The sequence below is a fragment of the Rhineura floridana genome, chromosome 1 (genome assembly GCF_030035675.1).
Source record: "Rhineura floridana isolate rRhiFlo1 chromosome 1, rRhiFlo1.hap2, whole genome shotgun sequence".
In the NCBI taxonomy this organism is placed as follows: domain Eukaryota; kingdom Metazoa; phylum Chordata; class Lepidosauria; order Squamata; family Rhineuridae; genus Rhineura; species Rhineura floridana.
Window position 1 is genome coordinate 313,470,450 of NC_084480.1, and position 1,153,433 is coordinate 314,623,882.

The following is a 1,153,433-nucleotide window of genomic DNA, read 5'->3' on the forward strand; positions in this document are numbered from 1 at the left end:
ATGAGTGAGCAGATCAAACTGCTTTACCTGTTTCTAGAGACAATTTCTCTTGGAATAACTGTGGGGTTTTGGCTCATTGTTGTTTTACCCAAAACGTGTCAGGAATAAAAGATACTCCCAACACAACTACTCTTATTGCTATCTCCCTGACATCTTGCTCATTTATGGTCTACATCAGCTTTCCCCAACCTAGTGCCCTTGAGATCTTTTGGACTACACTGGCCTCGCTGACTGGTGGGAGCTGTATCCAAAATATTTGGAGGGCTGGGCTAAATCCTATTGACTTCACCTTCCTATTTACAAGGCAGCACCTACTGAGATATATAAATGAATATAGGTATGAACATGATCTGATTTGAGAGCAAGATTTTCAGCAATGCAGAGGGGGCGGACTTTCCCATTTGACAATAGTTCAACACTCCTTGCAAGGCAACGTATTTAAATGCGAGGTGACATGATGGCAATAAGCTGCCCCAGTGAGCAGTCTCACCACTGCATTTTGCACCAGCTGCAGCGTCTGGACCAACCTCAAGGGCAGCCCCACATACAGTAATCCACATACATTACAGTAATCCAGCCTGGAGGTTACCAGCGCATGGGCAACAGTGGTCAGGCTATCCCGGTCCAGAAACAGCTGCAGCTGTCTTATCAGCCAAAGCTGGTAAAAGGCAATCCTAGCCACGGAGGTCACCTGGGCCTCTAATTATGGAACAGTCTCCCCGATGAGGTGCGCCTGGCGCCTACTCTTCTATCCTTTCGGCGCCAGGTTAAAACCTTTTTATTCTCCCAGGCATTTTAATTGCTTAATGTTAAGTTAATTTTATATCAAGTTGTTAAATGCTTAAGCTGTCTGTTTTAGGGATCTTATCTGATTTCTTTTTTACTGTATTGTATTTTATTCCTTGCTGTGAACCGCCCAGAGAGCCATAGGCTAGGGGCGGTATAGAAATGGAATGAAATAAATAAATAAATAAATAAATAAATAGTGACAAAGATGGATCCAGGAGCACCCCCAGACTATAGACCTGCTCTTTCAGAGGGAGTATGACCCCATCCAAAGCAAGCAACTGAACAATTATCCAAACTCGGGAACCACCAACCCACAGCACCTCCGTCTTGCTAGGATTCAGACTCAGTTTATTGGCCCTCATCCAGCCCACCACCAAGTCAAGGCAGCAGTCCAGGGCTTGCATGGCCTCTCCCAATTCAGATGTTATGGAGAAATAGAGCTGGGTATCATCAGCATACTGCTGACACCTTGCCCCAAATCTTCTGATGACTGCTCCCAAGGGCTTCATATACATGTTAAACAGCAGGGGAGACAAGACGGTACCCTGCGGCACCCCACAGCACAGCTGCCAGGGGGCCGAAAGACAGTCACCCAATGCTATTCTCTGAGAGTGACCCTGGAGATAGGATCAGAATCACTGTAAAACAGTGCCTCCAATACCCAACTCACCAAGTTGGCCCAGAAGGATACCATGGTCAATGGTATCAAAAGCCGCTGAGAGATCAAGTAAGAATAACAGAGTCATACTCCCCCTGTCCTTCTCCCGATAAAGGTCATCCATCAAGGCAACCAAGGCGGATTCAGTCCCATAACCAGGCCTGAACCCAGACTGGGATGGGTCAAAATAATCTGTTTCATCCAAGAGTTACTTGCAATTGCTGCGCCACAACCCTCTCAATCACCTTCCCTAAAAAGGGGGTATTTGCAACCAGTCGGTAGTTGTCACAAACCAATGGGTCCAGGGTGGGCTTTTTCAGGAGTGGTTGGATCACTGCCTCTTTCAAGGCGCCTGGAACCACTCCCTACTGCAATGATGCATTGACCATACTCTGGATCCACTCGGTCAAACCCCCTCGGAAAGCTTTAATAAGCCAAGAAGGGCAAGGGTCGAGAGGACACGTTGCTGGCCGCATCATTGCAAGCACCTTGTCTACGTCATCAGGCTGCATCAACTGAAACCGTTCCCAAGAAGTTGCAGCAGACGTTGCACTGGACACTTCATTGGGGACTACAGTAGATGTGGATGGAGCATCAAGACTGCTACAGAGGCGAGCAACTTTACCCTCAAAGTGCCTTGAAAACAATGCACAGTGGGCCTCCGAAGGGTCTACAACTCCATTTCCTGGAGCTGATGTCAACAAACTCCTGACAATACAGAAAAGCTCCACTGGACAGCTACTTGAGGATGCGATGGAGGCAGAGAAGTGGGCCTCCTTTGCCGCCCTCACCACCACACAGTAGGCATGGTTATGATCTTTTATTCATACCTGATCAGCCTCACAGCACATTTTTCACCACTTGCTCTCTACCCATCGTCCAGCCTGTTTCATTGCCCTTAGCTAACTGGTGTACCAAGGTGCAAGCCGGGCTCCACAATGCTGGAGAGGGTGCTCGGGGGCAACCGTGTCAAGAGCCCAACGTGCCTCACTGTTCCACAATGTGACAAGGGCTTCAACAGGGTCACATGCTCTATCTACTGGGAATTCCCCGAGGGCATTCAGGAATCCAGTGGATTCCATTAGGCTCCGGGGGCGGACCATCTTAATCTGTCCACCACTCCTGCAGGGAAGGATCAGAGCCATAAGTCTAAACTTCACCAGGAAGTGGTCTGACCATGACAAATGGGTGACATCCACACACACACCCCAATCTCCAGACCACCCCTTCCTCCATCTGGAGCAAAAACCAAATCGAGGGTGTGCCCTGCCCTATGAGTCGGGCCAGTGATGACTTGAGACAACCCCATGGTCATCATGGAGGCCATGAAGTCTCAAGCTGGAACACTAGAGGCAGCCTCAGCATGGACATTGAAATCACCTAGCACTATCATTCTGGGCTCCTCCAACACCACAGCCAAGATGGCCTCTGTCAGCTCAGTCAGAGAAGCTGCTGGGCAACATGGAGGACGGTACACCAGCAGCAACCCTAGTTTACTGTCTCCTCGGCCCAACACCAGGTGCAGGCCCTCACAGCCAGCTCCAAGACAGAGTGCTCCTGGTGACAGAGATGGAAGTTCTGTAGACCACAGCAACTCCTCCCCCCCCCGTCCCTGCAGCCTTTGCTGGTGTTGCACCGTATCCAGGTGGGCAAAGCTGGGTCAGATCAACTCCTCCCAGTTCACCCACCTATGAGGAGAGACTGAAAAAACTGGGCATGTTTAGCCTGGAGAAGAGAAGACTAAGGGGGGATATAACAGCTCTCTTCAAGTACTTGAAAGGTTGTCACACAGAAGAGGGCTGGGATCTCTTCTCAATTGTCCCAGAGTGCAGGACATGGAATAATGGGCTCAAGTTGCAGGAAGCCAGATTTCAACTGAATGTCAGGAAAAACTTCCTAACTGTTAGAGCCATACAACAATGGAACCAATGACCTAGAAAGGTAGTGGGCTCTTTGACACTGGAGGCATTCAAGAGACAGCTGGACAGCCACCTGTCGGGAATGCTTTAATTTGGATTCCTGCCTTGAGCAGGGGGTTGGACTGATGGCCATACAGGCTCCTTCCAACTCTGCTATTCTATTATCATAATTGCTAGTGTCTCCTCCAAAATTGAATCTGGGGAATATTCAGTGTATCTCTACCCTTGACTTCTGTCAGAAATCCTGAGCGGAAGCCACCCTATGCACAGGCAATCATAATCCATTTTATCTGACAACCAGCCATCATCATTAAGCACCATGGGATAGATTTCCTCCTGACCTACGGAGGCCGATATTGTTTTATGTCATGAATCTAAATAAAACAAAAAAAATTAAGTTCCATGGAATTATTCAGCATCCTCTTAAAATAGATGGTGAAAGAAGGATATGGACACGTCAAATCTCAACTCTGAACAAGGAGAAGAGCAGCCTCGCGCAAGCAACAGAGGATGTGACTGAGCATCATGAATTGCAAGCCATTTTGTGATAGAATACTAATGTCTGACATCCTCACCAAGCCAGAATGCACCTCTCATCATATAATCTGCCATTTATAGCCAATAAATCCCCTAAGATCACCGGCTACACAGCTGTTCAGGAAAACATCTGCACTTTACTGCACTTTCCTGTCCCCGCTGTATCATTCAGCATTGAAAATGGAAATGGACTGCCTTCAAGTCGATCTCGACTTATGGCTCTCCTATGAATAGGGATTTCATGGAAAGCGGAATTCAGAGGGGGTTTACCATTGCCTCCCTCTGAGGCTAGTCCTCCCCAGATGGCTAGGGCCTGCTCAGCTTGCCACAGCTGCACAAGCCAGCCCCTTCCTTGTCCGCCACTGCCAGCTGGGGGGCAACTGGGCTCCTTGGGACTATGCAGCTTGCCCACTGCTGCACAGGTGGCAGGGCACGTAACCCCTGAGCCACTCACTGTGGGGTGATCTTTAGCTGGCCCTTCACACCCAGGAGACACAAGTGGGGATTTGAACTCACAGACTCTGGACTCCCAGCCAGGCTCTCCTCCCCACTGTGCTATCACATTAAAAAGGCCCATTTACTGTCCCGCACACCTACAAATGGCTTCAAATCACTCCAACCTGCTTGATCGGCATTAGGCTTCATCACCATAGCAAGTTGTGCTTTGGAGTTTTTTGGATGCCTGAGCCATGCTCTTGGGGACATGCTCACTGCATCTATTCCAAAGCACTGTGAACAGTTAGTCTCTTGCCATTTTGATGGCTTTGTTCCTAATGTACTCAAAACTGAGCTAAAACATCAGGAAACTATAATTTGGATTATACTGTAGAGCCCCCACCGCTTTCTTAAATTTCTGCCTTCCCCCTGGCCACACTCAGATGAGCGCAGAGATTGCAAGGAGGATGGAAGCCTTTACCAGGGCTGGCCCTACCATTAGGAAAAATGGGGAACCTACCTCAGGCAACAGATGCTGGGGGACTGTTCTTCCTAAACCTCTGAACTCAAGAGTTTGGCTGCTGGATCAGATCAGGGGCTCCTCTATCCTGCATCCTGATCTCACAGTTGCCCATGGGAAACCCACAAGCAGGACCTGAGCGCAAGAGCACTCTCCCCTCCGAGGATTTCCAGCAACGGGTATTAAGAAGAATACTTGTTCCAACTGTAGAGGCAGACCATAGGCACCATAGCTAGTAGCCATTTGTAGCCTTATCCTCCATGAATTTGTCTAATCCTTTTTTCCACTACCCATGCTTATGCCAGAAGAGCAGTACAATTTTCATCAGGCAAAAAAAATGGTGCGCACCTAAAGGGGGGAATGCATTACATGTCACAATGCCTGTCACATGAGCGGGTTCAGCTAGTACAAAGCTCCCACAATCTTCCAGGTTCCCAGGCTTGCAAATGGACTATTTATGGTATTATTTATCACTAAAGTCAGCACTAAACTTCCACTGTATTTCAATAAATTTTTGGTACTAGCTTTTACATAGTACGAAAGGTCAAATATAATGTGCAAATTACCAGGTAAGAAATCATCGCAATAACGGAATAAAGTGCAGTGTGAAAGCAGTGGGGATCTGTCTCTCTTCTTACTGAGCTATTGGTAGTATATCTTCTGTTTGTGATATGCTTTCCTTAATTCAAGCCATTATGCAGAGCATTCTGAAATATGGCTTTGGATCAACAAATGGCTCTGTCCCCAAGTCACAATACATTTCCTGCACTTTTTCCTTTATATTCCTACGAGCTGTTCTGGGCTCCTACTGGGAGGAAGGGCAGGACAGAAATCTAATAAATAATTAAGTCACAGGACAGGAAATTTACTTTCTTTAAAAAGAAAAATGAACAGTCAGCATCCCACAAAAGCTATAGTCCTATCCTCCATCCTGCCACACAATTGTGCTGCAGAAACCTCCCTCGACCCAAAGAATGAATGCCTGCTCTCACACAGAGCAGGCCAGGCAGTGCTGAGGGGTTCAGGCTACTCATCGGTATGAGAGACATTTATGTGATGTGACAAGACGAGGGAAGGCCCCCTCCTGCTTCTGTTTTTGGATCTTTCACTGTGCTGGCAGAAAGACAGCTTGTGTAAGCTGTATAAGCATCTGGATCTTTTGCAAGTCCCATGTGGAGGTTCCTCTTCAGACATTACAGTGGAAGCGCGAAAGGCAGAAGACTGATGCACTGAAGCATTGCTTATCCTGTGCCCATCTCAGTGACAGGTTGTATAGGGAGCGAAAATATACAAGGGAAGCTTTTTGAGATGAAAAGTGTTTTTCCCATTATTATTATTATTATTGATCATGATGATGATTGATTGATTGATTGATTTTATAGCCCACCCTTCCTCCCAGTAGGAGCCCAGGGCCTTCCTTTTGAATGCCTTGAGTTTCATTGAGTTTCGTTATAACAGGGATGGGAATCTCAGGCCCAGAAGATGAATGTAACCCTTCAGGCCACTCTAGCTGGCTGTTTGAACTTTCCCCAGGCAACACTCTTCACTGACCCTGAATTGTACCCTGAATGTTTTTGCCTGGCTGGCTACTGCTTCACACACTACATAGTGAACACATGGATTTTGCTCCCGCAAGAGACAGCGATGGCCACCAACTTGGATGGCTTTAAAAGAGGATTAGACAAATCAATGGAAGTTAAGGCTATCAATGGCTACTAGCCAGGATGGCTATGCTCTGCCTCCAAAGGCGGAGGCGGTATGCTTCCAAATACCAGTTGCTTGAAACCTCAGGAGGGCTCTTGCTCTTGGGTCCTGCTTGCAGGTTTCCCCTAGACATCTGGTTGGCCACTGTGAGATCAGGGCACTGGACTAGATAAGCCATTGGCCTGATCCAGCAGGGTGTCCTTCTTTGCTATGTTCTCCGAAGACAGCCTTTCCTTGACTTAATAGGGGACAAAGAGGGTGTGTAGAAACTAGCCTACTATACAAAGGTAAAATTTGCATTTGTTGTTCCACCCACTTTTGTCCCTGGCCCCACCCACCACTGGCGTATGGCCCTCAGAAGGTTGCCAGAAGGAGCTGTGGCCCTTGGGCTGGGAAATGCTCATCTCTGCCTTATACAAATAACTGGGGCTGAAACAAATATAAAGCGATGCCTTTATTTATTCTCCAGTCGTTTCCAGACATACATTTATCCCATTTCCATCGAGGCCTGAGACATGCATTATTGCACCAGCGTGGAAGTGATATGCTTCCGCATGGCTTATTTCCTCTTTGGAAAATGCATCTGTATATGTAATAATTCTGCTCTGCCTGATAGCCTAACAGCCTGAAAATGTCTCACTATAAAGTTTAAAAGCCAACTAAAATACAAAATTAAGAAAACATTGCCCAAAAAAATCGTAAAAACAGCAGATGGAAATAAATGAAACCAGCATATAACCGTCAAGACATTGAAAGGCAATTAAAGCATGAATTAAGACGATTCGAAAGTGCCTCAGATGTTACAACAATCAAAGAGTCTTATGGCACCATGAAGATTAAAAAAATTATTAGACTATAAGCTTTGGTGGACTCAGACCCACTTTCTCAGATGCATGAAGTGAGATGCTATTCAGTAGACACATAAAGAAGAAAATTGCAAGGTGGGGTTTGAATGGCTATGATATGCAAAAGTTACAGTCAGTGACGATTAGAGCCTAGATACATGTTCTGAAAAATAAGCACACCTTTAGCCTTTTACAGTTGCAGATAACTGCTGAGATGGTTGCATCAGTATCATTTGTATGCTGATGACACACAATTATATTTTTCAACCCCAGAACTCGCTTCTGATGTCCAACATCATATTACAGCTTGCCTTTCGGACATCTCAGCCTGGATGCTTCAATCAGTGCATGAAACTTAATATGGCAAAGTCAGAATTGCTCATCGTTCCTCCTAAGCCCTCTTTGCAATATACATTTTCCATCACCATTAACGATGTCCCTCTCTATCCTGTGGAGGAAGCCGTAGTCTTGGTTTCACTTTTGACTCTTCTGTTTCTTTGGTTCCCCACATTAAGGCTGTAGCAAAGTCCTGTCATTTTTTCCTCTATAATATTGCTGGAATCAGACCTTTTTTGTCTCTCTTCTCCTCTGCAAAGTTCGTGCTGTAGTTATTTCTTTCCTTGACTATTGCAATCTTCTTTTGACTGGTCTTTCACAAACTCATATCAGTCCCTTGGTTTCTATTCAATGCTCTGCTGCCAAAGTCATTTATTTGGACCATCGTTTTGACCATGTTACTCCACTTTTGAAGTCCCTTCACTGGCTTCCTATTCATTTCAGGATTCAGTACAAGCTTCTTGTTTTAACTTTTAAAGCTTTGCGCAATCTGGTGCCTCCTTATCTCCCAGTTCTCATTCTCATTATAGCCCAGGATCTCCTCTCCTCAAACTCTGTCCTTCTTCCCCATCCCAGGGTTGTTTGCTCTTTAGCTCATCCATTTTCTCTTGCTTCTCCACATTCCTGGAATTGCCTCCCAGAGCACTTGCGGACTGCTCCCTCAAGTTCAGTTTTTAAGTCTTGTCTCCACAGCTTTTGGAATTTTGGAATTTTTTATTTTCTCTAATTTGGATACCTAGAGTATGTGCATTTGAAGTCCTCATTTTGTCCTCTATTTCCCTTCCCTTCCTTTGTTGTCCTTGTTTTGTTTTATTTAGATTGTACACCTTTTTGGACAGGGACTTGTTTTTATTGTTTGATTTTATGTACAGAGCCATGTGGACCTGATGGCACAATACAGTAATACCTCAGTTAAGGAATCCGCCAGGAAAGAGGCACCTTCTAACAAAGGGCTTTTTTAAAGGTGAAACTGACCAGCTTTGCTTTACTATCCATGAACTTTGGAGCCTATGCCTTTGCTTTAAGGTGAAACTGTCCAGCCTCTCTCTGCTTTGCTGTCAATAAACTGATAAGTGGCCCTGGGCTCCTACTAGGAGGAAGGGCGAGATATAAATCTAATAAATAAATAAAATAAGCCTGTGCCTTTGCTTTAAGGTAACATTGACCAGTCTGTGTCTTTGCTTTGCTATCAATAAACTGACAAACCTGTGTGTTTGCTTTGCACTAAAGAGATCGCTTGCTTTCTCCTAGGGCTGGGGAGGGAAGGATCCAATACGATTCAGAGGGGAAGGGGGACCCTTTAAAGCCCCCATTGAAGCTGTCCCCACCATCTATGAGCAGGTGTAGGAACCTATCCCTTTTCTTTCCATGTTATTCCTGCCTCTGGTACCAACGTTTCTATTAAAGAAGCAATGTCCAGGAACACCTCTACTTTGTTAACTGAGGTATTACTGTATAAATGATTAAATAAATGATGATGATGATAAGTATTAACACCTGTAGTAGGGCAGGAAAACATTTGAAAGAAAGAGTCATAGATAGTACAGATATTCTGCCACTGGTAAGCTAACTGACACATGTAGCTTGATAAAAAATCCTTTGTCTCAATTTAACCCACAAGTGATGGCATTGAACTTTATACATTTTTAAAGCCACTGAAGTCATAAGAGAATGAGAAAGACAAAGTGTAACAAGTGAACGTGTTCAGCTTCACATCTCTAAGGAGGGAGTATCACAGTGTGAGTGTCACCACAAAAAAAGCCCCTCTTGCTGGCAGTCACCTGCCCAATATTTGCCTCCCACAAAACAGCAGTAATTTAGAAACTGGGTCAGCATCTCATCCAAGTCAACTTCATTTCTCCCTCTATAGCTGTAGCTCCATAGAATTCATGGAATTCCATAGAACTGAAATTGTTATACAAATAAAAGAAGCAATAAAATACAATAAAAACTAAATATGAATATCTAGCGCAATGGATGTGCCATCTCCCATCTTCAACCACAAATCCACAGACACCCAATGGGCCACCTAAATGAAGATTGTGGACCACTGGTGGTCCACAGTCCACAGTCCTACAGGTTAACACAGTACTATTAATCATTCATACTTCTTTTGTTTTTATTTCCTGATGTCCTCCCCAGAAATTCCTTCCAATGGATGTTCAAATCCAAACGCAATCTGAGGGCAATTTATTCTCCGCCTCCTTCAAAGAGCAACTTGTTCACCTCTTCACCTTTCCAGTTTGCACTGCATGGATTTTTTCAACAAGCTGCCATTCCAGAGGTTCAGAGGCCAGAGGACTTAGACCTCATTCGGAACCCGTTTGATTAGGTAATTTGATTAAGTTGTTCCTTTTAGGTTGGGTTACATTACACTCTCCTACCGAGATCCATCAGCCATTGTGTTGGCAATTCCTGAGGTTTATTCAATCTTTCCAAAGTTCAACTTGTTCCTCTGTCCCCTTGACTCCCCTGATCCCTGTGGGTGTCTTTCTATTAACCTCCTCACATGCTGGGAATTGAAGTGTTTCCTCCCATTGTTTGTTCCTTGCTTCTTAACCACTGCTTTAAAAATCTACGGATGTGTTTCACCTCTTACCCTGTGAGGTTGCTAAATCTCTCCAACAGCTTCTGTGAAGGAACTTTAGTGAAACCTTTGAAAGTAGTCTGAAGATAATCATTCACATCCCACATACCTGAGCATATGAAATTTCTGTCTGGGAACTTATAACAAGGTATTATGAGTGGAGGGAAAAAACGGTTTGGCTTGCATTTTAGAATGAAGCAACCTAATTCACTGGTCCCAGACTTGTGAGACAATGGTGGGGAACCATTTTCAGCCTAAAAAAAATGGAAATGGACTGCCTTCAAGTTGATTCTGACTTATGGCGACTCTATGATTAGGGTTTTCCTGGTAAGCAGTATTCAGAGGGGGTTTACCATTGCCTTCCTCTGAGGCTGAGATGCAGTGACTGGCCCAAGGTCACCCAGTGAGCTTCATGGCTGTATGGGGATTCGAACCCTGGTCTCCCTGGTCCTAGTCCTAGGACAGGTAAAACTGACCATGTGGGAGGGGGAGGGGGAGGGGAAGGAAGGAGTGAAGGAAGGGGGAGGAAAGGGGCAAGAGGGAGGGGATAGGAGGAGAGGAGGGCAAGTTTGATCATTTGCATGCTTATTGAGTTCAATGGGATTTAGTCCCATGCAATCATGCTTGAAAATGAATTGGACTGCCTTCAAGTTGATTCTGACTTATGGTGACCCTACGAATAGGGTTTTCATGGTAAGCGGTATTCAGAGGTGGTTTTACCATTGCCTTCCTCTAAGGCTGAGAGGCAGTGACTGGCCCAAGGTCACCCAGTGAGCTTCATGGCTGTGTGGGGATTTGAACCCTGGTCTCCCAGGTTGTAGTCCAACACCTTGACCACTACACCACAGGGCCATGTTTTCTTCTGTGCAACCCTTTGAGGGCCACGTGCCAGTGATGCGTGGAACCAGAGGCAAAAGTGGGCAGAGCAATTCATGTGAATGTTAGCTTTGTACTGTAAGCTAGTTTCTACGAACACACACCTCTCTCTATCCTCCATCCCGGCAAGCAAGAGGCCTTATTGGAGTCCAAGGACACATTGCAGCCAGGCAGAAACACTGAGGGTGTGAAGCAGGGTCAGTGAGGGGTGTGGCCTGGAGAGACTTCCAGGGGCCATACAGAGAGGCCTCAAAGGCCACATTCAACCCCAGAACCTGAGGGTTCCCCACCCCTGTTGTAAGTGGGTCAGAATACAGCTATCAGTCAATTATACTCTAAATTTTGAGATGAAATTTCAGTTCAAAAGTACACACAAAAATGCATATTTTACAGAAAAATATAAAAAAGAGAGTATTTCATAGATTCATAGAATAGTAGAGTTGGAAGGGGCCTATAAGGCCATCAAGTCCAACCCCCTGCTCAATGCAGGAATCTAAACGCTAAAATGATGAAACTGAGGTTATTTATTTTATTTTATTTATTATTTTATTTATATCCCACCCTTCCTCCCAGCAGGAGCCCAGGGCAACAAACAAAAGCACTAAAAACTTTAAAACATCATAAAAACAAACTTATCATTATCATACTTTGGACATGTAATGAGAAGACATGGTTCACTAGAACAGACAATAATGCTGGGCAAAACAGAAGGGAGTAGAAAAAAGAGGAAGGCCAAACAAGCAATGGATTGATTCCATTGAGGAAGCCACTGACCTGAACTTACAAGATCTGTTCATGACAGATGCTATTGGAGGTCGCTGATTCATAAAGTCGCCATAAGTCGTACTTGACTTGAAGGCACATAACAACAAGGGGAAGAATTTATTCAAAAATGCATACAAAACGTTTACTTTAGGGGGAAGTATGTACAATTTAATTTTTTTTTTCATTTTTAACAACAAAACAATCCACAAAAACCAGGAAGGAACAGATCTATGCTATGAAGGTGTGTAAAATTGGCATGGAATGGATATCAGCTGATCTGTAAATCTGTAATTATGAGATGGTTAATTGTGGAGGGGGGAGGCATAAAGCACTCCCAGACAGGGAAAGTATCTACTTTTTAAAGCCAGAATATTTGTGGATGCTACATTTTTTGTGTCTTTTAACAAGTTATGCTAAGAAAGGAAAAATATATGTAAAGAGCTTTTTTAAGCCTTCAAAACAGAGATGTTTATCCCATTTGGTATCTGTATTGGATATGAATTGATTTTATATATGTGCTATTGTTGTTTTAAACTGTTTCTGAATATATTTGTAATTGTTTTTATACATCCAGTTGTTTTAACTGGTTTTAGCTCACGGCCGGAGTTTGATTCCAACGGAATGAGGAAGTCGAATCTCCGGTAAAAGGGGTTGAGGTCCACTCAGCCTTCCATCCATCCGTGGTCGGTAAAATGAGTACCCGACATATGCTGGGGGGTAAAGAAAGGCCGGGGAAGGAACTGGCAATCCCACCCCATATATACGGTCTACCTAGTAAGTGTCGCAAGACGTCACCCTAAGAGTCGGAAACGACTCGCACTATAAGTGCAGGGACACCTTTACCTTTTATCAGTGGCTACTAACCCTGATGGTTATGCTCAACCTCCACTGTCAAAGGCAGTATGCTTCTGAATGCCAGTTGCTGGAAACTGTAGAAGAGAAGAGGCTCTTGTGTTCAGGTCCTGCTTGTGGGCTTCCAATGGGCATCTGGTTGGCCACTGTGTCAACAGGATGCTGGACTAGATGGGCCATTGGCCTGATCCAGCAAGCTTTTCTTATATTTTTAAGTAACTGTTTTATATATGTTTTTATTACATTGTAAATTGATTCAGTTTGCCTCGTAAGAAGTAATTTATAAATGGAAATAACAACAATAACAATAATGGCTCAGAGGCTGAATTGTAAACATGCAAGAACTCTAGCATGAGACTATCTTGGATTACTTTTGTTGTTTCTTTTCTGGTACCCCCATATGGACTATTAGTTTTCAACCACAGATCTATGTAGTTTTGTCATAATGCAGACAAGAAAACTGGCTTCATATGCTAGCGGAGCTGAAATAGACATTGACAAATTTGCTGAAATCTCCAATTTTTCCACCCAAGTTTGAATGTGAAATTTTACCTCAACTTTCAAAATGCTTTAGAATTGTTGGTATCTCTCACCTCTGTTGGCAGTCATCACATGTGACATCTTCTAAGCCTTGATGTCAAACACTAAATATCATGGTGTGTCATCTGTTGGGCCAGTCCTACCATTAGACATAGTGAGACAGGTGGCTCAGGCAAGTAAGTAAGTAATTTATTGTTACAGCCCATTGGCCAAGCATAGATAAAAACAGTACAAACATTAAAATCATATTAAAAAAATACATTGGTCAAGAATAACTTGTTAGTTCTTCAAATTCTAGATTGGGTTCAGTATCAGAATATACACTATTCTAAAATTTATTTAGAAGTATTATTATTATCAAGTCTGGGTATATTTTGTGAGTTTATACTCACTAAGAAGTATAGCTGCTGCAGAGAATTTTGCTATTGATAGTGATATTTTTGGAGAATGATCTTCCAGAAGGTATTGATCCAAAGCTATCCATGGTTTATGTTCTATATTTGTGATTAAAGGTAAAATGAATTGTTGTCGAATAACGTTATAGAACGAACAGTAAAGCAAGACATGGATACTATTTTCAACCACTCCCTCTCCACATGGGCAGTGACGATCTATGTAAGGGACCTTCGCATAGTGCCCTTCTAGGAGAGCCGAGGGAAGAACATTTAATCTTATCATGGTAAATGCCTTACGGTATTTGGGAATATTTAGATTGGACAGATATGGCATTGGAACAAAACATCTGGGGTTATATCTTTGATTTTTAACTAATAATAATTGATGTTGAAAATCGATATCTTTCAAACGTTGGCGTATATTTCTTGAGGCATTTTCGAAATCAAGTTGTTGAACAGTATGGAATGAAAAGCCTAATTTTGAAAGTTTATCAGATATTAATTGCGCCCATGGCGAATGAAAGTTATCTATTAAAATATCAGGGGATAAACCTATTGGATTGAAAAATAATTTTAGCCATGTATTAATTCTATAAAACCAAATCTTAGATTCAATAGTTTGAACTCCTGCCTCAAGTCGAAGTATGCAGTTAGGTATGCATTTAGGTAGGGCCATTATTGTTCTTAAAAATATATTTTGGACTACCTCAAAGTCATTAAATTTTATGTTTACACTTGCTTGAGCGCCATATGTCATTTGAGGGATGATCTTAGTATTAAAGATTTTGAGGCCTGGGATAAAAGCTTGCCCTCCTTTAGTATAGTAGAATGTTAGAAGTGCTTTCATAGTTCGACGGGCATTGAGAGTCATTGATTTGCTATGTAGGTGATGCGAGCCAGAGGATTGAAATACTAGGCCAAGATATTTGTACGATTGAACTTGCTCAATCGGCTGACCTTCAATTTGCCATCTATGCTTTGGTTTTTTCTTAGTAAAAGCTATGATTTTAGTTTTTTGGTAATTGATTGTAAGGTATTCAGCGGAGCAATATTTTACTAGATTCGCTAAGCGCCGTTTTAAATCTATCGGTGACCTAGATAATAGTGTCACGTCATCTGCATATAGTAGAGTGTTTCTTGGTTTGTTGGCTAACATTGGGGGGTGGGAAGAAACTGGGGCTAAATTTGAAACTATATCATTTATGTACAGATTAAAAAGCATTGGAGCTAGGACACAACCTTGCTTGACCCCTCTTGTTGTTGGAACAGTATTAGAAAGATGCCCCTTAGTACTACATCTGATTTGAAGAGAGGTGTTTTTATAAAGACCTTGAATCAATATAAGTAATCATCTATCGATTCCCATACTATTAAGTTTACCCCATAAGCGAGGTCGTGATATAGAATAGAAAGCGGCCCTTAGATCAACAAATGCCGTGTAAAAGGCCCCTCCTTTTTTTCCAGCATATTTGGCTATTAAATGATGTAATACGAGGGAATGGTCAATTGTCGATCTTTTTGGTCGAAAACTGCCTGTTCAATTGCTAGGATGTCGTTTTGCTCTATCCAGGTAATTAGTTTAGAGCGGAGATGCGCTGCATAGAGTTTACTTATTATATTGATGAGACTAATTGGTCTATAATTAGCCGGGTCATTAGACGGTCCTTTTTTATAAATTGGGACAATCGTAGTTGTACCCCAATCTTCAGAAATTCTAGTTGAAGAATCGATGTAGGTAAAAAGGGAGGCTAATACCGGTTATTGGCTTTAAAAACCTCCGGAGGGACATTGTCTGGACCCGGGGCCTTATTAGGTTTGAGCTCGGTAATGAGTAAAGTAACCTCTTCGGTTGTTACCGGGGGCCAATCTTGTGTTTGAGAGGTAAGTAAGTATTGGTGAAAATTTAGATCAGTTTGATCTAAAAAAAGATCATAAAAATACTTTTCCCAGACACAAGGGGCAATAACAGAATTAATTTGAGTATAAGATTTTGGCCAGTGTTGGGCAATAAGGCGCCAAAAGATGGTTGAGTTATTTAGTTTAACTGCATTTATTATTTGTTGCCATATAAATGAGTTTTCATGGACTTTCTTTCTTTTAATTAGTTTTTTATATCCTTCTTTTGTGTTACAGTACACATGAAGAGATTATTTAGTCCCTAGTGCCCTATCGCTCCGATAAGTATTATTTAGTTGCTTTTTAAATTCGTAACATTCTTTATCAAACCATGATTTGGATTTAGGATATCGGTGTTTAGGATAGTTTAGTGAATTTTTGGTAATAGTTAATTGTAACATTGTCATAAGTTCACGGAACTGCACAAGAGGGCTATTATCATTGGATGCCTGAATAATTTCCTCTTTGATTAGGAGAGTTTGAGGCAAAGTCAAGAAATTAAAAATCTCTTTTTCTAGCTTTGGAATCCATTTAACTTTGGTTGGAAAAATATCTACTTCCTTATTAGAGAAGGTCTTTGATTTAAAATGTATGTTGTTCTGGAGGCTCTCAATCTCTATAGCAATTGGAAAGTGGTCACTTTCTGGACTATTGATAATATTAATTTTTTTTATCAGATGATAAAGTTCAATCGAGATAAAAGTAAGATCTATAAGAGACGAGCCGTTTGAAGAGAGGTATGTTAGTTCTCCGGCTGAATCCCCCGGAGCACGGCCATTTAGGAGGACAAGATTGTTTCTAGATGTCATTTTCATTAATAATAGTCCTGCACAGTTTATCCCTAGATCTTTTGATTGTCTCGATGGAATATTTGTGAAATCATCTGGTATTAACGTTGACTGATGGTATTTCCCATATAGTGATTGGTGTGAGGAGCCTATCCTAGCATTAAAATCACCTGCTAGAATTAAGTACATTTTAGGGTATTTGATCATAAGATCCATAATATATGCCTCTAAGAGAGTAATTTTTCCATAACCATTTTTTTATCTCGTATTGGAAGTATGTATACCTTAAGTATAATTAATGATATCTTGGAAAATTCTACAATAAGTGGGAGTTCAATATCTTGAAGGGGAGTTAGAGAGGAGGTTTTTGATTTTAGTGCAGTTGAAATAAAAAAGCAGATTCCACCTTTTGGACGACCCCCTTTGATACTAGGACGTGCTGGAAGATGAAAAGACAAATAGCCTTCTAGTAAAGGCTGATCAATTGACCAGGTTTCTTGCAGTAATATAATGTCATGAAGAGACAAGTTGTCTTTTATATTTTGTGAAGTGGATTTGGAGTTCCAGCCCGCAATATTCCATGAGGTAATTTTTAATGTTCCATATAAAGAATTGGTTCTTAGTCAGTTTGGGCACTGTTGTGGATTTTTTTCTCGATAATTTATTAGCTCCAGTGGATCGGTTTCTTCTGAAGATTGAGAAGCTAGATTTTCACTTTGGTCCGCTGAGGTTTTCTGTTGATTCTCTTTAGATGAGAATGTTTTTGAGTGAGTGGCTCAGGCAGCTAATTTAGGGTGTCATGAAAGAGCAGCAAATGCTTACTTATTTTCTCAGATATTGTTGGGTATTTACTCCAAGAGAGAGAGGTGTTTGTGGGATTTTCATCCTCAGAAGCCAAAATAACTTGACTAGCTTTGGATACTATGTACCTTAACTGGGGGTGGGAATGCAATTTCCTGCTCTACCTCAGGCAGCAAAACGTTTTGGGCCAGCTCTGGTCATTTATGAATATTGTCAGATCCTAAATACTTTCACATGGCAACTTTTAAATCCTGCCACGCATGAAACACATGTCATCAAATGCAGACAAATACTAAGCATTGTTTCATGGCAACTATGATGTACTGTCAGATACCAAATAGGAAATCAGCTGTCACAGGATGTCAAGAACAGGATAACAATTATTCAGAAAATATTTGAGGATTCAGAAAATAGAGGGAGAGCGTTTGACATCAACCTTCTCACTTGAGAGATTCAATTTGATTCAGTACTAGTTGTAATGTATGAGTTGCAGTTGCCTTCAGAAAAGCTGGATCCATTTGATAGGGCTCCACACCACAGCTGTAACATTTGTGTCACTGCAGAGCTATACCTTGGCAGTAGAGGTGCTGGCATGAAGATTCTCCACATAATCTGCCTAGCCCACATTGTTTACAGATTGAGGGTGGATCCTACACCATGGAAAATAGCAGACTTGCTCACACGTTACACGGGACACAAGTACAAGGTGTCTGTGCGCATGTACACGTGTTTGTGTGAAGTATGCATACTGATTTATACAGCTCAGCTGTTTGTGTACCCCAGCTTACAGATTGTACTCTAATTGAATGTAATGCGTGAACACCCCTTGTGAGAAAGAATGTACACTATTATGTACATGGATACACAGACTGTACACTCACTGGATGTTATGTTAATAACAGTCAGAGTATACAGATCAACTAATTGTGTACACAGATTCTACACTCATTAAAAGTTTCCTAAAGAAGAAACTATTTGACTAGAAAGTTACTTTTTAAAAGATAGTTTTCCTTCTTTTTTTAACTGCATCTCTCTACAATGGAAATCCATATTGTGTGGAGAGGGAGATGTGTCTCTGAAATGACATGGAAAACCTGTGCCTGGGAATTGCAAGTGTCCCAGGTTTCTCCTGGTGAGTTTATCACCTGTTTCCAAACACACATCTCCCTTCTCTATGTTATGATGTTCATTGCAAAGAAACAAGAATGTATATTTCCCATAATATGTGAAGTGGCCCTAATGGGTCTGATACAATGTCCTAGCCTCTGTTTGTGAGAGCTTAGCTCCAACCTGACACTGAAATTCTGCCTACATAAGAAATATTATTATGCTGTGGAACTCAGTTTTTGTGATAAAAAAAGTTGAAGGAAAATAAATATCTGAAGAATGAAGCAGAGAAGAGAGAGGTTTTCATTTGAACAATCAGATAAACCCGCTCAGTTTTCAGGACAAAATTTATTAAGATGTCTAGCACTAAAACTTTCCCTCTGACTTCCAGGAGCAGCCTTAGAAATTCATTATAAGCCATGAAGTGAATCACACATATCCCCCAAACTTTGTTACACAGACTAAGCAAGAGAACATGCCGCTGAGTAACTGAGCACAAGATTCTCTGATGCGGCATTAGATGTTTTTGCTCGAAGACTCAAACAAGCTTGGACTTCTGTTTCCTAAAGCAGCTTGGTGAAAGTTCTGACTATGACATGTCCAAAGGTATCATAGATATATAAGCAGAAAGGCATTCTGACAGACAGTCAAAGCTATCCTCCATTTTTTTAAAAGAATAGAAGCAAAGTGGGAATTTTAGAATTCCCGAGATATTAGCCAACTGTGAATTAGGCTGCTATAGTATACGTTTGTGAATTGACTCATGGCAAATTAACATTTAGTGGCAGACCAAAGCTGGCCCATGGCTGATATTCTAGTTTATTAAAGAATGCTATCCCTGCTATCATCAGAGGTTGGCTGGGAGCATGGACAATCCTGCTGTCTGTGTGTTCTCCACCCCAGGATTTCAGAGACCAATTGTTGTTGCTGGAACTGGAAAGAGGGCGGAAGGTGCAGATCTATTAAGTAGGCAAAGGATGATGGCCAGACTCTTATCAATTTCATATATCCTGACCAATCCACAACCAGGCAATCATGAGGGTTGATGCTGCAGGCTAGGTCCTACCCTCAAAATCAAAACATGACACCCCTTGTTCAAAACGTGAGACGCACTGCATCCCTGTGTGATCCCTGTCAATGGGAAGCAGACCACAGAGTGCCTGAAGTGACAGTCAGGTCCTCTCCAAACTACATCCCAATTTTAGACTGTTTACTTTCTCCCATAGAACCAAATAGGCCCCACTAAGAACTGACATAGCATCTGTCTGCATAACCCCATCACCTGAAATCATAAGAGAAAAAGAGCCTGACTGCAGGCTGACCCCTGTGGCAACACACACACAAAAAGTGCCAAGGAAAGAAGCTTCTGCCACTGGTAATACTACATTTACCTCCCCCAATCAATGATGTAGTGAATTTTGCAGGTGGCATTTCATAATAGCCCTAAGTTCTACCTACCTGTATCTATCTAGGTAACCATCATGTTGTTGTTATGTGCCTTCAAGTCAATTACAACTTATGGCGACCCTATGAATCAGTGACCTCCAAGAGCATCTGTTATAAACCACCCTGTTCAGATCTTGTAAGTTCAGGTCTGTGGCTTCCTTTAGGGATTCAATCCATCTCTTGTTTGGCCTTCCTCTTTTTCTACTCCCTTCTGTTTCCCCCAGCATTGTGGTCTTTTCTGGTGAGGTAACTATCATAGGACACACATTACTCTAATTAATGTCCAAAGTGTGTTCAGTTATGAGTGGTGCATTGCTGCCGACAGGACCAGCTCCAGCTTTGAGGGGGCCTTTGGCAAAGTGCTCTCTGGCAAGTCCCTTCCTACATCTGTGGGACATCCCCCCCCGTGGGCTTACCTGTCAGTGGAAACAGTGCTCTGATCACCGATGGACAGGAGTATCTTTTAAGTATGTGAAATGCTGTCCCTTGGGAAACATGCCTGGTGTCTTCACCACCACGTTATCCCCACATAGCCATGAAGCTCACTGGGTGACCTTGGGCCAGTCACTGCCTCTCAGCCTCATGAAAACCCTATTCATAGGGTCGCCATAAGTTGGAATCGACTTGAAGGCAGTACATTTACATTTTGTGGTGCTCATCAGTTAGTGGGGTAGGATTTGTCCTCTTCACTGCACTGAATGTATGAACTTCTTGTTTTGCATGTTGTTCTTTTACTTTTTCAGTTTGATTTTATTTGTTCATTTGATCCTGTTGTTAAGTTGCTTGGAGACATTTTGCCATATAAAACAACAAACAAATGTGAGAATAATAGTAATGATATCCCCATGGCTCCCCTGCCCAATGTAACCCACCACAGAGCACTGGGGAAAACTAAAGTGGCAGCTCCCTGATCTGGACACCTGCTGGGCCGCAGTGGCTGAGGCAGCAAGGGTGGGGGAACTGTGGCCCTGCAGATGTTGTTGGATCATAACGCCCACCTTTCCTGACCATTGGCCATGCTGGCTGGAGATGATGGAACCAAACAGTATATAGAGGGCCTGAGGTTCTGTACAACAAGGTGCCAGATGCTGACACTGGTGAAATATTGGCTTTTCATGTGGCACATTTTGGAAAAGAAGAACAGCTCTGCTAGATATGACCAAAGGCCCATCTGGTCCAGCATTCTGGTTTCACAGTAGCCAATCATACCTATGGGAAGCCCACAAACAGGACATTCTCTTGCTCACGTTCCCTAGCAAATGGAATTCTGCCTCTGATGAGCATACTGTTTCTAATAACCAACAGGACCTGTTATGAGGCTTTCACTGGTGGCCTCCATTTTGTGAACCAAAGGTTGGCCTGGACAGCAAAGGGCCCTGGGCAAGACTTTATGCCTCCACCATATTTCCTGTCTCAGTTACTTGACTGATCTTGACCCTTTTGCCAGGAAAGTCATAGGGTGACTGGAACGCTATTGATTTAAATCACCAGGAACGCTGAATTGCTATAATGATAATGAGGCAAATGACTGGCAAACAAAAGGACAACAGATGCAGGTTTTGGAAGCCCTCAATCAGACTTGGGAGACAGGCTCATTCCACCAACTGGAAATCCCATAGAGATGCACATGCAGACCACATAGAACAAGAGCAGTTTCCAGGCAGTAAATCCATTCAAAGGGTTATCTGGAGATATAATCCTTCTCAACACACCTCCTCAACCCTCCCAAAAGGAGTAGATGAAGATATTTGATTCCCCCCCCCGTGAAGAAACTTCCCCTCTCTTCATTACTTTTCACCCATCCCCTGTGCCCAGGCACCTCCTGGACCTGACCCAATCCCCTTTCATTCCGTCATTCTGATCTGTTCTCATTGGTCATTTTGCTAACACATCTAGACACACTTTTGGATTCCCTACAAGTCTGTTTAAGACCAGGCTTTAACCTAGTAGTAGGATATAGAGAGTTTGGAACAGTCCCATCACTTTTTCCATAGACTCCACACCATTCTCAAGGAGCACCTTTGGCTTACTTCTAGACTCCAGATCTCAGGCGTGGCAAAGGGTCCATGCCTGCAATCCTGCTTTCCTAAGAAAGATCTGAAATCACGGCAGGCACAGAACTCCTGAGCTCAATGCCTAGGTCTCCAGGACCTTCACCCTTCCACACATGCAGCTTCAGTAGTACATTATTAGTATTACTTAGACTTGTTAGTGGCTTGTTACCCAAAGGTCTCCAAGCAACTTACAACACATTAAAAACATAAACATAAATACATAATAATACCATAAAAGCAGAACAAACAACTGGCTTTAGGAGAGATAACTTTGTAACTATTGAAGTGGAAAATTCCACCTCTGAGGATCGTTGGTATTAGTATGTGGATAAGGTGGAAGGGGACGGATGTTGCGACAGGACAGGGCAGACAAAAAGATGAGTATGTGCATTCTTACTTCCCCGTAATGGAGAATTACCTGGCAAATCACGGAGCCAGGTGGAAGCAAGAAACAGGTAAAGCCCCTTATTGGGTACCTTGGGACACATGACTGTACCTTGTATAAACCTATAAAAGACCCCTGGTGTGGGGAAGAAGGCAGTCTCCCGCCATAGCACATGCTAGCAGGGACTCCTTGCAATTGTAAGTATAATAAACAGCTGTAAGCTTCAACCTGCCTCAGTGTCATTTCCTGGACAAGGACTCCATAAGGAGAAAATTCCACAACACTATCTCCATCTTCTCAATGCTATTCCAACTTTTTACTGTAGGAGCTCATCTTTCTTCAAGTTAGGAGTGTGGTAGTGATAGAATATTGTTTTATATGTGCCCTTGACTGTATACGTAAATGTATGTGCTGCCACACTCTGATCAGTGCCCTGTTAAAAATACCTCTTATTCTTTTTAATAAATAAAATAAACATGTAAGCCCTCACTCCATCATGATGTCATGCGGAGTGATGGCGGGAGCGTGGCGTGGCAGCAAAGACCATTGGGTAAGCAGGTGAGAGGCCCCATTAGCAGCGGCTGCGCAGCACTGAGCAGCAGCAGCCATGCAGGCCCTGTTGGCAGCAGACAGCGGAGGTTTGTTGGCAGAGGCCGCACAGGCACCAGCAGTGATGGAAGCCCTGGTGGCCACCGTGCAAGCCTGGGCAAAGGAGGCCCCAGCAGTGGGGAAGGAGGTCCTGGCAGTGGAGACAGAGGAGGCCGCAGTGAGTGGAAGGGCTGTGGCCTGGGCCTGGGCAACCCAACAGCGGAGTGTGGGTGCCTGGGGTCAGGTGGCGGGGAGGGGGAGGGGAGTGCAGTGAAGGGTGTGTGTGTGTGTGAGTGAGTGAGAGAGAGAGAGAGAGAGAGAGAGAGATCCTCTGTGTGTGTGTCCATATATGTTTGTGGATGCCTGGGGTGTGTGCCTGTGTGCTTGGGGGTGCCTGGGGGGTGTCTGTGTGCCCACAGGTAGGGGGTTGGCAAGTGAAGCAAGCAGGGGAGCTGTGCCCCCTAGTTAATGAATACCTTCTTTTTCTATATTTCTGGTGTGGGTGCACATTTCTAAGCCTGGGATCAAGTGGCTAATGGACACCCACAAGGAATTCTTAAACACACATTTTAACAGGCCTTTCCTACAGCTAGTTCTGTGTTCCTTGGTAATTCCAAGCATATCAAATCTGAATGATGCTTGCCCATTCTGAACACTTCATCTGAGAGTATGTTCCGTTATGATTTAATTGAAACATTTTTCTCATCTCTGGCAAAAACTGCAGGCTCTTTGCAAAACACAAATGAAGAAAAATGCCCAATAGCCTTGAAATACCCAAGCAACGCTGCAGCGTATTAATGAACAGGTCCATGACCTGGAAATTTGTTCCTACGCCTTGTCAAAACAGATCTCCAAGAGGCATCAGGAGGGACTGTGGAAACGAAAGATCTGCAGACATATGACAGGAAACTATTAACTCGGAACTGACCAAGAAACAAATTTCAAAAACTTGACCATAAATTACTGAACAGCAATTCCAGTCCTTATGGAAACAATCTCACTGATGGTCAGTTTCCACAATCAGCATAATCAAATGGAACAGCTTCTCCTGGACTAAAATGGCATTGCTCAAGCCACCATGGCTAGTAGCCGGTAACAGTTTTATCTTCCATGAAATCAAGTTGCAATCTCAGAGCTATCAAACCTAGAACTAAAATAAGGAGGAGAAGAGGTCATGTTGGAGATGTGCAGCGTGGCCACACTACTGGGCAACTACTGCCATACCCGACACATCTGGAATTATGGGTTGTATCCAAGTTTTACTCAGAGTGAACCCATTGAAATTAATGGATTGGAACTAGCCATTTTCATTAATTTCAATGTGTCTCCTCTGAGTAGGACTCACATTGAATCCACCCCTATAAGTCTGAGGAAGGATGCAACCTTGGCTTCCCTTTCATTTCGAGAGATTAAACACTAACATTGAGCACTGTGGGAAATAATAAATGTATATATTCCTAGCTCCCATTTTCTAAACCAATTACAATTTCATATGTGTCAATCTTATCTCTGTTTCTTCCACTCTTTTCTAAATAGAACTCCTAATCTTTTTAGCCTTGCTTTGCGTGAAACTCAGTCCTCCCTGTTGATCAATTTTGTTCTCTTTCTCTGTGATTTTTTTTCCAGCTTAACTCTCTCTCTCCCTCTCTTTCATACCATGGCCAAGGACTGTGATTGAAGTGAAATGGTTGGCAGAAATTAAATGAAATGGGAGGATGATGTGGAGCTGGGAGCAGAACCTTTGCACAGTAATTGGTTTGTGTTGTAAGAACTCTGAAGTATTAAAACATGCACAACGCATTGCCCAGGTTCATCATGTTAGCGGAGGGTTTGGTGACATACATTTGGCACTTTCCTTGAGTAATGCATTATGACAATGTGGCCACTGGTCAGACTAAGCTAAGCAAAAACTTTGGAAAGGGCTGCTTTTGACCATTCACTAATTTGCCACTTGCCAATTCATCTACCAGAAAAAAATGAATTTTGCTCCTGGGGTTTTTTGTTCGTGGCTCGTGTTAGCAATTGGTACTTAAGCATCGAGCTTTGCAGTCCCCCAAAAACGTTGCTGAAATATAAACTAAATGAGGCTTACAAGATTACAGGCATAGCTAGGGAAGCCAAGATGAGGAAGGCCATACAGCAAAGAAAAAGAACGTGAGCAGCATTTGGGAAACCTCAATGCACCAGAATTAGGCTCCTTGGTCAGCCCAAAAAAAATCCTTCTAGGCCAGTGCTCTGCTTCTAACAGTAGCCAGTCCAAAGGGCATGAAGGCAAGAGCCTTCCTCCGTTAACTTTCTCCATTATCAGGTACCTCCTCTGACCCTGGAAGCTCCAACTTCTGTTTAGCTGTCATGGTTTCTAGTACTGACTGATCTGCCCTCCATGAATTTGTCTGATCCTTCTTAAAGCTAAGCGAAGGATGGGGAACCTGTGGCCCACCAAATGTTGTTAGACTACAACACCCATCAACCCCAGCCATTGGCCGTGCTGACTGGTATGGGACTGGGCTGGTGTGGGAGATGGAATCAAAAGGGAGAAGGATCATAACTGAGGGCAGAGCATCTGCCAAAGTTCCAGGCTCTGTCTCTACATAGGGCTGGGATTTTCCCCCAGTCTGAAATCCTGGGGAGCCACTTCCAGTCAGTGCAGACAATACCAAGCTAGATGGACCAGTGAACTGATTCAGTATAAGGCAGCTTCCTATATTCCTGTGTAACAACATCTGGAGGGCCACAGGTTCCTCAACTATGACCTAAGCTTTTTTACCTTCATCGTATCTGGTGGTAGTGAATTCCAGGATTCAGTTATGTTCTACATGAGCAAGTGCTTCCTTTTGCTAGCTTTCAACCTGCTGCCAAACTACTGAGTGGCCATGAATTCTAGTATTATTGTAGGGGGAGGCGGTAAGGAGAAGAGACATAGCTCGGTAGCAGAGCATCTGCTTTGCATGCAGAAGGTCCCAGGTTCAGTCCCTGGCATCTCCAGGTAGGAATGGGAATATCCCCTGTATGAAACCCTGTCAGTCAGTATAGACAACACTGAACTAGACAGACCAATGGTCTCACTTGGTATAAAGCAGTGTCCTGAGTTCCTCTGTTCCTAAATCTCTCGATCATCCCAGAGTGCAGGACACAGAATAATGGGCTCAAGTTGCAGGAAGCCAGATTTCAATGGAACATCAGGAAAAACTTCCTAACTGTTAGAGCCTTACGACAATGGAAGCAATGACCTAGAGAGGTAGTGGGCTCTCCGACACTGGAGGCATTCAAGAGACAGTTGGACAGCCATCTGTCGGGAATATTTTGATTTGGATTCCTGCATTGAGCAGGGGGTTGGACTTGATGGCCTTATAGGCCCCTTCCAACTCTACTATTATATGATTCTATGTCCATTTTGTCCACACTGTGCATGATTTTAAAAACCTCTATCAGCTTGCTGCTTAATTATCTTTTTTCCCCTGAATTAAAAAGCCCAAACCTCAGTACCACTGGTCGGGAGACTGCCACTCCTTTTCTCATCTCTAATAAATGGGCCTCCTCACACCTCTTTTATGGAGGATAATGCCATCAATGGCTACTAGTCATGATGGCTATGTTTTACCTCCAAGCCAGAGGCACTCGAGAGCTGCTTGCATGCTTCCCACAGGCATCTGGTTGGCCACTCAGAGAACAGGATGCTGGACTAGAATTGGCCTGATACATTGCAGGGCTCTCCTTATGATACCCTGGGCTCAATTCAGAGGAAGGATGGAATATAAATTTAATAAATAATAAAAATAATTATGTTCTTATATTTACAGCAAAAATAATTCCTGGATGGGGAATTCCTTATGCATGCAGCCTGAGTCTCCAGAATAACAAATGGTGCCCAAGGTAATGCAAATGTTGCGATGGCATTCTGCTCTTGCAACTGTGGATACATTCCATCGTTCTGTAGTAAGGGGAGAATCTATGGCCACATCCATACATTTTATTCCACTTTAAACAGTCATGGCTTCCCACAAAGAATCCTGGGAAGTGTAGTTTGTGAAGGGCGCTGAGTGTTATTAGGAGACACCAATACTCTGGACAAGAGGCTACCGTAAGGACAGAATATGGAGAAACCGATTGGTTCCCAGTCATAAAAGGTGTGAGACAGGGGTGTGTTTTATCACCCTACTTGTTTAATCTATATGAAGAACATATCATACGGAAAGCAGGATTGGACCAAGATGAAGAAGGTGTGAAAATTGGAGGGAGAAATATCAATAATTTAAGATATGCAGACAATACCTTACTACTAGCAGAAACCAGTAATGGTTTGAAACGAATGCTGATGAAAGTGAAAGAGGAAAGCACAAATGCAGGCTTACAGCTGAACATCAAGAAGACTAAAGTAATGACAACAGGAGATTTATGTAACTTTACAGTTGACAATGAGGACATTGAACTTGTCAAGGATTATCAATACCTCAGCACAGTCATTAACCAAAATGGAGAAAATACTCAAGAAATCACAAGAAGGCTAGGACTGGGGAGGGCAGCTGTGAGAGAACTAGAAAAGGTCCTCAAATGCAAAGATGTATCACTGAACACTAAAGTCAGGATCATTCAGACCACGGTATTCCTGATCTCTTTGTATGAACTGAAGTTGGACAGTGAAAAAAGTGGATAAGAGAAAAATCAACTCATTTGCAATGTGGTGTTGGAGGAGAGCTTTGCACATACCATGGACTGTGAAAAAGACAAATAATTGGGTGTTAGAACAAATTAAACCAGAACTGTCACTAGAAGCTAAAATGATGAAACTGAGGTTATCATACTTTGGACACATCATGAGAAGACATGATTCATTAGAAAAGACAATAATGCTGGGAAAAGCAGAAGGGAGTAGAAAAAGAGGAATTTCAAACAAGAGATGGATTGATTCCATAAAGCAAGCCACAGACCTGAACTTTCAAGATCTGAATAGGGTGGTTCATGTCAGATGCTATTGGAAGTCGCTGATTCATAGGGTTGCCATAAGTCGTAATCGACTTGAAGGCACATAACAACAACAACAAATTCTCCTGACAGAGCTCCAGTGGCCAGAGTGGTTTAACAGTCAGCCCTTCTTCCTAGAGGCTTCTGGGAATTGGAGCTCTGTGCGGAGAATAACTGTCTGCTAACAAATCTCTGCACCCTTCACAAACTACACTTCTCCTTGCGCTCCCTCTAAATCTGTCCTGGAGGATCCCTCAACCCTCCAGAGCAGATGTGAGGATGGTGTGGGTTTGCACACAGGTGAAGGAAATCCCCCTGTGCTAGCACTAATCCTTGCACTAGTACTTTTATTTAAATGAATACCAACCTTAAGGTTGATGATACATGTCTAATGCCAGCAAGGAGGGTATTCTACAGAGTGGAAGCACACACCTCAGTCTGCCCTAGCATGCACCCTTTTCAGCCCTACTCACATTGGAGCTCCAGTTTTGGTTAAGGCAAGGGCTGCAGAAGTTTCCACAGAGGAAGGAGGAGGAGTGTACTCGGCTACATTTTTTGCATTGAGATCTGTTGGAATATTCTGGAAACTTGAAAGCCTGTGGATAGCTAAGTTCCAATTTGCACATTAGTGCAGATCAGGGCGGCTTGAATCAGAATTTGCAAAATCACATTCCCCAAGCATACCTATCATTTTGCCAGCACAGCAGCTCATAACACCAGGCTATGAATCAAGTCTAAAGCAAGTGTCTGTGTTAGACATCTGTTAAATCAACAAAATGCAGACTGCAGGCAAGATGTTCAAACCATACCATATAAATATGCATTATTAAATCCATATATTTTTTCCTTTCTCCTACAACTACACTTTTCTAGATCTTGCCCCTCTTGAGATGAGAGAAGAAACTCTTATGTTTATGCCACACCACTCACTGATATTTGTGTAATCTTTTCTTGCCAAACTCTCAACATGTCAGGCACATAGAAGAATGATCTCCATTATGATTAAGAGTCTGCAGTGATATTCTCTGAATAGTCAAATCAAGGCATAAAGGAAAAGAAGGAGTCTGTTGATGAACACATGAATACTTCAAATGAGGGGATCCATTACATGAGATAATTTCATTCAGCTCTGATTTGGGGAGTGGGGAATTAATATGCTTACTCAAACAAAATCCTACAATACAGAAAACATCATGATTTCTTGTATTATCATAACAGCACTTGAAGCAAATTCTGGGAGGCATTTTTGTTGGTGAATCTGACCTAATTTGAGGGAAATTAAAAATAAACAATAATAAACTGTCTTGTCTATTTCATTTTAGTATTAAAACGTCTTTTTTCCTCCTAAAAGCAGCAAATGCATATTACAGAGGTTAATTCTACAAGCTCTTTTAATGAATGAATGAATGAATGAATGAATGAATGAATGAATGAATGACTATAATCTCCATATACTGCAACAAAGCCTAATTCTCATTAAAATGCTGACTAACGAAAGTAGCAAAGTTGCATAGAAAAGGGATTTAAACATTTGTAAGGGTTTATATGCAACAAACAAGATTAACTGCATTTTAGTCGTAAAACAACAGTAATCTTAGCTCAGTTGGGGTTTTCTATTTCTTTGTTTGGCCTTACATATTAACGTGCAGAAATAAATGTAGATAAACTATGGATACCTTTCCTCCAGCCGGTGTGAACCTAAGGACTGGCTTTATTAACACATTTTCTGTGACTACAGGGGGGGAGGTACTCTGACCCTATCCAAGGAACGAAAACCACCAACCACAAAAACACAGCAGAGAAGATCAGCCTGGCCTGAACTGGATATAATACCTGCATATGTAACAAGGTTCGTCTTGTACCTGTGTCTGTAATGTTTGGAAGCATCACAGTCTGTTTCTAATCCACGCTGTGTCATTTGATTTGATTTGTTATTCAGGTCCAAATCTGATCTTTAACATCTGAAACTCTGTCATTCCCTACCCCTTCTTGACCAAAATGAGGAATCTACAAATGGCTATAACTTTTATTTTATTTTCACTGAAGTGGATGAAATCTGCAGGCAAAGGACCCCTCGGGGTAGACTAAGCCTGCCAAATCCCATCATGCAGGGAACTTTTCAATTCTTTTTTAAAAAATCTCTGACTTTTTAATTTTCTGCTACAATTAGATGCAAACCTGCCCCTTCTGTTCTTTCTCAAGGGTAGACTTCACCATTTGAAGTGGGAAAATAGAAATCATGTTTCCGCTGTAGTGTGTTTTTTTTCCTTCTGGGCAATCAGTTTGAAAACTGGGTGCACCAGGCAAGGGAGGTGCCCTAGGTAAGAAACCTACCAACATTCAAACAAATAGGTCCAGGAGCTGTTATGCTAGGTGATTTTACCTACATTATGAAAAAACTGGAAAAAGCATAGTTCATTCTCACAGCTCCTTCCTCTCCTAAGAAATCCATCCATGAAGAAAAGAGAGAAAGAGGGCGCTGTGATTTTTAATTGCTTGTTAGGAAATCCAGTAAAAGCAAAATAAACAGGTCATTTCACTTGACAAACTTCACCGCTTGACTTGACGAACTCCACCACTTAACACCTTGTTCTCACAGTCAAAACTCAGAGGAGAATGATGACCCATATGAAAACCAGCTTTGTTCATCACTTCAACGTGCCTTCCTCCAAATCACCCTGATTCAAGTGGCCTTGGAAAATAATTCACTGTGATTTAAAGCTAGACCTGTCAAACAAAAGAGAAGATCCCTTCCCCCTCCCCTCCCCATGAGCTCTGGGCACTTTCCCAGTCCACTTGATTTCACTGTTCAGAAAAGAAATGGGGGTAGGTTAGTTGCTCACCTAACTTTTTGGAAGGAAAAACATGGCCACAGAGTGACTCAGAAGCTTAGAAGATTCCTCATCTGCCTCAAGACACCTTGTTAATCGGCTGATCTGACTCCTAGTTCGCCTTACTATTTGGGTTACACGCGAAGTTGATGCACCATCCTAATATATAATTAATTACACCGTTGATCTCCTTTCCACTTCCCGTTGCTGGTGTGCTTCTCTCTCTTTAGCCTGAGAGCAGCGCCTTTCTCTTTTTAATTGACGTGAGCTACTTGGGGAGAGAATAGCTGGATCCTAAACTGGTTCACCAGCTTGAGCTGGCACAGGAAAAAAATCAGAAAAAAACCTGCTTGTACACACATCTGCCATAGCTGGCATCAACTGCAGTGCTTCAGATGAAGTTGTGGTTCTGCTGCTCCTCAGCTGGGTCTTAGGATTGCTTCGTAAGTCATGCTTCGAGAACTTCAATGGAAATCAATGGGGCTTAGGCACGATTAACAAGAAGTCTCTTTGATTTCAGTGGGTGTACTCTAAGGATGACTAAGTCGGCATCTAGCCCAATATAATGTGAACTTGCAGGATTCATTGACATAAGATGTAGTGGTGGTTTTTAAGAAGAAAAGCAGGATTCTGTTGGATCAGGCCAAAAGTCCATCTAGTCCAGCATCCTGTTCTCACAATGGCCACCCAGATGCCCCAATGGGAAGCTCAGAAACAGGATCTGAGTGCTTGTGATTCCTAGCAACTGGTATTCAGAAGCATACTACCTCCAACAGTGGAGGTAGAACATAGCCATCATGGGTTGTAGCTACTGATAGCCTTAGCCTTCATGAATTTGTACAGATGGCTTTCAGAAAGGGTTTTGAAGGAGATGGCTATCAGTCCCTATCTCCTGTAATAGCTAAACCTCCATCTTTAGAGGCACTACGTACATTTACCTGATGCTGGAAATAAAAGCAGGGGATAGCTAGCTAGCTATGAACACTATTTCTTTATATCTCAGAGACCTATTTTGGAGACAGTGATGGACTGAATGGACCTTTGATCTAACTCAACAATATAATTCTTATGGGATAGTCCACACTGTTTTTTATTTAATAATAATAATAATAATAATAATTTAATTTCTGTGTCGCCTATCTGGCCAATGGCCACTCTAGGCGACGTACATCTTTGTTTCAATAAAATACATCATAATAAAACAATACAACGATAAAACGATAAAACTATAAAACTATAAACAATGACAGTTCAGAGTAATAGGCAATTTATCATAGTGATTAACCCTCCCCGGAAGTCCCAAAGGCCTGTCTGAAAAGCCAGGTCTTCAAGGCCTGGCGGAATACATTCAGGGAAGGGGCATGCCGAAGATCATACGGGAGGGAGTTCCAGAGAGTGGGGGCCGCCACTGAGAATGCCCTCTCTCTCGTCCCCACCAACCTAGCTGTTTTAGTTGGCGGGACTGAGAGAAGGCCCTGTGTGGCTGATCTTGTGGGGCGGCATAATTGGTGGCATTGGAGGCGCTCCATCAGATAAACTGGGCCGAGACCGTATAGGGATTTAAAGGTTAATACCAACACCTTGAATTGGGCCCGGAAAACAACTGGGAGCCAGTGCAGATCGAACAGCACTGGAGTAATATGCTCCCAGCGGTGACAGTTTGTAAGTAGTCGAGCCGCCGCATTTTGTATAAGTTGTAATTTCCAGACCGTTTTCAAGGGTAGCCCCACGTAGAGCGCATTACAGTAATCCAAATGAGAGGTGACCAGGGCATGTACCACCAATGGTTAATATTTATCATATTAACCTTCCACATCACGGGAAGAAGGTAAAAACCAAGCAAAGTTGTAGAATAAAAGGCCCACTGAAATGTAAATTTTCTATACTTAAACCAGCTTGTGCCAAGAAAAACCCACTAAGACAGGGATGGGGAACCGATGGTCTGCCAAATAATGTTAGATCCACTCCCATCAGCCCCACCCAACATGGCTGATAGGCATCAATGATGGGAGTGGAAGTCCAACAATCCCTGGAGGGCCACATGTTCCCTGTTCCCTGCACTAAGGCTTAATTTACAAGGGTTACCGGCCCATCACACCACTGATACAGCTTTCAAATTCCTACACAATGCTTTTCAAAGCAATCAGTTCACTTGTTCGTTAACGTCACACGATCTGTTTACACTTAATTGCTGCAGGTGAATGTGTGAACAGACTACCTTGAAAAGCATTGAGGAGATAATGAGCATTCTATCTGGCCTATTTCACATACAAGTCATTGCTTGGTGTTGCACTCATCCAGTGATGAATTTGCATGTGTGAATGAGGGCAAAGTAATCAAGTGAATGAATGCATGCATGACAAACCAGCTTTTTAAGCCAGCCCAGGTCTCACAATGCTTCCACTAGGAGAGAAATGTTAGGTACAACAATGACAGACAGAGAGAAGGAAAACAGAAACATTTATTATTAGAAAAAGAGGAAGGCCAAACAAGAGATGGATTGATTCCATAAAGGAAGCCACAGACCTGAACTTACAAGTTCTGAACAGGTTGGTTTATAACAAGATGCTATTGGAGGTTGCTGATTCATAGGGTGACCATAAGTCATAATCCACTTGAAGGCACATAACAACAACAAAAACAATTGTTGTTGTTGTTGTTGTTGTTATAATCTTCACTAGCCAGAGCCACATCACTAGCCAGGGTGAATTAAACTCTTGCAAACTCTTCAAAATAGTATCCTGGCTGCTTGCTTGAGTACATGAAGCCACGTGCACCCAATGTTCATTGTAAAAAGCCAAAGTATACAGATGAAATACGATAACAGAGGGTGCAAGCCTCTGCACACCCATTGAACTGAGTGGGGCTTACTTTGGAGCAAACAAGCATGGGGCCATGCTGCATGCCTTGTTCTGCGCTGCTCTTGCTGACCAGGTGTTCATGCAGGTTAGCTGAACTATGACAGCTCTCCTTGAAGCCTCTAGGGGGAGCTCTAGAATCATTGTTCATTCCCCTGGGGGCGAGCTATATAATTGTAGTTTAGACACACACACACAGAGTCTTTGATGTTTCACCAGAAGAGAGACTGTGAACTATAAATAACCCTCCTTTTATTTTAGAACTGTTTGCAAAAACAAAGGTTTCTTCTCTTGGAAACTGAAAAGAAGCTAGCTCAGCCTTCATGGGATAACTGATGGATTTTTTTTCATCATTAATGTGCAAAAGAAAGCAATCTGATTTGTTTGAAATGAAGACCCAGTTTACATACCATATTTGGCACACCCATCACTGGGAAGACCCTCACTTGGGGAAATGTATCATGTGAGTCAATGGTTCATGCTAACATTATTGGAGGAAATATATACTGTTTTATGAAATCCACTCCACTCTCCCCAGTTTTTGCTGAAATACGGACCCCTGTTGATTCATAAAAGCAGTAGCTAAAGGAGCGGTCACAAAAAGTTAGACCACGTTCCTTCTGTCCCATCCCTGGTAATTCAAGCCCCAGAATCATGGATATAAGACATAGCAATTCCTGAGTCCATGGAGCTCAAGAAAGTGCTGCCTCCATTCACAGAAAGGGACATCATACAGGAAAGGGCTGTGCCTCAGTGGTAGAGCAAGTGCTTTGCTTGCAGAAGATCCCAGATTCCATCCTCAGGTACAGCAGGGAAAGACTCCTGTTTGAAAACCTGGAGAGCTGCTGCCAATCAGTGTAGGCAATACTGAGCTAGATGGACCAATGGTCTGACTCTGTATAAAGCAGCTTCCTGTGTTCCTGTATCTATGATCAGTCACTTCATGAACTGCATTTCTCCTTGCAAGCATGGCTACACACACAGTGTTGAGAACTGAGCAGAACTGTCTGCATTTATACAGAATATTACATGTGAAGTGAAAGAAAGAAAAAGGAAAGAAGGAAGGTAAGGAGGAGAAAAAGCATTCCCATTTGATATGCCTTTGAAGGTGCCTGGTATGAACAGCAATGAGCAATAGATCAATTTATTTATTTCATGAGTGTCAATTTCCATGCTGAAATTTGCATGTTCCTCTAGGGAGAACTTTTCACCAGAAAACTTGCACAAAAATCAGAGGCTTAGATGCTAAGACGGAGCTGTGCTAAAGCCCGATAAGGTTTGTTTGTCATAGGAACATAGGAAGCTGCCTTATACCAAATCAGACCATTGGGCCATTGAGCTCAGTATTGTCAATGCTGGCTGGCAGTGGCTATCTAGGGTTTCAGGCTGGAGTCTCTCCCAGCCTTAGCTGGAGATGCTGGGGGTTGTATCTGGGACCTTCTGCGTGCAGAGCAGATGTTTTGCCACTGAGCTACAGCCCTTTCCCCAGGGACTGTTTCAAGGAACTGTGCAGTCCCTGACTTTGCTCATATACAATGTTGCTTCCAAACCCTACAAGGTTCGGTGGGCTGTTTGTGCCCTGTGGCCTTCCCCAATAATCTCAGAGACGACCCAATTCCCCATAGCCTTCAAAAATTGGCCTTTCTCTAACCTGTTGTAAATATTCATGACTGAGATGACCAAAATGTTGAAATTTTGAAAGAACTTTCAAAAGCATACCGGGGGGGGGGGTTGAGGCCAGCAGTTGTCAACATTAGTTAAAATTAAAAAGAAACTCAGTAATCCGGTTTCAGATTAGTTCTAGTACTGGGCGACTCCTACAAGCCTGATGGTGCCAGACTGAGTTTGCCCAAATGGAACACAGGTTGAGGAGAACCAAGGTCAGGGCCGGCTCTAAAGGGCGGCCAGGTGGGACCCTGGCCGAGGGCCTCCCAGCCCACAGGGGCTCCTAAAAGGCCCCTCGTTATGGTGGGGGAGTAGTGCTTCCCTGCTGTGGATCTCAGGGAGGGAGCTTCCCACCCATCCGCCAGCCCACTCGCTTGCTTGCCCTCCCCCTGCTCACTCACTCCCTCTCTCACTCGCTCACCCTCCGCCCCCGCTCACTCACTCACTCACTCACTCACCCTCCACCCCCACTGGCTCCCTCACCCAACCTCCTGCCCAACCTTCCGCTCCTGCGCCTGCCTGGTAGGTAAGTAGGTGGGGCATGTGTGCATGTGCCAGGGCCCAGGGCAGGCTGGTGCCCAAGGGCCCCAGCTTGCCTGGGGCCGGCCCTGACCAAGGTTACAATGACTCCCTGTTGCAGAATGTAAAGGTCAAGAAAGTGCTAGTCTCAGTTTACCAATGCTGGTACCTACTCTCTTTTTTCCACACAACTTGCCAATGAGATGGCCATGAGATGTTTCTAGATTCAGATTAGAGGCAGGGTTCCTAGAAAGCTGTTGTATCCTGAGTCAGACCATTGGTCCATCTAGCTCAGTATTGTCTACACTGACTGGGAGCAACTCTCCAGGGTTCAGGCTTGAGGTGTCTCCCAGCCCCACCTGGAGATGCAGAGGGATGAACCTGGGATCTCCTGCATGCAAAGCAGATGCTCTACTACGAAGCTATGGCCCTTCCCTAGGTATTCAGGCCCAGCATCCTCAGGCAGCATCCTCAAGCAGTTCCTGGGGTCCCTGTCCCTGTGAATTCCATCTAAAAGGATTTCAAGTAGTATGGCTCATAATGACCATGGTGTGCAGAACCACTGCCAGCCCAAGTAGATTAGGAACTTGTGCCCCTGCAGATGTTGTTGGACTACAATACCCATCATTCTTGGCCATTGGTCATGTGTCCGGGGCTGATGGGAGCTAGAGATCAACAACATCTGCAGGGCCACAGGGTCCCCTGTAAGAACAGAAGAAGAGCCCAGCTGGATCAGGCCAATGGCCCATCTAGTCCAGCATCCTGTTCTCATATAATGCCCATTATGGGAAGCCTTCAAGCAGGTCCTGAGTGCAAGAGCACTCTCCCCTCCTGCAGTTCCCAGCAACTAGCATTCAGAGGCATATCGCCTCCAACGATGGAGGTAAAACATAGCTGTCATGGCTAGCAGCCACTGATAGCATCCTCCGTGAATTTGTCTAATACTCTTTTAAAGCCATACTAGGCAATACTGGCTGAGATAGAGCAATGGCCAAATTTGTCATAAGGTTTTAAAGAGTAGAATCATCAGGCACCTGAATGAGAATGGCCCAGTCATTGCATCCAGGATCCATGAAAAAATCAAGCACACCAGGGCTGTTTTCAGCACAGATGACTATACATACACTGACTGCTTTATTCCTGGCTGATATTAACTATACATTTTAATGAGGGGGCTGGGTCTGAAGGAACGAAATATCGTAATCGAAAATTTTCTTCTTCTTGGTTTATTAGATTATACCATTGCAGAAGAACTGACTGTTCTTTTTACTTGCTGTCCCTTTTTGGCAACCAGAACTATACCTGGCAGGGACGTGGGCGGGGATACTCTCCCCCAAAATTCTCTTTTGCATGCAAGGCAAGTCCAAATGAAATACATATCTATGATTGTGCTGCCAGCCATCCAAGAGCAGGAGTATTGGGGTGTAATGAATCATTGAAATGAAGAAAGCAAGATGACCAAAAGTGTGGAGGCCAAAAGGGAAGGGAAGACTAATTTAAAACAAAAACATTGGCTTGGTAGGGAACGTTACAGAGAGGGAACACCACAGTACAGAATCAGCTTGCAACGCTTTCCAGAGCAAATAACTCGCCTGTCTTAATAATGCCATTGAGAAAACATCTGTTATGCTTCTTCTTATCCCAGTTCTAAGATAGTGTGGTGCTGCCACAGGGCTCAAACGGGGAACCTTTAGGTGGGTTCCTTATGTTCCATATTGCCAAGACAGCTAGCTGGGTGAAGATGGAAACTTCAGACTCTTCACTCCAGAAGCAGTGGCAGCTGATGGTTCCATGTCAATGGGACAATGGAATCCACTCCAGGTTTTCATCTGAACTTTCAAGAAGCTATCCAAGTTGCAGACTAAAACCCAGAGCAGATTCCACTGCCCTACTGTCCAGAAGCCTACCAGCTGGGAGTGAACTGGACATGAGAACATAGGAAGCTACTTTCTAAGTCCAACCACTGGTCCAATATTAGCTACACTGACTACCAGCAGCTCCCCAGACTTTCAGCTGGGGGATGTTCACAGCCTTACCTGAAGATGTTGGGGATTGAACCTGGGATCTTCTGAGTGCAAAGCTTGTGCTCTACCACTGAGCTGTGGCTCTTCAACAACCGCCTTTCACTTCCATCTATATAAGCTCTGCTGTTTTTCAGTCTGAACAGCTTGTCTCCAGAGTAGATACACAGATCCTCCTTAGCTTCTGCCTGGCCACCTCCTATGTCTGGCCTCCTGCCTACTCCTCAGCTTGTCCCAGGCCTGTCAACATCTGAACCAGACTTTTAAGAACTAATAAAGCTATATCCACACATATACAATGCAATACAGCTCAAGGATAGGTTCGTGCACCTGTCTCTCACACACATGCTTTCAGAACTGTTTTGCCAAAGCAGATGTCTTCAAAGTTTTCATACCACAGTCCTATCTTTAAATCCAGCCTGCAACATTGTTTTGATTGTTACCACACACACACATCCATTTTATGAGCTAAGCTTCTTCTCATCCCAGTTCTAAGACCGTGTTGTGTTGCCACAGGGCATATCCTCTCTTTCTCTTCTCTATTTTTCACACACATAAACAATCCTCCTTTTCTCAGGGCATATCTCCATGGCAGACATGCTGGCTTAAACGTCCTTCCTTGCAGATTATGGCTCTTTAAGGGAGGAGAGAAACAATCTCTAACAGAGAATCCTTCCAGTCCGTTCTGAGATTTTTGGCAGGGGAGGAAGGAGTCATACCAGTGAAACTTGTATTGAACCAATATAAATTTGTGGGGTGACACCCGCCCACCTACCTCTTTCCCTTTTTATCTCCCTCTTCCTCCCACCCCCACTACTTTCTACTCCTCTCTCTTTTCTAAAATAAATAAACAAACAAACATTGTGGCGCCACTATTGTGACTCAGATTAGGTCAGTTCAGTTTAATGGTTAATCAAAAAGGTTTAAAATATCCCCTTAGATCTGGCCTATGACTCACCAATAAACTCCTGACTCACTAGTTGAAGGCCACCACTGGAAAGAATGGTTGAGATGCTGAAGCAAACCATCACTCTTACACTGCTATGTTCAGGATCAGGATCATCCTATAGTCAATTAGAACAATGAAATGCAACCTTTAAGCATTTTAAATATCTTAAAATATTTAAGAGCACCCAAATCCACAGATAATATTTGAAAACTCTGCACACCAAAGTCTAGTATACCTAAACTGTTCCCCACCACCACCACCACCACCACCACGTTGGATTTCTTTCAAATCCCTCTGTGGTTTCATCTTAAATTCAGTGGGTGGTATCAAACTCAGCTGTTCCGCTAGTGCAAGGTGTTCCAGCTGCTCAGTGGAACTTCCCTGCCCTCTCCTCTCCCCACGAGCCCTCTAAATCTATTCCAGGGATTCCCCATCCCTCTGAATCAGATTTACAGGGTACACAGGGAGCATTCAGGGAGAGAAGAGGACAGAGAAGTTTAGCATAGCTAAAACTCCTTGAGCTAGTGGAACTGTTGAGTTATACAATGCTCAGTGTTAATCCCTGACTGCTGAGGAATTGGATCTTCTGACTGAGCTGGAGTAAACAAGTGGTAGGAGGGAGGTGCCCAGAATGACAAAACAATAAGCACTTACCAGATTCAGCCTGACGAACGTGTTATTGACAATTTGTAATCTTTTGAATAACATCAATAATACCATCACTTTGAAGGAAGAATTTAAACAAGCATCCCCTGATGAAGGCTATATGTGATTAGCCGAAACGCGTTGGGCTTTTTATATAATTTTTATTCATAAAAACGGAATAAAATTGTGACTTTTTATCATATTGTTTTGTCATTCTGGGCACCTCCCTCCTACCACTTGTTATATTGAATGACATCCATTTTTTTCTACCTCTGAGGTGGAGTAAAACCGCATTTCCACATTTTTGTTGTTGTTGCCAAGCCACAGAGTACAGAAGGTTTAGGACCTTCTACAGATAATGGTGATTCACTCTCCGCTTCATGATATTTTGATTTACTATTCAGTTAGTTAAATAATTTGCATGCCGCTAAATATTTCAGCAGAAATCTTTAAGCCATTTACATATACCAACAACAACAATAAAAGAATCGATGTAACAAATAAAAGACAAAATCAACATTCAAAACTAAACTAAACTCATAATTCCACCGTTTAAGTAACATAATTGAGCAGCAGTAAATATCTCAAAATAAGGTGCGTAAGTAAAATAACTAAGAACCACAAATGCAAATCATATACAAAACAATGAAATACATCAAGATAAAACATCATAATGCAACATAATGGCAGTATATATCATCTAGAAAATGTCACAAAAGCAAACTCATATAATACCAGTCACCAAAATCATTCACACATAGACCAAGGGTGAGGAACCTCTGGCGTTCCTGATGTTTTGGATTGCAACTCCCATCATGCTGGAATGCTGGTCATGTAGACTGGGGCTGATGGGAGTGGTAGTTCAACAGCATCCGGAGCACCAAAGGTTCCCCAACCCTGACATCCACATTCACACCGCACAAAACTAATCTAAATATATAACCCTCACTTCCTCAATCACTCAACAATCATACTCGCCTGACACCTGACACATCACTCCATCCATTCCATTCTCACTGCAATAAAATACTTAACATTCAACTAATAATCAGGTACAGGAAAAAGAGGTCCTCTGAATGTCTACTAATCAATAACAGCGAGGGGAGGGGAAGAGACCCTTATTTCCACCCCATCTCTCATCTGGGGCAATACAAGCACCGTCTCCCCATCTCTCACCTAAGGAGATTAAGCCCTTCCCAACCAAGAGATTCTCATCCTTTGAGGAGCCAGGTACAGCTAATAGCACACCTCATGCTCACCGCCTCACAGGGAGCATCCCAGTCAATCAGATGAAAAGAAAAACATTCTCCCTTAAATTACTACTACTGCTGCTGCTGCTGCTGCTGTTGCCACTGCTGCTGCTGCTGCTGCTGCTGCTACTACTACTACTACTACTACTTATTATTATTATTATTATTATTATTATTATTATTGCATTTATATCCCACCCTTCCTCCTGAAGGAACCCAGGATTGCAAATACATCAACAAAACCTTAAAAAAAAACAAAAAAAGTGCATTCAAACAATAGTTGAAAAGCTATGGTTAAAACAGGAACAGGGTCCTTCAGCCATCAAGTGGGTAAACAGGAACGTCCCAAAGACAACAAATCAAAAAGGGGGCGATGCTTTCACCCTCAGGATAACTCCACGGGGGTGACTCAAAAGGGGCGACCACTCTGAATTTGAACTTATGATCAGTCCCTGCTCTGTGGCCGATTTCTTTTTACACAAAATTCCCAGTTATCGCCTTTGAGCTCTCCATGGTGCTGACTATGGAGAGGGACCTGATACTAGCCAGGGACTAATGGCACTGTTGAAAACTAGATGAAAGCAGCTAAAACTAGCACTATAAGCTGCCAAGTGACTTTGTTGATAGCACTAGTGGGAAATGTTCATGCAAGGGCAGGTCAACGAAAGCAAATTCAGCACAGGCAAAAAGCATGATGCTCAGACCACCTAGTGGTAAACAAATTGAGCCCCATTTATGGTTCATTTTAAGCAGCTGGTTTTTGTTCCCCAATAGCTAATTGACCCAATTTCCATAATACTAAAAAAAAGTGGCAGAGGGTTGTCTGTACACTCTTCCACATTGCCTTGATTGTCTCTAAAGCTGCTCCCCTGCTCTCCATTTAATCCTGCACCAGACATGTGTCGGCATTCAAGTTAGAACTCTTTCATATCCAGAATGTGTGAGCTCAGTTGCATGTCCAGTATTACCATGGAGCATTATTTTTATCACCCTGGTTTCTTGGACACGATTTTCAAAGAACCAGTGGTTATATTTGCACCTGGATCGAAGACACAATTTTTCAGAAAACAATCAACTTTCATTTTAGACCCTAAAAAAAAGTGTGTGGGATGAGATTTCTTTATTAAAGACTTGTCATTGACACTTATATTATTTTTAATAAAACAAGATAGAAGCACCATGACAAGAGGCAACCTACAAACCCAACACCATCCTGCCCTTCCTAAGTCACCCAGAGTGAGAATCTGGGCTGTAACATTTTTGAATGTCCCAAAGGTGCATAATGCCAATCGGTGTGAGAGACTGAACTGGTATAGAGTAAGGTCCTATCTGGGTGGGAGGCAGGGAGGGAGAGGTTATGTTGCTATGATCTTATTACCCTGTTTGAAGGCATGTGTTTCTAGAATCCATAGAAGTCCACCCACCAACTGAACAAGGCAGTGACAGATCAAGCAAGTTCAGTTGTAAAGTTTTTTTACGCTATAACTACACCAAAAGAATAAGAATCATATACAAATATAGTGGTTCTTATGTGTAATGCTATCTTAGCTTGCAAGCGCAGGTGACCTTCAACTGCCTAGAGTGTCCCAGTCTAGATAGTCTGGGTCCAGTTCTTCTTCTACCCTTTCTCTCTTTGGGTCCATCAGACCACAACTTTTTTTCCACTTTGGCTTTCTCCATTCATATTTGTAAGTCTCTTTTCTTATTTTCCCTAGAGATTTGTCTTTCCTTGGAGAGAACCTCTTCCCTTGCTTTAAGCCTTGCTGTTGCTTCATTTCCCATAGGACACATTACACCATGGCCAAATTTTGTCATAATCTAAACATTTGTCAGCAATTCTTTATTTAATGGTCTGGCTAAGCATATTAGATATTAACTCCGGTGCTCATTAATTCTTTCTTTAATGGTCTGATGTCTGACCCAAGCATATACACTTCTAAATATTTGCCTAGTGTCACTTCTGCTTATTCTGTGAATTCTAACTGCTTTTAACTATGATTTTGTTATAGCCCTTAGATTGTCCAAATTTCTACTTGCACTTACTGAAAGCATGATTTATTGGCCATATATTACATGAATATGCACATGACATTCTAGTTCTGCAGTGTGAAGCATTCTAAGTGCAGTCACCCAAATGTACTTAGAAGCCCCCTTCAGACTCAGTGGGTCAGGCCTGGCACACATGGGGACATAACATGCCTCCTAACTGTGTTTGGAATTGGCCATTCATGCATTAACACCCAAATGGGGGTTGATATTATTACCACTATGGAGGAAATATCATTTGCAAAGCAGTCCTGAAAATCCCAGTACTTATGGGGAAGATGTTATCATAAATAATATTAATTTTGCATTCATTCCAGTAGAAATATATTATCAGAATCTCAATTCCCCAACAGCACTTGTATGATGCCCCACTCAGCTGTGAAACTCCCTGGTACCCTTGGGCAGTCACTACCTCTCAGCCTCATCTACTTCTCAGGGTTGCTGTGAGGCTAAAATGTTGCTCAGAGGAAGGGCAGAATGCATAAGTAAGCAAATGCATAATCTGTAGGAATTCCACTGAAGTCAATTTGGTATATGGATATTTGAGATGTGAGTGAATTTCTTCCACATGGAGTGGCCCTTTCATTCCTAAAGCTACAGCCATGGAGAGGAAGTGACCATCTGACCTAGCACGTAAACAAATACAGCTGCCACTCCTTGGTAGTGAATTGAATAAGCAGGCTGAAAAATGTACTGCTGTGTTCACACAAATTGCTTCTGGGAGGCTGCAACAGTATCTGGAGATGTGCAGAGTCAGAGGTAACTTCCTTTCCAGGGTTGTATTCCTGGAAGTGGAAGATTGCTCTGCACGGAGCAGGAATTTACTCACATCAGAACCGGTTCTCCCATAGCAAATAAGCAGATTCTAGTATGGAATATGTGGCTCCAATCCTTGTCCTCAAAATGTAACAGACTATTTCCCATTTCTGGATTTGTTTTAGGTATTGCAAATACATATGCAAGTACTTGTGCCATGGGAACATGTGCATTTTGCAGTATTATGCATTCATGCAGAAAAAGTTGTAATGTGTGTTGTGATTTTTATCGTATTCTATTTATTGTATTGAGTTTTGCTTGGTATGCTTTTGTTCTGTTATCTTTATTCTGTATATGTTTTTGAGATTTTTTTTCTTTTTTGTAAGTCGCTTCGAGTTTCATTTTGGGGGGAAAGCGACTAATAAATAAATACCATTAATAAATAATAATAATAATAAATAAACAAACAAATTATTCTGCATTTGATGTGGACTACCAACTTGCTTCTTTTTTTTAGGTTTGACACTTCCTTCAAATCTTATCAGATCTTATGACAACAGCCCACCAATGAGAGTGAACTTACCTTTATATGTTAAAATGTACTCATCTTTTTCATACTTAAACTGGATTTTTTAAAGTGACATTTTAAAAAGTGACCTTTGTCAGGAGAAGGACAGGGGGAGTGTGATTCTGTTGATTCTCCTTGATCTCTTAGCAGCTTTTGATACCATTGACCATGGTATCGTTCTGGGAAGACTGGCTGAGTTGGGAGTGGGAGGGACTGCATGGTGGTGGTTCTGCTCCTACTTGGCAGGTCGGCTCCAGAAGGTGGTGCTTGGGGAACATTGCTCGGCACCCTGGACTCTCCAGTATGAAGTTCCGCAGGGGTCAGTTCTGTCCCCCATGCTATTCAACATCTACATGAAACCGTTGGGTACGGTCATCCAGAGCTTTGGAGTGCATTGCCATCAGTATGCTGATGACACGCAGCTCTATTTCTCCTTTTCATCTTCTTCAGGTGAGGCTGTCAATGTGCTGAACTGGTGTCTGGCTGTGACAATGGACTGGATGAGGGCTAATAAATTGAGGCTCAATCCAGACAAGACTGAGATGCTGCTAGTGGGTAGTTCTTCTGACTGGATGGTGGATGTCCAACCTGTTCTGGATGGGGTTGCACTCCCCCTGAAGGAGCAGGTTCGTAGTTTGGGGGTTCTCCTAGAACCATCTCTGTCACTTGAGGCTCAGGTAGCCTCGGTAGCACAGAGTGCCTTCTATCAACTGGTTGGTGGCCCAGCTATGCTCCTATCTGGACAGGGATAGCCTGGCTTCAGTTGTCCATGCTCTGGTAACCTCCAAATTAGATTACTGCAATGCGCTCTACATGGGGCTGCCTTTGAAGATGGTTCGGAAACTGTAGCTTGTGCAAAATGCAGCGGCCAGATTGGTAACAGGGACCAGATGGTCCAAACATATAAAACCAATTCTGGCCCGCTTGCATTGGCTGCCTATCTGCTTCCAAGTCCAATTCAAGGTACTGATTTTAGCCTATAAAGCCTTACATGGCTTGGGACCACAATACCTGACGAAACACCTCTCCCAACATGAACCCACCCGTACACTACGCTCAACATCAAAGTTCCTCCTCCGGGTGCCTACTCCAAGTGAAGCTCGGAGGATAGCAACATGAGAGAGGGCCTTTTTACTGGTGGCCCCCAAATTATGGAATGATCCCCCCGATGAAGTTTGCCCGGCACCAACTTTGTCATTTTTTCGAGATCAAGACTTTCCTTTTCTCCCAGGCATTCTAACAGCATGTGCTGCGTTCTGACCCCAGGTCTTTTACCTTGTTTATCTATGCTTCATGGTTTTAAACTTTGTGTGTTTTTTAAAATTGTTTATATGTTTTTAAAGTTCAATGTTTTTAATTTTTGTAAACCACCCAGAGAGCTTTAGCTATAGGGCAGTATATAAATGTAATAAATAAATAAATAAATAATACTCTATTGTTCTAGATTAGGTATAGTCAATGTGGTGCCCTCCAGACATTGCTTGACTACAACTCCCATAAGCACCAGCTAGCAAGGCCAATGGTCAGGGATTGTGCCAGTTGTCATTCAGTAACATCTGGAGGACATTATGTTGGCTACCCCTGCTCTAGATGGAGGTGGATGAATGATCTGGCTGTAAATTATACTTAATGCTACCAGTTACTTCTTCTTTTTTCTTTTTTCTTTTTTAGAGGAGGGGTTTGATGGAAATTTGCAAGTTCTATTTCATTTATTTTGTTTAGTCTTTAATGATGTCTATATGTGGAACCTTGAATGTATTTTTGCATTTGATTTTTATTTGTAGTGCTTTTTAAATGTTTATTAGAATGTCTTGTTCTTCTGTTAATTGTGCTGCTTTGAATGTAGATCATCATTGTATTTGTACCTGATTCTCATGCGTACAGCTTTATTTCAGTCTATTTTTATTACTTGAGACAGGTTATAAACCACTTAGAGAGTCCTATGGAAATATGATGCAGTGTAGAAATGATTTAAATAAATGAAATAGGTAAATAACCTTTGTCTCTTCAATAGTTGTACTTTGGAGGGTGAAAAATATTCACCAGCAATATTGTGCCACAGCACGGGGAAAATGAGCTCATTATTACAAATCCATTAAATGCCATGCAAGCTTGAGAATCTGAGCTTCACTTTTTGAAAGCAGCATGTTGCTAGCCCTCTTAAGAACATAAGAACATAAGAAGAGCCTGCTGGATCAGACCAGTGGCCCATCTAGTCCAGCATCCTGTTCTCACAGTGGCCAATCAGGTGCCTGGGGGAAGCCCGCAAGTAGGACCCGAGTGCAAGAACACTCTCCCCTCCTGAGGCTTCTGGCAACTGGTTTTCAGAAGCATGCTGCCTCTGACTAGGGTGGCACAGCACAGCCATCACGGCTAGTAGCCATTCATAGCCCTGTCCTCCATGAATTTGTCTAATCTTCTTTTAAAGCCATCCAAGCTGGTGGCCATTTGCTTTATTAGGGCTTCATGAGATTCACTGCTTCATCTTTACTTAGATGGAGCAGTGTTTCCCCCCCTCCAGTGTTGACAGAAATAAGCCATAAAGGATTTTTGTTTTTGCTTGCCACAAATTTGAGAGGCAAACCACACACTCTTCTCTTCCTCTCTCTCTTTTTTCAGATGTAAGGTAGCTCCCACGAGTGATTCACAAGTCCTTTGAATAATTCAGAGACTGCTGCGTTTTGGTGTGGATGGGCTACCCAACAGACTCATTAACTGTATCGCCTGTTCATGCAAGTCAATCTAGCAAGAGAACACTGCTACTGAGCAGTGAGCACACCTGTTGCTTCGGGCACAGAGAGCATTGGGGCGCCTTTCTTGGCCTTTGCCTTCCTCTTCACCTCAGAGCAGAAGGCTCTCACAGGCCAGCTCTTATTTGCAAGGAAATTGGGAATACAAGGGAAAAATTGGGCAGGCAACTGTAAAAGATGGTTTATATCAGTGCTTCCCAAAAACGTCTGATAGCTGGTGCTTTTCTGAATTCAAATTAGAGTCACACTTCAGGCTTACACCTCAAAGGTTTGTTTTTAGGATTCACAGTGAAAAAGTCAGAATTATCTGCTTTTAGTGGCACCCATCCTCATCTTTCTGCATGAGTCACAGTTCTGAATGGAAGGAGGCATGCCCAAGGCAGTGGGTTATACAGAGACGCAAGCAACAGCCTCTCTGTCCTTTCCTTCTTCCAATCCACCTTGGCTGCAAGTGAATGATTCTGTTGAGCCTCTGCACTGGGTGCAATGGGATCATTTGGTCATTTTTGGTGCAGAGACGTAACAGAATTTTCCGCTTGTAGCTAAGGCAGATTGGAAGAAAGCAAACCCAGAGAACAGTAGATCATACATACACAGAACAGGCAGCTGCCTTCCTCTGTGAGTAGGTACTTTGGGCTCCCAGGGGCATCACAGCATGTGAATTGTTGCCTCATGGTCCTCTAACATGCCCAAATGCAGAGTTTTGGAATTATTAGTTTATGTTTAAGCAGAGCCTGATGTTTATGACTATTCTGCATCAGTGAAGCGGGGGGGAGAAGACTAGTCCTGAATGCAGAATTCATCTTCCTAAGAATGTCAGTTTTTTCTTTAAAAAACAAGCCACAAGTTTCTAGCCCCCATGGTTAGGCTTGAAGGTTTGTGGACAAGGTTGGGCAACATTTCAGAAGCCAGAAGGATTTGATGAATGATATGTCAGGAGGGAGCTGAGACTTCTGCCCCCCACCCATGACTAAATGAAGCAGAGTCCCTTCGCTCGATCGTCACCTTGTAGTGGTGAGTGGGCTTGTGTGTTCCAGTGAACCCTGTGAGCGATGCCATCAGGAGTCATGCACTCCCAGCAGGGTCACCCATGGCGGTAAGGTCAAGGGAGAGGAACCAGACAAAGAATGATCCAAGAATGTCCTCAACCGCAGAACAGGCGGAGGATAACAATGTGTATGTTACAATGGCTGTGAAGGCAGATGAAGGCTGCAGCAGATAAAAGACTTCCAAACATCATGGTATACATGCCATTGGATCAAAGCCTTTTTCTGTCAAGATTGTGTGTTCATTGTTGTGTGCTGATCTCCCCACATAAAACAAATTCATGCACAGGCGTCTTCCAACCCAATCAAGCAAAACTAAAAGTTCCATGGCGATTGGTGAATGGCGATGGGGGCAGGTCTGTGAAATCCGGAAGCCCCTACTCATGGACTGGCACATGGGCAGTAGATACAGACTCAGTCGTTCTGGCTCAAGGACCGAGGCTGTTGAGTAGTTTGGCAGCTATGTCCACGACTGAGCAGTCCTATTCAGGATCCACTCTGCTCACCCCGTATGGGGAGGGGGCTAAAAAAGGTGCCCCAAACATAGTCTACCTCATCTCTCTCCCTGACTGGATTACCGCATCCAGTGGGGTCACCACTTAGGGGTTGCAAAAGACAACTGAACTTTGGAACATGGAATATACGGACATTGCTCGAAAATATGTTCTTAAAGAGAATCTAAAAAAATGTAACATGAGCATCGAGAACTGGAAAGTCTTGGCCCATGAACGTCCCAAATGGAGGTCGGCTATTATCAAAGGTGCTATGGACTTCAAAGAAGCACGAATACAGGGTGAACAGAACAAATGAGCTAAGCAAAAGGCACATCAAACAAATCATCCAGATCCAGAATTGGCCTCCACAGTCACTTACGGACCCACTGTTAAAGACCTTATCTTGGAAGACAATCTTACTCGGCCATGAGTGATCACCAATGAAAAATGAAGCAGAGTAAATAGTAGAAAATGCGAACAAACAAACAAGCATGCAAACTACGAGTTATTGTGCAGATAGGCTTGATGCATACAGATTGCTGAATTCAGTTTTGCTAGTTATGTGGCCCAACTTGTTTTTTAATCACATAGACCTTAATATCGGATATGCTGTTTAAGAGAAAGATCTCTGAGGGATGGTCCCTTATAACTACAGGATAGCAGCTGAAAGATTGAGACTGCACTTTAGCTTCTGAGTAGACTTGCATAGCTCTCAGGAGCAAGCCAGGAAAACACAGTGGGGCTTCCTTCAGAGCAAACATTTATTAGATGGTGTTGAGAGCTACCAATTAAGAAGTCCCCAGTTTGGATCTTTCCTCTGTGCAGAACTCAGAAGGTGATCTTAGGCAAGCCCCCCCCCCGCCCTCTCTCTCTGTCAGCTCCTGCCCCCAACTGCAAAATAGAGGTAACAATACTGATCTACTTTCCAGTCTTGCTGTAAGAGGGTTTACAACTAGGGATGCCTGAAAAGTGCTCTGCACGCTCTGAAAAGCACATCCAAAAATAAATATGTGCTAAGTATATTTATAATTCTGTGAAATAAAATGCACATATCTCCTAGCACAGAAATCACTTCTAGGAGTCTGAGGAAAGAATTAACTGGCCCTGAGTGAATGGTACTACAATAATCACAAGAACATCAAGGATATAGAGATCCACAATGCTCATTTGGAGAGCACAAGATGCTGCAACATGGGTGGCGCTCTGTCTCTCTTTCAAAAAAAAAAAGAGTGGATTCAGCTCTGAACCTGTTTAGTAAATTATCTATTATCTCCGTTTGTGGCGCAGGCAAGTAATCCCTCTTGCTTTAATGGGCAATTTTATGGCTACTAATAACATTTGTAGCTAAGATAATGAGAAGGATAATCAAATCCCATGCTTCAGGGCATATGCCAATAACTGCAGGGTAAGTTTGGCAAAAAATCAACACCATCACTGTGTTTCACTTGGGTGTCCTGCAGAACAGCTGTGCTGCCTTTGAAGTACAACATGTATCAGACATCTGGCTGAATTGGCGGCCCAATTTTAGGAGCCTCAGTGGTAAGGCTCAACCCCTCTCATTCTGATTTTGCGTCTATTACATATACCCTTTGGACCTTAATTTGAGTGTGCATTACATCCTTTCTGTGCTTTTTCTCTTTCTGCCAACCCTGTGAAATAAACCCACTCTGAGGACTGGCAAAGGAGCATCACATTATCAACACTGTGTTCCCCTACGCCACCCAGCTATGCCACCCAAGAGGTTTATGGGGGCAAAAGGAGCCAAAACTCATAATGGGTGCTGATGGACCATTTGGTATGCTTACTCGGGGAACCCAAATTAAATTTGGATCCAGAACATTGTTTTATTTTATTTATTATTTGATTTATATCCCACCCTTCCTCCCAGCAGGAGCCCAGGGCGACAAACATAAAGAAAGCCCTGCTGGATCAGGCCAATGGCCCATCTAGTCCAGCATTTTGTAGGCCCAAAGGAAGCCTACAAGATGGATCTGAGTGCAAGAGCACTCTCTCGTCAGTTATAGCAGCCTTCCCCAACCAGATATCTTCCAGATACTATCGGACTCCAAATCCCATCAGCTCCAGCCTGCATGCCCAATGGGCAAAGGTGATGGGGATTGTAGTCCAAAATACCTGGAGGTTACTAGGTGTTTGGGTCTTCCCTTTCATTGGGTTTGGGAAAAGCTGCTTTATTTATTTATTTTATTTAGAAGAATTTGTAAGAACATAAGAAGAGCCTCCTGGATCAGGCCAGTGGCCCATCTAGTCCAGAATCCTGTTCTCACAGAAGCCAGTGATGAGCCCATGGGAAGCCCGCATGCAGGACTTGAGTATAAGAGCTCTCTCTCTCCTCCGGTGGCTTCCAGCAATCAATTTTCAGAAGCATTATTATTATTATGTGTCTTCAAGTCGATTTTGACTTATTGGGACCCTATGAATCAGCGACTTCCAAGAGCATCTGTCATGAACAACCCTGTTCAGATCTTCTAAGTTCAGGTCTGAGGTTTCCTTTATGGAATCAATCCATCTCTTGTTTGGCCTTCCTCTTTTTCTACTCCCTTCTGTTTTTCCCAGCATTATGGTCTTTTCTAGTGAATCATGTCTTCTCATGATGTGTCCAAAGCATGATAACCTCAGGTTCATCGTTTTAGCTTCTAGTGGTAGTTCTGGTTTAATTTGTTCTAACACCCAATTATTTGTCTTTTTTGCAGTCCATGGTATGCGCAAAGCTCTCCCCCAATACCACATTTCAAATGAGTTGATTTTTCTCTTATCCGGTTTTTTTCACTGTCCAACTTTCACATCCATACATAGAGATCAGGAATACCATGGTCTGAATGATCCTGCTTTAATGTTCAGTGATACATCTTTGCATGTGAGGACCTTTTCTAGTTCTCTCACAGCTGCCCTCCCTAGTCCTAGCCTTCTTCTGATTTCTTGACTACTGTCTCCATTTTGGTTAATGACTGTGCCGAGGTATTGATAATCCTTGACAGGTTCAATGTCCTCGTTGTCATCTTTAAAGTTACATAAATCTTCTGTTGTCATTACTTTAGTCTTCCTGACGTTCAGCTGTAGTCCTGCTTTTGTACTTTCATACTGCCTCTGATTATGGTGGCAAAGCACAGCCATCATGGCCAGTATCTATTGATAGTCTTATTCTCCATGAATTTGTCTAATCTTCTTTTCAAACTCATCCAAGTTGGTGGCCATCACTGCTTCTTGTGGGAGTGAATTCCACAGTTTAATTCTGCGATGTGTGAAGAAATATTTTTGTCTGTCCTCAATCTTCCTACATTCAGCTTCATTGAATGTCCATAAGTTCTAGTGTTGTGTGTGAGAGAGAAAAACTTTTCTCTATCCATTTTTTCCATTCCATGCATAATTTTATATACTTCCATCATGTCGCCTCCGACTCGCCTTTTTTCTAAACTAAAAAGACCCAGATGCTTTCCTCATAGGGGAGTCGCTCCATCCCCTTGATCATTCTGGCTGCCCCTTTCTCAACCTTTTCTGACTCTACAATGCCCTTTTTTTAGGTGAAGCAACCAGAACTGTACACAGTACTGCAAATGTGGCTGCACCATAGATTTATACAATGGCATTATGATATCAGCAGTTTTATTTTCAATACCTTTCCTAATGATCCCTTGATAAACCAGTTACTCAAATTATTCCTCAGTGGTGTAAGTAGAACTTTGTATGTTGCTTTGTGGGATATAGCCCTAAAAAGTGACTAGAAATAATGTACATTAATAAATGAAGGAGCAAAAGGAGGGACGGGTCTGAGCTTCAGCGAACGTATAATCTGATTTCTGACACTAAGTGACAAAGGCAAGGGGCTCCTGCTGAGAGGAAGCACGGGATATAAATCAAATAATAAATAAATAAATAAATAAAAATAATAAGGGGGAGGGGAGGGAGAAACTGAGCAAAGGCAAGTGACCAAGATAGTTATATGTCTTTCACTTCATTTCAGTTGGAGTGAAGAAATTAAACATGACCTATCTGTCTTCAGCAGATGTAATGCAATATGCAGGGTTTTTTTTACTAATATACACATTTTTGCAGTCATTTCACCATTATATGCATTTTAATGCACGCTTCCCCCTAGTATGCATTTTGTACATATTGTTTGGTTGAAGAAACTGCACTGCAAAATTCAGAGAAATGCAAATTTAAATGTACAGCTGTGTTTCGGTTCACGGATTGATTTGAGAAGTGTGAATTAGGTAGATTCTCATTAAAATGCAAATAAAATCAAATTCCTCCTTCATCCCTCTGCAAGGGACACACTGACTTGCAGGGCACCATGCACAAAGCCAAAGCATTTACTTAGTCAGTGCCAAACCACTACCGGCATAAACAGATTCACTGATATTTCTAGATTTATACCAGTCAATCAGAAATCTATTTCATGGAAGATAAGGCTATCACTGGCTACCAGCCATGATGACAATGCTCTGCTTATGGTTGGAGGCCGCATGCTCCCAAATGCCAGCTGCTGGAAACCACAGGATGGTAGAATGCTCTTGCGTTCAGGTCCTGCTTGTGAGCTTCCCATAGGCATCTGGTTGGCCACAGTGAGAACAGGGACTAGATGGACAAGATGGGCCACTGGCAGGGCTGTTCTTATGTTCTTAGTGGACTCTGAGTTCTGAGTGTATGGTGGCTCATGTGACAATTAAAAAAACCTGCAGGAATCACAGCCAACTGGGCAAGATGAAAATATATCAACCCCACATCTTACTGAAGTTTTGTTTGGGGCAAGAAATATATGACTAGAATGTGAAACACCAGAGAAAAGCATAAGGAAGAGCCATAGTTCAGTGGTAGAACACATGCTTTGCATGTGAAAAGTCTCAAGCATCTCCAGTAAAAAGGATCACACACAGCAAGACTCAGAAAGACTTCTGCCTGAAAAAGCCTTGCAAAAGAAGTGGCCCGTGTAGTTTCTATCAACGTGTAATGACTAGGGTTGCCAAGTACATGGCCTGAGACTGATCCTGTATCTTTAGGAGAAGAGAAAGTCAGCCAAGTGCAGGTGTTCCTGCAACACTGTAATGGGAAAAACCACAAGGTGGAATTCTCCCTTCCCCCTGCAGGACTTTTAAAGATACACAAGACCTCTTGGAGGCCGGGCTGACTTTCTCTTCTCCTAAAGATACAGGATCAGTCTCAGGCCATGAACCTGGCAACCCTAGTACAAACCCTGTGTTGAGGGCTGCAGTACCTGAAATTAGAACTTCATGGCCTAAGGCAGGGATCAAGCCCCAGACAGCTGCCACTGCTGGTAGAGCCCCTCTGAGCTCTAGAAGGCATGCAGCCTCTGGACTGGACTGATATAGATACTTGAAACCTGGCCTGCTCTACCTCAGGCTCCAGATCAAGTCACCATCTCCAGATACTGGGGACTCTGTGCCAGAGAGCACATCTATTCATTCTGGATTCATGTTTGGTTGCTCATAGCCCAAGCCTGGCCTTGTCACCCTCGCAAGCGACCAGACATTTTGCTTAACAGCTGGCTCTCCTCACCCCACAAGCCAAAGTTCCACAAATGAACAAAATTCTCCTGCCTGTCTTGATTAGAGAGGTCTCTGATTTCCCCAAACACATGTACAAACCATGAGGGATAAGGTCAGGCCAAGTATTAACAGCAAATTGTTACTCTCAGTTGTTTGTGCGCAGGCCTTGGGCATGATGCTTAAATGGGTCCCTTGCACAGCAGAACAGGAGAGGGAGAAAGCTCTGTGTTTTCAGCTGTTTGTTGCCTGGAACTAGATTTATCTCATTTTAACCATAGCAACTGCTCAGTGGTGCAGAAGCTTAAGACGATGCCCGGTGAGAAAGAGATAATGCGGGGACAGTGTCATTTGCAGCAAGGGTCACGGCAGTGTGTGTGTATTTCAACATCAGCTAGAAGGCAGGAAATGGCCTTCAAGAGCATCAACATATTCACCAGCTAACATGATTCTGAATCAAACACCAACCCAAAGTTCAGAAAATGGTGTCTAGCATCTCTGTCATGCATCAGAGTGACGACCTGTTTCAGGCAGCATCATGGGGGGGGGCGTAATGAAGGCAGCAATTTTTGTTTAAGTGTAAGCCCTAGTTGGGGGGGCAGAAACAATTTGGGCTCCATTTAAGCAGCAAAATATCTTGGGCCCATACTGCTACCATCTAAATGTCCTTGTTTTCTTCACATTCTCACACACAGATTCAACCTAAATTGGCAGTACGCTACAAGAAAAATCTAGCAGAAGTGAGAAATCGTCAAGGTCCTAGCTCTCTGCCATATACTTTTTATGCTATAGGTCAGTGGTTCTCAAACATTTTTCCCCACAGATTACTTAAAAATTGCTGAGGGTCTTGGTGGAGCATTTAATGATTTTTTTCTGCCTGTTCTAGCAACTGTCAAGTGCTGTACTAGATGCGGTATGATTTTAATGGTATTTTCATTGCTTCTTTTATTACTCTTTTATTATTTTATTACTTCTTTTGTATTTTATTGAATTTCCATTCCATAGAATTCAAATTGTAATACGATAAAATACAATATAGCTTTAATCTTATCATACTAATCCTTTGATTTTCTTATATTTTGTCTAATTGTATTTTGTGTTTTTTTGTCTTGTATATGTTTTGTGATTTTACTATTACGATGTATGTATTTTACCCTATGCTGTTTACCGCCCTGAGAGCTACTTGCTATGGGCGGTATATAAATGCAACAAAAATAAATAAATAAATAAATAAAAATAAAAGAAGCAATACAAATTCCATTAAGATTAAATATTAATATTTAATGCAGAACATGCCAAAAACCACCTGAATGAAGCTTACAGACCACTGGTGGTCAGCGGACCACAGTTTGGGAACCTCTGCTGTAGGTTATTCGAAGAAGTCTTAGGAACGCAAGAATTTAGAGAGTTCAACGCAATTGACATTTCTGGCATCTGGTTGGCCTCTGCAAGAACAGGATGCTAGACTAGATGGGTCATTGGCCTGATCCAGCATGGCTCTTCTTATGTTCTTACATTCTGGCTCCCAACATCACTCTGCCACATCTGTAAATTGGCATCCTGAGGATGCTACCTCCTAGCATAGCAGAGGAGTTAACAGAACAAGTTACGAGTCAGAAAATGTCACCCAAGCCATAAACTAGATGGATGGCCTTAGATAAGCCATTATCTCTCAGCATTGCATCTGTAAAATGAAGAATGCTAAGAATGATAATGAGAGACAGAGATAGTGAGATATAGGTGCTTGGGTCTCACCACACTTGTTAGAATATTTCCCAAAGAGGTAAGCTCTGAAGATTGGTATGCATGCAATCCAAGGTCACATCCATGCCATACTTTTAAAGCACTCTCATATCACTCTGACAGTCATGGCTTCCCCCACCCCCAGAATTCTGGGAACTGTAGTTTCTTAAGAGTGCTGACCCCACAAATGGAAATCCATACACTGATGGAACAAGTGAGTTGGATGCCACCCATAGTGTCTAAGGCCGAGGTATTTTTTGGCACCTGAGATGGAACATCCGCAAACATCTCTCACACTCCCTAGCATTAAAACACAGTAATCAAAAATAAAATAACAAATTATTTGCTGCCTTTGATGATACCCAGGACCCTCCAGACTGGTGCATTTTTTTCAGGTGTATTTAGCAACATGCCATGGATGCAATAATAGCGCATTAGTGGTGGGTTTATACGGCACCATCCACACACCATTCTGCTTTATTTCCTGTTCCTCAATGTTTCCCCGATGTTACTGTCATCTGGAGGGGCACTCTTGCACCGTAACTTAATAAAAGTGGGTCAAAAAACCTTGCAATATTTGTTGTGTGACAAGTTACAGGATTTCACCAGGAAGCTATAAGGCATGCATCAACTGGAAATACAGCAGTATATCCACCCACAAACTTTTGCAGGCATCAACATTATCAAAAGTGGGATCCCGTATAACCACCCTAACACCATCATGAGCACAAATTATCATGAGAGCAGCATAAAAAGGTATCTATCTGGAGTGGAGGGGGAGAGAGAATCAGCTGTCAGAGGCATCCACCTCTCTTTTCCTATTGGAAGGGCTGGCCCTGGATATATCTACTGTCCAACACACCACACATCTTCACAGAATCATAGAGTTAGAAGGGCTCTATAAGGCCATCGAGTCCAACCCCCTGCTCAATGCAGGAATCCAACTTAAAGCGCACCTGACAGGTGGCTGTCCAGCTGCCTCTTAAAGGCCTCCAGTGTTGGAGAGCTCACCAACTCCCTTGGTGACTAGAAATGTTTGAAGGAGACGGAACATTGGTGCATCCCTGTCTCCAAATGGGCAGCCTTCTGTATAGGCCAGTGGTGAGCAGGGCTAGAGGCATAAGTGGTCAGAGCAACAAATATGAATTTTACCTTTGTATGATAGGCTGGCTTCCACACACCCTCTGACACATCCCTCTCTGTCTTCCATCCAGGCAAGCAAGAAGTATTATCAGAGTTCAAGGGCAAATTCCAGCCAGCAAAAACCTTCCAGAAGGGTGCGAAAGCAAGGTTGGTAAGGGGGGTGGCCTATGGAGATGGGTGTGGCTTGGGAAGGGTATGGCCTAGAGAGAAATGCAAGGGGCAGATACTGAGGCCTGGAGGGCCACATTTGTCACTTTGGTTTGAAATTTCCCATCCCTGGTGTAAACCACCCTTGTGCCTTGCCTCTGAACTGGCTCCCAAACTGATGCTCAAATTCTGTTCTACCTCCTGGAGATTTGCCAGCTTAAGAACTGGCTAATGAATACATCCTCATCGCACCAAGGCTTATATAACCAACTATTGTCAAATGCAGAAGAATTCTAAAGAAGAATGTTATTACCTTTAGGGATGGGTGAAAATTTCGGTTCAGTTTGCGTTTCAAGCAGAATTGATCAAATTCGCAATTTCTGAAACAATATGTAAACCAGAACACAGCTATCCTTTGAAATTCACATTTATTCAGATTTCGGGATGCAGTTCGCCAACTAAACAACATTTACAAAAATGAGTGACAATAGCATGCAAAAAGGCATGAAATGATGAGAAATGGCTTGTGTACCTTTGTCAACACTGCCTGCAAAAATGTGTTTATTTGGAGAAATTTGCACTAAAATGGTGTAGAACTTTCTTGAGGATTTTTTTTTAAATTGCAGATTATTGTAGAAATGTAGAGAACTGAATTTAACATTAGAAAGATGAGAAACTGAGAGAACCGAAACAGACAGATCTTCCCATCCCTAATTACCTTGTTGTTATTGTTATTTTTTAAAAAAAATTACCTTTCCTTTGGCTTGTCTTATAACACCCACTTCAGTTCAGCTGATAATGGTAAGATTTTGGTTTTGGGTTCTTTTTTTAAAAGGGGGAGCCGTTTAAATCCACTTCCTGAGCAAAGAAAATTCCTCCAAGCATCTTGAAATGCTTCTTTTTATCTCACTCTCTTTCCCCACCATTGCATAAACTTTTGTTCATTTTGGGAAGTTTGCCATAAGGTTATGCAACATTAAATTGGCTAAAAAGGCTATTAGCTCACTATCCTTTTTTTTAAAAAAAACTGCTTGCATTACTGAGATGGTGATGATATTACAGCATAAAAGGCAAATCTTTGTGAAGAGCCACGTTTCAGTTTTGCCGTTGATTGGACACATGTAAAGAAAAAGGCATTTGATTCTGCCCTTTGGCGCTCTTCCTATATGGCAGTGATACAATGGAAGATGGAACCCTTTGTGCAGAGGAGCCGCCTCATTACAGGACTGAAGTGAGGCAATAGCATCCAAGAGAACTATTTGAGCTTCCTTGAACTCCACTTCATCAGCAAGGTTGCCAAACAAGCTGGTGGTGCAGGAAGAGAGTGAACTCGTCTTCCTCCATTACCAGCTTGGTTCCACCCTCTCTGCAGCCATATTCTCTCTCTCTCTCTCTCTCTCTCTCTCACACACACACACACACACACACACAGGTTGCCAGGTTCATGGCCTGAGAATGATCCTGTATCTTTAGGAGAGTAGAAAGTCAGCCAAGTGCAGGTGTTCTTGCAAGTCTATAACGGGAAAAACCAGAAGGTGGAACTCTCCCTTCCCCCTGCACAACTTTTAAAGGTACAGACCTCTTGGAGGCCGGGCCTGGCAAACCTACACACACACCATGTTCAATACTGCACAAATGGCCATGGCTGCCTGACGATTGTGGAGGGAGTGGAATGTGACAGAGGTGAGGAGTGAATTTGTGAGGGAAAACAGGATGTGGCCTAGAAAGGACAGTATGACCTCTCAAGTGTGCCAGGTGCTGTATTGAGTGTCCTGGTGGTCCAGATTTGGCCCATGTGCAGAAGGTTCCCAATCCCTTTAAAGCATGAAATCTGTTTTATACCAAGTCAGACCATTCGTCTGCCTTGCTTGGTATTGTCTACAATGACTGGCATCTCTTCAGGATTTCAGGCAGAGATCTTTCTCCTGCTGGAGATCCAGCCTGGGGCCTTTTGCATGCAAAGCATGTGCTCTGCCAGTGAGCTATGGCCCTGAATCTTTTGTTAAAGATCAGGGGAAACAGTAGGTTTTTTCCATCCATTGATTGCTTCATTTTCTCTTGGAGTAAGAGAGAGAGAGAGAAATGGTTCTCCTTCCTTCGCATTCTCCACACAAGCCTCCAGAAATAACCAGTGTTTACTACAGTTCTGTGGCATTAAATCAAGTACGGCTATCACCTCTAAAAGCCTGAGAAATGATCGAGTGATATCCATAGTAGGAACACATTTTGACGGTGTTACTTGCTCACTTCCAAAGGGGGAGAGAAGGGGAAAAAAACACTCAGTTTACTTGCAGCTATAAATGGCTTCCTCTAGACTATATTCCCAAAATACTTCCAATTCCCCGACAGAGGAAGCCAAATTTTGTGGGCATATATAAGCCCACAGATGTTGTAATCAGAATACATTATGGAAATAAGAGCATTAAGCAAATTGTCTAAATCAGCAACCCTCAACCTTAGGAGACCCAAGAGCCAGCTTGAACCCAAGTGTGCATTATAGGATCCATGTTTCTTTCTTTTTTTTACTGCAAAGGTCTTTCTTCTGTCACAGTGGTACATAACAGCAGCACTTTCACGTCTTTCTGTGTGCTTCAGGGATTATAAATGGGGCGTTTGATTGATCCTTCTAATAGCTAACTCAAGGGGTTGAGTGCCTATCAATTTGGAAGTTAAAAAAACAACCACTCAGGAATAAGAGAGTGGGATATACCTCCCTAGTTATGTGAAAGTATGTAATTGAGAAGAAAAATATGTTTTGAAAACCTCAAAAAGGATGGACAAGCGCCTGTGAGATCTCATAACTTACAGAGTGTTGGTGGCAATACAGCCTATAGACAGGGGAGAAGTCTAAAGTAGCCTTAACCAACCAGATGCCATGCTGACTGAGGTTCAAAGAATCTGGACAGCACCAGATTGGGAAAGGGTAGTGACTCTACCAGTTAGGTGAGGTTATTCTCACAACACCCCTGTGAGGTAGCAAGGTCATTCAATGAGCGTCATGGCTCAGCAGGGATTTGAACTCTGGTCTCCTGGGTCCTAGTGTGACACTGTAGCCACTACACTACACTGGGCATTCACTGTGGTCCCTCGTAAGCGACATAACTTTCCACAGGTCAACAGGAACATCTCCTCTGTCTTTACTCATGCCAATGTTCATCACTTTTTAAAGAGGCAACTTCACACTAGAACATTTGATTTGTGTGTGCATGTGTGTGCATGCTGTGAAGTTGTTGCTGTTTTCAAAAAGCAACAGCCGCATGTAATATATATAAGGATGTTTCAGGGGAAAAGGAGACTTTTCCCACTATCCAGATCCCCACCCCCCAGGATATAAGAACATTTAAAGAGCTCTTATCAAGGCAAATGTCTATTCTAGACCATCACCCTGTTTTCACAGCGACCAGCCAGATGCCTTTTCTGGGAAGCCTACAATCAGGACCTGAGCACAACAGGATTCTCCCTTCTGATTCCCAGCAACAGGCATTCAGAGTTATATTGCCTTCTTCTTTTTCTCTTCTTTTTTGGAGGTGGGGGGGCTCCTCTGAACATCTTAATTCATGGGCAGGTCAATATAGAAGGAGACCCTCCTTCAGATATTTGGGTACCGAGCCATTTAGGACTTTATATGTCCTTTAACTGGAGATCCCACAGGGGCATAAGAGGAGCTCTGCTGAATGAGTACATGTCCAATCTAGTCCAGCAACCTGTTTTCACAGTGACCAACCAGATGCCTCTTCTGGGAAGCCCACAATAAGAACCAGAGTGCAACAGCACTCTCCCCACTTGTGAGTCCCAGCAACAGGCATTCAGAGGCATACATAGCACTGTGGGGGTAGAACATGGCTATCCCAGCCAGTCGCAAGTGGTTGAACTAGGGGCCTTCCATATTCAGACCATGTGCAGTGCAACAGGGTACTTCACAGGTCTTTGACTTAGGTACCGGTCCATACTTTGTACAGTCTCTGAAGACCAGTATTCTTTGGCCTATCTCACAGCCACACTGGTGGACTGGTCCACTCTGATGGAAAACCAGCCTCCTAATATGCTCGGGTTCTGTGGTGAAAGCCCACTATTACTAAATACCATAGCAGAGAAAGGCCAGTGAGTTAGGAAAGGGGGGGGAGATATTATTTTCCCCTCCCTCTCCCTGAAATTTCCCCCTCCCCTCAAGGATCGGTATTGGGACCTGTACTTTTCAACTTGTTCATTAATGACCTAGAATTAGGAGTGAGCAGTGAAGTGGCCAAGTTTGCTGACGACACTAAATTGTTCAGGGTTGTTAAAACAAAAAGGGATTGCGAAGAGCTCCAAAAAGACCTCTCCAAACTGAGTGAATGGGCGGAAAAACGGCAAATGCAATTCAATATAAACAAGTGTAAAATTATGCATATTGGAGCAAAAAATCTGAATTTCACATATACGCTCATGGGGTCTGAACTGGTGGTGACCGACCAGGAGAGAGACCTCGGGTTGTAGTGGACAGCACGATGAAAATGTCGACCCAGTGTGCGGCAGCTGTGAAAAAGGCAAATTCCATGCTAGCGATAATTAGGAAAGGTATTGAAAATAAAACAGCCGATATCATAATGCCGTATAAATCTATGGTGTGGCCACATTTGGAATACTGTGTACAGTTCTGGTCGCCTCATCTCAAAAAGGATATTCTAGAGTTGGAAAAGGTTCAGAAGAGGGCAACCAGAATGATCAAGGGGATGGAGCGACTCCCTTACGAGGAAAGGTTGCAGCATTTGGGGCTTTTTAGTTTAGAGAAAAGGCGGGTCAGAGGAGACATGATAGAAGTGTATAAAATTATGCATGGCATTGAGAAAGTGGATAGAGAAAAGTTCTTCTCCCTCTCTCATAATACTAGAACTCGTGGACATTCAAAGAAGCTGAATGTTGGAAGATTCAGGACAGACAAAAGGAAGTACTTCTTTACTCAGCGCATAGTTCAACTATGGAATTTGCTCCCACAAGATGCAGTAATGGCCACCAGCTTGGACGGCTTTAAAAGAAGATTAGACCAATTCATGGAGGACAGGGCTATCAATGGCTACTAGCCATGATGGCTGTGCTCTGCCACCCTAGTCAGAGGCAGCATGCTTCTGAAAACCAGTTGCCGGAAGCCTCAGGAGGGGAGAGTGTTCTTGCACTCGGGTCCTGCTTGCGGGCTTCCCCCAGGCACCTGGTTGGCCACTGTGAGAACAGGATGCTGGACTAGATGGGCCACTGGCCTGATCCAGCAGGCTCTTCTTATGTTCTTATGTTCTTATGAGACCTGAATAGCGCTACAAGGCTCTTGTTCTGTAGCTCTGGAGTCCTGAAAAGGAACACTTTCCTTAGCAGCTGAGGACATATCATTTATTGCTCATCCGAAGAAGAGGAGGCGGAGGAGGAACTTCTGTATAGAGTTTTCAAAGCATGCCACATATGTTTTCTCAGTTACCCTTACAATAGCAATGTGAGGCATGCTGCTCTTGTTATCACCCAGTGTTGCACATTCCGGGGGGGGGGGGGCTGAGAGAAGGAGACAGAGTTTTGCTTAAGGCTGTATAGTAATTTCATGGCTGAGATGAGATCTTTGAAGCTGCAGCCTTGTGCATCACGCCTATGCTCTTTGCCATTACTCTGCATCTCCTCTTCTTTTTGAGTTACTGGAGTCTCCCAATTTGGGGAGGCGAGGAGACAATTTATGCAGTCACTGTGATGTGAGCAACTGCAGTAACTCCCACCCACCCCCCATGCACACACACAAAAGGGAACCCCAATTACTCAAATCACAGTGGCTGGTGGCTTACACAAATAGATAGGTTTAGCTCCAGATGAAGTTAGTCTCACTAACAAATCACTGGAAAAAGTTGGTCATGGTTAATTTAAGTCCCACTGCTTTCACTGGGGACTAGGTGAAACTAACTTCGGCCTCATCTGCACTATACATTTAAAGCAGTATCATACCACTTTAAACAGCTGTGGCTCCCCCTAAAGAATCCTCGGGACTGTAGTTTGTTAAGGGTGCTGTGAGTTGTTAGGAGAGCCCCTATTCCCCTCACAGAGCTACATTTCCCACAGTGGTTTAACAATCAGTCCCTCTTTCCAGAGGACTCTAGGAAATCTCCGAACAACTCTCAGCACTCTGGGACCCTGCCAGTCAGAACAGACAATATTAGGTTATATTGATAAATCATCTGAGTTTACTATGCTCCTAAAAGAGCATGGCCACCCTTGCGCCAGCTCCTAATGAGTATAAAAACGTTTGAAAGAAACAAAACATGAGAAAGGGCTGAAGAAACTCAGTTTAGCGTAGAGGAAGAAAGACAGGTCTATGCCTATCGACAGCTATTCACAATGTAGCTCAAGGAAACTGGCATATGCACTTAGAAGCACTGGGCTTGCATTGGATACTGGGCTAGAGGATGCTTTGTCTAGCCGAACAAGGCAATTCTTGTGCAAGATGAACAGTAAATCGGACAAAGAATGGAAAAGCTAGTTGAAGGTGAACAGGGGTTGGGGTAGAGAAGGAACCAACGTTTTGCTTGGATACAGAAATAAATAATTAAATGTTTCTCAATTCCCAGAAATCATTCTATAGGAAACCTGTAAAGTAATAAGTAAAGTCCTGTAATCCCTTGAAGAAACTATTCTTAACAGCCATATAATCAAAATTTCATGAGAAGGCACTTATTAAATTAAATTAAATAAAAATAAATAAATAAATGCTCCCACTGGAATAAAGGCCTATATTTTCCATGCAGCGATGGCAGGGGATGGGTATTAGAAGGCAGCCTGCATAAACTTTCTTATAAAAATAAATAAATTCAAAGAGTATTGCAGCTGGAGGTCAGGACTTGGAGAATGGAATAAATACTTTGAGCCTCTGCTTGTACTGAAGCTGACAAATTAGCCAGACCTCTTCCACCTCAGGGAAAAACAAAACCTCTATCCCTGGTTAATGAAGGCAATGGTGGGCTCCACTGGGCTGAATCCAAAAATTCAGTTGAGTGTTGTTAGTGCAATTGAGCTTGGAAGCCTCCGGATTCTTCCACCTGCACCCTACATTTACACATTCTCACAAGGTCTTTCATCATTTGTGAGAAAGGTGAAGCAATTAGCAACAACCACTCTTACCACAAAAATCAACATTTGGGAGAGCACACCGTTCCCTTGCAGTCCCTTGCAGTCGACAGCAGCTACCAAGAACTGACCGGCTCAACCAAGTCAACGCCATTACTTGAACACTGGCAGGACAAAACAGGGCTCCAGAAATAAAAGCAATCTAGCCGCCAGCCTTTCCATTTCATTGGCATGATTTCCCAACCAAATGCTCCCTAGCCGTCTACTGACAGAAGATGGACTAAGGCCTAAAGCAACACTATTCCTGGAGGAATCATAGCTTAGACGCAGAGCCTCTATCTCGCATGCAGAAAGTCCTAGATTCAATCCCTTGCACATCCTGTTAAAATAGGGATGGGGAACAATTTTCAGCCCAGGAAAGCATTCCCTTCTGGGCAACCTTCCAGGGGCCATGGGTCAGCGATGGGTGAAGCAGCAGAGCAACAAATGTAAATTTTTACCTTTGTGCAGTGCCCTAGTTTCTATAAACATGCACACTCCTCTCTATCCTCTCTCCAGGCAAGCAACATCAAAGTTCAAGGGCACGTTCTAGCCAGGAAAAAACACTCCAGGAGGTTGTGAAGCAAAGCCAGTGACCTAATCGTGGACTGCCTGCCAGACAGGGTCTTGTGGCTTGAATCCCAGCGGTGCCAGGATGTGTCTTGAACTTGCAATTAACTCTCAGTCAAAAACGACACACTGGCCATGAACTTGTGAATCCAAATCCCCAGGTGCTACTTCTCTGCTGCAAAGCAGCCTTGGGAGGGGAGGATTTGGATGGGGGAAGTGGTGGGGAGGATAAAGGACACTTCACCTTAACCTTGTCCACTGTTTTATCTTTGCAGATCACACACATACAGAGAGGTGGAAGGAGGATTCCAAAATGGGAGGGGATGCCAGTTTTCATCAGCTGGGGAAGGAATTGCAGGGGGGAAACAGCAGGTGGGGAAAAGGTCTTGCATCCCTCATCCTACCTGCCTGCCAGTGACAGGTGGACATTGGATTTACAGGTTTGTTGTTATTGTTATGTGCCTTCAAGTCGATTACAACTTATGGTGACTCTATGAATCAGTTACCTCCAAGAGCATCTGTCATGAACCACCCTGTTCAGATCTTGTAAGTTCAGGTCTGTGGCTTCTTTTATGGAATCAATCCATCTCTTGTTTGGCCTTCCTCTTTTTCTACTCCCTTCTGTTTTTCCCAGCATTATGGTCTTTTCTAGTGAATCCTGTCTTCTCATGATGTGTCCAAAGTAGGATAACCTCAGTTTCATCGTTTTAGCTTCTAGTGACAGTTTTGGTTTAATTTGTTCTAATACCCAATTTGTCTTTTTCGCACTCCATGGTTAGGAACATAGAAAGCTGCCTTACACTGAGTCAGACCATTGATCCATCTAGCTAAGTACTGCCTCCAGTGACTGGCAGCGGCTGTGCAGGTTTTCACACAGTCCTACCCAGACTTGCTGGGGATTGAAGCTGGGACTTTTTGGATGCAAGTAGGTGCTCTGAGGCTGAGCTATGGCCCTTCCCAAGTTTGCCATTCCGACATAATCTCAGCCTGCTCCTCAGTTCCCTTATCTGTAAATTGGGAGGGTTAATGGCTCGCCTCAAGAGATGGTGCGAGAGTGAATGAGAAGCCTCTTCAAACATTGCATTTTCTTTTTGATGCATGCCTCAAAACGCAAAAAAGGGTGAATGCAACAAACCTGTGTTTGGAAACATGTGTACACTTGCCAGAGTGAAAGAAATAGGCCGAGGATCCCTGTTGAGTGTATGCTCAGTGACTAATACAATACATGAAATGTAATACTATCTCTGAGGGACATTTGATAAGGATTTGAATGCGCTGTTAAAACACCTGTATCTGGTGTTAACTCTCTTGTGCATGCTCCCTCTCCTCAAATCCTTCTCAAAAACCATTGAATTGTATTTAATCAAAGCTTATTTATTAAAATCCTTCTGTGCGGCTTTTCCAGCAGTTCAAAGTGGTTTACATTTTTTAAAAAAAGAAGAAAGAAAAATACATTAAACGTCAGAGAAAAACATCACAACTTCAATGCACCACTACAGATTTAAAATGGCCACAGAACGCCCATATTTTCAGTCAAAAGATTTCAGAGAGCTGCCTCTCCTAACTTCTTCAGAGAGGAGGTTCACCATTTGGGGGGCAGTCACTAAGAAAACCCAGTCCCCAAGTGTCAGTAAACCTGTTGAAAGGATGGAAGAGAGAATAAAACCTGCTTATTAGGCCTCATTTGGTCAGTGGGTTCCTCTGTAGAGTCAGGGATGGTCCTGGGTGTGTGACAGCACCAAGCAGCAAAAGCTTGTAAAGGTTTTCCTTCATGAAGCCTTCACTTCCCTTCTTTATCTTTCACTGCAACAAAAGAGCCTTGCCTTGTTAATCTTCAACTGCAGCCAAGTCACAGTATGCAGCATTTTCTCACATTTACTCTTTGTTACCCTTGCATCTCCTCTCTTCCTTGCCTCAGTCCCATGTCAAAATCTGCATTGTATGTTCCTAGCGGCAGGGACTGGCCTCTTATGTTTATATTGTAGAGCATTATGTACACTGATGGTGTTCTACAAATAAAAATGGTGACACTGAAACCCTAAAAAGCGCTATAGTGAGATGTATAAAATGTAGACAGCACTTTGGAACATTTAAAACAGTTGCCATTTTAGACGTGGTGATAGTGCTGAAATATTTTAAACAAACACACCATAATCACTAAGCCTTAACCAACTCCCTCATTGCCAGATATCAAATTCTGCACCTGGATAAGCTCACCCTTAGGGTGCTCTTTTTTGTTCCCTTAACCTTTTATAAGAAGCCAATCGAGAAAATACCACCAACGGTTGTATTTATTGACACTATGTAAAATATGGAAATTTCAGATTACATTTGCAAGTAAAAGCCTACTAACTCTACCCTACTGGGGCACTCAGTGCCTTCTCATTAATGCATCAAATGTGCTTTCATTCATGAATTGTACTTAGGTGGTTTTGGAGAGAGAACAAAGTGTGAGCAAATGATGTCTTCAAGGTTAGTTTAAAATTAGAATCTACCAAAAAAAAATCAGCTGAAGGAGCACACTTGATGTCACTACAGAATATTCTTAAAAAACTTTTTCAAATGTTTTCTCTTAAGACCTACAATTGCTGAAGTGGAATAAAGAAAGCAGACACATTTTTTAAAGATTCAAAATAACCCTTTGCAAGAAATCTATTTCATGTGTTCTCACACAAACAAGGGGCTGGTTGAACTTGATACCCCATCAAAATCAATGGGTCTGAAATTAAATCATGACTAATGTGTCCCATTGATTTCAGTGGAACCTGCATTCAGCTGACTAAGGCTGCAGTCCTGTACACACTAACCTGGGCATAAGCCCCATTGAACTCAATGGGCCTTACTTCTGAGTAGACATGCACAGTATTGCACTGTTAGTCTAGATCTAACCCTATGTTTATAAATAACTTAATGTTCTTAACCCATTTGTTGTACAGGGAATATACGTTATGGGGCGACTCATAATAATAAATAAAATTTATGTGTATAATAAATAAATAATCCAACATTTATTATTATTATTATTATTTATTTATTTAATTTGTATCCCGCCCTTCCTCCCAGCAGGAGCCCAGGGCGGCAAACAAGGCACTAAAAACACTTTAAAACATCATAAAAACAAATCTTAAAATACATTAAGACAAAACAGCATTAAAAACATTTAAACATTTAGCAAACAAATCACCTAAAGATTTAAAAAAGCGTCATGCAACATGTATTCAGGTGAATGTTTGAGGGTTAATTTTTTGCCAAAGTTCAGCAAGGCATCGTCCCAAGAATCACAGAATAGTAGAGTCGGAGAGGGCCTATAAGTCCATTGAGTCCAATCCCCTCCAGGAAAAAAGAATTGTTTTCAGTGTTAGCAGTCCTCTATAACACAGCTTGAAGATCCCTCGAAATATCTGACATAATGCTTTTCATCTTTCCTGCAGGCTTGATGCAGGTGAGGGTGCCTTTGAGCACGTACTTAGGAGCATGTGCCTTTTCTCACTCATAAGCAACCACAGCAAGCCCCTACACATTTAGGCATAAGACTCATGGCTTCCAGGCTGATTTGAGCCTGGCCACCTGTTTGTTTTACAAATTAAGCATTGGAGATAGTAGTCACATTTGGAGTACAAACCAGGCAAAGTTAAGCACTTAGATGTCCAGCTGAAATCAACAGAGCAAGAAAGTGTTTTAACTTTGGATAGTTCATGTCCACAATTTATTCCAAGTTCTGTTTCTACCAGGCTTCTTCAAATCATTCCTTGCCCTCTCATAAAGAAAGGTTTCTTTCACATTGTTCAGCTTTTGATCTAAATAGCCAATCTGTTTAGTTAATACACATGTATCATGACAGCAAAAATTACAATTCTTTTCATCCTTCTTCAATGTACAGGGTGGCATTCAATGCTAGTCTTACCCAGAGTATACCTATTGGAGTTGATAGACGTGATAAACTGAGGTTCATTAATTTCAGTGGGTTTACTCTGAGTAGGACTTAATTGAATATAACCCATTATTGTTGGTTACAAGATACTTCAATCATATGCTCTCAATTTTTAAAAGGCATACTAGGTGTACCAAAACCCACAAAAGGAAGTTATGACATTGTGTGCAGCTGGACCAAATACTTATAAAAAGTATTTCTTAACTCCAACTCATTCAAAAAAAATCACATTTAATAAAATCATTAAAACATCATAGAATTATAAAATACAGAACAAATTATTAACACTTGGCAAAACTGAAACATTTTCAGCAGGCGGCAAAAATCAGACTAAAGCACAGAGTGAGGGTGGACTGAATTATTTATTGTATTGTATGTTTCACACACACAAACACACACGCCACCCAATAAATCAACTTCACAGTGGTTGCTCAAAAGCATTCATATTTTGCATACTACAAGGAAGTTTTGCTGCAAAGTGGGGGGGAGGTTGAAGTGAGGGGGAAACTCAGCAAGATAAGCAAAAACCAGTTTTGACCCACTCCCCCAAAAAGAAGCTTTTGTAAAAACAAAAAGAAGACATCATCTACAAAATCTCTTCAAGTGTCAGATTACCTTGCAAGCAAGAAATTTATTGCCACAGGTACAAATGTCAAAATATAGCTGTAAGGTAAATACTCCCCCCACCCCGCCACAGCTGTAAAGGAGATGGAATGGACATTTTGGTGAAACCTGACAGCTTTCTCCTGTGTTCATGTTTACACTGGTGGTAACAAGACACAACAGTCAAATGAGAGTGTCTGTCTCAATTAATAACATTGTTCTGTTCTTCATGTCCAATCCAACAGAACCCAGCAAATGCATCATTTTCCAGCTACTGGATTGAAGATACACCACACTAGTAGTGTATCTTGAGAGAACATCTCCATTTTCTCATCCCATGCATCTTAATATATAAACTAGCAAGCACTTGAGAGATCAATGCAATAGGACAAAATAAAGCCCAATGTCTAGGAAACCTTTCTTCTCTGGGCCTACCTATTGATACTTATCCAGGGCCATAGAGATGAAGTGGGCTATATACACTGTAGCAGTCAGCCCATCAAGCAACATTTGCTTTTATTTTAGGAGAGGAAGACTTTCTTTGGAGGATTCAGCACTTTTACCAGGAGCACAGTACACTGCTAGAAAATCAGCTTTGCCTTGTCAACAAAACCATCATCTTAGAAAATGCTGGGGGATTCATAAGTTCAGCAGTGGATAAGTGATCTAATGACTGTTATTTTGCTGATTGAATTATTGTACAGTCTTTCTTCCAAAAAGAGAGGGTGGAGATTGTGAGCAGACAGGAGAGGAGAGAGACACACACAAACAAAGACTTGTTACTACTGCAGTTGTAAAGAAAACTTCTGGGACAATTGCCCTCCCCCTTTCTGAAGCAAAGAATCAGTTGAAAAGGTCAAAAGTTTGGTCAGTGAGTTCCTTGTATCATGGCAATCCTGGGATACTAGCTCAGGTTCCAAGCCTCAAACTGTTTACCCATGAGGGTTTCAAGTTAGCTCTATAGGACTATTTCAAAATAAATGACTCGAAGATGGCAGTGCCAGTTTTCAAATGGTGATTCTTTTTCACCCCTACAGTGAAACCAAACTTCAAAAGAGACTTGCAGACCAGTCCTAATACATTTTCTCAGAAGTATGTCCAAATGAGTTCACTGGCACTTATTCCCAATTATAAGTGCATACGACTGCAGTCTCAGTTATTTTTAAAACTTAATTGATTACCATTGTCTTTCAAATATAATGCACCAGGACTTTCCAAGTCAAAGATTGGGAACCAAACATTATTTCTTGTGCCTCCCCTGATAAAATCTGGCACATCATTTTATTGCCTCCCAGTCCTGAGGGGAGAGACAGCTACTAGTGATGCTTAATTCTGTCTTTAAAAGTTCCCTGGCACTGATTTCTACTACATTCAGTATGCCATACAATTCTACAAAGGTTTAAACTGGGGGTCAGGAGATACTCCCAAGTACAAATGGAAATATTCAAATTATGTAATAGAGTAGGAAAGAGGGGTTCATTTACTTCCCAACTTTTGGAATCAATCCCAACTGCACAGACTTCTAAATCCTTCCTTGTTTAACCCTTGAAATCCCACAATTGCTCACTTCCATATAGACATCTTTCTCTGGGTAACCCCCTTTCATCTACATGAGCTTCCCAACATTTGAAGTCATCTGATCACACTCTTAGACATCCTTCCGTGTGTGTGTGTGTGTGTGTGTGTGTGTGTGTGTGTTCATTTTCCATGTTACCAGTTTGGCATCCAACAGTGCCCAAACTTTGGGAACCAACCCACCTTCCATTTCCCTTCTTTTCATTTGGTCCTTGGCATCTCTCCACTTCTCAACTCTTGTCTTGGCGCCCCGGACCCACCCACCCCATCTTAGGGTACTCACCTATGGTGGTGATGACTGTGATGGCGAAGTAGAAAGAGCCGGCGAACTTCCACTGGACGCCAGCCCGGTGGGGTTCCCACTGCATGATAATCTCCTCCAGCTGCTGGTAGTCGTCGCTACTGATGTTGTACTTCCCCCTGAGCCGGGTCTCCTCGGCCTTCAGCTGTTCCTCTTCGCGGATCTCGTGGTCGGACTCCAGGGCGTCAAAGACGGCCGCCCCCACCAACAGGTAAGTGAACGTGCAGATGATCAGGGATAAGGTCCGCACGTTCTGCCTCTTCATGGCCGCCAGGAAGGGCCCATGGAGGGGACCATGTCCCCCCCTGGCCGGCCGGGGACCCGACAGGGTGCAGCAGACGCAGCCGCCGAGAGAGGCGAGCTGCAAAGGGAGGTCGGTGGTGCTCCCACGGGGAAGCTGCTGTCCGTGGTGCTGAAACGGCGGCGGCGGCTGCTCTCCGCCTCCCTGCTCGGGCTCCTGGGAGGCAGACAGGCACAGGAGACTGCTGGAGCGTCTGGACCAGGGACCTTGCAGCCGGCAAACTCTGCGCAAGACCTGCCCAAACCAAGCTGTCCCGGCGCGCAGGGCCATCAAGGGCACCTCCTCAGGAAGGCAGATCTCGCCCGCCAGGAGTGGACAGGAGGCTCGGACCTTCCGCGGACTGAAGGCCGACCCCCCCAGCCCAACCCGGCCGCCCACGGCTTTCCCAGACTCCCGCCCGCCCTCTTAAAAACGGGAAGCCAAGAGGGAAGTCGAGTCGGTCGTGGGCAGAAGTTCTGCCCCGGTCTCTCCCGGGTTGCCCTTCCGCACCGGGGCTGGTGGTTTATTCGGCGCTTCCCGAGCCGCTGGCGGAAGGGGACGAGGGCGCCGGGGGTCCCATCAGAGAGGCTGAAAAGGGAGCGGGGGGTCCCATCCGAGGGGCGGCGGAAAGGCACGCCCCTCCCACTCCCCGCGCGGCGAGGCAGTCTCTCCAGAGGGCAGCCGAAGGGGCCGGCGAGGCTGCTCTCCAGCTGTGGCCAGGCCAGATGTGCGCTGGGAGGATGCCGGCACAGCATCAGCCACGCTCCGAGACTTCTTGCTGGGGCGCTGCCTCTTTGGAACAGAGGGAGAACTTCCGGTAAGTGGGAAAGGAAACTGACCAGCTTGCAATCGCCACGCCGGCTCCCCTCCCTTCCCCAAAAAGGCGAGCTGCAAATTTTCGCCAGGCACGCGCACGGAGGCACACAGACACAGACACGCCGGCACACTTTTGCAGGCTGCTGCTGCCTGCGAGCGCAGCCCTCGAGGGGGATCAGCAGCAGTCTTCAGGCAGAGCAGCCAAGAGTCCCCCCACAAGGGCCATCGGAAGCCGAGCGTTAGCTTCAGAGCCACAAACTTGGCTGGGCAGAGACGGGACAGGCGGAGGAGGAGGCGGAGTGGGCGCAATCCAGCTCTCTTGAGGATCCCTTGGCCGCTTAGCGAATTAATGTATCATTCTTGCGCTTGTTTGCGGAGGTCTCTGATTAAACCACCCTCTTTGTTACCGTCACGAAAGGGAGCTGGTTTGTGGAGGGGAAGCGGGCGAAGCAGGAGCAGAGCCCGCCCTTTGGGGGGCAAGGGGAGGGTCGCTGGAAAAGATACACGATCCTGAAGAGGAAGATTTGAAAGACCAGCCGGAGCAGAGCGGAGACGGCCTCAGACGTCAGCTTGTGACTTTGGAGTCTCATAGTCAGACGCAGGGCTCGGCGCATTCGCTCTTCTCCTCGCCGGCGCGAAAGGCAGACAGGATCGGGCGTCCGCGGAGGTTGAGACCGGTATGCCTGCCTCGGGATTCTGCCTTTGAAATGCTGCCGTTTGCCAAGGTGGTGGGAAAGGATATATGTTGGGGGGGAGGCGTGGCCCAAGGGTGCAAAGGACTCTCCCGATCGCGCGAGGGATCCTCTGGGAATCACTGACCATTGATCCGCGTCTTTGCTCTTTTCGCAGACGCCGGGAAGATGGGCTCGTCAGAACCCTGGAGCGGGAGAGGAGAGAAGGCGCTCAGCCTGGCCAGCCACCCTGCCTTAAAAGAGAGAGGAGAGAACCATCAGGATTGGGGAGGGGGAGGGGCACGACGGAGAGGGGGAGGGGCGCCTTGTCTTTCATCCCGCCCCACCCCCCAAAAATACTCCAAGTAGTGGGAAAATTCTGGACCTTGGGCGGCTGGTGGGGGTGAGGGTGTGGGGATTGCGTCCCAGGCGCAAAGCAGCAATGCCCTGTGTGGGGGTCTGTGGGGGTCTTTCGTTCTGGATCGCCTCTTACGTTCAAGCCGACTCCTCCAGGACAAAGCAGCCCCTGAGCGCGTCCTGACTGCTTGACATCACAGGGAGGGCCTGGGGCGGGGGGCTAACTAAGCCATGTCTCCTCTTCGCCTTCCTCCTCCTCCTCCTCGCCTAAGCAAACCTTCTGGGATGTTTCCCAGTCCACAGAGTTGAGGTGGGCTGGTTTATGCCAGACAGCCGAAGCCCACCACCGGCCGCCCTTCCATCTCCCGGATCTCCTCACACCCGCGCTCCTGCCTCGATCTCTCGGAGCCCTCCCAGCCCTTGACTCAGGCAGAGACAGAGAGACGCCCCCCCCCGGCGCGCACGCGCCTCTTCCCTCCACCCACCTTGTCTGGAAAAAGCTGGACCCCGTCAGCTGGCGTCTCCCGCGCCGCGCTCTGGCCGGCCACTGCCTACCTCCCTGATCATTCTCCCAGCCTCTGGGCACGCCCACCCCACCGTGGCCACGCCCACTCTCGCTCTCCTTTCCATCAGCTGCCAACTGGCAGAAGGGGATTTGGCCGGGGGAGATGTGCAGGTGCACCCCCGGGGACTCCCTTCTCTGGCTTCTTCCAAGCGTGGCTATCTTCTGGTTTTGGGGAGTGGATCTCTCCTCTCGAATGATCATCCTGCACTCAACAGCCAGCAGGGGAGACTTGGCTCCTTCTAATGTGACTGCACTGTGCAATCATATAGGTAAGGTTGCCATCTTTTTTTCTGCCCCTGCTCCTGTGTCTTTTAACATACCAGCATGCAGACACTAAGCAAGTGAAACTTTTCCTGGTGTGGAATCAAAGTGATGGGGGGGGGAATGTCACCTGCTTAATTTCTGTTCAAAACTCTTATTCTGGGCTTGGATCGAGACTTGGTCTGTTGCACTGACCCTGCAATCCTATGCATGCCTACTCAGATGTAAGTTCCATTAAGCTCAAAGGGACTGAAATCCTCCATTCACTTTCCTGGGAGTCAGTCCCATTGAACTCCATGGGATGTGTTTCAATCAAAGAGACGTTTTTACTTATATTCTTTTAAGAAATCTATACACTGCCCTTCATCAAAAGGCCACAGGGCTGTTTACAACATAACAGAATAAGTAACATTAGATGTTTGGGGGAATGGTGCCATCAGTACGTAGATGACACTCAGCTCTGTTTCTCCATAATCTAATTTAATAAATAAATAAATAAATAATCTCTGAATCAGGAGAGGCCGTGCAGTGCCTGAATGTGATGGTGGGATGGATGAGGGAAAATAAGCTGAGCATGAATCCTGGCAAGATAGAGGAACTGTGGGTGAGGGGTTCCTGTGTCTTAGAAATTGATCAGTTGTCTGCCCTGGATGGGATTGTGCTTCCCCTCAATGAGCAGGTACACAGTCTGAGAATGGCTCTATATCCCGCTCTGTCATTAGAGGCCCAGGTGCCTTACCAACTGCAGCTGGAAAGACAGTGACAAACATTCCTGGACTGGGACAGCCAGACCACAGCAGTTCAGGCATTGGTGACCTCAAGACTGGATTACTGCAATGCACTCTATGTGGAGCTTCCCTTGGACTTGACCCAAAAACTGCAGTTAGTGCAGAATGCTGCAGCATGGATGCTGACAGAAGAATGCAACAGAGATCTGCACTGGCTGCCAGTTTGTCACTGGGCCAAGTTGAAGGTTTTGCTGTTGGTATATAAAGCTCTTAACAGCTTGGGACAAATTTATTTTCAGGTTCACCTTATTCCATATATGGCCACTTGGCCACTTCAATCTGCGGTATTGAGCTGTTACAGGTGTTGCATAATACTTATTCCACACTTGTAAGAAATCATTCTTTTAGTATGCAGCACCTACGCTTTGGGACTCCCTGTCTGTTGACATCAGGCAGGCACCTTTGCTGTATCCTTTTCAGCACCTGCTTAAAAAAAAATTGTTTAAGCAAGTGTATCCAGACACAAAAGGGTGTTGATGGGCTTTAATCACTTTTTAGTTTCCTGCTGATCTCAGTGGTCTTTCAGATGTTTTTAATTACTTGTTTTTAACTGTTTATATTGAAAATTTTCATATTTCTTGCAAAACGTTTAGAACAGTTGTTCCCAAACTGGGGTCCATGTCCCACCAGTGGTCTGTGAGTATCACTGAGGTGGCCCACAGTGTGTCCTGTGGAGCAACGGCTGTGAATGATAGCTTCAGGGGATTAAATATTTATATTTATATTTATTGCTTCTGTTATTTCTTATATTTTATTATTATTATTATTGCATTCTAAATTCTGTTCTATGGAATTCAAATTGTAACCAGGGGTGTAGTCATCCAGGGTCTCGGGGGGGTCTTAGACCCCTTACTTTTTTGAGAGCAGGGTCCCAGCAGGGTCTCTATGTCTCCAGCATCCTATGAGCCAATAAGCAGGAAAGGGACTCACTGAGAAGAGTCTTCTGACATGTTTTCTTGTCATTTCTTGCTGATTGGAGCCAATCAGAGTGAAAGCAGATGTGTCAGCCACTGAGAAGACTTCTTAGTAGCTAACACACTCCCCTTTCAGGCTCATAGAAGGCTGTGTAATCTTAGAAGGAGGTGTGACGTGAGGAAGCATGGCTGTGACTATCATAAAGTGACCCTGCACTTCTGAATTCACCACTACACTACTGATTATAACACAATAAAATAACAATATAAAAAATAAAGGAAGAAATAAAAATACACTTGGAAAAAAGCATACAGTGTCTAGCATAGCACATTACATTTGCTACAGAAGGCAGAAAAAACAGCAAGGGCTCCCCACCAAGACTGTCAGCAATTTTCAAGTGGTCCATTTGGCAAACAAGTTTGGGATCCATTGGTTTAGAGGTTTTGTTACAATCAAGAGGTTTATAATTTTTGCTAAATAAATAAAACAAATGTAGAGATTACATCTGAATCACAGACTGTGCAACTTTTGTCAGATGTGAAAACGACCCACACCAGGCCTGTTACTTATAGCAGTGGAGGACCCAGCCTTGGGACAAACTATAAACAAGTCTTGGTACATCTGTAGAATTGTTTTCTTTGACCAGTGGGTCACACAACCAATCTCTCCGCATAAGGGGTTCAGTATGCAGGGCTTCCATATCCAAAAGTGTACGACTTCTGGGCAGACGTGAACCAGAATACCTCTTGGTGTGAACCAGATTGCATCGCACTGAACCACATTGCAATGCGGTGTCATCCCCCCGATGTTTTTGTTGGAAGTGGGGCAAGAGCAACTCCTGTTTGGGTTCTTTTGTTTGTGTTCCAGAAGGAAGATAGAGTGAGGGTCCTCCAGCTAGCTAGGCTTGCCTACCTTGACTTGTGCTCTTCTCTACCTAACTTCCTTCGATTGTAAACTGATATGCTCAGAGAAGCTGACCTGCCACTCCTTCCTTTGTCTTCTTTGTCTTTGCTCTCTCTCCTGATCCATGAGGGCAATACCCAAGTCTGGGCATTGCACCTCTAACTTAGTTAGAATTAGGTATGCCTTTCATATCTACTATGTATTTCTATAAATAAAGTAGCTTTTTCTTATTTTACTCTTAAGTCTCAGTGATCTAAATGCAGGGTAAAAGCCTGCTTCTTCGGTAAATACACACACGCAGCTCAGACTGCTGAGGATCTCTGCATCTATACATATTTCCATAACAGTTTTGGATTACACAATTCCCATTAGCCCCCTCCTCCAGGTCTGTAAGGGAACATGCTCAGAAGAGTGCCCAGGACTGGGCTCTTCTGGCGGTGAGTAAGTTGGCTTCCTCTGCACTCTGAAAGTAAGTCCTTTCTGGTGTCAAATTGAAGCAGGTCTCAGAGGGCTGAGCAAACATAGTTCTAGAGTTCCAGCTCATTTCAGGGCTGGTGTCAGTAGAAAGCATCCTCTGACACCTGGCGGCGCCCCAGCCTGGCCTGATGTCCACCCTGAGCCCTCTTTCAGAGCCAGGCAGGAAGTCAGCGCTCTAATTTTCTGCAAAGCTCCAAACATAGCAGCATTCTGGGGCACTGCAGGAAATTAAAACGATGGTGTGCCACCTGGTGCTGATCAGCCTACTGCTGCCCACCACTGCCATGTAAGCCAATAAGGGGGGGGGGAGAGATTCAGTAGAGGTCCCTTTGCCAAGAGCATCCTCAAATGTCCACCTTTTCCTCTCTCTGCTCAACTGTCATCTTCCTTTTCTTTTCCTAATATGGCTGGAAAATCATGGAGAGCAGGTTTCCTGCCTTGCTCGTTCGCCTTATATATACACAGAGTCTGACGTTTCAGGGTGGCTGTACAATTAATGCACCACTTAATAGATGTGTTCAGTAATCCCTCTGCTGAGAAGCTGGGGAACACTACAAAGGAGAAACGCCATGAAGGGGGCTTTTTCCCCTGCTTCTTAATTGAAGGTGACATTTTGCTAGAATAATAGAGGAGGCGCTTCTACAAAATCCCTCTCTTTTAGAAATGAAGGCAGTTTGGAACCAAAGCAGCCTCATTGCCCTGGGAAACAGAGGCAGGGTGGGGATTCCAAATTACAGAGCAGTGGTGTCTGGTGCCCATTGAGACTGGTGGGGCGGAAGGCACAGAGCCCAAGAGTAGGTGGAGCCAGAGCCAATGGCAGGCAGAGCCAACTAACTCTAGTTTTGCCTCCATTCCTCCACCCTGCTGTTTTCTGCAAAGGGCAATGCAGAAGGCAAGGAGGAGGACACTCACAGGCAATGCTATTCCCTTGAACTGGAAATGGACTGCCTTCAAATTCCAACTTATGGCGACCCTATGAATAGGGTTTTCATGGTAAGCGGTATTCAGAGGGGGTTTACCATTGCCTTCCTCTGAGGCTGCGAGGCAGTGACTGGCCCGAGGTCACCCAGTGAGCTTCATGGTTGTGTGGGGATTCAAACCCTGGTCTCCCAGGTCATAGTCCAACACTCTATCCCCTTGTCTGGCTGTAAAGAAGAAGGCAGGCAGGTGTGGGCTGGCAGAGAGCCCCCTGAGGTTGATGGGGCAGCACCCCATTTGCCCTGATGGGCCAGCCTCCACTGCAACAGAGAGCCATTGATCATGAACAAAAAGGAACATCTTCTTGACCAGATCCAGGTCTTTCTTGTGGGGGAGTCTTTCCTTAGTGTCACAAATTGATGAAGGGGTTGCTATAGGCTTTGTGTGGCAGACAACTTTAAAGGAGGAAGGACAGGTAGGGAGAGAAGCAACAGCCATTGGGGAGTAACAGGTGTATTTAACACAGAGCTGCAAGCCTCTAGTCACGATCAGAATTTTGAAGCAAGCTGGAAGAGAGGCAAATCCCACAGGGAAGCTGCTATGTCCTGAGCTCAGGACTGTTCATAAACTCAGAGGTCATTATGGTATCCAGGCTAATCATTTATAAACTAACCTTTTACCTGCAGCCAGAAAGGGTCAGTTTATGCAATCAGCACAATCAACTGAGATTCTTGGACTTTTTTTTTCCTGGAAAAAAAGTTTTTTTTATCGCCTGATTTTTATGCATCTGAAAAGTAGCGTCTAGCCCATGAATGCTTAAAAGGTAAAGGTGTCCCTGCACTTATAGTGCGAGTCATTTTCGACTCTTAGGGTGACGTCTTGCGACGTTTACTAGGCAGACCGTATATATGGGGTGGGATTGCCAGTCCCTTCCCCGGCCTTTCTTTACCCCCCAGCATATGCCGGGTACTCATTTTACCGACCACAGATGGATGGAAGGCTGAGTGGACCTCGACCCCTTTTAACAGAGATTCGACTTCCTCCTTCCGTTGGAATCAAACTCCGGCCGTGAGCAGAGCTTTGGCTGCATTACCGCTGCTTACCACTCTGCGCTTAGATCACAATAAATACACCTATAGTTAAGGTACATGGGGAAGGGCCACAGTTCAATAGTAGAGTAGATATATATGTACATATAAATAAATGACTGTAGTTGCCTAGTGTAAGTTTCATTGGATGGGATTCTCAAATATTGAAGGTAAAGGGAAAATCCAGATGTGCGTTACCTGCCTCGGAGCTTCCTGGAGACATCCAGCTAGCCACTGTTGGAGACTGAATGCTGGGGAAGATGGATGGACTGATCAGATCCAGCCAGGCAAGGGTCCAGAGCTCCAAGCTTGCCTACACATGGCCCCAAGCATCCCCTCATAGGGCCAGGAAAGGCTCCTGAAACCCTGAAGATCTGCTGCCTATAAGTGTACATCAGCCTTTCCCTACCTGGTGCCCTCCAGATGTTTCAGAGCACAACTACCATTACCCACAGCCAACATGGCCTATGGTCAAGGGTTATGGGAGTCATCGTCCAAATCATCTGGAGGGCAACAGCTTGGGAAAGGCTGCTGTAGACAGCACTGAGCTAAAAGGACCATTGGTCTGATCTGGTGTAAGGCAGCTTTCCGTATTCCTATCACTAACCCCAGTTGTTCATGCCCAGCTTCCTGCTAGATTGGGCTGAGCAACATCTTAAGAATGAGGCTCCATGCTCCACCCAGCTGTGCTATAAGCATCTCTCCTTCCCCTTTATATTGGTCCTTTCTGATTCCCCCCACAGAGAAGCGGAGAGGTGAGGTGGGGGTGCCAGGGCACCAAAGAACCGTTCTATAAATAGTTTGCAACACAGGAGCAAAGTTGTGGTGCAGATCAATAGACTGTCTGGAGGAGGGCTCCAAATTACATCTCCGGGGATGGACGTGTTGGAGAGAATTGATAAATGAGTTGCAGATGCTGCGCGTGTTGTGTGTGTGTGTATCTAATTAACAAAGGGTGGCCAGGATCAATAGAGACAAAGGAGCAGAGCTAAAAATAGAACTCAGGCCGGGAAGGCAACCCACGGGCAGCAGCCTGGAATGAAAATGTCCCCCTGAATGATTACCCCACCTTCTCTCCCCCCCACACCTTTTTTCTTTTCTTTTTTTGCTGGGCAGGGATGCTGAATGCCAGGATGAGGCATGTCCTGCAAATCTGCCTAGGAGGAAGGAGGTGCAGCATTGCCCAATATGAAATGGGCACCGTGTTTTTGAAGACTGTACAGAAGCTCACAGAGATTTGACATCTCTCACCTTTTCTTTGCTCTTTTAGATTAGGAAGCTCTCGGCGCAGCTTTCTCTGGAGTGAAATGCATTGATCAATCAGTCTGTGCAATGGGTTAATCCTAAGACTGATGGCGTGGGCCTCTGGAGTCCTTGACACAGACAAGCCCGTGTGCCGTGCCGTTAGCAGTTTTTCTGCCCTCTCTTTGCCATTTGACCTTTGTATGGAAGGCTAGTTTCTGCACACACTCTAATACACTTCTCTGCCCTCTGCCTAAGCAAACGAGAGGCATTATCAGAGTTCAAGGACACATTCTATCAAAGGAAAGACACTCAAGGAAGGGGGCAAAGCAGGAAAATGGGGGGTGGTTTAGAGAGGTTTAGAGGACCCCATTTAGTGCATGGCCTGAAGTTCCCCACTCCTGCTGAAGAACCTCCGTGACACGTTCTTCTGCAATGCAGAGTGCAGTGACAAGAACATTTCACTTGCTACCCATTCATCATACTATAAGATGAATTGTCCTTTTGGCTCATTGGGCTAAGAGAAAGGGCCGGTTTCAACAAACAATGAAGCATTGGGTAAAATGCTATTGTTGCTTGCTGCATGGCATGGGGGGGGGAGGCACAAGCACTGCACACTAATTACACCACTGGCTAGCACTGCACGTATTGGTCTCTAGCCACATTTCGGTCTTACAACCCGGAGGATCTTCCTACATCTCTTATAAGTCCCAGTTGCTGGTGAGAAAACAATCAGAGAAAGGGCTGTTGCTCTCATGCATCATTTGTGAGCGTCCTTAGAGCACATGCCTGGTCAGGATGCCAGGGTACAGGGATCCTCAGTCTGATTCAGCAGGGGTCCTTTTATGCTCACATGCATAAAGCAGAAAACAGGCACAGCAAACGTAAATGGGACAGTCCACCATTTAAGCTCAAATGCAGTGACATTACCTACCTGTCAGAGAACACATATACTTCAGTGTCAGTTACTATCCCTCCCTCTCAAAGCAAAACTCTGGGCTAGTTTGCACATGCTTGGCTGTCACTCAGTTTATCCTGCACTTGATGACTTGCCATGAATATGTGACATCTGGGCTCCTCCAGATAACCTGTCTGTTCGGCATTCATCCTGATTTGCTTGCACAAAGCTTACACAGAGGTTAGGCTAGGCCTTCTCTTTATTGAGCATTGTTTGTGAAGTGTTTATACATTTCCCCATTAATTATTCACCCATTCCCATACTTTTCAGAGCATTTCCCCATCACTTTCCTAACCGCAAAAAGTCCTATTTTTAAATTGAAAAGTGGGTGTTTTACACTAGGGTGTTAGAGCGCTTTAATCCACTTCAGTTGTGGAAACCTAAATTTCCGGTGTGCACCTGAATCCAACCCACAAAAGAGTGGCAGCCTGGGGTCACCCTTCCATGGAAAAGCAATGCATTTCTTAAGCGGGCCAATAATGGAAAGGCCTGCTTGTAGTGCTTGATCAGCAATATCTCCAGCCACCATTTGATACTGCAGTCATCGAGTGATGCCGCCCTGGGCTCCTACTGGGAGGAAGGATGGGATATAAATCTAATAAATAAACAAACAAATAATAAATGAGTGATAAAACAAAAGCAGTCACAATACAAATCAGGAGGTAGCAGCAGCAAACATTCCCCAAGTAATTTGCATCAGGATACAGAGCTGCGACCAAAACTGAAGAATCATTCCTTCCTGATTCTGATATGTTTGGCTTATTGTTACCAGCTTTAAGGCTGCAGGTACTTCAACCCAATTTGGGCTTACGTTTCTCCTTATTTTCTGGAAGAAGTGTACTGAGATTAAATCAGTCTAGGTGGCAGCAATATGAGCATCTGGTCTAGCCTGAATTGTCTCTCCTGTTCTATTTTTATATCCCTGTGTCATTTTTTAAAAAAAGTCTGCAGAGCTAGCGTATGGCAGGAAAGGGTGACATCACTCCTCATTGTCTGAGCCAAAGGTCTCCCTAAGAGGCAGCATGTTAAGAGCTGGCAGGCATCACTGAGAAATGGAAAACGTAGGGGGGAAGGACTTTTCCATAGGTGCACAGCACGATATCTCACGTGTGTAACACATTCTGTGCAAACTTTGCACGGCTGCTCTCTTCGTGTTCACCATCAAATTTATCACATCAGTTGTATTCTACTATGCCAATAAATATTAACATTTTGGTGGCTGCAGACACACTAGCTGCTTCAAAAGCAGCCAGGCTGTTTTTTCTGGCTTTGGTTTAAAATGCATTTAAAACTAGTTTGCTGTGGCTGGACACATCTCCCTTCCCTGTTGGGGATCTCAGACCTTTTAGGACCACCCAGAGCAAAGCACAGGGCCAATCGCTGTCTTTTCCCAACCTATAGCAAAGCGCTTCATTGGACACAACATGGAGTGACAACGAGTTGATCTACCAAACAGTTTTGATTTCTGTGTGAAGCTGATTTCAAGGAGAAATGCACTGGAGCTGCATTTTTCCAGGTTTGGCATTTGGGTGGCATCGTGTGTCTCCAACTTCAGAAAACAGCCCTGTAGAAACACTGGAGCCAGCACAACTGCAAGTGTCTCTCTACTCTGTGTTGGGGAGTGGAGGTGGAAATGAGAGCTATTTAGTGCAATCTGTTATGGGGGGGGTCCAATTTCAGCAAAAGAAATTAGGTGCTAAAGACCATCGTACAGTGATTCTCTCCCCCCCTTCAGGTTTCACCACCTATACCTTTCTCTAAATAAACTTAATTGGCTTTAAACTGTTTTTAATAATGTATTTTATATTGTTGTGATCCCCTCTCGGGACCTACTGGTGACAGATGGGTTGTTATTATTATCTCACCATGGCTTCAGACTGGGATATTCCCAGCTCTGCAGTCATGATCCCTGCAAATAGCTGAAAATAGAAACAAAGGAAGGTGCCTTCTACTGAGTCAGATCTAGCTCAGTATTGCCCACACTGATTGGCAGTGGCTCTCCAGTGGCTCAAGAAGGGGTCTCTCCCAACTCTCACGGGATGCTCCACTACTGAGCTTCCCTCCTGAGTAAATCTGTTTAGGATCAAGGTACAAAAGAGCTACAGTAATTGAAAGGTATAATTATTATCTTGGCTAGACTGCACACGCGCCCGGCTCTGCTACCTATAAAACTGACTCCATAATTGGTGTTGCAGTGGGGGGTAGGGAGAAGACACAGCCGTTAATATATTTAATAAACACACCATTCCAGGAACAGCTTGGCCATAGAACAGTCACTTTTCTGATACTGAAGACAGCTCATAAATACATGGGATGTTATAAAAAGGACAGGTGCTGAGTAAATCTGAAGAGCATGGTCTCCTATTGTTAGATACAAAAAGAAGTCTTTTAAAAACAACCAGGTTATATTTTCAGGGACAAGTAGGAGGTTGCAGCATTAAGTGCTTTCTTTTGTAGCTGGCTGGCTGCTCCGTTGAAGAAAAGAAGAGTAATTTTACATGAAAATGGAAAGTAACTCTTTGGAACTGAATCAAGTGGCCCAGGATACTATGGGTGCTATTTAATACTAGTCCTATTCAGAGTAGACCCATTGAAGTTAACAGACATGAATAACTTAGGTACATTAATTTCAATGGGTCTACTCTGAATAGGACTAAGTTTAATACAACCTATCCCTGTAAGACTATAAACAGAAAGCCCAAATTCTGAGAATGGGAATTATGTTTTGTATATGGGTTCATGTCCCACCTATACCATAGATAACAAATCTGTCCTTGGAAAAACCATTGACCCCAGTCCAACCATACATGGATGTAACAACCAGGGGTATTCTTGTATAGCCCTGACAAACTGTTTTGAGAGTGGGCCAGAATCATGCTATGAATAATCAGTTCTCCAGATACTGGATACCAAAGGCCTTTTAAAGCCACAAACCACAGCATGAACTCAAAAATTATGACCTTTGGAATGTTCCTTGGTTGGCCTGATGATGTAGCCAGTACCAAACATGTGCTACTAGTTCAACTCCCTTCTCCCCCTAACATCAGAGGTGGTGTTTGGTAGTATCAAGGCTCCTTTAACATCTCTACAGGTGTGCCATCTTTAAGCACAGCTGAAACTATCCCAAGTGATTTTATCTATATACAAACTATCCAGTCCCTTCTTTTCATCTATTTTAAAGTGTTACCTTTGCGTATTTTAAAATGTTATTTAAGTATGCTGATTCTACATGTTTTTATAGCTGGTTGAGAGCCAATAAGTTGACGCTGAAGCCCAACAAGACATGAGTCCTCTGAGTGGGTGGTTCCTGGGTCCAGTAATTGAAACAGTTTTCTGTTCTGGATGGAGTTGCACACCCACCCTAAAAAGAGCTGGTTCATAGTCTGGGGGGCCTTTCTGATCCATCTAGTACGTTTTATCAGCTTCTCTCAGTATATCAACAGCAAACATTTCAGAACAGAGACAGCCTCACCAATTTCAAGATTGGGCTACTGTAATGGGCTTTATGTAGTCTCAAAGGTGCAGCTAGTGCAGAATGAGTCTGTTAGGTTGTTGAGCAGTGCATCCAGCTGTGAACAGGCTACACCACTCTTAAAAGAGCGGCACTGGGTGTCAGTATGTTATTGGGCCAGGTTTAAGGTTTTAGATGATGATGATGATGATGACGATGATTTCGATGTATTAGTTGCTTGATACCCAAAGGTCCCCAAGTGACTTCCACAATGTTAAAACAAAACAAATAAAACACACTATAAAGATATAACAATACAAAACAATAGCAATAGCACCTCCACAGGAAGGTTTCGCAGCATATTAAAAACAAAACACCATCTCAATCTATCAAATGCCTGGTAGAAAATATACATCGTTACCTGGTGCTGAAAAGATGTCAGTGATGGTACCAGATGGACCTCACTGGGGAGCATATTCCACAGATGGGGAGCCACCACTGAAAGGGCCCTCTCCCTTGTCACCACCCTCCGAGCTTCCCTCAAAGGGTGGACCTGGAGAAGGGCCTCAGGGGAAGATCTAAGGGTCTGGGTAGGTTCATATCAAGAGGGGCGCTGCAGAAGATAGCGGAGTCCTGAGCCATAAAGAGCTTTATAGGCCAAAACCAGCACTTTGAACTGGGCTCAGAAGTGTGTAGCCAATGCAATAAGATTTAACTTATAAAGCTTAAATTCTCTTTGGAATCACCTCCCCTTTGAATTAAGGCCGGTGCTAACACTGACCCCATGTTGCCGTCTGCTACAAATGTGTTTATTCTCTCAAGACTTTGCTGGACATTGGTACCAGGTGATGTTGTTGCTATTGTTGTCGTAAAGATTTGTTAGTCACTTGTTATCTGAAGGTCTCCAAGTGACTTGCAACACTGTTAAAACTACAAATATATCATATGAATAAAACAGAGCAAACAACAGCTCCTATAACAGCCACAGGAAGCTTTTGCTGCACACTAATGCCAAACAATATCACTTTAGTCTATGAAAAGCCTGGGAAAGAGGTAAATCTTTACCTAGGGTCAAAAAGATGTCTATGAAACCCTTACTGGGGAAGACATGAAAAAAAACCCTGAAAAAACCCTCTCCATTGTCACCACCCTCCAAGCCCTGGAGAAGGGCCTCAGAAGAACTGCCCAGAGAGCTTCGGCTATGGGGCGGTATATAAGTTTAATAAATAAATAAATACATAAATAAATAAGAAGATCTAAGGGTAACTTACAGTGAAATCCTAATCATGTCTACCCAGAAGCAAATTGTATTGGATTCAATGGGGCTTACACTCATGAAAGTGGGGTTAGAATTGCAGCCTTAATATGTCTGTTTTTGACCTAATGTGGTCCATAGCAATCGAGACTGATGTAAGACAGTTATTAGAGTCGACTGTGCTGACTGAGCTCCGCCAATCAGCCCTTACATCTCTGGAGGCTATCCATAAGATATACAAGAACACTATCTGTTGGTTTGTGTGGAATTGCGTGTCCGGCTCTTTACAGGTGAACAGCAAGACGTTCAAGAAATCCAAGCACAGACAGAGATCTTGGTTTAAGAGTCCTTTACTGTGGACATTAAAGTAGCAAAACAGCATACAAGACTTTTCTCTCACGATTACAACACCTAGCAAGAACTTCTTCCCCCACAGAGCTTCTTTTGGTTTCTATCCAGCCTTTTGTAGATAAGACTGGCCTCGCTGGGCACAGCTGCCTGCCAACGTCCTTGGTGCTCACCCTGGCTGGATTAACCCCATAACTACAGTTTTGCTCTTCTACTCATGTGAGGCACATACGCACGTACACACATATCCAACAGCCCCCACCTGTGTCTCACATTTATATAACCAAAACGTATAGGTTTTATAATGCATTTCTACAACTTATCATAACATTGCATTTGTACAGTACAGATTACATTCAACTTGCAACATTGATCCCTTAGAGCTTTTTTTTATTATTCACTGAATTTAGGTTTACACAAGTTGCATATAATGTTTCTGCGTCCAGTTCATGTTCATGGTATGCACCCGGGCCGCTGACTATACCCGCTGTGAATCTGTCTGGCGGCTTCCCAATGTTAGCCCTCTCGGAGCGCCTCAAGGGTACTGGAGCTTCGGCTCCCCCTGTACCACCATTATCTGTACTTGTACCTGGCATGGCTTGTTCAGGTGAAGTCAGATCATCAGCTTTTCTTTTCTTTGTTTTCCGTTTGCCCCATATTAATTCATTTAGAGCATCTTTTAATGGTATTTGAGTCTCTTCTGTTTTCACCCCTTTCGTTGGTGCATTGTTTGACCCATTTAGAATAACAGACTGGTTTTGGTCCCACGGCTTGACTGAGATCTTTATGCTCCTACTCAGCACAACCTGCTGTGTCTGAGGAACCCAAACTCTGTAAAAAGCATGTTGGAAACCCAGCACAAATGCTTCCTGTGCTCTGGGAGCCAGTTTTCCATGCCTTTTTCCCTTTGGAATATGTACCCAGCACCTAGCCCCGAACCGCTCGATGTGTTGCACACTCGGCTTTCTTCCCGTGAGTTTCTCATAGGGTGACATCCCAATGGCACTGTGTAACACCCTGTTGTGTATGTATGTTGCATACAAGATGCACTCTCTCCAAAATGAGCCTGCTAGGCTGGAATCTCCCAACATGGCTCTCATCGATTCCTGAAGGGCTCTATTTTTCTCTCTGCAACCCCGTTAGAAAACGGAGAAAATGGAGCTGTGAGGTTTTGTTCTATTTCCTTGCTTTCCAGGAATTCATGCAATGCTTTGCCTGTGAATTCCCCCCCCCCTGGTCTGAGCGTATACGTTTCACTGTAATGCCATGCTGTGTTTCAATCCTCCTGATAAACAGTTGTAGCTTCTGTTCTGCCTCATCTTTTCTTTTCAGTAAATAAACATGACAGTACCTCGTAAAGTCATCAACCATGACCATGAAGTATTTAGCACCCCCTCGGGAACTTTGTATCGGCCCTGACAGATCAACATGTATCAGTTGGTAGGGAGCGGTTGTGGAGCATTCCGCCTCTTTATTGATGGGTGCAACCGTAGCCTTCGCTTTACAACAGGCATCACAATCCATCAGTTGCCCACACTCTGTCAGTTTCATGTTTTCACTATGTGTAGGGGTTTTCTTAATTGTCTCATAGTTGGCATGTCCTAACCTTCTATGCCAATCATGCACACAGCCGTCATGTGTCTGTCTCTCTGCACTCAACGCAGCACACCCTGCATGATTGCTCTGTATGATGAACTGTGAATCCGTTAGGCACCCTTGCATGCAGACCTCACCCCCTCTTTGCACAATACATTTCTCTTTGTCAAAGATTACAGTATAACCAATGTCTACTAACTTCTTCACAGATAGAATATTGCTAGCTAACTGGGGTACATACAAAACGTCCGTCAGAATCCCAATCTTACTTAACTTCACCGTGCCTCGTGCCAGAATGTCCCTCCTGGATCCGTCAGCCAACAAAACAGAGTCTTTTACTGCTCTTGACGTGTGAAACAGGTGTAGATCCTTCAAAAGACAATGGGAAGCACCGCTGTCACACACCCATTGCGTACCGATGGTTTGAGGCTTTTCTGCGCTTACAAAGTTCACACTTGACTGCTTCCAGCCACAGTCTCTGCTTTTCCGCCTGGCTGCACAGTTCCTTTGTATATGACCCCGTGCTCCACAAAAATAATAGGATTTCAGCCCCTGCTGCTCCTTGAAGTTTTGCTTGCTTTTGACAGCTTCCTTCAGCTCAGTTCTTTTCTTCTCCTGTCTTCTCTGCCATTCTTGGTTCAGTTTTTCCTCCACAAAGTCCAGGTTCAGGCCTCCATCTGGCATAGCTTCCATTGACATCACAAGGTTATTCCAGGTTTCGTCGAGTGAAGCCAAAACTATGTACACCTTTTGAAGATTGCTATGCTCAATTCCTCTGTCCTCCAATTCTGCAAACAAACGTCTGAACTCTGTTAGATGCTTGGTCATGGTACTTTCTTCAGTTAGATGCATCTGGTACAGTTTCCACACCAAGCAAAGTTTGCTCCCCGCTGTTTGTTGTACACGGACAGTTTGTAACACGTCCCACATTTGTTTTGCTGTGGGTTCGTCTCTCACATATAGCAATTGAGAGTCAGAGAGTGCCAAAGTAATAAAAGCCTGTGCCTTCTCATCCTTACGCGTCCAGGCCACCTGAGGGACTGCCGGTGGGGTGGTGTCGATAACTTCAAACAAGTCTTCTTTAATCAGAAACGCTCTCATCCATAGCTTCCAGCTGGCATAGTTAGTCTCCGTGAGATGTTCCATTGGCATGCCTGCAGACATATTCACTGCCATTTCCGCTCACCCCTCCAAGGCACAATCAAGCTGCCTTCTGGAGCTCTGACTTGGATCAGAACAGTCTTCACTGCGCTGTAAAGTGCACCGGATCTGGGCCCATAACCCTGTTGGTTTGTGTGGAATTGCATGTCCGGCTCTTTACAGGTGAACAGCAAGATGTTCAAGAAATCCAAGCACAGACAGAGATCTTGGTTTAAGAGTCCTTTACTGTGGACATTAAAGTAGCAAAACAGCATACAAGACTTTTCCCTCATGATTACAACACCTAGCAAGAACTTCTTCCCCCACAGAGCTTCTTTTGGTTTCTATCCAGCCTTTTGTAGATAAGACTGGCCTCGCTGGGCACAGCTGCCTGCCAACGTCCTTGGTGCTCACCCTGGCTGGATTAACCCCATAACTACAGTTTTGCTCTTCTACTCATGTGAGGCACATACACACTTACACACATATCCAACACTATCAATGCCCTCAAACCATTGGTGACCACAGCAGCCACAGATAGGATCTCTATCGGTCCTAAATCATGGTTTGATAAGGACAGCAAAATCAAGAAAAGAGAACTATGTGCCCAGATTAGAACCACCAGGTGAAATAATTCTGAAATAGCTATTTCCTGCCTGCTCTTACTAAAAAGGGCATACAAGACGCTGCTCAAAGAGAAAAAACAGGCTTTCTTTGCTAACAACTGGTGGGACCTGGGGTTGGCACTACTCCAAAGAAATGACTCTGAATTCTGGAGGCTAGTCCAGGGGGGGCTTGCCCAGAATTTTTTCATGCCAATCCCCCCCATCCTCCCGGACTCTTGGGTCTCGCACTTTCATGCCACCTTTGGGTATACAACTTCGGTATCTCTATCTATTACTGATGACCCGTCCTCCTTCCCGCCCTGGCCCCCCATTACCAGCGTGGACATAGGGGACCTAATTCTGACCCTCCATGCTGGCAAAGCCCCAGGGGAGGACATGTTGCCCCCAGAGCTATTCCTCTCAGAATTCACCTGGTGGGGCCCAATTTTAGCTATACTCTTCTCACATATAAACACCACTGGTACCATCCCTCTAGGCTGGTGCACCAGTATAGTGGTGCCTATCTTTAAGAAAGGCAACCCTTCAGATCCATGCAATTATAGACCCATCAGTTTCTTAGACGTGACATCCAAACTGTATGGGCACTTCCTCTTAAATAAATTGTTAGAGTGGGATACTAAATACTCCATCATTAACAAAGAACAGGCCAGTTTTAGGAAAGGCAGGAGCACAGTAGATCATGCTTTTGTCCTCCACCATCTAATAAAAAAGACCAAAACGGGGCCGCTTAAGTCCTTGTACGTGGCATTTATAGATTTTACCTCAGCCTTCGATCTAATCGACAGGGACCTGCTGTGGCGTAAATTAGGGCAGTCCGGTATTGATAAAAGGCTATTGTGGTTAATCCAATCCCTCCACCAAGACAACTCCCTGCGGGTTCACCTTGGTTTGAATGGAACCCTTTCCCGAGAAATCCAAGTCGGGAGAGGAGTCAAACGAGGGTGCATATTGGCTCCTTTCCTGTTCAATTTCTTTATAAATGACATCATTCCCACAATGGCTTCTCCCACTTTCTTCCCCTCATCAGTGGGGAGCAGGAAGATCTCATCATTACTTTATGCTGATGACCTGGTCCTGCTCTCCTTAAATAAAATCGGTCTAAAAAGAATGCTGACCCGTCTGGAAGAATACTGCAAGGCCCAGCGCTTATATGTCAACTAGTCTAATACCAAAATAATGGTTTGTGGAAAACATAACAGGTCAAAATCCATCTGGACCTTAAATGGTCAATCTCTTGAACAGGTAAAAACCTTTAAATACCTAGGTCTATGCTTTAGCGATAAGCTCTCATGGAGACACCACCTTGAGGTTACCAAATTACTGGGCACCAGAGTTAGTGGCCAACTAAGAAAGTTTTTCTACACCCGCGGTGGCCAGTTAGTCAACCCAATGCTAAAAATCTTTGTGGCTAAAGTCCTGCCAAAAATCCTATTTGGGTCCGAGCTCTGGGGTCATACAGTTAAATCTAGGCTTAAGGTCTTTCAAAACACATTTATGAGGCAGATCACTGGGCTTCCTCGAGGTGCACCGTCAGCCCATTTAAGAGCCTCCCTTCCCTGGCAGCGAAGATTGATCTGGCCTATTTAAGATACTGGAGAAGGATCTTTATCATGGACGACAGCTCTCTCACAAAGCTTTGTTGGCAAGACCAGCAGCGGGTTGGGAGTTGGGCCCAAAGGTGCCGGGAGTTATTAGAAATTTATGACCTTACCCAAAGGGAACTACTAAGCTTCAGTCCCTCTGAGCTTCGCAATTGGGTTTTCAACCATGATGCGAACCAAGATAGAGCATCGATTGTGACAGCCCCTTTCTCACCCTGGTTTCCTCTAATTAAACCCAACCACGCTATGTCATCCTATTTTGATATTCTGACCTGTGCCCCGTTACGAAGAGCCTTCACAGAACTAAGATTTCAAACTATGCCCTCAGCTTATCTCGAGGGCAGATATGCGGGAATCCCGCTAGAGGAGCGCTATTGTGTCTCAGGCTGCAAGGTACCTGAAGATTTAGTCCACTATGTGCTTCTCTGCCCTTTGTACAGGCACCCCAGGGAAAACTTTTTAGCTGTGTTTATTAGTTCTAGAGGGGGGATACCTTCTGACAATTTGGTGGTTGAGCTTTTAACCGATAATCACAAGCAGGTCACAATTGCCGTGGCTAACTTTGCTCTAGCTGCAAAAAAGTTAAGGGCAAATTATGTGAAAACCGTCCTGGCCACAAACCCGACGTGACCGTATGTTTTATGTTTCATGGTTTTAAAATGTCTATTTTGCCTACTTCGTTTATTTTGTACTGTGCAATGGCCTATGGCTACATGCAAATAAAGAACTCGACTCGACCTAATGTTGGCTGCTATTCGTTGATTCTGTAAATTGTAATGTATTTTTGTACAACACCTTGAGATGAAAAGTGGTATAGAAATAGTTTTAATAAATAAGTAAATAATAGTCTCATCATCAACTGCAATATTTGCAGAGTATGAAGTGACTCCTCAACAGAGAGCAAAACAGTCACCAAATACTGCTGAATGCTGTGGAAGAAATAACTGAATCCATGTATTTGAGGCCACATCTGCACCATACATTTAAAGCACCAATATACCACTTTAACAGTCATAGATTCTCCAAATGAATCCTGGGAACTGTAGTTTGTTAAAAGTACTGAATAGGGGAGCCTCAGGTTTCCCTGGGTCTTCTACTGCAGAGTCTTCTGAGTAAAAGGATGGCAGTGTCACATCATCCGGCCAGGGGGCAGGCACTGGCCCCACAGGTTCATCTGGGAGCACTTCTGGGTCTGTCCCTTCATAGCCTTCCCCATCTGCTCCAGAGTCCTCACCTTCATGACAAATTGAAATTCCTACAGATGCAATTTTTGAACAAGCCTCATTTCTCATAAAATTCCAGTTTAAGTTCATTTTAGTGCTAAGATTACAGGTGTGTGAAAATCCCGGACAGATTTTGTTATTGATTCTCCAAATTCATAACATTCGGTGGGGAGTGGAGCAGGAAGAGGCAGCAAGCAGGAAAAAGTCAAGTGGGGAAGGAAAACCCATGGAGCTGAAATACATTTGCTGCTCCACTCTGTTGATATTTTCTGATCTGTTTGTGACACAACCATATTTACAGCTTTAAAAGGGAACAAGAGTCTAAGACAAAGATGGCAAATGTTATTTATTTGGCTGCTGAGTCTGCCAGAGGTTGCTTTTGTTGCTGTTTTATCATGTTCTTGGCAAGCAAAATAACTTCAGGGTAGATTGAAAAGCTATATTAAAGGAGTACAAATATATATATAAAGCTGAGTTCCAAGCAGGAGACCATCTGATTAGCTCATAAGACAAATTGCTATCAATCTTCCACTTCTAGCTATTATATTTTTATAAGGTGATTGAGTGCTTTTCATATACAGTCATGCAGTAAGTGGGGCACTGTTTCTTGATGTACCACCCCTTCATAATAAAATGACAGATGTGAGGACCAAAAAAAGCAAGCAACAAAAATCCACTGAGAACATTTGCAGTTCTCCCTGTTCTTCTGGCAGAATTACACTCCCACTGATGACTCAGACTTGAATTCTTCCACTTGACCAGGGCCTCATGAACACAGCACCAAACACTCCAGGTTTCACAAAAATGGAAGCCCCTGTTCTGCCATCAAATCCCCCATGTTTTCATGAAAAAACTAATTTCCATCCCTCTGCCAGGCCCATTTCATCCATTGGCTGAGGTGCTGTGATGTCAGAAGATGTTCACAAACATTCTAAATTCCAGCCTGAACTCATGTTCTTAGGATCTGACAGGTCTCTCAGATGAAGTGGTTAAAATCCCAGCCATCTTATGGAGTTTCAGTTAACAGATTCTTTTGGGCAGTTAATGCTAAATAAGCCAATGCATATTTATTGGATGGTGAAAAAGAAAACATTCCAACTGCTCTTCATATCTTTTTTAGTATTGTGCTTCCTAACACAGGGGTGCTGCCTTGGCTGCATGATCCTGTTCCCTGATGCAGCCAATGCAGAATTTAACCCTGTCCTCCTGCCCATCAGCTGACATCACCAGTAACATCAGTTGATGGGTGAGTGGGTGTGGTTTGGGGGATATGGCTTCACAGGCCTTGGCAGGCCAAGATTATTGAACTATTGAATAATTTAGCCAAACACAGAGGACTCAATACAGCAAACCACTGTCATAACCACATGTCTGATTCTGTGGCAATTTTGTTGGGAATAGGCTCCACTGAAGTCAATAGGACTAAGCAAACATACTTAGGAAGGGCCTTTATGTTCCAATGAAATAAAAGGGATGTTAAGCTAGATGTGACTAATGCTGTGATCCTATGCATACCAGGTTAGAAACTGTATTATTATTATTGATGATGATGATGATGATGAGCTGGTGTCCCAACATAATACTTGCAAATACTCAGAGCTATGCCAAATTGCGTAGAATTTCTTGCTTCTATGTTATTTTTGTATCATATCAAACAAGACTACAAACTTTCATCAATACAAAACTCAATTTGGACATCAAATTAATTGGTCTTTGAAAAATAGACACTTGCATTTTTTCTGAAGGATAGCCATTCCTTGTTCTAGGAAACAATAAATCTGGAAGGGAAAAAGAGACAGTGAATTATGAATCTAGAGACTCATAATTGTTCTTATTTGACTGTATGGGAAATGGATGAATTATGTTTGTATTGCATGGACATTGGAGATGTTTTAGGTGATGGTGTTTTGTCCATCATCTTTGTTAAGTATTTTTCCCCCCATCTACACTCAGTAAAAACCAGGGTGGGAGGAATGAGCTGGTGTAGCATAGCATCATATAAACACTAAGCCTTAAAGTCAGCGTGAGGTAGTAGATATAGTGTATTAGACTTAGACTGGGGAGATCTCGATTCAAATCTCCATGAAAGTAAGGGGTGGGGATTAAGTGTGCTCGCCTCAACTCCATGGAGGAAGAATGAGCAAAAAGAAGTCATAAAATCTACTATATATTTTGGAAAGTAGTTTGTTCACTGTGCATTTTGACATCTCTTTACTAAATTTTGCATGATACTTTCTGAAATTAAGGAGCAGTTTTTCATCTATGTTTCGATATAAATAGATACCATTTTGAAACAAGATGGTGGACTGGACCTTTTAATACTGCACTGATTTTTTGGTTTCTTAGAATTCCCAAGCAATTTCCATGTTCAAGGCTGTTAGTAATAAATAAACAGTGAGTTGGATCTAAAGGGTTCAATGGCAGAAACTTCCTCCAACAGAAGTAGTATTCCTCCAGTGGAAGGAACTACCAAACTACCAAAAAGATTCCTCCCATTGGAACATGCTTCTTCCACTGAAGGAGGGAAAACTTTGGTTCCGACAATATGTTTTAATAAGAAGAATCACATCACACATTATCTCTCTCCCTGTTTTGTTTTCTAGGAATAAATATTTGGGAAGGTTACCAGAATTTCGATAATCTTGATATGTGATAGCCTCCACCTGAAACCAGTATAAATTAGCAGGTCTGTTGAGTTCCTTTATTTATGTTTGAATATTTCCTGATAATTTTTTAAAAGAACAGAATGCGTGTGTGTGTGTTTTAAACTCAGACTGATACACAAAATGCCCATCTCTGTTTTGGATGCTATTTCCTGTCTCCATAGTAACCACTGAATACCAAATCATCTTTGAATTGGATGATTCCAGCTCTTTTTGTGATCCTTCCTGGTTCCCATGGCAATCACCGAAACCTCATGATCTCTTAAGCCAGGGATTCCAGCCAATAAGATGTCCAGCTGGAGCAAACAAGTAAATAGAAAGACCTGGCCCAGCTGATTGCATTGCTAGTGGTAAAAAAAAAAAAATCCAACAGCTTCACTGCCAAATGCTTATAATAATGATAACTCTATGTTGAAGGTAAAAAAGATCTTCTCGTGCCATATATACCAAATCAATCACTTTGCTCTACATGAGAGGGCCTCCTGGAGATACTAGGAGGTCCATTCTTTATTATATATTGGGCCTTTACTGGGGTGGCCCCTACTCTTTGGAATTCCCTCCTGTAACACATCAGAAAAGCACCATCTTTACTGTCTTTTCAACACATGTGGAAGACATTACTTTTTCAACAAGCCTTTTAAGTGGAGATTTTTATCCCACTCTGTATTTGTGTTGGATTTGAAATTGTTTTTACATGCAGACTGATTTTTAATTGTCTGTATATATGGAATTGCTTTTATATATAAAGGATTGTTTTTAAGTCTCATTGTTGATGTTTTTATTTTGAAGTTGCATCAAGGTATTGAATGGGAAGCAATTCATAAATAAAATAAATTGCAGCCATATACAGGGAAGGGTTAAAAAAACATTTCTCATCACTGCTGCCACCACTGAAAGATTTCTGACAGTATCCAAGAAAGTAACCAAACTTAACTCTCTTGAGTTTTCCTCAATCACCTTCCATGAAATGATCCTTATTTTTGCTCTGATTTTTGTCCTGAATTGTTTTAATTCCACTGTGCAGTGGTAATTTCGCTGGCCTCCTTCACCATCGCAATGGAAAGGTGGGACAAATATCTAATTAACAAAATAAAACATACCCCTATCTCACCAACAAAATAAAATATACCCCTTATATATCCAGTTGATCACTATGCTCTACAGGTGAGGGTCTCCTGCAAACACCATCTCATCAGGAGGTCCGTTCCGCACAACTTAAGAAGAGGACCTTTAGCGTGGTGGCACCTACCCTTTGGAATTTCCTCCCCTTAAATATTAGATAGGCACCATCTCTGTTATCTTTTCAGTGCCTACTGAAGACCTTCCTCTTTCAACAAGCCTTTTAAATAGAGACCTTATCCCAATCTGTGTCTGTGTTGGAATTGCTTTTTAAGATGTTTTTAAAGCTTTTTCCTTTTTTTAAAAATGTTTTTACAGATGTTTTGTTTTAATATATTTTAAAGTCTGTTTTTAACATGTTTTAGAGTGTTTTTAGCATTTTTGTTTTCCGCCCTTGGCTCCTACTGGGGGGAGGGGCAAGATATGAATAAAATAAAATAAAATAAATAAAATATTCCAGTCTGTTACAGTAAGAACCTCAGAAGAAACGCATTACAGTTATAAACAGGCTTACTCTCTACTGTTCTTCATTTCCTCATCCCTTTATGTAGTTTTTAGTGTTGTTGAAAAGGACGCTGGTCTAGGTCAATCTCGATTGGATCCATCCATGTAATTGCTATTTCTTTAATATGTCCATAATTGCTATGTCCTGCACAGCTTAGTGTACAGGATCCCAGATCAGAAATTAGCTTTTGCTGCTCAGATTCTGAGTGCAGTCTATATTTCTCTCACATTTGCAAGCTAGTTTCACCTCCCCTGCCCACAGACCCATAAAATTATGTCAGGGCATGGGAAGGAGGAGGCATTTCTTCATGGACAACCTTCCGGGGGCTGCATACCAGCAGTCAAAGCCTAGAAATGGGTAGAGCAATAGATGTAGATCTTGGCTTTGCGCAGTAGGATCTATGGAAGCCATGCAAAATCCAGAGGTTTCCACATGCACGTCTCTCCATCCAAGCAAGTGGGAGACATTATGATACTTCAAGGGTGCATTCCAGCAAGGTAAAAGCACTCAAGGACAGAGTAGAGCATGACCAGTGAGGGTGTGCCATGGGAAGGGGCATGGCCTAGGGAAAGTCCCAAGGGCGAAAGAAAGAGGCCTAGGCCTGAGGTTCCACAGCTGTGCCCTAGGAGATGCTAGATCATGCTCCTTACTTGATTATCACAATGTAGCCTCTCCTCCCCTAACCAATGCCCACAGTTTCACTACATGCTAGCATCTGGGTTTTTTTTGGTTTTTTTTAAATTAGTCTAGAGTCATAGAGAGATAGGGTGATGGAGTGGTGGCTAATAAAATGAGCAATAAAGTAGGAAGCATCAGCTCTCATATCTGCCATGGAGCCATTTTTTCCCTATCCACAACAGGAAGACAGCCATACTGACCTACCTTACAGGTCTGTTGTACAGATCACCAAGATTATGATGTAAGTGCTTTGAATGCTGTAAAGTGCAATATATAAGCCAAGCTCTTCCTATTGCTTGTTATACAGCCACAAGAGTGGCTATATACTATAGCCAGCATGGATTTTTCACGTTCCACCATGCTAGATAGAAAATACCCTCCATGCTTTTCTGATGCTTCCTGTAAGCTCATTCAAAACAAAATCTTACAAAACTTATAGTCCTGAACTCAAAAACACTTTCTCAACAACCCTTTAAGCTTTCATGGCAATACACAAAACACTCAGAGAGAATCCAGACTTTAACGAAAGTTTGAAACGATAGAAAAATAATGCAGACTCCTGTTGGACTTTTTTCTGTCAGTGGCCTCATAATTTGTTGAAATTAATTAAAAATCAGTCATGTTCACAGAGTACTTGTAATCCTATTACTGACCTTGCACCATACTCTGACCTTCGTCTTCTGCAGTTTAAAAGTAAAAAAAAAAAAAAAAGCCTGGCTGATATTTAATTAATTTAAGAAATTAAACATTGATGTCTATGTTAGTGCCGGCATGCTCAGTAAGAACCAACTGTCAGTGTTCTAAAAGCCAGACCAAGCTGTTTGGCTTGGCTAATCAGGGAGCCACACACTCATGCCAGGCATTTATTCCACTTTAAACAGTCACGGCTTCCCCCAAAGAATCCTGGGAAGGGTAGTTTGTGAAGGGTGCTGAAAGCTGTTAGGAGATCCCTGTTAGGAGGCACATGTTACCAAATTCTTCCAAGCTACACAGGAAGTGGATTGGACTGTGAAAGACCAACCCAAATTGTGTTTGCATTTTTACAAATTTGTAGGGCAGTACAAAATCTCAGAGAGGAGGTCAGGTCTCCTGCTCACCTGGTGCATTCCCTATAGCTGCCCAATTTCCCTGCATTTTAAAGTTTGATAGAAATATCTGTTGGCTATAGGTACATTCTTAAACTGCAAGAGGTTATTTTGCTCTCTTTTTCCTTTCCCCTGACACCTCTCACCTTCAGTTGCTTCAGGGATAGCTTTTTTTTTCATGCACATAAACTCCAAAGACCCATTTATCATTCTTCCATCATAAAGGTCAAACCTATGAATCACTGAAAATTATTTGTGTCCATCTAATATTTGTTATATAATTACAGAAATTCAACAAAGGTCATGGATCAGTTGCCTAACGTGTCCTCCACAGTTGCCAGCCCCATAAATGGGTGTTGTCTGTAAAGGATTCCTTATTGTTGAATGAATACTGTAGCTATCTAAACATTAGGTAGATGCTCATTAATCATGTTTATCTGCTTAACAAAGAAAGACTCTAGCTCACTGGTAGATCACATAGGAACACAGGAATCTGTCTTATACAGAGCCATTGTCTTATACCATTGGTGCATCAACTCAGTATTGTCTACACTGACTGGCAGTGGTTCTCCAGGATTTCAGACAGGATTCTCTCCCAGCCCTACCTGGAGATGCCGGGGATTGAACTTGGGACCTTCTGCATGTACAGCAGCTGCTCTACTACTGAGCTATGGCCCTTCCCCAATGAACGCACCTTTCCATACTTAAGATGCCGAGTTCTGTCCTAGCATCTTCACTCCCAGTTAAAAGGATCTCAGATAGCAGGTGATGGGAAAGGTCTTGACTTAAGACCTTGGAAAGTCAGAGCCAATGTGGCAATCTCAGATAATGTAGGAATACAAGTCAAATTTCCCCAGCCAACATGGCCAATGGCCACGGATGCTGGTTGTTGTAGTCCAACAACATCTGGAGGGCACCACATTGGCTATGCCTGCCGTAGATACTACTGTAGGTGGCTGATACCATTCATACATCTACAATACCCTCTACAGCATTGTAGAGGGTATCTTCTTTATATGCTTTATTAATTCTTATTTATTACCTTTTTAAAATTTAGGGCACAATCCAGCTGTAAAGTTAAGCAATTTTAAGTCTCAGTAGAAGAGTTAAACACATGTTGAAAGCTTTTCCAATGAAATCAATGGAGCTTCAGATTTGGCTGGATTGTACCATTATTATTATTATTATTTAGGACATAATCCAACCAAATTTAAGCAATATTAAGTCCCACTAATTTCAACAAAAGAGTTAATCAGATGTTTACATGGCTCATGCTGAAATCACTGGGATTTTAGTGCCTAATTTGACTGGGAGCCTTCAAGCAGGGACTTTGTCTTCTTTAATTCTGCATAAAGACCCTTGTTTATTGCAAGAATAGCCAATAATGAGCATTATTTTGGCTGGAGTGTGATCTGTCATAATAATGTTACCTGGAGTGGGCCCTAGCTCAGTGGTAGAGTGCATGCTTTGCAATGCAAGAGGTCCCATCTCCAGATAGCTCGGGGTGGGAGGGACTTCTGTCTGGAGAGCTGCTGCCACTCAGAAAATATTGAACTAAAGTAATGGTTTGAGTCAAAGTATTCCTACCTGTATTCTTTTAAAAAGAAAAAGAAAAATCAAACAAGGTGCCGTTCCAACCATTTAAACATCACATCAGACAACAGAAATAATCACTATATACACCAACGATGAAATCAACTTACACCATACCACTGGTAGAACAGAAGATCGTGAGAACACACGTTGTTCACAGAAATTCCCAGGTTCGCTCTCTAGCATCTCCATGTGGGGCTTGGAAAGTATTCTGTTTGAAACCCTAGAGTGCCCCTGCAAGTCAGCGCTGACAATTCTGAGCTAGACAAACTCCTTAACAAGAATAACTTGCCCAACCTTCTCCAAGTCAGGAACTGGCAGACCTTCCTAGAGAGCGGTTCCTTATGCATGGAAAGTGAGCATGGCATAGGATGCTATTTTTCTTTGTGCAGGGCCCAATTTAGATAAGGGAGCATTCAGACTGTCTGCCCCATAGAATCATAGAAGAGTAGAGTTGGAAGGAGCCTATAAGGCCATCAAATCCAACCCCCTGCTCAATGCTGGGATCCAAATTAAAGCCTCACAGCCTTGCTTATGGGCTTCCTAGAGACTTCTGCTTGAGCACTGTGGGAAGCAGGGATGCCAGATGAGGTGGACTCTAGCCCGTATCCAAGAGGGCTCTCCCATTGATCTGTAAGATTGCAATGCTGGTCACACTCACTTCGGAGTCAGCCTCACTGATGTCCATGGGACTTCCTTCTTAGTAAACATATCCCGTATAGAATTGCACTGTATATTGGTACACCATCCTTCTGCTTCTGTGATATTTTTCCCTGCTGCTAATTCTAAATTGTTTTTTATTTACTAGCTTGCTCTTTTTGTTGAGGGGTGGGTGGGTTCTTACATTCTGTTGGACTTTATTGTATTTTAATGCTTTTGTTTTTCATTTCCATGAACTCCCGAAGGCAAGAGAAAGATGCTTATAAATAAAATAAATAAATGATTAACTCTGCTGTCCAGTTAATCACACTTATCTCACTGGAAGAAAACATAGGAACATGGAAATCTGCCTTATATAGAATCAGACCATTGGGCCATCAACTGTCCTCAGGGCAGAATGAGGAAGGTGGAGACCAGCAATATGGGGAAAGGCCATAGCTCAGTGGCAGAGCACCTGCTTTGCGTGCAGAAGGACCCAGTTTCAATCCCCAGCATCTCCAGGTAGGGTTGGGAGAGACTCCTGCTGGAGACACTGGAGAGCTGCTGCCAGTCAGTGTGGCCAATACTGAGCTAGATGGACCAACGGTCTGACTCAGTAGAAGGCAGCTTCCTATGTCCTTATTTTCAAAGGTGGCACTCCATTTATGGAACTCCCTCCCTAAAGAAGGTCAACTGGCACCTATTTGCTATCCGCATTTGTGTTCTGATAAACTTTCCCAGCTGAACAAAGGGGTCGCTGCCATTGGTGTCATTTTGTGTTGATTTAAAATTCATCCTTTTTGATGTGGACTGTTTTTAACTGTTTTTAGCTATTTATTGCATTTCATACATTGCCATGAGATATATATGTGGAGGATGATGTAGTAGTAGTAGTAGTAGTAGTAGTAGTAGTAATAATAATAATAATAATAATAATAATAATAATAATAATAATAAATCTTTTAAGGGCCAGGCAAAACCTTTTTAATCCTCCAGATCTCGTATTTTAGATATTTTCAGTTCTGCATTCTGCTCTTTTAATTAGTGCTGTGCTGAAATTAGTGCTGTCCTCTAATTTCTCCCATGTTTACACACACACACACACAAAAGAGGCTTCCATTTTGGGACCTCTTTCTTGGGGCATTTCAGATTTTTTTTAGAATTTCAGTTGGTATCGAGTTGAGCTTACCTCAAGAGAGCATTTTCTTTCCATTAACATCTCTCTGGCATTCTGCAGACTCCCCAGCTGCCTGCCCTGCCTGATCTGAAGAAGCACCATGGGAGGAGTTCTCATGATATCTTCCTCTAAGCTTTAACTGAAGCACAGGAAACCACGAAGGCTGGTTACCGCATGCCTGAGATCGGTGTGGTTGTTAATTCTGTTTTTAAGATAAGTCCTCCCTCTTAAAAATAAACCCACGTTAATTTCTTTCAAAGTAGTTTTTGGAAAATAACAAACAGCTGCCAGGTGCACAATTGGCAGCCTCCCCATCTCTTGAGCTTACAGGAAAATCTAGATGAGGACATTGTGGGGCTTTCAGGCACCCAGAAGGCTGCAGAGTGCAGGCTGTCAAAGAGATGATTTGCAGAATGAAACAAAAGATACAAACATCCCTTGGCCACCTTGAAAGTAAGGTGAAAAATGGAAATGGACTGCCTTTAAGTCGATCCCGACTTATGGCTACCCTATGAATAGGGTTTTCATGGTAAGAGGCATTCAGAGGGGTTTACCATTGCCTCCCTCTGAGGCTAGCCCTCCCCAGCTGGCTAAGGCCTGCTCAGCTTGCCACAGCTGCACAAGTCAGCCCCTTCCTTGTCTGCAACTGCCAGCTGGAGGGCAACTGGGCTCCTTGGGACTATGCAGCTTGCCCACGGCTGCACAGGTGGCAAAGCACGTAACCCCTCACTCACTGTGGAGGTGATCTTTAGCTGGCCCTTGACACCCAGGAGACCCGAGCGGGGGTTTGAACTCACAGACTCTGGACTCCCAGCCAGTCTCTCCCCACTTTGGTAAGCACACAGAAAAACCCTGCACACACACCCTGGACTTTTCTCTCCCCTTTTGTAATTTTCAGATATAATTTCTTTTCTAATTGACTGAGAGTAAGAAAGTAAATTTTTGGGACACCATTAGTTTTAATTATTATGTCTAGTCCAGGGCCGGTGCCAGGTGTGACTGGGCGCTTGGGCACAACCCTGCCCCAGGCTCACAGCACCATAGCCCAACCCCCCCATTCAGGCAGTGTGGGGCTAATAAGCCTGCCCACACACCCCACCTACCTCTTCTGTCATGAGAATAATGTGAACACATAGCACACATGCCTGCCATCAACCAAGATGGTGGCAGGGGCATCAGCCCCTTAGGGAAACCCTCGCCACTATCTTGGGTGATGGCAGGCACGTGCACACATTGTGTACAGCATTCACACTGATAGGAGAGGTAGATGGGGCATGTGTGTGAGCTTATTGAAGTCCGCCCTACCTGTATTGTGAGGGTGCCTTGGAGCTCCCTCTCCAAAATCCAAGGCAGGGTTGGGTTGCAGGACCCGACGCTGCCATGGATCACAGAATGGGAGCACCCCATCCTAAGGAGGAGCCCTTCAGAGACCCCTCTGGGCCACAGGGTCCCTCAGCCAGAGCCCAACCTGACCACCCTCTGGCGCCAGCTCTGGTCTAGCCTATGGATTATTTGCTTTGTTTTTTTCTTTACTGATTGTATTTTATGGTTGTAACTTGTCATGAAACCATGTCGGGGATCTTCTTCTTCTTCGTCTGGATGAAGGGCAGCCATCTTTTAAATAAATGAAAGCAACACTTTATGCTAGAATTTGAGTCGGCTTTCCACCATAAAGCCTTTGATAACTATGACGTGAGGATGACAGCTTGCACTCCTTTGTTAAAAGCACTGCTTTAAGAAGTAAATAAATATTTGACAATCACTTAATTGAGTATTGGCATTTATGTTTATATGATATCAAAGCAGTAGTTTTGTGTGTTATGCCTAGTCTATCAAAGCCTGAGGAAAATCACTAATTTCTGTGTTGAAAGTGAACATACAAGTGGGGGAGGGAGGAACTTCAAGGGGAATCCTATCAAAGTGCCATAAGGGAATGAACATCCACAGAAGCTCGTTAACAGCTTGATTAGAAAGATAGAAACTAATCATCCCAGCTCTTAAAACAAATAGGAAGGCAGAAGGCTCTACTAAATAGGCACTAATTGGGAGCAAAGAATTATGAGAGCCCCGATAAGAGATCCCCTTAAGGAAGGAGGAGTAAGGTTCACTTACCCAAAGTGTTTTATTAAACAGAGTTTGTTATTAAGTACTGCACATCTAATGGAGAAGCAACAGCTACTTAGCAAGGCACGAAGAGTTTTCAAATAGCAGATGCTTGTCCTGCATTAAAAGCATAATGACTAGGTACTCTAGTCTGTGTGAGTGTCTTCACTGGAGCATCATTTTTCACTGTGCAAAATTCTGGGGCATCTCCGTGCTGCACTTCAAGTTATGTCAGGGAAGAGATGACTGTGTTATTTCCTTTCCACCTAAACCTGTTCATGAATTCGGATCTGCCTTGGAGGCCCTTCTCCAGATTCCACCAACAGCAAATATGAGATGGATGAGGACCAAAGACAGTATCTTCTGTGTGGTGGCACTTCAGCTTTGGAACTCTCTTCTCAGAGAGGTTCTCCTGGTGCCATGTTTGTCATCTTTTCTGCTTGGAGCAAAAACACCCTTTTTTGTCCAGGCCTTATAGATTATTGAGGTTCATATTCAATGATTGTGTAATTGTTCTTTATACTTGTAAACTACTTAGAAGCCTATTCTGGCATTAAGCAGCATATAAAACAACAATTACTACTACAACAGCGTTCATTTGTTCAAGCTGCTGCTGCGTTTTACTATATTTCCATTGATATCTCTTTTTTTGTACCACTTTTGTTTGGAAACTGCTTTGAGAATTTGTGTTGAAAAGCACAATGTACGTGCCTAATAAATGAACTAATATATGTTCCAACAGAACTGAGCCCAATCTGTTGGGCCTCACAATTACCCCCAAAGCCCTAAGACCCACCAAATATTGACGTGTAACTACACCTTCAGGGAAACTTGTCCACTATAACTGATCTTGTCACTACAGAACCTAGAGTAAGCTTCCCAGGAATCCCAGCAGTGTTCAGGTACAGGATGAGGCCAGCACAAGCACAATTGTGCTGCATGAGCATGGAACATTTCTTTTCTTCGCTTTTTCTATTAAGTGGTTTTTGTTGTTATATGTCCTCAAGTCGATTTTGACTTACGGCGACCCTATGAATCAGCAACCTCCAATAGCATCTGTCATAAACCACCCTGTTCAGATCTTGTAAGTTCAGATCTGAAGTTGTGGCTTCCTTTATGGAATCAATCCATCTCTTGTTTGGTCTTCCTCTTTTTCTACTCCCTTCTGTTTTTCCCAGCATTATTGTTTTTTCTAGGAAATCATGTCTTCTCATTATGAGTCCAATGTATGATAACCTCAGTTTCATCATTTTAGCTTCTAGTGACAGTTCTGGTTTAATTTGTTCTAACACCCAATTATTGGTCTTTTTTGCTGTCTATGGTATCCTCAAAGCTCTCCTCCAGCACCACATTTCAAATGAGTTGATTTTTCTCTTATCCGCCTTTTTCACTGTCCAACTTTCACATCCATCCATACAGATTGGGAATACTATGCTCTGTATGATCCTGACTTTAGTGTTTAGTGATACATCTTTGCATTTGCGACCTTTTCTAGTTGTCTCATAGCTGCTCCCCCAATCCTAGCCTTCTTCTGATTTCTTGACTATTGTCTCCATTTTGGTTAATGACTGTGCCAAGATATTGATAATCTTTGATAAGTTCAGTGTCCTCATTGTCAACTTTAAAGTTACATAAATCTTCTGTAGTCATTACTTTAGTCTTCTTGACATTCAGCTGTAGTCCTGCTTTTGTGCTTTCCTCTTTAACTTTCATCAGCATTCATTTCAAATCATTACTGCTTTCTGCTAGTAGTATGGTATCGTCTGCATATCTTATATTACTGATATTTCTCCCTCCAATTTTCACACCTCCTTCGTTTTGGTCCAATCCCGCTTTCCGTATGATATGTTCTGCGTATAAATTAAACAAATAGGGTGATAAAATACACCCCTGTCTCACATCCATTCCAATTGGGAACCAGTCGGTTTCTCCATATTCTGTCCTTACAGTAGCCTCTTATCCAGAGTATAGGTTGTGCATCAGGACAATCAGATGCTTTGGCACCCCCATTTCTTTTAAAACATTCCACAGTTTCTCATGATCTATACAATCAAAGGCTTTGCTATTGTTGTGTAAATTTGTATAAATGTTAGCAGAGTAACTCAGTGGTCTGAAAGGCATGTGTGCCAGTGTGTGCATTTACCTAAGTAGCAGGCTTTTACCCTGCATTGAGATCACTCGTGCCATAGTTCAAATGGTGTTTTGTTGGTTGCAGATGCAGGAAGTCGGTTCTGCAGGTAGGTGGCAATAACTGCTGCTTCCCCCCAGTACTTCTTTGGTAACTGTGCATCTTCCAACAAGGAACGAATCATTTGTCCAAGGGTCCTGTTCATTCGTTCCGCAACCCCGTTCTGTTCTGGACTGTAAACAACTGTAGTCTGGTGCTCTATGCCTTCCTCATGGAGAAAGTCTTGCATAGCCCTGGACACATATTCTCCTCGATTGTCAGATCTTATGATCTGTGGCTTTCTGCCAAATTTGTTGGACGCAATCCTAACATAGTCCTTCAATTTTTGAAGTACTTGACTTTTCTCTCTTAGCAGGTACATTGTAGTATACCTCAAGTAGTCATCTATAAAAGTAAGCATGTAAAAATTTCCATCCTGGGATGGCACTTTCATTGGCCCACAAAGATCAGTGTGAATTAATTCTAGAGACTTTTTGGTTTTCCTCTCACTTTTCTTAGGACATTTTGGTTTCACACTCTTTGTCTTTATACAGCACTCACATTTCTCTGTACATTTGCCCTGTTCCATTTTAATGCCTCTAGCCAAATTCTCTTTCTCTAGAGCACTTACTCTGGCTAAGCTGGCATGTCCCATTCTTCTATGCCAAATATGCAAACATTCAGAATTACAGGTTTCCTTGATCATATTTGCATGCATAGCTTCAAGGTAATCTAAATGCAAAAGTCCATCTTTCAATATTGCGGTGCAACATATTTCTCCTTCATCCAGAACGTGGCAAAATTCTCCACTCATATAAAGTTCATCTCCTAGCTTCATTATCCAAGTAGCACATATTAAATTATCTTTAAAATCTGGGACATATAGACAGTCTTTAAGTTCAAGCTCCCTTTCTCCTTCTGGCATTTTGAAAAGCAGCTTCACTATGCCTATTCCTTGAGAAAGGAACGTTTGTCCAGATGCTGTTAACACACTTTGCGTGTGACTTTTAAAACTTTTAAATTGACTTTTAAAAATTTTATCAATTACGGACTTCCGGGAAGGGTGACTTCGCTTGTGCCTGCTTTTGAGACGGGCTCCCGCCTCAGAAGAAGCTTATTCAGATATAAATCAGTCAGAACATTTCTTTTTTTGACTGATGAAATTTCTCCCGGGCAGGGAGAAACGTAGAGATCAACCTCAAAAGCCTGTTTTTGTTGGGAGGACTGGATTTCATTAATTTATGAGAAAAGGTCCAGCCAGCAATGCCGGACGGACTTCCGAACAAGCTCTATCTGATTAATGCGACACGTTTATCTTTTCTTCAAAGAGAAAACAGACTAACAGGCAAGCACCCTTCTTTCTATTATTTTTTTTACTTGGTTTAAATTGTTGCAGCAAAAAGAGATTTGTCAAATGAATCAGCTTTAAAGAACTTCTGGGTGAGCTATAACTCTTCTCTGTTATTCACGAAATTAACAGCTTATCTCTGTTTCTATTGCAAAAAGCTGTCCTGGAAGTGCATTCTAAAGATATAAACAGAAGAGGGATTTCTATTCCGAGGAGAAAAAAAATAAAAAAAATGAACTTTGGAACATTATATTGTCCGGGACTATTCTCTTTTTGGTCTATTTTATTTGACGAATCTGCTTCTTCACGACGCCACTAACTGTTTTGATGCTGGGAACTAAATTTGTTTTGTATTCTTGAACATAGAGAGATAAGGCAGGCTGCTCTGTTTATACTGTGATGTCATCAAGCCTGGAATATTAACCCAATTGTTGCTGAAATAAGAAGTGGTTCTTCTTTATTTTTGTTTTGTTTTGTTTTCGTGGTTTTAAAAATGGCAATCAAGAAAGTGGCTGAGAATCTGGAAGTAATTATGTTTCAGAAAATAATGGATGAGATTGAGATTGCGACAGGGCAGTAAGGAGCTGAAAATTGAACTGAGCAAAATGACGCAGGAGCTTAAAGAAATAGGGGATCCTGTGAGAGAGGAGTATGAGATCAGAGATGAGAAAAGAAAAAATAAAGGGAAGATACAAGCCCTGGAGATTGGAACAAATGTGGAATTGGAAAAAGATCTGGAGTTTATGGATATTAGAAATAAAATCTACTGTTTGGAATTTAACGTTATCTCTGAAGAAATTAATGAAGATATTAGAGATAAAGTTATCAATGGCTTGGATAATCTTCTGGACTGGAAAGACGTGATGGAGCTTGATATAGAGAAAATCTATGGAATTAACTGCAGCCATGTGACAATGGAAAAACTCTCAAGAGATGAGCCAGTGCATTTTGTAAAAAAGAAGAACAGAGATATGACTTTACAACAATATTTCAGCAACTTATTCAGAATCGATGGCAAGAAAATATTTGGGATAGAGGAAATTCCCATCAGACTCTTATTATATGACTATGGCTATGACAGCAAGATTATTATGGAATACTGATCATGGAAGATTGGACACTGAAATTACTGGACTTAACAGGACTATTGAAGATGGAAGATGGAATTAATATGGATAATTGAATAATGGCTATTGAAATTATTGGATCTAACAGATTTTGATGAGATGGATTAATCGATATGTTTATTTGGACTATGGTTATGACAATAAGATTATTATTATTATTAACGAGATGGATTAATTGACATGTTTATTTGGAGAAAAATTGACAGATATATTTCTTAAAGAACTGAAACCTCTCTTTGACTTTTTGTGGAAAGAATAAAGTAATGTTTATGAGATTTGATGATTAATTAAGATAACTACTGGAGGAAAGTGATTTTATAATATAATTTAAGAGACAGGATTGTTATATATTGTAGACCTATAACTGATTTGATCTGCGACAAATGGGAAGTCAACATTTTATTTTTTTGTTTAATCATTTTTGTTTTGTTTTGTTTTTTGTCTTTGAATGTTTTATGATTTTGTTTTGTTTGTTTTATGAAAATTTGAATAAAAATTATTGTAAAAAAATTTTTTTTTATCAATTACTAGATGTGAGGTGGATCCTGAATCAATTAAAAATCTGTTTTTATAATGATATTTCCTTTCATCCGATACATGGTAACTAGAAGCCTTTGTTTTTGCCTTTTCAGTCTGCCTTTGTTTAAAGTCAGGCTTTGCTCCTGTCTGACACCTAGGGCAATCTCTTTGAAAATCATTTGGAGATTTGAACTTAAAACAGAACTTCCATCTGTGTCCCTTGCCGTGTGGATTCGGGGAATGACTCATGTCACTACCCTTTGTTTGTTGCTGCCCATAGTTAGATTTTCCTTCTTTGACAGAATTTCTTCCTGTCTCTCTTTAAAATCTTAATCTTTTAAATATGATATGATTTGACTCATGTTTTGGTCAGAATTTTCTAGCACGCAGGAAATTAATTTATGATGCTCATGGAGAGAGCTCAGGAGCAGTGCCTTTTTCATTTCATCATCAGCCAGGCTCCTCCTGCATCTTTCCAGTTCAACTAACAGTCCTGTGAATCTTTCTGTATATGTATTCAGAGTGTCTGCTTTCTTCTCTTTCAGGGTAAACAATTTCTTGTAAAGGTACATTACATGATTCTTAGACTTTCTGTCATATATTTCTTCTAGCTTCTGCCACATTTCTTTCACATTCTTACATCCTATGCAAGCATTTAGTGCCTCGTCTGATAATGCAGAAATAAGCAGGGATTTCACTTTGGCATGCTTACGTCTCCAGGATGCTGTAGCAGTCTCATCTTCTGCTGACGGTTCAGGATTGGTCAGGATTCTGTTTAAATCTTCCCCTTCAAGGATTGCAGTGAACCAAAGATTCCACACTGCATAATTGTCCTTTCCTATCCCTGGGATGCTTCTCTTTAGTGTTGATTCTTCAGCCATCATTTCCTATCTTTTGTTCTGCTTTTCTTTCTCTAACTTAAAGTCTTCTTTTGTTGATCTCTTTTGTAAATCACACGCAGTATTTAGCCTTTTTAGCTTTTAGGCACAACTTGCAATTCAACTTAGTTTACTGGGCCCATAACCCTTTATTGTGTAGATTTGTATAAATGTTAGCAGAGAACGTCAGTGGTCTGAAATGCGTGTGTGCCAGTGTGTGCGTTTACCAAAGTAGCAGGCTTTTACCCTGCGTTGAGATCACTGAGACTTAAGACTTAGTAAAATAAGAAAAGCTACTTTATTTATAGAAATACATAGTAGATAGAAAGGCATACCTAGTTCTAACTAAGTTAACTAACTAAGTTGGAGGTGCAATGCCCAGGCTTCGGAGTTGCCCTCATGGCTCAGGAGAGAGCGAGCAGAGACAAAGGTGTCTCCTCTCTCTCGGACAGTCGAAGAAGAGAAAAGAAGAAACAGTGGAAGGAGGAGGGGCAGATAAGCTTCCCTAAGATGTATCAGTCTAAGGACGGAAGGAAGTCAGTCAGAGCATCACACATAAAGGTAATCAAGCCTATCCATCTGGAGGACCCTAACTCTATCTCCCTTCTGGAACATAAACAAAAGAACAAAACAGCCCCACTTCCAACAGCTATAATCTATGAAGCACAGGGTGATTTCCTTCTGAAATTCTTTGGTGGTTCCATTATCCAACGTATGTTTGCAATATGATCTCTGGTACCTCTTCCTTTTCTAAATCCAGCTTGGACATCTGGCATCTCTCACTCCATAAATGGTAAAAGCCTTTGTTGTAGAATCTTGAGCATTACTTTACTTGCATGGGATATTAAGGCAATAGTTTGATAATTACTGCATTCCCTGGGATCCCCTTTCTTTGGAATTGGGAAATATATTGAACACTTCCAGTCTGTGGGCCATTGTTTAGTTTTCCATATTTCTTGACAATTTTTTTTCAAAATGTGGACAGATTCAGTCTCAGTAACTTGTAGGAACTCTCCTGGTATGCCATCTGCTCCTGGTAATGTATTTCTTCCAAGTATTTTAAGAGCAGCTTTCACCACATGTTCTGAGCCCGTGGTTCTGAAACTCACTTTGCCAGACAGTCAACTCAATCTCTCTCTTTTAATCAGAACTATTTTATTAAACCAGGAAACACAAAGGTGTACAAAAACTTCAAAGAAAGCATACAGTCTCTGGGGATGATGAACTGAGGAGGGTGATGATGATGAAGAAGATTGGTAGTAGGTAAATTATATTGTAGGATTGTTGATGAGGTAGATTAAATGGAGGAGAGTTACCTTCTGAGAAAGAAGCTTCTGGAAGAGGCAATTCTGATAGAGAAGTATCTTCTCAGAGAGAGAGAGATAAAAAATGGGTGTCATCCTCTGGGGCTACTAGGCCTGCTGCTAGCTTCACTGGTGACTGAAACAAAACTGAGGCAGGTTTTTGGAGGGGAAAATAACTAACCAATTAAAGAGAGAGGTGATGTCACCTGACAGGACGTTACTGTGAGGCTAAGGGAGCATAGAGACAGCCCTCTAGAGTTCCATAACTCTAACCTAATAAATGCCGTATTTAACACAACAGAAGGAGTATCTCTATATACAATTCTAACCCTGCGAAGGCAGCACACTACACATTCTTCATCATACAGTTCCTCCATTAATGAATCTGTCATCCTGTCATCTCTTTTATAGAGTTCTTCAGTGTATTGCTTCCATCTTCCTTTTATTTCATCTCGGTCAGTCAGTGTGTTCTCTTGTTGATTATTTAACATCCCTACTCTTGTTTGAATTTCCCTCGAATTTCTCTAATCTTTTGGAATAGGGCTCTCGTTCTACCCTTTCTGCTGTCCTCTTCTATTTCTATACAGTAACTATTGTAATAGTTTTTGTCCCTACATACTAGTCGCTGTATTATTGCATTTAGGGTTCTGACCATATTTCTATCTCCTTTTGCTTTTGTTTTCCTTTTTTCTTTAACCATTGTAAGAGTTTTGTCAACCATCCGTGGAGGTTTTTCTCTCTTCTTAACTAGAGGTATTGTCTTTTTGCATTCTTCCCTGATAATGTCTCTGACTAAAATCCATAGGTATTCTGGTTCTCTGTCAGCTAAGTTTAAAGCCTCAAATCTGTTCCTTATTTGATCTTTATATTCTTCTGGGATGTTATTTAAATTGTATTTTGGCATTATGATTGCTTTGTTCTTCTTCTTTAGCTTTACTCCATCTTCTGCTACCAATTATATAATCAATTTGATTCCTATATTGACCATTTGGTGATGTCCACATGTACAGTTGTCTTTTCAGTTGCTCAAAAAATGTGTTTGCAAGAAACAAATTATTGGCTTAACAGAATTCAGTAAGTCTTTCTCCTGTTTCATTTCTATCTCCTAAGCCCCATTTCCCCACAATTCCTAGTTCTTCTTTGTTCCCTACTTTTGCATTCCAGTCCCCCATGATTATCAGCACATCTTGTTTTGGTGTGTGATTAATTTCTTCCTGTGCTTCTGTGTAAAATCTCTCCAATTCCTCTTCTTCTGTATTTGCCATTGCAGCATAGACTTGTATAATGGTTATATTAACAGGTTTCCTATTTAATCTCATTGATATCACTCACTCCTACCTTGCGTTGTAGCTTCTAATTGCTTTTGGTACATCACTTCTCACTATTAAAGCAACCCCATTTCTTCTTTATTTCTCATTTCCTGTATAAAATATGTTGTAGTTGCCTGACTGAAAATATCCCATTCCCATTCATTAAGATGCACCTGTTTTCAGTAGGCCTTTGCCTCTGGGAGTTAGAGCCAAAATAGATGTGACATAAAATGCATTTAGCAAACATTTCAAAGTAGTTCAGAAAATGTAATAGCTGTCATAAGCGGAGGGACTTTCATCAGGAACACAGCACAGTCCTGATAAATCACACTCATGCCCTCCATAGATTCTATTTGCACCCAGAGGAAAGGCACTGTGGGAAGGTGATTTTCACCAGAACCAAGGTGGGGCACGCAAGGTTGGTGTGAAAACAGTCTAGATTAATTGCACCAGGAAGCTACATTAGACTGTAAATTGTCTAGAATAACTGGCAGTGGTCTCCAGTAAGTCTTTCCCATTCCTACTTGGAGATGCTGGCGACTGAAACTAGGACCCTCTGCATGCAGATTATGTGGCCTACTACTGAGCTGCAATGCTCCTACTAGATGCTGGGAGACAGTAACTGAGCCTGGGGGGCTTCTCTTGCCTATAGTGTCTGCCAACATAGTACGTATCCTGCCTGCCTGCCACTTAGGCCACATACTTAAGTGTTGTCCTGCCCATCGTCAAAGCACTCAGTCGCAGATGCGTCTGTGGGTTTTTTCTCTTTTTATTAAAGTTATAGATATATCAAAAGCAGTGTGCCTCATTAACCTAACTACACTCGCTAGGAACTGGCCCTAAGCTAACACTGGCTAAGCATGCTAACGCAGCACTAAGATGTTAATCAGCAATGGGGTCCCCCTCCTGAGTCAGCTTAAGTAGGCTTGGATTGCACATGCACATGCTGGCTACTCCTCAACTTTCACTGTTGAACTTCCCACCTCTGGTGACTCCGAGTACGGGGCCAAGGTAGTTTGATCTCCAGCTCCCCTTCTAACAGAGAGAGGCTTCAGGCATGGGAAACTGGGCAATGTTAGGCTGGGAAACATCTGGTGTGCCCAGCTGTGTCTCAGATGTGGGCAGCAGGGGAGTGTCCAGTTGGAGAGTGTCCAATGAGCCAGGTGGAGATTCTGCAGGGAGGTCCTGGGGGGGAGAGGAGAAGCTGAGTCATTAGAGATGGGAGTTGGGGCACCCTGTGAGTTCACCCCACTGTCATCCCCCACCCCTGGTTCCCAGTCCAAGTCCTCATCATCTGACTTGACTGCAACTAGCCACCTCCCTTCTGCCTGGCTCATGACAAGTGTCCAGCTAAATTAAGACTATTAAGAAGCATTATCACCTAGACAGATTCCCCTTTCCTGCCCTATGACCATCTTCAAACTAAGTTTCTCATTGGCTAGTCCTAAATAGACAGTAAGCCTCACTTCTGGGCCCTGACTGTTTAGCTTGGGAAAGAACACTCAGCTACTGAGAGCAAAACAACATTATTTTTCCTGGCAGCCAAGTGTTCTTTTCTAAGCTAAACATTCATTCCTCACTTGCATCATTTACAATTGATTCATATTACATGGAAGTCATAAAGGACTGGTACTACTTTAAGGAAACTGAAGCTGCATAAAGAAAAGGTATAGACTTTATTCTTAGGGGCTTGACTGGAAGCAGTGAAGGCCTCCTATGAACATGCTACAAACACATGTAATGTTATTATGTTATAAGATGCCTCAAGGAAAATTCTCTTCCAGAAGTCTCATTCTGAAAAAGAGAGGTGTTGATTCGAATCCCAATCTACATGTGAGTAGGGATGTAATGAGACATCATTTTCCATTCTACCCTGTATTCGTTGCATGCAGCACTGTTGCTGTTCCACTGCAGTTCATCTGCAGCCAAAAACTGTTAGTCATCATGCTGTCCGCTGTGGTGGAACTGCGTAACATACATAATTTACATACATAATTTATATAATTAATTACATAAGTTACATTGTCATTACTGTCATGTGCTGAACCAGTGCCTGGCTGTCACAATGGAGTGGATGAGGGCTAATAAACTGAGGCTCAGTCCAGACAAAACTGCGATGCTGCTAGTGGGTGATTCTTCTGACCAGATGGTGGATGTCCAACCTGTCCTGGATGGGGTTGCACTCCCCCTGAAGGAGCAGGTTCATAGCTTGGGGGTTCTCCTACAACCATCTCTGTCACTTGAGGCTCAGGTAGCCTCGGTGGCATGGAGTGCCTTCTACCAACTTCGGTTGGTGGCCCAGCTATGCCCCTATCTGGACAGGGATAACCTGGCTTCAGTTGTCCATGCTCTGGTAACCTCCAAGTTAGATTACTGCAATGCACTCTACGTGGGGCTGCCTTTGAAGACAGTTCGGAAACTGCAGCTTGTGCAAAATGCAGCTGCCAGATTGGTGACAGGGACCAGATGGTTCGAACATATAAAACTGATTCTGGCCCACTTGCATTGGCTGCCTGTATGTTTCTGAGCTTGATTCAAAGTGCTGGTTTTAACCTATAAAGCCTTACATGGCTTAGGACCACAATACCTGATGGAATGCCTCTCCCGATACGAACCCATCCGTACACTACGTTCAAGATCAAAGGCCCTCCTCCGGGTGCCTACTCTGAGGGAAGCTGGTAGGCTGGCAACAAGGGAGAGGGCCTTCTCAGTGGTGGCCCCCAAATTATGGAATGATCTTTCTGATGAGGTGTGCCTGGCACCAACACTATTATCTTTTCAGCACCAGGTCAAGACTTTCCTCTTCTCCCAGGCATTTTAGCATGTGTTTTTAAATTGTTTTTAATTTTTTTTAATTGTATTTTTAAATTGTTTTTTGTGTTTCAAAATTTGTGTATTTGTTTTTAATGTTTTTAATTGCTGTAAACTGCCCAGAGTGCTTCAGCTATGGGGCAGTATATAAATGTAATAAATAAATAAATTATAGTATTCCACCCTATTCATTTCAGCACAAAGGCAATGCAGTGTGATTGGGGGCATGGGGACATAATCAATTGTGTATCTGTTGGATAATTTTGTAATTCTCCTGTGGGTTCTTTTGCTGGGGGTCCTTGAATAAAAATTTTGAAGACACAAGCTTGGAGCAAAAAGGTAGGCCTTTATTGGATGACAAGTGTACACTTGGTCAGCCTCCCTCCTAGTGAGTGGATAACTGCACCATGGCACTGGTTGCCTGAGGTTTTTATACATTTCAGGACAAAGACTTTATAATCTACCAATCAGGATTTAACATATCAGAATGACACAGACATGACAGTATTACACAGGCATTTGCACAGGTATTGCATAGGTACTGCATTTCCCTGCATCATGTTCTAGTGAATTTGGTGTTCTAATGAATTTGGCAATGTTCAGTATTTCACTTGAAAGTATGTTTTCACAGTGAGCTAAGCACTCCAGCTAGTGAGCAAAGCAATTTAGCTATTCTGCAATTCTTTCTACATCTTAGAGGCACCGAGATATTCAGCACAGTGTTATCAATTGTTCTGAGTACAAGTAGTTCCAAACAACCAGCATAGTCAGGGAGACAGCTGCAAGAAGAAAAAGATCTGGCTTCCTACTAAACTATTAAAATGTTATGAACCTTTATAGCTTTATAAAATAATGTTTGATTGATATTGATTGATTGATTGATTGCACTTGTATACCGCCCCATAGCCGAAGCTCTCTGGGCGGTTTACAGCAACCAAAAACATTAAAACAAATATACAATTTAAAACACATATTTTAAAAACAATTTAAAACACAGTTTAAAACACAATTTAAAACAATTTAAAACACATGCTAAAATGCCTGGGAGAAGAGGAAAGTCTTGACCTGGCGCCGAAAAGATAACAGTGATTATGTATATTGAGTTCCCCATTAGCCATACATGTATGTATATATAAAATTCCCCATCATCTCATTTGTGGACTGAAACCAGCATCTATAATGAATACTGATCATATTTGCTAGATGGATTTCCATTCTGGAAATGGGACAAAAAAACAAACACTTCCCACTTCTGCTGCCATTTTTGTTTTCATCTCTGGCATTCCTAGTTGCACTGGCTGTGGCTGGCTCCATCCTTGTGGGGCAGTGGAAAACACTCCAGATTTTAATCTAAACTTTTATGGAGCTGTCCATGATGCTTTCAGCCGTCCAGGCAGCTTTTAGTTCAAACTGTTCCAGGAGCTGTCCAATGTGCTTTTGGTCCAAACTGAAAGCACTTTGGACATCTCCTTGAAAGTTTAGACTAAAACCCGGAATGGATTCCACTGCCCCACTAACATGGAGCCACCAGCCTCCACTGCCTAGTTGTGAGTATGCTCTCTTTTAACCTAGCAATTATATTTTAGAGCCAACTCTGCAAAACGACCGCCAGTGTATTGGCAGAATAAGGTAACTGTTTGGGGGTTTACCCCATCATGACCCCAGAGTGACTACAATACCAAATCAGGGACTGCAAAGTCAACGTCTGAGGAGGCAGACTGGATTTCCTGATGCTGAATTGGAAGCGGATGCTGGTGATTGGATGGCAACCACACCAGAAGGGCAGGAGCCCCCTGAACCAGATCCCATAGCACCAGGGAAAATAAGGACAGAGCCAGAACCCTCATGGCCACTTTCCTCTGGCCCCAAAGAACCAAGTGTCTCACAGCCTGCCTCACAGGTACAACTACACAGGAGGCCTAGGAGCGCAGAAAAGAAGTGCCAATCTGCAACCCTAAAAAATGGGGTTGAGCCTAGGAGAGGTGGATTGGAGTCAGAGCGACTTGTTGGAGCAAGTTGCTTGCTCTGTGGCACACAGACCTGCTGCGGGGGCTCCTCTGCAAGACCAGAACAGGACCCACATTCTTAAATTGCTGGTTGCTGGTGTCTTTGTCTTTCCGTTTTACCATGGAAAAACATTTTTTGCTTAAATGCTCTAGAACAGTGATGCCCAAAGGGTGGTCCCTGGACCACCAGTGGTCCATGAGCTTCATTCAGGTGGTCCGCAGCAGTGACTTTAGAATCTAGCACAGTGCATTACAATTGCTAAAGAACAGGCAGAAGAAATATTAAGTGGTCTGCCAAGATTCAGCAATTTCCAAGTGGTCTGGGGGAGTGGACATTGGGGATGGCTGCTCTAGATTGTCCTGATATGTAAGCTCAGTGATACTCTTCTAGTTCAAGGATGGGGTACCTCTGCCCCTGAAGATGTTGTTGGACTCCAGTTCCCATTTGCCCCAGCCAGCACAGCCAATGGCCAGGGATGATGGGAGTTGGAGTCCACCATCATCTGGAGAGCCACAGGTTTTCCATCCCTGACCTAGATGCTCATGCAGCATGACAGGTTTGAATGTGAATAAATCCTGAGGAGGCTGGAAAGAGAGAGCGGAAGTCACTGATCAGCACTTACTTTATGTCGTGTTAAGCCATCTCTGAAGGAAACCATCTACACTAGGAAGGGCAACACTCTGTTAGGAGCTGGGGGCCCGGTGCAATAACTCCACAGTAAAGCCCATAGAAGGCATTTGTAATCAGAGAGTGTAAGTGGGAGTGGACTAGCTTCCTGGATGAACATCTTAGGGCATGTGACATGTCCAGGAATCCAAATTCTGTCTGGGAGACCAGGTACCTTGCTGAATTCTGCACCAAACAGAAATTTATTTGATGATCCACTGTGCTCAAAATCAGCTTCAGACATTCAGATGTTATCTCTCCACTTGTGTGTGACACCCGAAGTCATCTCAAGAGACACAGAAAAATGCAAATCCTACACTTATCATTTTATTTCACGTCAACACCAATCTTTCAAACGCAAGCTTATACAGATTCCACTCACCAGATCTCCTATTTAACATGCAATGAAACCTGGCTGATTTGCATAGTTCCTCTTTATATTCAACGCCCAGAACTCATTATCCTACACTCATCCACACCAAACTCTATTTGCCATCTTTCTACCCATTTATTTAAAATGATCTAAGACCTTTCAGGTGGCCAAGTGCACCCAATCTGCCTTAATTACCCTTCCTCCCAGTTTACTGTCACCTGGAATTCTTGCCGCCGCCGCCACCGCCGCCACCATCCTGTTGCCTAAAATGCACCTATGAATAAGTGGCAAAGTGAGGAGGGGTGGGGGAGGGACTCTGTTTGCACATTTCCTCCATGCCATTCCTTGCTGCCTTCATCAAGACAGAATGTAATACATTTGTCAGCATGAATGTTAATAAATTAAGAGCCTCCGCTCCATGCATAACAAGGAAGACCTAACCTCCCTTTACTGGACCGGCAAAGAACAGGCTGGAAACTAACTTTGTGGTTATGTTGATGTCAGTCAGGTGACATCACTAGGAAAAACCTCTCCCTGTACTGAGCTAGCAGGAGAGAAAAGAGAGGTGGTGACATTTATTTGGAACTAAGGCTCTTTAGCCTTAAGAACTGTCCAGCTCAATCAAGACAAATTTAGCCCAGCATTCTACATCCAGAGACAGCCAAACAGATGCCTCTAGGAAATCCACCAGCAGGAAATAGAAGTAATAGCCTTTCCTCCATTTTTTTTGTCTCCAGCATCTGGGATGTGCAGGTACATCTCCTCTCTACGTGGAGGTTCCACTTAGCTATCATGACAGCCATTTGGGATACATTTAATACCTGCCCATCCTTCCTTTCTACCCAAGGTGACTCACAACCATCTGTCCAATTGGGGCTGTAGCTTGGTAGGAGAACACCTGCTTTGCATGCAGAAGGTCCCAGGTTCAATCCCGCCATTTCCAGGTCAGGCTGGGAATGTCCCCTGCCTGAAAGCCTGGAAAGCTACTGCCAGTCAGTGTGGACAACACTGAGCTAGATGGACCAATGGTCTGACTTGGTATAACACAGCTTCCTGTGTTCCTAAAGAAGTGCCGTAAGCCAGCTGTTGTACTCAGAGCCAAAGGAGGCATTTGTTTCAGGGGGAAACTCTGGACACCAACAAACAGCTGCAAAGTGGTGGAGGGAAGATATCCCTGGCAGAGAGGAAGGTGCTTAACCCTTACACCATCCACCACTCTCCCCCTGCATCTTCTCTTTCCAGCTGCTGCCTCTCACTCTGTGGAAACATCTGTGGATTTCAGTTGGCGTGAGAGCAACAAGGGGAGGCAGTTGGAAAGAGAAAGTAGCCGGCAGGGGAAGGGTAAAGCACCCTCCAGCTGCTGCTTCCCCTCAAGCTACTGTGCAGCTACTGAGCAAGCATCAAAACCCATGGCTTGCCTGGCATCAAAACCCATGGCTGCTACTGCTGAACATGTAATTTGGCCATCAGAGTTTCCACATCAAACGTCATGATACACTTCTCTGTAATCCTATGAGATGATGCTGTGCAAAGAGGCACGTTTTATGCAATCAGCCAAATCAAATACTAATGTTATTCCTGGATTGTTCCAACATCAAGCTGCATCTGGAGAAAGTTTATATCTTTTTCTTAATGCTCCCTCCTGGAAACTCCCTGCTCACAGAAAAACAGCATATCAGGGAAAAGGCAAGGCTAAACCTTTGTTTGTGATGCAGTTCTTTTCTATATGCAGGCCATTTGAATAAGCCTCCATGGAAAAGCTGCTGTGTGGCTTACCTCCCTGTCCTCCATTGTGTAGTCCTTTCATGCCCTAAATTGTCCTTGCAATGTGGGAGATCAACATAGCTAGGTGCTCTAGGCTAGAGGTTATGAGTCCTATCCAGAGCAGCCAACATGCCAATACTACTCAGAACAGTCTGTAGATCATTATCAAAGTTATCTTGTTATTAATGTCATTTAATAAAAACTATATTTGATTTACCAAAGGCCTGATCCTTGGCTGGGGTTTCACAGACCAGAAGGGAGGGTAAGGTAATGACCAAGGCTGAAGGGAAACAGTAACAAATGGTGGCAGCGGTGAAGAGGAGATTAATCCGAACTCCACCTCCCTCCTTCTCCACACTCTCCTGACATACACCAACTCACACCCACCTCCCAACTCCACCAAAACAACCCACTCACGTCCACCAAACACCTCTCAAACAACCCACTCACGTCCACCCAGATTCAACTGTCATCCTTCCATTTATACTCTCAGCTATCCAAACACTCAGCCAATCATCCAGCATTCTACTGCTCATTTACTCCCCCCTCTTCTTTCATTCCACTTACCACATATCTTCTATACAAACAGCACTTACCATATATACATTAATACAGGAACATCACATTTCCCCCCCCTTAAAAATAACGGCAGAGTATTATTCCTGCTCTAGGATTCATAGTCTGTGTATGCCTAGGTCATATGTAAAGCACCCCTAACTCTTTGGAATATAGAAAGATGCCATTATATTCATAGAATAGTAGAGGGGCCTATAAGGCCATCAAGTCCAACCCCCTGCTCAATGCAAGAATCCAACCTAAAGTATACCTGACAGGTGGCTTGTCCAGCTGAGTCCATATTGAGTCCATCTAACTCAGGTTTTCTACACCAAGATGGTGCTGGTGGTTGTTACCTGCCCTTCACCAGCAGGTCCCTGAGTGGATTGCAACATATAATTCAATATTAAAAACAATTTAAACAAATTACAATCACAGGAATAGGGTGGGTGCTGAAAACATACGTCTCAGGTTTCAAAGGCCAGGGTAAAGAGGTGCATCTTCAGCATTTGCCAAAAACCACACAGCAAAGGTGTCAGGCACATCTCCGTGGGGAGGAAGTTCCACAACTTAGAGGCTACCACAGGGAATGCCCTTTCCTAGGCTGCCACACACACACACTGGCACTTCTGAGGACAGTGGAACTACCAAAACGGCCCCCTTACCTGTTCTTAACCTCAGAGAGGGTCTGGAAGGAAGGAGGTGGTCTCCCCTTAAGCCTCCTCCTTTGGCCACCCTCTCTATCCCCATAGCACACCTCTCCCTGGCCCTGATCTGCACCCTCTTCACAGAGCTTGGAAAAGTTATTTTTTTGAACTACAACTCCCATCAGCCCAATCCAGTGGCCATGCTGGCTGGGACTGATGGGAGTTGTAGTTTTAAAAAGTAACTGTTCAAAGCTCTGCCTCTTCAAGTGCTTTTGCATGGATGGAATGTGATCTTGAACTGTGATGATGCCACTTGCTTGCCCGGATGGCTAGATGGGGGCAGTTTAAAAGCCCTTGGCTTTTGTATGGCTGGGATGTAGCCAATGGGAAGAGTCAGATCTCTTGCTCCACCCACTTTTTTGCCTCTAGCCCCCACCCACAGCTGGCATGTGGCCCTCAGAAGGCTCCCCTCTGGGAAATGTGGCCCTTGGATTGAGAAAGGTTCCCCATTTCTGCTGTGCACTGTCTGGTGGTAGCTCCCCAGAGAGAAGACATTCCCAGTCCTGCTGGGAGATGCTGAGAATCGAATCTGGGACCTTCTGCACTCCCAGGCAGGTGCTCTGCCCCTGAGCTATGGCACTTTCCATCTCAGAGGTGCTGAAGAAAAAAGTATTACCTGTTTGCAAACACACTTTCAGCTTCTTAGTATGCCTAACCCATTCTGAGTATAGCATAGTCTTTGTCAGGAGCACTAAAAGCAATTCAGCAACTATAACGCAAACAACATATCATAACATTTAATGCATCAAGATTATGTACAGACACATCATGCCATTCAAAACATGTTTGTGAAAGAGTGCCCAGGGAGCCACAGTGTAAACATAAGCGCTGTAGAATACTCTTCAAAGAAAACATAAAGCCCTACTATTCTCTGAACAATCATGGCCATAGGATTAATCAGCAGACTGTTTCTGTTGTGATCAAAAGGCATTATGCAAATCACTTCATCTGATTCTTTAAAACAAGAAAAGAAAAAACATTTTAATTACCTGTAAAGATTGTTGTAAAGCTGCAAGGTTTCAGAATACCTAGCTGGAGTGGAGAACTAGTTTGCAATCTGCAGAAATATATACATTTATTGCTTCAACATCAAAGGGGTAACAGCCTCAGGTAAGTCTTTTGAATGAGGTTCCCTTCCTCTTTCTTAGGCTGAAACACACTTATCTGAGGGTAAGTCCCACTGAAATCACTGGGGCTTGCTTCCAAGTACATATGCAGGGAATTTATTTATTTATTATTTATTTATTCAATTTTTATCCCCCCTTCCTCGCAGCAGGAGCCCAGGAAGGCAAACAATAGCACTAAAAACACTTTAAAACATCATAAAAACAGAGCTTAAAATACATTAAAACAAAACAACTTTAAAAACATTCTTTTAAAAAGCTTTAAAAACATCTTAAAAAATTAAAAATTGCACAGTTAGCCTCTCTGCGTGGAGTTTAGAAGACGAGAGACTAGGGGTGTGACTTTTTGCCTCAAGGACTGAGATTAGAGAAGCAAAGCCAAACACACTCACCTATAAGTAAGCATGCAAACATGCATAGCAGGGATGAGGAAGCTGTGGTCCTGCAAATGCTGCCAGACTCCAGCTCCCATAATCCCTGGCCATTGGAGGGCCGCAGGAGGGGCGAAATTGCATCTCAGCCTTTCAGGCAGCCTTTCAGGGAACCTGGTCACAAGTTGTTCAGGGTTTTCCATGTGGACATCAAGAACTTCAGCATGACTCAATAGTTAACCAGCGGCCAGAGCAATTCCCTCAGCATAGGTATAGAATCATAGAATAGTAGAGTTGGAAGGGGCTTATAAGGCCATCAAGTCCAACCCCCTGCTCAATGCAGGAATCCAGATCAAAGCATTCCCGACAGATGGCTGTCCAGCTGCCTCTTGAATGCCTCCAGTGTCGGAGAGCCCACTACCTCTCTAGGTCATTGCTTCCATTGTTGTATGGCTCTAACAGTTAGGAAGTTTTTCCTGATGTCTAGTCGAAATCTGGCTTCCTGCAATTTGAGCCCATTATTCTGTGTCCTGCACTCTGGGACGATCAAGAAGAGATCCTGGCCCTCCTCTATGTGACAACCTTTCATGTACTTGAAGAGTGCTATGATATCTCCCCTCAGTCTTCTCTTCTCCAGGCTAAACATGCCCAGTTCTTTCAGTCTCTCCTCATAGGGCTTTGTTTCCAGTCCCCTGATCATCTTTGTTGCCCTCCTCTGAACCTGTTCCAGTTTGTCTGCATCCTTCTTGAAGTGCAGAGACCAGAACTGGACGCAGTATTCAAGATGAGGCCTAACCAGTGCTGAATAGAGGGGAACTAATACTTCACGCGAAGTGTGTTTGAGCCCAGGCGCTCCATGCAGCACCCCAGCCATGGTGATCTGCACCAGCTGTGGGTTCTGGACCAGTCGCGAGGGAAGCCTCACATAGAGCATGTCACAGTAATGCAGGAGCAGAGAGTAAGGCGCATGTGCTCTGCTTCCAAAGTCTGAGAATCGGACACCTTTCAAAGGTCACGTATGAACTGGCCTTTTGGTTAGTAACTTCATATGGGTATTTTGTCTTTTCAGTTTATACAGTTTGTTGGGCTACAATATGAGTTTTATTCCATAAGTATGGTTATGTCATTATTGTCATTATATGTTGCTATATGAGTTTATTTCACATGAGTTGTTCTGTATTTTGTTGTTATGTGTCTTCAAGTCGGTTACGACTTATGGTGACCCTATGAATCAGTGACCTCCCAGAGCTTCTGTCATGAACTGCCCTGTTCAGATCTTGTAAGTATGTTCTGTATTAGTGTATTGTTATTGTCATTAGTAACACCAACTCTTTCATATGTTGTATTTGAGCCCCATTGACTTTCTCTGTGGTTTTTGTGCAATCTGGGGGCCCTTCTTTGTGCTGTACCTACAAAAGCAGTCTCCTTCAAATATGCTCAGTGCAGCTCTTGAGAAGCAAAGGCACTTTAAATTCAGAGGAGTGCACACTTTGAAAGATGGCTGTGTTTCGGTTCATATATTGTTTTGGGATGGGTGAATGTCCTTTAAATCTGAACGGAACCAAATTTCTCTCGCGTCCAAATTTCTCACTGATCTTCTTAAACAGAACAGCTGCAGTACTGGGGGACTGGAGAAGACCTGCCCTGGGAGTGAGTATCGGAGCATCTGGGTGCTTGCCTGCCTGCTTCTCTGAGTTTTGTCTCTTGAGACAGCTGGAGTCCCTGGTTAGTGCTGCAAGTACTGGGATCCCCTGCCTGGCCCTGACTCCAGAGAGGCTGCAATCTTGCAGCCTCTTGCATCAGCTCCTAGCTGGGCCAGGGGGCATAAAAGCCCAGCTGCCCTTGAGTGGCAGGTCTGCTGCCACCGGGGTCGCCACTGAAGGGACACCAAAGGGGATGGCCGCTTGGGAAGTCCCTTAGGGAGTCCCAGCAGTGAAGGCCCTTCCCTCTTCTATTTTTTTTAACCAATCTAGAGGAGATTGGTAGTGGGCATGTGGGTATGGCGTATGTGTAATTCCTGTGCAGGGTGAGAGCCTGTGCAGTGAACTGAACTATAGGAGAAGGTAGCCATATGCCTTCAGAGTGAGAGTCTGCAACTGGAAGAAGGCTGGCCCTCCCTGGGTGTGAGAGAGCGGCAGAGTAGAAGTGCCCTGTGTGAAAGATATTGAGTGGGTCTGACTGTTCCCAATTCTCTCAGAGGCCTACTGGAATAATTGGTTCAGGTAGGTTTTGTTGATGGGTTCTTGTTGGGTCCATAGCAAGGTTTAGGAGGAATCTTAGTAAGGAGGAACATGGGTGATGCCACCCCAATTCCAGTGATCATACATAGAGGGAGGTATAGCCATGGGGAGGTGGGGAACTACAATAGAAGATGAGGGCAAGGTTATCTACGCCTTAGTCCTCACTCCCACTCTTCTCATGGATGGGATCCTTGTTGCTCGTCTGCTGTGGCCACTGGCCTCTGTGTGTTGTCATTTAATGCCAGATCGGTACATCATAAGACCACACTCATCCATGATTTGATTGTGGATTAAGGTGCCGATTTGGTGTGCATTACCAAGACCTGGGTGGGTGAGATGGGAGGAGTTAATCTGACCCAGCTTTGCCCACCTGGATACCTGGTGCAATATCAGCACAGGCTGCAAGGATGGGGTGGGTGGGAGTTGCCGTGGTCTACAGAACTTCCATCTCTGTCACCAGGAAACACCCTGTCTCAGAGCTGGCTGTGAGGGCCTGCACCTGGTGTTGGGCCAAGGAGACAGGAAATGAGGGTTGCTGCTGGTCTACTGTCCACCCTGCTGCCTGGCAGCTTCTCTGACTAAGCTGGTGGAGGCCATCTCAGCTGTGGTATTGGAGGAGGCCAGAATGATAGTCCTGGGTGATTTCAATGGCCATGCTGAGGTTGCCTCTAGTGTTCCATCTTGGGACTTCATGGCCTTCATGACAACCATGGGGCTGTCTCAGGTTGTCACCAGCCCGACACATAGGGCAGGGAACACCCTCAACTTGGTTTTTGCTCCAGATGGAGGAAGGGGTGGTCTGGCGATAGGGGGGTGGATATCACCCCATTGTTATGGTCAGACCACTTCCTAGTGAAGTTTAGATTTATGGCTCCAATCCTCCCCTGCAGGGGGGGTGGACAGATTAAGATGGTTCACTCCCAGAAAATAAGGGAATCCACAGGATTCCTGAATGCTCTGGGGGAGTTCCCAATAAATAGATCAAGTGTTCCTGTTGAAGCCCTTGTCACACTGTGAAACAGCAAGGCATGTAGAGCTCTTGACATGGTTGCCCCCGAGAGCCCTCTCTGGTATTGTGGAGCACGGTTTGGACCTTGGTATGCCAGTGAGCTAAGGGCAATGAAACAGGCTGGACGACGGGTAGAGCACAAATGGTGGAAGACATGCTGTGAGGCTGATCGGGCGCACGTAAACTTCATAACCATGCCTACTGTGTGGTGGTGAGGGCGGCGAAGAAGGCCCACTTCTCTGCCACCATCACATCCTCAAGTAGCTGTTCAGTGGAGCTTTTCCATATTGTCAGGGGTCTGTTGACATCAACTCCAGGAAATGGAGTTTTAGACTCTTCAGAGGCCCACTGTGAATTGTTTGCAAGGGACTTTGAGAGTAAAGTTGCTTGCCTCCATAGCAATCTTGATGCCCCATCCACATCTACTGTAGTCCCCAGCAAGATGTCCAGTGCAAAATCTGTTGCAACTTCTTGGGAATGGTTTCAGTTGATGCGGCCTGATGATGTGGACAAGGTGCTTGCAACAATGCAGCCAGCAAAGTGTCCTGTCAACTCTTTCCTTTCTTGTCTTCTTAAAGCTTGCCAAGGGGGCTTGGCTAAATGGATGTAGGGTGCGGTCAATGCATTGCTGTGGGAGGGAGTGGTTCCAGCCACCCTGAAAGAGGTGGTGATCCGACCTCTCCTGAAAAGCCCACCCTGGACCCATTGGTTTGCGACAACTACCACTCAGTCACAAATACCCCCTTTTTAGGGAAGGTGATTGACAGCGTTGTGGTGCAGCAATTGCAACTACTATTGGATGAAACAGATTATCTTGACCCATTCCAGTCTGGGTTCAGGCCTGGTTATAGGACTGAATCAGCCTTGGTCGCCCTGATAGATGACCTTTATCGGGAGGACAGGGAGAGTGCAACCTTGTTATTCTTACTTGAACTCTCGCTGACTTTTGATACCATTGACCATGGTATTCTTCTGGGCCGACTTGTTATTAATTTATTTATTACATTTATACCGCACCTTTCTCTTCTTGATAGAAACCCAAGGCAGCTTACATATGCTTACCAGGCGGTCTCCCATCCAGGCACTGACTAGACCTGACCCTGCTTAGCTTCAGCAGGGTGCTGGCCTCATGTGCCTTCAGACCATAGCCTGGGACTAGCTGAGGTGGTTTACAGTAGTTCTGATCCTATCTCCAGGGTTATTTTTAGAAAATAGCACTGGGCGATCGCGATTGTCTCTCAACCCCCTAGCAGTTGTGCTGTGGGGTGCCGAAGGGGACCATCTTCAGAGGTGCCTTCCTCTATAAACTGAATACATAAATAAAACAAGATAAAATAAATATACTCTACAAGCTCCCCGCCCCTGCTATGAAAACATTACATTTGTTTTGGTGAGAAACGTTTGCTCACAGAGACGAGGTTAATCGTAAGATACATGCAGGCAGTGATTGCTTAGCTTGGGTTAAACCAAGATTTGCAGGAACACAGTAATTTGCGTCTGTAATTGCACTCAAGTTTATAGCTATATCTGACAGCTTCTGCTCTGCTTTGTTCTCTCCCTATGAAATGTTGTTGCAGCGATGTAACTGGCAAAGAATAATGTGTTTGGGAGAAACTCTAAAAGAAACTGTCACAAGGTCCCAGCATGAAGAGACTGCACAATTTATAGCTGCCATCACTGGAGTATTCATTTGCAATCCGGAGTCCTGGACACTTGAGGCACACTCCAATTGTTTCTTGAAGGTCAACATTCTTCAGTTTACAGAGGGATCATCATCTTACAGCACAGTCCTAACCATGTCTTACCCAGGAGTTAAATCCTATTGAATTCAGTGGGGCTTACTCCCAGGTAAATGGGGTTAGGATCCTTAGCACTGAAGGTACTTTTTTGGTTTTGCACCGACTAAATAATTAAGGCATAAGCCAGGGATCAAGCCAAAGGCCCATCTGGACCAGCATCCAGTTCTCACAGTGGCCAACCTGATGCCCACAGGAAGCCCACAAGCAGGACTTGAGCACAACAGCTGTCCCCCACTTGCGATTCCCAGCAACCAGTATTCAGAGGCATACTGGCCTAGCCCCAGAGAACTGGCAAGGGATAGCTGACTCCTCCTGTTCTCTGCATGTACTAGAGTCTCTGTGTGAGCGGCTCCCTTTGCTGTCCCAAGGTGGACCCATCTAATTTACGTGAGATCTAATTTAAGTGCAGCCTACAGCGTGTCCCAGTGTCTTCTGCAATGAACATGTGATGGAGAAGATTTGAGAACTGCTGCCTGATGCTATCTGCCCTCATAACACCAGTTGCTGGAAACCGCAGAAAGGGAAAGTGCTGTTGCACCCAGGTCCTGCTTGCAGGCTCCCTAAAGGCATCTGGTTGTCACTGTGAGAAGAGGATGCTGGACTAGATGGACCATGGGCCTGATCTAGCAAGCTCTTATGTTCTCAATTTCAACTCAAACATGGCCCAGATTTCAGACAATGTCTCATGCTTGAATTATGCTAGAATTGTGGATTTTCAGTCACATGCAAATCGTCAAAAGAAATGATAAAACACCCCCGAAGCACAAAAAATGAAGTAAACATATGCATGTGGGCTTTTGATCATACACACTCACCCTAATGTTCTTTGACACTGAATGTGTCTGGATCCAAAGAGATAAAAGCTATAACTCCTGGGGGTTTCCTACTGGAAAGAGAGACACATTCCTCCAGCTTTTCTGGTCCATTATATGATTTCATCACTGCATCTGGCAAGACAGCATCAGCCACTGCTGGTCAGTCAGGCTGATTCCCTAGAGCAGCCTTTTCCAACCAGTGTGCCTTCAGATGTTGTTGGACCACAACTCCCATCTTTCCTGACCATTGGCAATGCTGGCTGAGGCTGATGGGAGTTGTGGTCCAACAACATCTTTAGGCACACTGGTTGGGAAAGGCTGCCCTAGAGTATGCTCAGATGAAGGCACCTGTAGGCAGAGCTTGGAAAAGTTACTTATTTTGAACTACAACTCCCATCAGCCCAATCCAGTGGCCATGCTGGCTGGGGCTGATGGGAGTTGTAGTTCAAAAAAAGTAACTTTTCTAAGCTCTGTGTTTGTTCTGGGACTCTAGCACAGCAACAAAGACTCCTCCTGGTCTGTGGAATCAGATATTCCTCAAGAGCCACTTGTTCCAAGAGCTGCGCTTCAATCTGGGCAACTCATTGATGGGTGAGGCCAAGAAGTTGTTGAAGACAGGAAGCTGCCTTATCCTGGATCATACCGTTGCTGCATCTGCTATGGCAGCTGTCCAAGCTCTCAGGCTGAGTTCTTTCCCAACCCAGCTGCCTGAGATATTCAGAGGCGCTGGGATCTGAACCTGCAACCGTCTGCATGCAGCTATCCCACCCTTGAGCTATGGCCCTGCCATTGCTGTCCTGCCTGCTAATTGTCCACCACTTCTTTGCCACCTGCTCTGTTCCAGGTACTTGCTGACTCATCAGCTCAGGCACTGAAACTTGCCAGCACTTGACTTGTGGACTACCTGACAACATGAATGGCTCATGATCACTTTCTCCTTCATGAAGATTGGGAAGAGATTTATTCAGAGAATCACATGGTGGAGAATTGTGATCTTGTTCCTTGTGTAGCTTCATGAACCAACAAGTTTGGCAGGCTGATTTTTGCTGAACAACTTCAGGGATATGAATGGGATTTCCATCTCAAGGTGACTGAAAAAAGTCATTGTTAAGGAGGCAAAAACAGCTCAGTTATAAGAACTCATTCTTAGACACAATGAATTAATAGGTCTTCCCTGCCACTGACCCCTTCAAATCCAGTACTAATAGTCTCACAAGTGGAACCTGCAACAAAATGTTGCAGTGTATTCATACCTCCTTTTAAAAAAAGCCCTAATTAAACATGTGGTAGGGAGGGGCAAGAAAGGAGGTGGTGAGTCTCCTTCCCCCTCTCCCAAGAGCAGGGTCAATTCTGCACAGGATTGCTCTGATGAGTGGGGGCAGCAATCCTGTGCAATGCAGGTTTGCAAAGGGATTTTCTGCAGGAAAGTCATTTGCAAATTAGCACCTGCAGCAATCTGGGTGGTGGTGGCGGCACTCAGGCAGGAAAGAGAGTCGTGGTTGCCTCTTCTTCCTGCCTTATGCCCCTCCTCCTGACAGCCCTGGGTCACTCTGCTGGAGTCTAGACCATCCACTCTGACCCATAGCTATAGCTGTCAGAACCCAACTTGGCTAAGGCCCAAAATGTCCTAATGGTCCTGATTTGACTTTGGAATCGGCTGCATCTGGTGCAGAGCCCTAGTATACATGTCTACTTCAGAAGTAAGTCTTTGTGTTTAGTGGGGCTTACTCCTGGGTAAATTGGTATAGAATGGCAGCCTAGGCTTTGGTTTAGGACGGGGATTAGGGAGAACAGAGTTCTGTGTACTCCACAATCTCCACTACTCTGTATCTCCACAATTAGGACCATCAGGACTTAGCTGACTTCTCATGGCAAACATCATTGTCGGGGGAGGATCAGCTGTCACTGTGCTCTCTTTAAATGTGTTATGCCATAACACCCCCCCCCATTTTGTGACAGGTACTCACAGCACCCTTTCAAAATACAAAATGTGCCCACTGGTCCCAAAAAAATTGGTGATTCCTCAGGTAGAGCATTGCTTGCATAGGTTTCCTTGTATCTTCATAAGGACTAGAGATTTTGGTTATGGTTTTCATTTTTTTAACAAAAGCTAAATATACATAGAGGGGCAAGAAGTAACCCAGAGTTAGTCCCCCACAGCCCCTGCCTCCATGGCCACAGCCCCAAATAATCCCCTATAGGTATACTTCTAAACCCTGCAGGAGTTAACCAACACAAATTTACCAAGTTTCAAATGCACAACCTGTTATAAATAGCATCACCCCAGTACAATGCCATACAATAGTATTTTTCTCTGCCTGTTCCTCCCCCCCATTAAAGTCACAGTGCTTGCTTATTGGCAATTACAGTGTTTTTCCCCTTTCCAACATAAAAGCTGGGAGGAAAAAATCCATAAAAGAAAATACTGAAAATAGGCCCCTTGTTCTGCAAAGACAGAGTGCACCATACAAACCTCCTCTGGAAGGCTTTTTCATAGTTAAGGACAATGGACAAGGTCCAAGCTAAAAGTGCATCCCATTGATGTGCTTTCGTTTCCCATTGTAATGAATGGAAAGTGCTGAACTTTGGTGATAACAATGTAGATTGATAGACAGGAAAATGTAGAACTGTTCGGAGATTAAATGAAGTCACAAGAGATCCATCACACTTATGGTCTCCCCTCACCTTCATAAACTTCCCCTTCCAATTCAGCTAAGGACCCCATTTTTGTGTGCAAAAGGAATGTGTGGACACAGTGGTCCCTCCATTCAAATGAATAGGGGCCACATATCTGGAGTTTGATGAACGCAATTGGATGCATTCAGAACTAGAGAGGTTGGAGTAGAAGACAGAGATAATGTGGCGTAATGCATAAAGTCAGACCTGACAATGGCCATACGTGCACCATACATCAAACTTGATTACTGTAACATGCTCTATGCAGGGCTGCCCTTGATGACTGTTTGAAAAGTTCAACTATAGTGCAGAATGCTGCTGCTAAAATCTTGACTAGTGCTAAATTTTGGGATCATGTCATCAAGTTTTACCACCCGCAAGGGTTGCTGGCTCATTTCTGAATGTGGCTCAAAGTACTGGTTACTACCTTTAATTACCTACATGGCCTACGATCAAGTAACCCAAAGGGCCACCTCCTCCTCCTCTGGGATCATCTGAAGACAAGTTGCTGCCTCCCAGAACGCTGTGGGTGACAATGCACAAGAGTGCCTTTTCCATAGTGGCAGTATGTGGAACTCCTGCCCAAATGAGATTCACATTTCTCCTCCTTTGGTCATCTTTTTTTTGGGGGGGGGGTGGAGTGTCAGCAAACTCTTTGGGGTTGAGGCAAGCTATGATAGAGGTTTTCTTGCTTCTGCCAAGGTGTCTTGTTGATTGTTTGTTCATGAAGATAGATATGATACTGATGTTTGGTATTTTAATTATTGGTGGTTCATTGCTTTTGGCTATTCTTAAATTGCTGGTCGCTGTTTTGGACATCTCCATCTGGAGAAGGCAAGCAGGTTTTACATTTTATTACACATACATAAAGAAAATGTTAAGTTTGCACTGTCAAGACTGGTGTGGTGTGATGGTTAAGGTGCTGGACTACGACCTGGGAGACCAGGGTTTGAATTCCCACACAGCCATGAAGCTCACTGGGTGACGTTGGGCCAGTCACTGCCTCTCAGTCTCGGAGGAAGGCAATGGTAAACCACCTCTGAATACTGCTTACCATGAAAACCCTATTCATAGGGTCACCATAAGTTGGGATCAACTTGAAGGCAGACCATTTCCATTTTCAGGTATGAAGTCTGCTGGGTGGCTTTGGTCAAGTCAGTATGCCTCACCCTAAGCAACCTCATCTGGCTGTTATTAGGATGGAGGAGGTTAACTTCATATGTGCTACTGGGAGTTCCCTGGAGAAAAAAAAGGGGACACTTCTCTGCCTGCCCCATTCAAAATACAGACACATAGCTGGGGTGTTGTTGTTTTTGCTCATTTCACCCATAACCAGGTGTTTGTTTTAAAGCAACAATGCTAGGAAATCAAAACTGTTTTTCCCCGTTTTAATAATTTAAGGGCTCTCACAGTAACCACCAAAACAAAAGTATTTATCACATCACACGCAAAGCCTCCAGGCTTCAGCACAGGAGAGGCCCATCAGACGCTGTGAATCTGGCAGGCTGACACCATCCTGTTTGGTTTTAGTTGCATTTGTATTTTTTAACACTTGGAAAAAAATCTATAGTTTCTAAAGCTGAATTTTATTTATTTGTTTTTTTTTTAAAAAAAACCCAAGTTTAAACCATGTTCAAGGTAAAGCTGGCTAGAATGCTAATGTCATCTTTAAAAAAAATAATTTTCCCTACATCAAGGCAACTGGTTCTTGTGCATCCAGTTCCTTCCATTGCCCACCCCCAATTCTGGCATCAACCACGATCCAAAGGTTTGTAAGCACCCTGATTGACCCCAGACACACATCAGTCAGTAATTTAAGCTGACCTTTGAAACCACATTCAGAATGAACAGGTTGGAGGACTTTGCTGGGACTGTACCACACCAGACTGCAGGGGAAATAAGGCATCTTTGAATGTTTTGTCACAGGGGAAGTGCGGTTCCGGTTCCAAAATTGGCATTTCCAGGCCTGGAAAAATGAATCTGAGCAGTCGTAATGCTTGCCTCAAGTACAAGGCTAACATTACAGGCCCAGAAGTTATTCTCCAGCTTGGATTTTAATTTGAGCAGATAAGTTCTTCAGCCCGCCCTGTCAGCCTCCCATCCACACCCACACCTCCAACCTTTCCCCCGTTGCACCACATATTTTGGTTGCTGCTCTGATAGCAGAAGAATGGAGGAAGGGAGTGAAGCCTCCATCCCACCCACCCTTCTTGGATGCCAGGCATGTTACTATGGCCATGTAGCAGGTGCAAGGAACCCTGAGGAAATTACGGTTCCCAGTGCTCCTTGCCCTTGGCACACAGCTACAGCAGTGCATAAGACATCAGAGAAAGGAGGATGAAGAAGACATCCCTTTCTCCATTACTGAACGGCCACCGCTGGAACAGCAGTGAAAATAGGCACAGGAGCTGGAAGGAGTTGCAGGCAGGTAGGTGATTGGGAGGGAGGGAGGGGAAAGCATTTGGGTGCCAATCGTGGGGTTTTGTCCTCCCGATGACACCATCACAAGCTCGGGATTGGGATCAGACTTAACTGAGCTACTTTTGTCAGCTCCTGGGAGATGGTTTTTCCAAACTTGCTGGAGAAATTCTTTCCATTGCTAAAAATCCCTCCCTATGCATGTTGCCATGTGGAGGGGAATGCCAGTTTGGGGCATTTGGACCACTTTGGACTGAATCTATCAGGTTCTATCTTGAGTCCTAGACTTCCCTCTTGGAGTGCAATCGGCAGCTGGATACCAAAGGCTGTAGCTGTGTGCCCCTCCGTTTGTTTTAAGCACACCCCAGAGGAAGTCATCAAAGCCCTCTCAATCCACCAAGCTGAGTGGGAACCTCAGCCTCCCTACGCATGCGAGGCTTCCTCAAACTGCCTTGCTACACCTACACTAACCTTGATCGATCTGCATGCAGTGGTTATGACTGGTCAAGAAACAGCTGTAAGCTGTACCCCACCTTCCTCTTTCTTGGCCAGGCTAGTGCATATCACCCTTGTCTGCCTGCCTGACCATTTGTATAGTCCAGGACGGAGGGGAAAGCACATGGAAAAACTAGAAGCATGTTTTGCTTTCTTTAGATCAGGGGTGGGGAACCTTTTTCAGACTGACGGCCACATTCCCTTCTGGGCTATGTATTGAGGGCCACATGCCTGTGGTAGGCATGGCCAGAGGCAGCAGTGGGTGGAGCAACACATGTAAATTTTACCTTTGCACAGTCAGCTAGTTTCTACACACTTCTCTCTATCCTCCATCTGGACACATTCCAGCCAGAAAAAAAACAGAGTGTGAAGCAAGGCCAGTGACAGGTGTGGCCTCGGGAGAGTTCTGAGGGCCAGATAGGGAGGCTTAGAGGGCTGCATTACTCTGAAAGGAAAGGCTGAGAGTGACTCAGTGATAGAGCATCTACCTTGCATGCAGAAAGTCCCAGGCTCTCCAGGTAGGGCTAGGAGAGAATCGTGTCTGAAATCCTGGAGATCTGCTACCAGTCAGTGTAGACCAGCCTTTCCCAACCAGTGTGCCTCCAAATGTTGTTGGACCACAACTCCCATCAGCCTCAGCCAGCACTGACAATGGTCAAGAAATATGGGAATTGTGGTCCAACAACATCTGGAGGCACACTGGTTGGGAAAGGCTGGTGTAGACCATGCTGAGCTGAACCAATGGTCTGACCCAGTCCAAGGCAGCTTCCTATGTTCCTAAACCTACTGCCCACTCTTGATGCCCTGGACAACTCTCTCCTTCAATCAATAAGCCTGTCCAGATTCTTCATCCCAGCAGATGCGTGGATGCATTTCTGGGCAGACATTTGCCTGATGACTTCAGCAGCACTAGCAAGCGTGTGGGCTCCTTGTAGTCCACTGCCAGTGCTGCAAGGTGATTGGCTAACTTTGCACGGCAACACTCAGGCGGCCTCCTCTAACCATCTTGCTTATCTCCTGTAAAGAGCGAGAAAGAGTGGTCAGCATCTCGGTTCCAAGATGAATAAGGGACACTCCACAAAGAACCGGTGACTTTTCTTGTAAGAACATAACGATGTATGGCAGGCTCAAGAGCTCCAGGTAATGAGCAAGTGAGTAATCTTATTAAAAAGAAAGAAACTTAAGGACACGACTGCCTGTCTTTGTTGTCAGGGCTGAAAAGCTGTTCAAAGTGCTGAATCACTTCTCGACTCCAGTCAAAAATGTGGCTTCACACGTGGGTGCTTCAGTGCAGGTACAGAGCTCTTGGTCACCTACAATTTGGCAGCAAATATTGGTGTCCCTACTAATCTTTTAAAAACCCAAGGGGTTCAAGGGGTACTGCTGTATTGGGCCCAGAAACAGCAAGGGGTCAGACTTTGAGCTTTCATTTTAAAAAATCTCTAGTCCTTGTAGAACGAGAGCTATGAAGCTAAATGTATAGGCACCATTCTAACAAATTGCACTGGTGAGAAATTAGTCTGCTCTCATCTTCCAGGCCCCTTCTGCACTACACATTGAAAGCAGTACCATGCCACTTTATACAGTCATGGCTTCCCCCAAGAAATCCTGGGAACTGTAGCTTGTAAAAGTGCTGACAGTTGTCACAAGACCCCTGTAGCAGAGCTACAATTCCTCTGAGAAGAGAGATTGACTATTAAACCACTCTGTAAACTGTAGCTCTGTGATGGGAATAGGGGTCTCCTAACAACTATAACTGTTTTTTAAATGTTTTTAACTGTAATTGTGTTTTAGAATGTTTTTAACAGTTTTTAGAATGCTTTCCTTTTTATAGTTAAATTGTTTCATTGATGTGTTTGCCGTCTGGCTGGGCTCCTTTGGAAGGAAGAGCGGGATATGAATTCAACAAAATAACAATGATGCACATTTTTTATGTTATTTTCACTAATATATGCATTTCATATACAGTTTACATCAGTACGTGTATTTTTATACACATTACTTGACTGAAGAACTGCGCTGCAATTTTTTTGTCAAGTGCAAATTTTGAAGGATGGCTGTTTTTCAGTTTGCATATTAAGAACATACGAAGAGCCTGCTGGATCAGGCCAGTGGCTCATCTAGTCCAGAATCCTGTTCTCACAGTGGCCAACCAGGTGCCTGGGGGAAGCCCGCAAGCAGGACCCGAGTGCAAGAACACTCTCCCCTCCTGAGGCTTCCAGCAACTGGTGATATTGTTTTGGCAAGTGTGGACTAGGTGGGGTTGCCTTTCTCTCCCATCTCTGCTACACACACAAATCTCTTCATCGGCCTTCCAGGCAAAAACAGGCATTACCATTATTCAAGGACACATTCTAGCCAGGCAAAAACCCGCAAGAGCAGTGGGGCCTGTGGGAGGGGTGTTGGTTTGGGAAGGGTTCTGAGGGCCCAAGAGAGAGGTCTCAAGGACTGCATTTGGCCCTCAGGCCTGAGGTTCTCCACCTCTGTCCTAAATGAATATTACGTGAATCCCATTACAGGAATGCTGCTCTTCCCAATCAAGTAAACAGCATATTTGCATCCTTTCTCCCCCCCCAATCAACATTTAACCTCTAATATATTTTATTCTAGACTTCTTCATACGTACACTTCATAACATAGAAAGCTGCCTTACACCACGTCAGACCATTGGTCCATCTAGTGCAGTTAACTGCCCTCAGGCCAGGCCAGTCACAGAAGGCCATGGTAGGAAGAAGGGAGCCTAGTGTTGTGGATGTTAGATGGGAGCACTCGGGAGTAAAGATGGATGCCCCTGAAGGCTGCAATTCTAAACACGCTTACTAAGGGACTAAGTCCCATAGAACTCAACAGGACTTACTTCTGAGCAGATATGGTTAGGATTATACTGTTGGTAAGGCTTGATTAGGGATCCTCTGCAAAGATATCCATATCCAAGCACGGTTGGCAACCCCCTGCCTGTAATGCCCTGCCTACCTTTTAACATAGTTGCTCCAAACTTCTTTATAGACTTGACCCTTCACTGCAGAGACCCCAACAGGACCCCCCAAAAACAGGGCAAAAACCTGGCAACCCTACACAGTATTGTCTATACTAACTGGCAGCAGCTCTACAGAGTTTCAGGCAGGGAGCCTCTCCTAGCCCCACCTGGAGATGCTGGGGACTGACGTAGGACCTCCTGCATGCAAGGTAGATGCTCTACCACTAAGCTACAGCCCTTCCCATCTACAGCCTCTCTCTCTCTCTGTCTCTCTCTCTCTCGTGGCAATGCAAGACAGGTCTTTCTCAGTCATCAATTTTAACTGCATGTCATGATTAATAAGTTTATTTTCAGAGAATCTGACTGCAAAATGATACAATCGCTTCTCTCTTTCTCTCTGTCTCTCTTCCCCAGGATATATTGTGTACTTAAAGGAAACCAATAGCAGCAATAATACAAATGATAGACCTATTACACCATTTGAAGAGCATGTTTTTTATCGCTGGTGTCCAAGGGAGAATTGCTTTAGCTTTAATGAAATTTTATAAGGCTTCTGAACGCGTAATAACTTTGAAAACGTTGCTATTAGTAGCACTGTCAATTTTCTTTTGTTCATTGCTCAATTCACAACTTAGGAATGATGAAAGATGGGGTGGCCCTGAACCAGGTGAACCACAGAGCCTCTTCTTCATCAGCACCAAGAGGAATCCTTAGAAAACATTGACTTTCCATGCATGCGCCAGACAATTAATGTTGTCTGTGTTATTTCTCCCTTGAAATCTGTTTACAAACCAAACCAATTATTTCATTGAGGGCCTTTCTAGTGATTTGATTATATCGGCCTGTAACGACACGAGTCAGAGGGGATTTGAAAACAACAACAGAAGAGTTGAAAGGCTGAGCTAGCCGCTAGGTAAAGATGTTCCTGGTGTCCTCGGTGCAACTGAGCAATGATGGATAATTAAAATGCAGGGTCTACACAACTCAGGAGAGGAGGGTTGTGGATTTTAGTCTCTCTTGAAAACAATGAAAATGGGTAGATTTGGGTTTATGAGGGGTGTGTGTGTGTGTGTGTGCGAAAATCAGTCATGTACTGCAGATTTTTTTAAAAACCCAATTCTTCTATTTCAGGTGATCAGAAATTGTTCTGGCATCAGATTGGGTCTCCTATATAACAGTTTTCATTTTCAAATAAATACAGCATTGGAAAAAGTACAGAAAAATGTCACCTTCCCTACAAAGAAAGCTTAAAGTGGTTGGGACTTTTTAGTATTAAGGAAAATAAGAGGGGCATGGAATGGTTTGTGGGAATACCCATGATATGAAGTAGGGATAAGTGAACATGGTGCCCTCTAGATGTTGTCAGACTACATATCTCATCAGTCCCTGCAAGCACCATGTCTGCAATCATTATTTTAAAGGGTTTTTTTGTATAAACTTTATTATTTTTAAGGTGTTTTAATATGTTCTTAGAGTTTTGTCCCTTGTTTGCTGCCATGGGATCCTTAGGAAGGGCGGGACAGAAATGTAATAAATAAATAATAAGGTCAGAGGAAGCTATCTTATACCATTGACATGTTCCTTCTAGCTTAGTATTGCTTAAACGGACTGGCTGGTGATCGCAGGGATTGAATTTGGCACCTTTTGCATGCAAAGTGTGTGCGCTATGCCCCTTCCTTTTTCTCTTGCTCTCTCTCCTCTCACCAACTGGAACTGTTCTCGTGACTCCATTTTTTTTCTTCCTTTTTCTTTTAGTCCACCCACATTCTACAATTTCTCTAGTTCCTTAATACAAAGACAGTTGTGGCTTAGGGTGAGTGTAGGGTTGTTAGAAACAATATGGTTACTACAAGTGTTGTAAAATCCACCGAAACCTTGGCAATTTTAAAGCTGAGATAAAAGGACGACAAATGGTTCTTGGCATTCATTTTTAATTTTCTGTCATTTCATTTGCTGTGTTTGTTTCCACAACAGTTTTTATTTTGCAAGAAAAATTCATAAGAAGTTATATAACAATCATATAATCAATCATTTGGGGAACATATCATGCAATAAAGTACATTACACACTAATCAGCCCTGGAGCTATTACCAGCAACATAAATCACAGGCATCTCTCATTAGAGTGTTCTAAAGCACAACAAAAAATATCAAATGCCGCCCTCAGAAAACAAGACACTTTCACAAACAGAGGGTTCTCAGTCTTTTGATCAACGACCACCTATGTTGACCCAAGCATTTACGTGAATGCTGTTATCGTCTTTGCGTGGGGTTGCCAGGTCAAAGCACCCCAAACCCTGAGATTTCCCTAGTGATGTCATGGGGCAGGCCCTCAGACCCAGCTGCATCCCATTGGGGAGAGGAGGAACTTCCTCCTCCTCACCCACTGATGGGATTGCAGCCGGTTCCACAGCTGTGTGTGTGTGTGCAACAACAGGCCTAAATCTCCCCGAGGAGGGAGATTTGGGCACGTTGATGTGCCCTCCAGTTTCAGAGCCAGCTGCATTCAATCAAGGGGGTGAGGAGGGAGACTTTGCCCCCAATCGAATGCCGCCAGCTCAGAGTCTGGGGGGAGTGTGTTAATGAGCCCAATCTCCCCTCCCTGGAGACCTCCCAATCCCTGCACTTCAGGGGTTGCTTGTGGCTATGGTGGTGGTGGCACGGCATGCTCTGCTGGCCAGAAACCCAGAGATTGGGGTGACTCACTCAGAGACCTGGGGAGGACCCCCAAAACCAGACTCTCCATGTGAAAACCAGATACCTGGCAATGCTACTCCGCACCTATTTTAAACTAGTATTTCGATGGATCATTTTGTGTTGTTGTTGTGTACGTTGGAGGGTATTCTTGTTATTTTAGTGATGATCGCTTTTAGCCCACTATATACATAGTTATTTTTACATGTATATCCCACCTTTCATTCAGAGAGCTCAATGTGGTGCACATGTTTCTTCCCCCTCCCCCTCCCAATTTTATCCTCGCAACAACCCTGAGAGGTAGGTCAGGCTGAGACACTGTGACTGGCCCAAGGTCATCCAGTGAGCTTCAGGACTAATCGGGGATTTGAACCCTGGTTTCCCAGGCCATAGTCCAACACTCTAATCCCTACACCACACTGGCTCCTTGTGCTATATGGATTTTTCTGTGGTGAGTGTCATTTTGAGAAAACGTGACTATTAAATTAATGAAATTAAATAGTTTTGCTGCCAAGTGGCTGCCATTTCTTGAGAACGGTTATGAAATCAGTACATTGGCCACAGAAATGACTGCTCACAGGTGGGGAGAGTGACGCTGTTGTGCTCAGGTCCTGCTTGTTAGCTCCCCAGAAGAGGCATCTGGCTGGCCACTGAGAGAACAGGATGTTGGACTAGATGGGCCACTGGCCTGATCCAGCAGCCAGACTTTTCTAATGCTCTTAGGCTCCTAAAGGCCTTAAAATGCAAGCTGACCAAAGGCAGAGAGCAGGGAGAAAATTGTGTGTATGTGAGACAGAGAGAGAGAGAGAGAGAGAGGTTCCTAGAGAAGACAGACTAGAGTGGAGAAGAGGCTGGAAAGAGATCTGAGGGAGAGGAAAGAAGGGATGAAAGAAGAAGGATTTAGCCTACCAGACTGAAAAGACAAATGGAGCAGAGATGGAAGACTGCCATTCAACTAGCAACAGGCATTATTTATTGGTTAGTTCAACAAATCCACTGTTGCCAAGTAACCAGCAGCAGTTTGAGTTGGGTCGCTGTGGGAAGTTTTGCTTTCGTGTATTTATTGTTTGCTAATTGGTTTATTTATTTATTTGCTATGTTTATTTACTGCCCTTCCTCTTCAAGCAGCCCAGGGCAGACCACAACTTAGTAAAAATGCCACCATCTACAACAATAGTTAAAACATCCTCATCATCGACAAAAAAAATCCCTACAAAACTAAAACAACGGTATAATACAACAAACTGGTTATGCTAACTTTTTTTAATCTTATGAGGTGTGAGATGAAGAAATATTATACCCATTGGACTTCACAGTGACTGCCAAACTTCCCCTTCTCATCCTAGTTACAGAGCTCTGAGGCATACCACAATCGAGAGAGCTCCCATTGGTACCCAGCGAAACTGCCTTCCTTTGGACAACAGCCCCCAAATTTTATTTATTTATTTATTTAATTTGTATCCCGCCCTTCCTCCCAGCAGGAGCCCAGGGCGGCAAACAAGGCACTAAAAACACTTTAAAACATCGTAAAAACAAATCTTAAAATACATTAAGATAAAACAGCATTAAAAACATTTTAAAAACTTTTTTTAAAGGGTTAAACACATTATTAAAAAACATATTAAGCAATTCTGACACAGACACAGACTGGGATAGCTCTCAGCTTAAAAGCCTTGTTGAAAAAGAAAAGTCTTCAACGGGTGCCGAAAAGATAGCAGATGGCCATAGCTCTGTGGTAGAGTACCTGTCTTGTGTGCAGAAGGTCCCAGGTTCAATACCCAGCATCTCCAATTAGAGCTGGGACAGAACAGTGCCTGAATCTCTGCCACTCTGTGTTGACAATACTGGAGAAGGTGGACCAATGGTCTGATTCAGTATAAGGCAGAGAGCTATGTTCACAAACCAATTCTACAATACCCCCTGAGTTTTAAAGGTAGCTTTCCATGCACTGCTGGCGGGTGTTCTCTCTCAGAGTGCAAGAAAAGGACTTCATATATGACTCAGGTATAAAAGAAACAGGCAAAAGCAGCACAGATCTACAAATATGTGCAGCTGGTCACCACTGGTGAATCTCTTCATCTTGATCTGGCAAATAGCTGCCATAGCACACAAAAAAAGAAGCTCTTGAAGGCTCATCAGACTGGGCGTTAGAAACAGTTGGGAATAACAGGAATCAAGTCAGGAACAGAGAAGAACACTGGAGGCATTCAAGAGGTAGCTGGACAGCCATCTGTCGGGAATGCTTTGATTTGGATTCCTACATTGTGCAGGGGGTTGGAATTGATGGCCTTATAGGCCCCTTCCAACTCTACTATTGTATGATCTATGATCTATAAGAAGTGTGGTGGTCGAGTGTATCTTCACTGCTGTCACACCAGGCTCCCACTGGAAATGGGGGGACTAAACTTCCCAGGGGGAAATGAGGTTCATTTCCCAAAACAATGTATATGAAGTGAAACACAACTATCCTTTCAACTTTGTACTTCTCCAGTTTTTGCGATGCAGTTCCTATCCAAATGATGTATACAGATCTGCAGATATTAGGGCAAAGTGCACATAAAAATGCATATGTTCATAAAAATTACATATTAAGGAAAATTCCATGCAAAATCACAAACAAAAATGTGTTTATTCAGAAAAATGCACACTAAATTGCTTTGCTGACTTCTTTTCATAATAACTTTTTTTTAAAAAAAAATCACAAACTGATGTGAAAAATCAGGAGACCTGAACTGAAGATTGGAAAAAATGAGAAACCAAAATTGGCAAAGGGTGGTCTTCAGTGCTAGTTAAACTCATCAAACAGACATTTTCTGTAATTGCCCCTACTTTATGGAATAATCTACCGCAAGAAATACATCTGTCTTCTTCCCTCTTAATTTTTCGTTGGCAGCTTAAAACTTTTTTATTCTCTTTAGCTTTTAAATTGTGAGATACTGTTTTACTTTGTGTTTATAACTGTTCTGTTATGCCGCTCTGAATTTCTTTGGAAAGAGAGCGGGATAGAATTTTTTAAAAATAAATAAATAAAATAAAACCCACAGATATGACTTCATTAATCTCATTACTCTGAGGAGGACTTAAATACAACTGATAGTCACTCATCCCTGTCCAAGGCACACAGGAAAAAACAAGTCTTGCTACTTTAGAGTGTCTCCAAAGATCAGGTTGATGCATGTAAGATAAAGACTTTGCCTCTCCTCTGAGTGAGGTGAGGGGCAATGGCGACCACCAATTTGGGCTAGCTACAATGGTTCCTCTCTATCAGGATGCATGAACATAAGGACTTTGCTATCACAGACAAACCAGAACTGATTAATCATGAGAGACACATGCAAACTGAAGCACCAGGAAGGACAATGTTTCACAAAACTGAAAGCCAATGTTCATTGCAGTTCACAGGATTGGCCTAAAGAATAGTCCTGGAACAAGTGCATAAAAGGTACAGAGCTGTGTTATAGTGCCCGTCTGAAGCAGACCTCTCTAGAAGAAACAGCCACCGGCAATCTTTCAGCAGAAGCTGCATCCTATTTACTTGTATGAGCAGGCAAGTGAATATGTGGCAGGGACAGAAAGGAGTGCATAGTAGACAGCATCCATTCTTTTAGTGTTTTATGTTGCTGTTGTATTTTATTTTATTGTTATATTGTTATTTTATGTTGTTATGTCCTGTCCTTGGACTTTCTGGTGAAAGGTGGGTAATAAATCTAATAATAATAATGAAGATAATAGTTATAGTACGGCAAGGGACAGGTGCACAGGTGGGCAATTATATGGTAACCTCTAGGTTAGATTACTGCAACATAACTTCCATAGGGCTACAGTTCAAGACTGTCCAGAAACTTCAGTACAGGATACAGTTGCTAGACCGGGACTGGATGCTGAGATCACATCTTGCTAGGACTTATAGAATTGGTGTAATTGCTGAAAGACCTCAGCTGGCTCAAAGTCCATTTCTCGCCACAATTCAAGGTGTTCATGTTTATATTTATTTATTTATTTAATATCCCATCCTTCCTCCCAGAAGAAACTCAGGGCAGCATCTTTACACCCAGGGCCGGCACTAGCCTGCCCTGGGCCCTGCACGCACACCTCACCTACTTACCTTTCCCTTGGTGAATGCTGCCTGTACTGTGCGTGTATGCCTGCCATCAACCAAGATGGCGGCCAAGGCTTTCCTAAGGGGGCTGATGCCTCTGCCACCCTCTTCGTAGATCGCATGCATGTGTGCTACGTGCGCGCATCCGTACCATCAACCAAGATGGCGGCAGGGGCATCAGCCCCTTAGGGAAACCTTGGCCACCATCTTGGTTGATGGCAGGCTTGTGCATGTAGCACAACCACCATTTACATCAAGGGAGAGGTAGGTGGGGCATGCAGGCAGGCGTTGTGGGACTGTGTGGCAGTAGGGGGGTGCCTGGGAGCTCCCTCTCTCAATTCGCAGCAGGGTCGGGAGCCAATGCTACTGCAGATAGCTGTAGGGAGTGCTACCCACCCACCCTTAGGAGGGGCCCTTCAGGGGTCCCTTGGCCAGGGCCCAACCTGACCGCCCTCTGGCGCCAACCCTGTTTGCACCTTCCTCTTTATTATTAATTATTTATTACTTATTTTTTTCCCTGCCCTTCCTCTCAGAAGGAGCTGACAGCAGCAAACAAAACACTACACTCTAAAACATCTTAAAACCATACTTTAAAATATATTAAAATAAAATATCTTTAAAAACATATTAAAACAAAACATCTTTAAAACTTATTTTAACAAAAGCTTTAAAAACATATTTAAAAGCAGTATTTGTACTCTTTTCATATTTCCACTCTTTGCACATCTATCCGTAGTCAGGCCCCACTCTAGGACACCGACTGAGCCTCGCCATTGATTTATTTTTAGATCATACAAGTACTCAGGTTGCTGTTGCGGGGCTCATGACATCTACTTGCAAAGCCCACTTTGAGGGACACACTTCACAAAATGAGTGCATTCCATTGCAACAGTAGTGAGAAAATGCTGAAATTTAAGAGAGTTGGGCCTTGAATGGGAGAAATGGGAAAAATCTTTGCTAGTCTAGAAGCTGCTGGCATACGTAGTCAGACTTCATCAAAGTGGTGCCCTGTATGTGTTGTTGGACTACAACTCCCATCATCCCTGACCGTTGGCCATAACGGCATTATGGTTCCAAAAAAATAAAATCTGGAGAGTACCAGGCTGAGGAAGTCTGATCTGTAGTTTGTGACTGGGATACAGAAGGCTCCCCAACCTCTGTATCAACCTACCATTACATTAAGATGTTCCCTGGAATCCCTCCTGCATACGCTCCTGTCCTCTGCTGTGGAATGAATAAGAGAAGGCCTTCTCAGTGGTGGCTCCCAGTTGTGGAGTGACCTTCCCAAGGAAAGTTTGCCTGGCAACATTTTTGGCCCCGGGCAAAACATTTTTTCTTTTTCTTGGGCATTTTCTAAAATTACGCTGCTTCTATGTGCTATTTTAAAATGATTTTTATTGTGCTTCTTGTACTTTAAGTGCTACCAACTGCATGTTGTTTTATTACTCTGTCAAGTTCTCCCTTTCCCCCAGGGAACAATCTTTTTTGAAGTGTAGGGTAATATATGCTGTTTAAAATAAAATGGACCGTAGGCTTATGTACTGTAGACACCTCCCTTCTGCTATCTTCAGTGAAGTCTACGGAGTAATTGTTAAGCAGTTGCAGAAAAAACTCCATCAAAAGAGCACATGTAGTTTATTATTTGTACAGCATTTCTTTTCCTTTGTTTTTGGGGATTTTCTTTTTAAAAAATACGTATCTTCCTGGAAAAAATTGGTCCCCTATCTCATCTTGCCTTTTCAAATGAAGGCTTTTCATATTCAATATAAGGAACAATCCATCATTACACTGTGTTTCCTTATAGCTTTCTCAGTGTTTATTCTGTTGAGAGAGAGAGAGAGAGAGAGAGCTTGAATATGTATGAAGAATTTCATAGCGTCGAATCGCAGCATTGCTGCAGACTGCTCAGGGGTCTGTTCATAAACACAAGAAGCTCTGCCTCGTACAGGTTCAACCCTCCCTTCTTGCCTAAGTTTTGTAAATTGCTCTGAGTACAAACTGATCCTTGTCTTGTCGCTTTTTATAGTTTCACGATTTGGGGAAGGAAAGAAAGGAAATGGCCCTTCTGTAACCAGCAGCTACTGTACGTCTTATGTGATGTGCTTATGTAAAACTTTCTAATGTTGAAGGATCTGTATTGCTAATATTTCAGCCTGTTGAAAGGATCTGAAATGTTTGGGAAAGGACCACTGGATTTTAATGATTTTTGACCTGAAGTTGCAGTAGCAGCACCTGTGCATTGGTTTCCTTTTGTCTTTTCCCAAGTTGCTGACATAATCTCCCTCCCTCCAGAAAGAGGGTTCTTAAGCTTAGGAGTGGGGAGAAAAGAGACTGCTCTTCCCTAATAGGTGACAAAGACATGTTAAAAGGGGCCTGCTATATTCTGGCTATGGATATGTGGCTCCTATATCTGACCTTCTTTGAACAGAGGTGAAAGACAGCAGGTATGATTGTGTACAGAGTGCCAGTATAAGGGTTAGTAGTGGAATAATAACATGCCAGTGTGGTGTAGTGGTTAGAGTGGGACTGGGACCTGGGAGATCAGGGTTCCACTTGGCTATGAAGCTCACTGGGTGACCTTGGCTGTCTCTCAGCCTAACCTACCCTGCAGGGTTGTTGTGAGGATAAAGCCAGGAAGAGGAAAACCATGTTCGTATGATACTTTGAGCTCCTTGAAGGAGACATGGGGTATAAATGTAATAATGAATAAATAAATAAAATTTACAAGGCTCCAAAAAAAATTTTTTTTACTGCGTTTTCAAGGGAGGTGAGGGAGAGCAGGGCTTAATTTCTAAGTTCGCTTTGTCAGGCCTCAAAGGCGTGTGGGAGTCCAGCTGTCTGTCCTGAATGAAAAGCTTCCTCCATCTCCATATTTTGAGGTCAAGGTGGACCTGGGGAATACTGGAAACAAATTGAATTTCTATAGCATAAATCACCAATTAGTTAATTAATTAGGATAGCAATGAAAAGGTTCTAAGTAATTCCATTTAAGTAATTCTGATGCTCTTGCTTCATGTACTTAATAAAGGGAGGCCACTGATTCACAGATTGCTCATTTCTTTATCATCTCTCCCTTTTTATTAGGAAAAGCAAAATCAGGTTTATAGGGGATGTTCTTAGTCAAGTGGAGTCAGTGGGGAGAGGAGGAAGGATAGCCCATTGTGACTGACAAATCTAGCTTTTAACCAGAGGGAATTCTTTTATAAGGGCTCTCCAGTCCCAATGCTTGATGGGAGGGATGTTGATAGAAATACAGAGGTTTATTTCATGCGCTTGATGCTCTTTTGTAAGTTCTGCCGCCTTTCTTGAGCAGGAGACATAGAAGAGTTCTTTCTGTTGGACTAGGCTCTGTCCCTCTTCCTACCCCATTCTTTCCAATCGCTTTCCATTTTGTTTCCAAATAATACAATGCACTCCACCACTTTTAATTATTTCATTTTCTTTCCCTGTTTTAATTTGAGTTGTTTTTTCAGTTTGAGTTCTAGAGTGTGTGGGTTTTACGAGAGTGCAGTGTTTTCGCTTTCCCTCTTTATAGTTGCAGGGCTGGGCCTGTGAGTTCCTTTTCCATTTCATTTATATCCTTTGCACGTGAGCTCCTTTTAGTTCCATTTTATTTACATTCTTTTTTTCTCGGTATGAGTTTGTGCAAAGTTTCATAACAATGCCGTGTTAACTGTTCCCTCCTCTTTTAGCTGTAGGGCTGGTATTTGTGTGATATTATTTTTTTCTTGCTCTAGAAACCCATTAAAGCCTGTGGGCAACATAAACTAAACAGTTTTACTTGGCTCTCCCCTGAAACAGATGCCTCCATCACTTGCAGACCCAGCCACCTGCCCGAGTGGTGTGATCCCAAGCTGCAATGGGCAGGTGATCACATGCCTCTTTCCTCTCTGGTAGTCCCCAACCCCTCCCTGTCACCTTTGCATACCTGCAGGAGTGGCTGTTGGGGAGGGGGGGCAGCATAGCCCTGGCCTTCTGCCAGTAGCATCACACCACTTACCTGGAGAGAGAGGAGAAGGGTAAGTTGGCTGGCTCAATGGTGCTCCTCTTGGCAGAGTGAAAAAAAGACGCGAAAGATCCCTTTACAGTGCAGAAGCAGCTTTGATGTTCCAAGGAGCGCATGTGAAAGGGGCAGAGCGGCCTGCAGTTCCTGCAGCGACTTCTCATGGCGCCAGGCTGAATTCTACAACAAACAAGGGCACTGTGCTTTGTTGGACTCTCTCTGCTAAAAGATTTCTGTGGAGTGATGCTGAGCTTTTAAATTAAGGGCAGTTAATGAAAATGGATCAGCACTAGCTATTATGGGAGCCTTACTGCACACATTCAATAGGCTCATTAAAATGATGTTTTGTTGTCTCTGTCTGAGATTTGTGCTCTATTTTGTTATTGGATTCCCTGAGCAGCATTGCCAGATATTTGTGGGTTGCCCACAGTATTTGGGAAAGGTAATGATGCTGCTGCATCTCCAGATGCTGCTTACAGGGAGACATGCAAGAAGCTTTTCCTGGGGCAAATTGTTTTTCAGCACCTATGATCCCCTGCACGTCTCTAACATAGATCTCCCCTGAAGCCAACAGAGACCTGTCTTTTGCTGCAGGAATAAAAACGCAACCCCTGCCCCCAGCAAAGATGCTGTGTCCTGCAGATTCCCTGAGCTACACCAAAATGGACTGAAAACTGTGCTGCAGGAGCAGAAAGTGCTTGGGATTTCCAGTCCCAAGAGTACAGGATGGCGAGCGTTTGGCCAGTTTCCAAAAGCAGAGCTGGTGCACTGTCAGCCTCAATTAAAAATGCATCCATAAACAATATGCTTCCATTATTTGAAGTCATCAAGCACTCGTCTCTCACCGTGTTCGCAAAAGACATCTTACCGAAAGGTCATCTGATCCAGCACTCTGGCAGCCATCACAGTGTTTCTGGAAACTCAAAAGCAAAGCAGGAAGACGACTTACTTTCCCCCTCTTCTTTGTCAACCAGCACCTATTACTCAGAGTTATACTACATCTATACATGAAAGCTTTGTTTAGCTATCTATCTAATAGCTGTTGAAGAATCTACCCAAGGGGTGGGGAACCCTCCAGGTCTCTCTTTCTGGCCTCCAGGATTCTTCCTGGCCATACCCCCCATGCCAGGACTTGCTTCACATCCACCTTGAGTGCTTTTGCCTGGCTACAGTAGGTCCTTCAGCTTTGATAATACCTCTTGCTTGCCTAGATGGAGAATAGAGAGGGTGTATGAGTGTGTGCAGAAACATGCCTACTGTATAAAGGTAACATTTACATTCATTGCTCCGCCCACTTTTGCTTCCAGCCCACCACTGTCATGTCCCCCTCCCCCAAAGATTGGCCAGAAGGGAATGCAGCCCTTGGGTTGGAAAAGGTCCCCATCTCTAATCTACCCTATGTGAATTTCTGTAGTTCTTTCTTAAATGCATCACCTCTAGTGATTTTCACTGTATCTCGTGGCAGTCAACTCTATCACTCATTAAACTGTGTGTTGTCATAAACAATTAAAAGCTCTTGTGAGACTGAAGCATCCACTTGCAGGAGGTCGTATTGGGGACTTGCTATATGTCTGAATGAATCAGACTGAATGAACTGCTCTGTGTCTGCCAACTTCCACTTACTCTTCATTGGGGGTAGTTCATCCTGCTGTCTTTCTCCATTAGATGTGATTGGATCAGTCAATTACTCCCAATGCAATTACCCATTCTCAGAGGAGGCTGACTGCTGCATCTCTGAATGAATAACTGTTTTGGGCTTCTTTCTTTTCTTCACATTGCTCTATGCTGAGAGCACATACTGAATTGAAGGTGTGACTGGATCACAGCCAATTCAGACTTGGGAAAGAAAAAGAGCTCAGTGGTTAAAGCACATGCTTTTCTATACTCAAGATCCCCAGGTTCAACCCCTGGCATCTCCAGCAAAAATGATCAGGCGGGAGGTAATGGGAAAGACCTCTTCCTGAAACTCCAGAGAGCTGCCAGTCAGAGGAAATAATATTGGGCCAGATGGTCAAACAGCCTGCCCTGATATGAGACAGCTTCCTATGTCCTCAGTCCATGGAGAAGAAAAACCTTACATCACAGGCATTCTTAGCATCTTAAAAGTGGCTTCTGAAGTTAACCAAGACTTTAAAAAATAACCAATTGTTAAAAAAGTGTTGTAGATACTTTAAGCTTCAGTTAAATATTTAAATGAGGCTCAATTGTGCCAGAGACTTCTCCAGCTGTCCTGCATATCACTTGCCTAATCAGGTTTCTCCAGATTGGCCACTAACATCTGTTTGTTTTGCGATCTGCATCTGATACTTCCACAAATTGTTGCGCTTCTCACTGCCTTCAAAGCAAGAGGGTGATGTCAATTTTTCAATCAGCAGAGGCTAGTTAAAAAGCAATAACGATGATGGCTGACACATTTCCATTAACGTACGAGATGTACACCGAGATAGATCACAGGGCTGCAGCTGCTAAAACAGTACAATGTTGCCCATGGGGCAGCAAAAGCACTAGAAACTATACTCTTTATTGGATTTTCAGCCCATTCTGTAGTCTTGGAAGGGCCACGATGCTTTAAAATGGATCCAACGATATACAAAAGCATAAATAAGAGCAGCTATTAAAATATAAGGGGATGTAATGTGTTTATCCACAAAGGACCCGGTGTCTGGCTGAGAACCAGCTTCCATGCTGCTTGCCATTAGAGACCCTCCTGGTCAGAATACTGATGATAAAATAGGTGCACCTTATCATCCTGGCTGATGCTTTTGTGCTGCTCCCATTCATTTTAGTAGGGCTTGCACAGGAAACCCTGTGCCCATGAGTGAGATCTGCCTGTCTCCCATTCTAATGCCCTTAACAACCATCAATGGGCAATAGTTGATGGGTAAGGTCTCACTGCCAGAATATACTGTGCAAATTCACACTCATGCTTTCCACATTACTCCTCAGCACCAACTGTGCTGCCCAGGTCTTTATTCTTTCGTCCCCTACACCTGCTCTCTCAACCTTAAGCTTATCCAAATTTTTGTGCAATCATGTTTTCTTGCATTCTTATCACATATCTTAGGGCTTCTCTCCTCCTCCATAATTTTAAGACTAAAAATTCCTTTTACAGGAAACATTTCCTATATAGAAACAGTAACTATGGAACAATAAAAAGCAGCCATGTGAATCTGTTTTCTTTTTTTAAAAAAAACATTTTTGTTAAAGAAAATGGAGTGATATTGAATTCCAGAGCAAGGGGTAATTTGAGACTCTTCTGTAGGGTTCCAGGTGGTATCAGCAGCTTAAGTGTCACATAATTACAATCAGTAAAACTGCAGTGGAAATCATACACAGTGGAGAGAGGCAGATGGGCAAATATTTATTTGGCAAATTCAACTTAACATATGGATTTCTTCAGCATATACATACAATGGACCAAACTCTGCTCTCAGTTTGTAACAGTTTTTAAATCAAAGAATGACTTAACTCATCTAAGAGGGGCTCATCTGATTTACTAGTGAAAGTTGGCGCATTACAGATCAAATGTGGAGGAAAAAAAATATCTGCCTACATTTCCGGAAAAAGGGCTGGAAGATATTCTGCATTGAAACTCTTGCAAGTGCAGTTTAGTAGGAATCAGATACATAAAAGAAAATCAAGGAGAAATGGGGCTACACCAGGTTACTTTGGAATACAGATCTGTAAAACAACAACAGGAAATGTACTTCTGGCCCAAAACTTACGATCGTCAGCATTCCAAAACCATCCCTTTTTGCTTAGGTGTGTGTGTGCAAGCAAGCAAATTGGGAAGGTGAGATGCTACATTTCTATTATGGAACAGACTTCAAAAGTCACCTTGCACAGAGCAGTATCTATTGATAAGCAGACGCTTTCAGAGAGCAGTGGCACAGCGGACTGCAAGATGCAGAGAACACACATCTTCAATGTAGAGCGTACACATGCTGTTTTCACAGGGATTATCACAAGAGTTCATAAATGAAAGAGCAAAGACAATACAGAAATGTTAGGCCATTTGCAAATGTTGTTGGCTGTGACCAGGATGAGCGACCAGCACTAGTAGATAATAGAACAGAGTTTAAAATATTATCTGGTCATCAGAAACAAGAAGTAGCAGAAAGCTTGCCATTAAATGCCTGGCAACACAATTAAGAAAATGTGATGTTGCTTCTCTGGCTATTTGGTTAATGCTTCCTAGAAGGATAAACGGTCATCCTGAAAGACCTGAATGGAGGTCAGAGAAAGGACCTTTCCAAAAGGTGAAGTTAACACTTGTGTCTCTAGTTTCCCTCTGCCTTTGGAAGTCAGGCAACTTCTCTTGTGTGGGTGGAGGAAATAAATCTAAAGCTCTACAGCTCTAATACAGAGACAGTTATTTTAGGAAAGGCTAGGGGTTTTTCCTTCATGCTTTCTACTGATGTAGTAACAGACAGATTGTGGGAAATATCCTTTGCAAATGGAGAAGAGAGGAGAGATATGTGAATCCCCAGCTTTAAACTAAAGTGCAAAATCATACTTTCTGTTTCAAGAACCTGCAGGATTGGCAGTTAACGCTAGATCAAAGAACAAGCTTAAAGGTGGTGTGGGGAGAAAGATGCTCTTTATGTCACTAGTTTGTATGGTCATCTCTCAACCAAAAAGGGAGAAAAAAGTGCCCTTGCAATACTGCCATTCAACATCTGCACTACTCCCCTTCTGAATTAATTTAGGTCCAAATGTGTACATGATAAAGCCAACATGAATTTACTTTCTGATTTCCAATAACTAGCACACTGTGCAGTTGAAATACAATTCTTTAGGAAGCATTTTCTGTAGATGGTATGGACTTTATGTTAACTTTCTGTGTTCATAAAAGAATTCTAGATGAAAGACAAGACTGTTAAGAAAATTTAGTGGTAAGGTACCTATTTCTCATTTTAAAAAGTCCATGAGTGTTCAGTATATTATAACAAGCTAAGTTTAATTTAGATTACAAAGAAATCTGCTTAACCTCTGCTTGCTAAGCAAGGCCATTCTAATCAGTGGTTGGTTGATTGGTTGGTTGTTAGGGAACTTTGTACAAAGCATGTTAAATCAGCCTGCTAAGCAGCCTATGTGATAAGCAATGGTCTGACACATGCTTTCACAAATATCAAGCATACAGTGAAAGTAACTGATGGCAGATGAAGTCAACTGCGATCTGCTGTTTGTTTGAATTCCCCTTGCTTGCAACCCACTCTGATGCACAGTCAGAAAGATCCAATTTTAAAATCAAATGTAGTACAGATGAGATCAATTATTTTCTCTAGTAAAGAAGCAGGGGAGTGAGATGGTAGAAGTGGTGGTGGAAATAATGTACACACTTAAAACTTTTATTTGGGTTCCTTCCTAGAAAATTGCAGGTGAGCAGGACCATAGATTTTCTATTTCTTGCCATGAGCTATGTTTGAAATGTTTCTGATGGGTTTGCATTCAACCAACAGCTTGTTCAACCATGTAGATGGCTTATCTTCAGTGTGAGCCAACTTTTAAATAAACTTGGACTGAATGCAAAAGTGGTGAAGTTGTCGTCTGAATGTTGCACCATGGGCTGTGAGCCTACTTTGCTGGGTCATTGAGAAGATCAGTGGACAAGGAAGTCACTGGAGCCTGACCTCTCGGTGGCCCAATCTAATTACTGTCGAGCCATATCAATGTTTCATCCAGGCCAGTTTCCCCCCGAAAAAAACACACATTTGACACAAATTGAACATAAATCCCAAATGTGATCCTGCTACTTGGGCTTGAGTCTGCAGGTAAACAAACTTTGTATTATAAGCCTGCATTTCCTATATATTTGAAAGATTTTTTGAATATTTTTTAAAATGTTCAAGGAAGTGGCTTCAGAAATTCTGCTCAACAAGGTCATATTGTCCATTGAGAATTTTTAATGGATGTCCCCCAACTAGACAATTATTAATATACCAGCCTAACTCTATATCTTAAAAAACTGATAAACTGCTAAAGCTCAGTGTTACATTTCACCAACCGTGCAAGATCTTTAAAAATAAGATAGAGGAATGTTATCTGGTAAACTATATGGAAATGAGGAAAAATCTAATTCCTCAGTACGTGCAGTCACATATTTTCAAATAAGCAAAAGGGGCTTCCCATAACTATCAGCTAATTGCGGTAAGTACTTGAATGCACCTCTATAGGGAACACCTCTCTTCCTTCAGATCAGAAAGCAACAGACTAACGTCAAGAGGAGGCAATGCCCAGTTTTCCTGAGCATGGTGACTAATGCAATTTTATACGGTACATTTACATCTTAGTCTGGATCACAGGTTGCACAGCACGGATGTGAACACTGGGCAGACAAAACCATGAGAAGGGAAGCTCTCTGCTGGAGTTGTCTTCATGGAACTGGATGTTCAAATAGAAATCACCCGTGTACAGAAAAAGTAGGGCTCCAATGCATACTGAGTTTTCAGTAGGCTTAACCTGCAAAGAGATGGGATGAGAGTTGTTTTAGCAGGATATTTATTAGCAGTATCAGCACCTCAATAGTTCCTTCCAAACATTTCAGAAAAAAATGAGTAAGCTTCATAAAATGCACCTGAGGGCTATAGCTCAGTGGTGGAACACTTTCTTTTCATGCAGAAGGTTAGAACATAAGAACAAAAGAAGAGCCTGCTGGATCAGGCCAGTGGCCCATCTAGTCCAGCATCCTGTTCTCACAGTGGCCAACCAGGTGCCTGGGGGAAGCCCGCAAGCAGGACCCGAGTGCAAAAACACTCTCCCCTCCTGAGGCTTCCGGCAACTGGTTTTCAGAAGCATGCTGCCTCTGACTAGGGTGGCACAGCACAGCCATCATGGCTAGTAGCCATTGATAGCCCTGTCCTCCATGAATTTGTCTAATCTTCTTTTAAAGCCGTCCAAGGTGGTGGCCATTACTGCGTCTTGTGGGAGCAAATTCCATAGTTTAACTATGCGCTGAGTAAAGAAGTACTTCCTTTTGTCTGTCCTGAATCTTCCAACATTCAGCTTCTTTGAATGTCCAAAAGTTCTAGTATTATGAGAGAGGGAGAAGAACTTTTCTCTATCCACTTTCTCAATGCCATGCATAATTTTATACACTTCTATCATGTCTCCTCTGACCCGCCTTTTCTCTAAACTAAAAAGCCCCAAATGCTGCAACCTTTCCTCGTAAGGGAGTCGCACCATCCCTTTGATCATTCTGGTTGCCCTCTTCTGAACCTTTTCCAACTCTATAATATTCTTTTTGAGATGAGGCGACCAGAACTGTACACAGTATTCCAAATGCGGCCGCACCATAGATTTATACAACGGCATTATGATATCGGCTGTTTTATTTTCAATACCTTTCCTAATTATCGCTAGCATGGAATTTGCCTTTTTCACAGCTGCCGCACACTGGGTCAACATTTTCATCGTGCTGTCCACTACAACCCCGAGGTCTCTCTCCTGGTCGGTCACCACCAGTTCAGACCCCATGAGTGTATATGTGAAATTAAGATTTTTTGCTCCAATATGCATAATTTTACACTTGTTTATATTGATTTGCATTTGCCATTTTTCCGCCCATTCACTCAGTTTGGAGAGGTCTTTTTGGAGCTCTTCGCAATCCCTTTTTGTTTTAACAACCCTGAACAATTTAGTGTCATCAGCAAACTTGGCCACTTCACTGCTCACTCCTAATAGTAGGTCATTAATGAACAAGTTGAAAAGTACAGGTCCCAATACCAATCCTTGAGGGACTCCACTGTCTACAGCCCTCCATTGGGAGAACTGTCCGTTTATCCCTACTCTCTGCTTTCTGCTTCTTAACCAATTCCTTATCCACAAGAGGACCTCTCCTCTTATTCCATGACTGCTAAGCTTCCTCAGAAGTCTTCGGTAAGGTACGCATCTAGCTTTAATGATACTTTCTACCAGTTTTCCAGGGACAGAAGTTAAGCTAACTGGCCTGTAATTTCCGGGACCCCCCTGGATCCCTTTTTGAATATTGGCGTTACATTTGCCACTTTCCAGTCCTCAGGCACGGAGGAGGACCTGTGGGACAAGTTACATACTTTAGTTAGCAGATCAGCAATTTCACATTTGAGTTAAATCCCTGGTATCTCTAGATAGGGTGGGGAAAGACTCCCATCTGAGGTCATAAAGAACTCCTGCAGGTCCCACTTGAACCCTCTGATAATCAACTTGGGTGACTGAGTGCCTGTCCATTGGGAAGTGAAAATGGGGCCACACAAAGGTAGACATTTCTACAAGACACCTTATGTATCTGTAGCATAGAATATTGTAAATTAAAAGAAAACAATAGTTTTGAAAACCCCTAATGTGATATGTGTTTCCAGGGCTTCCAAAATGTTGACGTGTTGGGGGTGGGGGAGAAAACTGGGGGTAGGGTGAGAAAGAAGAGAGAATTGGCCTGATCAAGCAGCCTATAGTAAGCATCTGGGAGGAGGGGAACCTTCCCTGTGCTCTACAGGGATGTATCCTGGAGTGGATGAAGTTTCACTACAACATTTTGTTGTAGGTCCAGTGGTGAATATGGGAACACACTGAAAGATGAGTTTTGGGTTATTATAGACATGCTGAGAACCATGAAGATATCCATTTGTTTGCTCTTTTTAAAACTGGCAGGCATGAAGTCTGATCTAACATAGTACTCAAGAGAAAATATTAGTGCAATGTGAAAGGGTTATTAAAGTGACTGGATTTAGGCAGCCAAGAGAAAGCCAAAGGGAATATCAATCAAGGTAAAGGTGTTTGGGGGGAAAAAATTGAGCTCTCTCATATCTTTGATTCTGGAACAAAGAACAGGAGTAGGAACACAAGTGATTCAGCCATGAAGGCCCAAATTATTTTGTCAGGGTCATCCAGCTGCAGCATGAAGGATCCAAACAGAAGAAACTGGAATGCTAAGCAGCCTCTGGCTCTGGTGGTTGTTTTAAATACAGTTTGCATAGCTTTCCGGCTCTCAAGGTTATGGTCTAGCAATACTCTGTAAAGTAGCTAGGTTTGAACTTGATGACTCTGCAAGTCTCTTCTTTGAGTGCTCTCTGAGGTCTTTTCATAAATTACATCATGCAGACCATGGCTTGCTAATGGGAGTACACTCAGTCTTGGCCCCCTAATGAGGGTACATGTTTAACTTCACTTATAGTTCAAATTTATTATTATTATTATTACCACCCGCCCAGTCAATGTGCAGGTAATTGAAATCGCCCATTATTGCAACATTTTCTCCTTTAGTTGCCTGTTTTATTTCTTTCTTCATCTCAAGATTATCCTCAAGAGTTTAGGTTGCGGGGAGTGGTGACAGTATACCCCTAATACTTTGAGGGTCGGGATTCTACCCATCATGATTCTGGGCAAGAGTGTGTTGCTCATCCTTGCCTTCTCTATAGAACTTACAGTATATCTAAGGTTAAACATATTTCCACGGTTCTCACTGTTCCACCAATTTTCTAAGAACAGGAATCTCCTAACAACTCTCAGCATGCTTCACAAACTACCCTTCCCAGGATTCTGTGGGGGAGGCTATGACTGTTTAAGAACATAAGAAGAGCCTGCTGGATCAGGCCAGTCCAGCATCCTGTTCTCACAGTGGCCAACCAGGTGCCTGGGGGAAGCCCGCAAGCAGGACCCGAGTGCAAGAACACTCTCCCCTCCTGAGGCTTTCGGCAACTGGTTTTCAGAAGCATGCTGCCTCTGACTAGAGTGGAATAATAGTGGTGTGAATGTGGCTGATGTATTCTAACATTCCTTTTACAGAAATCAGTGAACAAAGTTATAGACACTTTAACCAACATTTTAACATGGAACCAGACAGAATATTGTCAATTATAGATTTACCGTATCAATATATAAGGTGTTGGATCCAACAAAAGTGATGCCATCTTGGAGATCATAGTTGTGAATGCCATTTTGGTAATCTTGGTATGGGATCACAGTGAGAGAGAAGGGGCCTACGCTGCGTTTGCTCCAATTGGTCAGCTTCACTTCCAGCTTTACAGGGTCTCCAACGGTGCAATCTGCTACGACATCACAGTCACAGAGCTTTCCCTCCACCAACACATCTGCAAAACAAAGACCAAAATGATAGACTCATTGACTTGTGCTTAAAAATAAACCAACTAAAAATGGAAAATTAATACATCAGAACCACAACTGCCCAGCAATGTATAAACTTTTTAGTATATTGCATAAAGATCGTGCTTGATCATTGTTTATCATGACCTTCAAACACCATGTAATTATGTTGCATGATGGCTATGTTGCCCATTTTCCAGAGAACTACGAGGAGGTAAAAAGTTTGCTGTGGTCTCTCTCTCTCTCTGTATGTGTGTGCGTAGGCGCACATGGGATGGGATGTGTTCAAAGATTATTTTCTACTGATATGACTACAATAGGAGAAAACAATGAACACAAGAGACATTCGGGTGGGTTCTTTATAATTGGTTTCACACTATGTATATATATATGGAGACTTACAGCCCATACAAAATAAAATACTCTACACTGGAGAGAAATGACAAGTACGTGAGTGGACACATACTTCAATTTCATTAGAATTATGGAATTGTGTGTGAAAACATACATAGAAAACATGAATTTCAAGAGAAATTTGAAGGGGGAGAGAAAGAGAGGCAGCAACATCATGTAAACATTCTTCTATAGTGTGCAATGCATTTAAGTAAGGAGCAAAATACTTGTATACCACTTAGAAGACATTGTAAACAACAACAACAATATAAAGAAGAACCCAAAGCTTTTACAGGGATGCTGATTCCTAAATACTATTTTGCTCCATGACACGCCACAAATTCTAAGTGATTCCTGATAATCATAAACTTCATATCATGCCAAATGAGAAACCAAAGTTTTAGAAATCTGATCATGCTGTGATACTTAGGCGCACCATCTGCTTTTGTGATTTCTCACACAATAGAGTATAGATAACTGTGGCTAAGTTATCTCTGTCCCAGCCCACATCTGGTGCACTAGCCTAAGTTGAGGAAAGGTACTCATTGCCACAGAGGCTATGTAAGCCTCCAATGACAAAGATTGATTTAGGAGCACTCTTAGACTACAAACTTGAACCTCATTAGGGGGAGGTGCAACCTCATCCAGTTGGAACAGATAAATATGATTGTTGGCTAGCCTTGCTAAAATGGCTAGTGGCCCTTGCCACTGTTATAATCCTTCATGAAGGCTTGTACTTACTGAGGAGGCTATAGCTGCTTATGTAACCTTTCAAGAAGAACCATCTGCAAACTGAATTTATAGTCCACTATCAACATTTTTCATAGGTACTGATCAAATATAAGCCACACAGTCAAACATAAGGCAGAATAGAAAGGGAAAGGAAGGCAAGACATAATTTTTGACAGAAGACTCAACATGAGTAACAAGTTCTAGATTGCTGGTTCCAGAACCAGCACCCTGGATACCTACACAGACATTTGTCAATGCCAAGAATAAGCCACTTATAGGGTTACTTTCAGGAGCGGAGCACATGCTACAAATTTGAAATGTTACACATATATGACTGATACTAAAAAAGCAAAAAAACCCAACAACCCCCAGCTTTCTAGATGTTGCTGTACTAATAAAAACGTGCCTCATTTTTTTCACACACTCAATCTCTTTCTTTTTTTATTCTGCAATATGAGTGAGAAGGTAGACAAATATAGAATGTTTATTTAAAAAAAACCAAAAGAACATTTAAATTTAAAAAATAAAGGAACAAATAAATCAAAAATAATAGCTGACAAAAAGAAATGGAGCAAATACACACATATACATTTGGTTACAGCAAACATAAGATCAAAGCAAGGAGACAACAGTAAATCTTCCACAAATTATAAAGCCATGAGAATGGCTATATACTATAGCCAGCATGGATTTTTCGCGTTCTGCAATGTTAAATTGAAAATATCCCCCATGCCATTCTGATGCTCCCCTGCAATCAGTCCAAATAACAGAAACAAGACATGTTCTGTGCTGACCTTGTTTTACCAGGGAGGAAGCAACAATATTAAGACAGTTGATATAATTCAGACAGTCACTTTAAATATGTTTGATTTACTTTGCAATTTCAGTGAATTTCCTATAAGAAATCATTTTCTTTTGCTTCTGTTTCAGTGACTATGTGAAGTACAGCAACACTTTGCAACACTAAAAAAACTCCAAAAACAATTGTGGAATAATGGCACTGACTATTCTGCAGAATAGTTTCCAATGGACATGAGGAGTGTGCACAAGATAAAACAGTGGGAGGTGAAATATATTCTAGCAAATTTCTAGGTGTGCTCTATGTTTTCAATTGACCATGCCCACCTTTCCTTAAGTGGTTTAAGCATAGCAGGTTGAAAACATGCAGGCCAAGTTTGTTTTTTCCAATAGCTAGAGTCATTGCTTAAGTAGCAACATATTATAATCAGTCTAATTTTACATCAAACTGCAGTTTCAGATTCAACTGTTAATGCACCCAAACTAGAAATACAACATAACCTCCAGTTTGAAACACAAAAGGCTGTCTTCACCATCATATGGCATTGGCCAATAAAAAGGCTTTAAATTAATAAAAATAAATCTGACACAGATTTCTAGGATGAATAATAAGAGAAATATAATTTTCCAGGTTAGATTTTCTGTAGAAACAATAGTAACAGGAAAATAAGCGAAGTAAGAGGAACACCAACAAACATACAAGAAAGTATGTTTGCCTTCTTTGGAGATGGCAGGTGTTGCCACCACTCACCATATACTCAGAGGCACATGTTACTAAATTCTTCCAAGCTGCACAGGAAGTGAATTGGACTGTGAAAGACCAACCCAAATTGTGTTTGCATTTTTACAAATTTGTAGGGTAGTGCAATATCTCAGAGGGGAGGTCAGGTCTCCTGCTCCCCTGGTACATTCACTATAGCTGCCCAATTTCCCTGCTTTTTAAAATTTGGTAGAAATATCTGTGGACTATAGGTACATTCTTAAACCACAAGGTTTGTTTTGCCTATATTGCAATATTGTTGCTTCTTCCCCGCTAAAACAAAATCAGCACAGCACGTCTTGTTCCTGTTATTTAGGCTGACTGCATGTGTTGCCATCACTCAACATATGCTCAGAGGCACATGTTACTAAATTCTTCCAAGCTACATTGGAAGTGGATTGGACTGTGAAAGACCAACCCAAATTGTGTTTTCATTTTCACAAATTTGTTGGTCGATACTGCATGTCAGAGAGGAGGTCAGGACTTCTGTTCCCCTGGTGCATTCACTATAGCTGCTCATTTCCCCCGCTTTTTAAAGTTTGATAGAAATATCTGTTGGCTATAGGCACATTCTTAAACAGCAAGGGTTTCTTGCCTATGAGTGAATAGGAATTTATGTGAAACCTGCTTTTGTACAGAGTTTCAATATATTTTGGGATGCTTTGTCACAACACACCTGGCAAACTAGTTTCTAGTGTTGCTAGGCAAAGTAGGTAGGGATAATACGTGATAATGCATTGAACCCATTCAGAAGAACAAGCATGAAAATCACCAGTAACATGCCTGTAAAAAAAGGAACTTGTGGGAAGTAAGTAAGAAAGCAAGCAAGCAAGCAAGCAAGCATACTTTCAATGATACTTTCAAGGGACCAGTTATCTCTTTCCTCCTGCCAATAACAATCAAGGTTTACAAAATTGCGTGGAAAGGTAAGTTTTTCATTTAGAAAAAAAGCATGTCTTCTCTTCCATCCACAGTAGCACTGCAAAGCCAGATATTTCATTAGGCATGATGGCTATATTATTTTATTTATTTATTTATTTAAAACATTTATAACCCGCTCTATTTCCGAAGACTCAGAGCGGCGAACAAAGAACAATCATACACAAAGGTTAAAATGAGCAATTAAAAACAATTTTAAAATAAACATAATCACAGCAGGACCTGTCAATAATTAAAAGACATCCTAAACATCATTTAAATTAAATGCTTGATGAAATAGGAACGTCTTGACCTGGCGACGGAATACAACAAGAGAAGGAGATAACCGCACTTCTAATGGTAAGGAATTCCACAGCCTGGGGGCAATAACAGAAAAGGCCCTAGATCTAGTTCCCATCAGATGAGCTTGGGAAGTTGGGGGGATCATAAGAGGAGGATCAACAGAGGACCTCAAGGGTCGGGAGGGTTCATAAAAAGACATACGACCAGACAAATAGAGAGGGCCCAAGCCGTGTAAGGCTTTAAAGGTTAAGACCAGCACTTTGAATTGGGCTCGGAAGCAGATCGGCAGCCAGTGTAGTTGTTGTAGAAGAGGAGTTGTATGGGCTTGTAGGCCAGCTCCTGTTAACATTCTAGCTGCCGCTCTCTGAACCAATTTAAGCTACCGAGCTGTTTTCAAAGGCAGCCCCACGTAGAGCGCGTTGCAGTAGTCTAACCGGGATGTAACTAAGGCATGTGTCAAGTCGGATGTCTCCAGAAACGGGCACAATTGGCGGACCAGTCTTAACTGGGCAAAAGCGCTCCTGGAGACCGCCGAAACCTGGGCCTCCAGGTTCAAAGCCGAATCCAGAAGCACCAGTATTACCCGTTTTTTTGGGATCATGAGAATAAGAATGCTATTGTACTCATGTCCTGCTTGGAGGCTTCCTGTTGGCATCTGGTTATCCACTGTGGGAACAAATTGCCAGACTAGACGGATCTTTGATCCAACACAACACAGCCTGAAACAACTGAAACCGGCAGTCAGAATCATCAGTGGGCTATCTTCACTGAAAGCTGGCCATTCAGATGAATCATACAGCCTCTGCTCCAACAATGATGAATAAAGCATAACTTCCAGTTACTTTTCCTTTTATCCTGTTGATACACAACATCACAACACACCTTTTCATGCAGCTGTTCCAAGCATCCCTCCTCCACATCCAATTAAACTATAAAAGGTCATAAGACAGTAACCTCAAATCAAATCAATTTATTTCATATTCATCACAGCCAATTAGTCTGATTGATTTAGGGTGTGTATGTGTAGAGAGACTAATTATTTCCTGAACTGAGCAGCAGTACCAGGCACCTATAAAAGTGTAAAGACAACAGTCTCTGTTAAATGAACAAAGTTTGTTTGCACAAGCCTTTGTGGATAGCAGAAGATTATGGTAAGCCACGTTCAGAGATGGTCACATGTGAACAGAGGGAATATTTCAAAGTTTCATTCTTCTCCTGACACAAAAATGGCCAGTTGCATCACATGGACATTGTTTTAATATTTTCAGCTGTGAATAGATGAAAGAGCCTCATGCACAGCGTCCTGATGCTCTGGATTCTACTTGCTGACGCAGGTGGCATATAAAAGCTGAGATTACTCTAGCTGTTGCTTTGGGAGTAAATCATTACTGGCTCTAACATACAGAAACACTACATCTTTAGTACAGCAGCAAAATGGTGAGTGCTATATTCACCTTGCTCGGATTCAGATATGTTTTAAAAATTATCATTATCATTTCAGATAATGAGAAGAGTGTAAGCAGAGCAAAGTCTAACTGGCAGGGGAAGAACACAATGGGGATTGCCTCTCACAGGAGGAATAGCTGTGTGTGAGAGCAGATTCTCTGGCCTGCAACCTAAAATAGGGTTGCCATTTGGGGAGGTGAATTGTGCCTGCATCCACAGTTCACACTACTAATCATTTCTCAGGACCAGCTACGTCAGGCCAACTCACTGGTTCTAATCATTAAGTGGCTATTGTTTCCAACACTGAAATGAGTCTGTGAACTGCCAAAGGCAGAAACTACAGTACACAGCAGAAGTGGTCTATCAATGGCGGTTTGCCATGATAGCTAAAAGAAACCTCCAGGTTCAAAGACAGTATTATTATTATTATTATTATTTATTTATTTATTTATTAAACTTATATACTGCCCGACTAGAAATAGCTCTCTGGGCAGTGAACAACAAAAAATACAATAAAATTACACAGTAATACAACAGAGCATATAAAAAGTACAAAATCTAAAATCAGATTACAACACATTTAAAATTAAAATCTTAAATTAAAATGCCTCGGAGAAGAGGAAGGTTTTAACTTGGCGCCGGAAAGATAATAATGTCGGCGCCAAGCGCACCTCCTCGGGGAAACTATTCCACAGTTCTGATGACCAGCTGCTGAGGAGGGCTATGGTCTTTGTGCCTTGCTGGTGGGCTTCCCAGAAGCACCTGGATGGTTATTGTTGGAAACAGGATGCTGGACTACATAGAACAGGTGTGAAGAACCTTTTGCAGCCTGACAGCCATATTTCCTCATTGCCTACCTTTCAGGGGCCGAATTCCAGCAGTGGGAGCACACTGCACACACAAATGCAGACTTTCTCTCTCTCATCCAACTCTATCAGTTAGAGATTCATGGATGCTACAGCTTGGGAGGTGAGGGTTAACTCTTCTCATGTTTTTAATTTAATTTTGAACATATACAAGAGTAGGCCTTTAATCCTTGCTAAGAATTATGCCTACTGAAATCTCTTTGCTCTCCTGTCCACTGAAATCTAAAATTGAAATTGCTACTTACAGTGCATTCTAGAGCACTGCTGATGTTAAGTGTTAACTAATAGTAATTATAGTGATAGTATTATACTGCAATTTCTAATTCAACTTTATTGTTAAGGAAGAGACTTTGCTTAAAAATAACAGCAATGTAACACATATAGCTAAGGTTTTCTAGGTAAGATGAATCACATATACGGGTAAAAAGGTGTGAAAGTGTTTAAACAAGCATTTCATTGCCATGACTGCCCCTGAATAGTGAGCTAGAACAGCAAAATCTAGAATGACACCAGCTGTACTTGTCATTTTATTAGCAACGCTGACTAGCACAGCTTAGAATAGTGGCCTCAACCTGTTTCCTTCTTTCTCTGTGTTTAATCTTCATCTTGGATTTTGAACAGAACATGAGAAAAATTCTTAGGACCATGGGTAGAAATAAAGTAGAAAGTATGTTCTATGGCTGAATTTATGCCTATTTTGATTTTCAAAACATCAGGGAAAAGACCTGGGATGAAGAAAAATATTACCCCATTGCAAACTAATGCAGCGTACGATGCAAGCTGATTTTCTTGCCTGGGTCTTTAGATTAGGCAAGTACCTTGTCTCTCCTTTGTGTGTTCTGTGTGAAATCAGAAGCAATTTCTGGCAGCCTCTTGTTTCAGCTTGACTAGGCACATTTGACAGAAGTACTTTGAGCCACAGGGCTGTTCAAACTTTCCAAACCTATTTTGAGCACTGTTATGCAATTTATGCATCAAATTACCCCAAGTACCACAATGATGCCCTTTGAGCCCCCTTGCATATTTCAGCATAAATCATTTTCCTTAAATTTTCCAAAACGGCGGCCTCTTCTACTTTCATACAAGCAAAGCAAGACTTGCCTCCATTATAAAGAAGGCAGTAGTTATTTCCACAGACTGGTGAATCTAAACAGAACAGATACAGAAAAAAACTTGTTGCCGCTATCAGGTTTGTCATGCATATACCAAATGGTAATTTCATGACAGTCAAGTCTCCTAGTTACTGCATACAAATGTATATTTGCTTTACATCTGCTGTATGTGTTTCACATCCATCACCCTTATAACTAGCATTTAAGCTTTGAAAGACAGACCTGTGTGTTTGCTATGGAAAATTGTAATATTCAGGTGGTAGAGCATTCAATAAAAGTGGTGATACTGCAGTACCTTCAATGCTACAGTTGTAGATGGATATCTCCTTCCTAGCAACTACAAACCTACACAGAAGTGTCATGGCATGAGCTACTAGTCAAGATAGGGTGCAAATCAGCAGATCCAGCTGGGGATCAGAAATTCCTGGAGCAAGCAAATGCAGTGGTCAGAAAGCTGTGAGAGAAACCACAGGTAGCCTGAAAAGTAGGCAGGCAGGCCCCTGTCAGCAAGTGTATCAAGTTCAAGCAGGGAGACCAAGAAGTAAGAACTAAGCCTTGACTGGAACCAGAAATTTAATATATACAGTGTTAGCTAATAAGTGAGCTGGGCTTTCAGCCAAGCACAGCCTGCTCAAGGCTAGCTTCAATAAATTCATTACGATGCTTCACTTGCCTTACCCCTGAAGACTTGGGGCATGTTACAATTAGAAATGCATAATCTAGACCAAACATCACCATTGCTAGTTCTGCTGAGGCTGCAAGAAGCAGAACAGCTGGGCCCCATTCTAATTTAATTTCCTCTTCTTCTATAACTACTGCTACTGCTACTACTACATTACTATTTATATCCCACGTTTTATTCAAGGAGCTCCTTGATTTGGCATTCATTCCAAGTGAGTCAGAGTCAGACTATTGATCCAGTTTAGCTGACTAGCAAGTGACAACCGTCCTCAACAATCTCCATCAGAGGTCTCTCTCAGCTCTGCTATCTGAGATCTCCTGCATGCAAAGCAGATGATCTATCACTAAAATCTCCCCAGTATTTTCCCCAGTTGCATGGGCTTATCAATGCTATCATTGCAGCTAAACGTGGGCTGGGCCATTACTCGGATAGAAGAATCCCATGCACGCCACTCTGAGCATTAAAAGATACTGAGATAAAAAAGGAACAGCAAATAAATTAAATGCATTCCCAAAACTGGTTTTACATTCATTGTAAAAGACACAAATGATTAAGTGTCATGATCCCAGAGTCCAAAAACTGTCAAGACTCGGAGTCAGAGGCTGCAGACTTTCCAGCCTGGATCCTCATAGGCATAAGCATGTAAGAAAAGCCTGTTGGATCAGGACAATGGCCCATCTGGTCCAGCATCCTGTTGTCACAATGGCCAACCAGTTGCCCATGGGAAACCCACAAGCAGGACCTGAGTGCAAAGAGCTGTCTCCCCTCCTGCAGTTTCCAGCAGCTAATATTTGGATGCATACCGTCTCCCCCTATGGAGGCACAGCAAAGTCATCATGGCTAGTAGTCATTGATAGACGTATCCTCCATGAATTTGTCTAATCTTTTAAAGCCATCTAAGTTGGTGGCCATCACTGACTCTTATGGGAGCGCATTCCATAGTTTAACTACAGTAGGGCCCTGCTTTACGGTGCTTTGCTAATGCAGCAGTCTCAATTAGATGCAATTAGACTAAAGCTCTACTCATACGGCGCTTGTTCCGCTTTTCCGGCAGTTTTCGGGCGTCGCACACCATTCCATTCAATGAGTTTCGTTTTTCAGCGGGTGTCCGGAACGTAACCCGCCATATGAGTGGGGCCCTACTGTATGTGCTATGTGAAGTACTTTCTTTTGTCTGCCCTGAATCTTCCAGCATTCAGCTTCATTGGATGTCCACGAGTTAGTGTTATGAGAGATTGAAAAACTTTTCTCTATCCACTTTCTGCAGGCCATGCATAATTTATACACTTGTATCATGACACCACTTCCTCACCCTTTCTTTAAACTAAAAAGCCCCAAATGCTACAACCTTCCCTCATAAGGGAGTTGCTTCATCCTCTTGATCATTTTAGTTGCTCTTTTCTGAACCTTTTCCAGCTCCACAATACTCTTTTTAAGGTGAGGCAATCAGGAGTATACACAGTATTCCAAACGCAGCCGCACCATAGACTTGTGTAACAGCATTATGATCAACAGCTTTATTTTCAATACCTTTCCTAATTATCTCTAACATGGAATTTGCATTTTTTACAGTCACTGCACACTGGGTTAACATCTTCATCGAGCTATCCACTACGACCTCAAGATTTCATTACTGGTCAGTCATTGCCAGTTCAGACCCATGAGCAAATATGTGAAATTAAGAATTTTTTTTTTGCTCCAGTATGCATACTTTTACACTTGTTTACACTGAATTGGATTTGCCATTTTACTGCCCATTCACTCAGAAGAGGTGAGGTCGTTTTAGAGCTCTTCACAATCCTTTTTTGTTTTAACAGTCCTGAACAATTTAGTATCATCAGCAAACTTGGTCACCTCACTGCTCACCCTTAACTTTAGATCATTTATGAACAAGTTAAAAAACATTGACCCCAATACCCATCCTTGAGGGACTCCACTGTCTACATCCCTCATCTTGGAAGAACCATCCATTTATTCCTATTCTCTGCTTTCTGTTTCCTAGCCAGTTCCAAGAGGACCTGTCCTCTTATTCCATGACTGCTACGCTTACTCAGGAGTCTTTGGTGAGGTACCTTGTTGAAAGCTTTTTGAAAGACCAAGTATACTATATCCACTGGATCACCTATATCAATATGTGTGTTGATACTCTCAAAGAACTCCAATAGGTTAGTGAGGCAGGACTTACCCTTGCAGAAGCCATGCTGGTTCTGCTTCAGCAAGGCTCGCTCTTCTATATGCTTGTTTATTTTATCTTTATAAAAGGCATTTTTCCTTGAGGAACCAAATGCCTCTGCCAGGACCTCACCACTCCTATGGTGCAGTGTCCACATCAGGTGGGAAGCTAGGAAACGGAGGAGGTGTCCAGGGGGTCTAGAGTTAGTAATCTGCTCCCAGACTTTGTTGGAATAAGTTGCTCACTTGGAGATCTCCATGGTCCCGCAAGTTCTGATCAGCCTTGCCTCCTCCTCTATGGGATCTGGCAACAGACCAGAACATGACATCAAATTTCCCTGCAGTCCTGGAAAAACGGATTTCCAAAAGTGGGCTCTGGCCCACAGGAATGACTCTTTGAAATCCTGGAATGAGTGATCAATACTCATGACACACACCTTTAGACGTTGATGTTTTCACAGTCTGAGCACAGAGAAGATGGCGGCAACACAGCTTTATTTTTATTTTTAAAAGAAAAGACCAATCAAGCCAGAAACCAGGATTCTGTAAGTGCTGCACACATTCCAAACAGAAAGGCACAAGAAGAATATTGTACATAAAAAACCAAATACCAGTACTAATTCGTGGAACAGTCCAGTGCTATCATAATCCTTTTTAGCTACCTAATTTGTGCAACCTTGCCATGTATGAAAAAAAAATTAATTAGTGTAATTTTGTTTCCTTTCAAAATTGAACAAGAAAGAAAGAAAAAGAAAGATACCACAAATTGTGTTCTACCAAGAGTTAAGTAGCAAATACCCCATGGTAGTCGAGTGCATTCTTCTGTGTTACTGACTGTATACCTTTCTCCCAAGTTGCTCAAGGCGATGTACATAGTTGTCCCCCTCCCAATTATGCTGAGAGATTGAGACTGGTCCAATGTCACACAGAGAACTTGAATGACTGAGTAAGGATTTGAATCCTGGTCTCCTAGGTCCTAGTCCAGCACTCTAAGAACTACATATCATGGTTCTTTACGAACACTGGTTGGGAGTGGGATGGGACTCCTGGAACTGTGGTCAGGGTATGGGCTCTGTATTTTCTTCCAGATCACTGCCTTGCAAGAGCAGGACCAAGCAGTCTTGAAGGCCAGAGGGAAGTTCTAAGGAAAACTGAGGGCTACAGCTTTGAACTCAGGATTACAATTTAGGGCTAGAGGACTGTCCAAGATCAAGGCCATACTAGATTGCAACTAAGGAATCCAGAGCCAAAGGATAAACGAAGCTGAGACTATGTAAGGGGAAAAATTAGGAGAGAAAGCTAAGATAGAAAAGGAAGATTTGTTGAAGCATAGAAACAAAGTCTGGCAATAAAAGAGTGCAATAGACATGTTGTTCAAGCACAATGGAAGGCTTATTCCTACTGATTATTAAGCTAGTGCCAGTTGTTGCTCAGCCACTTGGCTAAGCAAAGTGGTGGTATCCTTTTAGCAGGAGAGCTAAGGACAATTTGTTTCCTGGAACTCTTTGTATAGAGGATGAGGTTTGAAAGACACCCTCCCCCCAGCATGTATGAAGGGGAACTTTGGAAGCATCCCTTACTTTAGGGGTGGATAACTTGTAACCCCAAAGCTCATGCAGGCCTTAGCCTACATGGCCCTCAGCACAATTTCAAAATCCATCCACAAGTGACTAGTTCTCTCTGGCAGCCCAACAGATACAAAGAAGGAGAGGTGTGTGTGTGTGTATGTATGTGTGAGAAAGAGAGAGAGAAGGGAATGTCAGAAAGAGAGAGAGAGAAAAGGGGTGATCCTTTCCACTTTGGCCTCTGGCCATAGATTACCCTCAAGTGAATGTGGTCCTTGACAGAAAAAAGCTTCTCCACCTCTGCCTTAGAGGGTGGACAGGGATGGTAAACTTTAGGGTTAATTCCAATGGACCCAGGGCTGTAATTTGTATCCTTTGTAAGTAAAAAAAAGCATCTTCCTTACAAAGTAAGCATGTGTCCCTTTTTCTTATGAACTTAAAAGGGAGAGGGAGAAGAGTTCAGGGCTAGTTCAATCAGTCGCTCATCAGGAACTGAACTTGCTCCTACCCTCCATTTGTCTGGCCTGTGACTGCAAAAGCACACTTAGTACTTATGTTTAAATTTATTTTGATGCTTGCTTTAATTCATATTATAACTACATTAAATGACTGTATTTTAGCCATTCTAGATATATTTAGGTTTCTACTGTGTGCCTCATTGCTCTCTCCTGCCCCATCCAATTCCTGGTGACAACCTACACCATTTGACCACATGCTTGGTGGGTGAGGCTTGAAAGAACAACCTCTGGCCATCTTTCATGGTGTTACAATAGAGGATTACCCTCCCCCTGCCTTTACATGAAAGCTGAACATTCAGCATTTCATTTCAACTACCATATAGTTTTTGGATCCACCATCAGGGATGCTTAAAAAGCAGAGACAGAAAAAACAATTAGTGCTACCTATTATCACATAAAACCTTTCAGTTTAACGTGTTGTGTTGAGGACTATGTTCACTCAAACACCAAATGCTGAGAAATCATACCTGTTAAGGACCATTCCATTAACAGATGCATTATTTAGGCAATACTGATGTGCTCTTCAACATTTTCATTAATGACTTGGATGAGGAGGTACAGGGAATACTTATCAAATTTGCAGATGATACAAAAGTGGGAGGGATAGCTAACACCCTGGAATACAGAAACAAAATTAAAAGTAATCTTGATAGGCTGGAGCATAGGGCTGAAATGAACAGAATGAAATTTAACAGGGAAAAGTGTAAAGTTCTACACCTAGATAAAAGGAAATTAAATGCACAGTTGTAAATTGGATAACGGAATGGACCAAGGAATTTCAGAAGGAAATCACCCTGTGCTTTATAGATTACAGCAAAGCCTTTGACTGTGTAGATCATGAAAAACTATGGAATGCTTTAAAAGAAATGAGGGTGCTGCAGCATCTGATTGTCCTGATGCACAGCCTATACTCTTAGTAAGAGGTTACTGTAAGGACAGAATATGGAGAAACCGACTGGTTCCCAATCGGAAAGGGTGTGAGACAGGGGTGTATTTTATCACCCTATTTGTTTAATCTATACGCAGAACATATACAGAAAGTAGGATTGGACCAAGATGAAGGTGGTGTGTAAATTGGAGGGAGAAATATCAATAAGATATACAGATACCATACTACTAGCAGAAACCAGTAATGATTTGAAACGAATGCTGTTGAAAGTTAAAGAGGAAAGCACAAAAGCAGGACTACAGCTGAACGTCAAGAAGACTAAAGTAATGACAACAGAAGATTTATGCAACTTTAAAGTTGACAACGAGGACATTGAACTTGTCAAGGATTATCAATACCTCGGCACAGTCATTAACTAAAATGGAGACAGTAGCCAAGAAATCAGAAGGCTAGGATTGGGGGAGCACTAGAGAACTAGAAAAGGTCCTCAAATGCAAAGATATATCACTGAACACCAAAGTCAGGATCATTCAGACCATGGTATTCCTGATCTCTATGTATGGATGTGAAAGGTGGACAGTGAAAAAAGCGGATAAGAAAAAAATATACTCATTCGAAATGTGGTGTTGGAGGAGAGGTTTGTGCATACCATGGACTGCAAAAAAGACAAATAATTGGGTGTTAGAACAAATTAAACCAGAACTATCACTAGAAGTTAAAATGATGAAACTGAAGTTATCACAGTTTGGACACATAATGAGAAGACATGATTCACTAGAAAAGACAATAATGTTGGAAAAAACAGAAGGGAGTAGAAAAAGAGGAAGACCAAACAAGAGATGGATTAAGAACATAAGAAGAGCCTGCTGGATCAGGCCAGTGGCCCATCTAGTCCAGCATCCTGTTCTCACAGTGGCCAACCAGGTGCCTGGGGGAAGCCCGCAAGCAGGACCCGAGTGCAAGAACACTCTCCCCTCCTGAGGCTTCCGGCAACTGGTTTTCAGAAGCATGCTGCCTCTGACTAGGGTGGCAGAGCACAGCCATCACAGCTAGTAGCCATTGATAGCCCTGTCCTCCATGAATTTGTCTAATCTTCTTTTAAAGCCGTCCAACCTGGTGGCCATTACTGCATCTTGTGGGAACAAATTCCATAGTTTAACTATGCGCTGAGTAAAGAAGTACTTCCTTTTGTCTGTCCTGAATCTTCCAACATTCAGCTTCTTTGAATGTCCACGAGTTCTAGTATTATGAGAGAGGGAGAAGAACTTTTCTCTATCCACTTTCTCAATGCCATGCATAATTTTACACACTTCTATCATGTCTCCTCTGACCCGCCTTTTCTCTAAACTAAAAAGCCCCAAATGCTGCAACCTTTCCTCGTAAGGGAGTCGCTCCATCCCCTTGATCATTCTGGTTGCCCTCTTCTGAACCTTTTCCAACTCTAGAATATCCTTTTTGAGATGAGGCGACCAGAACTGTACACAGTATTCCAAATGCGGCCGCACCATAGATTTATACAATGGCATTATGATATCGGCTGTTTTATTTTCAATACCTTTCCTAATTATCGCTAGCATGGAATTTGCCTTTTTCACAGCTGCCGCACACTGGGTCGACATTTTCATCGTGCTGTCCACTACAACCCCGAGGTCTCTCTCCTGGTCGGTCACCGCCAGTTCAGACCCCATGAGCGTATATGTGAAATTAAGATTTTTTGCTCCAATATGCATAATTTTACACTTGTTTATATTGATTTGCATTTGCCATTTTTCCGCCCATTCACTCAGTTTGGAGAGGTCTTTTTGGAGCTCTTCGCAATCCCTTTTTGTTTTAACAACCCTGAACAATTTAGTGTCATCAGCAAACTTGGCCACTTCACTGCTCACTCTAGGTCATTAATGAACAAGTTGAAAAGTACAGGTCCCAATACCGATCCTTGAGGGACTCCACTTTCTACAGCCCTCCATTGGGAGAACTGTCCGTTTATTCCTACTCTCTGCTTTCTGCTTCTTAACCAATTTCTTATCCACAAGAGGACCTCTCCTCTTATTCCATGACTGCTAAGCTTCCTCAGAAGCCTTTGGTGAGGTACCTTGTCAAATGCTTTTTGAAAGTCTAAGTACACTATGTCCACTGGATCACCTCTATCTATATGCTTGTTGACACTCTCAAAGAATTCTAATAGGTTACTGAGACAGGACTTTCCCTTGCAGAAGCCATGCTGGCTCTGCTTCAGCAAGGCTTGTTCTTCTATGTGCTTAGTTAATCTAGCTTTAATAATACTTTCTACCAGTTTTCCAGGGACAGAAGTTAAGCTAACTGGCCTGTAATTTCCGGGATCCCCTCTGGATCCCTTTTTGAAGATTGGCGTTACATTTGCCACTTTCCAGTCCTCAGGCACGGAGGAGGACCCGAGGGACAAGTTACATATTTTAGTTAGCAGATCAGCAATTTCACCTTTGAGTTCTTTGAGAACTCTCGGGTGGATGCCATCCGGGCCCGGTGATTTGTCAGTTTTTATATTGTCCATTAAGCTTAGAACTTCCTCTCTCGTTACCACTATTTGTCTCAGTTCCTCAGAATCCCTTCCTGCAAATGTTAGTTCAGGTTCAGGGATCTGCCCTATATCTTCCACTGTGAAGACAGATGCAAAGAATTCATTTAGCTTCTCTGCAATCTCCTTATCGTTCTTTAGTACACCTTTGACTCCCTTATCATCCAAGGGTCCAATCGTCTCCCTAGATGGTCTCCTGCTTTGAATGTATTTATAGAATTTTTTGTTGTTGGTTTTTATGTTCTTAGCAATGTGCTCCTCAAATTCTTTTTTAGCATCCCTTATTGTCTTCTTGCATTTCTTTTGCCAGAGTTTGTGTTCTTTTTTATTTTCTTCATTTGGACAAGACTTCCATTTTTTGAAGGAAGACTTTTTGCCTCTAAGAGCTTCCTTGACTTTGCTCGTTAACCATGCTGGCATCTTCTTGGCCCTGGTGGTACCTTTTCTGATCTGCGGTATGCACTCCAGTTGAGCTTCTAATAGAGTGTTTTTAAACAACTTCCAAGCATTTTCGAGTGATGTGACCCTCTGGACTTTGTTTTTCAGCTTTCTTTTTACCAATCCCCTCATTTTTGTGAAGTTTCCTCTTTTGAAGTCAAATGTGACCGTGTTGGATTTTCTTGGCAATTGGCCAGTTACATGTATGTTTAATTTAATAGCACTGTGGTCACTGCTCCCAATCGGTTCAACAACACTTACATCTTGCACCAGGTCCCGGTCCCCACTGAGGATTAAGTCCAGGGTTGCCGTCCCTCTGGTCGGTTCCATGACCAACTGGTCTAGGGAATAGTCATTTAGAATATCTAGAAACTTTGCTTCTTTGTCTTGACTGGAACACATATGCAGCCAGTCTATGTCCGGGTAGTTGAAGTCACCCATTACTACCACATTTCCTAGTTTGGATGCTTCCTCAATTTCATATCTCATCTCAAGGTCTCCCTGAGCATTTTGATCAGGGGGACGATAGATCGTTCCCAGTATTAAGTCCCTCCTGGGGCACGGTATCACCACCCACAACGATTCTGTGGAGGAGTCTGCCTCTTTTGGGGTTTCGAGCTTGCTGGATTCAATGCCTTCTTTCACGTATAGAGCGACTTCGCCACCAATACGTCCTTCCCTGTCCTTCCGATATAGTTTATATCCAGGGATAACCGTATCCCACTGGTTTTCTCCATTCCACCAGGTCTCGGTTATGCTCACTATATCAATGCTCTCCTCTAAGACCAAGCACTCCAGTTCTCCCATCTTGGTTCGCAGGCTCCTAGCATTAGCGCATAGGCACTTGTAAGCAGTGTCTCTCTTAATTCCATAAAGGAAGCCACAGACCTGAACTTACAAGATCTGAACAAGGTGGTTCACGACAGATGCTACCGGAGGTTGCTGATTCATAGGGCTGCTATAAGTTGTGACTGACTTGAAGGCACATAACAACAACAGGCCTCATCTTGAGTACTGCATCCAGTTCTGGACACTGTACTTTAAGAAGAAAGCAGGAAAACTGGAACAGGTACAGAGAAGAGCGACAAGGTCCCCCACCCTTGCAGAGGGGAAAAGCCGCTTGTTGTATTCCTTACTGATATTTCAAGTTTAAACGAAAAATGGCTTTCTACTCTAATTTCCAATGCAAAATATATTGGGTTTTCACCATGGACATATGAAGAGACAGAGCAACATCACTTTGCCTGTGTATCATATCATGGACAATGGTGGTATTCAGTTTTTAACTAAACGTTCAGACTGTGCATGATGCTGAACACTCTCTCTCTCTCTCAAAAGTGCCCTTTCACATTTACTTAACTCATGTAATACAGTTATATCCCACCCTTCAACTAAAAAAAACCCTCCTAAGGTGGCTTTCAACATAAAAACTAACAAAAGAAACAATTTTTCCATGGCTTGCTCTTTTAGCCCTCCCACCAGACAAATGGCAGTTTCTACTAAATAAATCACCTCTATCTCTTGCACTATTTGGCTGATGAGCCTGGCTTTGATTCTGTGCTGGGATTCCATGCTAGAGCTAGTCCATGAGTGACTAGCTATTCCAACTGGAAAATCCTACCTTTCTTAGGGTTATCACACAAGCATCCTCAGTAGTTACTGAAACTGTACTAGGTGCAAAGAAAGAAAGAGAGTCTATTTCAAAAGCATGGTTGTACTTTTTAAATTTGTTCACTTGGATTGCATTAGCTTCCTTTCATTCATCAGTTCATTTTTAATTCCCAAATCCTTCCTTGGCAAAGTGTTGATCAGTGTTTTCTTTTGGAGTGGCTCAATCTCTTGCCTGTTGTAAAGATTTGGATGTAGTACAACTTTCTTCAATTAAATCTTCACACTGGGTGATGTTCACTGGAAAGAAAAACGCTTAGCTTCCTGTGCTTTGAGGGCTGGCTGGCTGAGACATCCTCACTACAAGACTGAATGGAAGCTATGCACTTGTTTTAAGAAATGAAATTCTACACAGCTGGGTACCTGAAGAACACATCTGCTCCCACTTTAACCTGGTTGCACATGTCGGGTGAGACGAAAGGAAACTGGGGAGAAGCATTTCCCAGTTGTGGAACCCTGTTTTGTGGACTCTGACCCCAGCAAGATTTGTGTGGTACCAACACTGCTATGATGTTGGCACCAGACAAAGACCTTTTTATTCTTCTAGGGTTTTATTATAGTGAATTATGACAATGTTATGGTTTTGTGGTTTGTAATGGATGCTATTCAATTAAGTAGTTCTGTTAGCCCAAGGATTTTCATTTGTGCAACAGAACTTCCCCTCCCTCTCCTTGCACACCCTCCCCACATCTGCTCTGGAGGGTTAAGGGAGTCCCCAGAACAGATTTAGGGGGTGCACAGGGAAAGGAAGTTCTGTTGCACAGCTAAAAGTCCTTGTGTTAAATTAACTACTTTTTTGTATGCTGCCAAAAGTATTTTTATAAAAAGAAAAACTGTTGAAGGTTGATACAGAACTCTGGTAAGGTTGCAATCCTAACCTCACTTACCTTAGAGTAAGCCCCATTGAATTCAATAGGAGATACTTCTGAGTCAACATGGTTAGGATTGGGCGGTAAGTAAGTAAAACAAATTAATTCCACTTATCTCCATTTGGTGTAAACCAAAACACACTTTCTCTTAAGTAAATTCCATGGTATACTACATGCACTTCATGTTTCAAGTTTTTCTTATAGTGTTGCACTATAGGTGATATGAATGATTCAGCAGGAATACTGACCCATTCAAACTTCAAAGGTTAAATCTGCCCAACTATTGCTGACCTATATGTTGAGCCTTTTACAAGGGATGGTTTCAGGATCTTACCTTGACTGGAAAATACTTATGGGATTGCATCTGCTTGGGGGTCTTACACTTTACAGTACCTCATCACATGTGACATCAAATTGCCAGGCCAGCTTAAGAGATGTGAATCTCTGGGTGGAAAAAGCTGGAAAATGTTCACCCCACCTGGTTTTCCCAGGTTTTTTTTTCCAGATAAAAAATGGTTTGAGAAATTTGATTTCCATGAATTCCAATGTGAACTGTCTCAATCTGCACCTCCTGGATGAATACACTGATCAGAATTATCCTTCAGATTGTTCATCCTGTGACATAGGGTTGTCTCCAACTACATTCTACTCAGAGTAGACCCACTGAAATTAATGTACCGAAGTTAGTCATGTCCATCCACTTCAATCGGCTCACTCTAAGCAGGACTAACATTGGATATGACCCACAGTTCTTGGCTCAAAATAAAAAAAAACACCAAAATGAAATGAAATGTATATTTTAACACAAAAAGCTTTTAGAAATACAATAAAATACAAATTTAAATCCATATTTGTGATGCAATATAAATTTAAATATGAATTATTGTGCAGGTTTTTTTAAAAAAAATGCAGATTAACGAAGGAATAGAACAGACTTACGAATTAACATCTGCAAAACTGATATGGAGCAGAAACTAGACTGATCTGCATAGAACCATCTTCAAGGATTAAGAAGTTCATGTCCTCAGGTAAGGTGAAGGGGCTAATTCAACTATGGTTGTCCCAGAAGCAACCTCTTTAAATTATCATCTTAAGCATCAAGGAGTGTGGAAAGTATGGGGCAGTGATATCCAGTTCATTAGAGCAGAAGGGAATGTTGAATTTGCTCATATTTGTAGCCAAAAAAGTAGCGTGTGGAATGAGGAGGGTGTGTGTCTTTTTTTTTTTTTTTTCCAATAATTTTTATTCAGATTTTCATAAAACATACAAGACGAAATCATAAAACATTCAAAGACAAAAAACAAAATCAAAAATAGTTAAACAAAAAGAAAAAAAGAAAAAAAAAACAAAAATAAAAAATAAAGAGTAAAATATTGACTTCCCATTTGTCAAAGATCAAATCAGTTATAAGTCTATAATATATAACAATCCTGTCTCTTAAGTCATATTATAAAATCACTTTCCTCCAGTAGTTATCTTACTTAATCATCAAATCTCATAAACATTACTTTATTCTTTCCACAAAAAGTCAAAGAGAGGTTTCAATTCTTTAAGAAATATATCTATCAATTTTTTTTTCCAGATAAACATATCGATTAATCCATCTCATTACTAATTATGATAATCTTATTGTCATAACCATAGTCAAAATAAACATTTCAATTAATCCATCACATCAGAATCTGTTAAGTTCAGTAATTTCAGTAGCCATTGTTCTATTATCCCTATTAGTTCCATTTTCCATCTTCCATCTTCAGTAGTCTTGTTAAGTCCAGTAATTTCAGTATCCAATCTTCCATTATCAGTATTCCATAATAATCTTGCTGTCAAAGCCATAGTCATATAGTAAGAGTCTGATGGGAATTACCTCTATCCCAAATATTTTCTTGCCATCCATTCTGAATAGGTTGCTGAAATACTGCTGTAAAATCATATCTCTGTTCTTTTTTTCAAAATACACTGGGTCATCTCTTGAAAGTTTTTCCATTGTCACATGGCTGCAGTTAATTCCATAGATTTTCTCTATATTGGGCTCCATCACATCATTCCAGTCCAGAAGATTATCCATGCCATTGATAACTTTATCTCTAGAATCTTCATTAATTTCTTCAGAGATAACATTGAGTTCCAAACAATTGATTTTATTTCTAAAGTCCATAGACTCCAAATCTTGTTCCTGTTCCACGTTTGTTCCAATCTCCGGGATCTCCTCTCTCACAGGGACCCCTGTTCCAGTCTCCAGGGTCTCCTCTCTCACAGGGACCCCTTTAATCTCCTGTGTCTCCAAACAATAGATTTTGTTTCTAAAGTCCATAGACTCCAAATCTTTTTCCTGTTCCACGTTTGTTCCAATCTCCGGGGTCTCCTCTCTCACAGGGACCCCTTCCAGGGTCACCTCTCTCACAGGGACCCCTATATCTTTAATCTCCTGCTTCATTTTACTCAATTCAATTTTCAGCTCCTTACAACCCTGTCGCAGGTTTTGTTTCGTTATCTCAATCTCATCCATTATTTTCTGAAACATAGTTATTTCCAGATTCTCAGCCACTTTCTTAATTGCCATTTTAAAAGAAAAATATAGGAAAACCACTTCTTATTTCAGCAACAATTGGGTTAATACTCCAAACTTGGCGACATCACAGTATAAACAGAGCAGACAGCCTTATCTCTCCACGCCCAAGTAAACAAAATGCAGTTCCCAGGATCGAAACAATTAATGGCGGTCGTCAGGAAACAGATTCGTCAAAATAAAATAGACCAAAAAGAGAGTAGTCTCAGACAATATAATATTCTTCAAAATAAAAATCTGGAATAGAAATCCCTCTTCTGTGTATATCTTTAGAATGCAAATCCAGGACAGCTTTTTGCAACAAAAACAGAGATAAGCTATTAATTAGTGAGTAGCAGAGAGAAGTTATGGCTCCCCAGTGAGATGTCAAAAACCGATCAATCTGGCAAATCTCTTTTAAACAGCAACAATTTAAGTCAAGTAAAAGAAAAATATAGAAAGAAGGGTGCTTGCCTGTTAGTGCGTTCTCTCTTAGAAGATAAGATGAACGTTCGCTTTATCAGATAGAGCTTGTTGTTGAAAATCCGTCCCACCTTCGTCGGCTGGACCTCGTCCCATAAATTAATGAGATCTGGTCGTCCCAACAAAAATAGGCTTTGAGGTTAATCTCTTCGTTTCTCCCTACCCGGGAGAAGTTTAATCAGTCAAAAAAAAAAAAAAAACTGACTGATATATCTGAATAAGCTTCTTTTGAGGCAGGAGCCCGTCTCAAAAGCAGGCACAGGCTAAGTCACCCTTCCCGGAAGTCAGGAGGGTGTGTGTCTTGAGTAACAGGGATATTTAGCCTGGCAGGTAAAGCTGTTTTGGTAAGCAAAGAATGATTAAATAGGAAAAGAACGATTGGAAAGAACGATTAGATAGTAGGGAGTTGGTAGCTACAAGTGGATATTGAGCCCTGGAGTGGGGAAGCTGAAAATGTAGAGTGGCACATATCATACGGAAAGCAAGATTGGACCAAGATGAAGGAGGTGTGAAAATTGGAGAGAGAAATATCAGTAATTTAAGATATACAGATGATACCCATACTCTTAGCAGAAACCAGTAATGATGTGAAACAAATGCTGATAAAAGTTAAAGAGGAAAGCACAAAAGCAGGACTACAGCTGAACGTCAAGAAGACTAAAGTAATGACAACAGAAGATTTATGTAACTTTACAGTTGACAATGAGGACATTGAACTTGTCAAGGATTATCAATACCTCGGCACAGTCATTAACCAAAATGGAGACAATAGTCAAGAAATCAAAAGAAGGCTAGGACTGGGGAGGGCAGCTGTGAGAGAACTAGAAAAGGTCCTCAAATGCAAAGATACATCACTGAACACCAAAATCAGGATCATTCAGACCATGGTATTCCTGATTTCTATGTATAGATGTGAAAGTTGGACAGTGAAAAAAGCGGATAAGAGAAAAATCAACTCATTTGAAATGTGGTGCTGGAGGAGAGCTTTGCGCGTACCATGGACCACGAAAAAGACAAATAATTGGGTGTTAGAACAAATTAAACCAGAACTGTCACTAGAAGCTAAAATGATGAAACTGAGATTATCATACTTTGGACATATAATGAGAAGACCTGATTCACTAGAAAAGACAATAATGCTGGGAAAAACAGAAGGGAGTAGAAAAAGAGGAAGGCCAAACAAGAGATGGATTGATTCCATAAAGGAAGCCACAGACCTGAACTTACAAGATCTGAACAGGGTGGTTCATGACAGATGCTCTTGGAGGTCACTGATTCATAGGGTCGCCATAAGTCGTAATCAACTTGAAGGCACATAACAACAACAACAAATATTGGGATTGAATGGCAAGGATTATTTATATGGTACTACCAATGGTTTCTTCGTCAAAAGTGATGGGTTTGAGGGTGAAAGTTTTGGGTCTGGACCCTGGGCAACTGCTGTGTAGGGAGTTTAGCTCTCCAACCCACTTGAGTTTGATGCCCTGCTGTACACAGTCTGTGACTTTCAATTACCTTTTTTGCACTAGCCAGAAATGTGGTGTTCTGCTCAAAAACAAGCTCAGTCTGCAAGTTATTTGCAGATTTATATTTTCCCCCCAAACATTGCCTTTTTACCCACACCACAACAGTGAGATGCAATGACATGTGCCTCAGGCTATTAGAAAAGACTTTTGGAGCTGCAAAGTTAATGGACAGAACATCATATCTTACAACCATAATCATGTGGTGCTGGAAGCTTGCCTGCTATTTAAGTAAAAGTGGTCAAGAAAAAAACACAGGTCTCCAAGGAATTTCAGATTGCTAAGGAAATGGTGATGGCATTCAAAATTGGCATTCTTCTTTCCACGGCTCTACTAAATCAATTTACTAACCTAGCAGAGAAGGGTTCACATATACAGATCAGACCTCCCTCAGTTTGGGAGTAAAATATTGAGCATCCATAAGATTATTCCTGGAGCAATTTCCATTAGAAAACTATGTAACTAAAATTCGTCATCCATCAAACTTTCCAAGAGCTATATTCGTAACAGGAACCTGGTTACTGTTATATTGAATCCATACACCTTTTCAATTATACACTGCTAGTTTCTATGCTGTGTTTAGTGCCCTGCTCTCCTTTGGGAGGAAGGTTGGAATATAAATTTAATAAAATAAATAAATAGTTCATGAACCAAACAATAATAGTTTTCAGGTATCAAGTGTTATTTCTCTGTTGGTGAAGTAAAAAGAGAGATCCTGCATAAATGACATGCTGTTATGCACCCATTGAATGCTGGCACAAGAACATATTGCTTCCATCTATGACTCATATACTTAAAACCCACTGCCAACTGCAGTACTCCAACATATATACCTGTACAAAATCTTTACACGTGACAATGCAAAAGTTCTGTTCCAAAACCCATGTTAGTAATAAGACACGGGTGACGTGTCCAATGTAGAGAACTTGATCATAGTTTATTGGTAAACAGGAACAGATTCTATGATGCTACAGGTTTAAATCCCCAGCATTTCCAGTTAAAGGGACCCAGGTAACAGGGTTGAGAAAGACCTCTGCCTGAGAATGAGCCAATAGGGATTATCAGGAGCACTGGTCTGATGCAGTATAAAGCAGCTCAATTCATTATATAAGGTAACATTATTTTTACTAGGCTAACTTCTCTTAGAATATATAATTTTGAGTGTCACAGAACCACTCAGCATATGAAGCAAAGGTTATATCGGAGAGTTATACAGAAAAAGAACCATTGAGAAAGCAAATAATGCCAGTGAACCAAGTATATTATGTCTTAATGAATCACAAGCCCACCCTAGCACATCAAACAGCTGCTGGTACAAGTTCAATTAGGAGATGACAAAGTAAGCTATTTCAAGGTGTATATATATCAGGAGATTATTTTTCCATGCTTGCATGACAAGAGGAAGCCATGTCATATTTGACTAGATTGTAAGGCATTCTGACCCCAGCGTAACATTCTATTTTCAGGTACATGCAAAAGAGAACACATTACTCCCTGTTATTGGGCAGGTAGATGATTTACTGCATCTCAGTGGCTGTGTAAATATGAATGCTAAAGCATCAAGCTTTCGGGGCCTCGCTGAAGCAAGCCATGATTTAAGCACAATGAGCTGGAATTAATCAGAGACATTTAAGGCTTTATTCAACGCCAAATTCTCTTTATATCAGCATTTTACAAAAGATAGGACAGGCCATTTGGCTATTTCATAATTTAATCTTAGGAATCCACACAGAGTTTAAATAACACACACCTTTAACAAGGAGGTCATTTAAGGCTTTTCTAGTGTGTCAATTATCCAAAGTAGTCATAGCAAAGATTCTTTGCTCTTGACTTGGATATGAATGAATGAAAATAATCTGCTCAATTTTATATTATTCTTGCATTATTATTGAGAAAGATGTTTCATAGCAGTCTTTTCCAACCCTGTGCATATTAGCCATGTTCCACTTTAAGAGTCACTCATACCTGAATATCCAACGTGGGAACTATAATAGTGAATTTGAACTGTTATTGTTACTTTTCCAGCTACAGGTGGCCCTCTGACTGGACTGAGATGATGCAACTATTCTAGACTGTTCTGAGCAATAAAGTTCTTGTTCTGTTAGGCATCCATTTTGTCTCTTCTCTAAAACAATCTGACCGGAATTACTCTACATAAAGAGACATGAATAGAACAGTCTTGAAAACATCTGGGCTGCATGGTAATAACATCATCAAATAATGCAAGCTCTGTCATGTTTATAAATAAGCAGCTTTTACAAACTGAGCAACCAAGAGATTAAGAAATTGTGCAGCAGACAGCTGGTAAATACATCTTTATTTATGATAAAGTCAGTTATCACGTGACAACCTAGCGGGTCTGAACCAGAATAGGAGGGGGAGAGGGATGACATAAATACTTGGGGAATCCCAGAATTGGAAAGGGGCTTGTAGGTCATCTGGTCCACCCCTGCTGCTTGATGTAGAAAATTCAGAGCTATAACATCTCTAACAGATAGATGTCCAGTCTCTGAACACTGCAAGAGAAAGTGACACCCCCCCAGTAACTGGTTCCACTGTCAAGCTGCTCTTATCATTAAACAGTTTCTCCTAATGTTCAACTGAAATGGGAAGTGTTGTGATTCATCTAGTGTTAGTCAGTTCCACTATGGATTTAACCTTTTCAGTGTATTTGGCTTGGCCTCAGTGTTCTCTCTTGTCCATATTAGGCCTAAGATCTTATCATCCTAACACAGAACAATGGTCCTAAGTAGGGTGACAGCAGATCCAATCTAAGGAACTCTGCCAGCCTGGGTGGATACCTGCTCTGCCCCTTTTACCCTAAAGTGACTTTGGAAGCCTATATCTGTGTTGAAGGGGAGGAATCTACACCTCTGCTTACAAAGGTAGTCTCCTCACAAAACACTTTTGCTCAGAACATTGAAGTCTTGTAGATGTAGTATTTTGCTTTTCCTCAAAGACTTGGGGGTCTGTGTGTTAGTGGATGCTTTTAAACATATTATTATATATTTTCTTTCACCTTAGAATTATATCCCTTTTAATTTTTTTATTGTGTAGTATTTGACTGCGGAAGTTTGCAGTGGTTTTGATAAGGAGGCAATGCTTGCTTCATAAAGTGCATCATGATAACATAAGCATCTATCAAACCTAAAAATCAAAAGAGATTTTTTCACCCCTCTGGCTTAATGTGATTTTATAGAGAAAGAGTCATGGGTGGAAGACCTGGAGGAAGTGGATTTAGAGGATTATACTGTTTTTGATTAGCATAAGGAGCAAAATTATAGGCAGCTAGAACTTTCCCATCACTTGGAACCTTTTGAAGTTGCAATAAACTGTTCTCCCTTTGGCTCCTATGCTTGGTGTGCATCTGGAAATGATGATGGTATTACACATAAAGATGGATCCTCTGTTTCTGGCTTTAAAAAACTGATGGAGATCATGCCTTAAATGGGTTGGATGAGAATAATACTGTCCCCATAGGCCTTTCAGGGTACCACTGTCTCCTGACTTCTGCATTTGTTTGACAAATCTTAATTGAAACAACCCTTCTTGAACAAGCATGGTCAGGACTCCAAGCTACAATTTCTGTGTTATGTGCCATGATAGAATCAGGTAGAATGACATTTGATCCTCCAGCAAATTTTCTAAGCACAGAGGAGAGTAAGAGAGAGCCCGTGGTCATTGGATAGTATTAAAATTCCTTTGAAGCTTCCAGTACAAACTGAAATTAATTTTCATCTTGCAAAAATTCCTACAGATATGTCACCTTTCTTGAACATTCCAGGGGAAAGCCAAGTGAACTTTGAATTGTTAAAAAAGTATCTCTAATGTGAACAGTCTTCTGAATGATAGCCTTGCCAGCCAACTGGCAGAGGAGTCCATGTGGACTCTGGATGAGTATAACAGTAGTTTGAATGAGTCCTCTATATTTTTAGATGGAGAGTTAATCCATAATGGTAGGGAGTAGGGAGTTACCAATTCTGATTAAGAGATAATTTCCCCCCCATCCTTAAACATTGTTTTGAGAATGAACTACCAGAGCCTGTAACACAGTTTACAATTCTAACCATCCATACCTGGAGAGTGAAGAACCCACAAGGTTCCTTAATTGGGAAGCAAGCTCTATCATATGATTTATATTATCTGTCAGAGGTTTCACTGGAGTGGGGAGAAGTTAAACTGCTTAACATACACTATTCAAATGGCTCAAAGGGGAGTGTTGCATTGGGATTTAGGAATCCCAGTATAAGCATGGAAGTTTGGAACACGTTGCATTATTTCCAATCCCACAAACTGTTGGAAATGGAGCCTATTCAGTCTAACCCCCTTTTATGCACTACGTATCTCAGAATGAAGCCACTAAATTTAGATGCTAGAATTATTCACCAGGAGGCCCTCAGGAGGGGGAAGAGGAATTCCTTGACTTTTCCTAATAACATTCCAGTTCAGAACTTTCATATGGCTATTACAAGATCTATTACCCCCCTGCAAGAAGAAAATAATTTCAAAAGTAAACTATCACAGTCTCAACAAATGGGGAAAGGAAGTTTGAAATCAAATAAGTTTCTTGAGATGCACCCTATAAAGGAAGCTAGATCTAGGTTTTGGAGTGCAAATAGAAAGAATAAGAATAATATCCATGTGGATGTTCCTTTATCTACTTAGTTTATTAAATGATTGACTAGTCTTGTAAGATGACTCCCAATTGTATGCTGTATTGTATTTGACTTGCATTTTCTATACTGTTTTGCGATTTATTTCTTTTTTTCTTTTTTTTAGTTTTGCTTGGTATGTTTTGATATTTTATTTTTGTATGGTTTTGATATTATTTTGCAAATTGGTTTGAATTTCATTCTGGCAAAAAGCAACTAATATATATTATTACTATTATTATAATTGTAGGTGAGAGGCCTAGAAGCGAATTCTGGCTTTGCTGAATTTGAAAATATATCCAAAAAAGGAATTCACCTTAATAAATAAGGCATAGATAATGTAAAGGAGAATAAAACATCTTCACATCACAAAAATATGTTTAACCATGTATAATTAAGTAGCTCTGCAAAGCTTTGGAAGGACCTGTAGGCTTGCAAATACCCCCTCTTTATGTATAGCTACTTCTTTACATCTCAGATGTCCTGAACATTATATCATCAATGCAGTATTTGCCAGCAAGCGGAAAGCTTACTAAATGATATCACAACAAATGACTGTTGTGTCAACTGGATGACAATTGATAAAATATCTATACTATGTCTACACTACCCAGCTGGCACAAGATTTCAGCCTGGCTTGTAGGAGCTCCCTGCACTCACTCATATTATAGCATAGATTGGGTATGTTCTACAACCAGTTTCACTCTTCAAAGAACTACTCTTAGTTGTAGCTTTCATAATCTCCACAATGCCTGATAAGAGGACCTTTCAATCCACTGTTATCAGCTGAGCATAGTGCATAGTGCAGACTGAGCCCTCTTGAGTAGTTCACACTGCCCTTTTGGAGGACCTGACAGTTCTACAACTCCCATGGATGTCTGAATGCACTGGCACATCCATGAAATAATTCAGGACCTCAACACATACTATAGACTGCATGCCTATGTTGGTTGGGTCCACACTAGTTAACTTAACAGATTCCATAGAGGGAACCCAAATCTGGGACATGTAGGCTACAGTCTGCCTGAAAGCCTCTAAGTAGGAGGGGATGCTGATCCTTAGAGGATTCTGGGCTTCACAGGTGCTCCATGGACCCCAAACTGAACAGTTACAATTCCCTCTTAACACCTGTGACAATTTTGTCTGGGTGAAATCTGGCCAAAGCATCAGCATTTGGCAGCTTCTCCACCTGTAATCAGAAGTCATTTAAAAATTCAGGAACAGCACAAGCTGTAAGAACCAATGCCTGTTTAAGCTCTGGGAAGTTTTTGTGCTAAGGAGTCCTCTGTATTTTCATCTTCACCTATCAAGGGGCTGCAGAAGACTGTAGCATATCTATACCACCCTTTTTAATTGGTTGATTGGTTGGCAAAATTTCAATGAAAGGTAATTTAGAATTAATTTCTTAAAGAGAACAGGGTGAGCAAAATAAGAAAGGAACAGATGTCAGATCTGGTTCTTGATCTGTAGGCTTTCAAAAGTAAGATACAATTATGCATAAATGAATGCAGTCTGGTGGTTCATTAGTTCTTTCTTTTCAGATTTTTGTGTGCAGTGTTTGAGTGAGTAAGCAGGATGGGCTATCAGCTTATCTGCAGAAATTCCAATTATCAGAGTCTTGCCAAGCTAGCTGAAAGATACAGCAGCATAATTAGAAAATCAGTGATTAACACTTGTCCAACAAAGGAAACCAGGAGCAAGGTTTTGTAGCGAAAGCAAAGTAAACATCACTTTAGATCTGCTCTAATGTGTGCTCTAATGTGTGCTCTCATGTGGAATTCTTAGATTACTTTTGTGAAATGAATCTGCAAATGCAACTTTTAAGAAGTAAAGGAGTAATGACAAATTTACAAGTATTCCAAAAGCCAGGAAGCAAAAGTGCCAAAATTCAATGTCTGGAAAGATCTTTGAATTCTACTGCATCTTTTGTGATTGGCAAGCCACGTGTTACTAGGCTTCCAGTAAAAAAGTGATACAGGATCCGTATTCTAGTACAGAATTATGAAACTTTCTCCAAAAAAAATCTACCTTTTATCACAGGTGATGACAGCATATTAATTAATTCTCTCTCTGCTAGCAGAATGTTTACTCTGTTTACCCCACATCACAAACCAGTATCATGGAGTCAAAGCAGAAACAATGGGATGGATAAAGGAATCCACAAGGAGAGTTCTACCCCAGAAGACTTGCAGTTCCCACAAACAGAAGGATGGAATACGAGAGGCACTGAATTTTCCATTCCTCTTGCAGCACCTTTCTGCCTTCCCACCATACTACCATAAATTTGCTGCAGAGCGTCAGCATGGAAGACAATGTGGATGGCTGTAGGTGGACTGGAGCATCAGTGGAAGTTTGCAAGTTTGTTTCCTAAGCAGCAACATAACATTTCCAAAAGCCCCCGTGGTTATATATCTGCGAATTTTCCAGTCTTGTCATTCTGTGTGTGTTATGTGCCTTTAATTCTATTATGACTTATGGCGATCATATGAATCAGCGACCTTCAATAGTATCTGTTGTAAACCGAACTTCCCAGGAGGATCCCTCCGCCTGTGCAGCCTCTGAGACGGGCTCCCGTCTTGGATGAAACTTTTTCAGTTTTAAATCCAGTCAGAAGGGTCTTTTTTGACTGGGGATAATTTCTTCCGGATAAGGAAGAAACGTGAGATTTCCCACACAGCTTTGTTGTGATTGTTGGAGACTGGAATTCGTCAGAATTGTCTGTGAAAGAAGGTCTTCCAGCAGCTTGGACGGAGCGAGGATTTCTAGCTAGCTCAGCTGAATAAGTGACCCGTTTTTTTTTCTTTAAAGAAAAACGGTCTAACAGGCAAGCATTCTCCTGTCTACGCTTATTACTTTCTTATCTATACAGCTAAAGAGATTTGTCAAAGAACCAGCAATTAAGAAAACCTGGGTGAGTAAAAACTTTCCTTCTCTTTTACTCACGGAACTAAGGGGGAAGAAAATAAAAATAGCCTATCTTTTTTTATTGCAAAAAGCTGACATGGAAAATAGCATTATAAAAATTACAACGGATGAGGGTTTTCTTTTTGATTTATAAGACGTTTGTGTAATATATGTCTGGGACTATTTTTTCTGATCTACTTTTTTTTTGACGAATCTGCTCATTCTTTCTGCTACTAGTTATTTGGACGCTGTGAACTAAAGCTGTTTTTGCACTTCTGGGCATATAAGAGATAAGGGCTATCTAGAGTGTGACGCCAGTTGGTTTGAAAGATTAACTCCTTTGTAACTGGATAAAGAAATAAACTGCTCTTTGCTTGGGACATTGAAAATTGAAGGAGTTTTGTTCCTTTGGCTTTAAGAATGACAATTACGAAGATCATGGATGTACAAGAAGGGACTTTATCTTTAGACATGTTTCAGAAAATAATGAATGGGATTAACTCAATAAAACAAGAACTGAGAAATAATAGTCAAGCGTTGAGAATTGAATTTGACGAAATGAGACAGGAGCTGAAAGAAATTCAGGATTCTATGAGAAAGGAGAATAAAGATAGATCTGGAACACCAAAAAAGGATGAAAGAGAAATTAAAGGCAAGGTTCAAACTATGGAGATTGGATTAAATATGGACATGGAAAAAGATTTGGATTGCCTGGCTGTGATGGATCCTGGAGACAAATATTACGGTTTGGAACTCAGCACTGCCCCTGAAGGAATTGAAGAGATTGGAGATAAAGATATTATCGGTTCAAAAAAATTCCTGGACTGGAAGGATTTGATGGAACTTGAAATGGAGAAAGCTAACAGAATTAATCCCTGTTTTGTGTCAATGGAAAAATCTTCAAGAGATGTGCTAGTGTATCATGTAAAAAAGAGGAACAGAGATGCGGCTTTGCAACAATACTTCAGTGATACGTTCGGAATTGATGGCAAGAAAATATCTGTGATGGAGGAAATTCCTATCAGACTCTTATTATATGACTAAGACAGCAAGATTATTGGGCGCGTAAAGATAGAAGATGGAACCAATACGGATAATGGAAGAAGAGCGATTTGAAATTACTGGACTTAGTAGACTTGATGAGTTGGATTAATTGACATGTTTATCTAGAAAAAAAATTGATGGACATATATCTCAAGGATTGGAAACTTCTCTTTGACTTTTTGTGGAAGAATAAAATGATATGATGTTAATGAGATTTGTAACCAATTAAGATAACCGCTGGAGGAAGGTGATTTTATAATCTATTAAGATACAGGCTTGTTATATATTATAGACTTATAGCTGAACTACGACAAATCGGAAGTCAATTTTTTTTATATATATATATATTTTCTTTTTATTGTATTAGTTATGGATTTGTGTTTTTTCTTTTTGTATTGTTTTGGTTTTGAAAATTTGAATAAAAATTAATTGAAAAAAAAAAAGTATCTGTTGTAAACCACCCTGTTCAGATCTTGCACGTTCAGGGTCTGTGGCTTCCCTTATGGAATCAATCCATCTCTTGTTTGGCCTTCCTCTTCTTCTACTCCTTTCTGTTTTCCCCAGCATTATTGTCTTTTCTAGTGAATCTTGTCTTCTCATTATGTCATTGTCATGGGAGCTGGTCATAAGAGAATATTCCCTATATGGGAGTACATTTCCTATATAGGAAAATAAGGAACACATGCAAAATGTATACAGTGTAACAAAGAAACAACAGTGCGAATAATGCTGTTATTTATTGTTATTACTTATTTTAGTTGATTAACATGGTTTTGTGGTCAGATTTGCACCATTATTTAGGAAACATATAAAGAAGTATCAATGGGAAATTTTATTTAAATCAGTGACTTAATATTAGCCCTTTCCCTTGCTGATTTACATCAATCCACCCTGGAAATTGCAGCTCAAGATTGTCCCACAATGAAGTGTCCTCCTTCCTCACTACTTCCTCAGCAATCAAAATAATTGAGGACCCTGAAGATTTATATCCTGATTCTATGCTCTGCTAGGTTGCAACACTAGATTAGGTACAAGGCTCCCAGACTGTAAAAAAAAATCCTTTTCTTTTAAGCTCCATTGTAGAAGAACAAGACACGTAATGGACTCTGTTACTTAATGATCTTTAGTGCAATTCAGTAAGTGGGGAAAATGCAGAAGTTCTGGTATCTGGATAGAAAACATACAAAAGAAAAGGTTATGTTGTGGAGAAAAGATGTATCCAGAGCATCCTAGACTCTCATAGAGTTCAGTCTCTGAAAGATAAATCAGTGTTAGCTTTTTCTCCCAGTGGTGTGTCATCCAAAATTTTAATAAAGATTCCCTCCAATTTCATTTAAGTTATTGACAAAAATGGTGAAGAGTACTGGGCCCAGGACAGAACCTTGTGGAGCCCTGCTCAAAATCTCCATCTAGATTGATAAAGAATCTTTCAAGAACAGACAAAAGGAAGAACTACAGACAAAAGGAAGCACTTCTTCACACAGCACAGTTACAAATGATGGAATTTGCTACCACAAGTTGTTGTGATGGCCACCAAATTGGATGGCTTTAAAAGGGGATTTGAAAAAAATCAAGGATGATAATATTAATGGCCACTAGTCACTTTGTAAACTACTTAATGGTTTTCTACAATCAAGCAGTAAAATGAAATCTGAGGACAGCTCAGTTACCAAACTAAAATCTGAAATACTTTGCAGGCATACACTGCACAACCTCCTTTGAGGCATTTAGTCTGGAACACTACGTTGGTGAGCTGAAACTATTTTTTAAAAAACCCTCTCATTTTCATTTCTAGAGAGACCTTAATTTTAAATTCTGCTGCATGACTGCTTGGTGGAAATCCGTTTTGAGAGAGCAAAGGTCCATTTCCTCTGACACTTATCTCTTAGCACTGATTTAAAAGAATATCATCATCTCTTACTCCAATGGCCTTGAGGCTTTTCTGAAAAAAAAATCTAGCAAAAATATCCAATATAATTGTTAATTACTTGGAAAGTCAGACAAGTCTGACCTACTGAGGCTTAATTTATGGATTCATCCAGTGGAAATAAGTCAGTATCTGCCACGGCATATTGCTTCAGACACCTGTTCTTGACAATAGTTTGGAACATGAAGTTCTCAAACAAAGAAAACTATCAGTGAAACTGCGTGTTCACCCATAACAAGGAATCCTTAATAAGAGAGGCACTTAGGTAAGCATTTAAGATGACAGATTTCTTTGAATTTTAAAATGACTCTCTATATGAGTTCATATACTGCCCTCTTTAAATATCTCAGAATATTAATAGCTAAATCTCTCAAATGGCATAATTTGACAAAAGGCTTAGATGGTTCACAGATATTAGTGGTGGTGGGGGTGTCTGGAAACCATAGGTCAAGCTAGTCAATCTCCTCTAAGCCTGCAAATATCACAAGAATCCCTCTGTTAATTAGCTGGCAGCTCTATAGAACTGCCCCTCAAAATACAACAGCAAGGACCACTTTGCCAAAACTAAGAAAAAACACCCCACTTATGCACTTCTTCAGAGCATTCAAAAGCACTTCAATATATACTGCTTCTCGGTAATCCTTGTAACAACAATGTAACTTCAATAAGGGGAGGGTAATGGAAGTTGAAAAAGGCCACCAAATGAGGAGGGGAATGGAAGTTTGCCAAAGGCCACCAAAACAACACTAGATCTTGTGGCACCTTAACCATTAACTGTCCTGGCTTCCAGTAACAGATGTGCTTACTTGCAAGTAAAGAAGTGAACTTTACTACAGCAGTCTAATGTTACAAGCTTTTAAGCAGAGTCAGAAAATGCCCAGCTATTCATGAGACCCCCTGTCCCTGCAGGTGGCTGCTCTGCTTAGGGGGTCAGATCTTCTCCTTTCTTTTGATGTCCCACCTCTTCCTGAGGGACAGCACCAGACCCACCTCCCTTTCTGAATCCTCCTGCTCTGTTAAACAGGTGAGACCTCCTCACATTCCATGGGTGGAGAAGGAGCAACAGTCTTCTGCCTCATCACTGGTTCTGGGCATGTCTGGGGCTGGGGGTTGGGTTTGTCAAAAAGGCTCTGCTGCATAGACTCATCCCACCCATTCCGACTCTGAATCAGAATGCTCAGAGGGGACCATGACACTGTTATTATGGCATTTGCTTTTGTGGACTAGAACACACTTAATCAGATGCAGAATGTGATCCTCTGTTGTCAAGTATATATATGTGGGGGAATAAAGTTGGAGTTAAATGGCAACGACTTGTCACAGACCTTGCTTTTGCATTTCACTGTTATTTAACTCCACCGTTTACATTTTGGCCTATGTTAGTCTTTTCAGGTACCACAATACTCTTTATTGTTTTTTTCTAACAAGAAACTACAATAATTACCCCTCTGGAAACTAAGGCCACCAAGTAAGCTTACATGTGAGGCAAGATTTGAACCAAGAGCCACTCACATTCTTAGCCACTTCATAAGGCCAGCTCTTTTCTTTAATCAGGGCTGCTAAAACACATGATAACAAAACACAAGGGATGTAACACGGGTCAATGGGAATGAGGTAAGAAGTGGCACGCTATCTGCACATATGGTTGCTGATAGTATACCATTATAATTTTAGTAGTGCTGCTATCTTAAGAATACAGACCAACTTTAGGGACCTTCAAAGCAGTAATATAATGGAAATTTAGATAAGTGTGCTTTGTTGGGTAAGAAATCCAAGTTCCTAGGAATATAAATATGCCTCCTTTTATAGTGAGCCCAGTGCCGCATAAATGTTTCCCTGCCTGATATCATACAGACTTCAAGAGGATATCATAGAGAGTGATATTACACTTTTGTCATTTATTCAATTTGTAGTTTGAGGCATTCAACCTGGGCATACTAGGGCAAACGTGTATTAAGGGTGGGGATGCATGCATCAGCCCTGCTCTGTCTCTCTATGTCTCCTCCAACCCTGATCTCCATGTGTTTGTGGCAGAGTTGGGATGCCTTTTTCAGTCCGAGGGCCACATTCCCTTTTGGGAAACCTCCTAAGGGCTACATGCCAGTGGTAGGCAAAGCCAGAGGCAAAAGTAAGTTGAGCAATGAATGTATGTTTCACCTTTGTACACTAGGCTAGTTTCATCACTACATAGACATACACACACCCCTTTCTATATTCTATCCACATCAGCAAGATGCATTAGAGTTCAAGGGCCCATTCCAGCAAGACCAGTGAAGGGTGTTCCAAGGGGTAGATAGAGAAGCCTGGAGAGCCCTTGTATTCTCTCAGCGGCTTTTGATACCATTAACCATGGTATCCTTCTGGGCCGACTTGGTGAGATGGGTATTGGAGGAACTGTTTTACAGTGGTTCTGATCCTATCTCCAGAGTCGCTCTCAGAGAACAGCATTGGGTGACTGTCTTTCAGCCCCCTGGCAGTTGTGCTTTGGGGTGCCAAAGGGTACCATCTTGTCCCCCATGCTGTTTAACATCTATATGAAGCCCTTGGGAGCAGTCATCAGGAGATCTGGGGTGAGGTGTCAGCAGTATGCTGACGACACCCAGCTCTATTTCTCCGTAACATCTGAATCGGGAGAGGCCATGCAAGCCCCAGACTGCTGCCTGGACTCGGTGGTGGGCTGGATGAGGGCCAATAAACTGAGTCTGAATCCTAGCAAGACAGAGGTGCTGTGGGTTGGTGGTTCCCGAGTTCGGATAATTGGTCAGTTGCCTGCTTTGGATAGGGTTGTAATCCCTCTGAAACAGCAGGTCCATAGTCTGGGGGTGCTCCTGGATCCATCTTTGTTGCTAGAGGCCCAGGTGACCTCAGTGGCTAGGAGTGCCTTTTACCAGCTTCGGCTGATAAGACAGCTGTGGCCATTTCTGGACCGGGATAGCCTGACCACTGTTGTCCATGCCCTGGTAACCTCTAGGCTGGATTACTGTAATGCTTCTATGTGGGGCTGCCCTTGAGGTTGGTCCAGAAGCTGCAGCTAGTGCAAAATGCATCAGCGAGACTGCTCACTGGGGCAGGGTATCGCCAACATGTTACCCCGCTGCTGAAAGAACTGCACTGGCTGCCCATTTGCTACCGGGCCAAGTTCAAGGTTCTAGTTTTGGTGTACAAAGCCCTATACAGCTCGGGACCAGGAAACCTGAAAGACCGTCTTACCCCTTATATACCTAGCTGATCACTGCGCTCTGCAGGTGAGGGCCTCCTGCAGATATCATCTTATCAGGAGGTTTGTTCTGTACAATATAGGAAATGGACCTTTAGTGTGGTGGCACCTACCCTGTGGAATTCCCTTCCCTTAAATATTCAGCAGGCGCCATCTCTGCTATCTTTTCGGTGCCTTTTGAAGACTTTCCTCTTCCAACAAGCCTTTTAAGTTGAGACCTATCCCAGTCTGCATCTGTGTTAGAATTGCTTTTAATATATCTTTTAATATATTTAACCCTTTTTAAAAAAGATTTTTTAAAATTTTTAACGTTGTTTTGTTTTAATGTATTTTAAGGTCTTTTTATGATGTTTTAAAGTGTTTTTGGTGTTTCTGTTTGCCGCCCTGGACTCCTGCTGGAAGGAAGGGCGGGGTATAAATAAAATAATAAACAAATAAAAAAATAAGATAGCATTTGGCCCCCAGGCCTGAGGTTTCCCAGCCCTGGCTTAGGGTAAAGGTGTGAAAGGGGCTTATACGTGTTTGCTTGCCTGAATGTGCTTATGAGCCTCCATGCAAATGGAAAACCATGAGGGTTCCCAACAAAGGAGGATTGCAAACACGTTCAGGGAAATGTGCTTACAGCCCAATTCGGACCTTCACATGAAGGTTGGGATGGAGGGAATGCACCTAGCAACATGGGGCTGACATGCACACTGCCATTTCTCTACAAACCTTTTGCCTGGCTCATGCAGGCTTAACACCTGAAGAGGGCTTTTGTAGTCCACACAGGACTTTACAAGCAGTGCTATAAAGTAACAAGGTGTACTTGCAAATTTCCCCTGGTGCAGAACTACTAAAGCCACAATATTGAATCTGCCAATCCTACAGTCACACAAATAGCCCATCTGATGATTATCATATGACAAGATTGACACTCATAAGCTTCCCTCTCCATCAACTGGTATTAGTTACACATGCAGAAAAGGCCTTTTGGCGGTGATGGAAAATTCAAATGACAAGTTTGTACTGTGTTAGATGTGGAGTTCATTAGCATTTCAAATACCACAGGCAGGCACAAGAATATTATATTTTAAGGTGTTGAAATGTAATTAAAAGCAATGAGCGGCAGTGGTTATATACAGCAAAACACTAAGCCATAGATGATAATCACAAAGATAATCAAAGGCAATGGTCCAATGCCAACTAATTATACCAGGAGCGAGCCTCAGGAATCTATGCTCCCTCTTTGCAGCCTCTGCCTTTCCAGAAGCAAATCCTCACCACACACGGACATACAAACTTAAATCACAGTTAAGACGTTTGTCATTACCAATGACTAAGGTTAAAGCTAAACCAGGTTTCCATTAAACCATTATCTAAAAGCTCACTAGAAATTATCATTTGGGCAGATCATTTAATAAGGTGTTAAGATATTGCAAGGCTCTTTGTGTAAAATATCAATCTTCTGTTTACTCTCTTCTGTGATTCAGCAAGGGAGGACTGGCTGGCCCCTCCCTCCCTTCTGGAGACAGACAGAACTTGCTCTTTTCCCAAGAACTTTCTGAGAATGGTTGGTTAAGCTGCCTCTGTGCTACTTTCTGCTTTTAAAAAATTGTATTTTTATTGGTTTTTTATTGGTTTTATATTTGTCTACCTATTCTTATTACATTGTGAGTGGCTTAATGTTGTGAGTTCCACTTTTGGGAGTAGAAATGGTGGAATAAACTGTTTTTTTAGAAAACCAATAAGTGGTACTAAGAAAAACTAGCAATAATATAGACTGGATTCTCAAAAAGTTTTGGCTTTGTAAATTAGTTTGTTCTTCCTCTCCCAAGTTACTGCACTCCAACTGCCACTGCTATTAGCATTTCCTGTATTTGTGTTCTGATATCAGGCAACAATGGAAATGCCAACACCTGGAACCCCGGCTTTATTTTTCAGCCACTTCCATTCCTGCTGAAGTGACCACATTTGTGATAAAGCTAAAAGGTTGGTTCTGTTGATTGTTCCTTGCCTATATTTTCCCCAAAAGGCACTGTTTAAGGCAGCTGACCTCACTGTCAATCTGAGATAGTGGAATAATATCTGCCACAATACCCGGGTTAAGGGCAAGATCTGCACATTTTATCAGGCATGGAAGCTTTCTTTATATGCCTTCAGGAACAACTTTTGCACATCCACCCTTGTTTGAATGCCATTATTTTCTCAAAGTGCGGAGGCAACAGAATAATGCTTTAATTTTCAAGTGTTTGCAGACAGATACTGCAGCTGTCAAACAGCCTGCCTGACAAACAAGAATAACAAATCTCCCATTCTGATAACACCCAGAATGAGTATTATTAGATCTGCATGCTCATTGAGATCTTTTAGAGGAGGCTCTCCTCACTATGCTGCCACTGACTGAGAAATGTTATGCAGTGACCTGTAGAGGACCCTTTGAGTGGGGAGGGAAGGCACCTGTCTTGTGGAACCCTCTCCTCTAAGAAATATGGCAGGTACCAACTCTGATAAATTTTCAGCCAGTTGTTTGTTGGCAGCTAATTTCTCGCCTGGTAATACATATTGTTGGGCACAGTGGGTGGATTTCTATTATGATTTTAATTTTGCGTATTTTATTGTATTTGGTTTATCGCCCAGATGAAGAGTGTCATATAAATATTTTATATGAAAGAATAAATATTATTACGGTAGCAAGCCCCACCATTCTAGTCTTCCATGGATGAACAGCAGAGGAGAGGAAGACGAGGAATATGTTATTTAATCTGATCTTTGTGGTCTTGCAATTCAGATATTAGGAAGCCATATAATTAGTCTCTTCACACTTTCTCACTCTCCCCATTCAAAGAGTAATTAACCTTTCTGTCATCATACAGAATCAAGCACCTCTCTTAAGAAATCAATAGCTATGTTCTCTAATTTGTGACCCAGGCAGGCTTCACTCATTTATTTGATGGCCACACAACCAGATGTGCCAAATGAACAGCAGTTTTTCAATGGAAAGGATTAAGAGGCTAATATTTTGTTAGAAACACTAGAGAAAAATATAGGAATCTGCATTCTTCACTGGAACTTTATATTTTAGTTGGGAATATAATTAAGCCTCCAACTGGAAATAAGCAGACTTAGTCTATTGTATCACATCCCCAAACCATCCGAAAAGCTATTTTCATATTAGGCAAGAATTAGCACTTACTCGCCATATACAGTAATATCTAATGGCATTAATGACATCCACTTTTAAAATGCATTTGTGTCCCAAAAGACAGTGTGATACACTGGGTTGGGTTTGAACATGGGAAACTGAGCTTAAACTCCCTCTCAGCTGTGAAGCTTACTCTGTGGCATAGGGCAAGTCACTTTCTCTCAGTCTAAGCTACCTCAAATAATTATTGTAAAGATGCCTCTTTGAGTTTGAGCTCCTAAGTGGAAGGTTCAAATGCAAATGCAAATGCAGAGGCAGTGTGGTATAATGTTGAACGAGGACCACAAAGACCCGAGTTTAAAGTGAGTGACCTTGGAATCAGCCACTGTCTCTCAACTGAACCTACCTTACAAAGTTATTATAGAAATAAAATGGGATAACTTCACATAGGCTATCCTGAACTCTTTTCAGAAAGGCAAGATTCAAATATGACAAAAGATAAATAAATGTAACAAACAGATCAATATATGTTTGCATTGATAGATTTATATCCATAGCTCCTGTTCCCCACATAAAATAGCTAAGATGATTTAAGCTGAGATACCAAACTTTGGGGCAGACATGCCTACAAGTCAGGCCCAATTTAAGGTACTCATACTAGTGTTTAAAGTCTTAAACGACTTAGGTCCCAAATATCTGAAAGACAGCCTCCTTTACTACAGACCCTCCCAGATGTTAAGATTAGCGATGGGTAACCTTTTGTTAGTTCCACCACCTTCAGAAGCTCACGGTGGTGGTGGCCTGAGAGAGGCCATTTTCTATGGCAGCCCCTAAGTTGTGGAACTCCCTCCTCACCAAAGTGCATCTTGCAACCTCACTGTACATCTTTAGGTGCTGAAGATGCAACTTTTTACCCTCACCTTTGATACCTGAGACAGATTTTTTAGGACCCACCCTATTTTGTGATTCTGGTTGTTTTCAATTGTTTTTGACACCATATCTTAAAGTTGTTGTAACCTGCTCTGGGACCTCTGGGGGAAAGGTGGGCAATAAATGCTAATGCTATAAAATAAATTGTTCTAATTGGTCCAAGGGATGATATTATTATTAAGGAACACAATTTTGATTCTTAATATAGTGTATTTAAGGCACTCCAGTTGAAAAAAAGATGGCCCACAAAAGTCACAATTACTAAAATCTAAGGAGAAAAAATAGCATATGTGGACAGCATTTCTGCAAAGACTCTCTGATCTAATAGAAATCTCTGCATCTCTACAGCAATTATTTCAAAAACTAATTATGATATGACTGCAATCTTCCTTTAGAGGAGAGAACAGGCAATACTAAGAAATACAACTCAGCTAGCCTTTGCAATGGACAAGAAAGAGTGCACTTACAGGAAGATACACTTGAAAGTGTGAAAACAGCAGCCAGGTAAGATGTACAAAAAAGAAATTGCTTTAGCCATTCTAGCATAAATGACCCATACATGCATCATTACAAAGCACAAGTGTATGCTTGCAAAGAGCTGCCTAAAACAACATCTTACAGCCAAAGGTTCCCTAATAACAGGCACAGTACTGTTTTCCATGGCTGACCTACTGTTGAAAGATTTTCCCTCAAGAAATACCAGCTGGCAGTTCATTAGGAACCCAAGTTGTTAATCTTGCAACTTTGTTTTCTTTCACTGCAGAAAGAAGCCAATGCAGAGATCCAGAAGGTACTATCATTATATGGGGACTGCCAGAGAAGTGGAACTATCTCTGTGCCAAGACCATTCCTGAAGAAGCCTTCCCCAGACCCAGAAGACCCTAATAATTTTAGACCAGTGGTAAATGTCCCCTTTCTGGGCAAGATTTTTGAGAGGCTGGTTGCTAACCAGTTCCAGGATCTCTTGGAGGACACAGATTTCCTAGATCCATTTCAATTGGGATTGAGGCCTGGATTTAGTACAGAAACTGCCTTGGTCGCCCTGTACGATGACCTGTGTTGAGAGAGACAGGGGATTGTGACTTCTTAGTAGAAGGTGGTTCTTGGGGAGCACTGTTTGTCCTTGTGGGTTCTCCAGTATGTGGTCCCATAGAGGCTGGTTCTGACTCCCATGTTACTTAACATCTACATGAAACTGCTGATGTAGCATATAGCGGGGTCATATGCTGATGACATGCAGCTTTATTTCTCCTTTTCATCTTCTGCAGGTGAGGCAGTGGATGAGCGGAATCAGTACTTGGTTATAATGGATGAGGGCCAATAAACTAAAGCTTAATCCAGACAACACTAAGATGCTGATGGTATCCTCTGACTGGCTGAGTGGTACATTGTGTGCTCTAGATGGTGTCACACTCCCTCTGAAGGAGCGGGTTCGTAGTTTGGGAGTTGTCCTGGATCCACTACTGTCATTTCAGACAAAGGTGGCCTTGGTAGTGCCGAGTGCCTTCCATCATCATAGGCTGGTGGCCCAACTGTGGCCTTATCTGGACAGGGATAACCTGGCTACAGTAATCTATGCTCTGGTAACCTCAAGGTTGGATTATTGTAATGCACTTTATGTGGGGCTGCATTTGACAACGGTTCTGAAGCTTCAGTGCGGAACATAGCTACTGATTGTTCAAGGCGAACAGAGTGTATAACACCAATCCTGTTCCTGTTACACTGGCTGCCTGTACGTTTCTGAGTCCAATTCAAAGTACTGGATTTAACCTTAAAGTTCTTTATGGTTCAGGATCTCCATATCTTTTGGAATGTCTCTCCTGATATGAACCTACCCTGACCTTTAGATCTTCTTCTGAGGCCCTTCTCCAGGTCCTCCCTCTGAGAGAGGCTCAGAGGATGGTGACAAGCAAGAGGGCCTTTTCAGTTGTGGCTCTGTAGAATATACTCTGCCTGACTTCTTCATTGACATATTTTTGGCACCAGGTAAAGACTTAACTTTCCCCCCAAAAATTTGATAGACTAAGATGCTGGTGACTGTTATTAGTATGCTGGCAAAGCTCCCTGTGGCTGCATGAGGGTGTTGTTTTACTGTTTTGTTTTATAGCATTATATATTTGTTTCTGTTATTAACATTGTTGTAAGTCATTTGGAGGCCTTTGGGTAACAAGCAACTTATACTCCCCCCCCCCCCAAGTCCTAGCAACTAGTTTTAATGTCAAGGCACTGACTCTCTCTCCTCCACTTGATATTGGGGATGGAGTAGTGACAAAGAGACTACGATGAACCCGAGAGGAGGAGCCTGCCTCTTGCTGGAGCTCCAGTCTCATTCTGCATTCCCTGCTCCTCTTTCTCCAAAGGGGTGGAGAGTGTGAGCTATGAAGAGGTTTCCCCTTTCTTATCAACTCATAACTCTTTTATGAGATGCCCCAGACGTGGAAGACAAAAATGGCAAAAGTGGGCTGGCAGCTGGGGAGAACCAGATTCAGCCTAGGGGCTGACAACTGTGAATCAACTCTGAAGCAACTGCGTATTATATAGTGTGGCACACTCATCCCCCTCTGCTCCCTGATAAGTTTTGGGGAGCCAGGAGTGCGGCACTGGGATGAGGTTTACTGGATGGTATCTTGCCCAGGGGTGCCCCTCAAACCTGGTGCAGATTCTAACCAGAATTACACTTCACACTCTCATATTCAAACATGTGCCACTGGAGACTAATGGCTTCCCCAAACTAGTTCTAAATCATTTTTGTGTCCTGCCCAGAGTGAGAATCATGAAATGGAGGCAAGACTGGAATTAATTCCTGTTTTATTAGAGTAACATTGAAGGCAAGGCATCTCACAGATTTCGCTAACTCACTCACTGTAATCCCTAACTAAACTACTCAGGCTTACACTGCAGCATGTAAGGAGAGTTGAGTCAGCACCCTCAACAGGGGGGTGCGGGCTTAAGTAGGAAAGGTTTTAGCCTGTAATCTCTGACGTCTGCACGGAACCTCCCTCTGGCCAAGCCTCTTTTCTCAGTGGTGTACACAAGGCATGCACATGCCTGCTCATCGGACAGTCAAGACTCCTCAGGTGCCGGCTCCATTAAAGGGGGAGGAGAGGTTTCTGGCAGGGAAGTGTTTGAAGGGCCAGACAAGGAATCCTGGGGGTGGTGGTGGTGGAGTTGACACGCATGCGAGGTCTTGCTCCAACGGCTCTCCTGGGGCGCTTGGCAAGGGAGGGGTCTCCATGTGAGCGGGCAAGTTTCCCGTGGGAATCAGAGAGCAGTTGGTCATGTCTCCTCCCCCCAGATCTTCAGGAGCATCCTCCACATCTGACATCTCTCCCATCTGCAGAGCTGGGGGTGTGCCCTTGAACTACTCCCCCCCCAGAGTCACTCTGTGCCGGGAAGGGGCCCTGGGGCTCCCCCACCTCTTGATCCAGGCCCCCCTGGGGCTCAACATTTTGTGAGCTGTCCTTAACATAGGAGACCCTTCAAGAACCTTAGGCTGAGTGATATTTAAACGTTTTATAGCAAGTAACCTAAATGATATGGTTTGCTACTGTAAACAGATCTCTATATTACAAAATTTCAAAATTGCAAGATTAGATTAACATTAAAATCATTTTATATCTCACCTTTATAAACTGTACAATATCTTCTATTTCCATAGCAAATAATCTTCAAATATAAGATCTCGTTCTTTATGGAAGATAGTTTCAAAAATGGCATTCTGGTTGGCTACAAAAGCATCATCTTCAGCTTTAGATTTTAGGACCTTTACTTCTGCATTTCATCTATTATTTTGCACTGTATTTTGATTGTGCTGACATTCTGCTAATGAAAGTTATAAATTTTAAAGCAACATGTCAATCTGAGAGCAGGGATAGAGGCTCCTAAAGACAAGAAAAATTATTTATTAAAAATTCAATTACTTTTTTCTCAAAGTGTAGAACAGTAGCAAAGTATAGTCTAAGAATTCTTATTAAAAGAATGATCAACTATCACAGTTGACTTTGGAAAAAACTCATTTCAATTTTGTTCTGCATATAAGCTTTCATAATGCAAATGCTTACAATCCTTTTAAATAGGCAAGGAGAGCCAATGAAAGTAATTGATATCTACTGCTAACCCTTCTCATTCATTTCAAGTATTGGGGGGGCAGTAGGTTGAAAAAATGGTCAGCAGAATCTGTCATTATCCACTTTTCCCTTTGCTATTCAAATTTAAGGCATGATCCATTTAGCTCCATGGGCTAACCCCCTTGATTGCTTACTCACAACTAAAGACTTGGGAGTGATCTATAAAGAGTGCACTACTCCCTTCCCCACCTTCACAAATAATCCACTGACCTTACCCGCATAAAAGTAAATGAGAGTTTGTTAATAACTAATATTTGAAGATAGCTTCTGGGCATCAGCTAATAGCAATCAAGGTAAGTGTTAACTACAGCTAAGTCTGGATGGGACCATTGGCCCACATAGCTCAGTATGATCTACACTGATTGACAGTGGGTGTCCAGGCTTTCAGCAGGGGACACTCCCAGCCCTATGTGGAGATGTTGTGGATTGAACATGGGACCATCTGCATACAAGGCAGATACTCTACCACTGAGGTATTACCCTTCCTCTTACTATAGTGAAAGCAAAATGATCTGTACTATACAGTATGTTTCCTTTTGTTGTTTTTTGTTGGATGCTACATGGGTTATAAGAAAAAGATGTGAAAGGAAAAGGCTAGAAATTGGCCCAAGACAGAAGGGGCCGGAGGAGGGAACACATGATCACATGCCCCCTTCCCAACCACTTCCCCACGGTTTAGGAATCAGGAGGCTTGTGTAAATTACAATTTGATTTATTGTTGTTATATGCCTTCAAGTTGATTACGACTTATGGTGAACCTATGAATCAGTTACCTCCAAGAGCATCTGTTATAAACCACCCTGTTCAGATCTTCTATGTTCAGGTCTGTGGCTTCCTTTATAGAATCAATCCATCTCTTGTTTGGTCTTCATCTTTTTCTACTCCCTTCTGTTTTTCCCAGCATTATGGTCTTTTCTAGTGAATCATGTCTTCTCATTATGTGTCCAAAGTATGACCACCTCAGTTTCATCATTTTAGCTTCTAGTGATAGTTCTGGTTTAATTTGTTCTAAAACCCATTTGTCTTTTTCACAGTCCATGGTATGTGCAAAGCTCTCCTCCAACACCACATTTCAAACGTTGTTGATATTTCTCTCATCATTTTTTTTTACTGTCCAACTTTCACATCCATACATAGAGATCAGGAATACCATGGTCTGAATGATACTGACCTTAGTGTTCAGCGATACATACTTGCATTTGAGGACTTTTTCTAGTTCTCTCATAGCTGCCCTCTTCAGTCCTAGACTTCTTCTGATTTCTAGAACTATTGTGTCCATCTTGGTTAATGACTGTGCCGAGGTATTGATAATCCTTGAAAAGTTCAATGTCTTCGTTGTCAACTTTAGTTACATAAATGTTCTGTTGCCACTACTTTAGTCTTCTTGATGTTCAGCTGTAGTCCTGCTTTTGTGCTTTCCTCTTTAACTTTCATCAGCATTAGTTTCAAATCATTACTGGTTTCTGCTAATAATATGGTATCGTCTGCATATCTTATTGATATTTCTCCCTCCAATTTTCATACCTCCTTCATCTTGGTCCAATCCCTCTTTCCATATGATATGTTCTGTGTATAGATTAAACAAATAGAGTGATAAAATACACCCGTCTCACACCCTTTCCGATTGGGAACCAATTGATTTCTCCATATTCTTTCCTTACAGTAGCCTCTTATTAAGAGTATAGGCTGTGCATCAGGACAATCAGATGCTGCGGCACCCTCATTTCTTTTAAAGCATTCCATAGATTTTCATGATCTACACAGTCAAAGGCTTTGCTGTAATCTATAAAGCACAGGGTGATTTTCTTCTGAAATTCCTTGCTCCGTTCCATTATCCAATGTATATTTGCAATATGATCTCTGGCACCTTCTCCCCTTTCTAAATCCAGTCTGGACGTCTGACATTTCTCGCTCCATATACAGTAGCAACATTTGTTGTAGAATCTTGAGCATTATTTTACTGGCATGGGATATTAAGGCAATAGTGCGATAATTACTGCATTCCCTGGGATCCCCTTTCTTTGGAATTGGGATGTATATGCTTTGTTTTCCTTATTTTTTGACAAACTTTTGTCAAAATGTGGACAGATTCAGTCTCAGTAGCTTATAGTAACTCTATTGGTAACCCATCTGTTCCTGGAGATGTGTTTCTTCAAAGTATTTTAAGAGCAGTTTTCACCTCACATTCTAAAATTTCTGGTTCTTCATCATACGATTCATCCATGAATGAATCTGTCATCCTTGCATCTCTTTTACAGAGTTCTTCAGTGTGTTGCTTCCATCTTCCTTTTATTTTACAGCCAAAGAGTGGAGAACGGGCCAGGTAAGGGGAACTCGTCCCAGACAAGTTGTGTCTGTGCCTTGTTCCAGTTCTCCTCTTACCCACAGGATTGCTGGTTGTCCTATCAGCCAGCCCTCGGATCTCCAAGTGCTGCTCTTAAATGCCAGGTCGGTATATAATAAATCTGCCCTTGTCCATGATTTAATTCTGGAGGAGGGCGCCGACTTGGCATGCATAACCGAGACCTGGGTGGGTGATCAGGGAGGAGTTGCTCTTTCCCAGCTCTGCCCACCTGGGTATGCGGTTCAGCACTGTGGTAGATCTGAGGGCCGGGGAGGGGGAGTTGCTGTGGTCTATAGGAGTACTTTTCCTCTCACTAGGCACCCTGTCCAAGTGGTGACTGGTCTGGAATGTCTCCACCTTGTGTTGGGCCAGGGAGACAGACTAGGAATACTGTTGGTGTACCGTCCACCTTGCTGCCCAACAGCTTCCTTAACTGAGCTGACGGAGATAGTCTCGGAGGTACTATTGAGGTCCCCTACACTTTTGGTACTGGGGGACTTCAATGTCCATGCCGAGGCTGTCTTATCTGGTGCAGCTCAGGACTTCATTGCCTCCATGACAACAATGGGGCTGTCTCAATTTTCTACTGGCCCAACACATGTGTCGGGACACACTCTTGATTTGATCTTCGCCACTGGTCACGGAGATGGTGATCTGGAGGTGGGATGTTTTTCATCTACCCCATTGTCATGGACAGATCATCACTTATTGAGATTTAGGCTTACAGTAGCTTTTCCCCTCTGCAAAGGTGGTGGACCTATTAGGATGGTCCGCTCCCAGGGTCTGATGGATCATCTGGGTTTTCAGAGGGCCCTGGGAGATTTTCCGGCTGATAAGACTGGTGCTCCTGTTGAGGCCCTGGTCGCTCTGTGGAATACGGAGATGACTTGGGCCATTGACACGATCGCCCCTGCGCGCCCCCTCCGATGTAGAGCTCATACAGCTCCGTGGAATACCCCGGAGCTGAGAGTGATGAAGCAAGAGAGGAGGAAGCTGGAACGCAGATGGAGGCGAACTCCCAACGAATGCAACCATGCTTTGGTAAGTGCCACCAATAAGTTGTATTTGAAAGCAGTAAGGACAGCGAAAAAATTGTATTTCGCAGCCTCTATTAGGTCATCTTTATGCCGCCCTGCGGAGCTTTTTAAAGTTGTGCAGGGGCTTTTACATTCTGGCCATCATGATACTATAGAAACATCTGAAGCCTGCTGCAACGAAATTGCTGGACACTTTCAAGGCAAGATTGCTTGCATCCGTGGGGACTTAGACTCCGATGTTGTGACAGATGAATCCAGTGAAGTGTCCGGAGCACGGCCTTGTCCTTTATTATTGGATAAGTTTCAGTTGGTGCAGCTCGAGGAAGTGGACAAGGTGCTTGGAATGGTTCGGGCAACCACGTCTGTTCTGGATCCTTGCCCATCTTGGCTAGTGAAAGCGAGTAGGGCTGGAACCACCGGCTGGGCCAGGGAAGTGATTAATGCCTCCTTGAGAGAGGGAGTAGTCCCTAGTAGTCTCAAGGAGGCAATAGTGAGACCTCTTTTAAAGAAACCTTCCCTGGACCCAGATAACTTGAACAACTATAGACCGGTGGCGAATGTCCCCTTTTGGGGCAAGGTCTTGGAGCGGGTGGTGGCCAGCCAGCTCCAGGTGCTCTTGGATGAAACCGATTATCTGGATCCATTTCAATCCCGTTTTAGACCCGGTTTTGGCACTGCAACAGCCTTGGTCGCCCTGTATGATGACCTCTGTCGGGAGAGGGACAGGGGGAGTGTGACTCTGTTGGTTCTCCTTGATCTCTCAGCGGCATTTGATACCATCGACCATGGTATCCTTCTGGGGAGACTTGCGGAGATGGGAGTTGGGGGTACTGCTTGGCAGTGGTTCCGCTCCTACTTCGCGGATCGTCACCAGAAAGTAGTGCTTGGGGAACATTACTCGACACCCTGGACTCTCCATTGTGGAGTCCCTCAGGGGTCAGTTTTGTCCCCCATGCTTTTCAACATCTACATGCAGCCTCTGGGTGCGGTCATCAGGAGTTCTGGAGTGCGTTGCCATCAGTATGCTGATGACACGCAGCTCTATTTCTCCTTTTCATCTTCTTCAGGTGAGTCTGTTGATGTGCTGAACCGTTGTCTGACTGCGATAATGGACTGGATGAGAGCTAATAAACTGAGACTTAATCCAGACAAGACTGAGACACTGTTGGTGAATGCCTTCCCCGCTCAGATGGTGGATGTGCACCCTGTCCTGGATGGGGTTACACTCCCCCTGAAGGAACAGGTTCGTAGTTTGGGGGTTCTTTTTGACCCTTCCTTGTCTCTTGAGGCTCAAGTGGCCTCGGTGGCACGGAATGCGTTTTACCATCTTCGCTTGGTAGCCCAACTACGCCCCTATCTGGATGGCGATGACCTTGCCTCAGTTGTTCATGCCCTGGTAACTTCAAGATTGGATTACTGTAATGTGCTCTACATAGAGCTGCCCTTGAAGACAGTTCGCAAGCTTCAGCTAGTGCAGAATGCGGCAGCCAGACTATTGACGGGGACCAGTCGGTCGTCGCACATAACTCCTGTTCTGGCTCGCCTGCACTGGCTACCTATTTGCTTCCGGGCGAGATTCAAGGTGCTGGCTATGACCTATAAAGCCTTACATGGCGTGGGACCGCAATACCTGATGGAACGCCTCTCCCGCTATGAACCTACCCGTTCACTACGTTCGACATCGAAGGCCCTCCTCCAGGTTCCAACTCATTGTGAGGCCCGGAGGGTGGCTACTAGATCTAGGGCCTTCTCTGTGGTGGCCCCCGAGTTGTGGAATAGCCTCCCCAAAGAGGTCCACCTGGCGCCTACATTATTATCTTTTCGGCGCCAGGTAAAGACCTTTTTATGCTCCCAGGCATTTTAATCATTTTTAATCATTTTAATCGTATCGTTTGAATCGTGTTACACTAATCCTAATTATCTCCTATTTTGTTTCATTGTACTTTTCTTCTTTTGTATTGTATATGTTTAGTGATTTATTGTTATGATCTATGTATTTTATCTCATGTTGTCAACCGCCCTGAGAGCTATTTTGCTAAGGGCAGTATACAAACCCAACTAACTAACTAAATAAATAAAATAAATATACTACAGTCAGCATGGCTTTTTCGCATTCTGCAATGTTAAATTGAAAATACCCCCCATGCAATTCTGATGCTTCCCATAAGCTCATTTCATTTCAAAACAAAACCTTACAAAACTAACAGTCCTGAACTCAGAAACGCTTAGAGAAACTCTAAATTTTTGTGGTGATACACGAAACAGTCAGAGAGAATCAAGAGTTCAAAGTGTAAAAAGAGAGTAAAAACCAGACCCCTTTTGGAGTTCTCATAATTTGTTGAAATTAATTAAAAAATCAGCTATGTTCACAGAGTACCTATAATCCTATTACTGACCTTGCCCCATACTCTGACCTTCATCTTCTGCAGTTTAGAAGTTTAAAAAAATGGTTGGCTGATTTTTAACTAATTTAAGAAATTTAGCATTGAACTCAATGATAAGGCTGGGCATGCTCAGTGGGAACCAACTGTCAGTGTTCTAAAAGCCAGACTCACAGCTGATTGTCTTGGCTAATCTGGGGGCCACACCCAGACCAGGCCTCTATTTCACTTGAGACAGTCATGGCTTCCCCCCAAGAATCCTGGGAAGCATAATTTGTGAAGGGTGATGAGAGGAGGCTCCTATTCCCCAGACAGAGTTCCAGTGGCCAGAGTGGTTTCAGCTCTGATTGAAGTTCTATGAGGGAAACAGGGCATCTCCTAGCAACTCTCAGCCTTCTGCTCCTCTCTCCCCCCCTTCCTCCTTCCCTCTACTCTCCACTCCCCCTCCTCCTCCCCCATGGTAAGTTTTACATATCCTAGCCATGATTGCACCGGAGTAAATCCCACTGAACTCAATAAGCATGCAAATGATCAGACCAACCTTTCCCCTCTCTGCTCCCCTCTTCCTCTCCTCCCCTCTTCCTTCTTCCTCCTCCCCTGTCCACTCCAGGCCTCCCTCCGCATGGTCAGTTTTACCTATCCTAAGCATGATTGCATGGGAGTAAATCCCACTGAACTCAATAAACATGCAAATGATCAAACATGCCCTCCCCTCCTCCTCCCATCACCTACTAACACTTAGCAGCCTCCACTACAATAGCAAGCAACACATGTGTGAATCAATGGAACAGATTCCTATGATCATTTACAATAGTCTGACATCTGTGTCATACATAACAAATGCTGTCATACCCATACCAATATATTTCCTGACCTTTTATTAAGGTCTCTTTCAAGTTGTCCTTCTGTACTTCCAAGACTGATGATTAACTGTCAAATGACACCTGTATGTACAAATCATTTGTACAACCACTGTCAAAGTGGCCCGCGGGTGGAAAGCTCAGGATTTGGCACGCTGGTTGGATCCTGTTCTCCACTGCTGTACAAATTGAATCTGCAACAAAATGTGCTGCTATTTAGGATAACAGACACTCCATTCCTCCTCCAGGATTCTGTGCCCCACCTTCAGTCCTAATTGGGATGTTTTGTGGGCTCCCACTCCTTAAAGTTTTTTTCCCCTTAAATTTTTTTTTGTAGTTCTGCAAAAGTTGTGGTTCCTTCAAGTTTGCTGCTCTTGTCCATGGGTTTTGACAACAGCACTCACAGAGTGAAGTAGGGTGGCCAACAAAGAAGAAATGCATTACCCCCACCAAAAGAGGTCAAAAGATTATGTACATTTGCATAAATTTTGCATATGCAAGTATATATGTATAGATGCAAATTTGGAAATAATTGCTATATTTTAAACAGAAACATAATCAATCATACCATAGTGGGGAAGACTGGGACCAGGTGACCTTTTGTCTTGCTCAGCCTGCCATCTTGTTGATGGGCAACTTTAAGGTCCCTGTTCTCCCTTCATAGGATTCTTACCTTTTAAAACCAGATTTGGACCAGGCACCCCTTCAAACTGGGGACTATCCTTGGTAAAGTATGACACATAGACATCCTAGCCTGAACATCAGAACATCAACTATGAGGTAGCACAGTTTTCCACACTTTATATTCAGTACCTAAGGATTTACTTAAAGTACAAATGGGCTTTAAATTAAGACAATTTATCCCGGCAAAAGTTATAGAAATAAAAATAGAAATGCTCTTATAACCTTCACCGGCTCCATCTTCAAAATCAACTTGTTTACAGGAAGGGAATTTAGGCTGAGATACTGTATACTCAAGCCAGCATCACTTGCTCATAGTGCAACATTAATTATGGCCACTATAAAAGTGAATTATTATTGGTATCATTCAAGGTACAGCCTCAATCTGTAATATCCTGGGTACAATTCCTACAAGGAAAGTCTGGAAACTTTTACCTTAGAAAAAGGCCTAAGGGGTGGTGGTGGGGGGGGGCGGCGGCGGTGGTGGTGGCGGCGGCGGCGGCAGCAGCAGCAGCAGCAGCAGCAGCAGCAGCAGCAAATGGCTCTCTTTCCCTGGAAGGGATGGTGGTGTTCCCCTTCCTCCTGCAGGCACTGGGTCTTCCAAGCCACCTCAGCCAGCCAGCTTATATATCCCCTCCAGAGAAGGGACAGGTGGAAAAAAATCAGCCACAGCTGGCTGAGTACCTGGGGCCTGGTCCTGCAAGGTGTGGCCCCCACACAGCAGAAGTCCAACCGGGAAAGGGTGGTGGTGGTGGTAGCTAAATTATACTTTCAGTTTCAAAGACACTGTGCTCCTGAAAACCAGTCACTGTTGGTACAAACTGCGTTTTAAAGCCACCTTGGATAAGACTGCAGTTTTTAGTTTTGAAATTCCATAGGGGTTTCTTATTTCACTTTCCAAAAATGCCTAATTTTGTGTAACATTTCAAGCTTGTATCTTTCAATACATGGGCCCTACATAACTCACAGATGGCCTTCTCTTCCTTCACTCCTTTTAGGTTCAACAGATAACATCTTCTAAACTCTGAAGATGTTATTCCATTCTAAGCACTTAAAATATGCACACAAATACAGAGACAGTAAAAAGAACTTGATTCTTTTCCATGCTGTGCCCTTCTCATAGAGGAACTAATCCATTCTATTTATGTATAAACAGCTTCCATAATTTGCAGAAAACATTGTGGTCTTAGAATTTGGTGTTCCCAGTGGCATTTTTTTTTCACCGTATGAGCATAAGAAGCAACTGCTTTATACTGACACAACCCCATTTTTCTATCTAGCTCAGAATTACCAACTCTTACTGGCAGTGGTACTCTAAGAGTTCAAACTGAGGTCTTTCCCAGCACCTATCATCTGACATCTTTTTAACTGGAGATGATGCCAGACTGAGGTGGAGACCTTCGTGAAACGTATGCACTCCACCACTAAACTATGCCCCCTCCCCCATATCTTGTAGCATCACCATCTTCACATTTGTAACTGCATAACTCACATGGATGCAATAATCAGGCTTAACCAATCCATTACAAAGACACAGAAGATGGCACTGTATGGCAAAAGAAGCCCCCTCATTATCTCCCTCTCTTCATTCCAATTATCTCATTAATGGGGCTGGAGATAGAAGATGGCCGCTGTGGGGTGAGGAGCGTTCTTTGGCTTTTCCGCTAACAAATCATCAAAAGTCCATCTAATAGCAGCCAACAGATTTCCTAATTTGCTGCTTGCTAGTTTGAAGTCGTTCAAGGTCATCACAAGAGCTGGGCATTCTAACTTCTGTTTCCAGACAACAATAATTCCGTGATTTACTGAATGGGACTCTGATAGCCACTGAGAGGGAGGTAAGGTACTCCCACCAAATGTTTATGTTTTTGCAGCTCTCAAGTCCTGCTTAAGACGAGAAAGTGCTTTTATGTTGGTCAAAGTTTTCATTCATTTCTCTTTCTTCTCTACCATCAAAGAAATCCTGAAGTCTCTTTCTTTAAGAAGCCGTGCTAGCTATTTATCAGTCAACCTTCTTTCTTTAAAGCCACCTCCCCCAGAAAATGGTTTACACAAGGAAAATGTGTAAAGACCAGGGTATACTGCTAGAAGGGGAAACAGGAATACCTGCAGGTGGTGTGAAGCAACTAAAAATTACTCATTTCCCCCCCTCACACACGGAGAGGAAATCCGATTCACTATCGCCCCCGGATGCAGGTCTAAGGTCTGAAGGCAATGCCCATTCAATCAGCCTGTCTCCAAATGCTGCCCCCAATATTGCTACCAATGAGATTCTGGATTGGTCTATAGACACAAAAGTTATGAATGGAACATTGGGCTTACCTCCTTTTTCCGCACAAAATCTGGCTCTGTAGTTGGAGCAGGTTGAAAATCTATCAAGCCCCCCCCCTGTACTTCCTCTGATGTCACAGCTTTGAGTTTACCATGTCTGTTAAATCCATTTTCACCTCGGCACTTATTAGCCACTCCTTTGGGAAATGCAGGCAAACACCTAGCTTATCACCCTGTTGATTTTCAACGGTTGAATTCTCAGCTGTTGGTAATCTCAAGAGAAATGGTCTGCATTAAAAACTTTATTATGGAGGCTAATGGACTTTTAACGACTCTCACAGGGGAATTAAAAAAATTGAATACGCTTCAGAGGAGGGGCGACTATGCAGGCAAGCACCCCTCAGTTCAGTCATGCAAACGCTGACCTAAATCTAAAGTGGCTCCAAATATGAAAAAATCTAAAAACATCAAAAAGTACAAGTTACCGAGGGCCAGAAAAATGAACTTCAGCAAACTTTTTAAAATCCTGGAGGAGTTATTAAAATCTAGGACCTTCCATAGGGATAGCTCTCAGTCTCAAGAACCCCATCGTTCGTTACTCAAATCTCGCCCTGAGACGATGCCCTCAACCTCGAGCCTGCCAACTCCAGCTCGTGTGAGTTCTGCTCATGCACAGTGTCTAGAACGCCAGGATTGCCTGGAGCAGAACCCAATGGTCCTATCTCCCCTAGCTTTCCAACCAAAGAAAAGCGTTGGATTCTAAAATACAGTCAAAATAAAATAGCTCTGCTAAACTACTCTGGGATTGTTAGAGACTCTCTTGCCATGAGGAAACTACATGTCTTTAAATTTTTACAGTCAATGAATCTGTTGCAGATTAAGGTATCGGACATTATCAAAGTGGATTGCCTTTACAGCATTTCCACAAAATCAAAGGTTCTGCTTACCTTTAGAAAACCAGAGGCAGCAAACCTCCTGCGCGCAAACAGGCAACTACTGCTTATGCACAGAATATTTATTGAAAGACATTTCCATAACATAGCGAGCCCGCATCTGCTCTTTCAGAGCCAGACTTTATTAACCTCACCTCCAACTGCTTCCTCTGCTGATCTGGGGACAAAATCTTTGGTTAAGGATATGACTGTCTTGCCCACTAAGCCCTCAAAAAATATTAGAACACCTGGCATGGTCCCTCCACGATGCGACTCTACCGTCATAGGCGAAGTGAGTTTAGCTCCCAACCTCCATTCTGTTAGCAGGATACCTCCATTGAATCAAGAGTGCAGACCTATCATCGAAAACAAGGATGAACCCCTTAGCTTCTTTTGTGAAGAGGAGGACCTTCTTACAAATTTTACCACCCTTCCGGTACATGCCCAACGGGATATTATTATTAGATTACAGACCCTTGCCATTTGTCTGCAGGACAGGATGTCCTCAGTTGCACCTTCTACTCACCCGAGGATGGAAACGCAAATTGTTACAGATGCGGAGGTCTCTTTCCAACTTGCCCGTGAGGCGCATATCATGGTACCCATGGAGGACTCACCCCATCTTCAACATCTACACGCTGATACTGAGCATCTCTCTCCACCCCCAATTAGTGTTCACCCAAACAAGGAGTTTTTGAACACCCACTCAATTCCATCTTGGACTGACATAAGATTTTTGGAGAACGCTGAGCTGGGGTCCCCGTCTAGATGCCGAGCAATGGTCCCGTCATCTCCCTTAAAGCATCCTCTTTCCAATGTCTGCAGGCCAGCATATACCTGCGAAGCAATTATCCATCTCGGGGAAACACAAAATCTGTCTTCTGCTCGGGACCTATCGTTGGCTCTCTCTCCACCTTGACTGCCTTTGCCTTGTTCCATTAGGGCTCAGACCCCTACCAAGGTAGTATCCTGGAATGTAGCAGGATGGTCATCTAAATTTGCAGACAGAGCCTTCAAAGAATTCTGCACCCAATTCCAAATCATTTGCATTCAAGAATCCTGGGTCACCTTAACACCTTTCCCCTCGCTCCCTGGTTATGCTGCCTACTCTCTCCCTGCTATCAAGTCAACCCATGGTGGTAGACCGCAAGGAGAATTGGCTACCTTAATTCCGGTAGATCGGAATCCATCCATCACCCAGGTTATTGTGATGCCTTCCAGTAATATTTTAGTTACACAAATCTCCTGGCCAGCGAACTTAAAAATATTTGTGATTAATGTTTATGTCCCTCCTCAGAAAGCCAAGCATTCAGGCCCCTCCATCTGGCTAGATTTAGATCAGGTTTTGACTTTTCTCTACCAGATGTTTCAAGATCCTTTAATTCTGATGACTGGGGATTTTAATGCCAGACTGGGTTCAAACAACCTAGACATAGGCAGAAAATTGGGGTTGCTCCCGGAAGATTTATCCTCTCTCCCCACCAGGAAATCAAAGGACCCAGTTATAAATTCAGTGGGTTGCTCCCTTTTTAACCTTATTTACAAATACCATTTTTTTATATGTAATGGATCCTCTATAAACCCGGCCACAGATTTACATACCTATTTAGGCCCTAGAGGACAGTGTGTGATCGATTTTATGCTCCTCTCTCCGCCCTTAATTCCTTACATAGAGTCCTTTGCCGTGCTGGCTAGACCAGAGAGCGACCACATGCCCATTTACTCGCTGTTTACTATCCCCATGAGCACCCCTTCCAGCACATACATACCCCCTGAGAAACTTTCCGCTCAGGGAGGTAAAAGGATCCGCTGGAATGGGCAGACTCAAGATGTTGTAAATGCTCATTTAAACTCACCTGTGTTTTTAAAATTACGGGACCAACTCTTATCCTCGTCAGATCCTTTTAAGCATTACAATCCTATTATTACGAATCTAAGGTCCTTGCTGACTAGTACTCGAACAAAGGCTGGTTTGATAACCAATGTGTAATACTTAAACGTAAGCTGTTACGAGCTATAAGGAACCTAAGGCGGGATGATTCACAAGAAAAATTTAACACCTACATTCAGCTCCGTCGGTCTTATAAAAATCTCCTATGCATAAAAAAAGCTAACTATAATCGAAAGCAATGGATGGAGTTATGGTTTGGAGCAGGAACAGTGTGTCAAACGTAACAGCATCTTGTAACATAATAAAAAACAGGATACACGTAACTTTGTGCTCTTAGCAGTTTCTCCTTTTACTCGGATATGGAACAACAGTAAACAATATAAACATAATGGCGTAGCTACTCGCTACATACATACAAAGTCTTTTCACAGGACATGTATTCTTAGATAGCCAGAGAGTCTTCGTGGTATCGACCAGGCTTTATCAACTGCAGCATTCCATTCAGGCAGGCGCAAACTTTGTTCTTTGTCGATTGGTGCACTGTGCTGCTTTTCCTTTTATATTACTCATGATGACTAAACGCTTTCTTTCCCTTCACTAGTTCCACCTGTTACTTTTCTTAGCTATTAACCCTTTGAGTTCCTTTGAAAAACAAACATATACAGTAACAGGAGTTGGGCCTTGCCTCCCTGGAGAGAAATCCGGCCAAGTTTTGGGAACTAGTGACCAGAGGTATGAATGAGGATCACACTTTCCTCGATAACCAAATAATGTCGGACCAATGGTGTTCCCATTTCTCTGATCTTTTTAGACATGCTACGCTCACCTCTCAAATAGACTCTAAAATAAAACACCATCCATTACATTTCTGCCCTGAGTGGGATCCAGTCACGCCACATGAAGCCGCCACTTTGGTTACCTCTCCGCCCCCCAAAAAGGCTCCTGGCGAGGACATGCTCCCAACAGAATTATTTAAATCTAATTCCGACTGGTGGGCCCGTGCTGGCCAAAATGTTTACTTTTATTAACCACCATGGTACAGTTCCTGGGGGCTGGGGGGTTAGCATAGTGATCCCTCTTCATAAAAGGGGCTCTAAGGCTGAGCCAAAAAAATTTAGGCCGATTAGCCTCCTTGACGTAGCGGCCAGAATTTATGCTAAATATCTACTAGCCAAACTGGAACTCTGGGCCACCAAGAACACGATTATTGAGGAGGAGCAGGCAGGATTTGTCAGGGGAAAGTCCGCTATAGATCAATGTTTTGTATTATCTCATCTAATTCAGAAATACTCATTCTATAACAGAAAAGAGCAATTTGTCTCTTTCGTTGATTTTACATCTGCTTTCGATCTATAGATAGAGAGCGCCTTTGGCAAAAATTATCCATCACGAATATAGACAGACGGCTGCTTTTTCTGTTACAAATGCTCCATACTGACACCTCTCTCAGGGTGAGGCTTGGTGCTAATGGACTCCTATCAGAAGCGATTCCCACCAATAGAGGGGTTTGCCAGGGTTGTCTCCTGGCCCCGTTTCTTTTTAATTTTTACATCAATAATATCATCCAGGAACTATCTGGTTTAAAGTACTTCCCCACTTCAATCTTAAACGTTAAGCTCTCGGTGTTGCTTTACGCCGATGACTTAGCCCTGATTTCCATCACCCAAATTGGCATGAGGAGATTATTAAGAAGTCTGGGTTTGTTTTGCTCTAAGGAACATCTACTAATTAACCATTCTAAAACAAAGGTGGTAGTATTTGGGGAAAAACAGGTAACTCATGCCTGGAAACTTAAATATAAGTCCATCAAACAACATCGTACTTTCTGTTACCTGGGACTCAATTTTAAATCTAATCTCTCCTGGAACTCCCACTTCGAATCAGTTACGCTGAAAGCCACCCACTCCTCCCAACTGTTTTGCCGTTTTTTTAAACTCAAAGGAGGTAGTCTGGTTCCCCCTGCCATAGAAGTTTTTCGTAAGAAAATAATCTCGCATAATCTTTATGGTGCAGAGATATGGGGTCACGCCAACATTGCCCCTCTAGAGAAAGTTCAAAATGCTTTCATCCGATTTATCCAGGCAATTCCTCAAGGCACGCCTGTATCTTTTCTAAGGTTAGAGACAGGCCTTTATCCTATAGAGTCCCTGGTTCATGCTGTTCTGGCCACATATTGGCTAAGACTCGCATGCATGAGCGATGCCTGCCTCCCCAAAAAATGCTTTATTGAACAATCACAGACTTCCTCCTACACTACCTGGCTAAACCGGACTAAATCCATCATGGCCGTTTATGGGATTAACATAGATTTTCCACCCTCCCATCCCTCTATGCGGGCGAAACAACTATTGAAGGAAAGAATTTATCTGTACTCCTAAAGATGGGTCCTCTACTCTTCCACTAAATCGTCTCCCTCTTTCTGGTACCCCTGGTTCAAAACTACTTTTATCATGGAGCAATATCTTACATTTTTATCTGCCCCCCTATTGAGAAGATCGTTAACGGCCTTGCGCCTCCAAACTATGCCTTCAGCTATGCTAGAAGGGAGATACAATAACACTCCAATTCACCTCCGTGTTTGTATTTGCAAATCAGGAGAAGTTGAGGACATTGTCCATTATCTATTGAGATATCCCCTCTATAAAGAACTGAGTCTGAAATTTCTTCTCCCTATTATCCATTCCATGTCAAACAGGCTCCCCCTGGAACAAATATGTATCCTCCTAGTTGGCAGTGATGCCTTTCTAACGCAACAAGTGGCCAACTTTGCTTTGGCCGCAGGGAAAATTAGAGCCAAATATGCAAAACAATTCGTGCCGGTACAGGAGTTGTCCTAACTTCCATTGCTTTTTAATCTTTTTATCCTGGGTTGGAAGGTGACCTTGTTAACTGCCCTATGTCATGCCCCGTCACACTTTTTAACGTTTATATATGTTCCTAGAATCTGTATTTGTATCTGTACGTGTATTTGCACTTTATTGCGGCGGCCTATGGCTTTGAGCAATTAAATTAAAGTTTCAAGTTTCATTAATGGGGCTGTACTTCTCAAGATGTCTCTCCTCTCTCTCCCCCCCCAATCAAAATTATTAATAATTATGTTATACAAGATAGCCGGGAAAATGGAAAGAAGGGGAAACTTCACTTTAAATACAGAATACAGTGCAGACAAGTAAGAGGTCTATTATAATCCACTTATCATTTTTATTAGCATTGGAGTTTTATTACTCAATGTGGAGGTAATAGCAAAGTGCATCCTGGAAAACAAAACTTCCATCAAAAATAAGTCTGTTAATTAAGCCAACAACACCAGAGAGATAAAGCCAAAGTAAAGACATGAATTCATTATTCCCTTTTACATGTAATTCGAGATACAATCAGGTTTGCGTCATTACTATAGGCTGTTTCAGTTTATTACAGGACAGGACAGCTTCACCCTTATCTTTGCACCTGACAGTAGCTTTTACAATCACACTGCTGGCATAGCTTCTTCAATCTCTTTACGTTTTGATAGTTCTTCAATTGTGCAGTTATTAAATGGAAACAAAGGCCAGTCATGGCACCCCCAGAATCTGTTTAATTCAGCAGCCAACTCCAGTGTTTTTGTACCATTTCTTTATTTTTAAAAAATTAAAGTTTCCAGGCCAATAGAGAACTAAATTCTCTATTCATAAAACATAATATAGTTGCCTGTACAATGGTACGTGACAATGTGATAGATCCAATGTCTGGAACACAGGTCATAATGAGAAGTATTATGAAAATGTTTTTCAGGTGTGTTATTTACTCCATTATGATTTAGATTTTTATTTTACAGGAAGGGTTGCCAGTGTTTTAGTTTTGGGCTCATGACCTGACTGCTTCCTTGTTTTATCTTTGTATGGTTTGACATCACACACACCTGTTCTCTCTTGCTCATACCTACGTATTACCCTTTATATCAACTGTTATTTAGCTCAGCAATTGAATTGGTTAACCCTGCCAGTCATTCTACCGGGCACAGCTTGTGAGGAAGCAGATTTACAAGGCTGGGCTGGGCCTTCTTGAAACAATTCCAAGCAGGCTAGAATTGAAGATGACACAATTGAAATGATCTCCATGATGATGGGCACATTCCCTTACCGAACAGACATTTTCTTCTTGCCTGAGTTCTATTTTTAGATACTTCTACAAAAGTATTTGCCTTAGATGGCTTTCACTATTAATTTGTTTGCCTTCTGTTTACTCGGATTTGGCTTTAGCATAACAAGCAATGCTGACAATGGGAGTTAACACGAAGTCTAAAGAACTGCATAAATTTGATAAGGCCTCAATCCAAACTTTTAATGTAATTGTGGTAGCTTACACAAGATCTACAGAGCAAACCAACACCATTTCAGATAAAATGCAGTCTGGGACATTCAGGTCTCAAATCTGAATGCACAGATTTATCCAAGCAATTCACTTTCCAGGTTGATCCCATCTTTACTTAAGAATGCAAACACGCACATATGTATAGACTGCCACATATGCACTAAAGCACTCAGCTCCACAGCAGACTATGAGGTAACCAAGGTATTGTTTTAGTTGTATGGAAGTGTTACCCAGTTCAATAACCCTTTTCACCCTCCTGGGTGCAAAGAAGTGAAACTGGGAAACAATACATGCCAGCATGCTGATGGTGCTAAAATAGTAAGTGTTCTTTTTTATTGAAAATTTTCATAAACATAGACAAACAATTCAAAAACCTTTTCAAACCTGTAAAAACAAAAAGGGGGGAAAGAGTGGGAAAATAGTAGTGTTCTCTTACACTGAGAATGTAGGTGTCAAAAGCTGGTATTTCAGTAGGGTTTGTTCTTTTACAGTGTTCTGCAATGCAAGGTGTTGCTTTATGCATTCTCTGGAGACTATTGCATTTTCCATTCAAGAAAAAAAACCTAAAAGAGGCACTGAGAATAGTTAAAAGAGCTTTATCCAAAATCAACTTAGTCAGTGGCACTACTAGAATTCAAGGATTTGACATTCCTTCCCCTTTATCATCAGTCTATCAAAACAAACACATGCTCCTTTGCAAACCTAAAATCATCACTTCAGTTGATTTTGGCTCTGAGAAACAGACCCTTTCCTTCTGCACTTAGCACTGCAGCATGTAGAAATGATACATATAACTTTTGCTAGGCACAACATCCCCCCTGGAAAAAATTAGAATTATTTTCATTTTTCAGTCAACACATAAAAATGACATGTCAAATAAACATAAGGAACAGAAAATGACACCTGATTTCCTCTGTAAGATGTGAAAAACAGGAAGGGGCACAATCCACCAGGACGTTCTGAGCACATCCCACCCCACTGAAAGAAACAGAACTGACCTGGGTGCCTGGCACATATTCATTAGTAGCCAAAAGGCCAGCTCATATATTTTAAAAAAATAAAAGACAGATTGTGTTGTACTGCTCGAGCAGTAGATCACATCCTTCCAAAGAGCAAAATACTAAGAAAAGATGTTTAAAATGGTGTTGCATTGTGGCAAGAAAAGGGCTACATGAGGGCTCAGGTAATAACATAGTGAATGTGAAGGTGGGGAGAGGAATCTTTAAACACAATTCCAAAATCGCACAGGCAATAACATTGGCCTAAGAAGCCTGTGTTATGTCATTGCCACCAGCAACATGATGAGAGGGAAAAGCAAAAAAGTCTTTCAAGTGACTCTGTTGGTGCTATAAGCTTTATACTGTATCTTCTGTAACTTTTTCATTTTAATCAGTAATGCTTTTAGTGATTTCAATATTTTGTTTTATTATATATTTTCATATATCCTGTAAGCATCTCTGAATATAGTTTTCTATAGAAACGTAGGCTAGAAATGTATTTGCAAACATTCTTTAAGAGGTGTCAGTGGCAATTACACAAAACTCCATCAGTGGTGATGGTTTTTTTGGGGGGGGGGTTAGATTTAGCAAGCATCCAGTGAAGTATTATTTATTTATTAAACAACTTCCACACGTGTCTCAAGGCTATGAGTACTCTGAAAAACTAGTCTGAAAAACTAGTCTGAAAAACTAGTCAGCCAATGACAGTGCACTAAAAAATAAATATATGCAATAAACATGAGCATTTCCATATCTCTGAAAATGAATGATCTGGGCAAGCCTAGTGCGTGGATCAACAGATGCATAGGAAGCAATGTAAACACTGTGATTGTAGCATGTATTGTGTTCTTATGTTGTACATCGCCTTGTAATATTGTCTATGAAACTGCAGTTTATAAATATTAAAACAATAGGTATTTAAATAAAATAAAAATTTAAAAAACCTCCACAGTACACTGTTTGCATGGATTTGCCTATGTGTACTTCCACAGATTTTTATTTATTATCACAACTCTCAATCACCTCTGCAAAAAAAGTAGCCAAGAAAATAATCAATAAAATAAATTAAACAAGATTGGGGGGGGGAGTATGAAAACAATTAGCTAACAGCTTGAAAACTAGCCTAAAGAGAACATATTTGCCTGTCTCCTAAAGGCAAACAGAAAGTGATACCCAACTAAGTCATACTCAGAGAAGATCCATCGATTTACATTACTTGTCAATTGATTTCAATGGATCAATTCTGAGTATGACTAAAATTGGATATCACCCAGAGGCTGTCTCAGGCAGACTTCAGAAGTGAGTCCCAGAGGTGGGTGCCACACAGATGATCAGCTTAGCTATCTTTGATATCTTGTTTGGGGAAGACAGAAGGATGGCCTGAACCCTCCTCCACTCAAAATGACTGGCACTGACAAATCTGATGGTCAAGGAGGAGGTGCTAACTGTTGGTCAGTAATGCAAGCTATGAGACTCACAGACAGGGTTTTTAGTAGAGAGAAGGAAACCTGAAACAAAAGAGTTAAGCAGAGCAGAACAGAGCGCCAGGTTTGTCAAGGTCAGCAGCTGGTTGGCAAGGGCAACCGGGTAGATAAGAAGGGAACTCACAGAAGCTAACTCACAGAAGCTCTGGTGTGGGGGAAAGTCGTTTGTAGAGAGAACTGTGTTTAATGTATTTTGTCAGTAAAGACTCTTACAAGATACTTGCCTGGCCTGGCTTATTTAGCACCGGAATTTCTTACTTGTATGGTATTTATACGCACGCAACGACACTAACATTTACCCAATACAAGGTAAATATCTGTGGATAGAGCTTCAGGTACTGTGTGGAGGAATCCTGCGGGGAGAACCATGTGCAAACCACAAGGGACCCATCCAGGAAGCCTGCATTGGTGCACAAATCATATGCAAAAGCCTGCTTAAGTGCACAGCTCATCCTTGCTAGATAGAAGCATTTAAACCAGTATGAACGTTGATAGTAAATTGCTCAGTTACGAAGGTGAACAAAGACACCTCTGTCACACACATACACATTTATGGACTACTTGAGCAGCTCTGTCATTATGAGAATTAGCTGCAAGTACCTTGCTGAAATCTTGGTTCAACCAGCATGTCAGGCTCTCTTAGTATTGTTGTTTTGAATGAACATTTCCTATCTAAAATCTAGGTGCGGTATCCAGCTAATGTGACCTGTTAGTGCAAGGATTTCTGCTTACACAATGGGCCTTTCTCCTCCTCTTCACCACAAATTTGCTCCAGAGGGTTGGGGGAACTCCTAGAACAGGTTTAAGGGGCACGCAGGGGGAGGGAAGAGGAAGTCCCATTGTGCAAGCGGAAATCCTTGCGCTGAAAGGGCCTTGTTATTTTAGATACAATCCTAGGTATTAGGATTATTATAGCAGCACTGAGGAGTTCTGGCACTGGGTGGTGAACTCAGGTTGCCAATCCCTCAAATCCTCACTATCGCCCCATTTATAACCAGTTTGTTTCCTTATCACTCAGCACAACAGACAGCATGAGAAACTACCCAGGCTTGATATAACACAAAGTATAATTATGCAGTAACCCCCCAACATCAAAACAATTCACTGAATTCATTTTCTTCACTTGCACAAAACAGCTATTTTGAAAATGCATTAGTAGCATCAAATCCATTTTTTCCAAATGAAATATATGTAGGCGTTCACAAGTGTAGGTGGGGTTTCATGATTTAGTTATATTTATGTAAATACATATGAATGGGTTAAAATAGCTCTACAATAAATATCTCTTGCATCTGATTTATAGCCTACTGATAGAAAAAGATACCATGAAGTTAAACATTTCCCTAAGCAATACAGTAAGGGAGGAATAATGCTGAGCAGTAGATAAAAAGCTTCCTGGAAGGCAAGAGAATTCAGATGATTCCAGCTAATGTGATGCTGCAGAACTCCAGCATGAAACAGAAAAAGGCACACAGTCTAAAATTTCTCAAACACTGTCTATGCTAGGGCAACTCCTATTACTCTAAATAACTGCACTGGAAAGGTTTGAATTTTGAGTTGAACTCAAACATAAGAAAGGTAATTTGAACTTAAATTCTATATTCTGCTTTCTGTTCCTTGTATCTTGAAAATGGAAATGGACTGCCTTCAAGTCGATTCCAACTTACGGCGACCCTACGAATAGGGTTTTCATGGTAAGCGGTATTCAGAGGTAGTTTACCATTGCATTCCTCTGAGGCTGAGAGGCAGTGACGGCCCAAGGCACCCAGTGAGCTTCATGGCTGTGTGGGGATTTGAACCCTGGTCTCCCAGGTCGTACGTTTTAAAATATAAAATGTATACAGTGATCATTCAAAGTGCTCAGCCCTTTAAAAGATGTCCAAACCTGAAGGCATGGATTGGTATGAGAGGGAGCACAAGGGATGGTGGTAACCACTACCATTTCTTTGAAGATCCCCCTCCCTGGCCTGGCTTCAGCACCTCACATCACCTTGAACGAGAAGAGTCACCCAATTACAGCTTGTGTGCTGGCTTGCCTTCATTTCCCTTTCCAAAAAGCCACGCCCAAGCTACTTTGAGGACTATATGTGCATTTCTTGTCTAGAGTCCCCCCCTGGTTCCTCCTTTATTGTTGTTCTGGCTCACCATCATCTACCATTCTGGAGCTTTTCATATGGGGCTGTGAGACACTGTTTTTTTGCCCCCGAGGGCCACCCCAATGGCACCACTGTCAAAGGTCATTGGAAGAGAAAAATTATCTTAAAAGAAGCTTGACCCCCAAAGTCCAAATTAAGTGTTTAATAAGATCCTATTCAAATAACTGGGTGTTAGAACAAATTAAACCAGAACTATCATTAGAATCTAAAATGATGAAACTGAGGTTATCATACTTTGGACACATAATGAGAAGACATGATTCACTAGAAAAGACAATAATGCTGGGAAAAACAGAAAGGAGTAGAAAAAGAGGAAGGCCAAAGAAGAGATGGATTGATTCCATAAAGGAAGCCACAGACCTGAACGTAGAAGGTCTGAACAGGGTGGTTTATAACAGATGCTACTGGAGGTCGCTGATTCACAGGGTCCTCATAAGTCATAATCCACTTGAAGGTACATAACACACACACACACACACACACACACACACACACACACAAGATCCTATCAGGAAAACCAAGGGATCATAAAACTGCACACAGCTAAATAAATTTAATAAGATAGATAAAATAGACAGGTGATATACAAAACAGCTAGACTTTAAAAAAGTATAATCAATCCTTCATTGTCTATGAAGGAATTTTACAGTTGGATATTAAATGGCATTGAAAACCTATACACAGGATTTCTTCAGCAGTACACAAACAGCATGGTGTGTTTGTAGATATCAGTATCTGACACAGATGCCACTCTCTTGATTTTAGCAAGTACATAATCTCTCAGATTCCAGAGCGCCTATGTACTTCATGGATTATACAACAGCAGCCAAGTGTCTGCCTTTATGAAATTTAAAATTAATGCACTGCACAACCCAATTCAGAAAAGAGATCTCCTGACCTAATTTACATATCTATGCTAATGGTGGAAACAGGAATATTAATGCATTTTCCCAGGCTGGTATCTTGGTGATTACAGTGAAAGATGAAGGGCCATTTTCATTTAGTTCACTGGTTCAATGCAGATGTGATGCTTTCCTTCTACATTTACAAACTTAAAAAAAATGTTTCACATTATTGGAAGAAAACACAGCTGGTGAAAATTTAAACAAACTGCCTTTGAATTTCTATTAAAATTGTTTTGAAATGGTTTGAGAGTAATCTTTCTCATGTTGGTATAATTAGAAATAGCCAAATTATATAATTTGGAAAAGCAAAAGATCATACATAAAAACTACTTACATTTTTAATTACCTATACACTTGGAAGACCCTAAAGAAAATGGTTATTTCCAATGTTACAAATAGGGGAATCAAAGAAAAATGGCCCATAACGGAATCACTGGTTGTCTTTATCACATGAGGATGAGATTGTGTTGAATGTTACTTTTAACTCTTATTCTCCTAGCTACTAAAGAGAAATCATATCTCTATTTTTAATTCTTTTTAATGAACTTACTACATGACCATGTGCAAGCTTAAAGCAAGTTAAGAGCTTGTTATAATGGATGGACAACATACTACATCAGGAATATGGTAGTGTGGTCTGCAGATTCCTTTTTACAACCCCAGCATCTATTTTTGCAAATGCATCTTGCTAGTCCTCATGGCCATTGTCACATCCCCATCCTGCCCACTCTCCACCTTTAGCAGAGGGAGATGTGGGGTTTACCTTTCTTCCACCTCTACTTATAACAAAACTATTTGGTACTCTGCCTATTTCCCTCAGCCCTTGTTATAAGCATTCAGGTTCCTGGTCAAGCCTCAACATTCCTGTGTATCTTTATAACTCTCAAAGATAACAGCCCTGTGTTGGTCCTCTGTAACCTGTTATCATTACCTGCTCTGGTAGTTCACTGCTACCACTGATAATGAGTACCCTTGTACTCCTGTTATAGCTGGCCAAGAACCAGTTTTTAAAGTACAAACAAGTTTATTTGTTGAACAGATGCTGCTCAAGCATGTGGTTTCTAAATATGTTCTTTACTTACACAGTTCCAACAGTCTTTACTGAAATGTCAATTAATATTAACCTGCCTATATAACCCTCCACAACCCCCTCACATCCACACACCTTCCAGCCCTCTCAAGCAACATCAAACCCTATCTCTACCAAGTCAAATCCTCAAAGAAAGGGGATCCCAGGGAATGCAGTAATTATCAAACGATTGCATTAATATCCCATGCAAGTAAAGTAATGCTCAAGATTCTACAACAAAGGCTCTTAACATATATGGAGCAAGAAATGCCAGACGTCCAAGCTGGATTTAGAAAGGGAAGAGGCACCAGAGATCATATCGCAAACATATGTTGGATAATGGAACAGACCAAGGAATTTCAGAAGAAAATCACCCTGTGCTTTATAGATTACAGCAAAGCCTTTCACTGTGTAGAACACGAAAAACTATGGAATGTTTTAAAAGAAATGAGGGTGCCACAACATTTGATTGTCCTGGTGCACAACCTATACTCTGGACAAGAGGCTACTATAAGGACAGAATATGGAGAAACCGATTGGTTCCCAACAGGAAAGGGTGTGAGACGGGTGTATTTTATCACCCTATTTATTTAATCTATATGCAGAACATATCATACGGAAAGCAGGATTGGACCAAGATGAAAGAGGTGTGAAAATTGGAGGGAGAAATATTAATAATTTGATATGCAGACAATACCATACTCTTAGCAGAAACCAGTAATGATTTGAAACCAATGCTGATGAAAGTGAAAGAGGAAAGCACAAAAGCAGGACTACAGCTGAATGTCAAAAAGACTAAAGTGATGACAACAGAACATTTATGTAGCTTTACAGTTGACAATGAGGACATTGAACTTGTCAAGGATTATCAATACCTTGGCACAGTGATTAACCAAAATGGAGACAATAGTCAAGAAATCAGAAGAAGGCTAGGACTGGGGAGGGCAGCTGTGAGAGAACTAGAAAAGGTCCTCAAATGCAAAGATGTATCACTGACACTAAAGTCAGGATCATTCAGACCATGGCATTTCTGATCTCTATGTATGGATGTGAAAGTTGGACAGTGAAAAAACAGATAAGAAAAAAATCAACACATTTGCAATGTGGTGTTGGAGGAGAGCTTTGCAGATACCATGGACTGCGAAAAAGACAAATAACTGGGTGTTAGAACAAATTAAACCAGAACTATCACTAGAAGCTAAAATGATGAAACTGCGGTTATCATACTTTGGACACATCATGAGAAGACATGATTCATTAGAAAAGATAATAATGCTGGGAAAAACAGAAGGGAGTAGAAAAAGAGGAAGGCCAAACAAGCGATGGATTGATTCCATAAAGGAAGCCACAGACCTGAGCTTACAAGATCTGAACAGGGTGGTTCATGACAGATGCTCTTGGAGGTCATAGAATCATACAATAGTAGAGTTGGGAGGGGCCTACAAGGCCATCAAGTCCAACCCCCTGCTCAATGCAGGAATCCAGATCAAAGCATTCCCGACAGATGGCTGTCCAGCTGCCTCTTGAATGCCTCCAGTGTCGGAGAGCCCACTACCTCTCTAGGTCATTGCTTCCATTGTCATATGGCTCTAACAGTTAGGAAGTTTTAACGGATGTCCAGTCGAAATCTGGCTTCCTGTAACTTGAGCCCATTATTCCGTGTCCTGCACTCTGGGACAATCGAGAAGAGATCCCAGCCCTCCTGTATGTGACAACCTTTCATGTACTTGAAGAATGCTATCATATCTCCCCTCAGTCTTCTCTTCTCCAGGCTAAACATGCCCAGTTCTTTCTGTCTCTCCTCATAGGGCTTGGTTTCCAGTCCCCTGATCATCTTTGCTGCCCTCCTCTGAACCCGTTCCAGTTTGTCTGCATCCTTCTTGAAGTGCGGAGACCAGAACTGGGCGCAGTATTCAAGATGAGGCCTAACCAGTGCTGAATAGAGGGTTAACTAGTACTTCACGCGATTTGGAAATTATACTTCTGTTAATACAGCCTAATATAGCATTTGCCTTTTTTGCAGCCACATCACACTGTTGGCTCATATTCAGCTTGTGATCAACGACAGTTCCAATATCCTTCTAACATGTTGTACTGCTGAGCCAAGTATCCCCCATCTTATAACTGTGCATTTGGTTTCTTTTTCCTAAGTGTAGAACTTTGCATTTATCCTTGTTGAATTTCATTCTGTTGTTTTCAGCCCAATGCTCCAGCCTATCAAGGTCCCTTTGAATTTTGTCGCTGATTCATAGGGTTGCCATAAGTCGTAGTCGACTTGAAGGCACATAACAACAACAAAAACTGTCAACTCTTTCAAACATAAATCAGTCATTCCACATTCACCCAACCAATCATGCGCAGCACTCTCCAACATTCCATACTCTCATTCCTCCCTCCCAATTCTCACTACTTACCATATTCAACCTATTAAAACCTCAAAATTTCCACAAATAAAGCAATGCATCCACAAGAATTACTGTATTTACATAGAAATATGGAACATCACAGCCATAGATATATATTTGAATGTGTAGTGGGAAAAGCACCAAATGCCTTGTTTCTCTTGTCTCATGATTTCTGCATCCATACATCAAGATTTGTAACAGGCTGGCCCTAGTTCTTCAAATGTGAGGGTAATAGTGAGGGTAATAGTGACACAATAAAGGGAATGTAATTAAGACCATAATGTTCATCAACTGGCACTCCATGTGCATGAAAAAGCCACATGCATTATACTAATTACATACAGATGGTAGTTACATTTGGATGATCCTAGCCTCCCTCAGGCTTGTGCACTCTTCCCCCGTCTCTTCCTCCAGCACAGCCATGAGGAGGTCAAAATCCTCTACTTCAGTTATAGATTAATCACAGTTTGGCATGTTTTTGATCCCTGAACTATGGTTATTCTTAACTATGATAGGGAAATAAAGCAACTTCAAACTAAGTTGCAGTGAAAGCTTCCAATCTCCTCCTTGTGGCCACATAACAGGGAAGAGGGCGATAGCCCAGGGAGAAGCTAAGCTCATTCTAATAATACTAAACTGTGGTTTAACAACAACAATACCTGCCCTTCACCCAAAGGTCCCAGGATGGGTTCCAACAATGTTAAAATATGGTATTAAAAACAATTAAAAACAACCTAAAATCACAAAGCAGGGTAGGTCCTAAAAATATACATCCCAGGAGTCAAAAATGAGGGTAAAGAGGTGTATCTTCAGCATTCTCCTAAAACTGTACAGTGAAGTTGCCAGATGCACCTTGGCGGGGAGGGGGTTCTACAACGTAGGGGCTGTCACAGAGAATGCCCTCTCCTAAGCTACCCCCCTTTGAGCTTCCAAAAGTGGCAGAAGTACCAAAAGGACCCTCTCTGCTGATCTCAACACCAGAGAAAGTCTGTAGGGAAGGACTTACCTAGCTGGACTTACCTACAGCTCACTCAGTGGCAAAGGGAATAAGCAGCTCACAAGTGATTCCTACATTGTGCCTAGTTTGAGCCCTGAAAGTGGTGCTGTATCACTTGGGAAGCACGGAAATCACACTATGTTTTTTCCCCTAGCGTTTAACTTGCATGTAAGCACCTACATTCATCTCTCACACTGCAACATTTCTTCACAGGAGTGTAAATATGCTAATATACTTCCCAGCAGCAATTGACTGGAAATATTAAAGACAGGATATATTTCATATTATGTTACCTTTCAGAGATGGGAATATTTTGCCCAGGAGTCAATATTTCCCATGATATTGTTTATTTATAGCTGGAGCAGTATTTACTCTTGCCTCTTGCTAATATTGATGGAAGATCTGCAAGGAAGGAGTCTGAGGAACTGAGGCAAATAATGGTGTCATGAGATGATGTTCTAGGCCTTCTTTTTTTAATAGAATATTTAATTTTATTTTGCCTTCTTGACAGAAGTCGGGGGAAACAAAAAGAAAAAAGAACAAAAATGAAGTATAGTACGCAAGCAACAAATTAAATACAACATACTTATTCAGAAGTTCTAGGCCTTTATTGACAAAATAAAAACTGACACATCGCCAGATACAGCTGGCATCTACATGAGAGCTTTCAAAGAACTCAAATGGGAAATTGCTGGTTTTCTAACAAAAATATGTAACTTGTCACTCAGATCCACTGCCATACATAAGGACTGGAAAGTGGCCAATGTAACATCAATCTTTACAAAGGGATCTGGGCGTGATCCTGGAGATTACAGGCTGGTTAGCTTACTGTCTTACAGGTACCCAGCCAGCTGTGACTAATTTCCATCACCTGTCCCTCTTGGGAGGGATACATAAGCCGGCTGGCTGAGGTGGCCTGGGAGACCCAGTGCCTGCAGGAAGAAGGAGAACATCGCCACCCAGGGAAGGAGAGCCTGCTGTTGGATCACCACCTCCACCACCCTTCCCAGTGGGACTGCTGCCTGGCAGACGTGCCTCCTGCAGGACCAGGTCCCAGGTACCCAGCCAGCTGTGACTAATTTCCATCACCTGTCCCTCTTGGGAGGGATACATAAGCCGGCTGGCTGAGGTGGCCTGGGTTTTTGTCTTTTGTTTTGCTGCTTTTTTTTTTTCTTTTGGGAGCCATTGGTTTTAGCTATGGGTGGGTTCGGTTTCGTTTTATATTGTAGTTCTTGGGGTTTTATGTAGTTTGTATGTTTTACTTTATCTTGTACGCCGCCTAGAGTGGCCGCTTGTGCGGCCAGATAGGCGGCCTAGAAATAAAATTTATTATTATTATTTATTACTGTCTGTTCCAGGAAAACTGGTGGAAAGTATTGTTAAAGAGAAAATAACCAAGCATATAGAAGAACAAGCCTTGCTGAAGCAGAACCAGCATGATTTCTGCAAGGATAAGTCCTGTTTCACTTATCAGTGTTCTCTGAGAGTGTCAACAAGCATATAAAAAGAAGTAATCCAATTGACATTGTGTACTTGGACTTACAAAAAGCTTTCAACAAAGTACCTTATCAACAGACTCCTGAGTAAGCTTAGCAGTCATGGGATAAGAGAAGAGGTCCTCTTGTGGATCAGGAGCTGGCTAAGTAGCAGAAAGCAGAGAGAAGGAATAAACTGAATTTCTCCCAATGGAGGAATGTAGAAAGTGGAGTCCCCCGAGGATTGCTATTGGGACCTATGCTGTTAATAAACTATCTAGAGTTTGGGTTGAGCAGTAAGGTAGTTGGGAGTATCTCCCTGATATTAGAGTTATCTGCAAGTACGGTGTAAGAAAAAAATGTTAATGTTTGGACCTTTTTAATCCAGATTTTTTTGAGTTAATAAATTGAATGGTTTATACAACTCCTCATGAAGGGGAGTTCTCCAAACACATTGAGCCTAATAAACAGTTTATTATCAGCAGCATTGGAGCGTGCCTACTGTGAGAACAGGATGCTTGACTAGATGGGCCATTGGCCTGATCCAGCAGGCTTATGTTCTTTTGTTCTTTAACAGCTATTGGCTTGCCACAACAAGTTACAGTATAGCCAAGATACTTTAATATTTTGAGACCCAAATTTAGAATGTGTATATGTTAATAAAAATACTAATTATCTTGCTAAGATCCCTAAAACAGCTTTTGATTTATAACACAGATTGTAGTAGATGAAGAGTAGCAGGGGAAGTAAATGCCCAGGAAGAACACCTGACAGGACTGAACAACTCTCTGTTTAGAAAATAAACATGGCTGCTCCAAAAGAAAAAGAATAATATATTTGTAATTAAAATGCTACATTTGATAAAATTATGACAATGGCCCAACTCCTCTTAGAACTGTAAGAGATGAGTAAGCCAAAGATGGAGAGGAGAGTCCAGCAGGTTGAAAAATGTTCAATAGGGATAAGTGGCTCTGGAGGTATAGGTATGGTGACGTATGATGGCTTAAGACTGACAGACTTAAATGATTTTGTCATGGAAGTGGATCCACGGTTATGTCCACCAACAAGGGAACGTGATGCTCCAAGCAAAGTGCAGCTCAGTAGGCCTAGGGTTCTTGAACAAATCACTGATGAGAACAGTGTCTTTGATGAGGACCAAGATGCTTGTTCAGGACCACAGTTGTCCTGCTGCTGAAGCAGAAAATATGTCTCTGTGACAATTATGAGAAGGAACAGTTTGTTCTTACCATAAATGGTGTTTCTTCATGGATGACCAGAGGTCTCCAAGTGGGTAGTGTAGCTCCTTCTATAGCTCAGAGACAGGAAACGCTTCAGCAAATACTTTTGCTCCTCCCCTCTTGTTGAGCTCAGTTCATTTGTTGGAAAAGCTTCAGAAGTCAGCCTCAACAGAAAACTCAAGGATGAAACATAGTACATGAATAAGAGCACACTCATCCCTACAAAAAAACTTGAAAGAAACAAAGTGTGTTAGGAAAAAGGTCAACTGACCATCAACAAACATTGCAGAAAGAAGTCATGGCACTCAGTGACTCAGTCCCAGCCACCAGAAAAATACTGTAAGGGAAGGCCTTGGAGACCTCGTCATCCATGAAGAAACACCGTTTAGGGTAAGAACAAACTGTTCCTTCTCTCATGGATGAGAGAGGTCTCCAAGTGTGACGTACTAAAGCTGCAGACCTAGGATGGGTCAGAAGAAGGTAAGACTTGTTGCAGAACCCTGCGGTCAAATGAAGCCTCCACCGAGGCATATAGATTAATTTTGTAGTGTCTCATGAAGGTACTAGGAGTGGACCAAGTCGCTGCTCTGCAAATGCCTACTATCAGAGCATTTGCGGAAAAACCCACTGATGTGGCGGCGGACCTGGTAGAGTGTGCTGTAAGTGCAATGGTGATGGTAACTGAAGGGCTTCATGCTAAGTAGATGCAAGCTCTAATCCAATGAGCTAGGGTTGCACTTGACACTTTTCCCCCATAGTGGAAGGATGGAAAGACACGAACAGGGACTCGGATTGCCTAAATGGTTTGGTTCTATTAATATACACCTTTAGCGCATGCCTGACATCTAATGAGTGCCACGTCTTCTCTTTGGGGTGGGAAGGGTTAGGGCAGAAAGAGGGTAAAATTATTTCCTGTTGCCTGTGGAATGCCGTGATTACTTTGGTGACAAAGGCTGGGTTAGTGTGTAGCATCACCCTGTCTTTGTGGAAAATACATAGGTGCTTTTCGACAGATAGAGCCTGGAGCTCAGGCACCCTTCGTGCAGTCATAATAGCCAGTAGAAAAACTGTTTTGAAGGAAAGAATTCTTAGAGGGACTGACCCCAAAGGTTCAAAGGAAAGAATTCTTAGAGGGACTGATCCCAAAGGCTCAAAGGGGGTTAGCATCGTGAGAACGTTTGAGGGCCAGATCTGGCCTGCATTGATTGGGGTCTTTAGCTGCGCATCTCCTGCTTTCCTGCATTGTGGAAGAAACATGAAGTAACAAGGCCCTGGTAACTCTTATGCCAGAGAGACGTACGGAGACTCAAGCCAGCAAATGACTCGGGTACGACCGAGGTAAACCTAGAGCCCCCCTCGTACAACTAATGAATGCCCAGCCTTCTCCAAAGGATGAGCTGGATTGGAATGAAATTAATTGGGACAAAAGGACCATGAAAACAGCATGGCTAGATGCACTGGAGAAGCCATGATGGAGTAAACTCCAACTTATTGTTTCCAGCAACCATGGCCAACCAGCACCACCTCATAGAGTCACCTAGTAGAATTCAAATTTCTATTTGAAGAGGAAACCAGTTGCATGATTAAATAACCTGATGAGTTTCAAAATGAAATAAACATCTCAGAGACTAGTGCCCCCAGAAACCAATCAGAATTCCTTATGGAGGTTTTTTTTTTTTTTGTAAAAAAAGAAGAACATTGCACCTACATGGAATCTGCGAGTTGCTTCATAACCTTTACCATTGTCTTAAGGCCACCCTGTTGTTACCCAGAGAGATAGCAAACAGCTTGGGTAGCCTTACTATTGTCTTATGGCTACCTTGTAGTTATGCAGGGAGGAATCCAGCAGCTTGGCTAGAACCAAGAAGATAGGCAAATACATGGAAGACAAGGCCACCAGCGGTCACCAGACACAATCAACATGTTCTGACTGCATCAACAGGGACAAAACTCTTTGAATCCCTGCCACCTGAAACTGCGGGAGCCCGCCGTTGTACTCATGTCCTGCCTGCGAGCCTCCCCTGGACATGTGGGGCTGCTAGAGAGCCAGCCACAGAAAGTAAATGCCTAGGGACATGTTCTGACTAAGTACTCGTGCAGTGACATGCCCAGAGGACTACCTGACAAAACAGAAACAGTAAAATAAAATAAAAAGATTTATTTCTTTTCTTTAACCACTGAAATGCTTAATTGCAGGTAGGGAAGTCGAATATCTGCAAATATGCCAATGTGTGTAACCTTGAGTCAAGTTACACAAAGTGAAAGTGCAAAGTAAGCCTCGCTAAATGCTAAATGGAATTTTAAACTGTCTGCTGGTGAAGGGAAGACTTAACCGAGCAGCCAGCTTAGTTTACATTATCTTGCTGAGTTACGTTTACCTAGAATGATAACAAGGGGACCCTTAGCACTTCCAAGGAAGTCACTGGATAAATCCAAATATTTACTCAGACGGTTATTAAGGGCTGCAACTGTTCAGAGAAGCAAACTGGAGCTTTGCATTGGCACCCTTGAGATAGGGTAGAAAACCTCATGTAATTGACAAGTTATATTCAGCTTCATTGACTTATCTTGCTCATTTACATTTTCCCACGAGAATGACAGTAAGGTGCTCCTAAGAAATCACTGGATAAATCCAAAAAATTCACATAGACAGTTATGAAGGGCTGCAAAATTTTACACAGACAGTTATGAAGGGCTGCAAAATTACACAGAGAGTTATGAAGGGCTGCAACTGTTCAGAGGAACAGACTGGAGCTTTTAACTGCAGCTCATGAGGCAATTTATATACCTTCACTACACGGAGGCCTCTAGAGGAGCCACCAGGTTATTCTACTGTTGCCTCTGGAGATTGCCTGCTGCTGCTCAGGCCTTGGGAGAACTGGAGCTTTGAGGCAATTCATATGCCCTCACTACACTGAGGTCCCCTCGAGGAGCCACCAGGTTGCTGTATTGTTGCCTCTAGAAACAGCCTGCTGCTGTTCAGGCCTAGGGGAAAAGGGAATAAGGCCTCTCAGAAATATTGAACCTGCTGTTCTAGTAGCTCCAATAAAAAAGGCAGAAAAACTTTTCAGACAAGGATTATGACATATCTCTGCCCAACGGTTCTGAACGAAAAGGCTAGGCCCTTTCCACAGTCACTAGACACACTAGGATCAACTGGAAACAGAGGTACCATAAAAATGGCGGGAAAACCTCAGCAATGTCATATCTCTGTCTAAGGGCTCTGAACAGTAAAGCTAGGTCCTTTCCACAGTCACTGGACAGGCTAGGCCCAAAAAGCAGCGGAGAGTGATAAACAGCTGCCTATTTCTCTCAACCACAAGCTGCATCCACACCAAACATTGCTGCTCTGGTGTAGTTTCTGAGAAAGACTACTTGGAAGGCCCAAGTTTGGCCGCCTTGCTTACCATAGGGCCTGAGGTGACCAAGTACTGTGCACCCAAAGTGAAGCCCAAATTGCAGGTCAACATTCCTCCCAGTGGAATTCCTTCTGACACGGACCATCAAATGTATGGAACTGATGGCCACTGAGATGGCGGCAGCTGCTTATCACTGCGCTGTGCCTCAATAATGATATCCATAAAAACAGCACAGGATGGCCCAGCCATGGTTACAAGCATGGATAGATTCCTGATTAATCAACACACGCACAGGTAGAGGGGTGTGGTGGATTAGCGAAGCCAAAAATAACCACATACAGTAGAGGGGAGTGGTTTGGCCTCTAAATGCAGCCAAGGGCAAAAATAGTGAGGCCAAAAATCACTGCACACAGTAGAGGAGAGCAGTCTGAGCTCTAAAGCAGCCAGGAGCAAAAATCACCACATGTCAGGTGAAAAAGGGTTGGGCAGCAAGATCCATTAGGCTGTTGCTGCATGGGTGTGTGTGTGTGTGGCATGTTGCAATTGGCCTGATCTGCAAACAGGCTGCTGTTCTACAACTGAAACTTCGCTTGATTGGCCATGTCCCATTATTACCACTTCCCCAACAGAGAAGAGGGGTTCTTGCTCCCCATACACACTTGGCATTAAATACGGGGGGGGGTTGGAAAATGCAATTTGTCAGGTGCAGCAGCTCTGCTGTGCTCTAAAATGGCGGGCGCTGCCTCAGAAGTGGCGGGATGCTCTGAACAGATGGGCGCTGGCGCTCTGCTCCTTTCTGCAATGGGGGCACTGGTGCTTCCCTGAACCCCAAACATCTTAGTGCCACCTATGTGGACTTACCAACCGGGGATAGCGCAGAGTCTCTTGATGAAGTCCCCTCAGCTGGATCATCAGCGTTGTTTTGGCGCCTGCCGCATAATGGTGTGAATCTGTAGCGGCTGGGCGCTGATCACAGCTACCGCCAAGCTCTGCCCCTCTTAAAATGCCTTTTCTTTGACGATTGCCTGCAGCTGGGTGCTGACCATGGCTATTGCCGACTGCTGCCCAAGGCTCTTAAGTTGCCTTTTCTTTGAAGGCTGCCCCTTAGTCTTTGCCATCCTCAATTTGTGGGGGTACATGAAAGGAAGGTAAAGGGGTTTTTTGTTTGGGAGAAATGAGATGAAGACGAAAAAGGAGAGGAGAAAGAACAACAAACACACAGATAGACCAACAGATGAAGAAGCAAGAAAGTTAATGAGGAGAGAAATCTCCAACAGGATGTGCTCCCAGCTGAGACAGGAAACGAAATGAGCCTCAACAACAGGGGAGGAGCAAAAATATTTGCTGAAGCGTTTCCTGTCTCTGAGCTGTAGGGGGAGCTATACTACCCACTTGGATACCTCTGTCTTCCATGAGAGAATGAGGATATTATTTCTCCTCCTCCATGCCATTGCAAGAAGAGGCCCCATTACCACCACCTACTAGCTATTGATGTTATTACTCCTTGATTATAATATGTAGAAAGCCTAGGGTTGTGGTGTCTTGCAGCAACTGGCAATCAAGATGGAAGTCCCACTTCCTCAGTGCTACATGTGACCAGTAAAAATATCTGTTTCTGTAGTTGTTGGCAGTGGGGTTTAAAGTTGTGGAGACTGCCTTGAGGAAAGCATCTTAGGGCTCTCCTTATCCTCCAGGCACTGGGCTTTTGTGGCAGAGGTGTCTCTCTGAGATCCAGTGGATGAGATGTGAACTTTGGTGCCAGCAGATTCATATCAGAAGGACTGGCTGTGAATCTAGCTCCACTTTGAGGCTGCTGTTGTAGAGTAAGTATGCAGTTAAGGATTCCATGGCAGTCCTTTAGGAGAGAACCAGAAAGACCAGAAGTGTAGAGAGAAGGGAGAAAGATCCGTGCACTGGCAACTGCATAACAGGAGGAGCCAACAAGACTTGAATGGTAAATGTATGAGCATTTATTAAACTGTCTCACTATCTTCTAAAGTACTGACCTGATGGGCTCTAAGAGAAGCAAAATAATCATTAATCAAGGTTAGGTTTATTTCCAAGAGGAGAACAGGAAGTGTTTAATCTGCTGAGTTGTTTAAACTGAAGTAAGAACTATTTAAGCTGCAGTGATGTTATGATCAATGACCTGGCTGCCCTGATAAAACTGATTTTGTCCCCATAAAGTCAGGTCAACTATGTAATAAAATATTTTTAATACTTTCAAAACTAATGTGGTCTCTCCTTCAGACATCCGCCTAAGCCTTGAGATGTATCCCTACAGTTCAAACTGAAGTTTTTACATTAAAAAAAATCAACTGATTGTGATAAGCCATTTCAAGGTGCAGTGAAATTACTTTTATTTTGTATTGTTTTAAAGTGATCTAACACTTTTCTTTCAGTTTCAACACAGGAGTGGTGGGCAGGAGATAACTATGTGCAGAATAGGGGAAGATGGGGAAAACATGTCCTTTTTGTGCAGTTTTCAAAGACAGCGTTGTGGTATTTAACACAGCTTCATTTGTAGAAGATGACTTATTGGAAAATGATGTATCCACTGCTGCATCAGATTCTTAGATATGCAACAACAGTGGCCAGTCGCTAATTCAACATGACATAGCTTTTGTGAATACAAAATGTGGAATTATTATGGAGTTTTTTTGCTTTGACATGTCTAGTTCAGAATTTTGCTTTCAGTGCCGTTCAGTATATCTCATTAAACAACTCTGGGAGCCAAATCCTTTAATTCTACATAAATTTCTGCTTTTAAAAAAACAAACTAGTTTGACAGAAAGCATTTCAGGTTTGTTTGTTTTTTCATCTGACAGCAGCTGGGAAATGAAGTTGTGGTAGATTTGTGTATTCTTTTAGTAGCTCCATGCAAATTCTGTTAGATGCCTTTATGTTAATTATGTTAGATGCCTTTTTTTAAAATACAACTGGGGTTTGAGCCCTGGAGTTGTTAGTAAGAGATGCTGAGTGACACTGACAGCTAAACTGAGAACCAAACACCCAAAGCAAAGAAAAACGAGACAATTCTTCCACATTATTCCTAGAGGTGTTAATCTTGGGAATGAACAGTCAGCTTCAGATCAATTAGCAAGATAGTGAAGACTACACAAAAATAAGTTATCTATGGATTACGGTACAGTACTTTCAAATGTTATAAAATCCTTCCCAGTAATAGCCCATCTGAGGAATGCTCTGAGCTGACTTTTGATTCTTCAAATCTTGCAATAAGACCCAGGGGGCACCTGTGCTACTGACTGGATGTGTTAATCCCTATACAATATGGATGAGTCAGTTACATTGAACAACCAGAGAAGTGAAGCTGCTATACAAGAGTTGCACAATGGCTCAAATAACAGCATTATTCTAAGGCAGGGTAAACTCTGATATTTCAAACTACACAGAGGAACCAAGCTGATTTGCTTTAACGGATTACTTGTGAAGCACGTTTCTACAATAGAATAAATCTGATACAGGGCTGTACATGTTTTAAAACAGTTTTTAAAAGTCCTCATGCTTCTGAAGGTAAAGACAACACCACAATACTGTGTAATTATGGCAAATGAAATATTGTCTTAATATTGATAAAAGTATATCCACATATTCATCTGACTTTATTTAAAACCCAGCACACTATAGTCTAGGGATCAATGCAGGTAGAGCACCATTTGGTAGACAGGCAGGATACAAATTTAACAACAAATTTTTTAAAAATAAAATAAATACTGGTTTGTCCATGCCCTTCCCATCTGCAGTCAATGAAACAGACTAGGATTATCTTTGTGTACCTTTCATTTTTAGGATTCAGTTATTATATAAGGAAGAATCTTGTATTCTATTCTTACAGACAAAATAAATGCGACTTGATCAGAACAAGTTGACAGATCAGCCAGCCCTCAAATGGAGAATTCCTGACTGTGTTACATTGGAACCGTAGTGGTTGCAGAGGAAGAAAGGTCAAGATTGCCCTACCAAACCCAAGCCTATAGATTCTTCCTCATCTGGTATGGTTATAAATGCTTGCAGGTGAGAGTTAACCACATACCTCACTCAACAATTCTTCCTTTCAAACTGCCTCTGCTGCCCCAAAATTATTGTCATGAGGGTTTATCTTGTAAAATCTAGTTCTCCCCTCATGCACTGATTTCCTGTGCTACCTTCTGTGCCAGTTTATAGCCATCCCATTTTGGAAGAATTGTTATGTAATAAATTAGGCAAGATTCATCCCACCTGGCTCCAAAAGATGCAAATCTGTACCTTTGGGGGCAACGTCATTAGAAAGGGGGAAGGTTTATGATCCCTTACAGTATATAGAATTATAGAATAGTGGAGCTGGAAGGGGCCTATAAGGCCATCAAGTCCAACCCCCTGCGCTATGCAGGAATCCAAATCAAAGCATATGAACATCTTTGTTTCAAATTGGACCCTGACCTTAGAGGAGCAGCCTAATCATTCTATACATGCCTTATTAGTAAATCCATGGGTGACACTATGACCCTAATTGCAGTCTAGGAAGGGGATCTGGGAAGTCTTATTGATGATGTCCCCTGAGAAAAAGTGTGGACCAGGCCCCTGCTGAAAATCACCTCCACTAAATTCAAGAGGTCACCCTTAAAGTAATTTTTAAAGTAATTTTTTGCTGGCTGTGGATGCCTGTGAGTCTCCATCAGAATAAGAGAAGCTTATCTCACGCTGCTGGTGAGGGTCTGAAGCCCTAGGATCATTCATTCATTCATTCATTCATTCATTCATTCATTCATTTATTTATTTATTTGATTTGTTAGACGCCCATCTGGCAGAGGTTAATCTGCCACTCTGAGCGACTTACAACCAAACACAAGTACATTCCATATAGACATAATCAAAATCCTAAAAATTAGAGATTAAAAATTAAAAGCTTTAACTATAAATTTCTACAAAACACTGTCTATGATTGGATATTAGTAATGGTGAGAAATGTCTGAAAGAGAAAGGGAAATAGAACAAAATCACATCACCATCTTTTCACAAATCAGTTACAAACACAGAATACAAAAGGATAATAAATTAAAGGGTATAAACTGTAATGCTAACATCTGTATCCTCAAATACTTCATCAACTAAGGTGCAAATGTGCCCTATTCAGACATTTTGGAATTTAATTTACAGCTCTATCTCAGACATAGTAAGTCAACATTTGTCCCCTGAAGCTGGCTTTGGCTTTGCTATTGCTGATCGTGATACACAGGCACCAAGTACCCTTCTTGCTGTCAACTGTAAGGATGGAGATCACTCTACAAAGCTGGCTGGACAAAGTGTGGGAGTTTGCCTTATTAGACTGCCTGACACAGCACAGCTGGGTGGTCAGGGTGTAATCTAAGAAACACATATTTGACGCAGTACAGTGTCCCTTTTTGTGCTTTGTAAATTGATATTCGCATTAACATCCAACCCCTGGTCTCACACATCACTTTTTGGAGGAGTTCAGTCCGTAACTGGAAGTTAATTGCTTTGTCATCTGTCTCCATTCTTTTCTTGTGGAGTTTGGTTTAAATCTCCCCAGTGACTCTCTCTATGTACCATGTCTTTGATGATGTACTCCACTGTTGTTGTGTTGTTTGTTCTCTGTTGAAAATAATAAAACCTATTAAAAATAAAATATTTTTTTAAAAGTAATGAAACCCTGGTCCCAAACCTGCCAGATCCACACATCTTCTGCTGATAGGAACGTAAGAAGCTGCCAGATAGTGAGACCACTGAACCATTTATTTTAGTACTCCCTATGCTGACTTTCTGTGGTTCTGCAGGATTTTAGTCAAGAGCATTCAAACCCTAACTAGATACGCTGAGCCTTCTGCATGCAAAGTAGGTGCTTTACAGCTGAGCTATGGGTCTCGTCTACAGCCACTTGGCTGTCTATGTTTCAGCACTGACTCATATTGAGATAAGAAGTTGGTTTCACAGATTGCATTCATTATATGTAATGGGTATTCATTTAAGAAAATAAGGCTTTGGACACTGGATTGTATGTTATTAGCCTTTGCTCAAGCAAGGCAGAAGCTCTGAATGAGGTTACAGAGGATACACAAAGTGTAAAATTAAGATTTCCCCCCCAATATGCATAACTTTACACTTGTTTACATTGAATTGTATTTGCCATTTTACTGCACATTCTGGAGCTTTTAGCAATCCCTTTTTGTTTTAACAATTTAGTTCAGTATGGTGGGATTATGGGTTAAAAGTAGACAAGAGAAAAGCGTAGACCTCAAAGTTGAGATACTAGCAGAACAAAATGTTCATGCTAAGACTGAAGGACCAGGAAAGGCAACAGAGTAGGAAACAACTTGAGCAGCAACAAGCAGTAACAATCATCTGGTTTCTTAGACTGAAGAGCACTGAGTCTATGGAGAGTCCACAAAATGCAAGTCCGACCCTACCATTAAGCAGAGTGTGGCAGTTGCCTCAGGCACCTGATGTTTGCTGTCATGGAAGGGCAGCAAATTGATGTTTTGTTTATTGTTTTATTTTTACTGCCAAGAGACAAGGGGCTTGTGGGATTTTCTGCCTCAGGTGCCAAGATAACTTGGCTGGCCTTGGGTACTCTGCATCTTGACTGGAGGAGGCAGGCAATTGCTGCTTCACCTCAGACAGCAAAGCATCTTGCACTTGCTCTGACAGAAAATAGCAGTCAAGCAAAGAAGGGGTCATAAACCACTGGAAAACTGATGAAGATTTGCTGCTAAATTTGAGCAATCTGTAATGCCTGTACATGGCCATGCTGAGATGATGATATTGCAAAGGCAGCTTATCTACTCTAGTTTCAATATTCACTTGGGCATGAATTGTTGCTCTATACGGCTGCATACAGGTTCCAGCTTCACCCTCAGTTGATTTAGTACTAGAGCCCTAATGAGCATCATTGGGGGTGTGGAGGGAAGAGGACGACTGGTTATAGTCACTATTTTGGACTGTACCACCAGTCAGCATCTAGTCATTTTTATTGGCAGTGATAAGAGAGTACAGGAATCAGCTTATGGGTGCTGAAACAGCATGTCTGATACTCAAACCCTCATCTGCCTGGAAGAACTCTAGAAGCATTTTTGAATGCCTGTAGATCAGTTAATCAGCCCTGGACATGGCAGATAGTAAAGGAGCTTAAACATGCCAAATCTCATTAAGTTTCTCCAGCAGCTGCAATAAAAGGAATTAGCATGAGAAACAAAGCACAAAGCTGTCTACAAGCAAACAGTAGAGAAACTGAAGAAAAATTAGCTCCTTCTGGAACAGTGCAATCATTTCTTTAAGCAATAAAGAGGAAGTTTGTTAAATAACAGACTAGACAAACTCTAATAAAAACTGTCAAAGAACACTCTTATTTTTAAACTGTTAACGCAATCTTCCCTATTTTGCTTTCATTAGCAAGCAGCAACAGTTGATCAGATCTTATTACCATCTTGTCTGGACAATATCTAATCAGCATTCAAGTACATCGGAAGCAAATCAAAAGATGTAGGAAGAGCTTCATTTAATAAGATGACTGCGCTGAAAGCACACAATGCAGAAAAGCTCTCTAATGGCACTTAACAGTGCTTCTCCAACACAGTGAGAAATGGAAAGGTCAGATATAAAATAGAGCTATCTGCATGTGAATGTCTTTGTCCAATGAGGTATCTACATCAATCCAGGGAATTTCCACTAAAGCAACTGGTGAATCAGGCACAGACCTGGGATGGCAGACTCTGGAGGAAGATGAAAAGGCAGATGAGAAGGAATGGGGAGGAGAGGCTCAGGCACCATGAGCAGAGCCTGTCTGAGGAATACCCTGTCAAATGGTTATGATGCAACAAGAGTTCTAGCTTTTCCTTGCGTCCCTTTTGGGAAGGGAGCACCACTGGAGGCTGGGGAGAGTTTGAAGCCATGGTCTGGGGTGGCTGAACAGGATTCAGAGGAGGAAGCGGATCCAGAGTTGTCTCCCAGGACTAGACAACACCTTCATTAGCGGGAACAGATGTACCTGCCTGGAAGGAGCACATGCCTACAGGCTAGACATTCTCACAAGGGTAATTCTCATGAGTAATGTGTGTGTCCTGCCTCAGCTGCAAGGCTTGCTGAGTGGGTGCAGAACAATTTGGGACAACTTCACTGCTCTTGGACAGTTTTGAACTTCACACCCTGATCTTGGACCCTGGACTCCTGCTAGCTCTGTTAACCCCTCTGTCTCCTTTGTGGAGCTCTGAGTTAGTTCTTGCTTGCTGCTGCACCTGTATCATACTCTGCTTTAATAAAGGTCTTTCTCTTACCCACAAGTGAGAGCCTCTGCTGTTGTGCTTTGGACAGGAGCCAGGGGAGGTTGAGAGTACTGGAGAATGGTATAACTTAACTATTCAGTTACTTGAGCTTATGTCATGCCCTATTCTGCATTATATCAGTATTTTGTGGGAAAGATTCAAACACATATTGGATCTTGAAGTTTGTGCAATTAAAGTGGACTAAATGGCTCTGTTACCATAGGACCACAAATCCACTTTTAAAAAGAACTGGACTTTTTGCAGTTTGGACAGAGATATGTATTGAAATGTGTGGAATGAATAAATTATTAACAGGAAGACTTAAACATCCTGTAAGCAAATCAGGATGAATGATCTTTGTTGTATAACTATCCTGCAAACAAATTGGAATGAATCCTCAATAAAGCTTAGCATAATCTAATGTCCCCCGCTAGGATGCACATCTTAACGTGGTGAGGGGGTCTGAGAGTGTTGAAGAAGCTGAGAGCAATGCCGTCAGGAATCTAGACCAAGAGGCTAAACTGCTAGCAGGGGCACCCAAGGCAGAATGGTCAAAGCTGATACACCAGACTAAGATGCATCCAAACTCAGAGGAAGGCAATGGTAAACCACCTCTGAATACCTCTTACCACGAAAACGCTATGAACAGAGTATCCAAAATGCAACACAAGATAGTGCTGGAAGATGAGACCCCGGCTGACTTCCGGGAAGGGTGACTTAGCCTGTGCCTGCTTTTGAGACGGGCTCCTGCCTCAAAAGAAGCTTATTCAGATATATCAGTCAGTTTTTTTCTTTTTTTTTTGACTGATTAAACTTCTCCCGGGTAGGGAGAAACGAAGAGATTAACCTCAAAGCCTATTTTTGTTGGGACGACCAGATCTCATTAATTTATGGGACGAGGTCCAGCCGACGAAGGTGGGACGGATTTTCAACAGCAAGCTCTATCTGGAAAAGCGAACGTTCATCTTATCTTCTAAGAGAGAACGCACTAACAGGCAAGCACCCTTCTTTCTATATTTTTCTTTTACTTGACTTAAATTGTTGCTGTTTAAAAGAGATTTGCCAGATTGATCGGTTTTTGACATCTCACTGGGGAGCCGTAACTTCTCTCTGCTACGCACTAATTAATAGCTTATCTCTGTTTTTGTTGCAAAAAGCTGTCCTGGATTTGCATTCTAAAGATATACACAGAAGAGGGATTTCTATTCCAGATTTTTATTTTGAAAAATATTATACTGTTTTGAGACTACTCTCTTTTTGGTCTATTTTATTTTGACGAATCTGTTTCTTGACGATTGCCATTAATTGTTTCGATCCTGGGAACTGCATTTTGTTTACTTAACTATTGGAGAGATAAGGCTGTCTGCTCTGTTTATACTGTGATGTCACCAAGTTTGGAGTATTAACCCAATTGTTGCTGAAATAAGAAGTGGTTTTTCTATATTTTTCTTTTAAAATGGCAATTAAGAAAGTGGCTGAAAATCTGGAAATAACTATGTTTCAGAAAATAATGGATGAGATTGAGATAATGAAAATTGAATTGAGTAAAATGAAGCAGGAGATTAAAGATATAAGGGTCCCTGTGAGAGAGGTGACCCTGGAAGGGGTCCCTGTGAGAGAGGAGACCCCGGAGATTGGAACAGGGGTCCCTGTGAGAGAGGTGACCCTGGAGACTGGAATAGGGGTCCCTGTGAGAGAGGAGATCCCGGAGATTGGAACCAACGTGGAACAGGAACAAGATTTGGAGTCTATGGACTTTAGAAATAAAATCTATTGTTTGGAACTCAATGTTATCTCTGAAGAAATGAATGAAGATTCTAGAGATAAAGTTATCAATGGCATGGATAATCTTCTGGACTGGAATGATGTGATGGAGCCCAATATAGAGAAAATCTATGGAATTAACTGCAGTCATGTGACAATGGAAAAACTTTTAAGAGATGACCCAGTGTATTTTGAAAAAAAGAACAGAGATATGATTTTACAGCAGTATTTCAGCAACTTATTCAGAATGGATGGCAAGAAAATATTTGGGATAGAGGTAATCCCCATCAGACTCTTACTATATGACTATGGCTTTGACAGCAAGATTATTATGGAATACTGATAATGGAAGATTGGATATTGAAATTACTGGACTTAACAAGACTACTGAAGATGGAAGATGGAAAATGGAACTAATAGAGATAATAGAACAATGGCTACTGAAATTATTGAACCTAACAGATTCTGATGTGATGGATTAATTGAAATGTTTATTTTGACTATGGTTATGACAATAAGATTATCATAATTAGTAATGAGATGGATTAATCGATATGCTTATCTGGAAAAAAAAATTGATAGATATATTTCTTAAAGAATTGAAACCTCTCTTTGACTTTTTGTAGAAAGAATAAAGTAATGTTTATGAGATTTGATGATTAAGTAAGATAACTACTGGAGGAAAGTGATTTTATAATATGACTTAAGAGACAGGATTGTTATATATTATAGACTTATAACTGATTTGATCTTTGACAAATGGGAAGTCAATATTTTACTCTTTATTTTTTCTTTTTGTTTTTTTTTTCTTTTTTTCTTTTTGTTTAACTATTTTTGATTTTGTTTTTTGTCTTTGAATGTTTTATGATTTTGTCTTGTATGTTTTATGAAAATCTGAATAAAAATTATTGAAAAAAAAAAGAAGATGAGACCCCCAGGTCAGAAGACACACACCAAGCTACTGGGGAAGAACAAAGGACAAGTACGAGTAAGAACATAAGAAGAGCCTGCTGGATCAGGCCAGTGGCCCATCTAGTCCAGCATCCTGTTCTCACAGTGGCCAACCAGGTGCCTGGGGGAAGCCCGCAAGCAGGACCCGAGTGCAAGAACACTCTCCCCTCCTGAGGCTTCCGACAACTGGTTTTCAGAAGCATGCTGCCTCTGACTAGGGTGGCAGAGCACAGCCATCATGGCTAGTAGCCATTGATAGCCCTGTCCTCCATGAATTTGTCTAATCTTCTTTTAAAGCCGTCCAAGCTGGTGGCCATTACTGCATCTTGTGGGAGCAAATTCCATAGTTTAACTATGCGCTGAGTAAAGAAGTACTTCCTTTTGTCTGTCCTGAATCTTCCAACATTCAGCTTCTTTGAATGTCCACGAGTTCTAGTATTATGAGAGAGGGAGAAGAACTTTTCTCTATCCACTTTCTCAATGCCATGCATAATTTTATACACTTCTATCATGTCTCCTCTGACCCGCCTTTTCTCTAAACTAAAAAGCCCCAAATGCTGCAACCTTTCCTCGTAAGGGAGTCGCTCCATCCCCTTGATCATTCTGGTTGCCCTCTTCTGAACCTTTTCCAACTCTATAATATCCTTTTTGAGATGAGGCGACCAGAACTGTACACAGTATTCCAAATGCGGCCGCACCATAGATTTATATAACGGCATTATGATATCGGCTGTTTTATTTTCAATACCTTTCCTAATTATAGCTAGCATGGAATTTGCCTTTTTCACAGCTGCCGCACACTGGGTCGATATTTTCATCGTGCTGTCCACTACAACCCCGAGGTCTCTCTCCTGGTCGGTCACCGCCAGTTCAGACCCCATGAGCGTATATGTGAAATTAAGATTTTTTGCTCCAATATGCATAATTTTACACTTGTTTATATTGAATTGCATTTGCCATTTTTCCGCCCATTCACTCAGTTTGGAGAGATCTTTTTGGAGCTCTTCACAATCCCTTTTTGTTTTAACAACCCTGAACAATTTAGTGTCGTCAGCAAACTTGGCCACTTCACTGCTCACTCTTAATTCTAGGTCATTAATGAACAAGTTGAAAAGTACAGGTCCCAATACCGATCCTTGAGGGACTCCACTTTCTACAGCCCTCCATTGGGAGAACTGTCCGTTTATTCCTACTCTCTGCTTTCTGCTTCTTAACCAATTCCTTATCCACAAGAGGACCTCTCCTCTTATTCCATGACTGCTAAGCTTCCTCAGAAGTCTTTGGTGAGGTACCTTGTCAAACGCTTTTTGAAAGTCTAAGTACACTATGTCCACTGGATCACCTCTATCTATATGCTTGTTGACACTCTCAAAGAATTCTAATAGGTTACTGAGACAGGACTTTCCCTTGCAGAAGCCATGCTGGCTCTGCTTCAGCAAGGCTTGTTCTTCTATGTGCTTAGTTAATCTAGCTTTAATAATACTTTCTACCAGTTTTCCAGGGACAGAAGTTAAGCTAACTGGCCTGTAATTTCCAGGATCCCCTCTGGATCCCTTTTTGAAGATTGGCGTTACATTTGCCACTTTCCAGTCCTTAGGCACGGAGGAGGACCCGAGGGACAAGTTACGTATTTTAGTTAGCAGATCAGCAATTTCACATTTGAGTTCTTTGAGAACTCTCGGGTGGATGCCATCCGGGCCCGGTGATTTGTCAGTTTTTATATTGTCCATTAAGCCTAGAACTTCCTCTCTCGTTACCACTATTTGTCTCAGTTCCTCAGAATCCCTTCCTGCAAATGTTAGTTCACGTTCAGGGATCTGCCCTATATCTTCCACTGTGAAGACAGATGCAAAGAATTCATTTAGCTTCTCTGCAATCTCCTTATCGTTCTTTAGTACACCTTTGACTCCCTTATCATGTAAGGGTCCAATCGCCTCCCTAGATGGTCTCCTGCTTTGAATGTATTTATAGAATTTTTTGTTGTGGGTTTTTATGTTCTTAGCAATGTGCTCCTCAAATTCTTTTTTAGCATCCCTTATTGTCTTCTTGCATTTCTTTTGCCAGAGTTTGTGTTCTTTTTTATTTTCTTCATTCGGACAAGACTTCCATTTTCTGAAGGAAGACTTTTTGCCTCTAAGAGGTTCCTTGACTTTGCTCGTTAACCATGCTGGCTTCTTGGCCCTGGCGGTACCTTTTCTGATCTCCGGTATGCACTCCAGTTGAGCTTCTAATAGAGTGTTTTTAAACAACTTCCAAGCATTTTCGAGTGATGTGACCCTCTGGACTTTGTTTTTCAGCTTTCTTTTTACCAATCCCCTCATTTTTGTGAAGTTTCCTCCTTTGAAGTCAAATGTGACCGTGTTGGATTTTCTTGGCAATTGGCCAGTTACATGTATGTTTAATTTAATAGCACTGTGGTCACTGCTCCCAATCGGTTCAACAACACTTACATCTCGCACCAGGTCCCGGTCCCCACTGAGGATTAAATCCAGGGTTGCCGTCCCTCTGGTCGGTTCCATGACCAACTGGTCTAGAGAATAGTCATTTAGAATATCTAGAAACTTTGCTTCTTTGTCATGACTGGACTGTGACTAATGATGCAGCTGGCTCAAAGCCAAAAAGAAGCCCAGAGGCTGATGCACACAGATGCGAAAGGAGAATTTGGAGTTATATGACGCACACGATAGGAACATGGAATGTGAGAAGCATAAACCAGGGAAAGTTAGAAATTGTCAAGAAAGAAATTGAATGTATCAACATTACAATACTTGGCGTGAGTGAATTAAAATGGACAGAAATGGGACATTTTCAATCAGGCATCTACAAAATATTTTATGCAGGAAATGATAAATTAAGAAGAAACGAAGTTGCTTTAATAGCGAGAAGTGATGTAGTATAAGCAATTAGGAGCTACAACACAAGGTCTGAGCGAGTGATATCAATGAGATTAAACAGGAAACCTATTAACATAACCATCATCCAAGTCTACGCTCCAACGGCAAATGCAGAAGAAGAGGAATTTGAGGGGTTTTATGCAGAAGTACGACTTCTTGAATTCTGTGAAGCCAATAATTTGTTTCTTGCAAACACATTTTTTGAGCAACCGAAAAGATGACTGCACACGTGGACATCACCGAATGGTCAATATAGGAATCAAATTAATTATATAATTGGTAGCAGAAGATGGAGAAGTTCCATACTTTCTGCGAAAACAAGACCAGGAGCAGACTGCGGTACAGATCATGAACTGGTTGTGTTGAAAATCAGAGTAAAGCTAAAGAATAACGACAAAGCCATCATAATGCCAAAATACAATTTAAATAACATCCTAGAAGCATATAAAGATCAAATAAGGAACAGGTTTGAGGCTTTAAACTTAGTTCACAGAGAACCAGAAGAACCATAAAGTCAGAGAGATTATCAGGGAAGAATGCAAAAAGACAATATTCTTGTTAAAAAGAGAGAAAGACCTCAGTGGATGACTGAATAAACTCTTAAAATGGCTAAAGAGAGAAGGAAAGCAAAAGCAAAAGGAGAAACACGGTCAGAACCCTAAATGCAACAATACAGCGAGTAGTATGTAGGGACAAAGAGAACTATTACAATAGTTATTGTATAGAAATAGAAGAGGGCAACAAAAAGGGAAGAACAAGAGCTCTATTCTAAAAGATTGGAGAAATTAAAGGGAAATTTAAACCAAGGGTAGGGATGTTGAACAGGGGAGTACACTGACTGACCAAAATGAAATATAAGGAAGATGGAAGCAATACACTGAAGAACTCTATAAAAGAGATGCCAGAAAGGCAGATTCATTCATGGAGGAACTGTATGATGAAGAACCAGACATTTTAGAATGTGAGGTGAAAGCTGCTCTTAAAATACTTGGAAGAGAAAAATCACCAGGAACAGATGGCATACCAATAGAGTCGCTACAAGCTACTGAGACTGAATCGGTCCAAATTTTGATGAAAATTTGTCAACAAATATGGAAAACTAAACAATGGCCCACAGACTGGAAGCATTCAATATATATCCCAATTCCAAAGAAAAGGGATCCCAGGGAATGCAGTAATTATCAAACTATTGCCTTAATATCCCATGCAAGTAAAGTAATGCTCAAGATTCTACAACAAAGGCTCTTAACATATATGGACCGAGAAATGCCAGATGTCCAAGCTGGATTTAGAAAGGGAAGAGGCACCAGAGATCATATCGCAAACATACTTTGGATATAATGGAACGGACCAAGGAATTTCAGAAGAAAATCACCCTGTGCTTTATAGATTATAGCAAAGCCTTTGACTGTGTAGATCATGAAAAACTATGGAATGCTTTAAAAGAAATGGGGGTGCCACAGCATCTGATTGTCCTGATGTGCAGCCTATACTCTGGACAAGAGGCTACTGTAAGGACAGAATATGGAGAAACCGATTGGTTCCCCATTGGAAAGGATGTGAGACAGGGGTGTATTTTATCACCCTATTTGTTTAATCTATATGCAGAACATATCATACGGAAAGCATAATCGGACCAAGATGAAGGAGGTGTGAAAACTGGAGGGAGAAATATCAATAATTTAAGATATGCAGACGATACCATACTACTAGCAGAAACCAGTAATGATTTGAAACGAATGCTGATGAAAGTGAAAGAGGAAAGCACAAAAGCAGGACTACAGCTGAACGTCAAAAAGACTAAAGTAATGACAACAGAAGATTTATGTAACTTTAAAGTTGACAATGAGGACATTGAATTTGTCAAGGATTATCAATACCTTGGCACAGTCATTAACCAAAATGGAGACAATAGTCAAGAAATCAGAAGAAGGCTAGGACTGGGGAGGGCAGCTATGAGAAAAGGTCCTCGAATCCATAAATGTATCACTGAACACTAAAGTCAAGATCATTCAGACCATGGTATTCCCGATTTCTATGTAAGGATGTGAAAGTTGGACAGTGAAAGAAGCAGATAAGAGAAAAATCAACTCATTTGAAATGTGGTGTTGGAGGAGAGCTTTGCACATACCATGGACCGCAAAAAAGACAAATAATTGGGAGTCAGAACAAATTAAATCAGAACTGTCACTAGAAGCTAAAATGATGAAACTGAGGATATCATACTTTGGACACATAATGAGAAGACATGATTCCTTAGAAAAGACAATAATGCTGGGAAAAATAAAGGGGAGTAGAAAAAGAGGAAGACCAAACAAGAGATGGATTGATTCCATAAAAGAAGCCACAGACCTGAATGTAGAAGATCTGAACAGGGTGGTTTATGACAGATGCTCTTGGAGGTCACTGATTCATAGGGTCACCATAAGTCGTGATCGACTTGAAGGCATATGACAACAACAATGTCTGCTTAAGCATTGTGCAACCAAAACAGGAAGAATGCTGAATAAACAGCACATCTGAAAGTGCCCTGTATGTCTGCCCAAGCAGAACAAATCTTATACTGCTCAGGCTCTAACAAATAGACCTGTTCTTTTACTGCCTATGGTGAAAAAAGCTAAGTCTCTGTCAAGGCTACCCAAATGAAAACTGGTCTTCTCCTCCAGCACTGGTGTTATCAGTGTGCTCTGCCTCACTGTTGTTATAAGTATACACCTTCTATACCATGACTCCTAAAGTTTCACTCTGGATGTGACTGTGCAAAGCAATGGCTTGTGGCAACAGAAAAGAAAAGTGAACAATACGTCATAAACAGGAGTCAAAAGGACTCTGGATATAAACAAATGTCTTACACTATACCTCATTCTTTTGGTGTACAGCCACAAGTACACTCTTCTATTTGGCCATTCAATAACCCCAGAGAGAATAGAAGTCATCTTGAGCTTAAAAGAGGAAGGATGAAACTATGGTTATCTTGAGTTCCTGGCTAAAACCAAAGAAAATAATAAACATGGAGAGGAGGAAAGGGTACGGGGCAGAAGAATCAAGCAAAGGATTAGGGGATGGAACAATTGTGGCAAAGGTTTTAGGAAGACTGAACAAACAAGGTTCTTGTGGAAATAACTCAAAGGTTCTGTTTTCCTAAACGGAGAGGTTACTGAGAACAAAAGTGGGGTATCTAAAGAAAAAGGGGCACAGGGCATTTGGGAAATTGGCTTGACACAAGCCTCCCAGCTGATGATGCTGAGGAAGAAGAAGAGGTGGGTATCCTACAGAAATGACTAGAGGTTCTAAGATGATAATGTCCTAATCCCAGGCTTGCTTTTGAAGGTTTGTGTACAAACCCTGAGTGTGGGGTTCCTAACCTTTACTAATGCTAATTGATTACATTACCTGTGTGGAGACAGTGTCTTTTGGAATGGTGCTTTGTTCCCCATCACAGTATTTACCACTACAGGAACAAAACCGGCTGCACCCTGGTTTTGTAAAGGAAGGACAGACTAGCCAACCATAATTGGTATAGAATGGATCCAAGATTTCTGGTATCAAGTCTTACCCTTGAATTTCAGGTCACCATGAACACTTGAGAAAGAATGTCACTTTCCCTCCTTTCAAGAACAGGGAAATATATGTGCTTTTCTACCTTGTTTCCTCAATCCTAACTGTCTGTCTCTCCCATTAGAAGTTCAACAGGAGTCATCTCTGCTTGTTATTAGACGTCTTCTAAAAACTATTCAGGACAGACAAAATAAAGTACTCCTTCACACAGTGCATAGTTAAACTATGGAAGTCACTCCCACAAGAGGAGGTGATGGCCACCAATTTGGATGGCTTTAAAAGATTAGACAGACGGATGAAGGATAAGGCTACCAATGGCTACTAGCCAAGATGGCTATGCTCTGCCTCCATAGTTGGAGGCAACATGCTTCTAAATACCAGTGGCTGGAAACTGCAGGAGGGGGCATTGCTCTTGTGCTCAGGTCTTGCTTGCAGGCTTCCCATAGGCATCTGGCTGGCCAGTATGCGAACAGGGTGCTGGACTAGATGGGCCACTGTTCTGATCCAGCAGGCTCTTCTTATGTTCTATTATTTATTCAGGCCTTTCAAATGTGATATTCTTTGCCAACCAGCTCTTACTGATCCAATTGATGTTCTTATTGTAATACTGTGTTTTTAGTCTGTATACCACCTTGCGGTTTTAGATGAAAGTGTGCTTTATAAATATTTTAAATAAAAAAATAGAAATAAATAAACATGTGGGCAGTAGGGCTGTTGGTGGGATCCCTGCTGGCAACAGCCAGCAGAAAGCCCTGAAAAGGGGAGGGGCTGAGGCTGCTTGGGATCTGTTGGATCCTGAGCCAGTTTTATTTCCATCACATAAAGTCATGTGGCCCAGTCTGGGCACAATTGCTGCACCAGCTCCAGGCTGGCACAGGTATATACCTTCCCACTAGCTGCCATGCATAGCAGAACTGTAGATGCAGTAGTGGTCCAACTGCTCAGTACAGCCTCACCAGTCCAAGGGGTGATGGAGGTGGTTGGATTGCAGCCCCAGGCACTAACTCTTAATTACAAAGTTCTTATGTGTGTTTTTCTAGCAGGGAGGGGTGAAGCAAGCTCCTTGCTTCTCCCCCTTCTTGGGCTAAGCTGGACTCTCCCTTATGATGCTTTTCCTGGGAGGCCCCTTGTTCTCCTTTCAACTTGCCATATAGGGCATAATGCCCATTGAATTGGAAGGCTTCATCAACTGTTCATCTTGACTTCTTCATTAGATAGCTACAAAGATCAGCTGCATAAGCATTTTGATTGAAAGCATATTCTTTCAGACTCCAAAGAAAATGTTTGAAGTATTTCTGTTTATTACCACTGCTGCATTTTTGCATGTTCTTCGCTCTATCATAACTTGCTATCATGCAAATATTAATTTTTTCCTTTTTGCAAAGTGAATTAGGTTTTTATAAACAAATTTCATCTCTCACTTTTTTCCCATTTAAATATTTTCTTTTAGGCTGCAATTCTTACAACACACAAAAAGGCAAATGACTTCACAAGATTTTATACTGCCTATTAGCAGAGTACTTTATGGACTGCCTTCAAGTCGATTCCGACTTATGGGCGACCCTATGGATAGGGTTTTCATGGTAGGCGGTATTCAGAGGGGGTTTACCATTGCCTTCCTCTGAGGCTAAGAGGCAGTGACTGGCCCAAGATCACCCAGTGAGCTTCATGGCTGTGTGGGGATTCGAACCCTGGTCTCCCAGGTCGTAGTCCAACACCTTAACCACTACACCACACTGGCTCTCTAGCCAAGTACTTTAGTGTTATCTAAATACTCAGAGTATGAAAGTGTCTTCTCTTAATCAGCCAACACAGAAAATTAACTTGGTCTTAAACTGTGAATGGCCTTGGAATAGCTGCTATATGGCAGCACCATCTCAAGCAAGAGGGTGCTACCTATGGATGGGTGAATCTATTAATTTCAGTTTTTCTCATTTGTTCCAGACATAAATTCAGTTCTCCACATTAATTTGTGAAAAAGACCACACAAAAATGTGTCAGCATTTTAGTGTGCATTTCTCTAATACACACATTTTTGCAAGCAATTTTCTCCAATATAATGCATTTTGTAGGTTATTTTCAATAATATATGTTAATGCACACTTTCCCCTAATATATACATTTTTGTAACCATTATTTTGGTGGAGAACTTCATTGCAATGTTTGGAGAAGTGCAAATTTTTGAAGGGTAGCTGCATTTTGATTCGCATATTGTTTCGGGAACAGCAATTAGCCCTAGTACTATCTTGTAACAATCAAACAGAAAACCTGTGCACATCCTGAACAAAAGGCTGGAGTTAGTGACAACAGAGCAGGGGCAGTATAATTTCTACAAAGACTGCCAGAAATTTGCTACCCCTAAATTGCGCCTTAAATTCACCACTTGACAGAGCATTCAGCCTACTTCTTGTACACTAAAACATGTATGAGAAGGGAGAAATAAACAGAGGATCAGTTCTGTGATTGCTAGGCTAACCTTCCTTTTGCAGGAAGGTGAAGTTTAGGATTATCCTGAGTCAGAGGAAGAATACTCTGAATATTATGGATAATAAAAGTTAACATTTCTGTTTACAATCAATTTTGTCTAGTCCTTTTTGAAACCACCACCCCATACCACATCCAGCAGATCCTTTAGGCTTTTACACCTGCATCTCTACTAACTGTGGGGTGAAGCTTTACAGACTGAGGTCCTTCATGTCCTGCTGGGAAGGCAGAGATGCAGCTGATCCAAAGGAATGGAAAACAATTTTATTCTCCCTTTGCAAATAAGTTCTAAGCTTCTCTACAGATTTTCTAGACAGCACTTGATAAATCATCCTTACAGGTTGGCAAAATCCCTGCTGAGCCCCTTTAATCTGTTGATTCTGATCCGCCCCTTATCAAACTAGCAGGCTTTCACAATGCAGCTTAAATAATGAAATACCTTAAACAACTCCAGGTGGGAGAGGGAGGGGATCCCCACAGTGTCACCAGCTTAATTCTTCTCATAGTTTCTTCACAACCTCCAACATTTTCTTAACAAAAGCTAACATAAAATATGTGGCTTTCGATCTGCTGCTATTTGAGTTCATAAGGCTACTTGATTGGCCCAAAAGAACACAAAGGGATTTTAGCAGCACAGACAATCAAGGAAGATGGACACATAGCTGTGCTTCTCAAACTGCAGGATAAACTCCCCATGAGCTATCTGTTGGACCTGTACCTACATTAGAACTGTAAGGTTAACTGTATCCACACTAGAATTTGTGCTGTATCTTATCAGTTACTAAACTTCCCTAAAACTGTGAAGATTCCAAGGAAATAGATGGCATTAATAATTGGGCAGAAGGGTAAAGAGCTATAGTTCTCTCAATATGATTATACCGCAGGATAACCCCTTTTCACACGTTCTACCTTCACCAGGTTTTAGAGCTATATTTTATTATCTTGATACGTCACCCCTAATCTATGGGCATTGGCTTAGAAGATATGAGCCATCTGAGCCAAGTCAGAGAAATGGCTCATAGGAACATAGGAAGCTAACTTATACTGAGTTAATGTTGTATGTACTGATTGGCAGAATATACCCAGGATTTCAGGCAGGAGTCTCACCCCTCCCTTTCTAGAGATGCCGGGGATTGAACTTGGGATCTTCTACATGCAAGGCAGATGCTCTACCACTGAGCTACAGCCCTTCTTCATAAATCAGCCCTTCCACAACATCATTTATTTATTATTTATTTATTTAGTCCATTTATATACTGCTTATATTTAAATAAAACTCTAAGCAGTGTACAATAAGTCAAAACACCTTAAAACAGCAACTACAAAAAAATCAATAAAATACAGTTAACGGAAGAAAACATCCTCTTTAGTATCAGCATAATATAAACATTGCATATAAAATTAAGTAAAAGAAATACAAAAAAATCATAATACACATAATAAACAGAATACTTCCTAAGTTTCAAGGAAAAACCAACATGTTAAAACAAGCTTATTTTTAAACATAATAGATTAAATAAATCAGCTCATTTCTTAATCACAGTATAGTAAAAAGCAAAACAATTAAAACAGGCGGCCCCCATTATAACAGAGTATTGTCTTACTACCGTAGGGAAAAGAAAAAAAATCATTTAGTTTACTCAAACACCCTTACAAAATCAGCACATTCGTATTTAAACATATCAACATTCGAAACCAACACACTCACACTTACCTCAAATGACACTCTACAAGCACTCACATAATTCAGCCTCACATCCTAAAAACAGCATACTCACATGTACATACCATCATGAATGGCATCAGATCTCCATGGTTTTTCTCAAGGCCATTCTGGCACGAAAACCACGAGGAAACTATCTGAAACTGCCTCTTCATGGCAGTCGCTCCATAAGAATATAAGAAGAGCCTGCTGGATTAGGTCAGTGGCCCATCTAGCCCAGCATCCTGTTCTCGCACTGGCCAACCAGATGCCCATTATGGGAAGCCCGCAAGCAGGATCTGAGCGCAACATTCCCCTCCCCTCCTGCACTTTCCAGCAACTGGTATTCAGAAGCGTACAGCCTCCAACAGTGGAGGAAGCATAAGCTGCTTGTGTGTACTAACTTGTCGTGTGGTTTGGCTTCCTCTGTATACAGTAGGGCCCCACTCATACAGCGGGTTACGTTCTGGACCCCCGCTGAAAAGCAGAACTCATTGAATAGAATGGTGCGTGACGCCCAAAATCCGTCGTAAAAGCAGAACAAGAGCCGTATGAGTGGGGCTTTACTCTAATTGTGTCTAATTGAGACTGCCGCATTAGTGAAGCGCTGTAAAGCGAAGCACTGTAAAGCGGGGCCCTACTGTAGTTTAACCCAATGCCACTCTAAGTCACCAACATGAAAAGCAGCATGGTCAGAAACTATGCTACAGGGGCTGATCCACATGGCAAGCTGGTAATACAACTGCTTAACACATGAAATGGCCACCATATAGTAGCAGTTTTGAGTAGCCTCTGTTTGGCAGAGATTTGAGGTTTACCAAAGTTAGTGGCAAAACAGCAAAGCGGAACATAAGGCAAAAAGGAAATTAGGACAGGTTAGGGGAGTGAGATAAAGGGTAAAAAATTAAATCTTTATAAAAAGAGGAATTGGAAGCCAGTGAACAAAATGGAAAAGAAGAGAATGATGATTAAAGCGAGAAGCAGAAAACATGCAGGCAGCAGAACTCAGAGACTAAAGCAGGGGTAGGAAAACCTGTGGCCCTCTAGAGAAATCAGAGCAGAAAAGTCAATAAAAATACTCTTCCAATAACCTGGGGGCAAGAGCCCTGAGTAGAGTTCTTTGCAGCATCCACGGATTAATATTTGGATGTACAAGTGACTATGTATATTTGGGGAGCGGTTGTTTTTGAGGTATTAATCTGAATGTTGTTTTGCCTGACTTCTATTTCCATTTTGAAAATGGGGAACTCAGCATGAAAGGTAGCATCATGTTCTAATGAATCCATTGTTAAGCTGGAACTCACTAGTTCCACACTGGGATCTCTCAGATACTGCAGTTCTATACAGGAATCTGGTCTTTACAGAACAAAAAAAATCTGACAAACACATTTACATGGAGATCTTTTGGGATCGAAAAGCGAACCAGAAATTAATCAAACAAGAAAAAGAAATGGATAATCTTACAAAGTAGCAGTCCATTTTATAGAACATCAAAGGAGACACCTGGCAAAGCCATTCAGAAAGCAATATTCATGATAGATAACTGATTACAGCAAAAAGCTTCATGATGGAAAAGTCCACAGTTTCCAGCAAAAACAATCAACATAATAGTGTTGCTGGAAGAACCATAACAAACCTTGAGAAGCCAAAATATAGTTTCACACAATATTTATCAAAGATGTGTTTCTGTGTAGTTATCACTTTCATTGAAATTAATCAAAATTTCACAGCCATAAGTTCTTGGCTCCAATCCAGAGAATCCCTTTAGGTATGCCCAAGAAATTGTGTCTGTGTCATGCAGATGATCACTTCCCTCCCAAACAGTCACTCTTTGCATTGTGCTAGAGGCTATTTTTTAAGCTCCCCAAGATTCACTTTGATATTGAACAAACCTAGATATTGAATACAAACCTAAATTGATTTATATTCAAAAAGATTAAGAGAGTTGACTCTGCTTGGTGTAGAACAACCAAAAGGAAAGTGAGGGATTTGCAAGTGTTTGAAAACTGTTAACCTTTCAATGAAAAGAAAAAGGGATTAATAATAAGGATAACTAAGTGATAATGTAAAAATATGGTTTTAATAGCATTTTTCAGGAGTGGTTTGAATATCCTTCTTCATACCACTGTTGAGAGTATCATATACAGTTGTTTGAAGATAGGTAGGTTTCATAGAGGATAAGGCTATCAATGGCTACTAGCCACTTTGACTATACTGTATTCTACCTCCACTGTCAGAGGCAGTATGCTTCTGAATACCAGTTGTTGGAAATTGCTAGTGGGAAGAATACTGTTGCACTCAGGTTTCTGCTTGTGGGCTTCACAAGGACAACTGGTAGGCAACTGTGAGAACAGAGTGCTGGACTAGCAAGACTCATCTTATGTTCTTAGGCAGGGGTTGCCAACCCATTGCCATTGATGGCCTTCAATGGCACCCCCAGCATGTAGCCCAGAATCTGAGCCTTCTTTAAAAAAATGTCTCTAGCTCTCCTAGAAAAAGAGTTAAGAAGCAAAATGTGCAGGTATCCTTCTAAGCAATTTCGTTAAAATGAGCCAGCCTGGCTGCACCTGCCTGTCAGTGTTATTATCCAATGGATGAAGTCAGGGCTGTGATTGATAAATGAGTTGTTTGGACACCAGATAACAGGAACCCCATGGATCCTAAAGAGCTGCTGTTTTGCCCTCCCCTTTAGTGCACTTTTTCTGCTTCCATCTCCCCTTCACCACAGTCGTTAGAATTTCCATAGTTTGCCTTTCCTTTTTCCCTAGCAGCCAAACCAGGATGTATCTTTCCTGTGCTAGGTTTGCCTGTGATCAGGTAGTGCCTAGGGCCTAGGCAGTAGGTGAATGTTAAAGAATCCCCCTCCCTACAAAAGACAAATGTTAAACCTTAGCAAAGAGGCATAGGCATGTCTCCTGTTTTGCAGGACCTAAGACCAGAAGACCAGGGACTCATTCAGAATTCACTCTATAGTTAACTTACAGTAAATGGTACACAAGTCTCCTCAGAAGTAAGTCTCTTTGTGTTTAATGGAGCCTACTTTGGGGGAGTGGGTACAGGATGGCAGCCTGGGCTCTGGTTTAGGGTTGACATTGGGGAAAACCACGGTTCTTGGGTCATGGCAGCCATTTTATGTTATGTCACGCCCCATTTAAAATGTGTCCTCTGGTCCAAAAAGGTTGGTGACCCCTGTTCTCAGGTAATGTAATTCTTTACAATTACAGGAGTGAGATGAAGGAAACTTTGATTGTTTTTTTATAGAAAAGTGTCACAGCTAAGAAACTAGACAAAGAACTGTTTTCTGATCCTGTGTCTGACTGTCACCTCCTATGAAACCTAAACAACCCAGAGCCCAATTTTTCAGAGTGACAGATATACTGAGAGACAGCCCACACACACACTATGTTTCATGGCTCTTCCTTCATCAGCAAACAGTGAGAAACCAACTGAAAAACACAATATGTATTTTGAAAGGGAGAGGGTGAAGTTTTGATTTCACAACTGTTCATAAGGAATTCCTCAATGAGTGTATTCATGCACCCTTTGAATTGGCACAGAAAGTTGCTTTCCATCACTGCATTACTGTGTTGTGGAGTCTAGAGAACGGGTAAAATGAGTCAGTGATTAAATAAAATGCTTAGGCTGCAGGCAGGGACAGGATACAACAAAGCAGAAATTAACAAGAGAGTTCCTAATTTCAAGAGATAGTCCCCATAAAAGTATAAGTGCCTAATTAACATTTATATGTAGCCATTTGTATGCAGAAACTACCTTCCAGTTCTTGTCTCACTCATGGTAACAATAGTGATCACTATTCTCCCCCTCCCACTTTTAAGAGAACCATTTGCTAGAAACCTCTGAACCTTGGTCTCACTTGTCTCACACTAGGCCAGAGGACCACATCTTTGCAGGGCTCCTGTGCTTGCACAACACTTATTCTTTACTATGGGACTTGAGCAGGAGAACGTTCCTTCTTTCCAAATGAAAAATAAAAAGAGAAAAATGAACATTCTAAAAGAAAGTGAAAAATCCTAAGAAACATGAAGAAAAGTAGAGCACTTTCACTTTTTATTACTAAAAAGCAAGTCTGCTTGTTCTTGTGTTCAGATAAAAAGATATATTGATTTTTATTTTGTGTTTTTTAAAAAATAAGTCCCTATAGATTGCAGCTTCAGTTCAAGGCCAGAACTCTAAAACCATCACTTTCTTTTAATTTTTTACTTATACACTTTCAGCCCAACTATTAGCTTGGCTGAGTCAGCATACCTTTAGCAATCACAAAGTAAACAAACCTATTCCAACAACATAAAGGAAAATATTTTATGTGCAAGTACATAAAAAGCATAAAGCATGCAAATAAAATATTAAAGCTACTACACAAATTATGTATTTATTATTTATTACATTTGTATACCGCCCCATAGCCGAAGCTCTCTGGGCAGTTTACAACAATTAAAAACATTAAAAACAAATACACAAATATACAAATTTAAAAACACTTTATTATTATTATTAATAATAAATCTCATATGTTCATTGGTATGCTGATGTTACCAGTTACCAGTACTATTCTAGTACTATGTAATATGTACCAGTTCTATGTTAACAGTTATTCTACTATTCTATGATTTTATATTTGGATTCCTGCACTGAGCAGAGTTGGGCTTCATGACCTTATAGGCCCCTTCCAACTCTACTATTCTGTTCTAATCCATGATCAACTCTTTGTAGAGTTAAAGAACACACATTAAATAAGAACAACCACTGAGTACAAAGGAAGTGCACAGGAATTAATTTGAGACAAAGAACAGGAAAATATGATGTCTCTAACTGGGCAAACTCACGTTGAAATTCTAGCGAAAGTCTTTGGTCCAGGCTAGCAGGTGTTTACATCAATATGACAGCAAAACAAATCATGCAAGATTATACATTCAGGTTTGCTGTCTTGCCTCTTGGTTGATTCAATATCAAATGAATTTAGTCATTGGGCAACTGCGTTATTAGTTATTGTTCAATTACACAGAGTCAAGTGCATGCTATATGACCTTCAATACCAAAATAGCACAAATAAAAAACATTGGTTCAAATTGGATTTTTCCATCTCCAGTTACATTGTAAAGCAGAGAGGATAGAAGGGGGGAAAGCTCTATCATGATATTAACCATAACAAAGTTTAATTTACAAAATGCAGCATACTGGGAATAACATCACTTAGCATTTCTATTATGCATTTTGACTTTTCTTGTGCAAACACGCCATTTGAGAGGTATATGAAGAGGGCATAAAAACTGCCTCCCTCTCTCTAATGTTAAACATGAACTGTCCTGAGCCAATTTCAGAACCCTAGAAAGAACTTGTTTCTAAGAAATCTCAATTGGATGTGAAGCTTTTCCACAACAACAAAAGGATTAATATAACACATCAGCGTTCCAAGCACTTCATATACATTGCAGCAGTAATTGGCAACTGGAGAGACTATCGTGGGCACCATGCACACACCACAACTAAACACCTACTATATACAGTATATTGGTTACAACAGAATCCTTCTTTCAAACCTAATTTTGGGGGGAGGGGAGACTCTGTGGGTCGTAAGGAAGGCCTCTGAGCAGGGCCGGCTCCAGGAATGCTGGAGCCCTTGGGCATCAGCTTGCCCTGGGACCCGGTGTGCGTGTGCGTGCGCATGCATGCACACAGCCCCCCCATGCCCCCCACCTATCTGTCTGCTGTCTTTTCCCATTGCCCTTAATGAAGATGGTGGCCGCGGTTTCCCTAAGGGGATGACGCCTCCGCCACCATCTTTGTTGATGGCACACATGCGTGCTACACGCGCATCTCTGCCATCAACTAAGATGGCGGCAGGGGCTTCAGTACCTTAGGGAAACCGTGGCCGCCATCTTTGTTAAGGGCAATGGTAAAAGACAGCAGACAGGTAGGTGGGGGTGTGGGGGGCCCACGGATCACAGAAGGGGAGCGGAGGGGCCCCCTGTAGCTCCAGGGGCCGTCAGGCCAGTGCCCAACCTGGCCACCCTTGAGAACCGGCCCTGCCTCTGAGGGTCGTAAGGAAGGCCATTATTTCTGTATTTAAAAAGCTCTCAAGCCAGTGTGTGTGTGTGTGTGCAATATCCTCATGCTGAAGAAAACCCCTGAAATACAGAACAACTTTTCTCTAGAAAATTGTTCTTACTTACTGATGCAAAATTTAGCAAAGCTATATCCCAATTGTTCTTGTTCTTCCATTCAATCTTTAATACAACCAGTTCTAAAGAAGAACTCAAACCAGGACAGCGGCCTAACCTTTAATTAGGCATGCCAAAATAATGATTGGCAAAAGAAAACAAGCCATAATCAACCATCAACTGTTTTCACTTCAAATGCATGCTTCAGCTACTGCTCCTGTACTGCAGAGTTAGGCAGAAGTTAGTTAGTGTAGAAGGTCTCATACACTCATCAATGGGACCAGAAAAGGCAGATTATATTAATACTATGAAAAGTAAAGACATAAAAAAAAGTTGATTATTTTTTCCAGGAACCAATGTAGGCCTTTGAAGTGTGGCTCATACAGCAAGCATAAATTTGTCATGTGCTATGCATCTGCTACATTAAGCGCATCCTTTAAATAATCAAAATTGGGAATACTATATTTTTAAAAACACATTTTGCTGATGATTTGATAATTGTATTAGAAAACCCTTTGGAAGGAATTAATGCATTGATGGACAAATTAAAATAATTTGGACCGTTAGCAGGATTTAAGATCAACAATCAAAAAACAAAGATGTTGGTGAAAAATTTATCTTTAAGGGAACAGAAAGAGTTAATGGACAAGACAGATTTTACAATAGAGAAAAAGTTGAAATATTTAGGTATTATTATGACAAATAAAAATTCAAAGTTGTTTCATAATAATTATGAAAAATTATGGACAGAGATTAAGAAAGATCTGCTAAGATGGGATAAACTACAATTGTCATTAATGGGTAGAATATCTGTGATAAAAATGAATGTATTACCGAGAATGATGTTTCTGTTTCAAACAATACCTGTAATATCCTCTGACTTACCTTTTAAACAATGGCAAAAAGATATCTCTAAATTTGTATGGCAAGGAAAAAAACCAAGAGTTAAATTTAAATTACTACAAGACGCCAAAGAAAGAGGAGGTCTGGGATTACCAAATCTGAGACTTTATTTTGCTGCCTGTTGTTTAGTCTGGATAAAGGAATGGATTTTACTGAGGAATAAAAGACTATTGGATTTGGAGGGCCATAACCTGAAGTGGGGATGGCATGGATATCTATGGTATGACAAAGTAAAAGTAAATGTAGATTTTAAGAATCACTTTATAAGACGTCCTCTGTTGAAAATATGGAATAGATATAAACCAAGGTTCTATTCGAAAATACCATTCAAGTCAAGAAGCTTTTTACAGAAGAGAAATGGCTGGAAAAGAGAAATGGTTAACTTATCAAGAACTATTAGAAAATGTACATGGAGAATATATAATGAAAGAGAGAGAACAACTGATAAAGGAAGGATATAGTTCTCAATGGTTTGCCTATTTACAATTGTTAGAAAGATATAAAATGGATAAGAAAATGTATGGGTTTGAAATAAGTAAATCTGATTTTGAAATAGGTTTGTGTACAAATGGTGAAAATATAATTGCAAAAATGTATAAACTCTTGCTGAAAATGGATATGGAAGAAGAACAAGTAAAAGAGTGTATGGTAAAGTGGGCAAAAATGTTGGTTATAACATACAAATGGATCAATGGGAAAATATGTGGAAAAAAGGCTTGAGATTTACATTATGCTATAATCTTAAAGAAAATTTCTATAAAATGATGTATCGTTGGTACATGACTCCAGAAAAGTTGTCAAAAATGTATAGTAATATTTCTAATGTTTGTTGGAAATGTAAACAACAAGAAGGATCATTTTATCATATGTGGTGGTTGTGTAAAAAGGCAAAATCATTTTGGGCACAGATAGGTAGGATGATGCAAAAAATTCTAAAGATAAATATTCAGTCAAAACCAGAATTTTTTTTATTGGGTTTTATGGATAAACAAATAGAAAAGGAATATGGAAGAATAATATTATATATGATTACGGCAGCAAGATTATTATATGCACAAAAGTGGAAAATGGAATCAACACCAACAATGGAAGAATGGCTATTGAAATTAATGGACTTAGTAGAGATGGATAAATTGACATGCTTACTTAGAGAAAAATCGACAGACACATTTCTTAAGGAATGGAAGCCTCTCTTAGACTTTTTGTTGAAAGATCAAAATAAAACAATGATATTGGGATTTGACGATTAACTAAGATAACATATGGAGAAAAGTGATCCTGTATGTATATATTAAGGGACAGGTTTGATATATATTGTATACTTATAGCTGATCTGCGACAAATCGGAAGTCAACTATTTTTTTCTTTTGTTGTATTGTTATGTTTTTGTTGTTTGACTTTGTTTTGTTTGTCTTTTGAAAAATTTGAATAAAAAACTATAAAAAAAAATCAAAACTGGGAATACTATATTTTTAAAAACACATTTTGAGTTCGCAATAGTTCATTTAAAATAGTTATTAGTCACAAACCAAAGTCTTACAAAGATATAATATTGCACCATTAAAAGAATTAAACAGCTATAACTCATTGCCATTGCTCATAAAGCCTACTACTGACAGATATCCCTTTCTTCTCATCCATGTGGGAACGAATGATACTGCCAAGCGGAGCCACAAAGAGATCACATCAGACTTTGAAGCTCTGGGAAGGAAACTCAACCACTTTGGAGTCTGGATAGTTTTCTCATCCATCCTTCTGGTACTTAGAAAAGGAATGGAAAGGGAAAGAAAAATACTCCAGGTGAATGACTGGCTATGAAGGTGGTGCTGACGTGAGAGATTTGGACTCTCGGACCACGGCCTATGCTTCCTGGAAGATGGACTGCTGGCAAGTGATGGGTTGCACCTCACAAGGACTGGGAAGAATGTGTTTGGCCACAGCGTGGAGAAATTCATCAGGAGAGCTTGAAACTGAATCCTAAGGGGAAGGGAGATGTAAACTTGGCAGTAACGACTAACATAGGCTTGTGCACAGTAAGAGGAACTGAGGGAACAGCTATAATGGGGCCCAGTAATAGTCTTCACAAAAATGTAGGAAGGAAGCCAGGCCGTAAATCACATGGTCTTCGATGTCTGTATACTAATATTCAGAGTATGGAAAACAAACAGGATGAACTTGAACTCTTAATATAGGAGAGTAAATACAACTTGATAGGTATAATTGAAACTTGGTGGGATGACTCCCAGACTGGAATACAGTGATTGAAGGATATAACTTGTTCAAAACGAACAGAAGGAATAGAAAGGGAGGTGGAGACGCGCTATAGAATCATAGAATTGTAGAGCTGGAAGGGGCCTATAAGGCCATCAAGTCCAACCCCCTGCTCAATACAGGAAACCAAAATAAAGCATAACTGATAGGTGGCTGTCCAGCTGCCTCTTGAAGGCCTCCAGTGTTGGAGAGCCCACCACTTCCCTAGGTAATTGGTTCCATTGTCATATCGCTCTAAGAGTTAGGAAGTTTTTCTTGATGTTCAATTGAAATCTGGGGGGATTTCAATTATCCCGATATCTGTTGGAGACAAATTCTGCCAAACATGGCCATGAAATTCCTGAGTTGTGCTGGAGATAACTTTTTCCTACAGAAAGTGGAGGAAGCAACTAGAAGATCAGCTATTCTTGACTTGATTCTACCCAACAGAGATGACTTGGCAGAGGAAGTGGCAGTTATAGGAACTCTGGGAGAAAGTGACCACACTACACTAGAGTTCTTGATTTTAAAGGAAGCAAAAGCTGAGAGTAGCCATACACGTGCCCTGGACTTCAGGAAAACCAATTTTAATAAACTCAAAGCAATGACAAGTAGGGTTCCATGGCAAGCTATGCTAATGAGAAAAGGAGTCCAAAATGGGTGGGAGTTTCTAAAAAACATAAATTCTAAAGGCATAATGGCGAACAATTCCTTCAAGGAAAAAAGGGGGAAGACAGCAGAAGAAGCCAATGTGGCTTCACAGAAAACTTAGAGATGATCTGAAAACAAAAAAGGACACATACAGGAAGAGGAAGGAAGGCCAGGCCACAAAGGAAGAGTATAGACAGGTCGCATAAAATTGCAGGGATGGTGTCAGGAAGGCTAAAGCTGAGAATAAGCTGAAATTAGCAAGAGATGCCAAAAGCAACCAAAAACCTTTCTTCAGGAACATCCATAGTAAAAAACAGAGAAAAGAAATGGTGGTACAGCTACTCAACAGCAACAATCTTTATTTACAGTCAACCGACCACCAATACAGAGCATAGTATTAAATATTAAAAGATAAAACTGCTTGATAGCAAAAACTGGGAACCTTAAGGGAGGAGAAGAGACGTCCCTTTACCTCAATGTATAAGGAGCTACTGACTGGGAAGCTAATTGAGCTAGGTGAGACCAATGACTCTACTTCTACTCCGTCCCACCGTTTAGGTGAAGTAACCCCAGTTTCAGGAAGTCTCAGGGGTACAAACAGTGCTCGGAAGGTCCCAGAGAGTACTGATAGTTTCACTACTGGAAACTTTGCACCAGAAGAACAAATGCTAATTAGAAGCTTTGGCACCCTCCCTGCACAGAAACAGCAGGAGATCTTGTTGCAACTCTCCTCTTTAAAAGAACTACTCCTAAATATGTGCAATCAGGACACTGAGCCCAAATTAATCGATACCCGCCCGCCCACTTCCAACACTGAAAATGGAGGAAAAACCACTCCAGCTTGGAAAAGATCTGTACAGATCTCAGTGAGCCCCCTAAAGGCCTCCAACCAGACAACAGATTGCAACATATCTCAGGGAATGCCCTCAATAAATAAGTTACAACATTTTAATACAAAGGGATGGCTGGTTTTAAGCCCTGAAATTGTGATATTGCAACCATCTAAGAATGACCTGCCTTATGAAGGATAGAAAATACCAATCAAATGAACAGGCAAGTTCTTTTAATAGATTTTGAAGAAGCACTATACAGAGAAATGCTCAGATTGAGGTTACACTTGAATAAGAATTCACATGAACAGTCACAGAACAAGTTCTTAAACAGTGTTTCCTGTCAGTTTTCTGTAAAAGGGTTGAAGGCATAGGATATTACAGAATCCAATTTATTGCCTATCACCCCTGGATCTCTGAAAAGCTGTCCATTACTTCGGAAATATTTCCAATTAAATGCCCTTCGGTATCTCAGACAAATGCTGGCCACAAAAGTTATCACTGGGGGCAATGTGAATAGGGTTGCCATATTCCAGTTCCACAAATCCGGGCAGGTTAATCTGCATATTATGTAAAGTATTTGCATATTATGCAAATATTTGCATATTAATATTTGGATTGTCCAGTTGTTGTTTTTTTGTGCCTAGGAATTACCACCAAAAGCTGGGGAAAGATGTGAGAAATCTTTTATTTATTTATGTATTATTTATTTATTTGTTTCATTTATAAACCGCCCATAGCGAGTGGCTCTCTGGGCAGTGTACAAAAAGGTTAAAATACAGAATATCACAATAAAATCAACTACCAACAGTAAACATAAGCAGCAAACAAAAAAAAAATAAAAGATTTAAAGTTATAACATTAAACGCTTAAAATGCCTGGGAGCATAGCCAGGTCTTAACCTGGCGCCGAAAAGATAGAAGCGTCGGCGCCAGGCGTACTTCTTCGGGGAGGCTGTTCCACAGTTCGGGGGCCACTACAGAAAAGGCCCTAGATCGAGTAACTGTCCTCCGGGCTTCCCGATGGGTTGGTACCCGGAGGAGGGCCTTAGATGCTGAGCGAAGTGACCGGGTCGGTTCATAGTGGGAGAGGCGTTCCACAAGATATTGCGGTCCCACGCCATGTAAGGCTTTATAGGTCAAAACCAGCACCTTGAATCTGGGTCGGAAACAAATGGGTAGCCAGTGCAAACGGGCCAGAACAGGTGTTATATGCGCTGACCGGCTGGTCCTCGTCAGCAGTCTGGCTGCTGCGTTTTGCACTAGCTGAAGCTTCCGAACTGTCTTCAAGGGCAGCCCTACGTAGAGCGCATAATAAATAAAGAAGCCAAATTGTTAGGAAAAGGAGTCTTTCACACCACATGATCAGTTCTAAATACTGTTGCAGCAAGCTTTACAAGTTCCTCCAGTATTCCACTGGTGCAGGCACTCAGACATTCAAAGTATCTGTATGTTTCTTATGTTTTATAAAAGCAGAGCTTTGCTTAACTTAAAATTTCTTCTCCCTTTGATCAACCACATCTACACAGGTTCCACCTCCATACTCAAAATGAAACTGGGCCTGGAAGTGTGCAACAACCCCACACATACCTTGCTAATTAGATTACCAATGCCAGGATGTCTGTCTTATCGACTACTCTCCTGCTCCCCCCCCCCCGGGCATCATGAAATTTATTTTATTTTATTTTATTTTATTAAATTTCTATACCGCCCCATAGCCGAAGCTCTCTGGGCGGTGCACAAACTAAAGTCCTGGGCTCAGAAAGAAAATAAATATCTGGTCCTCTTCAAAGTATTGATAAGCCTCTTGTTTTAATTGAAATAATAATTATAAATTCTTGCTCTTATCACTAATGGGAGTTAATTATCTTGCATATGCTGCTGTTGCTTCTATGGCTGTAACCGAGTGAGGTTGAAGATAAGTGAAATGCAAATAGGAAAAAAAAATACAGAAGGCAGTAACACTTTCCTAAATGTAATACCATACCAACCACAACAAGATTCCTATGAGTAAGGCAGAAAACTAAGCATCTCACAACCAGTCAGGATTCCTAACCAAAAACCAAAAATATGATACATGAAGAAATATTTATATAAGCATGACTATCAAATATATTTATTATTTACACAAACTGTAAAGATATTTATAGTGCAATCTTAGGTTTATTTATTCAGAAGCAGGTCCCAGTGTATTCTGTGGGGCTTACTCAAACAGGAACAGAAATGCAACCTCAAGTGATAAGCAACTTCATTCACACAACCCAAAATTCCGAATCATGCCACTTTACGCTGTTTTGCAACTGTTTATACTTGTTTTTATGGTTATTGGATTTTAAATGGCTTTATTTCTTGTTGTGAGCTGCCTTGGTTTTCAACCCTACCTCACAGGGGTGTTGGAAAGACTCCATACACACACACGCACACACTGCATACAGCCCATATAATAGTTTATTGTCAAACCAGTTGGTCATTGCAGAAAAATCAGTATTAGTCCTCCCTGGGACCCTCCACCCTATTCAGGAAATATAGAACTGAGGGAACTGCCTGGAGTAGACCTGATTAATTTGGATAAATTGATGGATTTTGGATAACTCCCTCTGGCCCCTCATCAACTTCCAGTAAAGTTGCAACAACTGAAACAGAGCCTGATAGAAGACCCACTATTAATGACTATTCTACACAAAGGGAGTCACAGGGGGATACAAGTTATGGATGTATGGGTGTTTATACAGTAACTAAACAAGGGGTTAGTTAATGAAAAGGCAAGAGAAACTGCCTTACAGTCAGAACCAATCATAATTAATATATTAGTATAGAAATTGTCCCCAGTTTCATCAAACAGGAAATAAAACAATTAGAAAATTAGGTTTGAATAATCATTTGGTGTTGTTGGTGTTGGGAATTAAGGATGTGACAAAAGAGATGGATAATGTTGTGAAGTTAAGTCAAGGCCATTAATTTAAGGATCCAATAAGGGTGAGAATTGTGGTCTGGACATTATACATGTGTTAGAAAGGGTGGTGTGGGATAGGTAATGTCCACAACCACAGAAAACAAATTAAATAAGGAAAAGGAAGAAAAGGAAAATTTAGAAGAAGGCTGTTCCCTTCACTCCAGTGTTTTCAATTGAGAGGTGGAGAAAGTTGTTAGATAAAGAGTGGAATTTGAAACTGGGAATCAAGTGCAGGAGGTCATATTAGGAAGTTAGGATTCAGACCAAAATTAATGCACCCAAGTTAAGATAAACCCCACAACTCATCCTCTGGATTTTGTAAGGAACAAATGTTTAGATTCCAAACATTACAGAGAATTTGTTGTGGAGAAAAATAAATTGAGAGTAAAAAGAAGTAAAATGTGTATAAAGGTGGTCAGTTTTACCCACTTGTCACTTTTGTAACAGAAAATAAGAAAGTAAAATGTCCAAAATGTATGAGAAATATGGCATGTTTCCAGTAGAATTCTTGTCTTTGTGGCATACTCATATAAGGACTTAAAGCAAAAAGTAGCAGTTTCCAGAAGAAAGAATCTTTGATTTAGAATTAAAATCATTAAAATGGCTTTGGAAGGTAGGACTTAGTTTTCCAGTTTTGACAACTAGGTCCCCCTAAATGAGAAGAGAGCCTATTAAATTTTTGATAAGTTACAGGATGAATTATTAATGTAGGGCCAATTACTTTAAAATTTTGGAACTGCCATATGATTTTACATGTATATTCCTTTTGAAGGAAATTACTCTATCCTACCCCTTGGTTGTTTAATGAATAAGGATTTATGTATAAACATTCAGGTTCTTAGGAAAACTTGGAATGTTTCTCAGTAGTTATGAAGTAGTGCCTGAGTGGGGACACTCACTCAAGATTAAAAATAATTGGAATAGGCAATATTTGGTTAAAAGTATATACTCCCAGGAAAGTGAACAATGTCATGAAAAGAGAAAGGGGAGTCATGACTAAGATATAAATGAATTTGATTGATTTAATTAGGAAATAGTGTCATAAATATTGTTAAATCAAACACTAAACATGAAAAACACTAAGAAATTCTGTTTACAGAATTGGCATATGTGTATACTTTAATCATTTGATAGGATAAAAATCATATTAATGTTAGTTTATAAAAAGTAAGGAGAGATATTTAAGAAACTAAAAGGTATTCCTACCGTAGAAACTTCACACCTGGGCGTCTACTGAAGTGGACTTTCAGCTGTGCCAGTTTCCTTAAAATCCAGTCCAACGGTCATCTGGAAAATCCAGATCTGAATGGACTTTTGGGGTAACATCCAGTTGAAGAAATTACTTCATTTCAGTCTGTCTCTCTTAATTGAGTGGCAGGGACTTTCCCAACTGAGCAGGTTGCTCAGGGGAAAGTTCACATGTGTGCGTTATTTTTGGTACAGCCTGACATTCGGCTTAGGGAAAAAGAATCTGAAACAATTGAAACAGACCTTTTGCTTTTTGTATTTGATATGGAGAAACTAGTAGTTTGATAAATTGTTCCAACACAGGCTGAAAAGACCAACCTTTTTGAAAACTGCCCACAAAGGAACTGTTTCTGTGCTAACACAGACAGATTCCTATTAATAGAACAGGAGGAAGTGCCTGTTTGTGACAACGTTATAAGATAAGGGGCAATATAATCATAAAATCAGTATGGGTTTTAAGTTTGATAATAAGTGTTAAATAGTGGAGTCCTTTGTAGGGGGAAAATCATTGTGTCTGGTCCGATGGATGTGGCAGGTGGCCAACTGCCTGGACCAGAGGACCTAGACTGATGTTACCCATTCAATGGATTATTATGCTCATATTGTTTTGCCAGGAAAAGGGGGGTACAGGTAAATTTCATGGCAAAACAGTGTCTGGTTATTTATGTGAGAATTTCACTCTAGGGGAATTCTCTCCTTTGCTTTACTAAGAAATAAGGTAAAATGGAGTACTTAGATTACTCTTTTATAGTTAAAGGGGTACTTTAGGATAATATCAGAAATGATCATGGTATTAAAATTATTTGTATTTTTTATGTTAGTTTTGTTTTGGGTCATGACAAGGATGGTGGACATTCACTTCATGGCCCAGGGTTTCAGGACTCATTACAGTCTGACCCTCCTTTTGCATGTTCATATATTATGGCTATTATACATTTTGTAACTGTTACTGTATATATGAGTTGGAGATTATAGACTACCATGTTTGGGGGTGTGGGGAACACACTAACCTTTGGGACCAAGGATCAGTTATTGAAAAATTAGATACTGGCATTATTTTCTTTTATATCCTCCCTAAGGAAAAGAAAGGGGGGGCCTTTGGCCCAAACCCCGTCGTTGGAGTCTGCTGTTGATAAGACACAAAGAAATTCTTGGACAGACATCACGACTACTTCTTTGGAAAAACTCCTACAGAATGGATTTAGAGAATCAAAACTGGACAGATAAGGAGAGATTTGAGATTTTACTAATTCCAGAATTAGATACTTGGAGTTCAGGGTGGAAATGGAAGGGAACTTGGATTAGGACCTCCTTTAAGGAATGAGGTTGAATGACAAATGAGAAGAAGGTTACCTGTTATAATAGAAACCAAATTTCTGCCTGTAAGGGAGTGGGGGGGTCTCAACCAATAATATTTGTATACAAGAAACCTGGACACTTAAGACCAAGGGTTCTAGTGCAAATACCCCTTGAGATTGAAACGACACCTAATAGAATACCCCCAGGTAGGGGTTAAATGTATAATGATCCCTGAAGTAATTTGTACAGGAATTGTTTGGATTGTAGTTGCAATAATAATAATAATTTGTCTGTTGAACATTTTCTTATATTTCTGGTTTTGTGAAGAGATCACCAGAGATGAAGAGATGGATTAGTCTGAGCGATGTGAAAGTTAGGATGGGAGTTGTGTTACCTGGGAGAAAATAACATTCGAAATGTTGTTTTCAAATAATAACACTCCCATCAGAAAAAGAGCAAAAAAAAAAAAATGCCCAAGAAAAGTCATTCAGTCTACCACAGATTGTCCTCCTTAGGGTAAAAGTCATAGAAATTCAGGATAAGCAGTTTGAATAGAAATAGTAATAGGGATAAGTGTTAATTTTTGTGTTTATATTGTTTAACCAGAAAAAGGGAAATATATGTCAAAATATAAAATTCATGATAATGGTGAGAAAGCGGCAGGCGGCCAATAATGCCAGTCAGAAGGTCCGGACCCAGAGTAGTTTGATTAGGATGGTCCTATCCCGTGTGCTTATATTCAAAATAGAGACAGAATATGGAGAAATAAAATGCCTGGGTAGAATGAGTAAAATATATATTCGAACTGCTATGCTTGTGCAGCAGGCAGGCCAATGGCACAAATAGCTCCCTCCTCTATAGAAGGACCAGACAGTACCACTAAAATAAGTTGCCTGTTAGCTGTGTACCAGCATGAGAATGCCTGGAACAATGAGACCCTGTCAAGAGCTTTCCCACCAGTTCCCAGCCTTAAAACCTAGAAGACTAAGGACACCTTCAGTGTTCGCCAGAGTTTCTAGGACTCACTCAAGAGGTGGGAACTTTGGATGGTTGTACAGGAGATGGGTTGAGTAGTTCTTCTCACCCTCAGGTAACAAGGGCAGACTTATTGTTGTATTGTTGAGGTGGAACATGACAGGCTATCCTTCCTAAAAACTGGACAGGGACATGTGCTATAGCACAATTGGCAAAAACCATTTACCCTGGCATTTGAACAAACTAAAATGTTTAGTAGAAGAAATAAAAGAGAGGCAATAGATTCCTCAATTGATAAAGGTATTTATATAGACTCAATCAGGTATAGATGACCAACTTACTGGGTGGTTGGAGTCCAAGTTTGGAAAATGGAAGGGATGGATTTTATATATTTACCTCACTAACAGCAGTAGCAGGGGTATTGATTGTTGTAGGATGTTGCATCATACCATGTGTACGAGGGTTAGCACAGAAACGAATAGAGACAGCTGTAACTAAACAGATGCCTTTGGAACCTCCTCCTTATAATGAAAATATGTTACTTTTAGCAGAACCAGAAGGAGATTCTCAATCCTCCCAGGAAGCTCGATGTGAGACCATGTTAGAAGAATTCAACAGAAACATGAGAATTTAATGAAAAAGACAACAGAAAAATTATAAAATAAAAGAGGGGGGATTGAGAGAAATGCATATAATGTGTTGCTTTTTCAGAATATGTTAAGGATAAATAAAATGTGTGATTTTTATTGTTAAGAATAAATGGTTAATAGGTTAATAGACTGTTTGCAGTAGATAATTCTATAGAAGATGGAGTTAACGTAGATAGAGAAAAGGGGCTTTTTCTTAGAATAGGACATCTGTCTGAAGTTCAAACAAAGCAGCCAGAACAGACAGTTTGTGGTCAAGTTCCACTTTAAAATAGACAGGGGATTTACACTTGACTAATTCAGCTGATGTTTTTAGCCCTTCATTGCTTTGTTTGATGTAAAGGGAGTTTTTATGCTTAGTTAATGAGGAGGGGAGGGGAGTAAAATACCATATATGGGAAATAATAAATAATGGTATAAGGTAGCCTAAAACTGAGGAGTGGGAGATGTAAACAGGGGAGGAGTTTCATGTGACAGGGACAGGCGGATCTGATAGGCTGTGAACCCTGGAAGTACCTGACCAATAGGGAAAACAGGGGAGGGCATGAAGCGTCGGGCTAGGGGATAAAAGATTTGTACCAATGTCATTTGGGTGTGTCTGCCTTCTGGTAGGACACCCGTCCTTGCAAGAACGAAAATAAAAGCTTTTAAAACTGATTCACACTTGTCTCTGTCGTGGGTCTTCCACAGGAGACCATTTTTGGGGTCTCATAGGGGGTTTTTCCCTTAAGGAAAACCACGTTAAAACCATGTTTCTTACAGCATTGCTTTTACAAAAAGCAAGCATTGGGAAGGTTTTCAAAACACTGCCCAAGATCTGACTCCTGCACACAAGAGGAAAAAAAACTGAAATGTATATACTTACCCAATTTATGAGATTTTCAGATAAACGGGGGGGACCACCATTTTGTTTTCTAGACACTGCCTGAGGTCAATGAAACTGAAACAATCCTGGCTTCTCTGATTGGCTGCAATGCTGAACAGGCGGGGTTAAAGCTAGAAAGTGCTGTAGTACTGTATACAGTACTGTTTAAAGAAAGATTTAACAGTCGGGGTGGCTGACGTTTTTATGCATATCTCGAGAACTGGACCACTTAGAAACTTTTTAAAAAAAATTAAAGCTGAGAATCCGGGCCACCTAAGGGGCTAGCCGGGCGTCGGGTGGCATGCATAGAATCCGGGTAAAATCTGGCTAACCGGGCAATATGGCAACCCTAAATGTGAAGGACCCCCTATCTGCAGGAAAAGAGCACTTTGCCTATGGCTACTTATCTTTGATAGCCTTGAAAACAACCTGCTTTTCCAAAGGCCTGCCTTTTTCATGTTATTGAGATTAGAGCTGCGTAACTTACTCCGTCTCATGGCTCTGTGCATCTTTATCTCCATTTATTAGTTGCTTCATGCTGTGTTTAATGCAGTTGCTTTACTACCCATTTAAATAGCTCATTCTTTAAACCCATTTAATTCTTTATCTAATTGATTAATGTAATAAGCTCATAAGTATTATCTTATTCCCAGCACATTAGCAATCAGTCTCTGGGCCAGCCCCATAGTCTAGTTGAAGTGCAGCTGAGTTTACCTGTACCTCTGGTTCCTCAAGTGGAAATCTGTGCAGTTGCACAAATGGATTCTGCGTCTGCACAGAGCAAAGTTCAGAACCTTCTAGAGCTATGTTTTGGCTGGAAGTCTGTCCTCAGACCTCCTGCTCTCCTGCTCAATTCATTCTCAACTGCCACAGAGTTGAGGAAATTTGTAGGAACTTGAGCTTCACTTTGTTGCTGAGGAGAGTGTGAGCTAGGCCTTTCTTTTCTTTCTTTCCATACTTTTTCTCCAGCATGATTTCTTTCTTTCTATTTTTGTATTTTATTTTATTTCAGTTATTACTGCATTAGTGGGAATACCCACTCTCAAACGGGTGCATGTGGAACAATAGATACTTTTTCTAAAAGCAAACTAACACCAAGCTTCAAATAAAGTGACTGGTGCTAGGCCATGTGGAAAGTTGAAGAGCACAAGCCACTCAAAAGTTCTTCAGTGAAAGCCCTATTCAAACGAATGAAACCTTCCTGTGTACAGATCCCCTTTATTTAAATAGGGGTTAAGCAGGAAAACTTCCCATCCGAAGATGCCAAAAGATGGCTTCCAGTAGCACCTAACATAAACTAACATATCTGTCACAATAGCTTTCTTGTGAAAATACTCAGCCTTTATTTTAGGTTTGGAAGAGTTACCAGGAAAAAAAGTGGGACTTCTTTTTGCCCCTTTAGCAGATACTGTAATTACTGAATGCTCAAAATCTAGGACTTGAACGCCACTTTAAGTGTCGGTGGCATTTGTCTCTCCAGTAACTAATAACTGAGATTGCAGCTTTGGCAAAAGGCAGTTAAGCACAGGCTCTGCCCACAGGCAACTACCCCTTCCTCCATTGCTGTCTCCCATACCTCTGTTTATTCATATTCAGTTTGCTTAAAAACTGATGCTGGTGGCCCCATATTATGGGAAAGAATTCTGTCAGATTCCTGGTTTTCTTTTTTCTGTGCAAGGAGCAGAAATGTGAATGCCCCTTCCCTTGGGTGATGTTAGAAACTGATACTTACCCACTCCCTTTTCATTCAGCAGGACAGCAGATCTCCATAAGGCATAGAAACACATTTAATTGCACTGTGTCACCCTGAGCTCCTTTGGAGGAAGGTGCAGGATATAAATTCAAACAACAACAATAGATGCACAGAATGGAGTTTTTCCATGGAGCACAAAGAACCTCCCATTAACAGAAGCTTCCTTAATAGTGATAAAGAAGGAAAAGGAAAGCACAAAGGCAACAAAGTAATTAAAGATCTTGAGAATGCACACATGCACACATACCATAAAAAAAACCAACCAATTTCTACTGAAATCAAACTGTTCCTGTAAATGGGGCATTTACTATAATGCATAATGTAAAATATTAATAGATTGTTGGTTTGGCTTTAGAGACACACTTTGATTTTGTTATCATCTCAATTGGTATTCTTCCTAGACACATATAGGTGCTATTTGTTACATGGATGTATAAAGTGGAGCCAGTGTAACTCCCTAATAACCACACTGTCCAATCTAGTCAAGCATTTCTTCCAATGAAATGGCTTCTATACAAATGCTTCCCAGCAATTTCTCATGTCTTCTGCAGTTGTGAACTGAGAAGAAAACTGGGAATTTATGAACATACCTTTCCAAGGCCTCTCTTTTGCCAGAAATAAGAATGCTGCTAGACATTTTGGCCAGTGCAGATGGCTGTAATTTGTTATACAGTAAAAAAAAAATCACTATAGGCACCTTCTGTTGCTGCTCTTCAAGTCTACAGTTTACTTTGTTGTTGTTATGTGCCATCAAGTCAATTATGACTTATGGCGACCCTATGAATCAGCGGCCTCCAAGACCATCTGTCATGAACCACCCTGTTCAGATCTTGTAAGTTCAAGTCTGTGGCTTCTTTTATGGAATCAATCCATCTTTTGTTTGGCCTTCCTCTTTCTCTACTCCCTTCTGTTTTTCCCAGCATCACTGTAGCTGAAATTAAAAAAAAACCCCTAAGAATTTAGAAATACATGCATATGCTGTCAGGGCTCAGTGAGGGTCATGGTTCCAGGAGGTTCTGTTTTCAGAGAGGGGTGGGGAGCTGGCTGTCATTTGAATTGGGCCACAGGCAAGTCTGTGGCCCTAATAGGCAAGGGTTAAGTTCTATGGAAACAATTGTGAAAGTGCAGATGCACAGATAAAACTAGGCAGGAATCCGGATCCAGAGGCAACAATCAAGGCAACATAGCAAGAACTTAGTCAGTGTCCTCACCAAGGACTAAGTTGCAAGGCTTGGCTTTATAGGGGTTGGTTCTTGGGGTCAACTGAATGAGTGCCCAGGCATGCTGGCACTGTAGCATAGATGGTGTTCTTAAAGTATAGAGTTCAATGTACAAGGCTTGCAATAAAACAGGAAAGACACCGGAGCTTGAGTACTGAGGGCCGCCGCTCAGGATCTCTCCAGGTACCTTTAGTATGCTAATACTTGCATGTATCTATCTGATGACTGAAATTCCGCTCAACCACATATGAATATCTAGCAATATCTACCTCTAAACAAACAGGAAACCCAAGGAATTAAATCTGGGATCTTCTGCATTTATTATTATTATTATTATTATTATTATTTATTAAATTTATATACCGCCCGACTAGCAATAGCTCTCTGGGCGGTGAACATAAAATAGCATAAAAATACAACGAATAACAAAATAATATTAAAATACAATCAACAATCCAATACAATAAACATTTTTAAAATTAAATCAGTGTAACTTAAAATGCTTCAGAGAATAGGAAGGTTTTGACCTGGCGCCGGAAGGAGAGCAGAGTCGGTGCCAGGCGTACTTCCTCAGGGAGACTGTTCCATAGTTCGGGGGCCACCACTGAGAAGGCCCTAGATCTTGTCATCACCCTCCGGGCCTCCCTGTGAGGGCTTCGTAGCAGAACGTAGTGCACGGGCCGGTTCATATCGGAAGAGGCGTTCCGCAAGGTATCGTGGTCCCGCACCGTATAAGGCTTTATAGGTTAATACCAACACTTTGAATCTAGCATAAAGAATATGCTCTACCACTGAGCTGCAGTCCTTCATCGGAAGACTGAGCCTACATACACACCATACATTTAAAACACATTATTTCCCTCAAAGAATCCTGGGAACTGTAGTTTATCCCTCACAGAGCTATAATTCCTAGCACCCTTAAAAACTACAGTTCCCAGGATTCTTTGAGGGAAATAATGTATTTCCAATATATGATGGATATGCCGATTGAATTTTAAAAAATGTCGAACCTGTCACTGAGCATTGAATTCAAACAACCAAATGAATTCAGAGAAACAATAAAGAAAGAATTACTGAGGAAAAAGTGATTTCATAACATCACAGTTCTCATTTTGCTCAGAACTGGACTCTCTTCAGACTATATCATTTTGTTAAGACTCCTTGGAGCCTTTCCTTTCTTCTCCTTAGCATTTACTTTCTCCTCTTATTCACACAATACTTTCCATTTAGGTATTGCATTTCACACAAAGGAAGTAAGGTCTGTGTGATAGTGATTAGTCTGGAGGAGAGAGAAAGAGTCTAGAGATTATCACAAGTTCAATATATGGAGCGGGGGTGGGGAATACCAGTTTTCTCTCAGAGGATTTTCAGTCACACAAATGCTCACCCTAGTTTTATCTCCTTGATTAAGAACTAATCCAAATGCATAGGCAGGCAGGAATGTGATATAATCCAGGGAAGATTTCCTCTTGAAGGAAAATGCTGATGTTTCAAACAAGTGACCGCCCTCCCTCAGTGTTTTTATATCTGTGTTTATTTTTCTTTGTAAGCCGCCCTGAGGGCCTTTGGCCGAAAGGCGGGGTATAAATAAAATTTAATAATAATAATATTCTAGAGATGGTATAGTCCTGACGGAATAGTATGGTGTATTTGCCTACATATTTGAACTGGCTCTAATATCATAAGATGGAAAGAGATATATTTATTCAAAACATTTCTAGCCCATCCCTTCATCATTACCAATCCCAGGGTGGATTACACAAACACTAAATATGGCATAAAAATACAAACAAAACAGGAGCAGATTTAAATGCATAATTAAAATGACATAAATGTATACTAAAACAATCTTTAATACTGCCCCATTACATTAATTAACAACTCACAAATGTCTCAGCAAATTGGTATACTTTAGGTTGGTGCCCAAAATAACATGCAGTAAGCACCAATCACACCTCAGAGGGCAGGGTATTCCACAAGCAGGGCACCAATCACAGAGATGGTCCTTCCCTGCATCACTGCACAAGCTACCTCTCCAGATGGTGGGAAGGTGAGAAGGGCCTCCCCTGAAGATGCTAACATGCCAGCAGGTTTATATCAGTAAACAGTTAAATCAGGAAACACCACAATTACTAATGCAGGCATGTCATAAGAACATAAGAACATAAGAAGAGCCTGCTGGATCAGGCCAGTGGCCCATCTAGTCCAGCATCCTGTTCTCACAGTGGCCAACCAGGTGCCTGGGGGAAGCCCGCAAGCAGGACCCGAGTGCAAGAACACTCTCCCCTCCTGAGGCTTCTGGCAACTGGTTTTCAGAAGCATGCTGCCTCTCATAGTCTCACAATTCCTATTTTAGTAACAAGAATGACTTGTGGAAACTCTCCAGTGACGTGCTTTGGTTCCTTTGGCTTTATGGTTGTCTCAGCTGGCACCAGGCTTGCCTCCTGCACAGCTGAGAAGGCTGAGAAAAAGCAGAGGTGGAAGAAGGCAAAGGTAGCCTATATTCGGCAAGAGCATGGCTCTTACAAGGCCAGATCTGGAAGCTCTTATGGCGTATCACCTGACACACTCTGACCTACTGAAGTAAGGCAGCTACCTTAGCTTGCAGTCCCCCCATTTGGCCAGAACTGGGTGGCAATGCAGTCCTTTAGATCACCTTCTTAAAGCTTCAGTACTGACATATAAATATCCCAAAACTATGCAAATACTTTCTGAATGTTTTTCATTTATAGCATGTCTGGTAACTCAAGGCAACTCATATACTGTATTACTCCTCTGAATACCAGTAATGGAGGTTATTCAAATTGCCTGAGCAAGAGTTAGATCACTTTCAGACAAAGCGTATCTTGAGCAATCGTCCTGATTTGTTTCCACAATTTTTTGTGCAGTTTATACCACGTTACCATCAAGTGGTTGTTGTCCTGCACTATAGTTTTCTGTCTGTTTTCTTGCTGCTAAAAGTTCAGGGGTTTTTGTGCCAGAACACTATTTAGCAGTGGCTATTTATCACAATGTACCTGGTTTTCTTTGCGGTGAGTTATGAAGGTACACTGTTATTGTGCAAAAACCATATCTCAGCATCTACCCAAATGTGATCCACACAAAAGTGCAACTGTCCGGAACTGCTTTTGTGGGAACACATTTGCCATCATTCCTATTAACTACAGTGCAAAAAGGATCCATGTTTCTTCCCATACAACCCAGATACTACTCAATAGTGATTGAGTGAGGTTTGGGCAATTGGACCTATGCTTAATTAAGCACCAACTACTGACGAGAAAAAGGCTAATAATGATGACTGAAAGAAATAATGAAAACAAGCTCAAGAGGCCACATAAATAAGCAGATGCTGATTTTTAATGTTATGAATTATTAAGTTTCCTCCAGTTTGTTTTCTCTCTGCATTTTGCACTACTACCAACCAATTACATACTAGATTTAGAACAGATGCATTTGTGGTATGAAATGTACTCAGCACTTGTAATGCAATTATTTTTCATATGTTATGCTAGATGGTTATACAAAATTAAAAACAGCCACCGGCTCTCTTACTCACTGCAGACATTCAGGAAAAATTAAAACTTATTCTGTAAGACTTTTTAAAATAAACATTTTATTTAATAAGGCAAACATGCTCAAGTTACAACATTTATACTCCATCCTTTAGCCAAAAATACTGTAACAGTGGCTTACAAAAATCAGTTCTGAGACAATTCCTCCCTACAGAGTCACAATCTAAAAATATATGACACACAAGGATAAAGGAATTGGAGGTGGAGGTGGGGAAGTAAGTTCAAGCACAAGTTCTTAAAGTTACAGCTGATGTCAGTGGCAGCCCCGTCTGTCTTGCCCTTGATAGAGTGCAATTCCTCCCCTGAAGCACTCTTTCCCCCAGTTAAGATCCAGGAGCAGAGCTTGTGCCAATGTCCAGGCCAGGAGGACACAGCAGCTCCTGCCACATAGTTCTTTCCTCAGAGCACTGACTTCATGGCAGTTAAGAGTCATCATAGGAGGGGGCTTTATGAAGTTACCCTCGTCCTTCCCTATGTCAGTGAGGGGTCAGGCTGCCTTGCCGTTCCTTGCACTCCTCCGCCCCCTCCCCCATTAGATCCAGGTGCACAGGAAGTGACAATCTTACGCAGCCTTACCTTCAGACAGTTGACTTGATGGCATTTCTACTTGTCTAAAGATGTTGTATGCCACTTTTCCAAAGCAACTTATAACCACAGAAAGAAACTTCAATAATAACCAGTAACCAGGTTTTTTAAAGCAACAACACTTATATGTATTAGCCAGCCAAAGGAGACAGGCAAGCACAAAAGACAGGTCCTTTTCTGTGCTGGCCTTACATTTATGGAACTCCCTCCCAAAGGAAGTGTTTGGCTCCCTCCCTGTTTGCTTTTAAATATGTTTTTATTTTAATCCGCTTGAAACTATGAATTGGATTTACTCTACTATGGCCTTTTACTGGTCTGACTAGAAATTGTTGTATGCTGCTCTTTTAAGTTAAATGTTATTTACATAATGGCTTTAAATGTTCATATTAATTGTAAGCTGCCTTAAGAAAAAGGCAGTATATAAAATCCCACTTTAAATAAACAGGCAAAAAAAGAGGTTCTATAGCTCTTCCAAAAGGTAAGCAAAGAGGAACAACAATTCTAAATGGAGATTGCCACACCCTTGAGGCCACAGCCGTACAGGTTTTGCTTAGAATCATATAATAGCAGAGTTGGAAGGGGCCTATAAGGCCATTGAGTCCAACCACCTGCTCAATGCAGGAATCCAAATTAAGGCATACCCAAGAGGTCCCTGTCCAGCTGCCTCTTGAATGCCTCCAGTGTTGGAGAATCTACCATCTCTCTAGGTCATTGGTTCCATTGTCGTACTGCTCTAACAGTTGGGAAGTTTTTCCTGATGTTCAGCTGAAATCTGACTTCCTGTAACTTGAGCCCATTATTCCATGTCCTGCACTCTGGGATGACAGCTGGACAGCCATCTGTCGGGAATGCTTTGATTTGGATTCCTGCACTGAGCAGGGGGTTGGACTTGATGGCCTTATAGGCTCCTTCCAACTCTGCTATTCTATGATTGAGAAGAGATCCTGGCCCTCCTCTGTGTGATAACCTTTCAACCACTTGAAGAGTGACATTATATCTCCCCTCAGTCTTCTCTTCTCAAACATGCCCAGTTCTTTCAGTCTCTCCTCATAGGGCTTTGTTTCCAGTGACCTGATCATCCTTCCTTCAAAAAATGGAAGTCTTGTCCAAATGAAGAAAATAAAAAAGAACACAAACTCTGGCAAAAGAAATGCAAGAAGACAATAAGGGATGCTAAAAAAGAATTTGAGGAGCACATTGCTAAGAACATAAAAACCAAAAACAAAAAAATCTATAAATACATTCAAAGCAGGAGACCATCTAGGGAGACAATTGGACCCTTGGATGATAAGGGAGTCAAAGGTGTACTAAAGAACGATAAGGAGATTGCAGAGAAGCTAAATGAATTCTTTGCATCTGTCTTCACAGTGGAAGATATAGGGCAGATCCCTGAACCTGAACTAACATTTGCAGGAAGGGATTCTGAGGAACTGAGACAAATAGTGGTAACGAGAGAGGAAGTTCTAAGCTTAATGGACAATATAAAAACTGACAAATCACCGGGCCCGGATGGCATCCACCCGAGAGTTCTCAAAGAACTCAAAGGTGAAATTGCTGATCTGCTAACTAAAATATGTAACTTGTCCCTTGGGTCCTCCTCCGTGCCTAAGAACTGGAAAGTGGCAAATGTAACGCCAATCTTCAAAAAGGGATCCAGAGGGGATCCTGGAAATTACAGGCCAGTTAGCTTAACTTCTGTCCCTGGAAAACTGGTAGAAAGTATGATTAAAGCTAGATTAACTAAGCACATAGAAGAACAAGCCTTGCTGAAGCAGAGCCAGCATGGCTTCTGCAAGGGAAAGTCCTGTCTCAGTAACCTATTAGAATTCTTTGAGAGTGTCAACAAGCATATAGATAGAGGTGATCCAGTGGACATAGTGTATTTAGACTTTCAAAAAGCGTTTGACAAGGTACCTCACCAAAGGCTTCTGAGGAAGCTTAGCAGTCATGGAATAAGAGGAGAGGTCCTCTTGTGGATAAGAAATTGGTTAAGAAGCAGAAAGCAGAGAGTAGGAATAAACGGACAGTTCTCCCAATGGAGGGCTGTAGAAAGTGGAGTCCCTCAAGGATCGGTATTGGGACCTGTACTTTTCAACTTGTTCATTAATGACCTATAATCAGGAGTGAGCGGTGAAGTGGCCAAGTTTGCTGACGACACTAAATTGTTCAGGGTTGTTAAAACAAAAAAGGATTGCGAAGAGCTCCAAAAAGATCTCTCCAAACTGAGTGAATGGGCAGAAAAATGGCAAATGCAATTCAATATAAACAAGTGTAAAATTATGCATATTGGAGCAAAAAATCTTAATTTCACATATACGCTCATGGGGTCTGAACTGGCGGTGACCGACCAGGAGAGAGACCTCGGGGTTGTAGTGGACAGCACGATGAAAACGTCGACCCAGTGTGCGGCAGCTGTGAAAAAGGCAAATTCCATGCTAGCGATAATTAGGAAAGGTATTGAAAATAAAACAGCCGATATCATAATGCCATTGTATAAATCTATGGTGCAGCCGCATTTGGAATACTGTGTACAGTTCTGGTCGCCTCATCTCAAAAAGGATATTCTAGAGCTGGAAAAGGTTCAGAAGAGGGCAACCAGAATGATCAAGGGGATGGAGCGACTCCCTTACGAGGAAAGGTTGCAGCATTTGGGGCTTTTTAGTTTAGAGAAAAGGCGGGTCAGAGGAGACATGATAGAAGTGTATAAAATTATGCATGGCATTGAGAAAGTGGATAGAGAAAAGTTCTTCTCCCTCTCTCATAATACTAGAACTCGTGGACATTCAAAGAAGCTGAATGTTGGAAGATTCAGGACAGACAAAAGGAAGTACTTCTTTACTCAGCGCATAGTTAAACTATGGAATTTGCTCCCACAAGATGCAGTAATGGCCACCAGCTTGGACGGCTTTAAAAGAAGATTAGATAAATTCATGGAGGATGGGGCTATCAATGGCTACTAGCCACCCTAGTCAGAGGCAGCATGCTTCTGAAAACCAGTTGCCGGAAGCCTCAGGAGGGGAGAGTGTTCTTGCACTCGGGTCCTGCTTGCGGGCTTCCCCCAGGCACCTGGTTGGCCACTGTGAGAACAGGATGCTGGACTAGATGGGTCACTGGCCTGATCCAGCAGGCTCTTCTTATGTTCTTATGTTCTTGTTGTCCCCCTCTGAACCTGTTCCAGTTTGTCTGCATCCTTCTGTAAGTGCAGCATCCAGAACTGGACACAGTACTCAAGATGAGGCCTAACCAGTGCCAAATAGAGGGGGACTAATACTTCACATGATACTATACTTCTCTTAATGCAGCCTAAAATAGCATTTGCCTTTTTTGTAGCCACATTGCACTGTTGGCTCATATTCAGCTTGTGATCAAGAACAATTACAAGATCACATGTTGTATTGCTGAGCCAAATATCTGCCATCTTATAACTGTGCATTTGGTTTCTTTTTCCTAGATGTAGAACTTTGCACTTATCCCTTTTAAATTTCATTCTGTTGTTTTCAGCCCAATGCTCCAGCCTATCAAGATCCCTTTGAATTTTGTTTCCAAGATATTAGCTATCCCTCACAATTTTGTCTCATCTGCAAATCTGATAAGCATTCCCCTCACCTCCTCATCCAAGTGATTAATAAAAATGTTGAAAATCATTAGGCCCAGGACTGAGCTCTGTGGTACCCCTCTTGTTACCTTCCCTCACTTCTTAGTCCCCTCACACATTAAGCTCTAATATTTGTCAGCCTGTGCTCTCCTAAAAGAAAGCACGCACACACACACACACACACACACACACACACACACTTTCATACCTGTCATTTAAAAAGAAACATTCATGCTAACCTTGACTAAGCAGCAGCAATTAAAGGCTGTTAGATTTCATCTAACCAGTAAAAAAATTCTTTGAGATGTCTCTCCAGTTCAGAAACTCTCATCGTAATCCCACTCCAATAATCCACTGCAAATTTTGTTTTGAGCCAGTCCTACCACCACCATCATGAATTTATGCAAAACCCTTTTGCCAAGTTTCACTGCAGATTTATGTGGAGTGGTTGAGCTCCCTATTGTAGTAGAGTAGCTGAGTATCCCTATTAGCTGGATGGCTACTGTCTAGCAATTTAATTGATTCAGCCAAGGAGAGCAAGATTTGCTTTTCATTTCATTTTGCTCTAACCTCATCATAGGAATCAATAATGGGCCATTTAAGACTATAGCCCAGGGGAATTTAGAGCAGCTAAGCCAATATTTATACATGTAAGAATATTTCTACACATGTTATGCTGAAGAGCTGATCCCAATGAAACTGAAACTCTTCTCAGCTTCTTTAAAAGAAAGACTGGACAGAGTTCTCTCTATACGCTACCATAAACTTCCCAAGAATCACAGCTTTCCCACCCCTTCTTTTTAAACCAAGAATCTCTGCATTGGTGGTACAAAATGGAATGTTTACCTTCTTCTCCAGGCAAGAGTTCATAAACTCTGCCGTAGCAATACTTTTTAAATAAGTGTTAAGCTTTTCAAAATAGCCACTTGACAAAAATGGGACACTAAAAGCCACTTTATGAAATCTCTAGAAAGTAAAACAAATTATGTACAGATATTAAATGCATATTTCACTGATTCAGAATACATAGCAAGGAACAAATTGAATCTTATATTCAAAAGAAATAGGAGCTTATTCAGACAGCAAGGCTGATGCAATGCTTCATGCCACCCATATTTGCTTATTTGGCAGCCTAGTTTCAAGAGCATTTGTACAGAGAGACAAAAGCTGATAAACAGGGGACAATGGTCATTCAGTAATATAATGAAGTGTGAGGATGGAAAAGTAAACAGTCTACCTAGATGTATCCAAAATAAATAGGGATCGAATAGTATTCACTGCAGCAGAAGAAAAGCTAGTAGCAATGGAAAATAAATGGGGTTAAAGAACGCCAGGGAGAAGCGCTAAAGCTTAATGCAAGAGTGGGAAGAATTAATTTACACTGAAGAATAGTTTTATTTTTAATGCATTATCTTAACCCCAGTCCAATCAAAGAAAACAATGATTGGGCAAATGCAGAACACGAGGCTAAGTATAAGAAAAGTATGGCATAATACTTGGGGTAGTATTCCTTTATTTTGGCACTTTACCAATCCTTTCCCAAACTCTTCATCAGATCAATAGACTATGGTACTATAAAGCTTTCCCCATAACTTTATTGCTATTCCAGGAAAGGTTTCATCAGCTTATGCCGTAATATTTCCTCACTAGGTAGTTGCTCCAGTGCCTTGATTATTTGGGGTTCCTGGTTTTGCACATTTTCTAGCTCTACAGTATCATTTTTCAGCAGTAGTAACCAGAACTGTCCAAAGCATTCCAATTATTGTTGCACCATTGATTTGTATAATGGCATTATGATATTGGCAGTTTTATTTTCAATCTTTTTTCTAGTTATCCCTAACATGGACTTTTTCCCTTTTCACAGCTGCCGCATTCTGGGTTAACATTTTAATTGAGCTATCCATCATGATTCTACCCCACACATAGGTTGGCTATAAAACCAACCTGGGCCTAGTATCATGACCAGGCCTGAGCCATAGCCCAAGGCTACCAAGATCAAGTACTCTTGAGCAAGGGGACCCGTGTTGGGACCTCATGAGGGCATATCCTCAAAGCCTTCAGCCCCTGAGCAACTGACCTCTCTTACACCAGGGATCTATATCCTCAAGTCAATGTATCAACAGAAGCAATGTACCTGGGAGGGAATTGACAGGCAAGAAATGCTACCTTCAACCCTTTTTATAGAAAACCAACAGGTGATACCATTTAAGAACTTACGTTGTTGTGGCTGCTCATGTACATGCTTTTTATTTACGTGTAATCTCAATCTAAGTATCTCTCTTTTTAGTACTTATTCAAAAGCTATGAAAAGAACTTGCCAGAGTTAATTTCCTAGGGGCAACTCTGTGATGTCATTTTCATAGTAAAATCCTTGGCCACAAAACCACCCTTCAGTCCTCCCACCCAAAATCAGCTTTAATAAAACCTTGTACAAAACCCTTGGATTTTTTCATCTGTAATTTGGAGATTTTCTTAGCAGGGCATATCTTTATGTATGACATTTTCATACAAACTGCCCACAAAACAATAGGGGGATTAAATAAATATTTTTAACCACCCCAAAACTGTAAAGGTTGCCTTTACAGGAGAAGCACTGCAACTATGCCTCTGAAATTTTGCTGTATTCATCGCACCAGAAGGGGCTACAATGCCAACATATTCAGATTCTGCTCTGTGTGTGTGTGCGTGTGTGTGTGTGTGTAATTATAGAATATTCCCTTTTTTTGACAATGTACTTAAAAGGTGCCCCGGATAAAAACCTCTGAACCTATTAGTTTGTAACATAGCAGGCTTTATCTACCCAGGAAGGGCTACTCTGTTGGAAAATTTCATCCAATTCTATCTAAAAGAAAAAAAAGTTACAGCCATTTTTTAATTTCTTCATAACAGTGAATAGAAGAGGCATGAGCTTTGACATTTCTGAACAGAGATTTGATCAAACTGGATAAACTGCTTCAGACTGAATTAGACCGTTTTCTAAAACAATGAATTGAAGTCTGAACTGAATCTTGCAGTCAATTCATACCCCCAGTTGTTAACTGCTCCCCCCCCCTTTCTTCTACATTGCTGGGACTGAAGCTGTCTTCCTAAGAAAAAGTCAATACCTCTTTGGTCAGCAAGTTCCCCTTCCTGCTTCATTTCCCCCCCTATAATATGAGAAGTGCTGACAAGAAACAAAGTGTATCTCTACCAGCATTTTTGAAGCCTGCAGGCGAAAGAAGAGTGTTAAATGTGTACTTGTATGGCCACCAAAAAGCAAACTGCACCAATGAGAACTGTATCACCACAACAAAAATAACTGAATGTCAGGAAATTGTCTATAGCTGGAAAATGAGCACAAAAACTGGGTGGTCAAGAAGTTTCAGTAATCCTCTGTGACTGGCACAAATTAAGAGACAAGATGACATGTAATTCAAGCAGACATCTGGATTTGGTAGCAATTAAGCAGCAGCCATTTAGAAGAAGTTACAGGAAAATGGAGAGACTGTTAAGTATAAGAGAAAATTACAACTGTGATAAATTGAGAACACCACAAATCTTGGTTAACAGAAAGCCTTAAGAGGCTTTTCTACTATCCTAAGAGAGGATGGATATTATAATGTCGCTATATCAGATTAGGAAAAAGCCATGATTAAGCATGTAATCCTCACTGAGGAGAAAGGATCTGAGTTAAAGAAATTTTAAACATGCATCCAAGGAAAGGGTTTGCTGGTTGGTCACCACATATGACACCCTGCCAGAAGCAAACTGCACCAAAAGGGGCATTAGAAAAGTTTACAGAGGGGAATGGCAATAAACAAATTATTTTGTGATCTAGCCATTCTAAAGAAATTCTTTTATATATCCTTTTATAAAATTGTCAGTATGTTGTCCCCACCATTTAATATTTTTCTTCCTTGGTTAAACATACTTATTTCCTACATATGACATGAGATCAGCAAAGAACACATTTATTTATTAATTAAATTTATATCCTACCCTTCCTACCAAAGGAGTCCAGGGCAGCAAATATAAGAAAACAATTCAACAGCAACAAAAAGAAAAGCCTTCTAAAAACAGTTAAACACTATGTAACACCACAGTGACAGTTTAAAAACATCTGAAAACCCAGTTACAATTTAAAAACATTCTTTCATTCAGTGATCTCCAGGTTGCCAGGAACAGACCCCTTCAGCCATCAAATGTCTGGGTAAAAAGGATTGTTTTCAACTTCCTTCTGAAATTTAATAGTGATACAGACAGACGCACCTCACTGGGAAGAGTATTCCACAAACAGGGAGCCACCACTGAAAAGGCCATGCCATGGGTCATCTCCAGCCAGGCAACTCCTGGTGGTGGCTGTCAGACCCCTACTCTGGGTCTGGTCCCGTAATGGATCTCTCCTGCTGGCCCCAGCACAGGTCTCTCACGACCCCACTACTAGGCGCCACCACCTGACACTCTGTAATGCAATACTGCCCTGAGAGTGTGCCTTTGTCTCCCCCTCAGATTGCTACGTAGTGTCTGGGTGCACTTACAGGCCACAATCCCCCTGTATCTTTCTGCCTTTAAAGATGACAGCCCTGGGTTGCTTTGGATACCTGCTGCTGTTACACTATCCCTTCCTCGCTGCCACCATTGATACTGTTCCCAGCTTTGGTATTTGCTCTGCCCACCCTTCTGGTCTGTAATATCCCAGCCAAGGATCAGGCATGTTGTTAAACCAAAACTATTTATATAATAACACAAGGAATAAACAAGATTACTTTAAGTTCAGTCAACATGCGTGTGGTTACATATAATAGTTTTCTCTTTATACCTCTTAGTCCTAAAACCTGCCTCACTACCCGCCTAAACACAAACCCACCCCTCCAAACTCAGAACCAACAACTACCAACCACCATTCTCTCATTTATATCTTTAACCACCCAGACGCTCAGCCAATCACCACTCAGCATTCCTCAACATTCCAACCCATGTACTAACCCCTCTCACTCACTCTACTTACCACATTTACCCTACAAAACCGACACTTACCATAACTACTGTACAAAATTTACAGGGGCACCACAGCGGCACCACCAACAAGGCCTTGTAGGGCCCAAGATGGTTGATACTGAGGAAGGTGCTCTTGGGTCCTGAGCCATTTAGGGCTTTATATGCTAGCACTAACACCTTTGAATTGGGCCTGGTAGCTCACTGGCAGCCACTGCAGTGCTTTCAGGACCAATGACACATGGTCCCATCGGGCTTCTCCACTTACCAGCCTCGCAGGCGTATTCTGCATTAGCTGCAGCCTTCGGTCCATCTTCAAAATATATAATATACAGCATTACAGTAGTCCAGACAGGAAGTCACCAGAGCATGGACAACTGAGGCAAGGCTATCCTGGTGCAGGAAAGAGCATTGTTGGTGAATCAGCCTAAGCTGGGCATAAGCACTCCTAGCCACAGAAGCCACTTGGGACGCTAGTGACATGTTTGAGTGACAGGTGCACTCCTACATTATGAACCTGTTCCTTAAGAGGGAGTACAACCCGCCCCAGAACAGGTTGTACACCTAATTCCCATACATGGGAACCATCCACCCATAGCACTTCTGTCTTATCAGGATCAATCCTCAATTTATTGGCCTGCATCCAGTCCATCACTTCCTCCAGACATCTGTCAACCTTCACAACCTCTCCTGATTCAGATGGGAGAGCGAGAGAGCTGTGTGCCATTTCTTAATTTGTTTAAATTATTTCTTAATTTGTTTGTTTGTTTAAAACCTGTATGTAATTTCATTTAAGGATTCCCAGTTGCTGGCTATCATGCAGAACAGAAACCCAGCACAGTCCAATAAACAGAGAACCAGGAAGATCATGCAACTTAGGCAAGATCCCAGCTCAAATAGGAACCATGTTATAGTCCTTTCTGTAAAGGCCAGTCCAGAACCTGAGAATACTTCACTTTCAGGAATACATTTCAACCTGCAGTTCTAATAGCTCATCATATTGGGCCACTGTACCCAAAACCAAAGGCTCCTGGTTCTAGCACCAGAAACTCCAGAAAGACCAAAATCCGTGACATCCCATTTTGCCTATTTCACTGCTCATCAGAATAAAACACTCCCACAAGATGAGGAAGAAGTGAATGAAACGTGAACAAGGTCAAAGGGTGTTACACTGCAGAATTTCTGAAATATCCCTGTTGCATCACCTTCTTTATATGGAAATTGTGACAGATTTATATTTTTGCTTCACAACTTTACTATTTCAATACATTCTGATATATTGTCCTATTCCTTAGCTAGGTGATAAAATGTGGTAGTTTAATTAGAAATGGAGGAGGGATGGCAAACAACTAGTAGAAATGACAGCACCATCTTCTAGTTTTGCAAACACTAAGAAAAATGAAACAGCCCCAGAGGTACTCGTTATGACAAAATATTCAGAAGTTCAGTTTCTACCTATCTGTTCTTTTGATTTCCCCTTTTTTTCCTCCTCAGAATGCATTAGCTCAGCAGTATCTGTAATTTTACAGTAGGAATTAGCATCCTGGGGATCCAGCCATGGATAACGAAAAACATAACTGAAGTGGAGTTAATCAACAGTAAAATTAAAAATATGGAGGAACTCACATAATGACAGTAGTTTTTCTTCTAAGTGGCACAAAAGTTGTGAAGAAATTGCCACAGCCATAACTGAATCTTCCAGGCTTCCTCTGGCAAAGATGAACCTCAAACAGTTGGGGTTTCTTAACGACTTAGGAAACTAATGATGGCTAATAATAATGATTCGACAACCCAAATAAGGATTACTCTGACACATTAATAATCCTTTTTCTATTATGTGTCTGAGCTGCAGTGGAAGGGATCTGATTTCATCACTTTGAAAGCAATGCTTTCAAATCATTATCTCAAGTGTTACGGTCCACATACAGGAGTCCTTTCCACTTTTACACTATTTCCATGTTCTTTCAAGTGTTACAGTAAACAAATCTGTGTTCTGCTCTTCCCTTCTCCCATACAGAAAAGGAGACAAAACATAATCTCTCTCTGTGTGTATGTGTGCCAAAAATAACTCGTGTGTGTAGGAGAGAGAAATAGATGTTATCAACAGTAATGAGTATATCCTTTTACATGTGTGAGGTCAGAGGGAATTTGTCCTGACTGGGATTAGCCACACTTGTTTGCTCTTCCTCTGGCTTATGATCGCTCCTCTCCTCTCCTCTTCAAACCATGGTTAGAAGCAGGTTTCGGACTCTGGTTTAAACCTAACTCTGGTGATTGATGCCCCAAAAGTGTTGGAATTGCTTTTTAATATGTTTTCAAAGCTTTTTTTTTAAAAAATATGTTTTTAAAGCTTTTTTAAAAAGACATTTTTAAAGTTTTTTTTTTTAAAAAAAGATGTTTTTAAAGATCTGGGACCATTTTTTAAAAGCAGTATTGTATTTCAAAGCACTTCAGAGCAATTACTACCATTGGCCCAAATAGACCTGCATGGTAGTCTCTGCACTGATATTCTGGTTTCACACACAATGGATTATAATTTGTCTTTTTAAATGAGTGCTAAAAGATGTGCCAAAGGTCCTAAAACAATTCAGAACCCAAGAATGCATTAGCAACATCACTGTTTTGACCTGGAAGGTTGACTTAACCTCAGACAGTGGGCATGTTGAGCCACTGAGTTGATCGTAAATTTGATCAAATTTTCTATGTTAGGTTGTACCTATGTATTCGTTCTTTTTCTTCGTAAAATAGATTAGTTTGGAAAGGAACATCATTATCCATAGCACACATCCTAAATAGCACATTGTCAAAAGCACTCCATTTACCTCTCACTCGTATATTAACGTTCAATAAATCACATTGCTTCTATTATTTTTAAGGGGTAGGACCACTTAGTTAATCATTAACAAGACATGAAGTAGGATCTTTCAGATTAAGAGCTCTTAATCTAATATATGTGAACATAGCCAAGTGACCTTAAATTGCAATTGATGAAAATAAGAATGCTACAAAATCAGAGGTCGTTTCACAATAATTCTACCAGTTCTCATAAGAGCGAATCAACATCTAACATTCAATCAGGATAGCGAGAGCTACTGTAAGTAAGATGACATTTTAAAAACTATTTTATTCTCCCCCCCCCCCAAGAAAATAAAACCTCCACAATGTATTTAGAAGGACTGGTTTATCCCCTTGGGCTGGCACTGAGATTCAACTGCCCAATCTTATCAAATACAACCTCAGTAAATGGTAGCACAGAATTTGGCTCTAAGAAAAGTCCAGTTAGCAAGGTGTTTAAGAAATAATGCTCACATGCAGGCCCTTGTGCTGTGTTTCTAACTTTGCAGCTCTATTTTTTATATCTATAAGTTAGAATATATCACCAGCTGTTCTCAAGAGCAGTTGAACCTTTTTACTTCAGAGCATTCTTGTGATGTTTTGAAGCCTTTTTCTTACTCTGGATGATCTCTCTAGGTTCCTGAGCGGACCTACATTTATAATTGCTGGAACACTATAAATTATAGCAAGACATTCTTTTAGGAAACCTAACAACAGTGAGAAGAAAATAATGATTATTTGGCCAGTTCTTTCCTTACCTGACCACCCACTTCCATCTCCTTACTGCAAAGAAACAAAGCCGGCATCTGCCTGATGAGTTCACGTGTTACGATTGGGAGAAGTAAGACAACTAATTACACTGAGAAATTTGTTCATATATTAATAAATGCATTTATTTTCAATAGGCTGGCTTTGCCATTCTACCAATTAGGGTAGCAACAATCTGGGATGCCTGCCAGACAAAAATGCTTTTAGCTTTGCACCTCTCTGCTTCCCTGCCCCCCTCCAGTTATGTACTGACAGGGAAAAAATGCCTTCACTCGCCCTTAGTCTGCAGAACAAAGCAACTGAAAATCAAAGAGAATCTGGCAGCTCCCAAGCAATTTGCCAATTTCAAGCATCATTGTGGATGATGGAAACTGAGCACATCTCCAGCATTCCAGGTTGCTGGTGCAGTGACTTGAGCAAAGTGCCTTCTCTATTTCTGTTTCCACCCTCAGTAATGACATTGTTGCATTTATTGACATGACATTTAACTAAATATAGTCTTGAACATATCAGGATATCTTCCTTGTGTTCCCTAGAGGCAAGTGCTCTATGCAGGCGGAATTGTGTAAGAAGTCTGAAGTCGTTCATTCACTTCACAAAGCTAACTGCACACAATATTACCACGAAAATTAGACATGCACTGTCTGGAGTGGAACAAGAGAAGAAAAAGGTAGGTTTTTTAATAAAAAAAATAGATTTATTATCCCAAAGCTCACCACAAGGTCCCAGAGCAGGTATTAAAATGCAAGATTAAAATCGGTTGAAGTATTTTCAAAGAGGAGCTATTCCCTCATTCCACCACTGCCAAGCTTACTCAGAAGCCTTTAATGAGGTACTTTATTGAAAGCTTTTTGAAAGGCCAAGTACACACTGAACCTGAGGGCTGACAAGATACAAGCCCACAGAACAACCTTCCATAGCATGAGGTGCTGAAGAGGCACAGGACGTGCAGATTTCCCTGAGCCTGAGGAACCAAATGCCTCCCATAGTACCTCAAAAGTCTAATGGCATGAGACAGTCGGGAGACCATGGAATGTAGGAGCAATGCCTGCCTTCAGGCTAGAAGGCTGGTCCATTAAGAATCAAAGTTCTCTGCAAAGGGAGAGTCTAGAAGAAGAGGATAGGGGCTTTAAAAAGCTCAGTTTGCTTGTAATCTTCGGAGGAGCAAGTAGCTCACTTGTAGCTCTGTGGTTCTGCTGACCTGCCCCACCCCATGGACTCCGTCACCAAACCAGGACAGGACTCTGGGCACCACTTATAAGTAAGTCCAGGGTTACTTCCTTTGTGGCCAGTTCCACGAACAACTGTTTCAAGGCACAATCATTTAGCGTATCTACATATGTACATCTGTCATGACTGGAACACACAATGACCCAGCGTATGAGAGGGTAATTGAAGTCACCCATCACTACAGCATTTCCTCCTTCAGATGCCTCCTTGAAGTCCTTCTCTATTTCGAGATGACCCTGGGCATTGTTGCTGGATGCATGATAGGATGTCCCAGTACTATCAACATCAAAGGCCCTCCTCCGGGTGCCTACTCCAAGGGAAGCTCGGAGGATGGCAACAAGGGAGAGGTTCTCAGTGGGGAGCCCCAAATTATGGCATGATTTCCTTGACGAGGTGCGCCTGGTGCCCACACTGTTATCTTTTTGGCACCAGGTCAAGACTTTCCTCTTCTCCCAGGCATTTTAGCATGTGTTTTAAATTGTTTTTAAAAGATGTGTTTTTAAATTTGTATATTTGTTTTTAATGTTTTTAGTTATTTAAACTGCCCAGAGAGCTTCGGCTATGGGGCGGTATATAAATACAATAAATAAATAATACTAAATTAGTCTCAGAGCCCAGTATTGCTTCCACAGTGATTCTGTGGAAGAATCCGCCCTTTTTTGGGATTTCTACCTTATTTGACTCAATCTCCTCTTTGATGTATAGGATGATACCACCTCCAGTATGCATTCCCCTGTTCTTCCAAAACAGTCCATATTCAAAGATAATCAGAGATTTTCTCATTCTATACTCATTTAATAATGAGGCTTCCATGCTTTCACCTTATTATCAAATAAACAAAAACAAGGACTTAACCTGGACTGTTTTGCTAAGTGATCACTATCACAAATGTTGCTGGAAATTTGGCCACAATAAAAATTCATAAAAAGATTTTGATCTGGGGGGAATATAGTCCAAATCTTGCAAGAGCTATTTGCTACAATTTTATTTGATGCGCTAATATCCATTTTATATGGGGTCATTACACTCTGGAAGCATCTCAAGAGTAATTATCAGACCAAATGTGGAAGAATGCAGAGCCATGTCAGAAAAGTCTAATAGAAAACAATATGTCAAATAAAGGCAGGAAGGTTTATACAATAACATAACATGACTGGCCAAGTTTGTCTTTTCTTCGCTATTCTAAATGGTGAAGGCACCAGTAAACAGCAAATTAAATCATTAACTGATAGACCTGTAGGACTGCTGAAAGTGACTTGAAGATCTCCTACCAAAACATCTCATAATTTGATTAATTAATATCATAATCATTTATACAGCACCATTAATGTGCATGGCACTTTACAAATTATAAGAGAGCAGGTTTCTGCCCCTGAGGAGTTTACAATCAGAATGCGGCACAGGAAAGAAAGGAGAGAAAGGGGAGGCAGATGAAGAATGCGTGCTTACGAGGGTTATGCAATTGCTCCAGGTGAATCTTGAATCCAGTACTGAATGGGGCTGATTCAGAGAGATTTGGGAGTCATTCTAAGCAAGTTACCCAGACCAAATCTGGGTTGTCCCAAAGCATCATTAGTGATTCAGAGATATGAAGATAAACAGAGACCCAGAAAATACTTCTGTAAAGATGTATACATCTCTCAACCCCACCCTCCGGTCTTCACATGAGGAAAACACCAGAAAGGGGAAGAGAGAAGGAAAGTATAATGTTGTGACTGACATGTTTAGTTTCCAACCATGGAATGATTTGACCAGTTCTCCGTTTTCACTTCCAATCACAATGATTTTGGGAGGATGTAGAAGGAACTTATCAAAAACTGTCTCAAAACAAGCTCCACTATTGGGTGGCAATGTCTTTTTGCCATGAACATGCCACCCTGGGCTCCTGCTGGGAGGAAGGGCGGGATATAAATCAAATGATAAATAAATAAAATGAACTAAATTAAACACACATGAGAAACACAATTTGTAATTGGTGACTAGTGCATTACAAATTAGATTTAATGTTTTAGAAACAGAATCAATTACTTTCATACCTCATCATCAAAAATAGCAAATGGTTCCATCTCTCTCCCCCCCCCTCTTGCCTTTGCTAGGAGGAGTAAATTGGCTGGGACAGATAGACTGTCTGAGAGAAATAATTGCAAATCTCCTCTGACATAAATTGCTTCTGACTGGCTCTGATCCAGTGTAGGTTCTTGGTCAGTAGCTGCCTCTACTTAGAATTTAGCTTCAGTGTACCTGAAGACAAGCCACTGAGGCCTACAGTCTGTAAACAGGCTGGTTCTGGGACACAGCAGAACAGTAATAGAGATGGGTACCTGGGTTGATCTTCCTGACTAGGCCTGACAGCATGGCAGAGTTATTTCTGCATTGAATCTGACCTATTTTGCAGATGCAGTAGGGCCCCGCCTCTTGGTGCCCCACTTTTCGGCGTTCTGCTAATACGGTGCCAGCGGGGTGATCAGCTGGAGGGGGGGTGGAGCTCCCTGCAATCCAGCTGATCACGCTGGAGGAGGGGAAGATCAGCTGTAGCGTGCTACAGCTGATCTTCTCCTTGGGGGTGGTCAGACTCCCGCACTCCAGCTGATTGCACCAGAGGAGGGGAAAATCAGCTGTAGCATGCTACAGGTGATCTTGTCCTCTTCTGGCATGATCAAACTCCCGCTTGAGCTGATCGCGCCCGAGGAGGGGAAAATCTGATCTTCTCCTCCTCTGGTGCAATCAGCGGGTTAGGTTCCAGACCTCCACGCTACAGCTGATCCGCTTTTCGGCGGTTTTCACTTTCCGGCAGGGGTCTGGAACCTAACCTGCCATATGAGTGGGGCCCTATTGTACTACATTTTCCATACTGTAATCAGCTGGTAGCATAGTGCTTCCATCATGTCTTTACCTCACTCTGAAAGGGGAGCTGTGAAAATCTTAACAAACTACTACTACTAAAGTCAGCTACAGATTATTTTAAAAGGATTATATACATTTTGCGGGTTTCTTTTCAACTGACGGGAGGGAGGCTTTCAAAAGCTAAGCATCTGATTCCCACTCCCCATTTTTCTCAACATTTTTCTTTGGCTATTGAGATTTTCCTGTCTCCACAAAAGCACACCATTTAATAAGACTGTGCCAACACAGGGATGTGTTTGTCCACTCTGGCATTGTGACATGCCATGGCCACTGATTGGTTGGTATACTAATCCCAGCATCAAGATAATCCTTTTTTATTTTAAAAGACTGCAGATCAGAGTAAGTAATGACAAGGGAAGTAGTTCATCATTACATGTGAACACAGCCAATATTAATAAATATACAGATAAAAAGTAATACATATATGCAGACATGAGGGAAGTTAGAACAAACTTGAGAATATAATGGAGTCATCCCAAATTCATTTTTTAAAATAAGCGTGCCATATTGGTGTACAAAATATGAATAAGTCCTAAGAAACTATACATTGTAGCCCAAAGAGCATATGTTATTAGGATAGGTAGGTGGGGAAACCGCCTAGAGAGTTTTCACAAATATGGAGCCTATTTCTCTGCATATTTGTATTTATTTGTTTGTTTGTTTAACAAAATTTATTTATCTCTTGATTGTAACAAAACCTCTAAGTGGTTTACAAGAAATATTAAAATTATCAATAAAAATAGTTAAAAACAAGTAATTAAAAACATCCAAAAGACCATTAAGATCAGCAGTAAACTAAAAAGAAATGCATCAACATCTTTGTGTCTGAAACCAAAATATTTTATGCAGGTGCCAGAAAGAATACAGCGAAGGTGCTTGCCTGATGTTAATAGACAGGGAATTCTAAAGTGTATGTGCTGCCACTAAAAGAACAATTCCTTACGGGGGGGGGGGGAATAAGTATTAAGTGGCACCTATAACAGTGACAGTTCTGCAGATCGAAGTGGCTGAGTGGCCACTCATGAGTTAAGGTAATCATGCACATATGGAGTAAGGCAATCCCACAAGATGTAGGTAGTCGATGCATAATTTCCAAGGCCTGAACCTTCAGCTACATGTATTTTCCACAAGATTTCCGGCAGTCTTTTGTCACAGCACGTTATCCACTTTACGTATCAAATGAAACAAGATTATTATCTACAAGAGCTCACCAATAATATAAGCTGATCTTTAAAGAACCTAGATAATTTCTATACCTTGCTGGATGAAGAATTCAGGTCTATGGCCCTTATTTCATTTTGGATGATACTATTATAGGCCAAACAAGAGATGGATTGATTCCACAAAGGAAGCCACAGACCTGAACTTACAAGATCTGAACAGGGTGGTTCATGACAGATTCTCGTGGAGGTCACTGATTCATAGGGTCGCCATAAGTCGTAATCGACTTGAAGGCACATAACAACAACATTATAGAGCTCAAATATTTGTTCCGTTATCACTGCCTAAGTAGGCCAGAATTCTGCTCTCTCAGTGGCCAACAATATGCCTACGGGAAGCCCACAAGCAGGACATGAGCACAAAAGCACTCTCCTGCTCACATTCCCCTGCAACTGGTTTCCAAAGGCATACTGCCTCTGATGCTGGAGGTAATCCAGAGCCATCATGACTAGTAGCCATGAGTAGTCTTATCCTCCATGAGATCCACCCCTCAGTAATGTCTCACAACAAAGTGGGGAAAGAGAAAATAATTAGGCATACTCTGGTTAACAGGTTAATGTACCTTCCTTGTTGCTTACAGACACAATTTAGAAGAAAAGTAGCTTATCCTGTCCTTTAGACTTAATATATAATCTTAGCACTTTTCTGGGATATAAATTTTGGCCAGCATGCCTTTAGTAAAGAGACTGTTTTCACAGTAGTGTCAAGTACATTGTCAGCACTTAGAGGCAATAACTTTTATTTAAGGATCAATATTCTAGAGTATAATTTACGGCTTTATTTCATCTAGGCCCTTAATGCAATTAGGACTAGATTGGCATGGGGGTTGAATCCATGACTTAGCACAATGGTAACACCCTACTGAAAGGATGGTTTATAGCCACTTTGCTCTTAACAAATTTACTCTCACATGGACCATAGTGTGCCATTAAAAAGAGTTATAATGAAAATATTAAGAAGTCCATGAGTAATCATACTGAAATCCACAAAACTGTTTCTACAAACATAGGATTCCAAACAGAATCAGCGGCAGTGTGTTTGCAGTGTACCTAAGAAAAACATTTAGAAGCTAACCAAGAAAAGACAGGGACAAATCAATACTACAAATGTAGAAAAGCTTTCAAACATGTATGAATTTGATAAGAAAAATCGCAGGAGTTATGTGTAATGCCTTCTGGCCAAAAGAAAGGGCATAATTTTGCTATTAGAAACTATCGGTTTCTGTAGAATACAATATATTAGGGAGTAATAGACTTAACACAATAGATAAACAAACAAGTTACAGCAGAAAGACCTGCTTTTAAATATTAATAGGAACCGTATGAAATTTGATCACTTAACAGCCAAACAAGGAGGAATATTCTGTTCAGTGTTGACTACAGGCTCATAAAAACAAAAAGACAAAAACTGGTCAACAAAGATAAAACATGTTTTTGATGCTCTGACAGAATAAAAAATTAGTGACTATTTACTACACAGTAACATAAACTTTAGCATTCATCCAATTAAAGGGATGATGCGATGCCATTTTAAAGTATGAAACAAATGAAACTGGATCTCATAGTAAGCAAGTCATATAAATATGACAAAATTATGGTATTTGGATACCATTAAAGAAATCTGGAGGCCATACTTTCAGAGACTGCTATTCCTTACCATTTTTTTCTATTAAGATATTGAATGTTGGTACACTGTGAAAATTATGGCACTTGAGAACTAGAATTAGTTGACTGAAACAATGCTAAACGCCACCATATGCTGTGAGAGATGGCAGATTTAGTGCAGAGAGAGAGAGAGAGAGAGAAAACTGGAATTTCCCCAGCCAAATATTTAGGATCCGCAGGGTAGGAACCATAGCTATGCAACACAGCATGATCTATTAAGTCTCCAGCATCTCCAAGTTTGTTTTCCAAAGCAGGTATCAGGTATCAGATCCTGGAAAGCCACTTTCAATCAAAGGAGCCAACTCTGGGACAGATAAGCATGCAGCTGCAGCCACGTTTGGTGCTGCTGGCCATGCCATCCTAGAAAAAAAGCAACAATAAAAATGAACTTTCGACGAGGTGCGCCTGGCACCATCACTGTTATCTTTTCAGCGCCAGGTCAAGACTTTCCTCTTCTCCCAGGCATTTTAGCATGTGTTTTTAAATTGTTTTAAATTTTTAAAATTGTGTTTAAATTGTTTTTAAAAGATGTGTTTTAAATTTGTATATTTGTTTTTAATGTTTTTAGTTACTGTAAACCGCCCAGAGAGCTTCAGCTATGGGGTGGTATACAAATACAATAAATAAATAAATAAATAAAAAGAAAGAAAAAAGAAAAGGGGATGCTTGCTACCAGCATCAGTCCTGTTGGGTCCAGTTGTCACACCATGCCAGATGCTGACTCTAGGAAGTTAGTACACACACACACACACAGTTAGTAAACAAAAAAAAGGTGAGGGCCCAGAAGTGAAGCCTCCCATTCCATATACCATATTCTGTCTTTCTCCTGTAGTAAACAGGAATACCAAGATAGTCACATGCACCTTTCTCTTGTTCTGTTATATACATATTTTAAAAATTTCCCATCTTCTGGCTATTTCTCTGCATTACATGATAAAGGAAAATATACCATGTTCTGAACACTGGAGAATTTTAAAAGGAGTCTGGTGAAGAAAGACACTGTCCAAACAAAGGCATTTTTGGATAATTCTATTGTAACAGGGGCCTCCTTTTGGGTGGGACACTGTGCCATAAATGCCTGGTTCAGCCCTGGTATGGCATTTTGGTGACTGAAGGAGCAGGTGGCTTCTCAGTCAGTAAAAACTGTGGTAAAACCACAGCCATTTTTTTGCATTTCTTAGAATTTCTGTTTATATTATAAATGCTGCTGAGAGAAGGCAAATGTCTGTATCTTTTTATATACGTGTAGGAAATGTGCACTAGGCAGGCTTATTAAATTTATGCATCATAATAGTCTCCTGCCAAGAATTTTTTTAATTCAAAGTACTTCTTAAAGAGTTTTGTTGACTCTAAAAAGTCAGTTAATGCTGGTATCAGCACATATACACTGGTTCCATACAGTGGGGAGTCAAAGAAGGTATTGATTCCCTGTGTAACCATACACATTCCATCAGTTGAGTATGTAATCTGGAGAAGCGGGAGGGGGAGTTTGATTTGTAAGGAATCAGTTGCAATATAAACTTGGCTATTATTAAACACACCAAAAAGCAATCAGATTTTTTAAAGGGTAGGTACAGGTTGTGGAAGTTCTCTAAAGGAACAATGAACAGAAAAGATTAAAATGAGTAGCTTGCCTGGCTTTTTCAAACAGTAAATTAAACTGTGTGAAGACATAGGTTGGTTCAGACTATTGTTAGTCTTACTTATTCTGCTATTGGCTCCTTTGGTCACAATGAATTATAATCTCTCTCCTTTTCTTACAAGCAGGAAGAGAACTGAGAGAGTTTTTTCTCCACCTTGCTCTTGTCCCATTGTACCTGTTAAACAGGAGCCTTTATAATTGCAGCAGCATTTAGGAGAAATAAATCGTACATAATTGTCCACACTCCATCACACTATTAGCAAGCATGATGGGGATGACAGAGAGGAGGAAATAAGACTTTTTCTACTCTTGCTGACTGCCACCACTGGTAGAAGGGAAGAGTTTAAGGAAGCAATGGGGATTGGAGAGGGCAATGAAGATGAGGGGAAGTTGTGAATTCTCCAGCTCGGATCAAAATCCAAGCCAGAAGAAAAACTTAAGGGTTTGAAGATCATTTCTAAATCTAGCTGGGGAAAGCTTTGCTGGTATCTCGACACATTGATTGATTGACTGAAACTTTATTTTTACCCCGCCCTTTTTCCAAACTGGAACTCAGGGCGGCTTACAAATAAAACTACATGTAGTTAAAAACATAGAAAAACATACAATTAAAAACATACATCGCCATGGTACATCCTTTGGTATACCTCCTCATCCCAACCACTCCAACCGTTTGTTAGTGTAATCACTCTTGAGTGTAATAAGTCCTTCTGCCCTAAGGATTATCACATGATCACCAACCAACTCCCTGCTGGGACAATTCTGTGACTTAACAATCCTGCAAACTTGCATTCTGCTAAAAGAATACATATTACTTTGATCAAATGTTGAACATTGTTGTATTAAAAGCTGATCAAAAGTATTTTTCACCTGCACAGCTTCAGGGATGCAATAAAGATCAGTTATGCGTAAACCCATATATTTGCAAGGTTATTCTTCTGTTGTTTTTTAACAAGTAGTTCACAAACAACCTAAATGAACTATTTTTTGAAATACAACACCTGAAACTGGTTGTCTTTAATGAATGTAAACAGATGCTTTGGTTCACAACCAATATCAGTAACAGCTATAAAAGTATTTTAATATCTCAAAACACATTGGAACGATGCAACTTGATCACCTACTGCAGTCATCAACAGAGACCTTGTTCCATATTCCATTGCCATCAGAAGCTCAATTAGCTGGGACACTGAGATGAGATGAGAGGACCTTTTTCAGTTGTGTTGTGGAACTTGCTGCCCTAGAAGGCCAAACTGACTTTCTCCTTATTATCATTCTGGCACACTGTGAAAACCTTTTTATTTCACCATGCCTTTAGTAAGAATTAATTCTGTACTCTTCTTCGTTGATTTGGTGTATAATGGTTCTGATTTATGGTCTGACTCTGTTCTTCTTTTACTTTGTTTGAATTGTATATTGTTTTTAAACTTGTATTGTTTACTACCTTCTGGATCTTCTATGGGGGTCAAAGCATGAGGTATAAATATTTTAATTTATTTATTACTTGCCTGTAGACTTGCTTTCAATGACCTTCATCAGAATATAGAAGACTAACTACTGAGCACATTAGGAAGTCCATTGGTACCAATTTCTTTTGCAAAATACTGTAATAATTCTAATTAATATTGGTAGAATGAGATTCCAAACAACTCAGTGGCCTGGTTTGCACATAAACTATGGCTTAGCATCAATCCATAAATGCACAGGCTCCAGGAGGAGATCATAGCCACTTTATTCATCCCAGGTAATTTTGCTGCTGCACCACATCAAGCTAAACTGTAGTTTAGCTTAGCATGTCATCCAAACCTGGGCTTATGATTTAGCTCTCCTGGACAAACCACTAGCATAAACCATAAGACAACTTTGTTACAATTTATGATTAGTTTAGAGAGCTAAACCATGAACCCAGGTTTGGATAGCTTAGCTCAGTGTGATGCACTGGGGAGGAGCAAAGTGCTTGTGAGTGTTTCTCCAAAAGCTCATGTGTTCCTGCTAAGCCATGGTTTTGTAAGGGTTAATGGACGCCATTAGCAAAGAAGGATTCAGCACGTAGACCAGAAGGAGGCGCAAGCGCAGAGGATTGTTCTAGGAATGGAAAATTACCAGCTATACAGTTATGTTTTGTGCAACACACTCACCAATGTATCTTTTCTGTTGTCTGTAACCCAATAAAAGAGCTGTGCCTCAACTGTCAGGAGACACAGTTTGGAGGACAAATTCCCCTGTGTCTCTGCTAGCAATAAAAGTCATCTGATGAACCGAACTTGGGCCTGAGACTCAAATTCTTACCTTAACAGTTTGGCTTAGTGTGGCATGTGAACCATGCCAGTAAGTCAAACATTTCAAAGATGTAATGTTGAACATGTCTCTGTGCTGTGGATTCATTCTGACAAAAATATGAAGCTGCCTGAAATCCAAGTGAGACCATCAAGCCATGCAGATTCTTAGTGCCTTTTCCAGTAATTCCTAGACTATGTCCTAGAGGACATTAATATGACTGGAAAGAGTTGCTGCTGTCCCAAAAGAAATAAATTGACTAATTGAAGCCTCCCTTGAGGTTCTGGGCATGCGCTCTTCTAGTCTACCCCTGCACAGACAAGTATGTCTGCTGTGTGCATGCAGTGGAGGGGTGATGGAATGAACCAATCACAACTGGTACAGAAATGCACCAGAATTAGTTACCCGCAGAGGAAGCCACCCACTGCATCTCTTCATTTACCGCTCTAGGCATGCCTCCTTCTAATCTGGTAAAGGAGAACATCTTTTCGAGCGCGTCTCCCATTTTAATGAAGAAAAATAGTATGTCTCAGGTATCAGAGATTTGGGGAAAACTGTTCTACACCTTCTGATCTTGGTTTAACTGGAGATGCAAATTCTACACATAAAACATGGCGTACCACTGAGTGTTGGGCCCTCCATAAAGCTAGCAGAAGTTGTAAACCCTGTAACTGTGAGGAACAGAATGACAAACAAAAAAGCATGCTTATATTTCTAATCAACACAGACTTGATGAAACATATGCATATTAACACCACATACAAAGGAATTATCCAGTTCCTTGAATCAAAGTAGTTATACTTGGCTCAGACAGACAAATATTAACAGAGATTATCAGCTACTTGTAACCTTCTTCAATGCAAGGAAGTCCAGCTGCTTGGCAAAACAATGCAAAATTCCTGGACAACACCTGGATGATAAACCAGGTGGAAAATAAACCATTTCTAGGGAGAACTCACAGGTGTTCAACTGTAGACCATGGTTTCATGTATCAGACTAGTTTTGGTTATATCCTTATAAAAATCAGCAGAAAGCATGTAGGCTAGGAAGCAGAAGATCATATTTACTACTTTAAAGGCCAAACTGTCTGACCCAGAATGGCAGTAATAAGTAGCTATTGTAAGAATCTGCACTGGATTTTCTCTCCAGCCTGTCCTGAGTAGCTGATGCCACTCCAGATCACAATCCAGCATAATTCATTTGGCAGACACATTGATAAATAACTTTCTCATATCACTGAAATCACTGTCCAGACAACAAATTCTTGTTCTGAGACTGCCAAACAGCAGATTCTTCTATCACTATCTTAACAGTAGCACTAGCAGAAGCAAAGTTATTGCAAGAAAAAGTTACTCGTCATTTATTTCGGGGTGAGGTGACCTACAGCAGCTCTTCTGAACATTGCAACATACCCTAATCTGCTAATCCCTAGTCTTCTTTATGGGTTAAAAGCAATCTGTAGGGATCTAATCAAAGTCTGAACGTAGCTACGAGTGCCAGTTATTGAATCAGAATGCCAGACACTGAGAGGAAGCCTCCTCAGAATGTTAAAAGTGCGGGTAAATAATTTCATGATATTTGGAAACTAATCAAGTTTCAGTTATCCTATTCTGAGTAACTCTTCTCCTTCAAGTCTCATATATATATATATATATATATATATATAGCAAAACAATCCTCGAAAGAGTGAAATTACAGGACTTAAAAAAAAAAATACTGGGAAATATCTCCAAGAGGAGTAGGAGAAAAAAACATCCCGTTGTTGTTATGTGCCTTCAAGTCGATTACGATTTATGGTGACCCTATAAATCAGTGACCCCTAAGTTTCTCCAAATGGACCAATAAATTTTGATCTTGGGTTAACCTCTGTGCACTGCCAACCCAATATGACACACAAAAGGTAGGACTGTGGCAAAACATAGAAATGAGCCATCTTTTTGTGATTTAGCTACCCAACCTGTGTGTTGGGAGTATTCCTCACACATAAAACAGTGGTCAGAGTGTTAGACTACAACCTGGGAGATGAGGGTTCGAATTCCCACAGAGCCATGAAGCTCACTGGGTGACCTTGGGCCAGTGACTGCCTCTCAGCCTCAGAGGAAGGCAATGGTAAACCACCTCTGAATACCGCTTAGTATGAAAACCCTATTCGTAGGGTTGCCATAAGTCGGAATCGACTTGAAGGCAGTACATTTACATTTGCTACCAAACACTGGAATTTCTGTTTATTTTTGTTGGTTTACTCAGAGAAGAACCAATAAAGAAAGAAAATGCTTTTTCCAACACACAAGAAGAGGAAAATCTATGCAACCATTAAGACCTGCACAATCTTTGCAAGAACACAAGAAACACAGACCAGTGTTTAAAACAAACAGACACACCGTGTTTTATGTATCAGCACTACAGTGAACAAGATTTCCTTTTTTTGAGGGGTCGTGTTCTACTTTTAATTTTAAAGCAATAGCCTACTTATCATCTATTTGAAACCCACATTTTCAGTTGTGCTACAACAAAAACAAAAATAGACTTGGACTAAGGAGGCAAAACTGTTTAATTAGGATTGTGATTGCATTTCTGGGCAGCAAACTCCAGCTTTATTGTTATATTCCCTCAACTTCTGCCCAACTCTGAACATGCAGTACGGGGGTCTAACACTGCTAGACAACACTGCAGGGTTGTTGCAAACCATTTAGAGCCTGACCTGCAGTACAAAGGACACTGAATAGCTGGCATAAGCATCTCTCTGTCCCAGCCACAGCTCCTTCCATCTGGCAATATGAACAATGAACTGAATATAGGAAACAGGCCTTTAGTGTGGCAGCACCTACCCTGTGGAATTCCCTCCCCTTAAATATTAGGCAGGCGCCATCTCTGTTATCTTTTTGGCACCTTTTGAAGACTTTCCTCTTTCAACAGGCCTTTTAAGTTGAGACCTATCCCAGTCTGCATCTGTGTTAGAATTGCTTTTTAAAAAAACAATGTTTTTAACCCTTTTTAAAAGATGTTTTAAAGCTTTTTAAAAAAAATGTTTTTAATGTTGTTTTGTTTTAATGTCTTTTAAGGTTTGTTTTTATGATGTTTTAAAGTGTTTTTAGCATTTTTGTTTGCCGCTCTGGGCTCCTGCTGGGAGGAAGGGCGGGATATAAATCCAATAAATAAATAAATAAATAAAATTTGCACTAGCAAATAAAACCTGAGTTGGAAATAGTAGGAACTCTGCTGATACCTCGTGTGTGTGTGTGTGGTGTGTGTGTGTAAAGATTAGCCCAATCTCTGCTACATTATGATATTGGATTTCTTCATTGATTTCTATTTATTTATTTAATTACACTTGTTTCCTGCCCTTCCTCCCAGTAGGAGCCCAGGGTGGCAAACAAAACCACCAAAAACACTTTAAAACACCGTAGAAACAGACTTTAAAATATATTAAAACAAAACACCTTTAAAAACATGTTAAAACAAAACATCTATGGGCAGCTTTCACTACCATCCTTTGGGACATTTCAAAATAGCTTCTTAGCGTGAACCAGGAAACACCCTAGACAGACCTCTCATTTTCCAGCCATTTCATTATATCCCCCCCCCTGGTTTTCTGCTCCCTTCACCCCAACAGTCAGTCAGACCTCCAGGCCCGCTGAAGACACTCAGTCCTCTCTGGACTGTTTTACAGGATTTTTTTCCTTAAATATTTTTTGTACTTCTGTAAATCTCAAGGTTTCCTCAAGTATGTCAATATCTCCATCTTGGGTGTTGGTGCTGCCATTTTAGTTTTATAAGCACAAGCATGCCCCTCTGCCCCACTTTAATATCAGAAATGGAATATAAAATGATGTAGCAGAAGACGGTGACTTATGCTTTCTATAAGAAAAACAAGCATACAGGAACGAATTATCTGGGTTTTTTCAAGGCAACAAAATCATAATTTAGTAGTTTTCTTCTTGAATTAAGCTGCAAGTCAACTATGACTTATGGTAACCCTATGAATCAGCAACCTCCAAGAGCATCTGTCATGAACCACCCTGTTCAGATCTTGTAAGTTCAGGTCTGTGGCTTCCTTTGTGGAATCAATCCATCGCTTGTTTGGCCTTCCTCTTTTTCTACTCCCTTCTGTTTTTCCAAGCATTATTATCTTTTCTAGTGAATCATGTCTTCTCATTATGTGTCCAAAGTATGATAACCTCAGTTTAATCATTTTAGCTTCTAGTGACAGTTCTGGTTTAATTCGTTCTAACACCCAATTATTTGTCCTTTTTGCAGTCCATTGTATATGCAAAGCTCTTCTCCAAATCCACATGTCAAACGAGTTGATTTTTCTCTTATCAGCTTTTTTCACTGTCCAACTTTCACATCCATACATAGAGATCGGAAATACCATGGTCTGAATGATCCTGACTTTAGTGTTCAGTGATACATCTTTACATTTGAGGACCTTCTCTAGTTCTCTCACAGCTGCCCTCCACAGTCCTAGCCTTCTTCTGATTTCTTGACTATTGTCTCCATTTTGGTTAATGATTGTGCTGAGGTACTGATAATCCTTGACAAGTTCAATGTCCTCATTGTCCACTGTAAAGTTGCATAAATCTTCTGTTGTCATTACTTTAGTCTTTTTGACATTCAGCTGTAGTCCTGCTTTTGTGCTTTCTTCAACTTTCATCAGCATTCGTTTCAAATCATTACTGGTTTCTGCTAGTAGTATGGTATCGTCTGCATATCTTAAATTATTGATATTTCTCCCTCCAATTTTCACACCTCCTTCATCTTGGTCCAATCATGCTTTCTGTATATGTTCTGCGTAAAGATTAAATAAACAGGGTGATAAAATACACCCCTGTCTCACACCCTTTCCGATTGGGAACCAATCAGTTTCTCCATATTCTGTCCTTACAGTAACCTCTTGTGCAGAGTATAGGTTGCGCATCAGGACAATCAGATGCTGTGGCACCCCCATTCCTTTTAAAGCATTCCATAGTTTTTCATGATCTACACAGTGAAAGGCTTTGCTGTAATCTACAAAGCACAGGGTGATTTTCTTCTGAAATTCCTTGGTCTGTTCCATTATCTAACGTATGTTTGCAATATGATCTCTGGTACATCTTCCCTTTCTAAATCCAGCTTGGACGTCTGGCATTTCTCGCTCCATATATGGCAAGAGCCTTTGTTGTAGACTCTTGAGCATTACTTTACTTGCATCGGATATTAAGGCAATAGTTCGATAATTACTGCATTCCCTGGGATCCCCTTTCTTTGGAATTGGGATGCATATGGAACGCTTCCAGTCTGTGGGCCATTGTTTAGTTTTCCATATTTCTTGACAGATTTTAGTCAAAATTTGGACTGATTCAGTCACAGCAGCTTGTAGCAACTCTATTGGTATGCCATCTATTCCTGGTGATTTCTTTCTTCCAAGTATTTTAAGAGCACCTTTCACCTCGCATTCTAAAATTTCTGGTTCTTCATCATATGGTTCCTCTGTGAATGAATCTGCCATCCGGGCATCTCTTTTATAGAGTTCTTTAGTGTATTGCTTCCATCTCCCTTTTGTTTCGTCTCGGCCAGTCAGTGTGTTCCCCTGTGGATTATTCAACATCCCTACTCTTGGTTTAAATTTCCCTTTCATTTCTCTAATCTTTTGGAACAGGGCTCTTGTTCTACCCTTTTTGTTGTCCTCTTCTATTTCTATACAGTAACTATTGTAACAGTTATCTTTGTCCCTACGTACTAGTCGCTGTATTGTTGCATTTAGGGTTCTGTGTTTCTATCGCCTTTTGCTTTTGCTTTCCTTCTCTCTTCAACCATTTTAAGAGTTTCTTCAGTCATCCATTTGGGTCTTTCTCTCTTTTTAGCTAGAGATATTGTCTTTTTGCATTCTTCTCTGATAATGTCCCTGACTTCATTCCATAGTTCTTCTGGTTCTCTGTGAACTAAGTTTAAGCCTCAAACCTGTTCCTTATTTGATCTTTCTATGCTTCTGGGATGTTATTTAAATTGTATTTTGGCATTATGAGTGCTTTGTTGGTCTTCTTTAGCTTTTCTCTGATTTTCGATACGACCAGTTCATGATCTGTACCGCAGTCTGCTCCTGGTCTTGTTTTTGCAGAAAGTATGGAACTTCTCCATCTTCTGCTACCAATTATATAATCAATTTGATTCCTATATTGGCCATTTGGTGATGTCCACGTGTACAGTCGTCTTTTCGGTTGTTCAAAAAATGTGTTGGCAAGAAACAAATTATTGGCTTAACAGAATTCAATAAGTCTTTCTCCTGCTTCATTTCTGTCTCCTAGGCCCCATTTCCCCACAATTCCTAGTTCTTCTCTGTTCCCTACTTTTGCATTCCAGTCCCCCATGATTATCAGCACATCTTTATTTTATTTATTTATTTTTAAAACTTATATACCGCCCGACTAGCAATAGCTCTCTGAGCGGTGAACATAAATACAATAAAATACAGGAAAAATTAAAAGCATCACAATCTAAAATCAAATTTCACAATCTAAAAACTGCATAACTAAGATCAAATTACAAACATTGCCATCATTAACAAAAAATTAAAATGGCTTGGAGAAGAGAAAGGTTTTAACTTGGCGTCGAAAGGATGATAGGGTCAGCGCCAAGCGCACCTCCTCGGGGAGACTATTCCATAGTTCGGGGGCCACCACTGAGAAGGCCCTTGATCTTGTCACCACCCTCCGGGCCTCCCTATGGGTCGGGACCCGGAGGAGGGCCTTCGTAGCAGACCGTAGTGTACGAGCCGGTTCATAACGGGAGAGGCGTTCCGACAGATATCGTGGTCCCGCGCCGTATAAGGCTTTGTAGGTTAATACCAACACTTTGAATCTGGCCCGGAAGCGTATTGGAAGCATATACTAAGATCCTACTCTGTACCTATACCTATACTAATTTTACGGACAGATTACACCAGTGGACACCTTTGGGGAAAAGGTGGTGGGCTAAAGCTTGTAGTTCAGAGGACATTTTTGACTCTGGCTAAGGTGAACTTCCTTGGGATTTCCTGATCCAGGCATTTGGGAATCAGCACATCTTGTTTTGGTGTGTGATCAATTTCTTCCTGTACTTCTGCGTAAAATCTCTCCAATTCCTCCTCTTCTGCATTTGCGTCGGAGCATAGACTTGGATGATGGTTATGTGCATAGGTTTCCCATTTAATCTCATTGATATAATTCGCTCAGACCTTGCGTTGTAGCTCCTAATTGCTCTTGCTACATCACTTCTCACTATTAAAGCAACTCAATTTCTTCTTAATTTCTCATTTCCTGCATAAAATATTTTGTAGTTGCCTGATTGGAAATGTTCCATTCCCGTCCATTTTAGTTCGCTCACACCCAGTATTGTAATGTTGATGCGTTCCATTTCTTGCTTGACAATTTCTAACTTTCCCTGGTTCATGCTTCTCAAATTCCATGTTCCTATTGTGTGCGTCGTACAACTCCAAATTCTCCTTTCGCATCTGTGTGCATCAGCCTCTGGGCTTCCTTTCAGCTTTGACCCAGCTGCGTCATTAGTCACAGCGCTACTCGTACTTGTCCTTTGTTCTTCCCCAGTAGCTCAGTGAGTGCCTTCTGGGGGTCTCATCTTCCAGCACTATCTCTTGTTGCATTTTGGATACTCTGTTCATAGGGTTTCCGTGGTAAGAGATATTCAGAGGTGGTTTACCATTGCCTTCCTCTGAGTTTGGATACATCTTAGTCTGGTGTTTCAGCTTTGACCATTCTGCCTTGGGTGCCCCTGCTAGGAGTCTAGCCTCTTAGTCGAGACTCCTGAAGGCTTTGCTCATAACAACAGCAAGCCATCAAAGAAACCCACACAAAAAGAATCCAGTTATCCATGAAGATACACTGGGTCAGTGAATCCAGTTATCCCTGAAGATACACTGAGTCATTCTAGCGGTTTTTTACAGCCCTTGAACTTATAATAATAATAATATATTTAATTTATGTGTCGCCTATCTGGCCAATGGCCACTCTAGGCGACGTACAAGTAGGCAATTAAAACACAATACAAAATACAATAATACAATATAAAACAATACAGCAGAGAGAACAATAATAATATCGGGTACGAGGCATTTCAATCATAGCAATTAACCCTCCCCGGAAATCCCGAAGGCCTGTTGAAAGAGCCAGGACTTTAAGGCTTTACGGAATACATTTAGGGAAGAGGCATGCCATAGATCTTGTGGGAGGGAGTTCCAGAAGGTGGGGGCCGCCACTGAGAATGCCCTCTCTCTAGTACCCGCCAATCTAGCTGTTTTTGTCGGCGGGATTGAGAAAAGGCCCTGTGTGGCTGATCGTGTTGAGCGGCATAATTGGTGGCGTTGAAGGCGCTCCTTTAGATAAACTGGACCGAAACCGTATAGGGATTTAAAGGTTAATACCAACACCTTGAATTGCGCCCGGAAAACAATTGGAAGCCAGTGTAGATCGAACAACACAGGCGTGATATGATCCCGGCGGCTGCTATTCGTAAGTAAATGAGCCGCCGCGTTTTGTATAAGTTGTAATTTCTGGACCGTTTTCAGGGGTAACCCCACGTAGAGCACATTACAGTAATCTAATCGAGAGGTGACCAGGGCATGTACTACCAGTGGGAGCTGATGAGCAGGAAGGTAGGGTTGCAGCCTTCGTATGAGGTGTAGTTGATACCAGGCTGCCCGGCTCACTGCCGAGATCTGAGCCTCCATGGACAGCCTGGAATCAAGTACCACCCCAAGGCTGCGGACCTGGTCCTTCAGGGGTAAACTCACCCCATTGAACTTCAGGTCAACATCTCCCAACCTTCTTTTGTCCCCCACGAGTAGCACCTCGGTCTTATCGGGGTTCAACTTCAGCTTGTTCCTTCCCATCCATCCACTCACGGATTCCAGGCACTTGGACAAGGTCTCCACAGCCAACTCTGGTGAAGATTTAAACGAGAGATAGAGCTGAGTGTCATCCGCATACTGGTGACACTGCAGCCCAAATCTCCTAATGATTGTCCCCAGCGGCTTCATATAGATGTTAAATAGCATGGGAGAGAGGATAGAGCCCTGTGGCACACCACAATTGAGAGGCCAAGGGTCTGAAACCTTCTCCCCCAATGCTACCTGTTGGTACCTATCAGAGAGAAAGGAACGGAACCACTGCAATACAGTACCTCCAACTTGATACTAAGGTTTCCTCTTAACAAGTGAAAGGCCTCCATGTTGGAGACAGAGATGTCACTCATCAGAGGTTCAAGTGGCACTACTGTTTCAACTTAAGTACTTAAATCCTAAGTACTCTCATCCATCCTGCATTGTTCTGCAGATGGATCCTTGAGTTAGCTCTAATGGAATATAGGCTCTTTATTCACTGGGCAACCATTACCTGAAAAAATTAGTGTGTGTGTGGGGGGGATACAAAACAAAAACAAACGAACAAAACAGACAAAAACACATACATAAATTAACTTGTCTTCTATTAATACACATATGCAGGGTCCTTCAGAAAAATGTTCTGGCCCACGACATCAATATTCATTCCCTCTCAATTGCCCTAATAACTTCCACAGAGCAAGAACATGTAAAGAGGCATTACTGGATGACTGCTTTGCAACCATGGACCTCTTGACTCATGGTAGTTCACCCTAATTTGAGCATACAAATAGAAGTTACAAAGCAGCGTTTCCCAGCCCCCAGGTTTAAAGCCCTGAACACCTTGGGACCCAAATATAGAACGTCTTCTTCCATACTAATCTGTCTAATCTTTAAAATCAGCCAATGAGATCCTCCTGGTGACTCCTTTGAGGGACAAGGTCAGTAGTGCAGGAGCCCATAGGAGGGCTTGTTCAGTGACAGCTCCAAATTTTGGGAACAATCTCCCTACCGTGGTGAATCTTTCCTCGATATTATACTCTTTTAGGTGGAAGGTGAAGATATACCTCTTCCACCAGATTTCTGGAGGTGAGGAGGTGGAATTGGTTATGGTCAGTTTGTATTATATCTGTTGTTATTTTGTTGTAGTTTGTATGTGTTTATTGTACATCTGTTTTAATTGACTTTAGAAATATTTACTGATGTTTTTTAATGTTGTATACTGCCCTATGACCGTATGGTGAAGGGTGGTATTGAAATATCTAAATAAATAAACCTGCTGCCCGCTAGAATACTTTTCAGCCCCAGCCAGCTTGGCTGGGTCTGATGGGAGTTCTAGTCCAAAACATGTTGTAGGCACCAGGTTGGGAAAGGCTGCTATAAAGTATCTTTGACTCTTTTTGAAATATCAAAATGAATCAGTTGAAAGTAAATCTAATTCAATAAGCAGCATGCCATATTTTAGTGAATGATTGTTTATTTTATTATGATTGTGTGCTTTTGTACAGTCCAATTCCTCAGGATAGAATCCCTATGTTAATTTTTCAAAGGCAGGTCTCCCTTGCCCCCTTTTCTTCCATGTTTTCTATGATACTGTAACAAAATCAGAATTATTTACATTTCAAACTGTTTTGAAATTGCGTTCAGACAAGAGAGTGTTAACAGAATGTTAATAGGTGCAGATGAGGTATGACTGACGGATGGGAGGGGATGTGTGAGTGAGAATTCCGAGGGGAGTTCTGAAGAGAAAAGCTGTTGGGGTTTGACAGAGTGAGATAGAATTAGAGATCAAGAAGAGAACATTGAATTAGAAGGGCTGTGGTTTTGGGGGAGGATTTCGTTGGGATTAGAGGGGTAGGATAGGTAGGTAAGATAGGGACAATAAAAAATTATTCATTTACTATCATATTTAACATCTTTTATATAGTAAAGTTTATTTGTTTGCTTCAAAATCCCATGTGTCAGCTTGGTCAAGAGTGCTACCATACTAAGATCCTACTCTGTACCTATACCTATACTAATTTTACGGACAGATTACACCAGTGGACACCTTTGGGGAAAAGGTGGTGGGCTAAAGCTTGTAGTTCAGAGGACATTTTTGACTCTGGCTAAGGTGAACTTCCTTGGGATTTCCTGATCCAGGCATTTGGGAATCAGGAGGTGGTAATCCCAGAGACACAGGAGCATCACACTTCCCCATTTATATATTCTATGCATTTGATTGGGAATGTCCAAACAATCTGAACAAAGTGTTCAGAAAAATAAAAGTGCATTGTGGTTGGCACTCAAAAGAATCTGTTGTCAATGAGCAACTGAAGTAAATAGTGCACCATAAGCAAAGAACAGGTTTAATTAAGGGGTGTTATGCCAAGCTTGCTTGGAGATTCTCAGTAAATTGTTTACAGGAAGGAGGCAAAAATCCCCCCAGAAACACCACTTAATCGCTTTGAAAAAACACCTTGAACCAATAAAAGTAATCAGGTTGTAGAGTGAAAATAAGACCTTACTAGAATGTGGTGGTGGTGGGAATGGAAGGGAGGGGAAAAAGGAGCATATGCGTTTTTCAGTGGAGAGGTGTGAAACCTAATTTTTGTGGTGCTTAATTTCCTTCCCAAATAGCAACAAAAATATTTAAGTATCACTAAATAATATAGCTCCAGCACTTCAGCAATTTTCATATTATAAAAGAAATAAGAGACCTCTTGTAAATTATTCTTAGAGCTGTGCTGAAAAGAATTCCAGAAAAGCAAAGTGGTTGCAATGCGTATCACAGGCTTCTCTCTTGGGCATCAGAAATTTCTCTAGCACAATTCCTCTGTTTGCCTGGGCATATACTAATGGTTCGAAACTCACAGCAAATCTTTGTAAGATAGGAAATAAATTGCTCTCCGTATTAGGCCCTTGTTAGGATTATTGAAGCTACTGTAGTGAGAGAGATTGCAAATTGGATTGTCATTCTGACAACAAGAAAATGATCTCTGTAGAGTACTTCACCTTGAAAAAAAAACCTAACCAGGAGTTTTTGTCCAATAATAACTACAAGCTAAATTGTCCTAGAATTCAAGAAGCTATTTTCTCTCTCTGTGTGTGTGTATTTTAAAGACTGCAGTACAATGTTACTGCTATGGAAAATGAGCTTCGTATTTTTACACACTCTCACACACACATATACATATTCACTAATAGGCAAAAGAACCTTGCGGTTTAAGAATGTACCTATAGCCAAGATATTGTATTTCTAACAAAGTTTAAAAAGCAGAGAAATTGGGCAGATATAGTGAATGCACCAGGGGAGCAGGAGACCTGACCTCCTCTCTGAGATATGCCCTACAAATCTGTAAAAAAGCACACATGGTTTGGATTGGTCTTTCACAGTCCAATCCATGTTCTGTGTAGCCTGGAAGAATTTGGTAACATGTGCCTCATTGGGATTAGAGGGGTAGGATCCAGGACAAATTTGCTGAGAATGGATTGATCATTTGCATGCTTGTTGAGTTCAATGGGATTTACTCCGGTGCAATCATACTTAGGATAGGTGAAACTGACCACAGGGGGGAGGAGGGGGGAGGAGGAGGGAAGAGGAGAGGTGGAGGAGGATGGGAGGAGGAGGGAAGTGGAAGGAGGGGAAGGGAAAGGCAGAGAATAGCAGGAAGGAGAGGGCAGATTTGATAATTTCATGCTTATTGAGTTCAATGGGATTTACTCCTGTGCAATCATGCTAAGGATAGGTGAAACTGACCTACAGGAGGGGCAGGGAGGGGGAAGAGGGAAAGGAAGGAGGGAGTAGTAGGAGGAGGGGAGGAAATTGAGTTGGTGGGCACTGAACAGAGGGGAAGCTCCTTTCCTTTCCAAAAGAAAAACATTGTGAACAGTATTATTTTCCAGGGTTTCCCTCACCTTTTTATTCTAGAACAGACACATGTAGTCCCCCACCCAAATTTTAACCAAAGCTGTCCCTGGCCACAACCACACCAGACATTTATTCCACTTTAAACAGTCATGTCTTCGACCAAATAATCATGGGAAGTGTAGTTTGTGAAGGGCGCTGAGAGTTGTTAGGAGATGCCCTATTCCCCTCACAGAACTACAATCCCCAGAAGAGGGGCTGATTGTTAAACCACTCTGGCCACTGGAACTCTGTCGGGGAATAGGAGTCTCCTAACAACTCTCAGCACCCTTCACAAACTACACTTCCCAGGATTATTTGGGGGAAGCCATGACAGTTTAAAGTGATATAAATGCTTGGCATGGGTGTGGCCCCCGATTAGCCAAGCTACACAGCTGTTAGTCTGGCTTTTAGAACACTGACAGTTGGTTCTTACTAAGCATGCCTATGCTATCATAGACTCCAATGTTAATTTTCTTAAATTAATTAAAAATCAGCCATACTTTTAAAAAACTTTTAAACTGCAGAAGATGAAGGCCAGAGTATGGGGCAAGGTCGGTAATAGGATTACAGGTGCTCTATGAACATGCCTGATTTTTAATTAATTTCAACAAATTATGAGACCACTGACAGAAAAAAATCCAACAGAGGTCTGGATTTTTTTTTATTCTTGTTTTAGATTTTGAACTCTAGATTCTCTCTGAGTGTTTTGTGTATCGCCATGAAAACGTAAGAGGATTGTTAAGCAAGCATTTCTGAGTTCAGGACTGTAAGGTTTGTAAGATTTTGTTTTGAAATGAGTTTATGGGAAGCATCAGAATGGCATAGGGGGGTATTTTCAATTTAACATGGTGGAATGTGTAAAATGTATGCTGGCTATAGTACACAGCCACTCTTGTGGCGTATGATATGCTCATGCTGTTTTAACACTTCTGGACTAAATGCTGTCCCACAGGGCCAAGGCTTCTGAGCTTGAGTATAACCAGAATGAATGCAAAGAGCTCTGTTTTTCATTTCTCCCATAACATGCCTTTCCACATCATTCAGTTTTATCACATATTTATTTATTTATTTATTTTTTAAAACTTATATACCGCCCGACTAGCAATAGCTCTCTGGGCGGTGAACATAGATACAATAAAATACAATATAATACAAAAACAAATAAATAATACATTTATTATTATTATTATTATTATTATTATTATTATTATTATTATTATTATTATTATTATTATTATTATTATCATCATCATCATCTTTATTTATACCCCACCATTTTTCCAAAACTGGAACTCATGGCGGCTTCCAGATAAAAAATACATATAATTAAAAACATACAAAGTCTACATTAAAATAAGATTAAACTATTTCCAATATTAAAACCATACACACATATAGCTAAAAAAGTTCAAACTAGTTTAAAAATGATATAATAGACATTAGCAATGCAGCACCCTTCACGCCCTATCCTTAGCCTTCAATTCCAAAGGCTTGTTGGAATAGGAAGGTATTTGCTTGTCGGCGGAAGGACTGCAAAGAGGAGGTCATTCTTACCTCCCTAGGAAGGGAGTTCCAAAGCCTAGGGGCAGCCACCGAGAAGGCCCTATCACGTGTCCCCACTAGTCGTACTTGAGAAGATGTGGGTATTGAGAGAAGGGCCTCTCCTGAGGATCTCAGGGCCCAGGCAGGCTCATACAGGGAGATATGGTCTGATAAATAGCCTGGACCTAAGCCGTACAGGGCTTTATAGGTCAACACCAGCACTTTGAATTGTGTCCGGAAACAGATTGGCAACCAGTGGAGCTTTTTTAACAGGGGGTAGTACGGTCCCTGTAACCAGCCCCAGTTAGCATTCTGGCTGCAGCACGTTGTACCAACTGAAGTTTCCGAACAGTCTTCAGAGGCAGCCCTGTTACAGTAATCTAAACGGATGTAACTAAGGCATGTGTCACTGTGGCCAGATCAGACAGCTCAAGGAACGGGCGCAGTTGGCGCACTAATCTTAATTGTGCAAAAGCACTCCTGGCCACTGCAGAAACCTGGGACTCCAAATTTAACGCTGAGTCCAGGAGCACACCCAAACTGTGAACCTGTGTCTTCAGGGGGAGTGTAACCCCATCCAGCACAGGCTGTATCCCTATTCCCTGATTCGCCTTACGACTGACCAGGAGCACCTCTGTCTTGTCTGGATTAAGCTTCAATTTGTTCACCCTCATCCAGTCCACCACTGATGCCAGACACTGGTTTAAAACCGAGACAGCTTCCTTGGAATTAGGTGGAAAGGAGACATAGAGTTGGGTGTCATCAGCATGCTGATGGCACCGAACCCCAAACCCCCGGACAACCTCTCCCAGTGGCTTCATGTAGATGTTAAATAGCATAGGGGATAAAACTGAGCCCTGAGGGACCCCACAGGTCAATGGCCAAGGGGTCAAACAGGAATCCCCTTTCTGGGTTCGTCCCTCCAGGAAGGAATGGAGCCACTGCAAAACAGTGCCCCTAAGTCCCATCCCAGCAAGGTGACCCAGAAGAATACCATGGTCAATGGTATCAAAAGCCGCTGAGAGGTCCAGCAGAACCAACAGGGATACACTCCCCCTGTCCAGTTCTCTGCGTAGATCGTCCACCAAGGCGACCAAAGCCGTCTCCGTCCCATAACCAGGCCTGAAACCAGATTGAAATGGATCCAGATAATCTGTTTCATCCAAGAATCCCTGGAGCTGGGAGGCCACCACACGCTCTATTACCTTACCCAAAAATGGAATATTGGACATATACATATACCATCAAGAAAGCACTGGAAGGGGACGCAGCTAAGAAGAGACATATGGCTTAAATGCACCCAGTGCTCCAATTGTGCATGCATCTCTGGTTGCTATCTCTGCTGGCCGGACCTCCTTCTTAGCAGCATACAGGTTCAGCCACCAGGTCTGATTGCAAAGGAAAGTAAGCAGATGTGCTAGTGACCATGGGCAAGTTGAGTCATTGAGGCTTGCCTAGTAACTGCTCAGCAAAACTTGCATAGTAAATCCTCTAGCAAATGCAGTTGGGAAAGTACAACAGCTAATATAGCTAGGACAGGATCACAGATAATATTGTTTAAATAAGAAGGGCTTATGTAAGACAGCCAGCCCATGACTTTGAATCAGTACTGGTCACACCTGGTCAGAAGAACAGAAGACTGCTGCCCTGCTGCAGATCCACTCATAAGGGTGAGGGAATTCCATTACATACTGTACTGACAGAACCTGTAATGTAATGTGATATATTGTTTGGTATACATCCGCTGTAATGTGTTGTGTTGATCCGGAACTCTGATTCCTTGGCTACGGCCAAACATAGCATTATATGTATGTTTTATAAGTTAATAAATAGAACATTATAAGATCTTCTGCTGTTGGGCTACTAATTAACTTAGATACCCATATACCTAGGCATATTCCTTGATGGGGTCTCCAACCAGTAGTCCGCCTATCTCAGACAATCGCTGGCAGAGACTGTGGAAGCTCAGGTGACCACAACATTTGCTATACTGTGGATAGCTCACGGACAAAGAGGAGCACAGGGAACCCTCAATCTTGTGCATTCAAAAGAAAAAGGCCATTTGGCCCATCAGTACCCTTCTCTGGTCCTGCATGGGCTGTGTCCTTGAACTGTGGCAGTGGTTCTTGTTTGCTTGGATGGAAGATGGAAAGATGTAGGGTTGTGTGGAAAACACTGACATGTGTGTGGCTGGAATGTAACCCACGGTAGGAAAGTAAGAGTCACATCCATTGCTCCACTTCTGTCTCTGGTATGCCTGCTGTAGACTAATGCCAGTACCAATCTGCCTTTATGTTATAGTGGGCCTGTGCTAATCATCCAAATGGGCCTCCAAGTTGTCGGCTGCCTTGTGACACCAGAGAGCATTAGGATTTTAGTTGTATGAGTGCCATTCTCCCACACAGTTATTGGTCAACAACAGTATTCTCTTCCCCTCCACTCCAGCCCTCAGCATTTTGTTAACTTCCTTTTAAAGATATTACAATAGCTGTACAGTGCCTTACCACCAACATATTTTGTGAGTATTTCGGTTTATTTCATATTCATTTCTTAAAACACTTCAGAGTTTGGGTATTTCCTTTTCCAATGCTAGAATACACATTTACCCAGGTAAAGAAAACAGATTTGGGAATAGATTATTACTTATTCTATTACAGATGTGAACAAAAAAGTATGCTGTTGTCACTGAATCAAGGCTTCAGTAGTGTTACATAAAGGATAAAATGTTTTCAGGGTCTGAATTTTCTGATTCAGAGGAAAATCTTGATTTTGCAACAGAAAATGACAGGAAAAACACCCAAAGATTCTGAGTGAATTGGTCTGTTTGTAAAATGTTTGTAGCCACACTTGCTCATTAGAATCCTCCTCCTCCTAAACAGTATCTTTATTAGGACCAATCAAAAAGTTACAAAATCATAAATAAGCTTTATAGGACTCTTCTTTGGACTGGATGTTACAATAAACAAACACAGTGTGAAGTGCATTTGTGGGTATGGTAGAACACCTCAATGAGGGCAAAGACGTAATTTCAGAAATTTAGAAAATATAATTTCAGAATTAAAATAAACTTTTCTTTCATGACTCACACAATTATACATATGTATGGATTGGAATTGTGGTGTATGTGTGAAGGGACTTGTATTACAAGTTTTTACTGGGCCTCATAATAATACTTGGATCCTGGTTATCAGACAACATAATGAAGGACTGCTGTATATCTGAAATTAGGATACTTTTCTGTTTTGTATTTATTTTTTATTAAATTTTTAAAGTTAAACATATTCCATTGTAATGCAGTCATTAAAAAAAACACATAAATAACATTGTTCTCAAAACTAAACCTTTCCCCATCCAACAGATCCCCCCTCCCTTGCCCATCTTGGCTCTTGAAAGAAAGAAAGAAAGAAAGAAAGAAAGTCTTTTACATAACATCAAAAGTAAAAGTAAAAATCAAGTGTTAGTATTGAGCCCTTTATGTTTTAAACAACTCCTATAAATTATTACAGCTCTTAAGCATTCCAGATGTGGGTATAATACGAAGGTGGTTTTTTACCATGTTCATTTGGTTAATGTAAGCTACAAATGGGTACCATATATTTAAAAATTTGTCTGTTTTAGTTATGCCTTGTGCCAATCTAAGTTTAGTTGTTAGTTTTTCCATGAGGGCTAAGTACCAGACCTTTTGGTACCAGTATTCCAGAGTGGTTCCATTTAGATCTTTCCAAAAAGAAGTTTATTTTTAAGGTCCTTATTGGTCCCTACAAAAAGTTTCAAAACGGAAAGTTGTAGAGTCCTCTCTTGAGCCGAGGCTGTGATATGTTATATCTCTTCAAAGACTCAGATCCAGAAAGGCCCCACTCTGTCACATTCCCACCACATGTGGCGGTATGTCCCCAATGATGGGCATCCCCTCCAGCAGGTTGGACTGTGTACTGCATTGATTCTAGAAAGGTGAACTGGTGTCATGTACCACCTGTGTGCTACTTTTAACATGGTCTCCCGAATCTGTGGGGAGGATGTGTATATAAATGGTTTAGTCCATAACCTTTCCCATTCTTCTTCATCAATTTCACCACCCCAATCTCCCTCCCATACTTTTTTCCACCCGTTCCTGCCATCCGGGTCCAATGATAGTAGCACTCTATATATTTGAGACATTATTCCCTTATTTCTATCTCTGGCTGCTAAAATGATGTTTTCGAATGGAGAGAGGATTGCAATGGCTTGGGATTTAATTTCAGGGCAGGTTAAAAAGTCCAAGATCTGTCTCCAGTGTAGCCAGAGGACACCCTGACCACCTATAGCTGTGGTAAATGGTTGATATGCTATCATGACTTTGTTGATATAGAGACAGGATACTTTTCTGATATATAACTGAACAGAACAAAGACAAGCAACAGAAAGGATCCAAACCTTGCTAAACCAAGGGTATACTCACTTTAGTCCAAGAGGTTAAGTACATTGAAGGCCATGTATATTAATAAAGATCTGAAAGGTTTTATACTTTCCAGACAAATATCTGATAACATCTGAACGGTACTTAATATAGATTCCTATATAAACCTGCAGTCAATTAAGGACCTCAAAAAAGCATTTGACAATTTGAAGTCGTCCTTTGTGAAACAATTACCATATATTCCGGCGTATAAGATGACTTTTTAACCCTGGAAAATCTTCTCCAAAGTCGGGGGTCGTCTTATACGCCGGGTGTCGTCTTATTAGGGTTGCCATATTGGCCGGATAGCCGGGTTTTACCCGGATTCTAAGCATGCCACCCGGCGCCCGGCTAGCCCCTTAGGTGGCCCGGATTCTCAGCTTTCATTTTTAAAAAAATTAAGTTTCTAGGTGGTGCGGTTCTCGAGATATATATAAAAACGTCAGGCACCCCCCCCCGGTTAAATCTTTTTTTAAACTACTGTATAGCACTTCGTAGCTTTAACCCCGCCTGTTCAGGATTTCAGCCAATCAGTGAAGTGTTTGTTTGGTGGCAGTGTCTGCAAAACCTCATTGCGAGGCCAGAAAATGGTGGTTTCCCCTCCTGTTTATCTGAAAATCTCATAAATTGGGTAGGTATATACATTTCAGTTTTTCCCCCTGTTGTGTGTAGGAGTCAGATCCTGGGCAGTGTTTTGAAAACCTTCCCAATAGTTGCTTTTGGGGGTAAAAACAGTGCTAATCCCATATGTCCAGAGTAAATCCTATTGAATTCAGTAGGAATTACTTTTGAGTAGACATGATTATGAATGTGCTGAAAATCAATGGGACTTTGGAGTGAATGTAAAAAAGAATTGTGTTTGTGTTCTCTTTCTGCCCCCCCCCAGTCCTATTTTAAAGCAAGTAGGCAGGGCTTACTTAGGTATTGCAGTTTTTATTCTGTAGGAAACTAATACTGATTTTTAAAAAACTAATACTGATTTTTCTGCAATGACCAATTGGTTTGACAACAAACTATTATATGGGCTGTATGTATTTATACATCTGCAGTGTGTGCGTGTGTGTATGGAGTCTTTCCAACACCCCTGTGAGGTAGGGTTGGAAACCAAGGCAGCTCACAACAAGAAATAAAGCCATTTTAAATCCAATAACCATAAAAACAAGTATAAACAGTTGCAAAACAGCGTAAAGTGGCATGATTCGGAATTTTGGGTTGAGTGAATGAAGTTGCTTATCACTTGAGGTTGCATTTCTGTCCCTGTTTGAGTAAGCCCCATTGAATACGCTGGGACTTGCTTCTGAATAAATAAATTTAGGATTGCACTATAAATATCTTTACAGTTTGTGTAAATAATAAATATATTTGATAGTTATGCTTATATAAATATTTCTTCATTTATCATATTTTTGGTTTTTGGTTAGGAATCCTGACTGGTTGTGAGATGCTTAGTTTTTTGCCTTATAGGAATCTTGTTGTGGTTGGTATGGTATTACATTTAGGAAAGTGTTACTGCCTTCTGTATTTTTTTTTCCTATTTGCATTTCACTTATCTTTAACCTCACTCCGTTACAGCCATAGAAGCAACAGCAGCATATGCAAGATAATTAACTCCCATTAGTGATAAGAACAAGAATTTATAATTATTATTTCAATTAAAACAAGAGGCTTATCAATACTTTGAAGAGGACCAGATATTTATTTTCTTTCTGAGCCCAGGACTGGGTCTTTCATGATGCCCGGTGTGTGTGTGTGTGGGGGGGGGGGAGCAGGAGAGTAGTCGGTAAGACAGACATCCTGGCATTGATAATCGAATTAGCAAGGTATGTGTGGGGTTGTTGTACACTTCCAGGCTCAGTTTCATTTTGAGTATGGAGGTGGAACCTGTGTAGATGTGGTTATCAAAGGGAGAAGAAATTTTGAGTTAAGCAAAGCTCTGCTTTTATAAAACCTAAGAAACATACAGTACTTTGAATGTCTGAGTGCCTGCACCAGTGGAATACTGGAGGAACTTGTAAAACTTGCTGCAACAGTATTTAGAACTGAGCATGTGGTGTGAAAGACTCCTTTTCCTAACATTTTGGCTTGTTTTTCTCTGATTGTGTATTTTTATTGTTTTTACTATATTTGTAAGCTGTGCTGAGCTCTGTTTTTAACAGCAAAAGGGCAGGATATAAATTCTCTTAATCAATCAATAAATACTCCATAGTGTTGGAAACTAGAGTCTAGGCATTTAATGTTGCTTTTAAAAAAAAGATTTCTCACATCTTTCCCCAGTTTTTGGTGGTAATTCCTAGGCACAAAAACAAAACAACTGGACAATCCAAATATTAATATTTATAAGTTTATAAGTGACAGTTTTCCTGCTAAGTACCTGCATGTCATAAGCAGGGGTAGTCTTATACGGCGAGTATATCCCAAACTCTATATTTTAACTGGAAAAGTTGGGGGTCATCTTATACGCCCAGTCGTCTTATACGCCGGAATATACGGTACTGTTTGAAAAGGGACATAGATCTGAACTTTATGCATACTGAAGGCAGCAGTTAGGACAAAGTCCCATTGTCTGGGCAGATGTCCACTCACATGACATTAGGCTGACATTAGGCTTCACCCACAGATTCAAAACGGTAGAGAGAGAAAATTGTTGTTTTTTAAATGCAATACTCTGTTCTGGGAAAATCTGGGGGAGAGCCAGAAATGTGCTGATAAATTTTCCAGCCCTTTTCATCAATAAATCTAGCGGAGAATCATTTAATCTCCCTCACCCGCATTTAGTTTACATCCACTTTCTCAAAGCCTAAGGCTTCAGTCCAAGCAAACATACTTATTGGGGCACCGACAAATTTGATCAACTAATTGGAAGGACTTGCTTGTTAGTAAATGTGCTTAATTCTGCTTTGCAGTTTGCTGTGGCACTGATTGCTGCTTAGGGTTATTTGGGCAATCCATAAGAGAACTGAGCATTTCCAAAGGGAATGGGGGCAGCAGATCTCCACATGGGCTGAGGTGCCCTTCACCTCCTAAAACTGTAGCTGCTATGTGGCTGAAGCAACCAATTGGAAAACTGCTGGAGACTGGGGCAGCAGACCCCCCCCCATATGCCACTCTTTAGAGTACCCCAAAATCTAGGGCCTGAGACAGCTGCCTCATGTCAGGCCAACTCAGGCCATCCATTAATAAAACACAACAACAATAATATATCCAATAATAGACTCTGACTCTTAATATTTAATTCTCTGTTTTGTACACTGCCCAGTTTTATTTGTGATAGCTTTGCTTTTATCTCCTTTTTGTCTAGTTTTTGGGTTTTTTTTTAAATTTACGGTTACTGTTGTATTTTTAATGATTTTATGTAAGCTGCTTAGATGCTTTTAGCATATTAAGCAGTATTTTAAAATAATGAAAATAAATAAATAATGGTTGTCATCTATTTTGGCACAGTTTGGCAGAATTGTCATGGCAAAAATGGTGCTATCTTCCAGATGTAACTTCTTATCCCTCTGTCCCAATACACCTTTCAGTATGAACTACTCGAACTTTAGCAGAACAAATTACTTTGCCTGAAGGAATAATTATAATAAAAAATCCCGAGATGTTACAAGAAAAGTATATGCTTTCTCATATTTCTTCATGGCATTAAAACTCTAATATTAAACCATGGGAACTAATTTTAGAATGCATATGGAAAGCTGTGTATGAACAGGGCATTACAATCTAAAGCAAACTATGGGATAATTCACTGATCCTTTCATTTCCAATGCTTTAGAGATAATAGTTTTCTTAGTTGACTGTTGCACTTACAAATCCTACACTGAAACTCTTGGTTTTATGCTGGTTCTTTTTTGAAACAAGAAAGCAACTGAATTTAACTTTTATGATCTCTAAGAATGTAATTACTAAGATCGCTTCCTTCTAAGGGAGTACTTGTAAGCCTTTTGATACTTACTAGATTTACTCATCCTTTCCCTCCTCACCATACAGAATTAAACTTATTTTCTTATGAGTTGATGAAAAAGAGAATTGCTCACCCTCATAAGTCACTTTGGATTTTAATTAAACCAATTTACTGAACATGTCAAATGTATGCCACATGTGAAGAAGTAAATGTTATTTACATAATATCTGTTGTACTCTAAAATCAATTCCCAATATGCATAACAATGCTTTGGATTTATAGTGGTCTAACTACTTGTGCTTTTCAGGCACTCATCAGTGTAGCCAAGAAATAAATCACATGATAAACCATATTGATCTTGTATTTTCTGTTAAGTATGAGAACATAAATAGAGCTCATAAGAATAGGCAAATATTTCTATTTTTCCCCATCACATTTTTGATTTACATAATGAAATATATTTTGGGGGGGGAAACTTATGATATGGCAATAGCTGAACATTGGATTACTGCAATATGCTCTATGTGGGGCTGCTCTTGAGGCTGACTGCAAAATGTGGCAGCTTGACCGTACCATGAGACAGAATATTGCCATCATATTATGCTGCTGCTAAAAGAACTACACTGGCTGCCAATTAGCTACCAGGCTGGGTGCTGGTACTGGTGTACAAAGCAGCTTGGGGCCAGGATATCTAGAAGATCACCTCATCCCCTACATACCCAAGAGACCATTGCACTCTGCAGGACAGGGCATCCTGCAGATACCATCCTATAACAAGGTCCATTCCTCATGATGTTGGAATTGAACCTTTAGTGTGACAGCACCTATTCTTTGGAACTCCCTCCCACTGCATATTACAGGAGCATATCACATATCAACCCCTGCTAAAGACATTCCTTTTCTAAAATTTTTGTCCCAGTTTGTATCTGTCTTGGATTTGCATTAATTTTATATGTGTGCTGTTGTTGTTTTAAACTGTTTTTATATTTATAATTCTTTTCATATATACATTTTTTTATATATATCTATTTTATATATGTTACTATATTGTAAATCGCTCTGAGATGCCTCAAGGGAGGGGATTCATAAATGAAATTACTACTACTACTACTACTACTACTACTGCTGCTACTACGACTATTATAATTATAATTAATACGAAGCTACTTTATGCCAGATCAGACCATTGAATCAATCATTCTGGTACAGCATCATCTGCTCCAGCTGACAGTGGCTTTCTAAGATCTCAGGCAGACAAAGTTCCCCCACCTCAGTCCTGCTACTTGAGATCCCAGGCTGGTCCAGTGTCCAGGACCTTTTAAGGAAAGTTTCTCTTTTTTAAATCACGCTTTGCTGAGAGAAGTTCAGGGCAAGACAGTTATAGTTGCCGCTGTCTCTATCTTCCTTATCTCCAAAGTCTGTGAGTCATTGGGTATAGGGCATAGAGGCACTGGGGATAAGAACATAAGAAGAATTCTGCTGGATCAGGCCAGTGGCCCATCTAATCCAGTATCCTGCAGGGCAAGACAGTTCATGACTCAAGAACTGTTGTAATTATAATGGTATAGCTTAGCAGAACATGGACCTATAAATAGTCTAACCATACAAGGCCAAAATTAGCTAAAACAGTAAAGTTAATTTAAAACAAATGAAAAACCAAACAGCAGCAGCATTTATGCACTGCAGCCTATTTCTTCTCCCACTGAATGAAAGCAACTAGGAGTGGCTACTACAATTTAGCTTTAATTGTTAGAGTGGATTTGCAAGTCCTAAAATAGAAGGGCAACTGCAGCTGTAATGAAGGTCCTGTTTATAAGACAGACACACTAATCCATCGTACACTTAACTGACAAGGAATATTTTTTAGAAATGTTCCCTAAAATAGACAAATGTTATCTTCCAAGGTAAAATGACTTATTTGCTTTTACTATTCTGTAGTTTCTTTTGTAACTTGAGCAATTCTTCCTTATGAAATTGCTGGCACAGAAGTATATATATCTCAAAATAATTGTCCACAAAGAACAGATTCCAGCTCCTCCTTTCACAGCTGAGTCGTCTCAGCTTGGCTTTCAAAAACCCAAAGCAGTGAAAGTACATTTTTGCCAATGAACAATGACATGTATAACTCTATGTGAAGAGCAAATGTGACACAACAGATTGCTTTTGGATAATCTTTTTTTCACACTGAAATTACAGTTTGTAATTAGCCAGCCTTTTAGGCCAATTTTCCTCCATTAGTTCCATTACATTTACTAAAAAAATAATAATCCAAAATCCCTAGATCAGTCTATCATCTAAGAAACATTTATTACCCCATTAAGATTTTGCAAGTACACATGCTCTCACTTCTTCCTTGCATCACAGTGATTCATATTAACTTTAAAACACATTCTAACACCAAGGCCTCTTAGTTCAGGAATTATAATAGCTGAATCAAGTTTGTGTCCAGTCTTGGGCAAGCAGAAGGGAGCGGAAGTTCTATTATGCAGTAGAACTTTCCTTCCTACTCCTCCCACAATACCCTTCAGGGAGTCAGAGGGACCCATCAAACACTGGGCTGTGTGTTTGGGATGGCATTTGGGGGGTACAAGGGGGAATTCGGCTAAAATCAGGTGGAGGAATACTGTGCTCTGCTGGCTTTCTTTAACATCTTTAACACTTTAATTTGGAAATGTGCTTTTATAGAATTGGTATGGGTTCTACTATTAGTCTGAACATTTTAAAATATTTTATAATTAATGTATGAAAGTCATATATGAGTAAATAAAACAAGGGTCATATTCAAAATGAAGGAAGTAAAATGTACACAAATAAATGAAATGGCAATTTTGCTATGATACCAAAGTAAAGCTTAGGGATGCCAAAGTGTGGGAGGAGGGGCAGAAACCCAACAGATGGATGTCCATATGTAAAGATATCTGCCTAGACCCGTGTACTCCAGTCATTAACAAACAACAAATTTCTAAGTAGCTATACAGAAACAGTTTAACTTGAATGCTGCGGAATTTCGCTGGTACACACCCTTAGAGAATTGCAATTATGAACACAAGTAGCCCAAGGAAGCCTAGTCAAAAATGTAGCATCAGATGTTTTAGGAAAAACAAATGCAAACACAACAATAACTTTATAAATAAAAAGGGGGAAATTAAGAAGGGACATATATGGTGACATTTCAACAGTTCCATAATCTCTGGGTAACACAATCCTAGCTATTTACTAAGGGATATTTAAAATGTGTCTGAAAGCAAGTATGTGTTGCCTTTCGTTTTGAATGTCTTATGGAATTCTAGAATATAACTCACTCAATACAGCAATTTAAGGAAGATCAGTTAAAGCATATAGAGAAACAATGGTTTTTAAAGCCCTAATTTTATTTCTAAGTGGCAAATGCAAAATCAAGATAAATAATAAAGTTAAAAGAGAATCTATAAGAGATGGAAGTGAAAGTTACAGTATATTAAATTTGCAATAAGGAAGAGATAAGACATATTTTCAGATGTGATTCTAAATTAGATGGAGAGTCAATGAGGCAAAGAGTTACAGAATGGATGTTCCATATGGCACAAGTTATACAGTACATAATAGTCTTGCACAAAGAGTGGCGAAATGGTATAAGAAGAACATGCAAAACCAAGCTGAGATACAGTGAGAGGAAGTTTGGTTTAAACCCGTATAGCCTTTTACAGCTTTGCAAAGCTAGCATAAAATGCAACAAAATAACAGCAGCATTAGAAAGAGATCAAAGTTATTTGAGGGCAGCTCTAGGGGTTGCATAAAGTACGGGACGTACTTTGACAAAGCTCCTAGTCTACTATATTAAGAGCTTAAAAAAACCTGTCTGCATAGACTTTCCTGCTTTTCTGATCCACTCTGTTCTTCCTATGAGGAGATCTGACATCTCACAAGAGAAACTTCCTAAAGCCAAGTAGCAAAGGTAGCTATTACTAGCCAAGCACAGTATTGAATAAAACCTGGCTGATGGGAGAGATGATGGTGAAGTCTGCCAGGCTCAGGCCCAGAAATATGTTACAGGGGCTTGACAATGCCTGCCTCAAAGGGGAGGAGAAAATTAGAAGTCTTGGACTTCTTTTCAAGCTTGGATTAAGATATGAGCCAGCCAGCATCAAAATGCCTTCTAGTGGTGGGTTGCAGTATCTCCCTCACCTGCTGAATTTGACACTGGAGGCTCAGATAGTTTCTGTGGCTAGAAGTGCCTTTTTCCAGTTATGGCTGTTTGCCACCTACAGCCCCTTTAGGACAGAGACGTCTTGGCGACTGTACTGCATGGTCTGGTAACTTCCAGATTGGGTTATTGCTGTACACTGTATGTGGGGCTGCCCTTGAAGCAGACTCAGAAATTTCAATTGGTCCAAAATGCAGTAGCCAGATTACAGACTGGGGTTCCATTTAGAACTCACATAACCCATCACTAGTTAGTTTCCAGGCCCAATTCAAGGTGCCCATATTAATGTTTAAATCCCTAAACTGTTTAAAAAAGGTAAAGGTGTGCCTGCACTTGTAGTGCGAGTCGTTTCCGACTCTTAGGGTGACGTCTTGTGACATTTACTAGGCACACCGTATATATGGGGTGGGATAGCCAGTTCCTTCCCCAGCCTTTCTTTACCCCCCAGCATATGCTGGGTACTCATTTTACCGACCACGGATGGATGGAAGGCTGAGTGGACCTTGACCCCTTTTTACCGGAGATTCGATTTCCTCCTTCCATTGGAATCGAACTCTGGCCGTAAGCAGAGCTTCCACAGACCCTAAGGCATTAAGATCAATCCTCTTGGTAGTTCCACCACTCTTGGAAGTTCAAAGGTCAGTGGCCTGGGAGACGACATCCTCTGTGACAGCCCCTCTCTCCTTATAGAGGTGTGTCTGCTACCTTTCTTGCAAAGCTTCCATCATATGCTCAAGACACACCTCTTGATCTATATGCAGAGTTCTATCTGAACTGAGCTACCTGGGAACAATATTGTAGCACTACCATAGACACTAAAGTTTACCCTGGAAAGCAGCTAGTGTCAAAGCATCTACCCTCAGCTATGTCTGAGGACTTGTGCTAATTTTCACATCTTTTCTTTGAACACACATCCTGCCACCATATCACAGAATGCTTTTGGAACTCACGGAAAATAGCACTGTGCCTCTTTTGATTCCTGGCCAAAAACTGGAAAATGACATACAGACTCTGAGAGGACAAACCAATAATTAAGCTTATTAAACAGATATATTAATATAACATCATTAGGCTAAATTCATTAATTCATCTATCATTCTTAATGCCACCTTCACTTCAAAAGTCTGTTGTGCAATGTATATATCCATATTACAATAAAGGCACTAACTAATTACCGTGGCTATCATTTAGAGTTAAATATAACATTTTCTCATAACTACACCATAAATAGTACTTTAGTTTAGGCCTCAAAGCTTGCAGGCTTACAAAAAAAATAAAAAATAAATATGAGGTCAGTTGCCTACTTAGTCTCACTTTCTCAGAGAGCATCCCTCTAAACAGAAAGGCCAAAATAAACCACATGGGGTTGCTAAGAAAATAAAATATGCTGTTGCTAGGCACGTCACCATAATTTCTTACCAAAGAGTGATACACTGAAGATAAGCATAACCTTGCATGATTTAATCACATGTACCCCATTGCATACAGAGAGCCTGCAATCTATGGAAAGTGCTACATAAATAAGGAAAAGATTATTTCCATCCCATTTGCCAAGTTCTCATCTGCTGACTTTGTTCCTTGTGAATAAGAAAAGCAACTCAGTTCTTCACCTTAAAAAGTCAGAATGCATGACTTCAGTTTATTTCTAGGTGTCAGTGATTCAATGGCATGGTACTTGAGTTTTGAGATCATATAATCAATGACACTCATGTCAAATACAAACCTCCCTGTTTTAATGACAATAACTGAACAGCTGAAGATGCTTCAGTCCAGGCAACAGGAGGCAAACATCTGCTTTGCCATCACTCCTACAAAGCCACCTGCCCACAGTTTTCCGTTCTTCTCCAACTGTGGAAAAAGTGGGGGGACATTTTCAAGAATAGGACCAGTCAATTCCAAGAAGAGGCCCAGATTTCAAAAAATGTAGGCCTAATGTTTGCATACTATAGATACAGGAGTTGTAGTGGGCAAAAGGAGACAAAAATAAAATTCCTCTTTCTCTGATGCAGCCAGGAATAAAAGACAGACTAATATAGTATCGTACCACACAAACCAAAATCATGCATTGTAAATAAAAATGAACAGGAACACCTACATTATCTATTTATCATAGTCATTAAAAATGTGTTCTGCTGTAAAATTGGTAAGACAACAAAAAATGCTTCTTGAAATAGCACAACACCACATGGCCACACATTGCAATGGAGATTATATTGAAACAACACTGGTAGAGAGGACTATTAGGTGGTTTTTAAAATAATAAAAAAAAAACACTGACAAATCACAGAGCGCTGCACTCCACTTACAGTATGTACTATGTGCTTATTTTGGACAATTTCATCATCAAGATAGAAACTGACAACTCTTTGATACTGAGGCAGATGAGGGAAGCTGTTGTTTATATCATCCACACCTTGTGTTGGAGAATTCTTTCTCCTTGGGATCTTTGCTGGGGGTTGTTTAAATAATCTATGACACAGGCTTAAAGCAAAAAGGTAGGCCTTTATTTGGTATACAAGCATATGCAGGGACAGTCCCCCAGAAATCTAAGAGGGACTGTACTGAGGCACTGTATGCAAGCTCTTTTATAGAGTTCAGTTACAGCATGTGACAATGGTTTAACCAATCCCCCAAGTTTCTTCCCCTTGTAACATAACAGTTTCTTCCCTCTTGAAATATTTCCAACCAACCAGATAACTTTATTAAAATGAATACATGTATATTCATAATCAAGTAGATACCTCCCATCTCCATTGTCTTGTCTCTTCTTTGATTAATATCTCTAATCTATCTGCTGTCTACTTGACCTGGTTACCAGTATTCTACTGTCATAGATACTGATGATCTTGTACTGTTCTTAGACCCATATGTACCCTACATTCCATTCCCATCATGGCTTCTGATCAGCCAAGCTGGCCTGCGACATCCCCAGGACATAACAGCCTATACTTTAGACAATACCATGATGCAAAGCCAATTTTTAGTTCCTCTTAGAGGACTGGAAACTCTATACTTTGCTATAGAAAAGGATTAATTTCAAATCACCACATCATAGCTGAAAACCATATAATATAAAATGATTAGGGAACACAGAAAAAGAAAAGGGGTAAATCTGAGCAAGCCACTCTCTCCGTCAAACACATGAAGGAGGTGGCCCACACACTTATTACATTTATGAAATAAAATTATACACATCATGCTATCATAAAAAATCAGTATCTCATTTGCACCTTGATTTCTATTATAAAGACTTATGAAAGACTTATAAAGATTTCTATTATAAAGACTTTTCCATATGAAACCAGGACATTTTTAATAATCTGCTTTCCCAAGATCAAATAGTAAATATATTAATGAAGAGATTGCACACATTGGCTTAACAATACCAAATTAATGATCTGCGGTCATGCATTTAGCTATTCTTGGCAAAGAGATATGCAAGGAATTTGCAGCAAAGTGCACTTAACCCTTTTTCTGTTTTCCGTACATGCAGGCCTGCTTTTAATGCCTGCTGTGTGTGACTAAGGGAAAGAAATCCATTTCTCCTTTATCAGTTTTCAAGGGCCCAAATTGTTTGGGGCCAGGACCCCTTAAGGGGTTCTCCATCACTTGAACCAGAGATAAAATACCATTTATAATCGCTAAACTCCCCACCCCCATATTTGCATAGCTACTCATTGCAAATTGTAATTCTCTGTTCCTGGGGCTGCCTTTAAAGACAGTTCAGAAACTCAAATTGGTAGAAAAACACAGCTGATAAGATGCTAGCAGGAGCTAGGTTCCTAACTCCACGTCTCCTGACTTATCAACTATGCTTGCTGTTTTTGATTCGGAAACTTCAGCTAGTGCAGAATGCTGCGGCCAGAGTTCTTACTGGGACGAAGAAATTCGACCACATAACACCTATTCTGGCCCAACTGCACTGGCTTCCAATATGTTTCCGGGCCAGATTCAAAGTGTTGGTCCTTACCTATAAAGCCCTTAACGGCACTGGACCGCAATATCTGATGGAACGCCTCTCCCGCTATGTTCCTACCCGTTCACTCCGCTCGACGTCTAAGGCCCTTCTCCGGGTCCCAACCCATACAGAGGCCCGGAGAACAGTAACAAGATCTAGGGCCTTTTTGGTGGTGGCCCCCGAATTATGGAATGCCCTCCCAGATGAGATACGCCTGGCGCCTTCTCTGTCATCTTTTCAGCGCCAGGTAAAAACCCACCTCTTCTCCCAGGCATTTTAAAGTATTTAAGCTTTTAATCTTATTTTTTTAGTTTTCTTTCACTTTGTTTATATAATGTTTATATTGTCTGCGCAATACACACTTGCTGTATTTTAAATATTGTGGCTTTATCATGTTGTACACCGCCCTGGGAGCTGCTAGCTATAGGGCGGTTTAGAAATGCAACTAAATAAATAAATAAATTTCTCTTGAGTCAGCAACTAAGTTGCTTCTTCATCTATCTAACTTTCAGCATCATTTTCTGAAATCTATCCTCCACGTATTTTATGAGGAAGAGTGAATAAGCACATCATTAGAAATAGAAACCAAGCTAGGTAAATTCTAAAGATCAATTGTACTTTGAAGCTCATCAGCCTGGGACCTAAGTGAACGTAATCAAGATGTAAGTATCTATAGAGAAGTTTTTATTTTGAATGTAGAATTTTAGAAAGCCACACATAAATTCAAAGGAAATTAGACCAGAAATAAAAAAAGACATCTGTGCTCCACAAGAAAAAAGTGTAATCTGATTGCTAAATAGCATAGCACCATTAAGCCAATTATTTTGGCGTTAAACGGAACACATCTGGTCTCTAATCTCCAACAGTACCATCAATGGTACATTAGCTATAGCATAGGAATAAATTGCGATTAAATCCTGAAAAAACTGAAATCCTCTTGGTGGGTGATCGGTCTAATTTAGGGATAACTCAAGTGACTTTTAACCAAGTCACAGTTCCCTTGAGTGATCAAGTCTGTAGTCTAGGTGTCATCTTAGACTCTCAGTTGACCATGGAGGCCCAGATAGCGGCGGTAAGCCGATCCGCACTTTATCACTTGTCCTTGATTCGAAAAATCTGTCCATTTCTCCCTAAGCATCTACTAACGACTGTAGTAAGTGCCCTGGTTCTCTCCTGTTTGGACTATTGTAACGCCCTGTATATAGGTTTATCCTTGAGAACTATGCGTAAACTTCAACTCGTTCAGAATGTGGCGGCACGTCTTATCAAGGGCTGCCATTGGAGAGATCATATCACTCCAATCCTTCGGGAACTTCATTGGCTCCCGATTGTGTCAAGGGTCAAGTTTAAAATATTGGTCATAACTTATAAATCCTTTACCGATGCAGGTCCATGTTACTTAAAGAATAGACTTTCTCTTTTCTTTAGCTGCTAGATTGCTTGTTGTTCCTTCAATCAGAGTGGCTAAATTAGCCGGCACTAGGTCTAAAGCCTTCTCTATTGCGGCTCCATTACTATGGAATACCTTGCCAGTTTCTATTCGTCTAGCTCCATCACTTTTGTGTTTTTGGAAGCAGCTGAAGACCTGGCTTTTTGTTTAGGCGGGAGGAGAAATTTATCAGAGCTGTGTAGTTAAAGGTGTGGATTGGTCTCTTGTTTTCTGTGATTTTAATTTGATTTAATTGACTGTTTTGTATTTTGCGTTTTGACATGTATTTGTATTATATTTTTATTGTACGTCGCCTAGAGTGATAGGATTTTACCTACCAGATAGGCATCTAATAAATTTTGGATAATAATAATAATAATAATAGTGCCATCTTGAGCCCATGGCAAGATTAATATGAGCTGTGGCCACCTACTCAATAAAGTCTAGGCTAAGTGTTTCATATTTCACTATAATCCTCAATAGGATTATTGACATCTAGTCACTACCAGTTATTTAAAGAGATTCATACTGAAACAGTAGTTGAAATTCTTCTCTGGTCTTTACTGTACTGCAGCGAACTGTAGGGATACGGAAAAGTTGTGTTAATCTCATTAAAAGCTGGCTTGTGGATAGAATTCCAAGAATGACATGGACTTTGGAAGTTGAGGGAAAAGCAGATGAAACATATCATACAAGAGATCTGTCATCTCTGTGTCAAAATGAAAATTTTAATGCAAATAATTGGAGACAGATGATATATGTCCTGTTGCATAAATTTGCTAGAGAAAAATGTACTTTTTTGATTTATTGTATCAGAATACTTTTATTCTATTTTATTAGAAGTCCCTGGTGGTGAATAAAAGCTCATTTCTCTTAATACAGAAGAATAGCAAAAAGGATGGAATTCATGAAGGATTCAAAAGAAACTACACTATGTGAAAGAAAGGAAGAAACTGTTTACTTTGTTTTCCAATGAAGAACATTGCCTAGAACATTCCTTTTGCTTAATTGGGCAAGAAATATATCCCAAATATTCAATTATTCTGGAAAAGTGACAAAACCTGTCAAAAACAAATTGATCAGCATTGTGAAAAACAAGAGCAGCATAAAATACTCTTGTATAATCATACAGTACTGGACCATATTCAAAGTCTATAATGAAGTGGTGACAGAGATAAGCCTTAATGTGTCTTCCCAAGTAAAGCTGTGAACATAGTGCATTTACAATTCCATGTACAATGATCGCATAAATGTCTGATTATTTGTTTGTTTGTTTGTTTTTTTAAAGGAATGCAAGAAGACATTAAGGGATGCTAAAGGAATTTGAGGGGCACGTTGTTGAAAATATAAAAACCAACAACAAAAATCTTTAAACACATTCAGAGCAGACCATCTCTAGAGAGATGGTTGGGCACTTGGATGGCCAGGGAGTCAAAGGTATGCTTAAGTACTATAAGGAGATTATAGTGAAGCTAAATGAATTCTTTGCATCTGTCTTCACAGTGGAGGATATAAGGGCATATCCCTGTGCCTGAACTAACTTTTGCAGGGAGGGAGTCTGAGGAACTGTGGCAAATAGTGGTGAAGAGAAATGAATTTCTAAGCTTAATAGACAAAATAAAATCTGACAAATTGCCGGGTCTGGATGGCATCCACCCCAAGAGTTCTCAAAGAAATTTAGATTTGAGATTGCTGATCTTCTAATAAAACTATGCAACTTGTCACTCAGATTTGCCTCCATACCTGAGGCCTGGAAAGTGGCCAATGTAACACCAATCTTTAAAAAGGGATCCAGGGGCGATCCTGAAAATTACAGGTTAGTTAGCTTAACACATGTCCCAGGAAAACTGGTAGAAAGTATTGTTAAAGATATGAAAGTCAAGCATATAGAAGAGCGAGTCTTGCTGAGGCTTAGTCAGAAAGGCTTTTGCAAAGGTAAGTCCTGTCTTACTAATCTACTAGAGTTCTTTGAGAGTGTTAACAAGCATATAGACAGAGGTGATCCAGTGACATAGTGTATTTAGACTTTCAAAAAGCGTTTGACAAGGTACCTCACCAAAGACTCCTGAGGAAGCTTAGCAGTCATGGGATAAGATGAAAGGTCCTCTTGCGGATCAGGAATTAGTTAAGTAGCAGAAAGCAGAGAGTAGGAATATATGGACAGTTCTCTCAATGGAGTCCCCCAAGGATTGGTATAGGGACCTGTGCTTTTTAACTTGTTCATAAATGATCTCGTTAGGGGAGAGCAGTAGGGATGGGATCCTTACCCCCAGGCTGAAAGTCACGCTCTGCAACCTGATGCCAGCACAGATCACAGAGATCCACCAGACAACCACACACACACAGCTGGCATGGGCTTAAACAGGCCTGACCACCCTGCCTCCTGCGTTGCCACATCAGTATGTCTGAAGGTGTGTGCATGCAGAGTGCCAGTGTGCTGATGCAATGACATGGACGGCAGAGCAGCTGGGCCTATTTAAGCCCACACCAGCTGTATGGAGGGAGGTTGGCGGCTGAGGGCCCTTCATGCCTGGTCCCAATCCTGACAGTTAGAAGAATAAGGTTGATCCTGAAAATATGTCAAAGGCCAAAGGAAAGAGATGCATTTTCAGCATACAATGGGCAGTATAAAATAATGGTGCCAGATGCACCTCTGTGGAGAAGGAATCCCACAACTGAGGGGCTGCCATGGAGAATGCCCTCTCCTGGGCCACACACCCCTGAACTTCTGAGGGCGGTGGAATTACCAAGAGAACCCCTCTGCTGATCTTAACACCTAAGAGGGTCTAGAGGGGATGGGGTGGTCTATATCTCCATCCAGTTTTTCCCTCCTCTCCCTCAGAGTCAAGAAATGCTTGAAACTCAAGTTCCTGATAAAGCGGAATGGGGAGACTCACTGAGATAAGGGAAGTGCACAGGCCTCCCATTCACTCTAAAGAACTGGTATACTAAGAATGCAAGAAGAGTCCTGCTGTATCAGGCCATATGCCCATCTAGTCCAGCATCCTGTTTTCACAGTGGCCAATCAGATGCCCACGAGAAGCCCATAAGCAGGACTGAATAGCAACAGCATTCTTCTTCCCGTCTCCATGATTCCCAGCAACTGGAACTCAAAAGCATACTGCCGCCCACAGTGAAGTAGAACATAGCCATTGTACTGAGTCCCTGCACTGCATGTGGCAAAGGTGGAGAGCAAGGATCTACTATATCCTCTAACACTGCACCGAGCCCTCAATTGTAAGCAATAATTTACACATTTTCCCATAATCTGATATGATGCAAACCAAGCAAAATTTCAAAAGACTAGCCTAAAAAACACAACAAAGCTTTAAGGGAAACCGGGTTTTCAATCAATGCAATACTAAGCCTTAATACAGGAGTGTAACAATCAATTTGTTTCCTGGAATATTTCTAAGCCTCTTCGAAGGAAAACAATGTATGAAAGCTGAATAACTGACAGCACACTGAGGAGACATTATTCTAAGGCAAATACCCTTACAATAAATAACAGGCAGAAGACCAAATGAAATTAAAAAACATCATCCACAGCAACCACAGCAATCCATGTAATTTAAATTCCTATCACACCCTCACAAACAGGGTTAAGAACTGTACAAACAATTAAACTTTCCCAGAAGTAGTCTCTACCTAGCAGTTACCATATTTCACGAAAGATGACTCTTCCTATTCTTCCTATTCTTCCCCTTCTTCCTTATTCAATAAACAGTCCTTCAGAAGGAAAAATAAAATAAAATAAATAGTCCTTCAGTTATTATTTTCCTACACATTGGAGCATGGTATATTACACATGTATATATATTATTATACACGTATATATATTTCTCCACAGAATGCAGAAGGCTCCAGGTTCAAGCTCTGGCATCTCCAGGAAGGAATGACAACGCCTGAAACCCTGATGAGCCACTGCCTATCAGTGTAGACAGGAGTGAGCTAGATGGACTGTTGGTCTGACTCAGTATTAGGCAGCCTCCTGTGTTCCTATGGGTGTGTGTTGACTGTTATGTAGCCAAAAGACACCATCTGCCTTGTGAAAAGGAGGGAGGGAAAAACAACACCAGGGCCTGCTCCATTTACCACAAACACAGCCAATTCTACTTTACTATCTTTTTTTGTTTTCATATTTTAAAAGTGTAAAGCGCCTCTGGTACCTTGGCAGAAAGGTGGTATATAAATGCAATAAATAAATAAATACATTCCTACCCCCACATAAGAGGGAGGTCTGTACATGTTCGGGGGATTTCCAAGGTACAATACAAAACAACACAAAACCAAAACCCAAAGAGGGCACTAATTCCAGACATTTCACAGCACATATGACACAGTTTACATTCTCTGAGTGCTTATTCACAGTAGATGCAGTGCCTGTATGTGGAGAGGTCCCCAGAGGGCATAACAGCACTTCGCTGTTTGCCTCTGCCTCATGCAATGTAGGCACTCAGTACCTAGGGAGTCTTCTAACTGTGTAAAAACCACAGCCTTATTTTTGAGCAGCCCAATTTCACTTCCGAATGGATAGGTACTCAACCCCCTGACTTTGCTGCTAGAAGGAATAATTACTAGATCTTCTAATTCTCCTAGATTGAAAAAAGTGGCTTTTATGTAACTTCAAAAATATGCACATACTTTGCCTGCATCTAAAAACTGTGCTTTGTAGAAGACCATAAATTGAGCATTTCAAGTGTCAGAAATACATGGGAAGTGAAGATTTCACCAGATATCTTCTCTTGTGTAACCTAAAATATGGTAGCTTCTCTTCAGTCATTCAGTTAGCAAAATGCAAAAGTTCTAATTTTCTCATTCCAGTGCCCACAGGTGGCCAACTAAGACATCACAAATATTATGGGGTACTAAAATGAGGCTGATTACCTCCCTCTGCCTATTGTAAACAGTGTGATAAAAAGGGAAATGTTTTCTTGAACGGGTTGTTATGTAGTTACCAGGAACCCGGCCTTTCCCTCCTCACCATATATTTTTTATCTTCCCTAGCAATATCTCATGTTGTACTATAACCAAATCACCAAATTGACTTTTTCTCTGCACCCTGCATCCCCACAAAACATTTCACCAGATGGATCAAAAAATGCCAGCAGTTTTTAATATATTTCCCACTTCTTAGCTACTATGTCTCAAAATAACCCAATACTCCAAAGATCTGAATACCCTTGAGATCTGCTAATTAAAATCTTAGGTGTTCCCTCCTTCTGTTTTGAGACAGAATTAATTGGCTCAGTGGAGCAAATATATATATATATATGTGAATATGAACAGCAGGCAGGTTCTACTTTTACTCCAGTTTTATATTTGCTAAATTACAAAACACACAGAGCTTTAACAAATTTGTTTGGTTTTCTTTTAGGGGAAAATACTAGCTATTCCTTGTAACATATGCAACAATTTAATAACATTAAGATAGACGGTCAAGTTAATCTCTCTGTCTGTGTGAGGTTTCAAAGTGTGCAGAAAGACCATTTGAACAGCACTATAATTTACAACTGGCAATCATCAGTAAGAGGATCTAATAATGCAGCTGGTATTCCATGAGTCAATTTATCATAAGGTCCTGATTCATTCTTGTCAAGATTATACAGAATCTTTGTTCATTATTCTGTTATTATTTGTACTCATTATATATATATATCCTGGCCCTCCAAGAAGTATATGTTTCTTTCATACCCACAACTTTCTCATATAGATTAGGCTGAGATAATGTGACTGACCCAAAGTCACACTGTGGGCTTTATGGCTGACTGGGGGTTGGAGCCCTCATCTCCCAGCAGACTTGGTAGAAAACATTTTAGTTTGGGTAGAGAAAAAAAAATGACTATACCCTCCTCCCAATTACATATATAGAGGCCAACCAGACAGGAAGCTGAATTTTACTTCAGCGATGGGGCAACATTCACCGCTGCACCTAAAAAAAGCACCTAGCTTAGTGGGCGCAAGAAAACCCACATGGCACATGCAGTTGTGTCTTCTAACACCTCATCACCTGTCTATGCCCCTCCTGCATCTGCTGCCTGAAGTGGGTGCTTCACTCAACAGCAGGACCAACCCTGACCTCCAATCCTGTTTCAGCATTCTATCCATTATACCACACTGGATCTTAAAGCTGGTCTAGGCCCTACTTTATCCATGACCTATGTGCTTCCCCATGATGAGTTTATCCTGCATGCTGTAACATCTGTAAACACATACCTCATGGTGCATCAGCAGCACATTACAAGTTTCTCTGCATCTATTCCAAATTGATGACAGCTGATGGGTGGGCAGGGTGTGTATGTGTGCAAGGAAATTCACAAAATGATGACTCTCTGTCATATGCTAAGTGCTTACATATGCCACAGTGTGGAAGTTCACCAATATCTATAAGCACTTGTCACATGACTTATCATCATCACTTTGTAATCATTTTTGTCCCACAAGCACCACCATTGTTGTGATGTATGAGCAAAGACCCTTGCAATGTGACACCACATTACATATTTATTTATTTATTTATTGCACTTGTATACCGCCCCATAGCCGAAGCTCTCTTGGCGGTTTACAGCAACCAAAAACATTAAAACAAATATACAATTTAAAATACATATTTAAAAAACAATTTAAAACACCATTTAAAAATTAAAAACAATTTAAAACACATGCTAAAATGCCTGGGAGAAGAGGAAAGTCTTGACCTGGCGCCGAAAAGATAACAGTGTTGGCGCCAGGAGCACCACGTCAGGAACATCATTCCATAATTTGGGGGCCACCACTGAGAAGGCCCTCTCCCTTGTTGCAAGCTTATGAAGACACTAGAGTGAAAATGTGGAGACCCACAATGAGGAAGAAACTAGAGCATGAATAAGGTAATAATGAAACCAGATCTTATACGAATGAAAGAGAAAGTGTAAGGATGGATGAGATATTGGGGATTTTTAATCTTTGATTCATCTCAGTGAACCAAAGTTTGGAAGCCTGCAATAGCAAAGAATCCTGGGAAACTGCCTCTTTGGCATCCTGACTCCTATGAAAATTGAGGGAATGTTGCCCAGTGAGAAGCAGGCACTCCTGACAAACAAAGAAATAATCTGCATAGTGTTTATGGTAAGTTTGACCCTGTAGAAGGAGACAGGATAGTGATTACCTGAAACATCAGGAATTTACAGTTAGGATATTGCAGTCATTATCTGGGAATTTTTCTGGGAATGGTTTCTGGAAAAAAAACAGTAATCGTAAATCCTTCTATAGTCTGTGCCTGTCACATCCGCACCTCTCTGGTCATGTTTACAATGGGTTTAGTTCACTTAGCAAAAGTATAAAACACGCAGAATTTGAAGGGGTTGTTAGTTCCTCTTCTGGAGGGCTCCAAGAGCTGCCTTACTTTACAACCTGAGCTTCAGAGCATAGGGTGAGATCTTTCAAATCTAGCGCAGTTACATGAGGGCACAGCTTTGGCTCCTCAGACTAGATACAAAAGTTGTATACACAACTCTTGAATTCCTTTCTTTTCTTTTCCTCTCTGTGCAGATGGACGGAACTCCGAAGTGTGCACAGGGTTTAGCTTCTTAACTTTTAGTCTATCTAGTGCTGTAGAACGAATGAATGGATAACAGTTAGAACGCTGCTCACTATTAATTGTAATTGTAAACAGCAATATTTCTCTTTGTTTCCTCTTTTCATAAAATCAATCTTTATTTTACTTTCTGCGTTACTGGGTTAAGGGTAGAGTCATACACACTTTAGGGTGACATGCGGATTAACCCAGCAAAAGGCCTTGCTACTGTCGCAATAAGGACACTTGAATTTCTAGTGAGCTACGCTCATGAGGAGGTTCAAAGGTCCATTCATAACGAAAGGCAAAGATCCAGTTGCACTGATGTGAAAGATCACTGCCTGAGTTTAACCATATGACTCAATGGTCTGACTTGGTATGAAGTAGCTTATGTTCCTGTTTAAAGGGGTACATATCTGGTAAGAACATAATAATTAGCTTATGGAAAAACAGGAATTTTATTAGGTAAGTTTATTCTTCTTCACAAGTTGTAATCTTATACTCACTTACCTGGGAATAAGCTCCATGGAACTAACTTATTTCTGAGCAGACATGTATAAAGCTGTGATATGCTTATGCTCTATCCCAACAGGTCATCATTTATTTACTTATTTTATTAGATTTCTTACCTACCCTCCAAAACAAAGTCCTAGGGTAAGTTACAACATCAAAATATACAATTACAAAACAAAACAGTTACAACCATAAAACAAAAATAAAAAACATATATATAAAACAATAAAAACAGTTCCATTTATAAAAAGAATGCAAACATTTAAAAACAATTCCACATATAAAAACATTTTAAAAATAATTCCAGTACAGATACAGACTGGGATAAAGGTCTCCACTTAAAAGGCTTATTGAAAGAGACAGCTCCTATATAATATGTAAAGGGAGGGAATTCAAAAAGGTAGGCCACCACACTAAATGCCCAATTCCTATGTCAGACAGAACAGACATCCTGATAAGATAGTATCTGCAGGAGGCCCTCTCTTGCAGAGTACAGTGATTGATTGTATATATAAGAGGCGAGACAGTCTTTTCATTAGAACTTGAACCAAGAACTGGCACCTGAGTTTTAACAAGGTTTTAAGGAGAAGGAAGAGGGAGGAGGCAGCAGGAAAATAATAAAGAAATAAACAGAAATTCCATTGCTGATGCTTAGATTAATCTAGCACCGCAGAACAGAGAGAGCAGTAGATATAGTTCAAAATCAATGAACAATTCAATACTTGGACCTTAAAACTAATGCTTTCCTCTTTCATTGTGTGGATGTCAACCCCATGACCCAGCTTATCTCATGCAATCAGTGTTGTTAAATAACTTGCTTTCTACCTCCCAACGCTTATACAAGTAATGGTTTGTTCTTTACTAATATTTGCATTCAGGTTAAATATAAAACACAGTAAAAGAACATGATGTAACTATTCCTGAGCCAATTTGTAACTGGGTCCATGTATAATCTCTTACTTCTGTCTCTTATGGTATTAGCAAGTGAGTTTATCACTCAGCACCAGGGGTGTAGTCATCCAGGGTCTCAGGGAGTCTTAGACACTTTACCTTTTTGGGAACAGGGTCCCAGCAGGGTCCCTAAGTCTCCAGCATCCTACAAGCCAATCAGCATGAAAGGGGAGTGTGTTAGCGACTGAGAAGAGTATTCTAACATGCTTCTTTGTCCTTTTCTGCTGATGGGAGCCAATATGACTCTTCTCAGTAACCAACACTCTCCCCTTTCATGCTTAGTGTCTCCTGGAGACATCTGTTGTTGTGGGAAAAGTATTAACAAGGATCTTATTCTCAACCCAGCAGCAAAAGGGTGGGGGGCATGGCACTGACTATCATGAAGGAACCCTGAAATTCTGAATTTGCCACTACACTACTGCTCGACATCTAATTTCTGTTCTTTAAACAGGTAAAGAAATCCTTTCTTTCAGCTCTGAGTGAGTGCAGAATCCCTTTGTTGTCTTGCATTCCAAGTATTTCAAAACAAATCATGTGGATCTGAGTTCCTCTACATGCACTCACAATCCTGATTGGGGACTATTGAAAATGGAAATGGACTGCCTTTGATTCCGACTTATGGCGACCCTACGAATAGGGTTTTCATGGCAAGCAGTATTCAGAGGGGGTTTACCATTGCCTTCCTCTGAGGATGAGAGGCAGTGACTGGCCCAAGGTCACCCAATGAGTTTCATGGCTGTGTGGGAATTCAAACCCTTGTCTCCCAGGTCGTAGTCCAACACTCTAACCACTGTTTCATGTGTGAGGAATACTCCCAACACACAGGTTGGGTAGATAATAAAGGAATAAATTGGGTCCTCTGGGTTCTGAACCTCCAAATGATACTTGGGAAAGAAAGGGAAATGATAAAGACCAAATTACAGTGGGTCTATTTTGGACATCTGAGTTCTTCAAAACTGCTTTACTTCAGAGTGCTTGTATGTTACTCATACCTTTTATATCCATAACATATCTGTACAAAGGAATAAAATGCATTCTGGAACCTTTAAAAAGTGCTATATTACTAATATAATTAATCCACACACATGCACAAAGTGAGAAAAGCAGGAAATGGCAGTCATAACACAATGTGCTATCATTCCAGCTAGGGTCACCCTAATGTATGAAAGTAAGGTGAAATTAGAGTGATTACTATTCTACAGCATTTTAGGAAATTCATGCACATATTTTGAAAAGAAGGACTATACTTGGATCATTTCGTTCTCTACATAGGAGTTCAAAGTAATTACAAATCCCATTTTGCAAAATTAGCTCCCTCCAAAAAGACGGGTGGTAATGCCTTGCAGGTAAAGATAGGCTATACAGAGTTAAGCACTTCCTTTTACTTTTGGTGTAATTCTCAACCCTGAGCTGCTCTGTCTCAATCATATTAATAAACTTAGCTAAATAAATAAATAATGATGCTGCAATTTCCTCCACATTAACATGTTTTATCTATTTATTTCTTGTGGCTTCTTATTAAAAAGAATTCATATTTACTTAATAGTTTTATGACCAAGCCCTTCAGTAAAAAAATACTGCAAAAGCAGCTTACAGAAACAAATTGCTATAATGCTAGCCTTTAATAAGCATCCACATAGTTTATATATATATATATATATATATATATATATATATATATATATAAAAGACAGTTTTGAAAGCAACAAACAGAACTTCACTCAAGCTTGCTCTGGATCCCTATAAGGATTCCGTTAATCACCTAAAAATATATATGAACGTAATTGTGATTAACCAAACAGAGGTTTTTATTGTATTAACAAAACGTTTCAGCTTCCGCCTTCATCAGCTGCCAACATACAAATGCTGTTACCAAGGTGGCAGTTATAGAGCTTTGAGGATGGAATGCTCAGAGGGGCTTCCTTTGCAGAAGCTAAGTGATGCTGGCACTGTCCTCCAGGTTCAGGCCATGTGGTGCCAATGTGTCCAGAGAGTAAATCCAAAAGTTCTCCCTTTTGGTCAATGCTGCTGGATCTGCTGGCATCTCTATCGCTGTAATGGAAAAGTCCAACAGGCTGTGACCCTCGATGTTAAAATGCTTTGCAACTGGTTCCTCCACTTTTTTTGTCAAAATTGCCGACTTGTGGTTCCTGAAGCGTGTGCGTAGGTCAGTTGTGGTCTTTCCTACGTATTGGATATGACATCCTGGTCTTTTGCACTCGATGATGTAAACTATATTGCAGGACCTGCAGGTGATGTTCTGTTTGATGTAATATGTCCGGCCTGTCCTAGTGCTTGTAAAAGTGGCTGTCTTCCTGAGGTACACACAAGTGATACAGCATTTCGAGTGACAAGGATGAGACCCTGGATTGGTGATAGGTGGCTTAAGCACAGCTCTCACCAACAGTCTGCGCAAATTAGGAGGTTGGCGAAATGCGATAACAGGAGGCCTGCTGATGGCTCTAGTAAGATGTTCAGAGTTTGCCAGCAATGGGTAGCTCTCCCTGGTTGCTCGGTGATAGTTAGGAGATGCTGGATGGAAATCTACCACAAATGGAATCTGTTGCTCTCTGCTCTTTGACACCTCAGTATGATGGAGGAGGTTTTCTCTGGACAGAATGGAGGCTCGGTGGATGTTGCAATTGATAATATGTGGAGAATATCCTCTTCGAAGAAGGTGTTCTTTAAGTTCACTGGTCCTTCTCTGGTATTTATCTTCAGTGTTGCAAATAAGTTTGATTCTCAGAGCTAAGCTATACACAATGTTCTTCTTTATATGCCTAGGATGGCAGGATTTCCAGTTTAAATAGGTGTGGGCATCAGTGGGTTTGCTGTAGAGATCAGTGGCTATTTTGTTGTTTTCAATGGTGAGGACATCCAGAAAAGGGATGTGCGGATTGTCATTTGTACTATTAAATGTAAACTTAATAGATGGATGGATAGAGTTGATGTAATTTTTAAATTGTTCCAAACTCTCATATATATATATATATGAATGCAATAAGATGTCGCTTGCCTTTAATAAGCATCCACATAGATTTCTATATATATATATGAGAATGCAATAAAATGTTGGAGACTATGTCAGAAATAGAAAGTGAATCTTGTGCTCCAGTCCACTGATTCACAAATGCTATTCAACCCAGTCCAGGCTGATAAAACATTGCTTCTAAAAGTGGGTTCTCTAGAACCTTCATTGCATTCAGATTTCTCATGGTATGTGAATTGTTATGAATTTGTACAGTATGTTCATACTGCAATATGAGAGTCAACTGATTGGTCTGGCTAGATGTCTTGTTTTCAGCTGAGCATGCAAGCTGTTGGCATCTTATCCTCAGTGAAGACTTTTTTAGCACAATTTAAAGATTCACATTGTACAAAATACTAAGCAAATCTTACTAATTTTTGACAAAACTGTGTTTCACCCAAGGGCATCCATCAGGGGAGTCCCCTGATATTGACCTTCCTATTAGAACAGAAAAACTGCCCTGCTGGATCAGGCCAAAGGTCCATCTATTCTGAGATTTCTAGCAGTGATCAGGCAGATTCCTATGGGAGGCCTTCTTCTGTTAACTGTCTCCAGCATCTGATCCTTGGAATTAAACTGCTTCTTAACACAGATGTTCATTATTTACTGTGACTAATTGCCACTGGTTGATAGACCTAATCTTCCATGAATATGTCTAATCTTTTTTTAAAGAAGTCATCTTGACTAGAACTGCCATCACCACATCTAGTGATAACATTTTCCTTTGTTCTGAATCTATAGCTAAACACTGTTTGGTAATTCTGCTTCTTTTCCTCTAGGCCAGCCTTTCCCAACCAGTGTGCCTCCAGATGTTGTTGGACTATAACTCCCATCTTCCTGACCACTGGCAATGCTAGCTGAGGCTGATGGGAGTTGTGGTCCAACATCTGGAGGCACACTGGTTGGGAAAGGCTGCTCTAGGCTATACATGGTTGAAACAGAAACACCAGATAGCGCCAACATAAACGTACAGCACTGAGGCTAGGTTCTTAAAATTCAGACAATGATGCTTGAAAACTTGGTTCCCATGTGAATGTACAAAGATAAATGTGTACTTCCCAGTGGTCAACATGTTGGATGATGTCCAGGTGCATTCTACTAATCGTATGTTGCAACTTATTTTGTGCTAAAGCTCTTTTGCAAACAGGTTAATTACTGACTGCCACCCATTTCATCATGCATCCAACAAGTCTGTATTTTAATTCTTTAAAATATATCATGTGTGCTGAAAGCTACAGACGGTATTGAACTGGTAATCTATGGGTCACGAGGGAAAGATTCAGCCTATACTCTGGTCAAGAAAGGGAAATGCAAAGAAACTGCACTCACTAGCTCCTTGTGCTAATAGACGGACACAGGTCAAATACTCGCCATATATAAAAAAATTACAGGCTGGCTCTCTGTTCTGAGCAACCTGGGGACTCTGATCTTGCTGGCTGGTACCATGGAGGAAGAAAAAAAGGGGAAGGCATCCAATAAAAAGGAACAGAAAAAAGGTTGCAAACCGAGAATGCCAAAAATGAAAAATTAATAAAAATATATATTTATTGTAAATCCTTAGTGAGCTGCCCAACGCGTTTCAGCCAAACATAGACTTTCATCAGGGGCTAAAATTCAACAGAAAAGCATAATCAGACCAAATATATCTAAGGACAGATATATATAGGATACATATCAACTCTAAAACTCTTTAAACATTACAAAGGAAACATATATTGTTTTTCCAAAACATATTCAATAGACCCACATATACAAAAATCAACATATGTAAGAAAATAAATATATGAAAAACTTTCATATAATACAAACAGTAAACTACATAATTCTAGCTCAAAACTGAATGAACAACACAAAAGTGAACTTTCATGGCTGGTACCATGGCCAGGATGAAGGCCAAGGATTCAGAGGTATTGGAGTGAAAGAGGGATTTTCTTGCACAACCAGCCCAAGATGTCCTCACTGCTCCAGAAGATCCAGTGCAAGGGGCACCTGTGTTGCTAGCCCCTCTTGGCCAGAAGTCACATTCTCATCCACAGACTCCAGCCGAGAAGCCTCAGTAGAAGCATTGCCTCCTTGGTGGTGACGTCACCTGCTACTGAAGCAGGCCAAGCCCAGGCCCCTTGAACTGAAAAAGTTTGCTCACTGGAGACAAAGCTAACCACCCAGATGGAGGTACAGGCTCTATTTCTGGGTCTGCCTGCCTTGCCTGAATCTACATTTGAACCTGCTTGTATGACTTTTCCGCCTGTACATCATACAGAGCTTTCCCAGGTGCTACTTGATTTCTTTAGCTTTGCTTTATCAGAACTGGAAAAGTGCCTTGCATGTCACATGCTTTACAGTAACATGGATTTGTTTAACTTTGCCTTGCTTCTGTTGCTGAACTCATGACAAGCACTCCCATCCACTCAGGATAATACTCCAGCAGGCAGAGGTCACTGCCTGAATCAGAACAGCCACAGATGACTTTTGTTTTGCTCCCCCTCTGCCTTTTCCTCACCATATCCTTGGCTGCACAAAAGACCCCTAACCACATTTAGCCCTGTTCTAAGATTGCTTTTCGCATTCATTGGGCCACAGAACAATAACAAAGCATATGCTTTGCATGCAAAAGGTCCGTGGTTCAATCCCTAGTATCTCTAATTAGGGTTGGGAAATTACCCAAAAACCTGGAGGATAAAATATCGGTGGCTGTCTTTCAAACTTAAGCAACACCTGAAGAGCTGGTAACCTGTTCCCCTTTGCAGGGTGAAGCAGGTCCCACCACTCAGCCTTCTGAGTGTCCTTCATCTATGCAGAAATTAGCCTCCTGGGCACCTCTCATGTTCCTCACTTTGGAGTTTTCGCACTAGTCCATCTGATAATGTTGGGAAAACATTAAACAGTTAACTCAATCAAATGAACCAATTAACCCAAAATGCATGATGCCTAACAGTGAAAAAAGGAACCACAGGAATGGTAGACACTGTATCAGCCCCTCATACAATCAGCGCTAGCATAAAATAATTCTTCCTGCCCCCCCCTTTCCTGCCTGGCTTCAGCTGACCCTGGAAAATGGGAAGGGGGCTTGCCTTATAGATTGATCCCATACTCATCTTATACCCAAAGACTCATACCAGAAGAGGTAGCATGCCTCTGAATATCAGGTGCTAGGGAACAACAGTGGGATAAGGCTATTGTCCTAGGGGCACCGGCTGGCCACTGAGAGAAAGGAGATGCTAAACTAGATAGGCCTTTGGACTGATTCGTCCGGTATCATACATTGTGGGGATGGGGGCACTGTTCTTGTGCTCCAGAACCACACATATGTTTGGTGTCAATAACCTTTTGGAAAGCTGAGAGCAGTGGACATAGGAAATGCCACATCATGATCCAAATGCCATTTACCTAAGCATCTCATAAAACTTCAGATGAACCACATTTCCACACCTTCCAACTGTTTGAGCATTCTTCAATGTTGTCACATACACACTTCAAAAGTGTGACAGCTGCTGAAGATTGAGAGTTGTAACGCTGCATTGCGGAAGAGCTTCAGATTATTTTTTCATATTTCGGATCTGCAACAGCATAATACACTATAGGAATTCGCTATCTGAGCCCACGCACAAGGAAATGACCTTCAACTAGACACCACTGATGAAAACTTTTAAAAGTTGAAATACCTTTGGCAGATTACTTGTAACCATCTTCTGAATTTCAAGGTTTTGCTGTGGTATAATCAATATCTGTAAGACCTTTTTAGTCAGCATAGCCAGATATTTCAGAACAAATTACACTCTGTGTTTGCATTGCTATGTGGTAAAGCCACATAAGATTTGGTCAATATTGTATATTCTACTATCAGTCATAAATGTGTTTTTGTAAATTTTTTAAATTTTTATATACCTATGAGGAGACATATATTATGTTTATTGGACCTTGACTTTCTTCACTCACTGAAATATATGCACATACCATTGCGGTGGAGACAAGAGCTTCTGAATGATTTTCAATGTTATGGGAAATATTTAGTGGGCGCAGGGAAAGCAATGTGTCAGATCGGCAGCAAAGAGATCTTCTGTTCTCATGTCCTAACCCACATAGTTCTCTAACAGCTGGAACAGAATAATTTTCGGTCTTCACTGTGCCTCAGCACACATACCAAAAATGAGCCCAACAACCCACAAAGTGTCAAGATTAATCCAGAGTGTCAAACTTCAAGAGCTTTCAATGGAAAAGCTCAAGAAAACCCTCATAAATCCAAAAGCACATTTCACCTTATAAAAGTATGTATTTAATGTCCTTTATCAACTAGCTATTGTTAGAATTAAACAACTGTTGCATCTGGTACTTCAAAATTATTAATGACCTTAAATCCAACAGTAATGTGTCCTCTTTAATCCACAGTTAACTTACCAGTGTGGTGTAGTGGTTAAGGTGTTGGACTAGGACCTGGGAGACCAGGGTTCGAATCCCCACATAGCCATGAAGCTCACTGGGTGACCTTGGGCCAGTCACTGCCCCTCAGCCTCATGAAAACCATATTCATAGGGTCGCCATAAGTCGGAATCGACTTGAAGGCAGTACATTTACATTTTTTTAACTTACTCAGAATCTGGATGCTGAATTTCGTAAAAGGCTGATCTTTCTTTTTCAGTAAATAATTATTTCAGGACAAATTTGGCAACCCAAAGTTGTTAGAAAGTACCAAAATATTATGGACTACAAAATTTAAAACTATCAAAAATAAAATGTAATTGGATACCATTGCTAGTCTTTATTATTATTCTGAATTCCCCCTATTCACATTAAACAAATAGATTAAAAAAAGTTTCTTTAGCATTCTCCCTCCAAATGCTTAAATCACAGCTGAGAAATGTAAAGGAGAACTATATTAGATTAACTGTAATGAATTTTCAGCTAATATCCATTATAGAAAGAAAATTAACAAAATATTATAGGCCTGAAGATACTGCCTGTCTCAATAATTTGGACATATACTCCCTATTTTATTTATCAAGTAAAAAATAGTGCTCCAAAGAATACTGAAACAGCATTGTAGTATGTGGATCTGAATTTATATCCATTTCTCACATTCATAGCATCATAACTCCTTCTAATGTTTAACTTGAGCAGGTCAGACAAACAGCTTTGTAGATAAAACTGTCCCACAAAGAAGCAAAAGGAAGATATGTGCATGCTGGAGTGGACACAGCATAGCTGGAATTCCCTCCCAGATGATCTCCGTCATGCCCTCTCTATGATGAGCTTTTGCCGGGCCTTGAAGACCTGGCTCTTCAAACGGGCTTTTGGGGTGGGTTAGGTTTTATTATTATTGGTTGAGATTTTAATATTTTAATGTAACTATATGTTTTAATTTTGTACGTCGCCCAGGGTGGCTGGATTGCCAGCCAGATGGGCGACTAATAAAGTTAATAAATAAATAAATAAAAATACACCAAAACAAAGTGTTGAAAGTCAGCTACAGTTCTGCATGTAGCTTACAGAAGAAGCTCAATGATGAGGTAGTAGTAACAGCTCTCTGAGTCTGGAAGCATTCATCAGGCTTAAGCACTCATCCTTTCTACTAAGAAAACATTCACTACTACATCTAGGAGATTTTAGTTTTTTAAAAGTACGCTCCAGTGATTTTTGTTCATCATGAATTAGATATGTTTGTAAGACTGACTAAAGGACATCACAGCCTGGCCTGCTCCTGTCAGACTGTCCCCTCTTCCCCACCCCAGGGCCAGAAAAAGACATGGCCTGCTCCAGTTGGGCTCATTCCTCCACCCCGGCCAACTTTACATTTTATATAATTCATTTGCTTTACTACTATAAAACTGTAAACCACCTTGGGTGCCTTAGCAGAAAGGCAGTATATGATGCAATAAACAAAATGAAGCACTGGTAACGTAATCTTCATTGCTACAGATGGGTTAATATTTTATATGCTTCAAATTCTCCCCCTTCTGAAGTTCCAGTAACTTTAGACTGGCAGCATGGAAGCCACCTACTTAGATTGTTTCAAACTTGTGTATGGACTACATATCCTATCATCGAATGAAACCACTGAATGCTTTTCCAATTGCTGAAAAATGTAAACAAACAAAAACACAAAAAACTGGCTATGCCATACTTTAACTCTGAACAACAAAGAGAAATGAAAGTGAATTCTTGTTGAACTCCATAACAACCAAAGCTGGAAGTAGAATTTTTGTTCATGGTGGTCAGTAAGTCAGTAATAATAGACTTCAAAATGTTTGAATACTGGTTGGGAGTTTACCATTGGGCCGTTACATCTGATTTTATTTGCAATTAGAGACAGAACTAAGTGGAAATGTCTAGTTCACAATTATGGAAGACCGTTTTAAAATACTTTTTAGAAAACTACTTCACTCCTGCTATATGAAAGTTAAACCAATAAAATCATGTTAAAAACATCTTTAATGATGTAATTCCCCTCTAGGATGCACACCTTAACATGGTGAGGGGGTTTGAGAGCATTGAAGAAGCTAAAAGCAATGCCGTCAGGAGTCTAGACCAAGAGGCTAGACTCCTAGCAGGGGCACTCAAGGCGGAATTGTTAAAGCTGAAACACCAGACTAAGATGATCCAAACTCAGAGGAAGGCAATGGTAAACCACCTCTGAATATCTCTTACCATGAAAACCCTATCAACAGAGTATCCAACATGCAACACGAGATAGTGCTGGAAGATGAGACCCCCAGGTCAGAAGGCACTCACCGAGCTAATGGGGAAGAACAAAGGGCAAGTACAAGTAGTGCTGTGACTAATGACACAGCTGGGTCAAAGCCGAAAGGAAGCCCAGAGGCTGATGCGCACAGATGCGAAATGAGAGTCTGGAGTAGTGCAATGCACACAATAGGAACATGGAATGTGAGAAGCATGAACCACGGTAAGTTAGAAATTGTCAAGCAAGAAATTGAACGCATCAACATTACAATATTAAATTACAATATTAAAATGCCAGATGTCCAAGCTGGATTTAGAAAGGGAAGAGGCACCAGAGATCACATTGCAAACATACGTTGGATAATGGAACGGAGCAAGGAATTTCAGAAGAAAATCACCCTGTGCTTTATAGATTACAGCAAAGCCTTTGACTGTGTAGAGATCATGAAAAGCTCTGGAATGTTTTAAAAGAAATGGGGGTGCCACAGCATCTGATTGTCCTGATGCGCAACCTATACTCTGCACGAGAGGCTACTGTAAGGACGGAATATGGAGAAACTGACTGGCTCCCCATCGGAAAGGGTGTGAGACGGGGTGTATTTTATCATCCTATTTATTTAATCTATACGCAGAACATATCATACAGAAAGCAGGATTGGACCAAGATGAAGGTGTGAAAATTGGAGGGAGAAATATCAATAATTTAAGATAGGCAGACGATACCATACTACTAGCAGAAACCAGTAATGATTTGAAACAAAGGCTGATGAAAGTTGAGGAGGAAAGCACAAAAGCAGGACTACAGCGGAACGTCAAAAAGGCTAAAGTAATGACAACAGAAGATTTATGTAACTTTAAAGTTGACAATGAGGACATTGAACTTGTCAAGGATTATCAATACCTTGGCACAGTCATTAACCAAAATGGAGACAATAGTCAACAAATCAGAAGAAGGCTAGGACTGGGGAGAGCAGCTGTGAGAGAACTAGAAAAGGTCCTCAAATGCAAAGATGTATCACTGAACACTAAAGTCAGGATCACTGAGACCATGGTATTTCCGATCTCTATGTATGGATGTGAAAGTTGGACAGTGAAAAAAGTGGACAAGAGAAAAATCAACTCATTTGAAATGTGGTGCTGCAGGAGAGCTTTGTGCATACCATGGACTGCGAAAAAGACAAATAATTGGGTGTTAGAACAAATTAAACCAGAACTATCACTAGAAGCTAAAATGATGAAACTGAGGTTATCATACTTTGGACACATCATGAGAAGACATGATTCACTAGAAAAGACAATAATGCTGGGAAAAACAGAAGGGAGTAGAAAAAGACGAAGGCCAAACAAGAGATGGATTGATTCTATAAAGGAAACCACAGACCTGAACTTAAAAGATCTGAACAGGGTGGTTCGTGACAGATGCTCTTGGAGGTCGCTGATTCATAGGGTCACCGTAAGTTGCAGTCGACTTGGAGGAACAACAACAACAATGATGCAATATTCACATACAAGTTCACAGAAACCATTTAGGCACAGATATTTGTACAAAGGAATGGAAGCCAAGTAAATTTCTTTTTTTTCTGAACTTTGATCTGTTTAGCTCTAAATGTTCAATATATTTCCAAGGAATCTATTCCCATTTTGCCTATTTTTTTATGAAGTTTACATTTTCATTTATATAGCATAAGGCAGGCAGGCTGTTAGCTTGGAACTTAGCTACAACATTTGTGCATCTTTGATTATGGAATTTCACCATCCTATACAATAGCAGGTTTCTTTTTTTTTTTTAATAATTTTTATTCAAAGTTTCAGAAAACAAAACAAAACAAAGTCAAAAACAAAAACATAATAGTACAATACAAATCTTGACTTCCGATTTGTCGCAGATCAGCTATAAGTATATAATATATATCAAACCTGTCCCTTAATACATACAAGATCACTTTTCTCCATAGGCTATCTTAATTAATCGTCAAATCCCATTATCATCATTTCATTTTGATCTTTCAGCAAAAAGTCTAAGAGAGGCTTCCATTCCTTAAGAAATGTATCTGTCGATTTTTCTCTAAGTAAGCATGTCAATTTATCCATCTCTACTAAGTCCATTAATTTCAATAACCATTCTTCTGTTGTGTTGATTCCATTTTCCACTTTTATGCGTATAATAATCTTGCTGCCGTAATCATATATAATATTATTCTTCCATATTTCTTTTCTATTTGTTTATCCATAAAACCCAATAAAAAAAATTCTGGCTTTAATTGAATATTTATCTTTAGAATTTTTTGCATCATCCTACCTATCTGTGCCCAAAATGATTTCGCCTGTTTACACAACCACCACATATGATAAAATGATCCTTCTTGGTGTTTACATTTCCAACAAACATTAGGAACATTGCTACACATTTTTGACAACTTTTCTGGAGTCACGTACCAATGATACATCATTTTATAAAAATTTTCTTTAAGATTGTAACATAGTGTAAATCTCAAGCCTTTTTTCCACATATTTTCCCATTGATCCATTTGTATGTTATAACCAAAACTTTTTGCCCATTTTACCATACACTCTTTTACTTGTTCTTCTTCCATTTCCATTTTTAACAAAAGTTTATACATTTTCGCAATTATACATTCATCATTTGTACACAGACATATTTCAAAATCAGATTTACTTATTTCAAAACCATACATTTTCTTATCCATTTTATACCTTTCCAACAATTGTAAATAGGCAAACCATTGAGAACTATATCCTTCCTTTATTAATTGTTCTCTCTGTTTCATTATATATTTTCCATGCACATTTTCTAATAGTTCTTGATAAGTTAACCATTTCTCTTTTCCGGCCATTTCTCTTCTATAGAACGCTTCTTGACTTGAGACACATAATGGTATTTTGGAACAAAACCTTGGTTTATATCTATTCCATATTTTCAACAAAGGACGTCTTATAAAATGATTATTAAAGTCCACATTAACTTTTACTTTGTCATACCATAGATATCCATGCCATCCCCACTTCAGGTTGTGGCCCTCCAAATCCAATAGTCTTTTATTCCTCAGTAAAATCCATTCTTTTATCCAGACCAAACAACAAGCAGCAAAATAAAGTCTCAGATTTGGTAGTCCCAATCCTCCTCTTTCTTTGGAATCTTGTAATAGTTTAAATGTAACTCTTGGTTTTTTTCCCTGCCATACAAATTTAGAAATATCCTTTTGCCATTGTTTAAAAGGTAAATCAGAGGATATTACAGGTATTAATAAGAACATAAGAACATAAGAAGAGCCTGCTGGATCAGGCCAGTGGCCCATCTAGTCCAGCATCCTGTTCTCACAGTGGCCAACCAGGTGCCTGGGGGAAGCCCGCAAGCAGGACCCGAGTGCAAGAACACTCTCCCCTCCTGAGGCTTCCAACAACTGGTTTTCAGAAGCACGCTGCCTCTGACTAGGGTGGCAGAGCACAGCCATCACGGCTAGTAGCCATTGATAGCCATGTCCTCCATGAATTTGTCTAATCTTCTTTTAAAGCCGTCCAAGCTGGTGGCCATTACTGCATCTTGTGGGAGCAAATTCCATAGTTTAACTATGCGCTGAGTAAAGAAGTACTTCCTTTTGTCTGTCCTGAATCTTCCAACATTCAGCTTCTTTGAATGTCCACGAGTTCTAGTATTATGAGAGAGGGAAAAGAACTTTTCTCTATCCACTTTCTCCATGCCATGCATAATTTTATACACTTCTATCATGTCTCCTCTGACCCGCCTTTTCTCTAAACTAAAAAGCCCCAAATGCTGCAACCTTTCCTCGTAAGGGAGTCGCTCCATCCCCTTGATCATTCTGGTTGCCCTCTTCTGAACCTTTTCCAACTCTAGAATATCCTTTTTGAGATGAGGCGACCAGAACTGTACACAGTATTCCAAATGCAGCCGCACCATAGATTTATACAACGGCATTATGATATCAGCTGTTTTATTTTCAATACCTTTCCTAATTATCGCTAGCATGGAATTTGCCTTTTTCACAGCTGCTGCACACTGGGTCGACATTTTCATTGTGCTGTCCACTACAACCCCGAGGTCTCTCTCCTGGTCAGTCACCGCCAGTTCAGACCCCATGAGCGTATATGTGAAATTAAGATTTTTTTGCTCCAATATGCATAATTTTACACTTGTTTATATTGAATTGCATTTGCCATTTTTCCGCCCATTCACTCAGTTTGGAGAGGTCTTTTTGGAGCTCTTCGCAATCCCTTTTTGTTTTAACAACCCTGAACAATTTAGTGTCGTCAGCAAACTTGGCCACTTCACTGCTCACTCCTAATTCTAGGTCATTAATGAACAAGTTGAAAAGTACAGGTCCCAATACCGATCCTTGAGGGACTCCACTTTCTACAGCCCTCCATTGGGAGAACTGTCCGTTTATTCCTACTCTCTGCTTTCTGCTTCTTAACCAATTCCTTATCCACAAGAGGACCTCTCCTCTTATTCCATGACTGCTAAGCTTCCTCAGAAGCCTTTGGTGAGGTACCTTGTCAAACGCTTTTTGAAAGTCTAAGTACACTATGTCCACTGGATCACCTCTATCTATATGCTTGTTGACACTCTCAAAGAATTCTAATAGGTTACTGAGACAGGACTTTCCCTTGCAGAAGCCATGCTGGCTCTGCTTCAGCAAGGCTTGTTCTTCTATGTGCTTAGTTAATCTAGCTTTAATAATACTTTCTACCAGTTTTCCAGGGACAGAAGTTAAGCTAACTGGCCTGTAATTTCCGGGATCCCCTCTGGATTCCTTTTTGAAGATTGGTGTTACATTTGCCACTTTCCAGTCCTCAGGCACGGAGGAGGACCCAAGGGACAAGTTACATATTTTAGTTAGCAGATCAGCAATTTCACCTTTGAGTTCTTTGAGAACTCTCGGGTGGATGCCATCCGGGCCCGGTGATTTGTCAGTTTTTATATTGTCCATTAAGCTTAGAACTTCCTCTCTCGTTACCACTATTTGTCTCAGTTCCTCAGAATCCCTTCCTGCAAATGTTAGTTCAGGTTCAGGGATCTGCCCTATATCTTCCACTGTGAAGACAGATGCAAAGAATTCATTTAGCTTCTCTGCAATCTCCTTATCGTTCTTTAGGACACCTTTGACTCCCTTATCATCCAAGGGTCCAATCGTCTCCCTAGATGGTCTCCTGCTTTGAATGTATTTATAGAATTTTTTGTTGTTGGTTTTTATGTTCTTAGCAATGTGCTCCTCAAATTCTTTTTTAGCATCCCTTATTGTCTTCTTGCATTTCTTTTGCCAGAGTTTGTGTTCTTTTTTATTTTCTTCATTTGGACAAGACTTCCATTTTCTGAAGGAAGACTTTTTGCCTCTAAGAGCTTCCTTGACTTTGCTCGTTAACCATGCTGGCATCTTCTTGGCCCTGGCGGTACCTTTTCTGATCTGCGGTATGCACTCCAGTTGAGCTTCTAAGAGAGTGTTTTTAAACAACTTCCAAGCATTTTCGAGTGATGTGACCCTCTGGACTTTGTTTTTCAGCTTTCTTTTTACCAATCCCCTCATTTTTGTGAAGTTTCCTCTTTTGAAGTCAAATGTGACCGTGTTGGATTTTCTTGGCAATTGGCCAGTTACATGTATGTTTAATTTAATAGCACTGTGGTCACTGCTCCCAATCGGTTCAACAACACTTACATCTTACATCTTATTGTTTGAAACAAAAACATAATTCTCGGTAATACATTCATTTTTATCACAGATATTCTACCCATTAATGACAACTGTAGTTTATCCCATCTTTTTTTTTTTTTTTACAATAATTTTTATTCAAATTTTCATAAGACATAGAAAACAAAATCATAAAACATTCAAAGACAAAAAACAAAACAAAACAAAAATGATTAAACAAAAAAAATAAAATGTTGACTTCCCATTTGTCACATATCAAATCAGTTATAGGTCTACAATATATAACAATCCTGTCTCTTAAATCATATTATAAAATCACTTTCCTCCAGTAGTTATCTTAATTAATCATCAAATCTCATAAACATTACTTTATTCTTTCCACAAAAAGTCAAAGAGAGGTTTCAATTCTTTAAGAAATATATCTATCAATTTTTCTCCAAATAAACATGTCAATTAATCCATCTCGTTAATAATTATAATAATCTTATTGTCATAACCATAGTCCAAATAAACATTTCGATTAATCCATCTCATCAGAATCTGTTAGGTCCAATAATTTCAATAGCCATTATTCCATTATCCCTATTAGTTCCATCTTCCATCTTCAATAGTCCTGTTAAGTCCAGTAATTTCAGTGTCCAATCTTCCATTATCAGTATTCCATAATAATCTTGCTGTTGTAACCATAGTCATATAATAAGAGTCTGATGGGAATTTCCTCTATCCCAAATATTTTCTTGCCATCCATTCTGAATAAGTTGCTGAAATACTGTTGTAAAGTCATATCTGTGTTCTTCTTTTTTACAAAATGCACTGGCTCATCTCTTAAGAGTTTTTCCATTGTCACATGGCTGCAGTTAATTCCATAGATTTTCTCTATATCAAGCTCCAACACATCATTCCAGTCCAGAAGATTATCCAAGCCATTGATAACTTTATCTCTAATATCTTCATTAATTTCTTCAGAGATAACGTTAAATTCCAAACAGTAGATTTTATTTCTAAAATCCATAAACTCCAGATCTTTTTCCAATTCCACATTTGTTCCAATCTCCAGGGCTTGTAGTTTATCCCATCTTGACATATTTTTCTTAATCTCTGTCCATAATTTTTCATAATTATTATAAAACAACTTTGAATTTTTATTTGTCATAATAATACCTAGATATTTCAACTTTTTCTCTATTGTGAAATCTGTCTTGTCCATTAACTCTTTTTGTTCCCTTAGAGATAAATTTTTCACCAACATCTTTGTTTTTTGATTATTAATCTTAAATCCTGCTAACGGTCCAAATTCTTTTAATTTATCCATCAATACATTAATTCCTTCCAAAGGATTTTCTAATACAATCATCAAATCATCAGCAAATGCTCTCAATTTATATACTTCTTTTTTTATCTTTAATCCCAAAATCCTTTTATCTTGCCTTATATCTCTAAGCAGCACTTCTAAGACCAAGATAAATAAAAGGGGAGATAACGGACATCCCTGTCTTGTACCCTTTTGTATTTCACATGAATCCGTTAAGCCCCCGTTGACAATTATCTGTGCCTTCTGAGATGTATAAATCGATCTAATCCATTTAAAGTCAGAGCACCCTAGTGAGGGAGCCTGCTCCACGAGCTAGAGGGAGCCCCAGCTGACGAAGCGTCAAGGCGAGTTAAGCAGCAGAGCGAGTTCGGCAGCAGGGTGAGGAGGCCAGGGCCCCCCACTCTGCCCGTCTGTTCCCTGACCTCAACTAAACCGCAGTCACCAACCCATTGATGTAATAAACCTTAAACAAAACTATGCAGGTAAGAAGCCAGCAGGGGTGCGGGGGCTTTCCAGTGTTTTGCACCGCCTGCAGCATGTACGACTATCTGCCTGTTGGACAGAAGTCGTGGGTATGCTCTCGGTGCAATGAGCTCCTGGCTCTCCGGGAACGACTTCATTTCCTTGAGGCCAAGGTGGCGGACCTGGAAAAGCTGAGAGAGACAGAGAGGTGTGTGGAGGAGGCCTTCAGGGACGTTATAACTGTGTCCCACTCCAACGATGATAGCTCTCCTGCTATCATGGACAACGATGGTCTCGGGGAAGGAGAGCATCCAGCTGAGGAAGAGGGAAACGATCCCTTAGAAGGGACCCATTCCTTGGGGGATGAGCAGCTATCCTCTCGTGCCGAGGATATATCTCCAGGGGGTGGAGGGATCCTTGTAGTGGGTGATTCGATCATTAGGAACATAGACAGTGGGGTGTGTGATGGGCGTGTAGACCGCAAGGTGTTTTGCCTGCCTGGTGCGAAGGTTGCGGATATCGCCCGTCGTTTAGATAGTTTGGTAGACAGTGCTGGGAAGGAGTCAGTCGTCGTGGTGCACGTTGGCACCAACGACATGGGGAAATGCAGCCGTGAGGTCCTGGAAGCAAAATTTAGGTTGCTAGGTAGGATGCTGAAAGCCAGGACCTCCAAGGTGGCTTTCTCTGAAATGCTACCGGTTCCACGCACAGGACCAGCCAGACAGGCCCAGCTTTGCAGTCTCAATGCGTGGATGAGACGATGGTGTTGGGTGGAAGGGTTTGGATTTGTTAGGCACTGGGGAACATTTTGGGACAAGCCGGGCCTGTACAAAAGGGACGGGCTCCACTTGAACCAGAATGGAACCAGACTGCTGGCACTTAAAATTAAAAAGGTGGCAGAGCAGCTTTTAAACTGACTGAGGGGGGAAACCCGACAGGAGCTGAGAAAGGTCCGGTTCGGAATAAACCTCCCCCCTGGGATAAAAACCAAAGAAATGATGAAATTTTAAAAGGGGTAGGCCTAGAAGTAGGCATTGTGAGAGCAGGGGCACAGGATATAAATTCAGAAGAGCAAAATTACCACAGGCCTAACCACAAGTGCCAAAGACACTTGAAGAGAGACACTGCTTACAAGTGCCTGTACGCTAATGCTAGGAGCCTGCAAACCAAGATGGGAGAACTGGAGTGCTTGGTCTTAGAGGAGAGCATTGATATAGTGAGCATAACGGAGACCTGGTGGAATGGAGAAAACCAGTGGGATACGGTTATCCCTGGATATAAACTATATCGGAAGGACAGGGAAGGACGTATTGGTGGCGGAGTCGCTCTATACATGAAAGAAGGCATTGAATCCAGCAAGCTCGAAACCCCAAAAGAGGCAGATTCCTCCACAGAATCGTTGTGGGTGGTGATACCATGCCCCAGGAGGGACTTAATACTGGGAACGATCTATTGTCCCCCTGATCAAAATGCTCAGGGAGACCTTGAGATGAGATATGAAATTGAGGAAGCATCCAAACTAGGAAATGTGGTAGTAATGGGTGACTTCAACTACCCGGACATAGACTGGCTGCATATGTGTTCCAGTCATGACAAAGAAGCAAAGTTTCTAGATATTCTAAATGACTATTCCCTAGACCAGTTGGTCATGGAACCAACCAGAGGGACGGCAACCCTGGACTTAATCCTCAGTGGGGACCGGGACCTGGTGCAAGATGTAAGTGTTGTTGAACCGATTGGGAGCAGTGACCACAGTGCTATTAAATTAAACATACATGTAACTGGCCAATTGCCAAGAAAATCCAACACGGTCACATTTGACTTCAAAAGAGGAAACTTCACAAAAATGAGGGGATTGGTAAAAAGAAAGCTGAAAAACAAAGTCCAGAGGGTCACATCACTCGAAAATGCTTGGAAGTTGTTTAAAAACACTCTATTAGAAGCTCAACTGGAGTGCATACCGCAGATCAGAAAAGGTACCGCCAGGGCCAAGAAGATGCCAGCATGGTTAACAAGCAAAGTCAAGGAAGCTCTCAGAGGCAAAAAGCCTTCAAAAAATGGAAGTCTTGTCCAAATGAAGAAAATAAAAAAGAACACAAACTCTGGCAAAAGAAATTCAAGAAGACAATAAGGGATGCTAAAAAAGAATTTGAGGAGCACATTGCTAAGAACATAAAAACCAACAACAAAAAATTCTATAAATACATTCAAAGCAGGAGACCATCTAGGGAGACAATTGGACCCTTGGATGATAAGGGAGTCAAAGGTGTCCTAAAGAACGATAAGGAGATTGCAGAGAAGCTAAATGAATTCTTTGCATCTGTCTTCACAGTGGAAGATATAGGGCAGATCCCTGAACCTGAACTAACATTTGCAGGAAGGGATTCTGAGGAACTGAGACAAATAGTGGTAACGAGAGAGGAAGTTCTAAGCTTAATGGACAATATAAAAACTGACAAATCACCGGGCCCGGATGGCATCCACCCGAGAGTTCTCAAAGAACTCAAAGGTGAAATTGCTGATCTGCTAACTAAAATATGTAACTTGTCCCTTGGGTCCTCCTCCGTGCCCGAGGACTGGAAAGTGGCAAATGTAACGCCAATCTTCAAAAAGGGATCCAGAGGGGATCCCGGAAATTACAGGCCAGTTAGCTTAACTTCTGTCCCTGGAAAACTGGTAGAAAGTATTATTAAAGCTAGATTAACTAAGCACATAGAAGAACAAGTCTTGCTGAAGCAGAGCCAGCATGGCTTCTGCAAGGGAAAGTCCTGTCTCAGTAACCTATTAGAATTCTTTGAGAGTGTCAACAAGCATATAGATAGAGGTGATCCAGTGGACATAGTGTACTTAGACTTTCAAAAAGCGTTTGACAAGGTACCTCACCAAAGGCTTCTGAGGAAGCTTAGCAGTCATGGAATAAGAGGAGAGGTCCTCTTGTGGATATGAAATTGGTTAAGAAGCAGAAAGCAGAGAGTAGGAATAAACGGACAGTTCTCCCAATGGAGGGCTGTAGAAAGTGGAGTCCCTCAAGGATCGGTATTGGGACCTGTACTTTTCAACTTGTTCATTAATGACCTAGAATTAGGAGTGAGCAGTGAAGTGGCCAAGTTTGCTGACAACACTAAATTGTTCAGGGTTGTTAAAACAAAAAGGGATTGCGAAGAGCTCCAAAAAGACCTCTCCAAACTGAGTGAATTTGCGGAAAAATGGCAAATGCAATTCAATATAAACAAGTGTAAAATTATGCATATTGGAGCAAAAAATCTGAATTTCACATATACGCTCATGGGGTCTGAACTGGTGGTGACCGACCAGGAGAGAGACCTCGGGGTTGTAGTGGACAGCATGATGAAAATGTCGACCCAGTGTGCGGCAGCTGTGAAAAAGGCAAATTCCATGCTAGCGATAATTAGGAAAGGTATTGAAAATAAAACAGCCGATATCATAATGCCGTTGTATAAATCTATGGTGCGGCCGCATTTGGAATACTGTGTACAGTTCTGGTCGCCTCATCTCAAAAAGGATATTATAGAGTTGGAAAAGGTTCAGAAGAGGGCAACCAGAATGATCAAGGGGATGGAGCGACTCCCTTACGAGGAAAGGTTGCAGCATTTGGGGCTTTTTAGTTTAGAGAAAAGGCGGGTCAGAGGAGACATGATAGAAGTGTATAAAATTATGCATGGCATGGAGAAAGTGGATAGAGAAAAGTTCTTCTCCCTCTCTCATAATACTAGAACTCGTGGACATTCAAAGAAGCTGAATGTTGGAAGATTCAGGACAGACAAAAGGAAGTACTTCTTGACTCAGCGCATAGTTAAACTATGGAATTTGCTCCCACAAGATGCAGTAATGGCCACCAGCTTGGATGGCTTTAAAAGAAGATTAGACAAATTCATGGAGGACAGGGCTATCAATGGCTACTAGCTGTGATGGCTGTGCTCTGCCACCCTAGTCAGAGGCAGCGTGCTTCTGAAAACCAGTTGCCGGAAGCCTCAGGAGGGGAGAGTGTTCTTGCACTCGGGTCCTGCTTGTGGGCTTCCCCCAGGCACCTGGTTGGCCACTGTGAGAACAGGATGCTGGACTAGATGGGACACTGGCCTGATCCAGCAGGCTCTTCTTATGTTCTTATGTTCTTATTTAATAAAATTATCTCCAAAATCCATTTGCTCCAGAACCTTAAACATAAATTTCCAATTCAAATTATCAAACGCTTTCTCAGCATCTAAAAAGATCAAAGCTGCTTGTTTATCATTTCGTTGTTCTAAATATTCCAACACATTCAAAACATTCCTGATGTTATCACGTAGTTGTCTTTTAGGTAAAAAACCCGATTGATCTTCCTGGATAAATTGTTGCAATATTATTTTCATTCTTTCTGCCAAAATCATTGTAAATATTTTATAATCATTATTCAATAAAGATATCGGCCGATAATTTTTTGTTTTAGTTAGGTCCTGCTCCTCTTTAGGTATTAATGTTATATTAGCATTTTTCCAACTATCAGGAATCTTCCCCTCTTGCAAAATAGAATTCATTGTATACTGTAAAGGTAACAAGAGTTCCTCCTCTAAACATTTGTAGTACACTGCTGATAACCCATCCGGTCCTGGCACCTTTCCTAATTTAATTTTACTTATAGCTTCAGATATCTCTCTTGACGTGATAGGGCCATTAATAGCTTGTCTCTGAAAATCTGTAATTTTAGGCAAATTCTGTTTAGATATGTACTCTTCTATTTTTTCAGAGGGAATTTCCTGACACTTGTATAAAGTTGAATAATACTGATGAAAAACCTTTTGAATTTTTGCATTATCCGTCAACATCTCATCTCTTTCTTGTATCTTTAAAATGAAGATTTTTTTGTCGTTCTTTTCTTAATTTATATGCTAACCATTTCCTTGGTTTATTTGCAAATTCAAAAGTCCTTTGTTTAGCAAAATTTATTTTCCTTTCAATTTCTCTCACTGTCAGCATTGATACTTGATGCTGTAACATTTTAATTTGATTTACAATAAAAACTTTAGTTGGATTCTTTTTCAATTCTTCCTCTTTTTGTTTTATTTCTTCCAAGATTAATTGCATTTTGTTTTTTCTTCTTTTTTAATTCAGAGTTGCTTTTAATAAAATATCCCCTCATGAATGCTTTACTTGTATCCCAAACAATATTTTCATCTGTTCCTTTATGTAAATTATGTTCAAAAAACTCTTTTAATTTCTTCTTACATTCTTGTACTACTTTATCATTCTGTAATAAAGATTCATTTAGTCTCCATCTAAATCCAAGATTTTTCTTTTTAAAAGTTAATATCACAGGATTATGATCAGAGAAAGTTTTTGGTAATATGTCCATCTTGGAGATGTCTTTCACTAGATTTTTAGACATCCAAATCATGTCAGTCCTCGAGAATGCTTTGTGTCTTTCTGAAAAATAAGTGAATTCCTTTGCGTTATCATTTATGTATCTCCAGGTATCCACCAATTCTAAATTTTCCATCAACTCAAAGCAAATCTTCGGTAATTTACCCTGTGTCTCTTTAATGTTTTTCTCAGAAAGTCTGTCAATTTGTGGTGAGATTACTCCATTCCAATCACCCATAACACACCAGTGATCATATGAGAAATCTAACAATTTTTCCATAAGTCCCGTGTAAAACCTTGTTTTATCTTCATTGCGGGCATAGATACCCACTATCAAAATTTTTATCCCCTGTAAGGTAATTTCAACCCCCACAAATCTGCCACCATCATCCGATAATATCAATTTAGGAGACAATTGTGGGTTAATATAGAGAACAACACCATTTATTTTTTTCAATCCAGCCGAAATAAATTCTTCACCCAAATTTTTACAAATCAAATATTTGGAATCTTTCTTCTTGATGTGAGTTTCTTGTAAACAAATTATATCCAATTTTAAGTTTTTCAAATAGTGAAACACTTTCTTTCTCTTCTGCGGAGTACTGGCTCCATTTATATTCCAAGTTAGATATTTGTAATCCATCTTCAAGCGTGTATTTTAGAAAAGTCTGTACCTGTTGCTCCCATTGATCCATCCTCTTCTTTTCCTTCCTCTGCCTGTTCCTGTTGACTTTGTTTAATTTTGTCTTCTTCCATGTCTTTTGAAGCTTTTCTCAAGAAATCCCTTGCTTTTTGAACTGTATTCAGTCGATACTTCTGTTGTCTAAATGTAAAGATCACTCCTTCAGGAACATCCCATCTAAATTGGATTTTGCATTGTTTAAGTTTTTCTGTAAAGAAAGCATATTCTTTTCTCTTGCGTAAAAGTCTAATAGGAATTTCCTTCATCACAAGTATTTCCTTGCCATCAATTTTAAGGGCATTGTTAAAATGTTGTTGTAAAACCATATCTCTGGTCCTCTTTTTTACAAAATGGACAAGCACATCTCTTGGAATTTTTTTCATTATTGCATATCTGGAATTAATTCTGTAAACTTTGTCTATTTCAAATTCCATCAAATCTTCATTCCAATCCAAAAATTTTACCAAGGCGTTAACAATTTTATCTCTCATATCTTCACCTGTTTCCTCAGGAATTGCACGAAATCTCAAACAATGTTCTTTATCTCTAAGTTCCATCACAGTCATATAGTCCAAGTTTTTTTCCAGTTCCACATTTAATATATCTGTTCTGTTCTCCAAGGTTTGCTCCTTTCCTTTAGTATTTTTTACATCCTCAGTTACTTGTCCAATTGTATCTTTAATCTCGTCCACTTCTTTTCTCATATGGTCCTTTATATCTTTCAGTTCTTGTTGCATTTTGCCAAATTCAGCTTTCATCTCCTGTCTGTCCTGTATCATTTCTTGTTTCAGGTCATTAATCCCATCCATTATTTTCTGAAGCATATCTGGGGAGATAGCCCCTTCCTGTACATCAGTTGAACCTCTTCGCTCCAGAGCCTTAGCTGTTTTCCTGGTTGTCATTCTTAAAAGAAGCCTTTAATTTCTAATATTAACCACTGTTCCCAAACATAAAGGCAGTCTATTTCTTTTTTTTTCCCCAACAACAAAAGAGTTAATATTCCAAGCCTGTTGGCTTCTGGCCAGCACAGTTCTTATCTCCCTCACGTCCAAGAATGCAAAACAAATTTGGTTCACAGCACCGAACAATTAGTAACATACACGAACAGCAGATTCGTCCAAAGAAAGTAGTCCAAGAAAAAAATAGTCCCAGATATATATCAATCAAATAATCATCTAAATTAGAGTTTCTCATCAGATAAGTTGCCCCTCATCCGTTTTAATCTTTATAATTCCAAATTCAGGCCAGCTTTTTGCCATAAGAAAATTAAAATAAGTTGTTTAAATTTTCTTTCCTCCTCCTTAATTCCTTGCATAAAAGAGAAAGTGTAACTCACCCAGGTATTTTAGTTGCTGATTCTTAAACAAATCTCTTTTGCTGTAGTAATTTATGCCAAATGATAAGATTAGACAGAAGGAGGCTCGCCCGTTATAGATCGTTTTAAAAAAATAAATAAACGTCTCGCTTTTTTCAGCCCAGCTTGCTGGAAGTCCTGACTCCGTCCTCGGCTGTTAGGTATACCTTCCTTTCCCAGGAGATTCCTGATCAATTCCAGCCACCGACAGCCCAACGAAGTTTCTGTGGATAATCTCTTCGGTTCACCCTTGCCTGGGAGAACATTACACCAGTCAAAGTTTCCTCTTGACAGGTTTTAAACTGAAAAAAGCTTCCTCTGAGACAGAGCTCTCTCAGAGGCAGCCACAGGCGGAGCAATCCTTCTGGGAAGTCACAATAGCAGGTTTCTTGAAGGAGAAACCTGGAACATGGTGGTATAAATGAGGTAGGATTCATACAACGTAAACCACATTAAAGGCCTTTTAACCATAGCTATTGAAAGTTGAGAAGATAATCAAGATATGTATCCACAATGATAAATTGATCCTAACTTGTTGATATCATTTTTATTATTTATCACAATTGTATCCTGTCCATCATATCTAAAGGGAACTCAAGATGTAGCAACATTCCATGATAAGATTATACAGGTCAGAATAACCGAGCTATGGCTGCAAACTTGTGTACACTTGAGAGTAAGCTCCACTGAACATAGTGGTACTTGGTTGTGCTGTAAGTATATTAATTAATGAAACTCTCAGAACCACCTATCATTTTCTGTTCAATTTTAGTGCAATTTTAACATCTCACATTTTACTCCCAAGCTTTCAGTGTCCCTAAACTAATTACGCATTTTACATGCCAGAAATATGCAATGATTGATAAATCTATACTTTGTAGTGCACACATCAGTGCCAGAAATACAATTTAATAATTCTGAAGATGACCTGACACCACTCTTATAAGAAAGAAGAAATTGATGAGTATGTTCCCTGTTTCCCTCTCCTCAGGCATACTGATTCCCTCCCACTTTGCTTGTTTGAGTAAACCACAATTTGTCATTACATGCAAACTGGGCAAACTAAGGTTTGCTCAAAGCATACTTTTGCCTCCAAACTGTGGATTGGAAGTATAGTTTGAAGAAGATTTCAAGAATGAGTTTGTAGTTTGTGCAAACTGCCTTCAGTTTACTCATTTTAGATTTCAGATGTTACGTGTGAAAACAAAGGAGGGATGGACAGAATCAGAGTGTGGAAGGAGAGGAGAGAGGATATAGCACATTCTTAATGGATGATGTTGGAGCATTAGGAATGTTATTTCTCAACCTGCCCAGAATGTTTTTAGCTCAAATAAGAATAAAGCAACTTCCAATAAACAATAAAGCAACTTTGTATGCAAATACATGAGAACTCACAGTTGCTCAATGCAGAACTAATGGGCAGTGTAACAGTAGTTGCTAGGGGGCCAACAGCACACAAGCAGACAAGAGCACAAGTGGAAAAGTATGCCTCATGACTAAGAAGAGAACAGGTTCTCTTTCCTTTTTGGTTATTGTTGCACTTGTGTTTTCCTAATTCCCCACACCCAGAGCAGCTGCGGACTTCCTTGCCTCTCACTCTTTCTACAGTTTGTCTAGGTGGGTTGCAGGCTGGAAAAGGCTGAGGTTGTGCATGGGTGTGAGAAGATGAGGGTGGAGGGAAAGGGAACAGAGAAGAGAGAGACCCAATACTCCTTAGTTTTAAACTAGGTGTGAGGGGCAGAGGACATGTTTGGGTCTGCTACTGCCTGAGAGGAGAAGGGCTGTTTCTAAGAGAGAAAAGGGCAGAGCTAGAGTCCCCCAGCCCCTCCAAAACAAAAAATCAAGAGTTCTGAGGATCTGAAACTATGATTCCAAATTGATAAACTGGCAATACTGGCCATCTTTCCCACACAGGGACACTTGCAAGCACAGACAGAGTAAGAAAGAATATGCGTATGTACACATACAAACACACACACAAAAAGGAAAAGGTAATAAAATTAACAGTAAAATGGGAAGGAAAAGCACAGTGAGTGAGTTGATTTGGCAAAGTCTAAACAATTAGATGGCAAAATAAAAAAAAATAAATTCAGATATTCACAAGTAAATAATTAATGAGGAGTTAGAGTTTTTTAATTATGCAGCAACATATTATTTATTCAGGGCACCAAATGAGCAGCAAGTAATTATGCAGAAACCAAATGAGCCATCCGTTATGGAGAGAACACATGAACAATTTGCAAACAGATGGGTGGCAAAAATAATGAAGTGTTAGGTTACCAACAAATGTAGTTAATATAGCAATTAAAACAAATCAATGTATTTTTTCTATCAACTGAAATAATTGTGTCAAAATAATTAAGAGAAATCAGGAAAGTAAATAATTTGGTGATCAGACAGATCTTTAAAATGTTAACCAGCTAAAAGGATGGTAAACGGCAATTTTGGGTATAGATTAAAAGGACACAAAACCAAAGCCATTAGAATCTTCTCTCCCACAAATGTCTAGAGGCAGAATATCCAGAAGTAAAGAGTATTCATATCGTTATCAGGACAAAATAAAATGTCATAAGTAATACACAATCTTTCAAGTTCATTAAAATTCTTAATCAGGCTTAAATGAAAAACAAAAGAGAAGCATAAGAGAAAAGGATGTAGTGGGCAAGATAAAAATATATTGCAGTTTGTAAAAGCTTTACAACAAAATGAGGCAGGTGACTTAAGGCTCCAAGGACAGAGAAGCATGGCTGCTCCGCCTTACCTATGAATATATAAACACCAGCAGATATTTGGAATTCCCACAAGAACCAAATCAGAACTCACAGGTTTCTTGCCAGACAGAAACTATAAGTAGAAAAAACAATGGTAGAAATTATGTTAGAAAACCTGGAGATTAATTTTTGGTGGTACACTAGGTATAAAGTCAACAGAAATAAAATTGGATAGTGTTTCCTAGGGGACAGACGGCACTGAGATTCCCTCAGTACTCCACAAGCAAACTCCTATCATTAGATGGCTATGTTTACCGAATTTATTTACATATTTGTCTATCTATCCATCACCCAATAACCATTGTTCTGTGGGCAACATACAACAATGATCAAAACAAGATTAAAATCACAAACTCCACATAAATAAAGTTCAGTTTAGCAGCACTAACACCAGAACCAATAATTTCAAATCAAAGTAGTCTATAAGCAACAAAATATTGTATTCTCCACACAAAGGGTTCCCAAACTGTGGTGTGTGAGCTTCATTTAGGTCATCTGCAGCATGTCCGCATTAAATATTCCTATTGATTTTTAACTGTATTTTATTGCATCTTTTGTTTCTTATATTGTATTGTATTTTATCACATTTCTATGGAATGCAAACGGTAATACAATAAAATACAATATAAGAAATAAAAGAAGCAATAAAAATACAATTAAGAATCATACAACATCTAGCATAGCACATTCTAATTGCTACAACAGGCAAAAACATAAGTAAGTGGTCCACCCAGACCATCAGTGATTTTTAAGTGGTCTATGGGGGGGAAATGTTGGGGAACCACTGGTCTACACTGAGTGGTAATGGCTTTCCAGGGATTTAGAAAGAAGTCTGTCCCAGCCCAACCTAGAGATTCTGGGAATTGAACCTGGGACCTTCTGCATGAAAGGTACATGCTGTACCACTAGGGTTACCAGATTAGAAGCATTCCAAACCCTGAGATTTTGGGGGTGGGCCTGAGTGATGTCATGGGGCAGGCTCAAATGATGTCATGGGGCAGGCTCAAATGATGTCATGGGGCGGGCTCAAGTGATGTCACGGGGCGGGCCCGAATGATGTCATTATGTATAATGCATTAAGCATCAACCACAGTTGCTTGGCGCATACAATTCAAACAAAACCATTCCTCTGATCGGAAATTAAGATAAAAATCTTAGCTAAAAGATGAAGCTGGGTAGGGAACATTTAATCTAACCAATTTGCTTTTGGCAAAAAGGGTTTAAGTGCCCTTAGGCCAGTCACCAGAAGGCTATTGTAGGAAGAAAGGAGCCTAGTGTTGTGGAGATGTTAGATGGGAGCACTCAGGAGTAAGGATGGATGCCCTGGAAGGCTGGAATTCTAAACACACTAAGGGACTAAGCCCCATAGACCTCAATAGGACTTACTTCTCAGTAGATATGGTTTGGATTGTGTTGTTGGTAAAGCGTGACCAGGGATCCTCTACAAAGATATTCATATCCAAGTAGGGTTGGCCCTTCCCCTACGTTTTAACTGCTGCTCCAAACTTTCTTTACAGATTTGGGCCTTCACTTCAGAAAGAGGTCTGAGAAATGAGTGAAAGAAAATTCTCTACTCTTTTCTGTCTCCCCTGTGGGCTGCTATAAACTCACTTTGACAGCCAACCCAATTCCAGTGAATAATAATTGACAGACAGAAAACACACATAGTTTGGTCTACCTTGATAGGCAGCAGCTTGGGAACAACAACAATTGCAGCCAAGCTACCTAGTTTGTGAATTCTCTTTTACCACTATTGGGCAAGAAACAAACCGTCATGCAAACAACAAGGTGCATCATCACTGGGTTTAAGGGGGTTGAGCTGAATGCATACAACCACTGTTGTTGCTTCTATGGATGAAAGGGAGTGAAGATAAAGGTAAATGAAATGCAAATAGAAAAACAAAAGACAGCGATCGATTTCCTAAATGCAGTACCAAACCAACCACAACAAGATTCCTTATGAGTAAGGCAGAAAACCAGCATCCCACAAGAAGTCAGGATTCCTAACCAAAAACCAAAACTAAAAAAATCCTGGCTGCCAGTTAGTCAAGGACATAGAAATCCCCATGCAACACAACCTGACCTGAGGGATTCAGTAAGTGCAGAATGCTGTGGCACTATCACTGACATCAGTGAGACCCTATCAGCATATAATACCTCTGCTCTGAAATCAGTACTGGTTGCTGATTTGCTACCAGGCCAAGTTCAAGGTGTGCTTTCCATGTTACGGGTGCCACATAGTACTTGTTCTGCTCTTGTACAAAATTAGTTCTTTAGTGTGGCAGCACCTAAGCTTTGTAACTCCTTGCCTATTGACATTAGCAGGTGCCTTCATTGTACTCTTTTTGGCACCTGCTAAAACATTTTTGTTTAGGCAAACCTACCCAGGCATGTAGAAGCTATTAAGTTTTTATCTATTTTTAACTCATAGTTGGTTTTATTATTTTGAATATTTTAAAATATCAGTCTTTAACTGGTTTTGCCAATAATTTTGTTTTAATTCTTTATGTAAACTGCTTTGAGATTTTTTACAATAAAGTGGTATATAAATTTTGTAATTAAAATACTTTAATAAATTTTAGTCACTGTGGCCCTTGGGTCTCTTTCCATTTTTAGGAACAAAGGAATCTGCCTTATTCCTACTCAGCCCATTTGGTGCCATCTAGAGTACTGATGACATGGCCTAGCATTGGCTCTCCAGGATTCCTGGCAATAGTCTTTTCCAGAAATTGAATTTTGGACCTTTGCATGCAAAGCATATGCCCTACCACTGAGCTACAACCCTTTCCCTGTTTTAAAAAAATACATTTTAGATTTGTTCTTTTCATTTCACTAATGAATGCACAGCATACCTAGTGCAGATTCACACCATTCATTTAAAGTACATTCAACACATATTTGAAGCACATGAATCACACCGCAGAACTAGTTTGTTGACAAAAGGGTGGTATGACCTATAACTGTGAGGGGGAACTACACTTTCCGGGATTCTTTAGGGGAAGTTATGTACTTTAAATGCAAGTTGGATGTGCTTTAAATGCATTGTGTGGATCTACTTAATAAACTTTGCCTGCATGTAAATCGTTTTAATTAATTTTTTTAAAATGGAAATGAGCTATACAGTTTACTGGGCAACCATGGGCTACTCACCATCTCTCAGCCTAATCTGTCCCTCAGAATGAAAACAACAGAGGGGAACCATGAACACCCAAAGGATGAAGGGCACAATGAAAATGTAGAGAAAGTAATATTGTACAACCACAGTGTGAAATCAGATGCTTATTGGGACACAGTATGAAGAAATATTTATATAAGCATGACTATCAAATATGTTTATTATTTACACAACCTCTATAAAGATATTTATAGTGCAATCCTACGTTTGTTTACTCAGAAGCAAGTCCGAATGTATTCAGTGGGTCTTACTCAAACAGGGAAGCGTGCAGAGAACTGCAACCTAAAGTGATAATCAACTTAATTCACACAACCCAAAATGCAGAATCATGCCACTTTAAGCTGTTTTGCAACTGTTTATACTTGTTTTTATGGTTATTGGATTTTAAAGGGATTTATTTCTTATTTTGAGTTGGTTTCCAGTCACCAACCCTACCTCACAGAGTTGTTGGAAAGGCTTCATATACACACTCACACTGGAGATGTAAAAATACATACACTCCATATAATAGTTTATTGTCAAAACCAGTTGGTCATTGCAGAACATTAAAAAAAATCAGTATCAGTTTCCTACATAATAAAAGCAAGGATACATATGTATGCCCTGCATAATTGCTTTAAAAATAGGATTGGAGGAAGAGAGAAAGATTTACAACACAAACACAATTCTTTGCTATGTTCACTCAAAAGTCCCATCAGTTTATAGCACAATCGTAATGATGTCTACTCAAAAGTAAGTCTTACTGAATTCAATGGGGTTTACTCTGGGTATGCGGGATTAGCATTACAGCTTTACTCCCAGAAAAGCAAGTACTTCATATTGGAAAGGTTTTCAAGCAGTACCCTCTTCAACAGCCCAGGAAAATTTAAACTTGTTGGGCTCCTGCACACAAGAGAGAAAAAGACTGAAAGCTGTATACTTGCTCAAATGATGAGATTTTCAGAAAAGCAGGGGGGAAAAACAAGTTTTCTTACTAAGGGCTCTACTTACTGCCTTGTCAATCACAACCCTGACTACACTTATTGGCTACAAACCTGAAAGGGGGGGATTACGAGAATGAGAAAATTGAAAGTAAATACAACAAGACTGCAGGGCTGGACAGACCCTAAGGAAGAATTATTTATCATCACACTTAATAGTGTAAGTTTGGTATGATTGCAAAAAAGTTTCATTTTCTTTATCATGTTTCTCTCCTGTGTGCTGCTATGACACCGAGAGGGAACCACTATGAGCCCCAGGCTTTAAAATCCCACAGGGCAAACCTGATGATACAGAGATGGAATGAAAAGGATGGACTAATGAAGCTAAATAGATAAAATGCTCAATGGCAGAACAAGTGTGTGTGGTCCATTCCAAAGATGGGTTAATTCTTTTCTGCTAAGGACTTTGCTTTTCTACCATCCGGGGAGATTTATTATTTACTCAGTTTGTTCACAGTCTTTCAATCTGGATCAGTGGAATGGTTACATTATCCCCAAAATATTGAAGACATACAGCCCCTAGGGTTGGGCACTTCTAATATTCTTCATGTCTGATTAAAATTATGAGTCTCAATATCCAAATATTAAAAGTTTACAGAATCTCAGCACTCACTAGATATACTGTAAGATCCAACCTGAACACAGAATGACCCTTGTATGAGCAAAAGAAGTGCATTAGTTCTAGATAAACAATGATAGAATAGTTATGATAAATTAATGGTTCAAGAGCTTCATTTTCCAAGTGAACATTGTTGATTCAAAACCCATATCTAATTCCTAATCATCCAACACCTGGTAGGAATGCAATTTATTTGGGTGCAGAACACAAAAAGATTTTAAAGCAAGGATCTCTTTATACTATCAATCTCTTTCATATGCATATCAGAATAAGAAAACCATTAGCTAAGACAACCATGGATGTATTTGTCAGATATCTCCCTGCCATGTAGGGAAGCTCACACACACTTTCATTTTTCACAAAGCCACTGTGCCCTGGTCCCAGGGAGAGAATCTAGAAGAAACCCTAAAATTGTCGCCATTCTAGAAGACCAGGCCTCCTGCTTGAATCGCACTTTATAAGCAATCACCAGAGTCCACGATACAGAATCTTGCTTCACAACATTAAATTCTTACAGTTTGGGTACACTTCAAAGTTATTTAGAATAGGTTGAGGGTATGAGTACAATCTGATAATTAATTGGAGTCATTAGATCTTTGAGCTTCCTTTGCTGGAAGATTGAAGGATGCAGCTTCTCATATACCTGAAACACAGGTCTGTAGTACTTTGAACAACACAGTCAGACTCTGCTAGTTCTTCACACTGGCATCCAACTTCATCCTCTTGGGAGCTGCCCGATTATGTTAGGCTTATGAACAATATTGGCCGATGGAGTGGTGCAGGTGCGGCTGTGCTACTCCCCTGGTTTTGTGACACCACAGGTCGCTTCAGGTTACCAAGAGGGGAAGGGGAGGGGTGAAGTACAAGGAGCCCAATGCAGTGCAGCCGACCAAATCAAACTTTGCTGCCACCGCATGCCACACCATGCCAGGCTCCCTGTAGCTCACCACTCCACCACTCAGCGAACAGCAATTATCTGCAGTGTCATGAAGCAGGAAGGGAAGTACAACCCAACTAACCAAACTACTGTTTCTGAAGCAAAATCTCTTGTCTAGTTCTAACTATGAACCAAACTGAGCTCTCAGGTCAATGCTTGCTGCAGCTTAGCACAAATTCTGTATAGAGCTGCATCTGCTCTGGTATGACACTGATAGGATTTGAATTTGTATATTTATTTAGATTGCAGGTTCCATCTCTTACCTGAAACCTTATATAGCACTGAGTGCACACAGTTGGAGACTGACAAATACTTTAATCTGTATTTGTAAAGCAATTAAATAAAATAATAGCCACGATCCATTTAACCAACAACCAGAAATTCAATGAAAGTAACCAATAGCGCATGGTATTCATGGACTATTAAAATGTTTAAAAGACCTTTTAAGAAAACGGAGAGGTACATAACGGAGTAAATCGAAGTACATTAACAATTTGGTGCTCCTTCACACACTAAGGCCCACAAAGCCTTCTAGAATTTCCCTAAATACTAGTTCCAATTACTTTTTCTAACTGTTTTCTATTTCTCCTTACCCATAAGAACATAAGAAGAGCCTGCTGGATCAGGCCAGTGGCCCATCTAGTCCAGCATCCTGTTCTCACAGTGGCCAACCAGGTGCCTGGGGGAAGCCCGCAAGCAGGACCCGAGTGCAAGAACACTCTCCCCTCCTGAGGCTTCCGGCAACTGGTTTTCAGAAGCATGCTGCCTCTGACTAGGGTGGCAGAGCACAGCCATCATGGCTAGTAGCCATTGATAGCCCTGTCCTCCATGAATTTGTCTAATCTTCTTTTAAAGCCGTCCAAGCTGGTGGCCATTACTGCATCTTGTGGGAGCAAATTCCATAGTTGAACTATGCGCTGAGTAAAGAAGTACTTCCTTTTGTCTGTCCTGAATCTTCCAACATTCAGCTTCTTTGAATGTCCACGAGTTCTAGTATTATGAGAGAGGGAGAAGAACTTTTCTCTATCCACTTTCTCAATGCCATGCATAATTTTATACACTTCTATCATGTCTCCTCTGACCCGCCTTTTCTCTAAACTAAAAAGCCCCAAATGCTGCAACCTTTCCTCGTAAGGGAGTCGCTCCATCCCCTTGATCATTCTGGTTGCCCTCTTCTGAACCTTTTCCAACTCTAGAATATCCTTTTTGAGATGAGGCGACCAGAACTGTACACAGTATTCCAAATGCGGCCGCACCATAGATTTATACAACGGCATTATGATATCGGCTGTTTTATTTTCAATACCTTTCCTAATTATCGCTAGCATGGAATTTGCCTTTTTCACAGCTGCCACACACTGGGTCGACATTTTCATTGTGCTGTCCACTACAACCCCGAGGTCTCTCTCCTGGTCGGTCACCGCCAGTTCAGACCCCATGAGCGTATATGTGAAATTCAGATTTTTTGCTCCAATATGCATAATTTTACACTTGTTTATATTGAATTGCATTTGCCATTTTTCCGCAAATTCACTCAGTTTGGAGAGGTCTTTTTGGAGCTCTTCGCAATCCCTTTTTGTTTTAACAACCCTGAACAATTTAGTGTTGTCAGCAAACTTGGCCACTTCACTGCTCACTCCTAATTCTAGGTCATTAATGAACAAGTTGAAAAGTACAGGTCCCAATACCGATCCTTGGGGGACTCCACTTTCTACAGCCCTCCATTGGGAGAACTGTCCGTTTATTCCTACTCTCTGCTTTCTGCTTCTTAACCAATTTCTTATCCACAAGAGGACCTCTCCTCTTATTCCATGACTGCTAAGCTTCCTCAGAAGCCTTTGGTGAGGTACCTTGTCAAACGCTTTTTGAAAGTCTAAGTACACTATGTCCGCTGGATCACCTCTATCTATATGCTTGTTGACACTCTCAAAGAATTCTAATAGGTTACTGAGACAGGACTTTCCCTTGCAGAAGCCATGCTGGCTCTGCTTCAGCAAGACTTGTTCTTCTATGTGCTTAGTTAATCTACCAGTTTTCTAGGGACAGAAGTTAAGCTAACTGGCCTGTAATTTCCGGGATCCCCTCTGGATCCCTTTTTGAAGATTGGCGTTACATTTGCCACTTTCCAGTCCTCAGGCACGGAGGAGGACCCAAGGGACAAGTTACATATTTTAGTTAGCAGATCAGCAATTTCACATTTGAGTTCTTTGAGAACTCTCGGGTGGATGCCATCCGGGCCCGGTGATTTGTCAGTTTTTATATTGTCCATTAAGCTTAGAACTTCCTCTCTCGTTACCACTATTTGTCTCAGTTCCTCAGAATCCCTTCCTGCAAATGTTAGTTCAGGTTCAGGGATCTGCCCTATATCTTCCACTGTGAAGATAGATGCAAAGAATTCATTTAGCTTCTCTGCAATCTCCTTATCGTTCTTTAGTACACCTTTGACTCCCTTATCATCCAAAGGTCCAATTGTCTCCCTAGATGGTCTCCTGCTTTGAATGTATTTATAGAATTTTTTGTTGTTGGTTTTTATGTTCTTAGCAATGTGCTCCTCAAATTCTTTTTTAGCATCCCTTATTGTCTTCTTGAATTTCTTTTGCCAGAGTTTGTGTTCTTTTTTATTTTCTTCATTTGGACAAGACTTCCATTTTTTGAAGGAAGACTTTTTGCCTCTAAGAGCTTCCTTGACTTTGCTCGTTAACCATGCTGGCATCTTCTTGGCCCTGGCGGTACCTTTTCTGATCAGAGGTATGCACTCCAGTTGAGCTTCTAATATAGTGTTTTTAAACAACTTCCAAGCATTTTCAAGTGACGCTGTAGAAAATAATCCTTATTTGGCTTTTGTAAAATAACTCGCTTGGCCGCAGGCAATAAGAACAATGCTGGTGATTTAGTGGACATTCCATAGGCACGTACGTTACTGTTTATGTAAGCTGGCCTGGCTATCTCTTTGTTTGTGTAAACTACCTTGGCCTGCAAAACTGGTTTTGCAAGTGCTTCCAATGGCGCTGAGTGAAGGAACAATGCCTGTCTCAGGAATGTGGCGAAGGGCCAAAAAGGCCTTATATGGAAAAGATCGGGAATAAGGAAGTAGGCTGAGCCAACGGTTAATGTATGCATGATGTATATGGGGCCAAGAGTATAAAAACCTGGCTGCGTCCAGGTAGGGGCAGATTCGGCTTTGTTCATTTCTCCACTTGCAAGTGCTTCAATAAAACTCTGGCTTTACTTTTAAGACCGTTTCGTCGTTCCTTGAGTAATATTGAAACCTTGTACTTGGGAGCGGATCCTCGCCTAACAATAAAACAAATATTGTGGGCGTTTGTTACAAGTGGCGACCACGAAGGGACAGGCAACTGAGCGCCCCACGGCATTCCGGAGGCAACGTAGCCGAGCGGAAAGAGGGCTCCGGGCCCCGTTGAGGCCTGTTCCGCATGGTTGATGGGCGTGCCGGGACGCCGGGGTGAGCGCCAGGCCTCTCCATAGAAATCGAAACGAGTAAAGCCAGACTACGGAAGGGGTAAGTCGCCCAGGACAGGGCTGAAGACTTTGTGAATGAAAGAGTGTGTATGAGGTGTGCGTGAGACGGGACGAATCCTAACGGTTATCCCGAAGCGAGAGCCGACCGGCCAGTAGTGCGTTTTCCGCGTCCTCGCGAGAGGCCGGGCCACGACAGCAGGGAAGCGCAAGTTGTCTGTCCTTTCCCGTTTTTGTCTGTAAGTCCTTGTCTGATTTGTGGGAAAAGGAGAAGAGGTTACAGGGACCGGGAGGGGTCACCCGAGAATAAGTTACAGACAGACAGGGTGGGTTTTGTCACCTGTAGGACGAGCGTTTTGCATCAGACACCAAAAATACCCCAAGCATGGGACAAGGTGCGTCGAAAGAAATAGCCAAAGGGACCGCCCAGAAGACAAAACGGAGGGGTGGACAACTGTTAAAGGGAAAAATGAGTAAAACACCGCTTGAATGTGTCTTGAGCGACTTCTTGAGTTTCAAAATCGGGGTTATTTCGGCGGGGGGTCCGGTACCAACACCGGAGAAATTAGAATAGTTTTGTCTCATTGATTGGGTGGGGTTGGGAATTTCGTGGCCACCGGGTGGGACTTGGGACAGTAAGAAAATCAGCCGCCTGATTTCCACTCTGTATGATGCCTTACCAGAGATGGCCGACTCTTGGCATTATGCAGAGGGGTGGAGGGCGGTAAGCCACAACCCACCAACAGAATGTGCGCTGGAAATGGTCGTGACTCAGTCTAAAGGGGTGAAATCTGTCCTACCGGACAGCGATGGTTTTAATGATTTGGCCAGTAGGAGGAGGGTCGTGGTACCTCCGGCACCCCCTGGGAGTGCGGGTGGGGGCCCAGCCCTACAACAAGTAATACCCCCTCCGCAGCCACTACCAGGGAACCCGCCACCTTATGCTAACCAGCAAAGGGTTCCATCGCCAACGGTCCCGCCTGAGCATCATGGCCAAGTGGAAAGAATGCAGGAGGAACTGGCTCAGACCCGAAAGGAGTGGGACGCGGCGCACGAGAACATGTTAAGACTCTATGAGAGACTGGCTGTTAGGGAGAGGGGGGAGTTACCCACGGCTACTGCAGAAGAAAGGCAAGAACTGATAGACGCTATAAAGACAATGAAAGGCCCCATGACATTAAGAGGGGGAAAGCAAGTACCAGAAGGAAATACCCTTAAGGGAAGAAACAGATCCAATTCAATTTCGGAAATAAACTTTGTGGCACCAATGAGGGAGGTGTTGGATGCAAATGCCCAGGTCACGTTTGTGCATGCCCCATTTTCCACTTCAGATTTATTTAATTGGAAAAACCAAATGCCGGGTTTACGGGAGGACCCAGATAAACATTATCAAATGTGGGACTCCATTTTTGCCAATCACAACCCCACTTGGGTGGACATACAGACACTTTTGAGTATGTTGTTGACACAAGAGGAAAAGAGCCTCGTTCTTTCCCAGGCAAGGGCGGAGGCAGCCTGAAACCAAAGGACAGGAAATAATGCTGCTGATCTGGCACTTGAACTGGTCCTCCCTATAGCAGATCCCCGATGGGTACCTACCCCCGGTGAGGCACACCAACGGTTAACCAATTACAAAAGACTCATTCTTTATGGGGTGAGAAATGCCATACCGAAACCAATGAATACGGCCAAGCTGTGTCAGGTACAGCAGGAGCCAAAGGAGTCACCCTCCGTGTTTTTAGAAAGATTAACCACCACAATGCGGAAATATACGTCCTTAGACCCAGATTCGGAAGACAATCAGAGATTGCTGATTACTCTATTTATTGGCCAAAGTTGCTCGGATATTAGAAAGAAGCTACAGAAGATAGAGGGAGTGATGGGCATGCATATGGTAGTAGAGATTGCGTACAAGGTATATGTGAATAGGGATGAGCAAGTGAAGAAAGAAGAAGGGAAAGTCATGAAGAAGCAATATGGCATGATGGCGGCCGCAATTGTGGAGGGGGTTACCCAAGCCACTCAAGGTACGAGAGGGGGGTATGGACCCCCGAGACACATCAGTCAGCATGAGGCTCGGGGCCGCCCCCCACTACAGAAAGACCAGTGTGCCCGGTGTCTAAGAAGAGGCCATTGGGCTCGGGATTGTAAAGTAAGGACCACTGAAAACCGGGAACGGGGAGCTGACCACCAGTTATGGCAGGGGGGTAAGAGGGCAGAACAACCAGGGTGGAAGGGCCCGCCCAAAGAGATGGCGCAATTTACAGAGGAGTATGATTCCGAATGAAGGTGGACGGGATACAAGGGGGGTCCGCAGGCAGAACCAATGCTAAAGTTAACAGTCAATGGAAACCCTCTACAAGGGCTGGTTGATACAGGCGCCTCTTTCTCAATGATGCCCCGGACCTGTTCCCATCAGAAGATACCCCTTACATCTCAAGTTGCCACGGTGATGGGAATAGAGGGCAACAAGCAGACGATACCCGTCTCACAACCTCTAGCCGTTAGGTTCCACGATAAAGGAACAGAATTTAGTCATCAATTTTTGATATCATCTGAATGCCCACTCCCCATTTTTGGCCGCAATATTCTAAGTAAGCTGCAAGTCCGCATCACATTCCAGGACAACGAATTACATGTACAGGTTCCCAAGCGGAATGAATGTGCCTTCCAAATGGCACTCGCAGGAATAAAGGAGAAGAACATACAACAAGAACCTTTGATGATTCCTAGTGTACACCCAGACGTATGGGCAAGAAAAGATAATCTGGCAAGGGCAAAGAATGCTACTCCGGTTCAAGTAAGATTAAAACCCGGGGCCGCCCCAATGCCAGTAAAGCAGTTTCCCCTAAGGGCGGAGGTCCGACAGAGCCTACACAAAATGATCATTTTGTTTTAGGAATACGGATGGGTACACCAGACCACTAGCCCACACAACACCCCGATATTCGGAGTCCCCAAGGAAGGACGGCCAGACCAGTATAGGCTAGTCCAAGATTTGAGAATTATCAACGAAAAAGTCCTGGAAGATGTGCCCATTGTACCAAATCCACACACGCTGTTGTCATATGTACCCTTCACATCTACTACATTCACCGTCCTCGATTTGAAAGACGCCTTCTTCTCCATCCCACTACATGAGGATAGCCAAGATCTATTCGCCTTCCAATGGGAAACCCCGGAGGAACCACGGGCCTGCCAGCTCACTTGGGGCGTGCTCCCACAAGGATTCATCAGCTCACCAAGCGAATTTACAAAGGCACTACAGAAGGACCTGGCTGGATGGTACCGAGAAAAGAGACCATCAACGTTGCTGGTTTATGTGGATGACTTGCTGATATGTAGCCCGACAGAAGAAGCCTGTACCGAAGATGGAAAGCACCTGTTAAATTACTTGCATAAATGCGGATACCGAGTTTCAAGGGAAAAAGTCCAATGGAATCGGAAGGAAGTGACCTATCTGGGGTACCAGGTCTCATCCCAAGGGCGCCGGCTATCTGATGAGCGAAAGAGGGCTATTTGTGCTGTCCCACCACCAAGGGACATTAAGACTTTAAGATCTTTCCTGGAACTGACAGGATTTTGCTGACAATGGATCCCAGGGTACAGTGAATATGTCGGACCTCTGTACGAACTCCTCAAGAAGGACTCCAAGTGGCACTGGATGAAAGAATGTGAAAAATCATTCCAGAAGATTAAAAATGTGTTGCAACAAGCTCCAGCTCTTGCCTTGCCCAATGGAAGTAAACCTTACAGACTGTATGTGGCAGAACGAAAAGGCATGGCAATGGGAGTGCTGACACAGAAAATGGGACCTGACCACCTCCCAGTGGGATATTACTCATCAAAATTAGATCCAGTAGCCCAAGGATGGCCTGCTTGCCTGAGAATTGTGGCAGCCACAGCAGTGGTGTTAACGAAAGCTGAGAAAATCATGATGGGTGCGCCAGTAACAGTCCTTGGCCCTCATGACCTCCGGAGAATCTTAGGACAAGCAGCATCAAGGGTTTTAAGCCCGAGTCGCCAAACTCAATATGAACAGCAACTATTGGGCCGCCCGGACCTAACGCTAAAAGCCTGCAACACCTTGAATCCAGCAACGCTTTTGCCGGAGCCGGGAGAGCTCGAGCATGATTGCATTGAGACCCTAGATACCACCCTATGTCCAAGAATTGACTTGACAGATCAACCAATAGATGGAAGACATGTGTTCATTGATGGTAGTTCCCGGGTGATAGAAGGGAAGAGGAAGACAGGATATGCGTTGTGTGAGAACATGAAGGTTCTTAAAAGTGGCCGACTACCCTCGACGTATTCAGCCCAAGTGGCAGAACTAATGGCGGCAATAGAAGCATTAAAAATGATGAAGGACCAAAGTGTGACCATCTATACGGACTCAAAATATGTCTTCCAGACGGCCCATGCATTTGCAATGATATGGAAAGAACGAGGATACGTGAAGAGCGGGGGACAGCCGGTGGAACATCGAGAGCAGATCATCAAATTCCTAGATGCTATCCAGGAACCAAAGAAAGCGTCCATCGTGCATGTGCTAGCTCACGGAAAAGATAAGAATCCGACATGGAGACAGGGTAATCAATATGCGGATCAAAAGGCAAAAGAAGCGGCACTTGAAGACGACTGCACTACGGGGACAATGTGTGCAATCCAACTGCCTCTTCCCACCAAGGCACCAGAATACTCTCAGAAAGAAGAGGAAAGAGCACAAGGTCAAAAGGCTATAAAATTAGCATCCGGATGGTGGCAGATACCAACGGGACAAATCATCATCCCACGACAGATCCTCCGTCAACTCGTACAGGATATACATGCGCAAACACACTTGGGTGGAAACGCGTTGGGAGATCTCCTAATCCGTCAGATCGTTGCACCAGGGCTGTATGAAGAAACAAAAAGAGCCGTATTCAACTGTGCTATTTGTGCAGCAGTCAACCCAGCACCGAAGCCTCCTACGCCAATGGGAGGAAGGCCATGGGCGTATTATCCGTTCCAAAGGTTGCAAATCGATTTTGCAGAGCTGCCTCGCAACCAAGGCTATAAGTACTTGTTGGTAATCGTTGACCAACTAACGGGATGGCCAGAAGCGTTTCCCACTCGTAATGCCACTGCAACTACTGTTGCTAAAATCCTACTGAAGGAAATCATCCCACGATATTCCCTACCAGAGACTTTTGAATCAGATCAAGGACCTCATTTCATAAGTCAAATTGTGAAGAACATAAGTTCCGCTCTGGGGTTTGACTGGAAGTTACATACCCCTTGGCGGCCCCAATCATCCGGTCAGGTGGAACGCGCCAATCGGACAATTAAGACATTGCTGACCAAGGTTTGCCAAGAGACATCACTAAAATGGGTCCAAGCTTTACCTCTGACTCTGACCATTATGCGAAACACTCCCAGGGGGAAGACTAAATTGACACCATTTGAGTCCCTTTTCGGACGACCTCCCCTTGAGTCACGACCCCAGACAGAAAGGGTTCCCATGACAGGGGATGTGGGTGCAAAACAGTTAAAGGAGTATGTAATTGCCTTGCAGGGTGTTCTCTCCTCTCTCCACAGGCATGGTCGAGAATTCCAGAGGCTTCCATTAGATCTGGCAATTCATAGCTACCGTCCAGGCGATTGGGTCCGGATCAAACAGTGGAAAAAGGAGCCACTCCTACCAACTTGGGGACCAGAGAAGCAAGTCGCCCTCGTGATGGAGGCAGCAGTAAAAGTATTTGGAAACGACAAATGGATCCATGTTTCCTGTACAAAGACAGCATCTGAACAACTTACCATTCAGGAACCAGAGAAGAGGGTAGCGAAGGACCCTCCGACTGGCGGGGTGAACAATCAAGAACCCAAAGCTAAGTGGTCTCCAAGAGTCATGCCGGGCTCTGACCTGAAGCTCAAGCTCTCCAGAAGGAGGGACAGTCTATAATAATGGTTCCAGTATTGCAATCTAGACTAGGAACGGTCTTCTCATGTTTCCTACTTTTAATGGTATTGATATACCTGAGTTTCTTCCATCAACCTCGGCTCCAAGCTGGGCAGGTGAGGGATATTAGGTCCACACCCATCACAGTGGAAAGGACGAATGCATTTGTTGAACTTGCCCATCAAGTGTCCAAAGTATTTAACCTTACGAACTGCTGGATTTGTGGGAGTCCAAAAGGTTTTCCAGAGTGGCCGTGGATTGCATTCCCGATAGCACCCCGGTGGCTCTTAAGTAATGCAAGTGAAGTACATGTTAATTTAAGCACCTGGACAGAACCCCATATCTGGAGATTACATGAGACTGGAGTAGGCAAATATTGTATCCAACAGAACATCACTGGGGGAGAACAGGTGGGGCACAGTAAATGTAATTGGACTCTGGGATAGCGAGAGTATTGTTTCATTCCTACTTGTCCAATTACAAATTGTACTAAGTACGCCTCCAAATGGAATAACACTCACGTTCAATTTGAAAATGGAACATGGTGTCCATGTATTCCTGATGCACGTAACCAGAGTTCATGTAGGACCAAGTGTTCAGCTTCAAACATGGACACTTTAGTACATGAATGTCAGGAAAGGAATTCGACTACCCCCATAATTCTAATGGATCAGGGTTGGTTATGGACGCACCTTAATGGAACGGTTATTATGGGATTTCAAAATTATTGGGCGGTGTGGAATCAAGCTAATAACAACACCAAATGTAGTTATAAGAATGAGTCCCGATTATGGGAATGTAGTTTCATTTTAGGAGAAGGATATCGTATTGTCACCGGCCCTCTTGGTGCAAAGGATACATATTACATCCCATATAATCACAAGTCCCCAGTTTTATATAATACTACTAGACCCGCGCTGAAAGGCCATTATTGGGTTTGCGGCCAAAAGGCATATGCTATTCTTCCCCTGAATTGGACTGGCACTTGTTACGTCGGAATTATACAACCATTGTATACCATAAAAGGAGACAGTTTAAACCCCCTAATTCCAGTGTTCGATGAAGAACAACCTGATAAGAGAAAACGGTCCATAGATGTTAGCTTAGCAAAAGGACAAGGTAATGGATGGGATGATACATGGCCACCTGAGCGAATTATTGCCACATATGATCCAGCCTCCTGGGCACAGGATGGTACTTATGGATACAGAACCCCCATTTACATGCTGAACAGGCTAATTCGGTTACAAGCTGTGGTAGAAATTCTCACCAACCAGACAGCACACGCTTTAACATTGCTCGCTGATCAGTCTACTCAAATGAGAGAAGGAATACTCCAGAACCGGTTAGCCCTGGACTACTTATTGGCAAAGGAAGGAGGAGTCTGTGGGCTCCTCAATCTAACGGAATGTTGTCTCAAAATAGATGACAATGGAAAGATTGTGAAAGATGTGGCAAATAAAATGAAGAAGCTTGCACATGTGCCCGTGCAAACCTGGAAAGGGTTTGATCTTGGGGATTGGAATTCATGGTTCAACTGGTTCGGAGGAATGAAAACAATGGTTATACTAGTTATGTTAATTTTAGTAGGATGTATGCTCTTACCCTGTTTGCTACCAATAATTATGAATGGCATTCGTAGTATAGCAGATAATGCAGCAACCAAGAGCAGTATGCAACTATATGGAAAAATAATGTATCAAAGGATATATAGAGAAGACCCTGGGGATAATCCTTCCAAGGAGAAAAAGGAAGAGCCCATTTAATAGAATTTGAAATGGGCTCTTGAGGGGGGAATTGTAGAAAATAATGCTTATTTGGCTTTTGTAAAATAACTCGCTTGGCCGCAGGCAATAAGAACAATGCTGGTGATTTAGTGGACATTCCATAGGCACGTACGTTACTGTTTATGTAAGCTGGCCTGGCTATCTCTTTGTTTGTGTAAACTACCTTGGCCTGCAAAACCGGTTTTGCAAGTGCTTCCAATGGCGCTGAGTGAAGGAACAACGCCTGTCTCAGGAATGTGGCGAAGGGCCAAAAAGGCCTTATATGGAAAAGATCGGGAATAAGGAAGTAGGCTGAGCCAACGGTTAATGTATGCATGATGTATATGGGGCCAAGAGTATAAAAACCTGGCTGCGTCCAGGTAGGGGCAGATTCGGCTTTGTTCGTTTCTCCACTTGCAAGTGCTTCAATAAAACTCTGGCTTTACTTTTAAGACCGTTTCGTCGTTCCTTGAGTAATATTGAAACCTTGTACTTGGGAGCGGATCCTCGCCTAACAATAAAACAAATATTGTGGGCGTTTGTTACAACGTGACCCTCTGGACTTTGTTTTTCAGCTTTCTTTTTACCAATCCCCTCATTTTTGTGAAGTTTCCTCTTTTGAAGTCAAATGTGACCGTGTTGGATTTTCTTGGCAATTGGCCAGTTACATGTATGTTTAATTTAATAGCACTGTGGTCACTGCTCCCAATCGGTTCAACAACACTTACATCTTGCACCAGGTCCCGGTCCCCACTGAGGATTAAGTCCAGGGTTGCCGTCCCTCTGGTCGGTTCCATGACCAACTGGTCTAGGGAATAGTCATTTAGAATATCTAGAAACTTTGTTTCTTTGTCATGACTGGAACACATATGCAGCCAGTCTATGTCCGGGTAGTTGAAGTCACCCATTACTACCACATTTCCTAGTTTGGATGCTTCCTCAATTTCATATCTCATCTCAAGGCCTCCCTGAGCATTTTGATCAGGGGGACGATAGATCATTCCCAGTATTAAGTCCCCCCTGGGGCATGGTATCACCACCCACAACCATCCTCACCACTGCTAAATTTAATTCTGCTCCTTCTTAATTAACTGCTTTCAATTGATAATAGTTTTTGGCATATTCAACAAATTATTGCAAATGCAAAGGCCATTATCCAGATTTGTCAGCAAGTTTATCACAACTAAAAGCATTACTCCCCTTTCCCCAGAGACCATTTTAACCTACAGATTAATTCATTTCATTAACATGTCATTAGGATTTTATAAGTGGTGGATGTGCTCTAAGAAGCATTTGCCTTTCCAAATATAGGTGCTTGGGGTGTAGGAGAAGTAAACTCAAAAGAGTGAGGAGCCAGAATTCTCTAATGCCTATCCCTCCAATGAAGGCCTCAAGCCAAGATCTATAGAATCTGTAGTCCTCTAACAGAAGCAATACGGATTATCGGGAAACTGCTAACTCAAACCTTTTGGGGGAAGGAGTCTGAATCAATCCATCAAGCACTGAAGATTTTTTGCTTTCATAAAGATCTCTTGATAAAAAAATATAACATTTGAAGACATAGCTCCAGACCAGACCAGACCAGAATGCTGCTCCTTTAAATGCATGGCAATTGCCCTTCAGAGGTGGGTTGTGACAGTAGTCATCCCCTGAACTCATATGGGCTTCAAATATTATTAAAGCAACTTTAGCTGTCCTTTGGATTCAGCAACCAGGGTGGCCAAACAACACACACCTAATAGCTACTGGAAGAAGGGCTACTGCCCAAGCAATACTTTAGATGAGTTGATTCAAGGCTTTCTATAAAAAGAATTTCATCACAAGTGTGCAGTGTCTTTCAGTATTTTGCCACATTATATACAAATGGCATTACTTCATTTCTGGGTTTCACAACGGTAAAAAAGCAGTTGCATTTTGGCTCATAATCTATCTTAAACTACTGAGACTGTGACCTTTGTTACTATACAAACTTCTGCTTTGAGAAGCTCATAGTGCACAGCGCTTCTGAAAAAGTGTAAGCCCCTGCCAGTATGCCAAATATTGTATTACTGACGTCCCAGGAAAATATCAACAGCAACAGATTGGCCTTAAAACTATGTAAATCTGAGCCAATACAGAATATAAAATTGAAGGAAGATATCCCTTACATTTAATATAACAAAAAAGAGACTTGGTTACTGTCGGAAGGCAGAGCTGGGGTCCCAATCCCGGGGAGCTGGATCCCGGAGAGTTGGGAGAAGAGTATTCGGATGGATGGCAGAGGGAAGGGGGAGGAACTTTCCCCCTTTGGAGCGAAGACGAAACAGAGGAACTGCCAGTGATAAGGTCGCTTAGCAACGGGGAGCCTGAGCCCTCCCTGGACATTCTCACGCCTCCCCCTCTTTCAGGCTCAGAGCAAGAGGGGAAAGAGGGAGGGCTGCTCACAGCCGAAAAGCAGGGAGGCAGTTTACCATCAGCCCCTCCCCTATCCCCCATCCTGGAATCGGAAACTTCAGAAGAGGAGGGGGTGATGCTTCCCCCCTCACCGCGCACATGCAGACAGCTGAAAAGACAGGAGAGAAGGGGGGAAGGCGGGCAGTACCTGAGGGGCAGTTAAGGAGGAGCGAAAGATTGCGCGCCCGTTTGGCCCCTTCTTAAAGAACAGGCGGGAAGAAGTCCCTTGCTCTGTCAACTTTCTCCCAATGCCGCAGGACCTGTATCCCTGTATTGCTTCATGAGAAAACGCAGTCTTTGTTTGGACATTACCCTAATAAAACACGAATTAACTGCAATCGTTGGTCTGGTTCCTGAGTCACATCCTGGGCCTGACAGTTACAGAGGAGAAATAGATATTTGAAGAAAAACTTTAGCTTGATTAAAAAAAAAAATCTAACAGCAAAAATTGAAATTTGATCAGACTTTTACCCCACAACTATATGGTGTGCATTTAAATGTACATAAAAATAGGCAATAGCCTTTGTGGCCTGTATTATTAATAGTGCTTGCCACCAGCTCTGTTCCTTTCCTTATCTGGTGGATCAGGGAATGTATGATGCTTCATCTCTGACACAAGAAACAGCAAGGTTCTTTACCAAGCACCTTCAAAACTCAGGACAAGAACAGGGATATGACCTCAACTTTCTCTCAAGGTTCAGAGTACAGAGATTACTAGAAATAGTTCTTAAATTTCCAGAGACTAGGATTCAGAAATAAGATGTATCCGTGGCGCAGAGTGGTAAGCGGCGGTAATGCAGCCGAAGCTCTGCTCATGGCCAGAGTTCGATTCCAACGGAAGGAGGAAGTCGAATCTCCGGTAAAAGGGGTCGAGGTCCACTCAGCCTTCCATCGATCCGCGGTTGGTAAAATGAGTACCCGGCATATGCTAGGGGGTAAAGAAAGGCCGGGGACGGAACTGGCAATCCCACCCCATATATATGGTCTGCCTAGTAAACGTCACAAGACGTCACCCTAAGAGTCGGAAACGACTCGCATTACAAGTGCGGGGACACCTTTACCTTTACCTTTTAGAAGCTAACAAGTTTAACACTGGTTCTATTTAGTTTATAGTTTTACATTTTAGGCACTGCACTTGTTAAAAAGAACATTTTTAGCTTATTATTTAGACATAAAAGTATTGAATGCTAGGAAGAGGTATCTGGGATAGTAAATATGACACAAATGTGTCAACTAGTATCTAAAGTGTTTAGATGATGTTAATTAATAATGTCTGATGGGAGCCAGTTTAACTTACTTTTAAAATTATCATTATGAGGGATTGCATTACTAATGAACTGGAATGAGTAGTAAAGAACAGCTAGTAAAAAAACCTCTGCTACTTGGATTAAACTTAGCAATGTGGAACACATCTTTTCAGTTTTAAAACACCCTCTTTTAAATGAAATGCACTGATGAATGCCATACAATCAGGGCTGGCACCAAAGGGTGGCCAGGTTGGGCCCCGGCCACAGGGGCCCCTGGATAGGGTAGGGGAAGAGTAGCGCTCCCCTTCTGCGATCCATGGCAGGGCAGCTGCTGCGGATCACAGGGAGGGAGCTTACATGCCGCCCGCCCATTCGCTGGCTCCACCTACCTGTCTTTCCTCTTTTGCGGCTGTGCGCACAGGGCTGCCATTAACCAAGATGGCAGCTGAGGTTTCCCTAATGTGCTGATGCCCCTGCCACCATCTTGGTTGATGGCAGGAGTGCGTGCATGAAGCACCATGCATGCCATCAACTAAGATGGCGGTGGAGGCTTCAGCCCCTTAGGAAAACCTCAGCTGCCATCTTGGTTAATGGTAGCCCTGCGCGCACAGCGCACGCAACCGCAAAAGACAGGAGAGACAGGTAGGTGGGGCATGCACGTGTGTGCGCAAGCACTGGGGCCCAGGGTAGTCTGGTGCCCAAGGGCCCTGGCATGCCTGGCGCTGGCGCTGGCCCTGCATACAATCTCCCCAAGCCTGGCAGAATATAAATATCTTTGCAAATCTCCTAAAGATCACAGCAGAATAGGCTTGACAAATTTCCCTGGGGACAAAATTCTACAGTATAAGCACCATCACAAAAAGTTCTATTTTTATTATAGGTTAATAACGTTCTCTCAGACACACTGGAGCCCAAAGCAGTATCTCTCTGGTAGATCTGAACTGACTGGTGAGATGGAGAAAACTGTTTCCTTAAATATCCCAGATCAAGGCAATACAGGAACTAAAGGTTAAAACCAGCATCCAGCATTTAGGCTGAAAACAATCTGGTAAAAAGTGAAATCCACATTCAACAGATATTGGATAATATTTGTAATTAGACCCATCTAGTATTTTGGACCAGTTGAAATTTCTGACCAGCAGAGTTCCTTACAGGCATCAATAAGTCATCAGAGCATGAACAATACGGCCAGGGTGCTTTGTCTCTAGAAAAAGTTTCAGCCAGTGTAACCATCCAAAACTAGTGAAAAGTGCTCCTGGCTACAGTCTACATTTGGACATCAAGAAGTAACATTACATCTTGGAGCATTCATATGGTACAAAATATATCTCTAAGGGAGAATGACTTCCATTCAGGACAGGCATAACCTCCAAAGCCAGATTTACAGGTCCCAACCATCAACACTTTTATCTTGCTTGGATTGAGCTTCAGTTTGCTCACCTCACTCAGTCACAGCTTGGAAAAGTTACTTTTTTAAATGACAACTCCCATCAACCCCAGCCAGCATGGCCACTGGATTGGGCTGATGGGAGTTGTAGTTCAAAAAAGTAACTTTACCAAGCTCTGCATTTGACAGTAATTCACAAAGAAGGTATGACACCTGATCCACACTGGGATACCACACTAGGGAATAGAAAAAAATAGAAACAAAGCTGAATGCTATTAACAAACTAACAACACCATGGTTCAAATTCCCAGATGTTCCATGTATTTAACTTATTTTACCAGCACTTCTACTGCAGAAATAGTGCTCATGGGCTTACAATTAAAAATCAATAAATAAACTTTAAAATGTAGACTGCTCCATCAGCGTACATGATGTCTTATGGCAGGGGTGGGGAACCTTTGGCCCTCCAGATGTTTCTGAACTACAACTCCTATCAGCCCCAGCAAACACGGCCAATGGCCAGGAATGGTGGTAGTTGTAGTTCAGCAATATCTGGAGGGCCAAAGATTCCCCACACCTGTCGTATGGAGCAGGTAATTAATTATTAAAAAATCAGAGTCTTGTCAGTATGTATCCTCCATGTATAAGTGAGTGTCTGTGTCTAGTCTAGACCTGAGCCATAGAGCTGAGCACAGATCTTGACTTTTAACTCTGCAGCATTTCTTTTTCTTTCCGTGCACTAAGATACTATTCCTATTTCCTGCTAAGTGGTGGCGGCGGGAATTAAACCCCCATGGCTTTGTGCTTAGCTGTAGTCAACATTATGACCACTCTACTATCTTGACATGGGCAATTTGCCACTCAGGTTCTCACCTGTAGGGCAGCAGCTATATACCCAAGCAAGAATTATAATACATAAATGCCCTACTGTGTATTCCAGTCTTCTTTAGCAGGATACTTTCAATAATGTTACGAACAGGCATTTCCCCAGGGTTTCTTGAAAGAAACCATGACAATTAAGCCAGTTACCAGTTTAAATATATGCTGTAATTCTGTGGATAGATTCAGCTGCAAAAAGTTACAAAATTCTCTATTAAGAGCAGAGGAAAACACAGGGTAGTTGTGAGGGTGACCCTGAGGATGTGGCGGGCTGATAGAAAGTTCTCTCATCCTCATGCCTTTCAACTCATTGGTCAATAATTCTTCTAGTTCGAACCCTTATTGGCAGGCAGTTTGCAGGCACTATGAAATTATTTTCTCTTCCATCCCTAATCAGTTTACTAGGACACAGTTCTTATGATTCGTAGTTATATATTGTATGAATAATCTTCTGTCGAAGTTGTCTGATGCTAGCAATCTGTATAAGTGTTAAGGGGATCATTTTCCCTGTTTAATATTAAGATGGCAATATAACACACAGGAAAGCCTGGATGAATAGCCTTCTCTCCTGATTATCTACAGCATTTCACACTAAAGCAATTTTTTAGTAAAATAACAGTCCAATTGCACAGTTCATTGCTGCAGAGAAAAAAGCCACATATAAAAATCTCCTCCCTCTCAATGGCTTTTCCAGCAATCCAATTATTTACTTAAATTATTCATGTATAAAGCTAGAAAACGTGCCCTAGCATTGCGGTAATTCTAGGAAACATAATTTTCCACAAAGTTTATTGACTATTACGATTGCAGAAGATTTCACTTAAAATTTCACTTTTCCAGTTTCACCATTCTTCCTCTTCTTATATTATTGTTGCTGTTGTTATTCATATTATAAGATGATTGTTTTACAGCAACAAAAGGAATCCTTACTACATTTTGAAAAACAGTTTAGTATTAATTTGCCTTTGTTCAAGTGCCTTTTGCTATAGGAATAAATGATGCAAGTTTTGCCAGTTTATTCATTTACATGCTTATAATCTGCACTTTCATAAAAATGTATCAAAGCAATATGCAACATATAAAAATAAAATCAACAAAACATCCATAAAACATTAAAAACACCAATAAATACACACTGGTTAAACAAATTCATATTAAGAACATAAGAACATAAGAAGCGCGTGCTGCATCAGGCCAGTGGCCCATCAAGTCCAGCATCCTGTTCTCACAGTGGCCAACCAGGTGCCTGGGGGAAGCCCGCAAGCAGGACCCGAGTGCAAGAACACTCTCCCCTCCTGAGGCTTCCGGCAACTGCTTTTCAGAAGCATGCTGCCTCTGACTAGGGTGGCACAGCACAGCCATCACGGCTAGTAGCCATTGATAGCCCTGTCCTCCATGAATTTGTCTAATCTTCTTTTAAAGCCATCCAAGCTGGTGGCCATTACTGCATCTTGTGGGAGCAAATTCCATAGTTTAACTATGCGCTGAGTAAAGAAGTACTTCCTTTTGTCTGTCCTGAATCTTCCAACATTCAGCTTCTTTGAATGTCCACGAGTTCTAGTATTATGAGAGAGGGAGAAGAACTTTTCTCTATCCACTTTCTCAATGCCATGCATAATTTTATACACTTCTATCATGTCTCCTCTGACCCGCCTTTTCTCTAAACTAAAAAGCCCCAAATGCTGCAACCTTTCCTCGTAAGGGAGTCGCTCCATCCCCTTGATCATCTTGGTTGCCCTCTTCTGAACCTTTTCCAACTCTATAATATCCTTTTTGAGATGAGATGACCAGAACTGTACACAGTATTCCAAATGCGGCTGCACCATAGATTTATACAACGGCATTATGATATTGGCTATTTTATTTTCAATACCTTTCCTAATTATCGCTAGCATGGAATATTGCAAAGGCCTATCTAAACAATACAGTTTTCAAAAGAAGTCTGAAAGAAGGGAGGGATGGTCTCTACTAGTAGAGAGTTCCATAGGGCAGGGACAGCACCCCTAAAGGCTCAGTCCCTAGTGAAGGCTAATTGAGCCTCAAGAGCGTGGGGAACCACAAGAAGTGCCCCATTAGAGGATCTCAGTGATCAAGATGGAGCATAAGGAAGCAAGTGGTCCTTAAGGTACTTTGGACTCAAGGTGTTAAGGGTTTTGTGTTATAAATAGCAAAGCTGCTATTTTTGCTAAAGTTATTTGTTGGCAAATAGAACCAACCAAGATTTATTGTAATGGGAAGACAATTCATATGACTGAAAAAAGTAACCTAAAAGCCTCCATCTCAACAGGGAGGCCCACACCCAGATTCCAGCAAACTGTGACAACTCTTGGTACTAGGAACCTATTGAGAGAGAAATGAGATTTAGGGGGTGAGTATGAAAAAGAGATAAAGAAAGGAAGACTTCATCACCAAGATTTGATAAAAATGATAAAGATGGCAGGGAAGAAATTAGCATGGATAAGGATTCAAAGGATAATAGAAGTTACATGTTAAATGCAATTTAGAAAAAAAATAGTATTTATTAAATTTGTTAGTCACTTTTTTACACAAATATGTGCACTCAAAGCAACTTAATAAAACTAATTATAACTTTATATAGCTCTTAGCAGTTATTTTAATAGAGTTATCTTAACAGAGTTAATGAAAAAGATTAGTGTGTGTGTGTGTGTGTGTGTGTGTAAAGGGTTTTTAAAAAAAAGTACATAAGGCGGTGGAGCATACCTTCTTTGGTAGGCTATACAATAGAAGCTCTCCAAAGCCTTCCAAAGTTAAGAACCAAATGCCTGGGAGAAATGTTTTTGCCTGGCACCTAAAGATGTATATTGATGGCTCCAAGTGTACCTCCCTGGGGAGAGTGTTCTACAAATGGAGGGCCACCACTAAGAAGGCCTGTTCTTGTGTTGCCACACTCTGCACCTCCTTCGGAGGGGGCACACAAAGGAGGGCCTCCAAGGCCCAGCGCAAGGTCCAGGTTGGTACATACAGTACCAAGAGGCAGTCCTTGAGGTATTGGGGTCCTGAGCTATATAAGCCTTCATAGGTTAAAACCAGCACTTTGAATTGAGTCTGGAAACTATCTGGGAGCCAGTGCAATTGCACCAGAGTTGGTGTTATGTGCTCAAACCGTCTTGTCCTGGTAAGCAGTCTGGCTGCTGAAATCTGCACCAGTTAAAGTTTCCAAGCTGTCTTCAAATGTAGCCCCGTGTATAATGTATTGCAGTAATCTAACTTAGAGGTTACCAAAGCATTGACAACAGAAGTCAGGCTATCCCCGTTAACATAGGGTCATAGCTGGGCCACTAGCCAAAGCTGATGGAATACACCCCTTCGCCACTGAAGCCACTTGAGACTCAAGTGACACTAGTGGATCCAGAAGTGCTGGTTTGTTGAGGAATGGTCTTATCACCACCTCTTTTAGGCAGGCAGGGACCACCCCTTCTTGCAAGGAGACATTAATTGCATCCCTGGCCTAGCCAGACATCTCTTACTTTCTAGCTGTTATCAGCCATGAAGGGCAAGGGTCAAGAGCACAAGTGGTCACCCAAAGCAAGCCAAGCACCTTGCCCATGTCCTTGAGCCCTATCAACTGAAACCCATCCAACACAACAGGACTAGACAGTGCTCTGGACACCCCCTCGAGAGTCATCTGCTTTAACAGTGGAGTCAAGGTCCAGGAAGATGCAAGCAATTTTACCCTCAAAGTGTTTTGCAAGCAAGTGACAGGGAGCCACAGTAGATTCCACCACCTCCTTTGGTCCAGACTGTAAAAGGCCCCGCACTACCTGGAAAAGCTCTCCTGGACGATACAGTGAGGATGCAATGGAAGCACCAAATTTTGCCTGCTTCAACACCTTCACTGCCACTGAATAGGCTCTATAACAGGACTAGTATTCAAATGCGTTTATCTGGAATTTCCCTCCACTTGGATTCGACCCATCTCCCAGCTTGTTTATTTTTATTTATTTTATTTATTGTACTTTTAGACCGCCCTTTAGCGACAAGCTCTCAGGGCGGTGTACAACAGAAGAAAACCACATTAAATACAGGTGAGTGTGGGTACAATACAACTATAAAAACATTTTAAAAGCAAGGTTAAGACAAAGATTAAAATAAAATTACAATTAAAATTAAAATGCCTGGGCAAAGAGGTAGCCGAAAAGATAACAAAGAAGGCGCCAGGCATATCTCGTCAGGGAGGGCGTTCCATAATTCGGGGGCCACCACTGAGAAGGCCCTAGATCTAGTTATTGCTCTTCGGGCCTCCCTATGAGTTGGGACCCGGAGAAGGGCCTTCGACGTCGAGCGTAGCGAATGGGTAGGTACATAGCGGGAGAGGCGTTCCACCAGGTATTGCGGTCCGATGCCGTTAAGGGCTTTATAGGTAAGAACCAACACTTTGAATCTGGCCCGGAAACATATTGGTAGCCAGTGCAGTTGGGCCAGGACAGGTGTTATATGGTCAGATTTTTTAGTCCAAGTAAGAACTCTGGCCGCAGCATTCTGCACCAGCTGAAGTTTCCGAACTGTCTTCAAAGGTAACCCTACGTAGAGTGCATTACAGTAGTCCAATCTAGAGGTTACCAGAGCATGGATAACTGTGGCGAGGTTCTCCCTGTCCAGATAGGGTTGTAGTTGGGCTACCAGCCGAAGCTGGTAGAACGCATTCCGTGCCACCGAGGCTACCTGAGCCTCCAGTGACAGGAGCGGATCTAATAAGACCCCCAAACTACAGACCTGCTCCTTTAGGGGGAGTGTAACCCCATCTAGGGTAGGTCAGACATCAACCATCTGGGCAGAGAGCCCCCCCACCAACAGCATCTCAGTCTTGTCAGGATTGAGTCTCAGTTTATTAGCTCTCATCCAGTCCATTATCGCGGCCAGGCAGCGGTTTAGTACATTGACAGCCTCACCTGAAGAAGATGAAAAGGAGAAGTAGAGCTGCGTATCATCAGCATATTGCTGGAAATGCACTCCAAATCTCCTAATGACCTCACCCAGCGGCTTCATATAGATATTAAAGAGCATGGGGGACAGAACTGAACCCTGCGGGACCCCATATTGGAGTACCCAGGGACTCGAGCAATGCTCCCCAAGCACGACCTTCTGGAGACGATTCTCGAGGTAGGAGCACAGCCACTGCCAAGCAGTGCCTCCAACTCCTAAGTCCGCAAGTCGCCCCAGAAGGATACCATGGTCGATGGTATCAAAAGCCGCTGAGAGATCAAGGAGAACCAACAGAGTTACACTCCCTCTGTCTTTCTCCCGACAGAGGTCATCATACAGGGCGACCAAGGCTGTTTCTGTACCAAACCCCGGCCGAAAGCCCGATTGAAATGGATCCAGATAATCAGTTTCATCTAAGAGAGCCTGGAGCTGGCGAGCGACCACACGCTCTAGAACCTTGCCCAGGAATGGAACATTTGCTACCGGTCTATAGTTGTCAAGGTTGTCAGGGTCCAAGGAGGGTTTTTTTAGGAGCGGTCTCACCACCGCCTGTTTCAGGCAGAGTGGTACCACTCCCTCTCGTAAAGAGGCATTGATCACCACCTTGGCCCAGCCGGCTGTTCCATTCCTGCTAGCTTTTATTAGCCACGAGGGGCAAGGATCTAGAGCAGAAGTGCTCGCCCGCACCTGTCCAAGTACCTTGTCCACATCCTCGAGCTGTACCAACTGAAATTCATCCAATAAAACAGGACAGGACTGTGCTCCAGACACCTCATTAGGTTCAACTGCTACAATATTGGAGTCAAGGTCCCGGCGGATGTTCCTGATCTTATCTTGGAAGTGTCTCGCAAACTCATTACAGCGGGCTGTTGATGGTATTATTGCGTTCTGAGGACCAGAGTGTAAAAGTCCCCGAACAACTTTATAAAGTTCCGCTGGGCGGTTAGAAGATGACTGAATGGAGGCAGCAAAGTACAGCTTCTTTGCTGCCCTCACCGCCTTCACATAGAGCTTGGTAGAGACCTTCACAAGTGCATGGTTACAGCCGTTGGGAGTTCGTCTCCATTTGCACTCAAGCCGTCTCCTTTCTTGCTTCATCACTCTTAGCTCCGGGGTAAACCAAGGAGCCAATTGAGCTCTGCAGAGGAGAGGGCGCACCGGGGCGATCGTGTCAGCTGCCCGGGTCATTTCCGTATTCCACAGAGTGACCAGGGTTTCGACAGGAGCGTCAGTTTTATCAGCCGGAAAACTGCCTAGAGCCTTCTGAAAACCCTCAGGATTCATTAGTCTCCAGGGACGGACCATCTTAATTGGTCCTCCACCCTTGCAGAGGGGAGAAAACATTGTGAGTCTAAACCTCAATAGGCGGTGATCTGTCCATGACAAAGGAATAGATGTAAAATCCCTCACTCCCAGATCACCATCCCCTAATCCAGTGGCAAAAATCAAGTCTAGAGTGTGCCCCGAGATATGCGTAGGGCCAGTAACAAATTGAGACAGCCCCATGGCTGTCATGGAGGTCATGAAGTCCTGAGCCGCCCCAGACAAAGCGGTCTCGGCATGAATGTTGAGATCCCCCAATACCAAAAGCTTGAGGGATCGCAACAATAAATCTGCGACCACCTCTGTCAGCTCAGTTAGGGAGGCTGTTGGGCAGCAGGGTGGACGGTACACCAACGGTATTCCCAGTCTGTCTCGCTGACCCAATGCAATGTGGAGACACTCCAGACCATTAGCCACCTGGATAGGGTGCCTAACAAGAGGGATGGAACTTCTGTAGACCACAGCAATTCCCCCTCCCCGACCCTAAGCTCTGATGTGTGATTAATATATTTTCTTTACCAAACCTTTTATATCCACCTTTTAGTCCGTGGCGCAGAGTGGTAAGCAGCGGTAACGCAGCCGAAGCTCTGCTCACGGCTAGAGTTCGATTCCAATGAAAGGAGGAAGTCAAATCTCTGGTAAAAGCGGCTGAGGTCCACTCAGCCTTCCATCCATCCATGGTCGGTAAAATGAGTACCCGGCATATGCTGGGGGGTAAAGAAAGGCCGGGGAAGGAACTGGCAATCCCACCCCATATATATGGTCTGCCTAGTAAACATCGCAAGATGTCACCCTAAGAGTCGGAAACGACTCGCACTACAAGTGCGGGGACACCTTTACTTTTTTTTAGTCTAAAATTTACACAATGGTTAACTAATTTAACATCTAATATAATGTAATATAAAGTTAAACAATCAAAACAAAAATAAGAACATACACTGAAATAATAGAAGACTAATAGCTAGCTAGTTTAAGAATCAGGAAATCTAATATCAAGCTTTAACCCTAGGAAGGTGTTGAAATAAATATCTCCCTAAGGTGAGAACCTAATGTTGGGGTAAGTGGGTGGCATTTATATGTAGCATTCAATCTCTGAAGATCAACAGAGAGGGGGCAGAGGAATCCCCCCTTCAAGAAGAAGTTACATAGCTGCTGAGAAGGACCTGCCCCAGATAGCCATCCTCCATGACCCCAAAGAGCCAAGGAATCTAAAGCTGGGCCTCTAAGGAAGATCTTAAAGAACTGGCAGATTCATGTAGGAGAAGATATTCCTCATGGTATCCTAGACTCAGATCATTCACATGAAAACCTCCACAATGATCCTGAAAATCAAATGGGAGTTTTAAAATTGTCATTACATGTTATCTGCAGCCCAACCAATCAATATTCTATATTTGTTGTATTCTTCAAAGAGTTCTTCTGAAAACTCTTCAAAGGCGGAGACGTAGAACATGTTATAGTAGTCTGGATGCTACTAAAATGTGCATGAGTGTGGGAAGATCATTCCTACCCTGGAAGGGACACCATTATGACACATTAATACTGTAAAAAGCATGCTTGGTCACAGCTATAGCTGGATACCAAGCTATACCTGGATACAAAGAGCTGATTCAGCAGCACACAAAAGCTACAAATATCCAGGGGGAACATCACCCCATCCAAGACAGTCTGAATACCAACCTCAGAACTAATGGAATTTCTGCCTTGTCTGGATTAAATTTCAGTTTGTTCACCCCGGTCCATCACAGAACATTTTCAACCATAACCAGATACCACAGAGGACCTGAAGCGAGATGTCTGTCAGAGCATGATGCTCCCACTCTCTGAAGTTATACAGGTGGCACCTTGGAAAAGGATTTTTTCAATGGTGACACCCCATTTGTGAAATAGTTTCTTCAGGGAGACTCACTGGTACCAAATTTTGCATTATTCTCTGTCCTGCCCAGAGTAAAACTCAAGAGACGGAGACGAGACTGGAATTAATTCCTGTTTTATTAAAGTAACATCGAAAGCAATGCGTTTCATAGGCACGCTATGCTAACTCACTACCATCCCTAACTAAGCTACTTAAGCATACTCTGCGGCGTGTAAAGAGAGTTGACTCAGCACCCAGATCCGGGGGGTGCAATCTTAAATAGGAAAGGTCTTTGCTCGCCATCTCTGACTCCTTTGCAGCCCCTCCCTCTGACCGAAGCGCTTCTCCCGACGTCTGGCGTGGGGCAAAAGGGGGCGTGCCTCTGCTGGCTCATTGGACAACATAGTCTCGAAAGGTGTCTGCTCGGCTTCAGGAGGTGGGGAAATGCTTGACGTGCCATGAGGGGGGCTCAGGGGGGGTGGAGTTGGTGCGCGCGCCAAGACATCCCCCAACGGTTCAGGGGGGCGTCTGGAGGTTGAGCACGGTCTTCTTCTGCAGGAAAACTGACCGTGGGAACTGGCACAGTGTCAAACACACCTCCTCCCTCCTCATCCAGGAAAGTCTCAACACCCTCTGACTCTTCTCCCTGCCCTAACGGACGGAACGGAAGCTCATCCAGCCCCCCTCCTTGATCCTCCTGAGGGCACTGGGGCTCAACATTCTAGCATGAAGAGAAATCCTCTTTATTTACCCACACCTTTTAAAATATTGTTTTATTGCGATTTTTTTCCTGCCTTTCAGCTCTTAATTATTCAATGGTGTGTTAAGTAGACTATTTAACTTCTGTTTGTAAGATGGTGCCCTGGTTGTTCCAGAACAGAAGAACAAGATATAAATGTGCTAAAACAAACAGTGAGAGGGGGAAGCAAAACATATAGTTATACAGTAATGTTCATTTCTTATACAGAATGCTCAGGACAACAATTTAAGAGTTAACCTCATTGTAGTAAACTAAACCACACACAGACGTTTCCATGGAACTAACGGTATATAAAAAAAACTAATGCTATATATAAAAAAACAGTTTCTTAAAACATGCAGTTAATTATGATATACTTATAACATATCCCCTGGCTGAGTACCTTAAATCTGACACCGCAAATAGATTAATAGTTACATATGTGACCTTTTATTATCTTTTAAATGCAGTTTATTAACAGATGACATTACAGTAAATATAGATACATTATCTCTTTCTACTGCTGAAATACCATTTAAAAGTATCTGGAGCTCACAAGAAATCAGTCAGGATTCCCACCTCCACCAACCACAGTTGGCATTCAAGAGGCAGCTGAACAGCCATCTGTGGGGAATGCTTTGATTTGGATTCCTGCACTGAGCAGGGGGTTGGACTTGATGGCCTTATAGGCCCCTTCCAATTCTACTATTCTATGATTCTATGAATAATGTTGCTGTAATATTATTGTTCTTATATAAAAACCACACCGAAATTTTTATTTTATTAAATAGATGAATAAAATAAATAAATGATTTCCATTAATAGGAACAGAGGGTTGCAATCTAGAAGGTAATGGTGCTGAGAGTTCAAAACCTCTTCCCTGCCAAAAGATGGAGATGCAAGTTTTACTCATGTGAATATACCCCATTACTATTCCCCATAGGAATTAATGATAGCTATTCTTTTATAAGAGTAAGTGTAAGGATGCTAAATGACTGCCTCTCCACTGAGAGAAGACCCATACTGTACCCGTCAAGGGGCTTTAGCAATCCTCCCCCATCATATGTCATAATGATTGGCATTTTGCTATACCTCAGTACATTTTACATCAGCCATTAAACTGTCAAATGGCAATAAGAATCCATCACTACAATTCTTGGCTGAATAGGATTGAATATGAATGTGTAAAATATATATTAAAAGGCCCATACCCCCATTATCACAACTTTAAAAATGCAAATCCCTGCAGATCTGAGTTTTAATGGTTAATTAATAGAACTATTATGAGAGGCAAATGTATAAGTATGACAGATGTTCGATTTGGTATGCAAAGTCTCTTTGAGTATTTCACTAGCAGGAGAATATCCTTACATATTTTAAAACCGAGAGCTTCAAGGAGAAAACCAGCACATCATTTCACACGGCAAGGGAAAGAAAAAGGTTAGAATTAGCTGAGGGAAGAAAAATGAAAACGTGTTTCATTTCCAGCTCTTATTGCCAAAAATAATTGTATGTGAAAAGTTAAAAAAAAAAAAAAGGTATTGACATTGCATGAGGGTTATTCCAGCTGAGTGCTTTAGTAAAGATATGTGCCAAGCTGACAGTTTCCTTGTATTAAATCAAGTAGTGCACCCTAAAGGCTGATAGAGCATGGCTGCTAATTTTAAACGGCTCAGGCTTGCAACTGGATCAGTAAATTCCAACTGGGGATGAATAAGCTGGGTAGGTGGTTCTTTCTCAGACAAGAGTAAACGAAAATAGAAAGCTCTTTTTATAGAAAGAGGAAGCCTCAGGGAGATCTCAGCACATCTTTCAACTGCTGAAACACACTATTTTTTTTTAATTAAGAGACCTGAGAGACAGGCATTTGAATTACTTTTCAGCTTATTTTCACAGAAACAAAGCAGAGTGCACGTGGAGAGGGAATCTACACAAAAATGAATTATAGATGGGCTGGCTATGGCAAATGGATCTTCTAGCACGCTGATCTCTTTTGAAATCTTGCTACGTAAACCAGTCAAATTGCCTTCAAAAAAGCACTTTTCAGATGGCACTGACCAAAGCCAGATGATGCCAGAACTATGTCACATTGCAGCCTGCGGTCCAGAAATTTAGGGAAACAATTGTTAAATCTGAGTTGTCTGGTTGAAAGAGAAGTTTATACTAGAGCAGGGGTAGTCAGTGTGGTACCCTCCGGATGTTTTGGGCTATCATTCCCATGTGCCTCAGTGAACATGGCCAATAATAAAGGATGTTGGGAATTGTGGTCCACAACAGCTGAAGGGCACCATTTTGGCTATCCTTGGCTGAGAATTCTCAAACTCTCTAACCCCAGGGCCAAAGTGGGAGAGCTGAAAATAACTGAGGCCCACCAGTCACAAAATGGTAGCAGATGGATGAAGAGTTTGGCATAATCTGTTGCCAACTACTGACATAATTTTCTACTGATATCTAATCCATTTTTCAAAATTACTAAAATTCTTTGCACAGTTTTCCTTGGGGCAAGGAGTTCCATAGCTCAGCTTCCCTCAAGCAGAGCACAGATATTTGCTGTGGAGGTATTGTGGCAGGTTCCAAATTTTTGGAAGAATTTGCTGAACCAGACTCTCTGAGTAGAGATTTTCATTTTCTATTTTTCCTTTTCCATCTCCACATGCCTGTCCAAGTATTTTTATGTGTAATTTCTTCTCCCATACTTCTTTCACACTCAACTTGTACCTTCTTTTAAACACCAATTTTGTCTGGGTACATATTTGGATGGCATATCTTGATCTATATGTAAACTAAATAGATGTATAGGTGTTTAGATGTTTTGTTAATGTAAGCTTATGCCCCCCTTTCCTTTTTTCCTTAATGAAATCATAATTAAAAATCAATTTAAAAAACGTGTACCTTATTTTTCCCACCCGCCACTGACAGTTTCTTTCATCCCTCTTCCCTGGTCCTTTTTATTCACTTCTTCGACCTTTAAGAGCTTCTTCTCTTATCCCCTTCCTTTCTATTTCCATTTTCTTTGTGTGTTATTAAATAACAACCACCCTTTTTCTCATTTTCTCTAATTTCCTTCAGCATCTCATTTGTCCCTTTCCCATCAGAGGAGGGAGACCTGCCTTCTCTCCTCTCCATCTCCTTGCCATCTTTACTTAGCATGCAAGGAGTTGCTGGTGCTGGCACTCATCTAACCAGAAGACTATGGCACAGCTAGGGGCAGGCTGTGGCACTGAGTCCAACCTGAAACTGGACCAAGGCCCACTCTTTGAGAAACGCTGCATTAGAGGTCCAGTAATGGGTTTGCAGTAGGATGCACAGTCCAGGCCCACCTGATTCTGCAAGGGCAGATAACAATACCAGAAGCCAGATGTATTTATTGAGCATGGATTAGACAGATCATGATTACCCAAGCAGCCATTATAAGCTCAGGAAGTATCAAGCAGGGAGTGAAATTAATTGATTGTGGTATGAGGGGGAAACAGAGCTGGAATAGCTTATTTCCCTTAATCAGGAAAAACAATTTTTTTAAAAAAAGAGACAAATTAGATTTAGGGAGATTCAGGCTTGCATTGAATCCACACACCCTTACTATGGAAACCCTGCACCTAAAGCAAAACGTACGGTGCTCATAAGAACATAGTAAGCTGCCTTATACATATCCCAGACCATGGGTCCATCTAGCCCAGTAATGACTACAGTGACAGGCAGTGGTTCTCCAGGGTTTCAGACAGGGGTCTTTCCCAGCCCTTCCTGAAGATGTTAGGGACTGAATCTGAACCCTTCTGCATGCAAAGCATATGCTCTGCACTAAGGTAGAAATCTTTGCTGAAGCGAGGGCGCAATAAGGAAGGGACAACATGCTTCTGCAAGGGATCAGGCACGCTGATCTGTCTTTGGACTAGATAGATTCCACAGTGCTCATCAAGTGAGGACTTGACTAATACGGTCTCATCACCAGCTGTAAAGTCCTAATGGGGCTAATAAAACAACTGACTATGTTTTTAATGATATACCAAAGGTGGTATTTTTCTAGCCTTGAAAGAGACCAGGCTTCAGAAAAACTGGGCCTTGATTGATGGTATCAGTGAATGGGGTAAATTCACATGCAAGAAGGTGTTTCCTTAAGTATCCTGGACCAAAAACTCTGCCCTCCAAGGTATAGTTGTACTCACATGCAAGAAGTTTGTAATCAATAGTCAGCTGAGCAAAAAGGAAAACCAGCTGTGTAAAAAGCAACACCTAATATTGCCATTGTAAATCTTTAAGGACAGAACTAGATATGCTACTTTTGAGTTATTCTGTATTTGTGACAGCAATGGCAATATGGCATACCTGATTGTTTTCTTTGGCTGTTTATTCTTGGCAAAGAATCAGGAAAGTCAGCTTTTTCTCTCACCCCCCCACCCATTTCAAATTTAACTAAATCAAGAAATGTTTATTTTCCAAAGTAGTAATGATGCAACAAATGAAATGTTAAATTATGGTATATAAGGAATAAAGGAAAGTGAGAATTAGCGCATTTTGGCTGCTTACCTTATATTAACGATCAACCTTTCTATCAATTTTTGTTAAAGAATAATAAAATATCTACTAGATGAGGGGCACGGGACCCTGCATACTAGGATATATACTAGGAACTTGTTCTTGTCCAGGTTAGATTGTATATGCAGGATTGTTTGGTGATTAAATTAGTAGTTGATTACCCGTTTACAAACTTTAAGATGTCCATAATCAAAGTATAAAACAGGTGTTGACATCTGACCACACAGCAGTGAATTGGGGAAAGAACAATGGCCAATACACAATTTTTAAAAAAGGTTTTACCCATTGGTTCTACAGATCACACATAAGCAACTGTGGTAGGTGGGACACATTAAAGGAGGATGACTGACAGGCTGGTTAAATGTTGGAGATTATGGATTGGACTTTGTGGGTGACTGGTGCACTTATATTTACCAATAATCCATTAGTAACAGAACGATATTGGTACTTTGCAAAAGAAATTAAATACTGCAGCGCTTTGAGGTAGCTAACGTGGGTATCAAAAGACTCTTTCATCACCAATTGCATTACAAATTAGAGCAGATTGCTCCAATACAAGGTAAAGGAAGACTTTAACATTTGCAAACACTCACTATGTATTATCTTAGTATAGCTTCCATTTTTCATACCATTCATGGGCAAAGAGGTAATCTGATGCATTGCACTGGACTTTGTTAGTGGAAGAACATACTAAATAAAACCTGAGCACTTGTTGATTTATTCTCCATTGTCTTTAGCAAAAGGGTTTTAGTCTATATAGTTTGTGCAGCTGGAAGCTTAATCTTTGTAATTATCAAATTCTGTGGCACATAACTGTTATGTTGTTATAATTATTAGGAATGGGCACCAGGTTCAGACCCTGCTTTGGCATTTTATAGAAAGAGTAAATTTCATGTAAAGCACTTCGGAGTCTGTCCAAATTTGACTTGGGGGTTGAAATGAAACTTTGTGCTTCCTCTATTCACTATTATGGGAGGGGAACTAACTTTTTTTCCTTTCGACATAATGGGATAAAATATGCAGAACATTATACCCTCTACAGTGGATAACATTTGCCAAATTACAGAGAAATGGGTTCAAGGATTTTTGTGCTGGGCACCTTTAAAATGTTATTATTTTTAAAGGAACCTACTATAAGTTTTTTTAGCAGAAGGGATTGAAATTTGCAGATACGGTGGCACCTTATGAGGGGATGAATAGTCCCAAATTTCAGAAGGAAAGGTGCAGTGCTTATTCTGCAAGAAAAGCCATTAAAGTTTTGAGGTTGGTAAATAATTCATTTAACTTCCCCTATTATTTCATGGAGAGCCAGTGTGGTGTAGTGGTTAAGGTGTCGGACTACGACCTGGGAGACCAGGGTTCGAATCCCCACACAGCCATGAAACTCACTGGGTGACCTAGGGCCAGTCACTGCCTCTCAGCCTCAGAGAAAAGCAACGGTAAACCCCCTCTGAATACCGCTTACCATGAAAACCCTATTTGTAGGGTCGCCATAAGTAGGAAGCGACTTGAAGGCAGTCCATTGCCATTTTCATTATATCATGAGCAATTTGTATGAAAATAGCACATATGAGAGAGGTATCCTTAGGCATACATGGAAGAATGGAGAAATACACGGAAAACTAAAAGGGATTTGCTTTGCTTACCTCTCTGTGAGTTTCTGTGCAATGATGATGGCACACATCATAGTGGTGCCCTTAGGAGAGTAACCTGCCAAATTTCAGGTTTGTGTGTGTGAGTTTCAGGCTTGTCTTCTGTTCAATTGAAACAAAAATCTGATTTGACAGGAATGGGTGTGTGGTAGGATTGCCAGGTCAGAAGCATCCCAAACCCTGAGATTTCAGGAGTAGACCCTAGTGATGCGATACAGTGGGCCCTAGAGATATGATAGGGTGGGCCCTAGTGATGTCATCAAGCATGATTCTTTAAGCATGATACATTAGGCATCAACCGCAGTTGCTTGGAGCATACCACTCAAACAAAAAATTTCTCCAGGCAAAAACCAAAGACCTGGCAACCATATGTGGTCATGTGGCACAGAGGCAGAAGGACCTGAATGTTCAGCAATTTCCAAACAAGTACTACAAGCAGAACTAGAAAAGAACACAGAATAGACAAGTTGATACATTACATCTCTTCCGAAAAGCACTGATTGAGAGCTCTAGTAAAATCATTTCCTCTGATTAGAACCTGTTGGGTACGCTTAAAGTTGGATTCCTGCATCAAGTAGGAGGTTGGATTGGTGGCCTTATAGGCCCCTTCCAACTCTGCTATTCTATGATTCTATGATAACCTAGACCTGTCAGTCACAAACTAACTCTCCCTTTGCCTTCCCCTCTCCCACTCTGCTGTTTTCTTTATATGGGAGAAATGTTTCAATTTGTCCAGACACACTATCTACAGCATTTTGTCTCCCCAAAGCACTTCAAGGCAGTTTGGAGAGATCCCACTTCAGCTTGGACAAGTCCCGAATCTGTCCAGAGCAGCCCTGCTTCAGTTCTCTGTTTTGGATTCATCCAAATTTGTTGCACACCCTTAATTATTAAATGCAGAAACTGCTACTGTCAAGTTCGGTTGATATACAATACCAGCAAATTTAAATGGGATACTACAAAACAGACATTAGTATTTAATTGATTAATTTGTTTACTGACTAGTAGCAGTGAATTCCCATTTTCTAATATTGCATAAGACTTTGCATGCAGCATTGATCTCCACGACACATTTAAAAGGCTGGAAACAACCAATAATCACTGCACACATTCTAAGTACAAGGCACATGCCATTCTTAATTGTGATCTGCTGTTTTTGGAACAGAATAATATTTCAGTCACTAAGGCTGGTGTGCAAGGTAAATTATATTGTTCTTCTAAATTAGAGTTTGAAAAGGGCATACTAGGAAATTGACAGTCTTACAAGACAAGATTTTTTAAATTACACTTCACATCAATATCTGTCACTGAAATTAAATTAATTGAATTCAAGCTCGGCTTGATTTTCACAACTTGATAAGAAAATTGATAAGCATTTCAGAAAGACCAGGAAGTCTTTGTAGCTTCATAAATCTAAACATTAAATTAAACCACTTACCAACAATGGTGGCAGAATTTGACGTGCTTGTAAGACATACACACAAAGTATATACCAATAAATTTGGAAGTATGGTTATAAAGATTGTACAATATATGTAGAAATGTTAGAAAGATAACTTTTTAATAGTCATGCTTGTGGAATCTGCACCAGTGCCTACAACATGTAAGGTAAGGGCAATACTGAAATACAATATTTGCCATACTGATATATACCTTATTCTCATTTCCAGAAGATTTCCAATGGTTGTACCACACCAGGTCTTGGGCAGGGCTGGCACTGCCATGCAGCCAGGTGAAGCAACCTGCTTCAGTGGCATCATAAGGGGAGGGGGGATGAAGGCATGAATTGATATCTTAATGGTGCAGTGTTTGTCCAAGTTGGGGGTGTATGCCATTTGGGCTCCATTTGAGGCCACAAAATACCTTGTGCCAGGACTGGTCTTCAGGTGAGGGGTGGAGGGTGTTAGCTATTTCTATGATTTTAAAAAAAATGCTATGAAAAGAGCTTTCACTACTTGTAAGAGTCACCAGCACCTGACTCACTTTCTCAAAGGGAACAGGTATCTGTTTCTGTAGCATGACAGTGGTTTTGTCACTCTGTCACCTCAGATTAAGACCTCTGGAAACATCATCCAGAACCCTCTTTTCCCAGCCCTCACAGACACATTCCTGCTTTCTTTCAGGTACACATGATAATACTGAAAATGTAATTTCAAAATGACGACAATGTAGGATACCAACTACTTTAGGGCAGAAATATGTGTATCTACAGTTGTCACGATGGCTGAAATACATGCATGGGATATACCATGTAGAAGAATCACAATACAAGAAATAGCAACAAGAAGCCTCCCCCACCATCTCAAAAGTCAAAATATGCCACGATATTGAAGGAGAGCTAACAGAAAACTGAAACAATTTATCCAACCAAGTTGCAGAATCCAGAAGGGTAAAAAAACCCAGAAATTTCCCCAAAGCATGTGTATGTTGTATTCTTTGCAAGCAGTTTCATTTTAACATATGGTGAGAAGATTATTTAAACAACAATGGTGGGAAATGCTTTCACAATCAATATCAACATTGTAATAAATATATCTGTAACTTGGTTTTAGGGCTTCTAATTGGCAGCCAAACTTGAGACCAAGGCACGTTACATGAAATGTCTCCACTGCTGGCGTCCTTCCAATATGCTCCTGCTGCTAAAATTAACACTAACTGGGTACCTTCTGTTCATTATCAGACACAAGTTGGATGCAAAGTTAGCTCTTTTCCATGTCTGTCCTCCCAGTGTTTTTCAACAAAAACAAAACATTCCTTCTGCTTTATAATTTTTAAAGACATAATCTGCACTGTAATAGTTTTTCTTTTCGTTCCATCAACATGAGACCAAATCATTTTTCACCACCATGCTTTCATTCATCTACGAAGATCACCCTCTTCCTAAATTAGAGCAGTGTTTCATTACTGGAGTAGATTACATAGAAGTTCTACAAAAATTCTATTGCAGCTAACTGTAATAGAAAGTACATGTTTTTAATCTAAAAATAGACATTTTTAGACTAACTTAACTATTTAGTTGAGAATAATTTTCCTGGAAAATCACACATCTTAAATGGAAAACACATCTTAAAAACATATTTTTTAAAAAAGAAATTAAAATTAAGAAGAAATTAAAAACATCTTAAAAAGTAATTCCAAAACAGACACAGACTGGGATAAGATCTCTACTTAAAAGGCTTATTGAAAGAGGAAGGTATTTATTATTATTATTAGACACTGAAAAGATAACAGAGATGGCACCTGTCTAATTAAGGGAATTCCAAAGGGTAGGTGCCACAACACTAAAGGTCTGCTTCCTATGTTGTGCAGAACCTCCTGATAAGATGCTATCTGCAGGAGGTCTTCACCTGCAAAGCATAGTGATTGACTGGGTATATAAGGGGTAAGATGATTTTTCAGGTATCCTGGTCCCAAGCTGTATGGGGCTTTGTACACCAAAACCAGCATCTTTAACTTGGCCTGGCAGCTAATGGGCAGTCAGTGCAATTCTTTCAGCAGCAGGGTAACATGTTGGTGAAACCCTGCTCCAGTGAACAGTTGCACCACCAGGTGCAGCTTCTGGACCAACCTCAAAGGTAGCCCTACATAGAGTCATTACAGTAATCCAACCTGGAGGTTATCAGTGCATGGACAACAGTGATCAGGCTATCTCAGTCCAGAAACAGCCATAGTGGTCTTACCAGCCAAAGCTGGTAAAAGGCATGTTATTAGGTACAAGGACTGAAGCCTGCCAACTAGAATTCCTACCCCACATCCCTTCTTGTGACTCGTTGTGCAATCCGGAGGTATTGTGCGAAGGACAACAAGGGCAGCTGTTGAGACACAAAACTAAAAGCTACTTAATACATGTTATCTTCTCCTTGGCAGAGTTCCCTCCCATCTAGCAGAATAATCCCATTGTTCATTAGAAGTAGCCTAAGTTTTCTCAGGGTCAGCAAGCACATGCATGCACGTACGCATGCACACACAGTGCACGCACAGCACACACAAAATTACCAGATGCCCAGACCCCTCTTTGGCAGGGGGGTGAGAGATAAAAAGTCTTTTTAAAACTGAGGCTTGAAATCTGGAGGAAGAGAAGAAGGGGGGTGAATGGTGATCTGAGCTCCAACACGTGTAGCCACGCTCTAAAACAACACTCTCCGGGCAGGACTGCAGGAACATAACCAGGGAGAGAGTCTGGGTCTCGGTGCAACCCTTGAGACTAAGAGATTCCTTCCTGTTTCCACATCACTTCAGCTGTATTCCACTGCCCACTCAGGGCCTAGGACAGGTAATCTCTCCTACCTGTCACTCTTTATAATAATAGGGTCCTTTGATCTCTTTAGCTTAAAGTTATGAATGGGTTAGGATATTAATGATTAAGCTGTCACGCACCCAGTATTTTTGTAACGCTATTCTTCTCTTTCTCTCAATAAAATCAAGCTTTGCTTTATTTTGGTTTGGACCTGCATTTCTTGGGTGATATATATATACACAATTTAGGCACACTTCAGGGCAAAGAGCTTATTTTATCCCTAGCAAAAGATTTCCCTCCTCTCAAGGAGGTGTGTTTCATGGGACATGTGGGTGGCAAGTTCACACACTCAGGTTCCCAAGAGCACGTGTTGTAACAGGCACTCCTAGCCATTGAGGTCATCTGGGCCTCTAGTGACAAAGATGGATCCAGCAGTACCCCCAGACTATGAACCTACTTTTTTAGAGGGAGTACGACCTCATCCAAAGCATGCAATTGACCATTTATCCAGACCTGGGAACCACCTACCCACACAGCACCTCCATTTACTATAATGCAATCAATTTCAGCACTAAAATGAAATTATTCACTATTCTACATTTTCATGCTACATTCAGTTTGGTGGTAGGATCAGATTGATGCTCATTTGGAGATGCAACTGAAAAGTCGGTCAGAGTTTGGTTTGGGAAGAATGGGTTCTTAAACCCAGGTGACACTGACCATGTGAGGTGCTCTGCTGTTTTGAAAACCCTCAGCAGTTTGAAGCAACAGTTGTTAGATCAGCTTTTACTTAGATCAGTGGAACATTGTGAATGTAGAGTTTTGACAAAATACCCCTATCATATTCTTCGCAAACTAGTAACATGTGAGCTAGATATTACGACTGTTAGATGGATTTGTAACTGGTTGATGGACCATACACAAGGACTGCTTATCAACATCTCATTATCATCCTGGAGAGAAGTGACAATGGGGATGTCACAGGGTTCTGATCTGAGCCCCGTGTTACCATGTTCCTAAATGACTTGGACAAAGGAGTGAAGGAGATGCTCATCAAATCTGCAATTGTCACCAAACTGAGTGGGGTAACTAATACCACAGAAGACAGGAACAGTATTCATCTCAACAGGATGCAGCACTGCGTAAAAACAATCAAAATAAATTTCAGTAGAGATAAATGTAAAGTTTTATAGTTAGGTAGTAAGAATCAGATGCACAAATACAGGGTAGATAACACTTGGCTTTGACAGCAGTTTCTACAATATAGAAGAATGCTGGATTCGTCACTGCTGCCATCAACTTCCCTTTTAGAGATTACAGTGACAAATGAACCAATCTTCTTTACAGCCTAAACAGTGCTAGAATGGGTCTCTCTCTTTCATGAGGTTTGAACCTGAAAGAGGCTGATCAAAGACCTCCCCGTAGACTTGAGTGAGTGGAAGACTGGAGAAATCTGTCTCTTGCATTTTTACTGATATAAGGCTATACTTGTACCTTCTCTGAAAGTCTGCAGGCAGTTAGTTTTTTATTTTATGAACATCAGTAAAAGACAAGAATGAAATATGAACCAGACATTTACTACGGGCCCAAGAAACTGTTTAAACTACTGAGCAAATCGTCTACACTTAAAGGGGAATAACGTTATAACTTTCTACACCCAAGTGGCATAATCAGTTTGTAATAAAGTTCTTCTGAGCTTTATTAGATATTTTACTTTTTATTAGAAGTGCTAAGAGGCAGACAGCTTCACAATGAAATTATGATTTTTCTGTCTTCTATCTTTGTCAATCAGCCAAATGGGTGCATGAATAACAAAATTAATTATGTAACAGCCCTTTCTGCCAACCTTATACAAGGTTTTTAGATGATATATAAAGCATACCCATCCTTCTGAGTTCACTTTTGATAGCTTTTTCTAAGTTACAAGTCTGGTTCCCCCTCTGATGTTTTCTCGTAACTGAGGCTGACACAATTTCTTCCCCAATTACTATTTCCTCAATCTGTGGCTGTTTTTTGGTCACACTGACCTTTATTTTACTTTGAAGCATTGGGCTGTTGGAACCACCCCCTCCCATCTTACCTCTCTGCAAAACTCTGAAGGAAAGGAGTTGACATACAACTCATGGGAGAATGAATTAGCAGAGACAAGAGTCTGCCTGGTGCTCTAGATCTTTTCACCCTGCATCAGACTATCTTGGCATTATAATTTAACTTTCAAACCCTTCAGTCCCTGATAGTACCAATGTACTTATGTGTAAGCCACTGAGTTTACAATCTGGAGGTATTTTTTCTCCCCATACCCCATTTCTAGGCAAAGAATCAACAATTCTCCATGTTACATCTTTCTAGTAATCAAATGTCTTGGTCGATGAATGTGCCAAACTTCAGCTGAAGAATCTAAGTACCTTTCAGCATGTAAGGAGAGAGAGAGTGGGGGCAAGTACACTAGCTCCATCCTGTCACCCTCCATGAGTGTGAGGCTGGCTCACAGCAGCAGACATTCTGTTCTACTTGTGTAGGCTACCTACAGGGTCTACATTGTGCTGGAAACTTACGCAAGTACAGCAGGATCATTCCTAAAGATCGGCGGCCTCAACGTTCTAGAGGGCAATGGAACGGAACTACTGCACTCATCTCTACCCTCTTGCATGTTGATTTAACACCCAAATGAGGTTTTTGAATGACGTTATTTTGAAAGATAGATGTGCAAATGCACTGCCTTCAGGTTCTTATAATCATGAGGGTATCTTGGACTACACAGGCACCAAATTTCAGTGTTTATATAGTGTGGGAGTAAGGCAAACAATTGGGAGATACACTTTGATTCTCTTGTTTTGGTGCAAATATGCAAAAAATAAATCCAGTATTCCTATTTTCCAGTAATTGGGTACATTAGTGTGAGCTATGTATATAATATGCTTCAAGGTCCTAGCTCACTGTAGATAAGATAATACACACATACACATTCTATAACTGCAACATTATATTTCTACCATTTGCTCTCTGTACATCCCTTATTCTAAGTGTCATTCCATATATTAAAAATGCATTGCCCTGGGGGCTTCTAATAAATAAAACTGGTCTGAATTTGACTCAAGATATGTTCATCTGATTTTATGACTTGTAAACTTAACAAGCATAAAGACGGCAAGCTGGTGCTTCTAACTGATTGGTAAACAATCCTTGTATTTTAAAGTATTTTATATGCCATCAAATCGGCTCTGGGATCCCTCCTGGGATCACACACAGACACATTTTATTTTATTAAATCAACAAAACATAGATAACATAGGGGAAAATACAAGCACTGAAGCATTCAAGAAGAATCTCTTGTGTTTTCACACAACCTTGCACTTTCCATATCTGGGCAGTTAGTTTTTCTGCCAAAGTTGTCGTTCAAACCAGGATCCCTTTTGTGTTAGCCAGTCAGATTATTTTTCTGACTGCTGGGAACAGACCTTCTCAGACTTCTTGGACTCTCTTAAGCCTCCTTCAAACTCCGTCAGAAGATCTCCCAACCCATTGGCTGCTATCTCTTCAGCAAGCAAGCATACAGAACCCTCAAACTCAGCTCTGTATATGCCATCTACTTGAAGGAGCATAATGACTGGTGCATTATTCCACTAACGCCTTCTTCCAATGCACCTTCAATGAACCTCACACTCCCTCATAAAAACAGCTAACTAGGAAAAGAGTCAGGAAAGGGAAACTCTGTTCTTCTATACATGTCCCTTGCCTCTCCTTCAGCTTTCACTGTTACCATGTTATGGCTGCAATACTAAACTCTCAGCTGCTGGGAGGAGATTGTTTTCAACTCAAATGCTGCAGGTCCTCTCCCTCCCTGGAACTATATGCTACTGTGACCCCCTCCCCTTTCAGGTGTTTTACCCTCCCACAATTTGAGTACCAATTACAAATTTGGACAGATCAGGAAACTATTTCTGTAAACCTTTAACAATTCTTAATTTCATTAAAATAGATCTTCTTAAGCACTTGGATGCATCTTATCTGGTTTTATAGATGTCCAAGATTGGTTCAGAGCATGTCTGAACAAGTATGCTAGCTTACAACATCCACCAGTTACAACATGACAATAAAGTAATATCACAAGTTTGTAGTGAGGTTTCCAGAGATCAAGCCATATAAGGGTTTAAGCTGGAATAAGATTCTATCATTTCACAAGGCAGAGTCAAAACAACCCTGATAGCTCTCAACACTGTCCATTATCAAAGGGCCAAATCTGTAAGTGAAACTACTACTTCTTCTGCATTATGTGCATTAGATCCTAGTCCTTATCCAACTTATTGCCTTTTCTGTCATTAAACATGCTTTCATTAAAACATTAATGGGCAAACTATGGTCCCCTAGATGTTGTTGGACTCCATTCCCATCAGCCCTAGCCAGCATGGCCAAGAGTTAGGAATGATGGGACATGAAGCCCAACAACATCTGGAAATGGAGAACACAGGTTCTCCATTTCTGCATGAAAAGTTCACACATGCATGCAGCATTAATATGTGTGTCCAGACCATTGTCCCACAGACCACTTAGATTCCAGAAACAACTGGATTTGGGAGGATACAGTGGTTCTAAGGCCATATCAGTTCATTTAAGCTTCTTTCATTAGTCTAATTGGACCAAACTATGAGAAGAAGGAAAGGACTGGTTTGGAGGGCAACATATATCACATTTCTCACCATTAGCTCCAGATCTTGAAAAGAAGATTAAGGCCCATATACAGGGCTGGCTCCAGGCATGCCGGGGCTCTTGGGCATCAGCTTGCCATGGGCCCCAGCGTGTGCATGTGTGCGTACACGCACCCCCCCACCTACCTGTCTGCTTTTTTAACAATGCCCTTAATGAAGATGGCAGCCACGGTTTCCCTAAAGGGATGATGCCTCCGCCACCATCTTTGTTGATGGCGGCAGGGGCTTCAGTACCTTAGGGAAACCGCGGCCGCCATCTTCATTAAGGGCAATAGTAAGACAGCAGACAGGTGGGGGGGGCGTGGGGGGCTGCAGATCACAGAAGGGGAGCGGAGGGGCGGCTGAGGGGCCCCCTGTAGCTCCAGGGGCTATCGGGCCAGTGGCCCACCTGGCCACACTTTAGAACCAGCCCTGCCCATATAAAACATTTTTCCCTATTCCCCTCCAATTAGCAGTTCACATTAATGCCAGACCTAACATGATTTAGTTTGAATTATGTGGCAGCATACAATTGATAGAGACTCTCAACTTTAACACCAGAACGCTGAGCCTCTGAACTGAGACTGCTAAATGGAGGAAAAGAAACAGCCTCGATCAGCAAAAACCCAGTTTCAGGCTGTACCATAGTTCTGTGCTGCTGCCTCTTTGGTATGTATTTGTTGATATTTTCCAATAACTGTCAGATATATGCTGAAATATTTTCACTGGTCATTGTCATATAGTTCTTAAAATTCAGTGAGATAATTCACTTTATTATATACTCTTTGGATCCAGTGCAAACCTAGTCAAGGTAATAAGAACAGGCACAGGTGACAAAAGTGAAAATATTTGCTTTTTATAGCAAACATAGCCTTTTAGTTATTATAGAAGAGCAATAGATTTCAGAATGACAGCAATCTAGCAGCTATATAAAGTGTGCAACAGTTTCCATTAAGCAGAACAGCATTTCAGCTGCAGAAATGCATATAATTTTTAAAAAATCAGTCTTGTTGGTTCATTAGAAAAACTCCAAGCAGCAGCCGTAAAATAATACTTTCATTATGACAAGTAGAAGTTACAAAGTAGTTGCCCAGCTTTAAATTTCTATTGAACTCTTCCTCATGTTGGGTGGGGGTGGGGTGGGTAGAGCGACAGGGTAGGAAAAGAATGCTGCTGGTAATACTGATTTTAACCATCCAGAGGAGAATCTAGGAAGTGGAGGAAGATGGCCTACCATGTAACATGAGCAGTGCTGACATAATATATTGATTAGGATCAACTCAAAGTCTTTTTCTTCTCCCTCTACCCTTTTCTGTAAAACATCCAACCTAATGAAGAGTTCTGTAGAACTCAAAAGCTAGTTCACTACTGTGTGACTTTTGGTTGGTCCTGAAAAGTAATAGGCTATCACCACTATTAAACACAGTTCTTACTGTTACCTTCTCAATGACCTAGAACTATACAGTATTAAAGTTACAATTTAAGTTTCAATTCTATTGCAGAAGTGACAACAGATGATGTGAGCATGACATGTACTTCCTCTAACCACCCTTTCAAGTCCCCCCCCCCAAATGCTTTTGGTTAAGATTTGGCTGGTACACCAACTGTGGCTGTTTTTGAAGAAGGCTAATCTGGCCACTTTGGTTACATCCAGGTTGGGTTATAGCAACACACTTTATGTAGGACTTTCTTTGAAGAGTTTTCAGAACTGGTGGTGGCCAGTTATTTAAAGTGTATTACTTCAATTTAGTTTAATTTTCATTGGGTTCAGATATGCTTCTGGGTACAATTCAAAGTGCTAGTAAAGATCTTTAAAACTCTAAATGGTTTGCTCCTGGGGTACTTGAAGGATCACTTGTTTTCACATGAACCTGACTGTATAGTGGAATCCTCTGGAAAGACGCTACTCCTCATCCCATCTCCATCTGAAGCTAATCTGATAAAGACGTGCGACAGACCCTTCTCTATGATGGGAGATATGGACCTGGTGTTTAATGGGGTAAAATTGCCCCTGCAAGACCAGGTCCGCAGCCTTGGGGTCATCCTTGACTCCCAGCTGTCCATGGAGGCTCAGGTTTCGGCAGTGAGCCGGGCGGCTTGGTATCAACTTCATCTGATACGGAGGCTGCAACCCTACTTTCCTGCCCATCTGCTCCCACGGGTGATACATGCTCTGGTCTCCTCCCGCTTAGACTACTGCAATGCGCTCTACGTGGGGTTACCCTTGAAAACAGTCTGGAAATTACAGCTGATACAGAATGCGGCAGCACGGTTGATTAAGAACAGCTGTCGCCGTGATCATATCACTCCAGTGTTAATAGATCTACACTGGTTACTAGTTGTCTACCGGGCCCAATTCAAGGTGTTGGTGCTGACCTTTAAAGCCCTATATGGTTTCGGCCCAGTTTATCTAAAGGAGCGCCTCCAGCATCACCAATTATGCCACCCGACAAGATCAGCCACACAAGACCTTCTCTCGGTCCCACCAATTAAAACAGCTAGGCTGGTGCGGACCAGAGAGAGGGCATTTTCGATTGTGGCCCCCACCCTCTGGAATTCCCTTCCTTTCGCTCTTCGTCACGCCCCCTCCCTGATAAGTTTCTGCCGGGCCTTGAAGACCTGGCTGTTCAGGCAGGCCTATGGGATTTCTGGGATGGGTTAGCTTTTAATACTGTTTAGCTTAATTATTGAATGTGGTTTTTGGTTTTATATTGTATTTTATTATGTCAGTGTACGTCGCCTAGAGTGACCGTTAATTCGGCCAGATAGGCAACTCATAAATAAAATTTTATTTTTTATTATTATTTTTATTTATTATGGTGTCTGAACTTTGAAATTTGCTCCCCTAGGAGGCCCTCCTGACTTCCAACCTTTTGTAAAGATATAAAAAAGGTATTTTTTTAAAAAAAAAGACAATCCAGTGTTCTCTGATCTACCTTTAAGGACAATGTTTTATCTGCACTATGTTTTACAATTAGATGTTAAAGTGGGAATTGCAATGAAATGTTGCAATATAACCTCACAGCCTAATAAGTGTTCTTCTTCAAGGTTCTTGCCAGTTTATTCCTCCAGTTTACTCCATTCCATTCCTCCTCTGTTCTACATTTTTTGCTTTCCAAGTTAGGTTCAGCATTCCATAATCACTGAGCATACTCAATCATGAAAATGTGCAAGACAGCAACTATAATTAAAGCATTGTTACGCTGTTACAGCACTGTTCTGTCCTTCCAAATTCTATTGAAGGATCAAATACAAGCTCTGAACTACCAACCCAAGCTAAAAATAATTATAGTACAGTTGTCCTATCTGACATTGATTATGTGTGGTATTGTTGCTGTTTACTCTTTGGGAAACTTCAAAAGCAGATTCCTTTATTTCAGCGGGGGGAGGGTGATGGACCCCCTCCCCTTAAATAAGGTCATGATATATACTCTGTAAATGAGAGTAGTTGCCCATTTAGATTATTAAAGTGCTATATCTCCCTGGAAACTGTAGCCATCAAGTCAAATACATGCAAATGGTAACGACTGATGAAGACTTGTGTAATGGGGAATTTTATATATCCATACATGTATGATCATAATTATTAAAAAGGGTATATGTTTTACAGTCATAGGGACCTGAGATTCAGGCTAACAGGGAGTCCTGAATCTTAGCATTTTATTCAGGTTAACAGTAAAAACCTGTTGCGATGGAAACAGGTCACAGCGATCTCCTGGTTCTTTGCTAAGACCCAGCTGGTGCATGATTAATTACTTTATTGTTTGGAATTAAGAAGTGTTAAGACTGTGAGAGAAGCTGTGATTGATGAAATGAGTATGGATTCCCAATGTTTGATTCTTGGGTAAAGCAAGAACTCCACCTAGGGGAAAAATTATGAAATGTATTGGAAGTTTTAATGAAGAGAAATAGTGAAATTTCATAATGATTTTACAACTTTGTAAGTGTGTTTTCATAAAGAAAAGGGTACATCTGGGGTGCCCTGCTTGCCTGCCTCTATATCTCAGAGGCTGAAAAATGCTAGTTAGCCAGAGTTAACCAGTCTTTTCCTTTAGTCTGTGTGGCTTCAAAATGAGCTCAAGTGTTTTAAATATAATCCCCTCTCTTGAGCTATGTATTTTATATGTAAGGAAAAGGGATTTCTGAGAAAGTAAAAGGACATAAGAACCCCTAGGGCAAAGCAATAGAACTGGGGGCGCTCATACATTCACAAACACCCTGAGTTAAGTTCCCAAACTTAACTCAAGGGAACTTGTCCAAATTTCTCTGATGTACCTGGGTCAGCCTGACTGATCAGAAACAATGGCATATGGAATGTACTGGGTATGCTTGAAAACATTCACAGTAGTAACTGTTCCAGCTAGTACTAAAATTCATTAGTCTTGAAGAGACAGTAGGACAATGGTAACATTTATGAAATGGACAGAATTTTGGAATCACCACTGGAGTTATCTAATGCTTTCTGATTGCTTTGGAATGATGTTATGTGGGCAAGGACTCATGAGATTGGTGAAATCATTGACACATGCTGTAATTTTACCCTATAAAAGAGCTTGCACGCAGTGCCTCAGTGCAGTCTCTCCTGGATGTTTCTGGAGGCTGACCCTGCATGTGCATATGCATATGCTTGTAAAGAATAAAGGCCTACTCTTTTGCTTCAAGCTTGTGTCTTCAATTTTATTTAAGGACCCCCAGCAAAAGATCCCAATGGAGAAGAATTCTCCTACATTGTGCACAGTAACGGGCTCTAATAGGGCCCAGTAACAGTCCTCAGAAAAATGTAGTTAGGAACCCAAGCCATAAATCACATGGTCTTTGATGTCTGTATACTAATGCGCAGAGCATGGGAAACAAGCAGGATGAACTTGAACTCTTAGTACAGGAGGGTAATTATGACTTCATAGGTATAACTGAAACTTGGTGGGATGACTCCCATGACTGGAATACAGCAATTATTATTATTTATTTATTATTTATTAGACTTTTATACCGCCCGACTAGCAATAGCTCTCTGGGAGGTGAACACAAGAAATACAATAAAATACACAGTATAATACAACAAGGACATATAAAAATAAAACAATCTAAAATCAATTACAACAGATTTAAAATTAAGTTAGCTTAAATTAAAATTAAAATTAAAATGCCTCGGAAAAGAGGAAGGTTTTAACTTGGCACCGAAAGGATAACAATGTCGGCGCCAAGCGCACCTCCTCGGGGAGACTGTTCCAGAGTTCGGGGGCCACCACAATTGAAGGATATAACTTGTCCAAAAAGAACAGAAGAAATAAAAAGGGAGGTGGAGTCACACTATATGTTAAAAATATGTACCCCTGCACAGAGATACAGGAAGATGAGCTTGGTAGCTCCACCGAGAGTATCTGGATTAAAATTAATGGGGCAAGTAATAAAAGGAATGTGGTGCTTGGAGTCTACTACCAACCACCCAATCAAGGAGAAGACAAGAATGTAACTTTTGAAAAGCAAATTGCCAATGTTTTGAGGAGGAATGATGTAGTAGTAATGGGGGACTTCAATTACCCCATTATCTGTTGGGAGACAAATTCTGCCAAACACGGTCGCTCCAACATATTTCTGACTTGTGTTGGAGATAACTTTCTCCTACAGAAAGTGGAGGAAGCAACCAGAGGATCAGCTATCCTGGACTTGATTCTAACCAATAGAGATGATTTGGTGGATGAAGTGGCAGTTACGGGAACTCTGGGGGAAAGTGACCACACCATACTTGAATTCTTGATTTTAACAGAAGCAAAAGTTGAGAGTGGCCATATGCGCACCCTCTGGACTTCAGGAAAGCTGATTTTAATAAACTCAGAACAATTGTAAGTATGGTTCCATGGCAAGCCAAAGGAGAAAAGGAGTCCAAGATGGGTGGGAGTTTCTAAAAAAGGAAATTCTAAAAGCACAATGGCAAGCAATTGCAACAAGGAAAAAAGGAGGGAAACAGCAGAAGAAGCCAATGTGGCTTCACAAAAAGCTTAGAGATGACCTGAAACAAAAAAGGACACATACAGGAAGTGGAAAGAAGGCCAGGCCACAAAGAAAGAGTACAGGCAGGTATCATGGAATTGCAGGGATGGCGTCAGGAAGGCTAAAGCTGAGAATGAGCTGAGGTTAGTGAGAGATGCTAAAAGCAACAAAAAAGCTTTCTTCAGGTACGTCCATAGCAAAAGACAGAGAAAGGAAATGGTGGCGCAGCTACTCAATGAGGATGGCAAAATGAAAGCAGATGACAAAGAAAAGGCAGAAGTCCTCAATTCCTACTTTGGCTCAGTCTTCTCCCAAAAAAGGGTCTATGACCCTCCTGTGAAACATGACGTAGAAGGGGCAGGATTGGAGCTTGAGATGGATAGACAAATGGTCAAGGAATGCCTAAACGCTTTGAACAAGTTCAAATCGGCAGGGCCAGATAAACTGCATCCTAGAGTATTGAAGGAACTGGTTGAAGAACTCTCAGAACCGCTGTCTATTATCTTTGAGAAATCATGGAGGAATGGCATGACTGAAGAAGAGCTAATGTTGTCCCTATCTTCAAAAAGGGCAAAAAGAAGGAACTGGGGAACTACAGACCAGTCAGCCTAACATCAAACCCTGGGAAAACTCTGGAGCAGATTATAAAGCAGTCAATCTGTAAGCACCTTGAAAGCAATGCAGTGATTACTAGGAGCCAACATGGATTTATGAAGAACAAATCCTGCCAAACTAATCTTATCTCGGTTTTTGATTGGGTAACCTCCCTTATAGACTGTGGGAATGCTGTGGACATAATATATCTCGACTTCAGCAAAGCTTTTGACAAAGTGCCCCATGATATTCTGATTAGCAAGCTAGCTAAATGTGGGCTGAATGGAACAACTATCAGGTGGATCGTTATCAAAGAGTGCTTATCAATGGTTCCTTCTCAAACTGGGTGGAAGTAACGAGTGGGGTACTACAGGGCTCGGTCCTGGACCCACTGCTCTTCAACATTTTTATTAATGACTTGGATGAGGAGGTACAGAGCATGCTTATCAAATTTGCAGAAGATACAAAATTGGGGGGCACAGCTAATACCGTGGAAGACAGAAACAAAATTCAAAGGGACCTTGATAGGCTGGAGCATTGGGCTTAAAACAACAGATTGAAATTCAACAGGGACAAATGCAAAGTTCTACACTTAGGAAAAAGAAACCAAATGCACAGTTATAAGATGGGGGATACTTGGCTCAGCAATTCAACATGTGAGAATGATCTTGGATTTGTCATTGTTCACAAGCTGAATATGAGCCAACAGTGCAATGTGGCTGCAAAAAAGGCAAATGCCATATTAGGCTGCATTAACAGAAGTATAGTTTCCAAATCACGTGAAGTATTAGTTCCCCTCTATTCAGGCTGGTTAGGCCTCATCTTGAGTACTGCATCCAGTTCTGGTCTCCGCACTTCAAGAAGGATGCAGACAAACTGGAACAGGCTCAGAGGAGGACAACAAGGATGATCAGGTCACTGGAAACAAAGCCCTATGAGGAGAGACTGAAAGAATTGGGCATGTTTAGCCTAGAAAAGAGAAGACTGAGGGGAGATATGATAGCACTCTTCAAGTACATGAAAGGTTGTCACAGGGAGGAGGGCCGAGATCTCTTCTCGATCGTCCCAGAGTGCAGGACACGGAATAATGGGCTCAAGTTGCAGGAAGCCAAATTTCAACTGCACATCAGTTAAAACTTCCTAACAGAGTCATATGACAATGGAAGCAATGACCTAGAGAGGTAGTGGGCTCTTTGACACTGGAGGCATTCAAGAGGCAGCTGGACAGCCATCTGTTGGGAATGCTTTGATTTGGATTCCTGCATTGAGCAGGGGGTTGGACTTGATGGCCTTATAGGCCCCTTCCAACTCTAGTATTCTATGATTCTATGAAATACAATTGTGCAGAAATATGAAATGCTTCTGGTTATGTTGTTAAGATGCATTGTTGCTTATAAATGATACCTAACCAAAGAAGGCCAAGAACTTGGAATTTGAAAATACCATGCTAACAAGTGCATATAAATAATTCCGAGCTAGTGATTTTCTTAGTATCATCATTGCTAAGGGAAAGGAAAATATTTCAGTTGTTCTAAGACCGCTTTCATTTATTTAACACTTTGATGTGATACATGAAATCACACAACAGGTCAGTTATTGTCTACCATGCATCCAAAAATGTGTGCAAACACCTACCAACCAGTTACCACTGCCTGAGTGTGCATGAAAGTTAAAGGATCTAAATATATGCCTCACAAAAAGCACTGGATAGGTGCTGCTGCAATAGTTCAGAAATTTAGCTCAGGAGATGCAACTGTATTTTTGAGCTGGCACTAGGGCATTTGAATCTAATCTCTGGTTTTCTGTGGCATCTCACTGAACTAAGCTGCCACCCATCCACCACTCAAGGTTTAATTCCACCTGTGCTTTCCTTTCAATGAACTACAACTTAACAAATGAAGTCTGACACAGCCTGTATTGGGCCAAGTAAGGACCAGCCTTGTCAAGTTTGAAAACATCTCATAAACTACCTTATCTGAAGCTTCCACTAAATGTAAAGAGTTCTACAACATTTTAGAAAAATCAACTGGACCATTATAATCTAAAAATCTACTAAGCATTTTACATTAATATTGTGGGATTGTGATTAGATACCACTTTGAAAAATCTGCTGATTCTTTCTTTTAAACTATGGGAATCTTCTAATCAGGGACACAACTCTAAATATTTATCAAAACTCATTTATACAACAAGTGTTTTAATTAATAGCTGTAATACTTCTCTAAGACACTGAACTGTCCTAGGAAATAAGATGTTCCTGTTTCAACAAGTCTCCTAAAATATTTATCCCTGTTGGTATTTCTCCTGGATTTGGACTGATTTTATACATGTGCTGATATTTTAAACAGTTTTTATACAGTGAAAGCTATTTATAACACAGGGGTCAGCGGACAGAAGATGAATGTGCATAACAGGACTTCTGAGTTATAATGCCTCTGAATTATGGTCTTTGAATTCTTTGTTTAACAAAGCATCCAGTAATACTGATTTTATAATGTGGTAGTGATTGTTACAATATAGCTTAGTAGATGTCAGAGAAGAATACACAGCAAAAATTCTTGATTGCTTCCAAGATATGTGATTGCTTAGGAAAGGAAAGATAACACAAAGAAAACGTCTACAGATTTCACCTCTTCTCTTTGACTAATACATTACCAAATGAAATCTGTAAAAGAAGAAAATTGACACTCAAGGAGAAGAACATTCAATGAAAGCAGCGATAACAATCATTTGCTTCACGTTTGTATCATGAGCAGAATTCTTTAGTATCACAATAACTGGAGCTGCCATTGGAGAATGAGAGTAAACAACTGATGTGTGATAGCACTTGGAAGTAGCAGAACCTATCTTTGTAAGAATATCTGACCTTTCCCCTTCAGTTCCAAATGTTGCAGCTATAAATAGCTCTGCCACCATGAGACATTAGCTTTTCACACTGCAGAATGCAGTTGAAGGCATTGTGATCTTGCTATAAATAGAAGCACTTAGATGCCAATGAACTCACATTAAAAAATAAGCAATCTACAGCTTACACCATCAGAATCTAATACCAAGACTTGGCTCTGTTACTCAATCATTGGTTTTAACATTCACTAGATTTAGATTGGTGTCCAAAGAACTGTGTAACAGTGTATAGAACACAAGGAAGCAGAATTCTTAAATACACACACACACTTAAAATGCAAACTACACAGCTGCAGCATAAATCCCAGGTACTGTCAGCCTTTTCAAGGATCCATGCCAGTGCTAGAATGCTAAAATTAAACAGTGTAAAAAGCTGTCCCTTTTATCTAGTGGCCTGAAGCAGAGCTGGAACATACATTCTCCTTAAAAACCCTACAAACCTCCACTGACCTTCAGTAAGGACAAGCTAAGAGGGGGACTCTTCACAGGATAGGAAAGAAATCATACTTCAGGGAAAGCATTTGCAAGCTGTTGCTAGAAATGACAGGTAAAAGTGGCAGCATTTTGGTAAAAGTGGAAGCTCATAACGTGGTTCACTGTGCCACAGATTTTATTTATTTATTATTATACTTGTATACCGCCCCATAGCGGGTTACAGTATATACCATGGGTATGACCATGTCCCCGAGTACAATACTATATACAATAGGGATGGAAGGATCTATCTGCTTCAGTTATCTCAGTTTCTCATTTTTCCAATGTTAAATTCAGTTCTCTACATTTGTACAGCGATCTGCAATTTTTTTAAAAAAAAAACTCATGAAAATTCTCCACCATTTTAGTGTGAATTTCTCCAAATAAACACATTTTTGTAGGCAGTTTTGACAAAGGTACACATTTTTGCAAACCATTTCTCGTTTCATGCCTTTTTATATGTTATTTTCACTGATGTATTCATTTATGCACACTTCCCCCTAATATATGCATTTTTGTAAATGTTGTTTAGTTGGCAAACTGCATCCCAAAATTCTAATAAACGCACATTTCAAAGGATGCCTGTGTTTCAGTTCTCATATTGTTTCGGAAATTGCAAATTTGATAAATTCTGCTTGAAATGTGAACTGAATTGAAATTCTCACCCATCCCTAGTATACAGTACCGTGGTTTTCATTATAAAGTGGAACCCCTCCCCCAATATCCCTGTGTTATAATGAGATTCCATTGTATTTCTATCTATTCCAAATTATTCTTGGATTTCCCATAAGCATTATCATTAGTATCACAATTATTGATGCTTGGAGAAAGAAAATAAACAATTGGTGTGTGATATATCCTGAGACTGAAATATTTAAGACGAGTTAAAAACTGAAATGATCAAAACTTTTGGCTGCAATTCAGAATGTCTATTTCAGTGTTTGCAAGGACATCTCATCCCAGGCCCTCTCCTGAAAGTAGCTCTATATGCATGATGCTGCTTTTTGGGGGGGGGGAGCGAAAATGCTTGCCAGACGGGATGGAAAACTTATTTAGGAAAGAGTGAATTCTGAAGAACATAACCCCTTGCATACAGAGAGTATTATGTGCCACTTGGACCTTTGTGAATATTGTTTAGGATGATTTGCTCTTCATAGAATTACTGAGTGATGGTGCAATCCTACCCTAATCCTGGCCATTATCTGCGGGGCTTAATGGACCACCACATTTGAAGCCTTCCTGTACATGCTTGCCAGGGAAGAAGGTGGGGAATGCTCCGTTTTGGGGGGTTTTACTGGTTCACACCAGTAGAGAACCTGCCAGGAGCTCTTCTGCAGCCTGTACATTCGATGGTCAGAAAGGGGAACTCTGAGCCAGTAGAATAACCATGGTGTAACTCCACAAGTGCAGACTGGTGGAGATTGGGAAGGCTGTCCCTCTGCCTAATCCAGTCACCCCACTCAGCCAAGCAGAATGTCACAGTTAGAGTCAAAATCTATCTAAGCCCCATTAGGTATATCATCTAACACCCCACATCCCCTGCACACACACACTTATGTCTTACGTCAGTCCACACAATCCAAACCATTAATATAACTCTCTAGGCTGCTGGCCTTCAACTGACAGACTGTGCCCCAGACTAAGGTGGATCATGTGAAATGCCTCTTCATTTTCTTATTTTAAAGAGAAAAAGGGGTAAGAAGACAAAGAAAGGAGAAAAAGACAAAAGACAGATGCATATGGTAAAAATCAGCATTGTGTTCCATGTTGTACATTAAGATTAAAAGGTAGACTAGAAAACGCTGATGATTACAGCTCTAGTGTACATTGATCCCTATGTATAATGTCAGTTTTTATCCACCTCAAAAGGAATATTTCCTAAGAAAGCTCTCAATAGCAATACTATCCTTCTGTTACTCTTTAAAACTTTCATCAGTTAATAGTTTAGCCCTCTTGTTAGAACTTGTCTTTTGTGTCTGATATGTTTCACAAGGTTGCAATATACCCTGTGCTATATCTTGTAATTTTTGTTCCCTGAATCATGTATTGCTTTCTGAATGAAAGTTCTGTACTAGAACAATGTACTGTAGCAGCTAGGAAATTCAAGCAATTTCTCACAAGTAAACTTAATCATATTGCTGAACTATCTCATTTTCATTCTTTGCCTTGCATTGTTGCAGTCCATTTTTCATCTGAAAGTAATGTCTACTGTCTGTGCCAAGACTGATGAGTACTAACAAATCCAAGGAACTGTGCAATCCACTTTACAACTTTCTATTGAGTGAGACACCAATCTAGGAATAAGCCCTGAAAAAAGAAGAAAAGGAATTAAGGTAATCCTTTTGCCTTTAAAACAGAGATTTCACCTGCAGTTTCTCATGGCTGTTCAAGGCCCATTCACAAACATTATCCTGCCGGTGCAAAAGCACTACCTGTTCCCAGTAGCGGATGGCATGGTAGGGCACCACTGCTCACTGACCTCCAGTCAGTCACATCACCACTGCTTACTAAGATGTGGAGAGGCTTAGCAGTGGTGAAAGGCAAATGCACCATAGGGAGAGCAAATTGGTTCTGCTGGTGCGTTTGCACTGCACCAGCTATGATTCTCCCTTGCCCTTCTACTTCTACCTCCTAGTAAGCTACAGCAACATAACCAACCAGAGGTTAGGTGAGTGGTGCTACCCCATTATGCTACTGCCAGTCCCATTTCATTCTTCTGAATTAGGCAGGTTGTCTAGCAGTATCAGAAACAAGTGCTAAGCATGAGAGGAGTGAACCTGAAGACCACTAGCCTAGGACCAGGTCTATAGAGGCAGTGGCATCAGATGTATCTAGGCAGCAACTGAAAAGTTAAGTACTCAGACTGGCTGCCCTACCCATTCTGAAGTATTACTGGTGCCGTAATCCTGACCATACTTATAATCATAGTTCTTCCTGAGCAGAAATGCTACAGGATTTCTCATGCTATCAAGTGAGTGATGTACCACTAGAACCAGTCTTCAGTTCTAGCTCAATGCCGCGGCTGTTCTTGAGGACAAAGTAGTCACTGTAGGGAGTCCAGGGTTCTGGGAGGAGTCCAATTGGAGCGCATTATTTCCCTGAGTCTTTCCTCTCCTTTTTAATGGAAGATTTTTTATCCAAATCTTTGAACACGACTAAAGTAATACTCAAATAAAAATAGAAAAGGAAAGGATTAAGGTGCTTTGGACATATAATATGGAAATACAAATTTAATGGACCATGAACTAGAATGCATACTCCTCTAGAAAAGCTGGCCAAATATTCTCATATTTCTCTTCTTTGTGGTCATGTTAATATTGGCCAGCTCAAATACGGACAGAGAATGTAAAAAATGAATGCATTGTTGAGTAGTTTAAATTATTTTTCCTTCCAGAATAGAAGTATCATGTGTATGACTGACCTTAATGTACGTATAACCTATAGTTCATGGCCCAGTAACGTATTCCAAAAGTGGGGATATAATTCAGCAAAACATTTATAGGTGAGGTTTCCAGGACTAAACTCCACGCTAGAAGGGGCTTACAACAGGGCAACTTCAAATCAAGTGGATCCTGTAACTCTGCAGGTTCCTTGGGTGGTATGTTATCAAGGTTTCTCTCCAGGTGCCTGGTCTCCCCTTCTTCCTGGTTAATTTTGAGGGGCTCGTGCCAGAGTGATCTCCAATAAAGACAATTTGTCCAATTTCAGCTCCAGAAGGTGGTACAAAACCATCTTTTCCTGCTAAATATGTGACGCTCAAAAAGGATGAAAAAATGTTTGGGGGCAGGGAGGAGAAGCACCCACACTGCCAAGGCAACCAGGCTGATGTGCAGCACAATTACCTCACCAACAGGGACCCTTCTTCCTATCACCATACTAATTTAAAATAAGGCCAAAATATTGGTTTAATTTGCTATAGTGGTGTGATCTGCTTAGCCACATGGTGCCATGACATCACTGTGACAGGACATACCCGCATAGATGTAAACCTGCCCTTTGATTCACACACAGTTAGTTTTGGTTTGGTGGTTGTTGGAATTTCCCCCCCAGAAACTTGCACCTTAACTGTGAGAAGAGAAATTTCAACATGGTTGCCATCAAGATGTACCACAGACTAGACATGTGTTTTTTTAACACTTCACATTTACTTTTTGACATGGGACTTGACCAGTCAAGACACATAGAGATCCTTCATTGTTACACCTTGCTGATCAAGTGGCTCATGAAAATGAATACTGAATACTGCAGAGTAGAGAAATCACGTGTGATTTCACAAGGTAAAGAACACATCAAGAGTACTGTGATAGAGATGTTGTGTGTATTGGTTGTAGGATAATTTGTAAAATGGGATATCCAGATGGATAAGAACAATAAAATTTGAACAACTGTCCACTGTATAACAACACTGAATCCCACCACATTCAGTTGTTGTTTTGTGAGCCACTTCAGCAGTAAACATGCAGAGCTAGGCATTGATTACAGCAATTGTGTTGTGTGCCTGGAAGCAAAACTGCTGCCAGGCAGCGTCATGTAGGAGAGAGTACTTTGAGAAACTGCAAGAGCAAGTCATGATATGGAGAGTTTTCATTTTTTACCAACTCTGTGTTTTCTTCTGTGTGGCCAGGCAGTCTCTGAGGGTAGATCAATGCACCAAACCAGGATCTGTCAGTTCATATTACAATGCTAACTGACAGTTGAACTGAGTGGCTTGGAAATCAGCTTAAAACTTTGGTGTCAGATCCTGGTTTGGTAGCTGCTAACCATGGTTTGCTGTATGATGTCTGATCTGACACAATGACAAACCATGCCTTCACATTATGTCTGAGGATTTCTCCTCCCTACACCGGTGAGTGAAACAGGTAAAGATGAATGTTCCAAACTATGCACAAAATTTTTATGTTGTTATATATGAATTCTAAACAAGAAGTACGAATTCTACCTTGGCTATGTCAGACTTTCCGAATTCATGTGAGCTCTCCAGCTTTCATCACCAAGACCAGAGAAAGCCACAAATAATAACATGCCTTTTGCAGACGCAGCAATTTCTATTAGCATTCTTAGTCATTCAAATTATACAGGATTAGGTTTTATTACTACTGTTGAGATTTTAATGTTTTAATGTATTTGTATGTTTTTATTTTGTACGGCGCCCAGAGTGGTTGGACAACCAGCCAGATGGGCGACTAATAAATAAATAAATAAATAAATCTAGCATTATTATTCTCAACTTCTGTGAAGCTGCTTTCACTATGGAAACGTATAATAATGGCTTTCACTGTGGCAAATTATAATACAATGAAAGGAGCTGTTTGCTAGTCGGGCGGGATATAAGCTGAATAAAATAAATAAATAAAATAAATAAATAAAAGAAGCAATAAACACAGTTAAAAGCATACAGTATCTAACATTACAACAGGCAGAAAAATCATTAAGTGGTCTAACAAGACAGCCAGCAATTTTCAAGGGATCCCTGGGGAAAAAGTTTGGGAACCACTGTCCAATTCCACATGCTTTTTGGAATTTTGCCAATTACCTTTTATCTCTTACAAATTGTGGTTCATCTTTGTTACACCAATACATAACTAACTGTCATAACCCTATTAGTAGTAGTCCCTAAATAGCTACAAATCATTATTGCAATGCACCCCAAACCTGAAAACCATTATTTTATTTATTAATTATTTGATATATGCCAAATTATCCTGAGCTACAGTTCGTACAAGAAAGAAATGGAAAGCTTTTTTTCCTGCTCTGGCAACTTGATGTTAATTCCTGAAAAGTTTCTCTAACATCAGGATATCAAACAAGATTAATGCATAATAAAATTGCTTCTAACAGCAGTCTACATGAAGGCTTTCACTTATTCCAGTACTGATAGCTTCAAAGCAGTAATTCATGCACTCTCTTTCCTGGGCAGATTGCCAAAACCTTTATTTTTCTAAATAAGAACAAGCACACATACAAAATAAGAACAAGCATTTGTACTATTTCATGCACACTGTCTCCTGCCATCACACCTCCCAAATTTTTGCACTTTCTTTTTTAGTCATTATAATAATTATGATCCCATCGGTAATTGCTTTTCTGCTCAATTAGTGAAGGATAAGTATACTCCAGAACTCTTGATGATCATGCTTCTGTATTTCATTGTTGGATTTTATTAGGAACTATAAGGATGTATCAATTTATTGTATGTTTTTTAAGATGTTTTAACTTATTGATCACTTGAATTTATTTCTTACAGTGAATTGTGTAACTTTTTTTCTGTTCATGTTGTGAGCCGCCTTGTGCATAAATTATTATGGGAAGGCGGCATACATATAAACAGTGATGATGATGAACTCTATGTAAATAAATGTCCAAAATTGAGAGTTGGTGGGTTCAGATGTTGAATATCCACTGAATGTCTACACAAAATGATTCAGTAGCAAACTGGATCCTGTTTCTTGGGTACTGTCAGTATTTCTCCAAAATATATAGTATGGCTTTGAGATGTTCTGAATTTTGTTTTAGTTAAATGACTAAATCATTTAGTAACTCGGTAAACATTCTTATATGCCTTCAGCATTAATTTTATTTTTGGTTTCATTATATTGTTATTCTCAACTTCCGTCTTTTTCACATTTGTTTGATAAACACATATATTTATTTTATTTATTTAATTAAGCTTATATACCGCCCGACTAGCAACAGCTCTCTGGGCGGTGAACATTAAAAATACAATAAAAGATAACACAATATAATATAACACAATGCAAAACTGTACAAAAACTGTACAGTCTAAAATCAGATTATAATAGTTTAAAATTAACATGAATTAAAATGCCTCAGAGAAGAGAAAGGTTTTAACTTGGCGCCGAAAAGATGATAGTGTCGGCGCCAAGCGCACCTCCTCGAGGAGACTATTCCATAGTTCGGGGGCCACCACTGAGAAGGCCCTAGATCTTGTCACCACCCTCCAGGCCTCCCTATGGGTCGGCACCCGGAGGAGGGCCTTCGTAGTAGACCGTAGTGTACGGGCTGGTTCGTATTGGGAGAGGCGTTCCGACAGATATCGTGGTCCCACGCCGTATAAGGCTTTATAGGTAAGTACCAACACTTTGAATCTGGCCCGGAAGCATATTGGAAGCCAGTGCAGGCGAGCTAGCACAGGTGTTATATGCTCAGACCGCTTGGTTCTTGTTAGCAGTCTGGCCGCCACATTTTGCACTAGCTGTAGCTTCCGAACCGTCTTCAAAGGTAGCCCTACGTAAAGCGCATTGCAGTAGTCCAGACGCGAGGTTACCATAGCATGTACCACTGATGTGAGGTCCTCCTTACTCAGATAGGGACGTAGCTGGGCTACCAACCGAAGTTGGTAGAACGCATTCCGGGCCACCGAGGCTACATGAGCCTCAAGTGTGAGGGAAGAGTCTAAGATGACTCCCAGACTACGAACCTGTTCCTTTAGGGGGAGTGTAACCCCATCCAGGACAGGGTATATATCCACCATCCGATCAGAGAAACCATCCACCAACAGCATCTCAGTCTTGTCAGGATTGAGTCTCAGTTTGTTAATTCTCATCCAGTCCATTGTCGTGGCCAGGCAACGGTTCAGCACGTCGACTGCCTCACCTGAAGAAGATGTAAAGGAGAAGTAGAGCTGTATGTCATCAGCGTACTGATGACAACGCACTCCAAAACTTCTGATGACCACCCCCAGCGGCTTCATATAAATGTTAAAAAGCATGGGAGACAGAACCGAACCCTGCGGGACCCCACATTGGAGAACCCACGGTGTCGAGCAATGTTCCCCAAGCACTATCTTCTGGAGACGACCCGCTAAGTAGGAGCGGAACCACTGCCAAGCAGTGCCTCCAACTCCCAACTCCGCAAGCCTCTCCAGAAGGATACCATGGTCGATGGTATCAAAAGCCGCTGAGAGGTCAAGGAGAATCAACAGAGTTACACTCCCTCTGTCTCTCTCCCGACATAGGTCATCAAACAGGGCGACCAAGGAAGTCTCAGTGCCAAAACCAGGCCTGAACCCCGATTGAAATGGATCAAGATAATCGGTTTCATCCAATAGCGCCTGGAGCTGGTCAGCAATCACTCGTTCCAGGATCTTGCCCAGGAACGGAACATTGGCTACTGGTCTGTAGCTGCTGAAATCCTCTGGGTCCAAGGAAGGTTTTTTCAGGAGTGGTCTCACTGCCGCCTCTTTCAGACAACCAGGGACCACTCCCTCTCGTAAAGAGGCATTAATCACTTCCTTGGCCCAGCCAACTGTTCCTTCCTTGCTAGTTTTTATTAGCCAAGAGGGGCAAGGATCCAGTACCGAAGTGGTCGCACGAACCTGTCCAAGCACCTTGTCCACGTCCTCGAACTGAACCAACTGAAACTCATCCAACAAAACATGACAAGACTGTGCTCCGGACACCTCAATAGGATTAACTGCTATTAAATAGGAGTCTAAGTCCCGGCGAATGCATGAGATCTTATGCTGGAAGTGCTCAGCAAATTTATTACATCGAGCTACCGATGTATCTGCCGTGTCCTGTAGGCCTGGATGGAGTAGACCATGAACCACTCTAAAAAGCTCCGCTGGGCGTGAGAGAGATGACTGAATAGTGGCGGGGAAATGTTGTTTTTTCGCCGCCCTCACCGCTCCTACATAGAGCTTAGTAGAAGCACGAACCAGCTCGTAATTGCATTCGTCGGGAGTTCGTCTCCATCTCCGCTCAAGCCGCCTCCTGTCTTGTTTCATCGCTCTCAGCTCCAGAGTATACCAAGGAACTGTATGAGCTCTACATAGGAGAGGGCGCGCAGGAGCGATCGTGTCAACAGCCCGGGTCATCTCTGCATTCCACAGATCAGCCAGGGCTTCGACAGGAGCGCCAGTCTTATCAGCTGGAAAAAAACCCAGAGCCTTTTGAAAACCTTCAGGATTCATTAGTCTCCAGGGGTGGACCAATTTAATAGGTCTCCCACCCTTGCAGAGGGAGAAGGCTACTGAAAGTCTAAACTTCAGCAAGCAGTGATCTGTCCATAATCACTGAACAAGGCCTTCCCGCCTTTCTTTTCCCCTTTTTCCTGAGGGAACGCGAGATGTCCTACTAATTTTCCTTGCCAAGTAAATAAATAAATAAAAAGTGTGAAGTATTCCAGTCAACCATCTGCAGTCCATCCATCTATCTAATCCATCCAATTGCTTCACAGATACACTGAACAGGAAATACCTACTTATTATCAGAGGTGGAAACAACTCACAGAATATCACAACAAAAGAAAAATATATAGCATTGCATAGCAGCCATAAATGGCAAAGTCCACACATTTTAATGTGGAAATCACATATATTCTAGAAGACTTTGCACCCCAGTATTCAGTCTGAAGGCTCTTAATCAGCTAACAATAAGTAAAATAAAGTAACACACCACTGAAAGAATAGAATATATTAAGACTGCATAACAAAAACTAAAAATAGATATATCAAACAGCAGATAAAATCTTCCCCTCAGATCTCAAGATGTCCTCATTTGGTGGTTTCATATAGACGTTAAATAGCATAGGAGACAAAAGAGAGCACAGCAGCACACAACAGCCATGGGACACAGCAACAGTACCCCCAGACTACCTTCTGGAAATGGCCTCCCAGATAGGAAAAGAATAACTGAAAACTGCTGATATAAAATCCCTAACTTGGACAACGATACCATGATTAATAGTACCAAAAGCTGCTAAGAGGTCCAGGGGAATTAACAGGGTCACACTCCCCTTGTCCTTCCCCTAGTAATCTTCACAGCAGCCAAAGCCTTTTCAGAACCAGGCTGGAAATGTACCGAAAATGGATCCAGATAATCAATTTTATCCCAGAATGACTGGATTTGCATGGCAACCATCCACCTAAGCACCTTGCCCCAAAGAGGACCACCTGATATTGCAGACATTACTGTGCAGGCATGCGCAACATTCTCCTTTTTTGTTACAATGAAAACTAGAGGCTGAAATAAGGTATTTTTTTTCAGTCAACCCCTCCCCACAGTCCCCCCCAACGTGGAAATAAATGACCAAATAAAATGCACCCAAATGACTCAGCATTTCTCAGAACCAAGTCACAATATCTGCTGCCTGCTTTTCATAGATAGCTAAACAGAGAAGAGTGTTCCACACATCTCCCTCTAGTTTGGCTCTAATTTTGCATATAATTGTTAAATTCTTTAAATTCACACACACACAAGCTCAAAATTCTTTACATGTTGACTCTCTGAACAGAAACAGCAGAAAACCCAGTGCAAATTGTGTCATTAAGAACATGGTTTGATATAAATCAGTTAGAAATGTTTCAGATAAATTACTGAACCATAAACTGTACAACAAATTATGCATTTCACAAAATAAAAGCATTGTTGTAAGAACAAATATCTACCCCACTAGAGCAGACAGCAGTTAACACCCAACACTAACAATTGGTTTTGAAGATAACAGATGTCCCTCCCATTTGATTTCCTACAACCAGGTAGTGATCTTGCTCTGATGACTTAACAGTTGATAGAAAATGGAGGCTGTAAGCAGCATTATGCATTGTTCAACATTTCAAGAGGTTACCTAATGATTGTGCAGAGTTCACTTCTGTAAGAAGCACTGTATCAGAAAGCAATTTTTTTATAATAATCTTTTTTTGTACATTACTCACCCCACTGGAGAGGAGCCAACTGCAAGTGCTCTAGGACCAGTTGATTGAGAACCCCTTCTACACTCGCTTCTCCTTCACGCTTCAAAGAGGGGTAAATGATAGTTAAGGAACAATGGAAAGAAATGCAGCTTGTAAAAAGAAAACACATGTAAGCAACCTTTAAGGCTGAAATATCTATGAATAATTTCAGAGTATTATTTGGGCAGAAAAAAAGAGTTAATGCCGACCGGGTAATGCCAGTCCTGAACATGACAGACCGGATCTCAGTCCATGTTCTCAGCCAAGTGGTACATTTATAGGTATAGATGATACTGCTTTATATTCAGTAATACATAATGCGTCAGATTACCTAGCCTTGCAAGTACTATGTACTCCAACTGGAAGCATCACTCCAAGATCCCAGGCAGAGGTCTACACATAGCGTTGCCATATTGCCTGGTTAGCCGGGTTTTACCCAGATTATAGCCCTACTACCCAGCGCTCGCTTAGCCCATTAGGTGACCCAGATTTTCTGAGCAGGCAGCGAGCAGCAAGAGAGGAAACTACTGTCCCTTTAAATCTGAATCCAATTTATACATAGGTTTTGGGAGAGGGGACTGGCTGCCAAGGACACTCTCTGGTATCCTGGGATAGGGTTCCATGTCAGACAAAGCATGGGTGAGAGACTGGATGGCGGTGATGACTTCTGGGCTGGCTGCCAGTGCTTTCCCTGCAACAACTAGTTAAAAAGTAAAATTTAAAAATCGGGTAGCTGGAAATATTCCTTATACCCCAGGCGGAGACCACTTTTCACCTCTTCTGCGGAAGTGATGGTGGGCTGATTTATGCCGTGGCACTGGTAAGAAAAGAGAAGCAGAGACATGGAAGGGGTGGGGCCACCAGCATGCGGGCGAAGGAAGAGGTTATCCTTCGACAAGCTTCTCGTCTGAACGCCTGACGGAAGATCCTAGATGTTGCTGGACTACAACTATAACTCCCATTATATGGCCATTGGCTAAGCTGGCTGGGGTTGATAGGAGTTGTAGTCTGACAACGTCTGGGGACCCAAGGTTGAAGAAAGCTGGTCTAGGAGGACTAAGAGGCCAAGAAAAAGAGCAATCCTGTTTGGACTGGAGCAATTGTACATATTATAATGCGTGTGTGTGTGTATCGCTCCAGTCATATAGATAACAGCTAAAATGTTAAGTTCTGCAGCCATTATTCATGCTTTAGCCCTCCAGTCTTAAAACATCCTTGCCAGGAAATAAAGCTCATTAAACATAGCAGGACTTACTTCTGCATAAACACCATCATCATCAACAACAACATCATTATTTTAATAAATGTAATTTATTACCTGCACTTTACCCTGAGGTCCCAGGTTGGGTTCCAACAGTTTAAAATACATAATTAAAAACAATGAAAAACATAAAATTACAGAAAATAAGATTGCACTGCAAGTCAGCAGCTAATTTAAGGACTATTGAAATAAACAGATACAAGATGAAAGATGGGCAGAGCCATCCCATACTACAGTTAACGCCAGGTCGTCAAGAGACAGACATGCTGCTGCTATGCCAGTGGATTGGCTGTTGTATCCAATACGCACTTAGCTGAGGACAAAAACATCAACAAGTGGGGCATCCATGTGGACCCAATGTAACTGCCATATAGGACTGTACTACCCCATCTTGCCCGCAATGCACAAATTGGCTTCCAGTGAAATAAAACATGCAGCAGTAAAATCCCAAATATGACTCAAGACACATTTTAAAACTATATAAACCAGCAACACAACTAGATGGCCCTAAATGACTAGTCTCCAAAGCTTGTCAACAAAGAAGCTGCATTTCTTCCCAACAGCACTTTTTAAAACTTCTACCCTGGGCCTTGGAACTACCAATGTGAAGACTTTGGCCTGGTCTACATATACAGCATAAAGAGGAAAGCACAAAAGCAGGACTATAGCTCAACGTCAAAAAGACTAAAGTAATGACAACAGAAGATTTATGTAATTTTAAAGTTGACAACGAGGACATTGAACTTGTCAAGGATTATCAATACCTTGGCACAGTCATTAACCAAAATGGAGAAAATACTCAAGAAATCAGAAGAAGGCTAGGATTGGAGAGGGCAGCTATGAGAGAACTAGGAAAGGTCCTCAAATGCAAAGATGTATCACTGAACACTAAAGTCAGGATCATTCAGACCATGGTATTTCTGATCTCTATGTATGGATGTGAAAGTTGACAGTGAAAAAAGCGGGTAAGAGAAAAATCAACACATTTGAAATGTGGTGTTTGTGGGACTGGAATATGGCAACCCTATCTATACCAGACCAATGCTTTTTTAACAGAAGATGCCAGTTGCTTTTTTAACAGAAGATGCCAGTGACTGAACCTAGGACCTTCTGCATTCAAGACATGCTCTGATTCTTCAACAATTATCTCTTAAATCATGGGGATTTCACTTTTAGACAACCAATTCCAAACAAAATTACTTATATTTTTGCAGGTAACATTGTTACCACAAGCTGTAAACAAAACAGTTTTACAGTCGGATTTTATGTATAGCAGTCCAACCCCCCCCCCGATATATCCAGATATACACTGACAAAGATTATATCTCAAGGTGAACATTGAAAAAATGTGCAAACTCTGAACAATATTCACCATGAAGGTTGCTGAAGAAAATTATTTTTAGAATAAAGTTCAATACAAAAAGAAGTAAACTGGTTTTCAACATACAACCCAACAGTACTGCATTCAGTTCTCGACACCACACTTTACAAAGGATGAAGACAAACTGGAAAGGGTTTAGAAGAGGGCAACGAGAATGATCAGGAAACTGGAAACAAAGTCCTATGAGGGGAGACTGAAAGAACTGGGCATGTTTAGCCTTGAGAAGAGGAGACTGAGGGGAGATATGATAGCACTCTTCAAGTACATGAAAGGTTGTCACACAGAGGAGGGCCAGGATATCTTCTCGTTCATCCCAGAGTGCACAACACAGAATAACGGGCTCAAGTTATAGGAAGCCAGATTTCGGCTGAACATCAGGAAAAGCCTCCTAACTGTTAGAGAGGTACAACAAAAGAGCCAATTATATAGGGAGGTGGTGGGCTCTCCAACCAGAGGCCTTCAAGAAGCAGCTGGACAGCCACCTGTCAGGTATGCTTTAATTTGGATTCCTGCATTGAGCAGGGGGTTGGACTTGATGGCTTTATAGGCCCCTTCCAACTCTATGATTTTATAAAAAAAATTTACTTGGAGATATTGTATAAATAAAATAACCTTCTGCTTAGAGAGATGGGTATAAATTCTCACCACCACCACAACTACCAAGTCTTAAAGCCCTTATTTGCTTTCATTTCGCTATGCTGTTTGACCGCAGGCATTTTGCTATAAAGACGTTTCTTTCTGTACCTATGTGAAAAGGTACAGGTGAATGAATGCGTCCCAGAGGTACTTCAGCATAAATTAATTAGCACATTTTCATAAACAGAACTTATACTAATGGAAAACTGCTTAAAGTGCTTAATGAATACATCTTATCATAAATATTTGCCCTTATTTGCATTTTGAACTTTTGGAATACTGATTTTTCTAATCCCATTTCTAATAAAACTCCAGCAAAGGAATTTGCCTGTTCTCTACAGGAAAAAGCGGGTGGCTGATAGCTGAGTTTCAATCGGCCAATGCTAAACTACCACCCCTGCTCTCAAACTGCATTGCTATATTTTGGTAACTTTTTCTATACTGGCTTAACAAGACGGTGCAGCTATCAAGTGTACCTCAGCACACTGGAAAATTTACAACTGGAGTTATATTGTGCCATTTTTGAGATTCAGCCATGCAGGCGCGTGCTCGCTCTCTCTCTCTCTCTCTCTCTCTCTCTCTCTCTCTCTCTCTCTCTCTCTCTCTCTCTCTCTCTCTCTCTCTCTCTCTCTCTCTCTCTCTCTCTCTCTCCCTCTCTCTCTCTCTCTCTCTCTCTCTCTCTCTCTCTCTCTCACACACACACACACACACACACACACACACACACACACACACACACACACACACACACACACACACACACACACACACACACACACACAGTCTCTACTATGAAGATTTTGTAAATCATGTTGCACTGGTAATGACATGAAACACTGTGCATCCTGGACATAGAGATCTGAGATTACATGAAGCTAAGATGATCTGACAGAAAGAAATGGCAGCAGAGATAATAACCACCCCCTTCTTCTGTGTTTTGGGTGCAAAAATGGGAAGACAATTCTGCAGAAAAGAAACCCAAAATGGCTCACTCAGAACCCCTAAAAATTGTGCTCAGGATTAATGTAGTCAATAACAAAGTGCTTTCCATAACCTAACCACATATGAAAGGCCGTAACTCAGTGGTATGGAATACTATTGTGTCATTTTTATCCGGCTAAATACATGTGTTGGGAGGTGTTTCCACATTATCCACTCTCTCAAGTATTCACACCATTTGCTCACTGAAATATTAGAAGATGTTCCTCCTAAAATTGTTTCCCAAGGCCTGTTGGATATTATGATTAATGGCCAGAGAATGTACAAAAAGCAGTTGAGATATGCACACTCTCCAGTCTTGTTGGAGATTATGTATATTGACTGGGAAATGCGCACAATTCCCTCTTCATGGACAGATTATGTGGACAGTTATTACACAAATTCATTCCCCGACATTCACACTCAGAATACTCAGAATTTATTGGTACTGAAACAGCTTTGATTGGACCTTTGAGACCTTCAGTTACTGCATTTATACAAAAATCTCTATACCTTCCTCAGCATAGAGTGATCAGCTGACATCCTCTTTACAAGCAACAAGAAGCAGATTTCTTTCCTAGTATCCTGGTTGTCTTTGTTTCTCTCACTCTAGAATCCCTTTGCCCAAGACCTTCTTTTGGTTCTTGAACCAGGAGAACTGCAGTGTTGAATCTGCTTCTTTTTTTAAGTTAATTGATTAAAACGTTATGCTCAATTTATTAGAGAACAGATTTTTATTTTATTTTTAATATAAGGACTTAGCAAGCACCACCTTATGGAACACATCCCTCCTGTTTTCTTATGTATAGGGAATACCAGTTCTAAAACTACACATACTTGTCCAAGACTATACATACAACACATGAAGTTCTGTTGAGGAGTCTGCTCCTATTAATTTTTCTAGTTTATTGGCCTGCCACTCTGACATACGGAGCTAGCTACACCACTCTCAGTATACCCCTCTCTGTCTTTTATATGACACTTATCCCAAAATAACTGGCTCCCACTGATTCTCTCAATTCCACCATGTTTCTGTTTTACCCGCTATATCAAAGGTAGCCAATATGGTGCCCTCCATATGTTGCTGAACTACAGCATTAATTTGCCCTAGACAACCAGCAACATTTCTGGAGGACACTACATTGGTTACTCTTGCATTGTATCTATGTCCTTGTTTACAACCAAGCACTCTAGTTTGTCCATCTTGGCTCAGGGGCTTCTAGCAATACTATATCAATGTCTATACATGGTGTTCCTCTGCCATTGACTTTTTCCTTTGATGAAGTAAAACACTTACACTAGCGTGGATAATCCTTTCTCAGCCCAAGGGCAGCATCCCTGTGTGGCTAACCTTCCAGAGGCCACATGCCAGTGGCAAGCAAGGCCAATGCAAGAAGTAGGCAGACACTCCCTCCCACTTACACTCTCAGGCACACACATTCATCCTCATCCACACATCCATTCTCACATAGAACAGATACTCATTCATACTCAACCAAACATCATACTCCACCACATATATTCATTCATGCATGCATGCATGCATACACTCACACATCTCTCATTCTCACCTCCCTACCAGCAATTAGGAGGTTTGGAGCTTTTTTCTGAATCTAAGAGCTTGGAGAGGGGGTGATCTTTTTGAAGATTGTGTTCAAGGGGAGGGGTTAACCCAGCCAACCTTCTTCCATATACCTGCTCTGTCTCTTGGAGACACTAAGGGGAAAAGCAATCACACTGCTCCTGGTAGCATTCTTGAGGCAACAGAGGTAGGAAAACAGAAGAGACTCCAAGGAACCCTCCTGGGTTTTTACTTACCACTTAGATATTTTTAAAATACCAAACAGTTTATAAATGGTTTTAAACTTTCCTCTTCCAACAAGCCTTCTAAGCTGAGACCTATCCCAGTCTGCGTCTGTGTTAGAATTGCTTTTAATATGTCTTTTAATATCTTAAACCCTTTTTAAAAAGATGTTTTTAAAGTTGTTTTTTAAATGTTTTTAACATTGTTTTAATGTATTTTAAGGTCTTTTTATGATGTTTTAAAGTGTTTTTGGTGTTTCTGTTTGCCGCCCTGGTCTCCTGCTGGAAGGAAGGGCAGGGTATAAATAAAATAATAAATAAAACAAATAAATAATTAAATAAATGATGATGATGATGATGATCAATATAGAACCTGCACTGTTCCCTTGACTTTTGTGGGTTCTAGTTGCTGCCAGATCTTCATGGCAGGACTCAACCTGCTGTTCCAGATGAGGTGCTGTCCCAAAGATTCTGGAATGCCCTTGGAGAGCCAAAAAAGAACACTACCTTATTTTAGTTGGCCCTGTTTCTTTTTCAAATGATTGGCACTGGTCTATGCAAACTCAGTATCAGAAAGCACAAGGATACTAAACTTAGTTCCCTGTTACATACTGCTAACAACACAGAAAGATATAGACAAAGAAAGCAAGTCATCAGGTGTGTGGCATTCACGGCCATTTCTCTCTATCAGGTTAGGACTGGCAGCGCTGACACATAATATTTTTCTTAATTATTTCAGTGAGTCTTCCCCTTGTTACAGCTGAGTACTAGAGCCATCTTGCTTGTGAAAACTGCTCTCCAAAAGCTGCCAAATTACTTCACAAATACTACTTTTATTTTGAATAACCCACCAAATATTTAGAAAATATTAATAAAATGCAGAGGCTAAAAAAATATTAGCCAGTCTCAAAATGATATGCCATCTGCTCAAATACTGAATAGCAACAACAAGACTCTGGTGTGCAGACAACAGCAGATGCTGTTAGCACATGCTCTTTAAGAAATGGGACGGGGGTGGGAAGAACCCTACCTCCCAATACTGGATCCTTAATATAAATTTTAAAAATCACTACGTGATACTGTTTAGACACAGATTAAAATCTTGTTTATCAAAAACCTAAGGGTTTATTCCCATGCATGAGAAACACCCCAGCATATGCACTTCCACAGGAACAAGCTGGACAGAAGGACATGGTAAGCTAAAGGGGAGAAGATCCGGCTGCATCCCCTCATGAGCAACCTACCAAAAGCAGCTAATGGAGGGCTGGGCCAGAGGCAAAAGCTGGTGAGACCAGAGGCAAGAGTGGGTAAAACAAAGGATTTCCTTTGTACAATGGACTACATTCCAGAGGTTTCTACGCATAAACCCTTTTATCTATCCATCCAGGCAAGCAAGCGGCCTTATTTAAGGACACATGCCAGCAAGGCAGAACTCAAAAAGAGTGCACAGAAGGGCCAGTTAGGGGTGCATTCTGGAGGGGGGCCTTTCTCATGGATATCTGCATTATATGACGTCCCAGCCAGGAAAGAAGCAATGCGGTCCAAGGTTGGACCTTGATGCTAGTAAAGTAAGCAGCTAGATAATGTGCTCTTTAAAAAAAAAAAAAAAAGTTTCACAGAGGTGTTTTTGATGGTACAAGCTGAAACGTTTGAACAGCCAAAGAAAATGTTTTAAGTGACAGAGTTAAAGAAAAGGGGTGCTTCAAATCAGTGGGCCACTGTGATCTTGTTAAAAGTTACTTGGGGCTGCCAGCCTCCTCTAACACTTTGGAGAAAGGGCTCCTCTAGGAATCAATTAAAATGTTTAAAGTTATTGCTAGCAGCTTCCTAATGGAGCTTCCTCTCTTTATGTAAATGTACTGCCTTCAAGTCGATTCCGACTTATGGCAACCCTACGAATAGGGTTTTCATGAGGCTGAGAGGAAGTGACTGGCCCAAGGTCACCCAGTGAGTTTCATGGCTGTGTGGGGATTCGAACCCTGGTCTCCCAGGTTATAGTCCAACACCTTAACCACTACACCACACTGGCTCTTCCTCTCTTTATATCTCCGGCCAAATTGTGGTCAGGGGCCAGCTTTAAACTGTCCTGTTCTAATTCTACAGGGGAGCCCACAGGGCAGAGCAACATGGCAGCACCACAGACAGCTCTGAGCACACAAACTGCTCCAATATAGGTCAAAAGCAAACCCTTTTAAGCCCTTTTAAGCCCATTTGTCAGACCGTATCTCCCCATATGAGCCTGCCCGGGCCCTGAGAATTTCAGGGGAGGCCCTTCTCTCAGTCCCAACACCTTCGCAAGCGTGATTGGTGGGGACACGAGATAGGGCCTTCTCGGTGGCTGCCCCCAGGTTCTGGAACTCTCTTCCTAGGGAAGCACAAATGGCCCCTTCCTTGCTATCCTTCCATCAGCAGGCAAAGACTTTTTTATTCCGACAGGCTTTTGGACTAGAAGATGTTTAAGACGGCCTCATAAGGTCTGTTGTATTGTTCTATAGTCCTATTCTTAATGTTTTAAATTGTTTTAGTATCTTAAGTGTATGTTTCATGATTTTAATGTTACAAATAGTTTAATTCTATTTTAATTGTATATTTTTGTATGTTTTTTTACCTATGTGTAGTTTTTATTTGTAAGCCGCCCTGAGTTCCAGTTTTGGAAAAAGGGCGGGGTAAAAATAAAGATTCTTCTACTTCTTCTTTTAAGCCTCTAAACTACGTTTCCCAGGCTCCACCCCCTTATGGAAAACTCCATTTCAGCCCTCTGCCCTGGGGAAGGGCACTCCTCCTGCATTCTATGGCCTCCCACCTGGCATGTTCCCTGCACTGCTGGACCAGTGAGGTTCTGTGGGAGACACTTGGTTCCTCAGTTTCAGTCCTAGCCCTGGTGATGCAAGAGGTTGCTTTGTGGACTCCTGTCTACCACCACAGTACTCAGCTTGTAGCACTGCAACCTTGGACTCTGTGTCTTGGTTACTGCTGGACTACAGGGTCATGCCATAATCTATTTTCCACCTGACACTGTAAAACATCACGCCATCTCAGAGTCAATTCCACGACACTCAGTACGGTCATTTCTCTTCATTACTTATATCATAACAAAACAGATGAACTCTGAAGTGTGTCCACTTGAATCAAAGGATGGCAAGGCATTATATTGAACATACTGAAAAATCTAGTTAGGGTTAAAACTAAGTTTAAGAATTCTATAACCATGCTAAATGCTCCATTTTAAATCATGTCCTCTTTCAGACCTCATTATAGAAATCATTTGAATTAAAGCTCATAGTCTTGAAACAAGAGTACCTTTAGGAGAAAAAAAATATTTCTGAAAGGATATAATTTTCCAAAGAATGTCTAACTTGCTGTTGATCTCCAGACCTTTCGCCTGCTGTCTCTCTTCTTCCAGCTGCTTTGGATTTGTAAATTGTGCTCTTTCACCAGGGGAGTCTGGGTAGCTCTCAAAGTTGAACTTGTCAACTTGGATAGCCATACTGCAGTAAAACAACAACAACAACAACAACAATTATTATTGGCAATGTTTTATCGAACAATGTCTTGCAGGTCACACGACAATTTTCAGCACATCAGAAATGCATCAGTAAGCAGTAGTGGTGTAAAGCATCTGAGTCAATAAACAGAACTGAAACAAGCATAAAAGTATGTAGCCCCTTTGTAAATACCATTTTTAAGGCTAATATTTTGCTTTTCATAAATAAAATTATTTCTACACAAAATCTGGACGAACACTAGGTCCTATTTCATGTTCATGTACTTCTATAATAGGATCAGTGATTATGATTGAACAGATCATCATTAATAATCATACAGAAAGACATATACATTCAAATGAAGTTGGCTACTAAACCAGAGTGTTGTTATTCCTCTCTGCACATGTTTGTACAAACAAGCAGTGTTCCAAAGATGCCCATCCAGACCTCTCACTCTGCTTGGTCAAGATATTTACAAGCTTGAATAACTTGACTAAGTAGAGATCTGGGAGGCAACATTTGAACAAATCCATTCCCTATAATGGCCTGTTGCAGGTTGTGTGAGTGTACCAAGGTGTGTGTGTGTTTGTGGTGTGAAAGCAGGTCTCTATTTAGTTCTCTGGGGATACTTCAGTGTGCAAGTACTGGACCCTCACATGGGGAAAGATCATGCTATAGAAATGTATGATTTGTGGATTTAATTTTTAGCTTGGACAGCGTAATGGAAATAATGGATGTCTTACTCGACAACTAAAAATAAGAAAATTCTTTGGTGCTAGTGGTGATCATAAAACCCAGTCTCACTTTGGTCCCAGTTCTCATTTTGTACCAGTCACTTTGAATCTGGATATTCCACTATATGAACAATTGGTACTCAAGGACACAGATCAACTAGAACATTCTTTACCTAAAAAGTGGTATAATCTATCTATGTATGATCAGTCTATTTTGAGCAACTTGGCTAAAGATCAGTCTGTGGTTATTAAGGAGGCGGATAAGGATGGAGCTATTGTACTATTAAACAGGGATGATTATTTAAAGAAGGTGCATAAACAATTGCAGGATGTTTCCTGCTATAAGCCTATTTCTGTTGATCCTACCAGGAGTATTTCCTCTATCATCAATTGAAGCCATGCTTTTGGGACTTATTGATGAGGCTACATCAGAATTTCTCCAAAATGTACATCCCCATGTGCAAATGTCTTATATACTTCCTAAAATATATAAGCCATGTTTTTTACCACCAGGTCATCCTATAGACTCTGGTTCAAATTCAGTGTTAGAACTGTTGTCCCAATATGTAGACTATTTTTATGTCCCTTTGTTCCTAAGATTTCATCATATAAGAGATACAAAATATTTCCTCAATAATGTGGAGGGCATGAGGATTCCAAATCACACAGTCCTTGTGACCATGGATGTTAATTCTTTATATATTAGTATTCCTCACGATGAGGCCTGTGCAGTTGTTGTGACTTAGTTAAATGCATGGGATAACTTTTTGCCTTCTACCAATCTTCTTTTAGAACTTATGGATGTCATTTTGGGGGGGAGGAAATTACTTTAGATTTTCCAGTCAATCTGATTTCCAAATTAGGGTGGTGGTGATGGAGAGTTCATTTGCCCCAAGTGCAGCCAATTTGATAATGGCCTCCTTGGAGGCCACTATAATATGCAATCCAACACATAATCTGTTTTATAATAATACTCTTTTTTAAATAAACAATATATTGATGACATTTTTCTGATTTTCTGTAATCAAGATAAACTACATGACTTTTGTAACTAGATCACTACTATACATATTAACCAAAAAAAGTTTCCAATTGTTTAAGTATTGTATTCCATTCATAGACACAGAAGTATTTGGCATCATTTTATTTATTTATTAAATTTATTAGTCGCCCATCTGGCTGGTTGTCCAGCCACTCTGGGCGACGTACAAGATAAAAAACAATACATTAAAACGTTAAAATTTAAAACCATAACAGTAAAAACCTAACCCACCCCAAAAGCCTGCCTGAAGAGCCAGGTCTTCAAGGCCCGGCGGAAGCTCATCATAGAAGGGGCATGGCGGAGATCATTTGGGAGAGAGTTCCACAGGGTGGGGGCCACTATTGAAAAAGCCCTCTCTCTAGTCCTCACCAGTCTAGCTGTTTTAACCTGTGGGATCGAGAGAAGGTCTTCTGAGGCTGATCTTGTTGAGTGGCATCCCTGACGATGCTGGAGGCGCTCCTTCAGATAGACTGGGCTAAAACCGTGTAGGGTTTTAAAGGTCAAAACCAACACCTTGAATTGGGCCCGGTAAACAACCGGTAGCCAGTGCAACTCCTTCAGCACTGGAGTGATGTGATCTTGCCGGCGGCTGCCTTTAATCAGACGAGCTGCTGCATTCTGTACCAGTTGCAGCTTCCGGACCGTTTTCAAGGGTAACCCCACGTAGAGCGCATTACAGTAGTCTAGGCGAGTCATGACCAATTACCTTATTTTTATTTATTTATTTATTATTATTTTTTATTGGTCGTCCAACAGTCTCTAGGTGACTTACAACAGATTTAAAAACATACACTACAAAAAGATGTTAAAACATACAAATTTAAAAACATACAATATAAAAACTCAAAACTCAAATAAAAGAAACTAAGACAGCACACCTCGAGGACCAAAGGCCTGAGTGAATAGGAAGGTATTTGCCTGGCGCCTAAAGATGGATAAAGAAGGCAACAGGCGTGCCTCTTTTGGGAGAGCATTCCACAGACAGGGGCCACCAATGCAAAAGCCTGTGCTTGTGTTTCCACCCTCCAAGCCTCCCATGGAAAAGGCACACAAAGAAAAGCCTCTATTGATGAGTATAGGATCCAGGTTGGTTCATACAAGGAGAGAGAGTCCTTAAGATATTGAGGTTCTGAGTCACATAAGGCTAATTTATAGGTCAAAACCAGCACTTTGAATTGAGCCTGGAAACTAATTGGTAGCCAGTGCAGCCATGCCAGAGTTCGTGTTTATATGTACCAACCAACTTACTCGTCAACAAACTGGCTGCCAAATTTATTTATTTCTTTATTGCATTTGTATACCGCCCCATAGCCGAAGCACTAGCTGAAGTTTCCAAACCGTCTTCAAAGGCAGCCCCACGTATAACGCATTGTAGTAATTTAACCTAGAAGTTACTAGAGCATAGACATCCAAAGTTAGGTTATCTTTGTCCAGTTAGGGTGCAACTGCACCACCAATCGAAGCTGGTGAAAGGCATTTCACACCATCAAAGCTACTTCAGCCTCAAGCAATACTAATGGATCCAGGAATACCCTCAAGCTACATACCTGCTCCTTCAGAGGGACTGTAACCCTACCCAGAGTGGGCTACAACCCATCCATCCAGTCTAGAGAATCACTTACTAACAGTGCTTCAGTCCTGTTTGGTTAAGCTTCAGTTTATTGGCTCTCATCCAGTTCCGTTACTGAGGCAAAGCACCAGTTTAGCACATCCATTGCCACACCTGCAGATGTAAAGGAGAAATAGAGCTGTGTGTCATCAGCATATTGCTGACAACATACTCCAAGACTCCGGATGTCTCCACACAGAGGTTTCATGTAGATATTAAGTAGCATGGGAGATAGAATCGAACCCTGCAGGATCCCACATTCAAGGTTCCCCTGGGTCAAACAGCATTCTCCAAACACCACCCTCTGAGAACGACCATCCAAGTAGGATGGTCTGTGCGTTTTTACTAAACATATGCACAGAAATTTTCTTTTGCATTTTTCGTCTTCCCATTCTACATATTTGTGCAGGAATTTACCTTATAAACAGTATTTTTGTCTAAAGAGGAATTGCTCATGGGAAAGGGGCTATGTTATGCACAAAAAAGTAGATTCAGACAACAGATGTTAGACGGGTTATTCCATCAATATTAAAGATGCTGAGACACACATAGATTTGATTCCTAGACAAAGGTTATTGAGGGATTTTGTCAGTAGCTCCGGTCCTCTTACAAACTTACGTGTTGGGTATGCTTTAAGTTAGATTCCTGTATTGAGCAGGAGATTGAACTCAACAGCCTTACAGGCTCCTTCCAACTCTTTTATTAGTCTATGATCCTACGTTATTGCTATGTAAGGAAGCTGAATACTGTAATCCTTAAGGGGCTCGATGCACATTTGGGGTGAGCGGGCATGAGTCCGTCAGTCCGTCCGTCCATCCATCCATCGGTGGCAGTGCCAAGTATAGCATGACTCAGCCGTGCTGGCCTCAGAGCCGGGGGGTGGGTGGAAGAGGAGTGGGCAGTGCTGGGCTGCAGGCCAGTAGAATGGAAGATGGGGAAAGAAGGTGAGCGAGCATATGGTGGCCACACCATGCTAGGCTCAAGGCCAGGGAGGGGGAAAACGAAGGGCAAGGAAGACAAGTGGAGCACCATGACCCAGCAGCAAGTGGCATTCTGCAACCCAGCTGTGCTGAGCTCAACACCAGCGGGGGGGGGAGAAAGGGGAAGGAATGCGAGTAGGCACGCTGGTCTCAAAGCCGGCTGAACCAGCGTGTACATACAAAGCAGAAAACTATCAGACAGAGCAAACCTAACTGCAGGAAGCCAGTACACCTTAGGCCAATGCGAACTCATCATAAGTTATCCCTATTTCAAATTCTGTTCAGGAACCTCTGGAAGGGGCTACTACTGGCTGAGCTGGCAGATGAGTGTGGGTTTTAAGGATTGGTCCCTAGGTCATATGACAGAGCTGAACAAGGTTGGGATAGGTGCAAATCTCTCCTTGCCCCACCAGTGGTGTAGTCATGCCAGGGAGCAGACAGGTTGATGTCCTGTAACATTTTTGGTAGCTGGAGCCCTGTATCTCCTATGAGCCTGAAAGGGGAGCATATCAGCCGATAGCCACTGAGAAGAGTCTTCTCACTTGGCTTGCTAACAACATGCTTCCTTGACCTTTCATGCTGATTGGAGCCAAACAAAGTGAAAGAGGGCGAGTCAGCCATTAAGAGAAGACCACCCAGAAAGAGAGAGAGAGAGAGAGAGAGAGAGAGAGAGAGAGAGAGAATGACAGCAGCATAGCTAAACTCTCTTTCTTGTTTGTTAACAAGGATCCCAATTTCCATCCCAGCAGCAGAAAAAAGGGAGGGCCATGTGTGCTTTTGTTCCAGCTAAAAGGAAGCATCTCAGAACCACCACCCGCGTCACAAACGAAAATAAAAAAAGCACTTAGCGAGTCTTCTTCATCAACTCACCAATGAGGGGTGGGGTGGGGGTGCTTGCTTGCCTGTCTGTCTGTCGGTCTCTCTCTCTCTCTCTCTGCTGGGGGAATTATGGAAGGAGACTGTGAGGACATTTATTTAAGAACTTGATGTGTGCATCATTTGCATTTCTTCTGCCAACATGTGGTAGGAAAGGCTTGTGGGATTTATTGCCAGATGTAGTATCCCCCTTCTTTCTCTCAGCCCTGTGAGTATGAGGAGGGGGGCTAGTGTAGGGTGTCTTTAGCATGCTGAAGAGAAGTCAGGCTCTCTTGTGATTTTTACAAAGGGTTGTAAGCAGTTATGGCTTCACCCAAACTATCCTAGGAAGTGTAGTTTGTTAAGGGTGCTGCTGAGAGTTGTTAGGATACCCCTATTCCCCTCACAGAGTGTCATGAGTCCCGTGGAATGTCTATGGAGCAATGACAAAGAAGAGGAGATGGACTGGGATTTGGGCGAGGACCCTAGAGGGCATCAAAGCCGAAGACTCCAGCTCCATTAACACTGACAGCTCTGCCCCCATAGCTTCAGTTACAACTGACAAGATGTTGCCCAATCAAGAGATGGCCCTTTTACACACACCCTTTCCCATCACCTCTGCCGCCACCACTGCCGCACACACCTCCTCCTGAGGAGAACATTGCGGATTTATCTCTGCCAGCCTTTCTTCGGACACAGAGTGGCAGGCTCAAAGCTTCCCACAGCCCTGTTAAAGAGGAGTGCACACATTCAAATGGGCACTCCTGTTCAGTGACGCATTCCTCACACAAGTAGATAAACTCACCAACACTTATTAAGAGTTGTAAGGGTGTGTGTCTAATTGCTGTGACAACGTCTTAGCTCTTTGTAGTCGGGCCTAGTTATGTTGAGTACAGTTGCAGGATCCTGTGTAACCTGTAAACTGGTCTATGAAGCATTCTGAACTAAAATTTTCTATTAAATCTATTAAAGAAAAGGACACCTTTGTCTCTGAGTCTGACTTCTGCAGCCTTGGGCAGGACACAGGGCTACAGTTCCCAGAGTGGTTTAACAGTCAATCTCTCTTCCCAGAGAACTCTGATAACTACTCGCCTGGAGTGTCCGTTAACTTCGCCTAGAGTGTCTGTTAACTCGGACAGATAGGCGACTAACAAATAAAATTTTATTATTATTATTACTGAGAGAAATATGGGTCTTCTAGCACCTCACAGCATCCTTAACAAACTATACTTTCCAGGATTCTTTAGGGGAAGGCATGACTGTATAAAGTGCATTAAAAGTGCAATAAAAGTGCTATAAATCTTGGCCCGAGTCCCACAGTTGGCTGTCATTTCAGGATGCTTAAAATCAAAACATAACTGGCAACATAAAGTCCCCAGAGAGAGAATGAGACAGGTGAAGGTTTACACACAGCAGCAGCTTTATTATGGTTCTACTTTAACTGCGAAAGCTTTCCCCAAAGAATTTGGGAGACCAGTTTGGTGAGGTTCTGAGACATCTTCTTTAGAGATCACAGAATGACACTTCCCAGGAACCGTTCGGGAAAGCTCTGGCAGTTAAAGTGGAACAGAATCAGAATAACTCTGCTGTGTGGATAGGTTGCATAATCTTAGAAGGGGCGTAGCTGCGAGGGGGCATGGTGGGACCATCATGAAGGGACCCTGCACTTCTGAATTTTCTACTATACTACTGTGCCCTGCTCTGCCTTAGAATGCCCCTTTCTGGGAACTTACCCCGGTGTAAGTTCCACTGGCTGAGCTGGTGTGAGGGAGTTACGTCCGTGTATCCCCATTTGAATGGAGATTAGTGTTACACCAGCGTAGATCAAGGACAATGCAAGATCCACCTATTCTAAGCTCACTCATTTTGGCAGACCTTGGGTTTGGATTGGGCTGCAAGATACTTTATAGTTTCTCCAATTATTCTCATTTTACCTAGATATTTCTTGCCTAAAATCAGTTAAACTACCATTTCCAAAAGACGTTGTCAGTCTTTAGACATATTATTAAGCTGCTCTGGAAAGAAGCATTTTCACGTATTTTCTGAAAACAACAGAATGAAATTTAACAAGGTAAGTTCTACACCTAGGAATACAGAAATTAAAACGCACAGTTATAAGATGGGAGATACTTGACCCAGCAATACTACATGCGAGAAGGATATTGGAAATATTGTTGATCACAAGCTGAATATGAGCCTATCTTAGGCTGCATTAACAGAAGTATAGTTTCTAAATTTTGTGAAGTACAAGTTCCACGTCTATTCAGCACTATTTGGGCCTCATCTTGAATGGTGAGTCCAGTTCTGAACACCACACTTTAAAGATACAAACAAACTGGAACAGGTTGAGAGTAGACTTGAGAAGACTGAGGGGAGATATGATAGCGCTCTTCAAGTGCTTGAAAGGTTATCACACAGAGGAGGCCCAGAATCTCTTGTTAATCATCCCAGGGTGCAGGACAAGAAATAATGGGCTCAAGTTACAAGAAGCAGTATTTTGGTTGAGCATCAAGAAAAACTTCCTAACTGGAACCAGTTACTTAGGGAGGTGGTGGGCTCCCCAACACTGGAGACATTCAAGAGGCAGCTAGACAGGCACCTGTTGGACATGCTTTAAGCTGGATTCTTGCATTGAGCAGGGGGTTGGACTCAATAGTCGTACAGGCTTTTTCCAATTCTACTATTTTATGATTCAATCCATATTTATAACAAGAAGAAAACCACAAGGAATTACAGGGAGAAATAAAATAAAAAGAGCATGCTGGATCAGGCCAATCTAGTGCAGCTCTCTGTTCTCACAGTGGCCAACCAAATGTCTGTGGAAAATCCAAAAGTGGACCTAAGCACAAGAGCACTCTCTCCCTCCTGCGGTGTCCAGCAACTGGTATTCAGAAGCATATTGCCTTTGACTGTGACACCCTCAGACTCCATGAATTTGTCTAATCCTAAGCATTCCAAGTTGGTGGCCATCACTGTCTCCTCTGCACAGGGGCACAAGTCTTAAGTGTGCATGTATAGTGATGGACTGTTATGTTTCCTTAGATTTAGAAGAGGTAGGGGACAGTTTTCTGCAAGGAATACGGGACTTTACTGATGGTAGAGATCTCTTCACCCCTACCCATAAATTCAGATAATTTGGTACACAACAGATATCCACTTTAGCAACAGATATATACATCTTAACCGTATGATGAAGAACCAGAAATTTTAGAATGCGAGGTGAAAGCCGCTCTTAAAATACTTGGAAGAAACAAATCACCAGGAATAGATGACATACCAATAGAGTTGCTACAAGCTACTGAGACTGAATCAGCCCAAATTTTGACAAAAATCTGTCAAGAAATATGGAAAACTAAACAATGGCCCACAGACTGGAAGCGTTCCATATACATCCTAATTCCAAAGAGAGGGGATCCCAGGGAATGCTGTAATTATCAAACTATTGCCTTAATATCCCATGCAAGTAAAGTAATGCTCAAGATTCTACAACAAAGGCTCTTGCCATATATGGAGCGAGAAATACCAGATGTCCACGCTGGATTTAGAAAGGGAAGAGGCACCAGAGATCATATTGCAAACATACTTTGGATAATGGAACGGACCAAAGAATTTCAGAAGAAAATCACTCTGTGCTTTATAGATTACAGCAAAGCCTTTGACTGTGTAGATCATGAAAAACTATGGAATGCTTTAAAAGAAATGGGGGTGCCACAGCATCTGATTGTCCTGATGCGCAACCTATACTCTGGACAAAATGGTACTGTAAGGACAGAATACGGAGAAAACTATTGGTTCCCCATCAGAAAGGGTGTGAGATGGGTGTATTTTATCACCCTATTTGTTTAATCTGTACGCAGAACATATACGGAAAGCAGGATTGGACCAAGATGAAGGAGGTGTGAAAATTGGAGGGAGAAATGTCAATAATTTAAGATATGCAGACGATACCATACTACTAGCAGAAACCAGTAATGATTTGAAACAAATGCTGATGAAAGTGAAAGAGGAAAGCACAAAAGCAGGACTACAGCTGAACGTCAAAAAGACTAAAGTAATGTCAACAGAAGATTTATGTAACTTTACAGTTGACAATGAGGATATTGAACTTGTCAAGGATTATCAATACCTTGGGCACACTCATTAACCAAAATGGAGACAATAGTCAAGAAATTAGAAGAAGACTAGAACTGGGGAGGGCAGCTGTGAGAGAACTAGAAAAGGCCCTCAAATGCAAAGATGTATCACTGAACACTAAAGTCAGGATCATTCAGACCATGGTATTCCCGATCTCTATGTATGGATGTGAAAGTTGGACAGTGAAAAAACAGATAAGAAAAAAATCAACTCATTTGAAATGTGGTGTTGGAGGAGAGCTTTGCACATACCATGGACCGCAAAAAAGACAAATAATTGGGTGCTAGAACAAATTAAACCAGAACTGTCACTAGAAGCTAAAATGATGAAACTGCGGTTATCATACTTTGGACACATCATGAGAAGACATGATTCACTAGAAAAGACCATAATGCTGAGAAAAACAGAAGGAAGTAGAAAAAGAGGAAGGCCAAACAAGAGATGGATTGATTCCATAAAAGAAGCCACAGACCTGAACTTACAAGATCTGAACAGGGTGGTTCATGACAGATGCTCTTGGAGGTCGCTGATTCATAGGGTTGCCATAAGTCATAATCGACTTGGAGGCACATACCAACAACAGTCTTCACTGAAATCCAATGCAGAGCACTGCATAGAGCCCAACGAAGAGGATAATTCAGTAGAGATTCAGAAATTGTTGATTCTAATTTTTTCCAGCTACTCATGGTCTTGGCCAAGTGACCTTTTGGTATACAACTGCTGTAATAAACTTAGCATGGAAAGATGACTCAAATTTTGACTGGTAGATATCAAAATGTCACACTTACAGGTTCTTCTAGTAATACATGCACACATCACTCATAATACTAAATTGTTTTTTTTTAAAAAAAGTGTTTTTAAATTTGTATATTTGTTTTTAATGTTTTTAATTGTTGTAAACTGCCCAGAGAGCTTCGGCTATGGGGCAGTACACAAATGTAATTAATAATAATAATAATAATAATACCACCACAAATTCTTATAGTACTTTGTTGTGAATACCAGCAGTAATCTCTCTGCTTTGCTAAGTACTGAGTTTTAACAAAGAATCTCTCACAAGTTAGTTACTTGAAAAACTGGATGTAGTTACTCTTTAATGCACACTCAGTACTAGATCAGTTTAACTGTCATCATGATATTCAATTAGAAACTGAGATGTGTTATAAGGGAGAAGCATTAGCAGTTAATTAAACTGAATTCTTATCTATTGATAATTAATTGTTATGTAACTGTTTTATTAAAATTAGTGCAGACCTCTAATTCTTTCATGGCTTAAAAACCATATCATGAACTGTGATTATAGAATGAAATGACTCAGACAGCCCACAGAAACCAGTCACAGTCCAAAACTGGTTTTATAAAAGGAAGGTAAAAGGACTGTGTTAATGTAAGATCTTTGCAGGGGGAACAAGGATATTGACCCCAAAGGTCAATTAATTTCACAAAATGTGCACTTAGAGCCTAATTATTTATTTAAAATAATTGTGCTGAAAGAGACATTTTCCAGAACACTCTCACATATAATATAGGCAGAGCTTATCCAAAATGTTTAAGGACTCTCCATTCCTAAATATTGTAGTCCAACAGTGGAACATTTCTCATGGTGCAATTCTATGCATGTTTACTCAGAATTATCAGGCCAGTGGCCCATTGAGTCCAGCATCCTGTTCTCACAGTGGGCAACCAGATGTTTCAAGAGAAGCCCACCAGCAGGACCTCAGCACAAAAGTACCCTCCCCTTCTGTGGTTTCCAGCAACTGATATTCAAAGGCATACTGCCTCCGACTATGGAGGTAGAGCATTGCCATCATGGCTAGCAGCCACTGGTACCCTGATCCTCCATGAATTTATCTAATCATCTTTTACAGCCATCCAAATTGGTGACCATCACTGCCTCTTGTCGGAGAGAATTCCAGTGTGTAACGAATTCTAGTGTTATGAGAGAAGAAGAAAAACTTGCTCTCTGTCCACTTTTTCCATACCATGCATAGTTTTATACACTTCTATCATGTTACCTCTATACACTTCTATCATCTTCTATCTTCTATACACTTCTACAGTTCTCTTACTTACCTTTGCTCTAAACTAAAAAGCCCCAGATGTTTCAACCTTTCCTCATAGGGGAGTTGTTCATCCTTCTGAACTTTTTCCAAACCTTTTCCAACTCTACAATAACCTTTTCGAAGTGACGCAGCCAAAACTGTGCTCAGTTTTCTACATTCAGTGGTATCATAGATTTATATAATAGCATTATGATATTGACAATTTTATTTTCAATTCCTTTCCTAATGATCCCTAGCATGGAACTTGCCTTTTTCACAGCTGCCACACACTGGGTCGACATCTTCATCACACTATCCACAATGACCCCAAGGTCTCGGCCCTCGTCAGTCACCCCATGTCTGTACATGTGAAATTAAGATTTTTTGGTCCAATACGCATAACTTTACATTTGTTTACACTGAACTGCATTTGGCATTTTACTGCTCATTCACTCAGTTTGAAGAGGTCCTTTTGAAGCTCTTCGCAATCCCTTCTTGTTTTAACAACCATGAACAATTCAGTATCATCACTTGGCCACTACACTGCTCACCCCTAACTTTTGGTTGCCCTTTTCTGAACCTTTTCCAACTCTACAATACCCTTTTTTATTGAGGTGACCAGAACTGTACATCGTATTCCACATGTGGCCGCACCATAGATTTATATAACTGCAAATCTATGATATCAGCAGTTTTATTTTCAATACCTTTCCTAATGCTTCCTAGCATGGAATTAGCCTTTTTCACAGCTGCCACACATTTTGTTGACATCTTCATTGAGCCATCCACAATGATCCCAAAGTGTTATTCCTTGTCAGTCATTAGTGTATACGTGAAATTAAGATTTTTTGCTCCAACATGCATAACTTTACCCTTGTTTACACTGAATTGCATTTGCCATTATACCGCACATTCACTGTTTGTTTACTGAACAATTTAATATCAACAGCAAACTTGGCCACCTTACTGTTCACGCCAAACTCTAGATCATTTATGAACAAGGGAAAAAACACAGGTCCCAATACCGAACCTTAGATGACTCCACTTTCTCCATTTCTCCATTTGGAGAACTCCATTTATTCCTGTTCTCTGCTTCCTATTTCCTAGCCAGTTCTGATGCACAAGAGGGACTCTAAACTTACTTAGGATTCTTCGCTGAGGTACCTTGTTGAAACATTTTTGAAAGGTCAAATACACTATGTGTATCAATTTTATATACTAGTTGATACTCTCAAAGAACTATTAGGTTACTGAGTCAGGATTTACCCTAGGAGAAGTCATGCTGGTTCTGCTTCAGCAAGGCTTATTCTTCTATATGCTTGATGATTTTATATTTAAGAATGCTTTCCACCAGTTTTCCCAAGAACAGATGTTAAGTTAACCAGCTTGTAATTTTCAGGATTCCATCCTGGATCACTTTTTAAAAATTGGTATTACACTGGCCACTTTCTAGTGCTCAGGTATGGAGGCAGATCTTAAGGACAAGTTACGTATTTTTGTTAGAAGACCAGCAATTTCACATATGAGTTCTTTGAGAACTCACAGTGGATGCCATCCAGACCAAGTGATGTCAGTTTTTATTTTGTTCGTTAGGCCCAGAACTTTGTCTCTCAAAGGAAGCTGCCTTATACTGAATCAGACCACTGATCCATCCAGCTCAGTATTGTCTACAATGAGGTTCTTCCAGGTTTCAGGCAGAAGTCTTCTCCAGCCCTACCTGGAGATGAACTTGGGACCTTCTGCATGCAAAGCAGATGCCCAACCAGTGAGCTATGGCCTTTCCCCAGCTCATCATCACTATCTGCCTCAGTTCCTTCCTAAAAGTTAATTCAGACACAGGGATCTGCTCTATATCTTCTGCTGTGAAGACTGATGCAAAGAATTCATTCAGCTTCTCTGAGATCTCCTTGTCTTCTTTTGGCACACCTTTGATATCCTTGTCATCCAAGGTCCAATCACCTCCTTAAATGGTCTCCTGCTCTGAATGTATGTAAATAATGTTTTCTGTTAGTCTATACATTTTTAGTAATGTGTTCCTAAAATTCTTTTTTTAGCATCCCTTATTGTCTGCTTGCATTTCGTTTGTCCAAGTTTGTGTTCCATTTTGTTCTCCTTATTTGGACAAGGCTTCAATTTTTTGAAGGAAGTTTTCTTGCTCCTAATAGCACTTTTGACTCTGCTCATTAACCACACAGGAATCCTCTTGGCTCTGCTGGTACCTTTCCTGATCTGTGATATGCACTCCAGTTGAGCTTCTAATATAGTGTTTTTAAACAACTTCCAAGCATTTAGGAGTGATTTGACCCTCTGGACTTTGCCCTTCAACTTTTACTAATCCCCTCATTTTTTGGAAGTTTCCTCTTTTGAAGTCAAATGTAACTGTGCTGCATTTTCTTCACCATTTTCATGCATGTTTAATTTAATAGCACTACGGTCACTGCTCCCAATTGGTTTGGCAACACAATCTCATTGCACCAAAGACACACCCATGACTTCTGTCCAGTAGGCAGATAGTCATATATGTGACAGCCAGTGCAAAACATCCCACCCCTTGCAGGCTTCCTACCTACATAATTGTTTTTGTAGTTTATTTATTTATTTATTATTTATTTATTTATTTATTTACGAGCCAGTGTGGTGTAATGGTTAAGGTGTTGGACTATTTATTTATTATTTGATTTATATCCCACCCTTCCTCCCAGCAGGAGTTACTATATAGAGTTAGTAGACAGAGTACCTACATAGCTTAGGTTTTCTTTAGGTCAAGAAACAGCTGGGGAGAGTGGTGTGCCCTGGCCTTCTTGTTCTGCTGCTTAACTCACCTTGATGCTTTGTGAGGTGGGTTAATTTTTCAGGTGGGGCTCCCTCTAACTTGACTATTTTATTTTATTTATATCAGCATTTTCATGCCACTTTTTGGCCCAAAGGCCCCTCCCAAACAATTAAAAATGTGTTACAATGAAACATGCATGAGATGTTAAAAGTATGTAACACTCTAGGAAAAGAATTACAGTAAAGGAGCTACAAGCCTCTAAAAATAAAGTAAAACCCAAGAAAATAACAGAAATAAGGAGGTTTCCTCATAACCTTCATCAGAATAAAGGCTGCAAATACGCAAAAATAAATGAAACTCTCATATTTGTCATTTTAGGGTGTTCACAGAATTCAGCCTACTTTGGAAAGACTGAGAGTGGCAACGGACACAGAGGACAGAGTTATGAGGAGCAAGTGCATACCTTGGCAAATCCCCCTGTGGTTACTCAACTATCTTTTGGTAATAACTATATAACTGAAGATTTTTTTTTTCCTGCAACCAAACCATCCCAAAGGGCTGGAAATATATGGGTCGGTTGATGGGTGTGTGTTTTCCTTCTAAATGGATCACTGTATTTTCAGAGGATTGCACTGTGATCAGAAAGCTAGTCTGTGTTATCTGCAGCTGACTCTACAAGCAGGCATAGATAAACTGTGCAACAATCATTTGTACAGAGATTTTTAGGTAAAGAAATCTTTACCCACAAAAATATACTTAAAAGATGTTGTAAAGGAATCACTAAATGCCTAGTGTAAAACACTGATCCCTTCAAAACTGCCTTTCTTAAAACAGTCAAAGTCAACCTTAACTGTTGTTAGGCAACTTTAAATTCTTATTAAATAAGTGCCACTTATTAAATCTGCCTGATAGTTAAATAAATCTATTTATGTTTTTGTTGATGAATATTTTATACCCTCAAAGCACATTCCATCTAAGAAGATAGTGTTTAATAAGATAAGATGCTGCGTTACTGTTTCAATAATTCAGCCTTAAGCAGTCATTGCTCCTGAATTGGCAACGTGCAAAGGAAAGATTGTGTATACTTTGCCTCTGATTACTTTTGTATTGATTTGTCTTTGAACATTATTTCCAGCGGTCTAGCATTTCAGTTAAGTTCTATTAGTGAACAAAAGTCGATGTACACTGCACCTAAGTTGTACCATTTGAACTGGTTGCCAGTATGTTTCTAGGCCTACTTCAAACCTTTAAAGCCCTGAACAGTTTAGAACCAGGTTACTTGAAGGAACATGCCCACTCATATCAATCTCCTTGCACCTTAAGATTGTCCTTAGCGGTGCTACTTAGATAACTTAGAACTAAGACAGGAAGACTGGTGAGAACACAGAACATGGCCTTCTTAGCAAAGGTCCCACAGGAACGCAGTGCAATTCCACAAGTAGTTAGGCTCCTTCCCTTGAAGGAAATGAATGTCATTAAGACAGTGTTGTGAATGCACTTGCTATACTATGCCAAAAGTGCCTATTTCTATATTAATCCAACATTAATAGTCCAAAGGAAAGGACTTGCTTTGGTTTTAAAACATTTTTAAGGATGGAGTGTTATAGCTGTTGGCATTAGGCCGTACTGCCTAAGGATATTTTCATCAGGTCTGGAAAGTTACAAGCATGTGTTTTGAGAAGCCATGTCTGGCCTGAGAGAGCAGACTTGAAGGTCAGACAGGTTGTCATGGTAACGGGAGATAACAGCTGGGAAAGTTGTAACAGAGTCCATGTGTTGTTCGTTCTTCTGAATTATGCCTCTGAGCTGAGAGGCTGTCTTTTGTGTTTTATCTATGGAGAGAGATGTACCAGAAGGGGGGTGACTGAAGAATCTCTACATGTATTTACTCTTAAGCCTCTGGCCTTAATGTCTTTCAATAAAGACTCTTAACATGCTCTGAAGAAGTTTCTTGCTCAACTTAACTCCAACGTAATGAGTTCTGTTTCACACAACAACGCACACATGCCAACAGTGGTAGCAGAGGATGGTTACGCTCCACAGCGCATTACACGGGAGTAAGTTGCTGGTCTGAACTGCAGACGGAGTTCAAGAGAGGGCAGCTTGATTGATTGTACCAGAAGGAGGTGAGCAACATGGCTGTAAACCTGTCTGGGGGAGGCTTGCCGACGGAACGACTTAATGAAAAGAATTTTGGCAGCTGGAAGCCGAGGATGAGGGCTTTGCTGATAAAAGAGGATTTATGGGACACAATAGATGGACCCACTCCGGCGGTACTGACTGCAGTTTGGACGCGTAGAGATCAGAAGGTGCAGGCTTTTATACTTCTGGCTCTATCTGACTCTCAACTGCTACACGTGAGAGATGTTACAAACGCCAAACAGATGTGGGACGTGTTGGAAGGCATTCATGTGCAACAGACTGCGGGATCTAGATTGTGTTTGGCACGGAATCTTTATCAAATGCGCTTCACGGGTGAGTGCGACATGAGTGAGCATCTCACGGAATTCAGATGCCTGTTTGCTGAGTTGACGGACCGAGGCGTCGAACATTCTGAACTTCAGAAGACCTATCTGATCCTGGCTTCACTCGATGGGACTTGGAATAATATGGTCATGGCTTTCGAAGCCATGCCTAACGGAGGTTTGAACGTTGCGTTTATTGAGGAAAAACTGACCCAAGAATGGCAGCGGAGACAGGAGGCGAAAAGAGCCGAGTCGATGGAGGCTGTCAGGAAGCAAGAGGTGAAACATGCCGTGCCGAAGGATAATAAACAGGAGCAGCAACAGAGGCTGAAGGCTTGTTTTGTTTGCGGAGATCGACGACATCTCCAGCGGGGTTGTCCAGTCAAGCGAAACTCCAGGGACGGAGGCTTGAAGCAGGGCAGTGTGAACTTTGTTTGTAAACAGAACTCTCAAGATTTACGACCTGTGAACTGGTTGCTCGACAGCGGAGCAAGCCATATACTAATTAAAGACAGAAGTCTGTTTTACACGTCTACAGATGAGCAGGACTTTGTTTTACTTGCTGATGGATCACGGAAATCCGTAAAAGCATGTGGTCTGGTGAAATTTGACAAACTTGGCATGATGACAGACTGTTCGTTTGTTCCGGAATTGGCTCATAATATTTTATCAGTTAGCAAACTGGTGAGTTGTAATTATTCAATTTTGTTCCACAAAGACCAATGTTTTATAATGAGGGGAGATGAAGTGTGCATGCAGGGAAGCCTTAATGATTCACAGTTTGTAATAAAGAGCAGTCAAGCAGGGTGTGCTGTGTTAAACGCTGAGGCACAGGTACATCAGGGCTGCGTCCATGAATGGCATCAAAGGCTGGGGCATGCAAACCTTGACATGGTAAGGAAAACCCCTTTGCACAGTGAAGACATGCGTTTAAGAGATTGCGGACAGATAATGGATTGTGATTCTTGTAATCAAGCTAAAATGACTATTGCACCAATAAACCGGGAGGCTGAGAGAACCACAACAGCTCCCTACCAGCTAGTACATGTTGATTTAGCAGGGCCAATAAATGCTTCACGAGGAGGTGCGAAATTCTACATGGTACTGGTAGACGATTTTTCAAGATTTTGTCATGTTTTTCTGTTAAAGCATAAAAGTGAAGCTGAGCAGAAGCTGAAACTGTTCATTAAGAGAATCGAAACTCAACACTTGGTCATGGTAGGGGCTTTACGCTCGGACCAAGGTGGGGAATTTACGAGTAAAGCATTGAGTGACTTTCTGGAGAGTAAGGGAATAAACCAGAATTTCACTGCTCCACACAGCCCGTTTTCCAATGGAACTGCTGAGAGAAAAAATAGGGTGCTTGGGGAAGCAATGAGAGCCATGCTGCTGGATTGCAGTTTAGGGAATTCTTTCTGGGCAGAAGCAATTCTTTATGCGAATTACATTCACAACAGGGTGTTACACAGTGCTATTGGAATGTCTCCTTATGAGAAACTTACTGGCAGAAAGCCTAGAATACAACACATTCAAAAATTCGGGGCAAGGTGCTGGATCCACATTCCACAGGGAAAAAGGAGGGGCAAGCTTGCGCCCAGAGCACAGCAAGGTTTTGTTTTGGGATTTCAGAATGCATATTACAGAGTTTGGTGTCCAGAAACACGGCAGTCAATTCTGAGCAGAAGCATTAAAGTCTCAGAAAAGCCTTGGGATCAAAGGGAGACAATCCTTCTTACAGGAACAAATGACACACAAACACAAACACTAACACAATCACAGAAATTTAAGCCAGATGTTGACGTTAAAGTGGAAGGTACACAAATACCTCTCAGAGATGTTTTGAATGAGCTCATTTCTGGAAAACGCAGATCAAAGAAACGAAAAGCTGAGGAAATGGAAGCTCCTACGCAGGTTGTGCCAAGCACAAGCACAAATGGGGGGGCAGAGAGAGCCGAGGCTCTGGTTCCTTTAAGACGCTCCACAAGAGCGAATTTAGGCAAACCGCCTGACAGATTTACTGTGGGATTAATAACAAGTCCTGGCATGAATAAAGTTGTAGACATGGATCCTGAGACACTTTATTTGACATGTGTTCAACCAAAGTTTGAGTGAATAAAGTTTTGAACTTTACTGAGATGTAAGTTTGAACTGTACTGAACTGTACTGAAATGTACTGCAAGATGTATTGTAGAAATGTGTTATTGTTGTAATGGATTTACAGACATGATGAAAAAAGGGGGGCTGTTGGCATTAGGCCGTACTCCCTAAGGATATTTTCATCAGGTCTGGAAAGTTACAAGCATGTGTTTTGAGAAGCAGTCTTATCTGCCATGTCTGGCCTGAGAGAGCAGACTTGAAGGTCAGACAGGTTGTCATGGTAACGGGAGATAACAGCTGGGAAAGTTGTAACAGAGTCCATGTGTTGTTCATTCTTCTGAATTATGCCTCTGAGCTGAGAGGCTGTCTTTTGTGTTTTATCTATGGAGAGAGATGTACCAGAAGGGGGGTGACTGAAGAATCTCTACATGTATTTACTCTTAAGCCTCTGGCCTTAATGTCTTTCAATAAAGACTCTTAACATGCTCTGAAGAAGTTTCTTGCTCAACTTAACTCCAACGTAATGAGTTGTTTCACACAACAACGCGCACATGCCAACAATAGCATGTCTAGCAGCCAACCAAATCATAAAACACAAATAAAAAATTTAAGTGATCTGAAGATTCCAACAAAGGCTGATTTTTTGACAAACATATCACTCGTCTTCTGGCTGTCTTTTGCAATGGCTGGTCAAACCTTTATTATTATTATTCCAGTAGTCTTTTGTCTGCTAAGTATTATCTGTAAAGGTCATTTTTATCTGTGATCTCTGACATTACTGCTTTTTTTAAAAAAAGTGTATTTAATGTAGTTTATCAGTTCTTTTAAAATACATTTTATTGTATTATGATTTTATATTGTTGTAAGCCTCCCTGAGTGGTGCATAGGCACTAGAAAGGTAGAATAAATTTTTTATGTAACTAAAATAACACTTCGTATTATTGCGCACCACCCCAATGTCCTCAGCTGGCACACATGGGGTGAAGAAATCCATCAACAGCTGCTCTTTTCCAACCTGCAGTTTACCTTTCTCCGAGGCCTTTTCTTCCTCCTGCATTACGTCTTCAACAGCAGGCACACATGGAGCAGAGAAATCTATCTGCAGCATCTCTTCTCCAGCCTGTACTCCACTGTCTTCCGAGGCATCTTCCTCTTCATTTTCCATCCTGTCCTCCTTCAGTTCTTGGGGTTTACTTCTAGCTTTCTGGTGTCTTCCCCCCCTGGCAGGCTCCTGGACAATCAAGGCCTCTTCTTCTTCCTCTGCTACTGACTGCAACTCCTCACAGTCCAAGCCCTCCAGCTGCCCATCCACTTTCTGGATCTCTGCAGCTGGGCTTCTGGGTCACTCTCGTAGAGGCTGATCAGGCAGGGCTCTCACCTCCTCACATGGGATCTCCCTTTTCTCTCCAAAGAGGCTTTCCATTCTCTCTGCAAATCGTTGCTGGGCCTCCTGGCACTCTCATTGCCTTTGCTGCTGGTCCTCCTGGAGATCTGTCTCAGTCTGTTCTGCTTGCTGCTGGAACATCAATTCAATCTGTTTCAGGAGTGCTGCTAGTTCTGCCTATATTTTGACTCAGGCCCACCCTTGCTCCCAATGCGTCTTCCAGGAAACTCAGTCCCGCTACTGATACCAGTGTTGCACACCACCCCAATCTCAGAGTGGTGAGAGATCTCCAGGGGTCCCTGTGCTTGCTCAGGGTTTGAGTTTCCTTGGAAAGAAAATCAAGGGAGTCTATGGTGGCTTTATAAAATATGGTTTATTTTATACACATTCCAATCTGAGCTTAAGATGGAGGGGTTCAAAGCACCAGCAATCCAATAGATCTTGCTTTTCCATCAGGCTTACAGGAGGCATCCTAAAGCCATGGTGCAGGGAGCCAGCCTCTTTGCGTGTCTCCAGTTCCCAGCCTTTCCTCAGACTAAACTAAAAAAAAAAAGCCTTTCTTTGACCCCAGGAGGAGAGGCTCTCCTGAAGAGTTTCAATAACAATAGGAGCTCCCTAATAATAATAATAATAATTTAATTTATGTGTCGCCTATCTGGCCAATGGCCACTCTAGGCGACGTACAAATCAGTTGCAGTAAATGCAGCACCATTCACCATTCCCTAGCCCATTCACCAGTTAATAGGCACTTGATAGACCCATTAGCCCACCTGGCCACTTCATTAGATTAACAAAGGAGCCCCATCTGATCAGCGGAGCAGGTTTCTCAGGTGCAGAGCCCACCTCCAGGTGCAGGGTTCCAAAACAGAAGCTGGATGGGGACTCATAGAAATCATCTATCTCAACCCCCAAACCCATAACTGTATAAACATTGTTTTTTAAAATGTTGGACAAGTATTTTTGCTTCAGCAGAAGGTAAAATAAATCATTGGAGGGAAACTATGTTTGTGAATAGCAGCTGTATATTTTGTATCTTCCTGGCTCTACTAAAACCAAAAAACAAATACAGAAACAAATAAATGTAAGGGCATGGAATGTTGTTTGAGTCATACAGCATTTTGAAAGAATTTGGTCTACTTAAGCTTAGAATAATGGTTTGTTAGAGCTAAAATTTTCTGAGTATCTATCTGTGATGGCCACCTGGGTCCTGTGCCATCTGAGGGAAGGGAGTTTCCGGCTAACACAGCGTGTACCTCTCTGTGCATCCCACCCTTCCCCTCTGAAGAACTTGCTGCCACCAGATAGGGGGAATTTGAATATAAGGTGCCCCTTATCAAACATCCTAATGAGAAGGAGAAGAAACAACCTTCCTTAGGCCTCTCCGAAGCCTCTCAAGGTAGCACAGTTTTGTGGCATCTGAATGTGGTGGTACTAAAATGAGGAGAAACCGCACCTTCTTTATGCAACAAGATCTAAAGTTTACTTAAGATCTTAAGAAAAAGATATGAAATGTAAACATTACAGAAAACAAGTACATTCCATTTGGAACAAAAGCAAACAAACAAAACAGAGAGTTAAATACAATCCTGTATCCCTGGGCCTAATTAATATCCTGCAGAATCTTCTCAATACTTGTAGGCCTTCTTTCTTTGTTCTTACCATGCAGAGTTCCACCTTTGAACTACCCGTCTCTCAGACTGTCCACCTATCATCCCTGCCAATCACAGGATCCACCCAGCATGATTCAGCCAGCAGGAAGTATTGGAGCCCAGGTTACAGGCAACAGGAAGTAGCAGTGACTTCCCACTCTCAAACAAGAGAGATCTCTCAAATACACAAATACAGGCATACCCAGCTTAACATCGCTTCACTTAACGTCACCTCGCTATAACGTACATGCTCCATACGTCCCCATACCCCGCTTAACGTTCGCGCACTTCGCAATAACGTACACTTTATTGGCATGATTGCATGCAGTACAAGTGAAGACAATTGCTTCACTTAAAGTAGATTTTCACTTAAAAGTATCCTCTCCGGTCCCATTGCGAACGTTAAAGCGGGGTATGCCTGTACTACTGCCTTCTTATTTGAGCCCCAGGGCAGGTCATTTGAGCAGGCAAAGCCTATAACCCCCAACGAACAGACAAGAAAGGTATGTAACAGACCAGAAACATATGAATCCCCATATAATACCTAGCAGTCCATATAAAAGCAGAGTCCATACAACTTGAAATGTCCATTTCAGCAACGTCTAATTCCTTCACAGTATCCAAAAGAAAACAATTAATATTATGATATTGGGGGGGAAATGGGTAAGAAAATAGGATCATGCTTTATTTCATATATTGTGAGAGGGAAATTGATTAGGGGAGCATCCAAAGAACCTGAACTACAAGGCCCTTCTCCGTGTCCCAACGCATAGGGAGGCACGGAGAACGATAACTAGAGCTAGGGCCTTCTCAGTGGTGGCCCCCGAACTATGGAACGCCCTCCCTGATGAGATACGCCTGGCGCCTTCTTTGTTATCTTTTCGGCGCCAGGTAAAGACCTACCTCTTCGCCCAGGCATTTTAAAAATTTTAAAATTTGAATTTAAAATTGAAAAATTTTAATTATGTTTTATTGTGTTTACATCCACTTGTATTTTAACCTGTTTTATTATGCTGTACACCGCCCTGGGAGCTTATTGCTATAGGGCGGTCTAAAAATGTAATAAAATAAATAAATAAATAAATAATGTGTGATATCATTGTTATTTACTTTATCCTGAAAAGTCACATGGGGTACACAGAGTTCAGTTTATCTGCCTAAATATATATATATATATATATATATATATATATTAAAAGGCCCACGCTCAACTCTCTTTTGAACGCAATAAGCAAGGGGCTAGAGAAATTCAGCCCTTTTATCTGTGGTCACTACATATTTTTTGTCTAATGTTACCATAAAACAGGATCAAGGAGAATTACTTACTAACTAGATTGTGACTCACTCTGGGACTGTATGATGGAGAGGTTAAAAATCCAGTAACTAAATAAATATAAAAACTGAAATAAAAGTACATATTGCACTTCCAGAAAATTATCTTTTTCATCCTTTACAGGCCGCTCCATAAAAACAATTTAATTAAACTCCCAGTAAAAACTAATGGATACAGCAATCCAAACAAGGGTCAGGGAGTAGTGGGATGTAATGGAGAATTCACTACCACATCCAAAGCCCTACCAGATTGTGCTGGCCAGGGCTGAAGGTGTTAAAGCGCCCTCCTTCATTTATTTATTTATTTTAATTTTATTTATTTATTTATTTGCTATGCCAGGTCCAGGTTGGCATAGTTGAGGCATCCAAGGGTCGGGCTTTCCATTAGTTACTGCCCAACTGGATGATGCTGTGCCTATGCTGCAGCAGAGCACCTTCCCAACCAGCAGTGCTACTTGCCACTGATGAGGCTGCTGGAGAGGTAACTACATACCATTCAGCAACCCCCAAAGTCATCAACACGGGGGCAGGGATTAGGATTATGCTCTTTGCCATTCTAATATCAAAAGTTGTTCTATAAGAACATAAGAAGAGCCTGCTGGATCAGGCCAGTGGCCCATCTAGTCCAGCATCCTGTTCTCACAGTGGCCAACCAGGTGCCTGGGGGAAGCCCGCAAGCAGGACCCGAGTGCAAGAACACTCTCCCCTCCTGAGGCTTCCGGCAACTGGTTTTCAGAAGCATGCTGCCTCTGACTAGGGTGGCAGAGCACAGCCATCATGGCTAGTAGCCATTGATAGCCCTGTCCTCCATGAATTTGTCTAATCTTCTTTTAAAGCCATCCAAGCTGGTGGCCATTACTGCATCTTGTGGGAGCAAATTCCATAGTTTAACTATGCGCTGAGTAAAGAAGTACTTCCTTTTGTCTCTCCTGAATCTTCCAACATTCAGCTTCTTTGAATGTCCACGAGTTCTAGTATTATGAGAGAGGGAGAAGAACCTTTCTCTATCCACCCTCTCAATGCCATGCATAATTTTATACACTTCTATCATGTCTCCTCTGACCCGCCTTTTCTCTAAACTAAAAAGCCCCTAATGCTGCAACCTTTCCTCGTAAGGGAGTCGCTCCATCCCCTTGATCATTCTGGTTGCCCTCTTCTGAACCTTTTCCAACTCTATAATATCCTTTTTGAGATGAGGCGACCAGAACTGCACACAGTATTCCAAATGCGGCCGCACCATAGATTTATACAACGGCATTATGATATCGGCTGTTTTATTTTCAATACCTTTCCTAATTATTGCTAGCATGGAATTTGCCTTTTTCACAGCTGCCACACACGGGGTCGACATTTTCATCGTGCTGTCCACTACTACCCCGAGGTCTCTCTCCTGGTCGGTCACCGCCAGTTCAGACCCCATGAGCGTATATGTGAAATTAAGATTTTTTGCTCCAATATGCATAATTTTACACTTGTTTATATTGAATTGCATTTGCCATTTTTCCGCCCATTCACTCAGTTTGGAGAGGTCTTTTTGGAGCTCTTCGCAATCCCTTTTTGTTTTAACAACCCTGAACAATTTAGTGTCGTCAGCAAACTTGGCCACTTCACTGCTCACTCCTAATTCTAGGTCATTAATGAACAAGTTGAAAAGTACAGGTCCCAATACCGATCCCTGAGGGACTCCACTTTCTACAGCCCTCCATTGGGAGAACTGTCCGTTTATTCCTACTCTCTGCTTTCTGCTTCTTAACCAATTCCTTATCCACAAGAGGACCTCTCCTCTTATTCCATGACTGCTAAGCTTCCTCAGAAGCCTTTGGTGAGGTACCTTGTCAAACGCTTTTTGAAAGTCTAAGTACACTATGTCCACTGGATCACCTCTATCTATATGCTTGTTGACACTCTCAAAGAATTCTAATAGGTTACTGAGACAGGACTTTCCCTTGCAGAAGCCATGCTGGCTCTGCTTCAGCAAGGCTTGTTCTTCTATGTGCTTAGTTAATCTAGCTTTAATCATACTTTCTACTAGTTTTCCAGGGACAGAAGTTAAGCTAACTGGCCTGTAATTTCCGGGATCCCCTCTGGATCCCTTTTTGAAGATTGGCGTTACATTTGCCACTTTCCAGTCCTCAGGCACGGAGGAGGACCCGAGGGACAAGTTACATATTTTAGTTAGCAGATCAGCAATTTCACCTTTGAGTTCTTTGAGAACTCTCGGGTGGATGCCATCTGGGCCCGGTGATTTGTCAGTTTTTATATTGTCCATTAAGCTTAGAACTTCCTCTCTCGTTACCACTATTTGTCTTAGTTCCTCAGAATCCCTTCCTGCAAATGTTAGTTCAGGTTCAGGGATCTGCCCTATATCTTCCACTGTGAAGACAGATGCAAAGAATTCATTTAGCTTCTCTGCAATCTCCTGATCGTTCTTTAGTACACCTTTGACTCCCTTATCATCCAAGGGTCCAATTGTCTCCCTAGATGGTCTCCTGCTTTGAATGTATTTATAGAATTTTTTGTTGTTGGTTTTTATGTTCTTAGCAATGTGCTCCTCAAATTCTTTTTTAGCATCCCTTATTGTCTTCTTGCATTTCTTTTGCCAGAGTTTGTGTTCTTTTTTATTTTCTTCATTCGGACAAGACTTCCATTTTTTGAAGGAAGACTTTTTGCCTCTTTGTGGCACACCACAATTGAGAGGCCAAGGGTCTGAAACCTCTTCCCCCAATGCTACCTGTTGGTACCTGCCGGAGAGAAAGGAATGGAACCACTGTAATACAGTGCCTCCAATTCCCAATCCCTCCAGGCAAAGTAAAAGGATACTGTGGTCGACAGTATCAAAAGCCGCTGAGAGATCGAGGAGGACAAGAAAGGTGAATTCTCCCCTGTCTAATGCCCTCCTCAAATCATCTACCAGAGCGACCAAGGCTGTTTCAGTTCCGTGACCAGTCCTGAAACCCGATTGGTATGCATCCAAGTAATCCGTTTCATCCAAGTGTGCTGACAACTGGTTGGCCACCACTCGCTCAATGACCTTGCCCAGAAATGGCAGGTTCGAAATTGGGCGGAAGTTATTGAACACTTGGGGATCCAAGGAGGGCTTCTTTAAGATGGGCTTTACAATTGCCTCCTTGAAGACTGATGGCATCACACCCTCTTTCGAGGATGCGTTTACCACCGCTTTGATCCCCTCGCCCAATTTCTCTCTGCAGCTCATAAGGAGCCACGAAGGGCAAGGATCAGTAAGACAAGTGGTTGGCTTCACAGATGAAAGCACCTTGTCCACTTCCTCAGAAGGGAGAAGCCGAAACCAATCCCAATTTACCGGCATGCAACTGGCCAACTCTGGTTCATCCACTGCGCACGGGATCGAGCTCCGTAAGTGTTCAATTTTATCAGCGAAGTGCTTTGCTAATAAGTCACAGGAGGCCTTTGACTGTTCCATGGGTTCCTGAGCAACTGGACCGACCAGGCTTCGGACCACCTGGAACAGCCTCCTGGGACAGCATTCCGCAGACGCAATAGAGGCAGCAAAGAAAGCCTTCTTTCCTGCCTTTATTGCCACTTGGTAGGCAGCTACTGCTGCTCTAACCTGTGTCCGGAAATCTTCGGAGCGAGATTTCCGCCACCGGCGCTCTAGTCATCTCACCTCCTGTCTCAGACTACGCAACCGCGGTGTATACCATGGTGCTAGCTGAGTTCTATTCAGGGGGAAAGGACGTTTCGGAGCCACCCGGTCTAATGCCCTGGTGATCCCCACGTTCCACTCCTTCACCAGGGTTTCGACCGGGCGACCTTCGGCAGGTTCCAATTCCCCAAGCGCAGTCAGGAATCCATCCGGATCCATCAGGCGCCTGGGGTGGACCATTTTAATAGGTCCTTCGCTCCTGCGGAGGGGGCATGGCAACGAGAAGTCCATGTTTACCAGGTAGTGGTCTGACCATGACACAGGAGTGGCGTGAATCACTCCCAACTTCAGACCACTTCTCTCCTCTCCCAGGACAAACACAAGGTCGAGAGCATGACCGGCTACATGGGTGGGCCCAGTATTACTTAGGTGCAGTTCCCAGGAAGCCATGGTTTCCAGGAAATCCCGAGGGGCTCCTATGAGAGCAGCCTCAGCATGCACGTTAAAGTCACCCAGCACTAACAGCTCTGGGGACAATGCCCGTACAGCCGAGACCACCTCCAGCACCTCGGCCAGGGAATCTGCTGTGCAGCGGGGTGGGCAGTACACCAGCAAGATCCCTAAACTGCCCTTCGGGCAGCACCAAGATCTGTTTTTATGATGTTTTAAAGTGTTTTTAGCGCTCTGTTTGCCGCCCTGGGCTCCTACTGGGAGGAAGGGCGGGATACAAATTAAATAAAAAATAAATAAATAAATATAAAGCCCTAAACAACTTGGGTCCCAAATATCTGAAGGAGTTCTTCCTCATATATCGAACAAGTGGGAAGAGTGCTGTTACACTCAGTTTCTGCTTATGGGCTTCCCATAGCAATGTGGTTGACCACTATGAGAACAGTATGATTGGCTAAATGGGCCTTTGGCCTGATCCAGTAGAGCTCTCCTTATGTCTTTAATTCACAAATTGTATGGGAACAAAGCACCAATTCAACCTGTTACTCTCAGACACTCACTTCACTAATAACAGCGATCTACTATTATGAACAGTGTCATATGAACACGACACACAACTGAACCATAGTAACTTTCATACACTATAAAATCCCTTTTGTCTGTGATCACAGAAGTTGCTACAGTGAGCTACTGTCATCATCATCAGTTACAGAAGGACTTGAACTACAGGTCTTTTAGGAACTGGGCTGAAACCTTGCTACTTATGCACTGAAACAGCCACCCTTGGACCAAAGCTGATTTGCTGATTTTTGTCTTCTGTACCCTCCTCACTATGATTGATCAGCTGCTCTCTCCTATTGCTATATAAAAGACCCCTTTCAGTTAGCAATCCTAGGAAACCTATATGACTGGGTCCCCCAAATGATAAGGAGATTAGTATTTTGGGGGATCAACTTTTCTTTATCCTTTATAGCCCTAATTTCAGTTATTTTCACAACAGGCACTGCAGAAAAAAACTTTTGATATCCACGAAATAAAATAAAAAAACACTCACACTGAGTGCCCAGTGCAGAAGTGAAATCTGATTTTAAAATCAGATAAAAATGTGCAACTTCATTCTCATTTTGATTCATAGTTTCTCCGACAGAGGAAAGTTTGTTCACATTGTAAGACTGAAGAGCAAGGGGGGAAATATGATGACCTCTACTGTACTCTCCACAAATCTGTGCATTAGTCATCAGAGTTAAAGCTTTGTTTCCAGAGGCCTGAAATCAGCTTCATGTTGCTTGCAGAGGATTAAAAGAATGAATCGCCAAAGAATTCAAGAGTGATGATTCAGAACACACATTATGTAAATTTTTGTTACAGATCACTCTATCTTTCCATGCAGCCCAAATGAGGGTTGTCTCACTAACACTTCAGAGTTAGAAGCTGAAAAGAAGCAAGTGTGAATAGAGAGACATAGTCAGATCAACTATGCTACTGCTGTGTATTATGTTTCTTGGACAACTCTATTACTTAATTCTGTTCATGTGCTTGAATTGATTTATAAGGATAAACTGGATAAAGTGAGCTTTTCAAAGTGTTGATATGACCTCTGCAAAGGTGATAGAGTCTTTTTATAGCTATTACGTTGCTAATTTATTCTGGTCTCCTCTCAGTTGTCCAGCTCCCTACAGAATAAAACAACAAAAGGACAAGTCATTTCTTTGGTATATTGCTACTATCAAAAACTCCCTAGGCACAGAAAGTTAGCAGGTCAGGGAGAAGCGTTCTCTCTACATTTAGGAAAGTTGTCTGTGATTTAATTTGAATGAGAATTTAAATATGAAACCCCGTATCTGCTCTCTGGAGTACAGTCCAATGAGGCCTATGCTCAACCCTGTAGCCAGCCTTCCTTGTTAGGTGGGGCAGCCACATTTCTAGGTGGGGCATTTAGGGACAAAAGGTGCTTAGCGCCAGCCGGTCCTCGCCCCCTCACTGGTGGAGAGGATGTGAGGGCCAGGCCAGGGAAAAAGAAAAGACAGTGACCTTTCCCCTCATTCTTCTTCCATCCAGAGAGTGTGTTAACTTATATGAAGGAAGTTTAATCTATTCAAATGTCTCACCTTTTTTGAGAGATACCCAGGAATGATGATGATGATGATGATGTACCGCCTTCAAGTCGATCCCAACTTATGGTGACCCTATGAATAGGGTTTTCATGGTAAGCGGTATTCAGAGGGCGTTTACCATTGCCTTCCTCTGAGGCTGAGAGGCAGTGACTGGCCCAAGGTCACCCAGTGAGCTTCATGGCTGTGTGGGGATTTGAACCCTGGTCTCCTAGGTCCAACACTTTAACCACTACACCAGACTGAAAAGCTTGACTTTGCCTATAGCTATAGCCCCCTTTCACCAGTGGTCTATCCTTGTGTTCTGATTCTTCATGAACTGAACTACTTTGGTAAAGACAATGAGCTCCTGTGCTTGGCTTTGATGCTGCATTAGGAATCTCAGTTTTAGATTCCACCTGAAAAAAAAAAAGGAAAAAAAAAGAAATTCTAAAGGCACAATTGCAAACAATTTCAACAAGGAATAAAGATGGAAGACAGCAGAATAAGCCAATGTGGCTTCACAGAAAGTTTAGAGATGACTTGAAAACAAATAAGGAAGTGGAAGGAAGTCCAGGCCACAACAGAAGAGTACAGACAAGTAGTACAGAATTGTAGGGATGGTGTTGAAAGGAAAAAGCTGAGAATGAGTTGATGTTAGCGATGAATGCCAAAAGCAACAAAAAAGCTTTCTTCAGGTACATCCATAGTAAAAGACAGAGAAAGAAAATGGAGGTTCAGCTACTCAATGAGGATGGCAAAATGATAACAGATGACAAAGAAAAGGCAGAAGTGCTCAATTCCTACTTTGGCTCAGCTGTCTTCCAAAAGAGGGTCTATAACCCTCCTGGAAAATGCGAAGCACAAGTTGAAGGAGCAGCATTGCAGCTTGAGATTGATAGAAAAATGATTAAGGAACACCTAATTACTTTGAAGAAGTTCAAATCTCCAGGGCCTGATAAACTAGAGTAATGAAAGAACTGGCTGAAGAACTCTTGGAACTACTATTAACTTTGCAAAATTGTGGAGAATGGGTGAAGTGCTGGATGACTGTAGGAGGGCTAATGTTGTTCCTATCTTCAAAAAGGGCAAAAAGGAGGAACCTGAGAACTACAGACCAGTCAATCTGACATAAATCCCTGGGAAAATTCTGCAGCAGATTAAAAACCAGTCCAGTGATTATTAGGAGTCTATGATTCTACAAGTTTAGGGCACAGAAAATAAATACTATAGGGTGTGTTTGTTAACTCCTGCTTGAGGATCCCTTCTTCTAATTTTGTTCCTAGCCTTTAAATTTCCCTTCCTGTTGGTCAATCAAGAGAAAAGGTTTTAACAGGCTGCTACAGAAGGATGAACTAAGCAATTGCAAACTAATTGTGGAAAGCAATTGGAATTTTTGTTACTGGTTGCTGGGTTGATTTTTCTGTCAAGAAACCCTGAAAAGGCCTCACGCTGAGCTGCATATATTGGAAAGATGTGGGTGTGCCCTCAGTGCAATGGGCTCCTGGCTCTCTGGGAACAATTGTTTTTCCCTTGGGGCCAAGGTAGCTGACCTGGAGAAGCTGAGAGAGGCAGAGAGCTTTGTGGATGAGGCCTTCAAGGACATTATAGCTGTGTCCCACTTCCAGGATGATAGTTCTCCTACTATCATGGAGAACGAGGGCCTCGGGGAAGGAGATCCAAGGAAGAGGAAAATGATCCCTTAGAAGGGACCCATTCCTGGGGGATGAGCAGCTATCCTCTCGTGCCAAGGATACTTCTCTGAGGAGTAGAGGGGTCCTCATTGTGAGCATTTCAATCATTAGGAACACAGTTAATGGAGTGTAGAGTGATTTGTCTGCCTGGCACAAAGGTTGCTGATGTTGCTCATCGTTTAGATAGCTTGGTAGATAGTGCTTGGGAGCAATCAGTGGCCATGGCGTATGTTGGCACCAATGAAATGGAGAAATGCAGCCATGAGGTCCTGGAAGCAAACTTTAGGTTGCCAGTAGGATGCTGGACCTCCAAGGTGACTTTCTCTGAAATGCTACCAGTTCCATGTGCAGGGCCTGCCGGACAGGCACAACTTTGTAGTCCCAATGCGTGGATGAGACACTGATGTAGGGAGGAAGGGTTTAGATTTGCTTGGAGCTGGGGAACATTTTGATACAAGATTGGCCTATACAAAAGGGCAAAACACTTGATCCAGAATGTAACCAGCCTGCTGGCGCTTAAAACAAAAAAGGTGGCAGAGCAGCTTTAAAACTGATTGTGGGGGGAAAGCCAAAAGAAGCTTAGGAGGGTCCTGTTCAGAATAAATCTCCTCCCTGGGATAGAAAATAATGAAAATTTAAACGGGGTAGGCCTAGAACTAGGCATGATGAATGCACAGGCACAGGAGAGCAATTCAAAAAGACAAAAGTACCACAGGCCAAACCTAAAGTGCCAAAGACACTTGAAAAGAGACACTGTATACAAGTGTCTATACAATAATGCTAGAAGCCTCCGAACCAAGATGGGACAACTGGAGTGCTTTGTCTTAGAGGACAGCATTGATATAGTGAGCATAACGGAAACCTGGTAGAATGGAGAAAACCAGTGGGACACAGTTATCCCTCTATATAAACTATATTGGAAGGGCAGGGAAGGACATATTGGAGGTGGCGTTGCTCTATACGTGAAAGACGATATTGAATACAGCAAGCTAGAAACCCTAAAAGAGACAGATTCTTCCACAGAATCCTTGTGGATGGTGATACCGTGCCCCAACAGTAATGTAGTACTGGGGGCATTCTGTTGCACCCCCTGATCAAAATGCTCAGAGATCTTGAGATGAGAAATGAAGTCAAGGAAGCATCCTAGGAAATGTAGCAATGGATGATTTCAACTACTCTGACACAGACCCTAAACGACTGTGCCCCAGGAACAGTTGGTCATGGAAACAACCAGAGGGACGGCAACTCTGGATTTAATCTTAAGTGGCACCCAGGACCTGCTGAGAGATATAAGTGCTGTTGAACTGATTGGGAACAGTGACAATATTGCTTTTAAATTAAACATACATGTAAATGGCCAATTGCCAAGAAAATCCAACATGGTCACATTTTACTTCAAAAGAGGAAATTTCCCAAAAATGAGGGGATTGGTAAAAAGAAAGTTGAAAGACAAGATCCAGAGGGTCAAATCACTCCAAAATGCTTGGGAGGTGTTTAAAAACACAATAATAAAAGTTCAACTGGATGGTATACAGCAAATCAGGAAAGGTATCACCAGGGCCAAAAGGATGCCAGCATGCTTACTGAGCGGAGTAAAGAAGCTATCAGAGACAAGAAGGTTTCCTTCAAAAAAAAAGAGGAAGTCTTGTCTGAATGAAGAAAATAAAAGGAACACAAACTCTGGCAAAACAACTGCAAGAAGACAATAAGGGATGCCAAAAAAGAATTTTAGGAGCACATTACTAAAAACAGACAGACTAACAAGAAAAAAAATCTTTAAATACATTCATAGCAGGAGACTGTCAAGGGAGGCAATTGGACCTTGAATGATAAGGGAGTCAAAGGTATACTAAAGAAGAGTAAGGTTATTGCAGAGAAGTTAAATTAATTTTTTGCATCTGTCTTCACAGTAGAGGATATAGGGCAGATTCATGAACCTGAACTAACATTTGAAGTAAGAGAGTCTTAGGAACTGAGGCAAACAGTTGTGACTAGAGATGAAATTCTAGGCTTAATAGACAAAATAAAAAATGATAAATCACTGGGTCTGGATGGCATCCAGGTGAGAGTTCTTAAAGAACTCAAATATGAAATTGTTGATTTTCTAACAAAAATATGTAACTTGTCCATCAAATCCGCCTCTACACCTGAGGACTGGAAAGCAGCCAATTTAATACCAATTTTTAAAAAGGGATCTGGGGAGATCCTGGAAATTACAGGCCAGTTGGTTTAATGTCTGTCCCAGGAAAACTGGTAGAAAATATTATTACAGACAAAATAACCAAGAATGTGGAATAACAAGTCTTGCTGAAGCAGAGCCAGTATGGCTTCTGCAACAGCATGCCCTGTCTCACTAACCTATTAGAATTCTTTGAGAGGACCAGCAATCATATACAGTAGGGCCCCACTTTTCAGTATTCCGCTAATACGGCAGCTAAAATTAGAGTAAGGCCCCACTCATACAGCACTTGTTCCGCTTTTACGACATATTTTGGGCGTCGGGCACCAATTTATTGAAGGAGTTCTGCTTTTTGGCGGGTTTCGCTTTTAGGCGGGGGTCTGGAACGTAACCTGGCATAGGAGTGGGGCCCTACTGTAGATAGTAGACATAGTGTGCTTAGACTTTCAAAGAGCTTTTGACAAGGTTTTTGACAAGGTACCTCACCAAATTCTACAGCCACAAGAGTGGCTGTATACTATAGACAGCGTGGAGTTTTCACATTCCGCAATGTTAAATTGAAAATATATCCCATGCAATTCTTATGCTTCCCATAAGCTCATTTCAAAACATAACTGTACAACACTTATAGTCCTGAACTCAGAAATGCTTTCTTAACAACCCTGTAAATTTTTGTGGCGATACACAAAATAGTCAGAGAGAATAGAGAGTTCAAAGTCTAAAAACAGAGGGGGGGAAGCCCTTTTGGACTTTTTTCTGTCAGAGTTCTCATAATCTGTTGAAATTCATAAAAAAAATCAGCCATGTTCACAGAGTACCTGTAATCCTCTTACTGACCTTGCCCCATACTCTGACTTTCATCTTCTGCAGTTTAAAAGTTAAAAAATGCCTGACTGATTTTTAATTAATTTAAGAAATTTTGCATTGAACCCAATAATAGTGTCGGGCATGCTCAGTAAGAACCAACTGTCAGCGTTCTAAAAGCCAGACACACAGCTGCTTGGTTTGCCTAAACAGGGGGCCACACCCACACCAGACTTTGATTTCGATTGAGACAGTCATGGCTTCCCTCAGAATCCTGGGAAGTGTAGTTTGTGAAGGGTGCTGAGAGGAGACTCCTATTCCACTGACAGAGCTCCAGTGGCCAGACTGGTTTAAGTCAGCTACTCTGATTGAAGGTCTGTGAAGGGAACAGGGAATCTCCCAGCAACTCTCTGAACCCTTCACTAACTACACTTCCCAGGATTCTTTGAGAGAATCCATGACTCTCCGAAGTGAAATAAAGGCCTCGTGTGGACATGGCCAGAGACAGCTTTGGTTTAAATTTGGGCGGGAGGCTACATGTGCCTGCTATAGAATAAAAAGTGGGGGAAACGCTGAAAAGCAGTGATACTGTTCACAATGTTTTCCTTTTGGAAAGGTAAGGGGCTTCCCCTCTGCCCAGTGCCCACCCACCCAATCTCCTCCCCTCCCTGCCCCTCCCCATGGTCAGTGTTGGATTACGATCTGGGAAACCAGGGTTTGAATCCCCACACAGCCATAAAGCTCACTGAGTGACCTTGGGCCAGTCAATGCCTCTCAGCCTCAGGAGAAGGCAATGGTAAAACCACCTCTGAATACCGTTTACCATGAAAACCTATTCATAGAGTCGCCATAAGTCGGGATCGACTTGAAGGAAGTTCATTTCCATTTTTAAACATGATTGCACAGAAATAAACCCCATTGAACTCAAAAAGTATGCAAATGATCAAACCCACCCTCCCTTCTCCTCCCTCCTATCCCCTCCCTCTTGCCCCTTCCCTCCCCCTTCCTTTGCCCCTCTCTCCCCATCCCCATCGCCTTGCAATCCCCTCCTTCCCCTTCCCCCTCCTCATCGTCAGTTTTACCTATCTTAAGCATGATTGCATGGGAGTAAATACCATTGAACGCTATAAGCATGCAAATGATCAAATCTGCCCCCTCCCCCCTCCTTTGCCCCTTCCAATCCACTCCATCCCCTTCCCCCTCCCTCTCCTCCCCCATGGTCAGTTTTCCTAACTATGATCACATAGGAGTAAATCCCATTGACTTGCTATGAATATTTATTTGTTTTATACTTTTGTATGCTGCACGTCAACCAAATGGTGCCCAAAGCAAAATACAAACAATCAAATAAAAACAAAATAAAGATCAGCAATTCAAAGCAGAAGTTAAAACAGTTTAAAAACTTTTAAAAGTTCTTTACCTGGTGCTGAAAAGAAAAATGAAGTGGGCACCTGGTAAAGTTCTTTTTGAGACTAATCAACTGAAACTAACAGGCCAGACATAAAATGGGTGATAATGAATTTACTTCTATCCTACACTTGGCAGCACAATCTAAATTAACTCTCATGTCACACTGTCATCACCTATGTGGTAACTAGCCAGCAGTCTGCAGTTTCAACCTACAAAAAGGGCTCATTATCAGGGCAGAGATACCATTTCTCTCACCTCTAGGGAAATAGTTTCATCCATCACAGGGGGTTACCTGGGTAAGGCAGTTCTTTCTGTTGTTGATATGGCCCATCATTCAAAGAAGAATTCTTCTCCTTAACACATTGAAAATCTGCCCTAAGGATTTATTGCTCTATAGAACTTTGAACTTTAGACACTTTGCAAAAACTTCAGACATAAAAAAGCAGGGATTCTCTTGCAAATAAATCAAAATCAATATATTTTCTTTTTCACGATAACAGAATACAAATTACATATATCCCTACAGCAATAAAGATTTGTCTTACTTCCAAATAAGCAATTTATGACTTATCTGAACATTTGTTTTGTCATAATAATCCTTTCAATACTTCACAAAACAGGAATGACAGCATGAATTGGCTATTTTAATTATCATGTTAACATTCAGAAATCATTGATTAATCACAAAATTATAACAGTGACCCATAAGCTAAATCTCTCTTAGAACTTTCTATTATATAAAGCTAACATTTTCTTGAAAGTTTGAGTTAACAAAGCTGCTTAAGATACCCACAGCTGCTCTTGGCTGTTCTTTCACCACAGTAATAACCTGAATAAATGAAGGAGCTCCATGCGCATAAGCAGATTTATACATACGTATCAGAAGAAACATAAATCAGATTCATATTTAGAGATGCTTCATAATCTATGTATTTATTTTAATGGGATGTGCGTTTTGATAAGCATTTAATTATGCATCAACATTAATGTTCTTTCGAAACTAATCATATATTAGAATTTTTATGCATAATAAAGGTGGGTTGGGGCCTAGATACAGTTGCTCTATATTTCTAGCTTCAATGATTCTCGTAGTAAAATGGGCAACATGGAAGGCAATGAATCATTTTCAAAAACAACAACATTTTTATGGCAGTCAACCAACCATTAAAGAATATACAACTCTATGAATACATAATCACAAAATCAAAAGAGCAAAAATGAATATTAACAGTCATTGAATGTCTAAGAGATATTACTACATTCAAAAATATTGCTACCTGTTCAGTAGTTAATATATTAAACCCCACAAGGAAAACAGAAGAGTCACTAAAGATTGACCGGGAAACTCTCATAAGGGGGTAGATTGCATGTTCTCTGACTCCTAATGATTAAGTTGACTAATTCACAAGATTGACATTTTGGATTGCACTGAATATTTTGCCATTTAATATACAAATTAAGCACTATAAATACAAAACCTACGAATTGTGTATGTTTTTATAAAATAAAATATCACATCCACTGAAATTAATATTCACAGATATTGGGATTCCAAACTTTACTCCAGGAATTCCTTTTATTAGCTTTAGCAAGGGTACCAAAATAGTCAATAAAGTTGAAAGAAGAGAAATAATAAGCTAGCCTCTATGGAGAAAAAAAAAAGTAAACTTGATCACCCAAAGATCAGTACCCAATCAAAGTTCAATGTAGTTTGTAAGATTCTGGAACTGCACAATGAACAAGCCTAAGTGAAGCCCTCATGTTAATTTTGTTGTTTTGTGTCTCAAGTCGATTACGACTTACGACAAATACAAATATAAAAATGTGCAGTTTAGGACACTGGGAAAATATCCTCTAAGGATAGTAAGAAAAGATCTAACAATGTTTTGGTAAGTGAAAAAGTAAGAGAAGAAAAAAATGTTCAACTTGTCCCATCTTTTCTACAAAACTCAGAAAAGAATTGAATTGTTTGAGGAAGATAAGCCCTTGTTCAATGTCAAAATCTCTGAATTAATGCACCATTAAGTTAGTGTGGTGTAGTGGTTAGAGTATTGGACTATGACCTGGGAGACCAGGATTTGAATCCCCACACAGCCGTGAAGCTCACTGGGTGACCTTGGGCCAGTCACTGCCTCTCAGCCTCAGAGGAAGGCAATGGTAAAACCACCTCTGAATACCGCTTACCATGAAAACCCTATTCATAGGGTTGCCATAAGTCGGGATCGACTTGAAGGCAGTTCATTTCCATTTCCAAGTTAGCTGATTTCAAAAGGTTACGGTAAGAACTTTCACATCTAAACCATTAAACACCCAGGAGGCAGTCATATGATTTACAGTGTTTGAAAACGTATGCATCCAGCCAGCTTCCAGAACCAAAGGCTTAGTCTCTCTCATCCATAATCTGTTGATATTAGAAACCTGTGGGAGCGGCGAAAGACAGAAAAAAGTTTGCATGGGAGGCAGTCATAACAGTTGTTAAATCTGAGCCTTGCTGTCTTGCTGGAAATTCATATAGACTAAATAACCTCTAAAGACCATCAGAGCTGCAGTACATGAGTAACCTCTAATATTAATAAACAGATGGTACTTCACACTTGTAAAGCTCATATTAACAATAGATCTCTCTCTTGAACTGGAGAGGGTTTAAAGCGCAAGAGTGTTTTCCACATGTGGTGGGCTTGTCCTGGTGTTAAAATCTTTTGAGTATGAGGCTTGGGCATTGTAGTATGGACAACAACTGATACAGGACAGCCCATTATTAGCCCGGTTATAAAATTTCAAAAATTCCATCAAGATCAGTTTATCCACAATTGGAATAGGATTGGGAAAGCCAATAATAGGAAACGTCCTCCAAAGCAGATTGACAAGCGTAACTAAGCAGGATATGTTTCTGGAAGAATGGTCTCCATTTATCACATACATATACAGATGGGTATCAGGGTTCCACTGTCTTTACTGCATTCCTCTTTCTGGAAAGAGCTGGTTTGTACCAGTATCACTATATTGCATGTTTTTCAGATACACTTCAGATAATAATTCAAGATATTTATAATCAAACCCTCTAGTTCATGTTTTGTTGTTTATTTTGCCAAATTCTACTTTTGCACAATTTTTAATAAACTTTTAAAGAAGAACTGAACACTGTCTTCTTTCCTATAATTTGCCTACTAACGTGATTAAGGTGATGTATCTATGGCTGGGTAATATTTTGTTCTTTAATTTGCTATTATTGTTCCCATGTCACCAAATACAATTTAATTCATGCAATCCATTTGAAGCCATGTCTGCCCAAGAACCTTTCTGTGGCCTATGCTGGTTGCATCACTGACCCATGAAATTTCTACTGTTTTGCAACACAGTTCTACACTGCTTCAGTATAGAAATGAAGATACATTGCACCCTTATGCAACAGATGGCAGAATCATTATCATCAGATCTGCATAAATTACAAAGTTGGTCCTGGGTTTTTCTACACCAAACTGTTAATGGTTTACAAAGTACAACATACTTCACCATTCTGGAATGATATCCCACCTTTCACAAATGCCCCTTCAAGGCAGTCTGCAAAAATTCATTAAAAAATACAATAATGATAGGATAAAAATAATCATCTATCACAGTACTTAAATAGATGTTTAATCATTTAAAGAGGAATGGTCAGAAACCATGTCTACTCTATATCTGGTAAAACACAGTGGGGTAGTTGATACTAAGTCAACTAAGAATCTAATGACACAACAAAACATTATTATTTGCTATTATTTCTGCTATTCTGCTATTAACATGTGGAACTCTTGTTAACATTTTAAAATAGTAACATGTAGGGGGAAAATTCCCAATTAGTAGCATTTCCCACAATAACCTTTCTCAGAATAAGGCTGAGATAGTTACTATAGCAACTGAAGGCAATTTCAAGCCACCATTAATGAGAAATGCAGTCTGTGTCACAGAAGAAGCCAGAAGCTGTTGGTAACCTGGTGCTATTTAAAGAATTTGTTACTTTCCCTTCTACTCCAAAATGCAACATAAAATTGCTGTGCGAAAGTGTTTAACATCTTCATTGTTGTTTCACACCCTTCCTACTGCCAAGCTATACTGGATCACAGCAAAAAGTGTCATGTAAATTTTGAAAGTATGGATGGAAGGCAAGACATTTCAGAATTCAACCAGTATACATTCTCTCTTAAAATAACAGGTAATTCGTTAAGAAATTAGGTTAAATGGAACACGTTTTATAAATATAGCCAGGGCGCTGTGCGAGACAGACCCTCTACCCAGAAATTTATTTTACAAACCCTCAGATATTAGGTGAAAGCAAAGCTATGGGAAAGAACATGCTTCAATGCTTCAGTTTCTTCCTAAGTTAACATAAAATTCACTGCACTTGAGTTGTGAGCAGGACCCAAGGATGGGGAGGAAAAGGATACACTTTACTGGGGTTCGGAGATCTAGGGAGGCACTCCAGGCAGACTGAAACCCCAGGACCATGGGGGGTGGCGGTTAGGAGATGAAATTGTAGTTCATGTTTGAGGATATTTCTGGAAACTTACTGTTTTCAAAGGCAGCCACAAGACCCCAATCTCAGGAATCCCTCTCCTGCCCACCACCCCAAGAACCCTTTTGATCTCATCTGAAGTCCTTATTTATTTATTTATTTATTTATTTATTTATTTATTTATTTATTTATTTATATATCGCCCTTCCTCCCACCAGGAGCTCAGGCCTGCAAACAAAACCAGTAAAAACAGTTTAAAACATCATAAAAACAGACCTTAAAATACATTTTCCCCAGTTATGTTCAAGCCTCAGGAACAAAGGGGGAAGTGGGAAGCCCAGAGTTGCCAGAGAAGCGCTCACTTGGCAGGGGTGCAGCGGCAGGGAGGGCAAATGACTATTCTGCCCTCCCAAATGAAATTTCTCTTCAGTCCCCAAATTTCTAGCACTGCAGTAACTTCAAATGTCAGTTGAGCTTTTAGAAATACAGCTTTTAGGTATCCAAAGGGCAAAGTTGCCAAGGGAATGGGAACACAGCAAATATAAGAGTTACAGGAATGAATGATATGAACACAAATCTTGATTAGGGATGGGATCTGCTGGCTGGTGCCAGTTTGGAAACATTTTGATGACCTAACAGGTTGGCATCGATTCGAGTTTGTTCTGTGTCTGCTAGCCGCTGCGTTTACTAATTCGTTTCTTTTCCCTCAGAAAAAATATCGATACTGATATTTTAAAGGAAATATTGATATATTGAAGGAAATATAAATTATAATTCTTACAATCAATGTTTTAGAGGCAGATTTTTTTATTTAAAAAGTCCCCTTTCAAAAATAGCCGCAGAAATTCACTACATTAAATCTGATCCTCAGCGATTGAAGTAAGTGAATTAATGGAAAATTTGGTATAAAATCCAAACTGGGCAGAATTATAGCATATCCCTAATCTTGATGGATCAGGGAGGAAGTTGGCAAATCTAAGGATTTGCATTGGAGGAAGGAAAGGTGGGAAGGATAGTATTGTTACCCAGTGCAGAGCATCTCCCCCTCCCCTGTAATGCTCAGCCAACCCATGTAGGTGGTGGGTATTATCAGGACTGACGCCAGGCATGACTGGGCCCTTGGGCACCAGCCTGCCCCAGGCCCACAGAGTCACAGCCCAACACCCCCCATACAAGTGGGATGGGTCTAATAAGCCCGCCCACATGCCCCACCTACCACTTGTGTCATGTGAATGGCATGCATGATTAGTGCACATGCCTACCATCAGCCAAGATGGTGGTAGGGACATCAGCCCCTTAAAGAAGCCCCTGTTGCCATCTTGGGCACAGCATGCATGGCATTCACACCGATGGGAGATGTAGGTGGGGCATTCATGCAGGCTTATTGAAGCCTGTGCTATCTGTATTGGGGAGGGCTGGGAGCTCCCTCTCCACGACCCATGGCAGGGTCAAATTGCAGGGGCTCTTCTGGGCTGCAGGGACCCTCGGCAAGGGCCCAACCTGGCCGCCCTCTGGTGCCAGCCCTGGGCGTTATTAGTGCATCTGAAGGGTGTTCCTAGGCTTTGGGGCCTAGACTGTGCAGTAGCCTAGCCTAGACCAGAGCAGGATATTAGAAGAGGCAGAGAGGTGAGTGAGCTGGCTCTCCAAGAGCCAGGAAGCCTAATGAGACCTTACTAACTTAGTCCAGGCAATGGAGAGCTGGAATATTGTATGCACATGCATGTATGGGGGCATTTCTAGTTTGTAAAAAAAATTGAAAAATATATCCTTACAATCCTTTCAAGCTGGTTCCATTTCAAAATGGTTTTGAAGAGTATAATGTGGCTAGAGAGTTGCAACAGTTTTTGACCTCCACCCAACTGTGCAAATAATCATTATAAATAATTCACTTATTTAACTTTTCTCATACAAACTTATATACTACCAAAATAGGGTGGTATTTGTTGGCAGAGTCATCAGAAGGAGTGTTAGCTGGCTGGCCCAGGGTCTTTCTGTAGAACAGAGATTGTGTGCTTGTACAGTTAATTCTAGCACCTGTAGTCCAGAGACATGAAGTTCCTATGTGACATGCTGTCAAACATTTCCTTAAGAAAAGTGATGTTTATAGGTATTAATTTAATTTTTAAAGTGAAGCTTCGTTAATTGCTTTCCTGGCATGGCAAAGTAGACCAGGGTAGTTAGTTCCGGGAAGTAGCTGCCTCAGGGTAACTGAACTTACAGTTGTGAGGCAGTTGAGGCTTAGTAAAACACAGCCAGAATGTTCATTGCTCATAAATTCCACATTACAGAATCTTTCCACGGAGGCAGATTGCTGCATGTGTTGCACTTGCAGTGGTGGCAAGAGAATAAATGACTATATGGAATGATCCTGTGAACTGTTTCATTTTTCTGAAAAGTAGTAAAATTAACAGACTACAGAACCATATATTGGTTCTGCACAGTCATGGGAACTAGTTAACTAGTTTAAAAGGTAAAGAAATGGCTAACTTTTAACTGTAAATAGTTTTTTAAAATTCATTAACTTCCCATGACTGGTTGAGCATATAATAGAGTATGTGGTTGCTCCGTGTGGATCTCTCTCCTTATCAGTGCATGTTAGTTTTGCAGTTCATGTGAACAATACAATAGATTATGTAAAGCACCTTTCACACTGTGGAAGCATTACACAACTGTTGTAAACAACATCAACTAAAAATTGTACCTGAACAAGGAAGCTTTCCATGCAAGTACACTTTGTATGCTGCAGGACTCACCTTTGGTGCATCTACAGCTGTGTGTGAAAATTAATTCTCAACTTTAACATATATGCTGACACCATACAGGCATTCAATGCAAAGTTAGTAATCTTGGTTTTTGAAAGTAACATATTTGAAGGAATTTCAAGTGAACAGTTCCTCTGCAAGTTTGCACAGAAATCACGGCGCGTTACCATTATTAACAGTTCAGATCACTATGGTTGGATGACTTGCATTATATACATTTACTTCCTAGTCACTGTTATTTAGTGTACACAACAATTTTTCATGTGGAAAATATTGTATTTTAAATTGATTTGCTTTTTTGTAAACTTCACAAGTCATAGTGCCTAATTAAAATACATAAATTAGGGTTTGTTGTTGTTATTACCTGTGAAAACTCCCCCTCCCGGAAGCCTTTTATAATGGCAGGTGCCCCAACCCTTCTGCCTGTCCCCCCCATTTTTGTCTCTGCCCACCCAATGAAAATTGGCTCGCTACACTTCTGCCCCTTGGCTTACTGATGGCTCTCTCACCAGGAGTCTACTTGGGAAGAGGGAGAAATCATGAGCTGAGCAGTGTTGACAATACAGAGCTAGATGGATTCCGTATAAGACAGCTTCCTGTGTCCATACTATTTGAGATATACATAAGAACATTGAAGACTACCAGAGCGCTGCTGCACCTGACTCAAAACCTCCAGTTTTATTATAAACCACTGAGGAGCACTCCAAATATGTTTTTTCAACAAGTGGAAAATCCACCTGACAATACTATCACTTAGCCTGCATTTAACCAGTTTGGTAAGCAAAATATCATGAGGGACTTTGTCAAATGCTTTGCTGAAATTAAGATAAATTATACTCACATCATTTTCATAATTCACCGAGGAAAACGGAAGTAATACAAGTACCTTATAAAAGATTCTCACTTTTTAAAAAGCGACCCCAACAGGATGAGATGCAGCCCGCACCAGCTATTTCCGGTAAATATCCCAGGAAAAGGACTGGTGCAAATACGTCCTGTTCTGCAACGGTCCACATGGGTCAGTATCAAGTATCCTGACCCAACTTTAAGACCATTTAACTTAGGGGAGATGAATATTTTCTGGGAAAGCACAATCCCTGTAAGGTGCACATATCAGTCTTGGTTTTTTATAACCAGATCTTCCCTCTGCCTCGGCATTAGCTAATACCTTCCATGTGGTATATCGGCATTCTAGCACCAAAAATGTTGACCCTACCAGTGCAAATAATAAATTACTTAACACTGCCATTCAGTCTGTTGGCTGACACAGATTTCAATTTGGAGATAAATGAGAAAGAAAAACTATAGTTATGCAAAAGGTAAGGAAATAGATAACCTGGCACACTTTACCTACTTTTGTGAAAAACTACAGGTATATCTCAAGGAAACAACAATCCAATACTATCTTTTTACTCTCTTTGATTTCCAGTGATATATTATTCAAATCCCCCTAGATTCCCAACAGCCAGCATAATCTTAAATTGCCAGAGAAAAGGGCATTTGCAAAGCCATTTAAAGACTGCAAACGAAACAGAGCAGCAAGGTACAGTTAATGGCATGCTTCATGCATTTTCTAACTGCCCAAATGCTCTTTTTATTATGATAAACAAAACAGGCAAGCCAGCCAGTTTGCCACAAATAACTGCTTTAGTTTCATAAATCTTTCATTTGGAGGAGAAAAGTGAGGAGAAAGCAAGAATATCACTTAACTGTTAAATAAGTTGTTATCCTACACCAAGGACTAGAATCCTGCGCTTTTCCAGATCAACTCCCATCATTTCTAACCACTGAACATGCTGGCTGGGGCTGATGGGAGTTGGAGGCCGAGAGCTTCATGTACCCCATTCCTATCTCAAGCAGCTGGTTCATGAGAATGTTGCCCAATGTCTCTGCCCAATCCAATTTATTTATTTCTGGATCATTCTTACTCCTAAGGAAGCCCAGCGAAACACAAAATCAATAAAATAATAAAGTACATTCCATAAATAAACATAAGAGATAGCCAAATATAGCTATAAAATCTTCACAAAACATTCGGATGATTAAAACACACAAAAAACCACCTGCAGCAGTTGAGTATTAAAACAAGTTAAGCATTTATAAAAGCCTGGATAAACAACCATTTTCAGCTGACAGCTAAATATAAAAAGTGAAGATGCCAAACATATCTGCAAGTGAAGGGTATTCCAGAGTTGAGGTGTCACCACAGAGAACACCTTTGTGCACATCCCCATACCATGAATCCTCATGGGGACCACTAGCAGAGCTCCCTTCCCCCACCACTATTCTGCTTGTTCACCCTCAGTCATCCCACTGTTCAACTTAGGCAATGTTCAAGGATATCAACTGCTTCCTTAATATTACATGCAAGCAGCAATACAGGCAAGTAACATCAGCATACTCGTGCCACCTTATTCCACAGCTCTGAATGACCTCTCCCAATGGTTTAATATCTACATGAAACAACATAGGAGCAAAGATTCCCTTGTGGAATGCCATACACCAGAGGTTGTAGTGGTGAACAGTGGTTCTCCAGCACCATCTTCTGGACATGACCTGGCAGAAAGGACAGGAGCTACTGCAATATAGTGACCTTAAGGCCCAGACTTTGGGGGATACCATGGTCGATGATACAGAAACCTGCTGAGAGGTCAAAGAGAATTAATAGGGCTGAATTCCCCCAATCCAGTTTCTAGCACAGGATGTTGACCAAGGTGAACAAAACCCTGGCTGAAATGGGTCCAGATAATCAGTATGATCCAGATGTGTCTAGAGTTGTAAGACCACCCACCAACTCCAGTCTTGATCACGTTGGCCAAAAATGGTACATTTGATCACATGATATACATGGCTGCCTATCCACTGCCCCAACCACTGGAGAGGAACTTCAGACAAAGTCATCTCATAACCATTCTCCCACCCCTTTTTTCAATTATTAAGTGTGTCCATTTGTCTTCATTAATAACATAGATTTGCAACAGCCAGAAATAGTGAGTCAATTCATTACTGACATTTGTAGTGAATACTCACACACACCCCACACTTTTCCATATGCTCAAAAGTGGCTTACAAATAATAAATACAAAACTTAAAGCACCATACACCTTTAACATAAAGCAACTATTTTCAAGAAAAGCACACACACATACACATACACAGAACACCAGTTAAAAACAAATCCTCAGCAATGTACAGCAAACACTAATTAGAAAGGCCATACACCTGCTGAAATTAAACCAACAGATAGCCAAAGAACTAGAACTCCTCACATGAGAGTAAAGATTGCTCTACAGCATCATGGCTGCTGCTGTAAAAGTCCTTCTAATTGTATCTCTTTCAGTGAAGGAATATTAAACACAGCCTGATTTGCAAAACATGGCTGGTGTGGAGGCTGATACAAGAAGTGATATCCAAGATTAGCAGGCCAAATTATTATATGTTGAAGATACTACTTGTGTAAAACAAAATACTGACTGTATAAATAAAATATCATAATTGAGCAGTTCTGGAATAATTGTATATCAAGCAGCAAATTACAAAGACATTTTACATTCATTTTTCCTCTCCTTAATTAGTAATTCAAAACATATCCTTCTCTGTACATAGGATTTCAAAAGACCAGTAGACTAAATGCACCACACAAAGTGATTTTGTTAAGATTCCTCCTAAGAATCTGTTCAAAAAGAGGTTTCCATTATAAAACTTAATGAGAAAACCTGAACAAATATTGGCACATCAAAAAAGATTTTTAGTACTGTTAGGTCCAAACCCAACACGCAAGCTGTCACTGTCTACTCAGCTCACATACACCCGGGAAGGTGCGGAGTTGAGAGCAAGAACCTATTGCCAGAGGCCAGGAAATAAAACACAATATTACCTTTGCAAAGGGGTCCCAAGACCTGCCAGCAAGTTGCCTTTCAGAAGTGGGAACCCCATTTATTGATACACACAAGAGTTATATAGTTTCCCCAACGGTTACAAAATGGGGAGCAGACGTCATGAAGAATAGAAAACATTGCTAGACATAGTAATATCTAGGATATGGAAAAAGGGGTGCTTAGGATAACAAAAGCCAGGAACATCCTGCCTTCTTTCAGACATAGGCTTGCATAGTTTATATGACCTTGAGATAAACACTCAGAGTCAGAGGAACAAAGGATAGATAGGAGCAGGGGAGGTACGGTTACAAGTGGGATCATTAAACTAAGAATACACTCAGGTTACATCTTCTACATTTGTAAGAGTATGCGTGTCAAGGTCTACAACCATGTAAATGAAGCACAGGCATTCTTTTGTGATACAGTTTGTAACATCATATAAGACATTGAGTATAGATATGCACAAGGAAATGGGAGGGGAGCACATTTCCAGTTCAATCAGGCTTTTATTCACTTAGCCATTGGAATGTTTGGGGTCAGGTCATTGGGAAATAAACCGATATCTACTTTATATCAAGTCAGTAATATTTCCATACCCAACAGTACTTAAGGCAAAAAGGGAAATAAAAGAATGTATTGCTATTTAAAAATGGAGATGGGGCATTAATAAGTCACACAAAGGTATTCTAGATCAGCAGATATTAGCCTTAGATAAGCTCCATTTTGAGCAACACAAGACAGGTATATCAGAGAGAACAATTATAGCTATTAGACAAAGACCTCTCTTCCTGTCACAGTTCTATTCAAATACTCAAAATATGAGCCTATTGGAGCATTTAATATTCATCAGAGACAGACCTTCTCTTGTGTGCCCTAAAATTACATTCTTTGTACTAAAAGCTAGAAAGCTCAAGAGTTCTCAGAGTTTCATTTTTGACAGTTAGTTGTTTTTCTTTTTTGCGTAACATTTAAAATCTGTTCTACAAAAGGTCTAGATGGCCTCTTTATTGTATAGTGCAAAATATACAGAAGTAAAAAAGCAAATATCTGTTTAGTCTCATAGGATGGATGACAAACAAAACTTAAATGCTACAGCCAGAAAGGCTGAAAATGAGTCACAGAAATTCTTCAGGAAGTGTCATATAATTCCCTGTTATCATTACTGCCACCACACTTAATAGGCTTGTTGAAAGAGGAAGGTCTTCAGTAGGAGCTGAAAAGATCACAGATGGTGCTTGTCTAATATTTAAGGGGAGGGAATGCCAAAGGGTAAGTGCCACAACACTAAAGGTCTGTTTCCTATGTTGTGCAGAACGGACCTCCTGATAAGATGGTATCTGCAGGAGGCCCTTGTCTACAGAGCACAGTGATCGGCTGAGTATATAAGGGGTAAAGCGATATTTCAGGTATCCTAGTCCCAAGCTGTATAGGGCTTTGTACACCAAAATCAGAACCTTGAACTTGGCCAGCAGCTAATGGAGCCAGTACAATTCTTTCAGCAGCGGGGTAAACTTAACAAATTAAAGAAAGAATAGATCAAGTACCAGCACACATGCTTTGCATGCTGTAGGTCCCAGGTTCAGTTACCATATCTCCAATTATAAAGCTCTTCAGCTAGCTAGCAGGGCTGTGAAAGACTTCTGCTCGCAACCAGTCAGAGCAACCAGTACTAGGTTCTGATGAACCAAATGTCTGATAGTACAAGGCAGCTTTATATGTCCATTATTTTTTTATTTATTTTATTTATTATCATTATTTTTACCCCGCCCTTTTTCCAAAACTGGAACTCACGGCGGCTTCCAGATAAAAGCACACATATAATTAAAAACATATAAAAGTCTAGATTAAAATCGAATTAAACAATTTACAGTATTAAAACCATTCATACATACAGTTAAAATAATTCAAACTCAGTTTAAAATAATACAATTAGGCAACAGCAATGCAGCACCCTTCAAGACCTGTCCTTAACAGCTTTCAGTTCCAAAGGCTTGTTGAAATAAAAAAGTCTTTGCTTGCCGACGGAAGGACTGCAAGGAGGGGGCCATTCTTGCTTCCCTAGGAAGGGAGTTCCAAAGCCTTGGGGCAGCCACCGAAAAGGCCCTATCTCGCATCCCCACTAGTAGTGCTTGTGAGGACGTAGGTATTGAGAGAAGGGCCTCTCCTGAGGATCTCAAGGCCCGGGCAGGCTCATATAGGGAGATACGGTCTGATAAATAGCCTGGACCTAAGCCACATAGGGCTTTATAGGTCATCACCAGCACTTTGAATTATGTCCGGAAACAGAGTGGCAACCAGTGGAGCTTTTGTAACAGGGGAGTCATATGGTGCCTGTAACCAGCCCCAGTTAACATTCTGGCTGCAGCACGTTGCACCAACTGAAGTTTCCGAACAGTCTTCAGAGGCAGCCCCACGTAGAGCGCGTTACAGTAATCTAAACGGGATGTAACTAAGGCATGTGTCACCGTGGCCAGATCAGACGGCTCAAGGAACAGGCGCAGTTGGCGCACTAATCTTAATTGTGCAAAAGCACTCGTGGCTACCGCAGAAACCTGGGCCTCCAAATTTAAAGCTGAGTCCAGGAGCACACCCAAACTGCGAACCTGCGTCTTCAGGGGGAGCGTAACCCCATCCAGCACAGGCTGAATCTCTATTCCCTGATTTGCCTTTCAACTGACCAGGAGCACCTCTTTCTTGTCTGGATTAAGCTTCAATTTGTTCACCCTCATCCAGTCCACCACTGATGACAGACACTGGTTTAAAACCAAGAAAGGAGAAGTAGAGTTAGGTATCATCAGCATACTGATGGCACCGAACCCCAAACCCCCGGACAACCTCTCCCAGTGGTTTCATGTAGATGTTAAATAGCATGGGGGACAAAACTGAGCCCTGAGGGACCCCACAGGCCAACGGCCAAGGAGTCGAACAGGAATCCCCCAGCACCACTTTCTGGGTTTGTCCCTCCAGGAAGGAACGGAGCCACTGTAAAACAGTGCCCCCAAGTCCCATCCCACCAAGGCGGCCCAGAAGGATACCATGGTCGATGGTATCGAAAGCCGCTGAGAGATCCAGCAGAACCAACAGGGACACACTCCCCCTGTCCAGTTTTCTGCGTAGGCCGTCCACCAAGGCAACCAAAGCCGTCTCTGTCCCATAACCAGGCCTGAAACCAGACTGAAATGGATCTAGATACTCTGTTTCATTCAGGAATCCCTGGAGCTGAGAGGCCACCACACGCTCTATTACCTTGCCCAAAAATGGGATATTGGACACTGGCCGATAATTATCCATTATGGTTGGATCCAGGGATGGCTTTTTCAACAAAGGCCTTACAACTGCCTCCTTTAGGCACACTGGAATTCTGCCTTGTTGTAAGGAGGCACTGATCACTCCCTTCACCCACTCAGCCAGTCCCTCTCTGGCGCATTTAATGAGCCAGGAAGGGCAGGGGTCTAGAAGACATGTGGTTGCTCTCACCTCTCCAAGGATCCTGTCCACATCCTCGGGCTGTACAAATTGAAAAGAATCCATTATTATTGGACAGGCAGGAGCCAAAGTTACATCCACTGAGACTGTATCAACTATAGTATCCAAGTCGGAACGAATCTGAGTGATTTTATCTGCAAAGTGCCGTGCAAATTCTTGACAGCGGTCTGTTGAATGGTCTATATTATCCCTACGGGGGCCAAGATGTAAAAGACCTCTGACCACTCGAAACAGCTCTGGTGGACGGCTCCCTGCAGACACAATAGTGGCAGAAAAGAATGCTTTCTTTGCTGCCTGTACTGCCACGGAGTAGGCCTTCAAATAGGCTCTAGCCCGTGTTCGATCAGACTCGCTCCAAGTCTTCCGCCAACGTCGCTCTAGTCTCCGTCTCATTCGTTTCATCACCGCCAGCTCCTTGGTAAACCAGGGGGCTGGTCTGGCTCCACTTCGTGAGAGGGGACGCTCAGGAGCAATCGTGTCCACCGCCCTGGCCATTTCCCCATTCCAGAGGTCAACCAGAGCTTCGACAGAATCGCCTGCCGAGGTGACAGGAAAATCCCCAAGAGCCATCAGGAAACCATCCGGATCCATCAGCCTCCTGGGGCAGACCATCCTAATTGGTCCCCCACCCCTGCAGAGGTTCTGAGTCCCAGTGAGTCTAAACCCAACCAGGTAGTGGTCTGTCCATGACAATGGAACTACAGAGAGTTCCTCCACACCAAGATCACCATAATCCCCCTCCACACAGAAAACAAGGTCCAGGGTGTGGCCAGCAACATGAGTGGGGCCAGATATTACTTGGGACAGACCCATGGCTGTCATGGAGGCCATAAAGTCCTGAGCCGCTCCAGACAGGGCGGCCTCGGCATGGATGTTGAAGTCCCCTAGCACCACAAGCCGAGGGAACTGCAATGTTCATTTGGCTTTCCTTTTAACAGCAGGTCTCTGTGCCACATCAAAAACTGCCTTTGAAGACAGCCAGGATAGACAGAAAGGTCAAACCAAAATTATGCCGGAGGCAAAGAGGTAGTTACACAAGACTCCTCATTCGAGCCATACCAGAAGCCCTGTGAAGATGCAGGCCAGAAGATACTATGTAAGACTCAAAACTGGACCTCTATATTAAAAGCAGTAAACCAGACTCTGTTAAAATGAGCATTATCCAGAAAAAAAAAACTTGCTAAACTGAGGTAAATAATCTCCTGCACAGCCAAAATGTTGATTGTACCAATATGGTGAGGTTTGCATGGTGATTTTTAACTCCCTTTTCTTTTGGTCATTTTGCAAAATGTAATCAGACTATTTTTATCTAAAAGCTTCCACTTTACAGGTGGAGGGTCTTCTGAAGGACACTCATGTTTACAAAACATCTATTTCAAAAAATCCTCAGACATCCTCAGTGTTGGTTACTGATACCAACACACACCAATCATTCTTCTTTTAGCTGTGCTAAAAGTGTAGGTGAAATGAGCCATATCATCAGGCATTAATAGTCCTGGTCATATAAAATAGATTATACATGAATTAAAGTCCCATATTTATCATTCACCTGGGGAACATCATCACAAAAGCACCACATTAGCTACTGCCCGACTAAACATGAAGTTTCCATTGGCTAGTTTTATGATATCTATTGAATGTTCTGGCTATAGGGAAAGAATGAACCAAAGTAAAGAACAATGGATACTTCTCTATTTCCCCCCCTCTAAGATATATCTAAATTGGTTTGTAAATGAAGGTGGAGCCTGACACTGATTTTATGCCTTCTGCATTAAATTTTACCTTTGTAGTCCCTTTGTGTGTGTGTGTGTGTGTGTGTGTGTGTGTGTGTGTGAGTGAGTGAGTGAGAGAGAGAGAGAGAGAGAGAGAGAGAGAGAGAGAGAGAGAGAGAAACTGTTTACAATGTGATTTTTACTGGGATTTTACTGTTTACAATTTTATTATGTACATGTTTGATTTTATTTTTGTAAGCCACCCTGAGTGCCCTATTATAGGGTAGAAGGGTGGGATAGAAATATTTTAAATAAATAAATAATTTGTTTGTCTGGGTATTGTGAACATCAACCAACACAAATCAGTTGAAATAGAGGTGTTATTTCCAATGGGTAAATGCACTCACTATCTGTACTTTTCAGAAACATTTGAAGACATTTTTGTTTCAACAAGCTTTTCCAGTTAGATAAAAAGGCCTCTGCCTTAGGTGTTCATTTTGAGTTGTTTTTAAATGTATACGATTGTTCTTATGCTATTTTTAAAATGATTTTAGCTGTTTTTAAGGATATGTTAAGGGTATTTCAGTAAATTGTCTTGGAACATATATATGGAAAGTGATTCACAAATTAATGAAATGATGATAAATCAGAAGGAATTGTCATTTTCTGTTCCTAAAATTTCATGAGTAACCCACTGATATACACATGGATTAAGTTATTTTGCCCTTTGAAGCTTAGCAAGGGAGGTGCTGAACAGGAAAGAGCCACTCAATATCCTCACCGCTGCACACAAATGAATCGCCTAATTTGAACTGTGTTGACCAGAAGATAACAGACCTTGAAAAGTACACCATGCTTACTGTTAAGATCGCAGAACATCCCTTTAAATGGAAATATTATATGACATAGCCTTAAAATGCCTCTTACAAAAGAGATAAGTGCCATGCTTCAGTAAGGGAAAAAAGACCATTCTGTTAAATCACACAAAAGAGCCATCTGTTATGCCCGATGCTTCCACTTCCCCCCCAAAATGCATAGAGAATACTTCTCTTCCTTATACACATGAAATATGGAAAATGTTATTGATGCTGATGATGGTATTCGAATAAAGTTCCCTCCTTTCCAAAATACCATTCTTCTCTCTTTATACCTTTGCCTATAGCTTTAAAAATAGTTTTCTACCTTGACCTCAACTTTTACATTACCACCAATTTTGTCAGACTAGAGGTTTTTATACAAAAATTCCTTTCAGAGAAATGCAATCAATTCAAATGAAAATGAGGCAAACCACCAGCGTAAGTACAGTCATTTTTCATTTGGTTTCTTTATATAGGACTTAGAAACACATGTATTTTGTAGCAACTGCCGTGTGGATCATGTTACAGCATTTGAGTATATAATCAGCAGTCAGGAGATACAACCTTTCTTAAAAAAAAAAAGAGTATTAAGAATAATGTCGCTTCCAGTTACTCTCTGAAATCTGTTTACCAAACATTCAAGAAACGCTTTCATAGCTCACTTGAGGTTCACCACAAAAATCAAATGATCAAAAGACAAATGATAGCACTGATCTACTCAGATGATCGCTTTGATAAATCTCCACATTAATGAGGTAATTCAGGACTATTCAATGCCAGACGTTTTGTGCACAGAATTTAAATGCTTAGGTAAAATAAGATCTTGGGACATAACATGACACCTTCCACTTTGAATTACAAATGACCACATGAAACATGATTTTAAATCATACTAAATTACCAAAAGTGGGTCTACATGTATCACTATTGATGACCAAGTGTTTTTATTGTACATAATAACTTTTAATATCTTCCCATCTGTAAATACAAAAATCAAAGCAATGCAAAGGCAACAGTGATTGTACTCATAACATTCTTACACGCTTGCCGAACTGCATCATGACTCCAAACTTCTACAATGTTGAACAGTTTTACTGAGTAGCATTTGCTCAACAAAACTGGTATTATTGCGATTATGAAGTATGTAGTCTTCAGTTCAGAAATGCAACCACAATCTTAAAATCGAGGACACTAGGGCTAGAACAAGAGATTAATGAAGCCCATACTGAAAACAAACTTTTAACACTGATTTTTGGTTTCTGACATCTGAGTCTCCTAAGCAACGGCATGAGCTATAATGCCCTACCACAGCTTTATTTAAAAAAACAAAACCACACACCAAGCTTTTTAGACAGAAGTATAGTCATACACAACTTTCTGTTTTATGTTGTTCAGAGTTCCAGGAGTTCAATTTTCACTTTGTGTCTTTGACTGAAAAAAAGTCACTGAAACCTGTACTGAAAAAATATTCCGATCTTCTGCTATAATACATATGCAGATTTGTTATCTGTCACCAGGGCAACTAGGGTTTTTTCAATTATGGATTACTAGAGAAAGTAATTGAATTATATTCTACTGTATAAACAAAAGTTAAAATATTATGATTTAGGGCAGTGATTCTGGCGGGAGGGACAGGTGGTATATACCTAATGCATTGTCACAAAAGCATTGTTACAAAAGTAGAGTGTTTGAACTGAGTATATATTTAAAAGTCTATCTGCTTAATGGTAAAAAATATTCAAAATATAGTTATGGTGAACAGAGCTGAATGCCCCCCTCTCAAAATAATAAAAAAAGCAATGAGCATTCGTTTTGACCAATGACTGATATCCCATTACACTGTTCCAACATTTATTTCTGTTTGCTTCACCACCCAGTCACCTTCCATTTGTTGTTATAATGAATTTTTAACTTCAACAAATGTACTAGCAAAAAGTAAACTGTGCTAAGAAAATAATGTAAACTTTCAAATTAAGATGTCTCAGACTAGACAGGTGCATTTATGGGAGACTACTTATTAACTGAGCTTCTTACATCCAAGATGGGGCATAGATGTAATATATAGTGTAAGTGAAAAAGAAGGGGACACAAATTAGAAGCAGTGTTTTGTTTTTGAACTTACCGCTGGCATTCCGCAGCATGCAAAACTAGATCTTCATTGTTTTTTGCACTAATTGTGAGCTCATGTTCGGTAGAGTTGAATACATCAAGGAGGAGATGACACTGGCGGGTACTATTTGAAAAGATTAAAAGAAATAACATTGAGACTTTAGCAATCATCACAATGTTAGCATATAGAAAACCATTAATAATTGTTAAATTATAATTACAAATAAATAAAAAAAGAACACTTGTGATCAAGTCGGTATTATTTTTCAATGTAGCAAATCTCAGCACTTCTCTGAGCAGCAACTATGTAACATTGCAGCTATCATGTTCCAGTCCTTGCTCATGTTCAGGTGTCACACTAAACCAGTTTAATGAGATGTCAATGAGCATAGGTTCCTTCTGGTATCATGTGCTCTCTCCCTCCCGTCCGCCCACAAAGCTGCAATGAGTATGGGAACTTTTGCTCTCAGTTTTAGTTAACTGTGGCTTGAGTTATCAGGAGCATCAGACTGTGATTAACATTAACTATGGTTAGTTTAACACAATTCACCTTTGAACTGATGTCTCAAGTTGGTTTGTTTAAGCTAACCATAGTTAACATTAACTACAGTTTCTGGTATGGATGCCATGGGAAACCACATTTACCTAAAAGCAGCAATAATGTTTCTGAACCTATCCTCTCAGCTATTCTGGAAGAAGGGTGGGGACAGGCAAAAGTTAGGGAACAGATTCGGCTCATTCATATCACCCTAAGCCACTGTTTAACATGACATCCAAACACAACCACTGTGCAGACCATGTAACACCAGACTTCCTGCTCCTAAGTACATTTAACATACAATTCCATGACTGGCTCTCCAAATATTTTTGGTTTTACTGTAAAGCAGCCATGGGTAGGGTTCAAATTTCATCAGAGCAGCAATATGTGGCAAGCGCTGTCTAATCTTTTGCCCTGTGCCATTCCCCATAACGCCCTCCCAAATCTTCTTCTAGGGTTTGGGAGACACTCTGTAATAGTATGGGATACTATTGGATTGCAGCCTTAGGCTCCAAATGTATTGAAGACACAAACTTTTTGTAAATGAACAGCTGCTTGTATCTTAAGCACAGTAGCACAGTTTATTTTTAAGTAATGGAAACTTCCACAGTGAAAATATCAAACAAAGCTCTGACTGTATATGGAGAAGAACTGCACATTGCTGCTTTGGATTACGGCCTTAGCCTTCTTAAGCCATGATGTGTTTTGTTAGAGGCCAAGAATCCTCATAAGTACTTTGTTGAGCTAGGTCCAGCAATAACATGGATGAATACATCTTTAGGCAGAGAATAGAATATTGCCCGAATTGTTTTATATATCTTTTTTGTTGTTGTAAATGTGGTGTTGCTATACAATTATAGAGATGAATGTATATTCAAATGCTCCTTTTTATACTGTTCATTTTATTATATACTTGTGGTTTTGGGGATACACAGTGTTCTTGCATTTCTACAGATTTCCCACCACTTATGGGAATTTTTTTTAGAACAATTTAGAAATAATACAAACTATTGTTGAGAGTAATTGCAGATTGGGGAGATTAATTAACCATATTCCCAGTTTTTAAAAAACTTTTATTTTATTTAAAAATAATAGTTGACAGAAATTGCATCTTGGTATACCAGTGAATTAAGAGCAATGAAACAGGCTAGACGACAGCTAGAGCACAAGTGGCTAAACACGTGCTGTGAGGCTGATTGGGCATGAGTAAAACATCATAACTGTGCCAACTGTATGGTAGTGAGGGTGGTGTAGAAGGCCCACTTCACTGCGTCCATTGCATCACCAAGCAGCTGACCAGTGAAGCTTTTTCATATTGTCAGGGATCTGTTGACATTATCTCCAGGAAATGGAATTTTAAACCCATTATGAATTGTTTGCAAGGCACTTTGATGGTAAAGTTGCTCACCCCCGTAGCAATCTTAATGTCCCATCCATATCTCTTGTAGTCCCCAGAGAGGTGTCCAGTGCAACATCTGCTGCAACTTTTTGGGACCAGTTTCAGTTGATGTCTGATTATATGGATAAGGTGGTTGTGATAATGCGGCCAACAACATGTCTTCTTAACCCTTGTCCTTCTTGACTTATTAAACCTTACCAAGGGGGTATGACCAAGTGGATCCAGGGTGTGGTCAATACGTCTTTGTGGGAGGAAGTGGTCCCAGTCTCCCTGAAAGAGCCGATGATCCGACCACTCCTGAAAAAGCCCACCCTGGACCCATTGGTTTGTGACAACGACTGCCAGCTCGCAAATACCCCCTTTTTGGGGCAGGTGGTTGAGAGGGCTGTGGTGCAGCAATTGCAAGTACTCTTGGATGAAACAGATTATCTTAATCCATTTCAATCTGGGTTTAGGCCTGGTTATGGGACTGAATCGGCCTTGGTCGCCCTGTTGGATGACCTTTATCAGGAGAACAACAACCGCGAAGAGCAGCGGCGGCAATGGCGGTGGTGGAGACCAAGATCATCTACCATCTGGACAACCAGGAGAAGCCGTACCTGGTGAAGCTGCTCATCCCGGCTGAGCGGGTGACACTGGGCGACTTCAAGGCGCTCCTCAACCGGCTCAACTACAAGTTCTACTTCAAGTCTACGGACGATGATTTCGGGCAAGAATCAGATGGTGTTGGTGAGCAAATCCTTTACAACAGCTGCTCAATGTTTGAGGACTAAAATTCCTGGAGTGGCAGTGCTACATTTTAAGGACAGATTATCTCCAGGCCTGTAAAGAACCTTGTTTTTTAAACAATGTTAATGTTTTGTTGTTTGAATTTTTGTGCACTGTATTCTTTTCTGATGTGTATTTTGTATTTGTGTTTATTTTTTTGTGAGCCGCCTTGAGGGCCTTTGGCCAAAAGGAGGCATAGAAATTGAATGAATGAATGAATGAATGAATGAACAAGGGGAGTGTGACCCTGTTATTCTTTCTTGATCTCTCAGTGGCTTTTGATGCCACTGCCCATGGTATCCTTCTGGGCCAACTTGGTGAGATGGCTATCAGAGGTGCTATCTTGAAAAACTCCTAAGGTTCCTCACCAAATGTTAACTCCTGTAAATTCTGGAGTTCTTTAAGTGCAAGTCCTTTGTTCAGAAGTACAGGCATACCCCGCTTAACGTCACTTCACTTAACGTCGCCTCGCTATAACGTACATGCTCCATATGCCTGTATTTCTCCAGAAATGCAGCGCAGCAGCAGAGGCTTTAGAGCACAGGGGTGGAAATAGACGCAATCGCACCACCTCAAATCAGCTGGGAGGCACAATCGTGATCAGCTGAGAGGCGCGGCAGCGCAGCAGCAGAGGCTTTAGCATGGGGCTTTGAGGCTCCGCATGAAGGAGAGGTAAAAAAAAGTTTTAACAGGTAGTGCTTCACTTTAAGGACATTTTCGGTTTACGTACTCGCTCTGGTCCCATTGAGTACGTTAATGCAAGGTATTACTGTACTCAAGTGCAGAACAAACTCACAGAGCCTATCACCACCCTGGGACTCCGGCCCTGGAACCTTCTCTGGCCACCCGCACTCATTTTTCCAGTCCAGTCCTTAAGCCTGTTCAGCTCTTCTGTTTCTCTGCTTTTCATTTCCAGTAAACAATACACAACCATTCTCGTCCCTAGCTCTCATGTGAAGATTTCCCGAACAAAAACACTGACCTTTTCAAAGAATTCTATCATAGGATCATTCCTCTTAGCAGTTACAATGTGTCGTGAGCCCGGCTGGAGGGGGGTGGACTGAAGAGAATGAAGTGGAGGAGGAGGAGGACTTCTATTGGGATGCTCGAGCCAGTGGAGGCTGATTTAGGAGTGAGAAGGCACCCATCTCTGGACTTTGACAGCTCAACCCCAGCAGCTCCAGATACGTCTGTGGAGAGTCAACCTGACCAGCCGGTTGTTTCCCAGCCTGACACTTCTCTCTCTGCGCCTGCATCGCTCGCAGGCAGCCCTCCTCCCTCTGAGGGGTGATGATGATCAATGGGACAATGATGAGGGCTCTGCCTTTACCTCGTGCCAGGAGGCGAATGCAGTGGGTAATTCAACAGGCACAGCTGAGGTGGAGTCTTTGCCTGCGTGCACGCTCTGAACAGTGACAGCACATGCAAGTAGGGTGCCTGCCCAGCCTTACTTAAGCTAAGTGAGGGGGGAGTACTTGCTTAGTCAAAGTCTTAGTGCAGTGAAGTTGTGCCTAGTTAGAGCTAGAGAGATGCCGAGTTCTAAATAATCCACAGATAGATTCAAGAAGCGCAATGAATTGAAACTTTCTCCTACTTCAGTAAAAGAAAAAAACACAGCCATGTCCGAGTCTGAGTTCTTATAGTTTGGGCAGGACACAATGTTTATGAACATTCCATGACATTATAGCGACTTGTGAAAGGTGGTAGAAGAACCTTATAGCAGAAGACAGCCCAGTCTCGGCTTCTTGTTGTTGCTGTTGTTATTCTGTGTGTATATATACATAATACATTCTAATGGATTCATGCATGTGAAGTAGAACATGCTTCCTTGTTGAGAGAAACTTGGTGAAATTCAGCTGCTTTTTCTAATGCCAAAACCTCAACAAATCTCCTCTATCTAAACTGAAGTAGTCTGTAATTTGGTTCAGTGAAATTTCATGAGTTTCTATTTTAGTGTTGCTAATGAATAAAGCAATGGTATTTACTTATCTACTCAATTGTATTTAGTTTTTTTTCTTCTATCCCCATGATAAATGCTTTATATATCCACGCACTGTTGGAATGTTTTTCAGTGGTTAAAGATTTTATGAAGTTATGATAGCAATGTAATAATTTTCATTCTTTTAAAACGTGTGCTTCCTCAAAATGACTGAATAAATCTGGGAACATATCAGATATGTGCATCTTGTGACAGAAGTGTGATTAAGTCCAATTTAGAATTAAGATGTTTAAGGGAATTGTATGCCCATTATCCACACCCACTTATTTGTAGCCCTGACACTACATATATGTGATGATGCATCCATGCTATGGCCCTGATGATCTGGATTTAGTGCCATCAATTGGTTACAAACATTAACAGATTAAAATCCTTTCTTACATTGTAATTCTTCCCTCTGCTATGCTTACTGGGTGATTATTAACACATCTTTAACAGGATAAGAATTGCCTTAATGGATACAGACCATCTAGTTCTTTCTGTCTGTCTGTCTGTCTGTCTGTATTGTACCCAACAGAGCTTACTTCTGAGTAGACATGTACTGGATTGCAGCCTAAGTGTACTACTAAATGATAACACAGTTTATCTTATAGACAAAAATCTATAGCCAATACTGCAGCTGTGCTGGCACAACAGAGCTTCCTCTCCTGTTCCCTCCAACCCCTCCATGTGTCCTCAATATCAGCTCCAGAGGATTGGGGGATGCTCACAAACAGTTTTTTGGAATGCACGGGGAGGAGAGGAAATGGAAATTCCATTACACCAGCAGAATCTTGCTGACACAGCACTGGATACAGCTCTATGTGCTTTCATAAATGCTGGTATTTATACTGAATACTACATATTATGCAAAAATATAACTCTGAACTGGACTCGATAGAAGTCTTAATTTCAACTGAAATCCATTCTCAATAAATATTCAGCTTTGGTTATGACAAAAACAGTAATATGACAAGAACTTAAGAACGCGAAGAGACTACAGTAATACCCAAAAAAGGCAAAAGACAGAAAACTTGTTTAAAGCAAAGAATAACTGTGGCATAGATAAAAGAGAAGAAATAGGTAATTGTACTTATTACCACATAGAAAGGCAGTGTACTGGCCAACTTCTAGGTCTTAAAGCAACTTCATTTAGATAACTGGGTCACTGCTACATAATTATAAGCACACTGCCTCAAAAAGGACAGAATTAAGGCATAATTATTTATTTGCTTACTGCATTTCTATATTGCCTCTTTCTCTGTGTACTCTAGGCAGTTTATAATTTAAAATACATACAAATATATTATTTACATTAACATTTGAGCTTTAGTCATAAGAATTAGACAAGGAGAAAAAAATAAGGGCACTGAAATTCAAGGCAAAGCACACAAATTGGAGCTACATATAAATGCCATTTGCAAACAATGGGCAAAATCTAGCAAAGACAGGCATTTATAAACCATTAATTTCAGTGGGAAAATTTAGTATATACAGTAGGGCTCCACTCATACGGTGGGTTACATTTCACACCCCTGCCGAAAAGCGAAAACTGCTGAAAAGTGGAACTCATGGAATAGAATGGCACGCAATGCCTGAAAACTGCCATAAAAGTGGAACAAGCGCCCTGTGAGTGGGGCTTTAGTCTAATTACGTCTTATTGACACTGCCGCATTAGCAAAGCACCATAAAGCAGGGCCCTACTGTACCAATTTTTTTCCCATTGAAATGAACAGCACACAAAAATGCTTAACACTGACCGGATTCCATCCAAACGTATTTTAGTCAGCCTCTGTACGTAAAAGGACACACAGCCACTGTACAAGAATGATGGCGACTGTTGTTGTGATGTGCCTTCAAGGCGATTACGATGTATGGTGACCCTATGAATCAGCGACCTCCAATAGCATCTGTCATAAATCACCCTCTTCAGATCTTGTAAGTTCAGGTCTGTGGCTTCTTTTATGGAATCAATCCATCTCTTGTTTGGTCTTCCTCTTTTTCTGCTCCCTTCTGTTTTTCCCAGCATTATGGTCTTTTCTAATGAACCATGTCTTCTCATGATGTGTCCAAAGTATAATATCCTGAGTTTCATTATTTTAGCTTCTAATGATAGTTCTGGTTTAATTAGTTCTGGATTAATTTATTCTAACACTCAATTATTTGGCTATTTGTGGTCCATGGTATCTGCAAAACTGCCCTAAAACACCACATTTCAAATGAGCTGATTTTTCTCTTGTCTGCTTTTTTCACTGTCCAACTTTCACATCCATGCATAGAGTTTGGGAATACCATTGGCTGAATTATCCTGACTTTAGTGTTCAGTGATACATCTTTGCATTTGAGGACCTTTTCTAGTTCTCTCATAGCTGCCCTCCCTAGTCCTAGCCTTCTAATTTCTTGACTATTGTCTCCATTTTGGTTAATGACTGTGCCGAGGTATTGATAATCCTTGACAAGTTCAATGTCCTCATTGTCAACTTTAAAGTTACATAAATCTTCTGTTGTCATTACTTTAGTCTTCTTGACGTTCAGCTGTAGTCCTGCTTTTGTGCTTTCCTCTTTAACATTCATCAGCATTCGTTTCAAATCATTACTGGTTTCTGCTAGTAGCATGGTATTGTCTGCATATCTTAAATTATTGATATTTCTCCCTCCAATTTTCAAACCTCCTTTATCTTGGTTCAATCCCACTTTCCATATGATATGTTCCACATATAGATTAAATAAATAGGGTGATAAAATACACCCCTGTCTCACACCCTTTCCGACTGGGAACCAATCGATTTCTCCATATTCTGTCCTTACAGTAGAGTATAGGATGTGCATCAGGACAATCAGATGCTGTGACACCCCCATTTCTTTTAAGCATTCCATAGTTTTACACAATCAAAAGTTTTGCTGTAATCTATAAAGCACAGGGTGATTTTCTTCTGAAATTCCTTGGTGGTTCCATTATTCAACGTATGTTTGCAATATGATCTCTAGTAGCTCTTCCTTTTCTAAATCAAGCTTGGACAGTGGGCATTTCTCCCTCCATATAAGATAAGAACCTTTGTTATAGAATCTTGAGCATTACTTTACTTGCATGGGATATTAAGTCAACAGTTCGATAATTACAGCATTCCCTGGGATCCCCTTTCTTTGGAATTGGGATATATATTGAACGCTTCCAGTCTGTGGGCCATTGTTTAGCTTTCCATATTTGTTGACAAATGTTTGTCAAAATTTGGACAGATTCGGTCTCAGTAACTTTTAGCAACTCTACTGGCATGCCGTCTGATGATGGCCACTATCCACCTGAATGTTCACCTACGTAGAGACCCACTGAAATGAGTAAGAAAACAGAATTTTTTTATTCATGAATTTCTGTTCTTGGAGTCTTCAGGAGGGCACTGATCCTATTGGAACCTGAAGGTAGAACCAAACAACTTCACTTGCTACTAGAGATGCTGCCCATCAATCCCCAGGTAAAACTGGAAAAGAACCAGCAACCCCTCTAACCAAACTGGTTTTTTGTAGGCATAGGCCTACAAAAAAGAAATCCAATATACAACTGTTGAAAAACAATGTCAACCTAATAATCAGTAAGAAAAAGGGATAGGAAGTGGAAGTGAACCCAAGAGTCCCTTTCTACCTTGCCCACATGCATGGTGGTGGCAGGAGTCACAAACAGCTGGGAAACTCAAAGTTTTCAGGGAAAAACTGTATCCAGGGAGGGAAGAATGTTATCTGGAAGACTCTGAGAACTGGAATTCATGACAAGAGATGCTATTTTTTTCCAGAAGATCCCAGAGGACATTGAACACTGTAGGGTCGTAGCAAAGCAGTACCTATCAAGAGAAGGAATAGCTAGGGATGTGACCTCATCTATCCAAAAACCTTATGGAGAACCTTCCTACCAAACACAGCATCTGCTGAAGTGGAAAAGTCTGTTTTACTTTGGTAAAAGTCTGAACAGAAGCTCATGTGGCAGACTTACAAATCTTCAAGTGGTAAAATTCCCCTTACAAGCTACAGTAGCAGCACCCCCCACACACACATCCTTGGAGAATGGGCTATAACGCCACCTGGAGCAGCAGTGATTGGTGGGGTAGGGAAGGCGAGGCAGCATTGTGTACCTGGCTTCCAGAGTTTTGCTGCCAATTACCGAGAGGGAGACTAGGCCTGAAAAAAAGTGTACCCCCGTCCAATGTTTGTGAAAACCCTTTCTGCCTTTCCGAGGATATGTTGAAGGGGATGGGGAAGGAGGCTGAGAAGTAAAACCAGAAGGACCAAAGAAAAAAACGGAGAACATAAGAAGAGCCCTTCTGGATCAGGCCAATGGCCCATCTAATCCAACATCCTGTTCTCACAGTGGCCAACCAGTTGCCCATGGGAAACCCTGAAGCAGGACCTGAGTACAAAGAGAACTCTCCCTTCTTTCAGTTTCCAGCAACTGGTATTTGGAAGCATACTGTCTCCGACTTTAGAGGCAAAGTCATTATGGCTAGTAGCCGCTAATAGCGTTTTCCTCCATGAATTTGTCTAATTCTCTTTTAAAGCTATTCAAGTTGGTGGCCATCATTGCCTCTTGTGGGAGAGAATTCCACAGTTTAACTATGAGTTGTGTGAAGTAGTACTTTCTTATGTCTTCCAACATTCAGCTTCATTGAATGCCCATAAATTCTAGTGTTATGAGAGACGGAGATAAACATTTCTCTATCCACTTTCTCCATGACATACATAATTTTATACACTTCTATCATGTCACATCTTATTCACCTTTTCTCTACATTCAAAAGCCCCAAACGCTGCAACCTTTCCTCACAGGGGAGTTGCTCCTTCCGCTTAATCATTTTGGTTGCCCTTTTCTGAACTTTTCCAACTTGAGGTGAGGTGCCCAGAACTGTACACAGTATTCCAAATGCAGTCGCACCACAGATTTATATAACAACATTATGATATCAGCAGTTTTATTTACCTTTCCTAACATTCCCTAGCATGAAATTTGCCTTTTCCACCGCTGCCGCACACTGAGGAGAGAGCTAAATCAGATTAAGCTCTTAAGAGCTGTAACAGAGCGCGACTTGCAAGCTTATCAGGCAGAGCTAGTCTGGGGACGGATGAGCTGCTCCTCTCCATGGAGGAAGTTGCTTGGCACTGCCTGTGGGCTCCAATCGTAGGGGCCATCCCAAAGGTATTCAATGTCTGCTGGGAGTTTCTGGGAAACTATGCAAAAGTACATTCAGTTCAATACATTTTACTCAGGAGAAATTCCAGGTAGTATCCTCTCTTGAGACAAATACTAACTGAAACAAGAGTTTGAAACCTTTTCGGGCTATTTTTTGTTTGTTGCTGATCAGTCTTTAGCTGTATACAGATACCTGGGATCTCTGTGAACATGCAACAGTGGAATATTTCCCAATTAATACTGAAGTAATCTAATTTACTGTATGGAAAGAGTAAGGGCTGCATCCGATGTTCTCTGTCTGTGGAGCAAATACTGTTGCACTAGCAGACAAGCAAGTTTTAATGCTACACAACAAAGGAATCCATCACAACAGCTGCACTAGCAGAAACGTTTTGCACAGCAGACTGTGCAATCTAAAGTTACCAACGACCAGCGTATGCATTCTCTTGAACAATATCATTCTGCTGGTGCAAAACATTTTCCCAGTAGAACAAGTATACCACTAAGTGACTTTAACTTAGAATTACATTGCATACAACCCGTAATATTGTTGTTTCAGTATTGTATTAAGCATTATTGTTGTTATTGTTATAGGGAGAAAACCTTGTGCCCCCCCTCTTCAAAATATATTTTTTTAAAAGAACACACCTTGTTGCAGGCAGAGTACTAACACGGGTAAAGAAGACAGATGGCTCCACCTCCACATGAAGTCCCAGAGACAAGTTCCTGTAATATCCATCAACATGTCCTGGACCTCCTGAGTATTTGAAATTCAAGATGGCTTCCAGGGTCTAGAAAATAACAATAAAATATTAAAATATTTTTTCTATACTGTAATATGCTGTTGATTTCCAAATGGTGTAGATAGTTTCATCACCTGAACTAAAAGGAACAACAGTCTAAACACCAATTGTACCAAAAAATAGTTTTTCTACTTTCTTTTGCTGTATGATAAGTCCAAAGATTATTAATCAACGTTTGATGGAATTTTGGTTTCCTGGGAGATCTTGGGAGACTATTTTTGAAGGATCAAAAAAAGTACACCAGGAGTGGGGACTTCTGGACAACATATTCCATCATCCTTGACCATTGGCCATGCTGGCGGGGGCTAATTGAGGTGGACAAAGAGGAAGTTGTCTGATCAAAGCAGATTATCTATTGTGTTGTCATTAACTCTGATTTCTTAGTTTCTCCAGCTACACTAATGTAAATGCAACAGAGGCATTAGGCAAGTCAAGCAGCCAATTTCAAAAAACATAGGCAGCTATAGCCCACCATCCACATCATCAAGCATTTGCCCCAAAAAGAAAAAATACCAACTTACACAACCATTTTTGAGGTGATGGGATGTAGGGTGAATGGATTCCATTTTGGGGTATATGAAGAGGGACATGCAATTGTTTCATTATACACCCAGCTCTGAACTACTGATGTCATGCTTGCATTTTACTTTAATTACTTTAGTCACCTGTGATTAATTGGTACCTTGGCTCACAATAAATTAGTCCTATGACTGTTTCCCCATAGATCCAAAGAAGAAAGCTGCACCCACAAGCAAATATCACTATTTTAAAATCTCCATGTATATCTGTTGTAACTTAACTAACCTTATTTATTTGATTTCACACAAACAAATGATTTGTTATTGCTTACTCATACATAGCACAGCTAATCTTACATTACCACGTTTTGCAGATTATTCTCAGGCAAAGGAAAACTCATCTGGAACTCAATGTAGTAGTACTATGGAACTTAATGGCATATCAGCATACATATTAAATATATGTCTGTGTCAAAAAAGGTACTTGCTCTCTAAGGTTCCCAACTTTCCCAGAGGAAGGCAGGAACAAATCACCTGCAAATTTGATAACCATTCCCTGCACCTCCCAAGTCATTAATAAAAATGTTGAAGAGCACTGGGCACATGACCAATCCCTACGGTACCCTGCTTGTTAACTCCCTCCACTTTGAGAAGAAACCATTGATAAGGACTTCTTGAGTACTATTCTGTAGCCAACCTATTACTACCAGATCATGCCTTCTTGAAACATTGACAATATGTTTTTCAAAAGATTCACCCTCCTCTTCTCCTTGATTGGGTGGGTCAGCAGTAGACTCCAAGCACAATGTTCCTTGTATTCTTGCCTCATTTATTTTAATGCAGATACTCTCGGTGGGGCTACCAAGCACATCCACCCGCATGTAAGATCCAGTTATACAACTTATGTTTAACTGTGGAGGGGGTGGGTGGGATGAGACTACCTTTTAGTGTAATGAGCATTTTGTTGTTATCTGCCCTCAAGTCGATCACGACTTATGGCGACCCTATGAATCAGCAACCTCCACTAGCATCTGTCATGAACTACCCTGCTCAGATCTTGTAAGTTCAGGTCTGAGGCTTCCTTTATGGAATCAATTCATCTCTTATTTGGGCTTCCTCTTTTTCTACTCCTGTTTTTCCCAGCATTATGGTCTTTTCTAGTGAATCATGTCTTCTCATGAACTTGTCATGTAACTTCTCATGTAACTTGTCCCTCGGGTCCTCCTCCGTGCTTGAGGACTGGAAAGTGGCAAATGTAACGCCAATCTTCAAAAAGGGATCCAGAGGGGATCCCGGAAATTACAGGCCAGTTAGCTTAACTTCTGTCCCTGGAAAACTGGTAGAAAGTATGATTAAAGCTAGATTAACTAAGCACATAGAAGAACAAGCCTTGCTGAAGCAGAGCCAGCATGGCTTCTGCAAGGGAAAGTCCTGTCTCAGTAACCTATTAGAATTCTTTGAGAGTGTCAACAAGCATATAGATAGAGGTGATCCAGTGGACATAGTGTACTTAGACTTTCAAAAAGCGTTTGACAAGGTACCTCACCAAAGGCTTCTGAGGAAGCTTAGCAGTCATGGAATAAGAGGAGAGGTCCTCTTGTGGATAAGGAATTGGTTAAGAAGCAGAAAGCAGAGAGTAGGAATAAACGGACAGTTCTCCCAATGGAGGGCTGTAGAAAGTGGAGTCCCTCAGGGATCGGTATTGGGACCTGTACTTTTCAACTTGTTCATTAATGACCTAGAATTAGGAGTGAGCAGTGAAGTGGCCAAGTTTGCTGACGACACTAAATTGTTCAGGGTTGTTAAAACAAAAAGACCTCTCCAAACTGAGTGAATGGGCGGAAAAATGGCAAATGCAATTCAATATAAACAAGTGTAAAATTATGCATATTGGAGCAAAAAATCTTAATTTCACATATACGCTCATGGGGTCTGAACTGGCGGTGACCGACCAGGAGAGAGACCTCGGGGTTGTAGTGGACAGCACGATGAAAATGTCGACCCCGTGTGCGGCAGCTGTGAAAAAGGCAAATTCCATGCTAGCAATAATTAGGAAAGGTATTGAAAATAAAACAGCCGATATCATAATGCCATTGTATAAATCTATGGTGCGGCCGCATTTGGAATACTGTGTACAGTTCTGATCGCCTCATCTCAAAAAGGATATTATAGAGTTGGAAAAGGTTCAGAAGAGGGCAACCAGAATTATCAAGGGGATGGAGCGACTCCCTTACGAGGAAAGGTTGCAGCATTTGGGGCTTTTTAGTTTAGAGAAAAGGCGGGTCAGAGGAGACATGATAGAAGTGTATAAAATTATGCATGGCATTGAGAAAGTGCATAGAGAAAAGTTCTTCTCCCTCTCTCATAATACTAGAACTCGTGGACATTCAAAGAAGCTGAATGTTGGAAGATTCAGGACAGACAAAAGGAAGTACTTCTTTACTCAGCGCATAGTTAAACTATGGAATTTGCTCCCACAGGATGCAGTAATGGCCACCAGCTTGGATGGCTTTAAAAGAAGATTAGACAAATTCATGGAGGACAGGGCTATCAATGGCTACTAGCCGTGATGGCTGTGCTGTGCCACCCTAGTCAGAGGCAGCATGCTTCTGAAAACCAGTTGCCAGAAGCCTCAGGAGGGGAGAGTGTTCTTGCACTCGGGTCCTGCTTGTGGGCTTCCCCCAGGCACCTGGTTGGCCACTGTGAGAACAGGATGCTGGACTAGATGGGCCACTGGCCTGATCCAGCAGGCTCTTCTTATGTTCTTATGTTCTTATGATGTGTCCAAAGTATGATAACCGCAGTTTCATCAATTTAGCTTCTAGTGATACTTCTGGTTTTATTTGTTCTAACACCCAATTATTTGTCTTTTTCGTGGTCCATGGTATGCACAAAGCTCTCCTCCAACACCACATTTCAAATGAGTTGATTTTTCTCTTATCCGCTTTTTTCACTTTCCACCTTTCACATCCATACACAGAAATCAGGAATACCATGGGCTGAATGATCCTGACTTTAGTGTTCATGATACATCTTTGCATTTGAGGACCTTTTCTAGTTCTCTCATAACTGCCCTCCCCAATCCTAGCCTTCTTCTAATTTCTTTACTATTGTCTCCATTTAGGTTAATGACTGTGCCGAGGTATTGATAATACTTGACAAGTTCAATATCCTCGTTATCAACTTTAAAGTTACATAAATCTTCTGTTGTCATTACTTTAGTCTTTTTGACGTTCAGCTGTAGTCCTGCTTTTGTGTTGTCCTCTTTAACTTTCATCAGAATTCGTTTCAAATTAATACTGGTTTCTGCTAGTAGTATGGTATTGTCTGCATATCTTAAACTAATGATATTTCTCCCTCCAATTTTCACACCTCCTTCATCTTGGTCCAATCCTGCTTTCCATATATGTTCTGCATATAGATTAAATAAATAGGGTGATAAAATACACCCGTCTCACACCCTTTCCGATGGGGAACCAATTGGTTTCTCCATATTCTGTCCTTACAGTAGCGTCTTGTCCAGAGTATAGGTTGCGCATCAGGACAATCAGATACTGGAGCACCCCCATTTCTTTTAAATCATTCCATAGTTTTTCATGATCTACACAATCAAAGGCTTTGCTGTAATCTATAAAGCACAGGGTGAGTTCCTTCTGAAATTCCTTGCTCCGTTCCATTATTCAACGTATGTTTGCGATATGATCTCTGGTGCCTCTTCCCTTTCTAAATGCAGCTTGGACATCTGGCATTTCTCGGTCCATATATGTTAAGAGCCTTTGTTGTAGAATCTTGAGCATTACTTTACTTGCATGGGATATTAAGGCAATAGTTTGATAATTACTGCATTCCCTGGGATCCCTTTTCTTTGGAATCGCGATATATATTGAATGCTTCCAGTCTGTGGGCCATTGTTTAGTTTTCCATATTTGTTGACAAATTTTCATCAAAATTTGGACCGATTCAGTCTCAGTAGCTTGTAGCGACTCTATTGGTATGCCATCTGTTCCTGGTGATTTTTCTCTTCCAAGTATTTTAAGAGCAGCTTTCACCTCACATTCTAAAATGTCTGGTTCTTCATCATACAGTTCCTCCATGAATGAATCTGCCATTCTGGCATCTCTTTTATAGAGTTCTTCAGTGTATTGCTTCCATCTTCCTTATATTTCATTTTGGTCAGTCAGATTCAGTCTCAGTAGCTTGTAGCAACTCTACTGGTATGCCATCTGTTACCTCACATTCTAAAATTTCTGGTTCTTCATCATATGGTTCCTCTATGAATCAGTCTCTCATCCTTGTATCTCTTTTATACTTCAGCCATCTTGCAAACACATTTTTTGAGCAAATGAAAAGATGGCTATAGACGTGGACATCACCAAATGGTCAATATAGGAATCAAATTGATTATATAATTGGTAGCAGAAGATGGAGAAGTTGCACACTTTCTGCAAAAACAAGACCAGGAGCAGACTGCAGTACAGATCATGAACTGGTCGTATCGAAAATCAAAGTAAAGCTAAAAAAGAAGAACAAAGCAATCATAATGCCAAAATACAATTTAAATAACATCCCAGAAGCATATAAACATCAAATAAGGAACAGGTTTGAGGCTTTAAACTTAATTGACAGAGAACCAGAAGAACAATGGAATGAAGTCAGAGACATGAACAGGGAAGAATGCAAAAAGACAATACCTCTAGTTAAAAAGAGAGAAAGACCTCAATGGATGACTGAAGAAACTCTTAAAATTGTTAAAGACAGAAGGAAAGCAAAAGCAAAAGCAAAAGGAGACAGAAACATGGTCAGAACCCTAAATGCAACAATAATAGAGCAACTAATACGTAGGGACAAAGAGAACTATTACAATAGTTATTGTATAGAACTAGAAGAGGACAACAAAAAGGGAAAAACAAGAGCCCTATTCCGAAAGATTAGAGAAACGAAGGGAAATTTAAACCAAGAGTAGGGATGTTGAATAATCAACAGGGGAACACACTGACTGACCGAGATGAAATAAAAGGAGGATGGAAGCAATACACGGAAGAACTCTATAAAATAGATGCCAGGATGACAGATTCATTCACGGAGGAACCGTATGATGAAGAACCAGAAATTTTAGAATGCGAGGTGAAAGCTGCTCTCAAAATACTTGGAAGAAACAAATCACCAGGAGCAGATGGGTTTTGCTTTCTTTCTGTCTTTAACCATTTTAAGAGCTTAAGAGTTTAAACAAATTATTGGCTTCACAGAATTCATTAAGTCTTTCTCCTGCTTCATTTCTGTCTCCTAAGCCCCATTTCCCCACAATTCCTAATTCTTCTCTGTTTCCTACTTTTGCATTCCAGTCCCTCATGATTATCAGCACATCTTGTTTTGGTGTGTGATCAATTTCTTCCTGTACTTCTGCATAACATCTCTCCAATTCCTCTTCTATATTTGCCATTGGAGCATAGACTTGGATGATGGTTATGTTAATAGGTTTCCCATTTAATCTCACTGATATCACTCGCTCAGAGCTCGTGTTGTAGCTCCTGATTGCTTTTGCTACATCACTTCTCACTATTAAAGCAACTCCATTTCTTCTTAATTTCTCATTTTCTGCATAAAATATTTTGTAGTTGCCTGATTGAAAATGTCCCATTCCAGTCCATTTTAGTTCACTCACGCCAAGTATTGTAATGTTGATACGTTATATTTCTTGCTTGACAATTTCTAACTTTCTCTGGTTCATGCTTCTCACATTCCATGTTCCTATTGTGTGCATCGTACAACTCTGGACTCTCCTTTCACATTTGTGCGCATCAGCCTCTGGGCTTCCTTTTGGCTTGGACCCAGCTGTGTCATTAGTCACAGCGCTACTCGTACTTGTCCTTTGTTCTTCCCCAGTAGCTCAGTGAGTGCCTTCTGACCTGGGGGTCTCATCTTCCAGCACTATCTCGTATTGCATTTTGGATACTCTGTTCATAGGGTTTTCGTGGTAAGAGATATTCAGAGGTGGTTTACCATTGCCTTACTCTGAGTTTGGATGCATCTTAGTCTGGTGTTTCAGCTTTGACCATTCCGCCTTGGGAGCCCCTGCTAGGAGTCTAGCCTCTTGGTCTAGACTCCTGACGGAATTGATCTCAGCTTCTTCAACACTCTCAAATCCCCTCACCACGTTAAGGTGTGCATCCTAAAGGGGGGGCAATTTGTTACTGGGCCAAATTCAAGATTTTGTACTTATAAAGCCCTACACAATGTGGGATCTGGTTAACTGAAGGGATCCTTTTGCCAATATAGACCTGCCTAGCTATTAACATCTCGGGATGATGCCTTTTGGTTGCACTGCAGTCTGCCAAAGTACATCTGCCAGCAACCATGGGGGGACAGCGTTCAACTTTACTGAGTTTTCAGCACCTCCTGAAAATCCATTTTTCATCTAGGCTTTTGTGCGCCACTGATGCCAATACCTTGAAATATCTGTCTGACTACTCTTGATTGCTGTTATATTTTAGTCTATTTACTGCGATGTGTTTTTTTACTTACAACTTCACAAATTGAGACATTAAAACAATGTGTTTTTCTGTTGTAAATTCCTTTGGTATTTGTATGAAGGGCAGTATAAAATATTTTAAACAAATAAGTAAATAAAATATGAGCAACAATGTGACTTTCTTGTATGCCCAGTCGGGTTGGGAACAGACACTAACGTAGTAACAACCCAATGTTTTCTATGACCTAACTCTGTATATATGCCTGCTCAGTAATACCCAGCTGCAAGGGAGGAGTCTCTGTGTGGAATCAGGACCAGCAAATGTCATCAGGATATCATCATTTCTAGTGGTTGCCCTGACATTATAAGCTCCATGTCTTGAATGGCATTATCAACTTCTCGTGAATTCAGCATTGTTCATTTCTACATTGCAAGGACAGAGCTTTCATATGGACAACATGTGGAGACCAGAAAGACAGGCCTAAATGACCCTCTTTCCTCCCTTGAATGAGACCTAAGGAGGTTATCATCTGGATACGGAAAGACTCGCCTCGTGCAGAAAATAAATGAACAGAAAGCCTTCAGTGGTGGAAACATTTGTGCAGATTACTTGGAACAATCAATAGATGCTACAAAAACCTGAATTCTGGCACCCTTACTGTCATTCCAGGATAAAAAAACCCCTCTACTAATAATTAATTTTTCATGCAGTGATAGAGCCGTTTCAGTCTTAAATGGCTTGAATGTTGCCACTCTTAGGGAACCCATTAATTGATTGTTAAATGGCTCTGGGACGTCTTGCCTTGAAGCCAGCAGAAATCACAACAGAAAATTATTAGCTAGCGTTAGGGGCAGAAACCTAATTACTGGAAATGCAACAAAACTTTCCCTAGGTAAACTGGCAACCATAAGGCATAGCTCTTAGAAACAGTTTTCTGTATTTACTGCCTGAAGTTACTTCAGTGCAAGATGCTGAAAAGTTCTCATTCTGAAGTCAGGAATCATGTATTTGAGTGATTTCATGCACCACTTTAGTATTTTTTCTTCACAAAGGATTAAGAGAAATATACAAGTAAGTAAGTAAGCATATAAGGATGTTTGCTCGGCTTTCTTGCAATAGTAAATGGGTTTTCTCATTAAGATGGAACACCTTACAGACGAGCACAGAAGCATGGTTTCTACAAGGACTTTTATCTTTGTACAGTATAGCAATGTCAAAAAAGGGAATAAAACATCTATGTCTCAATAGATTAATGAATAGAAGCTCCTATCTTTGGGAAGAAAGGCGTACTATTGATCCTGTTGGGAGTCCTTCTGCACACACCCACAGAATCATTCAAAAAACCTCGAGCAAAGGAAGGGAAACCCTTTTGTGTGGAGGAAAACACATGTGGGATTCATGAAGAGTTCCAACATGTGCCTCAATTCCTGGTCATCAGAGCTACTTCTCATCTCCCAGTGGGAGGTGGCTGCTTATTTCAGAGAGGAGGGAGCCTGGAAACCACCATCCGTCTCTACCCTTAGCTCAAAGACTAGGCCTCAGTGATGCCATTTGTCTCTTGCCATACTCCAGTGCTGCACCTCATAATAGAAAGGGGTGGGGGAGTTATTCAGGTACAAGAGGAGGGGCAGAGAACTGCCCTTGCTTCTCCCTTTTTTCTTACCTGTACTACTGGGCCTCAGTGCAATTATTGGTTTTTTTGTCACACTCCAATCCTGTGCCTCATGAGGGGAAAAGAAGAGATAGCTCCTTTCTCAAGAGAAGATAGAGACAGAGCTGCCATTCTTCTGCATATAATGTTGTAGTGGAGTTTCAGAAGTGTTCTCTAGTTGTGGTATTTAATGAAATGAGAAACTCTTATTAAGAAAACCAGTTGGTTATTCCCGTTATAAAACTACTGAGGCGCACAGCTTTTCACTACTGTTAACCACAAGATCCATTTTAAGTCCCAGCACAAGAGGCTGCTTCTTCCCACTCTCCACCATGAGGCAGAGGGCCCCTCCCCCAAGTGTTATCCCTAAACTCACCAGCAGCACTATGTGTGAATTCTCTACCATGCTTCATAGGCCTCAGTACCATTGTTTGGCTCTTTCAGCATTCCAAACCCACATCCTATAAAAGGGAGTGGCTTGCTCAGGAAAGGAAAGACTCTCATACAACAGTTCCACTTCTTTGAGACACTGAGAAGAAAAGACAGACCAGAACAGCCAATTCTGAGAGGAACTCTTTGGGGAAATTACTTCACTGCACATTTCTCTTGACATCTGGGGGCCCTCTTTGCTGCCGGATGCCACTTTGTGGCTACTGAAGTGATACAAGCTGACAAACCAGGAGCAGAGTGCCAGCTCTTAAACTGGGTTACAACTGGAGTTGCTTACCTCCTCCACAACATTTAAAACAGTGTCTACCATGGGGTAAGGTTGAGTGAGCCAAAGGTTTGTTGCAGCTGAGCAGCCATTTTGCCTCATGTCTGGTCCAAAGGTGGAGAGATGAGTGAAGATGTGCAGCTGGACAGTGGTGCTCACCAGCCTGATTGGCTTCGGCACCAGCTGCTTTCCAGCTCTATCTAAGAGGAATAGAAGCCAAACACAAGACATTGCACCAGGAAAGGAAGGCCATCTCTCCATAGGAACCCTCTTCTCTCCACTGCAATCCCATTTTCCTCAGACTTTGTGGCAGAGCATTGTCAGAGTATCTACCTGAAAGGGTGCCTCTCTCACTCAAAGAAATAAGCTGAAGTAAAATTTGAATGCCAGAACCCTGCTGCTGCTAGCCAGGACTTGTGCCTGGATGTCTATTCTAAGTAAGATTGCAACACTTTCTTCAGACACTCTCATCTTCAGAAGATCATTTTGAGCTTGGTATTTGCTAGCCCTCACAGAGACTCCTTAGGCAAGGAAGCCCTTAGAGACAGATGAATCCCTGAGGCATGACTCTAATAGCAAGCTGTAGACGTTGGCTGACCCAAAGACAACAGGTATTCTGAAAAGTTAAAAATAGGAATTACTTTTCTTTTCATCTTTAAGTTATGGAAGTAGATTGTCATAAAAATGGACACAGGAACACAATTACCATAAATGGCTTAGCAGCTTTCTAAGAGAAGTTGTTTGGGGGGGGGGGGAAGACAGAATGCTGCATTTTTATATAGCATCCCTTATTCTCAAGGTACTTCAAGCTGTTTTATAAAGCAATGGTCACCTGCAGTGAAGTAGATTTGCTACAAAGTGACAATGATCTTACTGTGCAATGTCCATTAACCCTAATGCACCCTTCACAGCTAGAAACCTATTCACAGCACTTGAAGTATATCTAAAATACACTGTAAAACAAATTTCTAGAAACATGATTAATTTGATGAATGGCAGTTTCGACTCACAACATGCACATAACTTCCATGAGTAAATGAATTCAGAGAAAACACAGGGAAGACTACACCCTTAATTATAGAGCCAGAGCCTGAAGTGTACATGTAGGGATTATACTTATTACTTGAGTATATATTTAGCACACCCTTCATCATATGATCTCAGGACTGGCAACAACATAATTAAACAAGAACAATTCCAGAAAGGTAAGAGCTAATAAACACACAGCATTAAAAGTTCAGTCACAAAAACACCCAGAATTACAGCAGCTGCTAACATTTCATAAATGGCCAGACAGGTAGCTCTTTTGTCTTGTGTTGAAATGCTAAAAGAGCCAGTGCCAGTCAGTTTTCCAGGGGGAGGGCATTTCACAGTTAGGGTGCCACCACAGAGAAGGCTTTATTGATGCATTTCCCCTGCATAAAGGCCTCTTCCTAGAACTCTTTCAGACATCTGGGTTCCAAGGTCATTAGGGCTTTATAGGGCTGCACCAGCATTTAAATTCACCACGAACAATAATCAGCTAATGTAGATTGTTTGTAATATATGTTCACTGCTACATTCTGGCAACTGCGTTTTAAACTAATAGTACTTTCCAGACCATTTCAAGGGCAGCCCCACATAAACCATATTATAGTAATCCAAATAGGTTACCAGAGCATGGGTCACTGTGACTTAGGCTCTCTCATGAGAATTTAAGAGCCTGCTGGATCAGGCCAGTGGCCCATCTAGTCCAGCAACCTGATCTCACAGTGGCCAGCCAGTTGCCCATGGGAAGCCTGCAAGCAAGACCTGGGTACAAGAGTACTCTCCCCTCCTGCGGTTTTCAGCAACTGTTATTCAGAAGCATATTGCCTCCAACTAAGGAAGCATAGCATAGCCATCATGGCTAGTAGCCTTCCAGGAATGGCCAAAGTTGGCAAACTAGCCAGAACTTGGCACTCCATGCCACTGAACCCACTTGGGCCTTTAACGATAATGCTGGATCAAGGAGTACTTCCAGACTATGTACTTGCTCTTTAAGGGGGAGTGCAACTCCATCTGTAAAAGGTTGCCTACTCAGTTCCTAGACTCAAGAACCACCCACCTACAGACTCCATTTTGCTGAGATTCAGCCTCAGTTTACTGAATTGTCTAATCTTATTTTAAAGCCATCCAGATTGGTGGTAGAAAAAAAATATTTTATTTATTTATTTATTACATTTATATCCTGCCTTTCTTTCCATGATAGAAACCCAAGGCAGCTTACATATGGTTCCCAGGCAGTCTCCCATCCAGGCACTGACCACACCTGACTCTGTTAGCTTCAGCAGAGAGCTGGCCTTATGTGCCTTCAGACACAATAGTTACTAGCCATGATGGCTGTGCTCTGCCACCACAGTCAAATGCAGTATGCTTCTGAAAACCAGTTGCTGGAAGCTGCAGGAGAGGAAGTGTTCTTCCATTCAGGTCCTGCTTGTGGGCGTCCCGTGGGCATGTGGCTGGACACTGTGAAAAGAGAATGCTGGACTAGATAGGCTACTGGCCTGATCCAGCAGGCTCTTATTATATTCTTAAGAGATCCAGGAAATTCAAGAGGGATGCACTGCCCCATTCCTCTACAGAGGTCATCCATCCAGGCGATCAAATCCATTTTAGTGACAAAACCATTCCTAAAGCCAGACTGAAATTGATCTAGATAATCCACTTCATCCAGGTGCTCATAAGGCAGCCCCAACCATCACCCTCTATTGCACTTTGCCCACAAAGGGGATATTTGCAACTAGGCAGTAGTTGCAAATATTTATATAGGATGCAGAGAGGATCTTTTTTCATGGCATGTATTCTCCGCAACCAGAACACTTACTATAAGCTGCCAGGAGTTTGGGTAGGCCAGTTCCCTCTCTCTCCCTACCCCATCTTGTGTTTTCAACTGACATTCAATATCTCAAATGTTCAACAATAAACATAATTGATACTCTTACAGTCTGCCCAAGCTCTTGTTCATTCAGACCCCAATCTCTCAGTTCAACTGACACCAACATTTTGTAAGTAAGTTAGTTCATGCGTCCATGTCAGACCTATGTATGGGGTAGGTTTTTAAAAAGTCTTTTAAATTTTTAACTTGATATGCTGCTGCATGCTTAAGGTGAAGTATGTAGAAACCACTGTGTCAATTTTTGGTGACTCTGTTTTGATTACAAAATGATAGAAGCTCTAACTCCTACTGTTAGAGGGGATGACAGGAGACGCCTCATAACAGGAGTAGGGAACTTTTTCCAGCTTGAGACCTACATTTCCTTCTAGGCAATCTTCCAGGGTCCACATCCCAAGGGCAAAACTGAGTAGAGCAACACATTTCATGTTTAACTTTGAACAGTAGGACAGTTTCTACACACACCACTCTCTATCTTCTGAACAGGCATTGTAGTTCAAGGACACGTTCCAGCAAGGCAAAAACAATCAAGGAAGGTGCAAAGCGGGCTGGTGAAGGGTGTGGCTAGAGAGGGAATGTGGCCTGAGAGAGTCACGAGGGCCAGACAGAGAGACCTGGAGGGCCACATTAGTCCCCTAGGCCTGGGGTTCTTCACCCATGCTTTAAATACTGTGTTACGGATTTGAATAAACTTGTTTTGTATAATGTTGTGCATACAATACAGAATACAAAACAGAATTTATATTAAGAGTTTATTCCTGTGAAATACAGTTTCTAATCTCCAGAGGCTTTGAGATCAGTTCCATTAACATTCTTACTCTGAAGACACTTTCCTTTAAATCTTGTGATCTCTTTCCCTTGCAATTTTCCTCTCATTATTTGCTCTATTTAACACACTTAATATGAAAAGATCAATCTGTCATTTTTACTGTAACTACCTAATGGAAAGTAGTTTACATTCTAACTTGCTTTCATCACAAGAACTTGGCTTGTATCTGTGCAATTATGTTAGATGTTTGCATTTATTTCCATTCAGAAAAATGTGCCCAGTCTCATGTATATTCTGATTTTGTAAAGTGCAGACATGCAGAAAATGCGGCACAAGATGGATAATTCAGTTGAGAATCAGTTCATCTAACAACAAAAAGCAACTCTAGAACTTGACAGTGAAGAAATGCTTAGAAATGCACAATGGTAACTGAAGTCACTGAGGATTCCAAAGGAGTAATTATATAAGATCAGGGTCACTTTGTGCCAAATCACAAAAATTACCAAATGAGCATTGTAATGTAATAATGGATGCTTTGTTGCTAACGTTTTGCAAGTAATTTTACACATTTTGGAGGCAAAACATGGGGATTATTTATTTTTTTAAAGATATCTGGCAGCCCAGAACATCATGTGTACAAGAGAATACCTTACTGAAATGTGCTAGAAGTGACCACTAGGATGTTAATCAACACAGCTAAAGCCCTCTACTTGCACAGAGGTGAAAACTTTGATTTCCCCCCTAAAAGTCTGATTGTTCATTAACTGCTGTGTTTGTGCTTTTTTGGCACAGAGCTCAGATGAGATTCAAAATGAGCCATTAATTACTATTATAGGTAGAATATATGTTATTCCATCTCAAAAAAGAATGCACACACAAATTTTCAGAGTAATGTGGTCCTCACTGCAGCATAACAGTAGCAGTGGCGGGGACAACGACAAAGCAGCCATGATCTCCTGTCTAGGAGCCCCCAAGTTCACACTAAGTCATGCATTGATTTAGCATTACATGAGAAGTGGGTCATTGTCTGCCTGGATATCAGTACAGGTCAGCATTTCTTTACACCTATGAGAACTTAAAAGGTCCTCTGCCATAACTGACAGAAGAGCTATATATGTGCATAATTTAAAACAGTGGCATCACTAGGGTTGGTGTCACCTGGTGCGGTAACTCCTTGGGGAGCCCCCAAATGAGACCGAGCGCACACACACACACACGAGGCCAGCCACCCATGCCCCTGGGAGGACGTGTGCCGGAGGGGCACCCTGCCGGAGGGGCACCCAGCCGGAGAAGCAGGCCTGGGAATGCCGGCACGCCTCCCTCGCCCCGCTGACACTGCTCCCGGTCTCGCCCGCCTGCCTCTGAGGAGGAGTTGGCTGCTCCGACGCCGACCCGGAGTGCTTCTCAGCTCCTTTGCTGGGCAACAGCGCAGGCACCCTGCCCCGTGATGGGGCGGCTCTGGGTGTCACCCCCCTCACGGTGTCACCCTGGTGCGGTCTGCACTCCCCGCACCTCGCTAGTGACGCCACTGATTTAAAATAGACCGAGAATAACAGACAAATGTAATTTTTTTTAACCTTCTTCAATTTTCATCTTAATTATTCTATACATCTTTCAAAACTGCTCTTCCTCCAAAGGGAAAAAAAATCTTCTACTACTTTTATTTAGGATACCATCTAAACAAAATGCTATAAACGTCCAAGTTCCAATCTCAGGCTGTCAAAAGGGTTTTTAAAAACACACACATTTGTTGGGGAAATTCTTTATATACAAACAATAAGCAAAATATATTCTTTTATTAAGCTATAAAGATTTATAACATTTTAATAGTTTAGTTTAACATTTAATAAGTTTAGTAGCTGGCCAGAACCCTTTTCTTCTTAGAGCTGTCTTCCTTGACTGTTTTGGTTTGTATGGAACAGCTAGAACTCTAAACAATTATGATAACACTGAACAGACACTGAACATCTCTGTACTCTCCAAGACATAGGAAGGATTGCATTAGCTGGAATGCTTAGCTCACAGTGAAAATGTACTTTTATGTGAAGTACTGGACATTGCCAAATTCACCAGAACATGATGCACAAAGTGCAGTACCTATGCAATGCCTATGCAATACCTGTGTAATGCCTATTGATGTGGCATACGCTGCCATTAGAGCAAGGTCTGGTGTACAAATCCACCCAAGCTGCTGTTATCTCGGGCACTGGCCATTTTGACGGTCAGAGAACGTGTAAAAAGTTGCAGTTTAAGCTGTTTACCCGAAAGGGCTGATGCATTCACTTGTATAGTCTGAGGGAGTGGCTGTATCTGATTGGCTCTCCTGCTGTTGCAAGGGCTAAGTTGTATGAAGGGCAATAAAAGGCTTGACCTAATGGCTGGGCGGGAGTTAGGGTGTGATCTCTGTTCAGTGAAATGCTTCGCTGAATAAACAACCTTAAAACAGGCTTTGGCTTCTTCATTGCCAAACCCATCGTAAATTCAACAACACTATGTAATGCCTATGTCATACTGATGTGCAACCTCCTGATTGGTAGATGCTAAAGTCTTTGTCCTGAAATGTATAAAAAACCCAGGCAACCAGTGCCTGGGGGCAGTTCTCCACTCACTCAGAGGGACACTGACCAAGCGTACACTTGTCATCCAATAAAGGCCTACCTTTTTGCTGCAAGTCTGTGTCTTCAATTCCCTCAAGGACCCCCAGTCCAACAAACTACAAAATTCCCCATCGCATCAAATTGTAAAGGGGTCAGAATTGTAAGCCTCAGCGTAGCAAACCCGTTATTCATTTTGAAGCAGCAAGACCATTTGTGACAGGCATTAATTTGTAGGGCTAGACCCTTGGTTTGCAACTATCCATGGGATGCTTCAGTAATAGGACACCAGTCAAAAAGTTAACTAGACTGGTTACTCTTTGTTGCTTTTAAAATACAAAGGGATTAAATCGCATGCTAAGAAGAATACTGTGTTCTTCAATATTTAAACTGACAAAAATTAAAGCAGGTGTGGGGAACCTTTGGCCCTCCAGATCTTTCTGAATAATACTTCCCATCTGCCCCAGCAATGGCCAGGGATGCTGGGAGTAGTAGTTCAGCAACATCCAGAGGGCCAAAGGTTTCCCACACCTGAATAAAAACATGCTTCAAAGGTAAGCAGTTTAAAGAACTTGGCTGCATTATAAAACAGCAAAGAGGGAAATTCTGCTTACCTGTAAATTCATATTGGTAGTTGTGGCAGGGTGGAGTGGGGGAGGGTGATAAATCTTTTTCCGAGATGATTATTGATAGACTTCTATCAAATTTTGCAGATAAGGTTTCAAATCAATGGATGACATATGATTTCAAACTACTTGCCTCTCGCTTAATATCTAACTTCCCCTCCTTCTAACCCTCCTTCCTCCCTGGCAGCAGCATTTTCTTTTGGAATGCATTCTTTCTGTTATCATGCTTCATAGTACAGATGAGGCTAAGGAGAAAGACTTCTTCAATCAGATTTTTTCACTGCCCTACTTAACACCATCTAAAAATTGTGTCAGAGAAATCTTTACCCCCCCCCCCAAAATAGCTCAAATTATACCAACAAGGCCTCCATTAACTTCCTGCAGTGTTCAGGCCTGATCAAATAGCACAATTTTAACATCCAGCAGGGGAACAACTTGCAATTCATAGTAATTTCCACACTTTTTTTTTTTTAAAAAAAGGTCATGATGTTTGATGAACTCATTCAATCATATTTATACTTGCATCCAATATGGCATGCAATGATTTTTCTTACACCTGGTTACTATGTGGAAATTTAACAACAACATCCCACCCTTCTTCCCAAAGGAACCCAAGGAAGCAAACACACAAGCAATAAAGTAACTAAAACATTTAAAAACAGCTAAAAAATAATTCCAATACTGATGCAGATTGGGAAAGATCTCCAATTAAAAGACTTGCTAGAACAGCAAGGTATTCAGTAGGTAATGAAAAGGCAACAGAGACAGCACCTCTCTAATATTTAATGGGAGATGCCACAACACTAAAGGCCTGAATCCTATACTGTGGAGAACGGGCTTCCTGATAAGATGGATCTGCAACAGGCCCTCACCTGCAGAATACAGCGATTGACAGGGTATAAAAGCAGTGAGATGAACTTTCAGGTATTGTCCCCAAGCTATATACATCAGAACCAGTACTTTAAGCCCTGCAGCTAATTGGCAACCAGTGCTATTCTTGCAGCAGCATAACATGGTAGCAATATCCTGCCCCAGTAAGCAATTGAGCTGCCACATTTTGCACAAGCTGCTGATTCCAAACCAACCTCAACGGCAGCCTCACACACAGCGAATTGCAATAATCCAACCTAGATGTCGCCAGTGCATAGATGACAGTGGTAAGTGGTCAATCCATCCTAGTTCAGAAACAACAATAGCTGTCTTACCAGCCCAGCTGGTAAAAGGCACTCCTATTCACTGAGCAACAAAGATGGACCCACAAGCACCCCCCAGGCTATGAACCTGGTCTTTCAGGGAGGACAACCTCATCCAAAGGAGGCAACTGACCAATTATCCAGACTTGAGAACCACACACCCTCCGTCTTGCCAGGATTCAGATTCAGTTTCTTGGCCATCATTCAGCCCACCACTGAGTTCAGGCATATGTCCAAGGCTTGCATGGCCTCTCCTAACTCAGATACTAGAGAAATAGAGCTGTGTATCAGCAGCATACTGATAATATCTAGATGGTATCTGATCACGTTATACTCAGAAAAGACCCATTGAAATCAATGCATTTTAGGGCAGTTATGACAAACTTAAGCCCACTGATTTTAGTGAGTCTACTCTGAGTATGTCTTGGTCAGATACTACCCACTGGAGTTTATAATTCCCTCCTTAGCTTTATATCCCACTCTTCCTCCAAAGAGCTCAGTTGGTATATGTCATGCCCCACCACCTCATCAACCCACTTGTTAGCAGAGGGGGGCACAGTTTTATTACTTCTTCTACATTACCCAGTATAACAATGCTATTATTTTATTTATTTATTTATTACATTTGTATACCGCCCCATAGCCAAAGCTCTCTGGGCAGTTTACAACATAAAAAATCAATATAAATTCTACATAATAAAAAACAATAGTTCACATTTTAAGTAAACCCTAACTAAACAATAAATCTCTAAACAATATACATAACATGAGAACAAAATGAATCATATACAAAACAGAAAGAAAGAATATAACTATTATAAAAATATATCTAAAACTTTCCATGAATGTTACACTAAAAGCATATATGCAATATCTTATTCTTGGCATCACCTCTTTTGTCTTCATCATAAGGATGTCATGGAGGTCAAGGGTTCTCTAATTTCCCATTGTGCTTCTCCCCACCTGACCACCATCTTCTGTAAACAGTATCATTATGAACATTTATTAGGAATTCCTCTATATATTTCCTTATTCTGTTGCTATAATGGCTTGGATGAATAGCCAACCCTCAACTCCCCTATGACACTTTGTCTCCTGAAAGTTCACAGCTATGAGTTGAGCCCCTGTAACTGGCTAATATAACAGCCCTTCAGGTATTTGCTGCTACCACAGAAACCATGTATCTGAATCAACCTTTAGCATAACCAAATAATGAGGTATATGTGTGAAACCAAACAATTTGTTAAGATCCTGCCTGACCTACCCACCTAAAATATACCTACTCAACCTCCACCCTTTCACCATCTAAATCCAAAATAACAAACCAACACTGATCCTACACTCTCTACCACTAAACAACTCTCCCAACTATCCCCTTAAGTGTCAAACAGTTATCAGTAAAATTATATGGGTGCTGTTTAATTATAAGGCTGTGTATCCTCACCGCTAAGTATGTACAGCAAAGGTGAGGGGTAATCGCTGATTTGTTCTAAAGGAATTAGTTGTTTATTTGTCAAACATAAAGCTGGCTCCTCTGTCTCTTTCCCAAGGACTTCAAAGACCTTAAAGATAAGTAAGTGTCAGCTTGACAGGAGGACAGACGGAATGTGATATCCTCTTGTATCCTTGAAAGAAGTACGTCATGTGTTTCTTTGCTGCGTCTTTGTTGTTTATTCTTTACTGTACCCAAAATCCTATAAATTACTAGTGAATTCTTAATAAAGTTGTCCATCTTGACCACTGCTGTCTCTCAGTTGAGCTGAGAGCTGCTTTGTGGTTGATGGAACCTTTGATCAAAAATCTTGTGTGTTTTTCCTTCCTAACTTGGTTTCAGGGTCCAGTCTCGTTCCGTGCCTTACCTGGGGGAAGGAGGCACAGCGAGGTCTCATTTAGATCTCGCCCAACAAAACTGCCACATGCTCAGATATAAACCTCTCAGTCTGTCACTCGGCCAATTGCCATCCAGCACAGTCCAGCATTCTACTCACTCATTCCCCCTCCATACACTGACTAACCACTTACCTTAAACATTCTACTATAAACCACTTACCATATATATTGCACAAACATGAAACATTTACATGAAAGTATGGAACATCCCAGTGCACATATGGCTTACCCAATTTCTCCTCACAAGAGAGAGTGATTGAGCCAAGGTCACCCAGTGAGTGTCGTGGCTGAGCAGCTATTTGAATTAGACCATGTCTCCAGCCACACATGCACTAACTCATAGTGGTCTAACATAGCAGTTCAGAGTCTTGGCTACAAATCAGGAAACCTTTGTTTCAAATCTTTTACTAGATTTTTATTGATTGTGGTTTTTTTTAACTGAAGTTAATGTATAGATGTGTTTTTAGATTTTATTGATTGTGTTTTAACTGGTGACAAGTGGGAGGGTGGCAAGCGGGGTGAGCAGGGGGGCAGAGCCCCTCTAGTAATGCACACACACCCCGTATGATGCACAAAATATAGTAAGGACAATTACAGAACAATTACAAAACAACAGAACATGAATTTAAAAAACAAAACACAAAATGATCAGAAATTAGTGTTTTAGAATAAAAAGGGAGTGGAAACTTGCATGGCTGCGATTTGAGATAGACCGTTAAGATAAAAAGCTCCTGTGGAAACACAGTGGCCCAGTTTACATATAATGCTAAATCATGTTTCAGAACTATGTTGGCAAGCCTGCACAACAGTTAGTTGCTAAACAAGCCAATTTCAAAACATGCTTTATGAAGCTGGCTTGTTTAATTAACCACTGCTTGATTTAAACCAGGATTTTTGGCTCATATGCAACACTATGTAGAGATTATTTAAAAGCTAAACTAAACTTGGCAGTTCTTTTGCTCGCCTTGTGAGAAGTGGAGGGAAACGTACAAACTTGATGTTTTGCTTAGGCTCATGGAGGCTTATAGATGTAGCACTAACCCATGATTTAGTTTTATGTGCAAATGCAGCCAGTGGATGTAACACTGTTATAAATTTGTATAAAACATAATGAGCCAAGATGAACATTCAGGCTGCAAACCTATATCCAATGATCTGGTAGTATGCCTCACTGAACTCAGTTGTGCTTACTTCATGTCAATTTCAGTTTAAAATCCACTCACTTATGTTCTTAAAGGATAACACTGGATTTCCTCACAAAGCAACAACCTTCTGTGTATATACCAAAATCCCTATAAAACCATTTGAAACAGATGATGTGAACTGCCAAAATGCCCCTTGCTAAGGAGTGTGGCCATCTGTCTTCCAGTCTAATTAATCTGAATTCCTGAGGCAGCTATAACAGTGTATAAAACCAAGGAACTAAATCCCAAGTGTGTCTCTGTTTTAAAGATTTAAAATAGTTCTCACAATTTGCCTATTTAAAACAAGATAGCCTATTATGTTTGCTGCCCTTGAGAACTAAAATAGTTCTGCATGCTGACCCAACATTTTCAGACACAATTACCCACAATAGTTCTGTAAAGCGCTGAAAGCTTTCCCTCAGATGTAGAGCACACACACTGAATTTCAGTAGCGATATGCAGTATGCCACATGTTTCTCTAATTCATTCATCTACATTTATGTCTAATCAAGTCACCGAGCAATGAAACGACATCATCCCTTTTATAATAATACGGTGGTAGTAGCAACTGGGGGAAACTAAATATAGATTCCACATAATGTATGCCTGAGGAATTAAATAATGCATTATTGTCCTTTCTCCCTGCCTCCTCTTGTCAGCCCACTTAGCAACAGGATCCATCTTAAGGTATGAACTGTATCTCAATAAAGCCCCCCTTGCCTCGCCCCAAAGGTAGAAGGAATATTTTAAGTTTCAGCCGGCTAAAAATAGACTTGCTTGTAACGATTGAAAGTGTGAGCAGAATAATACTCCGTTCCAACGCAGAGCCAGCATGCTGTACTGCATGTACATTAACTAATGAGACACAACTGCGGCTTTGTACAGTGATATATAGGTTGGCAAATGCATATAATTGAATGAGCTCTTGCAGAAACATATAGAAAGCTGAAAAACAAAAAATAGTTTCTTTCTGAAATTCTTACTTCTAGAAAAGTCTTGTTTCTGGGCCTCTGCTACAACTTATCTTGAAGAAAGATAACATATAATTGTTCAAAAATTATAAAAACAAAAAGCTTTGTTTGCAGAATAGACATATTTCTTAAGACGCTAATGCTTTGAATCTTGACAATAATGGGTATTTCACTGCATTAGTAAAAGCTGTAAAAGAGAAATTTTAATGCAATATGGGTCTGAGTGTAATGTTACTTCCCTGGCAACTGAAAGGCTGGAAAAAAGTTCCTGTGAAAAATAGCATACAAGCCACTGTATCTACATTGTTAATTTGCCGCCCTGGGCTCCTCCTGGGAGGAAGGGAGGAATATAAATCAAATCAAATCAATCAATCAATAAAATAATAAATACTTTCAGGGAAAGAAAATGTCATACTTCCTGGAATTACTTTTGCCATGACCAGCATGTTTGAAAAATGGAAATGGACTGCCTTCAAGTTAATTCCAACTTATGGCGACTCTATGAATAGGGTTTTCATGGTAAGCGGTATTCAGAGGGGGTTTACCATTGCCTTCCTCTGAGGCTAAGAGGCAGTGACTGGTCCAAGGTCACCCAGTGAGCTTCATGGCTGCGTGGGGATTCAAACTCTGGTCTCCCAGGTCGTAGTCCAACACTTTAACCACTACACCACACTGGTTCATAAATATATTATATTTAGCAGCATGGCATAGTCAAGGCCATAAAAGAAACAAGGCTGCAGGGTCCACATATGTCTCAGTCAACGTGGATAACAACCTGTCGTCAGGAGCATAGGGCGTTGACTGAGTCACACCACTGGTCCTTTGAGCTCAGTACTGTCTACACAAACTGGTAGTGGCTCTCTAGGAGGCTCTTCCAGCCCAACCTGGAGATATCAGGGACTGAATTTTGGACCTTTTGCATATAAAGCATGTGCTCTACCTCTAAGTCACATCCCACCATATAGTTAAGCTCTTTCCATTGAAAAAGTATCCACAATGGGCCCTGCACAATATCAAAGGATTGTATCCATCTAAGTCCTACACAGAGTAGACTCACTGACATTAATGAACCTAAGTTAGTCATGTGTATTAACTTCAATGGGTGTGCTCTGGTCAGGACTAGCACTGAACAAAAACATCAGACAGGCAACAAACTCAAAAGCAAAACATCAGATCTAATTTTAAAAAGCAGTGGAAATCAAAGCCAGCTAATAATTCATCTCCTCAAGAGAGTTCAATGGAGCTTACTCTGATAAAACAGTACTTACTTGAGAGTAAGCCCCATTGAACACAGTAGTAATTACTTCCAGAAGACACACACAGGCTTGGGCTACTGATCCCCAACTTCACCTCTATATGAAAGTCCTTGTAGTGGGGTTAATTATTGGATGATATCAGAATGCAACTGTGAGGATCCTGACCGCCACCCTCCTGCTTCAAAACTAGAGCTAGGAGCATGGAGTAGCAAGCTTGTTTTGGCACTCCAAGCATCCCTGCCATCTAGATGAGCCCCAGCTTTTTACTCCAGCACAGGTTGGGGTTTGTTTGAGCAGTGGACCATAGAGGCACATTGAAATGGCCAGCTCAAGCCTTCTTCTCCAGTTCAGAGGGCAACGTTGGGGCTCATTTCTGCAGTGGATGGTAGGAGTTGCTCCAGGGAGCACCTCTATTACCAGCACCCACCTCCCTTCAGCTCTTCAGAGCAGCAATGGACAACTTTTGGGTTGTCAGGGCCAAGAAAGAACAATCCAAACCCCTACATAAGAAGAGCCTGCTGGATCAGGCCAATGGCCCATCTAGTCCAGCATCCTGTTCTCACAGTGGCCAACCACGTGCCTGGGGGAAGCCCGCAAGCAGGACCCGAGTGCAAGAACACTCTCCCCTCCTGAGGCTTCCGGCAACTGGTTTTCAGAAGCATGCTGCCTCTGACTAGGGTGGCAGAGCACAGCCATCATGGCTAGTAGCCATTGATAGCCCTGTCCTCCATGAATTTGTCTAATCTTATTTTAAAGCCATCCAAGCTGGTGGCCATTACTGCATCTTGTGGGAGCAAATTCCATAGTTTAACTATGCGCTGAATAAAGAAGTACTTCCTTTTGTCTGTCCTGAATCTTCCAACATTCAGCTTCTTTGAATGTCCACGAGTTCTAGTATTATGAGAGAGGGAGAAGAACTTTTCTCTATCCACTTTCTCAATGCCATGCATAATTTTATACACTTCTATCATGTCTCCTCTGACCCGCCTTTTCTCTAAACTAAAAAGCCCCAAATGCTGCAACCTTTTCATGAACCCCTCATGGATGGCCAGGATGTATGTATGTATGCATGCATGAATTTATTTATTAAAGTATAACAAAGTACAGGCCACACTTTTCATAGAGTATATCAAGGCGGCTCACAACACACAAAGGCATTAAAAATTAAAAACAATAAAAATATAATTAAAAACAATAATAAAAGCATCAGTAATACTGTATTGGCTGTGGGGGAAAAAACATGTAAAAGTCCTGTCTAAAATCTTTGGTTTTTAAAAGACACCTGAAAGAAAGGAGGGATGGTTCCTGCTGAACCTCTACTGACAGGAGTTCCACAGGGCAAGGCCTGCCACACTGAAGGCTCAGACCCTGGTGGAGGCCAACTGAACTTCAGGGGTGTGGGGAACCACCAAAAGTGCCCCTTAAGAAGATTTCCGTGATCAAGATGGAGAGGAGGGAATTGGGCAGTCCTTAAGGTACTTTAGGCCCAAGTTGTTTACGGCTTTGTGAATTAAACCAAGTACCTTGAGCCTGGCCCAATATCAAATTGGCAACCAGTGCAGCTCTTTCAGCAGCAGGGTAACATGTTGCCAGTAATCTGCTCCTATAAGCAGTCTGGTTGCTGCATTATGCACTAGTTGCAGTTTCCAGACTTTGCTGAATACATCCCATTGTGGGAAAACCTCAATAAAGAATTGAGTTCCAACAAATGCTCACACAAGAGTATATTAGCATAAGCACCTGGCTAGTTTTGTCTTGTTATGTGCCTTGCCTTATTATCCTTAAAAAGGACCTTTGGCTCTAGCAGAATGGGAGCAAGATGCAAATCTCCCTGTCACTGTCGCCAACATCTTTTCAGCACCAAGTTAAGACTTCCCTCCACCCAGGCATTTGATGGAATCTGAGTTTTCAAAACTTGATTGTAAGTCCCCTAGCCACTCAGAGACTGCCCAGGTGACTTCATGAGGAAGACTTTCTAAATGAGAGAAGCTATAACCCAAGTATCAATACCTTTAATTATGGTATAAAAATTATGTTATAGAAAAGACAGCAAGAGAAGCATCTTTTAGTGTAAGTAACTTCAACAGATCAGTACCAGTAAAGTAGGCCAAGGCAACATATGCAGACCATGGTTAATGTTAGGAACATGGTGGGTGGGTGGAGATGTTAAATTATTAAAATATTAATAACAGATTACAAAACAGGATTGAATATTAATAAGAAATAAATGAATAAGAAATATAAAGAAAAAAACTTTATCCATTCAACACTTCCAAATAATCATTGCATGTACCAGCCCAGTATGTATGGTTGAGTATTTTCTTGTGTTGCATTATACCAGTAAATAAACACACTCCATTTTTAATAAATAAATTATTAGATAGCTTGCATTCCCTTTCCCTGATTATATAGGTTAATTTGACCATATTTACTCCTACCAATAGTCTCATAATTCACTCATCCAGTGAAGGAGTTCAGGATTTTTTTCCATTTAGAACATATTGTCAACCGCGCAGCCATTAAGAGGTTTACTATCATTTCCGTATCTTCTGGCAAAAACAGATCTTTTATGTAACAAAACAAAACTACTAAGACATTTGCTGGCAGCTTATAACCTGTAATGGTTTCAATTTCTTTTATAATATTTGGGGGCAAGATATGGAGCATATCAGCATTTAGTGTTCAACATCTCCAAGGACTTATTATTTTCTCCAGTGTTTATTTGATTTCAATCAAATAAACATATCAAATAAAATGCTTATTTGATGCAACCTTGACAGTATCAAATACCAACAAAAAATAAGTGTATAAAAGCTTTGTTTAAGAGTAGAACTTACTTGCTGGAGGACATGTTGCCATATCCACTTTTTATTTTATTATTTATTTATTAATTAAATTTATATCTCATCCTTCCTCCCAGCAGAAGCCCAGGGTAGCAAACAAGACCCACTCTAAAACATCTTAAAAACAGAATGCTTTAAAACATATCAAGACAAAGTATCTTTTCAAACATATTAAAACAAAGCATCTTTAAAAACATCTTTTTAAAAAAGCATTAAAAAGTCTCAAAAAAAGCAATTCCAACACAGATGCAGACTGCAATAAGGTCTCTACTTAAAAGGCTTGTTGAAAGAGGAAGGTCTTCAGTAGGCACCAAAAAGATAACAGAGATGGTGCCTGTCTAATACTTAAAGGGAGGGAATTCCAAAAAGTAGGTGCACAACAATAAAGGTCCACTTCCTATGTTGTGCAGAATGGACCTCCTGATAAGATGATATCTACAGGAGGCCCTCACCTGCAGAGCACAGTGATTGACTGGGTAAGATGATCTTTCAGGTACCCTGGTCCCAAGCTATATAGGGCTTTGTACACCAAAACCAGAACATTGAACTTGGCCCAGTAGCCAATGGGCAGCAGTGCAATTCTTCAGCAGTAGTGCAACATGTCGGTCATACCCCGCCTCACTTCTATGCAAATTGTTCCCATCTGCGTGTGTTAGTGTATGTGTTAACAGTAAGATAATTGTCCATAATAATCTCATACAGCTTGCACAATAACTTTGATCTTTGCCCTTTAGCCATTACATTTTCAAAGTCTATTCTTTCTCATAAGGGATCATATTTTTCACTAGACAGTTGGCTATGTGTCTCATTTGTAGATACTGAAAGAATTATGGCTGGTGTCCCATTCTAACACTAATTTCATTGTAAGATTTTAAGTTTCCATCTTTAAAGAAAAAGAAGAGGTTTAAATTATTAAAAAGACATTCTGTGCCTGTTTTTTGGTTCAGCTGGGAAATATCCATAGTGTTCTGGGTTGAACCCTATATTTCCCTATATTTTTATATATTTCCCACTTAAGTGCTTGCCATTCAGTAAAGTCCTGTCCTTAACAGAATGAGATGAGCATTCTCTCCAGGGCTATGGAGTCGGAGTCAGAAGCAATTTTGGGTAGAGGTGGAGTCGGAGTCGGTAGAAATGTACCGACTCCGATTCCGACTCCTTCATAAATGGCAAATGTATATTAACTAGTAATAACAAATTTACTGTAGTAAAATGGTAGCACAAGGCATTTCATCACCACCACGTGAATCCAGAGCTTGGAAAAGTTACTTTTTTAAACTACAACTCCCATCAGCCCCAGGGATTGGGCTCGTCGGAGTTGTACTTCAAAAAAGTAACTTTTCCAAGCTCTGGATTCACGTGGTGGTGATGAAATGCCTTGTGCTACCATTTTACTACAGTAAATTTGTTATTACTAGTTAATATACATTTGCCATTTATGAAGGAGTCGGAGTCGGACAGTAGAAAAACAGAGGAGTTGGAGTCAAAGGTCTGGCGTACCGACTCCACAGCCCTGAGTCTCTCTCCTATTTTAATTTGACAGGAATCTTATTTAGGCACTGTTAAGACTGTCTGCTGAGCACAACTAGTAAACATATATAACAGGTCTGGGAAGAGAGCCAGGATGTCCAGAAGGCAGGATCTCCATAAAAGGAAGTTGATTGTTTACAAGCATGAGAAAAGGCCTCCCCCAGGGTATATGAAATGTGATCTGAAGGGTTTAAGATGTTAATAACATCTTCTTAGCCAGGTTCTAGAATATACACCTCAATAATAAAGTGTATTACAATGTCAGACACACAATGTCCAGTACCAGTGCTTTATGCCTGGTTGAAGAATGCTGCAGGTGCTGTGATGAATTGAGCACCATCGATCCCAATCGATTGTGAGATGCAATAGTGTATACTTCTCTAGTTTAAAATATTTAGAAATGCTAGCAGGTATGTTTTCCTGGGGGGATGCTCCAGGATGCAGCTTGCCCCCTCCTGGAGTCCCTCTGTCTCCACAGCCAATCAAGTCACCATGATTCCTGAACTCCAGTAAGGTCAGGAGTCACTACAGCTAATCAGCAGTCAGTATGAATCTCCTTGCATGCTAATTGACTCCCACCATTTATTGTTGTGTGGAGGAGAGAGACATGAGGGAAAAGAAAGTCAACAGGAGTTAAAAGAGGGAAGTTTACTGAGAAGAGGAGGGACAGCCAAGCCTGATTTAAGATGCGGTTTGCATCAGAATCATATTAAAATAAAGGGCTTTCAAACAGTCCCACGGAGACCATAGCAGCCAATACGGAGGGTAGGTGAAGACAGCCACACTGGTGCCATGGCTGCAAAGACTTGCTGCCAATGGAGAAATAGGTCACTCTCTTCCTCCAACAGCAGCTTGCTGCATTTCCATACTGAGCACCAAGAAACAGAAACCCCTTTCTCAGTGCCTTGCAAGGAAGCATCAACCTGATATATAGATGTATACAGAAGGTGTATGGAAATGGCTTTCACCCAGCCCACATTTTGACTTTGGGCCCACCTACCACTGATATGGAGCCCTCTAGAATGTTATCCACAAAAGAAATCAACCTTTGGGCTATAAAAGGTCCCCCACCCCTGTCTTAGGGTAACAGCAAGTGAGGCTCTGCTCCTTCTCACAGCAATAGATCTCTCTTTAAATGATGGGATCTGAGATAGGGTTTTCCTTAACAAAGTGATGTCTCGTGCTTCTATTAATATTGCATTACCACAGGGATCTTGAAAATGATTGCAGTATTCAAATGGTTTCCACTTCTTTCATATTGCTCGCTCATTCCATCAGTTCAATGCATAACTATTAAGAAACTGAAGTATTCTCAACAAATGTCTAAAATGAACACTGCAAACAAAAGACCCTTTCATTATTCTGATACAAGAATTGGAACCTCTAGCTTCCAGACAATGTTGAACTACAACTTCCAACCATAGCTACTGTCCATGCTAGCTGGAGCTGATGAGAGTTGAAATCCAGCAACATCTGGAGGGCCACAGGTTCCATCCCTGCTCTAATAGATTAGTTCACTGTTTCTACCAAAACTGCTGGTTCTCATTTGTATGTCCTTTTCTTGTCCTAGACCATCCGTCAGACTGGAGAACTGCTGACTCAAAGTGCAAGCAACCTGTCACTAACATCACTGAATGCTTGTTAAACCTTAAGTGGTGAACAATAATAAATGCAGCAGCATCAACTTTCATGACTTTACCTTTCCCCAAACCCCAAATTGGATTATGAAATCTCTCCACATAAGAGGGTGATGAGAACAGAGTCAATAAATGCCAAAGACATGATAGAAAATTACAACAAAGCAGTTTGGAAGGAACAAAAGCAAAAGGAGAATGAACAATTTGAAACTCTATGTGAGATTCAAAGACTGTACCATTGAGAAGAAAGTGTAAGAACTGTGCAGGAAAAACCCCACAAGTAATATAAATCTGCTCAAGAACTGGTAGTCAGTTAGCACTGAACAATTACTGCAATGTTGTGTTAGGCTACCACTGATGAAAGCATCAAATTTCAAATGGTACAGATAACTAGAGTCCCAACACTATCATTAAAATCGCCTCACTTTTTCCAAGAGAAGTAGAGATATTAACCCTAGTGCTCTGGCTAAATTCCAAATGGGTAATTATATTCATTCTGCTCTGCAATTTCAAATGTCTTGGGGTCATCGCAACAAGAGCTTTACAAGACCCTAGATCCATACATCAGAGCGGAAGGAATTATGTGGTCACAGACACACACATCAATAGATTAGTCAAGAGCTTTAAATAGCAACTAAGCAATTTGATATGCATTAAAAAAACTCAACTGAAAGCTGATATGGAAAATGTGGATTTTAAAAAAGTTGGGCATGGTTAGTAATTCCAGTAGGAAAAGCTGACTGCCTGTCAGTCACCAGAGGAACATAAATTCACTCTAATACGTGTGATCATAACCATAATGTTTAATGACAACAACCCTGAGAGTGTGAAAAAAGTCTAAATTGCCCTTCTCCATGCTTCCTTATTGCTGTGAGAAAAGCATAATTCTCACAAACAGATGAATATGACAGGTCACAGCTAGGAGAGTCCTCATCAGAGGAAGACCAAGAGTCTTGGAGCCAGCCCTGGTTCAGGCTCCATCTGAGGGTGAGGAGCCAGGGTCCTATGACAAGGCCCAAGCTGGGCTATGCGCACCCAGAGCAAGTCCGGTCTCTGACATGCAGGCTGAACCGGTTCTAAGCCCATGGGAAAGGTGTCACCTCAAACACCAGCTGGAGGCCTGGCCCATCCAGATGAATGCTCGACTGAAGGCCTGGACTCTTTGGGAGTAAAGCACTTCTCAGGAGTAGAGGATTGGCCACATGTGATTGATAGGAGTTAGCTGAGGTTTGGCGTATGGTTCCAGCAGCTCCAGCATAAAAACCCCAGTGCTAGGCTGGAAAAGCTGCTGTGACATCTATATATCAGCTCTGTATCTGACCTGTCTACTGATTGCCTGTTGACTCCAGACCTGGCCTCAGACTATTCCAGACCTGCCTCTTGCCTTGCCCTTGACCTGAGTTGCCCATGGACTGCTTGGCTTCAGACCTTGGACTGTTCTGACCTTGCTTCTTGTCTGACCCCTTTGTTATTGTGGCCTCTGTTTGTCTCTGACTTTGGACTGGCCCTGGATTCTGCATCGGTGTTGCCCTTAACTGCACTAGTGCTGGAAAATCTCTTGTCTCCTGAGGAGACTGGTGAGAACCATGCCATGTGAATGAACCTTATCCAATATGAAAAGATTCCCTGCACAGAGAAAACTAGCATGCCAACTACGCACTACGTAACAAAAATACTTGAAAACTCAGTAAAAAAGTTAATGGTTAAAAAAGAAGAAAACTAGCATGCAAGACAGGTTAGACTAGAAATCTTCAGATCTATTTCATGTTTGTGCACAGATTTTCTTTTTGTACAAGGGAGGGTTCAGTCACATCAGCCCCCATTTCCAATCCAGAATGGTATTAGTCTAAATCAGCTTTTGTCAACCTGATGCCCTCTAGATATCTGCAGGCAATAGCAGAACCAGAACGGCCTCTGTAGATGATCTTAGTGACTGAGCAGGTATGTATAGAAGGTGTAACCTTAAAGGAAGACTGGCAGCAAATCAGCAGGCAACGCAATACCTTTAACTAATGATGTTATATGCCCACAAACAGGTACATTGCTTAGTAAATCTAACCACTGCATCTTTCACAAGCTACAGCTTCCAGACCAATATTAAAATCACACGAGATCTGAATATTGGCCCTGCATAATTGACTGTACAGTAAGTAAAACTGGTGTTTTTCTTGACGCCCTTGTCAGTAAATAATTTTGGCAGAGAGCCATATTGACAAATGAGCAGAAGATGAAGGACCAACACCTTTCTTTGCCAATCTATCTCCCCAAGTGCCTTACTGCAAGGTCCCATCACCACATTTGCTGCTTATCCATATACAACTGTTACCACTGGGACTAGTAATGGAAGGGCTGGATGGCATCACTCCAAAAGATTAATCTGGCCCAGGGACTGCCTGTTGTTGATTGCTAGTTTATAGGATTAGAATTAACATATTGTGAAATGATCTGCACGACCTCTGAAAGACTGTCCACATGTGCTCTGTTCATATTCCCATTGGCCAGCACCTGTGAGCAATGGTGGGCTGGATGAGCACTAACAAACTCAATCTGAATCCTGGCAACTGAGAGGCCCTATAGGTGAGTGGGTCTCTGATTCAATGATTAGGCATTTTGCCTTTCTGGATGGGGTTGCACTTCCACTGAAGGAACAGGTATGAAGTCTGGGGTGCTCTTCAATCCATTGCTGCTTCTAGAGACCCATGTGGCCACAGTGTCAAAGTGCATCTTTAATTGGCTTTGGCTAGAATACCAGCTGTGACTATGCCAGACAAGGATAACCTTGCTACCATCTCAAGGCTTTATTACTGCAATGTGCTAACGTTAATATTGGTCCCATGGAATCCTGATTCTCAATTTTAAGCAACTCAAACTGCTAAAAGCAAAAAGGAAAGCTGAGATTCAGTATTTGTCAGCCTTTCTTAACACAAAAACATTCAGCAGAGATTTAGAATAGATGCACAATTATACACTGAAACAACAAGTTGCCTAATCACAGCAGGGGTAAAGTGTTCAGCCAATTATTGAAACAGGTAAGAATTCCCTAGATACACATTTTTTATTTTATCTAATCAATTAGCTGAATTACCAAATTCTGTGCGTATACTACTTGAGTATGTACATATTTCCAAACAGAAGCAGGAAAAGTAGCAAGCTATTTTTCCTTGTAGTTATTTCATTAATACTGCTTATCCTCAACATCACATGCTTACACAGTGAAAACTCATACATTTAATTCTTGGTATCCTCACTCAAGTGTCACCTTTCATATATTTACAGATATTTTACTAATTTTATCTAAAAAGTGCTCTGACATTCTTCAACTGTCCTGACTGTGCAAAAGACAAAAAGAACTCAGTAATCCCAGCAAAATAATACAAAGTCAATACACAGCTCAACTGTAAACCCAGTCTTACAGTTTTTATTTATTTATTAAATTTTATTTATTTATTAAATTTATACCCCGCCTTATGGCCAAAAGGCCCTCAAGGCGGCTTACAAAAGAAAATGAACATAACAATACATCAATAGAACATAATACTTCAATAAAATAATACAATTCTCAAAATTAAATAACAATTCTCAAAATTAGATAACAAATAACATTATTAAAAGCAAATTATTGAGCAAGTGTTACTTTAAATACTTGTATATACATGTCCACAAGGCAAGAACAAGAATAACTCTGGCAACTGTTTTCTTTGTTATCAATCAAATTACTCATCATTTCCACAGTCAGCTGGGTTCTTCCTTTTCAGACATTCAAATTCTTCGGTCCCCCAGGAATAAACAAGGTAGGTTATGATGAAGGGAGGGGCCACCCGGAAGACCGGGGTTCCCACAAGTTCAGTCACATCTCCTGCACCAGGAGGAAGTTCTTTCTTGGGGCCGCCATGGAACCGTTCTGCCTCTTTGACTTTAACAAGTTGCTCATCCAGTGCTTCTTTTTGGAGCAGCAACTTTTGTGTATGGCCTGCCTGGACACCAAGATCTTTCTGCAGAGCAAAAATCACTCTCTCTTTGCCTTTTATCTCATCCATCAGCTTACGGATGTCCCTCTCGCATTCACGCTTCATTTTTCTGCTGGGTTTGGCTTGTTTGTTCTGTAATCCTAATACTGACGTTGCCCCATACTCTGACCTTCATCTGCTGCAGTTTAAAAGCTTAAAAATTCCTGGCTGATTTAGTCTCAAACTTCAAAATGAAATTGCATCCTGAAACTTGCATGTATGCTGTTGCAAAAATCATGCACTACTTTTTGCACACAAGTCTGCTGAGACATTTCACTCTCTACTTTGACATAATATACCATGACTTCAGCAAAGCTTTTGACAAAGTGCCCCATGGTATTCTGATTAGCAAGCTAGCTTAATGTGGGCTGGATGGAACAACTATCAGGTGGATCAACTATCAGGTGGATCCACAGTTGGCTACACAATCGTACTCAAAGAGTGCTTATCAATGGTTCCTTCTCATACTGGGGGGAGGTAATGAGCAGGGTACTGATGGGCTCGGTCCTGGGTCCAGTGCTCTTCAACATTTTTATTAATGACTTGGATGAGGAGGTGCCGGGAATGCTTATCAATTTGCAGATGATACAAAATTGGGAGGGATAGCTAATACCTTGGAAGACATAAATAAAATTCAAAGGGAACTTGATAGGTTTGAGCATTGGGCTGAAAACAACAGAATGAAATTTAACAGGGATTAAGTGCAAAGTCCTACACCTAGGAAAAAGAAACCAAGTCTACAGTTATAAGATGGTGGATACTTGGCTCAGCAATACTACATGCGAGAAGGATCTTGTGATTGTTGCTCATCACAAGCTGAATATCAGCCAACAGTGTAGTATGGCTGCAAAAAAAGGCAAATGCTATTTTAAGCTGCATTAACAGAAGTATAGTTTCCAAATCGCGTGAATTATTGGTTCCCCCCTATTCCGCACTGGTTAGGCCTCATCTTAAGTAATGCATCCAGTTCTAGGCACCACATATTAAGAAGGATACAGACTAACTGGAGCAGGTTCAGATGAGGGCAATGAGGACGATTAGGGGACTGGAAACAAAGCCCTATGAAGAGTGACTGAAAGAACTAGGCACGTTTAGCCTTGAGAAGACTGAGGGAGATATGATAGCACTCTTCAAGTACTTGAAACAGAGGAGGACCAGGATCTCTTCTTGATCATTCCAAAGTGCAGGACATGAAACAATGGGCTCAAGTTACAGGAAGCCAGATTTCAGCTGAACATCACGAAAATCATCCTAACTGTTAGAGTGGTATAACAATGGAACCAATGACCTTGGGAGGTGGTGGGCTCTCCAACACTGGAGACATTCAAGAGGCAGCTGGACAGCCACCTGTCAGGTATGCTTTAATTCGGATTCCTGTATGAGCAGGGAGTTGGACTCGATGGCCTTATAGGACCCTTCCAACTCTACGATTCTATAAATCTATGATCTTGCAGAAATAATAGCTGCAACTGAACACTTTGCACATGAAAGTTTTTTCCTCTCCCTGATCAACAGCAGAATATCAGGAGAGGACTCACAGGGCCTAATGAAATCTGGCTGTGGGCCATATCTGACCAGTGGGCTCCCTACTCTTAATATATAGGGCTGGAGCCTGAAAGAGCTTATGCAGTGGAAGAGTGGAATATACAGAAGCATACACATCTTGACAGTCTTGGACTCAGTAATTCTCAAAGATTAAATACCAACCATACAACTTGCTGATCAGAGTAACACGTTTTGTTTTCAGGGAGCAGTGAACAGCAAACTGACCCTCCCTCTACCAAGCTGTTTACTTGTTCATAACTGCCCCGAATGGTAGATTAGGTTTCTGCCTTAGCTGTTTAAAGTTAGAACTGGTAGTCATCATAGTGCAGAAATGATGGCTTGCTCTTACTGTCTCTGGACCAAAATAGCCAGTAGCCCCTTTTAAGGGCAAAGGAGAATGCACTTGCATGCACCAAGGAAATACACTGGGTTTCTATGGTGCGGCACTATGGTGACATCTTGCTCCCAGCTTGCTTTCTGAAATGACTATCCTCTAGTAACAGTGAGAGGTGTAAAATGTAGAAATTGTTCTTGATTAAGAAAAAAAAATGCTTCAGTAATTCTGATGACAATTTACAGTGCTTCTCACTAATAATTTAAAGTATCCTACTTTTACTTAAAGTAGTTTAGATACATTTTTTACTTAATTGGTTGAGAGATTGTTGCTTTAACCCGCAATCTGATTGTTTGAACATAAGAGTTGCCAATGCCAAGACTGCACATTAATATGGAAATGGACTGCCTTCAAGTCGATTCCGACTTATGGGCAACCCTATGAATAGGGTTTTCATGGTAAGCGGGATTCAGGGGGGGTTTACCACTGCCTTCCTCTGAGGCTGAGAGGCAGTGACTGGTCCAAGGTCACCCAGTGAGCTTCATGGCTGTGTGGGGATTCGAACCCTGGTCTCCCAGGTCATAGTCCAACACCTTAACCACTACACCACACTGGCTCTCGCACATTAATATAGTATTTGATAAATGTATATGGATGTATAGCATGCATTTAAGCAGTAAGGGTAATGGTAACCATGGTGCAGTCTCCAAGAATAGAATTATCATCTGTAAAAGCGTTCATGCTGTGGCAGTTGACAGAATGGATATAAATATACCTATTAGCAACTTCAACTGAATCTCTAAGCAGCACTGTAGGGATAGCAGTACTCTAAAAATAGCTTGACAATGCTGCATTTGAACACTTGGCCTCAGAAGCACTCTGATACATACACTTGGTGAATTTCAATTTTTCCCTTCATGTAGTTCAAAATGAACATCTGTGGCACATTAGAGACAGGCAATGTGACATTCTCTGACCTGTCTTCTCTGCGTCTAGGCTACAAATAGCAATACAACAATATAACATTTTTAAAAGACTAGAGAAGATGCAGCAGTGACTGGAGTTTCAAATATGAATAAAAACAGGCTCCTAAAATATCTTACAAACACAACTATTTACATGATGAAAATGCAATGTTGTGCTTATTTTTGCATGATGACTTTGTTCTAGCCACACAGCACAAAATTGTGGGTGGGGGGGAATGAAAATCAGTCCAAACAATAAACATGTGTAACCTACGTGAACAGTTTCTCTGTGGTCTCCTATTTCTGGATATAAATAAAAAAAACAAAGATGTCAAGCTTGTGGACAAGAAGCAAGACTCACTCCCTATGGTAGTGCTTTCATTAAGGCATATTCCAAGGAGGCCAACCAGGCTCATTCCCTTTTTGCCTTTAGGAAGCTGGCAAAAACCCTTACATTTCAGAAGGCCTTTGGGATAGTGAACTAAAGTACAAGATGGAAGTCATACTTGCACTGCAATTCCTATTGCTGTGATCTGCTGTGGCATTAGTGTTGTTACTATATTGGATTATGCTGACCATGTTCTAAACGTTATTTTAGATAATCATACTTTTATTTATTTATTACATTTGAATCCCACCTTCCCACAATATAGTTTACAAATAGTAATACAACAATGTTGTTGTTGTTATATGCCTTCAAGTCGATTATGACTTATGGAGACCCTATGAATCAGTGACCTCCAATAGCATCTGTTATAAACCACTCTGTTCAGATCTTGTAAGTTCAGGTCTGTGGCTTCCTTCATGGAATCAATCCATCTCTTGTTTGGCCTTCCTCTATTTCTACTCCCTTCTGTTTTTCCCAGTATTATGGTCTTTTCTAATGAATCATGTCTTCTCATGATGTGTCCAAAGTATAACAACCTCAGTTTAATCATTTTAGCTTCTAGTGATAGTTCTGGTTTAATTTGTTCTAACACCCAATTATTTGTCTTTTTTGCAGTCCATGGTATCCGCAAAGCTCTTCTCCAACACCACATTTCAAATGAGCTGACTTTTCTCATATTTGCTTTTTTACCTGCCCAACTTTCACAACCATACATAGAGATTGGGAATACCATGGTCTCAATGATCCTGACTTTGTGTTCAGTGATACATCTTTGCATATGAGGACCTTTTCTAGTTCTCTCACAGCTGCCCTCCCCAGTCCTAGCCTTCTTCTTATTTCTTGACTATCGTCTCCATTTTTGGTTAATGACTGTGCCAAGGTATTGATAATCCTTGACAAGTTCAATCTCCTCATTGTCAACTTTAAGGTTACATAAATCTTTTGTGGTCATTACTTTAGTCTTTTTGACGTTCAGCTGTAGTCCTGCTTTTGTGCTTTCCTCTTTAACTTTCATCAGCATTCGTTTCAAATCATTACAACAATACAAGGTAAAAAAAAAGACTGGCAAAAAAATCCTAATAAAACCAACCAGTTAGACCTACCACATCATAATTATAATGGCAATAACAAGTCAACATAAGAGTTTTTCAAAGAATCCATCTCTGTTTAGGTTGTGAGATTCTGGAAAGAGCCTCAGAGTTTGAAAGTAGGAAAAATAATTTTTCCTCCTTCCCCCTTTTTTAGATGGAATTAGTGTGAGTGGTCTTCCACTTTCCAGTCTTTTTTGACAAATGATAAAACCACGAGTAGAGAATAAACCTATAAACCCACTGGAAACAACCAAAGTTGGTGACTTTAGTCATGTAAAAGTAAGTGAACAACACCAAAGAAGAAGGTCACAAGAGGCAGGGCTTGACAGGTCTCCTTTGACAAAATGTCCCAGAAGCTAAGAGCAGCCCCGAAAAAAAACCTTTCTGAAGTTCCTACCAAATGTGCTTCCTATGTTGGGAGAAACACCTCTCCTAAAGATCTTAAAGCCCAGGCAGGCTTGAATGGGAGAATGTTGTTGAACCATTAGTAGGTTTCCTAATGTTAAGCCAATATCTGCTTCCTTGCAAATTCTACCCATTAGTTTTAGTCTTGCACTCTGGAGCAACAGTGAGCAGGTCTGTGCCATCTTCTGCATGGCAGCCCTTCAGTTTGAAGGCAATTGGTGCACTAGCCTTAGCTGTGTGACACAGCTGCTCACCACCATGGAAACATGGGCATTCCAGTTCATGGCTGAATCCAGCAGTACACCAAACTGCAAACAGTGCAACACAATCCAAACCAGAATGGACCCCCTTCTCTTTATTTGCTTTCTACTGACCAGGAACCCCCCTTTCTTGTCTAGATAAAGCTTCACTTTAGAGTAATGAACTGGATTATGATGAGCAATGTAAGACACTGATATTGGTTGGCTGTACTGCCTCCAAGTCGATTCTGAGTTATGGAGACCCTATGAACAGGGTTTTCATGTTAAGCGGTATTCAGAGGGGGTTTACCATTGCCTTCCTCTGAGGCTGAGAGGCAGTGACTGGCCCAAGGTCACCCAGTGAGCTTCATGGCTGTGTGGGGATTCAAACCCTGGTCTCCCAGGTCGTAGTCCAACACCTTAACCACTACGCCACACTGGCTCTCAACACACTGATATAGATCCTAAATAGTTTCCTTGGTTTTAAGATGGAAAGACGACTGACACTGATGTCACTGAATCCCCAAACTCCAGATGACCTCATATATGTAGATGTTAAATAGCAGGGGGAGGCACAGGGAAGGGACAAGATGAAACCCTGAGAGACACTATAGGCAATGCATTGAACAAGAGTCTCCTGCACTACCTTATGGAAATCTTCATCAAAGAAGGACCAGTACCACCATAAAATGGTGCCTTCCAGGTAGATAGTCCAGAAGGATACCATGGTTAATGGTGTTGAAAGAGGTCCATAACAACCATTCAGTTCCCAGTATAAATCATCCAAAACTGTCTGTCTAATAACCAGGCCTGAAACCAAATCTGCCTTGAGGGCCCAAGCGGCAGGGTATAAGTCACATAAAGTCTGTTAACTACATTCCTGTGGGAATTTGGAAGGGGAAAAAATTAAAAGATGGCCATGCGGAGCTACTCCTGCATATATCTACAGACTCTTATGTGAATAATAGTGGGAAATCATACATTCATGTTACTCTTAAATTTAGCCATTTATTTTCCTTTCAAAATAGTAATTATGATTTTATTTAGCCATGCTATCCCAATCAGCAGTACATATGCGAACTGCTGAAACTGTCTTCTCTTTATTTCCAGCAATGGAATGAAATCAGCAGATTCCAGCAAACCCTTTAAAATACAGTTTAAAATTTATTCATTTATTTTATTATTTGATTTATATCCCACCCTTCCTCCCAGCAGGAGCCCAGGGCGGCAAATAAAAGCACTAACAACACTTTAAAACATCAAAAAAACAGACTTTGAAGTGCATTAAAACAAAACTTTAAAAACATTTTTAAGAGCTTTGAAGACATCTTTTTAAAAAAATCAATCGGATCTGTCTCTTTCTACAACCCAAAATTCTTCTTCTGAGAATGGCCGCATATAGCCTATTGTTTGGACATCTCTACAGTGAAAAATGACTAAATTCCCTCTTAACTAGCCACGGTATAGAATTCAAGTAGTTCAGGCATTCGGCTCAGGGGCTGTAGGTCAGTGCCGAGACCCATGCTTTGCATGAAGAAACTCCCAGGTTTAATCCCAGTGTCTCCAAGTTAAAGCATCTCTGGTGGCAAGCTTGGGAAAGACCTATGACTGAGGCCTTGGAGAACTTTGCCAATCCAAGTAGACAGAACTCACCTAGATGGACCAATAGTCTGACTCAGTATAAGGCAGTTCACTTCCAACTAACTAAACTAAACCAAACCAACTAAACCAAAACCTGGATGTCTTTTTATTTAAAATATTCACACCACAACTCATCTAAAGCATTCCTTCAAACAAAATAATAGTATACAAAAACAATGTCCCAAATTTTACACAAACACACATGCACACACCAACCAGAACTTAAAACCAAGTACCCCAATTCAGCATGCAAGATGAATGGATATAAGGAGACTTTGGTGTATGTTGATGATGCGGCTACACTTACCAAAAGTTAACTGAGTTCATCTTCTGAAGCAAATAGGATTGCACACCTGCATCAGGTGTCACAAGCTGTTATAATTCATTGCCCACAACTAGAGCATGATCAAACCCTGCATTTATAGTAGCAGTGCTGCTACGTGGCCCCAATAATCCAGCTACAAAAATAAAGTTTTATATTTGTTCCAAAAAAGGAAAGTACTTCTATAGCCACATTTACAGAAACTGAACGTGCAACTGCAAATTTCTCCAACTGAGTGAGAGTTCTGAGTGGGTTTTGAAAGTGAAAAACACTTGGTTTTGACAAAGTTAGAAAGGAGGAGGATTTGAAGGAGATAGGTTTATTTTATTTATTAATAAAGTTTATTGGTTTGTTTTGAAATCCTGTGTGTCAGTTTGGTCATGTAGGCTACCAAATCAGGGTCCTATTCTATATCTATTCCTTTACAAATTATACTGACAGTCTACATCTATGGTCATCTTTTGGGAGAAAAGGTGGTGGGGCTGAGGTTCAGAGAGCATATCTAAGCCAGGCTGAGGCAGACCCCCTGGGGGGGATTTCCTGATACAGGCATGAGGAATCAGGCAGAGGAATCCCAGAGCCATTTGGGAACATCACAGGCTGCTGCTGCTAAAACAGTTGTTGTAACCCGCCCTGGGACCTTTGGGTGAAGGGGGGGTAATAAATAATAATAATAATTACTACTACTACTACTACTCCCCCCCAAACCCCACAACAATTATCCATAGCTTTTCATTTCTTGGAATATTTGGCCAAGTCATCTGTTTTCTGAAGTCATAACACACAAAAAATACACCTTTCTCTCTTTCACGCATATATTTCTGTCCCTGGCACTGGACAGCATGGGAATCCCAGTGCTTGCTGTCAGATCCAGGTGCACAAAAGATCCTGGGGCACTTTTGGTAGGGGTTTGCGGTAGCAATTATTTCCTTTGAATGAGTGCACCAACATCCCACTGACAGCCACAACAGGCAGGATGTCAGGCATTACACAAAAGTTTCCAACTTATTTTTTTGTGAAGCTTTTCCCAGTAATGGGCTGATATTTACATAATGAGCATCTGCAAATGCTGAGATAATGATGAGACTGACACATTAATTTGCTTCTTTCCCCTGCCAGAATTGTCAACACACACAAACACACATCCTACCTACCTCTTCCAGTTCAGAATATTCAACTTAGGCTAGAAAATAAATGATTGTGGTTTTGTTCACTTACTTTTACATGGCTGAAGTCACCAACTTTGGTTGTTTCCGGTGGGTTTATAGGTTTATTCTCTACTCGTGGTTTTATCACTTGTCGAAAAGGACTGGAAAGTGGAAGACCACTCACACTAATTCCATCTAAAAAAGGGGGAAGGAGGAAAAATTATTTTTCCTACTTTCAAACTCTGACGCTCTTTCCAGAATCTCACAACCTAAACAGAGATGGATTTTTTTTAAAAAAAAACTCTTATGTTGAGTATATCCACATGCATTTTGTCTAATACCCATCTCACTCCTTGATCCTAATGACAAGGTTTTTTTAATCAATTCTGCTAAAAATATGCATATTATATACAAATACACCACAGGTTTCCTAAAGTAACCAGCCTATAAACAAATAAATGTATATCAGCACTTATGTATTAACACTGGCTGTCCAATGTTGGTAAAATTTCATCAGGTGGGAACTACCAAATGCTGTGTATTAATAAGTTTAAAATAGATTCCTCCTCAATCCTAAAGTGACATTGCATTCAAATGAAAATAAGAATGGTAATCCATGAAGGCCGTTATCGGTAAGTGTAGCCTATTCAGAATCAAGTATATATTGAAAGTACTTCTTGCCCAATAACCTCTATGGAAAAGTGCTTTAAAAGCTGCAAACCATAACCAAACTATGGTTTGCAATTTTTGTTTTCAGGGCAAGAAGAAATAATCATTTGCCAGTTTGAAAGTAACAGTAAGCTTGAAAATTTGAGTGGATGAAGAAAAGAAGCAATGCACAAGCCCAAGGCTCATTCATGTTTTGGAGCAACATGAAAACTGAACCTGTTTTTCTAAAATGATTAAAAAAACACCTAATTTTTAATGTAATATAAATACTACAAGTAAACCTGACCTAAGAATGTGGCATTCAACCTTTATTGAATGGATATACATTTTGCAGCATGAACAACCTTCAATAAAATAGCGTCAGCATTTGTTATTTAACACTCAATTATAACTGATGAGCATAGATTTTATTAATATACTCCCTTTTAAAAACGATCCCACATCAAGAAACCATTGATTTATGCATACTCTTTCATTTGTCATCAGAGTTTGTACATTAAAGTGAATAGAACTGAATGGAATAAATAAAATGCCATTTGAAATCTAACCCTTCATCATTCAGACGATATTTCCTGCTATAATATAAAAATTGCTATCTGAAACAGTTAACTTTCTCTTTCATTGAACTGAAAGATTTCAATTTTATTCCAAAGTGATTGTCTCCTGTGAGATTGGTACTTAGACTAAAGAAAAGCGAAGAATTCAAAATCAAGTAGGCTGTAAAAGCTCCTCAAAAAATAGAATAATGTATATATTCTGAGGATAAAATATATGTACCTAATGGGAAAGCTAATTAAGTCATCATTTTCAAGGACAAGAATCTGGTGTTTGGATTCTAACAAAGCTTTCATTTCCTTTCCATAGATTTTCTCTTTCATTAATTTTGTCAATAAGCCACCAGATTTTTCACAAGTACCTGGATGCACCCTGTACTAGGCAATAAACCTCAGTCACTCAAAATTCAAAATAATTTCATCCATGGTTCACAGTAAATGTTGATTTTTTTAAAAAAAAATAATGTCCTAAGCCAATCTTTGAAACTTGGGAAATAAAGAACTCCTCCACCTTGGAAGCCCCTCTGTTTCCTTTACTTACCTGCAATCAGGGAGCAGAGAGGAGAAAGGGTCCCTCCCACTTTCCTTTTCTCTTCTCTGTCACCCTAACATGCTCTCAGTAGTTAGAGAGTGGTGCGCCTTGGAACTTTTAGTCTTCCCAAGGGCTACTGTAGATAGATGATGTGGGTATAGTGAGGGCCACTGTTTCACACTATATGCAGATAGCTGCAGTTACTCAAAAAACAAACATGTCTGCTTCTAAACATGTGTCCATCATGCTTCTTTTGTTGTAGGAATGGTACTTTTGCTAGTCTTTCCTATTTTAAATAATCTAAATGTTTTCAGAAGCTGTGTACTCTGACCATTAGAAAAAAATGATCTACCCCATACATGCCTATTGCCCAGAAGTAAGGATGGTCCCGCCCATCTTTCATTATATAAGAGCAGAGGTATACTTGCTGTAGCTACCATAAGAAAAGCAAATGTAAGCCATTTTTGGCACGCTAATTAATGCCACTATGCCATTCTGTATTCTCCCCTGACAAATATGGTAAAAAAGGAAATACACTTTTATCCAAGCCGTTTATTAACTTGTTTCATAACAAGTTTGTTTCAGCAAACATTCATTGCAACAAAGCCTTTTAAAATCTCTTTAATAATATTTGCTTAACATTAAATAATTGATAATGCAAATATTATGTATTCAAAAGTGCAAGCGTTAATTAAAATATGAAATTATTAGATGGTTATTCAGCCTTAATAAATTGTAAGCATTTTTCTTTTGCCTCAATGAATTTCTCGGCACCAACAGAAATCATTACAAGAATTTCTAAATAAGTGATGTACATAGAACATCTACTGTACTATTTAAAATGTTACATTTATGAGATTCTGTGCAATACAATTTTTCAATTACATGCTGGGAAATATTGAAAAATTAGGTTTCTGCCTTTTCCCCATGTTTCCATCTCATACTGAGACATGCGAGTATATAGGTTGAGCGGGGATGAGGGACCTCAGGCTGGAGGTTGAATGTGACCTTCTAGGCCTCTCTTGTCTGGCCCTTGGAACTTTCACTAGGCCACACTGTGCACCGGCCCTGCTTCACACCATCCTTGAGTGATTTTGCCTAGCTGGAATGTGTTCTTTAACTGTGGCAATGCCTCTTGCTTGACTGGATGGAGAATGGAGAGAGACGGTTGCATGTACAAGAAGCGCTGACGTTATATGACTATAATGTAGTCTACTGTACAACATTAGGATTAGGAGTTATATCTGTTGCTCCACCCACTTTCCCCTCTGCTTTCACTCACTGGCCGTGCCCACCACTCCCATGTGCATCCCCCCACTTAAAAGTTGCCCATAAGGGAATACAGCTCTCAGGCTGAAAACGTTTCTCGCCTGTGCTCCTGAGTGAGAGCAACTTCTCAAGTTACCATCAGTGTGGTTTTAAAGACATCTGCAAAATACTCTGAAGGATCACCATGTGGCCTGTTTCCCAAGAAGGCTGGCACTAGCAGGTGCCTAAGTTGGGCCTAAGGGCTCCTACAGCTCAGAAGGGCCTCTGCTTAAATCTATAGGCTCAGGCTGGGAGGGTGGAGCTCCACGATCTGCACCAACATCAGGTTGTGGGGCATGACATGCAGCCTGGGGTACCAAGATGGTTAGCATCCTCAAGACGGCCACATTGCCACATCAGTGCACAGGGCAGCCAGGCATATTTAAGCCCATGCCACCTGCATGTGGGGGGTGTTGATGCCCTAAGGGCTCACTCATGCCTAGGGCCTGTTTCCCAGTCCCACCAAAGGGTTAAATCAAGAGGTGGGGAAGGACAGGAGTCCACTACTGTGAACCTTGTAAACATGAGTGCTGCACTTCCAATAGAATAGATTGAAACCATAATGTTTAAAAAACATCAAGGAAAAAATGTTCATTATCAACTTTCCATGAGAAAAACTATGCACGAAGAGAAGAGGATGCAAGTTAATTTCTTCTTAAATAAGACTTCAATATATATGAAAAGTAAATGGACCATTGGTCTCACCTGAAGGGTGATTTTCATAGGAGGTACGCTATCAAGCGGGTAATAGCTCCACCTATCGTCCGAAGGCAAGAATGTTTCTGAAGTCAAGACTAGGGGCAACAGGCCCCTCCCACTCTCCAGTTCATTCGCAGTGAGTCCAAAGAGAGATATCTAAAAATGCAGGAGAAAAGGCCAACGGGCCTACCAGCAAGAACATAATAACAACATTCATAATAATATGACTCTAACATAGCGAGATAACAGTAATAGCAGTCTTGACTTCACTAATAAATGTAATAAAATAGCGTAACAGGTATATATAAAATTCCTAAAAAATATCTAGGTATCCTCTGCCTGGGAGGGTCGTGATGGCATACCTGCTATGAAAATTACCCTTCAGGTGAGGCCAATGGTCCATTTTCCATAGGAGGTATGCCATCAAGCGGGATGTACCAAAGTAGCCCATAACAGGGAGGGACCACCCACAACCTAATCCTCATTAAGAACCTGTTGCAACACTCGTCTGCCAAAAGAGGCATCGGCAGAGGCATAACGGTCAATTTTATAATGCCTTATAAACGAATGTGGGGTAGACCAAACAGCAGCTCTGCAAATATCGGCAACAGGAGCAATGGAATCAAAAGCAGCCGTAGTGGCCGCTGACCTGGTGGAATGAGCGGTAAAGCTAGGTGGAATTGGACTCATAGGCTAAGGTAATGCATGCCCGCAACCAGCGGGATAAGGTGGAATTGGCTACTTTATGCCCCATAGACCTTGGATGAAAGGATACAAACAAAGCCTTGGTCCGTCGTATATCCTGAGTCCTAGACAGGTAGGTCTTGAGAGCCCTGCGGACCTCCAACGAATGCCAAGCCTTCTCGAGAGGATGAGTAGGATTCGGACAAAAGGAGGGCAAAACAATGTCCTGGTTGCAATGGAAAACTGAATCAACCTTGGGAGGAAGGAAGGATCAGTCTTCAGTACAACAGAGTCCTTGTAGAAACGCAGAGATGGCATGCAAAAGACAATGCGCCCAGTTCCGAAGCTCGTCTCGCCGAGTTGATCGCGATTAGGAACAAGACCTTGAACAACAACAGACGTAAAGGCACAGTCCTGAGGGGCTCAAACGGAGGGTGTTGTAAAGCTTGTAGGACCTTCAACAAAGTCCACGAGGGAAAATGGTGGAATACAGCCGGTGAGTGTAACGCGGTTTCCCTCAGAAAACGTTTGATGAACGGGTGCGAGGCAATAGGAGCATCAGTGTAGGACACTGAGAGAACGGAAGATGGAGTGGATGCATGTCTACGTAAAGTGTTAAGTGTAAGTCCCATCAGGAGGCCCCTATGAAGGAACTGCAGTATCTGTTGTGTTGCGGCCTGGAAGGATCGAAGTGCTGAGACTGACACCCTTGGAGACTGCCACCCAAGTATGTTGATATATACGGGGGGTGGATGGTCGTCTCGAGGCCAAGATAATGTCAATAACAGCATCAGACAGACCCAAAGATCTTAAATGTCCCATTCAAAAGCCACGCTGTTAGTTTGAGCCAAGTGGGATCCTGATGCAATATTGGACCCTGGAATAAGAGATCTGGCCTGACCCGGAGCGTCCAAGTATCCGTCACTGACATGGCAAGGAGATCTGAGAACCACGGTCGACAGGGCCAGTATGGGACTATCAGAACCAGATTGGCCCTCTCGCGTCGCGCCTTTCTCAAGGTTCTGGCTAAGAGTGGTATTGGAAGGAAGACGTACAACAGGGCATCCACCACTTTTGCTATCATGTTCAGGTATCGAGCGAAGTACCTGGGTTACTGGCAATTGCAGGTGGAGGCAAATAGATCGACTGAGAAGATGCTGAACCAACATTGGAGAAGATGGAAAATGGTCGGATGAAGTTTCCATTCTCCCGGACAAACCATTGTCTGTTGAGCCAGTCTGCTGTCACATTCCAAATTCCTCTGAGATGTTCTGCCTGTAGGGATTGCAGATGTGTAGAGGACGGGACCTGGTCCCCTTTGTCTGTTTAAATGAGATTTGGCACACGTGTTGTCCATTCGAATGAGAGCATGGTCCAAGTGGAACAGAGACTGAAAATGGGGCAGAGCTAAATGGACAGCCTTCAGCTCTAGCCAATACTACTCTGAGTCTGTTCTGCTGTGTTCCGAACCCCCTGAACAAACTGAGAGTTGCAGTGGGCTCCCCAGCCAAGGGGACTGCATCTGTAGTGATAACAGTTCTGCGGGATTCTCTGAACGGAGAGCCCTGGGTGAGATGTTGGACCCCTGTCCATCAGCGGAATGAAAGACGCAGTGCGTGGCTCAAGGGAATTGCTCGATGATTTGACATAGCACTATCCTGCTGAAACGGTAGCAAAGTCCACTGGAGCAGGCGCGTATGAGCTCGAGCCCATGGCACAATATGGATGGTGGACACCAACCTCCCGAGAGCCCTGGACAGAAGCATAACGTCTGCAGTTACATGGGACATCAGAGACCGTGCGACGTCTGTGATAGCATTTATACGGTCTGGGGTCAGGAACACCGTCACCTGTCGGGTGTCCAATATCGGTCCTAGATGTTGTATACGTTGGGTTGGTTGGAGGTGGCTTGTCGAAATTGAGTGGCCGGTCATAGGCCTTGGTAAAAACTCTCGGGCAGATGAGAGGCTGAACGGCATCGCTCGGTATTGAAAAGGCTGGGGGCCGAAAGAAAACCGAAGGAATTTTCTGTGGGCTCTGCAAATAGTCACATGGAGATACGCTTCCTTCAGGTCGATAGAAACCAGGAAGTCTCCTTCTTGAAGGCTGTCTCTGCCAGGGAAACTTCCGTTCCAGGATCCCCTGGAGGGCCGGAAATCGCAGTCTCGTCACCCGGGTCGCGTTCCTTGAAAGGGCTGGGTCGTGCGATATGAGGAGAAACGTCTGAAAAGCCTGCGATCTGCGTTCCGGACAGTGGCCAAGACGGGCCTTCGAGCGTCCTTGGGGTCAACAAGCACTGCCTTTAGGACCTCCTCACCGAAGAGTACTGATCCGGAATAAGGTGCCCTTGATAGAATAACTCTGGCTGTGGAGTCAGCTTGCCAGTGACGAAGCCAGAGGGTCCGCCGAGTGACTACCTGTGCTGCCATACCTCGAACTCCCAGTTGAATTGCGTCCAAAGTGGCATCAGCCACAAAAGCCGCTGTCTTGCACAATTTTATTAGTGACCTCCTCAAAGATACAGGATCAGGATTAGGATCCTCTAAAGGTCATCCAACCACATCATCAATGTCTTAGAAAGGATAGAAATTGTTGCAGCAGCTCGCATGGAGAAGGCGGTGGCCTCATGATTCTTGCATAAAACAAAGCCCAGCCTGCGCTCAGAGGCACCTTGTAGATGGGAATCTCCTTCCCTCGGCAAAAAGGAATCTATATCCTAGATTGGATATCGGCTCGACTATGCCAGGAAAAGCCAGTCTGCTGGTGAAGTCAGGAGCCAGAGATGAAAGACTGTTAGCAAGAGGAAGGTAGTGCTCTGCTTGCGCGGGGGATTTCAAGACCCTGGCCCCTTTAATAGCGGAAGCGGTAGCTGCTGGTTGTGTAGCTTGGAGACCAAGGGTGTTCAATACTCTGCGAGCAAGAGGCAGATAATCTGAGGCATCGAACAGGGGATAAAAAGCATTCTCCTCGTGTTCCGAATGAGCACTCCATGAGTCTCCATCGGTTTGTACAGCAAAGGGTGCCTCCTCCCCATATGAAACGTCATCAATGCATCTGCCTCTGGCAATGTCAAAGGGACGTGGGGAGTAAGATGAAATAGCCTCATGACATACATAGTGGTCCATACTGTGCTGAGGTATGGCGGAGACTTGTGGCGGTGACTGTGACTAAGTAAAAAACGACAGCCTGCCATGTAGTTGGGATAGAATACTCATGAGACAGCTGTAGCCCCGGTGAAACAGATGGTTGCACTTGTAGAGGCGGCCTAGTGGGCTGTGACGATGGATAAGCCCTGGGTGGTAATATGTGAGGGGGTAGGTTGGTAGTTGGCTGTTCAGGAAATCCAGCAAAGTCCTCCTCCTCAGAGGAAGCAATGGAGAGTGAGTTAGATTCGTTAACTGTTCCTGGGCTGTGCCATCGGAAGCCGGAACGGAGACATAACGTGGTCGCTTAGTTGTGCTGTGGCTGGAAAGATGTTTAGTTTTGGCAACAGCTTTAGTGTGCTTATGCTTGGCCGCTTTAGATTGCTACAGCTTGGCTGTCTGAGTCGTCGCTGGCTGTTCTGCCATCTTATATTTTCTATGGGTACCAGTACACTGCCACGATGGGGAAGAATGTACAGACCCGTACAGGCTCAGTACACGGCACACGAATGGGGCAGAATGCACTGGCAGATGGCTAAGAACACTGCCACGATGGGGCAGAATGTACAATGTTAGTAGCGTTGATACACAGCCAGTACAGTAGTAACAGTCTTGGTACACTCAAACCGTTTTGAATAGTATCTACAGCCTTGGTACACGGCCACGGATGGGGCAGAATGTACAGTTCAAACAGCTTTTGTATAGTATCAACAGCCTTGGTACACAGCCACGGATGGGGCAGAATGTACAGTTCAAACAGCTTTTGTAAAGTATCAACAGCCTTGGTACATGGCCACGGGTGGGGCAGAATGTACAGTTCAAACAGATTTTGTATAGTATCAACAGCCTTGGTACACGGCGACGGATGGGGCAGAATGTACCATTCCAACAGGTTTTGTACAGTATCACAGTCTTAGTACACGGCCACGAATGGGACAGAATGTACAGGTCAAACAGCTTGGTGTACAGCCACAGTCTTGATGAAACAGTCACCGATGAGATTGTACTGGTTAGAAGTTGCCAGAGCCAGCAGCAGCAGCAGATTTAATAAAGGAGCCTGTGAAGAACTATAGGATCCTATCTGCAACACACACACAAAGGTAGATCACACTGTGGGAGCTGACTGAAAGCCTAGGCTCTGCTATCCACAGCCCTTGTAAAAGAGACCCCCCTTTGCAGTACTGAATAGAGACAAAGAAAATGGCGCCCGCAAAAACAGTGGGAAAAATTGGGCAATCAGAAAGGTTTGTGGAGATGAAGAAGCAATGGCAGTCCCCGGGGAGCACTAGCGTGCCGAACAAACGGCTTCCAAAAATAAAAAAGGCGCTCTGGAGCCGTGGGGCTGAGAAGCGCGATCGCGGCTATAAAAGCCAGGAAAGTTTGCCACTGAGGCAAGACGGAGCAAAAATCCCGTAGTAATTGGGCAGAGCCAGGGACACTGGGAGCAAGCCGCCGCCGCAGCCTGCTAGCAACCGTCGCAGCGAGATTTATATTGCCGCAAAACGATCCAGGGTTGGTGAGGCAGTCCAACCAGAAAGGGACATTGATAGTATGGAGAGCCGCAGTCGCAGGCTCTGGGGGAAAACCGCTGCGCAAATAGGCTGCAATAGAACGCAATCGTGGCTGTATAAGGTATGCAGGGAAGCCTCCGTCAAGGAGGCAGAGCGGCCAGCGAACTCCCCGAGCAGGGAGAAAAATCGGCAAACAGGCAAGCCGCAGCCGTGGACTGCAGAGACTGTCCCGGCAAGGTATTAAACGCTGCAGACGAGTCGGGGAAGGCAGAGAGCAGTAATAGCAGGCTCCTGGTGGGGGAGATTGAAAGCACCGCCCCGGAAAAAAGCTGAAGACAAAAGGAAGCCGCAGCAGCAGGCTCCCAATCGTCAGGGCACGAAAAGGGCGACTGAGCAGGCTAGGAAAAAACGCAGCCGCAGCTCCTGGTTAAGGCTGCGTCCACCACTGAGGGAGAGAGACCGCAGCCGCGATCTCTCTAAAGCGTCGTAAGATTTGTCCTGGGAAGAAAAAAACCCGGGCAAGGGGGAACCTCCCCAAGGAATTCCCTAGGAAAGACACACAAACAGTAGTAAAAGACAAGACGTGAAGTAAACACACAAAACTCCACACTCTGTCACACAAAACTTATCTAGTCACTAGCTATAGATCTTGCCCGGACGAAGGCAAGAATGAACTGGAGAGTGGGAGGGGCCTGTCACCCCTAGTCTTGACTTCAGAAACATTCTTGCCTTCGGACGATAGGTGGAGCTATTACCCACTTGATGGCATACCTCCTATGGAAAATGATAAATGTATGATATTATTAAGATATCATTAATCTTGGTATTATTCTGTCATAAAGCACAACCATGTACCCCAAACCATATTTTATTTTATTTTTAAAAAACTATCCAGATTACATAACAAGCTTGTCAAATCTCACCATGTATTGGTTCTCAATTAGTATTGCATTAAGAGATATGGTAAGATTACATTGCTTTAAATTTTACTATATATAATTTTGACTATGTTACACTACAATGGTCTGCCAACAGAGATTCAGCAGCCAGCTTCTGTTCTAACTTTTAAATGCCTGCTGAAAACTTTTCTCTGTCTCCAGGCTTATGCAGGCAATTGAGAATAAATATTTCTGCAATAGTTGATTATTTCTGATTTTAAATTTTCGTATGTTTTTACTGTGTATCTATATATGTTGTAAACCACATTGTTTTTTATTAATAGGGGTACATAAATATTTTAATAAATAAATAAAATAAATAAAAAGCTCTTAGGGTGGAACAGACAAATACTCTCCTGTAAAATAGGCATACACACTCCAGAGACACTTCTGAGTTAATCATCTTCCATACAAATACGCATCTTTGCCAAAACTGAAGTGCAATCGAAGTATTTTGAAATTGCTTCAACATGCCTTAGGCTTCATAAGTGAAAAGGAACCTTTAATTGAATTTTTTGGTGTGATCAATCTTTTTAAAAAATAATTTTCTCTTTATCATTATACCTTTTGCCTTGTATTATTCAGAGAGCTTATACGTATTATTTATTTATTTATTATTTGGTTTATATCCCACCCTTTCTCCCAGCAGGAGCCCAGTGTGCCTTATCCACTTAGCACAAACCTACTTGTTTCAGAAGATGAACAGTGAGAATGAGATCTCCTGCATTAAGTAATAAAGTGGTGCAGAAACTTTATGGTGGTTCTACTCTTGTTTGTTTTAATCAGATCTCTCTACCTACCAGGATATAACATGGTAGCAACTTACTATTCCAAAGTAAGCACCAATCTGCAGCTCAGTGACACAATGCAGAGTGGTTTTAAAGACATATATAGACTCAACTAGATCAGCTGCTGCTTCCATTACAGCCATGTTGAAAATTTGTTTAAGGATGCAATGACAGGTGTTTTACCCTACAATACCTGCCAAAACAAACAAACCAAAAAAAACCTTCTACACAGCCAAAGAGGATTCAAAACTCACCGTCGTTAAGGTCTTGCAGGAGATTTTCCTGGCAGGAGAACTCAAGCTTTACTTTAATGTATACAATAAATGTAGCAATGTGTCCTGGTTTCAGAGGAAACTGGGAGATTGTGTCTTCTAGATTCCAGCTCAGAAAATCACTGAACAACTTTCCTATATAAAATAATAATATACACAGGTTATATGTAGACAAACATAACAAATATACCAGGCTGTACGATAAATTAATTCCATGTTCAATATGGCTCTCCCTGAATATGCAGATTTTTTCTCATCTTTTTTGAGATAATGGTTTCTGTAAATTAAATGGCGAGAAAAGCAATGCAATAGGAGGCTATAAAAACACATTTCCATCAGCTTCATTTAAGTTAATTTTATCAAATCACAAGGAGCATAAAATCTGTACTTTTATTAGAATGTATTGTACTGTATTGAATTAGGCCTCTGTACAACACATCAAGGATACAAATCCAAGTGTCTCTCGTCACATGTAGTCAATGAATTACTGAAGTGCCAATTTGGTAGTAATTCTCAAATGGAATAAAAACTGAGCAATTTAAACAAACAAGTCATCTCTACAGTTTTACATTCCTTAGCATTCTGTGTGGACATAACTGTGGGTTTAAGCTTTTGGATGTTGCACTTTGTTGTTGTTATGTGCCTTCAAGTCGATTACGACTTATGGTGACCCTATGAATCAGTGACCTCCAAGAGCATCTGTTGTGAACCACCCTGTTCAGATCTTGTAAGTTCAGGTCTGTGGCTTCCTTTATGGAATCAATCCATCTCTTGTTCTACTCCCTTCTGTTTTCCCCAGTATTATGGTCTTTTCTAGTGAATCATGTCTTCTCATTATGTGTCCAAAGTATGATAACCTCAGTTTCCTCATTTTAGCTTCTAGTGATAGTTCTGGTTTAATTTGTTCTAACGCCCAATTATTTGTCTTTTTCACAGTCCATGGTATGTGCAAAGCTCTCCTCCAGCACCACATTTCAAGTGAGTTGATTTTCCTCTTATCTCCTCTTTTCATTGTCCAACTTTCACATCCATTCATAGACATCGGGAAATACCATGGGCTGAATGATCCTGACTTTAGTGTTCAGTGATACATCTTTACATTTGAGGACCTTTTCTAGTTCTCTCACAGCTGCCCTCCCCAGTCCTAGCCTTCTTCTGATTTTTTCACTATTGTCTCCATTTCAGTTAATGACTGTGCCGAGGTATTGATAATCCTTGACAAGTTTAATGTCCTCGCCGTCAACTAACATAAATCTACAAGTTACATAAATCTTCTGTTGTCATTACTTTAGTCTTCTTGACATTCAGCTATAGTCCTGCTTTTGTGCTTTCCTCTTTAACTTTCATCAACATTCGTTTCAAATCATTACTGGTTTCTGCTAGTAGTATGGTATCATCTGCATATCTTAAATTATTTATATTTCTCCCTCCAATTTTCATACCTCCTTCATCTTGGTCCAATCCCGCTTTCCGTATGATACGCTCTGTGTACAGATTAAACAAGTAGGATGATAAAATAGACCCCTGTCTCACACCTTTTCAATTGGGAACCAATTAGTTTCTCCATATTCTGTCGCGCATCAGGACAATCAGATGCTGTGGCACCCCCATTTTTTTAAGGCATTCCATAGTTTTTCATGATCTACACAGTCAAAGGTTTTGCTGTAATCTATAAAGCACAGGGTGGTTTCCTTCTGAAATTCCTTGGTCCGTTCCATTATCCAATGTATGTTGGCAATATGATCTCTGGTGCCTCTTCCCTTTCTAAATCCAGCTTGGACATCTGGCATTTCTTGCTCCGTATATGGTAAGAGCCTTTGTTGTAGAATCTTGAGCATTTCTTTACTTGCATGGGATATTAAGGCAATAGTTCGATAATTACTGCATTCCCTGGGATCCCCTTTCTTTGGAATTGGGATGTATTTTGAACACTCCAATCTGTGGGCCATTGTTTAGTTCTCCATATTTGTTGACAAATTTTGGGAAAGATTCAAAATTTGAACAAATTCAGTCTCAGTTGCTTGTAGGATCTCTATTGGTATGCCATCTATTCCTGGAGATTTATTTCTTCCAAGTATTTGAAGAGCAGCTTTCACCTCACATTTCAGAACTTCTGGTTCTTCGTAGTATGGTTCCTCCATGAATGAATCTGTCATCCTTGCATCTCTTTTATGTAGTTCTTCAGTGTACTGCTTCCATCTTTCTTTTATTTCATCTCGGTCAGTCAGTGTGTTCCCGTTGATTATTCAACACCCCTACCCTTGGTTTAAATTTCCCTTTCATAATCTTTTGGAATAGGGCTCTTCTTCCCTTTTTGTTGTCCTCTTCTATTTCTATACAATAACCAGTGTAATAGTTCTCTTTGTTCCTAATACTAGTCACTGTATTAGGGTTCTAAACGTGTTTCTATCTCCTTTTGCTTTCCTTCTCTCTGTAACCATTTTAAGAGTTTCTTCAGTCATGTTGCAGTTATTATTCTATTTATTAAATTTATATCCCACCCTTCCTCCCACTTACCACAGAAATTAATATTTTGTATGCTTCTGTTGCAGTTGGTTAGTTTACAAACATTTTGTTCCACTGGGACACAGATGTATTGAGGATTGCTGCTTTTCTTCTTCAGACTGAAATTACTGTCTCAGAGAAAGGCTATAACCTTACGCTGTTCTTCCCCGTAGACAAGACTAGATCGAATGTACGATAGACTAGGATCAAAGTGTAGGTACAGAAACCCTCAAAAGTTATAAACACTATGAACCGTTATCATCATTTAACTTCAGCCAATCAAAATGTTACATTACTTCATTCATTCCCAATAATTATGGACAACTGAAAACTCTTTACAAAAAGAGTCATTACAGTTATGATTACATCAAACCCCTAGTACAACTAACCAAACAGCCACGTAGGTAGGCAGAATGAAGGCACAGAATTCTAATGATTAAAAAGTAAAATTGCATTTTTTTAAAAAAAGCAGTTTATGTGACATTAAAGTGAAAAAGAAAATGTTCAAGACAAAACGTCACACGTATTCTGGTATCACCTGACAACAATGTTTGCATAGCCATGAGGACTTGACAAGTTAGCCTACTGAGGGAGTCAATTAAACTCCCAAACATACATGAGCATGCAACTACAGGAGTTACTCTCTTTTATACTACGAGAAAAGCTCAGCAGTTATGCTTAGAATTGCCTCCCAGAACATCTTCACGATGCCACATCTCACTTCATTCAACTCCCTCTTCAAACTCAACTTTTCCATATGAAACACAACTTAGTTCCCTTATCCTACTGAAACTCAGCCTGCAAACAAGCCTAAGCATGTGAAACTGAAACAGTCACATATTGCTTCCATGTTTGCTCCTACCTCCACCTCCTGCAGTAATGCCAGAACACCAGGGTTTCTGTAAGTTGCTTTCAGTCACTTTTGTGAAAAAAGCGACTCATAAATATAACAACAGCAACACAACCTATTCCCAATTTCCCATTTTATTTGGAGATGATCTAGTGGACAGGCCTAACACCAGTGGGTAGCCAGGTGGGACATGGGCTAAGGGCCCCAGTCACTCCAGAGGGCTCTGGTCGCTCCTAAGGGGCCCCTGCCTAAATCTATAGGCTGGGGCTGGGATCTGTGATGGTGTTGCATCGTGAGGTGTGATTTGTAACCGCAAATCACACCCTGCAACCCAACACTGATCGCAGATCATCTCCGAAGGGGTCTTGCCTAGATCTACAGGCTGGGGCTAGGACAGTGGAGTTGTGAGATCCACCACAGTGTATGGTCATACAGCATGATTTGTGGCCACAAATCATGCCTCACAACCAAAGGCTGATTGCAGAGCAGGTGCTGCACCATCCTCCCAGATAACACCTCCCCTGTGGCTGACATGGGCTTCCGCATCATCACATCAGTGCAATGCAGGAGGCAGGGTGGCCGTGGGCGGGAGGAGTGAGAGCTCACCCTGACCTGGTGCTGGCTCTACTAGTGGAAAGTGGCCATGGGGGGCAAGGGGTGCCCCTGTGCAGACAGCAGAAAACATACAAAATCACTCACACTGTTTTTCAAGCAAAATTTATTTATTACCAAAAATTACAGATTACAGATTTTATTATAGATGCTATTGGAGGTCACTGATTCATAAGGTCACCATAAGTCATAATCGACTTGAAGGCACATAACTACAACAACCAGAAAAATACACAGGCACAATGTATAGCTATGTGATCTGAGCACAAGGAATCAGGGTCAAGAGAAGTGGCATATTGGTTGCAAGGGTAATTTACTGGGATAGGGGAAAAATCTGAGGACAGAAATGGTTAAATTAATATTGGTAATACAAGAAAGTTTAGCCTATTAATTTAACTTTTTGGAGACACAGGAAACATAGGAAGCTGCCTTATACCAACTCAGACCATTGGTCCATCTGGCTCAGCACTGTCTACACTGACTGGCAGTGGCTCTCCAGGATTTTAGACAAGATTCTCTCCTGGCCGTACCTGGAGAACCTGGGATTTTCTGCGTGCAAGAGAGATGCTCTACCACTGAGCTACAGCCCTTCCTCTACTAAAAGCAAGAAAATCTCTTGAAAGTAAATTCTAAATATTTGCAGTGCGTATCAGTGATGACCACAACTAAGAGATCACCAGAATTTGTATGCATGTGCAAAGAGCCATTAAAAAAAGCCCAGAACATTTTTGCACTTGCTCAAATCACTGCTTGAACAAGCGATTTGAAGAAACTAAATTATTCAAATACATATTTTAATCTAAAACTCACAGTATACTATCTTTCCTGTAAGAGCCAGCCAGAGATGCATTATTCATCACAACAGTACTGCCAACTTTTGCCTTCATTATCAGAAACACAATTATGAACATTTTTCCATTCCAGTAAAAGTTCCTCCACAATACATCAAAATAAAGGCCACTTTCTGACATCTTATTTTTAGAAGCCAATTTTAGTTCTTTTTAAAAAGATGGTATAATATATTCAGCTCCATTGACCATTGTTTAAGAAAGTTACAAATATTGGTCTCGATCAAGCAAGAACTACCTGACTTGGGCTACAATAATATGTACGCTTACCTGGGTGCATGTCCCACTGATCATAATGGAACATACTTCAAGATGACATGGATAGGTTTGCACTTTGTCCCATTGGAAGCAATTGCACTTAAATGATTCTTAACTTCTCCTACAGGTTTCCAATGGGACTTAGTCATGCCTAACTTTAGCAGGATCATTTTCTTCCCTTGACTTAATAAATGCATTCACAAATCAACTGGGTTTTGTCTGATTGAAAGTAGTAAAAACAGACATATTTCATTGTATATTAATCTAACACCAGGAATCTATGTAATGTTCATGCATCTCAATGATCAAAATCCTGTCTTAAAGTTGGTTTAATATCCTGGCTTGTTTGTAAACTGTTAACCAGCTTCTGGGTTTACCACATAATCTGACACTCTAGTTAAGAGCTGAATCCTCGCTTGCTCAGGCATTCACATGAAGACAGCAACGAAGCAGCTGCAAAAGAGCTCCATGTACCTGCATTCATCTTGTGCATATCCCAGCTTATTGAGCAAAGAATGGATCATGCAAACCAGGTCAATATGATTTACACAGGGAATCCTGTACAAGTGTGGTGGATTACATCCTCAATTCACATGCCTCTTAGTTTTCTGCATATATAAGGATCATAAGTTCGTAGAGATTCAAAACACTCACATATGCATGAGAATCTCTATTGATTTTTTTATATCTCTGTGAATTCAATGAAACTTACTCCCTATTAAAGTTTGGAGAAGTCAATGAGAAATCAGCTCAATAAAGTTGATATAAAGAATGTTCCCTGGGAACACTGTGAGAATTGTAGCTCTGCAATGAGAATGGGGGTCTCCTAACAATTCTCTGCACCATTTAATGAACTATAGTTTTCAGGATTATTTGGGGGAAGCCATGACTGTTTAAAGTGGTATGAAACTGCTTTAATATAGTGCAGATGGGGCTTAAGAGCAAACTTTTTTGTGTATTTTAACCTCTTGGGAATGTCTAGAAACAATGTAAGTGCCCAATTTATGGGACTTTCCATTGATATAATCCTTAGAAACTGTATAAAAGTATGTTAAGTTCTAAGCAAAATAGCTTCCCACTATCTGAAATGCTCTTGACTGAGTACCCGCTGATGAGCACCTTATACAGATCTGATAATGTTGGGCTACCCTTGAAAGTGGTCCAGAAACTGCAATTAGTGCAGAATATTGATCTACACTTTGGTGTGGTATCATATAACATCTAACTTGCGGAATCTGTACTGGCTGCCTATATGTTCACTATTCCAACTGAAGATGCTAATGCCCTACATAACATGGAACCTAGGTACTTGACAGAATGCCTGACTCTTCTGAACCATCCAGACAAGACAGAGATGCTGTGGGTGGGCAGTTCCCATGTCTGGGTGTTGGCAGAATTGCCTATCCTGGACAGAGTTGCACTTCCACAAAGGAACAGCATGTAGTTAGGGATTGCCCCTTGAATCTTTGCTGTCACTAGAAGCCCAACTGGCCTTAATGGACAGGAGCATTTATGCCTGGGTTCGACTGGTACACTAACTACAGCCATTTCTGGACAGTTATCCATGCCCTGGTTAGACTACTGCAATGTGCTCTCCTTGAGGCTACCCTTTAAAATGGCACAGAAATTGCAATTGGTGCAAAATGTGGCAGCCAGTGTGCTGATGGAGTCAAGCACTTATAACCCCCCATTTTACATCAGCTATACTGGTTGTAAATTCAAAGTGCTTACACTTACATTTAAAACCCTGGGCCCAAATATCTGAGATAATGCCTGCTCCCATATAGCCTTGTGTCTATGCCTCAAGATCTGCAGAAGAGGCCCTCCTGTGGACCCTGCACAGTGTGAAGTACACAGCATAGGACCTGGTGAAAAGCCCTTTCAGCTCCTGTGAAATTTCATCCCCACTGAGGCAGCCTGGTCTCTTCCTTATATTCCTTTAGGAAGCAAGTGAGGATACATCTCTTTCAGCAGGTTTCTGGATGACAGGTGCAGCAAATAATTGTTAGCTTGATTTGCATGGAAGTGACAAATAATTCAATGCTGCCTTTTTTCCTATTGTGTCTTAGAGTTATGGGTTTTTGTTTATTTTATTATATGTTATTGCTTGTTATTATTAATAAGCAGTTTTATGGAAACTGGTTTGGTATCTGCTTGGCATAAAATAGTATGTAAGAATATGAAATATAATAAATAAATAAGATTTTGGACTTACACAAGATGCTTTTCTTTTTAAATCTTAAGACTCTAAACCTTGTAATAAGAAATGTTTAAGAACTGTTACGGTTTATCTTAGGCTGCTTTATATTTTGCTATTTATGTGTTATTAGAAGTACATACTTATTAATAAAAATGGAAAATGCATTCAAAGATTGTTCCAATACAAAATCCTCATTAATAAAACCAAAACTGAAGTCAACAAAACAATTTTAGGTGTATGGTTTCCTGAAATGTATTAATCTGCTAAGGGGGTAAACTGGTAACCTAGGGCTACCTAAATACTGGAACTATATATTGATAAACACTACCAAAGACAAAATCCATAAAATAAATCTTAAATAAATACACCCTACCAAGTCTTCATCACTTACCCCTTCCACTGGAAGGGGCTGCACATTAACTAGTTGCCCAGGTTGTCAGATGGCACACTTTTGAGGGGAGGGGAGGGATCCTCATCTAAGACCTGGGGAGTAGCCATTTACAATATCATCCTTCCAGACCCTTCATAAATCACAAGTGCCTTTTTAAAAAAAAGTATTTACTATGTAACTTACAAAGAATTAGCACCTGAATTTTATTGTTTTCTAGTATCCTCCTCATCCTTTCCTTCCTTATGTTTAGTCTGAAAATACGCATTAGATTATAAGCCTGTGGGCAGGGACTGTGTTGATTTTCATTTTTTGCACAGCACCCAGAAACCTTTAGGCATTAATAATAATTACAAATACCTTTCGTGTTAACCATTTTTGATGTGACTTCCAGTTTCTCCAAAGGTTCTGTTCCAATATTTTCTAGTTTAATGATGATTTGCTGGGTTTCTCCATTGTAAAGCTGGACTGACACATTGGTGGCTATTTCATCTCCTGAGGAAGGCTGTAGTGTGTGAGCAGACCTTCAAAAGTGGTATAAAAATAGAAGTGAATAAAATATCCAACACTGCTAAACATTTGAAAAACGCATTATCTACCTTTATGAATGTATTTATTAAATTTTTATCCTGCCCTTCTCCGTAAGAGCTAGGGGCAGTGTACATCCTTCTCCCCACCTCCATTTCATCCTCACAACTACCTTGAGAGAGACATATATATGGGGGGGGGGGAGAGAGAGAGAGAGAGGGAGAGAGAGAGAGAGATGATAGCTAAGTGGGGATTTGAACGCAAGCCTCCCCAGTCCTAATGTGATACTCACCACTGCACTATGCTAGCATAACGTCTTTACTCCAGTCCTTTACTTGTGGCACATAAAGGTTGTAAGTGCTAATGTGCAGGTGAGAATGGTCATCGTGAAGAATTCCACATTGCTTCTCAAGTATTGGTTTGGGACATGGTGACTTTTAGCATCTATATGACTACTTATAATGTGAACTAAAGTATGGTAACAATGAAGCCACTTTCACCCATGCTAGCTGATAAAATATTAATCCTCCAGCTCATTTTTTTAGGATTAAATTCTGACCTTACTGACCACTTCTGATAAGATCATAATATTAGGAAGATGCTACTTTACAAATGGTCCAAACAAAAAAAATTAAAAATCAAGAACTTAATGATTTATTTAAAAACATGTATATACTGCTTAGTATTCCAAAAATCTCTAACCAGTACTAGAACAGTTTACTGAGTAAATATGCTATGAAACCTTTTATTATTCGACCAATATATACATATATATATATATTATTTTCTATTCGGAAGCTGTCCCCTCTAGGATGAACACCTTAATGCGGTGAGGGGGTTTGAGAGTGTTGAAGAAGCTAAGAGCAATGCCATCAGGAGTCTAGACCAAGAGGCTAAACTGCTAGCAGGGGCACCCAAGGAGGAATGGTCAAACCTGAGACACCAGACAAAGATGAATCCAAACTGAGAGGAAGGCAATGGTAAACCATTTCTTCCCATGAAAACCCTATGAACACAGTATCCAAAATGCAACATGAGATAGTGCTGGAAGATTAGACCCCCCCCCAGGTCAGAAGGCACTCACCGAGCTAATGGGAAAGAACAAAGGACAAAGGACAAGTACGAGTAGTGCTGTGACTAATGATACAGATGGGTCAAAGCCAAAAGGAAGCCCAGAGGCTGATGCACACAGATGCAAAAGGAGAGTCTGGAGTTGTACGACGCACACAATAGGAACATGGAATGTGAGAAGCATGAACCAGAGAAAGTTAGAAATTGCTAAGCAAGAAATGGAACGTTTCAACATTACAATATTTGGCGTGAGTGAATTAAAATGGATGGGAATGGGACATTTTCAATCAGGCAACTATTATAAATATTTTATGCAGGAAATGAGAAATTAAGAAGAAATGGGGTTGCTTTAATAGTGACAAGTGATGTAGCAAAAGCAATCAGGAGCTACAATACAAGGTCTGAGTAAGTGATATGAATGAGATTAAACGGGAAACCTATTAACATAATCATCATCCAAGTCTATGCTCCAACAGCAAATGCAGAAGGAGATGAATTAGAGAGATTTTATGCAGAAGTACAGGAATAAACTGATCACACACCAAAACAAGATGGTCAATATAGGAATCAAATTGATTATATAATTGGTAGCATAAAATGGAGAAGTTCCATCCTTTCTGCGAAAACAAGACCAGGAACAGACTGCAGTACAGATCATGAACTGGTAATATCGAAAATCAGAGTAAAGCTAAAGAAGAAGAACAAAGCAATCATAATGCCAAAATACAATTTAAATATCCCAGAAGCATATAAAGATCAAATAAGGAACAAGTTTGAGGCTTTAAAGTTAGTTGACAGAGAACCAGAAGAACTATGGAGTGAAGTCAGAGACATTATCAGGGAAGAATGCAAAAAGACAATACCTCTAGTTAAAAAGAGAGAAAGACAATGGGTGACTGAAGAAACTCTTCAAAGGGTTAAAGACAGAAGGAAAGCAAAAGCAAAAGGCGATAGAAACATGGTCAGAACCCTAAATGCAACAATACAGCGACTAATATGTAGGGACAAAGCGAACTATTACAATAGTTACTGGATAGAAATAGAAGAGGACAAGAAAAAGGGAAGAACAAGAGCCCTATTCCAAAAGATTAGAGAAATGAAAGGGAAATTTAAACCACGAATAGGGATGTTGAATAATCAACAGGGGAACACACTGACTGACCGAGATGAAATAAAAGGAGATGGAAACAATACACTGAAGAACTCTATAAAAGAGACCCAAGGATCCCTCCCTTTGAATATTAGGCAGGCGCCATCTCTGCTATGTTTTTGGCGCCTTCTGAAGAATTTCCTCTTTCAACAAGCCTTTTAAGTTGAGACCTATCCCTGTCTGCATCTGTGTCAGAATTGTTTAATATGTTTTTAATAATGTTTTTAACCCTTTTTAAAAGTTTTTTTAATGCTGTTTTGTTTTAATGTATTTTAAGATCTGTTTTTATGTGTTTCAGTGCTTTGTTTGCCGCCCTGGACTCCTGCTGGGAGGAAGGGCGAGATACAAATTAAATCAATGCATCAATAAATAATAAATAAGGATGACAGATTCATTCACGGAGAAACCATATGATGAAGAACCAGAAATTTTAGAATGCGAGGTGAAAGCTGCTCTTAAAATACTTGGAAGAAACAAATCACCAGGAACAGACGGCATACCAATAGAGTTGCTACAAGCTACTGAGACTGAATCTGTCCAAATTTTGACAAAAATCTGTCAAGAAATGGACCACTGGTCTCACCTGAAGGGTGATTTTCACAGGTAGACTGCCATCAAGCGGGTATCATAGCTCCACCTAGCATCTGAAGGCAAGAACGTTCTGAAGTCAAGACTAGGGGCCTCAGGCCCCTCCTACTCTCCAGTTCATTCATGACGAGTCCAGAGAGAGGTATTCAAAAATGTATGAAAAAAGGGTCAATGGACAAGGAAATCACAAAATTGCAATTCCATAATAATACAATACTAACATTTCAATATAACAGATTCAGAAGGTCTTGACTTCATTACACAGAACCTAAACCTTATGAAGTAAACAGAAACAGATGGAAAATCCCCAGATATCCTCCAACAGGGAGGGTCATGATGGCAGTCTACCTGTGAAAATCACCCTTCAGGTGAGACCAATGGTCCATTTTCCACAGGTAGCCTGCCATCAAGCGGGATGTACCAAAGCAGCCCATAACAGGGAGGGACCACCCACATCCTAATTATCATTGAGAACCTGTTGCAACACCCGCCTACCAAAGGAGGCATCAGCAGAGGCATAACAGTCAATTTTGTAATGCCTTATAAACGAATCTGGGGTAGACAAAACAGCCACTCTGCAAATGTCTGCAAGGGGAGAGTTGGTTGCAAAAGCAGCCGTAGTGGCTGCTGACCTAGTAGAGTGTGCTGTTATTCTAGAAGGAATAGGAAGCTTAAGAGACTCATAAGCTAAGGTAATACATGCGCGCAACCAGCGAGACAAGGTAGAATTAGTTACTTTCTTCTCCATAGATCGCGGATGAAAGGATACAAACAAGGACTCAGTTAGTCTTATATCCTGGGTTCGAGACAAGTACGTCTTGAGGGCCCTCCGGACATCTAACGAATGCCAAGACTTCTCCAGGGGATGGTTGGGATTCGGGCAAAAGGAAGGAAGAACAATGTCCTTGTTGCAATGAAAAGCCGAGTTGACCTTCGGATGGAAGGAGGGATCTGTCCGCAGTACAACAGAGTCCTTATGAAAAACACAAAGATGGCGGGCGGAAGACAATGCGCCCAGTTCCGAGACTCTTCTCGCAGAGGTGATCGCTATCAGGAACAAGACTTTGAACGACAACAAACGTAATGACACAGTCCTAAGGGGTTCAAATGGAGGGTGTTGTACAGCTTGCAGAACCTTTGACAAACTCCATGAAGGAAAATGATGGGATACAGCCGGCGAACACAGAGCGGCTCCCCTCAGAAAACGTTTGATAAGAGGGGGCGAGGCAATAGGAGTATCAGTGGATGAAACAGAGAATGGACGATAAAGTGGACGCATGTCGATGTAAGGTGTTGGGCTTAAGCCCCATCATTAGGCCTTTATGAAGGAATTGCAACACCTGTTGTATTGTGGCTTGAGAAGTTAGTTCAGGCTTAGGGCAAAGGTGGAAAAAATCGATATCGCAGTTAATGCACAAAATCGAACATACTCCCGGGCGAGGAGTCTGCCAGCTCTCCGGCCAAGTTGGAGAAAAAGCTGGACCCCTCTTGTCGTCATTAGACAGAATAGCATCAATTTGAGAGGAGAATGCTACACCGTTGACTGCTCCAGGATTCCCTGGGAATCTGAGGGAAAGGCTAAGCATTTCCAGAGTCACTGGATAGACCGAGAAGGCGTCCATCACGTTCCACAAGGAGCCTCAACACCAACCCTGCTGCCCAGATGCAATGCTGAGGAGGAATACTAGAAGTTCCAAGACTGGCTACAATACTCACTGTGAGACCCCCTCACCTACCTTAGGGTCAATGTACACCTTGCGTGGGTCAAACTGCATGCAACGTTTGTCCCCGCAAAATTCCCTCTGACGCAGGCTGTGCAAAACGTGGAACTGACAGCTGCTGAAAAGGCTACTGCTGAATATCACTGACTGTTGCTGAAAGTGCTGCTGCCTAGCACTGCCAGCTGAAGAAACGGCTATAGCTGTGCTGTTCCTAAATAACGACATTTAGAAACCCAACACAGGGTATCCGGCCACAAATATGCCCACACAGTAGAAGGAAGCCGGCCCAGCCCAAAAGCAACCTCCTTGGAGGAAGAGAAGCGGAAAGAAGAGGCCCAAAATGACCCAGCACAAGAATGTGGAGGTCTGGTCTTGAATGAGCTACAAAGGATGGAGCCGCGAGGCCAGAAGGGCCCAATGAAGCGACTCTGAATGCAGCCTAGCCAAAGAGAGCTGCCCAAGGGAGAGGGGAGTGAAATAGCGAGATAAAGCTGCTTAACAGAGGCAGAGGAAGCAACCTCCCTCTGTAAGGCCAGCACACAAGTACCTCAGTAGAGGGAGCATTGCCTCATAAAATCAGCCTAACCATACACCACTGAAGGGAATGTGGTCACCTCTGAGAACCCAAAAATCCGTGGTCAGTGAGGAGGGGCACTGAGAATGTCCTTCTGCACTGGTGTAGCTCCTGGCCTGGAATGCAAAGATGTATCATTGAACACTAAAGTCAGGATCATTCAGACCATGGTATTCCCGATCTCTATGTATGGATGTGAACGTTGGACAGTGAAAAAAGTGGATAAGAGAAAAATCAACGCATTTGAAATGTGGTGCTGGAGGAGAGCTTTGCACATACCATGGTCTGCGAAAAAGACAAATAATTGGGTGTTAGAACAAGTTAAACCAGAACTATCACTAGAAGCTAAAATGATGAAACTGAGGTTATTATACTTTGCACATATAATGAGAAGACATGATTCATTAGAAAAGACAATAATGCTGTGAAAAACAGAAGGGAGTAGAAAAAGAGGAAGGCCAAACAAGAGATGGATTGATTCCATAAAGGAAGCCACAGACCTAAGCTTACAAGATCTGAACAAGGTGGTTCACGACAGATGCTATTGGAGGTCACTGATTCATAGGGTCGCCAAAAGTCGTAGTCAACTTGAAGGCACATAACAACAACACTGGGAAGCTGAGAAATGTTTTCATGGTAGAAACAGTAACATTTCCCAACATAAAATTTCCAAATCTCTTAGGCAGGATTTTTAACTAGGAACCCGATTCTAACCTCAGCTTCAAACTCTGGTTTAAGCATAACTATTGCTTAGCATGCAACTTATTTATTTTATTTATTTATTATTTGATTTATATCCCGCCCTTCCTCCCAGCAGGAGCCCAGGGCGGCAAACAGAAGCACTAAAAACACTTTAAAACTTCATAAAAACAGACCTTAAAATACATTAAAACAAAACGTTTAATTTTTTTTAAAAAAACTTTAAAAACATCTTTTTAAAAAAGGGTTAAAAACATTATTAAAAAAACATATTAACAAGCTTAAAGTAGATATTAACATTAACCATAGTCAACGCTGAAAAAAGGAAGAGGAGTGAAGAGGACAGCATAAGAACAAATGGTAAAACAGAATACGTAAGCCTGAAGGGCACTGTAGTCCTCTTACCCATACACAGGAGATAGGAGATCAAGAAATACTGTGTTTTCCCATTTGGAGGTGTCCTAGTGCACACTGGAGAAACTTCTATTGTCCAACTACTAGCAATAAAATTTCAAGCTATAAAAAAAATTGCCTGATCCTACAGGCATTTATTGGAAGGAACTTCCCGAATCTTACAGGTAACTATGCATAGGACCACAGCAGGGAACTGATTAGTTATTGCCTTTTCCATTTCCCATAACATTGAAGGGAAATAATAATCTCTAAAATAAGCCGTCCCAGTTTCTCTAGGGAGTTCCTAGCACTATTTTTTATAAGCTTCCAAAAATGCTCATCAGAGCCATCACACCAACATTTCTTAACCTGCTGAGTAAAAAGACGACATTGAAAGTTGCCATTTTCTCCTTAGCCCTCTAAAATAACGGGATTAGGAAGCAATACTTTAACACGTGAAGTCATCACTGCAAAAGACTAGCATCTAAAGAACTGTTCAGAATACTTTTTCCCATTGAACTGCTGACCCCCATGGTATAATAAAACATTTGAAGCTTTCATTTAATATATAAATTTAATGGACAAGCAATATTAGTTATACGGTTCTTTGTATACTGGCCAGTTCCTCATTTCCTAACAACCTGAAAATGATCACTCAGGTGTCTTACCTTGGTAATGAAGTACTAATTTGTAATCTAGGTAAAGCTGGAATGACTTCCACTGTACAGCCGTTGGTCTTTATTCCTGGTAGTTTATCCAGAAGGCAATCACTGAAGACCCCAAAGACTGAAGTGTGATAACCTGTCATCAAGAGAGACTAAGTCAGGAATCTGTTGTCAAGTCATAGATGGAAGCCCCACTATAGGTGAAACTGTCAGAAGCTTGACTTATGAAATACATATTGAAGAGATTAGTGACCCACATATAGGTGGGTAATTTGGGCCCTTCTTACCAGCCAGTTATGATATATTTGAGCAATTATCTATAAATGACTATCTTAGGAAATGCTATGGGGCTACTAATTCTCAAAGCATAGCTCTGATTTAACATTGATGATGATGGGTTTGACAGGGGGAGGGTGCTAAATGGCAAATACAGAGGCCAGTAAATTTTAATCCTACTTAGCATTCACACACCGAGCCAAAGTCTCAAGAATATATATCAGTCTGTCTCCCATCCATTTAATTTTTGCATGTTTTCACTTTGTTACTCCTATTTCTGCATTCATCGACAGTTTCTTTCAAAATACATTTAAAATATTATTTTCCTCACAAAAACATACATTTCTAAAACATTTCTCTATCAAAACACATATTTTTATTTTAGTTTTAGTCTCAAACTGCACCAGAACATTTGGAAGTGAAAAAGCCAATATCTAGCTAAATTGTGAATCACATGTTAGTCTGGGAGGTGTGGATCGGGTCAGTTCATATTGAAATTCAGAAAGATCAGATTCCTCAAGCATCCCTACTAAAAACCAAACAATTTTGCCAGTTTGTCAAACTGTGTGTTAGGATTTACCCTGTGCCTCTTTGGAACTTGACTTTCATTCCTCGAACCACCCCAGAAACTGCTGCCCTTTTCCTCCCCTATACAATCCAATAAACTCCATTAGCTTCTAAGATCTTTAGCTGCAATAGGGCTTGAGAGATTCTTTTTTGATACCAGGGTCCTGACCCAGTTTCTTAAAAACAAACGAATTAAAAACAGATGTAAAATTAGCAATACTCTGTAAAATATAAGCCTCTTGTTTTATTTTTTCCATTGATACTTAATAAATGTTACATTAAAAATAAGATTTTTACCAGAAAAGCCCTTTCGTGTACATTTTTATAGGCTATTAGGTTAGCTCAATATTTGTTCTCAGAATCAATTTATACAACATAGACCAGGGGTTCCCACACTGTGCTTCATTCAGGTGGTTTGTGCCATGTCTGTAAAAACACAATTTAAAACTATGCAGCATCTAGCACAGCACATTACAATTCTTACAACAGGCAGAAAATTCAATAACTGGTCCATGAAGACCCTCAACAACTGTCAAGTGATCCATGGGGAACAAAGTTTGGGAACCACTCGTCAAGACACACAGGAATACTATATATAGTGTTAACATTCAGGTAATAAACAGACACAGTGAAGTAAGTTACTCAACTTCCTTTGTGGCTGGACAGAAGCACAGTAAAAAAAAGTATTAGGGATCATTCACTACCAAAAAACCATCAAACAAACAAAAGAGAAAGAAAAGAAACTGGCAGAAAATTCCATTTATGAAATAGGCAACATTTGAAGTGTTTCCTAGAAGCACGTCACTGTCCTTCTGGAAGAGAACTGAAGAAAAAAGCAACAGTATTTTTTACCATTGATGGTGATCTGGCCTGCAGACTGTGGAACACCAACAAGAGTTACTGGATAGAGACCAGATTCTGCCGGTAAAGAGAGAGCTGCAGGGAGAGATTCAAACTCCACTCCACTTGTCAGAAGGCCCTGGAGGAGGTGGAAAACAAATATATAAGCAGTCTATTCAACATATAACAAAGAGAATAAATTCACTAATAGGCAAAAAAAAAAACACCTTACAATTTAAGAACGTACCCATAGCTGCAGATATTTCTATCAAACTTTAAAAAGCAGGGAAATTGGGTGGCTATAGTGAATGCACCAGGGGAGCAGGAGACTGACTTCCTCTCTGAGATATTATACTGCCCTACACATTTTTAAAAATGTAGACACATGGCCCATACTTTTGGTACATCATTAAAAGCATTTCCAACAGCGTATTTAACTGCAATAAAGAAATTTCCTTGCAAAGCAAACCTGAAATAAGTCAGCATTTCATAATATTCCATAATATTCCATAGATTTGACAACTAAAATAGTGAAGTTACAACTCCTTACCAATAGAACAAGCCAAAATATTTGTCTTCCCTTTCTTCTTAGGTTATACTACCAGTGAATCAGTTGAAAAACTTCCACTGGTTAGAATACTATACTAACATCTGCTGGGGTAAGGAACATTTTCTTGGTTAGATTCATGTGCAAGTGTGTCAGAGTCACACTAATTTGATCTCAACTGACACAGCAGTTGGCTGAATTAACTACAGAGAGTGTCAGAGGAGAGACAGTATTATTCAGCTCAACAAATGACAGTGTCAATAGCCATTTCACTCAACAAAATAATACAAGCTATCTTACTGCATTAATATGAATGAAAAGTGTAGACTCCTGTCATCTCCGTCCAAACAGACATTCAGGCAAAACCATAACAGAGGACCCAGAAGCAATGACTGTTGTGGGTGTGAAATTAGTGAAGATACACTATTAATACATAGCTATTTCCATTGAAACACTGGCCCCACACACATATCATCCTTAGTTCCATCTGTTTACACTGCCTTGTCACACATTCCTCAGAATTCCCACTGTCTAGAAATCTTTCTACACTTAGCATTCTTGCTGTGTTGACAGAGGAAAACGCAGGAGTAGGAGCAAGCACAAGAAATGGTGAACACAATTCCTTATCAATCCAGTAGTGGCTTAGGAAATGAAGAAAGCATGGAGTTTTAAAGAACAGAAAAGTAGGAAGCAATGAATATCTGGAACCAAATTTAGAGGGCACAGCCACGTCATGCTGAAAGTTCAAAATAAATATTGAAAGATTAGTTATGAGGATAGTGAGGGACACAACTATTGTTGCTAGTATGCCTTATCTCCTCAAGGTCTCCAATATAAACAAAGCTTAAAATTACTGCAATGTGCAGAATTCTTATGGCACTAATAACCATTAACTATAACAACATGGAGATTACAAAAATTACCTTCACAGTATATAACCGCTGTTTCGAACTAGCTAGCATTTGTTTAAGCTAACATATATTTATAGTTTTATTTATTTATTACATTTATATACCACCCCATAGCCAAAGCTCTCTGGGCAGTTTACAAAAATTAAAAACAATGAACATTAAAACAAATATACCATTTTAAAACCATACAAAGTTTAAAAACCATGAAGCACAGATAAACAAGTTAAAAGACCTGGGGTCAGAGCTCAGCATATGCTGTTAGAATGCCTGGGAGAAAAGGGAAGTTTTAGCTATATGCACAAGTCCTTCCCCGTTAACTGTTTGAACAGTACAACAAATAAATGTCTCACAAATAGTGCTTAAAGCAAGGGTGGCAAACCAACTGCTCAGGGGCCTGATGCAGAACTCCAAGCAAATTTTTCTATCCCCCCAAAAATCCATTGAATTTATATTATAAATTTATTTATACCCCGCCTTTCGGCCAAAGGACCGCAAGGCAGCTTACAAAGAAAACTAAACACAAGTATAAAAATATGTCAGTGAAAGCAATACAATTTACAAACATTAAACTAAATAACAAATAACATTATTAAGAAAAAAAAATGTCCAGGAGAGAAACTCAGAATAAATTACATACATCTGGCACTGCCCTGAATTTGGCAGCAGCAGCAGCAGCCCAAAATATTTTTTTAATAAAAGGTAGACACAATGCTAAGGTGGGCAGAGAGGTTTAAAACACCCACACCCTGATGGGGATGCAAATCACTCCCTCTCTGGTCATAAGATTATTTAATGAGTAGGGAAGGATGATAACCCTCCTCCTTAGCTCATCTGCATGTGCAGTATGCATGCACATATGAGAGAATGGGATAGCCACAACCACCACTGACATGTGGCCCTCGGAGGGTTAGTGAAGGGTGAATGTGATCCACAGACCAAAAAAGGTTAGGCACACCTGATTCAAAGAAACAAGATTAGTTAATTCTATAAAACAGGTTTGCAGTTTCTTAAGTAGAATGAGATGCAAAGAAAAAATCCTAGTCAATAAAGGGCATTTTTTAATCCTAGCTTTACTTGTACATATTAGCAGGAACACTGAACAGCACAGAACCATATCAAATTGGACTGGTACAGATATTAACGGGATCATGCACTCCAACCAATTGGACCATTGGTCTCACCTGAAGGGTGATTTTCATATGACGGACATCACTGCGGTCTTAGCTCCACCTATCGTGCGAAGGCAAGAATGTTTTTGAAGTCAAGACTAGGAGCGTCAGGCTCCTCCACTCTCCAGTTCATTCGCAGCGAGTCTATAGAAAAAAGTCTAAAAATACAAGAACAGGGCCAACAGGCCTGCCAGCAGGAAAATAACATGCATAATAACATGACTCTGACATAGCGATATAACGGAACTAGCAGTCTTGACTTCACTAGTAACTTTAAATACAATAGCATAACATTAATATATATAACATCTTAGTAAAAAATCAATACATCCTCCAACTGGGAGGGTCGTGATGTCCGTCCTCATATGAAAATCACCCTTCAGGTGAGACCAATGGTCCATTTTCCATATGAGGCCGGCCATCACTGCGGGATGTACCAAAGCAGCCCATAATAGGGAGGGACCACCCACATGCTAATCCACATTAAGAACCTGCTGCAACACTCGTCTGCCAAAAGAGGCATCGGCAGAGGCATAACGATCTATTTTATAATGCCTTATAAACGAGTGTGGGGTAGGCCAAACAGCAGCCCTGCAAATATCTGCAACAGGAGCATTAGTGGCAAAAGCAGCCGAAGTGGCAGCTGACCTGGTAGAATGAGCTGGAACTGGCAGCTTAAGGGACTCATATGCTAAGGTAATACATGCCCTTAACCAACGGGATAAGGTAGAATTGGATACTTTATGCCCCATAGACCTTGGATGAAAGGATACAAACAGAGACTCCGTTCGTCGAATCTCCTGGGTCCTAGACAAGTAGGTCTTGAGAGCCCTCTGAACATCCAACGAATGCCAAGCCTTCTCTAGAGGATGTGTGGAGTTCGGGCAAAACGAAGGGAGTACAATGTCCTGATTGCAATGGAAAACTGAATTGACCTTGGGACGAAAGGAAGGATCAGTTTTCAGCACAACAGAGTCCTTGTGAAAAACACAGAGATGGCGGGCCGAAGACAATGCGCCCAGTTCCGAAAACTCGTCTGGCAGAAGTGATTGCGATCAGGAACAAGACCTTGAAGGACAGTAGACGTAGAGGCACAGTCCTAAGGGGTTCAAACGGAGGACGTTGTAAAGCTTGTAGGACCTTGGACAGAGTCCATGAGGGAAAACGGTGAACTACGGCCGGTGAACATAAAGCAGTGCCTCTGAGGAAGCGTTTAATGAACGGATGTGAGGAAATAGGGGCTCCAGGAGAGGACACTGAGAGAATGGACGACAGAGTGGACGCAAGTCGACGTAGAGTGTTGGGTCTGAGTCCCATCATAAAGCTGCTATGCAGATATTGAAGCACCTGATGTATAGTGGCCTGGGATGGATCGCAGTGGTGAGACTGGCACCACTTGGAGAAAGCCACCCAAGTGTGTTGATAAATGCGGGTGGTAGATGGTCGTCTCGAGGCCAAGATAATGTCAATAACAGTGTCAGACAGGCCAGCCAACTTCAAATGTCCCCGTTCAAACGCCACGCTGTTAGATTGAGCCAAGTGGGGTCCTGATGCCATACTGGACCCTGGGATAGAAGATCTGGCCAGACTGGTAGTGTCCAAGGATCTATCACTGACATTGCAAGAAGATCCGAGAACCACGGTCGGCGTGGCCAATATGGTGCTATCAGAACCAACTGTGCCTTCTCGCTCTGCGCCTTCCGCAAAGTTTTGGCTAATAGCGGTATGGGAGGGAAGGCGTACAAAAGACCGTCTGGCCACGGTATTGACAGAGCATCCACTGCTTCCGCTGTTGTGTCCAGGTATCGAGCAAAGTATCTGGGAAGCTGACAATTGTGACTGGAAGCAAACAGGTCGATTGAAAGGACGCCGAACCGACGCTGGAGACGATGGAAAATGGTCGGATGAAGTTTCCATTCTCCCGGAAAGACCTGTTGTCTGCTGAGCCAGTCTGCTGTCACATTCCAAATCCCTCTGAGATGCTCTGCTTTTAGGGATTGTAGATGTTGTTCTGCCCAGACGAAGATGAGGGAAGCTAGGTCCTGCAGAGGACGGGACCTGGTGCCCCCTGTCTGTTCAAATGTGATTTTACACACGTGTTGTCCGTTCGAATGAGGACATGGCCCAAAGGGAACAGAGACTGAAAATGAAGTAGAGCTAGGTGGACCGCCTTGAGCTCCAGCCAATTGATGTTCTGAGTCTGCTCTGCTCTGGACCAAACTCCCTGAACGTACTGGGAGTTGCAGTGTGCTCCCCAGCCGATGAGACTGGCGTCCGTGGTGACAACAGTCCTGCGAGGTTCTCTGAATGGAGTGCCTCTGGAAAGATGTTGGACCCTCGTCCACCAGCAGAATGAAAGGCGCAGTGTGGGGTTCAGAGGAACTGTGCGATGATTGGAGTTGGCAATGTCCTGTTGAAAAGGCAACAAAGCCCACTGAAGGTGGCGAGAGTGGGCTCGAGCCCATGGCACAATGTGGATGGTAGAGATGAACATTCCGAGCGCCCTGGCTAGAAGCATGACGTCTGCGGTTGTTTGTTGCATCAAAGACCTCGCGATGTTTGTTATGGCAGTTATGCGATCTGGAGACAGAAACACCATCGCCTGCAGGGTGTCCAACATAGCCCCTAGATGTAGTAGGCATTGGGTCGGTTGAAGATGGCTTTTGTCGAAGTTGACAAGCCAGCCGTAGGCCTGCAAAACATTGAGGGTGAACGTTAAATGGCGATGAGCCAGCTCCTCAGAGCTTGCCCGTATTAAAATATCATCCAGATATGGGTAGAGATGGACCCCTTGAATCCGGAGGTAAGCCACTAAGGTGAGAAGCACTTTGGTAAAAACTCGCGGGGCAGAGGAGAAGCCGAATGGCATTGCTCTATATGGGAAGTGCTGGGGGCCAAAAGGAAGGAACTTTCTGTGGGCTATGCAAATGGGCACATGGAGATACGCTTCCTTTAGGTCGATAGAAACCAGGAAGTCTTCTTCTTGCAGGCTTTCAGTAATGGAGTGGAGAGATTCCATTTTGAATCTGCGGTATGTTACAAATCGGTTGACGAATTTGAGGTCCAATACCGCCCTCCATGACAAATCTCGTTTTGGCACAGCAAATAGGAGGGAGTACACCCCTTCCGACCTCTGTTGTAGGGACTGGCTCTATCGCCGCTATGTCCAAGAGGTGATGTATGGCCGTCTGCATGATGCTATGCCTGGCCGGCGCCCTGGGGCAAGGAGATGGATGGAATTTGTCTGGTGGAGTCGCCCAAAACTCTATTGCATAGCCAGAACAAAAAAGGTCCCTGATCCAGGCGACCTTAGTCAGATGCAGCCACTGGTCTCCAAACATAAGCAGTCTGCCACCAACAGGTAGAGCATTAGTACTGTTTGCGCTGGCGAGACCCTCCCCTATATGAGGACGATGAGGTACCTCTGCACCCTTGGTACTGACCTCTGCCCTGGAAACGTCGGTTCCAGGTTCCCCTGGAAGAACTGGAATCATATGATCGGAAGTCGCAGCCTCGTCCTCCTGGCCGCGTTCCTTGAAAGGGCTGGTTAGTGCGGAAGGGGGGAAATCGCCTGAAAGGCCTATGTTCGATGTTCTTGACAGTGGCCAAAACCGGTTTGTGAGCGTCTTTGGGATCAACCAGCACTGCCTTTAGAGCTTCCTCGCCGAAGAGCAGAAATCCGGAGTAAGGTGCCCTAGAAAGATTCACTCTGGACGTAGAATCAGCCTGCCAGTGGCGAAGCCAGAGGGTCCGTCGAGCGACTATCTGAGCCGTCATGGCTCGTTCCCCCAGTTGTGTGGCATCCAAAGTGGCATCAGCTACAAATGCTGCTGTCTTGCACAACTTTATCAGTGACTTTCTGAGAGCAGCAGGATCAGGGTTAAGATCCTCTAGAAGATCATCCAGCCACATCATTGCTGCCCTGGAGAAGACGGAAGCTGATGCGGAGGCTCGCATAGAAAAAGCAGTGGCCTCGTGATTTTTGCGGAGAGCGAAGTCTAATCTTCGCTCAGTAGCATCCTTGAGTTGGGATTCTCCTTCCCTAGGCAAAAGAGATCGCGAAACTAGGCTAGCGATTGGCTCGTCTATGCCAGGAACGGCCAGCTTGGTGGCAAAGTCAGGAGCTAGAGAGTAAAGTTTGTCAGCCAGGTTCTTGAAGCGGCGAGTTTGGAATGGATGAGACCATTCTTCAGTGGCCAGTTTAGCAATGGGATCCGGCACCGGGATGTAATGCTCAGTAGGTGCAGGGGATTTGAGGACCCTGGCTCCTTTAATAGCTGGAGCGGCAGCTGTTGGGGGCGCAGCTTGGAGACCAAGGGTGTTAACTACCCTGCGAGCTAGAGGTTGATAATCTGAGGCATTAAACAAGCGATACGATGTATCCTCCTCATGTTCCGAAGAGTCACTCCATTCGTTGCCTTCGGCCTGATCAGCAAAGGGTGACTCCTCCTCATATGAAGTGTCATCAATACATCTGCCTCTAGCTACATCAAAAGGATTTGCCTCATGACCTACATATTGGCCCATAGCGTGTTGAGGTATGGCGGGAACTTGTGGTGGTGACTGCATTTGAGTAAAAAATGACAGCATGCCTTGAAGTTGAGAAAGAAATTCATGAGACAGCTGCAGCCCCGTTGAAGCAGATGGTTGTGCCTGAATAGGTGGCTCAGTGGGCTGTGACGTAGGATAAGCCCTGGGCGGCAATATGGGAGGGGGCTGGTTAACTGTTGACTGAGTAGGAAAGCCAGCAAAGTCCTCCTCGTCGTCGGAAGAAGCAGAGGGGGAATGAAAGATATCCGTTAGCTGTTCCTGAACTGCTGTGGTGGGGGTCGGGACAGAAGCATAGCGTGGACGCTTGGGTTTGCTGTGGCTGGAAAGGTGTTTAGTTTTAGCCAGTGCTTTGGTATGCTTAGTCTTAGTTGCCTTAGACGGTTGTGGCTTGGCTGTCTGAGACATGTCTGGCTGTTCCGCCATCTTATATTCACTATGGGTGCAGTACACGGCCGCAGAGGGGGCAGAATGTAGAGACCCGAACAGGCTCAGTACACGACCACAGAGGGGGTAGAATGCACTGGCAGATGGCGAAGTACATGGCCACAGAGGGGGCAGAATGTACTGTGCTGGTATTCAGGTACACGGCCACAGAGGGGGCAGAATGTACGGTTCAACTCGTGCAGATTATCACAGTCTCAGCACACGTTCACGAGTGGGGCAGAATGTACAGTGCAGGCAATCAGGCACACGGCCACGGATGGGGCAGAATGTACAGTTCAACTTGTGCGCAGTATGAATAGTTTCAGCACACAGCCACAGCAGGGTATAGTTGAAAACAGTTTAGATCACAGCCACAGCCTGAAGAGACAGCCACAGAAGCACAGTGCAAACAGCATAGATCACAGTCACAGACTTGAGATGCAGCCACAGAAGCAATGCGCAGCAGCAATAGTCATGTGGGAAAATAGCCCTTGTATATCTACAGGGTCCTAACTGCCCCACACATACAGGGAGCCCTGGTAGCCTGGTATTTGTTAGTACAGGAGAGGGAAAAGGGACAAATAAAATGGCGCCCGAGGCAGGCGCGGGAAAAAAACAATTGAAAATGGCGGACAATGAAGGAGCAATGGTGGACTGAGGTACACCAGCTAGTGCTGCAGCCGCGGGGCCGATAAGCGAAATCGCGGCACAGAAATTCAGTCAGGGAGTGGCTAGGGAGAAAACGCAGCCGCTAAGGCAGCAGTAGGAAGCAGCCGCAGCCACCGTCTGCAGAGACCGTCGCGGCGTGGAATGCAAGGCAGCGAGGCTCAAGGCAGTCCAATGGATAAAAACTGCTGAAAAGAGAGCCGCAGTCGCCGGCTCTCGAGGGGATATTCCGAAAAAGCTACCGCCGTGAGGAGAGAAGCCTCGGCAGACCCCAGGAAGGGATTTATTTAAACGGCCAGGTATGGGAGGGAAGATGTCACAAGAGGAGGCTCCAGGAGAAGGCTGAGGTCAGAACGAAACGAGGCAAGCGGCGGGTAACGGCGGGAGCTGCAGCCGCAAGCTCCCGCTGGGAATAGAGAGAACCGCAGCCGCGGTCTCTCTGAAGGCCGTTGGGCGAACGACTGGGGAAATAAAGGTCCCGGGCAAGGGAGAAACCCCCCCAAGGTAATTCCCCAGGAATATACAAGACAACGTTAGATACAAGACAGAGGGAAGGGAAAACACTCGGTAAACACACAAGTAACAATACCTCCACCCCGTCAGACAAATACAGCGACAAAAAACACAGAAACTTAGCTAAAGCTGCGCTATAGAATTTCAAACTTGTTCGTACGAAGGCAAAAATGAACTGGGGAGTGGGAGGAGCCTGACGCTCCTAGTCTTGACTTCAAAAACATTCTTGCCTTCGCACAATAGGTGGAGCTATAACCCGCAGTGAGGGCCGGCCTCATACGGAAAATGTCCCATTTCATTTTTTCAATTTAACTAGGGTTTGATACATACCATATTTTCTACACGAAGTTCAAAAGGCATTGGATTGTACACCATCAGTTGAACTTCACAAACATCTCCCTGGACCCATTGAAAATCTGTATTAAAAATCATAAACATAAAAAGTTTCACAATTTTAAGAAAGACATAAGCATATTTCATTGGTGTTATACATTGCTACTGAGATGCTGTATCTCCAGGTTCCACACCTGCACTTAACATCCACACACTGATCATCTTCTCAAAAATGCCTACCCAGACATCCAAAGGATACACAGCAAAATAGCACATGCATTTAAAATGATCATTCTGTTCATGTGCATGTGTTTTTAGGTTACTTGTGCATGAGGACACACTTTGGCAAAACCAGGAAAACAAACTAAGTGTGCACAGCATATGGTCTGAAACATCTAGAGTACACTGAGCAAAACATGACTTTTCATTCAAGCTGCACACTGGGAAGATTACATACATACACAAACAGAGATAAGCAGAACTAGATATATAACTAGAATAAATGATTAGTTACAAATCTGGCTTTTTAAAACTAAATATAGTTTAACCACCGTTTAGGGTTCAGACTTGTAAGACCACAGGCTGTAGCCTGCACCAGGAGAGAAAAGACAGGCAAGCTAAACCGGCTCCTACCTCTCAACTTCACTGTTGTCATGTAACTGAAACCCCACCCACCGCCACCCCCACCCAGCTGTGTCCACTAAACTGCACTGTAACCTCAGGAACACTTAAAAATTTTAAAACGAGTCCAGTCAACTCTCTACTGGGCAATCAGGTTTCAGACACATTTAATCCCGAAGTGTTTACTTAAAGGTTTTGTTGTGGTAACACAGGGGTAGGGAACCTGCAGCCCTCCAGATGTTGTTAGATTACAACTCCCATCATCATGGACCACTGGCCATCTGGCTGGAGCTAATGGGAGTTGGAATCCAACAACATCTGGAGGAATGTAGGTTTCCCACCCCTGGGGAAACAGATTAACTGGTTTGAAGACATGAACTAAACAACAAAATAAAAACAACATAGAAAACTGCATCCAGCTGATTCTAGCCTCCATGCACACTTGTGGGGTACTTTGGTACTACAGATGCACTTATCATTGTGTCATTTACACATCTCCCTCTAGGATGCACACGTTAACATGGTGAGGGGGTTTGAGAGTGTTGAAGAAGCTGAGAGCAATGCCGTCAGGAGTCTAGACCAAGAGGTTAAACCTCTAGCCAGGTGCACCCAAGGCTGAATGATCAAACATGAGACACCAGATTAAGATGCATCCAAACTGAGAGGAAGGCAACGGTAAACCACCTCTGAATACCTCTTACCACGAAAACCCTATGAACTCAGTATCCAAAATGCAACATGAGATAGTGCTGGAAGATGAGACCCCCGGGTCAGAAGGCACTCACCGAGCTAATGGGGAAGAACAACAGACAAGTACAAGTAGTGCTGTGACGAATGACACAGCTGGGTCAAAGCCAAAACGAAGCGCAGAGGCTGATGCGCACAGATGCGAAAGGAGAGTCCGGAGTTGTACGACGCACACAATAGGAACATGGAATGTGAGAAGCATGAACCAGGGAAAGTTAGAAATTGTCAAGCAAGAAATGGAACAATTACAATACTTGGCGTCAGTGAACTAAAATGCAAGGGAATGAGTCATTTTCAATCAGGCAACTATTATAAATATTTTATGCAGGAAATGAGAAATTAAGAAGAAATGGAGTTGCTTTAATAGTGAGAAGGATGTAGCAAAAGCAATTAGGAGCTACAAGGCAAGGTCTGAGTGAGTGATATGAATTACATTAAATGGGAAACCTATTAACATAACCATCATCCAAGTCTACGCTCCAACGGCAAACACAGAAGAGGAGGAACTGGAGAGATTTTATGCAGAAGTACAGGAAGAAATTGATCACACACCAAAACAAGATGTGCTGATAATCATGGGGGACTGGAATGCAAAAGTAGGGAACAGAGAAGAACTAGGAATTGTGGGGAAATGGGGCTTAGGAGACAGAAATGAAGCAGGAGAAAGACTTATCGAATTCTGTGAAGCCAATAATTTGTTTCTTGCCAACACATATTTTGAGCAACTGAAAAGACGACTGTACACGTGGACATCACCAGATGGTCAATATAGGAATCAAATTGATTATATAATTGGTAGCAGAAGATGGAGAAGTTCCATCCCTTCTGTGAAAACAAGACCAGAAGTAGACTGCAGTACAGATCATGAACTGGTCATATCGAAAATCAGAGTAAAGCTGGAGAAGACCAACAAAGCAATCATAATGCCAAAATACAATTTAAATAACATCCCAGAAGAATATCTGTTTCCGAGCTCGATTCAAGGTGCTGGTTTTAACTTATAAAGCCTTATACAGCTTAGGACCACAATACCTGATGGAACGCCTCTCCCGACATGAACCCACCGGTACACTACGCTCAACATTTAAGGCCCTCCTCTGGGTGCCTACTCGGAGGGAAGATGGAAGGCTGGCAACAAAGGAGAGGGCCTTCTCAGTGGTGGCCCCCAAATTATGGAATGATCTTTCTGATGAGGTGCCCTGGTGCCAACAGTGTTATCTTTTCAGCGCCAGGTCAAGACTTTCCTCTTTTCCCAGGCATTTTAGTATGCGTTTTTAAATTGTTTTTAAATTTTTTAAAATTGTGTTTTTAATTTTTTTTGTTTTTTAAAATTTGTATATTTGTTTTTAATGTTTTTAATTGCTATAAACTGCCCAGAGAGCTTCGGCTATGGGGCGGTATATATATATAAACAAACAAACAAACAAAGGAACAGGTTTGAGGCTTTAAACTTAGTTGACAGAGAACCAGAAGAACTATGGAGTGAAGTCAGAGACATTATCAGGGAAGAATGCAAAAAGACAATACCTCTAATTAAAAAGAGAGATCTCAATGGATGACTGAAGAAACTCTTAAAATGGTTCAAGAGAGAAGGAAAGCAAAAGGAAAAGGAGATAGAAACACAGTCAGAACCCTAAGTGCAACAATACAGCAACTAGTATGTAGGGACAAAGAGAACTATTACAACAGTTACTGTATAGAAATAGAAGAGGACAACAAAAAGGGTAGAACTAGAGCCCTGTTCCAAAAGATTAGAGAAATGAAAGGGAAATTTAAACCAAGAGTAGGGATGTTGAATAATCAACAGGGGAACACATTGATTGACCAAGATGAAATAAAAGGAAGATGGAAGCAATAAACTGAAGAACTCTATAAAAGAGATGCTAGGATTACAGATTCATTCATTCATTCATTCTGCCTACCTACATGGCTGTTTGGTTAATTGCACTGAGGGTTTGCTGTAATCATAACTATAATGACTCTTTTTGTAAAGAGTTTTGGATTTTCCATAATTATTGGGAATGAATACAGTAATGTAACATTTTGATTGGCTGGAAAAGTTAAATTGTGATAACTCTTCATGGTTTTAACTTTTGGGGGTTTCTGTACCTACACTTTGATCCTAGTCTGTCACACATTCTAGTTCTGCTTAATGTATAGATCAAGTCTTGTCTATGGGGAAGAACAGCGTAAGGTTATAGCCTTTCTTCGAGACTGTAATTTCAGTATGAAGAAGAAAAACAGCAATCCTCAATACATTTGTGTCCCAGTGGAAGAAAATGTTTGTAAACTAACCAACTGCAACAAAAGCATTTAAAATAATAATTCCTGTGGTAAGTGGGAGGAAGGGCGGGATATAAATTTAATAAATAGAATGATAACTGCAACATGACTGAAGAAACTCTTAAAACGGTAAAAGTGAGAAGGAAAGCAAAAGCAAAAGGAGATAGAAACGTGGTCAGAACCCTAATACAGCAACTAGTATGTAGGGACAAAGAGAACTATTACAGTGGTTATTGTATAGAAATAGAAGAGGACAACAAAAAAGGTAGGAATTAGAGAAATGAAAGGGAAATTTAAACAAAGAGTAGGGATGTTGAATACAGGCATACCCCGCTTTAACATACGCAATGGGACCGGAGCATGTACTTTAAGTGAAAATGTACTTAAAGTGAAGCACTACTTTTTTTCCACTTATCGATGCATGTACTGCACTGCAGTCGTCATATATGGGCATAACTGATGTAAATAACACATTTATAACTAAAATAAACATAAAATAAAATAAAGTAAGCTTACCTTTAATGTCAGCTGGCAGATGCGAAATGGATGAACGAAAATTTACATGTATTGCAGAAGGATGAAGGAGAGGTCATATCTGCTACTTTTAAGTCGAATCATCAAGGGCTAGATGCTTTCTTGCTGGTGACTTGGATGGACTGCCTGAAGTAAGAGTAGGGCTTGGGGCTGATGTCGATGCTAGAGATGGATCAGTGGATGTTGATGGTCTGGGAGATTGACTGGGTGCTGCTGCTGGCCTTTTGAGAAAGTAGGTGTCTATGGAGGTTTGAACTGTAGGTCTTTTCTTTTCCCTGTAGATTTGTTTGTAACAGGCATAAGCCCCCGAAATGTTTGCATTGACTTTGGAACTTATTTCAAAGTCCCTATCATGCTTTTCAAAAACAACCATGGCGCTATCAAGATGACAGAAAGCTTCCAAGAGAACTTTTGAAGTTAGGCCTTCAGGCTGTTCCATGATCTCATCCTCATCCGGCACATTTTCTTCCTCTCTCTCCTCTTCAAGTTCAAGAAGATCTTCATTGCTGAGGGGTTCAGTATGGGACGTCATAAGTTCAGCAACATCTTCTGCCTCCAGTTCCAGCTCTAACTGCTTTGCCACCTCTACAATATTTTCAGTAACATTAGCTACAGGATCTGCATAGGCTTCAACGTCATCAAATAACTGTAGGCATAATTTTTTCCAGGCCCCTTTCATTGTTGTTTCCTTGATGTCATTCCAAGCATCTCTTATAGTTTTGATCCAATCCAAGATGTTGTAGCTTTTCCAGAATTTCTTTAGGACTTCTTGCCTTATCCCCTCTTCATTTTCTATTGCTGCAATACACTTGAAGGTTCTTTTCAAGTAGTTCAACTTGAAGGTGGCTATGACACATTGATCCATGGGCTGCATGAGTGAGGTGGTATTTGGTGGTAGGAATTCCACTCAAATGTTAGGGTTCAGTTCATCTAACGTTCGCGGGTGGCCAGGAGCATTGTCTACAAGGAGCAAAATTTTAAAAGGGATATTGTTGTCCCTGCAATAGGCTTTCACCTCTGGTACAAAGCAGGTGTCAAACCAATCTTCGAAAACAGCTGTAGTCACCCATGCTTTTCTATTAGACCTCCAATGCACTGGAAGTCCAGTTTTAACGTAGTTCTTTAAAGCTCTAGGGTTTTCCCAAAGATAAATTAGCATAGGCTTTAGTTTCAAGGTACCAGAGGCATTGCCACCTAACAGAAGGGTTATTCTTTCTTTAGCTGGCTTGTAGCCTGGCATTGTTTTCTCCTCTCTGGCGATGAAGGTTCTTGCAGGCATCTTTTTCCAGAACATCCCAGTCTCATCCACATTAAAATGTTGTTCTTTGAAGTAGCCTCCCTCTTCAATAATTTTGGCAAGGTTGCGTGGATAACTTTCTGCAGCCTCAGTATTTGCAGCAGCTGCCTCTCCTTGCACTCTGATGTTATGTAGGTTAGACCTCTTCTTGAACCTGTCAAACCATCCACGGCTTGCAACAAATTCGGCATCCTTCGCTGCCTCACCTTTCTTAGCCTTCAGGTCATTGAATAGGCTTAAGGCCTTACTTTGAATCATTGCCTGGCTTACAGGAACCTGGCGTGCAGTCTGATTTTCTATCCAAAGTATTAAGAGTCTCTCCATGCCTGCAACAAGGCTATCCCTTTTTCTAATTTTTGTTGTGTTCACTGGCGTAGCACTCTTAACTTCCGCAATAATTTTTTCTTTGCTCTTCATGACCGTGTTAACTGTCGTTGGAGTGAAGCCTAGCCTTCGGCCTATCTCAGCTTGAGAAACACCTTCATCAGACAGTTTAATAATTTTAAGCTTCATATCTAAGGTGATAGATTTACGACTTTTCTTTGTATCTGCCATTATGTACTGTAATACGGTACAGTACTATACTGTACAGCACTGAACGCAAGGGAAAACAATACCAATACACACACACCCCACACACACACGCTAACGGGAGTCACAAACCAGCAGTGGCAAAAGCCAGAACTAATGATGGGCAGAGACAGAGAGAAAAAGCAGGGAAGGAAGATGGGACAATGGAGAGGTATAAAATGGGACAATGGATAGGTATAAAATGAAATCAGGGTGATCTAAATATTTATTTATTTATTTATTTTTATATCAAACAATTACAGCAAAGCAGATGGGACAACGGAGAGGGAGAGGTATAAAATGGGACAGTAAAATGAAATCAGGGGGATCTAAAGAGCACGAGGTGCCCCCCCCACACACACACTGCTGCCACTGACCTAGCCCAGGGCAGGCAGAGCTCCGATCGCTCTTTACAGTACTGTAAAGTAAAGTACAGTACTTAAATGTAAAATAAAATACAATACTGTATCTTTAAATGAACTGTGTCTCCAAGGCAGCAGCCACTCAGATCTCTAGATCGTTCCGCTCAACGCTCCGTTCGCTCAGAAGACGCTTCGCTCAGATCGCTCAGAAGACGACGCTGCGCAACGCACGTGGCATGTCAGTGTCCGTTATTGCGAAGCTTGTACGTTAAAGTGGGGTATGGTGGAGTATGGAACATGAACATTATAGCGAGGCAATGTTAAGTGAGGCAACAGTAAGCGGGGTATGCCTGTAAACAACAGGGGAACACACTGACTGACCAAGATGAAATAATAGGAAGATGGAACACAGTAGGAATGCAGTAATTATAAAACTATTCCCTTAATATTCCATGCAAGTAAAGTAATGCTCAAGGTTCTACAACAAAGGCTCTTCTCATATATGGAGCGAGAAATGCCAGATGTCCAAGCTTGATTTAGAAAGGGAAGAGGCACCACAGATCATATCACAAACATACGTTGGATAATGGAACGGACGGAGAATTTTCAGAAGGAAATCACCCTGTGCTTTATAGATTACAGCAAAGCCTTTGATATTGTAGATCATGAAAAACTATGGAATGTCTTAAAAGAAATACGGGTGCCAAACATCTCATTGTTCTGATGCACAACCTATACTCTGCACAAGAGGCTACTGTAAGGACAGAATATGGAGAAACCGGCTGGTTCCCAATCCGAAAGGTGGAGAGACAGGGGTTTATTTTATCATGCTATTTCTTTAATGTATATGCATAACATATCATACAGAAAGCATAATTGGACCAAGATGAAGGAGGTGTGAAAATTGGAGGGAGAAATATCAATAATTTAAGATATGCAGACAATACCATACTACAAGCAGAAACCAGTAATGATTTGAAACAAATGCTGATGAAAGTTAAAGAGGAAAGCACAAAAACAGGACTACAGCTGAACGTCAAGAAGACTAAAGTAATGACAACAGAAGATTTATTTAACTTGTAGATTTATGTAAGTTGACAGTGAGGACATTGAACTTGTCAAGGAATATCAATACCTTGGTACAGTCATTAACTGAAATGGAGACAACAGTCAAGAAATTAGAAGAAGGCTAGGACTGGCAAGGGCAGCTATGAGAGAACTAGAAAAGGTCCTCAAATGCAAAGATCTATCACTGAACACTAAAGTCAGGATCATTCAGACCATGATATTCCCGATCTCTATGTATGGATGTGAAAGATGGACAGTGAAAAAAGCGGATAAGAGAAAAATCAACTCATTTGAAATGTGGTGTTGGAGGAAAGCTTTGCGGATATCATGGACTGCAAAAAAGACAAATAATTGGGTGTTAGAACAAATTAAACCAGAACTATCACTAGAAGCTAAAATGATTAAACTGAGGTTGTTATACTTCGGACACATCATGAGAAGACAGGATTGACTAGAAAAGACAATAATGCTGGGAAAAACAGAAGGGAGTAGAAAAAGAGGAAGGCCAAACAAGAGATGGATTGATTCCATAAAGGAAGCCACAGATCTGAACTTACAAGATCTGAACAGGGTGGTTCATGACAGATACTATTGGAAGTCACTCATTCATAGGGTCGCCGTAAGTCATGATCAACTTGAAGGCACATAACAACAACAACAACAACTTACACATATGTAGACCTACAGAGATGTCACACATTCAGCCAGTTACCACTCACTGTTTTCCTTCTCCAAACAAACGAACAGAAACACTGGGATCCAAAAATACCCCAGCAAAAACTCTGGGAGGATTTCTGCCTTTTATTGTGTAATTTAGACGTAAGTAAGCCTACAGGGTTGTCCTTCTAGGACACTGTCATAACCTGTCACCCGTACAACATTTTCAAATTTTACCATTTTGTTTTTGGAAAAAACAACAACACTGTGGTCCAAATATACTCCAGGAATTGTGCTGCTTACTCAATATACTCTCAACGGCTTTTGATACCATTGACTATGGTATCCTTCTGGGCCGACTTGGTGAGATGGGCATTGGAGGCACTGTTTTACAGTGGTTCCAATCCTATTATCCAAGGTTGTTCTCAGAGAATAGCATTGGGTGACTGTCTTTTGGCCCCCTGGCAGTTGTGCTGTGCGGTGCCGCAGGGTACCATCTTGTCCCCCATGCTGTTTAACATCTATATGAAGCCCTTGGGAGCAGTCATCAGGAGATTTGGGGCGAGGTGTCAGCAGTATACTGACGATACCCAGCTCTATTTCTCTGTAACATCTGAATCAGGAGAAGACGTGCAAGCCCTTGACCGCTTCCTGGATTCGGTGGTGGGCTGGATGAGGGCGAATAAACTGAGTCTGAATCCTAGCAAGATGGAAGCACTGTGGGTTGGTGGTTCCCGAGTTTGGATAATTGGTCGCCTGCATTGGATGGGGTAATACTCCCTCTGAAAGAGCAGGTTTGTAGTCTGTGTGTACTCCTGGATCCATCTTTGTCACTAGAGGCCCAGATGACCTCAGTGGTAGGAGTGCCTTTTACCAGCTTCAGCTAGTAAGACAGCTGTGGCCATTTCTGGACCGGGATACCCTGACCACTGCTGTCGACGCACGGGTAACCTCCAGGCTGGATACTGTAATGCATTCTATGTGGGTGTCAAATGTGGGGGTTCACAGAGGCATGCAGCTAATGAACAGTTAAGGCCAGACCATAAATCTGCCAGGAAGGAGGAATCAGGGGGTCAGCCAGCGTGTTTTACCGTTTGGAAAGCGCCGAAGAAGGAGGCAGAGAAGTCCTTAAGGGAGTCCAAATGTCCAGAAACCAAGAGGTCCGAGCAGGCAGGGCAGGGTTCAAGGCATGGGTTTAACAGGAGAGTTGGAGTAATGTCTGCAGCAAGGCTTGACGTTGACTCTAGCAAGGAGTCTCCCTTTCCTTTCAGCCTTTTGTACTCTGTATTCTGGCCCAGGTGCTTCCAATCAGCCTGTGTTCTTCTGAGCTCTCCTGGTCCTTAATTGCACTGGTTGCCTTCTCTGCTGCAACAGCTGTTGGTGTCTTCTCTCTGCTGGGGAAGGGGCAGCCTCCTGGTCGCTTCCAGTTTCTGGCAGGCAGGCTCCCTCGGGGCTTGTCTCTGGTCTGGTGAAGGGTCCTGGGCTGTCTCCCTGCTTGTCCTCTCTCCTGGGTCTGAAGTCTCCCATTCCTCTTCCTCCTCGGATGAGTCCTCTGAGGGGGACATGACAGTGGGGCTGCCCTTGAGGTTGGTCCGGAAGTTGCAGTTGGTGCAAAATGCGGTGGCAAGACTGCTCACTGGGGCAGGGTATTGCCAACACGTCACCCCGCTGCTGAAAGAATTGCACTGGCTGCCCATTTGCTACCAGGCCAAGTTCAAGGTTCAAGTTTTGGTTTACAAAGCCTATACAGCTCAGGACCAGGATATCTGAAAGACTGTCTTATCCCTTATATACCCAGTCTATCACTGCGCTCTGCAGGTGAGGGCCTCCTGCAGATACCATCTTATTAGGAGGTCCGTTCTGCACAACACAGGAAATGGACCTTTAGTGTGGCAGCACCTACCCTGTGGAATTCCCTCCCCTTAAATATTAGACAAGTGCCTACTGAAGACTTTCCTCTTTCAACAGGCCTTTTAAGTTGAGACCCATCCCAGTCTGCTTCTTTATTGGAATTGCTTTTTAATATGTTCTTAAACCTTTTTTAACATGTTTTAATCTTAGAAGATGTTTTGAAAGCTTTTTTTAAGTAAAGTTTTTGAAGATGTTTTGTTTTAATGTGTTTTAAAGTTTGTTTTTATGATGTCTTAATGTTTTTAGTGCTTTTATTTGCTGCCCTGTGTTCCTGCTGGGAGGAAGGGCAGGATAGAAACAACAACAACAACAACATGCATGGGGAAGGGGCTAATGTATACTGCTCAGAAAAATTCTACCTCCTCTGAATAAGTATTTGTTGGCTGAAGATCCTTTGATACTGTTGAGCACAGCTGTGCTGACAGCACAGATAAAATTGGTCTCTGCGGAACACATTTACCCCATCCTTCCACTGGAAATCTTATTGGGGTCCAAATATACCCCAAAGTCAGCCAGTGTTATTTTTTGCCGAGACTGCATGAAGGCTAGACTAAGCTGTTTCCCTAAACATGTCAATATTTATTAATACAGTAGGGCCCCGCTTTCCGGCGTTCCGCTTTCCGCATTCCGCTGATGCGGCAGCTTTCAATTAGGGGAAATTACCCGTTTTGAAGCCGATTTTGCGGTTTTTCGGCATTTTGGTGGCATTTTAGCGCGAAGCGGCCCATTATAATCAATGGGTTCCGCTTTACAGCGATTTCCGCTTTACGGCAGGGGCCTGGTCCCTAACCTTCTGTATAAGTGGGGCCCTACTGTATGAATCCCTCAGTTCAGCCTCTGGGTCCTCTACAACCCTCTCCTGGCTTCTTTTGTGTACAGTGTTCCAACCACACTCTCTTAACATGGTTCCAGTGTTTAGCTCCCTTACAGTGCTTCAGCTCTCTCTATCTCTTTCCACCTCTGACATTATATACATTATTTCAATTCCCTGTCTCAACCTCTTGGCCAATTTGAAGTGCAGGAGTCCTAGATAAGTTTCCATTTCCAAAAACCTTAAGTTTTTTTCCCAGCTCCTTAAAATCTTTACGCTTCATTTCACCTTAGCCACCAAGTCTACAGGCTGAAGTTTTGTCCCTCCTAGTGAGAATGGCCTCTTTAAAAAAAAGAAAGAAAACAACTTGTAACAAAGAACAGAGCATAAAATGATGGAACAGGTTCATTTTTTCATAGGGTGTAATGCTCAATTGTAGTTAACCGACATTTGGCACAAATTCTGAAGCAAAAGCTTCCAACCTCCTCCTCCTCCCAATGGTGGTCATGCCAGAAAAGAAGGGACAACAGGTGCACCCAAGGCTCATCCATGTAATGATAAACCATGGGCTATCCGTACATCCAAACCAGTGCAATATGAGCCAGATGAATTGTATATGGATTTGAGAGTCCTTAATTCAATCCTCATATCCACCATTAATTATCAGGAAGCTTTCAAGAACTACATTTCAGATGACCTGTCGTGTGCATCAAAGGTCATAATCTACTTCGTAAAACTTCAAGCTGGTATTTGGCCTTTCCACTAAAAGATATAGTCAAAGCTAATGGCAGTTGTGAGCCTGGAAATCTTGGTTCAAACACCACCTCTGCCATTAACTCATTAAGGGGCCTTAGGTAAGCCATTATGAAGAGACTTCTATGGAACACACCTTGAGAGATGCCTACGAGTGAGTTAGTGATGGCGAATTTTTCTCCTCCCATGGAATCTTTTGCTGGGGGTCCTTGAAGAAATTAGAAGACACAGGCCTGGAGCAAAAAGGTAGGCCTTTATTCTTTACAAGCATATGCAGGGTCAGCCTCCCAGAAACATCCAGGAGAGACTGCACCGAGACACTGTGTGCAAGCTCTTTTATAGTGTACAGTTACAGCATGTGACAATGATTCACCAATCTCACGAGTTCCTGCCCACATAACATCACAGTTCCTCCTCTCTACAGCCATTCCAAACCAATCAGAAAGCATTAGGTAACTCCAGTGCTGATTCCAAGATTCTGTCCATCTCATTAATGTCACCATTGTTCTGCTGTCCCTCAAGACTAATACTCTTTCAAGCCAGTACCATTGTGATTGTGCTTTCAAGCATCCCTGTACTTTCATTGCTCTGATCGGCCACACTGACCCAAGTACTGCTGGAGATATTTGAACAGGTTCCTTGAGTTAGTTTGCCTCAACTTAGGGTGCTTGGGAATGTATGAGCACTCCTCTTTCTCAGAAATTCCATTTCTAACTGTAAAATACGTAACTGTAGATGAAAGGTTATAATTAAGGAGCTGGAAGTTCACTTAGTTAAGAAATACACTGGGAAATTCCAAATCCAGCTCCTGTTTCTCAGTCTCAGAGAAAATGGAAAAGGCAAGCTACCTTTACTCCCTTTTCACCATGGAAAACACACTTTCTAATGCTGTATTATAATATAACACACTGGATTATTTTAAAATCATAAAATCACACTGTTTGTCTCATTATAACTTCTAATACATGTTTCATAATTTTTCCCCTATGTGGCGTTCTTGCTCTACACAAGAAACCTATCTCCTTGGATCAAAATTCCTCATTATTAGAAGTATAATGACACAGCCCAACATCTGCAATATGGGGACAATAATACTACTATACCTCAGAAAATCTATGTCAACTGTTTTGAACACCAAAAATGTGCTTTAGAATACACATATTATTTCCACCACTGACTGAACCGTTATACACAATCTGGAGTTCAGTACAGTTAAATCTCTTTTTGAATTTGTTTGTTTTATTTATTGTTAAAGTTATATCCCACCCTTCATCCCAAAAGGACCAGGCCAGCAAACAACAAACAACAAAACATTTTTAAAAAACAAAACAGAACTTCTTAAGAACAATTCCAATACAGATGCAGACTGGACTAGGAAAGATTACTACTTAAATGGCTTGTTGGAAGAGGAAGGTCTTCAGCAGGTGCTGAAAAGACAACAGAGATGTCTTTTTGCACCTATCAAATAATATAAATCAGAGAGTCTGTCTAATGTTTAATTGGGAGGAGATTCCAAAGGGAGGTGCCACAACAATAACGGCCCAGTACCTATATGGAACTCCTGATAAGATGGTTATCTGTAGGAGGCCCTCACCTGCAGGGAACAGTGATTGAATGGGTTTATAAGAGGTGAGATGATTTTTCAGGTATCCTGGTCCCACACTATATATGGCTTTATACACCAAATTCACCCAATTATAATCAGTTGTGCCTCCTTACAAACATTTTGAAAATAATATGTGTAGTTAGGCATCAGCGTATTTACTGATTTTTATTTGCATTCACTTAGACACTACTCCAGGCTTTTTTATACAAAGCAAGGCAGATGAAGCTAGAGGGATGGGATAGGCCAGGTTGAAAGGATATGACAGGAGTTGGTTGGTCAACTGTGAGCAGAACTTTCAGCACCAGTTTTTATGTTGGAGAGTGGCAGTGCATCAGCTGCTACTATTCACTAACACTCATTTATCTGTCTGAAAAATTGTAGTTTTGATCTCCAAGAAACCCAGCTTTCATTGCAAAATTATGCTAAACTATACCTGCAAATCTGCAACCATGCTGTTTCTTATGCTTCCAATAAGCACAAAAAGTCTGATAGGAAACATTTTTGTTAGGCATCCTTGCAATCATCTTCAATGAGTCTATAAAAACTTAAGCTACTTGTACCTTTCTTTCAAAGCAGTAGCAATGATTAACACATCATGAGCTGGAAACAAAGTCAAGATGGATACAAGATGTCTGTGCCAAGTTGTCTAGTCAGTTTTATAATCAAGAGGAGGAAATAGCATATTGATCTAAAAACTGGCAATAACCATTTGATTCAATTTGCAGAATGAAAACTAGCAAGCAATAGCCGTATATCGCGTATAGAAGCAGGATGCATTTTAAAAGATAATGAATATCCGAAATAATTTTCTCACCAATTTTTTTACTTCGTTCCTCTCCACGATTGTGAGCAATGATTGGAGAATATATAAAGGGACTCTTAGCTGACATGTTCTGACTCAGCAAGCTCTTTATTTTCTGTGGCCGAAGGCTAACAGGGAGATTTAAAAGCTTGACAGATCTGTTAAATGAACAATGGATTGTTTTTACATAGGATTACTATGAGCAAATGGTAATTAATTGTTACTTAGCAAAGACACTTAAAATGATACATGAAGTGGAAACAGAAACAAGGTAGGACTAAAAATTCCTAGTAAAATCAGCTTAGAGTAGTGAAAAAACAAATCACAAGATCAATTCCTTAAAGTCAGCAAGGTTACTCTAAGCCCAGCAGGCTGCATATATGTCAATGACTCCAGCTTAAATTCAGAAATTCATTGTCTGAGGCTAAGGCATAACTAGGAACTGTGTGCTCTGCAATAATATTAAGGGTTATTTTCAATTCCTTAAGCAGAGGTTACACCCCATATATAGATCAAGAGGAAACTTACATATCTTAAATTAGTACTAAAAGGCAACATTAATTCAAATTCAGTGGCCGTAGCATGACTCACAGATGCCATGCCAGTATGACAAAACATTCTCTAGGAAGAGATTTCAATGACAAAGACCTGTCAGACAAACCTACTACAGTAGGGCCCCGCTTTTTGGCGTTCCGCTAATATGGCGCCAGCAGGGCAGTCAATTGGAGGGGGGCTGGAGCTCCCCGCACTCCAGCTGATCTCACGGGAGGGGAAGATCAGCTGTAGAGCGCTACAGCTGATCTCTTCTGGCGCAATCAGACTCCCATGCTTGAGCTGCCAGGGAAGATCAGCTGTAGCTCACAACAGCTGATTTCCTCTTCTGGTGCGATCAGACTCCCACGCTCAAGCTGCCAGAGGAGGGGAAGATCAACTGTAGCATGCTACAGCTGATCTCCTCCTCCTCCAGCATGATCAGCGGGTTAGGTTCCAGACCCCCACGCTATAGCTGATCCGCTTTTTGGCGGTTTTCTTTTTGGTGGGGGTCTGGAACCTAACCTGCCATATGAGTGTACATAAAACAAAAATGGATAAATAGGTGGAATAATAATAGCTCAGTCTACCACGGAACCATCTATGGTAACATCAACCAACATCCTTGAAAGTAGAATTTTTTTGGAATAGTATGGCAATGGCAAACCAAGATAGACTAGCACCATGCAAATACAATGCAATAATGATAGCAATACAGAGACATCATGACTATGCATATATTTGGCACCACCTAATTCTGAAAGTATTAATTCTCTGGTTGAAAGTTGACCCTTCTCAAACACAATGACTGCTTACACAAATGGTCTTCCTTTCAAACAACACTGTTATAAGGTGACCACAGGGTGCTAAATGAAATGAAAAACCACAGGCCCAAGTAAAAGGTCATTACCTTACAATAGGAAGTTTAGTGAATGGAACAGGGGGAAGCTTTAAACCATCTGGTAGTGTAATTAATTCCATTGTCCCAGGGCATTTTGAGGTGTAGTTTTCTAGACTTTGTGTTACATCTTTCTTTTCTGAAAGTAAAATTCTCCATCAAAATGATTTCAACATTGTAATATAGAAGTACACATAATGGATTTAGGATTAGCTTTTTTCAATTTGGACCTGGACTGTGATATCCTGCCTTCTCTCTCTCTCTCTCTCTCTCTCTCTCTCACACACACACACACACACACACACACACACAACAAACAAACACACACACACACACACACACCAAGAAACATTAGGTGCCTAACGAGCATACCCAATTACATATGCATTGATTTCCAAGTCATTTTTAAATAAACTGACAGATCTTGTGAAGACCTTGGCTTTTCAACGATGGAGAGCCACAACTAAAAAGATCCAGTCTTTGGTGACTGCCTGTCTAACCTCAGTAGATGGCAGTATCTGCAGAAGGGCTTCCCCAAACGATCTTAAAACACAGACAGGTTCACACAGGATAAGGCAGTCCTTGAGATAACTTGATACTGCATTGGGCTTTATCCATCATCATCAACCCAGATATACATAGGCAGCCAGCTTACCTGTTTCAGAACTGATGTGATTTGCTCATTTTGAAATTAAGGTGATTTTCAAACGCTCCCTGTGATATGACAGGGGCAGGGGGTAGTAGTCTACTGGACAACCAACAAAAGTCAAGAATTCTACACAGCTAGGCTAAAGTAGCTCTTTGTAACCCCTCATTTAGTAACATCTATATAAATTGATTATAGGAAATATCATTTTTAAAATTTTAACTTAAAAAAATCATACCCTGATCAGAAAGAAAATCCAGCATGGTTTGCAAGAGAAAAGACAAATGTCGGACAGAAAGTGCAGGGTTTCCCATTCTTCTTGAGGCATATACTAACTCATGAAGCAAACGCATCTGCACAGCAGCCCAACCACGATGAGTTCCTTTAAAGAAAAAAAGGCCACAAACGTTTGTTACATTACCAAATCTCAAAAGTAAGAAGCAATAAGAATTCAAGAATCAATATCACCTAGAAATTCATTTGATGATTAATTTTACAATGCTATAGATTGGGACACAAAGTGGGTGGGGCAGAGCCATGCTGCAGAAAAAGCAGAAATGCCCAACTGGCAGCTAGATGAAGGCAGAGCGTGCAGAGCAGCAGCTGGAGGAAGTCCTTAGGAGATCAATCTAGGAAAGGAAGCAGGAGAACTTGAGATGTAGTCAGAAGGGAGTGTAAGCAAAGCTGAGCATTTCCAGACAGAAACTCAGCTAAGAAGATACCACCTTATCAGGAGGTCCATTCCACACACCATAGGAAGCAGACCTTTAGTGTTCTGGCACCTACCTTTTGGAATTCCCTCACTTAAATATTAGACAGGAACCATTTTCAGAGCCTTCTGAAGACCTTCCTCTTTCAACAAGCCTTTTAAGTAGAGATCTTATCCCAGTCCGCACCTGTTAGAATTGCTTTTTAATATGTTTTTAAAGCTTTTTTTAAACATGTTTTTAAACATGTTTTGTTTTAGTATATTTGGAAAATCTGTTTTTAAGATGGTTTAGAGTATTTTTATTGTTTTGTTTGCTACCCTGGGTTCCTTCTGGGAGAAGGGCGGGATATATATATAAAAAGTAAAGTAAGAGGGGGAAGTTTGAAGCAAAGGAGGAGATGTAAACCAAGGTCCCAAAGGGATAAACAGATGTAAGAGAGAGAGTGCAAACACAGAGAAAGAAAGCAATGCTGGCATGGAGAGTGGAGGGGGGGGGAGAGGCAGGGAACTAGAAGTAACTGGGCAAGCCTTGCCCCAAAGGAATCCTGAGGGGTGACATGTACAGGGGCAACTGTTGCACTCCAGGCGCAAGGGGAGTTAGATCAGGGAGAGGAGTCAGATGAGGTTCCAGGGGGCGTTGAAGGAGGGGGGACTCTGCCAGCCTGCACACTTCCTTGGCCGGCACCCACATCGAAGCAGGTCCCACCCCACCTGCGAGCTCCCAATCGGAACCACTGGGAAGCGACCCTTCACAAGCGCCAACTTCACCCACACAGGAATCCCTGCCCAGCACGTCAAACGCTTCCCCGCCTACCAGCTTCTTGCTCCGAGGTCATGCCATCACCTAGCAAAGCCCTGCTGTCAGATGGGCCATCGGAGGCTCGCCCCCCCCTCGCCCCGCACGAGGAGGCACAAGAAGACAGACTTTCGGAGGGTGAAACTCCGGAGGAGCCATCGTTTACGCACAACAACCTTCCCTACTTAAGCAGGTGCCCACCCAGACTCTAGTGCTGAGTCAACTCACCCCACAAGCTGCAGAGGCTGCTTAGGTAGATAGTTAGGGAAAGTAGTGAGTCAGGGAAGACACGTTTATGAAGCACACTGCTTTGGATGTAACTATCACATTAGTAAAATGAGAATTAGAGCAAACTTCACCTCAGTCTGGTTTCTTCGTCTCTGGGCAGGACAGTTTGCTAGAGCTGAATAGGCAAGCCACAGGAGCTTGGCTGGAGGTTTGTCATGTGAGTAATACATTATTGCTTCCATATTTAAATTTAAGCACTCAAGCTAACCAGAAATCTTCTGAAAACTGGACTTAAAATTAACGACCTCAAGTCAGTCAAATTCAAATATGTGTGTGTGTATATATATAAGCCCTATTAAGTGTTGAGTGCCATGAACAAATATTTGAATAAAATATGAAACATGCAAGTAATATTCCTCATATATCAAAAGACTTTCTACATTATACCTGGGGTTTTTTAAAATCCAGGTTTCAATAAAAGGAGTTTATGTTATTGCCATAAAGCCATTAATATGAATTTCTTGACATTTTAACGGGTAGTGTGATTTCATTATCTACATTTGCAACACTTTCAGAAACTGTAACGTGGCTCATATCCCTTTATCATTATTCAGGAGTACAAGTTAATGGTTGAATGCTCCACATCACCACGATAATGTTACGCACCACATATCATTCTTCCCAAAAAGTACCTGTTATCTTTGGTTATTATGAAGTACTAAAAATAACAATGAATGTTCTTAATATGAACTGGCTTTTTTTGTAACTTCAATCTGAATATATTTAAGGGCAGACCTTGTTGTGAATCTTTCCTACCTTCATAGAAACATTTTGCCCTCTACCCCTATGAAACCTGAAACAGCACCTCTGCCAATATTTAACACAACACACTTTTTAAAAAAAAGGATTTTGAAACTGATAAAGAGAATCAAGCACTACATGAGGCCTAACACAGGTAACGAATAAAAACCCCGGACAGTTTGCCTCTGGTTTGTCTTTGATTGCCTGTCTTTGTGTCACAACTGTGTATGTGTACATTCATGGAGCTGGCCGATTTGAATGTCTGTCTCTCTTTCAAATGTTCATCTTCTGACTTCTGCATATTCATTTACCATGATTGATGAAAACAAAACAAAAGTTTTGAGGTTTATCAGGGGTTTTTAACTATCTGTACCTTTGCTGAAATCCTTAGGATCCAGAGAAAGACTGTAACCAGGAAGGGTCTCCAGAAGAAGCTTATAGCAGGCTCTCCAGCCAGGCTCTGTTATGCTAGGCGCCACACACTGCATTGCTGCCACACGCTTGAAGAAAGCTGATTTGCGATGAAATCCAATACGCTCATAAAGCTCAGAAAGAATGCTATAACGCTGAATTTTTTCTTCTTCAGAAAGCTGAAAGGTAAAAAAAATCAAAAGGTTTGCTTATTAAAAAAATGGAAATGGACGGCCTTCAAGTCGATCCCGACTTATGGCGACCCTATGAACAGGGTTTTCATGGTAAGTGGTATTCAGAGGTGGTTTACCATTGCCTTCCTCTGAGGCTGAGAGGCAGTGACTGGCCCAAGGTCACCCAGTGAGCTTCATGGCTGTGTGGGGATTCGAACCCTGGTCTCCCAGGTCATAGTCCAACACTCTAACCACTACACCACACTGGCTTCATCTAAAACCTGCTGATATCTGACACATACAAACATGTACACCAGGTGTGGGGAATCTTTGGCCCTCCAGATGTTGCTGAACTACAAGACTCAACATCCATTGGCCATGCTTGCTGGGGCTAATGGGAGTTGTACTTCACTAACATCTGGAGGGCCAAAAGTTCCCCACACCTGCTGCAGACTGCTACGCAGTTTTTAAGACGACAAGAAAAATAAGCAATCAGTGTGAGCAGCTGCAATGATAAACAATCTTAAACCTCCTGCTATATTTGCAATTCTCCCCTGCATGTATGTATATTTTTGTTGGTTGGCCATCAACGCGAAGACCAAATAAATATTTGATTGCAGAAACGATATAACTTCTCCATAGCCTATATTATACTTCCCATAATTTGTGGATATACTGGTTGGTTTTGCTGGCTATGTTCTGTTATAGATCTCAGTTTTGATCTTCAACTGCCACCTAAAAATGTGTTGTTTTTAGTATGCTGTTATGATTGCATTTTTAATATATGTTAGGTAGCTCAAGCAGTTCAAGCTCTGAACTAGAAAGGCAGGATGCAATAAATAAATAAATAATGGGAAACATTAATCTGAAGTCTATACAAATCATTGCAAACATAGCCCTGGAAATCTCAACAACAAAGCAAAAAGATTGGCTGGATCCTAACAGATGTCTGCAAAAACATAAGAACATAAGAACATAAGAACATAAGAAGAGCCTGCTGGATCAGGCCAGTGGCCCATCTAGTCCAGCATCCTGTTCTCACAGTGGCCAACCAGGTGCCTGGGGGAAGCCCGCAAGCAGGACCCGAGTGCAAGAACACTCTCCCCTCCTGAGGCTTCCGGCAACTGGTTTTCAGAAGCATGCTGCCTCTGACTAGGGTGGCAGAGCACAGCCATCATGGCTAGTAGCCATTGATAGCCCTGTCCTCCATGAATTTGTCTAATCTTCTTTTAAAGCCATCCAAGCTGGTGGCCATTACTGCATCTTGTGGGAGCAAATTCCATAGTTTAACTATGCGCTGAGTAAAGAAGTACTTCCTTTTGTCTGTCCTGAATCTTCCAACATTCAGCTTCTTTGAATGTCCACGAGTTCTAGTATTATGAGAGAGGGAGAAGAACTTTTCTCTATCCACTTTCTCAATGCCATGCATAATTTTATACACTTCTATCATGTCTCCTCTGACCCGCCTTTTCTCTAAACTAAAAAGCCCCAAATGCTGCAACCTTTCCTCGTAAGGGAGTCGCTCCATCCCCTTGATCATTCTGGTTGCCCTCTTCTGAACCTTTTCCAACTCTAGAATATCCTTTTTGAGATGAGGCGACCAGAACTGTACACAGTATTCCAAATGCGGCCGCACCATAGATTTATACAACGGCATTATGATATCGGCTGTTTTATTTTCAATACCTTTTCTAATGATCCCTAGCATGGAATTTGCCTTTTTCACAGCTGCCGCACACTGGGTCGACATTTTCATCGTGCTGTCCACTACAACCCCGAGGTCTCTCTCCTGGTCGGTCACCGCCAGTTCAGACCCCATGAGCGTATATGTGAAATTAAGATTTTTTGCTCCAATATGCATAATTTTACACTTGTTTATATTGAATTGCATTTGCCATTTTTCCGCCCATTCACTCAGTTTGGAGAGGTCTTTTTGGAGCTCTTCGCAATCCCTTTTTGTTTTAACAACCCTGAACAATTTAGTGTCGTCAGCAAACTTGGCCACTTCACTGCTCACTCCTAATTCTAGGTCATTAATGAACAAGTTGAAAAGTACAGGTCCCAATACCGATCCTTGAGGGACTCCACTTTCTACAGCCCTCCATTGGGAGAACTGTCCGTTTATTCCTACTCTCTGCTTTCTGCTTCTTAACCAATTCCTTATCCACAAGAGGACCTCTCCTCTTATTCCATGACTGCTAAGCTTCCTCAGAAGCCTTTGGTGAGGTACCTTGTCAAACGCTTTTTGAAAGTCTAAGTACACTATGTCCACTGGATCGCCTCTATCTATATGCTTGTTGACACTCTCAAAGAATTCTAATAGGTTACTGAGACAGGACTTTCCCATGCAGAAGCCATGCTTCAGCAAGGCTTGTTCTTCTATGTGCTTGGTTAATCTAGCTTTAATAATACTTTCTACCAGTTTTCCAGGGACAGAAGTTAAGCTAACTGGCCTGTAATTTCCGGGATCCCCTCTGGATCCCTTTTTGAAGATTGGCGTTACATTTGCCACTTTCCAGTCCTCAGGCACGGAGGAGGACCTGAGGGACAAGTTACATATTTTAGTTAGCAGATCAGCAATTTCACCTTTGAGTTCTTTGAGAACTCTCGGGTGGATGCCATCCGGGCCCGGTGATTTGTCAGTTTTTATATTGTCCATTAAGCTTAGAACTTCCTCTCTCGTTACCACTATTTGTCTTAGTTCCTCAGAATCCCTTCCTGCAAATGTTAGTTCAGGTTCAGGGATCTGCCCTATATCTTCCACTTTGAAGACAGATGCAAAGAATTCATTTAGCTTCTCTGCAATCTCCTGATCGTTCTTTAGTACACCTTTGACTCCCTTATCATCCAAGGGTCCAATTGTCTCCCTAGATGGTCTCCTGCTTTGAATGTATTTATAGAATTTTTTGTTGTTGGTTTTTATGTTCTTAGCAATGTGCTCCTCAAATTCTTTTTTAGCATCCCTTATTGTCTTCTTGCATTTCTTTTGCCAGAGTTTGTGTTCTTTTTTATTTTCTTCATTTGGACAAGACTTCCATTTTCTGAAGGAAGACTTTTTGCCTCTAAGAGCTTCCTTGACTTTGCTCGTTAACCATGCTGGCATCTTCTTGGCCCTGGCGGTACCTTTTCTGATCTGCGGTATGCACTCCAGTTGAGCTTCTAATAGAGTGTTTTTAAACAACTTCCAAGCATTTTCGAGTGATGTGACCCTCTGGACTTTGTTTTTCAGCTTTCATTTACCAATCCCCTCATTTTTGTGAAGTTTCCTCTTTTGAAGTCAAATGTGACCGTGTTGGATTTTCTTGGCAATTGGCCAGTTACATGTATGTTTAATTTAATAGCACTGTGGTCACTGCTCCCAATCGGTTCAACAACACTTACATCTCGCACCAGGTCCCGGTCCCCACTGAGGATTAAGTCCAGGGTTGCCGTCCCTCTGGTCGGTTCCATGACCAACTGGTCTAGGGAATAGTCATTTAGAATATCTAGAAACTTTGCTTCTTTGTCATGACTGGAACACATATGCAGCCAGTCTATGTCCGGGTAGTTGAAGTCACCCATTACTACCACATTTCCTAGTTTGGATGCTTCCTCAATTTCATATCTCATCTCAAGGTCTCCCTGAGCATTTTGATCAGGGGGACGATAGATCGTTCCCAGTATTAAGTCCCTCCTGGGGCACGGTATCACCACCCACAACGATTCTGTGGAGGAGTCTGCCTCTTTTGGGGTTTCGAGCTTGCTGGATTCAATGCCTTCTTTCATGTATAGAGCGACTCCGCCACCAATACGTCCTTCCCTGTCCTTCCAATATAGTTTATATCCAGGGATAACCGTATCCCACTGGTTTTCTCCATGTTAAAGGGTTCCCTAAAGACTTTATATAAACACTTGTAGAAATGTTTAAGGAAAATTTTAATCCTGCATAGGAAAAATTACCTGTATAAAAAATTGTGTATCCTAGCTTCATTTTTGCACTTTTATTATAGTGTAAAGAACTATGGGGCTACTTCCACATGCCTAAGCTGCTTTAGAACTGGGTTTCTCATATAACAGCCCCCACACCACCTGACAATCTGCTCTTGTTTCAAAAGCAGCTAGTGAGCAGCACTCTCACTAGAGTGGGCAAAAAAAGCCCAAGATTCTAGTTGGGTAGCACAAGTTCTTTGTCCAAGACTAACCAGCTCTTTGAATCCAGGACTATATGTTACTTTGAGAACTGAATTTTTAATGCTGCTGAGTAGTAAATGACATTTTTTAAAAACATACATATGGAAGAAAAATAACACATTTTAGCTAGGCAAAAGATTGACAGCAAGATCATAAGCATCTAACATAACAAAAGAAAGTTATCCCAATCAGAGATTCCCAGGAGATTCAGGGGGAAAAGTCCAATGGCATCTTGGTTTTCTACATACTGAAAAGTTTTCACACCATAAATTGCTCAGCAGATAGTCACGCAACTTGGGCAATGAGCAACGACAAACCCAAAATACCAATTCTGTTTCAGTTGTATCAAATCCCATCAGGGCTCATTATTTCTGTTGTTTGACTGGAATATTTGAAGAGAAAAGTAAACCCACAAGAGAAGAGTTCTTTGCTTTGATAACTCAAGAGGATGTTAAGCAATATTGTACATCAACAGCATTCCAGCCACAGCAATAACCAATTCTTACTGTGTAACACTGCTGACCCCTAGTGAAAAATATACAACATGATGAAAGTCTGCCACAACTGCTAATATATCCCCCAAAACACTAAAAAGATTTTATCTGAAGAAAATAAAATGAGAGCTGTGCAACAGCTGAAATGACAAATACCCAGAAAGAAAAGATAATCAGTAAGTAGAATGTCACTCAAACATCCTCTGACGAAAATAATCTGGTGATAACACTTGGTTGATCACATTCATATTCAATACTTATTCACTCATAGGCAAAAAAGCCTTGCAGTTTAAGAGTGTACCTATAGCCAACAGATACTTCTATCAAAATTTAAAATGGGGCAGCTATAGTGAATGCACCAGGGGAGCAGGAGACCTGACCTCCTCTCTCAGATATTGTAGTGCCCTACGAATTGGTCAAAATGCAAACACAATTTGGGTTGCTCTTTCACAGTCCAATCAATTTCCTGTATAGCTTGGAAGAATTTGGTAACATGTGCCTCTGAGCATATGGTGAGTGGTGGCAACACCTGCCATCTCCAAAGATGGAGAATTACATTTTTATATGTTTGCTGGTGCTCTTACTTTGCGTCTTTCCCATGTTACTACTGTTTCTACAATTATATTTATTTCATTATTCATCGTAGAAATCTGTGTCAAATTTCTTTTTATTAATTTCAAAGCCTTTTTATTTGTCAATATATGATGGTGAAGACAGCCTTTGTGTTTCAAACTGGAGGTTATGTTGTATTTCTATTTTGGGTATATTAACAGCTGAATCTGAAACTGCAGTTTGATGTGAAATCAGACTGATTACAATATGTTGCTACTGAAGCAATGACTCTAGCTGTTGGAAAAAACAAACTTGGCTGGCCCAAGATGCATGTTTGCAGCCTGCTATGCTTAAACCACTTCACTTAAGGAAAGGAGGGCATGGTCAATTAAAAACATAGAGCACACCTAGAAATTAGCTAGATATATTTCACCTCCCTCTGTTTTGCCTTGTCCAAACTGAGACACTCCTCATGTCCACTGGAGACTATTCTGCAGAATAGTCAGTGCCATTAGTCCACAATTGTTTCTGGAGTTTTTTTAGTATAAATTTTGCAAAGTGTTGCTGTACTTCAGATATTCACATAAACAGAATACTGGAACTCTGTCAGGGGAATAGGAGTCTCCTAACAACTCTCAGCACCCTTCACAAATTACACTTGCCAGGATTCGGGGGATTTAGGGGAAGCGATGACTGTCTAAAGTGAAATAAAAGTCTTGTGTGGGTGCGGCCACCTGATTATCCAAGCCAAACAGCTGTGAGTCTGGCTTTTAGAACACTGAGGGTTAGTTCTTACTGAGCATGCCTGATGGAATAGCAGACTCCAATGTTAAATTTCTTAAATTAATTAAAAATCAGCCATGCATTTTATTTTAGCTTTTAAACTGCAGAAGATGAAGGTCAGAGTATGGGGCAAGGTCAGTTATAGGATTACAGGTCCTCTGTGAAAATGGATGATTTTTAATTAATTTCAACAAATATTTCCAAATACGATATAAAGTCAGTTTATTATACAGCCACAAGAGTGGCTGTATACTATAGCCAGCATGAATTTTTCACATTCCGTAATGTTAAATTGAAAATATCCCCATGCCATTCTGCTGCTACCCATAAACACATTTCAAAACAAAACCCTCTAAGTTGTTATGAGAACATTGACAGAAAAAAGTCCAACAGGGGCCTGTTTTTTCTCTCTCTCTTGTTTTACATTTTGAACTCTCGATTGTTGTGTGTATCACCATAAAAAACTTAGAGGGTTGTTAAGCAAGCGTTTCTGGGTTCAGGACTGTAAGTTTTGTAAGGTTTTGTTTTGAAATGTGCTTATGGGTAGCAGCAGAATGGCATGGGAGGGTATTTTCAATTTAACATTACAGAATGTGAAAAATTCATGCTGGCTATAGTATACAGCCACTCTCACGGCTGTATAATAAACTGATAATATATAGTATTTGGAAATATTCACTCCTTTGTTTTCTCTATAACCATTTCCCCAAAACCTATATGCAACTTCAGCCATTCCTACTGTAAGTGCTCAACTTCAGCTATCTTAAAGAAACCATCACTATTATACCCACAGCACCAAAAGAAAGCACTCAACCTCTGTGCAACCTCTGTGCATTCACTACTGCACTAATTTCTTAGTAACATTTGGAATGGGTTAAATGATTATAATATACCTTACAGAAACCATGTAATGGTACAACACAAATATAGGAGCATAAGAGGAGCCTGCTGGATCTGGCCAGTGGCCCATCTAGTCCAGCATCCTGTTCTAACAGCGGCCAACCAGATGCCTGTGAGAAGCCCATAAGCAGGACCTGAGGCAGGACCTGGCTTCTATTATGTTGTGTCAATAGCAGCATAATTGGTATGCTCCTTCCCTAGCAGTTCCAACTGGACAAAATATTTATGCTCAAGCATCTCCACTCTAAAGACCTTTTCACTGGATTCTCACTTGAACTGGTTTCATCTGCAATAGCAGTGTTTAAGTCTTGAAATATAGGGTTACAGAAATATTAAATAATGGTTCCATTTGAGTTATTATTCCAGGCTTCATAAACCGTAATTTATCAAGCTGAGAACAATTTGTCACAGCCAAGCACTCCTCCCCTCATTTACCACTTCAGTGCTTTGTCTCTGGCTTGTATTGACCCAGAGTTCCTATTACTTCCAAACCAGGGAGCTGTGGTTTAATGTCAGTTAACAAGTCAAGATGATCCTTGCTTGTTAACAGACATTAAGTGTTTCTCCCCACATATCATCCTGGCTTGTTAACTGACAATAATTCCCAGGTCAGATATAACTGGCTTAATACAAGCCAGAAACAAAGTCCTGAAGTGGCTAGTGAGGTGAGGAGAGGAGCAAGGAGTGCTCAGCCCTCATGCTCATTTCCAGATTCATAAACCATGGTTTATTAAGTCTGGAATAATTGTCTGTACCCGGTCATTGTATTGTAATCTAAAGGGAAAAAACCAAACAATTTTTAAAAACACAGGTAAATTACTTCTTAGTTGATAGAATAGGAGTATTCTCACCTGACGAAGATTAATATAAACCGCATTCTGCAGGAATTCAGAAGCTTCCATGCTTCTTTTCTGTATTGCCAGAACTCTCACAGCCTTCACACATGCTTCCAACTCAATCACTCCAGCATTCTTGTACTACAAAACAAGAACACATAATGAACTGAAATAACATTAAATTATGTGCCACTACACTATATCAAAAATAAACACAGGAATACTGAGTCTAATACCGAGTCAGACTATTGGTCCATCTACCTCACTATTGTCTACACTGACTGGCAGCAGCTCTCCTGGATTTCAGGCAGGAGACATTTCCAGCCCTACCTGGAGATGGTGGGGATTGAACCTCGGACCTTTTGCATGCAAAGCAGAGGCTACAGCCCTTCCACACCTGGAGCCAAAAATTAAGGACACAATATACAAAATCAACTTTAGTACTTTAGTGTATACTTTAATGGGAGCTGGACAGCAATGAAAAGTGGCCTTTACTCAGGCTGTACTTTTGAGTTTATGGATACAAAATAAGGAACTAAAAAGCAGAAAGACCAGCCACCTGCTTAAACGATCAATAGCATTTTATTAGGTTCATTTGTATTCACCCATAAAATATCAATAATATTCTAATATCCAGCAGAATAATATTTATTTTATTTATTTATTAGATGTATTAGTCGCCCATCTGGCTGGTTGTCCAGCCACTCTGGGCGACATACAGAATATAAAAACATACAAATACATTAAAACATTAAAATCTCAACAATATAAAAAACCTAACCCACCCCAAAAGCCTGTCTGAAGAGCCAGGTCTTCAAGGCTTGGGATGGCAATCAAAAAGCTTTTGTTATACACTACTCCACTTTGTGGCCTAGTACTCTGAAATGTACTTTTATAATATCAGTGTTCAGATTACTTGACTACATTAGAGCCAGCATGGGGTTAGAGCCAGCATGGGGTAACTGTTAAATCCCCCTCAGATATGAAGCTTACTGGGTGACTTTGGGTCAGTCACTATTTTTCAGCCTAACATGTATCAGACAATTGCTGTGAGGATAAGGTATGGGAAAGCCCTGAGATACTCAGAAGGGCAGGACATAAATATAATAATTAGTTAATGAAAAATAATTTCCCCCCATCAATTTCAAAACTGCACAATATGGTGTAAAAATGTCAAGAATAAGTAGATCCCACCCAATATTAGCACTATGCAACTCACTACACACATCTGGCTTGTATGGACAATTAAATCTAAGCTTAATAAGCCAAGATATGATAAAGACTTTTTGTTTATGAAGGCAGAGCCTTCATACGAGTGAGGGAACAAGCCAGGAATTGGAACTACCATATCCAATTTCACCCAAACTGGGAAACTATGGTTAACAACTTCAAAACAAGCCACCTCAGGATATGAAGCCACCTCAGCAAAACAATTGGAGACAGAGGAAATATCTCCCAGGGGTTGTTCTGAGTTCACAAATTCAGCAGATCCAACTCTGGAGTTGCAAAGTGTGGACTTGAGACTGCAACACAATGATGTATAATTCCTTCAAAGGCCTTTTCAGTTAAAATAAAACACACTGATTGTATTCAGAAACAATACTAGACCATAGTTTTATCATTACATTAATGAACTTTAAGTGCTCCCCTCCTCCCTTCTCTGGCACATTCTCAAAGAAGGGATAAGTCACTTTTGCTTCCATTTTTAGTTATGTCCAAACTCTAAAATACAGATAGTCTTAACTATGGTTTATTGATGGGTGGTGAATTGGATCCAGCCAGAGGCCTGGAAACAGAAGTGGGCAACCCAGCACAGGCTTCTTTGACAGATGAGCAGGGCTGTTCACCTATCAATCAACTGACTTCCTTTGATGTTACATGATTCAAAGTTCAAGCCATGGCTGCAAACAAACATTCCTCCTTTGCAGCCACAGCTCTTCTTTTGTATCCCTGACTTGAATTCAAGTGACAGCTGCAAAGGGAAAATCTCTCCTTGAACTTTTCCAAGCCTGACATCATATAATAATAATAATAATAATAATAATAATAAAATTTTATTTATGAGTCGCCTATCTGGCCGAATTAACGGCCACTCTAGGCGATGTACATTAAAACAATAAAATACAATATACAATCAGTAAGACCATCAATCATCTAAGCACCACTCTACCAATTAATAACACATTAATAACTAACCCGCCCCAGAGATCCCATAAGCCTGCCTGAATAGCCAGGTTTTCAGGGCCCGGCGGAAACCTATTAGGGAGGGGGCATGGCGAAGATCGAAAGGAAGGGAATTCCAGAGGGTGGGGGCCACAATCGAAAATGCCCTCTCTCTGGTCCGCACCAGTCTCGCTGTTTTAACTGGTGGGACCGAGAGAAGGTCTTGTGTGGCTGATCTCGTCAGGCGGCATAATTGGTGATGCTGGAGGCGCTCCTTCAGATAAACTGGGCCGAAACCGTATAGGGCTTTAAAGGTCAACACCAACACCTTGAATTGGGCCTGGTAAATAACTGGTAGCCAGTGTAGATCTACTAACACCGGAGTAATATGATCACGGCGACGGCTATTCATGAGCAACCGAGCCGCCGCATTCTGTATCAGTTGTAATTTCCGGACCGTTTTCAAGGGTAGCCCCACGTAGAGCGCACTGCAGTAGTCTAAGCGAGAGGAGACCAGAGCATGTATCACCCGTGGGAGCAGATGGGCTGGAAGGTAGGGTTGTAGCCTTCGTATCAGACGTAATTGATACCAGGCTGCCCGGCTCACAGCCGAAATCTGAGCCTCCATAGACAGCTGAGAGTCAAGAATGACCCCAAGGCTACGGACCTGGTCTTTCAGGGGCAAACTTACCCCATTGAACACCAGGTCTATATCTCCCAATCTTCCCTTGTCGCCCACTAGCAACACTTTGGTCTTGTCGGGGTTCAGCTTCAGCCTATTCCTTCCCATCCATTCACTTACGGAGTCCAGGCACTTGGACAGCGGCTTTACATAGATGTTGAATAGCATGGGGGAGAGGATAGAACCCTGTGGCACTCCACAAGAGAGAGGCCAAGGGTCTGAAACCTCATCCCCCAATGCTATCCGCTGGCGCCTGTCTGAGAGATAGGAACGGAGCCACCGTAAAACAGTGGCCCCTATTCCTAATCCCTCCAGGCGACCTAAAAGTATACCATGGTCGATGGTATCGAAAGCCGCTGAGAGGTCCAGGAGGACGAGGAGGGTATATTCTCCCCTATCCAACGCCCTCCTCCTATCATCCACCAGGGCGACCAAGGCTGTTTCAGTTCCATGTCCAGTCCTGAAGCCCGATTGGAATGGATCTAAATAATCTGCTTCATCCAAGTGTGTCTGTAACTGTTTGGCCACCACTCGCTCAACCACCTTGCCCAAGAATGGTAAATTAGAGACTGGGCAAAAGTTATTCAACTCTTGGGGATCCAAGGAGGACTTTTTCAAGATAGGTTTTATTACTGCCTCCTTGAGGGCTAGTGGCATTGCACCCTCTTCCAAGGATGTATTTACCATTGCCTTGATCCCTTCACTCAGTTTCTCTTTGCAGCTCATAATGAGCCACGAGGGGCAAGGGCCCAATAGACAGGTGGTTGGCTTCACAGTAGAGAGCACCTTGTCCACTTCCTCAGAGGGAAGAGGCTGAAACCGCTCCCACCGGACCGGAATGCAACTGGCCGACTCTGGCTCACTTCCTGTATCCACAACGTACGGAATCATGTTCTTCAGGCGTTTGATTTTATCGGCAAAGTGTGTAGCAAACATGTCACAGGAGGCTTTAGAATGCTCCATGGGTTTCTGAGCAACTGGACCGACCAGGCTTCGGACCACTTGGAACAACCTCCTGAGACAGCACTCTGCGGATGCAATAGAGGCAGCAAAAAAATCCCTTTTTATTGCCTTTGTTGCCACCTGGTAGGCAGCTATTGCTGCTCTAACCAGTGTCCGATCGTCTTCAGAGCACGATTTCCGCCATCGGCGCTCTCGTCGTCTCACCTCCTGTCTCAGACCCCGCAACCGTGGTGTATACCAGGGTGCTATCTGAGCTCTATTCAGGGGGAGAGGGCGTTTCGGAGCCACCCGGTCTATTGCCTTAGTGATCTCCCTGTTCCATTACATCACCAAGGTTTCGACCGGGCGGCCTTCAGCCGGCTCCAGATCTCCCAGCTCATTCAGGAATCCTTTAGGATCCATCAGGCGTCTGGGGCGGACCATCCTAATAGGTCCTTGTCCCCTGCGGAGGGTGTGTGGCATTGAGAGGTCTATATTCACCAGATAGTGATCTGACCATGACACGGGTTTGGAAAAAACAACCCCCGTTTTCAGAACACTTCCCTCCCCTCCTGAGACAAACACAAGGTCAAGAGCATGACCGGCTACATGGGATAAGGCCTAGTAAATATGTGCATAGTTTTCCCCAAACCACCTAGCAAGCCAACTTCCAAGGCCTGGAGAACCTAATTGCAGCCCTGGGCTCCTGCTGGGGGGAAGCGCAGGATATAAATCAAATAACAAACAAATAAATAAAAATTAGGCCCTCAGGCAGGAGGTTCCCCACAACAGGTTTACTAAAACAAGCCAGTAAAGTACACCACAGTCTGAAGTTAGCATGTTTCCCTAAACCACAGTTAAGACTACCAACAATTTGTCCAGGTCCAGGCACAACATTAAATCATGGTTAGTTAACAAAGAGAAGCAAAAGCTTTCACTCTGCTTCTCACAACCACGCTGGAAAATGGGGGGGGGGGAGCTGACAAATCCAAGGTATCATCGAGCAATTATAAACCATAATTGGTTGTTACATCCGAATGTAGCCAAACCCTCTAAATGTAAACATCTGTTTGCCTTTGCATGGCACAAAAGCCTAGAATTCTACCCTAAAATTACAATTTTAAAGTGGAAAAACCCCTTTTCTAGCCAATTTCAGCAACCACATATATAGGTGTTGGTTTATATAATTAGCACCTCCATAGAATCACCAAAATATGGGAGAATCACCACTGTCTTATAAGCCCACTAGAAGTCCTGCACGCTCTTATAGGAAATCCTGTGACCACTGGCATAGATATAATTTGAAATAAAGTTAATTCGAATGGCTTTATTTCATGCATCAAAAATTCTCACGATGTAGCAACATTACCTTGCTATAGTAGGAAATGGCCTCTTTGTATTTATCTATGATGTCTTCAGGGCTAAGACAATTCTTAGCCCGTCCTATTTCAGTACTTGTATCTGCATTAATGCCGTTTGAAGTAAGGGCCCCTGCATTGGAAGGAAACAGGAAAATTCAAATCAGAATTGCTGCAAGTTAATGATACCAATGTTAGAGTAAAACCGACCAAAAAATTGTTTCAGGAATGCCTTTCTAGACCAAGAATCTCTGTCAATAGTAAGTTTTATCAAGGAGCAAAGCTAAAATTTTAAAAAAAATCAGAGTGCAGACAAAAATGAAGAATAATGGAAATAACACACAACAATTTCCCAGTTTACTAATTAATTCTTTTTTTAAAAAGTTTTTTCAAAAAGGTGGAAAGTTTGTCTTATTTTGATGATATTAGCATACAGAAATGCTGTATTATGTTATCTACATGTTGAAGCAACAACACCACTAAAAAGTTGTGAAGGATCTTCTTATAAACAAGGAAATGTATTGCCCTTAACAGAAGAAAATGCTACTAAATGATACTCAACATTTTACATGAATTTGCCTGTTTTCCAACAGGAAATAAAAAAAGGACTAAACTTAAAGGATAAAGTTTGAAGAAATGCCAAATTATTTGAGAGGATATGGGAGGGGGAACTCTAACTGGGAATCACCTTCTCAAATACTGGGTCCACAGTATGTCAAGATTATATGAGGTGGAAACTGAGACAACTATTTTTTTTTTAAATGACAGGAACAACATATAGGCGCTAGAAAACAGTTTACACAAATAAAACCATTTACTGGCACAAGACATTAATAAAGACAGTATACCTGGATCAATAAGAACTTCTTGTGCCCCTGAGGGAAAATCAAAGTGACAATATTAACCTTCTGCATTGCCAAAACAAATCAAGCTATTAAATATATTTTACAATATGCCAATTGGCTGCAGAATTCTTAGAAAAATTACTAACACTGAAACATGATATGGATGGAATATATAGTTGTCACGTGGTTATGGTCAATTTTCTTATCCTATACCTTTTACAGCCTTACAGATGACTCAGCACAAGCTACTAAGTCAGGCGTTCAGTCCATCTAGTTCAGGATTGTCTATCTACACCAGGATTGTCTAGCCTATGGCTCAACTCCCATTACCCTGACTACTGACCAAGATGGATGGGGCTGATGAGAGTTGGGAGTCCAACAACATCTGAAGAGCCACAGAATTGCCACCTCTGATCTATGCTTACTGGCAGCAGCTCTCAGGGTTTGAAACAAAAGTCTTTCCTAGGTCTACCTGGAGATACCAGGGGACTGAACCTGGGATCTTTTGTATGCAAAGGTTGTGCCCTACTTAGCTATGTTCTTTTTTCCTAAAGAAGAAGGCATGTATATTCTTCTGAAATTTTAAGAGCTACTTCTCATTAAGACTACAAGATGACAGAGGCTGTAACACAGTAGCTAAGGCTTCAATCTTAATCATGTCTACTTAAAAGTCCAATGTAATTCAGTTGGGCTTACTCCCAGATGAATGGTTAGGATTGCATCCTAAAACGCTGAACTCTGAATCAGGAAGTCCCCAGACTGAATGTTAACTCTGCCATCAACTCATTGGGTGGCCTTAACGAAGCTACTCCCTCTCAGTCTCACCTCAAATAGCTTCACTTCCAAACCTACTCTTACAGGGTTGCTGAAATCCTTAAAAGATAATGTACATAAAGGATGCTGAACACTCTAAGGTGCTCTAAAAAGTTTATCATCATCAAGAAAAAAGAAACCAAGCCACATGTGTACCCATGTGCTGTCTTCTATTTAAGACAGAGCAGTGGCAAGCCAGCTGCTCACACTTCTTGAAAGATGCTTGTCATGTGAGGCTGCACCCAAAGCCTTCTCCCTGTTCTGCCTCAAGGGGAAATGGCCACCCATATAGCCTAACACAGTCCTTTACTCAGGCCTACAGATACAAGGAAGACAGAGACAAGATTCAACATCTGCTCATCTTCTTTGTGATGTCAGGGGTGGGGGGAGAAGATTGGCTCAAGAACCTCTCTCTAACTCTGCTTCCTTTGTGCTCCAGCATTCAGAGTGACAGCAGTCTAAATGTTAAGATCAGGAAGAGAGCAGAAGGCAATCAGAAAATTATTGGTCCCACAATAATCATTTGTAGTGTTGCCTTATAAATAAAATAAAAACTAACCATGAGACTGCAAAATGAAAACATCATCCCTCCCACAAAGCATAAGATACAAGAAATGCAAGAAGACGGGTAGCATATATATTCTAATTTAACCCTAACATTAGTTTTAAGTCACTGTTGCTCCTAGTCAGGCTACTCCTGTGCACATTATTCAGGAAAGACTCACTGAGATCAATGAGACTTACTGCCAAGTAGGTGCGCATAAGATTGTCACCATCTTCTATGCTATCTTCCAAACTATTAAAAGCTTTGAAATGCTAACAAAGGAAACCATATTAATACTTAACAGGAATTTACGTTTATTTTAAATAGATACTGACTAAAAGGGCATTCTCTGTAATTTTGATAATAAAAATACAGTAGAAGTCACAAAGTTAGTCCTTGGCTATTAAGCCATTTCTGAGTCCATTTCAACATGGTTTTTACTGTTAAGGTCCAAGACTTAGACTAAGATACTGGAAGGGCTAAAGTGTCAGAGGTGTTTTTGGTGGGAACATCAGAGAGCCTTTTTAGACATTGCACAAAGATTTTGGAATCCCCTTCCCCAGGGAAGTTCACCTGTCCACTCCTTTTGATGACATTCCTCTGAGACATGAAAACTTTTTTTCAGCTAGCTTTCAGCCCATCGGATATTTCTGCAGCTTGTATACATAGTTAGCATTCTTTTTCATTTTAGTGCTCTTTATCTCTTTGGTGTGAGATCTTTATAGTGTATTTTTAATCCATATTTTCAGGGCTTTTTGTTATTAGCCTTGAACTATATTATGTTGGAAAGAATATAAATAGTAATAAATTCTTTTTGAAGCTAACTGTTTGAGTCTGAAATGTGGTTGTGCAAGTGTCATGGGCAATTACTGTATGCCTGTGACATCACTGTTGAACCAATATTAAGTCTGCAAAATACAGATTCACACGAGAACAGAAAATGATTAATCTTAAAGATGCTTGTTAGTTTCCCTCCCTCATTAACCCAGGAAGTCCCAATCCTTTTAGTTGAGGCTTCCTGCTAAGGTGAAACTAAAAGGTACATCTCTACTGTTGCTTTGAGACTAGAGGATTTCATGTGCTGTGGAGCTGTCTGCTTTCTGGCTACTTGCTCTTCTTCTCATGTGGATGGTACATCATCCAACCTTTCATTAACCCACACACACACAGAATATTGTATTAATGAGAAATTCGGATGTGCAGGACTATTCTGCAGGGCTAAAAATGCAGCATGGGCACACTTTGAACAGACTTTCTGTTTATGCCCAGGTGAAATACTAGAGCCTGCCAAATACTTAATTACAGAACATACTAAGGAGAAAACTCTCCACACACACAAAAAAATCTATTGCTTACCTGGTCTGTGCCTGTTTCCTGTCTCTGCAGGAAGTGAATTTCCTTGTGCCCTTCGAGCACCAACTTTACCACCTGTGCCTCCAGGATAGTGATAAATAACAGAGGCCGAACATAATCCTTCAAGAGCAGCTACAGATAAAACACAGTATTTTAAGTGACAGCAATGTCACAAGCCTACTCACATCATTTCAAATGTACAAGGCATATAAGCAGGGATTGAGGCTGGCCCAGACCAACAGAATGCCGAAGCACTGCCAAAGCAGTCTTAAAATCCACAATCCCTTTCATGGGCAAGGAGCAGGAAACATCAAGTAAAGATTTTAATCCTACAAGCATCTACTCTGAATACAGAAAAGAACCAACAATGTGCCTAGAAAAGCTAAGTGAAGGGAGCAGTTAAAGTAAATTCAGAGTAATCATGACAAAGATTATCACACTAAACAACACTCACAGGTTCAGTTGCCATCTCGTCCCAGGAAAACAAGGCTAGAGGTTAAGTTTCAATGTACTGTGTCATAATGCCATATGCCAAAGACCCCAAAGAGCACCAAATTATCTATACACTCAAAACAAAGAAGTAGAACTACAATACCTAAACAACTGGGAAGTACACCTGCTATTCCCTGCAATATTTCCCATTCTCCTTCATATGCACTACAGCATCCAGCCTAGAGTGCACCCTGCAGATCACAATTTATTATAAATGTTAAGGTCACACCTATTTTATTAAGACTTAAAACATAAATCATTTTCCCTTTATGTTGTAGTAAGTAAATAATTCAAAGGCAGGTGGAACTGTGAGTGATATCCATCTAAATCATACTCAACAGTATGCCCATTGATTTTAATGCAAGAAAAGAAAGTGGCTAGCATCTAAAACCAGAAATGTGAGAGGGAGAAACCAGGATGCTAGAAAAAACATGTTTTATTCGTAATCCAAACCCGAAGCATTTCAGCCTTGTATATTTAGTCTTTCATCAGTGGAGTAAATGCTGATGTACAATATCTTCCAATATTCCAATGAACGCCTCGAGGCATTTGTATTGGTGAAAGCAGTTTTGCTCATTGGAAGATATTGTACATCAGCCTTTACTCCCCTGATGAAAGACTAAATATACAAGGCTGAAATGCGTCGGGTTTGGATTACGAATAAAACATATTTTTCTAGCATCCTGGTTTCTCCTTCTCACATTTCCCATTGATTTTAATGAACATACAATTTAGTCAGATTGCACCCTGAGACACAAAACTTTCCAGAAATAGTTATATTTTATTCCTACCTCCAAGCCATAAAAAGTCATTTACAGAACGGAGAAGTTCCACAGCCATGTGGAAGTGTACAAGGGAATCTTGTAACATTCCAGCTTGCAGACACAGATCACCAACATGCTTCCGCATACGACCCTGGCAACGCTTCTTATAATGTCTAGAACACAAAATATATGGCACTAAATTAGTTTCATTTATCTCATTATGCCAGAAGGGAGTGGGTTTATTTGTTTTAACATTTCAGTTTACCCATCACTGACAGGTGTTTTCTTTTAATCGCTTTATAATTTCAACAAGCCTTCTAAAATATTTACCCCAGTTAGTATCTGTTTAGGATATGAATTAATTTTATGTATGTACGATTTTTGTTTTAAATTGTTTTTATATTTATAATTATTTTAATTGTTTTTATATATGCAATTGTTTTAACTGTTTTTAGATATGTAACTATTTTAAATTTTATTATAACTTGCTTCAAGTTTCCTTATTGGAAGTGTGTCATAAATGAAATAAATAACTAAATGCATTTATGTTAGCTGCCCTGTGCTCCTGCAGGATATAATGGCAGGATATAAAATTGATGAAATACATAAATAGTCATTGCTGGTAGACATGTTCCAGGTATCAGTGTACTCAATGTAAAGGGTTAAACAAAAACAGACAGCCACTGTGAGAAAAAAATGAAACCGTACTTTTGGAAGCAAACCCAAACCCTGTATATGTAATCAATGCAACCTATCTCAAGTGGTGGAACCAAAGGACCTATATGCTGCTTCTTATCCATGGACCTCTGTTCTTGCTGCCTGTCCCATTCACTCTCTTTTTTTAAACGCCACTAGCTTACTGACATCATGGTAGGGCTTGGCAAACTAAGGTATCCTGCTAGGGATAGTCAGCTACGTGCTGAAGATAATTCAGAGAGGCCTTAACATAGAATTCCAAGATCAGTGAAGTACCCTTGTTAAATTAAAACCATGTATCTATTTCCTAGACTTCATGGAAGCCATGCATGGGCTCTTGAATGACAGCCTCTAAGTACAAATTAGTTTAAGTTTTAGAATCTTTTGACAGAGGCAGATGACACTTGTTACTTAGTTATTTTATACAATGCAAAAACATAATCATTTCTGATTTGTGGTATTATCATGTTATAGACTTAATGCAGCAAAAGCAGAGGTTTATTATGTCTTAACTTAGCTTCAAGGCTAAAGGGGAAATGTAAGACTATTATATATGGAGGAAATGGAATTTTAAAATGGCAAGATATTTGAGAATCAATCTCTCTCACGATTTTAAAGTATTAATAGACATCAACTAGGACGTTATTTCTTAAAAATTAAATCTCTCACTGAAGAGACTTGACCATATGTTTTTTACGAACTTTTCTTATTTATATTTTTCTTTAATTTTAATGAAATGACCATCTTTATTTTAAATTCTTGTGGAATGGCAAAAGACAAACCAACTAAGTCTGAAATCTTGCAAGCCTGCACAAAGAAGATATGCCTAATACATGGTCAATTAAGTGGGATTTCCTCAACATATGACTCCAGAGAATACTCAGAAACTGATGCATACAGAACAGCAGTGAAACAATTCAAATATTTGCTTCAAGACCAATCTAGTTTGTGCATCCAAAATAGTTCTAGTATTACAGCCCAAATCTCAGTACAAGATTTTAGGCAAAACATTTCATGAATCCTCTGCTGCAGTTGAAGAGATGGAGACTCATGTTTTAAAACATTAGTAAATAAAACATAAAGAATTTAAGTATCAGCTAAAATGAATACATTTGATGAGATACGAAGGAGAAGTAATGCAAAAGGAACTTTTTAAAAATTGTTTCAGTGCATTAGGAAAGGAAGTGCAAAGGACAATAGTATTATGAAAACATTCAAGAGAACTTTATTGCCAGATGTTGCCGTATGCACCTTAAAAAAGATGATGCCCCTGTAGTATTTGTACTCAATTCCCAAATATGTGAAATAAAAACAGGAAAATAGTCAAATGTTTGATACCAATTTTACTAAGTTTTTTTTTAAAAAAAGAGGGTGTCCTTTGCAGCGTACCCAGTTGTGTGGAATTCTTGCCGTGGAAAACCAAATGCCCAACTGTACAAAATGTCGTAGACTTTAAAAAACAAAAAAGCAGAAAGAAAAAAAGTGTTTCTTTTATAATTAAGGAGGTAAAAGTATTTTTTATGGATTGTTCATAATTCTGGCTTGTGTGGATTTCTCTCTGTTTCTCAGGCTGTATATTTTGAGCATTAAGACAAATCACCTTGGGTCTCCAAAAGAGCATGCAATTTTTTTTAATAAATGTTAGTATTTGGATGATACATTTGGCACCCAAAGTCTTCCCATCTGGCCTCTTGCCAGATTATCATAGCCCCTGTCTGATAATACCCACCACCCACACACTCTATTATTAACTTCATTCATTTTCTTCCAAGCTGAGACACAGGCAAAGCACCTCTTATTGAATTAATTACATGCTATAGAATCTACAAACAGGAAGGAATGTTCAGATCTGCTCCAACATTTCTGGAGCACTCAGTGATGATCACCAGCACTTCAAAAATATCAGAACTCTCCTTCCCACTTCCATACTTCCAATGTTTCCCAAGTTTCTCCCTTCTGTTTGTGCAATGCTCGGTGAAAAGGAGAGTTGCCTGTAGCCAGCAACACTGGAAGCCCAAACAACCAGCCCCTCATTTGCTACTGCTCAGAAGCATCAGCTGAACAGGAGAGAAGAGACTGTGGAGTTTTATCCACCTCCACTGGAAGGGGGAGGGTGTGCGCATGTGTGAAATGTGGGCAGTTACTCGCTTTGGGGCATACCCACTCCAGCATGTGGAAAGGTTCTGCTACGAGACAAATGTGCCCTCAGGCTGAAATAGGTCTTACAAACTGACCTCTTACAGATTGACATGTGTGAGTGCTCCCACATACCACTTTCAAAAAGCAAAGCAACTTCAAGGGGAGGACCAGCAGAGGGCTTTCTTAACCCTTTCCCTTGCCTTTTTTCTGTTCAAACTCCACTCCTCCCCCAGCAGATGAGTGCCTACAAGGAAGGAAGCAGTGCGGGACATAATGGAAAAAATGGTGAGAGAAAAGATTGAGCACCCCTGCTGCCACTCATTCACTCTAACCGCCCCCGCCCTTCAATGCTGCTTTACTCTTTAGAAAATGGTGCCTAGGTCCAATTTCAGGTAATGTATAGTTAGGGCCAACCTAACCCCTCCCCAATGGAAGCTGCAACCATGAGACGTAGGCTCATGTTTTAAAATAAAACATTAGTAAATAAAACATAAAGAATTTATGTTTATCCCAAATACACTTCAAGTGTCTACTCCCTTATGCATGATAGGCAGTAGTGTAATAGCTAATTCAGAAGTGCAGGGTCCCTTCATGATAGTCATGTCACATCCCTTCACAACCATGCTCCCAAGGACTCACTATTTCTTCTGCAATTAATAGAATTATAGAACAAGAGTGAAACTGCTGTGTGCGTATGTAGGCTTCCCCCTGCTCAATCTCTCTCTGGCATGAAGTCAAGTGTGGAACTAGTGTGGAAGTGCGGAACACTTCTGACATGAAGCCAAGTATGGAACTAGGATTTGGGAGGCCAAGGTACTTTGCCACGAAGCTCACTTCTCACTTATCCTAGGAACCCATCAGCATAATAAAAGGGGAACTGTGTGTTAGCTACTGAGAAAACTGACTGACTTGCCTCCTTTCACTGAGTGGCTGCAATCACTACAAAAGAACAAGGAAAAGCATGCTGTTAGCCAAGTGAGAGAACACTCCCCTTTCTTGCCGATTGGCTTGGACATAGGGACCCTACTGGGATCCTGCTCCCAAAAAAGTAAGGAGTCTACAACACCAACACCACCTGCAACCTTGGGCAACTACACCCACAAAGACAGGGAACAAGCAGAGTACCTTCTGCTTTTATCACTAGGAAAGCTGTTTGCCTAGGTCTTGGATATAAGTCAACAAGGTGAGCCAGTGTTGCTGACCCTTCAGTACTTGGTCAATTCAAAATATGCCCCTTGTCAAAAATCATTGTCAGTCGGGGATTTAGAATAATGAGGCTAGGTAGCAAATCTTCCATTATAACCCTAAACTCCCAAGCTTTCATTAAAACAAAACAAAACAAAAATTGCTACTGTTCATGTTTATGGAGGAGTAACCAAAGTTAGTTACAGTATAACTTGGTGGCCTCCGTGGGACTGGAGGAGAAGACTTTAGACATCTCCTCGAAATGCAAGGAATGTGTCCTGGCAATTAAATGCACCTGGGGCATAGAGTTAACAATATATAACCTATTCAGGGAAACTACTTTGAATATGAAACTTTTGATGTGAATGTAATGCAGACAAGAATGTATCAGAGTATTTTTTTTTCTTGTTAGCCACGGGCCTTGAACAATCAAGTCTCATGGAAAGAAATTCAATAAAATGTTAGCAATGGAAAAGTTATTGATAAATTACCACTATCTACAGCCTGGATTCAAGAGAATTTTATACAGTATTAATTATGTGCTGCAAAATATACAACCTGGCTCTGGCCACCAATTCAGTGTTGCACAGAGCTATGGCTTATACAACAAAACCTGCCATAGTGCAAGGCAGTTATTTTTAGCCTTTTCAGGGCTAGAACCCACCTTTAGCCACAACCTGCAACACAGAATCTGTTTTTTAAACATGTGTCCATATTTCCTTGGCTTGCCTCATAGAACTAGCAGACAAGTATTGTGCTCTTCTGGAAGGTGCCTATTGGAACCCTTGATGAGTTCTTTCTTCTGAAGCAGAAAAAAAGGTTGCTCCTTGGCACAGCTGGGTTTTAGATCAAGATATATGCCAGCAACTTCAGGTTCAAATCCCCAGCATCTCCAAAGTAGATCAGGTAGTGGACCTGGGGAAGATGCTAGGAGATCTACTACCAGACAATACTGGGCGCAGTGGTCTAACGGCTTGACTAAACATTAAGTTTCATATGTTCTCCTTAACATTCTTTCTTATGCCCCGTTTTTCATCCTCTCACACCCTTAGAGAAACACTACACAAGAAAATAAAACAGTGATAGTGCACTACTAGGACCTACCCTACAACTTAACTGGTAGTCTTTTCTCACAGCTGAAGAGGATTTAAACTGAACAATCCAGATCCTTTTTAAGGCTAAATGTAAATGTACTGCCTTCAAGTCGGTTCCGACTTATGGCGACCCTATGAACAGGGTTTTCATGAGGCTGAGAGGCAGTGACTGGCCCAACCTGGTCTCCCAGGTCGTAGTCCAACATCTTAACCACTACACCACAAGGCTATCAATCTAAAAATATTTATTTAAAATTTTAATGCTGAAGCAAAAAATAATAATAATGTACTGCTCTGTAAGCAATGTGGTATGCTCACAAGAGACTGGATTCCTTGACTGCTGCCATGTTAAGTACAATATTGCCTAACAATATTCTTTCTTCTGATCAGTTATGTAATTTGTTTTATAACTGATCTGAGGGAATAATATTGTTAGGTAATATCATCTTTGTGTGGGAACCTGTTATGTTATGAACCAGCGTGGATGTACTACAACAACAGAGGAAGAACATAAATTACACACTCACTTTACTCTGCCTCACCCCTCTCACAAATAAATTTTGCCCATATCCCTCTATTTGGGTCTTTTACAGATAAGGCAACAAAGCAACATTGGCAGCATTGCGACAATTCTCTCATTCCAAGGTTTAATGTCCTAAACTATCTCCATTTCTGATATCAAATTTGCACATTAAAAAATCAATATACTCCACATGAAAACAATAGCATTTCCAGAGTAAGTGCTAACTCTGAAACAAAAAAAACAGAGGTCCATGGTTTTACAAATATGTTCACTAGATTGCCAGTGGTTTCTATGAATTTAATTCCAGCAATTAGCATTAAAAAAAAAAGCTCCGATATACACCACAGGAGTAATATAACATATTGTTGCTTCCAAGTATTTATTTTTCTAGTATACAATAAACAACTAGCAGTTAGAAATAAAGTGTATTTGAAAAATATAAAAATAGTTGTCTGGTGCTACACATTTGAGTGAATAGTAAAAAAGGAATGAGGTACAGTTCTCTTGGAAACAGAATAAGCCATGAGAGGCCATGAGAGACCATTTTCAATGCATATTAAAGAACTTGTGGTCTATCAACTGTGTATATCATCTTGTTCCGAGTGTGTGCCTTGAGGTTTGCTACAAACGTCAAAAGCGGCCACCATATCCCTCAAAAGGTACTTTTTCTCAATATCCCTCTAAGATTGCTCTGCAGCATTAGCCATTCCATAAGCACTAGGTACCAAACCTTCTTCTACCAGCCTTCTATCATGGACAGAGAAGTGCAGCAACCATGCTGGACTATGTCCAGTTTGATTGCTGCCATGAAGAAAAAGAGCTCATAATGGGTTATTGCAGATTGTCAAGAACAATCAACAATAAACCCAAGTCTGGACTGGCAGGCATGTATGGCTGAAACTGTTCTTGTTTGAAAGTGGGTGACTCAACAGAAAGGCAGGTAATACCTCTTCAAAATGGTCCTAGGCATTTTGCCCCAGGATGCAGTATCTTCTTAATGGATTAGAGGGGATATATGGGAGTTATATCACACACACCACACTGCTGCAGTAAAATCAATTTGCTGTCAACAGTTTAATTTTTTTTTTTAACTGCATAGAGCTGGAGGCAAAAAAAACCAGCCTCACTGGCTACTAGAAACAATTATTACTGGTTGAGTCAAATTCACAGACAACTCTGGAAGTTCCACCTTTGCAAATAAATGGATGCTGGACTAAGATTGCTGGTGGGAAGAGGAATAGGAGCAGAGGAAAGGAACTACTTCCTCCCTGCATCCTACTAAACCTTATCAGCACACTTTTTACTCATTTATTCCACCTAGCAACCGAAGGGGTGGAGGAGGTGGCACTAAACTCTGGGACACTGATACCACCTCTTCCTATAATGCTATAAAAACTCTCACCATGGGTGCAGTCGGGCAATATCAAAACTTGGGTGGATCATCTCTTTGAGTCATTCCTTCAGGATGTGATGTATGGGTTATACGTATGAGGGTGTCTCTGTATGTTCTCTGAATAAAGGACAGCTTATGAAGGTGGTGACGATAAACAGACACCCTGAATGAAGGGCGACTGAAAGTAGAAGAGTGTGAGCTGAGTTTGTTATTGAAGATAGTGGTTGCCTGGTTTATTCAGTTGATGTGTAAAGTTACCAGTGGTCCATATTCTGCATGTATTCAGGGATAGCTATTTATTATTATTATTATTATTATTATTATTATCCCACCCTTCCTCCCAGTAGGAGCCCAGGGCAGCAATGAGGTGTGATATGTTGGAGGTTGATCGGTTTATATTGTTTAATGGTTGTATTGTGTGAGATAAGTCTGGAGTGCACCTAAACAAAGAGGACAGAGGGGAGGTCTTTGGAGGCACCCCCACAGTAGTGACTTCAAGCAGTGGAAAATAAACTTAAAACCATTATACCTAATTTACCAACCAAAAATGAAAAAGGAGGAAAGCTTTTTGAAAAATCTCCGATTCTTATAATCTTGGTATACTCAGTGAGTGAGTTTTGCATCCACCAACCTACTGAGTGGATAGTTGAAAACTGAGAATATAAGAAAATACAGGTGTTTTGTTGCAATCAAATGAGGTATCCTACTGGCCAAAATTTAATTAGAATGACAACTTTCATTAAATTCCTGAACAAATTAAACACACTAGGGACCTTCTCAAAATTCCATCACGTTACAGTGGAGGGAGAGCCAGACTGCTTATCCGCTTCACAAGGGCCTCAAATCCAGTTGGCTTCTCCTCTTCCTGAAGTCTTTCTATTCAAGCTAGTAGTTATAAAAACTTTGTAACTTTAAGAACTGGTGCCTAAGTTTCTTTACCACCACCCTACCCCTTCCTTTCCCTTTTGTGCCATGCAGGGACTATCTTGTTTACTATTGATTTTATGTAAGCAGCTCTGGCCTTCCTGACTGAAGAGTAAAAATGCTTTAAACAAATAACTTTAAAACCATGGTAGCATGAAGCAACTGTGGATTGTATCTAGCTCTGAGCAGACCCAGCTCTGAGCAGACACAATGAATGGACCTAAATTAGTCATGCTCATTAATTTCAATGGATCTACTCTGAGTTGGACTAATGTTGGGTACAATCCAATGTGTTGTTATGAATACCTCTCTCCTACAACCAGAGCTCAGTGGGACTGAAGGGTAAAGGAGCCTATGTATTTTTTTAAAAAAAGATTTTTTAAGTATTTTGAAGAAAATAATTTGCAGAGTAAAAAAAGAAATACTACCAAAAGAAATACAACAGCAGCAACAAAACTATATTTTCTGGATAGCCAATAAATGGGGGTGGGTGGGAAGGGGAGTTCAGCTGGCAGCCCAAGCCTGTTCAGTGACGGCACCTATATTTTCATAACTGCTGCCTACAGCTTCTAAAAGGATGAAGGCAAGCAGGAGCTTGGTAGAGGTGGTAGAAATCATTATTCTAAAGGGTGAGAAAGATGTTACTGATACTTAGGTGTAGAAAACCATGCACAAGAACACTTGTTCAGGCAGAATTCAAGACAAAAGCAGAACCACAGCCAAAAGCAGGGAATATAAAACGATGAGAATGATAGGAACAATTTACAGTTATTTTTGACCTAGTCTAAAACCATGGTTTGCTATTATGTGAATGAGCCTTATGCTTGCACAATTCCTCCCCTGAACTTCTGCTTTCATGGTAAACCACACTTTCCTGTGAGCTAACCAGAACTAGAAACCACATTTTGATCATGGTTTCTAATTCTGGTTTTCAAGGCAGCTATGTTTTTGTTGCAAAGATTAGTTTGCCCACTTTGGATGTAAATGGAAAACTACACTGTCACAAAGAAAAAGTCAAGAGCATATGAAGGGATGAGCAAGCGTGCAAGCCCAGGTTCACATCTGAAACAGACTGCACAGATGCTGCATTTTGTAACATGCACTGTACATAAGAAAAATTATGAATGCATTTCTCCATGATTGTTTCCCACACACACACACCAATTAAAATACACCAAATTACTTTCACTATACTTTTAGAGATTATTTATGGTAATCAAGGGGGTGTGTGTGTGTGTGTGTGCGTGCACACACACACGTATGTCACTCCTAAACTAGAAGGCTAGTCATTATAAATTTCACAAGCAAAAGAATATCATGCAAAATGAATAAAGATTTTCATGTTAAACGTTACAAGAAATATTTCCGCCAAAAAATTCAAGTTAAGGAGCAAGCTTTGCTACAGCTTCAATATAATTCAGGCTTTTGAAAGCTGGTAACAAGTTCCATGGCTGACAACTTCTTCAGTCTTGAAAAAGAACCAGCAAGAGCGTTATAATAACTGTATTGATTTAAGGGGGGGGGATCCCAAAAAACACACAAAGCCACTGGGCTCTGAATGTCATGACCCACCAAAGGAAATCATTGGGTTGTAAATCAACTACTAGGAGCAAACTCACTGAAATTAGTGAACCTTAGTTACGTCTATGAACTTCAATGGTCTACTCTGAGTAGGACTAGAACTGAATACCACCCATTGTTTGAACAGTACTATTAACTCTTCCCCACCCCAGCTCATGAAGGCAACTTAAAAAATAACATCACTTTCAAAGGTGTTTGCCAAAATGCCAAAAGATAAACTCCAAAAGGAGTCCAGGTGACAAAAAATCAACTGCTGTGTTAAATGAAGACACAAAAGCAATGACATATTATGCAAAATGGAGGCAAAGTAAGAAGGCAGCACACAAAAACTTGCTATTTTTAAAAATGCAATGTGATCAAAAGCCTACCTTTTGAGACCCAAAAACACACTCACAGGGCAGTACGTGAAAGGGTGGGAAAGAAACAAAGAAGGAACAAAACAAAAATTAGAAACACACACAATAATTGGGAAAAGAAAAACAGCCATGTATACACAGAAGTAGTGAAGGAAAGCACAGTTTGCTTAGTAAAAGATATTTAGAAATCACAACATTAGAATTACAGATTAGAAGAGCAAAGTAACTGTTAATTAACTATCAGCATGTTTACAGATGGGTGATGCCTTAACAAAATGTTGTGCACATGATTGTATTTGAATCAGTGTACCATTTCATCAAAACACTAAGTAGTGATGACTAAAAATGTTAGTTACAACTCAACAATTTTACATTGTAATTGAGTTTGTGTTAAATTTTGTTCTGTAGGAGTTGAGTGTGTTCAACAGCTCCAAACCTGCCTACAGTTTTTTTAAAAAAGATTTGTCAGCACACACCTTCTAGAATGAGCTATCGTATAACCTGATTTTCTTTGTATAAAAACACAAAACTATCACCTACAGAGAACTTAAGCCCACCATATTAATGACTGCCACCAAGTGTAAGAAACATTTTATACATTAGATACAAACTAACTCTCTCCACTTATAGTGACCTACCCAATACTGGATGTGTAAATTAGTTAGAAACCTCTACTGTGCTTTATCACATGTAAGTTATTAACAGTGAAATCCTAAGGATGTCTATTCACAAGTTCAGATGTGTTCAATGGGACTTACTCTCAGTGTGTATAGGATTGCAGCCTAAGAGTAATAAAGTATTAGCTGGTCATTTAGATTAGAAGCACCATGGAGGAACTAGCAGTTCCAGATAAAGATCCATCACCAGGGCTGTGGAGTCGGTACGCCAAACCTTCGACTCCGACTCCTCTATTTTTCCACTGTCCGACTCCAACTCTGACTCCACCCAAAATTGCTTCTTGTCAATCAAAATTTATTTGGAAGTCAGAGTCGGTACATTTCTACTGACTCCAACTCCGACTCCACCCAAAATTGCTCCCGACTCCGACTCCACCCAAAATTGCTCCCGACTCCGACTCCACAGCCCTGTCCATCACACTCACTTATACAGTGCAAACCATTCCCAACCATTCTATTACAAAAATAAATTTGCAATATCAGTAAACTACAGATGTTGCTATCTGCCAACATGAATTACCTGGCTAAGTAGTACTTCAGCACCATGAGTAACAGGTGGGATCCAAAAAGCTGCTTAGGCTGACACACAGGAGTTTGCAGCCACAGCAGACCAGTGGAATTTAGACTATGAATAGCTGCCCCCCTCCAGCTATACCATAATCTGTTTTTGAAACGCACGTGCATGCATAAAGAGTCTAAAGTCACTAAGAGTTCACAGAACTAGTTTCATTATTCTTTGGATTCTGGGCAATATTTTCAGTAGATGATTTCTGACACCACCAATATGAAATACAAGTCTGGAATGGGAGCGAGGGATGAGTGCTGAGCTAGGACATGTCAACTAAGTACACATGTGCTTCACAAATTAATATAGGGCTATATCCAACTAAGTCATATGCAGAGTAGAGTAGAGTAGACCCACTGAAATCAAAGGACATGACTAAGTTGCTGTCCTTAGATTTTAGTGGGTCTACTCTGAGCATGACTTATTTTGATAAAATCCATTACTTGTAGACTTTTGTCCAGGCTCCCTTGCTATTTTTTATCACAGACTGCAAATGGGCAAAGAATGACAATGACTGGGAAAGAAATAACTGCATAGAAATGTGGTGAGCCAGAATCAGGCAGCTACCCAATGGTAGGGAATGTTCCTAGATCAAAAGAGGTATACAGAACAGATAGTATTGCAAATGGCTTTAACTAACTGGTTTTATCTTTGCATTTTTATATCACAGACTCAGCTCCAATTTAATTGACTCTCTACCCCAAGACTTAAGCAGCACTGGTTCCAGTACTCTACCCCCCAAAAAAGTCATGTTACAACCCAGTCCTAACCAGGCACATTCAGAAGTAAGTCCTATTAAATTCAATGGACCCTACTCCCAGGTAAATGTAGCTAAGATTGCATCCTTAGCCTCCACAAACAGCAAGCAAGCATCCTATCTTTCATACTCTTGAAAGGCAGCCTGCCCAGCAGCTATGTCAGCTCCATTAAGGGTTTTGCCATAGAAGAGGGGTTCCCAAACTGTGATCCTTGGATCACCAGTGGTCCGTGGTCCACAACATATAATAAAATATAAGAAATAAAAGAAGCAATAAACATGCAACTAAAAATCATACAGCACCTGGCACATCATAATACAACTGCTACAAAAGGCAGAAAGATCATTGAGTGTTCCACCACAATTCTCAGCAATTTTCAAGTGGTCCATGGGGGGAAAAAGTTTGGGAACCACTGCCCTAGAATATACCCATACAAAGAAAAAAGTGGATAATCCAGGGCCAATAAAGCACAGCTACAATACACATTACTAAAACCACAATCATATCTACCTGTAGTGCAGAATAAATGAGATAGCTTCATATCTGCTAAGAACTTCATCCACAACACACTACAGTTCATGTAAATCACATGCTCACTGGTATGCATTAAATGTTCAAGTGCATTCAATCTACTAAAGGGCATTTCCTACATCACATATAGAAATAATTTCAAGCACCTGCCTGCCATGGCCTAAAAATGAAGTACTAACATCTAGAGGGGGGGGGATCTAACTTTTAAGGAACACACACTTATAATAACAGCAATAAAAATGTATTTTTTTCTTAACTTTTATACAACCTCAGCAAACAAATTTAAGGAGTGCTGGAGAATCAAATATGTCAGTGATCACATTTATTGGGAAGTCCTGAAATTAGAAGAAAAAATAAGATTTCTTTGTAGATGCCCAGACACTGTATAATTTTTGTATTTTTCTTATTACATCACATAAATATGTTTATCTACAATATTATTACAATATTATTATTAACATTTCAGTAAAAAAACCCCATAAACCTTACACATTTACATATTTCCTAGAACTATACATTCATTGCTCCTGCATACTTGATCAGTTAACTAATCTACTTCTGCAACATGTAGTACCTTACTCAGTCACTGCATGATCACTGGCATACAGTTTTCACATACTGAGCTAAAACACAGCAGCTTTCCCCATCTCCCTGCCCCTACTTTTTCCTTCTAAGTCCATGCTTTTCAGAGACTGGTATATACACCTATGTCTGCTAGGTGTGACATAGGCCAGGGGGCAGCCTATGTGGTGCCTTCCAGATGTTGCTGGATTCCAGCTCCTACCAGCCACAATCAGCATGGCCAGCGGCCAGGGATGCTGAGAGTTGTAGTCCAACAACATACGAAGGGTACAACATTGGCTACCTCTCCCCTAGGCAATATTCAAAGAGTGAACGATTTGGGATAATGTGAAATGCTAGTTACTTCCTGGAGTTTGAAATCACATGAATCAGGGTAACTCAAACTACACTTTTACTTCGATTATCAAAATTACTTCCCACTGAGATTTCCCAGAAGAGCGATGGCAATTCAAAACACTGTAACAAATAATAATAATAAATTTTATTTGTTAGTCGCCCATCTGTCTGAATTAACAGACACTCTGGGCGACGTACAACAATATAAAATACAATATAAAACATATACAGTCACCAATTACAATATTAACATCAATTCACCTAAAACCATCCTTCAGTTAATACAGTATAAAAACCTAACCCGCCCCAGAGATCCCATAGGCCTGCCTGAATAACCAGGTCTTTAAGGCTCGGCGAAAAGCCATCAGGGAGGAGGCATGTCGGAGGTCAAACGGAAGCAAGTTCCAGAGGGTGGGGGCCACAATCGAAAACGCCCTCTCTCTGGTCCGCACCAGCCTAGCTGTTTTCACCGGTGGGACCGAGAGAAGGTCTTGTGAGGCTGATCTTGTTTGGCGGCATATTTGGTGATGCTGGAGGCGTTCCTTCAGATAAACTGGGTCGAAACCATATAGGGCTTTAAAGGTTAGTACCAACACCTTGAATTGGGCCCGGTACACAACTGGCAACCAGTGTAGCTCTATCAACACTGGGGTGACATGATCCCGGCGACAGCTCTGCTTTATCAAGTGTGCCGCCACATTCTGTACCAGCTGCAGTTTCCGGACCGTCTTCAAGGGTAACCCCACGTAGAGCGCATTACAGTAGTCTAGTCGAGAGGAGACCAGGGCATGTATCACTCGTGGGAGCAGATGAATAGGAAGGTAGGGTCGCAGCCTCTGTACTAGATGTAATTGGTACCAAGCTGCCCGGCTCACTGCCGCAACCTGAGCCTCCATAGACAGCTGGGAGTCCAAAATGACCCCTAGGCTGCGGACCTGGTCCTTTAGGGGTAATCTCACCCCATTAAGTACCAAGTCAAAATTTCCCAACCTTCTCTTGTCCCCCACTAGCAATACCTCGGTCTTGTCGGGGTTAAGCTTCAGCCTGTTCTCTCCCATCCATCCACTTACGGACTCCAGGCAATTGGACAAGGTATCCACAGCCAACTCTGGTGAAGATTTAAATGAGAGATAGAGCTGCGTGTCATCCGCATATTGGTGACACTGCAGCCCAAAACTCCTGATGATGGCTCCCAGCGGTTTCATATAGATGTTGAATAGCATGTGGGAGAGGATAGAACCCTGTGGCACACCACAATTAAGAGGCCAAGGGTCTGAAACCTCATCCCCCAATGCCACCCGTTGATATCTGCCGGAGAGGTAGGAACGGAACCACTGTAAAACAGTGCCTCTTATTCCCAATCCCTCCAGGCGATTTAAAAGGATACCGTGGTCAACAGTATCGAAAGCCGCTGAGAGATCCAGGAGGACGAGGAATGTATATTCACCCCTATCCAACGCCCTCCTCGTATCATCCATCAGAGCGACCAAGGCTGTTTCAGTTCCATGTCCAGTCCTGAAGCCCAATTGGAAAGGATCTAAATAATCTGCTTCCTCCAAGTGTGTCTGTAACTGTTTAGCCACCACTCGCTCAATCACCTTGCCCAAGAATGGTAAACCAAACGCACATACATATTTCAAAGCAGGCAAGATATTACATAAAAATAATCATACAAGAAAACAATGGTCTTAATATAAGTAACTGTGAAGAAATCCTGTTTATATTAATTAAGTTTTAATGGGTATTGTGCAATGTGTTTGAAATATGTATTGTAATGCACATTGTAATGTATTTACTGTGGGAAGTTTTCTATCTAGTCCAGTGAAACTTAGTTTAACTGTCATGTGGGGCCTTAGCTGACAGCCATGAGGTAGAATGATCAGGATGTACAAGAAGCATAGAGGGTATGTTTACTGCAATTGGTGGGTGCAGGTTTATAATTTTCAGTTAGATAATGTGATTGGCTGGGCTGGACTAGAGGGGCCAGAAGGATAGAAAAATGTCAGGTGCTGGTCAGCAGAGAAGAGTGGTAGTTAGCATTGTTGGTGCTCATGGAGTCAGCCAGAAGAAAATGACAGCAGAGGATGAGGATTGTGGAAGAAGAAGGAAGACCTGAGAGGCAGGTGGAGTGGCTCGGTGGCCAAAGACTTGCTGGTCAAAGCTGAATAAATTGGCTTAAACTGGAGACAAGGGGAGAACCTGTCTGCAGCACTGAACTGAGAAGCAGCGTGGAATATTGGTCTTCAGAGACTGGTAGAAGTACCAGAGGGAAGATTCCAGGGCAGTATGACAAGAGAAACCTGTGCTTCAATAGGTTAGTAAAGGGTTGGAAAAAGGCTTCCAGCAGAATCCTCAGTTATAGTGCTGGTGTGGCTTAATAAGGGTGGAGAGTATAAAAAGGCAATTTGGCCTAGGGTTTTAATAGGGTAACTATCTGAGCTGTCTTAGTTTAACATTAATTGAGCAGGGGGTTGGACTCAATGGCCTTTTTAGCCCCCTTCCAACTCTAGTATTCTATAATCCAAAAACTGAATATAAGCTCAGGCCCAGCACCAGCAGATAACCAGGTTGGGCACTGCTCAAGGGCCCCTGCGACCCAGAAGGGTGCCCGAGGGGCCCTTGCTGAGGTTGGGTGGGTGGAGCAATCTGTGCCAGCATTGGGTCATGAGGTCCAGTGACCAATATTACAGCAGATCATGGAGCAGGAGTTCCACCCTCCCAGGAAACACCCCCATGCAGGCAGCATGGCCTTAAATAGCCCACCCACTGCTGTATCAGTGCGCTGTGCACATATGCCTACCATGACGAAGAAGGCAGCGGGGGCACTTAATGCCCCCCCCCCCCAATCTTGGGTGATGGAGCCCTTTGCCAAAAATAGGTTAGCCATCCCTGGCCTATGGCAAGAAGGGAAGATAAAATTCTATGATTTTTTTAGAATTAAAAAACCTATGTTTGTTTATTTTTCTAAGTGTAAAATATAAATACAAAGTCTCTTTTAAATAAAGTTTTAAATAAGTTGGCTCACTTTTTTCTTGCTGATGTAAATCATCACAAGCTGGTGGCAAGTATGGATTACAGACAGGTGAACAGGCAGGAAAATATTTTTAAACTGAAATATATGCCTAGACAGAGTCAGATAAAAAGGCAGGGGGAAGACCATCAGCAAAAATTAGCCTTACCACCACTGAGGATCTATTTTATCAGTGTAATCCACCTCAACCTCCTTCCTTCACCAATCTTTGCTCTCTCTCAATTTCTGATGAATTTTATTTTAAAACTTCTTAAATCAGTTTAAAAGCCAGAGTCGTAAGTCACAATACTGTCTGTGTTAATATACAAGGCAAAGAATGACAAAACTGAATAAAGTTACTTTTAGTTTTTACTGGCGATCACTCGTGGCCAAGTAAGATTGTCTTCCAAGGTAAGGTGCTTGGAAGACGCTTGTGCATGAATTTGTTTTATGTGGGGAGATCGGCGCACGACGATCAACACACAATCTTGACAGAAAAAGGCTTTGATCCAATGGCATGGGATACCACAACGATTGGAAGTCTTTTATCAGCTGCAGCCTTCATCCGCCTTCACAGCTGTTGTAACGTACACATTGTTATCCTGCACCTGTTTTGCCATTGAGGACTTTCTTCGATCATTCTTTGTCTGGTTCCCCTCCCTTGACCTTACCGCCATGGGTGACCCTGCTGGGAGTACATGACTCCCGACGGCATCACTCACAGGGTTCACTGGAACACGCAAGCCCACTCACCACTACAAGGTGACGATCCAGCGAGGGGTGAATAAAGAGTATTTGCAACATGTAAAGATTCTAACACACATACAATCAGAAGCAAGAGACAAAAAAGCTGGTCAGATACTACAATAAAATGAAGTGTAGGAATATTTTTTATCCAAATTTATTTATTTATTTATTTATTTATTATTTGTTGCACTTGTATACCGCCCCATAGCCAAAGCTCTCTGGGCGGTTTACAGCAATCAAAAACACAATATAAAAACAATTTAAAACACATGCTAAAATGCCTGGGAGAAGAGGAAAGCCTTGACCTGGCACCGAAAAGATAACAGTGTTGGTGCCAGGCACACCTCATCAGGCAGATCATTCCATAATTTGGGGGCCACCACTGAGAAGGTCCTCTCCCTTGTTGCCATCCTCCAAGCTTCCCTTGGAGTAGGCACCCAGAGGAGGGCCTTTGATCTTGACCGTAGTGTATGGGTGGGTTCGTATCAGGAGAGGCGTTCCATCAGGTATTGTGGTCCCAAGCCGTGTAAGGCTGTATAGGTCAAAACCAGCACCTTGAATTGAGCTCGGAAACATACAGGCAGCCAATGCAAGCGGGCCAGAATCAGTTTTATATGTTCGGACCGTCTGGTCTCTGTTACCAATCTGGCCACTGCATTTTGCACAAGCTGCAATTTCCAAACCGTCTTCAAAGGCAGCCCCATGTAGAGTGCACTGCAGTAATCTAATCTGGAGGTTTTAATAAAAAGGTATATAGACTAAAATAGAAAGCTAGGAGTGTTACAACATTACAGACATGTTTGTAGTATTTGACCAACCTTGTAATCCATATAAATGATTAGATTAGAGATTAAATTGATTTGAAATTTTTGAAGCCATGGGAAAAACTCCCCCCCCCTTTGAATGTTTGGGGTGTGTGTGAAAAATTTGGAGGAGAACTAAAATATATCCAATACTTAATTGCTTATCAAATCTAAACTTACTGTAGTGTTTTAACAACATAAAATGAATCTTGTACAATTAAGGCTGCAATCCAATACATGTTTATTGAGAAGTAAGCTCCAGCGAGTTCAGTGGAACTTACTTTCAGGTAAGTGTATACTGGATTACAGCCTCAGTCAAGATTTAACAACCCTGTGCATGTTTACTAAAAAAGTAATGGAGTTTACTCCCAGGTGAGTGCACATAGGATTGCAACTGCAATAGTTTAAATACCTGAGGCTGCAATTTTGTGTAAACTTATTTGGAAATGGGCTCCATTACACAGAGTGGAATTTATTTGGTGTACTCATGCACAGAATTGAACTGTTGGTCCTGTAGCAGGGTGTCTGTCAATCGTTTGAGGGGAAAGGTGAAAATCTCAACCACAAGTGAGGGACCAGATTAGGATAGCAGATGTATGAGACATGCTTCTAGTACCTTCAGACTAGATCAAAGATCACCCAAAGAGGGTAGCAATTCACAAGAAAACAAATGTCTTGCATCTCCTCTCACGAAGATGACAGCATCCTCTAAGTGCAGAAATGTGTCGACAGTATATGTCAATGGTAAAGGATGATAATCTGCAGCAGTCTTGTATATAACCATAAGAAATTATCATCCTTAAATGTGTAGATCAGCCTTGTCCAACCTTTGGGCCACAGATGTTGCTGGACTACAGTTCCCATAATTCCTGACCATTGGCCATGCTGGCTGGGGCTGATGGGAGTTGCAGTCCAGCAACATCTGTGGCCCAAAGGTTAGACAAGGCTGGTGTAGATCATCTGACATAAAAACCTCATACTACATTTTTTTTAAAAAAAAATCCCATGGGGAGACAGGACTTTCAAACTTTCTCAGTTTTTTTCCAGGTCATCACAGCTCTACACAGATACAAGTTTATTGAGAATGCTCCCTGTAGCACCGTTAATAATTGTTTTCAAAATTACAATCATGCAGCTTTGAAGAAGAGGAAACATATTTTCCCAGCTATAACACTGAACTAGTAGGTCTAGTTGGCCAGACATGAGGCATAAATTTCAGAAGATGTATATTTTAGTAAATTATTATTATTATTTTATTATTTTTATTATTATTATTTATTAAATTTATATACCGCCCGACTAGCGATAGCTCTCTGGGCGGTGAACATAAAAATGAACATAAATGAAGGTACTTACCTACTGTCTGTATCCAGGCCTACAAAATCCTTCTTTTCAAAAGGAACACAGAGAAGTGGGATCTTATCTCCAGATTTATCTGTGGCTCTATCAAGACGTTTAGATTCTAATACAATGAAGAGAGATTCAATGAAGTCTTCTATTCTCTTTTCTACATTTTCACATTCATCATAACTGGGATAAAATGCCACATCTGTACGAGGTTGCTCTGCAATTTCTCCTTGAAGCCCAAAGACAAACAGCCGTGAATCATAAAGTGTCGAGCCATATATTTCCTTCTGAAGGTGGAATTTTTCAAAGGTTTGAGGCCAGTCTTTTGCAGAGGAACAGTCTGTGATGGTTATGAGTCCCACAACTTTGCGGTGCGTCTGAAAATCCCCCCAATCGTTGTTCTCCGGGGGGTAATGATGTCTATAGCGGATATAAACCACCCGCTGAGAGTCACGTACATTGATCTGACTCACTGTTGAGATCTGCTTGTAGATCTTAAAAAAGCTCTCTTCAGGAACAATCCCAACTGGCTGGACCACAACTAGTAGAGTTTGATGGTCTTCTGCACATTGCATATAGTCAGGGACACTCATTTTGCATCACTTGTACACTAAAACGAAAAATATGAATTGCTATTATATCACTAAGGGAGTAAACATAATTTTAGAAGCTATGCCTAAATTAGATATTTGCTCTGATCTGCAAATTCATTGACACCTTCAGTTTTATTACACAAGCTAACTAACATTTTCTAGTCAGATCCTAAAGAAGACATCATAGTGTGCTAAGCCCTTCCTTCAATATGCTTCTCTGCTTGTATACAGTGTTTGGATGAGGAAAGACACAAAATGTTCTAGGTATGTAGAAAGACAGAAGTCAAACTCTACCCCTTTATTAAGAGAAAGCTAACACAAAGTTACTGAAGAAATTAAGACTTTGCATAGGAGTTTTTAAAAAAATAGTAATTAAGCATGCCTAAACCCACTGATTTCTATGAGGTATACATAGGATCAGGCTGTTTGACATCAATCTTATTGCTATGGAGAAAAAGCTCCACCCACAGTCATATGAACAAGGACAAGTAAATAACAAAAACAGTTGGAATTACACTAGTAGTAGATCTAATGGAACACAACGTATGAAGTTTCTGTAAGTCCAACTGAATACAGTGGGCATTACATTTGAGTGCACATGCACAGGACCAGGTTGTTTGCAATAAATATGAAAAATACTATGGAAAGAAATAGAGAGATGTTTTGCTTTAGAGGTCAGCATTTACTTCTTTTGTATAGTGATGCACTTATCTATCATCCCTTGCCTACCTCCCTTTTTGGTCGTTAGTACTATAGTAAGACAACAGTGTACTCAGCACCTATGAAGTTAACACAAGTTGTTGTTGTTGTTAATTTGAAGGCAAAAGTTCTTGCAGAAACATTTCAGAGTGGTTTCTAATATACAACTTATTTTCAAAATTGTGCTATTCAACTATATTTCACATTATAAATATAAATAAAATAAATATTTGCTTTATTGCACCTGATGAAAACTATAGTTTTAGGAAGACTACCTAGACATATGATTTAGTAATATACATTAGTTTTTAGAAGTTATAGTTATTGCATTTATTGATAATTTTATTTATATTTGTGGGGTGTTTGTCAATTTTAACTTGTTTTATTTATTTATTTTATTTTATTTATAGACCGCCCATAGCGAATAGCTCTCTGGGCGGTGAACAGCAGAGTTAAAATACAAAGTTACAATAAAACATACAAGGTCACAACAAGGTAGAGTAAAAAAACATTGAATATAAAACATGAACGTTAAAATGCCTGGGAGTATAACCAGGTCTTAACCTGGCGCCTAAAAGAAAGTACCGTAGGCGCCAGGCGTATCTCCTCAGGTAAACTTATTTATTTTTTTACATGTATATTTCACTTTTATGCTATCACAGAACTCAAGGGTTCTCAGCCAATCACCCATCCAGGCCCTGCTTTGCTTCCACAAGGTGGCTGCATCATCTGCCCTCAGACCATGCCCTGGAACATTAATTTGGCCATAGGTGGGGTTCTGTGGTGCCGGAAGAAAGCAAGCAGTGTTCTCCATTGATATGTCTGAAAAAGTTAGTTACAATGGCTTGTCTGTGTGAACTTGTACATTTGTTTGCGCTTAAAATTAACTGTGTTCCTAGATAAATGTTAGAACAAGGGTTTACCTTGCTAAAAGCTATAACATCATGCTGTTTTGTACAAGGGCATTACTCTATTTTCAGCAGGTATGTCAGATATATGATTGCTTAAGACTGGAATATAGGCATATTCTTCAAACTGGAAAGCTATTCTATTAACTGCTAAAACTCCTCAGGTAGGAAATCACCTGGTCTATTTCTCAGTTTCTAGAAGGAAAGGTGGGAGGAAACCAGGATGATGGGCGTTTAGTGCTGCATTTTGGGTAGAATTACATGTTAGTCTTGACATGGGGCTGATGCACAAAATAGCATCCCCAAGCTGGGTTTTCTTCTTCTGAATGTGAAGGACTGCCTTACCCTGGAAGTCAGTAGAGTTATACAGCAGTTGCAACAAATCAATCTGTTAAGACCACTGGTAAAGGTGAGAAACTTACAAGGTTTATTTACTTCTAGCATACAAAGCTATCTATCTGAGTGGAAGCTCAGGATGGGCACATCCTTTTATAAATTGTGCGCACTGCTTAAAGTTTTGTGATTTACAGTGCGGTCAAAACCCAAGGTCCACTGTGATGAGAAAGTTTGGATTTGGCAGATCTTGAGCTTTGCCAGTTCAGCCAGCCTAAATTCCTCGCCTCAGCTCAGTCAGGAGAATATGAATCAGTATAATTTATGCCAGCGTAAGTCCCCAAAAAGGAGTGTTCCAGGGGTGTAGCAGGGGCAGGACAGGGCAAGGTGACACAGCTATTCCAAACCCCTTTCAGCTCAGTCAATGTGACCTAGCAATCCTGCAGAAAAGCCAGCAAAAAAGGTGGTGAAAGTCCCAATCCTCCTGAATGGAGTTTGGAATATGGGTAATTTACGCTCTAGTAATTTATGCCAGTTTTCTATGATTAAGATTAATTTATGCCAGCTTTCTATGATTAAGATTGTTCTGTGAGCAGTTTATAAACAAGAGAAAAATTGTTAAGTACAATGTTGCATTTCACCTCATTGCAGAATATATACATGTATTTATGGTGTAGATAGGGAGGGCAATTTCCATACACCAAACAGTATTTCAGGGGATTTACTCCCCACAAGATACACATTGCCCACATCGAACTAACACTAACCTGAGAAACCAAAGAAGTCACAGGCTAAAAGAAGATAGCAGTCATCCCCAGGAGAAAAGGCAACATGGCTATGGGAACCCCATGCCACACTTGTACTTTTTTTTCCTTGCAGAAACTTCTCCCTATTTGGCACAAAATTGGAAATCTACAGACTGGAAACCTATGCCTCTCAGAATTTCACCCGCAAACAGATAAAACTGCATAACTATCTGCTCCCACTAGTGGTACATGCCCTGGTCTCCTTTCGCCTAGACTACTGTAATGCGCTCTACGTGGGGTTACCCTTGAAAACGGTTCGGAAGCTGCAACTGGTACAAAATGCGGCGGCTCGCCTGATCAAAGGCAGCCACCGGTGAGATCGCATTACTCCAGTTTTAAAGGAGTTACACTGGTTACCAGTTATTTTCCGGGCCCAATTCAAGATGCTGGTTTTGACCTTTAAAACCCTACACGGTTTCAGTCCAGTCTATCTGAAAGAGCGCCTCCAGAATCATCAGCGATGCTGCTCAACAAGATCAGCCTCAAAAGACCGTCTCTCCATCTCACCAGTTAAAACAGCTAGACTGGTGAGGCCTAGGGAGAGGGCTTTTTCCATTGTGGCCCTCACTCTGTGGAACTCCCTCCCAAATGATCTCTGCCATGCCACCTCTGTGATGAGCTTCCGCCGGGCGTTGAAGACCTGGCTCTTCGGACAGGCTTTTGGGGTGGGTTAGGTTTTATTATTGTTGAGATTTTTAATGTTCTATATAATTATATGTTTTTATTCTGTACATCACCCAGAGTGGCTGGACAACCAGCCGGATGGGCGACTAATAAATCTAATAAATAAATAAATAAATAAATAAATAAAATAACCACATCAACAGGAGGATATAGTCTTCAGAATAAGCCCCACTGAATATAGAACTTACTTAGGAGTAAAGACATAGTGGATCAGGCTGCATTAACAACTCAAAACATCTGGCTTTTTGGTGGATATATACCACTGCCTAACACTAAGAACATAAGAAGTGCCCTGACAGATCAAGCCAATGGCACATCTAGTCCAGCATCCTGTTCTCACAGTGGCCAACCAGATGCCCCAAAAGGAAGCCCACAGGCAGGACCTGAGCCCAACAACTCTTTCCCTCCTTGTGCTTTCCAGCACCTGGCATTCAAAGGAACATGGAGGCATCACATAGCCTTCATGGCTAATAGCCATAGACAACTGTATCCTTATTATTCCAGGCTATGGTCTAAAGGCACATAAGGCTAGCTCCCTCCTGAAGCTAATCAGCATCAAGTGTGGTCACTGACTGGATGGGAGACTGTCTGGGAACCATATGTAAGGCACCTTGGGTTTCTAGCATGAAAAGAAAGGAGTATAAATGCAATAAATAAATAATATTTATAAATTGAACATGGAGCCTCGCAGAACTAGGGATGAGAAATAGGGCAAAACTTGAGGCTAAGCCCTATAACTATGAGGCTTTAATGAGGATGAGGGTGCTTCTGAGCGTGTCCAGTGTGCGTTTTTGCCTCATCGAGTAGGGGGCGGAGGGGGGAGACCAGAGGGCACAAACTGCTGGGAGGAAGGGCGGGATACAAATTGAATGAATGAATAAACAAACAAACAAACAAACTAGGCTCATCGGTAGCCGTGATAGCCGAGAGGGAATTTCGACTAGTCACTCTGGGATAGAGAAAAGCTGTACCAGCTCAAAAATCCCCTTTTCCGCACTGGCCCACTTTGGGGTCCCTCAAACGAGTGACAGGAAACCCCTTCACCTCCCCTGCTAAACAAGGGAAGGAGAGAGAACTCAAGCCCCAGTAGAGAACGAACAAAATAACAATAATTTATTAACAATAATAACGGCCGCAGAAACGAGATGGGAGGGGACAATATAGGAAACACACAAGGAAAAAGAGAGGGGCGGTTCCTCCCCATGACTGAGGTTAAAAATAATAACTGAGGTGTAAGTTTGTGAGGTAAAAGCTGCCCCCTCCCCCTCTGGCTGGTCACAGCCGCCCCCTCCCCGCCGCGACCGGGGGTGGGGGCTCTGGCTCACTCACACAGCCTGCGCGACGTAATAGCTCCGCCTCCTCTCGGCCTCTTCCTCAACACGCCCGCCCAGAGGCAGAAGGGAGCGGAACCTAGGTAGAGTGTGTGAGTGGGCTTGATTGGAGCCTACTGCGCAGCTGCATAGTCGCGAACATGACAACGCATGCGCCAGGCCTCCTTTTAAAAAAAAAATGCGGGATGAATGCAGTGCCGTTTTCTCGCTCTCGCGTTAGCATCTCGCGTGCCTGACTAAGCGGCCGGTGCGCCTAGGCCCCAACGGTCATGCCATGGACCTGGCTGGGTCGAGACGTAAACTACAAATCCCAGAAGGGCAGACGGCGCTTCCGGCGGACTGCGCGCGGGGGCAGATGGTCCGGGAAGATGGCGTCGAGAGTGAGCGGAAGCGGCGGCGAAAACCGGTTGGTGTCGTTGCCCTTGTCTCGAATCCGAGTGATCATGAAGAGTTCGCCTGAGGTCTCCAGCATTAACCCGGACGCTATTTTCCTTACCGCTAAGGCCACGGTAGGCCCCGACAAATTATTCTCTCAGGGAGGGCCCAGAAAGTCTCGTACGGGAATTCAGAGCGACCCTCCCGGGCCGTCCCTGCCACTGAGGGAAACCCGAATGGAGGCTTGTCTGTGGAAACAAAAACCTGCTGGTGGGGGGCGGGGCAGTGTTTTAAACCTCCCCCCCGAATGGGCCCGACCTACCTCACGGGGTTGTTGTGAGGAACCCGCAGGAGGGGAGAGTGTTTTTGCGCTGTTTTGCGGCCTTCCCATTGGGTCATCTGGTTGGTCGCTGTGAGAACAGCATGCTGGACTAGATGGGCCACTGGCCTATTTTACGAAGATCGATTGGGGTAATGGAAGTGACCGTGTATTCTGCTTTACGTTCTTAAGAAGAAGCAGAGGAAGGTCCTTTAGCCTGGTCACATTATTTGCCCATGTAGCCAAATGTTTTCTACTCTGGACAGATCAAGGCCGTTCTGCATGCTCTACCTCTGAGTAGTGGCACTTCTTTGTAGGAATTAAAATGTAATAAAGTTAATGACTGCTTTTTAAGTTAGAAAATAGACTTTCGAGCACCTTAAAAACTGATTTAAAAGCAATTATAACATTCGCCATTCAAAACAACAAAAATGCCCAGGACTTTTTCCCACAGACATGTAAGGTTGTATCAGCCAGCACATTCAAAAAGATTCACGTTACGGAGGGCAGACTTGCCTAGAAAAGAGCACACACAATAAATTTCCCTATAACGAAACTACAGGAATACTACAGAATAGCAGAGCAACCCACCTGGGGCATCTTTTTTTCTCTTTCCTTGAAATGGCAGAAGCAAAAAAGTCATTTATTTGTTTTCTTAGTATTGGAGATAGCTGCAAACATGAAGTACCCAATCTCTTTAGTATTTATACAGTACTCCCCTTAAACGCTCAGAAGTGTTGCATGTATTTTATTTATTATTTCAAATTTATAATCCACCCTTTCTCTTCAAAGGAAACCTAGGGCCGATCCCAACAATAATTGACATAAAAACAATTGAAGTAAAATTCATAAGGCTATTGTCCAAAAGCCTGGAGAAATATAAAATTCGTAATGTTTCCTGAATGCAGGGCCTGTCTGATTTGCCTTGGAAAGGGGGTTCCATAGCTGAGGTCCCATCACTAAGAATGGCTTGTCTCTGGCCGCTTGTTCATCATGCTTGCTTCTTTGACTGATGGGACCATGAGCAGGGCCTCTCCCCTAGATCACTAACCAGAAGGTACTGATGAAAGTGCTCTTGCAAGTACATTAGTAATCCACTTTGTAAAGGGGTTAAATATTTTCATATTAAGTGTTGAGAGATTATAGCAGCCTGCTCTCAATGACTGTTGTGACAGCAAATGCAATAAAAGATTGTGAAGCACTAAATTTGGATGCATGAGTCGTTCTTGCAGTAGCATCTTTCCTCAAATGTTACTGAAGCTTCAGGAGATGCCATTTTGCTCTTGATTAATTCTTTCATCTTTGGGAGGAAACAGTGGGAAGTGGGAGAGGAACACAATGCTTTTTGTTGTTGTCCCATTCTTTTAGCCAGGTTGGATGCCAACATTTCCAACTTCTAGTATGCATACTTGTACCAGACTCAAAACTGAATTGGGCTTGGAAATTGTGACTTGAGGATGCACTTTTGTAGTTCTACAACAGGAATGGGGAATTTGTCGCACTTCACATGTTGTTTGACACCCATCACCCCAGCCACCATGGCTAACAGTCAAGGATTATAGGAATTATAGTTCAACAACATCTGGACTAATTTAAGACGTCTTAGGAGACTTCTGATTTTATTTAGACTCTGTAACCTTCAGGATTTTTTAAAAAATCAGTTCAGGCTTTAATGAATCTACTAGGGGATGTACCTCGTGTCACATCACTGGTACTTGTTTTAGTGCCTACAAGAGCATGCCCTCTATGGCTCAGACAGGGCAGTTAGCATAATTAACATAAATATTGTATTCTTAATTATATGTCTGAGCTGTTTGCATACTGTATTCTTATCCTTAGGAGCTGTTTGTCCAGTATTTAGCCATGCATTCCTACAAGCATGGCCAAGGAAAGAATAGCAAATCCTTAACCTACAGTGACCTGTCCCGTACAGCAGAGAAGTCTGAGACCTTTCAATTCCTTGCAGGTAAGTCTTTATCAAATTAGTAAGAGTAATGGGCTATAGCCAATGCTACTCCTAGTCAGAGTAGATTCATAAAAAATGGGCATGGCTAACCCAATGTAACTTTTTTGGGGGGGGGAATAGTCAGTAAAAAGAGGGAGGAAAAAATAACAAAATGTACAGTATCCAGTATCTGCCATGGAGAGTCTCACTATGACTTTTAGCCTAGGTTCAAACAGAACATGTACAGTAGCTTCAGGCATTAAAAAGCATCACTGTCAGCTGATTTATTTTAAGTTTTTACATCATATCAATTCATCAGTGGCATTGTAAGCTATAGAATTAGCAGAACATTGTGATGTAACAGGTACTGCACTGGACTTATAAAGACCTGAATTCAAATCCCCACTGGGCCATGAATTTCAATGGGTGATCTGTGTCCATTCTCTTGGCCTAGCCTATCTTGTAAGATTGTTGTGAAACAAGGTAACCCCATCTAACTTAGATTAGAAGGCAGTTGGTAATAAATATAAATTCATTTTACAATTCTGAGTATGAGCAGATGTAGACATTGGCTAAGACCTTTGTGTAGGTGAGCTTTCTTGTTTGGGATTTTGAGCTTCAGCCTGTCTATTTTAGAGTTTGTTTTTTATCCTAGCAGCCTTGGGCCCAGTGTTGCTTGGGAATTCTAAGAAACCATATACATAAATGCAGTTTTTAAATCAGTGATTAAAATCAGTGCAATTTTGAAAGGTTCAGTCTGCCATCTTGATTCAAAATGGTGTCCAATTTTATCTAAACGTAGACAAAAACTTACTCGATATCAGGAACCATCATGCAAAATTTGGTTATGGTACCTTAAGAGGTGTTCAAATTCTCATCAGACAAAATATATAGTAGATTATAACTCACAGAGGTGAAATATATGGTTAAGTGAACACAAAATGTAGGAAGTAACGTCTGTAAGAGACTTGTGAGACCCTCTGGAATAAGGTGTTCTCATTAAGTAGGAATTTAAGGGGAAATGATTCTAAAATAATGTTAAGATGGTAGATAACTCCTGAAGTTAGAAGTAAATTAAGAATTCCCCAAAGTCATGTTGGAAATTTGGTAATGATCTCCTGATTTTTTCTAACATGGTAGAAATGTAATTTAGTAAAGGAATACTGGGATAAAGTTATAGATTTAATTTTTAAAGTATTAGGTTATGAAATCTGGTATGATCCTCTGCTACAGGGGCTCCCAGAGCCAGTGGTCCAAAAGCTTCATTCAGCTGGTTCATGGCATGTCTGTAAAAATACAAATAAAAATCATACAGCTTCTAGCATTACAATTGCTGCAACAGATGGAAAAAATCATTAAGTGGTTCACCAAGACCCTTAGCAATATGGGGGGGGGATTTGGGAACCACTGCTCTGCTATTATTAAATGATACAGATGATCCAATAAGGCAGAAACAAGAGAACTTTTTTATATGGTAGCTGCAGCAAGAATGCTGCTTGCAATTGAGGCCTTAAGTAATTTAGTATTAATGAACAGAATTAATTTAATTTGGAAAGTCATGTTACTTAACATGTTATTTGAGATCAAAAGAACCAGGACAAATACAATGATTTTATAGCAAATTACATCCCATTTCTTATTGTCAAAACAATCTTCTCCCAGAGCTACTGTATAGCTGGAGATCTTGTGAATTTAAGGAACTGAATTTGTTTTATCAATCTTATATTAGCTATTCAGTTTATCCTGTAAGTATTGGGTTTGATTACTTTTTCAGGTTTTTCTCTGTATTATTCATTTTATTGTAATATTGTAATAAATTTGAGCTTTTAAAAAAATAAAATGAAGGTGTAGAGGTGTAAAATTCTGTGTTGAGCGTTCAGTTCCATACTGAACCTTGGAGTGGGCCACAACCTCTCTGAGCTTTTTGTAGCAGCTGGAAGAGTACTTCTATAATCATTGAATGAAGGTGTTGTTCTTCCAGATATCCTGCCAAAGAAGATCTTGGCTAGCAAATATCTGAAAATGCTTGAGAGAGAAAAAGAGGGGGAAGAGGAGGAGGAGGAAGAAAGTGAAGATGAAGAGGCATCTTGAGGGTGACAGTGACTGGACGTATTGCGTCCTTGTTACACAGACTTTTTAGATGACTTGTAATCAAGTAAATTCCTGTTTTCTTTGTATTGGTTGAAAATTGAGCAAGTGGATTCTCTAAGCACTTGAATTGCGTTTGTTTTAGTGTATGCAAGAGATTTTGGTGTGAGACTGAACTTGTGTACATATGTTTTTTGTTTTTTATCTTACAAACTATAGCTCTTTGTTGGATGATTACTAACCATGTATCAAACATTCTAGTCCTGTGCATACTGTATCTGAAATACAGAGGTTTCTTCCCCTGCCCACATTGGGCAACTGTCAAAAGTTCAACTCTTCTTTACATGCCAAAATTTTGGCTTTCCTTCCTTATGAGCAGGGAAGCAAGAACAGTGAATTCCCTACAAGGGAATAATTCGTTGAACAGTTCCATAGACACAAAACCAGATTTTGTCATGATGCAGATTTCTCAGCCTTGCTGGGAACAATTGGGAGAACTCTTTTCAGCTTCAACAATTCCCACTTGCAGTGATGGTATGTTAAAAGAAAATTTTTGCTCTGTTGCCTTATGTTGATATGTATATTTGGAAGGGATGTTAAGAATAGAATTAGTACATTCTTGTTTTGATGTAACATTTCCACAGCAGGGCTTTTTCCCATTTGGCTAAAAGAGTTAATGATGATTCTTTAAACAGTGTCAACATTTCTGGAATATGGTGAACACTTGTCCTAATACATGTTTTATAAAAACATGACTTGAGAATGTTACAAGCTTTTTAACACAAGCATGTCCCTCAAACGTTGAGCCTGTTCATGGGAGGGAGGGAGGGAGGGACTGGGCTAGTAAGGCATGATGATGACTGTCATTTGTCTTTTATGTGTCTGCATGATGTAAAACTTGGTTGAGGTGGGATAGAAGAAAGTAGGTGACAACTGCAAACAGTGCACATTATTTGAAAGGTGATAAATTAGATTTTGGATCCACAATTAAAACTGAAGTAGGTTGCCTATTCCCTTGGAACAACTCTGTACTAGCTTCCACCAACCTGTCTGGTGATGGGAGATGCTGTTTACTAGCTAATGCAAAGCTCAGCATTGTACAATCTGCTTGAACAGTTTTGCCCTAAATGCTTTAGTTACATTAACTGCAAGTTTTGCCACTTTACAGTTTATCCACTTTTGTAGGCTATTAATAAGTTGGTGTGCTTGAAAAGAGTTGCCTTTGTCCAAGTTCCTTCTGCATATCTAAAGGCCAGGGAGCTTAGTTTGCTACCAACATGCTATAGAGCCATGTATACTTAATATTCCAGACCTGAAAAAGGTGCAAAAAAGGACAACCAAAATGATCAGGGTGCTGAAACACATTCTCTATGAGGAAATGTTTGGGGCCTTTTTGTTTAGAAAAAAGCAGTGAGACTTGCTTTTTTAAAGTTTATTTATATGCTGCTCTGTGGCCCAAAGGCCCCCAAAGCAAGTAAACAGGCATATTAAATCAGAGAAATAAATGCAATGTCTTTCATCAAAACAATATTGCAAAGTCTGGGTCTGTTGGAATTGCTTTTTGTTTTTAAAACTTCTTTTTTAAAAAAAATTAAGGTCTGTTTTTATGATGTTTTAAAGTGTTTTTGGCGCTTTTGTTTGCCACCCTGGGCTCCTACTGGGAGGAAGGGTGGGCTATATAAATCAAATAATAAATAAATAAATACAGCCACAACATATCTCCTAATGGCCTGCCTATCATTATACATGATAGTATTTGCTAACCTAGGTCTGTCTTCTCATTCAGTTCAGTCCAGAGGTTTCATTTCATCTCTGTGGTCAGGATCCCCTTTTCTCCTGCAGCTGTGCAAAATTATGTTAGGATTTTTTTAAAAAAAATTCAGTTCATCCACTTATATTAATTGGTAGTAGACTTAGGGCAAATTAAACTACTTTATATATGATTAACTGATGGAATTCATAATTTAGTTCTGGTGGGTTTAAAAAGACAGTAAGAAGCAGTATATCTATGCCTAGCAAAGGTAACAGTAGGGAAGGGCTATTCATGGCCTGCTAATGACACAGGAAGTAGGGACTAGAAATAAAAAGTCTGAAAATAAATACCTGGCAGTCATCTGTAGAAAGCTTTGTGAAGACCTGTTTTTGACAGCTCTGTAGCTGCCACACAGAGCAGAGGTCTGGTATTGCTTCTTTTCGTCCAACATGTAAACTTGTAATCATTAATTTCTCAAGCAAGCTGAATATCGCCATTGTTATGTCCTATCAATTGGCTATTAATTTGCTATGGAACATTTCCTTGAAAACCAGCATATAACATTAAAATGATCTCCTGGTGTTAAGAAAATACAATTTAATCCTTGGAAATGCAACAGAGTAATGTAGCACCTGCAAAGGGATAAGCCTTGGAGGCATTTTCTGTAGCCACTCGTCTCACATTTTCTGAGCTGATTTCGTGGCAAAGAACTGAAAAAACTCATTCAGAGGTAAGAAATCAAACCCAGTATTTAAACAAAGTAGCTTTTCATAGTCACCACCTTGGTTCTAACCTTCATGAAGGACAAGGAGAAAAATACTACTGAGGGTAGCATACTGGACATATCATCAGCTCTTGTCCATGGGAAAAAAACCCGTTCCTTAGTTGCTTCAAGGGACTACCTTTAAACAGCAAATTTCTGGCAAAACAGTAACATAAGAAACATGCAAGAAAATTGTACTAATGCATGTAACTGCTGTTGTTGGGCTCCAGTTCCTATGAGCATGGCCAGTAGTTGGGGTTGATGGTAGTTGTAATTCAGCATGTGGAGGGCTATAGGCTCCTTATCCCTACCTTAGAGGGCTCAAAGTGAAATATGCAGCTGCTGGGTAACCTTGGACTAGTTACTCTCTCTTGGTCTAACTTACTTCACAGGGTTGTTGTGGATAAAATGTACCATTGGTCTCACCTGAAAGGTGATTTTCATAGGAGGTATCCCATCACTGCGGGTATCAGCTCCACCTATCGTGCGAAGGCAAGAATGTTTTTTGAAGTCAAGACTAGGAGCGTCAGGCTCCTCCCACTCTCCAGTTCATTCGCAGCGAGTCTAAAGAGAAATATCTAAAAATACAATAACAAGGCCAACAGGCCTGGCAGCAGAAAAATAACACAATAATAAAATTCATAATAATGTGACTCCACATAGCGATATAATAGAACTAGAAGTCTTGACTTCACTCTTCAGGTTAAATATAATAATGTAACAGGAATATATAACACATGAGAAAATATCTAGTCATCCTCCAACTGGGAGGGTCGTGATGGGATACCTCCTATGAAAATCACCTTTCAGGTGAGACCAATGGTACATTTTCCATAGGAGGTATGCCATCACTGCGGGATGTACCAAAGCAGCCCATACAGGGACGGACCACCCACATGCTAATCCTCATTAAGAACCTGTTGCAACACTCGTCTGCCAAAAGAGGCGTCAGCAGAGGCATAGCGATCAATTTTATAATGCCTTATAAACGAGTGTGGGGTAGACCAGACTGCAGCCCTGCAAATATCAGCAACAGGAGCGTTGGTAGCAAAAGCAGCCGTAGTAGCCGCTGACCTAGTTGAATGAGCTGTTATGCTAGCTGGCACTGGAAGCTTAAGGGATTCGTAAGCTAAGGCAATACAAGCCTGCAACCAGCAGGATAAGGTGGAATTAGCTACTTTATGCCATATAGAACGTGGGTTAAAGGATACAAACAGAGACTCAGTTCGTCGTATATCCTGGGTCCTAGACAGGTAGGTCTTGAGAGCCCTCCAGACATCCAACGAATGCCAAGCCTTCTCGAGAGGATGGTTAGGATTCGGGCAAAAGGAAGGCAAAACAATGTCCTGGTTGCAATGGAAAACTGAGTCAACCTTGGGACGGAAGGAAGGATCAGTCTTCAATACAACAGAGTCCTTATGGAAGACACAGAGATGTTGAGCAGAGGACAATGCGCCCAGTTCCGAAACGCGTCTCGCAGAGGTGATTGCGATCAGGAACAAGACCTTGAAGGACAGCAGACGTAGAGGCACAGTCCTGATGGGTTCAAACGGGTGGCGTTGCAAAGCCTGCAGAACCTTCGACAAACTCCATGAGGGAAACCGATGGACCACAGCCGGAGAACGTAGAGCGACTCCCCTCAGAAAGCGTTTGATGAACGGATGTGAGGAAATAGTCGCACCAGAAGAAGACACTGAGAGAATAGATGACAAAGTCGAGGCATGTCGACGTAAGGTGTTGGGTCTAAGTCTCATCATAAAGCCGTTATGGAGATATTGCAGCACCTGTTGCATGGTAGCCAGTGATGGATCGTGGTGGTGGGACTGGCACCACTTGGAGAAAGCCACCCAAGTATGTTGGTAAATACGAGTGGTAGATGGTCTTCTCGAGGCCAAGATAATATCAATAACAGTGTCCGACAGGCCAGCCGACCTCAAATGTCCCCATTCAAACGCCACGCTGTTAGATTGAGCCAAGTGGGGTCCTGGTGCCATACTGGACCTTGGGATAGAATGTCTGGCCTGACTGGAAGAGTCCAAGGATCCATCACTGACATTGCAAGGAGATCCGAGAACCACGGTCTGCGTGGCCAAAATGGTGCTATCAGGACCAACTGTGCCCTCTCGCTTCGCGCCTTCCTCAAGGTTTTGGCTAACAACGGTATTGGAGGGAAGGCGTACAAAAGACCGTCTGGCCACGGTATTGACAGAGCATCCACTGCTTCCGCTGTTGTGTCCAGGTATCGAGCGAAGTACCTGGGAAGCTGACAATTGTGACTGGAAGCAAACAGGTCGACTGAGAGGACGCCGAACCGACACTGGAGGCAATGGAAAATAGTTGGATGAAGTTTCCATTCTCCCGGAAAGACCTGTTGTCTGCTGAGCCAGTCTGCTGTCACATTCCAAATCCCTCTGAGGTGTTCTGCTTTTAGGGATTGTAGATGTTGTTCTGCCCAGACGAAGATGAGGGAGGCTAAGTCCTGCAGAGGACGGGATCTGGTGCCCCCCTGTCTGTTCAAATGTGATTTTACACACGTGTTGTCCGTTCGAATGAGAACATGGTCCAAAGGGAACAGAGACTGAAAATGAAGTAGAGCTAGGTGGACAGCCTTTAGCTCCAGCCAGTTGATGCTCTGAGTCTGCTCTGCGGTGGACCAAACCCCCTGAACGTACTGGGAGTTGCAGTGGGCTCCCCAGCCGATGAGACTGGCATCTGTGGTAACAACAATCCTGCGGGGTTCTCTGAACGGAGTGCCCTTGGAAAGATGTTGGACCCTCGTCCACCAGCGGAATGAAAGGCGCAGTGCGGGGCTCAAGGGAACTTTGTGATGATTGGAGCTGGCAATGTCCTGTTGAAAAGGCAACAAAGTCCACTGAAGGAGACGAGTGTGGGCTCGAGCCCATGGCACAATATGGATGGTAGAGATGAACATTCCAAGCGCCCTGGCTAGGAGCATGACGTCTGTGGATGTTTGTTGCATCAGGGACCTTGCGATGTGTGTGATGGCAGTGATGCGATCTGGAGACAGAAACACCATTGCCTGCAGAGTGTCCAACATCGCCCCTAGATAAAGTAGGCATTGGGTTGGTTGAAGATGGCTTTTGTCGAAGTTGACAAGCCAGCCGTAGGCCTGCAAGACATTGAGGGTGAGCGTTAAATGACGATGAGCCAGCTCTTCAGAGCTTGCCCGTATTAAAAGATCATCCAGGTATGGATAGAAATGGACCCCTTGAGTCTGGAGATAAGCCACTAAAATGAGTAGCACTTTGGTAAATACTCTCGGAGCAGAGGAGAGGCCGAATGGCATCGCTCTATATTGAAAGTGCTGGTGGCCAAATGCAAACCGAAGAAACTTTCTGTGGGCTATGCAAATAGGGACATGGAGATATGCTTCCTTTAGGTCGATAGAAGCCAGGAAGTCTCCTTCTTGCAGGCTTTCTGTAATGGAGTGGAGGGATTCCATTTTGAACCTGCGATATGTTACAAAGCGGTTGACAAACTTGAGGTCCAATACTGCCCTCCATGATAAATCTCGTTTAGGCACAGCAAATAGGAGGGAGTACACCCCTTCCGACCTCTCAGTTGTGGGGACTGGCTCTATCGCTGCTATGTCCAAGAGGTGATGTATAGCTGTCTGCATGATGCTGTGCCTAGCTGTTGCCCTTGGACAAGGAGACGAATGGAATTTGTTTGGTGGGGTCGCCCAAAACTCTATAGCATAGCCATAACGAAAAAGGTCCCTGATCCAGGAGACCGTAGTGAGGCGTAGCCACTGGTCTCCAAAAATATGTAGTCTGCCACCGACGGGAGGTGCTTGCGTTGGCGAGACCCTCCCCTATATGACGATGAGGAACCCCTGCGCCCTTGGTACTGACCTCTGCCTTGGAAACGCCGGTTCCAGGATCCCCTGAAGGAATTGGGGTCATATGGTCTGAAGTCGTGGCCTCGTCCTCCCGGCCGCGTTCCTCGAAAGGGCTGGTTAGTGCGGAAGGAGGGAAATCGCCCGAAATGTCTGTGATCGATGTTCTTGACAGTGGCCAAAACTGGTTTGTGGGCGTCTTTGGGATCGACCAGCACTGCCTTTAGAGCTTCCTCGCCAAAGAGCAAAGATCCGGAGTAAGGAGCCCTAGAAAGATTCACTCTGGCCGTAGTGTCAGCTTGCCAGTGGCGAAGCCAGAGGGTCCTTCAAACAACTATCTGGGACGTCATGGCTCGTGCCCCCAGTTGAGTGGCATCCAAAGTGGCATCAGCTACAAACGCCGCTGTCTTACGCAACTTTATCAGTGACCTTCTGAGGGAGACAGGATCAGGGTTAGGGTCCACTAGAAGATCATCTAGCCACATCATTGCTGCTCTGGAGAAGACGGAAGCTGATGCGGAGGCACGCATGGAAAAGGCAGTGGCCTCATGATTTTTGCGGAGAGCGAAGTCTAGTCGTAGCTCAGTAGCATTCTTGAGTTGGGATTCACCTTCCCTAGGCAAAAGAGATCGTGAAACTAGGCTAGCGATCGGTTCATCTATGCCGGGGACGGCTAGCTTAGTGGCAAAGTCGGGGGCTAAGGAGTACAGTTTGTCAGCCAGGTTCTTGAAACGGCGAGTTTGGAATGGATGAGACTATTTTTCGGTGGCCAGTTTGGCACTGGGATCCGGCACTGGGATGTAGTGCTCAGTTGGTGCAGGGGATTTGAGGACCCTGGCCCCTTTAATAGCTGGAGTGGTAGTTGTTGGAGTCGCAGCTTGGAGACCAAGGACGTTAACTACCCTGTGCGCTAGAGGCTAATAATCTGAGGCATTAAACAGGCGATACGATGTATCCTCCTCATGTTCTGAACAGTCGCTCCAGTCGTCTCCGTCAGCGTGATCAGCAAAGGTTGACTCCTCCCCATACGAAGCTTCGTCAGTACACCTGCCTCTGGCTACGTCAAAAGGATTTGGGGAGCAAGAAGGGTTTGCCTCATGACACACACGTTCCATAGCACGTTGAGGTATGGTGGGGACTTGTGGTGGTGACTGCATTTGAGTGAAAAATGACAGCATGCCCTGAAGTTGTGAAAGGAAATCATGGGACAGCTGCAGCCCCGTTGGAGCAGATGTTTGTGCCTGAGTAGGTGGCTCCGTGAGTTGAGTCGGAGGATAAGCCCTGGGAGGCAACATGGGAGGAGTCTGGCTAGGCGGAGGCTGATTAGGAAATCCAGCAAGGTCCTCCTCGTCAGAAGAAGCATCGGGGGAGTGAAACATGTCCGTTAGCTGTTCCTGAGCTGCTGTGGTGGGGGTTGGCACAGAAGCATAGCGTGGACGCTTGGGTTTGCTATGGCTTGCAAGGTGTTTGGTCTTAGCCAGTGCTTTAGCATGCTTAGTCTTAGTTGCGTTAGATGGTTGAGGCTTGGCTGTCTGAGACATGTCTGACTGTTCCGCCATCTTATATTTACTTTGGGTGCAGTACACGGCTACAGCGGGGGCAGGATGTAGAGACCCGAACAGGCACAGTACACGACCACAGAGGGGGTAGAATGCACTGGCAGATGGCTAAGTACACGGCCACAGAGGGGGCAGAATGCACTATGGTATCGGCGTCAATATAATGCAGACTAGATTTCAGGCTTGGTACACGGCCACAGAGGGGGCAGAATGCACTATGGCATCAGCGTCAATATAATTCAGCCTAGGTTAGGCTTGGTACACGGCCACAGAGGGGGCAGGATGTACCAAATGGGGCAGAATGTAAAGTCCAGCCACTGAGATCAGAGCCACAGCCTTAATGATACAGCCACAGAAGTGTAAGTTCAAGTAGTTGTATAGCAGACAGTCGTAATGAGCAGTAGCAGGAGTCGTGTGTAAAGAACCTTAGTATAGCTATAGGGTCCTATCTGCAACACACATACAGGGAGCCTTGCAAGGAAGATCTCCTTTGGTTAATAACAGGAAATAACAAAAGGGACAAACAAAATGGCGCCGTAAAAAGAGCGGGGAAAATATGATCAAAAATGGCGGAGATGAAGGAGCAATGGCGGACTCGTGCCAGCGAACTGGGGGAAGAGGCTACCTAATACAATCTCACAGTAGCAGCCGCGGGACCTAAAAAGCGCACTCGCGGCTCCGAAAACCCAAGGGGGGGGACGTCTGGGAGAATGTTGTAACGGGTAAGGCAGCAGAGAAACGGCCACCGCCACCACTGACTACGGAGTGCTATTGAGAGAGCCGCAGCCGCAGACTCCCATGGAGCGCGGCCGAACCCAGGAAGGTATTGACTTGAGCGGTTAAAAAACGTGGGCAGGGAAGGCTAGAAAACGGGTGGTGGGACAACGCAGGGAGCCGCAGCCACAAGCTCCCGCCTGAGGGAAGAGAGAACCGCAGCTGCGGTCTCTCTGCAGACGCCATGGAGCGCGGCTCAAGGCAGCCCAATAGAGAAAAGCCGCTACGGTAGAGTCGCAGCCGCAAGCTCCCAAGGGAAGCGGCAGAACTCGGAGAGAAAAGACTCAAATACAGCCTGAAACGTAGAGAACCGCAGCCGCGGTCTCTCTAAAAGCCGTCAGGTAAGCCAAAAAGGGGAAATAAACTGCCCGGGCAAGGGAGAACCCCCCCTCCAAGAGAATTCCCCAGGAATCAATTAAACAGTGTTAACACAAGACAGAGGGAGGAAAACACTTGGTAGTCACACAGGTAACAATACACAAAGAGACGCCAAAGACTTAGCTAAATGCTACGTTATAGATCTCAATCTTGTTCGTACGAAGGCAAGAATGAACTGGAGAGTGGGAGGAGCCTGATGCTCCTAGTCTTGACTTCAAAAAACATTCTTGCCTTCGCACGATAGGTGGAGCTGATACCCGCAGTGATGGGATACCTCCTATGGAAAATTGCCTGGGCAGGGGAGTCCATATATACTTCTCTAAACTCCTTGAAGATCAAAAATGTAATAACTACACCAGGCAATTGAGATCTATGCATAACAGAAAATGATGCATTTGAATTTGTAAATATGAGTAATTTATTGACATACTATGAGGCAGAAACAAAATTGACACCATACAAAATAACTTTATAAAATATCATTCACATATTTCATCAAGATTTACAGCATTTTGAGCTTGTTACATGTCTTATGGTATGGAGGTAAAAAAACACTACACTAAATCTTTAGTATTGGTTTATAATATATACACACACATACACAAGAAACCAAAACAAAAGTAAAAGGGTAGTTTGTCATGAGTTTATTGCATAAGTAGTGCAAAGTATTTTACTAGCAAGCTGTAAAACAAACATGGAAAGAGGAACCACCAAGCTTAAAAACAGGACAATAAATGTTGAATTTCACAGTCTTCTGAAACTTCCTTCAAGAGTTTCTCTCCCTTCCTAAACACAAATCTCTTCTATGTTACAATGCATATGGGGAATTAAAATTGCCCAGTTAGTTATTCTGAAGGAAATTAGATCCAAAGGGCATATGCTGCTTGAAATCACTTGGATACAAATGCAGGGTGGTATGCAACTATACAGTCCCACTAGCACAAGGACTTTTAGATGCACAATCAAAGTTCCCTACCCTCTTCTCTCCCCATGCAACTCCTAAATCTGTTCCGGGAGTTCTCCCAACCCTCCCGAGAAGATTTACAGAGTGTACAGGGAGTGGAGAGGGCACGGAAATTCCATTGCGCAGCTGAAAGTCTTTGCCCTAGCTAGCACAACTGCTTAGGTGGCTACCATCCTTCATTTCCAAGGGGGAGGGTGTTTGGATGTAACAATGTGGCTCAGCTGTCCAGTTAGGCTATCATAACTAACCTGTTAGCTTATTCCTTGGTCAATATAAAATTATTACAGGTCCAAATATAAGATTGCTTTTTTCCAGTTGGAAAGCAGCAACTCCTCTCCCCATCTCAGATGTTCAATGATTATGAAGCAAGCATACAAACCAAAAGAGAACATATATTGCCTGTTTTACAACCTTAGTTTCCTTTTTCTAAAATCTACTTTGTAAAAAGTCACTACACCCTCTACTGAACAATGCAGGGCAGACTTGATAACAACTTTTCTACTGAACTAACACCAGTAAAGGATAAGACTAACCAAGTGAAGAGAGACCAACTCTCTGAATTCTTCAGGGGATCCAACAAATACAAATTAAAAGTCAGGTAGCCTGTTAACAATATAATAAAACTAATGAAAGCCAAACAAAATGCTCTGTGAAATAAAAGGAACAAAATGCAGCATATTCAGGCTATTGTTTCAATCGTGAGGTACCTGTAAGTCTCCTTATCTTCTGCCCAAGTATTATGGTACATTAAAAACATTTTAAAATTCTTTACCATAAGCCAATTTACAGGACATTATTACTGAGAAAGTGCAACAATGCTGATCACTTATATGCAGCATATTAAAAGGTTGGTTACTCTTTTATAAAATATAGCTTTACTTATAGACCCGTTGGGGCAGTTTTGTAACACACACACTTTTTCTCCTGTTGATTGAGTCTTTACAGCAAACAAAAAAAAACTCCTTTAGGATATAGCTTAAATCCTGCCACTTAGGAATGTTGGTGCTCTTTTGTTTTCTCTTTAGCTTCCCCAACCCCGGTATTAAAACTAGATCATCATTTTATTTTTTTACAGGAAAAGATTCCCATGCTATATTGGTTACTGTTTATAAAGTTAAATTTTCAGTCTTCAAAAACAATAGTATATTACAACTCAGTCTCAAAAAAAAGGTAAGTAAAAAAAGGTTTATATAAAAAGGGTATTCAAACTGTTATATAAAAGCATGCAGAAAGTTACTTTGATGTTTTATTCCGTTACCTGACACGCACACCACTTCCACGTTTTACTATATACATGTATGTGTACAGCTTGAGTATCAGTAGCTACATATACACATTTTCACACACATTGAGCTCCCCCTGGAACTATCCAGGTCACAGTTTTCCCTGTTTAAATGGAGGAAGCTGATCTATTGTGCAGATTTGTTTCCTTCATTGCAACAAGTGGGGCAGCCCACAGAACGTGGCTAACTCATTGGAGCATACTCATATCCCAAGATTAAACTGCCAAACCACTTCCTTTTGGGCAAACATTGAAAAGCTCCACAGAGCATGGTGTATGGCCATTCAAATGTATGCATAGAATAGTTTGGGATCCGAGTATCAATGCCTTGTTTCTAAAATCTCTCCACATTACAAGCATTCTATTAAGCTGTAAATTTATATATTTATTACACACAAAAATACACTTTCATAATTTTCAGAAACTCTAATTTGACAGTTTTCAGTTTCGTTGTTAAAAAGGATTTATATTTAATATAGGAATATGACAATTTTGCTATGCATTGGGACTCAACACAAAAGGCACACAGATGAAAAAAAAACCAAATGCATTTTTGTAACACAACCCCCCCCCCCCCAATAAGCTTGTCTTCAGATGACAAGTAATCACATACTATTTGGTCACTTTGGACAATCTCATTGATAATTTGAATAAATTAGCACCCAACTGCTTACTCTGAGGTAGATCCAAACTGGAAAGAGTGCTGGCTCCCCACCACCCCATCTGCAACTCTAATTTGAAAGGTTCAATGTCAGTTATAAGATGCAAAAAACATCGCTATTTCAGAGCTTTCAATGTACGTACATTTTTTAAAATAGTGAAGACTCTTCTTTCACACAACTGCATTTGAGATGGGGGAATGAAGCAACATTAATCCCCTAGCCCTTTAAAAATAAGAATTTGATCCAATTACTTAATATTTTCTCCACTATGTCTCAATCAACAACGTGGCTAGACCCAAATCCAGGAACTATAAAATTCTGTAAAAATTGAGATAGAGTGACAAGGCTACAGGGTAGGTGCCTCCTCAAAAATGCAGACTGGTTTTAAGGATAGAATCGTTAAAAAAAATCTCTTGTGCCTTCATGGGAAAAGAGTTAGTCTTACTAAACTAATCTTTTTGCATATTCTGATGTTGGACAAATTTCATACATTTGTTAAGGCTTAAGTTAAAGAAACCATATCACAAGCATGTAACTAAAAATGCTTAAGGTACACACAATGCATTAAATGCCAAATCTCCTACATGGAGTTTTTATAGATGAATGTATAGAGTGAAATATACAATATACATACAATTAAATGGAAACTCTACATTACTAATGGGGTAGAAATAAAATTGCAGTTTTCCTCAAGTGCTAATTTTATAGTTCTGTAGATACTTTATATCCTGGAAGCCTAGAACATTGCAACAGAGAGGCAGTAAAAGGGTGTAAACTAATTAAATATATTATTTTTAGTACCACTTGAAATATTCACTAATCTGCTTTTCATTAAGTAATCAATTTTTTCAACAACATCATACTTTGTTTTAAAGTTTCATTTTTCTTTCTGGTCAAAAGAAATATGTATGAAAATGAAGTTCCCAGGTATTTTGTTTTCTAAACAGGTTGGATCCCAATTTAGTCAGTTGAACTGGGACAAGTTAATAATGAATTAAGTAATGACAACAGAAGATTTATTTAGCTTTAAAGTTGACAATGAGGACATTGAACTTGTCAAGGATTGTCAATATCTTGGCACAGACATTAACCAAAATGGAGACAATAGTCAAGAAATCAGAAGAAGGCTAGGACTGGGGAGGGCAGCTATGAGAGAACTAGAAAAGGTCCTCAAATGCAAAGATGCATCACTGAACACTTAAGTCAGGATCATGCAGACTATGGTATTCCCAATCTCTATGTATGGATATGAAAGTTGAATAGTGAAAAAAGCGGGTAAAAGAAAAAACTCATTTGAAATGTGGTGTTGGAGGAGAGCTTTGCGGATGCCATGGACCGCTAAAAAAGACAAATAATTGGGTCTCAGAACAAATCAAACCAGAACTATCACTAGAAGCTAAAATAATGAAATTGTGGTTATCATACTTTGGACACATAATGAGAAGACATGATTCTCTAGAAAAGAAAATAATGCTGGGAAAAACAGAAGGGAGTAGAAAAAGAGGAAGGCCAAACAAGCGATGGATTGATTCCATCAAGGAAGCCACAGACCTGAACTTGCAAGATCTGAACAGGGTGGTTTGTAACATGCTATTGGAGGTCGCTGATTCATAGGGTTGCCATAAGTCGTAATCAACTTGAAGGCACATAACAACAACCCATTGATTTCAATGAAGCAACTTAGTCTGGATCCAAGAAGTGTTTATAAAGAAAAATACCACAATTGCATAGACCAAGCTACAAAATAAGCCCAGGAGGTGTCAGTTAAATCTGAAGTGTATAAAAGCTTTAGGTCAGATTACACCATGCTCTCCCTCCACAGTTGGAGGCAGTATGCTTCTGAACACCAGTTTCTGGAAACCACAGGAGAGGAGAGTGCTCTTGTACTCAGGTCCTGCTTTCGGGCTTTCCGTGGAGGTATGTGGTTAGCCACTAGGAAAGCAAAATGTTGGACTAGATGGGCCATTGGCCTGATTCAACAGGGCTCTTATGTTCTTATACATACTGGCCTTCCTCCCCACAATTTATTTTTTACTATTCTGGATTCATTCTGGTTTAATAGCTGTTGGCCAAAATAATAACTTTTGTCCACACGCTCTGGGGTCTCAGAACCTGCAACTGCTGGGATTCTAGGGCCATTTCACACATTACACAAATGGCAAACCCAGGTTCACCACCCTGGGGATGCTCAGCAAGGAAGCACAGCCAAGCCCAGCTCCAACTCTATATGTGTGTGTTTAAGAGGTACATCTAAAAATATTTCATGTGTGAAGAAACCCTCAGGGAAAACAACACTGTGGCTTTTGCAACACACAACATCCTTTCGCCTCTTAAAAAGGACTGAAAAGGTGACCACAATACTGCCAAGCTAATTATAATCAGAGGTAGTTTTTGTTTTTAAAGGAGGGCAACATCCTCCCCCTCCCCAAGCATTTCTTTCCTAGTCATAATCTTGAGAGATTAACAAAACAAAAAGGCAAGAGCTTTTTGCATACATTATTCTTGCTTTATTCCACTGGTATATGTTAAAACTATCTAGAGAAAAAGCTGCCTTGAATTTAGAGATCACTCATATCCAGGCTCACTCTAGAGGCAACAGCAGCAGCATTCTTCTCTCAGAGCTAGAATCATAGTGTTGCATACTTGCAATTTCTCAATAACAAGCTTTCTCTTGTAAGTATATCCATAATGATATGTGGAATAAAGTTTTCCTAAGAAGTTGCCATCGAGCTACATCCTTGCACTCTTTATGGAGTTTTGACAGATTTTGAACAACAGGTGAAGGGAAAGAAAGTTCTGTGTTGTAAAGTAGTATTTGAAGTATGCTAGTTCCCTTTTCACAATTTGGTACTCACTTATGCTAATTTCAGCAGGTTTTCAGTAAGTTAAATTATCAAAACTGTTGGGAATGCTTTGATTTGGATTCCTGCATTGCGCAGGGGGGTGGACTTAATGGCCTTATAGGCCCCTTCCAACTCTACTATTGTATGATTCTATGATTCTAAAACCCTTCTAGCCCCTACTGTCCTCCTTCGCTCAGGTTTAAGTAGCTGAAAATAACATCAACTGCTGGCATTTTAGCGGTAGCAACCTTTTTATTCCCCCAAGGTTAAACCTTCTCTTGTAAATTCAGAGCCAGTGCAAATGTCATGCTGGTTCCCTTAAAACCATGGTTGGCGACATGTAAGAGCCGTCCTATTGGATCTGGCCAAAAGGTCCATCTACACCAGCATCCCGATTCCCGGTGGCTCAGATGCCTCCATGAACACACTCCACCAGCTTTCGGATGGTCATAGAGAAATAGAAATATGCTTCACTGTGTGCACAAGCACATATTGAAGGATCTCATGCCAAGCAGCACTGAGTTTTGAAAGGGAACTTAGATTGCTTACTCTTTCTTTCAGGCAACTTGCAGCTAGTCACCAGGCCTGAGCATCTCTATCAGAGTAAGGGTGTAAGCCACAATCCAAAAGAGCCTTCACCATTGGGATGTAGCATGCAAAAAGTATCTGGTTCAATCCCTGGTGTCACTAAACAGAACTGGGAGATTCCAGCTTGAAAGCCTGGAGAACTGCTGCTGTTCCTGAGCTAAGCGACCCAATGTAAGGCAGTTTCCTCCATCCTACCACTAGTGCTCCACAGCCAAGTGGGCTTTGAGGTTGTGTCTTTTGAATGGCAACTGTCCTTTTGCCACATGGCAACCCACTTTTGAAACTCCAGGGAACAATCGAGCCCACACTGTGATACGGCATGGCAGGGTCTTCCATTCAAAAAAAGCCCCAGCGGGATTAACATAGTTTTCTGGATTTCAGCCATCAAAGGATGGTGGAAATTATGAACAAACCTATTTGCAAACCACTGGCAAACATGTCTCTTCTGGATGGTAAACTTCACTGACAATATGAACTTTAAGATGATTTGCATTAATTACCCATAAATCACTTACTGTGGCTATGGATAACACCCCTATGACATATAAGGCAGCAAACTTGATAGCAATATAGAGAAGCATGATGTAATCAATCATCAGAATAATGTGATGATTACAAGATAGTTTTATATAGTTTAGTTTGATATAAAAGCACCTTTAGTTGCACTCACTTCAGGTTCTGAGGTGTGACCAAATTCTTGTACAATGAAACAGAACACACTCATAATATAAAACATTCAATAACTTTTTTTTCCTTTTGCACATTTAGAGTCTATATAAGTCTGTGACTTGTGAAGGGGAAAACAGCATCTTCAAGGTTGAAGTTTCAAGAAAAATTACCTAAATTGAATCTTAAAAATACTCAACACATAACGTCAACCTAGATTCAAAATAAGTTTAAAGCACCTTCATGTTACCTTCTGTTAAAAGATGAGACTTTATATATTATTTTACATGTTTGTGCCCACCTGGATCCAAAGAACATGATAACTAGTTCTCTATAAGCACAAGGGAACTTTGGGCTTGTTTTTCAAACTGCAATCCCTCATATAAAAGAGGCAAACCCCTTTTGAAACAAAAGGGAATTTCAAAAGCAACCTATAATATGGAATAAGGGCCTTCCATTTAAAGGGGAGAAGTGCATGCCCAAGCCTATGGGTGCATCTAAAGTAGCTTTATGGATTCTGGCCAAACGCTCCAAGTGCACACGTACCTCTACACTTAAAACACTGAAATGTTTCTTATTTGGAAACAGCAATACGAAAAAAAATGAAATTATAAGGTAACAGTTGACTGATCCATGATATCACTGTAATCCGTAAACACATGCCAAATCTGTAAAAGCAATTTGCCGTGTTTTGGGGGGGGTGTTTTGCAAAACAGGCAGAGAACTTCCTATGGATTCTGTCCAGAAATGCTCTTTCAAGGATTTTATGAGACCCCTTATGGCACTTGGCTCCTCAGATCAGAAGCCAATAATTCATAGGAACTCAGGTCCCTTTGGTGAAATTTAGCTCTTCTCAGTAATGTTAAAATCATATTTTAAAAAGGAAAATACCCTAATCTCTTTCAAAGAATGAAGGAGGTAGTTTTTTAAACTATCTGCTTGCTAACTGAAGAGCTCTCCGCTGCAATCTGGCCAAGCCAAATACATTCTCTTTTAATACTTCAGGCAACAACATGAAAAAGACAGCAGGCATTTAAATAGGATGCAAGTAAGGTACATACCACACCAAGCAAACAGATCACAACACCAGGCTTAACATGAAAAAGTGATGGGGGGGGGGCGCCTGGAAGAACCTGAACAACAGTGCAGGGGCATAGGCTTATCTGCCTATAATAAGTGTGCCAAAGGTAGTTCAACAACAGAAAGAACTGGTTACTAGCAGATACACTGGTACCGTAGAGAACAAGTGGATACAGAAAGGTCAATTTGCGTCACAGGCTATCCATGTCACAGCTATTCATATGGGCTGCCCACTCCATGAGAACAGAGATTTCATGAGAGATTGGGTGACAGCAGCTCCACTCGCTAAGCAGCCCTGAGGCACAAGATGAAGCACAAGCCCATGTTCTGCCCTCCAATCAATGGTGTCACACAGCCACTCTTTAACAGACACGTGAAAACATCCAAATGAAGCAGATCCTGAGGTTCTCCACCAGCCATTTCCCTTGGCACAGTGTCACAATCTGCACTCTTTATAATCAAGCAGCATGGGCGACTGGTCAAAAAGGGAGTGATGAACTGCAGGGCAGAGCTATACATAAGCTGATTATACCAGAGCATAAAATAAGGGGGCATGGGGGTAGGTATTTTGCAAGCAAAGTGCATTTTGGAGAGGGACTAAAAGAAACTATGGAGTGAATACAAGTCTAAATTTCACTAAAACATACAGAGCAAATGTATCAATCTCTGTCCATCAAGGATTTATCAGCTACATACAAATGGATAAAACGCAGAAACTAATATGAGCATTTAGGTTCCTCTATTAATACTGTAAAATGGGCCATTCGGTCTAGAAATACAACAATGAATGCAGAACATCTCTCTCTTGCCTTGTCCTAACACTATGTACAGTATTATTCCAATAGCTACAGCAGATGCTAACAGAAAATCCCTTACAGTAAAAAGAAATAAAAGGAATCAGTGCAATTACATCCTGCTTGAGTTTTTCCTAGAAGTGATTGCCTGGATGCTTTCAAAAGCAAAATTGTCATCATCTACAAATGTAAAAGGAATATATATCACCTTGTCACAGACTGCATTATCTCAGCCTCAAAGAGCAAATGCCATTTTGAAATCTACAAAGCTGTTTAAACAAGAACTGCTTTTGGAAAAACAACTTTTAAAAATGCAATTTAATCTACAGCTACTTAGGCATAAAGTTCCTTAGGCGTACAGACCTTATGGCTTAAGGAATGCCACAGGAGTTGTTCTCTACGTTGTATCACATGTGGCAAGATTTCTATCTACAATCCCTAAACAAAAGGCAAAATCTCGTCCCACAAAGTGTAAATGGAAATGCATGCCATTCAAAACATGGGTACCCTTTGAGCAGGCACCATAGTACATGCTTTACATCAGGTGTGCAGAACCTTTGGTCCTCCAGAGGTTAAACTACAACTCGCCTCATCCCTGGCCATTGGCTATGCTTGATGGGGCTGATGGGGGTTCTAGTTCAGCAACATTTGGAGAGCCAATGGTTCCCCAACACCTTCTTTACATGCAGGTGGTCCCAGATTTGAATCCTGGTATCTCTTATTTACAGCAGCAACAAAAAGATCAGGTCACAGATGATGTGAAGGACCCTAGTCCCTAAAAAAGCTGCTTCTAGACTAGACAAGAATGAGTTAGACGGGCACATAGTGGTGAACTGATATAGGCAACTTCCTGATCCTATTTTCCAACTCTCCCTCCAGACTGAGGGGCAGTGAAGCGTCACTCAGCACACTAAGATCCAATTTAGTTTTCAAGTTGGTGGGAAGAGACTACACTGACCTCAAGAGATAAGGCTTGGTGCTTTTGATAGATACTTCCAATCCCATCTGATCCTGGTCATTGTTTTTAGGCTGGTGGGGTGGGGGGCTAGACAAGATACACATGCGAGGCTGGTGAGAAACCCAGATGCCTTCCTCATGTTAATTTTGAGGCGACGTTATTGTTGCCTAACAATTTTTAGGCTACTCCCATATCTAACAGCCTAAATCAAGAGTTAAGACACACACAACTTCCTCCAAGAACTTGGAACTATCAAGATGCTTCCATAAACTGGGACAGAATAGCCAACATGGTGCCCTCCATGAGTTGTTGAGACTCCAACTCTCATCCCTGACCACTGGCTATACTGGCTGGGGCTGATGGGAGCTGGAGTCCAACAATACTCAGAGGGCACCACATTGGCTGCTCTTGACCTACACATACTTCTTACCTTACATCTACATGTTATCAGTCTTTTAGGTACAGGTAGAAGCAGCCCAGCATAACAGGAGTTATGCATGTGCAAAGCAGAGGAATAAGGGGAAAGACATTGCAAGAACTTGTATCTCCCTTGAAGAAACCCACCACAACAGATGCCATGTGAAGTCACACAATACATCTTTACAAGTTAGACATACACCACGCAAAAAATGGCCTTGGCAAGTTTTTAGATCAGAATTATTCCAGTGCCCCAGCCATTGTGTTACAATAATATTCAACAATACAGCTTCAAATGTGTTGTATATCCCATATCAAGTCAGCACCAGAACAGTACTGAAAACTTGGTGGCTTGATTGTGCCTGTTCTTACAAAGAGAGGCAGAGAACTTGGCTGGGTCCACGACATAATTTAACGGCTTGAAAATGTGGTGGAGAGGAGATTTGGCCATGGCTCTCCCATTCCACACCCTTTGTCATCATCTCTGGCCAACAGAGCACAGCCTCTCCGAGTGAGTGAGCAAGGGGAAGCGACACCAATGCTCATATGCTCCCAAAGGCATCCATTCTCTCTGCATCAGGAATGAGTATTTTTAAAAGGCACAAGAGACCAATTCTAGTATATCCCGCTTTTAAAAATAAAATGGCTTCAGTTATTTGGCTGGTTCATTGGTTTGTGCTCTGGTTGCTGCACTCTTATTTTACATCTCAACATCGTAAAAAAAAAAATTAAAAAACCAAGAACAGGAAACTCAGATACAATGGAACCTCATAATGTGTTTTGCTATACCGCAGATTCAGATATATCATGGGTTTGACGATGTCCCAGAGTAGAATAATGTGCACAGTACTGTGGTTTTCAATATTACACCAAACCCCTATAACACAGGTGCATGCTTTGTCCCTCAACCCCCACATTATAGTGAAGTTCTAGCATAGTTACAACTTGCACACTTTAATTCTAAAGGGTGTTCCTCCCGCAAAAAAAGAAAAGAAAAATGCTTCCTACAACAGATGGTTTCTTACTTGGCAACATGGAATCAACAGCAAAGCAATTGGTTTTGCTACAGCCCAGATATCAGCCCCTTCTTCTGTCTTGAGATGTTACATGCATTTTTAAGCATCAAATAGGCAACAGCATACAGATAAACATGCAGCACAGTCTAATCCTTATAGCTGAAGAATGAGAAAGGACTGCAGCAATTACAGGCAATGGAATTCTGCAAAGCCTGCTTGGCTACAGCCGAACACTGATGGGATTTTTTATTTTATTTTATTACCAACTGAAGTGGTCAGTCAGACCACCAGGCTTCTCTACAAGTGAAAAAGAAGCAACTTTTTTTTAAAAAAGAAGCCAAATTACTAACAGAATCAGTTTTATCAAGTGATTTCCAATAATGAGATGAAATTTAAAAGCACTTCCAGGGATATGTTATAATCCTAGACTCCACCTCAGCTTTTGTAAACTATTCTCCTTTGTTGTCATGGAGAATATTTTGGATAGAAGTGTATGAAATCATTCACCTGAGATACTGCTGTGCTTTCAAGAGTCAATTCAGTAAAAAGCTGTGTAGAAAGGTTTATGCTTTGTTTCAATTTGGAGTTTTGGTTTATGCATATATTATAAAAAGCAATTCCTGTGCATATTCAGAGTGCCCTATCTTTTCAAAGTGCATTGTCAATTGTTCAAAAAAAGTTTTACAACCCCTCCCCCTGCTGCTGAATTTTGCTAGACACTAGTTCACCATGCATCTAACAAAGAAAAAGCAAAAGGGCTATTTTAAATATTACAGTATACAAGATTAAAAGAAAGAACATGCATTTTTCTCCTTTCTGCCATAACAATATCCAACTTTCAGAAAATAACCCTATTCCTTCTACACAGAAAAGATACTCACACAAAATTGCTGCATATGCCAGTGACAAGACAACATTAATTCTTTGGAGAGGATCTACACAAGCTCAGACAACCTCTGTGGGCACATGTCTGCAGTCTGAGAATGCTGATTCAATGAAAACGATGGAAATGGAAGGAATGAAAAGAACTAACTGGCTGCCAACTAGCACCTAGAAGTCAGCAGCTACTGCTAGTTAACAGTAGCTGTGGGAAAGAGCTCTTTGCAGTGACCCGGCCACTCAGTTCTGGATAGGAAGACAAGGAAAATTCTACCATTTTAGCCAATCTCTTTCTGCCTGGTGGAGGTGATGGAGACGTAAGGAAAGAACAAATGACTGTCACCTTAACTGCCTGTCTAGGACAGACAGCTAACTGGGACAAAACTTCCAAAGCAGGATATCAGCTTTTAAAAACTAGCTTGTTCACCAACTGAACAATGGTGAAACCTGAATGTGACTTCACATTTCAATCTCTCCCCCAACACTAGCTGGAAAGTGCAACAAATCCATAAAGAAAAAGTTAACATACTATAAAGTTCAGGAGGAGATGCTGCAATCTGCTTTCCACAGCAGAATGACAGACAGCATGCCTGGTTCCTGTTTTTCTTAAACTTATCAAGCTGCTGGAACTGCAGTGTACAGAATTTTAACAGGCACACAAACACACTCATTTCAACAAAAGAAAACATGACATATTCATGCCTCAAAAGCCTGTTGTTCCAGCCGTGCCTTTTGGTAACATGAGGCAGTGCTTACTACATGCAGACTATCTAAATTAGATCCCTACAATTTTATAAGCAACAAAAAACTGAGGACTCTTTTGCCCAGGCATCAACAATCAGTTCTACAATACCCCAACAGCCTTAGCACAGTCTGTTCCCATTTCCCCCACTTCTCAAATAGAGAAAGAGGCACAAATCTTGCAAAGCAGTGGTTTAGGAGAAAGAAAATAAATCCAAATGTATCTTAAAGAGGTTTTAAAAGCATAAAAAGGGTACTTAACATTGACCTGATGTGTTTAGTTCTTTTTTTAAAAGTCCAGCAAGATCAGATTAGGAGGGAAAATTCCCCGGCTTTCTTCTACAGTATCTTAGTAGTGTTCCTGTTGTCATCATTAGTGCAATGGTGTGTGTGATCAGTCACTTCTACGAACCCTGTGCAAATGTACAGAAGCTTTTATTTTAAAGTAGGTTTGAATGCTTCTTCAAAGAGAAGGGCAAACCTCCCCCACCCCTGCTATGCAAAAGATTTGACACTTCCCTGCCCAAGTAAACATCAGATCTCGTTCCTTTCACTTCCCGGTCTCAGATGGTCAAGCAGGAAAATCATTTTTGTGCTTGAATTAATCAAGAATTGTTCTTTCATGTCCATGCCTAAGCTACTGAGTTTTAGATCTACTGAGCTGGGAGACCTCAGCAAGCCTTCCAGATACACACCAAACAAAACAATATATACACCAGGTAAATCTCTCAGCCCTGTCTCATTAAGTCAGTTGCATATTCCTGCTTTTGAAGGTGCAATACACCAAGCACTCCTACAGTATATCCTCTGTTCATTTCAAGGGGATGTGGGTAAAGCATCCCACACAAGCTCTGTTGAAATGAACTTGCAAAAGAAGCTAGGGTTGGACAGTTCCAACCCAAATCACTAGTGTCCTCATGATAAACTTCTCATTTCAAATCCAAAGCATTCCTGAATTTATGATATGTTAACAGAAATATGTTGAGCATTCCTTAGTAAATAAAAATAAATAGCATCTAGTCTATCATGTTAATACTGTGAAACATATATAAATTTTACATTAATTCAAACATAACAGTGAAAAAGATTGTACTGTATCACCACAGACCCGTATTCTTTAGAAAAGCTTTGGAAAATTAAGTGTCACAGTCCTATAGGACAAACTCCATGATTAGTAATCAAAATGGATTTTTGAAAAAAGGAAAAAAATACATTTTCAATGGCACACTTTGCTTATCTTTCAATGGACCTAATAAAAAGTATAATAAACTCCCTTTTCTTCCTGAAATAATTCCATAATTCATTCTTTGAAAAACTTAAAACAGCACAATGAAACATTCAAGAACATACTTCAAAAATACTTTTTTGCCCATAGACCCACACAGACTGTTTCTCTAGAAGACAGCAAAGGGCAAACCAGGGCTCTTCCCCTGTTGCATTTCAACACTAAACCCTTTGTAAATGCATCCAAAATGACAGAGGATTTCAGTGGTACCCAAATTAGCACTCTGTTTTCTTTTCAGGAATAAAAGCAAAATTCAGAGCTTTTCCCCAACCTATTAAGCCTTCTGTTACTTGGGTATTTTCAGATTAGTTACAAAGAAGTGTATATGGAGAAAGGTATAACTAAATGAAAAGTGTTGTTTTTAGCCCTGAGATCACAGCTCTAGATCTAGTTACAAAAGGTGGGTTTTGATTGTTTGTTTTTTTCCTTTCCTCCTGAAAAGCAGCTTCTGATTTTGGCAAATCCACACTTCTAATAGCTGTGCAATTTTGTACAGGTCTGCAGTTCGCAATCAAGTCTGAAATTCCGGACAGAAGGCTTCCTTGCAAATGAAAAAAAAAATACTAAAAATAAAAACCTAATAAAATTAAGATGCATCACTCATTGCTGGCTGTCGCTGTAGCTGGGGCAACTGTTGGTCTAAGTGCAGCTGGTCTCCTGTGAATCCAACTTGGAACTGAGTTATTTAAATCACTGCAACATGTCAAGCAAAGTACATGGTGCGCAATGTATCTTGATGAACCTGAACCGCTTTTGCAAGTGCTTGATGGTCTCTGCCATTGCTCTGACCAGAGGTATGACTTCCTTCGGCACTAGAAGAGGGAAGAAAGACAAAGGTTACTTTGTTTAATTTATCTATCCTGAAATTAATTTCCATTTAAGGCAATTCAGATGTATTGCTTCATTTAGCCCATACCAAATAAACTAGGGGAAAAAACGAATTCCACAAGTAATTTAGCACGCTTAGGACCAATTATTCCCCTTATGGGATGTGTGCCACCTATGGGAAAGGGGACAGAGGAACTAGATCCCTCAGCAACAGCATGTGGTGATGGATTCTGGGCATCATATGTACACAGCTGGCTTATTGCAAGCTGGGAGCCTGGCCACGTGGGCTTTTCCTCCATACCATCATGCATCAACATTGTGATGTGATAGGAATACGCTTCTTGTATTATTTTGTTTTCCCAGAGCAGGAGGGTATTCCCCTCCAAACACAGGGATCAGACAGAGAGACCCTATGTCAGCAGCCCTATTCTTGCTCCCAACTTACCCAGTACAGAACTAGGTAGCTGCTTACCTACTATGTACATTATTTTTGTTGATGGTCAAACCAACATTTTAAGCCTTTTTCCTTAGAACAAGTTACAGGTACTGCTCCCCAAGCCAAGGAAAAATTTCTGCCAAGTCCAACTTGAGCATCAAAAGTCCTCAGCCAGCCCTAGTTCACTATGCTAAAGCAAAATGGTTTTTGGTCTGCTGCATCTACCACAGGGATACCGCTAAACCAGAGACATCCCAAACCATAACTATCTGTCAGGAGATAGACAGACAGACAGACACAAGATCACTCCCAATCATATAATTCTTAAAAACATTCAGTTACTCAGTGGTACTTATTTCTGAAAAGACATGTATAAGATTGCACGTGTCATGTTATGATCTTTTTTTAATGTGTTAGGTTTTATTAGCCGTGGTTGTCTTTTTAAATGACAATAAAATGCCTTCCTTATATTGATGGGTTTTTATATAGATCTTTTTATGTTTTGTGGGTTTATCTAATTTAATTTCGACCTGTGGTTCACTACTTTGTGGGGGTTTGGGTAGAAAAGCAAGGTGTGAATGAGCTTTTAATAATAATGAATAATAATGTGAATGTTCCTACAAAAAAATCATTATCATTTAAGTTTATTAATAACAAGAAAGTGAAAAAAAGATATTTCACTGGACCAATTAGCTAAGTGAAGCATGTTATACAGCTTCAAAGCAATCTACACACAGACTGTCAACTCTGGCCATCTCTATCAGTCCCAAATAAGTTACTCACCTATCGTGTTCTTTATCCACCAGATGGTACCTGGCTCTGAAGGCAACCAGGTGTGCATAATATGCTGGTGCAGGGATTGAAACAGAACGAGTACAGCGTACATATGTATGACATAGTTGGTAGGTAAGGATTTGAAGCTCATCTGAAGAGAAACGATTGTCATCCCAGAGAACATGGTAATGAGATGGCCTGCTTGTCCCCTGAAAACAGAACACAAACAATGCTAAGGAAAGCTTTTCTTCTTCTTCCATCAGCCAAGATCTAGATGGGTTGAACATGCCATACTGAATTTCTGCAAGGTGGGGAATTAAATTGAGCAGTTAATGTGCATAAATGCCCTCCGTGGCGCAGAGCGGTAAGCGGCAGTAATGCAGCCGAAGCTCTGCTCGCGGCCGGAGTCCGATTCCAACAGGAGGAAGTTGAATCTCCGATAAAAGGGGTCGAGGTCCACTCAGCCTTCCATCCATCTGTGGTCGGTAAAATGAGTATCCGGCATATGCTGGGGGGTAAAGAAAGGCCAGGAAAGGAACTGGCAATCCCACCCCATATATACGGTCTACCTAGTAAACGTTGCAAGATGTCACCCTAAGAGTCGGAAACGACTCGCACTGTAAGTGCGGGGACACCTTTTTTTTAATGTGCTTAAGAACCGCCCTTTGTGCACATTCCTCGGACAAAGGCAAGAATGAACTGGAGTGGGAGGGGCTTGATGCCCCAGGTCTTGACTTCAATACATTCTTGCCTTCAGATGCTAGATGGCGCTAATACCCACGTGATGGCATGCTACCTGGGGAAAAGGGGGTATTTGCGACTGGTCGGTAGTTGTCACAAACCAATGAGTCCAGGGTGGGCTTTTTCAGGAGTGGTTGGATCACCGCCTCTTTCAAGGCAGCTGGAACTACTCCCTCCTGCAATGATGTGTTGACCACACCCTGGATCCACTTGGTCAAACCCCCTTGGCAAGCTTTAATAAGCCAAGAAGAGCAAGGGTCGAGAGGATACGTTGCTGGCTGCATCATCACAAGCACCTTGTCTATGCCACCAGGCCGCATCAAATGAAACTGTTCTCAAGGAGTTGCAGCAGCTGTATATCAAGTGCACAGACAGCTGAGATGCAGAAGACTTAGAATAGCCACAACACACCTGTCCTACAGAATGAGATTACGCATTAAGAATATACCTGAATGCCAGCATGACTACACAGGTAGAAGTCAAACTCTGAAGGGTGGGTGATTTTTGTGTCCACTGTTGTACCTGCTGGAATGTTCCCACTTTTCCCAACCTGTAGAGATAAAATAATGAGACTTAAGTTTTCATTTCTTTTCTACTGTATTCTGAAGCTGTAATACAGGAGCAAACACAAGTATTTATTTGCTCAAAAGGTTGTTCAGATGCTACAGTATAAATTGTTGATGATTCCTTCTCTTTTACGATAGGTGGCTTAGCCTCAGCCAGCAGAAGCCTATTTCATCATCTGCAGGCTTTGCTTATTGTCAGTCTGTCTCTAGAAAATGTGATACCTACCCTTTCATTTTTGTCTGTACAGAAGAGTCTGGTGTGATGCCTTTTCTGCACAACAATGAATGTAATTCCAGGCTGGTAGTCTTTTTCTAGTTTAATACATGCTTCTCTGATAGCCAGCAATTCATGATGGAGAACCTAAACCCCACAGAGAGGGAGGGAAACATAACATTCTAAAATGCTACTAACGCTACATAGAAATAGAAAAATACATTTTAAAAAATCTGTTTACGTTTTCAGAGCTTGCATCAGGTATTTCCCTGGTAGCAAAACAGGCAATTTTCAGTGCTCAAGAACTCAGGATCTATCCAACATTCTTCACTTAATGAGATTAAAATAGACTGTTGAGTACTTGGAGTAAGATCAACATTATAATAAAAGTCTGTATTGCTCCAGGCATGCTGGCTAGGTTTGGCAAACACTGCGTATTATATTCCAGAGCTCTTCATCAGCCACACAGACTTTAAATCTAAGGTTCAAACAACACTGAAATGAAAGGTATAGGGACAGAGAGCATGGGCCATGGGATCATACCTCTTTGCCCCGCCCTTCTCACATACAAATACCCCAGCTCCTATCTGACCAATTTCAGCATTACATGAGCACTGGCAGTCTGGGTTTAAAGAAAACCAAGCCCAGTCCTATACCAATTTTGAAAACCCAGCTTTATACACTTGTAAAAAAAAAAAAAAAAAAAAAGGACGTACCATTATAACTGCAACAAGAATATTCAAGTAGCTCTGTTAAGGACTGATCCTACCATAAGTTAAAGATTTTACCCTTAGGCACAGCAATATTATAAGCAAATTCCCAGGAACTTTTATTCTTACAAATAGGTGTGCCTGGGCTCAGGGTCCGATCATTTAGTGGCCATCATTATCTGTGGCCACCACTGATCTCTTCTCCCTCCACGAGTCCCTTGCTCTTGCCAGAGAACTCAGAGGGGGAGAAGCAAGCAGTGAGAAACTCAAGTTGTCCTCTAAAGAGGCTCTGTGCAAAGTCAGATAAGACCCTCCTCCCATGAGCCTCAGGCAAGAAGAGTAGAATAAAGGGAGAGATCCGTTCTATCAATTTACACCAGGTGGGTGGCGTGGAAGGAGACTTCTGGCACTTCTTTCCTTCTTCAAAGCACTTCACAATACAGCTGGTTTGATGGTGTGTCAGACTATGGCCTGGGGCCTGTCACTCTCACTCAGCCTAATCTACCTCAAAAAGCTGTTCTGAGGAAAAGGAGTTGGAGGAGAGAAAAGGCACCATGTGTGTGCTACCCCAAAGTTCTTGGAAGAAGGGGAGAAACAAACACGTAAGAAAGAAATAAGATGCATCAATAAAAGCCACCTATGCTACCCTTCCAAACTAATGCTATACAAAGGAAAAAATGTTGTATAAAACTCAAGAAGGGGGGAGAGAAATGATATGAACCTGTTGGAATTGCCCCTCAGAAACACCATCTCTGTAGAAAATAATCCGAGTTGGTTTGAATCGGGTTGATTTATAGAACTGAATCAGCAGCTCCCTGACCATGGCAGCCAAGTCTTGGATAATTTCTTGGCGGTGCTGCTGGACTCTCACAGTGGCACAGTATCGGTTAGGGTGGGCATCCATGCTACCTACAACCTGTTGGAAAATAAAAATGTGTTTTAATGGGCAAGTGCATATAAGATCTTGTGATTGCAATTGCCGTGTGCCATGTTCCTTTCGCTCACAGTAGCAGTATCTAAGTCCAGCTACAAAACTGAAATGAATCCCTTTAACAGCTAAGGATCACTCTAAGGCAGAGGTGTGGAACCTTCCACCCCGCAGGCCTCATTAGGCCTGTCAAGTCTCCCCATTTGGCCCACAAAGCTGTTTCAGCCCAGCCGCTCTATATGGCATCAGGTGAGGGGCAGGTAAAGTCAGGGCTTGGGGAAAAAAGACTGCAGAGCCCCTTGCGGAACACTGCCAAGACACCCAACAATCAGCTGACTGTCTGGGAAGCACTGCACAAGCTTCCTTTGGAAAGAAAAAAAGACTCTGTTTTTAAAAGAAGAATTGTATTCAAAGCATTTACCCCACCACTTTGAATACAAACAGCTTTCTCTATGGAAGAGAAAACAGTCCCGTTTTAGAATCATTTTCCCCTCTGAAGAGTCTTCAAAGGGGCTCCTTCTCACCACCAATCAGCTAAGTGGCAGTTACAATAACCTCCTTTGCACTTTGATAGGTGTCAACCACCTGGCATCATTATGATGTCAGGTGATGGGCAGCAGGGTGGTACCAACTCAACCTATCAAAAGTTGACCCAGAGTGGGCAGGGGGGATAACGATTCCCCGGATCCTGCTGCCCACCTCTGCTCTAAGGAAACAATCCAGGAAACAGAAAAGAACAGCTATGGTGGATCGTGGACCTGTTTGACAAATCTCCAAAGCCCAATTTCTCCATTCTCTCAACTTGTCACTTCCTAGTAGTTAAAAAGCACTGGGGTGCAACAGAGTGGTCCCCCACATTGCTACGGAGGAAGAGCACTCCTTGAACTTAATGTTTCAGAACCTCCTGAAATCCTTATTTATGGGGTCACCTTTCAACCAGAAAGCCCCCAAAGCAGCTTACAGTATAAATCACAAAAATCCAATCATCACAATATTAAAACACTCATAAAACCTGAAAATGGAGAGCAGCAGATAATACAACAAAAATAAATAACTAATTATACAAAATCACTGAAGGCCAAAGGCCCAACAAAACAGAACAGTTTTGGCTGCCGAGGACAGTGCCTGTAGGGTGAGGCCACCGTGGAGAAGAGTTCCATAGCCTAGGAAGTGCTACTGAAAAAACTCCAATGCCAGCCACATTTTTGATGGTGGTGGAACACAGAGCGAAGCCTCACCATGTGACCTCAATCAGTGGGCAGGAACTTCTAGTGAAAGAGCAACAAGAAAACCAGGTGGCTGCACCACATACTTCATTGTTCAGGGCACTGGAATTTCTGTTAGGCTGGTCTTCAATATAATTTCTTGCAGGATTTCCCATTTGGGGTAGAAACAGGAGTCACCTGACATCCTTTTCCAATAAGTCTGCCAAGATCGCTGTTCTTTCTAAAGGTGGCATGTTATTGAGCTTCCAACCAGTTCCCTAGGCTACCTTTGCATAGTTGCTACCCTCTCCTCACAAGGGGGAAGGCTGATGTTTGTTCAGGAATCTGGCTCCCCCAAAAGCATGCAGATTAGGGGGTTCCAAGCCCTTCTATGTCTAGGTTAGAGAAGAAAGAGACATACTGGAAATATCCTGAAGCCTAACAGTGTTAACAGGGGGTGGGGGGCATGATAGAGTGCATAAAATTATGCATGGTGTGGCAAAAGTGGATAATATTAGAACCCAGGGACATCCAATGAAGCTGAATGTTGGAAGATTCAGGACAGGAAAAAAGTACTTGTTCACATAGCACATAGTTAAATTATGAATTTTTCTCCTACAAGAGGTAATCATGGCCACCAACTTCCATGACTTTAAAAGAGGTTTAGACAAAGTCATGAAGGGTAAGGTTTTCAATTACTCGTAGCCACCTTCAACCTCCACTGCTGGGAGGCAGTATGCCTTTGAATGCCAGTTGCTGGGAATCACAAGAGTGCTGTTGCACTTGGGTCCTGCTTGTGGGCTTCCCGTTGGACCATCTGGTTGGCTATTGTGAGAACGGGGTGCTAGACTAGATGGGCCTTTGGTCTGATCCAGCACGGCTCTGCATGCGTTCTCGGCATGCATAGATTTCTCTGTGTTCAATGTGTCATAGCAGTGTTTCCACTGCCTATCTGAGTGACGTGATCTTTAAGGAGACTGCTTGAAGTAGTGTGTGCCAGCCCAACAAGCCCATCCTATCCTTAGCTTGGCCTACTGGGGCCAACACAAGCTTTACACTCAGATTTAAAGAACCCACTTTGCCGAAGCAAAGGATGTGATGTTGAATCTATTTTCCCAATTTGAACGATCTACAAGGTAGAAGAGACACATTTGTGAGGCCTGCTTGGGCTCCTCTTGGATACTAAGGAATGACGGGCCAGGAGCAAGCTCAGCATTTACGACTGCTGTTGTCATTCTTCATTTCTCCCTACCTGGCCCACAAGCGGGGGAAATCTTGTCTACATTGGACGAAGCCAATAGAACAGAACAGACCTGAAACCTACAGCCAATCGCTATAAAGGCATGAGAAAGATTGGATTTAAGGAGGACGTGAAAGGGGTCTTCTATTTCAGCTCCTGGATAAATCCTTCTTCAGAGAACCTGCCTCATGCAGGATGGAGAAGAGAGCACCCAGTGTTTTGGACCACTTAAAGGTGTATGTAGAAGAATCTGCTATCACACTAATGCATCTATTGAAAAACCACTGTACGCACAGAAAAATACATAGTTGGTGTGATTAATACACAATTTACTCACAGCAGCAATGGATGGTTTTTTCCCATCTCCAGCTGGTGGATGAGTGACATCTGCACCGAGGAAAATTACAGGTTGCTGAAATACTGGAGGCCTAATTCAAAGAAAATATGACACCGAATTTTTACAAAATAAGTTAGTTCAGATGGAAAGCCCACATTTTCTTCTACAGCAGGAATGGGGAACCTGTGGCCCTCCATATGTTGTCACACTCCAGCACCCATCAGTCCTAGCCAAGAAGGCCAAAAGTAAGGAATGATGGGAGATGTAGTCCAGCAACATCTGGAGAGCAAAAGGTTCCCCACCCTTGTTCTACAGTGACATTACTAAACAGGCACCATGGGAAGCTGTTTCCGGCTTTGCACTGGGCTTCAAAAAGGTACTCCAAAGTGGCATGAGTTCTTACTGCTCCTGAGTGCCTCTGGAATCCAGCATGATGTCAGGGGCGAGACCTGCCCTTTCCCCAATTGGGGGGGGGGGCTACCAAGGGCAGCCAAAATTTGTGGACCCCTCTCAAACACTATATGTGGATGTAGTACACACCATGTCTTTCAACAGCCTACACTGATTTGTGATTCAATAGCTGTTCCCCATTTTAAACATGGCAAAGGGGGAGGGGGAATTGCTTATCTTTACAAAAGAGATCTAAACCTGGCTTTAGAAACACATGGCTGTCTCAAGTGGCAGACAATTTGCATAGATAAATGGCACTTCTCATTTAGTCACTCTTTGGAGCGTTACCAGAAACATGCAGGAGCTATTTTTGCTTAGTCTAAAGATGCATGCCCAGTAGGATTTTTTTTTTTACTTTTTTCCCCTTTGAACAAGAGCTACACCCCTCCCATGCTATATCATGGCTTTTGTTTTCCCTCCATTTCAAAGGGAGAAACACAACTCTTAGCATCCCCTCAGGCACAATGTGATAAGATGCACATTTATTTTAATTTTGGTCTGTATTTTTTCATTTGTTTTAGCCTGGCCATCAGAATTCAATGAACAGGGTGACTTCATTCTATCTTTTCTCTACTCCAGCAACAGAGCTAATCAAGACTACAGAGACTTTTGGTATAATGTAGAAAAAGAACTGGGCATCTCAGATTCCAGGTTTTCAGTTTCTGCCTTACTGTTGTTGTTATATGCCTTCAAGTCGATTTTGACTTATGGTGACCCTAGGAATCAGCGACCTCCAATAGCATCTGTTATTAACCACCCTGTTCAGATCTTGTAAGTTCAGGTCTGTGGCTTCCTTTATGGAATCAATCCATCTCTTGTTTGGTTTTCTTCTTTTTCTACTCCCTTCTGTTTTTCCCAGCATTATTGTCTTTTCTAGTGAATCATGCCTTATTACAAGACGTTAATTAAAATCTAACCATGGAAACAAACTATTTTTTTTAAAAAAGACACTCCTACAGGACAAATAAATTATGCTGCACTGAATACAACTATTTCTCAGAAAATAAAGGAGGTGCACATTTATGAACTGTCTAATGTAATAGAATATTGCCACTGAATACTGATACACACACACCCTTACCTTCCCTGGGGCAGTAAAATGTTATTTACTCCTCCCAGTTTGACATTGATCTTTAAGCACAGATTGGAAAGAGTCTGTGGCGTTGTTCTCTGCACATTTTTCATCTGCACACACTGTGTGGCCATGCCAAGAACAGTATCACCAACACGCTTCACCTCCGCTGCCAAGTCAAAGACAGATTGAATCAAATTATTCTATGACAAGAGATCATCAGACCACCTTTCTCCACACAGACCTGCCCATACATTAAGATCAGCAGTAGAGGGCCCTCTACAGATGTCCCTGCCATCTGAGGCCAGGCAGGTGGCTATCAGGGAGTGGGCCTCCTCAGCGATGGTTCTCTGACTGTGGAACACTCTTCCCCCAAGAGGCTTACCTGGAACCTATGGTGTTGTCTTTCAACACTAGGTGAAGACATTTTTCTTTTCCCCAAACTTTTTAGTTTTCATTTCATTTTATTGACATTTTCATGTTGTTTTAAGATCTGCTATCTTGCTTGTTTTTTATTGGTATTGTTTCTTTCCCCCTCCCTCACTTTTTTTTTTGCAAGGCACCAGGAGAATGCGATTGAAAGATGGAATATAAATGCTTATAATAAACAAGCAAACTTTGTCTATAACCATAGTATGCACCATGTCATCCATTTCCTATGGCAAGGGGGTACACGTAAAATAATATACATAATCCTATGAAATTGGATATGGTGAAAATAATGTTTAGGGTTTAATCTCAAAGAATTTCTGTATAAACGAACATGTATATTTATTGCTGTCATTCACCTTTCACAATAATCGTGACGCAGGTCTCTGACCAGATCTCTAGAACAGCTTCTGCTGCCTGGTTGATCTTGAGAAAAAGGCTGCTCAGCAGGTTATGCACAGAAGCAACATACACAAAGCTTTCTTTCCCCGCTGCTTATCATACTGTTTCAGAAGAAAGCGCAAAACCAAACAGTCAGGATTGCACTGCACACGAGAGACCAAGATCAGGCACTTCCTCTGAGAACAGTATGCTGGTGCATTAAAGGAAATCGATACACAAACATCTAGAGCTCTAAGCAATGCCATGGCAAGAAAGGGAGGAAGACCGGTAGATAAATAGATAGAGTGGTTCAAGTATAACTGCTATGGGGGGAGAGACAAGCTATGCCCATGTTGCATAAATTTGAACAAATATGCCAAATGTAACTCCCATATACTGACCATAAACTGGCGTTTTTCCTGGCAGAATGACTACTACAAGCTGCAATCCAGCATAGGTGTTTTTTAGATGTCGGAACATTGGCTCCACGCTATCTGCTCCCTGGGCATATTTACAGAAACAGGGCTGACCCTGGATGGGCATTCCTGCATCTCTTGAGATCTTCCTCAGTTGTTCTGTAAAGGACCTAAAAAAAAAAAAATGAAGCAAGAAACACATTTAAAGGAATGAAGCCAGTGTTTGACACACCAATATATTCCCATTGGCATGAATGACATATCTGCAATTTCCTTATTTCTGAGTATATTATTATTAGAATTTATTACCCGCCCTTCACCCAGAGGTTCCAGGGCGGGCTACAACAGTTATAGAATTCTTCTGTTTCAATCCTTGGGGGCTCCTCCAGACACACTCAGGTCTAAGGAGTTACCAAGCAGATTCATCCTGATCTCCTGCCCTCCCAAAACATCTCCACTCCTACAAGCAAGCAGGTGCCTCCTGCAAAGAAGCACACAACACCTATTTCCCAAATACAAAAACATACAAATTCAAGTTTCAGGGATCAAAATTGTTCTGACGGTTTATTATTGCTAGTAAATTTGGGGCATGTTATAAATAACACTTAATATACATGCCAAAGTACTTGGAACCTGACAGTTTCAGAAGCAAGAGAGACAGATCTGTGTGCAAACATTTTATAATCTAAGACTGCAAGCACAAATGCTTGGAAGAAATAGCCCTGAAGTTCAGTAGCAGTTCCCTCCAAGTGACGATGCCTAGGTGTGGTATTTACATTTTATGAATTCCCATTCAAACTACACAATGGCAACTGTCTTGCCTCAAAAGTATGTAACATTTCTGATTATGATACAGATCAAAGATGGGGAACCTGTGGCCCTCCAGATGTTGCTGGACCACAATTCCCAACATCTCTGACCACTGGATATGCTGGCTGGGATCGGTGGTGATCCATCAACATCTGGAAGATCACAGGTTACCAACCCGATATAAACACCACAGCTCAAATAGTTACATGTACAGTAGGGCCACGCTTTGCAGCGCTTCACTTTATGGTGCTTCGTTAATGCAGCGGTCTCAATTAGACGCAATTAGACTAAAGCCCCACTCATACGGCGCTTGTTCCGCTTTTACGGTGGTTTTCAGGCGTTGCACGCCATTCTATTCAATGAGTTCCGAGTTACAGAGCTTTTCGCTTTACAGCGGGGGTCCAGAATGTAACCAGCCGTATGAGTGGGGCCCTATTGTATATATATTACATTCAAAACATGAAAATCACTGGTTGCAAATAGGTTAACGTTTACTTATTTTAAAAAGATAACTGATTCCCCCCCTCAAGTTCTTCTATTTACAATAGTTATATTTATCAAATTTCCGGAAAAACACATAGTTCTGTCATTTTTATGTTTTAAAACTAATGGCATGCTTAATACTTTTGGAAGCTATGAGAATACATTCAAACTCACTACATGAACAAAACATTGATCATTGAACAAACTTACTTAAGGTGGACTTCAGTGCACTGGCGCTGTGGAGCAAAGCAAGCAATTGCCCAGACCTTTATTTCGATTCCAGTGTGAAACTGTTTGTTCCTCATATCCCAAACCCCTTGAACTGGTGTAGCTATTGCTTTGTTCTAGAAATAGGAGGGAAAGTAGTGAATGGTTTACTACAGCAAAATAACTCTGCTGCAATGATTTTAAATACCTCAAATAGCAAAATAGCAAGCCTCTACATTCTGGAGAGTTCATAAAAAAGGGAATCTTCCACAGTAAGTGCACCAAGGCATCTTTAACACTCTCCCCCTTGACCAGGAATAAATGCATTCCAAAACCAAGAATAAACCATAACTTCTAAACTCTATCTTTTTCTCTGCACACAACTGCCTGTACAACCATGCATGAGCTATACTGGCAATGTAAGAAAACATATTTCAGCATGAAGACAGTCGGTGGAGAGCTACAGAAGACCATCAGCATCTACTGACAATACATTTTTTTCTTTGTCAATTGCCAAAGTGCATCAATTGAAGCTGCAAGATCAACCAAATGATTCAGATATCATTGGAACATCTCTGAGAGAAAGGCATATGCAAAGGATTTCCCTTACTAAAACCTCTCCATTGGGAAGGAATAGGCAGTTCCTCACCTAAAGACAGAGCCTTCACACAACAGCATCTGTAACCCACACAGCCAGATTACACAATAAAATATGTCATTGTGGCAGAGTATGTACTAATAATTATTCACCATCCTGATCAAGACAATCAAGACGAAGAAAACAACAATGACTACAGATCCCAAAGGATTTACATACCCTGCCCCCGTAGAGAATCGAAGGAGGCTGCAGGACCCGCCCAGTCACATCAGTCATTTCATCTTTCACCATTATTCCGAATTCACGAACAAAAGGGTCAGTATTAAAACTTGCACTTCGCATCTAGAAACAAAAGGTAAACTAATGAGGACACAAATCCTTCACTGCAACACAATCCAAAACCTCAAATAATGAACTTGTCTATTTGTCTATTGGCTCTAATGATTGCAAAGAAAAAATTGAGAATATCCAATGTTAACTGAGGGGATTTCCACTTAAGCAACAAGACTTTAACCTTCTGGAACAGATTTTGGGGGTGTTCACACAGCAGCATGGGCAAGGAGAAGAGGCAGATGGTCGTAGCCCCATTGCCATTGTCAGACCACTTCATGACGAAGTTTCAGCTTTGGACAGCAGCCGCACCACACAGGGGTGGGGGACGGATTCAGATAGTCTGCCCCAGAGACTGATGGAACCTGGCAGATTCCTGAATGCTCTGGGGGATTTCCCAGCGGATAGAGCCAGTGAGTGTGTTAAGGCCCTGGTCTCATTACTACTTAATGAGGAGGACTGTTGCCACGATCGCTCCCAAGGGTCCTCTCCGATACTGCAGGGCCTGCTTTGTGCCTTGGTTAACTGAGTAGTTGAGGGCAAAGAAGCAGGCTGAAAGACTGGAGAGCAGATGGTGGAAAACTCACTCCAAAGCTAATCAAACACTTGTTAGGTCACACAGTTTTGTCTATCAAGTGGCAGCAAAGGCAGCGAATAATTACTTGGCTGCCAGCATCACATCCTCTGCATGCCATCTAGCAGTTATTTCAGGTGGTCTGGAGGCTAACCATACAAGAAGTGGTGGATGGCCCTCTGGATAGCATGCAGTGAGCAGTTTGCACAGCACTTTGAGGATAAAGTTGCTCCGTAGTGCCTTAGAAGCAGCAGTTTTTGCAATTCTAGTCAAGGTGTCCAATACAGCACATTCCCATATTTTCTGGGATCGATTTCCATCTATGTGCCCTGATGACGTGGATGGAACTCTTGCAATGATGCAAACAATTTCTTGCTCTGTTAACTGACCCCTGCCCATCATTTCTGGTGAAAGCCAGTTGGGGGGGGTGACTGAGTGGGTTCAGAATGTGGTGAACACATCTCTATATGATGGAGTGGTGCCTGATGCCCTAATCAAGCAGTAGTGCATCCACTCCTGAAGAAATGGACTGCCTTCAAGTCAATCCTGACTTATGGCTCTCCTATGAATAGGTTTTTCATGGTAAGCAGTATTCAGAGGGAGTTTACCATTGCCTCCTTCTGAGGCTAGTCCTCCCCAGCTGGCTAGGGCCTGCTCAGCTTGCCACAGCTGCACAAGCCAGCCCCTTTCTTGTCAGCAGCTGCCAGCTGGGGGGCAACTGGGCTCCTTGGGACTATGCAGCTTGCCCACAGCTGCACAGCTAGCAAGGCACGTAAGTCCTGAGCCACTCACAGTGGGATGATCGTTAGTTGGCCCTTTACATCCAGGAGACACGAGCGGGGATTTGAACTCACAGACTCTGGACTCCCAGCCAGGCTCTCCTCCCCACTATGCTATACCAGAATCCCACACTGGACCCTGCAGCTATCACTAACTACTGCTCAGTCACAAACACTAGTCATAAAATAAATTTAATTTAATAAATAAATAAATACTGGGGCAAGGAGGTGGAGAGAGCAAAGGCAAGCAGCGGCAGGAGTCCCTGGAGGATATGGACTATCAGTATCACGATCTGGGTTCAGGCGTGGTTTTGGCACTGAATCAGCCTTGGTTGCCCTGATTGTTGGCCTGTGTCGAAAGCGAGATGGGGAAATGCATATCTTCTCCTGCTACTTGATCTTTCTGCAGCTTTTGATAACACTGACCATGGTGTCCTCCTGGACTGGCTCTGTGGGATGGGTATTGGGGCACTGTTTTATGGTGGGTCTGTTCCTACCTGCAGGGTCGTGTCAAAAGAATGGTATTGGGGGGATGTGTCTTCACCCCATTCTTGGCTATGCAGTGGACAGTGTACTTGGACTTTGATAAAGCTTTTGACAAGGTTCTTCACCTTGTCGAGTAAGCTTAGTAGTCATGGAATAAGAGGAGAGGTCCTCTTATCGATCAGGAATTGGTTAAGTCACAGGAAGCAGAGAGTAGGGATAAATGGACAGTTCTCCCAATGGAGAGATGTAGAAAGTGAAGTCCCCCAAGATTCGGTAGTGGAACTTGTGCTTTTTAACTTAACGAACAACCTAGTTAGGAGTGAGCAGTGAGGTGGCCAAGTTTGCTGATGATACTAAATTGTTCAGGGTGTTAAAACGAAAAGAGATTGCAAAGAGCTCCAAAATGACACCTCCAAACTGAGTGATTGGGAAGTAAAATGGCAAATGAAATTCAATATAAACAAGTGTGAAGTTATACAGGTATTTTAGCATGTGTTTTAAATTGTTTTTATATTGTTTTAAATTTTTAAATTGTGTTTTAAATTGTTTTTAAAATATGTGTTTTAAATTGTATATTTGTTTTAATGTTTTTGGTTACTGTAAACCGCCCAGAGAGCTTCGGCTATGGGGCAGTATACAAGTGCAATAAATAAATACATACTGGAGCCAAAAATCTTAATTTCACATATACACCATGGGGTCTGAACTGGCAGTGACTAACTGAGACCTTGAGGTCATAGTAGATAGCTCGATGAAGATGTCGCCCCACTGTGTGACAGCTGTGTGTGACAAATTCCATGCTTGGGAGCATTAGGAAAGGTACTGAAAATAAAACTGCCAATATCATAAGGCCATTGTATAAATCTATGGCGTGGCTGCATTTGGACTACTGTGTACAGTTCTGGTCAAAAAGCATATTGGAGAGTTGGAAAAGGTTCACAAAACGGCAACCAGAATGATCAAGGGGATGGAACTATTCCCCTATGAGGAAAGGTTGCATGCAGCATCTGGGGCTTTTTAGTTAAGAGAAAAGGCAAGTCAGAGGCAACATAATACAAATGTATAAAATTATGCATGGCATGGAGAAAGCAGATAGAAGTTTTTCTCCCTCTCTCCTAACACTAGAACTTGTGGCCATTCAATGAAGCTGAGCATTGGAAAATTAAGGACCGACTACTTCTTCACGGAGCGCATGGAATTCACTCTCACAAGAGGCAGTGATGGCAACCAACCCGGATGGCTTTAAAAGAGGATTAGACAAATCCATGGAGGATGCTATCAGTGGCTACTAGCCATGATGGCTGTGCTCTGCCACCACAGTCAGAGGCAGCATGCTTCTGAAAACCAGTTGTCGGAAGCCGCAGGAGGGGAGAGTGCTCTTGCACTCAGGTCTTCTTTGCGGGCTTCCCATGGACATTTGCTTGGCCGCTGTGAGAACAAGATGCTGGCCTGATCCAGCAGGCTGTTCTTATGTTCTTATCACTGTCATGGTTCATGCAATGGTAACCTCAAGACTTCATTATTCCAATGCACCCTATGTGGGACTACCCTTGCGCCTGGTCTGGAAGCTCCATCTGGTTCAAAATGCTGCAGCTAGACTGTTGATGGAGACAGACTACCGCCAGCACATAACTCCAGTGCTTAAAAGCTTGCACTGGCTGCCTATATGTTACCAGACCAGGTATAAGGTTTTTATATTAATTTATAAGGCCCTTAACAACTTGGGCCCAGAATATCTTAAGGACTGCCTGATCCCTTATATCCCAGCCTGATCACCAAGATCTGTGAGGGAGTCTTGGTGGTCCACCATGTTCGGATGCATGGCCTGTGATAACTAGAAGCCATACATTCTGTCTAGTGGGCCCACAGGCACCCTCCTTGTTGAACTCCAGGAGCATTCCATTCTTGTTTCAGCAGGTATTTTAAAGTAGCATTTGGTATTACAATTATTTTATTGTTTATTTTATGTATGGCTAGTTTTTATGTATACCGCTTAGAAATGCAAATGATTAAGCAGTATATAAGGGCAGTTCTGCACCATACATTTAAAAGCCCATCCAATGCACATTTAAAGCACATGGCTTCCTCAAAAGAATAATGGTAAGTGTTGCTAAGATTGCTAGGAATTTGTAGCTCTGTGAGGGTGAAACCACAGTTCACAGGATTCTTTGGGGGAAGTCGCAGGATTTAAATGCGAGTTGGATGTGCTTTAAATGTATTATGTGGATCTGTCCTAAAGATTTTAAATAAATAAATAAATATTGTTGTTGTTATTGTTATTATTTATTAGAATTTACTATCCAGCCTTCACCCAAAGGTCTCAGGGCAGGTTACAACAAATTTACATACATAATTAAAAACAATCTAAACATCGCAGAAAATGGGGTGGGTCCTAGAAGTTATCCAAACTATGGCACAGGTAAAACATTTCTGGATGAGGTTCAGAAAACAGACTGGAACTGAGCAGCTTTTAAGAAATGAGATTGCAGGACCACATATATGAATGCCTACTGTTTTGCACTACCTTTCAGCACCTCCTACATTCCTTTTCTTTTTTTACCACCATCCTCTCTCCTTGCTAAAAGATTTTTAAGCTCTTTGAAAGACCAAACCTTGGAAGCAGTGTTATGTTAATAAATGCATCAGACGTTGGTGATTTATGCCAAGAACAGAATAACTGCTTCCTTCCCACACCCAACAAACAAATCTGGCTATACCTCTGCTTTCCCAATTTCAGGGACAGAAGAGGAGGAGGGCTCACCAGTTTGCTAATCTCTTCTTGACGGTCAGGTGCTGATCTAGCAGTTGCCCTTATCATAGTGGAAGTTTGATTGTCTGTCAGCTTCTTTATACACCTCTGTCCTGCTACTATGTTGCATACCTGAAGGAACAAAAAACACACAAATTAGTTTCAAAAATATCCAAGGGATAGATATGTTACTCTGGTGCTGCAAAAACAGCGAAGACTTTTGTGGCATCTTAAACAGTAACAAGATAGACAAGAGTTATATGGGAGTCCCAGTGCTATCCTATCCAAGGAACTGGCCAAGTTCACATCTTAGCTTGAGCTGTGCTCCACCAGCAAACACTCCCAGGCCATTTATTGGCCTCAAACAAATTAGATGTAAACAAAACTACCCCAAAACATAACATAAAGGGATGCAGTCCACTACAGACACAGTGCCTATAGGTGAAGCAATCCCCAAAGGCATAACTGACCCCCATCTTCTCCAAGGTACCTACACACATGCACCACATCAGGTCATTTCGGGAATGGGAGGCCAGTGCATGCCTGCCATATCCCTGTCTAATCTCCCCCTTCACTTTGCAAGCTGGTTTTAAAGGAGGTGGCTTTTCACATGGAGGGAAATAGCAGCAGGCTTATAGGAAACAGCTTTTCTATCCCAGCCGGCCATTAAACTTGAGTTAGATTATTTCCTCCTTCCTCCCTCCCTCTCCATTTTTGTGTCTGTGTGTCATGCCTTTTTTACATTGAAAGCCTGAGAGTAGTCTGTCTTTTTCTTGTTGATCTGGAAGCCGATCTGGAAGCCTTCTTTGGATGAAGAGGGGGTAAAAATTATTTAAACAAATAAAATATGCCAAACTTTTGACAAAACCCCTTCCTAAAACCAAGAACTGATAGAAGTATGAGGTAAGGCCTCCTATTTAGCAAAGTGATGACTTGCCTCTAGAGGGAGGTATGTGTGTTTCTGCTCCTGTCCAACTTGTAAACATGGAAGATGAGGGTACCGTAAAACCAGTTTGTGCCTATCTTTAAAATATTGAGCTACAGTGCATTCAACGGTCTGTCCACTCTCCTGCTGAAGTGGGAATCTATGGAAAGTCAAATGTGAAGGAGAAAATGCAAGTTAGTGATTTCACAAATTTTCTCACAATGCACTTCTGAATGAGGGGCTCTTATCTGCCTCCAGCAGCTATACTGTCATAATTCCCAGCAGTTTTGCTTTTCCACCTCCCAAAGGCTAGGAGCCTACAGCAAGCCACACGTGGCACTTCCACTTGGGAGCAGTTTGTAGGCCACAGACAAATCTGGTTATGTATCCAACAGATTTTCAATCACCCTTTGAAGATAAACCATAATACTTGCAGCAATAACTGTCCTTAAATAAGAAACCACTACCCAGGAAATGTGTTCAACTGCTCTGAAATAAAGTCACAATCTAAACTTCCACCACTTATTTACGGAGTATCTGAAAAGAATGTTTACACAAGTTTTCAACAACTGAATAAATCCAGAGAGAGCAGAATTAAGTCAGTCTGAGAAGCTCTGAAATAAAAGGGGCAGGCAAAGCCTTAAGGAAGCAGGCTTTCTTCTGGCATTAGAAGAGGTAATTTTAAACTAGGAAATGTTACCAGCTCAAAGTAACTTCTTTGGATTGAAGTCAATGAAGTCCTACTCAGAGTAGGCCCACTAAAATTAATGGGCTAAAGTTAGTAATGTTAATTTACTTCAGTGGGCCTCCTCTGAGTAGGACTAGCATTCAATCCGACCCTTTAAGTCAGCCTTTCCCAACCAGTGTGCCTCCAGATGTTGTTGGACCACAACTCCCATCAGCCTCAGCCATTGGCAATGCTGGCTGAGGGTGATGGGAGTTGTGGTCCAACAACATCTGGAGGCACACTGGTTGGGAAAGGCTGCTTTAAGTTCTCCAGCTGGTTATATATCTATAAAGGAGAAGCAGGCTCATAGTTAACGAGTAAGAAAGAAGGTGCTATGTCAAATATATACAAAGCAAGTTACTACTTTTAAATAACTACTAGCAAAATCAAAAAGCAAAGATTACGTTTGGTGACTTGCTGGTCGTCTGGTAACATTGCATACTCGGTATTTTCTCTTCATTTGCCCACAATGAGTGATTTCCACCTTCAGACCTAATAATTCAGGAACATAAGGTTTTCTCTCAATTCTCATTTAACCCAAACTCCAGAAATTCACAGTAGTGGCACTAGTAACTATTATTCAATTCAATAATATCCTTATCTAGAACTTATGCATATTGCTGAAGATGGTACAATTTGCCTTAAATCTTTTATAAGAAAATCGTAGGGTAGGGTAGTCCTCAGAGTAGACCCAGCGAAGGTAGTAGACATGACTAGCTTAGGCTGGATCTATTCTGAGCAGGACTTAGTTGAATACAACCCTTAAATTGCACACACTGTATCAAGAAAGCACTGCTATTTAAAATGTTATTTTCGTGATACCTGAAAAGGTGTAATTGGTGAAATACTGTATGAGAAGCTTTAAAAGGAAGCTGACATCCAAGACAAATATCTGCCTTGGGTCCTGAACCAAGTCAAGAAGTTGTGGGAGCAATGCCCTACAGGTGCCCCCCAGCAGATCCCACAGTTGTGTGAGAGCACAAGAAAGGAGACCAACCAGCCTGATCTGACCCCTTACAACCTTATACAAGTATTTACAGAATAAAATATAGTCTAAAAGTTCAAATTTACAACAGATTCAGCATTAATACAAACAACGATATATAATACATCAGAATTTAAAAAAACCTCCCTGCGTAAACAAAATAGTCTTCGTTGCCTGTCTAGAAGCTATCACTGTGAATGAGTATTTTTTTAATTGTTAACTAGAGCCATATCCACACAATACATTTAAAGCAGTGATAGAACTATCACTAGAAACTAAACGATGAAACTGAGGTTATCATACTTTGGACGCATAATGAGAAGACCTGATTCACTAGAAAAGACAGTAATGGTGGGAAAAATAGAAGGGAGTAGAAAAAGAGGAAAGCCAAACAAGAGATGGATTGATTCCATAAAGGAAGCCACAGACCTGAACTTACAAGATCTGAACAGGGTTGTTCATGACAGACGCTATTGGAGGTCGCCGATTCACAGGGTCGCCATAAGTCATAATCAACTTGAAGGCACATAACAACAATACCATTTTAGCTTCCTCCACAGAATACTGGGAGCTATCATTTGTGAAGGTGCTGAGAGTTGTTAGGAGACGCCCTATTCTCCTCACAGAGCTATAATTCCCAGAGTTCCCTGGGAAGGGGATTGGAGGTGGATTAAAACATTCTGAGAACTGTAAATCTATGAGTGGAATAAGGGTACACCAGGGCCCTGTATTTAAAGTTCTAGAACTGGTGTCCTCTTGTCCATAATTTATCAGCAAGCGTGCTAAAGTAAAATTGACATAAAGCAACCAAAATATAGGACTCCTTGAGGAAAAGAACTTAACAAAATTTGCCTTAGCACAAAAATGTTCTTGGGTTTCTAAAATTCCAGATCATTTAATTTTTGAAAATTAAAATGGAAATAGTTTCATGTGAACTGCATACAAAACTAAAGCCTGTGTTTCAGGAGACTTTTTTTTAAAAAAAATGAACGGAATAAATATTAACTACATATTAACAATATGATTACCCTTTTTTGCAGGTACTGACTTTGGTTATTAAAAACAGAACCACATTTAATAACTAAACAACATGTGAGATGGGCTGGCCAGTTCTTTGCTGGCACCTGGCCCTTTAAGTAGGCCCCAATCTGCAACACCAGGCCCCAACCAGGCAATTACTCCTGAGAAGAGCACACTGGGCATTGCCTAGAGAGACTCTAGGGAAAGGGCGGGGCACGCTCCATCAGCTGCCTGATAGCAGGGAAGGAACTTAGCTGCTGGTGCCTTAGGCAGAATGAAGGGTGGGGAGACAGGCCTCGAATCCACACCAGATATTTAAAATACATCTAAAGCACATGTTTCCCCAAAGAATCTTGGGAACTGTAGCTTGCCCCTCTCTAAGCTACAATTCCCAGCATCCTTAACAAACCAGGATTCATTGAGGAAGCCATGTTCATTAAATATATGGTGTGGATGTGACAAGGGAGGATTTAAAAAGCATCAGAAAGTAGGAAGAAGAAGAAAGCCCAGGCTGGGAAAGCTTGACGCCTGAATAAGGCTCCTCCACAGAGATTAGGAGAATGTGGTTCCTGCTTCCCCGTCAGAGGACTTCTTCAGGCTATCCCACTGAGCATGGCTACAAATGGAATACCAACAGCCTATATTTATCTAGTCCCCCTGCTCCCCAGGGAGGCTTAGGAGCCCAGGAATTAAGCCCAAATACCCCTGCCCTCTTTGAGAAGAGCCTCCGCTGCACCCTTGAGGTAGCTCTGGGAGATCTGACTCTCCCTGGGCTTTGGGACTGACTTCTAAGGAGACTGGACTGGAAAAAGGAGACACTCTGAAGGAAAAACTACACTGAAGCAGCCACTGTGGCAGAAATAGTCTAGTCACAGCCTTTCCCAACCAGTGTGCCTCCAGATGTTGTTGGACTACAATTCCCATCTTTCCTGACCATTAGCAGTGCTGGCTGAGGCTGATGGGAGTTGTGGTCCAACAACATCTGGAGGCACACTGGTTGGGAAAGGTTCTAGCTGAAGGGCTTATTGCTGAGAGGAATCTGGGCCATAGGCATAGGCAGATCATCTGAAATAATGTTTCTAGAATAAAGCCTGACATACAACTGATCAGACGCGAGTTGGTACCTTCTCTGACCCCTTTGAGTGTGGCCCACGGAAGGCATGAAATATGCCTCTTTTGATGTGCCCCTTCCCCAGAAGTTAACAATGAGTTAAAAATACATGTGTGCATAATGCTTGTGGGACCATATTGTAAAACAAAACCCTCCAAACATGCTTAGCAGGAATGAAAACTGAGTACACGTTAATACACTTGTGTCACAACATTCATAAACACAGAAGCCCACAGGAATTACACATCCCAGCGAAATTCAATCCATTTAAAATATGCCTCAGTCAAAAACAGTTTGACTGAATGCAAGAATGCTGATATTCTCAAAGCCCTAGCTTAAATTCCTTCAAATATGAATGACAAATTCATCACAAATCAACCATATTCTACCGGCTAATCTAAAGCCAATTCACTATAAAGCAGTCATTTGAAACACCCAACATTTGTTCCACACAAACAATCTTGTTCCAGTTTCCTTCATCTTTTTTACCTTTAATTTCTTTGGTAAACTTAACCCTTTGGGAATCTGTCAGAGGTTTCTGTTGTTCTTCAATACTTTTGAAATCCAAAACTTCGCATACGAACTCAATTACTGGCTGCGCCTTATAAAATGCTGTTGCAGATACTAAAAATCAAAAGCAAAAATACAGGAAATGAATGACACGGAAGTAGCAGATCTAAGAAATCTGACTAAAAAGCATTCTTTCAGACAATGTAAACAAATACAGATGGAGCAATAACGCAAAGCATACCATCAATGTTAAGCATCATTTTCCACAGTGAAGGCCTAACTGACTGATGGAATCCAAACCATACTTCTCTTCCCCCACCCAAGGGATTAGAGCACCCTTCTGACGCAGTAAAAAAGGACCGTCCCACAGGAGTGTACCTACAAGAGAACCAAAGACATTATTCAGTTAAACCTTAATGAGAAAAGTTATTTCACACATGCCCAAGATACAACACATTGGTAATAATACTATTCAATGGCCCAGTTCACACGGCACAAACTATACTTTAATATGGAGGAGCAGTGTGCTGGTACATGCTGCTCAAAACCTCGTGCGGGGCTCCTCCTCAGTCCTGTTGCCGCTACACCATGGACAAAAAAAGCCTAAGTACGGCTTGTCGTGTTGTCCAAACCTGGGCTCGTCGTCCAAACCTCAGCTCCCCACAAAAAGAAAAAAAAAACAGTGTGCCAAGAACAAACCTTGGTTCCCACTTGTGGTTTGTTTGGAGAGAAACAGGCCACAGGCCCATGTTCAGACTACACAACAAACCAGACTCTGACTAGTTTTGTCTGAGCTGCAGTAACAGTGGCAGCAGATGAAGAGCAGGGCATGAGCTTTTAATCAGACTGCTATAGCAAGCTGCTCACTCACAGGAGGAAGGATGCAGGGGAAGCAGAAAAAGAGTGGGGGAAAGACATGTGGGTAAACAACTGCCAGCCCCAGATACTTGGGATCTTTTGTCCTCATTTCAACACCTGCCTACAAAAGTTTCATTTCATTTTAACAGATGGGCAGCTTTCAATTTGCAGGAGTTTTGCATGCAGACCTATCTGGTTCCTTTCACATGATGGAAAAGCAAGCATGCGCACCCACACAAAACATACATTACAGCTCACACGAGGCTCTTGTTCAAGGAACCTATCTCCATACATTGTTTAAATATATCTCCCCAAGCAAACGGACCAGAAATTTGGTTTTTCAAAAAGAAAATCTCAGACTTTTAGGAATCTAGACCAGGTGTCAGATGTATGCTCAGAGACCAATTCACCTTATCTACATGTGCACAAATACATTATTTTGGCATAGTAGAAATTGTTGTTGTAGATGCAATATCCCCACGTGTTTTTAGCTACAGCTCTAGAGACCTTCCCTAGAGACTTATATTGACATTTCCCTTACCTCATGGAAGGCAAGTGCCTCATTACTACATCCAGAGCCTGAATTGTTTCAAAAGGAACACTTGGAAGACGACCAGAGAGAGCATCGTGTAAAGCCTGGAGACTCACACCTGACATCCACTTTATTGCCACCTTAAATATTCTGTCCTTCCCTTCTCCCGGCAATGTGACCTCCAATTCCACCTGCAACATTTGGAAACCACAACAAGATGATTCTTTCTGTTTAAAGACACACATGGAACACAGACAAAGGGAACTCAACTCTTCTGTGTAGTAAACACTCAGTGAAAACACAAAAAAGCAATAAAAATTACTCAAAAGATTTGTACTCCACACATGATTAAAACACAAGAATGCATTTAAATATCAAAATACAAGCCAAGATATAAGCCAAGTTAAGCACAGCACTGAAAAACATAGCTACTAAAAATCCTAGGCAAATTAAAAGGTCTTAGAGCCAGGCAAACACATCAGGCTCAGCAACAGGTAAGCCTCCCGGGAGAGAATGTTCCAGAGTTGGGGCACCACAACTTAAAAGGCCCTTTCACTCATCTCCACCCGCCTAACTTCTGAAAAGGGCCTTGGAATATTCAGAAAGAATTATCCTGGATATTTTTCTTTTCTCCAAGTTGGATCCTGCAGGCAACACCTTCAGATTGTCATCATGTTTTGGCAAAGCTGCTTTAGGAAGTGATATTTACTAGTGGTGTGATGCACAAACTGCAGGTAACAAACAAAATTATGTGTTTTTATTATCAAGTCTGCTTCTCCATAAGCATAGTCGGCCTGGTCTTCCCAGAAATCCCAGCAATCACCTCAGCCAAGTTACAGCTACACCATTAATTTAATTTTAAATCATATGAAACAATCAAGGCAGGCATTTCGTCCCCACTCCCCCAGAGCTGTTAACAGCAGCAAACAGGAGAAAGTAAAAGAATTCAGCATCAATGCTTTTATGCTCATGGGAAAAAAGCAACAATCTTCCTCCATCATTCAGGTCTATTCTAAGTGTAAGAAATAAAGCTCCAACTACCTGGAAAATGGACCTATAATGAGCAGGCTAAAAGTTGGAGCACCTCTTATGTACTAACTGTAAGCCATTCCATTATTTTATAATGGTTTAGGTTCCATAGAGCAGAACTTAGAACATGCCATTTTTCAGGGCAACTCTACACCAAAATATGCAGGACTCTGAACCATACTGTGATACTCACAGTACTGTACAGAGTACACAGATACTCACATACTGTGATATAGAGTTGCAAAACAGTACCAATCTCTCCCCTTCCCAATGACAAATAACGTCAACACTTTCTAGATGCAGAGGAACGTTTATAAAATACGAACATTTTATGCAAACTTGTATATAATGTGATCACTTTATACCTCCAGAGTTGCTTTTCCACTTCATAAGTAACTTCTGTGCTGTAGGGGGGCATCTGTCCCAACATTTACAGTGAGACATCTGCCTTTACAGTAGCTGGTAAGATTTTGCTGGGAACCCCCCCCCCGGTGTGTGTATGTAAAAGATTTTGTTGGGAACCCCTGTGTGTGCGCACACAACCCTACACATTTTACAACCTATATTTTATCACAGACGCCTTGCCACATGGAAAGCATATGGCTTTATCAAAATAATGAAATCATATATGGAACAAATGGAATCAAGCTAGCATTATATACTTACTTTATCTCTCCCTATTGGAAGTGGTATAGCTGTATAGAGGTTTTTTCTTCCATCAAATACTGGCTTGCGCTCCCCAAATATCTGTCCTTTAAAGTGCTGGACCATGTGTTCAACTATTTCTCTGGAACCAGAGAATTACATTAGCAAAAAATCTTGCATCGTTCAAGGTGTTAAAAAGAACCATTAATCAATGGTTCTTTATTTATAGCAATAAACAAAAAAGGAAAATGTCATTTCACTGTCAGCTGAAACCCACTCAAATCCTCCAGTAATACTAATACATATATTTTCTCAGTAATCTTACAACAGCCTTGTATTATTATCCCTAAATTCCTGGTTTGAGGAGTAGAAGATGGGGAGAAAAAAGAGAGATAGAGAAGCCTAGAAGTACATGGCAGAGGCAAGATTGAATCAGGAATTTCCTGGTTCACAACTCAACCCTGATTAAATCTGATGCTTGGCATGAGAAAAAAGCTTACCCGTGCAGCATCCCAACCAACCAACTTCACTTTAAACCATATCCTTAGCTACAGCACATGCCACATTAGCAGCAGTCAGCCCAGAACTCATTTCTTGGGCCATCAACCCTTGCATGCCACTGCACAAGCCAAGTGAAATGGTTTAAACCAGACATCGGGAGCATGGAGTGCTGCATGTGCAAGAAAGTGTTTTAGGCTAGGTACTTGAAGACCGTCCATTTCCATTTTCATTCTAAAGAAGCTGATACCAGATTTAAGCAACACTATGAAGGCAGATGAGATTTCTTTAGTATGCTTAAGCAATGCCAGACAACATCATGGGAGTCAACTGTATGCAAACAAACTAGATTTCTTGTAAACTATTACATCTCTTCTTTTTTTGACTGCATATTTATCTTGAAATACAAGAGTACCCTGACAGCTCTACCATATGTTAGTCTTTGCAGAAAACCATTCAAAACGGTAAGTGCAATGAACAAGGGATAGTGATGCTGCTGTTGAGCAGTGTGGATTGTATATATGTTAACCACAGTGTATGTGTTAGTGAGAAAAACATAGTAGCTAGTTAGTCTACCAACTAACTCTCAGTCCATGGAGACAGAAGATGTGGAACACTGTGTTAATGAATACAGTTATGGTCTATAAGTATTTGTAGGAAGGAAGAAACAATTTTAATGAAATCTTTCAGAAAAACTGGCGCTCAGACTTATGAATTTGGTGCCCATAGTTATTTTGACTATCTGATATGAATAACTGAGTTGAGATGTTATGCATAGGATCTAGCCACTTTTATCTCTTTTTGCCTTTGTAGATATGTTTGTGTGGTTTCTTTACTAAGGTGATGAATCTGTTACTATATCAAGTTATTAAATAAAAGACTAATTTTAAAACAAAAATCAAACCATCCAGCCTCAGTTCATACATTGAAATATATTGGTGACCCAGATCACCAAACCAGGGCCATGGGCAGGCTGACAGCCCATTAGGAATTGCATAGAGCTGCCAGTTGTATGACACACGAAGACTGCTGACCAAGCCCTGCCATTTTACACAAATGGAATTGTTTGTTTAAAAGGCTGTTGCAATTGTGTAAATTGTGAAATCTGCAGATGCATTCCCAATAGACTCCGACAGGTGATCATAAAAGGTTTTTTCAACATATGAACTGAGACACAGCCTGCAGAAAAGGAATTCACAAAGAAGGGAAATGAAACTGTTCTTGAAAAGTCTGGACTATCTTTTGGACAGTATTAACAGGGAGTCTAGCAAAACTTTCAAGATTAATCTGAAGATTCTCTATGGGGTATATGGCTATGAGAGACAAAACAACAGAGGCAACTTTGCCTTGAGTCTAGCTAGTTTCATCTCCCCTGCCAGACAGACCCTTCTTCACTAACTGGCTGAACTATGGAGGGGGGGCCTGTCCTAATATCTGTTGCTCAGTCTCTGGCATCAGAAGCACTATCTAAAGAAGCACCCATGATAATGGCACATCCACAGCCCAGACAGAGCAAAATTTCCCAACAGAAGTATTTTTTTGAGGGAAGATGTTTTGATCCTAATGCAACAAATAAACAACCTTAATAGCAATTATTTATATGACGCCATCTATATAATTAGCACTTTACAGACTTAAATAAGCAAGGACCATACTTCCAGGAGCTTGCCATCTTCGTTTCAACTGGGGGTACAAACAGAAGGGTGGAAGAACAGAGGCAAGAGTAACAGAATAGTCATATTAGCAAATGCAGTTGCGCACATTTAAAACTTAGTTTTCAATACAAAAATTGAGTGCCAAAGTCTGTACCCAAAGGCTTCCGTTACACATGTGAGTTGCAAAACTTTTCCAGAGCCACTGGGCTGCTGAAACACAAGCACAGAAACTGCCATTTTTCTATACTGTGAAGCCTTCAGGATATCAAAAAGAAAACTTCATGCACACCCAGTTTTGAGAGATTAGCTGCTCAAGCACAGCATATTCATAAAATTATCCCAACAGGTGTAAACGAAGCCTGACTCAAGCATACCACCATGAATTTTCACAATTTGTTACTAGAAATATTGTCCTTAAAAAACCCAAGTACAATAAATTTTTATCTAACTCTGGAGACATTAGCCCAAGCAGTTTTATTATAATAAACTTTTGCAAGCCCACACAGCTGCAAAGAATGAGGCCCAGAGGGTGCTTTCCCATGACCTGTATGAGTTTTCCTCAAACAGGCAGCCCCTTTTCATAGAGTCTTCAACTTCTTTTTTGCATGCTGCAAGATACCGTGATGTTGTGAAAAGTAGATGCAAAACACACTACCAGAAGTGAACAGTACTTTGCAAATTGGCAGTATTTATTTTATGTAAGTTATACCCCACCTTTACACTTACCAGAGCAGTGATCAAGGCAGACAACAAAATTTAAAGAATAAAACATTCCCATTTGTCGCTATTGAGAGGGAGGGAGCCGAACGTTCCCATCGTAAAATAAGCAGTTTGTCCAGATCTGCACCAATCTTGGGTAATTCAGATATCAGGCAGCAGAAAATATCCTATGCATAAGCTCAGTTACTATGGCTTGTAAAGGCAACCATCTAAAAGACTCAGGAACCTACACTTATCTTCATCTGTCATTTTCTGTTAACAGGAAATCTGATGATGGCATGTAATCTTTTTCCTGTCATTTATTATTATTAATTTGTCACTACAAAACAATTGTCTCAAAGTGTCTTACCATTTTTTAAAAATCTAACATTTAAAATACATTAGAGATTAAAAAACAAAACAAAAAACATTATTAACTAAAAGTGCTCATCCAACAACATAACATATAGTTTCTCCAAAGTCCTTTTATACAAGACAAATTAATTTACTTCCCCTTGCCAGCAGGTGGAGATAGGAAAACAAGCAGTTGGTAACATCACTGCTCCACTTCCACTTAAGAGGCTTGATAACAAACTACAGTACAAACCAGTAAGCAAGCAAGTTCAGTTCTGGTTGAAGTATATGAACAGCAGTAAAATCTGTGAGATAGGAACTGCCATACCATCAACACCAGAACTTTGACCATTTAAAATAAAACATAGAACAACTAACCACAGCATAGGGAGAAAAAAAGATTTTTAGGATGGTATAAGATGATTTGAAGAAACTGATTTTTTACAAGAGGAGCTCCTCTTAAGTGCAAGTCATCACTGCATCTGGTTTACTGTAAGTCTGCCACCAACACCACCCCAGAAATAAATGGTTCCACATCAAACATTACTTTTTAAAAAATGCCAGTGAAGTATGATGTACCTGTTAACTCTTCTAGGGCACTTCTCTGGCTTTATATCCAATTCATAATGATAGATGTCGATTTTGGGAATATCCATTTCAAAAAAGTTGGCTTGTAATTTGATTGATCTCCCTGAAGTACCAAAATCAGGTCGAGGGGGAGGTTTAAATGCATATGCCTGTATTGGAGGTGGCAACGGTGGAGGTGTTGCAAGTACTAGAAAGGAGAGAAAGGCACAGTGAATAATGCAAATTTCAGTAATATAATTCTCTGCAATATATATTCCATTTTTAGAGAAGCTTTCAATCTCTTGTGTCACTAATAGCAAGATAGCAAATACCAATAAGCTAGCCAAGAAGAGAGGACCTATCTAATCAAAGTTATCCAGTGAGTTTTCCTATTGTTAACAGCAAAAATCACTTTCAACATAGTAAAATCAATAGTTGCAATCCAAATATCATTTTAGCAAGCCAGAGTACTTGCTCTTAAAACCAGCTTAGTAACAAGGATTTTAATGCTAACCAAGAACATGCACTCTAGCAAGCAACTGTGTAACACAATAGAAAGAGAAAGCATGATCTACAACCCACCAAAACTGGTTGTACTACACTGGCATGTAAGTAAACAAAATTATCATGCCTGAAGTGCAGGAATTCTGATTTTGTTTGTGAATCACATACTCAATGTTTTTTGCCATATCAACACAATACATACATGCTGAATTCAATAGCTGTAAAATAATGCTACTTACACCGAAGATTTAGCGTATCAATTTATAATAACCAACCAGTAAGAAAGGGACAACATTTAACAGCTTTAATATATTTTACTAGAGTGCACATAAACATTTAGATAAGAAAGTAAGGAAATATGACTGATTTCAAACTGTACAGGCAAAAAAGTGACACAATGTCATTGTAACTCACGGTGATGGACAGGTGGGCGACCCCACCCACCTGTCAAACTTGGCCCGCAGGAGCTAGCGGAGATAATGATACGACCCACCAGCCAGATCCAGTCCCCCACCCTGGTCTAATGTCTACCAACATATAGAGCAATCATGACATACCATCGTACTAATGAGTAGTTATTTTTTACTATATCTTATTATACTTCCTATATGGCAGAGATGGGGAACCTTTTTGGGCCAGAGGACCAGAACTTCATTTCCCCAACCCCTTGAGGGCCAAAGCTGACAGATGACTGGGGCTACCCACCTGTCAATCACCTGACATAATAGTGATATCAGGTGATGCTGCCCTTTGAAGCCTTAATTTTCAGAACTTCAAAGCAAACCTGAAGGTACACTCCAATCTGCCCAGGACAGGAGCATGCCTTCAAACGCCCCCTCCCCCAGCATGGAGAAGTGTGGAGGGGCCTGAAGGCACACTGATCTCCCATCAGCTGCTTCTGCTTCATACCCTTGCCAGTGACATCAGCTGGTGGGTGTGGTTTGGGGAAATTTTTATTCATTTATTTATTTAAAATATTTCTATCCCGCCCTTCTACCCTATAATTTGTACAAAGGAAATGGCCTTACGGCCAAATTGGACCCCTTGGAAGCCATGATTGGCCCAGGGGCTGGAAGTTTCCCAACCCTGCTATACAGTGTCTATAGTCTCCTGAGAACACCCAAATATGTTGCTTTCCAAAATAAGTAAATAATAATAAAATACGTTTAGGTTAATTTGGCTTCTCTGCATTTTGCAACTGTCTAAAACAGTTGTGAAAGTACAGTGACTCAAACAACACTGAAGATTGTTGTGGCTCAACAAAAGCACACATACCAAAGCCATACAGAACACAACTCAGGCCTTGTGGAAGTTCAAATGTTGTGTGGAAGGGATCAAGACATCCCTCTGCAAATTTGTGTTTTAAAACTACAAGAACTGTGCCTGCTTTTTTTTTTCACTCTTGCTTATATAACCCTACAAAGTCTCAAACACTGACAATTTACAAATCTTTGACATGTAGGAATTCTAGAAGAAAAGCTATGGCACAAAAGAAACCTTGCTTTCAAGAAGAAGTGAGTAAGACAGGAGGGAGGGCTTGCAAGAGACCCCCTCATTAAATGGTAGTGATGCTCTTCAGCATTCTCTGAAACAGGCATGGGAATCTGTAGCTCTCCAGATGTTGCAGGACTACAACTCCAATCATCCCTAATCATTGGATATGCAGATACAAGTTGTTGTTCCATTATTCAAAATCATTTTTATCCTGCTGTTCTGCCAAAAAAGGGCCAGAGAAATTGACAAATATCAATTATAAGGCAGTCCCTGGCCTCAGACTCAACACAATAGACACAACACAAGCAAAGGGACTGGGAGGAAGGAGAGGAAAAGCAAGCTCAGGCACTAGTCTCTTGTTTCAGAATGCTTATAGTGATCAGATGGAATGGATAGGAGAGGAGGGAGAGGAGAAACCAAACATTGCAGGACTTTCAGCAGAGCTGATGGAGAAGCTCTGAAGTTCTACCTCTTCCTCTCTTTGGGCCTAATAGATGACAGTTCATGCAGTCCATCATCATTTGAAGGAGTATGAGTTCCCTACCTCTACTATGAGTGTCTTCTGCTGATAGAGAACATGGGATTTGAATGTATCCTCTGCCAAACTAACTGAACTGTAGAATAGAGAAGGCTACAAATCCCATGTGCCTGAACATGCACAGTAGTGACATTTCCAGTTAACAGACCAGAGAAGCTTCTCCTGTCTCTAGAAAACCCTCCCTGCTGCCAGTTATCCTCTTCCAAAAAGTAAGGGGGGTTGGCGGGAGAATATCAACTTGGCACAGAAGGCTAAGTCAACTGCCTGTTCTGAATGGGGCTTCACTCCCTTTGAAGGTTCACAGGATTGCAGCTTGGGCATAATCCTTGATCCATCTTTGTCATTAGAGGCCAAAGTGATCTCTATGACTAGGAGTACCTTCTAGCAGCTTTAGCTGGTAGGTTAGCTGTAACCACTCCTGGACCTAACCGTAGTGGTCCATGCACTGGTAACCTCAAAACCCGATTACTGTAACACACTTTATGAGGGACTGCCCTTGTATCTGGTCCAAAAGCTGCAGCTAGTGCAGAATGCAGTGGCCACTGCTCGCTACTGTCCAGTGGTTACCAATTTACTACTGGGACAGGTTCAAGGTTCTTGTGTTAATTCACAAAGCTCTAAATATCTTAGACTTAATGTACCCTAAGAATTGCTTGATCCCTTATGCTCCACCTGAATTGCTGAGGTCTCCTGATGGGTACGTTTAGTGGTCTTACATGCCTGTGAGGTTTGGCTGGCCTTTACCAGGGGCTGAGCCTTTAAGTAAGGCAAGCCCTGCCCTGTGGAACTCCTTGGCAATACAGGTTCAAGAGGAGTCATCTCTGCTCACTTTCAGACATTTTAAAACTATTGTTCAAGCAAGCCTTTCAACCCCAAGATCCTTTGCCAAACACCTTTTACTAATGTGTTCAATGTGGGGGGGTGGTTGTTGTTGTTTTTACTGTAGTAATATGTTTTTAGATTGCATACCAACCACCTTGCAGTATTTCATATAAAAGTGCAGTCTATGAATATTTAAACAAGCAACATGCCCCAGAACTACATGACACCTTAACTTTACTCTACAGATTAATGTGCAATGAGTGCAGAACTCTTTGCAAACACAGCAGAGGAAGTGAACATTGGCTACCCTCAAAGAGAGATTATTTGTATGCATGGGATTAAGGAGTGCAAGAACTCCAGATGTATGTGGATTCCAAACTGTCCTGCCCGAAGCTGAAGAACCCAGTATCACTTGGTTCTGTGAGTTTTTCTCTGTAATAGATACATCAAAAGCTTTGCAACTCATCAATTTATCTACTCTATCTAGGAACTTTTGCCCTGACTAACACTGACTAAGCATGTCTTCACAGCTCAGACATTGACTCAGTAACTAATCCCTCCCCTGAGTCACTCCACCCATTGAACTTCACGCCTTTAAGAGCGAAGGGGGCTTGATCTCAGCCTCCCCCTCCAACTGGTGGGGGCTATCTGTCTGCTCGAGCATGGGGAGCTGTGGGATGCTCAGCTGGGAAACATCAGGTTGACAAGGTGGAGCCTCTGGCACAGGCAAGAGGGCATGTCTAATAGAGTTGAGCCCCTAGACATGGTACCTCTTCAGGTTCTGCATTACCATGTTCTATTCCACACTGCTATTACCATGGCCAGGCGCCTTTCCAAGCTGGGGGCCCTCTGCACTGCACATCACCTCTGCATTTTTCACAAGGATAGGGTAGTTCTCAGGACTGACCCATCTTTCATCTCCAAGGTTAATATGAACTTCCACAGGGAGCAGGAGCTAAATTTACATGTTTCTGCATGGCAGGCGCCAGGCATGACTGGACCCTTGGGCACCAGCCTGCCCCAGGCATGCGGTTCCTGCCTGTTCCTCCTACCTCTCTCCTGTCTTCGGTACTGTGTGAGCTGTGCACACAGGGCTACCATCAACCAAGATGGCAACGGAGGCTTCTCTAAGGGGCTGATGCCCCCACTGCCATCTTGGTGATGGCACGCATATGCAGTACGCTACATGCGCACACATGCCTGCCATCAATCAAGATGGTGGTAGGGGCATTAGCCCCTTAAAGAAGCCTCCAGCACCATCTTGGTTGATGGCAGCCCTGCGCACATAGCAAGTATAGCAGCAAAGAGAGGAAAGAGGTAGGTGGAGCGAGCAAACAGGCAGGCAGCCTGGAATCTCCCTGCCGTGGATTGTGGAAGGGGAGTGCTACTCTCCCGCTCTAACGAGGGGCCCCTCTGGGCCACAGGGGCCCTCAGCCAGGGCCCAACCTGGCCGCCATTTGGCACCGTCCCTGTCTTTCTGTCTGAACCCAGTACACCCACTGAAGGAGGAACTCCAAGAGGTTTAGCTGCTCATTCAACAAAGTTGGCTTCTACCACAACCACCTTCTCAACCAACGGTTCCTTGAGGGGCATTTGCAGAACAGCTAATTGGTCAACTCCATCAACTTTCATCATGCACTACAAGACAGACCACCACACCTCAGCTGAAGCCTCCTTTGGAAGGAGCATACTACCACAGGCAGTACTGTTATCTTACTTGGCTCGCCCTGACCCACCCAAATGGCGCTGCTTTGGTATCTCCCATGTGATGGAATGGCATCCAGGAAAAATGAACCATTGGTTCTCACCTGAAAGGTGATTTTACTAGATACAAGCCTATCACGGCCCTCCCTGGTTTTTCCTCGTGGCTCAGCCTCTAAGTCTGTATAAAAATTTCCCCCCTGTGTACATAGATTTCTCGTTTGTTTTTAAATCTGTACACTCTCTCTCCCTCTCTCTGTATACAAACAACCTAGGACTGAATTGGCACTGTCATTTATTTTTCACATTCACACTAAGTAGTCATGTGACGAAGTAGTTCTTCACTTATAGGTCAAGCCACACAATGCCGCTTGCTTGTTAGTTTTTCTCCTTGCTGGCCTGTGATTTTGTTGCTCCGTTCTTTTCTCCTGCATGTTTGCATGTAGGTACTTCTGCAATATTGCTCAGATGACTACATCCAAAAATGAACTGGGCCCGCAGGCCAGCAGCACCTAACTACTTCCTCAAGCTCCGGTATATGTCCCATCCTGGGACACCAGATGGCAATATAACCAATGTGATGGACTGGTGTCCAGTAAAATCACCCTTCAGGTGAGAACCCATGTTTCATTCTTCACACACACTTTTCTGCCTGCAGCCCCTCTCACTACATGGCCACCACTCCACAAACTCAAGAAATGATTTTTCAGATGACCAGTGAATAGTCATGTTTTAGTGAGAAAAAATTACTCCCGCATTTCTTGCTCTTGAAGCTAGCATTGTATTCAGCAAGTTTTAATACACAAAGATCCTAATTCATTAGGATCTTAAACATGCCAAGTGACGAATAAACTGAATTATTCTAATCAATTCACTTTTTAAGAGGAAACACATTGCACTTTTACAAAGTATATTAAAGAATTCGTAATCCTCAGTTGTCACAACTGTATTTCTGAACATTTCCTTCTGCTACTATAGTTGCATCTGTACTTTCATTTTACATAATTGGCCATTATTTCAATTATTCTAGCTTCAGAAAGAGTACTGTGAAATTAGTGCTTTTATGGAGATATGGAGCTATTATAAAAGTATTTTATTTGACAAAATAAAACATATTAAATGTATCGCCAAGTTTATGAAACTTGAATTGTTGGAAATGCTGCTGTAGCGCTCATAAATTGCATATAGTTCTGAAAATAATAAGCATTTTAAAAAGCTACAAATGCTATATCTCAAACAAGTTAGTTATTGTAATTAACAATAAATTTCACACATTTTAGTTTTCAAAACCATTCTGTAGAGTATCATATGAAGTCAGCTCTTTAGCATTCTTCTGTTTCTAGCTGATAGGCAAAGGTGGAGAAATAACATGAAATGTTCAGTCCAAGATAAAAAGTACTTCCAACGTACTTTTAAGGCCTCTTCAAAGCTACATAAAACAGGCTTTGATAGACCATAATGATCCAAAAAGATATATTAAAATCAGTTGTGTTGTATTTGCAAGACTTGTTCATCAAATATAAAGTTAAACAGAAATATTTAGGATAGTTACTTGGGTAGCACTACAATGAAACTGAATGGAGTCTCCCTAGCTCAATCAGCTTAACTTCGTCCACTCACACACTGTTCCAAGGAAACAAGTACTGGGCAGGAGAAAGCAGCAAGAACACTTCTGCTGGGACTCTACCATGATTTGAATGACAAACTTTGCAAGAGAAAACTAGATCTGAAGTCTTGATCTAGCATGTCTCCTGATATATATTTTGTACAATAAATAATAAAAGTATGCAATATGGATGTTATATATTACATAAATGTCTGAATTTTCCTCCAAAATCATTTGACAGAGCTATTTGATTTTGGCAGGGGAGTCAATACAGCACACTGACAGAACAATCCTACACTCACATTACAGCAAGACAAGAGATACTCTACCACTTCATCAACAGAACCACCACCATATATTCAATATGCCGCACACAGGCACACTCATAGCATCCCTGGAAACTCTGCCAGTGCTCACCAATGAGGGACTGCGACTGTGAAAACGCCCATATGTGACAAACAGAGTTGATGAACTCATGGCAAAGGAGACACACTGCCAGCACACTCTTTTTGTCTAACTGCACACATAACTTACAAGATGACACATCTCCAACAACCCCAGTTACACAGCCAGCAATGACCCTGCTACAGCTAGCCCACAGGAATCCCTATAAGCAGGAGTTCAAATCTCTTTATGCGGCTGACAAGCACTGTTTGCGGAACACAACGAAGGGGAGAAAAGAGCCCACACAACACAGCACCTGCAATAATTGCTGGCTGTACCACTGGGGCTGAAATGTGTGGGTGGGGGGGAGAGTTGTAGGGGGGATTTGTGCCATCATCATACTTGTTATATGTGCAGCAAGACAGAGATGTGTGCAGGGTTCATCAGATCCCTGTGTGTATGAGCAGCATCACCAGCACAGTCCCCAATGCAGCGTTTCCAAATACCCTCTAGATGCTTCTGTCGTGTTCATGTTTCTGGTAGTTTTGGGTTGTGCTTCCCGTCTCCTCTCCTGGGCTGAGCATGCATTGGACAGAGGCAGCATACCTCCAGTCCCAGAGCGGTCAGAGTTTAGGACTGCTCTGCCCACTAACTTCCAATGTGAGGAAATGCTGGTGTTTGGGGACCTCTGCTCCACTTTACAGCACTTATTTATTCTGAATACTTATATCCCTCTTATAAAAGTTTTTAGTAATACAATTGCACTCCAATCTAGTAGAGGAACAGGAACAGGAATTACATGGTATCCCTATGGACCCAGGATCACATAGGCAGCATTTCTTGTCCTGATCCTCATTCTTCACTGGAACCATACAAGGGAGCAACTTTCACTAAAATGCTCTGATGCCAGGGAGGAGGGCTGGACTGATGCCAGCTGGGTTTCGTTCAGCCCAAGGTGGAAGAGTCTTCCCTTGCCAGCAGTTGCCAGGCCACGTGTGTTCTATTCTGTCCCCCTTGCAATTTAACTATTACATGGAAATGCTGAGGGAGACTGTCTGGAGATTTGGAGTGATGTGTCACACCTAGCTCCATTTCTCCTTTTTTATCTAATTCAGATGTTGCAGTGGATGTTCTGAACAGGTGGAGTCAGAAATGTACTGAATGAAAGTTCAATCAAGACTAGACTAAGGTGTTACTGGTGACACTGGAGGTGGGGTGGGGTTGCATGCCCTCTTAAGGATCAGGTTTGCTGTGTGCAAGCATTTTTAGATCTGGCCCTCAGCATGGATCCCCCAGTCTAGTGCATAGCCCTTCAACTCATGGGTTGCAACCCTGAGGTGGGTCATGAAGCCACGCTAGGTCGGTTGCATAAAGCCTTACTTTCACCTCCTCTCCAAGGAGAGGAGTTGTCCTGACGCCTCCCTTTCCTCACCAGGGGAGCTTGCTGGCTCATCGCAGCAGTAGAGGACAGAGGCAGCAGAGGCAGCAAGGAGGGGCAGTGCAGGAAAGACACTGACGAAAACTCATGACAGACTGAGACAGCTCTGCAGCAATTGTTCTGCTCTGCTCCACTGCCAGTGCCTGCCTCACTGACAACACTGTTGCAGGCTCTGCGGTGGAAGACAAAGAGGGAAGCAGCAGGATGGTTGCCGAGGAGCTATGCCAGCCTGTCCTGAGTTTTCACCATGACTCACCTGTGCTGTCCGCCTCCATCTCCCTCCCCCGCTTCCTTCCTCCTCATGGGATGGAGGGAGGCTTAGCCAGGCCTAAAGGGGGTGGGAGGGGACAACAGAGGGGAGAACAGAGGGAGGCTTAGCCAGGTTTAACATCCTCACACACTAAAGCATTTTTAGTCCCATCCTATGAGCCAACTTTGACAGGTAGGTGAAGACATCATGTCCACATCACATCAATCATGTGATATCACATCCAAAGCGAAAATGTGAAAGTGAGTCCCATGTTGCAGGTTTGGAGTCAGAGGTGACTCTTGAGTCTGGACCAGTTGAAGACCACTGCCCTAATGGTATCAGTAACCAGAGAATGTTTTTCAAAACTTTGGTTGGCATGCTACCTGCATCTTCCTCCACATAGTGGACAAAAGATGAGCTTACCAACATTAATAATAGACAGACTGGATTACTGCAATACACTATATGTGGGGCTGCCTCTGAAATACAATTATAAAATTCAACTGGTTCAGAACATGGCCATGTTGTCTGGGGGCCATGTTATCTAATATTATTTATGTATTTATTTCATTATTAAATTTATATCCTGATCTTCCTCCCAAAAGGAGCCCAGGATGGCAAATAAGTGATAATTCACTAAAAAAAAAAACTTTTTTTAAAAAATATTTAAAACAAAACATCTTTAAAAACATCTTAATAACCATTAACATTACTGAGATAAAGTCTCTACTTAAAACCTTGTAGCCTAAAGTGGTACGGTATTGCAACGATGTTATTGCCTCATCTGTTGTATGTGTGAACCAGGTCTCAGATGTCTTAAATTATTCAAGCTTTGTTTTAACCTGACAGAAAGAAGACGCCAAATAAATCTAAGTGAATCGATCAACAGGAAAATGCTGCAATCAGATGACATCTAGCATCAACAAGAGCACTGCAACACCCATTCTTGTTTCTGTACAGCCGGGGAGGGAAACCTGTGGCTCTCCAGATGTTGTTGAGATTATAACCCCGATCATTCCTGACCCTTGGCCATGCTGGCTGAGGCTGATGGGGGTTGGAATCCAACAACTATATGACACAGGTCTCCCACCCTGATATAAATGAACCACGATCTAAGACATGGGTGTTCAAACTAGTACTTACCGCCCAGAAAAGAATATTATTTATTTATTTATTACATTTATACCTCGCCTTTCTTTTCATGATAGAAACCCAAGGCGGCTTACATATGGTCCCCAGGCAATCTCCCATCCAGGCACTGACCAGGCCTGACCCTGCTTAGCTTCAGCAGGGTGCTGCCCTCATGTGCCTTCAGACCATAGCCTGGGACCATATGGGTATGATCCAAACTAAGTTTGCTAAACTTAGGTCCCAATCAAATCAAGAGGACAAGTCAGCCATGACCTAATTCAATCATTCTTTTTATTCGCTCAGAATATAATTTCCTGGGGTTGCTACAGATGAATTTGCTGAGTCCACGCACCCGCTTCAGGAAACATTATGTATGATGATACCTATATGCCTTTAGGGAGACATTTATTATTAAAAGCCATAATCTTTTTTAATTGTTTTAAATTGTGTTTTAAATTGTTTTTAAAAGATGTTTTTAAATTTGTATATTTGTTTTTAATTATTGTAAAGCGCCCAGAGAGCTTCGGCTATGGGACGGGGGGGAGGGGTGTGTATGTGTGTGTGTGTGCGTGTGTGTGTGTAAATACATACATACATAAACTGAAGTTAATTGATTTCAATGGAAACTAAGTGGAACAAACGTGGCTTGCATGCAGCATAGCACTAAGCAGCTTGTTCCATCAGCTCAAGGATTTCTCCTCACGCAATGGAATGATCTCCCCGTCTCCTCCTTCCATGTGCCCCCTAAATCTGTTCTGGGGTTTCCCCAATCCCCCAGAGCAGATATGGGATGGTGTGTGGCCCATGCAAGGCGAGGAGAGGGTGAAGAAATCCTGTTGTGTTAGCACTAACCCTTGTGCTAGGGCAACTTCTTAGGCTGGATCCACCCCAATGTGATAGTAAAACTATTTCAATACATCAAAAAAAATTAAATCTACTCAGAGTTCACTGCACAGAACAACTTCCTTTTGGGTAAAATTTTGGGAATTAGTGATTACTACAGATTTTTGTTCTCCCACTCTTTCTAAGATTTTAAAGAGAGAAAAATAGATGGTGTTTTAGTAATGTCATTATTTTCTTTACACTGGCTAGAACAAAAACAAGCTGTTTGATCAGCCTCCGTTAACTGGAACTTCAAAGAGTCGAAACATCCAAAGCTTTGGGGAGGCTTGTGTGCGTGCACACACACAGACACACACACTTCTTGCATCTGCAACCAGGAGTCAGAAGTGAGGAGCAACATTAAAAGCAGCCCAGGTGACCAAACCCTGCCCTTTGAAGGACTCCATCATCTTGCTTTGGCAGCCATTTCTGGGCCATAATTATGTCATCCAAGACCTGACATGGCCCAGAGTCTGGAACAGCCAAGCGGCAGCTGGAATAGCTGAGGACTGGAGGGAGACTTATATACACCTTTTCCCCCCTCACTGTGCCTCTTGCATCTGCTGCCAGGAGCTGCAAGAGATATCAGCCCAACACAACGAGAAACTAATTGTTGATGGTTCTATTGTGTTTTAAATATATTGTAAGTTGCCTCCACAACTCTGGTTAAATTCTGGGTATAAATATTTAAAATAAATATTTTAAATATCCGGGGCCTAAGAAAGGCATATTTATAAAGGTTAAGAAAAATATTTAGAAATTACAACTTTGTATATTATGCAAAGTAATACTGAAAACTCAATTAAATTAGAATTTTAACCTCATCCACCTTTATCAATCTGCTACTGAAATCCAACATACCTTTTAAAAACCTGCCTGGAGATAAAGACTGACTGATTTCCAAGTGACTCCAATGTAAAAGAAAAAAAATGTTACTATGTTTCAAAAACAAAAGGTATTGGGGTACATTAGACCCCACTACATTAGCTTAAACTACTCATTGAGCTATCAGGAAGCCCTGGGGGGGGGGGAACAGAAGAGATTCATAGGTGACATATTTGGCTCATAAGCCCTACTGAGTCACTTCTTGTGTGAAGGGCCACTGCAAGAACAAATGGGCTGTGGAGATGCGCCTTTAGCACTGGACTTCTTCCAGACTCTCTCATATTCAAACATCTGCAGTGGGGAGCCTGCTGTACTCATGTAGGCTCCCCATTAAATTTAAAATCCTGGTCAGAGTTCTAGATTGCATATGGAGCCTACATGAGTATAGCCAAATGTGAGTACAGCCTATTTATGATCAGCCAAAAATGCAAAAGGCTTTCCTTACTCAGTTTTTAGAAGTTGCTGAGGCCAGAATGGACCCCTTTTATTTTAGTCATTTGGTATCTTTCCCATTCATTTCAACAAAGGAGAAACGGGTAGAATATTAAGTTTAACATTTTACAAAAAACTTAAAGGGGGGAGGGAAGATGAAACATCACAGAACAGAACCCATAACTGCTGAGGAGTACATGGGTGTGAAGTGATTCAGGTTTGCTTTAAAAATCTTTTTAGAAATATTTAGAACAGCTGCTGGGGTCCACAGCGACCCTATTAGCATAGGAGCATGGTACACTGACTACCACATATGTTTCAGGTGCAGCATTCACTCCTTATTTAATTTAATACTATTCTGTCCATCAGTAACCTCCATGTTCCTCACAGTATGAAAGAGGTATAGCTCCACATATTTAACCAAAACCACAAGTGCTGGTAAAAAAAAAAAAAGTGAAGTAGTGCTATGGTATCTGCAGCTTATGCATGTTTCCAGATGTGAAAACATGTGTCCAAATGTGAAAACGTTAGTAAGATACTATTAGTAATAATCTTGTCAGGACAAGAAAATATTTCAATTAGCTTTATTATTAATTATTATTATTAATTATTATTATTAATTATTATTATTAATTATTATTAGCCCTGGTCATATCATATAGCCTCTAGATTACCAAATGCATCCAATATTTTTTCCTGTTTTCAGAAATTTGTACTACAAATAGCACAGAATCAGTGCTATTTGGCAATTAATCTCTTTTCACTAGTAATGTAGCACTTCTGATCATGAAAATACTCCTGCAGTTAACACAACAGTTCTAATAGTAGTCCTTAGTACAGTATTGCTTGGTCATGTGTTGTGTTACTTGAAAGAGTAACACACTTAATTGCTTTTATATTTGAAAAGACCTACACTACAGTGATATCATATATTTTTAAGAAAGAAAAAGTCACTGGTATGTCAGTGGGCACACGGATACTACGCAGATTCCTGTTCCTGTCTTGTCCCTACAAAGTCTTGAGAATTAGAATCTTGGGATTCAGCAGGTAAAATGAGAGATGAGTTATGAGATATGGAGAATCTCTATGGCTCTGCATCATCGGACCCGCACACACTGCAAGCAGAGAGAAGCAGTCGTGGACAAATAACCCTGCTGTCTGCTACTGCAAGGAGGCCTAATTTCAACAGCCATCTCTTTAAAAAGTAGTACAGCTGGCCATTATGTTAAAGCAATCATTACAGATGACATCAGGCTACAATGTACTATGGCGACACTATATCTCTAGGAAGAGTATTTAACCAGGATTTTAAAAGGAGTGATATCTTACAGGTCTTCAGAAACCAAACCACCAATATTTTTCCATGCCAGACTGACAAATCGGCTATCCTGTTCTGCTGGGGCTTGCAGAAGAAGTGGAAGAAACAAACCTCCCTGACCCCATCTCCTTAAGGAGCTGGTTATGCTGCCTTCTTGTCTGATACTACATAATGGACTTGTGTGGCGTAGTGGTTAGAGTGTTGGACTACAACCTGGGAGACCAGGGTTCGAATCCCCACACAGCCATGAAGCTCACTGGGTGACCTTGGGCCAGAGACTGCCTCTCAGCCTCAGAGGAAGGCAATGGTAAACCACCTCTGAATACCGCTTAGTATGAAAACCCTATTCGTAGGGTTGCCATAAGTTGGAATCGACTTGAAGGCAGTACATTTACATTTACTTGGGGGGAATGTTTTGGGGGTTCATCCTCTGAGTAAGAAGAAGATGGGCCAGGAGGGCCTTCCAAAAGGAAGCACTGAGGCAACACACACACACACCACACACACCACACACCACACACACACACACCCAAACTGGAGCAGCCTGTATTTTCTCATTTGTAGTTTCGTCAGAGCAGCAGAAGCAGCTAGGCTTGGAAATCATGACAGCATCAATTCCAATACAATGAAACACCCAGCCCACAACAACATTGTTATAACTGCCACCAGAGTCAGCTATAGGTCAATGTGTGCCCCTTTTGATCCAGTCAGCAGCAGCAAGGGAATCTCTCGAGGGCTTCAACCTAGCAAAGCCAAGTGTTTCTAAGGGTGTTCAAGAGAGGAGAGGCTCACGTGCAGATACTGGCTCCGGCACCACCATTTGTCAAACAAGTCCTCAGGAAGTGGTGTTACCCACAGGGCTGTGGAGTCGGAGTCGTGGAGTCAGAGTCGGAAGCAATTTTGGGTGGAGTCGGAGTCGGTAGAAATGTACTGACTCCGACTTCAAATTAATATTAATATTTTAATATTAATATTAATTTTAATTTTAATATTAATATTAATTTTAATATTTTAATATTAATATTATAATATTAATATTATAATATTAATGTTTTAATATTAATATTGATTTATTAATATTAATACATTAATATACATTTGCCATTTATGAAGGAATCTGAGTCAGACAGTAGAAAAATAGAGGAGTCGGAGTTGAAGGTTTGACATACCGACTCCACAGCCCTAGTTACCCAGGCCAACACCATTGCCCAATGTACCACTTCTGAGATGTTAGGCACTTCTTCTCAGTACAAAAGAACAGGACACCCCTGGGGGCCCTTCTTCTGGAACTGAAACGACAAATTTCATTTTCTCCAGACAAGAATCTGGATTATCCCTAGCCAAACTCTTTGAGAAAGGGGATGATGCAACTATCCCAGTTGGCTCCTACGCAGCTTGAGCAGGGACGACATGCCCCCTCTCAGCCAAAGAAGTTGGCCATTGCTAACAAATAAGACTAACAAAATAAAATGATCACTTCATGCAACTTTATACACAGGTTCTTATTTAGACATTTTTCATCCTGCCTTTCCACTTACATAATCCATAAAGTGGTTTATCACAGAATTATAAAAACTATACACACATAAGTACTTTTTTCCTCAATTTTTAGGCTGCCCTTCATCAGGTAGGGTTCCCAGATAGCTTACCAAATACAGTTAACATCAATACATTTTAAAACTATTTAAAATCATTACTTTAAAACACTAATCAAATCAACACATACTATAGCAGAAGGCAAAATCAGTACTTCTGACGTAAAACACATCCATCTCTCCAAAAGGCCTGAGTAGAGATGCATCTCAATATGCTGTTGAAAACTCAGTACAGTGGGGCCCCACTTTTCAGCATTCCGCTAATACAGCAGCTTTCAATTAGAGTAAGGCCCCACTCATAATACACTTGTTCCGCTTTTACGGCGTTTTTCAGGTGTCGGGTGCCATTCTATTGAATGAGTTCCGCTTTTCGGCGGGGGTCTGGAATATAACCCACCATATGAGTGGGGCTCTACTGTAATGAAGGTGACAAGAAAACCTCCAGGAGAAGAGAATTTTACATGTATGGTGTCGTCACTGAGAAGACCCTCCCTTGTGTCAATGCACAACAGGCTTTCTCAGATACCACAGCCAGATTTCAAAGGCCAAGCCAGCAGATGGGGGAGAAGCACTCCTTCATGTATTTGAAACAAAAGCTGCAGGGCTGTGGAGTCGGAAGTAATTTTGGGTGGAGTTGGAGTCAGTAGAAATGTACCGACTGTGGCTTCAAAATAAATTTTGATTGATCCACCCGAGAGTTCTCAAAGAACTCAAAGGTGAAATTGCTGATCTGCTAACTAAAATATGTAACTTGTCCCTTGGGTCCTCCTCCGTGCCTGAGGACTGGAAAGTGGCAAATGTAACGCCAATCTTCAAAAAGGGATCCAGAGGGGATCCCGGAAATTACAGGCCAGTTAGCTTAACTTCTGTCCCTGGAAAACTGGTAGAAAGTATGATTAAAGCTAGATTAACTAAGCACATAGAAGAACAAGCCTTGCTGAAGCAGAGCCAGCATGGCTTCTGCAAGGGAAAGTCCTGTCTCAGTAACCTATTAGAATTCTTTGAGAGTGTCAACAAGCATATAGATAGAGGTGATCCAGTGGACATAGTGTACTTAGACTTTCAAAAAGCGTTTGACAAGGTACCTCACCAAAGACTTCTGAGGAAGCTTAGCAGTCATGGAATAAGAGGAGAGGTCCTCTTGTGGATAAGGAATTGGTTAAGAAGCAGAAAGCAGAGAGTAGGAATAAACGGACAGTTCTCCCGATGGAGGGCTGTAGAAAGTGGAGTCCCTCAAGGATCGGTATTGGGACCTGTACTTTTCAACTTGTTCATTAATGACCTAGAATTAGGAGTGAGCAGTGAAGTGGCCAAGTTTGCTGACAACACTAAATTGTCCAGGGTTGTTAAAACAAAAAGGGATTGCGAAGAGCTCCAAAAAGACCTCTCCAAACTGAGTGAATGGGCGGAAAAATGGCAAATGCAATTCAATATAAACAAGTGTAAAATTATGCATATTGGAGCAAAAAATCTTAATTTCACATATATGCTCATGGGGTCTGAACTGGCGGTGACCGACCAGGAGAGAGACCTCGGGGTTGTAGTGGACAGCACGATGAAAATGTCGACCCAGTGTGCGGCAGCTGTGAAAAAGGCAAATTCCATGCTAGGGATAATTAGGAAAGGTATTGAAAATAAAACAGTCAATATCATAATGCCGTTGTATAAATCTATGGTGCGGCCGCATTTGGAATACTGTGTACAGTTCTGGTCGCCTCATCTCAAAAAGGATATTCTAGAGTTGGAAAAGGTTCAGAAGAGGGCAACCAGAATGATCAAGGGGATGGAGCGACTCCCTTACGAGGAAAGGTTGCAGCATTTGGGGCTTTTTAGTTTAGAGAAAAGGCGGGTCAGAGGAGACATGATAGAAGTGTATAAAATTATGCATGGCATTGAGAAAGTGGATAGAGAAAAGTTCTTCTCCCTCTCTCATAATACTAGAACTCGTGGACATTCAAAGAAGCTGAATGTTGGAAGATTCAGGACAGACAAAAGGAAGTACTTCTTTACTCAGTGCATAGTTAAACTATGGAATTTGCTCCCACAAGATGCAGTAATGGCCACCAGCTTGGATGGCTTTAAAAGATTAGACAAATTCATGGAGGACAGGGCTATCAATGGCTACTAGCCGTGATGGCTGTGCTGTGCCACCCTAGTCAGAGGCAGCATGCTTCTGAAAACCAGTTGCTGGAAGCCTCAGGAGGGGAGAGTGTTCTTGCACTCGGGTCCTGCTTGCGGGCTTCCCCCAGGCACCTGGTTGGCCACTGTGAGAACAGGATGCTGGCCTAGATGGGCCACTGGCCTGATCCAGCAGGCTCTTCTTATGTTCTTATGTTCTTATGACAATTTTTTAAAAATATAAATTCACAATGTCAGAGAAGCTTCCATGAAGTCAGCTGTAGTTGAGCATTTCACCATAACTCAAGATGGAAAACATTTTGTGTGTCAGTGTATGACACAGGACCCAGATGAAGACAAATGCTGTGATGCCAAGATCAGCGCATATTCAGGCAGCGATAAAAATGCTCCTATGAGAGCTTCCAATTTAAAAAAGACATTTACAGCCCTTTCCAGGGCTGTGGAGTTGGAAGCAATTTTGGGTGGAGTCGGAGTTGGACAGTAGAAAAATAGAGGAGTCGGAGTCGAAGGTTTGGCGTAACGACTCCACAGCCCTGCAAAGCTGTTCAGGACTTTGTATGTTAATATAAAAAGCTTGAATTTATCTTGGTAGAATAGTGGCAGCCAGTGAAATTCAAATATAATGTTATATCACTCCCTCTAGTAGCAACATTTTGCTGCTTCTGTCTTCAGGGATGGTCTTACACAGAGCATGTTACAGTAATCTAATCACAAAGTTATGAGAACATGGATCACTGTAAAGTAAGGCTATCCTAGCACAGCAACAGCAGTAGCTGCAGTACTACCCAGAGCTGGAAATAGACACTCCTCACCAGTGAAGCCACCCTGGGCCTCCAGTGATAGTGCTGGAACCAGAAGTATCCTCAAGCTTTAAACCCCTGCTCCTTCAGGGGGGGCTGTGATTCTTTCTAGAACACAATCTCTCCCCAATTTCATAGACACACAAAGCACCCATCAAGAGGACCTCCACCTTATCAGGTTTCAGTTTATTGGCTCTCATCCAGCAAGCTACTGTTTTCAGACAATGGTCCAGCACTTGCACAGTCTCAGCTGATTCAAATGGTATGGAGAGACAGAGCCGAGTGCATCCACATATTGGTAACTCTGTACCCCAATTCCCTGAATGACTTCTACCAGCAGTTTCCTATACATGTTAAAAAGCATGTAGGACAAGATGGAACACTGCTGGACACAACACAATTGCCAAGAAGTTGAGCAGAGGACCCCCACTGTTCCTTTCTGGAGGTAGGAATGGAACCATTGAATACTACAACTTCCATCACAGAAACTACCATGGCCAATTAGTCCAAAACATCTGGACAGCACCAGGTGGGGAAAGGCTGTTCTACAGCTTATAGTATTAAGTAATCATATCATCATCATCATCATTCATTACATTTGTATACCGCCCCATAGCCAAAGCACTCTGGGCAGTTTACAACAATTAAAAACATTAAAAACAAATATACAAATTTAAAAACACTTTTTTAAAAAGCAATTTAAAAACACATGCTAAAATGCCTGGGAGAAAAGGAAAGTCTTGACCTGGCGCCAAAAAGATAACAAGGAGATCATTCCATAATTTGGGGGCCACTACTGACAAAGCCCTCTCCCTTGTTGCCATCCTCCGAGCTTCCCTCTGAGTAGGCACCCGGAGGAGGAACTTTGATGTTGAGCGTAGTGTACGGGTGGGTTCATGTCGGGAGAGGCGTTCCATCAGGTATTGTGATCCCAAGCCGTGTATGGCCTTATAGATAAAAACCAGCACTTTGAATCGAGCTCGGAAGCATACAGGCAGCCAATGCAAGCGGTCCAGAATCAGTTTTACATGTTCAAACCGTCTGGTCCCTGTTACCAATCTGGCAGCTGCATTTTGCACAAGCTGCAGTTTCCCAACCATCTTCAAAGGCAGCCCCACATAGAGTGCATTGCAGCAATTTAACTTGGAGGTTACCAGAGCATGGACAACTGAAGCCAGGTTATCCCTGGCCAGATAGGGGCATAGCTGGGCCACCAACCGAAGTTGGTAGAAGGCACTCCATGCCACCAAGGCTACCTGAGCCTCAAGTGACAGAGATGGTTCTAGGAGAACCCCTAAGCTACAAACCTGCTCCTTCAGGGGGAGTGCAACCCCATCCAGGACAGGTTGAACATCCACCATTCGGTCAGGAGAACCACCCACTAGCAACATCTCAGTCTTGTCTGGATTAAGCCTTAATTTATTAGCCCTCATCCAGTCCATTGTCGCAGCCAGCCACTGGTTCAGCACATTGACAGCCTCACCTGATGAAGATGAAAAGGAGAAGTAGAGCTGTGTGTCATCAGCATACTGATGGCAGCACACTCCAAAGCTCTAGATGACCACACCCAACAGTTTCATGTAGATGTTGAACAGCATGGGGCACAGAACTGACCCCTGCGGAACCCCATACTGGAGAGTCCAGGGTGCCAAGCAATGCTCCCCAAGCACCACCTTTTGGAGTCAACCCGCCAAGTAGGAGCAGAACCACTGCTGTGCAGTACCTCCCACTCCCAACTCAGCCAGTCGTCCCAGAAGGATACCATGGTCGATGGTATCGAAAGCCGCTGAGAGATCAAGGAGAATCAACAGAGTCACACTCCCCCGTCTCTCTCATGCAAGGCAACCAAGGCTGCTTCCATGCCAAAACCAGGCCTGAAACCCGACTGAAATGGTTCCAGATAATCGGTCTCATCCAAGAGACACCCAATTCCTTGACACCCAATTCCTCAATCAAAACAAAACGAAGCCAGGATCAAACCTTGGTTGCAGGTTCTGGTTCATTAACTAACCTTCGTTAGATCCACTGTTCCCCAAGTTTGGATTTCATAGAACTGTGGTTGTCCTCAAGCTTTCACTTGAGAGGGGAAGAGGGGCATGTGCAACTAAGGCTTACCGCCACTCATTTCCACTCACCTAATCCAGACGTAGGGAATGACTAGGGGCCAAATCTGACCCATGGCCTAATGTGATCCTGACTGCAGCTTCAGGAGGGAATTTGTGAGTTGCTCTGTTTTTCATGGGGAGCAGTAGGGTGGTTTCTTGGCCGGCACTGGCTTAGTGGAGGGAGGAACGAAAGAACAAGAGAGATGCTCTTTAATTTTTTGACAGGGCACCTGCTGCTGTTTTTGTCTAGCACTTGCTTCAGGGAGAAAAGGAAAATTAAGAGGACAAGCAAGTGACTCAGCAGCAAACCAGAAAGCTTCTTATCCTTCAATTTAAGGCAGCTGAGGGAAACTGAGTTAAACTTTTTGCAGCACTTTAAGAGATATTGGAGCCTGCCTCTCAGCTCGTACAGCTATCACTACACATCCGTGAGTACAGGGAAAGGAGGGAGAGAAATGGGGATAACAGAAGGAGATGGGTCAGCTTAAATCCATTTTTGATTCTGACTCCACTGGGGAGTGGAGGGAAGAGCTATGATACAGGGATGCAGTGCATGCTTTGCAATGCAAAAGATCCCAGGTTCAATCCATGGCATTTCCAAGTAGCTCTGGGAAAGACTCCTGCCAATCAGTGTTGCCAATGCTGAGCTAGATGGACCACTAGTCTGACTTGGTATAGTGAATGTACCATGGGAGCAGGAGACCTGACCTCCTCTCTGAGATATTGTACTACCCTACACATTTGTCAAAATGCAAACACAATTTGGGTTGGTCTTTCACAGTCCAATTCACTTCCTGTGTAGCTTGGAAGAATTTGGTAACATGTGCCTCTGAGCATATGGTGAGTGGTGGTAATACCTGCAATCAGCACAAATAACAGAAATAAGACATGTGCTGTGCTGATCTTGTTTTAGCAGGGAGGAAGCAACAATATTAAAACAATTTTAGTGAAGTTTCCTATAGTAAATCATTCTCATGGTTACTGAGTTCAATGGGATTTACTCCTGTGCAATCATGCTTAGGACAGGTAAAACTGACCATGGGGAGGGAAGCCTGGAGTGGTCAGGGGAGGAGGAAGGGGGAGGGGAGGAAGAAGGGAGGAGGAAGGGAGAGGAGAGGGGAAAGAGGGGAAAGGCAGTTCTGATCATTCACATGCTTACTGAGTTCAATGGGATTTACTCCTGTGCGATCATGGCTAGGATAGGTAAAACTGACCATGGGGGGGGGGAGGAGATGGAGGGGAGAGTAGAGGGAAGGAAGAAGGGGGGAGATGGGAGCAGAAGGAGTGGGAGGGGGAAGGAGGGAATTGGGAGGGGGAAGGAGGGGGAAGGAAGGGGGAGGGAAGAGGCAAAAGGGAGGTGATGGGAGGGAGGAGGAGTGGAGGGCAGGTTTGATCATTTGCATGCTTATTGAGTTCAATGGGATTTACTCCTGTGCAATCTAGGGTTGCCAGACTCAGGGCCTGAGACTGATCCTGTATCTTTAGAAGAGAAAGTCAGCCAAGTGCAGGTGTTCTTGCAACACTGTAATGGGAAAAACCACAAGGTGGAATTCTCCCTTCCTCCTGCACAACTTTTAAAGATACAGGCAGGCCCCGCTTATATGGCAGGTTCCATTCCGGACCCCCGCCAGAAAGTGGAAATCACCGTAAAGCAGAACCCCATTGAGTATAATGGGGCGTGTCGCGCAAAAATGCTGCAAAATCGGCTTTAAAATGGGGAATGAAAGCCGCCGCATTAGCGGAATGCCGGTAAGCGAAGCGCTGGTAAGCGGGGCCCTACCGTACAGAAGACCTCTTGGTTGCCAGGCCCGACCTCCAAGAGGTCTTCTGTATCTTTAAAAGTTGTGCAGGGGGAAGGGAGAATTCCACCTTGTGGTTTTTCCCATTACACTGTTGCAAGAACACCTGCACTTGGCTGACTTTCTCTTCTCCTAAAGATACAGGATCAGTCTCAGGCCCTGAACCTGGCAACTCTAGTGCAATCATGCTTAGGATATGTGAAACTGACCTGGGGGAGGGAACGGGCAGAGGATGAGGGCAGGGAGGGGAGGGGAGAAAGGGAGGAGGGGATTGGGTGGGTGGGCACTGGGCAGAAGGGAATCCCCTTTCCTTTCCAAAAGGAAAACATTATGAACAGTATCATTCTTTTTCAGGGTTTTCCCCACCTTTTTATTCTACCGCAGGCACATGTAGGAGGCACATGTAGGAGGCACTGTTTTACAGTGGTTCCGTTCCTTTCTCTCTGACAGGCATCAACAGGTAGCATTGGAAGATGAGGTTTCAGACCCTTGGCCCCTCACTTGTGGAGTGCCACAGGGTTCTATCCTCTCTCCCATGCTATTTAACATCTATATAAAACCGCTGGGAGCTATCATCAGGAGGTTTGGGCTGCGGTGTCACCAATATGCTGATGACACGCAGCTCTACCTCTCTTTTAAATCTTCACCGGAGTTGGCTGTGGAGACCTTGTCCAAGTGCCTGGAATCCGTGAGTGGGTGGATGGGAAGGAACAGGCTGAAGCTCAATCCTGATAAGACCGAGGTGCTGCTTGTGGGTGACAGAGGAAGGTTGGGTGTTGTTGACCTGAGGCTTAATGGGGTGAGTTTACCCCTGAAGGATCAGGTCCACAGCCTTGGGGTTGTTCTTGATTCCAGGCTGTCCATGGAGGCTCAGATTTCGGCAGTGAGCCGGGCAGCTTGGTATCAACTACACCTCATACGGACGCTGCAACCCTACCTCCCTATTCATCAGCTCCCACTAGTAGTACATGCCCTGGTCACCTCTCGATTAGACTACTGCAATGCGCTTTACATGGGGTTACCCTTGAAAACGGTCCGGAAACTACAATTGGTGCAGAACGCGGCGGCTCGGTTGCTTACTAACAGCCGCCGCCGCGATCACATCACACCAGTGTTATTTCATCTACATTGTCTTCCAGTTGTTTTCCGGGCCCAATTCAAGGTGTTGGTGTTAACCTTTAAATCCCTATACGGTCTCAGCCCAGTTTACCTGAAGGAGCACCTCCAGTACCACAAATTAAGCCGCCCAACTAGATCAGCCACACAGGGCCTTCTCTCAGTCCCACCAACAAAAACAGCTAGGTTGGTGGGGACTAGAGAGAGGGCATTTTCAGTGGCGGCCCCCACTCTCTGGAACTCCCTCCCGTTTGATCTTCGCCATGCCCCTTCCCTGGATACATTTTGCCGAGCCTTAAAAACTTGGCTCTTTGGACAGGCCTTTGGGACCTCCAGGGTGGGCTAATTTTTCTGTGATTGTTTATTGTCTTTGTGAAAACTGTTATTGATTGCCCTACATAGTTTTATGCCTGCATTAGTGTTGACTGCATTGTATTTTATTCTGTACTTATTGTATTTTACTGAATTTTAATATGTACGTCGCCTAGAGTGGCTTCAGCCAGATAGGCGACACAAAAATTAAATTGATTATTATTATTATTATTATTATGTAGCCTCCCACCCAAATTTAAACCAAAGCTGTCCCTGGCCACATCCACACTAGACCTTTATTTCACTGACAGTCATGGCTTCTCCCAAAGAAACCTCCGAAGTGTTGTTAGTGAAGGGTGCTGAGAGTTGCTAGGAGAGGCCCTTTTCCCCTCACAGAGCTTCAATCAGAGCAGCTGACTGTTAAACCAGTCTGGCCGCTGGAACTCTGTCAAGAGGAATAGGAGTCTCCTCTCAGCACACTTCACAAACTACACTTCCCAGGATTCTTTGGGGGAAGCCATGACTGTCTCAAGTGAAATAAAGGCCTGGCCTGGGTGTGGCCCCCTGATCAGGAAAGCCCAGCAGCTGTGAGTCTGGCTTTTAGAACACCGACAGTTGGTTCTTACTAAGCATGTATGACATTATCATTCAGTTATATGCAAAATTTCTTACATTAATTAAAAATCAGCCAGGCATTTTTTAAACTTTTAATCTGCAGAAGATGAAGGTCAGAGTATGGGGCAAGGTCAGTTATAGGATTACAGGTACTCTGTGAACATGGCTGATTTTTAATGAATTTCAACAGATTATGAGAAGTCAAAAAGGGCTCTGTTTTTTTCTCTCTTTTTAGACTTTGAACTCTCTATTCTCTCTGACTGTTTTGTGTATTGCCATGAAAATTTAGAGGGCTGTTAAGCAAGCGTTTCTGAGTCCAAGACTATAAGTTTTGTAAGGTTTAGTTTTGAAATGAGCTTATGGGAAGCATCAGAATGGCATGCGGGGTATTTTCAATTTAACATTGCGGAATGCGAAAAATCCATGCCAACTAATGCTCAGAGGCAATTCTTCAATAAAATGGTACCATGCAAAATATTTTGGATCCTGTCTACTACAAGTGATGACTTAAGTTTTGAATATACAAAGGAAGCATATTGGGTGGAATGCAAAACCATTAAGTTGTTGAATTCCTCAACTAGGAATTATATTTGGGCACTCATTAAGCCTTTCCCCATGTAAGGCTAACGTGATACTTCCATAATAGCGAAAACCTGAGCAATATGGCATAGTGCTAACTGCTGGACAAGGACACAGATGACCTAGGTTCAAATCCCCCCTCAGCCATGGATCTCACATGTAATTCTAAACCACACAAGAAAAAAGGGGAAAGAAAGCCCTGTGCCAGATTTGTAGTTCTGCTGCCAGCCTCTCTCACACAGGAGCCAAGTACCTGAACAAGAAAATCCAACCCAAATGGGGATTCAAAGCCATAAGGCTGCAAGGAACTGGTTCGGCAACTGTCCTAACCTTTCACTGTATGTTGGAAGCTGTTTTTATTGTTGCTGTTGTTATTGTTATTAATGAACTGCTTTCCAACAGATGCCTCACAACGATGTATAAAATAATAAGAACAGCTAAAAACAGTTAAAAACAGCAATTAAAAAAAATACAAAGTAGACACCCATGACAGAGAACTATTCATTGAGCTGGGAAAGCCTGTTGGAACAAAAACGTCTTCAAAAGGTTCCTGGAAGTGCAGGCAGTGGGTGCCTGTCGATCTCGACAGGAATGCTGCTCCATAGAATAAGAAGGCCTCCTCCAAGTGACATCAAAAATATTCCATTACATTCATGACAGCCAGTGTGGTATAATGGTTAGAATGTTGGACTGGGACCTGGGAAACCAGGGTTCAAATTCCCACTCAGCCATGAAGCTTACTGAGTGACCTTGAGCCGGTCACTATTCTACCTTACAGGGCTATTGTGAGGATAACATGAGGAGGGGGAGAAGCATGTTTGTACGCCACCTTGAATTCCTTGGAGGAAAGGTGGGTTATAAATGTAATAGTAAATAAATAAATAAAATCTCCACCAGTTTTCTGGACAGCAGAATATGTAATAAATATAAAGTCCAGGATGAAAATTATGATATATCAATGCATAACTCAAAGAGACAGTGTGGTGTAATGGTTAGGATGATGGGCCATTAAATGGGAGACCAGGGTTTGAATCCCCACTCAGCCCATGAAGCTCACTGGGTGACCTTGGGCCAGTCACTGTCTCTCAGCCTAACCTACCTCACAGGGTTACTGTGAGGATAACATGGAAGGAGGAGACAGACCCATGTACACCACCTTGAGCTGATTGGAGGAAAAGTTGGATGTAAATGTAAGAAATAACAACTGTTTTGCTTATAAAATAGTGGTAATATAAGTGCAGGTAGCATAGCCTAGGCTGACACCAGCTGCATTTGCCGCACTGACAAGTTGGAAATCCAGTGTTGGACAATGTTGAACTTACACATATGGCATGTGAATTTGCTTTACACAGGGCAAACCACTGGTGCATCTAGCCCAGTCTTCTCTGACTGGGAGTATCTCTGCCCCAGTGTTGCCATCTGATCTCCTTTAGATGCCTTATGTACACAATGTATGTTCTCCTAAAAACACAAAAGCTCACCATGACTCTGATAGAAATACGCACACACACCTGTCTGCTTTGGTATGAAGCTGAGCAGAATAGCTCAAAAGTTAAGAGCAGCCCTTATGGATAAGAACAAGGGTTCTTTTATGTCAGTATCCTGTTTCAGACAACAATCAACCAAATGCTTGAGAATCCCATGGGAAGGGAATGAAAGCTATAGCCCACCTGTGCTGTTGCCCCATAGCAGCTAATATTCAGCAGCCTCTGAACCTGGAAGTACTCTATGCTTGCCACGACCAACAAGAGTAGGGATGGGGGAGAATATTCACTAAATTGGATTTATTACCAGATTTTGACATAATCCTACAATCTGCATTGTTTTTGGACCGGCACTGATTTCTTGCAGCAGGTAGTGGCTGTCATCTGCGCAGTATTTTTTTTTAAAAAAATCTGCTCCAAATTTTATGTTATTGTCTTCATCGTCAGCTTTCCTCTAAGCTGATGCATTCTTAACTCAGAGGAACAAGTGCCTACAGCATAAGCATTTCATCAGCATTTTCGTTAGCAATTACATTATTTTATTCACTGGGGGGAAAACACAAATCAGCAATTGCACAAACAATCAGGAACAAAAAAACAGTGGATTGGTACTGAATTCAAACTGATAGAAACCAGCTACCAAACTCCATCCCTAAACAAGAGTTGATAAACCTATTTCACATGAATTTGTTTAAACCACTTCTTAAAAACCCAAGCTAATGGTCATCACTACATCTTTCAGCAGTGAATTCTATAAATTGCATGTTGCTAAAAGTACTCTGTCCTAAATCTCCTACCAATCAGCTTCATTAGAAGACGCTCAGTTCTAGTATTATAAGACAGAGGGGGAGGAAACACTCTCTTCCTCCACATCCTTCATAATTTTGTAAACATTTATCATGTCCACTTAGTCATCCTTAGAACATTTTTTTTTAAACTTTTTTTTTAAAAAACACCCCAAACTCTTTATCCTTTCTTCGTAAGAAAAATGCTTCATTCCCCTGATCATTTTGGTTGTTCTCCTCTGTCCCTTTTCCAGTTCTATCAGTTTTGTAGATGGGGCTACCAAAATGTCATACAGTATTCCATTTGTTCTTTCATACACATAAGAACATAGGAAACTGCCTCATACTGGGTCAGACCATTGGTTCATGTAGCACAGTACAGACTACACCAGTGGTTCCCAAACGTTTTTCCCCATGGACCATATGAAAAATTGTTGAGGGTCTTGGTGGGCCACTTAAAGAGATATTTTTTACCTGTTATAGAAATTGTAATGCATTGTGCTAGATTCTGTATTTCTAATTGTACTTTTATTGTTTGTTTTACTTCCTATATATTACTGTATTTTACAGAATTCAGATTACTGTAAAACACAATATAAGAACTAAGAGAAGAAATTAAAAATCATTATGAGTATTTAATATGATGGATACTTCATCTCCTGTCTTCAAGCACAAATCCACAGACATGTCATGGACCACCTGAATGAACCTCACAGACCACAGTTTGGGAACCTCTCCAGGGTATATTTGCAGCCCTTTCTGGAGATGCTGGGGCCTGAACCTGGGACCTTCTGCATGCAGATGCCCTACCACTAAGATATAGCCCTTCCCTATTTATTCATTAAGGAATAGGTATGTCTCACTTTTATTTTTTCAAGAGTACATTTGTGCATACTACTGAAGCTATACAACAGTATCTCTGATTTATTCAATAAAAAAACCCTACAAGTGTTATCTCATGTTCTGTCTAAGTAGTGATGCACAAAATGACAAATGAGTTATCCCTCACTAAACACAGTTATGCTGAGCCCATTGTAGGTATGCCACCGGGAAGCAACTGTGCCACAAAAAATGAGTATGAAGGAAGAAATGCTTCCAGATGGCACCATCAACCTTGTTTAGCATGTGGGTAATTAACCTGGGCAGGCTGATTCTGAAAAATTTCGCCTATGCATTACATTTCACCTCTTCCTATTACTGTTAAACATTAGGTCTGTGACAACAGCGGGCAGTCTACTATATAGCAGACCAGAAGAAATGCAGTTCGTTTTCAGAGGCCTTGCAATTTACATTAGACAGACAAGACTGGATGAAGAAGAGACTGGGATTGATGGGATAGGGAAGTGTCAACTGGCTGTGGAGATACTGATAAGATCCCATAGTATGCATCTTAACACCATTAAAATATAGCAATGACAAAAACCAAGAGTGCAAAGTAAGTACTGCTGTGTACTTACAACTCTATAGGCAATCTCAGATTACTTAAAAAATATATATTAACACTTTCCCTGTATGAGCCCCAATACAGCACAAAGAACAACAAATATCCCAGGCCCACATAATGGAGGATCCTCCCTAAGGACAGGCAGGGGGTGGAATGATTTAAAATCAGCAGAAATATGTGCTGCAATGCTGGGAAAAGGGGATACACAGCAAATAACTAAAAACATTAAGAAAAAGGCACACTGCTGCCAGAATTTATTTATTTATTTATTATTTATTACATTTCTACCCCGCCTTTCTTTTCATGATAGAAACCAAAGGCGGCTTACATATGGTTCCCAGGCGGTCTCCCATCCAGGCATTGACCAGACCTGACCCTACTTAGCTTCAGCAGGGAGCTGACCTTATGTGCCTTCAGACACCTGATTTTAAAAGGAAAGATGGGTGTTTAACTTGGCATCCTTGACTGGTAGGCGCTGCAGGAAAGTGCTCAGCTTCTGTAGAATGTTTTAAGAATTAAAACAGCTTCTAAGATTTTCAAAGAATAGCACTCACATTTGGGGAAGGGAGACATGCTCCTCATCATTAGCAATAGGCCCAACAGCATCCAAGGAAAGTCCATTACACTTGGCACAGTCATATCGCACTCTGCACGGAATATTCCACTGAGAATAGGCACATTTTCCTAGCAACAAGTATTAGGTTTGAGAATTGAGGAAAATGCAACTTCCCCACAACAGAAGCAGTACTTTGAAGGAAAACATCTGATATGCAATAACTGAACAACTAACCTTACTGAGCTTTTAACAGTCTACCTGTCTAGAAAAACCCCAGGTAGCAGAACACAAGTGAGATACCCAGGGACATGTCAAGTGTGCAGACTGTACAAGGACAGTAAAAAAAACCAAACCAAAAGTTAAACATGATTTTAACTAGATGGGTAAATATTGAGGAACCCTAACAAGCTACCTGTTTAAAGGGCCACCAGAGATGTTAAAGTGTGCTTACTTGCAGAAAAGCATAGACTCACCATATTTCCCCCCAACTATAAGGAACAGCAGAAAACCACAATACTGTTGCTGTATAGTATATATATAAGACAAGAAAACACAGGAATAGCAACTGAGCCCACCATGGTTCACTGATCCATTTAATCTAATGGGTTGATACAGTGCACTTCATGGAGGCCAACCTGCAGCACAGACAGCTAGTTTGTTGCACGCTTACTTGGGTTGCTTTCACACAAGGGGCTAATAGCGCTAATTTAATGGATTAAAAAGGTAACGCTTCGTTCCAGATTTCAAAAATCCCTTTCACACTGCAGGACCTCTTGCGATAAAGAACAGTACTTATTCAGCCGATATAGCGGCAGCTAGCGCAAAAATCCTGCGATCTTCTGTATTCCCAGCCTTGCTATCAGAATTTTTCTGGTATCATTTATTGCGGAAATTAGCACTAAACTTCCACTACATTCCACCAGAATTCCGGAGCTACCCATTATGTTGTGTGAAAGCTCAAATTTTATGTGCAAATTAACAGGAAATAAATCGTCAGAATAACGGAATAAAGTGCAGTGTGAAAGCACCCTTGGACAGGAACAGCAGAGTCCATGAGCCTGCCTAAGACACAGAGTCAGGCATTTCACTTCTCAGCTGTTTGTGCCTATGCCTGCTCAGCTCAGTAAAATAGATGCAAAATCATGCCAAGGAAGGATGCTACATATATACTGTTGTGGCACTACCTTTTCGACCAGACTCGTGGCTCACTTGCCAAACAAGTTAGCCAGGACTTCTATACTTTCATCTTGCAGGCACCTGTTTTTACAAGGCAAACATTTGGCACAGGCGGAATAAATAAAATTACTGATTTCTACTGTTCAGTTGACCCTAGATAAAAGTCTGTGCACAACAGAACGTAACTAACACATCACAAAAAGAATTACATGGTTTAGTGATTGTGCAGTGTTCCCCAGTGCAGAGATTATTTTTGTTGTGGTCCAAAATGCTGGTCAATCTGGGGGTTTAAAGAACTGCATCTCTATGGTATATTACTGCACTGAAAGCAGTTGGCAGCAAGCTGGTATGGCACATGTGGGAAACCTTTGGCCCTCTAGATGTTATCTATAAGTGAGGCTGAGTGGCCTAAGGTCACACAGTGAGCTTCATGGCTGAGTGGGGATTTGAAACTGGGTATTCCTACTCCAGCACTGTAATTGCTACATCACGCTAACCTAAACACATATATGCACCAACACGCAAACATAGGTGTGGAATTGTACATATCAATGGAACTTGCACAGTATAGTGTACACAGGTGGGTTTTACATATGTAAAATATTACACATCCACGCACCCATAACATGTCTATGTTTCATATATAGGTGAGTCCACAGTGGACAGCAGGTAGAGCAGACAACAGAGTAGAATAAGTGGTAGAGGAAGAATGAAATCAAACTCTTTTCATATTCGGCCCAAGCAAAGGCGCTCATGTGGTTCATCTCCTTCAGAGCCTGGGTCCCCCTCTCCCCACGGCCTGGACTAACCCTGCTTCTTCCCCCCCCCCAGCTCTTTTGTAACGCCTGCTGTTTTGCTTCAGTATTTTAAATTGCAAACCGCCTTGGGCCCCTTGGCGGCACAGAAATACAATAACGAGAACGACGACAGCCGCCCCCTAAATAAACCCACACACACACACACACACGAGGCAGCCAACGGGGGCGAGGGATGCACTTCGAGAGACGGTCAAATCCCGGCCGCCAAAAGAAGCCCCTTTCGCCAGGAGGTGCCCCTCCCGCCGGCGGCCTTTATGCGTAGCGGGCACGGACCCCCTCCCCCTCGGAGCCAAAGAGGCCTCTGGAAACGCCGCGCCTCTCTTGGCCCCACAACTGTAGTGTCCACGAGAGAGAAGGGGGGGGAGAGGTGCGCCCGAAACCCATCTCTCCCTTCCTCCTCCTCCTCACGGTCTTGCCCAGGCAGTTGGCAGAGAATAGGCGACCGGGGGGGGGGGGAAGCGAGAAGAGGAGGAAAGAAGTCGCGCGCCGGGTCAAGCGACCGCGCTGTGAAGACACCGAGCGTCCCCCACCACATACACGCACACCCGCACGCGCGCCTTCTCTCGCGCGCGCCACCCCCCCCCCCCGCACAGACAGGCCGTTGGCGGCGCCTCGTGCGCCGCTGCTACTGCTTTTTTTTTCTCTCTCTTTCTCCCCCCCCCGTTCCCGCCTCAGCGCTGCCCACCAATGGTGAGGTGAGACGGGGGGAAGGGAAGGGCCGCCTTTCTCTTCCCTCCCTCATGGATCTCGCAGGGGAAAGGGGGGAAAGAAGAGAGAAGCCGCTCACCGGGTCCCGCGGCGACGGGGGCAGCTCCCCCCGCGGTGTACATGGTGGCTGCCCGTGCGCGGGCGGCGTGGCGCCTCTTCTTCTTCTTGAGGGGGAGGGGAAGCGGAGGAGGAAAAAAATAATATATATAAAAACTGCAGCCGCCGCCGCCTCTTCTTGTTCTTGTTGTTTTTGCCTTTCTCCCTCCTCAGCAGGCTAGAAGTCCGGCCGGCTTCCCTCCCGCTCTCGAGCCCCAACTCCAGAGCCAGGCACGGTGGTGATGATGATGATGAGGGCGGAGGGAGCCGAGCGGAGGCGAGGCCGGCAGGGCCCAGGCGGCGAGGAGGAGGAGCCGGCAAAGGCGGCGGAGAAGGAGGGTGGAGCCGGGCTCGGTCACGGACGAAAGGAAGGGAAGAGAGGGCGGCGACGACAACGACGAGGCAGACGCTCCGCCCCGTCAGGCGCCGGCCCACCTCCGCTCCCGGCTTTCGTTTTCTCTCCGCCTCACACAGCCGCTTTTCTCTGGCGGGCGCCTTGCAGCCTCAGATGGCCCCTTCGCATCGTCTCTCTCTCCACCCCCCACCCCTCGTCACGTACTGCTTCATTTTTCACCAAATATTTGATTCACGCCCACACATTGGAGAGTAGGCTCTGTGAAGGGTTCGTTTATCAACAAAAGAGGGTTTTTTATACATATAAAAAACAGCCCGTCGTGTTGTACGTTGTACTTGCGGGTTTGGATGAGTAACAAAACAACAGGGCGTCTGTCGTAACACCTCAGAGGCGAAGGAGTTATTTCCCTCGGAACTGACGCGTCTCAGGCCCGTCCCCTGCATACCCTTCCTGGCCCGCTCAAGATTACAGTTCTTCACACACCTCACGAAATGGACTATGAGCCACACAAGGCTTTGTAATATGCCAAAATAACTCGCCTTTAAAATGCCGCCAGACTCTTCGTTTTGTTTGTTTTCTATCTAATTTTGACGATAGAAGGACGTCAGAAAGAAATACTGGTTCTGATGTTTTGCAACCTTCAGTTTAAGACAGAGCTTAAGCCACCTACAAATCCACTTGCTCACCCAAATAAAACTTTTAGGTAGCTAAAGGTTTTTCAGCTCTACAGAGATTACAATAACAGACTATTCCACCGGCAGGTTCAAAATCAAATGCACCCAATACAAAAAGAATACTGGATGGGGTGGGAAGAGGAAAGGAAGCGCTGGATCAGTGGGGGTAGGTGGGGGGGACAGTGAGCTCCCTGCAGCTCTGCCTTCTCTGCCCCACGGAAAGAAACGGGGGAGTCCCTCTTCACATTATGTTCTTTCTGGGTGACAGAGGGTGCAGGGCCAAACTATTCTAGTCTTGCATGTTGTGCTCGCAGCTTGGCATCAGTGCACCCACATTTCCCTTGATCTTTTTGCCCCAGCCCTCTTCCTCAACAAGTCAGGACACTATGGGGATAGTGGGCATGCACTTGCACCTGGACCCTCTGTTTGTTTTTAGGTGAGAGAGAATGGCTAAGTTGTTAGAGAATGCACAAAGGAGGACCAACGACTGGGGATGCAGATGGGCATCTGGAAACATGTTTGTATCATGAGCTGACACACAGCTCAGCAGGTTCCACATTTATGCCTAAACAGGCATGAGACTGGCTTTGCAACAGGTTGGCTCTATTTCAAATTAAGTGAATCTTTAGAATTTACAAATAGAACACAACAAGTCTGCAAGCTGGGTGTTCTGGCAAGCTCAAATAGCTAGTTTTACTACTGGGCAAACATGCATACAACTGCAATCTGAAGCTAAATAATTTTCAAGAAAAAAATGGTTGTAAGAATTAATATATATATATATATATATTGTTGTAGAATTTGGGGGGTTGCAATAGATGAAGTTTGTGGGTCCCCTCCAAGCCTGTAATCTTGTGTCTGTAAATTGGGATCTGCAGTGGAAGAGACCTGTTGAACTGGTAAAACCAATTCCCTTCATGAGTTAATAGTTCTGGCCAGGCCAGTCTCTTCGTGACAGCCCTGTTGAGTGGCTAATCTACATGTCTAATTATGTCTTCCAGAACAGTCCTGTTGCCATAGGAATGAGGTAGCCCTCCTCTCTCACCTGTCTGTGGCAGGAGGTAGATTTGGAATTAATCTGATGTTGAGCTGGGAGCTGGAAAGAGACAGAAAGGCTTGTCCTGCTCTCTATGCTGAATCCCAAGCCATGGCTTTGGAGAGTCTCCTAATGGGGAAGCAAGATCTTTTGGAGTGTTGATGCTGTGAGTCCCCTCCATCTTTCACACATTGTATATATGTGTAAATAAAGCCATATATCTTAAAGACACCACAGTCACTGCTGACCTTCATTCCAAGGTAACCAAACCCTTGGTAAATGCAGGAACCCCCTGTAAGTCTCTTACTGCTCCGAGATTGGGGTGTACGCAACATTATATTTTATGAAATGCTGATATAGCACTTCTGACCCAAGTTTCAGTGACCTCCAACCTGCGGGGGATTCAGGTTCTCCTCTAGGTAGCACAGCAGCGGGGACTGGGCCCAGTGGGCTCAGTCCTTGCTACACCACTGTGAGAAAGAGAGAGCACACAAAAGGAGGAGGTGGCTGCTCCTTACAGGTGCAGCTCCTATCCTGCTTGTCTTGGCAGTGCCACAAGGATCGGCCAAGAAATGGCACAACTAGCTGGTGCAGGACGAAGAAGGAAGAATCGCTGTTGTTGCCTACTGTTTTAAATGTTTGTATTGCTTGGAATTTTGTTTGTTTTATTATTTTTGAATTTAGATCTTTCCATGGTTTGTTTATTTATTTATTAGATTTATATCCTGCCCTTTCTCCCAGTAGGAGCCCAGCAGGAATGTTTATATATCAACATTCTTGCAAAGCAACTTAGAAGAAACACTAAACTACATTTAAAACTACAACAATCAACAACAGGATGGGGGGGGGAGTCCAACCTGAGCAGGCTCTGAGGTGGTTTTTTGGCCAGCCAGCCAGCCTGCCTGCCTGCCTGCCTGCCTTGGAATTGTACCCACATAGCAGTTGGTGGTAGAAATGCCCTGTTGGGTGGTGTGTCTGTGCGTTATATTTATTAGTTAAAAATGTTCTGAACTACCTAGAGAATACAATTGGATAAGTTGTATAAACATACAACTAATAGATATATCAATCAGTCACTGTTACTATTTTTTGCATTTTGTGTGACTGCTGACTTGTCATTTGTCCAGATTCAGCCTCCTCCTCAGAGTCTCTAGAAGTTGTGCCTAAATCAATGCATCATTTCTCTAGCGCCCATGAATAAATGTGTGTGCAGAGAAGTCATATCATGTGCCCCTGAGGCAAATGTTAAGTATTTTTTAACAGACAGTCACATTTACTAGCTTATTTGCAATTCAAAGAAGACAGGAAGTTGCCTTCTACCAAATCAGTCCATCTGGTTCCATCTGATCTTTTCTGTCAGTGGCTCACTAGGGCAGGAGTTTCCCAGTCCTACTTGGAGATGCTGATGGAAACTGAGCTGGAGATCTTTTCCCTGGAAAAGATGTGTTCTACCACAAGGCAGGAGAGGCAACTGTAGGATAAACACTGCAGATAATAAAACAGAATGGTATGGGTCTGGCAAAGGGGAAGATCAGGCTGCACTCCTAAGTATGGGAGTAGGGGCACAATCATACTTTTCATGTGTCTATGAAATCCTGGAAGGTGTGGCATTCTACAATCCGACAACAGGCCCTGCTGCAACTGGATTGGTTGGGCCCTTCCCCGGGAACGTAGGTCTCCGCATCCCTTTCTTGTTTCTCAGGATCCATCCGGAAGGAAAGTTATGCGAAGCCCAAAAGGCAGCTTACGATTTTGCTATTGCGACTGGAAGTCTCTGCCTATGAGAAAAAACTTTGTTTTCTTTCCAGTGCCTGAAAAGAATCCCAGTAGTTTTAATGACGTCCCGGAGCCATAGCGGCGCTTGTTGCGAGCGTCCAAAACACGCGCCTCCGTCAATGCAGGCCCGCCTGGCGAGGGTCCTGCGGGCGCAGGCAGGTGACTACGGACGAAGCGTGTCAGATGACCGGTGCCGGCCGGGCTGATGTTGCCTTGTTTGCCCCCTTTGGGAGGCAGAGCTTGGCAAAGTTACTTTTTTTGAACTACAACTCCCATCAGCCCCAGCCTCATGGCCACTAGATTGGGCTGATGGGAGTTGTAGTTCAAAACAGTAACTTTGCCAAGCTCTGTTGAGAGGTGTGCGGTTGGCGCAACGAGGTTGTGACAAACCGAGGCAGGCGTGGCCCAAGAGAGCTCCGGAAGCAGGTGGAGGGCGCCCCCCGTCCCCCCCGCCGCCGCTCCACCCACCATCCATCGTCATTCTTATCCCGCTAGAAAGGAAAATGTGCGTTTGGAATTACTCGGGTAACCTTCTGTCGGAATCCACAGGCAGTGTGGTGTAGTGGCTAAAGTGTCGGGCTGGGACCTGGGAGACCCAGGATTCCAGTCTCCGCTGGGCCATGAAGCTCACTGGGTGACCTTGGGTCAGTTGCTGTCTCTCAGCCTAACCTACCTCACAGAGTTGTAGTGAGGATAAAATCAAGAGAGGTAGAACCATGTTTGTACACCACCTTGAGCTTTTGGGAGGAGAGGTGGGATATAAATGTAATAAGAGGGGGGAAATGTAGTCTCATTTGGATGGGGGGGGGAAGTCCATGGAAATGGATGGGCCTGCTTGAGAGTCCTTTTGAAAGTCTTTCTCTCTGCTAAGGGCCTGCAAAGGGCAGAGGGAAGGAGCGAGAAGGAGGGACCCACTCTTGAGAGGTGCAACTGCTCTTGGAGGGCAATCTAATACATGTCTACTCAGAAGTAAATTCCATTGGGTTCAGTGGGACTTACTCCCAGCTGAGTGTGGATTGGATTGCAGCCTAAGTCCTTTCAGGGCAAAGCAAGAAACTATCCTCCCGCCAGAAGATCTTGGGGTGGGGGAAGTCATGTCCCCCCAAATATTTTTCCCTTTCCACACACCCACACACCATCACTCTTTCCTGGCCTTTCTTCCTTTTTGTTCTTTACACTCTCTCTCTCTCCCTCCTCAGTGCCCATTTCTTAGCAGAGAAACAATCTCAGGGCCAGAGATTTTTTTCCCCTACCAGATCTGCATCCCAAATCTAACATTTTTGCGCAATTGTGAAACACCATTTTGAGGAATTGCTTAACAGGGTGGATAATAGAATTTAAAAGGTTTAAAAATGCTCTGTGTGTTGTATGGGAACTGCAGATATAAATATGTATGGGTGTCTTTTAGATCTGAGAGAAGTGTGGAGTTTTGCATTCCTGGTTTTGTTTAGGTTTTGAACATGCTGTGTGTGTCTTTGGCTACTCTGAGGATGCTGGACTAGATGGGCCTTTGGCCTGATTCAGCAGGCTCTTCCTGTGATGATTATTAGATGTACTGTTTATACAAAAGGTGCCAGTTGTGAATCACCTTACAAACAGAGGTTCCTCATTGGTGAGGCAGGTGCACTCTGTGCATGCTCATGTCATTTATTTTGTATAGTTCTTAATCATGTCACCTCTGCTCAAGTCTGTGGGAGCCAGCTGAGGTTTGTGAGGAGTTGTTGTTGGTGCTTAGGCTGCATCATACTTTGACTGGGTAACATTGCCTGCACATTTTCCTTCTCAGTAAGACAATTGGCAAGAACCTCTTTGTCTTTATACCTTTAAAAACCAAGCGCACCAGAGGATCTGGAGTCTTAACTTTAAAATCTTCCTCTCCATCACTGGCTCATTATATGCTGTTGGCTACATTACTCTGGTTCATCCTCTGTGGCGCAGAGTGGTAAGCAGCAGTAGGCTCTGCTCATGGCTGGAGTTCGATTCCAACAGAAGGAGGAAGTTGAATCTCCGGTAAAAGGGGTTGAGGTCCACTCAGCCTTCCATCCATCCGTGGTTGGTAAAATGAGTACCCGGCATACGCTGGCGGGTATGTATTTATTTATTTATTTATTTATTTCATCTTTAAACCGCCCATAGCGAATAGCTCTCTGGGCGGTGAACAAAACAAGATTAAAATACAATATTACAATAAAATTACAATAAAATCAGCAACAAGTTAAACGAAAAAAAAAATTAAATGAAACACATTGAACATTAAAATGCCTGGGAGTATAGCCAGGTCTTAACCTGGCACCTAAAAGAAAGTACCGAAGGCGCCAGGCGTATCTCCACAGGTAGGCTGTTCCACAGTTCGGGGGCCACTACAGAAAAGGCCCTAGATCTAATAACAATCCTCCGGGCATCCTGATGAGTTGGTACCCGGAGGAGGGCCTTGGATATTGAACGAAGTGAACGGGTAGGTTCATAGCGGGAGAGGCGTTCCACAAGGTATTGTGGTCCCACACCGTATAAGGCTTTATAGGTCAAAACCAGCACCTTGAATCTGGCTCGGAAACAAATAGGCAGCCAGTGCAGGCGGGCCAGGACAGGTGTTATATGCGCAGACCAGCGGGTCCTCGTTAACAACCTGGCTGCCGCATTTTGCACAGGGTAAAGAAAGGCTGGGGAAGGAACTGGCAATCCCACCCCATATATACGGTCTGCCTAGTAAACGTCGCAAGACATCACCCTAAGAGTCGGAAACGACTCACACTACAAGTGCTGGGACACCTTTACCTTTTTACATTACTCTGGTATCCTTTCAGTCAAAGGGATAGCCAGCTAGCCATGGCTTACTGCAGAAATGAAACAATAGTCAAGTAGTAGCAATTTAGAGACTGTATGTAGGAACTGAAATGCAAACAATGAAAAATACAAGAAAATGTCCAAAAGTTTATTTTTTTAAAAAAAGCTATAGTTTGGCAAGACAGTTTAATGAAATATGTAATGGGGGGGATTAAACTGAAGTATTTGTAAAAACCACCAGATTCTGACCATAAAATATTTGACATCCACTAGATTTCCCACTAGCCACACATCTAAAAACACTTGGATTTTAGTGGGGGAAGTCACTGAATTGGCAGCAGCGCTCAGGGGCTGTTGCTGAGGCGGCCCACTCAGCAGAGGTGCCAAAGGGCAAGTCAACTGCCAGTCTTCCGGTGAGGCAAAAAAGAAGCCAAGACAAAGGTGAGAGACAGCGCCTGATAGGCGCTCTGAGGCTCTGGCGAGCTCAGAATAACGAATGGGGGCCTTGGAATAGTTTTAAAAGCCAGCTTCCCGCCCCCTTTCTCCTCCGCTATTGGCTGCCTTGCACACCGCCTAGCAACACAGCAACTATGGGGGCTCGAAGGCTGCCTGTCTTGACAGGACATGCGCACAAAGGCCTTGCAAAGGTATTGCTGCTCCGGCAACTCTACAACTCTGTGATTCTGTGAATTTTCAGCTTTGGCTTCCGGTGGCCATTTTTGATGATGGAAGAGACTACCTAGGAGCCTCAAAGGAGGCACTGAGCAAGTGTTGCAACGGGTGCCAGCACTGGGACAGACTTTGGTTTGCTCTTTCAAGGCTTTGAACCACTGTTAGAGCAGGAGAAGGACCCAGCAGACGACAGCTCGGGGGCTTTATTTCTCCACCCCCAGAGCAGAAGATAGGGCGTCGTTACTGGAGTAGCAGGATAACTGAGGGCAACATCTGACTCCGGCGAGTCGGGTGATAACGAGGCTCTCAAGTTTGTGGCAGAGGTGCCGAGAAAGTCAAGAGACTGAGAAAAACTGTCAGGCAGAGGATGGATACTTCTTTCTGGATGCAGTTCCTCTTTAATGCTAGGAGTGTAAATTATAATACTTATCTGTAAGGTTCTTTGCATATCCAATTAAAATCTAAAGGCTGCAGTTCAGTCGGCTGAATATTTTGTTGTTGTTGTTAAAGCTCAGTGCATTGTACAAGTTGAATTTGTGCAGGCAGAAGTAAACACTATGGAGTTCAATGGAAGGTGAACTTACTTCCAGGACACCACCTGTAGGTTATCAGGCATGTCACAAACAATAGTAACATTGTGATTTTGTTTTCATTTTAGGTAGGAACAGTCTTGTGGTTGTAGGGGTGGTCGGATGAGCTCCTGTGCTTCAAATTTTATTACTACACCAGTGGAGAGAGGTTGGTAAATTGACAGTAGATTTTTATCAAAATAGAAAGTCTGGTTTTTTAAAAAACACAATTTTAAGAAAAAGCATGCACAACTATCTTCTAAACAGATAAAATCATTATAAACAGGTAGAACCCCAAGGTTTGCAGAAATGCAATTGAAAAAAATTAACCTATAGGCAAAATTCCCCAGCATGTTCAGTATTTATTTATTTCGTTTCATTTCTAGATATGGAATGTTGCTTGCCAGGGCCAAACTACATGTTACAGCTCTTCACACTTTTTGAAAAGTGTACTTACAAACATATTTTGAAAAAGCCACCACAGAGACTCTGGTCTGAAATATGCTTCCAATCCAGATCAAAGCCCCACGCAAATTTTCTGCTGAAAATTGTTCACTCTCTGGCTATGATATGAATATCATTCATTCCCTATGTCTTCAGCATCCTATGAGACAATCAGCATGAAAGGGGAGGGTGTTACCCACTGAGAAGAGTATTCTAACATGCTTCTTTGTCCTTTCCTTGGAGCCAATCAGAGTGAAAGGAGGTGAATCAGCCTCTGAGAAGACTCTCTTCAGTAGCTAACACTCTCCCCTTTCATGCTTATTGGCTCCTAGGGATATCTGTTGTGGCAGAAGGCATTAACAAGAATCTAATTCTCAACCCAGCAGCAAAATGGGTGGGGTGGGGTGGCTGTGGCTAACAGGAAGGGACCCTGCACTTCTGAATTTGCCACTGTACTACTAGGTTTATATTTAAGGCAACCTGGGGAGAGTTTTGTGTGGGTCTTTTAAGCTGGAAATCCAAACCTGCAGTAGTGGACTAGAGTACTGTACTAAGCCCTCTTCTCAGTTATAGCCCCCACGTTATAGTCTGGGGAAAATATTGGAAGTATTGGAATTGGTATTAGCGGGGCAAGTGTTTAGAAACAAAACACACACATATATACAAAGTGTTAACATTTCCCACACACAATCAAGACCAGCACACTGCTGTTTTATTTTGTACAGGGGGAGTAGTAGGTATATAGTACAGGGCTCATTAACTTTTTGGTTAGACTGCTGGGTTTGAATCCCCCACTCAGCCATGTGGCTCACAGGGTGACTTTGGACCAGTCAATGTTTCTTAGCCTAAACTACCTCACAGGGTTGTTGTGATGATGAAAAGGAGAGTGGGAGAGCCACTTGGAGCTCCTTGGAGGAAAGGTGGCATATAAATGTAATAAATCAATAAACCATGGCCCTCCGGCTGTTGTTAGGCTCCAACCTTCATCAGTTCTCAGCCAGCAAGTCCAGCCCTCTGGAATGATGGGAGTTGTAGTCCGACCACATCCGTAGGGCCATAGGCTTCCCAGCCTGCTATAATTGTCTTCTGTGGGCAGCTCCCACGTTTGCCCCAGGATTTAAATATGGCTTCCAACGTATGACGGGAAGTTCTCTCATCCGACAGTGAGATGGGTTACTCTATAATTTTCCTATATCTGGACGCTGGCGACGAGCCTTTCGCCTTCAGTAGACTTCAGCGCCAGAGACCAACAACCGCCTCACTGATTGGTTTTAATCTCGGCGCTGTGCGCCGGTCGCCAATCAGGGAGCACTCTTCACGTTGACTGGCTCTCTTCGTTCTCGCGCAATTTATCAACCCCACCGCCACAACCTTACCCGTCTAAGACCCGCCTCCGCTGGAATTAGGGTGGCTCTTCGTCTGACACGGTCTCCACCATTGGCGGAGACCTTGTCGGACGTGAGTCGGGATTGGCTGAGGTTGGCTTTATAAATTCCGTCTGGAGGGCGAGTTCTTCCTTTCTTCAGTCTCCCTCAGCGGCGCACCGAGGTGCTCTGTCCTTCAGCCGAAGCTAAGGCCGATTCCCAACCGGCGACTAGCACCGCGCACCGCCTCCCCGACTATCCGTCATGGCCTCCGTCTCCGAGCTCGCCTGTATCTACTCCGCCCTCATTCTGCACGACGACGAGGTCACCGTCACGGTGAGAGATAGGAAGGGGAGGCGGCGCCAGTGCGCGTGCGCGAGTCCTCGTGGCGCCAGGGTCTTGTTGAGCAGGGAGGCGAATCTCTTCCGTAAGCTACAGAGGGGAAAAACGGGCCGCGACGCGTAAATCGCCTGCTGATGGAGCCAGCCAGGCACGTGGCCTCCTCTTAGACCCGGGCATGCCCCTTCTAGCTGTTGTGCCAGGACTCCCAGCTCATTATCGGGCCATGCAGGCCCTTGTCTGATGGGACTTGGGGGCCCAGGAATGCCTTGGGTGGGGGCACGCCGCTTAGGCACTCGGGGGTTGGTGTCTTACGTCCATCCAGCTACGTTTAAAGGCAGGCAGCGCGGCCGCCCATGTGTTTGCGGGAAAGCAAGCGTTGCTGCCCAGCCGCAAAATTGCCTCCATGTTGGGTTGTGTGTGCGTGTGGAAAGATCTGCAATCGGTGGGTAAGAGTTAGTTTATATGGAAGACAAAGTTGGGCTGTTCACTTTCCCCGCCACCACTTGGTGATGTCCACCGATGCGAATGGCGAATTTAGCTTAGACAATTTGAGGACCACTAGCCACGACAGCTAGGTACTTCCTTCTTATGGTCAGAGGTATTATGCCTCTGCATACCGGTTGCTGGGAATTGCAGGTGGGGAGAGCACTGTGGCAACCAGTCTAGTTGTGGGTTTCCATTGATATCTCATGAACCAGTGCAAGAACAGGATGCTGGACTCAGGACTCTTACCGGCTACTGAGAACCTAGGCTACTTGTAGCTGTATAGCTTGTACTTTGTTTTTCCTTTAATCAAGTATGGGTATCTGTTGGGTCCACCGGATGTTGTTAGGCTCCCAGCTCCATCAATCCTTGCCAAAATGGCAGATAGGTAGGGAAGATGAGAGTTGGAGCCTAACATCATCTGAAGGGCAGGGCATTGACTACTCCTGTTCTGGAGCTGATGTGTAAATGATTCCTCCACCCACCTGACTGCTCCACATACCACTGCATGTGGACTTTTGGGACTAAAGGGTTACTCACCCTTGCACTAGAGTTAGCTTAAATGGTGAGAAACTGCATTTTATCTCTCTCCCTCTCTGGTGTGGTGAAGTATATGTGTATAATTAGAAAATAAAGAGACCCTGCTTTTCACAAGAAGCCAAAAGGTAGGGAAAAGATTCCTAACAAGCATAAAGGGGAAGTGACAAAACAGAATGATCTTTTAGGAGCCATGAATGTAATGCCTGGGACTCCAGCATATGCTGTCTTTAAGGCAGCTGTCACCAACCTGGTGCCCTCTAGATGTTTGGATTACCACTCCTATCAGCCCAGCCAGTATGTATGACAACCAGGTTGGTGAAAGCTACATGGTGTATGCAGAGAGGCGTTTTCAGCTTAGCAAGTAGAAATGAGGAAACAATTTAAAAATATGCTGTTCTCATCTACAGGTCTGTTAAAATGCATTAGGGAGGTAATTAAAACTACTCCACCAATGTTAGGGAGATTCCTATAACAGTCTTGTATAGTAAGACTAGTAAAGTTTCTAGACTGTTTTTACTAAGAGGCTACAAACCTTTTTGCAGACTAAATAGTAAAAGCTTTCAACCAAGGAAATGGCCTTGTCTTTCTCAGTGGCCAGCATGGAAACATAAGTGGGCTAGCGGTGGAGGCACAACTTGTTTTTCCAACTAGCCTGCATGGAATTCATTGTTGCCTGCAGTAATCAAAGATGAGCCCACCCTCTAGATCCAAATGGGCATTGTCTTTACTGTTTCTTTAAAAAAAAAAAAACCTTCGGCTTTCCAAACAGGATACTCTTGCCAAGTCAAAGCAAACAGAGGTACCTCTTTACCTTGGCATTTGACACCTGGGATGCGTGTTTTCAGCAGGGCTGTGGAGTCTGTACGCCAAACCTTAGACTCCAACTCCTCTATTTTTTTAGTGTCCAACTCCACCCCAAATTGCTTCCAACTCCACAGCCCTGGAAAGTGCTGTAAATGTCTTTTAAATTGGAAGCTCTCATAGGAGCATTTTTATTGCTGCCTGAATATGCGCTGATCTTGGCATCACAGCATTTGTCTTCATCTGAGTCCTGTGTCATACACTGACACACAAAATGTTTTCCATCTTGAGTTATGGTGAAATGCTCAACTACAGCTGACTTCATGGGAAGCTTCTTTGACATTTTGAATTTATATTTTAAAAAATTTGTCAATCAAAATTTATTTTGAAGCCGGAGTCAGTACACTTCTACCAACTCCACCCAAAATTGCTTCTGACTGTACAGCCCTGGTTTTCAGGACTCCCCCTATTCCAGTTACTAATTGGTTTTAACTTGTTTTTAGGACTGAATTTTAAATTGTTGTAACCTGCCTTGGGCTTGCTGGTGAAGGGTCGGTAATATTTAAAGATAATAGAGAGTACCACAAACTGGTTTGGGATATTAATTTCAGATTGTGCAGCTAGAGAAGGGGCAAATGCTGTGCATTGATTAATACCGTTTGATTTGGAGTGTGTTACGTGTGACATCATGCCTTGAACAGTATGTATATATGCTTTCTTTAGGAGGACAAAATCAATGCCCTTATCAAAGCAGCCGGAGTGAATGTTGAACCTTTCTGGCCTGGTCTATTTGCAAAGGTAAGACCAAAGAGAAAAAAGCGATCCAGTAGAAATAAATACATGTACGGTAGGATCTATTCTAGTCTTTCCCCAGCCTAGTATCCTCAGGTTGTTGGATCACAACTCTCACCATTTCTGGCCATGTGCCCTGTGGGGTGGGGCTGACGAGAGTCCCAACACCTAGAGGGCCATGTAAGAGAAACCTCTTGTTTATGTGGTGCTTTGTACTCTATGATATGATGGGCACATATCCAAGATTCCTTTTATGTATTCTATAAATAGCATTGCTGATTTTTCTACTTCGACCAAGCAGTTCTAGAGCACTTTCTTGTTCTAGGTTTTTGATGTACTTCTTGTCATTCAAACTGATATGCTCACATTTTTAATAATCTGACTAGGCTTTGGCCAACATTGACATTGGAAGTCTCATCTGCAACGTAGGAGTTGGTGGTGGTGCTCCAGCTGCTTCAGCTCCTGCTGGTGGAGGGGCACCTGCGGGTGGTGCTGCCCCTGGTAAGTGCACTTCCCTTATTAAGGCAACCCCAGATCAGTTTAAACTGGATGGGGTTTTCTCCAGAAGCTATGCTACTGGCTATCCCTGTGGATGTCTTAATTTTTTTCTTCCAAATACTCTAATGGTGTTACGCATTTGTGTGATGGTGTGCTAAAACAGCTTGCCTTGCTCTCAGTGTATATGTTAATTAATATGGTGGGTTGAGATTGCTGTAGTTTAATTAATACTAAATTTTGCAGCTGAGGAGAAGAAAGAGGAAGAAAAGAAAGAAGAGTCTGAAGAATCTGATGACGACATGGGCTTTGGTCTCTTTGACTAAGCTAACTTTTTGTACTCTTTGCTAATAAAGATACAAACTTGTAAATTGAACCTCATTTGCTTATGACAGTGTTTGTTCTGGACATGGTTCTTTCAGATCCATAAGCAACCGTTGTTTGCTTTATAATTCTTCACTACTACAATTAGAAATAATTTGAGGTACGTCTGTGAAGGACACCAAACTGATGAAACCTGAGGTGCGAGAAATAAATTCTACAGTCATACTCCGTTTTTAGTTAGGTTAAAATCAAAATCTGCTGTTTGTGAGTTGGGGAAAGGCAGAATTAAGGCACATAACTTCGCCACTTAGAAATGTGAATGATTATGTGGTATATAAATGTAATAAACTGGCTAACCTAGAACTTCCATAAGCCACCATTTTGTAAGACTTACTATTGTCAGAGAATACCCATTGAAATTAATGAACCGAAGTCAGCCATGTCTATTAACTTGAATGGGTATACTCTGAGTAAGACTAGCATTGAATACTACCCCAAGATTTTTTAAACTGTTTATTTCTTTAAAAAAAAAAATGTACATGGAAGAGAAAGTGACTGGAGTTTTTTGCCTTCTGACACGCTGAATATTTTGCAAATGGGTTTGTTAGTGTAAAACTTTGATAAATATCTGCTTGTAGGTGAAAGACAACTAGGAACTAGGCCTTTTAGTCCTCAGAGTCTTCTAACAGTGCAAGTATGAAAGGTCATACCAAGCAAGGTCTCTGTAAACTTATCCCTTCCACCTTAACTTCTTCCACTATGCTTAAAATGTTGGGTTGTCCCTTGTGAATATATACTAGTTGGCCTCACTGTACCACAGTTGATGTGTCTGCACATAATTCAGAAGGGTAGAAAATGGTATCCAGTGGTGTCATTCTGGTGACAGGAGGGAGGAGGCAGTGTTTAGGAATTCTCCCCTAAATGTGCTCCAGAGGGGGTGAGAGGACTGGAGCAGGGGGGAAAGTACTGAAAGTTATCTCCATCCTGTTCCACTGCGAAGTGACCCCATTGGATACCATCCAGGGTGACTCATTGCAGAAAGAGAAGCTGGGCTAGGTCGCAAAAATAACTGCATCACCTCTGTCCTGGTTCTTTTTTTATCTAAGCTCTGCACATCAAGTTTATATTTTTTTAAATGGCTGGATGTCAAGTTTTCTTGGAGAAGAAAGAGCACATGCACACAGAATTGGTAAAAGGGAAAAGTTACATTTTCCCATTATAATCCCTCATCATTGGCTAAGTTAACAACTGCAGCAGGTTTAAAATATTCATCATGGCTTTAATCTTTCTTTATAAATTATATAAAAATGGGGAACATGTATGGTTACAGAACATATTCTTCTAAATGCAGCTTTGAATTGCTCTGGTACAAAACAGCTTGTTTTTGCTTCCAAAGAAAACACCTGCTACAAAAAACGGGCATGTTATTCCGGTGAAAAAGACAAGTTCTCTGTTGTGTTCTAAAACTACTTGCTGATCCAATGCTTCACTCACATCCACATGAATGGGGGACAGAAATGGATGAAAAGGACTTTTAGCTTGTTTTGAAATGACAGACACTTTGAAAATATAGCTTTTAAATCTTCTTTCTCTGTAAATTGTGATTAGCATTTTGTGGCATTTAAGTGTTCTAATAAAAAAAGGATTCCAGTCTGGACAATTCGCATATTGTGGGCAAGAATTCTCAGCCCTAAGGTTTCCCAGAATTCTTCACAATACCTTTGCTCAGTTCTACAGCTTGGATAGTTCAAGGTCTGAGATTCATTTTTTTTTAAAAAAAAATAGTAATCCTTGGCCAATGAAGATATTCACATTCCACCCGATGTGAAACATTTCAAAAAGGGGTGTCCGCTGTTGGATTCTGTGCAAATTGACATGTTTTCAATCTCAGACCTTTCCTGGCATTGCTGATTTTTAAAAAGCTTGAACACAGAAGAACCAACAGGTGATATTTTGTTAAGCAGCATGGGAATTACTGGAAATCCAGGCCCAGATGGGGTCAATTCTTGTTTCTGCTGGAAAGTTAATTGTTGTCCATTAAGTGAGCAATGCTCCCCAACAACCTCTGCCCTCAGCATTTAGTGAGGCCTGGACTGGCCAATTGATTTTAGCCTGGCTTGGTCAATAACATCCAGCAAGTTTTTGGCATCCACAGCCAGAGCATGAGCTGCCGTGAGCATCTGTTTTTTGTATTCCTGCTGCAGGCTAGTCATAACATATTGCTGGGCCAACTTCATCTTGTTAATCAGTTCAGCGAGGTCAGAGTTCAAGAGTTTCTGGGCCATCTCAATCTGGAAGGGAAAAGATTCAAGATGACACAATAAATAGCCTGTTGTATGTAAAGACAGAAGCTAGCACAATATTCCTACTGGGAGAAGGGCGGGATATAAATCAAATAATAAATATTCATTCGGGGGGGGGTTATCCCCCAATGAAACTTTCATCTTTCCAACTAAGGGCCCAGCGTGATTTTAGGTAAGCACACTATGTTCAATGTCACTTTAGTGAACTGTAGACTTTGAAGACCACTTAATATTAGCTGTCCAAGAGCTTGAATGAAGACAACCTGGAGTTTCAAGACAATGATCTATCAAGAGGCCTGTTTGGATCTTGACGTTGGATACTTCAAAAGAATGAAACTATAGAGCAGCGCCAGAACTGCGCAACTGACTCTAAGAATAGCAACGGTCAGTATCTTCCTTTCCAGGGGAATTTATTAGACCTTCTATGGGTTTCACAAGACCAATTGTTATAAACCACCCAGGGATCTTTGGCTATGAGGCAGTATATAAATGCAATAAATAAAATTGTGTGCCTCTAGCAGCAGACTACTCAATTTAGCATAGCAACACCTCCCATGGTGACTTTATTACCATTTGTAAACAATGGGCAGGTCCACACTATACGTTCATAGCAGATGGAAACTAGTTTGTTAAGGGTGCTGGGAAATTGTGTGTTGGGTGCAATTTAAATCTATGGCATGGATCTGCCCCATACCTTTGTCCACCTCTGCCTCTCTTTGGGTCAGACATACATTCCCCATCCTGTTGCTCTCATAAGTTCTACCTAGGAGGAGCCACATGAGACAGCTATACTGGTAGTGATTTCAAACTTGCTACTGATTGCACATTATATGATGGGCTGCATTCACTGTGAAGGCTAACATATGGGAAGGCTCCATAGATTCTATGCTGTTCAATCTGGACCTCCAACTGAAGAGTGCACTGAAGTACCGGCCTGAAATGGAAAATGGACTGCCTTCAAGTTGATCCCAACTTACAGCGACCCTATGAATAGGGTGTTCATGGTAAGCGGTATTCAGAGGGGGTTTACCATTGCCTCCCTCTGAGGCTAGTCCTCCCCAGCTGGCTAGGGCCTGCTCAGCTTGCCACAGCTGCACCAACCAGCCCCTTCCTTGTCTGCCACTGCCAGCTGGGGGGAGCAACTGGGCTCCTTGGGAGTATGCAGCTGGCCCACAGCTGCACAGGTGGCAAGGCACATAAGCCTTAAGCCACTCACTGGGGGGGTGATCTTTAGCTGGCCCCTTACACCCAGGAGACATGAGTGGGGATTTGAACTCAGCTCCTACCTCTCTGTGAGTGCTTGTTGGGAGTACTGGGATGGTCTCATCTACTGTTGCCAGTAAAGTTCGAAGTGCCAAACCAACCTCCTACCAAAAACAAAGCATTATTAATTAGTATCAGAGGACACCATAATTGCAGATCAATATGCATGGACTCAAATAGGACACCAAAATCACTTCACCACCAAGAAAATTCCTCATGGACCACCTCACAGTGCACATATTTTTGTGGAGTTTATAGTCCTGAGAGCCACGGGGAGAGAAGTAAATAGTGAAATTCTCCTAATCCCATCCCATGGAAATCCTGCTCAGTCATTTCCACTAAGGACCTGAAATTTCAGTAGGCATCCTGTCTCGAGCCTCTCTTCCTAGCAAAAGGGACAGGCATTTTTAAAATAAAATACATATTAGCAAATATTGAGATCTTCAGGATGCTGAGTTCTGTGCCCAGGTCAAAGTCCATCCTGGTGTGATTTACACATGGCCTTCTTGTATTCCCTTTGTCTTGTATTCCTGTCTAGGAGCCTTTGAACCACACACAGTCTGTCTCATGCTAGTCCACCTGGAATGCTCATAACCAGCATTTGGTCTTTCTGCAGAAACTGCAACCCAGCTCAGGAGATACTCAAATGGGGAGGAGAGATGCAAGTCACTGCTTCCGTGTGGCTCTGGCATGCACCATGTTACTGGAACAGCAACAGGGAAGCAACTCGCACACTGCTGTGGTAACGGGTGAATTGGGCTTGGGTTGAAACAACCTAGTGGCTAACAGCACAATCCTATGCATGTTAACTTCATATAACTTCATGTTAACGTCATATAAAGGATGGCAACCTAAGATAAGATAGCTTTAGACAAGACTCTCAGCCACAGCATCCCCCCTCTGCAAATGGGGTAACTACCTTAAAAGGCTGTTGTAAGAAAAATGGAAATGGACTGCCTTCAAGTCGATTCTGACTTATGGCGACCCTATGAACAGGGTTTTCATGGTAAGCGATATTCAGAGGGGATTTAACCATTGCCTTCCTCTGAAGCTGAGAGGCAGTGACTGGCGCAAGGTCACCCAGTGAGTTTCATGGCTGTGTGGGGATTCGAACCCTGGTCTCCCAGGTCGTAGTCCAGCACTTTAACTGCTACAGATTCCAGGAAAATACTTGACGTGCTTTCTCAGAGCATTTGAAAGCACTATATGAATGCTAACAACAACAAACTAGCATAAGGGAAGTGAAAACCCTTAATTGGTTCAGATTTTGACAGCTTGAACATGTGTGCACAAGACATGCACACACACACACACACAACCCCATATATGTCAATCCTATTTTCCATTTTTCTCCTGGAGTTATTTAGCACACATCCAGATAGGCTTTAAGGCCACTCTGTGGGAAAGAGACTCCTCTTACCTTCACCATGGGGACATACTCCTCTGGTGGTGCTGGCTGGATTTTGCTAGACATCTCTATGACCGCTTTCACAAGGCCTGTGACATTCTCATACACCTTGTCATTGGAGCGATCCAAATTAGCTGTTGGAGGAGGGCTGATCTCTTGTGGCTGAATCTGGAAAAAAGGAGATGGCCTATTTCCCATTCTTCCCCACCAGATGGCACTCATGCACGTTTCCAAGTTTTAGCTTCAGGGGGATTCATTTCTATCACACACACAAAGCATACATTCAGACAGCAGCCAAAAAAAGCTCCAAGGATTCAGTGGCAAAGACTGGGTATTAACATGAACATTTTAAGTCGGAGAGAGGACCAAGTAGGAATATTTCTTTCACGCTGCAATTGCCTCCTCTGCTCCTATAAAATCTGTGTATGACCTTTAATATTAAGATTTTACAGAATTACGGTCCATTAGCCCTTGCAGTAATTGGGCTGGATCTAGACTTGAAGTTCAATCCAATACATGTTTTACTCAGTCATAAGTTCTACTGTGTTCAGTGGGACATACTCCCACGTAAGTTGAATACAGGATTGCAGTATAAGTTATTTGAACTTGTCAACCACAGGACAAGTTAGTCATGACTGAAATCTCATCGACTGCAATAGAAATAAAGTTCAGCTAACTTTGTCTGGAACCAACACAATGAATTAGATAACGAAATTATGGCAGCTAAAGAGATGCCAATACACAGCTCTCAACTTCCCACCTCTTGACCAATGTGGTTTAGGCCTAGTCCTCCGTGGCATTCTTCTGACTGCACCTCTGAGTGTACTGTTGTTCCACACACATGGGATTGCCTACTACTGACTCCTCACCCCAGAATGCAAAGAGACGTGAGTGCCCTAAGGTGTCAGGGAAATGGCAATTTCTGAAAATCTGGATTTTTGAAAATCTATTGTTGAATGTACTTCCAAGAAGAATGAATGCACAACGGATATGCAGGGATAGGTGTGTGATTTTGAGAAATGGAATACCATGTGTGTAGAACTCTTACAGATTCATCAAATCAAATATTTTTAGATGTTCCAGAAATTGATAAAGGAAATTTATCCTATGGCGATTGTTCCTGAGTGGAATGGATTTCTACTCATGCCTGGTGTCTTCACCTTCCTTTTCTCCACCCTCCACCCCACCCCCACCCCAGAGCTCCAGAGAGTTGGGAGATCCTCCAGAACAAATCTGGGAGGGGCACAGGGGACTGCAGGGGAGAGGAAGGTGAAGTCCAAAGTTTCTTTGTATGACAACGTGCGTAATTTAAAAATGACTGCAATTTATTTTACAACACTCTCCACAGAAGAAAATGCACTATACTGAATTTACTTTCAACTCCAGCCAGATTCTCCACCAGCCCTCAGCTAGCAAATGTGGAATCCAGGCTTGACAGAACTGACAGCACTCAGAAAGGGGAATTAATCCTGCAGAGCTTGCCTTCTCCTGTTACGAAAGAGAGTGGTGCGTGTGGTGATGATGGGGGAGAAGGCCACTTTCCACCATCCCTCCTTCAGAGCCTAGAGAAATGTTTGGTCTCATTGACGCCAATAACAGCCCTGTAGGCAACAATGCTGCAATGGTGGACCCTCACGAAGTGGCTGGGCCAATCAAAAGTCACTTTGAAAGGGAAGGATCTCTCTTTCTCTCTCACTCACACACACACGGTGACCGATGCCTTTCTAAGATTCATAATGGCAGAGTACATCTTCTGCAGTCAGAAGGCTTGGAAAGCCACTGCTAGGTATGCAAGCCAGTAGTGGACTAGGCTGACAAATAGCCTGACGGTGTGACAGCTTCATATGTTGTTCATGTGCCTTAAGTCAGCGCCTGGTGAAAATATCCCATGCTGTGGAATACTCCTCCAGCAGAGATCTGGCAAGCATCCTCACTGCTAATTTTCAGATGTTTCTTGAAGATCTTTTATGCCGAAGGGCATGTGCAGTTGTTTAAACTTTTTCAAGACGAGCCATTCATTTTTATGATTATTTTGTATCATTTTTATGGTATTTCATGTTTTATTATACTTGCATATTCTGTTGTACACCATCTTGAAATTTTATACAACGGGTTGGTCTATAAATATTTTTATATAAATAAATAAATATAAAACATGGAGAGCAGTCAAAGTGAAAAGATGTGCACCTTCTGGGAGCCTAAGGAGGTCCAGACATTATAGTGGTAGAGGCCACACAAGCTTGCTGAAGCAAAGACAAACTGGCATCCACAGAACTGTGAGCACAACTTGAGCTACAGAAACATCTGAGCTCACTGTATGATGTACATCAGTGGGTCTGCAGCATAGCAGCCAATCAGCCACCCTGTCGCTTCAGCTTCTCCCCTCCTTGCACCTGACAAATGCCAATGCCCAGCTGTGGGATGTTTTCCCAGGTGCAGCAGTTGGAGGCAGCAGGAGCAAGAGGGACAGGTAAGAGAGTTGCCTGCATGTGATCGGAAGGGCGACTGGACAAGGAAGGACCTTGATTCCTTCCTTCTTGGTGCTCACAGAAAGGCCACCACTTTCCCCCTCTTGCTGCTGGGGAAAAAAGTGCCTCACAGCTGCAATCTCCCATTCTCAAGGAACTGCCTGTGAGGCGCTACGTTCCCCAACAGGAGGAGGAAGTGCCAGCAAAAGCCCAGGCAGCCATATGTGCTGCTCTGCTACAGAAGTATACTTCCAACATCTGCAGCATATACATCTGTATCTCTGCTTTAACATACGCAGGTGCTCTGAATCACTGTCACAGGGGAATCAATTGTGGTGGCACTAAGCGCACAGAACCATAGGCATGGCAGCCCTTCATTTCTCCTTCCTCCCCCCTGCCAAGAGAACACACACATTTCTAAGGGGATGCCTTCCTGATGGACTGTGGGCTGAATAAATGTCAGCTGCAAGAAGAGCACATGCAAAGGCATTTGTGAAGGGAGGAACGCATTGGCCACATGGTGCTCGTACCGTCTTGTCATTCGCACAGCCACACACGCGCTCTGAGTGCTTACCCGCCATGGCTAATGTCGAGCAGAGTTTGAGGGGTGGTTAAAGAAATTTACCAGAAGAAAGGGAAAAAGAAAAAAACACAAGGTTAATAAACCGTAGCAAGGGTGGGGGGATTCCAAAATACAAGCAATAGCAAGAGAGACCTGTTAAAGCGCCCCTGGCCCAAAGTTCATCCAGACCCATTCCTGCTCAGTTGTGTTAGCCATTCCTCCCGTACAGAAATGGAACATCCGTGCCTAGCCTTGGAGGGTTATCTGCCATGCACCCCTGGCAAGAGAGCATGCAACAGCAACAGGACAAACCAGTTCAGCAAGAAGCAAAGGAATTAAGAGCATTAGGAGCTTCTCTCAGCATGGAAGCAGCGGCTGTGTCTCAAGACACCAGATTCCCTGCACAAGAGGATCAAGCAGAGGAAATTTCAGCCTCTATGAGAGCAGGGGAAAGTGCTCAGTAGAAGGAATTATTTAGTCATCTAATTGCTCTGCTCCTGCTGGTAAAGATCTGTGGTCAAGCCCTTGGCCACATTCTATACTCAATGATAGTTTGGAGGCCAGTTACCAACAACCCACTGGGCTGAAATTCCAGAATCCTGGCAGAACAGTTCATCTGCCTGGCTGGGCGCTCATTTATTATGCTTCTTTGCCATTTCTGAAGCCAATACCAACAGTACTCCACCACAAACAAATCAGCCAGGGTTATCTGTGCAATGTTTGGCCGATTTCCCTTTGGCAAATAACTGTGTTTTTAAAAATGAAATCAGAATGCATCCAGCTCCATTTTCTTCCAAATTAAGAAGCTTAAGCCTTGATATTTCTAACTGTGTTTGCAAATAAAAGAGAATTTCTGCATTCAGCCTAACACCGATTGCTTTTGTATGACCTAAAAGTCTCAGGAAAAGCTTCTGTTTGGCTTGGCAGGCTCTTATATATGAGGTCCTGTGGCTTCCGGAGGGTGGGCCAGGAAAACCGATTCCAAGATGAAAGACAGTAAGGAGTGACAGTCCATTACTCTGCCTCCTCCAAAAGAAGCCACTCTTCTCTCCAGTAGTTGAGAAAGCAGAACTGAGTAAATCTAGAATGTCACTAATGTGGCTTTATGCCGTTTTCCAAATTCCAATTTAAGGGGAGTTTCTACATTCACTCGCCCACCATCTCTCTCTCTCTCCCTCCAATGTTAATACAGGAATTTTAGATTGAAACTCTGAGATTAGCAAATCAACCTTTCAAGAGAAAACAAATATTTCTGAGACTTAGCAGCTTGAAAGACTCTGGCACTGTTTGTAAGAAAACAATCTTTTTGTAAAGCAGCCAGTTGAGTCCACTTATACTAGCTTCTCAACACTAAGATAATCTCATAACACTGAGAGAGAGAGAGAGAGAGAGAGAGAGAGAGAGAGAGAGAGAGAGAGCACTCCTCTTGCCATTGATGGCTTGATTGTGAATTCCAAAGATGGGAATAAACTGGGCTTTCCCATAAGTCTTCCCACCCTACCCCCAAAGCTCTAAATAGATTTCACTTAATGAGAATCTCCATTTTCATCACTAAATGGGAACACAACTCTTAGGAAAGACTCGCCTCTTCAGAAACTTATTTTCCTGAGAAAATAAACTTGGAAAATTTATTCTCTGTCCTTGAATTTCAAGGGCACATATTCCTGGTGCTGGTCAGTGGCCAATCTAACAGCTGCCCTGATCCCATGGGAAGCTGAGGGAGAGTCCTGTGGGGTTTAGGCCTTGCTTGCTTACGGGTTTCCCACAGGAATCTGGATGGTCACTGTGAGGATACTGTACTAGATGGGACATTGGCCTGATCTAACAGGATTGTTCTTACGTTCTTAAATGCACAAGCAGCACATGGTGGCAACAACCGTCCCTTGTTGGTTTAATTCCAGCAGCTGGCAAGCAGACAGCACCTCTGAATATGGAAAATAGATTTAGTGGCCTTGGAATCTGTCTAATCTATTTTAAAAGATCACTACAGGTGAGGGCCTCCTGCAGATGCCATCTTATCAGGAGATCTGTTCCGCACAACATAGGAAGCGGATCTTTAGTATTGTGGTACCTACCCTGTGGAATTCCCTCCCCTTAAATATTCTATTCTGTGGACTGCCTTCAAGCTGATTCCGATTTATGGGCGACCCTATGAATAGGGTTTTCACGTTAAGCGGTATTCAGAGGAGGTTTACCATTGCCTTCCTCTGAGGCTGAGAGGCAGTGACTGGCCCAAGGTCACCCAGTAAGCTGCATGGCTATGTGGGGATTCGAACCCTGGTCTCCCAGGTCGTAGTCCAACACCTTAACCACTACGCCACACTGGCTCTCCCTTAAATATTAGACAGGCATAATCTCTGTTATCTTTTGGGCACCTACTGAAGACCTTCCTCTTTCAACAAGCCTTTTAAGTAGAGACGTTATTTCAGTCTGTGTGTGTGCTGGAATTGCTTTTTAAAATGTTTATAAAGTTTTTTTTTTTTAAAGATGTTTTTAAGATATTTTGTTTTAATATTTTGTTTTTAAGATCTTTTAAAGTGCTTTTAATGTTTTTGTTTGCCGCCCTGAGCAACTTCTGGGAGGAGGGGCAGGATATAAATTTAATAAATAAATAACTAAATTGATATTTTTTTAAGTCAAACATATTTTACATAGCTCTTTGGAAGCCTATATATGTTTAACTATGCACTAGCTTCCTCCGTCTCCCCCTTTTCTCTCAGTTGTTGGAACATGAGCAGCTACACAGAAATAGACTTACCATGTTTTTATTTGGGGGAGGCGCTGCACATTTTCACATATTAATTATACACATCTAACGCAATCCCGTTTAAAACTAAACAGTCAAGCAAGCCATACTAATCTGAGTTTCTGTAACAGGAGGAACCAACCTACTAATCTCCAGAAGCTGTTGGACTGCAACTCCCATCATCCCAGACCACTGGGCCTGCTGGCTGGCTGGCTGGCTGGGGTTGATATAATCTAACATTTGGAAGGCATCACATTGGCTACCTTTATTGTACAACTAGGGCATTTTTACTGTGGCTGCACCCTAACTACAGCATGCTCTCTGGTGCTGGGAGATTCAACAAAGCATGAAGCATAAGCATTTTTCAGAGACCTTGCTATTTGAGCTAAGTTTAAAAGACAGGTTTAAACCAGATTCAGGGGCAAGAGGAGCTGCATTTTAAGCAATGTTTCAGGATTAAAAAGAAGGAGTGCCATGTCCATTCTCAGCCTTTGTGGCGAGAGAAGCTAAAACCTGACCCCTGTTGAGGGGAACAGCAATCCACAACTGGGGCAGATGCAAAATAAAGTCTGCATGTCACAAAACTGTACTGCTGTGTCTATGAAGAAGTGGAAGTATTTCTCTATTTGGGCACCCCCTCTGATAGTTATTCCTGCCTAGGAACAGGCTCAACGTCTTCAGCCTTATTAGTAAGTATACGTCCAATCTGTGCCTCAGCTTCCTGGCAATCCCAAAGCTACCGGATAGAGCTCTGAGATTCCATACCGAGAAACAAAGAGATGTTCAGCTTTTACTACAGAGATAGGGATTCAAACAACCATACAGCTACTCCGGCAATCCCCAAGGAGATTTTGGGCTTGTGTTCCCCAAACAACAGCTCTCCACACTACATGGAAAACAAGCTCTGCAATAAAGCCAAGGAGACTCACAGAGAGCATGAGCAGTGAGAGGGCTGCCCTTGGATGGAAGAAAGGCCAAAACCCCACTGAGCGTGCCTCAGCTCTCATGGATTCTGAAGCGGCTCCTGGGATCTTGGCCAGGATCCTGCTTTTGAATGTACAGGAACTGAGATGCCCTATCTGCCCAGTAATCCTGTTCAAGCTAAGAGCTGGGGTGAGGTTTTCTCTGTTAACACAGGTTCTCAGACTATCACAGTGGCATTTCCAAAGTTAAGAAATAAAAACTCTTGACTGAACTTTTCTGAGTGCAACTAGAATAAAGTGTCAGGTAGCACAAATGGCAGTGGTCATTTTCAGACCCAATATGTCATAGAAAAGGCAACAACCAGGACAATGTGAACCTGCATTCCACTCATGTCAATGAGAAGGGAATGAGTCACCTAGATTAGAGGTAGATGCCAGGAACATCATATAGTGAAAAGGGCCCTGCTGTTTCATATGGTAGTGGCAAACGGGGAGGGGGGGATTATCCAGAACTGCAGAAAAAGGGAGGCAGACCAAACAGCATGCTTCCTCCTATCCCTGGGAAACTCTGTGATAAGGAAGCCTCAGCGTCTTCCGAAACATGACTCCACCTCTCAGTCATGGCTGGCATACTTGTTCACTGCAGAAAGGTGCCATTTAACACAATTATGTCACATGCTGTACAGCAGGAATGAGGAACCTTTAATCCTCCAGATGTTGCAGACTGATAACTCGTATCATCTTGGCCATTGGCCATGCTTGTAGGACTGATGGAAGTTGTCGTTCAGCAACATCTGGAGGGCCAAAGGCCCCCCACACACACCTGTGGTAGGGGTAGACCTTCAGGACAGCCAGGGCTCTTTGGGGGACCAGAGCCAATACACAGCCAATACTCAGCCTCTCCAACAGTGGCATGGAGTCAGCAGGCTGTTTGTGGTACGTGGAGCACAGGATTCCAACTTCTACTTGGTAACATCAAATTGAATTACTGATTTATCAATTAGGGACACTTTTATTATCTCCAGACACCTTCAACTATGTGACAGCCCTACACATAGCATATTTTGTCAACTTAGTATTCAACCAAACACTGGTGGAACAGTTGACTTCTCTACTCACATTTCACCATCCAACAGCACATCTTTGATAGGACTGGAGAAGAACAAGATTTTAAAAAATCACTCTCTTTGTGGTGCATGAGAGGTTAGTCATTCCTTTGAATTGACATTAAGGGTGGAAGTAGATGATCCATTACTGCAAGGATTCCACGTAAAAACATCTGCTGTGGCAGCTATAATCTTACCAAGAGGTCTGTGTAGATTCTGGCCATGAATTGAGCTTTGCACTACTTGATTTCAAGTATTTATGAGCAGCTACAAGACAGCAATGCTCAATCCACCATGTGAAGAGTTTATAGACAAGCAGCTCTTCACATGGCAAGAGGTGCCCGAAGACATGTCTTAAAGTGGCAATCATCCATTTCCACCTCAAATCACTACTAATACCACCACATAGCACATAGCATGGTGTACAACACTACTGCACATAAACTGTACCAAGCATGCATTGATCAACAGGCATGGTATGGTTATATGCTGTGATGAGCACAACTGAGAGGTGACATCAATGTTCCAACATAATATGTACATGCTCTCTTATTTCATCTAATTTGTGACAGAAGTAAGCTGACGACAGGGGTTTGGGTACCAGATCTAATTTTGTAGGTTGCCATTTGGCTCTTGGCTTGCCAACAGATTCCTTAGCCATCTTGAATATAATCAGTTGCAAATGGCAATCTGACATCCTGCAGGAGCAGAAATCTAGAGGGGTTGGAAGTGGCAGAGACTGGACATTTCCTTTCTTTGGGTGCCATGGACTTGCGGTGGGGAGCACAGCTAGCTTTGATATGCTTCTAGGTTATTAACAGTAATTGTTCAAGTTAACCAGCACCTTGCTGAGTAAGGAGCAATGGCATTCAATTTTGCATTAAGAAAATACCTTAATCCCTTCATTGTAGCTGTCCACAGGGCTGTTCAGGCTGGCAAGGCTACCCAAATGGCTGGGAGCTCCTGGGCGAGGTGGTTTCTTTGGTGGAGCACAATGATCTAGTAAGGAAATATTTTGTATGCAATGATATAAAGACTACCATCATCAAACAAAACCCTATGAAGAAAAACTGAAAGAACAGGGCATGTTTAGACATGAGAAGAGAAGATTGAGAGGAGATATGATAGCACTCTTCAAGTACTTGAAAGGTTGCCACACAGAGAAGGGCCAGGATCTCTTCTTGATCATCCCAGAGTGCAGGAGATGGAATAAAGGGCTCAAGTTGCAGGAAGCCAGATTTCAACTGGACATCAGGAAAAATCTCCTAATTGTTAGAGCTGTACAACAATGGAACCAATGACCTCGGGAGGTGGTGGGCTCTCCAACACCGGAGGCCTTCAAGAGGCAGCTGGACAGCCACTGTCAGGCATGCTTTAATTTGGATCCCTGCACTTAGCAGGGGGTTGGACTCAAAGGCCTTATGGGCCCCTTCCAACTCTATGATTCTATGATTAGAGTTCATTTAATCAAAATGTAGCAGAAAGCCATCTATACTCTAATATTTACTAGCATCCCCATTCCTTCAATGAAAGAGCAAGGCACACAGTCCTCAAAATCAGACGTTAAGAGTGCTGTATACTTTCCAGGTCAACCTCTGGCTTTGAAATCAAGCATAGAAGCCCCCTGGATTGGGAAATAAACACAGGGTCTGTTTACATCGACCCTAACAGATTTAGGATGCAATCCTGTTGATGTGGGACAATCAAAACACATGGTGTTACTCCTGAGTAGTCACTGAGGAATGCCTCTAGCTTTGACAAATGTCAGTTAGCCCAGCATCTAATGTACATTCTGGGAACGGATGAGACTGAGAATTCACATTGTGACTATAAAGCTGCCTATATATGGCTTACCTGGTTTACCCACAGGCTGATAAATATGCTGGTTAGAAGCCTGCAAAAGGAAAACAAATGTAATTTATCTGCTCGCAATATTTATGTGCAGAGAAAACCCGTCCATCTAACCCTCCCCCAGTCCTTACGCATCAGGCTTATCCAGCCACAAGAATTTCCAAGATTTCGTCTCTCCCGTTGCTCTCAGATTTCAAGAGAAACAACTACCAACATAAATCATGCTCATGGAGAACAAAACAAATCTTTTCACCTCATGCTATTTTGCTCTGCATCTGTACGATATATCCATGCTAGGTCACTGCTACCATTACTCAGACAAAATGGCATGTTTATAACAATATATGCCTTCAATCCAAAACAATATAGATTTAAAATAAATCATGGCTACTGAGCTACAGTTGGAAAAGCTCATGCCTCAGATCTCTCCATATTGCTCAACAGATTTTTCATAGTAATTACAGGGAAAACAAATAAAAGTCCCTGGTTATTAATTTGGAAAGGCTTTTACAACTGGATTGATATCTAACCATATTTCTACAGCCTTCTGCCAACTGAGATAAGAGTCTGTTCAGTCACTTATCAACAAATGAGGCATTTTTTGCCTGGCATTTGGCTGTTACATTCTTGGAAAACACTGATTTAGAAAAAGACTTTTGTGCTTTTATGAGTGCCTCTTCAGAGAGAAAGTTTTCCTTTGCAAATGGAAAGTGCCGATCCAAGCAAGGCTATCTGGAAATCTGAACAAGACATTTCTATTGCAGAAAATGTAACCTGGGATAAAGAAGATACACTTTCCTCATCTGTAGAATCTGAAGTCTATCAAAATAAAACACAAGAGTAGTCGGTTGGTCAAATTTTTAAAAGCTGGTTATCTACTAACACTTTTTAAAGCCACCTTGCAGAATGAGGCCAAGAGACACAGCATCTGCATGAACCCAGCTGCCCCCATGGATAAATCCAGAATAATTCACTGCACTGATTCATTCAACGTGTTCTAGCTAGCTGTTCTAGTGACACTCTCAGAGCTAATAATCATGCGTCTGTGTGTGTGCTCTTAAATTAATGAGAGAAAATGAGTAAGTGAAAAGCTAACAGAAAGAAATATCCCAGTTTTATCCCAGGTGGTATCTGAATTGGATTTGAATTGATTTTTATATAAAGATCAATACACATATATATGGTGTTGTTTTAAATTGTATATATATACATGTGTGTGTGTGTATATATATATATATATATGTATGTATGTATGTATGTATGTATGTATTTGGGGTTCTTTTTCATTATTTTTATATATGCATAAGGTTCACAGGGCAGGTTAAAATCATTAAGCATTCATCCCAGGCTATGGTCTGAAGGCACATGAGGCCAGCACCCTGCTAAGCAGGGTCAGGTCTGGTCAGTGCCTGGATGGGAGACTGCCTGGGAACTGTATGTAAGCCACTTTGGGTTTCTATCATGAAAAGAAAGGCGGGGTATAAATGTACTAAATAATAATAATTATAAAACAAAGCAGTTGCATCATAAAACAAGAAAAGTGTAAAAACAAAAACAATTTTAACACAGATGCACTTAAAAGGCTTGTTGAAAAAGGAAGGTTTTCAATAGGCACCGAAAAGGCAACAGAGATGGTGCCAGTCTAATATGTAATGGGAGGAGATTCCAAAGGGTGGGTGCCACAACACTAAAGATTCAATTCCTATATAATATGTAACAGACCTTCTGATAAGATGGTATCTGCAGGAGGCCCTCACCTGCAGAGCAAAGTGATTAACGGGTTTGATAAGAAGTGAGACAATCTCTCAGGTATCCTGGTCCCAAGCTGTATAGAGCTTTATACACCAAAACCAGCACCTTGAACTTCACCCAGTAGCTAATGGGCAGCCAGTGCCATTCTTTCAGCAGGTTAATATGTTGGTGATGTTGGGACACATCCTGACCTAGTCAAGCCAACCTCAAGAGCAGCCCCACATACAGGACACCGCAGTAATCCAATCTGGAGATGACCAGTGGATGGACAACTGTGAACAGCAGTCAAGATAAAAACTTTTTTATATATATGCAAGTGTTTTATATACGTTTTTATTGTGTTGCAGATTGCTTTGGGATGCCTCATGGGAAGTGATTCATTATTATCATTATCATTATTATTATTTGTGCAAGTCATGCTAGTCCTATGTAATTAACTGACTGTTGTACAGACATCAGGGTATGGAACGGTGCCCACTGAGGTCTATTCTCTGCTCAGCTGCTCTCAAACTGTTGCTTACAGACATGCTACTGCTGTTACGCTGTGCGCTTCCTGGCAAAACCATGTAATTTGCCCTCTCATGCTTTTGTGACTTCCCCCCCTCAACCTCCTTCCTGATCCACAGAACATAAAAAATCCTGATGGATCAGGTCAAAGGCCTATCTAGTCCAGCGTCCTGCTTTCCACAGTAGCCAACCAGATGTCCATGGGAAGCCCACATATGGGGAGCACCCAAGCAGGACGAGTGCAATAGCACTCTGATCCCTAGCAACTGGTATGCAGAGGCCTCTGATAGAGAAGGTAATGCAGCCATTGTGACTAGTAGCCATTGATATCCTCTGTGAAGATGTCTAATCCCCTTTGCAAAGCCATCCATGATGGCAGCCATCACTATTGCTACTATTGCTTGTGGAAGGGAATTCCATTGTTAAAGCACGCACTGTGAAGAAGGAAAAACTTCCCAACTGTCAGAGCGGTGCAACAATGGAAACAATGACCTATGGAGGTGGTGGGCTCTCCAACACTGGAGGCATTCAAGAGGTAGCTGGACAGCCACCTGCCGGGTATGCTTTAATTTGGGATTCCTGCATTGAGCAGGGGTTGGACTCGATGGCCTTACAGACCCCTTCCAACTCTACTATTCTATACTTTACTATATAAACACCACCACCACCATCAAAATCCAAAACAGGCTTCTTCTAAATGCTGAAGAACCAAAAGGTAAAAGTATGAATCTGAGGGCCAAAGGTAGACATGATGATGGCAACAACCACATTTGCTGTTAATGTGTCTGCTCATCACCACCCCCAGTGTATAAAGTAAGCAATGGGAGGTCTGGAGAGAACAATTTAAGTAGCCCCACTGTCTGGCTTGAAATACAACAATGGGCTACATCTTAGAGCTGTTGATAACTACTCTCTCAATCATGACAGTCCTCCCATCTTCATGAGGGATAGAGAAGTGAACTACTGTTCAGGGTTATTGTATACTTGTCTCCCAGTCCAAATTGCAATGTGGGGATAATTGCAATTTTATCTGATAACAATGCAGGGTTATTGTAAACTACTCTTATCAACTTCTACCCCAGCCCACTGCAAACCACTTGGAGCCTGACCTGAAATATTCACTTAGAACTAAATGGAAATGCTGTCATAATCTACTCTCTCTCCCAGCCACAGCCAGCATGCAGGATGGGGACACTCAACTGCATTTGCATTCATGGGGTTATTTGTGTGTATTTTTTTAAAAAAATGTTTTTACATTATGTAAGAAATAAGTTTAAAAAACAAGACACTTCTGTTTGCTGCTACTTTTTGTGGCCTTGTTTGGAAAGGGGTGGGATGGGCACACTTCCATAGGTTTCTATGGGCAGCTTTAACTTCCATCCCTGGGGTCATAGAAATATAGCTTCCTAATATGAACCAGTAAGTGTCCTATCCAGCCACAAGTTCATTCTTCCCTTTATATATCTGTGTATCTCTGTCCTCCTGGTCCAGCCACTCTATTCTATTTCGCCCCCTTCTCAAATTGTACAACATTCCTTGCTACTGAGTTATTATGGAACTGTGTTGGGGGAGAGGGAGTCTTCCCCTCTTGTTTTTTCTTTCCCCTCTTTGCAGATTTTTTGGTACTCATGCATGCTTGGTACAGTTTTATCTATATAAGCAAGAGGACAGGAAAACTCAAATCAATGTTAACATATGGATACTATTTTTAAAAATCAAACCATACCATCACTAAAGAAGTGTAACTTTGAAAGGGAGTGTCTTGTTTTGAAATGAATACAGTTTCCTTCTAATTATCCTGTGAATTAACACTCCTGCACATTCTAGTGCATTTGTGCGCATACATTTTTGACAACGCAGAGGAGTCATATCACTGTTGTGCATCTTAAAGCCAAATGAGCTCTTGCAGAACCATGAATGAGAAGGCACTTCCAAGAAGCAGAAAGGGCTTTCTGTATACATTTGCTAGACTACAATGGAGGGTTACAGAGGCTCCCAACAATGGAAGATTCCTCATCTCTGCTGTGCAAACATGCAAGGATGCAATATGTTCCTGCTAGCTATACAACAGTTTCTTTGGAGGATCTGGGCACCTAACTCAATGATCTCAGGGACAAGCCCTACAGCTCCAGTAGCATCCAATGCCAGAATCCGGAGTCTCCTAAAGGAGCCATCCCAGAATACAGCTATGTCTGTTTTCAGTCACAAGCCACCAAGCCTTCCCCTTCTCCTCGAGATGAAGGAATGGTAGTCAGAGGTCAACCAAGTCTCACTTATCAGAACGTCAGAATTCTGAAGGTAGGCCCAACCTCTGCTTGCTAAGTAGCATGTTCACAGTACATTAGCAGAAGTCTTCCTTGTGAACGAGCAAGCCTGAAGCTGTCAGTTTATACTGCAGAGGGATTCAAATAGCACACAGACAAGTCTGGGTTGGCACCCAAAACTTCCAGTGTTGATTGCAAGGCCCTGCAGCAACACCTCCTCTGGCTGATAATCCAGTGATGATATCCTGATCCCTGTTGTGAAAGCAGTGAAGCTCTTCTTCCTATAAAGCCAAGAGTTCTTACGACTCCTTTTGGATACTGCAGCTGCACCTTGTACTGCAAAAAGTGAATTAAAATACCCCAAACACAGGAATTAACTGGAGGAGATGGGTGGGGAAGGCTGTAGCAAGTCATCACCAAATACAAATTACTGACCAGCAAGCATGATTACATCTTTATTGTTTGAGTTAGCTTTACAGGGTGAGTCTATCCCCCTATTGCAGATGTGTGTTGCAAGTACATTCAATGCATTTTGTTTGAGGATAGCTTGCTTACTACCATCATCCTTAAGACAGTACTTTAGCTCCACATTGCTTTGGAGAATACTCTCTAGTTACTCAGACATCTGCATGCGTTATTTTAAAGTTTTGCTTCCTGTTGACAGAGATCTCAGTGCAAAGCTAACTAAAGACACACATACACACACACATGCAACCTGGCTGAGTATTACAAAGCAGCTTTAAAAATAATCAGAGCTTTGTGTGCAGGGGAAGACAGCATCTGTTTTGGCAACAGCATAGAAAGAAGCAGCCCCCCAAAATGCTGCATGAACAAGATTTTCCTGTCATTGCCATTCCCAGTGAAGCTGGAGTCTCCCGAAACCTCTCACATAAACACAATAATCATGGAAACCCCGAGCAAATCTAAACTCATCTCCCATGATCAGTGGAACATTAACAGCATTTTACACACACACACACACAAATAAACAAACATTTATTTTGTTAGATGCAAAGATGGCATATGAGCTTACCGGACCCTGGAGACTCCCATCCTCTCGATCAATGCTCCCTCTGGAGAGCCTCACATCAGGTTTCTAAGGAAATGAAGAGATGTGGTTTTGTACTGGGCGTCTGAACAGCCTTGCAAGTCAAATAGCTTAAGAATAAGAACTCTCACTAAATAAAGGCAAAGAAAGCACTGCTGGAATGAAGGGGGGGAGCGAGTACACTGACTAACACGGATGCTATTTCATTCCTTTTCCTCACGCCCCCTCACTTTGTCCCCCACAACATGCTCTTGCAAAATACAGCAACTGAACCTTCCAGCAGCCTTCTAAAGACTATTATTTTTTGCTCTTACTAAATACCCGCTTTCTTACTTGTACAAGAAAAAGGCGTTGAGATAAATATTGATAGTACCATTTCCCCAACACAACATTGGAAAACCTGCATTTTAATTCTCTCTGGAATAGCAGCAGCAGCAGCAGCGCCACAGCTGTCGTTTATTGCGTTTTTCTTCTAACAGTGAAAATTTCAACCACAGGATGAGAAAACGCTGCACATTAATTCCTGTTTCCTGCTTGAGGAAGGCTTAAATGTACTTGGCTCCATCTCCAAGCTTCCCAAATGGGGCCAATTACCAATGCTCTTTAAAAGCACAGAGATACAGAAAGTTCATAAGGCACCCTGGACCCAATATGCCTCTGCTAGCAGGAAGAAAAATGAATAAAATCCATTTTTTATTATCTCTTTTGAAAAGCCAGATAAATAGGGAGTCTATTGAGTTTTGAAAATAGAATAATGTTTGTGTGCCCTGAATCCCTAAGGATCATCCTCATACTCTGATACTGTATTGCATAATATACAAACCAAAGCTTGGAAAAGTTATTTTGAAAGATGAATCAGTGGAAGAATTGTTTACTTTTTTTTCCAAATTAAAGTAAAAGGAGCACAAATCATCAACACAACATTTTGTCAATGAACAGAGACCTTAATCCAAATCCAGGGGTGGTAGCGGTTAGTTCCAAATCTTGACTTAGCTACTGCACCACACTGACCTAAACACCTGGGGAGGAGCAAAGTCACTGTAATCTCCTCCTTGGGAGCCACGCATTTATGCTCAGCCATGGTTTGGATTTGTGTGACTTGCAAATGACAGCCTCTGTTTTAGCCTTTCTCTGGTACTGTATTTTATTTAACAGCCTTTTCGAGTTATGTATACAGGATAGTAGTCTCATTTATTTTAATTTAGGAGCCACACAATGCTGCTAAATAGTCTAGAGATTTAAAGACTGTTGAAGTTACCATTCAACAATCTTTAAATTTCTAGAAATTATATTTTCCTTAATCACGATCTGTAGTCAAGGTTCGTCCTATGGTTACTGGTTGTGGTGAAGGAGAGATCTTGACCACAATCCCGGGTACCTGGGTTTGGACAAGATGCTAAGTCCAGCCCTGGCTAAGCTGCTGTCCTGTGCTGGCCTTAAAAGCCACAGGAGGAGCAAGTAGGTGCAAACTCCTCTCTGGGAGCCAGCACGTCCGTGCAATCTTGGTAAACCATGCTCTGGTTTATTGTGACGTATGAACGAGGCCAGAATCCCTGACCTTGCTGGCTGAAACTCAAGGGAGTTGCCATCCAACAACCTCTGGAGGTCCACAGGTTACCAACCACTGTTTTAAGCTGTAAACTACACTTACCAAGAAGAAAAGACTTAAAAGCTGCACACTATTTCCTACATTAAGACTTATCTGGCATAGATTTGGACATGGGACCCAGCTCCAGCTCCTGCTCAGTAATGAAACTCAATGGCTGGCCTTGGATAAATCATTCTCTTTCAGCTGAATCTACCTCACAGGGAGACTGGGAGGATAAAACCAAAATAACCTAATGTATAAATTCAGGGCACTTAACTCCATATCCTGCTTCTCCATTAGTACACAATGTGCTCCCATGTAGCTGAGCACTACAGGAGTTGGGTAGGTAATATTGAAGGTCATTGGAATAGTTAACTTGGTTTGCCCAAGATGAGGAGAATTCACACAGGAGTGAAGAATAAATAACGTCAGTCTTACAAATTATTATTCACCGAGGATTTCTCCCTCTGCCTTTGATCCCCCCTTACGCTAGCTCTACCTCACTATTCCAAGGGGATTTTCCAACCCTTTAGAGCATGGCTGACTGGCCTGTGGACCTGCAGATGTTGCTGGACTGCAATTCCCATCACCCCTGATCATTGGCCAGGCTTCCTGGAACTGATGGGAGATGTGGCCCAACAACATCTGGAGGGTCACAGGTTAGCCACCCCTGCTTTAGAGACCTAAGAGAGTCCTCTGCTCTTTCCAGCCTGAAAAAGAAGTATGGCAGCAGGGTCTGCACTCTCTCCACTTCTCCCCATTTCCTGAATGCTGAATTATCCTAAAGAAGGGATGAACAGATCAGTCCATTTCTGGTCCATGTCTGCTTCACATGTTTGTTCGCAAGTCCATTTTGTTTCCACATCATTCTGTAATTGTTTTTAAACTATACAAAAATTCAAATTTTAATGCATATTTCCAAAAACACACATTTTTGTGTGTGCATTTTACTTTAAAATATGCAGGTTTATCTGCATTTTGTCCTAAAATACACATTTTATATGCATTTTGGTGCATTTTTTGAGCGGATAACTATATTGCAAAATTCCGAAAACTGTGTACCGGAAGGTTCAGCGCTTTGCAAGCCATGTATTAATCCGAGAAGTGTGAGTCAAGTTGGTTTGCTTAAAAATGTAGACCAAACAAAATCCTCAAGCTAAGCCAAGGGACAGTATACCCACAACCATTTTTTATAGTGAATTGTCTCCCTGTGTTTTAAATAACGGGTTGTTAAACCACATCCAAATTTAAAAAGCCAGGACACGCACTGCAGTTGTTTTAAATGTTGTTATGTTGCTGTACACTGCCCTGGTGTTTTGCAAGAAAGTGGCATATTTTTATAAATAAAAACAACAAATAAGAGGGCACATTGGTAATGTGTACCCACAGCATCCTGCAAGCTATTATTTCTCCTTTCAACATCCTCCAGGTATAGTTAAGCTTTCTTTTGGATTGCAACCAAATTAATCCATTTGAAGTAAGAGACTACCCAGCGGGTGGTGATGGCGGCCCATCTCTAACACAGCAGTTGACAGCAACCACTGCAGATTAACTGGCACAAAAGCAAATGTGCACAGAAGTCCTTGCTTAGTTGAATTCTTTGGGGAATGTCAAGGAGATCATTACCAGCACCCCTCCCCTCTCCATGAAGAGGAACTGGAGAGCTCTGCTGCATTCCATGTTGTTTTTTTCATTTAATTCAGTGGGAAAGAATGCACAAGTCATTCTTAACAAAGGAAAATTGATGGCTGTGTACTTTCTTTTATTTTAATCCTAAAATAAAAAACCCAATTTTAGCACAAAGTTTCACCAGTTTCCTTGCTGCTATTCCTGTTTTCTTAGCCCATCTAGACAAATACTGAGCTTCATATATGTGGGAATTTTTGTAAAACCACCAATCCATGAAAATAAAAACACAAAAAAACAAGATAAAAACACTATGTCAGTTATTCCACCCCAAACACAAAGAGGCCAGCGAGGGGTTGCAAAATTCCCAGTTTTGCTGAACAGTGTATGTGTATTCATAGATACAACCATTAATGTACTACTGACAGTAAGCCACAACAGAACCAAGGATTCAACCTGGTATGAATCCTTGAATGAATGAAGAAAGCAGAACCAATGATCAGCAGAGAGAATAAGCTATTCTCCAAGACAATATCTCTTGGAGACACCCAGAATGTCTATCCCCAAGAAATCTGATTAAAACATTGTTTGGAATCCTGTTTAAAATTCAGTTTTGGGCTGTTTTTCCTTTGTACCTTTCCTTGCAGTGTGCACCTACATTCCTCTAGGGCCTGCATTTTCACTTTCCCTCAACTGGGCTGGACACTGGGCATTGACGCTCTCTGTTTCAGCCCTGCACAGTTCAGTTGGCTAACTCTCCCCTCTCCGTAACACCTAAGAAAGGGTGAGGGTTTAGGACAGTTTAACCTGGACCACAGCCCCTTCTTTCCAACCTGACAGCCACAGATTTCCTGCCTCTACCACCTAAGGAAGGGTCAAGCCAAGCTCAAGTGTGGGACCTCTCCAAGCACTGCTGGTTTCCGATAGGGCACCAAGCAGCTGAGCAATACAGAGTGTGAGAGTGTGTGTGTGTGTTTGGGGGTTTTTTTTGTTTTTTTTTTCCCCAGGGAGTGAGGGGCATGAGTGAGCATCTTTGTGGATTTGGGAGTGGGGTGTCAGTTGTCCCTGAGCATTTTTTTCTTGTACTATCAGCACTAGGTGTGCCTTTGTAGGTAGGCCATTCCAAAGTTAGGGTGCCACCGCAGAATAGGCATTCTCCTTTGTGGAAGCATAACGTACGTCTCCTAAAGACTGTACTTGGAGCAGATCCTCTTAAGACCTTCTGAAGACACAGACTGGCTGTGATGGGGAAAGTTGCTCCTTTGGGATTTGGGCGCCAAACTGTAAATTGACTCTTTAATCTAATTTAGCAAATCTGTTCTTACGGTAGATAATTTTGGACTATAACATGGCATTCATTCAAATGACCTGTACAAAGTCTTCTGAATACAAGTAATTGTTTATGGCATGTATCCTTCACAAATATGCTTAGCACCACATAATATTTAAACAAAGCTTCTCAAAGACTTAGCTTTTCACTCATTACTTTAACATAGCATAATTTCCCTCAGGTCTACATGGGAGTGACTTAATACAGTAGGGCCCCACTCATACGGCAGGTTAGGCTCCAGACCCCCGCTGGAAAGCGAAAACCACCGAAAAGCGGATCAGCTGTAGCATGGGGATCTGGAACCTAACCCGCTGATCGCACCAGAGGAGGAGAAGATCTTCCCCTTCTCGGACGCAATCAGCTCGAGCAGGAGTCTGATCGTGCCAGAAGAGGAGAAGATAAGCTGTAGCACACTACAACTGATCTTCCCCTCCTTGGGCACAATCAGCTGGAGTGCAGGAGTCTGACTGCCCCAAAGAGGAGAAGATCAGCTGCAGCATGCTATAGCTGATCTTCCCCTCCTCTGGTGCGATCAGCTCAAGTGGGGGAGTCTGATCGCGCAAGAGGAGAAGATCAGCTGTAGCGCACTACAGCTGATCTTCCCCTCCTCCAGCGTGATCAGCTGGAGTGCGGGGAGCTCCAGCCCCCCCTCCAGCTGATTGCCCCGCTGGCGCCATATTAACAGAACACCAAAAAGTGGGGCGCCGAGAAGCGGGGCCCTACTGTAGCACCAATGAAAGTCTAAGAGAAGATTTGTCTTTGTCCTTTGATCCCATCTTGAATCCAGTAATACCATACTTGTAGGCATACAAAGATATTCACAAAGCAAAAAACCCAGATCAGATGCATCTCAAATAAACATTTCCAGGCAAGATCTTGCACTGAGAAGATTCTGATTCTAATGTTTGTCTGTGTTAGGAATGATTCAAACATAACTACCAAAGTGTAGCAGCTGCTTCCTTATAATCCAGTCTCATGCTGATCCAGTAACATTTTGGATGCAAGAACCAAATAGGTGGGGCTAATGACCTGATGATCAATGAGATTTAACACGAAAACTATTAACGTAACCATCATCCAAGTCTATGCTCCAATGGCAAACACAGAAGAAGAGGAACTGGAGAGATTTCATGCAGAAGTACAGGAAGAAATTGATCACACACCACCACAAGATGTGCTGATAATCATGGGGGATTGGAATGCAAAAGTAGGGAACAGAAAAGAACTAGGAATTGTGGGGATATGGGGCTTAGGGGATAGAAATGAAGCAGGTAAAGGTAAAGGTGTCCCCACACTTGTAGTGCGAGTCGTTTCCGACTCTTAGGGTGACGTCTTGCAACATTTACTAGGCAGACCGTATATATGGGGTGGGATTGCCAGTTCCTTCCCCGGCCTTTCTTTACCCCCCAGCATATGCCGGGTACTCATTTTACTGACCACGGATGGATGGAAGGCTGAATGGCCCTCAACCCCTTTTACCGGAGATTCGACTTCCTCCTTCCGTTGGAATTGAACTCCGGCCGTGAGCAGAGCTTCGGCTGCATTACCGCCGCTTACCACTCTGCTCCAGGAGAAAGGCTTATTGAATTGTGTGAAGCCAATAATTTGTTTCTTGCAAACACAGTTTTTGAGCAACCGAAAAAGTGACTGTAGATGTGGACCAAATGGTTAATATAGGAATCAAACTGATTATATAACTGGTAGCAGAAGATGGAGAAGTTCCATACTTTTTGCGAAAACAAGACCAGGAGCAGACTGCGGTACAGATCATGAACTCGTAATATCAAAAATCAGAGTAAGCTAAAGAACAAAGCAATCATAATGCCAAAATACAATTTAATAACATCCCAGGAGAATATAAAGATCAAATAAAGAACAGATTTGAAGCTTAGTTGATGGAGAACCAGAAGAACTATGGAGTGAAGTCAGAGACATTATCAGGGAAGAATGCAGAAAGACAATACCTCTAGTTAAAAAGAGAGAAAGACCTCAATGGATGACTGAAGAAACTCTTAAAATGGTTAAAGAGAGAAGGAACGCAAAAGCGAAAGGAGACAGAAACATGGTTAGAACCCTAAATACAATAATACAGTGACTAGTACATAGGGACAAAGAGAACTATTACAATAGTTATAGTAAAGAAATAGAAGTGGATGACAAAAAAGGTAGAACAAGAGCCCTAGGGAAATTCAATTAAAGGAAAATTCAAACCAAGAGTAGGGATGTTGAATAACCAACAGGGGAACAAACTGATTGACCGAGATAAAATAAAAGATGGAAGCAATACACTGAACAACTATATAAAAGAGATGCAAGGATGACAGATTCATTCACGGAAGAACCATATGATGAAGAACCAGAAATTTTAGAATGTGAGGTGAAAGCTGCTCTTAAAATACATCTTAAAATAAAACTTGGAAGAAACAAACCACGAGGAACAGATGGCATACCAATAGAGTTGCTACAAGCTACTGTGACTGAATCAGTCCAAATTTTGACAAAAATCTGTCAAGAAATATGGAAAACTAAACAATGGCCCAGAGACAGGAAGCGTTCAATATACATCCCAATTCAAAAGAGAGGGGATCCCAGGGAATGCAGTAATTATTGAACTATTGCCTTAATATCCCATGCAAGTAAAGTAATGCTCAAGATTCTACAACAAAGGCTCTTGCCATATATGGAGCGAGAAATGCCAGATGTCCACGCTGGATTTAGAAAGGGAAGAGGTACAAGGATATTGCAAACATGAGTTGGATAATGGAACGGACCAAGGAATTTCAGAAGAAAATCACCTGTGCTTTACAGATAGAGCAAAACCTTTGATTGTGTAGATCACAAAAAACTATGGAATGCTTTAAAAGAAATGGGGGTACCACAGCATCTGATTGTCCTGATGTACAACCTATACTCTGGACAAGAGGCTACTGTAAGGACAGAATATGGAAAAAACTATTGGTTCCCAATCGGAAAGGGTGTGAGACAGGGGTGTATTTTATCACCCTATTTGCTTAAACTATATGCAGAACATATACGGAAAGTGGGATTGGACCAAGATGAAGGAGGTGTGAAAACTGGAGGGAGAAATATCAAAAATTTAAGATACGCAGACGATACCATACTACTAGCAGAAACCAGTAATGATTTAAAACAAATGCTGATGAAAGTTAGAGGAAAGCACAAAAGCAAGACTACAGCTGAATGTCAAAAAGACTAAAGTAATGACAACAGAAGATTTATGTAACTTTAGAGATGACAATGAGGACATTGAACTTGTCAAGGATTATCAATACCTTGGCACAGTCATTAACCAAAATGGAGAAAATAGTCAAGAAATTAGAAGAAGGCTAGGATTGGAGAGGGCAGCTGTGAGAGAACTAGGAAAGGTCCTCAAATGCAAAGATGTATCACTGAACACTAAAGTCAGGTTCATTCAGACCATGGTATTCCTGATCTCTATGTATGGATGCAAACGTTGGACAGTGAAAAAAGCAGGTAAGAGAAAAATCAACTCATTTGAAATGTGGTGTTGGAGGAGAGCTTTCCAGATACCATGGACTGCGAAAAAGACAAATAATTGAGTGTTAGAACAAATTAAACCAGAACTATCACTAGAAGCTAAAATGATGAAACTGAAGTTATCATACTTTGGACACATAATGAGAAGACCTGATTCACTAGAACATAAGAACATAAGAACATAAGAAGAGCCTGCTGGATCAGGCCAGTGGCCCATCTAGTCCAGCATCCTGTTCTCACAGTGGCCAACCAGGTGCCTGGGGGAAGCCCGCAAGCAGGACCCGAGTGCAAGAACACTCTCCCCTCCTGAGGCTTCCGGCAACTGGTTTTCAGAAGCATGCTGCCTCTGACTAGGGTGGCACAGCACAGCCATCACGGCTAGTAGCCATTGATAGCCCTGTCCTCCATGAATTGGTCTAATCTTCTTTTAAAGCCGTCCAAGCTGGTGGCCATTACTGCATCTTGTGGGAGCAAATTCCATAGTTTAACTATGCGCTGAGTAAAGAAGTACTTCCTTTTGTCTGTCCTGAATCTTCCAACATTCAGCTTCTTTGAATGTCCACAAGTTCTAGTATTATGAGAGAGGGAGAAGAACTTTTCTCTATCCACTTTCTCAATGCCATGCATAATTTTATACACTTCTATCATGTCTCCTCTGACCCGCCTTTTCTCTAAACTAAAAAGCCCCAAATGCTGCAACCTTTCCTCGTAAGGGAGTCGCTCCATCCCCTTGATCATTCTGGTTGCCCTCTTCTGAACCTTTTCCAACTCTAGAATATCCTTTTTGAGATGAGGCGACCAGAACTGTACACAGTATTCCAAATGCGGCCACACCATAGATTTATACAACGGCATTATGATATCGGCTGTTTTATTTTCAATACCTTTCCTAATTATCGCTAGCATGGAATTTGCCTTTTTCACAGCTGCCGCACACTGGGTCGACATTTTCATCGTGCTGTCCACTACAACCCTGAGGTCTCTCTCCTGGTCGGTCACTGCCAGTTCAGACCCCATGAGCGTATATGTGAAATTAAGATTGTTTGCTCCAATATGCATAATTTTACACTTGTTTATATTGAATTGCATTTGCCATTTTTCCGCCCATTCACTCAGTTTGGAGAGATCTTTTTGGAGCTCTTCACAATCCCTTTTTGTTTTAACAACCCTGAACAATTTAGTGTCGTCAGCAAACTTGGCCACTTCACTGCTCACTCCTAATTCTAGGTCATTAATGAACAAGTTGAAAAGTACAGGTCCCAATAGAAAAGACAATAATGCTGGGAAAAACAGGAGTAGAAAAAGAGGAAGGCCAAACAAGAGACAGATTGATTCCATAAAGGGAGCCACAGACCTGAACGTAGAAGATCTGAACAGGGTGGTTTATATAACAAATGCTGTTGGAGGTCACTGATTCATAAAGTCACCATAAGTTAAAATAATGTTGAAGGCACATAACAACAACAACAACGATCTGATGGCATATCTACCCCTCTATCAGTCAGTCAGGACTCTGGGTTGTACTCAATATAGCGCAAAGCAGATTGTTCCATCATCACAAGGATTTCTCCTTGCACAATGGAACACTCTTCCTCTCTCCTGCCTGTGTCCCTCCAAAATCTGTTCTGAGGGTTCCCTCAACCCTCCAGAGCAAATCTGAGGATAGCATGGGGCATGTGAGGGGGGCAAGAGGGGAAGGAAATCCCCTTGTGCTAGTGCTAGCCCTTGCACTAGTACAACTTTTTAGCTGAATACTGCTCTCTGAAACCAACTAGGGAAAAGCCTTCTTCCCAGTGTCACCAGCAAGTATTGCTCCCCACCCTGGGACACAAGGCAGGGCCTTCTCAGCGATTCTTCCTCAACTTTGGAACTCGCCCCCAGAGACACAGACTGCAACATCACTGTCGACCTTCCATGTGTTGTCAAGAGCTCCTATGCTTTTGGAGGAGTTGTTGGCACTGATCTGGGGTTTTAGGCTGCCCTCTTCTGAACTGTGTTGCATTGTATGATCTGATTTTAAATTGTATTTGGATTTTAATTTTTTTTTAACTGTTTGAAAGGCCTTTTTGGGGACTCTTGCTGAAAAGCGGTCTAAATATCTAATAAGTTAATAAAATAAAGTAAATAAAGGGCATGGTTCTTTCATAAGAACTGACCCTCAAGGAGGTTAAAGCTGACTTGGGAAAGAACCACTCCATTTGCCTCTCTCCTATAATTCTGCCATTCATACAATACCAGGGAGGTATAGGAATAAACCATGGAAAAGTCCGTACGAATTTTATGAATTCAGCCACAGACAAGAGCAGCACAGGCGACAAACAGAATCCCATTTTTATAGTTCACAGCCACCTGGCACTGTACAAGGTTTAAATGTGTGAAGGAAGTGTGAATTTGGTGAACAACCAGCAATATACTCCATGGTTTTTATCCAGAGCTTGAGGTCCAACTAAAGACATTTAAGTGACCAGTCATATGAATGCTAGTCAATCAGCCCATCAATCAAATTGGTATAAAGATACAAATATTTCTGAAACAAAGGGCATTTTATTTTTAATATGATGTACACATGCAAATCATCATCTTCTACGGTTTGTGTGTGTTAGAATGCCTTTTTAAAGACAGTATTTACCATCTGACATTTTTCTAAGCACTTCAATAAAAAATTAAATAGGAACATAGGAAGCTACTTCACTGGGCCATCTAACTCTGTATTATCAATACTGATTGGCAGCTGCTGTCTGCAGTTTCAGAAAGGGATCTCTCCCAGCCATGTCTGGAGATTGCAGGGTCCATATGCGAAGACAGCAGTTGCTCCACCAATGAGCTACGACCCTTCCCTGATATATCTTTAACTCTGCTGCCCAATTAATTGGAGTAGCTCATTAAATTTTTCATTTTATTGCAACCCTAGTTTTTAACTAGCCTTTTTTTGGAATCCAGTGCAGTCATGTGCCTGGTGCCCATCTATGGTCAGTGAGTTCAAAAAAGTACCTCCTATGGATTCCATATATGTCCTAAGTCAACATTGGGTGAGTGGGTGGGTTGGTGGGTGGGAGAGGGAGAGAATACAAATTATTCTTCTGCTCATCTTTTTGAGACCATTTACAAGTAAGACACATCCTTCAGCACCAGAGACAATAGCATCCTGCTGGCAAAGGGAGAGAAAGGGATGGCTGAAGAAATATAGTGTCAATCCTGTAGGATTCTTGAGAAGCCCAAGCTTCCAATAGGGGTGTCTGATATTAACAGGCCCTTTACTGTCCAGTGATTATCCCCACTTCTATATAAGTGAGATTAGTTTTAGCCAAGGCATTCCCAAGATACATTTTTATATTCTCAAAGTAGTAGGATTTCAAACAGCAGCCCATACTATGAAATCATTCTCTCAAGATTTCTAGTAGTACTCAAGTTGTTACTTTACTATAGGACAGAGGTGGCTAACTTCTAGCCGTGCAGATGTTGCTGGACTCCCATAAACTCTGACTATTGGCCATGCCAGCTGGGGCTCATTGGAGTTAGAATCCAACAACATCTGGAGTGCCATAGGTTAGCCATCTGTCACAGGAGAAAACTAACTAACTAAATCCCAACTGCCCTTTTGCATTAATTAAAACAATTTGGTGTTAAGATTCTAACTTTGCTCCTTAACATGAAGCTTCCTTGTTTTTAAACAGTTGCAGAAGAGGAGTATTGCACCAGAGTGTTTCATAAAAGTGCTATTTCTAAACCAAGAACAAGCTATTTCCACTTATGTCCCTCTTTAAATACATAGTGTACAACTAAGCAGGGATTGGTAGAATTTTATGAAGAAGAGAGATCTTATTTCTCCAACAGTATGAAGTATGCCTCTCAACAATCCTAATTGTCAGGGAGGCACCTGAATGTAGCACAGCACCTAAGAGAGTGAAATGTGATGCCCTCTGTTCAAATCTTTCCTCAGCCAGGAATTTGCCAGGTGGCCTTAGGAAAGCCACTAATTTATCAGTCTTCCCCGTCACTTTTGTAATAATGATGATGATGGTTAACTTTACAAAGTTATTTTAACTATTATTGGGTTAAGATTGGAATAAAAAGTGGTACCTCAATTTTCTTCTATCCCTCTTCTCCTCCCCTCTTTTTTTACTCATGTGTTCTTCAGTCTGTGCAATTTAGTTCTCGGCCACTGATGGGTATTTTATTTTTATTTTTTATTTATTTATTAGGTTTATATCCCGCCCTTCCTCCCAGTAGGAGCCCAGGGCGGCAAACAAAAGCACTAAAAACACTTTAAAAAATCATAAAAACGGACTTTAAAATATATGAAAACAAATCATCCTTAAAAACATATTAAAACAAAAATCTTAAAAACATATTTTTTAAAAAGCTTTAAAAACATCTTTTAAAAAAGAGCTTTAAAAACATTTAAAAAGAAATTCCAACACAGACACAGACTGAGATAAGGTCTCTACTTAAAAGGCTTGTTGAAAGAGGAAGGTCTTCAGTAGACACTGAAAAGATAACAGAGATGGTGCCTATCTAATATTTAAGGGGAGGGAATTCCAAAGGGTAGGTGCTACCACACTAAAGGTCCGCTTCCTATGTTGTGCAGAACGAACCTCCTGATAAGATGATACCTGCAGGAGGCCCTCACCTGCAGAGTGTACTGATTGACTGTGTATATAAGGGGTAAGACGATCTTTCAGGTCTTGCATTACATCATGTGGGAGAGGGTAGATTTTGTCACAGAAGGGATGGTGTGACTCAGGCTTGGAAAGCTTGGCCCATTCCTCACAGATGATGTCACTGCAGCTAACCAGGGCAGAAGTAGCAGCTACAGGGAAGGCTGAGGTTCAGCTGGCTCAGACACAGTCTTGAGATGAGCCTTATCTCAGTCATACAGGTATAAGGTCTCTTTACTGGAGCGAAGGAAAACTGTCATGGGGGAAAGTTGGGAAGGCCTTTTCCACTTTGATGAACTGCCATCTTCCCTATCAAAAACGTTATGAAACATCGGAGAGGGGAAGGGAAGACCTGTGTATTTGGATTTCTTTCCCCCAAAAAGACTTGAGGTAGAAGCATTGGGAAAGGCAGTTCTGATTCTCTGCTCAGAGAAAATTAACTCTGCTTGAAGAAGGAAGTTGTTTCTCACCTGCCTCCTGGATGGAGATGTGCGGTAAGAACTGAAGCAAGGTCAGATTTCCAATTAGGATCTAGAGTAGCAACCCCCAGATCTCCAGTGTTGCTTATGTATCTCTGGTGAGGGACAGCAAGAGCTCTAACAGATCCTGCGCCTGTCCCTAGAGAAGTATGAGGGAGACCTGTCTCTGTCCCTAAGATTCCTACCAGAGCTTGGAAAAGTTACTTTTTTTGAACTACAACTCCCATCAGCCCCAGCCAGCATGGGCACTGAATTGGGCTGATGGGAGTTGTAGTTCAAAAAAGTAACTTTTCCAAGCTCTGATTCCTACTTTCTGTAAGGACCACAGGAACTGCCTAAATGAGGCCGTGTAACTTTAATACACTTTACAAGCTCTCCTCCTCGACTACCTAGTGGATTTAAAGCGTTTGAATTCTTCTTGCTATCTGTGAACTGTGAGAGAAGCAGACACAGAGTAACTATGGATCTTCTCTCCCAGCCTCCAAGGGAGTCACAGTGGGCTGAGTGGACATTTTTTCACTGGCATGGTCTGCATGATCTCTTCCCCTTCCTAGAGAAGTGGGGTGATCTACTGTGGCAGATTGTACAGCAGGGGTGAGATGCCCTTTTGGCCAACAGGGGCACTGCCTGTGTGGCAATAGCCCACAATGTGTATGCACATGGTGCCCGCCAACTTGTCTGGAGGAAAAATACCTTGAAGGAATAACCCCTCATGGTCATTTAGCCTGTGTGCCAGCATGGAAAATGACCTGGGAAATGTTTTTTTCTCTCTGCTCTGCTTTCACAGAGGCTGGTCCGAAGGTAGTGGGATATTTCAATTTCAATTGATTGTTCACAGTCAGTTACAGAGTGATCTCCTTGTTCTCTCTTTCCCCCCTTCTCACTACTACTTACTACTGCTGCTGCTCTTAATTCCAAGGTCTCTCTCTCTCTCTCTCTCTCTCTCTCTGTGTGTGTGTGTGTGTGTGCGCAAGAGAGAGAGAGAGAGAGAGAGAGAGAGAGAGAGAGAGAGAGAGAGAGAGAGAGAGAGAGAGAGAGAGAGAGAGCATGTGCGCACACACACACTGGATTCTTGACAAAAGCAGAAAGTCAGCTGGGGGGTTAGAGGGAGTCCCTCCTCCAGAAACAAGATTTGGGGACTGCCTCCTGGCTCTCCAAAGATAATGACTAATCCCCACACAAGCTGTGTTCATTCATCTGAGGAGGGAACCTGTAAATACTGCCACTACATTTTAAAGTTTATGGTCGTGATCCAAAGGGTTGTCTAGGAAATTTTGCACCACAGGATTCTGAGTGCGTTTTTTCCATCTCCAAATAGCAGGCCCACAAAATATCAGGCAAGCTGTTTATGAGACCCAGAAAAGTTCAAAATGGGAATTTCTGATGAAGTGTTAGGAAAGTGGTATTAGAAAGTTAGAAGCCTGGGTGCAAGTACAATTTTTTTTTTAAAGTATGTCCTGCCTTTCTTCTTGAGAAGGGCCCAAGGTGGGTAACACATAAGGGCTTAAAGGGATTATCTGCATCCTTAGCTCCTCTACAGACACACAAAGGTATAAACCAAGAATAGCTGATGTGGTGCCCTCCAGTTGTTGCTGAACTACAACTCCTATAATCCATCTGAATGGCATAACATTGGCTAATCCCAGTGTAGACATTATGCTTCTGATGTGACACTTGAAGTGAAGACTTACAGATCACATTGGCTGGAATATTTGCAAGCACCGGATGTTAACTGGGTCTCGCCCAACAAGTGTGATCTCCAGCTCCCTATTTTGCAATTATTATGAGAAAAGAAAAATCAGAAACAAGAGTCATGTATTTTTTGCAAATGGTGCATCTGACGAGTGTCTGGATTGGCCTCAAGTCTGCACCAAATGTGTCTTAGGGAGCTCTGCATTAATTAGTAAGAGAAAAACAGCGCAGTGGAATGTATTACCAGGAATCTCTCTTCTTTTTCCAACCATCGCTGGTCTTCCTCCATTTCTTGTTGTTGTCGTATCAATCTCTCCTCCATTAGATGTGCTGGCAGAACTTGCCCCATTCCTCGCAAATCTAAACTGCCAGAATCCTACCAGAGGGAGGGAAGGGGGAGAAAAAGAAGCCCTAAAAATTACCATCGCAGAGGTATTTCTTCATGAGGGCAGTGGTTTCTCAGGCTAGATAAAAATCAGTTAGCAATAAGCTTGTTAAACCAACACCACACTTGGTTAGGTTTAGACATGAGAGTGTTCTAGGTTCAAATCCCAATCCAGCTATGAAACCAGCTTGCAGTCTAACCTAATTCACTGGTCACTGCGAGGATAAATGAGAAACTAGCAGGATTGTTGTACAGTAGAAAAGTTTTTTTCTATCCATTATACCACACTGTCTTCAACCTTGTAGTCCAATCACATCTGGGGATCCAACTCCCATCATCCCTGGCCATTGAACAAGCTGGTTGGGGGATGATGGGAGTTGTAGTCTAACAACTTCTGGGGACCCGAGATTGAAGAACATTGTATTATAGAGTATCTCTTTGGTTGAAGAGGCAATTGAAAAAAGTTATCAACAAATATATGAAAAAACAGGAAGAGAAAATTAAAGCAATGCATTTTTAAACATTGCACACAGAAAGCCTAAAAACCCTCTTTCACCATCAGAAGCCTCCAGACAACTGTAGCAGTGACTGCTTTCAGCAGGTGCTGTCATTGTCCAAAGAGAGCCCTCTCCCAACACTTGTCACTAGCACTACCACCCACCCACTCATACTCTAGTAAAATGAGTGTTCTTATTTCTAAGATTTTTAGGCTGCTTTTCACCAACATTCCCAAAGCTGTTTCCAACAATAAAAATAAAGATTAAAATATTATGCCTCCACGTTTGCCGTACAAAGTGGCAGGCTGAGGATGCTTACTCATGAGTAGTCTTTCTTGTAGGTAAGCAGACTTGGGTGCTTGCCCACAAGTTGTCTTCTCATGGGGAACGAGGCCCCGATGTGCCCTATTAATCAGCATCCAAGAGGAACAAGAATGTTTTTTAACCTGAAGGTTCAGTCTCTTTCAGGATAGTGCATTAAGCAATGACAACGTAAGCGCTGTCAGAGGAGCAGGTCCTTGGAAAACGTAAGCCACAAGCCTGTCTTCAGAAGGAAGGAAAGCAGGCAGGCAAACTGCAAAATACTTTGTAACTCACTGAAGAAGAACACTAGGCTACCTTTTCTTCCAGCAGATGGCAGCTGCATGACCTACACTTGGTATCCCTGTCACCTGGATCTGACTTCTCTACTGCAGCAGTGGAACAACTCCACACTGCTCTATGGATTCTCTGGGACAATTAAACCAGCTCTCTCAGAAAAGCAATGCTGTACAGAAGCATCTTGAGAGCTGCTAGTTTCTCAAAACAGGATCAGGGTATAACATCAGAAGAAGGGCAAAGGAGGTTAAATAAGCATATGGATGCCTTACTGAAGGAAGGGAATAACAACAACAACAACAACAATAATGAAGAAGGAAGAAGAAAAGAGAAAGGAGAAAGGAGGAGAAAGAAGAAAGCAGCAGCAGCAAACACACACATTAGCTATGAAGCAAGAGAATTTTCTCAGTTGTCCACAGTTTGCTAATTATCTGGGTAGAAGTTACCTCCATGTTGGGTTGCCACATAGATATTTCTTGAGGCCGGTGATTCCAGGAATCTGTTTGATCCAAGAGGGAAGCCTGGCTGGGATAAATGCTACCCGCCACAGCCGGAATCCCATGGGAACTGTTGTACCCAGAGACCTACCCAAAAAAGAGATGAGAAATGTCTGAACTTGCTATAAAAGTTTACATTTTTTACGAGATCATTCTCATAAATCAAGCAAGGGGCACAAATAAAAATCCAAGCGAGAGAAAAGGATAAAGTCTCAGTAAGACATATCCTAAGACACTGTTTTCATATGCATCTAATATTTACCACTATACTGACAGTTGATTTCTGAAAGAAGGAAGTTGAAATGGCCTTACTGAGTAAGCACATACCAGAACACTTGACACAGTGCTCGCTCACACGGATTATTATTATGCTTGCATATCCCTATACATTTTGGTAAATGCAGAGTCCCAGTACTTCTTGCAAGCTTTTACATCTGTGGTGACAGAAGGTAATTAATTAGCAGAAAAAGCTGGAGGATGTTACAACAGTTTCTCCATTGAGCTCTGAAGCTGCTTTAAAATGAGACTGACTTTAAAATGCATAGCAGTGCAGGCACTGTTTTGCATGCATCTATGAGTCCTTGCAATAATTCTTGTCAAAAGTCCTGGGAGGTACATGACCTAAGTTAAAACAAAGCCAAATAAATAAATGTTGGCTTCTCTAAGGAAATCTGAAAGGCTTCAAAGAGACTACTGGGAAGTTGGAACAGTGTTTTATCAGAACATTTAATTTACTTTCATGTCTGTGTGACATTTGCAGCTTACAGTTTTCCACAAACCCTGAACAAATGAGGACGATTTCTATTACACCTTTAAGACAACAGAGCAACGATAGTGTCTACATCTATTTTTTCAGTTGTGGCCTCTCACATTCTGTTTAATCCTATGCCTCAGTCTTATCCACATTTCATCCTGGTGGTCTTGCAAATATGTCAACATTTAAAATGGCAAAGATGGAGTTCATACTCTTTCCACTCATATCTACGTAATTTCTACTCCTCTGTAAAGTGAGACAAAGCTACTTCCTTCATCCTCAGATTCCCACTTTTCTGAGAACTTTGGCTAGGTCCCTATCTACCAACATCCAAGCCATCTTCAGGCCTTGCCTGCCAAGTCTTCCTTTGCAGCATTATCAACATCCACCATTTCTGTTCCACGTTTGACAAAATCCTCTCCCATGCTCTGGCTGCCTCTCCCCTAAACTACCATCATCTCATCTTGATCGCATTACCTTTTCCCTCTTAGCCTCTGCTAAACCAAACTCCCCTCAAAAGTTTTTACATTTCTATGGGCATATCACTATGCTCAAGTAATCCGCCTCATAAATGTCTTCTGAACTATCTCTCCCTGTTAGCTTCTGCATCCCAGTCAAGCTCAAAGGCCAGGATCAGCAACCTTTCTGGACCAAAGGGCAAAATGGCTGCCACGGGGGCATAACACAACATGGTGAAGCTTTTCCATAATACTAGAAAAGGCTTGACCTGTTGAATTCCTACCTGCCATACAGCTGTTAAAGGCCCAAGAATCCTGTTTTCACTCAATGCCAACCCTAAACCTAAGCCTAGGTTGCTATCCTCTATCCACCTACCTGGAAGTAAACCCTATTAAACACAAAGAGACTTACTTCTGAATAGACATGTATACCATTGTACTATAAGTTAACTCTACAGAGAATTCTTAATCAGTCCCTGGTCTTTAGCTCCTGCAAAGTGGGAGACATGCTTAAGCCTCTTTGCAAAATTTTTACATTTGCCTTTCGGGGGGGGGGAGATTCTTTAACGTTCACCCACTTATTGTATAGCAGTATTTGCAGAAAACAATATCTAGGCACTACCTGATCTAAGCACAGGAAAGATAAATCCTGATTGCTATGGAAAAAAGAAGGGCAAACTACAGAGATTCCAAGGACTAGGGAAAAAAGACAGAAGCAGTAAAAGTGCAGTAAAAGGCAAGGCAAAACAGCAGCTCTTTCCTGTTGCCTGGTGTCCAAACAATTTATTTATCAGTCACAGATCTGACTTCACTCATTAGGCTACTAACATTGATAGGCAGGAGCAGCCAAGCTGTCTCATTTCACAGAAATCATTTAGAGGGACATTTTGCCCTGTAACTTTCTTTCTAGGTGGGCTAGAGAGTTAGGTTTTGTTTTTGTTTGTTTTTAAAGAAAACTTAGATTCTGGACTATCTGCTGGGGGCACCACTGAAAGCCTTCATGGGTTCCATGGCACCCACAGCAGACAGGTTGGGACCCCTGTCATAGGCTTTCACTCTCATCCTGTTGCAGGAATAGGAGCTCTATCATCTGGAATGCCTTTCCATCCACTGTAACTTCAAATGAGTAAGTCAATCTGCATGTGCATTTCTTACAGTGAGATTCATGGGGGCCCCTACATGCACAACCTGACAGACCTAGGTTTTTTTCATCTTTGTCCCAAGTATATATTCCCCACACCTCTTTCTCTCATCTTCCAGTACAATTGCTTCCACTGCCTTTACACAAACTCATCAGCCATCGGCATCATTTGCTGTCTTCTCATATTCCTCAATGTTGCTGTTTCTTCCTACATGTGAACCTCATCTTCTTATCAACTGAAGAACCCCTTCTTTCGAGTTACTCCGCAAAACCATTTTCAGCGAAGTTCTTCCTGCCTAGCACTGAAACCTTGCTCTGTATGCACCTCACAGGCACTTCTCAGTTCTCCACTATGTCAACTTCACTTACTCATTCACTTTTTAAAAGATAGTGAGAATCATACACTGAGAACGAGTAATTGCACATTCACAGATATATAGATATTACTATTTTTCTGCACAAGGAAAGAACGCATTATAAATATATAAGCAAACAATATACAAAAAAATCAATAAGCACATTCATAAAACAAAGGGGTGGGGAATCAGGATCTTTAGCATTAGAAATAGTATTCTAATAAATTGCTTCCATCTAGCATATTTGTCTAGACTCTCCCCCCCTACCCGCAAAGTGTTTGTATTCATAGGTTAATTCCATTACAACCTGGCAACATCTCTGCTCTCTTGGAGCCATTCCATGTAATTGCTCCTTTAATGGTGATACTCTACAACTCAGTGGCAAAGAGCATACTTTGCATGCAGAAGGTCCCAGTAGGCAAGACTGGGGAAAATACCTGGCTGAAACCTTGAAGAGCTGCTGTCTGTCAGTGTAGACAATACCTGAGCTAGACAAATCAAGAGAAGGCAGCATCATAAGTTTATAATAAAACCAAGTGCATACTTTACTGCCGTCAATTCTTTTTTTTCTTTTCTTTTTTAGTTTAATGGGCGAGGGAATTTGTGTTTGGCAATCATACAAGAATGCACTATTCCTTTAGCTAGCCAACTGCAGGGTTGTTTACATTCTGCGATTCCATGTTCACGTAGTTCAACAACAAAAGTTTGTACTGAGCTCAGAATTTACCATCCTGAGCAACTCACCTTACATTTTTAAAAAGTGGTTTCAAGGTTATGAAGAAGGTACTTGAGAGTGTTTGGGCAGTGCCTGGCAATTGCAGAAGCTATGGATCAGCATAGTTAGCAGAAGCAGAATAAATTATGCAAAATAAGCAAATATTTAAAAGTCTTCTTCAACTGTGTAATTTTTACCCCTCTGACCAGGGACTTTGTCACTTCTGTTCAGTGTCTAGCATACAGTTGGCAAAACTGTTGACAGGGAGTAACAGTACTAGCGAAAGCTGTGTTGTACAGAAAGTTTTACAAAAATGTGTCAGGGCTCCTTATGGTCCACAAGGAATGTGTGACCCATCCCCTAACTATTATGAACTGTATCTTCCTTCCTCTTGCAACCACTGAAGAAGATGAGTTATTAAAACAATGACATAAGAGCGGTTAAGAAGTACTTCATACCTGGTAATGATTGGGCTGCACCATATGCTGTGGACTGGGATAAAATCCTTCACTAGATCTTGGACTGGGATAACCAGGTCTGCTGGGCTAGAAACATAAAGAAACACACGTTCATTTCAAAACAAAACACAGCTTACCATGTTATAACAAAAAAATAAAACAGAACCATGTAAGAAGTACATTCATTTATCTGTTTAGACTCCCATCCCATCCAAATCTACCAGGACAATCAAGAACTTTACTTTTGCAGTAAATAAAAAGATATAGGTAGACATGGACACAATCTTTATTACAAGAGCACAAACAAGGAATAAGGACAATTGCTAGATGAACAAATTAAATAACCAATACAAGGGTGGTATTTTACAGAGTGCTAAGGCACATGTTCCACCAATGCAGGGATATCTCCTTGTGTGATGGAATGTTATCCCCCTCTCCTGCCCCCATACAGCCCCTAAATCTGTTCTAGGGGTTTCCTCCAACCCCTCAGAGGAGATTTAGGAACGGTGTAGGGAGGGGAGTCTTACTGCACTAGTGCTAATCCTTGTGCTGTCACTTTTATTTAGTTGAATACCACCCAATGTGTTATGATGATTCATTTATTGTATCTCATTCTTAGTGTCACTGTTAACATTCTTTTATGCTAAAATTATGAATGCGTGACATTCCATCTACTGGCTTATTTTCTTAAAACTCATTGCAAATTTCTTGGGGCAGGGATCCAGTGAAGGTTCTCTCCCACAGCATGGCTTTCCTGCCCACTTCTTGCCCCCTAACCTCTTCCTGAGCATCAGGGGACTTTCTGAAGTGGGATGGCACGGGGTACAAGGGGCGGTAGAGGGAAAGGGGAACTGGCAGAATTTGAGATGTCACTTTGCACAAATCAAAGTGCCTCTCCACTTGCTCAAAGCACCGTTGGATCCAACTTGAAAGGATAACTCAAAACAGCTACCAAAATTCTGTGAAGCCATTCTGTACCTTAGAACTTGATAGCTGTGGAAAAAATAAGCCTTATATCTTGCTGGCCACTCTCATACTGAAATTAAAAAGTTCTTGTTCAAGAGTTCATCTGGTAGTTAGTGTCCATGTGGTGATTAAATCTATGCCATTAGCACTCTAAAAAATCCACAGATCTACACTCATACGTATGCATTAACATAAACAATAAATTCACACTAACCCTGCTACCTTTGCCAACCTGGCACCCTGCAGATGTTTTGCACTACAACTCCCAGCCAGCACACTGCAGATGGCAAGTACCATCTTAAGAGATATTCCCAGTTTTCTCTTATGTTGGAGGGAATGCTCCTTCCATAACACATGCATGCATCAACTAAAAACAAAGAAATTATGCTTCTTGCTTCAGAAAATTATTTCTTTTACCTAAATGTAAATTTAACCCACTGATCAATCAACTCAAAGTCTTACAATTAAGCAACTAAAATACGTCCAGCCCTATATATTATGCTTAGGATCTCTGCCTGCCATGAAATGCAAGTCCAAGAAGTCAAAGAACTACTGGAATGTATAATCAGAATTCAGGACATTTCGATTATTGATACTTGTTTTTGAGAAATAAGAAATGGCAGTATCAGGCTGCAATCCTACACACATTCCTGGTATTAGGCCCCACTGAACACAGTGGGACTTGCTTCCTAGTAAATGTGCATAGGATTCGTAAGCCTCACTGAACTCACTGGGACTTATTTCTGCATAGACAGCTACAGGACTGCGTAGTCAGTTCAACTTAGATCAAGCAATAATTTGTTGTACAGCCAAGTTAATTTTGTCTGCACACACAACTATGTCAAGAAGAAGAAGAAAGGAAGTTAAACGTCATTTTTTCTGTATGTTGTGTTATTCAAATGAAAATTTTGCAATAAAAATATATTAAAAAAAGAAAGGAAGTTGAACACTTTCAGTGCATATTTATAATCTGGTTAAAGTGTCTGTGGCATAAGGATGCCCAGAAGTAACTGTGGCACTGCTGTGAATCCTACAGGTTATGATTAAGAAATGTACTCTACAAACTCTACTGCACTCAGCTTATGCCTCTGCATTTACTTGTAATGTTTTATTGCAAAGCTCACTGAAGTTAATCCCCTCATCTACCACAGTCAAATTCAAAATAGAAGGCAGAAAAGCAAACTATAACAGTTTTCTCTGAGTCCTGCCAGAGCCCATCTTCACCCCAAAGAAAAGCACTGATGCAAGATTTCAAACCTATTATGTGCTAATCAGGTCCCATTGCTCATTAGCTACAGCTTTCAAAGGATTTAGTGCTGTGCTTCTCTTAATCAAGCTGTAATTCTTCATTCATTAGTTTAACAAAACCTATTAAATCCACTCAGATTAGTTCTAAGAATTTAATATTTAATGCCATCAAGCACTGTGTAAAATATTAGTGGAAGCTTGCTGTTACAACCTATGTGTTATTTACTTTTGCAAATGCATATATTAGTCAAAGCAATTTATTCAAAGCACTCAAGCATGACAGTAAATCAGATGGCTCAACTACAGATCATTGCTGACTTCTGTTCATTTTAATTTATTGCTTTCTGTATCCTGAAGGGCCAAGCAAGAATAACTAAGAAAGGAACAGACAATATCCTTTTAAATCTAGTTAGAACAGGTAGTAAGTAAGTATTTATTGTAACGGTCCGAGACCAGCAGAGCAATATCATAGAGTACAGTGTAATACAAAACAGTGCACTGACTCTAATTTAAAAGAAATACAGTATTATTTGATATGAAAGTTAAAAATATACTTAGAAAGGACCTTGTGCAAGCACCCAGGCAAGCTGTTTTATAGCTGCAACACAAAATCTCGCAGTCGCAAGCGTAACCCTGGGATCCACATCTGCTAAAAGGTATTTTGTTAAAAACACAGGATCCCGACCGGGGAATTTCTGAATAAGGGGAAAGATAAGACGCTGTCTCATCTCATTATAAAATTCGCATTCCAATAAAACGTGGCCAACATTTTCTAAGGCTCCAGTACCACAAGGGCACATGCGTTCCAATAATGGGATATTCTTTTTTTTTTTTAATAATTTTTATTCAAATTTTTCCAAAAACAAACAAAACAAAGTCAAAAAAACATAACAATACAAAAACAAAAAATGAAAATAAAATAGTTGACTTCCGATTTGTCGCAGATCAGCTATAAGTATATAATATACATCAAACCTGTCCCTTAATGTATACATACAGAATCCCTTTTCTCCATAGGCTATCTTAATTAATCGTCAAATCCCAGTATCATCATTTTATTTTGATCTTTCAACAAAAAGTCTAAGAGAGGCTTCCATTCCTTAAGAAATGTATCTGTCGATTTTTCTCTAAGTAAACATGTCAATTTGTCCATTTCTACTAAATCCATTAATTTCAATAGCCATTCTTCCATTGTTGGTGTTGATTCCATTTTCCACTTTTGTGCATATAATAATCTTGCTGCCGTAATCATATATAATATTATTCTTCCATATTTCTTTTCTATTTGTTTATCCATAAAACCCAATAAAAAAAATTCTGGTTTTGACTGAATATTTATCTTTAGAATTTTTTGCATCTTCCTACCTATCTGTGCCCAAAATGATTTTGCCTTTTTACACAACCACCACATATGATAAAATGATCCTTCTTGTTGTTTACATTTCCAACAAACATTAGAAACATTACTATACATTTTTGACAACTTTTCTGGAGTCATGTACCAACGGTACATCATTTTATAAAAATTTTCTTTAAGATTATAGCATAGTGTAAATTTCAAACCTTTTTTCCACATATTTTCCCATTGATCCATTTGTATGTTATAACCAAAATTTTTTGCCCACTTTACCATACACTCTTTTACTTGTTCGTCCTCCATATCCATTTTCAATAAGAGTTTATACATTTTCGCAATTATATTTTCATCATTTGTACACAATCCTATTTCAAAATCAGATTTACTTATTTCAAACCCATACATTTTCTTGTCCATTTTATATCTTTCTAACAATTGTAAATAGGCAAACCATTGAAAACTATATCCTTCCTTTGTCAGTTGTCCTCTCTCTTTTATTGTATATTCTCCATGTACATTTTCTAATAGTTCTTGATAAGTTAACCATTTCTCTTTTCCAGCCATTTCTCTTCTATAAAACGCTTCTTGACTTGAGACACATAATGGTATTTTCGAATAAAACCTTGGTTTATATCTATTCCATATTTTCAACAGAGGACGTCTTATAAAATGATTGTTAAAGTCTACATTTACTTTTACTTTGTCATACCATAGATATCCATGCCATCCCCACTTCAAATTATGGCCCTCCAAATCCAATAGTCTTTTATTCCTCAATAAGATCCATTCCTTTATCCAGACTAGACAGCAGGCAGCAAAATAAAGTCTCAGATTTGGTAATCCCAGTCCTCCTCTTTCTTTGGCATCTTGTAGTAGTTTAAATTTAACTCTTGGTTTTTTTCCTTGCCATACAAATTTAGAGATATCTTTTTGCCATGGTTTAAAAGGTAAATCAGAGGATATTACAGGTATTGTTTGAAACAAAAACATCATTCTCGGTAATACATTCATTTTTATCACAGATATTCTACCCATTAATGACAGTTGTAGTTTATCCCATCTTAGCAAGTCTTTCTTAATCTCTGTCCATATTTTTTCATAATTATTATGAAACAACTTTGAATTTTTATTTGTCATAATGATACCTAAATATTTCAACTATTTCTCTATTGTAAAATCTGTCTTGTCCATTAACTCTTTCTGTTCCCTTAAAGTTAAATTTTTCACCAACATCTTTGTTTTTTGATTGTTGATCTTAAATCCTGCTAACGGTCCAAATTCTTTTAATTTGTCCATCAATACATTAATTCCTTCCAAAGGATTTTCTAGTACAATTATCAAATCATCAGCAAATGCTCTCAATTTATATTCTTCTTTTTTTATCTTTAATCCCGAAATTCTTTTATCTTGCCTTATATCTCTAAGCAGCACTTCTAAGACCAGAATAAATAAAAGGGGAGATAAAGGACATCCCTGTCTTGTACCCTTTTGTATTTCACATGAATCCGTTAAATCTCCGTTAACAATTATCTGAGCCTTCTGAGATGTATAAATCGATCTAATCCATTTTATAAAATTGTCTCCAAAATCCATTTGCTCCAAAACCTGAAACATAAATTTCCAATTCAAATTATCAAATGCTTTTTCAGCATCTAAAAAAATCAAAGCTGCTTGTTTATCATTTCGTTGTTCTAAATATTCCAAGACATTCAAGACATTCCTGATGTTGTCACGTAATTGTCTTTTAGGTAAAAACCCTGATTGATCTTCCTGAATAAATTGTTGCAATATTATTTTCAATCTTTCTGCCAAGATCATTGTAAAAATTTTATAGTCATTATTCAATAGAGATATTGGTCGATAATTTTTTGTTTTAGTTAAATCTTGCTCCTCTTTAGGTATTAATGTTATATTAGCATTTTTCCAACTATCCGGTATCTTTCCCTCTTGCAGAATAAGATTCATTGTAGACTGTAAAGGTAGTAAGAGTTCTTCCTCCAAACATTTATAATACATTGCAGATAACCCATCTGGTCCTGGTGCCTTTCCTAATTTAACTTTGTTTATAGCTTCAGATATCTCTCTTGACGTAATAGGGCCATTAATAGCTTGTCTCTGAAAGTCTGTAATTTTAGGCAAATTCTGTTTAGATATATACTCTTCTATTTTTTCAGATGGAATTTCCTGACATTTGTACAATGGAATAATATTGATGAAAAATCTTTTTAATTTTTACATTATCTGTCAACGTCTCATCTCCTCCTTGTATCTTTAAAATAATATTTTTTTGACGTTCTTTTCTTAATTTATATGCTAACCATTTCCCAGGTTTATTTGCAAATTCAAAAGTCCTTTGTTTAGCAAAATTTAGTTTTCTTTCAATTTCTCTAACTGTCAGCATTGATACTTGCTTCTGTAACATTTTAATTTGATTTACAATAGAAACTTTAGTTGATTCTTTTTCAATTCTTCCTCTTTTTGTTTTATTTCTTCCAAAATTAATTGCATTTTCTGTTGTTTCTTTTTTTTTAATTCAGAGTTACATTTAATAAGATATCCCCTCATAAATGCCTTACTTGTATCCCAAACGATATTTTCACTTGTTCCTTTATGTAAATTATGTTCAAAAAACTCTTTTAATTTCTTCTTACATTCTTGTACTACTTTGTCATTCTGTAATAAAGATTCATTTAGTCTCCATCTAAATCCAAGATTTTTCTTTTTTAAAGTTAATATCACAGGGTTATGATCCGAAAAAGTTTTTGGTAATATATCCATTTTAAAAGTATCCTTCGCTAAAATTTTAGACATCCAAATCATATCAATCCTCGAGAATGTTTTGTGTCTTTCTGAAAAATAAGTAAATTCCTTTGCATTATCATTTATATATCTCCAGGTATCCACCAATTCTAAATGTTCCATCAGTTCAAAGCAAATCTTCGGTAATTTACCCTGTGTCTCTTTGATATTTTTTTCAGAAAGCCTATCAATTTTTGGTGAGATTACCCCATTCCAATCACCCATAACACACCAATGGTCATATGAAAACTCTGACAATTTTTCCATAAGTCCTGTGTAAAACCTTGTTTTATCTTCATTGGGGGCATAAATACCCACTATCAAAATGTTTGTACCCTGTAGAGTAATTTCAACCCCCACAAATCTACCACTATCATCCAATAATACCAATTTAGGAAGCAATTGTGGGTTAATGTAGAGAACAACTCCATTTTTTTTTTTTGGTCCAGCCGAAATAAATTCTTCACCCAAATTTTTACAAATCAAATATTTGGAATCTTTCTTCTTAATATGAGTTTCTTGTAAACAAATTATATCCAATTTTAATTTTTTCAAATAATGAAACACTTTCTTTCTCTTCTGCACCGTATTGGCTCCATTTATATTCCAAGTTAGATATTTGTAATCCATCTTTAAGCGTGTATTTTAAAATGTGCCTGATGCTCCTTTTAATCCATCATCTTCCTTCCCTTCCTCTGCATATCTTTGTTGACTTTGTTCCCCAGGAATTATATCCATATCTTTGAGTTTATCTTCATCCATATCTTTTGAAGCTTTTCTCAAGAAGTCCCTTGCTTTTTGAACAGTATTCAATCTATATTTCTGTTGTCTGAATGTAAAGATCACTCCTTCTGGAACATCCCATCTAAATTGAATTTTGTGTTGCTTAAGTTTCTCTGTAAGGAAAGCATATTCTTTTCTCTTACGTAAAAGTCTAATAGGAATTTCTTTCATCACCAGTATTTCCTTACCATCAATTTTAAAGGTATTTTTAAAGTGTTGCTGTAATACCATATCTCTGGTCGTCTTCTTTATAAAATGAACAAGCACATCTCTTGGAATTTTATTCATTGTTGCATATCTGGAATTAATTCTATACACTTTGTCTATTTCAAATTCCATCCGATCTTCATTCAAATCCAGAAATTTTACTAGAGCATTAACAATTTTATCTCTGATGTCTTCACCTGTTTCCTCAGGAATTGCACGGAATCTCAAACAATGTTGTTTATTTCTCATTTCAGTCACAGCCATATAGTCCAAGTTTTTTTCTAATTCCAGATTTAATATATCTGTTCTATTCTCCAAGATTTGTACCTTTTCTTTAGTGTTTTTTGCATCCTCCTTTATTTGCCCAATTGTCCCTTTAATCTCATCCACTTGTGTTTTAATATAGTCTTTTATATCTGTCAATTCAGTTTTCATTTCCTGTTTTATATCATTAATCCCTTCCATTATTTTTTGAAACATATCTGGGGGTATAGCCCCTTCCTGTGGATCAGTAGAACCTCTTCGCTCCTGGGCCTTAGTTGCTTTTTTAGTTGTCATTTTCAAGAGAAGCCTTTAATTTCTGATATTAATCACTGTTCCAAAACCTAGAGGCAGTCTATTTCTTTTTTTTTCCTCCACCAACAAAAGAGTTAATATTCCAGGCCTGTTATTGAAGTCCAGCCAGCACAGCACAGTTCTTATCTACATCCAAGAATGCAAAACAATTCTGGTTTAATGGGATATTCTTATATCTACCTTCTAATATGGCTGAAGGTAGCATATTATATTTGGCCAACGTAAAAGCTTTTCTGGTTCTGGGATTTTCTAAGCTCTTCAGATGGTTAGCTAGCATATAGAGTATGACATATGAATCTACATTGAAATTAACATTAGCCCGCTGGGTTTGAACATCCATGTCTAGATTTCTTTGTGTGATTAATAGGCTGGCTTGATGATATCCTACTGAGAGCAGAACAGATGGAGATAAACCCAAGGAAGTGATTTTTGTCTCTATAGATTTCTTCCAATCAGATTGAAAAGAATCGCCCTATACGGCTTAGGTCCAGGCTATCTGTTAGATCGTGTCTCCCTCTATGACCCTGTCCGAGCTTTGAGATCATCTGGTGAGGCCCTGCTCAATATTCCATCTTTCTCACAAGCTTGCTTTGTAAAAACACAGAATAGGGCCTTTTCAGTGGCTGCCCCTAGATTGTGGAATTCCCTCCCTGGCGAGGTTTGACTGGCTGCCTCACTTTCATCCTTTCGTGCCCAGGTTAAGACTATTTTATTCAGACGGGCTTTTAACTAATATTGTCTTTTTTAACTTTTACTGATTTAATCTATTTTTAATTGTTTTAAACTGTATATTGCTTGTTTTTAATTGATAATGGTTTTTATTTGTAAGCCGCCCTGAGTTCCTTGGAAAAAGGGTGGGGTATAAATATTTTAAATAAATAAATAAATTGGTAAGAACAAGAGGAGCCAATCCAGTCTGAAGAAATACTAACTTTAGCCAATATTTAAGCTTCAAGATCCAAATACGGGTTTCAATTTTGGGAAGTTAGGCTTCCAGGCACAAAATGTTATTTGGGAGGCACAGGGGGACACCCAGGATAGTTCTAAGAAATTTAGTTTGCACGGTTTCCAGTAAGGTAAAGTTTGAGTACGTGCCGGCCTGGGCTCCATAAAGTATTTGAGAAACAGTTTTGGCCGTAAATACCTTTATGATTGATGATATATGCTGCCCTCCCTTGTTATAATAAAAAGAAAGAAGGGCTTTTACGCATCTTTGGGCTTTAATTTGTGCATTTTTCATCTGATTATGCCACTTGCCCGTAGAATGCAAGGTGATGCCTAAATATCTATAGGAAGATACTTGTTCTATTGCATTGCCGTCAAGGCACCAATTATGTTTCCTCCGCTTTCTTGTAAAAACTAACACCTTGGTTTTTTCATAATTGAGAACCAGGGATTCCTTCTTACAATAATTGTCCAGGGCTACAAGAAGACGTTTGAGCCCGACACGGGAGAGAGAGATTAATACGGCATCATCTGCATACATCAATGATGTTATAGGTCTGTTTGATAATGTAGGATGGTGTGATGGTATTTCGGCTAATTTCCTAATTAGGGAGTTCACATAAAAATTAAATAACGTAGGGGCTAATATGCAGCCTTGTTTAACACCGTTTTCTGTGGATATTGGTCCTCTTGTATTTTTAATGTTCACCGCCCAGAGAGCTGTTGCTAGTCGGGCGGTATATAAGCTTAATTAAATAAATAAATAAAATAAATAAATTTCCTGCCCTGTTGCATCTAACACGAATCTGAGTTTTTTGAAAAAGCCGTCGTATCAGAACTAACAGTCTCCGATCAATGTTTGTACTTTCCAATTTTGCCCACAGTTTGTCCCTGGGAATGAGATCTAACGCAGACTTGAAATCTATAAATGCCGCAAATAAAGCACCCCCAGGGTTCTTTGAATATTTATCTATAAGATGGTTTAAAACTAAAAAGTGATCTGTAGTAGAGCGGTTTGCTCTAAAGCCGGCTTGCTCATCCTCGAGAATGTTATTCTGTTCAAGCCAAGATTGAAGTTTCTCGAGCAAGTGCTTCGCATATAGTTTACTGACTACACTTAATAAGCTTATAGGTCTACAATTTGCCGGGTCCGCTCTATTCCCTTTCTTAAATATAGGGACAATGATGGCCAAGCCCCAGTCCTCTGGAATAACGGCTGTCTGATCGATACTTGTAAACAGTGTTGCCAATATGGGGGCCCACCATTTTGGATCGGCTTTAAACATGTCGGCCATGATGTTATCAGATCCCGGAGCTTTGCCTGTCCTCATGCTGGCCATTAGAAAGGTCACTTCTCTATCAGTGACTGGCGGCCAGCTTGGGAGATCTCTTAGAGGGATCTCAGGATAGTTTGATGTATTTTGGCCACTAGAATAGATTTTATAAAAATGGGATTCCCACACATTCACCGGTATGTGAAAATCTAAAATATTTTGAGAGTTGGGCCACCCTCTGGCAACTAACTCCCAAAAAGGGAAGTGTTTTTACACCTAGACGCCATAATCAGGTGCTGCCAGTATTGAGATTGAGCCTCCATCTTTTTCCGTTTAATCAGGTTTTTATAATTCTGTTTTAAGCTCTTATATTCGGGGGGTATTTATGGCAAATTCAGAGCCCTATATTCCCTATATTTACACAACAGCAAATTTTTTTGAGCCTGGCATTCATGATCAAACCACCTTTTGTTCAGTTTGGAGGCTCTATTCTCCCCTAAGCAGGAGTTAGCAGTCAAACTAGTTTGAATCTCAGTAACTACGGACTGATAGACCGAGATTGTGAATTCTCTGTGTGATGCTGTTAATAATTTTTCACGAAGTCGAATGCAGGCAGGTGAGTTTATTATCTCCCTTAAGTTCTTCTCTAGCTTCAGAGACCGACGTAGTCGGGTCGTGGTTGGCGCCAGTTCTAAATTTAAAGTGGGGGGCAAAGGGGCACGGAATTCTTGGCTGCCCCATAGCAATGTCAGTGCGAGTGGTAGGTGGTCGCTCTCAGTTCGGATATCTACAATGCAGGAAAGCACCGAGGCAAACAGATCTCTAGGTACTAAGATATAGTCAATAGTGGATGCCCTGACACTCGAGAGGTAGGTGTATTCACCTGAAGAGTCTCCCTCGGCTGTCCCATTTGCCAGCACAAAATTTAATTTACAAATCATTTGGATAAGGCATAGACCTGCAATGTTGACCCCGTTGTCTTTAGAAGAACGGGAGTTAGAACAGGTAAAAACAAACAGAATCCTCTCCCACCTTAGCTTCAGTCCTCCAAAGGCAGCCCAAGTTTTACAATACGTGTGAAATAATCCCAAATTACCATTAGCCTCATCAGTGACAATCAACCCTCCAGGGCAGAGGGCCACGCCATCCTTAGTTCAGATTCATCTTATTAACTGATTATGATGTGAAGCTGCCTAATGTCAAGAGTCCATTGATCCATCTAGTTGAATAGTCTCTACTTTGACAGCAATGCTTCCAGGCCTTGGACAGTGGTCTTTCAGAGTCCTACTACCCAAAAATCTTTTTGACTGAAGATGCCAGGGACTGAACCTAGGCCCTTGTGGCATGCAAAGCATGTGCTTGTGATGCCCCTGTATTTTGATTACTGTAAATGTGGTAAGTGCAGGTTTTGTAGGGTAAATGTGGTAAGTAGAGTGAGTGAGAGGGGGGAGTACATAGGCTAGAATGCTGGAGAATGCTGTATTGTGATTGGCTGAGCGTTTGAGTGGCTGAAGGTATAAATGAGAGGATGACAGTTGAGAAAGAGTTCTGTTGGTTGAGTTGGTTGGTGGGTTGTTGTGGGTTGGAGTTGGTTGTGGGTTGGATTATATTTGGCTGGTATTAAGGCAGATTATATATTACTGGAAACATAAAGAGTGACACTATATGAAACCATACGCTTGTTAAATATCCCATAAGTAATCTTGTTATTTCCTGGTATTTATAAATAAATATTTTATTGGTTTATCAAAAGCCTGATCCTTGGCTGGGGTTTACACAGACCAGAAGGGAGGGCAAGGTAATTACCAAGGTGCAGAAACAGTATCAAATGGTGGCAGCGGTGAAAAGATAGTGTATCATCAAGTATCCAAGGCAACCCAGGGCTGTATGCTTTACAGGCACAAAGATACGGGGGGGGGGGTTGTGGCCTGCAAGTGCACCCAGACACAAAGTAACAATAAGCCAGAAGGGGACTAAGGCAAAGTCCTAAGGCAATATTGTGAAACAGGGAGTGGCTGGTGGTGCTGCCTAGCAGTGGGATCTTGCGAGATCTGTGCTAGAGCCGGTGAGAGAACAAATAAAACCCGGGATCCTGACTGGAGGGACCTGACAGGTGGAGGTGGCAGCAGGTGGGATCCTCACAGTGCTCTATACCACTGAGCAAGGGGCTCTTCCCAGCCTGCCTACATCCAATTCCCAGAGACAATGGCGGCCCATTCATGTTTTATGCAAGATATGTATCTGTCACAAGCAGCTTGGCATTTGTAGCAGAAAACACCTAAACATCAGTCTCCTGCATCACGGAGCTACATGCCCTTTTGAATACTCTTGTTGCCTCAAGTACGACTTAGCCCTGAGTGAATACCAAAGAGCAGGGATCAATAGGAAGTACAGACAGAGCTGAGTGAAATCGATGGCACTGAATTTCATGTTTCCATTAAGTTTTCCCCACTACCCTTATACAAGCTGGAAAAGAGGAGATGGGAAAGATGGCCCCTTGCAGATTTCCACAGAGAAGGCTGTAGAGCAGGTAGCCATTATTCAATATGACACGGTAGGACACCTCTACTAAGAATAAGTATAACCATTTAAGAGTAGCGTCCAAAGAGTTTCTAGTCAGAGGTTTTTAGACCTTCTCTCCATCCCACCAGTTAAAACGGCTAGACTGGTGAGGACTAGGGAGAGGGCTATTTCAACCGTGGCCCCCACTCTGTGGAACTCCCTCCCAAATGACATCCGCCATGCCCCCTCCGTGATGAGCTTCCGTTGGGCGTTGAAGACCTGGCTCTTCGGACAGGCTTTTGGGGTGGGTTAGGTTTTATTACTATTGGTTGAGATTTTTAATGCTCTCATGCAATTTGTATGTTTTTATGTTGTACGTCACCCAGAGTGGCTGGATAACCAGCCAGATGGGCGACTAATGAACTCAATAAATATAAAAATAAATATAATATATAAATATATATACACCTGCACCCCCTAAGCATCTCTCCATCCAACCAACCAAGGAAGAGGCATTATCACAGTTCAAGGACACATTCCACCCAGGCAGAAGCACTTGAGGAGGCTGCAGAGTAGCAGCCCAGGAAAAGGGGGTGCGACCTGGGAATAGGTATTGCTTGGAAAGCATCTCAAGGGCCAGATAGAGAAGCCTGGAGGACTGCATTCAGTCCCTGGGCCTACTATAAGCAGCTTTAGAGAAACATCCAAAGCATTTTATTTACGGTCTATACTCCTTATCCTGTCAAAGCCTGTGAGGCTTCAGGGTCAGGAAGTTAGCGATGGGTGAGCGACGCTTCAGTCATCATTGAACGCTCTGTTCATGTTCACATTTCCTCTTTGCTTTATTGTGCTGTTTTGAAGCTCCCCTTAACATGTGTCTGACTTGAGCTGTGTGAATAAAGATGAGGGATTCATATGGGCACATGCATGGCTACTGGTTATTACTGTACTGAAATGGAAAAGGAATAAAGTCTCTCTCTCAAAACAGGTCTCCCTTTTCCAAACAACAGCTTATCTATGGTAAGCAAGAACAGCCACACACGTACACATGCGAAGATTCCACACATATACAGCAGTCAATCTTGGAAGCTGCTGGATGTAAAGTGCCTTTTCACATAACCTACGTATGCAAGCAAGCTTAGGAAAAGGATATGGCATGGGAGAGACAAGCAAGGAAGGTAATACGTGGGGCAGAAAGGGACTGTAAGAAATGCAACCCTATAGCGCAGCTGTCTGAAACAAGCTAAGCTTCAGTGCTGACACCCTCAAAGAGAGTCCAGCTGCAGATCCAGGTGCTCAGGGAGCTGGTCCATACAGTGGCTCAAGAGCACTTCTATCTCTTGTCTTGCAGTCAAGACTTTCGTTCCAAACCCTCCCCTTCAGCATCGGGAACAAAGCACAACAGAGACTTATTTTGACTGTCATAGCCTGATGGGCTCTAGCCTTCAAGCAGCGTAAGGCCTGTTCTCTCAGAGAAACTTCACAATCAACAATCAACCTCATTCATATTGCCTGCCTGGCTTTAGAAATCCACCTATTCTGACCTAGCCATCCCTACCTGAGCATTTCCACAAACCATCTACTTGTTTCCCAGTCTCGCTGGTTTGCCCACCATGGTGGTTTCCCTCCCAGATCCCACCCCATGTCACCTCTGTCCTCGATTATATCTTGCACTGTCAAGCCTTTTTTAAAAAAAAATAATAATAATCATGGTATCAGCTCCTGAAAGCCACCAAGGACTCTACTCCTGTCATACAGGTTCTAAGACGCAATATAGGAAGCAGCTGGAGAAATGGGGAAGGGTCATAGCTCAGTGGTAGAGCATCTGTTTTGCATGCAGAAGGTCCCAGGTTCAGTCCCCAGCATCTCCAGGTAGGGTTGGGAATATCCCCTGCCTGAAACCCTGGAGAGTGACTGCCAGTCAGTGTATACAACCATGAGCTAGATGGACCATTGGTCTGATTCAGTATAAAGCAGCTTCCTATATTCCTAAGGATTGCTGAGAGAAAGGGCGATGAAGTGAAAACAAGATGTAAGCAAAACATGTCTCATTATCCACAGAGCAAGGTATATGCCCCAGCATAAATTAGAATGGAATGAACTCATTTCTGAATGACTCGCTATTATGGTGTAAACATAATTTTATGGATGTCCCACAAGCCAGATATTTATGAGAGGACACACAAGACAAAAAGAAATATGTTTACTGCCCAAGTAAAACAGTATAATGACAAGTTATGGGCCCCTGAGAGGAGAGAATCTGAAGGGGGAAATGTGTATCAACACCAACAATGCAATTGCTATCAGACCCAGTTAATGCATTTACTTTTGTTTAAGGTGAACATGTCAACAATGGTACCAAGTTTCAGCAAAGCAGCTAATGAGATGTAAGCCACAGGATCTCATCAGAATACCATAAGCAGCAATTAGTAAAATCACACTTAGTTTCCAAATTTCAGTCAACAGGTGATTTAGCTACTAGATATCAGCAAAAGCTGCGTATCATTTTCATGTAGTTTCACATTTTTTATAGTGCTTAAGTAATATTTTTCAACTTTCAAATGTAGGAAAAAGAATACGCATCTAAACCTTGTAAGAACTGAGAAACTAATCTGTCATATTATCTTCAGCATGCTTTCCCTCAGGGCCCCCCACCCCTTGCCCCGCCCTAGGACCTCTGCAGCAGAAGAGGGCCAATTTTTATTTTCAAAGAAAAAAAATGTAGCTGTCTGAATTTTTATACAACAGAGATTCAAACATATACATATGTGTATACATATGTGGCCTGCAGTGCTTATCCCTGGAATAAAGTGTCAAGGATATGAGAGAAACACATCTTCAGTACCTTGGGAGGAGCTTCATCCGATCCTCCTGAATCCCACGACACCGTAACCTGTCGTCTTGATTCCATTCTCATTCGTTCCTCCTGCTGCAGCCTCTCTTCCTCCAGTATTGTACTAAGGGGGAAAGAAATGTTGCACTGAAGATAAATGACATTCTGGCTCAGAAAGCAATAGATGCCGTCCTCAAGTCTCCTCCAAGCGCATTCCCCAAACCAATGGTTCCAGACTGCAGACGAGTAAGGAATTTGCTAGACAAATATGTCTTCTTTTTAGACAGCAACAGAAACGGTTAGGCTTCATAAGGCTGATAGTGGGGAGGGGAAGCGGGGGTGTGGGGAACATGCCTTTGCAAAATTAGCAACTGCATTTTGAAACAGAAGACTCTTAAAACATCGAGACATATGCCAATGAGAGATATATTTAGAATGTTATGGGTGATTCCACAGAAGAACGCTGAATATATATATATATATATATTCACATTCCTTTTGATCTAATGGCACCAGTGTAATTATACTGAGGCAATTAATCAAGCACATACTTGCTTGAAGACATTCATACTTCACATGTAAAGTAAGATTGACTCTCTGAAAAGTCAGAAAGAAGCTCCAGACTGTCTCTCTAATGGAAGAGACAGAGATATTCAGTTCATTAGTAATGTTTAAATCTAATCTCAGACTTTTAAAACTTCATCTAAAATTCTATTATTGCTTAATTAATTAATCAATCACATACCCTTTACTAAAGGACAGACTCAACAAAAACTGTGACAAGCTTCTCACAGAGAGCAGAAAGACTTTCTCCAGTAAAACAAATACGAGAATGAAGCCCTATTGCTCAACTGCTGTACTCACCACCTCTTTCCCACTTGAAGTGACTAATTGAAGATTTGCTGCCTCCTCAGAAACTCCCTCCTTCCTACCAAGCAAATTAACAAGCTTGGATATTAGCCATCTTGAAAATATTTTGCATGCAGCTTCCTAGACTTAGAATCCTATACCATACATATTCTTAGGAGTTTGATGCTGATCTGATAATTTCCACATTGGTCTCTCCAGAGCCACAAGCTAATCAGTTTGGCAGCATAGCAATTCCTGTGCTTTGGATGCCATTCAGGAGTTTCTAAAGGCTGTTCAGAATTTACCCCCTTCTTATCTAGCTACCCCAGTTAACCATTTGGATTAAAGTAATAAAAAGCATGAGATCTGTTGCCTTAATCCATTGCTCTTTTCAAAACTAAATTCCACCTTGATTGGCTATTAGATTCTGATTCTCTGCTCTGTCAAACATAAAACGTCTCCACAGTTTCTATAGAGGCGGAGGAGGAAGAAACCTAGATAGCAATTGCCTTCATCTGGTAGCTAAACATATGTGGATTTTGAGCCTGTTGCCCTGCAATCTCAGTTCATCACTTAGTAGGTTCCAAACACACCCTAATACCACAAAGCCAGAAGAAATCTGAGCAATATATAGTGTATTTTTTTCTTGGTGTGTTCAGGAAGCAGAACATCAGGAAGGCTGAAGATGCATACTTTTAGTGAGTTGAGTTTGACTTGAAAACATGGTACTGACACATTTGTTGAAATGGTTAAACAGGTTCTGCATGTTTTTTTTAAAAAATACAAGACCTGTTTAACCGAGATAAAAACAGGATGTGCACATACCATGAGCAGAAGCCCCTCTTTAGCTACCTCCAGTTCACTCGGGGGTGGGGTGAATGAATGAATGTGTACTGCCTTCAAGTCGATTCCGAGTTATGGCGACCCTATGAATAGGGTTTTCATGAGGCTGAGAGGCAGTGACTGGCCCAAGGCCACCCAGTGCGCTTCATGACTGTGTGGGGATTCGAACCCTGATCTCCCAGGTCGTAGTCCAACACCTTAACCACTACACCACACTGGCTCTCACGGGGGTGGAGTGGTAGTGCAATATTTGCCAACCTGGTGCCCTCCAGATGTTTTGGATTCCAACGCCTATCATGATTCCTCATCAGCCACAGCTCAGTGGTACAGCATCTCCTTTGCAAGCAGAAGGTCCCAGGTTCAAACCACGGCATCTCCAGGTAGGGCTGGGACAAACACCTACCTGAAAACCTGGAGAACCACTGCCAATCAGTGTAAACAATACTGATCTTGATAGAGCCACTGTCTAACTCAGGGCAAGGCAGTTTCCTATGTTCCTATGGTTGCAGTTGTTGTAAACCAAAACATCTGAGGAGCACTAGGTTGGCAAAGGTTGGTCTAAATTGACACGAAGGGTCTCTCCAGGGTTTTAGACAGACCTGTCTCTCAGCCCTACCTGGAGAAGCAGGGGAGTGAACCTAGGACCTGGCTGGGACTGATGGGAATTGCAGCCCAAAATATCTGGAGGGCACAAGGTTGGCAATGGCTGACTAGAGAGTAGGGCAGAGGCTGTGGCAAACAACTTTGAAGGGGGCTTTGGCTACCAAGTCCCTAATCCCATGTGTGATAGCAAACTGTGGTCATCACTGGTAAGGGAAGGACATTTCACACATGATGAAAAGGACTCTAATTCCTGGACCCATAAATGTTAAACAACTATTGCCCAGTGGCAAATACCCCCTTTTTGGGCAAGGTGCTCGAGAAAGTAGTGATGGTTCAGCTTCAGGCATGGTTGGAAGAAACTGATTACTTAGATCCAGTCCAGCCTGGCTTCAGGCCTGGTCATGGCACGGACACTGCCTTGGTTGCCCTGGTTGATGACATTTGTCAGGAGATAGGGTGAGTGTGACCCTGCTCGTTCTCATTGATTTCTCAGCAACTTTCAATACTGTTGACCACGGTATCTTTCTGGAGCATCTCAGGGAGGTGGGGGGTTGGGGGTCCTGGGCTTCAATGGTTCCACTCATACGAACAGAGACATTTCTAGCAAGTAGTTATGGGAGGCTACTGTTTGACACCATGGGAGTTTTCCTGTGGTGTCCCTCAGGATTGTATCTTGTCACCCATGCTATTTAGCAGCTAGATGAAGCTGCTGGGAGCTGTTATTAGGAGATTTGGAGTGAGACGTCACCAATATGTGGATGACACCCAGCTCTATCTCTCTGTTCCATCTCAATTGGAGGAGGCAGTTGAGGTGTTAAGACTGGAGCTTGGTGGTGATGCGGACCAATAACGAATCCTGAAAAGATAGAGGTGCTATGTGTCCTGAGTTCTCAAGTCCGGGAGGTGGGGAGATGGCCTGTCCTGGATGGCGCTGCACTCCCCTGGAAGGATCAGGTCTGTAACTTGGGGGTACTCCTACATTCAGTGTTGTCACTGGAGGCTCAGGTGGACTCAGTGGCTAGAAGTGCCTTTTTCCAGCTACGGGTCCTTTTGGACAGAGATGACTTGGTCTCATTACTCCACACTCAAATAACTTCCAGAAAGGATTATTGCAATGCGCTCTACATGGGGCTGTCCTTGAAGATGACCCGGAAACTTCAACTGGTCCAAAATGCAGCAGCCAGATTATTAACTGGGGCTCCATTTAGATCTCATACAACCAGTTTTAAAACAACTGCATTGTTTGCCATTGTGTTTCTAGGTCTAATTGAAGATGTTCACTCTACTGTCATACATGACCTAGGCCACAAATATCTGAAAGGTCACCTTCTTCCATACAGACCCTCTCAGGAGTTGAGATTGGAAGAGACGACCTTCTTCGAAGTTTGGCCACCCTCAGACCTTTTTTTGGGGGGGTTAGCCCTGGGGAGGGCATTCTCTGTAGTAGTCCCTAAGTTGTGGAATTCCCCCCCCCCCCATAGAGGTGCACCTGGCACCTTCCCTGTGCAGCTATTGTCATATGCTGAAGACTCATCACGTGATATATATATATATTTAGGACCCTCTCTGGTTGTGAATATGATTTGTTTTAAACTGTTTTTATTATTGTATTTTATATTGTTGTGACCTGCCCTGAGACCTTCTGGTGAAGGGCAGGTAATAAATTTAATAATGATGATGATGAAATCCAAAAGCTATGCTGAGGATAGATTCCTGGTCTAACTCCCAGTCAGTGTTGGTTTATATGGAGCCCCTATTTCGAAGCCTTTAAAATGGGGTGAGGGGAATCAAGGCAACCATGCCCTCAAATTCTGATCTGTCAAAATGAAGGCAATCCTCAGATGTTTGCCTCTGCGCTGACAAAGAAGAGTATAAAATGGAAATGACTGAGAAGCTATAATGTGCTTGAAGCAAAGGATTAAAAATAACACATAAAACTTCCTTTGTTTGGCTACTGAGAGGGACAGTCCATAGATGGGAAGAGCGCAATGTCTAGAGATATTTTTGACTGTCCCTTTATACAGCTGTTCTAATGCACTCTTTGCATTTTAAAGCTAGAATTCACAGGTCAGGGAAGTCAGATGGAGCCGTATTTTTCCCAAACTGAACATTATTTGTAGTACAGTAAGTAAAGAGGCATGTTTTGTCTTGCAGCTTGCCCTGCCAGATCCTAAAGCAGCTTGAAGGCATTCAACTAATTTTCTTAGAAAAGTTGACATTTGATTTGAAAATGCCATCAGAATGCATTTCAGCAAAATACCATGATCCTAACTTACCACAGAAACACTTCACAATGCACTCCCTGCCCCCAAAGGGCATTACATGTCCTTGCATTCCTAAGTAAGCCACTGGGTTGGCTGAAATCTTCTCTGTGTTCTTCAGACCAGGATGGTAAGGTGGAGTTGCAGTTTAATTAATTAATTTATTTATTTATTATTTTATTTCCTTGCATTTTTTATTTTCCCCCCTTACGTTTGTAATCCACTTTTCTCATGAAACCCAAGGAAACATACATGTAGTTCCCAAATGGTCACCCAACTAGGCACTGACCAGACTCACACTTGCTTTGCTTCATCAAGGTGGTGGTCTTGTGTGCCTTCAGACCATACCCAGGGTAGTATGGAGTGGGAGAATCCTGAATTCAAATTTCTATTCAGGTATGAACTGTTTGGGAAAATGATTCCCTATATGCTTCATTTCCCTTACTATCCCTTTCAGTGGGAACAATAGCGACCTTCCATGCCCAATTATGAATGAGCTAATTATAGTTCATTTGGGTGCACTTTTACCTGCAACAACACAATAAAACGCTGCTGCTCACAGTATAGTAAGGTAACTCAAGGAAGAGAGCTGCTCTCCCTCTTTTGCCAATAAAGGACAGTACAGACACAAGGACTTTAAAACCTCAAAACTCTTTTTCCGCTGCCTTCTTGAATTATGATTATGCATTATTTAAAAGCATTTATAAACTGCTTAATATTAAAAATCTCTGAAAAATGGAAATGGACTGCCTTCAAGTCGATCCCAACTTATGGCGACCCTATGAATAGGGTTTTCATGGTAAGTGGTATTCAGATGGGGGGTTACCCATTGCCTTCCTCTGAGGCTGAGAGGCAGTGACTGGCCCAAGGACACCCAGTGAGCTTCGTGGCTATGTGAGGATTCAAACCCTGGTCTCCCAGGTTGTAATCGAACACTCTAACCACTACTCTGGCCTAAAAGAGTTCATTTCCCCCTAAAACCCAATGACTCCTGGAACAATAAGCAGTACAACAATAGTGTTCAGTCAGTGCAAGGATTTCTGCTTGTGCAACAGAACTTTCTCAACTTTTCCTCCCCCCACCCCTCCAAATCTGTTCTAGGGTTCTCTGGTGCAGATTTTGGGAAGGCATGGGTGGAGTGGGGGTAGTCTTGCTGAGCAAGTGGAAATCCTTGTGCTGACAGGATGAGTTAGTATAAAACCACCCAATAAACATTTTTTTTTAAAAAAAGCTAACAAATCCCCCTCCCCCCAAATTGGAGCATAGGCTCACTGTCAACTGCGAAAGCAATCTTCTTCCCCAAGGTCCTCTGAACAAACCATTTTTTGGTGAAAAGTGGTAGGGCTAAGCTAACTACCCCCTTGCCCCTAAGGAGGGAATTCTATCCTTGTAGTGTCACAAACAAAAAGGCACTGTCCCACATGCCTGCGTGCTGCATCCCAGGTTGTGGGTGGATATGGTGAAAGATTTCAATAGATATGTACATGAACAGACGGATTGTTACGAAATATAGGAATGCCTATCTTCGGGGGGGGGGGGACCACACAAAACCTGAAGTCTTTCCTGTAGGTCCAAAGGTGTAAACACTTTCCTGTTTTAACTGAGCAGGGGATTTGCTTGCCTCTACCTCCCCTCTTTAGCATATTTTTCACAATACTTCCCCCCCTTCTCTGCACAAAGATTTCTTGGCCTTGCTTTCACTCCTCAAAGGCTAAGTCAGCCCTTTTATTTATAAGGGTTGGTCATTCTCTTCTGGTGATGCAACCTTGGGCAGTCATAGGAAAGTACATTTTCAATCTTATAATTCCATGCCTTTGAAAAACCAAGTTGTTTAGAAGGTTTTCGTTTTCGTTTTTGCTGTTGCCTAGTTCACACATCATGGTAAACCATAGTTAATGGTTTGCCATGAATACAGAGATCACTCCTGCTTTGCTTCTCACATTCCTGGCTAAGTGAACAGGGGATCATGGTTTATTTCACTCCAAGCAAACCATGATTGGTAAGCCAAGAAGAAACCTTGGCTTTGCATGGTGCATTGTTTGGATCCAGGGTGTGGTCAATGCATCATTGCGACAGGGAGTGGCTCCAGCCACCTTGAAAGAGGCAGTGATCCGACCACTCCTGAAAAAGCCCACCCTGGACCCATTGGTCTGTGACAACTACCGACCGGTTGCAAATACCCCCTTTTTAGGGAAGGTGATTGAGAGGGTTGTGGCGCAGCAACTGCAAGTACTCTTGGATGAAACAGATTATCTTGACCCATCCCAGTCTGGGTTCAGGCCTGGTAATGGGACTGAATTGGCCTTGGTCGCCCTGATGGATGACCTTTATCGGGAGAAAGACAGGGGGAGTGCAACCCTGTTGTTCTTACTTGATCTCTCAGCGGCTTTTGATACCATTGACCATGGTATCCTTCTGGGCCGACTTGGTGAGATGCGTATTGGAGGAACTGTTTCACAGTGGTTCCAATCCTATCTCCAGGGTCGTTCTCAGAGAATAGCATTGGGTGACTGTCTTTCGACCCCCTGGCAGTTGTGCTGTGGGGTGCCGCAGGGTACCATCTTGTCCCCCATGCTGTTTAACATCTGTATGAAGCCCTTGGGAGCAGTCATCAGGAGATTTGGGGCGAGGTGTTAGCAGTATGCTGATGATACCCAGCTCTATTTCTCCATAACATCTGAATCGGGAGAGGCCATGCAAGCCCCAGACCGCTGCCTGGACTCGGTGGTGGGCTGGATGAGGGCCAATAAACTGAGTCTGAATCCTAGCAAACTGGAGGCACTGTGGGTTGGTGGTTCCCGTGTTCAGATAATTGGTCAGTTCCCTGCTTTGGATGGGGTCGTACTCCCTCTGAAACAGCAGGTCTGTAGCTTGGGGGTGCTCCTGGATCCATCTTTGTCGCTAGAGGCCCAGGTGACCTCAGTGGCTAGGAGTGCCTTTTACCAGCTTCAGCTGGTGAGACAGCTGCGGCCATTTCTGGACCGGGATAGCCTGAACACTGTTGTCCACGCACTGGTAACCTCTAGGCTGGATTACTGTAATGCGCTCTATGTGGGGCTGCCCTTGAGGTTGGTCCGGAAGCTGCAGCTGGTGCAAAATGCGGTGGCGAGACTGTTCACTGGAGCAGGGTATCACCAACATATCACCCCGCCGCTGAAAGAATTGCACTGGCTGCCCAGTGTTCTGGCTGCCCAGGTTCTAGTTTTGGCGTACAAAGCCCTATACAGCTCAGGACCAGGATACCTGAAAGACCGTCTTCTCCCTTATATACCCAGTCGATCGCTGCGCTCTGCAGGTGAGGGCCTCCTGCAGATACCATCTTATCAGGTGGTTCGTTCTGCACAATATAGGAAACGGACCTTTCGTGTGGTGGCACCTGCTCTGTGGAATTCCCTTATATATTAGACAGGTGCCATCTCTGCTATCTTTTCTGTGCCTTTTGAAGACTTTCCTCTTTCAACAAGCCTTTTAACTTGAGACCTATCCCAGTCTGCATCTGTGTCAGAATTGTTTAATAAGTTTTTAATAATGTTTTTAACCCTTTTTAAGGTTGTTTTTTTTAAAAAAAATGTTTTTAATGCTGTTTTGTTTTAATGTATTTTAAGATCGGTTTTTATGATGTTTTAAAGTTTTTTAGTGCTTTGCTTGCTGCCCTGGGCTCCTGCTGGGAGGAAGGGCGGAATACAAATTAAATAAATAAATAAATAATAAATATTACTGTTAGCAGTAGCTGCCTTGGAAGTACAACAGAAAAGCCAGGAAAATGTCATTTTGATCAATGAAAAAGGGAGAATTTGGGGCAACATCTGCTCAATGCCTCTAAATGGGGCTGGGTGTAGATTCAACCCTTCAAAAATGTATGTTCCTAGAGTCAAGCTTCAGGAAAGTCTGTTCTACCTGCATGGCTAAGTTCAACTACAGGAAACACCCTCCAAAGAAAGAGAAAAACAAGGGAAAAAGTTATCAGTCACTGATTCTATGTAGACAAGGAAGATGATCAGGAAAGTAATGAGGGCAAATTGTGCTGGAGAAAAGAAAATAGACAACTGAAGTTGAATGCAGGCCAGAAGCAACACTTGGTAGGAATTCAATGAGACTGACTCCCACAACATCTACTGACAGAAGGTTATGATGAAACAGAATAGTCACACCTACTATGATTAGATTCAGGTCTCAGTTATTCCAAGAGATTTTTAATTGCTTTAATTGTAAATAGTGATATTCCAAGCATAACAAAATCAGCATAACAAAAAACTTGAGAGAGAGAGAGAGAGAGAGAGAGAGAGAGAGAGAGAGAGAGAGAGAGAGAGAGAGAGAGAGAGAAAGTCACCCATTCAGTGCTCTCTTCCCTTCCCTCAAAAACACAATCCTTTTAAAGTCAATGTCTTAACATAAAAAGATTAACACGTAACGACAGAGCTAACAGACAAGAAATTCTTACTTGAGTTGAGCTTTAAGTTCTGTAAATCTCGGCCGCCTGCTGGGGTCATACGCCCAACATTTGGTCATAAGGCTGTACAGAGTGGGAGGGCAGTTTGGAGGCATCGGCAATCGCTCACCATTCTCAATGCGGCCAATCACATCATTGTTCTTCACTCCTTGAAAGGGCTTTATGCCGTGCATTAAAATTTCCCACATACACACACCTAGGAAGTTTAAAAAAGAAAGTGAGCAGTTAACAGGAAATGGAGTATATGGAAAAGATATCAGACATGTTAAAGACTGAGATAATAGAGCTTTGAAAGGACTTTTAAAAAACACACTCAGGTATATGGGTAATGGGGGTGACCGAGCTATTTAACAATAGGTAGCAATAACGAGTTAGAAATTGCACAACCTCTCAACAAACAGTTGAGTTTTTGTTCAGAAATGTGCCTTGGCAGACTACCTATCTGTTGTTCTGAACCATGAATATTCACCATGGAATTTATGCTCCAACCACATAGAGGAAAGCTAAAGTTAACCGTAAAATGGGAAATTCTGCTTATGTGTGCAGTCCTGTATTCTCAGAGAAGACAGTCACATCCAGAACAATCTCTCTTCTTGGAATCAGGTCAGGTCAAGGTACCTACTTTCTCAGTCTAAGCCCAAAAAGCTTAGTCTCAACCACAGTGAATGCAGATCATTTCTGAAAAGCTCTTGATGTGGTGTCTGAAGGAGTTTTTGGATTAGGCAAGGGTGAATAAGCTGAGGCTTCATCCAGACAAGGCGGAGCTACTGTAGGTGGAACAAAGTACACAGTTTGGAAGCTTTTCTGGACTCGACACTATCTGTGTAAATTCAGGTGGTGGGAGTGGCCACCAGTGAATTTTAGCAGCTTAGGCTGGTATACCAACTAGTGCATTTCTGGGGCTAATTTAAAGTGCTGGTTTCAACCTTTAAAAGTCTAAAATGTTTGGGACTAGGTAACCTGAAGGGGCTCCTTCATCTGTATCTGCCTGGCCATACTTTGCAATCAACCTTGGAGGTCTGCTTGTGTCTGCACCTGTGAGAACGATCAGGCTGGCCAGATGAATGAGGAGGACATTTTTGTCTGTGGCCCCACACCTTGTGGAATTCTATTCTGGTTGATATACAGAATACCTCATCATTGCAGGAGTTAAAAAAAACTCTAAAGACATTTGTTTACAAGTGCCTTCTCTTGATTTTCTTGTGCTGCTGTACATGTGGTGCTACAATAGCTTATGATTATTTAATTTTACTGTTCTTATTGGGCTAAATATTGTTTGCGATTAATATTATTTTGGTTCTTACTTTTTAGCAATTATATTTTTATGATGTTTTATTATTTAAACTTGTATTGTATTGATCAGCTACAGAGACTCTATGTCATGTGTCATCCAGGAACAATTTTAAACAAACAAACAAACAAAAGCTCTGGGGGGGGGGGGGTTGAAGAGGATATGATGGAAGGATATTCCTGAAAGTTGAAACTTCCTAACCTCCCAGATCTCAGAACTCAACTGCAAGGTTCACAAAGTCCAGCAAGGCAACTGCTCCCTGCTACAGACTCCTTAGAGGATGGAAATTTACATGTAGGTAAATTTGCCTTTCTCCCAAGATAACTAAGTGAAGCAGCCATGTATCAATGAAGTGTCATCCCTAGGACAGACCCATATCCAGCGGCACACAGACAATATGAGCACCACTATGTTACAGCCGCCCTCTAAATGTTACTTTGGCCAAGCTGACTATTTCTGTTTGTCTTTTTAACAAAGTTCTCTCGGCAACGTACATAAAAAACGTAAACATAAAATTTAAATAAAAAGCATTAAACTCAAAACTAAATGAATATAACAAAAACAGCACACAAGAGCCCCAAGATGAAAGTCATAGGATTGATCCACACACGGCCCCCAACTCTGAGACAGAGGGCTGGGGAACCTTCAGAGCAGGGTTGTTTTTTTTGGGGGGGGGGGAGCTGAGAGGGAGGGGAGGCCCCATTCTCCATGTGGAATGATTTAGTTGGATATAACCCACTTAAAGGCCCAGACTATATAAGCTGTTTAGAAGGTATCATACATGTATTTTCCAAGGGGACAATTGTCCTCAACCTCCCAGAAGTACAAATCCAATCCATTTCTTAACAAGTGAAGCATTCAGTCTAACTGGCTATGGGTCTTCAGGACGAACCAGTCTCCTGAGATCTCATTCAACTTTGAGGATTGCTAGAAAAGCAGCCTTTTGCATGTCCAAGCTATAACTTTGCAGGTCTCATGTTTGGATTACAAAAGACCTTGTGCTTCTAGTAGCCTACACAGACCTTTGCAGACATATTGTTCAAACAGATGGGTACCATTAGCTTCTTGCTGTGGACAGGGAACACTAAATGCAATATTGTTCATGATTTCTTGGCTTTGAAGGTAGATCAGATCCTCTGAAGAACTCAGTCCCAGAACAGTTCCTTAGTGAAAAGATTGCCATCCAGCACAGCAACAAGTCTCTATGGCTCTCTTATGAGTAACTCTGTGTTGAATCTGGTTGGGAACAGACACCAATACAGCCAGATACACCAGCAACCACTGCAGAGAATGACTTCGGAGGACCCCCTCTGCTCAGAGAAGAACTCTCCTCGCCAAAGACTCAAGACCAGAGGCTGCAATTGGTGGGAGATGACTTGCCCGGCTCACTAGCCTCACACACTGACTTTGCCGCAATCTCCCTTCTTGATACTTCTGAAGCTAATTCATTGGACTTTCACTTTGACCTTCCCTAAAAGGACTTGCATGCCTTACTATATGCTGCTTTCTAATATTGTTTTTCAAAACTTCTTCTGCATGCACCCAACTTATATGGGAGTGATACATGCTGCTTCATTGCCTGTACATTGCTCAGTAATCAAACATTCTCTAATAAAAAGGCTAATCTCCAAACATCCTCCATGATCTTACTCTACAGGAATGTTTGCTCTGTGTTCCCCAGCTGGCAGGAGGAGGAAAGACTCTGTAGTGGCTGTGGTACTCCAGACTAGTCACATCTTGCCTAGCACTGTAAGATCCACCTTTGCTCAAAAGATAGCCCTGGTCAGTGTCCTGGTCTTGCACGCTTTCATCAACAACATAATTTGATTGTGGGTCCAGTATCTCTTGTCTCTGCATAGCAGCCAGAGATCTCTTAGCCAGACTAATGCATTTTCTCTAAGACAGACAAAACAGGTCTGAATACCCCTTTCCTCTTCATTCTTGGATGAGACCAAATGAGCACATATTATCTGAAGAGGGAAAACCTCACTTCTTGGAGACAAAAGTGTACAAAAACCTTCATGAACACCCTCAGAGTTAAAGAAAGGCTCACTGGAAACTCTCTGTATTGGAAATGTGTCTGCTAGTAACCAAAGCACAAATATTTCCTGGGGCTCAGGCTGTACCTGGAAGGTTCAAGAAACAGAGATATTGTTTTGAAAAATGTACAGATGCCATAAAGATCTTGAATCCCAGTGGTGCCACTCTGACTTGGGACAGAAATCTGAATAATGCAATTACTGATTCACCTCAGGAATAAATGTTTGATTATCTGTTCTCTGGGGCCTGATTTACAAGACCATTGGGTACTTATGGGATATCTTGCCTTACAGTCCAACAGATGTTGGATTGATGAAATAAAATTTATTTCTGGAGCTGGAACAAAACCATGCATCAGGTAACACAGCAACTTCAAGACATACTCAGTGGAGACTATTTCCTGTATCCACCAATCTAATGATGCCTGATACTACTTTGGTGCAAAGCGTTGACAACTTTCACATGCTGAAGTAAAGTATCATAGGGCTACAGCCACAGCTTCTAAGCTTTTCAAAGAAATAACAAAATCACAGAGTATGAGGGAGCCAAGATAGGCCATCATGTCCAATCCTCTGCTTAAAGCAGGACATTAGAGCTACAAAATCCCCAACAGATGGCTCCACCCAGCCTCTTCTTGAAGACCTCCAGCAAAAGCGTCCCCTCGGGGTGGGATGGTTCCATTTTTCTTTTTCATTTAAGCAGGTATTTATAAACAATTACTCTGAACTGTTATAGTATTTTATCCTGGTTTTATTTTGTGTTTCTGTTGCATTATTTTACTGATATACTGGCTTTCTTTATCAGAAGAAAGTTGAGACATTTTAAAAAGATCTATCATAATTATGGAAGTAACTAAATAATATATTTCAGATGATTAACTGATTTAATTTCATTACTACTGCCAAAGCCTCAATATGGATGTCTTTTTCACAGAAGTGTGAGATGGTAACTTTCTTTCTTTTTCAATAAACTCACTCATTACTAAAAGGCCATGTTCAATACTTTTCTTATTAATTTCACAATACCACAAACCAAAGGTAGCCTCAACCCCCCCCCCAAAAAAGGTGCCTTAAATTTTCAGCACCACTGACTCACATTTAATTATTTAAAAGCATTTACATATCACTTAATATTTCAAAAAAGAATTTAAAAATGCTGTATTGGTCCCTAAGCACTCAATCAAATAAGGCTTTATTTGACCAATCAACTGACTAAATTTTGCTATCCTAGTCATAATGATGTAGAATTAATAGTCCCTATTTTCCCAAAGGCTTGTTCTTACTTGTGGACAGTTCCTGACAGCATTTCAGTCTGAGGTTAAGTTTCAACAAAGGGGAAAAAAAGGTGAACCAAAAGACAAAAGCAGTTTCAATCGAAACTATGCTAACATGGGTAATCTGACAAAAATTGCCTGGGGAGCTGTTAACAGCTGGGACTTTCTACCCACAATGCCTTTGCTATGCTCAATTAAAGAACATTATTGAAAAAGAATGTTCCAAATGCAATATAAAAGTAATAATGAACTGAAAAGCACAAATAATATTGGTTTGTTTTGGTTGCATCCATCTTTTGCTAAGCATAGTGAGTTTGAAATGATCCCACTTCTGCTCAGCTTGATTATTATAACCGATGAATCCCTTAAAATGAGAAAACTCTCCTGCTTCTTATCATGTATAGAAACAGAAGAATTTAAATTAACTTCAAGTATCCAGCTGTACCACACATGTGCATCAACATGAATATGTGTGTGTGTGTGTGTACGTATATACACACACACACACACAAACATGTATATACTAGAGGCTCTGCCCCTGCACACTTCGTGTGCCAACCCCACCACCTAATCCCAGGTACCCCACACCCACTCACCAACCCCCCCAGGTGTTGCTGTGTTCTCCATTCCCTACCACAGTTCTCTCTATTCATCTCGTACCTCTTCCCCCCTCACCCCATGCCCATCATTTTCCTCCTTACCCCCACACTCTCTCACCATCCACTCCAGCCCCTACTCCCTTTTGCCTTCATCCCAGCTGTCCTGCCCCATACTCCCATTTTTCTTATTCACTCACTAGCCTAATCCATCCCTTTCCTCTCACAACCTGCTGTCCTGTGCCCCATTTTGTTTCTCCCCCTCTTGCTCACAACACCTACTGCCCCCTACGCCCCTTTCCCCTCACACCCCTCCTATCCCATACCATTTCCTTTCTCTCACCAACCCCTCCTACAACCCCCTAACCCTCCTGCTCCTAGTTCCTGCCTCACAACTCTCTCTTGTCTCACCTTCATGCCCTTCCTCCCCTTCCCTCTGACCCCCTCTCACAGAACCCTCTAGGCCCCTACTTCCCTCCATGCCCTTCCCTGATGGGGGCTGCCACTTGGCCATGCTCACTGGGCTGCAGGAGTTGCCGGCAGGCCTCTGAGATGGGAAAGAAGGTACCGCTGTTGCCATGGCTCAGCACAACCCAAGCGAGTGACATGAGGTGAAAGGGTGGGAGCTCACCTGCGACAGGCAGTGCAAGCAACAGTGGTGCTTCCTTCTCCTCAGGCATGCACCCTTCCCTTCCTGTCTCAGAGGCCTGCCACCCACTAGCAACTCCTGCAGCCCAGCAAGAGTGGCCAGGAGCGGGAGCAGCCTCTGCTAGGCACTTCGTCTAACCTTCTGTGACTGTTAGTTCATACATGCTGGAAACTGGGGCCCGATGTGTGAGTTGCCCGGGCAGCCTGAAGAGCCAAGCCAGGTCTCCTAGGCTGCCACCACCACCCCCGCCCCACCTAGGTCACTTACTGGCCTGCCTGCTAGGCTTCCACCACCATCACCACTGCTGCTGCAGCCCTGCCTGAACCACTGTGCCACCTCTGATGAACACATGACTGTGATACACACAGAGTGGCAACCACCAATTGTGCATCACAATCTGGCATGATCAAAATAACTCAGGATGGTGTTTTATAGAAGAGGGTGTGGGGTTCAGTATTACAATTTTCATGTGTTATGCTACTCATAAAATGTCACTGCAGTTTACAAAATAAAGTAAAAACATTTCATTAAACATAAATCCGATCAATACAACTTCAACAAACATCAGTAGAACTTGCACAAGAAAGAGAACAAACAAGTGGCATCAAACACCAAAGGCTCTCTGAAAAAGCAGTCTCCACTCATCTCCAAAAAGACAGCAGGGAGAAGACTGAACAAACTCTTTGAGAGCAACTGGGGTCAGCGCAGCTACTTCAAGATAGGCAGAACACCACATACTGCTCTAGCTAAAGCTTCTGAACCATTTAAAAAAGAAACCTCACATAGTGACCATTACTAAAGTCTAACATGGAAGTCATCAAAGCATGTATAACCAATCTGCAGCTGCACTGGAATTGTTTTAAAGATGCTTTTAAGATGTTCTTATTGTTTTATTACTTGTTGTTTGCCCTAGGTTCCTTTTGAGATGAAGGACTGGATATACATTTAAATTGTCGTCATCTTCCAGTAGCGGACATAGCCAGCATATCAGCCAAAGCAGGTAAAATATTATCCGGCCTACATTCACCACCTGGGAATCCTCAAGCAATAGATGGTCCAACAGTACCTCCAGACTACAATTCTGACCCTAGACCAGAAAAGGCATGCTCCCAGCCAACCAATCCACTGAATCTCAGTTACTGGGATCACCATGAAGGAGTCTTAGCCTGAATGAGAATGATATCCCTGCTCTCATATTAGAGAATGCACACCCTATGAGGAAAGTAAATTGCTGTACCTGTGGACATGCTACAGTAAAAGCAAAACCTGCCTTCCACCCTGACATTAGGTTGCCCAGCCTCACTGACAAGGAACCTGCAGGAGGGCGCCATGTATGTAGGTCTGTGTGGAAAGTCCACAGAGGCACATTACATCCCACAAATCATTAACATTACAAACCCTCCTTCCACAAATTCAGAGATGGGGAACTTGCTAGCATAAAATATATGGTAAATATAAGACTAGAAGTGGTTCATGTCAAAGAATGACAAATGGAGCTCTTGCTGAACAAGCGTTCATCACTTACCAAACATCCAGACATCACTGGCTGAGGTAAAACGTCGGAAGTTGATGGACTCTGGTGCCATCCACTTGATGGGCAATTTTCCTTTGGAAGCTACAGGGCACAGATTAAGATTACTGAAGACCTCTAAATTGCCAGTGCAAAAGTATACTCAGCTGATTATCTTTGATAGTACACAGGTGGTCCTTTTTTTTGGCCACTTGCAAAAATTATTTTGCACCATGCTTCTTAGAAAGTGTAATGTAATAGAAACATATGTGCGGACCAAAACAAGAAAGGCAAAGACCAAGGAAGCTGCCTCACAGTTGTACTTTCACACAAAAAAGTGTAAGTAACAGCAGAGGCTAAAAATCTGATGCTACTGTCAAGCTGTGTTGAGCCACTTCCATGACTGATGTATGCCCCTTTGGTTGCTATTTTATTGTACTCCTCTACATTGCCTTGCTGCAACTGGTTTGTAGCAGATTTTCTGCCAGCTGATCTCTTTGATATGCACATGCATTACTACTTTCCAAGGTTACAGACCTCATTTTTCACTAAGCTGGATCCAGGATCTAGACTGTTGTTGCACATACACCAAAGAGGTCAAGATGGCAGAATCCATGAAGCTCAGCTTCCTAACTGCATTAAGAGAAATAAGGTGTGTAATTTTAAGGCATGTGGAAGTTTTCAGACTGGAAGAAACTAGTGGTGAATCTCACTGGACAGATAAAATGCTTTTTCTGGGTTTTGCTAAATGCATTCATACCACATCATTTTATTTTTTAAAACTTCATTGGGTGTGCTTCCACTGCTACCCATAAAACAGTGGTTCTGCATTATGCACTACCAAGATCATCTTAAAATCAACTGAATTAGAAAATATATGATGGAATGCACTTTTTGGAAAACTTGATCTGTACTCTGCAGTCAAATTAGAACTCAAGAAGATCCCCTGCTGGGGGGATCCCTGCTGGATCCTGTCCTAACACTAGATGCTTCTTGGTAGTTTATTAATAAATAATAATGATCATCATTACTTCATTTATTTCTATCCCACTCTTCCACTTTTGTCCCAAGCATGGCTTACAATACATGCATAAAAGAAAACCAATACAACCGTTACAAAATATAATACGCAAAATCAGAATAATCAAGAATATAAAACATCAAAGCAGTTTAAAAGAACCTTCACATTAAAAGCTAGCTCAGACAGTGTCTTAAATCTTTTGCAAAATCTGGCAAATTTTTGGCAAAAGACACTCAGAGGGGATCTGACAGATCCTCGCAGAGAAGGCCTTTCAGAGCTATGGTACTGCCACAGAGCAAGCTCTGTCTCTCATGTGCCCATGAGACATCTTCAGATGGCACAGAGAACAATGCCCCTCTCCAATATGTGAAGTACACTTCTGAGGTATACTGTCTCTGAATATGGAGGGTCCATTTACCATTATGGCTAATTACTTGTGGAGATGGATGTTTGTTGATAGACACCAGCAAAGCTGGGGGGGGGGGGGGAGAGAACAGCAGAGCGATTCACTGTTGGGAACATAATATAATTTTATATATATAATTTATACTTTTCATAATTTTCACTGTTATTTTTCTCAGTGTTTCTTCATATATTAGTATTGTTGCACTATTTTTAACTTCACATGAAGACCAACTCAGATGACACTTTTTGGCCTGCAGAGACACTCCTGGTCCTGCCTTGCTGAACACCCCATTTTCTTACCTTTATAATACGTACTATCTTCCATGTACCGGGACAAACCGAAGTCACCTAATTTCACACAGTCCGTGGAGGACACCAGCACATTTCTAGCAGCTATATCCCTGTCCAGAAAACACAAGTTATTCCCCTTTTATAAAGGTTTAAGGCATCATAAGTCTGATTAGAAATATTGTGTGCATTTCATTACACTGTTTTCCTTCCCCTTGCTCACTCCAGCTATCACCTTCTGGCAGAAATGACAAATTCCCACTGTTGAGGAGGCACCATTCACCTGGGAAGGAGAGAGGCAACAGTGAGGGCAACACAATGCAAATGCACCAGAGGAGTAAATCTGGTACTCTGGCCAGTGCATTTGCACCATGCTAACCTCACCCCTCTACCTCCCGGTAAGGAGCAGCAATGCAACCAACCAGAGGCCAGGTGTGCAATGCCAACCCAACACACTGTCTGCTACCATCTATTACATGCCACACAATACAGTATATAAAAGTCAGTTTAGGATCTACAGATAAAACAACACGAGGACATTATGTTCAGTCAAACCAATTAACTATCCTGACTAAATGAAGATGTCAGCCACTCAGCTGGGACATTCTGCATGTAAAGTGTGTGCAGTACCTTCCAGCTAGGACATCTCTCAGGTTATCTTGCCTCATCTGCATGAGGTTGAATTAGAAAATCTTCACTGCAGTTCCAGCCTTCTTATGACTCTTGGCTCTAACCAAACACATGATTTATTCAACATGAAGAGCATTACTGTCTATTCTCTAAGCTAACCTTGCAAAGTACAAAGATTTTACCAACCCATTCACCAACATATACCTCCAAGTGACACCAAATGTTTGGAGAATCAGAAAAACAGGAAGTACAAGAACCTCCACATTTCTGTTGCTCTTGCCTCTCTCACGAAATGAATTAGAACTTTCCCATCTCTCCTCATGGTGAACACACAAGAAGCTTGCACATCAAACCATAAATGCAAAATACGTATTTTTAACAACACAGAGAAGGGGGGGAACTTGCACTTCCTGATCCCCCAAGTTACAATTCGAGGAGCCTTGGTTTCAATCTCACCTTCAGTGTAAACTCACAACATGCCCTTAGACAAGCAGCTAGCTTCAGATCTGATAATACAATCACAGACCTAATTTATAGGGATTCTGTGAGGATTACAAGATAATGTACATAAGGTGCTTTAAGCACTCTAAAGGAGCCTCTGGCAACCTAATGGGCTCATGGGAGTTCTAGTCCAAAACATCTGGAGGGCACCAAGTTGGTAAAGGCTGTTCCAGAATGATATATAAACACTACGTATTATGGGTGTTTCTGTCACCCATATTTAATTCAACATTTTCTTCATTCTTATGATTGCTTAGAAACACGAGGGGCTGTTTCTTTCTACTGCCTTTCAATGTAGCTAGCATGGAAGTATAAAATAGCCCATGCATACTTCTTCCCACTCTTAAGAAAACTGCTGCTGAGTCCTCACATTTTGAAAATGGTTTCCAAGTGGCATTTGCAAATCAACAGAAGATGGCTTAGCGTCTTGGTGCAAATATTTAAAAAATACAAATTAAGAGGCAGTCCAGCAGGTGTCACTCTTCACCAAGTCTCTTGAGTGTAGCTGGATTCCCAATAAAACAAATAAAGGGAACAAAGATGCAAACAAATGGATTTGGAAATATCAAAGTATTATTCTCAAGCTGGAACGTTTTTAGTCCTACAGTAGATAAATAGGCAATGTGAAGGTGCAGCTCTAGATTAGCCTTAACCTCTAGCCTTAACCAGTATATTGAATAGTCAGGCTGCTAAACTAGGAAAGCATGTGTACATATTTTGAGTTCTAAAACTAAAATTTTGCAGGTTGAAATCGTCTTACCTATGTACAAATCGTTTGCTCTCTAAGTAGGCAAGTGCTGTGCTAAGTTGATAAGCGTACAGTATCAAAGATGCCAGATCCAAGTTGTATTTTCTTACTTGCAAAAATGATCTCAGCTTTATGGATAAAGAAGGGGGAAAAGTCAGTTCAGATAAAAACACAGCTGAATGAACAGTGGAACGGCAACAAAATGTTGCCATCTGGAGCACTTTTACTCAGTGTTCCAGGCAGCCAGGCATCCTTCCAGGATATTCAATCCCTCTCCCCATTTTTTGTCTCCCCATCTCCAAAACAAATACTCAGCAGTTTGTGGCTACTAAGTATGTTTAGTGCTCATTGGTTTTCCTTTTCAGTGCTTAGTTTCCCTTCCCCCTGGTTTTGTTTTTTTTTTGCCCCTAACTTCTCTCAAAAACTGGGCTCTCCCCATTCATAGCAAGACTTCCCCTCGTTGACCTCTTTTGGTTATCCTGTCCCTGAGGCATTTGGATACCCTTGTTAAAATCACAGAACAGGCCTGACTCCATCTTCCCACTCTGTCCGCTGAGATACTCCCCTAGGATACTCCTGGGAACCTTCTGGGAGGAGGGGTGGGATATAAATTTAATAAATAAATAAAATAATCTTCTCCTAGCTGCTCTTGTGTGGTTATTGAGCTCTTCCTGAGCTTCCTTCCTTCCTTCCTTAACCAATAGTCTGCTGCTGTGATCCCTACCTCACTTTTCTGGGTCAGGCATGTAGTCCTGTCAGGACACTATGGAATGCCACCCGTTACATCTTTTTTTTTTGCAGGTGGCCCCCTCCTGGCCCCCTCTTATCCCCCCACCACCACAATGGAGAAGGAGAAGAGAGGACGGCCCCCTGGGCTGAATAGAGCAAAGAATTCAGCAACAGCCTCCCCAAGCAGGGCCAGACCATGGAAGAGGAAGAGGATGCACTACACTGCGGGGCAAGATACAGGCTGCAGGTGAAAAATCTGCTTAATTGTGATTGGGGGTGGGGGGCAGAGAAGCTCCTCTCTTCCCTCCTTCCCCAGGGTGGCCGGGGTGGCGGATCAGCAGTGAATTTGCAGCAGCTGCAGATCCCATCACTAGAATCCTCTTGCTCGCTGTTTGGCTCCCGCTGTCTGCTGTTGTGGGGAGTAGAGAGTCACGAGGAGTTGAGAGACATACGTTTACAGAGAGACGAGGAGGGTGAAGAGTCAAGACCAGGTATTTTCTTCCTTTAATTCTTTAGGCAAAGGCTCCCAAACTGTGGTCCCTGCTTCCTTCATCCCATGGCTTGGGCTTACTTAAAAAAAAATGCTGGAGACGGGGGCTAGCTGGGTGGGTGAGGAGGAATATCACTGCAAGCCCAGGCTGCCAGCCACCAGCAAGCTTCTGGTGAGACTGGGGCTTGCTCTAAAAAAACGTTGTGGAGGGAAGGATGGAGCAGTGGGTGGGTCCCTACATGTTCAGGATGCTGTTGTCCACCAGCAAGGTGGAGCTAGTGGCAGGTGCTACCTAGCCCCTGGGAGGATCTTTTCTGAAGGGGGAGGTGCTCAAGTAGTGTGTGTATGAGGGGGGGGCTGCAAGGGAACATAGCATGACTCATGAAGGGACCCAGCACCTCTAAATATGCCACTACACTATGCCTCTGTGTCTTAAGAATGCTGCTGCAGCAATTCCATCATGCCTCACCCTGGGCCCATGCTCAGCCCCACCCACCGACATTCATTTTTTCTTGTTTACTGCCTAGTCTTTGCTCATCTCGTTTAAAGTGGGGTGGCTGGGTGGGACCTGTGGCCCTCCAGATGTTGTTGGACTACAACTCCCATCATCCCTGACCATGCTGGCTGGCGATGATGGGAGTCCACTGGTTCCCCATCCTTGCTTTAAAGCATCAGGTTCCCTTTCTCTGTTTGCACATGTGCAAACAGACCAAGAGACCACAGAGAAGAAATGACCCCTGCCCACCTGCCGTGAAGGCATTGCCCCAGACTATGGCCTAAGATAAAGCCAAAGCTGGTAATATTTAGCTGATGGTACTAGATAGGAATCCCCCCCTCCACTATAGTAATTTGCCAGCTGGAAGGCATTTGCAAAGATGGTAATCACTTCAGTATTTATTTCTTAAATAAGTAATATCAATCAAAGCATTTTTTTAAAAAAGAAAAAAAGCAGGTTACTGACAGCTGTTGGGAACAGCATTAAAGGAAAAACAGTTTCAAACAATCATGCTAGAATATTAGAAGGGAATTGCGCTGTATAATCAGTTATACGTAATATTTACCCTAGTTCAGTTCTCATTTTCACTGTACAATCTGATTCAGGCAAATCTATTGGGAATAGCTCTCTCTCACACAAGGGCAATATGGTTTTACTTGTTACCCATCAATACACATCCTGTGCACAGCACGCATGAAGGTTTTAATTTATTATCAGTTTCGCTCTCTTCTTAACTACAAAGAACCCCTTTGAGGACTATGAGTCAAACACAATTGGGGTAAACAGGTGCATGTCTCTCATCGCCAACAGAGATATGCCCTATTACTCCAGGGCTGAATTTGAACCCATGAGTCTGCAGCTGCAAAAGTTTTGATGAGTGCCTTGGAGCAGCATACATGCCTGGCAAAACAAGCAGTCCTCCCAAACCTCTTTATAGAACATCTGTGAGGCTTAGACAGACATGAGCTTCTGAATTTTTCCTACCTCTCCTAACGTGCAGAGCTCCATAATGATCCAGACAGGGTTTTCTGTGATAACACCGATCAACTTGACAATGTGGGGGTGATCAAACTGACGCATTGTTACTAGAATGGAGAAAGCAAGCTTTGTTATTATAAAGAGTCACACTGTGATCTCAAATATGAAAGGCCAGCGGGCAAGTGACCCTTCTTGGAGCCAGGACTTGAGTTACAAACTCTGGACCAAGAAATCAGAATAGCCAGAAGTACTTCCTACAATACAGCTTCAAATTGAAGCTACCTCTATGTAGTAATTGTTCTATGTGGCAAGTCATTTTGTATGTCCCAACTCACTATGTGATCAGCACCTGAACACCACTACATTCTGGGGGCTTCTTGAAAGTGGCAGGGGGTGAGCTCTCTTACATGTTGAAAGAGTCACTATGCAACATCAGTTTCAGCCTCTACATGTCAGTGGTATCAGCCCAGTGCAGGCAATGTTCCCCATAATTAAGAAATCTGAAACACTCCTTGGGTTCATGTGCTCATTTTTGCTTTTAGTATTCTTCCTATGTTCCCAGCACTGAGATCTGTACAGTAATGCTAATCACAATTAACATTAAACCAGCATCTGACACCAGGGCTTGAAAGTTATTACAATTAGCACTAACCTCAGCAGATACAAGTATAAACATGACACTAACCATGGTTAAAGCTGAAAAATGGGAGTGAGTAAGGAGCACAGAGGCTCAAGAGATAGAAAATTTTACTTTATTTATATATTAAATTTATATCTCACCCTTCCTCTTAGAAGGGCCCAGGGCAGCAAACAAAAATACTAAAAACACTCTAAACATCTTAAAAACAAAACACTTTAAACTTTATTAAAACAAAACATCTTTTAAAACGTATTTTTAAAATGCTTTTAAAAAATTTAAAAATATGCAAAACATACACGCATGAGCATCTCTACTGATTTTTTAAAATCTCTATGAATTTAATGAAGCTTACTCCCTAGTAAAATGTGCTAAAGAAGTCAATGAGGAATCAACTCAATAAAGTTGATATACTGAGAGTTCCCTGGGAAGAGGGATTGATAAACCACTCTGAGAGTTGTAGCTCTGTGAGCAGAATAGGGGCCTCCTAACAACTCTCGGTACCGTTAAAGTACAGTTCCCAGGATTCTTTGGGGGAAACCATGATTGTTTAAAGTGGTATGATACTGCTTTAAATGTATAGCACAGATACAGCCAGTATAAAGATAGCATCTTATATTCCTATGTAAGTCAGCACTGTCTTTCAATAGGACTAATCCAGGTACTTCAGCTCAGCAAAATCTGTTAGGCTGCTTCCAAGTTGAAACACTGAAGAAAATTAATACCAGGCATTGTGGAAGAGTAGGCAAAGTTGTTTTGCAGCCCAGCTTTTTTTTTTTCAAAGACACCTCAGCAATTCTTATCTATTCATGATGTTTATGAATAATTCAGTTATTTATTTTTTATAGGGGGAAGAGGAAAAATTGTTAGCTAGTCAAATTAACGGCTATGTTATAGTGGTGATAGAAAACAGCACTGACATGCATATGGTGTCCACAAGAAAATCTCATTTAGCGCTTCGGTTTGTATCAGATCTTATTTATTACGAGCATAATTGCTCTATCATCAGTCTCAATAGCACAAGAGCAATACCTTGCACATAATAAAATGTGCATCTATTTATTCATGCTGTGGAACAGATAGCATTCTGCAGCTGAACCTGGATCATCAGCCTTTTATCTCAGGACACACAGAGAAACATTCCTAAAACATATATTGAAAGTAGCAGTTTTACCATGGTTGCTCATGCTTTTGTAGCAGTTCCAAATGACATGCTTTATTCCTCAATTTAAACTGTTTATTGCATCTCTAGATTTATGAGTCAAATCCACACCTCGCATACATCTGTATTTTGAAGAGTTGCTAGTCACAACCAAAATAACTGACATGAATATAGCCAGTTTGCCACATGGTAAATGTGAAGTAGTTTGCTTGCTTACTAAATGCATACCAAAAAATGCTATAATACAACTGAGTGTGATTGATTTCTTCTGTCATTCCACAGCTGACTTATTCTGATTATTGAGGATGTAACATCTACTTTCTGACTCAATGAATTCCCAAAACAGAGCTCAAAATTAAAAGCCAACAAAAATACATCTAAACATTTAAGACTAAAAACAGAATAAAATTGGCAGCATTGTCTTAACAGCACAGTCAAATCAAAATCTAGGAGGTTTAAAGCCTGGAAAAGTCCTTATACCTTATATCTAAAACAGCCAAAATGCTTGGATCTGGCAATTCTCACATGGTAACAAATTTCTTAAAAGTTGCAGCAGCAGAAAATGCCCTATTGATTGTCATGGACAACTGACCCTCAGGAAACAGCACCTAGCACAGAGATCAACTGCTAGACTTCAATGATCAGTTGGTGCTCTCTTGGAACCAAGTAAAGGCTTTCAAAGCAAGAACCACCACTGTGAAATTAGCCCAGAAACAAACTGGTAACCATCAGGACAATTACAACGCCTCATCCCACTCCCCAAAAACTGGTTCATCCCACTTTGGAAGTATTTTGCACTGCTCCAGAAAGAAACAGGGCAGTTCAGGGGGGAATGGCCACATAGGATGGCAATGGCAGGGGCGTCACTATCGGGGTGCGGACCGCACCCGGGTGCCACTCTGAGGGGGGTGACACCCAGAGCCACCCCGCCCCGCGCCGTTGGCCGGCAAAGGAGCCGAGAAGCGCTCCGGTTTGGTGCAGCCAACTCCTCCTTGGAGGCGGGCGGGCGAGACTGACAGCAGGCACCCGCTCGCTGGCGGTGAAGCTGGGACAGGCCTTACACCACCAGCCTGGAGCGCATGGTGAGTGCGTGCGTGCGCGCGTGCACGAAAGACCAGCCACCCCCTCCATGCACCTGGGAGGGTGCGCACCGGAGGTCCGCACCCCCCACACTCATGCTAGTGACGCCGCTGGGCAATGGCTTCCTCTTTTTACGCAGTGTAAAAGCAGACCACAGCAGGAAAGGAAGAGCTGAGCTGAGCTGAGCTGAGGCAGGCACAGGAGTGGAGCTCCCCAGAGTGCCCTTGGAATGACGCTAGCAAGTCCACACTAGCATTATTCCTGGGGAGGAAGCTTGATGGCAGCTATTAATTTGGGCCTTACTAGTCTAACAGAACCAGCAATTATTTAAACTTCAGAGCACACACTAGAGCAGCCATGATGGATCAAAAAGGATGACACCATGTGCCATCTCTGTGCAAGCTGCTTGGAAATTTGTGCTAGATTTTGCTGCCTGCCATGTGAGACCTTGACATACTGAGGGATAAGAAGATCAGAAGGCAGAAAAACATCCACGAAGCAAAAACAAAAGTGAAAGGATAACAGGGTTTTGGAAAGCAAGTGGCTAGAGTGTGTGTGAATGGAGAACAGCTGATAAAGCAAGGGTCCCAGTTAATCTATTTCCCTCTCCCAGGCAGATTATGATAATTCATGCTCTATGGCTTATGTGAGTCCACCCAAATAGGTAATTAAATCGATGCAAAACAAGGAAGAGCATCCCACTGGTCCTTGAGACAGTGGATTTCAAAACAGCCAACTCAGCCTTTGCTTTCCTCACAGGAGACACTGCTTCACTTTGCTTTCGCAACCCCATTTGAACCTCTCTCAAAGAGACTGGTGGGTTGGTTCAAATGGCCTGGTAGGGCAGATCAATTCTACAGGCTTCCAGTTTCCTCCCATTTTAAGTCAGGCTTTTCTCAAATCAGGCATCTCACTCAAACGGGTGGGGTGGAGGGAGAGAACAGAAGGCTCAGATAACCGAGTGAAGAACTCCACAACCTTCCTCAAATGAGCAAGTTGAAGATTTTTTTTCTACACATAAATGGAAACCATGAGGAAGTATGTGAATTATTTCTTTTATCAGCATAATCATTTTTTCTGGTGATTAGCAGATTCTGCTAGAAAGCACGAAAGTGAAGCCTGAAGCTGAACTAGCCATACATCTGGGCTGGTTCATAATTCAGGATTTTATGTGCTCATTGGCATCTAGGCCAGAGTATTCTAAAGATGTGGTCTTAAAAATGATTTGTGTATAGGGATCTTCAAGAGAAAGTAGGGTTGATGGCAACAGAAGAGACCAAAAATTAACACAGCTATGCAAACCCCTCCCCCCAAATGGGAGCCAAACTTTGGCTATTCTTTGAAGAGGAAAAGCAGCTTTAGGAAATGGAAGCTGCTCTGAAGCATATTATTTGCTTCCCTCTCATTATATTACATTATAAATGGTAAAGAAGCCAAGCCTCCCCCCCCGCTGGAAAATCTGAATGCATGTGGCTACATTGCCTCTTCAGTTGGTGTCAAATTTGTTTTCAAAATTGAGGCATTACTTTATTAAAAACACAGACATTGGCTTGGAACCCAGAAAAGGCTGGGGTAACAACTTTAACTTGCTGCCGATGGTTCAACTTATGAACAATGAACCTGAATTGGGCCTGTCTCATAATAACCAAGTTACATGAAGTTACATATCCAAGTTACATCCAAGTTGTGGCAATACTTTCACTTTCCAGCTGGTCACAGGTTCTGTTCCCCCATCAATAAAATGTGAACTGCAATGGCCTAACAGGGATGTCGAGAGCCAGTGTGGCGTAGTGGTTAGAGTGTGGGACTACGACCTGGGAGACCAGGGTTCGAATCCCCACACAGCCATGGAGCTCACTGGGTGACCTTGGGCCAGTCACTGCCTCTCAGCCTCAGAGGAAGGCAATGGTAAACCCCCTCTGAATACCGCTCACCATGAAAACCCTATTCATAGGGTCATCATAAGTCGGGATTGACTTGAAGGCAGTCCATTTACATTTAACAGAGAGGTTAAAAGGACAAACTTGATTTAAAAAGTGAGTTTAGAAGTGATACAAAAATGGTAAAAGAATGAACAATTTGTATGAAATACCAAAAGTATTTAAGTATTAAACTCTAGGCACTAAACACACAAACCATCCTGAAGCTAAAAAGATAAGGCAGCTTATGGTTTTCAAACCTCATGTTGAATTTGGGCCCTAATTTACATGCCTCTGTCTCCTAGAATTCAGCATTTACTGCTGCTATGTTTTAATCATAACTGTAACAAAGAATGAAGGCTAGAAAACTTACTTTCATAAACAGATAGCTGAATAAAAAAGTTAGGAATCTCCGCATTCTAAGAGCATCCTAAATTTTGTGGATCACATTGTGCCCATCCCAGGCTAATTGAAAATGTAAAGAAGAAGGAGTGATTATACAACTTACGAGCTTCTTGTAAAAATTTCTCTCTCACGCTGTCTGAGGTGCAGTTTTTACACGTTTTGATTGCAACTGCCATGGCAGGGTTTTCCTGTAAGACAGAAAAACCACATTGTAAAAATGAAGGTCATCTTCTGTGAAGATTCCCTTCTTTGGAACTATAACCAACTATAACTAACAACCACAGGAGAGGGGTTTTGCAAAAATCAAAAGTTACAAATGTCATTTAATTAATTAATATTCATTAACAATATTGTTTTTAACACGTGGCATGTAATCCACCTTATTTGCAACAAAATAAGCATTCTCTCACTCGGTAATAGTTATGAAAAACACATGGTTAGAGCTGAAAACAATATTCTCTGCAGCCGCATCTAATTCTTCCCTTCACTACTTATACTTAAATGTGCCAACAGGAGCAGCCACAGTACAGATGTAGAAAAATGTCTATAGGCTACAATGGAGCAATGGGAAATGTTTGCTAAAGTTGCAGAAAACAGTTGTGAAAACTTTTAAACATAAATAAAACAGTTTTTTAAACAGTTTTTTAAAAATAAACTAAAATTGTTATGGCCAATTCATACTGCTGCAAATATCTTGGGATCCCAAATATTTGCTACTTCAAAGTCGGCATACCCTCTAGCCTTTCACATGTGCAAACAAGGACACATTTGCTAGGGGAAGGTTCTGGCTGCATACATACCATATATGTTGTTTACCCCTCACAGAACTACAATCCTCAGTACCCCTAACAAAGTACAGTTTCCCATGATTCTTCGGGGGAAGTCATGTGCTTTAAAAGTATGGAGCATACACAACCTAACCCCAGCAGAATGGCTTAGCATAAAATAACCAGGCCACAAAATTCAGAGACTCAGATGTGAAACAAGCAGAAAGCAGGAGCTGAAGCACATGCAAACAGATAGCTACCGATGATAAAAGCAGTAAGGCAAACTACTATAAGGAAAGGCAAATAAATATAAAACATGTATACTAAAGCACTTTGGTCCAATTTAACAGTAGAGGAACTTTGAGATACAGCAATAAATGATTAAACAAAGATAAATAATAAGAGTGTGCCCTTGAACATGTGTAGATTGCATTTCTCTGCTCACTGCACAAAGCTAGGGTTAGACTAAATGACTCTCAAGGTCCCATGGTGATTTTGTAACAGTAAGATTGTAATCCGGTTGTAAAGAGGCCTACTAAAGAGGTGAAGCTGATTTATGATAGGCTTAGTCTGACAGATTCCCTTTTGTTGGAAGAATGGCTCTCTGGGTAACTAAAGAGAAGGTCAAATGATCAAGGTGTGAAAGAGAACAATTAACTGATGGTCTTGAAATTAGTCTGAAAAGGGACACAGAATTAACTTCTCTTTGTGAGAATCCAGTGCTATGGCATTGGGGAACCCCTGAGAAACCTACAGGAGAGCAGGATCACTGATGATGTTGACTGTGAATCCCAATCTTATGCTCAGCCTGCATTTATATGTGCAGATAAAATCTTGTTTCAGAAGAATGCCACCAGTCTCTAGTGAACTTAATTCCAAGAAAAAAAACCTGGGATATATTCTGGAACCCCTGGAACTTCTCACTGCTTGAAGACTGGGGTTCACATAAGAATACATTGTATGTAGGTCGATAACTTTAATAATCAAATCAGCTTTAACTTTGGGCAGACTGATTGCAACCTTGGGCCAGATTAATTCAGTATTGCCTCCCATGTCAACTCCAAGTCACCTTGTTACAGTCCCCCCCTCTTCTCCTAAGCTTTCTCCTCTCAACACAAGGTGTGAGAGATCCCCCACCCCCACCCCACACATGAGACAACTCAAGAGCTGTAATTCTGCTGGTTCATTTGATAAACAGCTTTTCAGTCTTTTAATCCATCTCTTTGGTTTCAATCTCAACAAGGAAATGAGAAACCAAACTGACACAACTGGAGTGAGTGTCTTTTAGTGAGTGAACACACTCTCTCCCCTGCCTTAGTATGCACCCACACACCCACCCACCTACCTTAATCCCTAACATCTATTCAGATCCATCACCCTATACTGCTAAGATTTGGAGGTGACTTCATATAGATGTAAATTACTTGATGCATATATTTAAGGGCCCATTTTGTACTGCTTTAAAAACTGTGATCTTGAAATGTACCTTCCATAAATCATGAAGACTTTATTTCTATTTTTTACTTTTTCATTTACATTGTACTATGAAATAGGCCTACTTTCTTTAAGGAATCTGTTTACATTATAAAAATAGAATTTATTATTTCAAATGCATGAACATATATGAAAATTTAATCGGTCAATAAATTTACTAAAACTTGTTTAAACCAACGATGGTAACTTTCACACACAAAAAAACCACTTGGTTTCTCCCAAGCTTTCTTTGCTTCATCAGCCTAATTGAGGTGAAGAAAACCATTTTGTCATTGCTGTTGTTAAACAAATGGAAATCAGAAACTTTTGCCAATCTGCTGCAAATCAACAGAGGTCAACCAGTAGATGCCAATCTACCTCACCCCTGAAATAGACTGAGACAATTCATGTACATATGTACATTCTGCCCAATTTTATTTCTCTATCCTGAAATGCCATTGCTGAGATCAAGACAAGAGAATACTTTGAGGTTTTAAAGACAATTTAATATCTACGTACAAGGCCACACTCTGGACCTGCTTTTAATCTCCCATTTTCCCTGTTCCCCAGGGAAATATTGAGTTATTAGAATTTTAAGAAGGATCCACTAAAAAGACAAAGAGAGATTACTTGAAAATATCTAATTTTAAACTGATTTGGGGGGAAAGGCCATGAGAACAATCTCCTGTTAAAAGCTCTTTTTAAATCAACAAATATTGTGCCAGAGCACAACAGTGTTGTAGGCCATGTACCCCATGAGACTATGCCCAACATGACTGAACCTTTATACACAGTGTCAGGAATTCCTGAAAGTGGGATGGGGTGGATAGAAGGCAGAATTCTCTTAAAGCCCCAGGCCCACCTTTTACTAAACGCAGCATAGCAAGTCCTTTGATTTCTGGCTTGGAATTCAGGCACTTAGGTTATCACGGAGACATTCACAGGCAGCTGAACCAACACAAAATCATCTCACACTCACACAAAAACCTCAGGGCCCCTGCTCTCTCCCTCTGTGCTCCTCTTTACTATCCTCCCAGCCTTGGCTTGCCATTGGACCCAGTGACCAGACTGTCCCCTTCTCGTCCATCCAGGCTTTCTACTCTCCATCCCACCTGTAGCCCTCCGAAAGCCCCTCTCCTTACCCACCCTGGGACCGTTGCATCACCTCTTATGCTTTGGGGCTCTGTTTACTTCTGGTCTGGCCAGTCATTCTGGTATGCAGAGGCACCAGCCACCCTGAGTCCTCATATGCAGCCTGATTTCCAGGACAATTTGAGATCTGTAGCTCGATCATCAGTCTGATTAAAGTTCATATTAACATAGAATGAATATCAACAATTTATATCAAATTGTGTGTGACATCTGCATGATATCAAGCAACTATTTCCCAGGACTATGAATAATAAAGGCTGCTTTTAACATATCTGAAGGAACAGGTGTACACGGGTAATTTGAAAAGGTTAACATGAGCAACCTTTTGTCACATTCTGAAAAATTCTAGAAGCCACCTAGAATGCTGAGAATCACAAGCATTTTACCCCTCCCATAAGGAAAGCATCCTAAAACATCTTTGTTTCTGTCAAACATCCATTCAATTATTTTGGGCCACCTAACTGGGAGGCACTACTTCCTGATATTGTGATTATTAGCATTTAATTCCCAGCCCTTCACCCAGAGGTTACAACAACCTTAAAATACAATGTTAAAAACAATTAAAAACAACCAGAATCACAAAATAGGATGGGTTCTAAAAATATACGCCTCAGATGTCAAAGGTGCATGTTCAGCAAGTTGTACAATGAAGTAGTCAGATGCACCTTGGTGGGGAAGGATTTTTATAACTTAGGGACCACCACAAAGAATGCTCTCTCCTGGGCCACCTCCCCCACCCCAAAGCTTCTGAGGGTGGAGAAACTACCAAAAGGGCCCCCTCTGCTGATCTCAACACCCAAGAGGGTCTGCGGGAAAGGAGGCAGTTTTTCAGATATTTGCGACCTAAGCAGTTGTTGTTGTTATGTGCCTTCAAGTTGATTACGACTTATGGCAACCCTATGAATCAGCGACCTCCAAGAGCATCTGTTACAAACCACCCTGCTCAGATCTTGTAAGTTCAGGTCTGTGGCTTCCTTTATGGAATCAATCCATCTCTTGGTTGGCCTTCCTCTTTTTCTACTCCCTGTTGTTTTTCCCAGCATTATTGTCTTTTCTAGTGAATCATGTCTTCTCATGATGTGTCCAAAGTATGATAACCTCAGTTTCATCATTTTAGCTTCTAGTGACAGTTCTGGTTTAATTTGTTCTAAAACCCAATTATTTGTCTTATCCGCCTTTTTCACTGTCCAACTTTCACATCCATACATAGAGATCAGGAATACCATGTTAAGGTTAAGCAGTTAAGGGCTTTAAATACTAACATGAACACCTTCAACTGGGCCCAGAAACAAACTGGCAACCAATGCAGCTGTTTTAAATTAGGGGTTATATGAGATTTAAAAGGACCCCAGCTAGTAAGCTGGCTGCTACATTTTGGACCAGTTGAAGTTTATGAGTTGTTTTCAAGGGCAGCCCCACAAAGTGCATTGCAACAATCCAATATGGAAGTTACCAGAGCATGGAGTACCATGGTCAAGTCATCTCTGTCCAAAAGGGGCTTCAGTTGGTGAACCAGCCAGAGCTGGAAAAAGGCACTCCTAGATACTGAGGCCACATGAGCATTCAGTGACAATGTCAGAACCAGGAGTACCCCCAAGCTGTAGATCTGCTCCTTCAACATGTGCAACCCTACCCAGAACAGGCCATTACTCCACCTCACAGACATGAGAACTCTGCACCTCAGACTTTTCAGGATTCATCCTCAACTTATTGGTCCACATCCAGCCCATCACCGTCTCCAGGCACTCATCCAGCACCTCAACTGCATCCCCCAATTCATATGGAACAGAGAGATAAAGCTGGGTGTCAACCTGCGTACTGATGACACCTCATTCCAAATCTCCCGATGACAGCTCCCGGAGGCTTCATATAGATGTTAAACAGCATGGGGGATAAGATGGAACCCTGCAGAACAGACAAGACAGCTCCCATGGGGCTGAACAGCAGCCTCCCATAGCTACTTTTTGGAAGTGACCGTGGAGGTGTGAGCGGAACCACTGAAGCACTGTGCCCCCAGTCCCCATCTCCCTGAGATGCTCCAAAAGGATACTGTAGCATGGCCAACAGTATAAAAGCTGCTGAGAGATTGAGGAGAAAGGTCACATTCCCCTTATTTCTCTCCCAACAGACGTCATCAATCAGGGCGACCACGGCAGTTTCAGTGCCATGGCCAGGCCTGAAGCCAGACTGGAATGAATCCACGTAAGTTTCCTCCAAGTGTGCTTGAAGCTGAAACCCCACCACCTTCTCAAGCACTTTGCCCAAAAAGAGGATATTTGCCACTGGGTGATAATTGTTTAACACTTCTGGGTCCAGGGAGGTCTTCTTAATGAGGGGACACACACCACTGCCTCCTTCAAGGCAAATGGTACCTCCCCTTCCTCTAGTGAAGCATTAATCTGGTAGTGTCAGTCTTCCCTGCACTCCCCCTCCCATCTCAGGTAAGGCCCACAAGGTGGTGCTGAACAATGGCCTGCCCCATGGTATTTGGCTGACAGGGAACCATAGATTTCCATCTTCCCATACACATACTTGACCTCTTCAAATACTAAGGTCATGAACAAGAATAAAGACACACGATATGCAAAAACTAAAATAAAAGGGGTTGCTATCTGCTTTGTTGAAAGGAATGGTCAACTAGAATGATCAAACTAGGATGATGCCTTTGACTAACGAAAATTTTACTTTGAGCATTTCAGAGCAATCCTAACATGGATCTGGGAAGAAATGGAGTAGTGGAGTGACATTTTCACCCATCTGGCTTGTACTGGCCAGGGTAGAATATGGCGGGACAGTTTCCCTTTAAAAAATAACACCAAAAAACTGCCAGTTCCAGGCTGGCATAGCTAAGGAACCTAAGGATCAGGCTCCCCCATAGATCCGTGGGGCTTTGGATCTACCTCTGCCCCAAAACATCCCATTTCGGGCTTTCTGCACTGAACCGCCAGCAAAACTGGCAGTGGCAGCTCAGGCATAGCTCAGATCATCCACTTCAGCAAGGCATCTGCACACGTAGGCAGTGGTCCTCTCCACTGGCAAGCACCAGCTGACTGGAATCTACGCTCCTGCTTAACCCTGCCACCAACATTCCTGGTACACATACAGGAAAGTAGCTGCATATTATGCTGGCTTCCCTCTGTGTCTATGTGGAATGAAAACAGAGTTGTAGCCAATGCAACACTAAGCTAAAGTCACCCAGTTTTTCCACTGGTGAAATGTTTTGTGATAGTGGAACATTGTTGTGCAAGAGAACATACAAGCAGGTTGCTGGTAACTCCATCAGAGTGGGTTGGCAAGGAGATAATTCTTCTGTTTTCAGACTGGGCTTTCTGGTTATATGTGAAGTCTTGGTTAAGGCTTCAACAGATTGTGCAATCTGTTGCTCAACAAATTTTCACTAGTGCAATATTAAAACTCGCCTGTCTGCCAGCGCAAGTACCTTTGCATTAGTGGTCAAAGAACATCTGATGCGTACAGGCAACTTAACACAGTATTTTATAATATGCTTAACAATTTCCATGTATGGAAAAGAGAAGGCCTGAAACAGCACACAGGTATCATGAATACTGAACAATTCATTTAAAGGTCCAATTGCTTCCTTCTTTTCAAACCTTTGTATTTTTTGCCATTATATTTCCATCTCTGTCTTTGTAACTAGAAAGGGTAGAATGCTTTCAACACAAAGCTGGAATTCGTAGGATTCTGTAACAGTCCATAAGCGGCATATAATTACATCAGGAAAAGAAGCATACAGTCAAATTTCTGCCTTATTGTGTCCTGTTGCCCCAGGGGAAGGACAGGCAGGGGCATATTGCTCCAGTGCTTTAGCAGTCATGGGGCTGAAAAGCCACACTGCTTGCAGTGGACACTGGAGATATCACAGATAGAGTCTCATGCATATACTCTGCAATATGGGTTTATTCATATTGGGCAGTATCTCTTCCCTCCTAAGAGAGAAAACATTTGCAAATTTAACAACTAGGAATTCACTTATCCCCCCCCCCCCAAGACAACCTGAGCTTGAAATATGAACTTTTGTTGTTGCTTCTACTTCGTCATTTCCCAGGTCAGAGGTTGGAACAGAGGTACACCCCTAACAAAGAGGGTGGGTCTCTTTCTAATTGCCTGCTCTACTTGTACTGAAGATGAAGTATATTTTATCCACCAAAAATATATGAAACACATAGGGCTTTCACAAAGCACATAATTAAAAAGGGATAGAATTCACTTTATGAAGAAGCATGAAAACATTAAGGATACCTACTGGGGTCACGTAAACTCCTTGATGTACATCTCCAAATTGCCCTTCACCGATGCAGCGTCCCAGTTCAATCCGTTCTCTCTGAATTTCATAATCCCTGGCTATTGGAACAGAATCCATTTAAATGTCAATCTACGGATGAAAAGCTTTCAACTGAAATAATCCACAAGATGCCAAAAATTTCAAAAGTAACTCGTACAAAATGATTGGCATTTGAAAAGCAAACTAGAATTTGCTTTGCGCAATCTATACAAATACTGTCTTCACAGCGGTATCCTCTTAAACAACTGTTTGAATGAAAACCCTGAAAAGGATGCTCTGAAATCCAGACATACTGAATTAGTTCCAAAGTGTTTAGTTATTATTAATGCAATAAATATAATTAAAATATCCTAACTGGATTATGACCGATAAGACGACATGGAAAGAAATGCAAGTAGCCCAGATTATATGGGTTAGCCTCCGCAGACAGTATGTTTAAGAGTTCTCCACTATATAATATTTTAGGTGCTTGAGGCGGAATCCTATGCACACTTGCCTGAGCGTAAGCTCCACTGAAAACAAAGTGAGACTTACTTCCAAGTAAACATTCATAGGATTACACTGTTAATCAGCAAAACAGCCATGAGTATTTTTAAAGAGGTGTGTGGAAGGGGATAGGAAAAGGAACTATATATTTACAAAACGAAAAATAAACACTTGGTGATATTTGATGCAAAACTGACATAATAAGATTGTGTGTTATTTATTAACTTTTTATCTAGCTTAATGCACATGGCTAAGAAAACCAGTGGCTTCCTAGTGCATAAATTTCTTTATATCCAATCAATTCATTTGATTTGCTTTTATTTCCATAATTCACATACAAATGTTTACTTGGAAACATGCTGTATTTATCTTTTCCACTGGTAGCTACCTCCAAAATGAATCACAGGTACTTTAGGACTACAATACTTCATTTACATTACAGTATTGATAAGAATAAGTGAGGGCAGCTGACACAACAAAAATGGGCTTAAAATGTCCTACACCCTTTTTAATTAAATAATGCATTGTCCTCTTTAAAATCCCAAAGCTCTCAAATATATTGGCGTAATTGTACACAATGAAGCCAATTAACACTTTCTATTAATAAAGTCAAGTTTTTTAAAAACACCATCACATCATTCCAAAGTTGCAAACACAGAGATTATTAAAGGATCTCCTGTTACCTTCATCTATTCCATAGCTTTCTGCAGTGCAATTAAGAGAAAAATCAAACACTTCCTTAGAAATAGCTTCTTAAAATTCGTAACATATTTGGAAAAATATTTCTAATATTTAAAAATCCACCCACAGAGACTTTGTATCTGGATTTAGTGGAGCCCCCCCCCCCTCAGTACATAACCTAAATTTCTTTCTGCCACCATCTTTGTGACCCAGTACCAGTAAAGAAGCATTTAACCAGACCTTCACTTCCAGGTCCTAGTACACATGTGGTCCCAGCCTTTATTTGCAAGATACAGCATGTTTTGGGATAGGGCTTCAGAATATGGAATGCACATTTTTGAGAGCTATCCTCTCTCATTACCTACAGCATAGCCAAAAACAGGAACACCAACCAAATAGTTCCCCTTCCCACCAAGGGGGCTTGCTTTATTACATTTACATCCAGCCTTCCTTCCATGGTGGCACAGACAGACCTAGCTCAGACACACTGCTGAATCACTCTTCCTTCCCTCCCTCTTTGTAAGTGAGGGGAGGAAATGGAAACCTTGCACTTCCAATTTTGAACAAACTGGTGTTTCCCGTTATATCTGATTTGAACTAACTGCAATCAAAATAAGCCACAGTTTCAGTTTCAGATGTTATAGGAAGCTGCAGTTTATTTGACATCAGAAATGGTATAAATCTCCTCCCCCATGTGCAGAAGGAGGAGGAAATGGGGGCAGGCAAACAACCCTAAGATTTGTTCCAATAATACTACACCACGGCTAAGCATGGCATCTGAACTGGGAAATGGGGGTCCCTGGAAGTCTCCCATCCAGATATTGACCAACACTCAGACCTGCAACGTTGCTATATGTCCCTTTATACCATTCAGTTTAGGCTTGTAATTCCCCTACATCCTCTATATTGCCTGGCAAACGGAGGAGCATGTTAAAAGCAGTTTCTGATTTGGAGTGTTTTTCTATATCTGCTGTTTAAAAGGGGAAAAGCTAAAATCCCAATGGATATACACACGTCCTTGGGCTAACCTCAAGTAGTAATAGTAGCAGTAGCAGTAGTAGTAGTAACACTAACAAAGCAACTAATTAATATTTGCATAGCACTTTGATGTCTTCAAAGCACTTCATATGCAGTATCTAGCTGCAATCCTTACAATAATTCTGTATGGTGTCAGTATTATTATCTCCCATAGACAATGGGAGTACTAGGGCTGAAAGCATAGTTTGCTAAGGCCACCTAGTACGTGCATGACAGAAGTGAGATCTGAACTGGGAATTTCCTGATTCATAGCTCAGACGCTTAGCCGCTATGTTACACCAGCTTACCAACCAGCTATTTGGACTGGCTGTTGAAATCTTTGGTACTTTATGGCATTTCACATCAACCCAGTATTACTAGAGTTCTATTTTTTAAAAAATATTTTCTTATAACATTTTTGTGTTTGATTTTTTGTTTTACACCAGTGTGGTGTAGTGGTTAAGGTGTTGGACTACAACCTGGGAGACCAAGGTTTCAATCCCCACATAGCCATGAAGCTCACTGCGTGACTTGGGTCAGTCCCTGCCTCTCAGCCTCAGAGAAAGGCAATGGTAAACCCCCTCTGAATACCGCTTATCATGAAAACCCTATTCATAGGGTCGCCGTAAGTCGGGATCGACTTGAAGGCAGTCCATTTCCATTTTTCAGAGATTTTTAATATTAAGCAGTTTATAAATGCTTTTAAATAATACATAATCATAATTCAAGCATGATAAAAAATATGAAAACACCTCACACCCTCAAAAACTAGGGGTATTTGCCTATATTATTCAAAACAAAAGTATGACTAATTTGTTTATATGTTTGAGCATTTAACCAGACCTTTACTTCCAGGTCCTAGCACACAGAAAGGGAAGAGGTAGGAGAGCCTGTGGTCTTCGGCTGTCAAGGCAAGTCCTGAAGTCAGTCAGCGCTACAATATCCAAGACTGAATTCAGCTTTAAAGCAAGCAAGCAGAAGCCCCATTAATGCAATGCTCTCTGTTGCTGGCAGAGCTTGGAAAAGTTGCTTTTTTTTTTTTTAACTACAACTCCCATCAGCCCAATCCAGTGGCCATGCTGGCTGGGGCTGATGGGAGTTGTAGTTCAAAAAAAGTAACTTTTCCAAGCTCTGGTTGCTGGGCTGTATGATGTTGGACTGCAGGTGGGGCTTAAGTGATTGAATGCTCCCCACAGCATGGCAGGAAAATCTGCCCCGTGGAATGCTAGTCTAACGTTGGGAAACCATCCAGCCAATTTAGCACTCCTCTGAAATGGTACAAACTATCAAGAGATACATCACATGAAGTTTTTGCTCATCCATTTTATATTTTCAAGGTACTTGTGTCTACAGTAATTCATTTTCTAACCCAATGAAATTTTTGCTAATTTCTATTAGGCAGTTTACCTGTTAGCCTTGATTCATGAATCAGACTCAGAAAAAAATGTAACATAACTCCCACAAGCATAATATTATCTATAGAACTTTCTGCTTTAAATCCATCTGATTTTTCAAATGTATTTATCTTGTGACCCACAAGCGACATAAAACGTACTGAGCTACAAGGAAGCCAATGGACCCAAACTGGCTTTCTCTTGATTGTTCTGATGTTTATGTGTATGAAAAGCTCTAGAGTGAACATTTTACTTACTTGAGGGCATGGTGTAAGTATCTTCCTCATCTATGATCTCTGCGTAGTCATCTGTTTCTGAAAGGAAGGAATCAAGAGAGTTTGAAGAACAAAATGCAATTTGAGGGTGGGGGATACTGCCCCCCTTTCCCATCTAAAAAACAAAAACCTGTAACCTTTTCACCTTCACACAAATCTGCTTAGATCACTAAATCCTCGCCATGCACAAAGTTATTCATGGACATGAAGATGATCTCATTGCCTACTACATTATACCACACAGACTTGTTTTTAAGTGATTAGAGACAAATTGAATGCATATTTTATTAAATAGTAGACAGTTCCCCAATTCTATTAGTCAAAATATGAATAAGCCTTGTCTGTGTCATCAAATGAAATTTCCGGCTTTTAAGCCTACTACAAGACAATGGGGTGGGAGAGAACGATAAATCAAGAAGTGCAGACAAGGAAGATCTTTGTAGATCTTTGGCATTATTAAGTTTTTGAGGATGCAAGATCCACTAGCAGCAAAAGTCTGACATTTAGTTACAGTCCAGACAGACACAATGGAGTGCTCCCTAACTCTTTTTTTCTGCAAGTTGCTTAAAGGATCACAAGTTCTTGGATAAGTCCTCTCTCTGCAAATGGATTTGGTTTAATTTCATGGCCTATAGATTATGGAATATTTGCTTGAAATTAGTTCACTGGGAACTAATTAATGCTAATAATAAGAGCGACAAGAATGTTTATATAAATCTGGCTTATTGTGCCAAACTTATTCTGCCCATCAAGGATCTCCTGGGTCTCTAGAATGGAGAAGGCAGGAGGCTCTCATGCGTTCTTGCTTGTTAACTGGAGTTGTGAAGGACTGAACCTTGGGTACGTATATGAAAGCTTGTACTTTCACCCCTAGGTCTCTATGAAATCGGTATGTTTAGACCTTAATTCCCCAAACATCTACCCATCTGTTCAATAGCTTAAATACTGCATCTGAGGTACAGGCTTAAAAAACTACAACTCTAAAGTACTGCTAGTGAGAAACTACCTTTTTTTTCTTGAGATGGTACTTGCAAGATAAATAATTCTAACCTTCCAAACGCTATCCCCTCTCAAACTTCAAACTCCAGTGACCATCTCCTGGCCAAGCCTAAAAGATCATCTGGCAACTGTTTCACAGTCTACTTTTTGAATTAATGTACAAAAAATGCCCCCAAATGGTAAAACAACAGTAATATAAATTGTAAATGGAGCACAATTAAAGTCTCCTGGCATACCTGCACTAAACATCGAAGTGGGATTTTGACCCTTTTCTAATTACTATTTTTGTTTTCTGTGGGACCATTCAAAATCAACAGTGCCGTAGATGTATTCTTCCACTTACAATTGGCACGTTTTGTACCAGAGACTGAAATGTAAGGCCCTTCAGTCCTTTTCTTCCCAATCTATCTGTCAAGTTCAACCTGCTGATTATTCCATCTGTTTTAACTCACTTTCAGTCTTGGACTTCTTTGCATCCATCATTTATTTCTTCTCCTGGCTCTATTCATTCTCTCTGCCACCTTGAGTAACTTCCTCCTTCTCCCTCTTACTCCACGTAGCAGTCTTTAACCCCACTTTACTTACTCAGTGCTCAAAGTACCACAACAATCCCATTTGTTCACAGTGTCAGCTTCCTCCACTATGATTGGAAATGGACTGCCTTCAAGTCGATCCTGACTTATGGCTACCCTACGAATAGGGATTTCATGGTAAGCGGTATTCAGAGAGGGTTTACCATTGCCTCCCTCTGAGGCTAGTCCTCCCCAGCTGGCTAGGGCCTACTCAGCTTGCCACAGCTGCACAAGCCAGCCCCTTCCTTGTCCACAACTGCCAGCTGGGGGGCAATTGGGTTCCTTGGGACTATGCAGCTTGCCCACGGCTGCACAGGTGGCAGGGCACGTAACCCCTGAGCCACTCCCGGTGGGGTGATCTTTAGCTGGCCCTCTACACGCAGGAGACCCGAGCAGGGATTTGAACTCACAGACTGTGGACTCCCAGCCAGGCTCTCCTCCCCACTATGCTATACCAGCTACTATGATTATTACTCCCAATATTACTTTGCTTCCTTGTCTTCTCATATTCTCTCCTATCTGTGTCACACTAACATTTCTTCCTGAACATCTTACTCATGTTCCAAACTGAAAATTGTTATAAACCTAAATTTTCCCACCCCTCTCGTTTTCCCCTCCCTCTCTGGCTCTCAGTAAACACTCCTAATGCTCATTCACATCCAGATAATCTCAAAGCATGATTACTAGAGCCTTTCCTATTTTATTTGTCAAGTTACTTTCTGTTCTTGCAGGGCAGTGACTAAAATCTTATGACTGGATGTAGGAAACTCAGGTTCAAATTGCTTCCTAGCCATGAAGCTCACTGGGTAGCCTACAGTCCTTGAGCTCTCTCAACCTCACCTCCCTCACATGGTTGATGAGAGTATAAACAAATATACCCCCCAGTAACCCCTGAGCTCCTTGGGGAAAGAGCAACACACTTGAGAATAAAAACCCACCTCTGCTGTTTCCTGATTTACTAAGCCCAGAGCTTACTCATCATTTAGTGCTGCCACTAAAGTGCAAGCAGTAGTAGTAGTAGTTATTGTAGTAGTCGTAGTAGCAGCAGCAGCAGCTTCAGTGTCACAGTACAGTCCTAACAATGTCTACTCAGAATGAAGCCCTATTGAATTCAATAGGGCATACTCCCAGGAAAGTGTGGTTAAGATTGCAGTTTGGTTTATCAATACATGGGTTTAATATAGTGGCAATAGGATACAATCCTCAGATAGGACTATGGCTCTATTAAGCTTAACACTGCACAATCCTGAGCATGTAGCATTTCCCACATAAAAACATTTTTGTAAAAAAAGCTATGGGCAAGATACTCTCCCTAGACCCAGTAAGCAGAAATAAAGCATGTTTTATCAGCTTCAAATATTTTGCTTTTACTTTATTAACCTTACCCACTCTTATGGTGGCTTTCTTCTCTCTCTCTCCCTGCAGAATGACATGATGCAAAAAAGCACATGTGGAAAGGATATACGCAATTTTAGCAGCACACATTTCCCCATCCCAGACCAGCAAAAACAGACATGATCCTTCTTTGCATATGTGCCCTTCTGGCATGATGGGGAGCAGAGAGAAAGAAAGCTCAAAATGCAACGCCAACATTGCAGACTCTGTAAAAATCATTGTGCATTCACATTTGAAGGATAAGAATATAAATTAAAAGTTGAGAGAAAGTGTGTTCATACAAATCCATTCTTTCCTGGTTCTCTTACTTTTCTCTGTCAGGTACTGAATTACACATTTTAACCCCAGGGAGACTAATGACTTCTATTGGAAAGAAAACATTTTATTTTCGCTGCTACTGGTGTAACTGAGATAAGCAATTCTACTCCTTCATTTTGGAATGCTTAGTAATTGCAGAGCCTTGGCAGTGGCCTAGGGGGTCAGGCAGTAGGGTCTAGGACCAGCAGAGGGGGCTGGTTTTAAAGAAGCAGCCTTATCTAAAGAAATGAATTTCTTCACTAGTTGGTGTTCTAGATCCTCTCACAGAATCACCCATGGGAGGGGGGGGAGAAGACTCCCCTTTTTGCTTGTACTTAGTAATTTCCAGCTACAGCAAGACAAACAGCAGCTCTTGAAAAGACAGATTCTCAGTACCACTTCAGAAGCCATGCATACAATTCAGTCTGCATTTTGCTGTTGCTTAAGTATTTCAGGCTCAGCATGTTATGTTTTGGAAAAATGGAATTTCTCCTTTCAAAGCCAACAAGCCAAACAGGCAGCTGCAGATTTATTTTACCAATCGCCCTCTGTACGTTCTAGTATAATATACCCAGTGGTAGGCTGCTGTGTTGTCAAGACATGAGGTAAGTCCAGATGTTTTAGAGAAGAAAAGGGAAGGTAGATGCCTGACTGCCATTTTTGACAGCAGTCACACATATAATGCCTACTTCCATTCTCAGTTAAAGGGTTTTAAAACAAACCACAGCACATGTAGCACTTTGTCCTGCAAGTGTGATACTGCAGAGTAACAAGAAATCATTAATACAAGCCAGCCTTATGACTTTGCTCCCCATCCAAAGACTACTTTAATAGCAGAATAGCATAAAGGGCTGTAAACTGTGTGTTAGTGACACTCAGACTGAAAAATATATATATAGCCACATATTACCGTCCCCACTAATTTCATCTGTTGATCCAGGTGGCATGCAGAGAGAGAGAGAGAGAGAGAGAGAGAAAGAAAGAATGCAGGGAAAGAGAAGGGAGAGGGAGGGGGAGAGAGAAAGGGGGAAGGAAATGGGGAGATTATAGTATTAAAATCACAAGTAAGCCAAACAGTAGCAAAATAATCAGTAGTCATCTTACATGCCTAGCTCAAAAGAGATTTGATAACGCAGAGGAGGAAATAAAGGGGGCTCACTGGAATCCAGTGGCCTCATTCCTCACAGCAAGGGGCAAAATGCAAGCAAACAAAACGGCGGTACAAATTTCAATGAAGTTTTTGGGGAAAGGAAACTTAAGCCAGTGTGCTTTACTACCAGTAGCATCAACAGCTTCCACTACAGGGAAATAAAATAAAAAAGTATGAATTAAGCCAAGGTGCAAACAGCCTTGATGCTTGTGAGAGCTGTGCCCTTTGATAAAGACTTTCCTTTTTACTGTTATTTAATGCTAGTATGAATTTGAGTCCACCGAGAACAGTATCTGCTGCCATATGATGCCGCGACATGAAACAACTGAACACATTATGCGTTCTGAATTTTACTATGCTAGCTATACAAACAGATTTCCAATCAGCCACTTCAAAATATACTATGTTAGAGGCATGCTGAAGATGTGCCCCTCATCACTCCCCCTACTAAAGCCCCATTTGTCAAGGCCCAACACTCTGGGCTTGGGCACACAATACATTTTTCCTCCATGGGGCTGCAGTTAATCCTAGATTTGTGTAATTGTCCCCCTCTCAGCTACATTTTGGTTCTCTTCCTTGAGTGAATTTCTTCTGTCAGATGATAGTGGAACTTCCCTTTGCCCAGCATGCTAACATGAAAGTAATAATAATAATAATAATAATAATAAACAACTTTATTTCTACCCCGCCCTTTTTCCAATAGGACTCAGAGCGGCTTACAACTAAAAACAACACCCCATTAAAACATACAAAGTATACAATTAAAAATAGAATTAAACTTTGAGAAAAATTAAAACCATAAAACATATGTTAAGAACAGCTGACTATTTAAAATAATAAGACCATATAATGTAGTCACCAATCCTAGGACACTTAATCCTAGTAGATACCTATCCCACCGTAGATACCCTACAAAAGTAGTGCCTGCACATGCCCTTAGATCTATACACCACAGCCAGAATTGCCACAATCACTTACTAACACAAGTCACCTCAATACTCTATTATTCTATGACATTCAACAGCATGCTGTACCAGGGGTCCAAGAATATGCTGGCCCAAACAGGCCACTGAATGAAGAATCTACAGAGCTTCTCCACTGGCTTTACACAATCGTTTGCCTCCATAGCACACCACACTGCTACAAAGGTGCCAATATCTACAACAGTTGGAAATATTTCCTGTGGATTACTGAAGAACTAATCAGGGTAAGGGAGGAGCGAAGTTGAGTGTATGTGAGGAGGTCCAAAATTTCAGTGGGATTATTCTTGGAACTCTGATTTACAATTTTACTCCAGCCTCAGGTGAAAAAATCTGTAATCGAGTTAGTATTTTTCAATTTTTGGGTTAATCAGGCAGCCTAAATGCAGAGCAGTGCAGTACCCTTAGGTGGCGACTCGTGTGAACAGAAGACGAAAGGGAGAAAGCGCCTGGCTTTCTTTGCTTTATGTTGACAGTGATTGACTCCTTTACCAAGAAGCAGAAAATAAAAAGAAAGAAACATTATTTGGAAGCAAAAGATGATCAAGCACATCTGCAAGGAATGAACTTTAGAAAGCACAAGTTTAATGTTACATTTTGATACTTTCAAGGAATATTTAACTATATGAGGTGTATGTTTCCTTCCTTTTGATGGATATTATTTCAGACATACATATTTTACTTCTGCTTTACTTTTTGAACAGGGATTTATCAAAAAGGGGCTGCTAAAAGCTCATCATCTGCCAGCTCTTATTCACAATGAAGAACAGAACAAGTCATTTTTGGTGTATAAACCGATAGCGTTTATTAAGTTGATAATTCCTGACAAATCTGGATAGTCACATGGACAAGAAAAAAAATGCTTCATACATCACTAAGTAAAATAACAAAGAGAGAAAGAACAGCCTCTTTCCTTCTAAAGATGCAAAATACGATCTGAGAAAATCAAGTCTCAGAGTACCTTCTTGCTATTAAGGAACCCCACTATGTTTTGCCGCCAAGAGAGAAACTTCCATGAAATTGCATTTCTTCTCAAGTCAATGGCCTCACTCACACTTGACTGATTGATTGATTGATTGTACTTATATACCGCCCCATAGCCAAAGCTCTCTGGGTGGTTTACAGTAACTAAAAGCATTAAAACAAATATACAAATTTAAAAACACATCTTTTAAAAACAATTTAAAATACAATTTAAAAATTTAAAACAATTTAAAACACATGCTAAAATGCCTGGGAGAAGAGGAAAGTCTTGACCTGGCACCGAAAAGATAACAGTGATGGCGCCAGGCGCACCTCATCAACAACATCATTCCATAATTTGGGGGCCACTACTGAGAAGGCCCTCTTCCTTGTTGCCAGCCTACCAGCTTCCCTCAGAGTAGGCACCCGGAGGAGGGCCTTTGATCTTGAAAGTAGTGTACAGGTGGGTTCATATCGGGAGAGGCGTTCCATCAGGTATTTTGGTCCCAAGCCATGTAAGGCTTTATAGGTCAAAACCAGCACCTTGAATCGAGCTCGGAAACATACAGGCAGCCAATGCAAGCCGGCCAGAATTGGTTTTATATGTTCGGACCATCTGGTCCCTGTTACCAATCTGGCCGCTGCATTTTGCACAAGCTGCAGTTTCCAACTGTCTTCTGTCTTACCAGAGCATGGACAACTGAAGCCAGGTTATCCCTGTCCAGATAAGGACATAGTTGGGCCACCAACCGAAGTAGGTAGAAGGCACTCCGTGCCACCGAGGCTACCTGAGCCTCAAGTGACAGAGATGGTTCTAGGAGAACCCCCAAGCTACAAACCTGCTCCTTCAGGGGGAGTGCAACCCCATCCAGGACAGGTTGGACATCCACCATCTGGTCAGAAGAACCACCCACTAGCAGCATCTCAGTCTTGTCTGGATTGTGCCTCTGTTTATAAGTCCTCATCCAGTCCATTGTTGCAACCAGGCACCGGTTCAGCACATTGACAGCCTCACCTGAAGAAGATGAAAAGGAGAAATAGAGCTGCGTGTCATCAGCATACTGATGGCAACGCGCTCCAAAGCTCCGGATGACTGCACCCAAAGGTTTCATGTAGGTATTGAGCAGCATGGGGGACAGAACTGACCCCTGCGGAACCCCATACTGGAGAGTCCAGGGTGCCGAGCAATGTTCCCCAAGCACCACATTCTGGAGGCGACCTGCCAAGTAGGAGCGGAACCACCGCCGTGCAGTACCTCCCACTCCTAACTCAGCCAGTCTCCCCAGAAGGATACCATGGTCGATGGTATCGAAAGCCGCTGAGAGATCAAGGAGAATCAACAGAGTCACACTCCCCCTGTCTCTCTCCCGACAAAGGTCATCATACAGGGCAACCAAGGCTGTTTCCGTGCCAAAACCAGGCCTGAAACCCAACTGAAATGGATCCAGATAATCGGTCTCATTCAAGAGTGTCTGGAGCTGGCCCACAACCACTCGTTCAAGGACCTTGACCAGGAATGGAACATTTGCTACCGGCCTACAGTTATTAAGATTTTCTGGGTCCAGGGAGGGTCTCTTCAGGAGTGGTCTCACTACCGCCTCTTTCAGGCAGCCAGGGACCACCCCTGTGCTAGTGACACAGTGCAGAGACTTCCAAGCATTTCTAGACCTGTATAGAATAGGGTATGCTAGCATGGACAGGCCCAGGTCTTATATACATATCCATTTTGAATCCTTGGAAACTCCAGAAAGTCCTGGTCCAGCCTTTAACGGATCTGCTTAGTACTGTACTGCAACCTCAAAATATGGGGTCGAAATGTCCTGTCTCCCATAACAAAACTAAACTCCTTAGTGAAAAGACTTGCCTTTCTCCACCCTCACAGATTACTCTGTAAAGCAACACATACATTGTTGATGCTACACTAACAACATGAACAACAAGTTGTTACTACAAATGAATCTGTCTCCTGAACTCTCCTTCCCATCTTTGCATTATTTATTGTGGGAGTAAAACTCACTGTTCTTGTGCTTTGCTCTGTCACATGCTCTGCCGCGTTGCCTGCACTCTCGTCAGCGGCATCACATATTGATTGTGACAGCCAAGAATGACAACAGTACAAAAACTATACACAGTACAAAAACTACAGTGGAAGCCTATAAAAGGCATATGGGTGCTTTGTTCTACGTCACATTCTGAACATGTTTAAAGCTTGAAAATTTTAGTCAGTAGGAAAAAAAATCTAGAAGATGCCAGCTCAAGGCTTGCTCATTCTTCAAATTCACTTCTAAGGACTGTGTTGCACTGGGGATGCAAAAAATATTTCACCACTGAGGGGTACTAATTTTGCAGTAGCAACATGCATTTTTCTTTGAATTCATCCAACACCATAAAGAATCTTAGCTCCTAGCTCAGGTAGACACCCATGAATTCCTTCCACCTTCCTCTTGTTGCAAAAAGATAGTCCTAGGATCTATAATATATTCACAGGGATTGCACAAGAATTTCAAAACAAAAGCATCTGAGCAACTAAAGGGGCAAGGCAATATTTTAATAATAATAATAATAATAATAATAATAATAAATTTGTGTGTCGCCTATCTGGCAGATAGCCACTCTAGGCGACGTACATTAAAATGGGATAAAATACAATAGTATCAAATGCAGTCACATTTTACTTAGTGAAAGATTCATAAACTGCCTTTCAGGGCAGGGCCGGATTGAGCTGAGGAGGGCCCCTAGGCTGATTCTGAGCTGCCCACCTTCCCATCCCATCCCCCCCGCTTCACCTACCTTTCTGCTTTTTTTGCGGCTGTGAACATAAGAACATAAGAAGAGCCTGCTGGATCAGGCCAGTGGCCCATCTAGTCCAGCATCCTGTTCTCACAGTGGCCAACCAGGTGCCTGGGGGAAGCCCGCAAGCAGGACCCGAGTGCAAGAACACTCTCCCCTCCTGAGGCTTCCGGCAACTGGTTTTCAGAAGCATGCTGCCTTTGACTAGGGTGGCAGAGCACAGCCATCATGGCTAGTAGCCATTGATAGCCCTGTCCTCCATGAATTTGTCTAATCTTCTTTTAAAGCCATCCAAGCTGGTGGCCATTACTGCATCTTGTGGGAGCAAATTCCATAGTTTAACTATGCGCTGAGTAAAGAAGTACTTCCTTTTGTCTGCGCACACAAGTTTGCCATCAATTAAGATGGCGGCCAAGGTTTCCTAAGGGGCTGAGGCCTCTGCCACCATCTTGGTTGATGGCAGCAATGCATGCGTGTAGCACGTGTGCGTGCGATCAACCAAGATGGCGGCAGAGGCTTCAGCCCCTTAGGGAAACCTGGGCCGCCATCTTGATTGATGGCAAACCGCAAAAAACAGCAGAGAAAAGGGTAAGTGAAGCAGGGGGATGGCGGGCGGTTTGGAAGCTCTTGTCCTGAGATCCGCGGCTCCTGTCCTGCTTCCGCGGATCACAGGCCCCCAAGAGCTCCAGGCCCCTAGGCTTCAACCTACTAAGCCTAATGGATAATCCGGCCCTGTTTCAGAGTGATCGCTCTCGTAAGGTAGAATACGAAGTAATTATGCAATATATGTAATATTTTTAAAAATCAAGTTAAAACAGAGTAGAGAAAGAGAGGTGCTAAGTCAAATAATGGTTCTGTTCAATCCAAAACCACCAAAAATATTTTATTTACTCCTAAGGGGATGGCAGGGAGTAACTATATGAACTTGTGTTGCAGTTTCCCTGTACCAGTGAATTTGGAGGATATGGCTTCTTCCAGATCAATGGCAGGAGCCAGAAACAGTCTGATTTTCCAGTCTAGACCTTTGGCATGTAGATCCACACTGCTTTCAGTGACAGATTTAGACTTGTATCGCCATTCAACTCTATTGTAGAAAAACCTTTTTTTAAAAAAAAAGGTTGGATCATTTTGCTCTGTGGTGTGATAAATTTCTTTGCTTCTTCATGTGTTGAATACCACATGCTATAAGTCTGTGACTTCCAGATTTGACTGGGTGAAACACACATAACGCCAGACATTTCAAGGCCAAAAGGTAAAAACCATATGCATATCAGGGCAATTTTGTGCATGTACTTCCCACCACATGCACATTGTTTGGTAATCTCTGAATAATCTTGTTATTTAAACTGAGACTTTGTTTTGAAAGTTGCTGTTCTCAACTGAGACAACAGAAACAGCAAGCAGTTGGCTGGCAACTTTTGCAAAATGTCTAGATTCCTATCCTTTTTCAGTTGGAGCTTTTGATTATAGTTTTAGAATGGTGGGATTCATGTATAATAAAGAAGACCAGTACTTATAAAATAAAAGAGCAGAATTCTGATTTTATGTTTCTTAGTTATGAAGGGAAAAGTGAGGGCTCTCTATAGCCTTGCCTCACCTTAAGCCTCTGGGCCACAAGTCACTTTAAATATCAAAGAACAACTCTCATCACCAAAATGACATCACCACAGCTGGTTTTGCACATTAGACTTCGAGCTGTCAAAATTCCGCTGAGCTATATAAGTCAACATTAATTGTGCACTGTGTGCATCTGTTGCTTTCATCGTTCGGTGCTATTCAGACATATTCATTGGGAAAGCGTGCCTCTTTCATGCAACAGCATGAAACACAACTTCCTTTCAAACAAGTTGGTGCATTTAGAAAAAAACCCGAAGAGTACATCTCCAGCAGAAGAATACTATGCCCAAGCCACCGTATAATTTTCTCACTAACAATCTGTGCCTGAGGCATGAATTCAACATGACAACAGCCTATGCTAAAACTTGAAGGAACTATATTATGACTTGAAATTATTTTGTGCAAATAATGGATAGAGTCTGTGTGGTAGTAACAAAATCTGCATGCCTGTTGGACTGTATGAGTCTTTACAGAGTTGTTCCAATATTTTTGCACAAACTGGACTTTGCTGATTCATAACAAAAGAGTTTAGAAACATGCACAAGGCCATGGATTTAAGCCTACTGCAGCTCAAAGGCTGAATTGTTCAGGGTTCAAAAGTTATCCTTTTGTGTTTTGGCCTGTATTCCTCAGACGTTGCTGCATTTAAGAATGTGTCTAAGGCTGCTGTAGAGAAGTGGTAATGGATTTCCTAGTTGGCTCTTCATTGTAGCAATGAAAGTCCTCTGTTTAAACAAAAAATCGGCCTACAGTTTCTTCAGGAATCAAGTGTGATTAAATCCAGATGCACAAACCAGTAAAAAGATTGATGTGAAAGGCAGACTGACCAAAACAAAGGAAGACAAAGCAAGAAGAGAAAAAGTATTTTATGTGTGTACAGTAGGGCCCCGCTTTACAGCACTTCGCTTTACAGTGATTTGCTAATGCGGTGGCTTTCAATTAGGGAAAGTCCCCGCATTAAGGCGCTTGTTCCGCTTTTACGGCGGGTTTTTTCCGTCACGCACCATTTTGATGTCATTTTCGCGCAACACGCCCCATTATCATCAATGCGTTCCACTATACGGCGATTTCCGCTTTACAGCGGCAGTCTGGAACGGAACCTGCCGTATAAGCGGGGCCCGCCTGTACACTCATGTGCCTTGTTAGAATCATAGAATCATAGAGTTGGAAGGGGCCTTCTAGGCCATCGAGTCCAACCCCCTGCTCACAGCAGGAAATCCACAGCTAGAGCATCTCCCGCAGATAGCTGTCCAGCCTCTGCTTGAAGACATCCAGCAAAGGGGATCCCACCACCTCCCTAGGCAGTCGGTTCCATTGCCGAACTGCCCTCACTGTCAAGAAGTTCCTTCTAATGTCCAATCTGAATCTACGCTCCTGCAACTTAAAACCATTAGACCTACTCCTACCCTCTGGGGCAGCAGAGAACAAATCTGTACCCTCCTCTATGTGACAGCCCTTCAGGTACTTAAAGAGTGCAATCATGTCACCCCTCAGCCTTCTCTTCACCAGACTGAACATGCCAAGTTCCTTCAACCTTTCCTCATAAAACTTGTTCTCCATACCGGCTATCATCCTCGTCGCCCTCTTCTGAACCTGCTCTAACTTGTCTATATCTTTCTTAAAATGAGGCGCCCAGAACTGAACGCAGTATTCCAGATGAGGCCTGAGTAATGCAGAATATAGTGGGACTATTACTTCCCTCGACCTGGAAACTATAGCTGTTTATGCAGCCCAAAACCACGTTTGCCTTTTTTGCCGCAGCATCACACTGCTGGGTCATGTTCAACTTGCGATCCACTACAATTCCAAGGTCCTTCTCACATGCACTACTGCTAAGCCGGGTATTTCCCATCCTGTACCCGTGCATTTTGTTTTTGTGGCCTAAATGCAGAATCCTGCATTTGTCTTTATTGAATTTCATTTTATTAATTTCAGCCCAATTTTCTAGTCTATCCAGGTCCCTTTGGATTTTATTCCTGTCTTCCATTGTGTTAGCTATCCCTCCCAGTTTCGTATCATCTGCAAACTTCATAAGGCTTCCCTCCACCCCATCATCTAAGTCATTGATAAAAATGTTGAAGAGTATCGGCCCCAGGACAGAACCCTGTGGCACTCCACTCAAAACCTCCTTCCAGTCCGAAGCAGAGCCACCGACGACCACTCTTTGAGTACGGTTTTCCAACCAGTTGTGAATCCACCTGACAGTATTTCCATGTAGCCCGCATTTGACCAGTTTGCTAATCAAAAGGTCGTGGGGGACTTTGTCAAATGCTTTGCTGAAATCTAGATAGATGACATCTACAGCATTTCCACCATCTACTAAGCTAGTGACCCGATCAAAAAAAGAGATGAGATTAGTTTGACAGGATTTTTTCTTGACAAACCCATGCTGGCTCCTACCAATCACAGCATTGTCATCTAGATAGTTGCCAATAGACTCTTTTATTATCTGTTCTAATATCTTTCCCGGTATTGAAGTCAGACTGACCGGCCTATAATTCCCCAGATCTTCTTTTTTACCCTTTTTAAAGAGCGGGACGACGTTTGCCCGTCTCCAATCCTCCGGCACCTCTCCCGTTCTCCAGGATTTCTCAAAGATGATGGCAAGAGGCTTCGAGAGTACATCAGCAAGTTCCTTCAATACTCTGGGATGCAGTTCATCAGGCCCTGGAGATTTGAACTCATTTAGGTTAACTAGGTATTTCCTGACTATCTCCTTATCAATCTTGAACTGCAATCCCGACCCCTTACTGAGATTGCTACCGATGCAAGGTTGCACACTGTTCCCTTTTTGGGAGAAAATGGAGGCAAAATAGGCGTTGAGCAGTTCTGCCTTTTCCTCGTTATCTGTCAACATTTTGCCCTCCTCATTGAGCACCAGTCCCACCATTTCCTTAGTCTTTCTCTTGCTTCGAACATATCTGAAAAACCCCTTTTTGTTGTTCCTCGCTTCCCTCGCCAGCCTCAGCTCATTCTGGCTTTTAGCTTTCCTTACGCTATTCCTGCAAGCCCGAGCCGCTCGTCGGTACTCTTCCTTGGTGATGCGTCCTTCCTTCCATTCTTTATACATGCTCTTTTTTACTTTTACTTCCTCCACCAGTCTTCCGTGTAGCCACATTGGCTTTTTCCGATGTCTTCCGTTTTTCTTCCTCTTTGGAATTGTTTGCGATTGCGCTTTTTGTAATACCTTCTTCATGAACTCCCACGCTTCTTGGGCTCTTTTTTTCTTTAGTCTATCTAGCCACGGGATCCTATCCATCATTTCCCTGAGCTTGCTAAAATCGGCTTTGCTGAAATCCAAGGTCCATATTTGACTATATTCTTCTTTGGCTTTCCCCAGAATCTGGGGAATACTGTAGTAAACCTTGTTACTGTAATAAAAAGATAGTCATTCTCTACCAGCCCCTCCAAAAGGTTTCACTGGAGAAAATGGAAGATGGGGTAATCAGACTTAGAGGTCAGCCTGCTATGTGTGTTGACATTACCCACTAAGCCCCCAATTATTGTGAGAACCATTATTCAAACACCTGTTGTTATCACTGATTACACACACACACACACACACACACACACACACACACACACACACACAGAGAGAGAGAGAGAGAGAGAGAGAGAGAGAGAGAGAGAGAGAGAGAGAGAGAGAGAGAGAGAGAGAGAGCTAATTCATTTAGATCAGTTGAAAGGGGGTTAATGCCCCCACTCCACTCATCCAATGATTGATCTGAAAGCTGGAGAGAAGTAATTTGTATTCTCATCAGGTTTCTTGTGGCTCTGCCCAAGCAGCACTGTATCTACTTTAATTTTGTTTCTTTTTGCCACTGCCTGCAAAAAGAGTGGAGAGTCTTGGGAAGCCAAGTAGGTTCCAGCCAACTGGTAATGATACACTGCCTAAAAAATTACCCTCACAAATATTAAAGCTGCAGAAGCAGTTGGATAGCTGAGATAGGTACTTCCAGAGGGACATCCAGGTGGGTTCCACAGCACTGAGATACAGCCTGAAACTATCAAGTGCCCTTATTTTGAGTAAGAAAAACATCCACTTTTTCTTTTCTATTTTAGAAAGACATAAAGGAAATGGTGTGTATCACCAACACCAGTAAAGATTCAGCATCAGCTAGCTACCACAGTGATGGCCGCAACTATCACAGGTGTTGATTACTGACAGCAGCTTACTCCATATGAAGGGTGGAATAATATGCCATGGATGCCAGTGACTCAGTTTGTTGTTTATAATATATATCAACTACCTTTTAAGACAAATCATGCATCTTCAATAGAGTGCGTAGCATCTTCAAAAATTTGGAACAAATGCTGATCCAGATAAGCTATGATTTGTTCAGAGAAGAAATGGGGGGGGGAGTTAACCATGTGAAGGAAGGAGGGAGGACATGAGCTCACAGTATGTTGATGGTTTGGAAGATCTGCAACATTATGTCTGAACCAAATTGTGGTCATTTTTGAAAAGGCAACAAAGGATATTATAACGTAAAATGAGCCAGAACATCTAAATGATTGGATGGAATCTGGCTTTCATATATGCGCATACCTGGAGGGGTATTGCACCAGCCAAACCCACTTAAAAGAACACCCAATAATGGACAGCTCTCTCAGACTCTTGACACCACAATAATGGATTTTTCTATCTGAATTGCTCCTCTTGATGCAACACCTACAGATTGGCCTGGCTTGCATGCCACATTAAATCAGGTGTAGGGTATTGTTGAACTACAACTTCCATCAGTCCCAGCTAGCATGGGCAATGGCCAGGAATGATGGGAGTTGTAGGTCAGCAACATCCGGAGGGCCAAAGATTCCCCACATCTGCATTTGACCACACCAAGAGCAACAAACCACAAGCCTTGGCTTGTCATGTCATCTCAACCCAGGCTTATGTTTCTCACTGAACCACCACAAGCAGTAGGCAAGGTTTGTTCTTGGCTTACTGCTTGTGGTTTGTGTGGGGCCAGGAGTGCAGGAGGAGCAAACTAAGAACTTTAGATTACATTAACTATGTAATCACATTAATTATGGTTTAATGTGATGTGCAAAAACAGCCACTGAATTAGTGTTCTTTTGACCCCCATACTGCTATATTTTGTCATTTCTACAATCATTCTCCTATAATAGCCATGTAGTATGAGTGATTAACATTTGAGGCAAGAGGATGAGAAGCAAAGACAATATTCAACCTGCTCAGTGCCTCTATGTGAATCCACTGCTATGTTGTTATTTCATTCATTAATTGCCTTCCACACACATCTCAATGTGATATACAAACAATGCTAGGATTCTAACCCAGATCTAAATACAACACACCGCCTTGCTGGACTATAGTATCTCAAAAACAGTTATAAGTTGCCCACCTTCTGAACCATTAGCACATCAGTGGTGATCTGTCTTTCCCTCTCAGCAAGGCTCACTACTTTATGTTTTGGTTTGAAAAAGAAATCCCAACATGATCCCAATATCTAGGGACTCTATCCAAAGGAGGGAATTATGTCACATTACAACTGAGCGTTTATTATGCCATTAATTCAAGGCCATATCAGCTTCTGTTGCTGATGACTAAATCTGTGTAGAAGCACATGCATCCATTTTATTATAGCTGTCGTGAGCCCAGCAGAACAGGGACGGAGTGCCAAGACTGCAGAGGAGAAGAAGGAGGACTTTGAATGGGATGACGGTTCCAATGTTGGGCCGACTGGTGCACAGGACTTAGAAAGCTCTTTCGCCATAGACTGTGGCAACTCCGTCCCTATAACTCTGGTTACTCGTGAGGAGGCAGTTGCCTCTCTGCCCGACAATCTTCCCACGCCCGCTTCACCGCAGCCTCAGTGCAGCCCCCCTCCCGCTGATGGGGAGAGTCCTGCTGAGGCAGAGCAGCCGCCCTTGTCTTGTACATGGAAGCTGTTGCGCCAGCAAGTTCAATGCATCCCTAAGGCCCCTATGAAGAGGAGGGCTCATGTGCATGCATGCGAGCGCTCTCAACATTGACACTCAGTTCATGCAAATATGGTGCACGTCCATCCTTACTTAAACCAGGGGAGGAGGTGTGTCTAGTTGCTGCGACATCATCTTAGCACAGAATAGTCGTGTCTAGTCTCTCCTAGTAAAGATGCTGAATTCTGTGTAATGTGTAAGTTGATTCGTGAAGAGCTCAGAACTGAAACTTTCTATTAAACCTACTAAAGAAAAGCACACCTCATCGTTTGCGTTTGACTTAAGTGGGTTTGGACAGGACAATAGCCAACGAATAAAATACTGTGCTAGCAGTGATTTCTTCTATCATAAAAAGTGACAGTATTGCACTTTAAATTAGGTATTTCCCCTCTATGATAGCCTTTACATATATTAATTGTCAAGGACAGGGGTAGCTAACATGATGCCCTCCAGGTGTTGCTGGACTCCAACTCTCAAACCATCAGCCAGGAGTTGGTCAGGGATGATGGGAGTTGTAGTCCAACAATATCTAGAGATCACCAAATTGGCTACCACTGGTTGAAGAGTATTCAGGTATTGCGTGTAAGTAATTCAATTATGTACCACAGCAGCTTTTAAAATCTGCACAAAAAAGAATTTAAAACCAGATTTACTTGCAAGTTTTACAAAATTAGCTTCTTAATTCAAAATTAGTAAATGTCTTTATAAAAAAGCTAATATGCCCCCTGCCTTGAAGGAAATTTTGTGAGGAAGCAAGCAAAGGTTTTAACATAATTATCAGCAGAGAAATATCTATAAAGCTACCCAAACAAAAGTGACTTCATGCAAAGCGACTTCCTGTGGATCCTACCTGATACAGAGACTGTATGCGACCGTATTCCTTGCTTCTCATTGTTGGCCAGCCTGTAACACACAAGTTCAAAACTGTGAATGCTGTACTTCACACATAGCTCAAGAGACTGAGAATTCATTCTAACGAGGCACCTCCTGCAATTAGGAAGGAACATGATGCCAGTCAAGTGAACCAACATTTCTTGTTGGTCTCTAGAAAGCCCAAATACAGAAGAGTAAGAACTTCATAGCCCTCAACTTTGTTACACAAGCTCACCAAGAGGGTTTGCTTAGGATCCTTTCCGCCTGAAGTATGAAACTACAGGGTATTCACCACCTAGCATAACTTTCAAAACTTTGTAGATAATGACTAATACTCTCAACAGGGTCTTGTTGTCATAGGGCTTGCCTTACAGAATTAACCTCTTTCTGAGATTTGACCTAGTCCATTTTTCCACTGATCTTTAGGAAATGCTCTAAAATATTAGTTTTAGTAGTGTTATACTGTCACTTACTTGGACTACAGCCACTTGCATATATATCAAGTAACTGGGATACATTTCAAAATAAAGCTAATACAAGAAAGAGTTAAACTGGCATCCCATTGTGCTCTTGCTTGAGTCACAACTTGGCCATTACTCAATCCTAGAAATAAACGTATCTAATCTGGAGAAAAACACAGCCTCAAACGATGTGCTGAGGATTTAGGCCCTGTTTAAGGGAGCAAGGAGCCAAAAAGAGAGAACAGCCCACTCCCCCTATTAGGAATTTTTCATCTGCCCAGGCTTAAGGTAAAGTGAATTTTAGTCATAATCCAAAGAAAATATTTGTGGTATCATGAATACACTGTATTTTAGGACCACACAGAAATAGGGCTGACCTATTTTGTTTGAAATGAAAATACAAAATTAGAACAAAAGCAGGTCTTAAAAGGGATAAAGAAAATGAAAACTGACTATTATAATTGAGCTTTTCTGAGAAAACTTTGCATCACAATTTTTCCCCAATATTCTAAATCCATTGGGATCTGACTTGTTATGTTTGGATTATGTATTATTTAGGGTTCAAGTTGTTTCTTTAATTTACACAGACACACACACAAATTAGTGCACACATGCGTGAAAGGTGAAATAAAGAGATTATAATGGGGGAAAGGGTGTACACACACGCATGCACATGCGCACACATCAGGTACAGGTATGGAGGATAACAACTTTTAACCCCTCCCCTATTTGAATAGGATTGTATCTGTTCATAATATTACTATTAATTTTATGAAATAGTGAACTTAATTATTTTTCTATGGGGAAAAATATAGTACAGGAAAAGTGCTTTCCCTCCTATGCTATTGCTGAATCTGCCTTATGGCCTGGTTCACACGTTACACTAAGCAACCTTGGCTTTCCCGTAATACGCGAGTGTACAGGATGCTGCAAAGTCTTTGCTGCTGTGCCACACTGAGCAATGCCAAGGTTTGGCTTAGCACGTTGTCTGAACCTGGACTTGTGATTTAGCTCTCTCCACAGTAACCACAAGCTGAAACCAAGGGTAGTTTGGAGAGAGCTGAACAATTAGTTCAGCTTCAGAAGACATACTATGCCAGATTGGCTGAGCACGTCAACAAGACAAGAGAGGAGAAAAGCAGCCACAAGCTCCTTTCCAGGAGCCCTTTCACTTACGCATTAGCGCTATGCCAAGGTTCAGCTTAGTCTGACCAGTGAACAAGGCAACTGTCATGGTCCAGCATTGTCTCCTCTGATTGGCAGCACCTTCCCAGGAGGCAGAGAGAGAGGTCTCTTCCCAGTCATACTATCCTTCTAACTGCAGATACCAAAGATCAAACCTGGGACCTTCTGTGTGCTCTTGCTCCATCACTGAATTATGGCCATGTTTGTGTCTAAGCTCCCTGGATGTATTTGATTTTAACTCACTGGCAGTTTGATCACAAGGAGATAGGCAGGCCATAAGACCCATATTGGCATATGCCATCTTCATAATGCCACAAAAGTTAACTGGATGCCTTTGAGTTAAATGGTGGCAAAAAAATAATGCAACCAAATAATAGCTGGCTAGCTTCATTTAAAGCCTTTAGCTGTTCAAACCAAGATATAGTTTATATATGTTAAAGTGTTATTCAATTTCTGAACATAAAATATTAAGACTTACTTTGGTATGGATGGTAAAGCTCTTTCACCTTCTGCAAGAAAAAGGAAAATACGCAATAAATGTCACATGCTCTCAAAACATACACATACAATATATTGGGTAAATAAGGAAACTGCTAATTAAAGCTAATTCCATTTTCACATTATAGGAGGAAATTACACAATATAATTTCCCCCAACAGCCTTACATAAAACTTCCAAACACCCCCCATTTGGATCTTATAATGAAACTTTGGCTACACGTGGAGGGGAAAAAATCCTCAGGAAAAACATTACTATTTTGTCAGAAGAGTCAAAACTGCAGGAAATTTGCTCAGTGTTTTTTGAGCAATTTGAATTTTTATCCTATGGGACAACACCTGGCTTTTCTTTTACTTTTCCATGCAATTCTTAGAACATCTACGAAAGCCCAATATACAGCAAGCAAGATACTAGAAACTGAAAGTAAAATACAGTACTGCAAAAACTACAGGTAATATGTGAACAAGTTCCTAATTGTGACTAGGCTATTCTACACTATTATTGGACAGAGATCAAAGGCAGACTTGAATAATTTCCCCTACTTTGGTAGTATCTGAAATTTATATCTGATATAGATTATCAGTCTATCAGATATGAGGCCCTGAAATATAAGCAGTCAGTCCAAAATAAGCTAGACTACCTCCAGATAACCTCTTTTGTTCTCAGAACAAGGCTACCAAAAGCAGCTCCTGGACATGTCAATATTTACACCACTGTTTTGTTTTTACGCTAACATCCAAACAATGCTTAGGACATGGTTTAAATTTAGTGTTCTGCATTTCTCTGTTGCTAGATGATTCACATTTGCCAAAATAAAATAACAGGAGTTTTCAAATGTCAGTGTTGAGTCTAAAGTTTCTCAAAATATACAAAGCTCATGGAATCAGGGCATTAGAATGACAAATTCTTTGGGAATGGAGACTGCGAACAATCAACCTGGATAAAACCCGTCAACAGAAAGCTTCCTGAAACTCACCAGTGTTCTTTAGTAGTTAGTAGATTAACTGCAAAACTAGGTACAATGACTTGAGAGATGGGCTCAACACTGGTGTTTAAAGCCCTGAACAACTTAGGCCCCACATTTCTGAAAAACATCCTTCATCTCAGCAGACCTTCTCAGGTGTTAAGACTGACAGAGGGGGCTTTCTTAGCATTTCTGTCACCCTCAGAAGTGCTGCCTTTATTTGGATTTGTTTTACTTGTTTTTACTTGTATGATTATATTGTTGTAACCCACCCTGGGGCCTTATGGTAAAACGTGGGCAAGAAACCTTATGTATAAATAAATAATTAGACAGCCTGTAATTTTTTTAAGAGGTAGTGAACACAGCTGCTAGCCAGAGATACTGGCTAGAGAGAAGCCAGTATAGAAATATTCATATAGCATAATAGCAGCTGCATGGGTGGGAGATGAAGATTCAAACCCCACTTCCAGTCCTAATCCAAATCAGGGACCCCATTGGCTACATTCAGATGCATCTCCTGCTGTCTTGCTATTTGCACCCTTACACTGCTATGAAAAATCTGATACAGTTTTCAGGGATTTCAAGTTCACATATGCATATAACCACATCAGCTTACTTGGTTAGCTTGGTACTGATGCAGAAACTTTACATACAGCAACATCACACTCTCTTACATATGTGATGGAACACCCATGCCACAAACATGAGTTTTTGTTTTTTTTACTGCTACTGAAGTAACCCATGAAACAGCCTTCTGGTACAGAATATTTTCTGAACTGAAGTTCCGAAAAAGCATGTAATTTAAATTGCATAAGAAAAATTCTAGATAAACATTAAATTCTTGTTTCAGGTAGCTGAAGCAATCTGCAGCACTAATTCATGCTGAGGACATTTGCTTCCTTTCTGTTAAAATGATCTTAAATGACGGCCCTGGGCTCCTTCTGAAAAGAAGGAGAGGACAGAAATTTAATAAATATAATAATAATTACTACTACTACCACTACTACTACTTCCAAATCACTGCTGCTATCACAGGAACTTTATTCCTTAGCATATTTACTAATATTTTCCCAAAGTTATTAAATCACTAGTAGTAACAATGCCTGTCCTCAACCAACCTTCCCCCCTGTAAAAATGCTACATCTGATACGAGCTGATATAAGATAAAACAGAGAAATCAGTTTTCCCAAACTATTCTAGCATTCACAGTCAAGCAGCACTAGGGTTAGTATTCAAGTCCTACTCAAAGTACACTCAGTGAAATGAATGAACCTACATTAGCAATGTCTATTAACCTCTATGGGTCTACTCTGAGGAGGACTAGCATTGAATACCACCCATAGATGTACACGGAATCACTTAGACACATGCAAGTGCTTCCTTTTGTCAATTCGCTCAAAAACAATTTGTTGAGCTGCAACTACGGAAGTCCCACTGAATCCAACAGGGAAGTTTAACTGTTATAGGGCTAAAGATAGCAAGTGTGCTTTGTTTAAGCAACTATTCAAAATTTTACCACTCATAGCTCTCCAAAAACATAGCCCTATACCTTTCTTAGATGGTGGCTCCAAAAAAAGGAAAGAAAGAAAAGCCTACTAAGAAGTCAATGCCATTTATGCTAGCCTGAAATATAATGAAAGATTATTAACATGTTTAGAGATAATTTATGAACCTTCAGAAGTGATGGGCAGAGCCATCCAGACCCTCAATCCACCGTGCTGGAGGGGGTTTGGATGTGGTGAAAATGTCCCTCAGCTCTCCAGGCTTGTAGCCAGCCTAAAAGTCTTTTTGGGGGCACCTAAAAAGTAGGAGGCAGAACAAATCTGTAATAAGTGGAATTAATTTTTTTTGTAAAATAATTTGGGGGAAGAAAAATTTTAGGAGGGCAGGCCCCCCAGCCCACCCCTCACTACAAGTCTGCTAGGCTCCACCATTGTTAAGGACCCTACTGAAAGTGTAGGCCAGCAGAAGGTGCTGTCAGCAGTATCCCCAATAACAGTAGCCAGCATAACCTCTCAACTTGGGGCATCAGGGGGGATACACCTGGACCAGCTAAGAAATCCCGGGATCCTAAGCCAATCAAGCTATCTGTGCAAGCCTGGAGCTAGTGCAGTGAAAATTAGCACAATTACTGACCTCCTCCCACACCTTTTGCCCTGGCTGGTACAACCAGATCAGGTGGTAGCTTCGCTGCTCCCAGCTGTGGGGTTGGACTATGCCCTAAAATTGTCAGTGTGGCATAGAGGATTTCAATTGGAAAGATCCAAATTAAAAACAGGTAAGCTACATAACTTACCAAGTAACCCCAGGCCACTTACTATTGTCCCAGCCTAATCTACTTCACAGGATTGTTGTGAACACTAAAGGGGAAAGAGAAATGTATTTCTCTTTAGATGAAGAATAGATATATTACTTGCCCTTCACCCAGAGGTCCAGGGCAAGTCACAACAGTTTTAACATACATCATTAAAAACAATTAAAACAACCTAAAATCACAACAACACAAAACATAGGTTGGGTCCTAAAAATATACATCTCAGTTGTCAAAGGCCCAAGTAAAGAGACGTGTTTTCAGCATTCGCCTAAAACTGTTCAGTGAAGTTGCTAGATGCACCTCAGTGAGGAAGTCCACAACTTGGGGGCTACCACTGAGAATGTCCTCTCCCGGGCCACCACCTTGAGCTTCTGAGGGTGGTGGAACTACAATTAGGGCCGCCTCTGCTGATCTCAACACCCGAGATGATCTGTAGGGAAGGGAGCAGTCTTTCAGATATTTGGGACTTAAGTCGTTTAGGAGTTTAAACATGAACATGAGCACCTTGAACTGGGCCCGAGAACAAAATGGCAACCAATGCAGCTGTTTTAGAACAGGGGTTATATGAATTCCAAAAGAGGCTGAAGCTGGTGAATCAGCTGGAGCTGGAAAAAGGCACTCCTGGTCACTGAGGCCACCTGAGCATCCAATGACAATGTTGGATCCAGGAGTACCCCAAGCTACAGACCTGCTCCTTCAAGGGAAGTGCAACCCTGTCTCGAACAGGCTGTCTCTCTACCTCCCAGATATGAGAACTCTGGACATATAATGCTTCTGTCTTTTCAGGATTCAGCCTCAATTTATCGGTCCACATCCAGCCCATCACTGCCTCTAAGCACCAGTCCAGCACCTCAATTCCCTCTCCCGATTCAGACTGAACAGAAAGACAGAGCTGGGTGTCAATCTGCATACTGATGACACCTCACTCTAAATCTCCTGATGACAGCTCACAGTAGTTTAATATAGATGCTAAATAGCATGGGAGACAAGATGGAACCCTGCTGAACACCACAAGATGTAGCCTCCCATAACCACTTTTTTGAAGTGCCTCTGGAGATGTGAGTGGCACCACTGAAGCACAGTGCCCCCAACCCCTACCTCCCTGAAATGCTCCACAAGGATACCATGGTCAACAGTATAAAGAGCCACTGAGAGATCAAGGAGAATGAGAAAGGTCACACTCCCTGTCTCTTTCCCAGCATATTCATCAACTAAGGTGACCAAGGCGGTTTCAGTGCCATGGCCACACCTGAAGCCAGACTGGAACAGATCCAATAATCATTTTCTTCCAAGCATGCTTGAAGCTGGTCTGCCACCATCTTTTCAAGCACCTTGACCAAAAAGGGGATATTTGCCACCGGCAATAGTTGTTTTACACTTCTGAGTCCAGAGAGCTCCTATTAAGGAGTGGATGTACCACTGCCTCCTTGAAGGCATATGTTACCTCTCCCTCCTCTGCTGAATCACTCCCAGTCAACACGGCTAGCTCTGAGATGGGCAAGGAGCAAAGGGGTAGGTGGTCAGCACACTTCTTCAAGTTGCTTGTCCACATCCTCAGGCCACAGTAATTGACACTGATCCAGTACAAATGGAACAGCCACTGCTCTGGAATGCCTCCACTGGCCTTGCTCTAACTGTGTGGCATCCAAATCTGTCCAAATCTAAGTGATTTTGAATTTAAAGTGCCTTGCAAAATTGTTACAGGCCTCCAAGTGTGTCAGATAAATGCTCTCTTAGCCAGATGGCAAAAGCCCATTCACCACTCTGAAAAGCTCTGCCAGATGGTTACTTTTGGACACAATGGTGGCGGCCACCACTGCCACGTGGCAGGCATGATGCTGCAATCTTACCTGTGTTCTGCCAGGTTCATACCAAGATTTACGCCACCTGTGTTCCATCCACCAACCTTCCTATTTCATCATGTGCAGGTCACTAGAGCATCAAGGTGACCTACGTGCTCCACAGTGATGGTGAGGGCACTTAGGAATGATTGTGTCGATGGCTCTATGCATCTTATTTTTCCACTGTTAGACAAGAGCCTTAACAGGAGCACCAGCCATGCCAGCTGGAAAATCCCTGAGAGCATTCAGGAATCCATTGGATTCCATAAATATCCGAGGGTGGACCAACTAAATGACAGCCCCATGGTTCTCATGGAGGCCATGAAATCCCAAGCTGGCCCATTTAAGGCAGTCTCAGTGTGGATATTGAAGCTCCCCCAACATAACTGTGAAAGGGTTTTCCAACACCACATCAGAGATTACCTCCGCAAGCTCAGTTACAGAGGTTGTAGCACAGTGGGGTGGACGACACCACTAATAACATCCCCATTCTGTCTCTCTAGTCCAACACCAAAAACAATCCCTTGAACCCAAACACAGTTCAGACTGGTGTCCTGGTGAGGGAGATGGAATGTTTATGGATGACTGCAACTCCCTCTTCCCATCCCTCTGACCTGGAACGGTTCTGCACCAAGTGCCCAGGTGGACATAGCTGGATTAGCACTGGCCCACCAAGCTCATCTGCCCTCTCAGTTATACCTGGCAATTCTGCCCCCTCATCCATGATTAAATCGTGGATGATAACTGAAATCACATGGATTTTTCCTAGTTAACAGAGAGAAGTTGTCCATGCAAGGTCTTCCCCAGCCCCCAAGTTGTATGACACCAAAAATGACTAGACACAGCACATGTTGTCTACGAAAGAATACTTTTCTCTTACCTTTCTGAGGCCTGATGATAAAGGATTGCGTAGCACTGTTGACCAGTCGGCAATAGCCATCTATCAAGTCTGCCATGTTCTCTGCAATGGTTAAGGATGGTGCTGTCACTGTCAGAGGCTAGAGAGAAAGACAGTGAGAAAACAGGACACCAAACAAAGAGGCATTATTTGCAAACACAAACATTTAGTAGAACAGCTGAGCTGTTATGTCAGAGGACAGCATGCAACTGAAAAACAGAACACAGAAGTGTGTAAACAGTTAAAAATGGGCCAGTTCATACACCCTAAAATGTTCCATGTGGGAGTGGCCCCATGGAGAATGTTAACATGCAAGCTGGCAAGGCCACAATGACAAGTGCCACTTTCTAATACCAATCTGCATGAATGTAGCAGCATATTTTTCAGCTGCCAAGATCTCCCATCTCTGTGCTGGGAAGAAGTGCATCTCCATGTGGTTGAATCAGCTCATAAGTTGCTTTCTCTATGCAGCTGCATCCATGGGGCATTCCACATGTAGGATTTTATATGGATAGAACCCAAAATATACCATTACTACCAACAATACTTATAAGGTGATGGGAGAAGAACTCAAAACCAATTAACCCATTTGAAAAGAAAACCTTTTGAACGATGACTCCCGGCCTTTGGAATGCCATTCCAAGAGAGGCCCATCAGGCATCCATGTTATTCTCATTTAGGCACCAGACGAACACATTTCTGTCTTCCCAGGTTTTTAAGAAAGTTGGCATTTTTTAAAAAAGGACACTTTTGATTTTACAATCTATCTGAATGGGCAACTGCTGTTATTGTTGTCTTAGTCTGTATGGTTTATTTTATTGTTTTAGATTTTTTTAATTGTACTGTTATTGTTCTTGCTACTTCGTTAGCTGCCATGGGAACATAAATATATGTTGAAGGTGTGGGATATAAATTATAGAAAGCAAATAATAAACAGAGGTCAAGCTTGTTTGGCTATCTGGCATAAAATAGCAATGAATATAGCCAAAGAAGTGCATGTACTTCAGGTTTTAAATAAAATTTGAATGTCTGGTATTTAACACTTGAATACTTGCTTATTATCACTTGCTTGTATAGTTTATACAGTTTTAAAAAACATTAAGCACAAAATATTCCATATTTTCACCAAGCATTATTGATAATCTAAAGTTTATCACCCCAACTAAAGTGATATTCAATATGCTTTCAAAAGTGGATTTCTGCTAGTCAGCTTTTTCTGGACTGCATTGTGCGTGTTGTGCAGGTTCCTTGGGGAGTACCAATGTCTCCCAAATCAGAGAAATGTACCCATGGTTTACAATCACATCGTTGTCCGTTTCTGTGTCATCGTTTTTCTCCACTGTTTCCCTGTTCTTTCCAGGAAAGATCAAATTCCAGGTTCGGAACTCCCTTTACATTTGCATTCATGGTTATCAAACACATGGTTATCAAACACTGACCTGTCTAATCACAAATATGCTCACACGCTCCAAAGGGTAGCAGTATTCTTATTGTGTTATTTTTTTTTATTTTTTTTTGTTTGTTTTGTTTGTTTTGTGAAAATTTGTATAAAAATTATTGTAAAAAAAAAAAAAAGGGTAGCAGTTTCTCTCAAACACACTATAATAACGAGCACCCACAGAGGGCAGCAATGGCTTTCCACTGCAACCATCACCGTGGGATTATTGCAAAAGTAACAGTAGCACTCAATAGCATGCCTGTGTGCTTCAGCATGATTGACTAAACAGCCATAATCTCGACGATTCTGGATCCAAGCAGCCTATAAGAACAGCACTATGGCAGGGACCTCACTGTGAATCTGCTAATTTATATAACATTCTTAGCATATTAATGCATACAGGGGAAGGCAACAGTTTCTGGACAAATAATTTTGAGACAATGATATATAAAAAAAGACTATTTCCTAATTTTTTATAGTATTGTGAGGGAGATAGTCACACCCACCTCTATACATAAAGCACAACAAAGAATTTGCGCTCATTGCCTGACTTTGCAACAGAAAAGTCAACAGTATCTACCTACCTCTGGCGCTCCAGCAATTTTCATTTGTAGCACTCCTTTTCTGTCCTTATCTTCACTAGTTGAATACTGAATGGTCTGCACTTGATGGAAGTCTGCCAAGTGAGTAGGCTACAAAAATGTACAGGGGAAAGTGAAAGTATTAGTAAGCACCATAGAACATCGCTCTCTTACACTCCGCCCAGCGGAGCTGTTTAGGGTAGTACGTGGGCTGTTACATTCTGGCTCTCATGATACTAAAGAAACATCGGAAGCCCGCTGTAACGAATTTGCGGAGCACTTCCAGGACAAGATTGCATGCATCCGTCGGGACTTAGATTCTGATGTTATAACAGAATCCATTGAGGTGTCCAGAGCGCGGCCTTGTCCTTCATTATTGGATGAGTTTCAGTTGGTGCAGCTCGAGGAAGTGGACAAGGTGCTTGGAATGGTGCGGGCGACCACATCTGCTCTGGACCCTTGCCCATCTTGGCTAGTGAAGGCTGGCAGAACCGAAACCACCAGCTGGGCCAAAGAGGTGATAAATGCCTCCTTGAGAGAGGGAGTAGTCCCTGGTAGTCTCAAGGAGGCAGTAGTGAGACCTCTGTTAAAGAAACCTTCTTTGGACCCAGATGTTCTTAACAACTATAGACCGGTGGCGAATGTCCCTTTCTTGGGCAAGGTTTTGGAGCGGGTGGTCGCCGGTCAGCTCCAGGCGCTCTTGGATGAAACTGATTATCTGGATCCGTTTCAATCCGGTTTTAGGTCTGGTTTTGGCACTGAAACAGCCTTGGTCGCCCTGTACGATGACCTCTGTCGGGAGAGGGACAGAGGGAGTGTGACTCTGTTGATTCTCCTTGATCTCTCAGCAGCGTTTGATACCATCGACCATGGTATCCTTCTGGGGAGACTTGCGGAGTTGGGAGTTGGAGGCACTGCTTGGCAGTGGTTCTGCTCCTACTTAGCGGATCATCGCCAGAAGGTAGTGCTTGGGGAACATTGCTCGACACCCTGGACTCTCCATTCTGGAGTCCCTCAGGGGTCGGTTTTGTCCCCCATGCTTTTTAACATCTATATGCAGCCTCTGGGTGCGGTCATCAGGAGGTTTGGAGTGCGTTGCCATCAGTACGCTGATGACACGCAGCTCTATTTCTCCTTTTCACCTTCTTCAGGTGAGGCTGTTGATGTGCTAAACCGCTGCCTGACCGCGATAATGGACTGGATGAGAGCTAATAAACTGAAACTCAATCCAGACAAGACTGAAACACTGTTCGTGAGCTCTTTCCCTGCCCGGATGGTGGATGTTCATCCTGTTCTAGATGGGGTTACACTCCCCTTGAAAGAACAGGTTCGTAGTTTGGGGGTCCTTTTTGACCCTTCCTTGTCGCTTGAGGCTCAAGTGGCCTCGGTGGCTCGGAATGCATTTTACCATCTTCGTTTAGTAGCCCAACTACGCCCCTATCTGGACAGCGACGATCTCGCTTCAGTTGTTCACGCCCTGGTAACTTCTAGACTGGATTACTGTAATGCACTCTATGTAGGGCTGCCCTTGAAGACAGTTCGGAAACTTCAGCTGGTGCAAAACGCAGCAGCCAGGCTATTGACGAGGACCAATCGGTCTGCGCCTATAACACCTGTCCTGGCTCGCTTGCACTGGCTACCTATTTGTTTCCGAGGCAGATTTAAGGTGCTGGCTTTGACCTATAAAGCCTTACACGGTGTGGGACCACAGTACCTTGTGGAACGCCTCTCCTGCTATGAACCTACCCGTTCACTTCGTTCAGTATCTAAGGCCCTCCTCCGGGTACCATCTCACCAGGATGCCCGGAGGATTGTTACCAGATCTAGGCCCTTTTCTGTAGTGGCCCCCGAATTGTGGAACAGCTTACCTGAAGAGATACGCCTGGCGCCTACGGTGCTTTCTTTTAGGCGCCAGGTTAAGACCTGGCTGTACTCCCAGGCTTTTTAATGTTTTTAATGTTAATGTTTATGTCTACGCTTTATTTTAATATTGTTGTTGATATATGTGATTGATTTTATTATAATATTGTATTTTTAATCTGTTTTGTACACCGCCCAGAGAGCTACTAGCTATGGGCGGTCTAAAAATGAAACAAATAATAATAATAATAATAATAAAAAAAATAAAAATAATAATAATATAGGAAAAACAAACCACTATCTTACTGAAGTTTCCCATATCCTGCCAGTTTCTATTTTCAACAGAGCCCCAGAAAAATGTCACAAGCTCTGCATGGGGAAAGGGAAGAAACTGAAGATATGGCAACTCTTGGCCTGTAGAGGGTGCTACTGAGCAAATGTGAACCATTGGCAAAGAGTCCAATAAGAAAGTGATGTTAAGATTTACTAGGAAATAAGAAATAATACAGTATATAATCAACACAGCTTGTTTGTTTTGCTTTCAATATGCCAATTTCCTTAAATCTAAGAAGACTGTTAGCAAAAACAATAACCCTACAAAAGAAATTCATTTTAAAAAGCCTAGAATTCAATGTGAGAATTGAACCTACCAAAACACGTAAGCAATAGTAAGAACAGTGGCAATAAGAGCTTGGAAAAGTTACTTTTTTGAACTACAACTCCCATCAGCCCCAGCCAGCATGGCCACTGGATTGGGCTGATGGGAGTTGTAGTTCAAAAAAGTAACTTTTCCAAGCTCTGGGCAATATTATACTGTATTTCCAACCATCAGGGCAGAGTGCTTACATAGCCAAAGAAGCAGTGCCCACAAACAAGCTATCAGTAGACTTGAGAGAAGCCCAAGGTTTGCAGAAGGACAAAAAAATATTTAGGGGGGGGAAATCCCTAAGGGGGAATCCCCATTAACAGTCCAATGAGGACTGAGCATGCTTAGTGAGCATGATATGGTGACTGACTGTTGGGGGGTGGGAGGAACAGGTGGAGGAGGAATGGAATGGCTGGAAAAGGAGGAGGGGGTGGCTTGCTCATCATGGTGAACTACAGTAAGAAATAAACCATGGCTTATCGTGAACAAAAAGCACGCTAGTGCATGCCACACAATCACTCCGACTTCACTCCACCTTGCATGGAGCTGGAAGAAACAAACCACAAGCCTCGGCTTAGACATTACATGTGAACTAGTCCTCATGGTTTCTTTCTGGCCAACAAACATCAACTAGTAAGTCAAAAACAAGCCTTGACTTCCACTCGTGGTTTGTTTGGAGAAAAAGAAATCATACACACTAAGCCAAGCCTTATGGTTTATTTCTTCAAGCCCCAGGAAGGGCAGAACAAAGTGGGAGAGAGCAAGAGCGGCATGCATAGTTTATTTGTTATTGTGGCTGACCATGACTTAGTAACTCTCTATGGCACTCTCTTTGGGGAGGGCTATAACTCAGTGGTACAGCATCTGCCTTGCATGCAGCAGGTCCCAGGTTCAATCCCTGTCATCTCTATGTAGGGCTGGGAAATAACGCTGCCAGTCAGCATAGACCATACTGAGCTATAATGGACCAATGATATGACTCTGTATAAGGCAGCTTTCTATGTTCCTATGGCATGTGACCCCTCCCACAGACATAAAAAAATGTAGAGAGATCTTTTTGTGGATAATTTCCTGGTTCACACTGAGAAGACATGTTTAAATGTCCCCAAGGCAGAAGTGAGAATTGATCATAGAAATCAATGGAGAAACCTAAAATTTTAATTTAGGTACAAGCGTGCCCAAAACCCAAAAAAGGTAACAACCAAGAGTTCCTGACCTTTCTCTCTCAGTTCTTATTTAGTGTGAAACTGTTTTTAGAAACAGCTCTGCTAATGCAAATTTGCAGTTCATTGTCCATACTGGAAACGGCAGCGACTGGGAGAGAGGGGCTTATGAAAGCACCACAGGATTGCACATGCTGAATACTATAGCAGGCCAGGTTCCAAGTGATTTACAATAACCCTGGAGTGTTGCCCAGTGCTGTTAGACCCCCACCCCCTACTACTGCCATGTCGAAGGTTGGGTTGAGGTTGAAAGACCACAACAATCTTACGTTATCCACTGCTTTTATCCCCACATTTCAAGTTGGCCTGCAAGTTGGACTGGGAGAGTTGTATGCACCACCCTGCAGTGTAGTCCACTGTTGTATCTGTATTGAAAACCAGACATCTGTTGCTGAGAGATTATAGCTTACAGCAGTCCTACAATGTAGTCCACTGTTAATACTGCAGGTCAGAGATGGAGCCATCCTTGATTATTTGGATTCTGGGTCCAAAACCTTTCATACCTCTCAGGCTGCAGCAATGTTCAATCTACTTAATTTGCCCCCACAGACCTCCTCACAAGGCCAAATTGAGTACTCCATTACACAGAGAAGCCTTACACTCCACTGACTTGTATACACACTGATTGCACTTTTAGATGCTCAAAGTTTTTTAAAAAACTTTTGAATTAAGACCAAAGTTGGAGCGGAGTCCTTAAAGCCAACTTTTTTGTTTCACAGCCTCCCCCCCCAGACTCAGATAAAGCCTGCATATCAGGGATACACTGCAACATGCCCTGTTATAAAATATTATAATTAAGAAATACAGCTGAATAGCATGTCCTTATTGCTAAAGTCTATCAATAAGTATTATACCTGCAATTTTGGGAGGGAGGAAAAAGCAAAAGTTAAGCCATGTTACTGTTCTGTTTCTAAAAGTGGCTGCATTCATCTGAAATGCTTCTGGGGTTAAAGTCATAAATGTAAGTTCTCAAGGCTGTTGTCCCACTTTCCAGGCTAATTGAAGGGCACAGCTCATTTCCGTGTCTTGCCATTTCTTCAGTTTTGTTTGAAGATCTAACTTGGCATTAACCTCTGCCTAAACACCCATTCACAAGATAGTACACCTCTCACTCCAAGGCATGCGAAGGCAGTTGGCAGATAAGCAAACTTACATTGGAACCCTTGTCTGTAAGGTAGCTGATTCCTTCTTCTGGACCAATGGCTAGCTCCACCGAAATAATCCAGCTTGACTTTTATATTTAATGGTCCAACAGACGTGATGAACATTTGGAAAGAACATTAAAAAAAAGAAATTGGGTAAAGACCTTCAACACCATACAATTAAAAAAGAAACTTCGCAAGAATATTCTTGAAGAAGTGTATAAAATTATGCATGGCATTGAGAAAGTGGATAGACAAAAGTTCTTCTCCCTCTCTCATAATACTAGAACTCGTGGACATTCAAAGAAGCTGAATGTTGGAAGATTCAGGACAGACAAAAGGAAGTACTTCTTTACTCAGCGCATAGTTAAACTATGGAATTTGCTCCCACAAGACGCAGTAATGGCCACCAGCTTGGATGGCTTTAAAAGAAGATTAGACAAATTCATGGAGGACAGGGCTATCAATGGCTACTAGCCATGATGGCTGTGCTCTGCCACCCTAGTCAGAGGCAGCATGCTTCTGAAAACCAGTTGCTGGAAGCCTCAGGAGGGTAGAGTGTTCTTGCACTCAGGTCCTGCTTGCAGGCTTCCCCCAGGCACCTGGTTGGCCACTGTGAGAACAGGATGCTGGACTAGATGGGCCACTGGCCTGATCCAGCAGGCTCTTCTTATGTTCTTATGTTCTTAATATTAGCCCCCAAAGGGGGGAAAACCCATTTCAAAGTCCTGGACAGAACATGGGAGATCCCATACTTTTTTTCCTTTTAAAATAAGCAGTTTCAAGTCTGTTCTGGTATCACTGTTTCTTGTTGCTGGCACTATGTAAAATAGCAATATGAAGTCTCCAATTCTTGTGTACAGAAATTACAAAAAATGGTTGTATGTAACTATAATATTCAATTGGTCGTTAGCTGGATATAACTAACCACCACACTGTTATCAAACTCTTGTTCTCGCAACCAGAAATGATTGCTTTAAAAATTGTTACCACTTGCTTGATTTGCACATAACACTCATCCATGGTTAATGTTAATAATGTATCTATCACAGAATAGTTAAAAGCACCAGAGAGAGCAGCCAACCCTTGAGAGTGGTTTTAATTTTTTCCTTCACTCGTGGTTCTGTAGCTTTTGAGTGGTTACAGCCTCTTAACCATAACTAAGGAGGAGGTCCAGGTTTGCACATAACACTAACCTATGGTTTATGTTAGCTAAGGCTTACAAACCAACTACAAACCTTAGTTAATGGGCAATTTAACTACAATTAATAAAACATAATTAAGCTGCTAGGCTGCGTTCACACGTAACACTAAGCCATTAATAAACCATAGTTTAAGGTTATGTGTGAACCACAACACTATTTAAAAATGTATGTGACTAATCAAAAAGATGCACTATGCACATAGACAAAATGGCAGCTGACCCTTCTTCTGCCTATAAAGCTGACAATTAACTGCTGAACTAAGCAATAATAATTAGCCAGATTATTTGATAACATGCCCTAGCAGGTAGGTGTAGCATACTTACACCAAGAGCACACTTGAAGCATTCTTTGTCAAATCTGTATACTGGTGAGAGGATCTCGAAGAATTTCAAAATACTTTCTTCTCTATTGAGGTTGGCATACTGTCGAAATGTCTGCTGGATCATTTTTCGTAGGTTTTTGGCCTAGGTAACAAAATGCTCAGATATCACTGTAAGGTCCTGCCAGCAAGAGTGAATATTAAATTGCATTCATCACCACAACAATGGTAACATTTGCTCGAATTTCTAGATGGGAAACCAAATATTCACTATTCTGAAGCAGAAAGTAGCTTTGTCCATCATTAATTATGTATAGCTGCTTACCACCTCATGTCTTACAAAGAAAAATAATGTCATTCGCATTAACCGGTGTTGTTACACAGGAAAATTTTAAATGAATTTAACTAATCTATAACATTAAAACAGCCTGAGTACTATTATGTGTTTGAATTAATTATTACTGTTCTCAGCTTAATATTATTTTCTAGTCCAACTACTGAGTGAAGAAGAAACTGCAATCAGCCCCCGCTCTATCTCATACATTCTCTCCACCCTCATGTGGACCTTTAGTGTTGTGGCACCTACCCTTTGGAATTCCCTCCCCTTAAATATTAGTCAGGCACCATCTCTGTTATCTTTTTGGCATTTACTGAAGACCTTCCTCTTTCAACAAGCCTTTTGAGTAGAGACCTTATCCCAGTCTGCATCTGCACTGGAATTGCTTTTTAAGATGTTTTTAATGCTTTTTTTAAAAAGATGTTTTTAAAGATGTTTTGTTTTACTATGTTTTAAAGTCTTTTATTTTAAAGGTGTTTTAGAGTGTTTTTAGTTTTTGTTTGCCGCCCTGGGCTCCTATCTGAGAGGAAGGGCAGGATATAAATTTAATAATAAACAAGTAGCTGATGCACAGAAGCCTATCACCAGCACTGCCTTTAGAGCTTCCTCGCCGAAGAGTAAAGATCCGGAGTAAGGAGCCCTGGACAGATTCATTCTGGCCGCTGAATCAGCTTGCCAGTGGCGAAGCCAGAGGGTCCGTCGAGCGACTATCTGAGCCGTCATGGCTCGTGCCCCCAATTGAGTGGCATCCAAGGTGGCATCGGCCACAAAAGCTGCTGTCTTACGTAACTTTATCAGTGACCTTCTGAGGGCAACAGGATCAGGGTTAGTGTCCTCTAGAAGATCATCCAGCCACAACATAGTTGCTCTGGAGAAAATGGAGGCCGAAGCCAAGGCACGCATGGATAGGGCAGTGGCCTCGTGATTTTTGCGGAGGGCGAAGTCCATTCGTCGCTCAGTAGTGTCCTTTAGTTGGGATTCCCCTTCCCTGGGCAAAAGAGAACGTGAAACGAGACGAGCGATTGGTTCATCTATGCCAGGGATGTCTAACTTGGTGGCAAAGTCCGGAGCTAGGGCGTAAAACCTGTCAGCCAGGTTCTTGAAGCGGCGAGATTTGAATGGGTGAGCCCATTCTTCAGAGGCCAATTTGGCAATTGGGTCCGGCACCGGAATGTAGTGTTCAGTAGGTGCAGGGGATTTGAGGACCTTGGCCCCTTTGATAGCTGGGGTGGAAGAAGTTGAAGGCGCAGTCTGGAGACCAAGGGTATTAACTACCCTGCATGCCAGGGGCTGATAGTCTGAGGCATTAAACAAGCGATACGATGTATCCTCCTCATGATCTGAATAGTTGCTCCAGTCATCTCCTTCAACTTGGTCAGTGAAGGTTGACTCCTCCGCATACGAGGCTTCATCAATACATCTGCCTCTGGCTACATCAAAGGGATTTGGTGAACAGGGAGGATGAGCTTCATGACACGCACGTTGATCTATGTTGAGTTGAGGTATGGCAGGAACTTGTGGTGGTGACTGCATTTGGGTGAAAAATGCCAGCATGGCTTGAAGTTGGGACAGGAAATCAGGGGACAGCTGCGGCCCAGTTGTGGCAGATGTTTGTGCCTGAGTGGCTATTGGAGCAGATGTTTGGGGCGGTAAAACGGAGGGAGGCTGGTTAGGCGAAAGCCGAGTGGGAAAGCCAGCAAAATCTTCCTCGTCAGAGGAAGCAGCAGGGGAATGAAATATATCGCTCATGTGTGCCTGAGTTGCTGTGGTAGTGGAGGTTGGCACAGAGGCATAGCGCGGCCGCTTTGGTTTGCTATGGCTGGAAAGGTGTTTTGTCTTAGCCAGTGCTTTAACATGCTTAGTTTTAGTCGCCTTAGAATGTTGCGGCTTGGCTGTTTGTGACATGCCTGGCTGATCTGGCATCATATTGGCTGATTGCGACATGCCTGGCTGTTCTGCCATCTTATATTAACTTGGGTACAGTACACGGCCACAGAGGGGGCAGGATGTAAAGACCCGAACTGGCACAGTGTACGACCACAGAGGGGGTAGGATACACTGGCAGATGGCTAAGTGCACGGCCACAGAGGGGGCAGGATGCACTGTGGTATCAGCGTTAGTATAATATAGGCTGTATAATATAGGCTTATTTTAGGCTTGGTACACGGCCACAGAGGGGGCAGGATGTACAAAATATAGTTCAGATTAGTGCTGTAGGCTGGATTTAGGCGTGGTACACGGCCACAGAGGGGGCAGGATGTACAGAATATAATTCTGATTTAGTACAAGGCAGCCGCTTAAATTAAATCTCCAGCCTTGATAATACAGTCACAGTAGAGTTGTGTGAGTCAGCCACTGAAATTAAAGCTCCAGCCTTGCTGATACAGTCGCAGTAGATTCGTGTGAGTCAGCCACTGAATTAAAGCTCCAGACTTGATACAGTCACAGTAAATTTGTGTGTAAGTAAGCCCTGTGTAAGTCTGTCTACAGCCCACATACAACACACATACAGATAGCTTGCAGGGAAGGTATCCGTTGGTTAGTAAAGGGGTAACAAAAAAGGCGGGAAATTTGAATCCAACAAAAATGACGCCCGGAAAAAAGAGCGGGAAAAAAATGATCCAAAAATGGCGGAGAGAGAAGAAGCAATGGCGGCCGTCTGGTAACGAACTGGGGGAAGGGCTGCCCAGCAGAGTCTCGCAGGAGGAGCCGCTGGGCCGATAGCTGCACTTGCGGCTCTAAAAAACCCCAAGAAGGAGACTGCCGAGAGAAGCCTGTGTCGGAAGAAGACGCAGGAGGCAAGCCGCTGTCGCCGCCGAGTACAGAGCTCTCCGCAGCGAAATTAAAGACACGGAGAGAGAGGGAGAAAGAGAGCCGTAGTAACAGGCTCCGATGAGGCAGGACTCCGGCAGGCTAAAGTTGGGTGTCGGGGGAAAAAGGCAGGGAGCCGCAGCCGCAAGCTCCCGCCTGGGAGGGAGCCGCAGCCGCAAGCTCCCGCCTGGGAGAGAGCCGCAGCCGCGGTCTCTCCAAGAGCTCCTCAGAGTGCTGCTTGAGACAGCGCGGCACAGGAAAAAATAGATCCGTGAGCTCCCGATGGATGCAACAGAGCCAGGGGGGAAAAGCTCAAAAGCGGCCAAAACCGAAGAGAACCGCAGCCACGGTCTCTGAGGGAACCCCCAGACAAGTAAGGGAAATAAACTTAAATGAAAAGCTCAAAAATTGGCTAAAAACGTAAAGAACCGCAGCCGCGGTCTCTGTGGGGACCCTCAAACTTAAATGGAAAGTTAAACACAAAACAGAGAAAGGAAGGACTTGGAGACAAATAAACAAACAAATACGAGAGACTTAGCTAAATGCTACGCTATAGATCCAATCTTGTTCGTACGAAGGCAAGAATGAACTGGAGAGTGGGAGGGGCCTGACGCCCCTAGTCTTGACTTCAAAAACATTCTTGCCTTTGCACGATAGGTGGAGCTATTACCTGTAGTGATGGCCCACCTCCTATGGAAAATGCAATCAGCCCCCGCTCTATCTCATATATTCACTCCACCCTCATGTGGACCTTTAGTGTTGTGGCACCTACCCTTTGGAATTCCCTCCCCTTAAATATTAGTCAGGCACCATCTCTGTTATCTTTTTGGCACTTACTGAAGACCTTCCTCTTTCAACAAGCCTTTTGAGTAGAGACCTTATCCCAATCTGCATCTGCACTGGAATTGCTTTTTAAGATGTTTTTAATGCTTTTTTAAAAAAGATGTTTTTAAAGATGTTTTGTTTTACTATGTTTTAAAGTCTTTTATTTTTAAGATGTTTTAGAGTGTTTTTAGTTTTTTTTGCCGCCCTGGGCTCCTATCTGAGAGGAAGGGCAGGATATAAATTTAATAATAAACAAGTAGTTGATGCACAGAAGCCTATGGCATTTGGAAAAAAGAGATATTTTAATGGCACGGTACTGGGAGAACCAGGTTAAAAACCCCATGCTGGCTCCTAGTAATCCACACATGCTCTTCTGGATGCTCACAGTCCAATTGTTTAATAACCTATTATAGAATCTTGCTTGGTATCAACATCAAGCTGACCGGTTGGAGTTTTCCAAACCTGACTCACGCCCCCCCCCTCTAGTCCTCTGGCAACTCAAGTGATGTCCAAGAATTCTCAGTTATTACAGTGACTGGCTCTGAAATAACACCCACAAGTTCCCCCAATATCCATGGAATAGAGTTCATCTGGCCCTGGAAACCTGAACTCACTGGAATTAGGTGGGTATTCTCTACTTCCTTACCTATCCTGAGCTGTAAGTCCCTCCTTAATTCTTAGTTCTACTTCCCCAGGTTCTTCCCCTAGGTTCAACACAATTCTCTGTTCAATGCTGGAGAAGACAAAGGCAAAATAGGAACTGATGAATTCCACTTTTTCTCCATCTCTGGTTAATATTCTCCAGCCAAAGACTTACCCTCTTCCTCATCCTTCTACTTGCTCAGCATATAGGCAAATAAGTCCTTCCTAAACCCTCAGCTCATTCTGGGCTTTAGCTGTCCTGACACCATCCTTATAGGTCTATGTTTGTATTCACCCCTGGTTATGTGTCCCTCCTTCCATCTCCTGCATGTGTCCTCCTTAAGTTTCAGCTCAAAAGAGAGTTAGCTCCCTGTGCAGCCACACTGGCTTCCTAAAGGTCTCTTGTTTTTCCTTCTGATTAGAAAACCTTACCATTGTGCCTTCAGTATTCCACACATCACATTATCACATCGCTTTTGAACTCCTTTGCCCCTCAGAATATCTAGCCATTACCAGAAACTACTCAAATCCACTTTGCTAAAATCTAGGGTACCTGTTCAACTATGTCCAGTTATCACATATTCTAAGGTAACATGATCATTTTCACCTCTAGGGTCCTGCCACTTCCACTTCTTCAATCCCTTTTTGTCAGTTGGTCAGAATGAGATATAAAACAGTAATCTCCTTATTCCCTCCTCCACCTTCTGAGGGATGAAGCTAACAGCAAGTTAAGTCAGGAAGTTATTGGATATTCATTTTTTTTTCTTTAGTAAAGCACTGTATACCTTTGTGCCATTTCCAAAATTATAAGCCTCTAGGCAAGGACTTCTCAGCTCATGTTTTGTCAAATGCCACGTGCACGGATGGTAGTAAATAAATATCTAAATGTATACTCTGAGGGGCAGGAGACATAATTATTAGTACACACCAACCAATAACTTCCAGCAACTGAATAGAATGTACCTTTACTGAATCCAGCAAACTCTTCGGAAAAAATCTTTTTAAACCCACGTCTTTCCTGAAATAAGCAAAACAATAATTAGCCATGTGTATGAAAAACTTTGTGCTTGCACAGTAGTTTGTGATTGTGCTTGATCTAATAAAGATATTGCCCTAATATGGATTTTGGAATTTGCATACCTTTTTCATGTACAATAAATAAACTAAAATCACATGAAAATACCCAGTTGCATATAAATATAGAAATGTATATGCTAGTAAGACAAATAAAGGAAGAACTCATAAATAAACCTGTTCTCCTCTGCCCTCCCCTTACTCATTGTATTTGTAAGACAAAGACACTAAGGTGAAACAATATGTAGCGAGCAATAACAGTTGAGCAATAAACTCAACTATTATTACTTGGTGAATGTTTTATGTTTTCTGCCACTAGTCCAATCTACTGGTCTCTAAATGTGAAAAATAATGAGCGAGCTCATAAGCAAATACTGTAACTGGTCATAGTACTGGATATGTTGCGGGGGCGGGGGGGGGGGGGAGAGAGAGAATCTCTTGTTCTCCATTCTGCCTCAGTGGAGAGGTCACTTCTCCCCTTGGATAGAAGGAGTACAGAATAGGTTCTGTCTAGTAGGGAGATGGAGAAAACTGGCAGTAATTAATACGAAAAGGTGTCAAACCATCTCCCTGGCAAACATGACTGACTTGTGACTGGCTGGACCCAGAAACATTTTTAAAGATGACTGTTGCCAACAAGAGATGGATTGATTCCATAAAGGAAGCCACAGACCTGAACTTACAAGATCTGAATAGGGTGGTTTATAACAGATGCTATTTGAAGTCGCTGATTCATAGGGTCGCCATAAGTCATAACAGACTTGAAGGCACATAACAAGTTGCCAAACGGTCCTTTTTGCCCCTCGACTTCCTGCAATTGACCATCTATGCAGCTAACATGGGAGAAGTCTGTAAGCAGTTGTGTTAGGATAGATATAAACTTGAACTAAAATGTTTTTTTTATTTTTCCTGACGCAACATTCTACCTCTTCCATTTCTCTTCATTTCTTTTTTTATTCTTAATAAACTTCATAAAACTTTGGCTATTGGGGTCTTGAGTTCATTTGTGCCAAAACTCTCAGGGTTATTCCAACCTCCCAGCTTGGTTCATGCTACGTGTGTGTATGAGTGGTGTTTTACAAAGAAAAGCAAGCTACTTTGGTCTCCAGAGAGGGACAGGTAAGCTGGATGCTATCTCTGCTTCCCCTTGTAAGTATTTGCCTTGGATCCCTGGAAAGCCCTCCTGTTCGGGGTTAAAGGCTACTTAGCCTTTGGCACAACTGGCCTACCTATGGAAGGAAAGGAATTAACGGTTCTGTACCTCCCTTCCATTACAGGATATACATATAGGGCAATATTCAACTAAAAAGTTGCACTAGCACAAGGGTTAGACTAGCACAACAGGATTACCCCTTCTCCTTCCCCTCATGTGGGCCCTGTGCCACCCCCAAATGTTCTCTGGAGTGTTGCAGAAACCCCCAGAACTGACTTGGGGGCATGCAGAGGAAAGAGAGAGAAATCCTTGCAACGATGGAATGACCTACTTAGCATTATGTTGAATATAACCCATACTTATATTGATGGTCATCTAGTCCAGACTATCAACCTTGGGCTTTGAAGGTAGTGCACCAGAGACTGTATCTCATAAAATAGGCTACACTCATACTACAATTAAACTGTTAGAATCTAATACACTTTTTGCTCTCCATCTTCCTAGGGCTCGGCCACCCATTTCAGCTCAACCTGCTAATTTCTAAGGATTGCTGGAGTTAAATTGTCCCACACTTTGTTTTACAAACCCTTCCAGATTTTGACTCTTATGGCCTGACTTGTCTATTTAATAATGCTTCCCCTCTAGCTCACATTTTCCTAGACTGCTTACACAGTGTAGCATTATGTGCTTCACTAGAGAGAATACAATATTCAGGACTGAGTGTATGCTTCTGATTTTAAAAAAATTGCAAAGGCAACAATTGAGGTGGTAAGCCTAATGCTAGAATGTAGGCTTGGGAGCTAGACTGTGAACAAGATGAGCAGGAAAGAGGAGGAAAGAGCAGACTACAGTGCAGAAGCCAAAGTGGCTTTCTTTTCCAGCCAGGGGAGCAGAATTCTCCAGTTCAACTCCACTTGTTTCTAGATGACTTCTAACAATCTAACAAAACCTTGACAACAACTTTACTGCAAGGTTTTGCTGCAGGTGTCATTTAGAGGGAGAGGGAGAGAGAAAGGGAGAGAGAGAGGGAGAGAAAGAACAGCCAACCTAGCTGTGTTTCAGAAGATATATTTATTATTTTAATTAATTTTCTTAATAATTTATATCCCATCCTTCCTCCCAAAAGCAGCCCAGGGCAGCATCATTTCTCAGGATGACCCATTATCACTGGTTAAAATGAAGCATGTAATGTGATCTTAAACTGCTATTTATTGCTATTAATTGTTGTAAACTGCCCAGAGAGCTTTGGCTATGGGGCGGTACATAAACGTAATGAATGAATGAATGAATATTTTGCAATTTTCTCTTGAATATCTAAGAGTAGGCCTTTGAATCCAACTATGAAACTTGCTCCTCACCACTAAGGCTCATGCCCTACTCCTGCCCAACCTGAATTGGTGCCTGGGGAAGAAGAGAAGGTTGACAAGATGCAAAGAGGCATGCTAAGAATTAGACAATCAGCAGAATACAGGACAGAAATCCTACCTTGTAGCACCCACTTTTAACTGCTTGAGTGATTTCCTACTTGCCTCCACCCATGAGCGTGACTGGATGGGGTTTTGCTCAAAGGAAACACAGCTGCTCACCACAGCTGCAGTTCCTCTGGAGCGCTTCACATACAGGTGGATTCTCACTCTCTTCCCCTCCCCGAGTCCCATCATTAAAATTTCCCATTTAGTTTACTGTATTGAGTGGTAGTTTATATTCCAAGCAGAGTGAGGAAAGGCATTACTTTCTCCCATATACATTCTCTCCCTTTGACACATAGAAAGGGGCTCCTACTTTTGCCTAACTTTACTTGGAAGAGTTGTCCCAAACTAGTGATGAGTCGAAGATCACTACCCAACTGGAATTATTATCATGATCATCCTGCCCTTCCTCCCAAAGGAATCCATTTCTGTGGGCTCAGTTCTATAGAGGTTGCATTCACAAAAATGTCAAATGCACACAGCCAGCTATTATTTAGTGGAATCAATTGCATTTGATTGTAGACCTCTAAAAAAAACCCTAGACCCTGTTAAAAATCTTTCCCCAAAACATTAAGATTAAATGCAGCAGAGCACCCTCTTTTGCAGCAACAAGCATGAGAGTCTGCATGGATGCTAAAGTGGGAAAAATGTGACAAAACTTGCATAAATACTAAGCCTTTTGATGTATTTCTTTTCAGATGCAAACTGCTTGTAGTTTATCTTCCTATGTAGGATTACATAAATCCAACAGTCTACAGGACACGCAAGGGCACTCCAAGAGGGAATGCATCACACATCTTGGAATATTTACCCAAAAAAAGCATCTTGCATTAGCGTTGCTTTAATGTTATTACAGTATATTGTTGTAGTGTGCTGGCATGAACAATATTTTAGTGTTTTGCATCCAGATCATTCTTAACAGCCTTCAAGCTCTGCTTGTTGGCTTCTTAGAGATATCTGGTTGGCTACAGTAGCTCACGGCATAAGGTAACTACATCCAGCAGGATGCTGGACTAGATGGATCCTTGGTGCCCAGCAGGGCTCTCCTTATATTCATAAAACCACTTTAATATAGCTCACCAAAAGAAATACACCAGAGGACTCTTCAGGTAAAGGTATCAATGTGGAATGTAATTTAGCTTTATGTTTATATTATGTGCCTGCATCAGTCAAAGTTCTTATGGTGCAATGACACCACAGACCACACTATGTTAAGACATAAGAGAAGACCAAAACAAAAACAAAAAACCACAGCGCAGCAGTAAACATTTGTTAGCAGGCAGATAGAAGTGTCAGCAACAGCCTTACCTGGTGATGCCAGGGATTGAACTTGGGACCTTCTTCATGCAAGGCTCTACCACTGAGCTATGGCCCTTGCATGAGAAATATGAAACTAAATTCAATCATGTCCTTTGGCTTGTGTAGCAGCTTGGGGAAGCTCATGATAAGTATGAAATTGACCTATTAGAGTACTACATGAAGTCTTGCCCAAGCGTTTGTAAAACTGCACTAGCAGCCATTTTCTTTCTGCTCTTTTGATGCAAACCATTATAAGTTTCCACTGTGATCACAGTGCTAAGGGTGCTAAGATTGCCCAATTCTAGTCTAAAATGAGGGGAACCAACATGAGGATGCAATACCAACTCTCAACACCTGTATTACAAATAATGGAAATATTCTTATGGAACTAACTTCCAGTGAACCTAGGTTAAGATACCTATTTCAAATTGAGCTTGTTAAGCTATCTATTCATACACATACAGTGGGCACTGGAGGCATACTGGACTCTACAATCCTTGGTGGCTGTTCCATTTATACAGCACTGTTAATGAACGTTGCATTATTGTCTTGGCTGTCTTAACAGCCTCCCCCACACACCCTCATGTAGTCATGAAGCTGAATGTTGCCCATCTGTTTCACACTATACTCTCTTATGATTTTCTGCTTTCCACAGGGGATTTAGTAGTGAGGCCTTTTCACTTCCTAGAAAACCTGTTAATGCACTTACCTACCAAGGTTCATGAAAACAAAACTGTTCTTTAATGGGCAGTAGCAATATCAATGAGTTATTCAAATTTGGAGGATATGCTGGGCAATCTGCAATTTTGTTAGCTGCATCATAACTTAGTACAGACAAAAGGAAATAAAGAGAAACAAAGCCACAGATTGGAAATTTCCAGAAACTTCGAAGTAATTAAAGAACTCAGTGTAATTTAGTCCCGTGACTGATTAATCTAATCACAAACAGAAAATCCATTTAATACAAAGCACTACTAAATCTGTAGGACTAGACTGGCTGATCCCACATGCATAAACAGAATGCAGATGACTGAAAACACTATGATACTGCATATCTGAGGGTTTAAACTATGAAGAATCCAATTTGTCTTGGTCAGACAGGAGCTGATGAGCTCTTGCCTCCTCAATAGGTTGAGAGGTCTGAAAGTTATTAGGTTTTACGATTTCCCATTTTATCTTAATTAAAGCAGTAACGGCAGACTTCGTATTATGACCTTCCTGTAAAGAGTGGCAGTACTGCAGTTTCTAATTGAACTTATCTTCTTTCTCCTAAGGAAGAGACAACTCAGGCCTGAAAATGAAATCAGATACTTACTCTAATACTTCATAGTTCGACTTCTTATCTAATGCATTGCCCCTCATCTCCCAGTACGATCTCCTGAAATCAGCAAAGAAAATACCTCGTGTAAATACTTGTCTGGGAAAGCCTAAAATAAACCATCTATGTATATAGACCATCTCAGACACTTGACTAATAGAAGCCTACTGCTGTTTAACTAAACATGCAAGAGTTGAATTTGTCATAATAGTGCTACTAAGTCCTCACGTGGATTAAGAGAGTCACATCATAAACACTTATCATATCCCAAACATCTGAAGAGAGTTTTCAAGGTGAAATATCACAATTGTACCCATACTACATTTGGAGCATTAATCCCAGGACAAACCCCAGACACTACTACATATGCCCTCTGGTTGTCATGACAGCCTTATGGGCATCCATTATATGGTTTCCATTACTATAACATCAAACAATGGAATATGCTCCCAATGGAGGCTTTCCAGGCAGCAACTTGAATGGAGTTTCCCTAAAACTAGGCCTCAAAAGTGGCTTACAAAAATTCAAACAAATACAGATAATAACATAGATTAAAAACATGCAAAAAGTTATTGTTAAAATGTAATTGAACTATCTACAGAATTAAAACCATTCAAAACATATCCATTAAAAAAGCCAAAGATAAAGATAAGTAGAACAGCACACTATTAAAAGCCCCTGCAATTAGTTCCCAAAAGCCTGTCGGACAGCAAAGAAGGGGCCAGTCTAACCTTCTTAGCAATGTAATTCCAGAGCCTTGGGACAGACACTGAGAAGGCCCTCTCCTGTGTTTCCACCAGGTGTACCTGTGAGGGTGGAGGGACAGAAAGAAGGGTCTTCCCCAAAGACCTTAAAGCTTGAGCAGGCTCATATGGGAAGATATGGTTCTTCAGGTAGCCTGGTCCCAAGCCACATAAGACTTTATAGGGCATAACCAGCACTGTGAATTGTGCTTGGAAACAAACCAGTAGCCAGTGGAGCTGTTGTAACAAGGGAGCCATACACTCCCCTGTAAACAGCTCCAGTTAACAATTTGGCTGCAGTTCTTTGGTCAAGATGAAGTTTCTGAATATTCTTCAAAGGAAGTCACATGTAGAGCTTGTTAGATAATAATTTTTAAGGCTGTGATATTTGAACAGATACTTAATGCGTTTATTTAGCTATTTTTAGGAATTTTAACCTATTTATTCCTGTTGTTGTACATTGATCTACGCAGTGTGTGTAGTATAAAGGACATAATTAACAGAAAGAGCACCATCCTCCTGCAGTGGCAGCTTCATACTATGACAGAAGCATATTGTAGCTTCTACTGCCCACTGAATTAACTCTAGTTGCCACTTCAAGATAGGGCTCCTCAAAGTGGTGAGGACAGGGCTTCCTTTGGGAGGAAGGATGGGTTATAGATTTTGTCCCCCATGCTATTTAACATCTCTATGAAGCTGCTAGAAGCTGCCATCAGAAGATTGGGAGTGAGGTGTCATCAATGTGCACATGACACCCAACTCTATTTCTTTGTTACATAAGAATTGGGAGAGGCAGTTGAGGTGCTAGACCAGTGCTTGGAGGCAGTGATGGGCTGGATGTAGGCCAATAAGGTACTCACATTAGTGTTTAAAGCCCTAAACCATTTAGGTCCCAAATATCTGAAAGACTGCTTCCTTCCCTACAGACCATCTCGGGTGCTGAGATCAGCAGAGGTGGTCCTCTGGGTAGTCCCACCACCCTTAGAAGCTTGGGGGGTAGCCCAGGAGAGAGCATTCTCTGTGGTGGCCCCTAAATTGTGGAACTCCATCCCCACAGATGTGCATCTGATAACTTCACTGTATAGTTTTCACCCTGGCCTTGGACACCTGAGAAGTATATTTTTAAGGCCCACCCTATATTGTGATTTTAAGTTGTTTTTAATTGTTTTTAATTATGTATGTTAAAACTGTTGTAACTCACCCTGGGACGTTTCGGTGAAGGGTAGGTAATACATGTTAACAACATTATCTGAACACTAGAAACCTTACTCAAATTTTTGTTCGGTTTTTAACCTCAGTTTGTTGTGTTGTACTTCTGGAATCGCAAAGGTTTGTGATTCTAAAAGGTAACATTCCATGTCTTAAACCATATTATTTTCTTGCAATGAAGATTCGCTTCCCCAGCAATCTTCCCCACCCAACCACTTCTTTAAACATGCAGTTCTGACAGTGGTGCACTGTCACGTACCAGCTATCACAATACCATTATTCATGGTAGGCAAGAGCATTCGCAATCATGCTATAATTCAAAATTATTGCTAAACATTTGCTCCCCCCCCTTTTTTTTTCCCTTGTTGGAATTGGTTGCCATTGCGCTTTTAGAATTTCCTTTTTTAGAAACTCCCTCATCTTGAGTAGTGCATCTAGGTCTGGGCACTGCACTTCAAGAAGGATGCAGACAAATTGGAACAGGTTCAGAGAGGGCAATGAGGATGATCAGGGGACTGGAAACAAAGCCCTATGAGGAGAGACTGAAAGAACTGGGCATGTTTGGCCTTGAAAAGAGAACACTGACAGGACATATGACACCACTCTTTAAGTACTTGAAAGGTTGTCACACAGAGAAGGGCCAGAATCACTTCTCAGTCATCCCAGAGTGCAGGACATGGAATAATGGCTTGAAGTTACAGGAAGCCAGATTTCGGCTAAACATCAGAAAAAAATTCCTGTTAGAGCAGTATAACAATGGAACCAATTACCTAGAGAGGTGGTGGGTTCTCCAACACTGGAGGCATTCAAGAGGCAGCTGGACAGCCATCTGCCAGGTATGCTTTAGGTTGGATTCCTGCATTGCGCAGGGGTTGGACTTGATGGTCTTACAGGCCCCTTCCAACTCTACTATTCTATGAAGAACTCTGCTGGATCAGGCCAAAGGTCCATGTAGTACAGCATCCTGTTCTCACAGTGGCCAACCAGACGCATACAGGAAGCCTGCAAGCAGGAAGTGAGTGCAACAGCACTCCCCCTGCTTGTAATTCCCAGCAACTCAGTTTGCACTTTCAGAGTAAGAATGTTAACTTGTGAAAGAAAAAGCATTTGCAACTCTGGCATGGAGTCCGGAGAATTAATTAAGAGACAACCAAAGAAAAGCACCACAGTATCTTTGCCAGTGAGTATCCTGCTTTGAAAAGGCCACCAAAGCCACTTGGATGCCTGACAGTCTCCAAAGCCCATTGCTCTGATATAGGGCACACAATATCCCTTTGATTAGCTTCAGGCTCAGGAGAATAGTGGAAAGGCAACTGCAGCTCTGAAATTCTCCTTTTAAAAAAAAACCTCTTTCAGACCTCAGGGCAGATAATAGCAAATCATTTTGTCTGACCAAGTCAGAATGGTCCCACTAAGAACAATGAAAAGGGTTTTGGATTCACCTCTCTCAGTACAAATATTTCTTCTGTACAAATACACAATTGAAGGTGTTGAACAGTAAGTTATGGAGGAAGGCAGTGTTCTTAATTAAATTCTTCACTATTTGTAACAGTAGGTCGATGCAACATTCTCCTACAATAAATGCATTTGTTTTGCATAACTTTCAAAATTGTGGTTAATGTATAACCATTTGAGTTAAGCTGCATGTGCAAAATGAACTCAAGTGACATGAAAAAATCACTAATCAGAGGCTTGTAAAAAAAACTGACTTTTAAAGCATTAGAAATATGTTACATTAAACACTGAAGGTTCTACAAAATGGTTTTCAACATAAAAAATTACTTCTCAGGATATCAACAATAAGGGGAATTGCTCAGCATGCATATAAAAGGTTGAATAATAAATATGTAAAATTATTGTCTTACCGGATTTCAAGGCAACCTAGCTTCAAGGCAATTTCCTGGTCCACTTGGTCTGCTATTTCTACCATATAGTCATTTTTCACCTGAAGTAAAACAAGCAGGAATGTGTCTTACATAAGAACGGTATAAATGGTATTAAATATTATTTCTTTCAAACATCATGGGTGGCATCCAATGTAGCACTACATCAAGGTCCTGTCAGTGCAAGGATTACTGCTAGCACAATGGGATTTCCCCCCTCTCCTTCCCTCATCCACCCCCTAACACTGTTCTAGGAGTTTCCCCAACCCTTTGGAACATATTTGGGTAACGGGAAGTATTGTTGCGCTAGTGGTAATCCTTGTGCTGACATGAAGTTCATTGCTAGTTTCAACACTTTTCCATGCAAACTTCATCAGTGCTTTGGACATAAATCATTCTCAAACACTAAGCAATCTCTTCTGTGAGTAACGAAGAGTAGATCTGTTCATCGTAAGACTCTTCACATTTCCTGCACAGCATCCAAAGAGCGACATTGTACATTTCCCCTGTGGAGAGAATGGCTGAGCAATCCCTACATCTGGTACGTATGCATGCACCATTGGCAAGACATGAGACTCCTGGGTTTAAATGTTACGTAAGAAAGAGCAAAAAGAGGCCATGTGTATCACTCATGCTTCCCATCCCACATGTGCACGAAGCTGCCCAAAATGATGCCATAGTATCAATATGCATCCTTCTTTATTATTAGCTATAGCCATACAAACAAACCTCTTTCAGTTTCCTCATCTCTTTATCACCATATAAAGTCACACTTTTACACTGGACATGAATCCTACCAACAAGCAAAACAAAAGCAGAGCTATGAGAGATGTGCCCATTCACTTTTTCATAATCAAGAAATTTTTATAAACTGCTTAGAAACCTATTTTAGCATTAAGCACTATATAAATTAATGAATCGTTTTTTAAAACCATAAAACATTGTTTGACTGGGTTGCATCCAACACTGTGTAAGTAGTGTTCCACTAGCGTTTCTTCCTCTGCTCTCCCTGTGTGCCCCCAAAATCTGCTCCCAAGGGTCCCGCAACCCTCTGGAGCAAGTTTTGAGGATGCATGGGTGTTGGCCGGAGGAGAAGGAGGAAGTTCCATTGTGCAAATATAAGTCTGCTGCATGAGTGGAATGGCAATGTTCTGTTCGGCATTGATGTTGAACAGAGGTCTTTATTTTAAAAGTTGTAAAAGTTATTTCCTCATGAATCTTCTACCAGTCTGAATGATTGAAGGGAGTCTATAGGTATGTTGCAAAACCGAGTCCATGAAAGAGTGGGTAATACTGGGAGGAGACAGAGATAAGCCCTACTGGTTATAGAGCCTAGGTGTAATAATAGCAACAGAGCACCAGCAAGAATGAAGGACCGCTGTGAGCTTCATAATCAGACTTGTCCCATACCCCCCCCCCCAAAAAAAAGAATTACTGCAGGAAGATGAGTGCATCCCAGGGAGCAGATCCTTACTACATAGTGGCTAGGCTGCTGACTGAAGCAGCCTGCTGTGAACATGACATACCATTCCTGTTTAAAAAAAAAAAAATCAAGGTTTTTACTCCATCTTAAACAATTTTCCATAGGAAACAAGTGCACACACATGAACTAAACAAAAAGTGAATGATCTTCTGAGCAACACATAGGTGAACAAAGAGGGAAGACAGGGTGGATTGGGGAAGCGAGGGATTCAGTTGATAGGTCTGTTAGTACCCACTAGGAGATGTATATGGAGCCCAGAACACAGAAGCGTGGTTCCTTCTTCTTGCTGCCTTTGGAAGGCTGCTTTCTCATATACTTCCAACACTAGTAGGACTTCCAACCATAGCACAACTGGAAGTGGAGAAAGTTTCTTCCAGTACTGCAGCACTAGTCTTTTTGCCATCATCGATACACACAAAGTGACACCATTGTTCAAAGCACTCCACTGGCTGGAATTTGCTACCAGGTCAACTTCAAGGTGATACATTGCTTACATATACAGTTCTGAACAACCTGGGATTATGTTACCTAAGAGAATGCCTTAGGTAATGCCTGCTTGTTCACATATATCATTAGATCATGTCTTCCTGGTTTTCCTGCAGCCTGTATAAATCTATCTGGAGACAACCAAAGGGAGGGCCCTCTCTATCATGGCACCCAGCCTTAGAATCAACTCCCTCTAGATGTCAGGCAAACAGCCACTTTCAGTGGTTCTGACTTCTTGCTGAAGATTTTATTTTCTCAAGTATTTACTACTATTACCTAACTTACGGTATTTTTTTATTTTTCAACTATAGATTTTGTATTTTTTCAGGTTTTGTTGCAATTGTTGTAAACCACCCTGGAATTTTCAATGCAAGGTGGTATATAAATGTTTTCCTAAATAAATAATAAATTTATTACATACATGTTCCCCCCAGCTATACTACAGGCACCAGAAAAACTGTAAAAGATGACCATTCAAAAAAAAAAAACCCTTAAAGGAGGAGACAGATGCTCACTTAAGCAATGGCCTGGTTCACACATAAGACTAAGCCAAGGTTCATTAAATTATGACGTGAACTCTGCCCAGCAGCTTAACTATGGTTTGTTTACTGCCAAACTGTGATCTGAAGCCATAGTTTGTTGCTGGCTTACGAACCTTGCTTTGCTTAACTATGGCTTGGCATTACGTGTGAACCTTCCTTAACCATGGCTTGTTTAGCCACCCCACCCCAGATGCTAGCCAATCTATAGGAGCATGAAGTAAGAGCAGATGGAAAAGAAAACAAACTTTGGAGAAGCAATTCATGGTTTTATCATCCTCTTGTGGGACAATTTGTTATTAACTCACAGTTTGTTAAACAAACCATGACCAATATGTCCTTCCTGGAGCCAACTCTCCACCCATTCTAGAAGCCAAGCGCATCAAGAATGCTCACCCAATTCTATTTTTAAAAGAAAAAAGGAAAGACAGAAGGGCTGGCAATTAAAAATATAATTTATCCCAAAGTATATCTCAGTCCTCCTTTCACTGAGATGTATATTGTAACACCCAGTGCCTGCAGGAAGAAGGAGAACATCACCACCCAGGGAAGGAGAGCCTGCTGTTGCTGCTGCTGCTGTTGGATCACCACCTCCACCACCCTTCCCTGTGGGACTTCTGCCTGGCAGACGTGCATCTTGCAGGACCAGGCCCCAGGTACCCAGCCAGCTGTGACTAATTTCCATCACCTGTCCCTCTTGGGAGGGATACATAAGCCGGCTGGCTGAGGTGGCCTGGGAGACCCAGTGCCTGCAGGAAGAAGGAGAACATCGCCACCCAGGGAAGGAGAGCCTGCTGTTGCTGCTGCTGTTGGATCACCACCTCCACCACCCTTCCCAGTGGGACTGCTGCCTGGCAGACATGCCTCCTGCAGGACCAGGTCCCAGGTACCCAGCCAGCTGTGACTAATTTCCATCACCTGTCCCTCTTGGGAGGGATACATAAGCCGGCTGGCTGAGGTGGCCTGGGAGACCCAGTGCCTGCAGGAAGAAGGAGAACATCGCCACCCAGGGAAGGAGAGCCTGCTGTTGCTGCTGCTGTTGGATCACCACCTCCACCACCCTTCCCAGTGGGACTGCTGCCTGGCAGACATGCCTCCTGCAGGACCAGGTCCCAGGTACCCAGCCAGCTGTGACTAATTTCCATCACCTGTCCCTCTTGGGAGGGATACATAAGCCGGCTGGCTGAGGTGGCCTGGGTTTTTGTCTTTTGTTTTGCTGCTTTTTTTCTTTTTTCTTTTGGGTGCCATTGGTTTTAGCTATGGGTGGGTTCGGTTTCGTTTTATATTGTAGTTCTTGGGTTTTTATGTAGTTTGTATGTTGTATTTTACTTTATCTTCTATGCCGCCTAGAGTGGCCGCTTGTGCGGCCAGATAGGCGGCCTAGAAATAAAATTTATTATTATTATTAATTATTAACTATTGTGCAAGTCTTCCACTGGACATTTAAATAGCTCTGTTAGCAGGAAGAATGATTAATAACCAACTCTGTGAATAGCTGAGTAAGCAGAGGTAACCTACATGAAAACTGAATTATTATGAATACTGAGGCCTGATATGGCTTTTCATCTTCAAAATGCTTAAAGTTTAGAGGTAACAAATCACAGCGTAACAGAATTACACTGAAACCTTGGAGTTTTTCTGCACTTGTTGGTGAATGTTGACTTGATCCCCTAAAATGATTGTGGACCTAATATCTACTAATTAGAACTGCTGTTCAATTACATTAATTTTACAATTATATATTTCCCCAGGAAGCTAGTATATTAATTTAAAATCCTTGTAAGCTGCTTTACACAAAGGGTCATATTAACATGCTGATTTAAATTAATGTAATATTTTTCCTTGAGTTGTGTGGTTCTTTTCACAAACTGCTATATTCAAGAGCTCTCTATTACAACTTTGTCCTCACAATTAAATTACTGTTGTTTTTCACATACTTTAATGGATATGGAAATTGAAATGAATCTTTATTGCTCAGCGACAGGCTAACACAATTTAACACATGTAAAAGGAGAATACAAAATACATATTAAAATACAAGTCATATTTCAACAAAACATAGTTCAACAACATATAGTAAAGGAACAACAACAACACATTTCAGATAAAATTTTCTCTCCTGAGCGAAAGATACAGTGACCCACCCCATGACTTAGTGTATAAATATTACAGACGTAATAGTGCTGGGGCACATCCCACTCTCCCTACAAGATGCTTTTGATATCTAACTCTTAATTTTCCTGCAGCCAGAGCAAATTCTGCCACCTGGGTAGTTATAAATATATTACTGCCTGCTAACAGAATGCATATCTGCGTGTGAACCCAACACCTTTTGGAAAAATTTAATTGAAAACACAATTTTAAACTTCCCCAAATAATATGGATTAAGTTTTTATGTGCTTCTCTTTTAAGGGCACACTTTCTACTAATCAGCTGCAACACAACTGAAAGAATCATTTAGTTTAAATCTAATACAATGTTTTTCATCAACTCTACACTTTACTGCTTTTTGAGACAATGTGTATGCACCACAGCCTCTTTCCCCATGTATTTATTATTTTATAAAGGTATTTATTTCCCATACCATCTAGCACTGGGGTCAGGAAAATGTTGCCATGAGAAATCAGCACATCAGATGGCTGCCCAACTCCAGGCAATTGCCTCCTATAACATTGCTAGAACAGTGTGCGAAGCAAACACACAGACTCCCACACTGCTTGTGCAGCTTAGGGACTGGCCCTTGGGGTCAAACTAAATGACACCTGAAACATGCAGTGATTGCCAAAAACAACTGATTGTTTAGCTTCCTTTCCACCTCTGTAAAGCTGCAAATGTTACTGCATCCCACATTATCCTGCACCCGTACAAAATGGAAGCCAATTATATGGAATGAGTCTAGGGAATGCAGAAAGTTCTACTAGAAGTTACGGGAATGGAATTAAATGTGTGGATACTGTTTTTGATAGTAGCCACATACTTAATTTAGTATTACATCAAGCATCCAGCTGAACATCAAGTTTGGCCATCACATTATCTTGGAGCAAAAAAAACTATTTGTTAAGTGATTAATTCCATGGAGGAACAATTCCTTTTGCTTGCTCAATACCAGTTACATCGGATGATGCCTAGTTCTAATGCTGTGAGACAATTATTTTACTAAATATATCACTGTGTTTATGCTGGTTTAACATGAGTTTACACTGCTAATTTGAATTTTATTGTTTTCATTGTATGTTTAGAGAAAAGATAGAATATTATTTTAGGAAAAGGATATGAGGTGTATGCTTGTTATCATCATCATCATCAGGCCTTCACAGTGCGGGGGGGGGGGGAAATCTCCGGGCTTAGAATGTACTTCCCATTCACCTGCACAGCCCTGCACTGATCCCCATCCATTCGACATGGATATTAAGAACACAGTACTCTATTTGCATCTAGTCATCAAACCATCATGAAACAAAAGCTTAACAGTATAAAAGTAACGCAAGGTAACATTAACAAACTTAAAATGCTGAATTTCCCTGGCAGATCACAACATAGCCTTTTAAATAAAGTCCCTCTTTCAACAAATGTTGAAATTATATGACATTAATTTATGCAAATCTGAATAAAATTATGTTTATGAGCAGTGTACAGGAGGCATAGTTTGTATCCTTTTGGTGTATAATACCCCTATGAATCACTTTACCCATTATCTCAAAGTAATTTCTGCATTTCCATTTTGCACTAAAACAGGGAATCGCAACTCATATGCACAGAAGTACTTTATAAATAGTTTTATAAAGCCACTATCAGAGACTTACAACATTCAACAACTTAAAAATGAGAAGTCAACTTCCTAACATAGGTTGCAGTTGTCATACAGATTACAGATGATGAGATGGAGCTGAGAGAACTACTTTTCCAGACTACATCCAACTATAGCTACCTCAGATGTGATAAAATGAGGAAAGCACAACTGGAGATTTCAATCTCCCAGTATGCATACAGCTTGCACATTTCTGTACCAGATTTCAGAAGAGATGGAAATGGCTCCAAGTTCACGGCAGAAGTGGGAATTCAAACCAGATCCGTTTGGTAGGAGCATATGGCCACGGCACAATGCCAGCACTCAATAAGTCAGCAGTGTGACAGCAGTCTTAAGGACATTGTTTTACATGCTACATAAGTTTTATAGATCAATAGAATTGATCAATGGAATCCCTCCTCTTAGATGCCTATCTTTGGTTGCTCTTAACCACTAATATAACCACAGCTCTGCAGCGCCCTCTACCTACTGTCCTCGGTATCATTTTACTAAAAAATGCAGGGGAACCAACATTTTTTTAAAAAAAACAAAATCGACAACTACACTTTTTCGTATTTCTTTTTAATAACATTTGCTTGTTGGTATGTAAGTATGGTATTTATGGTCAGAATCACATTACACAAAACCTTCAGCCAAGCATTTAAACACCTTGTGCTGCATAATCAGTGTCTTTTGATACCACTGACCATAGTCTCCTTCTGGGCCAACTTGGTGAGATGGGTATTGGAGGCACTGATTTACAGTGGTTCTGATCCTATCTCCAGGGTCACTCTCAGAGAATAGCATTGGGTGACTGTCTTTTGGCCCCCTGGCAGTTGTGCTGTGGGGTGCTGCAGGGTACCATTTTGTCCCCCATGCTGTTTAACATCTATATGAAGCCCTTGGGAGTGATCATCAGGAGATTTGGGGCAAGGTGTCAGCAGTATGCTGATGATACCCAGCTCTATTTCTCTGTAACATCTGAATCAGGAGAGGCCATGCAAGCCCCAGACAGCTGCCTGGACTCGGTGGTGGGCTGGATGAGGGCCAATAAAACTGAGTCTGAATCCTAGAAAGATGGAGGCACTGTGGGTTGGTGGTTCCTGAGTTTGGATAATTGGTCAGTTGCCTGCTTTGGATGGGGTCGTACTCCCTCTGAAAGAGCAGGTCCGTAGGCTGGGGTGTTCCTGGATCCATCTTTGTTGCTAGAGGCCCAGGTGACCTCCGTGGCTAGGAATGCCTTTTACCAGCTTCAGCTGGTAAGACAGCTGCAGCTGTTTCTGGACCGGGATAGCCTGACCACTGTTGTCCACACACTGGTAACCTCCAGGCTGGATTACTGTACTACACTCTATGTGGGACTGCCCTTGAGGTTGGTCCGGAAGCTGCAGCTGGTGCAAAATGCAGCAGCGAGACTGCTCACTGGGGCATGGTATCGCCAACATATCACCCCACTGCTGAAAGAATTGCACTGGCTGCCCACTTGCTACTGGGCCAAGTTCAAAGTTCTAGTTTTGGTGTACAAAGTCCTATACAGCTTGGGACCAGGATACCTGAAAGACCGCCTTACCCCTTATATACCCAGTCCATCACTGCGCTCTGCAGGTGAGGGCCTCCTGCAGATACAATCTTATCAGGTGGTTCGTTCTGCACAATATCGAAAACGGACCTTTAGTGTGGTGGCACCTACCCTGTGGAATTCCCTCCCCTTAAATATTAGGCAGGCGCCATCTCTGTTATCTTTTTGGCCCCTTTTGAAGACCTTCCTTTTTCAACAGGCCTTTTAAGTTGAGACCTATCCCAGTCTGCGTTTGTGTTAGAATTGCTTGTTAATATGTTTTTAAATAATGTTTTAACCCTTTTTTAAAGATGTTTTTAAAGCTTTTTTTAAAAAAAGTTTTTAACGCTGTTTTGTTTTAATGTATTTTAAGATCTGTTTTTATGATGTTTTAAAGTGTTTTTAGCGGTTCTGTTTGCCGCCCTGGGCTCCTGCTGGGAGGAAGGGCAGGAAATAAATAAATAAATAAATAAATAAATAAATAAATAAATAAGCAGGCAAAGAATAAGCCAAGTAAGGGAGTCATGGGCACCACCATAGCCCCCCAGTGGAATGCTTTTTATCTCTTACATTTATATCCTACCTATCCTCCAAGGAACTCAATGTCTCCCCCTCCCATTTTGTTCTCACAACAACCTTATAAAGTAGGCTGAGAGGCATCGACTTGCCCAAGGTCACCCATGGCAGAGTGGGGAATTTGAACCTTGGTCTCCCAGGCCCTAGTCCACAACACTAACTGCTATACCACACTAGCTCCCTTTTTGTGTAATATAGTTTTTTATATATATACTGTTCGAAGCTAAAGAAAATGCACTTTGTGACTTGCAAGATAAAACAGAAATCCTCTTCCTCAGTTGCAAGGGACAGAAGCCTAATGAGATTTCAAGAAGAAAACACTATTTCCCCAAACTATGAAACACTTCATGTGTGGCTTGCACTTCCATTGCTTGTGCTTCTTTAAAATCTTTCATTTCATACACATGGGACCAGTTTTTGCAAGTGGGCCACAGATGAAGCCCAAATGTGGGACAGAGTTCCCCTCTAATATAGATTAGAATAAATATGGCAGCATCTCTTGGCCCTTCAGTGTGACTTGCCTCTCCTCTATTTAGCCAGGGAACAGCCAAGTGCAGAAGCAGATAAAAAGCGAGATCTAGCTCCAGCACAGCCAGCACTATAGGGTCTCCTTCTGTAATGGAAGTTTCACAACCTCCACGCCCTGTGCTACTTACGGCACCCATGCTACAGGTTGGCCATCTGGGCACAAATACCTCTTCTTCTCCAGGAACTCTGTGTACCACACACACGCCCACTTGACTTCCTAGTGTAATTGAAAATTTATCTGCTGCTCCCAATGGTCATGCGAACACAATCGTGGCTGCCATATTGCTTTCCAACGTTCCACACATATGTTCATGTTCTTTTTTGGATTTACCACTCAATAGCTTTTCAGCCTCTCTCCTGATTAACTCCTGTTTTCTTCCTCACTCCCATATGATGTTTTATTTGATCTTGGACCACAAACGATTTTAAGAAGGGCAAAGTGGCTTTATTTTCGGAAATACTCTTGGGCATGCTTTGAGTTGCCAGTGCATGAAAGAGGTCACACACAAGCCCCAGAGGCACTATCTCCAATCTTGTAAAAGGAATGTAAAAAAGCAAAAATAAACTCAAACTCTGTACAACTGTACCCTATCGAAGAACACATTCTGAATACAAGATGCTCAGTCCAGGGGAAGATGAAATGTGCAATCACCTCAAAAGCTCTAAAGTGCTCTAGTCTTAATAATGAAGTGCATAAAACCAAGAAAGCTAATATACCTAGATCACAACTCTGATCTATTCTTTTGATACTACGCATCCCCAAAAACAATTTGCTTCTTAATACACATGGAAAGAAACGGTTAAAAAGCTACCTATTATCTGATTAAAGCCAATTGCTCTAGTATGCTGCTTATACATTTCTCTAGCTGCAGTCTACTCTATCAGCATAAGTTTAACAGGCCTTTCAGACCCCTCCCCACAAAAAAAAATATGTAAAAGGATTAAAGCAGCAAGCAACCAAACAGGCAAGCATTCCTTATTTATTTATTTATTATTTGATTTATATCCCACCCTTCCTCCCAGCAGGAGCCCAGGGCAGCAAACAGAAACGCCCAACACACCCCAAAACATCACAAAAACAGACCTTAAAATACATTAAAACAAAATAACATCAAAAACTTTTTAAAAGCCTTAAAAATATCTTTTAAAAAAGGGTTAAAAACATATTAAAAAAATCATATTTACAAGCAATTCTAACACAATGGTGAAAAGCAAGCACTGGTAGGTGAATGAGCATACGCTTGGTTTCAGCCAAGCACACTCTAACAATTTCCTATTCTATTTTGTTCAATTTTTGGTCCATTAGTTTTCCATCTCTTTGGGGAATAAACTTGTTTCTTTAGAATCAAGAACTGTGCCAGAAATGTATAATGGCAGTATCAGCACTGAGGGCTTTCTAGAAAAGGTGTTATGACTAGACATTAGCACTTTCAGTGGGCTTCCGTGTTCCAATGAACCCTGTGAGCGATGCCATCGGGAGTCATGTACTCCCAGCAGGGTCACCCATGGCGGTAAGGCCAAGGGAGTGGAACCAGACAAAATACGATCCAAGAAAGTCCTCAACAACAGAACAGGCGGAGGATAACAATGTGTATGTTACAACAGCTGTGAAGGCAGATGAAGGCTGCAGCAGATAAAGGACTTCCAATCGTCATGGTACCCATGCCATTGGATCAAAGCCTTTTTCTATCAAGATTGTGTGTTGATCGTGGTGCACCGATCTCCCCACATAAAACAAATTCACGCACACGGGGGCAGGACTGTGAAATCCAGAAGCCCCTAGTCATGGACTGGTACATTGGCGGTGGATACAGATTCAGATGGATCCATTGTTAAAGACTATATTTTGGAAGACAATCTTACTCAGTCACGAGTGATCGCCAAGAAGAAGGAGGAGAATATACATTGAGGGTCTTTTGTGGGCTGCTTCAATTTTAATGTCCTTTTCTTGGCTTTACTTTCACAGATTAATCATGGAATCAATGTTAATCTTTTACATGTTTGCAATGTTGTAAACTTTGAAACTGTAACCCGTTTTGTGGAGAAGATTCTCAAAAACCAGGGTATAAACCAAATAGAAATCCACAACCCATATCAACAGTATGAAAGAGATAATAATAATAACAAAAATATTAACAAATACAATTCAAAGAAGCCCAATAATTGTACTCGGTAAGATATGCCAGCTTAGTTAATATTAATGTTTTTAAAGAAGATTAGTGACTTTATTTGCTTTATTGTTCATAGCATGCATTCTCTCCAAGTAAGAAAAGGTGGGAAGTTCAAAACAGATATTTCAGTTTTTTCCACTAGCACCTCCTTTAGCAAGTGGAGCAGTGCACTTTTTGTTTTTATCCAGGGAAGTTTGTTCCACAAGTCTAAGATCATTGCTATTAATTAATTAAGTAATTAATTAATTATAATGCAGCCTTGAAAATACATCCACAAAAGCTAATGGCCAACAGCAACAAAAAATTACTAGCCTGACAATGGGCTGGAGGGAGGAGAGCTTAATTCCCCATCCCCGCATCAGCCCACTCCATTTCCATACTGGGCGCAGAAGACAGAGTGCCCTATCATTCCTCTGCTATCCTGCTTCCTTGCCCACATGGGATTCCTTCTCACCTATGGCTACCAGGCTAATGCTTAAATACAAAGCTGTTACAATGGCTGCTGTGTTGCATCTTCGCTATACTGCTGCGACCACCGTACATTTTTGGCTTTGAACAATATTGACAAACAATCCATTCCAAAAGGCAAGGTTTGAAGCTGCCTAAAAGGAGAAGGAAAAAGCTTTTCCAGTACTAGAGACATCTTTTCTTCCATCCCACCTACAGAAGCAATAGGAAACCTCACACTGTCAGAAAATAATCAGAAAAAGTGGCGGTTAAAAAAGGAAACTTGCATGAACATGAGAACCTTGCTGAATCAGCCTGGGTCCATCTAGTCCAGCATCCTGTTCTCACATTCAGGCCTGGCACCAGCAGGTGGCCAGGTTCGACATTGGACAAGGGCCCGTGGCACTGAGAGAGGCCCCTGCTGCTGGGGCTGGGCAGGTGTTGCTCCTGCTCTGTGATCTGTGCTAGCATTGGGTCACAAAACATGCACCCCGCGACCCAATGCTGGAGCAGATCGTGGAGTAACAGCCAACCTCCCAGGCAACATGCCTTCCTCCCTCATTGACTGAGGTTAAATATAGAGCATTCGTGATCTCCATTGTTTATGTCTGCTAGAGATATTGTATCAGCAATTCCCAAACTGTGTGATAAGGCACAATAGGATATTACAGGAGAATGGCTAGATTACTATGAAACATTAAATTATTAAAAGGCTCCTGAGAACCCATAAGGACACACTCACAGAGGAAGCTGCTTGCTGCATCTCTGCATGATTCACTGCTCTGGCCTTTCTGCCTTCAATTCAGTCTCTGACCGACAGCCAGCAGTTCTGCTACATTTCTGTATCAGGTGTGACAGCATCACTCCCAGTGCAAAATTGCAGCTAATTACCTGCATTCAGGAGAAGCATGCCCCAAACACTGACTCATGAAGAAACACAGGGAGAGGGTACAAAAAAGATGGGCAGTTCAACTCTTGAGAGTGAACAAAATTTTTAAAAATGGCTTGGGTATCAAAAGTTTGGGAATTACTGATTTATTAGTTGAGTATGCCCCCAGAAAACAAAAGCTGCTGTGTACTGAAGATTACAGGGCAGTCTTCCCCACCCCAGTGACTACAGCTTCCATCAGCCCCACCCAACATAGACAATGATTGGTGTGATGGGAGTTTTAGCCCAAAATGGACCATTGGTCTCACCTGAAGGGTGATTTTCATAGGAGGAATCCCATCATGTTGGATTATAGCTCGTCCTATCGTCCGAAGGCAAGAATGTTTCTGAAGTCAAGACTATGGCATCAAGCCCCTCCCACTCTCCAGTTCATTCGCAGCGAGTCTAAGAGATATATCTAAACCTGCCGGAGAAAAAACCAACGGGCCTACCAGCAAGAATATAACATAATAGTAACATTCAAAATAAATGACTTAACGTAGCGAAAACAGTAATAAAAGTCTCGACTTCACTAGTAAATTAAAATGTAATATAATGTAATATAAGATACTATAATATAATATAATATAATAACGTAACTGTAATATATAAACCATCCCAAAAATATCTAGGTATCCTCCAACTGGGAGGGTCATGATGGGATTCCTCCTATGAAAATCACCCTTCAGGTGAGACCAATGGTCCATTTTCCATAGGAGGAATGCCATCATGTTGGATGTACCAAAGCAGCCCATAACAGGGAGGGACCACCCACATGCTAATCGTCATTAAGAACCTGTTGCAACACTCGTCTGCCAAAAGAGGCATCGGCAGAGGCATAACGATCTATTTTATAATGCCTTATAAACGAGTGTGGAGTAGACCAAACAGCAGCTCTACAAATATCAGCAACAGGAGCATTGGTAGCAAAAGCAGCCGAAGTGGCTGCTGACCTAGTGGAATGAGCTGTGATACTAGGCGGAACTGGGAGCTTAAGGGACTCATAGGCTAAGGTAATACATGCACGCAACCAACGGGATAAGGTGGAATTAGCTATTTTATGCCCCATAGACCTTGGATTAAAGGATACAAACAAAGACTCAGTCTGTCGTATATCCTGGGTCCTGGAGAGGCAGGTCTTGAGAGCCCTCCGAACATCCAATGAATGCCACGCCTTCTCTAAATGATGTGTAGGATTCGGACAAAATGAAGGAAGAACAATGTCCTGGTTGCAATGGAAAACTGAATCGACCTTGGGACGGAAGGAAGGATCAGTTTTCAGCACAACAGAATCCTTGTGAAAGACACAGAGGTGGCGAGCAGAAGACAATGCGCCCAGTTCCGAGACTCTTCTTGCCGATGTAATCGCAATCAGGAACAGGACCTTGAAAGACAACATACGTAAAGGCACAGTCCTGAGTGGCTCAAACGGAGGACGTTGTAAGGCCTGCAGAACCTTTGACAAACTCCATGATGGAAAACGGTGAACTACAGCAGGTGATTGTAAAGCAGTGCCTCTAAGGAAGCGTTTGATAAACGGATGTGATGCAATAGGTTTATCAGTGGAAGATACTGAAAGAATGGATGACAGAGTGGACGCATGTTGATGCAATGTGTTGGGTCTAAGTCCCAACATGAGGCCCCTATGAAGATATTGTAGCACTTGTAGTACTGTAGCCTTGGAAGGATCAATGTGCTGGGATTGACACCACCTAGAGAACGCTACCCACGTATGTTGGTATATACGAGTGGTGGATGGTCTTCTCGAGGCCAAAATAATGTCTATAATAGCGTCTGACAGGCCAGCCAATCTCAAATGTCCCCGTTCAAAAGCCATGCTGTTAGGTTGAGCCACTTGGGGTCCTGATGACATACTGAACCTTGTGATAAGAGATCTGGCCTGACTGGAAGTGGCCAGGGATCCGTCACCGACATTGCAAGGAGATCCGAGAACCACGGTCGACGGGGCCAAAATGGTGCTATCAGTATCAGCTGTGCCCTCTCGCGACGTGCCTTCCGCAAGGTTTTGGCTAGTAGGGGTATTGGAGGGAAGGCGTATAGTAGTCCCTCTGGCCACGGCAGTGACAGCGCATCCACCACTTCCGCTGTCGTGTCCAGGTATCGAGCAAAGTACCTGGGTAGTTGACAACTGCGACTGGAAGCAAACAGGTCGACTGAGAAGGGACCAAATCGACGCTGGAGAAGGTGGAACACAGTCGGATGAAGTTTCCATTCTCCCGGAAAGACTTGTTGTCTGCTGAGCCAATCTGCCGTGACATTCCAAATCCCTCTGAGATGTTCTGCTTTGAGGGATTGCAGATGCTGTTCTGCCCAGTCGAATATGAGGGAAGCTAAGTTCTGTAAAGGTCTGGACCTGGTGCCTCCCTGTCTGTTTAAATGAGATTTGGCACATGTGTTGTCCGTTTGAATGAGGACATGGTCCAAGTGGAAGAGAGACTGAAAATGAAGCAGAGCTAAATGGACAGCCTTTAGCTCCAGCCAGTTGATGTTTTGAGCTTGCTCTGCTGTGTCCCAAACTCCTTGGACGAACAGGGAGTTGCAATGGGCTCCCCAACCAAGGAGACTGGCATCGGTGGTGATGACAGTCCAGTGGGGTTCTCTGAACGGAGTGCCTTGGGTGAGATGTTGTACCCTTGTCCACCAGCGGAATGATAAGCGCAGTGTGGGACTCAGGGGGATTACTCGATGGTTTGAGTTGGCAATATTGTGTTGGAACGGCAACAGGGCCCACTGTAGCTGGCGAGTATGTGCCCGCGCCCATGGCACAATATGGATGGTGGACACCAACATTCCGAGAACCCTGGCTAAAAGCATGACGTCTGCAGATGTTTTGTGCATCAGAGACCTTGTGATGTCTGTGATAGCGGTGATGCGATCTGGGGACAGGAACACAGTCACTTGCAGTGTGTCTAACATTGCCCCTAGATGCTGCAGGCGTTGGGTTGGTTGTAGATGGCTTTTGTCAAAGTTGACAAGCCAGCCGTGGTCCTGTAAGACATGGAGCGTGAGCGTTAGATGATGATGAGTCAGCTCCCTAGACCTTGCCTGTATTAGAAGATCGTCCAGATAAGGGTAGATATGGACCCCTTGAAGCCTGAGGTAAGCCACTAGGGTAAGTAGCACTTTGGTAAATACTCTCGGGGCAGACGAGAGTCCGAACGGCATTGCTCGGTATTGGAAGTGCTGGGAGCCAAAGACAAAACGAAGAAATTTTCTGTGGTCTATGCAAATAGGGACATGGAGATACGCTTCCTTTAGATCGATAGAGGCAAGGAAGTCACCTTCTTGCAGGCTGTCTGTAATGGAGTGGAGGGATTCCATTTTGAACCTGCGATACTTTACGAAATGGTTAATGAACTTGAGGTTCAAAACCGCCCTCCATGAGAGATCGTGTTTAGGCACAGCAAATAGGAGGGAATACATCCCTTCCGACCTCTCTGCAGTGGGGACTGGCTCTATCGCCTCTATGTCCAAAAGGTGATGTATCGCAGTCTGCATGATGCAGTGCCTGTCTAGTGCCCTGGGACAAGGGGAGGGGTGAAACTTGTTTGGAGATATTGCCCAAAGCTCAATTGCATATCCATAACAAAAAAGGTCTCTGATCCATGGGACCTGAGTCAGGGGTAGCCAACGTTCAGCAAATAGGAGCAATCTGCCCCCAACTGGTATTGCATTAGTATTGTCTGCGTTGGCGAGATCCTCCCCTGTATGAGGACGTTGAGTAGCCTCTGCGGTCCTGGTACTGACCTCTACTGGGGAAACGTCTATTCCAGCCTCCTCTGGTGGAGCGGAAATCAGATGCTGAGAAATCGCGGCCTCGTCCCCAGGGCCGCGTTCCTCGAAAGGGCTGAGACGTGCGATATGAAGCGAAACGCCTAAAGGGTCTACACTCGACGTTTTTGACGGTGGCCAAGACAGGCTTTTGAGTGTCCTTAGGGTCGACAAGCACTGCCCTTAATGCCTCCTCCCCAAAAAGTAATGAGCCTGCATAAGGTGCTCGTGAAAGATTAACTCTGGCAGTAGAGTCAGCCTGCCAGTGACGAAGCCAGAGGGTCCGTCCGGCAACGACCTGAGCCGCCAGGGCGTGTGCTGCTAGTTGATTCGCGTCCAAGATGGCGTCGGCCACAAAAGCAGCTGTTTTACGCAATTTTAGTAGCGATCTGCGCAGGGAGGCAGGATCTGGATTGTGGTCCTCGATGAGGTCGTCTAACCACATCATCGCTGCCCTGGTGAAAATAGAGGCTGACGTGGATGCACGCATAGAAAAGGCAATGGCCTCATGGGTCTTGCGTAAAGCAAAGTTCAGTCTGCGTTCAGTGGCATCCTTTAGATGAGAGTCCCCTTGCCGTGGCAAGAGGGACCTGGAAACTAAACTGGAAATAGGCTCGTCAATGCCAGGTACAGCCAGTCTGGTAGAGAAGTCCAGGGCCAAAGGATAAAGCCTGTCCGCAATGTTATTAAATCGGCGTGCCTGTAGGGGGTGGGACCATTCGTCCTTGGCCAGTTTAGCGATGGGGTCTGGCACAGGGAGAAAGTTTTCTGCTGTCGTAGGGGATTTCAAGACCCTGGCCCCTTTTAACGCGGGAGTGGAAGCTACAGTTGGAGTAGATTGAAGACCAAGGGTGTTCAAAACTCTGCGCACCAGGGGCTGGTAATCTGAAGCATCGAAGAGGCGATATGAAGTATCCTGTTCAGGTTCCGAATGGTCACTCCACTCATCTCCTTGGTCTTGCAGCTCGAATGCGGACTCTTCATCAAAGGAGGCGTCATCAACTAACCTGCCCCTGGCAACGTCAAACGGGTCTGGAGAACCTGATGGGTTTGTCTCGCTGTGTACAAGTTGTACCCCTCTATGTTGATGGGTAGCGAGAACTTGTGAAGATGACTGCCTCTGAGCAAAAAAGGACAGCATGCCCTGAAGTTGTGTAATGAAGTCGTTGGACAGCTGCAGTTCCGGAGATGTAGATGGTTGCTCTTGGATAGGCGGGACTGCGGACGGCCCCACAGATAGTGAAGAAGAGCAAGCTCCGGATTGGCTGACCGTTGGCTGTACAGGAAATCCAGGAAACTCCTCCTCATCAGAGGAAGCAGCCGGAGAATGAAAGAGAGTAGTTAACTGTGCATGATTGGACTCCTCTGGAACTGGAACAGAGACATAGTGGGGCCGCTTGATTGTGCAGTGGCTAAGATGTTTGGTTTTGGCAACTGCTTTTGAGTGCTTATGTTTGACCGCCTTAGGGGTTTTAGGCTTGGTCATCTGGCTTGTCACTAGCTGTTGTTTCGGCTTGGTTGCTTGGGTTGTCTCTGGCTGTTCTGCCATCATATAGATATTAAGGGTAGCTGTACACGGCACACGACTGGGGTAGAATGCACAGACCCGGACAGGCGCAGTACACGGCACACGACTGGGGCAGAATGTACTGGCAGATGGCAAAGTACACTGCCACGATGGGGCAGAATGTACACTATGAACAGTCTTAGAACAGGCACAGTACACGGCACACGACTGGGGCAGAATGTACTGGCAGATGGCAAAGTACACTGCCACGATGGGGCAGAATGTACACTATGAACAGTCTTAGAACAGGCACAGTACACGGCACACGACTGGGGCAAAATGCACTGGCTGATGGTAGGTACACTGTCACGATGGGTCAGAATGTACACTGAAGTACAAGGTAATATTGCACAGGTTTGCACAGTATCAAAAGCTTTGGTGCACAGTCAGTGAAGTATTAGCAGTGTTGCAGCGAAGAGAGTCTTTACACTGGTGCAGATAAGCACAGTAACTCAATAGTTGTCAGAGGCAGTTGCAGAGACTGGTTTAGTAAAGGAACTTCCTATCTGCAGCACATAGACAGGGAGTTGATCACACACAGGGAACTGACAGAAAACTGTATTGCGCTAATCCCAGCTCGTGAGAGAACCCCCCCCCCTTTGCAATGCTAATGGACTCTCAGAGAGAACGGGAAAAAACGGCCATTAAAATGGCGCCCGTAGAAAGAGAGGGAAAACTGAACAAGAATGGCGTTTACTGGCGTTTACTTTGCCCAGCAACAACTATTGTAAAACGTAATGAGCAATGGCGGTTAGGAATTTTAACTGAAAAGAGAGAGAGAGCCGCCACGGTAGTTAAACGGCGGTGGGACTGAAAAAAAGTAACCGCAGCTGGTGGAATTAGGCTAGAAAAAACTCCGGAAAGGAGGCAGTACAGCCTGCGAGCTCCTGAGGTCAAAGAAAAATCGGCCAACAGGCCAACCGAAGCAGCGGTCTAAGAGGCTGCCTAGGCTAGGAGCAAAGCGCCAAACAAGAGGAGCCGCCAAAAGGGGAAGGCAAAGAGCCGCAGACACAGGCTCCTGACGGGCGAATGAAGGGCCGCCCATAAAAATGAACAACGAAGGGAGCCGCAGGCGCAGGCTCCCGATCGTCAGGGCACAAAGGGGAAAACGGCAAACGGGACCGGAGGAAATCAAGTACGAAAGAAGCTGCAGCCGCAGGCTCCTAATCGTCAGGGCACAAAAGGAGGATCGGTAGAAAAAAAGGGGGGGCGGAGGCTGCCGCCGCAGCTCCTAGCCCCGCTGAGGAGAGAGACCGCAGCCGCGGTCTCTGTAGCTTGGGAGTAAAAAACACACACCCGGGCAACGGGGAAAACAAGAAATTGACAAGGAAATTGACACACAAACCGTGGTAAGAGATGAGACAGAGGGAAGGAACGAGACGAAAGAACGTACACAAAACTCCAACCTCTATCACACAAAGAGAAAAACATATCTAGTCACTAGCTAAAGATCTTGCACGGACGAAGGCAAGAATGAACTGGAGAGTGGGAGGGGCTTGACACCCTAGTCATGACTTCAGAAACATTCTTGCCTTCGGACGATAGGACAAGCTATAATCCAACATGATGGCATTCCTCCTATGGAAAACATCTGAATTTTTCTTCTGCAACAAAAGGTTGCAGAATGGAATCCACTGGATTCCTGAATGCCCTGGTGTAGTTTCCAGTAGATGGAGCAGGTGACCCTGTTGAAGCCCTTGTCACACTGTGAAACAGCGAGGCGCATCGGGCTCTTGACACAGTTGCCCCTGAGTGCCCTCTCTGGCATTGTGGAGCCTGGTTGCACCTCAGTACACCAGTGAGCTAAGGGCAATGAAACAGGCTGGATGACAGCTAGAGCGTAAGTGGTGAAAGACATGCTGTGAGGCTGATCGGGCACGAGTAAAACATCATACTGCCTACTGTGTGGTGGTGTGGATGGCAAAGAAGGCCCACTTCTCTGCCTCCATTGCATCCTCAAGTAGCCATCCACTAGAGCTTTTCCACATTGTCAGGGGCCTGTTCACATCAACTCCAGGAAATGGAGATTTAGACCCTTCGGAGATGCACTGTGAATTGTTTGCAAGGCACTTTGAGGGTAAAGTTGCTCACCTCCGTAGCAGGCTTGATGCCCCATCCACATCTACTGTATTCCCCAATGAAGTGTCCAGTGCAACATCTGCTGCAACTTCCTGGGAACGGTTTCAGTTGATGCGGCCTGATGACGTAGACAGGGTGCTTGTGATGATGCAACCAGCAACAAGTCCTCTCAACCCTTGCCCTTCTTGGTTTATTAAAGCTTGCCGAGAGGGGTTGACAGAGTGGATCCAGGGTGTGGTCAACGCATCATTGCAAGAGGGAGTGGTTCCAGCCACCCTGAAAGAGGCGGTGATCTGACCGCTCCTGAAAAAGTCCACCCTGGACCCATTGGTCTACAACAATTACCGACCAGTCACATATACCCCCTGCTTAGGGAAGGTGATTGAGAGGGTTGTGGCACAGCGAGTGCAAGTACACTTGGATGAAACAGATTATCTTGACCATTTCCAGTCTTGGTCCAGGTCTGGTATGGGACTGAATCGGTCTTGGTCACCCTGATGGATGACCTTTATTGGGAGAAGGACAGGGGGAGTGCAACCCTGTTACTCTTACTTGATCTCTCAGCGGCTATACCATTGACCATGGTATTCTTCTGGGCCAACTTGGTGAGATGGGTATTGGAGGCACTGTTTTACAATGGTTCTGATCCTATCTCCAAGGTTGTCTTCAGAGAATAGCATTGGGTGATTATCTTTCCGCCCCCTGGCAGTTGTGCTGTGGGATGCCACAAGGTACCATCTTGTCTCCCATCCTATTGAACATCTACATGAAGCCCTTGGGAGTGGTCATCAGGAGATTAGGGGTGAGATGTCAGCAGTACGCTGATGATACCTAGCTCTATTTCTTTCTTAACATCTGAATCGGGAGAGGCCATGCAAGCCCTGGACTGCTGCCTGGACTCGGAGGCGGATGAGGGCCAATAAACAGTCTGAATCCTAGAAAGATGGAGGTGCTGTGGGTTGGTGGTTCCCAAGTTCAGGTAATTGGTCAGGTGCCTGCCTCTTCTCTCTGAGGAAGTGGACAAGGTGCTCTGTACTGTGAAGCCGACCACCTGTCTGGTTGATCCTTGCCCATCATGGCTCATCATGAGCTGTAAAAAGAGACTGGGCAAAGGGATCAAGGCGGTGGTGAATGCATCCTTGCAAGAGGGTGCAATGCCATCAGCCCTCAAGGAAGCGGTAATAAAGCCTATCTTAAAAAAACCGTCCTTGGATCCCCAAGAGAAACAACTTTCGCCCAGTCTCTAATTTACCATTCTTGGGCAAGGTGATTGAGAGGGTGGTGGCTGCGCAATTACAGACACACTTGGAGGAAATGGATTATTTAGATCCATACCAATCGGGTTTTAGGACTGGTCATGGTACAGAAACAGCCTTGGTCGCTCTGGTAGATGATATGAGGAGGGCATTGGATAGGGGTGAATACACCTTCCTTGTCCTCCTGGACCTCTCAGCGGCTTTCGATACCGTTGACCACGGTATCCTTTTAAACCGCCTAGAGGGATTAGGAATAGGAGGCACTGTCTTGCAGTGGTTCCGTTCCTATCTCTCGGATAGGCAGCAACAGGTGGCATTGGGAGATGAGGTTTCAGACCCTTGGCCTCTTCATTGTGGAGTGCCACAGGGTTCTATCCTCTCTCCCATGCTATTCAACATCTATGTGAAACCGCTGGGAGCAATCATCAGGAGTTTTGGGTTGCAGATGACACTCAGCTCTATCTCTCCTTTAAGTCCTCACCAGAGTTGGCTGTGAATACCATGTCCAAGTGCCTGGAATCCGTAAGTGGATGGATGGGAGAGAATAGGCTGAAGCTGAACCCCGACAAGACTGAGGTATTACTTGTGGGAGATAAAAGGAAGTTAGGAATTACTGACCTGATGCTTGATGGGGTAAGTTTACCCCTGAAGGACCAGGTCCGCAGTCTTGGGGTTATACTTGACTCCCAGCTGTCCATGGAGGCTCAGATTACAGCAGTGAGCCGGGCAGCTTGGTATCAATTACATCTGATACGGAGACTGCATCCCTATCTTCCTGTTCACCTGCTCCCTCAGGTGATACATGCCCTGGTCTCCTCTCGCTTAGACTACTGCAATGCGCTCTACATGGGGTTACCCTTGAAAACGGTCCAGAAATTACAGCTGGTACAGAACGCGGCGGCACGCTTGATTACGCATAGCCGTTGCTGGGATCATATCACCCCAGTGTTATTAGATCTTCACTGGCTACCAGTTGTCTACCAGGCCCAATTCAAGGGTGTTGACCTTTAAAACCCTATACGGTTTCAGCCCAGTATATCTGAAGGAACGCCTCCAGAATCACCGATCGTGCCGCCTGACGAGATCAGCCTCGCAAGACCTTCTCTCGGTCCCACCAGTGAGAACAGCTAGGCTGGTGCGGACCAGAGAGAGGGCATTCTCTGTTGTGGCCCCCACCCTCTGGAACTCTCTCCCTTTTGATCTCAGACATGCTCCCTCCCTGTCCAGCTATCGCCGAGCCTTGAAGACCTGGCTGTTCAGGCAGGCCTACAAGATTGGGACAGATTAACTTATGTTACAATTGAATTAATGAATGGTTTTTTAGCTTAAAATTTGATTATGTTGATCTATATGTATTGTTTTTATTCTTGTTGTTCGTCGCCTAGAGTGTCCCTAACCCGGACAGATAGGCGGCTGAAAAATAAAATTTATTATTATTATTATTATTATTATTGGATGGGGCATACTCCCTCTGAAAGAGCAGGTCCGTAGTCTCGCAGTGCTCCTGGATCCATCTTTGTTGCTAGAGGCCCAGGTGACCTCAGTGGCTAGGAGTGACTTTTACCAGCTTTAGCTGGTAAGGCAGCTGCGGCCGTTTCTGGACCGGGATACCCTCACCACTAGTGTCGATGCACTGGTAACCTCCAGGCTAAATATCTTTGCAGAAGCATATGGAAAGCTTGGGCTCTCACTTAATATTAAAAAAACCATAATGCTTCATCAACAGGTGCGAACCAATCCCTCTGTAGCACCATCAATCCAGCTTAATGGTGTGATGCTAGAGAATGTTGATCACTTCCCCTATCTTGGCAGAAATCTCTCTGTAAAAGCTGACATTGACGCTGAAATTCAACATCGTCTGAGCTCAGCGAATGCCACATTCTCCCAAATGAAGCATAGAGTGTTCGAGGATCGGGATATTCGCAGGGAGACCAAAATGTTTATTTACAAAGCCACTGTACTACCGACCTTACTGTACGCCTGTGAAACATGGACCATTTATAAATGCCACTCCCAGCTTCTTGAAAGATTCTACCAATGCTGCCTCTGGAAAATTCTGCAAATTACTTGGGAAGAGACAGACGGACTAATGTTAGCATTTTGAAAGAAGCAAAGACTACCAGTGTTGAAACAATGATCCTTCAACATCAACTTCGCTGGACTGGCCATATTGTTCGAATGCCTGATCACCGTCTTCCAAAACAGCTACTTTACTCCCAACTTCAGAATGGAAAATGGAATATTGGTGGACAGCAAAAGAGGTTTAAACATGTTCTTAAAGCAAATCTAATGTAACATGACCATCAAGAACTGGGAAGTCTTGGCCCATGAACGTCCCAAATGGAGGTCAGCTATTATAAAAAGTGCTATGGACTTCAAAGAAGCACAAATACAAGGCGAACAGGACAAACGAGCTAAGTGGAAGGCACGTCAAACAAATCCTCATCGCGACCATCTTTCATCTGGAAACCTATGTCCTCACTGTAGGAGGCTGTGTGGATCCAGAATTGGCCTCCAATGTCACTTATGGACCCACTGTTAAGGACCTTATCTTGGAAGACAATCTTACTTGGCCACGAGTGATCGCCAATGATGAATGAATGACTGAATGGTAACCTTCAGACTAGATTACTGTAATAAGCTCTATGTGGGGCTGCCCTTGCAGTTGGTCTGGAAGCTGCAGCTGGTGCAAAATGCAGCGGTGAGACTGCTCATTGGGGCAGGGTATCGCCAACATGTCACCCCACTGCTGAAAGAATTGCACTGGCTGCCCATTTGCTACCGGGCCAAGTTCAAGGTTCTAGTTCTGGTGTACAAAGCCCTATACAGCTTGGGACCAGGATACCTGAAAGACCATCATATCCCTTATATACCCTAGGGTTTCTATCATGAAAAATAAAGGTGGGGTATAAATAAATAAATAAAATACCCAGTCGATCACTGCACTCTTGGGTGAGGGCCTCCTGCAGATACCATCTTATTAGGAGGTCTGTTCTGTACAACATAGGAAACAGACTTTTAGTGTGGCGGCACCTACCCTGTGGAATTCCCTACTCTTAAATATTAGACAGGAGCCATATCTGTTATCTTTTTGGTGCCTATTGAAGACCTTTCTCTTTCAACAATCCTTTTAAGTTGAGAACGTATCCCAGTCTGCGTCTGTGTTGGAATTGCTTCTTAATATGTTTTTAAACCTTCTTTTTTAGAAACAATATATTTTTAACCTTTTTTAAAGACGTCTTAAAAGCCTTTTTTAAAAAAAAGTCTGTTTTTATGATGTTTTAAAGTGTTTTTAGTGCTTTTGTTTGCCGCCCTGGGCTCCTGCTGGGAGGAAGGGCGGGATATAAATCAAATATAAATAAATAATAAATAAGGTACTTCTGAAGGCAAGTACACTGACTGAGGCTCACTTTGTATCTTCAAAATCTAGGGCTTCCCATTGGAACACAGGTCCTACGGACTCTTTTGTTTCTCAGTTTTGTTCTGTTTCTCTTAAGTTTGTGTAACGCCATCTGAGAATCCAGTTTGTGGGAGGTGATGCTCATTTCCCAAACCCTTCCTTCCTTCCTTCCTTCCTTCCTTCCTTCCTTCCTTCCTTCCTTCCTTCGCGCAGATATTACAGCAGAAGGCAAGCACGGAAACTGGTGAGATTGCAAGTTTATAGACAATGACATTTGCCTCAAAGCAGTAACTGTGGCAAGGTCTGCCAAGGGCACACAAAGGATTTCCAACTCCTGTTTATTGTTGATGTTTAAAGCAACTGGGGGCATTTGGAGGGGAGAAGAGATGGGCAGGTTGGAGGTGATTAACCCTTCCTACACCAGCATCTTCTCCTCTCCAGGCCCTCCCCCAATTGCTTTCCCCCACTTGATCAGCTGGCAAAAAAGGGGGGAGAGGTGCAATAGATAGCTCTTTCCCTAAGCACACACATTCCTCACTACCATTCTTTCCCCTGCAAATCCCTCCCTCTTCCACTTTTGCACAGCAGGAGAAAACAAAATGAGATCAGGAAACCTGTGCTTGCTGCCAAACATGTAGTTCCAGCCTCAGTGAGAAGAATCCCATACCAGCTTGGAATTTTATTCCAACGGAAAGCAATTGGAATGAAAAGCAGGTTGAGATAAACCCTTTCAGAGTTCCTCTTTCAGCTCATACGTGTTTTTCATATAGTGTGTGTGGGGGGGATGGAATCAGAGAAAGTGTTTTAAGGCTCCAGAGCAAGGCAAATAGAGAAAGCCCCATTGAACTCAGTGGGACTTATTCTGAGTAAACATACATAGGGTTGAGCTGAAGCCAGGAGCCCAAAAAGCAGCATCCTTCACAGGCTAAAAGCTTAATAAGGAAGCATAAAAAACAACAGAAAACAAAAAAAATGCTGCAAGTCTCCTCTCTCAGTAGGATTCTTACTTTTACTGAAACAGAACATTGTTTTCCTGCACTTGTTGAATAAGTTGCTGACTAGCCACTTCCCAAACTTCAAAACATTTCTTAGGGAACAATGGTAAAGCTGGCCAGCAAGCTAAGCTCTCTAGCAAATTTGACTGGCATGATACACAGTCAAGATGGGAGCTCATGTATGACCACTCCAAACAGCGTAGGCTTACTCTGATGCACGAGTTATGAAGAAATTTATTACGGACTGTAGCACTCTATGTACCAGCTGCTAGAAGGCATACGCTTCATTTAGCCAGATTTCCCTCCCCACAATAAAGCAAGAAAATATTGGGGAGAAACATTCACTGAATTTAAGTGAGAAGATTGCCATCAAAGAAGATGTGGAATAATCAAGGTTTTCTCTTTAATTGTGTAACAAAAAGAAACAAGCCAGCAGAAGCATAACTCAGGGCAAGGTGTGGATAAGATAACAATCCACCCAACAGGCTTAGAAGAGGAGCACACACAAGGAGGTAGCTGGTTCATTGGGATGGCTTTGGAAATAGGAAAGTATCTGAACAGATTTCTAATGCTCAGCTTTCATAGCATAAAACCAATCCTGCATTAATTCACCAGTAAGTAATCCAAAAATCACCAGGGAGAGTCTTGACCAGGTTGCAAGATACTAAATTGGGGATATTTTCAATCTATTGGATCATCATCCATCTAAGCATAGGAGTACCAACACTACAGAATTAAATGTGGAGTTTTCTTCAGATATGTCTCCCTTCTGAACTCACATGTATAGAGTTGTACTAAACATCATGAGACAAATGAAGCGAGCATGTTTGCAGGCGCAGGTTGGTAACTGAAGTCACCATGGGGATGATAATTTCCATGTTAAGTGTAGCATTTAGAATAGCTCTCAAAATGTCACTGCTACAGCACTAGAACTAGAAACATATGAAATCCATGCCTCTGCACGATAATCCATGCTTTCATATACCCAGGTCAGTCATCTTCATTGCTTAAACCCATGCCTCAACAAGCTTGACAGTGCTTCAAAGATAGCCTTGACAATAAGCCCGCAAAAGATAGTAGCCTGAAAAAGTTTTACTGGCCTACTGGGGGCTGCTAGAAGAGGGATGGGAAGTTCTGTCCCTCCTCCAGCAGCCCTCTGCATTTCCAAAGGGGCACAGAAAAGGGAGATTTCATCTCCACTTTGTTTCTACAACAAATGCAGAGGAGCAGGGCACTCCATCTCTCTTTCACCACTCCACTCACCTACTTGCCTGCAATTCCTTATCAACTATGGCTACCAGGGAAGTGCTTAAATACAAGGCTGCTTTAAGCAACTTCTTCCTTAGGTGTCACATTTCATGCACTGGCTCAATGACAACATAAAACATATTATTCAGTGATTCAATACACTAGCTGGTCCAAGTGAATGTCATTATCTCATTTGCTGAAAGTTTCTAATTCTGTGGAATCATCATGGCTTCTACAATCTACAACCGAGAAAGTACTTATCTCTCTATTACGGTCTTCTAAGTTTCCCCTTCCCTTGTTTTCTTGTCAGCTTTATAGCAGATGACTTGCATGTGCCAAAGAAAATAAAAGCTGCTGTTTTTCTTTACAGCTTTTAAAAGCACAGCTTTGCATTAGGGTAACACACAGCTGCCATCTGCCCTCAGCTGCTGCTCTGCCTTATCAAAAAGGTCACAGTTGCTACATTAATGCAAGTTGATCTTTGACATCATGCACTAATTACACAGACTCCCTTATTTCTATGGCAATAAGGTCATTAGTGACTGGGGGAAGGGAATTGCTTGCCAACAGGGCATTGTGCAAGGAAGAATGACTTTAAAATTATCCCTTCTGTCATAGTGGGCAGATCCCCAGCTGTCTCTGTATGCTCCCACTTCTGAATTTATTGGCAAAGTCAAACTATACACTTGGGAACTTTTATAATATTGGGTATGTTCAATAGCTGGTAATAGTTTGGTGCAAATAATCCCTATAAGCAATCCTATGTACAGTCTTACTCATTTCAACTTTACTAGGAGGTAAATATTTTGTCATATTGTCGGATCACTACCTGATAAGATGTAGGTTTACAGGGCTTCAAAGATCTGCATAGGTTGGGGACCAACAAAGATTTTCTGCCTCCAGAGACTGATGGGACTGCATAGTTTTTCCTGGCTGCTCCTAAGAAAGTTTCCTTCTGACATAGCCAACAACCTATCAATGCACTAGCTGGTTTCTGGAGTAGAGGAAGGACCACTCCTACATGCTTCTTCCACTGATCAGAGCCTCATCTGCTTCCTGTTTGTATTAGGGAGCTCAGGGCTACAACGCAGCAGGGAAAACAAATGCAGAGTACAAGCAGAGGAAGACCTGAGGTCAGTCAAACCATTGCCCACGTTTGATGGTGGCAAGGAGAGATTAGCAAGACCCTTGGTGGCCTACTATGAACTATTAATTAAGAATTAATTTAGCCCTCTTTACAAGCTACAAGCATCTGCCCCATGCTACTTTTCCCACTTATATGAATATCTAACCTGACTCCTAATAGTCAGAAGTGTGTGTGTGTGTGTGTGCGTGCGTGTGTGTGCATGTGTGGAGGGGTTTATTTCAGGTATTTCATAACCACCCCAGATTTACATAGTTAGCTTTTCAATTCCTGAAACAATTGTATTCACCAGTGGCCTGCAACTAAAGAGCCAACTGACTATTTCAAATCAATGTCAAGTCAACTTAAATTAACTTGCCGCTGCAGCTGTTTTTTCTTTTGCTATCCTTCTCCTCTGGACCACTCCTACCAACTCACATTTCCTAAGCCAGCCAAATGAAGCAGGGAGGTCCTCTTTAGGCCCCTAGCTGTTCCTCTCCTAGGCCCACGATGCTTCTCCCCATCCAACCCTTGATCAGAGGGGCTCAGTAAATAGCAACCAGAGGCCCATCTGCCTGCTCAGTCTCTTCTGCAAAATTACAGCAACTTAAACAGGCACTGTGAGAGAGTCCATTGTCTGCATGACTCTCACTATCGGCGGAAAGGAAAAGCCACGTGTCAGGAGCATCATTAAAGCGGGGTAGTCCACACAGTGCCCTCCAGATGATGCAGGACTACTGCTCCTGTCACCCCTGGCTACTGGCCAGGCAAGCTGGGGCTGTAGTTGCAGTCCAGCAACATTAGCCAATGTGGTGCCCTCCTATCTCTGCAGTAAACAATTACTAAAAGATTACATTTTTACTGTAACATGCTTATTAACTGTCTTAACAATCGCCCTCATTCAGGAAGTATTGATCACCCCTTTTGGAAAGTTCTTGGATTATTCTAAATGGCTCTCCAATTATTCCAAATGTTTTTCAGATTCAGGCACAAGATCTTCCCATAGATATGCTCACATATGCTTTCTGCACCTCTTATTTAATAACTATATTTATCTAGATCTCAAAATCTCAAAGTAATGAGGTTAACATTTTATTGTCAATTTGCAATAAAAAAGGGTTTGTTCATTTTTTCATAGCCTGTCTAAGGGAGCTCTAATTTAGAAAACAGACCACCAGTGTTCTTTCCTCAAGCAGAAAACTATTTCACATAACCTTTTGTTTGTTCTCTCTCTCTCTCTCTCTCTCTCACACACACACACACACACCCTCCCTCCCCCAAAGAAGGCTAGCAGTATGTCTATACTTGGAGAGGCTAGCCTGAGACTTTCCAGATGACATAGGACTCAACTTCCATTAGCCCTGGCCAGCATAGCCAATGGTCAGTGATGGGAATTCTAGTCCAGCAACATCTTGAAGGTCAGAGGTTAGCTGTCTGTGCTCTACATCAATCCATCCCTGCTGTTCACTGCAAGATCTCCTTAACTAAGGACTAGTTAAAGTGTTTAGTTACAGAACTACCAGTCCCTTTTCCTTTTCTCTTATTTAGTGCCTGTCCCTGAGATCACAGTCTTCTCATTGATATTTGTAGGCTGCTTTGAGAGCTTTTTCCCTGAAGAGCAAGCTACAAATGCATCATCATCATCATCAATCATGCTATTTGAAATATGTCAAAATAGTTTAAAATTACCTTCAAACCAGGACATAATTGAGACCAGTATATTGCCAAGAGCAAATAATAAAATACACTGACAGAGAATCACAGATATTTTCTATACAATTTTTAAAGGAAAAACCAGATACACCTATATACAGATGGATACATCATGAGGATGGAACTGGGGTTTGACTTTGTTCAGCTGTACAGTCACAATTTGTTTCCTCACAGTTATCTTTACAAGACAGGTGGCACTTGATGTTTAACATTTCATCTTTCCCCTTTGAAGATTCTGCAATCTTTGCATTTATCATCAGGCTCCTTAAGGCATCATTTACATATCAGCTAACACCATCTTCAGACAAGGCAAGGTTCTATACATATGACTGTAAGGTATAGAATTATTTTCTTAAGAAAATAATAAGTGCTTTTTGAGAATCCAAAGCACTTCCAAATCCTTGCAAAACCAGCATTCTCATAAAGATCATGGGCTGAGGTCAAGAGACAGCGATTTTTCTGTGGGCATATCTGCAGCAGCAGGTGTTAGATTTGCAGAATTCATGTGCCTATGGGAATTCATCAAAAGAGTTAAGAAGTTAACACCTAAGTAGGTCACACAATCTGTACTGTCAACCCAATGACCACAGTGCTCTTCAAATGACTACTCAACACAACATGAAACAATCAAGGGCCCATAGAGAAATTAGATGGAAAGCACTATGTCAGGATGCTTGACAATGAAAAACAAGTCCCAAACACTTCCTCCAATCCTCCTTAAATCCAGCTTCTGCTGGCATTTCTGTATTCAAAAAATTGCTCTTATATGGGGACAAAAATAAGTTCTGTAGGATAAACTTAAATTCTTTCCACCAACATCTTAATATGAAACATTTACCTATTACCAATTACGTGCTTGGCACTGTAGAGCACCCTCGGAACATAAGAAGATTCTGTATGCTGAGTGATGATACCATTGCACTGGCGTTGGCCCTCTATGTCTCAAGACAGGAGTCTGTCTCAGCCCTACCCAGAGATTGCAAGCACTCAATATGGGACATTTGTTTGCAAAGCATGTGTACTACCACTGCTCTTTCACATCTAAATCCCTGCTCATAACCTGCTAATTACATTACAGACCAAAATTTACACAATTTTTTAAAAAAATTCTGGCAAAATAGAACAAACCTTGAAGCAACAATGCATTCTGCAGCTCTTATAGGATATGCAATTTCGCCAATTTGCATATCTCTGCTTATGTTTGCCTAATTGATTCCCACTTCTGATTTTGCACAGTCAATTTGTCAGTCATGGTGAAGAAAAGCTACACTGCACAATGAAGTTCAGCTGTCTTCACCACTTAAGGAATCGTTAGTCAGTCCCTATCTACTTTCCAAGATTCCACCAGGCTTTCTCCACTCATGTTTCAAACTTATCTTCAGAGCTGTAGCAAATAAAACCCAAGATTTTCAGGATGCTAAATGAATTTTACCCACAACAACCAAGATCTATGCTTTCTCCCTGAAGGATGTATTAAAGATGTGAAGGAAGGGTTGCCATCATTCATAAAGCCCATTGACGGGTATCCCTTTCTTCTCATCCATGTGAGATTTTGAAGTGAAGCTCTGGGAAGAAAACGCGAGGACTTTGGACCAAGATAGTAGTAGTAGTTATTATTATTGTTATTGTTTTTATTATTGTTTTTGTTGTTGTTGTTGTTGAACAAGAGCCCTGTTCCAAAAGATTAGAGAAATGAAAGGGAAATTTAAACCAAGAGTAGGGATGTTGAATAATCCACAGGGGAACACACTGACTGATTGAGATGAAATAAAAGGAAGATGGAAGCAATACACTGAAGAACTCTGTAAAAGAGATGCCCGGATGACAGATTCATTCATGGAGGAACCATATGATGAAAAACCAGAAATTTTAGAATGCGAGATGAAAGCTGCTCTTAAAATACTTGGAAGAAACAAATCACCAGGAATAGATGGCATACCAATAGAGTTGCTACAAGCTACTGAGACTCAATCTGTCCACATTTTGATAAAAATCTGTGAAGAAATATGGAAAACTAAACAATGGCCCACAGACTGGAAGTGTTCCATATACATCCCAATTCCAAAGGAAGGGGATCCCAGGGAATGCAGTAATTATCAAACTATTGCCTTAATATCCCATGCAAGTAAAGTAATGCTCAGGATTCTACAACAAAGGCTCTTGCCATATATGAAGCGAGAAATGCCAGATGTCCAAGCTGGATTTAGAAAGGGAAGAGGTACCAGAGATCATATCGCAAACATACGTTGGATAATGGAACAGAGCAAGGAATTTCAGAAGAAAATCACCCTGTGCTTTATAGATTACAGCAAAACCTTTGATTGTGTAGATCATGAAAAACTTTAAAAGAAATGGGGGTGCCACAGCATCTGATTGTCCTCATGTGCAACCTATACTCTGCACAAGAGGCTACTGTAAGGACAGAATATGGAGAAACCGATTGGTTCCCCATCGGAAAGGGTGTGAGACAGGGGTGTATTTTATCACTCTGTTTATTTAATCTATGCGCAGAACGTATCATACGGAAAGCAGGATTGGACCAAGATGAAGGCGGTGTGAAAATTGGAGAGAGCAATATCAATAATTTAAGATATGCAGACGATACCATACTACTAGCAGAAACCAGTAATGATTTGAAACGAATGCTGATGAAAGTTAAAGAGCAAAGCATAAAAGCAGGATTACAGCTGAACGTCAAAAAGACTAAAGTAATGACAACGGAAGATTTATGTAACTTTATAGATGACAATGAGGACACTGAACTTGTCAAGGATTATCAATACCTCGGCACAGTCATTAACCAAAATGAAGACAATAGTCAAGAAATCAGAAGAAGGCTTCGACTGGGGAGGGCAGCTATGAGAGAATTAGAAAAAGGTCCTCAAATGCAAAGATGTATCACAACACCAAAGTCAGGATCATTCAGACCATGGTATTCCCTATTTCTATGTATGGATGTGAAAGTTGGACAGTGAAAAAAGGGGGTAAGAGAAAAATCTACTCATTTGAAATGTGGTGTTGGAGGAAAGCTTTGTGCATACCATGGACTGCGAAAAAGACAAATAATTGAGTGTTAATTAAACCAGAACTGTCACTAGAAGCTCAAATGATGAAACTGAGATTATCATACTTTGGACACATAATGAGAAGACATGATTCACTAGAAAAGACCATAATGACGGGAAAAACAGAAGGGAGTAGAAAAAGAGGAAGGCAAAACAAAAGATGGATTGATTCCATAAAGAAAGTCACAAACCTGAACTTACAAGATCTGAATAGGGTGGTTCATGATAGATGCTCTTGGAGGTCACTGATTCATAGGGTCGCCATAAGTTGTAACCAACTTGAAGGCACATAACAACAACAACAACAACAACAACAACAACAACAACAACAACAACAACAACAACAACAACAACAACAACAACAACAACAACAACAACAACAACAACAACAAGGCATTTCTGCAGATGAAGTTTCTTCCAATCTCCCCATTTCATTCTTTTGAATCTGATTTTATGGAAATTGTGCATGTGCAGAATTCCACCACTTATGTTACAAAATGCAGATTTTCAACTAGAATTAAACCAGAGTGGAACCATCCCAGGATACTCATACCATGCTGCAAATGGGAATAGCTAGTGGATCTTGGACAACAGGATTTCTGAATCTATCCAAATGCAACATCAGCATAAACTGGCACAGGAGATGGAAACCTAACCATTTGCTATCTGAAAAATTTGCCAAGACCACCCAAGCTGTGAAAACTGATGCCTTAAAAACCTAAGTGCTGTTGACCAGGGAGACATTAATAGTAACTCTAAAACTGACAAAATGGAGACCGCTTCCTCTCCAGTTCTGGTGTGTGCTTTCCAGTTAACATGGACCACTACAATTTTTTCTGTGCCTGCATCAACATGTTCCTTACATAAACAAAACAAACTTTCAGAACTGCAAAAGCAAGTCAAAAGAAAGCTGTATGTATTTGTTTACCTGCTGATAGAAAAAATTTAACGTTGGTTTATCTTCGGTAAACTGGTTCAGAAATCCTTTTGGTAAGTAGCGGATTCGCAGTTCATATCTACAAGGATGGAAAAAAATAGAAAATTTATTCACTTTGTGTTTCATAAGTCATGAGTCACCATCACATTATTTTTAAAAATCCTAACAGTTCTATATAACATCCTGCAGGTAAAACAAAGTAGTTGAAATTGGGGCTTGGACAGATTTTCACATTTGGTGCTTACGGCCGTATTTAGAGTTATGAAAAAAGGGTGCCATAATTTTCTAACTGTGTTGAAATTGGGTGTATCCAGAGAGACTGCTTCTAGTTGTGAAATTTCAAAATAATACAGCTTGGTTCTGAAGTGTACAGTGGGTTGTTGTTGTTTTTAGCCTTGTGGCCCTCTAAAAGATACTCCAGAGAGTTGGAAGGCTCTCTAAACTTTATTTCTTACACTTATATTCCACACTGCCCCCAAGGAGTTCAAGGTGGTGCATATGATTTTGCCTTCCCCATTTTATCCTCACAACAACCCTGTGACGTACATTAGGTTGAGAGACAGTGACTGGCCCAAGGTGACCCAGTGAGCTCCATGGCCGAGTGGGGACACAAACACTGGTGTCCCAGGTCATAGTCCAACACTAACTATTACACTACACTGGCTGATGGGATAGGATGTACTCTAGCCAGAAGTCCTCCCATGTATGCACATGGATCCTGGTCTTTACTGGTGACAAATGCCTGTATATCTAAACTGCTTGTATATCTAGCAAGATGGACAGGGCTCAGTTTAGCAACATAGACTGGGCTTTGCTTTAAGAGATGCACTGATCAGTTGTTTTAATCTTCTCCATGTGCCCAGCCAAGAATAAATAGATTAAATTTACTCTGGAAAATTCTATTTGCAATTAAGTGAAGATACCCAAAGTGTTCTCTCTTATATTCTCTTTCACTTTATAAGAAAAAGTAGACAATATTTAAAGTTAAGTAATCTGATTTGGAACAGAGTGCTAATGTGGGCTAATGGCTGGAAGGTACTAGCCAGCTTCATATCTTTGCTCAGCTGTGAAGTTCAGTGGGTGGCCTTTAGTAAGTTACTCTCCCTCAGTTTATTCTACTTCAGCGGTTGGTTATGATGCTGATGCAGCACTGTAAGCTCCTTAAAGCAGGGCTGTGGAGTTGGTACGCCAAACCTTCAACTCCAACTCCTCTATTTTTCTACTGTCCGACTCCAACTCCACCCAAAATTGCTTCCAACTCCACAGCCCTGGAAAGGGCTGTAAATGTCTTTTTAAATTGGAAGCTCTCATAGGAGTATTTTTATCGCTGCCTGAATATGCGCTGATCTTGGCATCACAGCATTTGTCTTCATCTGGGTCCTGTCACAAAATGTTTTCCATCTTGAGTTATGGTGAAATGCTCAACTACAGCTGACTTCATGGGAAGCTTCTTTGACATTCTGAATTTATATTTTAATTTTTTAAAAAAATTTTGAAGCCGGAGTCGGAACCGGTACATTTCTACCGACTCCGACTCCACCCAAAATTGCTTCCGACTCCGACTCCACAGCCCTGCCTTAAAGGATCGATCAAAAACAAAACATCACATACAACTAAATTTTATACAACATTCTTAACATTAAGAAAAATAAGCACATATTAAGACAATATGCTGTATTTTTCTGCACTACAAAGCAATCTAGTTTAAATAAGCAGAGAGCAAAAAGGAGTTTATGACAAAAAGCTCTCTTTCCTGTCTCCATCTGACTTTCCCTTATGCAACGTTGGCTTCAAAGGATGAATTCACCCATTCAGTTTAAGTGAAGGCCAACCCATGATGGCCTTCACTCTCAACTTAGCTACAATCCTGGATCAAAGCTAAGGTATCAGAGCTAAGAATTATCTGTTATCATGGCCACAGACATAACAAGCTTTCCATATATTCAAGCTACTGCCTGACCTTGGGTGTTTGTATTTTGAGCAAAGAGGAATCCATCATTATTTCATAAGTTATTTTTTTCCAGAATCGTTCCTCATAAATAAAAACATGCACACTATCAAGTCTTGTTCATCTCATTTTTTAAATAATTGCCAGCCATTCTTTCAGGTTTGCACACATTTAATGCTAAAAAGACTTTGGGTTGTATCTAACACAGTGTTAAGTCAGGGTCCCATCAGTGCAAAAATTACCACTAGTGCAAGAAGGCCTCCTCCCTCTCCCTCCACGTCAAGTGCAAATCTGTTCTAGCAGTTCCCCAACCATCCGGAACAGATCTGGGGAGGGTGCAGGATGCACGGGAAGGAGGGAAAAGCAGAAATCCCCATTGCGCAAGTGATAGTCCTTGCATTGAAGGGATGAGTTAATTAAATAATGTCCTATTTATTTGCTGACATTCACAGAGGACTCAACACGTGTTTGTGTCGGTAACCAGGCTACATTGGCATGCATTTGTTTATGTAGGAAACGTGGGAGCCCTGCTAATACAGGAAATGTTCATTTTTCCCTTGCTGTCCAACCATTTCTCTTTAAAAGCTTTTGCACACGATGTCGTTCCTTCCTTTTCTATCCATACAAAGAGGCTTGCAAAGACAGCCAAGTATGTGAGAATTCATATACACATTAAACATCAGCAGGTAAACAATGTTTGTTTTTTAAAGAGATAATGGTGAGAATTTACAAAGTGTGCAAGGTGTTGTTAAAATCACTGAACTTTACAGCAGTCACCATTCATGCAATTCTAATTTCTTATTAACAATAACACACAAATTACATCACTGGCCTTATGTAATTCACCATCATAAGGTAACTAGTTCATGGTCTGTGCAAAAGGCTACAGACAAGATTGAAACAAACTCTCAGTATAAAAAGAAACTTCCCTCTTCAGGAATAGCAGCAGCTGCTGTGAAAAACTGGCAGTATCTCTGGTCACTAACAAAATTCTGCCAAAATACGCATTTCCGTTAGACCTTGGCCCAAATTTAACATGCTGTATAAGTGCTACCCTCCTTTAGATCCATTATATTTTCCCTGCTATGGCATTAAATTTGATCCAAATATGAGTTAATTGCTACAAAACTATTGTACATCCATTCTGTTTCATTCTCTGCAAAAATCTTGTCAGCTTTTTCCTATATCTAAATTTTAATGGCACCAATTCTGAGGAAACAGAAGTGCTAAAGTCACTCTGTCGCATTCACAAGCAAAAAAATGCCACAGTAAACCTCTTCCTATCTGATCTCACAAAGAAATCATCCATTGCCCTTCAATTCTAAATGCGCTTGTTACTGTGATTATCATCCCAGTCTTTCCATGGCTGTGTCAACATGAATCTAACTTCCAAGTCACAGCCTATGAAAACCTCATTATAACCATATTAAGACAATCTATTATACCTGAAAATAATCATCAGCTTAAACAAGAGCTTTTAAATCCTAGGTTTCTAGACAAGCTGCCAAGGTTTCAAACATTTAGATCTCTTGTAGTTTGTAGCTTTTTCTAAAATGCCCCCAGCTAGAAAGCATTTTGCAACTAGAAGATTCTTCTACAGGTTTAGAAATAAACACTCTTTAACCATTGCAACAGCTTTATAGACTTTAAAATTCTAACTGACTTACCCTTAAGCAGTGCAAAATAAGTTCCAGTTACTTTAAAACTGGAGATGAAAATTATCAAAAGATTCCAAATGCCACACTTCATACCTTTCAAAATGAAAAGGTTGCCTAATATACCATGCCAGCAAAATGGCAGAATTTCAGTTTTTTCAACATAATAAAGTTTTGCTAAATAAGCAAATACTATCACAACAGTTGGGCAGTAATACAAATTTATCTGCCATCATCTCTCATGCTTATTGACAACATCCTTTTTAAAAACCCATTCCACTAAAAGTAACAGTTTCAGATTTTCTCAGCAAGAGTGGTGTTACATGCTTCTGTTCAGAACCTAAGCATGGAAGCAGCAATTTACATTAAGTGCCATCAGGGTAGTGCAGATTCAGGCTGGGAGAAGCCCAGCTGAGCCTTGATCCAGGTCTGCAATGGTCCACTGAAGTAAAGAGTGGGATACCACACTCAAAGAGATCAGTGGTCTGATGTTGCTCTGAGACTTCTTGCAGCAAGGATGTATAAGACCACCCCAAAAACAAGACTGACTCCTGGCAATCAGCTACTTTTGGTTCTCATTTTCACTATAATACCATGCTTTGCTTAATTTGCTTATGTCAATTGCCCATCTGCAGATCTGTCAAGCTGAGCTGAATAGTTTTCTTACTCAACTGCCACTAAAGCAAAAACTGTATTCATCTTGACAGGATGCCATCTGAAATAATAATAATATAATAATAATATTTAATTTGTTTGTCGCCTATCTGGCAATTAGCTACTCTAGGCGACGTACATTAAAAGAGATAAAATACAATAATAACAGATGTAATCACATTAATAACAATAGATAAAATACTGGACAGTCATCAATACATATAAAAGCAATTATAACAACAACATACGATAAATGACAGAATCATGGTGATTTACCCAATGACCTCAAAGGCTTGCTGGAATAGCCACGTCTTCAGGGCCTTGCGGAATACATCTAGGGAAGGGGCATGTCGAAGATCATATGGGAGGGAGTTCCAGAGAGTGGAGGCCACCACAGAAAAGGCCCTCTCCCTAGTACCCACCAACCTAGCTGTTTTGGTTGGAGGGATTGAGAGAAGGCCTTGTGTGGCTGATCTAGTTGGGCGGCATAATTGGTGGCGGTGGAGGCGCTCTTTCAGGTAAGCTGGGCCGAAACCGTTTAGGGTTTTAAAGGTTAAAACCAACACCTTGAATCGGGCCCAGAAAACAACCGGCAGCCAGTGTAGGTCAAACAACACTGGCGTGATGTGATCCCGTCGGCGGCTGTTGGTAAGTAAGCGCGCTGCCGCATTCTGTATAAGCTGTAATTTCTGGGTCGTTTTCAAGGGTAACCCCACGTAGAGCGCATTACAGTAGTCCAATCGAGAGGTGACCAGGGCATGCACCACGAGCGAGAGCTGTTGAACAGGGAGGTAGGGTTGCAGCCTACGTATAAGGTGTAATTGATACCAAGCTGCCCGGCTCACAGCCGAAATCTGAGCCTCCATGGACAGCTTGGAATCAAGAACAACCCCGAGGCTGCGGACGTGGTCCTGTAGGGGCAACTTCACCCCACCAAACACCAGGTCAACATCTCCTAACCCTCCCTTGTCTCCCACAAGTAGTACCTCGGTCTTATCAGGGTTCAACTTCAACCTGTTCCTGCCCATCCATCCACTCACGGATTCCAGGCACTTGGACATGGTCTCCACAGCCCTCTCTGGTGAAGATTTAAATGAGAGATAGAGCTGAGTGTCATCCGCATATTGGTGACACTGCAGCCCAAATCTCCTGATGATCTCTCCCAGCGGCTTTACATAGATGTTAAATAGCATGGGAGAGAGGATAGAACCCTGTGGCACACCACAATTGAGAGGCCAAGGGTCTGAAACCTCGTCACCCAATGCTACCTGTTGGCACCTATCAGAGAGAAAGGACTGGAACCACCGTAAAACCGTGCCTCCCAATCCCAAACTCTCCAGGCGATCTAAAAGGATACCATGGTCGACGGTATCAAAAGCCGCTGAGAGATCCAGGAGGACAAGGAAGGTGAATTCTCCCCTATCCAGTGCCCTCCTCATATCATCTACCAGAGCGACCAAGGCTGTTTCAGTTCCATGTCCAGTCCTGAAACCCGATTGGTATGGATCTAGATAATCCGTTTCATCCAAGTGTGTCTGCAACTGATTTGCCACCACTCTCTCAATGACCTTGCCCAAGAATGGTAAGTTTGAAATTAGGCGGAAGTTGTTTAAAATCTGGGGATCCAAGGAGGACTTCTTTAAGATGGGTTTAATAATAGCCTCCTTGAGGGCTAGTGGCATAACACCCTCTTGCAATGATGCATTAACCATTGCCTTGATCCCCTCACCCAATCTCTCTTTGCAGCTCATAAGGAGCCACGACGGGCAAGGGTCATTTAGACAAGTGGTAGGCTTTACAGATGAGAGCACCTCGTCCACATCCTCAGCAGGAAGAGGCCGGAATCGATCCCATTTGACCGGTTTGCAACTGGTTAACTCTAGCTCACTCACTGTATCCACGGCGCACGGAATCGAGCTCCTCAGGTGTTCGATTTTATCAGCAAAGTGCTTTGCCAATTTGTCACAGGAGGCCTTAGACTGTTCCAAGGGTTCCTGAGCAACTGGACCGACCAGGCTTCGGACCACCTGGAACAACCTCCTGGGACAGCACTCAGTTGATGCAATAGAGGCAGCAAAGAATTCCCTCTTTGCTGCCCTTACCGCCACTTGGTAGGCAGCTATTGCTGCTCTAACCTGTGTCCGAGCATCTTCGGAGCACGACTTCCGCCACCGGCGCTCTAGTCGTCTCACCTCCTGTCTCAAAGTACGCAACCGTGGTGTGTACCATGGTGCTACTTGAGTTCTATTCAGGGGAAATGGTTTTCAAACTTTGCATCCTCAGGGAACTCTTTCTACACTGACTTGTCTGCTAAGGATACCCCCCCCCCGGTGAATTGTCAAAGACACTGTATCCTAGAACTTTCCACCAGTTCACGAAGGGTGTTCACCTGGTCTGTTGGCTACTGTCCCTTGTGAACTGAGAACGCAGCACAGAATTCATAGAAAATTCCCTTACACCTGCTCATTGACAGAAATGGTAGATAGATTATCTGCTACTACTGATCTTTCTCAGCGAGAAATGTCTGATAAATTTTAGAGGAGCCCCAGACCTTCCTGGGACAGAATTCATAATTCACCCTTTTAGACAAAAACATTGTTATTAATAATCATCACTGTAATTATTTATTTGATTTTTTATACTCCCCGTCCTCCTGAAGAAAATATTTATTCACATTACTGCACTTTCCAAAATAAAATGATCAAGACTAGTAGGTTCCCAAGAATCAGAAGCACAGGTTGTGGGGTATACACGCTGGGAGCACCAGCGATAGAACAAATCACAGATGTTCTCTGTAGCAAGTTGTGAGGGTGCTAAATACAGGAATGGCCACATGCAAAGAGAGAGACTACACAAGTGTGAGCAACAGCAACAAGAAGTGTGAGCAAAAAACAAAATAGCTGCAAGACTGCATATTCCTCGGGTCAGATGCAGATATAGTTCTAGCTCTCTGTCAAACACTGCATGCGTCTTTCAGCTAAGGCCCTTTTACTATGGGAATGCACTGGAAAAGGTGTCATGAGAATGAATGCCAGAATTAAGTTGTCACATTTTCTCATTTGTCTTGACAGAAGCCTCCCATTTTTTAAAAAAATTAAAAGTTAAAGCTATTTAAAAAGAATCTCCATGTATATATTATTATACAGTAGTAAGCAATTAAATTGAAGCAGCCTTCCAGAATTCCTCTTCCACACCACTAATCTAAATATTTTTACAAGCAGTGTCACCTGATCCTAAATGCTGTGATTCATGTATTTAAAAAAATATGACAGCACTGTTTTCATTAGTCCCAGCTTAAGAGAACAAGGCAGGCTGCACATCTTTGATAAAGCATGAAATTACGCTCTGGAAAGATGCTGAATAATTTATATCAATTCATGATGCTTTCATGAGGGATTTTATATGACTTTATCACCTAAACATCAGAACAATTATCTAACTTTGCTTTTAAAGGTTATCATCTTTATTCTGCAATGCGTCAACACACGGGAGTACCAATGAATACAGTAAATGAAACCGGCATTTTTACATTTCGTAACTAAGCTTTGCAGTATAAATTATAGTCACATTGCATGTAAGTTGCTGGCAGTGGGAAGACTTTAAAAATATCTACAGTATAATTTTGTATGATTTTACAATAATTTACTTGGTGAAAAGAGAAAAAAGAATCGTATATTCATCACAGAACCCCTGTTCCGCACCGGGACTTACCGGCGAAGGGACGAGTTTTGCGGCCGCAGCCGAGCCGCCATCTTTGTGAGGGAGGCGTGCTCGCAGCGCGCTTGCGCGCTGACGTAGCACGCAGCAAAGTGCCGGGGCGGCAGACGGCCATTTAAGGCCGTACCGCCAGCCGCCCACCCTCACTTCAAATTTTGGCGGCATTTTCAAACGGAGGCTCCGGAGGCTCCTGCATCGGCGGTGCGACGCAGCTCAAATCGCCCGCCGACGCACGCGGCTTCTTCGGGCTCCTGTGGGCCAGGCCTTGGTGCGGTGGCGCCGACGGCCAGGAGCGGTCGGCGCGGCTCTATCGCCAGCCCCATCTTGCACACCACCACCCCATTTGTCGCTTAACGGCCCAGGTGGTCAGGATTGTTGGGGTGAGATAAAGGGGGCCATAGGCAGGGGACTGGATCAAGTAGGGGACACGGTCCACCTGGACTGTGAGGGTGCTGGGCCCCCCCCTTGCTTCCGCAACGGACATAGGCCTTGGGGGGTCATTAGTGAGGATAGACCCGGCTACACTCTAGCTCAGGATGCCACCCAAAAAAGGCCAAGGTGGGCCAAAAGAGAAGGGAAGGGCCCCCAGGGCAGAGGGTAGACGCCCACCCCCTGCTGCGGAGGATGGGGGACAAGGGGAAGGCATACCATGGACCACTATACTGGCTAGGTTAGAAGCCCTGGAGAGGGGCCCTGCCCAGCCGGCAACTAGGAGAACAAAGGAACCACCCCCCAAGCGGCCCCGGGAGAAAGTGCAACGTCCAGTTGGCGGGGCTAACGCTGCGGCTATTACTTCTATCTTAGCGCGACTGGACGCGCTGGAGGCAGGGCCTAGTGCGGCCGCAGCAAGAGCGCCCGGAGCAGAAGCAGGACATGCAGCCCCAGGACCAGAGCCCAGGCATGGGCCTTCAGTGGACAACATAGGGGGTGAGTCTCCCTGGGCAGCACAACAACAGGGGCAGCCCCAGTGGGGCTGGCCCCCGTAGGGGTTCCCATACTGGCCCTTTTCCCCACCAGCTGAAACCGAGCGGTATGGGCAAGCGGGGATCACCATGGGGGCAGGGCATGGTACACCACAACAGCTGCCTCCGCTAGGGGTGGCCTGTGAGCAGGTCTGGCAGGCCACTGCCGGAACAGGGATGGGAGTGGGGGCTCAGCCCTCCTGGTCCCCAGCAGAGGACACTGACCCTCTGGCCTCAGTGAGGGAAGGGGCTATACCTTTCGGGGAGACATCAGCCCCACTGGGCTTTCACCTGCTGCCCGCTACAAAAGAAAAAATTTGGAAGGGGGAGTACGTCGACTTATTCTCATTTCTGTACAGGGAACCAGTGAGGAGGGAGAAGGATAAGGGCAAAGAGGCAGAACCTGACAAGCCCAAGAGGCGGCACATTGAACGCACTTGGGCTAATTGGTTGCCTGCATTTCTGACATACATGGGGGTGGTGATGCAGAAACAGCCACAGAGGGGCCCTATTCTGATTAAATACCTCGATATTATATATCGGGGCTACTCCGAGTTCCAGGGGGCAGCATGGCTCGCCTATGACGAATCGTTTCGTATGAAGGCGGCCTTTGATACCTCCCTCCCCTGGGACAAAAAGGGAGCGGACCTGTGGCTACAGTTTATGTCACACTCCAAGCCCATAGCCAGGGATAGAACGGACAGCGGCCACCTCCTGGCCCACCAGGCAGCAGCAGCAGCTCCTTCCCGCGGGCCTGCGGGGCAGGGGGTTCAACCCCGCCTGCTCTGCTGGGAGTTCAGCTCCCGAGGCCGCTGTGGTCGTAACCCCTGCAGGTTCCGACATGAGTGCGCAATATGCGGGGGCCCGCATTCCTGCGCTGCCTGCCCCAGGGGCTACCCCTTCAGAGGTGGGAACAGGGACTCACCTGGCGCAAGGAGACCGGGAGCTGCTAGCGCAGCTCAAGGAAAGGGGCCCCAGTCCAGTTAAACTCTCCGAACTCCAGCGCTTGCTCTGCTGTTACCCCCCAGTCCAAGACGCCCAATTTTTGCTACAGGGCTTTACAGAGGGTTTCCGGATTCCCTATTTGGGTCCCAGCCACCCCTTCATGTCCCGCAACCTAAAATCAGTGGCGGGTATGGAATCGGTCATGGGGGAAAAAGTTAGGAAGGAGCTCATGGCAGGCCGCGTGCTGGGCCCCTTTGCGGCACCACCCATCCCTTCACTCAGAGTTTCCCCGCTGGGCCTTGTTCCGAAGAAGGCACCAGGCGAATTTCTCCTTATACACCACCTGTCCTTTCCCCAGGGTGGGTCAGTAAATGACTTCATCCCATCAGACCTCTGCTCTGTCCGCTACACGTCATTCGACTGTGCGGTTCGTATGGTTAGGGACTGCGGGATGGCCGCCCTCATGGGAAAGTGTGACATCAAATCTGCCTTCCGTCTCCTCCCTGTGCACCCACGGGACTTTGAGCTGTTAGGCTTTGCCTTCATGGGCAAATACTATGTGGATGGGGCATTGCCTATGGGCTGCTCCATCTCATGCTCGGTTTTTGAGCGCTTCAGCTCTTTCTTGGAGTGGGCAGTCAGGACACGGGCAGGCCGGCAATCAGTGGTGCACTATTTGGACGACTTCTTGTTTGCGGGCCCTGCAGACTCGGGCGCCTGTCAGGCATTTATGGAGCAGTTCGCAGGGATGGCGGGGGAACTGGGTGTTCCCCTCGCGGCTGAGAAAACTGAGGGCCCGTCCACTACCCTCACTTTCCTGGGCATAGAGATCAATACAGTGGCCCAATGCTGTAGGCTCCCGCTGGATAAGCTGGTGGCCCTTAAGGGGAAAATCTCAGGGGTGGTTGGGGCGAAGAAGGTGACATTGGCCACACTTCAACAGCTGGCAGGACATTTGAACTTTGCATGCAGGGTAGTAGCACCCGGGCGTGCATTCTTGCGCCGCGTGTACGATGCCATGGCGGGCCTATCACGCCCCCACCATCACACACGTGTTACAGCCGCTCTCCGGGAGGACCTGGCAGTTTGGTCTACCTTCCTGCGGGAATTCAATGGGGTCTCCTTATGGAGAAAAGATCGCCTGTTGGAAGCGAAGCTACAGGTGAGCTCCGACGCCTCAGGTTCCTGCGGTTTTGGGGTCATTTTCCATGACTCATGGTGTCATGGCAGCTGGCCACAGAATTGGGAGCAGGCTGGCCTAACCAGAGACCTGACCCCTCTGGAGTTCTTCCCCATTGTCGTGGCCGTACACCTTTGGCCGGACAAACTGGGCAATTCCTCAGTCCATTTTTGGTGCGACAACCTCCCCACGGTACACGTCATCAACACCCTGTCCTCTAGAAATCCCAATGTTATGCGTTTGGTTCGAGTGTTTGTGCTCCAATGTCTCCGCTATAATATACAGTTCCTTGCACGCCATGTCCCGGGTATTGATAATAGCATTGCTGATGCTCTATCACGGAACCAGATGGAGAGATTTCACCAGCTGGCGCCGTGGGCAAGGGCTCAGCCGGACGTGGTACCCCCAGCGCTGTGGGAGATTGGAGGACCGAATCAGAACGGGCCATAAGCCTTTCTGTGGCACCCAGCACTTTGGCCAGCTACCAGGGGGCAGGTAGGGACCTGGCAACCTTCAGGGAGTCCAGAGGCTACACCCAGGAGTGGCCCATCCCTGTGGAGCATCTTATGGAGTTCTGCGTGGAAGGGAAGCGGAGGGGGCTTTCAGTCAGGACCATCAGAGGTAAGCTCTCAGGTCTATCCTTCCTAGGGAAAGCACGGGGCTTTCAGGACTACTCCGGTGACTTTAGGGTACGCCGGATGCTGGAAGGGTGGTCCCATCAGCGCCCGCACACGCCGGATGCTGGAAGGGTGGTCCCATCAGCGCCCGCACACACCTGATGCGCGCCCCCCCATTTCCCCAGAGTTACTGTTGGGTCTGCGGGGACAGTGGAGGGTGCTATGTTCTTCCCATTTTGAGGCACTGCTATACCACGCTGCGGCCCTCACCTTGTTCTTCGGGGCCTTCCGAATAGGGGAGGTGGTGGCAGGTTCTAAGACGGATAGCTCCCTCCGGGCCCTCCAGGTTTCTGATCTCAGCTGGGAGGCAGGGGGGGCCCGCCTGCGACTCAGGCAGTCAAAGACGGACCAACGCCAAAAGGGTCGCCTGATTGTGTTATCCCCATGCCAACAGGAGGAGCTCTGCCCGGTCAGGGCCCTACGCATTTTTCTGGCAGCCCGCGGGCTGCAGCCAGGGTACCTGTTCAGGCACAGGGACCTCCAGCCCCTTACCAAGTACCAATTTTGGTCGGTGGCAAAGACAGCACTCCAGCGGCTAGGTGTGGATGCCCACAAGTTCGGGACACACTCCTTCCGAATAGGTGCAGCTTCCACCGCTGCCCACCTGGGTTTTTCCAAAGGGCAGCTGCAGGCAGTGGGCAGGTGGTCCTCGGATGCATATAAGACGTATGTTAGACCACTAACGGAGACGCATGAGGCCAGCAGCTAATGGCGATGTTGTCAATTTTGGCAGGCCGCTTGGAAAGATCGGAACAAGTGAGCATCCTCCTCTGCGGCCACAGCACGATCTCATGGGCAGGCCGCAGGGCGGCGAAGTCCCGCATTGGAACGCAGCTGGGGCTCAGTCAGTGGGCCTCAGTGCGGTGGCTGGGACGACGGGGGATGCGTTGGGACGGCCTCCTGCCTACCTTGTTCCGGTCGGCTGTGGACTGGGCAGTGCCCCAGGTGCTGGTCATCCACCTGGGAGGTAATGATTTGGGTCTGTTGAGGGGCAAGGCCCTAATCGAACAGGCACGTAGTGACCTCCAGGCCATTGCGTTGCGCTGGCCTGGGGTGCACTTGGTATGGTCCGACATCCTGCCGCGCAGGACGTGGAATTGGGCTGATGACCCACGGGGAATGGACAGGGCTCGGAAAGAGGTTAATAGGCAGATTCAGAGGGCCATGAAGGGCCTGGGGGGTTCTGTCATACACCACCCAGAGATCAAGCAAGATAGGCTGGAGTTGTTTAGGCCAGATGGCGTGCACTTGACTGACGAGGGCAATGACATCTTCCTAATGGACCTGCAGAGGGGTGTGCACCGGATTCTTATCGGGTATGGGGCAAGGGGAGACTAAGCAGAGGCTTGTCCCCCTTTTGTGGCAAGGAAGCGCGGGGGAAAAGTTAAAAGGGAAAGGGCAGCTAGGTGACACCTTTAGGCACCTTTGGGGGTGATTGGCGGTCCGGGAGCCTGCAGCTCTGGGCTATACGGCCCGGGGAGGCAGAACACGGGCCGCTTTTGGGGCCAACGTGCCTCATCCGCTCGGAGTTTCACGGCTCCGGGGGGCGGTGATGCGGGTTGGACCCCCTACACATCTTCAGGGTGTGGCCGGAGCTGGGGCCTGGCACAGGGCAGCCCCAGGCTCTGGCAAGGTTTGGTTGCCCTATAGCTGCAAGCAGGCTTCGCCTGGATCAGCTGAATTCCCCCGCACTGTATGGTCCCTCTGCAGGTTCATTGGTTATAATTGACTCTGTTTTTAATAAAGTGGCCCATGATTTACCCAATGAATGGTGTCTGTGTTTATTTCGGCAATAGGCCGCAACACTGAAATACAAATGTTCATGGGGGGAAACTAACACTTCATTTTATTCACTCAAAATTTAAATCTTTTAACTTAACGTGAAGGGCTAAAACAAGCAGGTCTTTCTAGAGGTAATTTATGCCCACATTGCACTTTATTTGTAGCAATGTACTCAGCATCACTAGAAAAATGTTTATAGCCTGTCAAACTGATTGCAAGCTGCTAAAGCCCACACGAAGTATACTGGGAGAATCATTCATTACAAGACAAGAGCCTCCAGTTTTGCACACTAGCAAGGGCTTGGGTAGAATCAGAAGGGCCACACTCTTACCCAGGTCTATTAGAGAGCCTAGAAAAACCCAGTACTGCCATCTTTGGTCTCACTTCATAAGGACCAGGCAAAGCTGGAGCAGAGGAGGTTCTGTCTGACACAAGGAGGGGAGAATAGGCTCCGGAGTTCCCTCAGACTCTGCTGCAATACTTTAAGGGAGCTTTCTTGCCCAAGGGCCCACAGTAATGTGTCAGTCTACCTGCTAAGAAGGGGATCCTGTCTTGCAAATTCATCTCTGATTGCCACATGTTCCATACTGCATATGTGGATGCAGTTACAGAACATTCATAAATGTTCTGCAACTTCTCCTGTTGGTCTATTCAGAGCTTACTCACAGGGTCAGGAGTAGAAGGAATGGTTTCACGGGCTGATCAGTCGAAGTTTTTTATTCTCATCTCCAGCCAGTGTTTACAGAGACAATCAAAACCACAGTTCTGTAGCCACACGCTACTGTTCTGAATCAATCTAGCATCATTATGCTTGCAGTCGATTTTCAGCAGCAGTGGATTTTGCACCTCCCCACAAAAAAACTTTTTTCACAACTACATATGCTTTCTGCCTCACAATATCACAGGCTTCAGGGACCTGCAGAGGGTCAACTGGCCGAGGCTCCCCACCGCAAGTAACACTAAAGAACTTGCGGCAGAAAACCTCAGGACTGTGCTCCCACCTCCTTTTCTCAAGCACAAGGAGAGACAATATGCTTCTCTTTCCTGTTTCATCCCTGCTCCTTTTGTCCCCCCCCCCATTTCTAACCTGAGCCAGGCTGCTTCAAGGAGAGTACACTAATCTAACTCGCCTCCTTATACCAATAGGCTCTACATATTAATCTAGTGCCTCTCACAACTAGGAATGGTGGAGAATATCCACCAAATTGGACCTGACACCAGATTCCAGCTGAATTCGATAGTTTGCCATCCTTTCGGACCAGCACCTATGACTTGCTGCAGGCCGCGGCTGCAAATCAGAACGGATTTTGTGGCAGTGGCTGCAAATCGGCAAGAATTTTATGCTGAATTATTTTCATAACTCTCCCTAAATGGTGCATTTCCATTAAGAAGCCAGCATTTCATGCTCTTGTGACCTCTGTCACTTGTCAATCAACCGCTCGCCAAGTCCCGGGCATTGCTAACAAGGAAAAGCAGCTTCAATTAGCCAATTTAAGCCTGTGTTTCATCATACTTGCAAATACCCATACCGCAAAACTCCCTGGGTTCGTTCTTTAGCCCCATTTTTCTCTGCTCTCACACCTCCTCACTTCCCCAAACTTTAGGAACCTTAGTATTTTACAGAAATGTCCCCAATGAAGCCAATTTTGAACCGTAAATCGTTCATAAGCCTGACATTTGGCTCCAGTCGGGTAACCTCCAAGGCTTTTGCCTTGGAATCCAGAAAGTGCTTGTTGCAAGAGGAATGGGAAACTGTTCCTCTCTTCCCAGAGGGTCCTTTAGGATCCACCCTTATTTGGTAAAAAATAGATGAACAAACAACACATATACAGACATTTAACATACTCTATAATATATTGAGACCTCCATGGCTGCTGACGTTGATAACTACGTGGCCCCCCCGGGGGGGGAATAAACCATGGATCGAATCACCCCAAAATGTGCACAGCAGATCGAATCGGCAAGCGTAAGAGCAAACAGGAACAAAAAATGGCGGATTGGGATTAAAAGACAGACTGTCGGAATGCAAGCGGATCGGAACCATGCAGTGAACCCTATCCCTACTCACAACCCTTTTTTCCATACTTGATAACTGGCTCCCACCCACCCACCCCACACACATCCAGTTCCTGAACTGACGGCCTTTTACCATCACTCCTCCTTGCCTTATGAGCAGATAAGAAGCCACATCCTTCCCTGTCTCAGACTGCTGGGACAACAGATAAGCCATCTGGGGCAGACTTTCTATCACAAATTTATTTAAGCCAGCCAGCCACTGTCCCACCCATTCTCTGCTTCCATGTTTCTTGCTTGCACTTCCCCAATAACTGGAATGGCTCTCCAATGAAAAACGTGATTTCACTCCATCATTTACATTCTCATTTCTTAGCATCAAAAAGAAACTCACTTTATCACAGACTTAACTGCAATCTTCCACCCCACGCTAGGGGGTAACACAGCATGGTTTTCAAAGCATCATACATTTAATTAGAAGGATTTCCTCTTACTTCCATTCCTCTGGTGCGTGGGCTAGTTCAAATTTCTCCCTCACATTGGACACTCCCATGTCTGGATGTAGCCAGTGAACTTCCTCTGACTGCAGGTGACTGAGCCGTAAACCATAACAGGCTACATTTTTTACTTTGTGACTATCCACTATCTTCTGGATTATGCCCTAAAAAAGAGAGAGAGAGAAGAAATGCAAAGATCTGGTTTTATTGATAATACACACATGGCTTTCTTTCTTTAATGAACATAATATGGAATGAAGGCATATAAGGCCACCACCTTGCTGAAGCAAAGCAGGTCTGGATCTGGTCAGTGCCCTGAACAGGTGACTACCTGGGAACCACATGTATGCCACCTTGGGTTCCATGACAGAAGAAAGAGAAGAAAAATGGGATATAAGTGTAAGGAAAACAGTTTCCTAAGCACACTTTTTAAAAATTGATGTTTTCTACATAAAACTGAATAGCATAACAAGCATTTGTCTCTATTACAATTTTTTCTAAATGAAATTAAGAGTAATGAAATGTTAGTTGACATAGTTGGTTTTTTAAAAAACCTATAGTAGCATTCTACAGTAATGCTGCCCAAACAGATCTAATTCACAGTGGCAATAGACAGTATATCTTTCAAGTACTGCGCTGAAGTACAATATAATTGCTTACAAATTTGTTCATCAACTGGCACTGGCACCAGTTTCTCCATCTACCTTTATGAATGAACAGAACGATTAAAGAAGAATGTCAACTGTCCCTCTTCAGTTTGAATGAAATCAGGTGGATAACCTCCAGGAAGAGGGCCTTTTCAGTGGTGACACCCTGGTTATGTAACAGCTTTCAGGAAGAAAAACTTTGTACTTTGAGGCTGTTAATAAAGAAAGAAAGAAATACACTTTGCAAGTGCTTAAGGGTCAACTTGAAATTGCCGGAATGACAGAAGGACTCCTATTGTAGCTCTTTTACAATATGGTACAGTTTTGCGAAAGTTCATTCATTTTAATATCCCAAAGCGTTTAAGTGGATAAACTTAAAAATCTTCAGAACTGTGTAATATTGTAAAGGATTACCATTTACCTAGCCCCTTATGAATCAATGTGCTCTTTATATGATATTCCTCAGTGTTCTCCCAAATGGTGATGGCTAACAAAAGAATTACAAGAACTACTGACCTATGGGGAAGGAGAATGTGAACTAAGACAAATTGTCTATCAATTCTACACCACATTTCTTCTATGGAACTTGTTCATTTGCTTGCTATCAGGTGCTGCTGTTTACATGCAAGTTTTCCTAATGCTTCAAGGGGCAGTTGTCCATATCTAGAGCTATATGGTTCAGCACAAATTCCAGCCATTTAACCCTAAAGATCTATTTTTGCAAAGTTCAATGACAGCCTGACTATCCCCACCATGGGCATACTTCCAAGTCTCTCTCTACAATCTATGTATGAATAAAAGCAGCCATGGAATGCAATTCATTCATTTTTCTGTGCTTTCTGAACTTGGCACAAAGACCACATAACGTGCAGACTTCTTTTCAGAAATCTGGCCAAGTAGGATAGTTTTGTTAACAATGAAAAATGAGTGCCTTTTAAAAATTGGAAAAGCAGATGTAATTTAAGAATGGTAAATGGACAAACATGATTTTAAAAAATACACATGGGCAAAATTAGTATTTTTATTACTGAAGAGTATTAATGAAGAAGTCAATTTCAAAAATAATAAAAACAAAAACTACTCATGTTGGTGAAGTTTACAAATGACTAAGGAAAGCAACAAAGCCATCTTTCAAACTATGATATTTAAGATATACCCAATTGGGGATTAAAATTACATGCTGTGTGAAGTAACTAACGTGCTCACCAGATCATAGCCTGCTGGAAAAAAATCAAGAAGCCTCTGTTTCATTCATATCTGCTTCATTTAGTTTATCTCAAGTGATCATGTAAACAATTGCATCACTATTAACCAGCAGTAGCTCAAAATAATAGCCCAGGTTGAAGGGGGCTGTTTCTCAGGCTCACTTTTATTTTATTTTTATTTTTGTACCTTTAATATTTTTATTTATTTCATTTCATTATTTTTCTTTTTTCTCTCCTTTCATTGTTAAATTTGCAAATAAAAAATTAATTAAAAAAGACTATAATGGCAATGAACACCAGGGGAACATGTTTTGGTGTACAAAGCCATATACAGTTTGAGACCAAAATATGTGCCTCCTGCAGATAACATCTTATCAGGAGGTCCGTACCGCACAACACAGGAAACGGACCTTTAGTGTTGTGGCACCTACCCTTTGGAATTCCCTCCTCTTAAACGTTTGGCAGGCACCATCTCTGTGCCTACTGAAAACCTTCCTCTTTCAACAAGCCTTTTAAGTAGAGACCTTATCCCTGACTGCATCTGTGTTGGAATTGCTTTTAACGATGTTTTAAAAGTTTTTTAAAAAGAGATATTTTTAAAGATTTTTGTTTTAATATATTTTAAAGTCTGTTTTTTAAAATGCTTTAGAGTGCTTTTGTTTCCTGCCCTGGGCTCCTACTGGGAGGAAGGGTGGGGTATAAATTTTATTATTATTATTAATGATGATGCTGATACAGAGTGGCTAACGTGTGCTGAATTACAATTCCCAAACATGCTGAATGGGACTAAGGGGAGGGACATAAGCTAGCTACCTCAAGTCTAGGCTGCATCATTTCAGATTGCTGATTGGGCTCACGTTAATGTGTGTTCTTCCTACAATAAACAAATACTCAAGTCACTGTGCATACGTAAGTAGCATTAGCATTTTAACTGAAATTAAAATTGAAATGCAGCAGGTACAACCTTCTTTTCTACAGTATTCACAGTTTAAGACTATAGCATTAAAACTTATAGAAAACCATGGTCCGCTGACGCAGAAACCCATAACTGAATTCTAATTAACTCAAAATAAATGGGAAATATTAGGTCACCAAACAACACCATACAAATTGAAATGAATTTGGCATAGTGTACCTTTATTAACATACAGTATAAAATTTAAAGAATTTTTGTTCAAATTTCTATTTCACTGGTATGTGACTCCAGCACGGCTATTCCATATATAATACCATTTAAAGTAACTGCTGGAGATGTCAATTGTTTAATGCAGATACGTTACATATCTTTTGGTCTTGCTCCCACATAAAAATCTTTTGGAAAGATGTCATAAATGAAATGGAAGATAAAACTGGATATAGATTACCATTAGACCCAGTTACTTTATTATTTGGCTTCGCTGAAGACTTGGTTCTGTTGGAAGATTGTGAAATCGGAACCCATTTGCTTACTGCTGCTACAATGACAATCTCTGCTAATTGGAAAAAGTAAGATCTCCTAAAATTGATGAAAGGCTTTTTTAAAATCTAGGACTTATCATACATGGTTAAGTTGATATACCAAAATATTGTTAGAGAAGGAAGGGCTGTAGACAGCTTTTTTGTAAAAAAAAAAAAAAAGTCTTTATTGCACACTGGACTAATAAAACACAGGGTTATTGCAGTTATTTAATTATTTGAAATATGAATCCCATAGAAATGAATTATGATAAACATTTAATTTTTTTTAAATACAAGGTTAATAAAGATATATAAATCTATGTGGACTACTTAACTGGAAATCACTAGTTTATTGTATATAATATCATGTAACTTTGTTTTTCCTTCTTTTCCTTTTCTTTTTATATATATGTAAATATTTTGGGGGGGAAAATCAAAATACAAAGATAACTAGCATATCAGAAAGAATTCTAGGCTATCCTCTGGATTTCTACATGAATGGTTTTTTGTTCTTTTTGTTTTGTTTTTTAGAATACTGGGGCATTCTGTCATATGAGCAGTCTAAAGTGGTACAGAACAGACAGTAAGAAGTAGGCATATTCTCTGTGTGATAGAGTCATTCATTAACATTGCAATATTGTATTTCTACACATGTTCAGACACATGCAAAATAACTGAAACAGATGCTTTAGCGCTCCCTGGGATGCCTTGTCTATTTGTATAAACAGTAAAATTATTTATTTATTAAATTTATCTCTCACCATTCCTCCCAAAGGGAGCCCAGGGTGGCAAAACAAGAAGTGATAAAACACTAAAAACATATCCAATTCCAAATCAATTACCTGTAAAAGATCCTTAAGTATATTTTACTTTTTAAACAAGCCTACAGGATGGGCCACAATAATCACAGGTATCAAAATTAGGAAAACACCTCATTTCCTGAAGTTCCATTGTAGCCATAAGCCTCAGATTTAAAAGCAGGATTAAAAACTGTGTTTGGTAATCATATTGCAAACACATGGCATTTTCTAAGTGAATTCCTTCAAGGAGAAAAAAGCATTACCTCTGAACTATGTAAATCACTTCCTACTGCAGCACTAAGCCAGAATGTGTGCTCTCTTGCAAATGAACCAATGGAATGTTTAAAATTCTGAGACAAAGGCTATTTCAAATATAAAATACTACCTGTATTTGAAGCCTTTTCAATTACATCTTAAGTTGGTTCAACAGCAGCAATACTTTAGTACTCATGAAAAATAGTGGGTTGTATTCAACAAAGTCCTACTCAGAGGAGACCCATTGAAATGAATGAACGAAAGTTAGTCGTGTCTATTAATTTCAATGGATCTACTCTGAGTAGGACTAGCACTGAATACTGTGGCTTTAAACAATTTAAATAATTACACAGAACATACTATAGAGTCCTGTTGCAGAAGAAGAAAAAGTCTTCTACTTATGTTTTTAATACTATTCAATGGTGTCCATAGCTCAAAACAGAAATATTGCATGAGCAGATTAATATGAATTGCTGTAATGTAATGCAGTGGCTACCTTCCCCAAATGAGAATAGCACAAAAATTGAGCAATGGCATCAAATAGGTTAGCTAAGGCAACAATTCTAACCAATTCAACATAGTTAGGATTGCAGCCTATGCGCTTGCTCGCTCACTATCTCTCTCTCACACACACCATTTGTGTCCCTCTTCTCTTGAGAAAATTGCTAGAAATTAAAACTTTGCCTAGAATGACTCACAGCACGTGCTGAATAAAGACCTTCAAGTAAACACTCCAACATCTGTGCTCCTCAGCCTGAAGTTATCTGTCTCACACTCTGAGAATGACCTTTATACAACCATCACTAAAGTACTTCAAAATGTTAAATGAATTATTATTATTATTATTATTATTAACTCACCCAAACATCTGTAGCATCCCCATGACGTATAATACTGGCCCACGTTGTTGGCTCACTGTTACTTTCAAAATAATGGAAAACCTTTAGGACTCGTTCCATCGCCCCAGGGGAACGCTCCATCCCAGAACTGAGGTGCGTCTTTGTGCTTGAACTTGGTGTGTGATTCAAGTTTGGGTCTAGGTAAGCTGCAGCCATGGTTTTGCTAGATGCTAGGTATCTGTCATATTCTGAAAAGGGATAAAAGAAAATGAATAGTTCAGTTTCTCTCAGATCTCTGATTCTACCTCGTTTACAAGCGACAGATAAACAAATTCTACAGTGAATCAATACCTTCAAACAATTGGCGTTCCTCTCCCTAAGGAAAAATACTCTCAAAAGACTCAAATCATTTTTAAAAATCTAGTAAAAATGGAAAGGGGGAAATTACCATTTAAAACATTTCATCACCCTCTACAATGAAATTTAAAGATCACTTGCCCAGTACACTAGAATAAGAAACTACGCCTCCAAAATGAAACACGCCCTGAAAAGCCTACCCTGACCTTCCTGGTGCTCGGGAAATGGGAGCTACAGAGCACAGAAATATGCAGCACAAAACAGTAAGGCATCTCTGCATTTCTCTTGTCTTCTAATAGCAAGTTCATTCTCCTTCGCGCCCCTCCCCAAGCAATGGATGAATGCCACATCAGAATTAAGTGTTTTGACTAAGACCGTTAGACTGGTCATCAAATGCAGCCTAGTTCTGGGGACTTTAGAGACCAAGACCCTGTTGACGCTGGTGCTCAGTGCGCACAAAACTGAATTGTTTATATTTGCATTATTTCCTGCTCCCTTAGACAAAATCATATCTATGAAACACAGCTCTGCCCTTCTATCCTTTGGGTTCTGCTAAAGCAGTCTTTCCAGCGTGATCTTTACTGCAGAGTACTCTTGCCTGAAAACTATATCCAATGTAATATAGCAGTTTAATAGCCCATGCAGGGCTGTATTCACTATTATCACATTTTATAGCCTTCCAGGAAATGTTAGAACAGTAGCTGTAAACCCCAAAGTGACTTCAGAAGGAGAAAGCAATGAGCATTAGTAAAGCTTAATTCATACCAAATCTAGCTGTTCTCAGTGGTGCCACTTCAACCATAAGTCAGAGTATCTTCATCCCAACAAATACCACCTTTGCCTTCTTCTGCCTGCACCCTTTCCATAAGTCATGTCTGATGTTAGAACAGATTTGATAAAATGCAAGGAACTGTCATACTAAATTTGGAAAATTCTTCCTTTGCTTCATGTCAGGCGCTGCTACACTGATCATACTAGGAGCTTTTTGGACCAGGTCCTGGTTCACTACTTGCTATACCGCCAGGACAGCAAATCAGAGAAGGCCCTGTAGACCAGGGGTCAGCAACCTTTCTGGAACAGTGGGCACATTTTGAATTTTGAGCAAGTGCTGTGGGCACCAGTCACAAAATGGCTGGCGTAGCGGCATGGCATAACACAAAATTAGAGAGAGGACAGCCATGGTGCAGCTTTTTCCATAACTGTATTTCCAGACTAGAAAATAATTAATCTGCTGAATTTCTGCCTGCCATATGTCTGCTAAAGGCACAAGATCTCTCTTCTTCCCCCAGAAGCAGAAAAAAGACAGAAGCAGAAAAGTGCACTCAAGGGGAAGGGGAAACAGCAAATCTTTAGGACCCCAAAGATTCCTATTGCCTCATGTCCAACAAATTATCTTATCAATCATGGCTCTGATTTCACTCATTGCTAAAAACACTCTCAGAGCAACTGCTTAGAACGTTTTGCTTTATAAGTTGCTTTCTAGGAGGGCTAGGTACTTGCATTAAAAAAAAAGCTCAGAGTCTGGGTGCCCTCCCCAGAGACACCAATCAAGGTCTTTGAGGTCACCATGATGTGTGGGAGATGGGTTGACGACCTCTGCAATGTAGACACTTTGGGTCACCTAGCAGTGTCATAACAAGTCAAGCCATCTGGGATTATGGGGAACAATATCATACTCTCAGTATATAGCTCATCCTGTCTTGTGTTTTGCCCTGTCATAAAATGGAATCTTATTTTAGTCACCTTCTTGTGCTATAAAAGAATGCAAGCATATCATATACTGTAAAGAACTCTACAATGGAAAAATGAGAGAGAACACAAACATGCAAATGTTCTACCTATGCAAACAAAGTTTATTTGCTCTAAGCAGAAGCAAAGAGGATACTACATATGCCAAGTACAGAAGCGTTCTTCAACCTTGGGGCCCCAGATGTTGTTGGACTGCAACTGCCATAATCCCAACCACTGGCTAAACTGGCTAAGGATGATGGGAGCTGTAACCCAACTGGGAACGCAAGATTGAAGAACACTGCATTACAGCATAAAGTGTATGGGATCCAAGGAATCAATTTGCCCCATCACCACAATTGTGAAATTAAAGACTGTATTCAGCTAAGTCCTACACAGAGAAGTTGCATGTCTATTAACTTCAGTGGGCTTACCCTGAGTAGATGAGCATTAAATACCTCCCTAGAAATGTGAAGGCCTGGAAAAAAACCCAGAAAAATTCAGAAAAAAAACATTTTTTTTTAAAGCCATTTTTTGGGTTTTTTTTCTGAAAAATTGGAAAAAATTGAAAAAAATGAAGAAAATTGGATTATGGAATGTTTTATTTTAGCATAATGAATAAAATGTTTCATTGAATCTTGGTCCCCCTTTTCTCAGTTCTGTTTATGGGAATGGATGTTTTATGTCTGCTTGACAGTGTGGAGGACTAGAGGAGAAATAAATAATTTTCTTTGTTATTAATGTTGATGGCTTCTTCTGCCTTTTTTTTTAATTGCTTTTTGCCTGCTCCTCATAAACTGGCAAAATGCGAGAGCTTCCTTACAGTTCTGGGGCTCCTTACAGCTCAGGATCTTGTAGATCCATTTGTTACAAAAGAAAAAGTAAAACTTTAAAAAAGTAAATTCAATTTATTTATTTATTTATTTATTACTTGATTTGTAACAATTGTTTGAATAAAATGTACTTTTAATATACCAAATGTGATAATTTTATGCCAAACCAACTTGTACATAATTACATTTTATATTCCTGAAATAACAAAGTGACTTTCAATATGTAAAAAGTGCTAATATTGCATTTTTCAATTTTTCTGAAAAAAAAATTTCTTGGAAAAAAACAGAAAAAAACCATTTTTTCCCATGGCTTCAAAATTTCTGGAACTTTTACATCTCTATAACTCTGTAAATACAGTTAACTTCAGGGGTGGGGAACCTTTTCAGCTCCAGGGGCCAAATCTATATCTGGCTGACCGTGCCAGCCAATGTTATAATAATAATAAAATTTTATTTGTGAGTCGCCTATCTGGCCGAATAAACGGCCACTCTAGGCGACATACAATATCACGATAAAATACAATATAACCAGAAATATAATAATTAAAATTAAACAGCACTAAAGATGTTTACTAAAGATGCCAGCATGGTTAACGAGCAAAGTCAAGGAAGCTCTTAGAGGCAAAAAGTCTTTCTTCAGAAAATGGAAGTCTTGTCCGAATGAAGAAAATAAAAAAGAACACAAACTCTGGCAAAAGAAATGCAAGAAGACAATAAGGGATGCTAAAAAAGAATTTGAGGAGCACATTGCTAAGAACATAAAAACCAACAACAAAAAATTCTATAAATACATTCAAAGCAGGAGACCATCTAGGGAGACAATTGGACCCTTGGATGATAAGGGAGTCAAAGGTGTACTAAAGAACGATAAGGAGATTGCAGAGAAGCTAAATGAATTCTTTGCATCTGTCTTCACAGTGGAAGATATAGGGCAGATCCCTGAACCTGAACTAACATTTGCAGGAAGGGATTCTGAGGAACTGAGACAAATAGTGGTAACGAGAGAGGAAGTTCTAAGCTTAATGGACAATATAAAAACTGACAAATCACCGGGCCCGGATGGCATCCACCCGAGAGTTCTCAAAGAACTCAAAGGTGAAATTGCTGATCTGCTAACTAAAATATGTAACTTGTCCCTTGGGTCCTCCTCCGTGCCTGAGGACTGGAAAGTGGCAAATGTAACGCCAATCTTCAAAAAGGGATCCAGAGGGGATCCCGGAAATTACAGGCCAGTTAGCTTAACTTCTGTCCCTGGAAAACTAGTAGAAAGTATTATTAAAGCTAGATTAACTAAGCACATAGAAGAACAAGCCTTGCTGAAGCAGAGCCAGCATGGCTTCTGCAAGGGAAAGTCCTGTCTCAGTAACCTATTAGAATTCTTTGAGAATGTCAACAAGCATATAGATAGAGGTGATCCAGTGGACATAGTGTACTTAGACTTTCAAAAAGCGTTTGACAAGGTACCTCACCAAAGGCTTCTGAGGAAGCTTAGCAGTCATGGAATAAGAGGAGAGGTCCTCTTGTGGATAAGGAATTGGTTAAGAAGCAGAAAGCAGAGAGTAGGAATAAACGGACAGTTCTCCCAATGGAGGGCTGTAGAAAGTGGAGTCCCTCAAGGATCGGTATTGGGACCTGTACTTTTCAACTTGTTCATTAATGACCTAGAATTAGGAGTGAGCAGTGAAGTGGCCAAGTTTGCTGATGACACTAAATTGTTCAGGGTTGTTAAAACAAAAAGGGATTGCAAAGAGCTCCAAAAAGACCTCTCCAACTGAGTGAATGGGCGGAAAAATGGCAAATGGAATTCAATATAAACAAGTGTAAAATTATGCATATTGGAGCAAAAAATCTGAATTTCACATATACGCTCATGGGGTCTGAACTGGCGGTGACCGACCAGGAGAGAGACCTCGGGGTTGTAGTGGACAGCACGATGAAAATGTCGATCCAGTGTGCGGCAGCTGTGAAAAAGGCAAGTTCCATGCTAGCGATAATTAGGAAAGGTATTGAAAATAAAACAGCAGATATCATAATGCCGTTGTATAAATCTATGGTGCGGCCGCATTTGGAATACTGTGTACAGTTCTGGTCGCCTCATCTCAAAAAGGATATTCTAGAGTTGGAAAAGGTTCAGAAGAGGGCAACCAGAATGATCAAGGGGATGGAGCGACTCCCTTACGAGGAAAGGTTGCAGCATTTGGGGCTTTTTAGTTTAGAGAAAAGGCGGGTCAGAGGAGACATGATAGAAGTGTATAAAATTATGCATGGCATTGAGAAAGTGGATAGAGAAAAGTTCTTCTCCCTCTCTCATAATACTAGAACTCGTGGACATTCAAAGAAGCTGAATGTTGGAAGATTCAGGACAGACAAAAGGAAGTACTTACTTCAGCGCATAGTTAAACTATGGAATTTGCTCCCACAAGATGCAGTAATGGCCACCAGCTTGGACAGCTTTAAAAGAAGATTAGACAAATTCATGGAGGACAGGGCTATCAATGGCTACTAGCCATGATGGTTGTGCTCTGCCACCCTAGTCAGAGGCAGCATGCTTCTGAAAACCAGTTGCCGGAAGCCTCAGGAGGGGAGAATGTTCTTGCACTCGGGTCCTGCTTGCGGGCTTCCCCCAGGCACCTGGTTGGCCACTGTGAGAACAGGATGCTGGACTAGATGGGCCACTGGCCTGATCCAGCAGGCTCTTCTTATGTTCTTATGTTCTTAAACAACATTAAAAACTGACCTATACCCGGAGACCCCATAGGCCTGCCTGAATAGCCAGATCTTTAAGGCTCGGCAGAAACCTGTCAGGGAGGGGGTGTGACGAAGATCGTAAGGAAGGGAGTTCCAGAGGGTGGGGGCCACAATCAAAAAAGCCCTCTCTCTGGTCCGCACCAGCCTAGCTGTTTTAACTGATGGGACTGAGAGAAGGTCTTGTGTGGCTGATCTTGTCATGCGGCCTAATTGGTGATGCTGGAGGCGCTCCTTCAGATAAACTGGGCCGGAACCGTATAGGGTTTTAAAGGTCAGTACCAACACCTTGAATTGGGCCCGGTAAACAACTGGTAACCAGTGTAGATCCACTAACACCGGGGTGATATGATCACGGCGATGGCTGTTCTTAATCAAGCGCGCCGCCGCATTCTGTACCAGCTGTAATTTCCGGACCATTTTCAAGGGTAACCCCATGTAGAGCGCATTACAGTAGTCTAAGCGAGAGGAGACCAGGGCATGTATCACCCGTGGGAGCAAATGGACAGGAAGGCAGGGTTGCAGTCTCCGTATCAGATGTAATTGATACCAAGCCGCCCGGCTCACTGCCGAGACCTGAGCCTCCATTGACAGCTGGGAGTCAAGAATGACCCCAAGGCTGCGGACCTGGTCTTTCAGGGGTAATCTTATTCCATTAAACATCAGGTCTATATCTCCCAACCTTCTCTTGTCCCCCACAAGCAACACCTCGGTCTTGTCGGGGTTCAGTTTCAGCCTATTCCTTCCCATCCATTCACTTACGGAGTCCAGGCACTTGGACATGGTCTCCACAGCCAACTCTGGTGAGGACTTAAACGAGAGATAGAGCTGAGTGTCATCCGCATATTGGTGACACTGCAGCCCAAATCTCCTGATGATGGCTCCCAGCGGCTTTACATAGATGTTGAATAGCATGGGGGAGAGGATAGATCCCTGTGGCACTCCACAATTGAGAGGCCAAGGGTCTGAAACCTCATCGCCCAATGCCACCCGTTGATGCCTGTCTGAGAGATAGGAACAGAGCCACTGTAAAACAGTGCCCCCCATTCCCAGTCCCTCCAGACGATCTAAAAGGACACCGTGGTCAACGGTATCGAAGGCCGCTGAGAGATCGAGGAGGACGAAGAAGGTATATTCTCCTCTATCCAACGCCCCCCTCATATCATCCACCAGGGCGACCAAGGCTGTTTCAGTTCCATGTCCAGTCCTGAAGCCCGATTGGAATGGGTCTAGATAATCTGCTTCATCCAAGTGTGTCTGTAACTGTTTGGCCACCACGCGCTCAATCACCTTGCCCAAGAATGGCAAATTAGAGACTGGGCAAAAGTTATTTAATTCTTGGGGATCCAAGGAGGACTTTTTCAAGATGGGTTGTATTACTGCCTCCTTGAGGGCTGTTGGCATTGCACCCTCTTCCAAGGATGCATTTACCACTGCCCTGATCCCTTCGCTCAGCCTCTCTTTACAGCTCATAATGAGCCATGAGGGGCAAGGGTCCAGCAGACAAGTGGTTGGCTTCACAGTAGAGAGCACCTTGTCCACTTCCTCAGAAGGAAGAGGCTGAAACCGATCCCACCGGACCGGAATGCTACTGATCGCCTCTGGCTCACTTCCTGTGTCCACGGCGCACGGAATCATGCTCTTCAGTCGTTCAATTTTATCGGCAAAATGTTTAGCAAATTTGTCACAGGAGGCTTTTGAATGCTCCATGGGTTCCTGAGCAACTGGACCGACCAGGCTACAGACCACTTGGAACAGCCTCCTGGGACAACACCCTGCAGACGCAATAGAGGCAGCAAAGAATTCTTTCTTTGTTGCCTTTGTTCCACCTGGTAGGCAGCTATTGCTGCTCTAACCAGTGTCCAATCATCATCAGAGCAGGATTTCCGCCACCGGCGCTCTAGTCGTCTCACCTCCTGTCTCAGGCTCAGAAACCGTGGCGTATACCAGGGCGCTGTCTGAGCTCTGTTCAGGGGGAGAGGACGTTTCGGGGCCACTCGGTCTATTGCCCTAGTGAGCTCCCTATTCCACTCCATCACCAGGGCTTCGACCGGTCATCCTTCAGCAGGCTCCAAATCTCCCAGTGCATTCAGGAATCCTTCCGGATCCATCAAGCGCCTGGGGCGGACCATCCTAATAGGTCCTTGTCCCCTGCGAAGGGTGTGTGGGATTGATAGGTCTATATTCACCAGATAGTGATCTGACCATGACACAGGGTTAGACAAAATAGCCCCCATTTTCAGAGCACTTCCCTCCCCTCCCGAGACAAATACAAGGTCAAGAGCATGACCGGCTACATGGGTGGGCCCCATGCTATTAAGGTGCAGTTCCCAGGAAGTCATGGTTTCCATGAAATCCCGAGGAGCTCCAGTGAGGATGGTCTCGGCATGCACGGTGAAGTCCCCCAAAACCAATAGGCTGGGGGCAAGCACTCGTACAGCCGAGACCACCTCGAGCACCTAGGTCAGTGAGTCTGCTGTGCAGCGGGGTGGGTGGCACACAAGCAGAATCCCTAAACTGCCCTTTGGGCCCAACCTCCAGTACATGCAATCAACAAACTTGGTCTCATGGAGAGGGGGTCTGGCAAAAACCAAAGACCCTCAATAGATGACTGCCACACACCCTCCCCGCCTACCTGCCCTCGGCTGCTGTGCTTAACAGAAACCGGCTGGGCACATGGCCTCAAGCGTAGGAGCTGAGGCCTCATCCAGCCATGTCTCTGTAATACACACCAGGTCTGCATTCTCATCCAAGATCATATGTTGACGTATAGGTGGGGGCACCCCATCTGTCCATCACATGATATCATTATGACGCCACATAACTGACAGGTGAGTTGTTGCCACCCACCTGTCAAAATCCCTTGCACAGGGTTCCCAAGGTTGGGAACCACAGTGAAAGGGGTACTGCCAGCCCTGTGCTTTAAAAGCCTCCTCACATTCCCCTTTCCACTCCTAATGTTGGAAGTGGAAAGGAGTTGTGTGGGGTGGCTTCAAAGAGCAGCACTGGGAGGGAAAACTGGCTTCAACTAAATAGAAACCTCTTCCCTCTCCTTGAGCAAAATGCACTCCAACCACCCATCAGCTGACAGGTGCTTGGAAGCAGGGCTGTGGAGTTGGTAAGCCAGACCTTCGACTCCGACTCCTCTGTTTTTCTACTGTCCGACTCCGACTCCGACTCCTTCATAAATGGCAAATGTATATTAACAAGTAATAACAAATTTACTGTAGTAAAATGGTAGCACAAGGCATTTCATCACCACCACGTGAATCCAGAGCTTGGAAAAGTTACTTTTTTGAACTACAACTCTGACGAGCCCAATCCCTGGGGCTGATGGGAGTTGTAGTTCAAAAAAGTAACTTTTCCAAGCTCTGGATTCACGTGGTGGTGATGAAATGCCTTGTGCTACCATTTTACCACAGTAAATTTGTTATTACTTGTTAATATACATTTGCTATTTATGAAGGAGTCGGAGTTGGAATCGGAATCGGTACATTTCTACCGACTCTGACTCCACCCAAAATTGCTCCCGAGTCCGACTCCACGACTCCGACTCCACAGCCCTGCTTGGAAGTACACCTTGCTGCAGCAAAGGAACAACTGTGAAGACACTTTAAGGATCCAATTGTTCATTTGAAACCCCACCCTTAATCATCCCACACCTGACGTCAGGTGTAGGGTGGATGAGTGTGGCTTTCCCCCAAACAGCCTCGCAGGCCAAATGGGAAGGCCTGGCAAGCAAGTCTGGCCTGCAGGCTGGAGGTTTCCCTCCCCTGGTTAACCACATTTATTGTACCATTTGTTCATGTAACACAGTTTGTTCATGTAACACATGCTGGAGGGGATTTGGGGGGTTAATATATTTCATTTTATCCCTATCTTCATTGTTATTTTTTTTAACATATGAACTGTCTTTCATACAAGTTTTACAATCATATAATAAAAACAAAAACAGATCTGCATATATTTTACTCCCAATTGCAGTATTTTGTATGTCTAATCAAATCTGAAGTAGCAAAGATAGAGTCTATCCTAATATGTACTGATCTTCATGCTTCAACAAGTGGCTTGTGAGTTAAAACCACCCTCAAATCTACTATGGAATGTCATTAAATATACTATGGAATGTAATTATCATCATATGCTGCATTAAAGACTCCTGCCAGATAATACTACTTCTGACCAGAAGTATATGAATATTGTCAGTATCAGCAAGCAACCCACTAATAGAAGTTTGCCTGCTTTTCATAGAGACCATATACTGTTGCTATTGTTAGTATTTTTCTCTCTCCTTTGTTCTTTAATTTCAAAACCACACTCAACCTTCCAGATCAGTTATCTCAACAATTATCTGGATATTAAGTGATAAAAAACCTTCAGTGATGATTCTTCATCTTTTTTGTAGTTGCTGCTTGGAAATTTCACCAAAAAAAATCCTTCAAGTATTCTTCACCCTTTTATTTTACTTCATTTTTCTTCAACAAGCAAGATATCCAGTATCATGAGTGCTCTTTTATTATTATTACTTTGCCTTTTAAACTGACTGTGCGAACTATTCACGTTTAAGGTCATAAATTTGATTTTGGTTTCCATTTTTACTAAATATTTTAATTGTGTAAAATCAATTATTTGGAAAGGGAGAAAAGGTGAGGACACTCAAAAAATTAAAACAGCAACATCAGAGACCTAGGACAACAGTTTCCCCACCCCTGACGTTGGTTATTAAAAAAAAAAAATTATATGCTATAGCCAGCATAATTTATTCTGCAATGTCAAATTGAAAATACCCCCATGCCATACTGATGCTTCCCATAAGCTCATTTCAATATAAAACTTACAAAACTTATATTCCTGAACTCAAAAGGACTTGCTTAACAACCCTGAAACGTTTTCATGGCAATACACAAAACACTCAGAAAGAATTGAGAGTTCAAAGTGTAAAACAAGTGGTCCGTGGTCTCCTAATTTGTTGAAATTAATTAAAAATCAGCCATGTTCACAGAGTACCTGTAATCCTATTACTGACCTCTCTCCATGCTCTGACCTTCATCTTCTGCAGTTTAAAAATAAATAAAAATCAGCCAGGCATTTTTTTTAAATTTAAGAAATTTAGCATGGAGGTCAATGATAAGTGCCGGCATGCTCAGTAAGAACCAACTGTCAGTGTTCTAAAAGCCAGACTGACAGCTGCCTGGCTTGACTAATGGGGCTTCACACCCACACCAGACATTTATTCCACTTTAAACAGTCATGGCTTCCCTCAAAGACTCCTAGGAAGTGTAGTATGTGAAAGGTGCTGATAGTTGTTAGGAGACCCCTACTCCTCTGACAAAGCTCCAGTAGCCAAAGTGGTTTAACAGGGGATTGTAGGTGAGGGGAATACAGTGTCTCCTAGCAACTGTGAACACCCTTCACAAACGACACTTCCCAGGATTCTTGGGGGGAAGCCATAACTGTTTAAAGTGGAATAAAGGCCTGGTGTGGATGTGGTCAGGGACAGCTTTGGTTTAAATTTGGGTGAGACACTACATGTGCCTGCTGTAGAATAACAAGGCGGGGGAAACTCTGAAAAGCGATGATACTGTTCACAATGTTTGCTTTGGGAAAGGAAAGGGGCTTTCCCTCTGCCCAGTGCCCACCCACCCAATCTCCACCCCTCCCCCTCCTTTACCCTTCCTCCCTACCCCTACCCTTCCTCACCTTCTCTACCCCTTCCCCCTCCCCCAGGTCAGTTTCACCTATCCTCAACATGATTTTACAGGAGTAAATCCCACTGAATTCAAAAAGCATGCAAATGATCAAGCCTGCCTTACCCTCCTCCTCCTTCCTGTCCCCTCCCTATTGCCGCTTCCCTGCCCCTCACCCCTTTTTCTCTTCCCCCATGGTCAGTTTTACCTATCCTAAGCATAACTGCACGGAGTAAATCCCACTGAACTCAGTAAGCATGGAAATGATCAGACCTGCCTTTGCCCTTCTCCTCTCCGTTTCTCCTTCCCCTCCCCTCCCCCTTTCTTCCTCCCTCCCCTGCCCACTCCAGCCCTTCCTCTTCTCCTCCTCCTCCGTGGTCAGTTTCACGTATCCTAAGCTTGATTACACAGGAGTAAATCTCACTGAACTCAATAAGCATGAAAATGATCAAACCTGCCCTCCTTCCCTTCCCCTCTCACCGCCTCCCGTCTCCCTCCTTCCTCCTCCTCTCCACCTGCCCCTCCTCCTCCCCTCCCCCCAGGCCAGTTTCACCTATCCTAAGCATGAATGCAAGAGAGTAAATCCCACTGAATCAATAAGCATGCAAATGATCAATCCATTCTCAGCAAACTTGCACAGGATCCCATTTCTTACCTCCAGGATTAAAAAGCAGAGAAATTATTGTTAAGATAGTCTCTTTAAATATGTTTGATTTACTTTGCAATTTTACTTAAGTGTCCTATGGTAAATCATTCTCTTATGCTTCTGTTTCTGTGAATACGTGAAGTACAGCAACACTTTGGAACACTAAAAAAAAAAAAAAGCTCCAAAAACAGTTGTGGAATAATGGCACTGACTGGGATGAATAATGAGAGAAGTAAAATTTTCTAGGTTAGATTCTCTGTAGAAACAGTAGTAACACAGGAAAGAAGCAAAGGAAGAACATCAACAAACATACAAAAATGTAATTCTCCATCTTTGGAGATGTAGTACTGATTGCAGGTGTTGCCACCACTCACCATATGCTCAGAGGCACATGTTACCAAATTCTTCCAAGCTACACAGGAAGTAGATTGGACTATGAAAGACCAACCCAAATTGTGTTTGCATTTTGACAAATTTGTAGGGCAGTACATATCTCAGAGAGGACGTCAGGTCTCCTGCTCCCCTGGTGCATTCACTATAGCTGCCCAATTTCCCTGATTTTTAAAAGTTTGATAGATGTAAGTGTTGGCTATAGGTACCTTCTTAAACCGCAAGGTTTTTTTGCTTATTACTGAATCTTCTATTAAACCAGCTCAAGTTACCAATGTTACAGTATGTTATGAACATGAAGCACTTGCTTAAACTTAGATCAAAGACATGTTTTAAAAGACCACTATAGCACAAATCCATTACTAAGGCTGCAATCCAATACTTACTTACCTGGGAGTAAGTCCCACTGAACCAAATGCAGCCTACTTCTAAGTAGACATGTATTGGATTGCATCTTAAATACATTTAACCCGTATACTGATTGAAATCTGTATTAATTGAGGCACACTCATTTAAATATTTTTGCTGTTATTGCTAAGGCAGGCAGTCTCACCAGCACACATTATCACCTTAACTAAGTGTTACTGGGGAGATTAACTGTCGGCTGTTCATTATTTACTGAACATGCATCCCAAGCACTGAAGTTTGGGACTGGAGATAACTTTTGAGAAATGAACATATAACTGTTATTGACATCACTGGTCAAACTATTTATCTTTGACTAGTATTTCATAGATCAAAAAGTGCTAATGACTTCACAGATAGCTAACGCTTAACTCTTCATACTCAAAGCCAAGCAGCATACCTCCAACTGTAGAGGAATCCCATGGGCAGAACACAGACATTTCTTGTATGCTCAGATTAACCTAGTTTTCCCATCATCTCATTTCTTGTACAGAGCTGTTGAAGCTGGTCTCTGAAGAGTTGGCACCAATTTCTGTTCTCAGATGATGTTTGCCCATACCCCTTTATTTGCTTCTAATTCTCCTCCTATGTTAAAGAATTAACCACTTCTGATTAGTTAATACAGTAGGGGCCCGCTTTTCGGCATTCCACTAATACTGCAGTAAGGCCCCACTCATACGGTGCTTGTTCCTCTTTTAAGGCACTTTTCGGGTGTCGGGCACCATTTTATTGACGGAGTTGCACTTTTTGGCGGGCTTCACTTTTCAGCGGGGGTCTGGAACATAACCCGCCGTGTGAGTGGGGCTCTACTGTAGTTTCTATACGTATCCATATAAACCACCCCTTTAAGGTTGATTCAAGTTCTTTTAATTTATCTCTTCCCACATTTCATGTTGTGTTAGCCTTTTATGGATACCCAGCAGAAACAAAACAAAAATAGCCCTCCATTGGAAAGGACATTCTACCCAACTATTTCTGCACAGAAAGAAAAGGCACCATTTCAAACCCCATTCTATATTCAACCTATCAGCAATGGCTGTGATCCAGAGAGATAAATTACACATTCAAATACACACATTCTCTTATCTCCAGCAACTTCTAAAACTACAAAAGTTATTAAAACATAACTTGGAGATTCAGTAGGGAGAGCTTCTGAAAAGTAATGGACAAGAAAGGCTAATTTGTGTCCCCCAGTATGGCGCAGTTGAGACTTTCATTTTTATCTGAATTAATATTTCTAGGTTGCTTTTCTGCCACGTGGTCCTTAAAAGGAACATGCAAAAAAAAAAAATGTATGAAGCACCAAAAAACCCCTACTAGTACAGATCTCTGGGAATGTAAACTGGTAGGGATAAGATGGTGAAGCTGCAGCCACACAGGTTCTAGAATTCAAATTCCCATCCAGTCAAGATGTCACACAATACAATATTGCCCCACTCATATGGCAGGTTAGGTTCCAGACCCCCACCGGAAAGCGAAAACCAGCAGAAAGCGGATTGGCTGTAGCGCGGCAGTCTGGAACCTAACCCGCTGATCACACCAGAGGAAGAGAAGATCAGATCTTCCCCTACTTGGGCGCGATCAGCTCGAGCGGGAGTCTGATCAGGCCAGAAGAGGAGAAGATCAGCTGTAGCACACTACAGCTGATCTTCCCCTCCTCCGGTGCGATCAGTTGGAGTGTGGGGAGCTCCAGCCCCCCCTCCAGCTGATTGCCCCACTGGTGCCGTATTAGCAGAACGGCAAAAATTGGGGCAACGAGAAGTGGGGTCCTACTGTACTTTTGGTGAACACATCCATGTGCTTGGACCTGCTCACCCTACATTAACCAGTGGGCTGCAGGTGTAGGATCATGCAACACAGGAAATGGTGTTTTCAGCTTCAAAGTTACTGAATTTTTCTCTCCCCCACTAATCCCCAACCAATTTTCTGGTCTTGCCATGTCAGAATGACAAAAAATATCATTTGTGCGTTATCAAGGCACTTGCAGAGGCAGAAAGTGGCCATCAATTAGACAGCATGCAAACTGACACAAGCGATAGCTTAATAAACAAGAATAGAACTCATTACCACAGCTACCTATTTATCAAACCTATTTCCAATTGGCTTTAGGAACTGCAGGAATAAATGTTCAAACTTGTTTGAAAAAGTGCTTCCCTGCATATAAAAGGAAAAAGGTCATAGCCCTTGGAACCGTATAAGCAGAGAATGTTATTGTAGATTCCCTTGTTAAAGTACTTCATTCAAATTTAAGAAAACAAGCAGAAATCTTAACAGTTACAGCTGCACAAGACAAAAGCAGGAGACGAAAGTAGTTCTATCCATAACAGGTTGGATTTTGTATGTAGACAACTATTTGAAGACATTCTCTGCAGAACAGCAAAGAGACTGTTGATGTAACATAGCAATTACACCTTTTTAAAATCCAAACACACATCACACACTTTAAATAAGAGGCTTGTGCTTCAGTTTAACTTATTTCTAATCTTAGATCTTCACTGATAATCATGCATGCAAGCTAGGTCAGTAAGAAGCAGGAAAATACACTGTGGTTCTGTACAGCAAAAACTGTGCCAAGTTTGAAACCAAAGTGACCAGAAGAGGTGCTTCCTGGTTTATCACATACAAAATTCCAAGTTCTAAATTTGCATTCAACTGCTTAGCTTACTTACTTTAATGATGAAATAAGACTGCTGTTTTTAAAGGCCTGGTTCAGACATCATGGCCAACCTACGATTTGGCCATCGAAGCTATGCATCAACCTCACATGCTCCTTTCTCCCACTCAATCACCCCAATTACTTAGGAGCATAGGAAACTGCCTTATACTGAGTTCCAGACCACCGGCCAACCTTGTTCAGTATGGTCAACACTGATGGGCAGCAGCCCTCTAGGGTTCCAGACAGAGGTCATTCCCAGTCCAATCTCGAGACAAAAGGGATTGAACGTGGATGCTTCTGCATGCAATGTAGATGTGCTGCCACTTTCCCTCTCCTTCTGGTGTCTAATAACCAGTTGCTTGTCTGATTCAGATATTACTACAAAGTTTACAACAAGCCAGGAAGTAAGAATAGAAATTGGAGCAGACAAAAGAGTTATTGGCTGTGACATATGCACCGGACCAGTGTCTCAGTCTACGGTCTTTGGCCGAAAGGCGGGATGATGATGATGAGGAGGAGGAGGAGGAGAAGGAGGAGGAGGAGGAGGAGGAGGAGGAGGAGAAGGAGGAGGAGGAGGAGGAGGAGAAGGAGGAGGAGGAGGAGGAGAAGGAGGAGAAGGAGGAGAAGGAGGAGAAGGAGGAGGAGAAGGAGGAGAAGGAGGAGAAGGAGAAGGAGAAGGAGAAGGAGAAGGAGAAGGAGAAGGAGAAGAAGAAGGAGAAGAAGAAGATATTGCACATTCTTATATTTACCTATAAGGACAAGACGAGACACAAAGAACACACATTCTATAATGGAGAAGCTGACATTAGATACACACATGACACACTTTAAATATAGACCAAATCCCACACTTTAACTTTGCAAGAGAATGACCAACGTTTGTGCAAGTATGATCTGTTCTTGTAGAAAGTGAAACCACTAACCAGCATGCCAAGGCTGCCTCATATTTACAAAGGCAGGAGGGCTTATTTTCTGCCACTCTTTGGGGAATGAAGGTGAGAACAATAACAGATTAAAGAGGCCTATTTTAACCAAGGGGAAGGAGGAGCAGATACCTATAACCAGTCTACAGTTATTTTTCTTTATATTTTATCAAATCAACACATTTTGTTGTTATGTGCCTTCAAGTCGATTACGACTTATGGCAACTGTATGAATCAGCGACCTCCAATAGCATCTGTCATGAACCACCCTGTTCAGATGTTGTAAGTTCAGGTCTGTGGTTTCCTTTATGGAATCAATCCACCTCTTGTTTGGCCTTCCTCTATTTCTGCTCCCTTCTGTTTTTCCCAGCATTATTCTGAGAGCAATGCTGTCAGGAGGCTAGACTCCTAGCAGAGGCACCCAAGGCAGAATGGTCAAAGCTGAGACACCAGACTAAGATGTATTCAAACTCAGAGGAAGGCAATGGTAAACCACCTCTGAATACCTCTTGCCACGAAAATCCTATGAACAGAGTATCAACACATTAAACTACTATTATGCCAAGTAACATAATCAAAGTGTGTTTTATCATGTACATTTGTAATGAGCTGATATTGCTTTTTTATTATTTTAGTGTCCAATTATTTAATTATTTTGTTTTATTTTAATTATTTTATTATTTTAAGGTCCAATGGAACACACCAAGGGTTTGGATGCTTTGATGTGGATTCCTGCATTGAGCAGGGGGTTGGACTTGATGGCCTTGAAGGTCCCTTCCAACTCTACTATTCCATGATTCTATTATTTCAGAAGGAAATCACCCTGTGCTTTATAGATTACAGCAAAGCCTTTGAATGTGTAGAACATGAAAAATTATGGAATGCTTTAAAAGAAATGGGTGTGCCACAGCACCTAATTGTCCTGATGTGCAACCTATACTCTGCACAAGAGGCTACTGTAAGGACAGTATATGGAGAAACAACTGGTTCCCAGTCGGAAAGGGTGTGAGACAGGTGTATTAATCACCCTATTTGTTTAATCTATATGCGGAACATATCGTATGGAAAGCGGGATTGGACTAAGATGAAGGAGGTATGAAAACTGATAGGAGAAATATCAATAATTTAAGGTATGCAGACGATACCATACTACTAGCAGAAACCAGAAATGATTTGAAACCAATACTGATGAAAGTGAAAGAGGAAAGCACAAAAGCAGGAATACAGCTGAACGTCAAAAAGGCTAAAGTAATGACAACAGAAGATTTATGTAACTTTACAGTTGACAACGAGGACATTGAACTTGTCAAGGATTATCAGTACCTCAGCACAGTCATTAACCAAAATGGAGACAATAGTCAAGAAATCAGAAGAAGGCTAGGACTGGGGAGGGCAGCTATGAGAGAACTAGAAAAGGTCTTCAAATGCAAAGATGTATCACTGAACACTAGTCAGGATCATTTAGAGCATGGAATTCCCGATCTCTATGTATGGAAGTGAAGGCTGGACAGTGAACAAAGTGGATAAGAGAAAAATCGACTCATTTGAAATGTGGTGTTGGATGAGAGCTTTGTGCATACCATGGACTGTAAAAAAGACAAATAATTGGGTGTTAGAACAAATTAAACCAGGACTATCACTAGAAGGTAAAATGATGAAACTGAGGTTATCATACTTTGGACACATAATGAGAAGACATGATTCACTAGAAAAGACAATAATGCTGGGAAAAACAGAAGGGAGCAGAAAAAGAGGAAGGCCAAACAAGAGATGAAGTGATTCAAGATCTGAACAGGTTGGTTCATGACAGATGCTACTGGAGATACCGATTCATAGGGTCACCATAACTCTTAATCAACTTGAAAACACATAACAATATTTTAAAATACTTATATCCAATCTTTCCATTGGATTTTGACCATTTTGATCATCAGGGTGGCTAACAAATATAGTGTATCATAATATAAGTAGCCAATGATACCTTTTTTAAAACCTCAGTATGATATTGTACCATGACTTAAACCTGAGTTTTTGAGTTTCTGGATTTAGTTTTTTTTTTATTTATTTTTTTACAATAATTTTTATTCAAATTTTCATAAAACATACAAAACAAAATCATAAAACATTCGAAGACAAAAAACAAAACAAAACAAAAATGATTAAACAAAAAAATAAAATGTTGACTTCCCATTTGTCGCAGATCAAATCAGTTGTAGGTCTACAATATATAACAATCCTGTCTCTTAAATTATGTTATAAGATCACTTTCCTCCAGTAGTTATCTTAATTAATCATCAAATCTCATAAACATTACTTTATTCTTTCCACAAAAAGTCAAAGAGAGGTTCCAATTCTTTAAGAAATATATCTATCAATTTTTCTCCAAATAAACATGTTGATTAATCCATCTCGTTAATAATAATAATAATCTTATTGTCATAACCATAGTCCAAATAAACATATCGATTAATCCATCTCATCAAAATCTGTTAGGTCCAATAATTTCAATAGCCATTATTCCATTATCCATATTAATTCCATCTTCCATCTTCAATAGTCCTGTTAAGTCCAGTAATTTCAGTGTCCAATCTTCCATTATCAGTATTCCATAATAATCTTGCTGTCATAGCCATAGTCATATAATAAGAGTCTGATGGGAATTTCCTCTATCCCAAATATTTTCTTGCCATCAATTCTGAATAAGTTGCTGAAATATTGTTGTAAAGTCATATCTCTGTTCTTCTTTTTTACAAAATGCACTGGCTCATCTCTTGAGAGTTTTTCCATTGTCACATGGCTGCAGTTAATTCCATAGATTTTCTCTATATCAAGCTCCATCACGTCATTCCAGTCCAGAAGATTATCCAAGCCATTGATAACTTTATCTCTAATATCTTCATTAATTTCTTCAGAGATAACGTTAAATTCCAAACAGTAGATTTTATTTCTAATATCCATAAACTCCAGATCTTTTTCCAATTCCACATTTGTTCCAATCTCCAGGGCTTGCATCTTCCCTTTATTTTTTCTTTTCTCATCTCTGATCTCATTCTCCTCTCTCACAGGATCCCCTATTTCTTTAAGCTCCTGCGTCATTTTGCTCAGTTCAATTTTCAGCTCCTTACTGCCCTGTCGCAGGGTTTGTTTCGTTATCTCAATCTCATCCATTATTTTCTGAAACATAATTACTTCCAGATTCTCAGCCACTTTCTTGACTGCCATTTTTAAAACCACAAAAACAAAACAAAACAAAAATAAAGAAGAACCACTTCTTATTTCAGCAACAATTGGGTTAATATTCCAGGCTTGATGACATCACAGTATAAACAGAGCAGCCTGCCTTATCTCTCTATGTTCAAAAATACAAAACCCACTGCCTGCAAGGGGAAGAGGACCATCACTGCCCAGGGAGGGAGAGCCATCTGCCTGCTTTGCTGCTGCTGTGCTGCTGCTTGGATAACATCTCTGCTCTCTCCTTCTTGGGCTCCTGCTCTGCACGTGGGCACCTTGCAGGACCAGGCCTCAGGTACTCAGCCAGCTGTGCCTGATACTGTTCCATCTGTCCCTTCTTTGGAGGGGATATATAAGCCGGCTGGCTGAGGGGGCTTGGGAGACCCATTGCCTGCTGTCCATCACTTTTGGGCCCCTATTACATCAGCTACTACGGACTGCCGGTTGCTGAAGCCCCTCGGATGCTGCTGTGTTGTCTGAATGTATGAGTGGGTTGTATGAGTGAGTGTGTGATTGTGTGTATATGCCATGAGTTTTATTATTTATTTTATTTTTATTATGTGCCTGGGCGAGAGGACAGTGTTGTGGGAGGGTGGACCAAAGGGGGCCCCTATTAGTGTAGTGACGGGTAATGGGAGGTATGGCGCTCTGAGTAGGACATGCCAGTTAAGGGGAACTCGCCCCAGACAACTGGCGGCTGTGATGTGTTCCGGTCCTCCTCACACCCACAGGATTGCTGGTAGTTCTATCAGCCAACCCTCGGATCTCCAGTTGCTGCTTTTCAATGCCAGATCAGTAAATAATAAAACCTCCCTCATCCATGACCTAATTGTGGATGAGGCGGCCGATCTGGCATGTATTACCGAGACCTGGGTGAGCGATCTGGGAGGTATTAATCTCTCCCAGTTGTGCCCACCTGGGTACTCGGTTCAGCATCTGGGTAGATCCGGGGGTCAGGGAGGGGGAATCGCTGTGGTCTATAGAAGTTCCATCCCTCTTGTTAGGCACCCTATCCAGGTGGCTAATGGTCTAGAGTGTCTACACATAACGTTGGGTCAGCGAGACAGACTGGGAATACTGTTGGTGTACCGTCCACCCTGCTGCCCAACAGCCTCCCTAACTGAGCTGACAGAGGTGGTCTCGGATCTATTGTTGCGTTCCCCCAAACTTTTGGTATTGGGGGATCTCAACATTCATGCTGAGGCCGCTTTATCTGGAGCAGCTCAGGACTTCATGACCTCCATGACAGCCATGGGGCTGTCTCAATTTGCTACTGGCCCTACGCATGTGTCGGGGCACACTCTGGACTTGATTTTTGCCTCTGGATTAGGGGATGGTGATCTGAGAGTGAGGAATTTTACATCTATTCCTTTGTCATGGTCAGATCACCGCCTATTAAGGTTTAGACTCACATTGTCTTCTCCCCTCTGCAAGGGTGGAGGACCAATTAAGATGGTCCGTCCCCGGAGACTAATGAATCCTGAGGGTTTTCTGATGGCTCTAGGGAATTTTCCGGCTGATAGAATTGACGGTCCTGTCGAAACCCTGGCCACACTGTGGAATACAGAAATGGCCCGGGCAGTTGACACGATCGCCCCGGTGCACCCTCTCCGTTGCAGAACTCAATTGGCTCCCTGGTTTACCCCGGAGCTAAGAGTGATGAAGCAAGAAAGGAGGCGGCTTGAGTGCAAATGGAGGCGAACTCCCGACGGCTGTAATCATGCACTTGTGAGGGTCTCTACCAAACTCTATGTGAAGGCAGTGAGAGCAGCAAAGAAGCAATACTTTGCTGTCTCTATTCAGTCATCTCTTAACCGCCCAGCAGAACTTTATAAAGTTGTCCGGGGACTTTTACACTCTGGTTCCCAGGACGCAATAACACCATCAATTGCCTGCTGTAATGAGTTTGCGCGACACTTTCGTGATAAGATCATGAACATCCGCCGGGACCTTGACTCCATTATTGTAGCAGTTGATCCTAATGAGGTGTCCAGAGCACAGTCTTGTCCTGTTTTACTGGATGAGTTTCAGTTGGTACAGCTCGAGGATGTGGACAAGGTGCTTGGACAGGTGCGGGCGACCACTTCTGCTCTGGATCCTTGCCCCTCATGGCTAATAAAAGCTAGCAGGAATGGAACAGCCGGCTGGGCCAAGGAGGTGATTAATGCCTCTTTACGAGAGGGAGTGGTCCCATCCTGCCTGAAACAGGTGGTGGTGAGACCGCTCCTAAAAAAACCCTCCTTGGACCCTGATAATTTGGACAACTATAGGCCGGTAGCAAATGTTCCATTCCTGGGCAAGGTCCTAGAGCGTGTGGTCGCTCGCCAACTCCAGGCTCTCTTGGATGAAACTGATTATCTGGACCCATTTCAATCGGGCTTTCGGCCGGGGTTTGGTACAGAAACGGCCTTGGTCGCCCTGTATGATGACCTCTGTCGGGAGAAAGACAGAGGGAGTGTAACTCTGTTGGTTCTCCTTGATCTCTCAGCGGCGTTTGATACCATCGACCATGGTATCCTTCTGGAGCGACTTACGGATTTAGGAGTGGGAGGCACTGCTTGGCGGTGGCTCTGCTCCTATCTCGGGAATCGTCTCCAGAAGGTGATGCTGGGGGAACATTACTCGAGTCCCTGGGTACTCCAATATGGAGTCCCACAGGGTTCAGTTCTGTCCCCCATGCTTTTCAATATCTATATGAAGCCGCTGGGTGAGGTCATCAGGAGTTTTGGAGTGCGTTTCCAGCAATATGCTGATGATACGCAGCTCTACTACTCCTTTTCATCTTCGTCAGGTGAGGCTGTTGATGTACTAGACCGCTGCCTGGCCGCGATAATGGGCTGGATGAGAGCTAATAAACTGAAACTCAATCCTAACAAGACTGAGATGCTGTTGGTGGGAGGGCCCTCTGCCCAGATGGTTGACGTTCGACCTGCCCTAGATGGGGTTACACTCCCCCTAAAGGAGCAGGTACGTAGTTTGGGGGTCTTATTAGATCCGCTCCTGTCACTTGAGGCTCAGGTAGCCTCGACGGCACGGAATGCATTCTACCAGCTTCGGCTGGTAGCCCAACTACGACCCTATCTGGACAGGGAGAATCTCGCCTCAGTTATCCATGCTATGGTAACCTCTAGATTGGACTACTGTAATGCACTCTACGTGGGGCTACCTGTGAAGACGGTTCGGAAACTTCAGCTAGTGCAAAATGCTGCGGCCAGAGTTCTCACTGGGACAAAGAAATTTGACCATATAACACCTGTCCTGGCGCAGCTGCACTGGCTACCGATATGTTTCCGGGCCAGATTCAAAGTGTTGGTTCTTACCTATAAAGCCCTAAACGGCATCGGACCGCAATACCTGGTGGAACGCCTCTCTCGCTATGTACCTACCCGTTCACTACGCTCGACGTCGAAGGCCCTTCTCCGGGTCCCAACTCATAAAGAGGCCCGGAGATCAACAACTAGATCTAGGGCCTTCTCGGTGGTGGCCCCCGAACTATGGAATGCCCTCCCAGACGAGATACGCCTGGCGCCTTCTTTGTTATCTTTTCGGCGCCAGGTAAAAACCTACCTTTTCGCCCAGGCTTTTTAAACATTTTAAATTTAATTTTAAACCTAATATGGATTTTAATTTATAAACTCATGGCAATTCTATTTCGGATTTTTATCATGTTATATTTTTCACACTTGCTCATATTTTAATTGTGATTTTATTTGTTGTACACCGCCCTGAGAGCTTTCTGCTATAGGGCGGTCTAGAAATGTAATAAAATAAATAATAATAAATAAAATAAAACAAATTTAGTTCCCAGCATCAAAACAGTTAGTGGCGTCGTGAAGAAGCAGATTCGTCAAAATAAAATAGACCAAAAAGAGAATAGTCCCAGACAATATAATGTTCCTCGGAATAGAAATCCCTCTTCTGTTTATATCTTTAGAATGCACTTCCAGGACAGCTTTTTGCAATAGAAACAGAGATAAGCTGTTAATTTCGTGAATAACAGAGAAGAGTTATAGCTCACCCAGAAGTTCTTTAAAGCTGATTCATTTGACAAATCTCTTTTTGCTGCAACAATTTAAACCAAGTAAAAAAAATAATAGAAAGAATAATAGTCCATTTTCTCTCTGAAGAAAAGATAAACGTATCGCATCAATCATTAATCATTAATGCCGTCCGGCATTGCTGGCTGGACCTTTTCTCATAAATTAATGAAATCCAGTCCTCCCAACAAAAACAGGCTTTTGAGGTTGATCTCTACGTTTCTCCCTGCCCGGGAGAAATTTCATCAGTCAAAAAAAAAATGTTCTGACCGATTTATATCTGAATAAGCTTCTTTTGAGGCGGAAGCCCGTCTCAAAAGCAGGCACAAGCGAAGTCACCCTTCCCGGAAGTCTTGAGTTTCTGGATTTAGGATATAACTTGGTACACTGATGATTTGACATGTAATCCTCAAACATTCATCCCCATTAATCTGTGAAGCAATGTACCATTGTAGAATCTTGGTCAGTGAACCACATCCACCAACAGCCTCTTGCCATATCTGGCCTTTAGGGCACTAGCTACCAGCAGTGACCACCACCCATCTCGTAAAGATATACTTAAAAGCTAAAAACTTTGCAAAAGGTTAAAACTCCAGATCATTTAAGAGGAAAACCTTTTTCAAAACTAAAGTCAAACAAGTGTACATACCTTTACTTCTTTTTCCCTCCAACCCATAGAAATTAAGTTTGATTCTGTATTGTTGTCTTTCCACATTTTTCCATTTAATACTTTATTTCTACAGGGTCCAGTAAGATACAATGCAATTCACACCTCCCAACCACCTGCACCAGTCCAGTCCTGGTTACCAACAGTTTGCTTTATGTCACTCTTTCCTATATTACTTCTAAGACACATGGTACAAAAACTACAATGATTTTTTTCCTTTGTGTTTGCTTTTTTAAAATGATCTATAGTCATAATATAAAAAGCAAAAGACCAAATACCATGGACAAAATTACACTATAATTTTTAAGGGCAGAAAGGCTTTCAAGATACCAAGTCTCACATATAACAAACAGAAAAACCTTCAACTTGAAGGCCTGTACAAATTTTCAAAAGAAAGCTGTTTTCAAGAGATAATGCAGTGTACTCTTCTGCACAGTGGTGCTCTGTTCCAGAGTCCTACAGTGAATTATACATTTAGAAGAATACAGTGAAAAATACATTTAGAAGGTGTAGTGGACAGAGTGCTGGACTAGGACCTAGGAGACCAGGGTTCAAATCCCCACTCCGCTATGAAGCTTGCTGGCTAACCTGGGGCCAGTCACAGCCTCTCAGCCTAACCTACCTCAGAGGGTTGTTGTGAGGATGAAATGGAGAGGGAGGAGAACCATATGCGCCACCTTGAGCTCCTTGGAGGAAAGAAGGGATATAAATGTAATAAATAAAAAATAAACAAAGGATAATTCAAATGTGCATACTTCCAAATGCATGCTATATTACTTCTCATTCAGCTTCACTGAGCATCCTAACACTAGGACAACAATGCACATGGTCCCGCAATTAGGACCAAATAGCTCTTGCCCCTTGTTCAGAAATATATGACCAAAGGATTATATTATTTGGAGAGTCAGAAAGAAAACAAAGGGAAAACTATGACTAATAATTTCTGACAAGAACTATCTAGATAAGAGTGAATGATTCTGAAATTGAGCTAGTTGTAGCAGGCATCAGTAGAAGATCATAATCTACATATGTTGTTTGTAAATGTGCTAATTCCTGACTAAGAGAAGGCTTTGATGCTAATTCTTTGTTAGCAACAAATTAAGTCACTCTGGTTTTTCCTACCACAGTGGTGACCCTCCTCACACAATGTGTCACAACAAAACTGAAACCACAAAGTATGGGGCCAGGCAATAGCAACCTAATTAGCTTTTAATGAGAAAATGTTTTACTTGAACCCTTCTTGATTTTTAAAAATAGCTGAGCCTTTCACTAGGGTGAGAGTGGAGGAAGGCATGGCTCAGAAAAGACTGATCAATTCATGCTTCAAGAAAAAGTTTAAAGCACCAGTGCAACAAGACTGAAAACATAAGAGCTCTGTTGATGATGTTTTGCTATTTGGAAATGTTTCATAATCTGTCCCTAAAAGACAAAGATGCCAAATTTCAACTTCCACAGAAAGTCTCTAGTAACAGCCTCATAATGCAATATTTAATACAAATATCAAGACTGAGTTAAGACTAACAAGAGCCCAACATCAACACAGGAGTAATGGCAACTATGATTAAAAGCCTCCACAAAAATTCACATAAATGCAAATATATACACACACCCCAAAAAAATCCCTGCACACACTGGTTGAGAATTTTAAGGGGAAGACACTGGAAAATCATATGGCATTTCATACATACCCACCATGGTTCTTTAAAACTGATAAATCAACTAATAACACTACTTGTGTTTCTAAACCACAATCAAGTCCTGAAAGCCACAGCTAACAAAGTGCTAAAAAAATGAGAATTAGCTAATGTTACAGATACTACTCCAGAGCTTCAAACACACACAACAAGCCAAGGCATTTCCATGCACTGTTATCCAGAATTACAAAGCTCAAAATAAGCCATCTTACATTTGTATTTACAGAGATAAAAGGAAACTGTCATCTGCAACCCGACGTTGGCTCTAACACAACACAGCTAGCTTAGTCTGGTTAGCAGATTTCATGGAGCTATATATTGGGGGGGAGGGGAGAGCTCCCATTTTGTCTTTCAGATCAGAACTTCTCTCCAGTGGAATATCATCATGTAAACGGCCTCACCTCTTCTCCACCCTATTGTCAAATGCATCTCTTTTCAAATGCATTCAGACTGTTTCCTATATAGTTATATAGGATATTCTCACTCTCCTCTCCCCATTCTTCAGAACATTACACTCTAGCGTACACCAATAATAAACTGTTTAACAGACAAGTACAGAATCAGAGTAACACTAGTGAGGTATCAAACTCAAAAGCTTATGCCATAATAAATGTGTCACTCTTTAAGGTGCCACAAACTTCCTTGCTGCAATAGACTAAACACAGCTATCCCTCAGGAAATCATTTGACTTCTGTTCTTTTTGAAAAGCTTACCCTTACAGTAACCAACACACTGATCTCAGGCAGAAACCTTACCTTGCCTCTCATCACTAAATGCCAGTTCCAGGTTGCCTGATATGTGAAGTCTTGAGGGTTTTTTTGCATGCGGGGCAGTGGGGGGATATTGAATAAAATTCATTCAGCCTCACTGGCCATTTGTGCAATTTGTTTTCACATACTCATACAGTTGCTGAGCAAAAAGCCATGTAATATACTGTATAAGAAGCTAAAAACAACCAGCAGGAATGTCTCTTAAAATAATAAGCCAAGTGTTAGGATTTCTTAATGGACCAGAATAATTAACACCATGGGGGGGTGTTTTGTCTTAACTAACAACACTGGGGGGGGCTGTGTCTCATCCCCATGGTCTTCGTGCTTATGGTGTGCCACAGGGCACAATCCTGTTGCCAATGTTTTTTAACATCTATATGAAGCGAGTGGTCATTTAGAGTTTTGAGGCAAAGTGTCAGCAATATGTCAACATCTGAGTTGGGACAGGCTAGCCCAGCCTTTCCCAACTAGTGGGCCACCAGACGTTGTTGGACCACAACTCCCATCAGTCTCAGCCAGCATTGCCAATGGTCAGGAAAGATGGGAATTGTGGTCCAACAACATCTGGTGGCCCACTAATTGGGAAAGGCTGGGCTAGACATAGTCTGCAACATTATCTAGAGGCAGTTATGGTATGAATGAGTCTAATAAACTGAGCTTGAAGCCTAGGAAGATGGAAGCACTGTGCATGGGTGGTTCCAGTGTCTGGGAGATTGGCCATTTGCCTGCTCTAGATGGGGTTATTCTCCCTCTGAAAGAATAGGTGTGTAGTTTGGGGGTGCTCCTGGATCCATCGTTGTTACTTGAGGTCAAGTAGCATCAGTGGCTAGGGAGTGCCTTTTACCAGCTACGGCTGGTGCGCCAAGTACGACCATTCTTGGATAGGCATAGCCTGTCTGTGGTGATTCATGCACTGGTAACCTCAAGACTTCATTATTGCAATGTGCTCTATGTGGGGCTATCCTTGTGCCTGGTCCAGAAGCTCCAGCCGATGCAAAATGCTGTGGCTAGACTGTTGATGGAGACAGACTACCACCAACACATAACTCCAGTGCTTGAAAGCTTGCACTGGCTGCCCATCTATTACCTGGACACGTTCAAGGTTCTTGCATTAATTTACAAGGCTGTTAACAACTTGGGTCCAGGATATCTTAAGTACCGCCCGATCCCCAAAATCTTTGGGGGAGTCTCTGTTGGTGGTCCCCCATGGCTCAGATGCACAGCTTGTAACACCTAGAAGGCATGTATTCAGTGTAGTGGGTCCAAGCCTATGAAGCTGAGATTAGACAGCCACCCTTCTCACTCAATGTCAGGCACATGATTAAGACTTTCTTGTTCCAGCAGGCACTTTAAAGTAGCATTGATTTTATTACGGTTTTATTGCTTATTTTATGCATGGCTTTTTTATGTTCACAGTTTACAATTGTAAATGACTAAGTGGTATGTAAATGTTTAAAATAAATTAAATAAACAAAGAGCTACAATACAGGTGATTGGTAATATTAACACTGGCAAGTATCTCATTCAATGGTGATCACTCGTGGCCGAGTAAGATTGTCTTCCAGGGTAAGGTCTTTAACAGTGGGTTCATAAGTGACTGTGGAGGCCAATTCTGCATCCAAACAGCCTCCCACAGTGAGGACATAGGTTTCCAGATGAAAGATGGTTACAATGAGAATTTGCTTGACGTGCCTTCTGCTTAGCTCGTTTCTCCCTTTCACCCTGTACTCGTGCTTCTTCAAAGGACGCTCATGGGCCAAGGCTTCCCAGTTCTCGATGCTCATGTTACATTTTTTTAATTAGCTTTGAGAACATCTTTAAACTCTTTTTGCTGTCCACCGATATTCCGTTTTCCATCCTTAAATTGGGAGTAAAGTAGCTGCTTTGACAGTGATCAGGCATTCAAACAACATGGCTGGTCCAGTGAAGCTGATGTTGAAGGATCATTGTTTCAACACTGGTGGTCTTTGCTTCTTCCAAGACGCTAACATTAGTCTGCCTATCTTCCCAAGTAATTTGCAGAATTTTCCGGAGGCAGCGTTGGTGGAATCTTTCAAAAAGTTGGGAGTGGCGTTTATAGATGGTCCATGTTTCACAGGCGTACAGTAAGGTCGGTAGTACAATGGCTTTGTAAATAAGCATTTTGGTCTCCCTGCGAATATCCCGATCCTCGAACACTCTACGCTTCATTCGGGAGAATGTGTCACTCGCAGAGCTCAGACGATGCTGAATTTCAGCATTGATGTCAGCTTTTACAGAGAGATGGCTGCCAAAATAAGAAAAGTGATTGACATTCTCCAGCATCGCACCATTAAGCTGGATTGATGGCGCTACAGAGGGATTGGTTCGCACTTGCTGATGAAGCACTTCGGTTTTTTTGATGTTAAGCGAGAGGCCAACTTTTTCATATGCTTCTGCAAACACTTTTAGGATAGTTTGAAGATCTTCCTCTGAATGTGCAGAGACTACATTATCATCAGCATATTGAAGTTCTATGACAGAGGATGTAATTACCTTACTTTTTGCTTTCAGCCTACTGAGATTAAAAAGCTTTCCATCTGTTCGATATGCAATTTCCACACCAGTGGGAAGTTTCCCCTCAACAAGGTGTAGAATCGTGGCGATGAAAATAGCAAATAAGGTCGGAGCAATGACGCGTCCCTGTTTGATATCTGATCCCACTTTGAATGGATCACTTTGAGAGCCATTGTTATCCAAAATTGTCGCCGTCATGCTATCATGGAGGAGTTGCAAAATATTCACAAATTTATCAGGGCATCCAATTTTCAGAAAGATGGTCCAGAGAGCAGTTCGATTTACAGTATCAAAGGCCTTAGTCAGATCAATAAACGCCATATACAGATGTCAGTTTTGCTCCCTGCATTTTTCTTGAAGCTGTCGTGCAGTGAAGATCATGTCCACTGTCCCCCTGGAAGGGCGGAAACCATTTTGGGATTCAGGGAGGATGTCTTCTGAGATAGGCAGGAGGCAATTTGCGAGAATCCTTGCAAGGATTTTATCTGCAGTAACTAGAAGAGAGATGCCTCGGTAGTTCCCACAATCTGTTCTATCACCCTTCTTGAGAAGAGTGATAATTATGGCATCCCTAAAGTCTTCTGGGATCTCCTCCCTCATCCAGATTTTTTCAATGAGCTTATGAAGTTGTGTAAGTTCAGGCCCACCTTTTTTAAAGACTTCAGCAGGTCCACTAGCTTTGTTATTCTTCATTTGATTAATGGCTTTACTGACTTCATGCAAATTAGGGGATACTGCAAACTCATCTCTAATTTGTTGTTGTGGGATTTGCGAGACAACCTCATCAGCAACAACAGAGTTACGATTAAGGAGGTCGTGGTAATGCTCTTTCCAACACAGTGTGATAGACTCTTTGTCCTTTAGAAGTTTGGTATCATCTATTGAACGTAAGGGATTTGTACCATAATTTGTTGGTCCGTAGATGGCCTTTGTGGCATTAAAAAAGCCCCATGCATCATGACCATCTGCAAAATGCTGGATTTCTTGAGCTTTCTTTATCCACCAGGCGTTCTTAAGTTCTCTAGTTCTTCTTTGGACCTCAGCGTTTGCACTGGCATCAATTTTTTTCTTAACAGCACAGTTAATGTCTTTTTGCCATATCTGGAAGGCTTTCATTTTTTGTCAATGATATGTTCAAAAACACCAAAAATATTGTATCTGCTGTTTTGTTATTATTCTGTAGGTTTTTTTTTTAAAAAAAAATTACACTACACTGAAATCTGAATTAAATGAGGAGCAGCATTAATAAATGCAATACACAAAATACACAGATCCAAATTCTCAATTCTCACTCTTGCAACTACATCTCCTCCACTGAAAGAACCAACACAGCCTAATTAACTATCAAGCAGGTAAGTACAGCTGGGTGTTAAATAGATGTGTAGATATAATGGCATTTTACAGAGACTCTGAGAGTAAACAATTGCCCTGATATAACCTTGCAGTTAGGTTGGGATAATAAATTGAGATGATAGATTTAGGAACTTGTAGGAATAACTGTAAACTTCGATTAATCAAAGTGGATAAGCAAGATGATTAAAATTGGTATTGCACTGGCCACTTTCCAGTCCTCAGGTATGGACACTGATCTTAGGGATAAGCTACATATTTTTGTTAGATCAGCAATTTCATATTTGAGTTCTTTGAGAACTCTCAGGTGGATGCCATCTGACCCCTGTGACTGACAAAAAAAAAACACCTGGCAAATAAGACCTAGAACTTCATTTCTCATCTCTATCTGATTCAGCTCCTCAGACACCCTTGGATCGACTTGAAGGCAGTACATTTACATTTCTATGAAAGTTAGTTCAGGTACAGGGATTTGCCCTTTATCTTCCACTGTGAAGATAGATGCAAATAATTCATTCAGCTTCTCCGCAATCTCCTCATCCTCCTTTAGCACACCTCTGTCTCCCTTGTTGTCCAACAGTCCCACTGCCTCCCTAGCCAATCTCCTTTAGGGAATTTTTTGCTGTTTGTCTTCATGTTTTCAGCATGTTCCTCAAATACTTTTTATTTATTTATTTATTACATTTATACCCTGCCTTTCTCTTCTTGATAGAAACCCAAGGCAGCTTACATATGGTTCCTAGGTGGTCTCCCATCCAGGCACTGACCAGACCTGACCTTGCTTAGCTTCAGCAGGGAGCTGGCCTCATGTGCCTTCAGACCTTCTCTGCTTGTATCTCTTTCACCAGTTTGTTTCCTTCTTGTTCTCATTTGGACAAGATTTCCATTTTTTGAAGGAAGCCTTCTTGTCTGTAACAGCTTCTTTGACTCTGCTTGTTAGCCACATGGGCATCCTCTTGGCTCTGCTCGTAGCTTTCCTGATCTGCTGTATACATGCTAGCTGAGCTTCTAATATTATGGTTTTAAACAGCTCCCAGGCATTTGGAGAGATCTGACCCTCTTGACTTTCCCTTTAAACTTCCTTTTTACCAATCCCCTCATTTTTTGAATCTTTTCTCTTTTGAATTCAAATATGACTGTACTGGATGTTTTATTTATTTATTTAAACTGATTCATTTAACAAAATTTTTATATCACTTGATTGTAAAACAAAAAAGAACTCTAAGCAGATTACAAGAATCATTAAAATTATCAATGCAAACAGTTAAAACGCAATTGTCTATTTACATATGTATTTAACTTAATACTACTGTGTTCCCAATTAGTTCAACTATGGTTACATCACTTAATTCCAGAGTTGCTGTCCATCTGGCTAATTCCATGACAAACTGTCACATTTATTTAGGGTATCTAGAAATGTTACCACTCCGTTGTGACTGGAATACACATGTATCCACTCTATGTAATGGTAGTTGAAGTCACTTAATACTATGGTAAAGTAGTAATTACTCTAAACAGAAATACAATCAGTTTTGCACATAGAAATTCATACAGTAAAATATTAACTTATATGCCTCCTATTCTAGGACCAACATGACAGCAATTCCCAATATATAGCTACTACGTTGTGTATATATCAGGAGATTTGGGGCAAGGTGTCAACAGTACACTGACGATACCCAGCTCTATTTCTCTGTAACATATGAATCGGGAGAGGCCGAGCAAGCCCTGGACTGCTGCCTGGATTCGGTGGTGGGCTAGATGAGGGTTAATACACTGAGTCTGAATCCTAGCAAGACAGAGGCGCTGTGGGTTGGTGGTTCCCAAGTTCGGATAATTAGTCAGTTGCCTGCTTTGGATAGGGTCATACTCCCTCTGAAACAGCAGGTCTGTAGTCTGGGGTTGTTCCTGGATCCATCTTTGTCACTAGAGGCCCAGGTGACCTCAGTGGCTAGGAGTGCCTTTTACCAGCTTCGCCTGGTAAGACAGCTGCTGTCGTTTCTGTACCAGGATAGGCTGACCACTGCTGTCCACGCACTGGTAATCTCCAAGCTGGATTACTGCAATGCGCTCTATGTGGGGCTGCCCTTGAAGTTGGTCCGGAAGTTGCAGCTGGTGCAAAATGTGGTGGTGAGACTGCTCACTGGGGCAGGGTATTGCCAACATATCACCCCGCTGCTGAAAGAACTGCACTGGCTGCCCATTTGCTACCAGGCCATGTTCAAGGTTCTAGTTTTGGTGTACAAAGCCCTATACAGTGTGGGACCAAGATACCTGAAAGACCGTCTTATCCCTTATATAACCAGTCAATCACTGCACTCTGCAGGTGAGGGCCTCCTGAAGATACTATCTCATCAGGAGGTCAGTTCTGCACAATATAGGAAACAGACCTTTAGTGTGGTGGCACCTACCCTGTGGAATTCCCTCCCCTTAAATATTAGACAGGTGCCATCTCTGTTATCTTTTCAGCGCCTGTTGAGACCTTATCCCAGTCTGCATCTGTGTTGGAATTGCTTGTTAATATGTTTTTTAAACCTTTTTAAAAAATACTTAACCTTTTTTTCTTTTTTAAGATGTCTTCAATGCTTTTTTTAAAACTGTTTTTAAAGATGTCTTGTTTTAATGTATTTTAAAGTCTGTTTTTATGATGTTTTAAAGTGTTTTTAATGCTTTTGTTTGCTGCCTTGGGCTCCTGCTGGGAGGAAGGGCGGGATATAATGATGCCAAGAATAAGATATTGCATATATGCTTTTAGTGTAACATTCATGGAAAATTTTAGATCTATTTTTTATAATTGTTATATTCTTTCTTTTTGTTTTGTATACGATTTATTTTGTTCTCATGTTATGTATATTGTTTAGAGATTTATTGTTATGATTACTTAAAATGTGAACTATTGTTTTTCATTATGTAGAATTTATATTGAATTTTAATGTTGTAAAAAGCTTCAGCTATGGGGTGGTATACAAATGTAGTAAATAAATAAATAAATAAAGCTAGCAAGCAAGCAAGCATTGCCACTATATATAGTATTCTGCTACTAAAAACCACTCTATACATAGCAGCCAAAAGACATGGCTAACTCCCATATCCAAAGTTTCAACACACACACAGTTCACTGCCAAGAAGAGTTATAGCCTTAAATTAGAGTATGCTTTGTTTAAAAGGCATCATCTCTGCCATCAGGGATCATGCAACATCAATCCGTCAACCTTTGGTCTCCAGATGTTAGTGGACTGCAACTCCCACCAGCCTGACCATTGGCCAAGCTGGCTGGGAATGATGGGAGCTGTAGTCCAACAACATCTGGGGACTCAAGGTTGAAGAACGCTGCTGTAAGATCTTCACTGACTCCCAATCCAATTCCAGCCTGTATTTAAATTGCTGATATAAAGCCCTAAATGATCTGGAGGCTAGGTATCTGAAGAAATGCCTCTCCTGTATCAGGCTCCCCAGGTAATTACATCTGAGCAGGAGGGAGGCCCTTCTTGTTGGGAGGTTCATAAGAACATAAGAACATAAGAAGAGCCTGCTGGATCAGGCCAGTGGCCCGTCTAGTCCAGCATCCTGTTCTCACAGTGGCCAACCAGGTGCCTGGGGGAAGCCCGCAAGCAGGACCCGAGTGCAAGAACACTCTCCCCTCCTGAGGCTTCCGGCAACTGGTTTTCAGAAGCATGCTGCCTCTGACTAGGGTGGCACAGCACAGCCATCATGGCTAGTAGCCACTGATAGCCCTGTCCTCCATGAATTGTCTAATCTTCTTTTAAAGCCATCTAAGCTGGTGGCCATTACTGCATCTTGTGGGAGCAAATTCCATAGTTTAACTATGCGCTGAGTAAAGTACTTCCTTTTGTCTCTCCTGAATCTTCCAACATTCAGCTTCTTTGAATGTCCACGAGTTCTAGTATTATGAGAGAGGGAGAAGAACTTTTCTCTATCCACTTTCTCAATACCATGCATAATTTTATACACTTCTATCATGTCTCCTCTGACCCGCCTTTTCTCTAAACTAAAAAGCCCCAAATGCTGCAACCTTTCCTCAACTGACATTTTTTAAAAACTGTTTATACAGTAGTTGTATATGAACAATGCTTTCAACCTTGTTTGTTCATGTGACTGCACTCCAGAACAGCCTACAAATAAAAGGAGACTAAAGCTATCTTATATAGGAACAAAGTTTATAACAAACCTTAGGGTTTGTTAAAGTAGCTAAGCATTAGGAGCTGTACAACCCACTTAATCCACAGAATGAAAACTCTGAGAAAGTGTGGTAATTTAATATTTGTATTCAGCCTTTCAGTATAAAATTTAAGGCAACTAACAGGTCCTGGAATGAGTGGTTGCAGGCCAGCTCCAGACACTCTTGGATGAGACCGATTATCTGGATCCATTTCAGTCGGGTTTCAGGTCTGGTTTTGGCACGGAAACAGCCTTGGTCTCCCTGTATGGTGACCTCTGTTGGGAGAGGAACAGGGGAAGTGTGACTCTGTTGATTCTCCTTGATCTCTCAGCGGCTTTCAATACCATCAACCATGGTATCCTTCTGGGATGACTGGCTGAGTTGTGAGTGGGAAGTACTGCATGGCTCCCCTTAAATATTAGGCAGGAGCCATCTCTGTTATCTTTTTGGCGCCTTTTGATGACTTTCTTCTTTCAACAAGCCTTTTAAGTTGAGACATATCCCAGTCTGCATCTGTGTTGGAACTGCTTTTTAACATAGTTTTCTTTCTTTAAAAATATGATTTTTTAAAGCTTTGGTTAAAAATGATTTAAAAGTTGTTTTGCTTTGGTGTATTTTAAGGTCTGTTTTTGTGATTTTTATGATGTTTTGATGTGTTTTTAGCTCTTTTGTTTCCTGCCATGGGTTCCTAGTGGGATGAAGGGAGGGATATAAATCAAATAATAAATAAATAAAATAAAAATACTTGGTGGGTCGATTTCAGAGGGTGGTGCTTGGGGAACACTGCTCAGCCCCATGGATTCTCCAGTTCTGTCCCCCATGCTGTTCAACATCTACATGAAACCATTGGGTACAGTCATCCGGAGTTTCGGAGTGCATTGCCATCAGTACGCTGATGACACGCAGCTCTACTTCTCCTTTTCATCTTCTTCAGGTGTCAATGTGCTGAACCTGTGCCTGGCTGTGACAATAGACTGGATGAGGGCTAATAAACTGAGGTTCAATCCAGACAAGACTGAGATGCTGTTAGTGGGTGGTTCTTCTGACCGGATGGTGGATGTCCAACCTGTTCTGGAGGGGGTTGCACTCCCCCTGAAGGAGCAGGTTCATAATTTGGGGGTTCTCCTAGAACCATCTCTGTCTCTTGAGGCTCAGATAGCCTCAGTGGCAAGGAGGGCTTTCTATCAACTTCGGTTGGTGGCCCAGCTACACCCCTATCTGGACAGGGATAGCCTGGCTTCAGTTGTCCACGCTCTGGTAACCCCCAAATTAGACTGCTGTAATGCACTCTACATGGGGCTGCCTTTGAAGACAGTTGGAAACTGCAGCTTGTGCAAAATGCAGCGGCCAGATTGGTAACAGGGACCAGACAGTCCGAACATATAAAACCGATTCTGGCCCGCTTGCATTGGCTGTCTATATGTTTCCAAGCCAAATTCAAAGTGCTAGTTTTAACCTATAAAGCCTTACATGGCTTGGGACCACAATACCTGATGATATGCCTCTCCCAACACAAATCCACATACTATGCTCAACAGCTAAGGTCTTCCTCCAGGTGCCAACCTCCAAGGGAAGCTCAGAAGATGGCAACATGAGAGAGGGCTTTTTCAGTGGTGGCCCCCAAATTATGGAATGATCTCCCCAATGAAGTTCTCCTGGCACCAACATTGTTATCTTTTCGGTGCCAGATCAAGACTTCCCCTTTCTCCCAGGCATTCTAACAGCAAATGCTGTGCTCTGACCCCGGGTCTTTTACCTTGTTTATCTGTGCTTTATGGTTTTTAAACTTTGTGTGGTTTTAAAATTGTATATTTGTTTTTAATGTTCAGTGTTCTTAATTTTTGTAAACTGCCCAGAAAGCTTTGTCTATGGGGCGTGTGTGTGCGCGTGCGTATGTGTAATTTCATTTTCAGTCTAAATAAAACAATAAAATGTCATTAAAAGAGGAGATTGAATAGAAAATGCATTCATCATTAAAAGCTTTGGAGAGTAAAATTGTCTAAACATGACACCTAAAGGTTAAAATAGGTGGCATACGAGTGTGATGGAGAACCAGGATCCACAACCAGGATGTCAACACAGAAAAGGCGCAATCTCTACCTGCCTAACCTCTGAGGAAGATTCCAAAGGACAGGCATGAATATATACGATTATGCTTTTCTCCTCATCTCTCCCAATCTATTTATGCTATGTCTTTTAGATTAGAAGCTTAATGACAGGGACTACTCTGTTATTAATATCTTTGATATCTGTAAACATCACTGGCAGCCAAGGCAAAAATACTTTACATAAAGCACTCGAGTATCCTAAGGGTTAGGTTTAATACTATCTCCAAACTATGAACTTGCTCCTAAAGAGGAAGTACAGAAATATCCAAATTGGAAATTTCACTCTGCTGTAAATGAACCAAGACCCAAAAGCACCTCTCTCTCTCTCTCCCCAAGTCTATTACAACTTATGGCAGACCTATGAATCAGCAACCTCCAATAGCATCTGTCATGAATCATGTTCAGATCTTGTAAGTTCACGTCTGTGGCTTGCTTTATGGAATCAATCCATCTCTTGTTTGGTCTTCCCCTTTTTCTACTCCCTTCTGTTTTTCCCAGCATTATAAAGATGTTAAATAATATGGGGGACAAGATAACGCATTATAGGGCAGATCAAAAGATCCGCAGACCATCTTCTAGAATCAATATGCCAGACAGGAAAGGAATCATTGGAGGACAGAGTGCCCAATCTCATTCCAGACAGAGTGTCTAGAAAGAAAAATACTGGACTTCCCAGGAGGATCGTTCCGCCTGTGCTGCCTCTGGGACGAGCTCCCATCTCAGAGGAAGCTTTTTCAGTTTTAATTCCAGTCAGAAGTTTTTTTTGACTGGAAAAAATTTTCTCCCAGGCAAGGGAGAAACGCAGAGATTATCCACAGAAAGCTTCGTTTTGTTTGTTGGACTGGAATTCATTGGGATCGCCGATGAAGGAAGGCAGCCATCAGCGTCGGACGGAGCCAGGGATTACAAACAAGCTCTAACTGATTAAGCGAGACTTTTGTTTTCTTCAAAGAAAAACGGAAACTAACAGGCAAGCATCCTCCTGTCTATTCTTATCATTTTGTTATCGTTACAGCAAAAGAGATTTGTTTAAGAATTAGCAACAAAGAAACCCTGGGTGAGTTATAACTTTCTCTTTTATACACGGAATTAAGGAGGAAGAAAATCGAAATAGCCTATCTTTGTTTTTATTGCAAAAAGCTGGCATGGAATTGAGCCTTATAAAGATATAAACGGATGAGAGGTATCTGATTTGAAGAGAAAAATTTGATTTATATGACATTTGATATTATATGTCTGGGACTATTTTTTCTGGTCTACTTTTTTTTTTTTTTGACGAATCTGCTTATTCTTTTTGCCACTAATTATTTGGACGCTGTGAACCAAACTTGTTTTGCACTTTTGGACACATAAGAGATAAGGCAGTTCGTGCTGTCTAGAGGGTGATGTCATCAGGCTTGGAAGATTAACCCATTTGTGACTGGAATAAGAAATAAACTGTTCTTTGCTTGAGAATAGTGACTGTATTGGAAATTGAAGGGGTTTTGTTCTTTTGGTTTTAAGAATGACAATCAAGAAGGTGGCTGAGACCCTGAATGTACAGGAAGGGGATCTCTCTCTAAATATGTTTCAGAAAATAATGAATGAGATTAAGCTAATGAAACAAGAGCTGGGACAGAACAGACAAGAGATGAAAATTGAACTTGGCAAAATGAGACAGGAGCTGAAAGAAATTCAGGATTCTATGAGAAAGGAGGTAGATGAGACCAGAGATATAATTGGACAAGAAAAAGAAGATGAAAGAAAAATCAAAGGGAAGGTTCAAGCCCTGGAGATTGGAAAAGATTTATCAAATATGGACCTGGAAAAAGATTTGGATTTTATGGCTGTGATGGATCCTAAAGACAAATATTACTGTTTGGAATTTAGCGCTGCCCCTGAAGGCATTGGTGAAGAGATTAGAGATAAAGATATCAACGGCTCAAAAAAATTCCTGGATTGGAAGGATTTGATGGAACTTGAAATAGAGAAAGTTTACAGAATTAATTCCAGATATGTGACAATGGAAAAACTCTCAAGAGATGTGCTAGTGCATTCTGTAAAAAAGAGGAACAGAGATACAACTTTACAACAACATTTCAGTAATACATTCAGAATTGATGGCAAGGAAATATTTGTGATTAAGGAAATTCCTATCAGACTCTTATTATATGACTATGACAGCAAGATCACTGGGTGTGCAAAGATGGAAGATGGAATCAACACGGAGAATGGGAGAAGAGCTATTGAAATTACTGGACTTAGTAGACTTGAAGAGATGGATCAATAGACATGTCTATTTGGAGAAAAATTGATGGATATATATCTCAAGGATTGGAAACTTCTCTTTGACTTTTTGTGGAAAGAATAAAATGACATGATGTTAATGAGATTTGATACTAATTAAGATAACCACTGGAGGAAGGTGATTGTATAATTTTATTAAGAGACAGGATTGTTATATATCATAGACCTATAGCTGATCTACGACAAATCAGAAGTCAATAGTTTTTATTGTATTAGTTATTAATTTGTTATTTTTGTTTTGTTTTGTTTTGTTTTTGAAAATTTGAATAAAAATTAATGATTAAAAAAAATTGAAAGAAAAATACTATGGCTGATAAAACAAAACATTCAGGAGAATTAGCAATGTCACACTCCCTACTCCCTCTCCCAGTGTAGTTCACCCGTAAAGGTGGCCAGGGCAGTTTCAGCAACAAACTGAAGCTAGAACCTAGACTGAAATATATCCTGTTAATCAACAGCATTCAACTGTCTGGATTTGCACAGTCATCACCTACTCAAGTACTTTGACCAGGAAAGGAGAACTTGCATTTATCACTATCTGGATCCAACCAGTTATTCTCCACTCTCACTTCCCTGGCGATGTTACAAGCAAGGAAGGGAAAGTATCAAGCACATCTACATCTTCAAGGTTGTAAATTCATGCCAATAAGCTACTAGGGATAGCTTTGGCACATAACATTGCTTCACATACACAGCAAAACATAATGGATGCCACTAAAAAACCTGGTTTATCAACCCCTCACAAAAATGAAAAACTCATTAAACTTAAGAGCACAAAATTATCATCAGGCACTATCGTTGTTTGGATACAATGCAACATTTGAGAATTACACAGTTATCACACAAGGGTTTAAAGATGGTGGGAAAAAAGCTAACTAGAGAAGTCAAGTCAAATAGAGAAGATCGCTGGAAAAAGAACAGCATGACAGAAGCCAGAAAGGAGGAGCAAGATGTGGAGTGGAAAGAAAAGCTCAGAAAGAAATGATATCTAACATTCACATCATTGGAACTCAGGTTCGTGCTAAAGACAACTGGAAGCTCTAATACCATTACCATTATTATTATTTATTTGTTTATTATATATCTTGCCTGCCCTTCAGCATGGAAGTGGTTTGCAGCATATAAAACAAACACTACCAATTAAAACTGGAATAAAAAACAGAAACACCCCCATAGCCCCAGAACAATAATTAAATTAAGATGTGTTACAGGGAGGTCACCAAAAATCAGTTCTTCAATTTTTAAAGCTCAGGGCAGAGGTGTATCTTCAGCAACCAAAGGAAGCTGTAAGAGATGGTGTCAGATGCATCTCTATCGGGAGAGCTGCCCTCTCACAAGTTGCCACCCCACAAATGTCTGAGAGTGGCAGAACTACCAGGAGTGCCTCCTTCACTGATCTTAATTGTTGTAAACCATCCAGAAAGCTTTGGTTATGGGGCACAATACAAATGTAATTAATAACAACAACAACAACAACAACAACAATAATTTATTATAAAATTGTTGTTGTTGTTGTTGTTATTCCTGGGCTGGTCAACAGGGCCATTAGTCATGCTAGTGGCGTTTAAGCCATTCATTTATTATTAAATTTATATCCCACTCCTCCTCCCCAAAACAGTCCAGGGCAGCACTAGTTATAACAGTGAAGCTTGAAACCCCATTTATGAGTTATTTGGAAATGACAGAGTGTGCCACTGCACCTAAAAACAGCAACAATTAATGTTTATAAATCCTGAGAGTGATGATGGGGTTAGGAGGGGTGTGTTGAAAGTTCCTGTCAATACTACCCCTCATAAAAAAAATGTCAAACTCCACAGAATCTCATCTTCACAGTTCAGGGGAGAAGAGAACATGTAAACTGAGTATGTACATGCACAATCTATATTAGAGCAATATTTTAATAATTACTTTTTGTGCAGAATTGACCACTGTAGGAGAAGGTAAAGAATTTGTATGGTATCTGTTCTAATCAACAAAGTTATGCTCAGTAAAACTGAGATTATAAACACCAAGAGCATGCATAGATTTGGGGCATAAAACTGATCTGTAATTTAACATACACATATGAAACAATGTCATATTTAAACAATTACAACAGTTAAAAATCAAAAACACAGAAACAGAATGCCAGACAATTAAACATCCCAGTAAATTTAAAATGCCAAAGGTTATAACAAGGCTTGAGTATCCACATCAAAGATTTTGTGAGTTTTAACAGGAGCTAAGGTGGGGTGATCAACCACTAAAGTCTTTAATTCAGTCCCTACCCTAAAAGCAAAATCTAGATACCAAAACTTTGGGAAGTGGCCATACGGACAATAAATGATCGCACCTTGGGCCATCCAGCTTGTTCTCAATCCACCTAGACAACAATCAAATAAGCCTGGACATGCAAGAACCTTATCTTTACCCTGAACGTCTGTGCCTAAGAGCTGAAGTTAGGCCAATAAGTTCCAAACAACAACAACAAATCTTTTTAACTGTTCTATTACAACACTAAGAGTCAATATATTTAACCCTAGAAGTAAGCACTGCTATAGCATAGCCATTCCCAACTTGGTGCCTTCCAACTTTCATCAGTTTCAGCCACCATGACCAATGGTCGGGGCAGATTAGCATTATAGTCCAAGTCATCTGAAGGGCAAAAAGTTGGGGCGACTGCTATAGCCCTTTGCAGATACCACAACACTGGGCTGTCAAGCTGTATGGCCCACTGACAATTCTAACCTGTGGGTTACTCACTTCACTTAATTCAAGCATGGGAACCTGTGGTCCTCCAGATTTTATTGGACTCCAAATCTCATCAGCCCTAGCCAGTAGACCCAATGATCAAGGATGACAGGAGTTGTGGTCCAGCAACTTCTGGAAACATCACAGGTTCCCCATCCCTGCTACAGAGGTTTACTGGTTACACAGCAATAAAAATATGTATGGAAAAAGTTTTATATGCTGTACTATTAGCTTTGTAGATGTAATTATTAAAATATTTTGCAGCTTAAATGAGAATCTGGTTGCCTACTCTAGTGGTCCAAGAACACTGGACTTCATGAAGGGTGCAAGCAACAAACTGAAGGCAAAATTGTTTTGGGGTAGTGAAATGTGATACTTTGCAGTCCTGACTATCATTTCTCCATATTCTTAACAATCTCATACTCTATGAAATCCTGCCCATATTCTGCTTTCACCTAACACCAACTACTTTGCCACCATGTTTTTTCTACCTGCAGCCTTTGCTTAGGACCCAAAATTGAGGTCCAAACTATGTGGGTTGATCTGCAGGAGATACTTTCTGCCTTCAAGAAAGGATGGACAATGTTGACAATCATTGAAAAAGTTCCTTTCAACCAAATGATCCCATAAAGCTGGAGACAAATGAAGCACACAGGCTAGAGACAGGTAGGCAAAACACTCAGAGATAAAGATAGGTGGTTTCCCACTATACCAATGAGACTTCAACAAATGGAAGAAATTAGATGAGCAGATTGAGGCAAACGTAACTCCACTAAAACCGTTTATTTTGGTTACATTAATCCCACTAACCCAAGCTGCACATCCCATCCAGCTAGCTTGATGGATTCTGTTCATTAAGAAAGATTACATGACAAAAGTGCACTTTTGCTTTTCAAAGACACTGGTTGCCTAAACACTAGAACAGAGACTGAACTGCATGAATAGAGGGGAAAGCAATCAACACTATTAAATATGAACGAAACTGAGCAATTTTGCAATCTTATATCTAAACACAATTACGACCAATATAGACTTGTGGTGGACATTTGCTTTTAAATCTTGCAATCCTACCTTCTTGTTGCATCCTTTTTTTTTTACCTTTATCATAAGTTAAAAATAACAGTCCTGATTTTAAATAATGCTTTTCAACTTAACATTGTTTTAAAACATTCTCCTTTTTTGTCTGGCACCTAGTTATGCTTACAAAACATCTCGTGCTATCCATCTTAAGACTGTTATAAAGCAGTACGCCTTCAAGAATACTACATCACACCACACTTTCCCCCTTCCCCATTTTGCTCATGATCTAGCTACCATGACAAAGGTTTCGGCTCACTTTCCCTCCCTCTTTCTTTTGACATATTGGTTGGTCAGTCCTATTAAAAATATTGCCCTACAGTGGATTATGGATTCCCCCCCCCCGCCGACCAACAAGGTTTTTGTGCACTTTATAAATGTTTGAAGCAAATATTAGGGGGCACAGCTAATACCGTGGAAGACAGAAACAAAATTCAAAGGGATCTTGATAGACTGGAGCATTGGGCTGAAAACAACAGAATGAAATTCAACAGGGATAAATGAAAAGTTCTACACTTAGGAAAAAGAAACCAAATGCACAGTAATAAGATGGGGGATGCTTGGCTCGGCAATACGACATGTGAGAAGGATCTTGGAATTGTTGATCACAAGCTGAATATGAGCCAACAGTGCAATGTGGCTGCAAAAAAGGCAAATGCTATATTAGGCTGCATTAACAGAAGTATAGTTTCCAAATCGTGTGAAGTATTAGTTTCCATCTATTCAGCACTGGTTAGGCATCATCTTGAATACTGTGTCCAGTTCTGGTCTCCACGCTTCAAGACGGATGCAGACAAACTGGAACAGGTTCAGAGGAGGGCAACAAGGATGATCAGGAGACTGGAAACAAAGCCCTATGAGGAGAGACTGAAAGAACTGGGCATGTTTAGCCTGCAGAAGAGAAGACTGAGGGGAGATATGATAGCACTTTTCAAGTACATGAAAGGTTGTCACACAGAGGAGGGCCAGGATCTCTTCTCGATCGTCCCAGAGTGCAGGACACGGAGTAATGGGCTCAAGTTGCAGGAAGCCAGATTTCGACTGGACATCAGGAAAAACTTCCTAACTGTTAGAGCCATACAACAACGGAACCAATGACCTAGAGAGGTAGTGGGCTCTCTGACACTGGAGGCATTCAAGAGGCAGCTGGACAGCCATCTGTCAGGAATGCTTTGATTTGGATTCCTGCAGGAGGTTGGACTTGATAGCCTTATAGGCCCCTTCCAACTCTACTATTCTATGATTCTAAGAGAGACAGAAAGTGGATAGCACATGGTAGCAAGCACTTTTCAATCTTATTTTTCTTTTTCATTGTATCTACAATATTTTATTTTGTCTTCCTCCATTTCCAAAATACCCACAATTGCTTCTTAGAATAGAATCACAGAATAGTTGCACCTCATCCATTTTGCCTGCTTTATTGGGGGGAGGGGGGAGAGAGGAGATAATCATCAATATATTTTATACAAGTTTTGTACACACCTTCCAACAACAAATGTCCTAATTCCTGGCAAAAGAAATTTCTCCACTGCCTTCATACTTATGAGCTTCCCCTATATTACAAAACATGACCTTCCAAGCTTATTATCTTGCTTGGATACTAAACAGCTTATTCTAACTTTTCAGCCCCAGTGTTTAGACTTGCATGGTTGTCCTTTTCACTTGTGCAAGGTATGTGCATGTGTGCAAGTCCATTCCTGTTCTCTGTTTGATGTTCCCTAGTCCTGGACCTGCATGCTCCTTCCACTGCCATTGCTTCTTTCAAATGCACATGCAAACCTAGAAAGTTTTCCCACTTAATCCGATGAGCCAATTTTTTTTACAAAAAGGCAAATTCTTCCTAAACCTTAGGGCTTCTCCCAAAAGAAGGGAAACACTCCAGTGCTTTTCCTCTGCCCATGTAAATGCCTGGCATGTATACAAATGAAAATACTAGGAGAAGCAGCTGTTATAAATACAAACCAATGACTGGATCTTTTTCAGCATTAAGACCACCTAGGAATAGGTGGAATAGGTCATTAACAGTTAATATTGCTGGTTATTTCAAATTATGTTCAATTTTGAATTTTTTTTTACTCAAAAACTTAGTGGAAACAGCGTGGCCAAGCAGGGTAGACCCAGTACAGTTTCTCATTGCCCCCATCTATGCAGCGTAACACAGTGAAGCACATTTCCTGAACAGGAAACATGCAACTCTTTTAAATATGTGTAAGACCTCACAGCTGGAGCTGATGGGAATTGTAGCCCAGAAGATCTGGATGACACCCGGCTGGCTAAGGGGCAGCAGAAAATCAGAGAAGGGTGCCAGAAAGCCTTCATACCACTGACAACTTAATGTTTCAGCAGCAGTAGCACTCACTCTGTTGCTAAGGGGTTTGGTTATGGCCCTGTTCAGCTTTTCCTAAATCCAACTGTTGATCAACCCCTTGAATACATAAACAAATCAGGAGTGAATTATGGGGCTGCCAATCCAGGATAATGGTTGTATAAGTTATTTATTTATTTTATTATACTTGTATACCGCCCCATAGCTGAAGCATTTGCTTATTTTAATAGAAGTGGCAGATGCCAAACTAACACTGGGGGCAACATGATGCACTTACTCAACAAAATTCTTATTTTGAAAGAATGTATTATCTTTGAGTCTGAGAAGTAAAAGATAAAGTTAAACCTTTTAACAAGATTTGGTTAGTTTTTACTGCTGCATTCTCTGCAGCAGCTTTTGCTATCCTGCTTTCCAACTTATTCCTGAACTAAGAAGATAAAAATATTATGAGAATGATTGCAAACACTATTATTTATGTTTAGTTGATTTGTATCATTACAGCAAATGGCCTGGCATTCACATAAAGAATTCCCACAAATTTCAAGACAGCTACATCTCTCCAAGTATTCAAAGGTGATCCAGCCTGGTTTCCAAGAGCAATGCCTGAAGCAGTTGAGTTTATTGGAAAGATGCAGAGGGAAACTGTTAGTATTAATTTCTGCTGCCATGTGCTAAAACCCACTTTAAGGACACTCATTTAATCCTTCCTAAAACTATTCAGATTTCAGTGAAGAAAATCCATTATAAAGTTATTCTATCTCGCACAAACATTTTATACACAACGGTTGTTTTGCATGCAGAAAGAACTTAAAAAGTCAGTTCATTTACTCCCAACATGAAAAGGCCATCAGAGAAAGAAAGCTACAGATCCTGCCCGAGAAACTGCTGCTCAGATTATGAATGAAAATGCTTTCTTGGGTCTTCAGATATGCAAGCATGTAATGCAACAAAACATTACACTCACAGACATCTCAAAAGACTTTCAGATTGTCTCTTATGAGGGATCATCTCTTCAAGATTATATCTATAGCACTTTTTAAAAGTAGATTACAATACTTTTCTCCTACTCCCAAAACATCTGTATAAGTGTTCCCATTTTACACAGTGAACATTGAGTTTTAAAAGAAACTAGCACACTCATAGCCACCCAACAACTTCATCACTGTTCAAGGTTTTAAACATACATCTTTCACAGGGTGAAGCATATTACCACCACCACCCACATACGAATAAAATGCATTGTTCTCTGAACACAGATAAAGAAATAAAGTGTATTGAATCCAGAGTAACTCCCAACAGGGAAAAGCTGGTAATAACCATCAACTCCAGTGTGAAGTTGTATCATGCTTACACTGGTGCGAAAAAGCTGAGTTGGCAACACTGTCATGGTTACTTTGTACAGAAAAGCAAGCATTGCTTAGCCAATTATAGCAACAAGGCCATAGCCACGTAAGTCCCAGAGTACTAATTACAATTAGGTCACTGAGAAGATAGCAGATTTTCTATTTTTCACGAGAGAGAGAGAAACTGAAAGGAATTGCTTCTATACAAACATAGTCCCTGGACTTGCATGTGTGTGTGTGTTTGTGTGTGTGTCAACTAAGAGAAATGTCACTGATACATAGAAGGTCAACATGAAGCTGATAAAGCAAGTTAAGAATGTTTCCTAGGCAGTAGCTGAAATATATATTGTATGGTCTGTGGCAAGTACTGAGAGGAGATGGTTGATGCCATACTGAATTTTACAACAGTTCAGAATATATTTTCCAAATATTTTACTGTTTTATTACCTTGATTCAATCTGTAGATATTTAACAGCCTTTATTATCTGAGCTGGCCAGATCCAGTTTTGTTCCCCTAAGGTTAAGCCCACAAGCAGTCCATGCATATTTACCAGATAAAGACTAGTCACTATTCAATTGCAAATAAGAAACTCTCATTCTCTTCTCTCAGAGGAACACTGAAAACAGACTATTCCAAAAATGATTTACTTCTCGGATTTCTTTGTATCAGACCTTTAAAACAGTTATTTGTCTCTTGTTGCATTGATATGCATTTGGCAGAAGACTCAATGCCAAATGTTTTCCAAATATTTGATGAAATACTCTTGTATTCATGCCATAATAAGCCAGTTAGGGTTGATTTACATGTTTTACTCCAGATCAGTAGTTTCTTCCCTACAACTTCCACCAGACCCTGTCAGCATGGCCAATGGTCAGTCTTCCTTCCATTCTAACGCAACACTAAAATTCAGAGTCACACAATGAAGCTGAATGCTGGAAGATTCAGGACAGACAAAAGGAAGCACTTCTTCAGTGCACAGTTAAAATCTGGAACTTACTCCAACAAGATGTAGTAATGGCCATCAACCTGAGACAGCTTTAAAAGGGATTCAGCCAAATTTATGATGAATAAGGTCACCAATGGCTACTTGTCAGATAACTAATATGCCTCTGAATAACAGTTGCTGTGGAACTTAAGCAGTGGGTGTTATTGCACTCATGTTCTGTTTCTGGACTTTCCATAGGCATCTTGTTAGCCATGTGAAACCAGTATGTTGGTTCTAGATAAGCCTTTGTTCTGATCCAGTTCTTATGTTCACCTGTCTATGCCTTTTGGGGGGTTGGGGAGGAGAGGTAATGACTGCCCTAAGAACAGGAGGTGTCCGCTAACAACATGGCCTTTGGGCATGTTACCAACACATGCAAATCCACCCTTAGCCATTCAAAGACCAAGGCATTTTTGCCTTTGACATGTCAGGGATGCATTTCTTCTTTCAGAGGTGTGGAGAACAGGAGCCCAGTTTCAGGAACAAGGCAGAAAAGACCTTCCAAGAAAATGTATGCAAGCAAGGAGATGCACTGCACAATTTCGCACAAAGAGGAGTTGGGAAACAGCTAGCTATAGGCCAGAAAAGCAACCGTTATCATATCAGCATTGTTCCCTCAGTTACTCCCAAACCTCTACTCAAATAAAGCTCCCCTTGCATGTCTCCCAAAAGCAAGCTTCAACAGTTACCTCTCGACACCCTCTCCATGGCAAGTGTGGAACTGCCCTCTGGCAAGAGTAATGAGCAACAGGTCTTTCGCCCTAACTGTGAAGCAGAGAGGTGAACCAGGATCATCCTGGCATTAATCCCCATCCCTTCTGCAGCTCAAAGGTTAAGAAGAAAGCTGAGCCCAACCACCCAGCATCTGCTAAAACATCCACTCACCTTGCCTCATTTTCATGCAGGAGAGAGAAATGGAGAAGGTAAGTACTTTGAACAGCTGCTCAGTGTTGGCGCTCAAAGCCCCCAGCATTCTACATTGCCTAAAGTCTGCATTCTCCCTACCTCTCTTTCCCTCAGATAATAGAACGGGGAGGGGGAGGCTCCAGCCTGAAAACTAGAATGTCTCCCACCTGCCTTTCCCTCAGGAAAATTTGCTTGGGATTCTTGGCTGCTGGGCAAAAGTGCTTGCCTCTCGCCAACTGGAGGCACTGGAGGCATTGTGGGGAAGTTGGTAACCATACATTTTGGTTTGACTAGCAATACTAATCTAGACCCCTGCCCAACAGATTTTAGATATAGGTAAAAATTACCCAGATATTACTTTCAAATACATTTTGAAACTGAAAAGCTAAACTTTCTTCTTATATTTAAGATGCCAATAAGGGTAAGAAGTCATAAGAAGTTATGTTTGGATCCACAAACATGGACAAAAAAGTCTAACTGGATGTCACCTGACCAGTGTATCAATTAAAGCATGTTTAAGACAAACACAGAGTAAGTGTGTGGACTGTGTCACAATTCCACAAGGTTTGAGGTGTCCAGCAATAGTTAAACAGAATGGCTTCAAGTTAACCATGGTCACTGCTTCAGCTATAAAGTTGAGTAACCATAATAAAGTTACTATAAAATGAGTCTATATTAATAGTGCAAATATGAATGCTTGTCTATTAATTGCTCTCTGGCTTCAGGGCATCCTGAAAATCTGAATTCGATAACCCGCAAGTGCATGGAATAGTTATCACTCCATTACTATCCTATGGCTTCCCAAATATCATCTCTGGAAGTATCCAGTACTTATAAATTTTAGGAGGTTTGATATTAAACGAGATGACCCAAACATAAAGAGCAGCATCTTTAGCCTTGAGTTTTATTTCACAGATGTGGTATGTAAAAGCAAAGAACCAACCTCTGTAATCTAACTCAATAGCCCCACATCCTAACGTAAGCCCAGAGCAAGGCCTCAGTGCATCCTTTATGTTCAGCTATTTTTAAAAGTCTCATCAAAAATACATTTGGCATTAATTTTATATAAGCCAATGGCAGGCAGTGCATTTTGCCTTGAAAATGCAAAGTTACCATTTGCTTATTTAACAAACATGCCCTGCATAAAACAACGAACACTGACTAATGTTCCAAAAGTGAAAGAAATCAGTTCTTCACTTTGAGTTTACAGCTCACCAAGATGAAGTTGCATGTAGCTGGAGAATTCTAGAGATAAATCCCAAGAAATATATTGCCCATATCCATGTAAACTACTCGTGTCCAATCAATGGTTCATCTAACCCAGAGAAAGCCAACATAGTGCCCATAAGTTGTTGTTGGGCTTCAAGCTCCCATCATCCTTGACTATTGGCCATGCTGGCTGAGACTGATGGAAGACAGAGCTCACAGGGTGACCTTGGGCTAGCAATTATCTCTCCATATAACCTACCTCACAAAGGTGCTGTGAAGATAAAGGAGGAAGGGTAAAAAGGACCATGCATACAATTCCTTGAAGGAAAGGCAGGATAAATGTGAAGACAGACACCCTGAGCAGCAAGTTCTCAAGCAGCTGTCTCTCAGATATGCTATCCAAGAACCTTGGACTGGAGATGCCAGAGGTTGTATCTGGATTTAGTGTTCTACCAAGTAAGCTATGGCACAGTTCACATCTCATTATGTGGCAGCAGATTAAAAACCTTCCTTCATAGTGTAGTGGTCATTTGCAGCCTACAGCCATATAACTAACTGAGCATTGCAATACTCCTGCTATCCTTTAGCAGAGGGCAAGGTAATGCTTGGCTCACAGCCTTATACACTGTCACCTCTTCACCTGATCACCACCTCAACCACAGGTAAAGTGGTCACTCAATTTCATCTTGCACTACTTTTTTCATTAAACTTTTCTTGCTGCTACTTCATCTTTTACAATTTTACATTCAAATGGGTAGTATAGGAACATGTAGTATAATTTGAACCCCACCCTTATAAGCCAGTGTGCAAAAGGGCAAATGTGCAAATAATGTTAATGCTTTGAAAGTGAGAGAAATACACCCAGGAGGGAGAGTTCTGTACTTGAAGCTGATTTATTGCTCAACCTGAATTTCAAGTCAGATCCTACCCAATTTATGCCTGTTGCAGAGCACATGGCTGTCACGTTTACTACAGCTTTTAAAAAAGGGAACCATGCAGTAATTCTGCATCAAAATTCTATCCTGTTCACACTCTTTACATTTCCACCCTGTTTTGGACACTGAAATTAGACTTAAGTTTTCAGAACCTGTCCTGAAATACAATTAATGACTACATTTGATAAAGGATTTTTTTAGAAAAATGCAAAAGATTCACCAGATGAAGTATGTGAATTATCAATTTCAAACAGAAAACCAAAAGCCATAAAATAATGGTGTATTGAAACAGGTAATGCCCAATCCATTTGTTCCCCTGAGTTTAAAGGGTGATATGTTCCCAGCTGTCAGGTGAAAAGCCACAGATGATTGCTTCTACATCAAAATTACATGACCTGAATATAGTCACTTTATTTTCAATTCCACGCCAGTTCTTCCCTTTCAACCAACTTCATTCATCAAAACCAGAGCGGGGAAATTAATTCAGAGTAAAAAACATATATAATATTTAAGTTTGGTGTACCTTTAGCCCAGCATATTGGGAATGGACTACAGCCGCTTTTCTCCATATAGGTGACACCTGCTTGTTTCGGGGCCTGTTGCCCTGCCAATTCCAAGAACAACATACACAAAATCGTATAGAGAGCAATCCAGGCTCCAGCATACAATGTTCCAATTCAGTCTCCAGTAGGATTTTCTCTCGCAGGGGGGCTGGGAAGCCAGCCACTTGAATGCAGTCACAAGCAGGAAGAATCAACTACTAGCCTTCCTTACATTAGGCTCTTTCAGGTTTGGCTGCAAAGGTAGAAGCAAAAAAAAAACCCACCTCCACACCACCCCATTCGTTAGTGCTGCTCTGGTAATATACTCCGACAGCATGAAGAATGCATTTCAGTTTCAGAGTCTTCGCATGCCTCAACAATTTAAAGCATAGACCATCCTTTTCCTTGGACAAGCTAGCAAACAGAATGCAACCAGCCAGCAATGTGACTATGTGTGTCTGTATTCCTAGATTCATTCAGGAGAGGCAGGAGGAGGGAGGGAGGGAGAAGAGAGCGGGAGGGAGGGAAGGCGATTAGCAACAACCTTATTAATATGCTAATCTCACCCTTCTGTTCAATTCAGCCAGCAGACTCTTGTTTACAAAACTGACAGCAGATTCTAAAACTGACTAAGCTGCAAATCAAGCCTGACCCAGGTCATAGCTGTAGACCAGCTCCTGCAACCATTTTAGCTTTAAATCCATGCCTCTGGAATCATACCTACCTATCCTGACATCTGATTTGCAATAACTATTCTGATGAAACAAGAACAACTGGGGCGGGGGAGGGGTTTCACTGAACAATGAGGGATCCAATCTTAATCATGTTTAAAGACAGCCCAAATACAAACTATAAGTGTGTATATATTTTGAAATATTCTCAAAATATATCTAAAGGAAAGGGTTGCTAGAATAAATGGATTTTAATTATTTTAGAATTAAGGTAGAAAAGAATAGAGTAAATCAATGTCTAGCAAATACTCACACACACACACACACAAATGAGATAGAATGAAAAAAGGTACCCCAACTAATGCTCCTCTTGAAGCATTGTTTAAAACCTCTTGTAGCTAGCACACAGCAAAAGTCACTACATACGGTTTATCTGTGTACATTTTACTCCAAGCACAAAAGGTTAACTGAAAACAGATTTCATTTCCTTCAGCACACACACAGGCACACAGAATACCAATGACAAACTGGCTATTTATATATACATATTGCAGTATACAACACAGAATGTGGCATACATTTCAACTCTTCCACTCATACAGTGGCACACACATCAAAAAGTGTTTTAGTAACTGCTGGGTTTAAACAGCTTTGTTTTCTAGTCCCATCCTGTGAAAATGCTTTCTACGTAACATGGAGCAGGTTGTGGTGCACAACAGGTTGTTCTGCTTTATTTATTAATTATTCCTTCAGCTCTGAAGAATGTTTTGTATTGATTTTCAGAACCACCAAGGCAGGCAGCAGCATATCAGCTTTCATTTAAGTACAACTAAACATGTCCAACTCCTTCGCTAGGCACATACAGCCAATGCTGCGCTTAGTAGCCCAACTACGCCCCTATCTGGACAGTGATGATCTCGCCTCGGTTGTTCACGCTCTGGTAACTTCTAGACTGGATTACTGTAACGCACTCTACGTAGGGCTGCCCTTGAAGACTGTTCGGAAACTTCAGCTAGTGCAAAATGCGGCAGCCAGGCTGTTGACAAGGACCAATCGGTCTGCGCATATAACACCTGTCCTGGCTCGCTTGCACTGGCTACCTATTTGTTTCCGAGCGAGATTCAAGGTGCTGGTGTTGACCTATAAAGCCTTACACGGTGTGGGACCGCAATACCTTGTGGAACGCCTCTCCCGCTATGAACCTACCCGTTCACTTCGTTCAGTATCTAAGGCCCTCCTCCGGGTACCAACTCACCAGGATGCCTGGAGGACTGTTACTAGATCTAGGGTCTTTTCTGTGGTGGCCCCCGAATTATGGAACAGCTTACCGGAGGAAATACGCCTGGCGCCTACGGTTCTTTCTTTTAGGCGCCAGGTTAAGACCTGGCTATACTCCCAGGCATTTTAATGTTTAATGCTTTATGTTTAATGTTTTTAGTTTAATGTGTTCCTTTGTTACTGATTTTATTCTATATTGTATTTTAATCTCATTTTGTACACCGCCCAGAGAGCTATTAGCTATGGGCGGTCTAGAAATGAAAATAAATAAATAAATAAATAAATAAATAATGTCTTATGGTTGCTGCTATCTTGGATTTGACACCAAACACAAATGTTGTTGCTGGCCATATCCAAAGTAACAGCTCTCATAGTACTAAGCTGCCTGTGCCATCACGTTGGATGTGGCTGCAGCTGCTTAGCGCTGCTACAAACCATGCTCTGTTTCACTGAAATGAAGATGTTAGGAAGTGTCCAGGTGGTAAAATACCTGACATGTTAAGATCAAAGGGCAGTATTCTACTAATGTTTCCTGTCAGCACAAGGATTACCACTAGCACAACAGGACTTTCCACCTCCTGCTCGCATCCTCCCCAAATCTGCTCTAGAGGATTAGGGAAACCCTTGGAACAGATTTAAGGGATGCACAAGGAGAGGACAGGGGGAGGTTCCGTTGTGCTAGCAGGACTCTGACTTAGCACTGCATTGCTAAGAGGTAGGAAGACTGGGCAGGGGAGAGGTATCTGAAAGAATTAAAAGGAAAGGAAAATATGTTGGTCCATAAGGCATATTCCAAAATCATTAAAAGGGGAATACTTTTATTAGACCAACCAAAATATCATAGAATACTGTGCCAATCCCCCCCCCTTCTGTTTACCATCCAGTCCAGGGACAGCCAACATAGTGCCATCCAAATAATACTGGACTCCACCTCCCATCAGCCACAACCAACATGGCCAATGGTCAGAGAGGATGGGAGTGGTAGTCCAACAACATATGGAGGGTACCATGTTCGCCATCCCTGATCTAGTCTTTTGAAGATTTCTAGAGAACTCAAAAGCTTACACACTATTTTGTGTCATTTTGTTTGGCCTAATAAAAGTATTGCCCTAGTAAGAAACAGATCAGGTTCATACTCAAGTCTTGGGGAAAATTTAGTATTTGCTAACCATCTTGCTTTGTAATTGTTCCAATTACATGTGTTTTCCTGAACTAAGTGTTAGGGGATCTTCTACTGATACTTTTTTTAAAAATGCGGCTAGCATTCAGAACTTGGCATAATTTTTTCTGAAATTGTATTATTTCTTTAAGAAAAGAAACAGTTATGATGTTACAGCTTTTAAACTGCTACCTGCATTGCAGAGTAGAATACAGTGGGCTGTTAAAATAGTTTCATAGTCACTTCTTATCTATAACGCCCTCAAAATTTAACAATAATGGCAGCAACATGTGGATGAAACACAGCTCTACCTCTTTTTTCCACCTACTTGTCCCAGGAAGGCTGTTTGAACTGCTGAATTGATGTCTGGAGGTGGCTTGGGGCTAAATGAGGGTGAATAAGCTGAAACTTAATCCAGACAAGATAGAGGTATTATTTATTTTATTTATTTACTAGATTTATATCCCGCCCTTTCTTCCAGTAGAAGCCCAGGGTGGCAGGATACGGCAGCCAACTGCTCTGGATGAGAGGACCACCACTAGTCTTAGGTCTGCACTCCCCCTGAAGTACCGAGTTTATTTTTTGGAACTGTGTATCAATTAGGGCAACTCAGAGGGTGGCAGTGGCCAGGAGTTCATTTTAGCAGCTGAAGCTGGTACATCAACTGCAAGCCTGTCTAGAGCAAATGGGCCTTGCCTCCATTACCCATGCATAAGTGACACCCAGGTTAGACAGCTACAATGTACTCTACATGGTGATGTGATTAAAGACAGTTCAAAAACTTCAGCTGGCGCGAAGTACAGCTGCCCAACTATTGGCTGGTTGTAGCAAATTACACCTATATCGTACCAGCTACACTGGTTGCCAGTGCATTTCTGGACTAAATTAAAGCACTGGTGAGTGATTATCTTTAAAGCCCTAAACAGTTTGGGACCAGGTTACCTGAAGGATCATCTTCACTGGACCAACCTGCCCACACCTTATTTATGATCTGTGTTTGAGATACTGCTTGTGTGTCCATCTATGAGAGCAATCAGTTTGGTGGGCACACAGTAGAGGGCCTTCCCAGCGACAGCCCCAAATCTTTGGAACTTTATTCTGAATGAGATTATATTTGCCCTTAAAATTTGAGCAGGCCTTGAAGATATACTTGTTCTCTGCTGCTTTTATGGAATGATTTTTATTGGATACGGAAAGGGTGTTTTTATTCTGATTCTATTGTGCTTCAATTGCATTAGGCTGGTTGGTACTTTTATGTATTGGCTATTTTAAAGTTATGGGTGTTTAAATTTTTTTGAGTTCTTTTATGTTGTATTTTTGTTTAGTTTATACATTTTTTTGATTAGTGAGAATATTTTCCTATCAGCAAAATACAAAATTTGTTAAAATAGAACAATATGGTGCACTGAGGACTGTGAACAACTGTTCAAGGCAGTAAAGCAGACACCTGCAGCAAAGACATGAAAGGCATGCATGTTGCTTTAAATTATACATGGTGCACCTCATTTCCAATAGTTTCATAGCATGTCAACACCACTCTGTTCAGACCTTTTGGAAAGAACTTAGAAAAGCGGGTTCCAATGCTAAAAAATATTCACTGGAGTTAAAAATAAAAATCAGACAACAACTGAGCCACTCGTTCTGCATCACTGCTCATCCACAATGACCAAAGCTCTTTCTAAGTCTCAGGAGTCAGTGACGTATGGCAGCACCTCCTTATGCATATAGCCAGAGCAGGAGAGCAGGATTTATCCACATACTGCACAACCCTGTAAGCATCAACTATTTAAGGACAGAAGAACAAATTCTACAGTACAGGTACAGTTAATTCATGCACAAAATATAAGGCATGTATAGAATGACCAGATGTAAAAGGAGGAGAGGGCTCATATACCTTGAACAACTGCTGCCAGTCTGGGTAAACGGTACTAATCTAGATTGGTCAGGGGCTCTGTATATGGCAGTTTCATATATGTTATGTTAAGAAGCTTGTCAGACAAGAAAAGGTGCACCTATTGAAATTTCTTCTTCTACATAATAATTAAAATTATGAGCCTCCAGAAGCAAAATGTGGTTTAACGTCCTGGTCTGGTTAACTAACTATGGTTTGAAAGAGTCAGCGTTTCATCCATTCAGATGAAATGGGAGGCTATTTGTCCAAAGCCACATACAGAAGCTTTAAAACATCCTCACCCATATGTGAAGGACAAAGGCATACCAAAGCCTGTGACTCATGCATACTCAATCTCATAACATTAGGCCATAGCTGAAAGTTATGTCTGAACTGGGTCACAGTCACATTGCCACAAAGGCCCAACAGCCATCTTATGCTTTGGCTTCATATAAGCCAAACATCAAGTTTTGTACCTTGCTTTTTGTAACCTTATTATGGAAATATTTCCTCTAATACATTTTGAGTTGATTTCTTTACTCCCCATTTGGCACAGATTATCAGATCCGTGGAAAGCCAATCCCCTTACCCCAGAAGCACCTCAGTGAAAAAACCATGTCCCCTGCATTCCAGCCAGCAACAGATATCCTGAAGTCTCTTTATCCTCTACACAGCCAGGCAAGACCGGAAACAGGGTGTCATAAGCAGGGCTGTGGAGTTGGAGTCGTGGAGTCGGAAGCAATTTTGGGTGGAGTCAGAGTCGGCAGAAATGTACCAACTCTGACTTCAAAATAAATTTTGATTGACAAGTTTTTTAAAATATAAATTCAAAATGTCAAAGAAGCTTCCCATGAAGTCAGCTGTAGTTGAGCACTTCACCATAACTCAAGAAGGAAAACATTTTGTGTGTCAGTGTATGACACAGGACCCAGATGAAGACAAATGCTGTGATGCCAAGATCAGCGCATATTCAGGCAGCGATAAAAATGCTCCTATGAGAGCTTCCAATTTAAGAAGACATTTACAGCCCTTTCCAGGGCTGTGGAGTTGGAAGCAATTTTGGGTGGAGTCGGAGTCGGACAGTAGAAAAATAGAGGAGTCGGAGTCAAAGGTTTGGCATACCAACTCCACAGCCCTGGTCATAAGAGACTATTTCAACCTTGCAGTGTCTCCTGTTCCAAACCTGGCCCTTTCATCTCCCCATCAGGCGCCAAAAGGGCGAGTTTTATGTCCCTTGTTTGACAGCCATCAATACTACAAAGAAAATCAAATACCTAGAAGGAAAAACAGATGGAATCCTTCCAGGTCTGTACATATTAAAGAAATGCAAACAGTAAACAGAATGCCTGCAGCACCCTGAAAAGTATTTAATTACATGGCTTCCCCTGGTATACACGTGGAGCATTGAAATATAACATCTTCCATCCATAGCATTTATTTATTTATAGCATGTGTATGCTACCCCGTAACATAAACTTCTCTTGAAGACCTACAAAAACTAAGGAAAACAAAACTGAAACACAAAATAAAAGATAAAACTACTTCAAAGTAAACAAAAGCCATATACACAAATCTTGACCTTGACCCAGTACAGTATAAATTGGCACTGTTCATTAAGAATAGAGGGAGTAGCTGCTCAGCTCTGCACTGAGAAAAAGGGTTCTCCTTAATGAAATGAAGGCAAAGCTTCCTACTTACTGGTTTATAGAAAAGGTGAAGGGGGGGAAAGCGAATAAAATAAGTACATGCTTCCTTTAACAACTTGCAGAAAAGATAAATACAGCAGATCGACTCCTCTGAGGCTGCAACCATCTTTTTCCTTTATGAGCAGCAGCGGTTGATGCCACTAATTCCAAGAACCACAAAAAGTTCTTCACAAGGACCCCTCTCTTGCTGCTTCTCCCATCTTTGCCCCACCCACTACCACCATGTCCTCCAGCCTCCCATTAAACATCATCCCTCAGTCAAGCTCACTAGTATTTGCCACCACTTGTTGTGCAGTTCAAGACTCCCCCTTTTCTTGGGTCTCACAGACTTCTATTCTCATAAAGTCTCCCTTCCCCTCCCTGGCTAACTTTAGGTCCAGAACTTGCATTCACCTCCTAAACCACATATTTGGCCACCCACCTGACTCACTTCAGTGGGTTTTGGTCACCCAATCAGAAGCTGACTAGGTGGTTTTGGGACAAGCTGCTATTCTCTCAGCCCCAGTGCCTCCATCTGCAAGAGGGGAATAACAACACTGATCTACATTACAGAGGCTTTGTAAAGATTATTAAAATTATTTATGTGACATGCTCTATCCATTCAACATGAACTATAAGCTAATCATCACTGTATCATTATCAGCATAATTAAATGGAGCAACTGTTGCTTACCATACAAGACGACTCATGACACAATCTGGACTACTCAGAAAACTCATTCTTATTACTTTGGTGATCCCATGCAACTACCCACGCCCAGCAGAGGTACTCAAGATGGTACACATGGGACTCTCATATTTTATCCTCACAAAAACACTGTAAGGTCTCCTCTATTCGGCACTGGTTAGGCCTCATCTTGACACCGCACTTTAAGAAGGATGCAGGCAAACTGGAGCAGGTTCAGAGGAGGACAACAAGGATGATCAGAGGACTGGAAACAAAGCCCTGGGAGGAGAGGTTGAAAGAACTGGGCATGGTTAACCTTGAGAAAAGAAGACTATGAAGAGACAGGTTAGCATTCTTCAAGTACTTGAAAGGTTGTCAGGCAGACGAGGGCCAGGATCTCTTCTCAGAGTGTGTGACATGGAATAATGAGCCCGAGTTAAAGGAAGCCAGATTTTGACTGAACATCAGGAAAAACTTCCTAACTGTTAGAGTAGTACAACAATGGAACCAATTTCCTAGGGAGGTGGTGGGATCTCCAACACTGGAGGCATTCAAGAGGCAGCTGGACAGCCACCTGTCGGGAATGCTTTAAGTTGGATTCCTGCATTGAACAAGGGGTTGTACTCTATGGCCTTATAGGTCCTTCCAACTCTACTATTGCATAATTCTATAGCTGAAATACTGCCTCCTCCCACATGAAGCTGCCCACAGGGATGGCCTTAGGGGTGGGCAAGCTGGGTGGTCGCTCAGGGCACCAAACTGACTAGGTAAAAATCAGTGGAGTGAGTGAGTGAATGCCAACTAATATTTCCAGGCAAAGGGCCACTGGAGAGTAATTTTCAGCAGCAGTTATCACAGAGAAAGGCATATGAGTGGTGTGCGGCCAAGATGAATCCTTCCAGGGTGAATAGTGGAGACGACCAGCAGCATGCCACAACCAGACAACCTGTGAAACTGAGGCCCAGGAAGCAGAAAGAAGCTCTGCCAAAAGGGGTTAGGAATTTGGGGGAGGTACTCAGAAGCAGCACAACCTGATCCCTATGATCTTATCTGCATATTAGAAAAGGTCCTCAAATGCAAAGATGTATCACTGAACACTAAAGTCAGGATCCCATTGAACTCAATAAGCATGCAAATTATCAGACCTGACTTCCCCTCCCTCCCCTCTCCTCTCCCTTCCTCCTCCTTCCCCTCTTCCTTCTTCCTCCTACCCCCCCCGCCCACTCCAGGCCTCCCTCCCCATGGTCAGTTTTACCTATCCTAAGCATGATTGCGTGGGAGTAAATCTCACTGAACTCAATAAACATGCAAATGATCAAATCTGCCCTTCTCCTCCCCCTCCTCCCTGCTCCCCTCCCCATACTCCCCTCCCCATCCCGTGGTCAGTTTCACCTATCCTAAGCATGATTGCAGGGGAGTAATTCCCATTCTTAAAGAGGAAAGCACAAAAGCAGGACTACAGCTGAACATCAAAAAGACCAAACTAATGAGAACAGGAGATTTATGTAACTTTACAGTTGACAATGAGGATACTGAACTTGTCAAGGATTATCAGTACCTCAGCATAGTCATTAACCCAAATGGAGACAACAGTCAAGAAATCAGAAGAAGGCTAGGACTGGGAAGGGCAGCTATGAGGGAACTAGTAGAAAAGGTTCTCAAATGCAAAGATGTATCACTGAACACTAAAGTCAGGATCATTCAGACCATGGTATTTCTGATCTCTATGTATGGATGTGAAAGTTGGACAGTGAAAAAAGGAGATAAGAGAAAAATCTACTCATTTGAAATGTGGTGTTAGAGGAGAGCTTTGCGCATACCATAGACTGTGAAAAAGACAAATAATTGGGTGTTAGAACAAATTAAACCAGAACTATCATTAAAAGCTAAAATGATGAAACTGAGTTTATTATACTTTGGACACATAATGAGAAGACCTGATTCACTAGAAAAGATAATAATGCTGGGAAAAACAGAAGGGAGTAGAAAAAGAGGAAGTCCAAACAAGGGATGGATTGATTCCATAAAAGAAGTCACAGACCTGAACTTACAAGATCCGAACAGGGTGGTTCATGACAGATGCTATTGGAGGTCACTGATTCATAGGGTTGCCATAAGTTGTAACTGACTTGAAGGCACATAACAACATATTAGAAAAAATGAAGCGTAGCTATCATTCTGCTTGATCTCAGAGCAAGGAGGAATTGCAGGTGAGAATTCTCATATGTGGCCCCCAGCTTTGTACATACATTTGTGGGGTCTTGTGGTGGGCAGCCCAGGGCCCCCAATATCACTCCTGCACGAGGCCCATTAGCTAATGGCTCATAATGCAAACACATTCCTGGTCTCAGGAGCTATCAAAGGCCTGCTAGGAATAAAACCTCACTTTTGAGGGTGACCGTGGTGGTGAGTTACTATTGTTATTTTTCAGAAACTATTTTCATTACAGCCCCTCAAGTCATGCCCCAATCAAATTGTAACACACACCTTGTATTCCAGCACTAAACCTGTCTAAGGTAAGAGGCTGAGGTCTATTGCTGTTCTGAATTGTAGCCATCCTGTCACAAAACCGATTCTGCAACAAGAGTCTGAGCAATGCTACAGTTATTCTCTGCATTCCTTGATCCCTCCTCCTTCCTTTGTAAATGTCTCTCTGCCTTCTAAGTCACTTTTACTACAGCACCCTGCAGCTGGGCTTTCTGTTGCTACTCTTTATATCACTTCATCTCATTTTCCTCAAATCGTCACTGCTGCCAAAATTACCTGATCTTGCAAGCTTCAGTCTCCTACTTTTAATTTAAGCAAAAAAGTAGTCTCCCATGTTGCGCTTTGCCTTTAGAGCAAAGTGTCACCTTCTCTACCACCATCCCTCCCCTTTTAAATACTTGGCCAGTCTGAAACTGCCTACAAAGTATCTGAATTTCGTATACTTCTACACTTTACTACTGAGTTATCCTATACTGTCCCTTTAAAAATATATACATCAGGAATTCAATTTTTTGTTTCCAAATGTGATTAAGCCTGCCACTGAGCTTCTCTTACTTCATCCCGGAATCACCCTTTCACCACAATATGCATATCTATTATTTTATTTATTTATTTATATCCCGCCCTTCGTCCCAGCAGGAGTCCATGGCGGCATATTTATTGATGAAATATTAAGGCTTTGGGTCAGAGGAAATGCATAATGACACTTGAAAAGCTCAGCTTCTCATAATTTTAACTGGGAGATCACTAGAATTAAGTATTTTAATCAAATGGTTATGTACTTAATTCACTGTTGAAGTTCAGCACATTATCAAAACCACAGATATATACTTACTGACCATCATCCACAAATGGGGTATTTAGGATTGGGGATAGGGAAAACAAATACTGTGTGATTTCTGCTTGGATGGAAGAAAAAAATAAAATATTGGTGCACAAGTTTTATTGAAGAATACACAACTTACAAAAGCTCAATTTTGTCATTGTGTGTGGCAGGCATTAATAATGGTAACAGAGAATCTCACCTTCCATTTCCTCTCTTCTGATGCTACCACCACTGCTTAACTGATTCATGTTTGTTCTGTGCAGCACAATACACGCCATAACATAATCACACATCGCTCACCAGGATCCATATCTTAACATAGTTAAAATTACTAAATTACCACAATCTATATTTGGGCCTTTAAAAGACAACTCAGGTTCTCAAATGAAAGCTTTCTAAGAATTTTGGAGCTGTTTTAACAGGAAAACCTCATAAACTCCTTAAAAGTGAAGGACAACAGCTGGTATCTCACAGTTACTGAGTATGCTCAGCTGAATTGAGGTAGACAGTAGACAACTGATTTCTTTACAGAGCCATTCTGGGTTCTGGCCTCTTGTCAGTAACCAGGCCCTGAGGTAAAATATGTTCACCAAGCAGAATCATTAACAGATGGTGTAGCATCCACCCACCTCTCCCTCATGAAATCTACAAGAGCAAAAATTTCAGGACTTGCAAAACGCATCAGAGCAAAACTTTCAGTAATGGAGCACTGTGATGGTTGTAGGGAATTGGAGAGAAGTAAAATGTTAGAGGAAGCTTCCCTTGAAAAGGACAAAACATTTTAGCTTTTCACCACTGAGTGTTTAGAAAAAGAACATATCCAGTTTGATTTGTTTGTAATTAAATACAATTAAGATCTGAAACAGGTGCATCTGGCAGAATCCCTGCACCTATGTTTATGGTACTATGATCATAGATTTCATTTTCTCCCACAGGAATCTTTTCTCCCAGCTGCTGTGTGAGGCTGGCTAACAATGGAGAGTAAAGAGAGGCCAGCAGTGAACTAAATATTCACTGCATTACTGCTTGTAAATTTGATTAAAAATCATGTAAACATGTCAGTTTTAGTCCATTAATCTACTGTGATACCCTGTATGTTTACTTTTACATCAATTAAAATACAAATCTTGATTAAGCAACCCTCACTGCCTTTAATGAAACTTACTCAGCCTAAAAGGATAAAGAAAACTTCCAAAGGGGAAGAAAACGACACAATATGTTGCTGGATATCACAAATTCAGTTTGGATATGGATTTTGTTAGATATAAGCATTCTAATCCATCAATGTGTACAAATGTTTCCATGTCGATCCTTCCTGTAAGAATAAAATCTGAACAAAAATAACCCAAATAGAGTGCTTGAGAAAAGCGATAGTTAACTTCAACATTTTAGGTTCCCTGCCTACAATGGTTGACATCCAGCATAACCACAACACCCTGTGCATCTCTTGTAGGCAGCTCTGTGCTAATCTGATTGGGAACAGATGCCAACATGATGATAACCAAACATCCTCCATAATCTTACTCCAAAGGCATGCTTATTCTGTATTTTCTAGTTGGCAGCAGCAGGAGCCCCTAAAACAGTCACGGGAAATCCAAACTACTTATAATCAGGGTACCATATTGCCTAGTGGCTGACCCAATACGCCTGTGCTCAAAAGACAACTGCAGTCACTGTCCTGGTCTTGGACACTGTAATTAAAGTCAACTAATCATAGGTACAAAATCTCATCTCTTCATAAAAGCAAGAGAGCCAGGCTGATGCCACCCCTCAGAAGTTATTCTTGTTTTTAAATAATTGCAACAACTTCTTGGGGGGGGGGGAGTTTTTTAAAAACAGGTCTGAGATTTATTAATTCTTGTCATATGTATTCTATAAAACAAGTTCACCAATTCTTACAGACGTCTTACCTATAAGAAACACAGAGCAGGATAATAGCTCTGAAAAATAAAGATGTTGCAAGAAATAATCCAGGCCACTGCCAAAATCATTTACTCAGTTTTCCTATAATCTCTATTTTCAAATGACTATTATTATGCATGTGTTAGTCTCATAATAGTGAAATACAAAACACCACAAATGTGATAACTTGGCTTTAATCACATGCCCTATTGGGTTTTTTAAATGCCTGTTAAACTACACCAGCCACAAATGTTATTGTTCTATCCTTCTATCTGTGTTCTCCTTAAATACGAATGGACAACTGGAATAGAAAATATTTGAAAATCTGTATGGTATCACATATGGCAATCAACAGCCAGAAGTCTTCTGTCTTTAAAGAGGAATCTGTTTCTAACAACTCAATTGGATTTGCTTCTAACTTTAAAGTTTATATGAAACTAAGGTAACTAATGTACAATGCATAGACAACCTTTTTTAAAAAAAATCAAAAAGCTACCATTTGTGCAATGTATGTATGTAACAAATTAAGGGAAAATCTAGACTTTTAATGCACACCATAAAACTGATATATATGAGAGAGAGAGAGACAGAGAGATTAAAAAAGAGAACAATGAGTTAATATTTAATATTATGGCTGTTCGGACCTTTAATCTTGGTTGTGCTCTCATATAGCATGGTGAGATTTTGGCAGCATTTACAAGGGGTTATGTACTAGATGGCATTCTTGCTTGTAAACATTAGCATTAAACTAATGTCCCCCAGCATGGTGCCAAAAACCAATCATCAGGATGAAACATAGAACCCTACCATTAACTGCTTGTTATAAGTGAATATCCCTAAGGCACTTTTCACAAGCACAACATTGTAAACAGCTGTCCATACAAGTGTTCAGTTTGGATGGCTCTATCTCCCAGACAGAAATCCTTCTGACAAGTTTAAAAGAGAATTACTCACAAATTTTGATGCTGTTCCAGAAGATAAAAACACTTAAAGTGTCATGGCCCCGTCAGAGGACTCATCAGACGAGGATGACTCGGGAGTAACAGCAGCAAACCCAGAAGCAGCAGACCCAGAAGGAGAAATGGAGGAAACTCCTGAGAACCCAGCTCCTTCTCCCCCTCAGCTGCAGAGCACCCCAGACACAGCTGAAGCCCTTCAGCCAGACGCAGCCAGTGAACAGGATACCCCCCCTCACCTGCAGAACGTAGACAGCAGAAGAGGGGCAGGCCTGTCCACTTAAGCCCAAAACGCTGATGGCTCACACCTGCTGACAAACCTGCTCCTTAGAAGTCAAACCTTGGCTTCAGCTTGTTGCTGACTACAACGTCAGGCATGACCACTGTGTGTCTTCCTATCCCCTAAACCTTGACTTGGACTGATCTCTCGGCAAACTAGACCCGGTCCTTCACTGACGTCTCTTCTGGATTTCTGGCTTGGCACGTAAGCTTTGAATGGCCTCTGCCCTTATCTTGCTTCCTCCTTGCTAGCCTGGCAGATTTATAGCCAAGCTGCCAGCTGAGGACTTACGGCCTGGCAATTACCAAGGAATCTCCAGCCGTGCCTGCACCCCCACCGACACTGCTGTCTCAGTGAAGAGCTGACATAAAGCAATTACCATTTTTCTCTGCAAAAATCCTTTGATTAGCAACAAAGGTTGCTCAAGTGGAAGGCTACTTGCACACCTCATCCTTTCCCTCCCTAAGTCCCTACAGTCCTCCCTCCACAGATGCACACACACACAAAGTTTCCAGAGGATGTTGGGGGCCTATTGATTGATATGTACTACGTCACACCAAGCTGCAATGGAAGGGAAGAGCCTGCTGGATCAGGTCAATGGCCCATCTAGTCCAACATCCAGTTCTCACAATGGCCAACCAAATGCCTGCGGGAAGCTCACAAGCAGGACTTGAGTGCAGCAGCACTCTCCCTCTTGTTATTCCCAGCAAGTGGCATTCAAAAGCATACTGTCTCCAACCACAGAAGGAAATCGTAACCATCATGGCTAGTAGCTACTGATAGCCTTATCCTCCATGAATTTTGAATTTGTCAAAATTAGCTATATGTGCCAGACACAAGCAGATCGTTTGGATCTAACCCAGACAGCGCCAAGCGGTTCTTCACATGGCTCATGCTAGATGGGAGGCTACTCTGAGGGAACCTCACCTTTGAGTGGTCTGTCAGAGAGAATAAATGAGTGCACTAGGGGACGGGGGGGGTCAGACACACGCAAAGGGCACCTATTCATCAGAGTGGATAGATTTAAATCATCAAAAAAGAGCCAATTTTAATATTTAGAGTTTCCATTTGTAATTTAGATTTTAAAATATGCAAATATACAGAGTACAGTATAGATTGCTTAAATATATAATGTAATGTTTTTACTATTTTAGAAAAATGGTATGCGCTACATTGCTTACTTTTTGATGGCATGATCATGAACATTCAAGTTAAGCTCCACTGGAATTACACAGATTCATTTCACAAATATTGCACAGCGTTTTTCCCCCTACAATTTTTTCTCTCATGTAATCAATCTGCACTTTACCCAAACCCTCCCTCCCCCCACAAATTAATAATCTCAACTAGAAGCAAGGGCTGGTGATAGATCAGTGTTCCTCATGAGATGAAAGGTAAGTGTCCATGTCTTCCAACTGGTAGAATCAGGTTTACAATCAGAGTACTAACTCTGAGCCAATTGCAAAGATATTGCCTTGGGATTCTTTTTTTAAAAAATGAAGGGTGAGATATGAGTTTCCTAAAAAAATGAGTACTAGGCATAAAACGGAAGTAAAACATGATCCAGATGAATAGCTACCTATGATGCTTACCTTGCCAGTCCCTGGCCCATAATATCAAGCCAGAACCTGAGCCACAGTATGACTGACAAACATGTTTCTGCCAAAGCCCACAACAAAAAGCAGACTTTCATACATTCAGTTTTAAGATATATAATTGCATTAAGCTTAGATATTATTTTAAACTGGTCTTTTAAAAAAGGAAATTATACCCAAAATAGATTTCATCTATTTAAGAAATGCAATTTATTTAAATGAAAACTTTTAAAAAATGCAGCATTGATTTTAATCTACTTTGATCTATACAGATAGAGGCTCTGCCTACAGTTCTTTGCTTCTTCTGTTGGCAAGAGGAATGGATGGGACTTTTATGGAGCACTGCAATATACATGTGATCTCTATACACATCAGAACAAAGCATGTGAAATGATGCTGTAGAATGGTTGACTGGACTGTTAGTAATGCCAGAAAAGAGATTGCAAGTTACAGGAACTCTTCTTCAGAAAGGTATATTCAAGATGAAGAAACCCCAAACTGAACAATATTAAAACCCAAGCAGTGTGAACACAATAAAGTCTAGCATTCTTTGGCCTGATTCACACATCAAGTTAAAACAGCTTTCACCATCCTAATGCCCCCCAGACGTTTTGGATTTCAAATCCCACCACCCCAACCACCCCAAATGCTTAGTTATTGTTTTTTAAAACTTTCAGATTTAATGTGTTAAACCTACCTTAGCGTATAATCATCTGCTTTTGACTTTTGTTTGCCCATGTCTGAAAAAGACTTCTATATCACTTGAGTGTTTGATTATAGCATTTTTTGAGCCTTTGGGAACTGAGAAGGTTAGAAATCCCGAGTAACACAAGACCACTAAGTGCTATTACATAGGGGTCACTTCAATTTAATAAGTGTAAAAGGAGTATTTGTTTGACACACCAATCAGCAGACCAATCAAATACTGTCAAATGACCACCTAAATGACTACAGTCAAAAAATTATCACATGCGATCATCTTCAAGCAACTGGCTACCCAGGCTCACAGGAGGTGGCCCCAGAGCTCACTCCAGAATTTCTGCCTTCTCCCTCCTCATCTAATTTAGCCACATGGCCAGTAGGAAAGACTTAACTTGTAGGGTTTCCAAGCAGACATAGCGTTCATAAGGAACTGTAAAACAAACATGCACACTTACACATAATGGCACAGTTCTAGGGTTGCCAGCAAGCCCAATGTTTTATGGTGAAGGTGGTCACATTTGTGGCAGAGCAGTCATTCATGCACAGTGTTTGTGCTGTGAATGCCAAAATATGTATGCTGTGCTGTTAAGGTAGCTCTACCTCTTCATAATAGGACCAAAGCAATAGATAGTACCATTTGCCAGAACAGGGGAGAGGGGTTGTCTCACATATAGTGTGCAAACAAGCTAACCTTCCTAGAGTAGAACCTGAGCTTCTCCCCTTCAGTCCAATGACAACCTGTCATTTTACTCAGGAAGCACCCTATGAAGATAAAGTGCACCACAGCCAGGACTACCACTGAGTCCACTACTTTTGCTATGGGAAGAAGGGACTTCTATATGATCTGGTATAGCACCCTGGAATTTATTTTTAAGAGCACGACTCTTGAAGATTTTAGAAGTTAGCCATCACTATAATTAGCATAATAATTACTGTTATTTTGTCACTGTTCTAGTACACTAATACTTACAACTACTTGACCAGTGTTGGACAGTACTGACCCATAAAACTAACTTAAGGGGGGTGTTTTGTTTTGTTGCTTAAATATTCAAATGTCAAAATGGAAATGGACTGCCTGCAAGTAGTCTGCGACTTATGGCGACCCTATGAATGTCAACTCTCCTTTTAAAGTTGCTTAATACATCCTTTAAACCAACAGGGCTGTTAGGAAAACACCAAATCTTCTTCATAGAAAGTATCATCTTTTAAGAAGTTTCCTGTCCTTGTTAGATGTCACTTTAAGCATAAACTAAAGCACACTTGTAGGTAACAAAACACAGTGAAGCAGTGGAGTAGAAAAAAGCTAGAAAACAAGCTCATTAATGCAATCCCATATTTTGCAGCTTTTCAATGAGAGCGAGGGCATGGCAGACTATAGTGAGGATTGTGCTTGCATTTCTTTAGAGGTCGAGTCCTTTCCTACAGCATTTGATGAAAAGGTAGCTTTCAAGAATAAACTTAGATTAAAATTAATTTATTAATGAAGGAAGCACACATCCTCCGATTAGGATGACTGTCAGTTTGATTTTTTCCAATGTTTTTGTGCTACTTAAACAGACACACACACAAAAAGTATTTAATAGTATTTCATGGAAAGCAGAAAATTCCAATAAAGGCTCATGCACAGATAAGCCTTTATGGCATCTGGAAGAATGAAGTGTTGAAGAATGAAGTGTTGCAGAATTTGAGAGGTTGCTATTATTTAAATATAGGGCATTAATCTAAATTAAAAAGACCCACAAATACAATGCAGAGGAATTTGTATGGATTATTTCAAAATAGAAGGAACACTATTGTATTGTACTTCTGATATGAAGGACTAGCTTTCAGAGTATGATTTATCTAGAAATAAATGTAATAAATATAATATTTAAAAATGCCAAAACAACTAGGTGCTGCACAACTAAAAGTAATAATTTGGATCTGCGTGCAGGCATATAATCTAGTTATATAGTTAAAAGAAAGGAAAGAAAGCACAAGGGAAAATAGCAAAGAAATGGTGATTGCAACATATTATGCACAGCTGGACTCAATTCTGATGATCAGACCTTATCCTATCAACCACCTTTTAAGATAGCTTAGGCAAAGATGGGTGACTAACCCCAGGTTACCCAGGAGACGTTTATGGCTGAGTAGGAATTTGAATCTGGGTCTCAACAGTCCTAACCCAAACATTCTAACCACTGCACCTCAGCAGTCATTAAGAAACAAAAAGATAACCAACTGAGTGGTTATCATCACAATTTAGCATGAAATACTATTTATGCATCTATTAAGGTATCTTTTGAGCAACCTATGGCAATGTCTGAACATTCTGCCTTTATATATTTGCTAATGATGCTGTGGATATAAAGTAGGATCTTAATAAGATAACGGAATGCAAAAAAAAATTGCCTACATAGCTAACCTGAAGGAGATGAGAAGTGGTCAGTTCCACCCACCCGACTACTAGTGCTGGTTTCTCAGAGCTGGCCAGCTGCTCTCCTGTCTCTTCCCCTTCCTGCAATAGATTGAGAAAAGAGCACAGCATAAGGCAGTGCTTCCCAAACTTTTTGCAGTGACAGAACCTTTCACTTTAAACAAAACATCTGCAGAACCCTTGCAGTAAAATCTTTTTACATTATTTTTAAAGGAGGGTTGATCATTGGGAGATTGGGCAACTTTTAAAAGCAGCAACCTTTAGACTTTGAAAACTTTGCTGCTTCAAGTGCCCCTCTGAAAGCTTTGCTTTTTTGTCATCCTGAAGGCTTTGGCTCTTATCAGAGAGTGTTTATCTCTCTATCAGCATTGAAGTAGCAGCATAGTTAACCCTTGCTGCCAGGCTGCAGCTCAATGGAAAGTGATAAGAGGGGAAATCCCATGACAAGTGGGTGTGGCTGAACAGCACATTTAACCCACTAGCACAGTGGCCATTGCTTACCAAAACTGTATGAGAGGGGAAGCGGTGAAGCAGAAGGGGAGAGAGCAGAGGATTGGCTTCATTGCTGCATCCACATTGTGTTAAGCTCATCACCCCCTCCCCTCTCGGTAACCAGCAAAGACACACCGCACTGGGAAGCCAGATAAGCAACTCCGACATTCTACTTTTGATTCATTTGTATGTATTTTAATGTTTTAGCTATCTTAACATTAAGGTAGTGCTATTATGTATTTGTATTTTATATCTAGTGATTTTGTTGTTTATTGTTACTATTGTATGTTGTACACCGCCCAGGGAGCCATTGGTTAAGGGCGGTTTATAAATGAAATGAAATAAAATAAAATAAATAAATACTGAAATTTAACCTTTGGAAAGTGCAAGGAGAGTAGGAAAGAAGGGGACAAGATTCCCAGGACAATTGCTTGAGTAATGCATTTAACCCCCATGGCTACAGCCTAATGGAAATCTCACACATTGTGTATGCTTGTCTGCCATTTTATCTTCTTTCTTCTCAGAATCCCTTGGACTGTTTGTGGAATCCCAGAGTCCCACAGAATACAGTTTGAGAAATACTGCTACAGGCCTTCCACTGTAGAGGAAGGGAGGCAGAAGACTAAACTGCAACGGAGTGAATGGGGAAGCAGGACCTCTCTTGGGTATCTACACATAAGTAGAGTTGGATGCACATTTTCAAATCTTACCAAAAAACAAAAAAAAATCATTTTAAGAAAACAGGACTGTTGGGGTTCCAAGTCCATGAACTTGTGTAGCCATGAATTGAGCCCTTTCCATTCAGTGGTATAGTAAAAGCCAGGTAGATTTGTTCAGATTTTCACCACTAAAATGCCAATATTGTGCTACATCTCTCTCAGATCCTTTTTACTTGCTTGTAACAAGAGCACTTTTTTTTTAATTATCAATATTTCATACATATCCCAGAGTGCTAGTAGTCCATGTATTTATTTATTTAAACACAGAAATCTAATACTTCAATTTCTCTCTTAATGCTTCACAAAATGTTTTACACAGAGATAAGAGAAGTAAAGTCATCCATGAGATTAATGTGATTTATTCAGTGTATCTCAAACATGTGTTGGACTGGGACCTGGGTGACCAGGGTTCAAATCCCCGCTTGGCCATGAAGCTTACCAGATGACCTTGGTCACTGTCTAACCTCCCTCACAGGGTTGCTGTGAGGATATAATTGGGAGGGAGGAAAGCATGTTTGTATACCATCTTGAGCTCCTTGGAGGAAAGGTGCAAGTTAAAAAAACTATCTTCTTTTTTGTACATGCTACAAGATAACTGGCACAGTGAGATGACTTTACATACAAATAAAGATGCTGGAGCACAGTCTTTAATCCAGCTCTAAAGTGATAAAATTTTAACAAGTTGCCTTCAAAAGCCTCCGGTGATTTGCACTCTCAAATCCTCAAGTCTCATATTCTTGGCCTCAATTAACAAGCAAGAGTAAAGTAAGTGGCAACGACTTCAAAGCTATGATAGAGATTAGAGAAATGTAGGATAACTCCCTTATGTGATGGTTTAACAAACTACCTAATCAAGTAGTGTATTCAATGGAACACACTCAATCATCCTTACAAAAAGGTTTAACTATGATATCAAAGAGGAAAGAAAATGTTCAGAATGACCTTTATCTGCCAGCAACTACAAGAACAACAGATTCTATATTTAATCCAATTGTCAACTGCATACTATGACCAAGGAGCACTGGAAAAATCCCATGCTGCACTGCTTCCCCATAGAGCAGATGGACATTGTAATGGAAATGTTCCAGCACAGAAAAAACATACATACATACAAAACAGTCAAAGAAGATTCCAGCCAGCTGCTGCCTGGGCCTTCAAGAAGTGCTGTCAGATAAATTTTGGTGTTTTTTTTTAAAGTGCTGCTTTTTAAATCTCCAGTTTGCCTTGGTGTTTATTAAGCATGCTAAAAACCAAAATCAGTTCTAAGTAGTTGTGAGAGAGGGATAAGAGGAAGAAGTAAAAATGGAGCAAAGAAAGTCACCTAAAAAAAACAAAACAAAAATCACATCTTGCTACTGCCAGTAGGTTATCACTCGTAAAGAGTCAAGAACCTGCTTGAAGATCATCCTGTAAGCATATACATCCAGATTTGAGTTTTAATCAAGCATCTCGTGGGTGCTGCTCTTCCTCAAAAATCTGGAGATTCTCAGGAAAATTTCACTGAGCATATATCAACAGAACTCTGTTTTGTACACCGCCCAGAGAGCTAAAAATGAAATGAAATAAAATAAATAAATAAATAAAAAACAAAAAGGCAGATTCAACCAAATGCAGATGAATTCGGTCTAGAGACTAGTCCCAAAATTTGCAGAAGCCAATTCCATAACAGTCTTATGAGATTTATTTTTTAGGTTGCCGATGGCAAGCTAAAAATGCAAAGACTTGGCTCTTCATTCTCCTGTTCCGGAGATTTTTAACTCACTTGTTCTGAAACAGTCCAACTTACACATATATGATTACTGCAGAGCCACTCAAGTAAGTACTCTGTGCAAGTAGTGCTGATATTAGCACAACAACAGCCTCAAGTCAATCTTCTAAGTTTTACACAGAATTAGGAAAAGAATTAAAAGAAAACTACTAGTGAAGCCAATAATTTGTTTCTTGCGAACACATTTTTTGAGCAACCGAAAAGACTACTATACACGTGGACATCACCAAATGGTCAATATAGGAATCAAATTGATTATATAATTGGTAGCAGAAAATGGAGAAGTTCCATACTTTCTGCAAAAACAAGACCAGGAGCAGACTGCGGTACAGATCATTAAGTGGTCGTATCAAAAATCAGAGTAAAGCTAAAGAAGACCAACAAAGCAATCATAATGCCAAAATACAATTTAAATAACATCCCAGAAGCATATAAAGATCAAATAAGGAACTGGTTTGAGGCTTTAAACTTAGTCGACAGAGAACCAGAAGAACTCTGGAATGAAGTCAGAGGCGTTATCAGAGAAGAATGCAAAAAGACAATACCTCTAGTTAAAAAGAGAGAAAGACCCCGAGGGATGACTAAAGAAACTCTTCAAATGGTTAAAGAGAGAAGGAAAGCAAAAGCAAAAGGAGATAGAAACACAGTCAGAACCCTAAATGCAACAATACAGAGACTAGTACGTAGGGACAAAGAGAACTATTACAACAGTTACTGTATAGAAATAGAAGAGGACAAAAAAAGGGTAGAACAAGAGCCCTGTTCCAAAAGATTAGAGAAATGAAAGGGAAATTTAAACCAAGAGTAGGGATGTTGAATAATCAACAGGGGAACACACTGACTGACCGAGATGAAATAAAAGATGGAAGCAATACACTGAAGAACTCTATAAAAGAAATGCAAGGATGACAGATTCATTCACGGAGGAGCCATATGATGAAGAACCAGAAATTTTAAAATGCAAGGTGAAAGCTGCTCTTAAAATACTTGGAAGAAACAAATCACCAGGAATAGATGGCATACCAATAGAGTTGCTACAAGCTACTAAGACTGAACCAGTCCAAATTTTGACTAAAATCTGTCAAGAAATATGGAAAACTAAACAATGGCCCACAGACTGGAAGCGTTCCATATACATCCCAATTCCAAAGAAAGGGGATCCCAGAGAATTGATTGATTGATTGCACTTGTATACCGCCCCATAGCCAAAGCTCTCTGGGCAGTTTACAGCAATCAAAAACATTAAAACAAATATACAATTTAAAACACATATTTTAAAATCAATTTAAAACACAATTTTAAAATTTAAAACAATATAAAAACAATTTCAAACTATTATCAAACTATTGCCTTAATATCCGATGCAAGTAAAGTAATGCTCAAGATTCTACAACAAAGGCTCTTGCCATATATGGAGCGAGAAATGCCAGACGTCCAAGCTGGATTTAGGAAGGGAAGAGGTACCAGAGATCATATCGCAAACATACGTTGGATAATGGAACGGACCAAGGAATTTCAGAAGAAAATCACCCTGTGCTTTATAGATTACAGCAAAGCCTTTGACTGTGTAGATCATGAAAAACTATTGAATGCTTTAAAAGAAATGGGGGTGCCACAGCATCTGATTGTCCTGATGCGCAACCTATACTTTGCACAAGAGGTTACTGTAAGGACAGAATATGGAGAAACTGACTGGTTCCCCATCGGAAAGGGTGTGAGACAGGGGTGTATTTTATCACTCTATTTATTTAATCTATACGCAGAACATATCATACGGAAAGCAAGATTGGACCAAGAAGAAGGAGGTGTGAAAATTGGAGGGAGAAATATCAATAATTTAAGATATGCAGACAATACCATACTACTAGCAGAAACCAGTAATGATTTGAAACAAATGCTGATGAAAGTTAAAGAGGAAAGCACAAAAGCAGGACTACAGCTGAACATCAAAAAGACTAAAGTGACAACAGAAGATTTATGTAACTTTACAGTGGACAATGAGGACATTGAACTTGTCAAGGATTATCAATACCTGGGCACAATCATTAACCAAAATGGAGACAATAGTCAAGAAATCAGAAGAAGGCTACGACTGGGGAGGGCAGCTAGGAGAGAACTAGGAAAGGTCCTCAAATGTAAAGATGTATCACTGAACAATAAAGTCAGGATCATTCAGACCATGGTATTTCTGATCTCTATGTATGGATGTGAAAGTTGGACAGTGAAAAAAGCTGATAAAAGAAAAATCAACGCATTTGAAATGTGGTGTTAGAGGAGCGCTTTGCGGATACCATGGACTGCGAAAAAGACAAATAATTGGGTGTTAGAACAAATTAAACCAGAACTATCACTAGAAGCTAAAATGATGAAACTGAGGTTATCATACTTTGGACACATAATGAGAAGACATGAAGACATACTAATGCTGGGGAAAACAGAAGGAAGTAGAAAAAGAGGAAGGCCAAACAAGAGATGGATTGATTCCATAAAGCAAGCCACAGACGTGAACTTACAAGATCTGAACAGGGTGATTCATGACAGATACTATTGGAGGTTGCTGATTCATAGGTCTGCCATAAGTTGTAATAGACTTGGGGACAGAGAGAGAGAGGTGCTTTTGGGTCTTGGTTCATTTACAGCAGAGTGAAATTTCCAATTTGGATATTTCTGTACTTCCTCTTTAGGAGGTCACTGATTCATAGGGTCGCCATAAGTCATAGTCGACTTGGAGGCACATAACAACAACAACACTATTACCATAATGCCCTTACACAAATCTATGGTGCGACCACACTTGGAATACTGCATACAGTTCTGGTCGCTGAATCTCAAAAAGGATACTGTAGAGCTGGAAACCCCCTCTAGGATGCACACCTCAATGTGGTGAGGGGGTTTGAGAGTGTTGAAGAAGCTAAGAGCAATAAGGAGTCTAGACCAAGAGGCTAGACTCCTAGCAGGGGCACCCAAAGCAGAATGGTCAAACCTGAAATACCAGACTAAGATGCATCCAAACTCAGAGAAAGGCAATGGTAAACCACCTCTGAATACCTCTTACCACAAATACCCTATGAACAGAGTATCCAAAATGCAACATAAAATAGTGCTGGAAGATGAGACCCCAGGTCAGAAAGCACTTACTGAGCTACTGGGGAAGAACAAAGGACAAGTACGAGTAGCGCTGTGACTAATGACACAGCTGGGTCAAAGCCAAAAGGAAGCCCAGAGGCTGATGCGCACAGATGTGAAAGGAGGGTCCATTGTTGTACGACGCACACAATAGGAACATGGAGAATGCCAAGCATGAACCAGGGAAAGTTAGAAATTGTCAAGCAAGAAATGGAACGCATCAACATTACAATACTTGGTGTGAGCAAACTAAAAAGGACAGGAATGGGACATTTTCAATCAGGCAACTACAAAGTATTTTATGCAGGAAATGAGAAATTAAGAAGAAATGAGGTTGCTTTAATAGTGAGAAGTGATGTAGCAAAAGCAATTAGGAGCTACAACACAAGGTCTGAGCAAGTTATATATATGAGATTAAATGGGAAATCTAACATAACCATCATCCAAGTCAATACTCCGATGGCAAATGCAGAAGAGGAATTGGAGAGATTTTACGCAGAAGTACAGGAAGAAATTGATCACACACCAAAACAAGATGTGCTGATAATCAAGGGGGACTGGAATGCAAAAGTGGGGAACATAGAAGAATTAGGAATTGTGGGGAAATGGGCCTAGGAGAGGGGAATTGAAGCAGGAGAAAGACTTATTGAACGCTGTGAAGCCAATAATTTCTTTCTTGCAAACACATTTTGAGCAACTGAAAAGACGTACACATGGACATCACCAAATGGTCAATATAGGAATCAAATTGATTATATAATTGATAGCAGAAGATGGAGAAGTTCCATACTTTCTGCAAAAACAAGACCAGGAGCAGACTGCGGTACAGATTATGAACTGGTCGTATCAAAAATCAGAGTAAAGCTAAAGAAGACCAACAAAGCAATCATAATGCCAAAATACAATTTAAATAACATCCCAGAAGCATATAAAGATCAAATAAGGAACTGGTTTGAGGCTTTAAACTTAGCTGACAGAGAACCAGAAGAACTATGGAATGAAGTCAGAGACGTTATCAGGGAAGAATACAAAAAGACAATACCTCTAGTTAAAAAGAGAGAAAGACCTCAATGAATGACTGAAGAAACTCTTAAAATGGTTAAAGAGAGAAGGAAAGCAAAAGCAAAAGGGTAGAACAAGAGCCCTATTCCAAAAGATTAGAGAAATGAAAGGGAAATTTAAACCAAGAGTAGGGATGTTGATCAACAGGGAAACACACGGACTGACCGAGATGAAATAAAAGGAAGATGGAAGCAATACACTGAAGAACTCTATAAAAGAGATGCCCAGATGACAGCTTCATTCACGGAGGAACCGTATGATGAAGAACCAGAAATTTTAGAATGCGAGGTGAAAGCTGCTCTTAAAATACTTGGAAGAAACAAATCACCAGGAATAGATGGCATACCAATAGAGTTGCTACAAGCTACTGAGACTCAATCTGTCCACATTTTGACAAAAATCTGCCAAGAAATATGGAAAACTAAACAATGGCCCACAGACTGGAAGCATCCAATATACATCCCAATTCCAAAGAAAGGGGATCCCAGGGAATGCAGTAATTATTGAACTATTGTCTTAATATCCCATGCAAGTAAAGTAATGCTCAAGATTCTACAACAAAGGCTCTTACCATATATGGAGCGAGAAATGCCAGACATCCAATCCATTCTGGATTCAGAAAGGGAAGAGGCACCAGAGATCACATTGCAAACATACGTTGGATAACGGACCAAGGAATTTGAGAAGAAAATCACCCTGTGCTTTATAGAGTACAGGAAAGCCTTTGACTGTGTAGATCATGAAAAACTATGGAATGCTTTAAAAGAAAAGGAGGTGCCACTGCATCTGATTGTCCTGATGCGCAACCTATACTCTGCACAAGTAAGGACAGAATATGGAGAAACTGACTGGTTCCCCAACGGAAAGGGTGTGAGACGGGTGTATTTTATCACCCTATTTATTTAATCTATACGCATATCATACAGAAAGCAGGATTGGACCAAGATGAAGGAGGTGTGAAAACTGGAGGAAGAAATATCAATAATTTAAGATATGAAGACGATACCATACTACCAGCAGAAACCAGCAATGATTTGAAACAAATGCTGATGAAAGTTAGAGGAAAGCACAAAAGCAGGACTACAGCTGAACGTCAAAAAGACTAAAGTAATGACAACAGAAGATTTATGTAACTTTACAGTTGACAATGAGGACATTGAACTTGTCAAGGATTATCAATACCTCGGCACAGTCATTAACCAAAATGGAGACAATAGCCAAGAAATCAGAAGAAGGCTAGGACTGGGGAGGGCAGCTGTGAGAGAACTAGAAAAGGTCCTCAAATGCAAAGATGTATCACTGAACACTAAAGTCAGGATCATTCAGACCATGGTATTTCCGATCTCTTTGTATGGATGTGAAAGTTGGACAGTGAAAAAAGCAGGTAAGAGAAAAATCAACTCATTTGAAATGTGGTGTTGGAGGAGAGCTTTGCGCATACCATGGACTGTGAAAAAGACAAATAATTGGGTTTTAGAACAAATTAAACCAGAACTACCACTGGAAGCTAAAATGATGAAAGTGAGGTTATCATACTTGGACACATAATGAGAAGACATGATTCACTGGAAAAGATAATAATGCTGGGAAAAACAGAAGGGAGTAGAAAAAGAGGAAGGCCAAACAAGAGATGGATTGATTCCATAAAGGAAGCCACAGACCTGAACTTACAAGATCTGAACAGGGTGGTTCATGACAGATGCTCTTGGAGGTTGCTGATTTGTAGGGTTACCGTAAGTTGCAGTCGACTTGGAGGCACATAACAACAAAGAGCTGAAAAAGGTTTAGAAAAGGGTAACCAAAACTATCACGGTGCTAGAGCATTCTCTAAATGGAGGAAAGGCTAACACTTTTGAGGCATTTTAATTTAGGGGTGGAAATGACACTAAGGGCATCCATGACAGCGATGTTTAAAATTATACATTGTACGGACAAAGTAGACACAGAAAAGTTTTCCCCCCTTTCTCATAATACTAGAATCTGAAGTCACCATATGAAGCTGGAATTATGGACAAAGAAATATGGACAAGAGAGAGTTTTTCTTTGCACAGTGCATAGTTAAACTACAGAAATCAATGTCACAAGATGTGGTGATCGCAGCTACCTTAAGTTGGCTTGAATGGGAAATTTGACAAATTCACGGCTACAAGTCATGATGGCTAAATGGAATCTTCAGATTCAGAGGCAGTATTGCCGCTGAGTACCAGATGATGAGAAGCAAACAGCAAGGGAAGGCTATTGTCTTCACACCCTGCTTGGCTTCTCAGAGGCATCTGGCTGGCCACCATAGAAACAGGATGTTGAAGGACCTTTGGTCTGATCCAACAGACCTTACTCCAATGTTCAATACTGCTGCCAGTCTAAACAACTTGTTTATCAACCAGAGTGGCTGCTCTGGGCTCCTTTGGTAGGAAGGATAGGATACAAATTTAATAAAAAAAACAATACAACATTAGGGACCTACCTTACACCAAGTAAGACCACTGGTCCATCTAGCTCAGTACTGTGTACATATCCTGCTCTCCAGGGTTTCAAATTCAGACAGGTTTTTCCAGTCCTTCCTGGAGATACTGGGGATTAACCCTGCAGCCTTCTGTATGCAAACCAGATGCTCTACCACTTAGCTAGAGCCACTCCCAACACCGCCCCCAAGTTGCCTTACACCAAATCAGACCACTGGTCCACCTACCGCAGAAATGTCTACACTGGCTGGCAGTTACTCTCCAGGGTTTTCGGACAAGGGGTCCCTCCCACCCCCTACCTGGAAATGCTAGGGATCAACTAAAGGCTTACAGAAAAGCTTACATGTAAAGATGGTCACACATAGCCTTTTAATTGGGGCGGGAAAAGAGGAGGATCTGAATAGCTATGATACTGATTTAACTGTTCTTGCCAGGGAATTCTTGCGGTGGGGGTGAGGAGTTGTAATGTCTTTCTTGAAATAATTTTTAAAAAACCAAAACCCTACCTCAGTTCCCGGTCAGTCCACATAGCACAAGCAGAAATTAGATGGATTGCATGGATTGGGTGGTCTGTGAGGAATACGCAGCTAAGTGAGTGCAAACATCTGTCCCAGGTCTTATCACACCTTTCTTTCTGAATGCATAGAGCTTGCTGCCCTTCCAATAGCATCATAAAGCAGAAATTGAGAGAGGACCTGACAAGTCTCAAGTAAAGCAGTATGAACAATTGGACAAAAACTGAATTTTAAGCAAAAATTGGTATTGTATTTAGTGATATTCAATATCAGTTCTACTCACAGAGCAGACCAACTGAAATCAATAGATATGACTAATTTAATACATTAATTTCAATGGGTCTATTCTGAGTAGAGCTTAGTTAACTACAACCCATTCTTCTGAGGGGTGATTAGGGTCACAGTTCCTGAAAAATCTATGGTTTCATGAGAACTTTAGAGATTGTTACTGGGTAAGGCAGTGCATGTTCCAATAGTAATAAAAACAGAGCACTCTTTATTTTATATAAACACAGGGTGCTCTGTTTGGAGAAGGTCATACACTGCCTTTCATGCAGCCCTCTGTATTTCCCACATAAGTCCAAAGTTTTCAGTTCAGCTTTTCAAATTAAAAACACCTACTAAAACAATGAGGGATTTCACAGATACACTGAGAAAACCATTAGCCATTACTTTAAAAAACAAAGCCCACTGCCAGTCTGGCCACCACACTGTTCCTTCCTCAGGACGTTCAGCATTGTTGGCTGAATTACAACAGAAGACAACGCAAAGCAGTAAAAGTGACTCTATACAGCAACAAAAAGATCAACCCACAATTTGGACATGAAGGCCACATTTGCAGACAATGGTAAGCCAGGCTTTCTAGCTTATCATGTTAGTCTAGAACAGGAGTGTCTAGCCCCAATTTGGAGCCCTGATAATCTCCCCACCCCAAGCAATATTTTTCTAGGCCTGTAAAGCCCCACCAAATGGCAGCAAATAAAATAAAATAAATGTATGCATTGATAAACCAATGGAGGCTAGATGTCTCTGTGTATAGAAGGAACAGATATAAATCTACTAATAAATAAAAATGTTAGGAAAATCTGCATGAGACACCTCCCAGCAAGCCCACCATCACATTCACTGCTCTGACTGTCTTCCTTAAAAATATGTACCAAAAGGCAGCTTCCCTCCAAGACTTGCCTTAAAACCCTGAATCACCGATACCTCTGCTTATTTTCACCCCAGCATTTGACACAGGGCTGCAAATCCCTACATAGTTTTGCAAGCTCCTGTATACAACAATTCTTCACGATTGGTCTCGTACCCCATTACCGTCTAGCTTACAATATACATTATTTAATGACCAACAAGTAATGCAAAAATATACCGGCATCTTACTTTGCCTTTTTTTTTTTAGAATTATAGCATTATAAAAGCAAGGCCTTACCTGCTGAAAAGGAAAGTCTGGAAATATCTGCAATAATTAAAAAGAAATATATTAGGGTAACCAATATCCAGTTCAATATTTCTTACCATCTTGCTAATGTACAATGCAAAGAGGTACATAAATTGGTAATAGGGATATTTCAACCCCCTTTCAATGCTGCAATAAAAACTCATCACTGCACTGTGCTCACAGAACTATTCAGGGTAAAACACAAAGGATCATATACACTGTTGCACAAGTAGGTTTCCCCTCAATCTCCTCTGCTCTGAAGTCCCTTTGCCCCCTCCCACAAACCTGCTCTGAGTACCCCTCCAAAGCATATTTGGTGAGTGTGCAGGGGAGGAGAGGATGGAAAGCCCTGCTATGCAAGTGGAAGTCCATTCCACTAGCAGATGGGCACAACTGGTTATCATCCATAAACTGCAACCCAGATTTGCTAACTGAACGGAGAATTCCAAGGTCAAAGTGGTAGGAAAGAACACGGTGCGACAGGTATTTATTTATAAAAATATTTGTATACCATTATTTCATTAAAAACATCAAAGCGGTTTAACTACATAATTTAAAAAATTAGAAATACAATAAAAACAAAGATCAATTGTTGCAAAAAAAAAAAGCATGTCCTTAATTGCGTGCTTAATCCTGGCAAAACAAGAAGGTTTTCAGCCAGCGCTTAAAAGTTAAAACAGAAGGCTCCTGCTGAATCTCTGGTGGCACAGCATTCCAGAGAACTGGGCCAATGACACTGAAGTCTCGATTTCGTGTCGCTGTTAAATGAGCCTTGCCAACTCAGGGGACCTACTTAGCAAGCTACACAGTATGCAATTGCAAAAAGACCCAACCCCCCAGCTGACACATGTCAGTTGTGACTGTGTTCTGCCTCCAATATCAGGAGCAGTATGCCTCTGAATCCCAATTCCAAGTGGGGAAAGAGCCCTTGACCAGATTCAGCAGGGCTCTTACATTCTTTTGCAAGGTATAGCCATTTATTATTTGAATAATTGTACTACTAAAATGTAGTTATGACCAACAAGTTCACAGTGAGGACACTGCTCTACTTGACTACAACTGCAATATGCCAGCTCTGTTTCAAAAATCTGTTCCCATCACCAGCCTGGCCCCGTTTTAACCTTTTTAAAAAAAAAAAAAAGTGATCAGACTTGCAAACTACAGCCTGGTGCAATGTGTGAATTGACAAACCATGTATACAACTGACTAGCAAGCCAGAATTGGGAGTCAAGGTTGGAAATACACTTGCTAACCATGGTTTGACGTGTTATCTCAATTGATAAGCCATTGTCTTGGTTATTGCTCCACCTCCACTGTACTTGAGACTGGAATGAAAGAAAAAGAAAGCAAACAAGTAGCTCTAAACCTATCGTTTTGCCATACATATATGTAAGCTCCAACCATGCAAGCCATGGTTCAGTGTATTGTCTTGAGTGAGCTACCTTTTCTGCAACTTTCAAAGCCAGTCTGAAAGTTACAGTGGAATGCTGGAACTGTAGCTTCTAATCCCCAACACTCACATGAAAAGCTAGCCTGGATATCAAAGGTTAGAAAGCATGGATAAATTTGTATCAACAAGAAATGCTAATATCATGAATTTAGATAGGCTTATAATCAATGTTTCATGTTGTAAAAGCTAATAAGACTTTAATGAAAAACACTAAAGAAAAATAACACCACTAAATACTGAAAGCTTCCCAGCTCAGCCTACAGCACATTTCCAACTCAATTTGAGACCTGCCTGTAAGAAGATACAGTTACTGCTGGAAACCACATAGTAACCAGAAATAAAAACAAATCTGAAAATGCAGTTACACAATATTTACTAATATAACAAGTTATATTAAATTGTAGCGAAAAGAAGGCCAGAAGCCAAAAAGGCTCAAAACGTTTTTTGATGTATTTGTTTCTTATGGCCTGTTCTTGGATATAGACTGCTTTCTTTAACCATCCAAAAGAGATGCAACTCTAATTCAAGAATACAAAGTCCTGCAACAAAAATCAGACATCAACTCTCTCCTCCATCTACTCTTGGTAATATTGTTATTTATTTATTACATTTATACCCCACCTTTCTTTTTCATGAAACCCAAGGGGACTTACATATGGTTCCCAGGTGGTCTCCCATCCAGGCACTGACCAGACCTGACCCTGCTTAGCTTCAGCTGGGAGCTGGCCTTATGTGCCTTCAGACCATTCCAAACCACTTTCATATCATCCAGTCCTATTCCGGACACCCCAATCCAGTTCCTGGTTTGAAATCCTGGTTCACAGGCAGCTTTTAAACCACAGTTTCCATGTTCAGACATCACGGGAAACTGTGGTTTAAGAAACCAGTAAAGTTTCACTGAAGCTAGACATGCAAAGAGAGGGAGAAGCACATGGGCACATGGCTTGTTTCAGACCTAATAACAGTTTAAGAAAAATCTTAAGCTTTTTAAGACCCAAGGCCCATCTTTAACCCAAAAATGCATTTGGGAACCCATTTCTTAAAAAATTAAAAAATACATATATCTGTATGTTAGTAGCGCTGCTGTTGTGACCCACCTTACATCAGCCTACAACCAACCCAACAGTTGAATAACAATTGTAATGAACCATGGATTATTGGATCAGGACTGGCTGGCACATATTGTTTCCCTGTCTCACACCACAACTATCAGGATGTGTTGTGCATTTTGTTACCTTAATTTTAGACATACAAATAAGTCCTTAAAAGTAATGAATCCACATAGCTCTTTTTACACGCCTGCCAGTCCATGCACATCAATGTCAGTCATTTGTGACTTTAGAAAGGCAGAGAAAGAACAGCTTCTATCCAACTTCTCTGTCCAATTTTACCTGTCCAGTTACCTGAATTTGCTCCCAGATGAGGCTGTGATGGCCACCAATTTGGACAAGAGGATTAGACAAATTCATGGAGGATAACAGTATCAAAGGCTACCAGCCACAATGGCTACGCTCTGCCTCCACTGTCAGAGGCAGTATGCTTCTGAATACCAGTTGCTGGAAACCACAGCAGGGGACAGAGCTTGTGTACTCAGGCCCTACTTGTGGGCTTCCCATTGGCATCTGGTTGGCTACTGTAAGAACAGGATGCTGGACGGGCCACTGGCCTGATCCAGCAGGCTCTTCTTATGTCACCTTAATGCAAATTGTCAACATCTGCTGAAGAACATTAATAGTTTCCACATTTCTAACTCTCACAGGAATATATATGCCAATTTCCACCAATTCAAGTGTTTGAGGCGTAACTAGTTCATTATGAATTTAGAAGGGATAAGTTTGTCTTTTAAGGGTGCCACTGGTTTTTGCCTTGCAAAACCAGAAAATGCTTTACTATTCAGAAGAGAAAATGAAAAACTTGATTCCACCAAGAAAAAAGCTCACTAAAACATCTCCTCACTAGCAAGTCAGGCTGACGTAATGAGAGAGGCCCTTAAATATGAGAAAACAACAAAACAGACAGGAAGGAGCAACATAAACTTCAGGAAGGAAAAGTCTCAAGTTGCCTCCGGCAATAATTTCCATGAACAACGGTTATTGGTGTATACAGACTCCTTAAGACAGCAGAAGTCAGACATTATTCTAGTAAAGGTAGCTGTCCCCAGGGATTTATTTTTGTTAAGCAACACAGTATCTTGGATCTGTCAAATCACTGAATTATTTATTTATTTATTTATTAAATTTATATATCGCCCGACTAGCAATAGCTCTCTGGGCGGTGAACATAAAATAGCATAAAAATACAATGAATAACAAAATAATACTAAAATACAATCAACAATCCAATACAATAAACATTTTTAAAAGTAAATCAGTGTAACTTAAAATGCTTCAGAGAATAGGAAGGTTTTGACCTGGCGCCGGAAGGAGAGCAAAGTCGGCGCCAGGCGTACTTCCTCGGGGAGACTGTTCCATAGTTCGGGGGCCACCACTGAGAAGGCCCTAGATCATCACCCTCCGGGCCTCCCTGTGAGTTGGAACCCGGAGGAGGGCCTTTGTAGCAGAATGTAGTGCACGGGCCGGTTCATATCGGAAGAGGCGTTCCGCAAGGTATCGTGGTCCCGCACCGTATAAGGCTTTATAGGTTAATACCAACACTTTGAATCTAGCCCGGAAACATATTGGCAACCAGTGCAAGCTGGCCAGAACAGGTGTTATATGCTCGGACCGCTTGGTCCTTGTCAGCAATCTGGCCGCCGCATTTTGCACTAGTTGTAGCTTCCGAACCGTCTTCAAAGGTAGCCCTACGTAAAGCGCATTACAGTAATCCAAACGTGAGGTTACCAGAGCATGTACCACTGATGTAAGGTCCTCTTTACTCAAATAGGGACGTAGCTGGGCTACCAACCGAAGTTGGTAAAACGCATTTCTAACCACCGAGGCTACCTGAGCCTCAAGTGAGAGGGAAGAGTCTAAAAAGACTCCCAGACTACGAACCCGGTCCTTTAGGGGGAGTGTAACCCCGTCCAGGCCAGGGTATATATCCACCATCCGATCAGAGAACCCGTCCACCAACAGCATCTCAGTCTTGTCTGGATTGAGCTTCAGTTTGTTAACTCTCATCCAGTCCATTGTCGCGGCCAGGCAACGGTTCAGCAAATCGACAGCCTCACCTGAAGAAGATGAAAAGGTGAAGTAGAGCTGCGTGTCATCAGCATACTGATGACAATGCACTCCAAAACTCCTGATGACCTCTCCCAACGGCTTCATGTAGATATTAAAAAGCAGGGGGGACAAAACTGACCCCTGCGGGACCCCATATTGGAGAGCCCGCGGTGTCGAGCAATGTTTCCCAAGCACTACCTTCTGGAGACGACCCGCCAAGTAGGAGCGGAACGACTGCCAAGCAGCATCTCCAACTCCCAACTCCGCGAGCCTCTCCAGAAGGATACCATGGTCGATGGTATCAAAAGCCGCTGAGAGATCAAGGAGAATCAACAGAGTTACACTCCCTCTGTCTCTTTCCCAACACAGGTCATCGTACAGGGCGACCAAGGCTGTCTCAGTGCCAAAACCGGGCCTAAAACCCGATTATATATAATCTGGGGATATTTGCAGCACTTTTTTATCTCAGTTTTCTTTTAAAAATATGGGGGGATTAAAAAATCAAAGTACAGAAATTCTGTCTCATTATTTGAAGCACACAAGCCGAAGCAATCTCCAGAACTCTGGAAAAGGAAAGGCAGGTCAGAGTACATGTACTGACATGCTTCTGTGCAAAGGGTCTTACAGATACCAACCAATAACTTGCAAAGAAAAATCTATATTCAGCTAGCATCAACACACACAAATGGAAAGGAAGTATTTCAACATCTAAAAAGGGATGGAAACTGGATATGTGAGCATCATGCCTCCAAATCAAAGATACGCAATGGATAGACAAAGCAGAGAACCTTGCATCTTCCCATCCAAAACCGGTGCACACTTACATTACTTTAACTTGAATAAATATTAAGATGTTTCCATTCCATTACAGGTAGGAGAGCAAATCTAGGATCTGTGTTAAACAATTACTGCTGTTGTAAATGGTCATTGTGTGGTGGGTGGGTTTTCTTTTTTGCATAATTAATTGAATAGTCTCAGACTGAACTGTCTGCACTTCATTGACTCTGCTGTTTACATGCCCCCCCTGTACATACATAGGTACATGTGTGTCATCCCACACACGATAACCTTTCATGCTTTTGAACCTAGTCCACAAAAGGTTATGCCATAATAAATGTGTTAGTCTTTATTGCTATCTTCATGCTATGCTTGCTTCCAAAAACAGCTGGCTGGCTGAAGTGGAACACTGGACTAAATTGGTATAACCAAGAAAAGATGCTCTTGTGTTCTTCCGCAACAGCCAGACCCAATAAGTAATCACTGTTCTGCAACTTATGCACTCAAAAAAGGATTTGTAAACAATTTCATTCATTCAAGAAGTCTTTCAAACTACAATAGTTGTGCTTAATTAGGTCTTAATTCTGGAGCTATTCTTAACATATAACTTGATTGGACTGATCTTTTAAGTGCTTATTGTCCTGGTTCAGATATAATCCTAAAACTATAGTTTAACAAGCCTTGCACTTCACCCTGCTATCTGCTCCTCCAGCACAGCTGCATGGAGGAAATTCCTATTTTTAACTATCCACAATTTATCATCATGTTTAAACAAAAAAACTGTTAGTAAAACAACACTTTATTGAAACAAGCCAGGATCAAACTAAGGTTTAACTAAGCAGCATTCCAAGTTTGGATGCATTCATTTAAAGCTAGTTAGTTTAAGCCAGGAAATGAATGATTCCAAACCACTTTGCAGTGATATCAGAGAAGGAAAGGGGAGGGGGAGTGCATTAGCCCTAGGCTCACTACTGGTCAGTTATGTAACTCTAAACCATGGTTCAGCCTTATATCCAGACCAGGTAATTTTGTTTTGTATTCTTAGAATTATTTTTAACACTGAGTGGCTCTGAAAGTCTTTGGACTAATGAAGCAAAATTAAAAAAAAAAAAAACAGGAACACAACTCTGATTGATTGATTGACAAACTATTTTGTATTTCTATGTCAGTTATGCGGTGCATAACTACTTATGTTAGCAATGAGCTGTCTAATATATGAACCTTAACTCAGTTTTGCATACAAGAAACATCAACTGTAGTTGAAGAGTTACAAAATAATATTGGAAGGTACCTTTGCCCAACCAAGTGAAACAGTGGAAGTCAGTTTAAGCTTATTTAAGGTTTCTACCTTTTCTAATCTGAAAAGGCCTCATAATATTTCCTTTACAAGATCTGCTGAGATTCAGAATGTGCTGCCAGAAAACAAGTCGTGGCTTCAATGAACTACAGTTGTTTCTAGCTATAATAGCTGTTTCTATCATGCCCAATACTGAATCATCCATGGACTCTGTTGTAACAGTAATCCAACCCCCTGGTTCTATTCACAATGCCCCCTTTCTGCCCAAAGACTCCTGTCCACATAATTTCAAAAGCAATCAAGCATGCAAGCTGCCCTTTACCAAAGGCAAATTCATGTGGGGAATATGACAAGGGGGAAACAGGACAACAAAATATGACCCAGTGAAAATCCTATCTGATGGGATCCTTGTTCTCACCTTCTGCATCCCAACCCCTCTCCTGAATCTCCAGCGATCAAAAGTAGGTTTCCCAAAAGCTTTGCCACTCTCCTTAACGCCTTCTATGAATTGCTGGGGATGTCCATGCTGTTTGCAAGCCAGCTGAAGAGAGATGCTTCTCTTTGCGAGTTCAGAAGCTATCGTCTGGATATGTTAAGCAATATGGACTAGTTTGAAAATCTGATTTTATTTTTCCTTAATGCAACTTTATATTTCTTATGTTCTCTACAAAAGTTAAAATCATCCTTTATAATTAGAAAACCAGAGTTGATTATGTTTTGGCCTAGCCACTGACCATGCCTAAACCTTCACTCAGGCTCCCAGTTGCTGAAAGATATTGGGAAATTACAGACTCGTGAAAAATAAGGCATGCACCCCCACCTTTTTTGAGGAAGAATAGGCAGAGAGGTGCCTTGCACTTTATTTACTCCTGGATAGTCCCATCAACACTTCCCCTTTTAAAAGTACCTAGGTCTGGGCAAGCAAGAAACTGAGACATGTCATGGCTGTAGTGATACAAGAGGTGGGAACAGTCTTGGCGAACTCTCCTCTAGAAAAGCCAGCTCTGTTTTCACTTCACAGCAGAATGCAACAGGTTAATGCCAACACTGAAGCAGATAGACCCACTCTGTGGACCAAAGAGATGCCTACTCCAGGGTAACCTCTCTGGCTCCTGTCACCAGCACTAAATTCATGGGAAGAGTACATAAAGTCCGATGGGTAAGCTGCTTTAAAAGAACACTTTATAAATATTCTGCCGACCAGGTAAAAACATCTCTCAGCCCATTTCATTGTTTGGTGCACTCTCATAAATACTTTATTCTTCCACTTATCAGTCAACACTGTCAATTCAGTCTTAAAGATTCTGTAGAGCTTTTTTTTATATGACCGTGCAACTAAAAACACATGCACAAAATTCCTCCTGCCTCAGAACTGATACTGAGGGATGAACTTTTCATGTTTCCCATTTATTATTTTAGAAATTTTGCAAAATGCTTACTCAGAAAAGGTAGGAGTTTTTTGTGGTGTGTGTGTTTTTTTAAAACACTGACAGCTTAAAAAGTTATGCAGGACTTTTCTATTTTTCTTTACCTTATAAGCAATTCTCAACCTGTGCACAGTAGCATGCCTTGAAACATTTAAGGCCCCGAGTTCTTCAGCTACCACTTTTTCCCCCTCAGAGTAATGAGGGCCCATGTAGCATTTATTTCCTTTCTCTCTCTGCCAATATATGGCCAGTAACACCACTCTATTGAGACATCCCCATAAAATTGTCATTGCCTAGAAAAAATGGTCCCCTCCCAGAGTCCTGATTAACTGGACAAAGAGAAGAGTGGGCCATCAGGAGGCAACATTAATCAGGCTACTCTGCTACAGCTGTAAGGAGGATACCTGTATGTTTTATTGGAAACTGATCAAAAAGATATATACACATATTTTGAAAGTAGTAAAAATGTGATCAATACCTCCAACAGTAAAGGAATAACTGCAAATTACAGCATTCAGGTATAGGAAAGACTAAAGCAAAAATGAATATGTCGAAGTTAGTGGAGAAGGAGTTAGGGGATTCACAAGACAGACCGAAGAAGAATGAAGCAATTTCAAATGACAGAAGAGGAATATAAGAACAAGTGATGCTGAAAGAGGGCATCAATTTGAAGAACTAATTTGGCAAATACTGTGTCCTCCTAACCGAGGTGGAGATCCCACTTCAGGGAAGGACTACAATCTAACAAAGGATTCCAAGTAGCAAGACTGAACGTGCGCACTGCTTTTATAAGTCACCTGCTTACTGCAATTTCTAAACCTTGGCTTCTAAAGTTTAGGAAACAGTACAGTGTCTACAAAGGTCAAATGTCCTTTTTTGTTAAAAGCACTAACAATAATTACATATTTAGAATGGATTGTTTCATTCTAATGCCAAATGAATATATTTAGTATAGCACCATTAAAGGAGGATCAACATTTAAAATGTATTTTTCCCTTAATGCACTGTGCAGATTGATCAATTTGTGTGCATTAACAACATAATGACATTGGCCTTTCTCCTTTCAGTAAGAGGCAATTTTTAATCACCACAAATATTCGTAAAAACAAACTGTTAGCTAAAAGTTAATATAGCTTGGAGTCCAAAGAAATGAATCTGATAAATGCATATAAACATCTGTTGTGGAAAGTGGAGGAACAACAAAATTTTCTTTACTTCGTAAACATGTCTCTCCCCCCCCCCCCACTTGTATGGGACTACAAGAACTGAGGATCTGTCAAGCACCTAGCAGGGTGCCATAAATGACCAGCAGGATGTGTCCTATCTGGTGAGTCACTGATTGTGCAGGCCTCCATCAATATAATATCTTGAGATATTTTTAATGGAAAGGCAAAAAAAAAAGTTTAAAATTGTCACCACTCTTACAGCCAAAGCTCATAGATAACAGGAAATCCTGAACATCTAAAATTTCCTTTTAAATGCAGATATGTTGCCATCTCAGCACAATGTAGAGCATGCTTTTCAGTAATCAGGGAAGTGGGAATTTAAACTCAAGGAAAGTCTTAGCCACATTTATTGGACTTCAACTCCCACCATTTCTGATGTTGGCTGGAGCTGATGGGAGGGTCACAGCTTAGCCACTCCAGTTTTAGTGTGATGTCCAAATGCAGCCTGCGAGTGAGTAATGGAAAAAGATGTTCTGAAAGTGATTTCTAAACAATATCCCTGTATTCCATTTATGAAAGCACAACATCAATTTGAACTTGCTATATGCTCAATGTCTTTAAATCTGTTAAGATAATTGGTTTGCAACACTACAAAATAAAAACCTGAACCGATTGAAACTAGCTATTGTGTCACTGCTCAGATAAAATTGACTGAGCTAAATGAGGAAAGAAATGATTAAGCACTACAAGAGCTTTATGTATTAGAAAAATCAATCCACCAATTTGTTGTTTTTCCTCTGTTCACACTTTGGCAACATGTTCTTGATCAGGTGCACATATAAAGCTATAATCTCAACACACCCAATGTTAAGCTATCCCCCATATTGAGAAGAAAGAATCTCACAGTATCCCAAACTACTGAACTTTAATTTTGTACCCAATACATTTTTACTCAAGAATGAAGAAGGGGAAGAAGGGGAGACGTTTGCTAACTGAAAATGGTCTCAATGGATTTTCAATGAGCATAACTTAGCTGTAAGAACACTGTGAACACCCTGTTTGGGGGACAAATGCAGACTAACCACAAAGGTCCCAGCTATTAACCTAACTAATGCAAATGTATTTTCAGCCTACATACCACAACCAAAGGACTCAAAACATTCAGAATAGCGCATGGCAGCAATTGCATCCAATGCACAGATTAAACTGGTGAAAGACAGAACCATCTTACATAATACTTACCACAGTATAGTCTTTCCATGTAGGTTCTTGCATACAAAGCCTTTCCTGCCCCAATCCAGTATACTCAGTTCAGCTTCAGCATTATTAGATCCAAAGCACTTAGGCTGTCATTTAATATTTGCTCTTCCCCCACCCCATTTCACGCACACAACAAAGTGCAGCAGCCTTTGGTCACAAGCTTATCATACAGTACAGTGAAGCTAGTGGAGCTTCTTTTGTCTCCTTTCACTCAAAAGTCAGGCAGCGCAAACAAAAGGCATCCATCACTATTAGCTTCAGCTGACGAGACAATTCTAGGCTGCCAGATGGGTAAACGTTTTGCTAAATCTGGCTACAGCCGCAATAAATCCTAAAAGGGGAATAGCCACAGCAATCAGATTTTGAATCTCTTCTACACCAATATTTTGTGCGTATACACCAGTAAGCCCATTCTGTTCACTTAAAAGCCTCACACCCTAATATTCGTTTTTGGCCAATCCCTTTTTAAATAGTGATAATAAAGCACTGATGCAGGAGTCCATCCTGGAAGCAGGCTGAAGCTTTCCCTATGTATTCTTGGGCACAGATGCAAGCCATAGGAGATGAGCTGTTGTTTTTTTCCTTTACAAAAGCAGGACATCTTTCTTCAGTGAAGTAGTTAGCATTTGGAACTTATTCCTCTCAAAAAGTCACTAAAGGCCTGAAATGCCAATTTTCATGCAAATGCAAAACAAACCAATGTTCTAAATTTCAGACTGAAAATAATCAGGATTAAACATCTAAGATTGCAATGATTCAAAATGTATATTATATTTTCATGACTTCAAAGTTCAAACAATAATTTTGTGAACTTTTGCCTTCCATGCAGTGCTCTGTAGTCTTTGTTCTTGGTGACAGAACTACTTATACTTAATAAGCTATCAATTCTTGGCTAAAGTGAAAAACTATCAAGTCTGTTTACACAAATATCCCCTCCCCACCTTGGAATATCAGAAGAGCCCCTTTCTCTCTGAACATATATCAATATACAGACATTTAAAGTAATTTTAATACATATACCTAGCAGATGTCTTATACATTTCCATGAAAAATTAATTTTTTTGACATCAATACCAACTAAGATGCTACTCAGATTCCTTTTTAAATATCAAGAAAATAAAGTTTATAATCTACAAATCAATTACTCTGTAGAAATCTTCTTGAGCTGGTAATGACATCTACAAGACAGTTTTTATTATAGCTCTAAAAGAGATTTGTAGATTGCATCCAGTAGCAATTGTATGGATTTTACAACCTTTCAACTCCCAGGTGCTTATCCATGGAAGTGAAAGACATCCAGTCCAAACCCTATTAGCAATTTAATCTGTTAGCAAGGAATATTTCTTCATAACTACCACCACCAGGTTATTATTATGGGCCAAGTAAATCCCCCCAAATGGAAAGAAAGAGGGGGAAAGGCTTGGGGACTACTTTCAGGCCTGGGACAACCTGGCTATGCCAGCCAAGGTTTCAAAATTGCCTTGCTAATCTAGGCATAAAGCCTTTCTGAAGGAAACATTTGAGCACGCAATGTAGGCACACTTATAAAACATGAATGCAAAATGGATACTGCCTCTTAGAAAAAGCAAGAAAATCCAGAACAAACATAGCAAAATTAAGCTTCAGTGGAAATATCAAGCACGGCTAAGAATAACAAGTTCCAAACACCTTTGTTGATGAGGCTATTTTGTAGGGTCAATGACCAACCATGGCATGCAGAGTCTGACACACAAGGTCAACTACGACTTTTGGCGACCCTATGAATCAGCGACCTGCAATAGCATCTGTCGTGAACCACCCTGCTCAGATCTTGGAAGTTCAGGTCTGTGGCTTCCTTTACGGAATCAACCCATCTCTTGTTTGGCCTTCTTCTTTTTCTACTCCTGTTTTTCCCAGCATTATGATCTTTTCTAGTGAATCACATGTCTTCTCATTATGTGTCCAAAGTATGATAACCTCAGTTTCAACATTTTAGCTTCTAATGGTAGTGCTGGTTTAATTTGTTCTAACACCCAATTATTTGTCTTTTTTGCGGTCCATGGTATCTGCGAAGCTCTCTTCCAACACCACATTTCAAATGAGTTGATTTTTCTCTTATCCGCTTTTTTCACTGTCCAACTTTCACATCCATACAAAGAGATCAGGAATACCATGGTCTGAATGATCCTGACTTTAGTGTTCAGTGATAATCTTTGCATTTGAGGACCTTTTCTAGTTCTCTCCTAGCTGCCCTCCCCAGTCCTAGCCTTCTTCTGATTTCTTGACTATTGTCTCCATTTGGGTTAATGACTGTGCCGAGGTACTGATAATCCTTGACAAGTTCAATGTCCTCATTGTCAACTGTAAAGTTACATAAATCTTCTGGTGTCATTACTTTGGTCTTTTTGACGTTCAGCTGCATTCCTGCTTTTGTGCTTTCCTCTTTAAGAATGGGAATTACTCCCCTGCAATCATGCTTAGGATAGGTGAAACTGACCACAGGGGATGGGGAGGGGAGTACGGGAAGGGGAGCAGGGAGGAGGAGGAGGAGAAGGGCAGATTTGATCATTCGCATGTTTACTGAGTTCAGTGGGATTTACTCCCATGCAATCATGCTTAGCATATATAAAACTGACCAAAGGAGGGAGGAAAGGAGGGCTGGAGTGGGCAGGGGAGGAGGAAGAAGGAACAGAGGAAGGAAGGAGGAAGAGACAGGAGAGGGGAAGGAGGGGAAAGGCAGGTCTGATCATTTGCATGCTTAGAGTTCAGTGGGATTTACCCCCATGCAATAATGGCTAGGATAGGTAAAACTGATCATGGAGCAGGAAGGGGGAGGGGACAGTAGAGGGAAAGAGAGGGAATCAGAAGGAAGAGGTTGGAAGGGGAGGGGGAGGGATGAAGGAAAGGGCAAAAGGGAGGTGATGGGTGGGAGGAGGATGGGACTGCAAGTTTGACCATTTTCATGCTTATTGAGTTCAGTGGGATTTACTCCTATACAATGATGCTTAGGATAGGTGAAACTGACCTGTAGGAGGGGGAGGGGGAGGGGAGGAGACTTGATGGGTGGGCACTGGGCAGAGGGGAAGCCCCTTTCCTTTCCAAAAGGAAAACATTGTGAACAGGATCAATCTTTTTCAGGGTTTCCCCCACCTGTTTATTCTACAGCAGCCACATGTAGCCTGCCACCCAAATTTAAGCCAAAGCTGTCCCTGGCCACATCCACACCAGACCTTTATTTCCCTTTAGACAGTCATTGCTTCTCCCAAAGAATCCTGGGAAGTGTAGTTAGTGAAGAGTGCTGAGAGTTGCTCGGAGATGCCATTCCTCTCACAGAGCTTCAATCAGAGCAGCTGATTAAACCACACTGGCCATGTGGCGCTCTGTCAGGGGACTAGAAGTCTCCTCTCAGCACCCTTCACAAACTACACTTCCCAGGATTCTTTGGGGGAAGCCATGACTGTCTCAAGTGAAAGCACGGTCTGGTGTGGGTGTGGCCCCCTGATTAGGCAAGCCAAGCAGCTGTGAGTCTGGCTTTTACAACACTGACAGTTGGTTCTTACTGACCATGCCCTGCCTTATCATTGACTCCAAAGCCAGTTATTCTTAATTAATTAAAAATCAGCCAGACATTTTTTTTTAACTTTTAAATTGCAGAAGATTAAGGTCAGAGTATGGGGCAAGGTCAGTAATAGGATTCCAGGTACTCTGTGAACATGGCTGATTTATAATTAATTTCAACAGATTATGAGAACTCAACAGAAAAAAGTCCAAAAGGGGTCTGGTTTTTCTCTCTCTCTTTTTACACTTTAAACTCTCGATTCTCTGAATGTTTTGTGTATCCCCTTGAATATTTAGAGGGTTGTTAAGCAAGCATTTCTGAGTTCAGGACTATAAGTTTTGTAAGGTTTTGTTTTGAAATGAGCTTGTGGGAAGCATCAGAATGGCATGGGGGTATTTTCGATTTAACACTGCGGAATGCAAAAAATCCATGCTGACTATAATATACAGTCACTCTCGTGGCTGTATAATGCGTGTTTTAGCCTCACACTAAACACAGTGAAAGTATCAGTACAGGCTAGAAGTGAGCTAGATATCATTTATTTGGGGAATCTCAAAATCTCTGCCAAGGATCATCCCAAGAATAGTGGATGTAAAAATAAGTTTGCCCACTTAGACAGAAATTAGCTTGCATTTGATTTAACATAATCTCCCAAGGTCAGTGCCATATCTAATGCATGTTCCACCCCCTAATCCAGCTATGAATCATCCAAAAAGCATATCTTGCCTTAATTATTCTCATTTGTATTTCCTGAGAAATCCAAGCCTGTTTCTTTCAGCAAATACTAGGTCATTTTCTTAAACAAGATCTAAATGACTACATTGTCAGTATGACTTCACCACACCTTTGTGGCAAGAATTTCAGTCAGTATGGGCCACACAGCTCACTGTGTCTTTTTATTGTTTAATATACCTACAGTATGCCTGGCTGGACCAAGCCCCTTTTCAAATTCAGGTCAATTTCTGCTAAAAAGCATCTTCCTTGCACCTAGATTCCTTTGTGCAACCACAGTTTGTTCAGCTTTTGGGATAGGTCTTAAAAGTTGCTGAACATTCTTCTTCAAGATGCTCTGATTCTGTAGAGCGCTGTGGCGGCCAACTCCCCCCTCCATTTTCCCCATCTATAGCTTGTATCCCCCTTCTTGCCTCTTATACCCATTCTCTTGTCTCTGAACCATGTTTATTAGCTTTCCAGGATCAGTCAGGACATCTGTGAAGAAACATCAGTCAATGTTTTTCTTCATGGGAACTTTTCTTACGTTAAACCACACTTGGGAGTGTAGAACCCAAAAGAAAAGTATACAAGATCTAAATCCTGGATTTGTTTGCCATCTGCCCCTTTGGGACCACTAGATGGGACCACAGAAGGAAGGAAACCCCTGCTGATGTCTGTAAACCAAGGGTGGCTAACCTGTGATCCTCCAGCTGTTGCTGGATTCCAACTCTCATAAGACCCAGCCACCATGGTCAATGCTCTGAGATGAGAGATGGAGTCCATCATCACCTGGAAGATATAGACTTAGTTATGATTGCACACCAACTTATTATGGTAAAAATCCACTTTTTTCATCTTTGGTTTTACCCCACACCAGAACAGGTAACCTTTGCCTCGCCCCCCAACTCCTTTCTACCTTTTGTATTTTACAAATTTCTCCAGCTCTCGCAAGATCCAACTTTCAACTTTCCCCTTCCTGTTATTTAGTCTCATTTCAGTTCTGCCTGGTTTAACCACCCAACCCAGAAATCTATATCAGGCGTATCTCTGCCCATCTCCAGAAGTAACTGTTTCACATGTATGGTCTATCTAGGGAAAACAGAATAGGTCATTTGTGAGGGAAACACAGAACAGTCACATTCTTTTATTCTCGTATCACAGAGAAACAGCAGCGCCATGCTCCAAATTAGGCAGAACTGCCCCCACCATGAGATATGATCAGTTGGCTACCTCAGGCATTATTATAACATATCTAACCTAAGGGTCACAAGTCACAAGCCACTTCTCCACCTAAAGGTCTTCAAGGCAGCTTCAAAGTTCTCCTGACAAACCCTGTTGAAATAAGGGTACTACTGATACAGGAGCAAAGGGAAGCATAGGGAACTTTCCAGTAGATTGTAGCCCATGTTCATTTGGGGGGGGGGGATCATTTCACTTTTCCACCTGAGACATCAGAATGGCTTGGCTTAGCCCTGTAATTATGTGCAACAAACATGTATTTATTGTTTGTATGTGCTATAAACTTTTATTCCATGAATTTATTTCAACAATTTATATAACACAGAACAATACAATGTGCAAGAGATGGACAGCTCTGGCATGTAAAGGTGAATGCGGTCCATGGGCTTCCCCATCCATCTCAGAGCCTTCCATTTTAGCCCTGCCCCCCATCACAGCAATTAGTCTTGAGAAAACCTCCTAAAAGAGCCAATAAGAGGCTTTTTAAGCATAATTGCCTTGTGGGTGCTCTCAGATGGGGAATGAAGGATTAATCCTCTCTGGCAAAACATCCCTCTGCCCTAAAAGTAACTTGAAAAAAAGCCTGACAGCCAGTCTGGGTGAAGAGTCAATCCAGGGTCCAAAGACTCTTCACTGAGCAGTTGACACCAGAAGTGTCATGGGGAGAGGCACGCAGGTCCCAACAGTGGAGATCATGACTTTGTTTCCTATCTGGCTATTTGTACCTCTAATCAGAAACGTTTGATCATCCACATCAACTATCCCAGATACCTGTACTCTAAGGAATGCAGACCCAGGGCAATAAGAAAATAACAAATGTAAGTATTTGTAAAAAAAAGAGCAACTTATCAGCAAAGTGGGGTGTTTCTAAAAATATTTTATTAATTTCACATAAATACGTAAAATAAGTTTTTCTTTAAGTTATATGCTCATTTTTTCCAATTTAATTTCTGAAATTCCCATTAACACTATTTATATAATTTCAACTCACTATAAAAGTTCAAGAACTCAGGATTTTGTTGTGAAATATTTTATATACAGCTATATATTGACATTAATTCGTATCTCCATAACACACAAGGTAATGTTAAGTACGCAAAAGAGCAAAACAGATGGAAAGAAGATAGAAATAGACAACATAACCACAGACAGTGCTCATTCTTTCTTGAAAACACTCGTCTTCATGTTCCATAATATAAAACCTATCAATACTAGTACAAAATCCAAATAAAATATATTGTTCCTGTTCTCTCAGCAACATCCCACAGTCAAGTGTTGCAAATTAAAGTGCAATTTTTCAACCTGAAAACTCAAGGTGGATATATTTTAATAGAGATGATAGAAGTGATGTGTCTTCAACAGCTTCATTCAAGCTAGCAAAATCCCATCCAAACAAAAGTTCTTAAAAATGTAAGAAAATATATACTCCAGGCTAGGATTTTCCCATGAAAATAAGCTCCAATATATTAAGAGTGACCACCTTATTATAGATGATACTGTTAAGGTGGCACCCCCTGTCAATTTTATGGATGTTCACAAGATCTAAATTCAGAGGGGTTTGTTTTGTGAACTGAGTAAGGACTAAAAGCACAGGATGGTATGTGCACATTCATACCATCAGTTACTAGTTCCTCTGAGTCATCTCCCCTAAAGCAGGAGTGGGCAGACTTCAGGTTTGTCAGATCTTTGGGGTTTTTTACCAGAACTCCAAGATTTATCATCCAGAGCCAGTTGCAAAGACTTACAAATAGAATTAAATAACAGGGTACTTCTGAGTATGTTCTGAGCCTAGAAATAGGCTTTCAATACCAGAACTGAACTAAGCTCACAATTCTTTCATATAAAAGTCCGCTTCTGGTCAGCTTCCGTCGTTTCAGCCTAATTTATATGAGAAACATTATTTTGGTGGAGCACATGTTGTCAGAAACCCATCCTGACCTACTGCTGATCAGCTGGAGATCTACCATTACATTGTGATCTAGATTCTGTCCAATGCAATTTGCTCCACGAGCTAGAGGGAGCCCCAGCTGACAAAGCGTCAAGGCGAGTTAAGCAGCAGAGCGAAAAGAGGGTAAGTAGCTCCCATTTATTCCATTATTTAATTAAATTAACATAAGAACATAAGAAGAGCCTGCTGGATCAGGCCAGTGGCCCATCTAGTCCAGCATCCTGTTCTCACAGTGGCCAACCAGGTGCCTGGGGGAAGCCCGCAAGCAGGACCCGAGCTCAGAGCAATAAGTAGTAAGGGCAGCCTAAGGTCACCCTGAGCTAGGAGCCAAATCCTGAAAGAACCTATATCTTAGGAGACAGATCCTAGGAAAAGGAAGCCTATAGAAAGCTAGTGTTCAACACCACCCTAGCAGGAAAGCTTCAGGGGACACCGTAAATAAGGCTAAATTCCAGTCAGAGAGAAGGGGAAAAAGGAAACTCCACTGATACATACAGGGAGAGAGTCAGCTCAGTCCTTGCCAAAAAGGGCAGCTTCAGCCTTCCTGAAACACAACCACAAGCTCTGTTTCCCTAGGTTAAAGAAAGGTCAGGCTGTTCTAGGTGGGAAAACAACAAACACAAAAGACTTGCCTGGAAGTCGCAGCCCCTTGCTGAGATTAAAAGCAGCCAAAAGCTTAAACAGCCCCGCCCCTCACTCAGGAAGGAAGCCTGCTTTCCTGCCTTCAAAGGAAGGAAGCCTGAGGTAATACTAAAGAGTTAAGCCCCAGCTGATAGTTGAGCCATCAGCCTCAAGTAACACATCATTGGCTGGCAGCAGTAGCTGGGAGGAACCAGCCACACATATAAAGTCAGAGCACCTAGCGAGGGAGCCTGCTCCACGAGCTAGAGGGAGCCCCAGCTGACAAAGCGTCAAGGCGAGTTAAGCAGCAGAGCGAGTTCGGCAGCAGGGCGAGGAAGCCAGGGCCCCCCACTCTGCCCTTCTGTTCCCTGACCTCAACTAAACCACAGTCTCCAACCTATTGACGTAATAAACCTCAAACAAAACTATGCAGGTAAGAAGCCAGCAGGCGTGTGGGGGCTTTCCAGTGTTTTGCACAGCCTGCAGCATGTACGACTATCTGCCTGTTGGACAGCAGTCGTGGGTGTGCTCTCGGTGCAATGAGCTCCTGGCTCTCCGGGAACGACTTCATTTCCTTGAGGCCAAGGTGGCAGACCTGGAAAAGCTGAGAGAGGCAGAGAGGTGTGTGGAGGAGGCCTTCAGGGACGTTATAGCTGTGTCCCACTCCAACGATGATAGCTCTCCCGCTATCATGGAGAACGATGGTCTCGGGGAAGGAGAGCATCCAGCTGAGGAAGAGGGAAACGATCCCTTAGAAGGGACCCATTCCTTGGGGGATGAGCAGCTATCTTCTCGTGCCGAGGATGTATCTCCAGGGGGTGGAGGGATCCTTGTAGTGGGTGATTCGATCATTAGGAACATAGACAGTGGGGTGTGTGATGGGCGTGTAGACCGCAAGGTGTTTTGCCTGCCTGGTGCGAAGGTTGCGGATATTGCCCGTCGTTTAGATAGTTTGGTAGACAGTGCTGGGGAGGAGTCAGTGGTCGTGGTGCACGTTGGCACCAACGACATGGGGAAATGCAGCCGTGAGGTCCTGGAAGCAAAATTTAGGTTGCTAGGTAGGATGCTGAAAGCCAGGACCTCCAAGGTGGCTTTCTCTGAAATGCTACCGGTTCCACATGCAGGACCAGCCAGACAGGCCCAGCTTTGCAGTCTCAATGCGTGGATGAGACGATGGTGTCGGGTGGAAGGGTTTAGATTTGTTAGGCACTGGGGAACATTTTGGGACAAGCCGGGCCTGTACAAAAGGGACGGGCTCCAATTGAACCAGAATGGAACCAGACTGCTGGCACTTAAAATTAAAAAGGTAGCAGAGCAGCTTTTAAACTGACTGAGGGGGGAAACCCGACAGGAGCTGAGAAAGGTCCAGTTCGGAATAAACCTCCCCCCTGGGATAAAAACCAAAGAAATGATGAAATTTTAAAAGGGGTAGGCCTAGAAGTAGACATTGTGAGAGCAGGGGCACAGGATATAAATTCAGAAGAGCAAAATTACCACAGGCCAAACCACAAGTGCCAAAGACACTTGAAGAGAGACACTGCTTACAAGTGCCTGTACGCTAATGCTAGCAGCCTCCGAACCAAGATGGGAGAACTGGAGTGCTTGGTCTTAGAGGAGAGCATTGATATAGTGAGCATAATGGAGACGTGGTGGAATGGAGAAAATCAGTGGGATACGGTTATCTCTGGATATAAACTATATCAGAAGGACAGGGAAGGATGTATTGGTGGCGGAGTCACTCTATATGTGAAAGAAGGCATTGAATCCAGCAAGCTCGAAAGCTCGAAACCCCAAAAGAGGCAGATTCCTCCACAGAATCATTGTGGGTGGTGATACCATGCCCCAGGAGGGACTTAATACTGGGAACGATCTATCGTCCCCCTGATCAAAATGCTCAGGGAGACCTTGAGATGAGATATGAAATTGAGGAAGCATCCAAACTAGGAAATGTGGTAGTAATGGGTGACTTCAACTACCCGGACATAGACTGGCTGCATATGTGTTCCAGTCATGACAAAGAAGCAAAGTTTCTAGATATTCTAAATGACTATTCCCTAGACCAGTTGGTCATGGAACCGACCAGAGGGACGGCAACCCTGGACTTAATCCTCAGTGGGGACCGGGACCTGGTGCGAGATGTAAGTGTTGTTGAACCGATTGGGAGCAGCGACCACAGTGCTATTAAATTAAACATACATGTAAATGGCCAATTGCCAAGAAAATCCAACACGGTCACATTTGACTTCAAAAGAGGAAACTTCACAAAAATGAGGGGATTGGTAAAAAGAAAGCTGAAAAACAAAGTCCAGAGGGTCACATCACTCGAAAATGCTTGGAAGTTGTTTAAAAACACTACATTAGAAGCTCAACTGGAGTGCATACCGCAGATCAGAAAAGGTACTGCCAGGGCCAAGAAGATGCCAGCATGGTTAACGAGCAAAGTCAAGGAAGCTCTTAGAGGCAAAAAGTCTTCCTTCAGAAATTGGAAGTCTTGTCCGAATGAAGAAAATAAAAAAGAACACAAACTCCGGCAAAAGAAATTCAAGAAGACAATAAGGGATGCTAAAAAAGAATTTGAGGAGCACATTGCTAAGAACATAAAAACCCACAACAAAAAATTCTATAAATACATTCAAAGCAGGAGACCATCCAGGGAGGCGATTGGACCCTTGGATGATAAGGGAGTCAAAGGTGTACTAAAGAACGATAAGGAGATTGCAGAGAAGCTAAATGAATTCTTTGCATCTGTCTTCACAGTGGAAGATATAGGGCAGATCCCTGAACCTGAACTAACATTTGCAGGAAAGGATTCTGAGGAACTGAGACAAATAGTGGTAACGAGAGAGGAAGTTCTAGGCTTAGTGGACAATATAAAAACTGACAAATCATCGAGCCCGGATGGCATCCACCCGAGAGTTCTCAAAGAACTCAAAGGTGAAATTGCTGATCTGCTAACTAAAATATGTAACTTGTCCCTCGGGTCCTCCTCCGTGCCTGAGGACTGGAAAGTGGCAAATGTAACGCCAATCTTCAAAAAGGGATCCAGAGGGGATCCCGGAAATTACAGGCCAGTTAGCTTAACTTCTGTCCCTGGAAAACTGGTAGAAAGTATTATTAAAGCTAGATTAACTAAGCACATAGAAGAACAAGCCTTGCTGAAGCAGAGCCAGCATGGCTTCTGCAAGGGAAAGTCCTGTCTCAGTAACCTATTAGAATTCTTTGAGAGTGTCAACAAGCATATAGATAGAGGTGATCCAGTGGACATAGTGTACTTAGACTTTCAAAAAGCGTTTGACAAGGTACCTCACCAAAGGCTTCTGAGGAAGCTTAGCAGTCATGGAATAAGAGGAGAGGTCCTCTTGTGGATAAGGAATTGGTTAAGAAGCAGAAAGCAGAGAGTAGGAATAAATGGACAGTTCTCCCAATGGAGGGCTGTAGAAAGTGGAGTCCCTCAAGGATCGGTATTGGGACCTGTACTTTTCAACTTGTTCATTAATGACCTAGAATTAGGAGTGAGCAGTGAAGTGGCCAAGTTTGCTGACGACACTAAATTGTTCAGGGTTGTTAAAACAAAAAGGGATTGCGAAGAGCTCCAAAAAGATCTCTCCAAACTGAGTGAATGGGCGAAAAAATGGCAAATGCAATTCAATATAAACAAGTGTAAAATTATGCATATTGGAGCAAAAAATCTTAATTTCACATATATGCTCATGGGGTCTGAATTGGCGGTGACCGACCAGGAGAGAGACCTCAGGGTTGTAGTGGACAGCACGATGAAAATGCCGACCCAGTGTGCGGCTGTTGACCATTGAACCACACTGTCACTGAGTGTTTTTCCATCAAGTCTGAAAGTGTGGAAATCTGTAGCTAAGAGAAGTTATGTCTTTGCCCAGTCTGGGAACGGATAGCCAAGGCCGTTGTCATGGCAGCATCAAGATAGACTGGGAGAGTTCTAGCAGTTATCTGTGTTGAGCTGAGTCTTCTGTGTAATGTCTTTGAACTGAGAACTTCTCTCCTAGAGGGGGGGATCTTAAAGCCTTAAGCCATAATGTCTTAATAAAAGACTCTTAACCTGATCTAATGCATCTGAGAAGTTTCTTGAGCAACTTAACTCCAACGTAATGTATGCTGTTTCACGCAACAACGCACACACGTCAACAGGGGTTATGGGCCAGATCCACAGCGCATTACATGGGAGTAAGTTGCTGGTCTGAACGGCAGACGAAGTTCCAGAGGGCAGACTGACGGAAAAGAATTTTGCCAGCTGGAAGCCGAGGATGAGGGCTTTGCTGATAAAAGAGGATTTATGGGACATTATAGATGGACCCCCTCCGGCGGTACTGACCGCGGCCTGGACGCGTAGAGATCAGAAGGCGCAAGCTTTTATACTTCTGGCTCTATCAGACTCTCAACTTCTATACGTGAGAGATGTTACAAATGCCAAACAGATGTGGAACGTGTTGGAAGGCATTCATGTGCAACAGACTGCGGGATCTAGATTGTGTTTGGCACGGAAGCTTTACCAGATGCGCTTCACGGGTGAGTGCGAAATGAGTGAGCATCTCACGGAATTCAGACGTTTGTTTGCTGAGCTGATGGACCGAGGCGTCGAACGCTCTGAACTTCAGAAGACCTATTTGATCCTGGCTTCACTCGATGGGACTCGGAATAATATGGTCATGGCTTTCGAAGCCATGCCTGACGGAGGTCTGAACGTTGCGTTTATTGAGGAAAAGCTGACCCAGGAATGGCAGCGGAGACAAGAGGCGAAAAGTGCTGAGGAAAAGCAAAGAGCCAAGCTGAAAGAAGAAAGCAGCAGCAGACAGGGAAACAAGCAAGAACAGCAACGGCTGAAGGCTTGTTATGCCTGTGGGGCTCGTGGGCATCTCCAGAAAGACTGTGCAGTCAAGCGAAACTCCAGGGACGGAGGCTTGAAGCAGGGAAATGTGAACTTTGTAAACAGAAGTCTCAAGATTTAGCACCTGTTAACTGGATTGTTGACAGCGGGGCAAGCCATATATTAATTAAAGACAGGGGTTTGTTTTACACGTCTACAAATGAGCAGGACTTTGTTTTACTTGCGGATGGATCGCAAAAGAGCGTGGAAGCCCGAGGTCTGGTGAGATTTGACAAGTTGGGAATACTTTCAGAATGTTTGTTTGTTCCAGAATTAGCTCATAACATTTTGTCAGTCAGAAAACTGGTGAGTTGTGATTTTTCTGTATTGTTCCACAAAGACAAATGTTATGTAATGAGGGGAGATCAAGTGTGTTTGCAGGGAAGCCTTAATGATTCACAGTTTGTAATAAAGAGCAGTCAAGCAGGGTGTGCTGTGTTAAATGCTGAGGCACAGGTACATCAGGGCTGCGTCCATGAATGGCATCAAAGGCTGGGGCATGCTAACCTTGACACGATTAAGAAAACCCCAATGCATAGTGAAGACATGCGTTTAAGAGATTGTGGACAGTTAATGGATTGTGATTCTTGTCATAAAGCTAAAATGACTATTGCACCAATTAACCGGGAGGCTGAAAGAACCACAACAGCTCCCTACCAGCTAGTTCATGTTGATTTATCAGGGCCAATAAATGCTTCACGCGGAGGTGCGAAATTCTTTATGGTACTGGTAGATGATTTCTCTAGATACACGAATCTTTATTTGCTCAAGCATAAAAGTGAAGCTGAGCAAAAGCTGAAACTGTTCATTAAGAGAATCGAAACTCAACATGGCATCACGGTGGGGGCTATACACTCAGGCCAGGGAGAAGAATTCATGGGTAAAGCATTGCAAATAGCACTTAAACCTTCCACCGGGGTTGCAGAGAACAAAAACAGGGTGCTTCAGGAAGCAATGAGAGCCATGCTGATGGATTGCAGTTTAGGGAATTCCTTCTGGGCAGAAGCAATTCTTTATGCGAATTACATTCACAATAGGGTATTACACAGTGCTCTTGGAATGTCTCCTTATGAGAAAATCACTGGCAGAAAACCGAAAATACAATACATTCAAAAATTCGGGGCAAGATGCTGGATCCACATTCCACAGGGAAAAAAGAGGGGCAAGCTTGCGCCCAAAGCACTGCAAGGTTTTGTTTTGGGATTTCAGAATGCATATTTCAGAGTTTGGTGTCCAGAAACACAGCAATTAATTCTGAGCAGAAGCATTAAAGTCTCAGAAAAACCTTGGGATCAAAGGGAAACAGTCATTCTTACAGGGTCAGATGACACACAATCACAAACATTTAAGCCAAATCTAGACATAAAGGTGGAGGGCACACATATTCCTCTCAGAGATGCGTTAAATGAGCTCATTTGTGGGAAACAAAGATCAAAGAAACGTAAGGCTGAGGAAATGGAATCTCCTGCGCAGGCTGTGCCAAGCACAAGTACAGATGGGGGGGCAGAGAGAGCAGAAGCCCTAGTGCCATTAAGACGTTCTACAAGAGTAAACATAAGGAAACCGCCAGAAAGATATACTGTGGGGGTAATTACCAGTCCTGGAATGCATAAACTGGTGGACATGGATCCTGACACTTTGTATTTGACATGTGTACAGCCAAAGTTTGATTGAATAAAGTTTTAGCTAAATGTGCAGAGATGTTCTGAACTGTACTGAAATGCAAGATGTATTGTAGAAATGTATTATTGTAATTGTTGTAATGAATTTCAGACATGATGGGAAAAAGGGGGAATTGTTGACCATTGAACCACACTGTCACTGAGTGTTTTTCCATCAAGTCTGAAAGTGTGGAAATCTGTAGCTAAGAGAAGTTATGTCTTTGCCCAGTCTGGGAACGGATAGCCAAGGCCGTTGTCATGGCAGCATCAAGATAGACTGGGAGAGTTCTAGCAGTTATCTGTGTTGAGCTGAGTCTTCTGTGTAATGTCTTTGAACTGAGAACTTCTCTCCTAGAGGGGGGGATCTTAAAGCCTTAAGCCATAATGTCTTAATAAAAGACTCTTAACCTGATCTAATGCATCTGAGAAGTTTCTTGAGCAACTTAACTCCAACGTAACGTATGCTGTTTCACGCAACAACGCACACACGTCAACAGCGGCAGCTGTGAAAAAGGCAAATTCCATGCTAGCGATAATTAGGAAAGGTATTGAAAATAAAACAGCCGATATCATAATGCCGTTGTATAAATCTATGGTGCGGCCGCATTTGGAATACTGTGTACAGTTCTGGTCGCCTCATCACAAAAAGGATATTCTAGAGTTGGAAAAGGTTCAGAAGAGGGCAACCAGAATGATCAAGGGGATGGAGCGACTCCCTTACGAGGAAAGGTTGCAGCATTTGGGGCTTTTTAGTTTAGAGAAAAGGCGGGTCAGAGGAGACATGATAGAAGTGTATAAAATTATGCATGGCATTGAGAAAGTGGATAGAGAAAAGTTCTTCTCCCTCTCTCATAATACTAGAACTCGGGGACATTCAAAGAAGCTGAATGTTGGAAGATTCAGGACAGACAAAAGGAAGTACTTCTTTACTCAGCGCATAGTTAAACTATGGAATTTGCTCCCACAAGATGCAGTAATGGCCACCAGCTTGGACGGCTTTAAAAGAAGATTAGACAAATTCATGGAGGACAGGGCTATCAATGGCTACTAGCCGTGATGGCTGTGCTCTGCCACCCTAGTCAGAGGCAGCATGCTTCTGAAAACCAGTTGCCGGAAGCCTCAGGAGGGGAGAGTGTTCTTGCACTCGGGTCCTGCTTGCGGGCTTCCCCCAGGCACCTGGTTGGCCACTGTGAGAACAGGATGCTGGACTAGATGGGCCACTGGCCTGATCCAGCAGGCTCTTCTTATGTTCTTATGTTCTTATGGGGGTAACTCCTCGATCAATCTCTGTCACTAGAGACTCAAATGAGCTCTGTGGCCAGGAGTGCTTTCTGCCAGCTTTGACTGGTACACCAACTGCCACCTTTCCTGGACCATAATAGCCTGATCACTATAATAGACAGTTTTGAAAGCAACAAACAGAACGTCACCCAAGCTGCTCTGGATCCCTATAATGATTCCGTTAATCACCTAAAAATATATGCACTTAATTGTGATTAACAAAACAGGTTTTTATTGTAAGATCCTCCGTGGAGCAGAGTGGTAAGCGGCGGTAATGCAGCCGAAACCTCTGCTCATGGCCCGAGTTCGATTCCAATGGAAAGAGGAAGTCGAATCTCCGGTAAAAGGGGTCGAGGTCCACTCAGCCTTCCATCCATCCGTGGTCGGTAAAATGAGTACCTGGCATACGCTGGGGGGTAAAGAAAGGCCGGGGACGGAACTGGCAATCCCACCCCATATATACGGTCTGCCTAGTAAACATCGCAAGACGTCACCCTAAGAGTCAGAAACAACTCGCACTACAAGTGCAGGGACACCTTTACCTTTTTTTAGGGCCCCACTCTGATCGCGCCAGAAGAGGAGAAGAACCGCTGTAGCATGCTACAGCTGATCTTCCCCTCCTCCGGCACAATCAGCTCGAATGGGGGAGTCTGATCGTGCCAGAAGAGATCGGCTGTAGCGAGCTACAGCTGATCTTCCCCTCCTCTGGCACGATGAGCTGGAGTGCGCGAGTCTGACTGCCCCCGAGGAGGAGCTACAGCTGATCTTCCCCTCCTCCGGTGCTATCAGCTGGAGTGCAGGGAGCTCCAGTCCCCCCTCCAGCTGATCAACCCGCTGGCGCCGTATTAATGGAAAGCCAAAAAGCAGGACGCCGAGATGCGGGGCCCTACTGTAATACCAAAACGTTTCAGCTTCTGCCTTCATCAGATGCTAAGATACAAATGCTGTTACCAAGGTGGCAGTTATAGAGCTTTGAGGATGGAATGCTCAGAGGGGCTTCATTTGCAGAAGCTAAATAATGTTTGTACTGTCCTCCAGGTTGAGGCGATGTGGTGCCAATGTGTCCAGAGAGAACATCCAAAAGTTCTCCTTTATAGTCAATGCTGCTGGATCTGTTGGCATCTCTATAGCTGTTATAGAAAAGTCCAACAGGCTGTAACCATCCATGTTGAAATGCTTTACAACTGGTTGCTCCACTTTTTTTTGTTAAGATTGCCGATTTGTGGTTTCTGAAGCATGTGCATAGGTCAGCTGTTGTTTTTCCTACGTATTGGATATGACATCCTGGTCTTTTGCATTCAATGACATAAATTATATTGCAGAACCTGCAGGTGATGTTCTGTTTTATGTAATATGTCCTGCCTGTCCTAGTGCGTGTAAAAGTAGCTGTCTCCCTGAGGTACTCACAGGTGATACAGCGTTTGGAATGACAAGGATGAGAGACATAGGATTGGTGATAGGTGGCTTAAGCACAGCTCTCACTAACAGTCTGTGCAAAATAGGCGGCTGGCGAAACGCTACAAGAGGAGGCCTGCTGATGGCTCTAACAAGATGTTCAGAGTTTGCCAGCAATGGGTAGCTCTCCCTGATTGCTTGGTGATAGGAGATGCTGGATGGAAATCTACCACAAATGGAAATATATATGTATTTGATGGGCGATATATGGGAGGGAGGGAGGAAGGGGGAGAGAGAGAGAGAGAGAGAGAGAGAGAGAGAGAGAGAGAGAGAGAGAGAGAGAGAGAGAATGAACTGGTGCAGAATGCAGCAGCTAGGCTGATTACAGAAGCAGATTACTGGCAACATGTTACCCTGCCGCTGAAAAAGTTGCACTGGTTGTCAATTTGGTATCCGGCCAGACTCAAGGTACCTGTGTTAATTCACAAAGTCCCAAACAATTTGGGCTCAAATTACCTTAAGAACCGCCTGACTCCCCTATGTTCCACTTTGATCACTGAGTTCTCCTGATGGGGCACTATCGGGAGTTCCCCATACATTTGAGGTTCAGTTGGCCTCTACCAAGGACCGAGCCTTTAGTGTGGCAGGCCCTGCCCTGTGGAACTCCCTACCAATAGAGGTTCAACAGGAACCATCCCTTTTGTCCTTCAGGTGTCTACAGGCCTTTCAACATGATTTTTTTTTTCTTCCAACCAATGCTGCAACTATTGATACTTTCATTGTTGTTTTAAATGATGGTTTTATTGGCTTTTAATTTTATAATGTCTCTGAATGTTGTAAGCTGCCTTGGTGTACCTTTATGAAAAGTGTGGCTTACATACATACATACATGCATACACACACACACACACACACACACAAACACAAACACAAACAAACAAACCTTGTTCTAGAGTACATTTGGGGGAAAATGCAGGTTAATGTCTAAAGGAGTAAAAAAATAAAATGTGAGAAAACTAAGCTATTACAAAAAATCATGTCCACGTCATTTATGCTCACAAATGCAGAAACACCTTTGTGCCTCTTAATTTTTATTCCTTTCTTTAAAAATTGTTCCAGGAACATTTTCATCTACTATATACATAATTGGAAGTTCTGATTATGGAAACCAGAGATATCATGTTATAAAGTTATTTAGTAAATAGATGCTACTGAATTTTTTGGAATTATATCACTTGAGTGTAAACCATAACTATTCTCTCCCATAAAGTCTTAACTGGTCTTAGAAAACAAAAACCATGATGCAACCCAAGAAAACATGTTCTTGCTTGCACACAGAAATTGTCCGGGGAGTCCCTGCCATGTTTTTAGTAAGATAAAGCTTAGCCAATCTTATGCTGTGATATGATCATGTTGCACAATATAAGGAAATGGCTGCTACCAACATGTAAAAATTATTAATCCTGCCCGAGCTACACAATGATGCTACAACATGGGAGTGTATAGGTTTGGATGAGGAATCTAGGCAAAGCTATGGTCACCATGTAGCAACCTCAAGCTTACTTCCTGGCCTGTTCTTTAAGAAAAGTGGTTTTAAAAAATGTGAGAGCAAGTGGCTTATATTAATGCTGGAACAGTCTGCTATAACGAAGGAATAAGCGTTATAAATTGTTCACAGCTTGAGACTTCCATCAATAAAACAATTATCCTCAATGGTCCTAAGAGCCCCACTATGCAAACTTTATCCCCTGCCCCCTCTCTGTATATAATTTAGTCTGGCACAAATTTGAGTTTATGTTTGATATCAAGGCTTGAATGGACCCCAAGACTTGTGCTCAAACACACATATATGCAAGTGGGCATGCAAGTCTGCCTTATGAGCAAGCTTTGAAAAGTGCAGTTGATTTGTAGCACTGCTCTTCCACTGTAGGCCCCCCAAGTGTTGTTGGACTACAACTCCCATCATCCCCAGACAGCACGGTCAATGGTCAGGGACAACAAGAGTTGTAGTCCATCAACATCTGGGTACTCAAGGTTGAAGAAAACTGATTTACAGTATAATACCAAGAAGAGCAATACTAAACATAAGCACAAGAACTATTTTAGAGTTACAATGATTTTTCAGATTTGTGTTTTACAACCACTCTACATCAACATACCTCCACCACAAGTTAGGATTTTGAAAACAGCAGCTGTTCTTCACAAATAAGACAGCAAGTAGTTTTGGTGACCAGTTTTGTCCCCAGGAAGACCTTAATAGTGAGTTTTATCCATACTCATAGTTCGCTGAGGCATTGCAGAGCCAGCAGAAGACTAGAATGACTCCTGGAGAAGCAAACTGACTACTTTTTCAGACATGTTAGAAAGCGGTCCTGATAAAAGAAAACCTGATAAGCAATCACTAGTTCACCCTGCAGAAATTTGATGATAACATACTATGATCAGAAAGTTTCATCAGTTGATACAAATCAAAAGCAAAATTCCACCACTCAAAGAAACAGTTCTTTCCACATCTGTCTGAATCAATAATCCTACACTAAGCAAGTTTATGTTTGGGTTATAAATCATTCACACTCACGGAGCTCAGAAATATTCGTTAAAAGGCACCAAATGCCTGATACACAAACTATTAAGCAAAATAAGCCACTTGGAACAATGCTGATCTCTAGGAGCAAGCAAAGTAAGATTTGGCACTTAAGACACTGCTTTTCATTCAAAATAAACCAGCCTAGTAGGACCAGAATGCAATAGATTTTCTCACCAGTGCTTTTATATAAAAAGCAGCAATTCTGTTCCACTCTGCTAAGAAGCACTCTATTCTGTCCCATGTAAAGGGAAACCACAGCCAAACATTTCCCACACTGAATTTGAACTTATCAACCCCAAAGTGAGCACAGTACGTCTTGGAAAAAAAATGATCAGATTCCACGCAAGGAATGAACAATTAGCCAGATCAAGCAGAGGACAGGCAAGAAAAGAGTAAAAACATGTCCATGTATGCAAGTGAGGTAAGCAAACAGAATGTAAACGCCAAGTCTCAAAACAGTTTATAGTGCTGTCTGTTTTTTCAAAGCAGGTGAGAAGGACTATGTCTGTGACAGGGATGATCCCCAATCACTGACCGAGGACCCTTCTACTTGCAGATATGCCACTGTCTCTCAAGGGAAGCAAGCAGTGATCATAAATAATTTGGCATTAGAGTGAGCAGTGAGATAGCCATATTTGCAGATGGCATCAAATTATTCAGAATACTGAACGCCCAAGCAGACTGCAAGGAACTCCAAAAGCATCTCTTTAAACGAGATGAATAGATAACAAAATGGCAAATATGGTTCAATTTAGGAGTAAAGTGCCCTTGTATCCTTGTTACTGTCTTTATTTTATTATTACCCCTGTCTTTACAGGGTTTATTTTTAATTCTTATAGTTACTCTTATGGAAATCTATAAAAATATAGTTCAGCCTTAGAGGAAGACAATGGTAAAACCACCTCTGAACACAGTTTAACATGAAAACCCTATTGACAGGGTCGCGATAAGTTGAAGGCAGTTCATTTCCATTTTCAAACATGATTGCACAGAAATAAACCCATTGAACTTAAAAAGTATGCAAATGATCAAACCTACCCTTCCTTCTCCTCCCTCCTATCCCCTTCCTCTTACCCCTTCCCTCTCCCTTCCTTTGCCCATCCCCCTGCCCTTCCAATCCCCCTGCCCTTCCAATCCCCCTGCCCTTCCAATCCCCTCCTTCCCCTTCCCCTTCCCCCTGCTCCCCCTCCCCTTCCTCCTCCCCATGATCAGTTTTACCTATCTTAAGCATGATCGCACGGGAGTAAATACCAGTGAACTCTATAAGCATGCAAAGGACCAAACCTGCCCTTCCCTCCCCTTCCTTTGCCCCCCTCCAATCCGCTCCTTCCTTCTGTAAATGTAACAGAAGCCCAAAGTGAGCCTTTGAAAGGACTCATCTGTTTTACATCTAGGCAGTGAACAGATTATTATTCCTGTCCAATACAACAAGCAATCCCCCTCCCAATCTCCACCAGGATAGTAGCAAACATAACACAGACGAGGGCAAGCTTTGCTGCAAAGGGAGGAAATACACACTATTGGGGGGGAAAAACCATTGTTTAAATAAACTGTTCAAGCAGCAAGGCATTGCAGCGGAGGAGTGGGTGAACATTTTTTTTATTCTTAAGAAGAACTATACAAGTACCAATTTTGGGAAGGGGGGTTAAAATGTGATGGGGCAATCTACAAGAAATTTCAAATACTGTCCCAGTCACCAAAGCAGGCAAGAAAGCATTTGTTTCATGGACACTGAACAGCAGATGCCCAGGATTGTAACACTGGAAGAACCAACACACACCCCAGATCTGGTCGTGCTGTTGAAGTTCTGCTTTCCCAGAATTTCAGCCTGAATTGCTACAAAAACAAAGTCTGACACCCCCTGTAGGCCAAAAGGGGGGGGGATTCTGCAGGCATGATCCTATTTATACCATTACCTCCAAGTCTCTGGAGAACTATAGTTACCACAGGGGACTGTTGAGACAAAGTTACTAAATATTTGAAAAACATTCAAGAAAGAAACAAGGAAAACATAACTACTGAATATATAGACAATGTCAACAGAATTATTTGAATACTCATAACTACCACCCACCAACTTCATCCAAACATTACATGAAGTATATATTTTATTATTAAATATTATTTTATTAATATTATTAATTCAATTTATATACCGCCCCATAGCCAAAGCTCTCTGGGCGGTTCACATATAGTATATAGGCTCCTTCTGGGAGGAAGGGCAAGGTATAAATTTAATTTTGAATTTTTTAATAAATTTTAATTGTATAAATTCAACAAATAAGTAAGTACATACCACTGCTTGCACAATTTAGAAATCCAAGAACCTGCATTTGTCCTTGTGGCGTTCTAAATCCTCAAATGAAAAGTTATGCTTTTTTCCTTTGCAGCAAGGTTGCTTGCACTACGTCTACTGCTTTCTACCTCTATGTCAAATCTCTAAACACTCCGTGGCTCTCAAATTTCATAGTAGGCAAAAACCAAAACACACCCTTTCTTCAAAAACAACTACGTACCTTTAATGATAAGAGGGAATATGGTGAAACCAGAAAAGAGTCTGAACAATTACTTGAGAAACAGTTTAGTCTTTCATTAAAAAAACTGCTTAGTCTTAAAAAATCCTATTGCCCTTACCAAAGAGAGTTTACCTGTTCAAGACAATGGAGAGAAACATAAAACTGAATCCTGAGAAGTTTTGAATTTTTCCTCCCTCCTTCTGTCTCTCTCACAGTGAGAGTAGGCAACAACCACTTTAGTAATATGCATATGCCTTATGCTCTTATTAGTTCAGTGTGTTGAACAACTCATACCTTAAACCATAACCAAAAACTATCAAGAAATCTGTTCTTGAAAAAAAAAATAATGAAAGCATTACAATGTTCACATATCTTCCTTCTACTTATGCCTAAATCCTGGACTAGTAACAAACATGAAGGGGTTTCTATCTGGCAATAGTTTTCCACATTTCTCATTTTCAAAAATCACACAAGCAGAACAAACAAATCAAGAATCCTTGGTTTCCTATTACATCTGATCCAGGGATCATGGTTTGTTATTCCCTAACAAAACACAGTTAGGAAGCCAACCTACAGCTGTTAGGGACCAGTAAACCAGGCTTCTTGGTTTGTTTATCCTGCTCACTCCAGAGGAAGGGAAGAGTGGGAATGATTAGACAGATAAAGCATAAGAAGCCAGAACGTCTGGCTTCTTACTGTGTGCAAATGTGGCCATTTCTACAAACTCTAACCCCTAGTATGATGAAGCCTGTTATGATCCTACACTCACTTTTACAAAACGATTTCAATCTTGAAGTGAAATTGAGGAGTTCACCGAACTTCATTTTAATCCCAGGTTGGAAGGAACCACATGTAGCGCCAAATGGAGCCATTCAGCATAAACAGGGAAGGAGCACAGAGAGTAATTTCCAATGACCAAACACTGATTTCAGCATTAAATGTGAACCATACATGGGAGCATATGTTTTTAGTTTGGTTTTCTACTGCAGCCCCTGCCCTCAATTTTTTGAGCCCTCCCTTACAAACCTGCCTTGCATCCAATCAGACTATTGGTCCGACCACTGACCGTATCTTTGCAAGATCTCAAACAGAGGTCTTTCCTTCCCTTCCATTGGGAAAGCCAAGCATTGAAAAATGAGACCTTGTGCATGCAAGGCATGTTCTCCTTCTCCCCTGCCCTTCTCAAACAACCATTTTAAGTTACATAAAAAGTGCAATAAAATGTAAGTTTGAAGAAACCTGAACTCTGCCTGTTTGGTTCCATTACTGTATTCATTTTTCAATTCCTATCCTACCTAATATTTACCAAATTCTAAGCAGCTTACAATACAAATGCATACAAAACACAAAAACATATTACCATAGAAACTAACCAGTAGTCACACAAATTTCCATTAAAATTGACCACAACCACACATGTATCTGAGAAGGAGCATTTTTCAAACCCAACTAAAAACTAGCCTAAACATTTCTGCAATGTTTGCAGATTTACTGCAAGGTCAGGGTATAGCAAATCTCCACAAGCAGCAGAAACAACTACCAAAAAGGCATGCTTTGTGTCCCAGCCTACTTTATTTAACAGTGGACCATAATTTAAACAAACTCTCTCTGAGATCTCAAGGATTCATCTGGCTCATATGGGCAGATCAGAGATCAATTTTCTCTTGTTTAAACAATAGCTTTGTTGAAAATGAAATATATAGTTAAGGAGAAGGCTGTGTGCACTCAGAAAGGTTTGACTGGAGGGAAGTACATGCAAAAGTAAATTCCATACCAAGAGAAGTTGAATTCAACTCTGTACCAAATATCCAATTAAAATAAGTGTCAACGTATTAGCGCAGGTTATTCATAGGAAACACAAACAGCTATATCTAACACAAGTGCTGAATCCCCATGCCTGACCACTAGAAACCGTGCTCATCTGCCTTTGAGAGTTCACCAGGCACTGATCACAACCTTTCAGGCTTCACTTTGCAGTAACCTGGCATAAAAAGTATAAGATGACATTTGTGGAGTCCTGAATATTTATTTTATTTATTTATTTAATTAAGCTTATATACCACCTGACTAGCAACAGCTCTCTGGGCGGTGAACATTAAAAATACAATAAAAATAACACAAAACTGTACACAAAACTGTACAGTCTAAAATCAAAATATAATAATTTAGAATTAACAGAAATTAAAATGCCTCAGAGAAGAAAAAGGTTTTAACCTGGCACCGAAAAAATGATAGTGTCGGTGCCAGGCGCACCTCCTCGGGGAAACCATTCCATAGTTCCATAGTTGGAATATTGCATCCCAAACCAAATTCTAACTAGTGCAGGGCTATCACCACACATGCACTGCCATAGTTAAGGATTTCAGAATTAAAGTCCTGTTTTTCAGCACTCAGGAACTGTAGCTTCTTCCTATGTGACTTTTTCATCCTTGCATCAAGGGTGTTACAAGGTTATAACCCAGATTTGAGAATTTAAGAAACAATCAGCATAGCTATGATATTGTAGAACAAGTATGATTTCTATAGTGTAGCTATTTCACCTGCAACAAGTTCCCTACATTCTGAAAAAAGTATTCCAAAGCTTTCTTCCATCACCAGAAACATCTTTCAGAACATAAGAGGAGCCTGCTGGTTCAGGCCAGTGGCCCATCTAGTCCAGCATCCTGTTCTCACAGTGGCCAATCAGATGCCTGTGGGACGCCCAAGAGCAGGACTTGAGTGCAACAGCATTCTCCCCTCTTGGAACTCCCATCAATTGGAATTCAGAAGCATAGTGGCTCTGAAAGTGGAGGCAGAACATAGCCATCAGGGTTAGTAGCCATTCACAGTCCTATCCTCCACTCATATGACTAATCCCCTTTCAAATCCATCCAAGTTGATGTCCTTCACTGCCTCTTGTGGAAGTGAATTCCATAGTTTAAGTATGCGCTGTCTGAAGATACTTTGTCTATCCTGAATATTTCAACATTCAGCTTCATTCTGTGTTCTGAGAAGAGAAAGAACTGTCTACCCATTTTCTCCATGATATGCGTCATTTTATACACTTATATCAAGTCACCTCTTACTCACCTTTTCTCTAAACTAAAAAGCCCTAAATGCTGCAGCCTTTCCTCATAGCAGAGTTGCTCCATCCCCTTGATCATTCCAGCTGCCCTTTTCTGAATCTTTTCCAGCTCTATATCTTTTTTGAGGTTAGACGAACAAAACTGTATACAGTATTCCAAACTCAATCACACCACAGATCTGTAAAACAACATAATATTGGTAGTTTTATTTTCAATTCCTTTCCTGAGATCCCTAGCACGGAATTTGCCTTTTTCACAGCTGCCGCACACTCGGTCAGCATCTTCTCTTCATCTTCCCAGTCTGTGTCTGTGTTGGAATTGCTTTTTAATATATTTTTAAACTTTTTTTAAAATATGTTTTTAAAGCTTTTTAAAATAATGTTTTTAAAGATGTTTTGTTTTAATATATTTAAAAGTCCGTTTTTATGATGTTTTAAAGTGTTTTTAGTGCTTTTGTTTGCTGCCCTGGGCTCCTACTGGGAGGAAGGGTGGGATATAAATCAAATAATAAATAAAATATTCATTATGACCCCAAGACACCACCAGTTCAAACCCCATGAGTGTATATGTGAAATTAAGATGTTTTTGCCACAACAGGCATAAATTTACACTTGTTTACACTGAATTGCATCTGCCATTTTACCACCCATTCACTTAGTTTGGAGAAGTTCTTTTGGAGCTCTTCGCAATCCCTTTTTGTGTGAACAATGCTGAACAATTTAGTATCATCTGCAAACTTCATCACCTCACTGCTCACCCTTAACTCTAGATTATTCATGAAAACATTACAAAGCATAGGTCCCAATACCAGTCTTTGGGGGATTCCATTTTCTACATCCCTCCATTGGGAGAACTGTCCATTTATTCATACTCTGTTTCCTGTTGCTTAACCAGTTCCTGGTTCCAGAAAAGGACCTCTTCTCTTGTTTTATAACTGCGAAGCTTACTCAGGAGTCTTTGGTGAGGAACCTCGTCAAGAGTTTTTTGAAAGTCCAAATACATAATATCAACAGGATCACCTCTACCTATATGCTTGCTAACAATCTCTAAGAACTCTAATAGGTCAGTGGACTTGCCCTTGCAGAAGCCATGTTGGCTCTGCTTCAGTAAGGCTTGTTCTTCTGTATGCTTCGCTATTGTCTCTTTAACAATACTTTCTACCAGTTTTCCCGGAACAGACATTAAGCTAACTGGCTTGTAATTTCCAGGATTCTCCTCCCCTCAAAAAGTCCCCTTTTTAAAATTGGTGTTACAGTGTCCACTTTCCAGTCCTTGGGTATGGAAACAGATCTGAGGGACGAGTTACACATTTTTGTTAGAAAATAAGCAATTTCACATTTTAGTTTTTTGAGAACTCTCAGGTGGACACCATCGAGACATGGCGATTTATCAGCTTTTATTTTGTCTGTTAAGCCTAGAACTTCATCTCTCATCACTACTGTTTGCCTCAGTTCCTCAGACCCCTTTCCTGTTTTTAGCAGTGTGCTCTTCAAATTCTTTTTCAGCATCCCTTGTTTTCTGCTTGCATTTCTTTTCCAAAGTTTATGTTCCTTTTTGCTCTCCTCATTTGGACAAGGCTTCCTTTTTTCTTTTTTTTTTAAGGAAGCCTTCTTCCTGTAATAGCATGTTTGATTCTGCTCATTAACCACACTTGCATGCTTTTGGCCTTGGTGATATCTTTCCTGATCTGTGGTATGCACTCCAGTTGAGCTTCTATTTGTGTCAGTTCCATGACCAATTGCTCTAAGCCAGCCTTTGCCAACCTTTGGGTCCCCAGATGTTGCTGAACTACAATTCCTATAATTCCTTACCATTGCCTATTCTGGCTGGGGCTGATGGGAGTTGTAGTCCAACAACACTTGGGGACCCAAAACTTGGAAAAGGCTGTCCTAGGCCATAGTCATTTAAGGTATCTAGAAATTTTACCTCTTTGTTGTGACTAGAACACATATGTAGCCAGTTTATGTGAGGGTAGTTGAAGTCACCCATTACTACAACATTTCTTCCTTTGGATGCTTTCTCAGTTTCATTCTTCATCTCAAGATCTCCCTGGGCATTTTGATCAGGGGGATGATAGTATGTCCCCAGTACTACATTACTCTTGGGGCTCGATATCACGATCCAGAATTATTCCGTCAAAGAACCTGCCACTTTTGAGATTTCTAGGTAGCTTGACTCAATGCCCTCTTTGATGTTCAGAGTGATATTGTCTCCAACATGTCTCTAATTCTGATAGAGTTTATATGCAGATATAATGTCCCACTGGTTCTCTCCATTCCACCATGTTTCCCTTACGCCCCCTATATCAATGCTGTCTTCTAAGACCAAGCACTCGAGTTTGCCCATCTTGGCTCAGAGGCTCCTAGCATTAGCATATAATCACTTTTAATACAGTGTCTTTCTTCAAGTGTCTTTTAAACTTGTGTTTAGGCCTATGGTACCTTGGCCTCTCTGAACTGCTATCCTATGTCCCTGCGTTCACAATGCCTAGTTCTATGCCTACCCCATTTAAATTTTCATCAGTTCTTTCATCTTCATCCCAGAGGGGAGATTTGTTCCAAACTGGATCCTCCTCAGCTCCTCTCGGCTTTCCCCCCACCGTCAGTTTAAAAGCTGCTCTGCCACCTTTTTGATTTTAAGCACCAACAGTCTGGTTCCATCCCAGTTCAAGTGGAGTCCGCCCCTTTAGTACAGACCAAGCTTGTCCCAAAATGTTCCCCAGTGCCTACCAAATCCAAACCCCTCCTCCTGACACCACTGTCTCATCCACACATTGAGATTACAAGGCTGTGCCTTTTTAGTTGGCCCTGCATGTGGAACTGGGAGCATTTCAGCACCCTACCTAGCAACCTAAATTTTATTTCCAGGACCTAACGACTACATTTCCCCATGTCATTGGTGCCAACATGCACCACGACCACTGACTCCTTCTTAGCATTATCTACCTGGCTATCTAGACAATGGGCAACATATGCAAGCTTTGCACCAGCAGACAAATGACCCTGCCATTTGACACCCATCACACATCCCACTATGTATGTTCCCAATGATCGAATCACCCAATACTAGGATCCCTCCATCCCCCTGGAGAAGTATCCTTGGGATGAGAGGACAGCTGCTCCTTACCTAAGGAATGGGTTCCTTCAAAGGGATCAAAGTCCTTTATTTGCATTGCTCACAAACCATTGCAATTGGAATATACAGAAAAAATAGAAACCTGATCATTTCCCTCTTTCTCAGAGTTATGCTCTCCTCATTCTCCATGACAGCAGGGCACCATCATCCTTGGAGTGGGACACAGCTATAATGTCCCTGAAAGCCTCATCCACCAACCTATCTGCCTCCCTCAGACCTGTCACAAATATATTGTTCTCTCATAATCACTGTCCCATCTATTAAATTTTAGCTGATTTAAGTCACACTTCCTTTGCTCTTATCTATACAGTACCTTAAGTTACATGGTGCAGTTCTTTGGAACTATTCCACTTCAGAACACAGATAGGGGATCATGCCTGAATATTCATGAACATGTGATCCCCTGCACCCCAGACACCCAGTACAATGGGGGAGCTACTGGACTACTGCCATTCTTCTGGACATGCTAGCTTTCCATAGGCAACACTGGGAAGCATTTGCATATGGAATTCTATGTTTCTATGGTACTTCCACCTACATTCTCAAGTAATAACATCCCTAGACACATTTTTTTCTTAAATCTGTACATTGGCCCTAAGATCTGACTTTGTGTATGATTAAAAATTCAACCAATCAGTAGAAATGAAAAAGCACAATCCTTTTTAAGTGGATGCATTGCCTCTATTTGTAATGGTAGCCATCATACATAATACTGCCATCATTAGTACTCCTTACAAAGCTAAATCTGGGGTCATTAAAATATCATCATTTAACATTGTGAATGGGGATAACCAGACTTGAAGATCTGTCACAGCTTTTAACACTTGTGTGGAATATTTCAACAAGACATATCTAGGCGAACCCAGAACACCACAATATGCAGTAGAACAAACCTTTGGGGTTATTTTCTGCTCATGAGCAAAAGCAAGACCAAATAGCTAATCTGTCCAGACTGATAAGCCTCAGGAAACAGACATGTACATTTACCACAGATAGTGTAGTTTTCCATTATAATGTGCTGAATTTCAATACACTTGTCTGCAGAAGGTTTCATATGCATATCATGCTGCTTAATGATACACAACACACATATAATCTGGCAATCTATGCCATCCAGAAAATTCTACCCATTCAAAAAAGGGGTTCTCTTGCTTCAACTAGAGGCTTTCAAAAATTGCTGAACAAGTCTTGAAAATCAGACACTGTGGTGGTAGACTGTATGCAGAAACTGCTTGGTTCCCTCCTTGTCTCTCACATCCTTGCAAATTCCAATAAGTAGACATTTATTTTTTTTCTTATATAAATGTGCAACATCAGAAGTTTACCAGAAGAGCTTTGACAAGCTGCTTGAAAGAAACTAGCACCAAAAATTCCAGCTTATCACGTGTTGACAGCCTGTACAAAAATGGCAGAGAGGACCTAGGCAGATTAAACAGAAACCCAATAGATTAAAGCAAGTATGGGAACCCAAAATAAACTACCCAGTTGCACTGGTGCTCCAAAGTTTGCACATGTCCTTCTCATATGGAAGCAGTGGGGAAAAGTTACGTGCTCTCTAAGAAAGTAAGAGCGCTGTGTCAGACATAAACCAGATCTTTGGCAGTGCAAATTTGGCAACAGTGGCAAAACCCAGTTTAATCGATTTTGCTGATCCAACTAATATCACTTATGTTGGATTAAGGTGAAAGTCTGGACCTCAACAAATTTAGGGAGTTATATGAACACTTAACAGCACTCTTTTTAATGCGTCTTTTGTTTTACCAAAGAAATTCCTTTTATAGCTCTGTGGTAGAAAACACACACTATGGAATAGTCTCCCCGACGAGGTGCGCCTGGCGCCTACACTTCTATCTTTTCGGCGCCAGGTTAAAACCTTTTTATTCTCCCAGGTATTTTAACATATTTTATTGTTGTTAATATATATCAGGCTGTTAAATGCTTAAAATGTATGTTTTTACTGTTTTATTGTCATCTTATTGTATTTTTTGCATTGTTTTTACTTTATGCTGTACACCGCCCTTGAGAGCCTCTGGCTTTGGGCGGTATAAAAATCGAATAAAATAAAATAAAATAAAAAATAAAACAAATAAATTCAGTATTTTACTTATGAATAGGTGGCTATATCTGCCCATAAGGAAAGATCCAAAACCCATATTTATAGCCAAATAGAACACAAAATAGTCTGGTAATTTTACAGAGTTTTTAATTAATTTTAATTTGCAAATTTTAACAAAGAAAGACAAGAAAAACAAAGTACAGACAATGAAATAAAATTAAATAATATTACAAAGTTATATTTAATTCTATAATAATTTTTTTATAGAGTTCCATAGAACTCTTCAGGGAAGAGGGAGTGAGAGAGATGAGAAATTTTGGTTAATAGGGAAGGCATGGAGACTGCATCTGTCCAATGAGGTTCTGTTAGGTGCTATGCATGTTTCAGGTTGCACTCAGGGCTGCTGGATAGAAGGAACATATAATATTAGAGAACATAAAATCTAACTATTTCCCCATTCTTTAAATGAAACATGTAGATTCCTTGGTAGATGTAAACCAGAAATAAAGAGAAAGAAGGCAGTCTACATTAACACAGCTGGGCATTCATTTTAGGTGCTGTGATAAGCAAAAAAAGTCAACAGAAACCAAATTGTCTACTTGGGATAGCTTGCTTATTATATAACTTTATATTCTGCTCTTCCTCCCAAGAGGAGCCCAGGGCAGCAAACAGGTGATAAAACACTAAAAACCATCTACAAAACACCTTAAAAACAATTCGAAAACAGACATAGACTGGGATAAGGTCTTTACTTAAAAGGCTTGTCGAAAGAGGAAGGCCTTCAGTAGGCATCAAAAAGGCAGATGTCTAATATTTAAGGGGAATTCCAAAGGATAGGTTCCTTTAAGCACTAACACTCCACTTCCTATGTTGTGCAGATGACCTCCTGATAAGATGGTATCTGCAGGAGGCCCTCACCTGAAGAGCACAGCAATTGAGATGGTATGTAATGTATTTTAAAGTCCATTTTTATGATGTTTTAAAGTGTTTTTAGTGCTTTTGTTTGCCGCCCTGGGCTCATGCTGGGAGGAAGGGCAGGATATCAATCAATCAATCAATCAATCAATCAATGTAAGGAGTGAGAATCTTTCAGGTATTCTGGTCCCAAGCTGTGTGGAGCTTTATACACCAAAACCAGCACCTCAAACTTAGCCCAGTAGCTAATGGGCAGCCAGGGCAATTCTTTCAGCAGCAGGGTGACCTGTTGGCAACATCCTGCCCCAGTGAGCAGTCACACTGCCGCATTTTGCACCAGCTGTAGGTTCTGGATGAACCTCAAGGGCAGCCCCACATACAGCATATTAAAGTAATCCAGCCTAGAGGTTACCAGTGCATGGATAACAGTAGTCAGACTATCCCAGTCCAGAAACCACCACAGCTGTCTTACCAGCTGAAATTGGTCAAATGCACTCCTAGCCACTGAGGTCACCTGGGCTTCTAGTGACTAAGATAGATCCAGGAGCACCCCCTAGACTACAAATCTGCTCTTTCAGAGGGAGTACGACCCCATCCAACACAGGCAACTGACCAATTAACCAGACTTAGGAACCACCTATCCACAGCACCTCCGTCTTACTAGGATTCAAAGTTAATTTATTGACCCTCAGCCAGCCCACCACTGAATCCAGAAACTGATCCAGGGCTGGCACAGCCTCTCCCAATTTATATGTTATCAAGAAACAGAGCTCGGTATCATCAGCATACTGATGACACCTCGCCCCAAATCTCCTAAGGACCGCTCCCAATGGCTTCATATACATGTTAAATAGCATAGGGGACAAGATGGTACCCCGCAGCACCCCACAGCACAACTGCCAGGGGGTTGAAAGATCATTACCCAATGTTATTCTCTGAAACCTTCCCTGGAGATAGGATTGGAACCACAGTAAAACTGTGTCTCCGATACCCTGGTAAATGGTATCAAAAACCACAGAGAGATAAAGTAGGAATAACAGGGTCACACTCCTTCTGTCCTTCTCCCAGTAAAGGTCAATCATCAGGGAGACCAATGCCAATTCAGATTGGAATGGGTCAAGATAATCTGTTTCATCCAAGACTACTGGCAATTGCTGCACCACAACCCTCTCAAACATCTTCCCTAAAAAGGAGGTCTTTGCATCTGGGCGGTAACTGTCACAAACGAATGAGTCCAGGGTGGGCTTTTTCAGGAGCAGTCGGATCACTCCCTCTTTCACATATAAAGCGCATTGAAATACACAATTGGGACCAGTCATCCAATGCATGTAGAAGGGATGGGGAGGAATGAAGAAATCAACACACATGATCTAAGAAAATATTTTGAGCGAACTTCATTATTTTTACACCAGGCCTGCATAAATTCTTAATCCTTCTCATTTATCATGCCAACATGGGATTTAGTAACTGGTACAAAGTTTGATTTCATTCAATATTTCAACAAACAAGTCTCTAGCCGTTGATTAAGGAAATACGCCAGCTCGTGATGATGCAATCCATCACGCAAAAGCCTAAGATGTGACGAGTTAATTCCCTACTAGAGCTCAAAGAGTTAGTAACAAGGTAGAGCTCATTAAGCGCAGCTGAGCCCAACTGTTTTAAAGAAAGGTGCCACTCCCTAGGGAAATAGGTAACAGCTAGAACAAGGAAGTGCCAGAAACAAGGTTTACAATATTTCCTCCTTCACCTTTAATCCTTCCAGACCTCAGGAGGAAAACAGCACATATTTTTGTCAAGGTAATGTAGTACTGTTGAAATACAGCTCGCTATAATTGAATTGTGCCACATGTTGTAAATGGACTGTTGTACATTAATTTGCAAAATAAATAAAAAATTCATTGATACCAAGTTGTCTGCTTTGCATATGAATATATCTATCAGAGGAAGCTAACCTGTGGGCCTCCAAATAGTGTTGGACTCCAATTCCCATCAGCCTCAGCCAGCACGGCCAATGGTCAGACATGATGGCAATTTGGAGTAACAATTTCTGGAAAACAACATATTAGACATTCCTGGTATACATTATGAATGTCACAGATTAGTATCCAGTGAGCTGCAGTGCACTGAAACACATGTTTGGGCTCTGTTTGCCCATAGGTGTTCATCACCCGATGGCTGCACCAATGGACAACTTACATACTAGATGCAAAAAGCATTTTAGGTATTTTTAAAGTATGAGGAACGGTATTTGTGTTATGATGGTGGCAGGTATACACCACCATGAGAAAAAAGTATGTCAAGATACCACCATGTGATAGAAATAGTATGATCTGGACCTCAAACTTGTTTTTAAAATAGTTCGTCCTCATCCACAACTTAGCTTACTCAAGAAATCAGTACGGATTGAGGGAAAGAGGTCCAAGAACAGGCTCAAGTCAAGAGACAGTGATCATGGGCTGACATTTGTCTACAGCTTCACAATCATGGCTTAGGGCAGCCTTTCCCAACTAGTGGGTCACCAGATGTTGTTGGACCACAACTCCCATCAGTCTCAGCCAGCATTGCCAATGGTCAGGAAAGATGGGAACTGTTGTCCAACAACATCTGGTGGCCCACTAGTTGGGAAACGCTGGCTTAGGGGTTGTTAAAGTGGGGCCTGCAGGCACGTATGTGCCTACAGTGGTCTTCCCTGGTGCTCTTGGAGTCCCCTCCATATACACACTGAAATTTGGGTTAATAAAGTATAGTTTTTAGCCAACAGAACTGTTTCGAATGTGTGCTTGACTGCAATGTGTGTATGGCACCCGTGACAGTTTCTCCAGTTTACAATTGGGCCCATGGGCCCAAAAGGGTTGGCCACCCCTGTATTAAGCCATGGATAAGCACCAAGGCATGCACTTCTCCTTTGCGTCTGCCCCCACTCCAGTTTATTATCCTGGCTTGTTAGCCATCATTAAACCAGAGTTCCAGGACAGACATGACAGAACCCTAGCTTAATTCAAACCAGGATCTCTGCAAGGGCCAGATGAACATCCAAATACAGCCAACAGTTGTAGTACATAGTGGCAGTACTCTGAGCATATAAAATCAGAATAGCTTCCTATTCTTGTGATTACTGAATAGCTAATGCCTGTGGAAGTAATTCTGTGCCCTTTCTACAAAGCATTAACCCTCACTGCACAAATTAAGTTGTGTCAGTGGATGACTGCCAGACTTCCAAGATGCAGTTTTAGCCAACTATCTCTCTAGTCCTACCAGCGTTTCCCCAAGATCCATTCCTCTCAGCACTCAATTTACACCTCAGTACTTGAAAACTATACCACCTTACTACTTGCAAATGTTGATTTACATGTGCAAATATAGCACAAAGCACAGCTGTCTTTGCAAGTTCCACTATGCAGAAAGACACTTAAGGTCAACAACTTATGACATGCCATAAGCATGCAAATAGCTTTTCAACTCTCCTCTCATTCATCCCAAATAATCCCAACCATGGTAAAGTATTTGACTGGAAAATGTAGATACTGGGTCTTCTTGAAGACCATCCAGAGCAATTACGACTAAGCAAAAATGTGAAGAAGATCTCCCAGGCCCAACTTAGGTTCTAATGAGAACAGTTGTGGTCAGTACATAAATATCAATATACAAGAAACTCTGAGGACCATAGTGCTGTTCAACAGATGGGCTGCCTTAGTGTATCTCCACCTCCACAGCTGCATACATACTTTGGAATAAGTTCCAACGAACAAAGTAAGCTTTACTTCTAAGCAAACCTAGGATCTTAGGATGCAAGGCCACCACTTTAATATTGGGTGATCCAAATAAATGTTAAAACTCCTAAGTGGTGTGTTTATGAAGTTTAAAAGTTGTTGACACTTTCTTTTTAACTATTTAGCATGTTTTTGCCATATTTGTACATGCTTTCCTATATTTCAACAGTGTGGTCGTGAATGGAAGCCACAAAAGGAATTCTGTTACAGAGTTTTATCCAAGGAAATGCTGCACTGCACTCTGAAAGTTATTTACCCAACAAACTGATGATTACACAGTTGGCTGATGACTCACTTAATCTGTTACGTGTGGAGTATTCAATAGATCAGAAGGCTGTAGCTCAGAGAGACGACCAAATAAAACACATTTCTACATGACATCATGATATGTTTTGAGTGCTCTCCAACAGTAATCGCAAATAAAACAGAACAAAAGTATCTTGTATGTGAATTGTGTTAGGTACAATTGTGTTGGGTACAACACACAAAAATATTACAATGGAAACTAGATCCCAGCTCATTCTTTTCTGAGTTATTTGCAAATTTAAAATATACTTCAGCATTTCTCAAGTGGGAGAAAATGATAAACAAGTGAGTCATAAAAAGTCTGTGGGTGGATCACCAGGGTGTCATAAACTTATGTTGGACACAAATGGGAACAGGTTTCCAGGTCTGAAATTTAAGAAAAGTAAACAAGAATAAGCAAGTGGCAAGACATACTCCAGGTGGCTTTTTATACATTTTCTCTTTACAATGCCATGCTACCAGCCAAGCATAAACTATTGCAGGTATCTGGCATATCTTGTTTTAGAAATCTCTAACAAGGCAAGTGGTTTAAGTTTGGCTCCCTCAAATATTAAATGACATCAAGTGCATAATTTCCCGGATGGATTTCATCATGAAATGTTGACCCTGACTGCACCTAGAAAATTTGGGTCCTACAGCTTGAAGAAATGTTCACTTATTTGCCAATTTTTTAAGTTTATTCGGCTTATCCTAGCCTTGGAGGACGGGAAGTGGAAAAAGTTCAACCACTAGAAATCATACTGAGTTCGCTCATTTGGCACCTGAGATATCAACCAGACAAATGTCTACATCTCTCTTTGAAATCTAAGGACTAAAAACTTACTTGAATAAAACCAAAAGCGGAGATTCTCAGAATATCAAATTATGCTCGGTTTCCCTTGTGCAATGCAATAAGGGAACAGCAGTAAACATACAGCCCTGCTGTAAGTGGGAGTGAAGAATGTTTCCCGCTTCAGGAGAGCAATACATAACAATGCAGAAGCCACAATTTTACTTCAGTTATTCTATGCAGTACCCAGATATACAGCCTAAATACAGAACAAAGAAATTTGGTTAGAATTTACACATCACTCACGATGTCCATTTTGGCACAGTAACAAAACAGAATGTACAAGAAAGTCCACTATGAAAGTCATGGGATAAATGCAAGAATATGCTTCCCACCCAAATTTGACCCTCAGGTGCTCATTAAAAGCCAGCCAGCAGAGATTATACATTTTGATAGCATTAATCTGTTCATCTCATGAGCCAGGCAGATGAGAGGGGACTGTTCAAAGGCGAGTCACAAGATGAGGACTGGGAGCCCAAAGTGGAGAAGGACAGCAGGGTGAACTTGCAGGATGCCCCAACCCCCGTCTCAGATGGTACAGTTTCCCCCCGTTCCCGATATTCCTGCAGAATCACCACCTAGCCCATTGGACACTCTCCAGTGGGACACGCCTCCACTGCCTGCTTCTGAGACACAGCCGGGCACGCCAGACATTTCCCCGCTTAGCACTGCCCAGTTTCCCATTCCCAAACTGACTGTTAGAAGCCCCCTTCCGTTGGAGGGGGAGCCAGAGATCAAACCACCTTCACCCTGCATATAGAGGCACCAGAGGTGGGAAGTTCAACAGGCAGAGTTGAGGAGGAGCCTCTGTGTGCGTACGCAATCCAAGCCTACTTAAGATGATTCAGGGGGGGGGGGGACTCCGTTGCTAAGTCGACGTCTTAGTGCCGCACTACTTAGTCCCTGTTAGTTTAGGGCCAAAGTTCTTAGCAAGCTTAGTTAGGTTAATGAGGTGCACTGCTTTTGATGTATCCATAACTTTAATAAAAAGAGAAAAAACTACAGACATGTCTGTGACTGAGTCCTTCAACGACGGGCAGGACAGTTCATGACAAGGGCAAGCTTTTGACAAACTCTCTTCAGACAGACGTGAAGAACTGTGCAATCCCTAAAATCTCTTAGACATTTACCAATACTAATACAAAAGAAACTACCTTTAGCACTCCACAAAAAGTTAGAACGCAGATGCTATTCTCAATGCTGTGCTTGTTATGGTACACTACAGACCAACGTTTTTCCACACTATCATATATTGTATTGCAGTGTTACTGTGTTGCACACTGCTCTTTCCTTTAGAACTTACATTTCTAGAAACTCTAGGTAGAAACAGACATAACTCATAACTCACTCACATACTTTGAAGAATGCCACCTTCAGTTTTATCCAATACTCAATACAAGAATGTAGAATAACTACCTTAAATAGAATTTCCAGCTCTCAGCAGTAGGTGTTTTCTGAACATGAGAAGTATCTTGAAACCTGCAATAATAATTAGAATTGGTCAGGTAACTTCCTTGACATACTGAGCGTGCAATGTGAGATGCATCAGCCAAAAGGCTAGGGTTACAGTATAACCAATTGAAAGTGATTAATGAACAACTACTGAAAATAGCAGAGATTGAGATTTTAGATAAAACTGAAAGCAAACCAACATCATACTATTTTTATGCCTTCAATGCCCTAAGTGCTATAATGTACACAAGAGTAATTATAGGCATGCTGGGCTATATACAGCAAGAATAGAACACCTGACTCCTACATTTGATTAGTATGCAAATTTGAGTTTCTCTCACTGAGACTGTCTTCTCTTTAGTCTCCTGGTTTGCTGATTATGCGAATCAGTATTTCTTTTCCTGCAATTGCATATTTTTCACTGTTTTCAAGAGAATTAAGACTCTAGAGACCTCATGGCACTTGCTCAAGTGCTAGGTCTGGAATCATCAACATGGCACCCTGCAAAGACGCCTACAAAGCCTCTGAATATAACCTCTACACTCACCATCCCCCTCATCATGAGATATTGATGGTGATTACCTTTTCCCAGCCCACCCCTTGAAAAGTACACAGAGCTAAAGGAGGAAGTTGGAAGAGTGATACTTCCCACACACACTTCCTCTTTCAGTTCTATGTACTTTCCAAAGCTCAGATTGACACCCAAGCAGTGTAACATAAAGTGGAGCAACTGAGAGTGTAGGAGAAAGAGCATGATCTGGGAGATTGGGGGGAGGGAAATGGAGCAACCAGGGATGGAGGCAACAGGAGAAAGTGGTGTGCAGCAGGAGTCAGGGAAGAGAGAGGGAAGGCATGCACATATATAGTTCATATGCAGTAAAACTGATCATGTAACTGCACAATTTCCGCTTCCCCAATAGATCATATATATGTTCATTGACAGATGATGGACCTGGCAATTTCCCTATGGTGCAATAACATAGTCCTTATGAATCCTCGTAATTTTTATCACAGATCTCCACAAAACCACCATCAAATCATAGGTCAGTTCTGCATCACCAGATGTGTTCCGTGATCTGTTGGTGGCTTTGTTGTCATTCTATGTAAAAATAATGACGCTCCATGATGACCCATGTCTTAGATCCATGTTTTTGTGATGCTAGCAAACACCAGGTCTCCCATTTTTACTGTGGAGTCTACCAATGCTAGCTTGAATTCAGTGGTTTTGAGAGGACCCCTAGTTAAAATAATGCAAATTTAAGAGGAGTGGTGCTGGAGAACAGCAATCACTGGGGGGACAGGGGAGAGAAGCAACCAGAAGGCTGGTGACCATGGCACTCTCAGCATTCCGAATAGGCAATGAATTTTAAAAAATTGTACCAAATCCTTACAGATTTGTTTAGGGCAAGTTCTTTCTCCTAAAAAGTATTCAAAGCAAGGTACAACAAGTACCTTCACCAGAATTAGACTGCTGATCATAAGTCCAATTTCTGCTGTGATAATGCCTAAAAAATTGTGTATGGGGCAAACCCTCGATATGCAGGTAATTCCAAGGAAGGCATGAACTTTTCCTCTGACTCTTCCCTAGTGAGACCCAGAACATCTGATTAAGGTCCTGCATGTACACAACTACTAAGTTTTGTCACATAAACTTAAAATAAAGTCAAACTCAAGTTCCACAGTCCATAAGGATGGCTGTGCACTGTTGTAGGCAGTGCTGAATTTTGAGCTCCCCCTCCCAGTAGCTGCTCCTACAAAAATGCCCCTACTATTCTTATAATAGAGGGCCAGTATGGTGTAGTGGTTAAGGTGTTGGACTACGACCTGGGAGACCAGGGTTCAAATCCCACATAGCCATGAAGCTCACTGGGTGACCTTGAGCCAGTCACTGCCTCTCAGCTTCATGAAAAACCTATTCATGGGGTCGCCATAAGTCGGAATCGACTTGAAGGCAGTATATTTACATTTTTATTCTTATAAATGTCCCAGTTTTTAAAGCAAGTTGGGAATTTGTTAAAGGAAAAATTACACCAATGTCCACTGCACTCATGCAAGAATGCCCTACTCCCTGACACTTTTGCAAAATATGCAGAAGTAAACTTCCAGTGTGCATGGAGGGGGAAGAATCACTGCTTCCTGCAAAACCCCTCAAAAATGTATAGAGATTATCCTCCCATACACTAGAAAGGCATTTTTGTGTGTGGCAAAAATGTTCTCATTTAGATAAAATACTTCTTGGTATTTACAAGATATTTCCTGAATATTTACAAGAACATTTGCTGAACATTTAAATATTCCTGCTAGTTAACGTGTACATAGCTTCATATATAAATCCCTGAATGCATGTACCTCTGCAGTTGCTAAGAAGGTACAAACCAAGAAAATGTAGATAATACAGCAGTGACCTATCATACTGACAGCCACAAAAGACATCAATGAAGATTACATTGCATTTTGAATAAATCCAGATTAGATCGTTTCTGAACTAGAAGTGCTTTCAGATCTACACAAGCATAAAAATGCGTGTGTAAAAAAATGAGAAATGTCTGAAGAAATACCTTCCTCCTCCTTTTTAGTGTTCAGTAAAAATTGCTTTTAATGTTAAATGGAATAATCACATATTTAGCTTACAGGTACTGAAGGAACATTTCTTCTACATCTGTTACATTTTCCCTATTTCTCACCCCACAAAAATCAGTAGAGTTCATTTCTATCCAGCAGTTCTACAAGTAGTGCTAAACAGTTAAATAAAATCCAGTATATGGCACAGATTTTTGTTTAAGGCAGGAAGCCACACTTAAACATTCTGTATTAGCATTCCAGGCTTACATTAGCCAATAATGAAGAACAAAATTGTATGCTGGAGGCAGCATGACATACATAGTACAGAACAGAAAAAGGAAAGGTGGAGGGACATGAAATGGTGAGAAAGTATTATTTAATATTTGGCATTTATATATCACTTTGAATACTCTGAAGTCCTTCACATACTCCATGTTAGTAATCCCCTCACCAACTCTGTTAGGTAAATGAAGTGTAGCCGCCACCCCACCCCCCAAATAGATTAATAATCACTTTTAGCCACTATCTGCTCTCAGGAAAGCAAAAACCCAGAGACATACAAACACATGCAGAAGAAAATGGGGGAGAAAGAGCCAAAATTCAAACAGTAATAAAAGATCTTTAACAACGGCCAACTGATCAGTATTTCTACTCAAATCAATTATTGGAATGAAGGACTGGATCTATACGAGATGTTGCGGAGAATTTCATAACCTTGGCAATTTGACAAAATCATCAATCTAAGCCCTTTTTAAACAACATCCTCACCCACTTGGAGGTAAGTCCTCTCCTCTTACTATTCATTAATCACGGCAGCCTCCTTACAGAACATGGTCTTTAGTCATTTGCATACTATTCCAGTTTAAGGAAAGATTTTGGTCACATTTTTAGCTATTTGGCAACAGCTCTACTGCAGTATTACACAACAGCAACTACTGGGAAAGGGTAAGACTGTGGACCAGTTCAGACATAACTGTTTAATACATCAAGATTTATTAAGTCAAGAACATGCATCATGCCTGTGTGCTCACCCCTCATATGCCAGTTTTCTCACTTCAACTGTGTCAGCCGCTGTTTCTCCATCATGCCCAGGCTACATAAACCTTCCCCCTTTAGGATGCACACCTTAATGTGGTGAGGGGGTTTGAGAGTGTTGAAGAAGCTAAGAGCAATGCCATCAGGAGTCTAGACCAAGAGGCTAAACTCCTAGCAGGGGAACCCAAGCCGGAATGGTCAAAGCTGAGACACCAGACTAAGATGTATCCAAACTCAGAAGAAGGCAATGGTAAACCACCTCTGAATACCTCTTACCACAAAAACCCTATGAACAGAGTGTCCAAAACACAGCATGAGATAGTGCTGGAAGATGAGACCCCCAGGTCAGAAGCCACTCACTGAGCTACTGGGGAAGAACAAAGGAGATGCAAAAGGAGAGTCCAGAGTTGTACAACACACACAATAGGAACATAGAGAGTGACAAGCATGAATCAGGGAAAGTTAGAAATTGTCAAGCAAGAAACGGAATGTATAAACATTACAATACTTGGCGTAACTGAATTAAAATGGACAGGAATGGGACATTTTCAATCAGGCAACTATAAAATATTTTATGCAGGAAATGAGAAATTAAGAAGAAATGGGGTTACTTTAATAGTGAGAAGTAATGTAGCAAAAGCAATTAGGAGCTACAATGCAAGGTCTGAGCAAGTTATATCAAGGAGATTAAACGGGAAACCTATTAATATAACCATCATCCAAGTCTATACTCCAAGGGCGAACACAGAAGAAAAGGAATTGGAGACATTTTACACAGAAGTACAGGAGGAAATTGATCACACACGAAAACAAGATGTGCTGATAATCATGGGGGACTGGAATGCAAAAGTAGGGAACAGAGAAGAACTAGTAATTGTGGGGACATAGGGCTTAGGAGACAGAAATGAAGCAGGAGAAAGACTTATTGAATTCTGTGGAGCCAATAATTTGTTTCTTAAGAACACATTTTTTGAGCAACCGAAAAGACGACTGTACACATGGACATCACCAAATGGTCAATATAGGAATCAAATTGATTATATAATTGGTAGCAGAAGATGGAGAAGTTCCATACTATCTGCGAAAACAAGACCAGGAGCAGATTGCAGCACAGATCATGAACTGGTCATATCGAAAATCAGAGTAAAGCTAAAGAAGAGCACCAAAGCAATCATAATGCCAAAATACAATTTAAATAACATCCGAGAATAATATAAAGATCAAATAAGGAACAGGTTTGAGGCTTTAAACTTAGCTGACAGAGAAGCAGAAGAACTATGGAACAGGTTTGAGGCTTTAAACTTAGCTGACAGAGAACCAGAAGAACTATGGAGTGAAGTCAGAGACATTATCAGGGAAGACAATACCTCTAGTTAAAAAGAGAGAAAGATCTCAATGGATGACTGAAGAAACTCTTAAAATGGTTAAAGAGAGAAGGAAAGCAAAAGCAAGAGGAGATAGAAACACGGTCAGAACCCTAAATGCAACAATACAGCGACTAGTACGTAAGGACAAAGAAAACTATTACAATAGTTATTGTATAGAAATAGAAGAGGACAACAAAAAGGGAAGAACAAGAGCCCTATTCCAAAAGTTTAGAGAAATTAAAGGGAAATTTAAACCAAGAGTAGGGATGTTGAATAATCAACAGGGGAACACACTGACTGATTGAGATGAAATAAAAGGAAGATGGAAGCAGTACACTGAAGAACTACATAAGCGAGATGCAAGGATGACAGATTCAGAGGAACCGTATGATGAAGAACCAGAAATTTTAGAATGTAAGGTGAAAGCTGCTCTTAAAATACTTGGAAGAAACAAATGACCAGGAACAGATGGCATACCAATAGAAATGCTACAAACTACTGAGACTGAATCTGTCCAAAGTTTGACAAAAATCTGTCAAGAAATATGGGAAACTAAACAATGGCCCACAGACTGGAAGTGTTCAATATATCTCCTAATTCCAAAGAAAGGGGATCCCAGGGAATGCAGTAATTATCAAACTATTGCCTTAATATCCCATGCAAGTAAAGTAATGCTCCAAATTCTACAACAAAGACTCTTGCCATATATGGAGCAAGAAATGCCAGATGTCCAAGCTGGATTTAGAAATCCGTGGATTGACCACAGTATCCTTTTAGATCGCCTGGAGGGATTGGGAATAGGGGGCACTGTTTTACAGTGGCTCCGTTCCTATCTCTCAGACAGACGTCAACGGGTGGCATTGGGGGATGAGGTATCAGACCCTTGGCCTCTCAATTGTGGAGTGCCACAAGGTTCTATCCTCTCTCCCATGCTATTCAACGTCTACGTAAAGCCGCTGGGGGCCATCATCAGGAGATTTGGGCTGCAGTGTCACCAATATGCGGATGACACTCAGCTCTATCTCTCTTTTAAGTCCTCACCAGAGTTGGCTGTGGAGACCATGTCCAAGTGCCTGGAGTCCGTAAGTGGATGGATGGGAAGGAATAGGCTGAAGCTGAACCCCGACAAGACCGAGGTGTTGCTCGTGGGAGACAAGGGAAGGTTGGGAGATATAGACCTGGTGTTCAATGGGGTAAGATTACCCCTGAAAGACCAGGTCCGCAGCCTAGGGGTCATTCTTGACTCCCAGCTGTCCATGGAGGCTCAGGTTTCAGCAGTGAGCAGGCAGCTTGGTATCAATTACACCTGATACGAAGGCTGCAACCCTACCTTCCTGTCTATTTGCTCCCACGGGTGATACATGCCCTGGTTTCCTCCCGCTTAGACTACTGTAATGCGCTCTACATGGGGTTACCCTTGAAAACGGTCCGGAAATTACAGCTGGTACAGAATGCGGCAGCACGTTTGAGCAAGAACAGCCATCGCCGTGATCATATTACCCCGGTGTTAATAGACCTACACTGGCTACCAGTTGTTTACCGGGCCCAATTCAAGGTGTTGGTGTTGACCTTTAAAGCCCTATACGGTTTCGGCCCAGTTTATCTGAAGGAGCGCCTCCAGCATCACCAATCATGCCGCCTGACAAGATCAGCCATACAAGACCTTCTCTCAGTCCCACCAGTTAAACTAGCTAGACTGGTGCGGACCAGAGAGAGGGCATTTTCGATCATGGCTCCCACCCTCTGGAACTCCCTTCCTTTTGATCTTCGCCATGCCCCCTCCCTGACAAGTTTCCACCGGACATTGAAGACCTGGCTGTTCAGGCAGGCCTATGGGATTCCTGAGGTGGGTTAGTCTTTTAATTGCTGTTATTAATTGGGGTTTAGATTAATTATTGATTACGGTCCTTCTTGGTTTTATATGTATTTTATGGTATTATGTACGTCGCCTAGAGTGGCCGTTCACTCGGCCAGATAGGCGACTCAAAAATAAAATTTATTATTATTATTATAAGAGGCATCAGAGATCATATTGCAAACATATGTTGGATAATGGAACGGACCAAGGCATTTCAGAAGAAAATCACCCTGTGCTTTATAGATTACAGCAAAGCCTTTGACTGTGTAGATCATGAAAAACTATGGAAAGAAATGGAGGTGCCACAGCATCTGATTGTCCTGATGTGCAACCTATACCATGGACAAGAGGCTACTGTACGGACAGAATATGGAGAAACTGATTGGTGCTCCATTGGAAAGGGGGTGAAACGGGTGTATTTTATCACCTTATTTGTTTAATCTGTATGCGGAACATATCATACAAAAAGCAGGATTGGACCAAGAGAAAGGAGGTGTGAAAATTGGAGGGAGAAATATCAATAATTTAAGATATGTAGACGATACCATACTACTAGCAGAAACCAGTAATGATTTGAAAAGAATGCTGATGAAAGTTAAAGAGGAAAGCACAAAAGCAGGACTACAGCTGAACATCAAAAAGACTAAAGTAATGACAACAGAAGATTTATGTAACTTTAAAGTTGACAGTGAGGATACTGAACTTGTCAAGGATTATCAATACCTCGGCACAGTCATTAATCCAAATGGAGACAATAGTCAAGAAATCAGAAGAAGGCTAGTAGTGGGAAGGGCAGCTGTGAGAGAACTAGAAAAGGTCCTCATATGCAAAGATGTATCACTGAACACTAAAGTCAGGATCATTCAGACCATGGTATTTCCGATCTCTATGTATGGATGTGAAAGCTGGACAGTGAAAAAAGCTGATAAGAGAAAAATCAACTCATTTGAAATGTGGTGTTGGAAGAGAGCTTCGCAGATACCATGGACCGCAAAAAAGACAAATAATTGGGTGTTAGAACAAATTAAACCAGAACTATAATTAGAAGCTAAAATGATGAAACAGAGGTTATCATACTTTGGACACATCATGAGAAGACAAGATTCACTAGAAAAGACAATAATGCTGGGAAAAACAGAAGGGAGTAGAAAAAGAGGAAGGCCAAACAAGAGATGGATTGATTCCATAAAAGAAGCCACAGACCTGAACTTACAAGATCTGAACAGGGTGGTCCATAACAGATGCTATTGCAGGTCACTCATTCATAGGGTCGCCATAAGACGTAATCGACTTGAAGACACATAACAACAACAACACAGAACCTTACTTTGAACCAGCTTCGTGTCTACAAAAGCATCAAAATGCCACATCTACAGAACTCCAAATGCAGACAAGAAACACTTTTGTCAGATACTGGAGTAGGAATGAGGCTAAATTCTCTCCTGAAAACGCAAACTTTTGTTTTCATTGGAAAAACAGGCACAAAACTACATAAAAACCAACTGTGCTAAAGAATATTTACCTAAGAAAGTGAATGTTTTGACCAGTTCTGCCCAAATGATTAACCCAAAAGATATTTTGAGCTGCCTGAAGCTAAAGCTGGATGTGTGTGTGTTTGGAAGAACTCTGTGGGCTGCTGCAACTGTTTGCCATTTGCCCACAACTTTGCCAACTCTTCTCTCTGCTCCAGATATATAAATGGGTTGTGCTGCCTGAGGCAGGCCTCAGCACCACATTTGGAGTGGTCTTGGACTCCATTCCCTGCCAAGAGAAATCATCGTCACACTCTGCAAGTGCTGAAGACAGATGGGCAAACCAACAGGTTCTCATGACTTTCAGGGTGAAAGCTTGATACTTGAATAGTTTTTGGTTTCTTGGGTGAGAGATGAGGGAAGTGTTATTGCCTATTACATTGGAAAAAGTTGTTTCTATACACCCAGAGTGAGAGCCTGGATAGTCTCTGCCCCCTTGAGTGAGAGACAAAGGGGAGTGCTTGGTATGAATATTTTCTTTAGCATGTGTGTGCATTCTTGTTTGTTTGTATTTAGATTTGCATGGAGTGAATATGTGAGTGTATTGTTTTCAGGATGCGAGACTGAATTTATGTGAGTACTTGCAGAGTGTGATTTGAGGTGGGTTAAAATAGTAAGCTTGAGTGCATTGGTTTAGAATGTTTTTACGTTTGACATGTTTGATTAATGCAAGTGCTGATCTTGTAAGGGTGTGCTTGAGTAAACTGAATAATACCTACTTCCAACTGCAGTTAGACGAATTTCTGTGTTATTGTAAAGGGGGCTGGCTGTTTTAATTGTTTTGCTTCATTATTATATATTAAGAAATGAGTTGATTCTCTTTTGACCAATTTACCATGTTTAAAAATCATATTTTGATATTTTAACTAGATTTTTATTAATTTGTTATTGACGCCTAGGGGATATTTTGTTCAGCCTATTATGTTTGCTATGATTTTTCTTGGGTTTTTCTGTAGTTCATATTTATATGCAATGTTGATACTAAACAGGATGTTTTGTTCAGTTATCAACTGTATTTTATAAATCGCGTAGCTTTGTTGCTGTTATTGTATTTGCTGTTTAAGATGTTTAACTTCTGTTGTACACCGCTTAGAGTTTCATCTAAATATAAGTAGTATACAAAGTGGTAGGTAGTTTTAAAAAAAATGTTTTTAAAGATGTTTTGTTTTAATGTATTTTAAAGTCTGATTTTATGATGTTTTAAAGTGTTTTTAGTGCTTTTGTTTGCCGCCCTGGGCTCCTGCTGTGAGGAAGGGTGGGATATAAATCAAATAATAAATAAATAAAATTGTCTTTAAAAAGGTATTATAAATGCTTTTTTTTTTTACACAACAACCCCAAACACTGTAATATACCAAACCATGTAAGGCCTTTAAGGCTCCCAAGTGCCAAAAGTACTTGTAGATGACAGGGTATAACATTGCTTTGTCAAAAGGTGTATCAACAGATCTGGATAACATTAATTTCTGGACTGTAATCACAATTTCTGGGGAATACCTAGGATTATTTTGACCACTGGTTGTCTGCAAAACAATAATTCTTTGCACTTAAAGGGGTTGAAATCAGTTAAACAGTCAACAGCTATTGTAGCATAGGAATATATTGGGTTTGTTATTCTTGCTACGTGCACACACTTCTCAAGTACCTAACTTTCACTGTCCACAAAAAAATGCCTTATGATTCATCACTTTCAGTTACTTTTCTGGCATCAACCTCAACCACTTCTGGCCTCTTGCTTAGCTACTCCCTCTCCCCAAAACTACTATGATATGCATTTAGGTAGCTTATTAACATACACTGTTACAGTCATTTTAATATCCCCCCTTTCTTTTTGCCATTAATCAAGAATATTATGGCAACTGCAGGGGCTGTACTAGTAAAAACTAGTCTTCGTTCAACATCAAAGTTGGGAGACCAAGGCTTCAGACTAATTAACTATTTGAGTTGCTAATGCAACATAAACAGCAGTTTACAGTATTGTACCCTTTGCTGAACACTTTACTTGTACTATAAAACATGAAAGAAGGCAGCAAAAATCACAAAATAATTGCCAAGAGCCAGTCTGTGTGCAAGAAATTCAGCAGGCTGTAAGCAGAATACAGAGTGGAGTTAAAAGAAAAAAACACACATTTTCAGACAAAGATATTATCATACGCCGTCTCTAGGAACTTTCCAATGATTCCCCCATAAGTTTCATACTCAAATCCCAATAACATATACCCATATCCTCTTCCCACCTCTTTCTCACACATGTACAGACTACAATCCTCACTTCACAACAGAACTCTTTACATGTGGCTCCCTCCCCTCCTCCCCTCTAGTCACGGGGTGAAAACAGTTCCATATGCAGTGGCTGACTTAAGTCATTCCAGCTGGTTACAACAGTGATGTTTCAACTCTTCAAAAGAAAAACAGTTTGGGAGAGGGGCAGGGGGGGAAATACACTATGAGCCCAGTGTAACCCTTGGACTACCAAGTGAATTCTACTCACACAAGAGTTGTGAAACATAGCAACATATCCCTGAAACCTTGCTAATCTTTGATTTTGTTCCTGCCATGAATTAACACATTGCTCCTGCCAACCCATTAAGTGTCCATAAGTTGTGCATAAAGAGGCTGGACAACAGGGAGAGCACAAGTGGCAAATGATGAGCTGCAAAGCCAAGTGAACATGATGAGAGAGATGTACCGTCTTCAAGTCGATGAGAGCACATAACTGAGTTGATGTCCTCCATAACAATCTTGGTATCATATACACATTCAGTCCAGTCTCCAATGAGGTATGCGATGCAACATCTGTTACAACACTATGGGTTTCGTTTCAATAAGTGCAACCTCGTAACACAGAAAAGGTGCTTGCCACAATTTATTTGTTTATTTATTTGTTTATTTATTTATTAGATTTGTTAGTCGCCTATCTGGCTGGTTGTCCAGTCACTCTGAGCGACGTACAGAAAAAGCATACAGATACATTAAAACAGTAAAAACTCAACCAAGAATAATAAAAACCTAACAATGAGGCCAATCACATGTTCCTCAACCCTTGCCCCTCTTTACTGATTAAAGCTTGTCAATGGGTTATGACCAGATGGATCCAGGGTGCGGTCAACACATCCTTTTGGGAAGGAGTGGTCCCAGCCATATTGAAAGAGGCAGTGATGTGACTGCTACTAAAGAGCCCACCCTAGACCTACTGGTTTGTGAAAATTACCACTTGGCTTGAAATACCCCCTTTATGGGGGAAGCCATCGAAATGTTGTGGTGCAAAAGCTGCAAGTATTTCAATGAAACAGATTATCTTTACCTATTCCAATCAGGGTTCATGAGACTTAAATCAGCCCTGGTTGCCCTGATGGATGACCTGTACCTACAGAAGAGGGGTGTGTGACCCTGTTATTCTTGCTTGATGCCTCAGCAGCTCGATACTATTGCCCATAGTATCCTCTTGGTCTATGAGATGGACATTGGGGCCACTGTTTTACAGCGGTTCTGGTCCTTTCTCTAGGTTTGGTTTCAGTGAATAGCACAGGATAATTATCTCTTGTTCCCCTGGCAGTTATACTATAGGATGCCACAGGTTACCATCCTGCAGCTGATGCTATTTAACATCTGCATGAAGCCATTGGGAGAAGTCACAAGGAGATCTGGAGTAAGGTGTCATCACTATGCTGATGATGCCCACCTCTATTTCTCGGCAATGTCTGAATCAGGACAAGCAGTGCAAGCTCTGGACAAATGCCTGGACTTGATGGTGGACCAGATGAAGGCCAAGAAACCTCATCTGAATCCTAGCAGGAAGGAAGCCCTATGGGTGGGTTATTCCACAGTCCAGATAATTGGTCAACTGCCTGCTTTGGACAAGATCGTACTCCTCCTAAAGGAGCAGGTTCATGGTCTGGGGGTGCTCCTGGATTCACCTCTGTTACTAGAGGCTGAGGTGGGTTCGGTGGCTGTGAGCACCTTTTACACCAGCTTTTGTTGGTAAGATAGAAACAGCCATTTCTGGATCAGAATAGCCTGACTACGGTTATCTATGTGATAGTAACCTCCAGACTGGATTACTGCACTGCAGTCTATGTGGAGTTTCCCTTGAAGTTCACCCACAGGCTGCAGCTAATGCAAAGTGCAGCAGCTCAACTGCTCATATTACACCACTGCTGAAAGAACTGCCCTGGCTGCCAATTAACTACTGGACAAGGTTCAAAGTGCTAGTATTGGTGTACAAAGCCCTATACAGCTTTGAACCATGACATCTAAAAAATAGTCTCACCCCCTACATACCCAACCAATCACTGCAGTAGAGAACATCCCGCAAATACCATCCTATCAGGGGATCTGTTCCACATGTCAGATTCGGGCCTTTAGTGTCGTAGCACCTACCCTTTGTAACTCTCTGCATATCAGAAAGGTACCTTCTCTATTATCTTTTCATTGCCTGCTAAAGATGTTCCTCTTTTAACAAGCCTTCTAAATGGAGATTTTTTTGGTATGTGCTGTTTGAAGTTGTGTGTGTATGTATGTAAAATCATTTTTACTTTTAAATATGCAATTGTTTAACTGTGTGTGTGTGTGTTATGTATGCTTTTATTATTTTGTAAATTGCTTCAGGATGCCTGATGGGAACCCATTCATAAATGAAATAAATAACAATGTTTTCATCTTGGTCACTAAATCAATATGCTAATAAGGCGAGATCACTCATTTTCAATTCAAACACAATGTTTTCAACAGATCTAGTTCACATTGTTTGAAAGAATAAAATGAGCAAAAATGAGATGCATAGTGCTCATGTAAACTAGCACTATGAAGCACTTATATACAGTCACAAAGCCAAGATGTTCACAAGAACAAGTTTGAAAATGCAATCCTATGTGTATGCTTGTTTGGCACTAAGCTCAGCAAACTCAAATGGGACTTATTGCATAAACATGTAGAGGATCTGGCTATAAGTGTGGTTAACTACCTACTTCCATCAGAATAAATCATTACACAATTTATGCTCCTACTAGTTTAAAGATTTGGGACAGTATTCAACAACCTCATTCTATCAGCATAATGACTTTTGGCCGTGCAATAGAACCTCCCTCTCCTCTCCTAGCATGCCTCCAAAATCTGTTCTGGAGTTTCCTCAACCCTCTGCTGCGTTCTGCTGCACAAACAGAAGTCCTCGTGCTAATGGAACTTCAGTATTGGACAGAGCCCTAGAACATCATAGGAGTTGTGGTTTTTTTAGTTAGTTGTAATTTGAAACAAAGATCTTTCAATTCAAGACTTATATAACACATTAATGATTTGTTTCCAGCAACGGCATAGTATAGGCTGTATGCTTTCATTTACTGAGAGACTGAAAACGTATAGAAACTTTTGCCTCAAACGCCTCAGTGTTTTGAATGAGGCTGAACTAACCTGTTTTTAGGAGCAAAACAGAGTGATATAGGGATTAGAGTGTTGGACTGTGACCTTGGAGGTTCAAATCTCTGTTCAGCCATGAAGCTCACTTGGTGACCTTGGGCCAGTTACTGTATCCTCACAGGGTTATCCTAAGGATAAAATCAGTATGGGGAGAACCATGTCTATATGCCAAGCCGAGCTCCTTGGAGGAAAGGTGGGATATAAATGTAGTAAATAAATAACTAGAAAGGACAGTTAAAGACTGGAAGCAGGAATGAATTTAAGAACAAATCTATCCAAAAACAGAACAGACTGAATTACTTTTGCATCAAATGGCAACTTATTGCAGGGCACCCAGTGCTGCCTTAAATCAAAGTTGCAAGTGCATTTTTTAGTACAGGGCAAGGTTTACTACAATATTCCAGCTTCTAGCTGCAATTCAGGGTGGTTTTCAGAATAGTAAAGACTACAGTTTTTCAAAGATAGCCACCTAGAAAGGACAGGCTTGAAGAGTCTTATAAGCAGCAATTATATAGGCTTTAAAATTCACCAGCATCCTTAGCTACTATGCTACACTAGCTCAACTCAAGATAAATATAAAAGTGAAAGTGCAGGACCATCCTCAACTTGAACACAGACAACACCCAGTTTAAAAATATCCCATGATTCTCATTTGTGAGAACAAAAGTCTTTCTAGACCATAAAAATAATTAAACATAGGTGGAAAGTAAAAACACAGATGGCTTTATTCCCACCCCCTTCATCCTTAAGCTAAAAGGTAGCAAGGTGCTAAGGCAATGGTTTTAGATGCATCAAAAGTCTCACATTTCACAAGACAGGCCCAACATGAGGACACTTCTTTCCTGAACTGGGTCATGTGTATTTAAAGGCATTCCTCACCCAATACCATGAGCTCACACTATTAAAAATAAGTTACAAATATCTTGCTGAAATAGTCCATGCCAAATCGCAGCTAAGCTTCTACAAAACTACAGTTCATAACTCTGCATATTTTTGACATCAGATAGGTAAGATGCAAGTATAGCACAGATGTTCAAAACAAGGCCCTAAGGCTTTACAAAACATCATACAAGCAACTCACCCATTTTCATCCACACATTTTTAAAACTTCGGCGCCAGCGCTAACTCTTTTGTCTGGAAAACACTCTGCCTCACCCTTTGGGTGATCTCTTAGGGATGTTATCATGTGGAGGTTATCTTGCAAGGATTAGGGGAAAACAGTAATCATAGATGTGAGTGAAAGTGACTTCAGTTATGGGTAAACTGCTAGATAAGGAAGCCATCACATTTCTAGTTGACTCCCAACTTCTAAGTTTAACAGGTTCATTTACTGAGAGATCTTGTGTTTATCAACTTTCCTTTTCTTGAAAGAAAAGCAAGACATCCTAAAAGATTGCCAGTAACCACAAATTATTTTTCATTCTTGCTTATCACAAGAATTCATACCCCATTTCTCCTACAAGGAACATAAAATCAGATACATGGAATCATAGTACTTTACCCTTTTAAGTCTAAAGCTAAACACTTTCCCATGATCGTCACAATGGCTTTTAAAAAAGAATCTTATTGTCAGCTGCCTTGGAGAACTATTGTCAGGTAGAAAGGTGGGATATAAGTATTTTAAGTTTCTGAAATAGATCAGGCTGAAAGGTAATGCTTGCCCCTAAGAACATAAGAACATAAGAAGAGCCTGCTGGATCAGGCCAGTGGCCCATCTAGTCCAGCATCCTATTCTCACAGTGGCCAACCAGGTGCCTGGGGGAAGCCCGCAAGCAGGACCCGAGTGCAAAAACACTCTCCCCTCCTGAGGCTTCCGGCAACTGGTTTTCAGAAGCATGCTGCCTCTGACTAGGGTGGCACAGCACAGCCATCATGGCTAGTAGCCATTGATAGCCCTTTCCTCCATGAATTTGTCTAATCTTCTTTTAAAGCCATCCAAGCTGGTGGCCATTACTGCATCTTGTGGGAGCAAATTCCATAGTTGAACTATGCGCTGAGTAAAGAAGTACTTCCTTTTGTCTGTCCTGAATCTTCCAACATTCAGCTTCTTTGAATGTCCACGAGTTCTAGTATTATGAGAGAGGGAGAAGAACTTTTCTCTATCCACTTTCTCAATGCCATGCATAATTTTATACACTTCTATCATGTCTCCTCTGACCCGCCTTTTCTCTAAACTAAAAAGCCCCAAATCCTGCAACCTTTCCTCGTAAGGGAGTCGCTCCATCCCCTTGATCATTCTGATTGCCCTCTTCTGAACCTTTTCCAACTCTATAATATCCTTTTTGAGATGAGGCGACCAGAACTGTACACAGTATTCCAAATGCGGCCGCACCATAGATTTATACAACGGCATTATGATATCGGCTGTTTTATTTTCAATACCTTTCCTAATTATTGCTAGCATGGAATTTGCCTTTTTCACAGCTGCTGCACACTGGGTCGACATTTTCATCGTGCTGTCCACTACCACCCCGAGGTCTCTCTCCTGGTCGGTCACCGCCAGTTCAGACCCCATGAGCGTATATGTGAAATTCAGATTTTTTGCTCCAATATGCATCATTTTACACTTGTTTATATTTAATTGCATTTGCCATTTTTCCGCCCATTCACTCAGTTTGGAGAGGTCTTTTTGGAGCTCTTCGCAATCCCTTTTTGTTTTAACAACCCTGAACAATTTAGTGTCGTCAGCAAACTTGGCCACTTCACTGCTCACTCCTAATTCTAGGTCATTAATGAACAAGTTGAAAGGTACAAGTCCCAATACTGATCCTTGAGGGACTCCACTTTCTACAGCCCTCCATTGGGAGAACTGTCCATTTATTCCTACTCTCTGCTTTCTGCTTCTTAACCAATTCCTTATCCACAAGAGGACCTCTCCTCTTATTCCATGACTGCTAAGCTTCCTCAGAAGCCTTTGGTGAGGTACCTTGTCAAACGCTTTTTGAAAGTCTAAGTACACTATGTCCACTGGATCACCTCTATCTATATGCTTGTTGACACTCTCAAAGAATTCTAATAGGTTACTGAGACAGGACTTTCCCTTGCAGAAGCCATGCTGGCTCTGCTTCAGCAAGGCTTGTTCTTCTATGTGCTTAGTTAATCTAGCTTTAATCATACTTTCTACCAGTTTTCCAGGGACAGAAGTTAAGCTAACTGGCCTGTAATTTCCGGGATCCCCTCTGGATCCCTTTTTGAAGATTGGCGTTACATTTGCCACTTTCCAGTCCTCAGGCACGGAGGAGGACCCGAGGGACAAGTTACATATTTTAGTTAGCAGATCAGCAATTTCACCTTTGAGTTCTTTGAGAACTCTCGGGTGGATGCCATCCGGGCCCGGTGATTTCTCAGTTTTTATATTGTCCATTAAGCTTAGAACTTCCTCTCTCGTTACCACTATTTGTCTTAGTTCCTCAGTATCCCTTCCTGCAAATGTTAGTTCAGGTTCAGGGATCTGCCCTATATCTGCCCCTCAAGGTTTATTGTGGCAGAACAAAGTTGTAAACCAATCATCCTGGAATTACCATCTACTACCACATTGGCTCTCAATGTGCATGCTCATCATGCTAGTTTAAAAAAATTAAAGAAAGTATATGTTAATAAAAAAACTAACAAACAACTAACAGAACCCCTCCTGATGATCTCAGTGTTAAAGCTGAGATATAAGGGCTTAAGGAATCCTGGACACAAATTGTTCAGAGCTTTAGAAGGAACAAGCTGAAGCTGAACCCCGACAAGACCGAGGTGCTGCTCGTGGGGGACAAAGGAAGGTTGGGAGATGTTGACTTGAAGTTCAGTGGGGTAACTCTACCCCTGAAGGACCAGGTCCGCAGCCTTGAGGTTGTACTTGATTCCAGGCTGTCCATGGAGGCTCAGATTTCGGCAGTGAGCCGGGCAGCCTGGTATCAACTACACCTCATACGAAGGCTGCAACCCTACCTTCCTGCTCATCAGCTCCCGCTGGTAGTACACGCCCTGGTCACCTCTCGCTTGGATTACTGTAATGCGCTCTACGTGGGGTTACCCTTGAAAACAGTCCGGAAATTACAATTTATACAAAATGCGGTGGCTCGACTACTTACAAACAGTCGCCGCCGAGATCACATCACACCAGTGTTGTTCGATCTACACTGGCTTCCAGTTGTTTTCCGAGCCCAATTCAAGGTGTTGGTATTAACCTTTAAATCCCTATACGGTTTCGGCCCAGTTTATCTTATGGAGCGCCTTCAACGCCACCAATTATGCCGCCCGACAAGATCAGCCACACAGGGCCTTCTCTCAATCCCGCCGACAAAAACAGCCAGATTGGCGGGTACTAGAGAGAGGGCATTCTCAGTGGCGGCCCCCACCCTCTGGAACTCCCTCCCACAAGATCTCCGGCACGCCTCTTCCCTAAGTGTATTTCGGAAAGCCTTAAAGACCTGGCTCTTTCAACAGGCCTTTGGGATCTCCGGGGAGGGTTAATTGTCTTGATTGCAATGCCTCCTGCCCTGTTTTAATATTGTTGTTGCAGCTGTATTGCTTTTATACTGTTTTTAAATTGTATTATTGTATTTTATTATATTGTGTTTTAATGATTTTGTATGTCGCCTAGAGTGGCCATTGGCCAGATAGGCGACACAGAAATTAAATCATTATTAATTATTAATTATTATTATTATTATTATTATTTAGACACTGGTACAATAAAAAGGTGGTGGTAGATCCCAGTTTTGAACTTCAGGACTATATAAGTTTTTATGCAATTACACCTACAAAGATCAAACTCTACATCTGTCGATACATTGCCCTACTTTCAAAGGCTTTGGATTTAGAATTTGCAGGTGGTTATTATTTATTTTACACCAAATTACATGGCAGTTGGTCATCAAATTGCATGGAAATTCAACATGGCCCCCAAACCAGAAAAAAATTAAGTCCATCCATATTTTGAAACTGCAGAGGGCAAGTACAATACCTTTTGAATATGGATACTTTGAAGGGGGTGCTTACTGTGAGATGATTACTCACACACAACATTGTTGCTATCCAAATGCCAGCCTATATATTTCCACATTTAATCTAGATTTACCCTTTCCAGGGTAAAGCCATTAAGTTGGAAAAAAACTGTTGCCAACAGCTCATCTGAACAAACCTTGACAATATTCAGTATCCGTTTGGAAGCACACTGAGATGCCCTAGATCACCTGAACAAGAGCACCAATTAACAAGAAAGCTCACTCTCAGCACTTTGAACATTAGTCTCCCTTGCTACTTGTCATTTAGACAGGCTGATGTCAAAAGAAAGTGCAAAGAAAAATCAGAGTAAGACTTAAAAGAATAAAAAATGACGTTCATCAATATTCTCACATGACACAACACCAGAATCAAATACACAATCCAGAACAGTATGGCAAAATCAGAAAGAAAACATGTTCCCACCCAAAAGGACACAAAGCAAAGATGACTAAAGTGAACGAGCCAGGCTGCACCTCTATTTACAGTGTAATGCCCCATTCCTTGGAAAAGATCAGGAGCTTCTGAAATCCGTCACACCCAAAGGGAAGCAGGACATTGGGGCCTCTCTGACCTTAATAGAGATTAAGAGGATCAAATAGAAGGTTTCCCAAAAGAAAGAGAACACTAGCTAACAGCAGCTTCCTTCTTTACCCTGCGCTAGCTTGCATCAATTCAATCCAGTCTTTCAGCTTAATATTGGAATTGACAGCAGTGAATTCTGGGGAAACTCCCCCACTCCTCCCCCTTAACCAAGAAACAGAGAAGACACTTATTGCATGACTGCACAAACTGGTGTGTTCCTATCTTTTTTGTTGTTGATTTGATATTGTTGTTGCCGATATCGAAGATTTTAAGGCAACACTTCATTACTGGAAAGTGAAAACTCACAAGAGTAGTCCAAGTACAACACTCTAGAGAAAAGGGAAGCAAGGAAAGAACAATAATTCTGGTCTTTCAAAACCAGTTGTTTTAAGGATCCTTGCTGACTAATCTAGTCTGTTCCTTGTTCCTATGAAAGGTGGGAAGCTATTCTAATACAGAAAGAAAACTGAATTATTTTCTTGAATAATCTTCTACTGAGTTTCTACTTGAACAGTAAAATTTCAGTGTATGATTGTGAAATTAGAAGACACAAGGAATAATCAGGGTTTTAAAAAGGTCTAACCTAAAAACCAGTTTAGAAAGAAACAATAGGGGAAAAGGAAAAATGCTATAACGTTGTAAAAAATGTCAACATGTGAATTGCCCACTAGAAAGAAAAATACAAATATGCTTCCAACAGAGCTGTGTGCAAATGGCCTCTTGAAATTCTCTACCCCATCTGTAAGCACAGAAACTGGGGACTGCAAAGGACCATTTCATTACGTTTCTCAAGGGGGGAGATAAGTTTTCCAACAGTTTCTCAGGGCTAGGGGCTCAAAAAGCAGTGGCAGTAGCTCACCTCCTCTCTTTTTTCCACTAAGAATTTATTTGCTGCCATTGGAAATGAGCAGCACCAACTGTGTTGGCAGTCTGACCATCATTTTGCATCTGCCACAATCATCAGACCTAATGTTATTATGGGGCATTAGGGGAGGGATGGAAGCCACCACAAAAATAGTGGAGAATATTCAGAGAGAATTCTGCAAAATGGCATTTTTATCACTCCCTTAGAAAAAGAAAGATCTCAGAAAAATGTCTTCAGAGAAATTTCAGCTCAGCTCTATATTCAATGCTGGAACTACAGATATTCAGAAATCCTTACAACCACCCTCTTTCTTCAGAGAGAAGCATGGCTTGCCTAAGCCCATATAGCACATGTTGAGACAATGCTTTACCCACATTGAATGCATACACCTCTGGAATAACAGGAATGGCCTTTTGGGCTCACACACTTGCTCCTCCACCCCATCATAAGAACATAAGATGAACCTTTTCTCACAATGGCCAACCAGTTGTCCGGGGGAAGCCCACAAGCAGAACCTGAGTGTGACAGCACTCTCCCACCTTGATTCTCAGTAACTGTCACACACAGGCATCTTGCCTCCAACCGTGGAGGGACAACATGGCCAATGTGGCTAGTAGCTTATCCTCCATGCATATATCTAATCCTCTTTTAAAATATCCCAGTTGGTGGTCATCACTGCCTCTGGTGTGAGTGAATTCTATAGTTATACTATGCACTGTGTGAAGAAACCTTGTCTGTCCTGAATCTTCCAACATTTAGCTTCATTTAGTGTTCTGAGAGAGACAGACAGAAACAGAGAGAGAACTGTTTATCTGCTTTCTCCACGCCATGCATCATTTTATACACTTCTATCATGTCACTCATCTTTTCTCTAAATTAAAAAGCACCAGATGCTGCAACCTTCCCTCACAGAGGAATCACTCCATCCCCTTGATCATTTCAGTTGCCCTTTTCTGAACCTTTCCCAGCTCTATAGTATCTTTTTTTAGGTGAGGCAAACAGAATTGTACACAGTATTCCAAATTTAGTTGCAGTATGGATCTGTATAATGGCATTATTATATTGGCAGTTTTATCTTCAATTCCTTTCCAAATAATCCCTAGCATGGCATTCGCCTTTTCACAGCTGCCACACACTGGGTCTCCTGGTCAGTCACCATCAGTTTCGACCCCATGAGCATATATAAAAAAACTTTGATTTTTTTGCCCCACTGTGTATCACTTTACACTTGCTTACATTGAATTGCATTTGCCATTTTATTGGCCATTCACTCACAGTTCGAAGAGTGAATGAGTTAACAGAGCACTTCACAATCCCATTTTGTTTAACTACCATGAACAATTTGGTATCATCAGCAAACCTGGCTGCCTCACTGCTCACCCCCAACTCTAGATCATTTATGAACAAGTTAAAAAGCACAGGCCCCAATACTGATCCTTGGGAGACTCTGCTTTCTACATCCTTCCACTGGGAGAATTGTCCTTTCATTCCCACTCTGTTTCCTGTTAATTAACCAGTTACTGATCCACAAAAGCACTCAATGCACTTAGACAGTAACATCTAGACCAGGATATCCAGTCGTTATCGGAACACAATTGCCCAGTTCAGATGTAACAGTAGACCAAGGTCTCCTGCCACATGAATAAGCCATGGTGAGCCTCAAGCTCGTGTGTTTCCCATACACACATTTGTGCACAAAGAGAAGAAGCTTCCACTTCCAATTATAAACAACCACAATACCACACTGAAATCATACTCTGAACTGTAGCTTACTTAAAAACCTATTGAACAAGCTATGATTATAATGTCCTTTTTAATCCTGGTCTGGTTCTCACTTACCAGGGTTGTACAAATCACTGTTCCCAGACATCAGCCTTAATGGGCACTGCGGTTTGTTTCAAACTGGAAACCTCCCACTTCCTCCTCTAGCACATGGAAGAGGAGGGAAAGAGGGAACAGAATGAGCCCAAGGCTCTCCACAGCTCATTCACGTAGCTGAAAACCATGGTTTCCTATTAAATCTCTAGTGTGATTTATTTTGTTTATGTATTTCTTACATTTACATCCCAACTTTCTTCCAAGGATCTCAAGGTGGTGTACATGGTGAGGTAGATTAGGCTGAGAGACACTGACTGGCCCAAGGTCACCTAGTGAACTTCATGGCTGAGTGAGGTTTCAAACCCTGGTCCCCCAGGTCATAGTCCAATACTCTAACCACTATACCACACTGGCTCTACACAAACACAGGGCAAGGGATCCCATGTTCAACTAACCAAGGTTATCTGAATTGGCATGGAAACTACTTTAGTCACCCAGTATGACCACCTCCATCAAGAAAGAGACAAAGAGTGTGTCCCTGTTAATTCTCCTTGATCTCTCAGCAGTTTTCAATACTATCAACCATGGTATTCTTCTGCAGCAGCTGTCCAAGTTGATGTGAGTGGCACCGCATGCGGTGGCTTCAGTTCTACCCAGATGGTCCTTTTCAGAGGGTGGTACTTGGGAACTATTGTTCAGCCCCGTGGAGCTTTTTTCTGCAGAATTCAATTGGAATTCAATTTTGTTGAAATCACATGAGTGGAGTAATCCAGAGTTTTGGAGTTCATTATCACATGCTGATAATACACAGCTCTACTTCTCCTTTACATCTGCAGGTGTGGCAGTGGATGTGCTCAACTGATGCCTTGCCTCAGTAATGGAGAGCCAATAAAGTGAAGCTTAATCCAGACAAGACTCAGAAACTGTTCCCTAGATTGGATGTGTGGGGCATGGACTGCTCTAGATGGGGTTACACTCCCTCTGAAGGAGCAGGTATGTAGCTTGAGGGTACTTCTGGATCCATTACTGTCACTGCAGGCTCAAGTGGCCTTTGTGGTGAGGAGTGCCTTCCATCAGCTTCAACTGGTGGCCCAGATGCATCCCTATCTGGACAGGGACAGTCTAATTTCAGTTGTCTATACTGTGGTAACCTCTAGGTAGGATTACTGCAAAGCATTGTATATGGGGCTGCCTTTGAAGGAGGTTTAGAAACAGCAGCTGGTGCAAAATTTGGCAGCCAGATTGTTGACCAGAGCAGGACAGTCACAGCATATAACACTTGCTCTGGCACAATTGCACTGACTACCAATTAGTTGCTGGGCTCAATTCGAAGTGCTGGTTTTGACCTATAAAGCTTATGTTGCTCAGGACCCCAATACCTCAAGGATCGCCTCTCCCAACAGGAACCAACCCAGACCCTGCATTCTTCATCTGAAACCCTTCTCCTTGTGCCCCTCCAAGGGAAGTATGGAGGGTTGCAACACCAGAATGGGCCTTTTCAGTGGCGGCTCTCTACTTGTGGAATGCCCTCCCCAGGGAGGAATGCCTAGGACCATCATTATCTATTTATCTATTTATTATAGATAATGCATTATCTATGCATTATCCGTGCATAGGGAGGCACGGAGAACGATAACTAGAGCTAGGGCCTTCTCAGTGGTGGCCCCCGAACTATGGAACGCCCTCCCTGATGAGATACGCCTGGCGCCTTCTTTGTTATCTTTTCGGCGCCAGGTAAAGACCTACCTCTTCGCCCAGGCATTTTAAAAATTTTAAAATTTGAATTTAAAATTGGAAATTTTTAATTATGTTTTATTGTGTATTGTATTTACATCCACTTGTATTTTAACCTGTTTTATTATGCTGTACACCGCCCTGGGAGCTTATTGCTATAGGGCGGTCTAAAAATGTAATAAAATAAATAAAATAAATAAATAAAAATAAAATTTCCTTTTTAACTTGGTTTTTGCTATTAATTGGAAGGGTTTTAGGTATCAGCGGCGTCTTTTAATGTGGCAGGTCTTGCAAGACCTGTCTTTATCTGCACTTATGTGTTTTTAGGTTACTGTGTTTTTAATGGGTTTATTATAATTGATTTTAATGTTTATTGCTATAAGTCACTTTGGGTTGCTTTGCAAGAAAAGTAACTTATATAAATATAAATAAATAAAATTCAAATGTTACCTTCTAAAGCACACTGCAAGACACCTAGACAGACCACTTTCAATTTCATGTGCCTTCACCAACATCCTACATTAATTACCGTAACTTCCATATCATATGTTAGCTTCAATAATGTATTCTAAATTAAAAATTCATTTCAAAATACAAACTCAAAGTGTTTCCCTATTAGATGTTTAGATTCTCAACTCCACTACATCTGGAAAAGAATGCTAGTAGCACCTATACAAGAATATTAAATAATGGCACACATATATTCAGTATTCATTTCTAACAACATACCATGAAGTTGTACCCTTTTACTTTTTAAAAAAGTAGCACTGCTAAAGCAGCACATCACACTTCTGAAAGCAGTATCACCAATGTTCCTTTACAACCACTCAGGATAAAGTTGTTTGCTATATTTGGGGAAAGACATAGCCACACATCCTAAAAGATGTGAGAGGAGTTGCAACATCCTTTTATCTCCGATCCGTACGGAACACTACAGCAAATATTTCTGTCATTCCAAAGATGCACACTGATGCTTTCTTGAGATTCTTGCAATAGTGAAGCAAACAATATTTTGTGAACATTTCCAGCTTCCTAGAATGTTTGCACATATTATTAAAAGCAAATTAGCAGATTTATCCTTTGTCACTAAGAAGCCTGTTGCCTCTACAAACTGAATGGTTGTTCCTGATGTCTATTCTATTTTGTCTCATAAAAGTAGAAATCGTTTACATGAGAATAGGTTCCTAATACCATGCCATTTACTTGAAAAACAGGATATGATTACATCACCACTGGAAACAGGACTACAGTGACCAGATGCAATCAACAACAGGAGATCTTGAACGCTTAATAGTTGTGAAGAGGGAATTTCAGCAGGTGCAGCTGTTAGCCACATCACAGCACTGAGGAAATGGTACATGTATGCCACAATTCCCACTTCTACTCAGTTACAAACCCAACATTATCTGGCACATCTTGATCTTCTCAAGCAAGTGAAGGCTTTTCACTTTTCTTTTCAGGGAGAGGCAAATCTGACCAACTCCTCTTAACATTTATTTATGTTCCACTCTAGGAAATAACTGCTTAGTTTTTTCACAATAAAAGTTGGTGTATTTTGGCAATTTTTAATGCTGTAAAGCTTTCTTGAATCTAAAAAGTGGGATAGATGTTGCTTCACTAACACAATGCCACTCAGTTATGAAGAACTACAGCATCACAGATCATTGCTTGTGTCACAGAACCCTGAAATCACTTAGCTGCATAGGAGATTCTGTATAAGTAAAAGGGAAGCCAAGACTGGTGATATCAGGCCCTGCAGCTCAATGAAAACAACTGACACAGTGAATAGAATTGACCTTAGGCACCTGAGTTCACATCCCAGTTCAACTACAGACTTAGTGAGGAGGTGGAATCATTCTCCCTGAGCCTTCGGTAAAACACAAAAGATGAAAAGTTGAAAGGATGAACAAACTAAATAATATGTTACCTGCCTTGTTCCTTTAGATGGTGGACAATTTATAAGTTCTATCATTTGATGTACACAGAGGGTGACATTCAAGGAAGGGGAGAGAGAATCCAAGCTAACTGTTTCCAGATGTGAGGGTGGGAAAGGGGAGTGGAAAGTTTGCAGTACGGATGTTCATCATGAACAATGCACTCTGAAATCTCCACTGGCAAACTTTCTGCTTTCAGCTGAACTCTCTTCCAATATCTTTATTATGGTGCTACACATACTGCCAAAAACTCAACTGCAGACCAGCTACACAAGAGTCCGATATTGATATTATAACCTATACCACTGCAAGAAAAGTAGAGTTTCAATCAAACAGTATTTCAACTAATGCAAAGCTGTCCTATTCACAAAATCCACAGCTTTGTATGTTTGGACTAGCCAAAGTACGAAGAACCAATCAATGCAAAACCAGGAATACATTTAAAAGTTAGAAAAAATAGGGCAGGAATGGTCTGGCAACAGCACCATATAAAATTCTGGATCAGTTTTAAGATATATATTATACACACACACAAGCTTGAAATGAGTTGGGATTTTTTCACTGTGCCTGTCCCATGGTTTGGGGAAGGAAAGAGGGTATTATTCAGTCCATTTACACTGGATTCAGATTATTTCCTCCTCAAAAACTTTTTTTTAAAAATCCTTCATGGGTGAATAATACACTACCACCGCAGAACACACAGACACTTCCCCTTTTAGATATTGTGTCTGAACGTGTTGAACCATGCTATCCTTTCCCCTGTGGATCAGACAACCATAAAAAGTATTCAGCAAAAAGAGGTATACACAAGAAAGAAATCTCAGCCACTTCCCTTCTATCCTTCTGCTTACACACACACTCCCTGTGCTTTAGAGACACGCTCTGATTCATAACACAGTATTACAATACGGATCCTATACTGTATGCAGTGCAGCCACAGATGCATGACAGACTAGGCTAGAGGACCACACCACTCCGCCCCTTTTGTTTACTCTTCAACAAGCTATTCCCTCACGCAGGAAAACCCCTGAGACACTTGGGCCTACCTTCATACATTCGACTGCCCAATTCCTTGTTAACTCTGCTGACCTCCCTTCCCACACCACTTTGCAAAGGCTTGGCAGGAATGAACACGGAGGTGGGGATGGATGGAGTGGGTGGAGTGATCCAAAGGAAGGCTTGTTATTTTTAGGCAGCCTCATTTCCTCTCCCTGCTTTTGTACAGCATGGGGAAGTGACTTGATTCCTTTAATCCCGAGAGGCTGCCAAACCAGAAATCCTAAATTAAGAGAGCTTGGATGCCCCAAGATTCAAGGCATTCCCTTTTTGTTTCAAAATGGCAATATAAGATTTCAGTACCTCAGAAAACACTCCACCCACCCACCCCACACACGCTTTTCTCCATGGGCCACCCCCATTCAAACAGCCGCGAGGCAACCACTTCACTTCGCCTCACCTTCCCCCACCCACACACAGACACACACCCTGTGTGTACATGCAAGGAATTCTCCACACAGGTTCTCCCCAGCCCTACAACCCTCCCATTATTAGCTATAGGAGGCTCTCCCAGGCAAACCCCATATCTATATTTATCTATTACAGCGCCCCACATCTCTCCCCCTTCCCCAGGAAAGGGGGGGGAGAGGATGTCTTCTCTTCTAGGAGAGAAGGGCGTGCCTTTTCTAAGGGGAGGGCGCCCCATTGCTCATAAAAACCGCCCTCCAGAAAGAATTAATAAGGCAGCCTCTACCACCACCACCATCCGACCCCATCTCCTTTCCCCCTTCCCACGCCGCCGCCGCCCCCCAACAATGCAAGTTGGGGCCACGCTGCCGCCGCTTCTCCTCACGGACGGAGCCGCCGCTTCTCCTCACGGACCGAGCCGCCTCCTCCTCCTCCTCCTCCCACTGGCCGGGAGAACTCACCAGGCTCCCGCAGGCGCTCGACTCTTCCCTACGTTCCGGCTAAGCCCTGAGGCGGATGCCGTTGCTGAGGCTTCTCCCCCGCGTCGGCAGGCAGGCAAGGCGGGTGGATGCGGGGTGGGAATAATAATAAAAATAAGGATTTGAGAAGCCACCAAGTTGAGCCCTTCGCGCTGCCTGCCCTCGCTTCCCCGCCACTCGCGCGCCGTTCCGTGGGTCGCCGAGGCGCTCGTCCCGGCCACTTCCAGGCCGCTCCCCCTCCCCTTCGCTCCTTGACTGACTGACTGGCCTCCCTCCCTCCCGGCGCGCTGCACCATGGGATACGCCGCTGCCCTCACACTCGCCCTGTCTCCCTAGCGTAGTTCGTTCCCAGCGCTCGCTCCTGTAGCATGGCTGCGAGCTGCGCGAGGAAGCGAGCCTGACCCCTCCCCGCCTCAAGCGAGGGGCGCGAGGAGGGCAGAGGGTGGATGCGGCCTCCGCGCCCTCACAGGGAGAAAGCGAACCTCGCCGGGACCCCGCAGAAGAGAGCGAGCGGGACGGCAGCCCCTCTCCTACGCGGGCATCGTCATGATGCAGAGTCAACCATTCATCATAGTTACAGATATAGATAAACACACACACACAGGTATGCCTAGGATTGTTATTATTTATGTCCCAGTTTTCTTCCAAGGAGTTCAAGGTGGCATAAGTTCTTCTTCCCTCTCCTCCGTTTTATTTATTTTATTAAATGTATATCCCTCCCTTCCTCTCGCAAGGAGCTCCTGGTGGAAACAAAAAAACTAAAACGTCTTAAGAACAGACTTTAAAATATATTAAAACAACTTTGAAAACACCTTTTTTAAAAAAGCTTTAAAAACACTTTGAAAAGCAATTCCAACACAGACAGGGATATAAGGTCTCTACTTAAAAGGCTTGTTGAAAGAGGAAGGTCTTCAGTAGGTGCCGAAAACATAACAGAGATGGCAGCTGACTAATACAGTATTTAAGGGGAGGGAATCCCGAAGGGTAGGTGCCACCACAACACTAAAGGGTTATCCTCACAACAATCCTGTGTGGTAGCTTATAGACTTGTGAGACAGTGACTGGCCCAAGGTGAGGTTCATGGCTCAGTTACAGATAGACACACATAGGTATTCCTATTATTGTTATTAATTAATTTAATGTGCTTATAACATTTAGACCCCACTTTACTCCAAGGAGCTCAAGGTGACATACAAACATGTTCCTCCACCTCACAACACTTAACCTCACAACAATCCTGTGAAGTAGGCTAGATTGAGAGACAGTGACTGGCCCAAGGTCACCCAGTGAACTTCATGGCCGAGCGGGGATTTGAACCCTGGTCTCCCAGTCCACCACTCCAATCACTACACCGTGCTGGCCTTCATAAGTGGTTGTCCCACCATTTTATCTTCACAACAACATTATGAGGTAGGCTATACTGAGAGACAGTGACTGGCCCAAGGTGAGCTTCATAGCAGAGTTTGAACCCTGGTCTCCCAGGTCCTAGTCTAGCACTCTAACCACTGCTGGCTCTCTAGGGTTTCCCAATGTACCCTGTACCTGTTAAGTAGGTAGGGCACATGTTTTCTCACATATGTGCAGTACAAGTCGCTGGCATGAAGTGACTTTGGTACCTGATCATGCATAAGCTGAGCTAGTGCTTAAAACAGTGGGGTGGGAGGATCCAGGGTCAGTAATCTCAGCCTTCAACTCTTATTACATTTTAATTGCATTGAAAGCCAGCTCACAGGTCAGCATTTTCCTGCACACACACTCCTTAAAACAATTCACAGAGGTAGGTTAGACTGAGATACAGTGACTGGCACAGTCACTTTCATAGTTGCATGGGAATTTGAACCCAGATCTCCCTAGTCCAAGACTGATATCCAGTCCACAAATAAACCATACCAATTCTCAGTGACATACTGCGCATTACAAGTCTATGTTAGTTTATTCAGGAATAAGTCCCACTTTGTTCATTGGGTCTTACAATGCAATCCTAACCACATCTACTCAGGTGTTGTATTTAATTCAAGGGGCTTATGCCCAGGTAAGTGGTGTTAGGACTGCAGTCTAAGCAAGTTGCCATCTCTCAGTCCTTCATCTGCAATATGAGGATAATAATGACAGCAGAAGCAAGACAGCTGCACCAATCAACAACTGAAACATGAGGAAATATCCACAGGGGCTGTAAAAAGATCCCCATAGAGAGGCATAAAGCAGTTGAAAAGAAGAAAATCTATTCTTTACAGTTGCAAAAGGAAGTTGGAACAGCTGAAGAAGTTTGAAATGGATTGGGCTGTTTTCAGTAATAACCTAGTCTATGGCCTCTGTGTGTATTTTCTTATTTTCATCAAATGCTGTAAAGAGTTCTTGTAAAGAATGCTGAGACAGGTATGTGAAATTTTCACCACTAAAGCAATCTATTAATTATAAATATAATTCACTAATAAGCAAAAAACCTCACGGTTTAAGAACATACCTAAGGAAATGGACTGCCATTACGGTTTTCCCTCTTGTTTGCTTAACCACATCCAGTCTGTGGGTTGTATTCAGCTAAATCATTGTGGGCACAGACCTTCCACAAGCACAATAGAAGTTCCCTTTCCTCTCTTCCCCCTACACTGCTCCCAAATCTTCTCTAGGAGGTTGGGGTAAAACCCAGACCAGATTTGGGAGTTGTGGGGGAGGAGGAGGAAGAGGGGAACTTCCATTGCTTATAGAAGTCATTCCCCACCAGCAATGATTTCGTTGGAAACAACCCTATTAACATATAGGCTATTTGATATTGCATGAGACCAGGTCAATGTATGATTTAAAGATGCTTTGTAATTAGAGAATTTTATATAAAGAAGCATGGAGGGGGAATTGTTCCATTGCCCATTGGAAAATGCCTGGAATTTACTAGATCTTGGCTATGCTGTCAGTATTACACAGAGTGTAAAACTGGGTGAGGACAGTGATGTTCTCAGAGCAGCCATTTCCTCCTCCAAGAACCTTTAGAATAGGGATCAGCAACTGAAGGATCCTGGGCCAAATATGGCCTCCTGTCCCCATTTGCCAACATACTCACAAGAGAGGTATGTGAAGGAAGTGGCCTCTCTGCAAACAGGATTTGCCAGCCATTTTCTTTGTGGTTTTAGAGTCAAGGCCTTGATTCTCCACTACTGGAAAACAGCCCTCCAAGAAATCTAGTCATTAACCAAGGGTTAAGAGTAAGGAACCAAGCAATTTTGATTCTGAGACCAATTTCTCCTAGAGTTTATTTCAGTTCAAATCAATTAATCTACTTGCATAAGTACCATGTGTACAGTAACCAGTGTGAAAACCATTTCCAAAGCCTCCATCACATTCTAACATAACTCTAATAGTTTCATGTGTGAGTGCAATATGTTGCCTCCCTACTAGAACCTTAGCTTAACTTATGCACATAATTCTTCCACCGTTAGCTGGAAGTGGAATCAAAGTGGATTTTGCAAACTAGCGCTATATTATCCAGCAGCAGCTTTCTATGTGGCCAAAGTTGTTCGATAATTTTACTTACACATAAGCAGAAGTTCTTAGCAATGTTAATTTAAAATTTCCTGTTTGTAAGTTCAGCCCATCTGTTGTTTCCTGATGAGTGCAGGTTAATGATAAAAAGCCCAATTCCAGTTTCTGTTCCAGGGGGAAAGGCTTTAATTATTTCATTCCATGTCTTTCTATAAAAAAGTAGAGATAGTATAAGAGGAAACTAGTAATTAAAGCCTCCTCCCGTCCCCTTCATCAGAAAGCAATAAAACAGGCTCAATCTACAAACAGGAATTGCTAAATTAAAGGCAAAAGAGCCCAAGTAGCATTTTGCCTTTCCACACAAGACAGGCTAATACTGCAGTTGTGTTTTATTATGAAAGATTGCCACAAATCAGGTATGATGTGTGTGAACAAAAGGTGTACATTACAGGAAAAAAAAGAGTAGTGTAGAAGTAACTTCTTTGTGCAGAGTGCTCGGGGACTAAGCTGTGCTTCTCAAAAGTCTTATCAGTATACAGGATCCCCCTGTACCCATCCTCTGCCTATTATTCTGTTAGCATTAAAAGAAGGTTTATACTCAGATGTGACAGTGAGGAATACAGCACACAAGCCTACAAGGATAGATTATGGAGAAGTGAAAACCATGAAACATGCTTATATTATATGCGGATTTGTTCAGTCACTGGATTTAAAAAACAGCTGAACAAATGTTTAGGATGCTGTCTGGAATAAAAGCTGAAGTGAGAATCCCAGGGGAAAATAAAGTTAAATCAGCAGGGTTAGCCACCACTGTGTTGGCGTTGTTGTGTAAAGAATATGCGGAGAGCAGAACACCACACAATGGGAAAAGAAGTTCTATTCCTCATGGAAGCCACCCGATTAGTTTGCGTTACTAATTTAAAATCTCAGAGGGAATCGTTCCTTAATTGGGAGCACAAAAATAATCCCAACTCAGATTCCCAAGGTAAAAAGAGGGGGTTGGAGGAGGGGGTTAGAGGAGGGGGAGGGGAGAAAAAAAATAAAACAAAGCAGAAAACCCAAATGAAGCACACCTCCTTAAAGGAAAGGAAACTGCAAACATTGTTAACATAACAATGATGGTGTACCTAAGAATTCTATAACCCCACCTTTCCATAAAGGTACACTAAAAAAATTCAGATCATAACAAAAAACACCATAAGCCAGCAACAAAGAAACTAGAAACAATAGCAGCGAAGAGAATAGCAAAGCAATCAAAGCCACCAGATCCACGGGCTGGGAGGGGTTTGAATGAGGCACTACTGGGGGGGGGGACTGACAGAGAGGGGCCCATGCCAGTGGAAAATCCCCCAGCAGAAACACATCCACCTGCCCATGGAGAATGTGGTGATAAAAAATGCATCTGCTCCTATCTAACCAGGCAGAAAACTCTAAAACTGGGTGCACCGTGGATGAGGGATGGGAATCTGCTGGTGGAGGACTGGGACACCAGGTGGGGCCCCCAGGGTCATTGCCTTGCCAGGTAATGCAAGCCCAGGAGCACCTTTTGCAGCATGGGAATGTTGTAGTTAACATGGAGGAGGTCTTGCAGGTGGGGGCCAAGCATCTGGAACAGCGCCTCAATCACCTCTCTGTCTAATTGGAAGGTCTGGGTGCACTCCTGGTCAGACGGTATGAGGTCCAAATATGATCCAAAGACAAAGCCGAGCAATGGTCCAAGGATACTGTCACAGGTAGTACAAGCAAGCCACAAGATCTAGGAGCCAAAGACCAGTCCTTCTTTCAGCAACTGGAAAGTTCCAAAGGGAGGCCTTATATAATTCAACCTTCCTCTTTCAACAAGCCTTTTAAGTTGAGACCTATCCCAGTCTGCATCTGTGTTGGAATTGCTTTTTAATATGTTCTTAAATCTTCTTTTTAAAAATGTTTTTAATCTTAGATGATGTTTTGAAAGCTTTTTAAAAAAAACGTTTCAAAGATGTTTGTTTTAATGTGTTTTAACGTTTGTTTTTATGATGTTTTAATGTTTTTAGTGCTTTTGTTTGCCGCCCTGGGCTCCTGCTGGGAGGAAGGGCGGGATACAAATCAAATAATAATAAATAAATAAATACATAAATCTGCTTAAGCACATCCTAACCACAGCTAATAGAAGAGAAGGGCTATCAGGAATTGCTTACAAAAGAATAGGCCCCCTTCCTAATGAGTAGACCAACAAGTCTGGGTCCATATTGTCGCTATTTGGCCTGGACCACAAAATATTTTGACGGTGGTGCTGTCAAGGATTGGGTGGGGGCAACTCCACCTCCTCCTCTGAGAGTTCCAGGGGCCTTCATCAGTTCTCTTTTTTTTTTTTTTTCAATAATTTTTATTCAGATTTTCATAAAACATACAAGACGAAATCATAAAACATTCAAAGACAAAAAACAAAATCAAAAATAGTTAAACAAAAAGAAAAAAAGAAAAAAAAACAAAAATAAAAAATAAAGAGTAAAATATTGACTTCCCATTTGTCAAAGATCAAATCAGTTATAAGTCTATAATATATAACAATCCTGTCTCTTAAGTCATATTATAAAATCACTTTCCTCCAGTAGTTATCTTACTTAATCATCAAATCTCATAAACATTACTTTATTCTTTCCACAAAAAGTCAAAGAGAGGTTTCAATTCTTTAAGAAATATATCTATCAATTTTTTTTTCCAGATAAGCATATCGATTAATCCATCTCATTACTAATTATGATAATCTTATTGTCATAACCATAGTCAAAATAAACATTTCAATTAATCCATCACATCAGAATCTGTTAGGTTCAGTAATTTCAGTAGCCATTGTTCTATTATCCCTATTAGTTCCATTTTCCATCTTCCATCTTCAGTAGTCTTGTTAAGTCCAGTAATTTCAGTATCCAATCTTCCATTATCAGTATTCCATAATAATCTTGCTGTCAAAGCCATAGTCATATAGTAAGAGTCTGATGGGAATTACCTCTATCCCAAATATTTTCTTGCCATCCATTCTGAATAGGTTGCTGAAATACTGCTGTAAAATCATATCTCTGTTCTTTTTTTCAAAATACACTGGGTCATCTCTTGAAAGTTTTTCCATTGTCACATGGCTGCAGTTAATTCCATAGATTTTCTCTATATTGGGCTCCATCACATCATTCCAGTCCAGAAGATTATCCATGCCATTGATAACTTTATCTCTAGAATCTTCATTCATTTCTTCAGAGATAACATTGAGTTCCAAACAATAGATTTTATTTCTAAAGTCCATAGACTCCAAATCTTGTTCCTGTTCCACGATTGTTCCAATCTCCGGGATCTCCTCTCTCACAGGGACCCCTGTTCCAGTCTCCAGGGTCTCCTCTCTCACAGGGACCCCTGTTCCAGTCTCCAGGGTCTCCTCTCTCACAAGGACCCCTATGTCTTTAATCTCCTGTGTCTGCAAACAATAGATTTTGTTTCTAAAGTCCATAGACTCCAAATCTTTTTCCTGTTCCACGTTTGTTCCAATCTCCAGGGTCACCTCTCTCACAGGGACCCCTATATCTTTAATCTCCTGCTTCATTTTACTCAATTCAATTTTCAGCTCCTTACAACCCTGTCGCAGGTTTTGTTTCGTTATCTCAATCTCATCCATTATTTTCTGAAACATAGTTATTTCCAGATTCTCAGCCACTTTCTTAATTGCCATTTTAAAAGAAAAATATAGGAAAACCACTTCTTATTTCAGCAACAATTGGGTTAATACTCCAAACTTGGTGACATCACAGTATAAACAGAGCAGACAGCCTTATCTCTCCATGCTTAAGTAAACAAAATGCAGTTCCCAGGATCGAAACAATTAATGGCGGTCGTCAGGAAACAGATTCGTCAAAATAAAATAGACCAAAAAGAGAGTAGTCTCAGACAATATAATATTCTTCAAAATAAAAATCTGGAATAGAAATCCCTCTTCTGTGTATATCTTTAGAATGCAAATCCAGGACAGCTTTTTGCAACAAAAACAGAGATAAGCTATTAATTAGTGAGTAGCAGAGAGAAGTTATGGCTCCCCAGTGAGATGTCAAAAACCGATCAATCTGGCAAATCTCTTTTAAACAGCAACAATTTAAGTCAAGTAAAAGAAAAATATAGAAAGAAGGGTGCTTGCCTGTTAGTGCGTTCTCTCTTAGAAGATAAGATGAACGTTCGCTTTATCAGATAGAGCTTGTTGTTGAAAATCCGTCCCACCTTCGTCGGCTGGACCTCGTCCCATAAATTAATGAGATCTGGTCGTCCCAACAAAAATAGGCTTTGAGGTTAATCTCTTCGTTTCTCCCTACCCGGGAGAAGTTTAATCAGTCAAAAAAAAAAAAATCTGACTGGTATATCTGAATAAGCTTCTTTTGAGGCAGGAGCCCGTCTCAAAAGCAGGCACAGGCTAAGTCACCCTTCCCGGAAGTCGGGCCTTCATCAGTTCTCAAGCTGAAGGGCCCGTCCAGGGGATCCTCAGCATTGGATTCGGGGAGCTGCCTGTTTCCCAAGATTTTTAACCCGTAACATGTGTGGACCATTCTCTGAGGAGTAGGTCAGGGCTAGGCATGACATTTCTCTCTCCCTCCGCTACTCTACTTTTGTAGGAAACAGAAGCTGTTTCAATTATCTAGGGCAGGGATGGGGATCCCTTAACATAAGAAGAGCCTGCTGGATCAGGCCAGTGGCCCATCTAGTCCAGCATCCTGTTCTCACAGTGGCCAACCAGGTGCCTGGGGGAAGCCCGCAAGCAGGACCAGAGTGCAAGAACTCTCTCCCCTCCTGAGGATTCCGGCAACTGGTTTTCAGAAGCATGCTGCCTCTGACTAGGGTGGCACAGCACAGCCATCACGGCTAGTAGCCATTGATAGCCCTTTCCTCCATGAATTTGTCTAATCTTCTTTTAAAGCCATCCAAGCTGGTGGCCATTACTGCATCTTGTGGGAGCAAATTCCATAGTTTAACTATGCGCTGAGTAAAGAAATACTTCCTTTTGTCTGTCCTGAATCTTCCAACATTCAGCTTCTTTGAATGTCCACGAGTTCTAGTATTATGAGAGAGGGAGAAGAACTTTTCTCTATCCACTTTCTCAATGCCATGCATAATTTTATACACTTCTATCATGTCTCCTCTGACCCGCCTTTTCTCTAAACTAAAAAGCCCCAAATGCTGCAACCTTTCCTCGTAAGGGAGTCGCTCCATCCCCTTGATCATTCTGGTTGCCCTCTTCTGAACCTTTTCCAACTCTATAATATCCTTTTTGAGATGAGGCGACCAGAACTGTACACAGTATTCCAAATGCGGCCGCACCATAGATTTATACAACGGCATTATGATATCGGCTGTTTTATTTTCAATACCTTTCCTAATTATCGCTAGCATGGAATTTGCCTTTTTCACAGCTGCCGCACACTGGGTCGACATTTTCATCGTGCTGTCCACTACAACCCTGAGGTCTCTCTCCTGGTCGGTCACCGCCAGTTCAGACCCCATGAGCGTATATGTGAAATTAAGATTTTTTGCTCCAATATGCATAATTTTACACTTGTTTATATTGAATTGCATTTGCCATTTTTCCGCCCATTGCTCTTCGCAATCCCTTTTTGTTTTAACAACCCTGAACAATTTAGTGTCGTCAGCAAACTTGGCCACTTCACTGCTCACTCCTAATTCTAGGTCATTAATGAACAAGTTGAAAAGTACAGGTCCCAATACCGATCCTTGAGGGACTCCACTTTCTACAGCCCTCCATTGGGAGAACTGTCCGTTTATTCCTACTCTCTGCTTTCTGCTTCTTAACCAATTTCTTATCCACAAGAGGACCTCTCCTCTTATTCCATGACTGCTAAGCTTCCTCAGAAGCCTTTGGTGAGGTACCTTGTCAAACGCTTTTTGAAAGTCTAAGTACACTATGTCCACTGGATCACCTCTATCTATATGCTTGTTGACACTCTCAAAGAATTCTAACAGGTTACTGAGACAGGACTTTCCCTTGCAGAAGCCATGCTGGCTCTGCTTCAGCAAGGCTCGTTCTTCTATGTGCTTAGTTAATCTAGCTTTAATAATACTTTCTACCAGTTTTCCAGGGACAGAAGTTAAGCTAACTGGCCTGTAATTTCCGGGATCCCCTCTGGATCCCTTTTTGAAGATTGGCGTTACATTTGCCACTTTCCAGTCCTCAGGCACGGAGGAGGACCCGAGGGACAAGTTACATATTTTAGTTAGCAGATCAGCAATTTCACCTTTGAGTTTTTTGAGAACTCTCGGGTGGATGCCATCCGGGCCCGGTGATTTCTCAGTTTTTATATTGTCCATTAAGCCTAGAACTTCCTCTCTCGTTACCACTATTTGTCTCAGTTCCTCAGAATCCCTTCCTGCAAATGTTAGTTCAGGTTCAGGGATCTGCCCTATATCTTCCACTGTGAAGACAGATGCAAAGAATTCATTTAGCTTCTCTGCAATCTCCTTATCGTTCTTTAGTACACCTTTGACTCCCTTATCATCCAAGGGTCCAATTGTCTCCCTAGATGGTCTCCTGCTTTGAATGTATTTATAGAATTTTTTGTTGTTGGTTTTTATGTTCTTAGCAATGTGCTCCTCAAATTCTTTTTTAGCATCCCTTATTGTCTTCTTGCATTTCTTTTGCCAGAGTTTGTGTTCTTTTTTATTTTCTTCATTCGGACAAGACTTCCATTTTTTGAAGGAAGACTTTTTGCCTCTTAGAGCTTCCTTGACTTTGCTTGTTAACCATGCTGGCATCTTCTTGGCCCTGGCGGTACCTTTTCTGATCTGCGGTATGCACTCCAGTTGAGCTTCTAATAGAGTGTTTTTAAACAACTTCCAAGCATTTTCGAGTGATGTGACCCTCTGGACTTTGTTTTTCAGCTTTCTTTTTACCGATCCCCTCATTTTTGTGAAGTTTCCTCTTTTGAAGTCAAATGTGACTGTGTTGGATTTTCTTGGCAATTGGCCAGTTACATGTATGTTTAATTTAATAGCACTGTGGTCACTGCTCCCAATCGGTTCAACAACACTTACATCTTGCACCAGGTACCGGTCCCCACTGAGGATTAAGTCCAGGGTTGCCGTCCCTCTGGTCGGTTCCATGACCAACTGGTCTAGGGAATAGTCATTTAGAATATCTAGAAACTTTGCTTCTTTGTCATGACTGGAACACATATGCAGCCCGTCTATGTCCGGGTAGTTGAAGTCACCCATTACTACCACATTTCCTAGTTTGGATGCTTCCTCAATTTCATATCTCATCTCAAGGTCTCCCTGAGCATTTTGATCAGGGGGACGATAGATCGTTCCCAGTATTAAGTCCCTCCTGGGGCACGGTATCACCACCCACAACGATTCTGTGGAGGAGTCTGCCTCTTTTGGGGTTTCGAGCTTGCTGGATTCAATGCCTTCTTTCACGTATAGAGCGACTCCGCCACCAATACGTCCTTCCCTGTCCTTCCGATATAGTTTATATCCAGGGATAACCGTATCCCACTGGTTTTCTCCATTCCACCAGGTCTCCGTTATGCTCACTATATCAATGCTCTCCTCTAAGACCAAGCACTCCAGTTCTCCCATCTTGGTTCGCAGGCTCCTAGCATTACCGTACAGGCACTTGTAAGCAGTGTCTCTCTTCAAGTGTCTTTGGCACTTGTGGTTAGGCCTGTGGTAATTTTGCTCTTCTGAATTTATATCCTGTGCCCCTGCTCTCACAATGCCTACTTCTAGGCCTACCCCTTTTAAAATTTCATCATTTCTTTGGTTTTTATCCCAGGGGGGAGGTTTATTCCGAACCGGACCTTTCTCAGCTCCTGTCGGGTTTCCCCCCTCAGTCAGTTTAAAAGCTGCTCTGCCACCTTTTTAATTTTAAGTGTCAGCAGTCTCTGGTTCCATTCTGGTTCAAGTGGAGCCCGTCCCTTTTGTACAGGCCCGGCTTGTCCCAAAATGTTCCCCAGTGCCTAACAAATCCAAACCCTTCCACCCGACACCATCGTCTCATCCACGCATTTAGACTGCAAAGCTGGGCCTGTCTGGCTGGTCCTGCGCGTGGAACCGGTAGCATTTCAGAGAAAGCCACCTTGGAGGTCCTGGCTTTCAGCATCCTACCTAGCAACCTAAATTTTGCTTCCAGGACCTCACGGCTGCATTTCCCCATGTCGTTGGTGCCAACGTGCACCACGACCACTGACTCCTTTCCAGCACTGTCTACCAAACTATCTAAACGACGGGCGATATCCGCAACCTTCGCACCAGGCAGGCAAAACACCTTGCGGTCTACACGCCCATCACACACCCCACTGTCTATGTTCCTAATGATCGAATCACCCACTACAAGGATCCCTCCACCCCCTGGAGATATATCCTCGGCATGAGAGGATAGCTGCTCATCCCCCAAGGAATGGGTCCCTTCTAAGGGATCGTTTCCCTCTTCCTCAGCTGGATGCTCTCCTTCCCCGAGACCATCGTTCTCCATGATAGCAGGAGAGCTATCATCGTTGGAGTGGGACACAGCTATAACGTCCCTGAAGGCCTCCTCCACACACCTCTCTGCCTCTCTCAGCTTTTCCAGGTCCGCCACCTTGGCCTCAAGGAAATGAAGTCGTTCCCGGAGAGCCAGGAGCTCATTGCACCGAGAGCATACCCACGACTTCTGTCCAACAGGCAGATAGTCGTACATGCTGCAGGCTGTGCAAAACACTGGAAAGCCCCCACACGCCTGCTGGCTTCTTACCTGCATAGTTTTGTTTAAGGTTTATTACGTCAATGGGTTGGAGACTGCGGTTTAGTTGAGGTCAGGGAACAGACGGGCAGAGTGGGGGCCCTGGCCGCCTCGCCCTGCTGCCGAACTCACTTTGCTGCTTAACTCGCCTTGACGCTTTGTCAGCTGGGGCTCCCTCTAGCTCGTGGAGCAGGCTTTTCAGCCCATTCTCTTCTTGGCAGCGTTCCAGGGGCCGCATGCTGGGTGGGTCCAGAGCTATGAATGTAAATTTTATTTTTGTACAGGAAGCTAGTTTCTTCATGCACTCACACACCCCTCTCTGTCTTCTATCCAGGCAAGCAAGAGCCACTAGCATAGTTCAAGGGCACATTCCAGCAAAAGCAAACAAACTCAAGGAGGATGTGTAGCAGACTCAATGAGGGGCATATTCTGGGGAGAAGGTGTGTCTGAGAAGGTGTGCCTGGAGGGCCACATTTGGCCCCCAGACCTGAGGCTCCACTCCCCTGAGCTAGGGGAACTAGTATGAGTGACCTTCCAGCGTATTGAGTTCCAGATTAGCTCTGTAGAAGGAGCAGGGCCTTCTCTGTGGCAGCTCCAGTGCTAGATTAGGCTCAAGCACAGTGACAGAGCACTATCCTTGGCATGCAGAAAGTACCTGGTTCAATCCTTGGCATCTCTAATTTAAAAGATCAGGAAGCAGGTGACATTAAAGGACTCTGCTTGAGATCCCAAAGAGCTCCTACCAGTAAGAATAGGCCAGGGGTTCCCAAACTCTGGTCCATGAGCTTCATTCAAGTGGTGCATGGCATGTTTACAAAAATACAATTAAAAATCATACCGCATCTAGCACAACAAGAAGAAAAATCATGACGTGGTACACCAAAACCCTCAGCAATTTCCAAGTGATCCATGGGGAAAAGGTTTGGAAACCACTGGAATAGGAGTAGTAGAAAAGATGGATTCATGAACTGACCTGGCGCAAAACTGTTTTCTTTGTTCCTAGAAAACTTTTAAGAAATTACAAATGAAGGAAGCCAAAATGGTAAAAACTGCAGACTGTCAATGGTTGCACTAACTGAGTCAGAAGGTAATTTCCTGCAAGCCTAGTGACAACAGCTTGAAATCATTTTTCTACAAAATATAAACACTATTTCTAAGTGTGTGTTGTTGTTTTTACATTCAGATTTGTATAAAGTGTGAAGAGTCTGACTTTCTCTATCTTGAATCTTCTCTTCCAGGAGGCAATATCCGCAGTTCCCATATGGTAGCACGGTCTACATAAACCACACACTTCTCCATTTTGTTTGTGAGTATGAGAACTTCATGTGGCGCTGTATCAAAAGCATTTCAGCTGCATGGTCCTCCTGTAAACATAACCAATTTGTATTCTGCTCTACCAGCAATAAGAAGTATAACTCGGGACTTTCTCTCAATAATGCAAAGGCTGTCCCCCTCTTTTTAATTATTTGTTTATTGATGATGATGATTTTGAAACATTTTTAATTTTTGGCTTGGTGGGTTTTTTTATTTTCTTTAAGTATGTGTATATGCTTTGATTGTATAAGCTATATGTTAGTACATTGCAATAAGCATCTATTTCTATGAAGATTTTGACTTGTACACTTAGAAATTGAATGTTAAAAAGACAGAAATAATTCAAGACGAATTTTGAGCACCTTGGTTGATCCTTACAGTAGGGCCCCGCTTTACGGCGCTTCGCTAATGCAGCGGTCTCAATTAGATGCAATTAGACTAAAGCCCTACTCATACGGCGCTTGTTCCGCTTTTACAGTGGTTTTCGGGCATCACACGCCATTCTATTCAACGAGTTCCACTTTTCAGCGGTTTTCGCTTTGCAGCGGGGGTCCAGAATGTAACCCGCAGTATGAGTGGGGCCCCACTGTATTGCATATATATATAAAATTGGCAACTGCCCTCCATAGCTGGACTTCTCTGATGTATAAGAAAACTCAAAATGAAAAAGAGAACAATTACTAAACAAGGACAACAAAAAAATGACTTCTTTAGATTCTACAATTCAATCAATACTCTTTTTTTTGCTTTGTTGTACATTATTTATTGTTTTATACTGTACTGATATTTGTATACCAAAACTTAAATAAAAAACTTGCATTAAACCAAAACAAAGGCTGTACAGCAGCCTTTGCCAACCTGGTGCCCTCCAGAAATTTGGAACAAGAACTCCCATCGGCCCCAGCCAGCATGACTAGGCCTGATGGGAGTTGTATCCTGAAACATCTGGAGGGCGTCAGGTTGGCAAAGGCTGCTGTACCGAGTCACACCACTGAACCAACTGCCTTGCTGCTTTGAAGGCAAGGCATGTTGCTTGATTCCTTTCTATTTGGGAACAATAAAGTGTGAATGAAATTTGGCACAACACTTCAGAGCTTTCGGGAAAACTTGGGCTTGTGCCCAATAACAAAATGAATCCTTCTGCTCTTCTGTTGTTGGGGCTTGCCTTTGATCTTTGCTATTTGTATATGAATTGTGTCATTATTAAAAGGTAATGGTGGAAGCAAACCTCTTTTTGTTTAACAGTAAGCAAAGCAGTAAAACATCTGTGCAACCCACATCAGTATCTCCACTCCCAGCCTTGTGCAGGACCACAATCTTAAGCATGTTTACTTGGATCATCAGCTCCAGGGAGCCTAATGGGACTTATTCCCTGTTTTAAGTGTGTTTTAAGATTACAGTCTAAGATGGTCAGCATACTCAAGAGCAAAAATACAGAAGGTATATCTCTATTACAAATTTACCTTTGTTTTGTGCGTTTTTAACTGTCATAGCATCCCTCAAAGAATCGTGGGGACTGTAGTTTGGTAAGGGGGCTGAGAATTCTGTTAGAATACTCTGCCCTCCCAAACAGAACTGCCACTGTCAGAGGGAATGAACTACTTTAAGATTGTAGTGTAGCTATGTCCAAAGTGTTTTCCTCTCTGTGATGGTAGCTGCCCAGAGTGTCTTCGCTCTGTCATCTGTCTTTCCTACTCCCCACCCTCCATGTGTTATAGCCTTTCCAGACAATTACCTTATTGTGCACAAGATGCTGGTTACTCCCTTTAAAGACCTAAATGTACCATGGCAAGGTTGCTGACAGGACAGGAGTGAGACCCTGTCAGTATAAACCACCTCTGATCAGGGATCTGCACTGGTTGCCAATTTGTTACTGGGCCAAGTTCAGGGTGTTACTATTGGACTGGTATATAAAGTCCTTAACAGCTCGGGACCAGTTTACTTGTGGAACACCTTACCCCATATGTGCCCACTCAAGCACTTTGATCCGCGGAACAGGTACTGTTATGGGTGCCACATAATACTCATTCTGCACTTGTAAGAAATTATGCTTTTAATGTGGCAGCACCTATCCTTTGGAACTCTCTGCCTATTGACATCAAGCAGGTGCCTTCACTGTATTCTTTTCAGTACCTGCTTAAAACGTTTTTGTTTAGGCAAGCCTATCCAGACACATGGATGTTGATGGGCTTTAATCTTTTTCATCTGATGCTGTTTTAATTATTTTAAAAATGTTTTAACTACTTGCTTTTAACCATTTAATCGACCGTTTTAATGTTCTTTGTAAACTGCTTAGATTGTCGTACAAACAAGTGGTATATAAATTGATTGTCTTACAATCAAGTGGTATATACATTTTGTTAAATAATTTATAATTCATTAGCTGCAAACTGGGGAATCTGATACAGAGAAATAACAGCTAAATATCTGCTTAAAGTATCCCAAATGTTGTATTTCCAGTTAAGTGTGCAGATTAAAATAAATGCATAAATGTTTTCTTCTTTTGCATTATTTTATTATAAGAGAGTTTGAGATTTCAAGTTGTGGGACTGTTTGCTTTTTACTATGGGATACTCAATAGTACAGAGAAGAAAAAAACCTGATAGTGAAAAACCTCCTCTGTGCCTGAAAGGAAGAGTTTACTGCAGGAGATTTGGCTGCTGTCAAACAATTTGAAATATTGCTGAAATATTTGCAGCTTAACGGTGATTCATGTTTTCTTCTCTTTTTCCTGCCCAGGAGCGAGCTCTCAAGATCTTAGAGAAGGGAAATAGCTTTTCAAGGATCTTAACTTAGCTGAGAAACAAATCATAGTCTTTTCATGGTTGTTTTTTTTTAAAGACCAGTTCTTTGGTTGGCAGGAATAATTACAGTTTCTCCAAAGCCACAGACAAGGGCATACTTATACTGATCCCCATTTTCCCCCAGATTTGATGCAGAGATATTAATAAACCAACTAAATCTCTAATTTAAATAGGTATATATGGTTATTTAGAGAGCCAGTGTGGTGTTGTGGTTAGTTAAGGTGTTGGACTACAACCTGGGAGACCAGAGTTCAAATCCCCACACAGCCATGAAGCTCACTGGGTGACCTTGGGCCAGTCACTGCCTCTCACCCTCAGAGGAAGGCAATGGGAACACCCCTCTGAGTACCGCTTACCATGAAAACACTATTCATAGGGTCGCCATAAGTCAATCGATTTGAAGGCGGTCCATTTCCATTTTTCCTGGTTACTTAATGCAGTTCTCTGCTTGTCTACTCAGACGAGTAAGTCCCACTGAGTTCTCACAGGTAAGGCTGCAACCCCTATACACTCTTACCTGGGAGTACAACCCACTGAACTCAGTGAGGCTTACTTCTGATACACCTATATAGAATCGCACTGTCAGTACATTTCAGTGGCTTGCACCCTATACCTGTAGCACTATGGCTGTTAAACTGCATTAATCTGGGCAGCAACTAATTTTTGTGGTAACTTGGGACCTTCTGCATGTAAGGCAGATGTTCCACCTCTGAGCTATGGCCCTTCCCTATATTGTTGACATTCGCTAGGTCTTCCCTGATTTGTAGGGGAAATTATAAGGTGTACCAACACCCCAGCAGCTCTTCAGTGATTGGAGCATGGGTCACCAGTTTTTATGTGTGCATTTGCAAACTGGAGAATCTGCTGTAGACACCACATACACACCGCCAACTGGTCATGCCACACAACCAATTCTATTGTCTACAATAGGGAATGGTAGAAGTATCTTTGCATGTAGAAGGTCCAAGGTTCAATCCCCAGCATCTCCAGGTCTAATATCAGGGTGGGGGGGCAACCCTGTGGGTGCCAAGGAAAGCCTCTGCATGTGCATGTACACCCACCAGCATCATGTGGGCAACTCATAGATTAGAGGTCTACTATACTCCTGCTATTTTTACTATTGTTGCTCTGTGTGTGTGTGTATTCTGAGACTTATTAAGAGCAGGGCCAGCCCTACCATTAGGCAGGGTGGGTTGGTCGCCTCCAGCAGCTGATTTTGAGTATAATGAGCAGGAAGCAAATGGTTAGTTACTTCCTTGCTTACTGTTGTATTTTTACCACAGTGAGGGAGAGGTGCTTGTCAGTATTCTGCTTCAAGTGCCAGAATAGTTTGACCAGCCTTGGGTATTCTACACCTTGTCAAGGTTCCGCTTCAGGCATCAAAATGTCTTGGGCCACCCCTGATTCAGAGAAGCTGGTTCATATGTAACACCAAAGCAAATGTGGGAACTACTGGAACCAGCCCTCTGCTCAGGCACCCCCAACTCCTCTTGTGCACTCCATTTCGTTAGGGCAGGCAGGCATGGAGACCCTCTAGCACATGGGTCAATCCGGCTGGCCAGGGATCCTAATTCAGCCCACAAGGCTGTTCTTCCCCAATCATGCCCACTGCCCCACACCTGACATGACGCCTGACATTATCGGTGGTCATCCAACTAACTCTTTCTGTCAGCACAAAGATTTCTGTTTCTACGTCCCCTTAATCTGTTGTAGGGGTTCCCCAACCCTCTGGAGCAGTTTTGGGGAGGGCACAGGGCATACATGAGGAGGGGGGAATCTGTGTAATCCTCTTTTAAAGGCATCCAAGTTGGTGGACATAATTACCTCTCTTGTTGAAGAGAATTCCAGAATTTAACTATGGACTATGTGAAGAAGTGCTTTCTTTTGTCCTGCATACTGCACTGAGAGGAATTCTTTGTAGTTATTATTTTATTATATAGTTTTAATTTATGCTTTCTCTTTTAGTACTTCTATGCATTCTGCTTTTTAAGGTCACCTGAAATATACTGAATAAATTTATTTATACATTTATTCAGTACATTTAAATATATATTTAAATGTATTGAATAAATTAAATAATATATCTGAATGCCTTACATTTGACAAGACACATAATTTTCCTCGGTATACTGAGCTTTAAGTTAACGCTAACAAGCAACCTAAATGTATATGAAAAAGCTACAGCTTCAGGCCTAATCCTTTATTGTTTGAGTATCCGGGTTGGTTTAATTGCCAGAGCAAGGTTTGTTCAGCAGCGAGCAGCAGAACAAATACTATTAACAGGACAATGCAGTCCAAGGTGAAAAATGTTCAGAAATAAGGCTTTGCTTTTAACTCAGCCTAGAATGCAATTACAGGAGACATTTGCATCTCCAGTATGCATACTTTACTGCGTGCAGATTCTCATTCCATCAGGGGCCAACCACCCACAACATGAATTAGTTAACAATATCACCGAAGGGGAAAAAGAAGCCTGACACAGAGTCAACAGGAGTTTTGCTCTGTGTGCAGAATGCTACCCATTATGTGAGTCTTTCTTGCGTGGTGACAGCGGAATTAATTATTACAGGCCGAAGAAGTAGAAGGGAGAACATAATTTTTATGATAATGAGTTGGTGGCATAAGAGGGGGCGGTTGCAGGCAAAGCAGAAGCATAAACTGTGGCAAATATCCTTGACGGCATTGCTACATAATTCAAAGTGCCACCCCCACGTGTCTTCTATTTCATAGGAACACAGGAAACTGTCTTACATTGAGACAGGCCATTGGTCCATCTAGCTCAGTATTGTCTACAAGGACTGGCAACAGCTATCCAGGGTTTCAGACACCTAGAGATGGGAGTTTCGATTTAGTTTGCATTTCAAGCAGAATTTATCAAATTTGCAATTTCCAAAACAAGATGAGAACCGAAAAGCAGCCATCCTTCAAAATTCGCATTTATTAGAATTTTGGTATGCAGTTTGCCAACTAAATAACATTTACAAAAATGCATACATTAGGGGAAAGTGTGCATAAAAATGAGTACATGAGTAAAAATAACATGCAAAAAGGCAGGAAATGATGAGAAATAGCTTCCAAAAATGTGTACCTTTGTCAAAACTGCCTACCAAAATGTGCTTATTTGGAGAAGTTTGCACTAAAATGGTGGAGAATTTTGTGAGGATTTTTTTTTTAAAAAAATTGCAGATCGCTGTAGAAATGTAGAGAACTGAATTTAAGGTTGGAAAAATGAGAAACTGAGAGAACCGAAACTGATGGATCTCTCCATCCTTACAGACACCAGATATTCACCACCCTGCCTCGAGACACCAGGGGTTGAACCTGGGACCTTCTGTCTGCAAGTCAGATGCTCCACCACTGAGCTACAGCCCTTCCTCATGGAGTCTTATAGCCAAATAAACATTAAGGGGGAGCATATGGCACAATAATGTTGTGGGACTGTATCACCTTCTTTTGAAGGGCCCCCACCACAGGGAGATGCAAAGGGGGTCAGAACTGAGTGAAAAAAGGGATTTAATCAGCTGCAGCTTTTCTGACTCCTGTGTGAACAAGCTGCATCTGCCCTAAATCCCAAATCTAGGCAAGTCTTAAAGCAGGAGCATTTTGAACCCACCCCCATGAGCCACCTTCTGGGGGCCATGTGCTAATGATGGGCGGGGACCGAGGCAAAACTAGGTAGAGCAACAGATGATGATGATATAACTGTAAGAAATAACACAGAATACCAAAGTGGAGAGAGTGATTAAACAATTACATCAAATAATTAAAAACAAACATGAAAAAGTAGACATTCTTACCAGACTCTGTGCCCAGGTGGAACAAACAAACAAAAAAGGGATCATGCTCCCGACATTTATGTATGCCATTATTTATGGGCAGCCTTTCCAGGGTTACCACTTCCAAGGCAGCTCACACCATATTAAAGCACAAAGTATTACATCCATAAAATCATAATGTGAAGCACAACACATCTGAAAATATAATAGCAGCTGCATCTACCCTACTCACATTTGCTTCCTAAGTCTTCCTGAGATGCTGTACTCCCCAGATCCCCCCCACATTGGTGGGCAGGGACCTCAAGGCCAGGGAACAAATGCAACCCTTCAGGCCCCTCTGTCTGGCCCCTTGGGACTCTCCCCCCAGGCCACACCCCTTACCAATCCTGCTTCACACCCTCCTTGAGTGTTTCTCTTTGGCTGGAATGTGTGCTTGTACTCTGGATGAAGGACAGAGAGGAGTGTGCCAGTGTGTGTAGAAACTAGCTTACTTGTACAATGGTAATGTATTGTTATGAGCATGGGGGTTGGAATGGATGATTCCTGTGGGTTCCCTTTCCAGCCTCTGATTTGAAATCCTGTGCCTTGGGCCTGGCTCTGCTGGCCAGATGAATTTCTTTTGTTAAACAAATAGAGTGGCCGGGTAGGATTATGGGTCTATCAGGTGCCCAGCAGCTGGTGAAATGGGCCAGGAAGATCCTTTTGTCATTGAAACTCTTCAGGAGAGCCTCCCTCCCTCCTGGCCGCTAGCAGAAGTTTGTGCTTTGAGTGTTTTTACTTTTGTCTAGAGAATGGCTGGGGCTGCAGGCAGGCAGAGAGGCTATCCCTCTGCACCATGGCTTTAGGATGCCTCCTGCAACCCAGATGGAAAAGCTGGATATTGGACTCCTGATGCCTTGAACTCCCTCCATCTTAAGCTCAGGTTGGAATGTGTGTAAATAAATAAACCATATTTCATAAAGACACCACAGTCTCTCCTGACCTTCTTCCCAAAGGAAACCAAACCCTGGATGAGCACAGGGAACCCTGAAATCTCACCGCTCGGAGATTGGGGAGGTGTGCAACAATATTAATTCCTGTGCCCACTTTTGCCTCTGGCCCTGCCCACCACTGGCATGTGGCCCCCCAGAAGGGAATGAGGCCCTTGGGCTGAAAAGGGCTCCCCACCCCTGCCCTAAACGCCCAGCGTTTTCCCCAACAAATCCCTTTGGGCTCACTGACTCAGTTCCCCCCTACACTAGCAGCCCACTCCCCATGTACCCCCCCAAGCTACAGGACCACTGTATAGGACTCTTGGCTTCCATCCTTGCTCCATCTCATACCTTCTTTCTGATGCCCAAGTAAGAAACAAGAGAAAAACCCAACAGGATGGCTTGGATCTCTGCCTAATCTCATCAACGTCCAGTTTAGTCTTAGAAAACATGATGCTGATGCTGTAAAGGAACACTGATTTCCATCATATCTACCTGCACTGTATCAAAGGTCCCTTTCTACTGCCATATCCCATCAGTGCAAGTAGTTCCACTTGTGCAGTGGGACTTTCCCCCCTTCTCCCCCTGCATGCGCCCCACACCCTCCCCAAATCTGCTCCAGAGGGTTCAGGAAACCATTAGAACAGATTTAGAGGGCATGCAGGAGGAGGAGAGGGGGAAATCCTTGCACTGACGGAACATTTGCCTTAGCGCTATGTTGAATTCCACCCAAAATCTCCCTGCATATTGGTCGACTTCCGGGAAGGGTGACTTCGCTTGTGCCTGCTTTTGGGACGGGCTCCCGCCTCAAAAGAAGCTTATTCAGATATAAATCAGTCAGAACATTTTTTTTTTTTTGACTGATGAAATTTCTCCCGGGCAGGGAGAAACGTAGAGATCAACCTCAAAAGCCTGTTTTTGTTGGGAGGACTGGATTTCATTAATTTATGAGATAAGGTCCAGCCAACAATGCCGGATGGACTTCCGAACAAGCTCTATCTGTATAAGCGATACGTTTATCTTTTCTTTAAAGAGAGAACGGACTAACAGGCAAGCACCCTTCTTTCTATTATTTTTTTTACTTGGTTTAAATTGTTGCAGCAAAAGGAGATTTGTCAGATTGATCGGCTTTGGAAAACTTCTGGGTGAGCTATAACTCTTCTCTGTTATTCACGAAATTAACAGCTTATCTCTGTTTCTGTCGCAAAAAGCTGTCCTGGAAGTGCATTCTAAAGATAATAAACAGAAGAGGGATTTCTATTCCTGATTTCTATTCCGAGGAATATTATATTGTCTGGGACTATTCTCTTTTTGGTCTATTTTATTTTGACGAATCTGCTTCTTCACGACGCCACTAACTGTTTTGATGCTGGGAACTAAATTTGTTTTGCATTCTTGAACATAGAGAGATAAGGCAGGTTGCTCTGTTTATACTGTGATGTCATCAAGCCTGGAATATTAACCCAATTGTTGCTGAAATAAGAAGTGGTTCTTCTTTATTTTTGTTTTGCTTTGTTTTCGTGGTTTTAAAAATGGCAATCAAGAAAGTGGCTGAGAATCTGGAAGTAACTATGTTTCAGAAAATAATGGATGAGATTGAGATAACGAAACAAACCCTGCGACAGGGTAGTAAGGAGCTGAAAATTGAACTGAGCAAAATGACGCAGGAGCTTAAAGAAATAGGGGATCCTGTCAGAGAGGAGAATGAGATCAGAGATGAGAAAAGAAAAAATAAAGGGAAGATACAAGCCCTGGAGATTGGAACAAATGTGGAATTGGAAAAAGATCTGGAGTTTATGGATTTTAGAAATAAAATCTACTGTTTGGAATTTAACGTTATCTTTGAAGAAATTAATGAAGATATTAGAGATAAAGTTATCAATGGCTTGGATAATCTTCTGGACTGGAATGATGTGATGGAGCTTGATATAGAGAAAATCTATGGAATTAACTGCAGCCATGTGACAATGGAAAAACTCTTAAGAGATGAGCCAGTGCATTTTGTAAAAAAGAAGAACACAGATATGACTTTACAACAGTATTTCAGCAACTTATTCAGAAGGGATGGCAAGAAAATATTTGGGATAGAGGAAATTCCCATCAGACTCTTATTATATGACTATGGCTACAACAGCAAGATTATTATGGAATACTGATAATGGAAGATTGGACACTGAAATTACTGGACTTAACAGGACTATTGAAGATGGAAGATGGAACTAATAGGGATAATGGAATAATGGCTATTGAAATTATTGGCCCTAACAGATTCTGATGAGATGGATTAATCGAAATGTTTATTTGGACTATGGTTATGACAATAAGATTATTATAATTATTAACGAGATGGATTAATTGACATGTTTATTTGGAGAAAAATTGATAGATATATTTCTTAAAGAATTGAAACCTCTCTTTGACTTTTTGTGGAAAGAATAAAGTAATGTTTATGAGATTTGATGATTAATTAAGATAACTACTGGAGGAAAGTGATTTTATAATATGATTTAAGAGACAGGATTGTTATATATTGTAGACCTATAACTGATTTGATATGTGACAAATGGGAAGTCAACATTTTATTTTTTTTTGTTTAATCATTTTTGTTTTGTTTTGTTTTTTGTCTTTGAATGTTTTATGATTTTGTTTTCTATGTTTTATGAAAATTTGAATAAAAATTATTGTAAAAAAAAAATCTCCCTGCATATTGAAAACTACGAAAATACACTAGTAGTCTAATCTTAGTCATAGATCTTCTGGGTAACTTTGTGCAAGTCACTATTTTTCAGCTTATCCTTACTTGCAAGATGGTTACAAGGATGAAAAAGAGTTCAAGTGAAAACTGCTATCAGCCACTGGAAAATAAGTCCAACTGAAAAAATGAAAAGTAGCATCCAAAAGCCCATGCTATAAAGACTGTGCCAAGATCGACAGCTCCCTGCAGACTCCATTTGGTGTTTTGCAACTTCATACCTGCCACAGTCAGGATGCATGTGACAGAAATTATGTCTAGTCTTCATATTTTCATCTTTTATGATCTGCAGTGGGATTTGCAAATGTTATCATTGCTAATCTTCAGTCACAATTAAACAAAATGGACTTTGCAGAACTAATCATGGTATCAGAGAGTGAGAGACCCACTGAGAGGCAGGAAAGGAAATATTTTGTTAGATGTGACAGGGCAAGACGGTGCCGCCCTGGGCTCCTACTGGGAGGAAAGGCAGGGTATAAATCTAATAAATAAATAAATAAAATACTGGACTGCAGTGAAGTGAGCCTCCTGTCCTATTTTCAGTGCTAATGTAGCTTGGAAAATATACATATATATAAAACAAGTCTCTGCCAAAACCTGAAAAGTAAGGCCCAGACACTGGTTGCTATAATGAGAGGTCCATGTGCAGGGAAGAAGGGAATGTAGATTCATCAGAATAATGTGGCATGGCCAATACTTCCTAAAATGCTGCAAGGGAGGAGTCAGCCAGCATGGGGTTCAAATGCTATTTGACAAAGCAGCTGTAGGCTGTGTAGCACACAGACTAATCACTAAGACTTGGGATGGGACAACCATCCCAGTGAGGAATAAGTCCTTGGGATTGTGGTGGATAGCTCAATAAAAATTTCAACCCAGTGTGTGGCAGCTGTGAAACAGCTGAAAGCCATGCGAGGGATCATTACGAAAAGGGTTTATGATAAAACTGCCAATATCATAATGCCATTGTACAAATCTATGGTATGACCACACTTGGAATATTATGTACAGTACTGGTCAACTCGCCTCAAAAAGGACATTGTAGAGCTGGAAAAGGTTCAGAAAAGGGCAACCAAAACAATAAAGAATATGGAGCAACTTCCCTAAAAGGAAAGAATGAAATATCCATTGTGTGGACTGAGCAAGTGGATAAGGAGAAGTTTTTCTCTCTCATAATCCTGGAACTTGGGGCTATCCAACAAAGCTGACTATTGGAAGATTCAGGACAAACAAAAGGAAGTGCTTTTTCACAGAGCACATAATTAAACTATGGAGTTTGCTCCCACAGGATGTGGTGATGGCCAGCAACTTGGATGGCATCCGTTTCAGGCTAAGTAGTTGGCCACTCTTGGAAGTGGGATGCTGGATTAGGAGGATCTTTAGTAAGATCCAGCATGGCTCTTAGGTTCAGATAAGATGTTCCCATGGAGGTACCTATATCAGGAAGAGTTCTGGGTTGTGGGTTCAATCCTTATGGGAGTGGGGATGAAGAATGATTTCATAGTAGACCAGCCTTGTCTCATAAGAAACTACACGGGGTTTTCATGGTAAGCAGTACTCAGAGGTGGTTTACCATTGCCTTCCTCTGAGGCTGAGAGGCAGTGACTGGCCCAAGGTCACCCAGTGAGCTTCATGGCTGTGTGGGGATTCGAATCCTGGTCTCGCAGTCATAGTCCACTCTAGCTGTACTGTACTGTACTGCCCTACAAATTTGTCAACATTCAAACACGATTTGTGTTCGTCTTTCACAGTCCAATCCACTTCCTGTGTAGTTTGGAAGAATTTAGTAACATGAAGGTCAGAGTACGGGGTAAGGTCAGTAATAGGATTACAGGTACTCAGTGAAGATGGCTGGTTTTTAATTAATTTCAACAAATTATGAGAACTCTGACAGAAAAAAAGTCCAAAGTTTTTTCTCTCTGTTTTTACACTTTGAACTCTCGATTCTCTCTGACTGTTTTGTGTATCACCATGAAAATTTAGAGGGTTGTTAAGCAAGCGTTTCTGAGTTCAGGACTATAAGTTTTGTAAGGTTTTATTTTGAAATGAGCTTATGGAAAGTATCAGAATGGCATGGGGGAATATTTTCAATTTAACATTGTGGAATCCATGCTGGCTATAGTATAGTAAAGTATACAGCCACTCTCGTGGCTGTATAATACAGGACCAGGACAGCACGGGGTATCTTTGCTGATCCCAGGCACTCCATCCTCCCCATGTGGATTTGGGCCTGAAAGGCCAAGGAAAAGTGTGGATGCATGGAGGGTAAATCATGTAAGCCAACACTATATGTGATACTGCACAACATCACTACTGTTCATGAGGCATGACTACTAAGGCATTAGCCCTAGCTTACAATTTCCCAGCTTTGTGGAGCTTGAGCCAACATGAAATGTCCATAACTCTGATCTTAAACCAGCAGGTGTTTTTGATCATTGGATATTCCTTGCATTCCAGGGAAGAAGATGATCAAGGCCATTTTGATCTCTACTGGCTGCCTGGGGCACAGCCACAGTTATAAAGAGCAAGAAGAAGAAGAAAGAGAAGGCATTAAAATGAAAATACTAAATGCTTGTTCATTTACAGCACAATCCAATATGTGTCTCCTCGGAAATAAGTCCTATTTAGTTCAGAGAGGGTTAATCCCAGGAAAATGGGTATAGGATTACAGGTTTATGGTGCTATTGTTAATCTATCCAACATATGATAAAACACAAGAATGGGTGGGAATTTTTTAATTCCCCTAAGGCAGCAAATAAACAACAACAAAAACTTGGGCCACCCTGCTTCTCCCCGCCCCTGCCTCCCAGCTCTGAAATCAGTAATGATTTGAAATTATTGCTGATAAAAGTTAAAGAGGAAAGCACAAAAGCAGAACTACAGCTGAACGTCAACAAGACTAAAGTAATGACAACAGAAGATTTATGCAACTTTAAAGTTGACAATGAGGACATTGAACTTGTCAGGGATTATCAATACCTTGGCACAGTCATTAATCAAAATGGAGATGATAGTCAAGAAATTAGAAGAAGGCTAGTACTAGGGAGGACAGCTATGAGAGAAGTAGAAAAGATCCTCAAATGCAAAGATGTATCACTGAATACTAAAGTCAGGATCATTCAGATCATGGTATTCCTGATCTCTATGTATGGATGTGAAAGTTGGACAGTGAAAAAAGCAGATAAGAGAAAAATAAACTCATTTGAAATGTGCTGGAAGAGAGCTTTGCAGATACTGTTGGAGAATTCTTCTCCTTGGGTTCTTTTGCTGGGGGGGTCCCTTAAATAATAATCTCTGACACAGGCTTGAAGCAAAAAGGTAGGCCTTTATTAAAAAAATAAAACAAGCATATGCAAGGTCAGTCCCCCAGAACACATCCAGGAAGTGTCCAAGGGGGACTGCAAAGAGGCACTGTGTGCAAGCTCCTTTTATAAAGTACAATTTCAGCATGTGACAATAATTTAACCAATCTCCCAAATTCTTTTCTACGTAACATAACAGTTTCTTCCCTCTTGAAATATTTCCAGCCAATCAGATAACTTTATTAAAATGAATACATGTATATTCATACCTCCCATCTCCCCTTGTGTTCATTGATGTCAACCTGTCCCCTTTTTCAGATCTCACCATTCTACTGTCATATATTACTGATGATCTTGTACTGTTCTGAAACCAATATGTACCATTTACATTCCATTCTGTCATGGCTCCTGACCAGTCAAGCTGGTCAAGAACATCCACAGGACATAGGACATAACGGCGTGTTTCTTTAGACGATACCATGATGCAAGTCCAATTTTGGTTCCTCTTAAAGTGACTGGAAAAGTCTATATGAACATTCCGCTTATTACTACACTGCTATAGAGAAAGATTAATTTTATATCGCCATACTATAATCAAAAGCCAAATAATATAAAGAATATAATACAAAGAATGATTAGGGAACACAGTGAAGGAAAAGGGGTAAATGGCAGCAAGCCACTCTCCATCAAACACAGAGGGAAGCAGAAAAGTGGCCCACACACTTATTACATTTATGGAATAAAATTATACATATCATGCTATTATAAAAATTGAATATCAAACAAAAACTTTATCTTGTCTTCCACTTCTGATTCTGTTATGAAGGTTTTCTCTTAGCTGCTCTATAATCTCAGAAACCTGGTTTCCAAGGTCACATAGTAACAGATATATTAATCAAGAGAAACAATACTAAATAAATGATCTGTGGTCACGCATTTAGCCATTTGGCACCAAAAGATGCTCAGGAATTTTATAACAGGGTGAGCTTAACCCTTTTTCTGCTTGGTACACGCAGGCCTGCTTTTAACGCCTGCTGTGTGTGACAAAGGGGAAAGAAATCCATTTTTCCTTCATTAATTTTCAAGGGCCTAAATCGCTTGGGGTCAGGGGCCCTTAAGGGGTTCTCCATCATTACCATGGACTGCGAAAAAGACAAATAATTGGGTGTTACAACAGAACTTTCATTGGAAGCTAAAATGATGAAACTGAGGTTATCATACTTTGGACACATAATGAGAAGACATGATTCACTAGAAAAGGCAATAATGCCAGGAAAAACAGAAGGGAGCAGAAAAAGAGGAAGGCCAAACAAGAGATGGATTGATTCCATAAAGGAAGCCACAGACCTGAACTTACATGACAGATGCTCCTGGAGGTCACTGATTCATAGGGTTGCTGATTCATAGGGCACATAATAACAACAAATCTGACTTCTCTCAACACACAGGAATTTTTTTTCTTGAGATGAAAAATGTTTCTTCGCAGACAGGAAATTTCCCTGGTCGTGCTAAATAAATTGGTCAAAATCTTTGGGAGTGTCTTGTTGTGTGACACCTTGAGCAAAGTCTGTAGATTATGACTGGCATGAATCAATTCAGTGTGAGGAGGAGAGAGAGCTACAGCCAAACCAAACATTTCATTCCAACAGAAGTACAGAACACATTTGGATGCTAGGAAGGAAGTCCCTCATTTATTTATCCTTCAGAGCAGAGCAAATACTCGGTGTACAAAACCAATCCTCTTTTAACAAGGCCAGGGACAGTCAAATCATCGAAGTTAACAGGCAGTCACTCAAGGAACCAACTTTCCAGGAGTACCTCCCTCAGCTATGCTTGGAAAGAGAGCTGTTCCCCAAACCTTTGGAGGAGGCACTTTGCAACACTGGAAGCTTCTTTGCACAGAGACAGACCATTGATCGGTCTAGCTCAATATTGCTGGAAACCACAGGAGGGGAGAGTGCCCTTGAGCTCAGGTCCTTGCAGGCTTCCCACAGGCATCTGGTTGGCCACTGTGAGAACAGGATGCTGGATTGGATGGGCCGCTGGCCTGATTCAGCAGGTTCTTCCTTTGCTCTTCACTGATGATCATAAGAACATAAGAACATAAGAAGAGCCTGCTGGATCAGGCCAGTGGCCCATCTAGTCCAGCATCCTGTTCTCACAGTGGCCAACCAGGTGCCTGGGGGAAGCCCGCAAGCAGGACCCGAGTGCAAGAACACTCTCCCCTCCTGAGGCTTCCGGCAACTGGTTTTCAGAAGCGTGCTGCCTCTGACTAGGGTGGCAGAGCACAGCCATCATGGCTAGTAGCCATTGATAGCCCTGTCCTCCATGAATTTGTCTAATCTTCTTTTAAAGCCATCCAAGCTGGTGGCCATTACTGCATCTTGTGGGAGCAAATTCCATAGTTTAACTATGCGCTGAGTAAAGAAGTACTTCCTTTTGTCTGTCCTGAATCTTCCAACATTCAGCTTCTTTGAATGTCCACGAGTTCTAGTATTATGAGAGAGGGAGAAGAACTTTTCTCTATCCACTTTCTCAATGCCATGCATAATTTTATACACTTCTATCATGTCTCCTCTGACCCGCCTTTTCTCTAAACTAAAAAGCCCCAAATGCTGCAACCTTTCCTCGTAAGGGAGTCGCTCCATCCCCTTGATCATTCTGGTTGCCCTCTTCTGAACCTTTTCCAACTCTAGAATATCCTTTTTGAGATGAGGCGACCAGAACTGTACACAGTATTCCAAATGCGGCCGCACCATAGATTTATACAACGGCATTATGATATCGGCTGTTTTATTTTCAATACCTTTCCTAATTATCGCTAGCATGGAATTTGCCTTTTTCACAGCTGCCGCACACTGGGTTGACATTTTCATCGTGCTGTCCACTACAACCCCGAGGTCTCTCTCCTGGTCGGTCACCGCCAGTTCAGACCCCATGAGCGTATATGTGAAATTAAGATTTTTTGCTCCAATATGCATAATTTTACACTTGTTTATATTGAATTGCATTTGCCATTTTTCCGCCCATTCACTCAGTTTGGAGAGATCTTTTTGGAGCTCTTCACAATCCCTTTTTGTTTTAACAACCCTGAACAATTTAGTGTCGTCAGCAAACTTGGCCACTTCACTGCTCACTCCTAATTCTAGGTCATTAATGAACAAGTTGAAAAGTACAGGTCCCAATACTGATCCTTGAGGGACTCCACTTTCTACAGCCCTCCATTGGGAGAACTGTCCGTTTATTCCTACTCTCTGCTTTCTGCTTCTTAACCAATTCCTTATCCACAAGAGGACCTCTCCTCTTATTCCATGACTGCTAAGCTTCCTCAGAAGTCTTTGGTGAGGTACCTTGTCAAACGCTTTTTGAAAGTCTAAGTACACTATGTCCACTGGATCACCTCTATCTGTATGCTTGTTGACACTCTCAAAGAATTCTAATAGGTTACTGAGACAGGACTTTCCCTTGCAGAAGCCATTCTGGCTCTGCTTCAGCAAGGCTCGTTCTTCTATGTGCTTAGTTAATCTAGCTTTAATAATACTTTCTACCAGTTTTCCAGGGACAGAAGTTAAGCTAACTGGCCTCTAATTTCCGGGATCCCCTCTGGATCCCTTTTTGAAGATTGGTGTTACATTTGCCACTTTCCAGTCCTCAGGCACGGAGGAGGACCCGAGGGACAAGTTACATATTTTAGTTAGCAGATCAGCAATTTCACATTTGAGTTCTTTGAGAACTCTCGGGTGGATGCCATCCGGGCCCGGTGATTTGTCAGTTTTTATATTGTCCATTAAGCCTAGAACTTCCTCTCTCGTTACCACTATTTGTCTCAGTTCCTCAGAATCCCTTCCTGCAAATGTTAGTTCAGGTTCAGGGATCTGCCCTATATCTTCCACTGTGAAGACAGATGCAAAGAATTCATTTAGCTTCTCTGCAATCTCCTTATCGTTCTTTAGTACACCTTTGACTCCCTTATCATCCAAGGGTCCAATTGTCTCCCTAGATGGTCTCCTGCTTTGAATGTATTTATAGAATTTTTTGTTGTTGGTTTTTATGTTCTTAGCAATGTGCTCCTCAAATTCTTTTTTAGCATCCCTTATTGTCTTCTTGCATTTCTTTTGCCAGAGTTTGTGTTCTTTTTTATTTTCTTCATTCGGACAAGACTTCCATTTTTTGAAGGAAGACTTTTTGCCTCTTAGAGCTTCCTTGACTTTGCTTGTTAACCATGCTGGCATCTTCTTGGCCCTGGCGGTACCTTTTCTGATCTGCGGTATGCACTCCAGTTGAGCTTCTAATAGAGTGTTTTTAAACAACTTCCAAGCATTTTCGAGTGATGTGACCCTCTGGACTTTGTTTTTCAGCTTTCTTTTTACCGATCCCCTCATTTTTGTGAAGTTTCCTCTTTTGAAGTCAAATGTGACTGTGTTGGATTTTCTTGGCAATTGGCCAGTTACATGTATGTTTAATTTAATAGCACTGTGGTCACTGCTCCCAATCGGTTCAACAACACTTACATCTTGCACCAGGTACCGGTCCCCACTGAGGATTAAGTCCAGGGTTGCCGTCCCTCTGGTCGGTTCCATGACCAACTGGTCTAGGGAATAGTCATTTAGAATATCTAGAAACTTTGCTTCTTTGTCATGACTGGAACACATATGCGGCCAGTCTGTGTCCGGGTAGTTGAAGTCACCCATTACTACCACATTTCCTAGTTTGGATGCTTCCTCAATTTCATATCTCATCTCAAGGTCTCCCTGAGCATTTTGATCAGGGGGACGATAGATCGTTCCCAGTATTAAGTCCCTCCTGGGGCACGGTATCACCACCCACAACGATTCTGTGGAGGAGTCTGCCTCTTTTGGGGTTTCGAGCTTGCTGGATTCAATGCCTTCTTTCACGTATAGAGCGACTCCGCCACCAATACGTCCTTCCCTGTCCTTCCGATATAGTTTATATCCAGGGATAACCGTATCCCACTGGTTTTCTCCATTCCACCAGGTCTCGGTTATGCTCACTATATCAATGCTCTCCTCTAAGACCACGCACTCCAGTTCTCCCATCTTGGTTCGCAGGCTCCTAGCATTAGCGTACAGGCACTTGTAAGCAGTGTCTCTCTTCAAGTGTCTTTGGCACTTGTGGTTAGGCCTGTGGTAATTTTGCTCTTCTCAATTTATATCCTGTGCCCCTGCTCTCACAATGCCTACTTCTAGGCCTACCCCTTTTAAAATTTCATCATTTCTTTGGTTTTTATCCCAGGGGGGAGGTTTATTCCGAACCGGACCTTTCTCAGCTCCTGTCGGGTTTCCCCCCTCAGTCAGTTTAAAAGCTGCTCTGCCACCTTTTTAATTTTAAGTGTCAGCAGTCTGGTTCCATTCTGGTTCAAGTGGAGCCCGTCCCTTTTGTACAGGCCCGGCTTGTCCCAAAATGTTCCCCAGTGCCTAACAAATCCAAACCCTTCCACCCGACACCATCGTCTCATCCACGCATTTAGACTGCAAAGCTGGGCCTGTCTGGCTGGTCCTCGTTAACCATGCTGACATCTTCTTGGCCCTGGCAGTACCTTTTCTGATCTGCGGTATGCACTCCAGTTGAGCTTCTAATGTAGTGTTTTTAAACAACTTCCAAGCATTTTTGAGTGATGTGACCCTCTGGACTTTGTTTTTCAGCTTTGAAAATGGATGTGGGTGGGATTTACTACCCATTGTTTTATTTATTAAAAAAAATTACATACCACTTTATGTTCCAACTATCCAAAGCAATTTACAACAATGCAACACAAAGCCTCAACAAAACAGTAAAACTCTATTCAGAGTAGCACTAAGTAGCTCCTTGCACAAGCAGAATGACTTCCACTTGCACAACAGGAGTTTTTCTCTCCTCCCCCCAAGCACCCCGTAAATCTGTTCTGGGGCTTCCCTGAACCCTGTGGAGCAGATCTGGAGATGTCACAGAACATACCTGGGGGAGGACAAGAGGGAAACTCCTGTTGGTCAAGCAAAAGTCAATTCACTGACACAATTATTTAGCTGAATTCCACCCTAATACAATAACTCATAAAAGTTTTACAATTACAAATGCAGAATTCCCATGTGTGTGGCGGGTGATCTTCCTGGAGACTGCAGCTGGGGTGGAAAGGTTCACTCGTGCCTTTCCAACTGCTTTCTCAGTAAGATTCCCATTAGGATTTTGTGGGGGGGGAAACTGATTTTAATAAACTCAGAACAATTATAAGTATGGTTCAATGGCAAGCGACCCTAATGAGAAAAGGAGTCCAAGATGGGTGGGAGTTTCTAAAAGAGGAAATTCTAAAGGCACAATGGCAAATAATTCCATCAAGGAAAAAAGGGGGAAGACAGCAGAAGAAGCCAATGTGGCTTCACAGAAAGATTAGAGATGACACGAAAACAAAAAAGGACACAATACAGGAAGTGGAAGCAAGACCAGGCCACAAAGGAAGAGTACAGACAGGTAGCACAGAATTGCAGGGATGGCATCAGGAAGCCTAAAGCTGAGAGTGAACTGAGATTAGTGAGAGATGCCAAAAGCAATAAAAAAGCTTTCTTCAGGTACATCCACAGTAAAAGACAGAGAAAATAAATGGTAGTATAGTCACTCAATTAGGATGGCAAAATGGTAACAGATGACAAAGAAAAGGCAGAAGGGCTCAATTCCTACTTATTATCAGTCTTTTTCCAAAAGAGGGTCTATGACACTCCTGGGAAATGTGAAGGGGCAGGATAGCAGCTTGAGACTGATAAGAGAAATGGTCAAGGAATACCTAATCACTTTGAATGAATTCATATCTCCAGGGCCTGACGAACTGCATCCTAGAGTATTGAAGGAGCTGACTGAAGAACTCTCAGAATCACTGTCTATTATCTTTGAGAAATTGTGGAGGATGGGTGAAGTGCCAGATGACTGGAGGAGGGCTAATATTGTCCCTATCTTCAAAAAGGGGAAAAAGAAGGAACCTGGGAACCACAGGCCAGTCAGTTTGACATCAATCCCTGGGAAAAATCTGGAGCTGATGATAACGCGGTCATTCTATAAGCACCTTGAAAACAATGCAGTGATTACTAGAAGCCAACATGGATTTATCAAGAACAAATCCTGCCAGACGTATCCTATTTAATTTTTTTAATGGGTAACCTCCCTGGTGACTGTGGGAATGCTGTGGACATAATATATCTGGACTTCAGCAAAGCGTTTGACAAAGTGCCCCATGATCGTCAGATTAGCAAACTAGCTAAATGTGGGCTGGATGGAACAACTATCAGGTGGCTCCACAGTTAGCGACAGAATCATAAAGAGTGCTTATCAATGGTTCCTTCTCAAACTGGGGGGAGATAACGAGCAGGGTACAGCAGGGCTCAGTCCTGGGTCCAGTGCACTTCAACATTTTCATTAATGACTTGGATGAGGAGGTGCAGGGAATGCTTATCAGATCTGCAGATGATACAAAATTGGGAGAGATAGCTAATACCTTGGAAGACAGAAACAAAATTCAAAGGGATCTTGATAGGCTGGAGCATTGGGCTGAAAACCACAGAATGAAATTTATTAGGGATAAGTGCAAAGTTCTACACCTAGAAAAAAGAAACCAAATGCACAGTTCTAAGGTGGGGGATATTTGACTCAGCAATACTACATGCAAGAAGGATCCTGGGATTGTTGTTAATCACAAGATGAATATGAGCCAACAGTGTGATGTGGCTGCAAAAAAAGGCAAATGCTATTTTAGATTGCATTAACAGAGGTATAGTTTCCAAATCATGTGATGTATTGGTTCCCCTCTATTCAGCACTGGTTAGGCCTCATCTTGAATACTGTGTCCAGTTCTGGATACTACACTTTAAGAAGGATGCAGATAAACTGGAACAGGATGAGAGAAGGGCAACGAGGATGATGAGGGGACTGGAAACAAAGCCCTATGAGGAGAGACTGAAAGAACTGGGCATGTTTAGCCTTGAGAAGAGAAGACTGAGAGGAGATATGATAGCCCTCTTCAAGTACTGGAAAGGTTGCCACACAGAGGAGGGCCAGCATCTCTTCTCGATCATCCCAGGGTGCAGGATATGGAATAATGAGCTCAAGTTACAGGAAGCCAGATTTCAACTGAACATCAGGAAAAACGTCCTAACTGTAAGGGTGGTACGGCAGTGGAACCTATGACCTAGAGAGGTGGTGGGCTCTCCAACACTGGAGGCCTTCAAGAGGCAGCTGAACAGCCACCTGTCAGGTATGCTTTAAAGTGGATTCCTACATTGAGCAGGGGGTTGGACTTGATGGCCTTATATGCGCCTTCTAACTCTATGATTCTATGACAGTTTCTCCAGTTTGCAGATGTCCCCATGGGCCAAAAAACTTGGCATGAGGCATATGTGATCATTTCCAATATGAAAAATGTGAGAAAAGGGGGCAAGAGGAAGCCAGGATTAATGACTGCATCCATACCATACATTTAAAGCACACTGAAAACACATTGCATCTCCTAAAGAATGTTTGTTACTGTAGTTTGTTAAGGATGCTGAGAATTATAGCTCTATGAGAGGCAAACCACAGTTTCTGGGTGTCTTTGTGGGAAGCCATAATTGTTAGTATGGTATAAAAGTGCTTCAAATGTATGGCTTTTCGCTGTCTGTTGAAGACTTTCTTCTTTCCACTTCTAAGTGGAAACTTTCATCCCAGTCGTTACCTGAATTTATTTGAAATTTATATATATATATATTCCTCTTCCTCTTCTCTAAAAGTTGGCTAAATAATCTACCTAAGAGTGAGGCCACTAGCATATCAGACCTTTCCCCTTAATTTGACGATTTTGGCTATCTAAGCACAGCAGCAATCAAGCCATTGTTTGTGAAACATCTTTGGAGATATTTTGGCAGTAAACTGAAATGTCTCCAACTGGTAGCAGAACACAGGAGTCTCCTAGCAGGAAATGCCATGACATTACTGACAATGGACAATTCTTCCAAAGTCCTTGAGACAATTGACAAACACACACACACACACACAGAAAGCCTATGCTTTATGCAAAAGGGAAGCATAATTAAAACACGTGGCTTGTAGAATACCCATATACTAGCAACACAGTTTGATATTCTTGACACTGTAACATGGGGGCCTGCATTGCTTTCATTTAAGCACCATACTGAAGATTATAAACCTGCCACCAGCTGCTCCACTTTTGACAGATCCAAACGTGCAGAAATCGCTTGTGGTGCAGGTACTCTTGGGCTACACCAATGCAAAAAATGTGGGCAGGCCCACTTAGGAGAAGGGGTGTAGCTCAGTGGGTAGAGCGCCTGCCCTGCAGAAGGTCCCAGATT

General features: G+C 41.9%; 6 protein-coding genes across 22 annotated transcripts in view; 2 read left to right on the plus strand and 4 right to left on the minus strand.

Moving 5' to 3' along the window:
* Positions 1 to 71,093, minus strand: part of KCNK9 (potassium two pore domain channel subfamily K member 9) — a 141,041-nt gene extending 69,948 nt beyond the window's left edge. Inside the window, exon 1 of the mRNA XM_061607965.1 lies at positions 70,811 to 71,093. Within this exon, the coding sequence (XP_061463949.1) occupies positions 70,811 to 71,093 (283 nt within the window). The remainder of the gene's footprint in view (positions 1 to 70,810) is intronic.
* Positions 71,094 to 151,480: 80,387 nt separating this feature from the next.
* TRAPPC9 (trafficking protein particle complex subunit 9) lies at positions 151,481 to 657,145 on the minus strand. Of its 3 annotated transcripts, XM_061607027.1 has the most exons (24): positions 657,005 to 657,145; positions 654,953 to 655,074; positions 651,662 to 652,262; positions 632,433 to 632,578; positions 631,153 to 631,281; positions 628,443 to 628,469; positions 627,606 to 627,727; positions 622,465 to 622,590; positions 614,504 to 614,720; positions 611,835 to 611,978; positions 610,963 to 611,089; positions 609,534 to 609,679; positions 595,497 to 595,582; positions 586,399 to 586,525; positions 584,707 to 584,839; positions 577,675 to 577,838; positions 569,636 to 569,788; positions 558,626 to 558,750; positions 517,555 to 517,697; positions 507,064 to 507,174; positions 452,253 to 452,406; positions 442,842 to 442,932; positions 157,968 to 158,191; positions 151,481 to 154,586 (listed from the first exon to the last, which is right to left on the minus strand). In XM_061607027.1, the coding sequence occupies exons 3-24, from the start codon at positions 652,243 to 652,245 to the stop codon at positions 154,407 to 154,409; spliced, it is 3,459 nt and encodes a 1,152-aa protein (XP_061463011.1). In that variant the 5' UTR covers positions 652,246 to 652,262; positions 654,953 to 655,074; positions 657,005 to 657,145; the 3' UTR covers positions 151,481 to 154,406. The 3 variants fall into 3 exon arrangements, with proteins under 3 accessions (XP_061463011.1, XP_061463010.1, XP_061463012.1); XM_061607026.1 differs by lacking the exon at positions 654,953 to 655,074; XM_061607028.1 differs by lacking the exons at positions 151,481 to 154,586; positions 157,968 to 158,191; positions 654,953 to 655,074 and adding an exon at positions 433,905 to 434,473.
* A 1-nt stretch (position 657,146) lies between these two features.
* CHRAC1 (chromatin accessibility complex subunit 1) lies at positions 657,147 to 663,833 on the plus strand. Of its 2 annotated transcripts, none has more exons than XM_061607031.1 (3): positions 657,147 to 657,515; positions 659,540 to 659,666; positions 661,612 to 663,833. In XM_061607031.1, exons 1-3 carry the CDS (start codon positions 657,276 to 657,278, stop codon positions 661,734 to 661,736), a joined length of 492 nt encoding a protein of 163 aa, XP_061463015.1. In that variant the 5' UTR covers positions 657,147 to 657,275; the 3' UTR covers positions 661,737 to 663,833. The 2 variants fall into 2 exon arrangements, with proteins under 2 accessions (XP_061463015.1, XP_061463016.1); XM_061607032.1 differs by having other exon boundaries at positions 657,159 to 657,515; positions 661,627 to 663,833.
* Positions 663,834 to 671,916: 8,083 nt separating this feature from the next.
* Positions 671,917 to 746,840, minus strand: AGO2 (argonaute RISC catalytic component 2). Of its 2 annotated transcripts, none has more exons than XM_061607030.1 (19): positions 746,348 to 746,840; positions 714,865 to 715,060; positions 711,101 to 711,221; positions 709,415 to 709,596; positions 708,257 to 708,393; positions 707,995 to 708,129; positions 704,794 to 704,881; positions 703,675 to 703,822; positions 702,750 to 702,869; positions 698,039 to 698,161; positions 697,225 to 697,358; positions 695,707 to 695,891; positions 694,505 to 694,664; positions 692,974 to 693,064; positions 689,985 to 690,179; positions 688,566 to 688,700; positions 688,222 to 688,323; positions 687,042 to 687,241; positions 671,917 to 685,806 (listed from the first exon to the last, which is right to left on the minus strand). In XM_061607030.1, the coding sequence occupies exons 1-19, from the start codon at positions 746,388 to 746,390 to the stop codon at positions 685,698 to 685,700; spliced, it is 2,604 nt and encodes an 867-aa protein (XP_061463014.1). In that variant the 5' UTR covers positions 746,391 to 746,840; the 3' UTR covers positions 671,917 to 685,697. The 2 variants fall into 2 exon arrangements, with proteins under 2 accessions (XP_061463014.1, XP_061463013.1); XM_061607029.1 differs by having other exon boundaries at positions 709,415 to 709,599; positions 746,348 to 746,839.
* Positions 746,841 to 756,173: 9,333 nt separating this feature from the next.
* Positions 756,174 to 759,867, plus strand: RPLP1 (ribosomal protein lateral stalk subunit P1). Its single transcript, XM_061607047.1, has 4 exons — positions 756,174 to 756,374; positions 758,928 to 759,002; positions 759,383 to 759,497; positions 759,738 to 759,867. Exons 1-4 carry the CDS (start codon positions 756,303 to 756,305, stop codon positions 759,815 to 759,817), a joined length of 342 nt encoding a protein of 113 aa, XP_061463031.1. The 5' UTR covers positions 756,174 to 756,302; the 3' UTR covers positions 759,818 to 759,867.
* Positions 759,868 to 761,073: 1,206 nt separating this feature from the next.
* Positions 761,074 to 1,117,327, minus strand: PTK2 (protein tyrosine kinase 2). Of its 13 annotated transcripts, none has more exons than XM_061607033.1 (37): positions 1,116,954 to 1,117,327; positions 1,089,299 to 1,089,361; positions 1,040,863 to 1,040,889; positions 972,658 to 972,842; positions 959,488 to 959,714; positions 954,281 to 954,447; positions 938,245 to 938,332; positions 904,558 to 904,637; positions 900,738 to 900,800; positions 895,391 to 895,445; positions 889,817 to 889,957; positions 888,300 to 888,377; positions 883,421 to 883,528; positions 881,381 to 881,498; positions 875,362 to 875,392; positions 873,215 to 873,267; positions 861,454 to 861,537; positions 859,832 to 859,849; positions 855,641 to 855,697; positions 852,975 to 852,995; positions 851,767 to 851,864; positions 844,214 to 844,298; positions 838,914 to 839,014; positions 836,227 to 836,342; positions 834,348 to 834,448; positions 832,637 to 832,726; positions 825,254 to 825,458; positions 816,269 to 816,380; positions 800,767 to 800,853; positions 796,834 to 796,971; positions 795,153 to 795,284; positions 780,002 to 780,064; positions 774,449 to 774,488; positions 773,487 to 773,593; positions 764,802 to 764,957; positions 763,405 to 763,485; positions 761,074 to 762,106 (listed from the first exon to the last, which is right to left on the minus strand). In XM_061607033.1, exons 4-37 carry the CDS (start codon positions 972,695 to 972,697, stop codon positions 761,894 to 761,896), a joined length of 3,354 nt encoding a protein of 1,117 aa, XP_061463017.1. In that variant the 5' UTR covers positions 972,698 to 972,842; positions 1,040,863 to 1,040,889; positions 1,089,299 to 1,089,361; positions 1,116,954 to 1,117,327; the 3' UTR covers positions 761,074 to 761,893. The 13 variants fall into 13 exon arrangements, with proteins under 13 accessions (XP_061463017.1, XP_061463022.1, XP_061463019.1 ...); XM_061607038.1 differs by lacking the exon at positions 972,658 to 972,842 and adding an exon at positions 1,029,275 to 1,029,367; XM_061607035.1 differs by lacking the exon at positions 1,089,299 to 1,089,361.
* Positions 1,117,328 to 1,153,433: the final 36,106 nt, after the last annotated feature.

Bases quoted from the DNA above. Each gene is read 5' to 3' on its own strand.
- PTK2 (XM_061607035.1), bottom strand. From the start codon at position 972,697: ATGTCTGTGTTCTGCCCATGGGATTCCTCTACAGTTGGAG. The intron at 836,343-838,913 runs GTAGGAAAAATT...TTATCCATAAAG, and splicing joins AGCTCTGCACGTTAGGAGAG to CTGAGATCATTTTTGCAAGT. The intron at 816,381-825,253 runs GTAAGAATTTCT...TTTCCCCCTTAG, and splicing joins GAACTTAAAGCTCAACTCAA to TACAATACTGGAGGAAGAGA.
- CHRAC1 (XM_061607031.1), top strand. From the start codon at position 657,276: ATGCCATGGACCTGGCTGGGTCGAGACGTAAACTACAAATCCCAGAAG. The intron at 657,516-659,539 runs GTAGGCCCCGAC...TCTTATCCTTAG, and splicing joins TCCTTACCGCTAAGGCCACG to GAGCTGTTTGTCCAGTATTT. The intron at 659,667-661,611 runs GTAAGTCTTTAT...CATTGAATGAAG, and splicing joins GACCTTTCAATTCCTTGCAG to GTGTTGTTCTTCCAGATATC.
- TRAPPC9 (XM_061607026.1), bottom strand. From the start codon at position 652,245: ATGAGTGTCCCTGACTATATGCAATGTGCAGAAGACCATCAAACTCTA. The intron at 631,282-632,432 runs GTAGGAATAAAA...TTTTATCTGTAG, and splicing joins TGACTTTTTATGGCTTGGAG to CTGCTCTTGAAGGATTATGT. The intron at 442,933-452,252 runs ATATCCTTTCAG...ACTATCATTTAC, and splicing joins TAGACATTCTTTGGAAAATT to CCCTCTTTGAAGCGTGAAGG.
- RPLP1 (XM_061607047.1), top strand. From the start codon at position 756,303: ATGGCCTCCGTCTCCGAGCTCGCCTGTATCTACTCCGCCCTCATTCTG. The intron at 756,375-758,927 runs GTGAGAGATAGG...TGCTTTCTTTAG, and splicing joins ACGACGAGGTCACCGTCACG to GAGGACAAAATCAATGCCCT. The intron at 759,498-759,737 runs GTAAGTGCACTT...TAAATTTTGCAG, and splicing joins TGCGGGTGGTGCTGCCCCTG to CTGAGGAGAAGAAAGAGGAA.
- AGO2 (XM_061607029.1), bottom strand. From the start codon at position 746,390: ATGTACACCGCGGGGGGAGCTGCCCCCGTCGCCGCGGGACCCG. The intron at 711,222-714,864 runs GTACATCATACT...CTCTGGTTCCAG, and splicing joins TGCCCTAGAAGAGTTAACAG to AGAAATAGTTGAACACATGG. The intron at 693,065-694,504 runs GTAAGGGTGTGT...TCTTTGAATTAG, and splicing joins ATTTTACTGCCCCAGGGAAG to GCCTCCAGTATTTCAGCAAC.